The 883417-nt window shown below is 50.6% G+C and overlaps 10 protein-coding genes, 5 long non-coding RNA genes and 2 pseudogenes across 32 annotated transcripts; 7 read left to right on the top strand and 10 right to left on the bottom strand.

Annotated features, from left to right (window-relative positions):
- Positions 1 to 3114: 3114 nt before the first annotated feature.
- Positions 3115 to 71197, top strand: GRIP2 (glutamate receptor interacting protein 2). 7 transcript variants are annotated; one of them, XM_082345705.1, is made up of 24 exons: positions 3115 to 3494; positions 25192 to 25272; positions 25547 to 25682; positions 26532 to 26677; positions 27368 to 27454; positions 27980 to 28055; positions 29213 to 29358; positions 30216 to 30363; positions 30471 to 30640; positions 32756 to 32881; positions 33209 to 33358; positions 36142 to 36328; positions 36844 to 36989; positions 37725 to 37805; positions 39681 to 39747; positions 39846 to 39991; positions 54413 to 54557; positions 56694 to 56833; positions 57464 to 57643; positions 58652 to 58826; positions 60515 to 60620; positions 62458 to 62601; positions 63384 to 63530; positions 66709 to 71196. In XM_082345705.1, the coding sequence occupies exons 1-24, from the start codon at positions 3275 to 3277 to the stop codon at positions 66865 to 66867; spliced, it is 3309 nt and encodes a 1102-aa protein (XP_082201831.1). In that variant the 5' UTR covers positions 3115 to 3274; the 3' UTR covers positions 66868 to 71196. The 7 variants fall into 7 exon arrangements, with proteins under 7 accessions (XP_082201831.1, XP_082201828.1, XP_082201830.1 ...); XM_082345699.1 differs by lacking the exon at positions 3115 to 3494 and adding an exon at positions 15624 to 17271; XM_082345701.1 differs by lacking the exon at positions 3115 to 3494 and adding an exon at positions 20438 to 21552.
- Positions 40013 to 52565, top strand: LOC309607320. 2 transcript variants are annotated; one of them, XR_014232367.1, is made up of 4 exons: positions 40018 to 40978; positions 41211 to 45646; positions 45791 to 47833; positions 48206 to 52565. It is a non-coding gene; the product is annotated as an uncharacterized lncRNA (long non-coding RNA). The 2 variants fall into 2 exon arrangements; XR_014232366.1 differs by having other exon boundaries at positions 40013 to 45646.
- Positions 71198 to 170920: 99723 nt separating the features above from the next.
- SLC6A6 (solute carrier family 6 member 6) lies at positions 170921 to 250771 on the bottom strand. Of its 4 annotated transcripts, none has more exons than XM_082345729.1 (16): positions 250480 to 250771; positions 238275 to 238312; positions 222602 to 222711; positions 211478 to 211720; positions 209417 to 209551; positions 208108 to 208342; positions 198517 to 198649; positions 191625 to 191759; positions 190368 to 190471; positions 190111 to 190235; positions 186332 to 186444; positions 181572 to 181709; positions 180527 to 180629; positions 179837 to 179937; positions 177434 to 177604; positions 170921 to 174789 (listed from the first exon to the last, which is right to left on the bottom strand). In XM_082345729.1, the coding sequence occupies exons 3-16, from the start codon at positions 222618 to 222620 to the stop codon at positions 174649 to 174651; spliced, it is 1896 nt and encodes a 631-aa protein (XP_082201855.1). In that variant the 5' UTR covers positions 222621 to 222711; positions 238275 to 238312; positions 250480 to 250771; the 3' UTR covers positions 170921 to 174648. The 4 variants fall into 4 exon arrangements, with proteins under 4 accessions (XP_082201855.1, XP_082201856.1, XP_082201857.1 ...); XM_082345730.1 differs by having other exon boundaries at positions 250527 to 250771; XM_082345731.1 differs by lacking the exon at positions 222602 to 222711.
- A 10770-nt stretch (positions 250772 to 261541) lies between these two features.
- Positions 261542 to 266494, bottom strand: LOC309607321. Its single transcript, XR_014232368.1, has 2 exons — positions 266372 to 266494; positions 261542 to 261828 (listed from the first exon to the last, which is right to left on the bottom strand). It is a non-coding gene; the product is annotated as an uncharacterized lncRNA (long non-coding RNA).
- A 73237-nt stretch (positions 266495 to 339731) lies between these two features.
- On the top strand, positions 339732 to 347655 carry LOC309607127. Its single transcript, XR_014232263.1, has 3 exons — positions 339732 to 341645; positions 345178 to 345210; positions 347270 to 347655. It is a non-coding gene; the product is annotated as an uncharacterized lncRNA (long non-coding RNA).
- Positions 347656 to 368814: 21159 nt separating this feature from the next.
- Positions 368815 to 408410, bottom strand: LOC309607133. Its single transcript, XR_014232274.1, has 2 exons — positions 389084 to 408410; positions 368815 to 370839 (listed from the first exon to the last, which is right to left on the bottom strand). It is a non-coding gene; the product is annotated as an uncharacterized lncRNA (long non-coding RNA).
- A 22546-nt stretch (positions 408411 to 430956) lies between these two features.
- LSM3 (LSM3 homolog, U6 small nuclear RNA and mRNA degradation associated) lies at positions 430957 to 440829 on the bottom strand. Its single transcript, XM_082345332.1, has 4 exons — positions 440668 to 440829; positions 438339 to 438449; positions 436019 to 436114; positions 430957 to 431362 (listed from the first exon to the last, which is right to left on the bottom strand). Exons 1-4 carry the CDS (start codon positions 440686 to 440688, stop codon positions 431282 to 431284), a joined length of 309 nt encoding a protein of 102 aa, XP_082201458.1. The 5' UTR covers positions 440689 to 440829; the 3' UTR covers positions 430957 to 431281.
- Positions 440830 to 440876: 47 nt separating this feature from the next.
- On the top strand, positions 440877 to 475404 carry XPC (XPC complex subunit, DNA damage recognition and repair factor). Its single transcript, XM_082345201.1, has 16 exons — positions 440877 to 441162; positions 448012 to 448207; positions 450559 to 450677; positions 452964 to 453087; positions 454006 to 454090; positions 455026 to 455183; positions 455460 to 455580; positions 465696 to 465785; positions 466616 to 467512; positions 468724 to 468884; positions 471370 to 471451; positions 472418 to 472552; positions 472633 to 472802; positions 473351 to 473444; positions 473950 to 474039; positions 474758 to 475404. The coding sequence occupies exons 1-16, from the start codon at positions 441015 to 441017 to the stop codon at positions 474965 to 474967; spliced, it is 2880 nt and encodes a 959-aa protein (XP_082201327.1). The 5' UTR covers positions 440877 to 441014; the 3' UTR covers positions 474968 to 475404.
- Positions 468857 to 471362, bottom strand: LOC309607128. Its single transcript, XR_014232264.1, has 4 exons — positions 470521 to 471362; positions 470093 to 470420; positions 469605 to 469828; positions 468857 to 468995 (listed from the first exon to the last, which is right to left on the bottom strand). It is a non-coding gene; the product is annotated as an uncharacterized lncRNA (long non-coding RNA).
- A 978-nt stretch (positions 475405 to 476382) lies between the features above and the next one.
- On the bottom strand, positions 476383 to 499435 carry TMEM43 (transmembrane protein 43). The gene is made up of 12 exons (XM_082345286.1): positions 499231 to 499435; positions 488115 to 488264; positions 487215 to 487349; positions 486532 to 486626; positions 485702 to 485751; positions 485378 to 485447; positions 484558 to 484628; positions 483429 to 483550; positions 483091 to 483165; positions 482502 to 482603; positions 481017 to 481134; positions 476383 to 478330 (listed from the first exon to the last, which is right to left on the bottom strand). Exons 1-12 carry the CDS (start codon positions 499240 to 499242, stop codon positions 478128 to 478130), a joined length of 1203 nt encoding a protein of 400 aa, XP_082201412.1. The 5' UTR covers positions 499243 to 499435; the 3' UTR covers positions 476383 to 478127.
- A 147-nt stretch (positions 499436 to 499582) lies between these two features.
- CHCHD4 (coiled-coil-helix-coiled-coil-helix domain containing 4) lies at positions 499583 to 507586 on the top strand. The gene is made up of 3 exons (XM_082345331.1): positions 499583 to 499789; positions 505629 to 505727; positions 506538 to 507586. Exons 1-3 carry the CDS (start codon positions 499768 to 499770, stop codon positions 506822 to 506824), a joined length of 408 nt encoding a protein of 135 aa, XP_082201457.1. The 5' UTR covers positions 499583 to 499767; the 3' UTR covers positions 506825 to 507586.
- A 15859-nt stretch (positions 507587 to 523445) lies between these two features.
- Positions 523446 to 819786, bottom strand: LOC309607107 (shieldin complex subunit 3 pseudogene; annotated as a pseudogene). The gene is made up of 2 exons (XR_014249657.1): positions 819694 to 819786; positions 523446 to 526284 (listed from the first exon to the last, which is right to left on the bottom strand). The product of XR_014249657.1 is annotated as a shieldin complex subunit 3 pseudogene (transcript).
- On the bottom strand, positions 526278 to 533533 carry LOC309607375 (vomeronasal type-1 receptor 90-like; the record flags this gene model as incomplete). The annotated part of the gene is given in 3 exon segments (XM_082345814.1): positions 526278 to 533037; positions 533040 to 533265; positions 533267 to 533533. Coding segments are annotated over 3 exon segments (897 nt in total), but the record flags the coding sequence as incomplete, so codon positions are not given.
- On the top strand, positions 545307 to 554086 carry LOC309607103 (vomeronasal type-1 receptor 90-like; annotated as a pseudogene). Its single transcript has one exon. The product of its transcript is annotated as a vomeronasal type-1 receptor 90-like (transcript).
- WNT7A (Wnt family member 7A) lies at positions 577935 to 648233 on the top strand. 2 transcript variants are annotated; one of them, XM_082346014.1, is made up of 4 exons: positions 577935 to 578296; positions 583013 to 583239; positions 600772 to 600888; positions 645824 to 645990. In XM_082346014.1, exons 1-4 carry the CDS (start codon positions 578226 to 578228, stop codon positions 645853 to 645855), a joined length of 447 nt encoding a protein of 148 aa, XP_082202140.1. In that variant the 5' UTR covers positions 577935 to 578225; the 3' UTR covers positions 645856 to 645990. The 2 variants fall into 2 exon arrangements, with proteins under 2 accessions (XP_082202140.1, XP_082202139.1); XM_082346013.1 differs by having other exon boundaries at positions 577936 to 578296; positions 600772 to 601043; positions 645824 to 648233.
- On the bottom strand, positions 777167 to 853735 carry FBLN2 (fibulin 2). Of its 4 annotated transcripts, XM_082345196.1 has the most exons (18): positions 853592 to 853735; positions 826449 to 827767; positions 800332 to 800443; positions 798818 to 798947; positions 796405 to 796585; positions 795078 to 795287; positions 794375 to 794488; positions 793755 to 793856; positions 791660 to 791800; positions 787516 to 787650; positions 785519 to 785656; positions 784870 to 785013; positions 784631 to 784759; positions 784125 to 784250; positions 781873 to 781989; positions 781091 to 781219; positions 780099 to 780222; positions 777167 to 778009 (listed from the first exon to the last, which is right to left on the bottom strand). In XM_082345196.1, the coding sequence occupies exons 2-18, from the start codon at positions 827710 to 827712 to the stop codon at positions 777652 to 777654; spliced, it is 3654 nt and encodes a 1217-aa protein (XP_082201322.1). In that variant the 5' UTR covers positions 827713 to 827767; positions 853592 to 853735; the 3' UTR covers positions 777167 to 777651. The 4 variants fall into 4 exon arrangements, with proteins under 4 accessions (XP_082201322.1, XP_082201323.1, XP_082201324.1 ...); XM_082345197.1 differs by lacking the exon at positions 785519 to 785656; XM_082345198.1 differs by lacking the exon at positions 791660 to 791800.
- Positions 853736 to 871154: 17419 nt separating this feature from the next.
- LOC309607101 (uncharacterized protein) lies at positions 871155 to 879698 on the bottom strand. Of its 2 annotated transcripts, none has more exons than XM_082345306.1 (2): positions 877078 to 879698; positions 871155 to 872752 (listed from the first exon to the last, which is right to left on the bottom strand). In XM_082345306.1, the coding sequence occupies exon 1, from the start codon at positions 878381 to 878383 to the stop codon at positions 877337 to 877339; it is 1047 nt and encodes a 348-aa protein (XP_082201432.1). In that variant the 5' UTR covers positions 878384 to 879698; the 3' UTR covers positions 871155 to 872752; positions 877078 to 877336. The 2 variants fall into 2 exon arrangements, with proteins under 2 accessions (XP_082201432.1, XP_082201433.1); XM_082345307.1 differs by having other exon boundaries at positions 871155 to 872749.
- Positions 879699 to 883417: the final 3719 nt, after the last annotated feature.

Genomic DNA, 883417 nt, shown 5'->3' with positions numbered 1-883417 from the left:
CCTGGCCTGGCTGCCTCAGTGGCTGTGTGACCTTAGGTGATGGGAGGAACATCTCTGGGCCTCGGGGCAGAGGAAGTGAGACTCACAGGGAGGGTGAACCCAGGGAAGACCATGGACTATAGCCCATGAGGCCAGAGAACAGCAGGGACTTGCTTGGGGCTACCCTGTAGCCCAGGGCTGGCTGGGACCTGGACTCAGCCCTCCTGGCTCCCTGCCTGGGCTGATCTGCTCATTCATCCCTGGTCTCATCTCCTTGAGGGGGTCTTGTACTCTCCCACACTCTCCCTGAAGCTACCATTTCTGCAGAAGGAGCCCTGTGAAAATCTGGGGACCATGGAGTGGAGCACCTGGCAAATGCAGCTCAGATAACAGGCAAGCTCTCGATGGCTGGAAACCAGAACCCCAAATCTCCCTTCTCAAGCCCTGCCAGTCAGGACTCCTGTGCCAGCAAGGAACCCATCATCCAGCTGTGGCCTCCTTCAACTCAAGTCCAGGGTTTGGGACCACCACTGAAAGCAGAGTTTGAGGAGCATATCAATCTATGTTCTGTTTACTTGTTCGTTCATTCATTCATTCATTCTGCATTTGCCGAGCCCCTGTTCTGCACTGGAACCTGAGATGAGGAAGACTCTTTGGGGGTCCACGTTACCAAAAACCCAACCCAACTGGCTTAAGCAAAGAAGGGAATTTATTGGCTACAGTAACAGAAAAGGGATATTACTGACATCAGGCACGGTGGGCTCCAGGTGCTGAGGTGACCTCATCATCAGGATGTGATCATTCTCACCACCCCCCTTCTGTTTTGGTGTCACAGTGGCCACTAGCAGCTCCAGCATGACGCCACTTCCCTGCACCCTGCAGTGGACAGAATTCCCCTTCCCAGGCATTTGTTTGAGTCCCGGGATCGTCTCTCACTGGGTTGACTTGGGTTGTGTGCTTGTCCCTGAGCCCATCACCGTGGCTGGGCTGACAGTGTGCTGGTTTGCGGGCTCTGGGTCAAGGGCCCTCCCGGAGCTGGGGGGCTGAGCTCCACCCAGCCTGAGTGCAGGGGAGGAGCAGCTCCCCCAGGAAAGTGGGATGATGCTGCCAGAAGAAGAGGGAACAGGAGGCAGAAAGAGCAGGGGTCTGTGCAGATGCCAGTTCTCAGAGAGCTCATGGTCTAGAGGAGAAGCTGGACTGCGCATGGGGAGAGGAGGTGAGCGTTGAGCACCTACTGTATACAGATGCTCCAATATGTAAAACCATCGTGCAGTGCAGATTCCTGTCCCCAGGGTTCAGATGGGGAAAATTCCTCAGCTGGGAGCTCTTGGAGGACAGGGACCACGTCCTCCTCGCTCTGCTCCTTGGGTAGCACCTGACACAGTGCCGGGGAGCTTCTTGGTAGGACCTGGATCTTCTGGCACCCAGGGAGCCACCTCCCAAATCAGCTCCGAGTGGCTGGACTTGAGTGACTTCTGAGAGGATCCTGTGCCCCTCTAGATGGAGACAACCCATGGCACTTTGAACTTGGGAAGAGTTGGGAAACAAGTCAACTGAAGCTCAGTGGGGCACACTGAGTCAGGATTCAAACTCAGGCCTGCCCATCCTTGAAGGCTTGTGTTCTCGGATTTCTCCCCTCACTCTGCACAGCTCTCTTGGAGATTTGCTGTTCAGCAAGACGCTGGGCCTCCCTTCCCTTGGGAGAGCTTGTGGTGGAGTGGGTAGGTTTGGGATGGGGGTGGCCCACACCCTGTCTCGTGTCTCGGGAAGGAGCTGTGTGATCTCTCTCAGGTGCCTGCTTCCATCTTTCTGGGCTGCCCCCTAGTGACCCCTGCCACCCTCGCCGTTAAGGATGAAGGGACAGAATTCCCCACTGGAGTCAGTAGAAAGGACCCAGGAATGCTGGCCTCACTGAGTCGCCCCAACAGGGCTTTCCCAAGCCCCATCTCTGCCAGCAAGAGTCTCCCGATGCGTTTGGCTGGAATCCACGCTGGGGAGGCACTCTGAGCCTAGGGCCTGCTCTCTTTGTTAAAACAGGTTGATCTGCAAACTTCAGGGAGGCATTATGGCGTGACAGAACCAAATGGAGACTCCTGGGTGGATTGAGAAGGACTGGGAGATCAGTGAGGAGGGAATCAGTGTCTCCCTGTGTAATTCATTTCTAGTAACTGCTGGATCTGTTTACTTGAAATTGCCCTGCACTCCATCCGTAGTAGGGCTCCTGCACCTTGGAGAACATGGGGCCAAGGCCTGGAGGTGGGCTTATTGCAGAGTGACAGGGATTGGCAGGAAGTCTGCGTGTGGGAGAAACCTCCGACTTTCTGAATGGAGGCCCAGCTGCTGGTTCAAGCACGAACTCTGATTTGTGTGGCGCTGTGATTCCCGAGAGGGCATCTGGCCCTCCCTGTGAAGGTGTTCGGTGGCCTGATCCATTGTTGGGGCCTCAGTGGTTTGGAGAAAGGACGAGGAAGCATGAGCTGCCCTGGTGGGGAGGGACCAGAGCCTGGCATCCGGTCCACCTCTGCCACGCATCTGCTCCATGACCCTGAGCCCCCTGCCGCCCCTGCCTGTCTCTGAGTGTAATGCTGATTGTCCTGCCCACCTCAGGGGCTAGGCGGGGGGGATGGGGGGTGGGGTCAGAAAGGAGGCTAGCTGTGTGTGAGACAGGAAGGGATGCCAGATGCATTTATTGAGCACTTGCTGGATGCCTGGAGCACTCATAGGTATCCATTGACTCCACCCACCCAGCCACTTGGGTGGGGATTCTCTCATTATCCTGTGTTACAAACCGGGGTAAGCGTGGCAATTGGGGGTGAAGCGGGAGGGCCTCGGACTCAGCATTCTACACTGATGGCCCCTGAGATGCCTGTGCTGACCTCAGGGGACCCTGTCCTTGTCTGCAGGGGCTTCCAGGCTTGGAGGGGGTCAGACAATCTCAACCTAGTTTGAAAAGCATTACTGAGACCCAGCAGGCGAGGACTCTAGCAGGCAGGGATCTCTGAAGGCTGAGTAAGCCTCCTTGTGCAGAGAAATTCAAGGCGTCAAGCCGGAGAGGGGGAGCATTCCAGGGGGAGGGCCTGCAGCGCAAAGGCCTGGGGGCATCAAACAGCCCAGCCTAGGGAGGAAGGAGGGGGATTGGCAGATTTTTGGCAGAAGAAGGGGTGGGCGAGGCGAGCACTTTGGAAGGAAGAGGACCAGGTCGGGGCGGTGGAGGTTTACCACAGGGTCTGGTACAGCCGGGAGCCGGGAACCGCACTCCCCAGGCCCGGGCTGTGGGGGAGGAAGGGCCCTACTGATGCCACTGCTGCTGGCTCCGGGGAGGATTATCTATTTTAGCAACTGGGGAGGGCGGAGCAGGGAGCGCCCAGCCTCTGCCAGTAGCGCAGGCAGCTCCGAGGAACGCGGAGCAGCACCGGGCGTCTCGGGCAGCCGGGTCCTGGCCCCAAGGGCAGGCAGCGTGATGCTGGCCGTGTCGCTCAAGTGGCGGCTGGGCGTGGTGAGGCGGCGGCCCAAAGGTACGGGGCCCCGGGGCTGGGGCTGGACCGGGGTCCAGATGGAGGGCGGTGGCCGAAAGGCCCTGGGGAGTCCCGGCTTCCCCTCCCCGCCCTGTTACCCCTTGCTCCGCCTCGACCCTATCTGCCTGTGTGCCGCGCTCGTTCTGGGTCTCTGTCCCTGAATCTGTGCGTGTGACTCCTTTCTCTGCCCTGGCCGTTTCCTCATCTCTCCATCTCTTTGTCTATCTGGGTCTCTCTAACTCCATCTCTTCACCTTTCTCTCCACCTCTGTCTCTCTCTGTCTCTCTGTCTGGTTCTCGCTCTCCTCCCTCCACCTCTCTGTCTCTGAGCTGACCTCTGCTGCTCCTTGTCTCCTCTCCCGCTCTGTCCTGCTCTCTTTGTCCCTGTCTCTGTCTGTCCTCTCCTGCTCTCTCTGCAACTGTCTCCCTTGCTCCTACTTTTCTTTGCCACCGTCTCCTTCATCGCCCCCTCACATGGCATGTCCCTGGTGGCCTTTCCTTTTCTCCTGATTCAGGGCATGGGGCTGTCCGGGTGGAGCTGGAGCAGCACGGGTGTGTGTGTGTGTGTGTGTGTGTGTAGGGTGAGGTGGGGAGCTGGGGCAGGGGGCCGTGGGCAAATGCAGGACTTGGACCTGGGTGCCTGAGCCCCAGAAGGGGGCTCCTGAAGGAGGCGAGGCTGTGGTGGGAGGGGGGATAGGGAGGAGTGTCTAGAGCAGGGAGTCCAGCCCTCCAGGCCCTGTGACCCCAGGTCTCAGCTGTGGCCTGCCTGTGCTGCGGTCTCATCTGCAGCATGGGGTGGTGGGAGGTGGTGGATTCGCAGCCTCTATGCTTCAGGCCTCAGAACTAAGAATAATTGTACTGTTCATAAGAACAAGAGTAACTGACATTAATTCAGTGCCACTGTGTGCCAGGCATTGTGCTAACTCATTAATTCCTCACAACAGCCCTGCAAGGTTGGCCCTGTCCTTATCCTGAATGCACACGGGGGGAACTGAGGCACAGAGAGGTTAAGTAACTTGCCCATGGCCACACAGCTGACATCCAGAGGTTTTCTCAAGCCAATTCTTATAATTGCCATGAGCATTTTCTGACACTGAGGGACCTACATGGGGGGAAGGGCTGCTTCAGGAGTGGTCAAGAGGTAGCAGGGTCTGTGGGATGACAGAGGGCTCTAGACCCTGCACTGGCCACGGACAGCTGGTGGTCTGACATCCCAGAGGTCCCCAGAAGCCCCTTCCCTGGGGACAGAGTAGCTGATGCCTGGAGAGCATTAGGAACAGGATTTCCCTTGGGGCTTCCCAGGGACCCCTGTGCTGGGACTGTCCCCAAGGGAGAAGTCCCCTCCCCCATCAAGACTGTTATCCTCCTGTTCAGGTCCACAGCCCGAGAACCCAGTGGAATCCTCCCATGCTGGAGGGATAGACAGACACATGCAGGGATAGTCTGACCTGCTTCTGATTTGAGTGTTCCCCAGGATATGGAGAACAGCCAGCTACATGCCGTGAATCAGGTTCTGGGTCTTGGAGATTCAGGAAGTGCTTGTATTTTCCCCGACAGACCTGGATTCAAATCGTGCCCCTGGGTCTTTCTTCCTGTATGACTCACTCAGAACCTCAGTTTCCTCATTGGTAAAATGTACCCAAGAGAAGCCACCCTCCCAAGATTGCAGTGACGATTAGGAAAGATTGGTAGTGACACATGCTGTGAAGAAAGATGAGGCAGGGAGAGGGCATGGGGTGTGTGAGTAGTGGGGTACAGTTTCAAATGGGGTGTTGAGGGAAGGCCACACTGAGAAGGTGACATTAGCGCGAAGCCCTGACGGAGGTGGCAGAGGGAGCCAGGTGGCTATCCAGGGGAAGAATGCGGCTGGCAGAGGCCACAGCCAGCGCAAAGGCCCTGGGGCGGTGGACGTGTTGGGTGTCCCCAGACCAGCAAGGCTGGAGCAGGGTGGGTGAGGGACCTCTGGTCTGGCCCCTGTGCTTCTGGAGGAGCCACGGGCAGTTTAGGGATGACGACCTTTTTTTTTTTCTTTTAAAATTAACTTATTTATTTTTGGCTGCGTTGGGTCCTCATTGCTGCGCGTGGGCTTTCTGTAGTTGTGGCGAGCGGGGGCTACTCTTCGTTGTGGTGTGCGGGCTTCTCATTGTGGTGGCTTCTTTTGCTGCGGAGCACAGGCTCTAGGCGTGCAGGCTTCAGTAGTTGTGGCACACGGGCTCAGTAGTTGTGGCGCACGGGCTTAGTTGCTCCGTGGCATGTGGGATCTTCCCGGACCAGGGATCAAACCCGTGTCCCCTGCATTGGCAGGCAGATTCTTAACCACTGCACCACCAGGGAAGCCCAGTGACGAGGTTATTCAGGATAGTAATCCCCCCACCGGCTGAGTGGGGTCTCCTGCGCGGGCCCTCCCAAGTTTTCTCCTTCTGCCCCCACTCCGTGGCGCACATCTGTGTTGAATTATTCACTCCTTCCTTCCCCTCCGTAATGAGACTCTCCTCTGTCTGCCTCTCTCCTCGACATCCGGCTCCTAGCATTTCTCACACTGCGGCAGCTGTGTTGGGGTCTCAGATCTGACTCTCGATGTGGAAACGAGCCCCCTCCCACCAGTGCCTAGACAGCAACCACTTCCCCGGCCTCTGCCCTCCTTGATGCTGGGAGCACCAGAATTTCAGATCAGCTATGGTGTCTAGAGACCCCCGGGCTTCTCCTTTTATCAAGGAGCCAAGGGTAAACTCTCATCCCTGGAATAATTCCTGGAATCCCAGCAGCCTGGAGTGAACCTCTGGACCTGTTCTTTGTTTCCCAAGCGTTTATTAAGCACTTGTTGTTTGCCAGGTGCTGTGCTAAGTACTTCATGTGTACTTTCTCAACCTCACAACAGCCCTATGAGCTATGAACTAAATCGCCCCATTTTACCGGTGAGGAAACTGAGGCTTAAAGAGGAAGTGACTTTCCAACTTCCCAAGGTCACACATCCAGGAAGGATTTGGTGGAGTCTGTGCACCGGCCCCGCCCCACCCACCCAGGCCGTCTGACTTCCAAGTCCAAACATCTCACCACGGGCGTGTTTCTCAGTGGTCAGTTATCTGGCCTCCCCACCAGGAGCAGGGGACCCCTCTGTTGCGTTCCCAGCGTGTAGCTACTGGTCTGTCTTCCCCAGGCTCCCCCAAGGTTATCCGCTCTCCCTCTGCTCCCCCTGCCCCAGGACAGCCCTACAGAAACAGCGATGGGGTCCCCCAGGGTTCCCCCTCCAGGCTGAGCAGCCGTGTCATCCACCAGCACCAGTGCTGATCTTGTCAGCCAACGTTCCAGCATTGTCTCCGTTCGTCAGCCTGAATGTTCAGTCCAGCAGGACCATCTGCCTGTCTTAATTGCCCAGATAATTGTGAAGGCTGCCGGTCCTGTCTCCTCCCTGGGGAGATGGGCTGATGGAGCAGAAAGAACATCTATCAGACAGGGCTGGATGGATAACCCCCCTCTCCGTGGTCCTGGAGCAATTCCCTGCTCCTCCTGAGAACTGCTCCTCAGTTTCCCTTCTGTGCCCCCACTGCTCTCCCGTGTCTGGAAGCCTCCTCACCCTCCTCCCCGTCCGCCCATCGCTCTCCTTCGGCTGACCTTGTCTCTCTAGCCCCTGCATTTTGCTGACTTGGCCAAGGTGACGGTGACTCATAAGCAGATGTGTGGGCAGGTGAGCGGGCAAGGGGAGTGGGCACCTACCCAGCAACCTCGTACAGCCACACAACTGGGGCAGCTGGGGTCCCTGCAGGTAACCTTGAGGACAGTCCCTGCCCCTCACTGAGTCTTGGTACCCCGTTTGCAAAATAGCCTGTTGAGGAAAGTTTGTTTGAGGTTTGGGTCATTTGGAGCCCAAGCTGGGGACGGAGGTGAGGGTGTCCCAGGCTGGCAAGGTTGGAGCTGAAGCAGCCCCCAGAGACTACAGGTCCTGCTCCTGCCCCAGCCCACGCATGTACCCCCATTTTATACATGAGAAGGTTGAGGCCAGTTTTGCTCAAGGTCACCCCGCCAGTCAGGGGCGGAGATAGGACCTGAACCCAGGGTCCCCTCTCAGGCCCCCATGCTGCCACTGCTGGAGGGGGAGGTGCTGGCAACGTGGAATGTTCATCACCACTTAGGAGTCAGGCTTATCCAGGGATGGAAGGGCAAGGCAGAGGGGGATGTCCGGGGAGTTGACAGTGGGACTGAGGGATGCCTGAGGGCTTTGGAAACGCAGATGGGACACCAACCAGCTGGAGTATCCCCCAGGAGGTGACAGTGGGCAACCCTGGGGGACTTGCAGGATTTGGCTGGGCAGAGGAGGGATTAGGGCCAGCGCATTCTTGGGTTACTGAGAGTGTGAAGGCTTGGAGGTGGGAATGGGCTCAGGGTGCTGGCAATGGAGGGAGCGGAGGCTGCAGAGGAGGGTGGCCAGTTTTGGACACCAGTTGGCGATCTCCCAAGGATTCTTCCTAAATGGTGCTGAGGGGGCTGTGGAATGTGGAGTGCCTCAGGTAGCAGGCGCTGGCCCAGAAATCTCAGGGTCAAGCCTTGTCCTCAAATAAGTGGCCTCTGCCAGGGCCCACCCCAACCCTGCAGCCCCTGCCCCCCACCTCCACCAGTGGGGTCCTCCTGCCTGGATCTTATTGGTATAGTCTCAGCTGGGCTGTATGGGCTCCTTGGATGGGCCTTCCCAAATTCTCTCCCTGCTTGAGCTTCTACCACTAATGAGTCCACAACTGCAGCGTTCTCTTTCAAATAGTCCACCAGGAGGACAAAAAATAAGACTATCACACAAAGCCCTTTTGAGAATGTGTGTCTGTTGGGCTGGGATTAAGGCTTTGGAGCCAGACACCTGGGTTCTTGTCTCCTGCCCCTCTGGACTCCAGTTTCCTCGTCTGTAAAAAGAGGTGATTGTGCCAGCCTCATGGGCCTGAAGCAAATGCCACTGGAAGTTAAAAACACACTGACGTCCAGAGGGGATTAAAGAGCCTGGCCCCAGACTTGGGGGGGGCGGGGGGGCGGTTTGAATGGCCACCTGCTCTTTCCAGCCACACACCTAGGAGAGGGCCTCAAGGTGGGAGGGGAGCTGGTGGGACCCCACTGGAGCCACATCCAGACTCTGAACTGTGGCCTCTCCCTCCAGGGCTCAGAGGCCATGACCTGGGTCCAGGCACGGCCACTGAGTCTCTGCAGGCTGGTCCTGGGGCAGGGGCCTGGAGGAACCACAGGGAGACAGGCTCCAGCTCAGGATAATGGAGTGACTCCCATCCTCATGACTGTTCAGGAATACGGTGGGCTGCTCATGAGGTGGTGAGCTCCCTGTTTGTGGAGGTATGCAAGCTCTACCAGACAGCAGAAAGGATTCCTGCATCAGACTGAAGAGGGATGAATTATTGGTTTCTTTCCAGTATAGCAATCCAGAGGTGATGTATAGTCATCATTTATTTCTCATTCATTCATTCGGCAAACACTTACTTAGCGCTTACTGTGTGTGAGGCCCAGCCCTGGGCATAGGGTCAAAATCAATGAGCAAGACAGTTGAGGGTCCCCTCTTTGATGGAAAAGAACAGGTGAGCAAATGCATTGGAGGAAAGGCTGGGAGAGGGTAAAGGGGACCCACCTGGTGTGGCCAGGGTAGGCTTCTTGGTGGAGGTGGCATTTCGGTCGGGCTCTAAGGATGTAGGGGGAAGGGGGTTCCAGGAAGAAGGAAGAGCCCATGTAAATGACCCAAGGAGGGAGCACCTGATTCTGACGATCTGACCCTCAGCCCATCTTAGCTGGGGGCCTTGGCCAAGTCCCTTCCCCTCTCTGGGCCTCAGTTTTCCCTCTGTAAGACAGGAGCAGCAATGCCTACCTCAAAGGGCTCTTGAAAGATTCCATGAGACACTGACTCAATAAAGTGGTAAAACCTTGTGTAAGTACCCTTTTTCTGGGGCATTTACACAGGGGGTAATACTTTTTTAAAAAAATTTATTTATTATTATTATTGTTTTGGCTGCATTGGGTCTTCGTTGCTGCGTGCGGGCTTCTCATTGTGGTGGCTTCTCTTGTTGCGGAGCACGGGCTCTAGGCGTGTGGGCTCAGTGGTTGTGGCCTGCGGGCTCTAGAGCACAGGCTCAGTAGCTGTGGAGCAGGGGCTTAGTTGCTGCGCAGCATGTGGGATCTTCCCAGACCAGGGATCGAACCCGTGTCCCCTGCATTGGCAGGCGGATTCTTAACCACTGCGCCACCAGGGAAGCCCCAAAGGGTAATGCTTGATCAAGAGGGTGGGTGGTGGGAGTCCAGGGACAGTGTTGGCCACAGGCTGAACCTGAGTCCAACCTCCTGCTCCACTTGGATGCCGAGGGCACAGGATGAGGGCTGCGCCTGCCGCTCCCAAAGCCTCATCGGTCACCAGCCGTGAGGGGGCGTTGCTGTCCTCAGGCTCCTGTGTGCTCCACTCCTGCCCTGCTCCCGACAGCTCAGTCGTGTGGCTGCCCAGGCCCTCCATGTGTCACCCTGCCAGCATCTCATCGAGGGGGCTCAGGAGAGCCCGCCCCTCCTTAAATGTCATCCATGAGGCGGCCACAGTGCCGGGACGCCCTATTCAGTGCATTATCTCCCCCGAAGCAGGTCTCCATCTGTCAGGACCCACCCCCTTGCCTGCCCAGCCCACCTGCTCCTGCGGGACCTCCGACCCCAGCCATGCGGGCTGGTGCCTCTCCCTACCATACTGCGCCCCTTCCCCCTCTCACCCTTTGCCCAGGCTGCCCCTCTGCCTGGAATTCCCTCCCTGCATCATCTTAGAGGGTTTGGTTCCTATGTCCATCAAGACTTAGCTTAGATACCACCTCCTCCGGGCAGCTTTCCCTGATGCCTCCCTGAGTGGCCTGACTCTTTGGCCCCCTTTGTTTTGTTTGGGTTCGTAGTGAATCCTTGTTGAGTGTAGTCCTTTCCACAAGAGACACTGATGTTCTGCATCATGTGTGATGTTCTTGGCACAGAGTTGGTCCTGTGTGGGCAGTAGCTGGGCCTTGAACCTGGGTCTCTTGACCCCCAGCCCAGGGTTCTCTCTAGGGCTGGACATGTGGGGGGGTTGGGGAGGGCACTGCCATGGTGTCCTTGGCACCCTGAGATGAGGACGCGTGACGGGGCTGAGCCCTGACAGCCTGCCCATTTATTTTCCCGTTTTGCTCAGGCACCAAGAGGGCAGGTGGGCAGAGTCTGAGTGGTCCCCGTGGGAAGGAGGGTGGCTGAGGTTGACTGAGGTCAGCCAAGGCCCCTACCCCCACCCAGGGGCTCTCTCAGCACCCAGTTAAGTTATTTTTGTAAGGAACTTGGCTGTCCTCATTCCTCCCTCCCTCTAAACCCTTCCATGGCTCCCCAGTATCCTCAGGAGAGAGCTTTGACTTCTGAACATGCCATTCAAGGCAATTATTTATTTTTTATTTTTAATCCCAGTCTCTGGGGGTTGAGCTGAATTCCTCAGTGTATGGCACACATGGTCCTGAGCCAGCTGGCACCTGCTCTGGCTGTTTTATCTTATTTTGTCTCCTTCATGCCCTACCTCCACTCCCAGTTACCTCCCTTGAAACCATCACTCTGTGAAACAGGTCTTTACACATGTATGTGCCCTTACAGCACATGTAGTGCTTTATGTATGTTTTTAGTTTACATAAGTGATATTACAGGGAAATATTCTCCTTCCTGCCCTCTCCCTGCCTCCTCTCTTCCCTGCTCTGTCCTCCCTCCCTTCTCCCCGCCCCTTCCCCTTCCTCCTCCCCCCTTCCTTTCTCCCTTTAACTCACACCGTGTCTCTAAACCTATCCACATGGCTGTGCATCTCAGCCCAGTTGTCCTCCGTGGGGTGTGGCCATCGCATTACCTGTCCCCTCCCCCAGGATGGAGATGCAGGTCATCTTCACCAGTGACATTCCTATTCCTGCCCCTTAGGGATCCGTGGGGGGAGTCACCCAAGGATAACTACCAGGAGGGAGGGCGCTGGCTCTCTCATGGCTGCCTCAGTTTACCAACCCCCCCAGCAGTGCCCCTGCCTCTCCATCTCCGCGGTGCTCACCAGCACCTGGTCTTGCCTGCATTTCTCATATTTGCCGCCCTGAAGAGTCAAGTGGGAGAAGTATCATTTCCCCTTCACTTCTCTGCTTACCAGTGAGTGGAGCCGGCTCTGCATGAATTTGGGGCCGTTTCCTTCACGCCAGGTGCCCTGCCTGTTCATCGTCATGCCCCTTTTCCTTTTTCTTCTTGTTTTGCATCGCGATGCATCCTGACTCCATGCTTCTGACCTCTACCCCTGGCAGGTCCCCAAACTCGCACTGCTGGCCATCGTCATCAGAAAGGAAACAGGCTCAGAGCAGCAAGGGACAGGCCCGGGGCACAGAGAAAATTGGCTTCCAGGTCTCCTGCCCCTGAGGTGCCTGCCCCCCACCTCCGCCTCTGGTCCCCCCATGCCATCCGGACCCTTGCAGCCCATCCCCTCCTGCTGCCATTTGGAAACAAGTCAGATCACACAAGACCCAGTTTAAAACCCTCCAGTGTCTCCCCTGGTGCTGCATCTGGAGCAGAATCCCGACTTCTCTCCTCCTCCTGCCTGCTCCCCAGACAGCCCACGCTCGCCTGGAGACTTCTTCCTGCAGCCGCCCTTGGCTCCTTCCCATCCTGTCTCAGCCTAGAGGCACCTCCTCTTAGAGGCTCCCCGACCCCCCACCTCGTGTTGTCCTGGCCCCCGTCGCCCTCCGCACCTTCTCGATGACTTATCTGTATTTGCAGGTTTTTCTCCTTTGATCTCTGTCCCTCTCCTAGACCAGCAGCCCGAGAGGCAGGCTCTACATCTGCTTTGCCCGCTTGGAAACCTCGTGCCCAGCTTAGTTTCTGGCAGGTAGTGGGTGCTTTTGGGTGACTGAGTGACCAGAGAGGTAGGGCAAGGCCGTGTTCACACTGACCACCTCCACGGGCCTTGCACTCTACAGTTTTTCAGGCGTTTTGTTTATTCACCGAGTTTCTCAACAAAACCCTGTGAGGACAGACATCTTCATCATTAAGAGGAGGGACCTGGGGCTCAGAGAGGCCCCCTGCACGGTTATGGCCCCACGTTTCCCCTCCAGGAGGGAAGCCATTGCAAGTGTCAAGCGTGGAGGCCAAGAGGGAGCCCCAAGGAGCTGCCCCATCTGTGGCCAGGCCTGGGCCTGTGGCCCCTAGGCCCTCCCTAGTCAGAGGATTCCGAGAGACTCCCCAGGAGCAGCAGCTTGGGGACCCCGCCCCCCAACAGTCCCTGTCTTTCTTCCCGTATCCGTGAGTGTGCATTTCTCAGGGGGCTGTGGATGGGGTGCTTGTGTAGACGGCGTCAGCAGGGCCTGGGCTTAAATCCCTGCTCATGCCTCACACTCTGTGTGACTAAGAGCAAGTGGCTTCACCTCTCTGGGCCCCTGTTTCCTTGTCTCTGAGGTGGGGATGCGATGAGAAGATACTTGGAAAATGCTGAGAACACAGCCTGGTACAGAGGTTCTGTGTAAGGAACCAGCTGTGGTTCCTCTCACCTCCCCCCCCGAGCCTTGCCCTTCCCTGGTCTCTGCACACAGCCTGTTGTTCTTTGCTCTTGCAGCCCCCTGCGACCCCGTGGCCCTACCTGCCCCTGTGCCCTCCAGGGCCGGAGGAAAGCCGTGGTGAAGGGCGCTAGGAACTGGCAGGTGTGGGCCTGGGGGCCTAGCCCGGGTGCAGCCCACTGGTGTGGCATTACCCCTGCAGTCAGGTGTTGGGCCATGGGGCTGGGGCTATGGGGCAGCTTGGCAGAGTGGGGGGGCCACAGCCAAACAGCACCCCCTAAGGCAGGGTCACCTCATGGCCCTCACCTGTGGCTGGTGGCATCACAGACTGGGTTTCACTGTCCCTGTCTGTAAAATGGGGGCAACAGTGCCCACCTTATGGGACTGTCTTACAACCAGGAGAGGGGAGGGATTGTCCTGGCCTGGCCCTCGGTGTGGTGTGAGGAGGGAGGGAGGGAGGGAGGAAGGGACGAAGGGAGAAGCAGCAGAACAGCAACAAAGGGTTTATCTCTTGTTATCGAATCGCCATTTCTGCGTCCTTCCCACCCAGACTTCATTTCCGGTTGTCACTCAGGGTCCCTGGCAGCTCGGGACACGGTCTGCTGTGCTTATGACTAACCAGCCCTGGGGCCTGAGAGGAAGGACAGAGGCCAGGGTCCAGGCCCCTCTCTGCTCTGGAGGGCCTCAGACACCGTCCTCTCTGGGTCTCGGTTTTCCCATCTGTGCAGCATGGGGTCGGTTCCCACTTGTGGGGGTCACTACCCCTGGGGGGGCGGGGGCCAGGGATGCCGGTGTCCTGCAGTGTGAGGACAGCCCGCTCCGCAGTGGTGCCAGTGGCTCCCCATTAAGAGGCTCTGAGAAGGCCCTGCAGGCCTGGCCACATGTGGGAAAGAGGGCAAGAGTGTGCGCTGGGCAGACCTTCCGAGGTCTCTTCGCCCTCACTCCTCACGGGTGGGGAAGCAGAGGCTCAGGCAGAAAGAAGTGAGTTGCCCAGAATGACAAGGTTCTTGGGTGGCAGGGCTGGGGTTTGAACCTGGGTGCATCTGGCCAGTGTGCTCATCTACCTTGTAGTTCTGCCTTTCTGGCCTGGATCCATCCAAGGCATTGGTGTGAGACTCTTGGCAGGAAAGTGGATGGATAAATGCTTCCTGACCCAATATGTGGACTCCCTAACCCTAGAAGGTGGTGCTTTTATTATTCCCATTGTGCAGCTAAGGAAGCTGAGGTCCAGAGAGGTTTGGACACATGCCCCAGGTCATACAGCAATCCATCTTTCAGTTGTCTCATAAAACCTGAGGACGTGGAGGTGTCAGGGCCTCTCCTGACCATGGAGGGGCTGCCTGTCAGCTCAGTGGCCCTGCCACCTTACCCAGGCGGCCCAGTCCCCGTCACTGTCATCCACAGTGTTGGAAATGTAGAACACTCAAACTGTGACCTGGAGCTGCTGGTAGCCCGGGCCCCTAGCAAACCTGGCTTCTAGTCACAGTGCAGGCCCGGCAATCTGTCCCCCTTTTCCTCTACTTCCCCAAGGTTTGGCCGCATTGGGCGAGAGGGGTCGTGTTTGGAGCAGGGCCCAGCGGCAGCTTCACCCACTCTCGGCTCCCAGAAGGGGCTTCTGCTGCTCATTCCCAGGCCCTCCTCCCTTCTCCCTCAGAGGCCCTCTGTGCCTGAGGTCCTTGCAGAGCCTCTCACCCCCTTGCTCTACAACCATCTGCGGTTCCCGTTGCCCGCAGGATGAAAGCCAAACCCATAATACAGCATTTCTTAAACTTCGTATGCATCCTCTGGGGAGCTGGTGAAAATGCAGGTTCTGATTCAGCAGGTCCGGGTGGGGCCTGAGAGCCGGCATTGCGAGGACCCCCCGGCAGTGCCGCTGGCCCTCAGACCGCCCCTGGGGGAGCGAGGGGGGCCGGGTCGTCTGTGGCCTGGCTCCAGCTGCGTCTCCTGCCTGGTCTCTTCCTCACTTGTCACTTGGGACTGTGTTCATGGCACCTTCCTTCCCATCCTTCAAAGTCAGGCTCACAAACACCTCCTCGGTGGACCCCCGACAGAGCTGACTGCCCCTCATCTGCACCCCCAGACCCCTTTATCTTGAGAGGCACATAGCAGCGCCTTTAAGAACAGACCTCTTAGGTGTGAACCTGGCTCCACACTTACAGCTGGGTGACCTTGGGCGAGTCAGTTAACCTTTCTGTGCCAAATATTTATTTAAGCCCTACCTTGTTCAAGAATGGACCAACAGTTGCTTCCAAACCCACTTTTGGATAAAATGAATGAAGTGAAAATGTGCTTGGCGGGCTGACAGGAACAGAGGACAGAGGGAAGATGCTGATCCTCGCCTGTGTCCTGGTGTCTCGGTCCCCAGTGCCTGGCACAGCAGGTGCTCAGAGAAACGCTGCATGGAAGCTCTCCCATAACCCGTGGCATGACCTTTCCAGGAGCTTTTCGTCCACAAAAGTAAATTCCAAAGGAGCAGCGAGAGAGACAGAACCACGGAAAGGTTTTGGATCTTCCGTCTTAATCGCTCATTTAAATGCGTCTGTACGAGAGGGGGTGGATGGAACTCCAAAGGCCTGTGCACCACACGGCCCTCCTCCCTGAAGCGGTTGTAAATGGGGGGAAAGAGGGCGAGGGTCTGTTAAGAGCCGTGTCCCTTCCTGCCTGGTGTGGAGCTGGGACTGCTCCAAGGTGGCTCTCAGTGCCCTGGGGATTGGCAGGGTCTTCATCAACAGCCTTGTTGGGACCATTGCAGGGCACCGTGGACCACACTGAGAGTCTGCACTCCCTTCCTGCCTGGCCCGATTCTCCCAGCAAATGCCTCCCAATTCAGGTCCCCCCTGTCTGACTCAGTGCTCACCATCCCTCCCATGGCTGAGACCTTTGCATCTCTCTTTGACCTTTGACCTCACTACTGGCCCAAGGGCCCCTGCCCCTGAGACATACCTGAAATCATCCGAAGAGGAAGGCACCCTTGGGAGCGGGGCAAGGAATATGACCTGTGGATACAGGGGTACAAAAGACCCCACCCCATACTCAGAGCCTGGATTGTTCTGAATGTGCCACTAGTGGGTCTGGCAGGAGCCAGCATGGGCAGCCCAGGAATTGTGGGCTGGACTCTGCGGTGGGCATCCCCGCTGAGGAAGAAACTCAGATGCAGTCCCTGGTCCTTAACCACGGGGCTGCACCCTCCTTTGCTGCAGGACAGAGGTGAATTTGAGCCCCCTTGTTCCCATGCATCTGAGAGCTTCCATGGGAGCTGGGACCTTATCTGTCTCGTTCTCTGCTGTGTTCAGCTGGATGCAATAAGGAGTTAGTTTTACAGGCTGTTGACACCCCGAATCACTATCGCCCATCCTCCCCAGCACCTCTGCGGTGTCTGGCTCTCAGCTGGTACCAACACACACTGGTGGGTGGAGAGCAGGAGCAGCTAGAGAGCTGGAGGAGGGGCCCTGGGTGTCCGTCAGGGTCATCCTGAGCTAGTGCGGGGGAAGCTAGGAGTGTGCTGGGCTGAGGCCCAGCTGGGGCTGGAGTTGTGACCAGCTGCCCCTGCCCATCAACCCAGGATGCACAGTTTGCTCTGTCTTCCCACAGAGCTGGGGGATGCTCTGGATAACAGGCTGCTGGGCTGATCTTCCCCAAGTCCCACCTTACAGGAAAGGAAACCGAGGCCTGGGAGAGGTAGCTGGAACTTCAGTGGAAGGGCCCAAGGGACTCCGAGTGCAAGGATTTCTAAACTGAGACACACCCTGGCATCGTTCCACGGCTGTGTTTTATCTGGCTTATGTCCTGGGAATTCTGTGCAAGATTCTGTTGGAATCTGCTACTTAAAAAAAGGAAAAAAAAAGTTTGGAAGGCCCTGTTCCTCTTTTCCAGGTAGAAAAACTGAGTCTGGGCTGGGAGGCAATCGTTTACCAAAGACCCAGGGCGAGTTAGGGGCAGAGCTGGCCTCAGGGGTCTGTCTGCCTGCGGGCCCTGGGGGAGGCCTGCCATCTTCAAAGACCCCTGCCCAGACTCAGGCTGGGGGGGGGGGGTGTTGAACCCCATCCAAGGATCAGCCGTGACAAGGGCCGTGTCCCCTTTAAGCAGAGAGCCGCCCGCTGCAGTGGGTGGACTCTTGCCCAGCCAGTGGGAGCTCTGAGCTCCCCTCCCATAGCCCCTCCCTGGCTCCCAAGGGAGTCAGTGGCACCGGGGAGAAAAGAGCAGACATGCTGTGTGGGCTCAGCCGGGAGACCCCTGGAGAGGCGGGTGAGTAACGGGGACCAGTAGGCAGAGTGGCGGGGCCGAACCCTCTGGAACTGCCACCCAGAGAGGGACCTGGGATGGCGAAGCCTGGGACAGCCACTCCCAGACCCAGAGCTTGGAGGGAGGGCAGGCGTGGGACACCTGGCCAGTGGACAGGGGAGAGGGCTGTCTGTCTGACCGTGGCTGCGGGGACTGAGTCCGCTGGGCTGTCCTGCACGGCACGGCCAGAGGGCAGCGCTCCTGCCTCAGGCGTGCCCCAGGGAGGCGCGTCCTGCCCCTGCGTGAGCTGTGGGCGCCAGCTCCCTGGTCAGGGTGCTCTGGGGGGAGCTCCTACATGGGCTCATGGCAGGAGGCAGAGGCCCCGGCCTGGTGCTGTCTGGTCGGTGAGCCTCAGGCTCTGGGAATGCAGAGGGGACAGGTGTTGCTCAGCTGCCATATTCCTGGGTGGGCCCAGGGCTGGGACCCTGGGAGGGGCTCTGGGGCAGGCTAGGTCACCCTTCACTCCGTGTCCTGGGCCGTCCCGTCAGTGCCTTCCCATAGTCGATGTACTCCTGGTGTTACCTCCTTGCAGCAGCTCCAAGGGTATGGACTGTGGTCCCAGTGGACAGACAGATGGGAAGCTGAGGCCCGGAGGGGCCAGTGGCTGACCAAGGCCCATAGTGGCTGAGCCGGGATTGGCCCCCAGATGACTTTTATAGCAGAGCTCCCCCAACCATGCTTCCGAGGGCCCGTGAACTTAGGCTCCCACCTCCCCGCCTGTCACAGAGGACAGAGACAGGGTTACCCCTAGGTCCCCAGATCATAATAATGTGATTAATAATAGTAGCTGACAGCTGTTGAGACCTTACTCTGTGCCAGGCTCTGTTCGGAGCTCTCTCTGTGCATTTTATTGTTTAATCCTCACACCGCTGTGTATTCAGCACTGTTATTCTCCCCATTTTACAGTTGGGGAAACTGAGGCACAGAGGTGTTAAGTGACTTGTCCAAGGCTAGAGCTAGAAGTAGCACAGCTGGGATTTGACCCCATGTGGTCTGCCCCTGCCCCTTCCTGGTGACTCCACTGCCCTCCTGGCTTGGGCACATCTGTCCTCTCAACGTCAGGCCCAGGAAATGGGGTCACCTCGTCCTGAAGTGGTCAGAGCCACAAGGGCAGCAGTGCCCTGGAGACCTCACCTGGGGCACCGCCAAGGAGGTGTCTTTGTCTTCCTCTTCCTCATGGTGCTGCCCCCTCTACCCAGGCTCAGGCCTCAGCATCGCCTGCCTAGACCTTAGCCCCAGTCTCCTCCCTGGCTTCCTGGCCCTCACCCCCCACCACACCCCACCTCCATGCTGCTGTAGGAGGGAGTTTGCTAAAAACTCAGGTTTGATCGCAGCTTCTTATCCTGGCATTCAAGGCCCTTCATGATCTCCCTGGCTTTTTCTCTCTCTGATGACTTCCTTGACCCCCACCCTCACCCCTGCAGCCCCCACCCTAGTCTCCTCCCCAGGTCACAGAGCTTCATGATCACACCTGTCTCACTTGGTGTCAGCACTGAGGCTTTTTTTAAAGAAAAGTCTAAAGATGGAGCTTCAGGCACAGTGGGATCCAGGTGCTCAGCATGATTAGGACTCCAGGTCTCTGCTTCTTTTTAGGCGAGCTTTATTTCCAGGCAGACTCCTCTCCTTGAGGCTCCCAGAGGGCCCCTAGTACCTTAGAGCTTATGGTCAGACAGCTTGATCCTCCTCAAGGAAAGAGAACCTGTTTCCAATAGTTTCAGCAAACGTTCCCAACAGGTGGCCACTCCCTGCACCCTCCACATTTCACAGAGCAGGCTGAGACCCTGAGCAGTCAGGCCACATGCAGTGCTCCTCAGAGAGAGCCAGGCTGGGGCTTGGGGCCAGTGGGGCACAGTGCCCAGGGCCCTTTCTCCTCCCCGAGGGACTCTGCCAGCACGAGTCCTTTCTCAGGCCCATGCCCTGGCCATGCTGTCTTGGTCCTGGGAGGCTTGTTCACCCCACTAACCCTGAGCCCCTGCAGGAAGACATGTGACCGGGGCTGGGGTGCACAGTAGGCTTGAAAGCAGATTTGGGCAGGAAACCCCCATGCCCCACAGTGTCCACTATCCTCTGATTCCTGGCCACAAAGTGGTCTTTGTTCCCAGCTCCTGGGAAGGCTCAGACAGGGTGTGTGTGTGTCGGGGTGGGTGGGAGGGTACTTCTGCCATGGCCTGAGCTGCCCACTCCTCCGGGGGGCCCTCACCAGAACCACCTGGACCTTCTGGCAGGGCTGACCTCCTCAGGGCCATGGCTGTGGGAGAAACCCCAGTTCCCAGACCACGGAGGCCAAGGCCTCCAGACCCAGGGAGCCCTGGGTTTGCATCCTGTCTCTGCCTCTTCCTGATTCTATGACCTTGAGCAACTCATTCCACCTGTTTGATCCCCATTCTCCTAATCTGTAAGTGGGAATTGAATTTCACATGATTTACTGAGAATTTACTGTGTGCCAGACTCTCCATGCCAAAAACAGCAGTGAACAGACAGGCAAAAACCCAGCCCCCCAGGGCTGACATCATAGTGGGAAGGGGCAGATAGGAAATAAGATCACTAAGTTAAAAGAAAAAAAAAAGTGAGGTCTGCTAGGTAAGGAAGGCGATGGGAAGTGCTGGAGGTGTTGGGAGTGCAGGTGTAAGTTCAAACAGGCCGCTTGGGAAAGATGAGAAGGTGAAGATTCCACAGGTTCCTGAGGGAGGTGAGGAAGGGGGTTTTGTGGGTGTCTGGGAAGGAGCATTCTTGGCAGAGGGAACAGCCAGTTCAAAGGCCCTGAGGTGAGCTTGAGTCTGGTGTGTGGAACGGCGAGGAGACCAGCGCACCGGAGTGGAGGCAGCCCAGGAAAGAGCATTAGGAGGTGAGGTCAGGGAGGCCCGGGGACTGTCAGTTGTGGGGAGAACGTTTGATTTTATTCTGCGCCCGGTGAACTGAGTCTTCACTGCTCCGTTGGTGACCCAGTTTTGTGGGTTTGAGAGGGACGTGGGAGAGCACAGACCCAAAAGGCCATGGCCCTTCTGGAGCCTGCATCCCCACCCCACTGACGTTGGGGCCATCGTGGTCCCATGGAGGGGGGTGTCAGCCCAAGCGTGGGCTCAGGGCCCAGTGCCGGGAGCCCCGCACGCCTTGTGGAAGAGGGATTGCAGGGCTGGCAACCTCTCTGGTCGTGTCCGGCCTATGGGTGCCCGAGCGCTAACATGGGCCTCCTGGGGGCCGGTGCTGCCTCCCTGGGTACCCCTCTTTTGGGGTCTGTTTCCCTTGTGTTTGGAGGGAGAGAGCAGAGCTGAGGATTAAGGATGTGGTCTGCTGGGGGCCAGAAAGACCAATTCCAGTCTGTCCTCTGCAGCTCCCCAGCTGAGTGGCGTGTCTGAGCTTCAGTCTCCTCGTCTGTAAAATGGGATTGTTAGTGAGCTCGCAGAAGAGTTAAACATGTCAGTGCTGGTCAAGTGCTTGGAGCAGGCCTGGCACTGGGCGGGCCAAGCCCCCGACTCCTTTGTCAGTCTTTTTTTTTTTCAGTCCTTGGCACCACGTGAAGCAGGCGTCTGCTTTTTAAATCTATTGATATATTTCTTTTTGTTTCCCTTAAAAACATGCATTGAACAGAGCAAGGGTCACCCCGTGGCCGAGCCGATCTCTTCACGGCTTCTGGGGAGGCCTGTCTTCTACGGAAATCAGAGCTGTCACTCCGAGGTCAGCCTGCCACCGGCTTTGATGCCTCTCCATCCAGCTGTCTGACCCGGTCCAGCCCGCCATGGCCAGAGGGCGATCATTCAGTGGGTCAGGAGTGCCCAAAGGAGCCGTGACTGCTGCCGGGAGGGCCACAGGCATTACCCCTGAGTCCCCCCAGGACTGTCATGGGGTGAGGGGAGAAGGCAGGAGGGGGCCCGTGGCTCCGCCACTTGGGAGCTGTGTGACCCTAGGCAGTTCCCTTAACCTCTCTGTGCCTCAGTTTCCTCATCTATAATGTGGGGATGATCATGACACCCACGACGTAAGATTATCATGAGGATAAAGTGGTAATAATTTAAAATTTCTTAGAATATGGCCTGGGTTCAAATCCTGACCCTGCCCCTTACAATGGGAAGTCACCTAACCTGCCCGTGCCTCAGCTCCACCATCTGTAAAATGGAAATAACTATCATCCCACCTCAGAAGGTGATGGGGATACATGAGACAAAGCTTGTGAAGCACCTAGCACAGCACCGGCACTTAATCAGGAGGAGTTGTTACCATTACTAATGGGAAAATCTTTCTAACGAGGTGAGTAAAAGGGCCAGGGAGAGAACTTCCGTGTGTCCTGGCTCTGTGTACCACATAACCTCGCTGATGCCTCCCACCAGCCCATGAGGTGGGCACTAGCCCGCCCACTGTGCCGAGACTCAGAGAGGAGAAGCGACTTGTCCCAGATCCCTTAGCCGGTCGGCAGCAGATTTAGGATCCAAAGCCCATCCTTCCCTTTCCATCGAGCCAGAGATGCCTTCGGAGGTGGGGCCGACCCAGCCAGGATTGGCTGATCACTTGTAGGAGTGCAAGCAGCAATGGGCCGCTGTGTGCAGTTGTGGTTGGACCCAGGGGCGACTGGGGGCCCCCTTCTCCCCAGCGGCACTCGGGCCGGCTGGCCCTGCTGCTGGCTTTCTGTCGAGCGGTTATTTTCTCTTCAGCCCAAGTTGAGCCTCCCGGGCATTGGTTTTCCCAGTGGCCCCTCTCAGATGCTGAACGCTCCCTCCTGGAGGCCCGCAGAGCCAGGCATCAGTCACGCCCCCATCGACAGCCCTCCCCAGCCCCCGCTTCCCAAGCCCCTGTCCTGCTTAGGCGGGACCCTGACAAAGGCAGCCTGGCCAGGGGCTGACTTCCTTTTTCCCTTTCTCAAAGCTCAGTGGCTCCCTGGGGCTCCAGAGAAACAGAGATAATGAAGGCAAATTAGCAATGCTTTCAGGAGAAATAAAATAAAAAAGAAACCCATCCTCCCGAGCTGCAGCTTGGGGGCGAGGGACCAGGTGTACTGTCTGTGCTCAGCACGGCGTCTCTCCCTCCTGCTCCCCCAACTTGCCCAGCCTGAGTCTGCCGGATGGTTTGGCACTGCTGCGGAATGATTTTCCCTCTGAAGCGAGTTCTTACAGGACAGATTGACTGAAGGCAAAAGCTCATAATTGCCCATTGCTGGAAGGAGGAGACAGGAAAAAAACCACTCGGATAAAAATATCTCTGTTTTTTATGCACGTTTCCAGCTGAAAATTGGTGGGAAAGATGTTTTTGAAAAGCCTTCATCTCTAAGCATATAATTACCAGGTCCCAGAACAAAAAAGAGAGCAGGAGTGAGCAGGCATGTTCTCCGAGGGAGGAGGACTGGGGTCCGAACCCTCCTGGGGTTTTCTATAAATAAAATAATTCCCTCAAATTCTCATGCCTGGGCTGATTGGAGCCAGCGATAGGGGGAGACACCCCCATTTTACAGATAGAGAAACAGAGACTCAAGTCACACGGTTAACTAGTAATTCTGTCCTTGCCTTGGTTCTTGGTTTGAATGCTGCCTGTTTCCCCCTGACCTGAGGATGTTTGTGAGAGTGGGGCACTGTCCCCTCTGAACAAGCATCAGCAGACATTGTAGCATTCCTTATGGGTGCCTTTCTGAATGTGGCAGGGGTCTTAGATATCCAGAAGCCCCTTATCTGGCCATCAGCTATCCTGAGCGGCCTCTACTGCCAAGAGAGGTCATCAAGTCCACACCCTAAAATGCACGTGCCTTCTCTACAGAAGAGTCTCTCAAGTCCTCACTTATTGCCCACTGACTCTGCGCACAGTTGTATGAGTCTTGGTTTGCATCGTCACACAGTCAGGCCTGTCTGACAGCTGAGCCGAAAGGCAGCAGACCCCACATCTCCGCTGTGCCAAGTGTGCCATCGCAGCCCAATTTGGCACCGTGTCATTCACTGGATCAAAATTTGAATATTGGGATGAGGAAGGGGCAGAGAGGTAGTGTTGAAGACACACCACAGAGACACCCCAGGAAATGGGTGTTCTGCTTCAGCAGCCAACATCCCGCACCCTCTGCTTCAGAATCAGCATTAACCCACGGCTGTTCCCCTCCATTCTTTGGGATTCTACGGCTCTGAATTTGGCAAACTTGATTCTCTGTTTTCTTGTCCTTAGGAGATAATCTTCCCCCTCCCCCACCTCCAGACTCCTAAACTTGGAGCCAGCAAGCTTATCTCTGGTCTTCCCAGGACAGCCCGGGAGAGAAGGATTTTCCAGTGGCAGAGTCTAATTTGCATGGGATAAGACAGATTTTAATTCCAGAGTTGCCCACATGAAATACCAGAGACGTTCACTGTCGCACAGTTGATAGAACCCAGTCTTTTTAATTTTATTAGCTCAGAAACGCCTTGTTGAATCTAAATGAGGTGCGAATTAGGGAACCGTAATAGGAGGCATTATACTTAATGGGATGTTGCCTGAATCCGTGGCTGCGGATGTGAACACAGGGCCTGGGGGTGGAGGAGGTGAGCAAAGCTGCTGGGGGCCAATTCCCGGGGTCCTGGAAATGATTCGTTATTTCCCACCTTCTGGCAAAGCTAAGGGAGGCTATCCCCGGTCTGGAGAAGCCATTTCTCAATGGTTAGAGCTGCAGGTGGTGAAGGTTCTCAGGCTTCCTTGGACCCAGGTTGAGCTACAGCCTTGACCCCAAGCTGAACCTGACCCTGACCCAGCCTGAGCCCCACCCCTGACTCTAAAACAGCGATTCTCAATGAGGGGCAGGGCGGGGGTGGGGGGGACAGTACTGCTCCCCTAGGGCACATGTGGGTTGTCTAGAGTCATTTTTGGTGTGGTGACTGGGGTGGGATGCTATTGTCATCTAGTGGTTAGAGGACAGGGGTGCTGCTAAACATCGTACAGCATCCAGCAAAAAAAAATGTCAATAGTGCCGAGGTTGAGAAACCTGCTGTAGATTGTAGATTGTAGATTTCCTGGTTCTGACTGAGCCCGGACCTTGGCCAGGCTGTGTCCTGATCTTGACCCAGGTTGACACCACCTCTGGCTGAACGCTAATCTGAGCCCCTCCCCACCTTGTGAAAAGGATATGGCTGGGATGGGATAAGAGGCTTCTGCCCCCTGCTGGGGCTGATTTCCTCCCTAGCCCCTTCTCTCCCCCTCCTCTGAAGAGTGAGGAGGGGGACAGTCCTGTGAGTGAGGCCTTGCTGTGGCCAGGGGACTGGGGAGGGAGTGGCCTGCCCAGAGCTGGTGAATGGTGAATGGGGGTGGGGGCGGAGCAGGGAGGCGGGCTGGGGTGTAGGCTTGGGTGAGGCCTGAGACAGCAGCAGAAGCCTGGGGGTGTACAGGTGCCTGGAGGGGCAGGGGTGGCCCCAGAGGCAGCATGGGAGAGCCGGCCCGCTTGACCGTTTGCCAATTGACCTTACCCATCTCAGTCCAGGGCTGAGAAGGGACTTGGAGAAGGAATGTGAAAAAAAGAACCTGGTCAAGGGAGCCTGGAGCATGGGGCAGGGTGGGCAGAGGCGCCTGGGTTCTGGTCCTGGCTATTTGCAGAGGCTGCCTTGTCCAAGGATTGTGCGACCTTGGGCACGAGTTGTCCCTCTCTGAGCCTCAGCTGTTTTCTGTATACGTGGAATGATAGTTGTGGAGATGGTTAATCCCTGGACCGTCGTGAAGAGCCCAGTCTGTGGTGGGTGCTCCAAAGAGCGTTACTCAAGAGCACAGACAGAGTTGCCCTTGCGGGGAGCAGCCCTGAGGCTCCCCCAGCAGAGACTCAGGTGGAGCTGGTGGCAGGAAGGAACCCCTCTAACAGGCCACATCCACGAAGCAGAAGATTCCCAAGGCAGGAGGGCTTTGCCTGTTGGAAATGACAGCAGAACTCAGGGCCTTTCCCCTCTTTCTCTCCTGCAGACGATGGGCCTTACTCCAAAGGAGGCAAGGACGCAGGAGGGGCTGATGTGGCTCTGGCGTGCCGCAGGCAGAGCATTCCAGGTAACTAGCCTCCTCTCCTTCCCCTTCTATGTCCTGGAGCATAGAGAGCTCCAGGTGGGGGTCAGACAGCATCGGCTCTGCAGCTAACTCACTTTGTGACCTTAGACTAGTCACTTAATCTCTCTGATCCTCCTTTGTAAGAAGGACATGATTTCACCCAATGTCATGCAGCCAAGGGTACTGAGGGGTCTTACCAAGTATTGACCTCACTTGTCCTGGAGCTGGGGGCCTAGAATTGCCCCACGCTGCCCACTCACCCCCTATCTGTCGGCAGAAGAGTTCCGAGGGGTCACCATGGTGGAGCTGACCAAGAAGGAAGGCAGCACGCTGGGCCTGACCATCTCGGGTGGCACCGACAAGGATGGGAAGCCCAGGGTCTCCAACCTGAGGCCTGGGGGGCTCGCAGCCAGGTGAGAAGTGGGCTCAGTGGGGACAGCAGGAAGGGGCCAGGGGGCAGTGGAGGAGGGTACTAGGGCCTTCGGCAGAGCAATCAGACAGCTGTTTCCTGGAGCACCTAAGAGCTTGGTGTCTGTGGAGGGAAGGCCCCCAGTGGAGGCTGGGATTCTAGGCCCCGGCTGCTTCTTTCCCTTTACACCAGAGCTGACTCAGCTCGGCCACAGCATCCCATGCTCACCGCTCTCGGGCCCTCCAGGCCTTTGCATATGCAGTTTCCTCTGCCCAGAAGGCCCGTTCCCTAGGCATCCTCCTGGCAGACTCCTATTCATCCCTCCACACTGCCTCTGGGAAGCCCCCAGCACCCCAGGCTGAGGCAGGCGTTCGGCTCTGCTGGCACAGCCCTGTGTGCCACTTCTGCACACACTGCCTGCACCTATTATTTTACCTCTGGGGCTCCCTTGGACCATGAGTTCCATGAAACCTAGGAGTTAGTCTCTCTATCACTGCCCCTCTGGGCCCAGGAAGAGCATTAAGGAATAGCAAAGGAGGTGATGATCTGGCCACTCTGTGGGCTGTCTGGGGCCGGTTAGAGCTATAACTATGAGGGTGACACCTCAGCATGAGGGAAAGCGGGCAGACCAGCATCAGGGGAAAAGCTGGCCTGGGTGTCGGGCAGGTCTAGGTTAGAATCCCCACTCTCCTAACTCACTCGCTATCTGACCCTGGACATGTCTGACCTCTCTGAGCCTCAGCTTCCCCATCTGTAAAATGGGTATCCAGAGACCATAAGGATTCAGTGGGAGGGGAGATATGAAATGCCAGCACATGTTACCACGCGTGTGCTCTGGCCTCGTTTCTCCCAGGAGTGACCTGCTGAATGTGGGCGACTACATTCGGTCAGTGAACGGGATCCACTTAACCAGGCTCCGCCACGATGAGATCATCACTCTGCTCAAGAATGTGGGAGAGCGTGTGGTGCTGGAGGTGGAGTATGAGCTGCCCCCGCCCGGTGGGTGCCCTTGGACCGGGAACTTTCTCCACTGCCTTGGTCAAGGGTGGACAAGGCTGCCTCCTTGCCAACACCTGGGTGGTGGGTGGGGATCATGCCAGCTGGGGTGGGCTGGACCTGGAGACTGGCCACAAACACCCATGCTGCACCTGGGGCCTTGTCTACAACTGCAGTACACTGTCACCAGGAGGTGGTAGGGACCTGCTTATAACCCCTTGTCATCCTGCATATTTAGTTTCCAGATGCTTCTCCTTTAGGAGGGAAGGTTTTAGGAATGTCGCTGAATAAATTGTTCCCCGCCCTCCCATGCTGCACTGAGTACAGTGGCCTAGGATTTAGCTTAGCTCTGAATTTTCAAAGTTGGTCTGAAGTCTTGAAATTTGAGTAACTGTCTGGAATTCAGCTCTGGCCTAAGACTGCGAGCCATGGGCTCAAGCCTGAGTTCTGCCATTATCTCTGTGGGAGCATGGGCTGGCCCTTTCCCCTCTCTAAGTGGTGGACTGAGTGGCTTTTAGGGAAGAGGGTGCCTCTAAGCTTCACTTGTCCTACCTGTAAAATGGGGCAAGGGGAATTTACCCTTCCTGTAATGTCTTTGACTGGTCACCCAACTCTCCTGGAATGAGCTTTGGGGACATCTGCCGGCTTGGTGATGCAACTGAAGGACTCAAGGAGTCCTCCATTTCTCCCCAGCCCCTGAGAACAACCCAGGGATCGTTTCAAAGACAGTGGATGTCTCCCTCTACAAGGAGGGCAATAGCTTTGGCTTTGTCCTCAGAGGTCAGTGTAAGAGTCACCTTTGGGGTCAAGGGACGGGAAGGCTAATGCCAATTCTATGTATGTTCTATTTTGCTCTAATGAATTGCATACATGTATAATCTTCCTTCTGACTTTTAAGAACCATTAAAATCAAGTATTAAATGGAAAAATTGGCCAAGCAACCATTAAAATCAAGTATTAAACGGAAAAATTGGCCAAGCAACAAATGATTGGGGGGAGTGAGAGGGAAAAGTTGTAACAGAAAATGAAGTCTGGAGCTGCCTAGCAACCAAGGGAAAAAGGGAAATAGGATGAGGTCGCAGGAAAGGAAGCAAGCTGTTTAACAGAGAGAGGACTGTGGTCCTATTCCCTACTTTTTGTCCGAACTCTGGGTGGGATTTACGGTTGATATCTCATAGGAGAGACTATGAATAGCAAAGACAGAATCCTCAAGCAGATTTAATTAAGGAAGCCTGCTTAAGGTCTGGGTTGGGGCCTCCAGGCGCCAGGGAGGGAGTGGATAGATGACTGTCGAATTCTGTCCAGGAGGTGCCCATGAAGACGGGCACAAGTCCCGGCCGCTCGTCCTGACCTACGTGCGGCCCGGCGGCCCTGCCGACAGGTGAGCCTGAGCCGGGATGAAGCTTACAGCCTCACCCTGCACTGCCCTTCCCCAGCTCCCCTAGGAAGAAGGCAGAAGGGACATCATACACATTCTCCAGATGAGCAAACTGAGGTCCAGACAGGGGACACCCCTGCCCAGAGTCGCTCAGCGGATTATTGGTGGAGCCAGCACTAAACCCCAAATGAGAGCTACCCCCAAGCTCTTTCTTCCCCAAGGTCCTGCTGTCTCAGGGGGTAGGATGGGGATGGAGAGTGAGCTTTAGCCTCATGTTACCCCTTCCCTGGCCTTCATTTTCCTGTCTGTGGAGTGGGTCCAATAGTGCAGCCCCTACGAGCTGCTGTGAAGGAAGTGTGGGGCATGGTGACCGGCGTCACTGTGGTCCTCTGTGATGCAGCTTCCCCAGTCCTGGCTGCGCTGCCAGCCTGGCCCTGCCTGAGCCCCGCTCAGAAGCTCAGAAGCGCCAGGAGGAGAGAGTGTGGAGTAGGAACACACCCAGTTCCCAGCTCCTGACCCCGTGACCTCCCGGCGGGAGATTCCTGGCCATTTTAAGAAACGCCTGGAATGGCCTTGTCAGAAATCTAAACCTGTCCTTGGGACGGGTCTGTGATGAGTTATTCATAGAACCTCCCAGAATAGCTTTGGCCACCTGTTTGGGCAGGCATTCCAGAGCTGGGATGTGACCCAAACCAAGGTGAACCCCCTCAGGCCTCTCCCCCTGGGGCCCAGTGGAATTCCTTCCCAGGCGCGTTTCTCACCAGCCCAGAATCACTGGGGACCCTGGGCAGGGGCCGCTGTGCTGGCAACTTGAAGCCTCCAGACTGCCCCCCGTGATGCTGAGTGCCCCGGCAGGGCTGGGACCCTGTCAGGGCCCTGGTGGTGACCTCAAAGGGCATCCCCAGCTCAGACACTGGAGGGCTGAGCTGGGACTGAATTTATTAAGCACCTCTGGGAGGGGTCAGAGCTGACCTGACCCCCATCTTCAGTGCCCGCTTCAGTTATTCAGCTGCTTCCACATAACCTCCCTGGTTCTTTCACTCACATGTGCATTCCTTCCCTCATCCACTCTGTCCCTTTCTCCTTCACCCGCTCCCTGCCCTCCCTCTGTTCTCTGGCTCGCGCTGGGCGAGGCTGACTGACTAGGCCCTACCCCGCAGGGAGGGCTCCTTGAAGGTGGGGGACAGGCTACTCAGCGTTGACGGGATCCTGCTGCATGGGGCCAGCCACGCCACTGCTCTGGCCACCCTGCGGCAGTGCAGCCACGAGGCACTCTTCCAGGTGGAGTACGATGTGGCCATTCCAGGTGAGCTGGGGGCCTAAGGGCTAGGGCTGGAGCAGGAAGAGGCCCAGGGATAGAGGGAAGGGGGTAGCGGGTACAGATCCTCACCACTGCAAAGGCTGTGTGACCTTGGCCCAGTCACAGCCTCTCTGAGCCTCTCTGGGTAGTAATACTCTGCCAGGCGTTGTTTGTTGCACTGGGGATCCACCTGAGAACAACACAGATGAGGTCTCTATTCGCATGGGGCTGACATTCTGGTGGGGAGACATTGACAATAGATGCAATAAATCACATATAGAGTGTGTCAGATGATGATAAGTGTGTAAAAAAATCAGGGAGAGAGATGGGGAAGGCTGGGTGATGCCCTCTAATCTGCAGCCGTCCAGGTGAGAGAAAGGTGATGGTGGCTGGACCAGGGGCTGAGCGGGGGGATAGACGGGGTCAGATTCGGGAAATACAACGAAGGTCCACTGGCCTGGTTTGCTGATGTTTGGACATGGGGGTGGGGGTGAGAGTAGGAGGAGCTGGGTTTTGTTTTCCCGCCACTGGGTGGGTGAATGGGATGCCGTTTTCTGAAAGGGGGAAGGCTCGTAGTGAAACCCACAGTTCCGTGTATTCAGTCGGCTCTCGAATAATATGCGAGCAAATTAATATTGTCCAGCAAAGGCCTGGGCTCAGAGCCCCTGAGACCTGAATTCCTGCCCCTCATCTGCTTCTGAGTGGCTGTGTGACCTTGGACGAGGTCTTTGCCTCCACGCACCTCAGTTTTCTTGTCTGTAAAGTGGGTGCAGTGATCCCTCCCTGGCAGTGAGGATTAAGTCGAGATGGAGGAAGGTGCTCAATATTTGCATCTCAAACTCTTCTTTCCTTCCACTTACCAGACACAGTGGCCAACGCTTCAGGGCCCTTGATAGTGGAAATAACCAAGACGCCAGGGTCCGCCTTGGGGATCTCGCTCACCACCGGCTCCCACCGGAACAAGCCAGTCATCACCATCGACCACATCAAGCCGGCCAGTGTGGTGGACAGGTGGGCACCCACTGAGAGCTGCCACGGCGTGGGGGCTGCAGGGGGAGAGCCGCCCAGAGCTCTGTCTGGCTGGACCAGCCTCCCCCTTTGCTCCCTGACCCGGCCAGGAGTGGGGCCCTGCATGCCGGAGACCGCATCCTGTCCATCGATGGCACCAGCACTGAACACTGCTCGCTGCTTGAGGCCACCAAGCTCCTGGCTAGCGTGTCGGAGAAAGTGCAGCTGGAGATCCTACCTGCGCCCCAGAGTCAGCGGCCCCTGAAGCCCTCAGAGGCAGGTGGGTCCCCTTGGGAGACCTCAGAGCTCAAACCTGAAGGCTAACGGACCAAATCCCCAGGAAGGCTAAAATTTACTGGAACAAATGTCCATTCCCACAGGGAAGCTCGAACTGTCAAGTACAGCAGCTAAGGGTGGGGAGGTGGGGCAGATAAACAATTTGGGTGTTTGATTTGACAGTTTGCTGGCATGGATGGCCCAAAAGCTAGTTCCATCACTGGTTACATTAATAGAAGTATAAGGGCTAGAACAAGGGAGGGGACAGTCCTTCTGTGCCCTGTGCTACTCAGAGTTTGGACCCTGGACTCAGCTCAGGGCCCTTGGCACGTCCAGAGGAGGCAGCCAAGCAGTCAGGGAGGGCCTAGAGCCACCCCTGTGCGGAGTCGGGGGCTCCCAGCTTGGACCAGGGACCTAGGCGCTGGGCAGTTCTAAGAGCAGAGGGAGCAGATGGTCTGGGGCTCCAGAGGGCAGAGCGGGGGCCTGGGGCAGGGTGGAGGGTGGTCGTAGGAAGGCAGCCTCCTGCTCAGGGCAGGCAAGTGCTTCCAGCAGCCTAACCCTTGGGTTTCGACTTCACATCCCAGCTTCGTCCCTAACAGCTGGACAGGTGCTTTGCCTCTCTGAGCCTCAGCTGCCTCATCTGTAAATAGGCGTCAGGACCCCGAGTGCACAGGCTTGGTCAAGGTGGTCAGGCTGTGAATTCCAGCCCTTGGGGCACAGTTGGGGAGGGGGGCGAGGATGGAGTCTGCCTGCCCCACCCTTTGCAAGCCCAATCTTCCAGAAGAGACAAATTCTGCAGATCAGATGTGCGGGGACCGGCATCTCTGGTCTCTGCCAGGGTCGGTAAGGATCCCGACAAGCCACAGCAGGGGCTGATAGAGGAGGCTTTGGGGCTTGAAGTACCGTCACCTGGTCCCCTACCCCCTGCTGTGGTGCCTGGGCTTCCCACGGGTCATCTGGGTTCACCCACATGACAAGTCTACAAGGTTGGTACAGAGGCGCTGAGGCTCCCGGCAGGGCAGGTCCTTCCGAGAGCACACAGCTGCTGACAGTCCCCCTGGCTCTCACTGAACAAGCCTCTGCTAAGCACCCAGCACTGCTGTAAGCACGTCACACGTGCTAACTCATTCTGATCCTCCCAGCTTCCCTAGGAAGTAGCCACTGTCTTTGTCCCGGTTTACAGATATGACAGGCACAGAGGGGCTAAGTGACTTGTCCCAGTCCCACAGCTGGTCAGTGATGGAGCCAGGATTGGACCCGGCTGCTGGCCCCAGAAGTGGCCCAGCCCCCAGGTGGGGTTGGGGGCACCAAACAGGGAGGCAGAATCAATGGGCTGAGATCACCGAGACCTCACCCATCCCTCCAAGAACATGTTGCACCAGGCTGGACATCCCCCCCGCAAGTCCTGCAGCAGAAGGAAGAACCAGTACAGGGCCTGGGGCAGTGGGGAGGAAGGGTAGGCTGGGGATGTGAGGGGGGCAGGATCTGGTAGAGGGTCTGCGGGGTCCCCTGGGAAGCAGATGCTTAGCTGGAGTAAAGAGTTCGCTGGGGTTGAGGCCTGTGGAAGGTGGAGGGGAGGAAGCGGGAACAGCCTCAGACCGCAATGCAGGTCCTGGCAGGCCTGGGCCAACCCAACAGGGACCCAGGTGGCCCCCGAGAGCCCAGCGTGGGGCAGAAATGCCAGGCCCTGGTGCCCTGCGTGCTCAGCCCCCGGCCCAGGCCGCAGCACTGCGGCAGACTCCGAAGGTGCTGCAGCTGGTCACCGTCTGCAAACTGCACTCCTCGGAGCTGACCGGTCAGTTCTTGAGCTCCAAAGCCAGTCAGCCTGGTTCACGTCCTGCTCCTCCAGCACCTCCCAGCTGTGGGCCTTGGTCTGGGCCAGCTTTCCCTCTCCTGTTCCTGCCTCTCGGGCTGAGCCCTGAGCACAGTGCCCGGCACACGATGGGCATCCAGGACGTGCGGGCAAGATCTCGAATGCCTGGCCTGGCTCGGGAAACTCTGGATCTTCTGTTCCTGCTCTCCTCCCCTCATTGTGTGGACAGGAGCTCATCCTTCAGGGGTGTGGTGATCTAGACCTGCTCAGCCCCCAACGTCTGTCTCTCCTCTTTCTCCGCCACAGTGAAGGTGCAGAGGAGCGAGCAGCCACATCGCTGGGACCCCTGCGTGCCCTCCTGCCACAGCCCCCGGCCCGGCCACTGCAGGACACCCACCTGGGCCACCCCTGCCAGCCAGGACCAGAGCCGATGTAAAGTGCCCTCCCCGCTGTCACTCTCCCCTATTCCTAGGGAGGGGCTTGAGCCTGCTTTATAGGGAAGGAAGCCAAGACTCAGAGAAGTCAGGGGCCCTCGCAGCATCACCTCACACATTAGTGACGAGATGGGCCCCTGTCTGGCAGCTGGGTTTCACCAGGTCTGTGAAAACCCTGCGAGCTTTGAGGCCCAGAGTGGGAGAGACTGGATCGCAGAGGTCACACAGCGAGCATGGTGGAGGGGGGAAGGCATCCCTGTGTCTCCCTGAGGCAGGGTGGAGGGCTCTGCTGGGGCTCATGGTTCTGTGCTCTCATCTCCCCCAGCCTTGTCCTCATCTCCCTTTTCCTCGCCGACCCTGAACCACGCCTTTCCCTGCACCAATCCCAGCACCCTTCCTCGCGGATCCCAGCCCATGAGCCCCCGGACCACAATGGGGCGGAGGAGGCAGCGAAGAAGAGAACACAAGAGCTCGTGTAAGCCATGGTCTCTTCCCTCCCCTCTGGGCTGCCTCTGTGCCTGAGAGAGAGATTTGCCAAAGGGTATGGGGTATTTGGGGCGGGGCCAGGGGTGGGTGGGGGGCATTAAATAGCATGCGTGGGACACCAGGCTGCTGCGGATGGTTGGGCAGGTTGTGCACTGCACAAGGGCACACCTGAGGGGTGACAGTTACTTTGTACACTTTGTCTTGTATTTTTATTATGAAAAATTCCCAGCAGGTGGTGGCAAAGTGTCTTGAGGAAAGGATGCCTTTTCAGATTTGCACGAAGGTCTCACAGTATCTCCATTTCATTTTTCTCTCCTTCAGCCCTCTGATCCATTCCAGGGTGTGGTTACTTTGTCTTTACCACCTCTCTGACATTTGTTAATTTTCCCTAAGAAGGAGACACAGAGGCCTGAAACTAGCCATCCAGAGTGTAGTAATTTTTAGTTTTATTAGATATATATTTCTACTTAACTTTTGCTTATAAACATTTCTCTTTATTTATGATCACTATATATAGTTCCTTTTTATTTTTTTTTTAAGTTTTTTTTTTTTTTAACAAATGGCTAAGGGTTCCAAGCAGGGAGAGACCACATCAGGTTGAGTGAGGGAGTATTTATTACTATTATTATTATTTTAAAATTAATTAATTAATTTATTTTTGGCTGTGTTGGGTCTTTGTCTCTGTGCGAGGGCTTTCTCTAGTTGTGGCAAGTGGGGGCCACTCTTCATCGCGGTGCGCGGGCCTCTCACTGTCGTGGCCTCTCTTGCTGCGGAGCACAGGCTCCAGACGCGCAGGCTCAGTAATTGTGGCTCACGGGCCCAGTTGCTCCGCGGCATGTGGGATCTTCCCAGACCAGGGCTCGAACCCGTGTTCCCTGCATTGGCAGGCAGATTCTCAACCACTGCGCCACCAGGGAAGCCCTATAGTTCCTTTTGAAATGAAGGTATTTAAGTATTTTTAAAAATGAATAAATGTAAAGACAAATAGTAATGAATGATAACGCAGGAAACATGTGGAAGTAGCAAAAGTCACAAGAATGCCCAGAATTTTGAAATCTTTCCTGGGAAGAATCTTTCCTTTGTTGATGTTGAAAGTATTCCCAGCCTCCTTCCATGTGAGTTGGGGAGGCCTCCAGAAAGAATGGAAGGTCAGACTGGGCCATTTAAGATTGAACTAGGTGAGGGAAGAGAGAAATATAAGTCATCTGGCACCTGAAAGGCGCTAAATATGGTTATGAGCTTCCTGGCAGCCAAGGTGAAAAGGGAAACAGAATTCAGAGTCAGATGAGAGATACAATACACCTTGACCAGCCACCTTTGTCACCCACTGAAGCAGGGGTTGTGTAGGTGAAAAGATTCAGAAGTGTCATTCACAGGCAGGAGCTTATGGAGCCTGGGGACTCTTGGGACCCCTTATCTGTCTCCTTCCTTGATGATAACAATTAATTAGTTAAATAAAATTTTTTGAACACCTCCAATGTTCCAGGTACAACTCTTATCATTGGGGTGAAAAAATAATGAAATAGTGAAAAAATCAATAGTGAAAAAAATAATGAATATAAATATAATAACACAATATACCCAACAATAAAGTGTTACATATATTGTAATGTATATATAATATATAATAGTATAAGAAAATAATATATAAAGACACAACAGTATAATTAATAGAATGAAATGCAATAAGTTTTATTTAATAATTGATATCCTTATCCATATTAATAATACAAATGTATTTTATATATGGAATATAAAATAAAATATGTTAAATAACATATCAAATAGTTAAACAGAGTTATATGACCCAGAAATTCCACTCTTAAGTAAATGCCCAAGAAAAATGAAAACATATGTCATGTTCACCCAAAAACATATTTACACATGTTTATACAGTGTTATTCATAATACCCAAAAGGTGGAAACAACCCAGATGTCCATCAATGGATGGATTAAAAAAATGTGGTATCATCATACAGTGAGATATTAGTCAGCTTCAAGAAGGAAGGGAATTTTGATATGTGCTACATGGATGAATCCTGAAAACATTATGCTAATTGAAAGAAACCAGACACAAAAGACCATGTATAGTATGATTCCATTGATATGAAATGTCCAGAATAGGCAACTCTAAAGACATTGAAATTAGATTAGTGGTTGCTTAGGGCTGGAAGAGATGGGAGGATTTGGGTGATTAACTAAAGGAAACAGGGTTTCTTTGAGGGATTGAAAATGTCCCAAAATTGAGTGAGGGGATGGCTGTACAGCTTGAACGTACTAAATATTCAATATACTAAAAACAGAGTGTTGAATTGTACACTCTGTGGGTGTATACTGTGGTAGCCGAATGGTATCTCAATAAAGCTGTTACCAAAAATGGCATAATATATACTATCATATCTAATAGTAATATAATGTGATATTTGGTATATGATATAATAATAAAATAAGTTGAAATATAACATCACACAACATGACATGACATAATGTCACCGACCCTCGGAGCCTCTGTTTTATAACACGGCAGTCCCGGGAGCTGTCTTCCTTAATCCTTGCCACAGCTCTGCCAGGTGGGACTCATGATCCCATTGCTCAGGTGAGGAAACCAAGGCTCAGAATGAGCCTCGACTTAACCCGCCCCACCCCGGGCCAGTCAGGCCTCCCGCTCACTCACCTCTCTGACTTCAGGTGTCTGGGCCGAGGGAGGATGGGCTTTGGCAGGAAGGCGTCCCTGGGGCTGTGCCCTGAGCGCCGTGCCTGCCTGCCCCGCAGTGTCGCTGGCCTCCAGCACCGTGGGGCCAGGCGGCCAGATTGTGCACGCAGAGACCACCGAGGTCGTGCTCTGCGGAGACCCCCTCAGCGGCTTCGGTCTCCAGCTGCAGGGAGGCATCTTCGCCACCGAGACCCTGTCCTCCCCACCCCTCGTGCGTTTTATTGAGCCTGACAGCCCGGCGGAGAGGTGAGCCTACTGCCCCCAACCCACTGGGCCTACCACTCTCCACTCTCCAATTCGGGGGTGGGGGGCTTACCGGCAGCCAGGGAAACCAAGTCACACACCGAGCCGGGCTGCACAGTTGTATCTCATCAACTATCACGTCAGCCCCATTACCAGCCCCATTTTGTAGATGAGGAATCTGAGGCTCAGAGAAGCTGATTCACCTGCCTAGGGTCACGCAACTCGAGTGACCCAGGACGTGAACCCCTGTGTGTCTGAAGCCAGGGTCCTCTGTATACATCTCCTAAGGCGTGGCATCATCCGCACTGGACAGACAGAGAAACTGAGGCCCAGCAAGGTCACACTTTAGCCAGAGTCCTGTGGTAAATTGCCTGAGGATCTACAGCTGGCACAGGGAGGAGCTGAGCGTTCCACCCCCGCCCGGGAGGCGGGGCCCAGGCTTGGTCCTGGCCCTGCTCCCGCACAATGCTCCTGTCTCCCAATGGGGCCTCTTCTCTCTGCCGGGCTGCCCGGTTCAGGTGTGGGCTGCTGCAGGTAGGGGACCGCATCCTGGCCATCAATGGCATTGCCACCGAGGACGGGACGATGGAGGAAGCCAACCAGCTGCTGCGGGACGCGGCGCTGGCCCACAAGGTCGTGCTGGAGGTGGAGTTTGACGTTGCCGGTGAGTGGGTGCCCCGAGCGTCCTCCTCTCCTTCGGGACCCTGTGCTCCCCCCTTCACTACCCTGCTCCCTGCAACCTCCCGCCCTGCCCTGATCCTTCTCCCCGCATTTGCAACGTGTCCCCGGCACTAATGGTGGGAGAAAGGCACTGGCCGGGGTGGAAGGGATTGCACATGCCAGTGTGAGGGTTGATGAGGGTTTTTGCAGTGGAACAGGAGCTGGGGGGGTGGGGTGGGGTGAGGGTTTATGCAAAGACCCCCAAACAACTCGGTTAGAATTCTGGTTCTGTGATTTGGACAGTGTGACTTTGGACAGGACCCTTCCTCCCCCACCCTTAGTTCCCCCCAGTGTAAAATAGTGAATAGAATCCTCTATCACAAGGGGCGTTGTTCAGATTAGATGAGATAAAGCGTGTGAAAGCACCAGCTGAGGCCCGGCCCGTGAGAGGCGCCCAGTAAGTCCTTGCTGGATCCGAACGGATTGGGCTGGGCCATGGGGCCCCCGGCAGGGCGGCAGCCATGAAGTTTGGGTTCTAGTCCTGACTCTGCTCCGACCCGGTGGGTGCTTGTCTCCGACAAGTCAGTGCACCGTGCCTCAGTTTCCTCATCTGTGGGTGCAAGAAGCAGGATGGGGTTGTTTGGGGTCCCTCCCCACTGGACCAGAATGGGTGTGGGTCAGGGACTCCCTAAGGCCCTTCCCTTGAGTCTCACGTGGGTGTGTGTGTGTTTGCACCCAGAGTCCGTCATCCCGAGCAGCGGCACCTTCCACGTGAAGCTGCCCAAGAGGCGTGGCGTGGAGCTGGGCATCACCATCAGCTGTGAGTCCCCTCCCCGCACGCTCTCCGCCTGCCCCGAGAAAACGCCCAGCACCTGGCCGGGAGGGAAGGCTCTGGGTGGGAGGGAGGGCTGGCTGACGTGGCTTTCCTCCACCGCAGTGCCCAGCTGTGTGTCCTTAGGCAAGGCTTCTCAAGGCCTCGGTTTCCCGTTCTGCACAATGGGAATCTCCTGGCCTTTTTAGTCTCCATGGGTAGTTAAGTGGTTTGTAAGGCGCCAGACATACAGGCCAGGTTTAGTTTTCTGTTTGCCTCTGTATTCCCAGGGCCCAGAAAAGGCCTAGAACACAGTAGGTGCTTAATTCATGTTTGTCAAAGGAATGAAAGTGAGGGACTGCAGAATGGAAAGAGAAAGGTAGAATACATAAGCATGGGAACAGTCAGAACCCTCCCCAGCCTGCATCTCACTCAGGAAAATCCGAAGTCCTCTGACTTCATCTCCTGCCGTCTCCCCATCACGCCCCGGAGGGGTAACTGTCCAGAAGGTCTGCTGCTGCAGCTCCTTCCTGCCCCGGACCCTGCAGTCCGTGGCGGTGGGAGTTTAAGCAATTGAAGGGGAGAAGCTTCTTCCAGCCCAGGAACCTCTGGGCAGGGCCACCAGGTGCAGTTGCCCAGGTTGTACAGGACACAAGGTGCCCATTCAAGGTACACTTACAGGTTTTTTGTTTTGTTTTGTTTTAAATTTATTTATTTATTTTATTTTTGGCTGTGTTGGGTCTTCGTTTCTGTGCGAGGGCTTCCTCTAGTTGCGGCGAGCGGGGGCCACTCTTCATCGTGGTGCGCGGACCTCTCACTATCGTGGCCTCTCTTGTTGCGGAGCACAGGCTCCACACGTGCAGGCTCAGTAGTTGTGGCTCACGGACCCAGTTGCTCCATGGCATGTGAGATCTTCCCAGACCAGGGCTCGAACCCGTGTCCCCTGCATTGGCAGGCAGATTCTCAACCACTGCGCCACCAGGGAAGCCCCACTTACAGTTTTGTAACATTTTCTCAACAGACTAATTAGAAGGGGCACCTTTGTCTCATTTGCAAAGATGCTGCATGGGCTAGAAGGACCGCCTTACACCTGGTCACTCATGGAAAAACCCATTAGCCCAAATGGATTCTTTCTGCAGGAAAACTCAGCCACCTATTGTCTTAGCTCATGCTCCCCGGGAAACAACTTTTCACGCTAGGAGTTACCTGCAGGGGCCTTATTGAGGAGGGCTCTCAGGATCAACACCTGTGGGCCGAGGAGGCCTCAGGACCAGGCAAAGGGAGGAGCTGTGCTGCGATGTAGTCCCAGCAGAGGGCTCGGCCAATCCCACGGGGAGCTCTTTGCTGGGGAGGCCACGGGAGTTGTCCTGAGCTGAGGCTGGGAGCCATGCCTTGGCAGCACTGCGTGAACCAGTCATTGGGTGCAGGCATTTTATTGGGTGAGGCTGCTCCCTCAGCCAAAAGCCATTCCCCAGCAGGATCCTGCTGTGAGCCATGGCAGCCAGCATTCTCTGCATTGGGGAAGGAAGAACTCAGTCGTTGAAGTCACCTAGTTCTGGGACCTGGCCCTGTGCCAGGTGCTGGGGACACAGACACCAGCCAAACACAGCCCCTCAGGGAGCTCTGTTTGCTGGGAGGTGGGCTGAGCATGGGAGGTGTTGTCCCACTTTGTCTAGTTAATCTCTGATGTCCCTGTGAACTCTGTGGCCTCATCCCCATTTTACGGAGGGGAAATTGAGGCACAGAGAGGGGAGCTGATTTGCCCACAGTCGCTCAGCCAGGGAGCTGTGGGAGCAGGGCGCGTGGCTCCAAGTCTACGCCCAGCTCCTGGGCCCCGCAAGGCTGAGGTGACCAAAGGTGGGCTTCATGGCTCCTTCCCTCCAGCGGCCAGCAGGAAGCGAGGGGAGCCCCTGGTCATCTCCGACATCAAGAAAGGCAGCGTGGCGCACAGGTAGGGGAGCCCCTGGCAGGGCCGGGGGCTGGCCCACGAGGGTGGGCTCGGGGCCTGCGTGTGCGAGGCTCCTTCCTGTCCCCACCCTGCTCCTGCAGGACAGGCACCCTCGAGCCGGGCGACAAGCTGCTGGCCATCGACAACATCCGCCTGGACAACTGCCCCATGGAGGACGCTGTACAAATCCTGCGCCAGTGTGAGGACCTGGTGAAGCTGAAGATCCGCAAGGACGAGGACAACTCCGGTGAGGGTTCCGACCGCTCCACCACCAGCCCCCGACCCTGCCCACGCAGACCAGACAGTGCCCAGCTGGCAATCCGGGGCTCCCTACGGCCAAGGAGGGAGCGTGGTGGGTGCCACCCAGGGGCTGCTGGTGGTGACCCCTTGAATAAAGATGCAGGCGGGTGGACGGCAGATTTCTCCCTACCCCCGAGTCTGGGCTTCTCCAAGGGCCCTTGCGAGGTTGGCTGGAGTTTGACGGCAGCTAGGATCCAACAAGCCCTGCGCAAAGCCGCTGTGGGCAAATGACTGGATGGGATGATGAATGGGTGGGGGTGGGGGATGTACCACTGCATGGGTGGCTGTGAGTAAGCCGAGGCTGCAAACTCAGACACATCTGAGGCTGGACAGCTGACAGGAGTGAGTGAATTGGGCTGAAGGTAAGAAAAGCGATACAGTTTGGGTAGACAGAAGGAAGGGGAGAGAATCTCTTGTTCAGAGGGGCAGCTGCCAGCTCCTACCCTGGGAAAGAGGATCACTTGTGGGCAGCTTTCCAATTTTTTTAAGGAAAACTGGAAATCTGGGGTCTTCTTATCATCAATATTATCATCACCACCGTATCCTTGTTATTTTGTGTGGTGTGTGAAATCTTTATTATAAAATGCTGCTTCCACATTTCTGTTCTTTTTAGAATAGCTGTTTGGGTGGAAGGAGACATTTCTGGAAGCAGAAGATGGCCTCAGGTGGTGCCATCTGAAGTCCTGGCATGGGGGAATGGATGTATTAATGCGGGGGGAATGGGTGAATTAATGACTGACAGAATGTTTGAACTAATTGCTGAGGAAATAGGTGTATTAATGGCATGAAAAAATGGGTGAACTAATGAATAAGAGAATAGGTGTATTAGTGGCAAAAGGTATGGATGATATAATGGCTGAGGGAAAGGGTGGAGTAAGGGCATGAGGGAATGGCTGAATTAATGGCTGAGGGAATGGGTGAATTAATGGCTGAGGTAATGGGTGAATTAATGGCAGAGGGAATAGCTGTATTAATGCCTGGAGGAATAGCTGTATGAGTGGCTGAGGGAATGCGTGTATTACTGGCTGAGAGAGTAGATGAATTAGGCAGATGGAAAGGGTATATTAATGGCGTCAGGGAATGGTTGAACTAATGGTAGAGAAAATGGGTGCATTAATGGTTGAGGGAATGGGTAAATTAATGGCAGGAGTAAATTAATGGCTGAGGAAATGGATGAACTGAAGGCTGAGGGAATGGGTGAATTTTGGCTGAGGGAGTGGGTGAACTACTCCTAACAGAATTAGTGCATTAATGGCTGAAGGAATGGATAAATGAATAGCTTCAGAATAAGTGTATTAGTGGCTGAAAGAATGGGTGAAATAATGGAAGAGAAAATGGCTTACTTAATGGTGATGAGTATGGCTGAATTAATGGCTGAGGGAATGGCTTAGTTAAATAGCTGAGGGAAACGGTGAGTTAATGGCTGAATGAATGGGAGTATTAGAGTTTAAGGGGACAGGTGAACTAGTGGGTGAACTAAGTCGTAGGAAATTGGTGAATGTGGCTGATGGAATGGGTGGTGTAAGGGCTGAGGGAATAGGTGAATTAATGCCTGGAGGAATGGGTGAATTAATGGCTGAGGGAATGGGGAATTAAAGGCTGAGGGATGGGCTGAATTAATGAGTGAGGGATTGACTTAATTAATGGTTTAGGCAATGCCTGAATTAATGGCTAAGGGAATGGGTCAATTATGGAGGCCTGAATAGGTAATAAAAGGATCAGGGAATCTGTATTAATGGTTGAGGGAATTGGTGTATCAAAGGCTAAGTAAATGGCTGAATTAATGGCTGAGGGACTGGCTGAATTCATGGATTAGGGATTGGCTGAATTATTGGCCGAGGGAATGTCTGACTTAATGTCTGAGGGAATGAGTAAATTAATGGATGGGGGGATGTATGTATTAATGGCTAAAGTAATAGGTGATTTTAATGACTCAGGTAATGGGTGAATTAATGGCTGAGGGATGGGCTGAATTAATGGCTAAGGGAAAGGGTGAATTAAAGGCTGAGGGAATGTGTGTATAGGGCTGAGGGAATGGGTAAATTAATAGCACGCGGAAATGGGTGTATTAATGGCTGAGGAAATGGGTGAATTAATGGCCGAGCTAATGACTATTAATGACATGAGGGAATGGGTGAAGAAATCACTGAGGGAATAGGTGTATTAATGCCTAAGGAATGGGTGAATTAATGGCTGAGGAAATGGGTGTACTAATGGCTGAGGGAAGGGGTAAACTAATGGTTGAGGGAAGGGGTGTATTAATGTCATGAGGGAATGGGTATATAATGGCTGTGGGAATGGGTGAATTAATGGCTGAGAGGAGTGGTGAATTAGGGCATGAGGAAGTGTGTGTATTAATGGCCGAGGCAATAGATGAATTAATGACGGAGGGAATTTCTGTATTAATGGTATGAGGGGACGGGTATATTTATGGATGAAGAAATGGGTGTATCAATGGCTGAGGGAATATGCGAACCAATTCCTGAGGGGATGGGTGTATTAGGCATAAGGAAATTGGTGTAAAAATGGCCGAGGTTATAAGTGAATTGATGGCTGAGAGAATGGCTGAATTAATGAATTCGGGATTGGATAAATTATTGGCTGAGGGATTGTCTGAATTGATGTCTGAGGGAATGGGTAAATTAAGGGATGGGGGGATGTGTGTATTAGTGGTTGAGGGGAACTGGTGTTTCAAAGGCTGAGGGAATGGTTGCGTAATGGTTAAAGGGAAGGGAGAATCAGTGGCTGATGGAATGAATGAATTAACAGCTGAAGGAATTGGTGACTTAAATGCAGATGGAATGGGTGTATTAATGGTTGAGGGATTAGCTGAATTAATGGCTGAGGATATGGGTGAACTAATCAGTGACCGAATGGGTATATTGGGCATAAAAGTATTGGTGTATTAATGACTGAGGGAATGGGTGCAATAATGGCAGAGGGATTGGCTGAATTAATGACTGAGGGAATGGGTGAATAAGTGACTGAGAGAACGGTTGCATTAGTGCCTGAAAAATCGGTGTATGAGTGGTTGAGGGAATGATTGAACTAATGTCTTAGGAAATGGGTGAATATGGCTGTCAGAATGGGTGCACTAATGGCTGAGAGAATGGGTGAATCAGTACCTCAGGAACTGGGTGCATTAGTGGCTTAGACAGTGAGTGGACTAATGGCAGAAAGAATGTGTGAATTAATGGCAGGGGTAAGGGGTGAATTAATGACTTCCTCAAATGGTGTATTGGTGGCTGAGAGAACCGGCTGAACTAATGGCTGAGAGAATGTATGTATTGATAGCTGACGAAAGGTATTAGGACTGATGGATTGCATGAATTAATGGCATGAGGAAATGGGTATATTAACGGCTGAGAAATGGGTGATTTCATGACTGAGGGGATGTGTGAAGTAGTGGCTGAGGAAACGAGTGTATTATTAATGGCTGAGGGCATGGATGAATTGATGGCTGAGGGAATGGGTGAATAAATGGCTGAGAAAATGGTTGCATTAGTGGCTGAAAAATGGATGTATTAGTGGTTGAGGGATGGGTGAACTAATGTCTTAGGAAATGGGTGAATATGGCTGTCAGAATGGGTGAACTAATGGCTGAGGGAACAGATGAATTAATGCCTGAGGAACTGGGTGCATTAGTGGTTTGGACAACAAGTAAACTAATGGCAGAAAGAATGGGTGAATTAATGGCAGAAGTAATGGGTGAATTAATGACTTCCGGAAATGGTGTATTGATGGCTGAGAGAACGGGAGAACTAATGGCTGAGAGAATGGATGTATTAATAGCTGACGCAAAGTTTGTATTAGGACTGATGGCATGTGTGAATTAATGGCATGAGGAAATGGGTATACTAATAGCTGAGAGAATGGGTGAATTCATGGCTGAGGGAATGAGTGAAGTAATGGCTGAGGGAATGAGTGTATTAATGGCTGAGGGAATAGGTGAGTTAATGACTGAGGGAATGGGTAAATTAATGGCTGAGAGATTGGCTGATTTTTAATGTCTGAGAGAATACCAGAATTAATGGCTGATGGAAAGAGTGAACTAATGGATGCGGGAATGGGAGAATAAATGGATGTGGGGGTTGTGTGTATTAATGGCTGATGGAATTGGTGTATCAAAGGCTGAAGGAATGGCTGGGTAAATGGCTGAGGGAATAGTTGAATAACAGCTAAAGGAATGGGTGAATTAATGGCTGGGGGAATGGGTGAATTAATGGCTGAGGGAATGGGTGAATTAGTGGCTGAGGGAATGAGTGAAATAATGACATAGGAAATGGGTAAGTTAATGTCCAAGCTAATGACTCTATTAATGGCATGAGGGAATGGAAGAACAAATTGCTGAGGGAATAGGTGTATTGGTGGCTAAGGCATGGGTGAATTAATGGCTGAGTGCAAGGGTGTATTAGTGGTTGAGGGAATGGGTGAAATGATGGCATGAGGCAATGTGTGTATTAATGACTGAGAGAATGGGTGAATTATGGACTGAGGGAATGGGTGAATTAATGCCTGAGGGAATTGGTGTACTAATGGCTGAGGGAAGGGGTAAACTAATGGTTGAAGGAAGGGGTGTATTCATGTCATGAGGGAATGGATATGTAATGGACATGGGAATGGGTGAATTAATGGCTGAGAGGAGTGATGAGTTAGGGGATGAGGAAATGTGTGTATTAATGGCTCAGGCAATAGATGAATTAATGACTGAGGGAGTGGGTGTATTAATGGCATGTGGGAATGGGTATATTAATGGATGAAGGAAAGGGTGTATCAATGGCTGATAGAATGTGTGAACTAATCGGTGAGGGGATGGGTGTATTAGGCATGAGAAATTGGTGTCAACATGGCTGAGGGTGTAGGTGAATTAATGGTTGAGGGTATAAGTGAATTAATGGCTGAGGGAATGGCTGAATCAATGATTTCAGGATTGGCTGAATTATGGGCTGAGGGAGTGTCTGAATTAATGCCTGAGGATCTGGGTGCGTTAATGCCTTGGACAATGAGTAAACTAATGACGGAAAGAATGGGTGAATTAATGACTCCCAGAAATGGTGTATTGGTGGCTGAGAGAACAGGTGAACTAATGGCTGAGTGAATGGATGTATTAATAGCTGACAGAAAATTTGTATTAGGGCTGACAGATTGCGTGAATTAATGGCATGAGGAAATGGGTATATTAATGGCTGAGAAATGGGTGAATCATGGCTGAGGGAAAGGGTGTTTTAATGGCCCAGGAGATGGGTGTATTAGTAGCTGAGATAATAGGTGAATTTATGGCGAAGGGGTTGGGTGACTTGATGGCTGAGGGAATAGGTGAACTATGGCTGAGGGCAAGGGAGAAATAATGAGTGAGGAAGTGGGTGTATTAGTCCCTGGGGTAATGGGTGTATTAAGAGCTGAGGATATGGATGAATTAATGGCTGGGGGAATGCGTGTTTTAAACACTGAGGGTATCCATAAACTAATGTCTGAGGGAATCTGTGAAGTAATAATTGAGAGAATGGTGAACTAATGGCTGAGAGAATGGAAGTATTAATAGCGGACAGAAAGGTTGTATTAGGACTGAAGGAGTGCATGAATTAATGGCATGAGGAAATGAGTGTATTAATGGCTGAGGGAATAGACGATTTAATGCCTGAGGGTATGGGTGTATTAATGGCATGAGGGATAGGTGTATTAATCGATGAAGGAATGGGTGTATCAATGGCTGATGGAATGGGGGAATTCATCGCTGAGGGAATAGGTGTATTAGTGGCTGAGGGAATGGGTGAATTAATGGCTGAGAGGACTGGCGAATTAATGGCATGAGGAAATGTGTAATGGCTGAGGGAATAGATGAATTAATGACTGAGGGAATGGGTGTATTAATGGCATGAGGGAATGGGTATATTAATGGATGAAGGAAAGGGTGTATCACTGGCTGAGAGAATGTGTGAAACAATCATGAGGGGATGTGTGTATTAGGCATGAGAAATTGGTGTAAAAATGACTGAGGGTATAGGTGAATTAATGGTTGAGGGTATAAGTGGATTAATGGCTGAGGGAATGGCTGAATTAATGAATTCAGGATTGGCTGAATTATTGGCTTCCGGGAATGTCTGAATTAATGTCTGAGGGAATGGGTAAATTAATGGTTGGGGGGATATGTGTATTAACAGTTGCGGGAACTGGTGTTTCAAAGGCTGAGGGAATCGTTGAGTAATGGTTAAAAGAAAGGGAGAATCAGTGGCTGAGGGAATGAGTATAATGATAGCTAAAGAAATTGGTGATTTAAATTCGGATGGAATGGGTGTATTAATGGCTGAGGGAATGGTTGAATAAATAGCTGAGGAAATGGGTGAAATAATCGCTGAATTAACAGGTGAAGTAATGGCATGAGGGAATGGGTGTATTAATGGCTGTGGGAAGGGGTGAATTAATGGCTGAAGGAATGGATGTATTAGACCTGTGGGTATTGGTTTATTAATGGCTGAAAGTATATGTGAGTTAATGGCTTAGGGAATGGGTGAATTATTGGCTGAGGGAATATGCGAAGTAATGGATGAGGGAATGTATTAACTAATGGCTGAGGGAATGAGTGTATAATGGCTGAGAAAATAGGTGAGGGAATGGTGAATTAATGGCTGAGGGATTGGCTGAATTAATGGCTGAGTGAAAGGGTGAATTAGTGAATGCAGACATGGGTGAATTAATGGATGTGGGAATGTGTATTAATGGCTGAGGGAATTGGTGTATCAAAGGCTGAGGGAAAGCTGAATTAGGGGCTGAGGGAATAGTTGAAGTAATGGCTGAAGGCATGGGTGAGTTAGTGGATGAGGGAATGGATGAATTAGTGGTCGATTGAATAGTTGAATTAATGACTGAGGGAATGCATGTATCAGTGGTTGAGGGATTAAGTGATCAATGGCTGATTGATCAATGATACACCCATGCCATTGATCATCACTGATCAATGGCATGGGTGTATCAATGTCATGAGGGAATGGCTGAATTAATGGCTGTGGGAAGGGATCAATTAATGTTGAGGGAATGGGTGATTTAATGGCTATGGGAATGGAGGTATTAGTGGCTGAGGAAGTGGGTGAATTAATGGCTGAGGGAATGGGTGAACTAATCACTAACGGGATGGGTGTATTAGGCATGGGCAAATTAGTGTATTAATGGCTGGGGGTTTAGGTGAATTAATGACTCAAGAAATGGGTGAATTAATGGCGGAGGGACTGGATGAATTCATGTGTGAGGGAATGCCTGAGTTAATAGGTGAGGGAATGGGTGAATTAATGGATGCGGGAGTGTGCAAATTAAACCAGGTGGAGAAATGTGTGTATTAATGGCTGAGGTAATTGGTGTATGGCAGCCTGAAGGAATGACTGAGTTAATGGCTGAGAATATGGTTGAATTAATGGCTGAGAGATGAGTGCATTAGAGGCCTAGTAAATGGTTCTATGGTAGTTGAGGGAATGGGTGACTAATGGCTGAGGGAATGGATGAATTAATACCTGAAGGACTAGGTGAATTAGTGGATTAGAGAATGAGTGAACTAATGGTGGAAAGAATGGGTTAATGTGGGAGGGAATAGGTGTACTAATGAGAGAGGGAATGGGTGTGAAATGGCTGAGGGAAGGTGTAAACTGATGGTGAGGGAATGGGTGAATTAATGGCTGAGAGGAGTGGTGAATTAGTGGCTGAGGGAGTGGGTGAACAAATCGCTGAGGGGATGGGTGTATTAGGCATGAGGAAATTAGTGTAAAAATGGCTGAAAGTATAGGTGTATTAATGGTTGAGGGTATAAGTGAATTGTGGCTGAGGGAATGGCTGAGTTAATGGCTGAGGGAATGGGTAAATTAATGGAAGGGGGAATGTATGTATTAATGGTTGCAGCAACTGGTGTTTCAAAGGCTCAGGGAATGGCAGAATTAATGGCTGAGGGAATGGTTGAGTAATGGCTAAAAGAATGGGACAATCAGTGGCTGAGGGAATTGGTGATTTAAATGCATAAGGAATGGGTGTATTAATGGATGAGGGAATGGCTGAGGGAATGGTTGAAGTAATAGCTGAGGGAATGTGTGAAAAAATCGCTGAATGAATGGGTGAGCTATAATCGCATGAGGGAATGGGTGTTTTAATGGCTGTGGGAATGTGTGAATTAATGGCAGAGGAGTGGGTGAATTCATGGCTGAGGGGTTGGCTGAATTAATGGCTAAGGGATTGCCTGAATTAATGGCTGAGGGATGGGTGAATTAATGGATGGTGGGATGGGTGTATTAATGGGTGAGGGAATAGATGAATTAATGGCTGAGGAAATGGGTATTTTAATGGCATGAGGCAATGGATATATTAATGAGTGAAGGAATAGATGAATTAATGGCTGAGAGGTGTGGTGAATTAATGGACAGGGAATGGGTGATTTAAAGGTTGATGGAATGGGTAAATTAGTGACATGAAGAAATGGGTGCATTAGTCACTGAGGGAATGGGTTTATTAGCTGAAGGAAAGGATGAATTAATGGCTGAAGAATGGGTGTATTAAGGGCTGAGGGAATGTGTGGTTTAATGGCTGAGGCAATGGGTGAATTAATGGCTGAGGAAATGCATGTATTAGTTTTTGAGGGAATAAATGAACCATGGCCGAGCAATAGGTGTATCAGTGTCATGAGGGAATGGGTGAATTAGTGGCTGATGGAATGGGTGAATTAATGGCTGAGGGAATGGGTGAATTAATGGCATAAGGGAATGGGTGATTAATGGCTGAAGGAATGGGTGAATTAATGCCTGACTGAATGGATGAATTAAAGGTTGATGATGTGGATGTATTAATGGCATGAAGGAAAGGGTGAACTAATGGTTGAAGGAAAGGGTGAACTAATGGATGAAGGAATGGGTGTATTAATGGCTGAGGGAATGGGTGTGTTAATAATTGAGGGAATGGCTGAATTAATGCCTGAGGGAATGTTTGAAACAGTGGCTGAGGGAATGTTTGAAATAATGGCTGAGGGAATGGCTCAATCAATAGCTTAGGGAAAAGGTGAATCAATGGCTGTTGGAATGGCTGAATTAATGGCTGAGGGAACGGGTGTTTTAATAACAGAGGGAAGGTTAACCAGTGGCTGACGAGAATGGGTGAATTAATGACTAAGGGAATGGGTGAATTAATGGCTTAGGGATATAGTGAATCAGTAGTTGGTGACATGGGTGAATTAATGGCTGAGGGAATGTGTGTATTATGGCTGAGAGAATGGGTGCATTAATGGCATGAGGAAATGGATGTATTAATGGTATGAGCTAATGGATTTATTAAAGGAAGAGGGAATGGCTGTATTAATGCCTGAGGCAATGTTTGAAATATGGCTGAGGGAATGGGTGAATTAATGCCTGAGGGAATGGGTGCATTAATGGCAGAGGGAATGGGTCTATTAATGGCATGAATAAATGGGTGAACTAATGACTGACAGTTGGGTATAACAATTTCATGAGGGAATTGGTGTATTAATGGCTGAGGGAATAGGTGAGTTAATGGCTGAGGGAATAGGTGAGTTAATGGCTGAGGGAATAGGTAAGTTAATGGCTGAGAGAATGGCTGAATTAATGGCTGGCGGAATGGGTGAATTAATGGCTGAGGAAATGAAATCATTAATGGCTGAGGGAATGGGTGTATTGGCGGCTGAGGGAAGGAGTGAATTAATGGGTGTATTAATGGCTGAGGGAATAGATGAATTGATGGCTTAGGGAATCATATTAATAGCATGGGGGAATTGGTGACCCATTAGGGAATGGTTCATTAATGGCACGAAAGAATGGGTGAACTAATGGCTGAGGCAGTGGATGTACTGGGATGAGGAACTTGGTGTATTAATGGCTGAGGGAATAGGTGAATTAATCGTTTAGGGAACAGGATAAAAAGCCCATAAATAAACCCACGCACCTATGGTCAATTAACTTACAACAAAAGAGGCAAGACTATAAAATGGAGAAAGACAATCTCTTCAATAAATGGTGCTGGAAAAACTGGACAGCTACATGTACAAAAATGGAATTAGAACATTCTTTAACACCATACACAAGAATAACTCAAAATGGATTAAAGACCTAAATGTAAGACCGGACACTATAAAACTCTTAGAGGAAAACATAGGTGGAACACTCTGACATAAATTGCAGCAATATCTTTTTCGATCCATCTCCCAGAGTAATGGAAATAAAAACAAAAACAAATGGGACCTAATTAAACTGAAAAGTTTTTGCACAGCAAAGGAAACCATAAACAGAACAAAAAGACAGCCCAGAGAATGGGAGAAAATATTTGCTAACAATGCGACTGACAAAGGATTAATCTCTAAAATTTACAAACAGCTCATGTAGCTCAATATCAAAAAAACAACCCAATCAAAAAATGGGCGGAAGACCTAGAGACATTTCTCCAAAGAAGACATACAGATGGCCAACAGGCACATGAAAAGATGCTCAAGATCACTAATTATTAGAGAAATGCAAATCAAAACTACAATGAGGTATCACCTCACACCAGTCAGAATGGCCATCACCAAAATATCTGCAAACAATAAATGCTGGAGAGGGTGTGGAGAAAAGGGAACACTGCTACACTGTTGGTGGGAATGTAAATTGGTGCAGCCACTATGGAGAACAGTATGGAGGTTCCTTAAAAAAAAACTAAAAAGAGAGCTACCATATGATCCAGCAATCCCACTCTTTGGCATATATCCAGTGAAAAACATGGTTCAAAAGGATACATGCACCCCAATGTTCATTGTAGCACTGTTTACAATAGCCAAGACATGGAAGCAACCTAAATGTCCATTAGCAGAAGAATGGATAAAGAAGATGTGGTACATATATACAATGGAATATTTCTCAGCCATTAAAAAGAATGACATAAAGCCACTTGCAGCAACATGGATGGACCTGGAGAATATTATACTAAGTGAAGTAAGTCAGGCAGAGAAAGACAAATATCATATGATATTGCTTATATGCAGAATACAAAAAAATGATACAAATAAACTTATTTACAAAACAGAAACGGACTCACAGACTTAGAGAACGAAATTACGGTTACCAAAGGGGATGGTGGGCAGGAAGGGATAGATTGGGAGTTTGGGATTGACACGTACACACTGCTATATTTAAAATAAAGCGCCTTTCCGGGCTTCCCTGGTGGCGCAGTGGCTGAGAATCCGCCTGCCAATGCAGGGGACACGGGTTCGAGCTCTGGTCTCGGAAGATCCCACATGTCGCAGAGCAACTAAGCCTGTGCGCCACAACTACTGAGCCTGAGCTCTAGAGCCCGCGAGCCACAACTACTGAGTCTGCGTGCCAAAACCTCTGAAGCCCACGCACCTAGAGTCCGTGCTCCGCAACAAGAGAAGCCGCTGCAGTGAGAAGCCCGTGCACTGCAACAGAGTAGCCCCCGCTCACCACAACTAGAGAAAGCCCGCGCGCAGCAATGAAGACCCAATGCAGCCAAAAATAAATTAAATAAATAAATTTTAAAAATAAATAAAGTGCCTTTCCATGAAAAAAAATAGAAGAAATGAATATTAGATTATTTCTATTTGACAAGGGAATATTAGTGTTGAGATTTTCAAAAGTGATGTGTTTCGAAATGTTTTTGTTTCTCCCGATATATATAATTGGTAGATATACCTATTTACTGCTCTGAAAGGCAAGCCATTCTATCTGACCAGATATTTGCTAAGTTATTAGTGAAAATAAGACATATTTAGGTAGGGGCACTAATGAGGCTGTTAGGCAGGGCCGGACCCAGCAGTTTTCTTATGTTACTCTGCTGATTTGTATTTGTTTGGTTAGGTGTCTTCTCACTGCTGTTCCTGGCTCTCTGTCCCAGGGGACAGTTGCTTTTTTGTCTCTGTAAGAACAGGAACAATGGATATCAGTAGATATTCAATGCAGCTTTGATAAATCTGATCCTTAGAAACTGTAAAAAAAAAAAAATTCTCAATTTTACCCCAATAATGACATAACTTGAAATTTTCACCTAATGTAAGAGCTCCCAGATTACATATATTCTAGAAAGGCAAGAGTCTTCTATTTCAGAGCACAGACTCTAGAGCCAGATTGCTTGTAACTACACCATTTACTAAGTTGTGACTGTGAACAACTTACCTCAGTGCTTCAGTTTCTTCATCTGCAAAATGAAGGTTAAAATATCACCTGTATCATAAAGTTGTTATGAGGGTTATGTGAGTTTAATAAAAGTAAAGTGCTTTGAAAAACAATCGTTGAGGGAATGGGTGAAGTAATGGCTGAGAGAATGGGTGTTTTAATGGCTGAGGGAAAGCCTGAAATAATGGCTGAAGGAATGGGTGAATTAATGGCTGGGGGAAAGGGTGAATTAATAGCTGAGGGAATGGGTGAATTAATGGCTGGGGGAAAGGGTGAATTAATAGCTGAGGGAATGGATGAATTAAAGGCTGAGTGAATGGGTGTATTAATGGCATGAAGGGAAGGGTGAACTAAAGGCTGAGGGAATGGTGAATTAATGGCTCAGGAAATAGGTGAATTGATGGCCGAGGGAATGGGTGAAATGATGGCATGAGGCAATGTGTGTATTAATGACTGAGGGAATGGGTGAATTAATGGCTGAGGGAATGAGTGTATTAATGGCATGAAGGAATGGGTGAACTAATATCTGAGGGAAGAGGTGAATTAATGGTTAGGAGAGGTGTGAATTAATGGCATGAGGAAATGGATGTATTAATGGCATGAAGGAATGGATATATGAAAGGAAAAGGGAATGGGTGTGTTAATGGCTGCAGAAGTGGGTGAATTAATACCTGATTAAATGGGTGAATTAATGGCTGAAGTAACTGGTGAAATCATAGCAGAGGGAGTGGATTAAGTATGGCTGAGGGAATGGGTATGTTAATGGCAGAGGGAATGGTCTGTTAATGGCATGAATGAATGAATGGGTCAACTAATTGGTGAGGGAATGGGTGTTAACGGCATGAGGGAATTGTATTAATGGCTGAGGGAAGAGGTGAATTAATTGCAGAGTGAATGACTGAATGAATGGCTGAGGGAATGGATGAACTATGGCTGAGGGAATGGGTCTGTTAATGGCATGAATGAATGTGTGAACTAATCGCTGAGGGAATGGGTGTATTAATGCCATGAGGGAATTAGTGTATTATGCCTGGTTGATGGGTGAATTAATGGCTGATGAAATGAGTAAATTAATGGCTGGGGGAATGGGGGAATTAATGGGTGATGGAATGGGGGAATTGATGGCTGAGAGAATGGAGAATCAATAGCTGAGGGAATGGATGAATTAATGGCTGAGGGAATTGGTGTATTAAATCCATGAAGGAATGGGTGAACTAATGGCTGTGGTAATGGGTATGATAGTGCCTTTGGGATTGGATGCGTTATTAGCATGAGTGAATGGGTGAACTAATGATTGAGGGAATGGTTGTATTAATGGCATGATGGAATGGGTGTATTGATGCCTGTGGGAATGGATGAATTAATGGCTGAGGGAAGGAGTGAATTAATGACTATGCAATATGTGTATTAGAGCTGAGGGAAATGGGTGAATTAACAGTATGAGGAAATGGGTGTATTAATGGCCGAGGAAATAGGTGAATTAATGGGAGAGAGTGTGTGAAGTAATAGATGTGGAAATGTGTATATTAATAGGTGAGTGAATGAGTGAATCAATGGCATGAGGGAATGAGTGTGTTAATAGCTGAGGGATTAGGTGATTTAATGGCTGAGGGAGTGCATCTATTAATGGCATGCGGGAATGGGTCAATTAATGGATGAGGGAATGGGTAAATTAATGCCTGAGGGAACGGGTGAATTAATGTCTGAGGGAATGGGTATATTAATGGCTGAGGGAATGTGGGTGTATTGTTGGATGAGGGAATCAGTGATTTAATGTAAGAGGAAATGGAGGCTTAATGGTGAAGAAATAGGTGAAGTAATGGCTGAGAGAATGTGTGTATTAAGGCTAAGGGAATGTGTGTATTAATGGCATGAAGGAAAGAGTGAACTATTGGCTGAGGGAATGGGTTTGTTAGTGGCTTAGGAAATGAATGAATTAATGGGTGACGGAATGGGTGTATTATTGGCATAATGGAATGGGTGAACTAATAGCTCAGGCAATGGGTGTATTAATGGCAGAGGGATATAGGTGAATTAATGGCTGAGGGAATGACTGAATTAAATCTGAGAGAATGGTTGAACTAATGGCTGAGGGAATGGGTGAATTAATGGATGAGTATGATGAGTGTAAGTGCATTAAAGCTTGGCAGGGCTCTGGGAGTGCCCATTCCTACGGCCTACCCCTGATGGGTGTCCCCCAGCCCTGATGCTTACCCCCCCTGCAGATGAACAGGAGACCACGGGTGCCATCAGCTACACGGTGGAGTTGAAACGCTACGGGGGCCCCCTGGGCATCACGATCTCAGGCACAGAGGAGCCTTTCGATCCCATTGTCATCTCGGGACTCACCAAGCGTGGCTTGGCTGAGAGGTGAGCCGGGGCTCTGTGGGGACACACAGGTGAGCCCAGGGACCCCATGGGACAGGAGCTGGGCTTTGGGATCAGCCAGACTGGATCTTACCTTTGTTCCAACATCGATGGCCTGGGTGACATGGGGCCTGTCCCATCCCTCTCTGAGCCTCAGTTCCTCAGATGCGGGCCAGCCCCTGGCAGACCTCCTGACTTCAGGTAAGTGCTGGGTAAATGTATGCTCATCCCTCTTCTCCCCCAAACCTGGAGATCACCCCATTTCTGGAAAGTCAGCATGTGAGTCTTTTTGGAGCACCTGCTATGTGCCTTCATAGTACAGGAGCCATGTCCCTGGTACCTGGGTCCCAGCACAGCCTGGCACCTCTCTTGAGGCATTGGGACAGGGGTCCCTGCTATCCTCTCCCCTAGAAAGCTTTCCTGAAATTGTGGCAGAATGGAGAGATGTGAGAAGAGGGGTGTCCAGGCTGTCCAGTTTGGAGGGGGAAGCAGGTGGATCTGGGCCCAGAAGTGGAACTGGTCCCCACGGGGGTCACATGGAGGCAACCCCAGTGTGGGTGAGACAGGCTTTCTCTGGACAGCTTTGCAGTGAGCTCCAGGCACTGAGAAGAGCTTTCTGTAAAAGGGAAGCCTTGCCCAGCCTGGCGGGCAGAATGGGCCCTTGGAGGAGGACGCAGCACAAGGGGCCAAACCATGGTGGGGTGGTGCAGGAGGATGGGAGGTATTCTGGGGCTGAGGTGTCAACCTGTTGGCGTCTGTGCTCCTGGATCGCCCCCTGCTGGGTGTCTAGCAGACTGCAGAGGCCAGTGGGACCGGTTCTGACCTCAAATGTCTTCATCCACTCTGGCATTTTCTGGGTACCTACTGTGTGCCAGCCCTACGGGGCACAACAGACAACCTGTCTGCCTTTGCCTGGCTGATCTAGGTTAGCACTGTCTAACTGAAGTATAATGTGAGCCACAAATTTATTTATAAACTTTTTAGCAGCCACATTAGAAAAGTAAAAAGAAATTTTTTAGATCTTAAATATTTATTTCAACACGTCATCAATATAAAAATTATTGACAGAGTATTTTACATTCTTCTTTCGTATTATGTCTTCAGAATCTGGTGTGTATTTTACACCTCCAGCACGTCTCCTTTCAGGCCAGCCACAATTCAGGAGCCCAGTAGCCACATGTGGCTGGTGGCCATCGTACTGGACGGCACAGCTCTGGCCTTCCTCCCCAAATCCACCATATTCTGACTCAGTCGCTCCCCCAGGCCCTCGGGGAGCTTGCTGGGCAATGCTGGGCGTGGAGGGGCTTGACCCTCCATGAGCTCCCACCTGGGGGCAAAATCCACATTTAGAGTTTAAGGACCCCCCACTCCAGTCCTCTGCTTCCTTCTCCCCCACCCAGGTCAGGTGCATTCTCAGCACCTGCTGCAACCCCCCTCCCCACCCTCAGCCCTGGCGGCTGCTCAGAATCACCTTCCCTGGCCCCGCTCCCAGAGGTACGATTTCATTGGTCAGGGGGAGGGGCCGGGCATCCGCACTTTTTACAAAGCTCCTTAGGTAATTCTAATAGTATCTAGGTAGAAAACCACTGGGTTAGTACACTGCTTCTGCTTGGCCTCTTCAGCGCCCCCATACTCCTTTGTGAAGTCAGCTGGACCCTGGGGATTAGGCTCATTCTCTAGGTGGGGAAACTGAGGCCCAGGGAGAGGGAAAGGCTACACATGGATTTCAGCTGGAGGGAAATGTGAATTCATTCCACCCATCCATCCTTCAATTATAAAATAAGTATTATCACCCTTACTTTACAGATGAAAGAACTGAGACTCAGGGAAGTTAAGGAACTGGCCTAAGACCACATGGCATTTGTCAGCTAGTATGTGGCATTCAAACCATCCTCAAAACTCATGCTGGACGCTGGTTCCAGAACCTAACTTTTAGAGTCGAGCAGGAAAATCCCCTCCCAGATGCTAGACTTCATACTTCTATTAATACAATCACACTTGCTTTTTTTTTCCCCCCACAGGTGGGTTTAACTGGGGTCAGCCGGGCTTGTGCTTTGGGGTTCCTGAGTTCCCCAAGGGCAGACCCCCACTTCAAGGCCCTGTCTAACTTCCATCCTCTACCCTGTGCCCCCTCCCCAGGACTGGCGCTATCCACATTGGGGACCGTATCCTGGCCATCAACAGTGTTAGCCTCAAGGGCCGGCCACTGAGTGAGGCCATCCACCTCTTGCAGGTGGCTGGTGAGACCGTCACCCTGAAGATCAAGAAGCAGCTAGACCGTGAGCCTCACCCCACACCTGGGCGCCATCCAGCCCATTTAGGAAGAGAGATCCCTCAGCCTCTGTGCCAAGCTTTGTGAGGCCCAACCTCACTGAATTGTTGCTCACCCCGTGGAGGTGGGAGGGTACCTGGGACAGTGGAGACAGAGGAGACAAGGCTCAGAGTGATGGGAGCGATGGGCCCGAGGTCATACAGCCAGTGTGGGGCCCTCTGGGCCTGAACCATGCTCTTCATCACCTCCTGCCTCTTGAGGTGCCTGCTTGTTTTGCCTTGTGGCCATCACTCATACATTCCTCAGTTTCCCCTGAATTTGTCCCCCGTGCTTTGGTAGGGAGTGGATGGAGCCTGAGCTTTAGAGCCTTCCTTCTAATCTGGGCTCCACTGTTGCTCCCCATGTGACCTTGGGCATGCTGTGCAGCCTTTCTGAGCCTCAGTTTTCACATCTCTGAAACGGGTTTGCCTATTGGCGTGCCTCCCATCTCACCTGTCAGCTTGCCCAGCAGGAGGCTCAGGGAGCCCAGGGCCTGTGAGTTCCCAAACCAGGCTGAAGTGGGGAAACTGAGGCTGGTTGAGCACCTCTGTCTCCAAGGTCAGAAGCCAGTGGCAGTGACACCCGCTTTTCCTCCCAGGCCCCCTCCTACCCCGCAAATCGGGCAGCCTCAGCGAAGCCAGCGATGCAGATGAGGACCCGCCAGAGGCGCTGAAAGGCGGCCTGCTGGCAGCCCGATCCTCGTCCACTGTGCCCAGTGTGGACAGCGCAGTGGAGTCCTGGGGCAGCTTGGCCACTGAGGGTGGCTTTGGGGGCCCAGGTAACACCTCGGGCCCCTGGACAAGCACCGTGTTCTCCGTGGGCCTTCGTAGGGGCTGTTCCCTCGGCCTAACCCTTCTTGCTCCCCTTCTGCTAGCCCCATCCTTTAGGGACACTTGCTGAAGGCAGACCTGATTGGGCCCCATTAGCCATTCTGAGGGCGCCTCACTCCTGAGAGTGTGGACTGCAGGCCTTCCCGGGCTTTGATTGGCATCCACAGCACTACAGCTGCCCATTCAGATCCCCCGCGTGAGGCCTGGGACCAAGTGGTCTTACTTCTGCCTCCTTCATTCCCAGCCCGACGGCCAGCACACAGCAAGTGCTCGGTGTTGACTGCATCCCATCGAAGACAGGAAGGCAGAAAGCCCCCTCCCACCCCATCCTGTGAGGCCCTCTTGGGTGGACACCCCCAGGGCGCCCCCAAGGACACAAGCTCCCCTGCCTATGCGTGTTGAGACCCATGGGTGCCCTTGGGGGGCATCTGAATCTGGTGGCTGGCCTTCTGGCCTCTGTGACCCCGAACCACAGGGACTCCCCAAGGCCCAGCTCAGGGAGTAGTGGAGTGAGGCCTCTAGGTAGCCTCAGGTGGCCCTCGGCCCTGGTCCTCACTCACTGGATATCTGCCCGATCTCGGTCTCAGCTTCTCCATCTCCAGAACTGGGTCAGCATCTCTCAGCATCACTCCCTGGGGCAAGACCTTCAGAGCTCCCCGTGGCAGGGAGAAGGGGATGGTTAACATAGTGGACCTCCGTCTCAGGCAGGGGTCGGCCAAGCCGAGCCCCGTGGAGCTGGGACAGGATCCTGGAGCCCCAGCATTAACTCTGCTGTTGATCAGGAGATCCAGGGGGTCCGGGTGGCAGGGGTCCTCAGGGGAGTCTGGGTAGTCAGGCAGGCCCAGAGAGGGCAAAGAGCTCTCCTGGGCCACCCAGCACAGCTAGAGATGGGGCAGGAAGGAGGGCAAGCTGAGGTCACAGAGAGGTTATAGGCGCCCCCTCTGTCCACCTGCCAGGTTCCTACACTCCGCAGGCGGCAGCCCGGGGCGTGACCCCCCAGGAGTGGCGGTGCAGCCGGCTGAGAAGCAGTCCCCCACCCACCGAGCCCCGGAGGACGAGCTACACCCCAGCCCCTGCCGACGAGAGCTTCCCCGAGGAGGAGGAGGAGGAGGACTGGGAGCCAGCAGCTAGGTCTGTGGCGGGGACTCCACGAGGGAGATGGGCTCGCCCTCTTGGCTAGGACGGGCGCGGGGAGCCGGTCCCTGTGCCAAGGCGGTGGGGGCGACGGGCAAGTCTTGTCTGGCCTCAGGAGGGCACCTCCTGGGAGAGGAGAGGAGGTGTGGAGCAGAGCCATCTCAGAAGGCCGAGGCGGGGGAAGGGCACGCCGGCCGGAGGGCACAGCAGGGGCAAAGGGGTGAGGGCCATCTCAGAAGGCCGAGGCGGGGGACGGGCACGCCGGCCGGAGGGCACAGCAGGGGCAAAGGGGTGAGGCTGGAGAGGCAGCCTGGCCGGCCCTCCCCACGCCTGGTGATCAGCTGTTCCCAGACACTGAGGGCCCGGACCCACACCCTCCCGACTTGGCCCAGATGGTGATGGCCTCCTGCGGGGGCCCTCGGGTCATGGTCACGAGCGCCAGCCCTGGGCTGGGGACATGGTGGGTTCTGTAGTGAATTCAGACGCTCCTGCGGGGAGCACACCCGGTGGAGAAATGCCGCTTCTCGTGCGGCCCCAGCCACCAGCTTCCCACGGCTCTGCTTTGGTCGGGCAGTTCCTTCTGCCTAGAATGCTCTCCCCTCCCCTCTCCTGGCCGATGCCTACTCATCCTTTAGACCAGCCTCAGACTCCCCTGCCTCGGGGAGGCTTCCCTGATCCTCCCTCCCTCTGCTGGCACCCACAGCTGCTCACGTGAGCCTCCTGGTGGCGCTGGCCACCTCGGGCCTACCTGTTAGTCACCTGGCTGTCGTGTCTTCTACTTGGCAGCCCTATAGCTCAGCCAGGCACCCAGTAGCTGCTCCCATGCACTCCATGAGTGACCCTCAGCTCCTTAAGAACAGGTCCTTCACCTTATTCACCTCCACAGCCCTGGGCCCAGGAGAGGGCCTGGCTCAGAACATTTGTAGAACTGACTTGATTGGAGCAAATGGCCTTCAGTCTCAGTCTTCTCATCTCTGAAATGGGAAGGGAAGGAGGCACCTAATTTGCATCACTGTCCTGGAGGCTCCCTTTCAGGGGAAAGCCTGCGTGCCTTCGTGAGAGTGCTTTGCACACCACAGCACACTTGATAACGTCCAGGGCTTTGTAGACAGCAAAGGGCTTTGTAAACGGTGAAGCATGAAAACGTGGCTTGTTACCGTTCTGATGAGACCCGATTTTAGAGCTGATAACGGGCCATACCTCCTGTGATGGAAGTTATAGGGTGGCGCAGCCCTTTCCCCAGCCCTAATACTCCATCGTCTCCATCCATCTGTGTCCTCGCCAGCTCCAGCTCTGTCCCTGTCGCTGTCCTGCAATGCCTTGTGTCTGGGTGGGGCCTGGGGTTGTCCTCTGGGGCTGCACCATGGATCTCCTGTCTGTCTGTCTGTCTGTCCGTCTGTCTCTCTTCCCAGGCGTCCTGTGTCACCGCTCTCCACCCCGTCTCATCTGCCCCTGTTCTAGCTGGCCATCGACAGTCCTGGTTGCCCCTAACTGCGTCTTCCCCCCATTCCGTGTCACCAACCACCGCCCCGGGGCCCCAGCACTGCCACCGAGGACGCCTGCCTTCCTGCCCACCCGCCCACCCAATGGCCCCTTGAGCCCAACGCAGGGCCCCAGGGCCCGAAGACTCCTCAGGCCCCAGCCCGCCCGCCAGGAGCTGACGCTCTCTGGTTCCTACGTTACAGCCCCACCCCTGGCCCCGCCTGCGAGGAGGGCTTCTGGCGCATGTTCGGGGAAGCCCTCGAAGACCTGGAGTCATGTGGTCAGTCGGAGCTGCTGAGGGAGCTGGAGGTACGCCCTGCCCCCCAACCAGGCCCCTGTGGGAGGTGGCACATTGATGGCATTGTGCTCTTGTGTAACGCGTACAAGGGTACTCTCCTGGCACCCTCCGTGTAAAGGTGCCTTCACATGCATACAGACTGTGGATGGACCCGTGTGCAAGTGTGACTGAGAGCACCGTGGCGTGGCACGTTAATTGGGGTGTGTGCACATGTGAGCATGTTTGGCATAAAACGTGTGTGTGCACACTGGGAGCACGTGTGTGTGCATGCAGGTGAGCACGCTCATGCATGCACAGTGCTGAGTATTGTCAGAACACGTGTGTCAGTGTGCACATTTGGATGCATAAGGGCAGTTTTGGTGTCTGTGTGTGCATGTCGTTAGCATGCCCAGTGGAAGCTTGTGGATGTCAACATCAGTAACAGCATGGGACATGAGAGGCCGAGAGGTGAATGCGGCTTTCTGTGAGGTCAGCCTTGCCCACGATGGAAAAGGCTGCCTGGGGAGACCTAGGGAGGATCTCACTGGGTCAGTTCTGAAGCTCCTTCATATTCTGAGAGCAGTAATTTACACTCTGTTTATCTGTGCTTTTGCCCTATTTTTGTTCCTAAAATTATTGATTGAGCCTTTTTTTTCTCTATCAGCCTTGCCAATTACTAGGCTCATCAAAGAACCAAGTTTTGTTTTTGTTAACTATGTCTCATGTTTCATTGTTTCCTATCTTACTCTTTCTTATGTCTAGCTTCGATATTCCTTTCCTTCTACTTTATTTGTGTTTAAATCCTGATACTTTTCCTGGTTTCTTAACTCCTTAGTCTTCAGTCTTTCTTGCTCCCTAACATCGTGCATTTAAAGGTAGGAATTTACCTGTAAGCACTTACCTGCCTCCCACAGGCTTTAAGTTGTACTTTTATGGTCTATTCAATTCCTAATACTGTCCTCTAGAGCTGCACCATGGATCTCCCCCACCCCCGCCTGTCTCTCCGTCTGTCTGTCTCTCTTCCCAGGCGTCCTGTGTCACCGCTCTCTACGCCATGTCATCTGCCCCTGTTCTAGCTGGCCACTGACAGTCCCGCTTGCCCCTAACTGTGTCTTCTCCCCATTCCGTGGCACCAACCACTGCCCTGGGGCCCCAGCACTGCCACCGAGGACGTGCTGCAGGGTTAAGCCTCTGCCCTCCCAGCCCCATCCTGTGCACCCTCTCAAATGCAGGGCCTCTGTCCACATCTATCCATCGCTGGGGTTTTGCACATGCTGTTCCCTCTTCCTGCCGGGGACTCTCCTTCCTCCCCATTTCTTGCTCATCTTTCAGATCTCGGCTCCGGAAGCTTCCCTGATCCCTCACACTGACCAGGTTCACTGTCCCAGCCTCTCACATTCTGTGTACCCTGGCCTCTGTGACATTTACTGCCATGTGTAATTCCATCTTCTTTATTTTTGTGACTAGCAAGTTAACAGAGTGGTTAAGACCCTCGACCCTGGAGCCAGACTCTGAGTTCAAATCTTAATCTTTCTAAGCCTCAGTTTCCTCATCTGTAAAATGGGTGGGGGGGAATGTTATTTGCCTGGCTCATAATATTGTAGAGCATAAAATGAGTTCTGTGTATAAAGTGCTTGGAACTGAGTCCAACGCAGTATAAATGCTAATAATTCAGTGCCAATGATTATTATTTTGATTGCTTATCATTGGGCTGAGAGCCCTAGGCTAGGTCCCCTAGGTCCCCTAGGCAGGGACCTCATCTATTCTGTTCACCATTGTGACCTTGAAGGCTGGCACACAGTAGGTGTCCATAGATGTTGACCGCACACAGAGCGGGAAGCATCTGAGTGAAGAGCTGTGTCCCTACAGGCATCCATCATGACAGGCACCGTGCAGAACGTGGCCCTCGAGGGCAGGCCTGGCCACCGGCCCTGGAGGAGGAACCAGGAGATACGAGCTTCCCCAGAAGAAATGCAGGAGGTGCTGCTGCCGACACCCTTGGAGATGCACAAGGTGGGTGCTGGGGGAGCACAGGAGGCCTGGATGCACGTCCTGATGCTGTGGGTATTCGCCATAGCTCCAGATGGGCCCCGCTCCTCCCTGGGCTTCATTCTCCTCCACCAATAAAACACAGATTTTGTAGAAGGTAGAGTTTTCCAAAACTCCTGCCTTTTGGGCGATACACACACACACGTGATACTTTAAGTAGACTCACTTTTTCCCCACTTAAGTTATCGTGTGCGTGTATCATATAAAGGCTTATAATATGTGTGTATATATATGTATGTGTGCGTGCATATCAGTACCTTAAATGAGAGGCCAGCATTTTTGTCATCTATAGGCTACTGTCTAGGAAAACAAAACACAGAAGAGAAAAAAGAGCTCTCGGCCCATAATAGCCTTCAGAAGGCTCTGAGCCTGAAGCCAGCTCTTTGGTGGACGGGGAGATGGGAAGTGTCAAAGGGTGGTGAAAACACATGGCCATCCCACTGAGACTTTCTCCTGGAATGGAAGCAGGAAGATTGAAAAAGAACTAAAAGGAACTCCTTTTCCTACAGCTTCCACTGTGACTGAGTGCTGTAGATGGAGGGTCAGCGGAGGTGGAGGGGAGGGGGTGCTCCAGAAGCCAGGGCTTGGGCACGATGCCAAGGTAGTAACACATGTGGAAGAGCAGCCAGGTGGGCTAGGGCTGGGTCCCGGAGGCATCAGATGCCAGACCAAGGGGCTTAGGCAACTTTGGGAGGCTAGGGGGAAAGATCGGGGCTCCAGAGGTCTCCTCCTCCTCCTGTTCCCAGGTGACACTGCACAAGGACCCTGTACGGAGTGACTTTGGTTTTAGTGTCTCAGATGGCCTCCTGGAGAAGGGCGTCTATGTCCACACTGTGCGCCCTGATGGGCCAGCTCAACGTGGGGGTCTCCGGCCCTTTGACAGGGTCCTCCAGGTAATGCTGGGTGGTGGCACTGTTGATGGAGTGGCCTTTTGTAGCCCCAGAGTGGGGAGAAAGCCCGACTTCTACCTTGGCTGAGTGGCCTTGAGCAGGTTGCCTCCCCTCTCTGAGCCCCAGGTTTCTTTTTTATTTTTAAATAATCCTTTATTTTTTATTTTTTTATAGATTTTATTTATTTATTTATTTATTTATGGCTGTGATGAGTCTGCATTGCTGTGCATGGGCCTTCTCTAGTTGCGGTGAGCTGGAGCTGCTCTTCATTGTGGTGCACGGGCTTCTCATTGCAGTGGCTTCTCTTGTTGCGGAGCACGGGCTCCAGGTGCGCGGGCTTCAGTAGTTGTGGCTCGCGGGCTCTAGAGCGCAGGCTCAGTAGTTGTGGCACACGGGCTTAGCTGCTCCATGGCATGTGGGATATTCCCGGACCAGGGCTCAAACCCGTGTCCCCTGCATTGGCAGGCGGATTCTTAACCACTGCACCACCAGGGAAGCCCTGAGCCCCAGGTTTCTCATCTGAGAGAAGGGAATGACAACACAGTTGTATTGGTGAGGTTAGGCTAAGTTATGCTGCAGGAACAAACAATCCCAAATCTCAGTGGTTTAATACACATGAACATTTATTTATCACTTATACAATATGTCCACTGTGGGCCAGTGTGGGCCTTGCTCCACCTGCACTGGTGGAGGCTCCACCCTCTAGTAAATGCCTCGGACTCCATGGCAACTAAGTCATGTGATCTCACAGCAAGGGAGCCTGGGAAATGTGAGTGGGCAGATAGAAGCTGTGGGGCGTCCCTGGCACACCCTTTCCCATGCCCCACATTCTAGGCAGGAGGCTCAGCGTGTGGTCTGCTTGTGATGTTAAAAAATGGAGACAGTCTCTAGGTCCATCCATGTCTCTGCAAATGGCACAATTTTGTTCCTTTTTATGGCTGAGTAATATTCCATTGTATATATGTACCACATCTTCTTTATCCATTTGTCTGTCGATGGGCATTTACGTTGCTTCCATGACCTGGCTATTGTAAATAGTGCTGCAATGAACATTGGGGTGCATGTGTCTTTTTGAATTATGGTTTTCTCTGGGTATATGCCCAGTAGTGGGATTGCTGGGTCATATGGTAATTCTATTTTTAGTTTTTTAAGGAACCTCCATACTGTTCCCCATAGTGGCTGTGTCAATTTACATTCCCACCAACAGTGTAAGAGGGTTCCCTTTTCTCCACACCCTCTCTGGCATTTCTTGTTTGTAGATTTTCTGATGATGCCCATTCTAACTGGTGTGAGGTGATACCTCATTGTAGTTTTGATTTGCATTTCTCTAATAATTAGTGAGGTTGAGCAGATTTTCATGTGCTTCTTGGCCATCTGTATGTCTTCTTTGGAGAAATGTCTATTTAGGTCTTCTGCCCATTTTTGGATTGGGTTGTTTGTTTTTTTAATATTGAGCTGCATGAGCTGTTTATATATTTTGGAGATTAATCCTTTGTCCATTGATTCGTTTGCAAATATTTTCTCCCAATCTGAGGGTTGTCTTTTCATCTTGTTTATGGTTTCCTTTGCTGTGCAAAAGCTTTTAAGTTTCATTAGGTCCCATTTGTTTATTTTTGTTTTTATTTTCATTACTCTAGGAGGTGAATCAAAAAAGATCTTCCTGTGATTTAGGTCAAAGAGTGTTCTTCCTATGTTTTCCTCTAAGAGTTTTATAGTGTCCAGCCTTACATTTGGGTCCTTAATCCATTTGGAGTTTATTTTTGTGTATGGTTTTAGGGAGTGTTCTAATTTCATGCTTTTACATGTAGCTGTCCAGTTTTCCCAGCACCACTTATTGGAGAGGCTGTCTTTTCTCCATTGTATATTCTTGCCCCCTTTGTCATAGATTAGGTCACCATAGGTGCATGGGTTTATCTCTGGGCTTTCTATCCTGTTCCATTGATCTATTTTTCTGTTTTTGTGCCAGTACCATACTGTCTTGATTGTTGTAGCTTTATAGTATAGTCTGAAGTCAGGGAGCCTGATTCCTTCAGCTCCATTTTTCTTTCTCAAGATTGCTTGGCTATTTGTGGTCTTTTGTGTTTCCATTCAAGTTGTAAAATTTTTTGTTCTAATTCTGTGAAAAATGCTATTGGTAATTTGATAGGGATTGCACTGAATCTGGAGATTGCTTTGGGTAGTATAGTCATTTTCACAATATTGATTCTTTCAATCCAAGAACATGGTATATCTCTCCATATGTTTGTGTCGTCTTTGATTTCTTTCATCAGTGCCTTATAGTTTTCTGAGTACAGGTCTTTTGCCTCCTTAGTAGGTTTATTCCTAGACACTGTCATATAGAGTGAAGTAAGTCAGAAAGGAAAAAACAAATATTGTATATTAACACATATATGTGGAATTTAGAAAAAAGGTAGAGATGAACCTATTTGCAGAACAGAAATAGAGACACAGATGTATAAAACATACATATGGACACCAAGTGGGGAGGGGGGTGGGATGGATTGGGAGATTGGGATTGATGGATGTACACTACTATATATGAAGTAGATGGCTGGTGAGGGCCTACTGTATAGCATGGGGGAAAAAAAAGGTCCAGTCTGTTTGCAGGACATATATTAAGTTAACCTTAAAAATGCATTCCAATATACAGGAGGTGCAAACAAATACTGTTTGGCTCCACTTATATGAGGTACCTAGAATAGCCAAATTCATATAGTCAGAAAGTACACTGGTAGATACCAGGGGCCAGTGGTTGGGGGGGAATGGGGAGTTAGTGTTTAATGGGGACAGCGTTTCAGTGTAGGAAGGTGAAAAATTCAGGAGATGGATGATGGTGAGCGTTGCATAACAATGTGAATGTACGTAGTGCCACTGAACTGTACAGTTAAATATGGTTAAAATAGTGTGTTTTACATTATGTGACTTACCACAATAAAAAGACATTTTAAAAAAATGAATAAAATTAGATTTTTCGGATGAGAAAGAAAAACGGAGACAAGCAGGCGCTGGAGGGTGACAGATGCATGGAGGGGTGGAGAGACTGAAATGAGCGCCGTCCTCTGTGTGAGCGGTCAGATCCACCCTGCGTCTGGGCTGGGCAGGGTCTGTATTTGAAGAAATTCTCACCCACTTCAGCCCAGACTGAGCTGACGCCATCTGCCCCATGGCTGTGCACGTGCAGGTCAACCACGTTCGCACGCGGGACCTTGACTGCTGCCTGACGGTGCCGCTCCTGGCCGAGGCGGGCGATGTCGTGGAGCTGGTCATCAGCCGCAACCCGCTGGCCCAGAGCAGCCGGGCCCCACGAGCACTGGGCCCCAGAGGCCCACGGATGCTGTGAAGTCAGCACGTGGTCTGGACACCTGGGAAGATCCTGGCGCCCACACCTGCAGCCAGGCTGAAGAAGTGGCCACCCACTCGTCCATCTGTCATCTGGCAGGCTCTGACCAGACTGTCTTCTCCACGTCTGCGGCAACGGGGACCCGGGCCCAGTTGCGGTGATATCGAGGTCTTTCTCCAGCTGGGCCTCCAAGATGCCCAGTGCGGGGCCTGCCCAGTAGGGATCGAGGCAGGCTGCTCAGCCGGCAGTACAGGGGCTGCCCTCAGTCCCTGAAGAACCCCTGGGAAGAGCGTCTAGTGCGGGGACAGCTCAGCTCCGCGCGAGGAGCGTCCTCCCAGAAGAGCTATGGGGCCTGAGTGGCTGTGAGGAAGGAGGGAGCGCCCTGTCTCAGGAGGTGAGCAAGCGGGACCTGATCCCACCTGTGCGGTCGCAGGCAGGGGTGTGCCGCTTCCCGGCGATGTGTCGTGCGGGCTCAGGTGGTTAGCGTCCCCCGGGGGAGCATTGAGGGGGAGGGTGGGGGCTACTTCATCTGGACAGCCTCCCGCCAGGAAGGAGGCTGCTCAGGGGAGGAGGCCAGCCGCTTCCCTTCTCCAGAGTCTGGTGTTCAGGGCTCACCAGCATCCCCACTTAGGAGACTCTGAACTGGGGTGTCTGGATTCCCAGGAAGCACAGGCCCTTTGAGGGGTTCTTTCATTTCTGAGACTCTGGTCGAAGCCTCTGTCATTTGAGGCCACAATTCTGGGCCCGTTGGGCGAGCTTGGTGTCAGGCTTTGGGCTGTCAGCCCCTCCTGCTGCTTTAGTAGGACGTGTGACCACTGGACCAGATGAGTACACCCGTCTTAGCCCAGGCCCCTCAGGGTGGGTGGGAGTCATTTCAGGACAAAAGACCCAGGGGGTTCCATTCAGCTGCTATTACAGTGAAGATGGGAAAACCATGGAAATAAATAGGATATGTAAGATGATAGCGCTCCTAGCCAAATAAATCAGTGAAGGAGGAGAGAGAAGCAGAGACGGACAGACAGACAAGCAGGGGAGACAGGCCATTCTTTCTCACGCCCAGCAGCGACAGTGTCCAAAGTGGTCATTCAAGGAAGTTGATTCTCACTTGAAATCTGGAAGCACCAGCATCCCTTAAAATCACTTTCCTCATTTTCTGCAGTCCAGAAACCCTTTTGGTTTTGAGAAGGGCCCGGGGTCTCCACCTGGTGGTCTGGGCTGTGGCCCCTGAGATGGAGGTGGGCAGAAAGGATTCAGCCAGGTCTTGGGACCTGTTCTGCCCCTTCCCAGCTCCTAATAGGGTCTCAGGAAAACAGGGGGCACCCACTCCCACCTTCATCCTCCTCTACCCCTGAATCCCCTAGAGGCCTGAAAAAGGCTCTTCCACTCAAGGGACTCGGTAGGGAGTCAAGACATCTGTTGCTTTCACCCTGGGTCACTGCTCGTTGCTGTGTGAACCCCTCTGGTCTGACCCCCTCTGGACAATTAAGGGGTTGACAGTCTCTGAGCAGGTACTGGCCTGCCTGTCAGGGCGGAACCATCTCTGCCCGCTGGGCTTGGGAAAGCTATGCTCGACAGCAGCCAAGGAAGATGCATCCTGACCCTGAACAGTGTTCTGCCCTCCTCAGGCTGAGGCCTCTGCGATTCCCCCAGACGTATGCAACCAGGCCCGGCGGGTGGATCTCCTGGCCACGCCGGCCTTCTCATATGCAATATTCCTCTGTCTTCTCGTGGGGATCGTTCACCCCAGAATTGACACCTCCTGACACCTGTCCCCCAGTGAGCGTCCTGCCTGCCTATGCATTTTGGGTACAGCCCCTGGGACATGCCCCTTCCACCCCCAAAAGCTGTATTTTTCTCTGGCTGAGATTGGAACATATTCCTTGTAAAGTATTTTTCTACTTGGGGTTTTCTTAGGGCTCTCGGGAAGCACAACATGCCAGGGAGTGGCACTGTAAAGGCCACTTGGGGTCTCCTTGGGGCCCACGTGTACATTTGCCCCACTGACTTGCAGTGACGTGGGAGTGGGGGGCGGGGGGTGCTGTTGGGATGATCTTTTTAAATAAAATTATTTAAAAGTACTTGGATTAGTGTGTCTGCTTTTTAAAACAAAAAAACAGGCTGGTGATACCTATCTAATTACCCATGACATTTTGCACAAAACTAGGACAAATAATCCTAAAATTTCAATCAAACGACAAAAGAAAGACCCAGAATTGCCAAAGTAATCCTGAGGAAAAAGAACAAAGCTGGAGGGATAACCCTCCCAAACTTTACACAACACTAAAAAGCTACAGTAATCAAAGCAGCATGGTATTGGCACAAAATGGACATATGGATCAATGGAACAGAATAGAAAGCCCAGAAAAAAACCCACACACTTATGGTCAATTAATTTTCGACAGAGGAGGTAAGAATATATGATGGAGAAAGACAGTCTATTCAGCAAGTGGTGCTGGGAAAGTCGGACAGCCGCATGTAAATCGATCGATCAATAACATTAGAACACTCCCTTATGCCATGCACAAAAATAAACTCAGATGATTGGCTTAAATATGAGACATGACACTACAGAACTCCTAGAAGAGAACATAGGTAAAATATTCTCTGACATACAACATAATGTTTTCATAGGCCAGTCTCCCAAAGCAATAGAAATAAAAGGAAGAGCAAAGAAATATGACCTAAACAAAACTTGAAAGCGTTTGCGCAGCAAAGGAAAACATACACAAAACGAAAAGACAACCTGAGATGGGGAGAAAATATTTGGAAATGATCTCACGACAAAGGCTTAATTTCCAAAATATACAAACAGCTTATAAAAATCAACAACAAAAAAACAACCCAATAAAAAAAATAGGAAGACATAAACATTTCATAACGAAGACATACAGATGATGGTCAACAGACATGTGAAAAGATGCTCAACATCACTAGTTAGTTATTAGAGAAATGCAAGTCAAAACTACAAGGAACTACCACTTCACTACAGTCACAATGGCCATCATCAAAAAGTCCACAAATACTAAGTGCTGCAGACAGTGTGGAGAAATAAGAATCCTCCTAAACTGTTCGTGGGAATGTACATTGGTAACAGCCACTATAAAGGGCAGTATCGAAATTCCTATAAAACTAAAAAGAGAGCTACCCTACATGCCAGCAGTCCCACATGGGGGTGTATTTCCGAAGAAATCCATGATTGAAGAAGACACATGCACCCCACTGTTGATTGCACCACTATTTACAATAGCCAAGACAAAAACAACCAAAATACCCACATATAAATGAATGGATAAAGATGTGGTACCTGTGTACAATGGACTCTTAGCCGTAAACAAGAACTAAATAATGCCAATGGAAGAAACATGGATGGAACAGGGATGATCATAAGCTAAGTGAAGTCAGTCAGAGGAAGACAAATAGCATATGATATCACTTATAGCTAGAATCTTAAAAAATGATACAAATGAACTTATTTACACAACAGACTCACAGATTTAGAAAACAAACTTAGGATTCCCAAACAGGAAAGCTCAGGGGCAGAAATAAATAAGGACTTTTAGATTAATGTATACACAATAATATACAAAAAATAATGAACAAGGACTTACTGTACAGCGAAGGGAAGTCTGCTCAACGTTCTGCAAAAACCTATATGGGAAAGATAACAAAAAAGGATATAACTACACATATAAATGAATCAGGTTACTGTACACCTACAACAAACACCACATTGAAAATCAACTATATACCAACATACCATAAATGTTAAATTAAAAAAGAAAAGAAATGCCTACTACAACCCCTCCGGCCTGGGTGATCTAGGCTGGTTTCATATACCCTAAGCATGAGGAGACTTGGGTCCCAAAGCTGGACTGAAGTGGAGGTGGGAGAGCAGGAGAGGATGTGCCCACAAAGGAGAATCCTAAAGAGCTGTACTGTCTGTCACTTCTCCATGGAACCACAAACTCCAGCTGCAGGTGGGCCCTCTGACAGCTAAATGAAGCCGAGTGCACCCAAACCATGCTGGACCATCTAGGAGGCAGGAGCTTCAAAAAGTGACCCAGCCTCCACGGCTGCTGGTGGTGGGGTTCCCACATCCAGCCTCCTTGCCAGGAGTCACCCAACCTCCACACCGCAGGAACCCCAGCAGCGTGGTATGGCCAGGGTTTGGAATTTTGGGGGGCGTGAAGCTTAACGGGGAAGAGATAGTGACATACAAGCCCTTGGGTGTTGTCTATGGCACCTTCCCCTCTAACTCACAGCCAAGTAAGATGACTCTTCCTAAAGCTTTTGGATGCCTAGGAACCAGAGTTGGGCATGAAGAAATGCTGCCGCCTTGTGGACGTTTCCCGTAACAACTTTACAACCGGTGCTACAGGGCGCCTCATATTCAAAAATCTTTGGGGCTTTTAATGACACGTGTCCTCAAAAATCAGCTGGGTTAGGTAACCGAAAAAAAATTCGAAACACACAAACTTTCATTCAGCCAAATTTCAAGTGGGAAAGTTTACTCACACTATTTAGAAAATTAAAAATACACACCACGACAAGATGCATAACATGGCTCATTATTGCAGAAATCAAAATCCAAAGTGTAACGAGAGATCGCCTCCCAGCAGGCAGAATGGCCAGAATCAAAAAGTCTACAAACAATCGATGGGGGAGTGAGTGTGGAGAAAAGAGAACCTTCCCACTCGGGGAGTGGACATGTACATTGGTAAGCGCCATTAGAAAGCACTGTATCCCAGTTCCCAGAAAACTAAGGAGAATGTAACCCTATATTTCTGCTCTCCCACTCCTGTGCGTGACACGGGGAAATCCGTAATTCAACAAGACACATGCACACCAACGTTCATTGCGACACTATTTACAATTCCCAAGACACAAAACCAAACAACTAGTCCAGAGAGAGATGAATAAATAAAGAGGAGGTGCTACGTGTATACAAGGGACTGTTACTCAGCCAGGAAAAAGAATGAAATAATGCCATTGGAAGCAACATGGATGGACCTGGGATGCCAAAATACTGAGTGAACTCAGGCAGGCAGAAGAGGACCAAGAGCATATGATATCACTTATAAGAGGAATGGAAACATACACACAACTGAACTAGTTTACAAAACAGAAACAAACCCACCGACTTTCAAAATAAACCTAGGGTTACCAAAAAAGAAAGGTGACGAGGAGATGAAAGTTAGGCGGTTCCCATGAACACATAGACAGTAAACTACCTATAAACATATATATAAAACACGCACTCGACAAGGACTACTGTACAACACCAGGACCTCTACTCAACGTTCTGCAATAACCTGTATGGAAAAGGAATCCGAAAAACAGTTGATATATTACATGTGTAACTAAATCAGTTTGCTGTACACCTACACCAAACACCACACTGTAAATCACCTCTACTGCAACATACCATAAGAATTAAAGGAACTATGAACGCAAAAGGAAAGAAATGGGTACACTTTTCGCCTCCGACCTCGGTGATATGCACTGGTGTCACGTCCCCGCAGCCTGAGCAGCCTAGGGTCCCAAGGGAGCACTGAGGTGGAGCGCAGAGAGGTGAGTAGGATGTGCCTGTAAATGCATCCCCTAAAAGCTGTAGTGTCTCTTCCTTTCTGGGTGGAACCAAAACTTCAGAATCCAGGTGGGCCATCCCAGAGCTAAAAGGAAGCCAAGTGCACCCAAACCATGGGGGACGTCTGGGCTGCAGGAGCTTCAAAAAGTGACCGAGCCTCCACAGCTGCTGGTGGTGGATTTCCCACATCCAGCCTCCTTGCCAGGAGTCACCCAACCTCCACACCACAGGAAACCCAGCAGAGTGGTTTAGCCAGGGTTCGAAATGTTCGGGTGCGTGAGGCTTAAAGGGGAAGAGGTAGTGACACACAAGCCCTTGGGTGTTACCTCTGGCAGCTTTCCCTCTAATTGACAGCCCAGTTAGATGAATTTTCCTAAAGCTTTTGGTTGCCTAGGAGCCAGAATGGGTCACGAAGAAATGCTGCCGCCTTGTGGACATGTCCTGTAACAACAACTTTACAACCGGTGCTTCAGGGCACCTCATATTCTCGAAGCCTGTGAGGCTTTTAATGACACGTATCCTCAAAAATAAGCTGGGTTAGGTAACCGAAAAAAAAAAATTGAAACACACAGACTTTCAAGAAGCCAAATTTCAAGGGAGAAAGTTTACTAACACTGTTAAAAAAATAAAAAATACACACCACAACAAGATGCATAACATGGCTCATTATTGCAGAAATAAAAATCCAAAGTGTAACGAGAGATCGCCTCCCAGCAGGCAGAATGGCCAGAATCAAAAAGTTTACAAACAATCAATGGGGGAGTGAGTGTGGAGAAAAGGGAACCGTCCCACTCGGTGAGTGGACATGTACATTGGTAATCGCCACTAGAAAGCACTGTATCCCAGATCCTAGAAAACTAAAGAGAAAGCGACCCTATACTTCAGCAGTCCCACTCCTGCTCGTTACTCGGGAAAATCCATAATTCAAACAGACACATGCACCCCAACATTCATTGCGGCAATATTTACAATCGCCAAGACACAAAAACAAATAGTCCAGCGAGTGATGAATTCATAAAGAGGAGGTGCTACGTGTATACAAGGGACTGTTACTCAGCCAGGAGAACGAATGAAATAATGCCATTGGAAGCAACATGGATGGACCTGGGATGCCAAAATACTGAGTGAACTCAGGCAGGCTGAGGAGGACCAAGAGCATATGATATCACTTATAGGAGGAATGGAAAGATACACACAACTGAACTAGTTTATAAAACAGAAACAGACCCACAGACTTTCAACGGAAACAAAGGGTTACCAAAAAAGAAAGGTGATGAGGAGATGTAATCTACGCAGTTCCCATGAACAAATAGACAGTAAACTACCTATAAACCTATATATAAAACACGCACTCGACAAGGACTACTGTACAACACCAGGACCTCTACTCAACGTTCTGCAATAACCTGTATGGAAAAGGAGTCCGAAAAACAGTTGATATATTACATGTGTAACTGAATCAATTTGCTGTACACCTACACCAAACACCACACTGTAAATCACCTCTACTGCAACATACCATAAGAATTAAAGGAACTATGAACGCAAAAGGAAAGAAATGGGTACACTTTTCACCTCTGGTCTCGGTGATATGCACTGGTGTCACATCCCCGCAGCCTGAGCAGCCTAGGGTCCCAAGGGAGCACTGAGGTGGAGCGCACAGAGGTGAGTAGGATGTGCCTGTAAATGCATCCCCTTAAAGTTGTAGTGTCTCTTCCTTTCTGTGTGGAACCAAAACTTCAGATTCCAGGTGGGCCATCCCAGAGCTAAAAGGAAGCCAAGTGCACCCAAACCATGGGGGACCATCTGGGCTGCAGCAGCTTGAAAAAGTGACCGAGCCTCCACGGCTGCTGGTGGTAGGGTTCCCACATCCAGCCTCCTTGCCAGGAGTCACTCAACCTCCACACCGCAGGAACCCGAGCAGAGTGGTTTAGCCAGGGTTTGAAATGTTCGGGTGCGTGAGGCTTAAAGGGGAAGAGGTAGTGACACACAGGCCCTTGGGTGTTACCTCTGGCAGCTTTCCCTCTAATTGACAGCCCAGTTAGATGAATTTTCCTAAAGCTTTTGGTTGCCTAGGAGCCGCACTGGGGCACGAAGAAATGCTGCCGCCTTGTGGACATTTCCTGTAACACCAACTTTACAACCGGTGCTTCAGGGCACCTCATATTCACGAAGCCTGTGAGGCTTTTAATGACACGTATCCTCAAAAATAAGCTGGGTTAGGTAACCGAAAAAAAATTCGAAACACACAGACGTTCATTCCACCAAATTTCAAGAGGGAATGTTTACTCACACTGTTTTAAAAATGAAAAATACACACCACGACAAGATGCATAACATGGCTCATTATTGCAGAAATAAAAATCCAAAGTGTAATGAGAGATCGCTGCCCAGCAGGCCGAATGGCCAGAATCAAAAAGTCTACAAAAAATCAATGGAGGAGTGAGTGTGGAGAAAAGGGAACCTTCCCAGTCGATGAGTGGACATGTACATTGGTAATCGCCACTAGAAAGCACTGTATCCCAGTTCCTGGAAAACTAAAGAGAAAGCGACCCTATATTTCAGCAGTCCCACTCCTGCTCGTTACTCGGGAAAATCCATAATTCAAAAAGACACATGCACCCCAACATTCATTGCGGCAATCTTTACAATCGCCAAGACACAAAAACAAATAGTCCAGCGAGTGATGAATACATAAAGAGGAGGTGCTACGTGTATACAAGGGACTGTTACTCAGCCAGGAGAACGAATGAAATAATGCCATTGGAAGCAACATGGATGGACCTGGGATGCCAAAATACTGAGTGAACTCAGGGAGGCAGAGGAAGACCAAGAGCATATGATATCACTAATAGGAGGAATGGAAACATACACACAACTGAACTAGTTTACAAAACAGAAACAGACCCACGGACTTTCAACGGAAACAAAGGGTTACCAAAAAAGAAAGGTGATGAGGAGATGTAATTTAGGCGGTTCAGATGAACACATAGACAGTAAACGACCTATAAACATATATATAAAGCAGGCACTCAACAAGGAGTAATGTACAACACCAGAACCTCTACTCAACGTTCTGCAATAACCTGTATGGAAAAGGAATCCATAAAACAGTTGATATATTACATGTGTAACTGAATCAATTTGCTGTACACCTAAACCAAACACCACACTGTAAATCACCTCTACTGCAACATACCATAAGAATTAAAGGAACTCTGAACGGTAAAGGAAAGAAATGGGTACGCTTTTCACCTCGGGCATCGGTGATATGCAGTGGTGTCATATCCCCAGAGCCTGAGCAGCCTAGGGTCCCAAGGGAGCACTGAGGTGGAGCGCACAGAGGTGAGTAGGATGTGCCTGCAAATGCATCCCCTTAAAGCTGCAGCATCTCTTCCTTTCTGGGTCGAACCAAAACTCCAGAATCCAGGTGGGCCATCCCAGAGCCAAAAGGAAGCCAAGAGCACCCAAACCATGGGGGACCATCTGGGCTGCAGGAGCTTCAAAAAGTGACCGAGCCTCCACGGCTGCTGGTGGTGGAGTTCCCACATCCAGCCTCCTTGCCAGGAGTCACCCCACCTACACACCGCAGGAACCCCAGCAGAGTGGTTTAGCCTGGGTTCGAACTTTTTGGGGGCATGAGGCTTAACGGGGAAGAGGTAGTGACACACAGGCCCTTGGGTGTTACCTCTGGCAGCTTTCCCTCTAATTGACAGCCCAGTTAGATGAATTTCCCTAAAGCTTTTGGTTGCCTAGGAGCCAGAGTGGGGCACGAAGAAATGCTGCCTCCTTGTGGACATTACCTGTAACAACAACTTTACAACCGGTGCTTCAGGGAACCTCATATTCACGAAGCCTGTGAGGCTTTTAATGACACGTATCCTCAAAAATAAGGTGGGTTAGGTAACCGAAAAAAAAATCGAAACACACAGACTTTCATTCAGCCGAATTTCAAGAGGGAAAGTCTACTAACACTGTTTAAAAAATAAAAAATACACACCACAACAAGATGCATAACATGGCTCATTATTGCAGAAATAAAAATCCAAGGTGTAACGAGAGATCGCCTCCCAGCAGGCAGAATGGCCAGAATCAAAAGGTCTACAAACAATCAATGGGGGAGTGAGAGTGGAGAAAAGGGAACATTCCCACTCGGTCAGTGGACATGTACATTGGTAATTGCCACTACAAAGCACTGTATCCCAGTTCCTAGAAAACTAAAGAGAAAGCGACCCTATATTTCAGCAGTCCCACTCCTGCTCGTTACTCGGGAAAATCCATAATTCAAAATGACACATGCACCCTAAAATTCCTTGCGGCTATATTTACTATCGCCAAGACACAAAAACAAATAGTCCAGCGAGTGATGAATACATAAAGAGGAGGTGCTAAGTGTATACAAGAGACTTTTACTCACCCAGGAGAAAGAATGAAATAATGCCATTGGAAGCACCATGGATGGACCTGGGATGCCAAAATACTGAGTGAACTCAGGCAGGCTGAGGAGGACCAAGAGCATGTGATATCACTTATAGGAGGAATGGAATCATGCACACAACTGAACTACTTTACAAAACAGAAACAGACCCACGGACTTTCAACGGAAACAAAGGGTTACCAAAAAAGAAAGGTGACGAGGAGATGTAAGTTAGGCGGTTCACATGAACACATAGACAGTAAAATACCTATAAACATATATATAAAACACGCACTCGACAAGGACTACTGTACAGCACCAGGATCTCTACTCAACGTTCTGCAATAACCTGTATGGAAAAGGAATCCGAAAAACAGTTGATATATTACATGTGTAACTGAATCAGTTTGCTGTACACCTACACCAAACACCACACTGTAAATCACCTCTACTGCAACATACCATCAGAATTAAAGGAACTATGAACGCAAAAGGAAAGAAATGGGTACACTTTTCACCTCTGGTCTCGGTGATATGCACTGGTGTCACATCCCCGCAGCCTGAGCAGCCTAGGGTCCCAAGGGAGCACTGAGGTGGAGCGCACAGAGGTGAGTAGGATGTGCCTGTAAATGCATCCCCTTAAAGTTGTAGTGTCTCTTCCTTTCTGTGTGGAACCAAAACTTCAGATTCCAGGTGGGCCATCCCAGAGCTAAAAGGAAGCCAAGTGCACCCAAACCATGGGGGACCATCTGGGCTGCAGCAGCTTGAAAAAGTGACCGAGCCTCCACGGCTGCTGGTGGTAGGGTTCCCACATCCAGCCTCCTTGCCAGGAGTCACTCAACCCCCACACCGCAGGAACCCGAGCAGAGTGGTTTAGCCAGGGTTTGAAATGTTCGGGTGCGTGAGGCTTAAAGGGGAAGAGGTAGTGACACACAGGCCCTTGGGTGTTACCTCTGGCAGCTTTCCCTCTAATTGACAGCCCAGTTAGATGAATTTTCCTAAAGCTTTTGGTTGCCTAGGAGCCAGAGTTGGGCACGAAGAAATGCTGCCGCCTTGTGGACATTTCCTGTAACACCAACTTTACAACCGGTGCTTCAGGGCACCTCATATTCACGAAGCCTGTGAGGCTTTTAATGACACGTATCCTCAAAAATAAGCTGGGTTAGGTAACCGAAAAAAAATTCGAAACACACAGACGTTCATTCCACCAAATTTCAAGAGGGAATGTTTACTCACACTGTTTTAAAAATGAAAAATACACACCACGACAAGATGCATAACATGGCTCATTATTGCAGAAATAAAAATCCAAAGTGTAATGAGAGATCGCTGCCCAGCAGGCCGAATGGCCAGAATCAAAAAGTCTACAAAAAATCAATGGAGGAGTGAGTGTGGAGAAAAGGGAACCTTCCCAGTCGATGAGTGGACATGTACATTGGTAATCGCCACTAGAAAGCACTGTATCCCAGTTCCTGGAAAACTAAAGAGAAAGCGACCCTATATTTCAGCAGTCCCACTCCTGCTCGTTACTCGGGAAAATCCATAATTCAAAAAGACACATGCACCCCAACATTCATTGCGGCAATCTTTACAATCGCCAAGACACAAAAACAAATAGTCCAGCGAGTGATGAATACATAAAGAGGAGGTGCTACGTGTATACAAGGGACTGTTACTCAGCCAGGAGAACGAATGAAATAATGCCATTGGAAGCAACATGGATGGACCTGGGATGCCAAAATACTGAGTGAACTCAGGGAGGCAGAGGAAGACCAAGAGCATATGATATCACTAATAGGAGGAATGGAAACATACACACAACTGAACTAGTTTACAAAACAGAAACAGACCCACGGACTTTCAACGGAAACAAAGGGTTACCAAAAAAGAAAGGTGATGAGGAGATGTAATTTAGGCGGTTCAGATGAACACATAGACAGTAAACGACCTATAAACATATATATAAAGCAGGCACTCAACAAGGAGTAATGTACAACACCAGAACCTCTACTCAACGTTCTGCAATAACCTGTATGGAAAAGGAATCCATAAAACAGTTGATATATTACATGTGTAACTGAATCAATTTGCTGTACACCTAAACCAAACACCACACTGTAAATCACCTCTACTGCAACATACCATAAGAATTAAAGGAACTCTGAACGGTAAAGGAAAGAAATGGGTACGCTTTTCACCTCGGGCATCGGTGATATGCAGTGGTGTCATATCCCCAGAGCCTGAGCAGCCTAGGGTCCCAAGGGAGCACTGAGGTGGAGCGCACAGAGGTGAGTAGGATGTGCCTGCAAATGCATCCCCTTAAAGCTGCAGCATCTCTTCCTTTCTGGGTCGAACCAAAACTCCAGAATCCAGGTGGGCCATCCCAGAGCCAAAAGGAAGCCAAGAGCACCCAAACCATGGGGGACCATCTGGGCTGCAGGAGCTTCAAAAAGTGACCGAGCCTCCACGGCTGCTGGTGGTGGAGTTCCCACATCCAGCCTCCTTGCCAGGAGTCACCCCACCTACACACCGCAGGAACCCCAGCAGAGTGGTTTAGCCTGGGTTCGAACTTTTTGGGGGCATGAGGCTTAACGGGGAAGAGGTAGTGACACACAGGCCCTTGGGTGTTACCTCTGGCAGCTTTCCCTCTAATTGACAGCCCAGTTAGATGAATTTTCCTAAAGCTTTTGGTTGCCTAGGAGCCAGAGTGGGGCACGAAGAAATGCTGCCTCCTTGTGGACATTACCTGTAACAACAACTTTAAAACCGGTGCTTCAGGGCACCTCATATTCACGAAGCCTGTGAGGCTTTTAATGACACGTATCCTCAAAAATAAGGTGGGTTAGGTAACCGAAAAAAAAATCGAAACACACAGACTTTCATTCAGCCGAATTTCAAGAGGGAAAGTCTACTAACACTGTTTAAAAAATAAAAAATACACACCACAACAAGATGCATAACATGGCTCATTATTGCAGAAATAAAAATCCAAGGTGTAACGAGAGATCGCCTCCCAGCAGGCAGAATGGCCAGAATCAAAAGGTCTACAAACAATCAATGGGGGAGTGAGAGTGGAGAAAAGGGAACATTCCCACTCGGTCAGTGGACATGTACATTGGTAATTGCCACTACAAAGCACTGTATCCCAGTTCCTAGAAAACTAAAGAGAAAGCGACCCTATATTTCAGCAGTCCCACTCCTGCTCGTTACTCGGGAAAATCCATAATTCAAAATGACACATGCACCCTAAAATTCCTTGCGGCTATATTTACTATCGCCAAGACACAAAAACAAATAGTCCAGCGAGTGATGAATACATAAAGAGGAGGCGCTAAGTGTATACAAGAGACTTTTACTCACCCAGGAGAAAGAATGAAATAATGCCATTGGAAGCACCATGGATGGACCTGGGATGCCAAAATACTGAGTGAACTCAGGCAGGCTGAGGAGGACCAAGAGCATGTGATATCACTTATAGGAGGAATGGAATCATGCACACAACTGAACTACTTTACAAAACAGAAACAGACCCACGGACTTTCAACGGAAACAAAGGGTTACCAAAAAAGAAAGGTGACGAGGAGATGTAAGTTAGGCGGTTCACATGAACACATAGACAGTAAAATACCTATAAACATATATATAAAACACGCACTCGACAAGGACTACTGTACAGCACCAGGATCTCTACTCAACGTTCTGCAATAACCTGTATGGAAAAGGAATCCGAAAAACAGTTGATATATTACATGTGTAACTGAATCAGTTTGCTGTACACCTACACCAAACACCACACTGTAAATCACCTCTACTGCAACATACCATCAGAATTAAAGGAACTATGAACGCAAAAGGAAAGAAATGGGTACACTTTTCACCTCTGGTCTCGGTGATATGCACTGGTGTCACATCCCCGCAGCCTGAGCAGCCTAGGGTCCCAAGGGAGCACTGAGGTGGAGCGCACAGAGGTGAGTAGGATGTGCCTGTAAATGCATCCCCTTAAAGTTGTAGTGTCTCTTCCTTTCTGTGTGGAACCAAAACTTCAGATTCCAGGTGGGCCATCCCAGAGCTAAAAGGAAGCCAAGTGCACCCAAACCATGGGGGACCATCTGGGCTGCAGCAGCTTGAAAAAGTGACCGAGCCTCCACGGCTGCTGGTGGTAGGGTTCCCACATCCAGCCTCCTTGCCAGGAGTCACTCAACCTCCACACCGCAGGAACCCGAGCAGAGTGGTTTAGCCAGGGTTTGAAATGTTCGGGTGCGTGAGGCTTAAAGGGGAAGAGGTAGTGACACACAGGCCCTTGGGTGTTACCTCTGGCAGCTTTCCCTCTAATTGACAGCCCAGTTAGATGAATTTTCCTAAAGCTTTTGGTTGCCTAGGAGCCGCACTGGGGCACGAAGAAATGCTGCCGCCTTGTGGACATTTCCTGTAACACCAACTTTACAACCGGTGCTTCAGGGCACCTCATATTCACGAAGCCTGTGAGGCTTTTAATGACACATATCCTCAAAAATAAGCTGGGTTAGGTAACCGAAAAAAAATTCGAAACACACAGACGTTCATTCCACCAAATTTCAAGAGGGAATGTTTACTCACACTGTTTTAAAAATGAAAAATACACACCACGACAAGATGCATAACATGGCTCATTATTGCAGAAATAAAAATCCAAAGTGTAATGAGAGATCGCTGCCCAGCAGGCCGAATGGCCAGAATCAAAAAGTCTACAAAAAATCAATGGAGGAGTGAGTGTGGAGAAAAGGGAACCTTCCCAGTCGATGAGTGGACATGTACATTGGTAATCGCCACTAGAAAGCACTGTATCCCAGTTCCTGGAAAACTAAAGAGAAAGCGACCCTATATTTCAGCAGTCCCACTCCTGCTCGTTACTCGGGAAAATCCATAATTCAAAAAGACACATGCACCCCAACATTCATTGCGGCAATATTTACAATCGCCAAGACACAAAAACAAATAGTCCAGCGAGTGATGAATACATAAAGAGGAGGTGCTATGTGTATACAAGGGACTGTTACTCAGCCAGGAGAACGAATGAAATAATGCCATTGGAAGCAACATGGATGGACCTGGGATGCCAAAATACTGAGTGAACTCAGGGAGGCAGAGGAAGACCAAGAGCATATGATATCACTAATAGGAGGAATGGAAACATACACACAACTGAACTAGTTTACAAAACAGAAACAGACCCACGGACTTTCAACGGAAACAAAGGGTTACCAAAAAAGAAAGGTGATGAGGAGATGTAATTTAGGCGGTTCAGATGAACACATAGACAGTAAACGACCTATAAACATATATATAAAGCAGGCACTCAACAAGGAGTAATGTACAACACCAGAACCTCTACTCAACGTTCTGCAATAACCTGTATGGAAAAGGAATCCATAAAACAGTTGATATATTACATGTGTAACTGAATCAATTTGCTGTACACCTAAACCAAACACCACACTGTAAATCACCTCTACTGCAACATACCATAAGAATTAAAGGAACTCTGAACGGTAAAGGAAAGAAATGGGTACGCTTTTCACCTCGGGCATCGGTGATATGCAGTGGTGTCATATCCCCAGAGCCTGAGCAGCCTAGGGTCCCAAGGGAGCACTGAGGTGGAGCGCAGAGAGGTGAGTAGGATGTGCCTGCAAATGCATCCCCTTAAAGCTGCAGCATCTCTTCCTTTCTGGGTCGAACCAAAACTCCAGAATCCAGGTGGGCCATCCCAGAGCCAAAAGGAAGCCAAGAGCACCCAAACCATGGGGGACCATCTGGGCTGCAGGAGCTTCAAAAAGTGACCGAGCCTCCACGGCTGCTGGTGGTGGAGTTCCCACATCCAGCCTCCTTGCCAGGAGTCACCCCACCTACACACCGCAGGAACCCCAGCAGAGTGGTTTAGCCTGGGTTCGAACTTTTTGGGGGCATGAGGCTTAACGGGGAAGAGGTAGTGACACACAGGCCCTTGGGTGTTACCTCTGGCAGCTTTCCCTCTAATTGACAGCCCAGTTAGATGAATTTCCCTAAAGCTTTTGGTTGCCTAGGAGCCAGAGTGGGGCACGAAGAAATGCTGCCTCCTTGTGGACATTACCTGTAACAACAACTTTACAACCGGTGCTTCAGGGAACCTCATATTCACGAAGCCTGTGAGGCTTTTAATGACACGTATCCTCAAAAATAAGGTGGGTTAGGTAAGCGAAAAAAAAATCGAAACACACAGACTTTCATTCAGCCGAATTTCAAGAGGGAAAGTCTACTAACACTGTTTAAAAAATAAAAAATACACACCACAACAAGATGCATAACATGGCTCATTATTGCAGAAATAAAAATCCAAGGTGTAACGAGAGATCGCCTCCCAGCAGGCAGAATGGCCAGAATCAAAAGGTCTACAAACAATCAATGGGGGAGTGAGAGTGGAGAAAAGGGAACATTCCCACTCGGTCAGTGGACATGTACATTGGTAATTGCCACTACAAAGCACTGTATCCCAGTTCCTAGAAAACTAAAGAGAAAGCGACCCTATATTTCAGCAGTCCCACTCCTGCTCGTTACTCGGGAAAATCCATAATTCAAAATGACACATGCACCCTAAAATTCCTTGGGGCTATATTTACTATCGCCAAGACACAAAAACAAATAGTCCAGCGAGTGATGAATACATAAAGAGGAGGTGCTAAGTGTATACAAGAGACTTTTACTCACCCAGGAGAAAGAATGAAATAATGCCATTGGAAGCACCATGGATGGACCTGGGATGCCAAAATACTGAGTGAACTCAGGCAGGCTGAGGAGGACCAAGAGCATGTGATATCACTTATAGGAGGAATGGAATCATGCACACAACTGAACTACTTTACAAAACAGAAACAGACCCACGGACTTTCAACGGAAACAAAGGGTTACCAAAAAAGAAAGGTGACGAGGAGATGTAAGTTAGGCGGTTCACATGAACACATAGACAGTAAAATACCTATAAACATATATATAAAACACGCACTCGACAAGGACTACTGTACAGCACCAGGATCTCTACTCAACGTTCTGCAATAACCTGTATGGAAAAGGAATCCGAAAAACAGTTGATATATTACATGTGTAACTGAATCAGTTTGCTCTACACCTACACCAAACACCACACTGTAAATCACCTCTACTGCAACATACCATCAGAATTAAAGGAACTATGAACGCAAAAGGAAAGAAATGGGTACACTTTTCACCTCTGGTCTCGGTGATATGCACTGGTGTCACATCCCCGCAGCCTGAGCAGCCTAGGGTCCCAAGGGAGCACTGAGGTGGAGCGCACAGAGGTGAGTAGGATGTGCCTGTAAATGCATCCCCTTAAAGTTGTAGTGTCTCTTCCTTTCTGTGTGGAACCAAAACTTCAGATTCCAGGTGGGCCATCCCAGAGCTAAAAGGAAGCCAAGTGCACCCAAACCATGGGGGACCATCTGGGCTGCAGCAGCTTGAAAAAGTGACCGAGCCTCCACGGCTGCTGGTGGTAGGGTTCCCACATCCAGCCTCCTTGCCAGGAGTCACTCAACCTCCACACCGCAGGAACCCGAGCAGAGTGGTTTAGCCAGGGTTTGAAATGTTCGGGTGCGTGAGGCTTAAAGGGGAAGAGGTAGTGACACACAGGCCCTTGGGTGTTACCTCTGGCAGCTTTCCCTCTAATTGACAGCCCAGTTAGATGAATTTTCCTAAAGCTTTTGGTTGCCTAGGAGCCGCACTGGGGCACGAAGAAATGCTGCCGCCTTGTGGACATTTCCTGTAACACCAACTTTACAACCGGTGCTTCAGGGCACCTCATATTCACGAAGCCTGTGAGGCTTTTAATGACACGTATCCTCAAAAATAAGCTGGGTTAGGTAACCGAAAAAAAATTCGAAACACACAGACGTTCATTCCACCAAATTTCAAGAGGGAATGTTTACTCACACTGTTTTAAAAATGAAAAATACACACCACGACAAGATGCATAACATGGCTCATTATTGCAGAAATAAAAATCCAAAGTGTAATGAGAGATCGCTGCCCAGCAGGCCGAATGGCCAGAATCAAAAAGTCTACAAAAAATCAATGGAGGAGTGAGTGTGGAGAAAAGGGAACCTTCCCAGTCGATGAGTGGACATGTACATTGGTAATCGCCACTAGAAAGCACTGTATCCCAGTTCCTGGAAAACTAAAGAGAAAGCGACCCTATATTTCAGCAGTCCCACTCCTGCTCGTTACTCGGGAAAATCCATAATTCAAAAAGACACATGCACCCCAACATTCATTGCGGCAATATTTACAATCGCCAAGACACAAAAACAAATAGTCCAGCGAGTGATGAATACATAAAGAGGAGGTGCTACGTGTATACAAGGGACTGTTACTCAGCCAGGAGAACGAATGAAATAATGCCATTGGAAGCAACATGGATGGACCTGGGATGCCAAAATACTGAGTGAACTCAGGGAGGCAGAGGAAGACCAAGAGCATATGATATCACTAATAGGAGGAATGGAAACATACACACAACTGAACTAGTTTACAAAACAGAAACAGACCCACGGACTTTCAACGGAAACAAAGGGTTACCAAAAAAGAAAGGTGATGAGGAGATGTAATTTAGGCGGTTCAGATGAACACATAGACAGTAAACGACCTATAAACATATATATAAAGCAGGCACTCAACAAGGAGTAATGTACAACACCAGAACCTCTACTCAACGTTCTGCAATAACCTGTATGGAAAAGGAATCCATAAAACAGTTGATATATTACATGTGTAACTGAATCAATTTGCTGTACACCTAAACCAAACACCACACTGTAAATCACCTCTACTGCAACATACCATAAGAATTAAAGGAACTCTGAACGGTAAAGGAAAGAAATGGGTACGCTTTTCACCTCGGGCATCGGTGATATGCAGTGGTGTCATATCCCCAGAGCCTGAGCAGCCTAGGGTCCCAAGGGAGCACTGAGGTGGAGCGCAGAGAGGTGAGTAGGATGTGCCTGCAAATGCATCCCCTTAAAGCTGCAGCATCTCTTCCTTTCTGGGTCGAACCAAAACTCCAGAATCCAGGTGGGCCATCCCAGAGCCAAAAGGAAGCCAAGAGCACCCAAACCATGGGGGACCATCTGGGCTGCAGGAGCTTCAAAAAGTGACCGAGCCTCCACGGCTGCTGGTGGTGGGGTTCCCACATCCAGCCTCCTTGCCAGGAGTCACCCCACCTACACACCGCAGGAACCCCAGCAGAGTGGTTTAGCCTGGGTTCGAACTTTTTGGGGGCATGAGGCTTAACGGGGAAGAGGTAGTGACACACAGGCCCTTGGGTGTTACCTCTGGCAGCTTTCCCTCTAATTGACAGCCCAGTTAGATGAATTTTCCTAAAGCTTTTGGTTGCCTAGGAGCCAGAGTGGGGCACGAAGAAATGCTGCCTCCTTGTGGACATTTCCTGTAACAACAACTTTAAAACCGGTGCTTCAGGGCACCTCATATTCACGAAGCCTGTGAGGCTTTTAATGACACGTATCCTCAAAAATAAGGTGGGTTAGGTAACCGAAAAAAAAATCGAAACACACAGACTTTCATTCAGCCGAATTTCAAGAGGGAAAGTCTACTAACACTGTTTAAAAAATAAAAAATACACACCACAACAAGATGCATAACATGGCTCATTATTGCAGAAATAAAAATCCAAGGTGTAACGAGAGCTCGCCTCCCAGCAGGCAGAATGGCCAGAATCAAAAGGTCTACAAACAATCAATGGGGGAGTGAGAGTGGAGAAAAGGGAACATTCCCACTCGGTCAGTGGACATGTACATTGGTAATTGCCACTACAAAGCACTGTATCCCAGTTCCTAGAAAACTAAAGAGAAAGCGACCCTATATTTCAGCAGTCCCACTCCTGCTCGTTACTCGGGAAAATCCATAATTCAAAATGACACATGCACCCTAAAATTCCTTGGGGCTATATTTACTATCGCCAAGACACAAAAACAAATAGTCCAGCGAGTGATGAATACATAAAGAGGAGGTGCTAAGTGTATACAAGAGACTTTTACTCACCCAGGAGAAAGAATGAAATAATGCCATTGGAAGCACCATGGATGGACCTGGGATGCCAAAATACTGAGTGAACTCAGGCAGGCTGAGGAGGACCAAGAGCATGTGATATCACTTATAGGAGGAATGGAATCATGCACACAACTGAACTACTTTACAAAACAGAAACAGACCCACGGACTTTCAACGGAAACAAAGGGTTACCAAAAAAGAAAGGTGACGAGGAGATGTAAGTTAGGCGGTTCACATGAACACATAGACAGTAAAATACCTATAAACATATATATAAAACACGCACTCGACAAGGACTACTGTACAGCACCAGGATCTCTACTCAACGTTCTGCAATAACCTGTATGGAAAAGGAATCCGAAAAACAGTTGATATATTACATGTGTAACTGAATCAGTTTGCTGTACACCTACACCAAACACCACACTGTAAATCACCTCTACTGCAACATACCATCAGAATTAAAGGAACTATGAACGCAAAAGGAAAGAAATGGGTACACTTTTCACCTCTGGTCTCGGTGATATGCACTGGTGTCACATCCCCGCAGCCTGAGCAGCCTAGGGTCCCAAGGGAGCACTGAGGTGGAGCGCACAGAGGTGAGTAGGATGTGCCTGTAAATGCATCCCCTTAAAGTTGTAGTGTCTCTTCCTTTCTGTGTGGAACCAAAACTTCAGATTCCAGGTGGGCCATCCCAGAGCTAAAAGGAAGCCAAGTGCACCCAAACCATGGGGGACCATCTGGGCTGCAGCAGCTTGAAAAAGTGACCGCGCCTCCACGGCTGCTGGTGGTAGGGTTCCCACATCCAGCCTCCTTGCCAGGAGTCACTCAACCCCCACACCGCAGGAACCCGAGCAGAGTGGTTTAGCCAGGGTTTGAAATGTTCGGGTGCGTGAGGCTTAAAGGGGAAGAGGTAGTGACACACAGGCCCTTGGGTGTTACCTCTGGCAGCTTTCCCTCTAATTGACAGCCCAGTTAGATGAATTTTCCTAAAGCTTTTGGTTGCCTAGGAGCCAGAGTTGGGCACGAAGAAATGCTGCCGCCTTATGGACATTTCCTGTAACAACAACTTTACAACCGGTGCTTCAGGGCACCTCATTTTCACGAAGCCTGTGAGGCTTTTAATGACACGTATCCTCAAAAATAAGCTGGGTTAGGTAACCGAAAAAAAATTCGAAACACACAGACGTTCATTCCACCAAATTTCAAGAGGGAATGTTTACTCACACTGTTTTAAAAATGAAAAATACACACCACGACAAGATGCATAACATGGCTCATTATTGCAGAAATAAAAATCCAAAGTGTAATGAGAGATCGCTGCCCAGCAGGCCGAATGGCCAGAATCAAAAAGTCTACAAAAAATCAATGGAGGAGTGAGTGTGGAGAAAAGGGAACCTTCCCAGTCGATGAGTGGACATGTACATTGGTAATCGCCACTAGAAAGCACTGTATCCCAGTTCCTGGAAAACTAAAGAGAAAGCGACCCTATATTTCAGCAGTCCCACTCCTGCTCGTTACTCGGGAAAATCCATAATTCAAAAAGACACATGCACCCCAACATTCATTGCGGCAATCTTTACAATCGCCAAGACACAAAAACAAATAGTCCAGCGAGTGATGAATACATAAAGAGGAGGTGCTACGTGTATACAAGGGACTGTTACTCAGCCAGGAGAACGAATGAAATAATGCCATTGGAAGCAACATGGATGGACCTGGGATGCCAAAATACTGAGTGAACTCAGGGAGGCAGAGGAAGACCAAGAGCATATGATATCACTAATAGGAGGAATGGAAACATACACACAACTGAACTAGTTTACAAAACAGAAACAGACCCACGGACTTTCAACGGAAACAAAGGGTTACCAAAAAAGAAAGGTGATGAGGAGATGTAATTTAGGCGGTTCAGATGAACACATAGACAGTAAACGACCTATAAACATATATATAAAGCAGGCACTCAACAAGGAGTAATGTACAACACCAGAACCTCTACTCAACGTTCTGCAATAACCTGTATGGAAAAGGAATCCATAAAACAGTTGATATATTACATGTGTAACTGAATCAATTTGCTGTACACCTAAACCAAACACCACACTGTAAATCACCTCTACTGCAACATACCATAAGAATTAAAGGAACTCTGAACGGTAAAGGAAAGAAATGGGTACGCTTTTCACCTCGGGCATCGGTGATATGCAGTGGTGTCATATCCCCAGAGCCTGAGCAGCCTAGGGTCCCAAGGGAGCACTGAGGTGGAGCGCAGAGAGGTGAGTAGGATGTGCCTGCAAATGCATCCCCTTAAAGCTGCAGCATCTCTTCCTTTCTGGGTCGAACCAAAACTCCAGAATCCAGGTGGGCCATCCCAGAGCCAAAAGGAAGCCAAGAGCACCCAAACCATGGGGGACCATCTGGGCTGCAGGAGCTTCAAAAAGTGACCGAGCCTCCACGGCTGCTGGTGGTGGGGTTCCCACATCCAGCCTCCTTGCCAGGAGTCACCCCACCTACACACCGCAGGAACCCCAGCAGAGTGGTTTAGCCTGGGTTCGAACTTTTTGGGGGCATGAGGCTTAACGGGGAAGAGGTAGTGACACACAGGCCCTTGGGTGTTACCTCTGGCAGCTTTCCCTCTAATTGACAGCCCAGTTAGATGAATTTTCCTAAAGCTTTTGGTTGCCTAGGAGCCAGAGTGGGGCACGAAGAAATGCTGCCTCCTTGTGGACATTTCCTGTAACAACAACTTTAAAACCGGTGCTTCAGGGCACCTCATATTCACGAAGCCTGTGAGGCTTTTAATGACACGTATCCTCAAAAATAAGGTGGGTTAGGTAACCGAAAAAAAAATCGAAACACACAGACTTTCATTCAGCCGAATTTCAAGAGGGAAAGTCTACTAACACTGTTTAAAAAATAAAAAATACACACCACAACAAGATGCATAACATGGCTCATTATTGCAGAAATAAAAATCCAAGGTGTAACGAGAGCTCGCCTCCCAGCAGGCAGAATGGCCAGAATCAAAAGGTCTACAAACAATCAATGGGGGAGTGAGAGTGGAGAAAAGGGAACATTCCCACTCGGTCAGTGGACATGTACATTGGTAATTGCCACTACAAAGCACTGTATCCCAGTTCCTAGAAAACTAAAGAGAAAGCGACCCTATATTTCAGCAGTCCCACTCCTGCTCGTTACTCGGGAAAATCCATAATTCAAAATGACACATGCACCCTAAAATTCCTTGCGGCTATATTTACTATCGCCAAGACACAAAAACAAATAGTCCAGCGAGTGATGAATACATAAAGAGGAGGCGCTAAGTGTATACAAGAGACTTTTACTCACCCAGGAGAAAGAATGAAATAATGCCATTGGAAGCACCATGGATGGACCTGGGATGCCAAAATACTGAGTGAACTCAGGCAGGCTGAGGAGGACCAAGAGCATGTGATATCACTTATAGGAGGAATGGAATCATGCACACAACTGAACTACTTTACAAAACAGAAACAGACCCACGGACTTTCAACGGAAACAAAGGGTTACCAAAAAAGAAAGGTGACGAGGAGATGTAAGTTAGGCGGTTCACATGAACACATAGACAGTAAAATACCTATAAACATATATATAAAACACGCACTCGACAAGGACTACTGTACAGCACCAGGATCTCTACTCAACGTTCTGCAATAACCTGTATGGAAAAGGAATCCGAAAAACAGTTGATATATTACATGTGTAACTGAATCAGTTTGCTGTACACCTACACCAAACACCACACTGTAAATCACCTCTACTGCAACATACCATCAGAATTAAAGGAACTATGAACGCAAAAGGAAAGAAATGGGTACACTTTTCACCTCTGGTCTCGGTGATATGCACTGGTGTCACATCCCCGCAGCCTGAGCAGCCTAGGGTCCCAAGGGAGCACTGAGGTGGAGCGCACAGAGGTGAGTAGGATGTGCCTGTAAATGCATCCCCTTAAAGTTGTAGTGTCTCTTCCTTTCTGTGTGGAACCAAAACTTCAGATTCCAGGTGGGCCATCCCAGAGCTAAAAGGAAGCCAAGTGCACCCAAACCATGGGGGACCATCTGGGCTGCAGCAGCTTGAAAAAGTGACCGAGCCTCCACGGCTGCTGGTGGTAGGGTTCCCACATCCAGCCTCCTTGCCAGGAGTCACTCAACCTCCACACCGCAGGAACCCGAGCAGAGTGGTTTAGCCAGGGTTTGAAATGTTCGGGTGCGTGAGGCTTAAAGGGGAAGAGGTAGTGACACACAGGCCCTTGGGTGTTACCTCTGGCAGCTTTCCCTCTAATTGACAGCCCAGTTAGATGAATTTTCCTAAAGCTTTTGGTTGCCTAGGAGCCGCACTGGGGCACGAAGAAATGCTGCCGCCTTGTGGACATTTCCTGTAACACCAACTTTACAACCGGTGCTTCAGGGCACCTCATATTCACGAAGCCTGTGAGGCTTTTAATGACACATATCCTCAAAAATAAGCTGGGTTAGGTAACCGAAAAAAAATTCGAAACACACAGACGTTCATTCCACCAAATTTCAAGAGGGAATGTTTACTCACACTGTTTTAAAAATGAAAAATACACACCACGACAAGATGCATAACATGGCTCATTATTGCAGAAATAAAAATCCAAAGTGTAATGAGAGATCGCTGCCCAGCAGGCCGAATGGCCAGAATCAAAAAGTCTACAAAAAATCAATGGAGGAGTGAGTGTGGAGAAAAGGGAACCTTCCCAGTCGATGAGTGGACATGTACATTGGTAATCGCCACTAGAAAGCACTGTATCCCAGTTCCTGGAAAACTAAAGAGAAAGCGACCCTATATTTCAGCAGTCCCACTCCTGCTCGTTACTCGGGAAAATCCATAATTCAAAAAGACACATGCACCCCAACATTCATTGCGGCAATATTTACAATCGCCAAGACACAAAAACAAATAGTCCAGCGAGTGATGAATACATAAAGAGGAGGTGCTATGTGTATACAAGGGACTGTTACTCAGCCAGGAGAACGAATGAAATAATGCCATTGGAAGCAACATGGATGGACCTGGGATGCCAAAATACTGAGTGAACTCAGGGAGGCAGAGGAAGACCAAGAGCATATGATATCACTAATAGGAGGAATGGAAACATACACACAACTGAACTAGTTTACAAAACAGAAACAGACCCACGGACTTTCAACGGAAACAAAGGGTTACCAAAAAAGAAAGGTGATGAGGAGATGTAATTTAGGCGGTTCAGATGAACACATAGACAGTAAACGACCTATAAACATATATATAAAGCAGGCACTCAACAAGGAGTAATGTACAACACCAGAACCTCTACTCAACGTTCTGCAATAACCTGTATGGAAAAGGAATCCATAAAACAGTTGATATATTACATGTGTAACTGAATCAATTTGCTGTACACCTAAACCAAACACCACACTGTAAATCACCTCTACTGCAACATACCATAAGAATTAAAGGAACTCTGAACGGTAAAGGAAAGAAATGGGTACGCTTTTCACCTCGGGCATCGGTGATATGCAGTGGTGTCATATCCCCAGAGCCTGAGCAGCCTAGGGTCCCAAGGGAGCACTGAGGTGGAGCGCAGAGAGGTGAGTAGGATGTGCCTGCAAATGCATCCCCTTAAAGCTGCAGCATCTCTTCCTTTCTGGGTCGAACCAAAACTCCAGAATCCAGGTGGGCCATCCCAGAGCCAAAAGGAAGCCAAGAGCACCCAAACCATGGGGGACCATCTGGGCTGCAGGAGCTTCAAAAAGTGACCGAGCCTCCACGGCTGCTGGTGGTGGAGTTCCCACATCCAGCCTCCTTGCCAGGAGTCACCCCACCTACACACCGCAGGAACCCCAGCAGAGTGGTTTAGCCTGGGTTCGAACTTTTTGGGGGCATGAGGCTTAACGGGGAAGAGGTAGTGACACACAGGCCCTTGGGTGTTACCTCTGGCAGCTTTCCCTCTAATTGACAGCCCAGTTAGATGAATTTCCCTAAAGCTTTTGGTTGCCTAGGAGCCAGAGTGGGGCACGAAGAAATGCTGCCTCCTTGTGGACATTACCTGTAACAACAACTTTACAACCGGTGCTTCAGGGAACCTCATATTCACGAAGCCTGTGAGGCTTTTAATGACACGTATCCTCAAAAATAAGGTGGGTTAGGTAAGCGAAAAAAAAATCGAAACACACAGACTTTCATTCAGCCGAATTTCAAGAGGGAAAGTCTACTAACACTGTTTAAAAAATAAAAAATACACACCACAACAAGATGCATAACATGGCTCATTATTGCAGAAATAAAAATCCAAGGTGTAACGAGAGATCGCCTCCCAGCAGGCAGAATGGCCAGAATCAAAAGGTCTACAAACAATCAATGGGGGAGTGAGAGTGGAGAAAAGGGAACATTCCCACTCGGTCAGTGGACATGTACATTGGTAATTGCCACTACAAAGCACTGTATCCCAGTTCCTAGAAAACTAAAGAGAAAGCGACCCTATATTTCAGCAGTCCCACTCCTGCTCGTTACTCGGGAAAATCCATAATTCAAAATGACACATGCACCCTAAAATTCCTTGGGGCTATATTTACTATCGCCAAGACACAAAAACAAATAGTCCAGCGAGTGATGAATACATAAAGAGGAGGTGCTAAGTGTATACAAGAGACTTTTACTCACCCAGGAGAAAGAATGAAATAATGCCATTGGAAGCACCATGGATGGACCTGGGATGCCAAAATACTGAGTGAACTCAGGCAGGCTGAGGAGGACCAAGAGCATGTGATATCACTTATAGGAGGAATGGAATCATGCACACAACTGAACTACTTTACAAAACAGAAACAGACCCACGGACTTTCAACGGAAACAAAGGGTTACCAAAAAAGAAAGGTGACGAGGAGATGTAAGTTAGGCGGTTCACATGAACACATAGACAGTAAAATACCTATAAACATATATATAAAACACGCACTCGACAAGGACTACTGTACAGCACCAGGATCTCTACTCAACGTTCTGCAATAACCTGTATGGAAAAGGAATCCGAAAAACAGTTGATATATTACATGTGTAACTGAATCAGTTTGCTCTACACCTACACCAAACACCACACTGTAAATCACCTCTACTGCAACATACCATCAGAATTAAAGGAACTATGAACGCAAAAGGAAAGAAATGGGTACACTTTTCACCTCTGGTCTCGGTGATATGCACTGGTGTCACATCCCCGCAGCCTGAGCAGCCTAGGGTCCCAAGGGAGCACTGAGGTGGAGCGCACAGAGGTGAGTAGGATGTGCCTGTAAATGCATCCCCTTAAAGTTGTAGTGTCTCTTCCTTTCTGTGTGGAACCAAAACTTCAGATTCCAGGTGGGCCATCCCAGAGCTAAAAGGAAGCCAAGTGCACCCAAACCATGGGGGACCATCTGGGCTGCAGCAGCTTGAAAAAGTGACCGAGCCTCCACGGCTGCTGGTGGTAGGGTTCCCACATCCAGCCTCCTTGCCAGGAGTCACTCAACCTCCACACCGCAGGAACCCGAGCAGAGTGGTTTAGCCAGGGTTTGAAATGTTCGGGTGCGTGAGGCTTAAAGGGGAAGAGGTAGTGACACACAGGCCCTTGGGTGTTACCTCTGGCAGCTTTCCCTCTAATTGACAGCCCAGTTAGATGAATTTTCCTAAAGCTTTTGGTTGCCTAGGAGCCGCACTGGGGCACGAAGAAATGCTGCCGCCTTGTGGACATTTCCTGTAACACCAACTTTACAACCGGTGCTTCAGGGCACCTCATATTCACGAAGCCTGTGAGGCTTTTAATGACACGTATCCTCAAAAATAAGCTGGGTTAGGTAACCGAAAAAAAATTCGAAACACACAGACGTTCATTCCACCAAATTTCAAGAGGGAATGTTTACTCACACTGTTTTAAAAATGAAAAATACACACCACGACAAGATGCATAACATGGCTCATTATTGCAGAAATAAAAATCCAAAGTGTAATGAGAGATCGCTGCCCAGCAGGCCGAATGGCCAGAATCAAAAAGTCTACAAAAAATCAATGGAGGAGTGAGTGTGGAGAAAAGGGAACCTTCCCAGTCGATGAGTGGACATGTACATTGGTAATCGCCACTAGAAAGCACTGTATCCCAGTTCCTGGAAAACTAAAGAGAAAGCGACCCTATATTTCAGCAGTCCCACTCCTGCTCGTTACTCGGGAAAATCCATAATTCAAAAAGACACATGCACCCCAACATTCATTGCGGCAATCTTTACAATCGCCAAGACACAAAAACAAATAGTCCAGCGAGTGATGAATACATAAAGAGGAGGTGCTACGTGTATACAAGGGACTGTTACTCAGCCAGGAGAACGAATGAAATAATGCCATTGGAAGCAACATGGATGGACCTGGGATGCCAAAATACTGAGTGAACTCAGGGAGGCAGAGGAAGACCAAGAGCATATGATATCACTAATAGGAGGAATGGAAACATACACACAACTGAACTAGTTTACAAAACAGAAACAGACCCACGGACTTTCAACGGAAACAAAGGGTTACCAAAAAAGAAAGGTGATGAGGAGATGTAATTTAGGCGGTTCAGATGAACACATAGACAGTAAACGACCTATAAACATATATATAAAGCAGGCACTCAACAAGGAGTAATGTACAACACCAGAACCTCTACTCAACGTTCTGCAATAACCTGTATGGAAAAGGAATCCATAAAACAGTTGATATATTACATGTGTAACTGAATCAATTTGCTGTACACCTAAACCAAACACCACACTGTAAATCACCTCTACTGCAACATACCATAAGAATTAAAGGAACTCTGAACGGTAAAGGAAAGAAATGGGTACGCTTTTCACCTCGGGCATCGGTGATATGCAGTGGTGTCATATCCCCAGAGCCTGAGCAGCCTAGGGTCCCAAGGGAGCACTGAGGTGGAGCGCAGAGAGGTGAGTAGGATGTGCCTGCAAATGCATCCCCTTAAAGCTGCAGCATCTCTTCCTTTCTGGGTCGAACCAAAACTCCAGAATCCAGGTGGGCCATCCCAGAGCCAAAAGGAAGCCAAGAGCACCCAAACCATGGGGGACCATCTGGGCTGCAGGAGCTTCAAAAAGTGACCGAGCCTCCACGGCTGCTGGTGGTGGGGTTCCCACATCCAGCCTCCTTGCCAGGAGTCACCCCACCTACACACCGCAGGAACCCCAGCAGAGTGGTTTAGCCTGGGTTCGAACTTTTTGGGGGCATGAGGCTTAACGGGGAAGAGGTAGTGACACACAGGCCCTTGGGTGTTACCTCTGGCAGCTTTCCCTCTAATTGACAGCCCAGTTAGATGAATTTTCCTAAAGCTTTTGGTTGCCTAGGAGCCAGAGTGGGGCACGAAGAAATGCTGCCTCCTTGTGGACATTTCCTGTAACAACAACTTTAAAACCGGTGCTTCAGGGCACCTCATATTCACGAAGCCTGTGAGGCTTTTAATGACACGTATCCTCAAAAATAAGGTGGGTTAGGTAACCGAAAAAAAAATCGAAACACACAGACTTTCATTCAGCCGAATTTCAAGAGGGAAAGTCTACTAACACTGTTTAAAAAATAAAAAATACACACCACAACAAGATGCATAACATGGCTCATTATTGCAGAAATAAAAATCCAAGGTGTAACGAGAGCTCGCCTCCCAGCAGGCAGAATGGCCAGAATCAAAAGGTCTACAAACAATCAATGGGGGAGTGAGAGTGGAGAAAAGGGAACATTCCCACTCGGTCAGTGGACATGTACATTGGTAATTGCCACTACAAAGCACTGTATCCCAGTTCCTAGAAAACTAAAGAGAAAGCGACCCTATATTTCAGCAGTCCCACTCCTGCTCGTTACTCGGGAAAATCCATAATTCAAAATGACACATGCACCCTAAAATTCCTTGGGGCTATATTTACTATCGCCAAGACACAAAAACAAATAGTCCAGCGAGTGATGAATACATAAAGAGGAGGTGCTAAGTGTATACAAGAGACTTTTACTCACCCAGGAGAAAGAATGAAATAATGCCATTGGAAGCACCATGGATGGACCTGGGATGCCAAAATACTGAGTGAACTCAGGCAGGCTGAGGAGGACCAAGAGCATGTGATATCACTTATAGGAGGAATGGAATCATGCACACAACTGAACTACTTTACAAAACAGAAACAGACCCACGGACTTTCAACGGAAACAAAGGGTTACCAAAAAAGAAAGGTGACGAGGAGATGTAAGTTAGGCGGTTCACATGAACACATAGACAGTAAAATACCTATAAACATATATATAAAACACGCACTCGACAAGGACTACTGTACAGCACCAGGATCTCTACTCAACGTTCTGCAATAACCTGTATGGAAAAGGAATCCGAAAAACAGTTGATATATTACATGTGTAACTGAATCAGTTTGCTGTACACCTACACCAAACACCACACTGTAAATCACCTCTACTGCAACATACCATCAGAATTAAAGGAACTATGAACGCAAAAGGAAAGAAATGGGTACACTTTTCACCTCTGGTCTCGGTGATATGCACTGGTGTCACATCCCCGCAGCCTGAGCAGCCTAGGGTCCCAAGGGAGCACTGAGGTGGAGCGCACAGAGGTGAGTAGGATGTGCCTGTAAATGCATCCCCTTAAAGTTGTAGTGTCTCTTCCTTTCTGTGTGGAACCAAAACTTCAGATTCCAGGTGGGCCATCCCAGAGCTAAAAGGAAGCCAAGTGCACCCAAACCATGGGGGACCATCTGGGCTGCAGCAGCTTGAAAAAGTGACCGCGCCTCCACGGCTGCTGGTGGTAGGGTTCCCACATCCAGCCTCCTTGCCAGGAGTCACTCAACCCCCACACCGCAGGAACCCGAGCAGAGTGGTTTAGCCAGGGTTTGAAATGTTCGGGTGCGTGAGGCTTAAAGGGGAAGAGGTAGTGACACACAGGCCCTTGGGTGTTACCTCTGGCAGCTTTCCCTCTAATTGACAGCCCAGTTAGATGAATTTTCCTAAAGCTTTTGGTTGCCTAGGAGCCAGAGTTGGGCACGAAGAAATGCTGCCGCCTTATGGACATTTCCTGTAACAACAACTTTACAACCGGTGCTTCAGGGCACCTCATTTTCACGAAGCCTGTGAGGCTTTTAATGACACGTATCCTCAAAAATAAGCTGGGTTAGGTAACCGAAAAAAAATTCGAAACACACAGACGTTCATTCCACCAAATTTCAAGAGGGAATGTTTACTCACACTGTTTTAAAAATGAAAAATACACACCACGACAAGATGCATAACATGGCTCATTATTGCAGAAATAAAAATCCAAAGTGTAATGAGAGATCGCTGCCCAGCAGGCCGAATGGCCAGAATCAAAAAGTCTACAAAAAATCAATGGAGGAGTGAGTGTGGAGAAAAGGGAACCTTCCCAGTCGATGAGTGGACATGTACATTGGTAATCGCCACTAGAAAGCACTGTATCCCAGTTCCTGGAAAACTAAAGAGAAAGCGACCCTATATTTCAGCAGTCCCACTCCTGCTCGTTACTCGGGAAAATCCATAATTCAAAAAGACACATGCACCCCAACATTCATTGCGGCAATCTTTACAATCGCCAAGACACAAAAACAAATAGTCCAGCGAGTGATGAATACATAAAGAGGAGGTGCTACGTGTATACAAGGGACTGTTACTCAGCCAGGAGAACGAATGAAATAATGCCATTGGAAGCAACATGGATGGACCTGGGATGCCAAAATACTGAGTGAACTCAGGGAGGCAGAGGAAGACCAAGAGCATATGATATCACTAATAGGAGGAATGGAAACATACACACAACTGAACTAGTTTACAAAACAGAAACAGACCCACGGACTTTCAACGGAAACAAAGGGTTACCAAAAAAGAAAGGTGATGAGGAGATGTAATTTAGGCGGTTCAGATGAACACATAGACAGTAAACGACCTATAAACATATATATAAAGCAGGCACTCAACAAGGAGTAATGTACAACACCAGAACCTCTACTCAACGTTCTGCAATAACCTGTATGGAAAAGGAATCCATAAAACAGTTGATATATTACATGTGTAACTGAATCAATTTGCTGTACACCTAAACCAAACACCACACTGTAAATCACCTCTACTGCAACATACCATAAGAATTAAAGGAACTCTGAACGGTAAAGGAAAGAAATGGGTACGCTTTTCACCTCGGGCATCGGTGATATGCAGTGGTGTCATATCCCCAGAGCCTGAGCAGCCTAGGGTCCCAAGGGAGCACTGAGGTGGAGCGCAGAGAGGTGAGTAGGATGTGCCTGCAAATGCATCCCCTTAAAGCTGCAGCATCTCTTCCTTTCTGGGTCGAACCAAAACTCCAGAATCCAGGTGGGCCATCCCAGAGCCAAAAGGAAGCCAAGAGCACCCAAACCATGGGGGACCATCTGGGCTGCAGGAGCTTCAAAAAGTGACCGAGCCTCCACGGCTGCTGGTGGTGGGGTTCCCACATCCAGCCTCCTTGCCAGGAGTCACCCCACCTACACACCGCAGGAACCCCAGCAGAGTGGTTTAGCCTGGGTTCGAACTTTTTGGGGGCATGAGGCTTAACGGGGAAGAGGTAGTGACACACAGGCCCTTGGGTGTTACCTCTGGCAGCTTTCCCTCTAATTGACAGCCCAGTTAGATGAATTTCCCTAAAGCTTTTGGTTGCCTAGGAGCCAGAGTGGGGCACGAAGAAATGCTGCCTCCTTGTGGACATTTCCTGTAACAACAACTTTAAAACCGGTGCTTCAGGGCACCTCATATTCACGAAGCCTGTGAGGCTTTTAATGACACGTATCCTCAAAAATAAGGTGGGTTAGGTAACCGAAAAAAAAATCGAAACACACAGACTTTCATTCAGCCGAATTTCAAGAGGGAAAGTCTACTAACACTGTTTAAAAAATAAAAAATACACACCACAACAAGATGCATAACATGGCTCATTATTGCAGAAATAAAAATCCAAGGTGTAACGAGAGCTCGCCTCCCAGCAGGCAGAATGGCCAGAATCAAAAGGTCTACAAACAATCAATGGGGGAGTGAGAGTGGAGAAAAGGGAACATTCCCACTCGGTCAGTGGACATGTACATTGGTAATTGCCACTACAAAGCACTGTATCCCAGTTCCTAGAAAACTAAAGAGAAAGCGACCCTATATTTCAGCAGTCCCACTCCTGCTCGTTACTCGGGAAAATCCATAATTCAAAATGACACATGCACCCTAAAATTCCTTGGGGCTATATTTACTATCGCCAAGACACAAAAACAAATAGTCCAGCGAGTGATGAATACATAAAGAGGAGGTGCTAAGTGTATACAAGAGACTTTTACTCACCCAGGAGAAAGAATGAAATAATGCCATTGGAAGCACCATGGATGGACCTGGGATGCCAAAATACTGAGTGAACTCAGGCAGGCTGAGGAGGACCAAGAGCATGTGATATCACTTATAGGAGGAATGGAATCATGCACACAACTGAACTACTTTACAAAACAGAAACAGACCCACGGACTTTCAACGGAAACAAAGGGTTACCAAAAAAGAAAGGTGACGAGGAGATGTAAGTTAGGCGGTTCACATGAACACATAGACAGTAAAATACCTATAAACATATATATAAAACACGCACTCGACAAGGACTACTGTACAGCACCAGGATCTCTACTCAACGTTCTGCAATAACCTGTATGGAAAAGGAATCCGAAAAACAGTTGATATATTACATGTGTAACTGAATCAGTTTGCTGTACACCTACACCAAACACCACACTGTAAATCACCTCTACTGCAACATACCATCAGAATTAAAGGAACTATGAACGCAAAAGGAAAGAAATGGGTACACTTTTCACCTCTGGTCTCGGTGATATGCACTGGTGTCACATCCCCGCAGCCTGAGCAGCCTAGGGTCCCAAGGGAGCACTGAGGTGGAGCGCACAGAGGTGAGTAGGATGTGCCTGTAAATGCATCCCCTTAAAGTTGTAGTGTCTCTTCCTTTCTGTGTGGAACCAAAACTTCAGATTCCAGGTGGGCCATCCCAGAGCTAAAAGGAAGCCAAGTGCACCCAAACCATGGGGGACCATCTGGGCTGCAGCAGCTTGAAAAAGTGACCGCGCCTCCACGGCTGCTGGTGGTAGGGTTCCCACATCCAGCCTCCTTGCCAGGAGTCACTCAACCCCCACACCGCAGGAACCCGAGCAGAGTGGTTTAGCCAGGGTTTGAAATGTTCGGGTGCGTGAGGCTTAAAGGGGAAGAGGTAGTGACACACAGGCCCTTGGGTGTTACCTCTGGCAGCTTTCCCTCTAATTGACAGCCCAGTTAGATGAATTTTCCTAAAGCTTTTGGTTGCCTAGGAGCCAGAGTTGGGCACGAAGAAATGCTGCCGCCTTATGGACATTTCCTGTAACAACAACTTTACAACCGGTGCTTCAGGGCACCTCATTTTCACGAAGCCTGTGAGGCTTTTAATGACACGTATCCTCAAAAATAAGCTGGGTTAGGTAACCGAAAAAAAATTCGAAACACACAGACGTTCATTCCACCAAATTTCAAGAGGGAATGTTTACTCACACTGTTTTAAAAATGAAAAATACACACCACGACAAGATGCATAACATGGCTCATTATTGCAGAAATAAAAATCCAAAGTGTAATGAGAGATCGCTGCCCAGCAGGCCGAATGGCCAGAATCAAAAAGTCTACAAAAAATCAATGGAGGAGTGAGTGTGGAGAAAAGGGAACCTTCCCAGTCGATGAGTGGACATGTACATTGGTAATCGCCACTAGAAAGCACTGTATCCCAGTTCCTGGAAAACTAAAGAGAAAGCGACCCTATATTTCAGCAGTCCCACTCCTGCTCGTTACTCGGGAAAATCCATAATTCAAAAAGACACATGCACCCCAACATTCATTGCGGCAATCTTTACAATCGCCAAGACACAAAAACAAATAGTCCAGCGAGTGATGAATACATAAAGAGGAGGTGCTACGTGTATACAAGGGACTGTTACTCAGCCAGGAGAACGAATGAAATAATGCCATTGGAAGCAACATGGATGGACCTGGGATGCCAAAATACTGAGTGAACTCAGGGAGGCAGAGGAAGACCAAGAGCATATGATATCACTAATAGGAGGAATGGAAACATACACACAACTGAACTAGTTTACAAAACAGAAACAGACCCACGGACTTTCAACGGAAACAAAGGGTTACCAAAAAAGAAAGGTGATGAGGAGATGTAATTTAGGCGGTTCAGATGAACACATAGACAGTAAACGACCTATAAACATATATATAAAGCAGGCACTCAACAAGGAGTAATGTACAACACCAGAACCTCTACTCAACGTTCTGCAATAACCTGTATGGAAAAGGAATCCATAAAACAGTTGATATATTACATGTGTAACTGAATCAATTTGCTGTACACCTAAACCAAACACCACACTGTAAATCACCTCTACTGCAACATACCATAAGAATTAAAGGAACTCTGAACGGTAAAGGAAAGAAATGGGTACGCTTTTCACCTCGGGCATCGGTGATATGCAGTGGTGTCATATCCCCAGAGCCTGAGCAGCCTAGGGTCCCAAGGGAGCACTGAGGTGGAGCGCAGAGAGGTGAGTAGGATGTGCCTGCAAATGCATCCCCTTAAAGCTGCAGCATCTCTTCCTTTCTGGGTCGAACCAAAACTCCAGAATCCAGGTGGGCCATCCCAGAGCCAAAAGGAAGCCAAGAGCACCCAAACCATGGGGGACCATCTGGGCTGCAGGAGCTTCAAAAAGTGACCGAGCCTCCACGGCTGCTGGTGGTGGGGTTCCCACATCCAGCCTCCTTGCCAGGAGTCACCCCACCTACACACCGCAGGAACCCCAGCAGAGTGGTTTAGCCTGGGTTCGAACTTTTTGGGGGCATGAGGCTTAACGGGGAAGAGGTAGTGACACACAGGCCCTTGGGTGTTACCTCTGGCAGCTTTCCCTCTAATTGACAGCCCAGTTAGATGAATTTTCCTAAAGCTTTTGGTTGCCTAGGAGCCAGAGTGGGGCACGAAGAAATGCTGCCTCCTTGTGGACATTTCCTGTAACAACAACTTTAAAACCGGTGCTTCAGGGCACCTCATATTCACGAAGCCTGTGAGGCTTTTAATGACACGTATCCTCAAAAATAAGGTGGGTTAGGTAACCGAAAAAAAAATCGAAACACACAGACTTTCATTCAGCCGAATTTCAAGAGGGAAAGTCTACTAACACTGTTTAAAAAATAAAAAATACACACCACAACAAGATGCATAACATGGCTCATTATTGCAGAAATAAAAATCCAAGGTGTAACGAGAGCTCGCCTCCCAGCAGGCAGAATGGCCAGAATCAAAAGGTCTACAAACAATCAATGGGGGAGTGAGAGTGGAGAAAAGGGAACATTCCCACTCGGTCAGTGGACATGTACATTGGTAATTGCCACTACAAAGCACTGTATCCCAGTTCCTAGAAAACTAAAGAGAAAGCGACCCTATATTTCAGCAGTCCCACTCCTGCTCGTTACTCGGGAAAATCCATAATTCAAAATGACACATGCACCCTAAAATTCCTTGGGGCTATATTTACTATCGCCAAGACACAAAAACAAATAGTCCAGCGAGTGATGAATACATAAAGAGGAGGTGCTAAGTGTATACAAGAGACTTTTACTCACCCAGGAGAAAGAATGAAATAATGCCATTGGAAGCACCATGGATGGACCTGGGATGCCAAAATACTGAGTGAACTCAGGCAGGCTGAGGAGGACCAAGAGCATGTGATATCACTTATAGGAGGAATGGAATCATGCACACAACTGAACTACTTTACAAAACAGAAACAGACCCACGGACTTTCAACGGAAACAAAGGGTTACCAAAAAAGAAAGGTGACGAGGAGATGTAAGTTAGGCGGTTCACATGAACACATAGACAGTAAAATACCTATAAACATATATATAAAACACGCACTCGACAAGGACTACTGTACAGCACCAGGATCTCTACTCAACGTTCTGCAATAACCTGTATGGAAAAGGAATCCGAAAAACAGTTGATATATTACATGTGTAACTGAATCAGTTTGCTGTACACCTACACCAAACACCACACTGTAAATCACCTCTACTGCAACATACCATCAGAATTAAAGGAACTATGAACGCAAAAGGAAAGAAATGGGTACACTTTTCACCTCTGGTCTCGGTGATATGCACTGGTGTCACATCCCCGCAGCCTGAGCAGCCTAGGGTCCCAAGGGAGCACTGAGGTGGAGCGCACAGAGGTGAGTAGGATGTGCCTGTAAATGCATCCCCTTAAAGTTGTAGTGTCTCTTCCTTTCTGTGTGGAACCAAAACTTCAGATTCCAGGTGGGCCATCCCAGAGCTAAAAGGAAGCCAAGTGCACCCAAACCATGGGGGACCATCTGGGCTGCAGCAGCTTGAAAAAGTGACCGAGCCTCCACGGCTGCTGGTGGTAGGGTTCCCACATCCAGCCTCCTTGCCAGGAGTCACTCAACCTCCACACCGCAGGAACCCGAGCAGAGTGGTTTAGCCAGGGTTTGAAATGTTCGGGTGCGTGAGGCTTAAAGGGGAAGAGGTAGTGACACACAGGCCCTTGGGTGTTACCTCTGGCAGCTTTCCCTCTAATTGACAGCCCAGTTAGATGAATTTTCCTAAAGCTTTTGGTTGCCTAGGAGCCGCACTGGGGCACGAAGAAATGCTGCCGCCTTGTGGACATTTCCTGTAACATCAACTTTACAACCGGTGCTTCAGGGCACCTCATATTCACGAAGCCTGTGAGGCTTTTAATGACACGTATCCTCAAAAATAAGCTGGGTTAGGTAACCGAAAAAAAATTCGAAACACACAGACGTTCATTCCACCAAATTTCAAGAGGGAATGTTTACTCACACTGTTTTAAAAATGAAAAATACACACCACGACAAGATGCATAACATGGCTCATTATTGCAGAAATAAAAATCCAAAGTGTAATGAGAGATCGCTGCCCAGCAGGCCGAATGGCCAGAATCAAAAAGTCTACAAAAAATCAATGGAGGAGTGAGTGTGGAGAAAAGGGAACCTTCCCAGTCGATGAGTGGACATGTACATTGGTAATCGCCACTAGAAAGCACTGTATCCCAGTTCCTGGAAAACTAAAGAGAAAGCGACCCTATATTTCAGCAGTCCCACTCCTGCTCGTTACTCGGGAAAATCCATAATTCAAAAAGACACATGCACCCCAACATTCATTGCGGCAATCTTTACAATCGCCAAGACACAAAAACAAATAGTCCAGCGAGTGATGAATACATAAAGAGGAGGTGCTACGTGTATACAAGGGACTGTTACTCAGCCAGGAGAACGAATGAAATAATGCCATTGGAAGCAACATGGATGGACCTGGGATGCCAAAATACTGAGTGAACTCAGGGAGGCAGAGGAAGACCAAGAGCATATGATATCACTAATAGGAGGAATGGAAACATACACACAACTGAACTAGTTTACAAAACAGAAACAGACCCACGGACTTTCAACGGAAACAAAGGGTTACCAAAAAAGAAAGGTGATGAGGAGATGTAATTTAGGCGGTTCAGATGAACACATAGACAGTAAACGACCTATAAACATATATATAAAGCAGGCACTCAACAAGGAGTAATGTACAACACCAGAACCTCTACTCAACGTTCTGCAATAACCTGTATGGAAAAGGAATCCATAAAACAGTTGATATATTACATGTGTAACTGAATCAATTTGCTGTACACCTAAACCAAACACCACACTGTAAATCACCTCTACTGCAACATACCATAAGAATTAAAGGAACTCTGAACGGTAAAGGAAAGAAATGGGTACGCTTTTCACCTCGGGCATCGGTGATATGCAGTGGTGTCATATCCCCAGAGCCTGAGCAGCCTAGGGTCCCAAGGGAGCACTGAGGTGGAGCGCAGAGAGGTGAGTAGGATGTGCCTGCAAATGCATCCCCTTAAAGCTGCAGCATCTCTTCCTTTCTGGGTGGAACCAAAACTCCAGAATCCAGGTGGGCCATCCCAGAGCCAAAAGGAAGCCAAGAGCACCCAAACCATGGGGGACCATCTGGGCTGCAGGAGCTTCAAAAAGTGACCGAGCCTCCACGGCTGCTGGTGGTGGAGTTCCCACATCCAGCCTCCTTGCCAGGAGTCACCCCACCTACACACCGCAGGAACCCCAGCAGAGTGGTTTAGCCTGGGTTCGAACTTTTTGGGGGCATGAGGCTTAACGGGGAAGAGGTAGTGACACACAGGCCCTTGGGTGTTACCTCTGGCAGCTTTCCCTCTAATTGACAGCCCAGTTAGATGAATTTCCCTAAAGCTTTTGGTTGCCTAGGAGCCAGAGTGGGGCACGAAGAAATGCTGCCTCCTTGTGGACATTTCCTGTAACAACAACTTTAAAACCGGTGCTTCAGGGCACCTCATATTCACGAAGCCTGTGAGGCTTTTAATGACACGTATCCTCAAAAATAAGGTGGGTTAGGTAACCGAAAAAAAAATCGAAACACACAGACTTTCATTCAGCCGAATTTCAAGAGGGAAAGTCTACTAACACTGTTTAAAAAATAAAAAATACACACCACAACAAGATGCATAACATGGCTCATTATTGCAGAAATAAAAATCCAAGGTGTAACGAGAGATCGCCTCCCAGCAGGCAGAATGGCCAGAATCAAAAGGTCTACAAACAATCAATGGGGGAGTGAGAGTGGAGAAAAGGGAACATTCCCACTCGGTCAGTGGACATGTACATTGGTAATTGCCACTACAAAGCACTGTATCCCAGTTCCTAGAAAACTAAAGAGAAAGCGACCCTATATTTCAGCAGTCCCACTCCTGCTCGTTACTCGGGAAAATCCATAATTCAAAATGACACATGCACCCTAAAATTCCTTGGGGCTATATTTACTATCGCCAAGACACAAAAACAAATAGTCCAGCGAGTGATGAATACATAAAGAGGAGGTGCTAAGTGTATACAAGAGACTTTTACTCACCCAGGAGAAAGAATGAAATAATGCCATTGGAAGCACCATGGATGGACCTGGGATGCCAAAATACTGAGTGAACTCAGGCAGGCTGAGGAGGACCAAGAGCATGTGATATCACTTATAGGAGGAATGGAATCATGCACACAACTGAACTACTTTACAAAACAGAAACAGACCCACGGACTTTCAACGGAAACAAAGGGTTACCAAAAAAGAAAGGTGACGAGGAGATGTAAGTTAGGCGGTTCACATGAACACATAGACAGTAAAATACCTATAAACATATATATAAAACACGCACTCGACAAGGACTACTGTACAGCACCAGGATCTCTACTCAACGTTCTGCAATAACCTGTATGGAAAAGGAATCCGAAAAACAGTTGATATATTACATGTGTAACTGAATCAGTTTGCTGTACACCTACACCAAACACCACACTGTAAATCACCTCTACTGCAACATACCATAAGAATTAAAGGAACTATGAACGCAAAAGGAAAGAAATGGGTACACTTTTCACCTCTGGTCTCGGTGATATGCACTGGTGTCACATCCCCGCAGCCTGAGCAGCCTAGGGTCCCAAGGGAGCACTGAGGTGGAGCGCACAGAGGTGAGTAGGATGTGCCTGTAAATGCATCCCCTTAAAGTTGTAGTGTCTCTTCCTTTCTGTGTGGAACCAAAACTTCAGATTCCAGGTGGGCCATCCCAGAGCTAAAAGGAAGCCAAGTGCACCCAAACCATGGGGGACCATCTGGGCTGCAGCAGCTTGAAAAAGTGACCGCGCCTCCACGGCTGCTGGTGGTAGGGTTCCCACATCCAGCCTCCTTGCCAGGAGTCACTCAACCCCCACACCGCAGGAACCCGAGCAGAGTGGTTTAGCCAGGGTTTGAAATGTTCGGGTGCGTGAGGCTTAAAGGGGAAGAGGTAGTGACACACAGGCCCTTGGGTGTTACCTCTGGCAGCTTTCCCTCTAATTGACAGCCCAGTTAGATGAATTTTCCTAAAGCTTTTGGTTGCCTAGGAGCCAGAGTTGGGCACGAAGAAATGCTGCCGCCTTATGGACATTTCCTGTAACAACAACTTTACAACCGGTGCTTCAGGGCACCTCATTTTCACGAAGCCTGTGAGGCTTTTAATGACACGTATCCTCAAAAATAAGCTGGGTTAGGTAACCGAAAAAAAATTCGAAACACACAGACGTTCATTCCACCAAATTTCAAGAGGGAATGTTTACTCACACTGTTTTAAAAATGAAAAATACACACCACGACAAGATGCATAACATGGCTCATTATTGCAGAAATAAAAATCCAAAGTGTAATGAGAGATCGCTGCCCAGCAGGCCGAATGGCCAGAATCAAAAAGTCTACAAAAAATCAATGGAGGAGTGAGTGTGGAGAAAAGGGAACCTTCCCAGTCGATGAGTGGACATGTACATTGGTAATCGCCACTAGAAAGCACTGTATCCCAGTTCCTGGAAAACTAAAGAGAAAGCGACCCTATATTTCAGCAGTCCCACTCCTGCTCGTTACTCGGGAAAATCCATAATTCAAAAAGACACATGCACCCCAACATTCATTGCGGCAATCTTTACAATCGCCAAGACACAAAAACAAATAGTCCAGCGAGTGATGAATACATAAAGAGGAGGTGCTACGTGTATACAAGGGACTGTTACTCAGCCAGGAGAACGAATGAAATAATGCCATTGGAAGCAACATGGATGGACCTGGGATGCCAAAATACTGAGTGAACTCAGGGAGGCAGAGGAAGACCAAGAGCATATGATATCACTAATAGGAGGAATGGAAACATACACACAACTGAACTAGTTTACAAAACAGAAACAGACCCACGGACTTTCAACGGAAACAAAGGGTTACCAAAAAAGAAAGGTGATGAGGAGATGTAATTTAGGCGGTTCAGATGAACACATAGACAGTAAACGACCTATAAACATATATATAAAGCAGGCACTCAACAAGGAGTAATGTACAACACCAGAACCTCTACTCAACGTTCTGCAATAACCTGTATGGAAAAGGAATCCATAAAACAGTTGATATATTACATGTGTAACTGAATCAATTTGCTGTACACCTAAACCAAACACCACACTGTAAATCACCTCTACTGCAACATACCATAAGAATTAAAGGAACTCTGAACGGTAAAGGAAAGAAATGGGTACGCTTTTCACCTCGGGCATCGGTGATATGCAGTGGTGTCATATCCCCAGAGCCTGAGCAGCCTAGGGTCCCAAGGGAGCACTGAGGTGGAGCGCAGAGAGGTGAGTAGGATGTGCCTGCAAATGCATCCCCTTAAAGCTGCAGCATCTCTTCCTTTCTGGGTCGAACCAAAACTCCAGAATCCAGGTGGGCCATCCCAGAGCCAAAAGGAAGCCAAGAGCACCCAAACCATGGGGGACCATCTGGGCTGCAGGAGCTTCAAAAAGTGACCGAGCCTCCACGGCTGCTGGTGGTGGGGTTCCCACATCCAGCCTCCTTGCCAGGAGTCACCCCACCTACACACCGCAGGAACCCCAGCAGAGTGGTTTAGCCTGGGTTCGAACTTTTTGGGGGCATGAGGCTTAACGGGGAAGAGGTAGTGACACACAGGCCCTTGGGTGTTACCTCTGGCAGCTTTCCCTCTAATTGACAGCCCAGTTAGATGAATTTCCCTAAAGCTTTTGGTTGCCTAGGAGCCAGAGTGGGGCACGAAGAAATGCTGCCTCCTTGTGGACATTTCCTGTAACAACAACTTTAAAACCGGTGCTTCAGGGCACCTCATATTCACGAAGCCTGTGAGGCTTTTAATGACACGTATCCTCAAAAATAAGGTGGGTTAGGTAACCGAAAAAAAAATCGAAACACACAGACTTTCATTCAGCCGAATTTCAAGAGGGAAAGTCTACTAACACTGTTTAAAAAATAAAAAATACACACCACAACAAGATGCATAACATGGCTCATTATTGCAGAAATAAAAATCCAAGGTGTAACGAGAGATCGCCTCCCAGCAGGCAGAATGGCCAGAATCAAAAGGTCTACAAACAATCAATGGGGGAGTGAGAGTGGAGAAAAGGGAACATTCCCACTCGGTCAGTGGACATGTACATTGGTAATTGCCACTACAAAGCACTGTATCCCAGTTCCTAGAAAACTAAAGAGAAAGCGACCCTATATTTCAGCAGTCCCACTCCTGCTCGTTACTCGGGAAAATCCATAATTCAAAATGACACATGCACCCTAAAATTCCTTGGGGCTATATTTACTATCGCCAAGACACAAAAACAAATAGTCCAGCGAGTGATGAATACATAAAGAGGAGGTGCTAAGTGTATACAAGAGACTTTTACTCACCCAGGAGAAAGAATGAAATAATGCCATTGGAAGCACCATGGATGGACCTGGGATGCCAAAATACTGAGTGAACTCAGGCAGGCTGAGGAGGACCAAGAGCATGTGATATCACTTATAGGAGGAATGGAATCATGCACACAACTGAACTACTTTACAAAACAGAAACAGACCCACGGACTTTCAACGGAAACAAAGGGTTACCAAAAAAGAAAGGTGACGAGGAGATGTAAGTTAGGCGGTTCACATGAACACATAGACAGTAAAATACCTATAAACATATATATAAAACACGCACTCGACAAGGACTACTGTACAGCACCAGGATCTCTACTCAACGTTCTGCAATAACCTGTATGGAAAAGGAATCCGAAAAACAGTTGATATATTACATGTGTAACTGAATCAGTTTGCTCTACACCTACACCAAACACCACACTGTAAATCACCTCTACTGCAACATACCATAAGAATTAAAGGAACTATGAACGCAAAAGGAAAGAAATGGGTACACTTTTCACCTCTGGTCTCGGTGATATGCACTGGTGTCACATCCCCGCAGCCTGAGCAGCCTAGGGTCCCAAGGGAGCACTGAGGTGGAGCGCACAGAGGTGAGTAGGATGTGCCTGTAAATGCATCCCCTTAAAGTTGTAGTGTCTCTTCCTTTCTGTGTGGAACCAAAACTTCAGATTCCAGGTGGGCCATCCCAGAGCTAAAAGGAAGCCAAGTGCACCCAAACCATGGGGGACCATCTGGGCTGCAGCAGCTTGAAAAAGTGACCGAGCCTCCACGGCTGCTGGTGGTAGGGTTCCCACATCCAGCCTCCTTGCCAGGAGTCACTCAACCTCCACACCGCAGGAACCCGAGCAGAGTGGTTTAGCCAGGGTTTGAAATGTTCGGGTGCGTGAGGCTTAAAGGGGAAGAGGTAGTGACACACAGGCCCTTGGGTGTTACCTCTGGCAGCTTTCCCTCTAATTGACAGCCCAGTGAGATGAATTGTCCTAAAGCTTTTGGTTGCCTAGGAGCCGCACTGGGGCACGAAGAAATGCTGCCGCCTTGTGGACATTTCCTGTAACACCAACTTTACAACCGGTGCTTCAGGGCACCTCATATTCACGAAGCCTGTGAGGCTTTTAATGACACGTATCCTCAAAAATAAGCTGGGTTAGGTAACCGAAAAAAAATTCGAAACACACAGACGTTCATTCCACCAAATTTCAAGAGGGAATGTTTACTCACACTGTTTTAAAAATGAAAAATACACACCACGACAAGATGCATAACATGGCTCATTATTGCAGAAATAAAAATCCAAAGTGTAATGAGAGATCGCTGCCCAGCAGGCCGAATGGCCAGAATCAAAAAGTCTACAAAAAATCAATGGAGGAGTGAGTGTGGAGAAAAGGGAACCTTCCCAGTCGATGAGTGGACATGTACATTGGTAATCGCCACTAGAAAGCACTGTATCCCAGTTCCTGGAAAACTAAAGAGAAAGCGACCCTATATTTCAGCAGTCCCACTCCTGCTCGTTACTCGGAAAAATCCATAATTCAAAAAGACTCATGCACCCCAACATTCATTGCAGCACTATTTACAATTGGCGAGACACAAAAACAAACAAATAGTCCAGAGAGAGATGAATACAAAATAGGAAGTGCTATGTGTATACAAGGGACTGTTACTCAGCCAGGAGAACGAACGAAATAATGCCATTGGAAGCAACATGGATGGACCTGGGATGCCAAAATACTGAGTGAACTCAGGCAGGCAGAGGAGAACCAAGAGCAGATGATATCACTTATAGGAGGAATGGAAACATACACACAACTGAACTAGTTTACAAAACAGAAACAGACCAACCAACTTTCAAAATAAACCTAGGGTTACCAAAAACGAAAGGTGGCTAGGAGATGTAAGTTAGCCGGTTTCCATGAACACAAAGACAGTAAAATACCTATAAACATATATATACAACACGCACTCGAGCAGGAGTACTGTAAAACACCAGGACCTCTAAACGTTCTGCAATAACCTGTATGGAAAAGGAATCCAAAAAACAGTTGATATATTACATATGTAACTGAATCAGTTTGCTGTACACCTACACCAAACACCACACTGTAAATCACCTCTACTGCAACATACCATCAGAATTAAAGGAACTATGAACGCAAAAGGAAAGAAATGGGTACACTTTTCACCTCTGGTCTCGGTGATATGCACTGGTGTCACATCCCCGCAGCCTGAGCAGCCTAGGGTCCCAAGGGAACACTGAGGTGGAGCGCAGAGAGGTGAGTAGGATGTGCCTGTAAATGCATCCCCTTAAAGTTGTAGTGTCTCTTCGTTTCTGTGTGGAACCAAAACTTCAGAATCCAGGTGGGCCATCCCAGAGCTAAAAGGAAGCCAAGTGCACCCAAACCATGGGGGACCGTCTGGGCTGCAGCAGCTTGAAAAAGTGACCGAGCCTCCACGGCTGCTGGTGGTAGGGTTCCCACATCCAGCCTCCTTGCCAGGAGTCACTCAACCTCCACACCGCAGGAACCCGAGCAGAGTGGTTTAGCCAGGGTTCGAAATGTTAGGGTGCGTGAGGCTTAAAGGGGAAGAGGTAGTGACACACAGGCCCTTGGGTGTTACCTCTGGCAGCTTTCCCTCTAATTGACAGCCCAGTTAGATGAATTTTCCTAAAGCTTTTGGTTGCCTAGGAGCCAGAGTTGGGCACGAAGAAATGCTGCCGCCTTATGGACATTTCCTGTAACACCAACTTTACAACCGGTGCTTCAGGGCACCTCATATTCACGAAGCCTGTGAGGCTTTTAATGACACGTATCCTCAAAAATAAGCTGGGTTAGGTAACCGAAAAAAAATTCGAAACACACAGACGTTCATTCCACCAAATTTCAAGAGGGAATGTTTACTCACACTGTTTTAAAAATGAAAAATACACACCACGACAAGATGCATAACATGGCTCATTATTGCAGAAATAAAAATCCAAAGTGTAATGAGAGATCGCTGCCCAGCAGGCCGAATGGCCAGAATCAAAAAGTCTACAAAAAATCAATGGAGGAGTGAGTGTGGAGAAAAGGGAACCTTCCCAGTCGATGAGTGGACATGTACATTGGTAATCGCCACTAGAAAGCACTGTATCCCAGTTCCTGGAAAACTAAAGAGAAAGCGACCCTATATTTCAGCAGTCCCACTCCTGCTCGTTACTCGGGAAAATCCATAATTCAAAAAGACACATGCACCCCAACATTCATTGCGGCAATCTTTACAATCGCCAAGACACAAAAACAAATAGTCCAGCGAGTGATGAATACATAAAGAGGAGGTGCTACGTGTATACAAGGGACTGTTACTCAGCCAGGAGAACGAATGAAATAATGCCATTGGAAGCAACATGGATGGACCTGGGATGCCAAAATACTGAGTGAACTCAGGGAGGCAGAGGAAGACCAAGAGCATATGATATCACTAATAGGAGGAATGGAAACATACACACAACTGAACTAGTTTACAAAACAGAAACAGACCCACGGACTTTCAACGGAAACAAAGGGTTACCAAAAAAGAAAGGTGATGAGGAGATGTAATTTAGGCGGTTCAGATGAACACATAGACAGTAAACGACCTATAAACATATATATAAAGCAGGCACTCAACAAGGACTACTGTACAACACGAGAACCTCTAGTCAACATTCTGCAATAACCTGTATGGAAAAGGAATCCATAAAACAGTTGATATATTACATGTGTAACTGAATCAATTTGCTGTACACCTACACCAAACACCACACTGTAAATCACCTCTACTGCAACATACCATAAGAATTAAAGGAACTCTGAACGGTAAAGGAAAGAAATGGGTACGCTTTTCACCTCGGGCATCGGTGATATGCAGTGGTGTCATATCCCCAGAGCCTGAGCAGCCTAGGGTCCCAAGGGAGCACTGAGGTGGAGCGCAGAGAGGTGAGTAGGATGTGCCTGCAAATGCATCCCCTTAAAGCTGCAGCATCTCTTCCTTTCTGGGTCGAACCAAAACTCCAGAATCCAGGTGGGCCATCCCAGAGCCAAAAGGAAGCCAAGAGCACCCAAACCATGGGGGACCATCTGGGCTGCAGGAGCTTCAAAAAGTGACCGAGCCTCCACGGCTGCTGGTGGTGGGGTTCCCACATCCAGCCTCCTTGCCAGGAGTCACCCCACCTACACACCGCAGGAACCCCAGCAGAGTGGTTTAGCCTGGGTTCGAACTTTTTGGGGGCATGAGGCTTAACGGGGAAGAGGTAGTGACACACAGGCCCTTGGGTGTTACCTCTGGCAGCTTTCCCTCTAATTGACAGCCCAGTTAGATGAATTTTCCTAAAGCTTTTGGTTGCCTAGGAGCCAGAGTGGGGCACGAAGAAATGCTGCCTCCTTGTGGACATTTCCTGTAACAACAACTTTAAAACCGGTGCTTCAGGGCACCTCATATTCACGAAGCCTGTGAGGCTTTTAATGACACGTATCCTCAAAAATAAGGTGGGTTAGGTAACCGAAAAAAAAATCGAAACACACAGACTTTCATTCAGCCGAATTTCAAGAGGGAAAGTCTACTAACACTGTTTAAAAAATAAAAAATACACACCACAACAAGATGCATAACATGGCTCATTATTGCAGAAATAAAAATCCAAGGTGTAACGAGAGATCGCCTCCCAGCAGGCAGAATGGCCAGAATCAAAAGGTCTACAAACAATCAATGGGGGAGTGAGAGTGGAGAAAAGGGAACATTCCCACTCGGTCAGTGGACATGTACATTGGTAATTGCCACTACAAAGCACTGTATCCCAGTTCCTAGAAAACTAAAGAGAAAGCGACCCTATATTTCAGCAGTCCCACTCCTGCTCGTTACTCGGGAAAATCCATAATTCAAAATGACACATGCACCCTAAAATTCCTTGCGGCTATATTTACTATCGCCAAGACACAAAAACAAATAGTCCAGCGAGTGATGAATACATAAAGAGGAGGTGCTAAGTGTATACAAGAGACTTTTACTCACCCAGGAGAAAGAATGAAATAATGCCATTGGAAGCAACATGGATGGACCTGGGATGCCAAAATACTGAGTGAACTCAGGCAGGCTGAGGAGGACCAAGAGCATGTGATATCACTTATAGGAGGAATGGAATCATGCACACAACTGAACTACTTTACAAAACAGAAACAGACCCACGGACTTTCAACGGAAACAAAGGGTTACCAAAAAAGAAAGGTGACGAGGAGATGTAAGTTAGGCGGTTCACATGAACACATAGACAGTAAAATACCTATAAACATATATATAAAACACGCACTCGACAAGGACTACTGTACAGCACCAGGATCTCTACTCAACGTTCTGCAATAACCTGTATGGAAAAGGAATCCGAAAAACAGTTGATATATTACATGTGTAACTGAATCAGTTTGCTGTACACCTACACCAAACACCACACTGTAAATCACCTCTACTGCAACATACCATAAGAATTAAAGGAACTATGAACGCAAAAGGAAAGAAATGGGTACACTTTTCACCTCTGGTCTCGGTGATATGCACTGGTGTCACATCCCCGCAGCCTGAGCAGCCTAGGGTCCCAAGGGAGCACTGAGGTGGAGCGCACAGAGGTGAGTAGGATGTGCCTGTAAATGCATCCCCTTAAAGTTGTAGTGTCTCTTCCTTTCTGTGTGGAACCAAAACTTCAGATTCCAGGTGGGCCATCCCAGAGCTAAAAGGAAGCCAAGTGCACCCAAACCATGGGGGACCATCTGGGCTGCAGCAGCTTGAAAAAGTGACCGAGCCTCCACGGCTGCTGGTGGTAGGGTTCCCACATCCAGCCTCCTTGCCAGGAGTCACTCAACCTCCACACCGCAGGAACCCGAGCAGAGTGGTTTAGCCAGGGTTTGAAATGTTCGGGTGCGTGAGGCTTAAAGGGGAAGAGGTAGTGACACACAGGCCCTTGGGTGTTACCTCTGGCAGCTTTCCCTCTAATTGACAGCCCAGTTAGATGAATTTTCCTAAAGCTTTTGGTTGCCTAGGAGCCGCACTGGGGCACGAAGAAATGCTGCCGCCTTGTGGACATTTCCTGTAACATCAACTTTACAACCGGTGCTTCAGGGCACCTCATATTCACGAAGCCTGTGAGGCTTTTAATGACACGTATCCTCAAAAATAAGCTGGGTTAGGTAACCGAAAAAAAATTCGAAACACACAGACGTTCATTCCACCAAATTTCAAGAGGGAATGTTTACTCACACTGTTTTAAAAATGAAAAATACACACCACGACAAGATGCATAACATGGCTCATTATTGCAGAAATAAAAATCCAAAGTGTAATGAGAGATCGCTGCCCAGCAGGCCGAATGGCCAGAATCAAAAAGTCTACAAAAAATCAATGGAGGAGTGAGTGTGGAGAAAAGGGAACCTTCCCAGTCGATGAGTGGACATGTACATTGGTAATCGCCACTAGAAAGCACTGTATCCCAGTTCCTGGAAAACTAAAGAGAAAGCGACCCTATATTTCAGCAGTCCCACTCCTGCTCGTTACTCGGAAAAATCCATAATTCAAAAAGACTCATGCACCCCAACATTCATTGCAGCACTATTTACAATTGGCGAGACACAAAAACAAATAGTCCAGAGAGAGATGAATACAAAATAGGAAGTGCTATGTGTATACAAGGGACTGTTACTCAGCCAGGAGAACGAACGAAATAATGCCATTGGAAGCAACATGGATGGACCTGGGATGCCAAAATACTGAGTGAACTCAGGCAGGCAGAGGAGAACCAAGAGCAGATGATATCACTTATAGGAGGAATGGAAACATACACACAACTGAACTAGTTTACAAAACAGAAACAGACCAACCAACTTTCAAAATAAACCTAGGGTTACCAAAAACGAAAGGTGGCTAGGAGATGTAAGTTAGCCGGTTTCCATGAACACAAAGACAGTAAAATACCTATAAACATATATATACAACACGCACTCGAGCAGGAGTACTGTAAAACACCAGGACCTCTAAACGTTCTGCAATAACCTGTATGGAAAAGGAATCCAAAAAACAGTTGATATATTACATATGTAACTGAATCAGTTTGCTGTACACCTACACCAAACACCACACTGTAAATCACCTCTACTGCAACATACCATCAGAATTAAAGGAACTATGAACGCAAAAGGAAAGAAATGGGTACACTTTTCACCTCTGGTCTCGGTGATATGCACTGGTGTCACATCCCCGCAGCCTGAGCAGCCTAGGGTCCCAAGGGAACACTGAGGTGGAGCGCAGAGAGGTGAGTAGGATGTGCCTGTAAATGCATCCCCTTAAAGTTGTAGTGTCTCTTCGTTTCTGTGTGGAACCAAAACTTCAGAATCCAGGTGGGCCATCCCAGAGCTAAAAGGAAGCCAAGTGCACCCAAACCATGGGGGACCGTCTGGGCTGCAGCAGCTTGAAAAAGTGACCGAGCCTCCACGGCTGCTGGTGGTAGGGTTCCCACATCCAGCCTCCTTGCCAGGAGTCACTCAACCTCCACACCGCAGGAACCCGAGCAGAGTGGTTTAGCCAGGGTTCGAAATGTTAGGGTGCGTGAGGCTTAAAGGGGAAGAGGTAGTGACACACAGGCCCTTGGGTGTTACCTCTGGCAGCTTTCCCTCTAATTGACAGCCCAGTTAGATGAATTTTCCTAAAGCTTTTGGTTGCCTAGGAGCCAGAGTTGGGCACGAAGAAATGCTGCCGCCTTATGGACATTTCCTGTAACACCAACTTTACAACCGGTGCTTCAGGGCACCTCATATTCACGAAGCCTGTGAGGCTTTTAATGACACGTATCCTCAAAAATAAGCTGGGTTAGGTAACCGAAAAAAAATTCGAAACACACAGACGTTCATTCCACCAAATTTCAAGAGGGAATGTTTACTCACACTGTTTTAAAAATGAAAAATACACACCACGACAAGATGCATAACATGGCTCATTATTGCAGAAATAAAAATCCAAAGTGTAATGAGAGATCGCTGCCCAGCAGGCAGAATGGCCAGAATCAAAAAGTCTACAAAAAATCAATGGAGGAGTGAGTGTGGAGAAAAGGGAACCTTCCCAGTCGATGAGTGGACATGTACAATGGTAATCGCCACTAGAAAGCACTGTATCCCAGTTCCTGGAAAACTAAAAAGAAAGCGACCCTATATTTCAGCAGTCCCACTCCTGCTCGTTACTCGGGAAAATCCATAATTCAAAAAGACACATGCACCCCAACATTCATTGCGGCAATCTTTACAATCGCCAAGACACAAAAACAAATAGTCCAGCGAGTGATGAATACATAAAGAGGAGGTGCTACATGTATACAAGGGACTGTTACTCAGCCAGGAGAACGAATGAAATAATGCCATTGGAAGCAACATGGATGGACCTGGGATGCCAAAATACTGAGTGAACTCAGGCAGGCAGAGGAGGACCAAGAGCATGTGATATCACTAATAGGAGGAATGGAAACATACACACAACTGGACTAGTTTACAAAACAGAAACAGACCCACGGACTTTCAACGGAAACAAAGGGTTACCAAAAAAGAAAGGTGATGAGGAGATGTAATTTAGGCGGTTCAGATGAACACATAGACAGTAAACGACCTATAAACATATATATAAAGCAGGCACTCAACAAGGACTACTGTACAACACGAGAACCTCTAGTCAACGTTCTGCAATAACCTGTATGGAAAAGGAATCCATAAAACAGTTGATATATTACATGTGTAACTGAATCAATTTGCTGTACACCTACACCAAACACCACACTGTAAATCACCTCTACTGCAACATACCATAAGAATTAAAGGAACTCTGAACGGTAAAGGAAAGAAATGGGTACGCTTTTCACCTCTGGTCTTGGTGATATGCACTGGTGTCACATCCCCGCAGCCTGAGCAGCCTAGGGTCCCAAGGGAGCACTGAGGTGGAGCGCAGAGAGGTGAGTAGGATGTGCCTGCAAATGCATTCCCTTAAAGCTGCAGCATCTCTTCCTTTCTGGGTGGAACCAAAACTCCAGAATCCAGGTGGGCCATTCCAGAGCCAAAAGGAAGCCAAGAGCACCCAAACCATGGGGGACCATCTGGGCTGCAGGAGCTTCAAAAAGTGACCGAACCTCCACGGCTGCTGGTGGTGGGGTTCCCACATCCAGCCTCCTTGCCAGGAGTCACCCCACCTACACAGCGCAGGAACCAGAGCAGAGTGGTTTAGCCTGGGTGCGAACTTTTTGGGGGCATGAGGCTTAACGGGGAAGAGGTAGTGACACACAGGCCCTTGGGTGTTACCTCTGGCAGCTTTCCCTCTAATTGACAGCCCAGTTAGATGAATTGTCCTAAAGCTTTTGGTTGCCTAGGAGCCAGAGTGGGGCACGAAGAAATGCTGCCTCCTTGTGGACATTTCCTGTAACAACAACTTTACAACCGGTGCTTCAGGGCACCTCATATTCACGAAGCCTGTGAGGCTTTTAATGACACGTATCCTCAAAAATAAGCTGGGTTAGGTAACCGAAAAAAAATTCGAAACACACAGACGTTCATTCCACCAAATTTCAAGAGGGAATGTTTACTCACACTGTTTTAAAAATGAAAAATACACACCACGACAAGATGCATAACATGGCTCATTATTGCAGAAATAAAAATCCAAAGTGTAATGAGAGATCGCTGCCCAGCAGGCCGAATGGCCAGAATCAAAAAGTCTACAAAAAATCAATGGAGGAGTGAGTGTGGAGAAAAGGGAACCTTCCCAGTCGATGAGTGGACATGTACATTGGTAATCGCCACTAGAAAGCACTGTATCCCAGTTCCTGGAAAACTAAAGAGAAAGCGACCCTATATTTCAGCAGTCCCACTCCTGCTCGTTACTCGGGAAAATCCATAATTCAAAAAGACACATGCACCCCAACATTCATTGCGGCAATCTTTACAATCGCCAAGACACAAAAACAAATAGTCCAGCGAGTGATGAATACATAAAGAGGAGGTGCTACGTGTATACAAGGGACTGTTACTCAGCCAGGAGAACGAATGAAATAATGCCATTGGAAGCAACATGGATGGACCTGGGATGCCAAAATACTGAGTGAACTCAGGGAGGCAGAGGAAGACCAAGAGCATATGATATCACTAATAGGAGGAATGGAAACATACACACAACTGAACTAGTTTACAAAACAGAAACAGACCCACGGACTTTCAACGGAAACAAAGGGTTACCAAAAAAGAAAGGTGATGAGGAGATGTAATTTAGGCGGTTCAGATGAACACATAGACAGTAAACGACCTATAAACATATATATAAAGCAGGCACTCAACAAGGACTACTGTACAACACGAGAACCTCTAGTCAACATTCTGCAATAACCTGTATGGAAAAGGAATCCATAAAACAGTTGATATATTACATGTGTAACTGAATCAATTTGCTGTACACCTACACCAAACACCACACTGTAAATCACCTCTACTGCAACATACCATAAGAATTAAAGGAACTCTGAACGGTAAAGGAAAGAAATGGGTACGCTTTTCACCTCGGGCATCGGTGATATGCAGTGGTGTCATATCCCCAGAGCCTGAGCAGCCTAGGGTCCCAAGGGAGCACTGAGGTGGAGCGCAGAGAGGTGAGTAGGATGTGCCTGCAAATGCATCCCCTTAAAGCTGCAGCATCTCTTCCTTTCTGGGTCGAACCAAAACTCCAGAATCCAGGTGGGCCATCCCAGAGCCAAAAGGAAGCCAAGAGCACCCAAACCATGGGGGACCATCTGGGCTGCAGGAGCTTCAAAAAGTGACCGAGCCTCCACGGCTGCTGGTGGTGGGGTTCCCACATCCAGCCTCCTTGCCAGGAGTCACCCCACCTACACACCGCAGGAACCCCAGCAGAGTGGTTTAGCCTGGGTTCGAACTTTTTGGGGGCATGAGGCTTAACGGGGAAGAGGTAGTGACACACAGGCCCTTGGGTGTTACCTCTGGCAGCTTTCCCTCTAATTGACAGCCCAGTTAGATGAATTTTCCTAAAGCTTTTGGTTGCCTAGGAGCCAGAGTGGGGCACGAAGAAATGCTGCCTCCTTGTGGACATTTCCTGTAACAACAACTTTAAAACCGGTGCTTCAGGGCACCTCATATTCACGAAGCCTGTGAGGCTTTTAATGACACGTATCCTCAAAAATAAGGTGGGTTAGGTAACCGAAAAAAAAATCGAAACACACAGACTTTCATTCAGCCGAATTTCAAGAGGGAAAGTCTACTAACACTGTTTAAAAAATAAAAAATACACACCACAACAAGATGCATAACATGGCTCATTATTGCAGAAATAAAAATCCAAGGTGTAACGAGAGATCGCCTCCCAGCAGGCAGAATGGCCAGAATCAAAAGGTCTACAAACAATCAATGGGGGAGTGAGAGTGGAGAAAAGGGAACATTCCCACTCGGTCAGTGGACATGTACATTGGTAATTGCCACTACAAAGCACTGTATCCCAGTTCCTAGAAAACTAAAGAGAAAGCGACCCTATATTTCAGCAGTCCCACTCCTGCTCGTTACTCGGGAAAATCCATAATTCAAAATGACACATGCACCCTAAAATTCCTTGCGGCTATATTTACTATCGCCAAGACACAAAAACAAATAGTCCAGCGAGTGATGAATACATAAAGAGGAGGTGCTAAGTGTATACAAGAGACTTTTACTCACCCAGGAGAAAGAATGAAATAATGCCATTGGAAGCAACATGGATGGACCTGGGATGCCAAAATACTGAGTGAACTCAGGCAGGCTGAGGAGGACCAAGAGCATGTGATATCACTTATAGGAGGAATGGAATCATGCACACAACTGAACTACTTTACAAAACAGAAACAGACCCACGGACTTTCAACGGAAACAAAGGGTTACCAAAAAAGAAAGGTGACGAGGAGATGTAAGTTAGGCGGTTCACATGAACACATAGACAGTAAAATACCTATAAACATATATATAAAACACGCACTCGACAAGGACTACTGTACAGCACCAGGATCTCTACTCAACGTTCTGCAATAACCTGTATGGAAAAGGAATCCGAAAAACAGTTGATATATTACATGTGTAACTGAATCAGTTTGCTGTACACCTACACCAAACACCACACTGTAAATCACCTCTACTGCAACATACCATCAGAATTAAAGGAACTATGAACGCAAAAGGAAAGAAATGGGTACACTTTTCACCTCTGGTCTCGGTGATATGCACTGGTGTCACATCCCCGCAGCCTGAGCAGCCTAGGGTCCCAAGGGAGCACTGAGGTGGAGCGCACAGAGGTGAGTAGGATGTGCCTGTAAATGCATCCCCTTAAAGTTGTAGTGTCTCTTCCTTTCTGTGTGGAACCAAAACTTCAGATTCCAGGTGGGCCATCCCAGAGCTAAAAGGAAGCCAAGTGCACCCAAACCATGGGGGACCATCTGGGCTGCAGCAGCTTGAAAAAGTGACCGAGCCTCCACGGCTGCTGGTGGTAGGGTTCCCACATCCAGCCTCCTTGCCAGGAGTCACTCAACCTCCACACCGCAGGAACCCGAGCAGAGTGGTTTAGCCAGGGTTTGAAATGTTCGGGTGCGTGAGGCTTAAAGGGGAAGAGGTAGTGACACACAGGCCCTTGGGTGTTACCTCTGGCAGCTTTCCCTCTAATTGACAGCCCAGTTAGATGAATTTTCCTAAAGCTTTTGGTTGCCTAGGAGCCGCACTGGGGCACGAAGAAATGCTGCCGCCTTGTGGACATTTCCTGTAACACCAACTTTACAACCGGTGCTTCAGGGCACCTCATATTCACGAAGCCTGTGAGGCTTTTAATGACACGTATCCTCAAAAATAAGCTGGGTTAGGTAACCGAAAAAAAATTCGAAACACACAGACGTTCATTCCACCAAATTTCAAGAGGGAATGTTTACTCACACTGTTTTAAAAATGAAAAATACACACCACGACAAGATGCATAACATGGCTCATTATTGCAGAAATAAAAATCCAAAGTGTAATGAGAGATCGCTGCCCAGCAGGCCGAATGGCCAGAATCAAAAAGTCTACAAAAAATCAATGGAGGAGTGAGTGTGGAGAAAAGGGAACCTTCCCAGTCGATGAGTGGACATGTACATTGGTAATCGCCACTAGAAAGCACTGTATCCCAGTTCCTGGAAAACTAAAGAGAAAGCGACCCTATATTTCAGCAGTCCCACTCCTGCTCGTTACTCGGAAAAATCCATAATTCAAAAAGACTCATGCACCCCAACATTCATTGCAGCACTATTTACAATTGGCGAGACACAAAAACAAACAAATAGTCCAGAGAGAGATGAATACAAAATAGGAAGTGCTATGTGTATACAAGGGACTGTTACTCAGCCAGGAGAACGAACGAAATAATGCCATTGGAAGCAACATGGATGGACCTGGGATGCCAAAATACTGAGTGAACTCAGGCAGGCAGAGGAGAACCAAGAGCAGATGATATCACTTATAGGAGGAATGGAAACATACACACAACTGAACTAGTTTACAAAACAGAAACAGACCAACCAACTTTCAAAATAAACCTAGGGTTACCAAAAACGAAAGGTGGCTAGGAGATGTAAGTTAGCCGGTTTCCATGAACACAAAGACAGTAAAATACCTATAAACATATATATACAACACGCACTCGAGCAGGAGTACTGTAAAACACCAGGACCTCTAAACGTTCTGCAATAACCTGTATGGAAAAGGAATCCAAAAAACAGTTGATATATTACATATGTAACTGAATCAGTTTGCTGTACACCTACACCAAACACCACACTGTAAATCACCTCTACTGCAACATACCATCAGAATTAAAGGAACTATGAACGCAAAAGGAAAGAAATGGGTACACTTTTCACCTCTGGTCTCGGTGATATGCACTGGTGTCACATCCCCGCAGCCTGAGCAGCCTAGGGTCCCAAGGGAACACTGAGGTGGAGCGCAGAGAGGTGAGTAGGATGTGCCTGTAAATGCATCCCCTTAAAGTTGTAGTGTCTCTTCGTTTCTGTGTGGAACCAAAACTTCAGAATCCAGGTGGGCCATCCCAGAGCTAAAAGGAAGCCAAGTGCACCCAAACCATGGGGGACCGTCTGGGCTGCAGCAGCTTGAAAAAGTGACCGAGCCTCCACGGCTGCTGGTGGTAGGGTTCCCACATCCAGCCTCCTTGCCAGGAGTCACTCAACCTCCACACCGCAGGAACCCGAGCAGAGTGGTTTAGCCAGGGTTCGAAATGTTAGGGTGCGTGAGGCTTAAAGGGGAAGAGGTAGTGACACACAGGCCCTTGGGTGTTACCTCTGGCAGCTTTCCCTCTAATTGACAGCCCAGTTAGATGAATTTTCCTAAAGCTTTTGGTTGCCTAGGAGCCAGAGTTGGGCACGAAGAAATGCTGCCGCCTTATGGACATTTCCTGTAACACCAACTTTACAACCGGTGCTTCAGGGCACCTCATATTCACGAAGCCTGTGAGGCTTTTAATGACACGTATCCTCAAAAATAAGCTGGGTTAGGTAACCGAAAAAAAATTCGAAACACACAGACGTTCATTCCACCAAATTTCAAGAGGGAATGTTTACTCACACTGTTTTAAAAATGAAAAATACACACCACGACAAGATGCATAACATGGCTCATTATTGCAGAAATAAAAATCCAAAGTGTAATGAGAGATCGCTGCCCAGCAGGCCGAATGGCCAGAATCAAAAAGTCTACAAAAAATCAATGGAGGAGTGAGTGTGGAGAAAAGGGAACCTTCCCAGTCGATGAGTGGACATGTACAATGGTAATCGCCACTAGAAAGCACTGTATCCCAGTTCCTGGAAAACTAAAGAGAAAGCGACCCTATATTTCAGCAGTCCCACTCCTGCTCGTTACTCGGGAAAATCCATAATTCAAAAAGACACATGCACCCCAACATTCATTGCGGCAATCTTTACAATCGCCAAGACACAAAAACAAATAGTCCAGCGAGTGATGAATACATAAAGAGGAGGTGCTACATGTATACAAGGGACTGTTACTCAGCCAGGAGAACGAATGAAATAATGCCATTGGAAGCAACATGGATGGACCTGGGATGCCAAAATACTGAGTGAACTCAGGCAGGCAGAGGAGGACCAAGAGCATGTGATATCACTAATAGGAGGAATGGAAACATACACACAACTGGACTAGTTTACAAAACAGAAACAGACCCACGGACTTTCAACGGAAACAAAGGGTTACCAAAAAAGAAAGGTGATGAGGAGATGTAATTTAGGCGGTTCAGATGAACACATAGACAGTAAACGACCTATAAACATATATATAAAGCAGGCACTCAACAAGGACTACTGTACAACACGAGAACCTCTAGTCAACGTTCTGCAATAACCTGTATGGAAAAGGAATCCATAAAACAGTTGATATATTACATGTGTAACTGAATCAATTTGCTGTACACCTACACCAAACACCACACTGTAAATCACCTCTACTGCAACATACCATAAGAATTAAAGGAACTCTGAACGGTAAAGGAAAGAAATGGGTACGCTTTTCACCTCTGGTCTCGGTGATATGCACTGGTGTCACATCCCCGCAGCCTGAGCAGCCTAGGGTCCCAAGGGAGCACTGAGGTGGAGCGCAGAGAGGTGAGTAGGATGTGCCTGCAAATGCATTCCCTTAAAGCTGCAGCATCTCTTCCTTTCTGGGTGGAACCAAAACTCCAGAATCCAGGTGGGCCATTCCAGAGCCAAAAGGAAGCCAAGAGCACCCAAACCATGGGGGACCATCTGGGCTGCAGGAGCTTCAAAAAGTGACCGAACCTCCACGGCTGCTGGTGGTGGGGTTCCCACATCCAGCCTCCTTGCCAGGAGTCACCCCACCTACACAGCGCAGGAACCAGAGCAGAGTGGTTTAGCCTGGGTGCGAACTTTTTGGGGGCATGAGGCTTAACGGGGAAGAGGTAGTGACACACAGGCCCTTGGGTGTTACCTCTGGCAGCTTTCCCTCTAATTGACAGCCCAGTTAGATGAATTGTCCTAAAGCTTTTGGTTGCCTAGGAGCCAGAGTGGGGCACGAAGAAATGCTGCCTCCTTGTGGACATTTCCTGTAACAACAACTTTACAACCGGTGCTTCAGGGCACCTCATATTCACGAAGCCTGTGAGGCTTTTAATGACACGTATCCTCAAAAATAAGCTGGGTTAGGTAACCGAAAAAAAATTCGAAACACACAGACGTTCATTCCACCAAATTTCAAGAGGGAATGTTTACTCACACTGTTTTAAAAATGAAAAATACACACCACGACAAGATGCATAACATGGCTCATTATTGCAGAAATAAAAATCCAAAGTATAATGAGAGATCGCTGCCCAGCAGGCCAAATGGCCAGAATCAAAAAGTCTACAAAAAATCAATGGAGGAGTGAGTGTGGAGAAAAGGGAACCTTCCCAGTCGATGAGTGGACATGTACATTGGTAATCGCCACTAGAAAGCACTGTATCCCAGTTCCTGGAAAACTAAAGAGAAAGCGACCCTATATTTCAGCAGTCCCACTCCTGCTCGTTACTCGGGAAAATCCATAATTCAAAAAGACACATGCACCCCAACATTCATTGCGGCAATCTTTACAATCGCCAAGACACAAAAACAAATAGTCCAGCGAGTGATGAATACATAAAGAGGAGGTGCTACGTGTATACAAGGGACTGTTACTCAGCCAGGAGAACGAATGAAATAATGCCATTGGAAGCAACATGGATGGACCTGGGATGCCAAAATACTGAGTGAACTCAGGCAGGCAGAGGAGGACCAAGAGCATATGATATCACTAATAGGAGGAATGGAAACATACACACAACTGAACTAGTTTACAAAACAGAAACAGACCCACGGACTTTCAACGGAAACAAAGGGTTACCAAAAAAGAAAGGTGATGAGGAGATGTAATTTAGGGGGTTCAGATGAACACATAGACAGTAAACGACCTATAAACATATATATAAAGCAGGCACTCAACAAGGACTACTGTACAACACGAGAACCTCTAGTCAACATTCTGCAATAACCTGTATGGAAAAGGAATCCATAAAACAGTTGATATATTACATGTGTAACTGAATCAATTTGCTGTACACCTACACCAAACACCACACTGTAAATCACCTCTACTGCAACATACCATAAGAATTAAAGGAACTCTGAACGGTAAAGGAAAGAAATGGGTACGCTTTTCACCTCGGGCATCGGTGATATGCAGTGGTGTCATATCCCCAGAGCCTGAGCAGCCTAGGGTCCCAAGGGAGCACTGAGGTGGAGCGCAGAGAGGTGAGTAGGATGTGCCTGCAAATGCATCCCCTTAAAGCTGCAGCATCTCTTCCTTTCTGGGTGGAACCAAAACTCCAGAATCCAGGTGGGCCATCCCAGAGCCAAAAGGAAGCCAAGAGCACCCAAACCATGGGGGACCATCTGGGCTGCAGGAGCTTCAAAAAGTGACCGAGCCTCCACGGCTGCTGGTGGTGGGGTTCCCACATCCAGCCTCCTTGCCAGGAGTCACCCCACCTACACACCGCAGGAACCCCAGCAGAGTGGTTTAGCCTGGGTTCGAACTTTTTGGGGGCATGAGGCTTAACGGGGAAGAGGTAGTGACACACAGGCCCTTGGGTGTTACCTCTGGCAGCTTTCCCTCTAATTGACAGCCCAGTTAGATGAATTTTCCTAAAGCTTTTGGTTGCCTAGGAGCCAGAGTGGGGCACGAAGAAATGCTGCCTCCTTGTGGACATTTCCTGTAACAACAACTTTAAAACCGGTGCTTCAGGGCACCTCATATTCACGAAGCCTGTGAGGCTTTTAATGACACGTATCCTCAAAAATAAGGTGGGTTAGGTAACCGAAAAAAAAATCGAAACACACAGACTTTCATTCAGCCGAATTTCAAGAGGGAAAGTCTACTAACACTGTTTAAAAAATAAAAAATACACACCACAACAAGATGCATAACATGGCTCATTATTGCAGAAATAAAAATCCAAGGTGTAACGAGAGATCGCCTCCCAGCAGGCAGAATGGCCAGAATCAAAAGGTCTACAAACAATCAATGGGGGAGTGAGAGTGGAGAAAAGGGAACATTCCCACTCGGTCAGTGGACATGTACATTGGTAATTGCCACTACAAAGCACTGTATCCCAGTTCCTAGAAAACTAAAGAGAAAGCGACCCTATATTTCAGCAGTCCCACTCCTGCTCGTTACTCGGGAAAATCCATAATTCAAAATGACACATGCACCCTAAAATTCCTTGGGGCTATATTTACTATCGCCAAGACACAAAAACAAATAGTCCAGCGAGTGATGAATACATAAAGAGGAGGCGCTAAGTGTATACAAGAGACTTTTACTCACCCAGGAGAAAGAATGAAATAATGCCATTGGAAGCAACATGGATGGACCTGGGATGCCAAAATACTGAGTGAACTCAGGCAGGCTGAGGAGGACCAAGAGCATGTGATATCACTTATAGGAGGAATGGAATCATGCACACAACTGAACTACTTTACAAAACAGAAACAGACCCACGGACTTTCAACGGAAACAAAGAGTTACCAAAAAAGAAAGGTGACGAGGAGATGTAAGTTAGGCGGTTCACATGAACACATAGACAGTAAAATACCTATAAACATATATATAAAACACGCACTCGACAAGGACTACTGTACAGCACCAGGATCTCTACTCAACGTTCTGCAATAACCTGTATGGAAAAGGAATCCGAAAAACAGTTGATATATTACATGTGTAACTGAATCAGTTTGCTCTACACCTACACCAAACACCACACTGTAAATCACCACTACTGCAACATACCATAAGAATTAAAGGAACTATGAACGCAAAAGGAAAGAAATGGGTACACTTTTCACCTCTGGTCTCGGTGATATGCACTGGTGTCACATCCCCGCAGCCTGAGCAGCCTAGGGTCCCAAGGGAACACTGAGGTGGAGCGCACAGAGGTGAGTAGGATGTGCCTGTAAATGCATCCCCTTAAAGTTGTAGTGTCTCTTCCTTTCTGTGTGGAACCAAAACTGCAGAATCCAGGTGGGCCATCCCAGAGCCAAAAGGAAGCCAAGTGCACCCAAACCATGGGGGACCGTCTGGGCTGCAGGAGCTTCAAAAAGTGACCGAGCCTCCACGGCTGCTGGTGGTAGGGTTCCCACATCCAGCCTCCTTGCCAGGAGTCACTCAACCTCCACACTGCAGGAACCCCAGCAGAGTGGTTTAGCCAGGGTTCGAAATGTTCAGGTGCGTGACGCTTAAAGGGGAAGAGGTAGTGACACACAGGCCCTTGGGTGTTACCAATGGCAGCTTTCCCTCTAATTGACAGCCCAGTTAGATGAATATTCCTAAAGCTTTTGGTTGCCTAGGAGCCAGAGTGGGGCACGAAGAAATGCTGCCTCCTTGTGGACATTACCTGTAACAACAACTTTACAACCGGTGCTTCAGGGCACCTCATATTCACGAAGCCTGTGAGGCTTTTAATGACACGTATCCTCAAAAATAAGGTGGGTTAGGTAACCGAAAAAAAAATCGAAACACACAGACTTTCATTCAGCCGAATTTCAAGAGGGGAAGTGTACTAACACTGTTTAAAATATAAAAAATACACACCACAACAAGATGCATAACATGGCTCATTATTGCAGAAATAAAAATCCAAAGGGTAAAGAGAGATCGCCTCCCAGCAGGCAGAATGGCCAGAATCAAAAGGTCTACAAACAATCAATGGGGGAGTGAGAGTGGAGAAAAGGGAACATTCCCACTCGGTCAGTGGACATGTACATTGGTAATCGCCACTACAAAGCACTGTATCCCAGTTCCTAGAAAACTAAAGAGAAAGCGACCCTATATTTCAGCAGTCCCACTCCTGCTCGTTACTCGGGAAAATCCATAATTCAAAATGACACATGCACCCTAAAATTCCTTGCGGCTATATTTACTATCGCCAAGACACAAAAACAAATAGTCCAGCGAGTGATGAATACATAAAGAGGAGGTGCTAAGTGTATACAAGAGACTTTTACTCACCCAGGAGAAAGAGTGAAATAATGCCATTGGAAGCAACATGGATGGACCTGGGATGCCAAAATACTGAGTGAACTCAGGCAGGCTGAGGAGGACCAAGAGCATGTGATATCACTTATAGGAGGAATGGAAACATACACACAACTGAACTCCTTTACAAAACAGAAACAGACCCACGGACTTTCAACGGAAACAAAGGGTTACCAAAAAAGAAAGGTGACGAGGAGATGTAAGTTAGGCGGTTCACATGAACACATAGACAGTAAAATACCTATAAACATATATATAAAACACGCACTCGACAAGGACTACTGTACAGCACCAGGATCTCTACTCAACGTTCTGCAATAACCTGTATGGAAAAGGAATCCGAAAAACAGTTGATATATTACATGTGTAACTGAATCAGTTTGCTCTACACCTACACCAAACACCACACTGTAAATCACCTCTACTGCAACATACCATAAGAATTAAAGGAACTATGAACGCAAAAGGAAAGAAATGGGTACACTTTTCACCTCTGGTCTCGGTGATATGCACTGGTGTCACATCCCCGCAGCCTGAGCAGCCTAGGGTCCCAAGGGAGCACTGAGGTGGAGCGCACAGAGGTGAGTAGGATGTGCCTGTAAATGCATCCCCTTAAAGTTGTAGTGTCTCTTCCTTTCTGTGTGGAACCAAAACTTCAGATTCCAGGTGGGCCATCCCAGAGCTAAAAGGAAGCCAAGTGCACCCAAACCATGGGGGACCATCTGGGCTGCAGCAGCTTGAAAAAGTGACCGAGCCTCCACGGCTGCTGGTGGTAGGGTTCCCACATCCAGCCTCCTTGCCAGGAGTCACTCAACCTCCACACCGCAGGAACCCGAGCAGAGTGGTTTAGCCAGGGTTTGAAATGTTCGGGTGCGTGAGGCTTAAAGGGGAAGAGGTAGTGACACACAGGCCCTTGGGTGTTACCTCTGGCAGCTTTCCCTCTAATTGACAGCCCAGTTAGATGAATTTTCCTAAAGCTTTTGGTTGCCTAGGAGCCGCACTGGGGCACGAAGAAATGCTGCCGCCTTGTGGACATTTCCTGTAACACCAACTTTACAACCGGTGCTTCAGGGCACCTCATATTCACGAAGCCTGTGAGGCTTTTAATGACACGTATCCTCAAAAATAAGCTGGGTTAGGTAACCGAAAAAAAATTCGAAACACACAGACGTTCATTCCACCAAATTTCAAGAGGGAATGTTTACTCACACTGTTTTAAAAATGAAAAATACACACCACGACAAGATGCATAACATGGCTCATTATTGCAGAAATAAAAATCCAAAGTGTAATGAGAGATCGCTGCCCAGCAGGCCGAATGGCCAGAATCAAAAAGTCTACAAAAAATCAATGGAGGAGTGAGTGTGGAGAAAAGGGAACCTTCCCAGTCGATGAGTGGACATGTACATTGGTAATCGCCACTAGAAAGCACTGTATCCCAGTTCCTGGAAAACTAAAGAAAAAGCGACCCTATATTTCAGCAGTCCCACTCCTGCTCGTTACTCTGGAAAATCCATAATTCAAAAAGACACATGCACCCCAACATTCATTGCAGCAATATTTACAATCGCCAAGACACAAAAACAAATAGTCCAGCGAGTGATGAATACATAAAGAGGAGGTGCTACGTGTATACAAGGGACTGTTACTCAGCCAGGAGAACGAATGAAATAATGCCATTGGAAGCAACATGGATGGACCTGGGATGCCAAAATACTGAGTGAACTCAGGGAGGCAGAGGAAGACCAAGAGCATATGATATCACTAATAGGAGGAATGGAAACATACACACAACTGAACTAGTTTACAAAACAGAAACAGACCCACGGACTTTCAACGGAAACAAAGGGTTACCAAAAAAGAAAGGTGATGAGGAGATGTAATTTAGGTGGTTCAGATGAACACATAGACAGTAAACGACCTATAAACATATATATAAAGCAGGCACTCAACAAGGAGTAATGTACAACACCAGAACCTCTACTCAACGTTCTGCAATAACCTGTATGGAAAAGGAATCCATAAAACAGTTGATATATTACATGTGTAACTGAATCAATTTGCTGTACACCTAAACCAAACACCACACTGTAAATCACCTGTACTGCAACATACCATAAGAATTAAAGGAACTCTGAACGGTAAAGGAAAGAAATGGGTACGCTTTTCACCTCGGGCATCGGTGATATGCAGTGGTGTCATATCCCCAGAGCCTGAGCAGCCTAGGGTCCCAAGGGAGCACTGAGGTGGAGCGCAGAGAGGTGAGTAGGATGTGCCTGCAAATGCATCCCCTTAAAGCTGCAGCATCTCTTCCTTTCTGGGTGGAACCAAAACTCCAGAATCCAGGTGGGCCATCCCAGAGCCAAAAGGAAGCCAAGAGCACCCAAACCATGGGGGACCATCTGGGCTGCAGGAGCTTCAAAAAGTGACCGAGCCTCCACGGCTGCTGGTGGTGGGGTTCCCACATCCAGCCTCCTTGCCAGGAGTCACCCCACCTACACACCGCAGGAACCCCAGCAGAGTGGTTTAGCCTGGGTTCGAACTTCTTGGGGGCATGAGGCTTAACGGGGAAGAGGTAGTGACACACAGGCCCTTGGGTGTTACCTCTGGCAGCTTTCCCTCTAATTGACAGCCCAGTTAGATGAATTTCCCTAAAGCTTTTGGTTGCCTAGGAGCCAGAGTGGGGCACGAAGAAATGCTGCCTCCTTGTGGACATTACCTGTAACAACAACTTTACAACCGGTGCTTCAGGGAACCTCATATTCACGAAGCCTGTGAGGCTTTTAATGACACGTATCCTCAAAAATAAGGTGGGTTAGGTAACCGAAAAAAAAATCGAAACACACAGACTTTCATTCAGCCGAATTTCAAGAGGGAAAGTCTACTAACACTGTTTAAAAAATAAAAAATACACACCACAACAAGATGCATAACATGGCTCATTATTGCAGAAATAAAAATCCAAGGTGTAACGAGAGATCGCCTCCCAGCAGGCAGAATGGCCAGAATCAAAAGGTCTACAAACAATCAATGGGGGAGTGAGAGTGGAGAAAAGGGAACATTCCCACTCGGTCAGTGGACATGTACATTGGTAATTGCCACTACAAAGCACTGTATCCCAGTTCCTAGAAAACTAAAGAGAAAGCGACCCTATATTTCAGCAGTCCCACTCCTGCTCGTTACTCGGGAAAATCCATAATTCAAAATGACACATGCACCCTAAAATTCCTTGCGGCTATATTTACTATCGCCAAGACACAAAAACAAATAGTCCAGCGAGTGATGAATACATAAAGAGGAGGTGCTAAGTGTATACAAGAGACTTTTACTCACCCAGGAGAAAGAATGAAATAATGCCATTGGAAGCAACATGGATGGACCTGGGATGCCAAAATACTGAGTGAACTCAGGCAGGCTGAGGAGGACCAAGAGCATGTGATATCACTTATAGGAGGAATGGAATCATGCACACAACTGAACTACTTTACAAAACAGAAACAGACCCACGGACTTTCAACGGAAACAAAGGGTTACCAAAAAAGAAAGGTGACGAGGAGATGTAAGTTAGGCGGTTCACATGAACACATAGACAGTAAAATACCTATAAACATATATATAAAACACGCACTCGACAAGGACTACTGTACAGCACCAGGATCTCTACTCAACGTTCTGCAATAACCTGTATGGAAAAGGAATCCGAAAAACAGTTGATATATTACATGTGTAACTGAATCAGTTTGCTCTACACCTACACCAAACACCACACTGTAAATCACCTCTACTGCAACATACCATAAGAATTAAAGGAACTATGAACGCAAAAGGAAAGAAATGGGTACACTTTTCACCTCTGGTCTCGGTGATATGCACTGGTGTCACATCCCCGCAGCCTGAGCAGCCTAGGGTCCCAAGGGAGCACTGAGGTGGAGCGCACAGAGGTGAGTAGGATGTGCCTGTAAATGCATCCCCTTAAAGTTGTAGTGTCTCTTCCTTTCTGTGTGGAACCAAAACTTCAGATTCCAGGTGGGCCATCCCAGAGCTAAAAGGAAGCCAAGTGCACCCAAACCATGGGGGACCATCTGGGCTGCAGCAGCTTGAAAAAGTGACCGAGCCTCCACGGCTGCTGGTGGTAGGGTTCCCACATCCAGCCTCCTTGCCAGGAGTCACTCAACCTCCACACCGCAGGAACCCGAGCAGAGTGGTTTAGCCAGGGTTTGAAATGTTCGGGTGCGTGAGGCTTAAAGGGGAAGAGGTAGTGACACACAGGCCCTTGGGTGTTACCTCTGGCAGCTTTCCCTCTAATTGACAGCCCAGTTAGATGAATTTTCCTAAAGCTTTTGGTTGCCTAGGAGCCGCACTGGGGCACGAAGAAATGCTGCCGCCTTGTGGACATTTCCTGTAACACCAACTTTACAACCGGTGCTTCAGGGCACCTCATATTCACGAAGCCTGTGAGGCTTTTAATGACACGTATCCTCAAAAATAAGCTGGGTTAGGTAACCGAAAAAAAATTCGAAACACACAGACGTTCATTCCACCAAATTTCAAGAGGGAATGTTTACTCACACTGTTTTAAAAATGAAAAATACACACCACGACAAGATGCATAACATGGCTCATTATTGCAGAAATAAAAATCCAAAGTGTAATGAGAGATCGCTGCCCAGCAGGCCGAATGGCCAGAATCAAAAAGTCTACAAAAAATCAATGGAGGAGTGAGTGTGGAGAAAAGGGAACCTTCCCAGTCGATGAGTGGACATGTACATTGGTAATCGCCACTAGAAAGCACTGTATCCCAGTTCCTGGAAAACTAAAGAAAAAGCGACCCTATATTTCAGCAGTCCCACTCCTGCTCGTTACTCTGGAAAATCCATAATTCAAAAAGACACATGCACCCCAACATTCATTGCAGCAATATTTACAATCGCCAAGACACAAAAACAAATAGTCCAGCGAGTGATGAATACATAAAGAGGAGGTGCTACGTGTATACAAGGGACTGTTACTCAGCCAGGAGAACGAATGAAATAATGCCATTGGAAGCAACATGGATGGACCTGGGATGCCAAAATACTGAGTGAACTCAGGGAGGCAGAGGAAGACCAAGAGCATATGATATCACTAATAGGAGGAATGGAAACATACACACAACTGAACTAGTTTACAAAACAGAAACAGACCCACGGACTTTCAACGGAAACAAAGGGTTACCAAAAAAGAAAGGTGATGAGGAGATGTAATTTAGGTGGTTCAGATGAACACATAGACAGTAAACGACCTATAAACATATATATAAAGCAGGCACTCAACAAGGAGTAATGTACAACACCAGAACCTCTACTCAACGTTCTGCAATAACCTGTATGGAAAAGGAATCCATAAAACAGTTGATATATTACATGTGTAACTGAATCAATTTGCTGTACACCTAAACCAAACACCACACTGTAAATCACCTCTACTGCAACATACCATAAGAATTAAAGGAACTCTGAACGGTAAAGGAAAGAAATGGGTACGCTTTTCACCTCGGGCATCGGTGATATGCAGTGGTGTCATATCCCCAGAGCCTGAGCAGCCTAGGGTCCCAAGGGAGCACTGAGGTGGAGCGCAGAGAGGTGAGTAGGATGTGCCTGCAAATGCATCCCCTTAAAGCTGCAGCATCTCTTCCTTTCTGGGTGGAACCAAAACTCCAGAATCCAGGTGGGCCATCCCAGAGCCAAAAGGAAGCCAAGAGCACCCAAACCATGGGGGACCATCTGGGCTGCAGGAGCTTCAAAAAGTGACCGAGCCTCCACGGCTGCTGGTGGTGGGGTTCCCACATCCAGCCTCCTTGCCAGGAGTCACCCCACCTACACACCGCAGGAACCCCAGCAGAGTGGTTTAGCCTGGGTTCGAACTTTTTGGGGGCATGAGGCTTAACGGGGAAGAGGTAGTGACACACAGGCCCTTGGGTGTTACCTCTGGCAGCTTTCCCTCTAATTGACAGCCCAGTTAGATGAATTTTCCTAAAGCTTTTGGTTGCCTAGGAGCCAGAGTGGGGCACGAAGAAATGCTACCTCCTTGTGGACATTTCCTGTAACAACAACTTTAAAACCGGTGCTTCAGGGCACCTCATATTCACGAAGCCTGTGAGGCTTTTAATGACACGTATCCTCAAAAATAAGGTGGGTTAGGTAACCGAAAAAAAAATCGAAACACACAGACTTTCATTCAGCCGAATTTCAAGAGGGAAAGTCTACTAACACTGTTTAAAAAATAAAAAATACACACCACAACAAGATGCATAACATGGCTCATTATTGCAGAAATAAAAATCCAAGGTGTAACGAGAGATCGCCTCCCAGCAGGCAGAATGGCCAGAATCAAAAGGTCTACAAACAATCAATGGGGGAGTGAGAGTGGAGAAAAGGGAACATTCCCACTCGGTCAGTGGACATGTACATTGGTAATTGCCACTACAAAGCACTGTATCCCAGTTCCTAGAAAACTAAAGAGAAAGCGACCCTATATTTCAGCAGTCCCACTCCTGCTCGTTACTCGGGAAAATCCATAATTCAAAATGACACATGCACCCTAAAATTCCTTGCGGCTATATTTACTATCGCCAAGACACAAAAACAAATAGTCCAGCGAGTGATGAATACATAAAGAGGAGGTGCTAAGTGTATACAAGAGACTTTTACTCACCCAGGAGAAAGAATGAAATAATGCCATTGGAAGCAACATGGATGGACCTGGGATGCCAAAATACTGAGTGAACTCAGGCAGGCTGAGGAGGACCAAGAGCATGTGATATCACTTATAGGAGGAATGGAATCATGCACACAACTGAACTACTTTACAAAACAGAAACAGACCCACGGACTTTCAACGGAAACAAAGGGTTACCAAAAAAGAAAGGTGACGAGGAGATGTAAGTTAGGCGGTTCACATGAACACATAGACAGTAAAATACCTATAAACATATATATAAAACACGCACTCGACAAGGACTACTGTACAGCACCAGGATCTCTACTCAACGTTCTGCAATAACCTGTATGGAAAAGGAATCCGAAAAACAGTTGATATATTACATGTGTAACTGAATCAGTTTGCTGTACACCTACACCAAACACCACACTGTAAATCACCTCTACTGCAACATACCATCAGAATTAAAGGAACTATGAACGCAAAAGGAAAGAAATGGGTACACTTTTCACCTCTGGTCTCGGTGATATGCACTGGTGTCACATCCCCGCAGCCTGAGCAGCCTAGGGTCCCAAGGGAGCACTGAGGTGGAGCGCACAGAGGTGAGTAGGATGTGCCTGTAAATGCATCCCCTTAAAGTTGTAGTGTCTCTTCCTTTCTGTGTGGAACCAAAACTTCAGATTCCAGGTGGGCCATCCCAGAGCTAAAAGGAAGCCAAGTGCACCCAAACCATGGGGGACCATCTGGGCTGCAGCAGCTTGAAAAAGTGACCGAGCCTCCACGGCTGCTGGTGGTAGGGTTCCCACATCCAGCCTCCTTGCCAGGAGTCACTCAACCTCCACACCGCAGGAACCCGAGCAGAGTGGTTTAGCCAGGGTTTGAAATGTTCGGGTGCGTGAGGCTTAAAGGGGAAGAGGTAGTGACACACAGGCCCTTGGGTGTTACCTCTGGCAGCTTTCCCTCTAATTGACAGCCCAGTTAGATGAATTTTCCTAAAGCTTTTGGTTGCCTAGGAGCCGCACTGGGGCACGAAGAAATGCTGCCGCCTTGTGGACATTTCCTGTAACACCAACTTTACAACCGGTGCTTCAGGGCACCTCATATTCACGAAGCCTGTGAGGCTTTTAATGACACGTATCCTCAAAAATAAGCTGGGTTAGGTAACCGAAAAAAAATTCGAAACACACAGACGTTCATTCCACCAAATTTCAAGAGGGAATGTTTACTCACACTGTTTTAAAAATGAAAAATACACACCACGACAAGATGCATAACATGGCTCATTATTGCAGAAATAAAAATCCAAAGTGTAATGAGAGATCGCTGCCCAGCAGGCCGAATGGCCAGAATCAAAAAGTCTACAAAAAATCAATGGAGGAGTGAGTGTGGAGAAAAGGGAACCTTCCCAGTCGATGAGTGGACATGTACATTGGTAATCGCCACTAGAAAGCACTGTATCCCAGTTCCTGGAAAACTAAAGAGAAAGCGACCCTATATTTCAGCAGTCCCACTCCTGCTCGTTACTCGGGAAAATCCATAATTCAAAAAGACACATGCACCCCAACATTCATTGCGGCAATCTTTACAATCGCCAAGACACAAAAACAAATAGTCCAGCGAGTGATGAATACATAAAGAGGAGGTGCTACGTGTATACAAGGGACTGTTACTCAGCCAGGAGAACGAATGAAATAATGCCATTGGAAGCAACATGGATGGACCTGGGATGCCAAAATACTGAGTGAACTCAGGGAGGCAGAGGAAGACCAAGAGCATATGATATCACTAATAGGAGGAATGGAAACATACACACAACTGAACTAGTTTACAAAACAGAAACAGACCCACGGACTTTCAACGGAAACAAAGGGTTACCAAAAAAGAAAGGTGATGAGGAGATGTAATTTAGGCGGTTCAGATGAACACATAGACAGTAAACGACCTATAAACATATATATAAAGCAGGCACTCAACAAGGAGTAATGTACAACACCAGAACCTCTACTCAACGTTCTGCAATAACCTGTATGGAAAAGGAATCCATAAAACAGTTGATATATTACATGTGTAACTGAATCAATTTGCTGTACACCTAAACCAAACACCACACTGTAAATCACCTCTACTGCAACATACCATAAGAATTAAAGGAACTCTGAACGGTAAAGGAAAGAAATGGGTACGCTTTTCACCTCGGGCATCGGTGATATGCAGTGGTGTCATATCCCCAGAGCCTGAGCAGCCTAGGGTCCCAAGGGAGCACTGAGGTGGAGCGCAGAGAGGTGAGTAGGATGTGCCTGCAAATGCATCCCCTTAAAGCTGCAGCATCTCTTCCTTTCTGGGTCGAACCAAAACTCCAGAATCCAGGTGGGCCATCCCAGAGCCAAAAGGAAGCCAAGAGCACCCAAACCATGGGGGACCATCTGGGCTGCAGGAGCTTCAAAAAGTGACCGAGCCTCCACGGCTGCTGGTGGTGGGGTTCCCACATCCAGCCTCCTTGCCAGGAGTCACCCCACCTACACACCGCAGGAACCCCAGCAGAGTGGTTTAGCCTGGGTTCGAACTTTTTGGGGGCATGAGGCTTAACGGGGAAGAGGTAGTGACACACAGGCCCTTGGGTGTTACCTCTGGCAGCTTTCCCTCTAATTGACAGCCCAGTTAGATGAATTTCCCTAAAGCTTTTGGTTGCCTAGGAGCCAGAGTGGGGCACGAAGAAATGCTGCCTCCTTGTGGACATTACCTGTAACAACAACTTTACAACCGGTGCTTCAGGGAACCTCATATTCACGAAGCCTGTGAGGCTTTTAATGACACGTATCCTCAAAAATAAGGTGGGTTAGGTAACCGAAAAAAAAATCGAAACACACAGACTTTCATTCAGCCGAATTTCAAGAGGGAAAGTCTACTAACACTGTTTAAAAAATAAAAAATACACACCACAACAAGATGCATAACATGGCTCATTATTGCAGAAATAAAAATCCAAGGTGTAACGAGAGATCGCCTCCCAGCAGGCAGAATGGCCAGAATCAAAAGGTCTACAAACAATCAATGGGGGAGTGAGAGTGGAGAAAAGGGAACATTCCCACTCGGTCAGTGGACATGTACATTGGTAATTGCCACTACAAAGCACTGTATCCCAGTTCCTAGAAAACTAAAGAGAAAGCGACCCTATATTTCAGCAGTCCCACTCCTGCTCGTTACTCGGGAAAATCCATAATTCAAAATGACACATGCACCCTAAAATTCCTTGCGGCTATATTTACTATCGCCAAGACACAAAAACAAATAGTCCAGCGAGTGATGAATACATAAAGAGGAGGTGCTAAGTGTATACAAGAGACTTTTACTCACCCAGGAGAAAGAATGAAATAATGCCATTGGAAGCAACATGGATGGACCTGGGATGCCAAAATACTGAGTGAACTCCGGCAGGCTGAGGAGGACCAAGAGCATGTGATATCACTTATAGGAGGAATGGAATCATGCACACAACTGAACTACTTTACAAAACAGAAACAGACCCACGGACTTTCAACGGAAACAAAGGGTTACCAAAAAAGAAAGGTGACGAGGAGATGTAAGTTAGGCGGTTCACATGAACACATAGACAGTAAAATACCTATAAACATATATATAAAACACGCACTCGACAAGGACTACTGTACAGCACCAGGATCTCTACTCAACGTTCTGCAATAACCTGTATGGAAAAGGAATCCGAAAAACAGTTGATATATTACATGTGTAACTGAATCAGTTTGCTGTACACCTACACCAAATACCACACTGTAAATCACCTCTACTGCAACATACCATAAGAATTAAAGGAACTATGAACGCAAAAGGAAAGAAATGGGTACACTTTTCACCTCTGGTCTCGGTGATATGCACTGGTGTCACATCCCCGCAGCCTGAGCAGCCTAGGGTCCCAAGGGAGCACTGAGGTGGAGCGCACAGAGGTGAGTAGGATGTGCCTGTAAATGCATCCCCTTAAAGTTGTAGTGTCTCTTCCTTTCTGTGTGGAACCAAAACTTCAGATTCCAGGTGGGCCATCCCAGAGCTAAAAGGAAGCCAAGTGCACCCAAACCATGGGGGACCATCTGGGCTGCAGCAGCTTGAAAAAGTGACCGAGCCTCCACGGCTGCTGGTGGTAGGGTTCCCACATCCAGCCTCCTTGCCAGGAGTCACTCAACCCCCACACCGCAGGAACCCGAGCAGAGTGGTTTAGCCAGGGTTTGAAATGTTCGGGTGCGTGAGGCTTAAAGCGGAAGAGGTAGTGACACACAGGCCCTTGGGTGTTACCTCTGGCAGCTTTCCCTCTAATTGACAGCCCAGTTAGATGAATTTTCCTAAAGCTTTTGGTTGCCTAGGAGCCAGAGTTGGGCACGAAGAAATGCTGCCGCCTTATGGACATTTCCTGTAACAACAACTTTACAACCGGTGCTTCAGGGCACCTCATATTCACGAAGCCTGTGAGGCTTTTAATGACACGTATCCTCAAAAATAAGCTGGGTTAGGTAACCGAAAAAAAATTCGAAACACACAGACGTTCATTCCACCAAATTTCAAGAGGGAATGTTTACTCACACTGTTTTAAAAATGAAAAATACACACCACGACAAGATGCATAACATGGCTCATTATTGCAGAAATAAAAATCCAAAGTGTAATGAGAGATCGCTGCCCAGCAGGCCGAATGGCCAGAATCAAAAAGTCTACAAAAAATCAATGGAGGAGTGAGTGTGGAGAAAAGGGAACCTTCCCAGTCGATGAGTGGACATGTACATTGGTAATCGCCACTAGAAAGCACTGTATCCCAGTTCCTGGAAAACTAAAGAGAAAGCGACCCTATATTTCAGCAGTCCCACTCCTGCTCGTTACTCGGGAAAATCCATAATTCAAAAAGACACATGCACCCCAACATTCATTGCGGCAATATTTACAATCGCCAAGACACAAAAACAAATAGTCCAGCGAGTGATGAATACATAAAGAGGAGGTGCTATGTGTATACAAGGGACTGTTACTCAGCCAGGAGAACGAATGAAATAATGCCATTGGAAGCAACATGGATGGACCTGGGATGCCAAAATACTGAGTGAACTCAGGGAGGCAGAGGAAGACCAAGAGCATATGATATCACTAATAGGAGGAATGGAAACATACACACAACTGAACTAGTTTACAAAACAGAAACAGACCCACGGACTTTCAACGGAAACAAAGGGTTACCAAAAAAGAAAGGTGATGAGGAGATGTAATTTAGGCGGTTCAGATGAACACATAGACAGTAAACGACCTATAAACATATATATAAAGCAGGCACTCAACAAGGAGTAATGTACAACACCAGAACCTCTACTCAACGTTCTGCAATAACCTGTATGGAAAAGGAATCCATAAAACAGTTGATATATTACATGTGTAACTGAATCAATTTGCTGTACACCTAAACCAAACACCACACTGTAAATCACCTCTACTGCAACATACCATAAGAATTAAAGGAACTCTGAACGGTAAAGGAAAGAAATGGGTACGCTTTTCACCTCGGGCATCGGTGATATGCAGTGGTGTCATATCCCCAGAGCCTGAGCAGCCTAGGGTCCCAAGGGAGCACTGAGGTGGAGCGCAGAGAGGTGAGTAGGATGTGCCTGCAAATGCATCCCCTTAAAGCTGCAGCATCTCTTCCTTTCTGGGTGGAACCAAAACTCCAGAATCCAGGTGGGCCATCCCAGAGCCAAAAGGAAGCCAAGAGCACCCAAACCATGGGGGACCATCTGGGCTGCAGGAGCTTCAAAAAGTGACCGAGCCTCCACGGCTGCTGGTGGTGGGGTTCCCACATCCAGCCTCCTTGCCAGGAGTCACCCCACCTACACACCGCAGGAACCCCAGCAGAGTGGTTTAGCCTGGGTTCGAACTTTTTGGGGGCATGAGGCTTAACGGGGAAGAGGTAGTGACACACAGGCCCTTGGGTGTTACCTCTGGCAGCTTTCCCTCTAATTGACAGCCCAGTTAGATGAATTTTCCTAAAGCTTTTGGTTGCCTAGGAGCCAGAGTGGGGCACGAAGAAATGCTGCCTCCTTGTGGACATTTCCTGTAACAACAACTTTAAAACCGGTGCTTCAGGGAACCTCATATTCACAAAGCCTGTGAGGCGTTTAATGACACGTATCCTCAAAAATAAGGTGGGTTAGGTAACCGAAAAAAAAATCGAAACACACAGACTTTCATTCAGCCGAATTTCAAGAGGGAAAGTCTACTAACACTGCTTAAAAAATAAAAAATACACACCACAACAAGATGCATAACATGGCTCATTATTGCAGAAATAAAAATCCAAGGTGTAACGAGAGATCGCCTCCCAGCAGGCAGAATGGCCAGAATCAAAAGGTCTACAAACAATCAATGGGGGAGTGAGAGTGGAGAAAAGGGAACATTCCCACTCGGTCAGTGGACATGTACATTGGTAATTGCCACTACAAAGCACTGTATCCCAGTTCCTAGAAAACTAAAGAGAAAGCGACCCTATATTTCAGCAGTCCCACTCCTGCTCGTTACTCGGGAAAATCCATAATTCAAAATGACACATGCACCCTAAAATTCCTTGCGGCTATATTTACTATCGCCAAGACACAAAAACAAATAGTCCAGCGAGTGATGAATACATAAAGAGGAGGTGCTAAGTGTATACAAGAGACTTTTACTCACCCAGGAGAAAGAATGAAATAATGCCATTGGAAGCAACATGGATGGACCTGGGATGCCAAAATACTGAGTGAACTCAGGCAGGCTGAGGAGGACCAAGAGCATGTGATACCACTTATAGGAGGAATGGAATCATGCACACAACTGAACTACTTTACAAAACAGAAACAGACCCACGGACTTTCAACGGAAACAAAGGGTTACCAAAAAAGAAAGGTGACGAGGAGATGTAAGTTAGGCGGTTCACATGAACACATAGACAGTAAAATACCTATAAACATATATATAAAACACGCACTCGACAAGGACTACTGTACAGCACCAGGATCTCTACTCAACGTTCTGCAATAACCTGTATGGAAAAGGAATCCGAAAAACAGTTGATATATTACATGTGTAACTGAATCAGTTTGCTGTACACCTACACCAAATACCACACTGTAAATCACCTCTACTGCAACATACCATAAGAATTAAAGGAACTATGAACGCAAAAGGAAAGAAATGGGTACACTTTTCACCTCTGGTCTCGGTGATATGCACTGGTGTCACATCCCCGCAGCCTGAGCAGCCTAGGGTCCCAAGGGAGCACTGAGGTGGAGCGCACAGAGGTGAGTAGGATGTGCCTGTAAATGCATCCCCTTAAAGTTGTAGTGTCTCTTCCTTTCTGTGTGGAACCAAAACTTCAGATTCCAGGTGGGCCATCCCAGAGCTAAAAGGAAGCCAAGTGCACCCAAACCATGGGGGACCATCTGGGCTGCAGCAGCTTGAAAAAGTGACCGCGCCTCCACGGCTGCTGGTGGTAGGGTTCCCACATCCAGCCTCCTTGCCAGGAGTCACTCAACCCCCACACCGCAGGAACCCGAGCAGAGTGGTTTAGCCAGGGTTTGAAATGTTCGGGTGCGTGAGGCTTAAAGGGGAAGAGGTAGTGACACACAGGCCCTTGGGTGTTACCTCTGGCAGCTTTCCCTCTAATTGACAGCCCAGTTAGATGAATTTTCCTAAAGCTTTTGGTTGCCTAGGAGCCAGAGTTGGGCACGAAGAAATGCTGCCGCCTTGTGGACATTTCCTGTAACACCAACTTTACAACCGGTGCTTCAGGGCACCTCATATTCACGAAGCCTGTGAGGCTTTTAATGACACGTATCCTCAAAAATAAGCTGGGTTAGGTAACCGAAAAAAAATTCGAAACACACAGACGTTCATTCCACCAAATTTCAAGAGGGAATGTTTACTCACACTGTTTTAAAAATGAAAAATACACACCACGACAAGATGCATAACATGGCTCATTATTGCAGAAATAAAAATCCAAAGTGTAATGAGAGATCGCTGCCCAGCAGGCCGAATGGCCAGAATCAAAAAGTCTACAAAAAATCAATGGAGGAGTGAGTGTGGAGAAAAGGGAACCTTCCCAGTCGATGAGTGGACATGTACATTGGTAATCGCCACTAGAAAGCACTGTATCCCAGTTCCTGGAAAACTAAAGAGAAAGCGACCCTATATTTCAGCAGTCCCACTCCTGCTCGTTACTCGGGAAAATCCATAATTCAAAAAGACACATGCACCCCAACATTCATTGCGGCAATATTTACAATCGCCAAGACACAAAAACAAATAGTCCAGCGAGTGATGAATACATAAAGAGGAGGTGCTACGTGTATACAAGGGACTGTTACTCAGCCAGGAGAACGAATGAAATAATGCCATTGGAAGCAACATGGATGGACCTGGGATGCCAAAATACTGAGTGAACTCAGGGAGGCAGAGGAAGACCAAGAGCATATGATATCACTAATAGGAGGAATGGAAACATACACACAACTGAACTAGTTTACAAAACAGAAACAGACCCACGGACTTTCAACGGAAACAAAGGGTTACCAAAAAAGAAAGGTGATGAGGAGATGTAATTTAGGGGGTTCAGATGAACACATAGACAGTAAACGACCTATAAACATATATATAAAGCAGGCACTCAACAAGGACTACTGTACAACACGAGAACCTCTAGTCACCATTCTGCAATAACCTGTATGGAAAAGGAATCCATAAAACAGTTGATATATTACATGTGTAACTGAATCAATTTGCTGTACACCTAAACCAAACACCACACTGTAAATCACCTCTACTGCAACATACCATAAGAATTAAAGGAACTCTGAACGGTAAAGGAAAGAAATGGGTACGCTTTTCACCTCGGGCATCGGTGATATGCAGTGGTGTCATATCCCCAGAGCCTGAGCAGCCTAGGGTCCCAAGGGAGCACTGAGGTGGAGCGCAGAGAGGTGAGTAGGATGTGCCTGCAAATGCATCCCCTTAAAGCTGCAGCATCTCTTCCTTTCTGGGTGGAACCAAAACTCCAGAATCCAGGTGGGCCACCCCAGAGCCAAAAGGAAGCCAAGAGCACCCAAACCATGGGGGACCATCTGGGCTGCAGGAGCTTCAAAAAGTGACCGAGCCTCCACGGCTGCTGGTGGTGGGGTTCCCACATCCAGCCTCCTTGCCAGGAGTTACCCCACCTACACACCGCAGGAACCCCAGCAGAGTGGTTTAGCCTGGGTTCGAACTTTTTGGGGGCATGAGGCTTAACGGGGAAGAGGTAGTGACACACAGGCCCTTGGGTGTTACCTCTGGCAGCTTTCCCTCTAATTGACAGCCCAGTTAGATGAATTTTCCTAAAGCTTTTGGTTGCCTAGGAGCCAGAGTGGGGCACGAAGAAATGCTACCTCCTTGTGGACATTTCCTGTAACAACAACTTTAAAACCGGTGCTTCAGGGCACCTCATATTCACGAAGCCTGTGAGGCTTTTAATGACACGTATCCTCAAAAATAAGGTGGGTTAGGTAACCGAAAAAAAAATCGAAACACACAGACTTTCATTCAGCCGAATTTCAAGAGGGAAAGTCTACTAACACTGTTTAAAAAATAAAAAATACACACCACAACAAGATGCATAACATGGCTCATTATTGCAGAAATAAAAATCCAAGGTGTAACGAGAGATCGCCTCCCAGCAGGCAGAATGGCCAGAATCAAAAGGTCTACAAACAATCAATGGGGGAGTGAGAGTGGAGAAAAGGGAACATTCCCACTCGGTCAGTGGACATGTACATTGGTAATTGCCACTACAAAGCACTGTATCCCAGTTCCTAGAAAACTAAAGAGAAAGCGACCCTATATTTCAGCAGTCCCACTCCTGCTCGTTACTCGGGAAAATCCATAATTCAAAATGACACATGCACCCTAAAATTCCTTGCGGCTATATTTACTATCGCCAAGACACAAAAACAAATAGTCCAGCGAGTGATGAATACATAAAGAGGAGGTGCTAAGTGTATACAAGAGACTTTTACTCACCCAGGAGAAAGAATGAAATAATGCCATTGGAAGCAACATGGATGGACCTGGGATGCCAAAATACTGAGTGAACTCAGGCAGGCTGAGGAGGACCAAGAGCATGTGATATCACTTATAGGAGGAATGGAATCATGCACACAACTGAACTACTTTACAAAACAGAAACAGACCCACGGACTTTCAACGGAAACAAAGGGTTACCAAAAAAGAAAGGTGACGAGGAGATGTAAGTTAGGCGGTTCACATGAACACATAGACAGTAAAATACCTATAAACATATATATAAAACACGCACTCGACAAGGACTACTGTACAGCACCAGGATCTCTACTCAACGTTCTGCAATAACCTGTATGGAAAAGGAATCCATAAAACAGTTGATATATTACATGTGTAACTGAATCAGTTTGCTGTACACCTACACCAAACACCACACTGTAAATCACCTCTACTGCAACATACCATCAGAATTAAAGGAACTATGAACGCAAAAGGAAAGAAATGGGTACACTTTTCACCTCTGGTCTCGGTGATATGCACTGGTGTCACATCCCCGCAGCCTGAGCAGCCTAGGGTCCCAAGGGAGCACTGAGGTGGAGCGCACAGAGGTGAGTAGGATGTGCCTGTAAATGCATCCCCTTAAAGTTGTAGTGTCTCTTCCTTTCTGTGTGGAACCAAAACTTCAGATTCCAGGTGGGCCATCCCAGAGCTAAAAGGAAGCCAAGTGCACCCAAACCATGGGGGACCATCTGGGCTGCAGCAGCTTGAAAAAGTGACCGAGCCTCCACGGCTGCTGGTGGTAGGGTTCCCACATCCAGCCTCCTTGCCAGGAGTCACTCAACCTCCACACCGCAGGAACCCGAGCAGAGTGGTTTACCCAGGGTTCGAAATGTTCGGGTGCGTGAGGCTTAAAGGGGAAGAGGTAGTGACACACAGGCCCTTGGGTGTTACCTCTGGCAGCTTTCCCTCTAATTGACAGCCCAGTTAGATGAATTGTCCTAAAGCTTTTGGTTGCCTAGGAGCCAGAGTGGGGCACGAAGAAATGCTGCCTCCTTGTGGACATTTCCTGTAACAACAACTTTACAACCGGTGCTTCAGGGCACCTCATATTCACGAAGCCTGTGAGGCTTTTAATGACACGTATCCTCAAAAATAAGCTGGGTTAGGTAACCGAAAAAAAATTCGAAACACACAGACGTTCATTCCACCAAATTTCAAGAGGGAATGTTTACTCACACTGTTTTAAAAATGAAAAATACACACCACGACAAGATGCATAACATGGCTCATTATTGCAGAAATAAAAATCCAAAGTGTAATGAGAGATCGCTGCCCAGCAGGCAGAATGGCCAGAATCAAAAAGTCTACAAAAAATCAATGGAGGAGTGAGTGTGGAGAAAAGGGAACCTTCCCAGTCGATGAGTGGACATGTACATTGGTAATCGCCACTAGAAAGCACTGTATCCCAGTTCCTGGAAAACTAAAGAGAAAGCGACCCTATATTTCAGCAGTCCCACTCCTGCTCGTTACTCGGAAAAATCCATAATTCAAAAAGACTCATGCACCCCAACATTCATTGCAGCACTATTTACAATTGGCGAGACACAAAAACAAATAGTCCAGAGAGAGATGAATACAAAATAGGAAGTGCTATGTGTATACAAGGGACTGTTACTCAGCCAGGAGAACGAACGAAATAATGCCATTGGAAGCAACATGGATGGACCTGGGATGCCAAAATACTGAGTGAACTCAGGCAGGCAGAGGAGAACCAAGAGCAGATGATATCACTTATAGGAGGAATGGAAACATACACACAACTGAACTAGTTTACAAAACAGAAACAGACCAACCAACTTTCAAAATAAACCTAGGGTTACCAAAAACGAAAGGTGGCTAGGAGATGTAAGTTAGCCGGTTTCCATGAACACAAAGACAGTAAAATACCTATAAACATATATATACAACACGCACTCGAGCAGGAGTACTGTAAAACACCAGGAACTCTAAACGTTCTGCAATAACCTGTATGGAAAAGGAATCCAAAAAACAGTTGATATATTACATATGTAACTGAATCAGTTTGCTGTACACCTACACCAAACACCACACTGTAAATCACCTCTACTGCAACATACCATCAGAATTAAAGGAACTATGAACGCAAAAGGAAAGAAATGGGTACACTTTTCACCTCTGGTCTCGGTGATATGCACTGGTGTCACATCCCCGCAGCCTGAGCAGCCTAGGGTCCCAAGGGAACACTGAGGTGGAGCGCAGAGAGGTGAGTAGGATGTGCCTGTAAATGCATCCCCTTAAAGTTGTAGTGTCTCTTCCTTTCTGTGTGGAACCAAAACTTCAGAATCCAGGTGGGCCATCCCAGAGCTAAAAGGAAGCCAAGTGCACCCAAACCATGGGGGACCGTCTGGGCTGCTGCAGCTTGAAAAAGTGACCGAGCCTCCACGGCTGCTGGTGGTAGGGTTCCCACATCCAGCCTCCTTGCCAGGAGTCACTCAACCTCCACACCGCAGGAACCCGAGCAGAGTGGTTTACCCAGGGTTCGAAATGTTCGGGTGCGTGAGGCTTAAAGGGGAAGAGGTATTGACACACAGGCCCTTGGGTGTTACCTCTGGCAGCTTTCCCTCTAATTGACAGCCCAGTTAGATGAATTGTCCTAAAGCTTTTGGTTGCCTAGGAGCCAGAGTTGGGCACGAAGAAATGCTGCCGTCTTATGGACATTTCCTGTAACAACAACTTTACAACCGGTGCTTCAGGGCACCTCATATTCACGAAGCCTGTGAGGCTTTTAATGACACGTATCCTCAAAAATAAGCTGGGTTAGGTAACCGAAAAAAAATTCGAAACACACAGACGTTCATTCCACCAAATTTCAAGAGGGAATGTTTACTCACACTGTTTTAAAAATGAAAAATACACACCACGACAAGATGCATAACATGGCTCATTATTGCAGAAATAAAAATCCAAAGTGTAATGAGAGATCGCTGCCCAGCAGGCAGAATGGCCAGAATCAAAAAGTCTACAAAAAATCAATGGAGGAGTGAGTGTGGAGAAAAGGGAACCTTCCCAGTCGATGAGTGGACATGTACATTGGTAATCGCCACTAGAAAGCACTGTATCCCAGTTCCTGGAAAACTAAAGAGAAAGCGACCCTATATTTCAGCAGTCCCACTCCTGCTCGTTACTCGGGAAAATCCATAATTCAAAAAGACACATGCACCCCAACATTCATTGCGGCAATCTTTACAATCGCCAAGACACAAAAACAAATAGTCCAGCGAGTGATGAATACATAAAGAGGAGGTGCTACATGTATACAAGGGACTGTTACTCAGCCAGGAGAACGAATAAAATAATGCCATTGGAAGCAACATGGATGGACCTGGGATGCCAAAATACTGAGTGAACTCAGGCAGGCAGAGGAGGACCAAGAGCATATGATATCACTAATAGGAGGAATGGAAACATACACACAACTGGACTAGTTTACAAAACAGAAACAGACCCACGGACTTTCAACGGAAACAAAGGGTTACCAAAAAAGAAAGGTGATGAGGAGATGTAATTTTGGCGGTTCAGATGAACACATAGACAGTAAACGACCTATAAACATATATATAAAGCAGGCACTCAACAAGGACTACTGTACAACACGAGAACCTCTAGTCAACGTTCTGCAATAACCTGTATGGAAAAGGAATCCATAAAACAGTTGATATATTACATGTGTAACTGAATCAATTTGCTGTACACCTACACCAAACACCACACTGTAAATCACCTCTACTGCAACATACCATAAGAATTAAAGGAACTCTGAACGGTAAAGGAAAGAAATGGGTACGCTTTTCACCTCGGGCATCGGTGATATGCAGTGGTGTCATATCCCCAGAGCCTGAGCAGCCTAGGGTCCCAAGGGAGCACTGAGGTGGAGCGCAGAGAGGTGAGTAGGATGTGCCTGCAAATGCATCCCCTTAAAGCTGCAGCATCTCTTCCTTTCTGGGTGGAACCAAAACTCCAGAATCCAGGTGGGCCATTCCAGAGCCAAAAGGAAGCCAAGAGCACCCAAACCATGGGGGACCATCTGGGCTGCAGGAGCTTCAAAAAGTGACCGAACCTCCACGGCTGCTGGTGGTGGGGTTCCCACATCCAGCCTCCTTGCCAGGAGTCACCCCACCTACACAGCGCAGGAACCAGAGCAGAGTGGTTTAGCCTGGGTGCGAACTTTTTGGGGGCATGAGGCTTAACGGGGAAGAGGTAGTGACACACAGGCCCTTGGGTGTTACCTCTGGCAGCTTTCCCTCTAATTGACAGCCCAGTTAGATGAATTGTCCTAAAGCTTTTGGTTGCCTAGGAGCCAGAGTGGGGCACGAAGAAATGCTGCCTCCTTGTGGACATTTCCTGTAACAACAACTTTACAACCGGTGCTTCAGGGCACCTCATATTCACGAAGCCTGTGAGGCTTTTAATGACACGTATCCTCAAAAATAAGGTGGGTTAGGTAACCGAAAAAAAATTCGAAACACACAGACGTTCATTCCACCAAATTTCAAGAGGGAATGTTTACTCACACTGTTTTAAAAATGAAAAATACACACCACGACAAGATGCATAACATGGCTCATTATTGCAGAAATAAAAATCCAAAGTGTAATGAGAGATCGCTGCCCAGCAGGCCGAATGGCCAGAATCAAAAAGTCTACAAAAAATCAATGGAGGAGTGAGTGTGGAGAAAAGGGAACCTTCCCAGTCGATGAGTGGACATGTACATTGGTAATCGCCAGTAGAAAGCACTGTATCCCAGTTCCTGGAAAACTAAAGAGAAAGCGACCCTATATTTCAGCAGTCCCACTCCTGCTCGTTACTCGGGAAAATCCATAATTCAAAAAGACACATGCACCCCAACATTCATTGCGGCAATATTTACAATCGCCAAGACACAAAAACAAATAGTCCAGCGAGTGATGAATACATAAAGAGGAGGTGCTACGTGTATACAAGGGACTGTTACTCAGCCAGGAGAACGAATGAAATAATGCCATTGGAAGCAACATGGATGGACCTGGGATGCCAAAATACTGAGTGAACTCAGGCAGGCAGAGGAGGACCAAGAGCATATGATATCACTAATAGGAGGAATGGAAACATACACACAACTGAACTAGTTTACAAAACAGAAACAGACCCACGGACTTTCAACGGAAACAAAGGGTTACCAAAAAAGAAAGGTGATGAGGAGATGTAATTTAGGGGGTTCAGATGAACACATAGACAGTAAACGACCTATAAACATATATATAAAGCAGGCACTCAACAAGGACTACTGTACAACACGAGAACCTCTAGTCAACATTCTGCAATAACCTGTATGGAAAAGGAATCCATAAAACAGTTGATATATTACATGTGTAACTGAATCAATTTGCTGTACACCTACACCAAACACCACACTGTAAATCACCTCTACTGCAACATACCATAAGAATTAAAGGAACTCTGAACGGTAAAGGAAAGAAATGGGTACGCTTTTCACCTCGGGCATCGGTGATATGCAGTGGTGTCATATCCCCAGAGCCTGAGCAGCCTAGGGTCCCAAGGGAGCACTGAGGTGGAGCGCAGAGAGGTGAGTAGGATGTGCCTGCAAATGCATCCCCTTAAAGCTGCAGCATCTCTTCCTTTCTGGGTGGAACCAAAACTCCAGAATCCAGGTGGGCCATCCCAGAGCCAAAAGGAAGCCAAGAGCACCCAAACCATGGGGGACCATCTGGGCTGCAGGAGCTTCAAAAAGTGACCGAGCCTCCACGGCTGCTGGTGGTGGGGTTCCCACATCCAGCCTCCTTGCCAGGAGTCACCCCACCTACACACCGCAGGAACCCCAGCAGAGTGGTTTAGCCTGGGTTCGAACTTTTTGGGGGCATGAGGCTTAACGGGGAAGAGGTAGTGACACACAGGCCCTTGGGTGTTACCTCTGGCAGCTTTCCCTCTAATTGACAGCCCAGTTAGATGAATTTTCCTAAAGCTTTTGGTTGCCTAGGAGCCAGAGTGGGGCACGAAGAAATGCTGCCTCCTTGTGGACATTTCCTGTAACAACAACTTTACAACCGGTGCTTCAGGGAACCTCATATTCACGAAGCCTGTGAGGCTTTTAATGACACGTATCCTCAAAAATAAGGTGGGTTAGGTAACCGAAAAAAAAATCGAAACACACAGACTTTCATTCAGCCGAATTTCAAGAGGGAAAGTCTACTAACACTGTTTAAAAAATAAAAAATACACACCACAACAAGATGCATAACATGGCTCATTATTGCAGAAATAAAAATCCAAGGTGTAACGAGAGATCGCCTCCCAGCAGGCAGAATGGCCAGAATCAAAAGGTCTACACACAATCAATGGGGGAGTGAGAGTGGAGAAAAGGGAACATTCCCACTAGGTCAGTGGACATGTACATTGGTAATTGCCACTACAAAGCACTGTATCCCAGTTCCTAGAAAACTAAAGAGAAAGCGACCCTATATTTCAGCAGTCCCACTCCTGCTCGTTACTCGGGAAAATCCATAATTCAAAATGACACATGCACCCTAAAATTCCTTGCGGCTATATTTACTATCGCCAAGACACAAAAACAAATAGTCCAGCGAGTGATGAATACATAAAGAGGAGGTGCTAAGTGTATACAAGAGACTTTTACTCACCCAGGAGAAAGAATGAAATAATGCCATTGGAAGCAACATGGATGGACCTGGGATGCCAAAATACTGAGTGAACTCCGGCAGGCTGAGGAGGACCAAGAGCATGTGATATCACTTATAGGAGGAATGGAATCATGCACACAACTGAACTACTTTACAAAACAGAAACAGACCCACGGACTTTCAACGGAAACAAAGGGTTACCAAAAAAGAAAGGTGACGAGGAGATGTAAGTTAGGCGGTTCACATGAACACATAGACAGTAAAATACCTATAAACATATATATAAAACACGCACTCGACAAGGACTACTGTACAGCACCAGGATCTCTACTCAACGTTCTGCAATAACCTGTATGGAAAAGGAATCCGAAAAACAGTTGATATATTACATGTGTAACTGAATCAGTTTGCTGTACACCTACACCAAACACCACACTGTAAATCACCTCTACTGCAACATACCATAAGAATTAAAGGAACTATGAACGCAAAAGGAAAGAAATGGGTACACTTTTCACCTCTGGTCTCGGTGATATGCACTGGTGTCACATCCCCGCAGCCTGAGCAGCCTAGGGTCCCAAGGGAACACTGAGGTGGAGCGCACAGAGGTGAGTAGGATGTGCCTGTAAATGCATCCCCTTAAAGTTGTAGTGTCTCTTCCTTTCTGTGTGGAACCAAAACTTCAGAATCCAGGTGGGCCATCCCAGAGCTAAAAGAAAGCCAAGTGCACCCAAACCATGGGGGACCGTCTGGGCTGCAGCAGCTTGAAAAAGTGACCGAGCCTCCACGGCTGCTGGTGGTAGGGTTCCCACATCCAGCCTCCTTGCCAGGAGTCACTCAACCTCCACACCGCAGGAACCCCAGCAGAGTGGTTTAGCCAGGGTTTGAAATATTCCGGTGCGTGAGGCTTAAAGGGGAAGAGGTAGTGACACACAGGCCCTTGGGTGTTACCTCTGGCAGCTTTCCCTCTAATTGACAGCCCAGTTAGATGAATATTCCTAAAGCTTTTGGTTGCCTAGGAGCCAGAGTGGGGCACGAAGAAATGCTGCCTCCTTGTGGACATTACCTGTAACAACAACTTTACAACCGGTGCTTCAGGGAACCTCATATTCACGAAGCCTGTGAGGCTTTTAATGACACGTATCCTCAAAAATAAGGTGGGTTAGGTAACCGAAAAAAAAATCGAAACACACAGACTTTCATTCAGCCGAATTTCAAGAGGGGAAGTGTACTAACACTGTTTAAAAAATAAAAAATACACACCACAACAAGATGCATAACATGGCTCATTATTGCAGAAATAAAAATCCAAAGTGTAACGAGAGATCGCCTCCCAGCAGGCAGAATGGCCACAATCAAAAGGTCTACAAACAATCAATGGGGGAGTGAGAGTGGAGAAAAGGGAACATTCCCACTCGGTCAGTGGACATGTACATTGGTAATCGCCACTACAAAGCACTGTATCCCAGTTCCTAGAAAACTAAAGAGAAAGCGACCCTATATTTCAGCAGTCCCACTCCTGCTCGTTACTCGGGAAAATCCATAATTCAAAATGACACATGCACCCTAAAATTCCTTGCGGCTATATTTACTATCGCCAAGACACAAAAACAAATAGTCCAGCGAGTGATGAATACATAAAGAGGAGGTGCTAAGTGTATACAAGAGACTTTTACTCACCCAGGAGAAAGAATGAAATAATGCCATTGGAAGCACCATGGATGGACCTGGGATGCCAAAATACTGAGTGAACTCAGGCAGGCTGAGGAGGACCAAGAGCATGTGATATCACTTATAGGAGGAATGGAAACATACACACAACTGAACTACTTTACAAAACAGAAACAGACCCACGGACTTTCAACGGAAACAAAGGGTTACCAAAAAAGAAAGGTGACGAGGAGATGTAAGTTAGGCGGTTCACATGAACACATAGACAGTAAAATACCTATAAACATATATATAAAACACGCACTCGACAAGGACTACTGTACAGCACCAGGATCTCTACTCAACGTTCTGCAATAACCTGTATGGAAAAGGAATCCGAAAAACAGTTGATATATTACATGTGTAACTGAATCAGTTTGCTGTACACCTACACCAAACACCACACTGTAAATCACCTCTACTGCAACATACCATAAGAATTAAAGGAACTATGAACGCAAAAGGAAAGAAATGGGTACACTTTTCACCTCTGGTCTCGGTGATATGCACTGGTGTCACATCCCCGCAGCCTGAGCAGCCTAGGGTCCCAAGGGAACACTGAGGTGGAGCGCACAGAGGTGAGTAGGATGTGCCTGTAAATGCATCCCCTTAAAGTTGTAGTGTCTCTTCCTTTCTGTGTGGAACCAAAACTTCAGAATCCAGGTGGGCCATCCCAGAGCTAAAAGGAAGCCAAGTGCACCCAAACCATGGGGGACCGTCTGGGCTGCAGGAGCTTCAAAAAGTGACCGAGCCTCCACGGCTGCTGGTGGTAGGGTTCCCACATCCAGCCTCCTTGCCAGGAGTCACTCAACCTCCACACCGCAGGAACCCGAGCAGAGTGGTTTAGCCAGGGTTTGAAATGTTCGGGTGCGTGAGGCTTAAAGGGGAAGAGGTAGTGACACACAGGCCCTTGGGTGTTACCTCTGGCAGCTTTCCCTCTAATTGACAGCCCAGTTAGATGAATTTTCCTAAAGCTTTTGGTTGCCTAGGAGCTGCACTGGGGCACGAAGAAATGCTGCCGCCTTGTGGACACTTCCTGTAACACCAACTTTACAACCGGTGCTTCAGGGCACCTCATATTCACGAAGCCTGTGAGGCTTTTAATGACACGTATCCTCAAAAATAAGCTGGGTTAGGTAACCGAAAAAAAATTCGAAACACACAGACGTTCATTCCACCAAATTTCAAGAGGGAATGTTTACTCACACTGTTTTAAAAATGAAAAATACACACCACGACAAGATGCATAACATGGCTCATTATTGCAGAAATAAAAATCCAAAGTGTAATGAGAGATCGCTGCCCAGCAGGCCGAATGGCCAGAATCAAAAAGTCTACAAAAAATCAATGGAGGAGTGAGTGTGGAGAAAAGGGAACCTTCCCAGTCGATGAGTGGACATGTACATTGGTAATCGCCACTAGAAAGCACTGTATCCCAGTTCCTGGAAAACTAAAGAGAAAGCGACCCTATATATCAGCAGTCCCACTCCTGCTCGTTACTCGGGAAAATCCATAATTCAAAAAGACACATGCACCCCAACATTCATTGCGGCAATCTTTACAATCGCCAAGACACAAAAACAAATAGTCCAGCGAGTGATGAATACATAAAGAGGAGGTGCTACGTGTACACAAGGGACTGTTACTCACCCAGGAGAAAGAATGAAATAATGCCATTGGAAGCAACATGGATGGACCTGGGATGCCAAAATACTGAGTGAACTCAGGCAGGCAGAGGAGGACCAACAGCATATGATATCACTTATAGGAGGAAAGGAAACATACACACAACTGAACTAGTTTACAAAACAGAAACAAACCCACGGACTTTCAACGGAAACAAAGGCTTACCAAAAAAGAAAGGTGACGAGGAGATGTAAGTTAGGCGGTTCACATGAACACATAGACAGTAAAATACCTATAAACATATATATAAAACACGCACTCGACAAGGACTACTGTACAACACCGGGACCTCTACTCAACGTTGTACAATAACCTGTATGGAAAAGGAATCCGAAAAACAGTTGATATATTACATGTGTAACTGAATCAGTTTGCTGTACACCTACACCAAACACCACACTGTAAATCACCTCTACTGCAACATACCATAAGAATTAAAGGAACTATGAACGCAAAAGGAAAGAAATGGGTACACTTTTCACCTCTACTCTCTGTGATATGCACTGGTGTCACATCCCCGCAGCCTGAGCAGCCTAGGGTCCCAAGGGAGCACTGAGGTGGAGCGCAGAGAGGTGAGTGGGATGTGCCTGTAAATGCATCCCCTTAAAGCTGTAGTATCTCTTCCTTTCTGGGTGGAACCAAAATTTCAGAATCCAGGTGGGCCATCCCAGAGGTAAAAGGAAGCCAAGTGCACCCAAACCATGGGGGACCATCTGGGCTGTAGCAGCTTGAAAAAGTGACCGAGCCTCCACGGCTGCTGGTGGTAGGGTTCCCACATCCAGCCTCCTTGCCAGGAGTCACCCAACCTCCACCCCGCAGGAACCCCAACAGAGTGGTTTAGCCAGTATTCGAAATGTTCCGGTGCCTGAGGCTTAAAGGGGAAGAGGTAGTGACACACAAGTCTTTGGGTGTTACCTCTGGCAGCTTTCCCTCTAATTGACAGCCCAGTTAGATGAATTTTCCTAAAGCTTTTGGTTGCCTAGGAGCCAGAGTTGGGCATGAAGTAATGCTGCCGCCTTGTGGACAATTCCTGTAACAACAACTTTATAACCGGTTCCTCAGGGCACCTTATATTCACGAAGCCTGTGAGGCTTTTAGTGACACGTATCCTGAAAAATCAGTTGGGTTAGGTAACCGGAAAAAAAATCGAAACACACAGACTTTCAAGAAGCCAAATTTCAAGGGAGAAAGTTTACTAACACTGTTAAAAAAAATAAAAAATACACACCACAACAAGATGCATAACATGGCTCATTATTGCAGAAATAAAAATCCAAAGTGTAACGAGAGATCGCCTCTCAGCAGGCAGAATGGCCAGAATCAAAAAGTTTACAAACAATCAATGGGGGAGTGAGTGTGGAGAAAAGGGAACCGTCCCACTCGGTGAGTGGACATGTACATTGGTAATCGCCACTAGAAAGCACTGTATCCCAGTTCCTAGAAAACTAAAGAGAAAGCGACCCTATACTTCAGCAGTCCCACTCCTGCTCGTTACTCGGGAAAATCCATAATGTAAAAAGACACATGCACCCCAACATTCATTGCGGCAATATTTAGAATCGCCAAGACACAAAAACAAATAGTCCAGCGAGTGATGAATTCATAAAGAGGAGGTGCTACGTGTATACAAGGGACTGTTACTCAGCCAGGAGAAAGAATGAAATAATGCCATTGGAATCAACATGGATGGACCTGGGATGCCAAAATACTGAGTGAACTCAGGCAGGTAGAGGAAGACCAAGAGCATATGATATCACTTAGAGGAGGAATGGAAACATACACACAACTGAACTAGTTTACAAAACAGAAACAGACCCACGGACTTTCAACTGAAACAAAGGGTTACCAAAAAAGAAATGTGATGAGGAGATGTAATTTAGGCGGTTCACATGAACACATAGACAGTAAAAGACCTATAAACATATATATAAAGCAGGCACTCAACAAGGACTACTGTACAACACCAGGACCAATACTCAACGTTCTGCAATAACCTGTATGGAAAAGGAATCCGAAAAACAGTTGATATATTACATGTGTAACTGAATCAGTTTGCTGTACACCTACACCAAACACCACACTGTAAATCACCTCTACTGCAACATACCATAAGAAATAAAGGAACTATGAACGCAAAAGGAAAGAAATGGGTACACTTTTCGCCTCTGGCCTCGGTGATATCCACTGGTGTCACATGCCCGCAGCCTGAGCAGCCTAGGGTCCCAAGGGAGCAATGAGGTGGAGCGCAGAGAGGTGAGTAGGATGTGCCTGTAAATGCATCCCCTTAAAGTTGTAGTGTCGGTTCCTTTCTGGGTGGAATCAAAACTTCAGAATATAGGTGGGCCATCCCAGAGCTAAAAGGAAGCCAAGCGCACCCAAATCATGGGGAACCGTTTGGGCTGCAGGAGCTTCAAAAAGTGACCGAGCCTCCACGGCTGCTGGTGGTAGGGTTCCCACATCCAGCCTCTTTGCCAGGAGTCACCCCACCTCCACACGGCAGGAACCCCAGCAGAGTGCTTTAGCCAGGGTTCGAAATGTTCGGAGGCGTGAGGCTTAACGGGGAAGAGGTAGTGACACACAAGCCCTTGGGTGTTACCTCTGGCAGCTTTCCCTCTAATTGACAGCCTAGTTAGATGAATTTTCCTAAAGCTTTTGGTTGCCTAGGAGCCAGAGTGGGGCACGAAGAAATGCTGCCGCCTTGTGGACATTTCCCGTAACAACAACTTTACAACCGGTGCTTCAGGGCACCTCACATTCACGAAGCCTGTGAGGCTTTTAACGACACGTATCCTCAAAAATAAGGTGGGTTAGGTAACCGAAAAAAAAATCGAAACACACAGACTTTCATTCAGCCAAATTTCAAGAGGGAAAGTGTACTAACACTGTTTAAATAATAAAAAATACACACCACAACAAGATGCATAACATGGCTCATTATTGCAGAAATAAAAATCCAAAGTGTAACGAAAGATCGCCTCCCAGCCGGCAGAATGGGCAGAATCAAAAGGTCTACAAACAATCAAAGGGGAATGAGTGTGGAGAAAAGGGAACCATCCCACTCGGTGAGTGGACATGTACATTGGTAATCGCCACTACAAAGCACTGTATCCCAGTTCCTAGAAAACTAAAGAGAAAGCGACCCTATACTTCAGTAGTCCCACTCCTGGTCGTTACTCGGGAAAATCCATAATTCAAAAAGACACATGCACCCCAACATTCATTGCGGCAATATTTACAATCGCCAAGACACAAAAACAAATAGTCCAGCGAGTGATGAATACAGAAAGAGGAGGTGCTACGTGTATACAAGGGACTGTTACTCAGCCAGGAGAAAGAAGGAAATAATGCCATTGGAAGCAAAATGGATGGACCTGGGATGCCAAAATACTGAGTGAACTCAGGCAGGCAGAGGAGGACCAAGAGCATATGATATCACTTATAAGAGGAATGGAAACATACACACAACTGAACTACTTTACAAAACAGAAACAGACCCACGGACTTGCAATGTAAACAAAGGGTTACCAAAAAAGAAAGGTGACGAGGAGATGTAAGTTAGGCGGTTCACATGAACACATAGACAGTAAAATACCTATAAACATATATATAAAACACGCACTCGACAAGGACTACTGTACAACACCGGGACCTCTACTCAACGTTCTGCAATAACCTGTATGGAAAAGGAATCCATAAAACAGTTGATATATTACATGTGAAACTGAATCAGTTTGCTGTACACCTACACCAAACACCACACTGTAAATCACCTCTACTGCAACATACCATAAGAATTAAAGGAACTATGAACGCAAAAGGAAAGAAATGGGTACACTTTTTGCCTCTGGCCTTGGTGATATGCACTGGTGTCACATGCCCGCAGCCTGAGCAGCCTAGGGTCCCAAGGGAGCACTGAGGTGGAACGCAGAGAGATGAGTAGGATGTGCCTGTAAATGCATCCCCTAAAAGCTGTAGTGTCGCTTCCTTTCTGGGTGGAATCAAAACTTCAGAATATAGGTGGGCCATCCCAGAGCTAAAAGGAAGCCAAGCGCACCCAAATCATGGGGAACCGTCTGGGCTGCAGGAGCTTGAAAAAGTGACCGAGCCTCCACGGCTGCTGGTGGTAGGGTTCCCACATCCAGCCTCCTTGCCAGGAGTCACCCAACCTCCACACCGCAGGAACCCCAGCAGAGTGGTTAAGCCAGGGTTCGAAATATTCGGGTGCGTGAGGCTTAAAGGGGAAGAGGTAGTGACACACAAGCCCTTGGGTGTTACCTCTGGCAGCTTTCCCTCTAATTGACAGCCCAGTTAGATGAATTTTCCTAAAGCTTTTGGTTGCCTAGGAGCCAGAGTTGGGCACGAAGAAATGCTGCCGCCTTATGGACATTTCCTGTAACAACAACTTTACAACCGGTGCTTCAGGGCACCTCATATTCACGAAGCCTGTGAGGCTTTTAATGACACGTATCCTCAAAAATAAGCTGGGTTAGGTAACCAAAAAAAAACTCGAAACACACAGACGTTCATTCCACCAAATTTAAAGAGGGAATGTTTACTCACACTGTTTTAAAAATGAAAAATACACACCACGACAAGATGCATAACATGGCTCATTATTGCAGAAATAAAAATCCAAAGTGTAATGAGAGATCGCCGCCCAGCAGGCAGAATGGCCAGAATCAAAAAGTCTTCAAAAAATCAATGTGGGAGTGAGTGTGGAGAAAAGGGAACCTTCCCAGTCGATGAGTGGACATGTACTTACCAACGTAGAAAACTAAAGAGAAAGCGACCCTATACTTCAGCAGTCCCACTCCTGCTCGTTACTCGGGAAAATCCATAATTTAAAAAGACACATGCACCCGAACATTCATTGCAGCACTATTTACAATTGGCGAGACACAAAAACAACAAATAGTCCAGAGAGAGATGAATACAAAATGGGAAGTGCTACGTGTATACAAGCGACTGTTACTCAGCCAGGAGAAAGAATGAAATAATGCCATTGGAAGCAACATGGATGGACCTGGGATGCCAAAATACTGAGTGAACTCAGGCAGGCAGAGGAGAACCAAGAGCAGATGATATCACTTATAGGAGGAATGGAAACATACACACAACTGAACTAGTTTACAAAACAGAAACAGACCAACCAACTTTCAAAATAAACCTAGGGTTACCAAAAAAGAAAGGTGGCTAGGAGATGTAAGTTAGGCGGTTTCCATGAACACATAGACAGTAAAATACCTATAAACATATATATAAAACACGCACTCGAGCAGGAGTACTGTAAAACACCAGGACCTCTAAACGTTCTGCAATAACCTGTATGGAAAAGGAATCCAAAAAACAGTTGATATATTACATGAGTAACTGAATCAGTTTCCTGTACACCTACACCAAACACCACACTGTAAATCACCTCTACTGCAACATACCATAAGAATTAAAGGAACTATGAACGCAAAAGGAAAGAAATGGGTAAGCTTTTCGCCTCGGGCCTCGGTGATATGCACTGGTGTCATATCCCCACAGCCTGAGCAGCCTAGGGTCCCAAGGGAGCACTGAGGTGGAGCACAGAGAGGTGAGTAGGATGTGCCTGCAAATGCATCCCCTTAAAGCTGTAGTGTCGCTTCCTTTCTGGGTGGAACCACAACTTCAGAATCCAGGTGGGCCATCCCAGAGCCAAAAGGAAGCCAAGCGCACCCAAACCATGGGGGACCGTCTGGGCTGCAGGAGCTTCAAAAATTGACCGAGCCTCCACGGCTGCTGGTGGTGGATTTCCCACATCCAGCCTCCTTGCCAGGAGTCACCCCACCTACACACCGCAGGAACCCCAGCAGAGTGCTTTAGCCAGGGTTCGAACTGTTCGGAGGCGTGAGGCTTAACGGGGAAGAGGTAGTGACACACAAGCCCTTGGGTATTACCTCTGGCAGCTTTCCCTCTAATTGACAGCCCAGTTAGATGAATTGTCCTAAAGCTTTTGGTTGCCTAGGTGCCAGAGTTGGGCACGAAGAAATGCTGCCCCTTGTGGACATTTCCTGTAACAACAACTTTAAAACCGGTTCTTCAGGGCACCTCATATTCACGAAGCCTGTGAGGCTTTTAATGACACGTATCCTCAAAAATCAGCTGGGTAATGTAACCGAAATAATATTAGAAACACACAGACTTTCATTCAGCCGAATTTCAAGAGGGAAAGTTTATTCACACTGTTTAAAAAATAAAAAATACACACCACCACAAGAGACATAACATGGCTCATTATTGCAGAAACAAATATCCAAAGTGTAACGAGAGAACGCCTCCCAGCAGGAAGAATGGCCAGAATCAAAAAAGTCTACAAACAATCAATGGGGGAGTGAGTGTGGAGAAAAGGGAACCTTCCCACTCGATAAGTGGACATGTACCTTGGTAATCGCCAGTAGAAAGCACTGTATCCCAGTTCCTAGAAAACTAAAGAGAAAGCGACCCTATACTTCAGCAGTCCCACTCCTGGTCATTACTCGGGAAAATCCATAATGTAAAAAGACACATGCACCCCAACATTCATTGCGGCAATATTTACAATCGCTAAGGCACAAAAACAAATAGTCCAGCGAGTGATGAATACATAAAGAGGAGGTGCTACGTGTATACAAGGGACTGTTACTCAGCCAGGAGGAAGAATGAAATAATGCCATTGGAAGCAACATGGATGGACCTGGGATGCCAAAATACTGAGTGAACTCAGGCAGGTAGAGGAGGACCAAGAGCATATGATATCACTTATAGGAGGAGTGGAAACATACACACAACTGAACTAGTTTACAAAACAGAAATAGACCCACAGACTTTCAAAATAAACCTAGGGTTACCAGAAAAGAAAGGTGGCGAGGAGATGTAAGTTAGGCGGTTCACATGAACACATAGACAGTAAAATACCTATAAACATATATATAAAACACGCACTCGATAAGGACGACTGTACAACACCTGGACCTCTACTCAACGTTCTGTAATAACCTGTATGGAAAAGGAATCCGAGAAACAGTTGATATATTACATGAGTAACTGAATCAGTTTGCTCTACACCTACACCAAACACCACACTGTAAATCACCTCTACTGCAACATACCATAAGAATTAAAGTAACTATGAACGCAAAAGGAAAGAAATGCATACGCTTTTCGCCTCTGGCCTTGGTGATATGCACTGGTGTCACATCCCCGCAGCCTGGGCAGCCTAGGGTCCCAAGGGAACACTGAGGTGGAGCGCACAGAGGTGAGTAGGATGTGCCTGTAAATGCATCCCCTTAAAGCTGTAGTGTCTCTTCCTTTCTGGGTGGAACCAAAACTTCAGAATCCAGGTGGGTCATCCCAGAGGTAAAAGGAAGCCAAGTGCACCCAAACCATGGGGGACCATCTGGGCTGCAGGAGCTTCAAAAAGTGACCGAGCCTCCACGGCTGCTGGTGGTGGGGTTCTCACATCCAGCCTCCTTGCCAGGAGTCACCCAACCTACACACCGCAGGAACCCCAGCAGAGTGGTTTAGCCAGGGCTCGAAATGTTCGGGTGCGTGAGGCTTAAAGGGGAAGAGGTAGTGACACACAAGCCCTTGGGTGTTGCCTCTGGCACCATTCCCTCTAATTCACAGCCCAGTAAGATGACTCTTCCTAAAGCTTTTGGTTGCTTTGGTTGCTTTTGTTTCCTAAAGCTTTTGGTTGGGCATGAAGAAATGCTGCCTCCTTTTGGACGTTTCCCTTAACACAATTTTACAAAGGGTGCTACAGATCATGTTTTGTTCACAAAGCCTCTGGGGCTTTTCATGACACGTGTCCTGAAAAAATGACCTGGAGTAGGTAATCAAAAAAAAATTCGAAATAGAGTAGACTTTTACATAGCCAATTTCAAGAGGGAAATTTTACTCACCCTGTTTGTAATAATACAAACGCATATGACATGCTGGTCAATATTGGTAATTATTACAGAAATGCGAATGAAAACTACACTGAGGTAACTTTGCACTAGTCAGAATGTGTATCATCAAAATGAGTACAAATTATAAATTTGGGAGAGGATATGGATAAAGTGGGAACCTCCTCCGCTGCTGGTCGTAATGTACATTGGGAACAGCCACTATGGAGAAAAGTGTGTAGGATTTTTAAAAATCCAAAACGTGAGCTACCTAGTGATCCAGACATCTTAGTCCTGGGCATACATCTGGAGAAAACCATAGTTTGAAAAGAGACATGCACCTCAGCCTTCATAGGAGCTATTTTAAAATAGCCAGGACATGGAAGCAACCTAAGTGTCTAGTGAGAGATAAATTGCACAGAAGATGTGGCATGTGTATGTATAGATATATATACATACACACAAAATAGAATACTCAACCATCAAAAAGAACAAAATAATGCCATTTCTGGCAAGATGGATAGACCTAGTGATTATCATACTAAGTGAAAGACGTCAGACAGAGAAAAGAAATATTTTATAATATCACCTACATGTGGAATTTAGAAGAATGATACTCGTGAACTTATTTACAAAACAGAAATAGACAAGAAACTTACGGTTACCAAAGGAGAGATGTGTGGGGGAAGGATAAATAGGAGGTTGGGTTTAACGGATATAGACGTCTATACACGTAATGCATAACCAACAGTGTCGTAGTATACACACTGGGAATTATATTCACTATCTTCTAATTACCTATAATGGAAACGAATCTGAAAAAGAATATATGTATATTTAAATTTATTTTATTTTTTAATTTTTTTAAAATTTATTTATCTATTTATTTTTGGCTACGTTGGGTCTTCGTTGCTGCGTGTGGCTTTCTCTAGTTGCGGCGAGCGGGGGCTACTCTTCGTTGTGGTGCACGGGCTTCTCATTGCGGTGGCTTCTCTTGTTGCGGAGCACGGCCGTAGTCGTGCGGGCTCAGTAGTTGTGGCACGCGGGCTCTAGAGCGCAGGCTCAGTAGCTGTGGCGCACAGGCTTAGTTGCTCCGCGGCACGTGGGATCTTCTGGGACCAGGGCTCGAACCCGTGTCCCCTGCACTGGCAGGCGGATTCTTAACCACTGCGCCACCAGGGAAGCCCTATATTTAAATTTATATATACATATATATCTGAATCACTCCGCTGTATTTCAGAACATAACAGTATTTTAAATGAACTATTTGTCAATTTAAAATAAAGAAGAAAGAAAATCAGAGGTTGGCAAGAGTCATCTTTCTTTTGGATCTTGTCACATCTCACCTGCTTTTGATTAATGCATTAATTCAAAAAGCACTAACATAGTATGCATCATTCTACCCCCTTGGCAAACTTCACGAACAAAACAGATGAGGACCTGTCTGCAGGCAGGAGGGTTATATTCTCGTGCAAGACAGTGAACCAGTGAGTGAGTCATAAGGAATTATTCTAAGAGGTAGATAGTGCAGTGGAGAGAACCAGAGGGTCATGGGATAGAGTGACCGGGGGCTTTAGTTCAGGGGTCGGGAAGGTGACATTTGTGCTGATATCTAGAGGTAGAGTGTCCCAGGCAGAGGGCACAGCAAGTGCAAGGGCCCTGAGGTGGAACGAGGTTGGTGGGCTCAGGAAGAGAAAGGAGGCCAGGAAGAGGTGTGGAGCTCGAGGTTGCAGGGCCCAGGTGTGAGGCTTGAGTGGGGACTACGGATTTTGTTCTGTGTGCAGGGGAAGCCACTGAGGCAGGTGAGTGCTGGGTCTGCTGTATGGAGCCCCTTTAGCCTGGGTGGGGGCCCAGTGATGCCCCTGCGTCTCCAAATGGGCTCCAGGCCAGGGTAAGTCCAGAGAGCAGGGCTGGGCCTGGCTGGAAGAACCACAGCTCTGTGTGAGCAGAGGAAGAGCCTCTCGCCATCAGCTATGCAGGAGGGAGTGAGCACCTTGTCTTGGAGGGTGTGCAAGCAGGCTCCGGGTCACACCGGGTGCATTTATGTGGCTGGGCCAGAGTCGCTGGGGGCCAGAGCTGTGCACAGGGCACTGCTGCTCTCCCTAGCGCTGGGAGGGGGACAGGCTTGGGGCTTTTCTGAAACAGGACGGAGGTGTGGGCCAGGCCAGGCAAGACAGAGGCAGCACTGGTCCTACAGCCTGGCTGCAAGCCAAGCACTGTTCTGAGTGCTTTGCAAGGCTACCCTGTAACAAACAGAAAGATACACTGTGTCCTTGGATTGGAAGACTCAGTATTGTTAAGATGACCATACTGTTCAATGCAATCTACAGATTCAACGCAATCCCTCTCAAATTACCAATGGCATTTTTCACAGCACTAGAACAAAATTTTTTAAAATTTGTATGGAAACACAAAAGACTCCAAATAGCCAAAACAATCTTGGGAAAGAACAGTGCTGGAGGAATCAAGCTCCCTGACTTCAGACTATACTACAAAGCTACATAGTGGGCTTCCCTGGTGGCACGGTGGTTAAGAATCCGCCTGCCAATGCAGGGGACATGGGTTCGATCACTGGTCCAGGAAGATCCCACATGCCGCAGAGCAACTAAGCCTGTGTGCCACAACTACTGAGCCCGCGTGTCACAACTTCTGAAGCCCACGCTCCACAACAAGAGAAGCCACCGCGATGAGAAGCCCATGCACCGCAACGTAGAGGAGCCTCTGCTCGCCGCAACTAGAGAAAGCCCGCGCGCAGCAACGAAGACCCAACGCAGCCAAAAATAAATAAATAAATAAATCTATTAAAAACAAAAAAACAAAAAAACAATATGGTACTGGCACAGAAAACAGACATAATGATCAATGGAACAGGATAGAAAGCCCAGAAATAAACCCACACACTTATGATCAATTAATCTATGACAAAGGAGGCAAGGATATACAATGGAGAAAAGAAAGTCTGTTCAATAAGTGGCGCTGGGAAAACTGGACAGCTATATGTAAAAGAATGAAATTAGAACACTCCTTAACACCATATACTAAAATAAACTCAAAATGGATTAAAGACCTAAATGTAAGACCAGATACTATAAAACTCCTAGAGGAAAACATAGGCAGAACACTCTTTGACATAAATCGCAGCAATATTTTTTTGGATCTGTCTCCTAGAGTAGTGGAAATAAAAAGAAAAATAAACAAATGGTACCTAACTAAACTTAAAAGCTTTTGCACAGCAAAGGAAACAATAAACAAGCAAACAAAAAGACAACCTATGGACTCGGAGAAAATATTTGCAAACGATGTGACTGACAAAGAATTGATTTCCAAAATATACAAACAGCTCATACAGCTTAATATTGAAAAACAAACAACCCAATCACAAAATGGGCAGAAGACCTAGTCATTTCTCCAAAGAAGACATACAGATGGCCAACAGGCACATGAAAAGATGCTCAACATCGCTAATTATTAGAGAAATGCAAATCAAAATTACAATGAGGTATCACCTCACACCAGTCAGAATGGCCATCATCAAAAAATCTACAAACAATAAATACTGGAGAGGGTGTGGAGAAAAGGGAACCCTCCTACATTGTTGGTGGGAATGTAAATTGATGCAACCACTTTGGAGAACAGTATGGAGGTTCCTTAAAAAACTAAAAACAGAGTTACCATACGATCCAGCAATCCCACTCCTGGGCATATATCCAGAGAAAACCATAATTCGAAAAGACACGTGCACCCCAAGGTTCACAGCATTACCATTTACAATAGCCAAGACATGGAGGCAACCTAAGGGCCCACTGACAGATGAATGGATAAAGAAGATGTGGTACATATATTTAATGGGATATTACTCAGCTTTAGAAAGAATAAAATAAAGCAGTTGGCAGCAACATGGATGGACCTAGAGATTATCATACTAAGCGAAGTAAATCAGAGAACGACAAATACCATATGATACCACTTATTTGTGGAGTATAGAAAAATGATACAAATGAACTTATTTACCAAACAGAAATCAACCCACAGACATAGAAAACAAACTTATAATTACAAAAAGGGATGGAGGGGATAAATTAGCAGTTTGGGATTAACATACACACTACGTAAAATAGATAAACAACAAGGACCTACTGTATAGCAGAGGGAACTCTACTCAGTATCTTATAATAACCTATAATGGAAAATAATCTGAAAAAGTATATATGTATGTACAACTGAATCACATTGCTGTACACTTGAAACTAACACAACTTTGCAAATTAACTATACTTCAATAAAAAAAGAAATCCCCTTATAGATCCTCCCCAACAGCCTCGGAGGGAGCTGTATTATGATCTCAACATCAGAGAGGAGCGAAGGAGGCAAGAGGTTAAGTACTTTACACAGGTAGTCAGGGATGGAACCAGGATGTGAACGCAGGCCAGGAGACCAAGACACCCAGGGAAGAAGGGAGGGAGGGAGACAGACAGAAAGAGTGGGGAGGGAGATTTTACTCTAGCATTGTCTATGTAGAATGAGTTACTGAGAAAGGTTTTTTGGTCTGGGGATTTGAGGAAAAGACCCTGCAAGCCCCCTGACCTCGCACACTCACAAAGGTGGCTGGGCCAGTGGGCCCGAAGGCTGCCTCAAACATGGACCTCCTCTGTGACCCCAGGGAAGCCAGGCCCTTCTCCCAGCCTCTGTTTCCCCATTTGTAACAGCGGGCTGGGCTCATGATTCCCAAGGCCAACCACGTCTGTGCCAACCACTGACCTCTGGGGTCCTGACCGCCCTCGCTTCTGAGGTCCCAGTGTCCGCGGCACCATCCCTCCAGGGCTGGTCTCTTACCAGCCTCCCAGCAGCCTGCGCTCTCTTGGCCGGAAGGTCAGAGCCCTGGTTTGGGTGTAAGTGATACCACCTGGTGCTGGTGCGTGGTGAGCACCACCTCCAATCAGCATGAAGGGGGTGGTGCTTCACTCCAGATCAGGTGATAAGACCTCCCAGTCGCAGGAAATCAGTAGAAGCAGCTGGAGCAGACCCGGAATCTGGGGAGATTCCCCACTCTTTCAGGGACTCATGCGCCCTGAGGCAAACTGTCCCCTCCTGAACCTCTACCTCAGTGTCTCCAACCTCAGAGAATAACACCCCGCTCTGAGGAATGTCCCGGGGCAGAAATGAAAGCCCTTTGTAAACTGTAAAGTGCTTGCCAAACGTAAAGAGAAACAGCTGCATCAGAACAGAACCCACACGTTTTGGATTTTAAAAAGGAAATGTTTATTTTCATGTTATAAGGTGATTACAAACTCCTCTAAAAAAAAAAAAAAGCAAAGATGAATTTAAAATATAGGTATACATATTTATCTAAAAAGCCAAAGAGGAAGAGAAAACCCCTGCAAAATACAGGGATTCATATCAGAAAACATTTATACATAAAAGCTTGTATACTGCAAGACTGAATTACACACCAAGGATTTTATTCAAATACAAATGCTCCTCCTCAGAAGAGTCTCTTGTTGGTTGATTTTTTTTTTTTTTTTTACAAAAGTTTAAAATATCTTAAAAATATTTTGAAGTTTCAAAAAAAGTTCTGGTGAGCCAGACATATTTCTGGAAGGAAGCAAGACCCACATTCTCAGCATTCTCTTGTGCTAAATACAGTCACAGTTGCTAGGGATTCGAAAATTAATTGGGTTTAAAAAAAAAAAATTAAGCCAACATCTCAATTTGAAGCCAAGTATATAACAAGATGCTCCAATCCCTCAGGGAACATGGCAGAACAGTCTGTAGTGACACCCATAAGAGAACAATGAAAGCCAGCTTCCGAGCTGCAGTCTGAAAGCCTGGCACTGAGAGGGAGCACGGAGGAGGGGGGAACGCTATTTCCTGGCTTCTGGGTACCTACACCCCTCTCCAGGTTTCGATGTCTGAGCTTTGTTGTTTTGTGGGTTTGTGCTTGCTGGATTTCTGCACAGTGATATTCACAGCATCCACGTGGACAGCCTTGCCTGGCCCACCTGACCTTGGGTTTGAGGGCTGGATGGGACCTCTAGCCGCCTTGAGGGGGTTTCTCTTGGGTCCTTTCCCAGACTGTGTCTGAGGCTTGGTGCGGAAGGGAGGCGCGCCTGCCGGAGCACTGGCTGCCCAAAGCATTGCCCCAGCTGGAGGAGTAGTGCTGGGAGACGTTGGCTGGGGCCCTGACCACAGTGCGTTGGCACCTGGGGACACAAGAACACCCTGGGCTAGGCTGAGGGGGGCTCCCTCTCCCCTCTGTCTCCCCACCGTCTTGGGGTGTGCTGGGGATCTGGGGTGAGAATGTGGGACCGGAGCTACAGAGAGGGAGCTGTGTATGGCCCAGAAATCATCCAAGGCCACTTCCGGCCACCTGGGAATTTCCCACGTGGCCTCAGGCTAAATCCTGTCTGAGGGGCTCTGCCTGGACCCCTCAGTTTCCTGTGGTGCAACAGACGTCTCAGTGCCTCGCTTCCAGACGGCTGCTGAGGGGAGGGGGCCGGGTGGACCGCTGCTCCCGTCCCACTAAGCCATAGCTTGGGATCCAGCTGGCCCATGAGCGTGGTCACAGGGTGGGTTGCAGCTCACCGCGTCCCTGAACTCTGGGGACGGAGCATGTCCCTTTTCATAAAGGCTGGTCTTTGGTCTTCAGGGAGAACACGCCCCTTTGACAACGAGGGTGCTGACCGGGGGGCCCAGGAAGCCTCTCTATCAGTGACCGTGCGGTTCCACCATAGGGACTAACAGGGCCCAGGCCCAGCTGGACAGAGCATCTCCCCAGGTGAGATTATCCTGGGGCCATTACCCATTTCCGCATGCTAAAAACATCCTCTAAACCTCTCTCTTGCATCCCTTCCAGATCTGGCTGCGAGCATCAGAATTTCCAACCCATCCCAGACAGAGCATGGATGGGGGACTGCCCAGAGACAGGCGGACCAGAGTCGTGAGCTCCAATGACAAGTTTCCTTTATGTGGAGACATAGAAGTCACACACCATTACACACTGTACTCATAGAGCAGAGTTCTGCTGATACACAAGAGCTAGGGTATCAGACAGGAGGGTCACAAGTGGAGACAGGTGCTCCGGGAGAAGGGCGAGGAGCAGGCTTGGAAAAGTGGCTGACCGTCCTTCCAGGCGGGGCCTGGGGACTTGGTCTGCATGTGTCTTTGGTCTAGAATTTGGTCTGGGAATCTTAGAAGAAGGGGCCTTTTTTGGGCCATTTCCAGAATGTTGCAATTTGCCTACCAACCCGAAACACTGTGGCCCTCCTCGCCCCCCCACGTAAGTAACCTGTCCCCAGTCATCGACAGTGGTTAGTTTACTAAAGTTCCGTAAGACAAAGGAGAACAGGTCACATTGCTACTTGATAAAATTAGGAAAAAAACCAAAAACAATACAATCAAATCAGACACAGTAGCAACCATAATTGCATCATAAAACAGGCACACAGACTTGCTGACGGTTTGGAATAGGATTGGGTGCTGTTTGGCAGGGTATATGTTTTGGAGACAGCGGACTGTGAATGCTTGCTCAAGACGAGAGGTTCAGAATTGTCTCTGCCCCTTGGGAGGGGGACACCCGAGACTCCCCCCCTGCCCGGATTTGGGGAGGGGGTCCCAGGATTCAGAGAGCCCCTGCTCTGAACGCCAGAGCCGGATCCCGCTCTCCACACCCCCGAGGCAGTCACTGCCGTTTGCGCGTGACCACGTTTCAGTTTACTTTAGACCCTGAACTTGGAAGTTTCTGTTTAAATGGCACAGTTTAGATCCAAATGCGGGCTGGGTGGAGGCGTGTCCGTACTTGGGATTTTAAAAGTGGAGTGCCTTCCGTCCTGGTTCAGGGAGGAACGCCGGTTCTGGGGTGCCTGCCCCCGAACAACCCTGACTCACCTCCTGACCTCGATCCCCACAGTGTGCGTACCCGACCCCAGCTTTTGCGGGGAAGGGGGAATAAAGAGTTTCCTTATCTCCCAGGTTACCAGCGTGGGTTGTACTTGTGCCTGAATTTGCAGGAGAGTTTGGGTAGCACCTGGCCCCAATGAAAGCTCGCTCCTGGCACCCCCTGCTAGGCGCCAGGGCGGCCCCGGGCTGGGGTCTTCAACAAGAGCCTCTGAGAGATGAATACAGAGCTGAGGGTGGAGAGATGAGGAAAGAAGAGCACCGCCCCCTCCCCCAAATCAGGTCCCGGGCGCCTGGGGCCACGTCCTTTGGTCCACTTGCTCACCCCTCGCCCCTCACCAAATACGTCACGCTTCCCCTACAGGCAGCTGCGAGAGAGGTCGGCTGGGGGAACAACCAGGACCTGATCGGAATCCCCATCCAGGCAACAGCCCCATCTGTGTGAGGTCTGCAGCCCTGAGACCCCCATCTCCTGCTGGGCGGCCTCCACTCGCTCCCTGGGACGCCCCAGGAAGGACGCCGCTCCCTCGCAGACGGATGCTGCTGACAGTCCTTCTGACGATCCCCCCTCAATCTCGAAGTAAAAGGGACTCTGCTCTTGATGCAGGGCTTCCCGGCGCTCTTAGCATGAGACTTGTCCTGTTGGGCCTCATCTGTGGGCTTTGAGTCCCTTTATATTTGAGGGCTTGGTTCATTATTTTGGCATCTCTCTTGTTGGCTAAGACTAGTGTCGTGAGGCGTCTCCCGACAGCCTTCCTTTCTCCAGCCCCTTGGGGTCTGGCCAGATAGCTGTTTGCTTCACTTGAACCAGGTTGGTAAGGTACTACACCTTTAAAATGGGTCTGCTGTCCCAGGAAAATTCCACCCTGCATTTTGGGGGCAGAACTTTCTGCCAGCTACACAGCACCGAAGAATTGCTTTTGAAAACAAGATCTATTGCTGGCAAGATCAATTCAAGTGGTAAAAGTGTAGGACAATCTCTACGTGTGTACATAGTTATATGTTAAAAAAAAATACAAAGAAAAATTGACCAAGTTCCCATAAAATACATCTAATTCCATATGAAAGCTCTGCCTCACCCCGGACAGCTGCCCGTGGGTTTTCTTTTTGTACAAAATATCCCCAAATCAAAACAAAATACACATACACACGACACCACACACACACACACACATACGCGCGCACACACACACACACACACAAACATTTTCTGTGACAATTAAAAAAAAAATCCTAGTGCAAATATAAAGCTCTGTAAACCTGGTCCTATAAGAATCTAATGTTAGTAAACAGCAGGAAAGCAGCCCGTCGACTGGGAGAGAGCTCACATCATGGTCTCCACTATGATGTGGGTTGGTTTCCTGAGCGCGCTGTTAACGGACATGCGAGAGCTGTAGGGCATCGCCCCCTCTCGCTCCACGGCCCAACGGTTGGGTTCCCTCGGGGTCAGCAGGTACTTGAGTCTCTGGAGAAAGAAGAGGACAGGCACGGGGAGGCAAGTCAGCGGGCCTGGTTTCCCTCTTCACCTCGGGTCCTGCCAGTGTGCTGTGTGGCCTTTGCCAAACTAGTACCCTCTCTGGACCACCCATTTCATCCACTGACAAATAGAGGACTTGAACTAAGGTCCCTCCAGGCCCTGAATGAGGGCAGAGTGCCCGCCGGTAGTTTCCTTGGCCAAGCCCTGCTTACACACCTCAGGGACAGGGGGACTCACGCCTCCAAACTCTTTCCCCATTCTTTCTTCCATGGAGCTGAAATACACCTCCTTGTGATTCCCGTTCCCCTATTTCTCTGACTTGCAAAGCAGCTGAGTTTCTGCAATTTGTATGCCCGAGGTTGGGTAACTGTCTTGAGCCTCCCATGGCTCCCACTTTCCCCGAGGAGAACCTCCGTCTCCCACAGGCTGCATGTCCTGCCTTCTCCATTTCCCCACTGAGGGCCTGGAGACCACTGCCTGGGTCTGCACTGCCCCTCCCAACAGAGGGGCCAGAGGCTGGACCACTGCCAGGCACGCGGCAGTTTGTCCTCCCCAGGTTGCTAGATAATAGGATCAGTGAGGGAAAGAGCCCTCCCCAGGGCACCCAGAAAAGCAACAGCAGAGCTGGGACTTGAACTCAGAGCTCCCGCCTCCCAGCCCACCTCCCGCCAAGCGTCCACTCAGAGGCTTAAGTAGGAAGCAGGTGCTAACAAGAAACCCTCTATCTCAGCATTTACATTCAATTTAGGTATATAACAATTTTTAAAAGCTGCTTGTTAAAAGCTACGATATTTCATTTGAAAATCCAGACTTCCATCTGCTCTTTAAAAACCACAGGTCTGGCAACCCCAGGCCCACATCTCCTTGAAAACGGGGGCCAGAGCTGAGAGCCACACTGCATCCTGCGATGGTGCTCGCCTCCCCCGAGCCCCAGCTCCCCAGTCCCCCTCCCCACCTGGGTTGGCTGCCTGGGCCCTGGAGGAACCAGACCAGAGGCCCCAGGTACAGGGCGAGGGTGGAAGCCAGCCGGAGGGGAGGGCCCTGCCCCCCCTTCATCGCTTTGCCTCTCTCCGGACATCTGTACAATGGGTGTGCGCCCCGAACGGGGGACACGAGGCAAACACCCCCGGGCAGCTACCTGGGGCCCCGTTTCTGCAGGAGGTGCAGACATAATTGGAATCCTCCCAGGATGGAGCTCAGAGAGAAGTTCACGGCTGGGAGGACCCCTTGGCAACCTGTGCAGGTAGGTGGTCGAGGGGCACGTGGTGAAGACAGGTGGATGGCGGCCAGCTGCCTTCAGAGGAGGGGGCTTTGGTTAATGGTCAGGTTTGGGGGTGAAGACCGGTTGTGAATTCGGGGTGGACTCGAATCCTTCCCCTACACCAACCCCACTCTGCCCAAACCTCTAAACTTGGGATGGAACAATATTTTAAAATTAGGCTTTGAAGAGACACAAGTCAGTGATCTGTTGGGTATAGCTGTGGGCACTGAGCAATCAGGACAGACATCCAACACCCCCTGTTGTGCCCTCAATTAACCCTTTGGTTTCTGGGTGGTAGGGACATTCTGGAAATTCCTGTGGGAGGGCCTGGGTCTGTCCCAGGCCCAGTATTTCAGCATTTTGACAAACGATAGGGCCAATCAGCATTCTGGCTGAATACTGGGGTCCTTCCCTGTGTCCTCTGAGAAAATACAATGGGTCCAGTGCTGCAGGAACACCCCAAGGGTCCTCCTGGCTCAGACAGACCCCAGCCTCATGGTTTCCTCCTGGCATACCCCTGCCTACTTCCTCTGTCTCGGGAAGGCTGGTCTGGTCTCCTTCTGCCCGGCCTGGCATCTTTCCCCACCAACAACACCTCCAGGCCAATCCCCTGCCCACAAGGAAACCGGCCCAGCCCAAGAGGAGCCAGGGCCCCAGGACATCCTGGCTCCAGATTTTTAAGAGAATAACAATAAAAACAGCCCAGAACAAAACAGTGCCGTCTTGGAGCCAGCCCAAGCCCAAAGGTTAAGGGAGATTCTAAGAAAAGGATTTCTTGGAAAGAGCCCCGACTTTTGCCAGGGCCTGGAATCTCCAGGATTGTTGGAGGAATTTCTGAGAGGATGGTGGCGGGAGGGAGGCGCAGGGAGGAGACTGGCGGGCACAGGGGCCTGGGAGCTGGAGGGTCTGCTCGGTGCACAGGTGGCTTCTGAGGGTCAGACAGCAGATGGGGCCACAGGTCCGGCGAGGGGAACACCAGCACGGGCTGGGCTCATCTGAAACTTGGCTCCAGGGCCAGGGAAGGCCTCTGGCTGGAGCTCAGCCTTGCTCATGAGCTCCTGTCTCCTGTCTCACCGCTTGGGAAACCTGGCCCCCACTGCTCCCAGGTGAAGCCCTGGCTCTTATCTTGGCATCCAAAGCCACCACCACCTCTCCGGCCCCCAGCCCGGCCCCTGAATGTGTCACTGCTGCCCATTTTCCCACTACACACTCTCCTGCCCACAATCTCAACCACTCCACAGGGCAGGTGAGGAGTCTGGGGCTCAGAGAGGGCCAGTGACCTGCCCAAGGTCACACAGCAAACTGAGAGCTGGCTGGCCTTCAGCATCCTGCCCCCACCACAAATCCAGACTCGGGGCCCTGACTGCTTACCACGAGGAATGGCCCTTCCGTCTGGCAGAGGCGGATGACCATGACCAAGGGGACGCACACAATGGAGGACAGGGCCAGGCTCCAGCCCAGCCCGATGGCCCAGTTGGGGTACACGTAGACTTTGTTGTAGGTCAGGGGTATGTACTTGACGAGAGAGAAGATAAAACATCCCTGTGGAGAGACGGGGGTGGTCAGGGGGTTTCTGGGACCAGGGCAGGCTCCACCCAAGGGGCTCACACCCTTCTCCCTCTGGTGCAGGAGGGCCGCCCCCAGGGTAAACCTGATCAAGCCGCCTCCTTGCTCAAAACCCTTCTGCGGTTCCCCAGGACCTTCGTGATGCAAAGTCCTTGTCTGGCCGGCAATTCCCTGTCACCTACCCACTGCCTCTTCCTCCGCAACTATACTCCAGCTACCTGGAATTCCTTTCAGCTTCTCAGCCGCTTGCCCTGGGGCCTCTGGGCAGGCTGTTCCCACTCACTGGGAACCTCTCTTGAGCTCACCTTCTCCTCATCCTAAATTTGCATTAATGGTCCTGCCCAGGCCCCGCCCAGGCTCAGTCAGGTGCCCACATTTCCCTTCTCGGAAAGCGGAAAGCGCGATTCTTCGTGGTCACAATTACTCCGTTCCCCACCCAGCCTGAGTCAATGAGAGCGGGAGGTGTGTCTGTCTCATTCCCCTGTTTCCCTGACATGTGGTGTAGCTCCAGGGGCACACAGCTTCCCTTCCCCCACTGCCATCCCTCCACCTCCCTCTGAGCCCCAGGCCCAGCCCCCAAGGCAGGGTGTGGACCTGGGCCTTGCTGCCCTGTTGGGGGTCCAGCCTAAGCCTCGCGCAAGCCATTTGTCCATCCAGGAACATAGGGGTGGGGTGGGGTCAGCTCTGGCCCCAAAGCCTGCACTCTAGGCTGGCTGGAGGGCTGCTTCTGGTCAGAACTACAGCCTCTCCGTGTAGAACCCAGTGAAAATGACTTAAACCTTCATTATCTAATAAGGGGGGTTTGAAGGGAAGACAAACCTATCTAAACCAGAATTGGTGAGGGGGTGGGGGGAACGCTCTTCATTAGGCACCTACTGTATGCCTGGCCCTGTTGTTGCTGTCCTACGTGTGGGGTGAAGCTTAGTGGGGGAGGGTCCCAAGGGAGGGCAGCTCTGTTCTCCCAACCCAACCCAGGAAGCAGCGTGTCTGCCTGTGTCACGTTCCTCTTCCCGCCACCTCCTCTTCCCGCCACCGCCACCTCCTCTTCCCGCCACCTCGGAATGCAGCCTCTCGCCTATCCAGTCCCCGAGGGAGGGAGGAGGAATCGGATGGTCAGACTGGTGAGGGGAGTTGCCCACAAATAAATCATTAAGTGAGGATGAGAACACGGGCTTTGCACCCACCTAAATTCACCTCCAACAATGCACTCCCCGATCGTGGTTATGGGCTGCCACAGTTTCCTTAATTTTGTGGGGGAAATCTGCATCTCAGATGAAAAGGCCGAGACCGCGCTCAGTAATAAAGTAACAACCTAAGACGGTCGCTGCCACTCAGCCCCGCATCAGTCAGTCTCCTTGTTTTACAAATGCAGGAACTGGGGCCCTGAGAGGAAAGGTCTGGAAACAGAGGTCACTGAGGGGAGGGCCCATTTATCTCCCGGCACCTGGTTCCTAAACACAAGGAACATTTCTGCCATCTGTGCTCCCCACGGTCTGAGCTGAGAGCAGCATTGCAGACATCTTTCCTTGCAATTAGCTCCAAGCTCACGATAGGTTTCAAACACCGGCAGGGAAGCAGCTTTTGCTGCAGAGGACCTCCCTTGGGCCAGAGCCTCCTAGTGGAGCCTAATGGGTGCCTGGGCCCCAAGGCCACATCCCGAGAAGGCAGGCGCAGGAACCCCGGTGCGAAGGGGGACGTGCACATCACTGCCCTTGGGTCCTGGCGGCTACTAAGCTTCCTTGTTCCTGGGAGAGCCCAGGGCTCCTCTCTGCTGGGACCTCCCCTCTCCAGGCACGAGCCCCGCCCTCCATGGGAAACACCACATTTCCAGGGTCTATGACGTCTCCATTCAACATTCCCCAAGGCCCCTCAACTTAATCAGGGACCCTGACTGTGCCCATGAACTCTGGAAGGGTTTGGGGAAAGGTCATGTACTCAGTGATGGAGCCCCTGAAATTTCTTGACGTGCCCAACTCACGCTCCTCTGCCAGCAGTGCCCTTCCTGCTCCCTCCTCCTGACAAGCTCCTACTCATGCTTCACAGGGAACCCTCCGGAGTAGCCTGGCCCCCTCCCCGAGCAGAGCTGTCACTAGGCTTGTCAGAGGCCAACACTAAGCAGATGCTGAGTGAACGATGGGTCAGCAGGTGAAACTGTCAAGCCCCGGGGAGGAACGGCTACTGACCACGGCCGCGCGGAAGGACACTCACAAGACAGAGAAGCGGAGTGACCACAGCCCAGCTGTACTTCATCCAGGGCCCAGGCCGATAGCCGATCATGTCCTCAATACCGTCATAAAAGTTATCACTGCCTGCAAGAGACAGAGGCAGACAGATGGTGACCTGGTGTCCGATGCAGCATCCGCCCCGGGAACAGCACAGCAGGGGCTCAAGGGCCCTGGGGGTGGTGGTGGGGAGGGGGTGTCTCCAGGGCCTCATCCAGGTCCCTGCATCTCCACACCACATAGACCCAAGTGTTGGCAGACGTTTATCTGAAATGATCTAAAATTCACATGTCTCTGGGCACCCGGTATTTTTCTGGCAACTTTACACAGACCCCCAAATCCCGGTGTGGCCATTCCAAGGTCTCGAGGAAGTCAGAATGGACCATTCCTGGACCCTAGAGTGGTTCACCAAAGACAGACCCCTGCATGGCCAAATTCTGTGTTTGTCAAAGCATCCACTCACACCTCGCACCTTCAGCATGGCGAGAATCTTCGGTGTGGCTACAGTCAGATTATTTGTGCTGGAAGGGGCGGCCTTGAGAGGAAAAGTCCAGGCAGGGAGCGCCTCTGTGTCTGACTCAAAATGAAATTCCCACTAGAATTCTGTTTCTGAAGCTTCTAGATAGAGAAGCCCAAAGGAGAGACTTGAGTAAGATATGCAAACATCTCTACTCACCATATATCCAGGCAATAGCAAAACATTCAAAGAATGCAACCCACAAAAGGCATACACCGCTAGCTGCATAGTAGTCAAAGAGCTGAAACACATACATGCCACCCTGCGAAGAAAAAACCAGAGAAGGTGGATTTGTTATTTGGCATCTCATTCCCTCAATATATAAAGAGATCTGGCCTGTCAATAAGAAATAGAAAACCCAAGGAAAAAAAAAAGTGCAGAGGGTGTGAGGACCAGATGCATGTCTAAAAAGATGCTTAACTTCATGTTTGACAAATTTAATTAAAAAGACACACACACACACACACAGAGAAAAGAAAGCAAAACATGTCTTTCTTAGCAAAAAATGATGGGTTCTCTGAAGTCTGTTTCCAAAGGAGGGGCTTAACACTCACTGTGGCCAACACAGAAGACTTCACTGAGACCCCGTTGCTCAGTGTATGAACCTGTGGTCTGCCTTTCAGGGGGTGTTTCTTACAGACACTTCGAGAAAAGCATTTATGTTTACTTCTGGTAAGGACAATCGGTGATGTGAAACCCCAAATTTGGGGGCAATTGTAACCCTGTGCTGGAGAGATGGGTGAGGGGCACAGGACGGATCAGCCTGGGCCCGGGCTTAGGCTCACACGCTCACACGCCTCCCTTGCAGGCCTGAGAAGGGCCACTGCACACAGTGGGCGGGGGGCGGGGGGACAGAGCTGTGGTTAAAAATGGATTTCGGCTGAAGCACCCCTTCCTCAGGGCTCTGGGGATGAGGAGGGACAGAGGGCAGAGGGTGGCCACTGTGTTGCCAGGGTAACAGGGAAGTGGGGCAGGGAGTCTGGCTCAAGTGCTGGGTCCTGAGCTGCCTCCTGCTGCCCCTGGGTGGGGCAGGACCCCTGAAGTAGGGTGGCCGGGAGTTCAGCAGGCCTGGCCCTCTCACCCAGCTGCCTCCACAGGGGGAGCGGGGAGGTGGCGTGGCCTTGAACTGACCTTTGAAACATATTTAGAGCACCAAGGGCCCTGCCAGGGGAGGTCCCTCATGCCAGGTGAGAGAGCCACCTACCTCCGTCACCATGGTCAGCCCCAGCAGGTAGCTGACACAACATATGGAGGCGATGAAGATTTCCCGGCGGAAACCCTTCCTTAGGAAGGATGGGTGAAGATCAACCAAGGACGTGATCTGTCCTTCCACTTCCACAAACTGGGGAGGAAAGGAGAGGGGTGAGTGGCGGAGGTCCAGCAGCCCCTCAGCTCAGAGACAAGGCCCCGGCGAGGTCGGCTGTGGGGTAGAGTCCACACCGTTGGGCTCCGTGTGGTGACTAGTCCTGCCCGCTGAGCCAGGCCTGGCGGGCCACGTGCAGCTGTCCAAATACTCCACACCTCTGCGGCCCTGAGCGCTTCTCTGAGGCCCGTGCTGACCCTCCACCGGGCGCGCGTGCGTCGACGCGGCAACCTCCCACTTTGGTCTGGGTCATCTTTGAAGCCAAGGGTGGTGCCCCATCATTTCTGGGCCTTGAGCGCCCGGCCGGGCCTGGCACAAAGGGCCGCATGGCAGCACGTGACCAATGGGTGGTAACCCAGGCAAGTCTGGGCCTTAGTTCCCCATCCAATTCACATGGTGGTTTTTAACCCTGTGGGGATCGTGGGCCCGTGGGGGGATTTTGCACACGTGCGTGCATGCCCACAGGCCCATGTGTGTGAGCCAAATGCTGCCCGTGACCCCAAGAACCCATCCCTGGGCTCCCAAAGGTAAAACAGCTGACGGAAAAGGCCAGTCCATGGGTAACTTTCTAGGGTGACCCTCAATCTTTCTAAATCTTCTCATCTTTGCACCTAATGATTTATCCCGGAGGTCATCCCACATCAGTCCATGCAGCTGCCTCGGTTCTTAAATGGTGGCATAAAACTCCATCCTGTGGACGCTTATCATCATGGATCTAACCAGTGCCCTGCAGACGGTGTCCAGCCTCCGCGGCTGCTAACCTGGGCAGGACTCTTCCCCCAAGTCTGTCTTTAGGCATGTGTGCACAAGTATCCGTAGCACAGTCTAGAAGTACACTTCAGAGTTAAAGGGCACGCAGACGCACTTGTAATTGGGGTGGCTACAGCCAAATTGCTCTGCCGACCAACACACCCTCTGAGGCCATCTGACTCCTTTAAACGTTAAAAAGCTAAAACCTGTCTGCTCTTTCATCTGGGAGAGGCTTTTGGGAAGGAGGTTTCCCCAGCCTTCCTACAAGACATGGCCAACCGCTGACTCCTTTGGGAAGCATCATGGGAGGATCGAGGAACATACACAAGGAGCAAGTCCCTTTCATGTGCCCAAAGGGGCTGGAAATTCATGGAAAAGATGATCAAGAGGCTCTTGAAAGGGGTCCAAAGAGAACAGGGGGCTGATGATTTGACCTCTGATTGATGTGTCAGCCAAAGGGGTTCTGAGCCTAAACTGCCACTGGATTATAGCAGACCCACAGCTCAAACATTAAGCTTGAAAAGCAGTTAAAAACAAAGGTTCTGGGACTTCCCTGGTGGTGCAGTGGTTAAGAATACGCCTGCCAATGCAGGGGACATGGGTTCGATCCCTGGGCCGGGAAGATCCCACATGCCGCGGAGCAATGAAGCCTGTGCACCACAACTACTGAGCCTGTGCTCTAGAGCCCACAAGCCACAACTACTGAGCCTGCGTGCCACAACCACTGAAGCCCTCGCGCCTAGAGCCCATGCTCCGCAACAAAGGAAGCCACCGCAATGAGAAGCCCGTGCACCGCAACGAAGAGTAGCCCCCGTTCGCCGCAACTAGAGAAAGCCCGCGCGCAGCAACGAAGACCCAACGCAGCCAAAGGTAAAAAATAAATTAATTAATTAAAAACAGAACAAAACAAAAAAAACAAAGGTTCTTTCCTTTTTTGAGATTGGAAAATTAAAGACAGGAAGATCCAGTGTCACTGAGAGTCAGGGCCAACACCAGCACAAGCTCCTTGTTTCCAAGTTCATTGCACCTGTGGGGGACACCAACCCCAGCCCTCACCCCCTCCACCAGCCTCTCGAGACCTCCCTCACTTAATAGTGGTGTGACCCTGACTTCTCTGAGCCTAGCTTCCTGCTCTGTAAAATGGGAGCATCTTGCCTCCTCAACAGGGGTGATGAGAAAGATGGGAAATCATTAGAGTAGACTGGCAATGGGGTGATTCCTGCTAACGCACGTCAGGGGCTGGATGGGTGAGCTCCTGGGGGAGAGGGAAGCCAGCTCTCTTCTCCTCGTGCTGTTTGTTCACAGACTGTGTCCCCCTCGGGCAGGCCAGCTAGCGACAGGCATCTGCCTCCGTGTGGGTGACGGTCCTACTCCCTCTCCCTGGGAAACACATAGCGGTACGAGGGCCCCTCAGCCCAACAGAGTGCTCCCCCCAAATGCTAGGAACCCTCTCTCCTCTAATGAGCGAGGCTCATGCTCCCCCTGCCTGAGACTGGCTGTGGATCCCTGCATGTCCAAAGAACGGAGTTCTTTGGGGGGAACTCAAAGGAAAGGCCAACTAGCAGGTCTGGGGACAGGCAGCCGTGACTCCAGTCCTTAACCCACTGGGTGCGGCCTCAGCCCAGGTCCAGTTCTCTCTGAGCCTCAGTTTTCTCGGCTCTGGGGAACAGCTGTACCCAGGCATCGTGACCCTGTGTGAATTAAGGAGCTGATGCATAAGAGCTAGGTTAGGGGGGAGGGTTCGTGTTTAGTGGGGACAGTGTTTCAGTTTGGGAAGATGAGAAAGTTCTGGAGATGGATGGTGGGGATGGTTGCACAACAACGTGAGTGTACTTAACGCTCTGAGCTGGGCACTTAAAAATGGTTACGATGGTTGATTTTGTGTTCTGTGTATTTCGCCACACATGACACGTGAAGCCTGGTCCGAGTGGACAGCTCGCAGGGCAGGGCCCCTATCACTGCTGGTGCAGTACGAGGTGGTCGCTGGCATCTGCAAAACCTTCCCCCACATCCCTGACTTCACAGAGCACATAGATGCAAGGGAGAGATCCCAGGGCTCGAATCGCACCGTGCCCTTTCCTGGCACATCAGTTAGGCAGGTCTTTCAGTGCCATGAGTTCCATGCTCTGAAGCAGAAGAGCACCGGCTCCCTGCGAGGCTGGCCTTGAGAGCTTTGAGATTCCCTAAACAGCTGCAGTGGGCCTGGCTCAGCGGTGCACACCCTCAACCAGGGGGAATCTAATGAATAACCACCTCCGCCCGTTCACGAAGCAGTTCCGCAGCCCAAGAGGCCAATTTTGGGCCCATGGAGATGTCATGCTTTCTCATTTATTAACCTCTTTCTGTTTTTGTCTTTGGTTTTCACTGAGAGCTCTGGAAGAAGTTATAAAAGCCATTTGCCTGGGGCCTCTGAAGGCCAAACTCATTAACTAGGAATGATGGATGGAGTCCTCTTGCTGTTTACACAGCTCAAGCCCATCAACAACCACACAAGTATTTTGTTTACAGTCTCCCAAATGTTTTCCTTCCGTCTTCTCTGATAATCCTGGTCCTCTTTCTGCCAAATCCTCCACTCTGCTCTTGACCTTGCTGGCGGACCACCTCCTCTCCGCTGCCTGACCTTCTAAGACTTTCCTCCTACCCTGACTTTCCTCCTCTGAGTCCCCGGGGACCATCTGGGCACGGGCTTTGAGGCTGCTGCCCAGGGGGCAGTGGCAAAGCTCTCTCCTGAACAGGAGCAGGCCCCCACCTCTCACAGGGTGAGACCAGACCTCTGTGAGGCAGCAGGACCCCAGCCTGCAGACGAGGCTGCCTTTCAGTGACTGACCTCAGATGAAGGCCCGTGTGGCCATGCGCACAGGGCCAGCCCACCCTGCACACCTTAACTGCCCACCCCTGGAGCCACACCTGTGCTCTCGAGAAGGCCTCAGAGAAAACACACCTATCTCCAGGGAAGGTGTCCCAGGGGCTCACTCTAAGGTCCTCCGAGCACCACTGACTGCTCCCTACCAGGCACTGTGCCCGGCATTTCCCACAAGGCAATGTAGGTATAATCATACCCATTTACCAGATGAGGAAACTGAGGCTCAGAGGGAGGGAGGAAATGTGTTCCATGACACAGAGCAGTGTGGGGGCTGGGAACAGTGTTACTCCAAAGCCAGATGCAGCCCCCAGCTGGCTCTCATTGACATCCCCAGGGGGTCGGGGGGAGGCCTGAGCCCTGGAGGGATGGGACGTGGGGGTTAAGAAGCACAGGAAATGACCATGGTATACGTGGAGTCCTGCCTGTTGTGGGGCGGGGGCAGAAAGCCGGGAAGGCCGGAGGGCAGGATGGGTGTTGGCAAGGCTCCGGAGGATCAGTTTCCCCGTGGGGGCCAAGCTCGCCGACCCATGTGCCCCAGGAAGCAGAGAACACAGCCCGGGTTCCAGCTTCTGCGGCCACACTTAGGACTGCCAGTGATGGCCTGGCCAGTGACCACCTCGTGCCCTAGACAGAGGTGTTGGCCCCTTGCCCGAACGGCCTGTGTGCCATGTCCCTCCTTGGCCTGCCCGGGTACACATGGCTCCCTGTGGACCACACCCTGTGGTTGTCCGTTTCCCCTTGCCGAGGTCAAAGACTCGAGCTTTGGGGCAGACAACATCCTGCTGCTGCCCTGGGGCTGTTTCCACTCCTGGGGTCCCAGAGGAACCCTCGCTGGCTGAAGCTGCTGCAGGTCTGCAGAGGGGTGTGAAGGGGTGTGACCAGCTTACTCACAGCACAAAGAGGGAGGCTCTTCCAGAACAAGGTTCGGGGGGGTGGAGGGGGGCGGAGGGGGTCCCACCCAGGGGCCATCCCCTCGCTCTGTACATACCTGGCTATCCAGTCCAAGCAAGAGAAGCATAATAAAAAAAAGGATGGACCAAAACGTGGGCAGCGGCATCATCGTCACAGCTTTCGGGTAGGCAATAAAGGCCAGGCCAGGACCTAACGGAAGAGAAGATGGGGAGGGGCAGAGGGGAGACATCAGCGCCCAAGCCGCCCCGAGCCCCGGAGCCACACAAGACACTCGGGTCTGAGGCGGGTCTCCCAAGCCCCAGATGCAGGGTCCCGCCTGGGGGAAGAGGCCAGGCCTGTCTCACTGTGGGGTGGGACGCACCGGGGCTCAGGCGGGGCCCCGTTTTAGCATCTGTCTCCTATGCAGCAGCACAGGTGGCCTCCTCACACGCCAGGTTCCGAGCGGACACCGGTTATGGGGTGGGAAATAGCACCAAGCCTGGGACTCAGTCTGCCGGCTCGGAAAAGGAGGACCTCCCCCCAAACCAGAGAACCACACCAACGCTTGCTGGAAGGAAGCAACAACAGGGATCATCCTGACTACTAGAGTTATCTGACTACTAACGCCCTGTTTGCAAAGAAAAGCTTTCTACTGAAACACTAAATGAGTGGCCAGAAAAAAGAACACAGAACCACACCCCGCGGGGCTGATGTCTCTTGGGGGTGCATCTGTGCACCCACTGGAGCACCGTCACAGCCAAGGCCCAAAGCCGGAGGGAGGCGAGTGCAGGGCAAGACCCCAGGCGGAGAGCCCCCCAGGCTGCAGTCCAGTCCTCGGCCCACCACCTCCGCGTCAGGTCACCACACGCCCTCTCGGGGCCTCAGGCTCCCCCCAGAAGTGAGGGGCAGGTTCCCGTACGTGAACCCCAACGAGGCTTCTCCTGCTCAGATTCTTGGGTGCTGGTGCCATTTCCCTGGTAAAGGGCTCTGGTCTCTAGGGAGGGCCGGACTATCTGGAGGCAGAAGCCCCACCAGCTCTGGGGGTGCCTCCAACTGGAAACGTCCCCTCTCGCCTCCAGTCGGCCTGAGAGAAGACGCCGGGGGAAAGACGGAGTTGTAACCGAGACCTGTGGGTCCACCAGACGGTCGGGAGCCGCCAAAGAAAGGAGACAGGGAGGGCCTGGGCTGAAAAAAAATAGAGCAAAATCCACAACTCAAGAACAATTAAAAAAAGGCAAGAAACGGGAAATAAGGAGGGCTAGAGGGCAGGATATTTGAAACAGGTTATCAGGAACCAAATGAATGGTCTGAGAATGAAAAAAAAAAAACTTTGAAATAAATTGGAGCCAGAAACCACATCGTACGGCGTTGACCACACGCGTGGCGGCGAGGGCGAGACCCTGTACAGCCAGAGTCCCCCGACGTGAGGAAAGCCCAACGGTGACTGTGACCATGTCCTCGGAGGCGATGGTGGAAAACCCCCGGAAGAGGTGGAAGGGTGCTCGTCCCAACCCCAAAGCCCCAGCTGGAGTAGGACCCGCATCTCCACCTGGCTGGGGCCCCCTGGGCCCCCCAGGGCAGCTCCGGCCTGAGTGGTAGGCGGCACTGGGAGAAATCAATCCAGCCGCTGCGAGACAGATGTAAAATGGGGCCCTCACCCCACCTCTCCCCCGCCCGCCCGCTGGGCCCTGAAGCTTCTCAATGGCTGTTTCTGTATTTCAGTTTTGCCTTTTTCAAGCCAGCCTCCGGGGGAGGGTCTGAGCATCCTTCTCTGAAAGCACGGGAACTAGAGAGAGAAGTCGGGGAGACACGGCAGCCGCTGGAGCCCCTGGGGCAGCAGAGATGCCCCACTCTACGCTTCATTTGCAATTTGCACTCCGTTCGGCTAAATAATTATCTTGTTCCAACGCACTTCGCTCAATATGGTGCTTGTTAAAAGCTTATTAGCGAAATAATCACCCTTGATGTGTCGGCTGTTCAGACATCACCGTGGGGAATAAATGACAAGGTCTTTGCAGTGGACGGGAATAAGAAACAACTTATCTTGACGATGAATACGTATATAAAAGTATCTAGCTGTCCACAGAGAAAGATCTATTTCATATATCGACAGATCTATTGAAAGATCTATTTCACGTATTTCATAATCTCCCACTGCCAAATTCCCTCCATGCTCCTGGCGATTCCCCATCAATCAGAATTGGTTTGCAAGCCCTCAACCGAAAAAAAAGCCATTTGCAAAGGAGATGTCAACTGGGATGTCTCCCCTTCGTCACTCTGCCAAACTCCCACATGGCTGCGGCTATTTCACTTCTGGAACTACTTTCTGTGTCCTCAGTCTCTGGCCTGCCTCTGGGGGCTCTCAGGGAAGGACAACTATGTCTGAAGGTCCGATCTGGGAGCGGGGGCAGTGGAGACAGCTGTGGGGCTGAGGCGTGGGCTTGTCAGGCCTGTCCTGCGGCACTGGGCATGGGGGGAGGGGGCAGGGCAATGAGCATCTTCACCAAGTAAGGGGGTAAGTGGGGCCTGGGGCTCTGAGAGGCCAGAGGAACCCAGAGGTCGCATGTGTGCACGGTGGGATGGGGAGGCTGCAGGGGGATATCCTCGTGTCAGAGGGGCCTGTCCAGGAGACCCCAGCTCTGACCCTGACCAGCCCAAGCAAGGCCCTAGGTCTCAAGCCGTTGGCCTCATCTGCGGTGGTGACATCTGAAAGCATGACGCTGAGGCACCCAACCCCCCAACACTAGGGTCCCTGGCTGGGGAACCAGGACACCAGCCCGTTTCCAACAAGGGGACTCCAGCTGTGCCTGACCCTGGTCTGTGATCCCTGGAATTAGGACCTCACGCTCTCCTCTGGGCCTGGGAGGGGCCTCAGCCCAGGGCCCTCACCTGCCTCCAAGTGGCAACAGCAACAGCAACAACTACCTTCCAAGTGACCTGGGCAGGATGGGAGGAGGGCGCAGAGGCCGGAAAGGCGGACCTTGGGGACCCTGGGAATAAGGTTCGCACTCCCACATCGAAGCCCCTGCAGCTGTAGAGCTGGGGTCCAGGACCGGGAGCACCCACGGGCACGTCTTAGAACTGGGACACCTGTGCTTCTGAGGCTCTAGGATTCTAGCAGCTGAAGCCCTCACAATTCTCGGCTTCCAGAACCATCTCGCTGGAACCCCAGGATCCCAGCCTAAGACCCCAGGCTTTGCAGACTCTGATTCTAAGACTCTCTCTCCACTGGCAGGTGTCTTGCAGGAAGTGCCCCACCAATGGGGCCCACACCCCAGGGGGGTGATGGTGTCCCCAACAACCTTCCCCCAAACTGGACCTGTCACCGTCCCAGAGGGTGGCCTGCTACACCCCCTGTCCCTCCCCCACCCGGGCCTACGGTGGTGCCTGACACAGGGCAGAGACTCAGCAAATCAAGAAACAGCGGTGGAATGAATGAATGGGTTCGCTTAGAGGGGGCGTGCTGGGAGCAAAGTGCAAAATACAGAAACCAAAGCTGAGAAGGTGGTGATGGAATGCCGATTGGTGGCTGCCTTGGGCCTGAGTTAGGAAGTGGTTTCTGTTGCTGAAACCAGGAGTTTGCTGGGGAAGGACAGGGAGGGGGAAAGACCACATGAGAAGAGCTGAATATTCCCCAACTTAACCAACCCCCATGTTTCTGCCGCCCCTTGGGCAAAATTGCAATTAGAAGTGTTTAAAATTTAGCTTTTATACTCTTTGATACTTGGGGGACGTCTTGGTGGGGGGGGGTCCATTTCAGAAACCAGGCTCATCCCCCCCACAAAGCCCCCTTGGGGGTCTGGCTTCATGCCTGCAGTACTCGGCTTACACACTAGGTGGCAGTGCCCACCACCACTGCCACCGATACCACCATACCTGACTCAGCCACATCAGCAATGTCCACCCCTTGCTCTTGTGCCATGAAGCCCAGGATGGAAAAAATTGCGAAGCCAGACACAAAACTGGTACCACTGTTCAGGCATCCCAGCAGCATACAGTCCCTATGTTACACATATGTCAGGGAGCAAGTTAATTCACAACACAAGGAAGCCACGCTCCCTACTTCTTCTCTTTTTTCTTTAAACATCATCATCATTTCTAAGGCCCACCAGGCCCGCTGGTGCGACACTTGCCTGTACGAGTTGTACTTGTACTTGTTGTAGCTCCCCAGCGAGGTCATGGCCCCCAGGCAGATGGCGTAGGAGAAGAATATTTGGGTCCCAGCATCGATCCATACCTGGGAAGGGTGCGGGGGGAGGGTGGCAAGGAGACAGAAAAGGAGACATTAGAGCCGGCTGCCTGGAGGAGGTGGCGCGGGTCCCTGGCCACCGGGCCCCGAGGACTGTGCCTCAAAGTATGCAGGTTCTCGATGCAATTGGAGCGTTTGTGCTGGAATCCAAGCTGCAAGGAACCCCAGAAGTCTAAGAAGCCCCCCAGTCACTCTGCATCAGGGTTAAGAGGCTGGCTTTTGAAGCAGAGGGACCTGGATTCCAACTGTGGAATGATGTAAATATGACTCCTGGAGCCTCAGTTTTCACATCTGTAAAATGGGCTCCACTGCCCTGCCCCACGGCACTATTTTGCACGTTCAAAGAGTTAAGATCTAGCCCAGTGCCAGACACATGGTAAGCCTGTAAGTCAAGGCTGCTACCATTATTGTACTTGTTATTGTCTGGGGACCCCCGAGTTGGAAGGGGGAGGAATTCCCGAATGGATTATGCAGGCAAAGCTGTTCTCCAGAACCTTCATCAAGTGGCTCCTGACGGCCAGGAGAGCTGCCTCCCCAGCTGTCCTCTGATGATGGTCAAGCCCCTCCCACCTACCTCCTGCCCAGGGCGAGAGGACAGCGGGGAAGAGACCCGAAGCAGCCCAGGCCCTTGGAGGCAACCTAAAGGCTGAGGACCCTGGGGACAGAAGGTCCCCAGATCCCCAGATGGGCCAATAAACTCTTCAACTGCCTGCGGTCATGCGGCTGAGTGCCTGGAGGTGGACGTTTAGTATTTGCCCCCCCACCCCACGACCTTCTAAGTGGTCACCAACTCTGAATTCCGTCCTCAGACAAGGAAGCCCAACTCTCCCACCCCCACGATGCAGCCCTCAAGGCCACTGTGGCAGAGGAGGAGAACAGCTCATAGCGACTTCTCTCCCTTACCTGGCGCAATACCTAAAGAAGCTTTATAATTGGCCCGCCTCCGGAGTCCTCGATGTGGAAAGATACACGCAGGCGGAATGGCCCACGAGCACCGTGAACAACCCGCCACAGCCCAGTGGAAAAGTACCAGGGCTGACGGCCCGGCTAGGTCTGTGTGCCCAGAACCACGGACACTGCTTCAGCTTCCTTTCCCCACAGCGGCCCTGGGTGGGAGGGAGGCCAGGCTGCCCCACAGTACCTGTGGGTCCTCCAGGCGGCGGATGTCGGGGTACAGATAGAACTTGATGCCTGCGCCTGCACCGGGCAGCGTCAGTCCCCGGACCAGCAGCACCAGGAGCATAGCGAACGGGAAAGTGGCAGTGAAGTAGACGACCTGCAAGGGATGAGAGCGATGTAGGGGGCCCGCTGCTGTGACACTCGAGCATCCTCTCCAAGGCAGGCATTCTGGAGCTGAGCTTGATGTTTCCCTTGCTGGGTGACTTTGGGCATGCTGCTTACCTTCTCTGGGCCTCAGGTGCCTCACCTGTAACCTGGGTATAATACAAGTACCTACCTCATAGATGTACTGAGATTCAATGAAAAAAAATCTATAAATATTTACTAGGCCCGGGAAATACAGAGAACCAATCTCTGCCCTCATGGAACTGACATTCTAGCAAGTGAAGAAGGAAAATGCACAATAAGAGAGTAAACTATTAAGTGTGTATGCCCAGTGGTTGGCCCACAGGATGTAGCACAGATCAGCTAACATTACCACCATTAGTATGACTCATGGTTCAGAACCAGGTTAAGAGTAGGTTCAAATCCCCGCTCTGTCCCCTCACATGCTGCATGAACTTGGGCATGATGCTTAACCTCTCTGGGCCTGTGGCCTCATGTGTAAAATGGAGATACGAGTAATAGAAGGCCCTCATTAAGGGATAAGGCAAGGATTCAATGGAATGATGCTCGTAACATGGTCAAAACAGTGCGTGGCACTTAGGTGGCCGCTTAGGTGCTTGAGCAAGAAATGCGGCCTGTCGTTGGCCATGCGATTGTGCAGGAAGCACACAGGAACTTCTGGAGAGGGGAAACGAGGATGGGGAAGGCCTCCACTTCCTTGGGGGTGCAGGCAGCCACAGCCTTCCCTGGGTCACGCAGCACGTCCCAGGCAGGCCTAGGTCAATCAAGGTGGGGACCAGAGATGACCCAGGCCAGGCCTTTCCATCCCCAAGGGCCCTGCCCTACTTTCTCTACTCCTCCTGTCCCGAAAGCACCAGCCTTCATACCTCCTGTAGCCTCAGTTCATGGATGGATTTTCCCAACTTTTTTCTTCAACACAAGAAGTTCCCAGGCAGGGTTTACACCTGAGAGGAGCTCGAAGATGCCTGGCTGAATGGACAGTGAAATCCTGATATTTCAGCAGGGCACCAGCTGAGCCAGGCCTCCTCAACACCAGCCCACTTCACGCTCACCACACCCCCAAATCGGTATGTTGGCTAACCTGCCGCTGGAGAAGGAACTGAGGCTGGGCAGGGCTCCCAGACTTCTCCAAGTCACCACCGTGCTCAAGGCCTGCACCCAGCGGGCGGAGGGTCAGCCCCGAGCCAAGGCATGAGGCATCTTACTGTGCGGTGCAGGACATGCAAAAGTCCGTGGTGACCTGTGGAAATGCTAAGACTAGCTCACAGAGCCCCTGACCCCTTCTGAGGGCCTTGGGGCCAGGGGCCCAGGGAGGGACCACTGCATGGCCAACGTACCCATTTTACAGGTGAGGAAACTGAGACCGAGAACAGGATGAAAGGCCCGTGGCATTGTGGGAGGGGGCGGTGCCAGAACACTGCCAGGCACTTCTGGGACTCAGGCAGGTAACAGACACCGACAGGGGGGTGACAGAGCCCTGAACCTTGCCCAGCTGCCATAATGGAGCCCAGTTCTCGGACAGCCGCCATCCCTTTGAGTAGAAACAACTAGCAGGGGGCTTTGGAAAAAGGCAAGAAGGAAGATTTCAGGGCCTGTCGGGCTCAGCTGCCTTCAGTCAATACCACCAGCCAGCATTTATTGAGCGCTTACTGTGTGCCTAGTGCTAATCCAAGTGAAGTGACTTCTACACTCACCTGGTCCTGCCCCAATCCCATCTTGAAAGCAAGGAAACTGAGGCCCAGAGAGTCTGTCCCTTGCCCACAGGTCACACAGCATTTAAGCAGCAGAGCGGGGGCAGCCTAGAACCTCCTCCAGTGACAACAGCACGGCAGTAAAAAGCCCTTCAACGTCTGGCAGTTCATTCAATCCTCCCAAAGACCAGAGGGAAGCTGGACTCCCCAAGGGCTCTAGGGCTCAGGTCAGAATTCAGGCTCAGTAACAAGCTTGCTGTGAGACCTTGGGCAAGTTACTGCCCCTCTCTGGGCTCCATTTCCCCACCTGCCAAGTGGGGGGGCTAAAACCAGCTGGGCTCTAAGGTTCCCTCCAGCTCTGCCAGCGGGAGGGGTGGAGTGGCCAAGAGAGTCAGCTGGGGTTGCACAGACTGGGGTCCGTATCCACCTCTGCACCCTCCCAGCGGGCGGCTTCCCCACTCACCCTAGCAGCGGGTCCTCCTGAGGATCCCAGGCTAAAAGGGTCACCCTCCTTCCGCCTCTGCCACACCCTCCCTGGACGCCCTCTCCCCCGGGCCTCAGTTTCCCCAGCCACCTTACTGTCTTCTCCCGAGGCAGAGAGCCCTCCATTTCCCAGGGACCAGAAGGCAGACGCGGAGGGTGGAGGCAGGTCAGGAAGCCACAGAAGGGGTGAGAGAAGAAAGAAGACCAGCCCGCAGGCTGCTCCTCCCTTCCTGCCGACAGGCCTGCCGGCCCCTAGCTCAGGGCCTGGAGAACAATGGCTGCTGACAGCGGGGCCGGGTGGAGGGCAGAGGGCGGAGGGCGGAGGGCAGCTGCTTCAAAGCCTGAGGGCCCCCTGGGCTGGGCTGGCGTGTGGGCTGTGGCCAGAGGGCTTTGTGTCACGGACACAGGACACCTCCCGGGGTGGGGGTGGCTTCCCTTGTTTCCATGTATTTAATTCGTTTCACAAGCACTTATATAGTGCTTGCTGTGTGCCCGGCGCTATGCCAGAGCTTTATGCGTGTTAACTCACAACTGGAAGAAGTAAGACTATTATCACCTGCATTTTCTAGATGAGGACACGGAGGCCCAGTGAGGTCACGTCAGCTGCCCGGGGGCCCAGGGCCAGTAGGTGGCAGAGGTGGGATGTGGTCCAGGCCAGCTGGCTTGTGTGTGTGTGTGTGTGTGTGTGTGTGTGTGTGTCCGCTGTCTTCCCCAAAACCAGAACAGGACAGCCCACCTGGTCATGCCACCTCAGCCACCTCTTTGGAAAGACACCCTTGTTTTGCAGAATTTGTCGCTGAGGACAAGCCCCTGAGAGCCATTCTCTCAACTTCTCGGTGACTCTCCGGGGATGCTCGTGGGAGACGCTGGTGCCAGCCGCCACCAGCGGGCCTCTGGCGGGGGCCCAGCAGGCCTTGCCACGGGCTGTGGTATTTTTCCACTCTTGCTGGCAAAGCTCCGTAGCTCCTCTGAGCCCTCGACCCAAAAGCCCTGTGGCCCAACTGCCCTGGAAACTTACAAGGACAACGCTTCCTCATTCCCTAGGGACGGTCAGGAGAGGGTGGCTGGCCAGGCAGGAGGGAGATGGGCTTGTTTCCTGCTGCCCTGAGCTTCCTTTGAGGAGAAGGCCTGGGCAGCATGGTCACTCATCCCAGAGACCTGGGGCCGAGGGTCTGGCACCAGCGCCTGGGCAGGTCCTGAGGGTCCTCACAGCACTCCTGTTGGGGGGTGGGTACCGCTACTCTTTTCACACAAGGGGAAACCGAGACTCAGAGGGGGAAAAGGACTGGCACCCAGTCATGTAGGCTATGGGGGCAGAGCTGAAATCCCAAACCAGGTCTGGCTCTGCCGGCCGCCCCTGCCTGTTTCTAAGCACTGGACAGAAGAGCTGCCTTGGAGGCTGGTGACGGAGAGGCCAGCGCCTGTGCTCACGTCCGGGACCAAACGGCCATTTGGGTCCACAGAGCTGCACTTCCTGTGTGAGGATCTGGGCCTCTGTGTCACCTCCCTGGACCTTACGTGCTGGGACTTGCATCGGACACGACCGCCAGGCCAGCACAGGGCTGAGGGCGGAGAGCGGGCGACGGGCACGGAGGCTAGGAGCTGGGCTGCCCGAGTTCAAATCCCACCTCGGCCACGACAACCTGTGTGGCCTTGGGCAAGTTCATTAACCTCTCTGCACCTCTGTTTCCGCATCTGTAAAAAGGTAGTAAGAGCCACACATACCTCAGGCATCAGGAGATTAAATGAACTAATAACTAATAATCAGCACTGAGAACAGCACCTGGCACACACGTGCCACAGAGCATTTGCCGCCATTACCCCATTTCCTGAATGAATGAAGCGGCAGCAAATTCGGCGCCAAGTGTCAGACCCTCAGAAGGCTGAATAGTACAAAAAAGGGAACTGAGACCCAGAGAGGCAAAGTGATTGAACTCAGGTCCTGAGCCTCCCAGGACCCGGCGCTCCCTCCTTCCACCCCCTGCCGCACCAAGGTCAGCCACTGGAGCGAGGCCATGGCCAGGATGAAGCCGTCCTGCTGCCCGTGGGCCCAGCCCCCATGGCGGCTGCGAGCCTGGTCTGCAGCCAGGGCTGGAAGTCCCGGCTGGCGGTGGGCGGGCAGGCAGGCGGAGGGGCTTGAGGAAGTCCACTGAGCCTCACCGTGTTTGTCTTGGCTTCTCCGGGCTGGCCCAGGCCCTGCTATTGTTCTGGGAACCACACCCACCCCTGGGGGCCTGGAGCCTCGTCTCTGGGGGTGGGCAGGGGGACCTCTAGCAAGTCACGTCCTTCAGCCCGCCACCGATGCAGCCCTACACCCTCTCCTGCTCGCTCTGACTCTACTCTCCTGCCCCAGCAAGTGTCTCAAGCGCTGCTCACTGATCCTAGTGGACATCAGCTCCTCCATCAGACTGGGGGCTCCTCGAGGGTCTGGTCATTCACACCTCCGGGCCTCTGCACGGCTCACCCTCACTTCCTTCAGATCCTTGCCTCCAAGTGCCCTTCTCGGTAGAGCCCTTCCTGGCTAACCCCCTCCTTGAAACTGCACCCAACACTCCTGTTTTCCTCCATAGCTCTTGTGGCCAACTGACGACTCCTGTATGGTTTACACCTTCCCCTTGTTGCAGCCAACAGGTCTGTCAGTTCCTGGACAGCAGGGATTTCTGTCTGTTCTGTGCACCCTGGGGCCCATGCCCACGGCAGCGCCCGGCAGACGGCAGAGGCTCAAAGCACGCGTGCGTAAGTGTGTCTGCAGCACCGCTCGGGACCAGGTCCACAGAGCTTCCTGATGGGCTCGCCTCCACATGGGAAGCAGGGACAGAGGGAAGCAGGGACAGAGGGAAGCAGGGACTGGCGCTTACCGCACAGTCTGTGCCGAGCACTGTGCCGGGTGCTGACACAGCTTGCTTTAACCCTCACCCATCTCTGGATGAGGAAACTGAGGCTCAGAGGGAGGGGCGACCTTGGACAAGTCATTAACGTCTCCCAGCTCAGTTCCCTCACTGTTTAAAGAGAGGTGGTAAGGAAACAGCTCGCACACAAGACGGTGGAGGACATGGGACAAGACAGGAGGACGCGCGTCCCAAGGAGAGGCGGGAATACGCCATGTTCCCTCTTCCTGCCTGTCGGGGTGGGTGACGTCAGCGGGGCGTGTGCCCCTGCAGATTTCTGAAGCCTGGCCTGCTTCCTTTCCAGATTGGGTTTTAGGGTTGCAGGTGGCTCTATTCCGAGAAACAGGCGGAGGGTGTGGACGCGCAGGCCTCCGTGCTCATTATGCCTCCACCACCGGGGACCCACCTCTTGCCCGGCGTGTCCCTGAGTACTGTTGGGGTCTCTTCAGATCCATGACTTTGCCTAAGGGCCTCTTTGTCTGGGGTGAATGTGTACAGCAAAGGCCCCTTCTCCAAATGACTTCACCCACTGCCCATCAAATGATGTCCCATTTGATGTCCCTCAAATGCCACCTTAACTTACTCTTTTGACCTTTGAGGGCTTTTTGATCTTAAAGAGATTTTCCCCCTACCGAGATGCAAATGACGGGGGTTGGGGCATGAAAGACGGGGGCACGTAGGGCAGATCAGCCAACACCTTTGCTGTGGCTTAGTTAGTGCCCTGGGTTCACACCTGTGATCCCAACAGAACCCTCTGCACGGATTTTTGTCATCAGAAAAACTATGATATCATATCAGCCAGTGTCTTGGTTATCAGGTAATTGCTGTGCTCTGCTAACAGGTAACATTTTTGTTACAGGCTAACATTTTCATATTGACAATATACCAGCTACACCTAAAACCTGAATTATAAGGTAATATTTTAATTATCAGCTACCACCTTTGCTAATAGCTAACATCTTGGTCATCATGTAACATATTAAACAGCAGCAGATACTTTAGTTACAACTAACACTTTGGTTATGAGCGAACGACTTAATCATCAGTGAAAGCTTTCCTTAATAACTAACGTCTTAGTTACCAGCTGAAATGCAAATCGTAAGATAATTCAGTTAATCTGATTTAGCAGCAAAAATCCCAGTTGGTGCTTCTCAAACCTCAGTGTGCATTTGGATTATCTGGGGCAAGTGTTCAAATGCAGCTTCTGATTCTGTTGGTCTGGGGTCAGCCCACAGGTCTGCGTTTCTAACGAGCCCCCAGTGGATGTTGAGGCTACAAGGGTGCATGTGGTCGGACAGCAGCTGGTAATTAACAATGCAATTACCAGCTAACTTATCAGTGGCATCTCCAAGGTTTGTTATCTGCTAACATTCACACTGCTGCCCACTGCCTGATGGGGAACCAGTGGTGTGTGGGCGCTTGTGCAGGCTCAGGAGAGCTGACAGCTCAACTTCAGGAATTTTTTGAGCTGGTCGTTGAACCATCAATAACTTGGAATTGGAGCTGGTGGGAATATTTACATCATGAGGTGGGCACATGCCACAAACCAGGGCTCTGTATTTGCTGGGAGGACTGGTTTCGAGCAGGACGGCCTCGGGGCGCGGGAGCCGGTCTCTGCAGAGGGCCAGTCTCCATGAGGCAGGGGAGGGACAGGAGCACAACTTACTTTGCCCGTGGACTTGACGCCCTTCCAGATGCAGAAGAAACAGACCAGCCAGACGAGGAGAAGGCAGAGAGCAAGGTCCCACTTCAGAGAGCCCAGTTCGTCAATTCCAGAAGACAAGCTCAGCACATTACGCCTTCAAGCAAACAGAGCCACAAGTCAGACGGGGCCCGGTCAGGGGCCGAGAGAGCTGATGCCTGGATTCCAACAGGTTGGGGCTCAAATCCTGGCTCCAAGCTGTGGAATCCCATTGGTCTTGGGGAATAGTTAACACCTGTGTCACAGAGTCGTGGTGGAGGCCAACAAGGGGATAGCTTTGGACTCCTGAGTCAGGCGAACCTGGGTTCTACCCAGCCAGGCCTCGGGCAAGTTAAGTTAAACCCCTAAGCCTCAGTTTCCTCATCTGTGAATTGAGTGCTGATTCCTGTGTGATTGATTCTCGGCAGACCCTTCCTCAGTGCCCACTGTGGGCCAAACACTGCGTTCCAACTGGGCTCCACCACGCAACCACTGACTTGGGGCTAGTTACCCAACTGCGCGACCTCAGTCTCCTCATCTCTAAAATGGGAACAACTACCCTCCCCCAACATTCTCTGTCCTGTCCCTCTTTTATTGTACTCGCCCCTGTTTCTTACCTGGATCTCTCACTAAAAGGTAAGCCTCAAGGGGGCAGAGTGTTTGTTCTATCTGTGGCTGTAGGACACTCACACACCTTTTTACAGGGTTAGGAGAAAGCCCACTCGAAGTATTAGCTACTGGCCTGGGATGCAGCCAGCAGTCGGTAAACCTCAGCGGTTGTTACCGTCGTGGCGCAGAGACCCCAGAGCAGCTCCGGACACCTAAGCAGTGCCGTTTCCTCCCCTGCTCCCTGCCAGGGTTGTGAAGGGCTCAGGAGGAGGTGAGTGGACGGTTTGAAGGATAATCAGCACAAGGCGGCCACCAACCCCGACCAGCATCACATGGCAGAGCCTGGCTCTTTGGAGTCCAAGAAATTTGCTGGCCGAGGCAGACGCACGCAACACCTACTCAGACACACCCCCGAGGGGCAGGAGCCTTCTGAAGGTGGGTTGGGATGACGCAGGACGCTGGCAGCCAAGAGACCACGAGACCTAATGCCCAGAAAGTGTCCCCATGGTCCCAGAGCTCCGACTGCTGTGGCAGTGACCAAGGGCAGCCACGCCGAGCACAGGGACATCGGTCCACAGGGGTCACTGCCACCGAAGTCACAGGAGTCACAGGAGATGGGGGCTCGTGCTCCCTGGGGAGAAGCTGGGTTCCCTCTAATGAGTCAGCTCCCCGTTCGAGGGCCACAGTCTCAGGCAGGAGAGGCAGGAGGGGCGTGCGACCTTGCCCTCAGTTTCCTCTTTTGTAAAACATGAATACTAGCTCCTGCCCCCCAGACCATCCCCAGCTCTCAGTTAGCCTGTGGGATGAGCCCCACGGTCAGGGCTCGGAAGGCCCACTGACCCAGGACACTTTCTCATTGCTTTTTCCTTTTTTCCCAAAGAAGCTTCAACACGAGGACCTTGAATAAATCCAATATTCCCACCTCAACTGGCATTCAAGTGAGGCCTTTCTTCCTGGTCACACCGACATCAAGGGGCTCCATCAACGAGCTTTTCTAATTTATCTCATCTGGTCCAAGGACTAGAAGTCACTTGCCCCATATTACAGATGGGGAAAACTGAGGTTTGGAGAACCAATCATCCACGGACACACAGCCACCAGGTGGCAGAGCTGCCACCCTACACCCGGGCTGTCTTGATCCCCAACGCCAGTGCTCTCTGGACTCCACTACCTTGCCCCTCTGGTTAATAGAGAAAACAGAGCCTAAACTTTAAAAAGAACCTCTCCAGGCCTTGCTTCAACAGGGGTCACTGCAGCCTCAGGGCAGGGGGCCTCCTCACAAGGCAGGCTGTGGGCCAACCACGTCCCGGCTGGGGCCCTGCCAAGCACGTGGGTTTGGCGGCTACGGTAGCGTTAGAACAAAAAGCCCTTCCCTGTGCAGCCTCCAGAGCTCGGCGCCTTCAATGAAAGCCCAGGGCCTGCTGGGCAGCAGCCAAGGCCTCCTTGTGAATGGGCTGCGTCGGGTAGGCACCTCTCCACCGCCAGGCACACCATCCCCGTGCCTCCAGGGAGGCCTCCCACGATGCTACGGACGACCAGCGTCCTTCTGTCTCCCAGGCCGTCCTCTCACACTGGACGTTGCCCTCAGGTGAGAGTCTGTCTTGCCTACCAGACTCTAGACACACCACGGCAGGCACACAGCAGGCGCTCAGCCAATGCCGAGGGGGTGCCCAGTCACAAGACGGCCTTTCCTTTTCTCCTTTAGGGCAAGTTGGCCAAGAGTTTGAAACCCCAGAGTCCCAATTCTGACCACACCCAGCCCGCGCTCAGGTCACTGGTGCCCTTCTGCATTCTCCCAGCACCGTGCTGGGCAAACCTGTGGTGTCCACTATGGACAGGAGGCTGCCACGTGGCCTTGCTCTGGGCAGCTGACCAGCCACGGAGGCCACAAGAGGGAAACTGAGCCACACACTTGCTTCTCCACTGCTGGTGGCACTCCCCTTTGCGGTGCCCTCCTGCGACAGTTTAAGGCACGTTTTCTGTGACCCAGCGGTTCTATCCTAAGACTCTCCTACAGTTACATCTGCAGGTGTGGCCAACGACAGGGTCCACCCCCGACTATTCATCTCCACTCTGTCAGCAGGAGCAAATGATTGGAAACCATCCAGATGGCCATGGGTCGGGGCCCAGCAGGCACGGAGCAGGCTCCTGGCGGAATGTCGTGCAGCCCTTAAGACCTCGGGACTCTCCCTGTGTGCTGATAAGGGGCGACGTCCCAGGGGCGAGATAAGTGAACAGAGAACAGTGCTGAGGCTGCCTCACTGTGCGGAAGGCGGGCACACGTGCTCAGATTCGCAGACTCTGGCAGGACACACAAGACAATGGTGCAGCCGCTGCCCCGGGGGATGCAGGGGTGGGGGGGTGGCGTGGGGACTCACTTGGCATTGAATATGTTTTTTAAACTATTTGAATGTTTTCAACGTGCTCATATCACCTTTATAAAAATTACTTTAAATTCTTAAAAATGCTTGCATGGGGCCATGCAGACATTCTAGGAATGGAGCGAACTTGTCTTATCAAACAGCGGTTGTCATAACAGAGCCCGATGTAGGCTCGGGGCCAAAGTAACCGACATCCTTTCCAAAGTCATCTCAGGGATAGCCGAGGAGGCCGGAGACTGTGTGAGTCCGTCTGAACCCTTTCTTGAAGGGACCCAGTTTGAAGGACCCTTCCCTGTCGGGCCCGCACAGTCTCGGCCACAAGGCACAAACCAGGATCTGTTGACCCTTCTCCCTCTGGTGCATGGGAGTGCTCAGTACACTGTAGAGTACTGTGCCCCAGAGGGACTGCCATGGTGCACGGCCCCTCACCAGTGCCTCCTAACCTCGCCTGGAGGCTGCACAAGCTACCCCAAATCTGGCCACATCGCCCCAACATTGCCACCACCCCTGTCCAGGCCCCGTTGCTCCCCAGGGCTGTTTCAGCAGCCTCCTCACTGGTCTTCCTGCCTCCACTCTCACCCCCAGTCGGATTTATCAAGACAGAACCTGGCAATACCCAAGTCAGGTGACACCCCACTTCTGCTCCACAACCCCCATGGCTCCCACCTACCTGCCCCATTCCTTTTTGCCTCCCTGAATAAGGTGACCAAATACTCTATCATTCAGACCCAGACATCTTAAAGAGCGAGGGTGGTGCCTATTAATAAGAGGCTGGGACCATAGGCATAAATGGGACCTGTCCGGGACAAGCTCCGTGTGTAGCGGCCCCATTTCAAACCTCATCCTCGTGGCCCCTTCCCCTCCTCCTTTAGCCACACTGGCTTCTGGAATGTTCCCTGAACAGGTCCAGCACGCTCCTGCCTCAGGACCTTTGAACTGGCTCTTCCCTTGGCCACTCATTACATGACATGCCACCCCACCACCTTCAGGTCTCTGTTCAAATGCCACTTCACCAGGGCAGCCTTTCCTGGCCACCCAACGTAAAAAGCATCCCTGGTCACTCTCCTTCCCCTGCCCTGGCTTTATTTTACATCACTTATCATCGCTTGTATATTACAATTTTACTTGTATCATCTGTTTAATGTCTGTCTGTCCTACTAGAATGTCATCTCCATGGAGGCAGGACCTGTGTCTGTCTTGACCACTGCTGGATTCAGAACAGTGCCCGGCACATAGTGAATGCTCAACAGACATTAGTTGAGTAAATTAATTATACCCATGTGCTTGATGGGGAAACTGAGGCTCAGAGAGGTTCAGGAATTCACCTGAAATTACCCAGATAAAAATAATCAACCCTAGGCCTGGTTTCTTTTTCTGATCCCACCCTGGGGAGCAGCCACCCATGCGCTGGGTACCATGCTACCCTTCGAGAGGGGCCCCAGCTTCCCAGGCTTCCCTGCATCTCTCATACAGAGAGAAGGAGACCTAGAGGTGAGCTGCATTCTTGTCCAAGAATAGTAATGATTCATTCCAGGGTGGGATCCAAAAAAGAATCGCCTGGACGTCTGTTTTGAGTCGGCCGCCCCGCTGCCGTCCAGCCGGCACTCAGAGATGTAAATACGTCCTCCGAGTGGGCCAAATCGTTTCCTTTTGACTGCCGGCCAGCCATTTATTGGCGATGGCTCTTCCCTAGAGACTGGCGGAGGCAACAATTATAAAAGAGCCCATCCGCCCCAAGCATGGGGCCGCACAGGGCTCTCTCCGCCGTCTCTCCCTTCCGATAGCTGCAGGGGAAGATTGGCTGAGCAGGGCTTGTTTGCAAATATGACTCATTTCTTTGATTCTAATAAAGTCTAATGATATGTGCTGAGCTCCCAGGGGGCTCTGGAGGAACCGGGGAGGAAGGCATGGCTCCAGGATGATGGAGGGCATTTAGCCAGATCTGGCCCCGCCCGTCTTCCAGGGCTGGGGGCGAAGCAGGACCCTCGGGACTGAGGTGACCTCAGAGCAGCGGCGAGCAGGATGAGGCTGACTGGGGGCAGAAGCTCTGCTTCCCCATCACAGAGCGATTCAGAGTTAAATTATAAAGCCAGCGTGAAATGACTGTCTCAGGGGCCTGGGCGGCTTTCAAGGGAGGGGCATCTCACCAGCTCCCGCTGAGGATGATGCTTTAGCGTTGCAGACGGGGTAGGCGTGGGGATCCAGGCCAAGAGAAGACCCCATGCGTAACCTGACAGTGGGGTCACACACACACGGCACAATGTTACCTGTGACCGTGGACTTGTCCTGGACTTACGGCTGGTGGGGATGTAGACCCTGGAGGTGGCGTCCAGTACTGGAGATCAGGGCTGAGCTCTCTGCACTGTCTAGCTGCCTATGTAACCTTGGGTAAGTCACTTAACCATTCTGGTCCTCAGCGTTCCACCTAATAAGCCACGCCCAGAGGCTCCATCCTCAGCATATCGCTTGTTTTAGCACTTTAACACTCAGCCAGGCTGTGAGGTGTTAGGACCACGCTACCTCTGAGCTCTGGAGAGGTGGTGACTGCACTGAGGCCATGCAGCTGGGACGCCGGGCCAGAGTCAAGTGTCCCTGCTCTAGGAGACGGGAGCATGGCCCATGGCTCTCCACTAGCTCCTCTTGTAAAACCAGAGGGGGCAGAGGGGCTGGCAGGGATGATCAACCAGGTCCTTGCCTGTCCAGAGCCAGGAGGAAGGCTTAGTTAGCTCCGTGGTGTCTTGTTATCTGGAACCCCAGGTGGCTCCCGAGCACTGTCAGGCCTCTTTTGCAGAAAGAAGGGCCAGCTCAGGGACCCACGTGTCTGGTGCAGATGAGAGAGGTGAAGGAAGTGATGGCCGGGGCTGGGCTTTGGCTCGAGGGGCCCGGAGACCAGCCTTGAGAGGATGCTTACTGCTCGGCAGCCCAGTGGGTACCAGCCAGCGACACCTCAGTCACTTCCCAGCAATTCTCTCTCAGTGGAAATCCCAGAGTTAGTCACTGCCGGGCTGGTGGCTATTTTCAGGGGAAATCATATAAGCTAAGTTTCACCTTAAAGGGAACCCACATACTGATGGCTGAGCCCTCTGAGGCCCTGTATACAGTAGGCGCTTAATATATGTCCCAGCCTCTCTCTCACCAGTGTGTTCCTTGAGCAAGTCTAGAAAACACAAATTCAATCGCATGACTCCCCTTCCCTTCTCCTTAGCTTCCGTGGCTCCCCCTCTTAGAGAACAAAGCCCAAATTTATCTGCCTAACATCCAAGGCCTCCAGCCTTCTTCCTGGCCCCATGTGTCCTATTCTCCGGCCAAACCAATGACTCGTTGCTACTCATGTGCTTTACGAACGCTGAGCCTCAGCATGGCTGTTCCTTCTGTCCAGGATGTCTTTTCCTCTCTCTTTGCCAGCCTAGTGAACTCCTACTCATCCCTCAAAGCCCAGCTCACATGGCCCCTCCATTTGCAGACGGGGAAATGAGGCCAGAGGGGTAGTGACTTGTTGCTCCAAGCTACACAGCCAGGTGGATGCAAACATGGAATGAATAAGAATCAGCACTCAGTGAGCACTTACTCAGTGTTGAAACACTCTCACTTAATCCTCCCTGGCTGGGCAAGATTATGATCATGGAAAAAGCCATGAGAGGGTTCTAAGCTGAGAAATGACGTGTTTGGATTCACAGCTGACTGCAGAGATGCAAAGGTAAGGTGGAGAGAGCAATTAAGAGGCCATGCTGGGTCTGGGAGAGGGATGAGGGGGTCCTGTGGGGGAAGGGCGGCAGTGCAAGTGGGGAGGGTGGCCAGGCTCTGGATATACTTTAAACGGAGAGCCAAGAGGACCGCGAATTGGATGTGGGGTTTGAGGCAGAAAGGAGTTTGGGATGATTCTTAGATATGTTCCCTCCTTAAAGGGCCTCTGCAAAGATGGGAAGAAATGACAGGGGCAAGTCCCTGGGACGATGCTCACGGGAGTCAGTTATTCCACACGAGTTCTCTTTCCTTCCCCCTCTTTCATGCCCAAGAGAAGGGAAGGCCCTTGAAGGCAGGTGGCCTCAGCCTCTCCGCTCTCACAGGTGGCAGGCAGGTCCTCTCCTCCCCTCTGTGGACCCCAGTCCTCCCTAGGGTTCTAAAAAGAGGGAAGGTTATGCGTGAATGTTCAGGTGGGCTCACAGAGCCCTGCCGGGGCCCAGGGGAGGGTGTGAAGGCTAGAGCGGGAGGGGAGGCCAGGTGGGCGGCCGACATTCTCTGGACTGAGCAAGTCTATGTGGACCATGCGAGGCTTGGGAAGGTGCCTGCGGCACCAGGATGTTTCCGAAGATTAATCCTGTCAATGTCTTCTGGCCCAGGAAAGGGAACTCGGGCACTCAGAATGGGAGTTCTGGAAGGCAGGAGGCCTAGAACCCCTCAGGAGGGCCCAGGCTGGAGGACAGGCAGGAGAGGAGGCACGGGTAAGGACCTCACGGCTCACATGAGCTCCTTCCCAAGAGCCCTCGGGCCTGAGATAGAGGGCACAGCCCCTTTGTAAGAGCGGGACCATACGGGCACCTGAGAATGGGCCATTCTTAGTCCCTCTGAAGTTGAGTTTCAAATGTCCGCAGGGGGCAGTTTTATCCACAATGAGGACACTAAATTAATAGTAATGGCCCACATTTATCAAGCAGGCTCTCAGGGCTGGCCATACACGATCTTGTTCCATTAGGGCGGCTCTACAACCCTAGGAGGGCAGGGTTAAGATCTCCCCAAGTATAGCTGAGGACCCTGAGGCCCAGAGAGGAAAAGGCACCTGCCTGAGTTAGAAGTGGCAGAACAAGGGTTTCAACCCAGGTAGCCAAACCATGTCTGAGGCAACGAAGTCCCGGCGGGCACCTGAGTTAGCTGGGTGAATGCCAGGGCCCTGGGTGGTCAGGCTGTGCCAGGCACGGCAGAGAACGGACAGGGCTGTGGTCTCGGGCCCCATTCAAGCGAGAAGAATGAAGTGCCTGCATTTCTTTGTCTGTAAACTCAGCTGTCCAGAGGGTGGGGAGCAAGGGTGGGAGGTGAATGTGTCTGTAACGGTTTTTGTCTGCAAGTGGGAAATATGTCCATGGAAAAGAGCCCCAGTTCCAGGAGCCCGGGTACTTGTGAGCACATACTGAAGGTCCGCGTTTCAGGAGACGGACGTGGACCACCTGGGTGAGGCCGACTGACCCTTTCTGGCCTAAGATTCCCCAGCCCTGGTCCTAACGCTTGGCTGGGACCAGCCAGCAGTTAACTCCCTCTTCTGTGGGCCTGATCCTGGGCCAGGTTCTAAGAGGTGGAGAGATACCTTGAAGCAGCAAATCCACACACAAAAGAGAGGGAGTCTCATCTTGTGATCGTAAGGGGCCACCCCCTTCCTTAACACCGTCCCCTGCCCCTGGCTCTCAACCCCACGCAAGGACTCATCTGTTATTTCCAGGATCGAAGGGACTACTGAGCACCCAATTTAATAGCTCATGGAGAGCAGGAAAAGCAATGCACTAATACATTTTTGATGCATCTCCAAGCACTGTGTTAGGACTTCCCGGTATGTCAGCTAAGAGCTACCTAAACTTCAGGCCTCCATGTTCTGCCTTTCTGATGTTTGGCCTATGTGTATACTTCTGCAGTTATTGACTATATTGTGGAAAACTGCAAAAATGCCCATAATTCTCCATTCCTCTCATCAAGAGACAGAGCCTATTTCCCCACCTCTTGAGTCTGAGTTAGTCTTGTCGTTCTTTTTGGCCAATGGGACATTAACAAAAATGCTGCAAACAGAGGCTTGAAAAGTGCTCCTGCACTGGGGCTTCCCCATCTGTTGTTTTTGGAATGCTGAGCCACCTAGGAACCAGCCCAGGCTAGCCTGCAGGGTAATGAGACCATAGGGACCAGTTGCCTGTGGCACCCCAGCCAATAGCCAGCCAATTTCCAGAAGAGCTACCCTGATGCCCTACAGCTGACCTACTAGTGAGGGAGCCCAGCAAAGACCAGAAGAACTGCCCAGCCAAGCTCAGCCCAAACTGCCAAACAGCAGAACCATGAGCCAAATAAAATAAATGGCTGTTTGAATTTGGGGATGGGTGTTACCCGGCAAATGCTAACTGATACATATTTTTCACTCTAGCTACTCACCTCTTGACTTGAGTAACTACTTCAGCTTCATATATGCATTTTTCTCTGTGCAATAACAGGTTTGATGTGCTAACTATTATTTTTTCTAAAATACATTAAGAAAACTATATCATTTTCAGACAACATGAGAACATATACCTGCCTTTGGGAAACAATCCTCACAGAGATCCCATGGGTGTAGGAACGATTCACTCCCCTCATTTGACAGTTAAAGAAACTGAGGCTCAGAAAGGGGCAGTGACTTGCTGGAGGTCAAACAGCCAGTAAAATGGCAGAACTGAGGTTCGATTCCAGGCCTGTCTGAGACCAAAGGCATGGATTTATCTCCAGATCTGTACCCCTCCTTCCACCCACCCCACCCCAAGAGAGTGGCTCCCCTATCCCTGGGGAGAAGACGAGGGAGCGGGCTGCCCACTGCCTCCTCCCCTGCCCCCTCCGTCCTCCGCGAGGCCAGCCTTACTCCCAGAACTCGGTGACGGGGGAGGTGAAGTTGGCGGTGCTGAGGGAGATCCACAGGCTCTTGTTCCTGCGCAAGGTGTCTTCCAAGCACTGGGGCGTGTTCCAGCTGTGGTTGCAGTTCGCCCAGGGCAGCTCCGACTGGAAGGACTGGAACAGGTAGTACGTGGCCCAGGCCAGGATGATGATGTAGTATATGTTCAGGAGGGACACAATCACAATGGAGGCATAGCCGATGCCTGCAAGTGCGGGTAAGCGAGACGAGCATCAGAGAGAGGCCAGACCCACCACGGCCACACCCGCCACCAGAAAACCCTGGAATCTGCAGGCCTGGGGCCAGAAGGGGCCCTTCAACAGTGCCCAGCAAATATGTGTAGGATGAATGGATGACTGGATGGATGGATAGGTGAAGGAACGGGTGCTTAGATAAATCAGATAGTTGGATGAATCGAAGGATGTATGAAAGAGGGATAGATTGATGGATGGGTGGACGGATGGATGGTTAGATGGACTCATAGATGAACGGATGGATGTTGGAATGATGGATATTCACTTTGTTGGATGGATGTACGGATGGTGGTTGAAGGGAAGGTTAGGCAGATGAACGGATGGATGAACGAGTGGATGGGTAGAGGGAGGATGGTTGGATGGATAGATGGATTGCCTAACTATTGACTAGTTTAATGAAAGAAAGGTTTAATGGATAGATGGATGGGTAGATTTACATGGATGACTGAGTGAAGAGACTCACACATTCTCCCGCCCCTGCCAATTATAATCATGACAGTATTATCTTATGAGGGCATACTAGGAACTAGGCACAGGACTAAATGTTACAATAATAATAAAGCTACCACTGGTTTGGGGCTTACTATGTGCACAAAGCACTTTTACATGGCTACGTCATTTTGTCTTCATAGCAGTCCTTGAAGTAAGCATATTATTTCCATGTTACAGATGTGGAAACTGAGGCACAAAGAGATTAAGTGACTTTCCCAAAGTCACAAGAATTAGCAAAACGAGGAATTGGGACTTGAAGCCAGACAGAACGGTTCCTGAAAGGCTTCTCTTCTGCACTCTACTGCTTAGCAGCTACCGGCTCCCTTATCCTTTAACAACCCAGAGAGGCGGGAACAGCTACGTGGAATGAGTAGCAGCGTCACGTGTACAATGTGCTGGCCGTGACCTGCGTCAGGCATGGTGCCAAGTGGCCTGCATGAGGCTCCACTGTACCCGGCAAACAGTAGGTGCTCAATAAAAATTTGCTGAACCAATGAACACCAGGCCCCAGGTGACCTTTGCCCCACACTCACCGGCAAACAAGGGGCAGATCTTCTCCCAGCAGGTGATGCCCCCTTCAGAGGTGTACTGGCCTATGATTACCTCCAGGAAAAACACAGGCAGGCCGCCCCCAAACAGGAAAATGAAATATGGTATGAGAAATGCACCTGCAGAGAGAGAAGAGCGGGGTGAGGCTCAGGCAGCGGCTGTCACGGGGCCGAGGCTGTAGGTCTCCTTCCCAAGCCCTCCCGGCCAATGGAATCAGAGGGCATGGGTGAGGGACATGAGGGTAAAGGCCAAACTCCTGGACCTGGCTGAAACTTCTCCAGGCCCTGCCCACCTGTCCAGCCGGCATCACCCTTCCCGGGTGCCCTCTTGCCTTCTGCAAATCTACCAGGTGCTTGAAGTCCCTGAGCCTTTGTTTAAGCTGCGTGCCTGCCCACCTGCCTGCCTACCCCACGTCCGTCCACCCGAAGAAGGAATGCTCAGCCCTTAACACCCGTCTCAAACGGGCCTCCTCGTTAAAGCCTTCAGCTAGCCTTCCCTGGCCCGCCCGGGGCAGGAAGCTGAGAAGAACTAGTTAGGAAGGGTGATGGGAAGCGAGAGGTGGGCCTCTCCAGCCGGAGGTGGGAGCCAGGGGACGAGGGAGGGGCAAAGAATCGGGCAAGGGTTCCTACCTGGTGTCCACTAATGGCTTCAGCGGGTCCATAAACCCTTTGAAACTGTGGGCAACTTGGGTCTACGTGTATGTACTTTGTTCTGGGGAGCGTCTAGGGTACTCATCAGAGTCCCAGAGGCACCTGAGACCTACAAAAGGTTAAGAAACCAGGCTCGAAGGCAGAATTTCCCGAAAGGTGGTTCTCCTGACGGGAGCAACACGCGCATGCCCGGCTCTGCCGGCGCGCCAGCCCTCGGTCATGGGCTGCCACGGGGAGCTGGGAGTGAGTTCTCACTGCGTCAGCCAGAAAGTCTCCATCGTGTCTGACCAACTTGAACTTCTACAACAGGAGAGGATTCTAGCTCAGAGCCTTCAACAGGTAAAAAAACAAAACCCAAAAAACTCAGACCAACCAACTAACCAACTGACCAAACAGAGAATGTACACTTAAAAAACACCTTCACCTAAGTGAAGGGGTCTGAAGGGACAAACTTCCGGTTATAAGATAAATCGGTCCTGGGCGTGTCATGTATAGCATCGTGACGCCAGTAACAACATACTGGACTGTGCATTTGAAAGTTGCTAAGGGACTTCCCTGGCGGTCCAGTGGTTGAGACTCTGTACTCCCAACGCAGGGGGCACGGGTCTGATCCCTGGTCAGGGAACTAAGATCCCGCATGCCGCACGGCGCGGCCAGAAAAAAACAACAACAACAAAAAATGGAAGCTGCTAAGAGAGCAAAATCTTAACAGTTCTCATCACAAGAAAAAAAAAATCTGTAACTATGTGAGGTGACGGATGTTAACTAGACTTACTGTGGTGATCATTTCTCAATATAGACATAAATCATATTGTATCCCTTAAATTAAAACAAGGTTTCATGTCAATTCTATCTCAATAAAACTGGAAAAAAGTAAAAATTAAAAATTTAAAAAATCTTCACTGTATTTTTTTTTCCCTGGATACCACCTTTCCATTATGGCAAATGATACTGGCTTTTTACATTTAAGGTGGGAAACCAAGCTTGCTTTTCAACTACATTTGGTTTAAGTTAGAAAAGCAAAGGTTAAAAAAGTTATAAAGTAAGGAAGAGTGGGGAAGTGCAGAGCTGTGAGGGAATTTACAAAGGGGGCGTGTGAATATCTGAGGCTCGGGGCACTCCGGCCTGGCCTCATGGCACTCTTCAGAGATGGTAAACTGGAGGATCAGAGAGGGTAAGGGATCTGCTCAAGGTAACACAGTAAGACCCTGAAAGAACACCACCTGATTCCCAGTCATGCTCATCTCCTGCTTCTGAGGAGTGGGCTGGGGGCTAAAGCAGGCTGACCCGGGGGAAGTCAAGGTGGGAGCCTGGAAAGCCAGGCATGGGGAGGCCACCCACGCTCTGGCCCGATCCTTCTCCTCCAATGCCACTCTCTGCCCAACCCAGGCTCACCTCCACCATTTTTGTAGCAGAGGTACGGGAACCGCCAGACGTTGCCCAAGCCGACGAAGCCGCCAGCCACGGAGAGCACAAAGTCAATCTTGCTGGCCCACTTCTCCCTCTGCGGAGGCTTCCCCTCAGCCTCATCCTCAGGCCGTGTGCCTGGGCTCTTCCCTGGGGATGGCTTCAGGATATCCTTGTGGAAGTCTTTGAGACACTGCAGCTTCTCCTTGGTGGCCATGTCCTTCTCGCTTTCTGTGGGGGACAGAACAGAGCGCAACGTGCGTCAGTAAGGGACACCCTGTGTGTCTTAACACAACCCGGCTGGCCGGCTCTGGCCTGCCGCCGCCTCGTCTGTCCACTCCTCTGACCCCCTAGGTGATCGGGGACCTAGTGATCCAGGGACTGACAGGTGCCATTCCCAACAGAAGCAGCGGGGCCCACGCCCGGCGTCCCTGAATGTCACACCCCACCCTCCACGGTGCAGGGAGATAAGCATGAAGCCACCCAGCCCTGGCAGCATCTCTGCAGAATACCGCACCCTCCAGGCAAGTCTAGGGCAGCTTCCGAATAACAGCCTGCCTGCATTTTCTAGAAATGATCTCCAAATTTCAGATTTGCACAGAAAGCGATGCCTCCCGTTTCACTCACACCTCAGCACAGGGCCTGGCCCACAGGAGGTGCTCGTTCCTCACTGTTTAAAGAATGGATAAACACAAACAAGTGAGGAATGGGGTTTCAGGCTGGAATGGAAACGATATTTGAAAACAGGGTTTCCATCACATACAGAAAATGGATGCTTATAAAATATATTTGCAACTTATTAACCAGTCACATCTCTGCGGCATAAGAAATAAGGGATTTGCACTGGTCAGGATTATGGAAGAATGCCGGTTAATCCCCACGTGTCCAGCCCTCTCTCTGCATGCTCTGGCCTGCTCTGACCCCTGTATCATCCAGGGCCCTGGCCCTCTGACTACCCTGTGGGTTTCGCAAGGGAAGGCCCCAGGGGATATCAAATCTCTAAGCCCCCAGGAGCCGTTCACAGTCACCCTCAGCCCACCCCTGCTGGGACCCCATTCTAGAGGAAGTCAGCCACCGGCCAGTGCAGCGCCCCTGCTCTCTGTACTTCCTCAGGTCCCCGAGCCCTCGCTGTCCCTGGCAGAGGACCATGAAGACAGATGAGCCTTAGTTTCCCCACGTGCAGAATGAAAAGGATGATGGCAGAGGTGACCGACTCATAGCCAAGCAGCTCTGAACACAACCTGCTTGTTTTCGTGATCCAAATCGGTGGCCAACACTGAAATATCAGATTCCAGAGAAAAGTCAAGATTCCTAGGTTTTCTTACAAAATCGGAAGGGGGGCCACGTTGGGTTCATGCTCCCCACAGTGACCATCAGCTGGACCAGAGGCGGCCATCACCCCGGCACACCGGGGCCAGGGCACCACCCGGCTCACGGGACCTGTCCAGGGGCGTCTGAGTCCGCCTGTCACAGTGGCACTAGCTGAAAATGCCTTCCTTGCTTCCCTGTTAATGGTCTCCTCCACAACTAGAACAGAGGCTCCGTGGCACCGGGACCTGCCTTGTCCACTGCTGGGTGCCCCGAGCTGGCGCACAGTAGGTCGTCAGGCAAGGACTGTTGGGTAGATGGTTCCCAGAGTGTGTCTACAAGCAGCTGGGGCCAAATACCAACCCCAGCTCTGCCGCTTCCCAACCCCATGACACTGGCGGGTCCTCGGCGTGTGGCCCAGAGGCATCGGGGGCAGGGCCAGGTGAGGGCTGCCGAGGACGGGGGCGGGGCGGGGGGGGCTGTTGGCGAGGGGACGCGCTGGCCTGGCCCCAGCAGTGGGCCCTCCAGGGCCGTGCTCTGAGGAGCAGAGGCACGCAGCACAACAGAACCCCCGTTCCCCCACGCCTCCTTCCTCTCCTGGCTGGGGGTGGGGGACCCCGATTGTTTCGCTATCTGGCGGTGAGCAGACCAAGAAAAGGCTTCCTGGAGCCGCCGGGCGGCTCACTGGGCCTTCCTCTGTCTCCCGGCGACGGCATCCGCAGGCCTTTCTTTGCCCGCTCCCTCGGGGCGACGCGGGGTTCTGCCGAGCGCACGGCTGCTGTAAAAATAGCCCGGGCGGCCAGCATTGTTCCAGCGCTGATCCGTGCAGCCCCCGATGGTTATCTGAGCGGCCCATTGTGGGCCGGCTGGATGGGAGCATAATTGGAGGATGTGGGACTCCACTCCCTCCTAGTGGGGATGTTTTCCAGGGAATGACCCCTGAGCCTCCTCACCAAGAAGGGCCGGTGCCGCCCTTTCGGGCCCTCCTTGGATCTCGGGGCCGGAAGGCACTTCACCAGGTCAGCCAGACGGAGGAGGGGGGAGGTGGCCGGCTTCTGCTCACATAGGCTGGGGGCACTGGCGAAAGCTACCCTGAGCCCTGGCTCTGCCCTCTGGGCCCCAGGCCCACTTGCCACTCTGGCCCTCAGAGAACTCTCTAGAAACATGAGGCAGGGAGCAGCCACAAGCTCCCTGAGACCGTCGGCTCCAGGCTCTGGTTCCATATAAGATGAGACCTCCAGCCCCCTTTTCCGCACTCAGGACCCCATCTTCCCGACGCATGTACCTGAACCAGGATCAGGGGTGAGGCCTGTCACGTCCTGGTGTTGTAGTGGTCTCCTCACTGCTCATTGCCAAGGTGTACCTGGAGATGTGTTCCTGCATCACTGACACCTGTCCCACCTGTGGCTGCTGCCATCACAGGCTCGCCTGGCCATTGAGAACACATAGCCCAGTGATGTCCATGGCCTCGCTCAAGACGCACGCCTGGATGAGGTCTGACCCACGTGCAGACACCCCAACTCCCTCTCAGGGGGGCTCCTTCCAAGCTCCTCTGGGGTGTCCGAGGAAGCCCCAGCAGCAAGATCTGCGGAGTCTGCCTCCTGTACGTTCCTGGCATCTACCCGCTTCTCCATCACCATGGCAACTGCCTGGCTCCGGGCTCCACAGCCCTCCACGGGCATCCCCTGAAGCCTCCTGCTGGGTCTCCCTGCTGCTACTCTGCCCACCCCACCCCTACAATCTGTTCTCAAAACAGCAGCTGAAGGCAACTTACAAAGCAGACTCAGATCATAATGCCCTCCCACCGCAACCCTCCGTCCCTCCCGGAAGAAAACACAAGCTCCTCACCACAGCTACTGGGTCTCAGCACAGGCCCCTTTTCCTTGGGACACTGGTCCCACGTAACTGCTTTACTTCAGCCCACCCCTCAGGCTCGGGCTCCCTGCATGGCGGCTCCAGGCCCTCTGGTGGCAGCCTGGCCCCTGCAGGAATCAAAGGGAGAGTCCTGGCCTAGGAGCTGAGAGCCACTTCCTGGCTGGGTGACCTCAAGCAAGTTACTCCACCCTCTGGCCCCCCGTGTTCTCGTGTGTAAAGAAGGATAACTGTGGCCACCTCATAGGGATGTTATGAGGACTGAACGAGGGGGTGCCTACGGCAAGTGCTCCTGAGCTAGTATCTGCCAGTACTACTCTGCTGTTACTGCTCTAATTATTACGGGGTCCACGCTGACCATGCGGTACGGAAGGCCTCAGTCCTACTCAGGGGGAGATCAGCAAGACCCAGAGAGGCCAAGTGACACTGCTGAGGTCACGAAGCTGGGAGTGACAGCGACCATGGTGTTCTGGAACCCCCAGCTCCGCCTCCACTGTCCCGTGGCCAGTCCAGCCCGTCCAACTCTGCAGACCCCCGAGAGACTCACTAACTCTCTCTCGCCCGCCACTCACCAACATCGCACCCCCTGGTGCAGCCAGCACTTGGGAACGAGCTCCCTCCGAGGTGTCCCAGACACCCGCTGCCTTGCAGGCCGCCGCTGAGCGCTGTTTTCCTTGGCGCCAGGCCCAGGGCTATTTTGTAGCGACCGTGATGCATTATTCCCCATTTTAAGAGCTTCCTATTTGCTTATTACAGCTACAAGTGATTAGAATGGGCTCCAATACAGAGGTTCCACGACGAAGGCTCCCTTCTTGCCCAGTTGAAACTCCTACTCTGTTCCTGGGGTGGAGGTCACGGCCAGGGCCTGGTTCTGGTGCCTGAAGACCAACGTGCAGATCACCTGGTCGGCTTGTGACATGTACTCAGACAGAGTCAACCTAGTGCCAGCGATGCCGTGGGTTGACAAGATGTTCCTTTGCTTCCTCCCAATGTAAAACTACCAAATTTTTGAGTACTTTAATTCTGTGCTGAGCTGTCTGTACACAGTTTTCTATGCACTCTTCAAACACCCTCAACACTGCACAAGGGATTTTTAGGACCGTTTTACGGAAGGGGGAGTTGAGGCTGAAGCAGGGAAGAGGGTGGCCTGGCTGAGGATACACAGGTGGGAAGGAGACTAGAGGCAGAATTCCCAGCTGGTCTGCCCAACGCTGAAAGCACTGGAGCGAAGGTTAGAGAGCAGCCTCTGCAGGGTTTGCAGATGGGGACACTGAGGCCAGAGGGAAAGGACTGCAGAGGTACAGAGCCAGCAGCAGGGCAGGGCTGGGGACCCCAGGTGCCCACGCACCAGCCAGCTGGGTCTTGAAATTGAGATTCTACTGAGGCTCCTCCCCGACACCTGCCACCTCAGCCCAAGGCTTTGGGGGAACCAAGCCCAGAAGCTGGGGGGCTCTCTGCCTTGCCCTCCCCTGCAGAACTTGAACTTTCTCAAGTAAGCGGTTTCCCATGTGGCTCTCTCCTGTCGAGAACAATGACTCAAGTCCCCTGTTGTCACTCAGGAGTCCCTACAAGGTTTTTAAATAAGAGGGCAGGTACTTCTTCTGTTTCCTTTTTGGACTACTGTCCCCACCCCAAAAGGGCGTAGCCCACAGCTGGGCTATACGATCAGTCTCCGGGCCTGACATCTGGGGTTTGGCAAGCGACTCCCAGAATCCCCGAACTGGGGCAGGAGGACAGCTGGACGACAGATCCATTCATTTCACAGGTAGGGAGGCTGCAGCCTGCACGGCCCCCAGCCCGCTGGGCCTGCTATGGAAACAAGCAAGCGGCTGGACCCCTTGTCTGCCCTTTCCAGAGCAGGGGTCCCTCCTCCTCTCTCCTTTCCTTGTCCCCCATCTCCACTCCAGAGCCAGTGTTCTGGGCTCACAGAGGCCACAACTAAGCTGAGTGACCTGGTCCAAGTGACAACCCACTCTGTGCCTCAGTTTCCTCACTGGTTAAAAAAAATGGGGGTAAAAGTAAAACTCCCCTTATAGGGATCAAATAGGATGATGCCTGTAAAATATTGAGCACAGTGCCTGGTACATACAAGTGATTAATAAATATTAGCTATTATTGAAGAAAACATCTGATCACATTGGGATTTTACTACACTATGTGGCAGGCATCGTATCCTGAGCGTTTAAAAAAAAGAAAAAGAAAGCAAGCTGCATTTATTGGGCACTGGCTGCATGCACACTTATTTAGCACTGTGCTAAGCGCTTTGCAAGCATTTTCTGAATTAACCCTGTCCATGGGTGGCCATTACCATCTGCCTTTTGCTGACAAGGCACAGAGTGGTGAAGTTACTTGCCCAGGGTCACATAGCAAGCAAAAGGCCGCTGAAGCTTCGAACGGCTCCCAGGTCTATTTTGGCCTCTCAATTCCATGTTCTCAGCCACTCGGCTGTTTTGGATCACTTGCTCTAGATATGTCACAAAGTGAAATCAGGTCTGGCGCCTTTATGCCAGCTTCAAGCTACTGGGCTGTGCTGACAAATTAGGGAAGTAGGTGAAGGCAAACAGGGAAGTGAGGGGCCACATGACAGAGACAGACAGGGCAGGGCCTGGGGACCCGTGCAGCAGTCAGTGCCCAGGGCCACAGGGGTGGGCTGAGCAGGCCGACGGAACGCACTGACTGGGGCATGACAGATGGAGCCATGGACCTGAGGCTTCCTCTAGCGAACAGGAAGAGTTTCTCCCAAACTTCTCTGATAGCCCTGGAGGGGCTCCTTTGAGCACTGTCCCCACAGACTGCAGGTGAGGGACAGGCTCAGCAAGGAGGAGGGCCAGGACCAATTAGTAATGTCTACCCCAGGCACGCTGCTTAAATACAATCCTGGCCCTAGAGAGCATTTAACAGTTAAGCACCAAAGGGAAAAAAAAAAACGTGCGTTAAGAGCACTATTTCACTATCTAGGGCAGCTGATTTTGAAAAGAAGGCAGGAAGTAATTTTAAAAAAAGGGTTTTTTATTCTTTTTCATGAAAAGGTACACCTTTAAAAGATTTGATCATTTGATTGAATCATTTGATCATTTGATTGACCTTCAATCAGAAGGTCTGTATCCTTCTGTCTTGGTTATCTATTCCTAACTCAGGCTAACTCAAGCATGACAAGCTCAAAGGCCTCCAGGGACCTGGCAGGCAAAGAATGGACGCCAGTGGGGAAGGGCCTGCAGAATATGCCACGGGCAGCTCTCCTCAGCTCCAGCTGCTGTGGTTGCCTTTGGGATCGAGGCCACTGAGGCCAGGTCCTCCAATTTCTGGAGAGGTATTGAAATCTGAGATGTATGTGCACATACAACTTCCAATTTCTACAACATCGTGTGGGCCAAGTACCCAGTTTGTCCTCTTTGGTCAGACCATTGTCTCAGGTCACCCAAGGCAGTCACAGCAAAGGGCAGGACAGGCTCGGCTGGAGATGCTGACCAGCCCAGCCTCCAAGGTCCGATGGCTCGCCCCAGTGAGGTCATCCAGGAAGCCCGGCATTGTTTTGCCAGGAACAAAGTCGAAACAATGAGCGACAATTCTGTGGTCCTAGTGAAAGTGAGTTCTGTTTGGGGAATTGTTTTCAGCACGGCAGCTCTGGGGACAGGGTTTGTTATCTCCTGGGCTCAGCGTCCGTGGGCAAGGCCCTCCCCTCCCCCCACGAAGGCTTATGTCTACCCCCATTCTGCTGAGAGCACCCTGCCTGGCTCAGGCTTGGCCTTCAACCTACAAGAGCGCTGACTTCGCCCCAAGCCTCACGGAGCCTTCCTTTTCACAGATCAGGAAGCTGAGGCTCGAAGAAGGGGAGGGTCTGGCCCAGGTCACACAGCCACCAGGCGAGGCCAAGGTTTACACCTAGATCCTGACTCCATGCAGTTGGTGCCACCCCAGGGTAAGGTGGCCTCTGTACAGGGACCTAACAGAGCAGGTCGTATTTCTTGATCTATGGTTCGCGGAGGAAAAAGTGGGTGAAGGTGAGCAGGTTTTGCAAAGAACTGGCCTCTAGGACAACGCCGGGGCGGGGGGCAGGATGTGGGCCCAATGTACAGCCTTCTCCTCTCCCCGGCACCAAACCTGCAGGCGGGCGGGGGGAGGAAGGCGCGAGCAGGCTGCTCTGTGGCCGCGTGGCCCGGGGATGGGCGGGCAGCAGGTGCAGGAAGGCCGGCACTGCCCTCGAGGGGAACGCGAGCTGGGCACACAACACGCCCAAAACAGAGGTGCCCCAGGCCCTGGCCCAGTAGGCCACCGAGTCAGGGGACAGGGCAGTAGGTGAAGAGGCAGAAAGCTGGGTCTGCTTCCAGTTCCAGTTCTGCAGGCCAAGCACTTCCCCTGTGCCTCTTGGATATTTGGGGATAAGACGGAGAGAGGGCAGCTCCGGCGAGCAGTGAGTACCGAATAAATATTTACTGAGAGCATCCTCTACTAGGTGCCAGGCCCTGCTGTAGGGACTGGGGACTCGGAGGTGAGCCCTGGAGCTGACATTCCAGAAGGGGAGACAGACACTAAGTACATACATGAATAAATATTTACGACCGGGACCGGTGAGCAGAAGACAACCAAGCAAGATGAGGGCACAGGGAGTCAGAGGACCCTCTGAGGTGACGTTTCATAGCGGCAGACGCTCACTAAAGACTGGTTCTGGGGGCTTCCCTGGTGGCGCAGTGGTTGAGAATCTGCCTGCCAATGCAGGGGACACGGGTTCGAGCCCTGGTCTGGGAAGATCCCACGTGCCGCGGAGCAGCTGGGCCCGTGAGCCACAATTACTGAGCCTGCGCGTCTGGAGCCTGTGCTCCGCGACAAGAGAGGCCGCGATAGTGAGAGGCCCACGCACCGCGATGAAGAGTGGCCCCCGCTTGCCACAACTAGAGAAAGCCCTCGCACACAAACGAAGACCCAACACAGCCATAAATAAATAAATAAATACTTTAAAAAAAAAAAAAAAAGACTGGTTCTGGGCAGGCCCTGTGCTAAGCCCTTGCAGGTACCAATTCATCTATTCCTCTCACCAGCCTGGATGAAGGAATGAGGCCCAGAGAGGTGAAGTCGCTTGCCCAAAGTCACACAGCAATGGGCTTCAGGGTCTGTGCTTTCGACCACCTTGAAGCTGGGATCTGCACGGCAAACATCTGGGGGAACGGTATTCTCAGAGCAGGGACAGCGTGTGTGAAGAAGGCCACACTGGGCACGGCAAAGGAACAGAGGGAAGGCCAGTGTGGGACAGAGCAAGGGGGACAGGGCATGGCGCGACCCGGAGAGGAAGCCAGGCCTGGAGGCCAGGTCAGAACCTGGATTTATCTAGCGGGTGGTGAGGGCCCCTGGAGAGCTTTGTGCTGCCCCAAGGAGTGCTCAACTCAGGCTATCCCTGACCACCTGGCTCCCTCCCACCCTGAAGGGATTCGAGGGCCCATGTTGGGCTTTCCTCTGTAAGCTGTTGCCAGTAGGGACTTTCTAGTGGGGCCTGCAGAGCCCAAGTCCTGAACCCCGACACCTCAGAGCCGCCGGCCTCCTCATTGTGAGCCGAGCACCTGTGGGACAGGCTGAAGTGACCGTCATCTTTTGCAAAGAGGGACCAGCCAAGGATGGGCGGCCAGAACGGCTGTCCCTTGGCCGAGGACCACAACATGGGTGACCGAGAGAAGAAAATGTCCTTGTGAGTCTAGACCCCTGGCCCTTCCGTGGATAAAACCCATGGGTTTTGGAAAGAACAGGGTCAGTCTTTGACGCTATACGATCTGGGACACGTCACTTCCCTCGGACTGGTTCCATGAAAAACCCCACCTGCCCTACCTGGACCGAGCACCTACCGCCTTCCTGCCCTCAGGGTACCAATATCTGGGGGTGGGGGGCTCATTTCGTCACAATATCACAAAAATGGTTCTCAGTTCAGGAGGAGGACAGGAGTCACGCGTCTGGTTGGAGTGAGGCTTCAAGGAGCAGGTCCCGTGACACCCCCTGGGCTGGGCCCGCGGCCAGGCTGGACCTGGTCCCTGGGGGAAGGCGGAGGTCCAGGAACAGTCAGGCTGCACGAATCTGTTTGAGGGGGCTTGGACCCCAAATGCCACTGAGATTGCCAGCACGCGCCGTAACCACCAATCAGGTGAAAGAGAGGAAGCAGGGAGCCGGGAGGGCGCCGTGGCTGCGGGGGACTCAGGGGGCCTGTTTTCACGTACAGGGTGGTGAGTCAGCAGGCAACGGCCTCCTGCCACTGACTCACCAGCCGCAAGCCTGTCACTCTTCTCCCCGCCTGCTTCCCCACCGCCCCGGCCCCAGCCGGGCTCTGCCGGAAGTGTGGGTAGAGTAGGTCAACCATGATCCTGAGACAGGCTCTGCAGAACCCAGGATTATTTCTGGAGGCCACAAAAAAAAGAGACATGAGAAAAAAGAAAGGCTCGGTTTCTGTTTCCTCAAACTTCCCCTTTCAAGCTGTACGAACCCGAATGCTCCTCACTCCTCTAGCTGACTGTGAAAAGCAAACAGAGGGCAGCCCCTCCCTCCCTCTACAGAAACTGGAGAGAGACAGGCCCTCGGGGCAAGGCCAGCTAAGGGCAGGCGTGCGGCCCAGCGCTCGCTCAGAGCCGGCCATCCCCAACTCTGTCACCAGGGCTCTGCTGGAAGTTACAGCTCCAGGGAAGCCAGCCAGGGCAGCCTTTGCAGTAGGGCCTTGAGCAAGTCACTGCTCTCAGCCCCGGTGTCACCTTCCGTAAGATGGGCATCACATCCTGTCTACATTGTGACAACTCCTAGCTCATTAGTGTTTGTAAACAAGCTCCCTGTTCTCACCGTTCCTCTTTTAATCATGTTTCTTCTCAAAGAGGAAGGACTTTCTTTTTCCTGCCCAGCTCCACGCTTACCTCTCCCTCACTTAGAAATTTAGCTCAAGGAGAGTTTGGTGCCTGTGGAGTGAAACAGCCTGGGATTCAGCAAGGAAGAGGGGGTGATCCACTGGCACGGGCTGCCGCTGCGCCCACCGCAGAGCAAAGGGGCTTGTTGCCTGGGCTTTTACTCCATTTGTCTGGAAGTCAAGTTTCAAGCATCCTCCACCATCCAGAGCCCACCCAAGATGCCCAGGGGCCTCTGAACCACACAGCCCGTGCTTTCCCATGCCTCCCTCCACACCTCGGCTCCTGCTGTTCCCTTAGCCCAGCAGCTCCCTGAGTAACTCACAGGCAATCCCCCAGGATGGTGGCCCCGAGGACCCCCCAGTGCCTTCCCCGGGCTCCGCAGGCCACACCACCTCCACCTCTGCCCCATAGTCCCCGGGCCTGCTTCCCGACACCCAGTACAAGACCTGGCACTATGAGTATTTGTCAGAGGGAACATTTAGGGCTCAGGACTCCGGGGACACTCAGTGCCGGAGAAAGTCTCTTCCACTTCGCAGCTGTGAGGCCCCTCGATGAGGGTGATGGAGCAAAGAGCAAAAGATGTAACTCTGTTACATGTATCCCTGGCATCTGAGCACAGTTCCCCCCAAAGGGTCAAAACTCCACAAAGCTTTGCCTTTTATTGAGAGATGAGCCCCAAATCTTTAGGACATCAATTTTCATTAAATGTGTTCCCCAAGCATCTTCCAAAAATGAGTTTGAAGTGAATGCTCTCTGGTTCCCTAAAGGTTTGCCCAGTGCTGGAGATCCCAGTGGATCCTGCACAAAAGTTGAAGGCTCCAGCTGGGGTCTTAGAGGTCTTGGCACGTGTGAATGCAAGCCCACTTTCTAGATGGAAAAACCGAGGCCCTGGACCCACGGCGGATCAACAAAGAGGATCAGCCTCTTTCACAGACAGACCATCAGAGCTGGAGGGGAAACTGAGGCTGGAAGGAGCTGATGGAGGGCGGGGATGCTCCCGACACCCCCACCCAGTGGAGCACAGTGGGCGCCAGAGGCGGAAAGTAAAGGTCTTATTCCAAACCTGAGTGGACCGGATTCATATCTAACTCCGTCAGGTTGGTGAATGTTGGTGCAGCAGCAGCGGCGACTTCCAGGGCTACAAGATGGTGCCTAACAGCAGCTACTGCTTGGCTAGAAGAAAAACTCAGCATTAAAATCCACCCCGGGGGTGCGGGGCGGGCTCCAGGGATGGCTGACATTCCTCAACTGTGGTCTTCCTACACGTGCAGACCACCTCCCAGGCAGCCCCACACAGCCTCCATGACCCCTAACCTTTCACTGCGATCCACTTATGCCTCCGTGGTGCCTGCCAAGAGCACGGTGTTGGGGATTTGGCACGGCCTGCCACTCACGCAGCGCCACAAGACGAGGCCGACCCAGCCACTGGAAACTCCCCAGAGGCGCGCCCTGAACTCTGCTCCCACCAGCTTAGCCAAGCTTGTTTCTGGCAGACCCCACTGCCTGCCATGTCGCCCTTAGCTCAAGAACTATCAGTGGAACTATCCCAGCTGTTTGGAGACTAATCATCTCAATTTCCCCACCTGGAAACCAAGGCTCATTCTACATGTCTGGCCCTGTCCGCAGTCCCTGCCGCCTTATTTCTCCTCTTGTCCTGCATGAATCCTGGGGCCTCCTCGTTCTCCCCAGCATTATCCCCTTCCGCCCTGTGCTTTGCTTGTGGGCTCCCTTATATTTAGGTGGATCCCACCACCCACCTTGAAGACCTGGCCCAAGTGTCGCCTCCTCCAGGAAGCCCTTCATGCCCACCCTACTCTTTCCCGCACCTCCTCTGTCCAGTGTCACCCCCCGACCCCCATCTCCCAGGTGCTGGGCTCTTGTTCAGAACTGTGCAACTTTGGACAAAGTTCAAAGTTCTTTTTGGGAAACCTCAGTTTCTTCTCCTGTAAAATGGGCCTCCTAATCTATAAAGCCATCCCTGGCTGAAGTCTCTGGGCTCTCGGGCAGAGCTAGTAGATGCCCAAGACCCTCACACGGGCCTCAACACCAGCATCACCTGGGGCTCTGGCTGAACATGCAGACGCCTCCCCCAACGCCCACCTCTCCTGACTGAATCTTCAAAGCTGTTAAAAGAGCCCCCAAGCGAACCTCAGCATCAGGTGAGGCCAGGGACAGTGGTGCTAATGCACTGGGAGACTCTTGGTAAAATGCAAAAGAAAACCAACCAGTGAAAAGGACTCTTGTTGGTGATGACAATGCACGTGAGCATGTGAGTGTGTGAGTGCACGTGCGTGGCCTCCTCCGCCAGACTGTGAGTAGCTGGAGGCTGGGCCGGCTGGGTTTCATGTCTGCCAGCCCTGGTGAGCCCAGGGCCACCCCAGACTTGACTTTCCCCATTGCCACTGCTCCTTGCAGTACCCCGGGGCACGGGCGCTTTTGCCCCGTTCTATAGATAAGGAAACTGAGGCTCTGTGAGGAGACAGGACCTGGCCCAAGGTTACCCAGTGAGTGAGTGACAGAGCCAGGACTGAACCCAGGACAAGGCCAGCGCTCCTTGTTATCCGCTTACTAAAGGGAAAAGGGGGCTGAGAACTGAAGGTGAGGGCTGGCAGGTGCATTACCTGGGGCCTCTGGGGCAGGGAGTTGAGTGGGTATATGTGATCCTGGAGGGACAAGCATCAGAGAGAGCCCCCTACGCTGGGAGGGGGACACACAAAGGAAGCCAGGACCTGGTTTTGAAGCCTGGTAAAGGGCAGAGTCCAGCTGAGCAGACCTCAGGCAGCTTCTCCAAGGACAGGGACGAGGCGCACGGCACACCGCCTGGGACTCGGGGATCCCCTGGTTGTCACCCTGGCAGTCACTTTTTTCTAAGGTGGAGGCAGCAGGTGGGGGCCTTCCCAAAAGAAACCCCTGTCCCTTAAATGCCAGCCGCCCAAGCACAAGGCCCTGGTGGGGTCAGCTCTGCCAGTGACAGCTGCTTGACCAAGGCAAGGCCTGCCCTCTCTGGGCTATGGCTTAGACCCTCCGACCAGGAGACCCCAAGCTTGGAGATGCAGTGTCCTGTCCCTCCCCACACACGTGTACACACAGCCCTCTCTCCCTCAGCGAAGGCAGTCTCCCCAGCAGAAGAAAATGTACGTCAGCAATAAACCCTGTGTGCCTCAGTTTCCTCAAATGTAGAATGGGGACAGTAATAGTGAATGGGGACCTGCCTCTTAGGGCTGCTGAGATTAAATAAGCGAGTATGTACAGACCGCTTAGAACAGCACCTGGACGACGTGTGTGCTATCAGCATCAGGATGGTGAGCAAACTCACGCACGTTCTCCCTGAGACCAGCGGCAGCCTGGACTCACAGCCAAGGCCCTGCTGGGCATCTCCTGTGTGCCAGGCCTACTGGGAACCTGACAGATACCCCACAGAGCCAGGACCAGGGTCAACCAGCTATGAGACTCGGGGCGTCACCCTAACACCCCTGCACCCTCTTATTCCAACTTCCTGTCCTCTTCCACAGTGGGTGGGACTGGTGGACCCTGGGGTCGGGTCCCCTGGGGTCCCCTGGGTTGGTACTCCCTGGGGATCTGAGCTTGGATATGGAAACCTTCCTCTCCTCCCTGGCCTAGTCTTGGGGTGGGATTGGAGAGCACTTCAGGCGGCTCCCCATACAAGGTGCTGGTACCCTTCGGGCCACTGGGTGGTGGCACCTGTCAAGCAGGGGAGGCGGAAGTTACAGGGGCTGGACCTGAACTTGAGAGCGGACAAAAGCTTTGCCGCTGGGAAATGGGGCTACAGAGTGGCCGTGACAACCCATGGCGTGAACTACAGACCAGCTAATCGAAGAGCGACCAAGCAGCCTCCCTCCATCCCCCTGGTCACAGCCAGAGACCCTGGGCAGCAGTGAAGAAAACCTTCATGAGGGGAAGGTGGTCTCGCTGGTGTCCCCCAGGATGGCTGAAGCTGCAGAAATCAGATTCTGTGACCCCTCAACTCCTGGCAGCCTCGAAAGCCCAAGGATCCTAGCTGGAGGTCCCTGGGTATCTGAGACCCCTCTCTCCTGGCCATCACTGAGTGACAGATCAAGCCAGGAGCCCAATGCCCAGAGTTTACAGATAAGGAGACTGAGGCCTGAAAGGGAAGGGGGCTTGCCAGGAGGCTCAGTTGACCCTGCTTCCTGAGCTGTAAGTCGTGGCCAAGAGCAGCGCCGACCTCCCAGGGTGGAAGGGCCACCGCATGAGCTGATGCAGGCGGGCCAGGCCGTTCTGCACGGGGCGGGCGCACAGACAGGGGATATTACCATGTCCTGCGTGAGGACGAGCGTCTGTTCACACTGAGGCTGGTCTTGGGGAAGGGCCGAGCAGCAGGAAGGCGAGTCACAGCGAGGGCTGGGGTGGTTCTCAGAGCTTCTGCTCCGAGCTGCCCAACACCAGGCGGGGCCAACTGGGATGAAACCTCCTCCAGGCTAAGCCTGGAGGCTGCCAGGGCTCTTTCTTAGACACATGTGCCCCCACCTACTGAAACTGCAGCCTTCCTATTTGGAGGGGAGGTTAAAATTGTCTTTCTTTCACAACATCGGAGTGAGACCAGATGGTCACTTTTATAGAACTGCTGTGAAGGGGTAAAATGACAGGTGTACGGTCCGACGGTGGGCCACTCCTCTCCTCAACCCCAATTTGATTTTTGAACATGTACTAGTTCATGAAATTCAGCACCATCATCTGGCCTAATGTGCCCATTTTACAGGTGGGGAAACTGAGGCCCAGGTGTACAACAAGCTTCAGTCTCCAAGGTTTCAGCTCTGAGCTCTGCACAGCCAGTGCCCCTTCCCACTAGCTCCTGCTGTTTGGATGCCTTGGACCAGATCGACTCCTTACTTATTTGAGGACCCTTTCCCAGGCTCAGGAAATCCAGAGCCTCAAGTTCCATGGAGGCCCCTGACCCCAAGGGAATGCCGTGTCTCTTCACCCGGCGACCTACCTGCAGTCAGCTCAGGGGCTGAGAGGCTCCATCAAGCAAGGATTTGGGCTGAGGAGGTGGGTAAACAGAGGGTCCCACTGGTGGTCTGGGGTGGGTGACCTGGTAGAGCAGTTCCAGCCAGGGGAGCCATGGCCTGCTCCAAGCTGGATGCCTCTGAGCAATACCTTCCTCCCACCAGGCCCCCAGCGGGACCACTGGGTCAGAACTCGTAAGCACTGAAGGGCTCCCACATTTGTCTCCTGCTCCCCCTCCAGGGCAGTCTCCCTGAACACCGTCTCCTAGGCGACTGCAGCTGTTGGAGACCTCACAAGCTTGAATCATAGAAGACAGCCCAGGGTGGTTCTCTAAGGGGACAGAGGCTCTGTGAGCAAACAGAGACACGGGTGGACAAGCAAATGTGACTTACCCCAGGCACTGGGAAATGGGATGCCATCAGAGGCCAGAGAGAGTACAGAAGATGCCCAGCCCCTCGGCTCTGGGTCTCAGAATATTTGCTCATGAGGTCACAATGCCCCTTCCAACACAGCCCAGGTGCCCAGAGACTTCGTTCTCCAGAAAAATGCCACCAATTAGGAACATCCCTTAGCAGAACTAAAGCCAGAGAGAGGGTTCCTTGATCACAGAGCTTACCGTCTCTACATACCATTGCCTGCAAGACCCTAGGCTGTCACAGCTTGGTGCATTTTTACAGGCCATTCCAGGCCCTGGAATGCACATCTCCACTCTTCTCCATCCTCAAATGCCACCTCCTCCAGGAAGACTTCCCTGACCATCCCCTCCCCGCCCATCTCCCAGCAGAACAAGGTGCTCATTCCTTAGCTGTAATCCTCGTGTCTTCTTCCTCCCCTGGTCTGGGTGCTCTAGGGCAGGGGTCCCGGCTTCCTCCCAGGCGGCAGCGAATGAGGAGCCTGGTCTACCACTGTCATAGCAACCCTTTGTTCTAATTCCAGCTGTTCTTACATCCTGGAAACAATAATAATTGCGGCTGACATTATGTACCTGGCACTGTGTTGGCCACTTGATATGATTCTAGCTAATAGTAACTTTTTAAAAACATGCTAAATATTTTTATTTCCTTAAATCACTTTTCACTGATTATGGCTGCTCACTTTTTTCCTATAACCAGTCCAAAGGTAATGAGACTTTATAGAATTTTCAGAGAGTCTCACAGAAGAAAAAGCACACTTGAAATGCCTTAAATGTATGGAAAAATCCTCCAGCTGCACAGTCAGTTCCAGAGAGGAATACCAGGTCCCTGGGCTGAGCGCCCAAGTGTGCCTGGGGCACCACCTGGCACCTGGGTTCCCTATTTTACCCAGTCCTTACCAACCACCCTATGAGATGACGGATCTTACCCATCTGTGGCTCAGAGAGATCAATCGACTTAACCAGCACAGCCAGGAAGAGGCAAGACTTGAGGGTCCTGGGTCCTCGACCACAGGGCTCTGGGGCATCTCCTGGCCATGACCTTGGATACCAGGAGGTCCCCCTCTTCACTTGACACAGGAGGAAACTGAGGCCAGCAGGAGGTAGGGGTGTCATTTGGCAAATTCACCAGCTAGGATTAGAATCTCCTGAGTGGGCCCACATCACACACAACTTCATGGACTAGGACCCAGCGGCCTCAACCACAGAACAGCAGCAACCAAAAGAATCCACCTCACTGAGGCTGTGTGCTCTACAGGACCTTCCCATTTAATTATGTACACCTGCTGGGATGGCTAAATACTGGCCCCTTAGGCCAGCAAGAGCTTTTAACCCTTCAAATTCAGCCTGCCCAGAGCTAATGTCCAGGGATGCGGCTAATCTCAGTGAACTGATGAAAGGAAGGGAGGGGTGTGGGGTCTGCTAGCCTGCACCGCTTTTGGAAATGGGGTACCCGCCTGTCTGCACCCTCTCAGCCCCAGAAGCATCCCCTCGCCCCTACCTCCTCTGACCTTTCTCACCCTGACCCCCCTCACAGTGTCCCATCCACTGCAGCCTGGGACTTAATCAGCTTATTCACCCTGTGCAGAGCCCGGGCCATCTGAAAAAGTCTCCTTTTACTCCGTGGGGGCAAGGATACCTGAGATCTAGGCCACAACTATAAATAGTCGAGAAATCCGTTGTCCTTTTTAACTGACTCATCTATTTATTTGGTCAGTCAGTTACGGCTGACCCCCAGATGGCCGAGTTGTACAAAATTCCCTCCTCCCCATAATGTCAGTGGAGAGGAAAGACCCTCCTGGCCTCTCCAGCTTCGTTCTCTGAATTCCCCAAGAGTGAGCCTCCCGCCCCCAAACCCGCCCACGAGACTCTGTTCCCCAAATACCCTTTGCCTGGTTCCGCTTTTGCCTGTTCTGCGTCACCATAAGAGATTTTAGTGGGAACCTAACTCTGCCACTTATCAGCGGCAAATAGTAACCTCAGGCATGTCTCTTCCCCTCGGGGCCTCAGTTGCACCATCTGTAAAATGGGCCACCTCACATTACACAAGGGAAGGTACAAGGAAGTGCCCCAATACAAGCCTGGCTTTGCTCTCAGGAGAAACAGTTTGCCCCTGAACCAGAGAGATCAGCCACCTTGCATTTCATGTAGTTAAATCAACAAACACGGACTCCACCCGTTGTTAGCATCACCCAGCTAAGTGCTGGGAGAGGCAGAAGCAAACACCCAGGGCTGATCTGTCATGCAGGGAAAATACCAAATAAACAGTTTCTCCATCCGGCGTTCTGTGTCAAACCAGCAGCCGAGTCCGCTGGCACCGCCATCCCCTCCCAAGGCACTTCGTGTGCTCCCAAAACCAAGTGAATCAGCAAAACTAGGTTAGCCATCTCATTAGAGTGGGTTTCCTCTTGGGACCTCTGGCCGCGCCTGTGATTCTCCTACAAGTCTGGGTGGTGAGGGCTGGGCTTGTTTGTTTTTCTTCCTGAGCAGAAGCCAGTTGTCAAAACAACTAAACAGTTACTACCTTTAAGGGACACCTGGAAGCATTAAATAAGGACTCTGATTCCAGGCTGGTTCCCCAAAGTGAATCAAGACGAAGCACTCAGCAGGGCACTTGGGGGCACCAGGCTACACCGACACCCATCCGGCTCCTCCTCCTGCCCCAGAACACAGCACCCCAGCCACCCAGGCTCCTTCGGCCCCGGGGTCCTCGCTCCACGCTTTCACGCTCTGCCGGCCCTTCCACGGGCTGCTTCCTCACCAGTAATGCCCTTCCCCTTTTGTGCCCAGCTGGCATGCTTTGCCATTCAAGGCCTCTGGGAAAGTTCTTTGAACTTTGGGTGCCCAAGCATCTTCAAGAGACCCCGCCAATGGACGCCCGATTTGCAGCATCCCGATTTGCTGGCCAGGCAGTTCCCAGGCTGGACAGAGCGAGGCTCATCTCTGGGTCCCCAGGGCCCAGCGGGGGCCTGAGCCACAGGACAAGTCCATAACTCCCTGATGACTGAATGAGCAGACTTTCAATTCTCAGTTTTCAGATGCTTACAGGTTTTCCCCAAACTTCCCCTGACATCAAATGTTCTTGCCTGGGCCTTTCCCCCACTCAGCAGAGCTGGAAAGGGTTTGAAAACATGCGAATTTCTCAATGGACTGGAAAGGCCCAAGGGAAGACAAAGGTCTGCCCCCCATGACCTTAAGTTGGGGGCTGTTGTATCTACACAAGGTGATGGACGTTAACAGAACCTATTGTGGTAATCGTTTTCACAATATATGCAAATCAAGCCATTATGCCGTACATCTGAAATTCATACAGTGATGTATGTCATTTATTCTCAATAAAACTGGAAAAAAAACCACCAAAATTTAATGTAATTTACAGGTTCACAGTCTCACCTACTAGACTGTAAAATTCTAAAAAATTGACACTCTCTTGCTTATATTTGTATCACCAGCACCTATCATAACGTTTATGAATATGAAATAAAATTAATTTAATAAAGTTAGGGGGGACCCTTCTCCCCAGAAGCACTTCAGGCCAGGTGCCCAGCCGTTGCGCTCTCAGGCCTGGCCACATGGGGATCAGCTAGCCCAGGGGTCCGAGGTGTCGGGTATCAGTGCCCAGAAGCAGCCACCCGGCACCTTCCAAGCTTTTCTAGTTTTGTCTCTTTTAGGGCGAGAGACTTCACTCAATGTCTGGTATGTTTAGTGTGACTAACCCTTCCCTGAAAGCACTTTATTACAGCTATTATTCATAAGCCACATTAATAAGAAATCAGCTCATCAACTTTTCAGTACACCAAGCTGCTTTCTCCTACGTGTGCCAGTTCACCCGCTGGGCATCTTGATCTCGGTCCCCATTTAACAGATGCGGCAACTGAGGCCCAGGCAGCGGATGGGACTCACCTGAGGTCACACAGCCAGGAAGCAGCAGAGGAGAGATGCCCAACGTCAAGGTGCTGTGTGACCTTGGGCAGGTCGCTGCACCTCTCAGGTGCACCTGCATTTTATCTGGGAACCTCATCCGGAGGGTCCTGATGTGTTATCACCCTGCCATCCCATATCTAGCAAGAATATGAGACCCAGAAAATAAGAGGAATCAAATACTCTGGGTGCCTAGTCTGAAAACCTCCACCTAAATATGAATTAAATAATTTGGGACTTGAGGGTCACCCTCTCCCATAGTCGTGTTCCTTTCTTTCTTCCCACCCAGAAGAAGCCTCTTGCCTGATGGCTGCACAGAACTTTCACGGTCCGCTCAGCTCCTCCTTTTTTCCAAAGCAGGTGTCTGCTACCAAGGGGGTCGTGTGCCACCCACATGCCACCTTCTCCTATCCCGTGCCCCCAACAGACATTGCTAATCGATCATGGCATCCTTCCCACCGATCATCAGGACTCAGCCTTAGATTCCTCATCAGAACCCCGTCTCTCTGGACCTCAGGAACTTAACAGACAAGAGAATGCGCTCACATGAGGGAGATGGTCAGGGGCAGGCAGGATGCCCAGAAAAGACTAGGGGGGCAGCAAGACAAGCAGAAGCTCACCCCACGGGACCCCCAAAACAGAAATAAGAGCCACGTCCCCCCTCACGGTGGCAGGAGGGAGGGAGGGAGGCGTGGGCCTTCATGGACCCAGAGCAGGAGCTCGGGGAGGAGGAGAGGAGTGAGGAAGGGGCCTTGGGGGTGAGGAGGGTGGGAATGAGGGGCAGGAGGGCGGGCCGATCCCAAATTCCCTCTGGGGGAGGAGCAATGAGGGGATGCCAGGTGTCCCCGTGTAAGGCCCCACGGAGGGTGTGCCAGCAGCGGCCAGGCTGCGGTGGGGGCGGCCCCTTTCCTAAACCTACAGACCCCGGGGGGGTACGTGCACTTTCGCCCCTTTTACAGAGAACACCCAGCTCGGGGAGGGAGACCCTTTACACTAGGGCACCTGACTCTGAAATGGCAGAGCTGACATTCGTAGCCAAAGCTCGGCACTGTCACGCCAGCAGCCACCCCAGGGAGATGATTCCAGACCCTTGTTTTACACGTGAGGAAGCCCTAGGGCCCAGAGAAGGGAAGTGACTTGTCCAAGGTCCCCCAGCAAATGGGTAAATAAAGGAGGTGCTAAAGGGAACCGCCCCAGGGAGCCAGGCCCTCCGAGGCCAGAGGCCAACCGCAGCCCCAGGGGTTGGGAGGTGCCTGCTTTGCTTTAGGAGCCCAGGTTTCTGGACTTGCAGTCTGGTGGCTGAGCACAGGCTAACAGTTAGCAGTATCCTTCAGAAACCTCTCAGGTTTCACCACTGTGGGAAGCTCTGGTATTTGAAAAGCCCTGTCAGTTTCAAAAACTGGGCGGGGGGGGGGGGGGGGGGGGGGGGGGGACACGACACTGTGATATTGTGATTTACGATAAAAAAGATAAAGTTGGTCTTCATCCGTGTTTCCAGCACAGACTTGCTAAACCCTTGGAATTTCCTAAGGGGTGAGAGGGATCGAGGTGTCTTTTGTTATGTTAATGAGGCGACTTAGGAGGGAGCTAAGGAAGGGGACTGGTTGCCAGGAGAACCCACCAGTGATTTGAGGGCTGGAACTTTCAGTCCCACTACCCCCCAGCCCTGGGAAAGGGAGAGGGGCTGGAGGTTGAATCGATCACGCCTAGGTAACGAAGCCTCCGTAAAATCCCGAAAGGACAGGGTTTGGGGAGGTTCCAGTTGGTGAACACGTGGAGATTCAGGGACAGGGGTGCCTGAAGAGGGCACGAAAGCTCCTCGCTTTCCCCACACCTCGCCCTGTGTGTCTCTGCCATCTGGTTCCTGAGTTATATCGTTCTGTCATAAACCGGTGATCTAGTAAGTAAAATGTTTCTCTGAGTTCTGTGAGCTGCTCTAGCAAATTAATCCAACCCGAGGAGGGGGTCGTGGGACCCTCCGATTCATAGCCATTCGGGCTGAAGTCGGGGGTGGGGGCAGTCTTGTGGGACTGAGCCCTTCACCTGGGGAACCTGAGAGTACCTCCTCACCAACAGCGTCAGTATTGACTTAAGTCGTAGGATGCCCAGCTGGTGCTGGGCATTGCTTGGTGGTGTGGGGAAAGAACCACACACATTAGAATAATAATCTCTCTCCTTCAAGAAATCCCTGTGTGACCCCCGCTGGGATAAGAGCCAAGACAGGAAGATACACCCAAGGAATCTTCTCTCCACCTGAGGCCCAAGCTTTCCCGCCACAGGTTAGGCCAGAAGAGGAGGCTCCTGCTTGGCCTGGCGGTCCAGAGGCCCCGTCTCCCAGCACCTTTGACTTCAAGGCTAGAAGCCAAAGACGTGGCTCACCCCAGGTCCCGTCCTGAAACACGGCTGACCTCAAGCTGGCCACTGCCTTCTTGAGCCTCACATCTCTCACCTGTTAGGTGGCGACAGTAATAACTACGCTATACGATAATGCAAGTATGAAAGATGGGAGACCTTTTTGAGAATTGCAAAGAGCTGTGCACGCTATTATTGTCCATATGTTCAGCCTACCCTGATAGAGGTATCAAAAGTATTAACAGTAATAGTAGCAATAGGAAGACCAATTACAGTGACAAGTACCACTTTCAGTAATTGCTATGGGCTAGTCACTGTACTGAGAAGGTTCATAGTTTTTCTTCCCTGATCCTCACAGCAACCACAGAAGGGAGATTCTACAACATGTCTATTTTGACAGAAGACCCTGGGGCCCAGAGAGGTTAAGTGGCATGCCCTGGGTCACACAGCAAGGCAGAGGCCAAAAGACATTTACACCCAGACTCATGGTGAGATTAGGTCTTAAACACACCTCTCCTCTCTCTAAAGGGTGTATTTATCAGCCTCGGAGGAGGCCTAGAATTCATAGCATTTTATATTTCCTGAGTTTTTATGTTCTTCCCAAAAAAGGAAGGCCGGCAGACTGGGAGCAGCTCCTCTGGGATGGATTGTTTTAAATCTTCTGCCCCCTAAGACCCTGAAAGCACATTCACCAGGAACGTGCCACCTCTCTCTCAAGGACTGAGGACTGTCACTGATGACATTAGGGCAATTTCTGGAGGGTCAATAATTTGGCAACAAGTGCCAGCATCTTAAAAATGCACACTCCCTTCATGCTAGCGATTCCAGTTTCCTGACCAGACCAATATGTAATTTACTGCATACAGTTTTGCAAGATGAAAAAGTTCCGGAGATTGACTGCACAACAATGTGAATACATTTAACACGACTAAACTGTAGACTTAAAAATGGTTAGGACAGCAAATTTTATGTTATGTGTATTTTACCATAATTAAAAATAGAAAAAAAAATGTTCACAGCAGAGTGGTTTTCAAGAAAGAAAAACTACACACAGCCAATCTCTCCTCACTAGGGAATTACTTAAATAAATGATGGTTTACCCAAACAAATCAAAACAAACTAGAACAGGGGGTCAGCAAACTGTGGCCCCTGGGCTAGGTTCAGCACTGTTTTTGTAAATAAAGTTTTATTGGCCCATAGCTCCATCCATCATTTGCCTATTGTCTTGGACTGGGTTCTAGCTGCAATAGCAGAGGTGAGAGCCCATGGCCCACAAGCCCAAAATACATACTATCCAACCCTTTAAGAAGTTTGCCAACCCTGGACTTGGAAGACCCAAGACCCCAAAACGCTATCAGAAATAGGTTGGAGGGTGTGCTGGGAGAAATTGGCTCCTAAAGAGCCATGCTACGAGTTCAATTTGGAAAGAAAAATTTTAAATAAGGTATATTACCCACACGTGTATAAATGTACCATTAGGTGCTTATCTCTGGATGGTAGGAATAGAGATGAATTTTATTTTCTTGTTTTGACTTTTCTGTGCTCTCCAAATTTTCTGTATGAAAAACATATTACTTCTCAACACTAGAAGAAATCATTAAGTGACTGGATGGCGGTGTTAACTAATGCTACGGTGACACTCATACCGCAATAGCAATGGACCAAATCAACACACTGTACACCTTAAATTTACACCAGCGTTGTATGCCAATCCTATCTCAATTTTTGAAAAATTGTATGACTTTTATAATCAGGGTAAACAAACAATAAATACCATTTTCTCACTGTCTTGGCCCTTCTAGGCAGCGAGTGCTTTGGTGGATGGTCAGAGGTCATACTGACACCCCCTCCCTTGCCAGAGTTTACAAGCTGGGGAGGGAGGGCGGTGAGGTCGGGGGAGGCACAGGTGGAGAAGGCCGCACGGGAATTCTCACGACAAGCCCAGAGAGGTTCCCCCTCCCTAAAATTCCTGGGCACCCAAGAGGGTGGACCTGATTTTCAGGTGGGGGGGAGTTGCTCAGGGGATCCCACCTAGGAGATGAGGTAAGAAATGCTACTGGGGGGACTCCCCTGGTGGCGCAGTGGTTAAGAACGCGCCTGCCCGTGCAGGGGATACGGGTTCGATCCCTGGTCCGGGAAGATCCCACATGCCGTGGAGGGACTAAGCCGGTGCGCCACAACTACTGAGCCTGCGTGCCACAACTACTGAGCCCGCGAGCCACAACTACTGAAGCTCGTGCGCCTAGAGCCCGTGCTCCGCAACAAGAGAAGCCACCGCAATGAGAAGCCCACGCACAGCAACAAAGAGTAGCCCCTGCTCACCACAATTAGAAAAAGCCCGCGCGCAGCAACGAAGACCCGATGCAGCCAAAAATAAAGAAATAAAATAAATTTATAAAAAATAAATAAATAAAAGAAATGCTATTGGGTGCGGGGCACTGACTTTGTTAGGCCCCTCGCGCGCTTCCAAACCCCACCGTGATGACTGGTCGTTACCCCTGATCCCATACTCACTTTCTGCTCCTCCCGGGGCTGTTATTGTTTCATTTCACAGGTGGGGAAGAGGAGGCTGCGAGAGGCTCTGACTGCCCTCTCAAGGTCATACAGCTGGCCAGGGATGGAGCCAGGATTTGAACCTGGGCTGTCTGACTCTCCAGCTCCAAGGACTTTCTACTATCCGGGTTGCCCCCAGCTCAGGAATACTATTTTTGGCTGGTTCATTAATACCCCAGGGTCTGCTGAACACCCGACGGACATGCACACATCTGTCATCTCTGCAGGGGCTCCTGAGTGATCACCATCCCCTTTCGCAGGTGGGAACTGAAGGCCGCACACCCAGCAGGGCTCAGACTTCAGAGATGACAACTGTTCTCTAAAGACACCTCCCTCCAAATCCCACTGCCTGCCATGTCAGGGAGCAGTGAGCACTTTTGGCAAGACTAAACCAAAAGGGCTGCTTGGAGGAGGCGTCAGACAGGCCTCTCAGCCTCAGCGGCCTCTCTAGTAAAATGGGCTCCCACCAAGTATGGACGGATCAGCAAGACTTGGGGAGAGGAACCTTGGCCGGCCTCTGTTTATTGCCTCTAAAGGCCAAGCCCCTTGCACAAGATTCTCTTTATCTGGAAGCAGAACTCACATTCCAGCTTCACAGCGGCAGGCACCTGGCTTCCTGGCTGCCCTGGGCTACTCATTAACCAGTGAGAGGCCTCAGGAAGGGGCTGGACCAGAGTCTGCTCCAGCCTGGGGGAGGGGGAGGGGAGGGCTATGCTGGATGGTGTGGGCACCAGGGTCAGATCAACCACGTTCAAATCCTGTGTGACCCGGGGGTGAGGGGGCAGGCAGTTCACCACCTTTGAGCCTCAGTATCCCCATCTGTACAATGGGGACCACCATTGTACAGCGCCCACCTGACAGGGCTACTGTGAGGACTGCAGGCGACTAAGGTGCTAGCACTGCCTGAGACACAGCAAGCGCTCAATAAATGGTGGAACCACAGCGCCCATCACAGGACAGGTGCAGGATAAAATCTGCTGCTATCATTAAACCCTCGGCAGCATTGTGAACGTTGTTAAAGAGTTCCGTAAATGTTCGCCATTATTCCTTTTGCTATTTATGACAGTGGTGACTCTGGAGGCTGACCCGGAGCGGGGCATCTCCTGACCACCAGGGATATGCCAGCCTGATTCTCTGCAACTGATGTCACAGCATGAAGAACAGGTGTTGGGTGGTGCCGGAGGCCTGTGGCTGCCGGTGACAGAGACCCAGGGCTGGGAGCTTGATGACTGGGGTGGAATCGGGTCCACCACCGGCAGCAAGAGGCCAAGGGTCTTCAGGCTCTTCTCCCAGTCCTGGCTTCCTAGGGGACCCCAATCAACCAAACCCGGCCCCGGACCCGTGGGAGCGTGATCCCGAGAAGTGTCTGCCCAGGTAGCCAGGTTTTTCAAATTCCAGAGCAGGATGTACTAGTGGGTCATGCAATCAACTTAGAGGGTGAGGGTTATCATTTTTATAAAAGAGAACAGAACAGAACAGAGCCCTGCAGACGGTGAGACTACGAGTTTTATTTTGCGAAACTTTCGTTTCAGTTTCACGCGTGTTAAGTACGCGCAGCATGCTGTTGTAAAGTATACTTCTTACTGAATGTCTCGAGTCCAAGACTTCTTTGAAAGCCCCTATAGTGAGGATGTTTAAATCAAGGTGTAGAAGGCAGCTGCAGAAAAGTGACTGAGTCAGGTTCCTGCCCCATTAAACCCCTTTTAAAAATGCTACTGTGATCCTGAACTGGAGTGGAGGCGGGGGAGGTTTCTATAAATACTAGACAATCAGCAAAACGTCATTAAGTTCTTAGATTAGATAACAGAATTGTGTCAATGTTAAATGTTCCAGGGCTGATCATTGTGTACTTACATAAGAGAATGAATGGCCTTGCTCTTACAAAATGCATGCTGAAGGATTAGAGGTAAAGGGGCATCATGCCTGAAACTCCCCAGTGATTCAGAATATCAATGTGACTGTTTTTATAGCATATATTAAAGCGAGGAAGCAAAGGAGGCAAATGTTAACAATGGGAAAACCTAAGTGAAGGACTTACAGGAGTTCATTGTAACATTCGTGCAACTTTCTTGAAGGTTTTCAATTTTTTAAAAATAAAACGTTCAATAAAGAGATAGCTGCGACAGCAGCCCGATTCCCAGAGCATCCTGTCTGCTGGGAGCCAAGGAGCTCACCCTTTCACACGCTTCTGACCCCAAACCTTAGACTCAACTCCACAAAGGCCCCCTCACCTTCATGAGGCCCCCTCACCACCTCACCAGCAGAGCCAGGCTGGGGTCCAGGCGAGGACTTCGAAATCAGTGCTCAGCCCATTTGCAGGGCTACCTCCCTGCCACCGATGTGCACAGGTGGCCAAGGCAGGCCGTGGACCTGCCACCCAGAGGTGACCTGTGGACAAGGTCCTGGGGCCTCGGGGGTTCTGTCTCTTCCTCTGAGATCCTGAGCGCCCACCGTGGGTCACTGCCACCCGTGGCGAGACACCGAGACCATGGGGAGGTCAAATGCCACTTACGTTTTGGAGGCTCCTCACAAAGCACTGTTGTTCTGGACCTATTGCAAGGAAAGGAAGCAGAGAAGGAAAGAAGAGATCTGGTCAGGGTGTGATGTACTCAGGACCCAGAGTCTATTCCGTGTGACCACCCAGCACACACAACTGGGAGGGGCCCCGTCCACACCCAATGGGGCCAGGCGCCCCGGTGCTCCTGCACACACTCGCACAAGCATGCACACACACACACCACGTGTTCACACACAGGCACACGCTCACACACCCCTCGCCTGGGTGCAGCATCCCTGAAACTGTCAGTGGCAAGAACCAGAGCTGGGAGGGGTGGGTGGCCCAGACTGCACTCAGGAGGGGAAAGGCTCTTCTTGCTGGCTGAGAACAGGTAAGCATCTCCCCAGCCCTAAACCCAAAGTCTGCGCTCCCCCAAGCCCCCCACGAGCTCAGCCACTTGCCCGGGTCTGTGAGTGACCGTCCCCTGTGAGCACAGCGATGCGCCAAAGCCAGATGGAGAAGCTGATACGCATCACCTGGTTAGAGGTTGAGCGTCACTGTGCCAAGGAAGTCTGCTGACCTGTGCTGAGCCAAGCACTCCCCAGGTGTGACTGACCCCTGAAGCGTTTTTTTTTTTCTAAATAGACCACCTCCGTTCTTTTGGACTCGGTTTGGGAAACAATGCAAGTGGGGGCAGATCACCTCTGCCTCATTCCACCAGCAGAGCTGTGCTGGAAGGCTCTCCTGGTTTCCTGGAATAAAAAATGCAGAAAACCAGGAAATGCTTCCTTATCAAGGAAGATCTTACACTTCAATGAACAGTTAAACAGATTAGCAGGGAAGGAAGGGGGTTGTGATGGAAGAGCAGAGAGGCCTCCAGGGCTGCTCACTCCTTTCCTCTTTGTACCTGCAGCCCTGCCCTTGGAGCCTCTTCCCCAGACTCAGAACTGGGTTCCAGCAGTCTACAGAGCCCCCTGTCCCCCAGATTAGACCACCTCATTGCCGTGTTTGGACTTCCATGTTCACCAGGCTCACATGGGCACCCACTGTGTCTGCGGCACTGCGTGTAGGAATGCTGAGTCAATTATTTATTGAGCATCTACTATATGCCAGGCACTGTTCTAGGCACTGGAACCCGGCAGTGAACAAGACAGCTGAGGTCGCCACTCTCCTGGAGCCTGGAATCACATAGGAGGGGCTGACATGGATGCCATCGAGGCTTCATTCTCTGGGTGGACGCACGGCTCTGTGAAGTCTGGGTGGATTAGTAATGTCTGCAGCAGGTGGTGGAAGTGGCAATGTGTTCCTGGTTATCCAGGACCATACCAAGGGAAGAGGGACAAAGGGGAAATGGAGGTAGTATGTTCAATGCACAATTACAGGCACAATGTTAAAGGAACCAGAGGAACGAGAGTACAATTTTATCTGAGGTGAGACATTAGCAGTTGCATGAGTCCAACTCAGAGGAGAATAAAAATGGCAACAAGTCCCCGTATGTCTAGCTACTGTGCTGGCACCTGGACCCTTTTTCCTCGGCACAGCCTGCATCTATTCCCCCTGGAGACCCCCACATGCCACTCCCAGCCCATGGGGTTCTGGGTGGGCTGAGCCCACCTCCTATTTCCAGGGTTGGGTGTTTGAGCCAGGCTGAGCCAATCAGGGCTGTCATGATTGGCTCCAGGACAGGCACATGACCAAGACTGGACACTGAGAGTGACAACAGGGACTTGTGCTGAAAATATTGGGAAAAAAGAAAGCTCTTTCTAGGCTGGGATGGCTTTGCTGTGGTGGGGGGGGGGGGGTGGGCAACACCCTGTGCAGGTGGGGGCACCCCAAGGAGAATGGGGCCAACAGAGGAGGGACATGGAACCAGAAAGGGAGAGAAAGGAACTGAGCCCCAGGGACATCTCTCAGCATCTGGATCCAGCCATACCTGAAGTACGACTCTGGGCTTTTCCGTTAAAGGAGTCAGTAAATGTTTGAACTGATTATTGCCACTTGCAACCCTAAGAACCCAGACCCAAATCTGCCTTGAATTTGCGGTGTAAGTTCATGCATGTCTCTTTATCTCTCTGACACTCAGGCCATCAGAAAAGGGAGGCACAGATGAAGTGACATCTGCGGTCCTCCTGCTGCCCTGGCACTCTAGCCAACTGCAAAGGTTAGGACTGATCCTCCCCTACCCCTGGGCATCTGGCTGGAGATGGAGAAATGAGCCCTTCTCAGAGTTAATCCTGGAGGGTTTGTTAAAACACAGAGGACTGGGTACTACCCCCAGGGTCTGAGTCAGCAGGGCTGGGGTGGGGACCGAGATTCTGCATTCTAACCAACTCCCAATGATGCTGAGACTGCTCGCCCAGTGACCACATTTTGAGGACCCAGACTCTAAATCTATTCTACTCTTCCCAGTTGCTTGGGGCAGGTGCCTAGTGTAGAAATGAAGGCCCAGCCAGGCAGGAGACCACAGCCCCTCAGTCCCCAGAGCAGACCCCCAATTAAGGGAAAGCGCCCATGTGATTGCAAGGATGAGCCAGCCTTGAAACAACTAAAGCACCAGGTCCCAGCTTCCGCCTGTCCCGTTGCTGACCCTTCCAGCCAGTCCTGCATCCTGGGAGTTATCTAAATAACGGGGAGGCGGTAAGTGTGACTTGGTGCCTCTGGGCTCCAGGCAGGCCCCACACCGGTCGTACAGGAGCTGTGGGCATCCCCCAGCTGCTCCCCCAACCAGGCCGCACGCCAGCACCAAATCCCGCAGCGGGCCTGGTCCTGACACACTGCCTTGGGCCACCCTGCTGTCAACGCGCGGCCTGGCTGGCCCCTGGCTCTCCTTGATTTACATCCGACTTGGCTGCCTTGAAAAGCCTCCTGTGGCTTTTGGACCACGGACACCATTCAGCAGAAAAGGGCTTCCCCACCAGCAGCCTTTCCAAGGTGGCACTGGCCCAGAGAGCTTGGCCTGGCTCAGCCGCCTCCCGGCTGTGTGACCTCGGGCAAGTTACCTGCTCTCTCTGGGGCCTCAGCTTTTCACATGCAAAATGGGGACGATGGTACCTTTTGTGACGATTAGGAAGATGATGCTTACAAGGCACAGGGCCTGGCTTACAGAGTGTGGCAAAAGCTATGATTAACCTCCTTTACTCAGAGTGTGCCCCGCCCACACAGACCAGCAGCCTCGGCAGCTCCTGAGAGCTGGTGAGAAATGCAGAATCTCAACTCCACCTTAGCCCTCCTGCCGGGGAAGGGGCATTTTAACAAGATCGCGAGTGAGGCCTACATCTTCCAAGTCTGAGGAGTGCTGGTATATGTCATAATTACTACTGTCGTTCTTGCCACGTCCCAGGGCAGAGCCAAGATACACCCACAACCCCCAGGCCTGGGGGAATGGCAGGCAGGGGTCAAAGGTAATGAAATGTTGAGAGAGGGAAGAAAAATTCTCCAGCTTCCCCAGCCTCCCAACTAACGACAAGCCCCCGGACGGCTCAGGAGAAGGGAGGGGACACAGGGCTTAGCGAGTAGGCGCGGAACATCGGACTTAACTCACGACTCAGCCAAGGCGACAAAATACACCGAAAAAATTACAGATCTCAGATGTACGGGTTTTGGCAGAGACCGGCTACCTGGTCCGCTCTCCAGAAGGCTGAGTGCTTTACATTCAAGGAGGCAAATCACCCTCTCTGCCTGCAGCCACCCGGAACTCCCAGCAGAGGTTGGCAGAGGGGGCTGCCCTGGGAGGTGCGTGCTGCAGCCAGGCCACCCCCCCCAGCCCCCAACAGAGCAGTGCGCAGGCAGGGGTGGCTGGATTTCTCCTGCTCCAGCCCTGAAATGCCCCTTGAAAGCACTACGGGTCCCCTGAAAGGGGGAGGAATCCCTCTTCCCTATGCTGCACCATCAGTCCTGCTGAAGGAACACAGCAGGAAGGCCCCCACCTGCCCAGGATCCACCGGCAGCATGTCCCTGCCTCGAGGCAGCCGGGTCCCAACCAACGGAGGGCCGTTCAGAGAAACCAAGTGGCCAGAGGCGGATGCAAAAAACAAACAAAACCCACATTGAAGAAACACTGGCTCAATTTTATAAAACTCTGAGTGGACCACACAAACTATACGGGACGCCCGGAGCTGCCCGTGGGGGACGATTTTGCAGCGACTAGTACTGTTTTCTCAGGCCTGGGATGCAATCCTTTGCAAACAACCCGCACCTTGCATTGGTGAGAAGTGGAAGCACAAACAGATTCTGCTCAGTCCCGGCGACAGAGGCTGGCAGGTTGGGTCTTTTTTTTTTTTTTTTTTAAAGGTCTATTCTGATCTATACTCTTCTACCAATGACGGAATAAAAACCCACTTTCTGGGACTTCCCTGGTGGCGCAGTGGTTAAGACTCCACGCTCCCAATGCAGGGGACACGGGTTCCATCCCTGGTCCGGGAACTAGATCCCACACGCATGCCACAACTAAGAGTTCACCTGCTGCAGCTAAGGAGCCCACGTGCCGCAACTAAGGAGCCTGCCTGCCGCAACTAAGACCCAGCACAACCAAATAAATAAATAAATATTTTTAAAAGAAACCCCACTTTCTTCTCCAAGGAAGTGTTTTCCACTAAAATCCTGTTGCTACAGCTCTGCTCAGAGCATCCCTGAACTCCAGTCCCCAAATCGGGTGCCCCCTTTCAGAGCGAGGGCTAAAACATCCTGAAAACCAATGGGACTACAATCAAATCCCACAGGACCATCACCCATGTAGTGACATGTGCTCCCCAACAGAGAGAAACAAGAGTCTTTCCCCCCTTCACTCAGCAGGTGTTTCCCTCAAACATGAAGCTTCCTTACAGGTTAGGACAGAGCAGGGAAAGGACTTGCCTAGGTCACACAGCAAGCCAGTGGCCAAGGGCATCCAGTGCGCCTGTAACAATTCACTTAACCCTTGTGGTCAGCTCCCTGAGGGCATGAGTTGGTCCATCCTGTTCAACTGCCACATCCCCAGGGCCTACGACAGGCTCTAGAACAAACATTTGTTGGAAGGATGGATAGTGATGGGTGGATATAATTTCCAAGCTTGGACCCACTCAGATGCTCAAATCATAGGCTCTCATTTCAGGACAGAGGGAATCAGACGGCCTCTATTTCTGTGCTGGGCACCTACTGTGCACCAGGCCCCGTGCTGGCTGGCTGCTGGGGCATCTGTCTCTCCCCTGATGTGCCTCTGGTCAGGTGGCTGGAAAAAAGGTAAGACCACACAGGTCTGGGTTTCAGCCAGAGAAAAGGTCCACAGGGGCTCAGAGCAGGGCGAGGTTAAGTCCACTTTGACTCAGAGAATCTTTGTTGGGTGCTTAAGATGTGTCACGCACCTTTAAGGGGTTCCAGGAAGACTTCATGAAGTAGGTGGCCTCAAGCTGGCCCTCGAAGAGTGGGAATTCGGAGGGAAGGGAGGAAGAGCCTTTCGGGCTGAGGTCTGGGCAGGGCTGAGAGCCTGAGGCTCGGGCTGAGAGCAGAAAGCAGCCAGGTCACAGGGAGCAGAGAGAAGTGGTGGCAGATGAGAATAAACACTGGCCAGGAGCCAGATCAGGAAGGGCGCTGAATGCCAGGCTAAGGAGTTTGGACTTGATTTCACAAAGCACTAGGGAGCCACAGAAGGCTTGGGAGCAGGAGAGTGACATGCTGAGAGCTGGCCCCCGACGCTATAGAGCCCAGGAGGCATGGAGGCTGGGGAGGAGTTTGCTGTCTTGAGCTGTGGTGGCATCCACCCAGAGAGGAGACACCAGGTGCCATGTGGTGATAGAATGAACGTTCTTAAAATCACGGCCTGAGTCCACCATCAGGGCTGAGCAGCCCTCTGTCTCCAGGTGCCGAATGGCCATGGGGCAAAAGGGCAGAGCCTTCAGGACCGCCCCCTTCCGAAGCCCTTCCCCCAGGAAGCATGACTCTGCTGAAACCCAAGGCCAACCACACCCCTCCACCGCCACCAGGTGACAGCAACCTGGCTGTGTTAAGGACTTTCTGCAGGAAAGTGGATGGTAGAATTCTTTCATCGTGTGCAAAGGAGAGCGGTGGGAAGGAAAAAACTCTCAGAACGTCCACACTAGGGACCCCACAGAGATGTGGTCCCAGCCTCCGCTCAGTGGAGGAGGGCGGGGCAAAGCTGGGGGCTGGTGTCTGTCCAGTGAGGACCCAAGGTGAGCGGAACAAGAAGGCAGCTGCCCCGCCCTCCAGCAGGGACACTCGCCAGCCCTCTCACAACTGTCTCCATTCCGTCCCACACAGTGGCCAGAGCTGCCCACCAGAGCCAGGCTCCCCGCTCCTCCCTGAGCAGGTGGTCCCGCTGCCCAGGAAGCCCTGTTCCAGATGCTGCAGGTGTCTCCTGCACGGCCAAGCCCAAGGAATCGTTCGGATCAGTATGGCTTGGCCCTTCCATCCCCCTTCCCACCGCTGTGACACAATCAGGATCGGAGAGCTGTGAAGAGAGTCATCGAAAGTTTGAGACAGAAGTAGAAACACTGTGCTTAACTTCATCAGCACTGAATGGCAGGTGGGCCGGGGTGCGGAGGGGGAGAACCTTAAGTCTGTGAATAATGGCCCTCTTGTTGATCTAGGCCTCATTCGGACCTCAGTCTCCTCATCCATTAAGTGGGTGGGCAGGGAGGCTTAACTCCATGACCCCAAAGTCCCCACACTCCCAGCCAGTGGACTGCGCACCCTCCCTGACACCTTCCCTGGGTTCCCTGCCCTTGGCATAATCTGCTGGGATTGTTCATTAACCTCTTCCCGATACAGATCTTCTCCCCTCCTGTGAGACTGTGAGCTACTTGAGCCCAGGGGCTGTTTTATCTGTTTATCCCTCCCTCTGGCGTTGGCCCTATGCCAGACACCTTGTAGGTGCTCAGTAAAAAGCATGCGCAGTGGAACGAGGATGGGCAGTGGTTCTGGTTCTCCTTCCCAGGTCCCAGCTGTGTGAGGGGCGGTAAGTCACTTTTCTGAGACTGGATGAACTCTTCTAGAAGATGGAGGTAAGAACCCCCAAGTCAGGCACAGGGCTTAAATGCAGGAAGGGAGATAGGACCTAGTGGTGCTGAAAAAGTATTGGTTCCTTCCCATCTCAGAATACTGAGCTGCCTTGGGCTGCTTCTCTGCCCACCTTCAGATTAAGTTCAAAGCCATTGGGTGGAAGCATTTCATTCACTAAGGTGGCAGTACTCGGGGTGATTAAGACAGGCCAGACTCGGTCAGTGATTCCCACATGCAGACTAGCTGTTCAGAATGGCCTGGAGAGCTGTATGTTCTGACAAGCGACCGTTCCACAATGGTCTGTTGTTTGAATAGTGTTAAGTGGCAGAACCAAGAACAGTATGATGTCATATTCGTTAACAACAAAACAGAACTACACCTAGCTTGCTGAACAGATGATCCTAAATAACCCTGGGTCAAAGAGGAAATCAAAACTGAAATGAAAACTGATCTAAAAAGAATAAAAAGGAATATATGTACATCTAGATATCTGAGGGGTACAGTCAAAGCTGTACGCAGAGGAAAACGTATAATCTTAAAGGCTTTTATTGTTATTATAGGAAGATAGAGACGATGGACAGACGACTGAAGACTAGATTGCACTTTTTTAAAAAACGATCTTTAAGAATCACCTTTTGTTTGTACAGTGCTGTATTGCTTGAGGTCTATTGTTTTCGTAATTAAAAAAGACCCTTTTGGCAGTTTCTCATAAAGTTAACAAATATCTACCCTATGCCCCAGCAGTTCCACTCCTAGAGAAATGAAAATATACGCCCACAAAGAGACTTGTACATGAAGGCTCATAGACGCTTCATTCATAATCACCCCAAACTGGAAACAAGCCAAATGTCCATCCACAGGAGAGTGGATAAACAAACTGTGAGGCATCCATATGATGGTTTACTCCTCAGCAATAAAAGGACTGAACTACTGATATACTCAACAGCATGAACGGATCTTAAAATCATCAAGCAGAAAGAAGCCAGACACAAAAGAGTATATACCATACAAATCCATCCAGTTCTAGGCTTGGCAAAGCTAATGGTGATAGAAATCAGAAACTGGTTGTCTCTGGGAGGGGAAGGGCACAAGTCAACTTTCCAGGGGAGCTGGAAATTTTCTATATCTTGATCTGGATGATGGTTACACGGGTGTATCAAGACTCAACAAACTGTAACAGAATCTTTGCATTTCACTGAATGCAAATTATATCTCAATTTTCATATACATATTTCTAACAGTCACAGTTGAAAACTTTTAAACATACAGATTCCTAGGCTCCACCCCCTGGGGATTCAGATTCCATATGTCCAGGCCTGGGAACCTGAATCTGTACAAAGTCACTCAGGTAATTCTGATGCCTGACTAGAGTTAAGGCGACCTGCCCCCTCCCCACACACCCCCTCCCGCTTTGACTGTGTTGGGTGATTTGTTGTTTCTATGTTGGTTTTTAGAAACAGAAGAGCAATTTCCATTCTCTCTGCCCTCTCCCCACCACCCCTAATCCCTGCCCCTCTGCTTAGGTTTCCAAAGGGAGCCTCTGAGCAGGTGAGGTGGGCAGGGAAACCCCGAAAGAAGCCTTGTCCAGGACAGACGTAATTCACCCAAGGCGCCAGGGCTGTGTGCTCCGGGGAGGTCAGAGGCACAGTTAATGGCCTGTGTACTTGTTAGACAGCATGTCCGGGCCTTCACCCCATGTTTACAAAAAGAGCTCAGGGCAAGATTCGCTGGCATGGAAAATGCTTTGTGCCCTGACTAGCAGTGGCCCGGCCACCTTCGGTCCTGAACCTCAGCCTAGTTCCTCACTCACCATGAGGGTCTCCTGGACTCCTGGGTTTAACTGGCTTCGACACTGCTGTCCCCAAACCCAGCCTGATGCAATTTCTATCTCTGCTGCCTTCAGAATAAAGGCTAACCCCATCTACCCAGCGCTCAAGGCCCGCCACACCTGGCTCTTATTCCTCTCTCCAGCTGGGTCCCTGTGAGGCTTGTTCTACAAACACGCTTGTCTATTTCATGCCCTGTCCCTTTGCACCTGTTATGCCCCCTGCCCGGAATGCCAGCGCACCCAGTTCCTCTGCCCACAGAAGCTGCCAGCTCCGGCATCACCTCCTCTAAGAAGCTGAAATGCCTCCTGCCTGCGACCCTGCCACCTAGGCACGCTCAGCGCCGGCACCCACACGCAGCATGGTCACAGCGGCTGCTGCGCTGCCCATCTCCCTCTGGGCTATGAGCTCCTCGAAAGCCAATATTCTACCCCAAATCCGGTGCCTGGCCAGAACTGACAACAGCAAAGAAACAAGGCATGTTATAAAAGATCTCCCATTCACACTTGAAGGCCACCCTGGGCATTTCCACACTCAGGGCTCCTCCCCAGAACCTGTAAATTCAAACAAACACTTCGGCCAAGATAAGTTAGCCAACATGGAGATTGGAGACGGGATTGCAACATGGGATTGCATTCTTCGGAGATGCAGCCCCGAAGAATCCGACCCTCACTTATGACCTTCGGCAGAAGTTGGTGGGGGTGGTCAGCCCACACCTGGCGGGTGGCCCTGGGGTTCCAAGGCCAACCCGAATTCCCACCTAGATCCCTTCCAGCTGTGACCAGGCTGCATCCCAGGTGTTCCTTGTAATTTATTTTTCACCTCTTTCCTATATACAGGAATGTGTTGAATGACTCACAAGTGTCTTATCATTTCGGGACCTTTGGAAAGACTTCCAGATAAAGTCTCACAGGCTCCCAAATCCTTTGACAAGCTGATAGGCGGTGAGTTAGAAAACACCATCCCCAGAGCCCACACTGCCTCGTGGGGGGCTGACACTTGAGTAGGAAGAGTGGCAGGGCTCCCTGAGAGGCACAGAGAAGGGAGAATGAGTAACCAGGGGTGGAATCCAGGTGCCAATGGGGCCCACGCACTCACCCTCCAACCCTGAAGACCCGGAGCCTTTGTCCCTTGTTCTCCCCAGGTCCTGGTCCAATTTCAACTCCCCAGGACATCAGTGACTAAAGCCCCACAGAGCCCAAACTCGCGGCTGGCCCAGGGAAGGCCTTTGAAGCCCAATCCTGCCGCTGTCCAATCAAGGCAAAGTCCTCTGGGCGGCTCTCAGTTTGCCCATCTGTAAAAGAGGCACTACCCGCTCGCTAGGGCCTCCTGACTCCACAAAGCAGATGGGACCGGATCTCCGCAGGATGAGATGGGAGGGAAGGGGCAGGGGAGGTGACTGTGGCTGCGCCACAGGTCAGTACAAGGGCATCCCCGAAGGACAAGAGCTCGAGAGTGAGCCTTGGCCCTTGCCGCATACCACAGTGACCTAGGACCTCGTGACACCCTCTAATCGGCAGCTCCAAAGCCGAGCCCGGCTTTACAGCTTACCACAGGCTTATTCAGCCTCATCTCCCTCAATCCCCTCAAGGACGCAGTGAGGCCGGCTTTGGCGTCCTTGCTGCCCAGACAGCGAAGCTGAGGTTCAAAGCGGCTGAGGGAATCACCCAAGGTCGCCTGCAGACTAAGACAGAGGCACAGTACTTGGACTCAGCTCCCTGGGGAAGAGCTCCTGCCTTTCGTCTCAGCTTACCCCATAGCCACTTTACTCCACCCATTTTACAGATGAGGAAACAGAGGACAAAAAAGTTTGCCCAAGGTCAACAGGGGACTGAGCCAGGCCCACGACCTCTAGCCAGTCCCCCACTACTACGCTATGGTGGGTTCTCAGCCAGTGCCCTCGGGCCCCCTCCAAACGCCCCCAAAACCATCCTGATGAAATTCCTCCCCCCACTCCGCCCCCACACCACACCTCCCTTGTGCCCACCCCACACTCCCCGGATGACTCCCTGGTCGAGAGGGAGGCAGGCGGTTGCTAAGCGCTCACCCGCTCTTTCTCATAAAAATAAACTCCTTCTGGCTGGGAGACTCTGGATGAGATCCTCTCCTTTCCAGCCAAGAAAAAATTAAAAAGAAATTTAAAAAAGATCTCCCCCATGACATTTATTTGAACATCAGCGGTGCCAAAGCATGGGCCAATTCACCCAAGTCCAAATGGAGCCACGTGCCTCGTAACCTCAGCCCCAAGACCCTCCGTTCAAGTGTCCGGGCGGTTACTGAGCTGATTTATTTCTCCAGGCAGGAAATGGGGGTCCAGGCTGCCTCCCAAGCTTTTGGGGCTGGTCCTGGGGGAGGCCAGGATCTGGCAGAGGCTGGGCAGTGACCAAAATAGCCAGGCCGGTGGCCCTGCCCAGCACACACCTCCCTCTGAGTGCCAGGAAGGGCAGCCCAGAGGTCCCCCTCCGGTCCAGGACAGAACCTCAGCGGCTGGAGGATGAAATCCCTGAGATCCTCTCTCTGGCTTTCCTAGTGGCAGGGGGACGAGAACCTCCAGCTCAAAAGAGGAACCCCCAGAAGGAAGGGAAAGGTCTCGAGATGGATGCATCCTGCCCTCCCTGCCCGCTGTCCACTTGGCTCCCAGCTGTCCCTCGGGGCCTGGATCCTGCCACTGAAGGCTGCTGGACGTTGGCACTGCCACCTGCACGCTGCACACAGGCAGCACCCTTGGAGCCATGTCGCCCTATCACCTCTACCCACTCAGCGCCTGCCCTGGAGAACCAGCTCTGGCTGTGTGGCCCCCTAGGCACCGGGGACACTCCCTCGGGTACAGTCGAGGGCACATGAGTGTCCGAAACCAGGGACCCAGAGACAGAGCCACACTCTGGGACACACACGTGCACAGCCAGGTACTCGGAGATACAGTCACACACACACAGGTTCACACAGACACACTCCAGGACCCACAAGAGCAAACATCTGAAGACACAGCCACACAGGTATCACAGACACACACCAGAACACACACACGCACAGCCCAGGTCACAGAACAGCAGGCACACATTGGGACACACAAGTGCATGCTGCTGGGAACATGGAGAAACAGCCACCCTCAGAAACACACAGACACACACGGAGATACATGTAGACCCCCAGAGAGATCGAGACACCAGAACAGACACACACAAACACACACACCTGGCTCCCGCACGAGAAGCCCGAGCCCCTTCGCCCGAGAAACAATAACAGCCCCGCGGGGGGACTGAGCGGGCTACCCTCCGTCCGTCCCTGGGTGGTGAAAGGGGCGCCGGAACGGGGTCCCTGGGCGGGGAGGAGGTCGGGGCTAGCTGGGGCGCGGGGATGGGGAGGGGGCTCCGCGCGCCCGGCTCCCTCTCCCTCGGTACCTGGGGCGGCCGCGGCGCTACACTCGGCTGCGCTCGGTTCCGCTCACCGAGGGCTGCCAGCCGGCTCGATCTCTGGCCCGCGGGGTCCGCGCTCGGCGCTCCCTCTAGGCTGGGCTCGGCCTCTGAGCTCGCGGTCCTCGGGACTCGGCGCCGGCCAGCGAGCTGTGCTGCAGCCAGGACCCGAAGCTCGGCGCTGGCGGCGGCGCGGAGGAAGCGGTAATTTATAAGCGGCTTCTTCCTGACCTCGCGTGTCTGTTGTCTGAGCAGGCAGCTCTCAGCATCACCCATCCTGCTGGGTGGAAAAATACCAGCTTGGCCGGGGCGGGGGCGGGGCGGGGGCGGGGCCGGGGCGCGAGCCCCGCCCACACGCGGACACACGTACACACACACACACGCACACACACGCACGCACACACACCGCACACGCACGCGCGCTCGGGCTCGGACACAAAGAGCCCGGGCTCGCCGAGCGCGCGTGCACACACCCTCATGCGGCGGGCGAGCACTCGGTCCCCTGCCTACCCCCTTAGAGCGCTCTTTTCGAGGAAGCCCTTTACTTCCAAACCCTGGAGCCAAGGAGTGAGTGCAGCGGGTCCTCAGCCCCCTCCTGTTTTCCGATTAGGAACGAGAGAGCCCACGACGCCTACTCGCTCCCTCCCAACACGAGCCACCAAGCTCACCACTCGGCACCCCCACCTGGCTCATGGGGTGGGGCCAGGGCTCCTTGAGTGGTGAGGTCTGAAGCACTCCACTGCGTCTTCCTGGGCGGCATCCAGGTTCTCTGAGCCTCTGTATGCAGCCCCCAACCCCCCCCTCACAAAACCAGGCACAGCCACTCCACCCTCCCGCCTCCCCCAGGCCAGAGGGTGACCTGAGAAAGTGATGTGAAACCACCCCGGCTTCTTGGCTTTGCCCTGGCTGGGTGACCTTGGGGGACTACTCAGGCTCTCTTCCTTACCTCAGTTTCCTCATCTGTAAAATGGAAATATGAATAATGGAATTTATCTTCTCTGGCTGCTATGAAGACCCAAGGTTAACAGTGCAAAGAGCTCAGAAGAGCTCCTGGCACATAAGTGCCAAGTGAGAGTCTATTTTTAAATGAAAATGGGGAACGTGGGACTTCCCTGGTGGCACAGTGGTTAAGAATCCGCCTGCCAATGCAGGGAACATGGGTTCGAGCCCTGGTCCGGGAAGATCCCACATGCAGAGGAGCAACTAAACCCGTGCGCCACAACTACTGAGCCTATGCTCTGGAGCCCGCGAGCCACAGCTACCGAGCCCAAGTGCCACAACTACTGAAGCCCGCGCGCCTAGAGCCAGTGCTCTGCAACAAGAGAAGCCACCACAGTGAGAAGCCCGTGCACCGCAATGAAGTGTAGCCCCCTCTCGTCGCAACTAGAGAAAGCCCGCGTGCAGCAAGGAAGACCCAACACAGCCAAAAATAAATAAAATTTTTTAAAAATGGGGAATGTGCCATTATTCTTGTCCTTATTTGCATGAGCAGGTCCTCAGAGACCACGTTCCACATCCACACCCTGGCCAGGCCTGAGGGAAGTGCTGTGGAACTTCCAGCATGCCCTTCCCCTCTCTGAGCCCTGTGCTGGTCTCACTTTCTCTCACTCCGTCTCTGCACCTGGGAGGCTGTGTGCAGAGAACCTTTTAGATTGAGGTTGAAAGAAGAAATGCCAAACAGGCCCCATAGAGAGCCATCCCCGTTGCCAGACCTGGCCCAGCCTGTATCCACCTCCTGAAAGCGCTGGGTAACACCCTCCTTGGAGCGGCCCCAGAAGGCATACAGGCATGCGAGGGGCAGGATTCCGTGGGTGACCCTTCATCTCTCCCCGGTTTCCTCACTGAGGCTCCTGCTCTCTGGCGCCATCTTGACTTTCTAGAGGCTCTGCCCCCACGGCAGCTCCAGCCAAGCCAGACACTGGCACATACCCTCCTGCACCTTCCTCCAGAGCCTTCCCTGCCCTTCTCTGCTGGCCCAGGCGCCCCTTCCTCCAGGAAGCACCGAGGGACCAGCAGTGCCTCTAGCACCCCAGCCACCCCGGGTGGCATCTACTCTGGGCACCTCAGCTCTCTCCTTTGCGTTCAGAGTACCTGCCCCCCTTTTACAGGTGAGGAAACCAAAGCTGGAGATCGAGCGACTGCGTCCCCACCCCTGTCCCCTTCTCCTGATGTGCGTGAGGCTCCCCCGTGAGCTGAAGGAGCAGATGGCAAGCAAAAACTCCCCAGACCCCCTGTGTGTCACTGCACACAGCGCCAAGTGGCAGGTCACAGTGCAGGGAAGTGACCCTGGAGTTGAGGTTTGAACCACCAGGAGGCTGTGACTAAGCCCGAGGGTGGAGGGGAGGGGAGAGGGAGCATGTTCCAGGAAGAGGAATCTGCTGTGCGTAGGCCTGCTGGCAGGAGTGGGGGGCCCTAAGCAAAGGTAATGTGGGCCTGAGCGTCGCAGGGAGTGAGCAAGGGCAGTGAAGGCCACTGGACCTGTGATGGGGAGTGGCATGTCCAGGGCTGCCGTTTGGAAGGCCTGTTGGATCGGCTGACCTCCAGGTGGGCCAGTGCAGTGCAGACGCTATCGGTGCAGGACCACGGATGAGGCCCTTTCAACCATCTGCCTTCTTCCTCTAGACCATCAACTCCACGAGGGACAGGACCTTGTCCTTTGTACCTCCATCGAGACCTGGGCCTGGCACACAGCAGGTACTCAACAAATGTTCGTTGCATTTATTTTAACGAACACTTGTATGGCACTTAGCTACATGCCGGGCGCTGTACAATGCATTTAAATATCTTAACCTGCCGAATCCTTGCAACCACCCTGTGAGGTTGGTATTATTAATCTCCCCCATTTTACAGAAAGGAAAACTGAGCCACAGAGAAATTAAGTAACTTGCCCAAGGTCACTCAGCAGGCCATCTAGTTCCAGAGGCCACACACTCTTAACTGAAGGGATTCTGGGGCCTTTAGGGGTTGCCAGACCACAACCCAACCCCAGAGGGCAGGAGAGGGAGAGGGAGAGGAGGAGGAGGAGGAGGAGGAGGAAAGGCACCAGGAAATGCTCCAACCTCCACCCCAAGGCGAAGCAGCAAGAGGCAGAGAAGGGCTGGGTGAGGTGGGGAGAGCCAGCATGGAGGCCAGAGACCCCCAGTTTCCAACCCCCTTCTGCTGGGACTTGGGCCTGCATGCCGGCTCTCTGGGCCTCAGTTTCCTCATCCATAATAGGAGATCATAGTCCGGACTCATTGAGCCATTGTGACAAGAGGTCTCAAACTTGCGGGGGCTGGTGTTTCTGCACTGAATCCGGCTCCCAGATGTACTTCTTTGGCCTCCACTGCGCTTTAAAATATTTTGAGTTAATTGCCGTGAATGAAAGTTTGGAAGAGTTGACATTTTACAGACTTGAATGTCTGCTTTCTCTGGAAAAGGTGGCAAGATGGAGCCACCTCAGGGCACTTACCTACTGTCACTTGGAGCTGAGAGGCATCAACCACCCCCTCACATGGGGATGCGGCTCCCCAGGGGCCAGTCCCCACCCGGCCAGTTCCCTGCGAAGGGCTGAGTGTGAGACCCGGGTGTCCTTTGTGCACGTCCCTGTCCCCCTGCCACGGTGGGGTGTCTGAAGCTCCAGGACAAGGCTGTGAGCACCAAGGAAGTGAACATGTTGGCAGGAGGAGGGACCTTCAAGGAAACCCAGGCAGAGGTTTCCTTCAGAAGCGGCATCCTGGCCTGAAATTCCGTGGGGACTAACTCCTCCCATTCCAAGAACAGAAATCGATTGCGGGGAGAGCTCACGGAAGGCCCTGGACTCAAAGGCAGTGAATGAGATTTTGAAAAGGCTGCTCGATGATGCTTTTCTCAGCAGCTGGCAATAATAACGTAAAATCGATCCAGGGCTTTGAACAAAACCCTTCGTCCCTTGCCAGGGAATAGTTCGTCTCATCCATCTATCAGGCAACCAACAAGAGCTGCTGAAATACTGCTAGGATCCAGCCGTGCTGGGCCATCTGGCCAGTGCAGGGAGGCCCTGGCACCAGCCCTGCCGAGGGTCATCTGGCCGGCCTCCCTGCCTCTCAGAACCTCATTCCCTGAAGAGAGGAAGGGATGGTGATGGAGTGGCCGAGTGGCCCCATCCTGGTCACTTTCTCCTGGGCACGGCCGTGTCCACATCTCTGGACGTGGACGGACAGATGGTGGCACCACAGAGGCTTTATCGGCACATCTAGCCTCAGGAATCTGCTTCCCGCCCACCCACCCTCCTCCTATCTGTTGCCAAATCCCACCCTCATCTCTCAGGGGCTGTGTGACCCAGAGGGAATCGTGTAACCTCTCTGTGCCTCAGTTTCCCCATTTGTAAAACCAGACTGGTCAGACCCCCTATGCCATGTTGTTGTGAGCAGTAAGTGGAGACTCACACAGAGCGCTGCACACAGTCTAGCCTTTGGTTAACCGGACGCTCGCCCACCCTCCCGCCTGCGTGTCTTGGGCTTTTCTACCTCCTGGCCTTCACCCACGCCTTTCCCTCCCCCATGCTGTTCCTTCTCCCAAAGCACTTTGCCCATTGCCCTCCAGCAGCCTGGATCTCAGCCCGACTGGGAGCACCCAGTAGGCAGGGGTCCCTGGCAGTGCCCAGCACAAGGCCGGAGCACAGAGGATCCCAGGAAGCCCTTGCCTTGATGTGGTGGTCAGTGGGTGGCAGGCCGTCAGGGTGCCCTTACCCCTCTCCCTTGGTGGGAACAGCAGATCTGCCCCAGGGAAGGGGACAGTGTCAGTGCAGGAGACAAACCTGTGGGGAGGGAACACGTGCGCCTGTGTATTCACTCACCACGCAGCTCAGCTGTCCAGGTCCTCAACTCCCCAGGCCAGGCCACCCTCATCTCCCTCTGGTGACTGCAGGTCTCCTCCCTGTGTCCCCTCCTGCCCGGCCCATCTCCACTCGGCAGCTGGAGGGATCCAGGACTCTCCTCCATGGCTGGTGAGGCAGGAATGGCACAGAGGCTGCAGAAAACAGTTCAGCAATTTCTCATAAGGTTAAAAATCCACTTAAACGATCTGCCAGCAATTCTATGCCTCGGCATTGACCGACGAGAAATGAAAACAGACGCCCACACAGGACTATACAAGCATGTGAATGGCAGCACTATTCCCAAGAACCAAAAGACGGAACATCCATAGGAGGACTATGCAAAATAGACAAACAGATGGAGGACTCCTGAGATGCCCCAAACCAGGGGCGATCGCCGAAACACCAGGCACCACAGACCACCGTTTAAATGGCCATTTATATGGACTCTAAATCAGGAGTGCGAATCTATGGTCTTGGAAATAGGAGCAGTGGTTGCCCCTGGGGCGGCGGAGGGGCTGGCTGGAAGGACCACCTTCTGGGTTGGAATGGTGCCATCTCCTGATCTGGTGAAGCCTCCTCAGGTGTGTACATCTGCAAACACCCATACACGTTAGATCTGAACGTATCACTCAATGCGATGAATACCTCAGGAAAAATCTAATGGAAGAGCCCCAGAGCCCCTGAGTTCTTCCTGCTTTGAACCAGCCCACACACTGCCCGCTGGCCCCATGCCCACACTCCTCACAGCCTCTGATAACCCCCCCCCCCCACACACACACACACACCCCGCTCTGTCACTCACCTCTTCCTCCCCTCCAGCCACACACACAGCCCTTCAGGCTTCCCTCAAACCCCAGACTCCTTCGCTCAGGGTCTTCGCTGGCTGCTCCCCGTCCCGGAATACTTTCCCCCCAGCCCTTCCCGGACTGGCTCCTTCACATCATTTAGGCCAATGTCTCCTCCCTGGTTATATTTTCACCCTGACTCAGAGAACCATGTCAGTGTACCTTGATCGCTTTTATGTCCACCTGTTCATATCTGCTTCCACATCTGGGCTGCCCGCTTCACACAGCAGGGCTGAGTCAGCTGGGTCCCAGGGCCTAGAGCAGTGCCTGGCCCTTGGTAGGTGCCCCCAGACCTCTGCTGAACGAATGAATGGGACCGCAGCCACCTACAGATGCCTCGCCACCCCTGTGCTGGGTACCCCCTCTTACACACTCAGGTCCACAAACTGTAAAACTAACCGTTTGTGTAGCTGGGGTTAAAGCCCCTCCCTCCCCCATCTTCAAGACTGTGCTTTCAACCCCACATGGAAGCTCCTCCCCGGAGAGAACTGGATCCAAGCACCGAGGGGTCTTTAATGGCTCTGTAGCCCTGAGGGCCTCTGCTTCTCAGTGCCTCGGTCTCCCCATCTGTGGCATGAATGGCTAGCCAAGGTGACCTAGGTTGGACCCTCAACTGCGAAGTGCATACAGTCTCCTGGGAACGGGCTCACAGGCAGATTCGACGGCACTGTCCGGCATGGGGCCTGACGCTCTGAATTTCTGATGTGCTCAGATGCCCCTGCTCCCCAGACCACGCTTGGAGTCATAAGAGTACAGAGAGGAGGCTCTCAAAGTGTGGCCCCCAGACCAGCAGCAATGCCTGGAAACCTGTGAGGAATGCCCGGTCCCAGGCCCCACCCAGCCCTCCCGAATCTGGAACTCTGGGTCAGGGCCAGCAATCATGTCTCCCCAGCCCTCCGACGGGCACTGCCGTGAGCAGATCCCCATCACCTGGGAAGCTTAAACAATCCTTCTATCTGGGTCCCACCCTCCCCCCAAAATCCTCATTTAATAGGAAATGAGGCTTTTTTTTTTTTTTTTTTTAAATGACGTTCTCCAGGCAATCTGAACGTCTCGTCAGAGTGGAGGATCCTTGACCCAGAGGGTGCTGGGCCTCTGGGAGCATCACCGTCTCCTAGACATACCCAGGCAGGCCTAATTCCTCTGCACTCCTGCCTAGGCCTCTCGCTGGCTGCCTTCTTATATTTGGTTATTTTTCCCTCCCTCCCCAAACACAACAATTCAAAATATTCCCAGCTCCCAGACAATAAACAAAGCTGAGGAGGCAAGCTCCCTGACTGTTTTGTTCCCACTTATGGCCTGATCCAAGACTGGCCTGATTGGGCCCTCAGGACTGGTCATCTGAGCCAGACGGGCTGGGCCCCTGGCATGCCAGCCGCCCCAGCTCCACTCCTGGAATCCCAGAATCCGTCAGCTCTAGGTGACCCCAGGCGCCCTCCGTGGCCACTTCTCCGGGAAAATGGAGGCTCAGAAAGGACAAGTGATTTGTCCCAGGACACACAGCAGTGCCGAGAAGGCCCCTCTTCTCTGTGATTTCTGGCTGTAGGGCAGATGTGTGGGCTCTGGGGGTCAGAGAGACGTGTGTTTGGTTCTAGGCTCTGCCCCTTACCAGCTGTGACCTTAGGCAAGGGACCAGTCCCTAACTGAACCTCGGTTTGTCCATCTGTAAAATGAGGATGGCACTACAGCCCCTTCCAGGGTTACTGTGAAGGTCAGGGCTTGTACAAGGTGAGTCCTTATAATGATTCCATCATTCTGATTATTTTTGCCAAGTTGACAAAGCCAGCTGGCATGAGCAAGTGAGAAGACCATGTGGAGGACGGTGGGAAAGGGGGATATAGGAGGTTATCTGTCAGATCTCAGATGCCTGACCTGGGGTAAGAGGCTCGTTTTAGAGGATGGGAAGGGAAGAGACAGGTCTAGGTCTAGGTTACCAAGGGGGATCCTAGTCAGGCCCTGGGGTAGGAGAGAAGCCAATGCCCTTCTTGTGCAAGTGGGGAAACCGAGGCAGTGAGGGCAGAGGTGGCTGCCACATGGGCCCTGAACCTGGTCTCCAGGGGTGTTATCATCGCTTGTGCTTAGACGCTATTTGCTGTTTTTGAGCCTGGTCTTCTCCACTTGTGTACAGAAAGCCTTGGGCCCAGCACATTCCTTAATTTGACAAATGCATTGTCCTCTATGGGTCGGGAGTTGAGAAAACAGAGATGACACCAGGCCATTCCTCACACTGGTGGGGCTGCCCCCAGGCTTCAAAGAGACCCACATGTATTGGTCTTGATATTGACAAATTACACATCAAGCTACTGCGCTGTTAACTAGAAGCTATCCTGCTCTCTCACCTTGGCAGGTGTATTTTCATGGCGAGCCAGGGGCCAGGTTTGAATGAAAATTTCTCAGTCTCCTTGGAGTTCTATACCTCAAGTGGGGGCAGGGGAGAACCCGTCCTCCGCCTGTGGCCATGGCTGGTGGCCCCCTCACCCCTCTCTTGCCACCCCTGGCTCCGCCCTCGCCCTTGAGCGGCTTTGCACACGCACCTATATGGACAACCCCGCCTCCCATTCCAGCTCAGCCACACCCGCACTCCCTCGCGGAGTCCCGCTTGTCCACCCTCGGGCTTGGTGCACACCGTGGACCTCTCCACCCTCAGGTGGATGGATGCGGGAGGGGCTGACAGTGGAGCACTCGGGGCTGGGGTACTGTAGAGTGCCGGCTCTGTATGTACACCTCCCTTTGACCCTGCAGAACCCTCATTCTGGGGCAAGGTGAGCAGCAGGGGAGGGTCCCAGAGAGGTCCTCTGAGGTGTGTGCCCCTCCGTCTGGGGCAGGAACAGTATGGCCTGCACACAGTTGTTGGGAAGATGAAATGGGTTAATGCAGGAACAGGACTCGGCTCATAAAAAGGCACAATTAGCGTTATGGCTGGCGATGTTGAAAACTCCCATGGCAGTTGAGGTTTGGCAGAGAAAGCAGGAGCTTGCAGCCTGGCAGGTGGAGAAAATCATTGTTTACTGAGCTTCTGCCATGTGCCAGGCGCTGAGGCAAACACTCACAGACATGACCTCAGAGGAAGGGACCCATTTCACAGATGAGGAAACTGAGGCTCAGAGATGATGAGCCACCCACCCAAGGCCACACAGTGGAGCTGGGATTTGAACTCAAGTGTATCAGATTCTATGTTCTAAGCCTTGCTCCTTCACAGGGGCCATAGCAGGCAATGGAAGCTAAGAGATGAAGAGAGAGAAGCAGAGGGAGAGGGAAGAGGGTGGCCACCTGGTCAGACGAAGGGGAAGGAGATGCCTGGTTTGGGGATGGGCCCCATGACCTCCATTGTTTAGCATGTGACTATATGTAACAGGACAAGGACGGCTGCCCGCATCGACCCTGATTTTCGATATGGACAGTCTAATGAATCAAGAAGTAAAAAAATCTTGTGATCATCACTTGAATTATAACGCTTGGTGTGAGCCAAGTTTCGCTCAGGTCCAATTGCCTTGAAGCATAGTAATAATTCTGCATGGCCTTCACTTGGCTACAACTGCTATGGGATTAGGACACACAGGCTGAGTCTGCTTGCTTGGCCTTCAGAGCTTATTGCCCTTACTCTGTGTCCCTGTGCTTGGTCCATGGCCACCCGAGCATGACCCGGGGCTGCTGGATGGGACCAAGAAGTCTCTCACATGTAATTTCCTGGAAAGCACATAGGAGTTCGGTTCAAATCCAACCTTGGCCACCAACACTGTGTGACCTTGGGCAAATCACTGAAGCTTTCTGGGCCTCAGTTTCCTCAAACATAAGAGGAGGATGGGCTTGGTGGGGGATGGCCACTCCTGAAATCCTAATCATTGGACACATCTCAGGATGAGACATTTTCGGGTAATAAGGGAGTTTTCTCTCTTCAATTCTCATTTTCTCCCTCTGATACATGGAGAGGTCTCTGCTGGGCGCTTGTGTGTCTTCAGTGCCCTCTGTCACCTGTTCATCTTCTTTTCCAACAAAGATATCCCCAGATCAGAGCCGTCAGGCAACTTCCTCCAGCTAGATTAGCCAGTTTTCATTGCCTTTACTTTTAAGGCACCTACTATTTATGGAAAGGATCGTGGTCTTCCATTTCTAGCAGCGATGGGAGATTTACTTTTTAGCAAAATGTGTGCTTTTTAGCAAAATGTGTTGTTTAAAAACGAGTCTGTTTGAAGGAAAAAAATTAAATGAGTAATGATTTAGGAGGTATATTAGTTTCCTAAGGTTGCCGTAACAAAGTACCACAAACTGGATAGCTTAAAAACCACTAAAATGTTTTCTTTCACATTTCTGGAGGCCAGAAGTCTGAGATCAAGGTGTCGGCAGGGCTGTGCTCCCTCTGAGGCTCTGGGCAGAAACCTTCCTTGCCACTTCCTAGCTTCTGGTTGTTCCCATCAATCTTTGCCGTTTCTTGGTTTGCCGCTGTATTGCTCCCATCTCTGCTTCGGGGGTCACCTGGCCTTCTTTCCATGTGTCTCTGAGCTCACATGGCCACCCTCTTCTGCAGCCAAATATCCCTCTTCTTCTTCCTCTTTTTTTTTTTTTTTAAATGTATTTATTTATTTGTTTAGCCTGCACCGGGTCTTAGTTGCAGCATGCAGGCTTCTTAGTTGTGGCGTGCGGGACCTTTAGTTGCGGCATGCATGTGGGACCTAGTTCCTTGACCAGGTATGGAACCGGGCCCCCTGCATTGGGAGTGTGGAGTCTTACCCACTGGACCACCAGGGAAGTCCCCAAATTTCCCCTCTTCTTATAAGGACCCTGGTCACATTGGATAAAGGCCACCCTAATGTCCTCATCTTAAACTTGATGACATCTGCACAGACTCTATTTCTGAATAAGGTACTGAGGGTTAGGATTTCAACATATCTTTTTTGGGGACATAGTTCAACCCATAAGTGAGTTGTAGCAAAAGAAAAACTTGTACAGGGAGACCTACTTGACAAAGATTTGGGGAACTCTGCCCAGGACAAAGGAGCAGAGGAAAGGGAGCCAGGGGGCCAGGGTCCTGCCCCAGCCCTGCCCTCGTGACTGGGGGCACCTTGGGCAATCCCATCATCCCTCTCTGAGCCTCGGTTCCCTGGGGTTTTCAAACTGGGTTCCTCAGAGTCACAAGGGGACCTGGGGAGGGTTGGTGGTGAAGGTCAAAGGGGGCAGGACCCCAGATCCCCTACATCACCATCACTTTGCTCCAACCATTACAGGGACAGTGGCAAAATATTTTGTTTGACAAAAAGCCACCAAAATAACTTAAAAACACTTAAAACCCATTGGGTTATCGGATTGCGGGATGCCTCCCAGCCCGACACATGCTGATTTGATTTGATTTGATTTTTTATAAATTTATTTATTTATTTATTTTTGGCTGCGTTGGGTCTTCGTTGCTTCGCACGGGCTTTCTCTAGTTGTGGCGAGCGGGGGCTACTCTTTGTTGCGGTGTGCGGGCTTCTCATTGTGGTGGCTTCTCTTGTTGCGGAGCATGGGCTCTAGGCACGTGGGCTTCAGTAGTTGTGGCACGTGGGCTCAGTAGCTGTGGCTCGCGGGCTCTAGAGTGCAGGCTCAGTAGTTGTGGCGCACGGGCTTAGTTGCTCCGCGGCATGTGGGATCTTCCCGGACCAGGGCTCGAACCCATGTCCCCTGCATTGGCAGGCGGATTCTTAACCACTGTGCCACCAGGGAAGTCCTCACGTGCTGATTTTAATTTATTCCCCTCCCCTGGCCTTGCTGCTCCCTTTTCTCTGGGGAGAAAGAGCCTCTTTGCACAGATTTCGCCCTCAGGAAGGTCCCGGTCTCAAATCTCCCCCCTTAACCCCACCAAAGAAGAACCCAAGGAGGCAGCTCGCCCTTGCTCCAGCCCACCCGGGACCTTTCCGTTCCCTTAACTTGCTGTTGAGTGTCTTCCTGCCTTGAGGAGTTGGTGCCCACTGTCCCCTCTGCTGGGAACCTTCTTCCTCCCCTTTCTTACCCAGTCAGTTTGCTCAAGCTTGGTCCCGCTCTCGGAGAAGTCTTCCCTGACCCTCCTAAACCAGCAAAGCCCCTCCCCTGTTTTATAATCTCTAGAATACGGTTCATCCCTGCCTATGCATCAGACTCACCTCGGAAGCATTTTTTAAATGCTGTTCCCCGGGACCCACTTCCTGAAACTTGATTCCTTTGGTCTGGTGTCAGGCCCAAGAATCTGCATTTTAACCTGCTCCCCACCTCATTCTAATACACAGCCAAGACTGAGAGCTGCTGAGTAATAATTACGATGATCCAAAGAATCCCTTACCTGTGCTTCTCATAGCCAACCATTTGTTGAAAAATGAAATTGAAAAAAAAAAAACTGATTTAGTGGGAAAACTTGAAATTCTATGAAGCTGTCTGGAAACTTGATCCCAGGTGCCTTGAATAGTCAAGCTCCACCACAGAAAAATCAGTCTGATGGATGGGGGCTGCTCTAGCCCCGAGGGGTGACGTGTACTATGTGGTATATGCATCACGTCGCTTTTCTAATCCCCAGTCACATTGGGACTCGGCCCTTGGAGAGAGGACTGAGGGCCCTAGGCTATAGTTGGTGATGGCTACCATTTTTGGACAATGTTGCATCTGCCCAGCCCAGAGAGAAGCACTTTATGTGCTTGTCTTCCTGAATCTCTGTCACCTTCCTGTGAGGAAAGCATCATCTTCAATCCCATCTTACAGAGGAGGGAACCGAGGCCCAGAGAGAGCAGCAGCTTGCCCAAGGCCTGACCCTTACTGGGAAGCAGGAAGGCTGGGCTCTACACAGGCAGGCTCCAAAGCCTCATTTTTCTCAGCCTTGGCCCTTAGGACACCCCCAGGGGAAACACCGAGGGCTCTTGTCGGTGGCACCTGTGTGCCCTGCTAGTCTGGGCAGGAACCATTGCCGGTCATCGGATGCCTGGGCCTGGCACATGCTGGCTGCTCAGATTCCCAGTGGGCTGGGCCAGCAAGGCTGGAGCCAGGTAGTCGGGTGGGGAGGCCACTGTGCTCCCCTCTCTTGGAGGGAGGCCTGCACTTGGAGCGGCGCCCTGCTGCTTTGGCCACCCTTCAAACCTCAGGGACGGATTTAGTGTCCTTAATCCTCCTCTTGAGTCAAGCGCCTGCTTGTCACCGGCCTGCCTGGGACCCCTCTGAACAGCCTCTTCGGTGAGGCCTGCCTTTCCGAGCTCGAAGGCCCACAGGTCTGGGTCTGTGGGAGGGTCAGTGGGCTGGAGTCCACCCGGCTGTTTTGTCACTACCAGCCTCCTTTGTAAAATGAAGACTGTCTCCGCAGCAGATTGGAAGATGACCTTGATGCTTTGCGGTCCTCCCCATTAAGAGGTGGGGTCTGCTGCTACCACTGTCATGCGGGGCTGCCCTGTGACTTGCTCAGGCTAACAGAATGCAGCGGGAGTGACGAAGTGCCGGTTTCAAGTCTGGGCCACGAGAGGCCTTGCAGCTTCTGCTCTTGCTGTCTCAGAACCTTTCCCCTGCCACGTGAAAAAGCCCAGCTAGCCCACTGGCAGATGAGAGGCCATGTGGAGAAGCCCACCAGCTGACCATAGACTCAGGCCAGCAGAGAACCACCCAGCTGAGCCAAGCCCAAATTGCTAACCCATGGGATTGTGAGCCAAATAAGTCGCTACTATTTTAAGCCACTTAGTTTCCAGATGTTTGTTACGCAGCTAGAGCTAACTAATACCTCCTCTTCCAATCCTCTTTGGCTGGGGAGGAGTAAGGAACACTTTGGACAGTGCCTGCCACAGAGAGGAGGCCCACTAAGTGCTGGTCTTCTCCTGCTCCTGTGTCAAAGGTGAAAGAAAGAAGGTGAGGCCTCTTGTGGGGTTGGTGGTTTTTACCACCAATTTTATCTCACCTGAGATTGGTTCCCTTCTCCATGTCTTAGTTATAGAGGGTCTCCTGTTGGTGGCTCAGGGTTAGGTACCCTTCAGGCCCTTCTTGACTAGTGTTTTAGATCCCAGGGAATCCATGGGAACACCCAGGAGAGAGCATGTTGAGAGAGAAGGGAACCCCAGCCTTGAAGGAATGGACCTCAGAAGAGGAGCTCATAAAGGGGCCTGAAGACGAGTGGGGGGATTGAGGGAAGAGGGCATGTCCTGGGAGCCCAGGGAAGAGCATGGGAATCATGAAGGAGGAGGAGAGGTTAACCGAGTCAGTGGAAGAGGACTGACAGTGACAACTGGATGTGTCCACCTGGAGGCCAGCCATCAATGGCCCTGGAGATGGGATTCCGTGGAGTGCAGGGGATGGAAGTCTGAGCACAGTGGCTCAGGGAGTGAGCTGGTGAGCAAGGGAAGGCATGCAGTGTGGACATATTATGTTCCCAAATATTCTCTTATGTATGCATTTCTTCAGTTCCATTAGGAGCACCTCCTATGCCCGAGGGTCTGGGGGACACAGAAGTAAACAAACAGTACAGTCTACATCTTCAAGAAACATGAGATCCATGAGGAGACACAGAGACCATGGATGAATGAATAAATGAACCAATGAGTGAGTGAAATCTTCTTGGGTAAATGCCCCCAAGGGCTGGCCTTTCGCCCCAGCATAGCACTGGGGCCTAGCACACAGGCTCTGGGGTAGGACAGCCCCAGCTCTCATATGTCCAAGCTGTGCGACCTTGGGCAAATGACCTCACTTCTCTGGGCTATGGCCTCTTCACCTGTGCAGTGGAGCTGTGGTAGCTTCAGGCTCTTTGGTGAGAAGGAGCAGGGGGACCTCGAGGAGGGAGGGCTCCGTGATCAGCACGTGGGTGGGAGAGGCTCCCCTTGGCTGGCGGATCCCCCAGGGAGCTGTGAGTTTGATCTTTTTGTTTTTGTGAAACACACCTGACCAGGTGAACGCCTGGTTTTTTTTTGTTTGTTTGTTTTTAAGAAGGGGAAAAGAAAATGGGGGAAGGGTTGTGTGTGGAGTGGAGGAAGGACGGTGAGGGGCAGGAGGGACACAGGACAGGGTAACGGTGGCGGGAAGGCTCCTGAGCCCTGCCCTAATGCAGCTCCTATTCTCAGCTCTCCGACCGCGTTAGTTCATTTAATCCTCACGGAAGCCCAGTGAGGCAGGTGCTGCGATCATCTGCACTTTGCCAACAGGGAAATGAAGCAATCCACCCCATGTGACAGAACCTGGGAGGAGAGCAGGACTGGAATCCTGGCGGCCTGATTCCAGAGCGGTTGGGGAAGTGGGTGGCTGTCTGAGCAGACAGAGCCTGGGATCAGGAGCTCACAGCCTTGGGTTGGGGCCCGGAACTGCCACAGACTTGCCGTGGGACCCTGGCCCTCTTCGGACCTTGGTTACCCTATCTGTGCCAGAAAGGGGCTAAGCCCAGCCATCTTGAATTCCTAGAGGGTCCCCTCTCTTGGCCTCTTCCTGATCTTCACTGGGGCTTAAATGCCCCACCCAGTCAGCCCCCCCCCCCCCCCCCCCCCCCCCGCCGCGTCACTCCCTGTCCCCAGGCCATGGGGATGTAATGCCAAGGCCCGTCCCTGACTCAGGCCCTGCCTCCTGCCCGGCCTCTGCCAGAACCCTCCTCACTGGCTCACTTCCACTTGAGCCCCCGGGGAAAAGCCAACTCACATGTCACTCTCTTGCTGAAGAACCTTTAGGGGCTCCTTATTGCCCTTCGAATGATCAAATCCCTCAGCCCAGCCCTCAAGTTCTCACAAGCCTACCTCTCCACCAGGACTGCCAGCTGCCTCCCCTAAACTCTTCTGACCAGCCACATGAAAGGATTCTCTTTCCTTTAGGCTTTTCCCACTGTTATGCCTTTGCTTGAGCAGCCCCTCTGTGGGTCCATCCCCCCATTCCCCAGGCCAAGCAGAGGGCTCCTTCTGAATTAGGGGACAGAGCTCGGTAATTTGTCTCACCATTGTGCATTTTGCGCAATTACTCCTGAGCTCCTTGAGGCTGGGGGCAGAGTCTGGCCCTCTTTGTACCCCCTGCACCCCTGCACCACCTCCCCAGGCTCACGGGGAGGATGGAACAGTGGTGGGCTCTCAGCCCAAGAAGCCACAGGAGATAAGCCTCAGTGGAATCCCAGTGTCCTAACAGGGGACTATCAGGCAGCAGAGACTTAGCATCTAGGGCTAAGGGGCCTCCAAACCTGAGCGAACCTGAGAAGCCGGCAAGCCCCCCCATCCTGCACCCAAAGCATCTCAGAAGATGCCAGCCAGAGGCTTACCTGAGGCCGTTGTTGCCAACGGTGGTTCTGCTGCGAAGAGCTGTACGCTGTGCCAACTTCCATGATGGATAGAACTGCACCAGTCAGCAATGGAAGGGAATCCTCAGCTCCCTGCCGGCTCCAGGTACTTCTTCCAAGTGGGAGGTTTCCTTGAGACCAAAATTGCTGTGTCCCGGGGTTGGCAGGAGGCGCCTGGCACCGAGCCTGTCCTCTTGGCCTCCAGGAGGCTCAGATCCCTCTGCCTGGCCCGAGGGCAGAGGCACTTTCAGGAGGGAGCCGGGGCTGGGAGATGAGGCTGGGACAGAGGCAGGGATGGGGACCCGAGAGGTGGCCCAGAGGTGGGCTGGAGGTGGGTGAGGTCATCAGAGGCCACTGCAGGTCCCGGGACCCCTTGAGCTGGGCTGGCCTGACTCAGTGGGGCTTCAGGCAGGCGGTCACAGGGCAGCTGGGGCAAAGGCCCCGATTTCCAGGACACCGTGGCCAGGCCCCTTCCCTAGCTGTGTGTGGTGGATGAGGCTTTTCAAATAACGCGACCCTCGCAGGGGGCTGCAGGAATTCAGCGCGACGAGAAGCAAGTGCAGTTCTCAGTACAGGGCCCAGGGCAGGGGAGGCCCCCATGAGCAGGCGCTGTTAGAACTTCAGTCCTCGTGAGAGCCCCACAAGGCGGGGGCCACTGCAGATGCCACTTCACAGATGAGGCCCAACCCCCCGGAAGTCGAGACTTTCTCCCCAAAGCAGTGGGCCCCGATTGTCCTCTCCACGTGTGCAGCTCTGTGCCAGCCTCCTCCACAGTCTCCTGGCCTCCATCTCACCCCTCCAGTCCTCCTCTCTCAGCTCGCTCTGCAAGGCTCGGCCCCCAGAACCTTCAGTGGCTCCCCGCTACCTGCAGAACAAAGAACAGCCCCTCCTTCGGTGCTCTAGGAGGCCTTGACGTCTGGCCACACCCTCCTCCCAGCTCTCCCCCTCCATCCTTGGTGCCCAGATGTGCCCTGTGCTCTGCCCCTCCTTGCCCTGGTCACTCTGTTCCCTCCATCTGACACTTTGTCCAGTCCCTGCTGAACCCCCTCCATTCTCCAGGCACCATTGAGGGCCACCCCCTCCGGGAAGCCTGCTGCATTTCCCAGTCCCATGGAACCCCCAGCTCCTGGACGTCCGTGACATTTTTCCCACCCTGCCCTTGCAGCCTCTGTACTTACAGGGGATTTGGAGTTGGACCAGCCAAGACTAAGTAAGTCATTCTGCCTCTCTGATCCTCCATTTGCCCGTCTGAAAAATGGGACTTGAGACTACCAGCTGCTCCCTTGGCCTGTTGGAAGAATGAAAGGAAGGCACAGATGCAAAATGAGCTTTGTCATCTCCAAGTTCCACACATGTGGGAGAACCACCCTGGCGTGGTCTCCCCGGTCGCCACCCCCTGCGGCCAAGAGGACGCTGCTTTAGGGGGAGGGAGCACCAGCCTTCCCATTGCCCATGGCCAGTGACAGGTCTGGGGTGGGTGTGCCACCAGGTTCTGGCCAATAAAACGTAAGAGAGAGTCTGCTGAGGGGCTCTCGGGAAAGGTTTTCCTCATGGAGAGAAGAGAAGGACACCTCACTGCTCAGGGGAGGAAGTTGTTGCCCCATCTCTCGCAGCTGAGGGCACTTGGTAACTGGAGCTGGAGCCGTCTTCCGTGTCCATGAGGGAAGGTGTCTCTGACATGCTGAGGAAGGTGTCATCGCCGAGGGTGGGAAGTCAGAAAGTGCTGGGGTTCCTGGGACAGCACTGAGCTACTGAGTCCCCCTGGGATCAGAGCTGAGACCTGAGTGACAAGAGCCAGCCGTGTGGCAGTTGAGGGGAAGGGTGTTGCAGGCACAGGGAACAGCCAGTGCAAAGGCCCAGGCAGGAAGGAGCTTGGTGTATTCTGGACCAGTGTGTGTGCGTGTGTGCATATGTGTGCGTGTGTGCGCATGTGTGCGTGTGTGCATATGTGCATTGTGTGCACGTGCGTGTGTGCATGTGCATGTGTGTGCTTGTGCGTGTGCACGTGTCCTTGTGCGTGCGTGTGCGTGTGTGCATGTGTGTGCTTGTGCGTGTGCGCGTGCGTGTGTGTGTGCGTGTGTGGCTGGAGCAGGGAGAGTGAGGGGCAGAGTGACAGGGGATGAGATCAGGGATGGCAGGGGCAGGATGACACAGAACCACACAGGCCACAGCCAGACCTTTAGATTTTATTCATTGTACCCCAACTTTTATTATAAAAATGTCCTAAAATTTGAAACATTTGAAAGAATATAGAATAAACACTCATATATTCCACCTAAGTTCAACCACTAGGTTGTTTTTTTTTTTAATATTTATTTATTTATTTTGGCTGCACTGGGTCTTAGTCGCAGCATGCAAACGCTTAGTTGAGGCTTACATGCGGGATCTAGTTCCCCGACCAGGGATAGAAACCTGGGCCCCCTGCACTGGGAGCACAGAGCCTTACCCACTGGACCACCAAGGAAGTCCCACAACCACTGTTAATATCTTGGCATATTTGCCTTATCTTCACATAGGTGTGCTTTTTTCTTTTTCTTTCTTTTTTTTTTGGCTTGCAGGATCTTAGTTGTCCAAGCAGGGACTGAACCCGGGCCACAGCAGTGAATGCCGGGAATTCTAACCACTAGGCCACCGGGGAACTCGTCCCCCTGCCGCCCGCCACACACATGCACTTTCATTTTCCCCTTAGCATTTGAAGAAAACCTGAGAACTCTATGCCTTCTGACTCCTGAATACTTGATCATATGTCTCCTAAGAGCGAGAATGCTCCTCTGCATAAGTACGTTACCATTATTACTAGAGAAAATTAAAATGATTCCCTAATTCTCAATCCATACTCAAGTTGACCCCGAATGTCTCATGTGGCTGGGTCTTCCCTCCTTCCTTCTTTTCTTTCCTGGACCCAGGATCTAATGAAGGATTACATGTCGCACTTGACGACTATGTCAAATTCTTTTAAGCTAGAACAGTCTCCCACCTGCTTCCCCTGACACTGACTTTGTAAAAAGATTATTCATTCGATTGCCTTATTAAATTGAGGTTTGTCGCACATTCAGTGAACAGATCTTCAGGATGCAGCTTGGTGAATCTGTACACATACAATCACCACCCAGATCAAGATAGAGGACATTCCCACTCTCCCAGAAGCTTCCCTTCACTCTTCCAGGCGATCCCCACCCCGCCCAAGGCAGCCAAGGATCCATCCATTGCTGCAGGCCGGTTCGGGTGTCCTGGAGCTCTGTGGACATGGGGCCAGACAGCGTTCTTGGGCAGGGCTGCTTCTACTCAGCCTGACACCCGCAGGAAGTGCCAGGATGCAGGCGCCTCAGCTCCGGGCGGAACAGACTTTACACACTTTCCTGTTGTCCTGTCGGGGGGCGTTTGGGGTGTGTCTGGCGACACTGAGTATGGGGTCCAGGACAGCTGTGGTGTCTGCCGGTTTCCTCGTGGTGTCACCTAATGTGTCCTCATGTCGTACGAACCAAAACGCCTCGAATTCACCAAGTCAAGATTTTGCAGGTAGGGCTGTGCCCCGCATATCACATCCCACCCAGAGATGCCCAGGATGGCAGGTGGTCCCACCGTCTATGATCTCAGGTGGGTCAGGTAGTGGCCCCAGAGCTTTCCACCGTTAAGGTAAGTTTTCGTTTTTCTGTCAGGGTCAGTGGAGGGTTTTGAGCAGGAGAGTGACGTGGTCTGATTTACGTTTGTAAAGACCACTTTGAGTTCCATTTGGAGGAGAAGAGACTGCAGGGGGCAAGGACAGAGCACGGAGACCAGTGAGGGGGCTACTGCAACAGTCCAGGCGAGTGAGCAGTGCTACAGCGGTGGGAGTGGAGGGGATGGTTGTGTCTGCAGCCCCTGCATGGACTGGGCCCTCCTTCAATGTCGGCTGGTCCGGGCTGAGCTCCCAGAGGGCAGAGGCTCACGCACCTCTGCGTGACCAGCACCCATTGCCCAGCTTGCGGCCTGGCAGAGAGGACATCCTAGTCATACCTGGGTGTGCCTGAATTCGGGGAAACTGTGACTTTTGTTTTTGTTTTTGTTTTTAAGATTTTTTTTTTTTTAAAGAGATTGGAGTTTGTTTATTTATTTATTTATTTATTTATTTATTTATTTATTTATGGCTGTGTTGGGTCTTCGTTTCTGTGCGAGGGCTTTCTCTAGTTGCGGCAAGCAGGGGCCACTCTTTATCGCGGTGCGCGGGCCTCTCACCATCGCGGCCTCTCCTGTTGCGGAGCACAGGGTCCAGACGCGCAGGCTCAGTAGGTGTGGCTCACGGGCTTAGCTGCTCTGCGGCATGTGGGATCTTCCCAAACCAGAGCTCGAACCCATGTCCCCCTGCATTGGCAGGCAGATTCTCAACCACTGCGCCACCAGGGAAGCCCTAAGATTTTTTTTTTGATGTGGACTATTTTTAAAGTCTAATATTGTTTCTGTTTCACGTTTTGGTTTTTTGGCCGTGAGGCATGTGGGATCTTAGCTCCCTGACCAGGGATCCAACCCGCACCCCCTGCATTGGAAGGTGAAGTCTTAACCACTGGACTGCCAGGGAAGTCCTGACTTTTGGGGTTTGATGCTGCAAAAAAACAAAAACAGAAACAAAAATCCCCAAAACACAGAACAAGAGTCTGACCTGCTTACCCAGCAGGCCTTGCAGCAGTTCTGATTAATTACACTCTCAGTCCTCTGCCCCGGACACCAGGGAGGCCTCTCTGCTTTTGGGGAGCTCCATTCACATTGCCCCAGAGGGACAAACAGTGTTGACAACAGTCAGATCTGCCTCCTGGCGACAGAAAGTTCCCAGCTGAGGCCTGGGACAGAGAGCTCTCCCGGCCTCCTCAGTCCTCAGGCTCATGCCTCCCCACCATGGTCCAGGGTGGGAGGGTCAGGCCCCTGCCTGTCATCTGTACCTGGCAAGTCGTCTCCCAGTGCCCTGGGGGCAGCTCCTGCATGAATCCTTCTGGCCCAAGTTTGCCTGTGTCAGTTACCCATCACTGTGTAACACATTACCCCAAACAACAACAAACATTGGTTACAGCTCGTGTTTTCTGTGGGTCAGGAATTCAGAAGTGGCTTAGCTGGGTGCTCTGGTCTAGGGGGGTGTCTCTCATGAGATCGCTGTCATCAGAAGGCTTGACTGGGCCTGGAGGCCCTGCTTTCCCAGTGGCCGACTCACAGGGCCAGCTGTCGGTGCTGGCTGCTGGTGGGAGGCCTCGGGCCCTCTTCAAGGGCTGCTGCCCTCATGGCAGCTGCCTCCCCCCGAGTAGGACGGAAGCTGCAACGCTGTGTGACTCAACCACGGAAGTCACACACCGTCATTTCTGCAATATCCTATGGGTTACACAGCCCTGCTTGGTGGGAGGGGCTGCACAAGGGTGTGACTATCAGGAGGAGAGAATCTCTGGGACCCACCTTGGAGGCACGCAGGCAGTCGATTGCAATTAACAGGGAAGAACTTCTGTCTATTTGCCCACCCTCCAATCATCCTGTGTGCCAGGCCCTGTGCTAGGCCTTGGTGTGCAGGGGTGAGGTAAGCAGTGAAAGAACTCCATCCATTCAGAGGGTTCATTAGGTGGGCAAGCCCTGTGGGCCACGCAGGATGAACAAGCTGCCGAACCTGGACAGAGCCTCCTTAGCCAGGGCCTCGCACACCAGCCAAGGCCTCACATACACGGCCGATGTGTCAGGAGTACTGGGACAAAGGGCAAAAGGACCTAGGAGAGAGAGAAAGCTCCCGGCCCAGCAATCAGGGAAGGCCCCAGGAGGAGGTGGTGTTTGAGCTGGTGTGGACGTCCAGGAGAACTAGGCAGGTGGGGGACAGCGTCACACAAGGGTCAGGGCAGATGGGGGGCTCAAGCCCACGCCTCCTGAGACACACTCCCCAACTCCTACTTGACACAAAGCAACTGTTCACACACTGTGTTGTGTGCCATGGCCTGAGCTGGCCACTGGGATCCAGCAGTGGATGAAACAGCCCTCACAGTGCTTCAAAGTATGGTCCTGTGTCAGGGACAGGGTCTGGAGATGCCCTTGAGATGATTACTAGTAGTAAAAGTAGCTCTATTCCGGTCAAGCAATGTCCACCCATCATCTGATTGCAGTGGGCACGATCATATCCCCATTTGACAGATGAGGAAACCAAGGCTCAGGGCTGGAAAGACTGGCCAAGGACACGGAACAAGGCCTACTCCCAGGCCTTGAAAGTGCGTGCCCGGGGCCCAGACAGATGCGGGTGCAGCAGCCCTTGGCCTGGCTTTCTGGGATGCACTGGGCTGCAGCTGCTGGCCCTCCTTCACCACCAGCAGGAGATCCCTGCAGGCCCAGGGCTTCACGACATGGGAGGAGGGCGGTTTGGAGTCGTGTGGCTCAGCCTCTGTGCTCAAGGTCAACCTTATGACCAATTAGTGGGGCCCGTGAGTCACATGGGGAGGGATTTTTGGGGATTGCAGTGGAGCAAAATGTTCCTGGGCCTGACCTCCTTCCACAGGGAGAGCTGCAGAGGCCCTGGGCTACTGGGGGGCTCCTGGGGGTCTGCCCCAGCTTCAGAGCCCCAAGTTCCAGAGGCCCACACAGATTCTCCCCTCTTCCACACCCCCACACTTGCACAGACGACAGTGGCTAAGGCCATCACGGCTGAATGAGCACCTTGGCGAGGCAGGCATCATGCTGAGTGCCTTACGGGCATTACTGCACTGAGCCCCCATGGCCCTCCATGCAGGTGTGTCCCCATTTCACAGACAAGGGGACTGAGCTCAGTAAGGTCAAGTCACTTGCCCAAAGGCACAGGCAACCCAGAGGCAATGCCTGTCAAAATATACCTGCAAAACACCCGCTCTCCCCGTCCTTGCCACCATGCTGGTCCCATCTTCTTGCATCACTCGCCTGGACGAGGCACAGGTGGGACAAAGGATGCTGAGACATATGGGTACATTGGACAAGTTGAACACACACCTCTGGGAGCCTCTCAGTCTTCGCAAAGGTAACCAAGTCTAGAACTTGGTGTTTCTCGTTCAAATGTATTTTTATTCTTTTACTATTAATACTTATGTATGTATCTACAAATAACATGTACCAAAGGTTGTGTGTGTCTTTAATCTTTCTATAAAGAGGACCAGGGGCTTCCCTGGTGGTGCAGTGGTTGAGAATCTGCCTGTCAATGCAGGGGACACAGGTTTGAGCCCTGGTCTGGGAAGATCCCACATGCCGCGGAGCAACTAGGCCCGTGAGCCGCAACTACTGAGCCTGCGCGTCTGGAGCCTGTGCTCCGCAACAAGAGAGGCCACGATAGTGAGAGGCCCGCGCACCGCGATGAAGAGTGGCCCCCACTTGCCGCAACTGGAGAAAGCCCTCGCACAGAAACGAAGACCCAACACAGCCATAAAGTAAAAATAAAATAAAATAAATAAATAAATAAGCAAATATGGTTAAGAAAAATATTAAAAAAAAAAAAAAAAAGAGGACCACACGAACACTCTCTTCTGGAACTTGCCTTTTCTCCCTCCGCAGTGTATTTCTGAGGTTCAGCAAGTTGGTGCATGTAGCTGCAGGACACTGATTCTTCACTGATGTGTAGTGATCCATGGAAAGGCTCTTACGTAAACTGTTGTTCCTGTTTTACTCCCAATGGTTCAGGCAGGTGTGATTTTGGTTCTCATACTACAGATGAGAAAGCAGGCTCAGAGAGATCAAGGAGTTTGTCTGGGATTAGCCAGCTTCTAAGGGGCAGAAACCCCCCTACTGAGTCCCAAATGATGTGGCTCACAGCCTCCTTTATATTAAGAGCCACGAACAGAGGGGAAGAGACCACGCAGCCGGGCCAGCACTGAGGCCATCTCAGCCCTCGGGGGGCAGCCAGGAGGGGGCCTTGACATGATGTCCACTGGGAAGGTAGCCCAGGGGCCAGGAGCCACCCTCGCACCAACCGCATCTGTGGGCCTCTCTCCAGCCCAGGGGGAGCCCAGGGACACAGCACACAGGCCACAGGGGGACCGCCTGTCTGCCCGGGCTGCTGCAGAAGCCGGTCCCGAGCCAGACTCCACTCGAAGCCTCAGTTTCCTCAACTGTAATTTGGGGATAATCATGGTACCTGCTCAGAGGGAGGCTTGAACATTATTTAGAGCATCTGATATTTAATGATCCCGAGGGGCTTCTACTCCAGTTTTGTCCAGATTGATTGACTGATTCATTCATTCATTCAGCAAGCATGTGCTGGGCCCCCGCCCTGGGCCAGGGGCTCAGTGCGGCCCTGAGGGCCCAGCGTCTATGAGAATGAGGAGTCAGGAGGGCACAGCCGCAAGCCATGGCAGACGGAGCTTTAGCCACAGACTGTGCGCTGGCTGTGCGACCCTGGGCCGCCCGGCTCTCTAGGCTCCTGTGGGAGAAGATGTGGGAGGTGCCCTGACCTGCATCTCCCCTCCCCGGTGTGGGCAGGGCACAGCCGGCAAGGGCACCAGGGAGCATCCTGGAGCCCAGGGCCGCTGGCGGCTGGCGCTGTCCCCACACTGGGAGGGCCCTGGGGTGTGGCGCGGACACAGCCGGCGGTCAGCTCACGCACCAGACACGGGGTCACGTCGCCCCAAGGATGGGGCTGAGGAAAACCCCTCCCCTGCCGTCTCCTCCGCCCTCCGCCTCCCCGGGAGAGGCAGCTGCTTCTCGCAGGGTTTCCACAGCCCGCACCCCACACCCACCCACCGAAACCTTCAGCCCTTGGTGTCTGGCACAGGCCCCGCCCACCCTGCCAGGGGCGGCTGCCGTCAGGGGAGCCTCCCCACCCTCACGTCGTCACTCGGGCAGGAGACACCGGCTTGACACAAGCACGCACCGGGCACAAGAGCCAATTCAGGTCACCCTCAGAGACAGCTCAGGGCTCAGACCACAGCAGGCCCTGCTGGAAATCTTATCTGGCGTGTCACCAAGTGCCAAGGGCCCTGTTGGTCCCTTCCACCCTACCCTGTTGCTTTATCTATTTCAACCTCCATCTTTCTCTGCCTCCCATGTCCCCAGCGGCTTCAGAGTGACCCATCATGAGGTGATTCAACGGGCCCACCCTCGAGGGAGATACGGCAGGCTGATGCAAGAGCTTGGGAATTGGGTCAGACAGCCTGGGTCTGATCTTGGCACTGCTACTCTCGGGCCAGGATGGTGGTCTGCCCAACAGTTCACATTAAATAGGTGGGCTGAGCCTTCTGCCAAAATTTCCCAGATTTGATTCGTGTCAGAGCTGGAAGAAGCTTTGGAGTGAAATCATGTCCCAGATGGAGAAACTGAGGCACAGCGTGAGTCAGGGATTGCCTGTGGTCACCCGGCAGAGCTGGGGCGAGTGTCCAGGCCTCCTGCCCTCTGGGTGGCCCTGGTAGCAAGATCGCAGCATCAGCCATTTCTCCAGAGCGGACACACACGTAATCGGCATCTTCTCTGTCTTGCCCTGCCACTGGTCGGGCGGGAACAGGGATTATAACAGTGCCAACAGGGAGAGGAGGAGGGCCATGGCCCCTGCTCTGTGCGGCACTGTTCTAGGCACTTCTACCTTGAACTCACTCGATTTCACAGCAGCTCTAGGAAGGAGATGCCACTCTCCCCATTTTACAGATCAGAAAAGCGAGGCACACGGAGGCTAATGCCAGGAACTTGGCACCTGGTTGTCCCCAGAACCCTGCTCAGGAGGGGGATTAGCTCCATTCTTACAAGGAGGGGGCTTGCCTCACCCAGGGCCACATAGCTTGAACTCCATGCTCCTGGGCCTCAGACCTTGGGTTTGAGGAGGACAGAAGAGCGGGATGTGTGGGGCCTCTGAGGGTGCAGGCCAGAGAGGGGCTGGGTCGTGGATGTCCCAACCAGGCCCCAGCCTTGGCCTCCAAGGATGGGCGGGGTCACGGAGGCCGAGAGACGGAGGCCCACATGTGGCGCCGCCCCTGACCTCCTCCCCTGGAGGCCGGCGTGTTCTCTTGCCCTAAGACTTGCAAGGAGCCTGTTCTTCACCAAGCGGAGTCCTAGGCCCTCGGCGACCAGCCCCTCCTGCAAGCCTTGGGTTTGACTGCTGTTTCAAGGTTCTGCTGTACTTTCTAGGTTTAGCTGCTGTGGGAGCTGGAGAGAAGGAGAGGGGGTCCCAGACTCCAGAAGCCCTGTGGATGGCCCACCCCTGAGTCAGTGGAAGTGGGAGGCATTTCTTACCCCCTCGCACCTGCTGAGTGATTTTGGGCAGGACTCAGAGGCCTCAGTTGTCCCGGCTGTTGGAAAGGTGGTCTCTGAGATGTTTCCAGCTGGCTATTCTCTGTATTTGGGATGCTTGAATGTCTGGGAGGGAAAGAGCCATTGATATATGCCTCATTTATCTCAGAGATGGAGAGATTGGGGGGGGGGGGGCAGACACAGCCGGGGACAAAAGTAGAACAGAGGAGGCACACAGGTAGAGGCGTGGAGGTGGGGGTGAGAGAAATCAGAGTTTGGAGAGGGGGGCACAAGTGAACCCGGCCAGGCCTGCTCCTCCCCGAGAGCAGACACAGGGCCCCTAACCCAGGGGCAGCTGGAGGCAGCCCGGCCTGCCAGGCCCTCTTCCCTGCCCACCACATCCGGCTTGGGCCTGGCAAGGCCTTGGGGTGGGAGGAAGGGAATAGAGGGGCAGTGTCAGCTGTGAACCACCCCATTTCCCCCAGATCTGCCTGGGGAGTCAGAATTCAGCAACTGCTCCCTTCTGCGTGTCAGCAGAGGACCACCTACTCACTGCCCTTGCTGCCCATATTCTCTGCCCTTAGCGGAATCCACTGTCCGAAAGCTGCGTCCTATCTCTGGACCAACGTAAGGATGGTTTTCACTGCCTAGAATGCTTTGAACCCCTGTTCCTCCTTATGTCAGATGCTGTCATGGTTCATTTTACATGTCAGTTTGGCTGGGCCACAGTGCCCAAATATATGGTCAGATGTTATACTAGATGTTTCTGTGAGAGGGTTTTTGGATGAGATTCACATTTAAATTGATGGACCATGAGTAAAGCAGATTTCCCTCCGTAATGTGGGTGGGCCTCACCCAATCAGTTGAAGGCCTGAATAGAACAAAAAGACTGACCTCCCCTGAGCAAGAGGGAATTCTGCAGCAGATAGTTTTCGGACTTGAACTGTAACACTAGCTCTTCCTGGGACTCCAGCCTGCTGGCCCACTCTGTAGATTTAGGACTTGCCAGCTTCCATAATCACATGAGCCAATTCCTTAAAATAAATCTTTCTCTCTATATATACTTTCTATTGGTTCTGTTTCTCTAGAGAGCCCTGGCTAATACAGATGCCCTTCAAAGGACACCTCCTCCAGGAAGTCTTCCTTGATCCCTAAGCAGAGTCTTCTGCTTTCCTGGTGTATCGTAGCCCTTCCTGCTGCCTCAGTTACATAGCATTTGTCACACCATATCCCACTGAATTGTAAGTCCCCGTCTCCCTTACTGGGGGGTGAGTCCTGGATATTAGGGACTGGAGACAATTCACCCAGGTTCTCAGCACAGCCCAGCACCGGGTCTAGCACAGAAGAGATGGATAGAAAGATGAATGGATGAATGCATGATGGAAGGAAGGTAGGAAAGAAGGAAGGAAAAATGGATGAATAGATGGAAAGACAGGTGGGCGGGTGGATACAAGGTGGAGTGTGGGTAGGTGGATGGATGTGTGAATGGATGGAAAGATGGAAGGAAGGATGGGTGATGGGTGGATAGATGGGTAGATATGTCCGTGGATGGATTGACGGATGGATGGATGGGTGGATGGATGGATGGATGGATGGGTGGATGGATGGATGGATGGGTGGATGGATGGACAGATGGATGGATGGGTGGATGGATGGGGTATGTGTGTGGATGGGTGGAAGGATGAGTGGGTAGGTAGGTGGATGGGTGAATGAGGTCAAGTCCCTATAGTCAAGGAGCTCTCAGGTGGGTAGGAGGGTTACCCTTGTTCACAGCTCACTTCCACCCCAAGCAGAAAGGGGCCCTTGAGAGCCCTTGAGAAGAGCCTGCAGATTCCCCAGGAAGTGATCTTCCCTTAGTCAGTGGGAGTCCCATTCAATCCCTTCTACGGAGACTCTATTAGGTGGCTGGCCTTGTGGGTGTAGGGTTTGGAGTGTTCCATCCTTGGACTCAGTTCTTTGTCCCAGCTGTGTGGACTTGGACAAGTCACTCTTGCTCTCTGCGTCTCCTCAGAGATCATATCACCCAGTGGCCAAGCGCATGAGTTCTGAAGCCTGACTGCCCAGCTCTGTCACTCCACCTTCCCCTGCCTCGGTCTCCCCATGAGTAAGCGGGGATAATGCCAGTCCCTTGCCTACGGCACTGTTTTGAGGAGTAAATGAGTGAATACACATAACGTGCTTGGAACAGTGCTTGGCACACAGTTGTTACCTACGTCACAGTGCAGCTGGGAAGGGAAAATGAGATCATGTGGGTGAAATGCTTGGCTGGGTGCCTGGACTGTGGGAACCACACCATAAATTATGTTTCCTTGATCTCTAACATGATCCTGTTTTCCGGGTAGGGAAACCGAGGCTGTGAGAGGACAAGCAGCTTGGCCAAGACCAGGCAGCATGTCAGTGGTAGAAGCCAGGACCCAGACCAGGCCCGGCCGACCCCCGCCGCCCGGTCTGTCCAGAAAGCCTGAAGCTGTGAAGTAGGAGAAAGATCTCAGCGGGTGACAGCCTGGGGCTAGCCCAAGAGGCCTCCGGGCTGGAGGCCCAGCCAGGAAGGCAGGAGGCATATCTGGGGAACCACACGTCACAGGGCCTGGCCAGGGGACCAGGGTGGCAGTGGGAGGGCGTTGGGAGGGGCGAGGGCAGGGGAGGAGCCGCTCAGAGGTGGGGTCTGGAAGCCGTGCTCCAGGGCTTGGCCTCGGTGGAGGTGGGATGCGGGGCGCGGCTCTCAGCTGTGGAGATGGGCACGTGGTGGTGGGCAGGTGAGAGGCACCGGGCCACCCTGCCAAGGTAGCTGTGTGCAGAGAGCGAGAGATGAGGTGAATTTTTCCATACGTGCTTAGACTGAATACAGTGTCAGAAACGACGTGCAAAAGGCAGGATTGTCTCCCGTTTCATTCTTAAACAGATGATGATGCCAGTAATACAGTCATGGGGGCATGAGGGTGCACCAGGCCTGTGGCTCAGGGCACCACCAGGATAACCCCGTGAGGAAGCAACGGTTACTCTTCCCACTTTGTAGATGCAGAAACCGAGGCACGCAGGGTCGAATGAGTGGGTAGCCCAGGTCTGGCCTGCCTCTGCTAGCCTTCCTTGCCCCAGTCGACCTGCCAGGTAGCAGGTGATGCCCTTGGTTCCATACTGTGGGATGTCAGGGGGGTGGGAAAGATGGGTGGGCAGGAAGGAGTGGGAGGGTATTCTGGGTGAGGGTCCCAGCTGAGGAAAAGGCTGAGCACCGGGGGAGTGAGCAGAGGAGGGTGCAGGGCACAGTGGAATCTTCTGGGGCCCTGCCGTCAAGCATTTGAGCCATTTCTCAGCACAGCGTGATGCCCATTTCCGGGATGAGAGCTAGGTATCTTGCCCACCTCACAGATGAGGGAACTGAGGCATGGGTGAGGGTCAGAGGGAACCGGGGGTTTTGGAGTCAGGGTGGGGGCAGTGCTGGTGGGAGGAGGGTGGTGGGAGGAGAGTGAAGGGCCTGAGAACTGCTCCAAGTAACAGGACAAAGGCTGGGAAACCTGATCGCTTGTTTACCAGCCTGGAGATTAAAATCGATGCTGCCAGGGGGCTTACCAGGGAGGCGGGCAGGTAGCAGCAGGCCTGCCGGAGCGGGGCAGGCTGGCGTTTTCCAGGCCGTGCGTGATGGCTGCAGTCACTAGCCCCAAGCGTGCTCTATGTCAACTTACTTCTTAAACTGTCTTCACAGCAAGAGGTAACCCCGACCGTGCCCCGGGCCCGGCCCTGGGCACTGCATACACATCAACCGTCATAACAGCCCTCAGGCCAGACAGGGGTCCTGGGGTTATCCTCGTGCTGTACAGGTGGGGCAACTGAGGCGAGAGCTGCCTGAAAGCACAGGGCAACGGAGGAGCGCAGCTGGGATTCGAACCAGGACCACCTGGCCCCAGGGTCCCTGAGCTCAACCCCTCTGCCGCCCAACACTATTGCTTAGGTCAGCATATTTAGAAAGGAAAAGCCACGTCACATCTGAGAAACGGCTGCTATGAACGGAAGGTACCAGAAACACAAATAAAGTCAAGACAGAATAAGGTCTTGTAATCATTTTCTCTAGACTCTGTTACCTGGGGGAGCTCAGGGCCAGAGACCGGCTTTCCGTTCGCTGAAGGGCAGAATAGCCAGTGGCAGAGAGGCACCCAGGACGCCCCGCCCCGCGCCGAGCCCTCAACTTGGTCATAAGGACTGAAGGCATTAGATTAGCACAGGGAAGGGCTCTCACACAGTGAGATTCTTCTCCAGGGCCATGCCCGGCTCTGAATCCATAGCTCTTTTAACCTTTGAGACAGCCCTGAGCATCTCCACTTGACAGGTGACAGAATGGAGGCTCAGAGTTGTTGGTCACTTGCTTGAGGTTGCCCGGCCCGGGTGGGGTGAGCAGGGGCTGCCCAGCCTGCCTGGATTTCTGCTCAGACTCCCACAGGCTGGCACCTCGTCAGGACCTGTCCTTTCCGCAGGTGCCTGTGGGGCGACCGTCCCTTGCTCAGTGCGGGGGGCTAGGCCAGTGCAGCCTAACCCTAACCCTAACCCTGTGTGTGAGGCAGGACCGGCCTGGTGTCGGGAAGCCAGTGAGGCAGGGAGGGTTCTGGGGAGCCCATGGCCAGAAGAGGGGACACAGAAACCCACTGAGCATGGACCCTTCAGAACCACACACACACCACCTCCAGGATCTCGGGGAACCAGGCTTCCATGTGGGCCTGCCTGAGAGGCAACGAGGATTGCCTGCTTGTGACAGATGAGGAAACTGAAGTTCGCGGAGGGGAAGTTTGCCCAGTTAGGACAGAGCAGAGCCAGATTTAGATCCTGATCTGTGTGGCTCCTGATTCTTGGCCTTTTTCTCAGCATCATCCCATCCCTTCAGGCGGACAGTGTTGAAGATCTCTTCCTTCCACGACTAGAGCCCTCGGTGGCCTCCACTCCTTTCCTTCCTTCCTACCTTCCTTCCTTCATTCCTTTCTCCCTCCCTCCCTTCTTTCATTCATCAAGGACTCCCTGTGCCTACATGGCTGGCACTCCATGGTGCCAGGGACACAGCACAGGTCAGACACAGCCCCTGCCCTCCAAGAGCTGTCTGGTAGAGAGATGAACCCCCAACTCCATCTTCTCATGAGAGAAGGCCATGAGTTGGCCCAGGGAGGTAACTAACTCAGCCTGAGTCAAGGAAGGCTTCTTGGAGGAGGTGGAGCCGACCTGAGTGTGGAAGGAGGAGGGAGAACTGGCTTGGTACCAAAAGGCTGGAGCTTTGCACACCAGGGAGAGAGCGTGGACCTCAGCCTGCGGGGGAGTGGGAGGATGCGCACGGGGAAACCAAAAAGCCAGCAAGACCCAATCCCCCCTCCTCAGAAAACAAGCACCCCTCCAAGGGACTGGGAGCCCAGAGGTCCCGAGCCCCCTCCAAATCTGATATCAAGTCGTCACCAAGCACGTGGCCCTGGGCTGGGCCGACAGCAGGTGTCCATAAAAAGTCTAGTCACAGAGCCGCAGAGCTGGGAGGACCTTCGTGTATGTCTGCACGTGAACAAAGGGGAGATGGAGGTCCAGAGAGGGCACTGGACTTGCCCAAGGTCACACAGCAAGATGGTGACTGACATGGGCTCATACCCTTCAGGCCCCAGCCCCCACTACCACCTCAAGGAGGTTGGCTGTCACTGTGTTTCTCCACAGAATTACTGGGCACCTGCTCAGGTCCACATGGATCTTGAAGACTCAGGGATGAATAATGATGATAATGATGATGATGATGAAATACTAATAATACTAGTAGTAATAGTACTACTATTGCCCTCCTGGGCACCTACCGTGCTAAATGTTTCACATGTATACTACCCACCATACTCACAAACTTTATGAGGTGGAAACTATTACTCTTCCCTCTTCACCTGGAAAGAGGTGCAGAGAGGTAAAGTAACTGCCCCGAGGCCCCACAGCAGGTAAGTGGCCGAGCCAGGATCTGAGCTCAGGCTGTCTGGCTCTGGAGCCCCCCATGGAATCATGACTCTCTTTGTCCTCCTAAGCCACAGTAGCCTCTTAGAGACTCCACAGTACATCAGGACAGACAGACGCATCTACTCTCTAATTATGTGGAAGATGCCCCATTGGAGAAGAGAGTGGCTCAGGTGATGACGGCCAGCCCCACCTCCTGGAGCTTGATGTCACCTCCAGGTATTGACGGTGCCGTTTCCTCAGTTTTACCTTTTCCTTAATAAGTCTTGGCCCTGAACTTGCAGAGGAGAGAAGAGACTGACAACCTTGGCCAGGCAGGGCCAGCCCCCAGCCAGCGCCCGGCTCTCAACGTCGTTGCATGCACCCCTCCAAACTTCCCGCCTGGTGATGGCCTGGGGGTTGGCAGGCGGGGCTCTCAGCCTGCAGGTGTGCTCTGCCCACACCTTTCTCTACCAGCCTGTCAGAATGTAGAGCCTGGCAGGGCCAGGAGGCCCAGGTGTGGTGGGTGAGGCCTGGGCAGGGTGGGGAGGGAGGTGTCCAGTGGGGAGCTGGGGGTGGCACTGGAATAGGTGACCGCTGTGTTTGAACCCTGGTGCTAAACTTCCTAACTGGGAAATTCTGGACCAGTGTCCATACCTCTCAGAGCCTCAGTTTCCTCATCTGTCAAATGGGGATGCTGATGCCAACCACAGAGTGTATGTTGTGAGTATTGAAATGAGAGAATGTGAAAAACAAGCAGCATATGTCAATTAGATCTCAATAAAGGTGGAACTTAATTACTTAACTAATTTGAAAATTATAATAAATAAAGAGAAAAGCAACTAGCTAGTGCCAGGCATGTGGTAGATGTCCCAAAATAATGGTTTCCATCCCTGTGTGAACCTAGACTGCTTTCCAACCTCATTCAGTATTCAATCTTGATTAGTGGGAATAATGGTTTGTAGGTTTGGGTTGAGGAAGAGTCTGAGGACCAATCTGGGATCAACGGGGAAAAGGTCTCAGTTAATGATGTCTGTCATGGACCCAGGAGGGAACAGAGGTGTGTGTGCCATGGATTTTCCATTCTCTTTTCCCCCTCCCCTCCCCTCTTCATGCCTCTCTTCTCTCTCTCCAGTTTCTGTTGGCTCTACTTTCAAAACACATCCAGAAACCCATCACTTCTTGCCACACCTACTGCTGCCACCTGGTCCAGCCACCATAATCTCTCTCGCTTCCTCCCTTGTTCCTTCCTTGCTCTTTCAGCCTCTTCTCACAGAGCCCAAAGGGATATTGTTAAAGTCAACCCTTATCCTTCCTCTGTTCAGCCGCCCCCCGCATGGCTCCCAATTCATTTGGGATAACAGCCAAAGTCCTCATAGTGGCCCACAAAGCCTGTGCAGTCTGAGCCCTGTTATCGCCAAGACCTCACCTTCCACCATGCTCCCCTGGTCTCTCTGTTCCAGCTGCACTGGCTCCTGGTTATTCCTCCCAAGTGCAGGGACATCCCTGCCTCAGGACCTTTGCACTTGCTTCCCCCAGCCTGGAATGCCCTTTCCCCAAATACTCACGTGACTCTCACTTCCTTGGCTCTGTTCAGTGCAGCCTTCCCCCTTTTTAAAATGGCACCCCCATCCCTACCCCCTACACACTCTCAGCCTCTTTCCTGATTTATTTTTCTCTTTAGCGCTTACCAAATCCTAACATGCCATATATTTTACTTATTCATTTTTCTTACTATTTATCCCCCTCTAGCTCCACCTCTGTGCTGAAACTCTACCTTCCAGAAGCCCTTTTTCTCCCTGGACCCTGGGCTCTCACATACGCTGTTCCATCTATCAGGAAAGCAACCCTTCCCACCTCCCATCTGGATGGTTCTCCATCTTTCAGGTCTCTGCTTAGACCTCACGTTCTGTTTCTGGAACAGTCCAGATAGTGAGCCCTCAAGGGCAGGGGCCACATACAACATGTGCATCATTGTGTCCATGGTGCTTCCTGGGCCCTGGTATACAGGTGGTGCTCAGTAAATGCTCAGTGAAAGGTTCACTCACACTTGGAAGCAAAAGAGCTCCTAAATCCCTCCTTTCTCTGTCTGCACCCTTGCTCTCACCTTGGGATGGAGTTCCATTATTATTAACCATGAGTGCTAACTGTACAGCCTGTCAGAGTCTCTTCATGAATCACTTTTGTCTGGTGATTCCCTAACTGCTCCGTGAGACCAGCAGCTCAGGGTGCTATTGGGAGTGGCTCAGAGAAGTGAGGGAACATGATTCAAGTCACACAGCTTCACCTTTCCTGGCCAAGGAGACAGAGCAGGTGTCAACGCTGGAGGCCCAGGGAGACCCACCTGGCACAGCCAAACGCTCAAGGGTGAGGGAGCCCCACAGCTGTAACAGCCAAAATAGGGTGTCACTGGCTAAACCATGGGGTCCAAAGATTCCTCACATTCTGGAAATCTGAATTATCTGGGCCCAACTGGCAAAAGGAAAGAGGAAGCAGAACCCAGGGTGAAAGACAAGAGAGGAAATCTGGGTTGGTTCTGCTCACACCAGCACCCTCAGCCCCATCTTACAATTTCCTTCTGTAACCTCTGCATGGAGTGTGTGCATGCCAGAACCAATTGGACATCCCCCCAGAATATTCCAGGCCTTTCCTGTGGTTGGAAAGATGGATGCCAGGTAGATCCTTTTCTCCCAACAGCCCTCAGAGGACGTGATCCTTAGTGGGCCAGGTGTACTTGGAAAATTTCCCATCTCTCCTGCCCCAGACCTCTTTGAAATCACTTGTGGCCCATCTTACTTTTTCAGCAACACAGGGGAATTTTCAAGATCACTAACATTTAGAGCTTTAAATTGTAAATGTTTCCAATATACACAGAAATCTTCCCCTGACACCTCATGCGCTTTGCAGAGGAGACTAGCATTGCTAAACTTTCCTGACTGAGTCAGAGCCATACCGCCTACCGAAGCACTAGCTGTAAGTCAGTGAGGTCATGGACATCAGACCCCGCACTGGTGGCCCCAGCTGTGTGCTGAGTTCTTACATTTTCCTTCCCCCTCTTTTTGTTTTTTCTTTTCCAAGAACAGCCACAACATCTTCCATTGCACGGGCTCTTCTTACGATGCGGCTCTGACACTCCTCTCTTTGGGGGGTAAAGTCCACATGTTCTCTTCCCTGGGGTCTGGGTGGCCTGTGGCAAAGACAGAGTGATGCTGAATGGCTTCCAGTGCTAGGTCACAAAGGCAAGGCACCGTCCATCTGGTCTTCTGGGACACTTGCTCTTGGAATCCAGCCACCATGCTGTCAGGAAGCCCAAGTCATCTGTGGAGACCCACATAGGGAAGATCGAAGGCTCCAGCCACTTCAGCTGAAGGATGAACTGGAGTTGACCAGCAGAGGGGATGGGGAAAGGGCATTCCAGCAGGAAAAGGGAACAGCATGTGCAAAGGCTCAGACTCAGAGGCAAGAGAGAGCTTGGCACACCTGGGCAGCACCAAGAGGTGCAGGGTGGGTGGAGCATACAGTGGAGACCAGAGGTGACGGAGAGTCTGTGGCCAGGTCACAAGAGGACTCCAGAGGCTGGCTGAGATGGAGGGACTGGGGAGCCATGGAGGATGGTGACAGATGATCACAATGCTTTAAAACGATCTACCTGGCTTCGGCTGGGTGGAGAATCCACTCAAGGGGCTGAGCCCGGAGACAGGGTGGGAGGGAGGAAATGAGAACCACTAGGGGCCTGGACTACGGTGGTGGCAGTGGGGGTGGAGCGAGAGAGCTTTAGAGGGCGGTGTGAGGGGCAGTGGCACCCAGTGGGTCTCTTGGCCAGGGCCAGGCTCATTGTGTTAATTACTAAAGCTGGTGTGGTGGCCTGGGGGGAGGGGAAGGGAGTGCATCAGTGGGTGTGACGGCCTCTGACCCATAGGATGGCCACCTGGAGTCAGCCTCTGGCAGCAGGACAATGACTCAGGGTCAGAGCTGTGGGCCACATGGAGTATGAATCCCAGAGGCCTGCAGTCTAGGCTGCTTGCTGTCCCTCCCCTATCACAATCAGGCTGACAACAAGTGTCATTATTGAGTGCCTCCTGCATGTTAGGCACTGGCAAAGGGTGTTACACTGTTCTGTCTTGCAATCTTGGCGGCCTTTCTATGAATATGAGGTAGGTGCCCATTTTACAGATGAGGAAACTGAGACTCACAGAAGTTAAGCGACCATCCCAAGGCCTCTCAGTTCGGAAACAGTAGAACCAGGATTGGAAGCCAGCATCTTACAGGGGCTGTGGAATCCTCCAGCCTCGGGGAAGGTGGATGAGCAACCAAGACCTGCGTTTGTGGATTTGGGGGGAGCTTTTGGAGGGAGGATGCAGGCTCAGAGATATTTCATTGGAATGTCAAAAGGAATGGGCCTGAGTCAAAGTCTGGACAAGACAAATTCCCCAGATTTTGTTTGAAGAAATGATCCCATTGCTGAAACAGGAATAAAAGGTCGGAGAGCCACGCCTGTGCTGAGCTGTGAGCTGGGGAGGGGCCCAGGCCAGATCAGGGGGACGCAGCCAAGCCTCCAGCCCAAGAGCGGCTCCTGGAAGAAGTTCTGCCCCAGCACCTGCTGCCTCCTTACTGACTAGTGGTGGAGTTGCAGCTTTCTGGAAGTTCTCAGCCTGGGGTTTGGTCTCGAATGATTACATTGTTCCTGTGGGGCTGAGGGGAGCTGAGGGAGCAAGGGTTAGAGCTGCATGGGTTGCATCTCTCCCGTCAGATGCATCTCCCCTGGGTGTGAGCCCCCATCCCCTGTACCTGTCCTGCCAACATGGCTGCCTGGCGGATCTCCTGGGGAGCTTTTTTTTTCTTTATAAATTTATTTTTTTTGGCTGCGTTGGGTCTTCGTTGCTGCATGCGGGCTTTCTCTAGTTGCGGCGAGTGGGGGCCACTCTTCATTGTGGTGCGTGGGCTTCTCATTGCGGTGGCTTCTCTTGTTCTGGAGCACAGGCTCTAGGCGCGCGGGCTTCAGTAGTTGCAGCAGGTGGGCTCAGTAGTTGTGGCTCGCAGGCTCTAGAGCGCAGGCTCAGTAGTTGTGGTGCACGGGCTTAGTTGCTCTGCGGCATGCAGGATCTTCCCAGACCAAGGCTCCAACCCGTGTCCCCTGCATTGGCAGGAGGATTCTTAACCACTGTGCCACTGGGGAAGCCCCCTTCTGGGGAGCTTTATAAAACCTGATGCCCAGGCCATATGCCAGAACCAGCATTTTCAAAGTTCCTCATTTGATTCTTTTTCTTATTTTTTATTTTTATTTTTTTGGCTGCATTGGGTCTTCATTGCTGTACGCGGGCTTTCTCTAGTTGCAACGAGTGCGGGCTACTCTTCATTGCAGTGCGCGGGCTTCTCATTGCGGTGGCTTCTCTTGTTGCAGAGCACGGGCTCTAGGCACGCAGGCTTCAGTAGTTGTGGCTCACGGGCTCTAGGGCGCAGGCTCAGTAGTTGTGGCGCACGGGCTTATTTGCTCAACGGCATGTGGGATCTTCCCAGACTAGGGATCGAACCCGTGTCCCCTGCATTGGCAGGCAGATTCTTAACCACTGCGCCACCAGGGAAGTCCCTCCTCATTTGATTCTGATGTGTGGCCAGCACTAAGAACCAGTGTGAAGAGCACTGCCTTTGGAGTCAGATACGTGTAGGCTCAACTCCTGACCCTGCTTCCGTGCTGGGTGACCTTGGGCTCGTTTGGCAACCTCTCTGAGCCTTCATCTCCTCCTTCTATCAGGAATGACACTCCATTATGGGGCTGAAGGGATTAATCACATAATTTGGGCACATCACCTAGTACTTAGAGCTCAAAAAAAACGGCAGCTAGGGACTTCCCTGGTGGTCCAGTGGGTAAGACTCTGCGCTCCCAAGGCAGGGGGCCCGGGTCCAATGCCTGGTTGGGAACTAGATCCCGCATGCCTGCCACAACTAAGAGTTTGCATGCTGCAACGAAGATCCCGTGTGCCGCAACTGAGACCCGACGCAGCCTAAATAAATAAATAGTTTTTTTAAAAGGTAAGTAAAATAATCATGCTGATAGTAACATCGACCTTGCTGAGTAGAATAGAACAGTTTGGGATTTAAAAGGAGCACGTTAAAAAGGCACTTCTGGAGCGGAGCTCAGAGGCTGAAACCATTAAGTTGAAGTCCCATCACAGCAAGACGTGCTTCATATTTTCCTCCTCCTTGAAGTTTCTGAAATGAATGCCATTATTGCTGACGTGGGCGGTTAATTTGATGTCTATGTGGGGTTTCTGTCTGGAGAAGCAGCAGATCCTGCAGTGTTTGACCCACTGATGTTTCCGCAGAGACAGGCTGAGGCTTTGACAGCTAATCAGAGCCCTCTCTGGCCCAGCTGTGTCCCCGCAGCACCCCTCCTGGGCCGCAGGATGGAGGAGAGGGGGTGGGAGAGCAGGACCCTCGCCTGTCAGGCACACACCACGTGTCAGGCGTGTCATGAACAACCACATGTAACAAGCCCGTGTCTGGCACTCACAACTCTTCCACATTCTGTTGTAAACATGTTACATGCATTTCCTCATCTGATCCTCAAAATAACCTTACAAGGTGAGCATTGTTATTCTCCATTTTGCAGATGGGGAAACTGAGGCACAGAGCAGTCAAGCATGTTGTCCAAACTCACGCACATTAAGTGGCAGAGGCAAGATTTGGGCCCAGGCCTGCTGGCTTCATGGAGCACATGCTCAAGCGCTCCTCTGGGCTGTCTGGCATCAGTGTGTTCCCAAACTTGCTCATCAGGCTGCACACCGAGGGCGACTGCCAACACTCCACGGAGGAGGAAGCCAAGGTTTGGGGGCTGAAGCCCCAGGGCCACTGGCCCGCAAGACGCAGAGCTAGGATTTGTCCAGGCCTGTCTGACTTCAAAACCTGTCTTTGATTAGTTATCTATTTTATACACAGTAGTGTGTATATATCAGTTCCAGTCTCCCAATTTTTTCCCCCCGCCCCGCTTTCCCCCCTGGTAACCATAAGTTTGTTTTCTACATCTGTGACTCTATTTCTGTTTTGTAAATAAGTTCATTTGTACCATATTTTTAGATTCCACATAAGGACCTACTGTATAGCACAGGGAACTTGTCTCAGTACTCTGTAATGACCTACATGGGAAAAGAATCTAAAAAAGAGTGGATATATGTATATGTATAGCTGATTCACTTTGCTGTACACCTGAAACTAACAGAACATTGTAAATCAACTACACTTCAATAAAAATTAAAAACAAAAAACAAAAAAAAAAACACCTGTCTTTGACCATCTGTGCTCCTGAGTGTACGTGTTATCGTTCTTTCATTCACTCACTTGTTTGTTCCTTCATCTCTCTCTAACTGACAGTTATTGAGTACCTACTGTATACTGGCCTTGGTCTGGGTGCTGGGAAGACAGAGATGAGATAGGCCCTCTGCCCACAAGGCCCTCCCAGGCAGTGGGACAGACAAACTTCCCAGAGTTTGTCTGTCCCAAGAAAGAGACTGATTCTGTTTGCAGCAGTCTGAGAGGGCAACCTTAAGGAGGTGGGCATCAAGGGATGAATAGGAGTTCACCAGGGCCTGGCTAGGGGGAGTGAATCACCTCGCAAATCACGGCCACAGGTGGCAAAGGTGGTGAACTTTGCTAAGGGGGATGCAGTAGAGAGAGACAGCGCTGTACTTGGATCTATGGTGCTGGCTCCATCACTCCCTAGAGGAGTGACCATGGGCAAGTCACTTCCTTCTAAGCCTCAGTTTCCTTTTCTGTATAATGGGGGCCCTAATGTCCACATGTCAGGCCCACAACCAGCTGATCACCTGGCCCTGCCTTTCTTGTTTGGAAGTGCTTGTCTGGTCTCTTCCTCTGTACCATGCTTGGGCTGGGCTCTCAGTCTGGTTCCCTCCCCAATCTCCCAGCTTCCATGCTCTCACCTGTCCAATCTATTGGCAGCTTTCTGGGACACATTTCTGACCATGGCACTCCCCTGCTCAACTTCTGGGGCTCCCCATCAAGATTTGAGCCCAGGATAAAACACAGGTCCTTAGTGCTCTGGGCCTTGGAAAGCTGGTCAAACCTGCCTATCTGTCTCCTCACCCATGCAGCAGGAGGCTCGTGCTTCAGCCACAGAGCACATGTGCCCTTCTCTGAGGAGGCCACACTGTTGTCATGCCTCCGGGCTACAGCACATGCTGTTCCCTTGCCCAAGATGCTTGTCCTTGCTGTGTCTGATGCAACACCAACCACCCAGGTTAACAGCTATGGAGATGAGATCTGAGGGGAGGGACCACGGAGTCTGGAAGGATGGGGAAAAAGGAGAGGCAGTGAATTTTGCCAACATCTTTTGCCACAAGCAGGGTTCTCATACAAGCTGGCAGCCAGACCCCAGGTCTCAGGGGTGGGCACTAGGTCACCAGGACGAAGCGAGGTGACCGGGCAGGACCCACAGTAGTTTCCCAAGCTGCCAGAAGTCTGGAATGGGCAGTTTTGTCCTGTCTTGTCTGCAGTCGGGAAGATATTCAGCCAAAAACAAACACTCTCATTCCTGATTAAGGGCGACGTCAAGGACCCTCTAACCCAAAGAGAGGGCCTCGCCCAGAGGGTTGAGCCTGGCCACATCCCTTCTCCAGGAGGCCCACCTGGACCATGCTGTGTGATGCCCCATCGGTCACTCCTCTTCTCTGTGCTACTGCGTCTGTTGCCTCCTGCTCAAGGGAGACAGGACCCCACAGAGAGTTCTCTGCACACTAAGGACCTCTCCTTCAGGTTCTATTCAGGGACTGCTTTCAAGGTACTGGAGGCGTCTGAAGAGGGAAACACTCTGGAAGCAAATGGATCCCTAGGGTGGGAATAGCCACTTCCTGGAGCTTCATTTGATGACATCCCTCAGTTGCCAACAGCCAGGAAGGGCTTTTCCCAGGAGAAGTGGGGGCTCCTGAGAGCTCAGATGAGCAGATTTGGGAGGGATCTGATCCAGGACTGCCTTTTCCTGCCTCCCTGTCCATCCTCTGCCTACATACCTCCTGGGATGGGATGCTCACTTCCTGGCCAGGAAGCCCACAGTTCATTTGGAACCGGCTTCCCCATAATTCCCCCCTTCCCTGCCGCCATGCGTCTTGGGCTTCCTCACCCTGGAGACGGCTCTGCAGAGGCTTGAGGCTGACAGCCAGCTCCCTGCCGCTGCCCTGCCCTTGGGCGAGCAGTTTCCTCTCTTTTCCCTCTTCCTGGAGATCCTGATGGTTTTCCACCCTGGCCTGAGCAACTTCATGCCTTGGTACCCGGGCTGAGCTGAACTAGGAAGCCGGGAGAGTTGGGAGCGGTGAAGCATGGCTAAGGGGGCAGTTTTGAGCCCTACAGCCATGGGTTCTAATTCCTGGCTGTGTGTCTTAAACTCCCTGAGCCTCCACTTACTCATCCGTCAGATGGGAACAATGAAGCATCTCGCTCACAGGGTCATTGTCAGGATTAAAGAAGACAAGCTGTGGGAGACCTTTCAGTGCCTCCCCCTGCTTCTGGGCCTCTTGGCCAGCCCACCTCAACCCCCTCTCCAGCCCAGCCCTCCACCGGCACTCAGCCCGAGGGGACGATCACTTCCTCCCAACATGCTCTGCTCTTTCCAGCCCCCATGCTGTTTCCTCTGCCTGGTACACTCCTCCCCCTTCTCGGCCCGCCAACCCCCACTCATACTTAAAGGAGGGCACCAGTTCCAGAGCCTTCCTTGCCTCTCTCTCAGGCAGAGCAAGTCTCCCTCTGTCCTGCTCACCCACAGTCTCCACACTGGAGAGGTTTCCAGGCAGGATAACTGGGATCTGGGACTTGAAGATTGTCCTATGTCCAGATCACATGACTCTGCACGAGACGCTTCTACCCCCTGAGCCTCGTTTGGCCTCATCTGAGAAATGGGGTCGAGAACCAAGTTCTTGTTCTGTGCTCTTGCACGTCCTGTGAGCCACAGAGGTGACCCTGGTGTGCAGGTGCAGCTGTGCAATAGTGAATTTCCTGGAAAAGAAAAGCAATTTGGGCCTAACCCTCAGGGCCTGAGCAGTGGGGTTACGTAAGTTCTGAAACTTATTTTTCCCTGTAATTATGACAAACTCCTGGAGCTCCGAGTGAATGGGCCCTGGCCTCAGTTCTCGCTTCTGCGCTTGTTGGGACATACCCCAGAATTAATTTAATTACTATCCTGGGCCTCCTTCCAGGTGGGCCCTGCCAGGGCACCTCCCTCTGGATTTCATTAAGTCTCTTGTCAACATCGCCCGCTCAGTGCCGCTGGCTTCCCTTGGAGTCAGCCCACGGAGCCACAGCAGGGACGGGCGCCTGCCCCAGCCCCACATCATGAATTTTGTTTACCCTCTTCTTCACACAGATTCCTCCCTTAATAGCCCTGGAGCCAGGAGGCTCTCTGGCAGGGAAGTGGGAGGCTGGGGTCTGGGTGGAGGCACGGAGCAGCTCCCCTGGCAGTGTGGGCAGTGGCAGGACAGTGCCCACTAGAAAGAAGCTAGGGTTTTAAGGAATAGAATGCAAATTCAGCTGGCGCCAGGAAGGGAGGGAGCTAAATGGTTCTGGAAGCTCTGTTCACTCTTCTGTGTCAGCAGGAATCCATGGAGGAGCTTCTGAACACAGATGTAGGCTGAGCCCTGATCGTGGTCTCACACAACTCCTCATCCCAGACACAGCCTGGTTATAACGTAGCCTCAGACATAAACTAAGCTCTGATCCTGGTCATGACCTGGGCCTTGACCCCAGTCACAGACTGAGCTCTGGTTCTGGCTCCAGAATGAGCCCTGACCCTAGTCACAGTCTAAGGCCCGAACTCGTTCCCAAACTAAGCCCTAGTTCTGTTCATAGACTTACCCCTCATCCCAGTCATGAACTGAGCCCTGACCCTAAGTTGTAGCCTAGGCCCTGATCCTGAAAGCAGACTGAGCCCTGCTCTTAGTTCCAGGCTGAGCCCTGATCCTGGTCATAACCTGGGCCTTGACTCTGGTCATAGATGGAACTGGGTTTCAGGTTGATGCCTCATCCTGGTCACAGACTGAGTCCTAGCTCCGGCCATAGACTTAGGCCTGACCCTTGCCTTGGATACAGCCCTGATCCTAACCACAGACTCATCCGTAATCCTGGTTCTCAGAATGAACTCTGGATAATAAGCTCTGATCCTGACTGGATACTCAACCCTGATCTTGCTTCTTGCCTGAGCCCAAACATTAACCCTACTGAATCCTAACCCAAGTTATAGACTGAGTCCTCAGTCCTGTCCCTGATCCCCTGACCCCTAGATGACCTCTGACCCTAGCTCCTAACTGAGCCCTGATCCCGGTCATAGACTGAGCCCTGACTCTGTTTCCAGACTGAGCTCTAATTCTGTTTCTAGACAGGGCGTGAACTCGATCTCTGGACGACTCCCAGTTCTGGCTTCAGACTGAGCCCTAGCTCCAGCCCCACGCTGAGCCCCAGTCCTGGATGCTGCCAGACCACACCAAGTTCTCAGAATCTACCTTCTCAAGACTACGCCTTCCAAAGTGCAAACCTGCCCCTAGAAGGAACCGAGGCAGACCTTAGTGCTCATCCCTCAGTCAAGAAAAGGATGTCCCTGAAGAATGGACCATGAAAGCAGCTTTGAGAGGCGAGAGACAGAGGGAGGCAGAGACAAGTACTTCCCAACAAGAAACTGAGCTGGGCAGGTGGCTCTCCTGGAGGAGTAGGAAGCGGGGAAAGAGAAAATAAGGTGTTGGGGGCAGGGGATCAGACTGCTCCAGGCCTCCACTCTAATAAGGACAGGGGCCGGGAGTCTTTTAATGTATCCAACTGAGAATTTTCCACTCACCTATCCACCCATTCACTCGACAAACACTTACAGGGCACCCAATGAGTCTGGGGTTCATCCGTTCCACCATGCACTCAGGAAGCACGTGTTATGTGCAGTAGAGCCCACATTCTGTTTGGTGGGTGTCTCCAGGGTTGTAAATCACCCTCTGCCCTCTCGCTTACACCAGCGCTCCTATGGTGTGTCCCTGCGGCTTTGGGAAATGAGTCTGAGAGTCAGGGAGAGGTGGCAAGTCACCTTCCCTCTCCGGGTCCCCTTCCACTAGATGAGCAGTTGTGCGGGGTGAAAAAGATGACAGGAACACGCCTAAAGCAGTATTACACATACAGTCAGAGCTTAATTAATGCTGCCCCTTCCTTGACTGCTGGGGTTCCTGGGAGGATGCAGTCGCTAACGTTACCCATAAAACTGTGAAATAATGGCGACAGAGGTTGCCCAGTGGAAGGCTGCAAGGCTGAGCCTCAGTCTCCCCATCTGCAAACATTAGGGTTAGTCTTGACAGTCCCTCCATTCTGGCCACCTTTGGATGCTGGTAGCTGGATTTCAGGGTGAAAGGCGATGGCAACCTTCAGGCCCCAGACACCCTACATGTGGCTGTGGTTTCAGTGTTCTAGATGTTAATCTGCTTCCTGGCAGAGTCCAGGACAGTATAAACCCTGCCCAGCAAACTCTCCCCATGCCGGGGGCCCACAGACAGTATCGGCACAGCACAGCTGACCAGCCTGGAAGTCACCAAGGTCATGCTGGCCTTGACCCACGTTCAGCAGATTTTGGGGTAGCCTCGGGAAGTCGCTACTCCCACCCGGCCCCGGGCCGGGGTTTCTCCATGCTCTCTGGGGCAGTGGAAGGAGCACAGCCCTCAAGGGGCTGACGGCCTCGGGGTGAATCCTGGACGCTGCAAACCAGCTGGGTGACCCCGGCTGACTTAGTCTCTCTTAGTCTTACTCTTCTCACAGGGAAGCGGGTGGATGAGATGTCACTTTAGGACTGTGATTGACAAGTGGAGGGAATGGAGACCCCCGGCTCAGGCAGTGCAGAGTATACAGCAGGCACACTATTAATGCAGGCAGGCGTCATCACTACTGGGCTCAGATTTATACACTGTGGTTCATGGGGGTGTGCGTGGGCGGCTGGGGGCAGAGGGAGGAGGACGGGCTGACAGGATTGGGATCTTGTGCTGCTTTTTCCCCAATGGGCTGCTTTGTAAGAATTTATTTGAAGAAAGAGGACGGAAGCTAAAAGTTATTATCACAAAAAAGGCCAAGACCACTGGGTTAGATGACTTTCCAGGTCTGACATACCATGATTGACAAAGGACCTACTGCATGCAGGCTTGGGGGGCGAGGAGAGCCTCCCCCGGACTTGACTGCGCTCAGGGTGCTTTGGGGCCACAGCAGCGAAATGCCTCCCCACGGTGCCCACCTGGGATGGGACAACACTGACGGCTGCCCCCTAAAAAGCCTTCTCTGCCTCAGCCCCTTCTCCACGCTCCACTTGATGGGCAGACTGGAGTATTACCAGCCAGAAGGGCCTGCTCCTTCTCCCCACATCTCACAGACGGGGAAGCAGGCACAGCGGGGGTTTGGGGGGGCGGGAGGGGAGGGCGTGATGGGACGCGATGACGGACGATCAGAACCTGGACTCACCGGCAGGGCTGGCAGCTCCAGAACCCTGTGCTGGCCCCTGACCCGCTCGACCCCTGATAGCTGGGCGGCCCCTGGACGGTCACCTCTGTCCCTGTACGCCAACCTCACATGTCACTCAGAGGCATCCAGGCTCAGGCGCTTGTTTGTTCTGAGTTTTGTTTTTTTTTTCTTGCAGATGTTTTGTTCTTAATTGTGGCCAACTCCAACTTGCTGTGGTTAAGCCAAAGCGGGAAGAGATCTGTGGCCGGTGTTTGACCCAGGAAACGGGGGGAGCAGCCATGAATGAGGAGGAAGGGAGACCAGGGTGGGTGGGGGTCAGGGGAACTCATGTTTATTGAGCACTTACTGTGTGCCAGGCACTTGGCACTGTGCCCTCAGGTGGGTATGACTGTCCTCATTATATGGATGAGAAAAATGAGGAGAAGTGCCTCGTTAGCTGTAGAGCCAAGACTGGCATCGAAGTGTGTGTGGCTCCCTGTCCAGGGCTTTTTGCAGGGCCTGTGAGTCCCTGTGGGCCTGGAGCCACTTCCTCCAGCCTAACGTGGTGGGCGGGGTGTGGAAACAGACACCCAATTCAGTCTAAGAAGGGAAATGAACACTCCATCCATTTTAGGGTGGTGGACCCTGTAGAACAAGGCAGCTTAAATTTAGTATATCTGCAGTGGCTCAGAGTGCAGGGTGTGGACCTGAGGACACAGGTATCCCTATGATTGGACAACTATTTATAAGGCACCTACTATGTGCCTGGCCTCCTGCCAGGTACCAGATGGATGAATGGTGAGCTGCAGCCTTTGAGGGTAGTTGGGTGCTTTGGAAATAGACAGTGAGGTGGGAGGCTAGGACACTCTATGGGGTCCAGAATTCAGAGGGGGCTGGAACCCCTGACCCCTCCTCACAGGGCTGCAGATGTCAGCGAACCAGAGCCCCAGAATTACCCCTTTGGTCCCTTCTCCCATGATGCTCCCCACGAGGACACCGTATAGTCGCCTGCTATGTCACATTGCTCAGCCCTGCCTGTCTCTCTCTATTTAGGCACTGACACTTGGAAAAATGTCTCAGTGATCTATTGATGAATCACAACCACCCCAAAACCTAGTGGCTTAAAATAGCATCCACTTTTTTAGCTCTACTCTCTGATCTGGGTTCAACTGGGCACTTCCGCCGCTCTCGTTTGTCTCTCTCAGGCAGCGGCAGACCCTTGGGGCCTCATGGTGGAAGATGGGGTCCCTTAGGTTGGGGCAGTGGCTATTGGCCAAGCCACACATCTCCAGGAGGACAACCTGGGCTGCTCATTGGATGCAGCCTTCCCAGAGCAAGCCTTAGTGTGCAAGCATCTTCTAAACTTCTGAGGTCCCATTGGCCAAAGCAATTCACACTTGTTATCTCTTGTCTTTTTGACGATAGCCGTCCTAACAGGTGTGAGGTGATATCTCATTGTGGTTTTGATTTGCACTTCCCTGATGATTAGTGATGCTGAGCATCTTTTCATGTACCCGCTGGACGTTTGTGTGTCTTCTTTGGAAAAATGTCTATTCAGATCTCATTTTAACGTAATTATCTCTCTCAAGGCCCTACCTCCAAACATAGTCAACATTCTGTGGTACTGGGGTTTAGGACTGTAGCATATGAATTTGGGGGCACACAATACCCCTTTTAAGCTTACAATCTGATGAGTTTTAACACATGTATACACCCATGTAGTAAATGCCACAGAGATACGAAACACCCATCCCCCCAAAGACATCACCCTCAGGTTCCTTTGCAGACAGCTCCCACCTCCCACCCCTTGGACCACTATCCATTCCATTTGCCTTTTCTAGAGTTTAAGATAAATGGGATCATGTGGTGTATACTATTTGGGGTCTGGCTTCTCCCCCTCAGCAGAATGATTTTGGGGTTCACCCATATCATGCACATCAATGATCTGTTCCTTACTGCTTGGTAGTGATGCTTTGGGTAGATGGACCACTGTGTGACCACTCACCATCTGAGGGATATCTGGATGGTTTCCAGATTGGGGTTATTTTATTTTATTTTTTTTTATAGAGACTGCAGCTTTAAATTTATTTTATTTTTATTTATTAATGGCTGTGTTGGGTCTTCGTTTCTGTGCGAGGGCTTTCTCTAGTTGCGGCAAGCGGGGGCCACTCTTCATCACGGTGCACGGGCCTCTCACTATCGCGGCCTCTCTTGTTGCGGAGCACAGGCTCCAGATGCGCAGGCTCAGCAATTGTGGTTCACGGGCCCAGTTGCTCCGCGGCGTGTGGGATCTTCCCAGACCAGGGCTCGAACCCGTGTCCCCTGCATTGGCAGGCAGATTCTCAACCACTGCGCCACCAGGGAAGCCCCAGATTGGGGTTATTAAGAATAAAGCATCTAGTGAGACTTCCCTGGTGGTCCAGTTGGTAAGACTCCATGCTCCCAATGCAAGGGGTCCGGGTTTGATCCCTGGTCGGGGAACTAGATCCCGCATGCATGCCGCAAGTACAGATCCTGCATGCTGCAACTAAGACCTGGCACAGCGAGAATAAATAAATTAAAAAAAAAAAAAGAATAAAGCATCTATAAACATTTGGGTCTAGGTCTTGTGTGGCCATATACTTTCATTTCTCTTGGGGATCCCCACCTACGACAGGCTGAATTGCTAGACTGAACGGTAGCCAACGTTTAACTTTATACTGTTCTCAGGGTGACTGTGTCGTTTCACGCTCCCACCAGCAGTGTTTGGGAATTCCAATCGCTCTGCCTCCTGGCCAGCACTTGACGTGGTCAGTCTTTTCACTTTAGTTCCAAAAGTACTGGTACCTCGTTGGGGCTTAATTTGCATTTCCTGGATGACTAGTGATGTTCAGCATCTTTCCATGTGCTTATTGGCCATCATATACCTTTTGTTTTGTGCATTTTTTAACTGGGTTGACTTTTTAAAATTGTGGTAAGAGATACATAACATAAGATTTACAATTGTAACCATTTTTAGGTGTGCAATTCAGTGGCCTTAAGTACATTCACACTGTTGTGCAGCCATCACCACCATCATCTCCAGAACCTTTTCATCTTCCCAAACTGAAACTCTGTCCCCATTAAACACCAAGTCTCCCTCCCCCTCCCCCATCCCCAGGCACCCGCCATTCTGCTTTCTGTCTCTATGAATCTGACTGCTCTAGGGACCTCCTATAAGTGGAATCCTACAGTATTTGTCTTTTATGACCAGCTTATTTCACTGAGCACAATGTCCTCCAGGTTCATCCGTGTTGTAACAGGTGTCAGAACTTGCTTCTGGGCTTCCCTGGTGGCGCAGTGGTTGAGAACCTGCCTGCCAATGCAGGGGACACGGGTTCGAGCCCTGGTCTGGGAAGATCCCACGTGCCGCGGAGCAACTAGGCCCGTGAGCCACAACTACTGAGCCTGCACGTCTGGAGCCTGTGCTCCGCAACGGGAGAGGCCGCGATAGTGAGAGGCCCGTGCACCACGATGAAGAGTGGCCCCCGCTCGCCGCAACTAGAGAAAGCTCTCGCACAGAAACGAAGACCCAACACAGCCAAAAATAAATAAATAAATTAATTTAAAAAAAAAAAAGAACTTGCTTCCTTTTTAGGGCTGAATTCTATCCCATTGGATGTATGACCACATTTTGTTTACCCAGCCATCTGTCAATGGACACGTTTTACCTATTGCGAATAATGCTGTGATGAACATGAACGTATAAATATCTCTTAGAGTTTATGCTAATTGGGTAGTCATTTCATTATCGAGTTATAGAAACCTTAGTCTCTAATTAACATCCTAGTTATCAACTATCACCTTAGTTATCTATTAACTGCTTAGTGTTTCAGCCAACACCTTAGTTATCAGCTAATATTTAGTTATTAGCCAACCCTAACTTTTAGCCAAGATCTTGAAGATGGGCTCACACCTTGATGGTATTTAACTCCTGGCTTTTTAGCAAATGTTTTTATTAGCAACTAACATCTTTTTTTCTTTTTTTTTTTAAATTGAAGCATAGTTGACATACAATATCATATTAGTTTCAGGGGTACAACATAGTGATTCGACATTTATACATTATAAATTGATCACCATGATTAACATTTGTTTCCAGCTAAAGCCCTTACTTTTCAAGTGAATGTTTTCAGCTGCCATCCTCTTTTTCAGCTAACACTGCAGCTGGGGTGAAACCCGGCTGAACTGGGAAAGGAGCACGAGGGGCTCAGTAAGAAAACGTGAGGACTTTGAAGGCAAAGCCTCCGTGTTGATGAGGGAGGTCCTCGGCATGTTCTTTCCTCACGTGAACTATAAACCAGGGAGAGGATGAACCCTGTCTTGTCCTCTTGACGCTGTCTGTGGCTATTGAGCCCCTCGAGGGGCCCAGCCCCTGTTCAGTACATATTTAATGCCCCAACTATAGGCCCGTCCCTAGCTCTGCTGTGGAAGGATGGGTAGGAGAGCGCTGAGCACCTCAGGCTTCCATGTCTCCTTCCAGCAAATGGGTGGCTGCAGCAGCCCCACAGCGAAACCCTAACTCAGGGTGAGCAGGGGGACACACGTGGGCCCAGCCTTGGAGCTCACGGGAGGGCGGGAGGGAAAGACAGAAGCGGCAGAGCTGCCGAAGCAGGTGAGGATCCCAGGGGCTCCGGCCAGCTGGGCCATCAGTCAGGGATCCATAACACTGGCTTCCTCGGTGGCTCTGCAGGGGCCAGGGAACAAAGTCCCCCCAGGCCTGTCGCACCCCTGTCTCCCCCTCCCTCTCCTCCACATCCCTGCACCCTGTAATGCTGTCATGCCCTAGCCCCCGCCACTAACACCACTCTAGGGCACAGCTCTGTGCCTTTGCAGTCAGTACCCAATGCCCGCAATGCTTTTTCCTTTTCTCCAAAAGCCCTTCTGCAGCCTTATTTCAAACGTCATTATCACCTCTGGGGACCCTTTCCTGGGGCCAAGTCTCTCTTGGGAATTTTTTTTTTTTTGGTAAAGGCCTTGATGGGGTCTGAGGGTCTGTGGCTATAAATAGGATCTGACTCCAGACTGCTCTCCATTAAACTTTTTTAATGAATGAATAAGTGAGTGAATATGTGAATGAACGAATGAATGAGTGGTGAGTGAGTAGGTGGTGGGTGTAAGGCCACATGCCTTCTCCCAGGCACAGCAGACCTTGCTCTGTCCCAGAAGCACATCTTGCTGACATGCCACATGTTACACGGAAATACCTGGAACCCAGTCCCCAGGACCAAAAGTTCAGCTGGCCCTTCTGATGCTTCTGTCCTGCCAGTCCCCAGGATCTGGGCTCTGCTCCCTGCTCTGGCCACCCTCCCGAGGCTGCATCTTGCCGGGGTCAGATCCGGGCTCACCTAACAGGGCGTTGGGGGAATCGCGCCTCGGACCCTGACATCCTCTGGCCATGGGCATCAGGACAACAGCATCCTCCGCTGGGCCCAGTCTGCAGGGGCCCCGAGGGCGGCTCTGAGGACCCAGCCCAGCCTTGCACGGCTCCCACCACAGCCTTGCATTCCAGAGTTTGCTGTGTGAGCCTGGGCGGCTCATGTGACCTCTCTAGACCTACATCTGTTTCACTCACACATCTGCATGACCTGCCCGCGCGTGCGAGGCTCCCTGACCTCCTCTCCTACCATTGCCCCATTGGCCTAGGGAAACATCCCACTGGTTCCCACTTCAGGGCCCTTACACTGGCTGTTCCCTCTGCCTGGCACGCTCTTCCCAGATCTTGGTCCCTTCCCGTCTTTCTGTCTCAGTCCAAAGATCACCTCCTCAGAAGGGCCTTTCCTGATGGCTCCAGAAGGCGAGAGGTCAGCCCAGCACTGCTGTACCTTCACTCCCTGGGTGGTCTCGGGGCCTGGGAGGGGACCTCTCCGCTCTGTCGGGCCCAGAGTCTCACATCCTGAGCATGTGGGGGAGCGCAGGGCACTGGGCTGCAGGACCCTGGACCCTCCATCGGCCGAGGGCTGATGGTTAAACCCCGTAATAAGACTATCTGCCATTTACTGATGCCCCTAAAAGGATAGCACTGTAAGCCCGGTTTACAGTTGAGGACACTGGACTCAGAGAGGGGTGTGGATTGTCCAAGGCCACCCGGCAGTGGGGGCAGAAGACCGCACATCCACGCTCTGCCCGCACCCCCGGCCACCTCTCCTTGCCAAGTCTCTGTCCCTCAGGCTTCCCAAAGACTTGGCCTTTCCTCCATATAATAGGCCCCAGACTCCATGAAGCAAGGCAATGGGCAGCAGAGGACAGAGCCTGTGCCCAGGAGGAGGTCGTGTGACCGTGAATCAAGGACCTAGACCAAGGTCCCCTTAGGTTGGCTGGACTGAATTTCTATTCCATTCTGTGTCTGTGTCCCCCTCCATCTGGGAGTGCTGGGGGCCTGGATACGGTGTGGACAGAGTGCAACAGGAAGACCGTCTTGCCCTGTTTGTCCCAAACACTTCCCTCCTGGACATTCACAGTCCCAGCAAAGGCTAGGAGGTGGGAAGGAAAGCGTGTGAGTGGCGGACATGGCTGCTTTGGCTCGTGGAAGCCCTGCTGGGCTTGAGGAGCAGGGATGAGAGAGAGGAAAGAGGGGGAATGGGATTCCAGGGGCCTCAAAGGCCAAGCACAGGATGTGGGCATCGGGAACCATTGTGACTTCTTGGTAGCTGCTCCCTGGAGGAAGGAGACCTTGGGAAGAGAAAACTAAGGCCCCGGAACTCTCTCCCCTCAGCAAGCAGTCAGCAGGAGGGGAAAGGGGGTTGACCCTCCTGTGCTGGCAGCCTGCAGGCATTGCCAACACAGTGGGTTCTTTCTTCGGGAAGAATTCAGTAACAGAACACCGAACACCACCCCCTCCCCCCCCCCCCGTACAGCCCCTGCCTGAGGGGCTTTGTAAGGGGTGGGCAGAGAAATAAGCAAAGCCCAGGCAGCCACTGCTCTGGGAGGCTCTGTAATTGGAAATATTCTCCGGCCTGTCCCAAAGCCAGAGGGCAGGGATCCTGGGGGCCGAAATAGCCCTGGTCTGCTCCTCCCCACTGGGGGTGGCACATGCCTGTGGTTTGGGGCACTGGAGTGCCGAGTCCTGCTGGATTCTTGGCTATAAGCACCAGAAGCTAATGCACTTGCCCAAGGATGTAGGGAGCGTTCCTGACAACAGACATGCTGCTTGCACCCCAAGGCAGCGGCTTCCTTCTCGCTCACTCACGGTAACAACCCATTTCACAGATAGGGAAATGGAGGCCCAAAGAGGGCCTGCACGTCTGCACCCTGTTGATGTCCCCGTGCCTGACCTGGGGCTGCTTCAGCCCATGTTCTTGGGACGAAGGAGGAAGAACATACAGCGGCAGTTAACACGCCAGCTAAGGGGTGATGCTCTCAGCGCTCCCCATCGCGCCCCCATAGGAGGTCAGGAAGACAGGTTATGGGGTTAAAACAAGGCTCGAAAACCATTACTCCAGTCTATTGCTCTCAAAGTGGGGGTCCTGGGACCACCACCTGCAGCATCTGGAACTTGCTGGAAATGCTCCTTCCTGGGCCCGCCTACCCCTCGGAGTCAGTGCCCTGGGGGTGGGGCCGTGACCGGGGTGTTAAGAAGCCCCTGGGGCCCCAGTGCTCCCTCCAGGCTGAACCCCTGCTCTAGTAACGCTGGGGGACGTGGAGGCCAGGAGGTCTCCCCTTGCTCACAGCAGAGCCCAGGGTCGGCCCTGGGCATCCCTGGCTCCAGGCCTTCCTCCTCTGACTCCCCAAGTGTGGACTTCTCTCTCAAGACAGTGATCTCTTTGGCCTGGAGAGTAACTCCCTGGCATTAGGAGCGGAAGCCCCCTGAGGGCAGAAGCCATACCTGATGGTCTCTCTCCCGCGGCCCCATCACAGGCGTGTGCTTATTAAACTAACTCTTACTTAACAAGCTATACTACGCACTTGCTGCACTGACCACCTCGCTCTCCCCAGCGTTGGGCAAGGTGCTCCCCGGTTCCTCCTGGGCACCAGCTGGGCGGGGAGGACAGCGCAGTCAGCTGTGCCCCTTGGTGGACACCAGGATGCTCTAGCCCATGGTGTCCACTCCCACCCGGTATTTCTCCCTTTGTCAGGATCTCTTCGTTGAGGACCTGAGGGGGTTGGATAAACTCAGAGATCTCTGATCCATCACCTCTGCCCTCGCGTGACAATCACACCCATTCTGCGGCCCCTCCTCTCCCCCAGCATGTCTGCCTGTCAAGGATGTCTCTGGGTTCAAAGGGCAGCCCTTCCACCCGAGACAGGCTCTGAACCTCAAAACTCCTGGAAGCATCACTTGCTCTCCTGGGTGGACATCTGCCCACCTCTCTCCAGGCTCCCTTTTCTGTGGCCTCAACGTCTCCGATGCTCTCCCTCCATGAGTGGAGTGGCTTTCAAAGTCAGAGCTGACTCTGGACCCTGGGTCAGGTGAGGGATTCAGAGGTGGCTGCGGTCTGGTGTGTGTGCCTGCCCTCCTCAGGGCCCGAGCAGTACATGAGCGCGGGATAATCCCGGAGCGTGGGGCTCGGCTGCCACCTGACCCTTAAACACCTCATCTAACCTGTGCCAGAGAAAGGGATTAGGCCATGTGGGAACCAGCACTGGGGGCGGCGCTAAACGGCTCTCTCCTCCCTGCTCACTGCCCTGGGTCTGGTCATCGATCATACCAGCCTCCCCCAGGCTCTCCGCCTCCAGCCTGCCCTCAGCACAGCTGCCACCACAGCACACCACGGCTAGGATTCCTTTGGGGAACCTGCTCTCTCTGGGACACAGCCTGCATCCTCAGCCCGGCACTCAAGGCCCTTGAGAGTCCAGCTCGGCTGGCCTCTTCTCCCAGCGGCTCTTCACGTGCCCCGGGACCCAGGGTGCAACACCCTGCCAGACACATAGGCTCCTCACCTCCCAGGCCGCGCCCTGCCGTGTCCGCTGCCTGGGACACACCCTCCTCCTGCACCCCTGGGCCGCTCACTCAGTCAGTAACTCATCCCTTCCAGGCCGTGCCCTGCTGCGTCCGCTGCCTGGGACACACTCTTCTCCTGCGCCCCTGGGCCGCTCACTCAGTCAGTAACTCATCCCTTCCAGGCCATGCCCTGCTGCGTCCGCTGCCTGGGACACACCCTCCTCCTGCACCCCTGGGCCACTCACTCAGTCAGTAACTCATCCCTTCCAGGCCGTGCCCTGCTGCGTCCGCTGCCTGGGACACACCCTCCTCCTGCACCCCTGGGCCACTCACTCAGTCAGTAACTCATCCCTTCCAGGCCGTGCCCTGCTGCGTCCGCTGCCTGGGACACACCCTCCTCCTGCACCCCTGGGCCACTCACTCAGTCAGTAACTCATCCCTTCCAGGCCGTGCCCTGCTGCATCCGCTGCCTGGGACATACTCTCCTCCTGCGCCCCTGGGCCGCTCACTCAGTCAGTAACTCATCCCTCCCCCGCCCCACCCCCCCAGCTGAGCCAGCGCCTTCTGGGAGACAGGCTCTGGGTGCTCTGGGTGCTCTGGGGCTGAATAGCAGAAACCTGGTTCCTGCTCTCAGGAGGCTACAGTCCAGGGGGCGGGACTGATGCGGGCCTCCCAGGGAAGTGAGGCAGGGGTGGGCGTGCACTGGGGAAGGAGGGGAGGGAAGAGCATTGCAGGCAGAGGGAACAGCCCTTGCAAAGGCTGTGAGGCAAGAGGGAGCAGGACATGGCTGCCCTCATGGTTGTGCGACCAGTGCAGTCGCTCAGAAGAGGTGCAGTCGCTCAGAAGAGCTCCATGCTTGGGGTTTAAAGCTCCCAGTTGCTGCTTTGAAATTCCTAGCGATTTTATCTTTGAATTTGTGCTGCTGAAGTCCAATGTGGAGCTTGCATTGGGGACTTGCAGCCTCCTGCCACCTCCCAGGACATTAAAGGTCCTGCCCACGACCCATACCCTGCACCCCAGGCCCCGTGCGGTGACCGGTGATGCCTTTTCCCCAGGGCCTGGGCACGGGCACAGAGAGGGTCAGGGTCACAAGCCCACAGTGTCTCAGAGAAGGGCAAAGCAGTGGTGTTCTGGCCCCAAGCTGGCAGCACCAGAAGGCACCTGGGGGGCTACTCCAGCAGGGGGTCAGGGTACCTAGTGTAGAGAACACTGCCCAGCAGGGAGTGTACAAGACCCTGAGGGTAGAGGTGGCAGCCCGGGAAGGGGAGATGCTTGGTCAACCACTCTTGGCATGGTGCGCCAGTCAGGCAGCCCGTGAGAGGGGGAACCTGGGACTTGGCGGGCGCATGAGCGCTGAGTTGCAGGGTGAGGCCCCAGGTGTGGGTGTGGGTCCCCCAGGAGTCTCTCTGTGCCCAAGAGAAAGCAAGATTGAGTAGCAAATAAAAAATACCATGTAGGGTCGAGAGAGAGATGGGTGAAGAGAGAGACAGAGACAGAGAGAGAGACTGCGGAAGAATGGAAAAGTTTATATCTTAGTCCCTTTAGTGATACCTTATTCCCGCCTTTGAACAGGACTCTCCCAAATTATGCAGCCGGCCCTGGGGCAGGACACATTCGAGGAGCTCAGGGCAGGCGCAGTGGCTGGACAGAGGGAGATGGTCAGGGAACGGAGCGCTGCACACCAGGCCTGTGCTGGGGGGCTTAGAAAATCCTCTCCCCAGTTGGGAGTGGTCAGAGGAATTCAATCCTGTTTCACAGGTGGGGAAAACGGGGCCGGGGAGAGAAGGGCCTCTTTCCCATGGCGTGCTCTGGGAGCCCAGCCAAGCTGCAAACCAGATCGTGGGGCATGGCCTTTCCTGGGAGGCAGGCTGGCCTCAAACCCAGGTGCTCTTTGGGTTCCAGTCATGGCTGGGGAGTAGCAAGCGGGGGAGGGGGTGGTGGTGACACAGATAATTTGGGGTCAGGAGCCTGCCCCAAACACCCAAACAGTCATTCTGAGCTTGCCCATCAGATAAAGGCTCGTCTTACATCACATCTCTCCAGCCCGGCGCTGATGCAGCCTGTGCTCAGCCAAAGGCAGGGGTGAGTTGCAAAACAAGAACACAGCAGGGAGGACGCTTGCAGGGTGGGGTGAGGGGGGAGATATGTTTTCCTTCTGACCCTCCTACCCACCTCTGGCTTCCCAGGGCCACGCTTTTCTGGCAAGAGACCAAGACCAGCGTCTTGCAGGCAGACGGTTAACCTACTCCCGCTAAGGTTGCAGGTCAAACACAGGACGCCCAGTTAAATTGAAATTTCAGAAAAACAAGCAAATTTTTTTGGTATTAGTGTGTCCCAATTAGTGCATGGGACATATTTAAACTAAGAAAGTATTTGTTGTTTATCTGAAATTCCAATTTAGGTTAGTATTTTTTTTAACATCTTTATTGGAATATAATTGCTTTACAATGTTGTGTTAGTTTCTACTGTATAACAAAGTGAATCAGCTATATGTATACATATACCCCGATATCCCCTCCCTCTTGCGCCTCCCTCCCACCCTCCCTATCCCACCCCTCTAGGTGGTCACAAAGCACTGAGCTGATCTCCCTGTGCTATGTGGCTGCTTCCCACTAGCTATCTATTTTACATTTGGTAGTGTATATTTCAATGCCACTCTCTCACTTCATCCCAGCTTACGCTTCCTCCTCTCCCTGTTCTCTAGTCCATTCTCTACGTCTGCATCTTTATTCCTGTCCTGCCCCTAGGTTCATCAGATAGGTTAGTATCTTTTATTTTTATTTCCTAAATCTGGCAACTGTACGCCCACTCAACCTGCATGCTTCACCTGCAAACAGTAACCCTGAAACCATCGTATCAGCATCCCCAGTTCAAACCCAGGCGAACACTGTCAGGAAGCTCCAGATGAGAGTGACTTAGAAATCACATTTCCCCATCAGTGACCTGAGGCGCAGAGAGCAGGAGTCTTTGCCTGAGGTCACGTAGGCAGAGGGTGTCTGTCCTGGTTGCTTGGGTGGCGCTTGGCACTTTCGCACGCACCTCGGGCCACCAGCTAGGTGAGTTTGGAGTTGCTGCTCCCATTTGCAGAGAAGGAAACTGAGGCCCAGGGAGGGGGAGGGGCTTCCTGGGGCTCACGAGAGGTCTAACCCCCTTCTAACGCAAGACCTGATTAATTAACCCTGACCCTCACCCAAGGCTCCAGCCTCTGCTTTGGTGGCTCAGGATGTGGGGCTCAGGGACATAGATGTGGGTGTGAACCTCAGCACCTCCGCTCACTGGCTGAGTGACCCTGGCCAGGTGCTTCCTTCCCCTGAGCCTCCGTTTTCTCTTCTGTACAATGGGGATAACGACATGTGCACCTCCTAGAGGTGGTGAAGATGGAGTGAGGGAAACCTGTGAGGCCAGTACCTGTGGACGGCGAGCAGTGGCTCCGTCCCTGGGTCTGGCTCCGGAGGCCTCCCCCGACTTCCAGGCTGTGAAGTTGCCTGGGGGTCTGCAGGGAGAGGCCACCACCCCCCAAAGCAGACACAAAGCTAGTGCAGAGAAAGCCTGGAGCCCCAGGGTCCACAGATCCCGCCTCGCCTCTCCTCCCTGCCCCACCTCTTCTGTGGATTCCGCCCCTACAGTCACCCTGGCCAAGCTGTCCCCTCCTCTTGTTATGCCCGTCGCCTACCTGAGCTGTCACCTCCTTCAGGCGGGAACTCACAGCCACACTGCTTCTCTCAGACTGTTCACATCTAGCGAAACTGCAACAGCAGTGACAATCACTACCCTGCACACACCAGACTGTTCCAACTCCAAGCAGCTCATGTGGACGGAGTCGTTGAATTTTCACAAAATCCCTAGAACATAGATTCTATTTTCATCCCCACATCACAGACAGGGTCCTGCAGCTGGTCAGCAGCAGAGCAGAGACCTGAACCTGGGCAGCGCGGCCGTGGTCTGTGCACCAGTCATGGTTCTGCTGCTTCTCTCTCACCACCATTGCCCCGCCCCCAACACAGGCCCAGACGTAGTAGGTGCCCAAGAAATACTCATCAAATGTACGACCACATGTGTCACAGATCGCACTTTGCCCTTCCTGGGTCTGTTTCCCTGACAAAATGTTCACTTCTCGAGGTTGGGGACTTAATCATTTGTCTCACGACCAGCACAGAACCTGGTACACAGTAGGTGCTCAATAAATGCTTGATGAATAAATGAAAGAATGAATGAACCAGAAGAGACAGTTTGGGGCCTACAAAGACAAACAAGGAGGAAGGTAGCCGAAAATGCTCCCTGTGAGTGAGGCCACGGTGAGCGAAGCCTGGACCCCGAATTCATTCTGATGACCCTTCGTTATGCCCCCAAACAGTTGGCAGCGCAGGCCGCAAGGGGTCTGTGCCCAACTGAAGAGGCCGTGCCGAGTGTGCGGAGAGGGTGTCCTGTCCAGCACACTTCACGTTCAGTCGCTTACTTTTAGTTTTTTAAAAAACAGCTTTATTGAGATATAATCATGTGCCATAAAATTCGTCCATTTAAAATGCGCAGTTCAGCGTTTTTCAGCGTAATTAGAGCTGTGCAGCCACCACTTCAATCTAATTGTAGAGCATTTCATCAACCGAACAGAAACCCTGCATTCATTTGCAGTCGTTCCCCATCTCTCCCTCCCTCCCCCCAGCCCTAGGCAATCACTCATCTACTTTCTGTCTCTACAGACCTACCTATTCTGCATATTTCATATAAATGGAGTCATACAATGTGTGGCCTTTTGTGACTGGCTTCTTTCACTGAGCGTGATGGTCAAGCCTCATCCACACTGTGACCTGTGTCAGCACCACACTCCTTTTTATGGCTGAATAATATTCCATTACATGGATAAACTGCATTTTGTTTATCCAGTCATCAGTTGATGGACATTTGGTTTTTTAACCACTTTTTACTATTATGAGTAATGCTGCTATGAACACTCGTGTACAAGTCTGTGTGGACATACGTTTTCATTTCTCTTGAGTATCTGCCTAGGAGTAGAATTGCTGGGTCATGTGGTAACTCTATGGTTAACATTTTGCTCCCTCTCAATCTGGGAGGAAAAAGAAGAATAATCTTTCTTGAACAATTTTAAAATGCACTCCAACACCTAAGCAGTCCTGTAGCTTCTGCAAAGCTGAGCCAAGAACCCAAATAGAGGGTCTTTGAGGGGATCAGGCACCTCAGTGAGTCATGTCAATTCAGATCCCAGCTTTGTCACCTGATATGTGACTTTGCCCACGTGTGTCCCTCTCTCTGGACCTCAGAGTCCTTGGCTACAACTGGGAGATTTTTGTGTAGAGCTTGAAGGGACTTTTGTGAGGATTAAATGAGATAATAGGTGAAGACCACCTGGCACGCTGCAGGGGCTTCATACAAGGTGGTGAATGTCAGTTAGTGCAGCAAACACATGTTTGTTTGTGCCCCGAGCTGGACACAGTCATTTTATAGCTGGGAAGACTGTAAAAGGCCTGGGAAGGACAGGGATTTTCCCAGAATCAGGGCATTCAGTGCAGGCACAGAGGGCTCTCCCTGTCCCTCAGATGCATTTTAGGCAAAGGAGGCGTCAGGTCAGAACACCCAAAGACACGCTGAAGGTTTTTACCTTGAGGCCCTCTCCTCCTGCCAACTAAAATGATGAGCTGTGCCTCAGTTTCCTTATCTGTAAAATGGAACTTCCCTCATCGGGTGGCTGTGAGGATTAAATGAGATAATAGAGGTAGAATTAAGCTCTAGTACCTGGTGTGTATACAAAGTGTGTAGCAAATGGGAGCCGTTGCTTCCAGCTCTTAGGAGGGATGCAGGGGCAGCATGGGGGGAAAGTAAGAAATAAAATGAGAACCGTGCAGCAGTGTCATTTACAAAAATCGCAAACCCAGGTACAGCAATCACAGTGGCTACAATGAGGAAGACAGTCGGCACCACGCTGGCGAGAGTGTGGAGCGGCTGGAGTCTCGTACACGCCAATGGGAGTGCAAAATGGGGCGGGCACTTTGGAAACCATTGGCAGAATCTACCACAGCTGACTGTCCACGCACATGGGACCGGCGGCTGCCCCCCAGCTATTCACCCAGCAGAGACGTGTGCTGTGATCATTGAAGGTGGGCTTCGAGAATGCACAGAGCTGTTTGTACCAGGTCCAAACTGGAAACACCCATGCCCAATGGCAGGAGACCGTGAACAGGTCACGCAGAGGACTCCAGACAGCGGCTGAGACAGCTCTACACCAACCTGGATGGATCTCACAGATGTGCTGCTGGGCGAAGGAGGCTAAAGAGGAACTTGGCACACGGCCCATTGGTAGGAAGTTCAAGCACAGCCTCACGGACTCAGGCGGCAGAAGTCAGGAGAGCTGCCCCCATCGGGCTTCCGCAACGCCCATTATATTCTGCTTCCTAACTGGAGAGACACGGGTGTGCTCAGGTTGTGAGAGTTCATACAGCTCTCCCAGTGTCCTTTCTGCCCTTTTCTGTATGAATGTCTTAACTTTGAACAAGTTTGCTGAAAAATAGAAGTGTGTGCATTTGGCAAGAAGGCACCCCAAGGGCCAGGCACTCCACTCTGCAGAAGGTCACCCACGATGGCGAAGATGGGAATGCCCACGAGAGGGGACAATGACACAAGCATGGGGGCGCTGCTCGCACCCCGGCTCGGGGTGGGGACATTCATTCGGGCTCGGCACTGGGCTCTAGAGGGACTGACGATGACATCCTAGAAGAAAGAAGAGGCAACCCTTCTCTGTCCGGGCCACACTTTCTTACCCAGTGTCTGCTGGGGCGACTCCACACACCTGCAGCCACAGGGCTCGCCCCGCAAGCGAGAGTCACCGTATCCACGGTGCTGATACTGACTGCGGCTCCTCAGTGCTGCTTTGCGCCGGTGCGCGGCTAGCCTGTGTGCACCCAATGCTCCCTTCGTTTCCGTGGGCAAAAGGCAGGTGGGTGATGTAGCACAGTGTTCAAGAGCTTGCGCATGGAGACTGACAGCCTGTGTCCTAACTGCAACGGGCAGCGTCCTTGCTGTGCAAAGGTGGACACGTCGCTCGAAAACATCCTCTGAGTCGTCATCTCTAAGTGCGGTCCTCGCCACCCAGGGCTGCCCCGAGGACTGGCCAGGCGCGGCATGGGTGCTCAGCCGGCGAGACCCCTCAGTGGGGATGGCCCTGTCGTCATTAGCGGGACGGGGACAGTTATTACTCCTGTTGTACAGATGGAGACCCTGAGGAGATGGAGCGTCTGAGGAGACACTGAGGATGGAGACCCTGAGGCTCGTAGAGGGCGCATCTGCCACGGCCACACTGAAGCGTCGAGCAGGCCCGTCTGCATGAATCCGAATGCCTCGGCCAGGCCTCCTCTGGGGACCCCGGGGAGGAACCTACCCCCCAGCCGCCCCCCCAAGTGGCAGGGGGAAGAGTGGGACCTGGTCTCAGCTGCTCCCTTGCCTCCTTCTGAGGCCCCAGGCAACCGACCTCTTCCCGCCATGTCCTCGAAGCCCCATCCTCTGACTCCGGGTGGGGGGTCTGCACGCCTAGGGTTCGGTCCTGGGGGCGGTAGGCTCTGCCCTGCACACCCTCATTCATCAAATGACCCAGACCCTGCCCCAGGCTTGCCCGAGACTCTCTCGGGGCCTCCCGGGGTCTCTCGGGGTCTCAGTTTCCCTCCGTCAAATGAGGTTGAGGTGTGGCCTCTCAAAGGCCCTCTGGCTTCCTCTTATGTCCTAAGAATCTCCTCAGGAGCTTAATTCAGAATTCAGCCAGCAGCAGGACCCCAAACCGCCACCTGGCCGCCTTTCCGGGGACTGGACGGCGGTTTTTATTTTCAGAGAGGAGGACCCTCGCGGGAGCTGCTGGCGCCCCGAGCGGGGCTGCAGAGGGGAGTCAGGTGGGCCCTGCTTCCGACGCGGGGAAGCAGGGAGGCAAGTGAGCCCACCTCCCACAGACAGACAGACCGACCACATGCCCAGCTCATCACCCACACCCTCTTTGCTCGTCCTACTGCAGTGAACAGAAATCTCCTCCACCCCAGGGTGGTCTCGGGAGAAACCTATAAAGGGAGACCCAGACATTGCAGGGGAGGCGGCTCCCCGAGCTCGCTGAGCCAGCTCTTGGTTCCCAGGAAATGGGGCCAAAGTTATGCTAGTAGGAGGACATGCAGTTTCCCAACAAAAAGCCAGAGGAGCGCGGGCAGCGGTGTGCGTGCGCGTGCGTGTGTGCGTGTTGGGGGACACAGACAGAAGATTACTCCACGTGATGGACAGCGATCCCTTCCTTCACTGTGCGGCTTTCAGGTCAGAACCAGCAACGCTGCCCAACGATCACCGGGGGGTGTGAACCCGGGACCGCCCCGGCTTCGGGATCCTGGAGAGTCGCCTCACTTTCCTCCAGTGCCTCATCTGGAAGGTGCAGATCACAACAGTGTCACCTCCTAGGGCTGCTGGGGGATCAAATGAGCGGAGGTGCACGTAAGGTGCTCCTGGCAAGGGCGGCCTAAGGGTTTGCTGTCATGATCGTGATTATTTTAGGTCAAACAGCCTCCAGCCTTGAATGAACACACAGCCCCCATTGACGTATGTTTATTTATGAAGTATAGACACGTGTTACTGAACTAGCACATTCCGTCCATTATAAAACACATACTCAGAATGGAATTTTTAAAAGGATCATGAGTGGATACAAGCGTTACCATCTTTTCTTTGCTCCCCCTGCCCAGCCCAGAGCTCATCTTCCACCCAGAGAGACAGCTGAGGGGCTGGCCAGGGGTTGGTAGCCCAGACCCCGTCCCTTGGGCTCTGGGACCAGGCCGTGAACCCTCTAGGACGGAAGGCATCCAACCTCCCGCAGGAGGAGCCCCCGCAGGCGTTTGTATTTTCTTTAACCTGTAGGCCTTGTACCAGGCACGGTTCCAAGCACTCCCCCGATATTAATTCCTCAACAAGGAGAGTTTCTATGTTAACTTTGCTTTAGCAGATGGGGAACTGAGGCACAGAGGGGTTAAGCAGCTTGCCCGCATTCACACTGTGGAAGGAACGAGCCACGCTTCGAGCCAAGACAGGCTCCAGAGCCCGGGCTCTCATCCACGCTAACCGTGGCCGGCCTCCCCTCCGGCTCTCCCCGAGGGCCTGCTGCCTCAGACACCCTAACAACAACAGATGCAGAGACTGAGGTGGAATGAGCTGCCCTGAGCCCAGCTGGGAAGTGGTTGGGATTCAAACTCAGGTCCCTCAAACTTCCAAGCGGAGCTCTTCACCACCCGCTGAGCTGCCTCAGGAGACCCTGTTTTGAGAAAAGCACAGGAGAGGGAGTCCTGAGGCCTTATTCTAGCACCGACCCTGCCAATGGCTCACTCAGGCAATTTCAGGCAAGTCCCTGCAGAGGGTCTAAGTTTCCTGTGCCCTCACGGCCACACCCTGCACAGGCTGAGTTGTCAGCCCATTTTACAGAGTGGGAAGCAACTTGCCTGAGGTTATACAGTGAGCAACTGGCAGTCCCTGGATTTGAACAAGGGCCGAGAGCCCTTCTCTCTAATACAGCGGGTCGGAGGAGAGGAAGAAGCCCCCAACGCAGAAGCTTTAAGAAATGGAACTAAGATATGAACAGCAACAGTTAGGACCCAAGGCAGAGTGTGCCTGGCAAACAGTAGGTGCTCAGTAAAGCTCTGAGGAAGGAAAGAAGGAAGGAAGAGGCCCACGGTGGACTCCAGCCGGGCAGGCACCAGGCTTCTCACCAGGCAGCCGGCCCTGCCAGGTCCCTGTGAGGACAGGAACCTGCAACGTTTGGGGGCCATCCCAGATGCACGGTTCACAGACTGCACCTATTAGACTAACGAGGGCAACGTTTTCCACCCTGCTGGCTGCCAGGCAGCTCCTCGGTGTGCCCAGCCCAGGCTCAGGAGAGGTCGCTGTCTTCCAAGGGCAAGGGCAAGGCAGGGCCGGGCCCTGTGGAGCCTCCAGAATTCCAGGCTCAGCCCCACTAGAGGAGCCAAACCTCTGAGGTGGCCGGTGCATCCTAGGCCAAACCTCCCGCTGCGCCCGCTGGTACCCACCTACCCACCGGGACTGCAGAAGCCACCAGCGGGGGGGGCGAGGCGGGCTGTGGAACACGGATGCTTCCCCTCACACTGCGTGGAGAGCAAGGCGCACAGGCGTCCCAGGCCCCATCCCACAGCATCCTTGACCTCCTCAGTTTGCACACCCCTGGGACGGGAGGCGGGCCACCTCTCAAGATGGTCTCGGTGTTGCCCCGCAGGGCAGCGGAACGAGCCCGAGTTGGCTGCCTCAGAGCACATGGAGGCTCCAGCGTCAAACAGACCTGGGCTCAAGGACTTAATGTCTCTCTTTCTCAGTTTCCTGATTTTAAAATGGGGAGAAAAATAGCATCAATCTTGAAGGGTGGCTGTGAGAATTGAAAAGCTTAATATATGCGAAGCACTTAGGACAGTGCCAGGCACGGAGGAGTAATCGCTCTGTAAATGCTAGTTATCACTACTGCTACTACTACTATTTCTACACATGTTATCATCGTTCCGCTTTAGCCACTTACCACCTGTTTCTCTCTGACCCTCAGGCCTCTCTTCTGAAAAACTGGGATAATTACTCTTCCTGCCTCATGGGGCTGCTATGAGGATTAGACGTGCTAACACCTGCTCACGTAAATGACCACACAGTGCCGGGCATATAATCAGTGCTCTGTATCATGAGCCCGGGGCCTAGGGTCAGAAGAGTTCAAGTCTCCATACTCATTGCTGTGTCACCCGGGGCAACTAACTTAACATCTCTGAATTCTGGTGCCTCATGGCTTGGGATACAGCAGGTGGTCCATAAATGTGGTCCCTTTACTGCCTCTCGGGTGTGTTCCCACACAGAGGCCCCTGCCTGCAGGGTGGCCCCAGAGGTCACTGAGACTGCAGAGGGGCCACCTAATCCGCTGGAGGCTCCACAGGCGAAGGGCACCCCTTGTTTCCCCCAGGAAAGCCCACAGCCATGGCAGCCTCTCAGGCTCAGAGAGGAAGCACCTCCAGTATCTAGAAGAGGGCATTTGAATTAAATCCCAGTGGGGTCAGAGGGCAGACGGGACTCCGCGAGGCTTCTGTGAGGCCTGGGCGCCCGGTCTCCTGCCTGCATCTCACACCCCACCCTTACCCGGTTACCTGGCTCCCGCTCACTCCCTTCCATCTGCCAGGAAGGCGTGCCCCAGCCCCACTCTGCCAAGTCCCCACACTCCACTCCGCCCTCCTGGCCTTACATCAGGCACCGGTCAATGCCTTCACACACAGGATGGCGCCGAGGAGGCCCTCATCCACACTGAGACTTCCCAAGGCCACGCAGCTGGCTTCCGACCCCGTGTCATCTGCCCCTAAGTCGTTTCTGCTCTGTTAGACTCTGATCTCACCTCTAGCTCTATCTAGGGCACACAGCAACCAGTGGAGCGGACGCCAGCTGCAAACAGCCAACTGGCTGTGTCGGGACAGCCCAACGGCACCCTGCGCGTGTGCGACACTCCAGCCTGGTCCTGTGGCTCTCTGTGGATGGTCTGGCCTCCTCTCCCGGGTCCTGTCTCCCTGAGGCCTGGGCCACGGTTAGTCCCTGCCTTAACCCCACAGCCCTGGCACAGGGTCTTGCACATGGCAGGTGCTGGGTCCCAGACCAGGGGCAGGGGACGCAACGGTTCCACGTCCCTGTCCCTCAGGGCGCTGACCCCGTGGTAGGCGAGGTGGTCAGCAAAACGAACACAGCTGTGTGAGATGATTGAGATGGTGGAGCGCAAGGACGACGTCCACAGGGGCTGGGAGGGAGAGCGCGGGCTGTGGGTGAGGGCCTTTGCTATTTAGATGAGTGGTCAGGGAAGGCCTTTCTGGGAGGGAGACATTTATGCAGGTCCTGGAGGCGAAGAAGGAACCAGCCAGAGAAGGATCAGAGGGAAGGGAGATGCAGGCAGATGGAACAGCATGTGCACACCCCCTGAGCCGAGGCTGAGCTTGGGGAGTTGGTGGGCTGGAGGGAAGGAGAGCCTGGGGCAAAGATGCCATGAAGGGCCCTGGGCCAGGAGCTTAAACTGTCTGTGAGGATGACAGGGATCAACTGGAGGGTCAAGCAAGGGAAGCGACAGCACCTGATTTCTATTTTGAAAGAATCCATCTGGCTGCTGAGTGGAGAACAAGTTACAGAAGGGGTCCCAGGGACGAGGGAGGGAAAGATTTCCTCCAGTAGCTTGAAGTGCGTAAGGTTTAACTTCACAGCGGACTAGAGCAGCACGTGACCCTGTTCCTCTGAGACAACGGGACTCCTGGAAAACTGAACTTTTCGAATAACAAAGCAGAAGAAGAATAGTGGACTCCCGCCAATCAGCAACGACAATCTACAGAGCACATAAGCACACAAGCCACGCAGAGCTGCGATCACTGGCCAAAGTTCCAATAAGTTCTAATAACTATAAATTCAACTGAAATAGTGGTTCACATTTCAAAATCAGATTCCATGTAAAAAATCTGGGTTTCTGGCTTCTTTGGAACATTCCAGAACTCTGACAGCCGCGGGCCTGCACTTGGTCAGGGCGCAGCGTCAAGGCCACTTCTTTCAGCCGGCGCATGTGACTCAGTTTGCTGCAGTCCCCACCTCTCCTTACTGCTCCCCAGCCCAATTGTTGGTTACTTTTATGGTCCACAAGGCATATGAGTTTGTGATTCCTGTCTTTGTTCTCAAACATTTAAAGGTCTAATAATTCCAAGGTTTGGTGAGGTTGTGGAGTAACTGGAATTTTCATCCTCAGCTGTGGCCGTGTAAATTGCAAAGAGTTGTCACTTTGGAAATTATTTGGTAATTTCTAGCGAAGCTGGAATTATTTTGTAAATTGAAGACATGCATTTAGCATAATCCAGCAATTCCTATCCTGGGTTTACACCCTAGAGGAGTTTGTACCCTTGGTCACGAGAGGACACGCACAAGCGCTAGGTGCCCTCACCTGGAAATAACCCAGTGTCCATCAACAGGAGACAAACAAACTGTACTACAGTTCCACACCAGATACTATACAGTCATGACAGTGAACGGGGCACAGCTACGTACAACCTGAGTGAATGTCAAAGACACAATGTGAGCGGAAACAGCAAGTTTCAGAAGAATACAGACAGAACAATTCCATTCCATTTATATACCGCGCCCAAACAGAACAAGAAAAAGTTAAGCAATTGAAACCAAGCAGGATCCTATGGGGCCCTCCTGAACACAAAAGCCTTTCCGGGTCCCCCATTTCTTATTTGCAGGATAAAGGCTTCGCCTCCTAGACCTTCCAGAGTACCAGAGGGCAGATTCAAACAGTTACTAATCAGGGAAGTAAGGGAATGCAGAAACAAGGGAGGAGCAGTAAAGAAACAATAGTGTAGCTATTAAAGCACAATCCTGGTTCCTCCTCAAGGGATATACTTAACAATATCTTTGAATTCTTCTGCAGGAACTAAGGCCCCACCCAGGTGGAGGATGGTAACTTCAGGCTGAGCCCAAGATCCCTGGAACACCACCCTGCTACTTCATCACCGACCAATCAGAAGAAAGTCACACACCCTGCAGCCCTCACCCCAAAGTTTGCCTATTAAAAACTTCGCCCTGAAAATCATCAGGGAGTTCGGGGTTTTTGAGCACGAGCCATCTGTTCTTGTTGCATGGCCCTGCAATAAACCTTTCTTTGCTCTAAACTCTGACGTTTCGGTTTGTTTGGCCTCACTGTACATCAGGCACACGAACTTGTGTTCAGTAACAGAATTGGGCAGAGGTGGTATGATTAAGAGGAAAAAAAAGGAAAAATGAACACAAAATTTCAGCTCCTGCTGAAAAATGTGCAGGTTCTAAGATAGTGATAACGCTGGATTTCTTAAGCTGGGCGGCAGACACGCACAGCCTGCTCTACTATCGTTAGTTTAAATTCTTGTTAACAACACAAATTATTTCTGAATTTTTTAATTTTTTAAGATATATTTTGTTGAAGACAAATATAATTAGGGGAGAATGAACTGCGTGCAACTGAAGTGCTCACTTCAACGCATTTTTATATTTGTGCTTGCCTTTGTAATTATCCCTTGAGCAAGACATGGAACGTTTTCAGCCCCCCGCAAACTTCCCTTGTGCGCTTTGCAGTTCCTCCTCATTCCTCAGAGGCAGCTGGTGCTCTGCTTTCTTTCCACACAGGTTTGCTCTGTGTGTCCTAGAGTTTCGCAGAAATGGATTGGCCCAGCACGCGCGTCGTCTGGGTCTGGCTTCTCCCTCTCAGTGTGCTTCTTTGGAGAGTCACCCATGTGGTCATCAACAGTTGATGCCTTTAATTGCTGAGCCCTGTCCATTGCATGGGTGTTGCACAGTGGACCCATCCACTTGCCCGGGGATAGACACGTGGGTCGTGCCCAGGTTTGTCTAACATGAAGAACGCCACTGCAAATGTTCCCGTACAAGTCTTTGTATACCCATATGTTTTCATTTCTCTTGGGTAAATAGCTAGGAGCAGAATGATTCAGTCATTCCCTGGATGTCTGCTTAGTTTAAGGTAACACAAAAGTCTCCTTAGTTGCCTTGCTTTATAAGAAACTTCCTGACTGTTCTCCAAATTATCTGTACATTTTCTATTTCCTCCATCAGAGGATGACAGTTCCAGTTGCTCCATACTCTCACAGCACTTGGTGTTGTCAGTTTCAAAAAAAAAAAAAAATTTTTTTTTTAGTCATTCTGGTGGGTATATCATGGTATCTGGTAATAATTTTAATTCTATTATTTTGTATTTCCTTGGTGTTGACCACCACTTGATGTGCTTATTGGCCATTAATATGTCCTCTTTTGTAGTATCTGTTCAGGTCTTCTCCCATTTTTTGTTTGGATTGTTCATCTTGTTACTGTTGATTTGTAGTTATTTATATGTTCTCGGAATAAGTCCTTCGTCAGACACACACACACAGAGTGAATATTTTTTTCCAGTATTTGTCTTGCCCTATTAGGTTTGTCAATGGTGTCTTTTTTTTTTTTGTCAATGGTGTCTTTTAATGAGCAGAAAATTTGGATGAAGTCCAATTTTTCAGTTTTTTCTTTGAAGGTCAGTGCTGTTTGTGTCCTGAACAAGAAACCTTTGCCTTCCTAATGTAGCAAAGATACTCGGCTCTGTGTCCTCTGGAATCTTGGTTCTGCTTTTTACATTTAGGTCTATGATCCATTTCAAACTGCTTTTTTTTTTTTTTTTTTTTTTTTTTATAAATTTATTTATTTATTTTTGGCTGTGCTGGGTCTTCGTTTCTGTGCGAGGACTTTCTCTAGTTGCGGCGAGCAGGGGCTACTCTTCATCGCGGTGCGCGGGCCTCTCACTATCGCGGCCTCTCTTGTTGCGGAGCACAGGCTCCAGACGCGCGGGCTCAGTAGTCGTGGCTCACGGGCCCAGTTGCTCCGCGGCATGTGGGATCTTCCCAGACCAGGGCTCGAACCTGTGTCCCCTGCATTGGCAGGCAGATTCTCAACCACTGCGCCACCAGGGAAGCCCCAAACTGCTTTTTAACATGTAAAAAGCTACGTATTTTAATGTATACAACTCAATGAGTTTGAGGATAAGTATACACCCATGAAACCATCATGGCCATGTACATATCCATCACCTCCCAAAGTTTTCTCCTGCCTCTATTATTATTATTATTTTATTATTATTATTATTTCCAAATTGACTTTTGTCTATGAAGTGAGGTAGCAGTTGAGATTCCTCTTTTTCCACTCTGATATCCCATTTCCACATTTGTTAAAAGTGCTTTCCTTTCCCCATTGATTTGACTTAATAACTTGCATTATTATTTAAAAATTATTATTTTTTCAACTGTTGTAATCCTCTTTTGTATGTGCATACTTACATTAAAAAAATAACCTCCATCTCAGTGCCTCCTCTGTGGAGACATTGTGCTCAGTGCTGTGGAGAATGTAGTGACCTGATAGCCCTTCCCCACCCTTGATGAGCTGACAGTCCAGCAATGAGACCGAGGTTTCTGACTCATGACGAGGGGGTTGTGGTTTCTCATATTCAGAAAGATACAAGGTGGAGGAGGATTGTTTGAAACCAGTTGCCTAAACACAGGCTGGGGAGACCTTCCCGGGGATCAGGTTCACATGAATGAGATCTGAAGATCTTAATGGGCCACAAGCTCAACCCAAGTCAAGAATTTAAGGTAGGGCTTCCCTGGTGGCACAGTGGTTAAGAATCTGCCTGCCAATGCAGGGGGCACGGGTTCGAGCCCTGGTCTGGGAAGATCCCACATGCCGCAGAGCAACTAAGCCCGTGAGCCGTAACTACTGAGCCTGCGCGTCTGGAGCCTGTGCTCCGCAACGCGAGAGGCCGTGACAGTCAGAGGCCCAGTGGCCCCCGCTCACCGCAACTGGAGAAAGCCGTCACACAGAAACGAAGACCCAACACAGCCAAAAATAAATAAATAAATAAATAAATAAATAAATTTATAAAAAGAAAAAAAAAATTTTAAGGTAACTTAAGATCTCATTCACTGCCTCCATGGTACATACACAGTTTTTACTGTGTTCAGAAGAGAGGAAGGGGTCCTTCCCCTGTACCTCTCATAACTTCTCCCCTGTTCAGTCTTGTTTGGGGGTCTTTGGCTCATCTCTGGGAGAGGGACAGAGCAGACAGGAAACATCAGGAGAGGGCTACAGAGCAGGGAGAGGGCTGGGGCTCCTGTCCTATGAAGGGCAGGAGAAGGGTGGGTCTGAGGCGCAAAGGGTAGAGCCGGGACACTTCTATCTCCCAGGTCGGCACGGGAGAAGGACCCCAGCCCTAGGACAATAAGTTTTATCCTAGGTGGGGATTGTCCAACCTGTCTACAGGATTCCCAGGGGGAGGGGTTGGCCCTGAACCTCGACAGGGCTCCTCTCCCTGTGGTACATCATTCAGAGGCTCCCAGGCTCCCATCCCTCCACGCCAATCTCCGCTGATATGAAAGGATACCTTTGTCCTTGAGCTCTGTGGCCACGGGTCAAGGCCTGAGATGGGGACACAGCCCTTCCAGGCTATTTACTGGAAGGACACTTGGTTTCCCTTTAGGTCCTAGGGTGCTAAGCGGGAGGCCCAAGGAAGCTCTGTGGAATGTGCCACCAGCCCCCTGGCTGTGCCTGGAATTTCATGGGGACATTTTGCAGTCACTAAACTTAGCACTGGGGGCCTGTGGCCTCTGGGTAGGCCCAGGCGTGCCAGAGGCTGAGCATGAATCACAGTGAGTTGGCAGGAAAAAATTCAATGGGCCAGGCTCTGGGGACACATCTCATTCTGGGGGGAGGAGAGGGTCCTGACAGGCAGTCCTTAGACCCCTGGGACCCCTGGTCCAGAGATTCAGTCCTTATCCCCCAGAAAAGAGTCCATGCTCTCTGGGGAGAGGATCGGATCAGAGCCCTTTACTCCACAGAGTCCACGTACATTTACTGAGGGCCCACTATGTGCCAGGCACCTTGCTACATCCTGAAGATACTGTGGGGGTTTGACAGAAATTGTCTTGCCCTCTGGAGTTTAGATTCTCCTGAGGCAGGCAGACAGGTTCAGCCAAAGGGGGCTGTGGGAGCTGAGAGGAGGAGTCCCAACCTGGGAAATCAAGGGCGGTTTCCCGGAGAAGGTGGCATCGAAATGGAGACCTGGAGTGGGGGGCGCGGGGGAGCTCGGCTGGGGAGACAGCCAGGCCAGGCTGTGGCGACAAGGGGGACGTGGGGCTGTCCTCTGATGCCCAGCCCAGTTGCTTCCCATGACACCTTGATGCCACTTTGCCTTTTTGCCTGCTCCCTGGCCTGCCACGCAGGAGAAAGAGACCATTCTTCGGGGTTGGACAGGCTTGGTCTGGAATCCCAGCTCCCACTTCCTGCCTGTGCACTTCCTGACTGTGCGACCCTGGGCAAGCCAGCTCATCTCTCTGAGGCTCAGTTTCCTTTTCTGTAAAATGGGAATAAAAGCAGGTCTTCTTTCCTAGGGTCGTGGTGAGCAATACTGACGTGAACATGACTGTGCAGGTCACAGGCCCTGGTGCTTAGCAGACACTTGATAACGGCACCTGTCTCCATCTGGCCTGTGGTCTCTACCGCCATCAGCCAGTGAGCCTCCTGAGGGGCAGAGCAGACGTCCTGGCCTAGGGAGGTGGGGGTAGACGCCTGCCGGGCAGGAAGCTTTGTCTACCACACAGAGCCTGGCACGTTGCTGAGGAGGTGCCCGGAGTGCAGGGGAAGGTTGTCCAAATGCCTGGACTGGAGCCACTGTCCGCCTGCTCAGCACCCCGGAGGACAGAGAGGTCAGACTCTCTTCTGTGGCCAGCAGCTGTCATTGACAGGACCCAAGAGCTGCCTTTGGCCTCTCTTGGACATGGATGTGGCCCTGGTGGCTGCCCGCCCTCCGATGGACAGGGACAGCCTTCTGCCACCCTCACTCTGGGGACTGGCATGCACCATTGACCCACATCCGCCAACCCATCCCATGGGCTTACGCAGACACGAGGCAGGTGTCTGGAGCCCCTTTGCTTTTGCTGTCTGCCTGCTCCAGCAGAATCTCTGGGTGGGAGGTGGGGGGCTGGACCCCGCCCAGTGCCCAACCTCCTCCTGGGCGGCTGGCCTCAGGGAACTCTGACTTGTCATCTCTTCCCTTGGGGCTGTTAAATTTTATTTTTAGGATTGATTGAGCACCTCCTGTGTGACCCAGAGTTATCTCATAAATCTTCTTACCCCAACAAACTGAGAGGTCAGGATTTTCCCCTCAGCTTACACATGGCAGATCACACGCAGAGAAGTGAGGCAGCTGCCCCAGGTCACACAGCAGGAAGGGGACTCAGCTCGGCAGGCTGTCCAGGTGGGAAATGGTCATCACCAGCCAGTAAGAGGCAGAGACCAGGTTTGAACCCAAGCATGTAAACTGAGTCCAAGGGCTTTACAGAGCCAGGCTGCCCTTGGGGTCTAGCAGTGGAAATGGGCCAGACTGTGGACCCGGTTCCCGTCCTGCCCTGCGGCCTGCACCAGCAGCACCCACAGTGAACGCCTTATAAACGGGGTGGACTGAATGGAAGCCAGAGGGGGTGAGCGGAGATCCCCTGTCAGTGCCCTTGGCTGAGTGACTGGAAGAGATACTGATAGGTCAAGCTGCCCCAAAGGCTTTCTTACTGTCATGTCAAATGGCACCCATCCCACCGCTGTGCTGGCAGGGGTGTATTGGTCTAGGGGTTGGCACTAACAGGACCAATCAGAGCCTGCCCTCCCTGGTCACCCATGATTGGCCCAGGCGTAGGCAATCAAAATTGGGCCAATGAGTCCCAAGTCAGGAATGTTTTTTTGAATTTGGGACCCAAAAAGTTGAGTTCATATGCTCTAAAATGTGAAACTCAGGGGCTGGGGCAATTATGTTTCCACCTATGCAGCTGTAGTGAAAGTGACAATTTTCTCCATTAGGACAGCTTTCACTTGCAGAGTCAAAACAAATCTGGCTTGATAAATAGAGTTATATTTTTCTCATGTGATAAGAAATCTAGAGGGAGGTGACCACAGGCATTGGTTCAGTCACTCAGTGGGATTAGAGCTGGAATTTTGTGATTTTCTTGCCTTTCCCTCCTGGCTGTAAGATGGTTGCTACAGCTCCAGGCATCATATCTGCACTCAAGGAAGAATGAAGGGGAGGAAGGCTAGGCCAGCTGTATTTTACGCCTTTTATCAAAAAACCCAGAAACTTTTCCAGAACCCACAGCAGATGTCTGCTTATGTCTCACTGACCAAAACTGTGTCTCATGGATGCAGCAAAGGAAGCTGGGAAAGAACATTTAGCTGAACATATTGCTGAACCAAACCAGGGCTCTTTTAAATGAGAAGGGACGCTGGGTGGACAACTGCCCACCTCTGCCCTGTGACAGTCCTCAAGCAGAGATGAGTGATGCACAGAGAGTTACAGTGGCAACTGGGTGCCTGATTCTAGGTTTTGGTTCAACCTCCCCCCAACCCCGTGGATTCTGTGATTGCCTTAAACTCTACTTTTTGGACTAAGCTGGTTCCAATGGGTTTTCAAATTAGCCCAGAAGCTACTCTAGAAGCCAGGTCCATGGCCCCCTTCTGAAGGCAGCGTCTGCCTGGGAGCCTGTGCCCATCAGGGGCCATGATTTGGATCATGTGATCACGTTACCATGCCAACAATGGTTGGGCTACTAATCTGGGCCCTGGGACCTGGCATAGCAACAGTCCCTCTGGGGGAGGGAAATGAAATATGTTGTCTTGGCCTCTGGCTTCCTGAAGACAAAGGAAGGGGGCTCCAGGATGTGCCAGTGTGTCGGGTGGCAGAAAGCAGCCACTTCCCAATTGAGAGGAGCAAGAACTGTGAGGGACTGGAGGGGCATCACTAGGAGAACCCAGGAGGGGGCCAGGCTCAGCTCTCGGAGCCTCAGTTTCCTCACCTGTCAAATGGGACCACTAACAGTTCTCATCTCTGTTGACTGAAGATTAAATGAAGTCATGTAATAAAGTGCTTGGCATAGGATCTGGAACATGGTAAGTGCTCAATAAGTAGTAGTTTTAACATTACTATTATAGTAGATACTCAGGAAATATTGTTGAAAGAGAGAAAAAATGATGCCCTAACATTAGCCTTGCTACAGCTTGGAGTCCAAAGACATGGAGTGCTGTGTGGTGGCCTGGGAGGGAAGCAGTCAGTAACCCCCAACCGTCATGGGCAGGCTCTGGTCAAGGGCAGCACGATGACTCCTTGTATTCTCTCCCTGTGAATGGTAGGTGACCTTCACCACCATGATGTGCTCCCAGAGGAGCTGTTGGACTGTCTTGGGTTGTACAGCCCAAGAGAAGCACCCCTTGACATCTCCACTCAGTGAGTGACCATCACTCAGAGAGATGGTCTCCCCACAGTGTTCTCAGTAAAAGGCACCTCCATTCGGTACAAAGGTTGGGCATGGTCGGCAGAGCCTCCTCTTCCCTCACTCCTTATCTATCACAAGTCCCATGATTTTACCCCTGAAGAGCTCTCAGCTCTGCACACCTGTCTCTGCTTCCATCCCCCTACATTGGTCAGGTCAGCTGCTGTAACAAACAGCCCAGATTTCATGGCTTAGCACGGTCCAATGAAGGGGGCTCCGCTCCACACAGTCATTCAGCAACCCAGGCTCCTTCCAGCTCGTGGTTCTGTCATCCCCTGAGCCTTGGAGTCCTTCCCAGATCCTTGGCATGAGGTGTGAGGCGAAGAGAAACAACCTGAAGGATTGTATGGGAGGGTTTTATGGCCGGGTGGGAAGTGGCCTACATCACTTCCTACCACATTCTACTGGCTACAAGTAAATCACATGGCCCCTCTGGAATGCAGAGGATGCTGGGAAGTGTAGTCCAGCTGAGTGCCCAGGAGGAACAGGAAGTAAGGTGAACACATAACCTTGACTCTCCAGAAACATGCTTATCCCCACCCCCTCATCTCTTGCCTGGGCTCCCTGCATCCATGTTGGCCCCTTCCAGGCTCTTCACAGAGCAGTGGGAAGGATCTTTTCCAAGACCAGATCCAATCATATCATTTGTTGGCTTCAAACCCTCCAGTGATTTCCCATTGCTATCAGGATAAAGGCCAACACCCTTTCCTGCAAAATCATGTATGGACTGGACTGGCTGTTGCTGTCTTCTCACATGGGGCTCCCCACACTCCGTTTCTCGTAAATAAAAATCTCTGATTTTTCAACTTGGGAAATTAAGTGATTTTCTAATTCAAGTTTTGCTAATTCAGTAGAAATAAATGGTCTTTATTTTTTCTAATTAAGCTGAGGATCTTTTTTTTTTTTTTAATTTTAGAGTTATGCAAAAGAATAGAATACGTTTGGGATTTTTTAGGAACTCAAATTCTGGGCTTGTTTCACGTTTCTCAGGTCAGGTAGTGTTGAACTGTCTTTCTGAATCCTTCAGCGAACAGAGAGAACAGACTATCACCAGGCCCTGCTGCCCGAGGTCCCTTGGAATCTAACTGTAACCATCTTCGCAGCTGCAGGGGCTGGTGGGCTGATAAACTGGTTCCCTGGAAGGAAGAAAGCTCTGACCTGCAGTGTTTGCCAATTTCCGTGGTGCAAAGACGTCCACTGGTGGATTCCAAGCTACTGGGTGACATCACTGAATGCAGAGTTGGAAAGAGACACGCACATGGACTCCCACGAGCTAGTAAGATCAGGCTCTGGTGCGGGTTCCGACCCAGAGACAATTCCCCAAACACGCTGTGCATGGTCTCACCTCCACACCTTTCCCGATGCCGTCCCCTCTGCCTGGCATATCCATTCATTCATTTATTCAACAGGTTATCTACTGAGTGCTTTCTGTAAATCAGGCACCAGTCCTGCACCAAGAAATCTTTCACTAAAGGCTGAGCTCAGGACTTTAGTAGGTGCTAGAGAAATTCTACTGTGCTGATGAGGTAACTGAGGCTGGATGACATGATGTATCAAACTGGATCACTGAGTTGGAGAGTGGAGAAGCAAGGATTCAAACTTTGCCAGTGTGAATCCAGTCCAGTGCTTAAGCATGCTAGTCTTCTGCTCCTTCTCTGCCTAACAAACTCCTGTTCAACCCTCAAAGCCCTGCTCAAGTGTTACCACCTTTCTGAAGCCCTCCTTAGCCCCTGATAGACTTCTTATGTCAAAGCAGATTTAGACATGATGTGATAGAGAAATAAGTCGGGGTGGGAGGGAGATTTGCTAGGGACTGAGGAGAGAGGGGGTAGAGGGAAAGACCAGGAGATGATGGAGGGAGAAAGCAAGGAAGAAGCAAGAAAAAAAAGCAGCAAATGAGATGTCACATGGCTGCCGAAGATGTTAAGTAGACCAGAAATTGAGTCATGGGTCTTCACCAGCCTTGTGAAACATGCTGCCCGGGAGTCGCAGACTCAAATTGCTACAGGGGCCTTGCAGAGGACAAGAATAAGTAAGACCGACCAGATTTACAAGGCATAAGGAGTAGTGGAGATGGCGCCCTGTCCAAAGGGGGCAGCTGTTGCTCAGGTCCAGCTGCCTGTGGCTGGAAAACCCCATTTCCACCCCCGCCCCCCACAAGCTCAGGCATCTCAGCCAGTCTGTTTGTTGACTTCCTGAATCAGGTTGCATGGGGAGTGCAGCCAGCAGTCTGATGGGGCTGGAGGTGAGACAAGCGAGGGATCCAGGGCAGAAATTTAAAGAGGCACCCACCACTCCCTCTCTGATTCTGGGGGGAGATTCAGAGAAATCCAGGGTGCTTTAAGGTGCAAGTCCAATCAGAGAACCAGGAGGAAACACCTTCCATCTACACACACCACACACACACACACACACACACACACACACACACACACACACACACACATACATTAGGGGAACCACTGACCAAAACCACCCACCCTGACCAGGCACGAGAGTAACCACTTGCATGAGTTATTCTTACAACTGGAAGTCCTGGTAAGGAATGCAGAACTAACAAGCTACCACCAACCAGAAGAATTTGGGAAAGGTCAAAAGGAGAGAGGCGACATAAGTCCATATGTCCTACCAACCAACCTCCCAGAGTCCTTCACGCTGGAATCCATCGTGGCTGAGTGATGCGTGCGCCACCAGCAAGGATCCTGAGTCAGAATGATTGGCCAGAGACAACCCGGAAACTAACCATTACCATAAAACCCGAGACCGCGAGCCACGTGGCAGGGCAGTTCTCCTGGATTCCCTTACCCTGCTGCTCTCTGCCTGGGCGCCCCTTCCCCATAAAGTCTCTTGCTTTGTCAGCACGTGTGTCTCCTTGGACAATTCATTTCCGAGTGATAGACAAGACCCCACTCTAGGGCCCATGGAAAGGGTCCCCTTTCCTGCAACACACACACACACAAACGCATTTTTGACCTATGAGAAAACTGAGGCTCAGAGAGAGAAAGGCCTTTGTCTTTGCTGTTCTCCCTGTCTGGAACGTTCTTCCAGCCTCATTGCCTAGCTTGCTCCCTCTCACCACTCGGCATCACCCCCTCCATGACTGCCCTTCCCACACGGTGCTCAGTACCTCGGGCAGCGAGGGAGAGTCGGAACTGGAGATTGCATTGGCTCTTTGCTTCCTGGCTGTGTGGCATTAGGCAGGCTGCTCTAGCTGCTCTGGACCTTGTTTCCACTTCTGCACCTCGGGTTTAAGACATTCCTTTTTTTTTTTTTTTTCCACGTGGCTTATGGAATCTTAGTTCCCCGACCAGGGATCGAACCTGTGCCCCCAGGAGTGGAAGCGCAGAGTCCTAACCACTGGACTGCCAGGGAATTCCCACTAAGACTTTCTTTAAGAACACTCATCAAGATGAAACGAGATGCTTGCACAGCACTTAGCACAGTGCCTGGCCCAGACTGGATGCTGGACACACGTTGGTTAAAATGAAACTCTGAGAAGTAGTGGGCATTAAGGTCAGCCAGGTAATTAGGCTGGACTGTAATCAACTTGGAGCGCCCAGCAGAGAGTGGGTGGGCAATGGGGAGTCATTGACAGTTCTTGAGCAGGGGAGTGACTGGCTGGCAGGGGAGTGTCATGAAGCTTATTCTGGCACCGACTGTGCTGTTTATCAGTGTTTGGGTGAGGACCTTGGCTCCAGTGGAGATGTGAGCTGCCCACGAAAGGGGCCCTGTTAAGCCCTGGAACAAAGGCTTTTCAGCAGCCTTTGTGGAGCCAGATTCCTGCTGTCCAAACCACCCAACTTCCTGCTCCCAACCTGCTGGGAGCTGCGGGAGGCGCCTTTATCCTCCGGTAATGAGCCAGGGAAGGGATGCTAATTCATCTGCACTCCCTGGGCCACTCCCGCGCCCCATGTCCATCCATAAACCTCTGCCAAAGGTCCCTGCACAGGCTAAAAGGATTGATTCTGAGTTTAGCTGGCAAACAAGGCCCCGAAAGGGCCCATTTTGATGGTTAAATGTGCCATTAACCCTTTGTTTTCACTTTAAGTTCCAACAAGCTTTAGATAGTCAATCTGACATTAACCCCTCATCTGCGGGTGAGGTTTCACATCCACCTGTGGGCACCTGACAGCTATCAAAGGACAGAAATTAGCTGGATCTCCAAGTGTAAAATCCCAAAGTCTCAGTCTTATCTAACCCCTCCCTTTGTTGTTAGCAAACTGCCACCTAGCGAAGATAAGGAACACTTTCAAGGTCACCTGGCTAATTTAGGGTCAGGGTTGGGATAGAGCTGACTTACTCGATTGTCAACTTTTAAGGTACACTGTACAATAAAATTGATTTGCAATAAAACCTTTGTAGAACTGGCAAACAAAGGGGCGCAAAGTCAACGAGGCTTGTTTTCAAAGCCTATCTTTGAGTCAGCAAGATTAAAAAAAAAAAGGCTCTTTATACCATGACACCAAGTTCATAATTCAGAAAGATTATTCTTATTAATCTGGCTGGTTTTACAGTTGAAGACTTCCATCTTCTTGAAAGTTACTATTTTTAAGAGAATAATTGAGCTTGGTTCTTAACATTTATGGCAACGGTTTGGCAAAGGATCTACAGTTTCTGTAGGTGGGCTGAAATAGCTGCTCGAGGTCACCAACTGGCTGATGACTTAGCAGTTACCATCCAGCATGTCTTCCCGCCGGCCCTGCGGGGCTCAAAACACACAAGTTCAAGGGAAGAAACGGGTCCAGGGCAAGCTCTGCCCATCTCCCCACTGGGCACATGTCTGTGCTTTGCATGGGTCTTTGTGGGGCAGGAGAGTGAATAAGACTCAGCCCCAATACCAAGAAACTCAGGACCATCTCCTTATTCAAACCAAAAGAAGCTCACATTCTAGGTCCCAGCAAGTCTACCTCTGGGTCTTCTGGTCTACCCCCCAGAAAATTTTGCATGGGTGCACAAGCAAGTTCAGGGTGGCATACTTGCAGTGACAAAGATCAAGAGCAGCCTAAATGACCTTCAAATGGCTTAATAACAAAGGGTATGTCCAAACAATTCATCGAAGCAGGCGCTAAAAGAATGGCGAGCAGGACTTCCCTGGTGACGCAGTGGTTAAGAATCCGCCTGCCAATGGAGGGGACACGGGTTTGAGCCCTCGTCCGGGAAGATCCCACATGCCGCGGAGCAACTAAGCCCGTGCGCCACAACTACTGAGTCTGTGTGCCACAACTACTGAAGCTGGCGCGCCTAGAGCTCATGCTCCACAACAAGAGAAGCCACCTCAATGAGAAGCCCGTGCACCGCAACGAAGAGGAGCCCCCGCTCGCCGCAACTAGAGAAAGCCCGCGCGCAGCAATGAAGACCCAATGAAGCCAAAAATAAATAAATGAAATAAATAAATAAACAAAAAGAATGGAGTGCAGCCCTGCACACCAATGCAAAAGGATCCAGAGGTATTGGCAGGCGAGAAGAACAAGAGATAGAACCATTGGGGGCATTCATGCCAGAGAAAAGAAACGTTCACTTACCTGAGTGTGTATATGCAGAAAATATCTCTGGGAGGACAGGAATGAAACAAACAGGCGGTCTCCGGGGAGGGAGAGTCCACCTAGGGAGAGAAAGAGTCTGGCTTTTAGTTGTAAACATTTTTTTTGCTGCTGGCAGTTTTGTTCACCGCGTGCAGGCATTGTCTTTTAACTAAAAAAGAGTTACTTATCCAAGAGAATCGAAAATATATGTCAGTGCAAAAACTTGTGCACAAATGTTCACAGCAGCATTAGTCATTATTTTGTCTAGCATTAGACAAAATGTGGAAACACCCCAAATGCCCATCAACTGATTAATGGATAAAGAAAATGTGGTCTATCCCTGCAATGGAATATTTTTCAGCCATAAAAAGGAATGAAGCACTGATATAGGCTCAACATGGGTGAACCTTGGAAACGTTACGCTAAGTGAAAGAAGTCAGACCTTAAATGCCATATATTGTATGAAATAACCAGAATAGACAAATCCATAGAGAGAGAAAGCAGATTAGTGGTCGCCTGGGGGAAGGGGAGATGGGGAGTGACTGCTAATAGATATTGGGTTTCTTTCTGGGGTGACGAAATGTTCTAAAGTTATATAGTGGTAATTGTTGCATAACTCTGTGAATATGCTAAAAACCATTGGACCGTATACCTTTTAAAAATTTTATTTTTATTTTTATTTATTTATTTTTTTTACTTATTTTGGGGGCCACAATGTGTGGCTTGCAGGATCTTAGTTCCCCGACCAGGGATCGAACCAGGGCCCCTGCAGTGAAAGCAGAGTCCTAACCACTGAACCCCCAGGGAATTCCTGAAGTGTATACTTTAAAAGGGCAAATTTTATAATATATGAATTGTATCTCAATATAACAGTTGTTTAAAAGAGTAGTTACTATACTTAATCGTTTCCTAAGGCTGCTGTAACAAAGTACTAAAAACTGGGTGGGTTAAAACAACAGAAAGGTATCATCTCATAGTTCCGGAGGCTAGAACTCCCAGATCAGAGTGTCAGCAGGGCACTAGGGGAGAATCCTTCCTGCCTCTTCCCAGCTTCTGGCGTTTGGCAGCAAACCTTGTTGTCCCTTGGCTTATCGATGCATCACTCCAATCACATGGCCCTCTTCCCCTGTGTGGCTTCACATCATCTTCCCTTTGTACGTGTCTGTGTCCAAATTTCCCCTTTTTATAAGGACACAGTCATATTGGATCAGGGACCAGCTGCATGAACTCATCTTAACCTAGTTAAATCTTCAAAGACTCTATTTCCAAACAAGGTCACATTCACAGGTACTTGAGGTTAAGACCTCAATGCATTTTTGTGGTGGATACAATCTAACCCATAACACTAAGTCTGTAAATGCTTTTGATAAGGAGACTGTATCTGCCCAGCAGAGGAGAGATGCCACATGCCGAGGAAGATGCCCGCGAGAGTGTGATACGTTCAGGAGAGGAACTTTGGGCTGTGCAAGTTCAGGATAAAGGAGACCTTTGCTGGGGGAAGCAGGGATGACTTCCTGGAGGAGGCATTAGAGTTGGGCCTCTGGTCAGGTGACTATAGAATCTGTTGTCTAAATCAGGATATTTTTGGGCTTCCCTGGTGGCGCAGTGGTTAAGAATCCACCTGCTAATGCAGGGGACACGGGTTCAAGCCCTGGTCCGGGAAGATCCCACATGCCGCGGAGCAACTATGCCCGTGCGCCACAACTACTGAGCCTGCGCTGTACAACCCGCAAGCCACAACTACTGAGCCCGTGTGCCACAACTACTGAGCCTGCGCTCTAGAACCCGCGAGCCACAACTACTGAAGCCCGTGCACCTAGAGCCCATGCTCCGCAGCAAGAGAAGCCACCGCAATGAGAAGCCTGCGCACCACAGTGAAGAGTAGCCCCCACTCGCCGCAAGCAGAGAAAAGCCTGCGCTCAGCAGCGAAGACCCAACACAGCCAGAAACAATAAATAAATAAAGCAGGATATTTCTGAGTCTATAGGGGATATTATTAATAATCACATTAGGACAACAGGAGTAAACCAGGACTGTGGTAGGTCAGTCAGATTCCATGGTCACCTTGGTCTTAAGAGATGGTGAGAATCTGAATATGCAAGGATGGGAGGAGTGGCGGTAAGAGAATATCAGGTGGAGAGAAGAGCAGCTGCTGAGGCTCAGAGGTGGGAGACTAGCAGATAATGCAGGGAAGGGCTGAGTCTGAGGACAGGGAGTCTCGGGAGGCTGGGAAGAGCCTCAAACGACAGTCCGAGTTGTTAGGAGTCCTCGGTCAAAGTCGACTGAGACTGGACCCTTGCGGTCAAATCAGGGGTCTTCTGGAGGAGGGGGCTGCCCACTGTGCAGGGAAGCCGAGACCGTGCAAACCCAAACCGGGAGGCCAACTGGAGACAGTCGCTTTGCCCATCAGCCTGGAGCATGAAGCCGGCTCAGCTTAGGAGGCCAGACACCCCACCAATTCATCTGCTGAGGTGGGCCTGCACCCCTGGGAAAGCAGGCCTTTCTTCACTCCACTGCTCAGCTCTGATTAGAATCTGGAAGCCAATGCAGGTGTCAGTTTGGTTGCTAAAACCTCAGGCACTTTTTTTTTTTTTTTTTTTGCTTATCGTTATTTTTGGAAAGATGTGTTGAAGATATCAACTTCTGAATCAAGTAAAAGCTGGTTTTTCGTTACTTAATCCCTTGGAAAGATATCGATCATCATTTGTTTTTCTTGTTAAAAAACGTTTTAAAGAAAGGTGTACAGGGCTTCCCTGGTGGCGCAGTGGTTAAGAATCCGCCTGCCAATGCAGGGGACACGGGTTCGAGCCCTGGTCCGGGAAGATCCCACATGCCGCGGAGCAACTAAGCCTGTGTGCCACAACTATTGAGCCTGCGCTCTAGAGCCTGCGAGCCACAACTATTGAGCTCGCGTGCCACAACTACTGAAGCCCGCACACCTAGAGCCCGAGCTCTGCAACAAGAGAAGCCACCGCAATGAGAAGCCTGCACACCGCAACGAAGAGTAGCCCCCGCTCGCCGCAACTAGAGAAAGCCGCATGCAGCAACAAAGACCCAATGCAGCCAAAAATAAATAATAAATAGATAAATAAATTTATTTAAAAAGAAAGGTGTACATTTGTGGGGGAGGGAGTAGGAGAAGCATTTATAGCAAAACGCTGAGGTCTGAGTACCAGAGGAATCCGATGTTTAAGCCTCTACAAGCTGCTGGGGGCTGCGTGCTCTCCTCCAGGTGCTCCAGGCTCCCTGGGATGGGACCCCCCTCCTTTGCAGCCCCCTCTCCCTGCTCCCTGTCTCTCTGAGCAGCTCCGCCCCAGCAGCCCTCCCAGCTCTTCCCTTCAGCTCTAGGATCGCTCCTCTCCCCGCTCTTTGTTGGTTTCCTCTCTGCTCCCCCACTTGTCAGGAGCCCTGGGGCTCAGACCATGGTCCTTTGCTCTTCTCTGTCCACGTGCACCTCTTGGGGGCCTCCTGAGTCTACATGGTGATCACCCCAAGCGTGCATCTCCTACCACCCCCCACCCCCGCTCCAGACCTGTGTGTCCAGCTGCCTCCAGGACATCTCCCTCCGTTGTCTAGTGGACATCCCAAACCTTACTTGTCCTTAGTAACCCGACCCCAAGTCTACTCTTCCTTCATTTAGGTCAAAATCTTGGAGCCACCTTTGACCCCTCTAGTTCCCTCCTGTACCACAGCCAGATCGTATCCGGTATCTGACCACTTCTCTCCTCTTCCCCAGTGACCACCATGTCCAAGGTACCACCATCTCTCCTGGATTATTCCAACAGTCTCTTAACTGGTATGAGACAGAGATTCCAAATATGTGAGATCCAGTTCTCCCCTGAGTATCCATGGAGCTATGTCAACCTCACTATGCCTCTATTGACCTATCCATAAAATGGGAAAGACACGTACTCCAGACAACCTCTAGGCAAAGAAATGTTTTAGTCATGAAACATTGTTAAATATGGTCTGTATTCAAATAAAAGAAAAGGAGGGACTTCTCTGGTGGTCCAATGGTTAAGACTCCGTGTTCCCAATGCAGGGGCCATGGGTTGTATCCCTGGTCGGGGAACTAGATCCCGCATGTGTGCCACAACTAAGAGTTTGCATGCCGAAACTAAGAAGTCCGCATGCTGCAACTAAAGATCCTGCATGCTGCAAATAAGACCCGGTGCAGCCAAAATAAATAAATAAATAAATACTTTAAAAAAAAATAAAAGAAAGGGGGAGAGGGAAAGAGAGAGAGAGAAAGAGATTGAAGAGGGAGAAAGGGAAGGAGACAGGGAGGAAGGAAGGAAGGAAGGGAGGGAGGAAGGAAGGGAGGCAGGGGAAACTAGAACAAAGCCACTTGTTGGAACCCTGGTTTCCCAAATCCATTGCATTTCTTTCACCATCTCTAGCATTTAGACAACTCAGAGATCCTTCGATTTGCACACGTGCCCAGGGGCTTTGAGAGCTGTGTGGTGCCCTAACTCTGAGAGCTGTCTGAAGAACCCCACCTCCTACCCCCAGCTCTGCCACTCCCACCGTAGGCAGTTTTCCAGGTTTACAGAATGCCTTCTCCCTGTGGACACAGACCACACTCCCCAGGAAGGTGAGGGATCAATTCATCAACGTGGACTCCTGGGAAGAAAGACAGTCCTAGGTACCCCCACGTGAGAAGGTGACCCTTAGGCACTGTCCGACCAAAACCTGAACAACGATGCACCACGTCACACCCCTGCTTGCAACTCTGCCCTCGTGGGAAAGCCCACGCTCCTCAGCCGGCCTCCCCAGAACCCCCTGAGCCTGACCCGGCCAGACTCAGGGTCCCATAGAGTTTGGGGTGTATAAAATGATGCTGGCTCCCATGGAGACACTGGATCCCACAGCCCGACTCCCCCAGCATGCCAGACCGCAGCGAGGCTAAGTCTCTATTTGGTCTGCTGTGTCTCTAACCCCTCTCGGACAATCGCGGAACTATTTCAGTGGAGGGGAGGGCAGGTCTGGCTCGAGCCCCAGCAGGCAGCAGCCTCCAGCTGGAACTTAGTAGCTTCCCTTTGTCTCAGCATCTTGACTTCCAGTCACCTCTCTTTTTCCAGCAAAGTGATGCTGACTTCCTAGTTGACATAACACCACGAAGTTTCCTTTTGAAATAAATTTATATGTTTAAAAACATAAGTGAGTTCTGGGGAGAAAATCATGAGGTCAGAACAGTCCAGGTGGCGTGTGGATGACGTCATGGGGACTCTTGGTGAGAGCAGCGTTTGTGGTCCTCTGCATGAACCAGGCTGCGTCCTGCCTCTCTCCCTCTGTCCCTGCTGTGCCTCCGCCTGGACCGCCCTTTCCACCTCTTCCCCTGATCTCTGCTCCTCATTCTGCCCAGAAAGCCTCTCCGCTTGTCTGCAGGCCTCGCTCCTTGTTGCTGTGCCACTGTCTGCTCAAGCGTCATGCTACAGTGGGCCTTCCTCAGCCATCCCCCGCTCTCCGTCACCTCGTCTCTTTATCTTGCTCTATTTTTCTTCTGAACACTTGTCACTTCCTGACATATTATATACTCATGGGTTCATATGCTTGTTTTCTGTCTCATCCATTCAGCATGTAACTTGCAGAGAATGTGTTAGTTTTGCTCATGGCTGTAACCCTGGCCCCTAGAGTAGTGCCTGCTTGTAGTATGTGCTCGATAAAAGGGTGACAACTGGACAAAAGACCAAGCAGAGCAGGTAGGAAGAGATGAGGGGCGGTGTCCGCTGACCATCTTGTAACTCTTCTCCCAAAGACACACTTGGAAAGACCTCTCCTCTCCGGCACACAAATTGAGCAGGCATACGGCTTCCTCTAAGCCTTGAGCCCTACCTTTCCCACCTCACCTCTGCAGAGCCCTGAGGTCCCTGCATTTGGCCCTGCCGTGGGCAGAAATGGTCGGGCCCGGGGGGATGGAGGCGCTGTGACTTTGCTAAGGATGCTGCCATGAGAGGCGGGGAGGGGTTGGAGTTGAGAGGTCTGAGTCAGATTTCAAGGAGCTCTTGTCTGCTTGCTTCCCACCACCATTCCCTACATGGCCAACTCCCAGGATTTTTTTTCTCCAGTGAGGTGACCCCGGGAAAGGCAGGCAGAGCCTGTGGGGAAGTCATGATGATGATGAGGAGGAGGAGGAGGAGGAATTATTTCTAGACAGCATTAAACCAGTGTGGTAAAACGTGTGTGGTGAAGTCTCTGTCCTTCAGAATCTCCATCTACCACTAGGGTTGTAGGATAGGGTTGGTCAAGTTGATTTCTAAGGACACTTCCAGATCTAAATGAGGACAAGGAAGCTGTTAGAAAGACTGAGGCAGAAGAACATGTATGCGAAGAAAAAAAAGATGAGAGAGAGAGAGAAATATCATATCTCTGGAAGCATGGACATTCCACAGTTAAATTATGCCTCTCTCTCCTAATCCTAAATTCTAGCCCAACCGTAGGCTGATGCTAGAAATTCTACCACTAAAGCCTCAGCCCTCTCCCTCATATACTTTTTCTCAGGGGCAGGGCACTCATTTTTTTTTCTCCCGCAGATACTTTTATCCTTAGGAAGGGTGTAACTCTTAAAATAGTTTAAATAGTTAAATAGTTTTTAACTTTGCTGTGTGGAGGATGGCTATCTGGATAACTGTGTTGAGAAGGATCCTGAGGTTGTGTTTAGACTCAATGAGGAAAAATCCTCTAATTGATTAGCAATGTCTGCTGAGGGCAAGGGAAGGAGAAGCAGAGGCATGAACACCACTCATCTGCCCTCCCCAGCTCTGAGTCAGGAGATGGGGACAGGGAAGTAAGTGAGAAAGTGGAGAAGGGATGTCTTTTTCTCAACCTTCTCTCATGATATATAAATTATTTTATCCTGCTATCCTATACTATTCTTTCTTTATTTTTTTAACCTTTTTGGGGAATTTAAAATAAATTTTACTTGTAGGTATTTTTGGAAAAAGTAATACATAAATATAAATAAGCTCAGGACTGCTCAAGGTGGACAGTCTAATAGGAGACCCTCACCACAAAAAGCTGGCACCTCCCCTGCCCACAGAGGGCTATACATCAGGGTGAGTATAATGGGAAGGGGACCAGTCCTCCTGAGAGTCTGCAACCTGGCTGCCATCCCCAGCAGATGGCCTCCCAGGTTAACGTGTCCCGTGGAGACCACAGCCAAAACCTATTGGATATTCAGGAGGTTCTGGGGACACATAGCATGGGCGGGGCACACTCCCAGCTGTAACCACCCCAGGCCAGACCACCATGTGAAGGTCCAGGCTCCAGTAACTGAGGATAGGGTGGGAGTCAGGTGACCTGTGGTTGAGTCCCAGCTTTGCCATCAACTTGCTTTTTGACAAACAGGGAGATTGAAGTACAGGAGGAAAGGGCCTATTGTCCTGGGTCACACAGCAAGTTGGGTCCAAACCTCCCAGTGCCCTCCTCTTAGGTCTTGAAGGTCATATGGATTCTCAGAGTCTCTGAGTGAATGGGAGTGAGGGCCTCTTAGGGACAGGGATGGGTGAGGAGATGCCTCATCACAGGTGAGAGACCCCTTCAGGAATGGCCAGTAGCAATCATGTCTGGGAGTTCGTTCAGACAGTCATGGGTTCGCGTCCCGTCTCTGTCACTTGACCAGCTTGTGTCTCCACGGGCAAGTGACTTCACACCACTGAGGCTCAGGCTTCATCTGTGAAATGGGGATGATATAAATACCCTCCACAGAAGGGATGTAGGGCTTTAGCATGATCCTGCACGTGGATTGCTTATACAGAGCAAGCCCTCAGTAAGCCATAGCCCCGTCAGGATCACTACTAGCCACTGCGTCATGATTATGAGCAGTAATAGTAACCATCACATGAGCCCCTTGCTCTGCCTTCATTTCCTCATCTGTAAAATGGGGACAGTAAAAGGGCTGACATCACAGGGTTGCTGGGGGTATTCTATGAGGAGAATGTTTGGAAGGGTGCCTGGCACAGAGTGAGCACTCAGTAAATGTCTGGCATTGTTACTATTACTGTTTCACCATCACTGTTGTTGTTGTCATCTTCTTAGCCCTGGAAACGCTCAATAAGCCAGCACAGTCTCCTCCAGGAAGGACGCACTCACGCGCCTACACTGGGAAAGGGAGGTTCAGGGAAGAGAGGTCCCTTGGTTCAGGGAAGAGAGGTCCCTTGACCAGGTCAAGCTCCCCCTCCTCCAGCCCATTTGCGGCTCTCATCCGGGGCGTATCTGCAAGCATCTGCTCCTGCCCAGGAGCTGGCAGCGGCCGGGAGCGGGGAGGCAGCGGCTGGGAGCACGCGGGGCCGCACGTGGCCGCCCGCGCCCGGCCGTCTGCGCGGGGAGGGTCTGGCCGGCCGTGGCCGCCGCTGGAGCCGGGCCTGGCGCGCCTCTGGGCGGTCTCGGCCGGCCCCGCGTAAGCGTCAGGTCGGCCCGGTGGGCGCTGGGGGACAGCAGCGCGGGGCAGCGAATCCCCGCCCCCCCGCTCGCCAGAGCGGCCGTTCTCCTTCCACCTACAGCCGCCTTCCCAGAACCCCGACTCCCCAGGTCATAGCCTCCCAGGGAAACGCGAAATCGTCCTCGATGTCTTCTCTTTTTTCTGTCATCCCCAACATCGTCAGTTACTCCCGTTGACTCTCTTCGGAACCGAGTCCAAATCCAGCCACTCCTGCACACCCCCGTGGACTCTGGGTGTCCAGCCACCATCCTCTCTCCCCCAGACTATTGCAGTATTGTCCCCGCGCTCACGCACGTCCTGCTACGCGGCTGGCACTGCCACAGCTGCCGGGGTATTTGTTGTAAGCTACCTTTTGTGTTAAAAGGGCAGAAAAAGAGTGCGGATTGTCTGAGCTTGTATTTGCGTAAGAAAGCCACCCTGTCCTGGTAGCGACATGATGGAGACAGTTTAGAGGTGGAGCCCAAAGCCTATAGCGTTTGGGGGCCCCTTTAAGAAAAAGAAGAGAAAATTAGGTACAATAGGTGAGATTTAGAATGAGAAAAGTAATCATAGAAAATTGGAAATTTTAGAAAGCTGGCAAACGCCACAAACATCACAAAACCCAGAAAAATAACACAATATTTGTATTAATTAACTACCTGAGATACCTTTATAATCCTTTCCCCCCAGCATTTCATTGATCACCTTTATATGATGACACTTTCGTTATATTATCTGTAAGGAATTAAAAGATAACCCAGCCTTTTCTCTAATGATGAGCCCTGTTGAATTGTTTTTATTACTATAGACTGCTCAGGAAAATTTCTTTTAGTTTCACAACGTGTACTTGTAAGTGTTTTACGTAAACACATAGATTTTAGCACCAATGTCAGATTTAGAAAAACGTCCATCAGGTTCATATATGACCTGTTACAGACCGCTTGGTTGTTTGTAGCACAGCTACAAGTTTGTGCCCTAAAAACACAGAAATTCTGATAAATTGCATTTCGTGTGGTCATTCCAAAAGAGGGAAAAAAATGTATTGTGTTTTAATTGTATATGCTGCATTATCCAGTCTATTCCTGCAGGAGAGAACTTTGGTTTGGACCAGGCGTCCACAACAGCACCGAGAAGCAAATCCTCCATTTACAATTTTACATGTCTGATGATAGGAAGAATTTTCTACAGAGTGGTTTCTGGCTCCTTGAATTTCAGGCCTGGTTTTCCTTCACCTCCTGCATGCTTTCTGTGCTGGGTGACACAGAGCATCTTCATATGGTGATACGAACTCTGGACCAGTATCTCTGAGTTACAATCCAGGCCAGTGGGCATGGGCAGCTGTAGGGTGTTCTTGAAAGCTGTCTTCTACACCAGGATGGCTGGCAGTAACTTTACCATACTTTTAACCACATACACTTATCTCAGTAAACTCAAATTAAATGTGTCTCCAACTTAACTTCCCCTAAGCTGGATCCCCCAAATACCCACAGCCTCTCCAATACCACTCAACATGAGAGAAAGAGGGGTGGATGAGATTCATTGTAGAAAGAGAGGGCTTGGCTGCTTGCAGGTGAAATGTATTGCTTTTGCAAATTTTGCACACATGACCGGTGAACATAGCGTTGGGGCCCCACCTGGGAACAAGCAAGGAGCCCATGTACAGGAGAAACCCTGAAAACATTTTCTGAGTGCTATGGTCTGAATGTGTCCCCCGCGCCCAAATCCATATGTTGAATCCTAACCCCTAAACCTGATAGTACGAGGAGGTGGGGCCTTTGGGAGGTAATTACATCATGTGGGTGGAGCCCTCATGAATGGGATTAGTGCTTTTATAAAGCAGATCCCACAGAGCTCCCTAGCCCCTTCCACCATGTGAGGACACAACGAGAGGTCTGAGACCTGGAAGAGGGCCCTCACTCGACCGTGCTGCCACCTTGATCTTGGACTTCCAGCCTCCAGAACTGTGAGCAATACATTTCTGCTGCTTATAAGCCGCTTGGACTATGGTATTTTGTTATAGCAGCCAGAACAGATTAAGACACTGGGCTTTATAGTAAACCCAGCTCCGGAACACAGGATCCTCATTGGTAAAGTGGGGATTATGATAATAAAAGTACCTGTGTTATGAACAAATTATTATATGCAAAGCACTTAGATCCATTTCTGGTATATAGTAGGTGCTTATTAAACATTCGCTGGATGAATGACTGATGAAAGAGACTTGTAAACTGTAAAGTAAATGCCATTCAAGCTCTTTAGTCCAGTTAACAGCTGGCATAAGCCAGACCAATTCACTGAAGCCCTTGCATAGCAGATTGGTCAAAACCTGGTTTTAAGAAGAGAAGTAACTTTATGTACAGCAGCAGCTAGGGCTGGTGCTCTCCCAGGGGGTGGGGCTGGGAGCATCCCAAGGATGTGGTTATTTAGCCTCCATTCACAACCTCAGGGATGAGGATCCCACTGCATCTGGGGGCTATGGCTCCGTATTCATCAAAATCTCCTCCCACACATGACTCCCACACCTGCTCCCTGTGGCCCCCTCCGCCGTCAAAGAGAAGAGGGCCCAGCCCAACAGGCAGAGGTTCCGAAAGATGAGAAAGATGGAAGGCTCAAGTCACACTAACCTTGAGAACAGAAAGAATGAGAAGTTTTAAGCTCTCTGTAGGACAAGCAAGGGAATCAAGGAAGAACATAGGAAGTCATCTATTGGAAGAGGAGAGAAACGGACAAAAAGAGCATCAATCCCTGGGGGAGAGAGGGAAGAGTGAGGGAGCAAGGCGGGGGGAGAGATGGGCTGGCGAGCTGGAGAGCAGCTCTCTTCATTCTCCCCCAGACATTGTTCCTGCGCCAACAGCTATTCACTAGACACCTATGGTTTGGGATACAGCAGTGAGCAAGGCAGACAAAACCCTCTGCTCTCAAGCAGCTTAGATTTTGGTGATGGAGACAGAAAATAAACAAGTGAGCAAAGAAATAAAGCAATAAAGACGTGCAGAAAATGAAGACAGAGTGAGGTTGTAGGAGGCGCCAGGGGCTACTTTACACTGAGGGGCAAAATGTGTGCTCAGACCTGACCAGTGAGAAGGAGCCAATCATGGGAAGATGAAGGAAGAGCATGCCAGGCAGAGGAACAGCAAGTGCGGAGGCCCTGAGGTGGCCGTGGCCTGGCATGTTGAGGGAAGAACGTGGAGTGGAGGGAGCTGGGGGAGACTGGCGGGGGGCGGGAGGGCATGGGCGCAAGCTTAGCCTGGAGGGCAGGGAGTCAGGTATGCAGGATTTTTTTAGCCAGGATATTGACTAATTTTTGTTTTAAATATATAGGATTTCAAAGAAAATACCGCATTCTACTGTTCAGACGGCCTGGGTACTTAAAGTGGTGCTGGGAGAGAAATCAAGCATTTATAGAGCACCCACTGTGATCCAGACTCTGGCACAGGGTCCTTCGTGGCCATTTTTTCCATTTGCCTCTTAAATGGCGATGGAGCCACCTGATTTCCGTTTTTCAGCTGATCCAACCGCAGCCCAGAGAGGTGACATGATTCATCCTGTGCGGGAGAGCTGCAAGGTGGCTGACCCCTAGTCTGGCCCATGTTTTACTAGAACGCAATTTCATAGCCCTTCCTAAAATGGGTGTGAATTCTTTAACGTTAATAAAGTGATCTGTCTGCACTTTATTATCTCCTGTGCTACATGAATGTTATCACCTCTTTTCAATGGCCTGGGAAATATTTCTGAGACCTTGAATGACTAGTCACAGCTCTGTAGCTGCCTTTCATCCTTGGTTTCCAGCGTCTTCCCCCTGAGCAGGATCGCTGTGACCTGAACTCCGAGTTTAGATCCAGCCAGCACCAGTGGAAAGTAGAGGCCGCTTGCCCATCCACTGCCTTTGTGCAAATCAGAAAAAGGCTCCCTTTGCTCAAGACACTTGACTTCCAGCTTCCAGAAAAGCATTGTAATAACAATTCTGTTAGAGCATCTTTTGAGGCCACCTGTTAAAAACTGTCCTCATACATATGTGACTCTGTGCTCTCTTTGATGTGAGAGGTGCCCACTTGGGGGCGGTGCCCTCGTGCAGTGCACAACCTGAGTGACGGGGGAGGGGAGGCGGCGGTTCTCCAGGCCCCCCGCAGAAAGCTCTGAGCCCCAGAGAAAGGAGATCCGTTTGGAAGTGGCCACACTTAACTACACATATGAACATGGCTGTAGCCCAGGGGTGACCACGACTGTCCAGGTTTTCCTAGAACTGCCCCGCCCATCAGGACATTGGGTTCTGGTTCACCCGTCATCACCACTCTGTCCACCCCCAGTGCCACACTTGCCCCGCCCCGGCCATTGCCTCTGTACCTGCTGCGGGCGTGAAATGTCCTGGCAGCCCTGGCTTCCCACACATTCTCCCGGCACCAGGAGATGAGGCCCCTGAGTTGCCCCCTGCAAAGAAGCCCTACCTCGCCTGTGGGCACCCTGGGGCGCCAACACTCACTGGGCCCCCTTGTAGCTAGCACCACCTCCAAACGACATGGCTCATCTTTGAAGCCTTTCAGCTCCTAAATTTAGAAGCGTGGATTAAATCCAAATAAATGGAGAGTTATGTAACTTCACATCCCTCTCTGCTGTCCCTCCCCTTGGAATAATCAGGCTTAATCGGCTAATGATGGGGCCCTGAATGCAGCCCCAATCCTCGGAGAAGTTATTAGGCTTATATAAGAAGTGACATTGGCCTGGTGTATTATGAGGCTTTAAAATACATTCTCTCTCTCACTCTGTCTTTCCTCTCTCAATCTCTCCCCGTCACCCACACATTCTAACACACACACACACACTCCCCCTAACATGTCCATCAAATGCTGAAGCTGCTTAGCTAGTCTGGGATCAAATGCATGCAAGCTGAGAGGTTTTACTCATCAGGTGGTTCAAATATATCACCTAAAAATAAATCACCTCAATCCGTAATGACAGCTAATCCAGGAAAGAAGGAAGCACTTTGCCATAAAATTATAGACTATTTAAGGAAAAAGGGAGGTGCAAGGAGGGAGATCTGAAAACTTCCTAATCATCCGAACTGTCCAGCAATTGAATGGCAAGCCCAGGTAAGTAGTGAGCTCCCTGTCACTGGAAGGGAGTAAGCAGAAGTTAGGGATATCGGACAAGGATTCCTGCACTGAGTAGATTCTGAATGGTAACTGACACTTATACAGAACATTTAAACAAGTTATGTGCCAGGAATTGTGCTCTATAGGCATTATAAGAGGGATGGCAAATGGTTTCATCTCAAATGCCAAATCTTATCTATTGGGAGTGGCTTCCTGGAGCTCTGGACACAGAGCAAGATTCTGAGGCTCAGTGAGAAAGAATTTTCTTGATCAGTTTGCAACAGTGGAAAGGAGAAAACTGATGTCTTGATCAATTAGTAATGTCTGCCATGGGTGCAGAGGAAGAGAACAGAAGGTGTGCTATTTGCCAATGATGTATCTTGTGCTTTATCCATCCCTTTACAGATAAGGAAACTGAGATGCAGAGGTTCACAGCTGGTAAGTGGCAGAATCAAGATTTGGACCCAGAGGCTCCAGAGTCTATGCTTGCCTGCCTGTCAGCAATGGGAGGAATGGGCCCGGGGCTGAATACGCACCACCAGCCAGCAATGTACCCACGTTCCCAAATGACACAGGCATTTGAGTTTGCAGCCTCTAAGTTGTGGGCTCAAGGAGGGCATCTTCTGGGTTGGCAGGCTACGAGGAGGAGGCACGAGGTGTGGATGGACCCTCCACATCCAGCACCCATCTCTGACCCCCAGCATTACTGGAGATGATGAGGAAACTGAGGCCCCCAAGGGTGGGCATGTGTCTTCCTCAGACCCTGAGCCTGGTGGTACATCAGAACCAACGGTCCTGGCCAGGGAACACATTCTACAGCAAACACAGTGCAGGAAACCCAAGGGAATAAAGGGGCCATGGCAGGGACCCAGCAGGCAGGATGTGCCTCTTGGCCCAGCTTGCCACGGGAGCTGGCTTCTCAGCCCAGCCTGCACCATGCCAGCTCCCCGAGGACATTAGCACCGTGCCACAAGCCTCTGGATCGGGTTTCATGGCGGCCCCCAGTCGCAAGTTGAAATTGCCCCTTCCCAGCCACGAGGCCCCCCCATACCCGTCCCCCACTCCTTCAGTCCTCAGACTGAGGCTACCTGGCCGGCTGCCATCATGGGTATTTCCCCTCTCCCTGCAGGCCACTTTCAACAATCTCTCACTCCCCTCTCATCACTCCTCCAACCTTCCTGTCCCAGGGGCCTCTCTCTCCAGCCCTATTTTTCAGCTTCTGTCCCTACCACTTCCTGTCGGGGGGAGGGGGACATCTTTTTACTCAAATCCTTGCTAAGAAACAAAGCCACACGACAACAGAGAAGGTTTCAAACGGGGCCATGCCCAGACCTGATGCATGTGAAGTCCTAGAACAAGGAGGAGCGCGTGGTGTGGGGCTGGTCGCAGTCCCAACTGCTGGCGCTCTCCTTGTGTGCAGATGTGGGACTGAGAGAACAAAGGCAAGGCTCACACATGAGGGCCACTCAGGACCTTGGCCAGGACCTTGAAGTTGCATAAGCCCAAGGGTGTGGCTGCTTTTGTATTCTGTGCAGATGGTGTCCTGGGACTGTGCAGGCAGGAGAGGGGTCATGGCCCCGGAGGCCAGGAATGGAGACCGGTGTCCCCTCCCCTGCTGACATCTCACCTTGGATCCTCTTCAAAGTGGTCAGAGTTTTACAGACTCTACAGAAGTGCCCCCGCCTTTAAGATAAACCCCCAAGGCTCTTCATCCATAGGAGATAAGTCAGGGGGTGAAGTTTCTGGTTGCAAAAGGTGGACCCTGAACGGCTGCTCTGGTTCAAGGACTTGAGCCCTTCTGCATGGCTCATCAACGGGGAGCTGCCTGAAAAGTCACCGAGACTGGTCATTTCCAAATACTTGGCATCAGGTCGCTTTCTGCAAACAAATTCTTTCTTGGAACCCCAGGCCATGAGACAAATTAAAAACGTGAGGTATCGAGGTGGGATGGGCCCGCAACCCCTCCAAAGTCACTGGCAACATTATGTGTGTGTGTGTGTGTGTGTGTGTGTGTGTGTGAGTGTGTTTGCGAGTGCTCTCTAGGTGGGAGGCCCGAGTTATCTTGATTCTTCAAGGGCTACTTGCCCCAGGAAGGGTTAAGAAGGCCTGGAAGCACCCACTGACAGTCTAGGATACTATGATTGTCACATCTATTTTTGTCACCTGTTTGCCTTGCTAGCTTGGTGTTGCTCCAGCTGACATTTAAATGAGTTTGCATTTGCAGAGCCCACACCAACTGGTGCTGTGCGTGCTGTGGGTGTGGGGGACGCAGGGGAGGGCCCAAATGGAACAGATGGAAGGGGAGTGGATGCTGGAGATTAAAATGTGGTCCCAGACCATCAGGAGCTGCGGGGAGCGTCTGAAATGCTTTAAAGGGAGAAACCAAGGTGCCACAGAAAGAGCCAGAATGTAAATAGGATGGCCCCACACCAGCTTCTTGTTCTCTGATGTGCTGTGTAGACTTGGATAAGATGCTTTCCCTCTCTGTTTTCACCAGACATGAGGACCATGTGTCCTGAAATGTGAAGCATACAACATGGCCTTAAATGACATCAGTGCACACGCAGAGAGAGTGATACTTTTCTGACTCCCGTTGAACCCTCCTTTCTGATTACATCCAGGGAGGAAGGCTTGGTGTGGTGCTGGGCATCTGGCACACCTCGCTAAACCCTGCAGACCTCCCTGGCAGTGACTCGGCTGGCCTGGCGCCCTGGGCAGCCTCAGTGTCGGGTCGGACTGTGGTGCACGTGGCTTTCTGGGCACCGCTGCATTCTACTTGTGCACAGTGTACCAGTGCCCTTTCCAGCACAGATATGAATGAAGTCTTCTAAATTTTTTAATGACCTTAAGTAAAGAATGAATAAATGACAACTGAACACAAAATATTAAGAAAATGATTGTACAGGAGCGACGGGGGTATGACAAAAGTGTGGAGTTGGGATGAGAATGGCCAAAGCTGTGGAGACAGAGCAAGCAGATCTCCTGGGTTCTCAGAAGCTCTGTCACTCTGGACCCCATCCACCCCGACCCCTGGAGAGGGTCCTGCTGGCCCCGGTTCTGCCAACGACTCCGGAGCAGTGGGGGGCTCTGAGCAAAGGTCTGGGTGGTGACAAGGAGCCATATGGCCTTCAGGTGGGTATCTGAAACTGGGGCACATACCCGCCTTGGGTACCAGGATCTGGTCTGTGCAGTTTGTGAAGACCTGAAAACTGAGGACAATGAAAATCAACTTCTGTGTAGTTTAAGACACTTCCCATTACAAAGACAGTGTGGCTTTATTGTGGTAGGGAATGCAAATGTCACAGACACTGTGGGTGATGTCCCTGGGACCCAGGTACCTGAGAGGTCCCAGCCCAGTAGTGGCCAAGACTGGACTCTGTGTCAGACCATCTGATATGAGTCCTGCACTGCCCACATGACCTTTGGGCGCGCCCTCGTATTGGCTAGGACTCTGGCTCGCAAGCAACAGAAGAGGCTCAGCTGATTCCAGCCAAAGATACGGGGCCTTCTTGGGAGGATAGGAGGTCACTCTTGGAATCAAAGTCTCAAAATCAGCAGGGCTCAGATGAGGGGGCCTAGGGGCAAGGACCCACAGACAGAGTCTTCAAGGAGAAGACGTGTCACAGGACTCAAGAGTCAGAGTCCCCCGAGACAGTCCGACCTGCCAAGCCTGGGTCACGTGCCAGGTCCTAGAGGAGAACAGGGCACCTGACTGACAGTCTTGACCAGACTGCCAACGCTGAGGGTGTGGAAATTGGGGTGCCCCATCCAGATAAAGGGGTAAAGGATGCTAGGCAGGCAAGGAAAGCACGCGTCTGCTCTGCTACCATGCTGTCGCGTGCCTCAGTCTTCTCCTCTGCAAACAGGCGTAAAAAATGGTCCGGCCCTTTGAGGGTGGTTGGGGGAGTTAAATGATGTCACTGTGCGGGGCCTGCTCGCAGTAACTAACAGTCCATAAATGTCAGTGACTGGCTTTTTTATTGTTTGTTATAAGAGGACACAGAGACAAGCCACTGTCAGCCAGATGTGAGCCTAACAGATGCCACATGCTCCTTTCGGTTACAGCCAGGGGCCCTGGAGTTGGCAGGCGTGCGTTCAAGTCCTGGCTCCACCACCGAGTAGCTGTGCGGCCCCAGGCAAGTGACCTCAGCCCTCTGAGCCACAGTGGTCACATCCGGCTGCCAGCTGCTTCCTGGGCGCAAACCAGTGTCAGCAGGGCAGGCGGTAGCACGCCAGGCCCAGGGGCTTGGGGCGGGTGGGCACCTTCCCTGGGAGGCTGTGTTCCTGCCCTGGAGCGAGGACTGCTGGGCCCTCACACGGCAGCAGCCACGGTGGGCAGAAGCGGTCCCCCCGGAACCACATTTTCCCACCAAGGATGGCTCTGACCATGGCCCGAATGCCCCGTCTCTAAAGCTGGCGACTCAGCCAGGGCTGCCAGAACTGCCGCTCCCCGTGGGCATGGCGGCGGGGACCTTCCCCTCTATCTGCGCTGCCTTGCGCACAAGCAGCCACTATGGCGCATCTGCTGCGGTCTCCACAGCCTCATCCTCCTGCCATAGACCCTGGAGCTGGATGGCCGGGGTCAAACCCCACCGCACACTGCTTACAATTCACGTGACCTCAGGCAAGTCACTTCAGCTCCCTGCACCTTACTAGATGTTCTATCTGTAAAATGAGGAAATAATAGTTCCCTCCTCCTGATGTGACTATGAGGGTTAAATGAGATACCTTTGTAAAGCACTTAGAACAGGGCCTGGCAGTAAAAACACACCACGATGTGTCAGCTGTTGTCGTCATCATCTTTATCACCATCATCATCGTCTTTGCTACCACTTCCAGCATCCCTTGACAGGTGGGTGTAGCCCTTTGGGGTTATGGGGTAACTATTATTATCATTATTATTATTTTTGGCCACACCACGTGGCTTACAGGATCTTAGTTCCATGACCAGGGATTGAACCTGGGCCCTCGGCAGTGAAAGCGCCGAGTCCTAACCACTGGACCAGCAGGGAATTCCCTGGGGTAACTTTAAAGGACACAAAGACACACCTGGCTTTAAGAACCTTAGTTTTGTCTTTCCCTGGAGCTCTCTGGAAGCTGGAGACAGCTAATGTGTATTGAGCACTTGCTGTGTGCTGTGTGCTGTGTGTGTGCTGAGCTCTCTGCATGGACTGTTTCGGTTCAGCACTGTGAAAGAGGTACTATTATGATTGTTCCTGTATCTCACATGAGGAAACCCAGCCACAGAGAGGTTAAGTAACCCACTTCCCGTGTGCACCACTGGGGCTCATGGGTGCAGGCAATGAGGCCAAGACTGGCCATTTTGGGATGAAAAGGAGTTTACGGGAAGGATGTCAGGTACTCGTGGAATCTTTAGGAAGACTGGAGGAAAAGGCTTAGAAACAGGAAAGAGCCTGGATAGAGAAAGTGGAAGGGGCGAGAACTGGACCTGTGCCACAGCTGGACCATCTCAGCCACCACTACCTGTGTGAGGGATTGCTCCATTGCCCCTGCATCTTGGCACCTGTCACTAAAAATTCCGCCTGTGATCTGGCTTCCAGAGCCAGCGTTCAGCGCCTGGTGGAGGCTGCCCGTGCACATGTTGTAAAGCATCGGTCCCCAACCTTTTTGGCACCAGGCACCGGTTTCGTGGAAGACAATTTTTCCATGGACGGGGGGTGGGGGGCCTGGGGTGGGGTGGTTCAGGCGGTGATGTGAGCGATGGGGAGCGATGCGGAGTGGCACACGAAGCTTCACTTGCTCGCCCGCCGCTCACCTCCTGCTGTGCGGCCCGGTTCCTAACAGGCCGCGGATCGCTACAGCCTGGGGGTTGGGGACCCCTGTTATAAAGGATCCAAGGCCAAGTCCAAGGCAGCAGGATTGATTAGAAAGCCGTGCTCCGTGCTATGCATCTGCCACCCATTGCCAAGTGGCTGGTTCAGAGTTGGGAGGCCCTGGTTCCAATTCAGAGTTTGCCAACTGCTGCTGTGTGACCGCAGGCAGTCTCCTGGCCCCAGGTCCCCGGGGTCCAGGTGTGGTCAGATGGCAGGAATCAGCCTCCTGGACCAAAACATATCCTGCAATGGCTTGTCAGGCTGCCAGAAAGTCCACCATTAGCCACACTGGGTAAAGGCATCAGCGATCCTAACACAGCAAGTACTCAGCAGATATTCTCTGTTAATACAAAGGTCTGGGCTCAAGAGACAAGAGTCTCAGGCCTCTGTCCAGCCGAGCTGTAACCAACACGGAAAGTGCTCACGCTTTTACCTCCCAACGTCCTTCATCTTCCCCCACAGGCAGCCCCTGGCTCTGCTCCTCGTCCCTTCCACGTCCACATCCGTCCCGTCGGCCACCACCCCACACGCTTCATGCCTCTTTCCACACACGCCCTTAGTGCCAGCCCACCACTGCCCCACATGAAGGGCACCCCTCCAGGCCTTCACCCACGGGGTGCTGGCCGGGCCAGTTTCCCTCTGCGAATGGATTCACTTTCGAGACTTCCCTCCCTCCCCGAGCCTGTAGCTCCCTTTGCATCGCTCAGGTTTCAAACCCAGAACATGGGTCTCCGTTACTTCCAGTCCCCAGAAGGCAGGACTAGTCTGATGATCTCTGCAGGGAGCACACCAGCAGCCCCCATCCCTCCGCAGTCACTAACACGGAACGAAAGGAACCCACCCTCACTCCACCCACTCACCTGGCCCCTCCCCTTGCCCCTCAAGGTCCTCCCCAGCCTCAGACCGCCTCCGCCCACAGTACAATCCCCCCACCCCACCCCGCCCCCCTGAACTGCCTTAAGGGGAGGATCAAGCAGCTCTTGGGTAATTGTGGCTGATCCTGGCCTCCGGGCACAGATGGTTTCCCAGAACCTCAGAGTTGGGAAAAACTCCCAGATGCTCCCAGGCCAGTGGTTCCCATGGGAATTCCCTGAGGCACTGGTTACAATGCAGATTCTCAGCCCCCCCTCCATGCTCCCACACCCTCCACGAGCCAGCACCTCTGGGTCGGGGCCCAGGCAGGAATCTGCACTGAAACCTGTGCCCCAGGTGATGCGTGGCAGACTAAGCAAACTCAGACCTCTCCAGAATCACTTCTATAGGACCCTCCCCCAGGGGACATCTGGGTTGGGCACCTCGGTGTCTACTATGGGCGCCAGGGAGGTGGGAAACTTTTATTTTCCACTTTAGATCCTTCTGTACTGTTTTAGTATTTTACCATGAGTATTTATTGGGTCTATAATTTTTTTAAAAAACAAACAAACAAATAATAGGGCAAACATTTTCAATGAAAGTCTCTCAAGATATCTCCAGAGGCCCAGTGGCAATGGGCCAGCGTGGCTTAAAGCTCGCTCAGGGGTGTTGGGTGGCCGGGAGGAGAAAGAGTCAGGGAGTCCTTGGCTTGAATCCCACACCACCATTTCCCGGCTGTGTGCCCTGGGGCAAGTTGCTTTCCCTCTCTGATGCTCAGCTTCCCCTCTAAACAATTTGGATAATTACCCTCCCCCTTATGGATTTCTACTGCGTATTCGGAGGGCCAGGGGAGTGAGGGCACCTGTGAGTGAGCACGTAGAGTGGACGCTCACTGGTGACTGGGGCATTCTCCAAGCGCCTTGCTGGGGAAGACGGGACCCTCCCCATCCCACCCACACTGGAGGGTGATGTGGAAATGCCACACAGGTGAGCTCTTGGGTTTGGGTCTCTGTCCCTTGGCCTTCCCGTCCTAGCAATGAGCTGAGAATCCCATGCTCCTGCTACTAGCCTCCCTGGCCAGCAGCTTCTGTCACTACAGGCCACCCCCGTGGGGATCTAAGGCCCCAGGACTCTGACTCAGTCCCTCGCTGGGCCCAGCCTCAGCTTCTCCCTCCACTCTGTGTTCTACCCCAGAAATACCCAGCAGCTCCTAGCTCCCTACACAGTGCAGGTGCACGTGCAGTCTCGCATCTCTGGGCCTGTGCCCACCCTGGGCCCTCGCTTAGCACATCCGTCACCCTCCTCACTGCCATTTTTCTAGTGGAAATCCTTCCAGACTGTGCTGAAGCATCCTGTCCTTCTTGAATACTTCGCATGACCCCCTTCCCCCCGTCCCATACAGCCCAGCCCCAGCTTGACCAGCTGTGCCCTCCTCTGCAAACCCTCCCTACATTTAACTACTCCAGTTCTGTTCCCGGCCCACACTGAGTCACAGCGTGTCTGGGTCTGGCTCTACCCCCTCACCACCTTGGGCAAACCAGCTCTACGAACTTGAACTTGTCCATCTGCCAAATGGCCATATACCTGCTCCCTCTCAGAGCTGTTGCGAGGATTCTAAACAAGGCCAGGGTCCCTGACACGTGGTAGGTGTCTAATAAATGGTGGCTGAAAATGCCAGCTCTGTGCCAGGGCTGCACCCCGGTTGGTGAGCTTGTTTGAGAGGGTGGTGCGGGGCTGGTGGGGACAGCCACCTCCTCCCGCCTGCCCCCACCCAAGCCAGCTGTGGGGCCAGCAGAGTCCCCTTCCCCCCTGCTCCACCCCTGGGCCTCTGCTGTCCAGCACAGCCAGCCCAAGGATTCCAGCTCCCAGGGACGCCTCCCACTATGACCTCTGAAGCTGACCCCCAATGTAGCTCTCTGGGTGACTCAAGCAGGGCAGCCCTCACTCAACCTTTGCATCAGAGGTGAGCGGATGCCCCAGGTGTGACCATTCACAGCCCAGATCCCCTGGCCCATTCACTGTGCAGGGATGGCCAGGTGTCCCAAGCATGGTCAGTGACAACTCTTGGTGATGCTTCTGCTGAAACGCTTGGGGGGAAAATGCATTCTCTCTCTGCTGGTCAAGTGCAGCCTGGAGCTGCTGGCGGCTACCTTCCCATCAACCGAGGTAAGGCTTCCTGAGAATGAAGCATCGCAGAGGAAACCAGAGTGAACAAAAGGGACAGTCCTGCTGTGCACCCAGGTGAATTATATGCCTGAATTTCTTCATCTGTCAATAGGGGACATCGTTTGAGCACCTGGCTCCAGCCACACCTGAAACCCCAGGGCTTGCCAGTTATAGGAATTAATAAGTCCCTCTACCCTTTGACCAGGTGTTCTGTCGCAGGCAACAAACTGCAAGAGACTCAACTCATGCAATAGAGAAGCTGGAGCATAAACCCAAACCTTTCACTGCCTGGTAGAAGGGCCCAAGATGCTTCTCAGATGCTTGAGTCCTCCCCACAACTCTTGGGAATGAAGGCTCACCTTGATAAAGATGTGGCCACTGTAATAGCTTCCCATGAAATCAACCACTTGGTCAAGAGGCGGTGAGGAATTTCTGGCAAGTGAAACGATGCAGATGCCCTGTGAGTTAACGAGCCCTGGGTGTTCTCGCTGACACCCCTGGGAGAACAGAGCAGAGAGGAGATGCCAGAAAGAGCCGTTCTGTTTCCAGGCTCTCGTGGAGGCAGTTTGGGAATTTCCTGGCCCGATAGCACCACACAAGGAAGGGGCTGTGTGCCCTCTGTGGTCTGGATGCCGACTGTGGGAGGGACTGGACAGGTGGTGGGAGCAGAAAGGTGCTCCAGGTAGAGGGCACAGTAGGTACAAAGAGACCCCTCCTCGATAACCACAGCAACCGCTGCCACCATCGCCACCACCACCACTCCTAAGTGGGCACTCTCCCGGCCAGGCTAAGTATTTCACAGGCACCATCTCATTTAGTTTTCACATCGGCTCTAGGAAGCAAATGCTATTGTCAGTCCTATTTACAAATGGGGAAACTGGGGCTCAGACAGGTTAAGTGACTCTCTCAAGGTCACACAGCCAAGAGCCAAGATTCAAATCAAGATGCTCTTGGTGGGGACACTGCCTTGCTTCTCCAACTGGTCCTCTCTGGGCCTCCCTTCCCTCGTCTCTGGGAGGGTGAGGGGTCCAGAAGGTCACAGAGAAAAAGACCAGGGGCAGTAGAAAGACTACAAACCTCTTGCTAAGATGCCGCCCAGGCCAACACCCTCACACCCAGGGACTTTCCAGAGCCCCGAGCTGCCACATCCAAGTAGTTTCTCTCCCTGGTTTTGACTATACAGTTCCCTGTCCCCACCCTGTCCTTGGTCAAGCTTCAGACAGGCTTGTCCCTGGCACAGAACGGGGCATGCAGGAGGGAGATGGCTAGAGGGATCTCCCTTGGAATGGAGCAATTGGAAGGCCATGGCTTACAGCCAGCATCAGGATGCAGCCTTCACAGAGGTTCCCATGACAACGTGGAACCGTCTGGTGGTTGTCTGTAGACAACCTGCTGGGAGAGTCCAGCAGGGGCTGGATGACCATTTCGAGGGGAGGAAGACACCTGTTTGAAGTCATGGTCCTTACAGATGATAATAATAATAAAAGAGCTACCACTTCTTTTTTTAAAAAATTTAGATATAATTTGACATACAACAATGTATTAGTTTCAGGTGTACAACCTAATGATTCGAGATGTGTGTATATTGGGCAATGATCACCACAATAAGTCAACCTCCATCACCACATAGAGTTACAATTTTTTTTTCTTGTGATGAAAGTGTTTAGGGTCTACTCTCCTAGCATCTTGCAAATGTACGACACAGTATTATTAACTCTAGTTAAGTACAGAGCTAACACTTCCACAGCACTCACTGAGCCTGGCCCTGTTCTCAGTGCCTTCATGCATAGAAGAAATCCCCTCCACAGTCCTCTGAGGAGGTGCTGTTCTTATCCCCACTTCACAGAGGGGTACACTGAGCCCACACAGCGGGGGAGATGCAGGGCAGCAGGGCAGGAGCAAGGCGTGAGTGAGGGCTGGGCTGGGAGGGAGTCCCTCTGTCCCACGGCCCACCCCATTCAGAAAGTGAAGGGTGGGCTCCTCTCATCAATCAGGCAGGGAACCTGGGAGGAAAGTGCCCACAGGAGAGGAACCAAACAGTCACAGGAAAGAAAACACAGGAAGCTCTTAAAGAGAGAGCTAAACTAAAACCACATGGAGAACCACTCTTCACTCCTCAAACTGGTGAGGACCAAACAATCTGATAAAATCCTGCGTTGCTAAGAGGTGGGGGGAATAGTAATCAGGCAGGCATCGTAGTGGGATGGCCGGGGAAAGATACCAGGATATTACAAATGCTCGAACCCTCTGACTAGCAACCCCACTTCCAGAAATGTATCCCGCAGGCATGTGAAGCCACAGCGTAAGAATTATGTCTGCTCACAGTTATTTACTGCGGCACTGATGCATAGCACAAGTTTGGATGGCTAGGTCCCCACAGGGAATGGTTAAATAAATTATGCTTGATTTGTACATTGGCATACTTGCAGCCACAGAGACATACCGAGGAAGCTCTTTACATGCTGATATGGAACTATCTACAAGACACAGTAAGGTAAAGGCAAGGTGTCTAGACATGACAGCAAAGGCACTGTCCATAAAAAGAAAAAAGGGATAAACTGGACCTCAGCAAAATGAAAGATGTGTGCTCTGCAAGAGTCTTTGTTAAGAGGATGAAAAGACCAGCCTCAAACCAGGAGAAAGTACTTTCAAAGCCGGTATCCCAAGAAGAACTCGTATCTGGAGTAGACAGAGAACATTCTAAACCCAGTAGTAAGAAACCAAACAATTCAATTGGAAAATAGGCAAAAATTTTGAACAGAGTTCACCAGAGAGGATAGATGGACAGCAAATAAGCACCAGAAAAGATGTTCCACATCGCTATCCCCTGGGGAAATGCAAAATAGGGCTCTGATGAGATAGCACTACAAACCTACTGAAATGGCTAAAATAAAAAAATACTAACAGTATCAAGGGCTGACAAGGACACAGAGCAACTAGAACTCTCAAACATGCTGGTGGGAATGTAAGAAGGTACAGCACTCTGGAAAATACATTGGCAGTTTCTTAGCCAGTTAAGTGTACACTTCCCATACAATTCAGCAATTGCACTTCTGGGTATTTCTCCTAGAAAAACGAAGGCTTAGGCTCATGCAAAAACCAGTATGTGAACATTCAGATCAGCTTGATTTGTAATCACCAGAAACTGGAAACAACCCAAATGCCCTTCAACAGGTGAATGAATAAACACACTGTGGTGCATCCATTAAATGGAATACTACAAAGCAATAAAAAGGAATGAATTAGTGATAAGCAACAAATTAAACTGATCTCAAAGGCATTATGCTGAGCAAAAAATGCCAACCTCAGAAGGTTACACACTGTATGATTCCATTTATATAACACTGTCAAGGTGATATAATTATAGTGATAACAGATCACCAGTTGCTAGGGAATAGCGTTGGGAAAGGGTGTGATTATAAAGCGTTAACATGAGGGAATTTCTTTGTGGTGGTTGGGACAGTTCTATATTCTGATGGTTACAACATCTATCCATGTGATAGAATTTCACAGAACTATGTACCAGAAAACAAACCAATTACTGCATGTAAAAACTGGTGAAATCCAAATAAGGTCTGATTTTGAGTTAATAATACTGCACCAATGTCAATTTCCTGGTTTTGACAATGCACTATGATTATGTAAGATGTTATCAGTGGGAGGAGCTGGGGGAAGTGGGGGAAAGGTGCATGGGAACTCTCTGGACTATTTTTGCAACTTCTCGTGCGTCTTAAAGTATTTCAAAATAAAAAAATTTTTAAAGTAGTGTTGTTTGGGGGCTACTTTGCTCAATTTGATTTTTTTTGCTATAAAAAAATAATAACAAGGTAAAGAATGTGTGTGGAGAGAGTCCTATCTGTGTGATGTAAATGCAGGGTTCCTGTTGGTGACAGAATACTGTATTTCTGGAAACAGGTACAAGGGATTGGGAATACAGAAGCCACATGGGAGGGGACCGGACGGCAGGGGCACAGGTATAAGAGAGAGAGAGAGACCTGATTTTTCAATTTTCCTCTTGAAATGTTCGAATTTTGTACTGTAGGTGTCTATCATCCTTTAAAACTTTTTTACTTAATTTTTTGAAACCTAAGAGTGGGACGGGAGCGATCTGTTTGCCTCCGAGAGCCTCAAAGGACAATCCAGAAGGGAGGGGGCAGTGTCCTGCAGACCAAGACTTTATCAGGAAGGTAGTATCTTGCTAAGCTCAAGGGAGGCTAGAAACACAAAAGAATAATTGACGGGGCAGGGAGGGCACCCAGCTCCAGTTGGCAGGGCGGGGAGGCGATACCGCCTTCGTGTCCATGACAACCACGATTGGAGGTACCAAACACAGCCACCATGACAGTGGACGCTCACCCAGCCCTCAGAGGAGCACTTCTCACGGAAAAACTCCCGTCCCCTCGCAGCAACGTCATCACATGGTGGGGTAGGGGGGGTACGCAGAGGCCCAGAGGGGGAGTTTCTGTTCAGGGTCCCCCGTGGAGTTTGCAGCTCTGTAGCACCCAGGACCTCCCTGCCCAAACCAGACTGATTTCCACTTGGTTCTCCTGACCAGAATCCACAGGGCAGATGCTGGGCCAGACCCTGTGCTGGGCCCTGGGGTGAGGAGGGGGAGGTTCCAGCTTGGAGGCCTCCTGGGCTGGTGGAGAGGAGACAGAGGTGGGGTGGAGTTGGCCAGGCAGCGCCCTGGCTCTGCACTTATTCTTGAGTCTGCTGGGGAAGGGCAGGCAGAGGACAAACAGCATGCCATGTGAAGGGGATCGTGAAAGAGGCTATGAGCAGGCCTGGCTGAGCCGGCAGGCCAGGTGATCCTGGGTGGAACCCCAGCTCTGGCCGCAGCAGGGGGCTCTAGTCCCTCCTCACATCCTCCCTCCTCTCCTCTCACAAGAGGAGCGTGACCTCGCCCCCCTCCCAGGCCACTTCAGCCACCACAGGCACAGGCAGCGGACGCCTGGCCGCCGCAGCTCCAGGAAGTCGTCAGTGTCAAAACCTGGGAAGGTCCAAATGTCCATCACCAGGTGAAGGGGAACCTGTGGCAGGCCATCCATGGAATATCACACAGCCATGAAGGAGACCAAGCTGCAGTTACGTGCAGTGATGACTCTCGAAGACCGAAGAGCAAAGAAAGCCGGGAAAAGAAAAGAACACACGCTGCGCCATTCCACGTACAGGGCCTCAAAGTAGGCAACACTAATCTATGGGGTTAGAAGTCAGGACAGTCGTGACCTCTGGGAAAGAGGGGAGAGGAAGGGACTGCGGGGCAGGGGTGAAGAGGAGGGAATTTCAGTCACACAGGTGTGCTCATTTTGTGATGATTCATGCATTTGTGTTCCATGCATTTTTCTGTGTGTATGTTAAACAAAAGGTTATAAAAAAAAGAGGTTTACTTTAAAAACTAAGGGAAGGCAACCTAGATAATGGGAGAAAGTATGTGCAAATCATCTATATGATAAGGGGTTAATATCCAGAATATATAAAGAACTCCTACAACTCAACAACAACAAAAAACAAACAACCAGATTTTTAAAATGGTCAAAGGAGTTGAATCGACAACTCTCCAAAGAAGATATTCAAATGGCCAAGAACTATTCGAAAAGATGCTCCACATTACTATTCATTAGGGAAATGCGAATCAACCGACAATGGCACACCACGTCATACCCATTAGGATGGCTACTAAAAGAACACAAGAACTGAAGAACAAAAAACCAGAAAGAAACCATCGTTGGAAGGATGTGGAGAAACTGGAACATTTGTGCTGTGCTGGTAGGGATGGATAATGGTGTAGCTGCCGTGCAAAACAGGATGGCAGTTCCTTAAAAAACTAAAAATAGAATTGTCGTATGATCCAGCAATTCTACTTCTGGATATACATCCAAAAGAACTGAAAGCAGAGTCTTGAGGAGATATTTGTACACCCTTGTTCATAGCAACATTACTCATAGCCAAAAAGCGGAAGCAACCCAGGGGTCCACTGACGGATGAATGGATAAACAAAATGTGGTCTATCCGTACGATGGAATATTATTCAGCCTTCAAAGGGGAGGAATTCTGACACATGCTTACAACATGAATGAACCCCGAGGACATGGTGCGCAGTGAAATAAGCCAGTCACAAAAGGATAAATATTGCATGATCCCGCTTACATGAAGCCCATAGAACAGTCAAATCCACAGAGACAGCCAGTAGATGGTGGTTCCCAGGGGGCTGCGGGAGGGGAATGGGGAGTTAGTGGTTAATGGGGATAGAGTTTTCGTTTGGGAAGATGAAAGTTTCTGAAGATGGATGGTGGTGATGGTTGCACAACAGTGTGAATGTACTTAATGCCACTAAACTCAGAAATGGTTAAAATGGTAAATTTTATGTTATATGTATTTTCCCACAGTTAAAAACAAACAAACAAGCAAACAAAAGGAATGCGGGCTGGCCTCTAACTGGACCTGAGACTGGACCCCGCTGAGCCCGGGTCTCCTCACCTGGCAAGGGCACGTAAGCAGCGGCCGTGTCTGGGGGGCGGCGAGGGTCACAGAACACGCAGGCCAGCTCATCGGTGTGCGACTTAGTGAGGGGCCACAGATTTCTCAGGCACAGCCCCCAGCAGGAGGATCTGCATTCTTTCTATTCTGGACCCTTCTGTCTTAAGGCAAGAGCTGGGAGGTGGAAGCAGGACCCTCCTGGGAGCAGGGGTATCACAAAGCAGGTTTCTCAATCTCGTCGCAGGTGTACCGTCCCCTGCAGGCTCCCATCAACGCTGTGCTGAGCGGGTGGGGGTGGCCATAGGATGGTGGGCTGGACCCCTCCTTCTATTCTAGTCTCCCTGCCCTCTAGCTCCTCCGCCCCCACCCTGCCCCCTCTTAGCAGCTGGATTCAGGTCCAGACGCCCCTGTGAGCCTTGAGTCTCCAGCAGAAACTGTCCAGCCTCGGCCTCTTCATCTGCATAATGAGGGTGATCAGAGCCCAGCCTCTGGGGCCACGCAGCTGTGAGGACAGCGCTGTGTCATGTGCTTTAGGGTGTGGACTCCAGGCCAGAATTCCTGGGATTAAATTCTGGCTCCGCAGTTCCCTGGCTGTGTGGCCTGGGGAAGTTACCTAACCTCTCTGTGCCTCAATCTGCTAATCTGAAAAATGGGGGTAACTCCAGGACAGACCTGGTAGGATTGCTGAGGATGCATTAATTAATATGCATAAGATTCTCATAGGAGTGCTGGCCCCTGGTAAGTACGCAGCAGATGTGTGCTGTTACTGTTGATATGTTTCAGGGAAGGAAGCTGGTGAGGTGATTTGTGTGAGGCTCACGGCCCTGGCCAGAGCTGATGCGCAGGTGTTTGCAGCATCCTGACCCAGTGTGCAAGCTCTTTCACCCACTGCCCCTACCTCGGGGACTTCGAGCAGTCCTGGTGCCAAGGGGTCTGGCACACGAGGACCTCAGGGCTTCCACTGGCTGTCCCCAGCTTCCCCAGGCCTGGCTCCCAGACCTCCCAGCCAGCCCAAGTCCATCTGGCCTGAGCCCTGCCCAGACAAACCTGCCTGGAGAAGGACTCAGGCATCGGTGGGGATCCAGAGCCTGGGGGCTGAGTCGGAGGAATTGTGGTCAGGGGAGACTGGATGGCTGGGTGGGCAGAGGCCAATGCAAAGGCAGCCCTCTTCTCCCCACTCCCCAAAGCCCCAGCTCCACTACGTCTCCACTACATTTCCTGCGGCAAGCTACAGGGCCTCTCTGACCTTCAGGTTCCTCATCTGTCAGAGGTCTTTTGTGGGGAAAGCTGGTCTCGGCTCCATTTGGTGTCAGCTGGGTCCACTTAACTGGGGGCCTGGAAGATCCGTTTTCAAGATGAAGTGCCTACAGCTGTTGGGGGAGCTCAGCGAGGGATGCGGGTGGGATCTTGGTTCTTCTCCGCAGTGCCTCTTCACAGGCTGCTTGGGCTTCCTCAGGGAAGAGTGGCTGGGTTCCAAGAGCCAGTGTCACCTCTGCCATGTTCTATTGGTCAAGCAATAGAGCCCAAATTCAAGGGGGAGGAGGGTCTACGTTACACTATGTGTCTTGATGAAAGGGGTGTCAAAGAATTTGGGAGTCACGTCTTAGGACTGACAAACTTAACCTCTGCAACAAGTCTTCAATAATGTGGGGTTCCAGATGCTGTAACAGGCAGCGGATAAATAAGTGGCCAAGGCATCCATTGTGGTTGCTAAAAACTACCTAGTCATCTATGATGACACCAACCCAAATCAACAAGGGCCTGAGGCAGAGGCCCCAAAGTATTTGTTCAGGGGCTAAATCTGTTAATGTGCTTTATTTAGCCTGAAAGGAAAGATTTTCATGTGAAAAAAATTATCAACATTTTTTGATTGGTAGGTTTTAGTTTAAAAATCCAGATTTCTAAAGCTGGGACGAAGTGAGAGAGTGGCATGGACATATATACACTACCAAATGTAAAATAGATAGCTAGTGGGAAGCAGCCACAGAGCACAGGGAGATCAGCTCGGTGCTTTGTGACCACCTAGAGGGGTGGGATAGGGAGGGTGGGAGGGAGGCGCAAGAGGGAGGGGATATCGGGGTATATGTATACATATAGCTGATTCACTTTGTTATACAGTAGAAACTAACACACCATTGTAAAGCAATTATACTCCAATAAAGATGTTAAAAAGAAAAAAAAAATCCAGATTTCTAGAAAAACCGTGAGGTCTGGTAACATTGGGCCCTCATTCCCAGATGGCCTCACTAGGTGGGGTGAGGAATGACTGCTCTGGTAAATCCTCTGGTTTTCTGCCATCCCCACATTTTGAACTGGCCCCCGTGGGCCTTGAGTTGGCAAAGTCTGGGTCACTAATTCTAAGACAGCAAAAGAGATGGGGGAATAATCACTCCATGGGGATTGTCAGTGAACAGGAGTATACAGCTGGGAGACAAATGAGGGGTACCTACACGAAGCCCTTGGGAGATGTTCAGCTCTTTGGGGGGATAAACCTGAAAGGCTTCCCAGAGGAGTTGACACTGAGTTGAGTCTTGAAAGATGGGAAGGATTTGTAAATGTTGAGGACTCTAGAAGCTAATGAGCTTCACCTCCAGCGGACATCTGAACATTGAGATCAGGAAGGACATAACAGCAAGGAGTTTTCCCTGGGTTCCCAATCTCTGCAGTCCCCAAGCCAGTCACCTCATTTCCAGGTGGGAACAAAGAGCAAAAGTTGGGGCCCTAAGTAGGTAGTGGCTTGAAGGACACCCAAAGACGCCAGGCCCTCCAGATACCGTCCTCATTGGCCATACTGCCTCAAATTCCACTGTGAGCACCACCCTGGCGATTGCAACATTCTGTAGGAAGCACGTGTTACTTGCGAGGGAGGACGTGTTGACGCATATCACTCAGTTGCCCATTAATATGACGGGGTATGGATTCATTAGCCCCTCAGCTTAGCTAGCATAGAGAAGGAGCTCCCGGGAAGGAGGCAGGATGAGTAAATGTTGATAAAGAGAAAAGCAAGAGCTGGTGTGAGGATGCCTGGGTGGGGCTCCGCTGTTGGAAGCCCTGAGCACCGTGGAGTACATGGGGATCCAGGTCACCAGGGAAGGGCGAGGCAGAAGGTGGGGGTAGAGCCTTCAGGGCCACCATTCAGCAGGGCTCCCTGCAAGTCACCCACCTCTCGTTTTAGACTGCTATTTCCTCCTCTGCCGAAGAAGAGACCTCAGGCAGACCCCTTCACACGGGGGTCCCGGGAGTCCAGGATCCCCTAAGTCTAATCTCCCAGGATTCTCATGGATTCCAAGAATTTTAAGAATACTTTATTAAACATTGTCTTTCCATGGCATTTTTGAAAACCAATCAAAGATACCGTGGTTCAGAGATTTTACTTCTAGGCTCCAAGAGTTTAAGATTTGATGTTTTCCAGGGTCTAAGCTTTTACATTCAGTCCTTGTAAGATTTTATGAGTCCATCATACTTTCTCATCTAGACCCATAGCTGGAATCCCATAATTGCAATGAAGTCAGTGATTTATTTGTGTGCTACCTGTACTGTGATTTTTCTTTAAACTTAAATTTTAAATTAAATATAAAAACTTTTCTTTTAATTTAAACTTATTCTAAATAATAATGCTATCTGTGAAATCATGGATCTGACATACAAACTGCTATTCTTCTAAAAACATACCAGGGACTTCCCTGGCGGTCCTGTGGTTAAGACTTCGCCTTCCAATGCAGGAAGTGCGGGTTCCATCCCTAGTCAGGGAGCTAAGATCCCACATGCCTTGGGGCCAAAAAACCAAAACAGAAAACAGAAACAATATTCTGACAAATTCAATAAAGACTTAAAAAATGGTCCACATCAAAAAAACCTTAAAAAAAAAAAAACCAAAGAAGCTTTGGTAATGTAGGTCCTGGCACCCCCTCAAACTGTCTCAGGCACCACCAGCAATTTGGATACCACATTTCAGAAGACACTGTCCAAAGGGCCAGCCCCTCATTCCTGCAGCAAAGGAAGCATGGAAACATCTGTTTGTAAGTGGGCATCAGGGCACCCCTAGGGAAGTTCTTTTTTTTTTTTTTTTTTTAATAAATTTATTTATTTTTGGCTGGGTTGTGTCTTCGTTGCTGTGCGTGGGCTTTCTCTAGTTGCAGTGAGTGAGGGCTACCCTTCATTGTGGTGCGTGGGCTTCTCAATGTGGTGGCTTCTCTTTGTTGCCGAGCACAGGCTCTAGGTACCCGGGCTTCAGTAGTTGTGGCATGCAGGCTCAGTAGTTGTGGCTCTTGGGCTCTAGAGCGCAGGCTCAGTAGTTGTGGCACATGGGCTTAGTTGCTCCGCGGCATGTGGGATCTTCCCGGTCCAGGGCTTGAATACGTGTCCTCTGCATTGGCAGGCGGATTCTTAACCACTGCGTCACCAGGGAAGTCCCACCCCTAGGGCAGTTCTTTGGGCACTGAGAATGTGAGGTCCACCAACCTGTGGGTCTCTGAGGAAGGCTGCAGTCCTGTTCTCGGTGGAGGTCAGAGTTGGGAGGTTGCGTGCCCTTCTCCTGAGCTCTCAGCCCTGAGACTGGAGTGGGCTGGAACCACAAGGGGATGCTATGCAACAACACCATCTAGTGGCCAAAATGCAAGACACCGAGGAGAGGAGCAGAGAGGGGACAGCTGTTGGACTTGAGAAAATTGTAGACGAGATAAAGGGGCAAAACACTGAGAAATAAAGCAATCTGGCAGCTGATCAAGTACTAAATGGGCAGTACAGAAACAACTTAAGTGTCCATCCGTGGATCATTGGTTAAAAAAATCGTAGTACATTATATGGAATAGTATGCCAGCATTGCCAAGGATGCTATTAAGACATGTTATGGATATGGAAAGATACTCAGTTGAGTGGGGAAAAGAGCACTAATCCAAGCTACTCAATGCAACTTATGTAAATGTGAGTAGCAATCCACTTTGGGTCCATCCAGGAGAGAACGTCTGATACATCTTCCCCATGGCAGTAAACGTACCCCATCCACACAGCTGCTCAAGCCAGAAACCTGGCAATCGCCTCAGCCCCTCTCCCCCACCCTTAGCCCCACTCCAATTCCCCTGCTCCTCTCCCTCTCCATGGCCACCACCTCGGGCAGAACCAGCATCACCTCTGCCTTCTCCACTCCACAGCCAAGCGAGCTGGCCCAAATGCCAGCCAGACCACGCTGCCCCCTGATTAAAATCCTCCAGCAGCTTCCCACCTCATGTAGAACACAAGCCGACCTCCTTGCCCTGACCCTCTCTCACTCCATTCCTGCTCGCTGAGCTGCCGTTGCTTCCTCAAGCCCCCCCGAGTCATTGCACGTGCTGCTTCCCTACCCTGAAACACTCCTGGCTCTGCTCCTAGCCTGTCTACTTTCTACTCAAACTTCAGGCTTGGGCACAGTGCCACCTCCCCAGAGGTAACGGGATTTCATCTTTGTACTTCCTGATTTGTTTGGGGAACAAGTATTATTGTGATATAATCAGAAGGAAGTCAAATTATATTCATTTAAAAATAAAATCAAATGCATAGACTACTGGCACACGGTGAGTTCAAAGAAGGGGGAGGTCTGTGTGGACTGGAAGGCTGGGGAAGGTCTCTAGGAAGGTGAGGATCGGAGGAATGGAAACATTAAGCGTGGGAAAGAGGATGACATTCCAGAAAGGAAAACATGCGAACAAAGGCATAGAGGTGGGCAGGGGCAGCTGGAGGTGGCACCTAGGACTTTGTCTGCCTGGCACATTTAATTCTGGTTGCAAACCCTCTTCTCCTCTCAGGAGCCACCCTTCCCACATTCTCAGACCATGTGTTTCCAGTGAGGCTGATTCTCAATATGGGCGTATGAATTGGTCGGAGCCAATGAGAGCCTTTCCTGAGATTTTGGCCTCATCTATTGAAAAGGGGTGTTGTCTTTGTATTGGAGCTACCAAGCTGGGAGGATGTATGCCAGATCTTCTTTGCCATTGCAAAAGAAGAGCTTGCCTGAGAATAAAGCCCATACAGGAGAAACCAGAGCCAAAGACAGAGGGAGTCACATTCCTGAGGACAATGTTTGAGCACCTGGATCCAGCCACACCTGAAGTCATTTCCCCCTAGAATTTTTAGATCTGTGAACCAAGAAATTTACCCTCTTTTCAGGATTGGGCTAGTTTTCCATTTGTTTCTAGCACTTGTAAGCTAAAGATTTTTAACTTCCACACTTGTCTAGCTGGGACTGAGACTTGCTGTGGAAAACAGGGAGGGAGCCTGAGCAGAGGCAGCAGAAGCAACAAATGTGGTGGCCATTTTTTGGAGGCAAGGCTTTTATTCCCAGTGTACTGAGGCATCTAGTGTGGGAATTGGACAGTCTGAATGTATGAGCCAAGCCAGAAACCTGAAACGACGATAGGCCCTCTCCCCTGACTGCCCACAGGCCACAATCTCTCTCATCTATCCAGAAATCCTTTGAAAGGATACCCAGGGACAGAAATGGCCTGGGGCAGCTCCCGTTCTTGGCTTCTTGTGGTTTTGGAAGGAAACTTTATAAGTCTTCCCAGACCGCATTGGGAAGGCCAAGAATCCACAAGACAACTGGGCAGGAGATGAAATGGTGAGGGTGGGATCATTTGATGCATTTTCCGCTGCTCTTTCCCTGTTTGTGCATGGCCTGACCTCTCCCGAGGGCCTTTGGTCCCTGGCAGGGGGATGCTGTGGGGGTGGAGGAGAGAGACACAGGCCCCTGGTCCCAGCCCAAATCGGGTTCCTCCTAAGAGCTGCATGAAGGCATGACACATGGGGATCCTGCGGGCCCTGGAAGGTCAGTACCAGTGTCGTGTGTCCCCCACAATGCTTGACAGAGTGCCTGGCACAGTGTTATACAAAAGGGACTAATTTCTCTTCAGAAAAAAGAGCCCAAGTCCTTACTGGGAGTGAGCAGGGCAGGAGCTCACAACGACTAAGGTAGGCGAGCACGTGTCACTGCCCTGTCTCTGCAGAGGTTTCGCACTCCCCTGCCCTCCTGCAGCTGTCTCATCTGGCCCCCAGGAGAGCACCACTCCCTCTGAAACCTCTGGCCTGAGATCAGCCACAAACCACTTCCCAGCTTTTGAGAGCTGTGACTGTAGATGTGAGCTAAAATCAACAGATACAGAAAAATATTTGTTAAAATTCGATGCCTATTCATGATAAAAACTCTCAGAAAAAAGAGTATCAAAGAGAACTTCCTTAATCTGATAAAGGGTATCTGGTAAACACACAGACACATACCGACAGACAGACAGACACATACACACACACTCACACACATGCACACACAGAGCTAACATCATCATTAATAGTGAAATATTGAATGCTCTTCTCCTAAGGATAGGATCAAGAAGAGGATGTCAACCACTAACATTTCTATTCAAGACTGTATGGTAGGACCCAGTCATTTCAATAAGGCACGAAAAAAAAAATAAAACAAATAAGAATTGGAAAGGAAACATACAAATTGTCATTGACGATATTACAGATGATAAAACTGTACATGGAAAAAATCCAAAATAATCTACAAAATATTAGAATGAATGAGTAAATTTAGCAAGGTTGCTGGATATAATAACATACAAAAATTAATTGAATTTCTATATACTAGCAACAATTAGAAAATGAGAAACTTTAAAAGTCATTTATAATACCAAAAATCATCAAATCTTATGAATAAATCTAATCAAAGAGGTGCAAGACCCCTATGCTAAAAACTACTAAACATTGCAGAGAAACTAAAGGACACCTAAATAAATTGAGGGCTATACCATGTTCATTGATTGGTCAACTTAATATTATTAAGATGTCAATTCTCCCCAAATAGATTTGTATACAGATGGTCCCGACTTAGGATTTCTTGACTTTACAATGGTGTGAAAGCAATATGCATTTAATAGAAACTGTACTTCAAAATTTGAATTTTGATCTCTTTCCAGGTTAGTGTTACGTGGTTACAATCCTTTCTCGTGATTCTGGGCAGTGGCAGCTGTAGCTGCCCGTCAGCCCCGTGATCAGGAGGGTGAACAACCGGTCCACTTACCACCATTCTGTACCCAGACACCATTCTGTTTTTTTGCTTTCAGTATAGTATTCAATAAATTACATGAGATATTCGACACTTTATTATAAAATACGCTTTGTGTCAGGTGATTTTGCCCAACTGTAGGCTAATGTAAGTGTTCTGAGCACATGTATGGTAGGCTAGGCTACACTATGATATTCAGTAGGTTAGCTGTATTAAATGTATTTTCGACTTAACCATATTTTCTTTTTTTTTAAATTTATTTTGTTTTGATTTCTTTATTATTTTTGGCTGTGTTGGGTCTTCATTGCTGTGCGTGGGCTTTCTCTATCGTGGTGAGTGGGGGCTACTCTTCGTTGCGGTGCGCGGGCTTCTCATCGTGGTGGCTTCTCTTGCTGCGGAGCACAGGCCCTAGAGCGCACGGGCTTCAGTAGATGTGGAGCATGGGCTCAGTAGTTGTGGCTCATGAGCTCTAGAGAACAGTCTCAGTAGTTGTAGCACACGGCCTTAGTTGCTCCGCGGCATGTGGGATCATCCCGGTCCAGGGCTCAAACCTGTGTCCTCTGCATTCGCAGGCGGATTCTTAACCACTGCACCACCAGGGAAGCCCCTTAGCCATATTTTCAACAATGGGATATCAGGATGTAATCCCACTGTAAAGCGAGGAAGATCTGTATTCAGTGTATACTCAATCAATATCCCAGCAGGCATTTTTGAGAAAATTGGCACAATGCTTTTAAAATTTATATGGACATTCAAAGGCCCTAGAATAGGTAAAACCAACCTCAAAAAACAAAAACACAGGGCTTCCCTGGTGGCACAGTGGTTGAGAATCTGCCTGCTAACACAGGGGACACGGGTTCGAGCCCTGGTCTGGGAAGATCCCACATGCCGCGGAGCAACTAGGCCCGTGAGCCACAATTACTCAGCCTGCACGTCTGGAGCCTGTGCTCCGCAGCAGGAGAGGCCAAGGTAGTGAGAAGCCTGTGCACCACGATGAAGAGTGGCCCCCGCTTGCCGCAACTAGAGAAAGCCCTCGCACGGAAACGAAGACCCAACACAGCCAAAAATACAATAAATAAATAAATAAAAATTTTAAATGGTTAATGTTGCAATTAAATAAAAGATTTATAAAAAAAAAAAAAAACCAAACAAACAAAACACAAAGCTGGAGGACTTATACTACCAGATGTCAAGAGTTTTTATAAATCCACAGTAGGTAAGACAGTGTGGGACGGCATAACAATAGTCAAATGGACCAGAATAGGGAGCTCAGAAAGAGCTTGAATATGTGTTGACATATTCAATCAACTGATTTACAGTAAAGACGCACTACAATGCAGTGGGGGAAAGAGGGTCTAAATAGTAATATTAGCTCAGGTGGATAACCATATGCGGAAAAAAATGAACCTACTTCATACCATACACAAATATTAATTTTAGATGGGCCTTAGATCTACAGTAAAATGATCATTCTCCCAGAAAAAAAAAAAAATAGAATATCTTCATGACCCTGAGGTATGCAAAAATTCCTTAAAGAAAACAGGTTGAGAGAAGATGTTTGCAGTACATCTATGAATAAGAACTCATATCCAGAATATATAAAGAACTTTTATACATTAATAAGAAAAAGATAAACATCCCAATTACAAAAATGGGCTAAAACTTGCACAGCCACCACACAGAAGAGGACATTCAAATGACCAATAAGCAGAAAAGCATCATGCGTCATCATGGAAATGCTGATTAAATCTCAGTAGGATATCATTGCACCCCTCCCCCTCACTGGCTAGTGTGTGTGTGGTGGACTCAGAGAGATCTCCCTTCCAGGGATGCTTGCTGGACAGCCCCGGGAAGTGCCATCCGCAGGGAGCTGTCAGCCCTGCCAACATCTGCCTGAGCTACCGAGAGCTGCCCTGTCTGAGGCCATGGCCGTCGCAGGGCGGTCCACATCCAGTGACCAAGAGAGGCAGGGTTGAGAGGTCTGCCGTTTCCACCACAGTGGTCACTGTGATGGGCAGTGCTCACCCCAGAGCTCCCTGCTGGTCGACTGGGGCTTTGTTGGCCTGCATTGCAGATCAGCTTCTCTCTCTGCCCAGTTCTTCTCCCCCACTTTCTCTTCGCAGGTGCTGATCCCTAACAGACACCTGGCACCCCAAACTCCACCACCGCACCTGCTTCTGGAAGATGTGGACACGGAGCAACTGGAACTCTCAATAACTGCTGTCTGGGTCATAACTTACCACCACTCCAGAACACTGTTTGGTAGCATGTACTAAAGCCAAAGATGCAAACACCCTGTGACCCAGCAAATCCTCCTCCGGGTGGATGTCCTCCCGGAATCAGTGCTCTGTCCACAAAAGCCTCGTTCACAGAAACTTTATTCCTGGCAGCCCAAACTGGCAACCTTCCAAAAGGCCACCCACAAGAGAATGGATACATACATGGTGGCAGATTTGTACAATGCAATACCTCACATCGACTTAAGAGGAAAAAGCTGTTCTAAACACAACATGGATGAATCTCACGGGCAATATGTTGAACTGAAGAAGCCAGACACGGGGAGTGTACGCTGTACAGCTCCGCTCACGTGCCGTCCGCATCCAGGCACAAGCCATCTGTGATGACAGTCAGTGAGTAGGGGAATCGGTGCTGGAGGGAGGTTCTGGGAGCTGGAGGTGCCCCACACCTCGGTATGGGCGGTGGCTACATGCATGACACACGTGCAAAAACTGGTCAAGCTCTACAACTAAGATCTGCGCATTTACTAAATGTTGCATCTCAATAAAGACAATAAGGTAAAAAAACGTAAGAAGGCCCAAGCCTTCATAATGAGCCACATTTATTGAGACCTTACTGTGTTCCAGGCCCAGGGCTTTACATGCAGTAGCTCATATACTCCTCACACAGACACACACTGACACACACACACCAATAGGCACACCAACACACACACACACACACACCCCAAACACATACTCCACCACACCAACACATACTCCAACATACACACACACGCCTCTACACACAGGAAACCCAACACGGTACACACCAACACACATGCATGTGCACACACGCACACACATGCACACACACCAGCTACAAGGCACAGCTGAGAGCTGAGCCTTGGGGAGGAAGAAGAACCTTGGGCAGAGCCCCCGAGCCCCATTGTCTAAACTCTCTGTGCTTCAGTCTCCCCAGCCTTGATGCGATCACACACCCCAGTTAACCCAGGCCCCGGTGCACCCAGAGCCCTCTGAATGTAAGGACTGACCATTGCAGCCAGCCCTACAGAGGGAAGACATACCTGAGGAGCAGAGAGCGCTGGGGCAAAGAGATGACAGGATATAGCACATGGAACCTGGGAGAGGTTTGGGGCAGATACTGCTATAAACAACTGCATTGCCATTTCAGTCTGCAAATCCCTTTCAAACTTGGGATTTCTTCGTCTACAGCTTGCGGGGAGGGGGTAACCATCACGCTAATCCCCCCCTGCCTGCCCCCTCTCTCGAGAAACCAAGCAATCCATTCTTGTCCTTTGTTCTTGAAAAGCGGGGAAAACTATGATTTCTTTCAGAGGACTGGCAGGTTTGGGGCTCAAAGGACCCTCAGTCACCAAGCTGGAAGAGGCACAGCAGGTGAGGAAGCCGAGGCTCCAAGATGGCAAGTGGGTGGCCCCAGGTCACACAGTGAGTGGTGGACCAGAACCTGCTCAAAAATAAGATTTTAACTACCCACAAGATAGCTGTTCATGCAGTGGCCTGTGAAACACAGGTAGGAGGAGAAGTAACAACCAGCCCTGCTTCCTCCCCGCTTCTGCAAAGACCCACTTGCCTGTGGGCTAGAACCCCCAGCTCGGCGGCTCCCGTTAGAACACACACTGAGTTCCGGCCTCCCTCCTTCCCTGAGGGTCACCAAAGATGCAAATGAGAACCACGCTCACAAATTCCTCCGCCCACACTCGGAACCACATCCCAGCCAGAGGGAACGGAAGAGAACTCAGACCTCATTAGCCTCACCCGCCCCCCCCACCCCACCCCCGGGGACCCAGGCAAAACACATTCCTAAAGGTCTAGGGCTTCAGACTGGGCGTCTGGGAACAAAGAGATGGAAAAGTTCCTCAGCTCAGGGCTGCGCTGTCAGGCAAGCATCAGTCCACTGAAGAGCCCTGGGCCCCACCATCCTAGACACCAAACTGAGGCATGGCCAACATGTGGTTAGGGCAGTCCTCAAAGGAAGCTGTCTTGGCAGTGGATGAGAGAAGTTCCAGCAAAACCCAGACTTGGTGCCATCCCTTAAGACTTACATATGACTTCTTATGTAATGATTTACTAGTTAATCCACTCAGCTGAGACCCCGGGGCTTCTGGATGCCTGGAGGGAAGGCGGAGGCAGGAGGATCTTGGTTTTGGTTACTCGGCCCAAGTTCAATGACCCCTGGGAAATTGTGCAACAGACACATAGCAGGCCCACGCACGGGTCTCTCCAGCACACCAGCCCCTGCTGGAGTGAGGGTCTCTCCCACACCTTGGCTTTAATCAGTCTGAGCCCTCTGAGCTCTGTGAGCTCCATTTTCCAAATGCCTCTAATGAATCGACTCACCCAATGGACCCAGGCCACTGGGGACAGGTGTGGAGGCTGGAGCATGAGCCTGATGATAGCAGGTTCCTGGCCTCTGGACACTCCCAGTCCTTGGGGTGAGGCCTACACACAAGGAAGGAACGACCACACAGCTTTGGGGACACTTTTAGGGCTCTACAAGGAAGTCAGCACGAGGGAAGCAGGCACAGCTGGAGGCTGGGGAGGTTCAAGGACAAGTGTGGCATCCAAGTGACCCTTACAGGGATGTGGACGTGAGCACTGAGAGCCCAGCGAAGGGCAAAACACACAGGAGCCTGCACTCCCTCCTCATCTCTCTCTCTGGGTCTCTGTCTCTCTCTCCCTCTGGTGTCTGTCTTTGCCTCTGTCTCTCTGGGTCTCTGTCTCTCTCTGGGTCTCTGTCTCTGTCTCTCAGCCTCCCTCTGTTGCTCAGTCTCTCTGTGTCTCTGTGTATCTCTCTGTCTCTCTCTCTGGCTCTCTGACTTCTTGCCCTTCTCCCAGTCTTTCTCTTTGTCTTCCTTTGTCTCTTTCATTCTATTTTCCTCCCTCTCTCCCTTCTCATTGTGCATCTGCTTCTCCTTGTCACTTGACTTCTTCTGCTTTTACTCGGGTTCTGCTCCCCTCAGCCTGGCCAGTGTCCAGTGCCCAGATCTCTGGATCCTTATCCTGGTGCCCTTCTGGCTAGAGGGCACTGCCTCCAAAGGAACCCAGAGAAATGAGTAATAATGAGCTGTACTCTATCCCAGAATCCTAAACTCAAGAGAATTAGAAAGACTTCAGAGAGAATCAAATACAATACATCACAAAAAAATTTAAGGTATAATTTACACACAATAATATGCATACAGTTTCAATGTACAGCTTGATGGCTTTTACATATGTGTACATGCATGTAACTACCATCCAGCTCAAGATATGAAACACTTCCAGCTCCTCAGAAAGTTCCTTCATGTCCTTTTCCAGTCAACTCCCACCTTCCCAAAAGCAATGACTAATCTGAATCCTTTCATCATAGTTTTGTTAAGCCATCCTAGAAATTCCTTTAAATGATATCACATGATATGTAGTCCTTTGAATCTGGCTTATCACGCCCAGCATAATGTCTATGAGATTCTTCTATATTGCTGTATGTATCAGTAGTTTCCTTTTATTGCTGAGTTGCTGAGTAGTATTCTGTTAAATGAATTTGTTGTATGGGTATATCTCCACTGGTTTATTCATTTACCTGTTGATGGACACTTAGGTTATTTCCAGTTTTTAGTTATTATGAATAAAGATGCTATGAACTTTTATGAAAAAGTCTTTGTGAGGACATGGGTTAATTAACAAAGGGAATATCCTGGTGCAAATGACTGAAAACTCCAGTGATGGCAAAGGCTTCAGGTATGGCTTGATCCAGAGGCTCCCAATCCCACCAGCCTCCACTCCTTTTCTCTACTATGCTTTTAACTTTACCTTTCTGTATACATGAGCCCATTCTCAGACTCTTGGCCCTCTCCATTCCCACTTATAGCTCAACATTTCACCTTTGCTTATCCAATCAGCAAACATTTATGGAGCCAATTCTGTGCCAAGCACTGAGCTATGGGTGGGAAAACAATGGGTGAGCAAGCTCTGTCCTTGCCCTCATGGAACTTATGATCTAGTAGGAGTAGTTCCTTGCCCTCATGGAACTTATGATCTAGTAGGAGTAGTTCCTTGCCCTCATGGAACTTATGATCTCTAGTAGGAGTAGTTCCTTGCCCTCATGGAACTCATGATCTAGTAGGAGTATTTCCTTGTCCTCATGGAACTTATGATCTCTAGTAGGAGTAGTTCCTTGCCCTCATGGAACTTATGATCTAGTAGGAGTAGTTCCTTGCCCTCATGGAACTTATGATCTAGTAAGATGGACACATAAGCCCACAAATAGCTATATGTAAGCTAGCTCCAAGTGAAAAGAGGGATTCTGGAAGAAGGAGAGGGATGTCAGTGACTGTCCTATTTGGGGACAATAAAATAAGGCCACAAGTGTTTTTGTTGCTTTCAGCTCTGTGTGTTTCTCTGTGAAGTCTCCCTGCTGCTGCCTAGATGAAGTCTTCCAGATGTCAGATGTCCACACAGGGGCTGTTTGTTTGCCTCTGATCACAGACTTGTTTACAAAGCAAGGCTTGGGGAAAGCATTCCTTGTTCAAATAGATGATGAAAACCCTGCAGGAGAATTCTGTGTCCTTGAAGTTGGGGAACTCAATGTTCCACACCAGTGTTGGTCTCTCCTGAAGAACCTTCCGCTCAGCCACCAGGGCTGGTGGGATGGATTATTTATTAGTTGGATTAAATGTGTCCTCAGGCTATAAAACTGGTGCCAGAGTCCTGGGAGACACTTCCAGGGTGAGACCAATTTGTCTCCCGAGGGAAGAGCTCTAAGGATTGTGACCTCTCTCTCCTCCCATGTCACATCAGGATGGAGAGATTCTGGATGAGCATAGGTATTCTGCCCCAAAGGGTTTTCACTCAAGGGCATCCATTCATTTTACTACTATTCTGTTCATGCCTGGTACACACCAGACATTGGGCCAGGCTCTGGGGCAAAGCAGTGAGCAAGGTGGACCCAAAAGAACTCACAGTCTGCTGGAGGAGACAGATGCCCCCAAGTCATCACTCATATATTACCTATGTAAGTACAGACCACATAACTGCCGCAAAAGAAAAGCATAGGGTTTTTAGGTGGGTTATCAGGGCGACCCAGTTTAGATTAAGGGTTCAGTGACATCTGAGTTACAGAGATCTGAAGGATGAGCACAAGTGACACAGGAAGGGAGGGAAAGCAACAGAACAGCATGTGCAAAGGCACTGAGGGAAGACAAATCAGGACATATCTAAGGCACCAAGAGAAACCAGTGTGGGTGGAGCAGAGTGAGAATGGGAGAAAGAGGTTCAACAGGGTGGGAGGGCAGTTGCACCAGGCCCTGTGGAGTCAGATACTCTAAGAGACATGGGTGCTATGAGAGGTGTAAGGAGGGGACTGATGTTGTCACTCTCTCCCCTTCAGGCTGCCTCACTCTGATCCTTCCTGTTCACTGCAGGATCTTCCTAAAATAGCTCTCATCCCACCACTCCCAGCTTAGAACCTGTCAATGGCACTTTATGGTGGATGTGAAGTTAAATCTCCTTAGCAGGGTCTTGAGGTCATAATTGGTCAAGACTTTGAAGAATAAATAAGTGAGTGAGCATTCATTGGAAGTAATTGTTTGTTGTCTTTCTTATCCCATGAGTAATGTCATGCCATGAGCTCCTTTAGGGCAGAGGTCAGGGAAACCACCTTTTCTTATATTCCCAACAGTGGCCTGAGCTTGGACCCTGCCACCACCATCATCATCATCATCATGGCTTCCATTAATTAAGCCATGATTACTGTGCTAAGCATCTTACATGTTGTATTGGTTAGTTGTTGCTGTGTAACCAAATAGCCTTAAATTAGTGACTTATAACCACAACCATCTATTTAGCTTGCAATTCTGTGGGTTGGTAATATAGGCTGGGCTCAGTTGGGCAGTTCTTCTGGTGCTGAGTGGTCTCTCTAATGTGTCTGTGGTTGACCGCAGGCCAGTAGGCTGGCTGTGCTTCTGGGGATTAACTGACTGTCAGCTCGGCTGATGGGGATGACTGATCCTATATCTCTCACCATCCTTCAGGTTAGCTTGAGCTTCTTCATATGGTGGTGTTGGGGTCCCAGAGTGAGAAAGTACAGTCATTCAAAGCTGAAGGTATATTCAGTTGGCCAAGTCAAGTTACAAGGCCATCCCACGTGCAAGGGGAAGGAGGAAGAGACTCTACCATTTGACAGGAGGTGTGGATATACGGGTGGGTGAAAAATTGGGGCCATTGTTGCAAACAATTCATCTCAAGGGAATCATCTCATTTTATCTTCAGAAATGCAAATTGAGGTCCTATTTTACAGATGAGGAGGCTGAGGCACAAAAGTAAGTATCTTGCTCAAGAAGCTAATAATTAATAGAGTTGAGAGTCAAACCCCAGGGTTTATGATTCCACAGTCTACGTGTGTTCTCAACCCACAGGATGCACTGCCCACTCCCCACTTACTCACATACAAAGACTTTAGGAAGCACCTCTCCCATGAGGCCAGTAGTCGTCATCGTCATCATCATCATATTTATGGAACATCTATGGTGTGCAGGCACTGTTCTAAGTGCTTTACATGCATTCACTCATGTAATTCTCTCAACAGCCCTACGGGGTATCCCAGGTAGTGGGTCAGGATTAGAAACTTCATGCGGGCAGGTACCACCGTACTCATTTTGAAATTCCCCACAGTTAGCACAGTGTCTGGCACACACCACATACACTCTTTCCAAATGTTTGCTGAGTGAGTGAGCGAAAAGAGGCCCAAGGGGGAAAAATTATGAGTCCAAGGCCACACAGGTGGGACTAGAACCCCAGATCCCCAATGTCCCTCCCACGGCAGCCCGGTCATCAGGACTTCCTGCTGCATCACTCACCCAAAACGGCTGAAAAAAGAAGAAACACAAGATTCAGGATGTGCTTCTCTGTCCTCTAGAACAGAGGTCCCCAACCTTTTTGGCACCAGGGACCAGTTTCGTGGTAGAAAATTTTTCCACGGACCGGGGCAGGGGGATGGTTTTGGGATGATTCTAGTTCATTACATTTATTGTGCACTTTATTTCTATTATTATTACATTGTAATATATAATGAAATAATTATACAACTCACTATAATGCAGAATCAGTGGGAGCCCTGAGCTTGTTTTCCTGCAACTAGATGGTCTCATCTGGGGGTGATGGGAGACAGTGACACCCGAAGTGTGTTGCTTATGTCCAGTCTACTCTGTGAGATGCAGCTTAACTGTCACTTGCCACCCACTGATAAGGTTTTGATACGAGTCTGCAAGCAATTGATTTATTATGGTCTCTGTGCAGTCAAACCTCTCTGCTAATGATGATCTGGATTTGCAGCCGCTCCCCAGCGCTAGCATCACCGCCTCAGCTCCACCTTACATCGTCAGGTATTAGATTCTCATAAGGAGCGCACAACCTAGATCCCTCGCATGCGTAGTTCACAGTAGGGTTCGAGCTCCTATGAGAATCTAATGCCGCCGCTGATCTGACATGAGGCAGAGCTCAGGTGGTAATGCGAGCGATGGAGAGCGGCTGTAAATACAGATGAAGCTTTGCTCGCTCGCCCGCCGCTCACCTCCTGCTGTGTGGCCTGGTTCCTAACAGGCCACGGACCGATAGCGGTCCGTGGCCCGGGAGTTGGGGACCCCCACTCTAGGAGGTGCCCCCAAACTAGACACAGTCCCCAATACGCACATCTGAGAATATCTGGCACGCACACAGCACATGGAAAGAGCACTGGGCCCAGAGACCAAAGCCCCAGGTGTGTCACCCACATGATGTATGATCCTGGGCAAGTCACTCAGGTAAGACCTAACTTTCTTCATCTGAACCACAGGGCTATAAATCCCTGCCTACACCCCTGGGCTGTGTCACAGATCAGAGGAGCTAATGGATGTAAACTCTCTCAGAAGATTACACCAACTTAACTTACAGTCCTCTCCAGCTGTGCTCAACTCCTGTGCCCTCACCGCAGCCTCCTTGTTTGCTCAGGGGACCCCTGGCCCCGCTGCCAACGTATCTCCTAACTGCTGGGGGCTCAGCCTCCCACAGTCCTGTCTGCGCTTGGGCATGGCCTCCCTTGCCCTCCACGTCAGGAACCACACTCCCTGGTCCAACCCGACTGGACATGCAGAGGCTCTAGTTTGTAGACTAAGATGAAGCACTGTGCCCTGGGTTGTTGGATCTGGCTTTCCCAGCAGCTGTCCAAAGGGGCCACACAACACTTTCAGGGGAGTTATGGCGCCATGGGGTAAATCTGGACCCGTGAAAGATGGGAGATGGAAAAGTATCAGTGATGGGACTTCCCTGATGGCGCAATGGTTAAGAATTCACCTGCCAACAATGTGGGGGACATGGTTTCCATTCCTGGTCCAGGACGATCCCACATGCCGCGAAGCAACTAAGCCTGTGCGCCACAACTACTGAGCCTGTGCCCTAGAGCCCGCGACCTACAACTACTAAGTCGGCACGCCTAAAGCCCTTGCTCCACAACTAGAGAAGCCACTGCAATGAGAAGCCTGTGCACCACAACGAAGAGTAGCCCCCGCTCGCCGCAACTAGAGAAAGCCCGCGCGCAGCAACGAAGACCCAATGCAGCCAAAAATAAATAAATTAATTAATTTAAAAGAAAAAAAAGAAAGAAAAGCATCAGTGATAAATTCCTCTCCCTTCATCTCTCATCCGCTCCTCCTCCGAGGTGTTCCGGTTCCACACGTCTCCTCCGGAGACATCCCGCGGCTCGGCCACCTCCTGCTCTTTCTCTCACAGCTGTGAGCAGCTCAGCAAGGCACACCTGGGTTTGCTTTCTCTCCTTCCTGCTTCCCTGCCCGTGTCCCTCTGTCTGTACTCCCCAGCCCGCCCTGCAGTGAAACAGCAATACCTAAGCTTTGCCTCCAACTCTGTCATCTAGGCAACCCAGCCTAAGAGAGGGAGAAGAAACTGAGGACGTTGTCAGATAGCAACAACTCAGAAACTCATAGGAGGACTGGCCGCACCTAGTGTTGGCAAGGCTGTGCAGAAACTGGAACTCTCAAACACTGCTGGTGGGAATGTAAAATGGAATGGCCACTTTGGAAAACAGTTTGACAGTTTCTTAAAAAGTTAAATATACACCTACCATATGGCCCAATCTTTCCACTCCTAAGTATTTATCCAAGAGGAAAAAAACATATGTCCACACAAAGACTTGGGCACGAATGTTTACAGCAGCTTTATTTATAATAGCTCCAAACTGGAAACAACTCAAAGGTCTCTCAGCTGGTGAATGTACAGACAAACAGTGGTGTATTCATCCCATGGAGTTCTGCTCAGCAATATAAATGGATGAACTATTGATACACACAACATGGGTAAATTTCAAAATAATTATGCTGAGTGAAGGAAGCCAGATAAAGAAAGAGTACATAAGGTTCCATTTACATAAATTCTAGAACATGAAAACTAATCTAGAATAGCAGAAAGCAGGTCAGGGTTGCCTGGTGACAGGGGTGGAGGAGGGATGGATTGCAAAGGGGCACAAGGAAACTTTTGGGGGTGATGGGAATGTCTGCTGTGTTGATTGTGGTGATAGTTTCATAAGAACAACTTAATAAAGATGTCATAAAAAAGGAAAAAAAAAAAAAAAAAGAAAGAAATAACCAGGCCCATAAGTGAATTCAACCAAATCCTTAGAGAAACGATAACTCCAATGCTATTTAAAGCATTTCAGCGTATAAAAAGGAAAGCTTCCAAATTCCTTTTATGAAACCAGCATAACTTTGATACCAAAAACTTGGCAAAAATAGCGCATTAATGAAGGGTGTGCTGCTCTGTGAGCACTGGTGGAGTCATTAACTCTGTAAATCAGCTACATTACATCTGACTGAATTTCAAGATTTTGCTTTGTTTTTTTCGTTTTCAGAAGTTTAATTACAATGTGGCTTTGTATGGATTTCTTTAGGCTTATCCTGTTTGGGGAAACTGGCAACCAGGTAAGATGGGAAGAGGAAGGAGGCACACTGGTCTCTAAGACTGATACCAATGAGATGGCTTCTCACCGGCGGAACCCAGAGCCAGGAAAGGGTACTCAGACTTCGCATTGTGGTCCTTGATGCCTCTCCTGGAACATCCCTCCTCACACTGATCTACCCCTGCTCCCCATGCCCACATCTCCCACCTCAGCGTGTATCTTCATCATCTTCCGCCTTTTCTTTAAAAACCTCCCACAGTCTCTAGCCTCTCCCTGCAATCCATCCTCCACCAGGTGCACAAATCTCTGCTCATTTCCTACCACAGGCTCTGCTCCCCCATGGTCCAAAGGACAAGGTGCAAACTTAAGTGCACAGCCCAACAGCACAGCCTCAGATCTCCACAACACCGTCACCCAGCCTTACACACAATGTTCCGATCCTGCTGGGCACATCACCACATTGCTTGTGACTCTGCATCTTTGCAAGGTCATTCCCTCTGCCTGGGTGGTCTTCCCTCCCTCTCATAGCCAGGCAGCAGGTCTCTCCCAACTCAGCATAGGACCTGGCACTAGGCAGACGCCCCTAAAGACTTGTAGGGAGAAAATGCTCCCAGATCTCGCTCTGCGTGTCTCTCCATTTGGCTGGTCCTGATCTAGATCCTTTATAGTCAACTGTAATCACAAGTATAGCACTTTCCTGAGTTATGGGAGTCATTCTAGCAAAGTATCAAACATGAGGGAGTCGTGAGAACCTCCCAAACTTGCAGCTAGTTGGTCAGAATAGTGACCTGGGGACCCCCAAAGTGTGGCTGGCATCTGTAGTGAGGGCAATCTTGTTGATGGCGGTGCCCTTAACCTGTGGCGTCTGCAATAACTCTAGGTGCCAGAACTGCACTGTGATATTGAAATAGGCATCAAAATTTTCTAAGTGAAAAGAGCACATAAAAAGAAATCACATCCTTTTAACAGAATGCCAACTAATAAATGCAGAGTGTATTATTGAAATGAGAAAATAACCTTTTGCAGCCATCGCAGTAACAACTGATTTGCACAAGCATCATCAATGGATGCTAAACTTGTGAGTTAACATTTGATGAGGTAGAGGATATTTACATTATGAGTGGGTACTCTCACTGTACAAATTATCTACTGTTTACAAAGGGGAAAATAGTAGCTTCACAGTGGAAAAACCTGGAAGACACCATTTTAACCAAGAGGTAAAAGTTAACATCACCAATAATGGGACAAATTAACATCAAGTGCCTCTTGATAAGATGTATAGAGAAAGACACAACATCACTACAGAGGTATTTCTGCTAAAAGGCATTATCTGAGTCAATCAGGAGGAAACACCAGACAAACCCAAACTGGGGGACACTTTGTGAAATACCTGGCCTGTACGCCTCAAGTCAAGAAAGACAAAGGCTGAGGAACTGTTCCCGATTAAAGGAAACTAAAGAGAAATGAAAACTAAATACAATGCATGATTCCAGATTGGATACTGGACCAGAAAAAAAATTGTTAAACAAATATTATTGAGACAACTGGTGATATTTAGACAATGTTTGTAGATTAGATAATAATATTGTATCACTGTTAATCGTACTGTAGTTATGCAAATGAACGTCCTTATTCTTAGAAAACAGACAGTGAAGTATTTAGGGGTAAAGGGCATCATGTCTGTGATTTACTCTCAAATGGTTAAGAAAACACAAAATTGTATATGGCAATTCGTAATATAGCAATATATAATATCTAATGTAAGTAATGTATATTAAATATATAATATGTGCTATATAATATATACAGAGACAGAAAGAAAGAAAGAGAGAAAGGAAGGAAGGAAGGAAGAAAGAAAGAAAGAAAGAAAGAAAGAAAGAAGGAAAGGAAGGAAGGAAGGAAGGAAGAGGGAGGGAGGGAGGGAAGAAAGGATAAAGGAAATGGGTCAACATGTAACCTACAGGTGGATCTGGGTGAAGGGGGTATGGAAGTTCTTTGAATTATTCTTGCAACTTTTTGTTAGTTTGAAATTATTTCAAAATATGAAACTAAAAAACCAACACAATGATTCTATTTCATTTTAAAAATAGATGCATATAGATTTATACTTGTGTGTATGTATATTAAAAAAAAAAGACTGCAAGGACATACACCAAAAATTTAACAGTCGTCTCTGGTGGTGGGATTTAGGTTAACTTTTTCTTTTTCCTTAACATTAGCTTCTCATTTTTCCTATAGTGACTGACAGCTCTTCATAATAATACCAAGAAAAAATAATAAAGGTTGGACACATGATGAAAAAAATCACTCTTTAAACATCAAAAACATACCTGAAGAAAGTACAAATTACTCTTTTTTTTTCTATCATTTCTACCATCCATGGTCATCTCTCCCCACGTTCAGGAGACACCCTGAGGCAGACAGCACCCATGAAGCCCATGCAGTGTGCTCGCCCAGGCTGCCTCACAGAGCTGATACAGCACCCCATGTAATGTGGGCACTGACCTCCCAAGCTCGGATGGGAACAAAATGTCCTGAGAAGAAACTTGGAATAGAAGAAGCTAGTGACTTGGAAATACTAATGGGTACAAACGAAAAAGCCCCAACAAAAGCTTGCTCTCTCTAGCTAAATGACCAGGAAAAAAGCAGCTTAGCAAGACAGAAAACCTTTAGACAATAACAGTTCTACCCCAGCTAAACATCAGAGAAACTGTACCAGGAAAGGTCTAGTGGAGAGTCAGCACTCTCACCATTTCCCTGCAGTAATGAAGCTGCTTCCATCAACAGAGACCACATGGGGAGCCAGGGCCCTCACACTGACTCAGCAGCAATGAGGACCCCTCCCAACCTGGGTGTCAATGAAGGCTAAGCAGAAAACCTGGACTTCCATATCTTCCCATCAGCAATGAAGAGCTGCCCCCCGACCTTCCCCTGTGGAAATGGTGTCAAAGTAAGACAGATATACAGAAGGTTTAGAAAATACAAAAATGTCCAGGTTTCAAAAGAAAACCACTCTTTATATCAAGAATCAGGATGTTTCCAAGTTGAATGAATAAAGGAAAACCAGTAGATGCCAACACCAAGATGGCAGAGATGGTTGAATTATCTGACAAAGATTTTAAGACAGCCATTATTAAAAAATGCTTCAAAAAGCAATTATGAGTAAACTTGAAATAAATGAAATAGAAAGCCTCAGCAAAGAAACTGAGGATATAAGGAAGAACCAAATGGAAATTTTAGAACTTTAAGATATAAATTCAAAACAATAACCTAAAAAAATGCTGAGAAGATGGACTCAACAGCAGAATGGAGAGGACAGAGGAAAGAATGAGTGAACTGGAAAACAGAACAATAGAAATTACCCAATTTGAACAACAGAGGGAAAATAGACTGGTGGGGGCGGGGAGTGGTAGAACAGCACCTCAGGGATCTGGGGAACTATAAAAAAAGATCTAACGTCTGTGTTATCAGAGTCCCAGGGGAGAAGAGGAAGAGGATGGGGCTGAAAAAGCACTAGGAGAAATAATGTGGTATTGTGCATTTAAAGATTTAAGAGGGTAGATCTTACGTTGAGTTGCTACCACGAAACAGACAAGTAAAGAAACAAATTGAGAGAAAGGGACATGGGAAACTTTTGGAAGTGATAAATATGTTCATTACCTTGATTGTGGTGATAGTAACACAACTGTATACATATATCCAAACTCACCAACTATATACACTAATTTTTTGAAGTTTTTTGTGTATCAATTATATCTCAATAAAGCTGGAAGAGAAAAAAGAATGAACGACTGAAAATTTCCCAAGTTTGGCAAGAGAAATAAACCCATAGATTTAAGAAACTTAGTGAATATCAAACAGGATAATTCCAAAGAATCCACAATAAGACACATCACAATTAAATTTATGAAAACTAAAATCAAATAAAAATATCTTGAAAGTAGTCAGAGAAAAACTACATTTTACCTATAGAGGAAAAGGAATTTGAATGACAGCAGATTTCTCAACAGAAACCATGGAAGCCAGACAGAAATGACACAGTATTTTTCAAGGGCTGAAAGAAAATAACTTGACAACTCAGAATCCTATAACAAAATCAGGACATTCTCAGGTGCAGGAAAACTAAGAGAATATGTCACCAGCATACTTACTCTAAAAGAATAGCTAAAGGAAGTTCTCTAAACAAAAAGGAAATGACAAAAGAAGAAACTTTGGAACATCAGGGAAAAGACAAAGAACACAGTAAGCAAAAATATGGGTAAGACTTTCCTTCTCCTTGTGAGTTTCCTACATTATGCTTGATGGTTGAAGCAAATATTAAAACACTGGCTGCCATGGTTCTACATGTATGTAGAAGAAATATTTAAGACAGTTATATTATAAATAGGTGAGGGTAAAGGGTCATAAAGTGTGCTAAGCTTGCTGTACTTCAACTGGTAAAATGATGACTTCAATAGACTTATAAGTTAGGTTTGTACAATTTAACACTTAGAACAACCACTAAAAAAAAATCTATATGAAGAGATATACTCAGAAACACTACTGATAAATCAAAATGGAATTCTAAAGAATGCTCAAGTAACCCACAGGCAGTCAGGAAAAAGCAAACCAAAAAATTGAAAACAGAGAGAATAAACAGAAAATTAAAAAATAAAATGGCAGACCTAAGCCCTATAATATCAACATTTACATTAAATTTATTTTTAAAAATATTTATTTATTTATCTGGCTGTGCCAGGTCTTAGTTGTGGCATGTGGGATCTTTGTTGACGCATACTACAGGATCTTTGTTGCGGCATGCAGGATCTTTCTTCTTCTTCTTTTTTTTTTTAATTACAGCATGTGGGATCTTTAGTTGTGGCATGCAGGATCTTTTAGTTGCAGCATGCGGGCTCCTTTAGTTGAGGCATGTGGGATCTGTCTCCCTGACCAGGGATTGAACCCAGGCAGCCTGCATTGGGAGCATGGAGTCTCAACCACTGGACCACCAGGGAAGTTCCCACATTTACATTAAATTTAAATGGCCTTACTATACCAATTAACAAAGATTGGCAGAGTAATTTGAAAAACAGGAACCAACCCTATGATATCTGTAAGAAACTAACTTCAAATATAATGATATAGACAGGGTGAAAGTAAAAGAATGGAAAAAGTTATATCATACAAACATTACTTAAACCAAAGCAGGAGTGTCTATATTAATATCCAGTAAAGTAGACCCCAGAGAAAAGGAAATCACAAGAGACAAAGTGGAACATTGTATGATAAAAGAGTCAATCCACTATGAAGACATAGCAATCCTAAATGTGTATGCACCAAACAGGAGCTGCAAAATATGCAAAGCAAAAACTGACAGAACTGAAAGGAGAGATAGACAAATCCATAATAATAGTGGGAGACTTCAACTCTTCTCTGTCAACAACTGCTAGAACTTAATGGAAAACCAGCAAGGATATAGAAGATAACCCATATCCATGGGTTAAATAGGAAGTCTCAAAGGAAATAAACATACATTGAACTGAATGAAAAAATACAACACATCAAAATTTATGGGAAACAGCTAACAGTGCTGAGAAAGACATTTATAGCATTAAATGCATAGGTTATAAAAGGTTAAAGTTTATTAAATGCATAAGTTACAAAAATATCAATTATTTAAGCTTTCATATCAAGAACTTAGAAGAAGAAGAGCAAAATAAACCCAAAGCAAACAGAAAGAATAATAAGTAGCAGACAACAATGAGATTAAAAAGAGAAAATCTACATCACACCTCCTGATTTCAAAGTATATTACAAAGCTATAGAAGTGAAAACAGTATGATATTGGCGTAAAAACAGACACACAGATCAACAGAACAGAATAGAGAGCCTAGGAATAAACCTATGCATATATGGTCAATTAATTTATGACAAAGGAGCCAAGTATATACAATGGGGAAAGGACAGTGTCTTCAATAAATGGTGTTGAGAAAACTGGACGGCCACATACAAAAGAATGAGCCTGGACCACTATCCTACATCATACCCAAAAATCAACACAAAATGGATTAAAAACTTGAACATAAGACCTGAAACTATAAAAATCCTATGAGAAAACATACAGGTGAACTCCTTGACGTCAGTCTTGGAAATGAGTTTTTGTATTTGACACCAAAAGCAAAAATAAACAAGTGGGGCTATATCAAACTAAAAAGCTTCTGCACAGCAAAGGAAACCATCAACAAAATGAAAAAGCAACCTACAAAATGGGAGGAAGTATTTGCAAATCATACATCTGATAAAGGGTTAATATGCAAACTATATAAAGAACTCATACAACTCAATAGCAAAATATGGACAATCTGATTAGAAAATGGGCAGAGGAACTGAATAGACATTTTTCCAAAGAAGACATCCAGATGGGCAACAGGTACAGGAAAAAGATGTTCAACATCACTAATCATCAGGGAAATGCAAATCAAAGCTACAATGAGATAGCCCCTCACACCTGGTACAATGGCTGTCATCAAAAAGAAGAGATAACAAATGTTGGAGAGGATGTGGAGAAAATGGAATACTTGTGCTCTGTTGGTGGGAATGTAAATTATTGCAGCCACTATGGAAAACAGTATGGAGGTTCCTCAAAAAATGAAAAATAGAGCTACCATATTATCCAGCAATTACATTTCTGAGTACATATGTGAAGGAAAGGAAATCACCTTCAAAGAGACATATGCACACCTATGTTCTTTGCAGCTTTACAACAGCCAAGACGTGGAAACAACCTAAATGTCCATTGATGGTCTACATGTAAGTGAGATAATATGGTGTTTGTCTTTCTCTGTCTGGCTTATTTCACTTAACATAATGCCCTCAAGGTCCATCCATGTTGTTGCAAATGGTAAGATTTCATTCTTTTTTTATGGCTGAATAGTATTTATATACATACACAATCTCCAAAAAAAGAATAGCTGGATCATCGTTTCACCTAATATGATATAACTATTCTGCATACAACTGTAAACACACTAACTTTCCCCAGAAGAGGATGCAAAGTCCTCGGGTGATGTCACTCTCACCCTTGACAACCTGTAACTTAAATACTGTGATGTAACATTTATTATTAAGATATCTTATGTTAGATGATAAAGGGATAAGAGGGAAGAAAACAAAGATATCTGCTTCAAAGGTCTACACAAACATCTTCATGACAAAATAAAGAAGAAACATAACTATTACAGTCCTCATTTCTGCAAGTGGTCACGTGGTTGTAGCTGGCATTTAAAACTACCTACTTCTACTACCCATTGCATATGCCCTTTGCCCTCAGCTGCTCAGGGTTCTTTATCTTCATTGCTGAAAGGTCTGGGCCATTAGTAGTCCTGCCTGAATTGCGTCGTGGTAGTTTTCCATTGACTTTAATCACAGGACATGGTAGTACTAAGAGGCATCCTAATGGATCTCTTGTATTCCAGACATATTTTTCCTTATCTTATCCAATGGCCATATTGTGCATATCTCTTTTGCCTCATCATGCCATCATGGACTACCAGTATCCTCTTTATCACTGAAAATAAAGTCATTAGTGTCTTTAGATCTAGTCATATTAGAGAGGAAATTCCAGAAAAACCAGAGCCAACTTATAACTCTTCCTTAAGATTCTGTCCTCAAGAATCACTTCTGGTATCAAAGTCTGTATCAGTCAGGGTTCAACCAGAGAAACAGAACCAGCAGAATACAAATATATGGATTTATTGCAAGGAACTGGCTTACATGATTGTGGGGGCCATCTAGGCAAGTCTGAATGCCACAGGGCAGGCTATCAAGACTCCTGGGCATGAACCGAAGCTGCTGCCCACAGGCAGAATTTCTTCTCTTTCAAGGAAACCTCAGTTCTGCTCTTACGGCCTTTCAACTGATTGAAGCAGGCTGTCGTAGATGATCTAAATGACTTACTTAAAGTCATCTGGTTATGAATGTTAACCACATCTAAACAATACCTCCACAGCAACACCTCGTGTTTGACTGAATAACGGGGGACTGCAGTCTAGCCCACGTTGACACATAAAGCTGATCACCACAAGGAGGGAAGACTTCCCAATTCATTCTTTAAAGCTAGTATTACCCTGATACCAAACCAGGCAAAGACAGTAGAAAAATGTCCTGGGAAGAGAAAGGGTCCATGGGGCTGGATTCCACCCACCCAGCAGACTCAAGAGCAGCATATTTTTCACCTCAACATGTGGCTGCCAGGTTTCCACTTCATGGGGAAAATTCAGCACTTATGTTGGTTTCAAATTACTTGTGCCTAGTGTGGGAACGCCACGCTATGAAGAAGAGGGCTCCTGTGTGTGTGTGTGTGTGTGTGTGTGTTTATTCACTTATCACTCACTCATTCACTCATTCATTTTAGTTAACATTTATCATACCAAGCTTGTCATGCACTGGATGAAGGAATTTAGTGTCATAAGATTGTTTTATCTTTCCAGTAATTTGACTCAGTGGATACACTTGACCCCATTTACGGGTGAGGAAACTGAGGCTCAGTGAGGTTATATCGACAGGCCTGAGGATGCTCCGCAGTGGGCTTTGATTTGACGCCAAAGCCTCTTCCCCTTTACACTAGGGTTTGGTTCTGGTGCTGCCGGCTGTCACCTGAACGTGAGCACCTAAGGAGTTCTGCCAGATCTAAGTTCCTTGAATCTCTGGGAAAGGTGCCCAGAGCTTTAAGTTGGCCAAGAAACACCGTCAACAACCTGGCTGTTCCAAGGTTCTCAGCCTTACCCACCTTTAGGGCTTTGCTAGATGTTTCCTCCTACTTTTCAAGGGCTGGGCAGCACAGTGGCAAGAATGCAGACTCCGGAATCAGTCAGAACCCCCCGACTGCTTATCTGTAAAACAGGGGTAAAACAGTCTGTACTTCCTGAATGGGGTGGGGATTAAATGCCACAATGCAGGATGCCTCAATCATTAAATGTACCTATGAGTCACCTGGCCATCTTGTTAAAATACAGATTTGGATTTAGCAGTTCTCGGGAGGAGCCAGAGATTCTGAATTTCTGGCAAGCTCCCAGGTGATGCCGTTGCTGCTGGTCCAAGGACCGCACTTTGAGTAGCAAAGAGAATGTTCCTGTGGTGCACTTAGTGCGATGTCTTGGTACATAATTAATGCTCCTCCATGGTAGGTATAATAAAGAGAATAATAAAAATTCACCATCTCTGGAAACCCAGCCCAGGTATTCGCTCTGCCCTCCCAGGGTTCTCTGATAAAAGGAAATGTACCAGTTTATTACGAGAGACAGATTTTTTTTTCCTGGCACTGACTTCTAAGAGAAATTGATCACCTGGATCCTCAGATAAGGGACTCCAATTAGAACAAAGGATCATGTCTTCAATGCTGCTGCAGGAGCCCACAACGTGTAAGCCAAGAACAATCATCAGAGAGGGTCTCAGGCCCAGGTCACCTCTGCAGGACCCAGGAGGGAATGTCTCTCTCAGATGCTCGGTTTCCTGCCGGCTGCACAGGACACAGGCTCCGGGATGGTGGCCGCGCTGCTTGGCTACCCCCTCGCCCATAGCACAGGCACAACAGCGCCCTTCTGGTAAGACTGTCGTGAGGGCCACAGATAGCATGTGCCCATAGTTAACACCTACTCTGCATCAAGAACTTTAGCTTGAACCATATGAAATTGCTGATAGAGACCAATTTTTGACCTATAATGGCTGGAGCTAACATATGACCTGTGTAATCCTTACAACAAACCTTTGAGGCAGATGCCGTTTTTACCACCATTGCCGCGTTCTAAAGTGAGATCCTGCCCGTGGTCACGCGGCTGGTGGTGGGCAGAGCCAGGTTCACATGCAGGTGGCCTCGGGCTTGCGGCCGCACTGACCCGCCTTTCTCCTGACGGTGCCGGGAAGAAGACCATGAATGTGTGTTTCCTCCCCCTCAGTTGGGTCTAATGCAGACCCCTACAAAAGCCAAGGGCCCAGAGCTAATTGTCCTTTTCTGGCAGCACTTCTACAAGGAGCTGAGCCAGTTCATTCTGGGAACATTGTTTTCTGCTGATTTGGCTGGAGCTTGAGAAGCTGGAGAGGGAAACAGGCTTGGCCGGGTCTTTAGAAACAGCCTCGTCCGAGCGGCTCCTCTCCCGGGAGCTCAGTGTGGAGAAGTAGCATCCATTGTGCAGCCAGACCTGGCCTCATGGCTGTCAACCTGGCCGAATCGCTGGCCACCCCCCGACACTTTACTCACCCTGCATCCTCGTCCTGAGAATAGCCCGGGCTCTTCCACATCCGCTCTCGCGTAAATCCCTCCCTGGGGATGTTGGGCATCGTTTCCTGGGCCAGGCACTATATAAGCACCAGTTTAATCTTGCCTGTGGCCAGGAAGGGAGGGGCTATGAACAGCCAGTTTACAGATGAGGGCCAGAGAGAGGAGCTTTTTTTTTGTTTTTTTTGTTTTGTTTTTTTTAACATTTGTTGGTAGATTGGTTTGTGATTATGGGTTTTGGTGTTGGTTTTTTTAAAATTTATTTATTTATTTATTTATGGCTGTGTTGGGTCTTCGTTTCTGTGTGAAGGCTTTCTCTAGTCGTGGCAAGCGGGGGCCACACTTCATCGCGGTGCGCGGGCCTCTCACTATCGCGGCCTCTCTTGTTGCGGAGCACAGGCTCCAGATGCGCAGGCTCAGTAGTTGTGGCTCACGGGCCCAGTTGCTCCGCGGCATGTGGGATCTTCCCAGACCAGGGCTCGAACCCGTGTCTCCTGCATTGGCAGGCAGATTCTCAACCACTGCGCCACCAGGGAAGCCCTAGAGGAGAGTTTTTACTCAAGGTCACACTGTAAGTGACCAGCCAAGCCTGCTGAACTCCAATTCCACCCTCCTTCCACTACGCTAGATACCATGACCTTCCATCCGAAGACCCTGAAGAGCCCGTGCTTTTGTATCACTGGGAGAAGCGGCACTGGGGGAGCTCAGGAGATGGGGGCGAGGGCTGCCCTCGGTGCATGTGGTTGGGAGAGTTGACTCAATGAGAGTCCCACATTCACAGCCACAGGGATTGGTTCAGAGATGCCAGTCCAGTCAGAGTTAATCCTGGGGCTTTTGCTGCAACTACTGAGAACAGGTGCCCTCCTCGTGTTGAGGCTACCAAGCAGACAGAACGTTAGCCTGAAGCTGAAAGACCTACCTGTTTTGGAAACCAAACCAGAGGAAAGCGGAGCCAAGGCATAGAGAGACTAATTTCCTTTTTTTTAATAAATTTATTTATTTTATTTATTTATTTTTGGCTGTGTTGGGTCTTCATTGCTGTGTGCGGGCTTTCTCTAGTTGCTTCGAGCGGGGGCTGCTCTTCATCCCGGTGTGTGGGCCTCTCACTGCGGTGGCCTCTCTTCTTGCGGAGCACAGGCTCTGGGCGCACAGGCTTCGGTAGTTGCGGCACATGGGCTTCAGTAGCTGTGGCTTGCGGGCTCTAGAGCGCAGGCTCAGTAGTTGTGGCGTACGGGCCTATTTGCTCCGCAGCACGTGGGATCCTCCCAGACCAGGGCTCGAACCTGTGTCCCCTGCATTGGCAGGTGGATTCTTAACCACTGCGTCACCAGGGAAGCCCTAGAGAGACTAATTTCTGACAATATTCTTTTTTTTTTTAAATTTATTTATTTAATTTATTTATTTTTGGCTTCATTGGGTCTTCGTTGCTGCACACGGGCTTTCTCTAGTTGCGGCGAGTTTGCGGTGTGCGGGCTTCTCATTGCGGTGGCTTGTCCTTGCGGAGCACAGGCTCTAGGCATGAGGGCTTTAGTAGTTGTGGCACGCGGGCTCAGTAGTTGTGGCGCATGGGCTTAGTTGCTCTACAGCATGTGGGATCTTCCCGGACCAGGGCTCGAACCCTTGTCCCCTGCATTGGCAGGCGGATTCTTAACCACTGCGCCACCAGGGAAGCCCTAGAGAGACTAATTTCTGACAATATTCTTTGAGGCTCTTGATCCAGCCAGGCCTCCGCAAGCTCCTACTTACACACTGCCCTTGACACACAGCTGATCACCTTCCAAAGTAGCCCCTTTTGTTCCTGAGCTGAAACTTACCTCGCTGGAACTTATACTGATTGGTTTAGTTCTTCCAATCGGAAGGGCAGCAAAAAGCTCTAATGACAAAAGGATATGGTTTCATATCCCAACTCTGACATTTACTCTTCAAGTCTCAATTAAAATTGGAATGATAATACCTATGTCAGAGGGATGTTGTGGGAATGTAAGAACTATTATTAAGTGCTTTACTTTTGTTATCTTGTCATATTGTCACTGTTATATTTGTTACCAGACTGTGAGGCTCTAGACATCAGGGACCTCAGATTCTCCAGCACCCAGCAGTGGTTGGCACAGAGTAGAAACTCAATAAATTCTTGTTCAAATAAATTTGACCTCCCACCTATAGACAGCTATTTGGGGACAGCTGATCTGTCACCCCGAATTTTCTCTTCTTGTCCCTGCCCTCATCTTCACCATTTCTTTACGTAACACAAATGGTTTTTCTTCTTAAAAAGTGTACTAACTCAATTATTCTGTGAATATTTATCAGTTACAACCAAAGGAATGAAAATAAGATCCCATGGTACAAAAAACCTAGATGTTTAGGTTTCTAACACAATATTCAACTATTTTACTTATTTAATGTTTTACTCAAGAAACAAAACAAAACCAATCTGTCCTAAAATTTGAAATGAGATCCCTTTCTCACAGTATCTCTTGCTGTCTGTTGGGAGTGGTGTGGGCACACTTGGCAGTCACAACAGGCTGCTGAAATGGGACGAGCAGGTAATAGGAAACAGCTGCTTGGCCTGCACTGTCTCTAAGCCCCAAATTGGTGACAAGGTGCCACAGACAAAAGACAGGCAGTTATGGTTTGGGTGGAGGGCCCACAAGCAGCGATGAACTCCTTGCCAAGTTCACCAGGCGAAGCAGCATCAGCTCGGCTGGCCACTGTGCACCAGGCAGCACGCCCCGCACACGCTCTCTGTCTTCAGAGCTGTGTGCACGCAGAGATGCTAAGGGAAAGCCTCGCTGTGCTCTGTGTCCTGCAGTAGCTTCATAGCTCTAGTCCAGGATGCTGCCCACACAGTAGCCAGAATAACCTCTGACAGCAGCAACTAGACCAGCAGTCAGCAAACTACCCTGTAAAGGGCCAGAGAGTACGTATCAAAATACCTAAAGGCTTTGTGGGCCAGGTGGCCTCTGCCACAACTCCGCTGCTCTGCCGTTGCAGCCTGCAAGCAGCCACAGACACTACATAGACGAACGGGCAAGACTGGGTTCCAATAAAACTTTATTTATAAGCAACAGGCATTGATCTGGATTTGGCCCTCAGGCTATAGTCTGTGGCTCATTGGTGCCTCTGTTCAAAACCCTGTAGTGGGCTTCCCTGGTGGCACAGTGGTTAGGAGTCTGCCTGCCAATGCAGGGGACAAGGGTTCGAGCCCTGGTCTGGGAAGATCCCACATGCCGCGGAGCAGCTAAGCCCGTGCGCCACAACTACTGAGCCTGAACGCCTAGAGCCTGCGAGCCACAACTACTGAGCCCGTGTGCCACAACTACTGAGCCCACGCACCTAGAGTCCATGCTCCACAACAAGAGAAGCCACCGCAAGGAGAAGCCCACGCACCACAACAAAGAGTAGCCTCCACTTGCCACAACTAGAGAAAGCCCGCACATAGCAGCGAAGACCCAACGCAGCCAAAAAAAAATAAAAACAAATAAAAAACAAAAACAAACAAAAAAAAACCCCGTAGTGGCTCTCACCCCGCAGAGGCAAACCCAACTCCTAACCTGGGTAGCAAGGAGTGGCCTGGGCAGGTCCCCCAGCACCATGTGAGCTCATTCCTGCCTCAAGGCCTTTGCACTTGCTGTTTCCTCCGCTTAGAACACCTCGGTGCCCACTTCTCATTGTCACATGACTCATCATTCCCGTTATTTAGGTCTCAGAAAGGCCATCCCTTCAACCCCCCGAAGTGACCCTCGCCTCCCTCCCTAGTAGCTCTTTATCAGAGCACCCTGTCTTATCTTCTGCATAGCACGCATCACAGTCTGAATGGATCTCTTCTCTTTTTAAAATTTTTTTACATTTATTTATTTATTTTTATTTTTTTGGCTGTACCACATGGCTTGCGAGATGTTTCCCAACCAGGGATTGAACATGGGCCGAGGCAGTGAAAGCCTGGAATCCTAACCCCTAGGTCGTCAAGGAACTCTGGAATGGATCTCTTCTCTTTGTTTACTTTTTCATAGTCCTTCTGCCATAAGCTCAAGGAGGGTAGGGAACCTGAGGTCCAGTGCCTCTGTCCACAGGGTTGGATGGCAGCACATGCGTGGAGAGTGAGTGAATAAATGAGCGGATGGGCAATCCAGTAGCCTCCTAAGCGGTTCCCCTCATCCTCCCATTCCTTCGATTCCATAGCTCTCTGATGACAGAGGTGTCTTTTAAAATGAATATCAGATCACACCCTGCCACAGCTTTAAACACTCTAGTAACTTCCCACTGCTCAAAATCCAAACTCCTCACCACCGCCCCAGAGGCCCTGCACAAGCGACTGCTGCCTGTCTCTCCCAGCCCGACTCTCTGTTCTGAAGACAGGCTGCCCAGAGGGTCCACTGATGTGACCCCAAAGGATACCACTTGGCGGTAGAGGTGTTTTTGCATGATCAGAAAACAGGTTACGTTCCAGGAATTCACTTCGAATCAAAGGATGAGGCTATGAACGAACACCTGACTCATGAGAGGCCGGGAAGTCATCCAGTTTCCTCAGATCACCCTGCCCAGGTCAGGCTCTCGCTGGGACGTGCTCTGGGCAGAAAGAGAGAACGTGATCTCTTCAGACTGCTGCCAAAGCCCAGAGGGGTTCAGATCAGGGTGTGTGGGGATGTGGAACATAGAGCTTTTAGTGCTCTTCTGGCTTGACTGGAAAGGTGAGCGTGGAGCTGTCAGGGGAACGAGGACGCAGAGCGGGCAGCCTGGTGCTGTGGGCTCCTGTGCACCACGTAGATCACACTGCATCCTCCGCTGCTGCACTCAGCTCCATGAAACTGGAGAGCAGAGACGAGACCATGTGGGCAGCCCACATGGGTCTGGTATAGCCTATTGCTTGGCTGTACTGAGATGAGAGATTAGAAATCCACGTTATGGCTTCTTCTCAAATCGGTCTAGACAGTAACATCTAAGTGGCTAAAAGTAGTACAGATTCTCTCATGGATGCTGCATAAAGTAGGTACTCGACATGAGAAGAAGATAACAAAGGTATTTTCATTTCAGGTGTGTGTCGGGGAATGAAGCATCTGTTTTTCTGAACTGACGCTCAACATGCAGTGTTAGCAGCAAGACACAAAGAGCACCCACTTTGGGGCATTTTTAAAAGCCGGGCCAGTGTACCAGTGCATCACAACCTAACAGGCTTATAAAAGTGACTACTTCCTGTTTCTGACCTCCGATCCTATTTGATGTCTACTTGTTTTCACTTTATCTCACTGCCCTACTGTGAATACTTATCGCCTTGCCCTGAATTCCTCCCCCTTTCTCATGATCTCTAGCTTTGGGCCCGCCCTGACTCCCAGGTGCTGGCTCTCCTTCTAAGGGTTAGCCTAGCTTGCTCACCGTAACTGGTGCCTGGTAGGTAAGCCCTGGCCCTGAGCCCCTGAGCAGGGAGGAGAGGGACCGTGCTAACAGAATAGACATGGTCTCCCCACCCAGGGCATCTGCACCTCTTCTACAACATCCCATCTGTCGGTTACCCTGCTCCACCAGGACACCTCCAGGGCCAGGAAACTGACTTCCTGGGACTGTCCTTGTTGTTTTCTGACAACTCTATCAGAAAGCACGAGCTGCTGAGCTGTCGACAGGCTTGAGAGCGGCCCTGAAGCCATCTGTTTCCTGCAGAGTGCTGACGCAGGGGTGTGAGCTCCGAGGTGGCTGTCAACATCCATTTTGCCTCTCACTTGCTGAGACCAACGCTGGAGCCTGCGACATAAGTTAATCACTTCCACTTCTCTACGGCACAGGCTGCTGTGCTTTTTCTGCCTCTGGCCATTCATGCGCAGCAGATAACCACAGCCACAGCACCGTGTGGAACACGGGCAGGATTCTGAGCGAGCCAGATATAGCCCGTTATCACTGCAGTTACAGTGTGTGGGCTCATTGAGAAGTTATGGGACATTTTATCAATGAGGGACGCTGTCCCAGAAACTCTGGTGTTGTTCATGTGAAGGAATGGAGGTGAAGATGAAGGCCGTGGAGATAGGGGGGCCGGCTTATCTGGCATGTTTTCCCAGTGAGGTCAGACACCAGTGCCACGCCATCTCCCCGGGTGGAAATAAACCATAGGATGCCAGAGCTGGACACCCTGGGAAACTTTACAGAGGGAGAAATGAGACCCAGCAAGAGGACAGGACTTGCCCAAGGTCCCTCAGGGAGACAGTGTCAGAGACTCAGGCCTATAAGCAGAAGAGCCCTGCTGCACTCTGCAAGCAGTGTCAGGCTTTCGAAGGAGGAACAGGATATTTGAGGGTGTGAATGTTTTGCTTTTCTGCCTTTAAAACTTAAAGAGGTCGGTAGGGAGTCAGGAATGAGGTGTTTCTTTAGAATCCCAGTTGGAAGCATGACTTTTCATTTACATCAAATGTCTGTATTTTCAAAAATAATTTCACTCATTTTCAGTTTCAGGTTTTCTTGTGTACATATGAAAAATGAAATGACAGTGATAAGTATTGGTTCCATTAGAAGAAGCACGCTGAGAACTATTAAATGAAGATAGTTTTATATCAATGGCATTACATGATTCAAATAGAAAATTTGTTAATTCCAGTGATGTTGGTTTTTTTAAATCCAATTCATTGAAGTTCATTCAACCAAAGATGATATGACATTATTGTGAAGACTACTGTAAATTTAGTTTAAAGTGCAACTCTAGAGAAACAAATCATCTGTTTTTGAGGTGATAACGTAAAAATTTTATTGGCATACAGCATCATGATAAAACAATATTCTACTTAAATAGAAGTAAATAAGATAAAAAGCCTAAGGAACAGAAGTATACTTAGAGTTAATTGTGGTACACACATACTTCATAGTTTTCTCCAAAATAAGCTGCAATATTAAATATATGAATATTTGTATATCCCCATAATTAGAGTAACAAAAGTACAAATATTTTCATGATAAATGATAAATGATAAAAACAAAAACAAAAAATTCCCAGTTCACAACTCTAATTACTAGAGAGTTCAACATATCTGTGAGATCCACAGGGAAGGAAGATACATTCCCGTACTCACTGATCTGTCTATAACTATGTCCTGAGCACAGCCCCATCCATTCCTTCAGCAGTCCTGTTCCAGGCACAGGGGCTGCGGAGGTGAACCAGACATGCAGCTCCCACTTCCACAGAACTCACGTTCTAGTCAGGGGAGGCAGATAATAAACAAATAAGAACATAGAATATAGAGAATAAAGAGAAAACAGAATATTGAATAGAGAGAATTTTGGATGGTGGAGGTGCTTTGAAAAAAAATAAAGCAGATTAAGGGCACAGGAAGTTCTGAGGACATGGGTTGTTGTTGATACAGGGTGGCCGAGGGAGATATTGCAGAGAAGCTAGCATATGAGCAGAAATCTGAAGAAATAAAGGAGCAAGCTTCGGGGGCATTTGTGGGGAGTCCTGCAGGCAGGAAAGAAACAGTGCAAAGGGCCTGAGGCAGGAGTGAGCTTGCAAGCAGGCAGCTGAATATAGAGTGTGGATTCAGGGAGGAGACCCAAGCTGGTGATGCTGATTTGGGAGTTGTCAACCTATAGGAGGCATTTAAAACCTTCTACATGAGATAGGATGAAATCACCAAGGGAGTGAGTGTGGTCAGAGCAGAGGAGTCGGGGGAGAGAAAGCTTCAAGGAGAGAGTCAAAGCAGTGTCCACTGCTGCTGAGTGGTCAAAAAAGAATGAGGAGTGACCATCGACCATGGGAGTTAGCAACTTGGAAGTCATTGCTGGCCTTGATAGACCAACTCAGTGAAGTAACAGGTACAGAAGCCTGATTTTGAGACCAGGAGGAGAGTAACTGGAGAGAGGAGGTGAGGACAATTCTTTTGAAGACTTTTGCTATCAAGAGGAACAGAGAAACGAAGCACTAGGGGTTATAGGGTCAAGACAGAAGACAGCTGTCAAAGTTCCTGGAAATGCGGCCCCTCCCCAACCCCACATCCCTATCACCAGGAGAAAAGCCACACCCCAGAGCTCTGAGTGCTCCTGCAAGGCCCCCTCTCTACCTCTGAACACTCAGAGCCTTGCCACTGCCATCCATCTGCTTGGAGACCTTCAAGGCCCATCTCAACATTTCTGTGTGGTTGTTGAAGAAAGATATTAATCATATATATAATATACAATAAATGTACCAAGACAACTTACTGTAAGCAGAAAATGGACAAGCAAAGTGCCCTCTGAAAGAGAACAACAGAGGAAAATGATTTATATTAGAGGGCTTGGAGAAGGCCTTTCTGAGGAAGTGGCTTTAAAGCTAAAATCTGAAGGATATGTAATAATTTACCACGCAACAAATGATGGGAAGAGCACTGTGAGTGGAAGAGCATCTGCAAAGGCTCTGAGGTGGGACATGGCATTGCATGCTACAAAACTGGAGGAAGAATGGGTCCAGTGAGAGAGGGGTATGGGGCCTGAGGGGAGGCTTGTGGTGGCCCCCAAGCTGTAAGCTTATTCAGCTTTCTGCTTTCTGGAGAACTGCTTGTCTCTTTCTTGGTATGCACTCCTGACGCTGCGGTATCGAGCGTAAAAAAGGAAAATGGCTTGCGGCCAGTTTCGTTCCAGGTGCCTGCTCTGGATATAAGAGCCCCTGGTTGTTCCCCAGAAGAAGGACGTGCTGCCCTAAGGGGGAAGTCTGTATCTCCAGAGAATGGCCCATAGAGCATGCTGACGCATAGGCAGTGGCAACAGAATTATGTGGAAAACAAGGTTTACTGATTTATTGTCTGCTATTCGTTCCGTACTAAACCTATATATACATTCATGCTCTTTGAATAAACTTGCCTTGCAACCATCAGTTGTCTTGGCCCTTCTGATCCCATACTGGTGCTTTTTAGTTCCTTAACCCTCACCGCCAGGAACTTCTAGCTTTCTGCAGCCGGTCTGCGGCAGAGGCTGGAGTCAGATTTTGCAGGGTCCTACAGAGGACCCCTGTGTTAAACAGGCTTTTGGTTTTTATTTTTCATTCCAAGTACAACGGGCAGCCACTCAATGAGCAAACCATTATGTCCATCTAAGTGCCCACTATTTTATGCTTGAGAAGAAAGGAAAACAGTCAGAAGCAAGACATGAAGCTTCCTTGAGGAAATGAGGACAGACAGGGCCTCTTCTACTTCCACTCCTTGGTTCCCATGTAGTCTACCTGGTGGGGTAGACCCATCACCATATAATGGCTGCTATTTCAAAGTGCACATTGAATCTTGAAAGACAGTGCCCCAGAGTGAAAATGGCTCATACACAGGAAAAAAAGAAATGAATAGAAGTGTTCCCTAAGGAAGCCAAGACACTGAGCTCACTTTAAAAAAAGACTATAAGTCAACTATTTAAAATGTGCTCGGGACTTCCCTGGTGGTCTAGTGGCTAAGACTCTGCATTCCCAATGCAGGGAGCCCGGGTTCGATCCCTGGTCAGGGAACTAGATCCCACATGCCGCAACTAAGTGTTCGCAGGCCACAACTAAAGATCCTGCATGTCACAAAAAAGATCCTGAATATGGCAACAAAAATCCCGTGTGCTTCAACTAAGACCTGATGTAGGGGAAAAAAATATATATATATGTATATATATATATATATACTCAAAGAACTAAAGGAAACAATGAGAATGATGTGTTGACAAATAGAGGTTATCAATATAGAGACAGAGATAGAAATTAAAAGAGGAACTAGAGACAAATTCTGAAGTTGAAAAGTACAATAACTAAAATGAAAATTTTATTAGAGAGGTAAACAGCATATTGGAGCAGGCAGAAGAAAGATTCAGGAAACTTAAAGACAGGGCAATTGAGATTACCCAGTCTGAGGAGCAGAAAGAAAAAACAGTAAAGAAAAATAAACAGAGCCTAAGAGACCTGTGGAACAGCATTAAGCATGCCAGCAGATGCATAATGTAAACTCCAGAAGGAGAGCAGAGAGAGAAAGAAGCAGAAATATCAGAAGTAATAATGGCCAAAACTTTTGCAAACTTGATGAAAGATATAAATATATACATCTAAGAATCTGAGTGAACCTCAAGATCCTCACTGAGACACGTTGTAATCAAACTGTTGAAAGCCAAAGGCAGAGTCCTAAAAGCAGCAAGCAAGAGATGACTCATCACATACAACATTCGCAATAAGATTAACAGCTAATTTCTCTTCAGGAATCATGAAGGCCAGAAGGCAGTGGGAAGATATATTCCAAGTGCTGAAAGAATAAAATGGTCAACCAAGAATTCTATACCCAGGAAAACTATCCTTCAAAAATGAAAGAGAAATTAAGACTTTCTAGATAAACAAAAACAGAGAGTTCATTGCTTGTAGACCTACCCTACAAGAAATGCTAAAGGAGATCCTTCAGGCTAACTGAAAGAATACTAAATTGTAACTTGAGTCTACAGAAGAAATAAAAAACACCAGTAAAGGTAATTTCATAAGTAAATATAAAAGTCAGTATTAAGGCATTTGTGGTTTGTAACTCCTCTTTTTTTCCTGTATAATTTAAAGGACAACTACATAAAAAAATTTTTTTAAATATATTAACGGGCACACAATGTATAAAGATGTAATTTGTGACAATAAAAATGTCTATATGCTGTCTACAAGAGACCCACTTTGGATCCAAATACACAAATAGGCTGAAAGTGAAAGGATGGAAAAAGATACTTCATGTAAATGGTAACTTAAAGAGTTGGAGTGGCTATACTGACATCAGACAAAATAGACTTTAAGACATAAATTGTAACAAGAAAGAAAGAAAGACATTAAATAAAGATAAAAGAGTCAATCTACCAAGAAGTATAACAATTATAAATATATAGCACCAAATAACAAATTTACAAAGCAAAAACTGACAGAATTAAAGGGAGAAAAGACTGTTCTACAATAATTGTTGGCGATTTCAACACCTCACTTTCAATAAAGGATAGAACTACTAGGGAAAAGATAAACATAGAAATAGAAGACTTGAACAACACTATAAACCTATGAGACCTAACACAAACAAAACACTCCACCAAGCAGAAAAATACACATCCTTCTCAAGTGCACATAGCACATCCTCCAGGAGAGAACATAGGTTAGGCCATAAAACAAGTCTCAATACATTTCAAAAGAACAGAGTCATAAAATGTTTATTCCATGACCACAATGGAATGAAACTTGAAATTAATAACAGAAGGAAAACTGGAAAATTCATGAATACATGGAGGTTAAACAATACGCTCTTAAACAACCAATGGCTCAAAGAAGAACCAAAACCTACCAGATGCAGTGAAAGCAGTGCTCAGAGGGAAATTTATAACTGTAAATGCCTACTTTATTTATTTTTTTATGTTTATTTTTTATTTATTTATTTTTTCTTACTGGTCATGCATTTTATACACATCAGTGTATACATGTCAATCCCAATCTCCCAATTCATCACACCACCACCCCCACCCCCTGCCGATTTCCCCCCTTGGTGTCCATACATTTTTTCTCTACTTCTGTGTCTCAATTTCTGCTCTGCAAACCGGTTCATCTGTACTGTTTTCTAGGTTCCACATATATCTGTTAATATACGATATTTGTTTTTCTCTTCCTGACTTACTTCAGTCTGTATGACAGTCTCTAGATGCATTCACATCTCTACAAATGACACCATTTTGTTCCTTTTTATGGCTGAGTAATATTCCATTGTATATATGTACCACAACTTCTTAATCCATTCGTCTGTCGATGGGCATTTAGGTTGCTTCCATGACCTGGCTATTGTAAACAGTGCTGCAATGAACATTGGGGTGCATGTGTCTTTTTGAATTATGGTTTTCTCTGGGTATATGCCCAGTAATGGGATTGCTGGGTCATATGGTAATTCTATTTTTAGTTCTATAAGGAACCTCCATACTGCTCTCCATAGTGGCCGTATCAATTTACATTGCCACCAACAGTGCAAGAGGGTTCCCTTTTCTCCACACCCTCTCCAGCATTTGTTGTTTGTAGATTTTCTGAAGATGCCCATTCTAACTGGTGTGAGGTGATACCTCATTGTAGTTTTGATTTGCATTTCTCTAATAATTAGTGATGTTGAGCAGCTTTTCATGTGCTTCTTGGCCATCTCTATGTCTTCTCTGGAGAAATGTCTATTTAGGTCTTCTGTCCATTTTTGGATTGGGTTGTTTGTTTTTTTAATATTGAGCTGCATGAGCTGTTTATATATTTTGGAAATTAATCCTTTGTCTGATGAGTCATTTGAAAATATCTTCTCCCATTCTGAGGGTTGTCTTTTCGTCTTGTTTATGGTTTCCTTTGCTGTGCAAAAGCTTTGAAGTTTCATTAGATCCCATTTGTTTATTTTTGTTTTTATTTCCATTACTCTAGGAGGTGGATCAAAAAATATCTTGCTGTGATTTATGTCAAAGAGTGTTCTTCCTATGTTTTCCTCTAAGAGTTTTATAGTGTCCGGTCTTACCTTTAGGGCTCTAATCCATTTTGAGTTTATTTTTGTGTATGGTGTTAGGGAGTGTTCTAATTTCATTCTTTTACATGTAGCTGTCCAGTTTTCCCTGTACCACTTATTGAAGAGACTGTCTTTTCTCCATTGTATATCCTTGCCTCCTTTGTCATAGATTAGTTGACCATAGGTGTGTGGGTTTATCTCTGGGCTTTCTATCTTGTTCCATTGATCTATATTTCTGTTTTTGTGCCAGTACCATATTGTCTTGATTACTGTAGCTTTGTAGTATAGTCTGAAGTCAGGGAGTCTGATTCCTCCAGCTCCGTTTTTTTCTCTCAAGACTGCTTTGGCTATTAGGGGTCTTTTGTGTCTCCATACAAATTTTAAGTTTTTGTTCTAGTTCTGTAAAAAATGCCATTGGTAATTTGATAGGGATTGCATTGAATTTGTAGATTGCTCTGGGTAGTATAGTCATTTTCACAATATTGATTCTTCCAACCCAAGAACATGGTATATCTCTCCATCTGTTTGTATCATCTTTAATTTCTTTCATCAGTGTCTTACAGTTTTCTGCATACAGGTCTTTTGTCTCCCTAGGTACGTTTATTCCTAGGTATTTTATTCTTTTTGTTGCAGTGGTAAATGGGAGTGTTTCCTTAATTTCTCTTTCAGATTTTTCATCATTAGTGTATAGGAATGCAAGAGATTTCTGTGCATTAATTTTGTATCCTGCAACTTTACCAAATTCATTGATTAGCTCTAGTAGTTTTCTGGTGGCATCTTTTGGATTCTCTATGTATAGTATCATGTCATCTGCAAACAGTGACAGTTTTACTTCTTCTTTCCAATTTGTATTCCTTTTATTTCTTTTTCTTCTCTGATTGCCGTGGCTAGGACTTCCAAAACTATGTTGAATAATAGTGGTGAGAGTGGACATCCCTGTCTTGTTCCTAATCTTAGAGAAAATGCTTTCAGTTTTTCACCATTGAGAATGATGTTTGCTGTGGGTTTGTCATATATGGCCTTTATTATGTTGAAGTAGGTTCCCTCTATGCCCACTTTCTGGAGAGTTTTTATCATAAATGGGTGTTGAATTTTGTCAAAAGCTTTTTCTGCAACTATTGAGATGATCATATGGTTTTTATTCTTCAATTTGTTAATATGGTGTATCACATTGATTGATTTGCATATATTGAAGAATCCTTGCATCCCTGGGATAAATACCACTTGATCATAGTGTATGATCCTTTTAATGCATTGTTGGATTCTGTTTGCCAATATTCTGTTGAGGATTTTTGCATCTATATTCATCAGTGATACTGGTCTGTAATTTTCTTTTTTTGTAGTATCTTTGTCTGGTTTTGGTATCAGGGTGATGGTGGCCTCATAGAATGAGTTTGGGAGTTTTCCTTCCTCTGCAATTTTTGGGAAGAGTTTGAGAGGGATGGGTGTTAGCTGTTCTCTACATGTTTGACAGAATTCACTGTGAAGCCATCTGGTCCTGGACTTTAGTTTGTTGGAAGATTTTTAATCACAGTTTCAATTTCATTACTTGTGATTGGTCTGTTCATATTTTCTATTTCTTCCTGGTTCAGTCTTGGAAGGTTATACCTTTCTAAGAATTTGTCCATTTCTTCCAGGTTGTCCATTTTATTGGCATAGAGTTGCCTGTAGTAGTCTCTTAGGATCCTTTGTATTTCTGCCATGTCTGTTGTAACTTCTCCTTTTTCATTTCTAATTTTATTGACTTGAGTCCTCTCCCTCTTTTTCTTGATGAGTCTGGCTAATGGTTTATCAATTTTGTTTATCTTCTCAAAGAACCAGCTTTTAGTTTTATTGATCTTTGCTATTGTTTTCTTTGTTTCTATTCCATTTGTTTCTGCTTTGATCTCTATGATTTCTTTCCTTCTGCTAACTTTGGGTTTTGCTTGTTCTTCTTTCTCTAGTTCCTTTAGGTGTAACGTTAGATTGTTTATTTGAGATTTTTCTTGTTTCTAGAGGTAGGCTTGTATAGCTATAAACTTCCCTCTTAGAACTGCTTTTGCTGCATCCCACAGGTTTTGGATCATCGTGTTTTTATTGTCATTTGTCTCTAGGTATTTTTTGATTTCCTCTTTGATTTCTTCAGTGATCTCTTGGTTATTTAGTAACGTATTGTTTAGCCTCCATGTGTTTGTGTTTTTTACGTTTTTTTCCCTGTCATTGACTTCTAATCTCATAGCATTGTGGTCAGAAAAGATGCTTGATATGATTTCAATTTTCTTAAATTTACTGAGGCTTGATTTGTGACCCAAGATGTGATCTATCCTGGAGAATGTTCCGTGTGCACTTGAGAAGAAAGTGTAATCTGCTGTTTTTGGATGTAATGTCCTATAAATATCAGTTAAATCTATCTGGTCTATTGTGTCATTTAACGCTTATGTTTCCTTATTAATTTTCTGTCTGGATGATCTGTCCATTGGTGTAAGTGAGGTGTTAAAGTTCCCCACTATTATTGTGTTACTGTCGATTTCCCCTTTTATAGCTGTTAGCAGTTGCCTTATGTATTGAGGTGCCCCTATGTTGGGTGCATATATATTTATAATTGTTTTATCTTCTTCTTGGATTGATCCCATGATCCTTATGTAGTGTCCTTCCTTGTCTCTTGTAACATTCCTTATTTTTCAAGTCTATTTTATCTGATATGAGTATTGCTACTCCAGCTTTCTTTTGATTTCCATTTGCATGGAATATCTTTTTCCATCCCCTCACTTTCAGTCTGTATGTGTCCCTAGGTCTGAAGTGGGTCTCTTGTAGACAGCATATATATGGGTCTTGTTTTTGTATCCATTCAGCAAGCCTGTGTCTTTTGGTTGGAGCATTTAATCCATTCACGTTTAAGGTAATTATCGATATGCATGTTCCTATGACCATTTTCTTAATTGTTTTGGGTTTGTTTTTGTAGGTCCCTTTCTTCTCTTGTGTCTCCCACTTAGAGAAGTTCCTTTAGCATTTGTTGTAGAGCTGGTTTGGTGGTGCTGAATTCTCTTAGCTTTTGCTTGTCTGTAAAGCTTTTGATTTCTCCATCGAATCTGAATGAGATCCTTGCCAGGTAGAGTAATCTTGGTTGTAGGTTCTTCTCTTTCATCACTTTTAAGTATATCATGCCACTCCCTTCTGGCTTCTAGAGTTTCTGCTGAGAAATCAGCTGTTAACCTTATGGGAGTTCACTTGTATGTTATTTGTCATATTTCCCTTGCTGCTTTCAATAATTTTTCTTTGTCTTTAATTTTTGCCAATTTGATTACTATGTGTGTTGGCGTGTTTTCCTTGGGTTTATCCTGTCTGGGACTCTCTGTGCTTCCTGGACTTGGGTGGCTATTTCCTTTCCCATGTTAGGGAAGTTTTCAACTATATTCTCTTCAAATATTTTCTCTGGTCCTTTCCCTCTCTCTTCTCCTTCTGGGACCCCTATAATGCGAATGTTGTTGCATTTAATGTTTTCCCAGAGGTCTCTTAGGCTGTCTTCACTTCTTTTCATTCTTTTTTGTTTATTCTGTTCCGCAGCAGTGAATTCCACCGTTCTGTCTTCCAGGTCACTTATCTGTTCTTCTGCCTCAGTTATTCTGCTATTGATTCCTTCTAGTGTAGTTTTCATTTCAGTTATTGTATTGTTCATCTCTGTTTGTTTGTTCTTTAATTCTTCTAGGTCTTTGTTAAACATTTCTTGCATCTTCTCGATCTTTGCCTCCATTCTTTTTCCGAGGTCCTGGATCATCTTCAGTATCATTATTCTGAATTCTTTTTCTGGAAGATTGCCTATCTCCATTTCATTTCGTTGTTTTTCTGGGGTTTTATCTTGTTCCTTCATCTGGTACATAGTCCTCTGCCTTTTCATCTTGTCTATCTTTCTGTGAATGTGGTTTTTGTTCCACAGGCTGCAGGATTATAGTTCTTCTTGCTTCTGTTGTCTGCCCTCTGGTGGATGAAGCTATCTAAGAGGCTTGTGGAAGTTTCCTGATGGGAGGGACTGGTAGTGGGTAGAGCTGGCTGTTGCTCTGGTGGGCAGAGCTCAGTAAAACTTTAATTCGCTTGTCTGCTGATGGGTGGGGCTGGGTTCCCTCCCTGTTGGTTGTTTGGCTTGAGGCGACCCAACACTGGAGCCTACCCAGGCTCTTTGGTAGGGCTAATGGCAGACTCTGGGAGGGCTCATGCCAAGGAGTGCTTCCCAGAACTTCTGCTGCCAGTGTCCTTGTCCCTTGGTGAGCCACAGCTGCCCCCCGCCTCTACAGGAGACCCTCCAACACTAGCAGGTAGGTCTGGTTCAGTCTCCTATGGGGTCACTGCTCCTTCCCCTGGGTCCCGATGTACACACTACTTTGTGTGTGCCCTCCAAGAGTGGAGTCTCTGTTTCCCCCAGTCCTGCCGAAGTCCTGCAATCAAATCCCACTAGCCTTCAAAGTCTGATTCTCTAGGAATTCCTCCTCCTGTTGCCAGACCCCCAGGTTGGGAAGCCTGGTGTGTGGCTCAAAACCTTCACTCCAGTGGGTGGACTTCTGTGGTATAAGTGTTCTCCAGTTTGTGAGTCACCCACCCAGCAGTTATGGGATTTGATTTTATTGTGATAGTGCCCCTCCTACTGTCTCATCGAGGATTCTCCTTTGTCTTTGCATGTGGGTATCTTTTTTGGTGAGTTCCAGTGTCTTCCTGTCAATAACTGTTCAGCAGTTAGTTGTGATTCTGGTGTTCTAGAAAGAGGGAGTGAGAGCATGTCCTTCTACTCCGCCATCTTGAAGCAATCCAAATGCCTGCTTTAAAGAGGAAGAAATATCTAAAATAATCCAACTTTCCACCTTAAGGAAATAGAAAAAGAAGAAAAACTAAACCAAAGCAAGCAAAAGGAAGAAAATAATGAAGATAAGAGCAGAGATAAATGAAAGAGAGAATCAAAACACAATAGAGAGAATCAATGAAATCAAAAGTTGGTTCCTTGAAAAAATAAAAAAAAAAAAAAATGACAAACCTTTAGTTAGAATGACTGAGAAAAAACAGAGAAGACTCAAATTACCAAAAGCAGGAATGGTGGAGACAACATAGCACAGTGGTTAAGAGTCTGGACTGTGGAGTTAGACTGCCAAAAGCAAAAATAAAAGTGGGGACATCCTAATGACCTTACAGAAATAAACAGGATTATAAAAGATGGTTATGGGGCTTCCCTGGTGGCACAGTGGTTGAGAATCTGCCTGCCAATGCAGGGGACACGGGTTCGAGCCCTGGTCTGGGAAGATCCCACATGCCTCGGAGCGACTGGGCCCGTGAGCCACAACTACTGAGCCTGCACGTCTGGAGCCTGTGCTCTGCAACAAGAGAGGCCGCGATAGTGAGAGGCCCGCGCACCGCGATGAAGAGTGGCCCCTGCTGGCCGCAACTGGAGAAAGCCCTCGCACAAGAAACGAAGACCCAACACAGGCATAAATAAATAAATAAATAAATAAATAATTTTTAAAAACAGTTTAAAAAATAAATAAATAAAAAATAAAAGATGGTTATGAACAACTTCATGCCAACAAATTAGATAACCTGGATGAAATGGACAAAGTCCTAGAAACACACAAACTACCAAAATTGGCTCAAGAAGAAACAAACTTTTACAGACCTACAACAAATAAAGATATTAAATCAGTAATCAAAATCTTCCAACAAAGAAAATCTCAGGACCAGATGGCTTCATTGGTGAATTCAACAGTGTTCAAAGAAGAATTAACAACAACAACCCTTCTCAACTCTTCCAAAGGACAGAAGAGGAAACACTTCTTAATTCATTCTATGAAGCCAGTATTACTCTGACCAAAGCCAGACACAGACATAAAAGAAAAGAAAACTAAAAACCAATATACCAATATGAGTATAGATGGAAAAATTCCTCAACATAATACTAGCAAACAGATTCTAGAAGCATATTAAGAAGATTATATACATAACCAAGTTGAATTTATCCCAAGAATGCAAGGGTGGTTCAACATACAAAAAGTAATCAACAAAATACACAATATTAATAGAATGAAGGTAAAAAAACAACAACTGTGATCATCTCAATTTATGCAGAAAAAGGAGTTTACAAAACCCAACATCTTTTCATGATAAAAAATGCTCAACAAATTATGAATAAAAGGGAAATTCCTCAACATGGTAAAGGCCACCTACGAAAAAGCCACAGCTAACATCATAGTTAATGGTGAAAGACTAAATGCTTTCTAAGATCATGAACAATACAAGGCTGTCTACTCTTACCATTTCTATCCAATATTGTATAGGAAGTCCTGCCTAGGGCAATTAGTAAAACAAAAGACAGTTAAAAATGGCAAGGCTTCCCAAAGTGAGCAACAGATTCAGTGCAACCTTTATCAAAATTCCATCTGCCTATTTTGCAGAAATGGATGAACTGATCCTAAAATTCATATATAATTGCAAGGGACCTTGATTAGCCAAAACAATCTTGAAAAAAATACAAAGTTGGAGGACTCACACTTGCCAATTTCAGAACTTACTACAGTGCTATGATAATCTAGGCAGTATGCTAATCACACACAATGGAGTGAAGTTAGAACCTTACCTAATAAAATATTCAAAAATGAACTCAAAATAGATCAAAGACCTAAACATAAGAGCTAAAACTATAAAACTCTTAGAAGTAAACATAGGATTTAATCTTCATGACCTTAAATTTGGCAATAAATTCTTAGATATGGCACCAAAGCACAAGCAACAAAAGAAAAATATATAAATTGGACTTCATCAAAATTAAAACTTTTGTGTATGAAAGGGTTCTATCAAGGAAGTGAAAAGGCAACCTATAGAACGGGAGAAAATATTTGCAGACCATATATCTGACAAAGAATTAATATCTAGAATATATAAAGAACTCCTACAAATCAACAACAACAAAACAACTCAGTTAAAAAAATGGGCAAAGGACTTGAATAGATAGTTCTTCAAAGAAGATATAGAACTGGACAATAAGTACATGAAAAGATGCTCATCATCATTAATCACTAGAGAAATGCTAATTAAAACAACAATAAGATATCACTTCACACCCACTAGCATGCCTATGATTTTAAAAAATGAAAAATAACAAATGTCACTGAAGATATCAAGAAATTGGAACTCATATTACACACTGCTGGTGGGAATGTAAAAGGTGCAACTGCTGGGAAAAAGAGTCTGGCTGTTCCTCTAAAAGTTAAACACAGGGACTTCCCTGGTGACACAGTGGATAAGAATCCGCCTGCCAATGCAGGGGACACGGGTTCGATCCCTGGTCCGGGAAGACCCCACATGCCGCGGAGCAACTAAGCCCGTGCGCCACAACTACTGAACCTGCGCTCTAGAGCCCGCGAGCCACAACTACTGAAGCCCACATGCCTAGAGCCCGTGCTCCTCAACAAGAGAAGCCACCGCAATGGGAAGCCTGTGCACTGCAATGAAGAGTAGCCCCTGCTTGCCGTGACTAGAGAAAGCCCGCACGCGGCAATGAAGACCCAATGCAGACAAAAATAAATGAATAAATTTTTTAAAAAATTAAGAAAAAAAAAAGTTAAACACAGAATTACCATGTGAAACAGCAATCCACTTCTAGGTATATACACAAAAGAACTGAAAACAGATGTTCAAGATAAAACTTCTACAAGAATTTCATAACAGTACTATTCACAGTACCCAAAAGGCAGAAACAACCCAATATTCACTGATGGATGAATGGATAAACAAAATATTGTATATCCATACAATGGAATGCTATTTGGGCATAAAAAGGAATGAACACTGATCCATACTTCAACATGGATCAACCTTGAAAACACTGTGCCAAGTGAAAGAAGCCACATACAGAAGGCCATATCTTGTATTATTCCATTTATACAAAATATACAGAATAGGTGAATCCATAGAGACAAAACGCAAATTAGCTGTCAGGGGCTGGGGTGAGGAAGAAATGGGGATTGACTGCTGAATGGGTATGAAAATGTTCTGCAATGAGATAGTGCTGATGGTCGCATAATATTAGGAATGTACTAAGGCCACTGAATTGTAACTTTAAAAAGGCTAAAACGGTGAATTTTATGTTATGTGACTTTTACCTCAATAAAAAACACAGCACCCCAATTCTGCAGAATATCACCCCTAGGCTGGCAACTTAACTTTGCTTCTAAGATGCCCTTCCAACATTCTAGTGGGCCAACAGTAGCTTCTGGTGACACATTCCCTGGGAAGATCAGTGGGTCCTGGGATCATGTGCCCACTGCTGTACATCCTTTGTCATTAAGTGAGTCCCTTGGTATAAGACAAGGTAATGTGGGATCTTATGAAGATAAGTCAGACTCTTTGTAAGTTCTCAGATGGTGGTGCTGACTGCCACCCTGTTGGCAGGAGAGGCAGTGAGAAGCAGATGCTGGCTGCTGGAATTCGGGTCTGGATACAATGTATTGTAAAGGCCTGATGGGATAAGGGTGAGAAACCAACAGTGCATCTTTCAAAAACAGAAGTTCAAAACAGATGACAATGAAAACACAATGACTCAAAACTTATGGGATGCAGCAAAACCAGTTCTAAGAGGGAAGTTTATAGCAATACAATCCTACCTCAAGAAACAAGAAAAATCTCAAATAAATTACCTAACCTTACACCTAAAGCAACTAGAGAAAGAAGAACAAACAAAACCCAAAGTTAGTAGAAGAAAAGAAATCATAAAGATCAGAGCAGAAATAAATGAAATAGAAACGAAGAAAACAATAGCAAAGATCAATGAAAGTAAAAGCTGGTTCTTTGAGAAGATAAACAAAATTGATCAACCTTTAGCCAGACTCATCAAGAGAAAAAGGGAGAGGACTCAAGTCAATAAAATTAGAAATGTAAAAGGAGAAGTTACAACTGACACTGCAGAAATACAAAGGATCATAAGAGGCTACTATAAGCAACTCTATGCCAATAAAATGGACAACCTGGAAGAAATGGACAAATTCTTAGGAAGGTACAAGCTTCCAAGACTGAAACAGGAAGAAATAGAAAATATGAACAGACCAATCACAAGTAATGAAATTGAAACTGTGATTAAAAATCTTCCAAAAAACAAAAGTCCAGGACCAGATGGCTTCACAGGCAAATTCTATCAAGCATTTAGATAAGAGCTAACACCTATCTTTCTCCAACTCTTCCAAAAAACAGAAGTTCAAACCCATGAAAATCTTCCTAACTGAGGTATCTTAGGCAATGCTGGCACTCTGGGCAGCGGACCCCTGGAAAAGTGAGATGTCTTTCTACTTCGAAAAAAACCAAAGCTCCATTTATGATGCAACATGGTTAGCACCTATCTATGTACACTGTCTCCACTGATTCTTTTAGAAGCTCTTCAGGATGAACGTCCTCACTGTGCAAATGCAGGAACTGTTGCCTATAAGTCTAAGTAACTGCAATGTGATCACAGGACTAAGAGGTGGAGGTGGAGGTGAACAGGGCTGTTACACTCCATGATCCATGCTGTTTCTTTAGTGAGGTTTCACAAATACATGGCACATCTGCTACCATCACCTACTCCAGTGCTCCTGGCAGATATTATTAATCAATCATGGCTTCCTTTCCCTCTGAGTCTGGACTCAGCTTTACCAACCTCTTCAGGACAGCCACTCTAAAAAACTGGCACTTCGGATGAAAACTCCTCTACTGGCCTAGCATCACACACCACACTGCCTCCTTCTATCTGAACTGGCATCTCCTGAATCTACTTTTGAGCCAACAGAAAGTCCCAAGTCTATCCAGAAGACCCCTCTAGGATGTGGCCACTTCTTACCTGGGGCCAGAATGACGTGTGGTTGTGAAGCCCGGGAAGCAGTGGGCCAACTGAAGACAGAGACAAGGGTCAGGAACTGAAAGAAACAGGAGGAAATAAAGGCAGGAGGTGAGGGTCCCAGCCCCATGTCTGCTTCATTTCCAGGAGGAAGCAAGTGGCTCAGGCGTGGCCAATCAGTCCCAGTAACTGAAAGTGGCACATGACCCGGGGCCAGGCCCATCATAATGAATCCTGGAACTCTGTTTGCAATTTTGGGAAAGAGGTAAGATGGCTAAGTTGTAGAATGTCCCCTTGGCGCTGCTGTGGCCATCTTGCCAGCATGAAGGGAGCGCCTGGCTGAGAACAGAGTCAGCAGAACTAAAGCAGAGCCAAGGGATAGAGCGAGAGAGATTCCTGCTGATGTGGCTCGAGCCCTGCATGCAGCCATGTCTAGTCAGCTCCTCCTGCTCCTTTCTTTTTCCTAAGCCAGTTGGAGCTATTTGTCAATTGTCAATGAAAAAAATCCTGGTTAAGACAATCTATTTGTCTTCCATAGCTGTCCTTTGCCTCAATTGTTTAAAAATATGCTCCTCATCTTCTGTGTGGATTGAGCATCTCTTCACTCATCTTTGCCCAAATCACTACCCCTGCCCCACTCTTACTGCTGTGCGCCAACCTACAGGCCCCTCCTGGGCTACCTGCTCAAACTCCCCCAGGTTTATGAGATAGCTGCCTGGTGAGCCTCTGTGCATCTTTTGGAAAACCTCCTTCTTCTAAGACAGGAACTATTGTGTTTGATACCCAATGTTCCCGATGAAGAAATCATGACATCAAATCCTCTCAGACTGCAGTGCCAGGAAAATATAGGTACTATTAATCACACAGTTATTCAGTGATGGGGCCAGGATTCAAACCCAGGGTGTGTGGCTCCCAAGCTCACTGCCACCAATGAAGTACCCTGTCCCTATTCAGTGAGTGGCTATGATTGTTGTTACTAACAATGATAATCAGTCACTCCAGCGTAATGGCCTGATCACCGGCCCTTACCCCATCTTCCAACTACTCCAATTCGCTTCATAAGAAATAATCTACAGCTGGATAAGAAGTAAAGTAGCCACGTTAGGACCTGTACTCCAGAATGGAGAAAGCCACCTGAGGCAGACACAAAGTTTCCTTGTTCCATAGCTATCTTTTTCAATCTAATAAGCTTCAAAAAACCAGTTTTCCTGGGCATATATCTGGAGAAAATCAGAATTTGAAAAGATACATGCACCCCAATGTTCATAGCAGCACTATTTACAATAGCCAAGACATGGAAAGAACTTAAATGTCCATCAACAGAGGAATGGACAAAGAAGATGTGGTATATATATACAATGGAATATTACTCAGCCATAAAAAGAAGGAAAAAATACCATTTGCAGCAACATGGATGGACCTAGAGATTACCATACTAAGTGAAGTAAGTCAGACAAAGACAAATACCATATGATATCACTCATATGTGGAATCTAATTTTTAAAAAATTATACAAATGAACTTATTTACAAAACAGAAACAGACTTAAAGATACTGAAAACAAACTTATGGTTACCAAAGGGGAAATGTGGCAGGGGGAGGGATAAATCAGGAGCTTGGGATTAACATAAACACACTACTATATATAAGATAGAGAACCAACAAGGACCTACTGTATAGCACAGGGAACTCTATTCAATATTCTGTGATAACCTATATGAGAAAAGAACCTGAAAAAGAGTGAATATATGTATACGTATAGCTTAACTGAATCACTGTGCTGTACACTTGAAACTAACACAACATTGTAAATCAACTATACTCCAATAAAATAAAATAAAATAAAATAGGGGCTTCCCTGGTGGCGCAGTGGTTGAGAATCTGCCTGCCAATGCAGGGCAGACGGGTTCGAGCCCTGGTCTGGGAAGATCCCACATGCCGCGGAGCAGCTAAGCCCGTGCGCCACAACTACTGAGCCTGCGCGTCTGGAGCCTGTGCTCCGCAACAAGAGAGACCGCGATAACGAGAGGCCCGCACACCGCGATGAAGAGTGGCCCCCACTTGCCGCAACTAGAGAAAGCCCTCGCACAGAAACGAAGACCCAACGCAGCCATAAATAAATAAATAAATAAACCCAAAAGTTAAAAAAAAAAAAAAAAGTTGTGCCATTTAAAAAAATAAAAAAATAAAAAAATAAAATAAAATAAAATAAACAGTTTATTTGGTACAATAAAAGCTGGGTCAATCCATACTTTATTACCTGGCTATCTCTCGTCTACCAATCTTACCTGGGCATTGTAGGTGATAGGAATTATGAACCTAGGAGCTAAGAAATGTGTGGGTTCCAGGCCTAGCTCTGCCATTAGCCATGTACAGCTTCAGGCCACTTTCTTCCCCTCTCTGAACATCACTTTCCACATCTGTAAAATTGGAAGGTGGGTATGTGTGCATGTGTGTGTGAGGTCTGACTAGAGTGATATTTCCCGAAGTGTTTTCCAGTAGGCATTTTTCAGAAGTTAAAACCCCCCCCCCATCCCCCTGGTCCAGTAATTTTGGGAACACTGGGTGGGACAAAGTTAAACAACAGTATATGTACTGCAGGACTTCTTGGAAACTTCAGCCTGCTCTTATGCATTGTGACTTTGACAGGAAGGCAGAGCACACAGCAGTTCCCAAACTGACTTGACAGAGGAAATTTTTCTAGGTACACTCTCTTACGGGGGAGTTGTTTTGTGAGACAGAATTTAGGAAAAGTGAGATTAGGGGATCTGTAGGATCCCTTTCAGCTCTGAGAAGTTTTAATTCAAAATTCACTATTTTGGCCTAGGGCTCTGTGAGACGTTAAACTACATCCTGAATCATGAAAGAAAAAAATAATTATGGTCAGTAAAGTTTAGATGGAGTTCAGTTGTAATTTATAGAATTCCAGTTGCTGAAAATGAGAGAACCCATGAGTGGATGGATGGTTACAATCCAATAAACGAAACATTCAGTAAACTTGGAGCACGCCAGTCAACAGAGGGAGCTATATTGTAAGCTGACCTCATTACAAGTTTCCCTTCTGGAAATTCGAGGATATACAGGTTACCCTTTCTGTACTCCCAGAGTCTGGGAATATATATAGTCACAAATTCATGGCTTGAGGAAAGTGACTTAGAGACTCTGAGTCATAAAATCAAAATGGCTTTGAACCATTTCAAAAAGGCACTATTTCAGAAAGGAAAAAGAACTGCCTCTTAGCATGCATGTTGTCTGCAGGAAAGCAAAGAAGCAAAATGAGCTAACGAGCATCTCACTGAACCCGCCTGGGGAAGAAATTAATTCTGTAGCAGCCCTGATTACTAATTGTAAAAACATGCACAATGCAATTTACATTCTATTCAGGGAGCTTTCTTCATTGTCTTATTTTGGTAAGTATAAAAAGTACTCATGGAAAAGGACTTCATGGATTCATTCTTGACTGAAGTCCTCTAAATCTATTTTCACTCAAAACTGAATTCTCCCATCATGGGGGTTTTCAAGAGGCAGCTGGGTGTAGGACCACAGGCGTAGCACTGGAGTCAGACATTTACTCGGTGAATCTGTACTGGGTAGCCACTATGTGCCAAGCACCGGGAATACAGCAGTGACCAAAGAAGCCAGAAATCCCTATCCTGATAGAGCTGCCATCCTGGCTCTGTCACTTATCAGCTGCGTGAGCTTGGGCAAGTCATTTAATATCTCTGAGCCTTAGCTCATTATAGCATGGTCACAGGATTGTTGGGAAAGCTCTATGTCAGATTTTGTACGTGGAGTGTCAAGCCTAGGGCCAGGCACCTAAATGTCTTCTAGAAAGGGCAGTCAGGATCATGGCTCTTGCAGCCAGAGGGGGAGAAGGGAGTTCAGATAGATCCAGGGAGGCCTCACACTACAGGCAGAGCCTTTGAAGAAGGCGCAGGATGAGCAGGGGCATCTGGGAATAATGGCTCACCTCCCCAAAGAAGCCCCACTTGTGTTCCCTGTCTTTCAACCGATCCCCTCACTTTCCCCAGGTTTGCCAGCATGAGCAGCTGCTGGGCTTGGTGACCCCTTAACCCCAGGGCCTGCCTGCTGGTTCACGTCCTCTCACAGGGAACCAGCTTCCCTGACAGAAGTTCAGCCCTCACTGCTCTAGCCCCTTGGATACTCTCCAAGGTCACAGACAGGCCTCACCACAGCCTCACTGCCAGCCCAAAGGCATCCAGGAGGTGGTCAGCACAGATCCAGCCCCACTCCACCTGAAGGCTGTTCACCCGCACATCCTGCCCGGCCTGCTGCTGTCTTGCCTCATGCCCTTGAGCTGCTAGCTTCCCCCTCTGAGTCAGGTTCTCCTCTGTAGACTGAAGGGATTTGGCCAGACTGCTCTACGGGTGTCCCCCAGTTCTGGGGTTCTACAAGGTTCCTCTCACAGGATACCTGGCAGAGATCTGGAATTAGTCAAACTTCAGTTTTCCCATTATTACTTGCACTTTTAGAGCTCAGTTTTTCTATCTGTAAAAATGGGGTTAATAATCCCTACTTCTAAATCAAGACTGTTGACACAGTGGAGAGAACATGGATCTTGAATCGGACAGACTTGAGTTTGAATATTGGTGTCACTATTTGCAAGGCAGGTCACTTCTGCTCTCTGGAAGCCTCAGTTTCTTCATCTGCAAAATAGGCATATGGCACCTACCTTGAAGAATTGTAGAAGTGAGGCAAACTATGCATCATACCTGCACATAGTAGATGATCAATAATTGGCAGCTCTTATTATTATTGTGGCTTTTATTTACTCTAAAATAAGTGCCTGATTAAAAGCTGATACCATCCCCAATTTCCACCACCATGCTCACCCTCTCCGGGTCTCTGAGGCTGGGGTTCCTCCTGCCTCTAATCAGTGATGGGGCTTCTATGGCTGAAAGCTACATCCAGAGGGGTCTCAGTGGCTGCAACAAATTCCTTTTAGGCTGCAGAGTCCATGGTCCATGCAACACTTCCTGTTGAAAGGTGTGTTCTCAAATACATATGATGTGCCCTCAAATACACAATACCCTACTCGGCCTCTTCTTCTGGGATCCTAATTCTGGTTCACGCTTTGTAGCAGATATAAAGCCATCCTTTCTTTGAGAGATTTGAATCTCAAATTTTCCCATGACCTCACCCATCGCCGCCCTTTGTCCCATGCTCTGCTGTACAGCTGGGACCGTCCGTTCAGAAGAGCATGTGACACCGAAAGGGACTAGAATTCCTGAATCTCAGGGTTAGAGGGGGATGAATGGTACTTAGTTGAAACCCTCTTCTGGTGCTTGAACTTTCTCTACTCCATCCTCTGCTGAGGGTTCCTTCAGCCTATCCTTAGTTACCTCCAATGACGGGGAACTCACTAAACACAAAGGTGGTCATTTCATCACCTACCCGGTTGCCAGTTAGCTGCCTGGCTTGCTTGAAAAAGCATCTATCAACAGTGAAAGAAAAGCTCCTCTCACAGGTAAGTCATCTGTGAATTGCAGTTCCAAAGAACAATACTGTTTTCTTGTCCACCCCCCTCCCTAACTCTGAACTTTGTGGCCACAAAAAATAGAGATATGACATTTTTCTCTAGAATAACAAAACTCTGTTAATGTGTCTCTTTTATTCACCCACCCGCTAGACATTCCCACAAGGAATCTACTTTAGATGCCCAGAGAGAACGCATTTCAACTCTACACATAATTAGCTAGCTTCCAGAGGAGGAGGGGAGGCATTTATGGGCATAGATAAATCATATCCTTGGCCAAATACCCTCTTCTATTTTCCAACAGGGAACCCAGAGCAATTTCAGAACACAACACTGTTTTCCTTGTGCAGCTTCAGAAACCGAGGCACAGAGAAGTGAAGGTCACCCAACAAATCAAGGGCAAAGGCATGCACTAAATCCCAGGAATCCAAGACCTCCCAGCATAGTAATTGATTCTCTAAGATAAATGTTTGTCTTGCTAACCAGGGAAATTTATTGTGGTCTTTACAGAGGGATTCTTGAGGCTCAAAATTATAAACAGGGAAACAGGGCCTGGTAATAAGTTGAGTGATTAATTGGCAGAGAAAGCTTTCAAGGAGGGCAAGGATCAATGAGCTGAAAAAAAATCAAACATCTTTTAGGAAGTTTCCCCGCTCTCTTACATTGTTTTAATTCTTCATGCTTGGTCTCATCATTAAACATTTTTGAAGTGGGTTTTTATTTTGTTTCTTGTTTTTTGCTTTTTCAGTTATTCTTCTGGTAAGGTTATTTGATTACATCTCCCACTTAGATTATTTCTTAGGTTAAATTGAACTTAACCTTTGCCCAGTGAAGCAGAACAGAGCCTTGCTTATCTGAAGTAAATGGGACCAAGAAGCCATGGAAACATAATCAGAAATGGCTGAGATACAGCACATTTTGTTTATTTGCTGAGGAAAGGGGCACAGTGAGGGTTAGTGTCGAGGTCATGGGACATAGGAGCTGTGACAGCTCTGAGGGAGCCACCTGAAGAGTGGACCCACTCATAGCAACAGCTCGGAGGCAGCAGGTCCCCAGCAGTAGGAGAGTATGGGCTCTGGACTGAGATGATGGTTACCTTCCCAGCTCTGCCTTGCGCTTGCTGTGTGACTTCAGCAAGCTGGGCAACCTCTCTGAGTCTGAGTTTTCTCAGCCAGCTCTGGCTAACCTGGGAAGCTCCATGGGGGTAAGGGCTGTGTCTGTTGTGTTAATCAGTGTTTCCTTAGTGCCTAGTGGATAACAGGCACTTGGTAAGTGTCTGCTAAATGAATGAACGGAAAAGGGTTATTGTGAAGATTAAATGAGAGATTGTAAGTAAAAGCCTAAGACATTTTAGATGCTGTTTAAACAGTAATTCTTACATTGCCAGACTCCTTCCATCAGTGTCTAGGCCGAAAGGAGTCTGGTGTTGCATCGTAGAGCAGCCCCTTGTCCTGCGGATGAGGAAACTGAGGTCTGTCTGTTCATTCATTTAACACACACACGTGAGGTGCCTCCTAGCTGTCAGGCACTATACTGGGGGTATACCAAGACAGATAAAATCTCTATGATGATGACGCTCATGTCCGAGTGGGAAGAGACAGTAAATGAGTAGGCAGGTATATAAACAAGAATAATTTTACATGCCAACCAAGTGCTATGAGAATGAGAGGAGGTGACATGATAGACAGGGTCTGACAGTGGTGGCTGGGGGCTGCGTTAGATGGGGTGACCAGCTGGGGCCTCTCTGAGGAGGTGACAGAGGAGACCCGAATGCCCAGAAGTAGACAGTCAGACTGAACTCAGAAGCCAGAGTGCTCCGGGTCACTGCTGCTTCCTTGGTTTATTTTGGCGTTTGTTCTCATAGGTCTTTTTTCGAGGGAAGAGGATATGACTCTTATTCTGATATAATTTTAAATTATAGAAAAGTTCTGAAATAGAATAAGAAACTCTCATCTTCTAGATTCACCAACTGTTAATGTTTTGCGCTCTTCTCTCTACTCTCTCTCTAAACATATTACATGTTATACACATATACATACACACTCACACACGCATACTTTTTTCAGACCATTTGAGAGTACATACTGCAAACATATTGCCCCATTACCCTATACTTCAGTGTGTATTTCCTAAAATAAAAACATTCTCGGGACTTCCCTGGAGGTCCAGTGGTTAGGACTTCACCTTCCAATGCAGGGGGTGTGGGTTCGATCCCTGGTTAGGGAGCTAAGATCCCACATGCCTCCACGCCAAAAAACCAAAACATAAAACAGAAGCAATATTGTAACAAATTCAATAAAGACTTTAAAAATGGTCCACATCAAAAGAAAAAAATAAATCTTAAAAAAAAAGAACATTCTCTTACACAACCACAGTCTGTATTTAAACTTTGTCAATTGCTCCTACAATGACCTTTTAAAATGACATATATTTTTCTGGGTCCAGGATTTCCTACAGCATTTAGTCCTTACATCTCTTTAGTCTCCTTTAATCCAGAACAGTTCCCTAGCCATTCTTTGTCTTTCTCGACCTTGACATTTTTTAAGCATGCAGGCCAGTTACTTTGTGACCTGTTGCTCTATTTGGGTTTCCTGATGCTTCCTGAGGAGCAGATTCGGGTATGTCTTTTTGGCAGGAACGCCACGGAACGTACAGTCTGCCCTCCTCAGCACCTCACAGCAGGAGGCACGTGGTGCTGGGCTGTCCCAGGGCGGGTGATGCTAACTTTGACTGCTGGGTGAAGGTGGTCTCTGCCAGGTTTCTCCACTATAAAGTTGCTATTGTCCCCTTTGTAATTAATAAATCATTTGTGGGGAGGTACTTTTAGAATATAAATATTCTGTTCCTCAAACTTTCACCCATCAGTTTTAGCATTCATGGCTGATTTTCTTACTCCATCTTTCCTTCTATGCTTATTAGTTGGCATTCTACTGCAAGGAAGAGTTTTTCTTCTCTTTCATTTATTTATACAATGATTTATTTCCTTATAGCACTACAAACCCATTGGCTTTTATTTTATTCAACAGGTTATAATCCACTACTGCCAGATTTGTCTCCTATTTGGCCAACGAGAGCCCCCTTTATCCCAGCCCCTGTGTTTTTTTGACGTGTCCCCATCATTCTTTAAGCATTTCCTTGCTTTCTGGCACAAGATGTCTAAGACTCATCTTGCGCCTTCCCTGCATGAGCATGGAATCAGCCTTTTCTCCAACAAGCCTTTTGGTGTTAAAAGACACTTAGAATCCAAGCTCTAGGTCCCAGGTAGGCTCCTGCTACCAGTGCATTATTGCCCTTAGGCTCTCGCAGGAGACAGAGCTAGAAAGCTTCTCAAATGTTAATGTGCAGGAGGAACTGGGATATTGTTAAAGTGCAGATTCTGATTCAGTTGGTTGGATTTACCAGCTGGTGTCAGGTTCTGCTTTTCTAACAAGCTTCCAAGTGATGCTGACCTGCTGGCCCACAAGCCACCTCTTGAGCACCGAGGATATAGGACAATGGTTCTCAAACTTAGGCACGCGACAGAACCTGCAGGGTTTGTTCAAATACACACTCCCAGGCTCTACTTTTAACGTTTCTGATTCAGTAAGTTTAGGGTGGGGTTCCCAGGTGATGCTACTATTTCTGATCTGGGACCACACTTTGAGAACCACTGATCCAGGACATTGGTTCTCAAACGTGGCTATATTGGAATTCCTGGTGAGTTCTGTTTTGTTTCGTGTTTTTTTTTTTTTTTTGGCTGCATGGCATGCGGGATCTTAGTTCCCTGACCAGGGATGAAACCTGCGGCCCCTACAGCGGAAGCGTAGAGTCCTAACCACTGGACGGCCAGGGAAGTCCCCTGGTGAGTTTATTTGTTTTTTAAAAATACTGATCATTAAGGCCCCAGAGATGATGATTTAATTGGTATAGGATGTGGCCTGGGCACTGAGAATGCTATGACTTTCATAAGTGTTTCTATTGCTCAGCACAAGTTGAGAAGATTGTTGTAGAAAGAGGTAGGAGTAAATACAAAGGCCTTTGAGAGGGAATGAGCTTGACATTTTCAAGGGTCAGCAAGGAGGCCAGTGTGAAGGCCAGAGGAAGTGAGGCGAGAAAAGTGGGCAGGGGTAGGATCAGGGCGGGATGAGATGGGTCAGGTATGCAGAGGTCATTCTGGTGAGATGGGAAGCCACTGGAGACTTTAAGCACAGACGACATGACGTGAATGCCTTAACCATGACCCTCATCTGACAGTCCCGAGGCCAGCCCTCCTTATGCAGGTCCACAGGCTTTCTATCCAAATGAGTTAGAACTGTGACAAATAAAGGATGAATTATCTTCACAGCCTTCTCTTAGTGTTCCTTATATTTTAAGTACTGCCCATGGATTTTGTTCAGAATTACTTTCCAGAACTTTGAAATCCTGAAAAAGTAAGTGTAGGCGTAGTAATAAGGTATTGCCTCATGGAAGAAACACTTGGCAGATAGGGGACATCTCTAATTGTTGATAAACACACCCAGGAGCGCTTTGCTTTAAGAAAACACAATGTGTGTGGCACGATGTGAACATACTTAATGTTACTGAACTGTACACTTAAAAGTGGTTAAGATGATAAATTTTATAGTTTTTTACAATTAAAAAAAGATAATATTCATCATATATGTGAAAGACAAATCTACAAAGCTCTGAATTCTCTAATTTAACTTTGTTTTTGTTCTTCAGGAAAGTTACCATAGGTGTTTCACTACCATATGGGAAACTCTATCATACCATTAAGAATAATGAAGAATTTAAGCCAAGAAAAAAAAAATGTATAAAACCATTAATTTGGGAAATGGATAAAGTTGAGAGCAACCACTCACTTTAACAAAAGGATTCTTCATGTGAGGGATTTTGCCTCAGGCTCACCTAAGCAACAGTGTCCCTCTAGGGCACTAAAAACAGGATTCACTTGACATGCAGCAACTGCGGAAACATAACCAAGCCTGGAGAGAGAAGCTGATGAGAGGCCTTCCGTGATGTCAATTCCAACAAAGTGAAAATAACTTTGAGATTTCGCTTATCTGCTCTATCCCCTCAAGGTCATTGCACAATATGAGTGTGCTTGGATCAGACAGGATTCCTGGGACACAATTCACATTCTATTTTGATTCTGGCAGTTGGTAACCTTTCTTCTAGGAAATGGAACAACAACAAAAAAAACACCTGTTGGTGATATTCATGTCCTGAGCATGCGAGGGCAGGGAGGCTGCCCGGCGCAAATTGAGCAGAGGTGGGTGTGGCCCCGGGTAATTTTTAGCAACACTCCCGGGCCTGATAGTTGATGGCGGCCTGCAACCAGCTCTGTCAACCTGCCATGAAGATGACCTGTCCTTTCCCTCGGTTATTTGAGCCCTGGGTTTTTCCTGGGCAAGAGCTGACAGTGATGTCATCATCTCGTGATGCTGCTGGGTGACCTTGTACACAGAGCTGGTTCCACTCATTTCTCTTGTACCCTAATATTGAACTGAGAAAAACACTGCTGAGAATCAAGGAGGGAGAGCGTCGAGACTCTGCACAAGGGAAGACCCCTTGACCTCTCATCTGATTTCCAAATACTTTTCATGATTAACTTTTATCCGACCCACTTTCTAGCAGTCCTCAGCCTGGAAAAGCCTTTAAGGAAAAACAATGCAAAAAGAGATCAATGAGATTATTATTTTTTTTAATGTTGTAGTAGACTCAGCCAGGCAGAAACTATGAACTCATAAAGAACAGCTTTGATCCTTATTATAAGACAGAGAAATATTTACGAGTGGTCTTTTGCACTATGGACCAACCACAGAGGCCTGAAAGGCAGACAGGAGGAGACAAGAAGAACGGTACATGGAGCCGCTGGCTTAATTAAGGAAAACAAAGATATTCTGGGCTCCTACTGCATGCAGGCCCTGAGCCAGATCCTGGGTGGATGCCAGTGAATGCTTAGCCTCTTCATGAGGTGGGCATGGCTACCATCCTCGGTTTATGGAGGAAGAAACTGAAGAGCAGAGGCCAGACCTGTTGTTCACCTAGTAAGCAGTGGTGCGGGGAAATGAATGCAAGGCTTCCTGACTCCAGATCTGTACTGTTCACCTAGCACACAATTGTTGGCTTTCGAATACCATAACCAGGAGTTTTTCAAGAACTCCAAACTGAGGCTCTCTTAATCAGTAACAGAATGATCGCAGCCTTCCCCCCAACACAGTTTAGGCTGAAAGGACACTGCACAGATGAAGGCACTGAGGCTGTGAGCAGGTAAGAGATCTGCTCAACAGCGGCAGCATCTGGACTCAAACCCTGACAAAAGCTCTCCGACCACCTGTCGACCACATGCACACACAGGACAGAGTGCTGACAAAAGGCATGTTGTTTGGGATGTGGTCTTGTCAACAATCATTTTAATTCAGTAAGATGTGGGCACGAGGGACATTTCGCCCTACAACTTAGTCCCTGGGGCCTAACAGCATGCTGTTTTCTTTCCTTCTTTGATCTTGGCAGCAACAGATATTGTTGGGTTAGAGCTCCACAAACTGTGTGGATCTAAGGAAATAAGTGGCGCAGACTTTGCTGGCCAGCATGAATCAGCGCTGACTGCAAACCAAGAAACGTGGAGGCAGAGAAGCAGAGAGCACAGTGCCACCTGCTGCTGACACCTGAGATGGCAGTGGAGGCACGCTCTGAGCTGGGCGCTGGGTTAGGAGCACAAGCCCATGGTGGGGGGGGGGTGTCAAATTCTCCCTGCATTTCCCTCATGTGAGGCCAGAAGGGGTCCGAGCCTTGCCAAAATTCACAAAACACGGATGAGAGAGCTATTTCCACCTCTGTTCTTCCCACCAGGCCACCTGAGGGGAGAGCAGTCATTTCCCCTCACGGGAACGGACTCCCAGCCGTCCTCTGCCTCAAGAAGGAAGATCCCTCCCTTTGAGAAGGGAAGGCCCTTACTGGTGGTAACACCTCCCACGAGAGGGAACATGCCTTTGGCTCAGGACCTCCATCTCTCTCCAGAAGAGAAGAGGAAACACAAGCAGTGCCTGGTGCACAGCCCCAGGTCCTGCTTCATGGGTGAGAGATGCCCAGTGAGCCACGAAATCACCCACTGGAGCCACGCACATGGCAGCTTTGCACGTTGGTTGCTCCACTGTCCTCACCAGGCCACAGGAGGAAAAGCAGAACTTACAGACACAGACAGCACTAAAAGCACTCTGAACCAAGATGAGTGGGAAACCATACCAATAAACAAGTTTTGAATTTTTAAAAAAAAAAAAGAGAGAGAGAAAGGAAGGGAGGGAAGGAGGGAGGGAAAGGAAGTGAGGTGTTAGTGTGTGATCAGGAGCGGACCATGCAGACTACACGTCACGTAACGCCAGGGGCTGCGTGTGGGCCCTCAGCTCCTCCCCCTCCTGCTGTTGGTCTCCCTGCAGACCCCTGACCAGGCAACACTGCTCTCGCCTCAGAGCTTCTGCACGGCTCCAGGGGCCTGGACTAATGCTCCTTCCTGCTACTCAGATGTCTGCTCAAACGTTACCTACTTAGACCACCTTCCACTGAGCCGCGCTGTGTGCTCAACACCTGACCCTCCACGTGCCTCACGGCACCAGCACTGTGCACTCAGTTTGTGTTTTCAGTCCTCCATGGACAGAGCCTGGCACTGAGAAGTCATTTGAGAATAAATTTTAATTGACTGAACTAAATTATTTCACATTCATGGTCCTCCTGGAATCTATCTGGGGTGAAAGAGTGGGGATAGTTGAAATAAGATGAGTAAGTGACCAGACCAAACTGAACAGGCCTCCCAGTACTGCCTCCCTTTCTGTGACTTCTGAACCAAGGGTCTGTGATGTGTCTGCAACATTCCAGGCTCCGTCCTGGGCTTCTTATAGAAAAGCTTTCCAACCCTTACAGGCTGACCTTAGGGCATAAGTAATTTGCCCAGCTGGCCCGTGGCACAGCTGGGATTTGTAGCCAGGTTTATCTGACTTGACCACATCTCCAGACTCTGTGGTCAGTCTTCCAACCCACCAAGGGCAACTCCGGGGGTCCTGTCAACACCTAGAGCCCAGATCCCCATAGCTCTGTAGGTGGGTAGGATGACTGCCAAGAAAAAAATTCCTCCGATTGTAATCAATATCAGAACCTGTGGTGGGGCATGCTACTTCCACATCCAGGAAACTTCTAGAAGCAGCCAAGAAAATAAGAACCTACGTGCTCCAGGTATTAAAATTGAGCAATGGATCTAAAAGGAATTAAAACACTTGGCGGACTTCCCTTGTGGCTGAGTGGTTAAGAATCCTCCTGCCAATGCAGGGGACACGAGTTTGAGCCCTGGTCCGGGAAGATCCCACATGCTGCGGAGCAACTAAGCCCATGTGCCACAAATACTGAGCCCACGTGCCACAACTACTGAGCCTGCGCACCTAGAGCCCATGCTCCGCAACGAGAAGCCACCGCATTAAGAAGCCCGCACGCTGCAATGAAGAGTAGCCCCTGCTCGCCACAACTAGAGAAAGCCCACGTGCAGCAACGTAGATACAACGCAGCCAAAAATAAATTAATTAATTACTTTAAAAAAATAAAAAGCTTGGCTTTCTTATTTTCTTGGTGTTAGTTTTCCATGTAAATTGATAATTAGGTATCTACTGTTGGCATATACTGCTATTCTCAGGTAAATGGTAATGGGGGCAAGATGGCTAGAAGGGCAAAAAGTGTCCAGTTGTGGGCAGGACATCACAAGTATCTGGAAAACAATGTGCAATGGTACTTTGAAAGTACCATTTGCCCTGAATGGATAAAGAAGTTGCGATATACATATATATATATATATTTAAATGATGGAATATTTTTCAGCCATGAGAAAAGAAGATATCCTGCCATTTGCAACAATGTAGATAGACCTTGAGGGCATTATGCTAAGTGAAATAAGCCAAACAAAGGCAAACACTGCATGTATCATATGTGGAATTTTAGAAAAAAAGGAAAAAGTCAAACTCGTAGAAAAATGGTTTCCAAGGGCTGGAGGGTGGTAGAAACAGGGAGAGGCTGGTGTAAACATACAGACTTTCAGGTATGAGTAATATCTGACAATTTAATGTAAACCATGGTGACTAAGTTGACAACACTGTATTACATAATCTAAATTTGCTGAGAGTAGAACTTAAAGTTCTCATCACACAGACATACACACAAAAGATGAATATGAGGTGATGGATGTGTTAATTAACCAGATGGTGGGAATCCTTTCACAATGTATACTTATATCAAATCACAATGCCCACTTTAAGTATCTTACAATTTTGTCAATTATGCCTCAATAAAGCTGAAAAAGAGTACCATTTACCCTTTCCACACATAGTGTTGTCACTGGCTTTCTTATGGTTTAATTACTCAGTCATTCAGCATTTACTGGGGACACACTCCTGGCCAAGCCCTGGGCCGGGGTTGTGACGATGGTCCCTGCTCACAAAAAGCCACTTGTTGGGTGGGGCTCGCTGTTTCTCACTCATATCCTGCAAGTACCCCACCCTCCTCAGAGCCCTGAGGACTCCAATACCTACTCTCAGCCGAATACCCTCTTGTGTTGCAGGTCCACCTTGGCCCCCCCAAGAGGACTCGTTACTATCAGGCCCAGTCATGGAACACATCTAAGCTCCTTCCACACTGACCGACCCCGCTCAGGGTGCTCGAGGGCCTCCTACTAGATTCCAGAGCGATGGCTTCAAATCGTAATGTCTGCTATGAGGTGTGTTCCAAGAAATTTGTTACTAATAATCAAGTATCAAAAGGGCTTATTTTTGTAGAAGTTAGAGGAGACTACAAATTATCCTTACGTAACAGGCATTCTTTGTCTCCAGCTCCCATCCACTCTTTCCCCTGGTTCCCTTTAGAGAAGTTACCCCTCTCCACCCTCAGACCACATAGCCCAGGCAGGGATAATCTGACTCTTAGTTCCAACCAGAACCCTGCATTCTCTTGGCCATGATGACTAGTCATGGACCAGCCCGTGAGCCAATCGAGAATGAGATCACTGCAGCTGGCAAGCAGGTACGTTGTACGCCTGGATCTGCTACCAGGCAGGGATTGCCCAAGAATGAAATCCACATAGCTCAGCAGAGCTGAGGGACACAAACATCAATGAGCCTCTCGTTGCTGCCAGGATGACTCCTGGAATTTTCAGTGACTCTCCCTGTCCGGTGCAGGTGAGCATTGCTCACAGCTGGCAACTGCTCACACAATGGAACATTCTTCCCCTCTGACTACAGGCTAAAATCAACATAGGTATATATTACAGGCATTTCTCGTTTATTGTGCTTCACTTTATTGCGTTTTTTCACAAATTGTGGCAACCCTGCATTGTTTATTGGCGCCATTTTTTCCAACAGCATTTGCTCAGTTCATGTCTCTATGCCACATTTTAGTAATTCCTGCAATATTTCAACCTTTTTCATTGTTATATTTGCTATGGTGATCTGTGATCAGTGATCTTTGACGTTACTGTTGCAAAAAGATTTAGACTGGCTGAAGGCTCAGAGGATGGTTAGCATGTTTTAGCAGTGAACTATTTTTTAATTAAGGCATGTACATTTTTTAGACCTAATGCTATTGCACACTTAATAGACTACAGTATAGTGTAAACATAACTTTTACATGCCCTGGGAAAACAAAAAACCCGTGACTCGCTTTATTGCAGTGGTCTGGAACTAAACCTGCAATAGCCCCGCGGTCTGCCTGTATATGTAATAAAAGTGTGAAAACAGCCTAGTTTGGGCAGATCTACAAAACCACTATTTAAAATGTGTGAAAATTTCCCACTTGTAGCTAATGCTTTTAGTCTTACTTGCGATACTCAAGTTACTCAGATTTCAATTTGGGCACATTTCATCTCAAAGCTGAGTGTGTAGTTCCATGTTCCGTCTGTCCAGCTTTCTTTGTGGGAAGCCGCGACAATTCACGACAATCTCTTTCAGGAATCCACCAACGCGGGGATCCAGGTATGGCATCTGCTTGAGAGGTTTCCAAAGGAAAAACGGGTAGAAGGCTCCCCTTGATTTATGTGACACCGCGTTGCAGAAACCACCAGTCACCAGCTCCAACGACAACGGGCCGTCCAGCTGGCCAGAGCTCAGTGTGCTGTGTGGCACCAGAAGTCCAAGGCGGGGCTCCAGGGGCCCTCTCAGAGGGCAGCGCCCCTGCAGACCTGGAGAGAAAGCCTTGATGGGGGTCTGTGGCAGGACGCTGCTTGAGCGGCCCCTGCCGTGGACTGGGTCCCAGCTCCAACCCTCCAGGCAGGTAGCCTGAGCTCCAAAAGGGCTCGCAAAACCCCCGTCTGGTAACATGCAGATGGTTATCCTGCAGTTAAATCTTTTGTTGCCCCCTCCCTGTACCTTAGCAGCCAGGAGGAAGTGGACATTTGTACGGGGCTGCTGAGTTTTATGTGCACGCGATGGCAACTGTGTCCGATTGTAAGGTTCATGGTTTTCATAAACGTGTGTGTGTACACAAGTCCTCACAGCCAAAAAAAAGTTCTGCTGTAACCTATCAATTTTAGCAGAAAAAAGAGAAAGATAACCAAGAACGGAGTAGAATAAGTATTCAGGAATTAGGCACGGATATCAGATGCCACTAAAAATAAATGCAACGTGGAGAGAACCGCAGAGTGGCCGTCATGGCTGTGGTGGACATTAGGAGCCAGAGCTGCACCACATGCGTGGCCCACTCACTCACACAGGTACTTCCTCAGACCCACAGACAAGCAACGAAAGCTCGTGGAGCTTCAGTTTCTCGTAACATCCTGCAGGAGAGTTGTTGCAGGGATTAAATAGGAAGCCGTACACAAAATGCCTTTGCCTGGTGTACTCTGTTCAACAAAAGATGGCAATTATTACATGTATCACCATCATCAGCACTTAGGCGAGCATTCTACTCAGAAAGGGTGATCTGAAGGATCGACCACTTGCTACCATCAGAACCACAGTCCCATTCCTTCAACAGTGAACAGGCTGCTGTTAACAGGTTACGTCCTGGGGCTACTGAAGCCTGCGGACAAAGTGCGGGGTGGCAGAAGGGAGTGGTTCTCTCCTGTCTACTCACGTAAGGTAAGGCATCTGTCAGCTTGCCCACACTTGTTTTTTTCTTCTCCACTAACTTGCAGGAACAGGCACAATAAATAAAACGAAATCTTATTACACAATGTCTTAACGAAAGCATCTTTCTTGCATGTGGCTTAAAATATTGTGCATATGTTAGCATATTGTGGTAGATAATGGATTAACAACCACTGAAGCCTGGCCTTAGAAATAATCCGGCCAGACAGAAGAGAACCAGGCTCCCATCTTTCACTGCAGTGCCAGTGTTTACAACGAGAGCCCCACCACCACGCCCGCCCACCCATGGTGCTCTTCTCTGTGCTCTCACAGCATCCCATACGTGCGTGACGCCATCAGCCCTGACCTCACTGTCCTGCAGTTACTGGCTTCAACAACAGCCTTTCCAGAAGACTCCAGGGAGGGAAGCAAATGGACAAAACTGTCGTTCCCAGGACTCAACTTGGTGCCACAAACATAGTAGATGCAACACAAAAGTGTACAAATAAAGTGAATGGAACACATGTGCTTATTTGAAAGAATTCACAAGACAGGAGACTGCATTAAAAATCAAAAAAGGAAACATCAAATTTAATTTAAAGAAAGAAACCCAGAAATTGTCCGAAAAAACAATGGAGCAAATCAACTCCTGAAAAAGTTCTGCATCTTGGTGATCACATTCTTTGCAAGGGCTGGAGAAAAATAAAAATGCCATTTAGCTTAAGAATTTGTGAGTTATCTGCAAATCAACTTATTTCAGAAGTGGAAGAATTCGTGGTTATTTCTTAAAATCAAAACGTACGCCGGTTTCTCTTTTGAATATCTTCTACATTTAAAGAGGCAATCACACAAAATCTCCTATTTTCCACACAGGATAAATCCTTTGTTTCAACCAACTCTCAATGGTGGGGCAACTAGCACAACACCGTCTCCCCGGACAAAGAGCATTGGAATATTCCGTTTTGTTGACTGGAAGAGGAAAAAAAAAAAAAACACAGAACACATTTATACAAATTTGTAGTAGTATTATTTATTTTTCGAGAGAGAAATTTGAAAACAAAAAACCATAGATTCATCATAACACAAACAAATTGCTTAAAAAACCTGATCACTTACCTTTGTGGCACAAAGAACCATCTACTAACTGTTTCTTTTCCTGGAACACAACTGGGGCAGAGGTGTCAGCTATCCACCCAGCCCTTTCTGCCCCTCTTCTTGGCACACAGCTAGACCACGTTTCTCATGCTCCCTGCCAACCAGATGGTGCCACGGACTGGGTTTTAACCAATGGAAAGTGAACAGAAGTGATGACCAACCCCTAAACCTCCCACAAAGGCGCCTCTGTGTTCTCCCCCGGCCATGGACTCAGATTATGGAGAACCCTGGGGATGGCAGAGCCAGGAAGCCTGGGTCCCTGACTGAGCATCTGTAAGAAAGCTACTGCACTGACCTAAAACCTCACTAAAGACTGTTGTGTGGGTACAAATAAAATCCTACTGTGCTAAGCCCTCATGTGTTGCTTCTATGTGCTACTGCACTCATATACAGAATGGATACCTTCTGCGTTAGCCTAGGGGACAAGCCTTAGGCTGTAAGGAAACAGATATGGAAGGTCTGAAATTTTCTCATGCCTCGGCAAAACATTAAGTAAAACTGTTGCCTGCAAAGACTCCAAAAGTAGCCCAAAAGATGTCCCAAACCTATAGGTTCTGGGGAAGAGGTTGGAAAAAGCCAAACATTAGTAGTGTTGCTGTTAACCTGATGCACTGGGCAGGGCAGTGTAAGGAAGAGATGAGCTTAGGTGAGAACTAGCTGGTTTTCAAGCAGAGATTATAAGAAACAGCATTCATGAGGTCATAAAAGCCAACTGTTTTTAGACTCCAAACTGTGGACAATAAGCAGGAAAAAAAGCTCTGAGGAACAAAGCAGCCTGTAAATCTTCTCAGTTAAACAAACTCAGCCCTGAGGGGAAGACCAGATGAAGGGTGTTCCTTTCCCACCCAAATTTACTTTAGCAAATGACCCAAGGTAGTCAACATTAATTTGTGGGAGAGGAAGTTACACATATTAGAGGTGAGGAACTAAAGAAATAAAGGTGTCTACAAGTTCTGTACAGAAAAAGACTTTGAGGTGACTGGCCCAAATAATTGATTGGAGGTAAACAGATCAGAAATATATGAAGTCATAAGTTTTTAAAGAAATGGTATAGCCAAAGAACCAATACATAGCCTGGCTAAAAAAAGCCTTTGACAATTTGAGTCTTCCAGCATAAGTGAGACGTTTCTGTGAATGTTCTGCAGCCCCCAGATTTAGCAAATAAAAATACAGGTCGCCCAATTAAATTTGAATTATAGATAAACGAAAAAGAATTTTTTTTAGTTATGTCCCAAATATCGCACAGGACATACATAACCTAACCAAGGGATTTCTTCTACTACTCATGCCTCCCCAGGGGATCCATCACTGCGAAGGACCAGTAACTGCTCTACGTCCCCGTTCTTTCCTTTTCTGAAAGGGAGTTTTTATGGCAGCGGATATCCTGTCCCTGCTGTGCTACAGTGGAGGTGGGAGGGGCAATGACAATTAATTTATCCTTTTTAGCTTACAGGAATCTGTACCACAACTGACCACATGTAGATCCGACAGAAAACTCTCTCTCCGCCAGGCAGAAAATATTGGTAATAGCTATGTCTTCAGAACTTTTTTAAAATTTAAGAACCATGTTTCATGAGCTTCTTGGGCACTGGAACTAACATAAAAGGAGAACCCCCAACAGTAAATTCAAGTAGTACCTATAAATTTAGTATGCTAAATCAAGTACACTTATGTGTCATCCACGAATGTATCTAACTCTTTCCCAGATAACACATCCACGAATGTATCTAACTCTTTCCCAGATAATACGCTCTCAGGGCAGTGGTTCTCAAGTTTCAATGTGCATAAGATCACCTTTTAGGCTGTTCCCTGGCTCCATGCCCAGAGATCCTCACTCAGTAGGCCAGGGTGTGGCCCATGAACCTGCATTTCCAACACACTCCAGGTCTGCCCATACTCCTGGTTTGAGGAACACACTCTGAGAATCACTCTGAGAGAAACAAGGATCATGTCTGTTGTCTGCTACTAGGAAGCAGCACTGCCTTCTGGTTTCCTTATAGTTGCAAAAGGCAACCTAGTCTTACCATAGCCAGTTCAGTGAAGGAGTCAGCACTCATCAAAATAACTGATATATTTTACTCAAATCCCTCATTCAGTAGTCATACTTCTGAACTAAAAAGTTCCAACCTTACCTTCATATGGAAACCACTTCATCCGAAATGATTCTCTATTAATTCAATTATAGTTTTCTGGAGATCCAAGTAAGCAGCTTCTATGATCGCCCCCAAGGATCCCTGCCTCCTGCTGTTCACCCACTTGTGTAACCCCCTCCTTCTGAGTGTGGGTAAAATTTGTGCCTTGCTTCTAACCAGTAGAATACTACAAAGTTAGTGGGATGTCACTATCATGATTAGGTTACATAAGATAGTTACTTCCACCTTGCTAGCCAGCTCTCTTGCTGGGTTTGATAAAGCAAGCTGCCGGTGGTAGAGGCCCTGCAGCAAGGAACTGAGGCGCTCTCAGTCCAAAACCCTCGAGGAAATGAATCCTGTCAACAACCATGAAAGTGAGCTTAGAGGCAGAACCTTCCCCACTTTAGCCTTCAGATGAGACCCCAGCCCTTGTGCAGCCTTGTGAGAAACCCTGAAGCAGAGGACCCAGCTAAGCCTGGACACCTGACCCACACAAACTGTGAGCTAATAAATGTGTGTACTTTTAAGCCACTAAGTTTTTGGCTGACTTGTTATATAAAATTCTGAGATATAAGGTCCAAATAACTGAGAAAATCATGAACAGAAACAGGGAATTGAGAATGACCTCATTTTGAAGGTGAAGAACACCAGAAGTTTAGTTTTATATATACCGAGTTTGAGATAACACCCAACGTGGATATATTTTCAATAAGAATATTGGAAATGAGAGAGTGAAGCTCAGAAAAGAAAAAAGCTGGAGGCACAGATTTATCCATAATCATAATGGCCACCAATCACCACTTGCCGCCAGCTTTACAAGCACCAAATTCAGTGCAACCTGTGATAATCCTGGGAGGAAGGCACAATTATTGTATTGGCATTTTACAGAGGAGGTCCCTGAGGCTTAAAAAATTTCTAGAACTTGCCCAAGGTCACATAACTAATCATCAGCAGCCAGGATTTGAACCGAGATCTGTTAAGCCAGAGCTCAAGCTTTCATGCTGTACTATTATTACAGATTGATGGCTTATAACAAACAGTAATTAGTAAATGACATCTGAGGGGAAAAAAAAAAAAAGCAGATTAAAAAAAAAATCCCACGTTCAGAGGGAGAAAGAAAACTAGCCACGGAGTTGGGAGTGGCTGAAAAGAGGAGGAAGGCCGGGATAAAGCAGAACCACAAAAACCAACAAAGGCTGACATCTGAACACTTACTACGTGCCTGTCGCCACCTGAAGGCTTTTCACGGAATCTCTCAATGAATCCTCAATAGCTGTATGAAGTGAGTCGTATTACCATCCCCATTTTACAGATACAGAAACTCAGTCACAGACAAGTTGGTACAATTATATAGCTGGTAAGCAAGGGAGTCAAGATGTGAATCCAGGCGGTCCTGAGGGCCAGAGTGGCTTCTCAATACTTAAAAGACTGAACAACAAAATGTGCCAATATCTGGAAGATCTGCATAATTCAGTGAACCAATATTTTCCAAACGACCAGAGTTTGATGTTACAAAATCATGCATGTATAAAAAATCCATTCCAAGCGCAAGGTAGACCAATGAATTTGCATATAACAAGAGTATGAAAAGTTCACTGATATAGTTTCAGATTCTACACTACAACTAACCTTTAAGAAACTACCGCTTGCTGAGTTTGGGTGTAGTATCAAAGGCAAGTATCCACAAGAAATACTCCTCCCTTTCCAACTACCTATCTGTGTGACATTCACAATATAGCGCAACAGATTAAATGCAGAAACAGAGATGTGAGTAACTAGCTGTTGTCTATTAAGCCAAGCATTTGTAAAACATAAAACAAAGACACTTCTCACTGAATATTTTGTTTTAGAAAATATAGCTATTATTCATAAAAATGTTACTTATGTCAAAATGTAATAGATTTATTATTTTTAATGAGTTAAATATTTTAAAAATTTCTCAGTTTTAGTTTCTAGTAAGTACTGATACATAAGTCCACATCAAACAAAACACTGTCCAGTATTACTGTTATACGCCAGCACACAGAGGCATCTTACACAGCCATATCTCAACGAATCTTGGCAACCCTACGACAGAAGTGACTGTATTCCTGCTTACCATTGAGGAAGTTACATCTGCAAAGGTACTTCCCTTGCCCAACGTACCCCAGATAGGAAGTGGCCAAGCCAGCACTGGAAACCAGGTCTGTCCAACCCCAATGCCTTTGGTTTTTTTAATTGCTACACTCTACTGAGTCCATGAATAGGTATCAAAACACGACAGGTTTTCCATAAATAACTGTTGGATTCTGAGAAAAACTGACATTTTAAAAGCGATGAATGGAACTGCATGACTTACTTTATATATCTCTTCATATGTTTCTTCATCAATTTCTATAGTTGTCACAGTTTCTTCCACATCTCCCAATATCATATTTAAATGCTGATCATAAGCCTGAAGTGGGAAGGTGAGGGACCAAGAAATGTAATACACAAATTAGGAAATAATAAACACGGCTTATAATATGCAAATCACTCAATTACCAGTAACACATAATACTTACACCACAAACTTTTACATTCAAATAAAAAATAATCCTGCTGTGCTAATATACTGTTTCTCTGCCAATCATCTCCAACGATAACTTAATTGACCTGATACAAATATAAAACTGTTATGGTCAAAAATGAATTACTCAAAATAATTTGAAATTATTTTTAAAGTGCCCACCCTATTTGTTATCTAAGGCAGTCACATAAATATTTATAATATTTAATTATGAAAAAAAGCCAGTTCATACACCTTTCAGTATACTTCTTTAAATTCCATCTGTAATAGCGTGACAAGAAAGATACAGTAAAGGAAATAAAATTCTTTAACTGCTAAGATGACGGCAATGCAGTCTCCTAAAAGCACAAGACCCTGTCACTCAACACGCCCTGTCCTAAACTAAACACCACAAAGTAAAGTAAGTAGAGCAACACCCTGCACATTATAGCCTCACCAGAACTAGCTTTTCGGCACCTGTGAGCTCGATCAACAAATATTGCAACTCAGATATTCAGGGATGTCCTCAATCCAAGCTCTAAGGCTCATGCATTTTACTAAAAGATGAAGCTCCAGGGGGTGGGAGGGAGGGAGTGGCTTGTTTAGAACCCACTTATGCTTACTTCTAGCCAAGTGTTAAATGGTTCACCAGCTCACATCAAAATAAAAATAGCCAATTAGCAACACGGGGAACTGCTAGGCAAAGCAACAAACGGGGGCAAAGATCTACAGATGAGGGCCAGAAAACAAAAGGTTGGTGGTCATTCAGTACAGAGACAATTGAGTGTGCGCAGGGAACTGAAGAAGCCTCCAAGGGTTAAGGCAACACGTCTGTCCTGGGGTGTTTGTCTACTTGCCACTGGCCCATGTGATTAAGTTCAATTCTATTTTTCTCTGCAAAGTTGCCACTATTCCATTACCCGGGGGTTCCTCTTCCTTTCTGTAATTTAAGACTACTGGGTCCCCACTTCCCTTCCAAGCACAGGAGGTTCTTTACCTTTAGGTTTCATGTTAGGTAGAATCATAGTACTTAAGAGGGGGCTGAAGTCAGACTGCCTAGGTTCCTAGTCTGGCCCTCTTTTTACTGGCTGTGTCACCTTAAGCAAAGTAACTTCATCTTTCTGAGCCTGAGCTTCTTCAAACGTAAAACGGGATAATGAGTATCTACCCTCATAGAGTTGTTATAGACATTAAATAAGATATTACATGCAAAACACTTAGAGTAACAGTACCTGGCATATAATTAATGCTCAATAAAAAGTAGCTATTTTTAATCACTTTAGGGTAGAATGGTAGTAATAAAAACAACTTACTCAGGAAGTAACGAGTTATCAAGAAGAGGCAAAACCTTTAGTATACTCTCTTTATGAATAAATGGGACCACCTCAAGGGACCAATCCTATAGAAATATTTACAGATATACACAAAGGTCGATGTATAAAAATGCTTATAGTAGTAAGAAATGGAAAACAATCTTAATATCACTGCTACCATATACAGAATTCTACATAATCATTTAAAAAAATAAAGGAGATTTATATGCACTCAGGATCAATAATTTCCAAGAATAATTAAGTGAAAAAGAAAGGTGTCCCCAAAAGGTATAGCAAGATCCCATTTATTTTTTTTTAGAGGTGGTGTATATAGTGCAAATATATACATACAGACACACCATTCTTGTATATATGTGTAAATATACAGAAAAGACCTGAAAGACTATAGACTCAAAAGAAGAAATGGCATTTCCCCTTTTACTCTATGTATGTCTGTGCTGTCTAAAATTTTTCACAACAAAACACAAATTTATATATATGTCAGTAATTTAAAGAACACTTAAATGAGAATGGAGAACAAATAAATGTTATTTACAAATAAACACAGGAAAAAATGAAAGAAATGAAAATATTCTTTAATAAACACAGCATTTCCGTTAAGAGAAATAAATGTTAACAATATGAATAAAATACAGTTGCATTTGGCTTTTGGAAATATGGGTGACTTTCCACCTCCTCCTTGTCTACATTCAAACACTCTTCCAGAGTGGACAGTTTTTACATTTCAAAGGGGTGGGAGGAGGGAGCAATGGTAAGGAAATAATCTGATTTCAAGGTGATTTAGTAAATTTACTCACATGTAACCTGCCTCGAAGCTCTCTGTCGTTTCTCATTTTCACATAGATTCGTTCATCCAGACTGAGTCTGATGAGATCCAGAGGCTCTTCTACAGTGTTGGTAGTTTGTTGCTGATAAAAGAAACAGGCTTAGTAATACAGTACTAGAGAGTGAAGTGTCTGAACCATCGGTGCCCTGCATGACTGTGGGCAAATTACTTAACCCCTCTATGCCTCAGTCTCCTAATCTGCAAAATGTGTATAACGAAAGTGCCTACCTAACACTGTTGTTGTGAGGCTTAAATGACATATTTGAAGGCACAGAACAGTGCCTGACACAGAGTAAGTGCTAGATAAATGAGGGCTGAAACATACATACACAGAAAGGAGTTATATGACAAAGTAATCATGACGGCACTCTATTCCCTCAAAATCCAAACTGTCTGACCCCATTTCAGTGTGTAGGGAGTCACTCTCTCAGGGACTTCAGCTTTATCTCAAATATCATTTAGTAATTTGAAGAACTTACATTTAATGACTACCACATACTAGTCAGAATGCTAAGCAGAGATGAATGTTTGAGGGAGGATTATGAGTTCAGTACACGGCAAGTTGAGTTCAGGGTGCCATTTGGCCAGTAAGATGAATATATTTAGCAGGCAGTATAGAATACTGGTTGAAAGCATTGGCTTTGGAGTCAGGCAGTGTGGGTTCAATTCCTGACTCTGACACTTACGAACTGGGATTAAAAAATCATGCCATCTCTGATTCTCAGTTTCCTTGTTTACAAAATGAGGAAGCCACAATCTTCCCATCATAATTCTTGTGAGGATTAGAGCTAATGTATTTAACTGAAGTATTTGATGTATTTTAAATAGTATCTGGCAAACAGAAAAGTACTTATAAATGGTTCTTTTTATTACTATTAAAGAACTGTTGGAAACAAGTCTCAAAGAGATCAGGGCTAGGATGATCAGGGTCCATATGGAAGGGGTGCTTGAAGCCAGGAGAGTTGATAAGATTATTCAAGGAGAGCTGCTTCAGTAAGTACACAAGGCCAGTGGAGGAAGGTGACTGAATGTTACAGGCTCTACAGCCCTAAAGGGCTGGATGAGGGGAAAAAAAGAAGAAGAAGAAAAAATACTGACTCACCTAGTCCCCATCCCCAGTTCAATAGGTGTTTGTTAAGGACCAGCTAACCAAATACTAGATTACAATGATACAGAAGTCAGTCCCTGCCCTCAAGGAGTTCATTCTAGTGGGGAGAGGCATATAAATAAGTAATCATAACGCTGCAAGGATATATACGTGACTGAGCCCTACTACCCACTGTCCACCCTTTTCATCCCGTAGTTTTAAACACTGCCTTTTCAACGGGGACTCCCTGATCATTCGATTCATTCACTCAATTAGTATCTGTTGAGTGTTTCCAGCACCGTTCTAAACCCCGAGGACAGATCAGTGAACAAAACTCTTGCTCTTAAGGAACTCACATTCCAGTTGGGGGATACAGGCATTAAACAAAGAAGCATATACTTAATATGAACCAATGACATTCTATGAAGAAAAATAAAGCAGACTGGGAGACTGCCGTTTGATGCAGGTGGCCAGAGAAGTCCTCTTTGAGGAGGTGAGATTTCAGTAGAAAGCTGAACAAGCTGTAACCTGATCCACAAAGATATCTGAGGAAGAGCACTTTTGGAAAGAAAGAAGAGCGCGTGAGAAAGCCTGCAGGACCATCAGTTATTGTGGATACCAGTTCCTTGCTTGTTGCCTTCATACCACATCACAGCCCCGTATATCGCGCACACTTATATTTACTTTTTACTCGTCCTTCCCCGAATATAAACTTCAAGTGGGGCCAGGGACCACGTACGTCAATGCCAGTGTCCCTGGTGCTCAGAACGGTGTCCAACCACACAAAGACGATGCTCACTAGGTGTTTGTTGACTGTGCAACAACTGCTGCGCTCACTAACGATAACAACTCCTTAACTGTATTATCAGGCTTTCTATCAGAACCCCGACAGGTCCGTGAGGCAGGCAAGGATAATTATTCCCACCCTACAGAAAAAGGTGAGACTCAAGAGAAAGGAAGTGACGAGAGTGAGGAATAACTAGTTTCCAGCGGACTTCGAACAGAAAAAAAAATCTCAGGGCCTGAGGCAAAATTGGGAGGAGGCGCGGTTAACCAAGAGGCAGATTAAGGCCGTGAAGACCCAGAAAGAGGCGGCGTGATTGGCCACGTTGCCGTGAGCTTGGAGAAAGCAACCCTGACAGGCAAAGTGGGGCAGAGCCAGGCCTGGGCGTGGGGAAGCCGCTCCGAAGCGAGTTCTTCAGAAGACACTCACCTGGTCCACGTCGTCCGCCATCTTTCAAAGCCTGCGCTCTTTCCCGCCTCTCGCGAGAGCACGAGAACCCCCCTCCGGTCTCGGGAAAGGCGAGGACCCAATGCACCGGAAGTAGAAATAATCGGTTTTGCTGCTTCTTGCTTCCTGAAGTTGGCATTGGTCCTTTGGGGCTGGGGCGGAGCTTTATCAGGGGCGCCGACGTTGGGGGGGCGGGAAATTGGGTACCTGGTGTCTCCGTGAGGGGGCGTGGCCGTGCCTCGCCCCGCCTAGGGGCGGAGCCAGCGCGCGGGCAGCGTCCCGCGGCGGCGCGGTGCGTCAAGCGCCAGGCCAGTCCTGCCCAGGCAAAGATGGCTCGGAAGCGCACGGCTGGCAGGGAGCCGCAGGGACGCGAGTTGCGCAGCCAGATGGCCGCGGGCAGGGAGCCGCGGGGACGTGAGTCACGCGGCCAGACTGCCAAGGGCGAGAGCAAAGCCAGGCGCGAGGAGAAGGAGGCGGGTGAGAGCGAGGTCCAGCCGGGCTTAGGGGGAGAGGCTGGAGGAGGGCGGGAGGCAGGCCGGGTGGGGGAGGGCGAGGCCGGCCTCCTGCAGGTGCGGGCGAGGCAACCCCGCGCCCACCTGCGCCAGCGAGACGGCGTTCCGGTGACCGCGGGAGGCAGGCGGCATGCAGCTGCCCTGGGCCTCCCCGACGTCGCTGCGTCTTTGCCTTCCGTGCCGGGAGCGATGCGCCCTGAGCGGTTCCGCGGAGCCCGGCCGGACCGCGAGCTCCCCTGCTCAGCCTCTTCCTGCTCCGCGTCACCCGCAGGATCAAGTCCGGCCTCCTGGTAGATGCAGAGGGTGAATAGGCAAGAGGCACTGCAGTTGTTTTGTGTCCCCACAAGACGAACGGACCAGTACTTAGAGTGCTGGAGTGTGCAGATCTGAATAGTACCTTCAGCCAAATCTCACTTCAGAGCCCCAGCTTCGGATCCCACCTGACTTCTTCACGTGCATATCGAATAGGCTTCTTATATTTGCCCTGGGCAAAGCAAAACTCTTGATTTTCCCCTGTTAAACCTGCCCCTTCCCCACTTCTCCCCTTCTCAGTAATTGATCCCTTCACTTGTTAAAGCAGACCCCTCCTCTTCCTTACACGCACACCTCCAGCCCTTCAGCAAGTCCTGTTAGTTCAACCTCAGAACCATATCTTCAATCTCTCCACTTCTCTTTATTTCCGTGGCCACACCCCCTGCCCAAGCCACCCTCACTTTTCAATTGAGCGACTGCAGTTGCCTCTTCACTGGCCTCCTTACTTCCTTTCATCCCTCACCACGGCAGGAGTTCTCCATGCAGCGGCACAAGTGATCTTAAAAAAAAAATCAGATCTTGCCATGCTCCTACTTCACATCCTCTGTGGCTTCCCATTGCTCTTGGCATAAAATCCAGATTCCTCACCATGGCTTACGAGATCCTACATGTTTTGGCTCCTGCTTCTTCTGTTGTCTGCTACCACTGTCTTCTTTGCCAGATACCCTCCTTGTTGGCCTCCCTTCGGTTCCTCAGATACGCTGTTATTTTTCACCTGAGCCTTTGCCTTTGATGTTCCTTCTCCCTAGAATGTTCTTCTGTGGCTTTTGCCGTGGCTCACTTCTGTTCCTCCAGGTCTCAACCCAGGCACTCCTCGAGTATCCTGCCTAAGGTGGTCTCTCCCAGGTACCCCTTGTCACAGAGGCTCTGACAGCCTATGTCACATCTGTAATGATCTTGTTAATTTATTTGCTTCCTTTTTGACCTGTCTTACCGGAATTTAAGCTTATGAAAACATGTCTTATTTTTTTGCTGTATCCTATTTTGTCCTCCCCCCCTTCTCTACGTATACTAAGTGCTCAATAAATATTATAAACAATTGCATAATGCATGCTGTAGAAGGGATTTCTCGGGTACCTGATATAACTGGGTAGACAATTAGCCTAGGTCACCAGCAAGGGCTCCTGTGACATAGATTCAGTAATTCTGTGATTCTGTACATATTTTAAGGCCATTATCCATTAGGAAATAGTCCAGTGGTAACCATTTCTAAACTTAAAAGGTGATTTACCTCACAGTTAATACTACAAGTTCCATTTTATTCATTGACTCATTCCGGTAACAATTTTTGAGTACCTAATGTCTGCTGCACACGAGCTAGGTGACATGGGAGATAGAGGTTTCTTGGAGATTAGAGCAGCGTAGTGTTCACATTTACCAAAAAAATATCCAAGACAGCGTGTGATTTCATGGGAGAAGGTATAATGCTTTCTGACTTCTGAAGGAATAATCAGGAGAGATTGGGAAATGCTCTCTGAAGAAGTTATGTTTGGTCTGCGACTTGAAGAATAGGTAATATTTCAGCAAACGGCTGTGAAAAGGGGTTGTCATTCTAGTCAGAGGGAATGTGTTCTGCATACGTGGCAATTAAAAATTTTTTTTGAAATCAAAAGGTATTGGAAATGCCACCAGCTCGGGTAGCATTCCTCCCAGCTAAACACTTCGCCTTGGCACCAGGTTGGTATAGCTCCAACGTTTAGTAGTTACATGTGCTTGGGTAAATGACTTGGTGCAAATAATTTAGCCTCTCTGGACCTCGTCTGTGAAACTTAATTCTAACCTGCTGGATGGCTGTGAATTTTCATCCCGTAAGGCTCCTGGCATGGTCCCGGTGAGGTAATCAGATGGGCTAGCTCATATCAATTCAGCCTGCACGTAGGCAAGGATGCACTTAAGCTTCACTCACGCTCTGCGAGCCAGTGGAGCTGCAGTAAGTTTCCAAGGTAGCTTCCGGGAAGAGTTATCAGCTTTGATGTGGTTGGGTAGAGGAGCAATTTGGTTGTGGTTTTGGCCGCAGGTGACACTGATTTGGTGACTCTCCAGTGTACTGTCTAACAGCACCATAGTGTGAGTTTTACCAGCACCTCGGTGCATGCACATGAAGATGACACTTGGCTGCTTTCAACAACTGGGGACAAAGAAAATAGTCTTCCACATTATATCTTTGTTTCCATTAGGGCACCTCTGGTTTCTCCATATTTAATCTCAATGTTAAATCCTTCATCGATGTAGTTCATTAACTCCTTCAACAGAGACTTACTGAGCACTTGCTATTTTCAGGCCCTGTTCTAGGCACTGGAATTATAGCAGTGAACAGGATAGGCAAGGTTCCTGCTCTCATGATGCCTGTAATCTTTGGGGAAGAGTAGGTAGGACAAGTAAGTTAAAAAATAAATTCACATGGTGATAAGACCAATGAAGAAGGTAGAACAGGTTGCTGTAATAAAGCTGACATGGGGACAGGGAAGAAGCGGCTGTCAGAATCAGTGGTCAAGGAAGGCCTGTGTGAAGACGTGGCACTTTGAGCCAATTACTGACTGTAATGAAGGAGCCTTTTGTAAGACGTTGTGGGGGAAGAGAGCTCTGGGCAGAGGAATCAGTAAGTTTAAAGACCCATAGGAGGGAATGTTTTGGAATTGAGGTGAGAGACATGAGTAGGACCCTTAGGTTGGAGACCAAACTAAGGAGGTTGTATTTTATTCTTAGTGCCATGAGGTGCTGCTGGCAGTTCTAAGCAGGTGTTTTTGTTAGTAAATCAGTGGCTGGCCAAGCAAGCCCCAGTGGTTAATTCATGCCCTGCTGAAATAACTTGGTTAAGGTCAAGGAGGCTGGTTAGACAGTTGTCCCTTGGTATCTGCAGAGAATTGGTTTCACAGCCTCCGTGTATACTAAGATGTGCGGATGCTCAAATCCTTTACGTAACAGTGTAGTACAGTCAGCCCTCCGTATCCTCTGGTTCCACATCTGCAGATTCAACCAAAGTTCAATCTGAGGGTGGTTGAATCTGTGGATTCAGAACCAGGGGGATACGGAGGGCTGACTGAAGTAGACAGCTCTAGATCTTGGAGAGTCCTGGAAAATGACCTCTTTTTCTTTTTTTTTTTAATTATAGTTGACTTACAATATTAGTTCAGATGTACAACAGTGATCTGATATTTGATATTGGACTTCACTCCATATAAAGTTATAAAATATTGGCTGTATTCCCTGTGCTATGCATTGCATCCTTGTTAACTTACTGATCTTATACCTAGTCCTTTGTACCTCTTAATCCTCTTCCCCTATCTTGCCTCTTCCCCCACCCCTTTCCCCACTGGTAGCCACTAATTTGTTCTCTGTATCTGAGTCTGTTTCTGTTTTGTTATATTTGTTCATTTGTTTTATTTTTTAGATTCCACATATAAGGGAAAACACAGTATTTGTTTTTCTCTGTCTTATTTCACCAAATATAATACCCTCCATGTTGTTGCAAATGGCAAAATTGCATTCTTTCTATGGCTGAGTAATATTTCTAATTCCTTTAGATGGTAGGTTAGGTTGTTTGAGATTTTTCCTGTTTCTTGAGGTGGGCCTGTATTGCTGTAAGCTTCCCTCTTAGAACTGCTTTTGCTGCATCCTGTAGATTTTGTAAAATTGTGTTTTTATTTTCACTGTCTTAAGGTATTTTCCAATTTCCTCTTTGATTTCATGATTCATCCATTGGTTTTTTTGTTTTTGTTTTTTAGTAGCATCTTGTTTAGTCTCCATGTGTTTGTCTTTTTCTCTTTTTTCTTCCTGTAACTGATTTCTAGTTTCATACTGTTGTCATTGGAAAAGATGCTTGATACATTTTCAGTCTTCTTGAATTTTGGGGGACTTGTTCTGGCACTGGCATGTGATCTATCCTGGCGAATGTTCCACGTGCACTTGGAAAGAATGTGTATTCTGCTGTTTTTGGACAGAATGTCCTGCAGATATCTATTAAGTCCATCTGGTCTAATGTGTCATTTAAGGTCACTGTTTCCTTTTTTTCCCCCATTTATTTATTTATTTATTTATGGCTGTGTTGAGTCTTCGTTGCTGTGCGCAGGCTTTCTCTAGTTGCGGCAAGCGGGAGCTACTCTTCATTGCAGTGTGGGCTTCTCATTGCAGTGGCTTCTCTCGTTGCAGAGCATGGGCTCTAGGCGTACGGGCTTCAGTAGTTGTGGCACATGGGCTCTGGAGCACAGGCTCAGTAGTTGTGGCACACAGGCTTAGTTGCTCCGTGGCATGTGGGATCTTCCTGGACCAGGGCTCAAACCTGTGTCCCCTGCATTGGCAGGCAGATTCTTAACCACTGTGCTACCAAGGAAGTCGCAGGGTCACTGTTTCCTTATTGATTTTCTGTCTGAATGATCTGTCCGTTGATGTAAGCGGGGGTGTTAAGGTCCCCCACTATTGTACTGCTGTCAATTTCTCCCTTTATTTCTGTTAATATTTGCTGTATATATTCAGGTGCTCCTATGTTAGGTTCATATATGTTTATGAATGATATCTTCTTGTATTGACCTCTTTATCATTATATAATGTCCTTTGTCTTTTATTATAGACTTTGTTTTATAGTCTATCTTGTCTGATACAAGTCTTGCTACCCCAGCTATCTTTTTGTTGCCATTTGCGTGGATAATAGCCTCTTGATACTGTGGCACCAAAAACAAAAAAAAAAACAGCAAAGAATAAAGAAAAAAATGTCATCTGTATGTCTACCATCCAGAAACAGCCACCACTAAATAATAGTGTATTTCCTTCTAGTCTGTGTTTTTTTGTGTGTGTAGTAGAAAGTATACTATTAAAACAATTTTGCATTCTTAGCATTTTATCATATATCATTTTTCTTTGTCTTAGAAGATGACTGAATTATATATCATTGTGTGACTGTACCATAATTGATGCTTATCTAATGGATAGACATTCAGATTTTAAAAATTTTGGATATTATGAATAATGATACTATGAACATTTTTTTGACTCACAGTTTGTTTCCCTTGTTCTCACTTTTAACTCCTCGACCTCTCTCTTCAAAGTACAAAAATACACAGCTTTGCCTTTTAACCAACCAAGTAGTTTTGGTGAGGAAGAAATAGTGCTTCTGGAGCAACCTCCCACCTGCATCTTTAGATTAGTAAAGTGAAGTATTTAGCATCTTTGCTTACTAACAGAGGGCTAAAAACCACTGTAAGATCTAGAAATCCTGATTTTAAGGGTGCCCTACCAAACTGTCAAGTCATAAATAAACTTTTAAACAAATTCTGGCCTTGAAATAAGAAATCTGTTTCCAGATTATAAATAACTAATTTTGAAATATTTTGTTTCCATTAAAATGTTTAAAACCTGGGAATGCATAAATTTCTTCTTTTATAAAATATTTTAAAGAAACAGAACTGAATCAGTGATTTTAACCAGCGTTAAAACAAATGCTGTTATAAGGTGAAATTTATTAAAATTATGATTTTATTTAGATCAAAAGGGAGAGTCTTTTCCCGCCATGCAAAACTGTATTCTTGGGGAATATAAATACCTATCCAGAGAGTCAGCAGGACAAACCATAGAGGAAAGGAATGAATTAATTTGATATTTTAGGTTAATATTGCAGCTCCTTTTGGAACCTCAATAAAGGCTAGGGTATTTTTGTTTTCCACAGTTAATTGAAGCAGAGTTGTGCAGCAGCAAAAGAAGATGATTTATTTCAGATTCAAGATAATTTGCATGAATATATTTATAATAGAATAGAAAAATACTCCCCTGTCATATTAATACATATTATAAATATATATAATAGTAATATATGTTAATAAGGAGATCATGCTTTTAGATACCTTAGTTGAACTAAAACCAACAGTTTATGCATTTTATATATTTCCCTTTAACAAAAAAAGGAAACAATAATTATTTTGAGAAAATAAAGTTATTTTTGAGTTACTGCTAACTCATTCCAACCCTAAGTTTGCTGAGAGTGGCATTGAGGTAAGATTGGAAAGATTTCATAATGTATGTGTTTTGAGTAGTGTTTGGGTTTGAAAGATGACAGAAACTTAGATTAGGAGAAATCGGTTGTGGTAAAACTGGAAACTCGGACATGTTTATGAACTTGAAACATTGCACTTAATAGGAGTGGATTATCCCTAAAATAAATAATTAGTCTTGGCAGGTAGTAAATAAGCAAGGTGTTAATTAATGGATTGACGCCTTTTCCTTGCTGGATATTAGCTGAAATTTAAGGTTTGCAGTTCAGGTTGTATGAGTCATGTGGTGGTGTGTCTATAGTCTTAGGAGGAGTAGAATACAGTGCTGATAAAGGAAGAGTGTAGAGTGTAGACCAGCTGGAGGTGGGAAGAGGCTGAAAGCTGGTTGCTGACCAAACATGGGATGGTGACGGAGGTTTAGAGGGAGGTTACCAAAGAGGACTTCTCATGACCCTGCCCATGAAGCTACAGTGTCTCCACCTTTCCTGTTGTCCCTTATCATGTTCTGTGTGGTCATCTAGATGTCTTTGAAGATGAGAAACCTCTAAAGAAGAGCCTTCTCTCAAAAGTTTCACGAGGAAAGAGGAAGAGGGGCTACGGTGATTCTGGGGGCCCAGCAGATGGTCCAGCAAGAAAGAAAGCGGCCAAAGTGACTGTTAAATCCGAAAACCCTCAGGTTATTAAGGATGAAGCCCTCAGTGATGGGGAAGATTTCAGGTGAGATGGCTGAAAACCTCTTGACCAGGTCTTGCTTGTTCCCATCAGGGAAGTGTGCCTAAGAAAACCTGCTCTTTTTGCTTGTCACTGGGATCCGTGGAAAAGGTGGGATCTTTAAACTCTCCTAGGTAGAGCTCAGACCACTAGTAAGAGCTGGAAAGAGTCTTGGCAATTATATAGTTTACCTCCCAAACTTTTCAGATGAGGACAACAGCTTGCAGAAAGTGATTTATTCGTGGTTACACAGCTAGATGGTGGCCAAAACCAGGATGAGACCTAGGTCTTCTGACTCCTGGTCCAGTGCTACTTATACCACACAAAGACATTTCATACACGAGGCATTTCCCTGACGTTCTGGCCGTGTCCCGTCCTGCTCTCCTCGGGTACGCTCCGCTCCTGCCCAGCTGGACTTCCCTCCTTCACTCGAGATGTGCTCATGCTTTTCCTTCTGCCTGGAACGCTTTCTTCCACCTTCAAGATGCAGAGCAGAAGTCATCCGCTCCACAGTCTTAATTGGTTCCTCCCCCTTTTCCTCCTCAAACTTCTTGCTGCATCTCTTAAGAGTGTAACTTATCTGCCTTGTGTTACACTTACTTGTGTCCGTGCCATATACCACTGTGTGCTCTGAGACGGCTGGACCCACACTGGTTCATTTTTGTATGCCCCGTGGCGTCTAGGGCAGGGCCTTTGACAGTGAATGAACATATTAATGTGTGGTGAACGATCAACACTTGATCATCTGCCTCCTAGGGAAATTGGGGAGGGGGGAGGAAGAGGACAAACAGAGAGGCAGGAGTTTCTACTTTGTTTCAAAAGTAAACCCTCACTCTCAGCGTCAGCTTTTCCAGCAACCTCCAGTCCTGGCTCAGAAAGCAGTCCAGGACGGGGCAGCTGTAGGAGGGAGCACGAGGAAGCACGTGGATTTTCCACCATCGTCCGTCTCTTCTTTGCCCTAAGACATTTCCTGCGAATGCCTCCGAGCTTACTGCTTCCCAGTTGCCTCTCCCCACTTGTTGAATTCCTTCTGCAGAGAAATTCACAAACAGACCAGGATGCTGCCAGGGGAAGCTCTGGTCCCCCTTTCCCTCTCAGTTAAGAGTTGCCGTTTCTGCCACTTTTACTCAAAGGGGGCGTTTTTGTTGCTGTGGTGTTGAGAGGAAGTGGCAGGCTGAAAAGGGAGTGTTTATCTTTTTAGAGCTGAAGTCTGAGGCTTGTTATTTTAAATGTCTGCGGTAAAATCTTGGGTCCTATTCTCACTGGATACCATGTGTCCAGTCTTACAAAAGCTGTAAGTAACTCAATTCCCTGAACATATTTTACGTGTGAATTTGCAGAATTTTATTACATATTAGCAACCGTTGACTCTTGAGCCAGTATTTAGCCAGCTCCGTATCTACGTAGTTCTCTCCCTACCCTTCCAGCTGTCCGTGTTCCTTATGACCCACCTGTGTTCAGTCACATCCCCACTTACTTAGAAGTTAAAATTCTACCAACCTCAGTCTCCTTTCATCTTATTTCCCAGAGGTGGGGAAAGAATCTTCTGAGCTGGGTCATGGTAGGAACCACAAATGTGAATTCTCTCCTCTTCTTTCTGGCGTCTGGCTGCACATGTGTGCACACGGACATCGCAGCTTTCACTTTTGGGACTCACATTATTTTTGTGGTTTTTTCTAACTTTCCCCGTATGATTTACAGACACAGCTGTTCCCCTTCACACAGCTCTAGGTTGTAGGTTCATCATGTTCCTCCTGTTTTGACAGCACATCTAGTGTGAGACCCATGATCAGAGCACATCTTTTTTTTTTTTTTTTAATAAATTTATTTATTTATTTATTTTTGGCTGTGTTGGGTCTTCGTTGCTGCGCGCGGGCTTTCTCTAGTTGAGGCGAGCGGGGGCTACTCTTCGTTGCGGTGCACAAGCTTCTCATTGCAGTGGCTTCTCTTGTTGCGGAGCACGGGCTCTAGGCGCACGGGCTTCAGTAGTTGTGGCACAAGGGCTCAGTAGTTGTGGCTCGTGGGCTCTAGAGCGCAGGCTCAGTAGTTGTGGCACACGGGCTTAGTTGCTCCGCGGCATGTGGGATCTTCCCGGACCAGGGCTCGAACCCATGTCTCCTACATTGGCAGGCGGATTCTCAACCGCTGCGCCACCAGGGAAGCACCCCCAGAGCACACCTTGATGGGAACTTGAGACCCGGGCTCATGGAGGAAGTGAGGCTCAGAGCTCACAAATCATCAACTAATTGCAATAGTTTCTCAGTAAATAGAAGGAGTCCTTAAAGTTGAGTTTAGTTTAAACATAGCCCTAGGATATCTGAGCTTTCTTCATCTTCCTTCCTGTGATCTCTACACAGGGAGTTCCCGAGTGCCCGCAAGAAGGTGCACCGTCCAGAGAATGAGGCTGCTGTGGACAAAGGTGGGGGTGAAGGGGATGACGAGGAAGAGAGTGAGGAGGACTGGGAAGAGGTAGAAGGTAAAGTGTCTTCCTCTGTTCTCAGAACTATTTGATCCTGTTTTTCTGTTTGATTCTGTTTGGAGTCATGTCACTGCAATCCTGTCCTTTTCTTTTGAAACTAATAAAGACAAAGATAAAGTTGCAGTAGGGGACTTGCTTTTGATGTAAGGAAAAATTCATGACCAGGTTAGCAAAGAACGTTGTGTGTTCTCTTCCTCTGGCGGTGCTCCATGGAGGGGATCATGAGATAGAGAAGCCGCATCATCTCATAAAGAGAGCCCGGGCTTTGCGGGTGCTCATACCTGGCTCAGAGGCCAGCTCTGCCGCTTGTGCAGCTGGGTGAGTGAGTAACTCTAGCTGTCCAAGCTGAGTTTTTCCACTGGTGACAGTTGGTAAACATCGAACACTTACTGTGAGCTGGGCACAGTCTAGGCTCCAGGGTTGTTGTGGGAAAATGTGATGGGCCTGGTGCATCACATACTCACAATACATAGCCCCTAATGTCACCATCCCTAGCGTGATTTTTCTTTCCCAGCTTTTTATTTTGAAAATGTTCAAACCTACAAAAAAAATTGAACATGCAGTCCATACACTGTTCACCTAGACTCACTGACTTTACCGTTGTGCCGTTTGAATGTACCAGCATCTTTCCTTCTGTAAATCTGCATTGTGGAACCACGTGCTAGTAAGTTGAAGACATCCTGACTCTTCACTTGTAAATGCTTCAGCGTGCGTCTCCTACGAGTAAGACATTCTCTTGCATGATGAAACGCCATTATCACACCTAGATTAAGTCCCTAATTGTTATAAAACTATCCTTTATAACTGTTTTTTCCGTTCTTTTTTTTTTTGCTTTTCATAGCACTGGGGTTTTTTTGTTTTGTTTCGTTTTGTTTTGTTTTGGCAGAGTCCTGGCCTCTTGTTTTGTAGAATGTCTCATATTCTGGTTTGTGTTGGTGGTAAACTTGTTTGAATGCCCCCTGGATTTCTTATAAACTGTAAGGTGAGTCCAAAGACTTAGTTATATTTAGATTAAACATTTTTTGGCAGGAACACTTCAGAGCTTTGTACTTCACAATGCATCCATTAAGAGGCATCTAATGTCAGGTTGTTCCACTACTGATGCTAAGTTTGACCATGTCTGTGGTACTGCCTGATTGTGCCAATGTAAAGGTACATTTTCCTTTTGTAATTTACCATCTCTAGTGGGACTCTGATTCTGTGTGAATATCCTGTTCCCCAGTCACTTTCTACTTAATGGTTTTAGCAAGTGTCAGTGATCTTGACTGAATCAAAGATTATTATATTGAGCATTGCAAAGTGGCAATATTTTGATTCTGTCATCTCATGTATATTTATTAGCTGACTTTGATCTGTAAAGAAGAGCTTTGCCTTTTAAGAATTGTATTTATTTATTTTGGGTATCACTATGGACTTAAAAATTCAAATATGTTATCAGTTATCATCATTACACTTTTTGATCTTTGGATTGTCCCACATTTGGCGAGCAGGAGCCCCTTTAACCTAGCTACCCTACAGAGCCCTTTTGACATGGCTTCATTAGTTTCTGAGAATGTTTTTGTTCTTTGGCACAATAAGATGTTCCAGGATCTCTCTGTACTCTCCTTGCTGCAGACCTGGAATTGGCCTTTTTTCTCTCTAAGAAGCCCTGTTTCATTTTAGTAGGAACTGGTACATAGAAACCAAGGTCTTGGCACTGGGTGTTGTCATTGCCAGGGGGTGTCATTGCTTCTAGGCCCAGAGCTGCTTTGAAAGGAACTTTGCTAATGAAGTTCACAGTCAGCAAATTTAATTTATTTCAGCTGGTGTTCATAAGCAGTGTAGCGGAGAAAGAGATGAAGATGCATGCCTTGCCATGTTTTCAGTAGAAGTTTACAGTTGAATCGGGAAGTCATGCCTCTCTACAAAGCAAATTTTTGTGAGCGTTACCATAGTGATACAGAGAACAGGAAATTGTTCCCTAAGTCTCTACTAAAACACACACACATGAGCATTAGCTCCATGATACCAGGGGTCTGTATCTAATTCACCTCACTATCTCTGTGCCCAAGGTTCTTCCCCTGAGGGCCGTTTCTCTGGGTTCTTGTGCAGGTTAATGAGACAATTAGATTGTAAGAGCACGGGGCCTGGCATTTCCTAGGAACTCAAAGCACGGTCTCTACGGTTTCCTACCTCACACCCATTCCTCACTTGCTCCATCCCAGCAGAACCTCGATTTTGTTTGGTACAGTACCTATTATAACGATAACTATTATTATTGATTTTAAAAATTACTGTTTATAGAAGTTAGTGAGCCCATGCCGGGTGACGTGGGGGAAAGCTCAGCCTTGTCTACATCTGCTCTGCCCATGAAGCCCGTGGAGATAGAAATTGAAACACCGGAGCAGTTGAAGGCAAGAGAAAGAAGGTACGATTAAGCACTTGCTTCTAGATTCCTGTCACGTATCGTCACCGGCAGCTGCTCCTCAATGAAAAACACATAGGAGACCCGGGCTGAGTGTCAGAGTTGTCGGGAGCGTTACGTGAGAGAGCCCTGGGCTCACCTTTAGGACTTGAAGGAGACACCTGTGTGTCCGGGCTAGGGCAGGAGGTGCGCCAAGGGCTCTGCAGGTTGCCCGTTATCTTACTCCATCTTTAGCGCAGTGTGCGAAGGAGGAGCCGGAGACTCAGAGAGGTTAAGTAACATTTCAGCTGTGAGTGGATGCGCCACGATCTGCATCCCTCAGGCTGACTCGGCATTGCTGCTCGTCTCCCCACGTCACTGCAGGGCCTGCGGCGGTGCCCACCGTGGTTGGGGTCCCCACTTCTCTCCAGGGTCCCCAGGCCCTCTGCAGCCCCTGGCGGCCGGGCCATATGGAGTGCGTCTCCTGGTGGTTAATTGGTTCCTGAGTCCCCCATGTGATGGGCACATTATTAGGCATGAAGGAGGGAGACAATAGCAGTCAAGAAGCCTCAGGTTTTCTTCAAGATGCTTGGGACACAGACATGAGAGAGATTTTACAGCAGAACAGCATCACACAAATGAGCATGTGCTAACTTGACGTAAAGGCAGTGCGTGCCGAGGAGGCGGTCAGTCCCGGGGGTGGGACGCTCAGAGGGGACGTCCTGGAGGACAGGCCCTGGAGCGTGCTTGGGAGGCGGGACGGGTGCAGGCCGAGGGGAGGGAATGTCCTGGGCCAGGGCTCGCGGGTGAGGAGAAGCAGGAACAGCCGGCCCGCAGGTCTGCTGAGTAGCACAGCCTGAGTCATCGCAGCTGAGAGGCGTTGACGGGAGAGTGGGGTCGGGCTTCCCCCTTCATTCTCGGATTTTTCAATGTGCATTGCAGTGAAAAGATAAAAACGGAGCTTGAGACACATCTTCGGAGGATGGTGAAACGTTTCAATAAGGAAGTCCGTGAGGACACACACAAGGTACGGCAGGGAAGGAGGAGGGTGGTACGCGGGGGAACTGGGCTTTCCGTCAGCCCTGCCTCTGGGCTTCCACTCACTGTGTGACCTGGTGAGTTTCTGACTCTCTCCTGAAGTGGGGGTGATAACAGTGTCTGCCTGGGAGGAAGGGCGTGAGGAGTAAGCAGATAGCACGTGTAAAGCACGTAGCTCAGCGCCGGGCGGGCGGCAGGGGCTAATACCAGGCACTCTCCCATCCCTTCTCTCAGCTGTTTAATAACATTGGATCTGATCTCAGCTAAAGTTGCTGTGGCTTCTGGCTTCAGCTGGTACTTACTGAACACACACCGTGGCCCTAGCAAGGTGCTTGGCATTGTGGGGAGAGAGACTTGTATGAAGCTTGTTTCCTACCATTCAGGAGTTTCTGATCTCACACACGGAACAGGAAAGACATCAAAACAGGGAGACTCGAGACATAGAACAAGGAAAGAGATCAGTGTGGGCCTCAGTAGCCGAGGAAGGCCTCATTTAGGAGAGAGGATGGGGTGGGTCAGGAGGAAGGATGGCACAGGGAGACGCCGAAAGGCCGAGTGGTGGCTGGGCTGGTGGGACAGCCAACATCTAGGAGGCCGCATGTGCTGGAGGCCCATGGAGAGTGAGGCAAGGGCAGACTTTGGTTTTCCTCTGACCGGCAGCAGGCAGCTAGGGAGAGTGTAGTGATGGGGAGGGTGGAAGGGGCACCGCCTGCAGCAGCTGCAGAAGCTGAGAGGTGCAAAGAGCACAGAGCCAGGGCGGAGAGATGAGGGGATGAAAGACAGAGTCTTGGGAAATGGCAGTGTTAGTATTTTTACTTTCTTGTATGTAGAAATGACAACAAATATTTCCTGTCCGCAAAACGTCTTTGAATTTGGCAGCAAAAATCCCACTGGTTTTCAGCCTTCCCTTTTCCCTCTCCCCAGGTTCACCTTCTGTGTCTGCTGGCAAATGGCTTCTATCGAAATAGCATCTGCAACCAGCCAGATCTGCGTGCCATCGGCCTCTCCATCGTCCCAACTCGCTTTACCAAAGTGCCACCTCAAGACGTGGACGTCAGCTACCTGTCAAACCTGGTGAAATGGTAGGGCCCTCCGGCCTGTCCTGCAGAGCGTAGTGTAGGATTTGTGTCTCAGAGGCTGGGTGCAGGTCAGTTCCACAGGCCCTCCTTGAGGGGCTGGGAAGGCTCCCCAGGGGGAGGGTCTGAGTTGGGTCTTCAGGAGTTGGCCAGACAGGCTGGGAAGAGGAGCACCGGCAGGCGGGGCTCCCGAGACACCCTGCTCTGTGTTTTGGCTGTAGAAGAACAGAGTTCCTCTTTGCCCTGACCTCTGACGCAAAGGAATGCCTGATTTCTCTCCAGGTTCATTGGAACATTCACAGTTAATGCAGACCTTTCAACCAGTGAGCAGGATGGCCTGCAGACGACGCTGGAGAGAAGGTTTGCTATTTACTCTGCGAGAGACAATGAAGAGTTGGTCCACGTGAGTGACTCCTGGCAGCACTGTTTTCATTAGGCCTGTTAGCTGAGGAATATGGCAGTCATGTGCCACATACCATTCCAGCTGTTTTACGTATATTTCCTTGCTCAGTTCTCATAAAATCAAAACAGGTACTGAAGCTCAGAGAGGCTAAATCACTTTCTTAGGGTCATTCGGTTGGTAAGCATTGGAGACAGGATTGGGCCCATGTGTGAGTTGAAAGCTGCCCTCTCTCCTGTCTCTTACTTGGTGTCCTGGTGTATTAAAGCACTTAATTTTTGGTCAGCTGCCCTAGAATTGTTGACAGTATTCAAAAATCGTGTTTAAAAGTCCCAAGGAAATGTTTTTTCAAATTGGCTGCTGAAATCCTTAAGAAAGTGTTTCCTTACCTTCCAAGTTGGGGGATGATGCTGGCAGGCGGCCGTGCAGTGAGGAGGGTTCTGTCCAAAAGAAGTCGTGGCGAAGAGGTTGTGTGTAGACAGGCTTTGTCACGTGCTTAAAATGCCCTTAGGTAAGGCTCTGTCTCAATAAAACAAAAATGGGTAGAAATGTGGTTTTATCCCTGGAAGATTTCTACTGATGCATATACTTGTGTCTGAGCTTCAGTTTCTGTTTAGGGAAAGAGACTTTTTGTATCTTTAGAGACCAAATGACTGGCATCTTACTTCTCTTCCAATTTGGCTTGAAAAAGTCTGAGTATCTGGACAGTAATTGTGCTGTGATATCACCACCCAGAGAAAAACACTCATATTTCAGTGTCATCCTCCCAGACTTTGTTCCCACGTATATCTCTGCACGTACATATTTGTTTTGTTTGTGTAGTTTTATTAAGCAAAGAAATAGTTTTTTTTTTTTTTTTTTAATATTATTTATTTATTTATTTATATTTTTGGCTGTGTTGGGTCTTCGTTTCTGTGTGAGGGCTTTCTCTAGTTGTGGCAAGCGGGGGCCACTCTTCATCGCGGTGCGCGGGCCTCTCACCGTCGCGGCCTCTCTTGTTGCGGAGCACAGGCTCCAGACGCGCAGGCTCAGTAGTTGTGGCTCACGGGCCCAGTTGCTCCGCGGCATGTGGGATCCTCCCAGACCAGGGCTCGAACCCGTGTCCCCTGCATTGGCAGGCAGACTCCCAACCACTGTGCCACCAGGGAAGCCCCAGAAATAGTTTTTTTTTTTAAAGAAGTAAACAATTCAGTGACACTCGGTGCATTTTCAGTGTTGTGCATCCACCACCTCTATCTATTTCTAAAACACTCTTACTATCCCAGAAGGAGACCCCATACCTATTACACAGTCACTCCCATTCTTTCTCCTTTTCCCACCTCCCCAAATATCTGGCAGCCACCAATTTGCGTTCTGTCTCTATGGATTTACATATTTTGGATATTCCATATAAAAGAAATCACAATACAGTCAACATTCCTTATCTGCAGGTTCCACATTCACGGATTCAACCAACTGCCAATCAGACTTATATCTGCAGTTGGTTGAATCCGCAGATGCAGAACCCGAGGATAGAGGGAGCGCCAACTGTACTCTGCCATTCTGTATAAGGGACTTCAGCATCTGCGGATTTTGGTATCCGGGGGGGTCCTGGAACCAATCCCCACAGATAACCGAGGGACAACTATATATGACCTTTTGTGTCTGGCTTCTTTCATTTAGCATGCTTTCAAGGTTCATTCACGTTTGTAACATGTATCAGAACTTCATTCCTTTTTATGGTGAATAATATTCCGTTGTATGGATAGACCACATTTCACTTATCTGTTCATCAATTGATAGGCGTTTAGGTTGTTTTCCATCTTTTGGCTGTTATGAAGAGTACTGCTGTAAACATTGTGTGTACATATATTTATTTGGGTACTTGTTTTCAGTTCTTTTGGGTATATACCTAGAAGTAGAGTTGCTAGGTCATATGGTAATTGTATGCCAAACTGTTTTACATAGCAGCTGCACCATCTTACCTTCTCACCAGCAAAGTACAAGGATTCCAGTTTCTCCAAATCATCACGAACACTTGTTATTTTCCATTTTTTGGGTTGTAGTCATCCTCACAGGTGTGAAGTGGTACTCATTGTGGCTTTGGTCTGCATTTTCCCGAAGATTAATGATGGGTTAATGTCTTTTCACGTGCATATCGGCCATTTGTTTATCTTCTTCGGAGAAATGTCTATTCAGGTCCTTTGCCCATTTAAAATTGGGTTCTTTGTCTTTTTGTTATTGAGTTGTAAGAGTTCTTTATATATTTCAGTTACTACACACCTATCAGATATATGCTTTGCAAATATTTTCTCTCATTCTGTAGGTTGTCTTTTTACTTTCTTCATGAAGTACTTTGTTGCACAGAAGTTTTAATTCCGACAAAGTCCAAGTTTCTATTTTTCCTTTTTTTTTAAATTAATTTATTTTTGGCTGCATTGGGTCTTCGTTGCCGCGCGCGGGCTTTCTCTAGTTGCGGCGAGCGGGGGTACTCTTCCTTGTGGTGCGTGGGCTTCTTAATGCGGTGGCTTCTCTTGTTGCGGAGCACGGGCTCTAGGCGCGCGGGCTTCAGTAGTTGTGGCGCACATACTTAGTTGCTCCGTGGCATGTGGGATCTTCCCAGACCTGGGCTCGAACCCGTGTCCCCTGCACTGGCAGGCACATTCTTAACCACTGTGCCACCAGGGAAGTCCTCTTTTGTTTCTTGTACTTTTGGTGTCATATCAAGAATTCATTGCCAAATCCCAGATCATGAAGATTTCCTCCTGTATTTCCTTCTAAGGGTTTTACAGTTTTAGCTCTTACATTTAGGTCTTTCATCCATTTTGAGTTAATGTTTTTATATGATGTGAGGTAGGTGTTCAACTCCATTTCTTTTTTGCACGTGGATATCCACTAGTCCCAGCACCATTTGTTGAAGAGACTAGTCTTTCAACTTCATTGTATTTGTTGTATTATTTTCACTATTTGTTGGAAGTTTTTCAATGGGGATGAATGGTCTTGGCACACTTATCAGAAATCAATTGGCCATAGACACTTGGGTTAATTTCTGGACTGTCTGTTCTATTCCATTGGTGTACATGTCTGTCCTTATGCCAGTGCCACACTGTTTCGATTACTGTGAATCTGTAGTAAGTTTTGAAATCAAAAGTATGAGTACAACCTCATAATGCTATTTTGGCTATTTGGGGCCCTGTGCAATTTCATGTGAATTTGATGGTCTGCTTTTCCATTTCTGCAAAAAAGGCCATTGGAGTATTGATAGGGATTGCATTGATTCTGTACATTGATTAGGGCAGCATTGCTATCTAGTCAATAGTAAGTCTGTAAACATGGCTCTTTCCTTTTATTTGCTTTTTAAATTTCTTTTAGTTATATTTTGTAGTTTTCAGTGTACCTGTCTTTCATCTTCCGGTTAAACTTTTTTCTAGGTATGTTATTCTTTTTGATGCTATTGTAAATGGTATTGTTTTCTTAATTTCCTTCTCAGATTGTTCAGTGAAGGTGTACAAAAATAACGGCTGATTGTGTTGATCTTATACCTTGCAGCTTTGCTGAATTCATGTAGCAGTTTCCTGTGTATTCTTTGGGATTTTCTATATATAAGATCTTGACCTCTGTGAATAGAGGTAGTTTTACTTCTTCTTTTCCAGTTTGGATGCCTTTTGTTTCTTGTTCTTGTCCAATTGCTCTGGCTAGAACTTCCAGCACAGTGTAGAATAGCGGTGGCAAAAGCAGGCATCTTGTCTGGTTCTTGATATTGGGAGGGAAAGCTTTTCACTCTTTCATGACTGAGTATCTTGGTAGTTGTGGATTTTCATATACATTCTTTATCATGTTGAAGAAGTTCCGTATTTCTAGTTTTCTGAATGTGTTTTAATCATGAAAGTGCTTTGGATTCTGTCAGATGCTTTTTCTGTGTCAAATGAGATGATCTTGTGATTTTTCTCCTCTTCATTCTACTAACATAGTGCATTGCATTCACGGATTTTCTGTTGATTGATTGATTGATTGATTGAAGTATAGTTGATTTACAATATTGTGTTAGTTTCAGATTACAGTATAGTGATTTAGTGTTTTTTGCAGATTATATTCCATTATATCTTATTACAAGGTAATGGGTATAATTCCCTGTGCTATACAGCAAATCCTTGTTGCTTATCTATTATATGTATAGTAGTTTGTATCTGTTAATACCATACCCTAATTTGTCCCTCTCCTCTTCTCACTCCCCCTTGGTAACCACAAGTTTGTTTTCTATATCTGTGACTCTGTTTCTGCTTTGCATATACTGTCATTTGTATTTTTTTTTTTTTTGGTTCCACGTATAAGCGATATCATTACTGTATTTGTCTTTCCCTGTCTGATTTATTTCACGAAGCATAATGTTCTCTAGGTTCATCCATGTTGCTGCAAAGGGAAGTATTTTATTCTTTTTTGTGGTTGAGTAATATTCCATTTTATGTATATACCACACCTTTTTAATCCAGTCATCTTTTGATGGGTACTGGGGTTCCTTCCATGTCTTGAGTATTGTAAATAGTGCTGCTATGTTCACTGGGGTGCAGGTATCTTTTTGGATTAGGGGTTTTTTTTTCCAGATATACCCAGGAGTGGAATTGCTGGGTCATATGATAGTTCTATTTTTAGTTTTTTAAGGAACTTTCGTACTGTTTTCCATAATGGCTGCACCAATTTAACGTCTTACCACCAGTGTTCGGTGATTCCCTTTTCTCCACATCCTCTCCAACATTTGTTATTTGTAGGCTTTTTGATGATAGCTGTTCTGACAGGTGTGAGGTGATAGCTGATTGTGGTTTTGATTTGCATTTCTCTAATAATTAGCAATGTTGAGTATCTTTTTATGTGCCTGTTAGCCATCAGTATGTCTTCTGCCCATTGTTTGATTGGGTTGTTTGTTTTTTTTGTTATTGAGCTGTATGAGCTGTTTGTATATTTTGGATATTAACCCTTGTCAGTCTCATCATTTGCAAACATTTTCTCCCATTCAGTAGGTTGTCTCTTCATTTTGTTAATGGTTTCCTTTGTTGTGTAAAGCCTTTTAAGTTTAATTAGGTCCCATTTGTTTATTTTTGCTTTTATTTATTTCGCCTTAGAAGACTGATCCAAGAAAATATTGCTACAATTTATGTCAAAGAGTGTTCCGCCTATGTTCTCTTCTAGGAGTTTTATGGTTTCAGATCTTACATTTAGGTCTTTAAGCCATTTTGAATTTATTCTTGTATGTGGTGTGAGGGAATGTTCTAATCTCATTGTTTTACATGTAGCTGTCCAGTTTTCCCAGCAACACTTGCTGAAGAAACTGTCTTTTCTCTGTTGTATATTCCTGCCTCCTTTGTCATAGATTAGTTGACCATAAGTGTGTGGGTTTATTTCTGGGCTCTTTATTCTGTTCCTTTGATCTATATGTCTGTTTTTATGCCAACACCACACTGTTTTGTTTACTATAGCTTTGTAGTATAGTATAAGGTCTGGAAAGTTTATGCCTACAGCTTTGTTCTTTTTCCTCAGGATTGCTTTGGCAGTTCTGGGTCTTTTGTGGTTCCATATAAGTTTTAGGATTATTTATTCTAGTTCTGTGAAAAATGTCATGGGTATTTTGATAGGGTTTGCATTAAATCTGTAGGTTGCTTTGGGTAGTATGTTCATGTTAACAATATTAATTCTTCCAATCCAAGAGCATGGGATACCTTTCCATTTCTTTGAATCATCTTCAGTTCCCTTAATCAGTGTTTTATGGTTTTTAGCATATAGATCTTTTTACTTCCTTGGTTAAGTTTATTCCTAGGTTTTGTGTTTTGTGTTTTTTGGGGTTTTTTGGGGGGGATGTAATTTTAAATGGGATTGCTTTTTTTACTTTCTCTGTCTGATATTTCATTGTTAGTGTATAGAAACACAGTAAATTTCCGTATATTAATCTTACATCCTCCTGCCTTGCTGAATTCATTTATTAGTTCTAATAGTTTTTATGTGGAAACTTTAGGGTTCTCTATATAGAATATCGTGTCATCTGCAAATAGTGATAGTTTTACCTTTTCCCTTCCAATTTGGATGCCTTTTATTTCTTTTTCTTGTCTGATTGTTGTAGCTAGGACTTCCAATATTATGTTAAATAGAAGCAGCGAGGGTGGACATCCCTGTCTAGTTCCTGAATTTATTGGGAAAGCTTTCGGTTTTTCACTCTTGCATATTATGTTGGCTGTGGGTTTGACATAGTTGGCTTTTATCATGTTGAGTTATGTCCCCTCTGTACCCACTTTGGTGAGAGTTTTTATCATGAATGGTTGTTGAATTTTGTCAAATGCTTTTTCTGCATTTATTGAGATGATCATGTGATCTTTATCTATTCTTTTGTCAATGTGGTGTATCACATTGATTGATTTACATATTTTGAACCATCCTTGCAACCCTGGAGTGACTCCAACTTGAGCGTGGTATCCTTAGTATGTATTGTTGGATTCAGTTTGCTAATACCTTGTTGAGGATTTTTGCATCTATATTCATCAAAGATTTTGGGTTGTAATTTTCTTCTCTTGTAGTGTCTTTGGTTTTGGTATCAGGGTAATGGTGGTTTCATAGTATGAATTTTGGAGTGTTCCCTCTTCATTTTTTTGGAATAGTTTGAGAAGGATAGATACAAGTTTTTGTTTTTGTCTTTTTGTATGTTTGGTAGAATTCCCTAGTGAAGCTCTCTGGTCCTGGACTTTTGTTTGCAGGGAGTTTTTTAAATTATAGATTCTATTTCAGTTCTAGTGAATGGTCTTTTCAAATTGTCTGTTTCTTCTTGACTCAGTTTTGGCAGGCTGTACGTTTCTAGAAACTTGCTCACTTGTTCTAGGTTGTCCAGTTTGTTGGCATATAACTGTTTGTATTCTTTCATGATTTTTTGTTTTTCTGTGGTTTCAGTTGTTTCTCCTCTTTTATTTCTTATTTTGTTTGAGTCCTCTCTCTTTTCTTCTTGGTGAGCCTCGCTAGAGGTTTATCAATTTGGTTTATCTTAAAAACAAAAACAGCTCTTGGTTTTATTGATCTTTTCTATTGCTTTTTTGATGTCTTTTATTTCCTCTCTGATCTTTATTATTTCCTTCTGCTGAATTTGGGTTTTGTCCTTCTTTTTCTCATTCTTTTAGGTGGTAGGTTATCTTGTTTGAGATTTTTCTTGTTTTTGTGGAAGGCCTGTATTGCTATGAGCTTCCCTCTTAGAACTGCTTTTGCTGCATCCCATAGATTTTGTAAGATTGTGTTTCTATTTTCGTTTGTCTCAAGATATTTCTGGTCTCCTCTTTGATTTCATCATCAACCCATTTGCTTTTTAGTAGCATGTTCTTTAGTCTCCATGTGTTTGTTCTTTTCCTGTTTTCCTTTCTATGGTTGATTTCTAGTTTCTTACTATTGTGGTGAGAAAAGATGCTTGAAAATATTTCTGTCCTCTTAAACTTGTTGAGGCTTGTTTTGTGACCTAGTATGTGTCTATCCATGAGAATGTTCCATGCTGGCTTGAAAAGAATGTGTATTTGGTGTTTGTCTTATTTAGTGTTCTGTAGATATCTATTAAGTACAGTTGGTCCATTGTGTCATTTAGGACCTCTGTTGCCTTACTGATTTTCTGTCTGGATGGTTTGTTCATTGACGTAGGTGGGATGTTATAGTCCTCTATTATTATTGTATTCCTGTGAATTTCTCCTTTTATGTCTGTTAATATTTGCTTTATATATTTAGGTGCTCCTGTGTTGGAAGCGTATATGTTAACAAGTGTAATACGCTGTTCTATTTATGCCTTTATTGTTATATAATATCCTTCTTTGTCTTTCTTTATGGTCTTTGTTTTGAGTCTACTTTGTCTTTTGTTGTCTTTGTTTTGAAGTCTACTTTGTCTTTTGTTAAGTATTGCTATGCCAGCTTTCTTGTTTCCGTTTGCATGAAATATCTTTTTCCATACTTTCACTTTCAGTCTGTGTGCGTCTTTCGCCATGAAGCAAGTCTCTTGTGGCAGCATATTGTAGGTTCTACGTAAAATTCACTGCTTAGCTGCTGCACGTTGTTGAGGCGCCACGTGCGGCATGCGCTGACACTGTCTTCCCAGCGTGCCCCGTGGCCCCTGTGTGTGCACTGACGGGAGTCTTCACAGTCCCACCTGGATCACATCCCAGGCACCCCGTCTGCCTCTGCGCAGCTAGACCCAGTCTCTGCACTGATCTCACGCCAGGCCGTGGTATGGAGTGAGCGGGGCCAGGGCATTCGCCCCTTAGAATTGGGAAGTGCGGGGAGGTGGCCGCCACCAGCGCAGGTCTCTCTGTCCTGGTTGTTAGCAAGCCAGCCCGCGTGCTCCTCTTGAGTAGAGTCTAGGCTTCCCCAGCCATCCTGTCTGTCTCAGTGGGCTTCCCAGCAGGAAGGGGACTCCCCAGGGCAAGCAGACACCTTCTCTTCCTGACAGATCCCTCCCAGGAGTGCCGGTCCCAACCTGGTACCTTTCTTTTTTCCATCCTATGTGATTACATGGAGATCTTTCTTGCAGCTTTGGTTATGGGAGATCTTCTGTGAGTTTCCAGTTAGTTTTCTGTGGGAGTTGTTGTTCATGTAGATGTGTTTTTGGTGTGTTTTTGGGGGGAGGTGAGCTCCACGTCCTCATACTCTGCTCCCTTGATCCCCCTCTGTTGGGAGGGCTTGATTTTTGACTCAGTCTCTCGTTACAGGTCTCTTCAGGGTCTCTATTTTCTCTTGAGTTAGTTTTGGTAATTTGTATGTTCCTAGGATTCGTCCTTTTCACTTGGGTCACCTTGTATTTAGTGTAGGGATCATACAGTTTTGTAACTTAAATTTTTTCTTCAGTGACGTCCTTGTGAAAGGTGGTGACCACGCGTCTTTGTGAGGCACAACGTCGCTTCCAGAGCGCTGTCGTGTACCTGACCTTACCCAGTCTTCCCTGTGGTCTTGTGAGGAGGACGAGGCGGGGATGTTCCGGATGGAGGTTCTAGGTTTAAACCACCATTCAGCTGCCTGCTGGTGCTCGGTTTCCCTGCCTTTTACATCTGTGCCCCTGCGCCACCCGCATACTGAGAAACTGAGTAGCCAAGCAACACTTGTACAGTATTCACTGTGCCAGTTAATAGTGTGTTGTCAACCACACTGTAGGGATGAGTTGTGTTTTCCAGGTTTTCCCACTGATGCCCTTTTCCTGTCCCAGGACACAGTCCAGGCATTAGTGATCTTGTTGCCCCAGCGCCCCCTCCCCTCCAGGCCATGACTGTGTCCCAATCCTCCTGGACACTCCTGAGGTGTGCTGCTTAGAAATTTTGTAGAGTTCCTCAGTTTGGGTTTTTTTGATGTTTTCTCATCCCCCCGGTTTTTAACTCCAGAAGAAACATGGCAAGAGTAGTTATTTTTTTCAATATACTTGGCTTTTCACAGAAAACCTGCCTTCCTGTTTCTGACTTTTGCTCTTGCTTTCCGAGGAGGGAAAATGACTGTAGTGATTCATGAGGACGCCGGGACCCTGAGGTCTGTGTGGGAAGATCTTGCTCACGTGCTGTCCCACTGCTGTTGTTTTGGAGGTTAATTCCCATGAGGAGGCTCCCATCCTTCCAAGTTCACAGAATTTTTAGAGCTGCAGCCTCTGGTTGAAAGATTCGCTCTGGGGAGGTTGAGTGCAGGGGAGGGATTCTCAGGCCTGATGATGATGATGTCTTTTCTCTCAAAGTGGTATTTTGCTTTATTGTTTTATCACAAACACAACACATGTTGAAAACAGAACAATCAGAAGATAGGTAAGCCGGAAAAAAACCAAACACCTATAAACACCCATAACCCCATATATGGATGCTTTTCCAAATATACATACATGTTTATGTCTGGACACGATTTTTTTCTTAACAAAAATTAACATAACTCATTAAAAAACAAACATTTCTTTTCCTTTAATATATGGTTACCATGCCCCATTTTTCTACAAAGATAAATCTCTACAGCATCATTTTAATAGTGTTGAGGGTTCCAGGCTCCTACTGTTAGACAATTTGGTAGTTTCCCTTTTATAAACAGGCACCACAACAAACAGCATGGAATTATGCAAATCCTTAATTCTTTCCTGAGGATAAGCATGTTGTTCTTTTTCATTATAGATATTTTTACTGATTCTCCGGGCCCTGCATCTCCCTACCCGACTCGTACTGTCTCTACAGCCAATTCCTCTGAAGTTATCAGCAGCGAAGGTGAGGTTCCCGGGGCTTCCAGAGAAAAGAGTAGTTGGTCAGGGAGGAGTGAGAAATTATGAGACTTAAAGCAAACAGATCTGCTCATTAGACGATTTTTAAAAATCAGTCTTCGTGGAGCAGGGTTCCTCGGAGCCTGCCTGGCACAGGCCCTGTGCTGGGAAGACTGGGCACCTGGGTGGGTATCTAGCAGCCGGGCTTTGCATGCGTAGTGGGGCCTGCGAGAGCCTGGGCTCCTTCGTGCTCTGGTTTCTGTTCTGTAAATGGTGGAATAAAAAGGTACTGGTCCTCCTCAGCAGTGTGGAGAGAGGACGGTGAGGACTCAGAACTCTGCCGTCGTCAGAGGAGGCTGACCCCTGTGCTCCTTGGGGTGCTGGCATTGTCCGAAATTGGGTCCGGAAGTCAAGTTTAATAATTTCTGAATTCTTAATGCTGTGACTTTGTTTGCAAAATGCCTTATGTGCAAGGTGAGTACTATTGCTGAGGAAACTGAGACTCAGAGGTTACATAATTTATCCGAATCACATAAAAAATGAGAAAGCAGAAGTGGCGTTTGAACCCGAATTTGTCTGTTTCCACATCCCGTGCTCTTTTCCCTGTGCTACACTTTGTGTTGAAAAGAATTAGAGTGTGGCCTTATTTAAGGTGCTGCAGAATTTAGTGACTGCTTTCTTACAGCCTTGGAGGGTAGCCAGCCTGTCACTGTCACTGAGCCGGGAACGTCTTGTGTACACTGGTGTTCCAGTGTGACTTAGCCCCGTTAGATGCCAGAGTCTTTATTGTATCATTAGCAAAAAAAGAAAAAGAAAAAATTTCCTATTCTGTTTAAGGGAAAGAAACCTTCCAAGGAGAGATCCACAGAGGGTCCTGGAGGCTCCTCAGAAACTTCCAGCCAAGTTCCTGGAAAACCAAGCAAACCAGAGACCAGCAGAGGAAGCAGACGAGAGGACACATCTTCTGAGGGTGCTGGCAGTGCACGTGCCAAAGGGAAGGGGAGCAAGCCGGCTGCCATCAGGAAGAAGCGGAGAGAGCCCTCCTCCAGCGGGGAAGAAGAGGGCAAGGCGGGGGGGCAGACGGAGGGGGCCCAGAGGCGTTCGCGGGGCCGGGAGCGGCGGGCGGCCGCCAGGGTGTCTTACAAAGAAGAGAGCGGGAGTGACGAGGCCGGCAGCGGCTCTGACTTTGAGCTCTCCAGCTCGGACAGCCATCGCCCATCCGACGAGGATTCTGAGCCAGGCCTTCCAAGGCAGAGGAGGGCCACCGCCCCTCAGAGGATGAAGGTGGGGTCCAAGAGGGAGTCCAGGTCCCAGCGTGGAAGCCACCCTCAGCCCCCTGGCTTTCCAGAAGCGTCTGTAAGCGCTTCCGGCAGTAAGCGTCAGAGAGGCAAGCGTAAGATGCCCGTGGATGGTGAGGAGGCAGACGGCCGGAGAGCAGCTGGTGTGGACCAGTGGCTGGAGGTGTTCTCCGAGCGGGAGGAGAAGTGGCTGTGCGTGGACTGTGTGCACGGAGTCGTGGGCCAGCCCCTGACCTGCTACCAGCACGCCACCAAGCCTGTGACCTACATCGTGGGCATCGACGGCGACGGCTGGGTGCGCGACGTCACACAGAGGTACGACCCTGCCTGGATGACGGCGACACGAAAGTGCCGGGTTGACGCCGCGTGGTGGGCCGAGGCCCTGCGACCCTACCGGAGCCCGCTGGTGGCGAGGGAGCAGAGGGAGGACCAGGAGGTGAGGCCTTGCGCGCGCGCACCTGCTGGATGCCCAGCCCCGTGTCGTGTTTGTAGAGCGTTACCTCAGTTAATTATCACAGCAGCAGTACGAAGCTGGGGTTATCGTAGCTGGGGTATTCATTTTACCAGCTGAACATTTAGAATCTGAGAGATGAGCCGACCTGGTATTTGAACCCAGGTTGCTCTGGCTTCAAAGCCTGTGTACTTTCAGTTATTGCCCAGTTATAAATTTGGAGCTTGAAGTCAGGTAGGTAGTCCTGAGTGAAAGAGGAAAGCATGCAGTAATACAACTGTTCTCCCTTCTCAGCGTGCACACGCGCAGAGGTGTGCCCGCCAGCATCCCTGCCCCGACCCAGAACACTCAGCCCCCAGCAGGAGGGCTGAGGAGATGGCTTGTCTGTGAGGGGCGCCCTGGGGGCGGCTTCTGGAGCAGCGCGTCCCTGAGTCGTGGGACAGCCGTGGGCCCGGAAGAGGGCCCGGGGCTTGTGCAGGGCCGCCCGCAGGGTGGGCAGACTTGCTGGAGAATTACTGCCAGTTCCCCAGGGCAGGGAGTCGTCCCTGTGCACTGCATCGCTCAGGGTGTGGCTCAGAGGTGACAGGGTCGTGGCAGTCGTGCAGAGCGTGTTGCGACTGACCTAGTTCAAGGGCTTGTCATGCAAGCTGGCCAAGCGGGGTCCCTCCTGCTCCTCACTTGCCACTCCTCCCTTGTCGGTCGGGGTTTGAAGAGATGCTGCGGGGAAGTGCAGGAGACCTGGTGAGTGGGATGCAGGTGAGAGCAGTGGGGTTGCCTGTGAGGAGCTAGGCGCCTTGAGGCAGCGGGGAGAACAGGTGTTGATCGTAGTGGACGGAGAAGGTGTGAGTGCTCGTTCTGGTTTCCATGGGAGCCGAGCTGCTGAATCCGTGTCACAGAATTGTGGTGTCACTTGAGGTGAGGCCTCCTCCCGAGAAAGGCTCTGCTCGGGCTGGCCGAGGTGTCAGAGGGCAGGGATGACTTTTCCGTTGCTGCGAGCTGCAGGATTACTGGCCCCTGCGGAGCTTCCGAGGCACCTAAACCCGTGGGACAGAACGCCAGGTCACAGCGTGGTGCGGCAGCCCTGGGGCCCCGAAAGCCCCACGGCACCGTCAGTTACCTGGGCAAGTTCAGGGGTCGCCGCCAACCTCCCTCCCTCTCCGAGCACCACGCCCAACGTCGTCTCTCGGCCTCTGCAGTTTCAGGCGAGGCACCTGGACCAGCCTCTGCCCACCGTCATAGGCACGTACAAGAACCACCCTCTGTATGCCCTCAAGAGGCACCTCCTCAAGTACGAGGCCATCTACCCTGAGACGGCTGCCATCCTCGGGTACTGCCGCGGAGAGGCTGTCTACTCCAGGTGAGGAGACGCCCGGCGGCCCGGGATTAGCAGCCTTCGCCGGGCTGGGGTTGGAGCTTCACAGTGTGCGCATGCCGTTGTGGGCGAGGGGCACGGTGGAGAGGCTGTGGCCTGGAAATGAAAACCATGGGGATTAAAAGATCAGCAGGGGGAGAAAAGTTATGGGGGGAAAGATAAGTAGGACAGATACGGTTTATATGGGGCAATAAGAAAACACACCCCAAAAACAGAAGTCAAAGAACATGCAAAAGGAAGGAATAAAGGATTTGATAATGAAACTTAAAATGAGCGGATATTTTTATGGGGACAGAGTTTCAGTTTGGGAAGAGGAGAAAGTTCTGGAGATGATGGTGGTGGCGGTTACATAACAGTGTGAATGTACTTGATGCCACTGAGCTGTAGACTCGGAAGATGGTTTAGAGGGTAAATTTTATCTTATGTGTGTTTTTTTCCACAGTGAAAAGAAATTGCCAAAGAAGGGGGGGGAGGGGGAACAGCATAGAAAATAAACATAAAATATATACAAAGTTAAAACTGAGAAAAAATGTAATAACAAACTTAAGGTGAGTCAGAATTAACAATGGAAGTAGAAATTTAAGAAATGTTAATAGAAAGAAAATAAGTGATTTTTAGAAACTCTGACACGCAAGACCACAAAATAGAGGATGTTCTTAATAAACGGGAAAAGAAAGACAGAAAAGGAAACTTAGGGAAACTCACAGGAGTAGGTGGCTCAACTCCTCTGCCTGAGAGCTACTTCCTGCAGCTCAGCCCCGAGGCGAGGCATCCCCGACCCTCCGGTTAGGGTCACTGTGGGAGCTTTCTGCCCCCTGGCTGGTCAGGGGCCCAGCTGCCAACAGCGTCCAGGGCCTGGCGACCTCAATGGAGGATACAGCACAGGTGTCCTAAGTGCAGGGGACATCTGGTGGGAAGGGGGTCCCTGCCTGGAGAAAGTTTTAGAGGCAGACATTTTTTGTTTTTAATGTAGTAAAATATACAGAACAGAATTTACCATTTAACCGTTTTAAAAGTGTCCAGTAGCACTAAGTACATTCACATTGTTGTGCAGCCATCACCACCATCTCCAGAACTTTTCTGTCTTCCCAAACTGTCCCCATCAACACTAACCCCCCCCTCCCCGCCCCCGCCGCCCAGGCCCTGGTAACCACCCTCTACTTTCTGTCTATGAATCTGACTCCTCCAGTCACCTCATAGAAGTGGATCTTACAGCATTTGTCCTTTTGTGACTGGCATCCATTGATGGACACTTGTGTTGCTTCCCCTTTCGGTTGTGTTTAGTGCTGCTATGAACATGGGTGCACAGACATCTCTTGAGACCCTGCTTTCAGTCCTTTTGGATGTATATGCCCAGAAGTAGGATTTCTGCATCACATGGTGATTCTGTTTAACTTTGTGAAGAACCTCCGCACTGTTTTCTGCAGTGGCTGCATCATTTTACATCCCCCAGCAGAGCATGAGGTTCCCAGTGTCTGTACATTCTCTCCAGTTCTTGTTTTCTGTTTCTTGAGTAGTGTCCTAATAGATGTAAAGTGGTTAGAAGCTGAGATTTATTCTGAACGGGTTGTCTGTGCCCACTTCCCCCTGCTATCCTTGTGAATGTCCAGGCGATGCCCACCTGCTTGCCCCTTCTCCGCTCCTACCGGAAGACCACGACCGTGACAGTCACTCCTTCAGGCAGAGATGTGCCCCTGCGGAGGGCACGCGTGTGGAGCCCTTGGCTCTGGTCCCCCCAGCAGCTTGTGAGGCAGGGAGGCAGTGCTCACCGTCCCTGATGGATCGGGGTCATCCCGCTAGGAAGAGGCACAGAGGAGGTGTGACCCTGTCCGGTGTGCTGTGCTGGACGTCAGCCTCAGCCCGGGGGCAGGCGAAGGGCTGGATGTCCACACCAGAGGGAGCTAAGTGCCCTTGCTCCTTGGAGCCCCACTGAAGGGCGGGCCTTGCTGAAGGCTCAGCAGGAAGCAGCTGGAATGGGAGGCGGGGTGTGGCTCTAAGCTCTGGGAGGAGAGCGAAGCCAGAGCCAGGTGGAACCGACTGTTCTGTGTACGTTCATCCTAACCTGTGTACTTTGTCAGCTTACTGTAGTCTCCGTGTCGTCGTCTTCTGGCTTCCCCACCCCTTCTCTGGACACTCGTCCCTCCCTCCCCCTCTCTGGTATTCAGGAGCGGACCAGACCCTGGGTGAGGGCTTGCACCTGCGCTGCTGGGCCCTTCCGGCGAGAGGAGGGGGAAGGCACCACGGGAAGCCATTTAGTTTGGGATTTGTGAGTGGATGCATCCCCCCGCGAGACAGCAGGTGCCTGTTAACCGTGGGCCTGACGCGGGCCCCTGGTGCTCCAGGAGACGCTCCAGGGCCGAGCTCCCCCTTCTCCTGGGGGGCCAGAGGAGGCAGCCGGGCCCTGCTGGCTACCGGGCGCGGGGTGCTTCGGTGGTTGTGAACCCTGTCTTGTCTCCCGTTGGCTCCTTAGGGACTGCGTGCACACCTTGCACTCCAGGGACACGTGGCTGAAACAGGCCCGAGTGGTGAGGCTTGGAGAAGTGCCCTACAAGGTAACGGCCGCGGGACTGCGGGCTGCTGTGCACGTGTGGGGACAGACTGTTCTGGCTTGAGAGGATCAGAGGAGAAGAGCATCTTTACTTGAGGACTTTGTAAGATGGGCCTTCCCGAGCACGCAGGAAGTCTAGGCCAGCAAGCAGCCCTCCAAGCCCCAGTGTTGTGGGTCAGAACCGTGTCACCCGTTTGTTCTGAGAGGCCGGAGCCCTGCCTGGCGTGGACGGGCCCACCCGCCCTCACTGTCCCTTCGTTTTGCATGTATGTGACCTTCGCTGAGTCTCACAGGAGTTAGCATCAGGATGCCTGTTGTTGTACAGATGAGAAAACAGGAGCTCAGAAAGGGAAACTTGTCCAAGGCCTGAGCTAGTGAGATGGCAGCGTGCAGCCCCAATGCCTCGTTCCCTCTCCGGCCGGTCAGCTGCCCACAGACGCGTGAATTCAGCGCAGACCGCACAGGCTGTCACGGGACACAGGGCCCGCTTCAGCCGGCGGAGGACAGCGGCCAGTCATGAGAGACAGTCGCTTTTCTTTGTCAGATCCCTGGGAGGAGCCCTTCGCGTTGAGAGACCCAGGGAGCTGGGCCGGGGCGCAGGGGCCTCTGGCTGGTGGGAAGGGGCTGAGGCACAGGGAGCCAGCCGGTCACTGCCGAAGGCAGGCCCCGTCACTCACCGGCCACAGGAACATCTCTGAGTCCCAATTTCCCCTTCAGTGATGGACACCAAACACAGCATAGCTGTTCAAGACACAGGCTCTGGTCTCTACAAGCTGTGTGACTGTAGGTGGATTGTTCATACCTCCTAGGCTGCTATAAGATGGAGGCGATAATAGACTCTACCTCCTGGGTTTGTTGAAAAGATTAAGTAATCAATACACAGAAGCACTGAGAACAGTGCCCGGTGTACAGTGAACGCTCAGGAAGTGGTCGCCTTTGTTATAAACTGTGGCTGTCCCCTCCGGTGCAGGTTGTAAAAGGCTATTCCAACCGGGCCCGGAGAGCCCGCCTGGCTGAGCCGCAGCTGCAGGACTACAACGACCTGGGCCTGTTTGGCAAGTGGCAGACCGAGCAGTACCAGCCGCCGGTGGCCGTGGACGGGAAGGTAAGGGCCACGCTCAGTGGGGTCGGTACCAGGCCACCTCCCTCTGCGGCCAGCCGGACCCGGTGTGCCACCCTCCGCAGGTCCCCCGGAACGAATTTGGGAACGTGTACCTCTTCCTGCCTGGCATGATGCCTGTTGGCTGCGTCCAGCTGAACCTGCCCAACTTGCACCGCGTGGCCCGAAAGCTGAACATTGACTGTGCCCAGGCTGTTACGGGCTTCGATTTCCACAAAGGCTACTCCCATCCCGTGTGCGTGAGGGGCCTCCCGTGGAGGCCAGAAGGGGTGGGGGGAGATTATGGAGAAGGGGCGGGAGGTTGGTGTGGGGCTGGCGGGGGTTGAGGCCCAGTGGCTCTTATTTTCAAGGTTTTACTCTGGATTTGCAAAATCAGCCTTAACCCTCGATGTCCTATACTTTTACTCTGGCTTCCAACCAGAGGCTGCAAAACCAGTGAAAGCTGCGAAACCAGCACCCTAAAGATGTGGATTAAAACTGTTCTGGGGGTGGTCAGGGTGACTGAATAGGGTCAGCATCCTTCCTGGTCGGTGACCTCTGTCCTGCCCTGCAGTGGGGGTGGGGGAGGGGGCTGGGGAAGAGGACACAGCCTGGGGTCCACGGGCCTGCCTTCTGCGTGGGTGGTGTCTGCCAGCAGCTGTGGCCGGGACTGTGGACTGCTGACCCTGGAAGTACTTCAGGGCCCCGAGTGCTTAGGAGCAGCCCACTGTCCCCCGCGGAGGCGAGTGGAGAGGCCAGAGCAGGCCCAGACTCGAGAGAGACCATCTGTGTTGATCCCCACAGAACCGATGGCTACATAGTCTGTGAGGAATACAAAGATGTGCTCCTGACCGCCTGGGAGAACGAGCAGGCGCTCCTTGAGAAGAAGGAGAAGGAGGTGAGCAGGCAGGGCCTGGCAGGGGCCAGGACGGGGAAGCAGAAAGGCGGGCAGCACACACAGCGGAGCCGGTGTTCCCTCCAGCCTCCCTCACGCCACGTGTAAGAGGAGGGGAGAGTCCGGGCTCAGCCCTCTTTCTGGCTCTTTCTTCCGGAGGCACCGGGGAGCCAGCACTGAGCAACGACCTGCCTGCCCCTCAGAACCCTGTCTCTGTCCACCGTCTGCCTGGATCCGGGCTCCAGGGCCCGCTACCCCTGCTGCCGACACCCGCCTCTGTTAAAGGGAGCTGCCCGTGGTCCAGGTCCCGGACCCCCTCCTCCACTAAACACTTTAGAGTTGGTTAACAATTAAGAAGAGGTTTCTGGTTTTGGTGACTTGTGTGTGTAGCACTTTATGAATCACATCTGGTGTGGTTGAGAAACTATCTTAACCTGAAGCGTTATCTGTATCTTTATGTTCCTGAAACGGCAGTGCACGGTGTTTTCCATTCTGTTTGCTTTTGCAGAAAAGGGAGAAGCGTGCTCTGGGGAACTGGAAGCTGCTGGTCAAAGGGCTGCTCATCCGGGAGCGGCTGAGGCTTCGCTACGGGGCTCAGGTCAGAGTGGTCCTTGGAGGACACGCCAGGTTTGGTGGGGGTGGGTAGGGAACCAGGGGCTGATTCTGCTCAAAGATCAAGTCAGCTCTGTTCCGGTGCTACAGACCTGTGTCTCCCAGGCCCTGCGTCCTGTCCACGTTGAGAAAGGTGTCCTGGAGTCAGGCCTCGGCTGCTCTGCCACCCCCGCCCTGTCTGCACGAGAGGGTGCCCGCTATGGGTTGGATCTGGTGCTGAGCCCACTCGGGGGGGACAGGTGTCTGCATCTCCTGGCCTTGTGCTGCCCCTGGGGCTGTGACCACCCCCAGGCCCACAGGTGCTCCTTCAGGTCCCTCTCGCAGCCCCTGCGGGCTCCCATGGGGGCACAGGGGCCCCCTGGACACAGTCACGTGGAGCGGTCAGAGACGCACAGACACGCTCTGGGGGTAGCTGCGACCCCACGCACGGCTCTCCCCGCCCTCCCCAGCCCGTCCTCGCAGCAGTGGGCACCGAGCGCTGGTGCTGTGCATTCGTGCACTTGTTCTGTTCAGAAACGAGGAAGAAAACGCAGTTACCTCCTGGATTGCTCGTAGCTCCCCGAGGGCAGTTTTGTGTCCCCAGCCCTGTGTGCACAGCAAGCGCTCTAGGACCTGCTGGGCTGAGCCCTGTCCTCCGGGTCACGGCTCGGCGCTGTTGGGGCATCGCTGCCTCTTGACGCGGCTTCCTCCACTGTCCCCCCCAGAGCGAGGAAGCCGCTCCCCACGCAGACGCAGGAGGAGGACTCTCTTCAGACGAGGAGGAGGGGACCAGCTCTCCAGCGGAAGCGGCCAGGATCCTGGCGGCCTCCTGGCCCCAAAACCGAGAGGTAGAGGAGAAGCGGAAGTGCCCCCGGAAGAGCAGGAGGGAGGAGAAGGAGGCAGCTTCCCACCTGTTCCCGTTTGAGAAGCTGTGATATGAGTGGTCACCTCCTCGGTGGCTCAGCCGTGCCCCAGACCTTGCTCCCGGATAGATCCCTCCTGCGTCCGACACTCGTGCTGTTGCAGACTCGGGCCCCCTCTCTGCAGGCGCCTCGTTGCCCTCAGTCAGGTCCCTGACGCCGCCTGACGCCGTGGGGGGGAGAGCAGGTCAGTGCAGGCCGTCTCAGGGTGACACGGCTGGACCTACTTTCCCAGGTAACACTTCGTGGTGGCAGAAGACTAGAACAAAGAGCTAAAGTCAGGAAAGAAAAGGAAAAACGAGAATTAAAGAAATGTCAGGAAGAGTGGATCAATGTTAACCTAGATTTTATTCATTACTGGATACATTTATAAAGCCCTATGCACTGTAGATATTTAGGAGAAATAACTTTTATAACATTTTGAGGAAAAAAATAAAGCATTTCTCTAGAAAGACGTGACTCTACGTTTTCTTTCAGATTTTACATCAGATAAGAACACTGGGACGACAGTGATTTGTATGCAGGTCGTGACTACATTAAAGATCAGATCTCGTTTTCCCACAGGCTGGGAACTTACCATTACACACATGGAATTTTTTTCTTTCTATGTTTAATCCAGGAGATATGACTTAATCTTTGACAGGAGCCATTAAAAAAAATGTGAGTCAGTTTTATCCAAGGGAAACAAAACACTTGGGGTGTGACTCATGCAGCAAGAACTGGCAGGCAGGCTCCTGTTGTGAAACACATGGGGGTTGCCATGGAAACCGCCTGGTCTGGCACTTCGTGCACCAGAGCTGGCTCTCACCCTCCTGGAGGTGAGCACCTTGTTTTCTAGGAGTTGAGTCAAGAGCACTGCCCCGTCTCTGCAGGAATAACTGGTTCTTCAGGCAGATAGCAGCTCCTAGGATGCATCTTGGAAATGGAGTGAAACCTCAGGTTTTGAAAAGTTCACTCACCTGCTTCAAATCCGGTAACAAGGGAAAAGTTCAAATTGCAGGGTGGACACTTCACGGCCGCCCACTTCTTCAGGCGCTCGTGGGCTTTATCTCACTGCGCAGAGAGGCACTGTCCCCGTGTCACAGATGAGGAAGCTGAGGCTCAGGTCACTGCCATGCCTAGCGTCACACAGCTCATCAGCGGCAGATGCGGTATGCCTTTTGTGCCGGGTCCCGCCGGCTCCCTCCCACCTCTGAGAACGATCTGAAGACTGGCAAAGGTGGGAGGGGAGCCGCTCTTAAGTCCACACAAACCAGAGTAGGTTTCTAAGTGCTAGAGATATTGAGGTGCCTTCTCAAAAAAATTGAAAGCAATTTAGAACCTAAGTTCCAAAAATTGATAGGGTTCTTAATAAATTCTATGGCTGAATTCTTTCAGACAGAAATTTCAGACAGAATGCAAAAAAAAAAAAGGGGATAATGGCAAGTTCCTGTATCAAAAGATAATTAGAAATTTATTTTGAACTTTTATCAAAAATACAAAGATAATACAAGTTTCATCATGATTTCCCAAAGGCTTGAAATATTTCTTAACATGATTTTGGTCTTTAAGAACACCTGAAATTGGCAGTAATTTAAAATATGTACCAGAAAAATATTACACAAACCAAGTATCAAGGATTTTGTATTTAGCCATCATCTCGTCACTGTGCTTTCCAAAAGCATCTTTAAGGGTTGAGAGATCGAAGAAACTGTTCACTTAACAAGCAACAGTGAACACTATTTCAGTCCTTAAACCCAGATAACTCATCGCTGGGGCTGGCTGTTTTGAACATGAAAAATCTCAGTTTATACCACAAATGCCCAGAACAACGAGAGAGATTATTAGCTCTTGAGTTTCAGAAGTTCTAAGCCCTATTCAGCTACCAAACTTACTCCACTAAAGCAGCCACTCCCAGCAGAACACAACAATTTCCAAATACTTGAAAGATAAAGGACACACAAGTCTTTTAAGACATCAATGTTACAACATACTTTATCTTTCAAAGGGTGTTGAGAGTAGTTGGGAAACTTAAACTCTGTGAATTAAATAAGCATGGGTAGATTTGATTTAGGAATAAAGCTGTGGACACTGAACACATATATCACCCAGAAGCAGCCACTTGAGGCCCAGATGCTAATGTCAAAAGCACACCTGTGATGAACAGAGCCAGGCCAGAGAGCTTTCAAATCTGCAGCCTCTGATGCCTGATTTTGGTTGGTGGGTGGGGTGTCACCACGAAGGAGCCCACTTAGGATAATTGACTAAAAACTCAAAATCATCTTCAAGAAAATCTGGGCTTTGATGCCAGAGGATGAAAGGAAATGCCTTTCTCTCCCGGATAGAGACCCCAATCTCCTCCCAGAGGGAAAACGAGCCTTTTGCTAACACTGGTTTCAAAGCACCTGAAGCTTTGAAAAGCTTCTTAGGGACCCAGAATACCGACAGGTAACTTTCTCAGCCAGGTAAGTAACAGCCCCACTGAACTTTCTGTGCTCTGAACTACCTTCAACTGACAGATGAAAGGGGGTTTTCTGTAACAGTCTGAGACGTAAATCATTCAGGAGGTGTTTGTTTTCTAGATCTGACTTGAAACCGCGCCCTCTTAGGGCAGGTCGGGGAGCTACGTGCAGAGAAATGAAGTGGCAAGAAACAACCAGGCCTGTGGAGGTCCTACACGCCACAAAGATTCTGCCAAATGGTAACGTGCGTGCAAAGCCCAACAAACGTCCACCTTCCTCATCACCACACCCCCTGATTCTCTTAAGTACCGAATCAAGCTCCATGCGCAGAGTGGGTTTGTGGCACCCCTGCCGCCCTGTCCTGGGACGTGGGCATGGCGGTGGCTGTGGTGGAGCCTGGCACTGTCCCCAGGTCTGAGTGTCACCACCGCGGCAGACATCAGCTAAATGAAACACGCGAGTGGCCGCACGGCCCCAAGAGAAGGAAAGGAAACAAGCAGGAGGGCGTGTGTCACGCTGCCGGACAGGAGCCGCCTCCTGCCACCAAAGCTGCCCGCTGGCAAGAAGGGGTGCGAAGTGCTAACTGATGGACGCCAACCCGACACCCGTGCGCACTGCCAAGGCTGCCACCTGAGTGGGGCACGTGCGGAATCCAAGACCGACGTGGGTTTGGGGGAGGGGATGACCTGGGTCCCGAGGCACAGGCAGTGTCCAGTGGGTGCCGGAGCCCCGGCTCACTCCAGCTTTTTGGCCGGTACCCGTGTCCGAGCAATGATGATGGGCACCAGGGCGAGGCAGCTGATGACAAGCGCCCACAGGGGCCGGTAGAAGAGCCAGCCAGCGGCCACGGTCAGCAAGGTCAGCGAGGTGGCCACGCAGAAGGCAAAGGCCTTCAGGCCAATGTTGACCAGGTCTCGGAAGACGGGGAACCAGTCCACTGTGGAGAAGAGAGAGGTAGTGAGGCTTCCCAGGCCCCCGTGCTCTGCTGTTCTCCCCGCCCCGCCAGCCAGCAGCCTGTCTCTGGACCAGGTGGGGAGGAAGAGGAAGCGGTGGGGGGCATGTGGCCTGAGGGAGCCGGGAGGTCACACGAGGAGGAGCTCTGCTCCCGACTGCAGCCCGTCCCAGCCCCAGGCAGGGCGCGTGGTCGTGCTCTGAGGCCTCGTGTGCTGAGGGCAGAACAGAGACTCTCCCGGGACGGTGGCGAGCACCCGGCTGCTGCCCCTCACAAAGCAGGCGGGGCCGAAGCCCCCTCAGCCCTTCCTGGAGGGGCCTGTTCGGTCACCCAAGCCGTTACCAGTTACCTGTGCGCCCAGCTCCACGGAGGGGCTGAGGGGACTCAACGGGCCCGAGCCGCCCACCTCGAGGACCCTGCAGTCTACCGCCCAACGTGATACAGTCTCAGATCCGTCAACCCTGGTGGAATTACCCGTCCTTGGCCTCCTGGCCTCTGCAGGCAGGCGTTCCATAGCCATCGTCCACTGGGGGGTCTGCACTCAGTTCCCATGGGCCAGGGATCTGGTGCCGCTGGGTCTGCACGGCCGGCCCGGGTGTCTGCCGTGACGGCAGGGCCCCCACTCGGCCCCCACAAGCACGCGTCACGTTTGGGCACTGACCGTGGGACCATGCGTCACACCACACCCCGCCCACCCTGTAAGGCTGGTACTGCTCTTTTTTTTTAAACATTTTTTTTTAATTAATTTATTTTTGGCTGCGTTGGGTCTTCGTTGCCGCGCACAGGCTTTCTCTAGTTGCGGCGAGCGGGGGCTACTCTTCGTTGCAGTGCGCGGGCTTCGCGGGCTTCTCACTGCGGTGGCTGCTCTTGTTGCGGAGCACGGGCTCTAGGCACACAGGCTTCAGAAGTTGTGGCACGTGGGCTCAGCAGCTGTGGCACATGGGCTCGCTCTAGAGCGCAGGCTCAGTAGTTGTGGCGCACAGGCTTAGTTGCTCCACGGCGTAGGCCGGTACTGCTCTTAACCTCAGTTCACCCACAAGATCACTGAGGCCTGGGAGTTAAACTTACAGCTAGAAGGTGGCATAACCAGGATTTAAACTTAAGACTGTCTGAGTGGGACTTCCCTGGTGGTGCAGCGGTTAAGAATCCGCCTGCCAATGCAGGGGACATGGGTTCGAGCCCTGGTCCGGGAAGAACCTACATGCCGCAGAGCAACTAAGCCCGTGTGCCACAACTACTGAGCCTGCGCCCTAGAGCCCGTGAGCCAAAACTACTCAGCCCGCGTGCCACAACTACCAAAGCCTGCGAGCCTAGAGCCCGTGCTCTGCAACAAGAGAAGCCACCGCAATGAGAAGCCCGCGCACTGCAGTGAAGAGTAGCTCCCGCTCACCCGACTAGAGAAAGCCCATGTGCAGCAACAAAGACCCAACGCAGCCAAAAATAAATAAATAAAACTAAAAAAACAAAAAAAGACTGTCTGAGTGCAGAGCCTCAGGTCTTAGTCTCCGCGCTAAGCCCCGAGAGGACAGGGACCTTGTCCGTCCTGTTGGCTGCGTGGCCTCCGGGGCCCGGAGCAGCGTCCTCCGCACAGCAGGCACTCGGAAAGTGCTCATCACAGGAGTGGAGGTGTGAACGGGCGCCCTGCGCTGCAGCTTCCTGAGTCCCTCCCCTGCACTGTCCCTCTGTGCTCTCATGTCTGTTCTGACTCTGGAGAATCAGCCTTCCAGTGTGGAGAGAACCAGTCGGAGAGTCAAAGGAGGGCCCTCTGAGACAAACTTGACGATGGTGGAACTGGGCTCTGAGAGGGAAACAGCCTGTCCAAGGTCACAGCCACGAGGGACCTAGCGATTGTGCCCAAGACGCGGCTGCCTTTCTGAGCACAGTTCAGCTGTCCAAGGGAAGCAGCCTTCCTTTCCCTTCATGTCAGTTTTCCCAGCTGTAAAACGATCTGACAGTCTGTGTGTACGGCAGCCAGACTCTCCCCAGCTGGAGAGGGTAAGCGGGGGACGGGTTTCCGGGCCCAGAGACGGTGGGCATAACCATCTGACTGGACGGGGCATCCCCCGAGAAGCCCCATCCTCCCGGAGAGCAGCCAAGGCCCAGCACTCAATCACCCCGGGCACTCGGTCCTCCTGAGCCAGGCTGGCCCACTTGGGCAGCTCTGGGGCTCAAGCGGGTCAACCTTGGGCCATGGGCAGCCCGGCATGCTCTCCCTTGCGCTCCAGACTTGCCAGTGGCCGTGCCAAGTCTAGCCCAGGATTTGGGGTGGGGGTGAAGCATAACAGTTCCTGAGTGTTTCCTATTTGCCAAACATTTCACAGAACTCTGCAAATCAGGTGTGAGGAAACCGAAGCCGGGCCAGGAAAGGAATCCAGAGCTCTGTTCAGGCCTGGCACGGGCCGGCCAGCCTCCTCAGCACGGCTATTCGGCTGTGCGATGAAGGGGTGAAGGGCTGAGGGGATGGGCGGGTGGACAGAGCGGGGAAACCCGCAGCCTCGGGGGTCGGCATCCGCCCGCTCTTACCCCGGAAGCATCCTGACCCGCATCCTGCTTCCCCTGCTCACTTGTCCCAAAGCCTTTGGGGCACAGGATGGGCTGAGTGCACCCCACCAGGCTGGAAGGGAGAGCGGCGGTGGGAGGGGCCAAGGACGCCCCGTCTCTCCCCACCTACCCAGAGTGTAGAGGATCCGCGTCATGAGGTTGAGGCCCACAAACATGGCTGCCCAGCCAGCCGCCCGCAGGCCCCACGTCTTCATGGAGTTGCTCTTCTGTTCTCGACGAAACACCTCCTGCAGGACAAGAGGGGAGGGGCTGTCACGTCTCAGCTCCGGGGGGTCACCAGCCTACCCAGTCGGCAGGGCCAGAGCCGAGGGGCCTGGGCTGACCCACGAGCCACTGCGCTTCTGGACAGACCAGAGGGAGGAAAGGGCACCACCCGGGCCTACGTACCTCGCCCACCTGGCAGCACAGAGCAGGCAGGTTTGGGCCCTCAGATCACAGCCCGCCTCCTCCAAGAGCCGCCAGCCCAGCGTCTCACCGAATAAACCTGACGCTCCTGCCGCAGCAGCGCCTTCCGGGGGTCATCTGTCCCCACGCGGCGTCACAAGCCACGAGCCCCAGCACTCCTCTCTGGGGGGCAGCTCTGAGACCGGGGCCCCACCTGCGGGAGGCTGGAGCCCCGGGACAGAGGCCTGGGCTGGGCCTCCTGATTCTAGAAACTCCCTGGGGCCCTGAAAGCTGCCTGAGAAAGGGTGACTCACAGTCGCCAGGCTGGGAGGGGCCAGCCCTGCCCTGAGGTTGGTAACTGGCTCTGGGCCGCAGCCTGACCACACCCTCGTCCCAAGCTCAAGAAGGAGAAGGCACAGCCCAGCGCCGCCGCCTGGACTGGGGGCCAAAGGGAGGGACGACAGCTGACCGCCCAATAAGCGGGTCAAAAGGTCACAGCTAAGCCCTGCCACCTGCCCACTACCTTAACCTTCCAAACTATGGGTTGAGAGGGCAGGTTCAGAACGGCCCTCCACGGATACGCTGTGCTCATCAACAACATGCAAGCGCACTTTCTGCTAAAGAGAAGGATTTCCTGCCCGGAGAGGAGAGGCTAACTTCTAAGGCAGGCGCTGAACTAACGGCACATCTTTGCACCCCTTCTGCTCAGGGCTGGGGTGAGGCATGACCCCGTTTTACAGATGGGGTGGGTGCCCTGGTCTCTCTGGAGGCGCCCGCCCTCACTCGCCTGGTCCTGGGGCCGCGCAGCTCAACCCCTTCACCCCAGCTCACACTCAGCCTTCACGGGCCTCTGCCCGCCCCTCCCTGCGTAGGGCCACCCGGCGTCCTGGCCCCGACAAGGAGGGCCCTGGCCTGCCAGCACGACTGACTGGCCCCTTCTCTTCACTTGGGACTCAGCAGAAATGTCCCCTGCTGCCCGCTGCCACAGGAGGTTGCTGTCTCCATGTCCGTGGGCTCAGCGTCTGCCCCTCACACCAGGCTGCAGGGGCTCTGCCCACTGCTCCCCGCTTCGGGGACACGGGCTGCACACACAGGGAGACTTAACCCCTTCTACAGCTTTCTCTCGCCTCGGGGCCTGGGTCTGCCTCCGTGGTGGCAGTCTGTGACATGCCACTGGAGGGCAGAACACAGGTGCACAGGGGCCACTCACCTCTGCTGAGACGTCCCCGTGGTGCAGGAGCAGCAAGGTGTCCCCGGACTTGGTGGAGTATGGGACCAGGTGGTCACCCCGCTGCTGGGCAATCACGGTGACCTGGTCAGAGAACTCAGGCTTAGAGCTGCGGGGCCACCACCCGCGGGCCCAGCTCCCCTCCTCACCGTGTGCCAATGAGGCAGCGAGCGGGGACACCCACGCCACCCCGAGCCTCTGCCTCCACGTCGGCCCGGGGGACGGCAGCTCCCACTTCGCCACTCAATCTGAAGCTCCGGGGAGGACCCCGGGCAGAAGCGCGTGTCAGGGCCGAGCAGGGGCTAGGGCCGGGGTGAGGGGGTCAGGAACGTGGGACCAAGTCTCTACAAAGCAGAAGCCGGGGCTGGGGGCAGAGGGGCTGCACGCGATTGGAAAAACCTCATCGGGCCCAGCTGCAAGACCCCTAGCACCGCGCCCTCAGCCTGGGGCCCATGGACGTGCACAGGGCACGTGTGTACACGGGTGGGGGGGGGGCGCCCACAGCCCTCGCTTGGGCCCCAGCGTCTGCGCCCAGGAAGGACCCCCCGAGTCGGCCCGGGGAGCTGATTACCACGTGAGCTGGGCCCAGGTCGGGGTCATCGCCGCTCAGCCCTGCGTAGGAAAATGAGACGCGCAGGTCTCCGACCTGGGGTGGAAGAGAAGCAAGTGAGGGAGGCAGGAGCCGTCAGCTGGGCCCATGGCGCGCCCCACTCCCACGACCTCCGCCCTTGCCCAGGTGGCCCCATCGCCCGGAAAGCCTCTCCCCTCCAATTTCACTGGGCGAGTGTAGCTGTGATTCACCGGAACCGGACCAGAGTCTAAAGCTGGGCTCTGAGTCCCGCGCGCTGTCGGGGGCGGGACTCTGGGGCCCTGACCTCTGCCATCTGAGCGCCCAAGCCCGTTGGGTACCTCGGGGTACTTGGGGTTTTCACTGTGGTAGAAATAGTCCCCCCGGCGAATGATGTCCACGTGTGGGTCCTCCAGCTTGGACAGGCTCAGTGGCTTAAAGTTGTCCACTTTGTCGATGAGGCCTGAGAGAGGCGGGCAGTTAGAAACAGTGCTGAGTCCACTGCAGCTCCTGGCTGCAAACCCTCAGCCGGACGGCCTTTCCAAGCACCCTCACAAGCCCAGCCACGTGGCCACCTCCTGGCTCGCCCCCCGGGGACCCCACACACCCGGGGTGTCCACACACGCTGTCTCCCACCCAGAGTCCCTCCTCCGACTCCATCCTTCCGCAATGCCAGCCCCCTTCAGTCTTCAGCTCCTCCAGGAAGCCTTCCCTGTCCCCTCTTCCCCATCAGTCAGAGTGACCACAGCTCTGGAAGGGCCTTAGCCTGGCAGCCACTCCACCTTGGGTCTGGTCATCTGTGTCCAGGCCTGGCTTCCCTGCTGCAGCAACAGCACGAGGCTGGGGCTGGCTGGCATGGCTGGCATGGCTGGCACCAGAGCAGACAGCAGACAAGCCAGGCCCTGGCTCACGCAGTCTCTCCCCCGTCCCGCTGGCTATCTGCCACCTAAGTGTCTTCTCTCCGTCCTTCCTGGGTCAGACGCAGGGACTGAGCCCCAGGAGTTTCTGTGGCTAGGGGTGCCACCCTGTCCCTCGCAAGCCTCTCTTTAGCGTCCCTTCGGGGCCTGTGATGAACCGCACCCCCCCGAGCACAGGGCTGGGCGCCAGGGGGGCTCACAAGTGGAGCCCTGGGGCCTTCTCTGCGCTGCCGGCTCCAGGGCTGCCAAGGAAGGGCTCTCAGCTCTGCCTGGTCAGCCCAATAAGGACGCAGCACCTGGCAGCTGCTCCCTGGTATGGGTTTCAGGAGGGCTTCTACATGGTTCCCCACCTCCTGGGGACACACCTGCCCTCTGGCCTCGGCCCAAAGTATGATGCTGGAAAAGCGCCGGCTGACCCCATGCCCAGGGCAGCGGGGGATCCCTTTAAGCATCTGAGGGCTGAGTGCTAGGGCCCCGGCTCCTGGGAGGCGGCCAGGTGGAAGTGCAGGGCCCCGGGTCGATGCTGGCTCATCTAAAGGGGCCTGAGACTCACCCGCCGAGAGGAAAAACCTGCCGATCTGGACGAAGGGGGCTGTCGCGGTGAATGACTCCACGGCCATCGCTCTGCGGGAGAGGGGAGCTGCTGGTGAAGGAGGGCGCCGGGCAGGCGCTGCTCGGGTCCCTCTGGGTTGTGCCGGGCAGGGTCCCAACGCAGAGGGCTCCTGCACGTCCAGCCCAGGCCCACAGTCTGGTCCTTCCCCCCCTGCCTCAGCCTCTGCCCGGAAGGAGCAGCCTCCTGCAGCCTCCCGTCCCCCAGAGCTTCCTACCCTCTTGCCTGGACCCCTGCCAGCGTGTCCCATCCTGCCCCCCAGCCTTCAGATGGCCCTTCCACGGACTTCACACCCTCCTGACCCTTCCCAGCCTGGCTAGCACCCAAACCCCACCGTGCACATTCAAGGCCCTCCCTGGCCCAGCCCAGCGTCACGCCTGTCTCATCACCCCCATCCCTGCCCCTGAGCTAACCTTCCTCTGCCGGAACCCCCGCAGGGCCGGGTCAAAAGCTGCTGCCTCCTGAAAATCCCTGCTGACTGTCCTCCCATCCACGCCAACCGCTGACGACCCCTCCAGGCATTCAGTCCAGCCTTATACCCATGACCTGTTTGAGGGGAGGTCGCCTGGGGCCAGGGGTGTCAGGTCTCGCCTCTGTGTTCCTGGTGCCCAGCACAGGACCTGACCTCGGAACCCTGTCCCACATTTTCATCAGCTCACGAGACAGAAGCAACTCAATTCCATTACTCAGATGAGGAAGCTGAGGCTGGGTACCTGCTAGTGGCCGACAAGGCTACGCTCAGGCCTGGGGACCCAGCTCTCACCTGGGGTTTTTGTGGCCAATCTCTCGGTCAAAGTTTCTGCTGTTGACGATTTCCGACCTCCATTCAGTGTCTGTTTCAGGCAGAGGGAACAACGCAGAAACCACGGTAAACCTCAGGTTTGAGGCTCACTGGCCCCACGTCCTCTTATCCAAGCCTGCGACCACTCGGGGGCCAAAAGGGCGGCTACTGGAGCCTCGCTGGATGGATGGGAGAGCAGGGCTCTGAGGGCCAGCACCCAGGGAGCCTGATGCTTGGTGAGGACAGAGACCACAGGTGTGCAGGGAGGTGCCCTGTCCGCCCGCAGGCCCGGGGCCCCGTACTCACTGTAGGAGTACCTCCTCTCTGTCTTCACCTGCCCGTCCTCGGTGTACTCCCTGCAGGGAAAGCACAGGCAGCACCAGAGTCAGCCCATCACTCCCGAGGCATCCCCATCTCTAAGCATCTCCGGCTGGAAGCAACCTCGGGGCTCCCAGGTCAGACTCCCCAGATGAAGCAGGCTTGGTCCACACCAGCCCAGAAAAAGGGTGCTCCCTGGCAAACAGCCAGCTCCAGGCCTCACAGGCGCTCACTAGAGAAAAGAGCTTTCTCATCCTGAGCTGAAACCGGCCTCCCCTGGCTTGTGTCCCAGCCGTGCCCCGTGGGCTCAGCGATCTGCCTGCACCCTCTGCTCTGCGACAGCCCTGTGGAGGCCCCTGAGGCTGCCCTGCCCCAGACTGAGCCACCTGGGCTCCCCGAGTCCCCTCTCCACCCTCACTCATAGTACGTGTGGTCGATGAGAGCCTGCCTGGGGCTCCTGTTAGATCTGATAGGACATGACCCAGGAGCACCCCCCCGCCCCCCCGCACGCCATGGAAGAGAAGATGGGACACAACTTGGCACAGCTCCGTCTGAGCCTGAGCTGGGGCAGCCCTGGACAACTTCCCCGGAAGGGAGCTAACCAAGCCCTCTTTCTCCTCCGAGCCCCTCTGCAGGAGATTCCTGCCACCTCCAAACAAGACCATCAGCCAGTAATTGGGGGATAATTGGACATTTCTCCGATAGGAAGATTTTATACTTTGAATTTCAGAAGTGTCAAAGTGAGCGCCACCTGCACGTCACCCTAATCCCCACGCCTCCTTCAGCCCCAGCCAACTCTTCACCCGCCGGCCCCTCACCTGGACTCCTCGGTTTCCACCCATTGGTACATCTCCACGTGCCGCCGCAGCTTCACAGCCGGGAGGTGGACCCCGTAGTTTGGATCAGACAAGAGCTTCAGATAGAATCAAACAAACAAGAAAAATAAAGGACAAGAATGCCCGGCTCGGGGGAAGATGGGCTGGAGGAGAAACAGGTCCAGAGGGCAGAAGAGCACAGAGAACTCCGCGGCTGCTCCCATGGGGAGACGAGGGAAGCTGCCCATCCGGAGTGCTGAACCTGCAAGCCTGTGACGCGAGCCGCGCGCGCAGAGCTCAGGCTGCTCGGCCCAAGGGCGCAGTGCCCACGCAGCGTGTCGGGTGTTCAGACAGGAGACCTGGCACCAGACACACAAACCCATCATCACTGTTAAAGCGCCTCTTTGTGAGGCTCTTGCCTTGGGCCAGAGACTGTGCCGGGAGGGTAGCTACTGAATCCGCCCAATCTTCAGAACCGGCTCCTGGTCTGTTACAATTATTCTCCCCATTTGACAGAGGAAGACACCGAGACTCAGGAAAGATGGGTCCACACGGCTGCTGAGCGATACAGCAGGAGTCACGCCAAGTGTCCCCGTCTCCAAGGCCCACGCTTTCAAATCCTCCATCAGACAATATCCTGCGATGTGCCCCGGCCTCCCCGGGTCAGCAACCACCGCCAAGCCTACCTTGGACGTCCGCAGGGCCCCGCGGATGTGCACCAGCCGCCCCTCATTCTCCGGAGCCACACTGTGGATGCTGTCGGGGGTCACCACCAGCGAGAGTCCCTCCGCCAGCAAGGTCGCCATCTTCACTGTGCGGCCCTGTGCACAGCGGGGAGTGAGGATTTCAACCACTGGACACAGCTGTGCCCTCTGCCCTGGGCAAGAGGAACCCAGGACGTGCGCTCTCCCAGGAAGGCCACCCAGCACCCGTCTCAGCACCGCCCGTGCCGGCAAGAGCTGCTGCTTCTGCCCTGCACCCCTCCCCCATTTTTCTCTGCCTCCTCCTCCCCTCCACTCCTGCTTCACTTGGGGCGATCGCACGCCTGTTCAAATCATGTGACCCAGGCCTCGGCAATCACATCCTGTGTCCACTGGCCACAGGCAGCGGTTCAGAGAGAGGACTGAGGCCACTGAGAGGTCTCCCTGCGACTTTTGCTAAACTGATTTAGAAAGAGATGGTTCCTCTTTTCCCTGGGGTTGCTAAGCTGCTTGGATGTGACCCTGGAGTTACCGGGCCACCTTTGCCACCACAAAGGAAGAGCCTGCCAAAGAAACGTCCACAACAGAGAAAAATGGGCAAGAGATGGAGAAATGGAGATTCCTAGTGACCCAGCATGAACGCCTGGAGGCAACCATGCCTGAAACTGATGCTACCCAGGATTGCAGGTGTGTGAACAGATCCACTCCCCCTCCTGCTTACATCAGTCGTGAGGGGGGTCACAAAAGAAACACTCTGATTAATTCAGCTCCTGCCCCCATAAAATCTAGACCCTTATTACCATGTCCAGCCTCCGAATTCACAGCCTTTGCTCCCTGACACTGCAGGGACCCTCATTCTGCACAGAGGGACACCAAACATCATACCTCATTGGTAAAAATTAAGTAGAAGGAAAGCAGGAAGGTCATGAGCCCCACAAACATTCCACCCGAGGTCTCGCTCAGCCGCTCCAGGAAGCCTGGCTGGGACTTGGTTGTAGTTCTGACATGTTCCTTCCTGTTACTCATACTGGAATACTGAAAAAAAAAAAAACATTAAAAAAAAGAATATTATTATTTCAATAAATAAATTGAATTTCGCTATTTATTTATACTGTTTTTTTTTTTTTTTTTTTTGGCTGCATTGGGTCTTCGTTGCTGCGTGCAGGCTTTCTCTAGTTGTGGCGAGCGGGGACTACTCTTCGTTGTGGTGCGCAGGCTTCTCATTGCGGTGGCTTCTCTTGTTGCGGAGCATAGGCTCTAGGTGCAAGGGCTTCAGTAGTTGTGGCTCGTGGGCTCAGTAGTTTGTGGCTTGCGGGCTGTAGAGCACAGGCTCAGTAGTTGTAGCACACGGGCTTAGTTGCTCCGCGGCATGTGGGATCTTCCTGGACCAGGGCTCGAACCTGTGTCCCCTGCATTGGCAGGCGGATTCTTAACCACTGGGCCACCAGGGAAGTCCTATTTATACTCAGTTTTTATTGAGTTTTAATTCTATATAATCCTGTTTAATTCTATAATCCTGTTTGGCTCAAATAAAATGCCCTTTTTTCTTGTCACTTGATTGTTAGTTGAATTTTTGTGGACATTTGCTTGGCATAGGTGGTGGGATATCAGAGCCAGCCAGCAGAGGACACCTGGAGTCCACCCCAAATGGGTGCTTGGTGCCAGCACAGGCCCTTGGAGCCCCACTCCTCCGTATTCCTCAGGCACTTTGGTGGGTTCTCCTGGTACCTGGACAGCACTGCTTTAAATGACATCCTGAGTTTTACTTGAGCTGTTTTTCTTGGGACTTGGAGTCCTAAGGGGGTACTGGAACATCTCCTAGGCAGGGACCGTGGAGGAGCTTTGGAGTGAACGGGGTTCACTGGTCTCTTTTAAAAACTGACTTAAATTGGAAAGATTATGTATACATGGTCTGAACAAACTGCTAGTGAAATGAGAGACTGAGCATGCTCAGCTCCGAAGTAAAGGGACACTTGCTCCTTCCAGCCACGAGCCGTTCTCAGGCGACCGAGAACCTGGGGGAAGTGTCTGAGGATCAAGTCTCTTAACGTGCATCGGTCGCACAGGGAGTCCCAGCACAACCACCGAGTAAGTTCTGCTCGCCAGGTGCGCATCATAAAGGCTGATCACCCTGCGCTCTGAGCATCCACGGTGGTTTTAGACTGTGGAGGGAGAAGCCAAGAAGCTTGAGAGTCAAGCTGACCCAAGGGGAACCCCTTAGGGGGACAGACACACATTCGATCCATCACACCGCCCTCAGAAAGTTGTTCAGATCCTATCTGAATTGGGCTGCCAAATTAATAATGGGAAACCGTGCTCAAAGGCCGAACAGCCCCCTGATGGGCAGCCACTCTGGCTGGCCTCATGAAGAAACCAATGCTTTTGCAAACACTTAACTCTTAAATGGCCAGGATGGAGCTCTTTTGACATTCCAACGCTGTAGAGAAAGCTGGCTTGATAAAACATCTTTTCAAAATTCTGACCCTGACAGAACAAAAGTATTCCTAGGAGAAAGCCTCAAGTTAACAATTCTTATCATGTCCCTGAAATGTAAACACAGCCCACATTGCCTGAGTCTACAACCTTGGCTTAATAGACTCTAAAACTGGAAAAAAGAAGGGGGGGGGGAGCACAGTGTGTGCAAAGAGGAGGCCGTTGTGAAACTCAAGCAGGAAAACCAGGAGACTTCTGTCCGTGTCTGGCTAGATATGTGCATGTCTGTATGTATGTATGATCCGTCTCTAACTCCAAATGGTATTATCAACATTAATTGGTAAAAGAGGTTTACTTAATTGACTTAAAAGTAAATGCATACAAATCAAATATTTCTAAATGTAATTAAACTAGCCCGAATTTTTAAAGGATCACATAATCTAGGATTAATCTTTAATGAATGAAAATGAGTCAGAATTGATGGTTTAATTAATACAGACATGTCTTTAAAGTCAAACATTAAGTGTAATACTTTAACTGTACCTAGATTTACTGAAAGTTAATAAGCTCATGTTATCTCTGTTATAAAATTTGTCAACAAGAAAATTAACTTGGTATGATAATATTTTCGTAAGTAATAAATAAGTTTTGGGGTGAATTCTTTAAGAATAATTTTGTTTTATGGTATGTCTACATAAAAACAGTTTCTCCAGATTTTTGGTGACTTGAAACTTCAGCGTTCTGCCAAATTAAGTCAAATGATGGAATTCACTGAATGTCTAGATCATTTTCTTAATAAGAAATACTGAAACATTAATTGCTAAAGAAGTCTATGTTTACCTACTTTGATCTCTTATTACAGAGAGATTAAATATGTTTGAGACTATTAGTAAATATATTCTGTGCTTTGTTGGAAGACTGAACTATAAAGTGGCATACATTTCTAAAAATTAATTTTAAAAAGGGAACCCTGAGAAAAGAGTTTTATGCATGGCCAGGACTTACTAAGATCAGATTGAATTTAATTAAATGAATGAAATTTAATATTAAAGGTGAAATGGTGAAAACTAGAGTTTGTTTTTTTCTGTTAAGAGGACAAAGTTTTCTTGAAATATTGATCTCCTTTTGATAACTGACTGTAAAGTTTCTTTACCTCTTAAGTAATCTGCTGTAACTTTCTGTATTTGCTTTTGAAATCTTTTATTATCACTTTGGTTAAGTGAATAAATATTGTTTCACAGTGACTTATGATTCTACTTAGCCAAACATTTAAAACCTCTTGATATCGTTCACAAACTTCCTCAAATCAAATTCTAAATGAAGTTCTTTTGGCCTCCAGCTAACTTTGGGAAGCTTCAGAAGGCCCCTAAACAGCTCAAAGAGAAATATTAAACTAATTAGGCTCATGTGGTATGTTAAATTACATGGGAAACATTGTCAAATGAGTAATGATAAATCTTGTTAGGTTATATTATATGGCTAAATATATTACTATAAATATTCTAGAAATTATATGAAGTTCCTAAAATTTGAAATGTCCTGGTATGTTGTCAGTCATGATTTACAGTATCTTAAAATGTTGTACGCCACAGAAATTGCCAAATTTCCTTGATAACTACACTGTAATCAGGTCTTTAACCATGCTTTTAAGTCTTCTGTCATTTATTCACAGTTATGCCTACACAATAACAGATGCTTTTACAAAAACGTTTGTAGATGACTTGCTGTTATGCTCCCAAATTAAATTAGACTCGGTAGCAAAAGGACTTCCTCCTTGTATGAGGGCTATTTCAGCCACGGCTCTCACATAAAGCCACTGAAGAAACAGTAATGGGGTCTCCTTTAACTATTTATGTCCCAAACTCAGGTGAGTTTCTTCTAAACTCTCACCACCCTCAGCACTATTCTATAAGCCAGCTAGCTTCCTATGAAGTATCGTTGCTTTATGCTACCTTGGTTCCATGTAATAACCTTAACCCTGCAACTCTGCTTCCAGCACCACAGGAAGAAAACAACCACGACTGCATTTTGTTAACCAATTATCTTCTTGCTTCCAGGAAGCCCATATCAATAATGCTGATCTAAATTAATTTACAGATGGTCCTACTTACGGGATGAGCACCGCGCTGGACAGGCAGTAACGCCCACAGTAGACATAATTGAAAACGTTTACTCATCAGGAACAAAGTCAGCATGAGCTGAATTAACTGCCTTAACTCTACCTAAAGACCAGGTAACACACATTTATACTGACAGTCACCATGCCTCTGGAGTGACACATGACTTTGGAATGTTATGGAAACAATGAGGTTTTTAAGCTCTTCAGGACAACCTAATAAAAAAATGGAAAACAGGTTGCAGAGTTATTGTTACACGACTGCCAAAACGGTTAGCGATTCTTGAAACCGTAATTTTCAATAATTTTCAGTTTTCACCTACGCCAGGCATTCCAAATCCGACAGTACGGAAACTAGGGGAAATCAGCTCGCTAATGCCCCCGCCCATGAGGCAGCTTTAAACACTCATCCTATCCAGCCTCCAGAACGGCCACTGTTCTCAGTTAACCCTGCTAACCCAGTAGAAGATTTCCTTCTACAGGCTCAAGAAATTGCCACCAAAGAAGAGAAACAAATATGGCCACAAAAAGGGGAATTCTGACCCCACCACAGAAATATGGTCTAGACCTGATTGAAAAAAAACCACCTAGTGTCTGGAGCACAACAGCCATCACTCCAGCATGCACCCCCTGTAACTCACTGTGCGCCTGAGAAAACGGTTTCTGGGGAAAACAGTATTCTTGGAAACTTGCCCCCATGGTGGTTCAAGGGAAACATTACATTATTGTCAGGGTCTCACTGAGGCACTTACAAAACAATTGGTAACTCACTCTTTCTATAGCGAGCTCCCAGAAAACCCTACAGATCATGGATTATAACCTAGTCATTTTGTTTATTGGAAAGGACATCAAATAAATGATTCTTTGCAGCCACAAGGGAAAGAACCTTATCTGTTATTGTTAACTAATCCATGCTCAGCCAAACCGAAAGACATTAATTCATGGATTCACGTCTCTCATTTTAAAAAAGGCCCCTCCACCTAAATGGACTTCGACCCCTGTTTCTAACACCCTGTTTCAACTAAGATGAGCACCACCAAGCTAGGACGAGGGGACAACAGCAGCAGACAGCTGACCCAAGAGTCCAGACCAGGCCTGTAAGACCCATCCTACCAGTTCAATTGTACTATTTACCAAATGTCTGTCAAAATTGACAGTTACTGTTTTACTTCTAGCTATGCTTTTGCCCCAGAGTTTAAGATGGAAGGAAAATTCCTTAGTACAGCTATTGCAAAGTATAGCTACTGGAGGCAAATTTAACCGATCGTTGGATCTGTCATCCAACTCTTCAGGCAACACAAGGCTGACGCAGGCACTCATAACTCCTGTCATTGACTTTTCAGATGTTCTCAATGTTACCACTTACTTAGATCAATCTCCCTCTGGCCTAACCTTTCAGGTCCAAATTTTCTAATGTACTAATGTGTCCATGCCTTGTCTGACACTATACTACCCTCAGCCCTTAGGGACCAGACACAACTTACGCTAGTACCCATACCCCAGCCATCCCCGCCCCGAGCTCCATCTCTTACTTAACTTACAAATGTCTTGAAGAGAAAAACACAAGTAACTGGTGCCCGCAACTCCCCCAAGTCAAATACCATATAGACAGCTTTTGGAAAGCCTGCAAGAAACCCCCTGCCCCGAGCTCCATCTCTTACTTAACTTACAAATGTCTTGAAGAGAAAAACACAAGTAACTTGTGCCCGCAACTCCCCCATGCCAAATAACATATAGACAGCTTTTGGAAAGCCTGCAAGAACGACCGTGGTTTAATACCGTGTTAGCGAAACTTCCAATCGATGCGGCTATTCATGAGAGCTCTCTGGGAGGGAACACTTGCATCCCCAGGTTTTATCTTCTTCTATGGTATTGGAATTGACACACCTACCCAAGGATGGGCACATAAATGTCTTAACAGCTGGCAGGTAAAAGGCTTATGTTTGTTGGGCATTATGTTACCTCACTGTCTATACAGTGAGGCAGATGAACCTCCTTTCTCTCTCCATGACAGAGTCAAGAGATCCATGTTAGCAGGATATCAAGATATCTGGTGGCAAAGTCTTTTGGGAATCTTGAGTCCTAGGGCAGGAATATATGTAAACAGAGGTACGCTCAGAAATCATCAGGCACCATTGGTCATACAGCCAAAGAGACTGCAAGCAGCATTGCAGCCCAACAGACATCCCTAAGTTCCTTAGCCCATGTAGTATTAGATAACAGTGCTGCCTTAGAAAACATATAATCTATAAAATGTTTCCCCATCGGCACACACCTCTATGTTTGTTTACTCCATAGGATTAATTTACTCAATTCTGAAGTTTCTACGATGGGAAAGTGATGTTGCAAAATCGAATAGCTCTTGATTTTTAACACCACCCTGCAAGGAGAAGCTTGTGCTATAACCCAGACTAAATGCTGCATTTCCATACAGGATGAGTCCTCTAATACAACTCATCTAACAGCTCACATACCAAGTACAATTTCCACACTGAAGGATCCCCTTCCCAGTCCAGGTGAAATCTCAGGGAAATGGCTCAACTCTGTGGATTCATGGCTTAAAGCTCCACTTGTGACTTTCTTATTGTCGTTGGCTTTATTGATTTCATTTACAGAGTAATAATCTCTTGTGCCTCTTGTATATTCAAAACTCCAGGGACTTCCCTGGTGGCGCAGTGGTTGAGAATCCGCCTGCCAATGCAGGGGACACAGGTTCAATCCCTGGTCTGGGAAGATCCCACACGCCACGGAGCAACTAAGCCCGTGCGCCACAACTACTGAGCCTGCGCTCTAGGGCCCACGTGCCACACCTACTGAGCCCGCGTGCTGCAACTACTGAAGCCCGCACGCCTAGAGCCCGTGCTCCGCAACGAGAAGCCACCACAATGTGAAGCCCGCCCACCACAACGAAGAGTAACCCCCACTCGCCACAACTAGAGAAAGCTCACACGCAGTAACGAAGACCCAACGCAGCCAAAAAAAAAAAAAAAAACTCCAACTAAAATAACGATGTCTAACGACTTGACACTATTGATCATATCTGTAGTTCTATATAATAGGTATGCACAATGCATATGCAGGGTAAAACTGGCATACGTCCTATTGGACAATTGACCATCAGTCCTTGCCAAGCATTTTACTAGCCTAACCCCCTAAAAAGAAAGAAAGAACCAGGCTATTCAGATCTGTCATCAAGGGACAGGGTGCAGGGCAGGTAAGCAATCACCAACCCCGAGGGACCAAATATTTGATCACCTAGTGTATTCCACCGAAAGATGAATGATCAAAAGGGGGAAAATGATGAAATGAAATTTATATTTGAAGGCAGGACATGAAAATTGAAGCATAAAATTCTCTGTGTGCGTTTGGGCCTCTTCTCTCCCTCCCTAACGTGCAGTCTGCATGTGCATTACACTGACCACACCTTCTCAAAGACAGGAGCACCTGCTCGACTGTAAAGATTATTTTTTTTCCTTCCTTCTGATGCTAGCAATGCAACTTCTTAAAAGAATAGTGTTCTTTCTCAGCTCTGCAGGCAGTCATGGTGATTTACTGCTCCTTTGTACGTGCCTACTGGACAATGTGTCTTTGATGAACTTCATATAAAATATCAGTACGTCATTTTGATGTTCGATCCTTTGATTTGAAAATGTACATGACTGTGCCTTTGACTTTTTTTTAAAAATATGTAACATACATTTATATAATGGTAAGTGCAACGAAGAACATACTACAGGATAATGGGATACAATGACGAGGGTGGGGAGTGGGGTGGGCTGGGGATGGCACTTGAGACTTGAGTCAGTATACACAGCCTTGGGAGGAGGTTGACTTTTTTTGTTTTTTTTTTGGCTGCGTTGGGTCTTCATTGCTATGTGCGAGCTTTCTCTAGTTGCGGCGAGTGGGGGCTACTCTTCGTTGCGGTGCATGGGCTTCTCATTGCAGTGTGTGCCTTTGACTTCTAACATGTGGAACAGTTCTCAGAGCTTCTGAGAGTCTATCTCCTGGGTTATAATCCTGTTTGGCTCAAATAGAATTAACTTTTTTTCTTCTTGACTGTTAATTGAATCTTTGTCAGAGTCTTCATGGAAACATGTGTTTTCATTTCCCCTGGGCATTAGGTACATACCTAGGAGTGGAACTGATGGATCATAGGGAAGATGCATGTTTTTTAAGAAACTAGCAAATTGTTTTACAAACAGGTTATTAGAGATATATTTCTAATTCAGTTCAACGAATAGAGGCTGAGTTTCCTTAGGGCAGTGCCAGGCCTCATAGGGGTGAGAATGTAGGGGTGAGAGGCTTTAGGGCCATTCAGTCAGGGCGACTAACAGTGCCAGGCCTTGCTGAGTGCCTGGTGAGAGGGCACCAGTGTAGATCCAGTGTTAAAGGAGTGACCCCTTCCAGCTGGGAGGGTCAACGCAGGCCCCCTGAAGGAGGGGGCATTTTGAGTGGGCTCTCAGAGGCGGACCCTGGGGTGAGGGCATCCCCAGCAGGGGGAACAGCGGCCTCTCTGCCCTGGCTGGGTTGTGGAGGGCATGGGGAGGAGAGGAGGGCAGCTAGGCAGCTCTAGGTGGGTCATGGTAGGCTGCAAACTCCAGAGTCAGTGGGTCAGGCTTTGTCCAGCCGGTAACAAAGCACAGTTTAGCGTGTCCGCTGCTGACCCAGAGTGTCATCATCCAAAGCAGGACTCTGGAGCCAGCAGGCTGGGTTTGAATGCAGGCTCTGCTACACAGCAGCTATGAGACCTTGGGCAAGCGATTTAACCCCTCTGTGCCCGGCACTTCCTCATGGGTAAAATGGGGATAATAATCCAGTACATAGGGTTGTGGTAAGAACCAGAGAACATAATTATTGGATGCTCAGTGCCCAGGGCACAGGGAGTCCCATGCCAGTGCTGGCTGGTGGGAATGCAGTCAGCTTTCTCCATCACTGATACCAAGGCTGGGCTGGGCTGAGCTGACAAAAGCCACAAAGATGTAAGCGGTTCCCAGATGAGCACTCAGGGTAAGCTAGCCCACCCTGGCACTGGGGAGTAAGAGGAGAGTCAAGTCAGTCTCTGCTTAAACGAAGCTGGTGCCATGTTCTCTGACTGTCACTGAATGCCACCAGCCCAGGCCTGCCAGGGACCAGATGTCCATTGCGTTCAGAAATGGTCTTGACTTTCCAGGCCATTTGGAAACATTAGTGGAGCAATTTGCTGCAGGCAGGTAGGTGACCATCAACCATCATCATGATGACAATGGCAAACACTCCAGTCTATCACAGATCAGACACGGACAAGCCCAAGGAGGTGGGCGCTATCACGACCCCATTTCGCAGACGGGAAAACAGAGGCTCAGCAGTTACAACACCAGTCCAGATCACACAGCCTCTAAGAGATGGACTTAGGATTCAAATCTGGGCAGACTGGAGGCCACTCTGCTACCACTCTGCTCTGGACTGCGTTCCTCACTCCTTGGGAGCTCGCTGCAGGCAGGCAGGCAGGACAGGAAAAGCCAGTCCCGCTACAGCCAGTGCAGTCCCCAAGTCGATGGCTGGAAGGCCTGGCTTCCTCCTGGGCCTCCCCTCAGCACACAGCTAGGAGCCAACATCAAGATAAGGGGCTCAAAGATGGCCTTAAGAGAAGAAGGTGCCCCTCCGGCTGGCAAGCGTGCAGAGTGGCATGACACACCCGGCCCACATTCTGGACCAAATGCCCAGTAAACATGGATGGTCGTGGAGATTTCCTCCCTGCCCACTCCCCTACTCCAGGCTTCGAATCAATGAGCAGTGAGTGGTGGGAACACGGGTTGACATACAGGCCCTGAAAATCACTTGCTGTGTAACACTGGGTAAGCTGCTCTACCTCTCTGATCCTGTTTATTCATTTATAAAGTGGAGATGGTAACAGTAACTCCATCACTGGACAGATTTTACAGTGATTAATAATCTTGTGGCCTCCCTGCTCCACCCCACCATCTTTAGATCTTTCTTCCTCACAGGGCCTGGTGGCCCCTGTAAATGTGCACCCCACTGCTGGGTGAAGCAACAAAGGTTTGGCAGCAGAGGGACCCCTAATTCATCTACATTCCTTGGCAAAGGTCAGGACCCAATGTATCCAAGATCTCTGCCCACCAGGACTGAAGACAAACTGTTTTCTTTTTTATGTATTAAGTACCTACTATGCCCCAGACACTATGCTAAGCACAGTCTCCCTTAAACTTCACAGTAACTGCTCCCATGAGGAAACAAAAATCCCAGGAGATTAAGGCCACACAACTCCTGAGGAAGAATCTGCATTTTCCCCCAGGTCAGCCTGACTCCAAAACCTGCCCCACACCTTCCCATGACCTGCCAAGCTGGCTGTGAGACCCTGGGCAAGTGCCTTCCCCTGCCGGGGAAGTTCCCCATCTGTAAGATATGGTGGTGGCGGTATGGTGGCAGGCCCGTGTCCTGCCACAGGCTGGGTCTCTCCCGGCAGCGGACCCTGCGTCTCACGGACCACCTCTAGGTGCACCATTTAAGGCTTCTCGGCCTCCCAGACAACTCTAATCCAGGCTGTGGGAGACACAAGCCCTGGCTTCTCAGGGGGTGTGGGAGGCAGAGAGGACGCTTGGGGACAGAGGAGGGGCCTGAAAAGAGCGCGTAACAGACCAGGGGAGAGTGGCTAGACACTCCACCGCAGCAGGAGGGAGGAAGGGAGTGCCTGGGCTGGCAGGGCCGCGAGCTGGCTCCACACACACTTTCACAGAGGAGGGGAGTGTGAATCACCAGCTCCTCCCACGCCCAGCACCCTGGCGGGAGGTGCCCCTCTGTTTGTTGAATGAATGTTGGGCTTAAATAGAAAGATTCCTGAGATAAGGCTGGCTGCAAGGAGAAGCAGCCAGCAGCCGTTCCAGGGGCACCACCTTCGGCCAGGGCCTCTGCAACCAAATCCATGCTAGGAGGCCGAGGGCCCGGCCGTAGGGAAATGCCCCTTTCTCCCCGTCGTCCTAACTCCTCCGCTCCCAACCTAGCCCACGCCCCTTTGCAGCATCACAGCCGGGGTTTACATACTCCCCTGGAGCGGGGAGCTCACCGCCCACCCGGACAGTGCGTCGCGGAACAGCTCCGCCCGGGCGGATCGGCTTCGCCACCGCCCCAGTGGACTGGCCCCTTCTCTGCGGCCCCGTCCAGCCCTCAAGGTCCTTACATGGGAGAAATCCGAGGGCCCAAGCGAGAACTGGGAACAAAAGGAGGAGCTGCGGGGAACCGGAGCCACACGTCCCGAGGCCCGGTCCCCGCCACCGCGCGCCCCAAGGAGTCCCGCCAGGCTGGAAGAGACGGACAGACGGCTCAGCTGCCAGAAGGCCCGGATACGGGCGCGAGAGGGAGGGGGTCACCGGGCAGGGGGCCGCGGCGCGCCCGCGGGGAGAGGGGGCCGGGAGACGGGGAGCCCTGGGTGTGGCCGGCGAACCAGTAGACACTCACGTTCGCGGCCATGCCGCGGCCCGGTCGCCGCCCGCCTCGCTCGGCTCAGCTCCGAGAGGGGCTTACGGCCGCAGCGCGGAGTCCCGCGGCCTCTCGCCTGCCAGAGAGCGGTACACACCCAGCCGAATCCCAGAGCCCGGAACGCGCCACAGAGTTACCGCCCCGCGGGCGCGGGCTTTTGGCCTCTCGCTCGCCGCGCCGCGCCGCGCCGCCTCCTGGGAAATGTAGTCCAGGGTCGGGTGCACTCTCCAAAAGTTGCAACCTACCGTACCTCACTGATGCGCCTGCGCACTGCAAGCAATGCTGGGAAATGTAGTCCTTATTGCCTGGGGGAGTGTCCGGGCAGCGTGCAGCCTGCTGGAAAATGTAGTTCCCGGCTGAGAGGGCCGGGCTAGAGGCGCCGAGGCAGGCGCGCGGCGGGCAGGCCTGGAGGGGGCGGGTCCGCGCGGGCCTCCAAGCCGCCAGCCCCGCAGCGGAGAGGTCACGGCGTGAGGCCGCCGCCACAGTCGCCGCGAGGTCGGGGCTCCGGGCTGCACCATGGCCTACTGCCGGCAGGAAGGTAGGAGATCGGGCTGCGTGGAGACGGCCTACGAGGGCCTGCAGGGGACACGCGGTCTGTGCAGCCCCCCGGACCCCCGCGCCCCCACTGCAGGCGCGGGCGACAGTCCTCGGGACCCTCGGGTTGGGCCCGGCGGCGGGGTCGCCATCCCCGGTTTTCAGATGAGAAAACCGAGGCCCGGGTAGGAGCGAGGCCGGCCGAGGTCACCGTGAGGCTCGAACCCGGACCTCGGAGGGAACAGCACATGGGGGAGCTCGTAAACTAGGGCCGGGGGTCAGGGCTGTGCGAGCGCGCTGCCTGCGGCTGGTAACGGGGAATTTATTGATATTAATTATAATGTTACTATGGCGCTCACCACACACCACGTGTTCCCGTTTGCACCGCCTTCAACTGTCCCGGAAAGTCGCCCCTCGGTGGGCGCTGCGCTGGGGGTGGGAGTGCCGCCCGCTGGGACGGGTCAGGCTCTGGTCCAGGAGTTTTGTGTGGTCTGTCTCGCGACGACCTTCCTAAGTCAGGCCCTGCTTTTATCCGGAGAGTAAACCAAGACCCAGAAGTGACTTGGGTAAGCCACACGGCCGGCAAGTCGCAAAGCTGGGGTTGGAGCCCCGCGGTCTGATTCCAGAACTGCCCAGTCTGGTGCCCAGTGGACTCCAGGGAGCCTTCCGCTCAGAAGACACCCTGCGCAGAAAACAAAACAAAATAAAACAAAGTTGGCCCCCGCCTACTGTCTCTCTGCTTGTTACCTCTACCCGGGACCTCAAAAGTCTCCAGGCCGGGTCCAGGGGTTTTCCTGCACAACCACTAACCGGCTCTGTCCCTGAGCTGCCACCCAACTCCTCCAGGGCCTAGTGTTCAGTCTTGTAAAATGAGAAGTTGATCTTCATTTATTCCGCTCATATTCATGAAGCACCTTCTCGGTGCCAGGTGAGGGGAATGGTGGACACCTGAGACTATAAAGCTCCAGAGCGAGCTGGAACTCACCCAGAAATCCTTTAGCGAATGGTCCAGCTCCCTCAGTTAGTTAAGGGAATCTTAAGCCCAGAGATGGAGGTGACCCACCCAAGGTCATGCTTCAGTTAGGAGAACAGCTCAGTCTAAAATGCTACGCCTTTTCCCAGTACCCCATTCTGCTCCTGGAATCCTCCTTCCCTGGGTCATAAAACCATAATACTCACTGATGTCTCTAATGAGTAGTTTCCATTGATTGATATTTAACTCTGCCATGAGCAAAAGTCCTCTGCCCTCACCACTTTGTTAGACAGCAGGTCTCTTGTTTTTAATTTCCTTCTTCTAAGTCTAATTTACTTCTTCATTTAGCAAATTTTTTTTTAGCCTTTTGGGTATAATGAAGCTATAATCCTCATTCTTGAGGGTTTCTAGGGGTTGCAGGTTCTCTGGGAAGCAGAGACAGGTGTTTAGATCCCTATCTTTTCCTGGATCAAAGATTTCTTTCTTAGTTTGGGGATGAGAATTAAAAGCACTCACTTTAGGCCTTCCCTAGTTTTTATCTTATCCATGCCACTGTCCCCTAAGTCCCCAACTTCTTGTTTTTCTACCCACCGATTCTTTATGCTTCCCATGGGACTTAGAGAAACGGTCCCAAACCCCTTCCAGATTAAGGCTGATGTGACCGAGCCCCTTGCCTGATCCGGCTTCTGCTACTCTCTAACCACCCATCACTGACCAGCCACACTGGCCTCTGGCCGCTCCCTTTGCCCGGTGCACCCTTCTTCCAGCTCTTCTCATGGCTGCCTCCTCATCCTTTAAGATTCAGCTCATATGTCACCTCATATGTCACCTCAGTGAGGTCTTCTCTGGGCCTTTGTGTCTTTCACATCCTAAACTCTTTGAAATTACCTGGTTTATTTTTGTCATTTTCCTTCCTGTCTATGTTCTTGCAGCAAGCCGGGAGCATTAGATGGGCCATATCCCCGGCACCTTTACCCAGTGAACCCATACACACGGCTGCCCTCTGTTCTGAGTGAATCACTTGCCTGTGCACATTTACTTCAGGGGCCCGCCCCCCAGCCTTGGGGTTAAAGGCCTTAGCTGGGCGTTCAAGGTGTTGGGCAGCGTGGACTCAGGCTCGCTCCCTGGCCCAGGGCCACACTGTTCCTGTCTTTGTTCCTCCTTTTCTAATGCTGACCCTGTTCTCTCCTGTTGTGTCAACAGACGTTTATTGAGTACCTGTGATGTGCCAGCCACTGATCACATGGCAGTGGGCACAGGTGGGCGGTCTGCCTTTGTGGCATTGTGGAGGTGGCGGGCGCCCCTTCTGGGTTGGATGTACCAAGAGATTCTGCTGTGTAAAGACCCACGCGTGTTCTAGGGGGAGTGAGACCACCCATCCATGTTTTTTTTTTCTCTAACCTACTTCATGGTGATAGCTGTTCTGTCTTCCGCCCTCTGCTGGGTCTGGGGTCTTCATGTCTGAATTCAGAGTTCATTCCTCCATTCACTTTTTCAACAAATACTGATTACCCACTATGTCTTGGGCACTGTTTTAGGCTCCGAGGATACTGCAGTGAATGGAATAGACAAATCCTTGCCCCTGAGGAGCTGACAGTTCAGTGGGGGAGACAGGTGGTAAACAAATACATAATTGTTAGGTGAGAAAGAGCAGGTTAAGGGTGATGGGGAGTGATGAAGGAAGATGGCATCTGAGCAGGAGGTATGAAGTCAGGGAGAGGGAGGCTGTGAGGGTATCTGAATGTGCTCCTTATTTTCCCATTGCTACGATATGAATGTGTCCCCCCAAAATTCATCTGCTGAAATCCAAACCCCAAGGGTGAATGGTATTAGTAGGTGGGGCCTTTGAGAGGAGCTTAAGTCATGAGGGTGAAGTCCTCATTAGGTTGTTTAAAAAGGTTGATTCTCCTATAGTGAGTCCAGCATCAGGGAATCCCTGCTTCCTGAATTTGAGAAATACATTTTTGTGTTGATTTTTAAGTTTTTCTTTTATTACTGCCATGTAAACATCTAAGGAACCTGCTCTTATAAACATGTGCCCGTGGGCTTCAGGGACTCTAAAACCGGACAGATGAGTGGATTGAATTCTCACAGCATTCCGTTTACATTAATTCAGTCTCGTAGATGATATCTGACTGAATTGCCCCTTGCACGGAGAATGTGCTTCTGTGCCAGGGGTGGGCCCTTGAGGTTACTGTCGCTGTGCCACCGTCTGATGGCCAAGGTCGTCCAAGGCCAGTCTCTGACCGAGGAGCCTTTGCTGTGGAGACCAGGAAGGCGCTGGCCCTCCTTGGCTGGGAGTTAAGTCCACCCCAGGCCTTTTCTCCCATCGGCCGTGATCATGAAAATCTTGACTTGGAACTCTAAGAGGGCATAAGGTGGTTATCCACATCCTTCTGAATATGCTTGTATCAACTTTTTAAGGTTATCTTGGAAGTGAAAACAAGCATTTTTATATTTTCTCCAGAGAAATGTAATGAGACTTCCAGTCTAGCTGGTTACCCCACTCGTGGGCAGTCATGATGAGTTCTTTTTTCACAGTTGGGACTCGGGGATCGGTGAGCACTGTCCTTTTGTCCGTCCTGTGTCCACTCTCAGACACTCCTGCTGGGACAGGCGTGCAGCAGACAGGGCGACACACTCGCGATCTTTCAGACCAGAATCTGTGTTCCTGCTCTGCCTTCACGTACTGTGTGTCTTCGGGCTGGTTTCCTACCTTCTCTGGGCCTCCGTTTCCTCTCTCTGTACACAGGAGATTAGTAATACCCACCTCACGGTGTTGGTGTAAGGATTAAATGAGCCAACGGGTGGGGAAACTCATTGAGTAGGGCCCAAGCGCGTAAAAGATGCAGTTATGTTCTGCCGTTAACGATTCTGATTCCAATTCCAGTGTGTGGGTATTTCCCCCACATCAAGCAATTCTCTGACACCAGCAGTATGTCCTACAATTCAGCTCAGTCTGTCACTGTTTACCTGGAGATGGTGTCAGATCCCACAGTTTAAGGGCTCAGTCCTGCAACACCCCTCCCCCCCCGCCGCCCCCCGCCCCAACTGCAGGTGCCAATCACAAGTCCAGGTTGCCATCTGTTCTTCTTAACCACTGGCTGTAGATCAGAGGTTCCCACGACCTCCTCCTAGCTAGTGTTGGATTAATTTGCTAGAGCAGCTCACAGAACTCAGAGAAACAGTTTACTTACTAGATTGCTGGATTATTATAAAAGGATAGAATATTATATTATAAAAAGATATAACTCAGGAAGAGCTGGATGGAAGAGACGCACAAGGCAAGGTGTGGGGAAGGGGCGGAGCTTCCATGCCCTCTCTTCCTGAACTCCACGTGTTCACCTGTCCGCTTGGGCTTTTGCGGAGGCTTCATTACATAGGCATGATTGATTAAATCATCGGCCACTGGCAGCTGATTCTGCCTCCAGCTCCTCTCCCTTCCCCAGGGTGGGGTGTGTTGGGGGGGGGCGGTGAGACTGAAAGCTCCAACCCTCTAATCCCAGAGCTGTTTCTCCTGGCAACCAGCCCCCATCCTCAGGCTCCCCCAAGTCATCCTATTAACATAACAAAAAGACCTTTATGCTCTCATCACTTGGGAAACTGAAATTTTAGGAACTCTGTGCTAAGAATGGGGTCAGAGGCCAAATATTTCTTATTCTAAATGACAGTATCACATCCTTCGATACAGTGTAACCCATCTCTCTGGGGGATGTCCAGGAAGGTGCCTGAGAGGACTCGGCTTGTGGGAGGGACCTGGAACATTCTGGGTGGGGCTGTGCATCAGTCACTCGGGAGCCCATTAGTGGTGTGGACGTGCAGAGAGCTTGATTCAGCTTCTGTTCTGTGAGGCTGGGCCTCTGGGCCTCATAAGCCCCACAGGTGCCTCCCGTACCCAGCAGGCTTGGACGCCTTGACTTGGCCTGAGACCGGCCTCCCCATTGGTCTGGGCCCGGCTGAGATCTTGGTAAACAAAACTGTCAGAGCTGAGATGAGCAATTGTGTCAGCTTATTTATTTTGCTTAGCACGCAGCACTTTTGCAGGCTGCTTTCAAGTGTTCTGAACACTGGCCAGAATTACCAAGGCCTTTAGGTTCTTCAACATGCCCTGGCTGCCCGGCCCCAATCCTTTCCCAGGCCACTTGGGACAAGCCACCTTCTCTGAGAGAGAATGGGAGGTGTTGGAGCAGAACCCTCAGGTGTTCTGGAGCAGGCCGTGGTCCTGAGCGTGCCGAGGGTCAGCCGCCATTACTGTCACCCCTCCTGGGAGACCCTGTACAGGTGTGGGGAGGGTGTAAACACCAAGTACCTTCCCTCTGTCCCCTCCGCTGTCCTCACTGGCACGTCTCTCTGGTGTTTACCGTCACCCTCGTGCTTTTCCCAAGCCTCTTCCGGAGGAGCCCGATAGGTGAAATGTTATCTGAAGGCGCCTGCTGGCAGGTCCCGAGGGGCCTGGAGCAAGTGGACCAGGTGCTCACAGGGACGGGAAGTGACAGAGCCGTCAAAGCGCATGGGAGTTCTGAGCAGAGGAAGAAGACCCGTTTGTTACATGTCAGCAAACTTGGGGACTGAGAACAGCTGCATTTGATGGCTTGGGGCGTCTCGTCTCCCACCCGAGGATGCACATGGCGCCAGCAGGAGCCGTCTTCCTCCTCCCCAGTCCGGTCACAGGCACGTGATGCAGGAGCGGCTGCTAGACCTTCCCCCAGAGTCAGCAGTGAGCGAGTCCCCAGCCTGGGGAGCACCACTGAACTCACGTCAGGGTTTCAAATGGGACAGTCTTCAAACAAGGTTTTCGTGGCTGCTTGGGTTTAGGGCTGATTCACAGCTCCTGGGTGAAACATTTCTCCCTCTGTTCTCCAAACACTAGGGAAGGATCGAATCATATTTGTGACCAAAGAAGACCATGAAACTCCAAGCAATGCGGAGCTGGTGGCCGACGACCCCAATGACCCGTACGAGGAGCACGGTGAGTGCCGGGCGGGGGTGGGAGTCCAACGTCCCTGGTCGCGGCTGGGTTTCCAGGTGTCTACCTTGGCCACCACTGCTCCTAGGACACTGAGTGCGTCTCCATCAGGTGTGAGGGGCTGTGTGCTTTCCAGCCCTCATTCCCACGCGCTTCCCTGGCCATCAGGCTGAACCTAGGAGTTTCTTCTTTCTTCTGCCTCTCTTTCTCCTGAGTTTTTGAATGGTTTTCCGTTTTTACAAGAATGGAGCGCAGTGCTGTGGCACGTCACTCGCTTTTTCCTGCCCACCATGCCTTGGACATCTTCCAGCCTCGCTTGTACCAGTCCTCACGCTGTGCTGAGCTGAGAGCAGCTGAGGGGCGGGAGGGGCTTGAGGAGAAGGTCCGTGGCGCAGGGGGTCCTGACCATCTGTGTGAAAGGAGGAGACCAGCACCTTGACTCCTTAAAGTGTTTGGGCTTTCAAAGCTTCTCAGTAACCATCCGAGCGGTCGCTTCCGCTTTGGATTAAACGGTTTCCCTGTGTAGTTCTTGGAGCACAGGCACGGCCACAGCACTGGGAGGCGGCTTAGGACACAGAGCAGTGCTGCACACGGAGAGAGTCGCTGATGGTGACCTTTCCGACTGAGCCGGGAATGCTGGGCTTGTGCCGGGCATTTGAACCCCATCCCGAGGGAGCGGCAGGCCCACCGGTGAGTGCCGGCCAGGCAGCGGTTCATGTTACCGTTATGCCTATGAGGACTGGTCTTGGTTTTGCTTTTTCTGAAACCTCAGGGAGCTCCTCTCACCCTTCCTTGCCCATCTTCCCGTCCCAGGACTGATCCTGCCCAACGGAGACATCAACTGGAACTGCCCGTGCCTTGGGGGCATGGCCAGCGGCCCATGTGGGGAACAGTTCAAGGCGGCCTTTTCGTGCTTCCACTACAGCACAGAGGATGTCAAGGGGTCGGACTGTGTAGACCAGTTCCGGGCCATGCAGGAGTGCATGCAGAAGTACCCGGACCTCTATCCCCAGGAGGAGGAGGAGAAGCCAGCAGATCGATTAGAGGAAACGGCTGTCTCTGAGGCCGCCACGACCAAAGAAGAGGAGGGGTCCAGCTAATGAGGGCCCTGGGCGCTGGGCTCCAGCCTCCTTCAGAGAGGATGACCCTCTCCAAGAAAGTGTCTCTCCCTCTGTTGTTCTGTGCACTGTAATGTACAAAGTAACTTATTGAGCTGATCAGGGGTCTTGGCCCCTGGACATCTACACTGAAAAATGGGTTGTATGTATGTGTGTCTCACATAACCTGTCAGCGAATGTAGCTGCCACTTTTGAATTCTCAGATTGTCCTGAATTTTGGCATTTTGAAATAATGTGCTGAATAATCTCAGCAACCAAAAATCTTTATCTGGGGAGTGTCTCTTGTGAGTGAGCTGATTTGTTCTGATTCATTGTATCCCTTTTAGTAGATTTTATACCCAGTTGGAAAGTGAAATAGAAACAAACATCTTCCTTTAAAAATGCTGGAGGGGGGCCATTCCTTACAGAAGAGGCGGGATGATCAGACCTTGAGTATTTGACGAAGCACTATGCTTCATTTCTGATGTATTTTGGTTTCCAGTTTGCATTGAGCTCCAGGTTTTCTACGTTTCGAAAACAGAGCTTTGGACCCTCTGAGTGACTGCCTTTGGAAGTGAAGAGAAAGGCTGTTTTTTTCTGTTCTTGTTATCCCAGAAGCCCTGCTTTGGGGTCTGTGTTCACACTGGCTCTGTCTCAGCCTGTTCAGATGCAATGTTCTTGAGAGGTGGGGACCTAATCATTACCAAAGTAGCACCTGAGAGAGGAAACGGTGTCAATTAAAAGGAAAACATGATTTTTACCTGATTTTTGAGTGGGTTTTAATTTGCTTTTCCTAATTAAAAATGTTGTGATATAAGGAAATATAAATTATGAAAAATTCAATTGAAATTCTCCTGTGAAGATATTGGTAGATCACTTTGAATCTGTTAAAATTTTCTGTGTTGCTTCCATACGGAGCTCACTGATTCTGTCTGTGAGCAGATGCCTTCACACAGGCGTCGCTGTCAACTTTAACGTGTTGTATTTGTTAGAAATGAGTCCCAGCCCACACTGCCCAGGGGACATGAAGCATGAGCACAGGAGGCTGCCTTACACCCCAGAGAGTGAGCTGTTGGCTCTCTGAAGCCTGGAGGCCCAGCTCAGGGTGAGGAGTGCCGTTCTGAGTCTGGGGTCAGGAAGCCGGAGCCACCAGCTTTGGAAGCCGTGCAGCCTGGAGGAGGCTTGGGACTACTTTGAGCTGCAGGCAGAGCCTTGCATGTTTAACAAACATACTTTTTCAGGAAACGTTTTAATCAAGATGTCACTGACCTGTGACTAGTCCTGGATCCCATTCATTTGATACATTCAGGGAACCTCTGCCGTCCATGTCCTAGGGACACGGGAAGGTGACTTATCTGGCCTCTGCTTGTATGAAGCTACAGTCCAGCCAGGGGTCAGCATTTACTAGAAAGCAAGAAGAATCAGAAAAGCAGATCCCAGGGGCAAGGACAGGATGGCAGAGTAGAAGGACCTGAGCTCACCTCCTCTCACGAAAACACCAAAATCACAACTAACTGCTGAACAATCATAGACAAAAAAGGACTAGAACCTACCAAAAAAGATATTCTACTTCCAAAGACAAAGAAGAAGCCACAACGAGAAGGTAGGAGGGGTGCATTCGTGATACAATCAAACCCCATACCCGCCAGGTAGACAACCCACAAACTGGAAAATAATTATATTGCAGAGGTTCTCCCACAGGAGTGAGTTCTGAGCCCCAAGTCAGGCTCCCCAGTCTGGAGGTCTGGCTTCAGGAGGAGGAGACCCCAGAGCATTTGGCTTTGAAGGCCAGCGGGGCTTGACCGCAGGAACTCCACAGGACTGGGGTTAACAGAAATGCCACTCTTGGAGGATGCCCACAAGGTCTTGTGTGCACCAGGACCCAGGGGAAAAAGCAGTGACTTCATAAGATCCTGGACCAGACCTACCTGCTGGTCTTGGAGGGTCTCCTGGGGAGGTGGGAGGCAGCTGTAGCTCACTGTAACTCACTTGGGGACAAGGACACTGGTGGTGGAGGTTCTGGGGCGTACTCATTGTCGTGAGCTGTCCTGGAGGTCACCATTTTGGCACTGAGGCCTGGCCCCAACCATCAGCCCTTTGGCTCCAGTGCTGGGATGCCTCAGGCCAAACAACCAACAGGGCAGGAACATAGCCCCACCCATCAGCAGACAGGCTGCTTAAAGCCTTCCTGAGACTGTAGCCACCTCTAAACACACCCCTTGATATGGCCCTGCCCACCAGAGGCAAAAGACCCAGCTCCACCCACCAGTGGGCAGGCACCAGTCCCTCCCACCAGGAATCCTGCACAAGCCTCTAAGACCAGTCTCACCCACCAGGGGATAGACACCAGAAGCAGGAGGAACTACAATCCTGCAGCCTGTGGGAACGCAAACACAGAAAGTTAGACAAAAAGAGGTGGCAGGGCTTCCCTGGTGGCGCAGTGGTTGAGAATCTGCCTGCCAATGCAGGGGACGCGGGTTCGAGCCCTGGTCTGGGAAGATCCCACATGCCGCGGAGCAACTAGGCCTGTGAGCCACAACTACTGAGCCTGCGCGTCTGAAGCCTGTGCTCCGCAACAAGAGAGGCCGCGATAGTGAGAGGCCCGCGCATCGCGCTGAAGAGTGGCCCCCGCTTGCCGCAACTAGAGAAAGCCCTTGCACAGAAACGAAGACCCAACACAGCCAAAAATAAATAATAAATAAATAATTTTAAAAAAAAAAGAGGTGGCAGAGGAATATTGTTCCAAAGGAAATAACAAGATAACCCCCCAGAAGAACAACTAAGTGAGGTGGAGATAGGCAACATACCCAAAAAAGAATTCAGAGTAATGATAGTAAAGATGATCCAAAATCGTGGAAAAAGAATGGAGGCACAGACTGAGAAGATACAAGAAATGTTTAACAAAGAGCTAGAAGATATAAAACAGAGTTGAACAATAAAGTAACTGAAATGAAAAAATACACTAGAAGGAATCAATAGCAGAATAAATGAAACAGAAGAACAGATAAGTGAGCTGGAAGACAGAATGGTGGAAATCACTGCCACGAAAGAGAATAAAGAAAAAAAGAATGAAAAGAAATGAGGACTGTTTAAGAGACCTCTGGGACAACATTAAATATACCAACATTCACATTATAAGGGTCCCAGAAGGAGAATAGAGAGAGAAAGGGCCTGAGAAAATATTTGAAGAGATAATAGCTGTAAACTTCCCTAACCTGGAAGGGAAAGTCACCCAAATCCAGGAAGCACAGAGTCCCATACAGGATAAACCCAAAGAAGAACATGCTGAGGCACATATTAATCAAACGGACAAAATTTAAAGACAAACAAAATATTACAAGCAAGAAGGGAAATGCAACAAATAATATACAAGGGAATCCCATAATGTTATCAGCGGATTTTTCAGCAGAAACTCTGCAGGCCAGAAGGGAGTGGCACAATATATTTAAAGTGATGAAAGGGAAAAACCTAAAACCAAGAATACTCTACCCAGCAAGGCTCTCATTCAAATTTGATGAATAAATCAAAAGCTTTACAGACAAGGAAAAGCTAAGAGAATTGAGCACCACCAAATCAGCTTTACAACAAATGCTAAAGGAACTTCTATAGGCAGAAAAGAAAAGCCTACAACTAGAAACAAGAAAATTACGAACGGGAAAGCTCACTGGTAAAGGCAAACATACAGTAAAGGTAGGAAATCATCCACACACAAATATGATATCAAAACCAGCAGGAGAGTACAAATGTAAGATATTGGAAATACATTTGAAATGAAGAGACCAGCAACTTAATCTTGAATATATATAGACTGCTATATCAAAACCTCGTGATAACTGCAAACCAAAAGTCTACAATAGATAGACAAAAAAGAAAAAGGAATCCAAACACAACACTAAAGATAGTCATCAAATCACAGGAGAAGAGAACAAAAGAGGAAGGGAAGAAAAAAGACCTATAAAAACAAATCCAAAACAGTTAACAAAATGGCAGTAAGAATATACATATTGGTAATTAGCTCAAATGTAAATGGATTAAATGCTCCAACCAAAAGACATAAACTGGCTGAAATGGATACAAAAACAAGACCCATATATATGCTGTTCGCAAGAGACCCACTTCAGATCTAGGGACACATACAGACTGGAAGTGAGGGTGTGGAAAAATGTATTCCATGCAAATGAAAATCAAAAGAAAGCAGGAGTAGCAATACTCATATCAGACAAATAGACTTTAAAATAAAGACTGTTACAAGACACAGAGAAGGACACTACATAATGAGGAATCCAAGAGGAAGATATAACAATTGTAAATATATATGCACCCAACAAAGAAGCACCTCAACATATAAGACAAATGCTAACAGCCGTAAAAGGAGAAATTGACAGTAACACAGTAATAGTGGGGGACTTTAACACCCCATTTACATCAATGGACAGATCATCCAGACAGAAAATCAATAAGGAAACACAGGCCTTAAATAACACATTAGACCAGATGGACTTAATTGATATTTATAGAGCATTCCATCCAAAAGCAGCAGAACACACATTCTTTTCAAATGCATATGGAACATTCTCCAGGATAGATCACATGCTGGGCCATAAAGCAAGCCTCAGTAAATTTAAGAAAATTGAAATCATATCAAGCATCTTTTCCAATCACAACACTATGAGATTAGAAATCAACTACAAGAAAAAAACTGTAAAAACCACAAACACGTGCAGGCTAAACAATATGCTACTAAACAACCAATGGATCACTGAATAAATCAAAGATGAAATTAAAAAATACCTAGAGACAAATGAAAATGAAAACACAACTATCCAAAATCTATGGGACACAGCAAAATCAATTCTAAGAGGGAAGTTTACAGCAATACAATCTTACTTGAGGAAACAAGAAAAATCTCAAATAAACAACCTAACCTTATACCTAAAGCAATTAGAGAAAGAAGAACAAACAAAACCCAGTTAGTAGAAGGAAAGAAATCCTAAAGATCAGAGCACAAATAAATGAAATAGAGATGAAGAAAACAATAGAAAAGATCAATGAAATCAAAAGCTGGTTCTTTGAAAAGATAAACAAAATTTAGCCAGACTCATCAAGAAAAAAAGGGAGAGCGCTAAAATCAATAAAATTAGAAATGAAAAGGGAGAAGTTACAATGGACACTACAGAAACACAAGCAACTATATGCCAATAAAATGGACAATCTAGAAGAAACGGACATATTCTTAGAAAGGTACAGTCTCCCAAAACTGAACCAGGAAGAAATAGAAAATATAAACAGACCATTCACAAGCACTAAAGTTGAAACTGTGATTTAAAAACTCCTAACAAACAAAAGTCCAGGACCAAATGGCTTCACAGGTGAATTCTATCAAACATTTAGAGAAAAGTTAACACCTATCCTTCTGAAACTATTTCAAAAAATTGCAGAGGAAGTAACATTCCCAAACTCATTCCACAAGGCCACCATCACCCTGATACCAAAACCAGACAAAGATACCACAAGAAAAGACAATTACAGGCCAATATTACTGATGAACATAGACGCAAAAATCCTCAAAAAAATACTAGCAAATCGAATCCAACAATACATTAAAAGGATCATACACCATGATCAAGTGGGATTTAACTCAGGGATGCAAGTGTTTTTCAATATACGCAAATCAATCAGTGTGTTACAGCACATTAACAAATTGAAGAATAAAAACCATATGATAGGGCTTCCCTGGTGGCGCAGTGGTTGAGAGTCTGCCTGCCAGTGCAGGGGACACGGGTTCGAGCCCTGGTCTGGGAAGATCCCACATGCCGCGGAGCAACTAGGCCCGTGAGCCACAATTGCTGAGCGTGCGCGTCTGGAGCCTGTGCTCCGCAACAAGAGAGGCCGCGATAATGAGAGGCCCGCACACCGCGATGAAGAGTGGACCCCACTTGCCGCAACTAGAGAAAGCCCTCGCACAGAAACGAAGACCCAACACAGCCATAAATAAATAAACTAATAAATTAAAAAAAAGAATGTTTTAAAAAAAAAAATAATAGCTGGAATTAAATTCTATATCCTCTCCTCCATGATTATGAGTTAGTAAAGAATAACTCTAAGGTTAACATATCAGCTGGGAGAAGATGGTGATATCCAGATATATGTCAGAGAAAGACATTCTCATATGAAGGAAAACTAAGAGACTTCATTGTCACCAGGCTGAGTCTAAAAGAATTGCTAAAGGGAGTTCTTCAGAGAGAAGGGAAATGATATCAAAAGAATATTCGGAACATCAAGAAAGAAGAAAAAAAGAGTCAGAAATGGTACATATTGGTAAACTTAATAGACTATTCTTCTCTAGAATTTTTCAAAACATGTTTGATGGGGGAAAGCAAAAATTATAGCATTATCTGATAGGTTTTTCCATGTACATGGATGTAAGACTGAAGACAACTAAAACATAAGGAGAGAAGGTAAAGTGACCTATACAGTGATAAGTTTTCTACATTCCACTTAAAGTGGTAAAATACTGATTTTAAATAGACTCTGAAAACTCAACTATGTATACTATAATCTCTAGAAAATCTACAAGAACAACTATAAAAATATAGTCAAAGACAGCAGTAGATAAATCAATATGGAATATGAAAAAAATGTAGAAATAACACAAAAGAAGACAGGACAGAGGAAACAAGAGGAACAGGAAGTAAGAGGAACAAACAAAAAACAAATGAAAAAACATAAACCCTAGCATATCGTTAATTACAATAAATATCAATTGTCTAAAAACACCATTTAAAAACAAAGATTGTCAGAATAAAACAAACATGATCCAAATAATGCTGTCTACAAGAAACCGACTTCAAATAAAATTATATATATATGTATGTGTATATATATATATACACATATATATATATAGTGAAGGGATGGAAAAAGATATACCATTCAAATACTAATCAAAAGAAAGCTAGATTCAACATACATTTGTAATAACAACTCTCAACAAAGTGAGTATAGAGGGAATATACCTGAACATAATAAAGTCCATATATGACAAGCTCACAGCTAAAATCACACAAAATGGTAAAAAGCTGAAAGCTATTCCTCTATATCAGGAACAGACAAGGATGCCCAGTCACCACTTTTGTTCCACATAGTATTGGAAATCCTTGCCAAAGCAAGTAGGCAAGAAAAAGAAATAAAAGGCATCCAAATGAAAAGGGAAGAAGTGGAACTGTCCCTATTTGTAGATGACAATATATTATGTATAGAAAACCCTAAAGACTCCACCAAAATACTGTTAGAACTAATAAATGAATTCAGTAAAGTTGTAGGACACAAAACCATTAAACAAAAATCAGTTGTGTTTCTATACACTAACAACAAACTATTAGAAAGAGAAATTATGAAAACAATTCCACTTACAATTACATCAAAAAGCAGAAAATACCTAGAAATAAATTTAACTAAGGAGGTGAAAGATCTGCACACTGAAAATTACAAGACATTGATGAAAGAAACTGAAGACACAAATAAATGGAAAGATATTGTGTGCTCTTAAGTTGGAAGAATTATATTGCTAAAACATCCATATTACCCAAAGCAGTCTACATATTCAATGCAATCCCTATCAAAATTCCAATGGTATTTTCCACAGAAATAGAACAAAAAAAAAAATCCTACAAATTGTATGGAACCACAAAACATTCCAAATAGTCAAAGCAATCTTGAGGAAAAACAAAGATAGAGACATCATGTTTTCTGATTTCAAACTATATTACAAAGCTATAGTAACCAAAACAGTCTGGTTTTGTCATTAAAAATAGACACATAGCTCAATGGAACAGAATACAGAGCTCAGACATAAACTCATGCATATGTTGTCAATTAATTTACAACAAAGGAGCCAAGAATTTACACTGGAAAAAGGATAGTTTCTTCAAAATGGTGTTGCGAAACTGGACAGCCACATGCAAAAGGATGAAACTGGACCACTACCTCACACCACACACAAAAATCAACTCAAAACGGACTAAAGACTTGAACATTAGACCTGAAACAATAAAACTCCTAGAAGAAAACATAGTGGTAAGCTACCTGACATTGGTCTTGGTGATTTTTTAGATATGACACCAAAAGCAACAAAAGCAAAAATAAACAAGTGGGACTATATCAAAGTAAAATGCTTCTGCACAGTAAAGGAAACCATCAACATAATGAAGAGGCAACCTATGGACTGAGAGAAGATATTTGCAAATCATATATCTGATAAGGGGTTAATACACAAAGTATATAAAGAACTCATACAACTCAACAGCAAAAAAAAAGCAAACAATCCAATTAAAAAATGGGCAGAAGATTTGAATAGACATTTTTCCAAAGAAGACATACATATGGCCAATAGTTACATGAAAAGATGCTCAACATCACTAATCATCTAGGAAATGTAAATCAAAACCACCATGAGATATCATCTCACACTTACTAAAACGGCTATTATCAAAAAGACAAGAAATAACAAACGTTGGCAAGGATGTGGAGTAAAGGGAACCTTTGTGCACTGTTGGTGGGAAGGTAAACTGGTACAGCCACTATGGAAACAGTATAGAGGTTCCTCAAAAAATTAAAAGTATAACTACTGTATGATCTAGCAATTACTCTTCTGGGTATTTATCTGAAGGAAATGAAAACACTATCTTAAAAAGATATTTGCATCTCCATGTTCATTGCAGCATTGTTTACAATAGCCAAGGCATGGAAACAACCTAAGTGTCCAGTCATGGATGAATGGATAAATAAATGTCATATATATCTATAATCTATATATATTATATGTATTATAGATATATATAACATATATTACATATATATTATTAATCCATAAAAAAGAAGGAAATACTGCCATTTTTGACTACATGGATGGACTTTGAGGGCATTATGCTAAGTGAAATAAGTCAGACAGAGAAAGACAAACACTGTATGATGTCACTTATACGTGGAATCTAAAACAAAAACAAAAAAACAAACACGAGCACATAGATACGGCAAACAGATTGGTGGTTGCCAGAGGCAGGGGGTGGGGGGGGCAAAAAGCTTGAAGGGGTCAAAAGGGACAGACTTTCAGTTTTAAGGTAAACAGGTCCTGGGGATGTGAGGTACAGCATGGTGACTCTAGCTAATAATACTGTGCTGCATATTTGAAAGCTGCTAAGACAGTAGGTCTTAGAAGTTCTCATCACAAGAAAAAACTTTTATAACTATGTGGGGTGATGGATGTTAACTAGACTTATTGTGGTAATCATTTCACAATAGATACAAATATCAAATCATTAAGTTGTATACCTGAAACTAATATAATGTTATATGGCAATTATACCTCAATAAAAAAAGGTAGACTTGGATTAGTTGTAAATGTATATTGCAAACTCTAGGGCAACCACTAAAAAAGTAAAGAAGTGTAACTGATATGCTAAAAAAGGAGAGAAAATAGAATCATATAAAATGCTCAATGAAAACCAAAAAAAGGCAAAAAAAGTGTGGAAGACAAAAATAGAAACAAAGAACAAGGGCAACAAATAGAAAACAGTAACAAATACAGGAGATATTAATCCAACAGTATCAATAATCACTTTGAATGTTAGTAGTCTGAATACACTAGTTAAACGACAGTGATTGGATCAAAAAACAAAACGCAATTACATGTTGTTGACAAGAAACCTACTTTAATTACAGAGACACATATAGATTAAAAGTAAATGGATGGGGACTTCCCTGGTTGTGCAGTGGTTGAGAATCTGCCTGCCAATGCAGGGGACACAGGTTCAATCCCTGGTCTGGGAAGACCCCACGTGCCGCTGAGCAACTAAGCTCGTGCGCCACAACTACTGAAGCCCGTGCGCCTAGAGCCCGTGCTCCACAAGAGAAGCCACCGCAATGAGAAGCCCACACACCGCAATGAAGAGTAGCCCCTGCTCACCGCAACTAGAGAAGGCCCACGCACAGCAAAGAAGACCCAACACAGCCGAAAATAAATAAACTTTTTTTTAAAAAAAGTAAATGGATGGAGAAAAACATACCATGCTAACACTAATCAAAAGAAAGCAGCAGTAGCTATATTAATTTCAGATAGAGCAGACTTCAAAGGAAGGAAAGTTATCAGGGATAAAGAAGGCATTACATGATGATAAAGGGATCATTTCTCCAAGAAGTCTCAACAATTCTTAATGCCATGTACCTAAAAATGGAGCATCAAGTTACATGCAGCAAAAACTGGTAGGGCTGCAAGGAGAAACAGATGAATCCTGCATAATAGTTGAAGACTTCAACACCCCCTTATCAGAAGTAGACAGATGCAGCAGGCAGAAAATCAGTTAGGACACAGTTAAACCCATCAATACTCAATCAACAGGATATAATTGACATCTATTGCTTCCATTGCCCATCTGTTCTTACATATTGTCTACTTTATCCACTAGAGCCCTTAGCATATTAGTCATAGTTGTTTTAAATTCCCAATCTAATTCCAACATCTCTGCCATGTATGCTTCTGATGCTTAATTTGTCCCTTCAAATTATGTTTTGATATGCCATGTAATTTTTCTTTGATAGCTGGACTAGATGTACCTGGTAAAAGGAACTGCTGTGGAGGAAAAACAGCATCTTGGCAGTGTGAGTTTTTCCTTTTTTTCTCTTCCCCCGATTTACAACTAACTGGATGTCCATAACCAAACCAGAGTGCCTCTGCACATTACGCCAGGACATCCAGGAGTTTCTACCACCTGTGCATCTAGCACGGCAGACAGGCCTTCAGTGGGGCTGTGGGTCCACGGGAGGTGGTGAGCCTGCCCCACACCCACTTTTCACACCAAGAAAAGGGCAACCTGGAGAGTGTAACACAGGGCACCATTCATGGGAGACAGAGAATGTGTGGAGGTCCATCCAACCCGATGGGAGAAAGTGGTGTGCCATCAGAGCAGCATAGAGATGAGTTTGGAGGAAGAGAAGACAGACGAACTCACCAAGCAGGTCCCCCTCCCCAGGGTGACACTGTGAGGTACTGCGCTTTTTGCTGGTAACAGGGACAGCCGTGACCTCCCTGGCAGAGGAGTGGGATGCAAAAGCGGTGAGTGACTCACTGCCCGACTGATCACGCTACAGCTGAAGGGACCCATTTCTCTACGGCAGCACCTGGATTGCTGAGGAGAGACCTCTGTGACAGGGATGGGGGTGGGGGAGTGAGAGGAGAGGGAAGGAGGCAGACGAGAATATCAAAGCACATTGAAGGAATGCATTTCCTGCTGTCTGCTCCAGGATTTCAGCAGGAGGTCCGCCTATGAACCTCTGGAGTCTCCCATTCGATCCCCCAACAGAGCCACAGCACCCACAGCTCCAGGTGCTAAGGCCACACCTCCTTTCACTCTGCTGCCACCTCTTTTTGCATGCTCAGGAGTACTGCTCTGAAAGCCAGAGCCAGTAAGAGAAACCAAAAACTTGAGCTATAGTGCCACCTTCTGAAATACAAAAGAAAGGTTTCTAATTGCCAGCTGTTGAACTGTAACAGCCAGAAAAGCCCAAATCCTTGCCTAAGGAGAGTGTTTGCTACTTCGAATGTGAAAGCAGAGGTGCATATCCTCAAACACTATGAAGAATCAGGGTAATACGTCATCAAAAAAGAAAATGATAATTCTCCAACTACTGAATTCAAAGGCATGGAGTACTGCAATCAAACTGATAAAGAATTCAAAATAGCTATTATGAAGAAATTCACTGAGCTACAAGCAAACTCAGAAAGGAATTCAATAAACTCAGGAATAAAATCAATGAGCAGAGGAGTTCTCTACTAAAGAGATTGAAATTTTAAAAAAGGAACCAAGCAGAAATTCTGGAGCTGAAGAATTCAGTGATTGAGACGATGCATACATTATAGACCACAGGTAATGCAGAACAGATGGAAGAAAAAATAAGTGACTTATAGGAATTTAGAAATTAGGTTGGAAGAGGAGAGAGAACTAAGATTTTTAAAAAGTGAAGAAATTTATGAGCACTATCAGTTTCAATCAGAAAAGAAAACATAAGAATAATTGGTGTACCAAAGGAGAAGATAGGAGAAGGGGGCAGAGAGCTTACCTAAAGAAATTTTAAAAAGTAAATAAATAAATATTTAAATATATATATATATATGTATATATAAGAAATAATAGCTGAAAACTTCCCAAGCTGGAACATACAAGTCCACAAAACCAACAGAATAACCTATTACCTCAATGTAGAAAGATCTTCTCCAAGATATAATATAACATAGTATAACTGTCAAAAATCAATGGTAAATAAAGAATCTTAAAGGCAGCCAGGGGAAAAAAGAAAGTAACCTACAAGGGAACCCTCATGAGGCTATCAGCAAATTTCTCAGCAGAAGCTCTACAGTTCACGAGAAAATGCAATGACAATTTCAAAATATTGAAAGATAAAAATTGCCATCAGTAATTCTTCATCTCACACAGTTATCCTTCAGATATGAAGGAGAAATAAGGGTTTCCAGACAAACAAAAGCTGTGGGAGTTCACCACCTCTACACCTGCCTTGCAAGAAATGCTAAAAGGAGCTCTTCAAAACAATGTGAAAAGACATTAATTAGTGACACAAAACATATGAATGTAAACAACATGCTGGTTAAGGTGAAAAATAGACACTTAGTATTAGAAAAAGTAACTCTATTAGAATACTGTGTTAACCACTTAATTATAGTATAAAGTTTAAAGAAAAAGAACACTGAAAATAATTACAGTTATTATAATTTTAAAAATTCACAGCATAAAAAGAGGTAAATTGTGACATCAAAAATAAAAGGAGAGGAGTAAAAAGGTGGAATCTTTATAGGTGAATGAAAATAAGTTGCTATCAGTAAAAAAGGGACTGTTTTATCAATGAGAAGTTTAATGTAAGCCTCATGGTAACCACAAAGCAAAATTCTAGAGTAGATTCACAAAACATAGAAAAAGGGGAGACTGAGCATATCACCACGAAACACCACCAATTACAAAGGTAGGCAGAAACAGAGGAGAAAAGAAATGGTGGAGACACAAAACAACCAGAAGTCAAATGATAAGATGGCAAAAGTCAGTCCTTATATATCAATAATCACTTTACGTGTAAATGGATTGAATTTACCAATCAAAAGGCATGGAGTGGCTGAATGAGTAAGAAAAATAAGAACCCACTATATGATGTCTATGGGAGACTCATTACAGCTGTCAAGACATACATAGGCTCAAAGTGAGAGAATGGAAGAAGACATCCTAGCCAGTGGGAACCAAAAGAAAGTGGGGACAGCCATAGTAATATCAGACAAAATAGACTTCAAACCGATAGTAGTAACAAGAGACAAAGAAGGTCATTACATAATGATAAAAGGGTCAATATATCAAGAACATATATCAACCATAAATATATATGCACCCAACATTAGAGCACCAAAATATATTAAGCAAATACTAACAGATCTGATGGAGAAATAAACAACAATACAATAACAGTAGAGGACTTCAATATCCTACTGTCAGCAATGGATGAATCATCCATACAAAAAAATCAACAAGGAAACCTTGGAATTGAACCATATTTTAGACCAACTGGATTTCACAGATATATATAGAGTATTCCAACCAACAGCAGCAGAATACACATTCCTTTCAAGTACACATGAAACACTCTCCAGGATAGAGCATATGATAGGACACAAAATAAATCTTAGCAAACTTAAGACTGAAATCATACCAACTATCTTTTCTGACCACAATGGGTATGAAACTAGAAATCAACAGCAAGAGAAAAGCTGGAAAATCTACAAATATGTGGAAATGAGTAACACACTTCTGAACAAATAATGGGTCAATAAAGAAATCAAAAGAAAAATAAAATATCTTGAAACAAATGAAAATGGAAACACAACATATCAAAACTTACAAGATGCAGCAAAAGCAGTTTAGAGATGAAAGTTTATAGAGATAAATGCATATACTGATATATTCGAAAGATCTCAAATAAACAACTTAACTTCACATCTTATAACAATAGAAAAAGAATAAATTAAGCCCAAAGTTAGCAGAAGGAAGGACATAATAAAGATCATAAAGGAAATAAATGAAATAGAGACCAGAAAAAAAAGACAAGACCAATGAAACTAAGAGTGGGTTTTTTGAAAAGATAAACAAAATTGGAAAACCTTTAGTTAGACTCACCAAGTAAAAAAGAAGACTCAAATAAATAAAATCAAAAATGAAAGAGGAGACATTACAACTGATACTGTAGAAATACATAGGGTCATAAGAGACTACTATGAACAATTATATGCCAATAAATTAGATAACCTAGAGGAAAGGGATAAATTTCTAGAAACACACAACCTACCAAGTCTGAATCAGGAGGAAATAGAAAATCTGAACAGATCTATAATGAGTAAAGACATTGACTCAGTAATCAAAAACCTCCCCACACAGAACCCCAGGACCAGATGGCTTCACTGGCTAATTCTACGAAACATTTAAAGAGGAATTAACACCAATTCTTTTCAAAAACTTCTGAAAAATTGAGGGGGAGGGAACAATTCCAAACTCATTCTACAAGGCCAGCACTATCCTGATATCAAAGCCAGATAATAACACAAAAGAAAAAAAACTATAAACCAATATCCCTGATGAATATAGACGCAAAAATTCTCAGAAAACATTAGCAAACTGAATTGAACACTACATTGAAAGTATTACACACCATGACCAAATGGAATTTATCCCTGGATGCAAGAATGTTTCAACATATGAAAATTAATAAATGTAGTATATCACATTAATAACATGAAAGATAAAAATCACATAATCATCTTGATAGATGCAGATAAGGCACTTGACAAAATACAACATCTTTCATGATTAAAAACCCTCAAAGAGGGCTTCCCTGGTGGCACAGTGGTTAAGAATCTGCCTGCCAATGCAGGGGACATGGGTTCGAGCCCTGGTCTGGGGAGATCCCACATGCTGCGGAGCAACTAATCCTGTGCGCCACAACTACTAAGCCTGCGCTCTAGAGCCCAAGAGCCACTACTAGTGAAGCCCGCACACCTAAAGCCCACTCTCTGCAACAAGAGAAGCCACCGCAATGAGAAGCCCGCACACTGCAATGAAGAGTAGCCCCCACTCGCCGCAACTAGAGAAAGCCTGCACACAGCAACAAAGACCCAACTCAGCCAAAAATAAATAAATTAATTAATTAATTTTTAAAAAACCCTCAAAGATTGGATACAGAAGGAACATACCTCAACATAATAAAGACCATTTATGACAAACTCACAACTAACTATACTCAATGGAGAAAAATTGAAAGCTTTCCCTCTAAAATTAGGAACAAGACAAGGATACCCACTCTTACCACTCTTATTCAATGTCCTACTGGAAGTCCTAGCTAGAGCAATTAGGCAAGACAAAGAAATAAAAGGCATCAAAATCTGAAGGGAAGAAGTAAAATTGTTGCTATTTGCAGATAACATAATTTTGTATATGGAAAATCCCAAGACTCCCCCAAAAACTGTTGGAACTAATCAATGATTTCAATAAAGTTGCAGGATATAAAATCAACATATAGAAATGAGCTGCATTTCTATACACTAATTATGAAATATCTGAAAAAGAAGTAAAGAAAATTATCCCATTCACAATAGCATGAAAAACAATAAAATACTTACAAATGAATTTAACCAAGGAAGTGAAATGTCTGTACATTGAAAACTACATTTTTTTTCACCACTTTGTTGAAAGAAATAGAAGATACAAACAAATGGAAAGACATCCTGTGTTCATGGATCAGAAGAATTAATATTGTTTTTTGTTTGTTTGTTTGTTTTTTACTTTTTAATAAAACTTTTATTATATAATCACTTTGAATATTTTTATAAAATGATGTGTAAACCCAATTTACAACATTTTGCTATGGGAAACCCATGACTCCAAGAACCAGAGCATTAGTAATCAGCAATAACAGTCATTAAGATTGAATTATCTGTATTAAATAAAGAATAACTTGATCTCTTACCCATATTTGATACCTCACTTCAAAAGAGCTTATTGCCTTAAAGATATCATGGTCTTAGACAAATTATACATTTTACACTTTTGTTTCAGAACAACACATCAACTATTGTCTATTACATACCTTTGGAAATATCGGCAGAATCTGGGCTGGTCTCTCAATTTGAGTACCACATTCACGGCACTTGAATACCATTCCCAACAGAACTGGTTTTAGTTTCATTTTTAAAAAAATCATTACACTTGGGGGCTTCCCTGGTGGCGCAGTGGTTGAGAATCTGCCTGCCAATGCAGGGGACACGGGTTCGAGCCCTGGTCTGGGAAGATCCCACATGCCGCGGAGCAACTGGGCCCGTGAGCCACAACTACTGAGCCTGCGCGTCTGGAGCCTGTGCTCCGCAACAAGAGAGGCCACGATACTGAGAGGCCCGCGCACAGCGATGAAGAGTGGCCCCCGCTTGCCACAACTAGAGAAAGCCCTCGCACGAAACGAAGACCCAACACAGCCAAAAATAAATAAATTAATTAATTAAAAATCCTTCCCTCTACTTTAAAAAAAAAAAAAATCATTACACTTTAGGTGAGTAAAGAAAAAATACTATAAAATTAGATTTTGGGGATTTACCAAAATCCAAACTAGTCACTGTAATTCATAGGAATATCTAATTCAACCATTGGAAAAGTAACAGAACAAAAGGAATAGAACATTTTACCTTTAAATTCAGTAAAAATAATAATTTATCACAATTCATTTAAAAGAAGGCTGCTCAAAGTAAAACGCAGCAAGTTCCTGACTTAAGTGACAAGCCTAGGAATTCACCTGGTATTTATTTCTGGGATACAAACTGTACATATATTACCACACAATTAAAAATTTATTCATCTGTTTCAGTTCCTACTCAGTTCATTCAGAATATTTTTCTTTTTGACAATTAGTGGAATTCATTACATACTAAAAATAACACCATATTTATGCACAAATAAGTTAATCTTCCCAGTAAGAGCTAATCTTCCTTTAAGAAGATTTCCCACATATTCACAGTACATAACATCACAGAACACCCATATCTGGCCTAAATGTCTCTGAATTGTAGCATTACAAGATGGAAGTTCATTGCACCTGATAATTCGATTGAGTTTTGCCCAAATGTCTTCCAGAGTTTGGTTGTTACAAATAGTGTGCTCTATTGTCCATCTTGCTCTATAAAATGAGTGCAAATTTAGTGCCTTTAAACTATCTTGCAATTTTTCAGACAAAGGAAAAATATTTTCAGTACAATTACTGCTGGGAAGTGAAACACTCCAAGACCTCTTCTTGTGCCGTTTTCCTTTTTCTGATTGTTTATCCAGACTTCCAGAATTAGTCTGTTCATTCAGTGTGTGTGATTGGATTAAGTGCTTCTTTTTTTTCAAATTAGGTTGAAACTCCAGTAGATCTACTGTGCAATCATAACTCTGCAATTTAATATCATGTTCTGAGATGGTTAAGTACTGTCTCACATCTTCAGTTGCCTCTTCAGAAATCACAGGTGGTAATCTTTTAGGTTTGAGTGGAAGTCTGGACCCATCAGGCAGAAACCAAGGAATAAATCTTGATAGTGGACATGTAGGAAAGTCTTGAATTGCTTTCTCTGCAATTTTTGGCAGTTGTGTGGTTTCACTCTCATATGGTCGATAATGTAATATTACTTCTGTAGTCATTCTGCAGTAATCCAGTTACTCTTAATGAAGAGAATATTTCTTAGCTGAGCTCCTCAGAGCTAGAATGCAATTTATAATTACAAGACTCTCTCTTTCCAAATCAGAGGGAAACAGGACCTTTCAGGGCCAGCAGGTGCTCCTGTTTGGGGGGATTCACTTCCATTTTGACCGGCACTTTGGACCCACTGCCTACGGAGGCTGAAGAGGGTCAATCAGCTCGGAAGAAGACAGAAAAGCGCACGTTCGGGAAGACAGGGCATCAAACACACTCCCAACAGTTTCTCTCTGCCGGTGGTGCCTTAAATTCTCTTCTTACCACGTCCTTTACGAACCCAACCGCTTTTTTACCAAAGCCATCTCTTGCCTCTTAGAGACCTATACATAAAATACTTCTCTATTTTCCAGTCACAATCACACACCGCGACTTCAAGAAACCACTCCTCGGTGACAATTCACGGCCTCCCAAATACCTACATTGCAGATTAAATCTAATATTGTTAAAATGACCATAACATTGAAAACCATCTGTAGATTCAATGCAATTTCCATCAAAATTTTAATGGCATTCTTCACAGAAAAAACAATCCTAAAATTTGTACTGAACTACAAAAGACCTCAAATATCCAAAGCAATCCTGAGGGGAAAAAAAAACAAAGCCAGAGGTATCACACTCCTGATTTCAAACTATACTTCAAAGCTATAGTAATTAAAACAGTATGGTACTGGGGAAAAAAGACACAGATCAATTGCCTAGAATAGAGAGCCCAGAATTAAATTAAATTCCTGCTAATACAGTCAATATTCAACAAGGGAACCAAGAACATTCAATGGGGAAAGGATAGTCTCTCCAAAAAATGATTTTGGGAAAACTGGATAAACACATGCAGAACAATGAAATTGGACCCTTATTTTACAGCACTCACAAAAATTATCTTGAAATGGTCAGAGACTGAAATATAAGACTGATATTGTAAAACGTCTAGAAGAAAACATAGGGAAGAAACTCCTCAATATTGGTCTTGGCAATTTTGTGGATATGACACCAAAAGCACAAACAATAGAAGCAAAATTTTTAAAATGGGATTACGTTAAACTTAAAAGCTTCCTCACAGGAAAAGAAAAAAATAATGAAATTAATAAAATGAAAAGGCAGCCTACAGAATGGGAGAAAATTTTTGCACACCATACACAGTCCTCCATATCTGTGTGTTCTGCATCTTCAGATTCAACCAACCTCAGATCAAAAATCTTTGAAAAAAATTCCAGAGAGTTCCAAAAAACAAAACTTGAATTTGTCACATGCTGGCACCTACTTACATAGCATTTACATTGTATGATGTATTATAAGTAATCTAGAGATGATTTAAAGTATATGGGAATATGTGTGTAGGTTATACACAAATATTACACCATTTTATATAAGGGATTTGAGCATCTGTGAATTTTGGTATCCATGGGGGGTCCTGGAACCAATCTTTCATGGATACTGAGGGAAGACTGTATCAGATAAGGAGTGAATATTTAAAATATATAAAGAATGCATAACAACAAGAATGACAAATCCAATTGAAAAATGCACAGAACTAAATAAATAGACTTTTTTCTAAAGACATCCAAACAGCCAACAAGTACTTGAAAAGACGCTCAACATCACTAATCATCAGGGAAATGCAAATTAAAATCACAATGAGATATCACCTTACAGCTGTTAGAATGGCTATCATCAAGGAGAAAAGAGATAACAAGTGCTGACGAGGATGTGGAAGATTGTACAAAGTTGGTAGGAATGCAAATTGGTTCAACCACTATGGAAAACAATATAGAGTTTCCTCAGAAAGTTCAAAATAGAGCTACTACATGATCTAGCAATTCCACTTCTAGGTAAATACCCAAAGGAAATGAAAACAGGATTTCAAAGAGCTATATGCACCTCCATGTTCTTGCAGCATTTTTTATTCAGACGTGAGAAAGGAGGACATCCTGCCATTTGTGACAACATATTTGTTTAATTTTTTTCATTTCCTTCATGTTTATACTTGCTTTATTGTTTCCTCATTTCCATTTCAACTGCTTTTTTGTTCAAGGTGTTCATTTCACTTTCTTTTCCTTCCTAATAAAGAATTTCTATTGTCAGTTTCCATCTATTGTTACATTTCCTTTCCCTGATCTTGTAATCAAGCACTCTGTACCAAATATTTCTCAGAGTAAGATGCTCAAATTCCCTTCTATTTCCTTGAACACAAATAAGATAGATCTTTCCAATATTTTTTTAAATTTATTTTATATTTATATAAATTTGTTTATAATTTGTTTCTGACTTATCTCACTTAGCATAATGTGTTAAGCACATTATGCTAAGTGAGATAAGTCAGAAAGTAAAGTACTGAATGATTACCACTTATATATGAAATCTAAGAAAGCCAGACTCATAAAAACAGTAAAATGATGGTTACCAGGAGACGGGGGTGGGTGGAAAGGACAGATGTTTAAGGGTACAAAGTTAGAATGAGTAGTAAATAAACTCTAGTGATCTAATGCACAGTACAGTGAATACAGACAATATTGTATTATAGTCATAAAATGTGTGAATCCACTAGAAATGTGGTTGTGAGGTATGAGAGGAGGGGAAGCATTCTCTATTTCTATGATTAGGTTGCAATTTGTCAGCGAGCCCATGCCTCTGGGCTGTGAACTTCACAATTGTTTCTCAGTTTTTTTCTCCCCCTTAAGGTGGGACAGAATGGCTAGAGAGAGCTGGAGTTGGGTATTCCCCTTACCTGGGTCAGTTAGGCTCTGATAATACCCCAGTTTAGCCACCGGTTAACCAGCTTCCTCTGAGGGCAGGGTTTGTAAAGAACAGAGTGCTCTAGTTTATTTTTAAATGGTTCCTTTTCCCCTTCCCCTCCAGGAAGCCAGAGGGGATTTTTCTTTGATATTAACTGTGGGAATACAGTGGAACTCCTGAAGGTAAATCTCCCAATATCGTGTCTCTCCACCACCCCCACCAAGGACTGAGTCCCCCTGGAGTTTTTAACTCTCTGAGTTGTCCACACTGAATCTCCAGCAATCCTTTAATTACAGTTCAGGTCTTCCTACCCTGGCACTGGCTCTTGCAGCAATTTCCACTTGTGAGCCTCTGCTTTAGTAATCCATGTCTTCCTGTATTTGCCTGTCTCTCCAACCTTGGGGGCTGTGGTTTACCCTGTGTCTTCCCTTCTCAATTGGATCCAAGATGAGTTAATGGTTTTTCAATCTGTTGAGCCATTTATTTGTTAGAATGGAGCGGCGACTTCCAAGCTCCTTACATGCAGAACCAGAAACCGGAAGTCCCATTAACCCATTTGTTTTAAATGAAGTATAGCTGATGTACAATATTATACGTTTCAGGTGTACAATATAGTGATTCACAATTTTTAAAGGTTATACACCATTTATAGTTACTATAACATACTGGCTATATTCCTGTGTTGTACAATATATCCTTGTAGCTTATTTTATATATGTTTGTACCTCTAAGTCCCCTACCCCTATATCGCTTCTACCCCCTTCTCTCCCCCCACTGGTAACCACTAGTTTGTTCTCAGTATCTGTTAGTCTGCTTCTTTTTTGTTATATTCACTAGTTTGTCATATGTTTTTAGGTTCCACATATAAGTGATGTCATACAGTATTTCTCTTTCTCTGTCTGATTTATTTCAATTATCATAATACTCTCCAAGTCCATCCATGTTGTTGCAAATGGAAAAATTTTCAGTCTTTTTTTATGGCTGAGTGGTATTCCACTGTGTATATATACCACATCTTGTTTATCCATTCATTTTGTTAAACCTTTTTAAAATCCTAATATCGGTGATTTGTTTTTTCTTTTTTGTTGATCAACGTAGCTAAGAATTTGTAATTTTTGATCTTGGAAACAGCTTTTAGCTTCATTAATTTTTTCTATAATTGTCAGATGATTTTTCTTTCCTTCCTAGGTATATTGTTTTTATGGATTTCTATTCAAGTTGCTTGTGGTAAGAGAAAACAACTCTGCATAGTTTTGTTTCTCTTAAATTTACTGAGGCTTGTTTTATATCCCAGCATATGACTTATCTTGGTGTACCATGAGCATGAAAAAAATATTCTATAGTTTTGGGATGTAGGTCTCTGTATTCGATAATTAGAGCAAGGTCATTGATAGTGTTGTTCAAACTACTATGTCTTTTCTGAATTTTTCTACTATTAATTTCTGAGAGAGGGGTGTTAAAATCTCCCACCATGACTGTATTTATCTCTCTTGATTTCTCTCAATTTTTGCATCATGCATTTGAGGTCATATGCATAGGTGAATACACGTTTACATTTGTTATGCCTTCCTGATAAAGTTTTGCCTTTATCATTGGGAAATCTCTCTCTTGTTATCGTAAATGCTTCATCTTTATGTTTACTTTATCTGGTATTAAAATAGCAACTTGAGATTTCTTATGCTTACTCTTTAAATGGTGTATCTCTTTTACTCCATATTTAATATTCCTATTTTAGAAAACATATAATAGGGACTTGTTTTCTATTTACCATGTCTATCTTTGCCTTTTAATCTGACAGTTTAGATTATCAACATTTTATGTAATTATCAATATGGTTGGACTGAGATCTATCATTTTTCTTTATTTGTTTCTGTGTGTCCCCTATGGGTGTTGTTGCTGCTCCTGCTGTGGTTCTTCTTCTCCTTCCCCTTCTCCTTCTTTTCCTGCTTGCTTTTGAATTATTTGAATAATATCAGTATTCTAATTTATCAATTGGAATTTTGGTGATATGTCTTTGAATTATTTTCTTCATTATTACCCTAGGAAAATTAATGTATATATCTAACTTTTCATGATCTACCTAGAATTAATAATAGCAGCAATTCATATAAACCACCAAATTTTTAATATCATATAGGTTCATTTACACCACCATCATTGTTATAGGTAGTACATTTGCACACAGAAAATCCCCAGTCCAAGTGTTAGAAATTTTGCCTTAAACAGTCGTGTGTATTTTAAAGAAAATCTAAGAAGGAATAAAAGTAGTGTTTTCTTGTTACCCATACATTTACCATTTCTGTGCTATCCTTTAAGTCCTAAAGATTCAAGTTTCCCTCATCCTTCAGAATGAAGTACTTTATTTAGCATATCTTGTAGAGTAGATATGCTTGCAAATACTTCTTTAAGTTCTACTTCAGTTGAGGATACTTTTGCTGCATATAATGTTCTGGGTTAACAGGTTTTTTTGTTTTGTTTTGTTTTGTTTCCTTACAGCACTTTAAAGATATTTTCACTGCATTCTGACATCCATTGTTCCTGATGAAAAACCCATGGTCATTCCAATCATTGTTTTCCCACTTTTAATGTATCCTCTACCTCTGGCTGCTTCCAAGAAATTTACATCTTTGGGTTTTAGCAGTTTTATTATGATCTATCTAGGCTTGGTTTTCTTTGAATTTATCCTGTTTGGGGTTTGCTGAACTTCCAAATTGATAAATCTATGTCACTTGTCACATTTGGGTAGTTTTCTGGCTATTCTTTTTTTCAAATATTTTTCCCTTTTCCTTCTCTCTTATCATAACACCAATTACATATACCTTAGGCTTTTAGATATTGTCTGGTAGGACCTCGAAGCTCTGTCCATTTCTTTCAGTCCATTTTCTCTTTTTCTCTATTGGTCTTTCATCAAGTTTGTTGATTATTTTCTCTGTCATCTCCATTCACTATTGAGACTATCAAGGAAGATTTTAATTTGGTTGTAAGATATTTCAGTTCTAAATTTTCCATTTGGTTTTTTTTTTATAATTTCTATTTCTCTACTGAGAAATCCTATCTTTCCATTCATTTTTTAGTGTATTTTTCTTGCCTTATGGATCACATTTATATTCTATATTAGAAATATATATTATAAATATTTACAATATAAATAAATATATAACATGTTATATTTATAACTTATAACAGCTTCTTTGAGTCTAGGTTTGGCTTCTATGTATTTATTATACCTTAGTATTGGTCACATTTTCCTGGTTCTTTATATGTTGAGTAATTTTGAATTGTATCTTGGACTTTTAAATATTATGCTATGTTTTTAGTCCTGTTACAATCCTCTGGAGAACGTCTATGTTTTTGTTTTAGAAGGCAAACTGAAAGTTCTGTTTCATCTTCTGTTTGTGTTTGTTCCAATCTGAGCTATGTTGGTTTAGGTCTGTTCAGTATGTGTACCGGGTTACGCCAAGACTTGTGCAAGGGCATACACAGAATTAGAAAGGCCCTTCTCTGGTTCTCTTCCCTCTGGGATTCCCTCCAACAGTCTCTGGCCCTCACAGGCCCCTTTTCCTGGCTCCACTGGCCAGAAGTATATGATTTCTATTAACATTGCCATGTAAATTCATGAGATTTTTAGAAGTCCATGTGAGAAAAGAAATGGAAAATTGATACCTATGTAGGATGCATCTCCAAGTTCTGACTTCTTCCACAATTGGCCTGTTTTTGTTTACTTTTCAGAGTCCTCAGGTAGTTTTGAAAAAATATTTTGTCCAAATATTTCAGCTGTAATTAACAAGAGGAATGGGTTCCACTGGTCTAGAACTGGACAGTAGTTTTTAATTTCAATTTCTAAAAATTTCATTTCATGTCTAGAATTTTCATGTCCTTTTTTATTTCTTTAATGTATGTCATGTTTATATTACATCTGTGGTTATTCCAATATCTGCAGTTTTGGGACAATTTTTTCCTCTTTAATTTCTATAGAAATTAGATTTTGTAATAATCTGCAATTTTAGATTTTGGCCCTATAAAGTTATTTTAATCCAAGGAACTTTTTGAGAATGAATTTTCTTTTGCTTATCACCTAGAAAAATAATATTCAATTATGTGCATGAGAAACGTGATTCTCAGACTCACATCACACAAATAAAGTATTGCAGGGAAAAAATTGTGAGAAATCTTGACTTTGTGATATGTGTATTCTACATTGCTTCTGTAGTATGCTCTGTAATAATAATGATAATTTTAATGATTTGATTTCCTTTTTAAAAACTGAAATGACACCAGAATTTGATATTGTAATCATCATGCTATTAAAAAGGATATAGCAATGGTTAAAATTATTGACTTTCTGGTTTCCAAAGGTGACATATGGGATTAAATGTTGGAATTCATGTTCTATTCTGTATTCCTCTATGTAGCTTCATTTTTGCACTTATATATATATTGCAATGATTTTTCACAAGGGTTTATAGATTTTGCAAGGGAATGGATAATTCCACTTGTTATACTTCTGTTATTATTTGCTGATTTTATTAAATTATGTCTAGATAATTAAGACTGTAAGATTACATATTTATGGAATATGTAGAGCTTTTTTCAGATATTGTACCTGGTCAATATTTAAACATTACTTTATACAAAGTTACTAATATTCTGTGCACACATATAGACACACATACACACATATTATTTAATTAGTTGTTAAAGTAATCAAATCGTTAATCCAGGTTTTATGTTGCCTTTTTTCCAATTATTTTTCAGCTTTTTTGAGGTATAACTGACATAAAATAAACTGTAAATATTAAACATATACAGATGACATACATCAACATGTACAACATGTAAAACTACAACCACAGTCACCCCCAAAATTTCCCTTGTGCCCCGTTGTATGTTTTCTTGTTTCTTCTTGGTCCCTTCGTCCATCTCCAGACAATAATTGCGCTATTTCCTGTCACTTTAGAGTTTGAAACTATGTAAGAGCTCTGGTTCTTATGAGACTGATTAGAATTAGAAGTTCATGTTTTCTTAGATAGTTGTAGAGTTAAACTATCTATTAGGTACTTGTCAGCCACATATATAAAGTAAATACGTTTAATAGAAAAAGCATAACTCCATATATTTAAATTATTCAAGAGAGCATATCCTCTACACCACTATTAATCATTCTGAAACCAGTGAATTGGCTCACTGAAGAGAAGTTACCCATCACTGAACAATTAGACATCTACTGTCCTTCCCCTATGTGAATTTTAAGAACTTGACCATTCATTTTTCAGTACGGATTAACACTAAAGGACTGATGGTGGCATAGCCATTGCCCACAAGCATCTGGACAAGGAGAAGAACTGGGTCACTGTTCCTCAACATTCCTGAGAAGGAAGTGATGATGGAGTCCAAAAAGTATATGACCACAAAGAAGCTCACGAGGTACAGAATAGTCTGGGTGGCCCTTTCTTCTGGGGGTGCTTTTGTTAAAAGGTTGGTGCTGTGAAGGTGCTGGGACTGCGTCTTATGCCTGTACAAGAGAATCACCATGTATCCACTTGAGGGGGCCATGAGTCCTATAAGGGAGACATCCCAGAAAGTCACTAGTGAGAAATATACATACCTGAGAAAGTAACTCAGGGGCCAAAGAGAGCAGCATTCAGTGATAACCAGGAGACGTCTGAGGTCACATTGGGTGTGGCAATGGTTGAGGCTACGTAGCGACTACTAATGGACATATTAAAGACCCAGAGGAGGAGAAAGCAATGTAGGTTGTGATGTGATGATTTATGTTTGAACTGTGCCAAACAGGAGTTTCTGGGGCTGGGAGTGATGGCCTGGAGGACACTGAGCAGGCAGGTGGTACAAATGGAGAGGCCCCTCATCAACCTGTACAAGTAGAGAACCGATTTTACATTTGATGTCATACCAAGTTTTCTGAGACCCAAAAATATCTGTGCCTATGAACCCCATGGTTACTAGCATGACTATGTGGATTAGGGCCAAGTGACTAATCGTCAGATCCGTGGGCTTGAGTCTGTGCTCATGAAGGAAGGTGTGGACGTGGAAGAGAAGAAGGATGGTGTTGGCTGAGATCCCGACTCCAACTTCGGAGAAAAAGGCATTTCTTATATCAATAGAACTGGAGAGTTTACTTTTATCCACCTCTATGGGGACATTTATTTATAGTAAATGTCTGAAGAGAAAAGCAAGAAAAACTCTCCTTACCACAAAAAATTCTCTTCACCATTTTCAACCAACACTATTGCCATCCTCAAAACATGTGGATTGATCGTGATGCAACTTTTTCACCCTTCAGTGCTCAAGTCCACCTTCACACCTGCCTGGATGTCACTGTAGTTCTCTCCCCTGACCCACCCTTTTGCAATCATGGTGGATAATGTATCCCATTACTGGGCTGGGCTGTAGTGGTAACTCTACAATTAATTGTCATACTACATAGAAGTTATTTGCTTATGTTTCCCTTACTTTTTACTTTTCAAAGTCAACAGTCATTATTAAAACCACTGGTAAATCTTCTTTCTCTATAGGAATATTCCACAGTAGGTGCAGAAAAGTTGATCTCCTTTCTCCAGAATATTGATCAAGGAAGGTGACAAAAGTTAACACATTCAAAGACACCCACGTACGTTAAGCTTGCATGGAGTGCCAGGAGAGACAACAGGTATTATGACTCTAATCATCCAACTGTATCCAGACTTCACAGATCATACACAACTGTATCAGTAAGACACCCCCCCCCCCCCCAAATATCTATGTTCTTTATTTTTATGTAAGTATGACAAAGAAAGATATATAGCTATTTCTGTGCTATATGAGAAAACATATTCTGGAGGTTATGAACATTTCATTAAAACAAGCTAAAATAAATTCTGTTGTGTGTCCTCTCACAGCCATGCTTCATCCCATTCACCACCTGAATCGCACATCACTGTTTAGGAGCACAGAGTGACGGAATAGAAACTCTTCCCATCAGTAGGATAATCTAGGAGACCCTCCTCAAATAAGGCTCTTAGGAATGATTGATGTTCAGATGGTACCTGGTTCGCCTAATGTACCAAACACAAAAATCTCATTTTATACACCTGAGAAAAATAGATGCCCTCAAAGGGACTGGAGGTTGTGCTCATAAATCACAGGAAAAATAACATAAAGGAAAATTCTGAAACAGGTCATATTCTAAGAGGTTACATTGTTAAAGAGGAAAGAAAAGCCAAGTGGGAAAATTAGGAAACAAAAACAAAAGAAAAAAACAGGCAAAACAAAACAAAACATAAATGGAGTGATAAATGTCAAAGAGAAACATAAGCATTCATTTGGAAAAATTACCACCAGGAGCTGTTATAACTGATAGTGAAGGCTGAGCTTCCCTCAGGAGAAAGGTAACACAGCTGAGATTCCCTTTAATAAACTGATCAAGGAAGCAATCACTTTAGACATTGTATCACTGTGCAAGTAACTGAATCATGTGATACACAGTGTCATCAAATGGGCCACAAACTACTGAAGAACGCTGAGGTCATTTCACTCAAGCCAAGGGTCAGAGAAGTGCAGAGTATCAATGGAAGGAGGAAACCCCTCGCCAGCCCCCAAGGCAGATGTGGGTGTTATGACCTTGGGGACAGATTACAGGGTGAAGGAAGGGACAGAACATCTGTTTTCATTGTACAACATGAGCATAATAATGCACATTTCTTAGGATGGAGATGATGTACAAATAATACGATTTCTGTTCAGCACTTAGCAATGTGCTGTAGACAGATGAAAGAGCATATTTTGGTTTGTTATTGTATAAAGTATCACCTTCCTTTTCGTCATTGTTATCCTCTTTTATAAAGTAGAAATGAACAGGAAGGATCTGGGAGGTGAGATCGACAATGTGCCATGTACGTGGGTTTGGACTGAGGGTTTATTGGACAACATGTTGTACCTTGTGGCACAATTCTAGCTGGAGAACTGGGAAGAGGACCATGGAGAAAGAGCTGGCACAGTCAAGGAAGCAAAATCATCACCACCTAGACGTCAGTGATGTGCACAGAGCATCTGTAAAATATACGAACTCCAGGAGAATGAAAAAGAAAAACCTGAGTTACATTTGAATACACTAATAGCAGCGGTTACCTAAGACACATGAGTGAGAATTATCTATTGCTTTTACAAATTTCAAGGATTACAGCTCACGGTGGTTGCTTACACGTGGGTATTTGGGCATTTACAGCATCAATATTTTTACATCTATTCTGAGAAAAATCAAAAGAAGAGTAATCATTATTCCAAAGACAAAGGAAAACACCAGAGGTGCTTTATCACAAATACTAAGCGGTCATTAGTGGGAAACCCAAATAGTCCTATGTGAGAATCGGTTTCCATGATCACCCCGTTAATGACAAAAAGCAGTCTGGCTTACCTGCTTCACAGTTTTTACTTTAATTTATCATCATCTTCTTTGTATCTTAGTAGCAGAAAAAGGAGATTAGTTCTCATTTATCTCATAAAAAATTCATGATCTAAATCTAAAACCCAAGCATAGAGATCAGGGCCGATGAAAATATTTTCTTCCAAATTTTCCTCCTAATGAAATGCGTTCTGGCATATCCTTAATGAAAGGGAACAGGTATTTTTTAAATGAATAACCTAGGAAGAAAAGATAAGTAGACACAAATAGACTTTCTCCTCACCAAATACTGTAAGATTCTATTCTTAGGTCTTCTGTAGACAGGCAGGGGACATGTCTATCATGAGCACTGTGTTTTCTTTATTTTTTATGTGATTACAGCCTCATTTTCAATGTCGTCTGATTTGAAATTCCCCAGCTGCTAGAGCATAGTTCTGTCTACATTAATTTGAAACTAATGAATTAAAACTGGGACAAGAAAGATCTTCATGGGAAAATACTGGTAAATATTCTGTAGAAATGTGAGGTTAAACTCTTTTTACAAAATGATGTTTTAAACAAAGAATCTTGTTTTCTTCTAAATACTTAGTTTTTTTAAACAATCCAAACTACAGAGGGCACTTATTTTAAAATGTTCTAAGTGATTTATGAAAATAAGAGAAGCGAAACTGAGCATATTTAATGAAAACCCAGGGCTTCCCTGGTGGCGCAGTGGTTAAGAATCCGCCTGCTAATGCAGGGGACATGGGTTTGAGCCCTGGTCTGGGAAGATCCCACGTGCCGGGGAGCAACTAACCCCATGTGCCACAACTACTGAATCCCGTGCACCTAAAGCCCGTGCTCCGCAACAAGAGAAGCCACCCAATGAGAAGCCCGCGCACCGCAATGAAGAGTAGCCCCCGCTCGCTGCAACTAGAGAAAGCCGCACGCAGCAACAAAGACCGAATGCAGCCAAAAAATAAATAAATAAATCATAATAATGAAAACCCAGAGCTAAAATTTATCACTTTAAGAGGAAGATTAATATATATTAGTAATATTCTACTCTAAAATGACAATATAATACAATATCTTCCCTGAGAACCAAAATAGCAAGTAAATAAAAGTAACTTTATTCAGGGAAATAAATGCATATCTGAAACTAATTAATTCAGTATTTCACATGAAAAAACCCCACTATTTTTATGAGTTACCGAATTAAAGGACTAACTACACTAACAGGAACGTTTCCTCGACTCCATTAGTGAGAAGACAATCCTCTGAGCTGTGGGAGATGGTTAGAGCAGGATGGCTCATCTGCGGCTACAAAAAAGCATCACTATTAGACCAAATTTGCCTCCTCCTCCAGCCTGCCTAGATCCTGCCCACACACTGATTCTAAGTGTGTGGAATAAAGAGGCACTTACCCAGATGGTCGTGTGGGGTGATCTGTGTATGTGAGAAGAACCCACACAGTTTTAAGGCAAGGGTGTCATTAGCTCATCTCTCTGCAGGCCTGTAATTTTAGTGTCCAGAAACGTGACACGATCTGTCTGCAGATGACAAAATTATGGAGTCCCCAGTGGAACATTTCACTTGTCTATTCATTTTAATTTACTCTCTCCAGGAAAATAAATATCTGGGAAGATCTGTGTTCAAAACCTTTCTATAAATTCCCTTGTCATATCTGTGTGGAGGGATCAGAAGGGTAACGATCATGGTAGAAAATACTAGTTCTCTCATTTTGATCCTAAGATCAAATTAAGATAATCCTATTTCAAATTTGTAATGCCATTCTCTGGGGTGAGAGATTCCTGGTGCCTCACATGAGTTCACAGTGGCTCTAAGTGTCCACTACCTACAGTATGTGATGGGCACCCTCACCCTTAGGTCACTTCTCAGGTGGAGCATGTTGATTCTGAGTATTAGTGGTCATACAGTTCATGATTTCAAAATCTTAGTTTTATATTTCAAGCTGTGAGTCAATCTTAAAAGTGAATTTAAATTAAATAAAATAAAAAATAAAAAAATAGAGACAGAGCTGGAGGTTGAGAGCTGAAGTAACGACAGGCATACTGAACATAATTAAAGCTGAAGCATAGCCCACCTCAACTCAGCTCTGTGAGGAACCTGAATGATCTGGCCCTCTTCCTAACAGAGGTAGGAAAAGGTTTGCACTTTCTCTGAAATAAATAATATAGAATTATGCTTCAGTCTCAAATGCAGAATATATAAAATTATATAAACAACTATAAAACATGTGACAAAATGGGACCCTGTGACTTATAATCAAAAGAAAACACAATCACTAGAAGCAGACCCACTAATGTTCTAGGTATTGGAATTAGGAAACAGTACTTTAAAACAACTATTATCAACATTTTAAAGGCTAGAGCGATATAATGGATGAAAAGATTAATTATTTCTGCAGAGACATGGAAACCTAAAAGGAACTAAATAGAAATATAAGAAATAAAATATATAATATCTACAACCTAAAATTTCACATGGGAGGACTGGACACTGCAGAAAAAAGTTTCAAGGAACTTCAAAACAAGTTAATAGACATCCAAACTCATTTAGAGAGGGAAAAAAGTTTTTAAAAATGAAATGAGCATAAGTAGGGTAATCAGCATTCTAAAATATGTCTTACTTGAGTCTCCGAAAGAAAAGAAAATGAGAAGAAAAATACTGGGAGAAAATATGGCCAAAGTTTTTCCAAATATAATAAAATACACAGACCAAGAACCTGAACAAATGCTAAGAAAAACAGAAAGAAAACGAGACCTCAGCACATTACACTGAAAGTGCTTAAAAACAAGGATAAAAATCTTAAAAGCAGCCAAAAAGAGAGACATTTTAAAATAGATTAAAAATGATAAAAATGAAAGAAATCTGCCTGCCAAACATAATGTAACCAAAAGACAATGAAAGAATATCTGAAAGGTTACAAAAATGTTTTTCTACAGATTTCTATTTCTAGTGAAAATAATATTTAAAGATGAGAACAATATTTTTCACATATATAAAAGTTGAGAGAGTTAATCACCAGTAGAAACAAATAAACAATATATAAAAATATATAACAGAAGGTTCTTGAGGATGCAGTCAAGGAATAAGTGAAACATAGAAACAGGAAGAAATGAAGAATAAAAATGGCAAATATGTAAAAAAAATACCCAAAACTTTTTTTCTCTTTTCTTAATTTTTTAAAAAAGTAAAATGACTGTTTAAAGCAAAAAGAACACTACATCGTGAGATTAATAACATTTGTAGAACTAAAATAGAAGACAAAGGACAGAGATGGGGTAAAAGGAGGTGTAGTGCAAAAGTTTTACATTTTACATATATAATATTAACTTAGAGTATTGGGACAGGTTAAGGATACATATTATAATCCCTACAATCCCTAGAATGGTGGTATCAAACTTTTTGGTCTTAAGAACACTTTCCACAGTTAAAACTTACTAATGACACCACAGAGCCTTTGTTGATGTGGGTTATATCAAAACTTACTATATTGGAAATCAAAACTGAGTAATTCTAAAAATATTTTATATTAATTCACTTAACAAGAAAAATTTAGAAAACAGCATGGTAGTTAAAAGGTATTTTAATTTAAAAAGTTATATTTTTCTAAGTAGAAACAAATCTACCAAGAAGATAGCATTGTTTCACATTTTTAAAATGCTCTTTAATGTCTGACTTGAGAGAAAAGAGCTGGATTCCTATACGTATTACTCTATGCAATATTTGTGAAATAGTATCATGGCTAAAGCATATGGAGAAAATCTGATCTCACATGGATATGGAAATGGAGGAGTATTTTCATGGCCTTTTCATTATAGTGTACATTGCTTTTGAAACTGCATCAAAACTCAATGAGTGATAGTCCTTTAAAAATTAGCTGCAAGATAGAAAAGAAACACTTTACAAATAGTAAGCATAATACAGCTGGGATGTTTGTTCTGATATCAGATAAAATGGGGGTATTTCATAATAACAAAAGGGTTAAAATTATTCAAGAAGATATAGTAATACTAACTGTGTGTACAACTACTTACAGAACTCTAGAACACATATAGAAAAAATGACAATTCAAGGGAAGAAAATGACAATATAACGGGAAGAAATTGACAAATCCACAATCATAGATTTTAAAAGTCCCCAAATGATAGAATGAGCAAACAAACAAGCAAAAAACAGTAAAGAGAGCAAAGTTTCGAAAGACACATTAATCACCTTGACTGAGAGTTACAGAACACTCCAAGGAGACATAAAGATCTTTAATATATATGTGCCTAGTAACGGAGCATCAATATACATGATCCAAAACTGACAGAACTGCAAGGAGAAACTGATCCATCCACCATTATAATTGGAGACTTCAATACCCCTCAATCACTAATGTGCAAATCCAGCAGGCAGAAAATGAGTCAGAACATAGCTGAACTCACCAGCCAGTCATCTAGATCTAATTGATATCTATAGACTACTTTATCCAACAAGGGCAGAATTACATTCTTCTCAAGTTCGCATGGAACATTTACCAAAATAGACCACATCCTGGGCCAATTAACACATCTCAACCAATTTCCAACAAGAGAAATCATACAATATATGTTCCAGAGCGCCAATGGAATTAAACTTTTTCCAACAGCAAAAAGTTAGAAAATTCCCAAATACTTGGAGATTAACAATATACCTCTAAATAACACATGGGTCAAATAGAAATCTCAGGAAAATTATAACTATTTAGAATTGACTGAAAATGAAAATACAACTTGTCAAAAATTGTGGTATGTACTGAAATCAGGGCCTACAGAGAAATTTACAACATTTAGTGCATATATTGGAAAAGAAGAAATATCTAAAATCAATAATCTAAGCTTCCACCTTAGGAAATTAGAAAACAAAGATCAAATTAAATCTAAAGTAAGCAGAAATAAAAAAATAATAAAAATAAAAACATAAATCAATGAAACCAAAAACACAAAATCAATAGCGAAAATTAATAAAACCAAAATCTGGTTCTTTGAATTGATAAAACTCTAACCAGAAATGAAAGAGAAGTAAACACTACTGATCCTACAGACATGCAAAGCATAATAAAACAACATTATGAATAACCCTAAACCCATAAATTTGATAACGTACATAAAATGGACTAATTCCTTAAAAGACACAAACTATCAATACTCACACAAAGAGGAACAGATAATCTGAATGGGCCTACATCTATTAAAGACATTAAATCAATAATTAAAATGTTTCACAAAAAAGAAGCAACAAGCCCAGATGGTTTCACTGGTGAATTCTACCAAACATTTAAGAAAGAAATTATACCAATTCTTTACAATATCTTCCAGAAAATAAAAGCAGAGGGAAAACTTTCTAACTCATTCTATGAGGCAGAATTACCCTAATATCAAAACCAGATGAAGACATTACAAGAAAGGAAAACTACAGAACAATATCTCCTATGAATATAGATGCAAAAATCCTCAATAAAATATTAGCAAATCGAATCCAACAATACATAAAAAGATATAAACAGCAGGACCAAGTGGGATTCGTTCCGGGTGTGTAAAGATGGTTCAACATTTGAAAATCAATGAACATAACCCATCATATCAACGGGGAAAAAGAAAACATCATATAATTATATCAATAGATGCAGAAAAATCATTTGACAAAACTCAACACCCATTCATCATAAAAACAAAAAAACAAAAACTCAACAAACTAACACTACAGGGGGACTTCCTCATCATGATAAAGAACAGCTACAAAACATGCACCTCTAACATCATACTTAAAGGTGAGAAACTAGATGTCTTCCTCCTAAGATCAGAAACAAGGTAAGATAATAATACTCTACTACACATTCAGTAGAATATATGAAATCATAGACCAAACAACAAAAATGTGGCAAGGATGTTAATCAACTAGAAGTCTCACATATCGCTGGTGGGAGTGTAAAATGATACAATGACTTTGGAAGGTTGTGGCAGTTTCTCATTGAGTCAAACATACAGCTACCCTTTTGCTCAGCAATTCCACATATGTATCTATCCCAAAAAATGGAAACACATCCACAAAAAAGACTTGTGCATTCACGGTAGACAACAATTGGAAACAACACAAATGTCCTTTAAGAAGTGAATGCATGAACAAATTGTGTTATTTTACTTCAATGGGATACCGCTCAACAATCAAAGTGACAGAACTACTTCTACACACAATTACTTGGATGATTTTCACAGACATTGTTATGCGGAGCAAAAGAAGCCAGACACACCAGAGCAAATACTGCCTGATGTCGTATGTTCTAGTGAAGTCAGAGTCAGTCTAAGGTGAAAATGAAATCACAATAGTGGAGTCTCTAGGAGGTGGAGGGGTTGACTGTGCAGGGACATAAATAAATTTTCTGGGGAAGTAGAAATATTCTATATTGCGATTGGCTTGTAGGTTTCACAAGTGCTTCCATTTGTCAAAATAGTATGGATAAGGTCTGTACGTTTAAACAATAAATTTAAACCTCTAAATGAACTGTAAAATGGTGATGATGATGATGATGATGATGATGATGAATGATGGGGTGGTGTACACTGGATGAAGATGCAAATGACAGGAAGAGTATAATTGTCAAGGCTTGGAAATGGGTAAATAAGCATTCATTAAATTATTCTGTAGTTTTTATGTTTTAAATTTTCTGTAATACATTGTTAAAATAACATCAAGACTGGAATGCAAGAATAATAAAGGAAAAACCAAGAATGATTTTTTTCATTTCCAGGTCAGATCTTTGGAATTGTCTTGGTCAATGTCAGAAAGTGATAAAAAAGATTTTTTTGTCTAACCTTGGAAAATAAGCAAAACTAGACTTCTCATGATTTTAATTACTTCCTTACAGACAGGTGCATGAGGAAAAGCCAAACTTAGCTGACTGACGTGTCTACTAGATGGTGCCTGGCTGACACTGTTCGGGGAGAGAACTTTGCTGTTGATGTGTGGTTACCGCCCCCTTCCCATGGCTTCCCCTTGCTGCTCAGTATGTCTGATTAGCAACCACAGATAAAGCTTCCACATTTCTGATCAGAGGCAGCAAGTACAGCCCTAGGTGATGGACCCCCCCATGTCATGGTCTGGGTTAGCCCACACCACTGAAAGACAGGTGACGGCTTATGGCTCTTTTTTATGAAGACTCAGTGTATTAAATATCAGTGGTATGTATTTAGTCTAGGTAGGTACGTAGTAATTTTTTTCCTGAGCATTTTAATTTTCTCTTTTAACTTCTTTAAATAGGCAGAAGTTTTTGTCTTGTTTCTGGCTCCCTTCCTAATGAATTTAATTGAAAAAGAAAAGTTAAGAGTCACTCAAGATTAAACTGTGTAGGATTTTTGCTTTTATGGACTATTTCATTGAATCCTGGGATACCTCTACTGCCAGAAAATCCACTGGACCATAATGATATATTTCTCGTTTGTTGCCCCAGAGGGATCAGGAACTGGATTTCACAGTGCCTCAGTCACAGAATGCAAAACGTTCCTAGCTCTTTTCAGAAATGTGTATTCCATCTCAGAAAGGGTCTGGGATCATTAACATACAAGGGATGGATATTTATATCACATTTGGGGCTACTTTAGGAAATCCTGGAAAATGAAAAGAAATTGGCTCCAGAGGGTTTTTGCTGCTTTCAACTATAGCCACAGGGATACTTCTATATCTTATTTAATCTGAAACTGACAGAATAGAAATCATGGAATACAAGGACAATAATACCCAGAAACCATGTGCTCCACCTGAGAATCAACCCGGGGATGGGGGTGTCCATCACACGTGTGGGGAGAGCACACCCAGAGCCACTGTGAACTCATGTGAGGCGCCAGAAATCTCTCACCCCAGAGAGTGACATTATGAAGTCTGAAATGGAATTGTACTAATTTGATCTCAGGATCAAAATGAGAGGACTTGGTACTGTGACCCTTCTGTCCCTCCACACAGATGTGGCAAGGGAACTGGTGGAAAAGTTTTGAGCTCAGCTTTTCCCAGCTTGTTATTTTCCAAGAGAGAATAAAGAGACAAGTAAAATGTTCCACTGGGGATGCCATTGGTTTTGTTGTCCCCAGCCGGATCTTGTCACCTTTCTACAGACACTAAAACTACAGGCCTGCAGAGAAATGAGCTAATGACACCCTTACCTTAAAACTGTGCGGGTTCTTCTGACATGCACAGATGACCCCACGCAGCCATCTGGGTAAGTGCCTCTTTATTCCACATACATAGAATCAGTGCGCGGGCAGACTTCAAGGCAGGTCGTGGAAGGAGGAATTTAGGTCTAATAGTGAGGCTTTTTGGTAGCCTCAGATGAGCCATCCAGCTAACCATCTCCCACAGCTCAGAGGATTGCTTTCTCTATAAGACAATATGAACATCTTTAAATATACTTATCCTTTAATTTGATGACTCGTAACAATTACTTGATTCTCATACGAGTAGTCAATTATTTTTAGGTACCCATTCATTTCTCTGAATAAAATGACTTTCATTTATTTACTATATCAGTTCTCAACTTACATATTATTATATTATCTACTCATTTTAGACTAAAGCTTTACCAATTCATATTTATACTCATCATGAAAGGTTAGGTTTTAGCTGTGGTTTTTAATTAAATATACTCAATTTACTTCTCTCCATGAATCAACTAAACCTTTATATAAAGTGTCTTTTGTAGTTTGTATAATTTTAAAAATTTAGATTCTTTATTAGGAAATAAGGTTCTTTGTTCAAAAAATTGCTTCATAAAGAGTGTTTTGCCTCGTATTACTACAAAATATCTACCAGTATTTTCTCACGAAAACCTTTGTTTTGGGTGTGGAGAAAAGGGAACCCTCTTGCACTGTTGGTGGGAATGTAAATTGATACAGCCACTATGGAGAACAATATGGAGGTTCCTTAAAAAACTAAAAATAGAATTACCATATGACCCAGCAATCCCACTACTGGGCATATACCCAGAGAAAACCGTAATTCAAAAAGACACATGCACCCGAATGTTCATTGCAGCACTATTTACAATAGCCAGGTCATGGAAGCAACCTAAATGCCCATCAACAGACGAATGGATAAAGAAGTTGTGGTACATATATACAATGGAATATTACTCAGCCATAAAAAGGAACGAAATTGAGTCATTTGTTGAGACGTGGATGGATCTAGAGACTGTCATACAGAGTGAAGTCAGAAAGAGAAAAACAAATATCGTATATTAATGCATGTATGTGGAACCTAGAAAAATGGTACAGATGAGCCGGTTTGCAGGGCAGAAGTTGAGACACAGATGTAGAGAATGGACATATGGACACCAAGCGGGGAAAACTGCGGTGGGGTGGGGATGGTGGTGTGCTGAATTGGGCGATTGGGATTGACATGTATACACTGATGTGTATAAAATTGATGCCTAATAAGAACCTGCAGTATAAACAAACAAACAAACAAAATAAATAAATAAATAAATAAATAGAGTCTCAGCAAAAAAAAAAAAAAAAAACCTTTGTTGTCCCCAGTTTTAATTCCACAAATTTCAAATTAACAGTGTCAGCACTTAAACCTATGTTCTAGCAGTTATGAAATTTCAAATCACAGAACAGTGAAAATGAGGCTGCAATTAAATTAAAAATAAAAGAAAATAAAGTGATAATGATAGAGATTTCCTCTGCTTGTCTAAGGATATTATCTCCCAGAAATTTGTGAGAAGACTATTCGGGTCCATTTATTTATCTTTTATTCATATATTATTTCATATTTATTTTTAAAATTTCTCTTCCCTTTCCATTGGTAATGGATATGCCAGAACACATTTCATTAGGAAGAAAATTATAACCCTGATCTCTATGCTTGGGTTTAAAATTTTACTTTTCAAACTGTATCTTATTGTTGACTTAAACAAATGCACAATGTGAGAGTTGCGAGTTAAGTTTTATTTGGGGCAAAATAAGGACTGCAGCCCGGAAGACAGCGTTTCAGATAACTCTGAGAAACAGCTCCGAGGAGGCGAGGGGTGAGCCAGGACACAAAGGAGTTTTGCAACAAAGGGCAGGTAGCTGGAACGTCAAAAGATTATTGTTGATTAAAGAAACCCAGACATCCCAAGTTAAGGAATTTAGCGCTTTTCTATGTATGGGAAGATGCAAGAGTCTGGGCTCACTGAAATCATTCCTTTGATATGCACCTCAGCTATCGGGGGCCAGTATCCTGTATTTTCACATCCTGAATTTCCTCAGGGCTCACCGCAGGGAGTAGCTGCAGACTGATGGCTGCTAGATGGCAGGTATTCTTTTCAGCCCTGAGTTTCCTCAGGGCTCACCAGCTCAGTTGGAGGGTTGCAATCGTTGATGACCGTGACATCCTTGTTTATTGATATGGCAGGATATATTCCATTTATAAATATTCCATTCCATTTTTAGATATTCCATTTAACATTATCATGCATTTATAATGAACAGATAAATGTGAACCGATCTCCCATCTTGTTACTAAAATATCAAGATTGTTATGATAAATGAAAGTGAAAGCAGTTCAGTAAGAAAGCCTTTCTGCTCTCCTTTTGCCATTGGTTGATGGGGAAACCAACTCTTATGCAGGACTCTTTGTATTCCTGAGGTTTCACAACTTAAGATTTGTGATATGTAGTGTCTCTGAGGTTTTAATGTTCCTTTTGTTACCGAGTCCAAGCTCGATATGCTCGCCACAGGACAGGAGACGAGGTGTTGAGGCAAGGAATATGACTTTATTTGGAAAGCCAGCAGACCGAGAAGATGGCAGACTAAAGTCTCGAAATAACCATCTTATCGGGGTTTGGATGCCAGTTTCTTTTGTAGAACAGGGAAGGGGGGAAGATGAGGAAGTAAAGTAAAAAGGCCATAAATTTTGCAAATATCCCCTGGAATGGCCAGCCTCGGGGAGAGGATGGGTTAATTTCTCCTTTCTTGCAGCCATCCACAGGTGGACAGGGTCCAGATGTTTCCCTGAACAAAGGCACTGTGGTTTAACATCCAGGCAGAGGGGCAGGGTTCCCCGAGGCAGGCCCTTATGTATAGATAGTAAGTAACCTTCTAGTGAACAAAAGCAACCAGAAGCAAAGGTTAAAGTAAAAGAAACAGATCCGGGCTTCCCTGGTGGCGCAGTGGTTGAGAATCTGCCTGCCAATGCAGGGAACACGGGTTCCAGCCCTGGTCTGGGAAGATCCCACATGCCACGGAGCAACTAGGCCCGTGAGCCACAATTACTGAGCCTGCGCGTTTGGAGTCTGTGCTCCGCAACAAGAGAGGCCGCGATAGTGAGAGGCCCGCGCACCGCGATGAAGAGTGGTCCCCGCTTGCCGCAACTAGAGAAAGCCCTCGCACAGAAACGAAGACCCAACACAGACAAAAATCAAATAAATAAATAAGATAGGCTATAACTAATCTTAAAAAAAAAAAAGAAACGGATCCAACATGTAGTCAGATTTGGTTCTTCCCTGTAACACTTTAATTTGAAAAAATAATTACTCTTCTCATGATTCTTCTCAAGATAGATGAAAAATACTGATACTGAAAATACTGAAGTTCAAGTGAGCACCTGAGGTGTACTTTACAATCCTTTCACTTTGCAAAATCAAAGTAATATTTGTAAAATTCTGTATTTTCAAACTAAGTCAAAGCAAAGCTTGTATTTCACAGAAATTACACAAGAGAAGTTTACAGTTTTCATTGTAATTTATTTTATACAATTTAAATTTTTTTATTACTTAAATATTAAATATTATATATCTAATTAGCGTTATTCTTTAAAAATATTATCAGTATATATTCCAATGCTTATATGAAACAGATTTACAGGAAATATACATATTTCATAAGAACATAAAAGACAGAAGACCATTTAGGACTGTGTTTAATGATGGCCTGTGACCCATAAAGCTCAGAGACAGCTGGGTATTAAATTAATATTTTTCTGTTATTTCTTCTGGGCATGTCACAGGAGCAAACCCTAATTTGATGAATGTGTGAATAGAGAAAACTACACCAATTATTCAATACTTTGGAAAAAGATTAACTTTTTCTAATACCATTATGAAATTTCTATTTTAGAAAATCAAAAATTCTCAAAGGCTATAGAACAAGTACCAACCTTGGATCTGAATTTTTAATGCTATCTCATGTTCAGAACAACTAAACATCATAGAACTCCCTGCTAAGTATCTGTGAAAATATTTTAGCCTTACATTCTTGATTTACAGATAACAAATCGGTGAAAAAGTCTAAAGCCATTTTATGATGTTATGTACCTCATATTTATAAGGCTTGAATTAAAGTAAATACTTGCTTTGCACAGGGAAAATATCCCACTTGGCTATCACCAAATTCTCTAGTATAAACTTTATGTTTGGTCCTCATGACTAGCAAGGTATCAGTGCTTGCTTGAAGGAAACCTGTGTGCTTGAACCCCTGTATTGAACTCCTATGAAAGAAACATCTTTCAGGGTGGGGTGAACAGCAGTTTTCTAACTAAAACCTTTAAAGTAAATAACCCAGAATCTATTTAAAGTGTTGTTATATTTACCACCCTGGTACCACATTCCAAAGAATAGAGAGAAAAGAAACTTGAAAAAGTGTTCCTGCTAATGATTAATAACTTGACTCTGCCCACTAAAGTAGTGTTTTCTGGTTAGATAATGAAAAATATGTAGGATGTGAAGTTATCTTGGAGGATTCCAAGAAAAGAGCAAAATTCCATCAGAGCCCTATGAACAGAGATTGTTAAAATGGTCTACAATTTTGGTAGTGATTTCCCCTCTCTCTTGATGCAGGAGCAGAGCTAGGAAATTATTAAGAGAACTGCATCAACTCTCCCAAGTCACATGTATGAGGAACTAGATAATAATAAAAACAATACCTAACATTTCTATAGAGACCCCCATGCATCACACACTCTTCTCTGTTTGGCACATTTACTTAATCTTTAGGATAGAGGTAATGTGGTTTACCAAGTTCTACATGTGAGATAACTAACTGAGGCTCAGACGTGTTAAAGTGGCTGCTCAGAGTCACACTTGTGCTAAATGTCCAATCACACATTTAATTTCAAGCTGCCTGACTTCAGGGACCATACTTCTCAACATTTAGTCTTTGTATATTCGGTCTGACAATAAATAAATTAGAATAAAGATAGAACTGAGATAATATAGCTCTGTGCGTGGCCATCTAGTTGACACCCTTTGTTTAAGAGGATCTGATTTCCACTTTTATGCATTTCTCCTCACTCTAATTCAACAAAAATTACAGAGCTCTTATTATATATCTAGCATTATATCAGGTTTCTGTAGATACAAGGCAAATTGGCTGTATTTACTATAGAGGAAATCTTAGATACTATGCAAGCCTGGCAATGGGATACACAATCCAGTGAAGATTGGTAAGCGGTGAAACTAGGGAAATATTGGGGATGGCATTTGGCAGGGCAGGCGGTGGGGGTAAAGTAGTCTTATGCACTGAAGAGTAGAAGAGAATGCATTGGGATCAACCCACCTATTTAGATGATGGCAATAGTGCTGGTTGAGGTTGTTGACATTGGTCATATTTGTGATAAAGAGTTTTTCTTGAGTTTCTCCTCAGGTATTTACTACATGCTTATTTCCCCCCATAAAGATGAATGAAAATAACAGACTTTCCAATTTCACTGGCATAAGAAATGCCTTTTTCTCGAAAGTTGGCATTGGGATCTCAGCCAATACCATCCTTCTTCTCTTCCACGTCCACAATTTCCTTCTTGAGCACAGACCCAAGCCCACCGATCTGACCATTGGTCACTTGGCCCTAATCCACATAGTCATGCTACTAACCACTGTGTTTATGGCTACAGACATCTTTGAGTCTCAGAAAACTTGGGATGACATCAAATGTAAATCGGTTCTCTACTTATACAGGTTGACAAGGGGCCTCTCCATTTGTACCACATGCCTGCTGAGGGTCTTCCAGGCCATCACCCTCAGCCCCAGAAACTCCTGTTTGGCAAAGTTCAAACACAAATCATCACATCACAACCTGTATTGCATTCTCTTCCTGGGGGTCTTTAATATGTCCATTAGTGGTCACTTCTTATTGTCCACTATTGCCACCACCAATGTGACCTCAACCCATCTTCTATTTCTCACTGAATCCTGCTCACTTTGGCCCAAGATTTACTTCCTTAGGTACATATATTTTGTACTGGTGACATTCCAAGATGTCTCCCTGTTGGGGCTCATGGCCCATTCGGATACATGCTGATTCTCTTGTACAGGCATAAGAGGCAGACCCAGCACCTTCACAGCTCCAAGCTTTCTCCAAAAGCATACCCAGAAAAAGGGCCACCCAGACCATTCGGCTGCTCATGAGTTTCTTTGTGGTCATGTACTTTTCAGATGTAATTGTCTCTTCGTTCTCAAGAATATTGTGGAATAACGACCCTGTGCATGTGTGTCCAGATGCTTGTGGGAAATGGCTATGCAAGGATCAGTCCTTTGGTGTTAATCAGTACTGAAAAATGAATAACTGAGGTCTTAAAATACATATGGGTGAAATGACATTAAACGTGTAATTATTCTGCAATGAATGACTCATTTAAAAGATGATTTAAGGCACTGACTTCAAAATGAGTAATCATGGTATACATCCTGTGCTCTCTCGGTTAACTGAAATATGTGGACTTAGGCTTCTTCTGTTAAGCCTCTTTACTTTGATACATGTGGCTCACAAGTACATAGCAGATCATTTAACAACATATCTATTTGAGATAATTCATGGGTCTCATTCAAATCACAGTCTTAAGAATTGAACCCCTTACCCAGTAACAAACTGTAAAGAGATGGAAAGGATATCAACGATTATCTGGGAATGCATGAGGGGAAAAAGAAAAGCAGAAAGTAAGATTTATAAATGGCATGAAGAAAATTTGGGGAATGACTGGGGTAATTGTTTCACATGTCTTATAGATGTTGAAAAGAATCCATTGGTATGCTTCAAATATGTACAGTTTACTATATATCAGATAATTCAAATAAGGTATTAAAAAACAAAGAAGAACAGACAAAGACCAAAGTCAGCAGAAGGAAGGAAGTCATAAAGATCAGAGCAGAAATAGTGACCAAAAAAAAAAAAAAAGAGAGAGAGAGAGAGAAAAGATCAATGAAACCAAAAGCTTTCTTTTTGAAAAGATAAATAAAATTGGTAAGTCTTTAGCCACCCTCATTAAGAAAAAAAGAGAGAAGCCAAATAAATGGAATAATAAATGACAAAGAAAAAATTACAACCAATATCAGGGAAACACAAACAAGAATAACAGAATACTATGAATACTCATATGCCAATAAATTGGACAACCAAGAAGGAACAGATAGACTCCTAGAAACATACAATCTTCCAACACTGAATCAGGAAGAAATAGACAATCTGAAAAAACTGATCACTAACAGTGAAATTGAATTAGTAATCAAAAAACTCCCAGCAAACAATGTTCAAGACTGGGCAGCTTCACAGGGAACTTCCATCAAACTTTTAAAGAGGAGCTAATATTGAAGAGTAGGAAACTATTCCAAACTATTCCAAAATATTGAAGAGTAGGAAACACTCCTAAATTCATTCTACAAGGCCACAATTATTACCCTGATACCAAAAGCAGACAAAGGGATTACAAAATAAGAAAATTACAGGCCAATATCTCTGATAAATATAGATGCAAAAATCCTTAACAGAATATTAGCATACCTAATTCAACATTATATAAAAAGGATCATATACCATGATCAACTGGGACTTTTTCCAGGGATGCAAGGATGGTTCAATATCCAGAAGTCAATCAATGTGATACACCACATTAACAAAAGGAAGGAAAAAAATCACACAATCATCTCAATAGATGCAGAGAAAGCATTTGACAAAATCCAACATCCATTCATAATAAAAACTATCATCAAAGTGAGTAGAGAGGGAACACACCTCAACAAAAAAAAAGGCCATTTATGACAAACCCACAGCTAACATCATACTCAGTGGTGAAAAGCTGAAATCTTTTCTCTAAAATCTGGAACAAGGCAAGGATGCCCACACCTGCCACTTCTATTTAACAAAGTACTGGAAGTCCTAGCCACAGCAATCAGACAACAAAAAGAAAAGGCATCCAAATTGGAAGGGAAGAAGTAAAACAGTCACTATTTGCTGATGACATGATACTACTACCTATAGAACACCCTAAAGTTTCCATCAAAAAACTATTAGGGGCTTCCCTGGTGGTGCAGTGGTTAAGAATCCGCCTGCCAACGCAGGGGACACGGGTTCGAGCCCTGGTCCGGGAGGATCCCACATGCCGCGGAGCAACTGGGCCCGTGCGCCACAACTACTGAGCCTGCGCCCTAGAGCCCACGAGCCACAACTACTGAAGCCTGCACGCCTAGAGCCCGTGCTCCGCAACAAGAGAAGCCACCGCAATGAGAAGCCCGTGCACCGCAACAAAGAGTAGCCCCCGCTCGCCACAACTAGAGAAAGCCCGCTCATAGCAACAAAGACCCAACGCAGCCAAAAATAAATAAATAAATAAATATATTAAAAAAACCCAAAACTATTAGAACTAATAAATGAATTTGGTAAAATTGCAGGATACAAGATTAATATATAGAAATCTGTTGCTTTTCTATACACTAATAATGAACTACAGGAAGAGAAAGCAAGAAAACAATTCTGTTTAAAATTGCATCAGAAAGAATAAAATACCTAGGAATAAACTTAACCAAGGAGGTGAAACACCTATACTCTGACAACTATAAAACACTGATGAAGGAAATTGAAGATGATACAAAGAAATAGAAAGATATCCTGTGTTCATGGATTGGAAAAAATAATATTGTTAAAATGTCCATACTACCCAAAAGAATCTACAGATTTAGTGCCATTCTTATCAAAATACCCATGATATTTTTCACAGAATTAGAACAAGCAAACCTTTAGGATTTTAATGTATACAGAACCACAAAAGACCCCAAATAGCCAGAGGAATCTTGATAAAAAAGAAATAAGCTGGAGATATCATGCTCCCTGACTTCAGACTATACTACAAAGCTACAGTAATCAAAACTGCCTAGTACTGGCACAAAAACAGACACAGAGATCAATGCAACAGAATAGAGTGCCCAGAAATAAACCCACACACCTATGGTCAATTAACTTATGACAAAGGAGGCAAGAATACCCAATGGGGAAAAGACAGTCTCTTCAATAAGTGGTGCTGGGAAAACTGGACAGCTACATGTAAAAGAATGAAATTAGAACATTTTCTCACACTATATACAAAAATAAACTCAAAATGGATTAAAGACCTCCATGTAAGACTGGAAACCATAAAACTCCTAGAAGAAAAAAGCGGCAGAACACTCTTTGACATAAATAGTAGCAATATTTTTTGGAACTGTTTCCTAAGGCAAAGGAAACAAGAGCAAAAATAAACAAATGGGACTTAATTAAGCTTAAAAGCTTTTACATAGCAAAGGAAACCATCAACAATTATGAAAAGACAACCTACTGAATGGGAGAAAATATTTGCAAATGATACAGCTGATAATATCCAAAATATATAAACAGCTCATACAATTGAATATCAAAAAAAAAAAACTACAACATTGGTAGAACAATGTTTCTACCAAACATTTAAAGAAGAGTTAACAGCTCTTCTTCTCAAACTATTCCAAAAAACTTCAAAGGAAGTAACACTTCCAAACTTACTTTTTGAGGCCAGCATCGCCCTGATACCTAATTCAGACAAAGATACCACCAAAAAAGAAATTACAGGCCAGTATCTCTGATGAATACAGATGCAAAAATCCTCAACAAAATATTGGCAAACTGAATCCAACAATACATTAAAAGGATCATACACCATGATCAACTGGGATTTATTCCAGGAAGCAAGGATGGTTTAACATCCACAAATCAATCTATGTGATACACCACATTAACAAATTGAAGAATAAAAATCATTTGATCATCTCAATAGTGCAGAAAAAGCTTTTGACAAAATTCAACATCCATTTATGGTTAAAAACTCTCAATAAAGTGGGCACTGAGGGAACATACATCAACATAATAAAGGTCATGAATGACAAACCCACAGCCAAGATCATACTCAGCAGTGAAAAGCTGAAAGCTTTTCCTCTAAGATCAGGAACAAGAAAAGGTTGTCCACTCTTGTCACTTTTATTCAACATAGTATTGGAAGTCCTAGCCACAGCAATTAGACAAGAAAAAGAAACAAAGGAATCCAAATTAGAAAGGAAGAAGTTACTGTTTGCACATGGTATGATACTATACATAGAAAATTCTAAAGATGTCACCAAAAAACCCTATTAGAACTAATAAATGAATTGAGTAAAGTTGCAGGATACAAAATTAATATACAGAAATCTGCTGCACTTCTATACATTAACAATGAATAAAAAGATAAATTTAGAAAAAATCCCATTTACAATTGCATCAAAAAGAATAAAATACTAACAAACTAGGAATAAATCTCAGAAATTAAAAGACCTATACTCAGAAAAGTATAAGACTGATGAAAGAAACTGAAGATGACACAAAAAAATGGAAAGATATACTGTGGTCAAGGACTGGAAGAATTAATATTGTTTAAATCACCATATTACACAAGGCAATCTGCAGATTCAATGCAATTCCTATTAAAATACCAGTGGCATTTTCCACAGAACTACAAGTAATCCTAAAATTTGTATAGGAACACAAAAGACCTCAAATAGCCTAAACAATCTTGAGAAAGAAGAACAAAGCTAGAGGTGTCAAGGCCCCTGATTTCAAACTATACTACAAAGCTACAATAATCAAAACAGTATGGTACTGGCACAAAAACAGAAACAAAGATCAATAAAGAGCCCAGAAATGAATCCACACTTATACGGTCAATTAATCTACAAGAAAGGAGGCAAGAATATACAATGGGGAGAAGACAGCCTCTTCAATAAGTGGTTTTGGGAAAACCTGGACAGCTACACTCAAAGGAATAGAACTGGACTACTTTCTTACACTATATAGAGAGATAAACTCAAAATGGATTAAAGACTTAAATATAAGACCTGAAACCATAAAACTTCTAGAAGAAAACATAGCAGTATGCTCTTTGATTTTGGTCTTAGCAAAAAAAATTTTTTTGATATGTCTCCTCAGGCAAGGGAAACAAAAGCAAAAATAAACAAATGGGACCAATCAAATTGAAAATCTTCTGCACAAAAAAACCAAAAAGGACACCTACGGAATAGGAGAAGATATTTGCAAATGATATATCAGATAAGAGGTTAATATCCAAAATATACAAAGAACTCATACAACTCAACATCAAAAAATAAACAACCCAATTAAGAAATGGGCAGAGGATGTGAATAGACATTTTTCCAAAGAAAACATACAGATGGCCAATAGGCATATGAAAGGATGCTCAACATCCCTCATCATCAGGCAAATGCAAATCAAAACCATAATGAGATATCACCTCACACCTGGCTATTATCAAAATGACAAAAACAAAACCAAACAAGTGTTGGTGATGATGTGGAGAAAAGGGAACCATCATGCACTGCTGGTGGGAATGTAAATTGCTGCAGCCACTGTGGAAAACAGTATGGAGTTTCCTCAAAAAATTAAAAAGAGAACTGCCATATGACCCAGCAATTCTCTCCTAGATATTTATCCAAAGAAAACACAAACACTAATTAGAACAGATACATGCAGTCTATGTTCATTGTAGCAATATTTACAATAACCAAGATATGGAAGCAACCTAAGAGTCCACAGATAGACAAACTGATAAAGAAGATGTGGTTTATATACACACAATAGAGTATTACTCAGCTGTAAAAAACCTTGCCATTTGCAGTGACATGGTTGTACCTAGAGGGTACTATGCTAAGTGAAATAAGTCAGACAAAGACAAATACTGTATGATTTCACTTATATGTGGAATCTAAAAAACAAAACAGATGAACAAACATAACAAAACAGAGTCATAGACACAGAGAACAAACAGGTGCTTGCTAGAGGGGAGGGGGTGGGGGGGAAGAGAGAAATAGTTGAGGGAGATAAAGAGGCACAAGCTTTCAGTTACAATATAAATAAGTCACAGGGATGAAATGTACAGTGTAGAGATTATAATCAATAATTATGTAATAGCCTGTTATGGTGACAGATGGTAACTAGACTTATTGTGGTGGTCATTTTGAAACATACAGAAATAGCAAATCACTATGGTGTGCACCTGGAACTAACATAGTGTCATAGGTCAATTGTACTTCAAAAATGGACAGACTCACAGAACAAGAGATGAGATCTGTAGCTACCAGAGGTGGGTGTGGGGAGGGGAAGTGTGAATGGGATGAAAGCAGTTAAAAGGTATAAAACCTCAGTTATAAGTAAGTACTAGGACGTAACGTACAACATGATAAATATGATTAACGCTGCTGTGTGTTATAGATGAAAGCTATTAAGAGAGTAAAAAAGAAGAGTTCTCGTCACAAGGAAAAACTTTTTTCCATTTCTTTAATTTTGTATCTGTATGAGATGATGGATGTTCACTAAAGTCATTGTGGTCATCATTTCACGATGCATGTAAGTCCAATCATTATACTGTACACCTGAAACTTATACAGTGTTGTGTGTCAATTATATCTCAATAAAACTGGAAGAAGAAAGATTCTGTAAGACTTCCAAAATGTAAACAGTAAACATAATAAATAGCTTACCCTTATTATAGTTTTAAAAATAAGTAGACAATGGTCATAAAACTACCCAAATGTGATTAAAGATATGTAATTTCAGCAAACTTTAAACAAGAAAAATTCAAAGAAAACCATCCCTAGGCAGATCATAATGAAACTAATGATAAAGATAAAAGATAATGATAAAAGACACATTATATATTGGGAAACAATGATTCGAATGACCATAGATTTCTCATCAGCAATAACAGATATCAAAAGACCATGGAAAATATTTTAAAGAGCTGCAAGGAAAAAATGACAAAAAAACCCTGTTCTATATCCAGAAACAATATCCTTCAGGAATAAAGGTAAAATGAATTAATTCTCAAAGTACAATTGAGAGAATTATTTGCCAGCCAATCTGCTCTGGGAGGAATGCTGAAGTACTTCATGCTGAAAGGAAATGATCCAGAGGGAAACATGGTACCTCAGGAATTAAAGGAGAGCAGAGAAATGGTAAATAGCTGGGTGCCTAGGAAAGATTACCTTTATCTCCTCTTAGATTTTCATTAAAATACACAGACCTGTTTAAAGGAAAATGTGTAACACAGACTAGTGAGAGTTTCACTATGTGTAATACATGTGAGGGCAGTGGTGCTGTAACAAACCCATACGGTGTTGAGGTTTTGAGAATTTACATGAAGTAGGTACTATGCTAATTCTAACATAGATGTTAGATTTGTGATTGTGAAAAATTAAATATGTATATTGTAATCCCCAGGGCTACAACAAATAAAAATGTTCAAAGACCTGTGTGCCAAAATGCCACTTGATAATAGAATATTAATATTACTCAAATAATTCAAAAGAAAGCAGGAGGAGGGAAGAAGAATAAAAAACAGAGGAGACAAATAGAAAACACATAAGAAAATGATAGATCTCAATCCAACTGTATCCATAAGTATATAAAATGTTAATAATCTAAAGAATCCAAATGCATGCAAAGATGGAGAATGATTTTTGAAAGTCCATATTATACGTATTCTAAAATAGGAACAGTTTATTTTATTACTTTATTTAAAGATTGTTTTTTGATGTAGACCAATTTTAAAGTCTTTATTGAATTTGTTACAATATTGCTTATGTTTTATGTCTTGGTATTTTTGCCACGAGGCATGTGGGATCTCAGCTCCCCGACCAGAGATCGAACCTGCACCCCCTACACTAGAAGGCGAAGTCCCAACCACTGGACTGCCAGGGAAGTCCCAGAACAGTTTACATACAGAGTGAGAGAGATGCCATGTAAAGAATGAGCACAGGGCTTCCCTGGTGGCGCAGTGGTTGAGAATCTGCCTGCCAATGCAGGGGACACGGGTTCCAGTCCTGGTCTGGGAAGATCCCACATGCCGCAGGGCAACTAGGCCCGTGAGCCACAACTACTGAGCCTGCGCGTTTGGAGCCTGTGCTCCGCAACAAGAGAGGCCGCGATAGTGAGAGGCCCGCGCACCGCGGTGAAGAGTGGCCCCCGCTCGCCGCAACTAGAGAAAGCCCTCGCACAGAAACGAAGACCCAACACAGCCAAAAATAAATAAATTAATAAAAAAGAATGAGCACAAGAAGTCTCTTTTTAATGTCAGGTAATATAGACATAGAGTCAAAGCATTTACTTTTTAAAGATTGGGATACAATACATTAAAAAAATTTTAACATCGTCACCATTTTAAAATGCACAGTATAGAGGCATTAAGTACATTCACACTGTTGTGCAACCATAAGCACCATGCAGCTCCAGAACTCTTTGCACTTTAAATAATTGAAGCTCTGTCCCCATTAAACACAACTCCCCAAACCTCTCCTCCAGCCCCTGGCACCCACCACCTGCTTTCTGTCTCTATGAATCTCACTACATTAGGACCTCATATAAGTGGAATCATTCAGTATTTGTCATTTTGTGACTGGCTTATTTCACTGAGCACACTGTCCTCAAGGCTTATCCTCATGAGTCAGAATTCCCTTCTGACTCTCAGAGGCCCCTTCTCTTTTTCCCTCTTTGCCAGAACAACATGGTTTCTGTTATTACCTCACGAGAGAAAAGAAACGGGAAACCCACCCTCATGCAGGATGCATCTCCAATGGGCTCCCTCCATAACTGGCCTGCTTTTGTTTACTTTTCAGAGCCCTCAGATAGCTGTCTTTTATATTTTGCCCAAAGACTTTATCTGTAATTGGCAAGAGCAATGGGTTTTACCATAGCAGAATTGAAACTTTTCCATTGTATTTTCATTTCAATTTTTTAATTTTTCATTTTACTTCTAGAATTTTCATATGGATCTGATAGTGAGGAAAGTTTTCCTTCTTGTTAGTTTGGACTTCAAATTAACAAATGTGTGTGATAAAGAATATACGTTCTCTAGTTGTTAGTCCTCAAGAGCAAGAAAGAAGAAAATAACAATCCATTCATAAAATATTCTCAAGAGTAAGATCAGCTATATATGAGTGAAAAATCTAAATTTTCAATACATTGAAAAATCAAATTTCCGTTGAAATTAAAGAGGAAACAACTCCAAAAGTCCAGATCCTGTAATTACCACATATGTAAGATAAGTGTGAAAAACATTAAAGAAATAAATATGGGAATTAAAACATGAGCAAAGATCTAAAGACTTTAAAAATAAACCAGATATATATGTATGAGGGCAAGGTTTCCATTTCTTTTCTCTCATGGATTTTTTTCACCCATGAATTGGCCTGGCAGTAATAACAGAAACCATATCCATCTGGCCGGAGGATACAGAAGAGGTGCCTTTGAGGGCCAGAGAGTGTGGGAAGGAATTCCAGAGGGGAAAACCTGCAAAGGGGTCCTAATCCATCTATGTCTCTGCAGGTGTCTCAGCCTAACCTCTGAACACATATGGCTCACACCCGAAGCAACAGAGCTATTTGACCCAACACACAGAAGCTGAACTAGACACACAGGCTGAACCAAACCAGGCTGATTGCCTTCTACAGCAAAACAAAACCTCAAGAGGTAGGGAACAGGACTGAGAACATAACATTCAAAAAGTTTAAATATAATTTAAAATAATTCAATATACAAAGAATCAGGGAAATGTGACCAATTTTAAGGGATAAACATCATCAACAGATGCCAAACCTATACCATACAGATGTTGAAAATATTAGACATTTGTTATCAGGTCAGACTTCAAAAATGAACTTAATGAAAAGCACAAAATCACAGAAAGAAGTCCAATTCACTATTTCAGCACAAGATTTTTGGCAGAGGGAGAAAGACTTCATTTTGTGAATTAGGGCTCAAATCCAATGCTCTTTCTCTCTATACCTAATGAAATATTACTGAATTACCATGTAGGTGGGAGACTCTACAATGCACTTATGACCCACATCTCAACATCTCTGTATCATGATGCATTTTATAATCATTGAAATGACATAGTTTAATAGGGAATTTTTTTTAAAAGTCTTAGTGGTACATAAAATAGTGTTACATTTTATAATTTATAGCAATTCTGATTTGATAATATGTGGTGCATGACCCTCATAAAAATGTCTTTCTTAATTTGTTGTTTAAAAGAAAAGTAAGATATTAAGAAAATAGTAACTGTTAGTTATATCCTATTATATTGCTATTCCATTCGAATGTATGGAATTTTTACTCTGCTACCTGAATTATTTAATTTAACATGGAAAAAATTACAAACTTATACTGAAGACACATGGTCTTATAAGTTTTTATCTTTAGTTTGGTATCAAATAATATCAATTTTGAATATGTTTGTATGAGTTTCACATTTTCCAAATTAATAAAACAATTAGGTTTGCATTCAAGAGAAATGTAGTGATATACAAAGAGGTTTCATTTCCAGATGATTTTCCTAGATTGGTTTTCCACCTACATGTGTCTCACGTATTTTTTATTCACATGTATGAGTTCTTGCATGGTAAGGAACTTAGGAACTTTCACACATTCTGATGAATTTATTACATTAGTAAGAGCAGTGTAAATTGGTGCAGCCACTATGGAAAGCAGTATGGAGGTTCCTCAAAAAATTAAAAATAGAACTACCATATGATCCAGCAATTCCACTTCTGGGTATTCATCCAAAGAAAACAAAAATACTAATTTGAAAAGACATCTGTACCCTTATGTCCACTGCAGCATTATTTACAATAGCCAAGATATGGAAAAAACCTGTATCCATCGATGGATGAATGGATTTTAAAAATGTGATATATATATATATATATATATATATATATATATATATATATATATGAAATATATATATAATGAAATATTATCCAGCCATAAAAAGGAATGAAATCTTGTCATTTGTGACATGGATGGACCTTGACAGCATTATGTTAAGTGAAATAAGACAGAGAAGGACTATACAAATACTATATGATCTTGGGCTTCCCTGGTGGCGCAGTGGTTGAGAATCTACCTGCCAATGCAGGAGACATAGGTTCGAGCCCTGGCCCGGGAAGATCCCACATGTCGCGGAGCAACTAAGCCCGTGCGCCACAACTACTGAGCCTGCGCTCTAGAGCCCGCAAGTCACAACTACTGAGCCTGTGTGCCACAACTACTGAAGCCCGTGCACCTAGAGCCCGTGCTCTGCAACAAGAGAAGCCACCGCAATGAGAAGCCCGAGCACCGCAATGAAGAGTAGCCCCCACTCGCCGCAACTAGAGAAAGCCCGCGCGCAGCAACGAAGACCCAACACAGTCAAAAATAAAAACAAATAAATAAATAAATTTTAAAATAAATAAGTAGCTCTATTTATACTCCCTTTACTCCACCTGTGGGTATCTTTGAAAATCAAGAGCCAGCAATCAGGGTGAAAATCTACAGTCCAGCAGCCACTGAAGGGGAAGGACTGGGCTGGAACACATTCAAAGCCCCATTCCAAGAGAACTGTTATTATTTCACCTGTCTGGAAGTTCCTGAGATAACCCCACTCAAGGGCCTTCTCTTATTTTACCTTACTCAGAATCACCCACTGTGAAAAGCATTTTCTCCAGGTGCATCTGTCAAAAAAAATCAGCAGCAATTGAGCTAGCTGAGGTGGTGATAACAGGGTAAAAAACAAGCTAACCAAAAACTTTCAAAAAGTAAAATCTGGAGAATGAGCTGTCCCTAGCTGTCCCTTTGAATTCCCAAGGGATATAAAAGGCCACAAGCACACACACGGTAGTGAGCGTACTCAGGGCTGTAGGTATGCTAGAAAAGACATTTTGCACAAGCAGGAAGCAAAGACTAAGAGTTATAAACTGCCTCACCACGTTGAAGGCATGTCCCAACACACAGAGCGCGTCTAAACTACAAGATTTATTAGCTCTGTGTTTTTAAGCAAATCTCTCTCCAGTTACGAGCTGACCAATATGCTAACACAGCAGAGATTTCAGTGGCCACAAATGAGAAAAAAAATGGAGATTTTACAAAATTACGTGAATCCCACAGCTCCAAGATCAACAATGTTAACACCCTGGGCAGGTGTCCTTTTATCTCATTCTCCTTAATCAGAAAAATATCACGTGTTGCCTTCATGTCCTCCACCCACATTCTCCCATCAACTCACCCAACTGGCTTCTGCTCCCAACACCTGAAGGACACTGGTTCCATCGAGAGCATCTGTAACCTCGTTGGTGCCAAATCTAATGGTCTCCTCTGGATCTCCCTCTGCTCGCTCCCAGTGGTCCTTGGCTTGAGGTGGCCCCACCTGTCTTCCTGAAATCATCTCTTCTCTGAAATCCATGTCATTACGCTCACCTGGTGTGCCATCTACTGACCGAATGTCCGTTCTCTGTCTCTTTCAGAGACTTCTCTGTCTCTAAGTGTCCTGTGCTCCAGGACTCAGGGCGAGGCTCCCCAAGCTTCTCTAATTGGTCACCCTGTCTCATGTATTACAGTTGACCCTTGAACAATGCAGGGGGTTAGGGGTACTGACCATCCACATAGTCGAAAATCCACATATAATTTAATAGTCGGCCCTCCCTATAAGTGGTTCCTCCCTATTCGACATTCAGCCTCTGGGGATTCAACCAACCAGGGATCATGCAGTACTGCAGAATTTACTATGAAAACAATCCAAGTAGAAGTGGACCCATATGGTTCAAACCTGTGTTGTTCTAGGGTCAACTGTAAATATTATCCAATGCCCGTGACTTCCCGCCGCCCCGCTGACCTGCAGTCCTCGCCACACAGATATCTAATAGTATCTCAAACTTCACAGTGCAAACACAGAACTCTCCAACCCCAGGAAAAACCAATAATATTTTTCCTGCCCCGAGTCTCCTCCCCTCTCTGTCCAGTATCAGGTGGCATGAACCACCTGTGTTGCCCAAACCAAAAACTCAGGAATCAACTTTAGTTTCTCTTATCCCTTATTGGTCACATCCATCTCTCAGCAAACCCTGCCTAATCCAGAGCCAAAATAATCTATATCCCAGATCCAACCACTCTTATTCTGCTCTCAGCTAGTCATGCCGTCACAGAATACAATATATATTCTATTGATACCCAGGACTATTCTGGCGAGATCTGCTGGATGCTCACAAATCCCCCCCACTGCCCAGATTTCATTCCCAGTCTCTCTTGCTATTACTTTAGACCATATGACTGAGTTCAGGCTGCTGGAATCCAGGGAAGGAAGTAGCATCAACTGCCTCTAACCTGGCCCCTAAAATGTCCCCCTCAATCTTCCTTCCACAGGACAATTTCTCTTTGGAGAAAAAACACCTAAAAAAGGATGGCATGTTTCCTCATGAGCTGGAAGCAGAGGCTAGGTCAGGACCACTTCTGAATTTCGGATGAAATTCCATTTTGTGGTCCCTCCTAAGATAGGGAAGGGCCTGCATGTTCACACATTTGAAATGAAAGAAATTTTGCTGAGAAAGCAGCGCAAGTAATATCTGATTTTTACCTAATACTAGCGTGGGTGGAAGATAAATGGGGTCGGGGGATGGGGGGGAATCCTTCTGATTGAACTCTGTTCCCTGGCTTATGAAAAACAGAGCCAGACAAAGAGAAGGGAATGTCCCCAACCTTGGCCCAAGTTCCCTAAATCATCCTGGCAATGGAAGTTGCGGGAAGAGGCTGTGAGTTCGGACTTTGGGCCAGGTTCTGAGTACATGGCCCGCTCTCTGAGGGCTTGATGATGGTACTGAAACAGTGCGGGCAGGTAAGTTGTATAATACTCCCATCTCTGTTTACCTCTGGAAAATTAATTAGATACATAAAATTCATTGACAGCTGTGCTAAAAATATATAAGCTGCTAATAAAACAAGTTTTAAGTGGCTTCCTAAAAGGTCCAACAACCAAGTCAGTTTCCAGGAAGCCCATGCTCAACGGCCACTAGAGAAAGCCTTGAGTACAGTTCTGGCGCCATCTCGTGTCAGTATTGAGCTCAGCACTTCTAAACAAGAAAAAACAAACAAACAAACAACCCAGAGCAAAGGGATGTAGCGAAGCGTTCCTGAAAATTTGGGGAGGGAAAGGAGGTGCCACAGGAGAGGTAGGCTGTGGGAGCCCTGAGGGAGGCCTTTCTCCCATAGCACTGAAGGGCTCTTAGCACCTAAGTGACATGATCAGATGTGTGTTTTAGAACAATTCAGCTGTAGGAATACAGGCTGGGACCGCGAGAAGGGATCAGATGCCTATGGGGACAGCGTATCCAAGACTATGCTTCTGCCTGAATTTGGGGGCCAGACCACAGGAATAGTGGCCTCCTACCAGGATACAAGCAGGGATTACTGACTTGTTTGTTCGCATCTGTGTCCCCACTGCTTAGAACAGTGCCTGGTACATAAGAGTTTTTATTAAAAACTAAAAGGGGTGGTATTTTACTATATAAAAGAACACAGGATAATACTGTCAAAATCCTGATCCCCTACCCCAATCATCCCCAAAACTCCTTTCTGAAAATTCCGAAGTTAGCTCCGGGCTGCACACCAGCCTGAGAGGCAGGGGTGTCTCCCCACCTTGCAGGCGAAAACTGAGGCTCGGGACGGTTGCCCACACCTGGGACTCTTTCACCGCCAGACCCCAGACCCCAGGGAGAGCCTCCTACTTCACGTCAAAACGCCGGCCTTTAGGCGCAGCCCAGGCTCAGCTGGTGTCGGCTGTGTCCCACTCCCCGCTCCGGACCGGGGACAGTACCCACCGCACGACGAGGCAAGGACACGCTCTCCGAACAACGTGACGGAGAATTTCAGCCCCAGAGAAGCAGAGTCTTTTAAGTGACATACCCCAGAACCCTTCCCAGGTTAACTGGACCCGAGGGACCCCACCGAGAGAGGTGACAGCCAGTCCCACCAGAAAATGCGAAAGGTCTACACCATCCCGTGAGTCGGAGAGAGGCTGAGCCCCCAGCGGCTTCCGCCCCCCTCCACGGCCTCAGCTGTGCAAACGGGGAAACTGAGGCCCCCACAGGAAAAGACTCCTCTGACGTTACCTCGCGGGCTTGGCGAACGAAGTGCCCTGCTTTCCCTGTTTAGCCTGAAAAGACGGGGTCTAAATGCGAAGGACCACAGGACTTCCAGAGCAGCCTCACCTCTACCAACTCCCGCCGCCTCCGCTAGGCGGGACCCTCTCAGCCTCCTGGCGGTCACCAGCTCTGCTCCGCGGGACGAACTCGGCCCCGCTCGGCCCCGCTCGCCTCCGCTCGGCTCCACTCGGCCCCGCTCGGCTCCACTCGGCCCCGCTCGGCTCTGCCCGACAGGCTCTGTCCACGGGCTCGGTCCTGCTCGGCTCCACTCGGCCCCGCTCGGCTCCGCCCGACAGGCTCCGTCCACTTGCTCGGCTCAACTCGGCCCACCTGCTCGGCCCAGCTGCTCTGCTGCTCTCCAACCGTAGAACAAATTGGATTTGCACGCTTGCCGCACTGGGCTTTACGGTCGTGGCTGGGTCCGGCTCGGCCCTCTTCGGCCCCCCTCGGGTTGTGTCCCGTACAGCCGCCTCCACCCGCAGCCTCGCCCCCTTCTCCAGTCACCTGAGAAGCCCCCCGGCACCTTCCCACCAGTCACCGACCCGGCCGCTCTGGGGAGCCCGTCGCACACGACCCGCAGGGTTCCTCCGGGTTTCCATCGTCGCTGAGGCCGCGCGGGCTGAGGGGCGGCCCTGGGTTCTGGACCATCGCGGACTCGACCCACATCGTAACTGGATGACCCTGGGGTCTCTGAATCTCCGTCTCTCCTTATGCAAATTGAAGCTGCTGATAACCCCGCTCTCCCGGGGCTCGTGGCGGGGCTTGTGGCGGGGCTGGGGAGCAGTGAGTGCGTGTTGCGCGCTGTCGGTGTGCCAGGCCGAGGGTGGACGCAGGGGAGAGCCTGGGACGAGAGCGAGAGGCCTGGCCCTGAATGCGGAGACGCGCACGGAGACCTGGCCCTCTCTGCCTGTCCATAGCTGTGTGGCTTCGAGCACGTTGCTCAGACGCACTGAGCCCAGTTTCCTCTCAGTAAAGGCCTAACTCCTGGGCAAGCAAGAACTATCTGTGCGCGCCCTGCCTCCAGCCCCAGACATCGCAGAATGAGGCTGCACAGGTGTCAATCCCATTCGTCGTCCTTCAGAAGGTTGGGTTGAGGAAAGGATAGCCTCTTACAATGACTTCACTGTGACTGAGGTTCACCCACAAACCTTTAATAGCCTGGAACTCAATGTTGGGGAGACAGGGCAACAGTTGGGTACTTGAATTGCAAGCTGCAGAAACTGAGCTTAGGAATTTAAATGAAAACAATTGTTGAAAGGATAGTGAAGAGATAAGGAATTAAGGGAGGCCTGAAGACAAGCGTGAACAAGGCAGCAGCTGGGCTGCCCGAGGTGGTCTCAGTACCCAAAACCTCTGAACAGTCACCCCTGGACACTGGGCTGCCACTGCTCAGACTATGTGTCCAGAGAGAGGATCTGATTAATGTGGTGTCAGGAAATTCTTCACACTGGAGTAGCTTTTGAAGGATAATAGAAATTTGCCAAAGGGAGAGGGAAGGCCTTCCAGGTAGGAGAAGCAGGTCCACGGCATGTCCATGAGAGGGCAGGGATCTTGGGGCCATCGCAGAATTCTGCTTGCCACACTATGCCAGATGCTTTCCTGGCCCTCTTGTTCAGTGCTCACAAAAATAGGTGCTATTAATTTTGGGGAAAATGATTTTATTTTCTTTATAAAATTGCTAAATGCTTTCAAGCTTTACAGCAAAATGCTGCAAAAATGGGGGGTGGGGAATCACTGCGAATATTAGTACCCCAAATATCCAGTATTAATATTAGCAACATCATTCCAGATATCTTTCTAGGTATGTGTATGACAGGAGGCAAGGAGGAGAGACAAAATGAAGGTGTGTGGAAGGGAGGGAGAGTAAAAGGAAGCAAGGAAAAGAAAGAATTCTATAAAGTGGGATCACACTCTATTTGCTAAATTTTAAAATATATGGAGCTTATTTATGCTTGAATTTAACAAAATAAAACATTTAAATGAAATAAAAGAAGTTGCTAATTTTACTTATTGTTTGTTACCATGACAGATGTTATTTCCTACAAGACTCCCCCAAGATTATGAAGAACATTAAGAGGTTGGGGGTCATTTATTTTCTTAAATTACATGTTTCGCTCTTGGCTCAATTTTTCCCTACTGTGGAAGATGAGAAAAGTAAGTCCCTCACACTCTCTTCCGTGCCCACGCCCAACATTCTGCCGTTGGGCTATTGTTTTCATAATGCCAAGGTCTTCAATATCTACATTTACTCTGCCACCTCCCTTCCCTGGGATGTTTAGTCCTAGTTCTGGGTTTATTTGGAAGCATTACTCACCTCTAGCCCTGTTACCTTGGCTTTTCCCTCTCTGAGTTCCGTGTTTAGATTTATCTCTTGATGGCCATAGCCTCAGTTGACAAATGTGAGCATCGCGATTTGTTCAAAGACACTTTGCCCCTGGCAGATGAGTGCAGGAGTCAATCCAGTGCAGGATTCAAGAGTCTGAGCTAGATTTTCCTGACTCCAGAGACTGCTCAGGAGATGGGAGCTTTTGGTATGAGGTTGGCCTCTGGGGAATGAGACAGTCACTCTCTCTTCCTGAACCTTCTGGGAGGCCAGAGGAGTCTGGACAGGACACAGGGCTGACTCTGCCCAAGGGGTCAGATTTGGGGCAGGGCAGGTTTCCTAACCCAGCCCCAGGGGTCTGAGGAGGGAATTAGTGACACCGGCTGCTGATCTTGTCCTACATTTATCTGGAGGCTGAGGACTGTGGACAGAAAGTAGGACAATGAGGAAGTTCAAAGCATCTGTTTTCCTTCCACTAGAAACAAAAATTCCCAACCAGGGGTCTAAACAATGACAAGTTTCTTTCACTTGGGGGGAAAAAAAAGCCCAGAGGTGGGCAGTCTGGGCTGCTGTGGCAGCTCGGCCATGTCCCCAGATCCTTCTTGTTTTCCATTCTGCCCTCCTTCTCAAGATGGCGGCCAGAGGTCAGGGAGGAAGGGGGAACTAGGAGCCCAGAGACTTGCACCTGAGTCTCATTGGCCAGAGCAGAGGCCTGCAGAGGATGCTGGGAAATGTAGGTTTTTAGGTCAAAAGACAGAAGCTTCATCTTCATGATAACTGATATTTCATCATCACTTTTTAATATACAGTAACGACAACAGCTGCATTTATTCACTCACAGATGTTTGTTTGAAGTGCCAGCCATGGGTCAGGCACAGAGCCAGCTGTTGGGTGTATAGTGGTGACTAGACAAGGGTCTGTCCTCCCACGGGTCACTTGGGTGCTATGTGCCAAGCACCTGATAGTGATTCCTCCCTTTAATTCTCCTAACAGCACTGGGAAGTAAGCACTATTTTTCCCATCTTATGGACAAGTAAACGGAGTCTCTGAAAGGTTAATGATCTATTCAAGGCTCTGTAATTACATAACAGAGTCAGAATTCAAACCCACGTTGGTTTACTTTAAAACTTCGGCGCTTTACAATTTTTCCATTCCTTGCTGTGCCCAGTGCCTGGGACCTGCCCCTCAGAAATGCTGACTTAATTGGTTGGAGGGGTAGAGCCTGGGCATCAGGGTACTTGTATTACCTTATTTAGCCCTCACAGCAACTGGAGATGGTATTTTTCTCTCTGTTTAAAATTGGGGAAACTAAGATCCAGAGAGGTAGACTCACTTGCCCAAAATCACACAGCAAGTTCACAGTGGAACTGGGATGTGTGTCCACATCTCTTCACCTTCTCCAAAGAGCTGTCCTTGGCTCCAGAAGATCACTTCCATAAAGTTGGGGGGTACACTGGCCAACCCCTCTGCCCCAGCCAACCCAGAAACCTCCCTGGGAATGTGTGTGCCCGAGGGGCAGGGCACCACGTGGCAGCCGGGTGATAAAGGGCCGGGCCAGGCCAGGATGTGCAGCGGAAGCCCAGCCCGCTGAAGGCAGAGGTGTGGCTGGGCCCAGGTCGGGGCCGGACGTGGGGATGCACTTTTTCCCCAGCACAACAAGCTGTGGGTTTCCTCCTCCCCAGCTGAGCCCTGCCTGATATGTCAGGCCCAGAATGGGTCCCTAGTGAGGGGCTGGAGGGCTGGCAGGCGGGCAGGGGCCCAGGGCCAGTCCCTGGAGGAAGTCACATGGTGGGGGTCACAGGCCTGACCCAGGAACGGTGGAGGGAGGGAGATATTTCAGGCCTGAGAGGAAGGGCCCAGCCCACGAGATGAATCACCAGGGACAGATTATCCTGAGGAAGACCTTGGGGGTGGAATTGTGATAAGCACCCTCCTCCCAAGGTGACCAGAGCTCACGTCAGCCACCAGTGATCAGTGACTTGTGGCTCGAGCACTCAGCTGTGTCTAAGAATAGTTCCAGGTGCTTTCCAGAAGAGGCTTCTCGGTGAGAAGATGAGGATGAACACCTCCACTTTCGAGATGAGGAAAAAAAAAAAAAAACAGAGACTTGGGGATAAGTCACTTCTTCAAGGTCACATGGGCAGAGATGGGATCTGAAGTGGGAGTCTGCGTATCTGTTGCCGCCAGCTCCCCCCAAAGCAGGGAGCTCCTGGCCTCCCGTTCCCGCCACTCCCGGCCTGGATGTGAAGTCTCACAAATAAAACCACAGGCTCTAGACTCCTCATGGCAAACCAGGCCTCGAGTCTTATGCTTGCTTCTAGAAGAGGCACTAGACTTGTCCAAAGCCCTTGACGTCCAAATAGGAAGGGTGGAGTCCAGAGGGGGCAAAGGGGATTCTGATGCCACTGAACTCCAAGCTCCCCATTCCCCCACCCACACTATAGTTAGTTAGTGTAAAATGGCCTTGTAATGACTCTAACCCCAAGTTCAGTGGAAAATCCCATGTGATGGCCCACCTACAGGCTCACAAACCATGACGGTCCTTAGAAACCAACAGGGACAGTGTTTCTCGAATTTGCGAAAGCTGTCTGTGTGCTCCTCCCCTGCACCAAATTGTGGTTTGACCAATTTTTATTACAGGCATACCTTGTTTTATTATGCTTCGCAGATATTGTTTTTTTTGTTTTGTTTTTACAAATTGAAGGTCTGTGGCAACCATGCGTTGAGCAAATCTGTCAGCGCCAATTTTCCAACAACATTTGCTCACTTTGTGTCTCTGTGCTACATTTTGGTAATTCTCGAAATATTTCAACTTTATTATTATATTTGTTAAGGTAATCTCCGGTGCGTGATCATTGGTGTTATGGTTGCAAAAAGATCATGACTCACTGAAGTCTTGGTTGATGGTTAGCATTTTTCAGCAGTTAAGTATTTTTAAATTAAGGTGTGTACTTTTTTTAGACATAATGCTATTGTACACTTAACAGACTATAGTATAGTGTAAACGTAGCTTTTATATGCACTGGGAAACCAAAAAAAAATTCTTGTGACTCGCTTTATTGCTACATTTGCGTTACTGTCTGGATTTTCGGTGGTCTGGAACCGAACCCACAATAACTCATAAGTCTGCCTGTATTCCATTGTTTGATATACACTATCATAAAACTAAGTATAGGCTCTTCTAAAATCAGCAAGTTCCAGATTAAATATAGACAACTATAATCAACACAGAGACAAACTCAAGCAGGGAACTCAGCGGAGGGTGGCCCTCAGTCAGAAAGCTGTCATCCCGATAGTCCAAGATACGTGGATGTTAGATTCACATTGAATTGAAACGACAATTTTAAAATTCTCACTCTTGGAGCCTTGAGCCTGTCTCTGGAAAACTAAGGGTCTGCAGAAGTCCCTTTCGGGGAGATGCAGACTTAGGGCAGCCATGCCTGGCCCCATGTGTGAGCTGGAGAAATCAAGGCCCAGAGAAGGTGGGGACCTGCTCTTCCCTTCCCTGATCCCTCTGACCCCCATCAGCTGCTTTCCCGTTGGTTTGACGAAGAACCGTGAATCTGCCACTGCTGTCCTCGAATGCCAGGGGCTCACCTGCAGTGAAGTAAGCTGCACTCCCTGAGAGGGGTCTGAGCACGGTGGCCACCACTCAGTAGGGATGGCACTGAGGGAGGATGGGCGCTGCGTTAGGCCTGGGCACAGCAGGGTTCCCCAAAGGCCTAGCTCCCCAGACGTGGCCGGCACCTGGGGAGCTGGTTGTAAGCAGAGAGGTGACAACCTCCGCCAGGAAGTCCAGGAGGGGGACCTGGGCATCTTTTTTTTTTTGTAACCAAGTTATTCTGATGCCACGGAAGTTTGAGAAATACTGACTTAGATGACCTTTAAGATTCCTGAAGGTCCTTAAGGGCTGGATTCCAATATACATGTTATCACCGAAATCATCATCATCTTCTTCACCTGCATTGTTACCATCATTATCATCGTCAAGTAGCTACCATATGTCGCATGCGTGGTATATAACACACACTCCGCTAAATGCTTCACCCATGTGACTGCATGTAAGTCATGAGGTAGGCTTATTATCATCATCCCAGTTTACGGAGGAGGAAGCTGAGGCTGAGGGAGGTTAATCACTTTCCTAAGGTCACACAGCAAGTGGCTGAGCCAGGACTCAAGGCTGGGCCTGCTGCCCCAACGCCCTCAGCAGTGTTTCACATCTGACCCTGCCTCAAGCTGGCCATGTGTCTTCGGAGCCTCCTGTAGCAGCTTCAGGATTGTCTCCTCAAGCATGGAATGGACAGTCTCTGTGCATCCTTTGTGCTCCACGATCTCTGTCCCAAATCTGCGAACAGGCCTTTTGGGTTTTCTGCCTAGGTGGGCAGTCAACAGGACTTTGGCAGCAGGAGTGAGGCGCTGCTTTTCCAGGCCTGATGCCCACGTTCCAACTCCTCCTGGTCAGGATGCTTCTGCCCTACCGTCCCGGCCCCCTGTGTTCACCACTGACTCACTCACTGGAGAGTGGGAGGGCTGGGATGTGGATGAACACAGCGTGGAGGCCCCCATTCCTGGTAGGGGTGGGGAGATGGGGAGGGGGAGACGGAAAGGGAATTGACGGTTAACTATTAAGCACTGACTGTGTGCTGGGCAAGGGACTGAGCCACTCAGCAGCTCAGTTTTCTCTTCTGGAAAATGAGGGTGTTATAAGGAGTAAATGAGATCCTCTCAATTACTGATTTTCCAGTGATCATCCACTGAGGTCTGACCACGTGCCAGCCATCGTTCTAGGAAATGCAGCAGTGAAGTGACAGATATGCCTACCTCACAGGGCCAGTAGTGCAGGGGAAAACAGACAAAAATAAGTCAACAAATAAACATACCATGTAAACTTGGGGGTGGTGACAATGAATGCTAGGAAGAGAAATAAAGCCAGGGTAGGAGGTGTCTAGAAAGTGCCGTGAGGGGCAGGATGGATGCTCGGGGACTAGTTGGATGGAGTGACCGCTGATAAAACTACCTGGGAGAAGAGTGTTTCCAGGGGGCAAAGACACAGAAAGGGTCCCCTGGGGGGCCTGGCACATGGCAGGGGCTCGGTAAATGGTGCTGGCCTAGCTCTGAGGGAGGGGCGGCTCCTTATTCTACCAGCTGGCCCATCTCTGTTGCTGCTGCCCCCAGCTGTGGGAGTGTGGCCTGCAGGCCCCCTTCTTGTCCCATGTGCTCGCGTCCTGGGAGAGAGGACCTGGGGGGGAATCCACAGCCCTGAGACAGGAGAAGAGGGAGGAAGAGCTTCCATGGGAGGGGCTGCACCACACCCACCGGTCTGACCCACAGCACGGGCTCCCCCAGCGGAGACTACTGTGTCAGTCCCAAGGGGGCCAGGTGCTGGGCAGCTACAAACTAACGGAGGCTCGCTTGCTCGGAAAACCCACATGGGACTGTCACTGCCCTCCCGGCTCACATACAGGTGACATGGACGAGGAAGAAACAAGGGGCCCAGAAAGGAAGGCAGGGTCCCTGCAGCAGCCAGCGCTGTGAAGGAGCAGGACGGGCAGAGGGATAGAAGGAGGCTGGTGAGGAGGCCACCTGAGGTTGAGTGGCCTGGGCAGGTGGCTCTGAGGAGGTGACATGTAGCAACTCCCTTGAAGCCATGCAGAGTAGTGACAAAGGAGAATGTCACTCTCTTGGCTCCCACATGAGAGCTCTGCCCCACACCCCACGGCCCTGTGTTCCTTCACGCTGGAAAGGCCCGCACTTCCACGACAGGCTGCCCCAGGCAGCAGGTCGCTGGGGGCCTGGCTCTCAGGAATCTCCATGCGCTACCCCCTGCTCCCAGCTTCTCCAAATACTGCAGCGATGCAAGCCTCCCCTCTGATTTGGGTTGCTGACATTTTCCTATAAGCACAAATGAAGGCAGAGACTGTCTTAAACACGATGTCCTTTCCTGATCGGTGGTGTCACCAAGGGGTGGCTGTGGCCTCCCCATTAATTTAATGTCCCAAATGCATCCACGGCCCCCACCGTGCTCCAGGCAGCCTTCTAAGCACTTTACCTTAGCATCTCAAACCTCACAACCACCCTCGGAGGTAGAATCTGTTACCACCCCCAGTTTACAGACGAGGCAAGGAGACACGTAAGGAGCTCTCCCAAGATCACAGAGATAAACGTGGGCCCAGCTTAGAGCCCACACTTGGAGCAGTGTCTGGCAAGCAGCCAACGCAGTGTGTTAATACCTGCGAACGCCAGCCTTGGGATCCAAGCAGCGCTCTCTGTGCCCAGCAGGGGGCACCAAAGCCCCCAGCCCCAGCCCTGCCCCCGGCCCGCTAGGTGTGGCTGAAAGGGAAAGCAGTTGAAGAGAGGATCTTTGAACACCCGGGAGCCGAGCGTGGCCGCTTCTCAGACCTGGCCTCCCCTGCAGGGTCTGACCCTGCAAGCTCCCTGCTCCTCCTCTGGTTCTCTCAGCGGCTCCCAACCGGTTCCCGAAGCTCCTGCTCCCAGCTTCCTCTTTACACCAGGCTCAGCCCCTGTGGCTCCTGCACAGCACGCCATCCCCGCCTCGGCTTGACGACTGCCCACTTCTAGCCGCGGAGACCCGGGGCACCCTCCCTCCTGCGTGCCTGGCACGCACGTCCACCTGTCCCTTCCGTGACCCCCAGACACACCCAACTCGGCACCTCCAAAACCAAGTTCAGGGGCCTCAGACCAGCTTCTCCTGGGTGGTCCTCATCAGCCACACTGTCTCCCAGGACAGGATCCTGTCCTGGGGCTTCCTCACCCTGTCTACCCTGCCTTCAGACCACCTCCGGTCCACCCACTTCTCTCCTTGACTCTTGTCCGGGCTGGGCCTTTTCTCCCTGGGTAACTGTTAAGACCTTCTGCCTCACTTCTGCCCCCTTCTACTGGTCCCATAACAGCCGCCATGAGCCTTCTGAAACACAAACCAGATGCTGTCACCCGCCTGCGTCCCTTTCTGAGAAGGCCCAAACTTATGAATACGCTCTGAATGTATCCCCAGACCCTCTCTTGGGCCTCATCTCTGCAACCCTCCCCGACTCCGTTCCTCCATTCTCCAGGCCTGCTTCCCCTGGCTTCAAAAACTCTACCTGGTGTTAGCAAAGAGCCTCTTTAACAGTGAAAAGAATGGGGGAAATGCAGTTTGAAATGGGAAATCACATTTCTTTATATTTTCTTTGTTAGACATCTTCCTTGCTACCTACATTTTTAAAATAAAGCTTTAAAATTTAAAGCTTAAATTTAAAGGATTTAAAATTTAAGAGTGTCCTTTGGATGTAAGTACTTTAGGATTAAATAAATTATGTTTGTCTGCCTAATCACTAAAAAAAAAAAAAAAAAAAAAAAAAAAAAAAAAAAAAACTCTACCTGGTTCACACCAACATATCTCTTCCGGATCCCAGTATAGGTATACCTCCTCCAGGAAGCCTTCCCTGACCCCCCATGCTGGATTTGGAGCCCCCTTCTCTGTGTTCCCACAGTTCTCTGTTTGTCCCCCATCTTGAGGCCCGACACTGTTTCTATTGCAATGGCCCAAGTCTCTCTTCCCCAGGAGGTGGGTGGCATAATTGAGGGGCTAAGAGCAGACGCCAAAGCTGAAAACTCGCTAGGTTCAAATCCCAGCTGTGCCATGTACTGGCTATGGGAGTTTGGGAGTATATTCAATCCCTCCATGATTCCTTTTTCCCATACTGTAAAATGATGATAATTCTGACAATCATTGTATTAGCTAGAAGAATAACACCTATCTCATAGTATTGTTAGAGGACTAAATGAGTTAGTACACTGACGCTCTTAATGACAGCACCTGGCACATAGCACGTGCTACCTATGTGACTGATCATTAAATTGGTCCTCAAAGTAGTTGCTTCTGGAGGGTGGACCCTGAATTTATTTGATCCACTGTTATGTCTCCAGCACCTGCCCCAATGTCCCGGTCATGAACATCCCCTAACATTTGTGACATGAGCGCATCTTTGGTGTAAGAATGACAGCACATGTAGAAAAGAAAGAGCACATGTGAGTGATGTTCTGGAGGCAGACTGCTCAGGGCTGGGAGAAAGACAGGAGGAAGAAGATGGCCAGGACAGACCTGTGACTTTTTCTCCAAATCCTGGGTGGCTCCATCCCCACCCCAGTCACTCACTGCCGCCTCTCTCCACGCAGGCACCCCAGCCAGCATGGGGGACATTGCTGCTTCCTCGCTTCTCTCTCTCTCCCTCTGCCCCTCCCCACTGACTCCTTCCAAGTCCCATCAGAGCTGCTCATGTGCCAGCCTCCTCCCTCCTGTCTGCACCCCATGTCCACCCTAGTTGTTCCAGTTACAATTGCTATGCAACAAGGGACCGCAAGACACAGTGGCATAAAATAACCATTTCATTATACTCCCAGGTTATGGGGCTCAGAGCTTGGGCAGGGTGCACTGGGATGACCACAGAAGCCACTGTCCACAGTGCCTCGGCCGGGAAGATGGGAAGACACGATGGCTGGCGGCTGGGCTCTTCTAGAGGCTCCTTCACCCACACGTCTGGCGCCTGGGCCGGGGTAATTCCAATGTGAACCTCAACGGGGACGGTGGACTGGAACGCCCCCCAGGGCCTCTGCATGTGCCTGGGCTTCCTCACAACATGGCAGCCTGCAGATTCTTCCCCTGGTGGCTCAGGGCTGCAGAGCAGTGTTCCAGGCAACAAGACGGAAGGGGCGTTGTGGTGTCACTCTGTCACCTTACTGGGCCAAGCTCTCACCGGCCCACCCAGACTCAAGCAGGGAGACACGGAGGACCCGCCTCTCACTGAGGGGCCACACAAAGTGAAGCCACCCATGTCTGGTACCTGGACCACAAGGTAGCCTCCTCTCTGCTCTGTCCCACTTTGCCCAGCCCTCCCCATGCCCCCCGTGGACTCTCCACAGGGCAGCCTTTGAACACACACGTCACATGAGTCCCCCTTTCTCTGACCCCTCCAACGTCTTCCCGCCAAACTCTGTGCTGAAAGCTGAGCTCCGCACGTGCCCACACAACTCTGTGGGATCCGCACGCCCCCATCTCCTCCCTCGGGCCCGCTGCCCTTCCTTCTCTTTCTGGAGCAGCCCCTGGCCCTCTTGGGGCCCCGCCCACCTCTGAGCCTTTGCACTGCCTCCTCCTTCCTGAGCTGCTGGGCCCTTGGCTCCCATGTCCTTCAGGCCACCTCCTCACGTCTAAAATCAACCCTCCAGCCCCAGTAGTGCCTCTCCCATCACTCTGCTTTATTGTCTGCACTTGCCCCTGTGATGTCTCAAATGATACATTTGTTTACTTCTGGTCTGCTTCTTCCACCAGCTCCGAGAGCAGGACGTTGTCCTTGTTCCTCATAGTATCCACGGTGCCCACCCTGGTGCCTGGCACAGAGATCTGTGGAATGGGAATGAAGGCAAGAATAGTGGTTTTCAGGGAACGTCTATGATTTTTTTTTTTTTTTTTCCGGCTGTGCCATGCGGTTGTAGGATCTTAGTTCCCCAGACTGTGGGATTTTAGTTCCCCCAACCAGGGATCGAACCCGAGCCCCCAGCAGTGGAAGCGCAGAGTCCTAACCATTGGACCGCCAGGGAAGTCCCCACGTGTGTGTAATTTAGAAAAGCAATTCAGAAGTAATAGCCCTGGGGAGGGGTTTATTAACTAGAGTCAGGCACGCCTTGTTTCCAATCTGGCGCTGCCATTCACCAGCTGGTGACTGTGGGAAAACACCTTTGCGCCCCTGAGCCTCGATTTCTTCAGCTGAAACTTGAGTCCAACCGCCCCCTAGCTCACTGGACTGGGGTGTATATCACAGGAAGGGATCAGGACCTCTGGTCAGCCTGGACGCTGTCCCCGGGAGCGAGGTGGAGCTGCACCGCCCGCCGCGCCCGCCAGGTGTCGCCGCGAGAGCGCGCTGAGCAGCCGGCTGCGCCCGGAGCCTCACGGCTGCTCGGGCGCCCCACGTCTGGGTTGCGTGCGGGGCATCCAGGCCTCAGCCCGACTCCGACTTCCCTCTAGGAGCGGGATTCCAGAGGAGGCTGTCTCACCTGGGCACCCACCTGCCTCCCCGCCTCGAATAGACGGGGGCGGGGAGGAATACTCTGAGCCAGTCGTCCCCGCTCCGCCAGTAGCCCTGCGGAAGGGGGCGCCCTCCCCTGAAGCTGGGCTGGAAGCCAAAGGGAGGGAGGAACCTGGGTGCGCCCTAACACCCCCCAGCTCCGAGCGCTCGGCCGGGCCTCGGGGACGGGGAGACAGGCCAGGGCTAGAGGGTTCTCGGCTGAGCCCCGATTCCCGCCAACCCGAGGGCAGTCCCTGCGCGTCCGCTCGCCCAGCAAATTTACGAGTTAGCGTCGGGTGGGGCCCCTCCGGACTCCCACTGCCCCGGACCCAGCTCGGCGCCCCGGAGCCGGGAGGGGGCGCCGCGGGAGCGCGTGGGGCAAGCGCGAGCGCGCTTGGAGCAGGCGGTCCTGTCCCGCGGGCGCGGGGGCGCGGGGCGGGCGCTCCGGGGAGGCGGGTGGGGGAGGGGCGGGGGAGGGACGGGAGAAAGGAGGGAGGGAGGGGCGGGGGCGGGGGCGGGCGGCTGCAGCGCCCCCGCACTCTCCGCGCCTCGCACACTTGCACCGGCCGCTCGCGCGCAGCCCGGCGTCGCCCCGTGCCGCGCTCGCTCCTCCCTCCCTCCTCCCGCTCCGTGGCTCCCGCGCTCCCGGCGAGGCTCAAGCGCCGAGCGCGCGGACGGGCGCACGACAGACGGCCCCGGGAAGCCTCGGCCCGCGCCTCCCGGGCGGGCTATGTTGATTGCCCCGCCAGGGCCGGCCCGCGGGATCAGCACAGCCCGGCCCGCGGCCCCGGCGGCCAGCGGGGACTATGAACCGGAAAGCGCGGCGCTGCCTGGGCCACCTCTTTCTCAGCCTGGGCATGGTCTACCTCCGGATCGGGTAAGGGCCGCTCGCACCTCCTGCACGCGCGTCCCGGCAAAGTTGGCGTGGCTCGGGGAGGGGTTGCGCCGCCCGCGAGCCGCCGCCGGCCGCCAACTTCCTTGGCTCCTCAGAGAGGCCGGGTGGGCGCGGTGCGGGAGCGGTGGGCGCACAAAGGCCCCCCTCGGGCGGGAGCCCCAGGGGCGCGCACAGCTCCAGAGACACGGGCAAGGGGGACCGGCCGTCCTGAGAACGCCTGAGGCTGGAAGCCCCCCAAACCAAGGACAGCCAGTAGGGACGCTCCAGCTTGGGGGACTCTGAAGAGGGCTAGCCGCTGCAAAGGTCAGCGTCTCCCAGGGTCCCTTCAGACCAGGGATGGGAACAGCAGGTCCAGCGGGAACACCCAGCCAGGACCACAGCCGCTCGCAGGGAGCTCAGCCCCCAGAGCCCGAAAGGAACTCTGTACACAGAGGCGCGGGCACAGCCGCTCCTAGTACAGGGCAGTCCCCGGGCGGCAGGCGGGGCCGGTCCGTGAACAGGGAACAGGTACCCGGAGGGAGGGACGTTCGCTGGCAAAAACACAAACCGCTGCTCAGAGCCTTGGCACCACCCGGTTTCCAAGGACCCTCAGACTCCCGGAACCCCATCCCAGGCGAAGGGGACAGCGCCAACCACCCTAACAGACGCACACAAAGGTAGAACTAGAGATGGCCCGAGACACCCAGGGAGACAAGCTCGCAGAGCCAGCGCCAGAGAGAGGCGGGACACCCCGCCCCCTAAAACTGGGCACCCGAGGCGGCCGGCTCGCCCGCGGAGCAGCCCTCCCAGCCTCACCCCAGTCTTTCTAGGAGGTGGGGCCGGGGCGGCGCGCTGGCTGGAAGGTGGGAGGGGGCGGCTCGGGACGCGTCTTGGAGCTGCATTTGCACGGCTAGTCACCCTTTGTACTTCGGAGATAATGCGCGTGAAGCACAGGAGGTGGGGGCGGGGGCTTTAGGGATGGGTAGAGGTTCTGACGCTCAAGGGCCACCTTGGCAGGTTTCACGCAACCTGCTCCCCCAGCTCCGCTCGGGGAGAGGTCGGACTGCAGGGGCGGCGGCGATGGTGTGTGTGTGGTGGATCCTTTGTGTTTTGTCACTACCACTCCCCCGCTTCCCCACCCCGCGGCTCTGGCGCGGGGATTTCTCAAGTTGACCGGCCGTGGCGGCCAGCAGGTGCGCACAGAGCGGACCAAGCGGCTGCCAGCCCTGACCGCGGGCGGAGAGGCGGCTGCGAGGCTCGCGCGCTGCCTGCCTGCCGGTGTGTTTTAAGTGTTATTGATTCGCCCGCATCTGGGTGGCTTTTCTTTTTTTCCCCTGCTTTAATCTTCATCTTGGCCCGCGCCCCGCCGTCCCGCGCGCATCCAGCATCCAGGAAGCCGGTCGGGCTGATTGGCGCTGGCCGCGTGCAGCTTTATCTCCTTTTTAATTAGAAACGGGGCGGAGGGGCCCGGGAGGGGAGAGAGAAAGGGAAAACAACAGAAAATAACCTCCCCTGGCCGCCCCGCCCGCCCGACCTCCCGCCGGCGGCGCCGAGACCTCATAGTCCCCGCAGGGGCCCAGCTGCCCGGAGGGAGGGCGCCGGCCTTCCGCCCCGCTGCCGCCCTTTGGGGTGGGGAGAGGGCCAGGTCGGGAGGGGTTGCAGGGTGGTTTGGGGCCAGGCCCTGCTGCTGCTCTCTGTACCTCGGGTTATCCATCTGTAAAATGGGCATGGGAGGCCTTTCGGTTCCTCGGATGGATGGCGGGGCACCCGTGGTATTCTTATTTTATTTGGATAGTTCAAGTGACTCAAGCACTAGCCTTTTTGTAACAATCAGATGCAATAATAACAACTACCACAGCAACTCATTTATTGAGTACTGACTGTGTGCCTGACACCTTCGGAGCACTTCCCATGTTTTCACACATTTAATTTTTCAGCAGCCCTATGAGGTGAGGTCCAGTTAATATCCTCATTTTAGCGATGGGAAAACTGAAGTACAGAGAGGGGATGTAACTTGCCCAAGGTCACACAGCTACTAGGTGAAGGAAGCTTAGATGGCACCCTAGACCTGAGCTCTTAGCTGCGAGACTATGGTGCCTGTGCATTTTTTACCCCAATATATAGTTTCACTCTCTGCCAGTGTAGGGATTTCCTGGTGGTCAACTACGTGTCGAGAGGTTCCTCCTGACCTGTGGCCAGAACATCTCCACTTGACCTCTTTCTGTGCTGCGTCTTCCTGAAACATTTCAAACATCCTAGCTCCGTGTTAGACTCTCTTTGAGTGGCTGAGACGAATGACCGAGAGCTCTTGCTAGGGTCCTGTTTTAGTTCCAACACCTGCTAGCCTCCAGGCCTCAACCTCGGTGAGCCTCGGTTCTCAGCTACGCAAAGTGGATATGTGAAATGGAGATTGTGATTCCTGCCCAATAGGGCTGTTTAGAAAGGCTGAGTGGTCTAGAGTTAGTGGCAGCACCTGCCATACTGCCTTTGCATATAATAGGGATGCTGCAGAAGTTCCCGGATGCATTCAAGGCATAACTGGGGGCACCTGCTGTGTAATAGGCACTCACCCTGACTGACATTTTTGAAGCTCCACAATCCATTTAGTGAGCCAGCAGACAGCCTCCCTGTCCTCAAGGAGCTGATGGTCTAATGAGGAAGACAGGTGATAAGCACACAGGTTAAAAACAAACACATACATTAAAACATTTCAGAAGACCATGAGTAATCAAGAGTATTAAGTAAACAAAACAGAGATTGTGATGGAAAGTTAGGAGGGATGGGGTGGAGAGGCAGGTTCCCTTAGGTGGGATGGTCAGGGAGGTGACCCTTGAGGTCACTTGAACGATGGCAAGAAGCCAACCGTGTGAAGGTCAGGGGTTGAGAGAGCTTCCAGGGAGAGGGACCAGCAAGGATCGAGGGCCCGAGGCAGGAAGAGGGCTGGTGTGTGGCAGCAGCGGCAGTTATGTGCTTCAAGAAGAGTGGGGTCACCTCAGCTCTTGTGGTGTTGGTCAGGGGACCCTTGCCTTGAGAAATCCCAATTCCAGAACAACTTTCCACAGCTGAGCCTGGACTGGAAAGACGAGGCACTTAGCCCAGCGGCTGACCATGGCCCATGTAAAATGGGAGCTCATTATTATAATCAGAGTGAGGTCTTCTCTTTCAAAGGATGCTTGATGACCTTTAAAGGATTATACAAAAGGAAGCTCCAGACAAGTGGACCATCTTTGTGTAAAGGGAGGGCTAGCTGCATTGTCAGGGCTACCACTGGAGCCTCTTTGGGGTTATCTTGATATTAGGAAATGGGCCCACCCTCAGGCCAGATACCCACGAGTCACACTGACGCCTCTCTTTCCCTTGTACCCTTCCCCAGCCCTCCCATTGGCTCCACCTCATCCATCAGCGAGCTGGGTCACCTCCATCTGCAGCCACCCCCACTACGGCCACCAAGGCCAAGCCACCTCTGGCCTGCCCACTCTCCCTGCTCTTGTTCTGGAGCCCTGCAGTCCTCTTCCCCGTGGGGCTGGAGGGATGGGATCCTGTCAGTAACCTGCTTCCAGCCCTTCAGTGCTTCTTGATGTACCGAGAAAGATCAGCCCTGAGCCGTCTCCTCTCTCCAGAACCCCCCCCACCGAGCCCTGGTTCTGCATTGGGTTCTGTGGGTTCTTTCTGTTCCTTGGCAATCCCAAGCTTGTTCCCTTCCCAGGACTTTGCATCTTCTGTTCCCTCTGCCCAGAATACTCTTCCCCAGACCTTCCCATGGCTGGTTCCTGACCATTCAGGTCTCTGCTGCACTGTTACCTCCTCAGGGAGGCCCTCCTTGACCACTCATGCTAAAGGGGCCCCTCTCCCTTCCCTCCCAGACCCACCACTACTTGTTATCACAGCGTCTTCATTTATTTTCTTTGTAGTGCATGTCACTGAATGTTGTGTTGTGTTCATTTGAGACATTCGCATGGTCTCCCTCCATAGCCCCTAGAAGGCAGGGCCTTGCCTGTCTCCCAGCATGGTGCCCGGGAGCCTGGTGCCCTGACAGGTGCCTAGTATGTACCTGTGAGTGAGTTGGGAAGACAGGAACCTCGCTGCGATAGTCATAAGCGTCCTCTAGGCCAGTTATGCCTGGAGTGGGATACACACATTCCATTGGCATGCAGGAAGGAAATACTACAACTTTTATTCACAGTTGCTTTTTAAAGATTTTTTAAAAATAAAACATATACATACATACATAATGTTGTACATATATAACATGTCTGAAGAGTTTCTTTAATCAACATCTGTGCACCCATCCCCCTTTCAGAGGCAACCGCTACGTGAAACTTGGTGGTTACCTTCGCAGTTTTACCACACAGAGATGACCCCTAAACAGTGCAGTTCCATTTTGCATGATTTTAAACTTCATCTCAATTGAATTCTCCCATAGATGCAAAGGCAACTGGCTTAGTTCATTTGACAGTATGTTTGTGACACACATCATCTTTCTCTGTGTCTAAAAAAGAAATTAAGCCTCACTAACATTGAATATACACATGGTACAAGTACCGATGGGAATTATAAATGAGTGAACGTGGATTGGGGATGCAGTGTCAGAAAAGTTGAGAGATCCGTGCTGGGAGCAGTGGCAGGGGGAGGGCAGGGCTGGACACCTAGGGAGGGCCTTTAGGTGTGCCCCCCACCTTGCTGGCCTAACGCTCCATCTCTCTGTGTCCCCTGCTCCAGTGGCTTCTCCTCGGTGGTAGCTCTGGGCGCGAGCATCATCTGTAACAAGATCCCAGGCCTGGCTCCCAGACAGCGGGCGATCTGCCAGAGCCGGCCCGACGCCATCATCGTCATAGGAGAAGGCTCGCAAATGGGCCTGGACGAGTGTCAGTTTCAGTTCCGCAATGGCCGCTGGAACTGCTCGGCGCTGGGGGAGCGCACCGTCTTCGGAAAGGAGCTCAAAGTGGGTATGTGCTCACCCAGACACCCCAAGCGGGGTCTTATAAACTATGGGGAGACCAAAATGCCTCGGGAGTGCTCTGGGACCCCGTTCTCTGCCGCAGGCTGGAACGCCCTAGATGTGGGATCCTGCAGGTGCCGCAGCTTGAATTTAGGTCTGCTGATGAGGGTCAGCTCTCCGATTGGAATCCACCACCAACTGTTCCCAGTAGAGTTGCACACCAGCAGCCAGTGGCCCAAATGCTAACTGGCTGATACAGCACTGATACTGTTTTTTAAATTGAAGCCCAAATTTAAAAACTATCTGTTTCACCTAAAAATATGAACTTCTGGCTTCTTTTGAAAAATTGGCAGATCTACGGATAGCTTACACCTGTGCCCACTTAGTCATAATGGGCTGCAGCTGAGAACACGGCGCCCTTTAGGTGGAGCCTGGGCAGGCCATTCACTGCCACAGTCCCCACCCTTCTGCATTGCCACTCAATCCCCTTGTATGACTTGCCTGGCCACTGTGGGCATTTGAATTTCCAGCCCCTGTTTTATGGGAATGGTGTGTCGTGCACATATACACATACAGACACGCACACAGAGTGTTGGGCCACACATTTGGTTTCCAAAGCAATTGTGAGAAAAGCCTGGTGGAAAGGGCACGGGAACAATGTTGGTTGCCAGGAGGCCCCGGTCGATGTGGGGAAGGCCATGTTGTGTGTCTTCTCGCTTGTGTGCGTCTGGACTGGGGGGCCAGGAACCCTGCAGCCTCACTGCTGAACCGAGCAGTGAACTTCCCTGAAAGTCGGGTCAGCCTCAGGTCCCTCGGCTGCAGTGGTTCACCCAGGCTGCTCGACTGCTCACAGAGCACCCCTGGGTTCTCTGTCTCCTTCAGCCCCGACACCAGCAAATCCAGTTCATGTTGAAAAGATCCACCCCAAGTCTGGCCACTGGTCCATGCCCTCACTCCCTCCCCCTCGGGTCACACAGGTGGCACCTCCCAGCCTCCATCTGCCCCCGGCCATTCTGCAAACCCTCCTGCGGGCAGGGTTGTCCTTTGTAAATGGAAATCAGATCCTGTCATTTCCCTGTTAACCTCCTTGGGAGGCTGCCCCTGGCCTCAGAATGAAATCCCAACTGCTCACTGGCCCGCCGCTGCCCTCTGTCCTCATCCGCTCCCATCTTCCTGACCCCCTTGCCCACCCAGCCTCATCCTGTTTCCCAAGCACACGGCACTGGGTCCTGCTTGGGGGCCTCGGCTCCACGCATTCCTTCTGCCTGGTATCATCTCCCACCATCCTGCACCCCTTCCCTTGTGGTTGCTATGGTTTTCCTGCCTTCTCCTGCTCACACCCATGCCCCCTGTTTCTGGGACCCAGGCCTGGGCTCAGGCATTATTTTGAGCTGTGTCTTTGCTGACATATGAGATGTTACATATGGGGAAACTGAGGCTCAGGGGGACTTGCCGAAGGTCAGCAAAAAGTGAGTGGCAGTGTCTCCTAGGACTGGGCTGATCCCAGTATCACTCGCAATCTTGGAGTAGCTAGCCCGTTGGTGGCATTGTAATAATGCCTGCCAGGGTGCAACAGGAGGGCTCCAGTGCAGGGAGCCCCGGGATGAAAGAGTCCCTGCTGTCCAGAAGCCCCCAGCTGCCCAGAGTTGTAGGATTGAGGAATCCGTTGCAGGCTGAGGCGGGGGAATACTGCCAGTATGCACCACCAGTTTATTTATTTATTTAAAAAAAATTTTTTTTTAATTTATTTATTTAATTTATTTATTTTTGGCTGCGTTGGGTCTTTGTTGCTGCGCGTGGGCTTTCTCTAGTTGCGGCGAGCGGGGGCTACTTGTCGTTTCAGTGCGTGGGCTTCTCATTGTCGTGGCTTCTCTTGTTGCAGAGCACGGGCTCTAGGCACGTGGGCTTCAGTAGTTGTGGCTCGTGGGCTCAGTAGTTGTGGCTCGTGGGCTCTAGAGGGCAGGCTCAGGAGTTGTGGCGCACGGGCTTAGTTGCTCCATGGCATGTGGCATCTTCCCGGACCAGGGCTCGAACCCGTGTCCCCTGCATTGGCAGGTGGATTCTTAACCACTGCGCCACCAGGGAAGCCCCCACCAGTTTATAATACCAGTATACACTGAGCAGGAGCAGAGGCCTGGGGCAAGGAGCATTCTTTAAGAGCAGGACTTGGGTAGGATGGCTTCAGGGGATTTAAGCAAACAGAGGCGCCAAGAAAACCCCTGGGATTGCGATGCTAGAGCAGCAGGCCTGTGGGACCTGGAAGGGAGTGGGAGCCAGAGCCTGGAGGTGTGTGGGGTCAGGGCTCGCAGTTTCGATTTCTAGGTGGTAGGAGATATCGGGGAACTTTGAGCAGGGGCATGACTGCCAAAGTAAGGCTGCACCGTATGAAATTGCCACAAGTCAGTGGTTTTAGGCCCACAGAAATAGCAGTATTATATGATTCAATCTAATGGGAATTCTGGAAGAGTCATTAAAGAGTGGGTACAGAATTCATTCATTCACTCACTCATGCGTTCACCAAAAATTTCTTGAGCGCTCTCTGTGGCTGGAGGCTGCCCTTTCAGCCTCTGTGGTCAGGGAAGGCCTCTGGATTTGTGAGGGAGGTATCTGGGGGAAGACAAAAGGGACGGCAGGTGCAAAGGCCCTGAGGCAGGAATGTGCTTGGTGGTTTGACAAACAGCACGGAGGCTGGCGTGGCTGGAGTACAGAGAGGCTCAGAGGTCAGAGAAGAAGCCAGGAGGCAGACAGTGTGGCACCTGTCAGGCCAAGTCCGGGGTTTGGATTTTCCTCTGGTGAGTGGAGGGGCAAGTGTGGGATTGTGGAGTCTGGTCCAGTCTTCCAGGCAGGAGGTGGCAAAGTGGTAGCAGTGGAGACCCGCTTTGGCCGTGAGCTGCCAGGATAGAGAGAGACTGACAATCTGGAGGCTGGTTAGGAAGGAGTTACCCTGGTCTGGGCTTCTCAGGTGGTGACAGTGGGAGCAGAGGAAGGGGAGGTCAAGATGAGACCCCTGCGAGTCTGAGGAGTCACTTCCCCTCTGAGCCTTGGTTTCCTTGTGTGTAAACAGGCTTCCTGCTCCAGGACAGCAAGAAGCAAGCCTCAGATTTATGCTTTCCAGGCTCTACAACACTGCTCTGCCCTCATGGGATTGCCTCTTTCTGGGAATGACCAGCCAACTAGGGCTGCCTTGTAGGGGTGAGGGATCAGGAGTGTAGTCTTTGGGCACTCGGGCCATCAAGTCGACACTCTGGACGCAGGACACATCACCGGCCTTTGCAGAGACTTCCCAGAAGCTCCACCCCACACTTCTGCCTACTTCCCATTGGCCAGGACCTAGTCACGTGACACACCTAGCTGCAAGGGAATCTGGGAAATGTAGTCTTCCCCCCCCCCCCCCCCCCCCGAGCAGCTGTGAGATAAGCTAAGGGTCTGTGACAGAGAAGGAAGGAGGAGATTGACATTGGGGGGGGGGGCAGCAGCCCTTCATGGGTTCTGCATCCCGTGCTGAGACCCAAAGGCTCACCCTTCTCCGCCTCCTCACACCCAGTCCAGTCCCTGCTCTGCCTATGTTTCTGTCTCCCCTCCTGAATGTCCTCGATTTTACTGCTTAGATCTGAGGAGAGGGCCCCAGGGCAGGACCAGGCAAGGTCCTAGTGGATGCTGGAAACCGAAACCCAACTCAAGCTGCCTCAGGCGGGAAGGGGAATTGTGCATCCTCAGGAACTGAAGGTCGGGGTGCCGACTTGGGGAGCCCTGGGACGTGAGCTGGCATCAGCTTCCTCTGGGGCAGAAAGGTGTCTATCGGGGGGGTCAACCTGCAGGCTCAGGTCCTGCAGGAAAGAGCCTGACCTTTCTGTGGAAGTGCCTGCAAGAGCCCTGGAGCTCACTCTGATTGGATCTGGGGCCTGACTTCTGGGCGTGTGTCCATCCCAAACCATCACAGGGACCACTGACAATAGGGCTGTTGTTGTCCAGGCCTGGGAGCCACACCTGCACCATCTCCCAGGGAGGGGGACTATTTGTGGGGCTTTCAGGCAGCTTGGGCGGCCGGAATGAGGACCGACCGCAGGCTGGGCGACTTCCACACACAGTCCTGGGGGCTGAAGTCCAAGATCAAGGTGCTGGCAGGGTTGGCTTCTTCTGAGGCCCCTATGCTTGGTGTGTAGAGGGTCGCCTTCTTCCTGTGTCTTCATTTGGTCTTTCCTCTGTGCATGTGCCCTGATGTCTCTGTGTGTCCTAATCTCCTCTTCTAAGGACACCAGTCAGGTTGGAAGAGGGCTCACCCGAATGGCCTCATTTTAACTTAATCACCTCTTTAAAGGTCATACCTCCAAATACAGACACATTCTGAGGTACTGAGGGTTAGGGCTGGGCATATGAATTCGAGGGGGGGGGGGCGCACAATTCAGCCCATAACAAGCAGCCAGAGAGCAGCATGGTCTGCACTTTAGGGAAAAACATATGGGGTGTGGTGGGTGCTCGGAGGTGAGATTCCCAGGAGGAAAGAGCAGATTGGACCAGTGGAGATGGCCTTGGTCTGGGTCTTGAAGGGTGGGAAGAATTTCATGGGTCAGTGAATGGGATCCCAGGCAGAGGGTACATCAGGGCAAAGACGACGTGTGATTGCTAAGCGGATGGGGAGCGGGGGTCTGCAGCCTCAGGTGAGGTGACAGGCCGGCTCTCGAGGGTCTTAAATGCCGGGGATTATGTGACCCCACGACAAGTTTATCAACTGCTAACCAGGCTCAGTGCGGCCCTCGGGGACCCAAGAAGGCGTTCACCCCACTCCAGGTTTTTCCTTTTCTTAAATAAAACAATGAACTCCCCCTTGAATCCACCACCAGCATGACAATTAGAATAAGGACTGGTAGCTTGCACCCCTTGTGAACATCCCTCAGGCAACTCCTGCTTCCGCCTCCCAAGTCACACTTTCTCTATCCTGAATCTTGATGTCTAATTTATCCTACTGATATATTCCCCAGAAGTACATTATTTAGTTTGAGTTGTGTTTAATTTTACAGGGGAAAGGCATCCCACTATAGGCAGTCTTTTGGAATTTACTTCTTTCCCCACACTATTAACAAAGCTCATCTGTGTTGTTCCTCTTAGCTGTTGTTGATTCATTTCAGCTGTGGTGAATAGACCCCATCTGTGCACCCACGCCTTGGTTGAAGGGCGTCTGGGTTGTCTCTGAGCACCTGCTCTCACAGTGCCACCGCGGGCCTCCCTGTGCGCGTCTCCCGGGACCCACGTGTGTGCTTCTCTGGGGTATATGCTGAGGAATGGAATTGCTGGTCGCAGGGTATGAGGATGGACCTCATTTCTGCAGTGACCGTGCCACGTGCCACTCCCCCAGCCGGCAGTGTTGACCTACGGCCTCTCTAACCACACGGGACTGCCCAGACGTCTTCATTTTTGCCTGGGGGATGGGTGTAAAATGCTTTGTCACTGTCCTCTTGATTTACATTTCCCTGAGAAGTCTAGTGGTTGAAATCCCTTCCTGTGTTTACTGGCCGTGCAGGTTTACTCTTCTGAGAGTTGCCTATTCGTGCTTGTTGCCCGTTTTTCCATCCGGTTGTGTGTGGTCGTGTCACGGGTAGAAGAGCGAGGGCTGCATCAGGCGGGACCCCAGGGAGGGTGGGTCACGTGGGGCTTCACACCCCTGTCTTTCATCTTTTCGTGGAGGATCGCTGGGTGGGGGCCAGGAGCAGAGGCGGCCCTTCCTCATCCGTCACCTCATGGGTCTTCTCCATCCCCGAAAGGAGGCACGTCCACCTACAGCTCAGCTCGGCTCAGAGCCAGGTGGAGGCTGACCAAGTCACGTGGGTGTTCTGTGGCAAGACTGAGATGGCCGGCGAGTTCCCTGCTGCTGGAGGGGTTCTTGTTTGTGTGGTCCTGCCAGACGTGAGGTTCTTGAGGCCGCCGTGTGTTGGACAAGCTCGTTTTGTTGGTGGGCCCTGAGGCAGCCACGCGAGCACTGGCCTCCGAGTCACGCAGCCCACCTTGTCGGGTGGCAGCAGCATTCACAGGACGTAAGACCCTAGCACCTGGTGGGTTAGGGCCCTAAGAGGATGTCCCTTCACCCTTCCAGGAGGCCCACGTGCCTGTCTCCTATGAAGAGGAACTCAAGGAACTGGGGATGCTCCAGATTTTATTCCTGGTGCAGCAGGACAGGAAGATACGGAGTAGAAAGGGGAGAAGCTATTGGTCCCATTTCTAATCTGAGCTAATCATTTTGCTTCTACAAAGTGTATCCCCCAGTCTGTCCACTTCTCACCACCTCCCCCATCGCCTCCTGGTTCAAATCTCCATCTTCAGAGAGTTGTCACCCAACTCCATCAGCCCCCTAATGTACCCCCCCACCCCCTACCACCTGGCACCCAGCAAAGAATCTCCCCACGGTCGCTGTGACCACGGTGTCTCCCTGTGTGAAACCCTTCCTCTTGCTCTGAGAATAAAATGCCAACAGGTCCCCTGGTGCTTTGCTGACCTCCATGACCTGCATCCCGACCCCATCTCCACCCCAGCTCTGCCACCCTCTTCCCACCCTCACACGTGACTAAGTCCTTCCCACCTCAGGGCCTTTGGCCCAGCTGGTCTGTCTGCCTGGATGCTCTCCCGTCCTTCCACCCTCGGCTCACATGGCAGCTCACATGGCAGGCAGGTCCTCACCAGGACCGCCTGTGTAGTGTAGACCATCCATTCTCCAGCTACCCCTCACCTTCCATGTTTTTCTCCTCATCACTTACTACTCCAGGGCACATTCTCTATTTATTTGCTCATTTGTGCCGCCCAGAATAACAGTTCAGCCCTGCAGTTACCTGCCGGTTCTCTTCCCAGCTTCCCCATTGCCTGGCTGTGGACCAGGACCAAACGGCAATGATAATATACCCATCTTGCAGGTGTGGGCAGCTGAGATTACTTACACCCCACGAGGCACCCAGGACGTGCTTCATAAATCACAGCTATGTTATTCTTGTGTCTCTCCAGCCAGAAGGGCTCAGTAGATGTGGTGCACCCCCGGGTACTGATGCAGACCCCCGCCCCAGCTCCTTCTGGAGCAGAGGTCAGAGCAGAAGGGCCACAGGGAGAAGCTGCTGAGCGATGGTGGGTAACCTGCACACCCCAGCATTATGCAGGCCTCCACCCAGATGCCACCTTCTCCAGGAGGCCTCCTTTGACCATCTGGCCAAGACAGCCTCCCCCGTAGGTCATGCTGTGCTGTTGTCTTTATAGCACTTACCACTTCCAGAAGTGACTTTGCATACTTTTGCAAGGCTGTGTGTGTCTGCCATCGGTCCCTGGCTGTGGGGAAGTCCATGGAGCCCGGACCTGTCAGTCGTCTTCTCTCTGTGACCCCCAGCACCTGGCCCATGGCCTGGCACACAGTAGATGCTCAGGAAACACATGGAGAGATGCTCGCCCCCCTGGCAGGCCAGCTCCTCTCTACCTTACACGCCCAGCTGCTCTGAGCCCTCCAGGGCCTTGTTAGTCTTCTGGCCCCAGGTCTGGGTGCACCGCACACATGGGAAGCGCTCTGTTCTCTTTGTTGAGTGAATGTTTTTCATTTCTGACCCAAAATACAAGACTGATCGTTCATTCCTGCATGTGATCATTTTGATCCATGTCAGGCCAGCATTGTGTTAGCTCTCCTCCCACATTTGTGTTGGCTTCAGATGGGATCAAATGTTGACTAGGTCAAGGCCTAGGGGAGATCCCCCCTCCATGGCGTGACTCAAGAGGACCTGTTCCCCAGTCTGTTCAGCGGAACACTGGTCTCTACCCCTCTCCAGCCCCACCCGCTGCTCTGGGGTAAAAAGGAGGGCTCCCTGGATGATAAATTTGGGAACTCAGCATGCTATACTCCCTGCTTGAGAGAGAGCCAGTGTATTAAAGGCTCTGAAAAGTCCTGCAGACAAGAGAGTAGCTTGAGGAGGCTTCCCTGGAGGTCCACGCTCCTCTGACCTCAGACTCACTGACCATCTGGTGGAGCTGCTCTTCCAAGGCACCCACACCAGGAAACACTGCTCTGGAGACCCTCACAGATTGGCCATGCTCGTACTGTGGCTTTTGGACTAACCAGGGATCCACCAAAAGTATATTCACCCACCCCCAAGTCCGACATCCTTCCCCAAGGGCACAGCAGAGGCACGTTCCAGTATCTGATATGGACGTGGACGATGAGATCTATACGAGTCAGCGTCACTCTGCAAAGTCCCTGAAATTAGCCACAAAATTCAGAATACCTGGTTTTCTATACAAGTACAGGAAAACATTCACATGTGTGTATAACGTATATACAGTAATGCACCAAATACGTAGAATGAAGATGCACCCTATCCAAAGTATTCATACACTATTTTTTTTAGTTCAATTTTTTTTTTTTTTAAAAGATTCCACATATACATGAGATTATACAGTATTTGTCTTTCTGTGTCTGGCTTATCTCACTTAGCATAATGCCCTCAAGGTCCATCCATGTTGTCACAAATGGCAGGATTTCCTTCTTTTTTATTGGTGAATAATATTCCATTGTACGTATATACATATATATACACATATGCTTGTGTGTGTGTGTGTGTGTGTGTGTGTGTATCACATCATCTTTCTCCATGCATCTGTCGATGGGCTCAGGTTGTTTCCATGTCTTGGCTATTGTGAATAGTGCTGTGGTGAATGTGAGGATGCAAATATATTTTTGAGTTAGCATTTTCATTTTCTTTGGCTAAATACCCAGAAGTAGAATTGCTGTATGCTAGTTCTATTTTTAATTTTTTGAGGACTCTCCATATTCTTTTTCCATAATGGCTGCACCGATTTACATTCCCACACATACAGTATGTTAAATTTACTTTTCCCTGGGTGCATTTGGTTGAATTCATGTAAGTTAAGTGCTCATGGGACACCCCCCCGCCACCCACAGTGTGTCCACCCATTCATTCATTCATTCATTCATTGGTCCCACAGATGTTTACTAGAATCTTCAGTGTGGTAAATGGCTGGTGAATCGGCCACAGGGTCTGCCCTCGGGGCGCTCACCGTCTGTTGGGGACAGACGCAGAGTCAGGGCTGAATGTGCTCTGAGGGGTCTGGTAGAAGAGCGGAGGGCACCGGCCGGGTGGCACTGGACTGGAGCGTGGAAGGCTGCCTGCAGGGTCACCTAAAATGGGCCGCCACAGCCCAGGAGAGGAAGGGTGTGGTGGGGATGGGCAGCCGCAGCAGGCTTGCAGGTGTGACCCAGCCAGAGCCGGGGATCCAGAGTGATCCGGGCACTGGCTCCAGGCAGGGGGGCAGGGAGGGCAGAAAGAGGCTGGAGAGAGTAGTGGAGGCAAATCCATCCCGCAGGGTTTGCCTGGGAGGGAAGCTGTCCGAAGAGTCTCTCTCCCCTGTCTCCGGGGAGAGACAGGATGTGGGAAGACGATCAAATTCTTAGCACATATAGAAATTTGCTATGAGTCCAGCATTATTATCAACAAAGAAATGGTGATTTCCTGATGTGCGCTCCTGGGGACGGCTGCATTCTTTTTCAAATACTCACGACCTCCTGTTTGGTACTCCCCTGTGGAATTTTTCCAGGGAAGGGCACAGATGACCTAGGATTCAGGCCCTACGGGCCACCCTCCTCTGTCTACTAACTGGGGAACTTGGATGCATTTCTGGGCTTCTGCTCCTGTCCCGTTTCACCGCTTCTCCTCCCGAGTGGTCACTTCAGCAGCTCGCCCCTCTCCCTCGGGTGACCGGCTGGGCCCTGGATCCCAGGTCTGAGAATCCGTATGCCTCGCACAGTGGCTCCGTCTTTTCACCCGTCTCGGGCTGGGTGGGTGGATGGAGCACATGTCTGGTGAGCCGATGGCTGCTTGGAGGGATAATTTGAAGACCTTTCCGGTGAGAGACACAGAAGCAAGGGGCAGGCCAGCTCCACTTTCTCTCTGCCATTTCTTAACAATACGCCATCTTGCCGAAGCAAAAGACCTATTCTTTCCCTATTCTTGCTTAGAACGCAGCTAACAAAGGACTTTTTGTCTCGCGTGCATTTTTTTTTTTTTTTTGCAAGCCTCAGTTCATCCTGGGTTTTAGCTCTCCTGACACCATTCTTTGAGATGAGTCTTTTGTTAGAATGTTCTCTTGCCAGCTTTCTTATGGTCGACAGACACACACTCACACACTCCCACGCCTTTACATGCACAGTCATTCATTCATTCAACTGTCGAGGCTTCGCAGATGAATAATCTGGGTCCTCACAACCTTGTGGGGAGAGACTGATCTTTCAATTCAACACAGAGTAAGGATGGCGAAGGTGCTGAGCCAAAAGCCGAGGAGGGGATGTCAGGAAGGCCCTCGGAGAGGGGACCCCGAGCTGTGTCTTGATGGAGACAGTTAACCAATGCCACATCTAGTAAGAGCTGCTACGTACTGATCCCTTCCAGGTGTGGTCTTGGCTTGGTGGCTGGTGCCTTGGCTTGTTTCATCTTCCTAACGACTTTAGGAGGCAGGTGCTTTATTATTCCCATTTTACAAAGGAGGAAACCGAGACTTTGAGAGATCAGTCAACTCACCTCTGGTCCTTCACCCCAAGGAAGTGGAGTCAGGGTGTCAACCCAGCTTGATTGGCCCCCCAGGGCCCTGCTCTGAAACCACTGAGCTACATGGCCTCTCACCAAGCCCGTGGGAGAGGAAGGGCATTTGCCGACTGAGGGAGCAGCGTGTGGAAAGGCTTGGAGGCGGGACGGCTTGGAGGAAGGAAGGAATGCCGTGAGCATTTTTTTTTGTAAAAGTATTTTGTTTATTAAATCAGAAAAAGAAAGATACAGTTTACATGATATCAGTCAATCATATGGCTACTTTGACTTACATTTTAATACACTCATGGTCCTATTTACTCCTCTGTACAAGTATTAAAAAAAAACTCAGGTATTTGAATAATCTTCTGTAAGTTGGTTGTTGACCCTTGGCGGGTGGCAGCAGTGCGCTCTGGCCTTCCTTGCTGGGAAGATATGCTTGGATAGAACGGAGGAGTGAGAGAAGGGCGGCGGCTGCGAGACCAGAGTCCATCTCTGTGGGCCTGTTACATCAGCCAGGCCCCGCCCAGACACGTGCCCCCTGCAGCCCCCGTTCTTCTGTCTCTTCATCCAGAAGCCCCCTAGCTCCTCTGCTCGAAGACAGCCAGATGTGGTATTCTGAGCCCAGAAGGGCTGTGAGTGTCATGCCATGGGGCTGGCAAAGGCAACCTTTTTCCGTCTGTGTATTTTCCAATTCATCATATATTTCAGCTGGTGTCACTGCAGATTGCTCACCCTCTGACCCATTGGCTTTAAATAGCAAAATAGAAAAAAATACAATGCACTTTGTGGTTTCCAGTAAGATACCGTAAATACACCCAGATAATATTCCGGTGCAAACCATTTGCAGTGGCTGCACAGGGCGGTGGAATGGAATCTTTCAGGCAGGCTTGGACATCAGTTTATTTCCTCTGTACCCGCCGGGGTCGTTATGGAGCTGGAATGCGGGGAGGGCGTCAGCCGGGCTCCCCGGGTTCATCTCGGTGATAACAGCGGTCTTTACTAAGCACCTCCTGGGGAACGGGGCCTCTCTGTACACAGAGGTTTCGTTTCGTCTTCAGGGCAGCTTGGCAGTGTCCTCCTGGTGGATCCCATTTCACAGGTGGGGAAGCTGAGGCCGGGGAGCCAGCGTCCTTGCTCAGGGTCACCCCGCCCTGAGTAAGGAGCAGGGCGGAGGGACTAATAGGCCCCATCTTACCCAAGTTCTGAGCTGAGGCCACCTGAGCTTCTGCATGGAAGGTTACCTGGAGATGCCGGTGGACTGAGAGTGAAAGAAGCCGTGGTGGAGGTGAGGGCAGGACTCCACGCTGGGAGCCAGGAGACCCTGGTCCTAATCCCCCAGGTCTCGCTGCTGAGTCATTGATGAGCCTGGGCAAGTTTCCCGGCCTCTGTGAACCTCTTCTTCCAGGATGAACCCACGGGCCTTATGTCTGTGGCTCTGGGAGACTCTTCTCTTGTTCCGGGCACAGAGGGCCCTGTGCCAGGGCAGGATGGTAGGGCCGGCAGGACCTGCCTCTGCCCCAACAGCCCCACTTCCTCCCACCCCCGCGGGCTCACCTGCTCCCGCCACTGCCCAGGCCGGGTCAGGGCCACCGCAGGGGCTGCCCGTCAGCCGGGAGCCCCCTCTCCCCTCAGAGAGCCTCATGGCTGGCTCCTCCCGGCTCAAAAGCCCCCACCCCAGGTGGTCCCTGCTCCCGGCACCTCCCTGTCCTGCGTCTGCAGAGTCCTCGGCTGCAGCTGAGTGAGTGATAGGATCTCGCTCTCTGTCCCCTCAGAAGCCAAGGCCATGTCTGAATCCCTCCTCTCAGTTTCCCCAGCCCCCAGCACAGTGCCTGGCACATAGTAGGTGCTCAAGCAATATCTGTTGAGTGAAGGAACAGGGCACGTGGCTAGGTCAGGGGGGCTGAGGGGAGGCAAGGTGTGATGGAGGTTCTTCCTCTGCTCGTGCACGGGAGGGAGAGGTAGGTGGTCAAGGCAGGAGGGGGCTAGGTCTGTTCTTAGAGGGGCAATGGTCAGTGATGGGCAGTAAGCCAAGCCCAGTGTCCTCTGCTTACTGGCCCCACGTGGAAGAGTCGGGAAAGAGCCTGGGCCAGGAGTCAGTAGGACTGGGGTGGGTGTCGTAACCCTAAGGCAGGAGAGAGGGTCAGACTGGAGCCAGGCTGACCAGGGTTGAATCCTGGTCAGAGTACACGCCTCTCTGGGCCTCAGTTTCCACATCTGTAAAATGGAGATACAAATGCTCCACACCTCACAGTGTTGTTGCCAGAATGAAGCGAATTGATCTGTACTGAGTGCTTAGGAAGGAGACTGGCAAATAGTAAGCATTTTATGACTTTGCTGTTCTTCTTATGAACTGTGTGCCATTGGGACCATCACCTCATTCTGCTTCTGCAGCAATAAGACTCACCTTAGAACTGCCCTTGCAGACACCCAGTAAGAGACAAATAGACAGCTTCGGGAAATTGCCCATCTGGAGGGGCTTCCCCAGGCTGAGAGTGGGGTTGTCCCGGGAGCTCCAAGCGTGGGTCAGGGTTGGGGGTGTCCTCCGCAGTGGTTGGAGGCCTGTGACCCCTAGGTTTGCATCCTGGCTCTGCCTCTGTAAGTCACCTCCTCGAGCCTCAGTTGCCCACAGACACAATAAGGAACTGCTGCTTACCTGGGGTGGGCGAAGGAGGCATGGATGGATGGAGGTTAAGGTGGCCTCTCACGCAGGGAATCTGGGATGTTAAGATTCTGGGATCCTCGTCTACCTTCCTTCTGCCATCAAACCCTGTTCTCAGGAGGCCATCCCATTTGAATGGGTCCTATAAATTATTTATTGATGTTTTAACTGGTAACAATTGAATGGCAGAAATAAAGGCATTTTGATCAGGGTTGCTGCCTTAAGGCAAAAGAATCTCTCTCAACCGTGGGCTTTGCCACACAACGAGGAGCTGGAAGGGTGGTTGGAGCAGGGCCTGAGGGAGGACACTGCCAGCTTGGGCCTGGAATCCCAGTTCTGGCTGGTTTCTGGGTTGGTGGCCTCAGTGAATCAGTTTACTTCTCAGAGCCCCGGTTTCCTCATCGGTAACATTGTGGAGAGTGGTGGCCACCGAACGGGGCTGTTGGGAAACACCCGCAAGGGTGGGTCTGGCACATAGCAGGTGCTTAACAAAGGTTACTTTCCTTCTACCCTCTCCCTGCACTGAAAAGCCCTGAAACCCCAGGCCTTGGGCAGACTCTGTCCTGACGCCCTGGGGGAGGTCATGCCGAACGGGTGGAGCCCATCGCTGCTCCGCACCTGCCTGGTCAGAGCCTCTCTGAACCTCAGTCAGCTGGTTTCCCTATAAATAGGTGACCAGAACACTTTCCCAAAGCACCTAGCACGGAGCCTGGCTAGTAATAAGCACTAAATGAAGCTCACCTGGTTTTTGGCCACTGCTTGGAGCATTCATTCATTCATCCATCCATCCATCCATCCATCCATCCATCCATCCATCCATCCATCTATTCATCTAACAGATACGTACTGAGCACCTCCTACATGTCAGGCCCTGGGGACACGAAGGGCACATGACAAAGCGCTGCCTTCAAGGACATTATGCCGTAGGGGCAGCAGGAGTGGTGGCTGTGGTGTGAGGAACAGACGACAAACAAATAAGTCTAAAATGGCAGGAGGGCCGTGGAGAAAACTGAAGCGGGGGAGTTTCTCTCTGTACCTCTCAGGGGACTTGTAATTCCATCCATTGTAGTTATTATAATACTCACTACAGTTTATTCATGCACTGGTCCCAGGCTTCAGAGATACCTGGGACCCCCACCCGCTGGGTGCCAGCTGGGTGAGATTCACAGATACGGAAGTGGAGGATCAGAGAGGCCCAGTGACTTGCCCAGGGTCACCCAGCTTCTGGCGGGGTGGGGTTGGCAGTGAGGTCTGCTCACTCATTCATCCGTCACACACTATCGTGGGGGCTGTAAACAGCGGGAGACAGACAGACACGGGCCCTGCTCCCTCGGGACCCCCCAAGTCTGTCTGGGCAGCCGGAGGCTGAGTCAGCCCCACACACTGGCCTCTGCGTGAGGCTGTCGTGTCCTTCAGGGCATCATGGAGCTCAACGAGGCAAAATGGACTTGGTGGTAATTGTAATCACAGCAGCAGCGGCTAGTGTTTACGGAACACGTACCCCATGCCGGGCTCTGTGATTCAGTCCACTCACCAGCCCGTGATGCTGTTAAGCCCATTTCATGGAGGAAGCAACAGAGGCTTAGACAGGTTGACAGGCCTGACATTAGTTACACGGCCAGCCCACTGCCCAGGGCAGCTTTCCTGGTGGTCAGTGAGGAGGGGGAAGTATGGGGACTGGGCAGTCCTAGTCTAACACTGGTGGGCAAGGCCCAGGTCAAGGTCAATGGCAGGAGTCAGCAGTGACCCTTTAGCATCTGGAAGCATTGGTCTGCAACAGCCAGTACCTGGGTCCCGGGGAGCTCGGAAACTAAGAATAATGGTCCCTCTGTTTCTCGGGGGCCGTGGGTGCGGGCCAGCTTGGTGGGGAGGGAAGGCCATGGCCCATGATGGACTTCACTCTGGTCTAGGAGTGCACCTTGAACTCAGGGGAGTTGTGTGTGTACAGGGTGCAGCTGCCCTTCTCCCACCCACCTTGGGATGTGCTGGGGGATCCCGGGTAGGAGCAGAAGCCATCTGCATTGCATGCGCTATTCAGAGGGCTCAGAGATACCTGGGACCTCCACCTGCTGTGTGGTAGAACCCCACACACTTGTCCCCAGCCCCACCCCCAGGGAAGAGCCTGGGGGAAGGGCAAGTCTCAGGTGGCGGGCCAGGTTCCGACCCCTCCTCAGTTTGCTGCTCTGTTCTGAGTCTGATAAAGGGGATACAGTTTCCCTTTAGCTGCCAGAGGCTGCCAGCGGGACCGCTGCACTTTGCAGTCATTTGCTCCCCGGGGAAAGTTCTTGATCTGAACAGGGTGTCCAGAGGCCACGACTGCAGCTCAGCTCTGCTGCCCACCAGTTGGGTGGCCTGGGTGAACCAGACTTTTCTCTTGGCCTCAGTTTCTTCAACAAATGAAAACTCCTACTCCTTACCTCACAGCCTTCTTATAAGGGACTGTTATTACCATCATCAATAGAAATCGTAATAAATCTAATATTTGGGGTCACTGTCTCATGCCAGGCCCTTTGCTAAATGCTTTACCTTTGTTAATTCTTTCTAGTTCTCTCAACCTCCCTAATTAAAGTGAGTGGTTGTCATCCGATTTTGTAGAGGAGGAACTGGAGCACAGAGCAGTTAGGTGACTCACCCAAGGTCACACAGCTGGAAAGTGGTGGAACAGAGATTTCCTCCCCCCGTCTTATTCTCTGTATGCTCTCCATCTGATGATTCTTTCTCTGATGTCTGTGAGGGTCTAATCTCGCCGTCGCCTGGTTCCTCCAGTGTATCCTTTTCTCATGGGTTTGATTCTCAGTAGTGTGAGCTGGTGCCTGGAGACAGGCTCAGGCGGAGGAGGAACTGGTCCAGGTCACGGTCAGTCAGTGGCAGAGCTGGGATTGAATCCGGGCGTATGGGCTCCAGCACCCCTGTATTAACAGGGCTGCCGTGGAATGTCAGGGCCAGGCGTCGGCACGCTGAGGCCGTCGGTCCAGCAGGTGGACAGGCCTACGTGTCTGCAGGGTGGGGAAGCGGTGGCCGGGGGTCGGCGTGCAGGTTGCTGGCATCCTAGCAGCCTGGGTGAGGGGGCTGCGAAGTGAAGGAGGGGCGGGTGAGAAGGTCCACCTGAGTCGGGGTGACGGCATCCTGAGACACTTCTCCACCTCCGGGGCCTCTTCCTCCGGGGTCCTTCCCTGACCCCCACCCACCCTGGCTCCGAGAGCAAACGCGCTGAGCGCCCACACTAGGCACGGGGTCTGGGTTCATCTCCATCCTGGCAGGAGGTGCCGTTCTGGGACCCAGGGAGGCCGGGAGGCTGGGTGGCAGGGCGTATCTGCACCAGACCTAAGTGACCGCCCCCCACTCCTGCACCCCAGCTACTCAGGACCCTTCCACCCCACTCAACAGCCCAGCACCGCCCTGCAGGGCCCTTGTAAATTCTTAACGTGTGGCTCCCAGCCCCCCAGCAGGGCCGTCTCCACTTCCACGTAGCTGGGAAGCCCTGCGGGGAAGTGACACCTCAGCAGCTCACCAGGCCCCCACTGACCCTTTCCATTGCTGTCCTGTCCCTCCCGCCTGCCCGCGAGCCGTCCCTCTCCCCTCCCCCAGCCCTGGTCTCCTGTGTCAGTCAGAATCTCGAGGATGCAGGTCCCAGCCTTCTCTGGAGATGCTCACAGTCGAGTGAGGGGGCCACGGGGGTCCAGACCTCTAGACGGCAGGTGACACAGCGGCGATAGCAAGGCCACGAGCACAGGAGCTGCTGTGTCAGGCAGGTACCACGAGCCAGGCAGGGCGCTGAGAGCTTCACATGGACAAACTCTACTCTCTGATCATCCCCGTGAGAAAGGGACTCTTGCTGTGTCCCCACTTTCCAGTGACGAGACTGAGACCCAGGGAGGGGGTGGTGGCGGCTGAAGGTGACAGAGCTACAGACTGATGTTCTGGGGTTTCAGCCTAGGCCTCTGGCTCCAGAGCCTGGGTACACTGTGGTGGTCAGAGTGCCGCTTTACAGTCTGTCACCAGGTGCCACGAGTGCTGTGCGTGTGTGCAGCGGGCATGGCCACATCAGCCTGGGGGGAGTGGGTGGTCATCCGCAGAGGAGTCCCTCTTCTCGAGGGCCTCCAGCCTCTCTCCTCCGCTGCCCCGTCGACTCCCCAAGGGCGTTCAGTGACTGGGGATTGAACGGGGATGGCGTGATGGGGGTGCCTGGGACGGAACTTTCTCGGAGCGAGGAACGGGCGCTCAGTCAGTCTCTGTGGAGCCCCAACAGTGAGCTCAGCCTCCCTTCCCATCCCAGGACGCCCTGGACCTGAGCCCAGCCTTTCCACTCTTGTCCCCGCAGGGAGCCGGGAGGCCGCCTTCACCTACGCCATCATCGCAGCCGGCGTGGCCCACGCCATCACTGCTGCCTGCACCCAGGGCAACCTGAGCGACTGCGGCTGCGACAAGGAGAAGCAAGGCCAGTACCACCGGGACGAGGGCTGGAAGTGGGGTGGCTGCTCTGCCGACATCCGCTACGGCATCGGCTTCGCCAAGGTCTTTGTGGATGCCCGGGAGATCAAGCAGAATGCCCGGACTCTCATGAACTTACACAATAACGAGGCGGGCCGAAAGGTAGGCAGCCAGGGAGGGGAGCCGGGCGGCTCTTGCGGAGATGCTGCAAAATGGCTTATTCATAACGACTGGTGTTGGGTCTCTGGCGATGGGCCACAGGGCTCTGCCTGTAGCCTCGTTCTGCTTGCATCTGTGGTCGATTTGCTGCTGGTCAGGCTCTCTGTGTGGCATGACGCTTGTCAGTTACCGACGAGGTTGAATAATCGAATCTCTGTTTAAACATTGGATGTAACTCAGCAAGATGGAAAGAGGGACGGATGTGAACTCTCATCCTCGGGCCCACAAAATCAGCTGTACAAAACTCTGATTGTGGGGAGGAGTTGAGGTGAGTTCAGTAGGAGTCACTGCTGTGGGGCAGATGCCAGGGTTGGTGGTGTATCCTTGGTCGCCTTAACCAAGATCTGGAGCTCAAAATAATGGAGGTGACCATTCCCTCTTCACCGCCTCCTCAGATCCTCCTAGATTCTGGGCTCACCTTAGAAGAGAGTCCAGGCTGTCGCAGGATGCTTCTAATGGAGGTGGCTGGCTTACAAAGGGGATGGACACCCCATCCCGTGAGGCAAGGGAGCAGGAGGGTTTGCCGGCAGAGTACAGTGAGGGCCTATGGGGTGGGGCTGTCACAGGAGGGTGGGTCCTGCCTGTGTGAGGACCCGCAGGCCCCGGAGGTACTGGGCAAGGAGGGGCTCTGATGGGCCAGGCCAGACAGGGAGGGAGGGCTCCATGCCACCGGGGTGGAGGCCGGACCGCTGCAGTGACAGGGTGTGTGTGGGCACCACTGGGGGGGCCAGGCAGGAGCAGCAGTGACGAGAATGGGGGAAACCGTGCCCAGGGCTGTAGGAACCAAGGAACACAGACCCCGTCCGTGGGGCCCCTGGCTTGGCTCCAGCCCGTGGAGGCTGTGCGGGAAAGCCGGCCCAGGGTGGCCTCATCCTCTGGTTTTAGACCCAGATTTTCATGCACAAGCACTTCATTTTTTTAGGCGTTGGCATTTAAAACTGGTAGTCACCAGTGACTCTTAAAAAATGAAGAAAAAGGGAAAAAGAAAGACGATTACTATAGGAGCTCAAACACACACATGCTGGCTAAGGGTGGGCCTCGAGCTGCCCGTTTCGGTGCCAGCTGACCTGGGTTTGCTAGAACATGTCCGTGGGCCAGCAGTCTTCTCGCTCCGTCCTCACGGCGTCCCTGTGAACGGTAACATCGTTATCCCATCTTGCAGGTGAAGAGATTGAGGCACAGAGGGATTGTCACGTGCTAATCGGGAGCAAAGCCAGGATGTGAAGCCTGGCGCCTGGCTCTCGGGTTGGTGTCCTTTGCACAGTGCGGGCTGGCGGTGGGCTGCCTGGGTTCAGATCCGAGCTCTGTCGCTCGCTTCTCCCCGGGAAGGAAGCAGAGCTGGCAGGAGTGTCCTCGTGGGGAGAAGGCAGGAGAGCCCTTCCCCAGGGCTGGCACACAGCTGGTCCTCAGCACGGGGTGGGTGTGACCCCAGACCGAGGGAGGGAGCTGTCTGGTAAGCAGTGTTGGGGGGTGGCTTGCCCACCCGTGTACAGACGAATGGGAGGCACGAGCAGCCCTTCCTCCTGCCTTGGGATTCCCTCCCTCCCTCCCTCCTCTGCAGTCTCCGGCCACATCCGGTGTGTCAGAGCCTCCCAGGCGGCCACGGTGAGTCATGCAGCAGGCTGCTCACCTGGTCTGTCCTAGGATGATGGCCGGGGTAGATTGCAAGGCCCTGCCCTGCGCCGGGAGCTCCTGCTCAGGGCGGCACATTCCTCCAGGGTTCTCAGCTCTTCATTCCTCCCGATTTCTACGCTCAGATCACTTCCTAGGGCTGAGGTCATAGGTCATGGGGTCCCTCCTGCCCTTGAAGCTCCCATCCCTGGGAGTGGACAGGAGAGGGGCAAGTGGCTTCCCTCTCCCCCTGTTTCCTCCTGTGTGGCTACCTGGTCCGGCCACAGTGAGAATGAAGGGAGAGAGCGCTTAGCTGGGGGAAGGAAGGTCCCACACACATCAGGCGGGAGAGGGTTTCTTTTTTGGATTTCCTTCCCATTTAGGTCACCTCAGAGCACTGAGTAGAGTTCCCTGTGCTATACAGCAGGTTCTCATTAGTTATGTATTTTATACATAGTAGTGTATATATGTCAATCCCAATCTCCCAGTTCATCCCACCTCCCTTCCGCCCTTGGTCTCCATACATTTGTTCTCTACATCTGTGTGTCTATTTCCGCTTTGCGAATAAGTTCATCTGTACCATTTTTCTAGATTCCACATATAAGCGATATTATACGGTATTTGTTTTTCTGACTTACTTCACTCTGTATGACGGTCTCTAGGTCCATCCACGTCTCTGCAGATGACCCAATTTCATTCCTTTTTATGGCTGAGTAGTATTCCATTGTATATATGTACTGCATCTTCTTTATCCATTCTTCTGTTCATGGACATTTAGGTTGCTTCCATGTCCTGGCTATTGTAAATAGTGCTGCAGTGAACATTGGGGTGCATGTGTCTTTTTGAATTATGGTTTTCTCCGGGTATATGCCCAGGAGGGGCATTGCTGGGTCATATGGTAGTTCTATTTATTTATTTATTTAATTTTATTTTTGGCTGTGTTGGGTCTTCATTGCTGTGTGCAGGCTTTCTGTAGTTGCGGTGAGCGGGGGCTACTCTTCATTGCGGTGCGCGGGCTTCTCATTGTGGTGGCTTCTCTTGTTGTGGAACATGGCTCTAGGTATGTGGGCTTCAGTAGTTGTGGCCCTCAGGCTCAGTAGTTGTGGCTTGCGGGCTCTAGAGCGCAGGCTCAGTAGTTGCGGCGCACGGGCTTCGTTGCTCCGCGGCATGTGGGATCTTCCCGGGCCAGGGCTCGGACCTGTGTCCCCTGCATTGGCAGGCAGATCCTCAACAACTGCGCCACCAAGGAAGCCCTGGTAGTTCTTTTTTTTTTTTTTTTTTTTTTTTAAGGAATCTCCATACTGTTCTCCATAGTGGCTGCACCGATTTACATTCCCACCAACAGTGTAGGAGGGTTCCCTTCTCTCCACATGGGAGAGGGTTTCCTGAGCCACCAGCTCCAGCAGGCATGAGGGCTGTGCTTGCTGTTCAGGGCAGATCTCGGGTGATGCAGATGATGGGACCGTCATACGTTGTAAGGTCAACCCCAGGGGCCTTCTTGGAGTAGGTGGGCCCCAGAAAATGAGTGAGGTTTGGCTCGGCAGAGAAGAGAGGTGGAGGCAACCCAGGTAGTGGCCAAAGGCCCAGAGGAGGGGCTTGGGGCCAGTTCAGGGGCCCAGACTGGCTGGTCTGTGAGTCCCTGAAGGGGTAGCTGCAGCCAGAGGGCTGCAAGGTCACCTTCCAGGCCAGGGAGTGAGAGCCGTGGGTTCTCCCCTCAGGGCTGCCCTGTCCTTACTGCTTGAGTTCCAGCTCCGATATCCCCTCTGCAGAGAGGCTTCCCTCTCAACCCCTTCCTAGCCTTTCCCCGGGCAGTGCCTTGTTCCGAGGCCTTCTCCCCTCCCCAGATCATAAGCTTGATAAGGACAGAGACCTCGTGCATCACATTCACAGCTGCACCCCAGGGCCTGGTGTACAGAGGCGCTCTATGTACGTACGGAGTGAATGGTTGAGTCCCCTGTGGTCACTGGGGAGCCACTGATGGTGCTGGAGCAGGGGGTCAGAAGTCACAGAGACTGACTCCAGGTCAGCAGAGTGAGGCCTTGGGCGGGGTCAGGAACGGGGTGTGGGCATCATTGGTGGGGTGCACGGGTTGGGCCTCACTTGACACTTCTGAGCAGGAATGGTTTTCCCAGCTCAGGGTGCCCCCTGCATTCCCACCATCCCCTGCTGCCTAGCTCCGCTCTGGTTCAGGAGGACGCTTGAGGGTCACCTCCTGGAAGGGCAGTTCGGCCAGGCACTATATGTTTTCCAGAGCCGAGAGGTAGAATCTGGGACTCCCCAGTGTACACAGGAAAGGCCTGATTAACCACCAGTCGAGCCCCTTTGTGGTTTGGGGGGGGCAAACAGAGGCCCAGAAAGGATCCGGACTGGCCCTCAGCTACGCAGGGCAGTGGCCACACCCCTCGGCCAGGGCACAGCAGGAAGGTGGTCTCCCAGCCTAGCCCCTCACTCCCAGCCATGGGGCACCCCAAGGGCCCAGACACAGATCCGAGCGGCCACGAGCAGGGCAGCCATCTAGCCTGGGGAAGGTAAGGCTCAGTGTGTATCAGCTCTGGGTTCCATCCCTTCTGGGGGCCTCAGTTTCCTCATCTGTCAAATGGCACTATGATCCTCGATTTGTTCTGGATCCCAGGTGCCAATCAGGGCCAGGTGAGGGTACACACTGGAGACCCCCCAGGATCCTGCAGCCTGCCATTTATTCAAAGGCACGGGACCCCGTTCCAGAAACTCTGCCCACAACAGGCTTCCGTGGGCCCCATGCACAGTGGAGCTGGAACCGGCAGGAGGAGAGGGGCCAGCCTGCAGCCGCTCCTGGCTGAGCGTCTTGGGAAGGATCACAGATGTGTTTATCACGGGCTCCCTCCTCCTGCTGTGAGAAGACAAGACTCAACCTGACCACAGGCTCTGGGGCTTGTTGGCAGCTGGTGTGAGAGAAAAGGGGGGGGGGGAAGGGGTGTGTGTCCCAGAGCTGAGGTGGTGGCTGGCTGAGTGAGCGGAGACTCAGGGCTTGTCCTCCGGGCGGCCCTTGAGGTGGCAGGGTGCCCCCGACTCAGCTGGCAGATCAAGAGGAATAATGCCGCGGGGGGCACCTGCCCTCACAGGTCTCCGGTTTGGGTCCAGCCCAGGCAGAGCCAGGGTTTCATCTGCAGATGTGGACGCAGGGCTGGGGGTGTCTGTGCCCTGCCCCCCCCACTGTCTTGTGCAATTGTGTGGTCTGCAGGGTTGAATCAGAGGGGTCACGGTAGAAGACAAGAATGGGGGAAGCCAACAGGTCCTTTGGGGACGTGATTTTTGAATCAGAGTCTCTCTCTATTGGAATTTTAGGGCCATAGTATTTTGACATTGAAATCACAGACGGTTCAGGTTGGGACTGTAGAATGTTAGGTTTACACCCTCACACAGGGGGCTTGGAATCAGGATCTTTGGTTGGGAGGGAGAGAGGCGTCAGAAGCGGTAGGTTGAAATCTTTGGTTTTTTTTAAAGTATAGCTACATTTTAATGAAGTCATTTTTTAAAGATTAACTTGAGTAATTACACTGCAATTTAAAAAGCAAACAAAAAATGATTCACAAGAAATTTGCACTGGACTAACTTTGAATTGTATTTCTTATTAATGGTTGAAGGTATAGCTCATAGTGGGTGGTAGTCCGAAGGAGCCAATAAGAAAACTTTAAATTGCTGTTTGAAATCTTTGGTTTTTTAAAAAATTTTATTTATTTTTGGCTGCGTTGGGTCTTGGTTGCTGCGCGCGGGCTTTCTCTAGTTGCGGCCAGAGGGGGCTACTCTTTGTTACGGTGCACGGGCTTCTCATTGCGGTGGCTTCTCTTGTTGCGGAGCATGGGCTCTAGGTGCGTGGGCTTCAGTAGTTGCAGCACACGGGCTCAGTAGTTGTGGCTCGCAGGCTCTAGAGTGCAGGCTCAGTAGTTGTGGCGCACGGGCTTAGTTGCTCCGTGGGATGTGGGATCTTCCCGGACCAGGGCTCGAACCCGTGTCCCCTGCATTGGCAGGTGGATTCTTAACCTCTGCGCCACCAAGGAAGCCCCGGGTTGAAATCTTTGGATGGCGGAATCTTTGTGGCTTTGAATCTTTTCTTTACCACCTTTGGGGCAGTGAGGATATGAACTCACCGCACTTCTTGCCCTCAAGGTGCTCTGTCTGGTGACAGAGGCGGTTAAGAGGAGCAAAAATGATGATTCAGGGCTAAACACCACAGGAGAAATGCAACACAGAAGGTGCATAAGAGCTCAGAGGGGGGAACAGTTTCCTCTCGGAGGAGTCTGGACACTTTTGGGGCAAGAAGAAGAGACCCTTTATTAGGGCTTTGAAGGATAAGTAGGAGTCCTCCAGGTGGACAAGGCAGGTGGGAGGGAGGGCAGTTCAGGGAGAAGTGACAGCATCTATAAAAGCATGAAGTCCTGAAAAAGCATGGTCAGGTGGGGGCGGACTGCGTGTATCTGGGGAGAGGGGCTGATGGGTGGGAGGGCAGTTCAGGGAGAAGTGACAGCATCTATAAAAGCATGAAGTCCTGAAAAAGCATGGTCAGGTGGGGGCGGACTGCGTGTATCTGGGGAGAGGGGCTGATGGGTGATGAGACTGCAGAGGCGGCTGGGGTCAAGTGCAGGGCCTTGCCTGCCGGGTCCAGGAGCAGGCTTCCCCCTTAGGCTGGAAGTTCCTGAGGAGACTTTGCAGGAGGAGTGCCGTGTTCAGGTTTCTGGCCCTCTCTGGGACAAAGCGGAGAACAGAGTGAAGGGGGCAGGGTGGCAGCTGGTGCCCCAACCCAGCAGGGACCACGGGTAGGCAGGAGGGACAGCTGTTTTGGAGCAGAATAGGCAGGACCCACCTTGGGTTGCACTTGGGGTGGATGGGTGGGCGCTCTTCCTCACTGGGGTCAGGCACTGGGGCGTGCGGAGACTGGACTTGAGGGGAGATGATTACTAGGGTGCTTTTGGGCATGTGAGTGGGAGAGCCTGTGGGCATCAGATGGGGATGCCCAGGGGCCACTGGTGCCTGGAGAGAGGTCTTGGTTGGAGCCACTTCCTGGCAGCCACCAACGCGAGGCAGTTGCTGAAGCCCTGGCATTTGGCAGGATTGGCCAGCAGGAAGATTGTAGTGGGAAAGCCCAGAGCCGGGCACAGCCCTGAGGAAATGGGCACTGGGGCAGGAGGGCTATGGGACACAGAAGAGCAGACAGGGAGGTGGGTCCCTGTGGATGCATCCCCGAGCACTGAGCTCAGAGCCAGCTTCTGCTGCATCCTGGCTCTGGAAGCTGGGCTGCGGGGCCGGGGGGGTCCGGGCTCTCTGCGCCTCGGTGATGGTACTGCACCGGGCCGGGGGTGCCATCGAGGCCTTGCCGGCCACTGAGGGCAAAGTGTGCTGGGAGCTCTGGGGGCCCCAGGGAGGGAGGGGGCCTCCACAACCCCTTTCTGGGAGCGTGGTGACTGAGCCCAAGAGAGGCAGCCCTGGGGATGGGGGCCCAGCTGGGACGGGGCTGGCCCCTGCTGGAATGTGCTCCAAGGGAGGTGAGCTCAGGGGGATGGAATTCCACCCAAACGAGAGTCACCTCCCAGTCCCTGCCCAGCCTCTGCGCGCGGAGGGTGCTGGTCTTGTCCCTTCCTGCCCTGCCCTGTCTGGTCTGGGTGCTCCTGGGAGCTGGATTCCCACCCTGCCCTGGCTGCAGGCAGACCTGTGAGTCAGGGGACACCAGGGACCTGGCCTCTGGCAGCTGGGGCGGGGCCCCGATAAGGCTTGCTCAGCTATGCTCTCCTCTGCTGTCCCGAGGGCCACTTGCATATTTGACCGGATAGAATGGTCAGTGGTGGCACGTTGAGGGCCCAAGGAGCCAGGCCCTGCCTGGCCTGAAGCCAGCTGACCAGGCCGGGCTGTGAGGAGGCCTCCGCAGGCCTCCGTGCCCTCCCTTCCTGCTCCAGATCTGGTGCAGATGTGGGTTCTTCCCTTCCCAGATGCAAAGGCTTCCAGCTGGAACTTGAGGCACTTGGACCAGGGGTGGCCTTGGGCAGATCCCGGCCCTCCAGGGCCTCAGTTTCTGCCATGGTGGGACCTCATGTCTCAGAAGGGTCTTCTAGTTCTGACATGTGGGGGTGGGGAATACAGGGTTCTTAGGACCACTGGACGCCAACCATGTCTCCAGCCACACGCTCCTGGAGTCCGCCAAGCTTGTTCCTGCCTCAGGGCCTTTGCACATGCTGTTTCCCCTGCCTGGAAGGCCCTTCCCTCAGATGTTTGCATAACTAGTTCCTGCTGTTCCTTCAAGTCTCTGCTCAGATGTCGCCCTCCCGGGGAAGCCCTCTCTGACTTTCTGACCTTCCTCCCCTTTCTCTACCTCGGCTCTGTCTGTACACTGTCTTGCTTTATTTTCTCTGTAACACTTACCACCATATGAAATGATTTTATTTGCACAGTTCTTTACATCTTTATTCCCTCTCTCCTCCCACTACAATGTCAGCACCACGAGGGTAGGGGTGGCCTGAGTTTACAGCTGTATCCCCTGTGCCTAGAGCAGTGCCTGGCACATAGTAAGTGTTCAAGAAATATTTGTTGAAGTGAATGAATGACATGACAGGTGTCTCCTCTTACCTGGGGGAATTTCCCAGGAGTAGGGTTGCCAGATAAAAAACAGGACTCCCAGTTAAATTTGAGATAACAAATATTTTTTAGTACAAGTATGTCCCAAATATTGTGTGGAACATACTTATAGCAAAACTTTATTATTTATCTCAAATTAAAACGTAAATGGGTTTCTTGCATTTTTAAATTCAAATTTTTATGTTGAGATATTGTCAACTCATGTGCAGTTGCAAGAATTCAGAAAGATCCTATGTGCCCTTTGCCCGGTTTTCCCCAACAGCTCGTAAAATTATATGGTATCCCAACCGGGTATTGATATCAGTATAGTCACGACACAGAACATTCCACCATGAGGATTCCTGTGCTACCCTTTTGGAGCCAGATCTACTTCCCTCCCTCCTTTATCCCCTCCTAATCCCTGGCAGCCACTAATCTGTTCTCCATTTCTACAGTTTTATCATTTCAAGATTGTTATATAAATGGAATGGTACAGTGTGTAATCTGTTGGGATTGGCTTTTTTCACTCAGCATAAGCCCCTCAAGATTCATTCAACTTGTTGCATTTATGAGTAGTTTGTTCCTTTTTATTGCCGAGTGGTGTTTCACAGTATGGAACCGTTCATCTGTTAAAGGCCGCCTGGGTTGTTTCCAGTTTGGGGCTATGACAAATAGGCTGCTGTGAACATTTGTGGACAGGTTTTGGTGTGAACGCAGGGTTCCATTTCTCTGGGGTAGATGCCCAAGAGTGTAACTGCTGGCTCGTATGGTAGTTGTATGTTTAGCTTTGTAAGACAGGGCTAAACTTTTCCAGAGTGGCTGAACCATCTTACGTTACCACCAGCAATGTGCAAGGGCTCCTGTTTTGCTGCATCCCCTCCAGCGTTGACGGTCGTCACTGTTTTTTGGTTTTGCCGTTCTGAGAGGTGAGTGCAATATCTCACTGTGGTTTTAATGACTGTTTCCCTAACAGCTAGTGATGTGGACCGTCCTTCCACGTGCGTATTTGCCGTCTGTACATCCTCTTCAGTGGAATGTCTGTTTGTGTCTTATGCCCATTTTCTAATTAGATTAGGTTTTTACTGTTGAGTTTTGAGACTTCTTTGTATGTTCTGGATCCTAGTCTTCTGTCAGACACATGGTTTGCAGTTTTTTCCTCCCAATTTATAACTTGTCTTTTCCTCCTCTTCATAGGCTCTTTTGCAGAGCAAAAGTTTTTAACTTTGATAAGGTCCAATTTATCAGTTCTTCCTTTTACAGATAGTGCTTTTGTGCTAAGAACTGTTTGCTGAGCCCTAGGTCCTGAAGATTTTGCCCTGTGTTTTTTTCTAAAAGCTTTGTAGTTTTACATTTTACATTTAAGTCTGTCTTTTGTTTTTTAAAATTAATTAATTTTAAATCAACTAAGGTTTGTTTCTTTTTTAAATTGATTTTTTTAGTTTGCAAATTTGATTTTTTTTTTTTTTCTTTTTTTCTTTGGCCGCACCTCATAGCATGCAGAACTTTCCTGACCAGGGATCAAACCCATGCCCCTTGCAGTGGAAGTGCAGAGTCCTAACCACTGGACCACCAGGGAAGCCCCTGAAAATTGATTTTTTAAATGTATTTATTTATTTTTTTTTTATTTATTTTTTTATTTTTTATTTTTTTAAATCTCTGCCATATTTTTTTTTTAATTAATTTATTTATTTTATTTATGGCTGTGTTGGGTCTTCGTTTCTGTGCGAGGGCTTTCTCTAGTTGCGGCAAGCGGGGGCCACTCTTCATCGCGGTGCGCGGGCCTTTCACTATCGCAGCCCCTCCCGTTGCGGGGCACAGGCTCCAGACGCGCAGGCTCAGTAATTGTGGCTCACGGGCCCAGTTGCTCCGCGGCATGTGGGATCTTCCCAGACCAGGGCTCGAACCCGTGTCCCCTGCATCGGCAGGCAGATTCTCAACCACTGCGCCACCAGGGAAGCCCTTTATTTTTTATTATAGTAAAATACCCATAACATAAAACTTACCATTCCAACCATTTTTAAGTGTCTGGTTCAGTGGCATTAAGTATATTCACACTGTTGTGCAACCGTCACCACCATCCATCCCCGGAACTTTTCATCTTCCCAAACTGAAACTCTGTCGCCATTAACCACTAACTCTCCTCCCCCCTCCCCAGGCCCTGGCACCCACCGTCCACTTTCTGTGTCTATGAATCTGACTGCTCTAGGGGCCTCATATGAGTAGGATCTTACAATGTCTGTCCTTTTGTGGCTGGTTTATTTCACTGAGCATAATGTCTTCAAGGTTCCATGATCCATTTTGAATTAACTTTTATATAAGGTGCATATATTAGGTCAGGGTTATCGTTTTGTCTGTTTATGTTCTCAGCCTGGCAACCCCACCCAGCCCCTGCTGCCCCGTGGAGGAGGCTGGTCTCCAGAGAGTACTGAGAAAAATCGTTTCAGAACCAGACTCCCTTCCTTGGGCCCATTTAATAGATGAGAGACTGACACCACCACGGGGGCCCTGCCAAGGCCACACACAGCAAGGGGGGGCGGAGCAGGATTCACACCCAGGGCCCGGCTCCCAGCTCCTCCTGCCCCCTCCTCCCCCCATGACTGGCCGGGGCAAGCGGGGCTGGGCGGGGCTGACATGTCCACTGGGGAATGCCCACTGGGATGACCAGGCCGGGATGTGCAGGCCCGGAGGAAAGAGTCAGACAGGTCCGGAGCGGAAGCCACTGAGGAGGGGCTGGAGGGGAACCAACTCGGTCCCGGGTGGAGGACGCCCACGAGGCCTGAGGGTTTTTTTCCAGTTTTCTCCGATGACACAGCGAGGGCAGGGCCCAGCCAGGTCCGGTGGGTGAAGCTGCAGTGATAGCAGTGGATGGTGCCGGGGAAGGGAGGGGATGAGATGGGGGGGACGGGGGTGGGGAGCAGGGGCGGGGCAGGAGCGGCCCTTCCCACAGAGAAGGGAAATGTCTGTGGGCCCCCAGCTCCGTGAGGCCTGGTCCTCAGCACCCCACTTCGCTCCGGGCTCCTGAGACCCCCTCCCCACCCCAGTCTGGGTGGGCGTGAGCGGCCCGGGGCAGGCCCAGAGGAGGCGGCTGGACACACCAGCCTGGGAGGGGCTCGGGAGCTCAGCCCGGAGTGGGCCACCTCGGGGGGCTGTCACTGTCCTGCAGTCAGTGAAGGGCTGGGGGCGGGGGCGGTGGGAAGGCGGCAGGCAGGACCAGGACCACGGAGTAGAGGAGTGTGGGAAGATGCAGGTTGCAGCTCTGATGAGAAAATGGGATAGGCCGGAGGGCAGGTGCCTGTTTGCTGGGAGAATGTAGACGATGGGGTACATGCTGACTTCACCTCCACGAGTCCTGTGAGGTTGACGTTCTCAGTTGTTCTCTCCATTTTACAAATGGGAAAATGGAGGCCCAGAGAGGTAAAGAAATTTGCCCAAGGCCACACAGCTGGCAGGTGCTGCCCTAGGGTCTGAATCCAAGTAGTCTGGCTCCAGACCCAGTTCTTAACCTCTGAACTGTTTCACCAGCCCTGGGGCTTCTTGGACTCAGATATGTTTATCCCCAGACCCAGTTCTCACATCCTGCCATTCCAAAATGTTGTCCTAAGATTCTCCAATCCCCTGTTTGGGGCAACTTGGAGACTCTGGGGTCCCCAGCCCCCAAAAGGCCCCAGTGTCTGGGGGTTTGGGGACTGTAGATTATTCTGGCACTGTTTGTGCTCCCCCCTCCTGGTCACTGCGGCCCTGGGTCAGTCCTTGGGCCGCTGTCGTCTGGCTGAGAGAGGACTCTTCCAGGCCAGGAGGGAGCTTGGCCACGTGGAGAAGAAGATTCTGCGCGTTGTTCCTCCCCAGCAGGAGAGGGGGCCTGGACCGCCATGGGGGGTGCCCAGGAGTGCCCACACCTGTGCAGAGACCCGGCACACCTCCTGCTGTCACGGGGTTTCTGGGCTGGCCCAGCCTAGGGAAGGCAGTGGGGGACCCACATCCTGTCCCCCTGCGGGATCCTCTCATCCTTCCGGGCAGGCGTGAGAGACACCTCGCCATCTCCCAGAGCCCAGCCTGGAGCCTGGCACCCAGTGGGTGCTCTCAGCGACGTGGCGTGACGTGAGTGCAAGGCCGGCATCCAGAAGGGGACTTAGAGGATTGGCAGCCCTGGGGGTTGGGAGTGCCTGTCCTCTGCCTTCCTGGGCACGGCTGTGCAGCGGATGGGGATGGACTGAGGATGGCTTGTCCCGGTGTGGGAGGTGGCCTCCAGAGACCATCCCCGGCTTCCCTGCTTCTCAGCTATGTGGCCTTGGGCATGTTCACTTGCCTCTCTGTGCCACAGTTTCTCCATCTGTAAAACAGGGACAGTGATGGCTTTGTAGAGTATTGTGAGGGTTAAAAGATTAAATGCATTTAAAGTGCTTGCAGCTCTGCTGTCCTGTATGGTGGCCACAGGCCACGTGTGGCTATTTAAATGTAAATTAGTCACAAATGAATAAGATTGAGCGTTCAACCCCTCAGTCCACATGTCCGGTGCTAGGTAGGCACGTTGCTCGTGACTTGCTGCAGGAAGGTCCAGTGGACGGGCCGGCTTGGAGCGGCGGGCGCTGGGCTCAGGCTTTGGTGTCACTACTAAGGGGACCCGGAAAGGTCTCAGCAGCGAGGGGAGCAATCCTTTCACCTCCCTGGACCCCTGCCAGCCCAAGGCGGGGTCTCCAGTAGTGGCCGTGTCACTTCTCTTGGAAGGAATCCCCACCATGGCTGTTGGCCCTTCAGAGGGGGCACATTTGAAACCGGCTGAGATGGGAGGGGGCGGCGTGGCGAGGCCCCGGGAGGCCTCCCAGGTGAGGTGCAGCCGAGGGGGCTCGGTTACACCGCGGTGAGACCAAGTCAAAAGGCACCCACCGGGGACAATTACCGCCTTTGTCCTCTGCAGGGGGAGTGGGACTCTCGGGTGTTATCAAATCTGCCCAGACAGGGGACGGGGAGCTAAGTGGTGGAGGGTAGGCAGGGGCGGGGTGGGGGGTGCGGAGGAATTGGCACCCAGGCGGCAGCGTCACTTGCCCTAATCTTGCACACTTGTGTGTCCTTTGAGGAGAAATCCAGGCACTATTATGTCCCGAAAAAGGACCCCTTACCTGACACAGGGCCTTCTTCAAGTCTTCACCCTGCAGTGTGCCTTCGAGACACTAATCCCGTGCTCTGTCTACACGAGTGAATCCATTTCACTGGCCCGACCACCTTGGGGGTCCTTGTGAACTCCATTTCACAGATGGGCAGCTGAGGCCCAGGCAGGGACTTGAGCAGCGTCCCAGGGCAGCCCCCGCTGCAGTAGATCAAGGGCTCACCTGATCTCAGGACCTCCCCAGGACGTCGTGTGGAGGGGGCAGGCCCAGGGCCGGCTGGGGGTGGGCAGGGTCAGGCCAGCCCTCAGCTGCTCTGCGCGCCTCTCCCAAGGCCTGATGCACCATGTGCTGCCCCACTCCTAGTGCTCTCCATAAGTGATCCCCCAGGGAAGGTTTGGTTAGTCCCATTTTACAGATGAGGAGAGTGGAAGTAGAGTGGTTTTACTGAGGTGGCCCAGGTAGAAAACATCGAGCCAGGATTCCCTCCCAGCCATCCTGCTTCTGTAGCCCACGCTCTGCCCGTCCTCTCTGGGTCTCTTCTTAGCCCTCAATTGTGTGTGTGTGTCTAGTTTAGACCTGGAAGGATTGGTAGTATTTTGAAATAATGATTCTAACAACGTTTGTAAAAACACTTTATAATTTGCAAAACCTTTTCTAACACTTTTCTTTGGCCAAGCCTCACAACTTTCCTCCAAGCAAGTGGTGTAACTGTGCCCGTTTTTCAGGCGACATACTTGAGGCTCAGGCCGGGCGCCGCTCAGCCTGCAGGGTGGGTGGCTCTGCGGGGCATAGAGTCCTGGGTTGGGGGGAGGCCGGGGGCTCCTAGCAGGAATGACACGGCTGAGAAAAGTGGCCAGAAAAACCCTGACTTTGCAATTTGTTTGCTGCGTGCCCTTGGGTAGTCTCCCGCAGCCTTGGTTCCCTCAGTGGCAGAAAGGCCGTGATAACCTGCACTTCTCAGAGCCATCATGCTGAGTGAATGAGATGATGCCCTGGAAGTACCAAGTTCCACACTCTCGGGTGATGAGTGCTCGGAAGACAGTAGCTGTTGTTATGAATATTGTTATTACTATTATTAGTGGTGGTAGCAGCAGTAGTCATTTTAAAGCCACAGTTAGGTTTTAATTCCTATATTCCATTCCTCAGGATCTTTCTAGCTCTAAAGCTCCATGTTTCCCATGTACCATTTGTGTAGCCTGCTAAGAGGACTTGGGGAGGAGATGTCTGGGAATCCATGGAGATTTGTCACTTCACTGAAAAGAGGGGGTCGCTGGGGACAAAGCTGTTGCAATACCACATTGGCCCTCCTCACTTTGTGACAGGTGAAGTCCATCTGGGTCTCTCGGGGGTATCTGAGCTGCTCCCTGTGGAGAGAGCCCACCCAAGCCCGTGCCACACTCCGGGACCTGCAAAGTTGTCCGTAAAGTCCAGTCTCCAGCCCAGACCTCCTTCCAAACTCAAACCTCGTGCATCCAGCTGCCCCCCGCCCCCCGCTCCTGGATGTCTGCTGGCCCAGAACCCACCTATTCCAAACCTCGCTGCTCGTCCTTCTCCCACAGCCATGCTTCTGCCTTCCATCCCCTGCCAGCTCAGGAAACAGCAGCCCCGTCCTCCCGGTTGTCTGGGCCCAAAACCTTGGCTTCGTCCTGACTCCTTTCACACCCCACATCCAGCATGTTGGCTCTGCCTAAAACATCTGTCCAGGACCTTCCCCATCTCACAGCCCGCACCCCTGCCCCCATCATCTCCCACCTGGAGCAGCACAACAGCCTCCTAACCCGTCTCCCTGCTTCCACCTTGGCCCCGGCAGCCTCTTCAAATGTAAGTTAAATCGTCTCCTCTCCACTCATAACCTCACAGTGGCTCCCAACTCAATCAGAGGAGAAGCCGAAGTCTTCACAAAGGCCGACAAGGCTATTCATGACCTGGACCCCTGGGACCCTCTGACCTCATCTCCTACTTCCCCTTCACTCACTCCATTCCACCTACATTGTTCCTTAAACACACCGAGTGTGTCCCTACCTCAGGGCCTTTGCACTTGCCGTTCCCCCTGCCTGGAACGTTTGCCATCCGGACATCCACCCCCCTCCCCTCCTCAAGTCTTTGCTCAAATATCACCTTCTTAAGGAGGCCTTTCCTGACCACCCTATTTGAAATTGCCCCCCATCTGCCTCACCACTTCCTTTCCGCTGTCATGTTTTCTTTTTCTACATGGCACTTATGACCACCTGACATAATATTGGTAAGTCGCCAAATGATCCCAGCGTGGCTGGGGAAGAAGTGCTGTAGGAGGCTTCTGTGGGAACTGTACAGGCTCAGACAGAAGCTTTCCTCTCACCTGTGTCTTCAGTATTTGTTCCAGGGGGCCGGTAGTAAATAGAGATTTTATTTTTAAATTCCTATGTCCCCTTATCTTACTCCAGGCACTATTCTAAGTACTTCATATATATTAACTCATAAAATTCTGATAAGAACCTAGTGAAGTAAGTACTATTTCAAAAAAAATTTTTTTGAAGTATAGTTGATTTACAATGTTGTGTTAATTTCTGCTGTACAGCAAAGTGACTCAGTTATAAATATATATATATATTCTATTTCATGTTCTTTTCCATCATGGTTTATCACAGGACATTGAATGTAGTTCCCTGTGCTATACAGTAGGACCTTGTTGTTTATCCATCCTATATATAATAGCTTGCATCTGCTAATCCCAAACTCCCAATCCTTCCCTCCCCCACCCCCCCCTTCCCCTTGGCAACCACAAGTCTGTTTTCTATGTTTGTGAGTCTGTTTCTGTTTCGTAGATAGGTTCATTTGTGTTGTATTTTAGATTCCACATATAAGTGATATCATACGGTATTTGTCTTTCTCCTTCTGACTTATGATGTAAGTAGTATTATCTCACTTTTACAAATGAGGACACTGAGGCACAGAGAGGTTCACTAACTCAACCAAGGTCACACAGCTAAAAAAATAGCCAGGATCTGAATCCAGGCAGTCTGGCTCCAGAGTCTCTACTCTTGCTATAGTTCTTCTCTTGTGTGCATTCATTCACTCACTCATTCACTAAATATTTATAACATAATCTACTTTGTGTCCGGCACAAGATTTTAGAGACCAGCAGATGACTAAAATATGGTCTCTGCCACCTCACACCAGTTAGAATGGGCATCATCAGAAAATCTACAAACAACAAATGCTGGAGAGGGTGTGGAGAAAAGGGAATACTCCTGCACTGTTGGTGGGAATGTAAATTGATACAGCCACTATGGAGAACAGTATGGAGGTTCCTTAAAAAACTAAGAATAGAATTACCATACCACCCAGCAATCCCACTACTGGGCATATACCCAGAGAAAACCATAATTCAAAAAGACACATGCACCCCAATGTTCATTGCAGCACTATTTACAATAGCCAGGTCACGGAAGCAACCTAAACGCCCATAGACAGACGAATGGATAAAGAAGATGTGGTATAGATATACAATGGAATATTACTCAGCCATAAAAAGGACTGAAATTGGGTCATTTTTAGAGACATGGATGGATCTAGAGACTGTCATACAGAGTGAAGTAAGTCAGAAAGAGAAAAACAAATATCGTATATTAACGCATATTTGTGGAACCTAGAAAAATGGTACAGATGAACTAGTTTGCAGGGCAGAAATAGAGACACAGATGTAGAGAACAAACGCATGGACACCAAGGGGGGAAAGTGGCGGGAGGTGGTGGTGTGATGAATTGGGAGATTGGGATTGACATATATACACTAATATGTATAAAATGGATAACTAATAAGAACCTGCTGTATAAAAAAAATAAAATAAAATTCAAAAATTCAAAAAAAAAGGTCTCTGCTATCAGGGAGCTCACAGTCTAGTAGGAAATGCAAAACAAATAAATAAGGGGAATGGAAAAATATATTCATTCAGCAAACATTCACTGACATCTACTAAATGTCAGCCCTCTGTTAGGCACTGGAAATCAGAGATAAGACACAGTTTCTGCTTTCAAGGTGCTTACATTGTAATAACAGAGGGAAAGTGTGAATTACTGCATGTAATCATGACAGCATGAGCTGAATAGGGTAAAGGAGAAGGTAGGGGACTCTGGGACCCCGGGATAGGAGGTCTAACCATCTGGGGGTTGGTTTGGATGGGTGGATGGCTGAGTGGTTGGGCAGATGGATATGTGGATAGTTGGATGGATAAATAGATGATAGACAGTATTTTGAAGGATGGTTAGATGAATGGTTATATGGATGGATGAACAAATTTATGATTAGGTGGGTAGATGTTAGAAAATGGTTGGATGGATGGATATATGGATGGATGGATGGATGGATGGATGGATGGATGGATGGATAGGTATTCGGAAGGGTAGGTAGATAGATAGAAAGAAAGTGTTTGGAAGGATGGTTGGATGAATGGTTATATGGATTGACAGTTGGATGGATGGATAGATAGATGGATGAATGGATAGTTATTTGGAAGCATGCTTTGGTGAATGGATGGGTAAAAAGCTGAGCTCATTGCTGGCAAGTTGGACATTATCCCAATGAGATCACCAGAACAGCTGAAAGAAAGGGATGGAAATCCATGCATTCATTCTTTCAGCAAATGTTTATTAAGCACCTATTTATGTGTCTGGTACCATTTTAGGCTCTGGAATTAGATGGTACTTGCCTTTATGGAGCTGACATTCCAGAGAGAAAGCAGAGGACAAACAAATAATCAAATATATATAGAATCTGCTGTCAGAGAGTAATAAATACTATGATGAAAAAGTAAAGCAGGTCGAGAGGGCAAAGATGATGGAGGGAGCATTTTATATTAAGGAGTCAGGAGAGACCTCTTTGAGAAGGCGAGTTCTGAACAGGAAGTGAGGAAGTGTGCCGTCTGGGGAATAGCATTTGAGACAGAGGGAACAGCAAATGTAAGAGCCGGAGGCAAGGAGGCCATTGTCGCTCACTGAGTGAGGGAGAGAGGATATGAGGTTCCAGATGGTGTGTTTGGCGTCTGGGGTCCGGGTGGGAGATATGGGTAGATCACCTTCTGGGCCCTATAAGGAGTGTGTGGGGGTTTGGTTATGTCTCGGAAAACCAATGGCAGACTTTGAACCTGGGCTGATTTGTGTTTGGAAAGGCACCCCCCCTCCTTCCCTGCTCCCCTCGGTGGGGGTCCCAGCCCTGCTTCCTCCTGGCCTGTTCACAGCTGGGAGGCTGTCAGCATTTTGATTACAGCTCCCAGCTCTCAATGGTTTACAGCTCAACGGTGAAACAGGCCCTGGGCCACGGGTGGCACCTCGGAGTGATTTACTTGCTCACCATTTCTATATTTAGTGCTGTTTAATGCCTCTAGGCCAAGTTTTCAGAAAGAAAAAGGAGGAGGAATTTAGGGGGAGTTGGTTACTTTTTTTTTTTTTTTAACACGTAGATCCATTTTTCAGTTGTTTTCTGAGATTATTGCCCAGCCTCTAAAAAAGTTGTGGGATGCCAACTAATGGTGTATTCCGGGACATCGTTCGTTTCTAAGAGAGCCTCGTCTCCGCTGAGCTGCCCTTTTCTCCTGAAAGTTTGTGTTTGCTTTCTGGTGAGAGCGAGCTGGACCGAGTGTGTGACTCAGGGGGCGAAGGTATCCATTCCTTAATATTTCACAGAATACGCCTGGACTTCAGGCCATTTGCTCTCACTGACCCCTAAAGCGGGGTCCCTCAGACCCCCAGCCAAGGCATCTGCAGGGCGTCTCAGATTTTAACTTGCACACGAATCACCTGAGGAGTGTGAAAATGCAGCTTCTGATTCTGCAGGTCTGGGATGAGGCCTGAGAGTCTGCATTTCCAACAAGCTCCTGGGTAATGCCCTGGGACCACTCTTGGAGCACACGGATTTTGATCAGCGCTGTCCAATAGAAATTAATACGAGCCACACAGGTAATTTAAATATTCTAGTAGCCACATCAAAAAGGTGAAAAGGATGACAGTAAACTTAATAATATCTTTTATTCAATCTAATATGTCCAAAATATTGTCATTTCCCTAGGTAATCGATATGAAAATACTGAGATGGTTTACGTTCTTTTTTTTTTTTCCATAATAAGTCTTTGAAATCTGGCAATTGCTTTACACTTAGAGCGCATCTCCGTTCAGACTAGCCACAGTTCAGGCGTTCGTGTGGCTGCTGGCTCCCCTCCTGGACGGCACACATCTCAATCTGGCTTGAATGCCTCTGGTGACAGGGAGCTCCCTCCCTCCTGGGACGTTCACTCCATCCCCACAGGCTCTTAGTTGGGATTTGCCCCCAGGCCAACTGGGAAGAGCCAGCTTCACTCCCTGGGTCCCCGAGCTGGTTGGCTTCTAGTCCTGCAAAAATGCGGAGGGCGCCTCGAAGCCCTCCCCTCCACCTCCCTCCTGTGAGCGGGCGCCTCACACGCTCTGCCTCAGCCATGGTCTCTGTCGTTGTTGTTCTTGGGTCAGGGAGTTTCAGTGCTGTTCCCCCGATCACCCGGCCAGGAGGTGGCAGAGCTAGGGCTCCAAGTAAGGACATTGAGACCTCTCCTCCCTCTGCTGTAAGAGGCTCCAGGTCCTTCATGACAGTTTCAGCGGATCTTCCTGGCCCACTCGAGCTCCTCCAGGCACATGGGCCGGCCTACCTGGACTGACGGAGCCGCAGAGCTGGCCGGGAGGGCGGGCATCAGAAGCCACATGGCCCCGGGGCTCAGCTCCTGTGTCAGCTCCTTGTTGCCGCAGAGAAGTAAGAAGCCAGCTCGTCCCCCCACCATGCCCACCCCCCGCCCGGGGGAGAGCCCCCGCCATCTCGGCTGGAAACTGCCCTGGGATAGAGATAACCCAGGGTGTTTTTCCCAGTCGCCGGCCTGGAAAAAAACCTGACTCCACTGGGGGCAGGAAAGAGGCTATCTCAGGGGAGGTGGCCCTGTGCCCGTGTCCTCAGGCCTGGCCGCAGGGCAGCATGGAACTGCGGGCCAGGCCAGCCACCCTCCTGGACACCAACACAAAAGGAGCTTCTGCTCTGGCACGGGGGCTTCAAAGGGCTTCAGTGGTACCTGGTCACCCGGCAGGGCCTTGCTGAGGTCAGGGCAATTCATCTGGGGGTGGCCAGGGGCACAGAGGGTGGTCAGCCAGAGGGCAGATGCCTCTGTGCTCTGGGGCATCCGCTCCTATGTCCTCTGTCCCAAAGCCCCTCCCTGGGGGCTTCAGCTTGATCTTCTGTGGACTAAGTCAGGGTCTCTTCTACCAGACCCCACTGTGAAGGAAATGGCCATCCAGGCTCCCGAGCCAGGGTGAATTCATTCATTCTCTCATTCGTTCATTCGGCAAATGCTTGCTGAACATCTCAGCCTCGTCTTGGTGCCTCCTGAATGAGACAGATGAGGAACCGGAAGAAGGGTGTCACAGGCAGAGGGGACAGCAGGTGCAGAAGCCCTGGGGGCTTGGAGTGGTTCAGAAGGACCTGGCATTAAGTGTGCAGAGAGGGATTCACAGAGCTGCACAGCCATCAACACAAGCAATTCTAGAACTTTCCATCGCTCCAAAAGGAACCCCCGCACCTGTTAGCAGTGACTCCCCATCCCCCTTTCCCCCAGCGCTGGGCAACCAGTAATCTGCTGTGTCTGTGGGTTTACCCATTCTGGACATTGTGTGTAAACGGAATTGTACAATATATGACTTTAGGGGTCTGGCTTCTTTCACCGAGCATCATGTTTTCAAGGTCCATCCATGGTGTAGCAGGTGCTGGCACTTCATTCCTTTTTATGGCTGAATAATACTCCCCTGTATGGATAGACCACATTTTGTTTCTCTGTTCATCCGTTGACGGACATTTGGGTTGTTTCGCCTTTTGGCTGTTTGAATAGTGCTGCTGTGAACACGCATGGACAAGTTTTGTGTGTTTCCGGATGCGTGTTTCTGGTCTGATAGTTGTACTGCGCTGTGGTCAGTACCACACACCCTTGAAGTCCATCCTCTTCAGGGCTGTCCCTGAAAAAGCCCATGTCTCTGGGTCAAGAGAGGAGGAGGGGCTGGACAGACGCAGGCAGGACCTGCGCCCTGGGTACTCTGGCTCTGCATCCCCGTGGGGCTGGCCAGAGCCCCGCAGCCCAGCAGGTGCCGTGGGCACTGGCTCGGTCTCCGTCAGCTGGTTCGCGGGCGCTGCCCCTGGAAAGCGGCGAGCGGGCCTCCGGCTTCTGTGCTTCCTTGCTCCCCATCTGTGGTTCTGCCTGGCTGAGCCACTGTCCTATTTCTTCCCGCACCTGCTCAGGCCTCTGGTCTGTCCCCCACGTGGCTGCCTGAGGGAGCCTCTCCAGTGCCAAGTACCCTGTCCTGTCCGGCGGTGGGTCGGCCCTCCACCCTGACGGCTGGCTTCCTTCCCATTTCTGGGCTCCCCCTGCCCCCTTCCGCACTGCCCTTCACCCATGCCGTTCCCTCTGCCCGGCCTGCCCTTTCCTGCTTTCTGTCCAGCCTGGCCCTCCTCAGGTCCTGTCTCAGCTCAGGGGTTATTTCCTGCTCTCAGCCATCCACTCAGCAGGTATTCACTGAGCACTGGCTGTGCTCTGGACACCACTCGGAGTGCTGGGGCCACGGCAGGAGCAGACAAACCGAGTCCCTGCCCTTGGGCAGTTGGCATTCTGGTGGGAGACAAGAGAAACCGAAGGCAGAAATGTGTGCTATGTCAGATACTGATGCCCGTGGGGAGCAAAATGAACCAGGGCGGGGGTCAGGGAGAGTCCCTGCAAAGGTGAGATTTCAGCAAAGGCCCCTAGGAAATGAGGGCGGGAGCCATGGAGTGGGTGGGGAAGAGTTTTCCAGGCAGAGGGAGAGCTGTGCAAAGGCCCTGAGGCAGGAGCATGCCTGGTGTGTTGGAGGAGCAGCAAGGAGCCCATGGCGATTAGGGTGGAGTGAACAAAGGTGTAGGGGATGAGGCCAAAGAGGTAGCAGGGACCACGGGGTGTAGGTGGAGAGAGAACAGTGTGAGGGACCACGGGGTGTAGGTGGAGAGGGAACGGTGTGAGGGACCACGGGGTGTAGGTGGAGAGGGAACGCTGTGAGGGACCACGGGGTGTAGGTGGAGAGGGAACGCTGTGAGGGACCACGGGGTGTAGGTGGAGAGGGAACGGTGTACGGGACCACGGGGTGTAGGTGGAGAGGGAACGGTGTGAGGGACCACGGGGTGTAGGTGGAGAGAGAACGGTGTGAGGGACCACGGGGTGTAGGTGGAGAGAGAACAGTGTATGGGACCATGGGGTGTAGGTGGAGCGGGAACGGTGTGAGGGACCACGGGGTGTAGGTGGAGAGAGAACGGTGTGAGGGACCACGGGGTGTAGGTGGAGAGAGAACGGTGTACGGGACCACGGGGTGTAGGTGGAGAGGGAACGGTGTGAGGGACCACAGGGTGTAGGTGGAGAGAGAACAGTGTATGGGACCACGGGGTGTAGGTGGAGTGAGAACGGTGTGAGGGACCATGGGGTGTAGGTGGAGAGAGAACGGTGTATGGGACCATGGGGTGTAGGTGGAGAGAGAACGGTGTGAGGGACCGCGGGGTGTAGGTGGAGAGAGAACGGTGTGAGGGACCACGGGGTGTAGGTGGAGAGAGAACAGTGTATGGGACCATGGGGTGTAGGTGGAGCGGGAACGGTGTGAGGGACCACGGGGTGTAGGTAGAGAGAGAACGGTGTGAGGGACCACGGGGTGTAGGTGGAGAGAGAACGGTGTACGGGACCACGGGGTGTAGGTGGAGAGGGAACGGTGTGAGGGACCACAGGGTGTAGGTGGAGAGAGAACAGTGTATGGGACCACGGGGTGTAGGTGGAGTGAGAACGGTGTGAGGGACCACGGGGTGTAGGTGGAGAGAGAACGGTGTATGGGACCATGGGGTGTAGGTGGAGAGAGAACGGTGTGAGGGACCGCGGGGTGTAGGTGGAGAGAGAACGGTGTGAGGGACCACGGGGTGTAGGTGGAGAGAGAACAGTGTATGGGACCATGGGGTGTAGGTGGAGCGGGAACGGTGTGAGGGACCACGGGGTGTAGGTGGAGAGAGAACGGTGTGAGGGACCACGGGGTGTAGGTGGAGAGGGAACGCTGTGAGGGACCACGGGGTGTAGGTGGAGAGGGAACGCTGTGAGGGACCACGGGGTGTAGGTGGAGAGGGAACGGTGTACGGGACCACGGGGTGTAGGTGGAGAGGGAACGGTGTGAGGGACCACGGGGTGTAGGTGGAGAGAGAACGGTGTGAGGGACCACGGGGTGTAGGTGGAGAGAGAACAGTGTATGGGACCATGGGGTGTAGGTGGAGCGGGAACGGTGTGAGGGACCACGGGGTGTAGGTGGAGAGAGAACGGTGTGAGGGACCACGGGGTGTAGGTGGAGAGAGAACGGTGTACGGGACCACGGGGTGTAGGTGGAGAGGGAACGGTGTGAGGGACCACAGGGTGTAGGTGGAGAGAGAACAGTGTATGGGACCACGGGGTGTAGGTGGAGTGAGAACGGTGTGAGGGACCACGGGGTGTAGGTGGAGAGAGAACGGTGTATGGGACCATGGGGTGTAGGTGGAGAGAGAACGGTGTGAGGGACCGCGGGGTGTAGGTGGAGAGAGAACGGTGTGAGGGACCACGGGGTGTAGGTGGAGAGAGAACAGTGTATGGGACCATGGGGTGTAGGTGGAGCGGGAACGGTGTGAGGGACCACGGGGTGTAGGTGGAGAGAGAACGGTGTGAGGGACCACGGGGTGTAGGTGGAGAGAGAACGGTGTACGGGACCACGGGGTGTAGGTGGAGAGGGAACGGTGTGAGGGACCACAGGGTGTAGGTGGAGAGAGAACAGTGTATGGGACCACGGGGTGTAGGTGGAGTGAGAACGGTGTGAGGGACCACGGGGTGTAGGTGGAGAGAGAACGGTGTATGGGACCATGGGGTGTAGGTGGAGAGAGAACGGTGTGAGGGACCGCGGGGTGTAGGTGGAGAGAGAACGGTGTGAGGGACCACGGGGTGTAGGTGGAGAGAGAACAGTGTATGGGACCATGGGGTGTAGGTGGAGCGGGAACGGTGTGAGGGACCACGGGGTGTAGGTGGAGAGAGAATGGTGTGAGGGACCACGGGGTGTAGGTGGAGAGAGAACGGTGTACGGGACCACGGGGTGTAGGTGGAGAGGGAACGGTGTGAGGGACCACGGGGTGTAGGTGGAGAGAGAACAGTGTATGGGACCACGGGGTGTAGGTGGAGTGAGAACGGTGTGAGGGACCACGGGGTGTAGGTGGAGAGAGAACGGTGTATGGGACCATGGGGTGTAGGTGGAGAGAGAACGGTGTGAGGGACCGCGGGGTGTAGGTGGAGAGAGAACGGTGTGAGGGACCACGGGGTGTAGGTGGAGCGAGAACGGTGTGAGGGACCGCGGGGTGTAGGTGGAGAGAGAATGGTGTGAGGGACCACGGGGTGTAGGTAGAGAGAGAATGGTGTGAGGGACCACGGGGTGTAGGTGGAGCGAGAACGGTGTGAGGGACCACGGAGTGTAGGTGGAGAGAGAACGGTGTGAGGGACCACAGGGTGTAGGTGGAGAGGGAATAGTGTACGGGACCACCGGGTGTAGGTGGAGAGGGAACAGTGTACGGGACCCCACGGACCCAGCACAGAACCCCAGCATTGGCCATCAGCCATCAGCATTGTTCTAGTCTCCACCCCCAAGCTCCCACAAACTGGAACGGTATGGGGCGAATCCAACAAGATGTTATTTCACCTACTGTGTATTTCTAATCAATAAGGATTTTAAGAACATAACATTGGCAGCGCTATTACTCGGAGCCACGTGAACAATCCCTCAGTGCTGTGTAACACCCAACCTGACTCAGATTCTTCCGTTGTCTTAGAAACATTTTCCAGCTGGGCTGTGGAGCGGGGGACCGCTGGGGGACTGGGACCACAGGAGGGGCAGGTACGCACTTCCCTTCAGAGCCGCCGATGGTGGAGGCTGGCATTGGCCTCGTGCCCATGTGACAGTTGGATGCATGGCCGCCTTACCCCCCAAGAGCGTAAGCTTCCGGAGAGCAGGGGCCTGGCCTCTTTCTGCCACCTGGCCACCAACCTCAGGCCCGCCCAGGGCAGGGATTAAATTAACATGTGGTAGAAAAATGAATTAGTGAGTGAATGAATGAATGAATGCCAAGGCCAATCCACTGATGCGTCAGAGGTGGGGAGGAACGTGTGTTTGATGGCTCCACCCACTCCCGCTGGCCTCCCTGCCCCTCAGGCGATAGCTGGGGTCCCTGACTGCGTCACTCAGTCCACAGTCCACACTCCAGGGCGGCAGACCCCGTCCGAGGCCACCCCCAGGTGAGAGAGCAGCAGCCAGAGCGGTGGCAGGGCTGGGCTGGGGCAGGGTTGCCCGCGGGGCTTGTCTGTTCCCCGTCGACAGTGGGCCGTGCTGGCCCCGGTTACAGGCGAGCGCGGCGGAGGCTGCCCGGGCCCTGGCGGGCAGCGCGGGGACCCCCCTGCTGGCTTCCACCATCCAGGAATCTGTGTGTGAGCTTGTGTGGGGGGTGGTGACTGTGAGAGCCACGTCAAGAAAGACACAAGTCTGGGGGTGAGGGGTGTCGGTCCCCGAGAAACGGTTCCTCCGAGACCCCATAGCTGGCAGAGGCCAGTTCGTGGCGGCCTCGAGAGCCAGGCCACGGACTCCGGGCTTCAACCCCAGGATGACTGGGAGCCAGAGACAGTGTTTGAGCAGCCGTAATCCGGCGAACACTCCTTACAGGGGGTCCCAGTCTAAACCAGGAAGCTTGTCCCTCGGGATGGGGTTGACACCCCTTTTCCTGAGGCCCTGGCCGGAGCCCACGCCTCCCGTGCCGTCGGGCTAACCCAGCTGCATTCCAGCGGCCTTGTTCTGTGGAACGCAGCCTACCCTGCCATCCCCACCCGAGGCAGACAGGAATACTTGCTTGAAGTCGGTGCATCCAACGTGACTCAAAGAATGTGACCAAGAAGAAAATACTCCAAATGTTTACTAAAAAAAAAAAAAAAGCTGTCTTCTCCCCTCTTTCATGTGAGTTGCCCAGAGGAATACAGCTGCAGCTGAAAGAAATGAAGCTTTCTGCTCGTGATGGATGGACGTGCAGGAGGAGGGGAGGTGGAGGAGGAAGAGGGGCAGGAGGGGGGAGCGGGAGGGGCGGGGTGGTGGTGTCAGCTCTGGGCCCCAGCCTGCAGCCCCCTCCCAGGGCGGCGCTCACGCCTGGGGTCTCCGGTGCATGTTTTGTGAGGGCCGCGTCCGCGGCTGCCTGCCCGCTGGCTGCCACGTTGTCTTAGGTCACCGTCCTTGGAACGGACCCCTGAACGCAGGGCATTTCCCAGGAAGCGGGAGCCAAGCTGGGCGGTGATGCAGCAGCTACAGAGGCTTCAGCTGGTCCCATGAGTGGCTCTGGGCTGCAGTGGCCCTTTAGAGTTGTCCCCAGCGTCAACCAGTCATCGGCTGGGGCCGCCCTGATGCGGGGCCGTGACCGCGGGTGAGGCGGCTCCCGTGACGGGAGGACAATTCCAGGAGGGAGGCGGCTCCCGTGACGGGAGGACAATTCCAGGAGGGAGGCGGCTCCCGTGACGGGAGGACAATTCCAGGAGGGATGCGGCTGAGGGTGTCAGCGGCTGACACTCCGGACAGACAGGCAGCGCGTGCATGGTCCCGGAGGAGGACCTGGGGGGGCACCGCGGCGTCCACTGCACCGTCCAGTCCTGTGACCGTGGCCTGGGGGAGCAACGCCATCCCGGCACCCCCGCCTTCCTTCTGTTCAGCTGCATCCCGTAGTGCTACAGCCAGACGACCCGGGTTCACATACCAGCCCAGCGCTTCCCATCTGTGGCCCCTGGTGCCTCAGCTTCCCCACCTGTAAAATGGGGGTGATGAGGATAAATCTGCCTCATAGGGTTACCGTGCGGATTCAGCGAGTTGCTGTCTGTTAAGGGCTTGGAATGCCAGCTGATGCTGTCAGTGGCTTTTATTGGAGTTGGGCACGGTTCCTGCCCTCGTGGGGCTCACAGCCTGGCGGGAGGGATGGGTGTGCAGACAGGAAGTTATGACACAGGGCAGTTTGGCGTGGAGCAAGCATGGGGCTCTGTGTGAGCAGCTGTCCCTACTCTTATCCAGGAGGAACACAGGGAGTTCATGCAGCGCCATCAGTAATCCAACCACCATAATAACACAGCTGCCCTTCCTGAGGGCTCCTCCGGCCGGGCACCACGCCTCTGGTCACTGGGTCCTGATGCTGCCGCCACTGGATGTGTTCTGTTGAACAAGGAGACACGACCGAGGCCGGTGGAGGGGTGGCGCTCACCCAGTGTCCCAGCCGGGGTCTGTTGGGATCACGGAAGGAACTTGAACGAAGGGGTTACTTACAGGGCATACGTAGCATGCAGGCTGTCCTCCGAGGGGTGCTGCAGCACCTGGGGCTGGCAGCTGTGGGGAGCTCGTACTGCCCGGGGCCTGCGGGGCAGAGGGGGGAGCTGTGGACCGGAGGAGAGGGGCCGCTTGGCGGGAGCCGTGGCTCCAGGTAGAGGAACGGGGTGACGGCCACCACGTGGCCCTACAGAGAGGGGATCCGGGGAAGAGATGTCCCTGCCTCTTTCTCCTCGTGCCGTCTAGTCTCTTGCAGGACTCCCCGCTCCCTGCTCCCCACTGCCGGCTGGGCCTGACCAGACGCTGGAGGACAGGGAGCCTGTGGGCGCAGGGTACACAGGTGAGCCTCCAGGGCCGGAAAAGGGGGCACAGAGGTGCCCAGCACACCCAGGCCCTCAGCCTTGACTCCAGCATGGCCCCCACCTTGTGGGGCTCCTTAGGCAGGTGGCATGAGGGGCCCAGCACAGGGCACGGCCGTAGCACGTGCACAGTGAGGGACACCTTCTGTCACACACAGAGGATGAAGGACCGGTGCTGGCCTCTGTTGTTGCAGGTGGTTTGGGTCATGTGCAGCTTGGAGATGAGAAACACGGGCAGCTGGGGCCTGGAGCCCTGGAAGAGGAAACCAGCGGGACTCGGGGACCATCCTCCTGCCCACGTCCCCCGAGTCTAGCCCAGGCAGGACCTTCTGTGGAAAGCACACAGCCCCGGAGGAGGAGGCCTCGGCGCCCAGCAGATGTGCCCCCTGCTCTCTGTGTTCTCCCCGACGGTGCCGCCTCTCCCAGGTGGCCCGGCTGCCTCCGGTCGGGGTGGGAGTGGGTTTGGAGAAGGTTCAGGAGCCGGGTCTCCTGCTGGGGGAGGGTGGCTGGTAGCTGAGAGCGGGAGAAGGCACAGCGGCAACACGGACGGGAAAGGATGCCGCAGGGAGTGGGGCAGATGGGGTGAGGGAGGAGGTGGTGACCGTGGAGGCTCTCCCGTGCAGGTGGCAGCAGCGCAGACGCGCCGCAGGAGCAGGGGGTGCGGGTTACGACAGGGCAGGCGTCTGCATGTGGGAGGAGGCAGGAGGCAGGGCGACGGGCCGAGCTGCTTCAGGGGGCCCACTGGCCACTCACGGTGGCCCCGGGGGGATGGTCACTCCCTCGTGTCTCTGCACTACCACACTACCCAGAGGTCGACTCCCACCCAGCAACATCTGGGAGAATGTGCCCTCCTTGTCCCTCTGTGTCACTGTCTTCTCTCTTGGAAATCCCCCTCTGGCGCCTTCATTGTACAGGCGGGGAAACTGGGGCCCAGAGAAGAAAAGGGGTTTGCTCGCAGCCACACAGCAATGTGGAGGCAGAAGCAGGACCAGCGCCTGTCAGCTTCTTCCACCCCACAACCCTGCCCCCTGCCCCTCCAGCACCGCACCAGGCTCACCCCGACATCCGCAGCATTCGTTGTGCGGAAACGAGAACTCACGGGTTAGGGGCCTGTAGTGTGAGACGCGCCACACCAGGCCCTGATAGCCCTTCTCTCCTTAATCCCCAGCATTTCCTCTGAGGAAAGAGCTGCTCCTACTTTACAACAAGGAGCAGATCGCTGAAGATGCATGGGTGCCAAGTAACAGAATGCTTAACCAGATGTGGCTTCATTGATTGATAGGAGCTGGCTTTTTCTTGCAAAATGAAAATCTGGATGTAGTTTCTTTCAGACGTTCAACAATCTCTTCAAGGCGCAAGCTGTTTCCATCCTTCCGTCTGCAGATTGTCACCTTGTTGCCCTCTGGTTCTCTTGCCTCGGGGTCACAAGATGGCTGCCTAAGCTCCCAGAATCACGCTTTCGCACCACAGCATACAAAGACGGAAAACAAGAAGTTGCTCTCTCAGGTCTCTCTTTTTATCAGGTAGTTTCCTGTGTTTTCAGCCTCTGTGGTCAGCAGCAGGCAAGCTGTGGTTAGGCCGTGGAGGGCCAGACAGGGAGTGTGCCCTGTTCCCTCTGGCTATTTCTGCCATCACCAGCATGTGGTGGCCAGAGGTGGGATTCGAAGCAGGTTCTTGGGCTACCTGGCTCTGACACTGGTACCTTCTCCCCTGCTTCAGGCTGATTTTTGTCACAGTGTGCTGCCATGTTGAGACTGATTCTGACTGCCTGGGTCACTGCTCACCAGCTGGGGTGCACACGGCCCAGAACTGACCTCTCCCTGCAGAAGAGTCAGGCTGGCCAACAGTGGGGGGTCAGACGGACAGAGCAGCAGATGCCCAGCTAACCCGCAGCCTCCACCTTCAGGGCCTGGCCTCCCCAAGGCCCTCAGATCTGCTTCCTGCTGTGACTTCAAACCCATGAACTAAGGACTGTCTATTGGGTCTATGTAAAACATCTTACTGCACAGACGAAAGGACCTCTGGGACAGTTAGGACATTTTAATCCATAAAGGACAGAAACCCAACTCAAGCCAGCTTAAAAACAAAGGAAATTCGTTAGTTCATGGAACCAAATGGTCCTGAGGTAATGGATTCAGGGCCAGCTTGATCCAGGGTACAAATGATACTCCCAGGAACCAAGTCCACACACCCCTCATACTCTATTTCTCAGCTCTGCTTTCTTAGTTAGACCCACATGGTTGCGAGATGCCTGTCCATAGCTGTCCACGGCTCTGCCCTCTGTATCCCATCCTGTTCCTCTGGCACGAAATTACCAATAGTTCCCGTCTTCTCTTCACACCGAATCCCCAGGACTCACTCTGATTGGTCCTGACTTGCCTGAGTCACCAGCCCATACCTAGCAATGACCAGAGGGAACTGAGAGTGATGACCAGAGGGAACTGGGATTGATGCCCAGTGGGATCTGGAAGTGATGACCGGTGGGATCTGGGGGTGATGACCCGTGAGATCTGGGGGTGATGCCCAGTGGGATCTGGAAGTGACCAGTGGGAACTGGGAGTGATGACCGGTGGGATCTGGGGGTGATGACCCCTGGGATCTGGAAGTGATGACCAGTGGGAACTGGGAGTGGTGACCCGTGGGAACTGGGGGTGATGACCCCTGGGATCTGGAAGTGATGACCGGTGGGAACTGGGAGTGATGACTGGTGGGATCTGGGGGTGATGACCCGTGGGCTCTGGGGGTGATGATGGGTGGGATCTGGGAGTGATGACCCGTGGGCTCTGTGGGTGAGGACCAGTGGGAACTGGTGGTGATGACCAGTGAGATCTGGGAGTGATGATTGGTGGGAATTGGAAGTGATGACCGGTGAGAACTGGTGGTGATGACCAGTGAGATCTGGGGGTGATGACCAGTGAGATCTGGGGGTGATGACTGGTGGGAACTGGGAGTGATGACTGGTGGGAACTGGTGGTGATGACCAGTGGGATCTGGGAGTGATGACCTGTGGGCTCTGTGGGTGAGGACCAGTGGGAACTGGTGGTGATGACCAGTGAGATCTGGGAGTGATGATTGGTGGGAACTGGGAGTGATAACCGGTGGGAACTGGTGGTGATGACCAGTGAGATCTGGGGGTGATGATTGGTGGGAACTGGGAGTGATGACTGGTGGGAACTGGTGGTGATGACCAGTGAGATCTGGGGGTGATGACCGGTGGGATCTGGGAGTGATGACCCGTGGGACTGCTTTAGCGTCCACGGCTGGGGAAAGGCTCACCGAGGAGTCAGAGTTTGCAGAGCTCAGAGGCCACACTGCGCTCGCTGTAAAACAAGGCACAAAGAGAAGGGTGTCAGGGGTGGGAGAGGTCGGGAGAGGTCCGTGCTGGAGGAGTCCTGCTGGGGCTGGACGGGGCGCGGGCAGGGCACTCTGAGGAAGAGGTGGCATTTGCCGGGGCCCTGGAAAGGCTGGGATGGCCCGGCCCATGCCGGGATGAATGGAGGTGCATTCCTGGAGGAGGGCAGGTAGGAGGACCGGTTGCCCTGAGGTGGGGAAACCCTCCTGGGCTGTGTTTTTCCTGGGGACTGCAGTTTGGCGGGGAGGTGAAGGGGGGCAGTGGAATTCAACACTGGCAAACTGCTTTTGGCATTAATACTCACTCAGATGCCTTTCAGAATGCTGTGGCGGGTGACAGAGGCTCCTGGTCCCAGGAGCGCCATGTGGCAGGGACATGTGGGAGCCAGAGGTTGCTGTCTGACCTCCCTCCCCTGAGAACCCCTCCTCCTCCAGGAAGTTCACCCCTAGATCATCTGGGCAGCCCCGAGAGTTTGGACAGCCCGGGAGGCCAACCTTGATGGTATCTGTTGGGTGTAATGAATCAGGAATCTTTCTGGAGCCAAGTTTCTCCGGAGGCCTCTCCCAGGCCTGGGAGCCCCGCCCTGGTAATTCTGGGCTCTGGGCAGCACCTGGTACATTGTTGGCACTTCCTGGGGGACCTGTCAGAAGGAGATTGATTTTCTTCCCTCCAGCGGTGCAGAAAATCCTTCCTACTGCTCCAGACAGGTTTGGGGCTGGGCTGGGGGACAGAGAAGCAGGGTGAGAGCAGCCCTGCCCCACCTGGTTCAGGAATCTCCACTGCAGACCCCACACCCTCCCAGGACAGGTGCTCACCCCCCCGCCCCCCGGCGGCCCCTCCAGTGCTGGTCAGCCTAGTGGGGACGGCTGGCATCTCACTGAGCTGGGATCTGTTGCCTATGACTCCCCTCCAGCTGGGGTCCCAGTCCTGCCCTCGGGACAGACACCCAGTCCCTCCCATTCACCCTGCCCCAGGACAGGCCTGCAGAATGTATGGGGCGGTGACCAGGACCCCAGAAACTGCCTTCTCTAGGCGGGGCAGCTCCAGCTCCTTTAGCCTGGGCTCTCCAGCCCCTTCCTCTCCACGTGCGCTCTGGTTCTGTGCATCTGCTGGGGCGTAGCCCAGTTCTGAAAACCATAGAGCAAGACCATCTCCTCTCGAATTGTGAGCGCCAGGCCTCTGTTAATACGGCTTCAGATGGGTGGCTTTTTAGCAGGCTCTTAGTTCATAGTGCTCTGGTGGTCAGCTAAAGCTTTCCATCTTTCTCAGTCTCTCCTATCTTGTGCTTCCGCAATCTTGTTTTTTTTAATACCAAAAATTATAGGTGTTCGTCCTACTTTTGGCTGTTTTCAACCACACGTTTTATTTAGTCTTTGGAAGTGACTGAATCCTGACTGGGATTATCCACTGTGGACACCCAAGCTGGCTGGGGCCAGATTTCAGTGGCACCAGAAGACCCTTCCGCTCCCCGAGAGGCCCCTCTTCCTGGCCACTCACTGTGCCCCAAATTTTCTCATCACACCCTCAACACATCATGCCCTTCCCCAAGCCTGGCCCCTCCTCCGGTCCCTCGTCTCAGTGCACGGCCTCCATATCCATCAGAGGCCCATGAGTCACCCCTGGGCCCCGCAATCCTCCCCCACCGAGTACTGCCTTCTCTTCCCTCCACTGCACCCTCTTCGTCGGAGCTGCCATCATCTCTGGCCTCGGTGATGGGGACATTCCCTCTGGATCTCCATCCTGCCACTCTGACTCTCTGACCTCATTTCCACTCACTTTGGCATGATCTTTCGAAGTGTCAGTCAGACCTCATCACTCCCTGCACGAAAGCCCCTTGGCTCACAGGTACTCCAGGTGCATCCCTGCCCTGAGCGTCCAGCCCCGCCGCCTCCCTGCTCCATCTCTTTTCACGCGGCCCCAGCCGTGTCTCCGTTCCTCTCGGGGTCGGGCTGCATCCCTCCCACCTCTGGGCCTTGGCGTGTGCTCTTCCCTGGTTTGAATTGCCGTTGCCCCATCCCAAGTTTGGCTGGTTCTTTCTTTTTTTTTAATTTTTATTTTATACTGGAGTATAGTTGATTAATAATGTTGCATTAGTTTCAGCAAAGTGGTTCAGTTATACGTATACATGTACATGTATCCTTTTTCAAACTCTCTTCCCACTTAGGTTATCACAGAATATTGAGCAGAGTTCCCTGTGCTATACAGTAGGTCCTTGTTGGTTATCTATTTTATTTTATTTTTTTAATGTCAGGTATTTATTTAGAAAGATTTTAGTTTCTTTTCCTTTACATTTTTACGTTTATTCACTTTCCTCAGGTTCCATAGAAATTTTTTAAAAAATATTATTCCAAGTTCGAATTTAAAAAAATTTTTTTATTTTATATTGGAGTACAGTTGATTAACAATGTTGTGTTAGTTTCAGGTGTACAGCAAAGTGATTCAGTTATACATATACATGTATCTGTTCTTTTTCAAATTCTTTTCCCATTTACGTTATTACAGAATATTGAGCAGAGTTCCCTGTGCTGTACAGTAGGTCCTTGTTGATTATCTATTTTAAATATAGCAGTGTGTACATGTCAATCCCCAAATCCCAATCTATCCTTCCCCACTGCCTTACCCCCTGGTAACCACAAATTCATTCTCTAATCTGTGAGTCTGTTTCTGTTTTGTAAGTAAGTTCATTTGTATCATTTTAGATTCCAGATATAAGTGATATCATATGATATTTGTCTTTGTCTGACTTATTTCACTTAGTATGATAATCTCCAGGTCCATCCATGTTGCTGCAAATGGCATTATTTCATTCTTTTTTTATGGCTAATATTCCATCGTATATACGTACCACATCTTGTTTATCCATTCATCTGTCGATGGGCATTTAGGTTGCTTCCAGGTCTTGGCTATTGTAAATAGTGCTGCTGTGAACTTTGGGGTGCATGTATCCTTTCGAACCATGTTTTTCTACGGATATATGCCCAGGAGCGGAACTGCTGGATCATGTGGTAGGTCTGTTTTTAGTTTTTTAAGGAACCTCCATACTGTTCTCCATACCGGCTACACCAGTTTACATTCCCACTAACAGTGTAGGAGGGTTCCCTTTTCTCCACCCCCTCTCCAGCATTTGTTTGTAGACTTTTTAATGATGCCCATTCTGACTGGTGTGAGGTGATAACTCACTGGAGTTTTGATTTGCATTTCTCTAATAATTAGTGATGTTGAGCATCTTTTCATGTGCCTCTTGGCCATCTGTATGTCTTCTTTGGTGAAATGTCTATTTAGGTCTTCTGCCCATTTTTTGATTAGGTTGTTTTTTTGATATTGAGCCGCATAAGCTGTTTGTAAATTTTGGAGATTAATCCATTGTCAGTCGCGTCGTTTGCAAATATTTTCTTCCATTCTGTGGGTTGTCTTTTCGTTTTGTTTATGGTTTCCTTTGCTGTGCAAGAGCTTTTGAGTTTAATTAGGTCCCATTTATTTTTGTTTTTATTTCCATTTCTCTAGGAGGTGGGTCAAAAAGGATCTTGCTGGGATTTATGTCCTAGAGTGTTCTGCCTATGTTTTCCTCTGAGTTTTATAGTATCCAGTCTTACATTTACATCTTTAATCCATTGTGAGTTTACTTTTGTGCATGGTGTTAAAGAGTGTTCTAATTTCATTCTTTCACGTGTAGCCGTCCAGTTTTCCCAGCACCGTTTATTGAAGAGACTGTCTTTTCTCCATTGTATGGTCTTGAGTTTGGCTGATTCTAACGTGTCCTTCCTGGTATCTGGCCCTTGCTGCAAACAGCGCAGCTCCTCCTGGGTCAAGTTTTCTTCGCTCTGTGTGTCACTCCTTCACAGCACTCACCAACTTGTAATTAGATTTGGGGGGAGCATTAATTCCATGGCTGCTTCTGGTGTGGGTCTGCAGGCTCAGAGAAGGCAGGGGCAGCATCTGCTTGTATCATGGCCCTCCCAGGGCCTCCACAGCAGGAGTGATGCCAGCAGCACACAGTAGGTGCTCAATGCAAAATGAGTGAGCGAGTGAATGAATGCACATCAGAGCAGACACACAGTAGGTCCTTCTTTCCCCTCGCAGCTGGCCGGCACCTGTTCCACGCCAGGCTCTCTGCCCGAGGCTAGGAGGTGGAGGGGAATGTCCTGGCCCCAGCCCCCCATGAGTGTCACAGGTAGGGTTCTCCAGGAGGAGAGGCTGAGATGGAGTTCGGTCTAAGCTGTTTATTAGGGGTCAGTGAAGAGGGCGGGAGGAGCAGGACAGGGCAGAAGTGCAGCTGTGATGCTGGCCTGCAAAGCCACGGTGGGAGCTCTGGAGCTCTGGAGCCGCGGTGGGAGTGGCCGGACCTTGGGACCCCCGCCTCTCTCTGTCCCGGGCTGCCGGGAGGGCTGCAGGGATCTGGAGCTGGGACAGACCCTGCAGGATCTGACAGCTGGAGGCTGCCCTGTCCCGTGGTGTGCTGGTGCCGGGGCTTATCACTCGCAAGACCCAGTATTAAATATTAGAGATTTGCAAGCTGATTGGGAAACCACCGGTAGCTTAAAATTGGCCATGGTGGGAGCATTTATCCCACAGGAATTGGCAAACACTACAAAACAGGGCTCTTTTTTTTTTTTTTTTTTTGAGAGCCTGTCCACCAGCACATTTCTACATGTAGCTGTGAAGCAAGACCTCCCTTGAAGGGGGTTTGGGTGGTATATCTCCATGTCCACCACAGAGAGCTGCTGGCCTGATGGGGGAAGCTAACAGGTAGATAGTCATCACAGGGACAAAGTGAAAATTACCCAACAGCCCAGGACAGTTATGGAAACCATGAGGGAGTCAACGACTGCCCTGGCAATCAGGGAAGGCTTTGTGGAGGAGGTGACTTTTTTTTCTGACAGCGTAGAATATTCAAATGGTACAAAGAACAATCCTATGAAAAGTAAGGCCCCTGATACCTGGCATCCTCCCCGGAGGCAGCTACTCCTACCGGTGTCTCACGTATTCCTCCAGGGATGTTATTCTGTGTTCTTAGGAACACGCACGCACAGGTCTTTTCTGTCTCGTACAAACAGCTCCTGCTCTGCATACTTTCCTGCACCTCTGTTCCCTCCACCGTGTACCTCACTAGAAAGTACAGGGCCGCCTCATTCTCTCTGGCAGCTGCAGGACATTCCAGTTTATCGGTGCACCATGATTTGTAGAACCAGTCCCCATTGGTGGATCTTTAGATCCTTTCGGCCTTTTGATATTTCAGATAATGCCTCTCTGAGGCTGTCATTTTACACATGCATGAGCCTCCCCGGAGGGTACATATTCTGTGGTGGAATTGTTGGGTTGAGCCTCTATAATGGCAGTAAAGATTGGCCTTCCAGATAAGGGCCGGCAGGTGCAGAGCCCAGAGGTGGACGAAGGGGAAAGAGGACAGGCTGGGAGTCCCGGGGTGGGCTCGTGCTTGGCTCTGCCACGAGGAATGATGTGCAGCGCCGGGGTCAGGGCCCACGCAACGGGCACATTCAGACTAGGAAATTCGGGAGAGTTTTAAACAGAGACTGCAGGCCAACAACTGATGAATGGGTGGATAGAGTGCGGCATACCCCTATAATGGAATATTATTCAGCCATAAAAAGGAATGAAGTGCTGACACCTGCTACACCATGGATGAGCTTTGAAAGCATGATGCTGAGTGAAGGAAACTGGACACACAATAGGCCACCTATTGTATGAGTCCATTTATATGAAATGTCCAGAACAGGCAAATCTATAAAGACAGAAAGTAGGTTAGTGGTTGCCAGGGACTGAGAGGAAGGGAGAAACAGGAGCGACTACTGATGCGCATGGGGTTTCTTTTGGGGTGATGAAATTGTTCTACACTTAGTGGTGATGGTTGCACAGCTCTGCATATACTAAAAACCACTGAATCGTGTACTTTAGGACAGTGAATCGTATGGTATGTGAATTATATTGCAACAAAGCTGTTTTGTAAAGGAGAGGTTGCTAATAAAACAAAGGACAAAGTTAAAGGAACCAAGGGGGATGGTGCAGCACCCTGGGGCTGGCACCAGGGGTCCCGTTACTCCTTAGGGAGGTCGGGCTGCTAGAACCCAGGGGGACTCACAGAGAGCATGTGGGAGCCGTGACCTCTGCTAGAGGAACGCAGCCACCCTGCGGGCCAGCAGGGAGGAATACCAACCAGGACTCTGCTCTGCCCTCAGGGCTCCCTCCAGCGCCTTCCACTGGCCAGACCCACCTGGAAGGGGCGCGGCTGCATTCGGCCGGTGTGCCCTGGGCCAGGCCACTCACCGATAACCATCAGGGAACTAGATCAAGCTCAGGGGTGCCACCCTCTGGTCCAGCCTCCTGGGGAAGGGTGGGGAGTGCTCTGGAGAGACGTATGGAGGAGATCCAGCCTGCTCTGTGGTCTTAAGTAAGTCCCTTCCTTTCTCTGAGACTCAGTTTCCTCACCTGTGAAATGGGATGGACATGCCCATCTCTCAGCAGGTGTCAGACTACCAGATGCCATCAGAGCTCTGAAAACGCTTTGTCTGGGTTAAAAAGCAGTGTGGATACGAGGTCAGGATTCTCGGAGAGAGTCAGAAGCAGCCTCGGAAATCATTTAGTTCAAACCCTTGAGTTCAAAATGGGGAAACCCAGGCCCAGCGAGGACATCCAGCCGGGCAGCTGCAGAAACAGCCAAATCTTGACTCCAGAAAAACTCCCTCCTTCTCTCCTAGGATTTTTTTTTTTTAAATGACTATTTTTTCAGAAAAGTTTTAGGTTCACAGCAAAATTGAGGAGAAGGTAGAGAGCTTTCCTATATTACCCTCCACCCCCCCCCCCCCACACACACTCTCTCTCTCTCTCTCTCTCTCTCTCTCGCCCTCTCTCTCGCCCTCTCTCTCGCCCAGCACCAGAGTGAGTGGTGGATTTGTTACAGCCAACGTGAGGTCTTTTAAAAATCGTAAATCCTGCTCCTGGCCACCGCTGGCTGCCCTGTCCACACACAATAAAATCCCATCTCCCGGCCCAAGGAGACAGGATGACTAAATGCCATGTGGTGGCCTGGATGGGATCCCGGAACAGAAAGGGGACATAAGGTATCGACCAAGGGAATCTGAATAAAGTATGGACTTCAGTTCATAATAATAAATTAATATTGGCTAATTAATGAATTTACCACACTAATGTCAGATGTTAGTCATAGGCAAAACCGCATACAGGATGCATGGGAATCCTCTGTACTATTTTCACAATTTTTCCGTAAATGTAAAACTAAAAACAAGTTCAATAAAAAAACACTGAATAATAAAAAAATCGCACCTCCTTAACATGGTTGGTAGAGCCTCTGGGATGGGCCCCCCTACCTGTGCCACCTGGGCACCTGCACTGTAGCCCGGCCACCGCAAGGCCTTGGCCCTACTGTGCAGAAGCCTCGGGCCCTTTGCCCTCAGGCCCTTGGCCCTGCCTCAGTCCGTCCTTCAAGCGGAGAGGAAACGAGGGAACAGGTCTGTGCTGCCCTCCGCTCGGGTGTCCCCCTCCCGTCAGTGTCGCGTAGCCGCCCCTGCCTCCTCCCGCGCTCTCCAGCCCGGATCCTGTCCCACCTTCTCCTTACTCTCACTTACTCTGTTATCTGAAGTGGCTGCGTGCTCCCCTCTCCCCGCAGCGTGTCTTCTTTACACGGGCGGCAGCTTCGTGGCCTTACCTTTACCGAGACCCCAGTCCTTGCACGGTGCCGGCACACAGTAGGTGCTCGGCGTGTCCCTGGCTCCTGTGGAGGCCAGTTCCCTGCCCTGCCGTGACCAACCAGCAGCGACAGATGGAGGCGAGAGGCGGAAGGAGAACTGGGTGTGTACCGAGGCCAGATGCCTCACCATCTGTTTTCTCATTGGCTTTCCTTTTGCACTGAGGCTCCTCTGCATCAGGGATGGTGAAACAGCAGCACCCGAGCAGTCCCAGGTGCCCGGTCTTTAAGCCAGGACCCACCAGTGCAACCACTGACATCGGTCCACACCAGCGGCTCCAGGCCCCCCACTGCCCCTCTCCCCGCGCAGCCCCTCCCCAGGTCCTCCGACTTGCCCTCCATCCGGCAATGCAGGGCCGCTGCTCACCCAGGCAGGGCCTCCAGGACCCTGGACATTCAGGCTGGATGCTTGGGCTGGAGGTACCAGTTGTGCCAGGGTTTGAAGGCACTCCATTGCTGATTTCTCTCTGGGCATTTCCTGAGAGCACCCGCCATGTGCCCGGCACCTGGGACGGTGCACGGAGCCGTGTCCTCTCAGAACCTGCAAACCCTCGACCGCCTGACACAGAATCACAACCCAAGCTCTTCAAGTGTAAGGGGGGTGCCCCGGAAGTCCCCCTGGGCAGCTTGGAAGCTGGGAGCCAGGCTGGCCTCACGGTGGGAGCACAGCGTGGCTTTGTCCCACACACCTCCTCTGCTGTTGTCCCCTGCTTTGGGCAAAGGGCTCGGTGCCCGTCTGGGTGACCAGCCCTGGCCAGGGCGGCTGTGATTATGCCCAGCTTAATGCGGACATAATGCGATCACTGAGGCTCTCAAGATGCAGAGTTTGCAGCGTTAAGGGGCTGCGTGTCGTCTGATTAGGGGCCCACACAAATGCCACCACGGCCTCAGGTCATGGGTGGCCACAGAGGAAGAGGAAGGCAGCTGCCTGCCCAGCCCGGGCGCCTGGCCCTGGCTCTGGGGCTCGTTGCCCAGGGGCCACCACCGAGGACACATTCAGTGTCACAGACACACAAATACAACCCAATGCTTCTTCACGACATCCTACCAGGGACTTTTTTTAAAAAAGCAGCGCAGAAGTTGAGACACAGATGTAGAGAACAAACGTATGGACACCAACGGGGGAAAACCGCGGTGGGGTGGGGATGGTGGTGTGCTGAACTGGGCGATTGGGATTGACATGTATACACTGATGTGTATAAAACTGATGACTGATTAAAAAAAAATAATAAATTAAAAAAAAATCCTCCCCAATTGGGACACACAGTTTTCGAGGGCAGGAGCCTGCTGTGTCCCCCTTTGCCTGGCAAAGCAATAAAGCTATCCTTTTCTACTTCACCCCCCAAAAAAGCCAACTTAATTAGTCTAATTCATATACTGTACCATGCCCTCACTCAAAGTGTACAGTTCAACACTAATATATTCACAGATATGCGCAACCATCACCACAATCAATTTACCTCAAAAAGAGACCTACACCCTCTTCAGCCGTCTCTCCCCATTTCTCCAACCTCCTCCCAGCCCACTAGTCTACCTTCTGTCTCCACAGATTTGCCTCTTCTAGACATTGCCTATAAATGCAGTTATACAATACGTGGTCTTGTGTGTCTGGCTTCTTTCCCTGAGCAGCATGTTTTCAAGGTCCATCCATGGTGTAGCAGGTGTCGGCACTTCATCCCTTTTTATGGCTGAATAATATTCTGCTGAATGGATGGACTTCATTGATCTGTTCATCAGTGGTCATTTGGGTTGTTTCCACTTTGGGGCTCTTTTAAAGAATGCTGCTATAAACTTTATCAGTTTTTTATGTGGATGTGTGTTTTCATTTCCCCTGGGTATATGCCCAGGAGTGGAACTGCTGGGTGTCTTAACGTGCCCGGGTGGCTACAACAAAATGCCCTAGACTGGCTGGCAGAGAAACAACAGAAATTGATTTCTCCCAGTTCTGGAGGCTGGGAGCCCGAGATGAGGCTTGAGTCCTGATGAGGACCCACTTCCTGGTTCGTAACTGGGGCCTTCTCCCTGGGTCCTCACGAGTTGGAAGGGGCTGGGGTCTCTCTAGAGCCTCTTTTATGAGGCACTAATCCCATTCACGAGGGCTTCACCCTAGTGATTTAAGAACCTCCCAAAGGCCCCACCAAATACCATCACTTTGGGGGTTAGGATTTCAATGTGTGAGCTGAGGAGTGGGGAGGGGGAGACCCAGACATTGCGACCATAATCCTGGGTCATTTGCTAACTGTAGGTTTAACACTTTGAGGAACTGCCAGGCCACTTCCACAGGGGCTGCACCATTTCACATTCCCACCAGCAGTGTTTGAGGGTTCTTTCCCTTTTCTCCATATCCTCGCTAACAACTGTTCTACCTGTATTTCCTCTTGTAGCCATCCCAGTGGGTGTGAACTGGTGTCTCATTGTGGTGCTGATTTGCATTTCCCTGGAGCTAATGATATTGAGCATCTTTTCATGTGCTCATGGGCTACTGTACCCACTGCATTTTTAGAAATTGCAAGTATAGCTTACATGCAAAAAAACACTCAGATCATCCATTTGGATTTTAAAAAATAATTATAAAGCACTCATATCAAGGAACAGAATATTGCCAGGACCCCAGGAGCCCCCTGGGTGATCCTCACCCACCACAGCCCCTCACCTCATACCCGACGGACAACCACTGCCTTGATATTTATGACCCTCATTTCTTTACTCTCCATTGCACTCACCGCCTCTGTATGTGCCCCTAAACAACACAGTCCAGTTTTGCCGCCTTTGAACTTGATACACATGAAATCATTCTGTGGAAATCGTCCACGATTGCCTCTTTCCCTCCCCACTGTATTTCTGAGGTTGACCTCTGCTGCCGTGGCCGGTCATGGTCACTGCCCTCGAGCGTCCCGTTGAGCCCACACCCCTCGCTTATCCATTTTACCGTGGACGGACATCAGATCATGCCCAGGTTGGAGCCACAATGAACGCTGACGCTCTGAACATCCTTGGACCTGTTTCCTGTGCACACAAGCATATGATTCTCTAGGGCATACATCTCGGAAGGGACACTTCTGAGTCACAGCTCTGTGCATCTCAGCTTTCCAGGTGCTCTGTGGCCTCACCCACACTCAGTGTCAGAATCTGTTTTCAATGCCCCCTGCCCCCAGACATCCGTGTTGGAGTCTCTGACGCACTAAGATCTACCAGCCAGGCCGGGAGGCCTCAGAAACGCCTGCCCAACTCTGCCCCCAGCACACACCACACCTCTGCACCTCGCTCTTCCCCACGCTTTCTAGGCCAACACGGAAAGGTGACATGTGGGAACTATCTCCTCACTGATGACCAAAAGGGGCATCTGTGTGATTTGGGGGGGCTGCTCACCCACCACCAGCTGCACGTGTGCGGAGGTTGCAGGACAGTACGTGCTCTGTCGCTCTAGGTGTCCTGGAACCAGACATTCAGCCGACCAGAATCCATCCCTGTCCCCGAACACTCTGGATGCCCCGGCCTCGCTGGCTTGTTTGAGTGCAGACACTGTGGTCTTCCCTTCTGTTGAGTATACTGACCAGCACTGGTCACCTCCTCCTGGAAGCTGAGCATCTAGGGTTGGGAGGACCCTGGACATGGGCCCATCCTTGGAGATGGGAATCTTATCTTGTCACCTCTGTGTCCCCAGCACCAGCATAGGCCCAGACCCAGAGGCAGAACTAATGGCTATTTTTGGGATATCTGATTTTGTTCCAGCCCTCTAACTTTTGTCAGAAAAGATGGAATTGCCTTCACTCCGTGTTCACTGAAGGCAGCTGAGGCCCAGAGAGGGTGTGTGACAATCTCAAGGTCACACAGCAAGTAAGCAGCCATCAAGCACTTGATTTGCACCCCTTGGCAGTAAGACCCTCGTTCTTGAACACCTCATAGACCAGCTCTAGGAGTTAGCTGAGCCTCGGTTTTTGCCTTGTTAAATGGAGTCACACTAACTCCATGGAGTTAAATAAGACGCCACGTATAAAAGCATGGACCCAGTGTGTGGTGTGCACAGGTGACGAATAGATGTCTAGTCATTTACTCATTCATTCACTTATTCTTTCACTATGTAACAGGCAAAGGCAATTTGGCAGTCTGGATGAAGAACCAGGAAAATGACCCAGAAACCACGTTCACTAATATATCCCCATCCCAGTGCCTGGCACACAACAGCAAGTGTCCATTAGGATGAAATCAGGCTGAAGATGAGGAGGAAGAAGGAGAAGCTTTAGTTCCAAAAATGCCTCCTTACACATTACATATAGTTTTTAAAAAAAACAGAAAGAAAGGAGGGAAGAGAAAAATTGGAAAAAAAAAAAAACCAAACCTGAAAGCAATATAAAGATCTTGTACTATGGGGGGTTTGGTAAATGGTGTCTTCTTTTATTGCTGGGATATTCCAAAGCAGGGGCCAGCAAAATCCAGCACGTGGACCATCTCTGGCCCACTGCCTATACATGTAAATAAAGATTAAGTGAAAACCAGTCATTAGCTTTGCCTGTCCTTGAACTTCCTATCAGTGGAATCACACAGTATATTCTCTTTTGCCTCCAACTTCTCTCATGCAACATTACATCTTAGAGATCGGAGCTTCTTATGTGTATTAGAAATTCATCCTCATTTCTGTCCAGCATCTCATTATATGATTATAATGAAGTACTATCATCCTCCCCGTTCTGCACGTGGGGAAACTGCAGCTCTGCTGAAGCAAGTTGCCTGAGGGCACACAGCAGGCTCATGTTAGATCTGGGATTTAAACCCAGGGTCCACATCTCTGCTTTTCACTCCCTGTACAATGCTGGCCCTCATGCTGTGATGATGCCTGAGAGGTGCTGGGAACTCAGAGGAAGGAAAACATCGTCCAGGCTGGGAGTCAGGGAAGGTGAAATCAGAGTCAGGGTTCCCAGACTCAGATGTCCATAGGGCCTGACAGCTGCCACAAGTGATCAAAGCAGATGACTTCTGAAAAAGCATAGCTGGCGGTCAGGGAAGCGATAGGGAGTGGTAAGGACTGTGGCGAGTTGAGGGATGCCGACCCGTGAGGGAGGCAGGTGCTGATAAAACTCCAGGTATCATGCCATGCGATGACGCGGGCTGAGGAGGGCCAGATGCAGCAGGACTGCCGTGTGGCCTCTGTGGCCAGCAGGTCAGTGCCCAGCTGCACTGGTTATGAAATAATTTGAGTATCACTCCAGAGTTGCCAGATGCCCTTTCTGTTTGCCAACAAACCTGGCAGTCTGTCTTTGAAAGTCTCCTGGTTTTTAAATGTTGGTTCAAAAATGGTTTTAAGCCTGTGCAGCCCCGAGAGAACCTATGCGTGGTCTGGACTGGCCTGAACTGATCTACGCGCCGGCATGAGGGCCACTCAGGGCGGGCTGGCAGGGAGGGGAGGCGAGTCCTGGGGAAGGCACAGCACACAGGCTGCAGGTGAGAGCGGTTCGAATCCAGGTCTCAGTTTCCTGCACCAGAAAGAAAAACACACGCCAAACCCAGCCAGGCGGGGCAGGGGGCGGGCGGGGCAGGGGGCGGGCGGGCCAGGGGCCCCACTCGGCCGGCGACGCAGTGACGCGCTGTGCTCTCCCTGCCCCCCCGCAGATCCTGGAGGAGAACATGAAGCTGGAGTGTAAGTGCCACGGCGTGTCGGGCTCATGCACCACCAAGACCTGCTGGACCACGCTGCCGCAGTTCCGCGAGCTGGGCTACGTGCTCAAGGACAAGTACAACGAGGCTGTTCACGTGGAGCCCGTGCGCGCCAGCCGCAACAAGCGGCCCACCTTCCTGAAGATCAAGAAGCCGCTGTCCTACCGCAAGCCCATGGACACCGACCTAGTGTACATCGAGAAGTCGCCCAACTACTGCGAGGAGGACCCGGTGACGGGCAGCGTGGGCACGCAGGGCCGTGCCTGCAACAAGACGGCCCCCCAGGCCAGCGGCTGCGACCTCATGTGCTGCGGCCGCGGCTACAACACCCACCAGTACGCCCGCGTGTGGCAGTGCAACTGCAAGTTCCACTGGTGCTGCTACGTCAAGTGCAACACGTGCAGCGAGCGCACCGAGGTCTACACGTGCAAGTGAGCGGCGGGGCGGCGGCCCCACGGGCCTCACGCGGGGCGGCGAGGACTGGACGCTCTCCACGCCACGGGCACGGCCCAGACCTCTGCAGCCGCGCTGAGCTTGTCTGCTGTGGGGTCCCCTGCGGGGGACCCCTCCAGGGCCCCGAGTTGTCCACGCCACACCCAGCGCCGCTCCCTCGGCCCCAGACACCGCCTGGGGCCTCCTCGGCTGGAGCAGAGCCTTCGCACCAGGAACTCTGGACTCCGGGGCCTCAAGAGAGCAATATTTAACAATTTATTCTGATAAAAAATAATATTAATTTATTTAATTAAAAAGAACCCTTCCACCTCGTCGGGATCCGTTTCTGCAATCAAAGTGGACCGCTTGCTTTCCTGTGGGATAATTCTGTCGCTAGGACAAGGAGCCGAGTAGAACTGTACATAATGATTCTTTCTGCAGATACTTCTACTAGTTGATTTCGCAAGTACCCCCTTGCCGCACTAGATGTTTAAGTGCAAGGGCAGACATCCTGTATACCTATGTAGACATATACACACACACTTATATTTTTTTGCTGTTTGCTGCTAATTCTCCAGAGATTTAAGCTGGTCCAGAAATGGAGACGTTTTCCAGGATACGTTTCCCATCCTGTAGTCCTCCCCAGCTCAAACATCACCATTAGAAAAGTCCAGTTTGGAATATATATAGAGAGGAAAGGTAATACTAAAACTCCCAGCAGTTTCCATCTTTTGGAAAGTGAGCCACTGGATAAGAGAGAATATTTTGTAAGAGACTATTTTTATATGAATATTTTATTTATATTGAGTCTGCCTGTATCATTCCACGGCTTGTGCTTCTTCTTAATTCCAGTACTCACTTTGGGGTGAGGGGGGGTGAGGCCTGGGTGTGGGGTCAGCCCCACGGGGACCCTCACATGGCCGGGTTCTCAAGTTCTGTTGGCCACGTGGGCAGAAGCGGCCCCAGACGCCTGGGCTGCAGTGTCATCGGTATCCCCAGGAAGGAAGCAGGCCCCTGGCCACAGCCTGTTGAGCTCAGGCCTTTCGAGCAGGGTCCCTGAGCGGTGGCCTCGAGTGGAGCCGTGCAGCGGCAGGCTCCTGCCCTCGGCATCACGTGACCATCACAGGGACAGGTCATCGTCACTCAGCAGAAGCCAGCTAAGGGAGCCCGCTCCTCACCAGGATGCCCTGCCTTTGCCGTGTATCCTCAGTTATGGGGCAGCAGAGCTGGGGTGAGGGGTCCCTCGAGCAGCAGTGAGTTAGTGGATGGGTGGTTGGTGTCACGGTTCCAGGGCAGAGAGAGGTGTGGATGAGGCCTCTCTACACTGGGTCCAACTACAACCAGTGCCTCTCAATCTGGAAAGCTCTCCCCCAGGAGGGTGTGGTGTCCTAATGTGTGTCCGTTTGCATTTCCCTGTGTGTGTGTGTGTGTGTGTGTGTGTGTGAGAGAGAGAGAGAGAGAGAGAGAGAGAGAGAGAGAGAGAGAGAGAGAGAGAGAGAGAGAGAGAGAGAGGATCCTCGGGGTTGCCATGTGACGGCACCCTCGAGCACCTCCCGGGTGCTGATGTGTGTACGTCTTGTGTGCTCCTGCATGTACACAGCTATCTGTGTATCTCTCTCCATGTGCCTGGGAGATTGAGGTTGCTGTGTGTCCATGCATCTGCTGGTCCCGGGTTGTCTCTGCTTGCGGTTGAGGGCTTGTGGTATGAAGCAGACAGCGGGGACCTTTGGTGATTGTGTTGAGCCACCAAGAGATGGCACCTCTGAACTACGTGCCCATAGACACTGATGAAACTCAGATACCTCTGAGACCACAGCCCCATGGCCCCACACACTGGGAGCCCCTCAGTGTCTAAGCTGTGTTGGACTCCCCAATGTTAGCACTGGGCCTGGATCACAGCATGGACAAATAAAATGGCTGAACAGTTGGTTGACTACTTCCCTTGGACCATTTTTTTCTTCTTTACATGGGTGTCAGGATGGGTAGGCATGTAAAGGGATGAGTGGATGGATGAATGAGTGAGTGGATGGATGGATGGATAATGATGGGTGGGTCGGTGGGTGGATGGATGGATGGATGGATGGACGGACGGATGGACGGACGGATGGATAGATGGATGGATGAGTGGATGGATGAGTGGACGGATGAGTGAGTGGATGGATAATGGATGGGTGGGTAGGTGTGTGGGTCAGTGGATGGATAGATGGATAATGAATGGGTGGGTAAGTGGATGGGTCAGTGGATGGGTAGATGGATGGATGGGTGCGTGGGTAGATGGATGGATGGATGAGTGAGTAGATGGTGGATGGATAAGTGGATGGATAATGGATGGGTAGGTAGGTGTGTGGGTCAGTGGATGGATGGGTAGATGGATGAATGGGTGGGTGGATGGATGAATGGGTGGGTGGATGGATGGATGGGTGGAAGGATGGATAATGAATGGGTGGGCAAGTGGATGGGTTGATGGATGGATAGGTAGATGGATGGATGAGTTAGTGGATGGGTGGTTGAATAGATGGATGGATAATGCATGAGTGGGTAAGTGCGTGGGTCAGTGGATGGTAGATGGATGGATGGATGGATGGATACATGGATGGGAGCGTGGATGGATAAGTGGATAGATGGTTGGATAATGGATGGATGGGTAAGTGGGTGGGTTGGTAGATGGGTAGATGGATGTGTGGATGGATGAATGGGTAGGTGGGTGGATGGATGGATGAGTTGATGGGTGGATGGACAATTTGATGGATAAAGGATGGGTGGGTAGGTGGGTGGGTCGGTGGTTGGGTAGATGGATGGATGAATGGGTGGGTGAATGGATGGATGGATAATTAATGGGTGGGTAAGTAGATGGGTTGCTGGATGGATGGATGGATGGATGGACGGATGGACGGATGAACGGATGGATGGGTGGATGGATGGATGGATGAGTGAGTGGATGGGTGGATAGATAAGTGGATGGATAGATGGATGGATAATGGATGAGTGGGTAAGTGGGTGGGTCAGTGGATGGTGGATGGATGGATGGATGGGTGGGTGGGTAGATGGATGGATGAATGGGTGGGTAGATGGATGGATAATGGGTGGGTAGATGGATGGATGAATGAGTGGGTAGATGGATGGATAATGGGTGGGTAGGTGGGTGGGTTGGTGGTTGGGTAGATGGATGGATGGATGGATGAATGGGTGGGTGAATGGATGGATGGATAATTAATGGGTGGGTAAGTGGATGGGTTGCTGGATGGGTAGATGGATGGGTGGGTAGGTGGGTGGGTCAGTGGATGGGTAGATGGATGGATGAATGGGTGGGTAGATGGATGGATGGATGGATGAGTGAGTGGATGGGTGGATAGATAAGTGGATGGATGGATGGATAATGGATGAGTGGGTAAGTGGGTGGGTCAGTGGATGGTGGATGGATGGATGGGTGGGTGGGTAAATGGATGGATGGATGAGTGGATGGATGGATAATGAATGGGTGGGTAAGTGGATGGGTCAGTGGATGGGTCAGTGGATGGATGGATAATAGGTGGGTGGGTTGGTGGATGGGTAGATGGATGGATGAATGGGTGGGTAGATGGATGATGGATGAATGAGTGGGTAGATGGATGGATAATGGATGGGTGGGTAGGTGGGTAGGTCGGTGGATGGGTAGATGGATGGATGAATGGGTGGGTAGATGGATGGATGGATGGATGGATGGATGGATAATGGATGGGTGGGTAAGTGGGTGAGTCAGTGGATCGGTAGATGGATGGATGGATGGATGGATGGAAAAGTGAGTGGATGGGTGGCTAGATAAGTGGATGGATAGATGGATGGATAATGGATGGGTGGGTAGGTGGGCGGGTTGGTGGATGGGTAGATGGATGGATGAATGGGTGGGTAGATGGATGGATAATGGATGGGTGGGTAAGTGGGTGGGTTGGTGGATGGGTAGATGGATGGATGGATGGATGAATGAGTGGGTGGGTGGGTGGGTGGATGGATGGATGGATGGACGGATGGATGAATGGGTGGGTAGATAGATGGATGGACGGATAATGGATGGGTGGGTAAGTGGGTGGGTTGGTGGATGGGTAGATGGATGGATGGATGGATGAATGGGGTGGGTAGATGGATGGATGGACGGATAATGGATGGGTGGGTCGGTGGATGGGTAGATGGATGGATGGATGAATGGGTGGGTGGGTGGATGGATGGATGAATGGGTGGGTGGGTGGATGGATGGATAGATAAGTGGATGGATGGATAATGGATGGGTGGCTAGGTGTGTGGGTAGGTGGGTGGGTTGGTGGATAAGTGGTTGGATGGGTGGATGGATGAATGGGTAGGTGGATGGATGGATGGGTAGGTGGATGGATGGATGGGTAGGTGGATGGATGGATGGGTGGGTGGGTGGGTGGATGGATGGATGGATGGATGGATGGATGGATGAATGGGCGGGTAGATGGATGGATGGATGGATAATGGATGGGTGGGTAAGTGGGTGGGTTGGTGGATGGGTAGATGGATGGATGGATGAATGGGGTGGGTATATGGATGGATGGATAATGGATGGGTGGGTCAGTGGATGGGTAGATGGATGGATGGATGAATGGGTGGGTGGGTGGATGGATGGATGGATGGATGGGTGGGTGGATGGATGGATGGATGGATGGATAGATAAGTGGATGGATGGATAATAGATGGGTGGATAGATGGGTGGGTAGGTGGGTGGGTAGGTGGGTGGGTTGGTGGATAAGTGGATGGATGGGTGGATGGATGAATGGGTAGGTGGATGGATGGATGAGTTGATGGGTGGATGGATAAGTTGATGGACAGATGGATGGATAAAGGATGGGTGGGTGGGTGGGCGGGTGGGTAGGTGGGTAGGTGGGTCGGTGGATGGGTAGATGGATGGGTGGATTGATAAGGGAGGAGAAAGCATACAGAAGTTTCTTGAAGCCCCCCACCCATGTCTCAGTTTATCTCTGCCTTGGAAAACCTTCAGCGTCTACCATGAGCAGAGACTTCCCAGTCCTGTGGTCCTTCTGCTCCTGGTCTCATGGCCCCTGAGAATGGGGGAGTTTCTGACCAGATTCCCCAGATGACCATTTAATGCTAATCACATAACATTATATCAGAAATCACCCCATGATTCCCCTTCAATCCGGGTGAGGAGCGGGCGTGGCATGAGGGCAACCAGGCCTTTGAGAAGAATGACCAGGTCGGCTGCCAGGCTTCCCATGGCCCCTTAGAATACTGTTCGTTCCCAAGCCTGGGGCCTGCCTTCTCTCTCGAGGTGCCCAGCTCAGCTGTGCTCTGAGACTCAGCTTCTCCATCTGTAAAGGGGGAGAATAATCTCTCCCTCACAGGGCTGTTGTGAGGGTCCTCCCTCCCGGCAATGACTGCATGGCCCTTTGAGTGGCAGAGCAATGGATCAATGCTAAATATTAGTATTGTTAATTATCACTACTACTATTACTATATTCTTCCCATAATGATGAGATTCTTCAAACATGGCTTATGGTAATAAATATTTGGCTCTGTGTTGGGCAAAGGTATTTTTCCCCTCTTTGGTTTATTCCTAAAGTGGCTTTTCAAGAAAACTGACTTTAAAAAGGCCAAAATCATAAGAGGCTGAATCAAAAATCAGAAAGCCCCCCCAGGACTGTGGTGCTGAACACTCAGATGCCGGGGCCCAGGTGTCACAAAACGGCGGCAAGTGAGCCCGCAGTTGAGTTTTCCAAGAAGGGCTGAACGTTCAGGTTTCTAAAGTAAAATCTACTTTTTTTGTATGTTGACAAACACCATGAGGCTGGAGCAAAACATGACTGCAAGCTGAACTTGGCATTTGTGTCGGCGGCATGCAGCCTCGGACTCGGACCAAATCTCTTGTTTTAGAGACAGAGAAACTGAGGCCCAGAGAGAGGCAGGACTCTACCCCAGACCACACAGCAAGCACAGCAGAGGGATGACCAAGGCCAATCTGTTGTTCAGACATACATATGTGAGTACGTGTGCGTGTGCACACTCTCACATGCCCCCTGGACTAAAGTTTAAGATCAGCTCAAGGCTCCCCAGGGAGGGATCTGAGCCTTCCCACGGCCCCGCAGAGGTGGGCTGTGCCCTGCACCACTCTGCAGGGGGTGCCGCGGCAGAAGGCCTGGGACCCCCCCCCCAATCTTCCCACGCTCCCTGCCCCATGCCCCTCCACTCAAGGGACTCCCTCAGCAAGACCCGGGTCAGGAGAGTCCTGGGACAAAGTTTTCTCCACCTGAGGTGCAGCCGTCCCCTGCCAGCTTCAGGCAAGTCCGTGACATGTTTCCTGAGCCCCTAGGAGGCTGTTCACTCCCACGTACAGGTGAGAATCTGTATTTCAGACTTGGCGGCTATAGGCTGATCTAGAAGAACTTTAGCTAGGATGGCTGGGTCCTCTTCCACATGATCTCATCCTCCAGCAGGCCTCATTCACATCAGAGAAGAAGGATTCCAGAAACAGGAGCAGAAGTGGCCAGGCTCCTCGAGGCCAGGCCCAACACTGGCACTACGTTAATTTCGCTACCTGCTAAGCGCGAAAGCAAGCCACAGGGCCAGCCCAGGTTCCAGGCATTGGGAAGGAGACTGTCTCTTAATGGGAGCAGCTGCCCAGCCACACAACAATGGGTGTGGCACCGGGAGGGGACTTGAGACAGGACCCCTGTGAAGACACTGGCACATGCTGTCCTGAGCAGAAGACAGTCTTAGCACTGACCATGTGGCAGGCACACAGCCACTCTGTTTGATGGACCCCCACTCCCACCCCAGAGCCTCAGCCACCTCCACCAGCTGCTTGGTCCTAGAGTGAGTCATGGGTTTTGTCTTCCTCCGCTCCCCCAGCCATCAGCAAATCCCACAGGACTACTCTCTGTCTGCAAACCCACCATCCACCGGTGTGGCTGGATCTGGCTGAATTCCCACCACACAGGTCCTCTTCCTCCAGGTGACACTGCTGGACCACACTTCCCATCTCCCGTGCACTTGGAAGTGGCCACGGGACTAGGTTCAGGACCGTGAAGTAGGGGTGGTGTGCTCCACTCCTGGGCCCATCGGCACCCCAAACACTCTTTCCCTTCCACTAGTTTGACACAGGGGGCCATGAGGTGTGGGCAGTGGAGCCCAGAAGGAACAGTCCTGGGTCCCTGAATGGCCACCTGGAGGAGAGCCACCTGCTGATCAGGAACACCCAAGGGCAAGAAATACATGTCTGTTGTGGGGAGCCACTGAGATTTTGGAGTTCATCTGTGACAGCACAGAGACCCTCCCTCACTAGGCTCCAGCCTCAGAGGCTTTCCTTCTGTTCTTCCAACATGCCATGTTCCACCCTGCCTCTGGGCCTTTGCATGTGCTATTCCCTATGACCTCTGCATGGCTGGCTCTTTCTGGTTAATGAGACTCAGCTCAAATGCCAACACTTCAAGTATATACCTCTACCACCCTGGCTTCCAGCACCCCTCATCCACTATTTTTGTCTCTCTGTGGCATTTACCACTATCTGAAATGTTATCTCTCATTTACTAGAGGTTGTGCAGTATAGGTGGTTAAGAGCATGCACTCTGGAGCCAGATACTCTATGTTCAAGTCTGCCTCTGCTATTTATTGCTGTGTGGTTTAGGGCAAGTAACATAACCTCTCTGTGCCGGTATGTCCCTATTTGTAAAATGGGAGCAGTAATAGAATTATCACAGTGATTAAATGAACTAACACATGCAAATTGCAAAACACAGTGCCGAGTACACTATAAGAACTGAGGAAGTGTGAGGTTTAATTAAAATGTTTAAATTTCCTGGGGGCAGGACTTTGTTTCTCTTTGCGGCCACTGGGTCTCCAGTGCCCAGCACACAGCTGGGGGTTAATACTGGTTGACTAAGAATGAATGACAATAAAAGGGACAACCTAGAAGAAATGGATAAATTTCTAGAAATGTACACTCTCCCAAGACTGAACCAGGAAGAAATAGAAAATATGAACAGACAAATTACCAGTAATGAAACGGAATCAGTAATTTTAAAACTCCCAAAAAACAAAAGTACAGGACCAGACAGCTTCAAGGTGAATTCTACCAAACATTTAGAGAAGAGCTAACACCTATCCATCTCAAACTATTCCCAAAAATTGCAGAGGAAGGAACACTTCCAAACTCATTCTAGGAGGCCAGCCATCACCCTGATACCAAAACCAGACAAAGATATTGCAAAAAAGAAAATTACAGGCCAATATCACTGATGAACATAGATGCAAAAATCCTCAACAAAATATTGGCAAACCAAATCCAACAATACATTAAAAGGATCATACACCATTATTAAGTAGGATTTATCCCAGGAATGCAAGGCTTTTTCAATATCTGTAAATCAATCAATGCGTTCATCACATTAACAAATTGAAGAATAAAAATCATATGATCATCTCAATAGATGTGGAAAAAGCTTTTGACAAGATTCAACATCCATTTATGATAAAAACTCTTCAGAGGGAGCATATCTCAACATAATAAAGGTCATATACGACAAATCCACAGCCAACATCATACTCAATGGTGAAAAGCTGAAAGCATTTCCTCTAAGACCAGGGACAAGACAAGGATGCCCACTCTTGCCACTTTTATTTAACATAGTTTTGGAAGTCCTAGACACAGTAATCAGTGAAGAAAAAAAAATAAAAGGGCTCCATTAAGAAGTAAAGCTGTCACTGTTTGCAGATGACATGATAGTATATACAGAAAATCCTAAAGATGCCACCAGAAAACTATTAGAGCTTATTAATGAATTCAGTAAAGCTGCAGGATACAAAATTAATACACAAGAATCTGTTGCATTTCTAAACACTACCAACAAACTATCAGAAAAATTTAAGGAAACAATCCCATTTACCATTGCATCAAAAAGAATAAAATACCTAGGAATAAATCTACCTAAGGAGGTAAAAGACCTGTACTCAGAAAACTATAACACACTGATGAAAGAAATTGAAGACGACACAACCAGATGGGAAGATATACCATGTTCATGGACTGGAAGAATTAATACTGTTAAAGTGTGATATGATATCACTCGTACGTGGAATCTAACTTAAAAAAAAGATACAAATGAGCTTACTTACAAAACAGAAACAGACTTACAGATATTGAAAACAAACTTATGGTTACCAAAGGGGAAACATTGGGGGGAGGGATAAATCAGGAGCTTGGTATGAATATACACACACTACTATATATAAGATAGATAACCAACAAGGACCTACTGTATAGCACAGGGAACTCTACTTGATATTCTGTGATAACCTATATGGGAAAAGAATCTAAAAAAAAATGAATGTATATGTGTATAACTGAATCACTTTGCTGTACACCTGAAATTAACACATTGTAAATCAACTATACTCCGATAAAATTAAAATATTTAAAAAATATATTGTCAAAGTGACCATACTACTCAAGGCAATCTACAGATTCAGTGCAATCCCTACCAAAATACCAAGGGCATTTTTCACAGAACTAGAACAAACAATTTTAAAATTTGTATGGAAACACGAAAGACCACAAATAGCCAAAACAATCTTGAGAAGGAAGAACAGAATTGGAGGAATCATGCTCCTTGACTTCAGACTATACTACAAAGCTACAGAAATCAAAACTGTCTGGTACTGGCACAAAAACAGACACCTAGATCAATGGAACAGAATAGAAAGCCCAGAAATAAACCCACACACTTATGGTCAATTAATCTATGACAAAGGAGGCAAGAATATACAATGCAGAAAAGATGCTCTCTTCAACAAGTGGTACTGGGAAAACTGGACAGCTACATGTAGAAGAATGAAATATACAAAATAAACTGAAAATGGATTAAAAGACTTAAATGTAAGACCAAAACTAAAACTCTTAGAAGAAAATATAGGCAGAACACTCTTCGATATAAATGGTAGCAATATTTTTTTTGGATCCATCTCCTAAAACAAAGGAAATAAAAGCAAAAATAAAACAAATGGGACGTAGTTAGACTTAAAAGCTTTTGTACAGCAAAGGAAACAAAGTGAAAAAACAACCTACTGAGTTGGAGAAAACATTTGCAAATGATATGACTGATAAGGGGTTAATATCCAAAATATATAAACAGTTCATACAACTCAACATCAAAAAAACAAACAACCCAATTAAAAAAATAGGCAGGGGCTTCCCTGGTGGCGCAGTGGTTGAGAGTCTGCCTGCCGGTGCAGGGGACACGGGTTCGAGCCCTGGTCTGGGAGGATCCCACATGCCGCGGAGCGGCTGGGCCCGTGAGCCACAATTGCTGAGCCTGCGCGTCTGGAGCCTGTGCTCCACAGCGGGAGAGCCTGCGATAGTGAGAGGCCCGCGCACCGCGATGAAGAGTGGCCCCCACTTGCCGCAACTAGAGAAAAGCCCTTGCACAGAAACGAAGACCCAACACAGCCATAAATAAATAAATAAATAAATAAATAAATAAATAAATAAAAATACTTAAAAAAAAAAATAGGCAGAAGACCTGAACAGTCATTTTTCCAATGAAGACGTACAGATAGCCAACAGGCACATGAAAAGATGCTCAACATCATTAATCATCAGAGAAATGCAAAAATCACAATGACCTATTACCTCAGAGAAAATGGAACCCTTGTACACTGTTGGTGGGAATGGAAATTTGTGCAGCCACTGTGGAAAATAGTATGGTGGTTTCTCAAAACACTAAAAACAGAACTACCATATGACCTAGCAATTCCACTCCTGGGTATATATCTAAAAAAATGAAAACACTAATGTGAAAAGATACATGCACTCCCATATTCATAGCAGCACTATTTACAATTGCCAAGATATGGAAGCAACCTAAGTGTCCATCAATAGATGAATGGATAAAGAAGGTATGGTGTACACACACACACACAACGGAATACTACTCAGCCATAAAAAGGAATGAAATTTTGCCATTTGCAACAACATGGATGGAATTGGAGGGCATTATGCTAAGTGAAGTAAGTCAGAGAAAGACAAATACTGTATGATATCACATGTGGAATCTAAAAAATAAAACAAACTAGTGAATATAAGAAAAAGGAAACAGACTCACAGATATAGAGAACAAACGAGTGGTTACTAGTGGGGAAAGGGAAGTGGGGAGGGGCAAGACAGGGGTTGTGGATTAAGAGGTACAAACTATTGTGTATAAAATAAATGAGCTACAAGGCTATACTATAGACACAAGGAATACAGCCCATATTTTACAATAACTATAAGTGGACCATAACCTTTAAAAATTGTGAATCACCGTGTTGTACATCCGTAACTTATATAATTTTGTACATCAGCTTTATCTCAATAAAAAAAATTTTTTTAATAAAAATAAAAACAGGGAAAAAAAAGAAAGAATGAAGACCTGGATCTGTTCCCAGACTTGCCCGGCCCCTGCCCAGATCCAGGCTGGGGGGCAGTGGGCTCGGGCAGGCTTCTGGAGCCCAGGAGCTGGGGGACAAGAGGTGGCCTGTCCTGAGGGTTGCCTGCCTGCTCAGGGAGTGGCTGGGAGTGTAGAGACAGCTCAAGCCCCCTGGACGTGGTCACAGGCACATCTGTTCCATTGACAAGGTGGCCACTGGTTGCCATGATGACGCTCCTGGCCCCAGAAGAATGTGTTGAAGACAACGGGAGAACTCTGCAGCCACCCCCAGCTTAGCCTCCAAGATGGCAAGCCACCTCTGACCCAGAGTAAGTGTTACACCACATGCTCATGTGCAGGCACACACGGACCCACAGTCACAGGCAGACTGAACAAGACACCCAGAGGGACCTGCACACACCCGGAGGGCCTCACGCCCAGGGAGAGGCCAGACACCCACATGGGAAGGGCAGACACACATCCGCCCTGACCAGAGCCCCAGACAGACCCCCGCAAGAGGCCCTGAGACGCGCACAGGCCTCCCCAAGGGGCACAGGGTCACTCACAAGATGCACGCCCACCCAGAAGCCAGACGCGGACTAAGCAACCTGCATCACCTGGGAGGCCACGGCCTGACCTCGCCCGCCATTCACCTGTGGTCCCTGGGACCTGCTGTGCGGCAGGCCCGCAGCGAGCGTGTGAGCGTGTGTGCGTGTGTGTGTGTAAAGAGAGACAAGCCCTGAGGCTGAGCCCTGCCCCCCACAGAGCAGTGTGCCCCCCACCAAGCCCCTGCTCTCAGCCCCAGACGCAGGGTTCCAAGCACAGCTCGCCCCCTCTTACCTGGAGACATGGGGTACACGGATGACGCCAGGCGGGGCTCCCCGTTGCTAGCGGCGCAGTCAGCAGCAGCGCCCGGACCACCTCGACACCGCAGGCCCGGCTCAGCCCCACTGCCATTGCGGCCGGGTGCGTTCAGGGGCCGTGCGGGCGGGCGGGGCGTGGGGGGGCTTTGCCCCAAACGAGCCTCAGACAGTGATTCTCAAAGCCAGGTCCTGGCGCCTCTCTCAGGGGATCAGGAGATCAAAAGCTCAAACTATTTTCATGGTAATAACTCGGATACTTGCGTTTTTCACACTCACACGCTCACAACTCACAGGCGTACTGTGGAGTTTTCTAGAGGCTACGTGAGGTGTGTGATATCGCGAGAGGTGGAAAGCAGTGGCTGCCGTGAGAATCCAGCTGACTTCTATTAACCACACGTTCAAGGGATTTGCAAAAGTGAAAAACAGTGCCACTCTTTTCGCTAAGTTTTATTGTATTTCATTGGTTTTAAGAGAGCTATTTTTCATTAAAAATGTATTATTTCTGTAAACACAGTGGGTTCATTGTCATTTAAAATGAATGCATGAATATTTATATTTTTTCTCAGCTTTAATTTCTACCACTGTAAATATTGATAGATATACACATACACAACAGCTCTGGGTCTGCAATAATTTTTTTAAAAGCTAAGGGGTCCTGAGACCCCCAATGTTTGAGACCTGCTGCCTTAGACACAGGGCTAATGATTGATTATAGTTCCTCTGTGCACCCAAATTCAGTGAATAATAGGGAGCATGTATTGAGTCTTTACTGTGGCCAGGCCCCATCTGAGGACTTTAGAAGGGTCATCTCAGGGAATCCTCACACCAGTCCTATGAGGAAGGTGATCTGAAGACGAGGAGGAAACCCAGGCTGAGCTTCCAGTAACCCGAGGGGACTGACCGTGGGCCCAGTAAGTGGCAGAGTCAGGACTGAAACTCAGGCAGTCTGGCTTGAGAGTCTCCCACCCGAAACCCCACCATCTTCTACCCGTCCCTGTGCTTAAGATTCCAAATAAGATACAAGATGCCCAGTTAGGTTTGAATTTCAGATAAGCAAAAAAATTTACTACAAGTATGTACCAAGCATTACATGGGACATACTTATACTAATGCATTGTTTATCTGAAATTCAAATTGCACTGGTGTCCTCTATTTTCATTTGCTAAATCTGGTGACCCCAGCTGTGCCAGGCCTGCTCTGGGTGCTCAGGGCCCCTGCCCTCTGGACATCTGTCCTCAGCAGCATGACCTGACCACTTTCTGGCTGTGCACCCCAGGGGCAGTCCCTCCACCTCTCTGATCTGCATGATAGTCCCTCTCCCCAGAGCAGAGATGAGGGGGTGGCGGGAGCAGAGTTGTGGTGACCGTGGGCACATTTCATTCTAGTAACATTTTCCCTAAAATTCAGTGTCCACAACATCCACTCACCCACCCTACACACCCGCCCCTGTACCCCACACGCTATAGCCAGTCAGGTCTACTTGGAGAGGTTGTCCCACAGCTGCTGCAATCTGCTCTCCCACCCTCTCCCCAGCCCTGAATGACTGGGAAGGACTGTGTCCTCTGCAGCCTTGCTTTGACTCTCTCTGGCCTCCAGCAGGGCACGGCTGGGGAGGTGCCACCCGGCAACAGGCTCTTGAACGTCCACAGGTCCTGGGGCTTCCCCATCACAGTGACACCCATTTTACAGACAAGGAAACTGAGGCTCGGCTCCCAGGGCCTGTGATTTAGCACTTAATTAGGCGCCAGGCCGCTGCATCCTGAAACGCCACGCCCTCCTCTCCACGGGAACTTCTGCCCAGAGCAGCCTCCAGCCCACCTGCCAGCCCCCACAAGCCAGCACACCTGGATGGTGTCAGAGAGGGGACTTACAGCAGACACTCTGACACAGCTCCAGCCCCTGGAAGGCAGCCAGGGCTGCACATCTGACAGGGACATGGCAGTGCTGAATCACTGAACACACTGGTGGACTTTTCCACTTAATATATAATTACTTCCTTGAGTAAGATCCTTCCTCCGCCAGCCTGGCCCCCTTCTCTGCTGTTTCAGTTTTTTCCTTTGACCTCTGAAAGGATGATCGATTGGTGTGGTTAAGCACCAACTACAGGCAAAGAAGGCCCAGGGTGGCAGGAACCCCACAAAGCGTACTTGGAGAGAACTTAGATTGGAGTTCAGTAGGGTGATCAAGAGATCAGGAGCACAGGAGCTGTGTGATCCTGGGCAAATTGCTTAACCTCTCTGGGCCTAAGCTACCTCATCAATTATTGCGTGTTGGTGTGGGCCAGGCCCTTTTCTAAGCACTTTCACACATCTGCTCTCGTGTAATCCTCTCCATGTGAGATAGGTACTGTTATCAGCCTTGACATATGGGTTTACCAAGGCTGCTGTAACATAGTACCACAGACTGGGTGGCTTAAACAACAGAAACTTCTTTCCTCACAGTTCTGGAGGCTGGAAATCCAAAATCAAGGCATCAGAAGGCTGGTTCCTTGTGAGGGCTGTGAGGGAGCATCTGTTCCAGGCCTCTCTCCTTGGCTCGTACGTGACACTCTTCAACCCGAGTATCTGCACACTGTCTGCCTTCGATGCATGCCTCTGCGCCCAACTTTCCTCTTTTTATAAGGACTCCAGTCATACTGGATTAGGGCCCACCCTAATGGCTTCATCCCAGTTTAATTACATCTTCATTGATCCTCATTCCAAATAAGGTCACATTCTAAAGTTCTGGGGGCTAGGACTCCAACATATGAATTTGGGGGGGAAATTCAACCTATAACACTTAGTTATAGGCGAGAAAACTGAGGCTGAGTTTAAGTGACTGGTCCAAGATCACACATGCTTTAAAAGCTAGAAGCAGGATTCAAACCCAGATTCCAGACGCCCTCTCTCTCTCGAACCCTCAGCAGCACTGCTGGTTCAATACTGAGCCAACCACTTCTGCCTGACAGGGCTGTGCTGGGGATTAAACATCATGAGCCACAGGAGGCATTTCAAACAGTGCCTGGCACAGAGTAAGTACTGAACAAATGTTAGCTATTAATACTACGGTCTGCCAGGCCTGGGTTCAGATCCTGCCCTGACTTCTCATGCTGTGTGACCTTGGGGGGGCTCCACCTCTCTGGGCCTCAGCTTTCTCACCTGTGAGAGGTGGGGTGGATGACACGTGTTGCCGGGTGCCTGGACCATGCTGACTGTGACCCCTCCTTCTCCCCAGGCGCTGGGACCTCTCCAGGCCCAAGGCTCTCTGCGCCTCCATGTGGCCTCCCTCAGGGGTGGCAGAAGGTCTGACCCAGGGTGCACATCAGCCTTGGCTGGCAGAGGGAGGAGAGAGAAGAAACAAGTTTAATTCAGGTGCAGAGGCCCAGAATCACTGGGGGTTGTCTGCTCTGGCCAAGATGGAGTCACAGGGACCGATTTATCACCTGAAACAAACCAACCAAACAGATAAAATACATGACTCAGCGATTATCAAGACACTGGTTTCAGGCCACAAAGAACCATGATCGCTGCAACACAGGAAATGAACACGGTGGGCTCTCATGATTACCCACCTTGCTGCCTTGAGACCTTCCAGGCTGGGTCGTGTGGAAGGGGAGCTCACAGGGCTCAGAGAACTCCTGGGGTACACGGAGACTACAGCAGCCATGGTTCAAGGGCAGAGCACAGGAGGAGAGAGTGCCCAGAGGGAGAACCTGCCGATCCAAGGAGGGGCCCCCTTGAGCACCCGCAGGTAACCTGTGCAGGTGTGTGAGGATGCTACCTGAGGCCAGGGAAGAGCCAGCTGAAAGGATCAGAGAGACGGTGGCCTGGTATCACACAGGACTGGGAATGGTGCCTGTGTCCGCCAGCCACACCAAAAGTCTCCCATTTCACAGGGCGGTAAGTGGAACACTCAGGAAGGCCTGGCCTCGGGAGCCGGGGATGACTAGCCATAGACTGAGCCTTGCTCCAGACCCACCGACCAGGTCATAAAAGCAAGACCTGAAAGAACCAAACCATTTCCAAGTGACTTGACTGCATCTCTGAATAAAGCTCAAGAAGATTCACAGGACACAAACATACCAGCACCTAACCAGGTCAAATTTACAATGTCTGGCATCCAAAGATCACCAGGGGGGCAAAGAAGCAGGAAAACACAACCATGATGAAGAGGAAAAAAATCAACTAATCAAAACCAAACCAGAACTGACATAGACACTAGAATTAGCAGAGAACGGTGTTAAAATAGTTACCGTAACTGGGTGCCACGGGTTCAGGAATTTTAAATGTGGAAGATATTAAAAACACCTTCTCAAGGTAAGAACTATGAGGTCTGAGATGAAGAAATATACTAGACAGGGATAAAGGCAGATTAGACGCTGCAGAAGAAAAGATTAGAAACTTGAAGACACAGCAACAGAAACTATCTGACATGAGAGACACAGAGAAAAAATTTTAAAAAACTGAAAAGTGCACCTGTGAGCTGCGAGACCACTTTCAGCCACCTAACATACAAGTCATTGGAGTCTGGGAAGGAGAAGGCGGGGAGGGAGGCAGAAAAAATACTTGAAGAAGTAATGGTTGGAAACTTTCCAAATGTCATGAAAATTTATAAACCAATAGGTCTAAGAACCCAACCAACCCCAAGCAAAGGAAACACAAAGACAATCACAGTAAGGCACATCATATCAAACTGCTCAAAAGCAGTGATGATAAAGAGAAAATCTTAAAAGAAGGCAGAGGAAAAAAACATGCTACTTTTTCAGACACACAAAAACTAAACTATTTCATCACCAGCAAACAAAGACTACAAGAAATGCTGAAGAATTAGCATTTAGTCTTTTCGGAGGAAGGAAAATGACACCAGATGGAAACTTGGATTTACACAAAGGAACAGATTGCACTGGAAATGGTGACTCCATGGGGAAATGTAAAAGATGATATTTTGCAGTATTTAAATGTCTTTCAAAATAACTGACTGTTTAAACACAAGCAACGACGCATCTATTGTGGGAGTTATCATTTAGACAAGGAGCACGTGGCAGAGAAAGGTTAAGTTACCTGCCTAACAGGTGAAGGCAGGTGTGACTCCAGGTCTGCTTGAAGCTTAAGGGTTTGGTTTTATTTTTGGTGGCAATAAAAGTATTATAGTTACGAATACTTGTATATACATACATATATATGAATCTATACGTGTATAATTAATATATTTACCTGTGATTTGCCTGTAAGGTTATTCACAGTGATTTTCCCCCAGGTGGTGGACTTAGGCATTTTGTGTTCTTTTTCCTTACCTGTATTTTGTAATTGTCCTTTATGCCGATTTGGTGTAAAAACTTTCAATTACTTTGAGAGACATAAAGCTCCCGGTTACATGGGCGTGTGGGAACTGTTTCCACAATCTGCTTCCTTTCTTGCCCACTTTTTGAAGTCAATCCCCACAGGGGCCCCTTTTAGGAAGGCCCAAGGCAGTGACTCCCACTGGGAAGTGTTCTGACCCACGTGGCCAGAGACCAGGGTCTGCAGCACCAGGTAGGACCTCCCCCCAGAGTTAGCTCTCCAGCTGCCTTCTGGATGTCGCCACCTAAATAGTGGCACAGAAAATAACAGCATCGAACCTGAAAATGAAAAGCTCCCCAGTGTGCCAGGCAGAGCAGGTGGCGCAGCGGTCCCCAACTTTGGCTGCACTTGGCCTCATCCGCCAAGCTCTGGAAGGACAATGCCTCGCCCCCGCCCTGCAATTGAGTGGGGCTGGGGAGCCGCTGGGGCGTGGGGTTTTCTCAGAGCTCCCTGGTATTCTCGTGAGCAGCTGAGGCTGAGGGCCACCAATGCAGCACATAGGTGACATCACTTAACCCCCCACCCCCCGCCCATGCCAGGACTTTGCAAAGTACATAATATTCATTCCCAGGTTACAAGTGACAAAATAAGGCTCAGAGAAGGACTGGCTTCTGACTTGTCCCAGACCGTGCAGCCAGGCAAGGGCAGACCCAGGTTCGAACCCCGCAGGCCTCTGATGAAGCAGCACAACGTCCCACCAGACACCATGTGGTCAAGTCTATACTCATCATTTTCTGCCAAGATGTTTCTGCATCCCACCTTCTTTTTTTTTTTTTTTTTCTTTTCCATCGTGGTCTATCACAGGATATTGAACACAGTTCCCTGCGCTGTCCGGTAGGACTGTGTTGTTCATCTTGCATCCCACGTTCTTAATCTTCCCTTCTCAAGCTTCCCAGTTACCCCAGGTGGGACTCCCAAAGTCACCCTGGGTTATCCCTTCTCCCAGCCTCCAAATCCAATCAGTCACCAGGTCCTGCCAATTCCACCTCCTAAATCCCTTCCCTCCAGCCCCACTGTTATAGTCAGCCTTCGTCATCTTTCCCTGGGACTGTGGCCCAGGTCTCAGAGCTCTCCAAGCCCCAGGCCCCTCTCTGGGCAGCTCTGACCTCTGTGCTTCTCTCTCACACTGGATAGCAACTGCCTTCCCTGCCAGGCTGGCACAGACACCTGTGCCAAAGCCCCCGAACCCCACACAGAGCAGGGTACTCTGTGGGCACTAAATAAATGCTTAGTGGATGGATGGATGATTAATTCATTAATGACCAGGCCTTTCCTTTCTTCCCCACTGGGCTCTGAAGTCTTCAGAGTTAGGGATTATTTCATTTGGCTTTGTGTGCCGTGCCCAGCCCGAGTAGGGCCTAATAAGTGCTTGTCGACTGAGTGACAGAATGGGCCTTTGCACGTGCTGCTCCCAGCGTCTGGAATGCTCTTCCCAGACATCCCCATGGTTCACCCCCACACCTTCTTCAGTCTTTGCTCAAATGTCACCTTCTCAATGAGGTCTGACCACCGTACTTAAAACTGAAGGGCCTCCTTCCGTCCAGGATGCCAACCTCCCCTCCCTGACTCTTGTTTCTACCTTCTCACCGAGGCTATCCCTCACTCACTTATTATGTTGACTGCTTATGTCTCTGTTCCCACGACCACCAGAAAAAAATAAAGTTTGTCTTAAACACAGAGCTTTTTGGCTCCCTGTTCTGTGTGATTTCTCCAATGCCTAAGACAGGGTCTAGCACACAGTAGCTGTTCAATAAACAATCGTCAACCAAGGGAACGGCTCTTGTTCTGCCGGTGACTGCCCTGTGGTCTGGGGCCAGCTCCTTGGTCCCTCTGAGCCCAACGTTTAGAATAACAGTGATGACAGTGATTAAGGAGGTTGGCTGGGCAGGCAGTCACTGGCGCTGCTCATACATAAGGTGCCTCTCTATCCTCCAGGTGCATCCAGGGCCGTGCTCCTCCCTTGGGACTGGCCATGTGACCTACACTGGTCAGTCTGAAGGAGAAGTGATGTGTCTCACGTCCAGGCAGACACTCTAAGAGCCAGCAGCAGCCACTGCTCCCTTCTCTCTGCCACAGCAATTGGCAGTGTTCCTGACGCTGGCTGCCCCGTCAGCCAGACTCGATGATGGAGCAAAGCCACAGCTGAGCCATTTGGGGTGTGCTGAATGAGTGAAAGATAAACTTTTGTTGTATTAAGCCCCCGGGATTTGGGCTTTTGTTACCGCAGCATAACTTAGCCTCTCCTGACTGACAGGCCTGATGAATGGGATGCTGTAGCCCACGTGTTCGCCAGAGGGCTTGGTGGACGTGCAAGAGTCACAATGACAGCGGCTTACCTGTGTCGTGTGCCTAATGCAACAACTGCCCTGCTGCGTGCTCACAGCAACCCAGTGACTAGGCCCCGCTGCTGTCCCTGTGGTGGCACAGGCAGGCGACACACTTGCCCAGGGAGCCGCGGGAGATGGGCGGGCCGTGAACCAGGCCGTCTGGCCCCAGTGCCTGGACTCTTCACCGTGAGCCACCCTCCGCTGCTTCCTGTTTCTTCCCTGACGGTGTGAAGGTTCCAGCCACCCCAGCCCGGTGGCCAGCTTGCCCCCCAAGGAAGGCTGGCAGCTCAGTGTCTGGCCTCTCTGTTCTGTTTGGGCCCAGGCAGAGTGCAATGGGTGTCAGGTCCAAGGGTCTTTGCTAAGGCAGTTATGTGGGTGAGGCTCTGCTGGTGAGAAAAGGACTGGGGCCTCTGGCTGCTGTGAACCCCTCAACATGCCCCCACGTCGGTGTGCAGGTTAGTCCACACTCCCTTGGGGAGTCTCCCTCTCCCCCCACCCCGGGCTCTTTCATCAAGAGCACCCAGAGCTCCTGGCCCCCAACAGGAAGCATTGCTTGCGTCAGAGAGTGTCAGCTCCCCTGGACCATCTGGCCTAATACTGGGGGGACGGAGGCCCGAGAGTGAAGGCCTCACAGCTGAGTCAGCCTGGATTCAACTTCTGCAAAACCAGTTTCTATGATTCCCCGGCTGAGAAGCCTTCCTTATTGAAACTTGGGGTGGTGATGGGAGAGTTCCCCCGTGTGCATGGGGAGTTGGGGAGAAGGGGAAGACACATCAGTTGTGTCAGGCGCTGGATATAAGAAACCCACTAAGGGGACTTCCCTGGTGGCGCAGTGGTTAAGAATCCGTCTGCCAATGCAGGGAACACGGGTTCAACTCCTGGTCCGGGAAGATCCCACATGCGGCGGAGCAACTAAGCCCGTGTGCCACAACTACTGAGCCTGCGCTCTAGAACCCACGAGCCACAACTACTGAAGCCCGCATGCCTAGAGCCTGTGCTCCACAACAAGAGAAGCCACTGCAGTGAGAAGCCCGCATACTGCAACGAAGAGTAGCCCCTGCTCCCCACAACTAGAGAAAACCCGTGCGCAGCAACGAAGACCCAACACAGCCAAACAAAAAAAACCCAAAATAAATAAGTTAAAAAAAAAAAAAAAGAAACCCACTAAGGCCTCTGAGGTGGGTCCCCCTGTGCCCACCTCACAGGCGGGAAGCCTGAGGATGCCCAGCAAAGGGGCAACTTGTCTGAAGTTGTGGGGCTGCTGAGTAGCAGGGCCGCGACTCACACCAGGCTCCTGACGATGGCCAGGGCGCAAGACCACCTCCTGCCCGCCTCACAGCCACCGTCCCTGCAGGAGCTGCCCCTGTGATGGGGAGCAGGTCAGGAGCTGAAGCCACCGGGACAGCTGACTCTGGGTCAGACCTTAGCTCCGGACACGCAGTGCCTTGGGCCAGGGGTCCCACCTGCTGAGCCTCAGTCTCCTCGGCAGTACAATGGGCACAAAAGAGATTCTTTCTGCAGTGGAATCCTGAGGTCAAGTGCACGGCACAGTGCCTGCAAGTCACGAGTGATGGGCACCCAGGTGCCTGCAATGCCCGCTGCCCCAGACAGCACCACAGGGCGCCATAGGGACCTGTGAGGAAGTCTTGGGACAAGTGTCCAGGAGCAGAATTGCTGAGTCCCAGGCCGGGGGCACTTCATTTGCATGAGCCCCAGAGCTGGCTCTCGTGATTGGCTCCAGCAGCTGCTGTTCCCGCGCAGGGCACCAGGGGTCCTCCACGCCCACACCCATGCCCGCACCTGGCAGCACCCAGCCCTGTCCTTCCCAGTCTAGTGGATGAAAGTGAGACTGGTGAGTTTGCCCATCTCTGCACGTGCTTTGGGGCCTTTTCTGTCTCCTGTGCCATGAATGGCTTTGCTTACACCCTTGGCCTCGTTGCCCACCAGGGCCACTTCCTGAGCAAACATTCCTGAGCTCCCTGCCTGGTCAACCTCCCTGCTCCCCGGCGTCGTCTCCTCATGTCTGGGGGGCTTCTGGACTCGGGTGGTGCCCTGCGCTTGCCCTCTCCCCGCCGGGGACAGACCACGCTGCATTCTCACCCGTCTGCTCTTCTGCCTCGTTCATTCATCCACTGGTTTCCCACCACAGTTGGAATAAATTCAAACTCCTTACCGTGGCCGAAGGGGCCCCGGGACCTGGCTCCTGCTGCAGCCCCCCTCCCCTGAACGGCCTGCTGGCGGCCCAAGCCGGGGCTTCCAGGCTGGGTTTGACCTGCCACGCTCATCCCCACTCTGGGGACTCTGTCCGTCCTCCCCTCCAGGCAGGTCCCTGTTCCCAGAGGCGCCCCCCACCCACCCCAACATGTGCCCTCTGCAGACTTAAGAAAAGCAAGGGGCTGGCCTCGACTGCATGAAACCACCAAGATGCCGAGGTTTCGCTATTAGAGCAGCAGGAATGACCAGCTGGAACAGCGGGACTGGGGCCGTGTCCATCTCAGCAGCTTGAGGCCTGGCCCTAAGTCTGGTGACAGCGCTGACAGATGGGATGAATCAAGCAGCCCTTCCCTCTCCTGTGCTCGCTCCAGGCACAGGAGGGACACCCTCTTTCTTTATATCTTCAGTAACAAAAGTTAATACTTGTTCCCTGGTTTAAAACCCCACAGAAGTGTCTAAAGTGAAAGGTGGAAATATGCATGTCTCCTCCAAAATCCTACTCCCGGGAGGGAAGCCCCAGGACCGCACCGTGTCTCTGTGAACACGGACGTGCACATCCTCATCTCCGCCCCGGGCCCGTTTCCCAGGCTGTTCCGCTAACTGCACCATCCGTGTACGTAGACTTACCTCCTTCTTTTTACCAGTCGTAGAGTGTCTCACAGCACGGAGGGACCCAAATGATTTCATCAGCCGCCTGATGATGGACACGGGAAAGGGCTCTGTGCACTCTTCCACCATCACAAACAACACGGTGACAAAGACCCCTGAACGTTTACCTTTCTACGCTGGTGTGAGCCTTGCTGTAAGGTTGCCTCCTAGAAGTGGGGCTTCTGGGTCAAATGGTGGTGGCTTTTACATTTTGATGGACCTCCCAGGAAGGGGGTTGATCATCCCCTAGGATGACCCTGGATCAGCCCTGGAGAGCCCCTGAGGTAGTGAGCTTTCCTTTGCTGGAGGAATTCAAGGGATTTTTAAACCGCCACTCGACAGGGTGCCGCAGCCGGGGGCTCCTCCATCAACGTCTGAGTTGCCCTGGACGACCTTTCATGTGTCCCCACTAGCAGCTTTTATTTTTGTACCAACCTACTGCAGGCTGATCCTGGCTGAGACCTGCATGAGGTTCCTTCACAGCCATGATCTGAAGGGGGGGTGGGGTCTGCTGAGGGAACTAGAGCAGGCTCAGCCTCAGGATGACACTCCCCCCATCCTCCCCGGGGACGGCCCTGTGAAATCCACACAAGAAATGCACAGCCTTGTAGAATCCGTGCCACTGTTTGTCACCAGATGTTCAGAGGCAGGGGTGCTAATTTATGCAGGCAAGTAGGAAGGGGAGATCGGAGGGAGGCTGCTAGGAGGACATGCGGGCTGGGGAGGTGGGAGAGCCTCACAGTGGGGCCGTGCAAGAAAATGCATCCTAGGAGGGACTGAGCAGGAGGGGGACCGCAGGACATTCAGGGGCTCCCGGTAGTGAGATGTAAGGAGCCTGTGAATAAGGATCTCTGATTTTACTACAAGATCTTGTAATATACCATTGAGGATTTCCATCATCGGATTCCTGTATCTTACGACTCTGCTTTAAAATGCTCTGATAACGTCATTCTGAGCCTCTGAGTCTATGTGAAAGCTCCAGGGGGGCCACACAGAGCGGGCGGCTTTGGGTCGAGGTTCCTGGAGGTCACATCCACCTCCCAGGGGTGGTGAGAACTTGGGTGCTCTGCCTGGTGGCTCTGTGCCTCGGTTTCCTGGCTTGCCGATGGGGACAGAAGGTACCAGCTCAAAGTGTCCCAGGGAGGGTTCAAGGAGCTCACCTACGTGGACCGCTGCAAAGGGGGCCCGGCACACAGTGGGTGCTCGGCAATGCTGGCTTCAGCCGCTTTACAACTCGCCTCAATGGCCAGGAATCCAAGAGCCGAGTCTGGGAGCTGAGACCAGGGGCTGAGCTGTCCCGAGCGGCCTCTGCGCCTCTGGAAGCATCTGGGGCTCCAGGTCCCGGGTCCACTGGGTGGCCAGCCCTCCAGAGCAGACAGCTGCTGGGAAGTAAAGCAAACACGCAGAGGGAAGGAAGCTCCCGGGGCTGCAGGAAAGCAAACAAGGGCCACTTCCTCCAGCCGTGCCCTGTGGACAGCCAGCCTTTCCCAGGGCTGCTCCTTGGGAGTCCTCCTCGGGCGCCCGGCCCGTGTTTGGACAGCTTGAGGGGCGCGGGGCAGAGCAAGCAGAGATGCAGACAGCCAGGCCCGGCCAGACCCTCACCCTGCCTGTCCGCCGGGCAGGGCACTGCCCAGCAGCCTTCCTGGCCGCACGCTCAGCTACGCCCACGGGGCCCCCAGGATGGGGTGCTGGGGCTGGGACTACAATAACATCAATAATAATAATTAGCGTTGATTTACTGCTTACCAGGGGCCAGGCACTATTCTTAGTGAGGTATGCAGAGTATTTCATTTAATCTTTTTTTTTTTTTTTTAGTTTATTTATTTTTATTTATTTATTTTTGGCTGCATTGGGTCTTCGTTGTGGTGCACGGGCTTCTCATTGCGGTGGCTTCTCTTGTTGCAGAGCACGGGCTCTAGGCACACGGGCTTCAGTAGTTGTGGCACGCGGGCTCAGTAGTTGTGGCGCACGGGCTTAGTTGCTCCACGGCATGTGGGATCTTCCCAGACCAGGGATCGGACCCGTGTCCCGCACGTTGGCAGGTGGATTCCTAACCACTGTGCCACCAGGGAAGTCCCTCATTTAATCTTAATAACATCCCATCACCAGTGCAATTTTACAGATAAAGAAATCCTTATGAGTAATTTTACAGCCCAGATGGTCCAGTTCTGGGCACTACACGCTCAAGAAACCACATATTGCCTTTCAAGAGATAATGAGAATGATGCCAACAGGGGACATTTACCGAATAGTCTGCTTGCACGATACCCTATTAGGTGGGTATCATTATGAGACCCATTTTCCAGCTACAGTAAACTGAGGAACAGAGAAATGGAGCCACTTGCCCAAGAGTATCCACTTAGTAGCTGGGGGACTTCCCTGGAGGTCCAGCGGTTAAGATTCCATGCTCCCAATGCAGGGGGCCCAGGTTCGATCCCTGGTCAGGGAACTAGATCCCACGTACTGCAACTAAAGATCTCACGTGCCGCAATGAAGGTCCCGCGTGCCGCAACTAAGACCCAGTGCAGCCAAATAAATAAATAAATATTTTTAAAAAAGAAAAAAAAAGGTAGTAGCTGTATTCGAACCTATTTCTGTCCAGTGTCAAAACCCATGATACCGACCACTATGCTAGTGTATTAGTTTCTTCTTGCTGCTGTTAACAAATGATCACAAACTTAGCGGTTTAAAACAACACAGACTTACCCCCTTACAGCTCTGGAGGTCAGAAGTCTGGAATCACTTTTACTGGGCTGAAGGCAAGGTGCCAGCTGGGCTGGTTCCTTCTGGAGGTTCTGAGAAGAGAATCCATTCCCTTGCTTTTTCAGCTTCTAGTGGCCGCTTGCATTTCTTGGCTCCTGGCTCCTTCCTCTGTCTTCAGAGCACATCACTCCCTGCCTTCCTCAGAAAGCCATTAAGATAACATCAGGCCCACCTGTGCAGTTGAGGGTCAACCCCCCGCATCTCAAGACCCTTAATCTATTCACATATTCAAAGTCCTTTTGCCATACAAGGTAACATATTCGGCTCCAGGTATTGGGACACAGGAGTTTTGGGGGGGCCGTTATCCTGTCTCCCACAGCTAGGTTGGGCTGTGTCTTGCCAAAGTAAAGGTAGTGATCTCGCCCATCCCCGGAGGTATGGAAGCACATCTTAGGCCCACTCAGAACCCTGGTGGTGGGAGTCATGGGTGCTTAACTCAGACCTGAAACCTTGGAACTCACTCTCAGCCCATCCTGCACATTTCGGGATGGAGAAACTGAAGCATCCCTTTTGCCCCAGTGGGGGTGACTCCTCCCCACCAGGCCCCCAGCCCTCGGCCGGCACCTCCCTCAGGGATCATCACACCCCAGGGCCATGTTACCCCACATGCATCCGCTGCCTGCTGCGAGCCTGCCCAGGGCCCAGCCGGCATCCCCTCCCTCCGGTGCTAGCACAGTGCGTGCCCCACACGTGCGCGTGGGAAGAGCAGCCGCGAGGCTGGAGGGCACCTGTGACCGGCCAGCTCACGGACAGCCTGGCTGGGGCCTGGCACACGGCAGGTGCCCAGCAAGTGTGTGTTGGTTCACTCTCCGCAGGCTCTAAAGCAGCGCCACCCCAGAGAATGTTCTGCAGTGTCCAGGGTGCCAGCGACAACCATGCCTGGCTGCTGAGCTCTTGCAATGCGGCCAGTGCGAGTGAGGAACTAGTTTTTATTTTATCTTTCTTAAATGTGAGTAGCCGCGCGTGACAAGCAGCTCCTGCATTGGATGGTCTGGCTCTCCCAGGACCTGGCTCTCCCACAGACTGAGAGCCTGTTTCGGGGACAGGCCACCGCTTAGGCGGAATTCTCTCAAGAAACCCCAGTCCTGGCCTGAAACTGGGCCTCTTCAGGCCACCCTCCCCACTGCCCTGAAAGGTGTGGCTTTGAAGGTCTCAAGCGCAGTGCTTGGAGCTGAGCTTGGCCTTCTCGCTGCCCCGTGTGAACACCCTCACAGCTGACTGTGCGGCTGCCAGGCCTGTGGCCGCCGCTGCCAGTGTGAGCTGAGGGCCTACTGTGCGCGGGCGTGAACAGGCAGGCCTGCAGCCATGAGGCAGGCAGCCGCCATCATCACCGACCTGCAGGTGAAGAAGAGAGGGTCCAGCGAGGGCCGGAGGCTTCCCCCGTTCATCCAGGAGAGCTGGGCCCCCCTGGACCGCAAATTGGGCCCAGTCTCCCAGGTGCTGCTGCGGAGAAATTCCTCCAGCAAAGGAGCCCAGCATCTTGGGGGCAGGAAAGAGACAAAATCAGGGCCACCTGAGGCGACCGCAGCACCCTGCCTCACCGCCCCCCCCCCCGACCTGCCTCCTGGGTCTGGGCCTGGTGTCCCACCGAGCCGGTCACAGCCCGAGGGCCGCGGGGGGCAGGAGGCTCCACGGGCAGAGGCAGGGCGGGCCCTCGCCGGGCCGGGCCCTGTTTCGTCCAGGGCCGGGAACAAAGGGCTTTCACGGGGTGTAATCCAGGCCGAGGGGAGAAGAATGGTCAGGTGTGTGGAGAGGCAGGTTCACATGGAGGGGAAGAGGCCGCCGTGCGGGCCCGGCTGGCACGGGGGCCCGGGTTCCGGCCGCTCCCCGGGCGCTGGCAGCCGGTGAAGGCCCCGTTTGTGCGCCGTGTCAGCAGGGAGGGCTGGCCTTCTAAGGGGCGAGATCGTGTGGCCTGATAGCTCGCAGGGGCCTCCTCCCTGGGGGGGCCGGGCCCCCCGTGAGGACTGTCAGCCATTGTTAGCTGCCCTCGTGTGAAGGAAAACGGGGCACAGGTGGTCAGCTGATACCTGTGCGATCCGGCGCGGGACTGGCTCTCCGGGCTGCGGCTCCGGTTACACGGCCGGGACAGGGGAGGGGGGCGCCCGCCCCAGGAGGGGCCACGGTGCTGCTGGCCCTGCGGGAGGCCCCGCACATCCACGCGAGGGAGGGAAGGGGGAGAGCCTCGAGGCCACAGAGCCCTCACCCAAGACCCCTCACCCAGAGAGGAGAGGACATGAACGCACCCTCCAGGACCGCATGGCCACATCCACCCGACCATCAGCGTGGAAGAGGAAGTCGAGGAGAATTTGGGGAAATGGAAGAGGCCCCATGTGCCGTGTTTGTCAGCTTCTACGGTGTAAATGAAAGCAGGCGCCCACTGCACCCCACAGACCACGGGCACTCAGCCTCTCACCAGCACACATGGGCATCCATGGCCACTAGGGAATGGCAGTCACAGCCCAGTTGGTAAGCGTGCTTAGTCCTCATGTGATAGGTGTTCTAATAATTACCACCCCCATTTTACAGGTGAGGCGCAGAGAAGCTGAGTCATTTGCCCAAGGTCACACGGCTGTGACATGGCCGAGATGGAATTTGAGTCCAGACCATCTGGCTCCAGAGTCCATGCTGTTGACCACTGCTGTACCCTCCCCACCCCCATAGCCCAGTTAAATAACAGCCATTTACCGTGCACTGGTGATGGGCTGGCCACGCCGCTGGATGAATTCTCTCACTTAACCTGTTCAACCAGGTGTAGCTCCTGTGATCACTCCCATTTTACAGAAACCAAGACTCAGCTATGGGAAGGGGTGTGCCTGGTGCACCAGGCAAGGTCCTGGCAGGAAACAGACAGCAACGTCAAGTGGGTAATTAACACAGGGGACAGTTACAGAGGCGTGGGCAGTGGCTAGAGAAATCAGCAGGGATGGTGAGGCACCTGGGGGCTGGCAGCAGCGGGGAGCTGTTCCCTCGAGGCCTGAGGCGCAGAAAAGCTGCTCCTGGGACCAGAGACAGCAGAGGAGTGGGCTGCCGCACAGGAGCCACAGGCCTTGTTGGACGCAGCCACCTGCTGCCCTGCAGGAGGGCCAGGGAGCCCCACTCACGCTCTGACTGGCAGCTGGGAGGCTGTGGACAGCCCCAGGACGCGAGGGGGTCTGGAGGGGCTGATGGAGAAGAGCCAGCCCAGCTGTCTCCACAGAGCTGGCGAAGGCCAGAGCTTGGGCTCCCGCAGGGCGCAAGCACCTGCCCGCACGCACGCTTGCCATTGGTCCCCAGCTCGCCTCACCAGTGCTCAGCCCTGGCACTGGCCACAGAGATGACGCAAAGTCCCAGGAATATGGTGTCTCCGTTTCTTTCTGTCCAGGGGACTGGAGGCACCGAGTCAGATGCTAGCTGGACACAGAGTGAACCAGGTAAGCCGTGGAGGCGGCAGAAAGCATTCCATCCTCCATCCAAGGATGGAAGCCGGCTCACCCAGGCATCCAACTGGCATCTGCAGGGCACAGTCTGGACACTTACATGGCATTTTTTAATGACTTTTACAGATTTTATACACGTACATACATACATATGTATATACAGGTATACACGTATTATGTGAATGTGTACATATGTGTATATGTATATACGCGCACCTATACGCCACATATGTATGTATAGGATTATATGTACATGTGCGTACATATATGTGCACACACACTGGATATATGTATGTGTATATGCGTGTGCATACATGTGTGCATATACACAAGCTTGTATATACCAAGCTTACTCACGGACGAGGGTATCACACAAGCTGCTACAAAGCTGCACACGTGCGGGGCCAGGACAGAACAGCGGGTGGGACCTGGGTGTTAGATCCAACCGGATGAGGTGATGATGCCAGAGTTTCAGGGCGATGAGGTTGAGGAGGGGCTCCAAGCTTGGTGAGGACCCCCTTGGGGCTTACCACGACCTGACATCCTGGAGACAGGGGTGGCCACTGGCATTGCTACCAACCTGAACGCCCTGAAGCTGCAACCCAGCTCTGAAGCCTCCACCCAGCTCTGACGGCTCCTGGTCTCTGCCTTAAACCCCCGCGTCTGGGGGCTTTGTTTTCTAGAGCCCCCACACCGAGACGGGGTCCTAGCACAACCACCCAGCAGGGCGCCTTCAGCAAGCCCCTCCCTCCTCCGAGTCTCCTTCTCCCTGTCAGTCAGACTAACGGTATGGACATCATGTCACGGGGTTTTGTCGGCTGAAATGAGTCCCCATGCTCTGTCCACAGCAGCTGCTACTGTCCTTGCTACTCTGTGGTCACACATGTTAGTTTAATGTCATTTCCAGTAGAAATACAAGGCAAGCCACATAGTTCGTTTAAAATTTTCTAAAAAGTGAAAAGAGGGAGGGGATATGGGGACATATGTGTACGTATAACTGATTCACTTTGTTAAACTACAGAAACTAACACAACATTGTAAAGCAATTATACTCCAATAAAGATGTTAAAAAAGATAAATAAAATAAAAAGTGAAAAGAAACCGATGCAAGTAACTCTAATAATATATGTTATTTAACTCAATATTAATTCAAAACATGGTACCAGCCACATTTTAAGGACTCAGTAGCCACATGTGGCCTGTGGCTACTTCACTGGACAGTACAGGCTAATGAATGCCTGCGAACATGAATGAATGAATGAATGAATGAATGGGTGTTTGCTTCAGGCTAGGACACTCAAGAGACTTCCTGTAGGAGGAAGTATTGGCGCTGGATATGCAGGGTGAGCTGATTTGGACATGTGGAGATGGGGAGGGTCGCCCAGGCTCATGCCCTTCCCGTTCTAAAGATGGAGAAACTGAGGCCCAGAGAATCTGAGAGCAAGAAGCCTTGGCATGAATTGCAGAGAGAAGGCACAGTATTTAGAAGGTGAGTAGGGAACAGGTATGATCCCTACTGCCAAGTACAGGGTTGGTGAGAGGGAGGGAGAGAGGGAAAGAGGGAGGGAGAGAGGGAAGGAGGGAGGGAGGGAGGGAGGGAGGGAGCGAACAGTGTTAAGGAGACAGGGTGGTACAAGGGGAAGGGGAGGCTGGGAAGTGGAGAAAGGAGGTGTAGAACCCTGAAGAGAAATCATCTACGGCTTTAAAAGATCCCGCTGCTGCTTAAGATGCTCAGCCTGCTGTCGCCCTGGTAACGGGAGAAAAATCACAGAGCAATTTGTAATCAGTGGTGGTTCCTGCTGCTTCCTGGGAACATTGTTCCCCGCTGGCGGCCGCATCTTTGGGCAGGAGGGGCCCTGCGGATCCCGGAGTCCAGCCCCCACCCAATGCTGGAGACCACTTTCATCACCCTCCAGGTGAGGCTCCCTGAACAGGGAACTGACCCCTTACTGGTCAGCCCGCCCCATCCCTGCTGAGTCTGCCTGGGATGATGCTCTCCTTCACACCAAGCTGGAGCCTGACTCTGTGCTCTGGCCGCTGGAGCCCAGCTTGGCCCTCTGGGCCCACGGCCCACCTCCTCCCCCGCCTGGGGCAGCCGGCAGAGACTCCAGACGGAGCTCGGCATCTCCCCAGCCCCACTTATAGAATGGTGTCTGCAGACTCCTCCCAAAGCTGGTTGGTTCCTCTCAACCAGCCCCAGGCACAGGATCCAGGAGGGGTCTGAGCAGCCTAAAGCACAACTACACCTCCCTCATTCTAGGTATAGACCTTGATTAATGGGACCCGAGCTCAAGTTGGCCCGCCTAAGAGCCCATCCTCCCTGCTCGCTCTGTGTTTGTTTCCAAGTGATCTCATCCACTGCTGTGAGACACCCACCCCAGTGAGATCAGGCCTCCCACTGCCTGCGTGTCCTGTCCATTTGAAGGTCTCACAGGCAACCTGATGAGGCCAGTGTGGAAATGCTGATTACCCCCCCAGATCTTCCTGCTCAGACCAACTTCAGCATTGTTCCTCACTTCTCCCTCAGCTCCCACGTCTGATCCTTGAGCCTGCCCTTCCCCGCTCCTAACAGATCTGGAATCCATCTACTTCTCCCTCCCCGTCCACTGCCACGTGGACGCACCACCACCATCTCTCGTCCAGGTTATGGCCCTGCTTAAAACAGCCCAGGGCTCCCCACCCCACTGGGAGCAAAGTGACTCCTCACCGTGGCCTGTCTCTGGCATTGACTCCTGCCCTTCCCCCTCCCCCCTGCTCCCAGCCACACAGGTCCTTTCTGTTCCTGGGCTCTGCTCCCACTCAGGCCCCTGGCACGTGTGGTCCCTCTGCCCAGGATGCCCTTCTCCCAACTCTGCTGTCCAGCCTCAGCTCCAGTCTCCTCTCGGAGGGCGCTCCTTGAGCCCCTGGCTCCCCACCGATGACTTTCTCATTTCCTCCATCACCGGTACAGGTTTTCACCGGTACAGGTTTTCATTTGTCCCTTTGTCCCTGCTCGGTTGATGGGGTCCCCGGTGGGCTGGGAGCTCCTGGGGGCTGGGACTGGTCTACAACACCTGGTGCTCAGTACACAGCAAGTGCTCAATAAATGCTCCAGGAATGAGTGCGTGGCCCCCATGTGCCCACCGTGCGCTGCAGGCAGGTGACGGACCACAGCTTCAGGATCTAGGGATGCGCTCACGCTCCGCCTGGGCTGCTCAGCCGCTCGGTGACCCTGGGCAGGCTTCCCTGGGACCCCGGATCACTCTGCAGCACCCCACCTGGGGCCTTTCCCCCAGACTGTGTCTGGGCATCCTCTCCTCCCTTCAGGCACCAGCAGAGCCCAGGCCGCCTCTGTGGTCAGGGGGCAACTCCAGGGTCTGGGCCCCAAAAGCTCCAGGGGGACAGGGGGACAGAGGTCCACCCTTCTCGGGGCTATCCCAGGGCTGTCAGGACCCCCGCTTGAATCTGGGCTCCAGGATCCAGCATGCCAAGTGTCAAGGCTCAGGCAAGCGTGCCCCGAAGGGCAGAGGCCCTAAGAGGCTTTCTCACATTGTCCCCAATTGCTCTGCGACCAGGTGTAAAAATCATTCTCCATTTTACACATGAGGAAAGACTCACGTGAGAAGTGACTTGGTTAACGTCGCACAGCACGTAAAGGTGAAGCAATGGGCCCAGCACCCTCCAGCAGGCAGACCCAATCCAAGGCCAGGGACAGAGCAGACTTGGGAGCCTCAAGGCTGGACCCCGCACCACTGGAGCAGGTAGGGGGAGGGCTCACGGCTCAGGCTGCTGGGAGGGTCCCCAGGCACCTCTGCACCAGGACAAAGGACCTCAGACTCTAGAGGTCACTTATTCTGTGACCTTGGACAAGCCCCTCCCCTCTTCCAGGCCTCAGTCTCCAATTCTGGATAACAGAGCCGCCCAGCCCACCTGGGGTGGAGGGGGGAGAGGACGGGAGAGAGGCTCAGAGGAGACTGGGGCGTCGGGGAGGAGCCAGGCAGGGAGGCGGAGGGCGCAGGCATTTCACACCTGAGTGCCCCCAGCCCCCATCACCTCCTCCGAGGTGCCCCCCCACCCACGGCTGCATAACTCACTCTGTGGTCCATTACTGCCTGCCCCACTCCGGCCCTGGAAGTTGTCCAGTCGCAAATGGAAGGGAGCCGAGAGCAGGCGAGCCTGTGGTTCTGAGGACAGGAGCCTCCTGCGATCAATGGGGTCTGGCGAGGGTGGTGGGGGAGGAGAGAGAGGTGCTGTGTCCACACCTGCTCCCTTTGCCCTCCCACCCCTGGCCTGGGAACTGCCCATCACAGCTTGCAAACGTTGCCCCCCCCCCCCCCCCCCCCCCCCCCCCCGCCCTGGATGCAAAGACCCTGGACTTGCCCGTGGGAAACCGGGTGGGGCGGGCAATGACTTACCTACAGTTGTTGATCACACACATGGGAGGCCGCCGGATTCCTGATCGCAGGCCCCTCCCAGTTGCCCCACCCTGGGTTTTCACCCTGGGCAGTAGTGGCATTTGCATCTGTTAAGTGAAGGAGGTTCACCAATCGTTGAAGAAACTGGAGTGGGGACCACTGTCCTAGCTAAACGTCTTGCAAGAGGCAGGTCAAAGAGTGGCTCAGCCACGCCCTCCCCCTGTGTCTCTGTGTGAGTGGGCCTCTGTTTCCACATCTGCAAAATGGGTTCAGTAAGGGGAGGTTTAGCAAAGGGAAACCATCTTGGGACTGCCACCTGGCTTAGGAGATACCCATCTAGTTCACCCCAACCTGCATTACCCCAGTGCTCCCACCCCAGCCCCCCAGAGGAGTGGGACAGAAGCTGCGTGGGCTCTGCTGGTGCCTGGAGAGGGGAGGGTCTGGGGGGAAGGCCCGTGGTGGGGGGGCGTGGCTGCAGAATGATCAGGGGGCCCAGAGAGGGCCTGGCAGAGGGCCTACGCACGAGGTGCCACGAGCCAGGGCCCCGGGGATCGCCTTGCTCCTCTCTATCACCCGGCTGTGAAGGGAGCTCCAGAGGGGGAACTGATCCCGAGAGAGGCGGAGCGCCCTGCCCAGGGTCACAGAGTAGGTGAGCAGCCCTGGCAGAGTGTGGGCGTGCCCGCTGGTCCCCTTTAGAGCTGAGCCATCCAGCACGACAGCCAGCAGCCACGTGTGGACCCTGGGCACTTGCAAGGGGACTGAGATGTGCAGTGTGGGTCCAATACCCACCAGATTTCAAAGGCTCGGTATGAAAAAAGTCGTGTGAAATGTCTTGTTAACGGTATTTTCAATATAGAGTAAGTGCTGAAATGCTATTTTGGGTGGAGTTCCATAAACTATACTATTAAAATTCATCTTGCCTGTTTCTTTTTACTTTCTTCTAACGTGCCTACCCGAAAGTCGGAGATGACGTGTGGTCTGGGCCCCTTTTCTGCTGGACAACACTGCCCCGCTTTGCACCCCGCACTCTGGGGGCCCCCCAGCCACGCCTCCCGCGCCCCTCCATGCCACTCAGAAACGCTGGCTGTTGGGTGGTGATCGTTATTGTTGTCGCTGAGGCCCAGAGAGGGGAGCACCTGTCCTGCCGCCGGGCAGCAGGGCAGGGGGAGCTGCAGCCTCCCCGGGGTGGCGGTCTGGGAGCCCCTCCACCGCGTGCACACGTCCAGGCCTCGTGGCGGGAGGAGGGAGGGAGGGAGGGGCCAGCTGGGGGACCCTCTGAATTGCTCAGGTCCAAGCTCCTGACACAATGGAAGTACTGACCAGGCCAAGGCCGGGTGGCCCGAGGCAGGCCGGCCCCTCTCTGCTTAGCATATGAGGCGGAGGCCCCCGCCCTTCCCGGAGAGGGTTCCAGGAGCAACTATAATGTCCTGATTGTCGGACAATGCCATGATGGAGGGCCCTGTCACATTTTTGTCCCGGTTACTGGGGTCCCCATTCACGGCCACTGTCACCGAGCTCAGAACAAGCCAGGCCTGGCAGCCTCCTTTGCATTAAAATGGGATGAGAAATAAGCCCTCTCCGCTGTTCAGCTGGGCAGAAAACGGGATTAGGCGGGGGGACAGGGCTGCAGGGCCCCAACGGGGGGGCTGCTCCGGCAAAGGGCCCCAACCGCCCCCCCGCCCCAGGCCTGAGCAGGGCCTCAGCCTCCATGCCCCTCTCCCTGGGCCTCAGTTTCCCTGGGTCTAAAACATGGAGAGAGAAGAGCCTTTGGACATGGTTCCGTAGCTGAGAAACTCCACATTTATAGTAAAAAAAATCCACATAAAACTGGGCAAAGCAGAGTCGCCCCAGTTGGCTGGTGGCGATAGGGGACGGAGATGGCAGAGATGTACCTGTCTGTCCATCTTCTCACCCTTGAGGGTGTTTCCCATCAGAACCTCGGAGCTCCTGAACGGTGGCGGGAATAAGGCTCTTTCTAAAGCAGTGCAGAACGAGCACTAAGCCGCTAAAAGACCCGCGCAACAGCAAAGGACTGAAAGCAACGGCAAGGCCCAGCAGGGGGGGTGCAGCCCGGGCCAGGCAGGAGACCTCACCGCTGTCCACTGCTTCACCACCAGCAGATCCGCATGCCGAGGGGTATGTACAGAGAGGCCTGTACAGCCTGGCTTGGGGGAGCAAAAATCAGAAACAGCCCAATGTCTGTGAACAGGGGGCCAGCTAAATAAATCATGAGGCATCCGTACCTTGGAACTCCACGCACCACTAAAACAAATGGGGGTGGTCTGTGAAATCTGAAATTGAAGGATGGTCAAGAAATATTAGCAAGTGGAAACGGGAGATGCAGACACGTGTGTTTTGAGGGTCCATTTGTAGAGAAATATACACGGCGTGTAGATGTATAGAAAACGTCTGCAGTGAAGTACTAGAAACTATAAACATTGGCCGCCCCTAGAGAATTCAAGAGGTTGAGAAGTTTTACTTTTACCCTATATAATTAGTTACTGTTAATACATACATTTTTCCTTACAAACATGTTTCCTTTAAAAAAAAAAGTTAATTAAAAAGCATCTACTCTGGCACTGAGTCCTCTGAGGGGCCTCCTTGCTTGCTAATTCAATAGGACCAGTTCAACCAACACTTAGCAAGCTCTCCTGGGTGCCGCGCCCAGTGTGGTTACGATGCCAGCCGCCAAAACGCTCCCAAACACTTCCACTCGGAGACAGAGACAAGCCAATGGCCCCCTGAACTGGATGCCACCAGAGCAGCCAGCATCCAACAGATATTACCCCAGAGGAGGAGGGGAGCAGCCAAGACTGGACAGATGAGGGAAAAAACAGCTGGGTGTTGAGGGATGAATAAAAGTTCTCCAGGCAGATCAGCCAGGGAAAGTTTTCAAGGAGAGGGAGTGGAGACTCATGCGCCCGTGCAGGAACTTGAGCTATCCTGTCTTCCACTTTACCCACAGCTCCCTGCACACGGTAGGTATTCATAGCTAACATTTCTTGAGTGCCTACTGTGTGCCAGGCACTATTTTAAGCCCTTCCTATTCATGAACTCATTCCATAAACCCTCTGAGCTAGACAGCACTCTTTACAACCATCCCCATTTTACAGATAGGGAAATGAGGGTGTTCAAGGGTATGCAAGTTTGGAAAGCCCACAGGTGCCAGGGCTGGGATGGGAACCCGGGTAGCTGGCACCAGAGCCCACGCTCTTATCCACGACGCTAGACTGCCTCTTGCAGCTGGAGAACATGTTGGCTGACCCTGAAAGCTGGGCATTTCATACATGTGCATAATCTCTCTCACACACGGAGAGGCTCATAGATCCCTTTCCTTGCCCAAGGCCACTCAGCCGGCAAGGGGCAGAGTGTGGGTTTCAATCGTTGGGTGTCCAGCCCCAAAGCCCATGTTCCTCTTACCAGAGTCTCTGCCTCTGGAAGCGTGAGGGTGACTCAGTGCCGCCAGGGCCCGGGCAGTAAAGGTGCAAGTGAGGGTGAAAGACAGTGGGCTGCAGGGTGACCACAGGGGGCAAGATGGGATGCGGTTACAAGAGAGCGGGTGTCCCGTCCAAGGCTCTCAGATCCGCTCCTTCAGAACGCTGCGCAGCCCAAATAAAACACCTCCGTGGCCACTGGTTTCCAACCTCTAACTGGTCCACCCCGTGCGAGTACGAAGAAAGCCAACCCGGCCAAGCCCCTGTCTCCTGGCTCCCACCTGCCCAAACCAACCAGCAGGCCGACCTTCCTCCTCTTCCTCCAAGCCCTTCCGGATCAGCCTGGGTTTGACCTAAGTCTCTCTTGCTGCAGTTTAAACTGGGGCCTATGTGCAGGCCACTCTTCATGCATGGGGGAGGGGGGAATGCACGGCAGCTGGCGTTTGCAGCCCAGCACCATGCTAGTCACCTCCTTGGCTGTGACGTTACAAGCCAAATGGAGGACGTCCCTAGCACCCTGCCCTTGTCTGCGCCCCACGTTCGATTAAATGGCATTTACAGCAACGGTAAGCACGTTTGAGTTGATTACCCTATAATCTGTGTGCAGTTGCAGGTCATTGCCAAAATGACAATTCAACACCGGCATCCTGTAATTAGATGTTTTCATGAATTAGGTCCTGCGGTATTAATGTCAAATTTCCATGTTCTGCTCCTCCCCCGACTCCCATGTCCTTCCCCTGCCAGCCAGGGGCCCAGCGCCCCCTTCAGCTCTTCTGAGCCCTGGGCTGGCTTTAGCCAGAGGCTCTGCCACCTCCCAGATGGCAGTCACCAGTTCCTGCATCTGTTGTCACCACAAGAATGTCAGCTCCTTGAGGACAGAGACAGCTTCCCACATCCCTACTCTAAGCACACAGCATGTGTTCCTTCCGTTAAGTCTTTAATGAGAACCTTCTACGTGCAAAGCACTCACCAGCTGCTGAAGTTATGGCAGTGGATGTATTGGATAAAAAACAAAAAAACCCCTGTCCTTGTGGACAAACAGTAACCATGAAGATGAGTAATGTAATTGGGGTGTCTGGTGCGTTAGAGCACAAAAAAAGGCTAAAGAGTGACAATGAACCTGGGAAGGAAGATGCAACATGTCCTGGAAGATGGTGAGAAGTTTCAGACGTGGTGCCCAGAGGAGGTCTTCCTGAGGCCTGGGCTTCAGGCTCCGTGTGTGCCCATCTTGGAGGAGTGTCACCCACCGAGATGTTATGCCACACGGGCCTGAAGCTGTCTCCTGGGAACTGGCTTCCCCGCACCCCAAGGCTGCTGAGGGATCCCCCGAGTTGCCACCACCCCGCAAGGCAGTGAAAGGGCGCTTTATGCACCCACCGCGGCCTGCACTGCTCGCACCCTGGCTCCGCCCGAACCCCACGGTGCATCCTTCCACATCCCCGAGAGATAGAACATCTCCGGCGGCCCTGCCAGGCTGCCCTCCCCACGCTCCAAGCCCAGAATTGGCCCGGCTTCCTGGGTGGCAGACGGCAGGGCTCAGGGGCAGGGCAAGATAAAAGAGGCCCAAGCGAGTCCCCAGAGACCTCAGCCCGCCTCCTGAAGCGCCTGGAGCAGCTGGGCTCAAACCGGGCACGGGGGTGGGGGGGCAGCTGTCCGGCACCCACCAGGACATGCCCCGTCTTCTGCTCCCCACTGGACCCCCCCTTCCTAGTCACGGGGCTCAGCAGGGGGGCAGCCTGGCACTCCTAAAGCGGAGGTTTGTGGGGTGCTGGCGGCAGAGCGACAGGGCAGGCCCCCGGACGCAGGGCCGCCTGTAGGTACACCCGTGCCCTGTGGCTAAGAGGAAACTACAGCAGCCCAGCCAGCACAGGCAGGAGCACGAGGGGCACAGCCCCCTCAGGGACACAGCCACGAGGCCAGGAGCCACGCTCAGATGAGAGCCAACGGGACACGGGACGGCGAGGGCAAAAGGAAGCTCCGGACGCGGCTGAGGCCACAGGGCTAATGGCAGAAACGAGGACTAGGATTTATGTGCATTTTTCTTGCTTTCATATGAATATCCTTGTATATATTAACCCATGATTTTTCTCCTCCCCGCCCCCCCAACTCCATCCTGTCGAGATACAAGGCACACGAATCTCAGCATTCAAGTTGCAGTGTCAAAGGGCTCATGGCTTGGCTGGAAGAGACCCAGTGACAGATGCCACGCTTCCTCTTCAGGGGTGGGGGGCACTTTGCCTTCCGCTGGTGGAAGGGTACGTATAAGCATGGTGCTGTCACATCGCTAAACAGAAGGGAACACGTTACGCACGTCTGGGGAAGCCGACGGGACGAAACATGGCTGTTGCCCAGCCTCAAACCCCACACAGCCTGGGAACAGCGTTTCCCAGGGTCCCTTCCTCATCCCGTTGGAGGAAGAGTTTCCTGGGAGCGGAATTCCCATGAGATGGGGTGGCAGAGTGGACGTGGCTCTGGCGTAGCCTGGGCTCACGTGGCAGCTTCCACAGACATCCACACAAGCTCCCGGGTCGTGCGTGGTTGACTCTGGGAAGCCAGACCTCAGAGCTCCCCAGACTTCTCTGCTTTTCCTGATGGGAATTTCGATACCAGCCGAGGTGTGATAAACACCTCTGCAGGGTGCTGAGGGGGCAGTGTGGGAATCTCACCCCCGTGGGTGGGGGCTTGATCAAGAGTCCAGGGCCTCACCTCAAAGCTACTACACTGGCCAAGGTTTCTCAGGGTCAAGAAATGTGCAGTTTGAACAAGCCACGCCCCTCCAGGCAACTGGGAAGCTGAGGAGGCCGGGTGGGAGCAGAGACGGAGGACTCGGGCCTGAACTCCTAAAAGTTCTCAACACACTGAATCTAAGAGGGATCAAGGAGGCAAACAGTTCTGACAGCTATGAGGACTCTTTGAAAACAATAATAACAAAATAAACCAGAGCAACATTGCGCAGTTCCAAAGATCCCACACAATCTAAAGCAACATTTGTCAAAAGTGGTGCACATCGCCCTGGAGGGCATTGAGTTGATTTTACGTGGAACAGGAAAAAAGCTTTTCCATTTCAACAGCTATCGTATATCAAACCCATCATAATTCGGGGGACAATGTTTCTTATGGTTAGATTAAGTCAGGCAGTGAATTTAAAAAGGGGATCCAGGGCTTCCCTGGTGGCGCAGTGGTTGAGAATCTGCCTGCCGATGCAGGAGACACGGGTTCGAGCCCTGGTCTGGGAAGACCCCACATGCCGCGGAGCAACTGGGCCTGTGAGCCACAATTACTGAGCCTGCGCGTCTGGAGCCTGTGCTCCGCAACAAGAGAGGCCCGCGCACCGCGATGAAGAGTGGCCCCCGCTTGCCACAACTAGAGAAAGCCCTCGCACAGAAATGAAGACCCAACACACCCATAAATAAATTAAAAAAAAAAAAAAAAAAAGGGGGATCCATTTCGATAAAAATACAAATGACAGCAGAGGCGGAGACCCCTGATAAGATGCTCCAAGAAGCATGTCTGCAGCATCTTTGCCAGTAATGCGTCACCTCCTTCTAATCATGAGAAAACACCAGACAGATTCACGCTGAAGGTCCGTCAACAAAATAACTGATGGGCATTCTTTCACAACATAAAACAAAATATAAATGACCAAAGACCAAAGAACAATACCAAATTGGTAGAGACAAAGGAGACATTTGAAAAACCCTGCTCTAAGGCATCTGAACACTCTAGGGTTTGAACGGTTCTTTAAAAATCAAGACACTGAGAAGTTGTACAGAGTCTAAGCATTCTCCCCTCCCCGTGAGATCCCCCCTAAAACACCCGAGGAGACGTTTCTCCCAGCCATGGGCCGCCCTGGAGGGAGTGGAGGTGTGCGAGCTGTGGCTGGACGGGCATCTGGGTACCAGAGACGAACTGAGGGCTGGCCGACTTCCCGGCATCCTCTCAGCAGGGATGCCTGGGCCCTCTGGTCGACTCTCAGCAGACCCCGAGCAGCAGCTGCCACGGCGCCCCGGGGCAGCCCGGGGTCCCCTCGAGGGCACCCGGGCCCCTGACAACCCCTCTGGCCGGGCTCCCACCACCACCAGGGGCCACGGCTCCAGCGTCACCACCTCCTTGCCCACCCCACGGCCCTCCATGCCTTTGCTCAGCTGCCCTCAGGCGCCACCCAGCCTTCCCCTCCCAGGGGAAACGTCACTTCCTCTGGGAATCCTCTGCTCAAGCCAGGCAGAGGCCACACTCGCCTCTGGAATCCCGCAGCCCCTCTCTGCAGACCCCCTGCCCTTGCCTCACTTCTTTGGAATTCTCGAGACCCCTGTCAAGGAGGAGGACCAGGCCATGTCCCACTGTGTGTGTCCCCAGGCCGCTCTGTCTGGCCCCTGCCCCCATCCCAGAAGGTGCGGGGACCTCCTGCCCAAATCGCCGGCTCCTCCATTCCCACTGCCCGCCGCGGGGCCACGGTAAAGGTGGCGGTCCCCCAGGGCATGGTTCACTCAACCATGCTGCCCGGTTCAGGTGCAAATCAGCAGAGACGGCAGCTTCCCCAGCCCCTCTGGCCCGCCGGAGCTCACGGCACAGCCCCATGGAGCCCATCAGAACCTCTGCGCAGAACGAGGGCCTCAGAGGACAGGCGGCAAAATGCAGAGGGACAAAGCGAGCCAGAGGCACTGACTGCTTGGACCCCAATCCCCGTCGTGCTCTGTCCCCCCACCCCTGTGGACCCCAGGCCTCCTCCCGTGACTCTCCACCCCTACCCCAAGTTCAGATGCTCAGGAACAAAGCCCAGGGCAACGCCAGACACAGAGCAGGCACCTCGTTCAGCGACAGCTACTGCCCCGTGTGCTGGGCTACAGCCGAGGGAACAGGAGCGGATCTGTCCTCCTCCTGGGAGGCCCAGATCGTAGATAGACAGGCAGGGGCACCTGTAACGGGCAGGCGGGTGAGCGCTGGGAGAAAAGAGGTCAGAGTGAAGGCAGCGCCACGTCATTCTCAATTTTCTCACAGCCACTTGGAAAAAAGTGAAAAGAAAGACAAAATTAATACTAATAATATATTTAATTTAATCCAATAGATCCAAAACAGTATCATGGCAACATGTAATCAATACAGAAAATTATTAGTGATTTGTTTTACATTTTTTTTAAACACCAGGTCTTGGAAATCAGGTGCCTATTTGACACTCATGACACGCCTGGATTCTGAGTCGCACATTTTAAGTAACTGGTGGCTGCTGTCTGAGAGCAGGTCACATCACGGTGGTCAAGGAAGGCCTCTTGGAGGAGGTGATTTCTGAGCAGGGACCTGGAGGAGAGGGAGTGAGCCAAGCCGGTAACAGGAGAGGAGCATCCCAGGCAGTGGGGCCAGCAAGTGCAAAGGCCCTGAGGCAGTACATGGGCGCCGTGGCCACTGTGAGGGCTTTGGCTTCTCCTCTGAGCAGGTGGGAGCCATGCAGGGAGTTGAGCAGACAGCAGGCCCTGCCTGGCTTGGGTTCCAGCGGAGCACTCTCCATCAATGTGTGAGCTCTGGGTGTGAGTCCTGGCTCTGCCAGGCCCCAGGGGTGTGACCTTCGGGTCTTGTGGCAGCACTTAGTGCCGTAAGGGTCACGACAGTGCCTGGCGTGCGGTGGGCACCCCCTAAAAGCCAGCGTCCCCCACTGCTCTGTGAGTCTGAGTCTTCGGGCGAGACTTGCCTTCTCCAGATGCCAAGGGTCTGGGTTCTCTGCTTCTTGGAGAAAGGCGGGGCATCCCCGCTCCCCCAGCCTCCCTCCCTCCTCTCGCTCCGCATTCTTGGAATTGCTGCAGGTGATAAATGGCTCCAAAGCCAGGCTGCCCTCAGGCATTCTGACTTGGTGGCCTCCACTTCCTCTGCGACGATGGCTGGGGGGCTTCCAGGAAGCCCCTCCACTCCACCCTGGCCCCCGACCCTGCAGGGACTGCCCATCCTCTGATGGCCAAGCCTTAGACGGTGGGCGAGGCCTCCTCCTCCCTGGTCTGGTCCATCTCCCCGCCGCTCCACATGGCACTTCTTGCCTCTTTCATTCCACAAGCAGGAGCGCCTGCCCTGGGAGCCCTGCTGCAGGCCATGGGGATGCGGAGCGGACAGGACAGGCAGAGGCACCTGCCTCCCTGGAGCTGGTCTTCCAGGTTGCCAAGGTTACTTAGTGACCCTCCATCCCTCATTTTATGGGGCTCCTGGAGCCCCTGACCCTCTGACCAGATTCCAGTGAAGACCCTCTTTCTTGCCCACCACTGCAACCCAGGACGGCAGCTTCTCGGGGGTCCCCTGCTTTGGAGGGCAGGACCCGCAGTGAACCCCATAAGAGGGATGTAGGTTAGATGCAGGAGGACTTACTCATCCCCTGGGGACAGGCCCTGAAATAAAGGAAAAGGTGGGACTTCCCATTGCCTGCGAAACCACACAGGAGTAGAAAAAAGAGAGGAGGCCTGCTGGCCACACCCCAGGTACAGTAATAGCAGCCATCTCCTGGGGAGGGGTACAGTTTAAGAGCCCTTCTCTGCTTTCTGCTTTTCTATTTTCCTGACTTTCTATGATACTTAACGTGTCTACGGTACCCTCAAGGGTTTAAAAAGAAGAAACAAAAATGTGATAAAACACTCACAGTATTAAACCTGGCACGTCTGAGAACCTCCTGCAGCGACTGTGTCTCGCTGGCAGGACCAGGAACCCACCAGCCAAGGAGGGATGGGGGGCAACAGCGACCCGGGAGCCGGGGAGCTGGGCCTGTGCAAAGGGAGCGGGGGGCTGGGCAGAGAGCAGTGTCGGTGGAGCAACGGGGTCAGCAAGACCAGCCGGACAAGGAGTGGCCAGCAGGTGACGTGGGCGGTGGAGGGTGAGGAGGACATAGGGCTCAGGGGACCCAGGGCCCTGCACTGGTCCCATAGGCACTGGGGAGCCGCTGACGGTGTGTGAGCAGGAGAAGCTGTAGTTTGGGAAGAACAATGGGCATCTCCTAGATTCTTCTTCCCTCTGCTTTATGACATTGATCCTATACTTCTTTGCTATATAAAGATCCTGAGCATTTGTCCTCCGGAAGGCAGAGTGATTCCACGGGTAGAAGCAGTGGCTTCAGAGCCTGACAGGTTCGGATTCTAGGGCTGCACTCTGCAGCTGCGTGTGGCATCCTCAGGCCACGACCCAACCTCCCTGGGCTTCAGTCCCTCACCCCAGGGTTGAGAATGGCCATAAAATACCAGCCTCCTGGGTGGTGTGGTGGAGGCATTAGATGACTCAGAACAGGTGAAGCATTTAAAACCGGGGCTGGCACATCGCGAGCGCTCGAAAAACCTGGTCCCTGCTATCACCCCATCACCGTCATCCTCCCTGCCTTAATCTCCCACATTGCTTCCAGGCTTCCTTGGGGGCAAAGACGGGCTCAGAGTCTGTCAGCAGGCAGACGCCAACAACAGCCGCCCTGTCGCCTGCCCTCAGGACGTGGCGTCCCCGTGCTCGCTCTCTCTCCATCCCCTGTGCCTGCACAAGCTGGGCCAGTGCCGGGGAGCCCCTGATTCAGCCACTTCTCATCTCACTTAATCTTCTCAGTGACGCTGCTGGGGGGGCCGGGGGACGTTCGCTCTTACCCCCATTTTACAGAAGAGGACACTGAGGCTCAGCGAGGTGAGGGACCTGCTCTAGACCACGTCCGCCAGCAGTGCATCCTCTCCAGGGGCCCCTGGAGCGCCCTGTGCAGGCCTGCACCCACCAGGCACCTGTGATGCCCCTTCCACGGCAGAAGGGACCCAGCTGGAGAGGCGGGCCCCCGGGGGCACAGAATGAAAGAGAAGCACTTTGGTTTCCCAGAACGCTCTTGGGTCCTGAGCTCCAGGTGGGGAGGGGCGGAGATGGGGGGCACCTCTGGCCTTTCATCCGGAGCCCGAGGCCCCTCCTCCCCAGTCCTCAGTGGGGGGCCCCCCATCGCTCACCTGGAACCATAAATGAGCTGGTTCTGAGGCCCACCTGTTGCCTGACAGGTATGCCAGGACCCGAGAAGGGGAGGGGTCCCCAAGAAGGAAGCGTCACCCACCTTGAGCTGAACCGTGCCAAACTTCTGAAGCCCCATAAAAGCTCACAGAGCTTCCCTCTGCCAAACCTCACCTGCCTGCCTGTCGGCCACTCCCTCCCCCAGCCCAGCTGGGGTGTGAAGCCGGGAAGCCCAGCTGGGGATCCAGTCACCAGAGACTGGACCTCTCTGAGCCTCTGCTTCCAATTCAGGAAAGGGCAGAGGGAACATTCCAGGGTATCTCAAGGAGATGACTCCGGTCACCCAGAGTCCACTATGTCGCCTGCCTGTGGCCCGGCGAGGCCTTTCCGACTGTGTGGAGGAAGCAGGCATCCCGGCAGCTGGCAGCTGGCTCTGCGGTTCTGAGCTGGAGCCTCCCTGTAGCGGGCAGGCTGGCTGGGTGGTCTGGGGGAACGAAGCCCAGACACCAGGCCCAGCCTTTACCTGAGGGCTGCGTGGACTCCGTCTGCCCTGTCCTGACAGGAGAGGCCGGGAGCTCGGTGGACTGAGTACTTGTCATATGCTGGTTCCAAGGGACGCATCACCACCCTCATTTTGCTGAAATCCGGAGGCTCAAATAGGCGAGGCCCCGCCAGGGTCACTGGTCTTGGAATCCTAAATCCTATCTGAAGCCCAGCATCCCAGCGGCAACTGGGAATCGGTTTTCAGCAGCCGGGGCCCCACCTAGAGGGAACCCAGATGCGCCTCTCCTTGCTCTGTGCACCAAAGTGCCTGGATTTCAGAAGTTGGATTTTCTAGAAAAACAGGTATGTAGGGGAATGGGGACACAGCCTGCCCTAGCAGAGGGGAGAGGTAAGCCTCCAGGTAATAACTGTCCCGATAAGGGACTACTGCGTGAATTTCCTTTCTTTCTTTCTTTTTTTTTTTGTCTTCAAAGTGCTTTGCGGAACCCAGGCTAATTAATTTTCCCCAGAGCAGCAAGGACTGTCACCTGTCTCCTCTCCAGTGCCCCACTCCACCCCCCAAGCACACCCGAAGGAAGGGGGGGCTGCTCCCGGAATCCCAGAGATGGCAGAGAAGATAACTCAGCTGGCAGAGGCCTGGGGAAGAACTAGGGTGGAACTGGCCCCTGTGAAGCTGCCCGCCAGAGATGCAGGGAGAGAGCGGAGATTAGAGAAAGCAGGAGGGCTGGGAGCAGGCAGGCCTCCACCTGCCCCGCCTTCCTGGGGCATAACCTCCAGATCATCGGAACAACCACGGTGCCAGCACCACCTCTGGCCAACCCAGCCTCTGCCCTCAGTCTGGCAGCTGAGAACATTCATTCACTCGCTCACTCACTCACCAACAAAAACCATTAGCTTCTGGTCTGAGCCCTCTGGTCCTTGAATTAGGAACAGGGACCACAGGTAGAAGTGAAACACAGTCCCTGGAAGGCCCTCAACTGGAGAGACCATCCACCAATGGGAGGGAGTGGCAGGGCAGCACAAAAGAGACACTGGAGCAGAGGTCTGGAGAAGTTTCACACAAGAGGCAACACTGAATCTCAACTGGGCTTTGAAGGGTGAGTAGGAGTTTGCCAGAAAGAGCTGAGCAAATAGGGAATTCAGGAGGAGAGAACAGCAAGTGCAAAAGCATGGAGCTAGACAGGGCCTGGGGTTGTCTGGGGAAGCATGAGTAATTCCAAACAACTGGAGCAGAGGGCGATCACTGAAGATGGGCATGGTTGACAACAGTAGGATGTTGGACTTGCTGGGCCTCAAGCAGGGCTTCCCAACCTTCGCCCCATCCCTCTAGGGTGTGCAGAGGGATGATACTGTGGGTTGGCTACCGGGGGAAATAGAAGGCACTTTTGAGGTCAGAAGCTACCAGCCTGGGACTCCAGCCACTCAGCCTGCTCTACTGCCTGAGGTCTGCGGGAAGCCATAATTCAGCACACCTATAACCAGTAACACCCACTAATAAAAAAGTGTTATCTAAAACATTAGTGTTGACTGAATAAGGGCCTTGCTCTTGTTCAGGGGTTCAGTGATGTCACTGAGGTCAGAAGTTTTTCTACTTTGCCCCTCTGCCACTCTTTGCATGCCATGCTATCTCTACTCATGGTCACAAGATGGCTGCCACAGTTCCCAGTATCACATCCTCTCATGACAGCAGCTCAAGCAAAAAGTAAGGGAAGCTATGGCCAAAAGGCTTTCTCCATGCATATCTCTTTCTAGTAAAATTGTTCCCAGAAGCCCCTGGCAGTCCTTCCATTAAATACTATTGGCCAAAATGGACCTGTGCCCACCCCTGAACAAATCCCTGGCCAAGGGGAGTGGGACAGCCAAGATCAACCAAGTCCAGTCAGAATTCATCCTCAGAATTAGACACAAAACTTTCACAGGAACAAAATATGGATTTTTTTAAAAAACCACAAATGACAAAATGGTATCTGATCAACGCTTAACATTTAAAATATACATATTTAAGAAAACTCCTTCCTTGCTCTCTGTTTCCTGACCCTGCTATATGTTTCTTACGTGCTCTTAACTCCATCATCTTATATTTTTGTTTTCTTTATTGTCTGTTTCCCTACCAAAATGTCAGTCCCATCAGATCAGGAACCTTTGTGTTGGGGTTTTACTAATTGCCTGGCCTCTAGGGCAGGATCTGGCACATAGTAGGTGCTCAGTATGTACTGAATGAAGAAACAAATAAACTAAAGGGTATGAACAAGTATGGAGGTGGGTCCAAGTCACCAAGGACCTGAATACCCTGCGGGAGATGGGAGCCATGGAGGGTCTGAGCAGGGCTACACAAGGTTAACAGCAAACTGGGGAAGCTTGCTCTTAGCAGAGGCATCAGAGGAGGATTGGAGGAGCACGCTGGAAGCCAGGAGACCAGGGAGGTGTGGTGCCATGGCACAGGCCAGAGCACAGCACACCTGAACTCGGCCCCTGACAAACTGAGTGACTTTCTGACCACCTCCCATGTCCTGGCCTCTCAGCCACTGACCCCAACACTTCCTCTACCCACGATGCTCTTGTCCTCAGAGCTCCATGTCCAAACCTTCCCCACCTGCTGGGCCCTGCTCAGGTACCCCCTCCTCCAGGAAGCCCTCTGTGCTGCCTTCGGACAGCACAGGGCTTCGGCCGCGCCTTAAATCTGAGCCCCAGTCTGTGCTCCTTTCATACCCTCCCCGGGCTTTCCCATCCCCACAGCAAGCAGGTGCTCTAGCAATATTTGAGTGAAGGAATCAGAGGGCTATAGAGATTCAGGCTTCTGGCTGGCAGAGGCTTTAGGAGGGCAAGGGATCTCAGATGCAATGCAAGGCCAACCCACAGAAGCTTCTGGAAGCACACAGAGCTAGGTGGGCCTGCAGCCCAGCTTCCCGGAGTGGGAGTAAGAGTGAGGGCTTCGAGGCCTGGCCGAGGACTACAGGGGAGGGAAGAGAGAGCTCCTACCTGCTGAGTACGTCACGCGCCAACTCACCATCTTATCTCACATCAAAAAGCCCCATTCGGGCTTCCCTGGTGGCGCAGTGGTTAAGAATCTGCCTGCCAATGCAGGGGACACGGGTTCGAGCCCTGGTCTGGGAAGATCCCACATGCCGCGGAACAACTGGGCCCGTGAGCCACAACTACTGAGCCTGCGCGTCTGGAGCCTGTGCTCCGCAACAAGAGAGGCCGCGATAGTGAGAGGCCCGCGCACTGCGATGAAGAGTGGCCCCTGCTTGGCGCAACTAGAGGAAGCCCTCGCACAGAAACGAAGACCCAACATAGCCAAAATAAATAAATAAATAAATAATAATTAAAGGTGCTAATAATTAAAAAAAAAACCCATTCAACAGAGGACAAAACCGAGGCTCAGGGAGCCCTTTACCCGAGGCTGTACAGAGTCAACTCTGGCCCCTGCAGCTGCCAGACTTTTTTCTAAACTAGGATTTCTCAGAGTGAGTTTTATCTCCCAGGGGCATGTGGACTTTTATGGGGTGTTTATGTTCATCCCGGTAGTTGGGGGGTGGAGCTACTCCCACTTAGCAGACAGAATCCCAGAAGCTGGACGTCTCAGCACACAGGACTGTCCCACCAGGAAGAGCTGTCGGCACCCCTCTTTGTGATTCCCAGAGTCTAGAATCTCACTCTATTTTGCATTTAAACACAAAGCAGTTTTATTATTTTTTGCAAGGTTTTTTTTTTTTTAATACATATGGTCTTGCCAGGGGTGGAACCACTGTGTAAATCAAGGGAAGGCGATGCTTTCTATCTCCCAGGACTTTGCCAAGAGTTGTTCACTGTTTCATAACATCACTTGCATTCCCCAGTTACTATAAACCACACCTGTGTCCGTCTGCATCTGCAGCTGTTGTATACATGGTACATTCTATGCATATGTGTAAATACATGTGTTAGCCCTTGTTTGAAAGCATTACATTTTTCAGTTAAAGAGCGTCCTATTTCTCTTAAATCTAAACACGTTCATTACAAATAGGCACAATCACTTGACAACTTTATCCTCTCTTCTGGTGTAGTCCTGCCCGAGCATTCATGTGATGAAATATGTGTAATTTTGTTACAAATGATTTTCCTTTTATTTCTCTTTAATATTACAACTGGGGCATTATATTGATTTGTTTAGATTGTGGGTTGCAAGTAGTTAATAATATCTATGAATTCGATTTCAGGAGAGAAGAGGAACCACTGCAATATACTTATAAGTGGAAGGGGAAGGGCAGCGGGTCTCAGCTCCAAGCCACGGGGCCTTGGCCCAGAGGAAGGCTCACTGTATATGCCTCAGGTAGAGCCTTGCGGCGTGTTCCCTCAACAAACACTTTTAGGGTCTCCTCTGGATCAGACCTTCTGCCCGTGAGGGAGGGGGTACACAGACGGTTAATCACAGACTGGGGGAGGTGTGGTGAGCTCCTAAAAGAAATCACATCTCTGCCAACATCACTAGCATCTTCGAGGCTCCCTGGTCATAATGAGGAAAGTAGAGCATCTCTGGGGTGAGGGGAGACACACAAGTGGATAGAGAAACAGAGGGACAGATCAAGGGTTTGGGGGGTGTGATTTCCAGAAGGGATTCGACAAGGAGAAGGGCAGTGTGTGGGTCAGAAGGAAACTGCCTGAAGTGAGCTGAATTGATTATTAATAAAAAGAGATACAAGGGGAGAGGTGATAATAATTCCTTCCTGGGACAGGAAAAAGGTATAGGAAAACACTGAGTCCGACACTGCCTGGCCATAGGGTGGCAGTGCTGGCACAAGACAGCTTGGTTGCAGCTCAGGATGCGTGGAGGGTGTGGAGGGAAGCAGGTAACCCAACGGTTTTCAGAAGGGGGGAGGTGCGGAGACAGGCATTCAAAAGCTCGTCAAAGGCCAAGTACCTTGTGATTTCAGCATGCACTGTATTTTACATTTGCGGAATAAATTCTTTTTAAAAACGCAAGTAGCAATACATGTAAATTTGTGTGTCACGCAGGCTTGGAATAACTGTGGTTTAGGAAACTTTCAGGTGCCTATCCCAAGCTGCCTTAAGCATAAGGGGGATTTTTTTTTCTCACTAACTGAAAAGGCAAAGAGTAGATTCGCCTTCAGGTGAGGCTTAATGCAGGGGTCAAGGTATGTCCCTGCTACGGATTTCTCTCACGTCCTCTGTGGGGTCACCCACTCTGCACTGGCTCTTTGCCCAGGCAGGTCCCCTGTTGTGGTGAAGAGAGGGATGCAGACGTGTCAACACCCCACCCCTTCCAGCTTTAGGTCCTTGGGGGCAAGAGAACTCAAAGACCTAGAGTCGAGCCTGGTTATTTCTGATTGGCCAGGCCTCGGTCATGTGATAACCCGGGACCCAATTGCTGTGGCTGAGACAGTGAGGCACAGACTGACATGTGGCAGGGTTGGAGCTAGGGTGGACCCACCAGGACCACGGGGCTGACCCCTGGAGAGGCGTGAATTCACAAGTGAAGATTGGCACTTAGCAGAGACGGGGTAAGGGGGGGCTACAGAGAGGTCTGTCCACTATTCAGACACATATCCGCTGAATCCACAGTCGTTTGTTTCACACTGTGGAGAAGGTTGGAGGTGACTAGGAGGAGGAGGATGGCAACTCCACCCCAACAGTGACTGAGACCTTGCCACCGGCCAGGTACTCCTCCGGGCATTCTCACATTCCTTATCTCGTGCCATTCCCTCGGCCACAGATGGGGGTCGGCACTATTATTATCATCTCCATTTTACAGAGAGGGGAAACTGAACACAGAGACCATACATGACTTTCCCGATATCCCCCAGCTGTGTAAGTTCAAAGTCAACCTCCCCGCTCCAGCAGATCACGTGGCCACTCTAAGTCTTTACTGAAGCTTCTTATGTAGTCAGGAAGATAAACCCTGGTACAAATAACTGATACAGGAGAAGAGGCAATCCACAAACAGACGGGCAAGGGTCTAGTATTCAGAACTTATAAAGAACTCTTACAATAAAAAGACAACCCAATTAAAAACGTGCAAAGGATCTAAACAGACATTTCTCCAGAGAAGATGTACAGAGGGTCAACAGCACATGAAAGATGCTCAACATCCTTGGTCATAAGGCAAAGTAAATCAAAATCACAAGAAGATTCCACTTCACACCCACCAGGACAGACAATGAGAAGTGCTGGCGAGGATGTGGAGAAACTGAAAACCTCAGACATTGCTAGTGGGAATGCAAAATGGTGCAGCTACTGTGGTAAAAAGTTTGGAGGGGGCCTCACAAAATTAAACATAAGTTATCGTACGTCCCAGCAATTCCACTCCTGGGTATATATTGAAAACATATGTTCACACAAAAGCTTGTACATGGATGTCATTACAGCACTATTCACAGCAGTCAAATGGTGGAAACAACCCAAATGTCCAACAACTGATGAACAGATACACAAGATGTAGTCTATCCACGCAGTGGAATATTATTCAGCCATAAAAAAGGAATGAAGTACTGGCACCTGCTACAACAGGAATGAACCTGGAAAACTCTATGCTCAGCGAAAGAGATCAGCCACCAAGGCCATGTACTGTGTGATTCCTTTTATATGAAATGTCCAGAATAGGTAAATCCATAGGGACAGAAAGTGGATTTGCAGTTGCCTGGGGAGAGGGGCAATAGGCAGTGACTGCTAAAGGGCTCAGGGTTTATTTTGGGGGTGACGACACTCTGGAAGTAGATAACGGTGATGGAAGCATAACCCTGTGAATATAATACAAAACCCTGAATTGAACACTTTAAGATGATAGATTTTTATTATATGTGAATTATATATCAATTTAAAACATGAATAAATAACACACACAAAAATTACGTAGAATGCAAGAAGAATCAGGACATGCCTGAAGAAGAGGGTCAAGGACCTGCCTTATCAGATACCAGGATGTGTTAAGAACTCCAGTGATCAAGACAGGGATGCCTGGGGTTTCAGTGAAATCTGGCGCCAGCGTTACCACGTTAGTGATGAGCCTCCGTGAAAATACCACCGATGACATTCCACAAATGTCTGTGTGCCTCTCATTCCAGTGACCCACAAGGTAATAAATCATGCTGTCAGTGGCGCACCTAGCACCGAAGGAAAAACAGACAAGAGCTGTAAATGGCTGTTTCTCAAAGTGGGGTCCGTGGCCTCCTGCACTGGGAGTCTCCTGTGGGGTGAGGTTTCAGGACTGCGCTGTGAAGGTTATGACGGTGGGTGCTGCACTGATCAAGTTCATCCTACTCAGTCGAGGGCTCCAACTCCTCTGAAGATCATTCGAGAGGAAAGTAGCCTGCCTGCATTTCTTTAAGATGCAAAGAGTTGGGATGTGTATTTCTCCAGCATGTTGAAGGCCTAAAGGATTTAGAACGCTTTAAAAATATTGGAAAAGACAAACTGATCCAAGGATGTTGAAAGCCAATAGACATTTCGCTAAAGGGATGGACAGGACTTGGTGAAATCATGGACACCTGAAGAACAATAGCATTGCCTTTATAAGAAACATGTGGAAAATAGCTTTTTAAATTTGTGTTTCCCACAGCCCAAATTCCCTTGGTCAAAATTTTGATAAGCTCTGATGATGTCACAGGAATTTTTTCTTTTTTTTTTTTTTTTTTGGTTAGTCTTTAAGGCCGGAATTTATTTCTATTTTTAAATGCTCAAGTCACTTTAAAAGGGCCCAAAGATGTTCGGGTCTAATAAAAGGTCACACTGAGGTGGTATCTGTTGGTCCCTCCGTTGCTAAAGGCTCGATTTAATCCTGGTTAATCATACACCCTGATAATTCTTCTAGTTGGTGGCGGTGATTTCCTATGACTCCCAGCATCTTTCATAAATGACCCTCAGTCCATGAACGATGAAAAATGCAGTACCAGAAATAATCACGAAATGTCTGCAGATTCTACTTGACCATCCTTCCTGCATTGTTCTTTAAAACCAGGTTCTCTGATTATCAGTTTGGGTAGCTGAGATCATGATGAGTCTCATCTGGTATTAAATGCAGCTCTTTCACTACAGAAACCAGCAAACACCCTTCAAGATAAAATGCCCACAGAAATGTCTTGCATCATCTAATTCTGCGCATTAACCCGGGGAAAGCCCAGATGCCAAATCCCTGGTCTTAGGCTAAGTTTTCAAGGCATTTTTCACTGAACATTTGATTTTGTAAATACACTCATTTGAACAAGATTTCAAGGGCTAAGTATTCTTTTTGCAATTTCACTCCAACTGTATTAGCTTTGAAAGCACAAGAAAATTTTCAAATGAACTATCAGGGTAATTACAAAGGCAATGACCGCTTTGCATGAAACATTTAAAAAATCACACAGAGAAACTTCAAACCACCCTTGAGTCTGCTTAGAGTGTTCTTGTGATAGTGAGTCGTACGTTCCAATTTTTAAGTGTGTTCTTATCTTATCATTAACAACTGCCATCACAGTACCCACAATAAGATGCCCTTTTATCTAATTAAAAATTATAACACACCAATGAGGACCAAAAAAAAAGGTTTACAAGGCCAGAGTCCTCAGCTGAGAGACTCTAGCCAATCAAAAACCTAAACATCTAAGAGTTCCTATTATATGTGTCAATCGATGATTTCGCTTATGTCAAATGATGCCAAAGTCTATTGGGCGTTTGAAGTACGACTGAAGCTGAGTATCTTGAATTACCTCTTCTAATACACACAAGATTTAGTAAACAGATGAAGGCTGGATAAAACGCAGTTTTAAATGTCTATATTCTTGTTTGATATTTTCTCCACCTACCCTCCAAATATTATTGTTAATGCAAAAGCCATCATTGCTACCCTTCAGTCAATTTATTTTCATTAAGTACTTATTAGAGGGCTTTTTAACTGCTTTTTAAAAAATACTATGTGAACTACAGAGCACTGCTGTCTTTTAAAGTAATTAAAGAAAACGATTTTAATGTGAAAAATTTTGAGTGTATTTGCATTGAAAAGTGTCTGTTTTAATAATTTGCTGTATTATTTTTTCAGCTTCAGCTGTTGGGTATGCAGTCATTCCCTTACTGAACAGAAAGACAGAGTGGTTAACGCACGCACAGTATGTTACACTCTTAGAGGTGCCTGAAGACAGAGGAGGGGTCGATTCTGCTGTATTAATTATAGCAACTAATTTATTATTAATTATAGCAATTATATATAATTGTTATAATTAAAAAATTATATTTCATATATACTTACATCAAATAACAATTTATTATTATTATTATAGCAATAATCATACTTACTACTTGTTGAGCCCTTACCAGGCAGGCCTCTGCTAGAGGCTTTAGGAAAACAAGTGCTCTTACTATCCCTGTTTACAGATGAGAAAACCAAGGCTCAGCCAAAAAGCAAATCATCCAAAGTCACATTGCTGGTAAATTTGAACCCTAGCCCTGTCTGATCCTGCCTACTGGTCTATAACCCCTCACAGACAGAAATCCTGAGTCCCTTAAACATTATAAAGCAGGCAATGTGGATTATGTAATACAACCATTTCCCAATCGGCTGTGCTGTACATTCCTGAGGAACTTGTTATAAATTCAGAGTTCTGAGTCTACCCTTTGTAATAAGGCCAGGGTTGCTGGTTTTATATGTGTATAGCCTTCCAGGTGATTCTGATGTACTCTGTCCACAGTTGGGCTGAGGAAAAATTATCCCTGTAAACCAGGAATTGAGGATGCCAATTTGGGCAGAAGATGAACGAGTTATGACCCCGTCAAGCAACCCAGAGCCCAGCGCACTCTCCTCCGACTGGCAGAGCACATTCACGCCACTAAGTCATCCAGCCGCTGTGCACTGCAGACGAGAGCCCGATCTGGCCGCACACAAGTTAGAGGCGGGGCTGAGTCTTCCCCAATCTCCACACTCTTCCCTCACGTGCTGTTTGCAAAGAGGGATTTCAACTCCAGCCCATGTCAGTGTAGACAAAGAGCAGAGGGGGACTTGATGATGAGCTTTCATTTAGTCCTTACCACAGCCCTGTGAAGCCAAGACTATTTCCATCTCCGCTTTATAGATAAGAAAACTATGGCTCAGAGAGGTTAAGTAACTTGCCCAAGGACACACAGTTAATAAGTGAAGAAGGCAACCAAACAATCTGAGCCCAGAGCCTCGGCTCTTGAACACCATGGTTCATGGGCATTCACTCATTCCCTCGTTCATTGCATCACGCATCTGTGGCATATTCGGTTCCAAAATGGGATGCGCAGACCCAGAGGTTGTGCAAGATCCATTGTGGAAAGGAAGAACACATAAAAACATCTCTTGGGCTTCCCTGGTGGCGCAGTGGTTGAGAATCTGCCTGCCAATGCAGGGGACACGGGTTCGAGCCCTGGTCTGAGAAGATCCTACATGCCGCGGAGCAACTAGGCCCGTGCGCCACAACTACTGAGCCTGCGCATCTGGAGCCTGTGCTCCGCAACAAGAGAGGCCGCGATAGTGAGAGGCCTGCGCACCGCGATGAACAATGGCCCCCGCTTGCCCCAACTAGAGAAAGCCCTCGCACAGAAGCGAAGACCCAACACAGCCAAAAATAAATAAATAATTTAAAAAAAAAATCTCTTTATCAACATCCATCTCTTTAATATTTCTATTTTTGTGCACGCGTATGTATAAATATTAATATATAATTTATAAATGAAAAGATGGCAAAAATAGAGATCTATACGCATTTTTTTTTTAACCAGTAAGGGTGTGCTACCAAAAGTTTGGACCTCACCTGTTAAAATAACCTCTGTTCTTGGTAAAATGGGCAAGATGCTAACCATAGCTGCTTCACGGGGCTATTTTGAGGAGCGAGCAGGTGCAGGCAGGGCGCACAGCACAGCGCGTGGCCATGGGACGTTCTCGATTAATTTCAGTGGTCATTACTGTTTGTTCTCCCTGGTCACCCACCTCCCCAGCCACTCACCCCCTTCATGCCCACAGTTCGTCAGAAACATCTATTTAGCACCTGCTAGGATCCAGGGCCAAGGCCAGTCCCTAGAGACCCAGAGGACATCAGCCTTGGCCCCGGCCCCGGGGAGTCCATGGCGACCGATTCAAGAAAAGACGGTGACTGAGTGCGGGGAGGTCAAGTGTCTTCGACAGGCCTGGGCAGGGAGGGTGTGCCTTCCTAGAGGGGATTCCAGGGAGCCTTCCTAGAGGAGGGGGCCTGTGGGTGCATCCTCGGTGATGATCAGAACTTCATGTGAAGCAGAGAACACCTGGGCCGAGAGCCAAGCCAGCTGTGAGCCACTTATTGGGCACCCACTGTGTGACAGGCACTGTTTCAGCCACTCGGGGCACAGCAGTGAGCCGGCCAGACAAAACCCCTTGGCCTCCTGGAGCTGAGACGCTTGTGGGGAAACAGAGAGTAAGGAGAAACACAGAGGACGAAAAATAAAGGAGGCACTGGAGGCCCTGGAGTGGATGATCCTGAGACGGGAGCATCCAAGCCAGGATCTGAAGGAGGTGAGGGGGCACGTGTCTAGAGGAAAAGTGTTCCAGGAGGCGGGAACAGCACGTGCAAAGGCCCTGAGGCAGGACTGTGCAGGCCAGTGGCCCAGGGCAGAGTGAGCCAGCGGAAGGTAGGAGACAGAGAGGGCCGGGCCGGATGATGCAGGCCTGCAGACCACTGGAGGGCTTTGTGGCTGCCTCTGAGGGAGGGCGCAGGGCAGAGGAGGGACGTGGTGTGACTCCCAGTGCAGCTGCAGCCTTCTGGCTGCTTGTGGAGGGTGGGTAGTGGGAGGGTGGGGGACAGAGAACCCAGACTGGGAGGCCGGGGCCAGGATTCAGGCAGTGGCTTCGGGGCCCTCAGCTCAGCTCAGAGGGAGGTTCCTCCCCCCACCCTCCTGCACCCCAGCCCAGGCAGCGTTTGCTCAGAAAGCCCTGCCAGCTCCCCCCCGGGAAAGGCCCGGCCTAGCGGAAAGAGACGTTCAGAAACCGCCAACCCTACAATTACCGATAAGATGGATTCTTCTCCCTGACAGGGTGCAGGAGATACCGAGCCTGTTATTACCAGGTCCTAATTACAGCGTCTCGGGCTGCAGTGCTCGTTGCAAGAGAAATACCGGCGACCTGCAACGCGGGGCTAAGCGTTCCCTCCTCCCTCCTTCTTTCTGTCAGAAGCATTCAATCTGCCCGAAATAATTACACATCTTCTCCCCCAAGAGTCTGGAGACAGGCTCGCTCTTCTCTGGGGTCTGGAAATTCAGAACCTGCCTCTGCAACCGCTGGCAGGCAGCTTGGATGTTCGAATCAAGGCCGCGGGCGGGTCTGGTCTCCCTCGGCCTGTGTCAGGGTCCGAGTCCCAGTGCTGCTCTGTGCCAGGCGGAACCTCCACTTCCTCGTCAGTTAAATGGTTCCATGATACCTGTTGAGTGGAGCATGGGTGATGCCCCAAGGCAGGTGCTGGCGTGGAGTAGGTGCTGGTACTTGGTGTTTATTATGCCACAAAGTCACTTTTTACAAGTGAAGCGGTTCTGTGTATTGAGCACCTACTAGGTGCCGGACACATGATGCTGAGTCAGTATCTGCTGAATGAATGGGTTCCTCTTAACATCTCACAACCAACCTGGAAAAGGGAGGGTTCTTGTTCCCACTGGACAGAAGAGAAAACCGAGGCCCAGAGAGGGCGGGCAGTCCTCCCAGGGTCACGGCCACACAGCAGTCACACAGCCCGGCTGGTCGCAGGGAAGCAGAGGGACCTTCCTGGACACAAGACTCTCAGCAGCAGCACTGTGGCTGTGCGGCCTGGAGTGGGCACCTCGCCGACCTTGGAGCTTCCCGTCCGGACCGTGGCATTGGGTGGGACCTGGCTATTAGGTGTCGCTGGCGTCGTGCATGGCGAGCAGGTTGCCCCCGTGGCTTTTCCTTCCCCCGGCGGCTCCGTGGGGAGCCTGGTGCCTGCCTGTCATCGGCACCCTCCACGCCTCCCTCTGCTGTCAGAACCGAGAGGAGACCTCAGGCCAGGCGTCCTGAGACCGACCTGCTGGCTCAGGCACCACTGTCGCTTAAGAGTCACTGAGTTTATTTCTACCCTTACCTTTCATTTTTAGTACGTGAGGCTGGGGTGGTGGTTTGTGTGGGTTTTTAAGATAGTCTATCAAGTTTCCACTTGTTTGAATTAAAAAAAAAATTGAATGTGCTTAAAGAAAGGTCAGTCCAAGGACAAGTGCTCCATAATATGGCAAAAATGGGGAGGGGCCGTGCAGCTCAGGGACGGCTCAGGAGACCCTTGAACAACTGGGCACTAGAAACCCTCCCACATGGGTCCCGAGTCACAGAGAGAATCATCCCTCCGGGTCCCTCGAGCTGAACCCTGGCCCATCGGGCTCTGCAGTACCTTCTGCTGGGGTCTCAGCCTCAGTTTCCCCCAAGGGGAAAGGACTGGCCATCGGAGCCCTACCTCCCCAGCCTCTTCAAAGCCCAGGCCTGGGTCCCAGGCTGGACCCGGGTCCCCGCCAGGTGCCACGGCTGAGTGAGATGTCAGCGCTCCGTGGCTCCGTTCAGGCTGATGGGCTAATGAGGGGGCACCTGACAGCCCCGAAGACCTGACATGTCTATTTTCAGGAAACATAACATCTGGTTCCGGGCCCCGTCCCTCTCCTCTGCACCACCTGCCCGGCCGCAGTGCTCCCTGCCGCCGACCGCACCTGACAGATTGCCCTTTTGATATCTCTATTATCGCTCTGAAAAGATGCCATGGGGGCTCCTGACCCACCACCCTTTCCTGGAGAAATGCTCCCTCCAGGGCGTTCCAATGTCAGCGGGTTAAGGATGTGACACCACGGGCAGTCCCTGGCCAGAAGTTCCCCCTGTCACTCGGACATCTCCATAAATAATGCCCAGCCCCTCAGAGGATCGCCGCTCAGTCCAGGGAGCTGCAGATGCTCCGGGAGATGCTGCCGTTTCCACATTTCCTGCCAGAGGTCAGCTGCTTAGACAAGTTTCGGGAAATAAGGATTTCCGGAAAAAACAACCAATAAGTAAATGCAAGCCCCATGGGCTGTACGTACACACCCTCCAAAGCCTGAGTTTGAATTCAGTACTCTCCCACTTTTCCTGAAAAAATGCCTGAGAGGATGTGAGTGATCATTTGTTCACTAACTCATTCATTCATTCTAAAGCACATACTGGTCTAAAGGACAAATAACCTGGTTTGCTTAAGAAATAAATGGCATGAAAATAAAAAGGGAGAATATGTTATGCATTCAAAGACACACAGGAGACTTATAAGCCAAATGGAATATGTGAGTCTTGCTTGGACCCTGATTTGATTAAATCAGGTGTGGGGAAAAAAAAACACTTAACATGAACAGGAAGGACTGAATACATTCCAAGTTAGAAAATATTAAGAAATTATTGTCATTCTTTCAGACACAATGATGGTTTTGTGGTTACTTTTTAAAAATCCGTATGTGTAAAGTCTGGGATTTCCTTTCCTTGAAATTATGCCAGGTAACCCCCCGCCCCCCACCCATTTCCAACACACACACACACACACACACACACACACACACACACACACACAGATACAGACATTAGCATAAAATAAGATCACAGAGTTTGATGCTGGTTGACTCTGATGAGGTGTGAGAGGGGATACTATTGTGTCACGATTATGCCATCTCTCTAATTCTGAGTACTCTTTACACACAATACCCTATATTGTTATATGTGATAACCACGTATGTGCAATCATCACATAATTTATCATATGATATAATTTTATATTATGATTACGCACATGGTATCATATACTAGATACAACACTATAACATATATAGATACGATGTAATATACTTTATATAACATTAGATACAATGAATGCGATATTCTATGATTATATATTACCATATTTGTATGTAATAACCTCAGGGAGGTATATGCATTAAGTTATGGTTTTTAATTGAGATGTAATCAACATAAACCCTGTGTAAGTTTGAGGTGTACCAGTGTTGATTTGGTACATTTCCATTTTGCAATAGGATCACAACAGTAGTAGTCTTAGCCAACACCTCTATCAAGTCACATAATTATCATTTCTTTTTTGTACTGAGAACTACTAAGACCTAGTGTCTTAGCAACTCTGAAGTTTATAATAGAGTATTGTTGACTAAAATCATCACTCTATTGTGCATTAGCTCTCGGGTCTTATTTATCCACTGGTTGCAAGTTTGTACCTTAAACAACGTCTCCCGTTTCCCCCACCCCCAGCCCCTGGTAACCACCCTTCTACTCTCTGTTTTTATGAGTTAGGCTTTTTTAGATTCCATGTATAAGAGATATCACAGTAGCTGTCTTTCTCTGTCTGGCTTCTCTCACTTAGCATGACACCTTCCAGGTCCACCCACGCCGTCACAAATGGCAGGGTTTCCTTCTTTCCCTTGGCTGGAGATTATGCCATTGTATATACGTTGCCTTAAATTGCAGCTGGTCCCCCCAACTCTTTCTCCATCTCCCTGTTTTATTTCTAACAGCTGTTGTCATATCAGATATTAAATGATATTATATAATGGAGCTATTCATCCTGTGTGTACAGAATGGCAGGAAATGTTATTGGTTGTATTCACTCCTAGCATATTATAGGCCCCCAGTAAGTAGAGCTTCGCTGGGTAATTAAATGGCCTGGGATTATACAGACACAGAGCCACCTCCCTATTCTCAGCAAGGTACGGCCCCGCCACTGTCCTCCTGCCACACAGGGCTGACCCCTCACAGAGGAGTTTCACACTAAGGGCCCGGGGATCATGGCATTCACTCACTCACCCCCCTTTGAGCCTTCACCCCACATCCATTGGTGTGACTGTTGTCTCCTCACCAGCCCCAGTACCGGGTTCCTGAGCTTAGGGAACTTCCTTCCATACAGAGAGAGGCAAACCAGAAACAAATATGTAAATAATTTCAGTAACTGCAGATGGGGATTAGAGACTTAAAAAGAAGAAAAATCAGATTTGTGATGGAGAACAAGGGAGACGCGCTTTACGCTGGGTGGTCAGGAGAGCTTCCGAAGAGGATGACATGGGAGGTGAGGCCTGCGGGGAAGTGGGCAGGTGCAGAGGCCCTGGCGTTGGACAAGCCCAACACGTGTCGGGGGTCAGAGAGAAAGCTGCGAGGAGCTGGGTGGGGGCAGTGCCATCCATGCTGCAGGGGGATGCCAGGCTAGGAGGGGCATCTGCTCTTCTCATGGATCAGACCCTTCAAGGGTCACAGAAGTTGCCACCGAGGTGGTCTGTGGCCTGGGGGAACAGCCAGCATCCTAGCTCTGCGCCCCACTCACAATCCCCTTCTCCACCCTGGGCCTCAGTTTCCACGGCTATGGTTTCAGTCCTGTGGGTACACAAATGGCATCTGTGGTCCTAAGGGGCAGCCTGAGGGACCTTCTAGACAAATCACCTGGAATTCTTTCTTCCAGGACAGCGGGATCACGTAGGTCTTTAAGGGAACCTACTTCCCTGCCTCTCCTACCTCCATTCACTGCCCCAAACCCAAGAAGCTCTTATGCTTGAAAAACTGCTGAGATTCAGATAAGAACAGTGGAAGGCTGTGTGGCCTTTGTGTTTGGGCCATTTCCTGTTTCCTCAAATCAGGTGACCAGGAGTCTGTCCAATAGCTTGGAGCTTCTCCATTCTTTGCTTCACATTTGCAGCCTCAGTCAGGGATATCTTTACCCCACCAACAACCACAACTCAGGATAACAGACTCCTTGGCTCTCCCTGTTTTTGCAATTCTGAGATCATCACTTCCATCACCAGTTCCCGTTGGCACGGGCATCACCCACAGCTCCAGACTGAGGGAGCCTCCTTAACCCTGGCCCACCCTGGAAGACCCTCTGTGCCAAATGATGTTGGATTTAGCAGAAAAGTCCTCGAAAGAAACTATTACAAAAATGTTCAAATCACTAAAGAAACCATATTTAAAGAACTAAAGGAAAGTATGACAACAATGAATCAACAAAAAGATTATTGATTAGGAGATACAAATTATAGGAAAAAATCAAAATCAAATTGTGGACTTGAAGAGCACAACATTTGAAATGAAAAAAATCCCTGTAAGAGTTCAACAGCAGATTTGAGGGGGCAGGAAAATCTGTGAACTTGAAGATATATCGAAAGAAATTATCCAGTCTGAAGAACTGAGAGTAAAAAAGATTGAAGAAAAATAAAGAGAACCTCAGAGACCCATAAGGCCAGTGGTCCACAACCTCTTTGGCACCAGGGACCAGTTTTGTGGAAGACAATTTTTCCATGGACCGGGGGGGCGGGGATGGTTCAGGCGGTAATGCGAATGATGGTGAGCGGCAGACGAAGCTTTGCTTGCTCGCCTGCCGCTTACCTCCTGCTGTGCTGCCCAGTTCCCAACAGGCCACAGACCGGAACCGGTCCACAGCCCAGGGGTTGGGGACCCCTGCATAAGGCAATATGAAGCATACCAACATATGTGTAATGGGAGCACCAAAAGAAGCAAAGAAAGAGAAGGAGGTAGGAAAATTTTTTTTGAAATAATAGTGGCCAAAACTTCCCAAATTTAATGAAAAACATTAAACTACACATCCAGGAAGCTCAACAAATTCCAAGTTGGAAAACACAAAAATATTCACACATAGACACATCACATTAAAGCTGCTGAAAGCCAAGGAGAAAGCAAAAATCTTGAAAACAGTAAGAGAAAATTGACTCATTATGTACAGAGGAGCAACTATAGGATTAATGGCTGACTTCTCATCAGAAAATGATGGAAACCATGAGGCAGTCGTATGCCCTATTCCAAGTGATAAAAGGAAAATGTTGTCAACCAAAATTACTATGTCCAGCAAACCTACCCTTCAAAAATTAAGGCAAAATTTAAACATTCCCAGATAAGCAAAAACTGACAGAATTCACTGCCGACTGGCCTACCTTGAAAGAAATTCTGAAAGAAGTCTTCCAGGCTGAAAGGAAATGACTGCAGAGAGTAATTCAAATCCACAGGAAGAAATGAAAAACACTTGGAATAGTAAATACATAATTTAATAAAAGACTCTATTAATATATATTTCTCGTGTCTTCTTTTAATGCCTTTGAAATACAAAATAATGCATGAAGTAATAATTATAATGCTGTATTCTTGGCTTTACAACATATCTAGATGTAATATATATGGAAATACCAGCATAAAGTAGGGGGAGGAGAATAGAGCTATACTGGAGCAAATCTTTTATATTTTACTAGCATTAAATTAGTATTAATTTGAAGGAGACTGTTATAAGTTAAGATGCATACTAAAATCCCTAGAACAAGCATTATAAAATACCCTCAGAAATGTAGGGGAAAAATCTACAGAAAAATTAAAATGGTACATTAAAAAATATTTACTTATTGCTGAGCCTGCGCGTCTGGAGCCTGTGCTCCGCAGGAGGAGAGGCCACGATAGTGAGAGGCCCGCGCACCGCGATGAAGAGTGGCCCCCGCTTGCCACAACTGGAGAAAGCCCTCGCACAGAAAATGAAGACCCAACACAGCCAAAAATAAATAAAATAAATTAAAAAAAAAAGACAATAGCAGTAGAAACAAGGTGATTAGAAGTATGTTTAAAAAAAAAATATTTACTTAACACAAATGACAGCAGTCAAGGAAAACAGAGAAACAGGAAAGATAAGAGGCATGGAAAACAAATAGCAAAATGGCAAATGTAAATCCAACTATGTTGATAATTATATTAAATGTGAATGGTTTAAACATCCCAATCTAAAGACAGGGATTGTCATACTGGATAAAAAGGTGAGATCCAATTATAAACTGTTGACAAGAGACAAACCTTAGATGCAGAGAGACAAGTTGAAAAGAAAAAGGATGGAAATATATATACTCTACAAACAGCAACCATAGAAAGCTAGAGTGGCTATGTTAAAATCAGACTACATAGACTTAAAGCCAAAAAATATTACTAAAGGAACAAAGAGGAACATGTCAGAATAATAAAATGATCAACTAAAGATATACCAATTATAAATATATAGATACCTAACAAGAGCCTCAAAACAGTATTGCTTCAAAATACATGAAGCAAAAACTGACATAATTGGAAGAAAAATGGGCAATTCAACAATAATAGTTGGAGACAAAACTTCTTACTAGAGAAAAACAAGAACATTTTAATGACGGTAGAAGGGCCAGTCCATCAGGAAGACACTACAATCAAAAACACGTTTGCAGAGACTTCCCTGGCCGTCCAGTGGTTAAGACTTTGACTTCCAATGCAGGGGGTATGAGTTTGATCCCTGGTTGGGGAGTTAAGATCCCACATGCCTCAGGGACAAAAAACCAAAAACATAAAAAGCAGAAGCAATATTGTAACAAATGCAATAAAGCCTTTAAAAATGGTCCAGATCAAAAACAAACAAACAAACATGTTTGCATCTAAGAGTAGACCCCTAAAATACACAAGGTTAAAAGAAATGAATGGAGAAATAGAAATTCAGCGATAGTAGGTGGACTTCAATACCCTCTTCCAATAATAGAAAGAACAACTAGGAAGCCAAGCAAAAAGGAAATAGAACACTAAACACTATAAACCAACTAGCCCTAACAGACATCTACAGAATACTCCACCCAACAACAAAACAATACTCATTCTTCTCAAGTGCACATGGCATAGTCTTCAGGATAGAACACATGTTAAGACACAAAACAAGTCTCAATACATTTTTCAAAATGAAAATCATACAAAATATGCTCTCCAAACACAAAATTAAATTAGAAAACAGCCACAGAAAGAAATATGGGAAATCCCTAACTATTTAGTAATTAAATGACACACTTCTAAATAACCTATGAGCCAAAGAAGAAGCAACAAAGGAAGTTCAAAAATATTTGACCTGAATTAAACAAAACCAAAACATATCAAAATTTATGGGATGCAGTTAAACTAGTGCTTCCAGGGATGCTGAAAGCTTTAAACACCTATATCAGGAAAGCATAAAGATCTCAAATAAATAACGTAAGTTTCTGTCTTAAGAAACTAGAAAATGAAGACCATGTTAAATGCAAAGCAAGCAGAAGAAATAAAATAATAAAGATTAGAGCAGAATCAATGGAATAGAAAATAGGCAGACAATAGAGAAAAACCAATGAATCTAAAATTTTTATCTTTGAAAAGATCAACAAAACTGACAAAACTTCAGCTAGATTGACTAAGAAAAAAAGATGGAAGATAATGATACAAATTAACAAAATCAGGAATGAAAGAAGAGATATTCTTACTCATCCTTTAATAATTAAAAGGATAATAAGGGAAGATTATGAACAATTTTTTGCCAACAAATTAGACAATTTAGAGTAAATTATCAAAAGACACAAATTACCAAAAACTAATTAAAGAAAAATAAAAATCTGAAAGAATTATAACAAGTAAATAAATGAGTTAATAATTAAAATTTCACACAGGACAAGATGGAGTAGATGCACTTCTGCCTACACCTCTAAGTACAACTAAAAACACTCTTTCATATAGAGAATAAATACTCTGAAAGTTGGAGAGAAGAAAGCAGACCAGCTAGAGACCTCGAGGCTCCAGAAGACGTGGCAGTGAGTTTCCCGAGTCTTCTTTGTTGTCTTCTAGATCTCAGACTGGGTGCTGGAAAAGCCAGCAGAAATACCAAGGGGTACAGAAATTTAAAAGTACTTCAAAAAGTCTGATTTTTCTAGCGAAAGAACCAAGAAAGAACAAACCTAGCCAGGCAGAAAATTGTTAGGCAACTGCCTTCCTCTAGCCAAACCAGCCTACTGCTTCGTGGAAAAAACTGTGCCCCCATCCCCATTCCTATCAGCAAAGGTTGAGTGGGAGGCCAGAGCATTCACCCCCACCCCTCTGAGGAGGTGTCAGAGGTGGAAAAGTAGGAGTCAGGATCTTCACCATTGCCTAGGTGTGATGAGACCCCCCCCCTCAATGTGAAAGGGACCATGTGAGGAGCAGTAACAAAGTTTCCCTCTCCCTCACATCCACATATGTCAGCAGAGGTCTACTGGGAAACTTCAATGCCCAGCAATAACAAGGCATGAGCCTCGAAGTTATCAACGGAAGCCTATTAGAAAACCTGGATTCCTTTCCCACCTGACAGCACTGAGATGACTGTTCCTACCCTAGCAGTGCAGTGTCAGAGGAGCCCTGCTGAAACAAAATAGTTAAATGAGGTCCAAAGACTCCTAACATAACACACAAATGTCCCAGATACCACTGAAAATAACTCACCATACCTAGAAAATCTCAACCAGAAAAATCTCAACTTGAATGAGAAAAGACAATAGCAGATTCCAATAGCAACATGACACAGATGTTAGAATGACCTGACAAGCATTTTAAAGTAGCCATTATAAAAGTGTTTCAACAAGCAATTGTGAACACACTTGAAACAAATGAAAAAACACAAAGCTTCACTGAAGAAATACAAAGTCTCAACAAAGAAATAGAAGAGATATAAAAGAAGAAAATGGAAATTTTATAACTGAAATTGTAAAGACCCTATGGATGGACTCAACAGCAGAATGGATAAGACAGAGGAAATAATCAGTGAACTTGAAGACAGAGCAGTAGACACTGCCATATCTGAACAACAGAGAAAATAAACTGGGGGAAAAAAAGATTTATGAGACTATTAAAAAAAAAAATCTTACATTGACATCATCAAAGTCCCAGGAAGAGAGGAGAAAGACAGTGGGATTGAAAAAGTATTCAAATAACAGCTAAAAAATCCCCACATTTGGTAAAGACATAAACCTACAGATTCAAGAAGCTGAACAAATCCCAAATAAGATTATCTCAAAGATATTCACACCAAGACACACCACAATGAAACTGCTTCAACTTAAAGGCAAAAAAAAAATCTTGAAAGCAGTAGGATAAATACATCACCTTCCCTATAAGAGAAAAACAATTCAAATGACAGTGGGTTTCTCATCAGAAACCACAGAGATCAGAAGGAAGAAGTAGCACATTTTTCAAAGCACTCAAAGAACAAAACCCTTAACCTAGAATCCTGTATCCAGCAAAATTATCCTGCAGGAATAAAGGGAAAATCAAGGCATTCTCAGAAGAAAAATAAGAGAAATTGTTTAAAAGGATGGCTTATGGAAGTTCTTGAAGAAAAAAGAAATGATAAAAGAAGGAACTTTTGGAACATCAGGAAAGAGGAACAGAGAGTAAAAATATGGGTAAATACAAAAGACGGTCTTTCTCTTCTTGAGGTTTTTAAATTACGTTACATGGTTGAAGCAAAACTATAATATTGTCTGATGTAGTTCTCAATGAACCTAGAGGAAATATTTAAGGCCATTGTATTATAAACAAGGGAGGGTACAGGAATGTAAAGAGAGATAAAGTTTCTACACTTTGCTCAGACTAGTCAAATGTCAGCACCAGCAGGTGCTGATAAGTTATGTATGTATAATGTAATATCTATAGCAACCAATAAAAGTTTATACAAGAAGATACAAGCACACTGCAGATAAATCAAAATGGGATTCTAACAGCTGTTCAAGTAACCCACAGGAAAGCAGGAAAAAGAAATGGTGAAACGAAAAACAGAGGGAATAAACAGAAAATGAAACGGCATTACATTAAGTGTAAATTAAAGGACAGATTGGCAGAGTAAATAAAAATACGACCCCAACTATATGCTTTTCTCCAAGGACCTCACTTAAAGACACAGGTAAAGTAAAAGGATGAGAAAGTTATATTATGCAAACACTAAACAAAAGAAGGCAGGAATAGCTATTTAATATCAGATGAAGTATTACCATACCACTACAGTAAGCAAGACTGTGTGGTATTTGGTGAAGAGGTGGACACATCGATCAATGGAACAAAACAGAGAACTCAGAAATAGAGCCACACAAGTATAGCCAACTGATTTTTGACAAATACGCAAAAAGCAATTTGATGGAGGAAGGCTAGTCTTCTCAACAAATGCTACAGCAGCTGGATATCCATAGGTGAAAAAATGAATCTAGACCTAAGCCTCACATCTTAATGCAAAAACAGATCATAGGTTTAAATGCAAAACATAAAACTATAAAGCTTATGGAAGAAAACCTAGGAGAAAGCCTTGGCTTTGTGAATAGTACTTAAAATGACACCAAAAGCATGACCCATAAAAGGAAAAGAAATCAATATACTGAATTTCATCAAAATTTAAAGCTCTTGCTCTGCAAAACCTTGTTAAGAGGATGAAAAGAAAATTAACAGACCAGGAGAGAGTATTTGCAACCATGTATCTGGCAAAGGACTCATATCTAGAATATATAAATTCTCAAAACTCCACATTAAAAAAACAGAAAAGCAAGCAATCAAATTTTAAAGGGCAAAAGACACAAAGGGACATTTTACCAAAGAGTATATATGGATGGTGAATAAACACATGAAAAGTTATTCAATATCATTATCATTAGGGAAAAGCAAACTAAGATCAGGATGAAATATCTCTACACACCTATTATAGCAGCTAAAATTAAAAATAAGGAAAGGTGCTGGTGAGGATATAGAGAAATTGGATCTCCCATACATTGCTCATGGAAGTGTAAAATACTGTAGTTACTCTGGAAAACAGTTTGGCACTTTCTTTTGAAACTACAATACAACTCAACAACCACACGCCTGGGTATTTACCTCAGAGAAATAAAAACTTATGTCCACATAAAAACCTTACACAAATGTTCATAGCAGCCTTATAAGTAACAGGCAAAAACTGGAAACAACCAGAATGTTCCTCAACAGGTGAATGATTAAACAAACAATGATACATTCATATCATGGAATACTACTCAGAAATAAAAAGAAATGAACTACTGTTACATGCAACAACTTGGATAGATTTCAAAGACATTACACTGAGGGAGGAAAAAGCCAATCCCAGGTAACATACTATATGATTCCATTTAAGTAACATTCTCAAAGTGACAAAACTATAATTAAGGAGAAAAGATCAGTGGTTGCCAGGGGTTAGGGTTGAGGGAAGAGTGTGACTATAAAGGGGTAGCATGAGAGTTTCTTTGAGATAATATAATATTTCTGTATTCTTATTGTGATGATGGTTACATGAATTTACATATGTGATAAAATTTCACAGAACTATAAGTACATTCCTTCCCACCCCCTATATAAAAGGAGTGCATGTAAAAACTGGTGAATGTGAATAAGGTCTATAGTTTAGTTCATTGCACTGCATCACTGTTAATCACCTGGTCTGGTTCACTGTACTGTGGTTATAAAGATATCATCATTGGGAATAGCTGGGTGAAGGGTACAGGGGAGCTCTCTGAACTATTTTTGCAACTACTACGTAACTCTAAAAATACCTCAAAACAAAAACTTTTAAAATATGCAGATAAGTCTAAATGAATACTGATAATATTAATACTACTACAATTAATATTACAGTGTTAAAATATATATGGAATTAAAATAAATGACAGCAACAGCATAAAAGTCAAGAGGCTAATTTAAATTCAAATATGCCAAAGTTCTTGCATGGTCCAGGAAAGGGTAAAGTACCAATTAACATTAGACTTTGATAAATGAAGGATGCCTATTGTAATCTCTAGGGTAACTACTAAAAGAATATTAAAACAGTATATACTTTCCAAATTAACAAGGGATAATTTTTTAAGTTCTTAAATAAATAAGAATTTATGAATTCTTAAATAAATGAAAGTGTCATTGAAGTAGAGAATAAGGAAAATGGCACATGTTGGACAATTAAAAAGCACTTGGTAAGATGTTAAATTTAAACCTAAATGTAGGGACTTCCCTGGCAGTCCAGTGGTTAAGACTTGGCACTCCCAATGCAGGGGGCACGGGTTCAATCCCTGGTCTGGGAACTAAGATCCTGAATGTCACATGGCATGGCCAAAAATAAATCAATAATGTAGCAACAATTACATAAAATGTAAGTTGACTAAAAACCTCCTACTATAAGAAAAACATTGTCAGATTGGATTTTTAAAACTATTACTATATGCTATTTTCAAAAGATATAAAGGAAATAAAAGATAATTAATAGATTGAAAATTAACAATGGAGCATATGCAGGCAAACAATAAGACAAAAAGTCAGCAGGTACAATTATGTTAATACCAAGCAAAGTAGACATTAAAGCAAAAAGCATTAGTAGACATATAAAGTAGGGCACTTTACACTATTAAAAATTCAATATACCAGAACTCCATAGCAATTCTAAATTTGAAAACATCTAATAATCTGGCCTCAAAATATATAAAGCAAAAATTGTCAGAAATACAAGGAGAAGCAGAAAAGTCCATGATCATATTGGCAGATTGTGCCTTTCTCCATAACTGATAAAACAAAAACACAAAAATCAGTGAGAATACATAAGATGTGAACAACATGGCAAACAGACATGACCTAATTAACACATATAGAACACCACACACACAAGTACAAGATGTTTCTCTTTCTTCTAGCACAGTTGGACAAAAAATTGACCATACTCTAGGCTGTAAGGCAAGTTTTGACACGTATAAAAGATCTGAAATCACCTAGAGTACACTCTCTGACCACAATACAATTAGGATAGAAATCAATAACTAGGAAATTCTCATTTTTTGGAAGTTAAAATATATAGTTCCAAATAACAAATAGGTGAATAAAGAAATCATGAAGAAAATCAGAAAACATATTTAACTACAAGATAATGAAAATGTTACATATCAAAACTTTTGACCAAAGCTAATGCAATGCTTAAACATGAATTAAAATTTTTTAGCATTTAAAAAGAAGAAAGTCTGAAAAGAAATCAGTGAACTATTATAAGAAGTTCGATGAAAAACGACAAAACAAATCCAAAGAAAGTAAATAGAAGGAAAATAATAGAGAAAATATCAGAAGTTAATAAAACAAGAAACATATGATAAAGAGGATCAATAATGCCAAAAGTTATATTTTTGAAAAGCCTAATAATAAAGCCAATAAACTCCTTATAAGACTGATCAAGGAAATGAGAGAATGAAGACACAAATTATTAATATTGGGAATAAAAAAGGGACATCTCTACAGATCCTGCAGACATTCAAAAATGATAAGGTGATGTTATGGACAATTTTATAGCTATAAATTTGAAAATATAGGTAAAATGGAAAAATTCCTAGAAAAGTGCAAAATGTCAAATTGAGATAAGAAGAAACAGAAATGTGAGTAGACCTATAACTATTATAGAAAGTCTATCTGTATTTAAATATTTTCCACCCTGAAAACCCAGAAAAATTCTACCAAATACATAAGAAAGAAGCAAAGTTTACTTTCCACTAATGTTCCAGAAAACAGAAAAAGAGAGAAAACTCACCAATTTAGTTGTATGAAGTCAACATAATCTTGATACCAGCACCCTGGATTTAACAAGGGCATCATAAGAAAAGAAAAATTATAGGCCAGTAGTACTCATGAACATAAATGCAAAATTCTTAAACAAAAGAATAGCAATCAAAACTGAGCAATTTGGCCTCCTTTGCATATTATTTTAAAACAACTTTTTAAACATGTAAAACCCATTTGTAGCTTGAGGATCCTACAAAAACAGGCTGTGGGCAGATATGGCCGGCTAGTCACAGTCTGCCAACTCTTGATCTAAATAACCATGTTCAGGAGTTCACTCTTAATTCCTAAAGAATCAATCAATGTAGTTCCAAAGTACAAGAGGATTATTTGGTGGAAATTGACAAGATAATTGTAATATGTGTATGGATATACAAGAGGCTTAGAACAGCCAAGAGAGATATAAAAACTAATCACAAAGCCTCGGTAATCAACACAGTGTAGTACTGGCACAAGAACAGATGAATAGATAAGTAGAGCAGCCATATTTGGACATTTGAGTTATGACAAAGAAGACTCATCTGAACAATGAGGAAAAAACCGGTTTATTCAATATGGGATAAGAAGAAATTCGACCCCTTCCTCACATCATATACAAAAATCAAAGTCAGGTGACCTATGGACCTAAATATGAAAGGCAAAGCAATATAGCTTCTAGAAACTATTTTAAGACAATATCTTTGTGAGTTCCACTTCTAGCTTGACAGCGTGAGTGTTTCCACGGACCACTCGCCAGAGAAATAGGTGAAAATTTAAAAAAAAAACAAACAAAAAAACCATTTAAAGTATCTGGAAATGAGTAACATTTATTCAAGAAAATATACTAAGATTTAGTAAGAACAGCAAGAATCTGTAGTATTTAAACCAAGATCCACTCCATCCCATCCTACTCCCAGCTCAGTGAGACAAACTGGTACAGCCAAGAACACAGGGTTTCCTCTTTCCCCAGCTCCGAGTCAGCGGCTATCTTCCCAAGAGGAGAACGACATCAGCATTTCTCGTTTTGCCCCAGCTACCTGTTGCTGAGTCTAAGTTCCAGGCAAGTGCAGTCGAGAGGGAAGGACTCCTTCTTCCTTCTTTCACTCAGTCCCCACTCATGGCATGGAGGCTCTGCCTTGGGCACAGATCCACGGAGACCCACTTACCCTTGCTCCAGCTCATGGGGCAAGGGTTCCACACCAAGAGAGGTAAGCCAAGACCTTGGACTGCTTCCCTGCATACACTAAGCACTCAGGCCCTAAATTTGGGGTGTCATTCAAAGAGAAGTTCAGCATTGCCCCACTCCTAGCACCAGAACTATGCCTCAAGAGATTCTGCTTGGAGGAAGAAGCAGGCCATAGAAAAGAGAGCTCCAAATTTCTTTCAAAGGAACTGATTTAATTTGCAATCAATGTGGAGAAGCTCAAGCCTAAGAGCACATTCAGAAACAGTGGAAGTTGTGGTGAACGGCAATTGGGAGGCAACTGATATATTCATTGGTGATATAGGTTAAATGGTAAACCAGCCATTTTGCTGAAGAGAACCATGGAAAGAGAAAGCTGGGAAGAGCCCTCCTGGGTGTTACAACAAAACTCCAACACTGATCTCAGGAACTATCTCTTCGAAGGAGCCTGGTTTTGATTGGATCAGTCTGTGAAGAAATGTATGCCCCAGGGCATTGCTGAAGACAATAGGGCAATCAGCCAGCAATTAGTGGAGCTTAACAGCTGGGTGTGGCCAGGGAAACGGACAGTCAAAGAGAGTCCTATAAAAACCATGTCATCCCAGGATGACCCTGGCATACCCAAGGCTGTGCCCTATGAGGAATGACATCAGAGGTTACACACTGTTGGAGTTGGGAGAAATAAACTTCAATGAGATAATACAGCAAATCACAAGTAAACAAGGAAATAACAATAACAAGCCCTTAAAGTTAGGACTAGCATTCAGATTTGCTACAATACATTATTTAAGATGTCTAGTTTCTAACAACAACAAAAAAATCATGAGACATCTAAGAAATAGGACCTGATGACTCATATAGCAGAGAAAGGAAAAAATAAGTGACTATAACTGCCTGTGAGAATGACCAGATGTTGAACCTCACAAAGACTTCAAAATAGCAATGGCAAATGTGTTCAAAGAACTAAAGGAAACCATGATTAAAGCAGTAAAGGAAGGTATCATGACAATGCCACATCCAACTGAGAATTTCAGTAGAGATAGAAATTATAAAAAAAAAAAAAAAAGAACCAAGTAGAAATTCTGGAGTTGAAAAGTACAATAATTGAAATGAAAAATTCACTACAGGGGCTCAACCATGTATTTGAACATGCACAAGGAAGAATTAGTGAACTTGAAGATAAACTGATAGAGATCATGAAATCTGAAGAGCAGAAAGGAAAAAAGACTAACAAAGAATGAACAGAGCTTCAGAGAAATATGGGACATCATTAAGCACAACATACATGTAATAGGAGTATCAGAAGGAAAGGAGAGTCAGAAAGGAACAAAGAAATTTTCAAAAAAAAAATAGCTGAAAAGTGCCCAAATTTATTGAAAAACATTAAGCTATATATCCAGGAATCTCATTAAACTCCAAACAGGATAAACACAAAGAAATCCACAAGCAGGCACATTATAGTAAAAATGCTGAAATCCAAAGACAAAGAGAAAATCTTGAAAGCAGCAATAGAAAAATGACTCATCATATACAAAGGAATCCCAATAAGATTAACACCTGATTTCTCATCAGAAATAATGGAAGCCAGAAGGCAATGGGATAATATATTCAAAGTGCTCAAAGAAAAAACTGTTAACCAAGAATCCTATATTCACATTTTAAAAAAAGGACTGATAAAACTAATTGTGTAATTATCAAAGGTAGTATAAGTTCATATTTATTCTCCTTTCTTCTATTAATTGATTTTAAAAGCAATTATATAAAGTAATATGTATATAATGTATTGTTGGGCCTATAAAATATAGAAACGTCAATGTCAATAAATGTATTTATTTATTTCTAAATGTAGAAATGCCAATAAAAGTACAAGAAGGTGGGTGGAAGCAAAACTGTACTGGTCTAAGAAAATGACTCCAAATAGTAAATAATATCCACCACAACAAATGAAAAGAACTAGAAACGATAAATAAGAAAGTTAACATAACAAAAGCTACAAACATATACTTACCCTCTTTTTTCTCTTCACTTCTTTAAAAGACATAAAATTCTATAAATTAACAATTATAACAATATATTCTTGGGCTTGTAATAGTTTTAGATGAATATGTATAACAATATCACAAAAAGGGAAAACAGTGAGTAGAACTACATAAAGTAACATTTCTATTTCTCACTGGAATTAAGTTAGTATAAATATGAAGCTGATTTTGAAAAGATAATATGTATTTAGTAAGCCCTAGAATAACCACTAAGGAAATAATTTTAAAACATATAGTAAAATTATCAAAGAAACATAGATACTACATAAGAAAATATTCACTTAAAAAGAAACCAGTAAAGGAGGAATAGAGGAACAGGGAAGACATGAGACATACAGAAAACAAAAAGTAAAGTGGCAGACTGGAAATCCAAGTGTATCAATTATACCGTTAAATGTGATTGAGATAATCCAATCAAAAGGCAAGGGTTGTTAGATTGGATTTTAAAAATGAGTTCCAACTCCATGCTATCTACAAGAAAAACACCTTAGGTTTAAAGACACAAAAAGATGGAAAGTGAAAGGCAGGAAAAAGATATATCATGTAACAAGCAATCACAAGAAAGCTGAAATGGGTACACTAATATCAGAAAAAAATAGACTTTAAAACAAAACAGTACTAGAAATAAACAGGGATTTTTAAAAAGTCAATCCATCAGGAAGATATAATAATTATAAATAAAGATATGTGCACCTAACGACAGAGCCCCAAAGTACATGAAGGAAAAAAATAGACGAGTCAATAAAAATTGGAAATTTCAATAAAAAGTGTTGTATTCAAAATGGATACTACAACAAGTTAGAAGAGCAAAAAGGAAATAAATTATTTGAACAACACTATAAACCAACTAGACCTAAAAGACACCTATGGAACACTCCACCCAACAACAGCATAATATGCATTTTTCTCAAGTATACATGGAATATTTTCCAGGATAGACTATATGTTAGGCCACAAAACAGACCTCAATAAATTTAAGAGGATAGAAATAATACAAACTATGCTCTCCAACCACAATGGACTGAAATTAGATATCAATAACAGAAATAAATTTGGGAATGAAACAACACACTCCTTAATAACCAATTTACCAAAGAAGAAATCATAGGGGAAATTAGAAAATACTTTGAATGAAATGAAAAATACTTCAAATGAATGAAAACAAAGACACAACATTCTTAAACTTGTGAGATGCAGCTAATGCAGTGCTTAGAAGGAAAAAAAATTATAGTTGTAAATGCCTAGATTTTGAAAAGGGGGCTGTCAAATCAATACTCTAATCTTCTACCTTAAGACACTGATAAAAGAAGAACAAACTCTTCTGAAGTAAGCAGAAGGAAGGAAATAATAAAGATTAAAAAGGAAATTAATGAAATGGAGAATAGAAAAATAGGGAAAATCAATGAAACCAAAAGCTGGTTCTCTGAAAAAGAAATCAACAAAATTGACAAACTGCTGGACTGATGGACCAGAAAAAAAATAGAGAAGACTTCAATTACCAGAATCAGAAATGAAAGATGGGACATTATTACCAACCTCACAGAAACAAAATGGAATACTATGAATAATTGTACACCAGCAAATTATATGACTTAGATTAAACAGCAGAGGTTGGCTAAATGAAGTTGTGAGGTGAGGGAGGAGCTGGGGGGTAGGGCAGGGAATAGGCATAGTTTTTCCAAGAAAACCCCATTCATCCTGTCCCAGGGAGTATAGCCGGGGCGCTGGAGATCTAAGGTCTCTTCCTGGCTTTGCCACAAACGAACTGGGTCATTTTAAGTCCTCCCCACCTTCTGAGTCTCAGTTTACTCCTGGTTTCAGATGACTACACTGGCGGACTAGATGAAATTTTCCCGAAGTGTGAGCTTACACCACTGACGGGATGAAAATGCTGCATTAAATACCCCGAATTCCACGGTGGGAAAGATATTTGCCATCCAAATCTTTTTAGTCCTTTTGATTATCTCACAAAAAACCCAGCCTGGTGATGGATGTCTCAGCTTCCCTCTAACATTTGCTGGTCCTTCTGGAACATAAAGAAGGTAGATCTCGAGTGCAGCGTCCTCACCAACAACGGGACCCCACCGGGATGTATTAGTCTTGTTCTGTTCCCACGTGGCATGGCTACCTTCTGCTTATAGGAAGTGGCGGGATATATTTTTCATTTAAATTCATTTAAGTAGAAAAGTTGATTTACAAAATCGTATTAAGAGAAAAAAATCACCTTGTAGGACGGTGTGCATTGCATGCTTTGAATTGTCTTTAAAGTGGGGAAAATATATCAAATACCCACTTTGTATTGTATTTACTGATGTAGAGTAATAGCCTTGGCCCGTGGGGAGGGGCCAGGTGGTGGGAGACGGGGCCAGAGGCGGACTGTCCCGAAAGCGTTCATGAAACTTTTTTGATTTTTGAACCATGTGAGCATAACTCAGATCCCCCCAAAATTAAATGAAAAAATAAATTTAAAATTAAGACAAGCATGAAATAAATTATAGTAATGCTCACTCACGGGGCAAAAATCTCCAAGGTGGCGCCCAAATGGCTGAGGGTGGAGAGTCGCCGGGCTGGTCGGGGGCGGCGGTCCCCTCCAGCTCTGGCCACAGGGCCCATGCCCCACCTCCACTGGGGCGCGGAGGGGAGGCACTGGGTCCCAGGAGGGGGCTGGGCGAGGCTCCCTCAACTGGCAGGCCTCCTGTCGCTGCACAATGTCTTGTCTGTCCAGTGCCTGGTCAGCTTGGGCCTGCCCCTGGCCAGGCACTCCCTCCTGCCCTTACCCCCAGACCTCCACCTCCCCGCCAACCCCAGTTCCTGTGCGCAGCATTCGATGCGAGACCCCATCCAGGGCAGCCCGCCTCCTCTGCTGGAGCCTCTGTTCTCACGTTTACCCTGGAAGGTAGAAATAACAAACCCAGCCCAGCCCCTGCTCTGGGCCAGGCACTGCAGCCCAGTGAGACGACATCACCATCATCATGGTTATCGTCATCGCCATCACTGGCCCATTTTCCAGGGCAGAACACAGACGCGGCTTAAATAACTCACCCAAGGACACACATCTGAAAAGGCAGAGCCTGCATTTGAACCCAGGCCACCTAACCCTGAATCCAGAGTCCCTAATCACTACAGAGCCAGCTACAGAGCCCAAGGCTCTAAGAGGCCCTTGAATCTCAGTCCCTGGAGTTAAAATGGGACATCGAGGCCCAGAGAGGGAAGGGTCCTGCCCGAAGTCACACAGCAAGTCAGTGATGGGCAGGACAGACACGAGGCCAGAACTCAGCCCTGGGTGATGGGATTGCTCAGAAAAGACTGCCCCATCCACAGGGGCGCTCTCTGTGCACCTGCTTCCCTCAGAGAGAGAGAGAGAGAGAGAGAGAGAATGCGCACTGAGCCCAGATTTCCAGCTCGGCAGTTCCGCTGCCAACTCTCCACTCCCCAGCCCACCCAGAGCCCCGGCCCATGCAGCCAAGCCCCTCCACCCCTCATTGTTCCCGTCTCACCTAAAAGAATACACGCATTTTTCTGCTGGCGCCACACCTCTCTCCCTGCTGCAATCCACCCGGGGGAAATGGAAAAGAAAAGAAAAAAGCACGCAAGAGATTTGGGTTGGAATGTTGAGCAAGGAGACTCTGTCAGGCAGTGAGAGGGGCTGAGACTTGGGATCTCCTGGACTCGGGTTGGGTCTCAGAGCCTCAGTTTCTTCATCTGTAAATGGGGTTCCCAAAACATCCTTCACAGAGCTGTTGTCAGGGTTAGATGGATTTATGTGAAACGGCCCAGCTCAGTTCTAACACATAGTGGGTACTAATGTAGACGAATTTCTTTTTTTCTGTGCCTCAGTTTCCTCATCTGGAAAGGGGGGGTAATAGCAACCCCCTTTATAAGGTTTGTCAGGATTACATGAGTTAGTAGTTGTAAAGCGCATGGTAGATCACATCTGGGCTGTGGGACCATATGTCCTGATTTACAACCTTCATCCTGGGGCAACCGATTAATGGGGTCCCATTTGCCCTCAAACTATCCTAGTTTGGAGGAAAAACTATATATGCCCTATATCAAAATATTAAATAAGGAACTAGTGGATATACAAGAGCCATGCTCTCCCAAAGCCTCATCCCCCTGTGCTGCTCTTCTGCACAGGACCACCCTCCACCCCGCCCCTGTGTCTCTCCTGGGGTGGGGCTGCCCCTCACAGAGGACCAGGATCCTGGGGTGGCTGGGGAGGGGTGTATCTGAGCACCTTCACCGTTACTTCCCTCTTAGACCATGGTTCATTTACAGAGATGGTTTCTCAGCCCATGCACGGCCCTCCTGGGTCCTGCTCCACTTCTGTCTCTCAGGCTGTGGTTCCTTCCTTGCCTGGTTCCCGTGATGCCCTGTGGTTTCCAGAATGATGGCCCTGGTCGGGCCAACTCTGGCTTCTTTATGTTGCCTCAGGCTTGCACACACTGTTCCCACTGCTTCTCTGCCTGGTGGACTCCTATACATCCTTCAAAGGCCAGGTCAAATGGCTCCTCCTAAGAAAAGCCTTCCCCTTCCCCCTGAAGGATATAATCACCCCCTTTCTGGGCTCCCTCACTGCTCTGAGATCCACCACTTACCGGCTTTCTGACCCAAGGAAAGCTTCCTAACCTCTCTGTGCCTCAGTTTCCTCGTCTGCAAAATGAGAATGGAAAATAACAAGACTCTCCTCCCAGGGCTGTTGTGAGAATTATATGGGACAGTACACGTAAAGTGCTTAGAAACGTCTTGGGACATGGTGGGCATGTAACATTATTATTATTATCATCATATTTGATTGATTATTATCCTCATAACCATCCTCACAGCCCTCACCGCCTCACACTGTCATTGATGGCTTTTCTGTCTGTCTTCCTAATGAGATGGGGAGCACTTCAGGGTAGAGGCTGGGGGTCCGTCCCTGGATCCTCAGCCTATGGCACTGGGATAGGCAGAAAATAGGTCCACATGAATGAAGTAGTAAATAATCAGATCTGAAGGGCCTGGGAGGAACTGTTCGGGGCTGCCACCTGGCGTAGACCAGTCGAGACCCTTTGTGCAGAGAGGAGGACTGAGGCCAGGGAGGGTGGACCCCAGGGAGGGTGGACCCCAGGCGGGTCTGTTGAGTAAGTACTTGGGAGGGAGCAGGCGACGCTGCCTGGTGCTTCAGACGCTCGGGCAGCGGGCTGCCTAGTGCCCACTGTTTGGACAGATGGTGATCTCCCTGGCCAAGGTTAATACGATTCCCATTGTCTGGGAGCTGGACCCGCCGGCAGTAACAGGATCCCCAACCCCTCTTCCCAGCCCTCGGACACTCACGCCTCAGGATCGGGCAGGTGGAGGTGGACAAGCTGGCTGGCTAACGCTCAGAGCCCCGTAAGAAGGCTGGGGCCATCATTATGCCTTTTTCACGGATGGGGAAGCTGAGGCTCAGAGAGATACAAAGGCAGAAAACGACAGTGTCCCAGGACTCCACTGAGGAAAATGGGGGTCCCAAATGCACAGCTGCCTGCTGTAGAAATGCCATTTTTATTCTTTAAAACAATAGTCCTTAAATGCAGACCCTTCTCTGATGGAACCCTTGGCATTAGCAGCAACTCTGTGTTTCAGTGGTGTTGTCCCACTTCTCAGATGGGGAAACTGAGGAGCCAAGAGGTTTGCTGACTTGGCAGCTGGCAGAGAAGGGAGACGAACCCGGGAGAATCTGACTCCAAAGCTCCACCCCAATCCATCTTTCCATCCACCCCATGGTAAAATGCCCCCCAGCCCCTTGCGTCCATGAATCTCTGGCTTCCTCTGTGTGGCCCACAGTCTGGACCTAAGGAGAGCCTCTCTCCTCTCCTTCCCCTGCAAACAGGGGTGGAGCAGGGGCATCTGAGGCCAGACAAGCCCAGGATATGGAGGGTCAGTGCCCGAGCAGCCTCTGGCTGGGCCATCCTGCTGCTGAGGGTGGGGGCAGCTGTTCCCAGCTACGCCTGCCTGAGTGCCCACCTCCCACCACGGACACCCGGGTCAGATCCAAGTCCAGTCGAAGCCCCACTCACACGCCTCTCCCACTGAGGAGCTCAGTACCGGTCCCGGCTCTGCCCTCTGCCTGCTCCACCCGCCCCAGAACAGGCCTGCCGAAGCTGGGCGATAGGACCAGATGCCAGTGGGTTCTAAATGCCAGGAGAAATTTGAGCTTCGGCTGAAGCACAGTGGGGAGGCACGGAAGGCATAAGGCCAGGAGTGCAGGAGGTTTCAGGAAAGACACCCCAGCGGCTGTGCTGAGGATGGGGGAGCTTCCAGGAGGCAGAGGGGATGGCGTCCAGGACACAGGAGATGAGACCAGGACTAAGGTAAGCCACATGATAAAGAAGAATGGCGCGGATGAGGGAGAGAGCCTGGGCAGAAGATGGGGCTGGTGGGGAGCAGGGAGGAGGGCACCCCGCCGCCCAGAGGCTCTGCCCTTCCCACCCGCCACTAGCCAGGCACCCAGTGTGGTGGTAGCTGTCTGCCTGTGGGCATCTCCTTCTGCCTCTGCTTCCTCACACATTCAAATCGACCTGAAGCGAGGTGAACCTTGAAAGGCCGGAGAACCACGTCCAGCACAGTTAGCCCCAATCAATAAATGTCGCTGCTCTTGCTGTTGTCACTTGTCTTATTCCCTGTTTCTGGACTGAATGAACAGCTCGGGCACCCAGGCAATGAGGGGCATGGGGGGGCCAGGACCCAGGCAGGCCCCTCTGAAGCAGATGGGGGCCCTGGTCCCCGGTCGAGGCAGGAATTACCATCACAAGCCAGTGATGAGCTCACCCACTCACCCTGCTCAACAATACACAATCAGCCCATAAATCCCCCGGGATGCTGGGAGCCAGGCTGGCATTTGAATATGAAAGGTTGAGAAACAAAACAGCATTCTGGGGGCTGGGGATGGAGGGAGGGCAGCTGTGCACAGCCAGGCTGGGTGTAGGCCACACACTCACCGGGAAGGCACACAAACACATGCACACACATAGGAGGGTGTATACACACATACACGCACACCCAAAGACATACAGGCACAGACATGCACACCTGCAGATGCACATTAAAAGCAAACACAAACACACACACACAGAGGCACACACATGCATGGGACATGCACACACAAAGGCACACACATGCATGGGGGACACACACACACACACAATCCCATTTTGCCTCCTCCAGAGCTGAACAGAAACAGCAATGAGAAAATAACCGTGGCCACAACTGAGCGTGGAGCTTGGATGATACCTAATCCACAACCCCAATGTTCAAGACACTTTTTAAAAGACTTTTCGATATCTCAAATTCACTTTTGAGTCCTCCTCTGACAGAAGTTGAATCACAGTCAACGTGGGGACGCCCCCCTTTCCCAGGAGCCCGGAGACGTGCACGCTTCAATCCGGTCCTGTCTTCGGGAGGCCCCTCCGGGCCACCTCCAGGGCCCACGGGCCAGCACCTCTCCTGCACCGCCCCGCGTGCCCGCTCCCGTCCCCTTGCCACACCAGCACTCGCCTGCACGGGGACGCCCCGCCAGCCACTGCTCGCAGGGGCTGGCAGGCCGCCTGCTATCAGGGCCCAGCAGCCCACCTCGAGCCGGGGCCTGAGCTCCCCGAGTCGGGAAACCTCGCTGCGGGTCGGGCGAGGCTGCTGGGGACGCCGGGCTCCCTCTGCGTGCGCAGCGCTACTTGTGTGGCGCTCACACTGCAGAGCCAGGACTTGAGGCCGGGATGCACGCCAGCACGGCGCCTGGACCACACACCTCACCGCCAGCCTCCCTGCCCGACGGCTCTCGGCTCCCCCACTTCAGCTTCTGAGAACGGGGGGGGGGGGGGGGCTGGGCAAACCCATCTCCGAATCCAGCGCCCCCAGCCTGAACCTCTGTGTGCAGGCTGGGCGAGCCTGCGGGGCTGCTGGGGTCCGGAGGCCGGCAGGTAAGTGAGGAAAGCCGGCTCCAGGGAGGGTGGCGTCCCCGGAGTGGTCTCAGGGACATGGCAGCAGCCCAAGCGGCAGGTGGGCGTTCAAGGCGTGCCCCCCAGATCAAACTCAAAAGCTTCTGTACAGCGAAGGAACCCTCAATGACATAAAAAGGCAAACCACCTAATGAGAGAAGATATTTGCAAATCACATATCTGATAAGGGGCTAATATCCAAAATATGTAAGAGCTCGGACAACCCAATAGCAAAAAAACTGAACAACCCAATTAAAAAATGGGCAGAGGATCTGAATAGACATTTTCTCAAAGAAGACATACAGATGGCCAACAGGTACATGAAAAGATGCTCAACGTCACTAATCATCAGTGAAATGCAAAAGAAAACCAGAACGAGATATAACCTCACACCTGTTAGAACCACTATCATCAAAAAACAACAGATAACAAGTGTTGGTGACGACGTGGAGAAAAGGGAACCCTCGTGCACTGTTGGTGGGAGTGTAAATTGGTGCAGCCACTGTGGAAAACAGTACAGAGGTTCCTCAAAAAACTAAAAAGAGAACTATCAAATGATCCAGCAATTCCACTTCTGGGTATTTATCTTAAGGAAACAAAAAAAAACTAACTCAAAAAGATACCTGCACTCCTATGTTCATCATGGCGTTATTTACAATAGCTAAGACATGGAAACAACCTCAGAGTTCACCAACAAATAAATGGATAAAGAAGTTGTGGAGATATAAGTATGTGTGTGTGTATATGTGTGTGTGTGTGTGTTTGTATAGATATATGTGTGTGTGTATACACATACACACACACAATGGAATATTACTCCACCATTAAAAAGAATGAAATCTTGCCATTTGTGACAACATGGATGGACCTTGAGGGCATTGTGCTAAGTGAAATAAGTCAGACAGAGAAAGACAATTACCATGTGATCTTTCTTATATATAGAATCAACAAAAAAGCTGAGCTCATGGAAACAGAGAACAAACTGATGATGGTTGCCAGAGGTGAGGGATGGGAGGGTGGGCAAAATGGGTGAAGGGGGTCAAAAGGTACAGATTTCCAGTTATAAGATGAATAAGTCCTGGAGATGTGATGCACAGCACGGTGACTATACTACAGTATAATAATACTGTACTGTATATTGTGTATTGTGCCCATCCCCCTGCCTCACGATCTGGCTTAGAATCACCATGATGAAAGCAGGGGAAGTTAGCAGAGTACAAAGCAGGTGGTCGCCAGGCCCTGACCTCCCACTGGAGGAACCAGCGGCCCAGGTGTCCCCTCCCCCTGCCCTGACAGAGGCAGGACTGGACTGCCCTGCCCAGGGCTCTGGATCTGAAACATGTCTTGAGAGGCAGGAGGTTTTGGATTCATCCCAAGCACCTAGGAGCAGCGTCCTCACATGGTCCCTGAGGCCCTGACGGAGGCTGTGCTCTCTGGCAGCAGCGGCCTTGGGTACCACGTGTCCCAGACATGGTTCTCTGGACTTCCCATCCATTCTGTTGGACCTCTAAAAGCCTGCTGCATGAGGTACGATGTGTTCGGCTGCATGTAACAAAGTCCCATTTTGCATGCAGGACTAGACAGGGTTTGTGTTCCTTTGCAGGGAGGATAGTCGCTGGAGGACGCCCGCGAGGGCACGGGCTCCTGCCAGCTCCTGGACCGGCATCCTCGCAGAGGCCGCAGGAGGAAGATGGGAGGGGAAGGGGCAAGGCCTGGCTGGCAATTTTAGGAAAACAATAGCCTTTTAAGAACCCACCAAGTAGACTCCCACTTACATCACATTGGCCAGAACTGGGACCCATGGCCAGAGAGTCTGGGAAAGGAGCTGCAAGGGTACACGGTCCCTCTGAACCAAACTGGGGCTCCGTTGTAGGGCGGGAGGAGGGGAACGACGGGGGAGACAATTAGCAGCATCTAATTAGCACAACTTCCAGAACATTCCTCTTCTGCCCGAGCCAGGGTGGCTTCTGGGAGATTGTAACTCAGATCCACAACTGACGTATGGGTGGGGAGGGGGACCTAATCCAGTCTGCGAGTGCCAGGAACCCTCCCCTGCGGACGCGACATCCGAGGTACGATCTGACGGGTAGCGGGGTGAACACAATAAAGCAGTGCTGGAGGTTTCCAGGCAGGAGGCACAGGAGGAAGGCCTGAGGGAGAAGACAGCACAGGATATTTGAGGAAAAGAAAATGTGACCCGAAGAGAAGGCAAGGGGCAGCGAGAGGGGACAAAGGCTCAGAAAGACAGGAGAGGGCCGGCGTGCGGGCCCCGGGGCCTGTGGCGAGGGGACGTGATGGCCCTGTGAGCAATGGAACTATCCCCGAGGTTTGCGCAGGGGAAGAGTGTGGCTTTTACAGACCAGCCAGGTTTGGAGACGTGCAAGATAGGTGTGTACATTAGTCAGGATGAGTCAACCCTGTAACAGAGAGCCTCCAAGTCACATCCTTGTCCATCACGTCAGCTCACGCAGGGGGTCCAGGGCTCAGCTCCACGTGGTCACCCAGGAACCCAGGCAGGCTCCTTCCGTTCTGTGCACCTCCCCCTTCAACATGTGGTCACCAAGGTCAGCTTGGCCTCATCCAGCTTGGGCCTGGATACAGAGGATAATGCAGGGTCTGGGGGCCAGGCCTGGAGGTGGCGTGCACCCCTCTGCCCACATTCCTTTGGCCATAACTCAGTCACACGACCCTGGCTAACTGCAAGGGAACATGGCCTCATGGAGCACCCAGGGGGACAGAAAGTAACAGAGATGTCTCTGTACCCAACGTCCCGTCCAGTCACCGCATGGCCTGGTGGCCTCTGCACTAGAGAGGAAACATGTTTGCTGCCCCCCTACACACACACACACACACACACACACAGTGCATGATGCTAAGATAACAGTGAAAGCTCTGACTGGGCAGAGGGAAGGACAGAAGACAGTCTAGTGGGAGCTCATGGGGCAGGGGTCACACAGGACAGTCCTTGCCCAGACCCCGGCTCTGCTCTCCTGGAGAACTCCTCATCCCTTTTCCTCCATGAGTTTCCAGAGAGTGGGGGGCACGAGGGCTGTTTTAAGCTTCAGTGAAAACTCTTTTTAGTCCAGGATCAATGTTTCTTTAGCAACACAATTCCCTCCAAACCTAGGTTTCTGACCCATCTACTTGCAGTCAATTCTACGTGCCCACGACCAGGCCCAAGTTCTCTCCTAGACGTAACTGTCAAGCCCTGGTCATTTCTCTCCTGCCTCCTTGTCTTCCTGTCTCTCCCTCTCCCCTTCCTCATGACAATCCCGAGGCCACGTAATTGAGTGGAAATGTCACATCTTTCAGCTAATCTTCAGGCAGCCTGAAGTTTTTCTCAACCTGATTTCCTCGTGTTTCAGATCCAGAAGCCGTTGGCTTTTCCAGCACTGAAAACCTCCTGTCTATTCCCTTTTGTTTCTGCTTCAAACCAGCTGTTGCTATCCTGAACTCCTTTCCTGTAACATCTTGCCAAGTGCAGCCAATAGTGGCCAAGACACACTAATCCGTTAATTCTTTTCAATCACTTCCCCCAGAGCTATAGGCTCAGCGCCCACGTGCTCGGCCTTCCAAGTTATCCCGGGCGGCAGTGCTCCCAAAGGGTTCACCACTTCGTCACACGGATGCCAGATTTCAAAGACTCTGATCAGTTTCCACACAGTCAGTCATTCAACGGCCAAGCCAATGCCGCATCCTTGAGGTCTTTACAGTGACACTGGGCTTCCGATAAGCAGTCTCTGTGTTAGTCAGGGAAGACTGACAGCTGTAACAAACAGCCCCGAAGTTTCAGCGGCTCATCGTGACAAAGGCCTTTTCTCACTCTTGTCATTGGCCAAGGAGCTCAGCTTCACGCACTCACTTGGGGACCCATCTTGGGCACCAGCACCGGTGCAGCCTGGGGGCTGCCCTGGCACCATCCAGCCAGTGAGTGGAGATGAACCACGTGGAGGAGGACGCCTTTTCCGGCAGGCATCACTTCTGCCCCCCCCCACTGAGGGGAGCAGGGTCCCCTGGGTGGTCTCCCACAGCCCCTATCATCGCCTGGTGCCCAACATGGCACGGCACGGAGCCTGGCCCGGGAGACGCACTCGTCAGCCTCTGTCCAAAAACTGAACATTGGCAGGGACTCTGGCTCCCTGAAGCAGGTGGTTCCATTGCTTAGACCTTCTTGCCAGTTTGGAAGGTGCCTCGGACCCTCCGGCCCCCACCTCATGCTCTGGCCACACGTTCGCTCTGGCTGCGGCATGACCACCAGCTCCGTAAAGGTGTAACCGGAGCCCCTCACATGCTGTCCCGGCTTCACTCTCGTGGGCTTTCCTGAAGCTACCACGTGGGGCACGGCCAACCCAGAGCCACGCTGGCACAGGGCAAACCTGGGAGGGCAGGGAGCACTGCCCCCCACCACTGCGGACCTGACCACGAGTGGCGGGAGCCCCTCTTCACCCTCGGGCACAATCCCGAGGGGCCCCAGCAGGATGGGCCCCTGGTGCCCAGAGCAGCTCAGCGCACCCCTTGGATGGCCTGTCCCCTTCCCTGCATCTCTCACCCCAGTCTTCTACTCCTGGTCCCTGGGATCCCACCCCAAAATAAACTACCAGGTCCTAAACCCTTGCTTGAGGCTCACCCTTTGGGGGGAAAGCCAGGCTAAAAGACCAAGGGACTCTCCCTGCCCTGGAAGGCCCATCAGCCCGCAGAAAGCTGGCCTGCACAGGAGGACCTCACACCTGAGCTGTGTGCTGGAAGGGATGTCAGTCCCCCAGGCCAACCCAGCCGCACCAGCCCAGCTGGCTCCAAATGTCCACTGCATCCTGAAGCCCCCTGCTCTGGGGACTGTGGCATGTGTCCACCACACAGACCGTCAGCCAGGCATCCAAAGCTCCCCGAGCCACGCTCTCACTCACCCACCCTCTTACTTCTTCGTTCCCTTCTCAGTGTGCCCACGGACACCCCCATAACAACCTCCACCATTTCCGGGTGAGCTGTGTCCCCCCAAATTCACATGTTGAAGTCCTGACCCCCCAGGACCTCAGAATGGGACTGTATTTGGAGATGGGGCTCTTTAAGAGGTAATGAAGTTAAAATGGGGTCATGTGGGTGGGCCCTACTCCAATCTGACTGGTGTCCTTATTACAAAAGAGGAAGACACTGACAGCCCAGGGGGATGAGCACGTGAGGACACAGGGAGAAGACGGCCGTCTACATGCCAAGAAGGGAGGCCTCAGGAGGGGCCGGCTCTGCGGATACCTTATCCCGGACTCCCTGCCTCTGGAACTGTGAGAAAATAACTGTCTGTTATTGAGACTGCCCAACATGTGGTATTTGTCACGCAGCCCAAGCTGACCAATACACCCACCTCCACGGCTTTGTCCCCATCCTGGAACACCCTCTGCGTGCCTCCTGAGCTCACCAGATCCTGCCTTCCCCCAGCGTTCACATACGCATCTCTACTTGGTCCTCTTACCTGGCGTGGAGCAAGTGGCGGCCCCTTTCTGCACCTGGAGAACAGCATAAACCCTCCCTACTCACTAGAGAACGGAGCTAACGCATATAAAGCACCCAGTGTTCTAATAAAGGCAAAAGCAAAGGGCTTCCTCTCGACAGCCCTGCTCAGAGAACCTTCTGGCTGGCTGAGTGGGACTCTGCCTTCCTGGGGTGCCCCCTCAACCCCCCACCAGTGGACCCAGCCCTGCAGGACGGGACGGCCTGTAGGGACCTGGGCTCCACAGTGGGGCCCCGAGCCTGCCCTTCTCCAGCTCAGCCTCAGCCCCTCTGTCAACACAAAGCAGAATTCTGACCCTTTTTATTCTGTCAAGTCAGGCTCTGCAGACAACGCACTCCCTGTGTCAGCTGGCCCCAGTTTGGGAAGAACACCCCCCAAATATGCAAATGCCATGCAAATGACCCGCTTCTAAGCAGAAAGTGTCCTCTTTGGCATCCTTTCAGGGCCCGCTTTACTGAGTGGATCAAAATGCCCGTGAGCGGGCACAGCAACAGTCGCCATGGAAACGGGGCTTCTAGGGTGCTCGAGGAGCCGTCAAATCACCCCGGAATCAACTATGTAAAACATCCCCTCCCTGCAATCTCGTCCACACTCGAAGTAGGCACTCCAGCCGGAGAGAGCACTCTCTAGGCCACTGGAGATAAGCGGGGATTCAAGAGATTTGCCCCCAAAGAGATTTCTGCTCCCCCAAAACACACTTTCAAGTCACACAGCCCTGAGTGTGAATCTCACTCCCAAAGGCCCACCTGTGAGACCCTGGGCAGCCTGCTGGATGCCCGAGGCTCCCTTTCCTGGTATGTCACACGGCTGCATCTAAGGCAGCTGTCGTGAGGACCACGTAGCCGGAAAGGGGGGGGGGGTCCGTCCTGCCCCACCCAGCGCAGGAGGGGCTGCCAAGGCGGGGGGACGGTCAAGGCCGGGGGCCCGGCCGAAGTGTGTGCTCGGCCAGGCGCCGACGCAGAGCACGCGCTCAGCACACGTTCTGCCGTTTCTTTCCTCCTCCATCTGTACATCTCGTGGGCTATTTTAATTCATATTTCGGGTGAAAGAAAACATGTTAAAGCAGAGCATGAAATCTGAGGAGGATTCCACCTTAAGGGGAAAAAAAAAAAAATCCACCTTTGCAATAACAAATAGTTGGAGCTGGTGTATTACTTGGGTGAAATTGTTACCCCTTGAGACAAGTCTAAACTCTTCAGCGTTATGAAAACTCTGCAGATTGCCGTGCTACCGAAAATTTATGGCCCCCAAATCATTCCTGAAAGACAGTGCGCATTCCCAGCTGAGGGTTTTCCTCTGCACGACCAACCTCTCTCTCCACGCAGCTGCGTTCTGGGTGCCAGTTACACATTTCTGCCTGAAGTGTCTGTCCGGTGGGGCCCTGGGGAAGCCCCTGCACACAGTAAGCACTCGACAAACGTCTGTCTTCCTGTGTGTCTGTCCAGGGGCAGCACCAGAGGACAGTGTGGGAGGGTCCCCTTCTCCCGCCCCTACCTGCCACACAAATGGGATCCCAGCCCAAGACGCATGCTCACCCGCAGGGGAGGAGGGACCTGCACCATCTCCCTCCCCTACAAAAAACGTTTTTGCCTTCGAACATGCCTACACTGAAAGGGAACTTCTAAACTTCTAGAAGCTTCATCCCTGAGTTGCACAGATGAGGAAACACAGGCTCAAGGTGTCGAGGAATCCTGCCATGGCCACACAGGGTGAAGCTGGGGTCTGGGCCCTGCTCACTTGAACCCAAAGGCCTGGCTCATTTCACCCCAGCAGGTCTTCAGGAAGTGCTTGACACCCAGGGTCAGGCCGGATAGCAGGCAGGGATTTGAGTCCAAGGACCCAGACCCAGGCTGCAGTGGCCCTGCTCTCTCCACGGCCCCAGGATAGGAACTTTGAGGACAGTATGTGTATCCACCTCAACAGGAGGGGCACGAGGGTAAGTGCATTCTTTTATGTCACAACTGACGTCACAGAGAGACAGACCCCGCATGGCTCCCCACACGCCATGGTGTGGCCTGGGCACCTGAGGCCACTTCCTCGGCCCTTTGCCAGCCCCCAGTCACCCCTACGGCCCTTCCCAGACTAGCTGCAGTCTTCCCAGGTGCCCCTCGCTCTTTCCCATACTCCCCTCCCCCCATCTTTAGACCTCCTGTCCAGACCCTCAACTCCCTGGTCTTCCAGAAGGTTCTCTCGATGCCTGGCACTCCCCTCAGTGGTGCCTCTTGGGGCCGTGACTGCCCTGGATCACGAAGCACCAGCTACATGCCAGGCACTTTCCCACACTAACCCCCGACCTCCCCACAACCACACTGATGTGAGGCCTCCAGGGAAGAGGAGCCCACAGAAGCAGGGGCCCGAGAGGCTAAGTAACTTGCCCAAGGTCACTTAGCTAGAAAGTGCTGGAAGCAGGACTCAAATCCAGGTCCCTCTGCCAAGCTGTTCCCGTGCCCACTGCCCCCCCGTGACGTTTCCTGCATTGCCGCTCACCTCCTGTGTGCACTGCGAGGGGGAAGCCCTGAGCTCTCCTACAGGCCCCGGCAGCCCAGCTGCCGGCAGCCAAGACGTTCCACAGTCACCGCGGCAGAGCCCAGGCCAGCCAGGCCTTCAGCAAAAGGGATGAAAAACCCGACAGACAAATGCTGCCTGACTCTGGACCCAGGTGCACAAGCCGTGGGGCACTGTGTGGGAGAGACCAGGGACTGGGGCCAGAGGCCTTCCTGTGTGGCTGGAAGGCAGACCTAATGTCTCTGGGCCTTGATTTACCCACCTGAAAATGCGGAAAGGAAAACCTAAGAATGTCTCTCCTCGTTTCTGTCTTCGTAAAGATGACAACAGAGCAGTGGGCTAACAACCTAAGAAGGGACAGGTCCCCTCTCGGTCCTGGACAGACCTTCCAGGCCTGAGACGCTGGAAAGGACCCCTGTGGAACGGACCCCCGTGACCCCGGTGTCACAGCCCTCGGCACTGAAAACACGTGCAGGACTAGACCTTTCTTCCTCCTCCCTGGGACCACATTCACAGGCCGAGAGGCTGCGGCTCAGCAAGCCCTGGTGAGTGGCCGGCAGACTCAGGCCCGGGAGCCTCCTGGCCGACTGCGGACAGGCCCCCGGGCTCAGTGGGCTGTCACCACTGCCCCGGCTTCCCTCACTGCTCCCTTTGAAGTTCAAAGAATGGGCCTCGCCCCTCCGAAGCAGGCAGTAAATCAGGCAGGAGAAAGGAAACTGTCCACCCCAGCTGAGTTATGGTGGCCATGGCGAGACAGCCCTCACCCTCTGGGCCAGCCGGCCCCACCCTTACCTGCCCCTCCAGCCCCCTCCTGCCCCCTTCCTGCCCCGGCCGGCCCCTTCATCACCCCAGAGCCCGCTGCCCGACCCAGCTCCTCCATCCCCTCCGCCTCCCAGGGTCTCTGGGTTGAGGCCCGTCCACGCCTTCTCCATCAGGAGTAGTTTAGCCCATGTTTGCACACCTCCTGTGATGGGGCGCTCACTCCCACCCTTAGCCAGCCTCGACCCAGACAAAGCTATCCCTTCCACAGGCTTGGGGTTGGCTTCCCCATGTCTGCTCCTGTGGGCTGGCCCCATGCTCTGGGTCACAGGCCTCCTCCTCCCTGCGGAGATGGGAGACGACAGGGCCCCCTCGGGTCGCTCTCGTTGTCTCAGAGGTACCGGGGGTGGTCACGGGGAACCTACGGGTTTGAAGGTGTGAACCTGGGGACGAGGGTGCACATGGCGATTTGCACTCGGGGCCGTGGACTCTGACCCTGGTCTGGGTCAGCGAGCTCTCTCCCTGCGGGGCTGGACATGGCCAACCGGCCAAGAGGGCAGTTGGGGCGAGGCCTGCTCCCTCTAGAACCCTCACCTGCTTATCTGTGAGTCAGCCTGGGACACCGGCCAACACCTGGAAGCCATCCTGTCCTGCCCACCTCCTCTGGCCCCCCATCCAACCACCGCCAAGCCCTCTTGGTCTCTCTGTTGCCATGGCAACCGCTGGAGTTAAAGCCACCATCACCTCCCCACCTGGACGACACAGCATCCTCCTTCCTGGGCTCCTACCCAGTCCTGCCCGCTGACAAACACACACCCACAGACACGTGTGCCCACCAGGCCTTCAACAGGCACTCACCTACCCCTTCCCAAGCCAGCCTCACTGTGGCCCTGCTCAAGCCAGGTTCTGTGTCCCTCCCCATCTAGTCCCGTGCTCGCCTCCAGCAGAGTGAAAGCTTTTTCTTTTTCTTTTTTTTTTTTTTGGGTAAGAGACTGAGAATTGCTTGTCACCTTTGGACATAAAGTAGCTGCAGTGCCACACACCGTAGGCTCTCAGTAAGGAGAACGTCAGTGAAAACACAGACACAGAATGTCTGAGCTCAGAGGCCCGCAGGGTCAGTTAGGCCATGAGTGCAAACCTCAGAGGCCCACAGGGGCCCAGCAGCCGCCATAAATGAGGGGAGTGGGCCAGGGGGCTGTGCGGGGCGGGGAGCCAGTGACCCAGATCCGGCGGCTCCGTGCCCGGCACCAGCTGACCTACGGCCCTGCAGGAGTGTGGACCCAAGGGGCTGGATCTCCCCGATTCCAAGAGAGGCCAGAAATCCAGGGCAGTGTGTGACATTTCCCAACTGTTAAAATCCCCTCAATGGGCTCACACTGAGAGCCTCTCATCCAGACCAAGGCGCTCCTTCTGCTGGAGGCCCCAGCAAAAGTAGTGGCCCAGCAGTGCCCAGAGGAGGCAGAAGTCGGGGCAGCGCTCCACCTGCTGCACAGCCCGGGTGCCAGGGAGCAGGTGCAGCCAGGCTGGTGAGGTCGTGGGCGCTGCTGGTGCCCAGATCCCCTGACCGGGCGGCACCCATGCCCCAGCTACTGCGAGGGCCCTACTAACATAGCCATGCCTTTACTGAGAAAGTACCCGAAGAATCTGGAAATAAATACCAGGGAGATTTCTGCCCATCCCACACGCGCCCTCAGGAGCGGCGATTGACCAGTGATGGACCTTACGAGGTCCATTCCCCCCAAGGGGGCAGCTCCTTAGCACCCTCTCCTCTGCAGAGCTCTCCATGGGTCAGGCTGAGGCCACACCTCTCCTGAGACGCATCCTTGCTCTGTCTCTTCCGCCGTCTGACCCTGCTCCTCTCCCTCCCAGGTTCCCCTGCGAGCTCTCTCAAGAAACCCCAGGCACCCAACCCTCGCCTCAGGCTCTGCCTGCAGGGAGCAGGGAGGCTGGCAGCAGGAACGCAGGTGGAGACAAGGGCAGAGGGACCTGCTGGCCACAGACAACAGCGGTCTGAGCACATCTGAGCCAAGAGGAAGGAGACGGGTGACGGAGAAGGAAGCTGCTGGGAGCGTGGGTGGGGGGCGTCCCCAGGGAGGAGTGTCCTTCACTCTCCATAGTGTCCCAAGACACCAAGTCAAAGGACATTCGGTGTCAACATGGAGAAAACTTGGGGGACAGTCATCATCACCATTTTCCCTAAGAAATCCCACAGCCAGCCAGTCACCAAGATTAGGCAGGCCTCCTCTGGGCTGGGATGCTGTAGGGTACACATGTGGCCGGGAGGTTTCAGCCCTTCAGCCCTTCCCTTCCTCCCGCCCCTCCTTTCTCCCTCCTTCCCCTCCCTCCTTCCTTCCCTCCTTCCATCTGTCCTCTCTTTCCAGACCATCTCTCAGCCCCTCCATCCTTCCAGATCCTGTTTACAGTAGATTTGACGCACACAGAACAGCGGAAAGTTCTGGGGACCCTAAGAGAGGCAGAGAGGACAAAGAGCTCTAGAATAGCCCAGAAGAGGGCGGTACTGAGTCAGACGGCAAGGCAGGTGGAGAAGGCTTTGGGAGGAGAGGGGCGACACGGGGAGGGGAGCTGGGTGTCAGGGAGCGCAGGGCTGTCATTTGGGGCAGGCAGTGTCCAGGCTCTCCCCTAATGCTCCCAGATGTCCTTCAGAGCCCCCCTTCCCCATTCTGGAGGTCCCCTTAGGCAGAAGGGGATGCCCACCTCTCACCACCAGCTTCCCCCTCTCCTGCCCAGGGCAGCCCCACAGGCTGACGAAGTCTGAACAAGGAGGAGCTGGCAGGCAAGCGGTCAGGTGACAACACGGTCTCTGCCAGCTCTCCAGAGAGCCCTCCAGATACCTCCCTTTTTATAAACACTGTTCTTGCATTTTATACAAATGTATCACTGTAAGTATCCTTCCTGTACTTGCTTCTCTGGCTCAACATTATATTTATCCATGGTGACATCTGTCGTTTTAACAGCTATATGATTATTCCAAAATGTGAGTATGTCAGAACTGCCCAGCTGAACCAGAGACTCGAGAGCAATAACACAGGCTTATGTTTGAAGAAGCTGAGTTTGGGCTCATTTTGTTACACTGCAACAGCTGACTGATACCGGCGCAGGTGCCTTTGCATTTCACCACCATGGGCAGCAGAGCAGAATCCAGTCCTATGTGTCTCACAGTGTCCACTAATATGAGCAACTCTGAGAAATTCCCTCAGAGGTGGTGTCAGTTAGGGAGTAGAGTTTGAGCACCATCAACTTTCCTGGATATTCTGGCCCACATTCCAAACTAGGTCCTCCTGACTCCAGTGATTCTGTGAGCTTCACTGGCCCTTCAGTAAACTCCCTTCTCTCAAGTCACCCAGAGTGGAGCCTGGTCTAGATGAGAACCAACCAGCTGACCACAGACTTGAGAGCAAGAGTAAATGGGTGCAGATTTAAGTTGCTAACTTAAATCTGGGGTGGTTTTTTTTTTTTTTTAACACCACAACAAAATTAGGTTTTAATGAAATTAAGATACTACAGTCAAATAATCGAAAATGTTACACTAACAGACATTCTTCCCCTCAAGCAAGTATACAAAACCCACGAAAAGCTTCCCTTTCTCCAATTTGACATTTAAACAATAAGTGAGTCCCAAATTGGCCTGTAACTAAATGGAATTTCTTTTTGTGGTATCACTTATTACTTTAACATATCACAGGAATTTACATAACAGGCTAGAGAACAGAAGTAAGAGACAACAGCTGCTTCAGTACCACCCATATTATCTACTAAGACCACAGTGTGAGCAACAGAGTGTAGGTTCATGGTAGTAGTTCCTTGAATAAAACAGCTTAGACAGAATCTTCCAAAAACACAGGTTTTTGCAGTATCCAAATCTTGGCAAAGATGGAAAGGCAATCACTGATCCAGACGGCCACCTCAGTGCAGCTCCCAACTAAAAAACATCCATCCAGCTCCTTAGATACAACTTCTCCAAGATGGAGAGAAGGAACACACAATACCAAAGTAGCCACGCGAAGACAGTTAGGGCATTCTCACGCAAAAAAAGAAAAAAGTGTCATCAGAGCGCTTCACATAACATCTCTAAACCGGGGCTCGGAATAACTGATATGTTGTCCCAGCTCTCCTCAGGTATCATCATGTCATCATGAGAAGTAGGCAAGTCCCTTTCTGTCTCTGAGTCTCAATATTCCTGTCTGTAAAATAGGGCACTAATCCCTAATGCACCAACATTTTGTGAGAATTAAATGAAAGAACAGGACACCACACAGGTGATGTCTTTCAGGTCCACTACCTCATGGACTGAGTAACCTGGGACAAGCACCTGTCACTTTCCAGACCTCTTCACCTATAGTTTGGGATTACTCACTACTACTTCAGGAGAATTTGTGGAGTGATGACAGAACGGATGTCAGATGTGGCGTCAGGAAGGATGCTTTTGGTGGCAAGTAACTGAAAACCCAATTTTAACTTATCTAACCTATAAGGCGGGTTTACTAGATCACGTAATGGAAAATTCCAAAAACAGATGACTTCAAGCATGGCTTGATCAAGGCTCCAGCTTTGTTTCTCTGTGACTCTTTCTTCTCCACAGTCCTTTGGATGCTGGCTTTGCCCTCAGGGTGACTTGTTCCTGTTCACTGGTTGGTTTAGGCACCCATTAGTGGTCCATCACTAGGGTAAAAGAGATGGGATTGTGCCTACTGGCTTGGAGTGTCCATGGTAGAGCTAAGGTGGAGACAGTGACCTCCCACATCTCATGACCACTGCTTAGTGGGAAGGAGGGAGGGGTGGATGCTGAGGTGGCCGCAATGAGGACCTTGGCAAGTGCCCAGTCCTATGACAGATGGGTAAGGTACCACCAACTCCATCACGAGCATACCCCTGTCTGGGCCTCACTTTCCCTGCAATGATAAGAGGGGCTGCCTGGATGGCATCTCTAGACCTCCACCCCCCCCCCCAACTCCTGGCGCTCAGGTCCTGATGAACGAGTTTGCATCTTAGGTGGGAGACTGGAGCCCACTGCCTGCCACTCGTGGGGCGGACTGAACTCCACAGGCAAATGCTCTGAGCAGAACAAATTCAGGGCCTTGTTTCTCATTCGCCTCAGGGTAAATGATTTCCAGAGCTTATTAGGGTGGGTGAATGATTTCCTCACCCTGCCAAGCCCTTTCCAAGACTATAATTGCATTTCTAGTGACACATTCTCAACTGGAGCCCCCAGCGAGGGCCAGGATGTGGCGAACTCCAGTTCACACGTTTTGAGGCCATCTGTCTGTCTGTGGCCCGCCTACCTCCTGTCTGCAGCTGCACTGAAGTTCCAGGCCTGGTTCCAGCACCGCACCATCCCGTAGAGCAGTCGCTAGCCACACGTCTGTTTCAATAAAAAATTCTGTCTTCTGTCACACTAGCCCTAATTCAAGCTCTCTGCAGCCATGTGGCTAGTGGCTACCATACTGGACAGTGCAGACATGTAACAGCTCCATCACTGCAGAAAGCTCCACTGTCCAGCCTATCTCCAGTAGAAATTCGATGGGAGACCTCAGGCCAGTCCCTCCTCTCCTCTGACCCTCAATGCCTACCTGCCCTTTCCAGCTCCGAGCCTCAGCTTCCTCCTCTGTAAAATGGGGGTAACAGGGCTTATAGAAATAGAGCTTATAGAAATCGATGCGTGAGACAAGGGCTAGGAAATACTGAATCCAGGGCCAGTAGTCACTGGAACATGGTCCGGAGTTTAGGCTCTCTCCAACTCCAAGGCTGGGGGGTTGGGGGAAGAAATGTGACAGGGGAGGGGGCATCTGAGCAGACTTCACAAGGCAGATTTGGCTGGGTGTCCACACAACAGTCATTCCTCCTCTCTGTTTAGTAACAAGACCCTCATTTCTCAGTGGGGCTAAAACATATCGACCCAGAGAACAAAGGATGATTGCTCCATGCTAATCATGACATTCTTATCATCATTTGCCTGTGACTGGCCAAGGGGTGACCATGTGACACCAGGAGAATTACGCTGGAGGCTTCTGGGAAAATGTTTCCTCCCTGATAAGGGACTAGCACATGAGGAGAAAGTCCCTTGGTACCCTGCTCTCTCACTTCCTGCTTTCTGTCTACGGTGCCTGGCTGGTGTTTTGGCAGCCATGTTGGGACCATGAGGCACAACCCTGAAGGGAAAGTGAACGTGCAGAGGAGTCCACTTGGAAGGATGGCAAGAACTAGGACCCTGATGTCTGTGTTGAACCCCTGAACATACACACTGCCTCCCTCACCTCCAGACTCTCTGTAAGGTAAAAATAAATGTCCCTGATGGATAGCTTTCATGCAGTCAGAATCATCCTGATTGACTCTCATTCAAGAGTGAGTCAGAGTTTTCAGGTCAGCAAGAGGCCCAGGTACATTCCGAGCAGAGAGGACGAGGTGTGTGAGGGTGCAGAGGTGTGGGAGGGGATGCCCCCTGCAGGGAAGTGAGAGAATCTCCTGGTTGTGGGGGGGGGTGGCTATAGCTGATACTGGAGCTGACAAGGGTCGAGGGTTGGGTTGGCACCCAAGGACAAGTGCTGGAGTTGGGTCTCCACCTGCAGGAAGGTCGTAGGGGGCAGGGGAGGTGGAACATTGCAGCATTTTTAAAGGAACAGTTGGTTTTGAGTTACAGGGTGAACTGTGGGTATGGACAGGCTGGCAGGGAGAGACTGGAGGCAGGGAGGCCAGGGAGGAGGCTGACTGAGAGCTGAGAGTGTGAGAGCCGGGGAGTGACAGGGTGACAGGAGGTGAGACGATAGAGAGGGAAGAAGGGAGAAGCAGGCAGTCTTGAGGTGACGCAAGGGGAAGGAGTCAGAGGCAGAGGAGAACCGAGGACAGAGCCCTTGGAACCTCGACACCTGAGAGAGGAAGGAAATCAGCCCAGAGGGAACAGAGAGGGGTCAGAGGAAAGGCAGGAGGAAAATGCAAAGAGGGTTTCCAGGAGGAGGCTGGGTGCCTGACAAAGCCCAAGCCAGGTCACAGCCCTCCCCTGCTCCACACCCTCCCTTGGCCCACAGCCACCTCTGATGTTCCAGAGACACCCACCCCCCCACTCCAACCTCATCTCCAACTACTCTCTCCCTCTTGAACTTCAGCCACTCTGCCTCTGTGTTGGTCCTCAAACAAGCCAAACGTATCTCTGCCTCTGGGCCTTTGCACTTGCTGTGCTCACTAACCGAACACATTTCCTGGAGATCATTCCCTCCCCTCCTTGGGCGAGGTCTTCCCTGGCTACCTTATATTTATATGATCTGGTCCCTCCCGCCGTGCTCTGCACCCTCACCCTGTGCTGTCATCCTCCTCCGCGGGCACGTGCAGGACACCAGACATGTGCACAGACTTTAAGTGCTGCTGTGTCCATCAGCTTGAAGCAGGGGCGGGGATTAGGGTCTGAGATTCTCTTCACCACGGTTACCCTTGGGCTACAGTAAGTGGTCAGTGAAAATCTGTAGAATGAATGAATGAATGAGGATCAAGTGTGAGAGGTCTGCAACAGTCTTTTTTGGCCATGAATCCAGAAAGTGGAGGATGGGGAGCAGAGACTGGGGTGCAGAGGACTCATTCAGGAAGTGTGGAGAAAGGGAGAAAAGAAACAGCCCGCCAGGGAAGGAAGTGAGCCAGCAGAGAAAGAGGGGTTCAAGACACAGGAGAGGGGGTAACTCACAGAGGCTGCCAGAGAATAATGAGAATCATGTCAGTGGCAGTGTTTCCTCCTTTACTTGGCTACTAGGAAGCTCAAGCCAAATTTTAAGGTCAGCTTCTAAAACTGTGTAGAATTCTGTGGCCCATACAGCTGCATTCTTACTTTCTTCCCAGACTTGATCTCTAGAAAGGTTTTCATTTTGCCTTGCCTGGAAGTTCCTGGTTGTCATTGCTTTTGTTTGTGGGGCTGCACTTGATAGAAAATCTAAATAACTGTGGCTTAAAACATGATGCTGATTTGTTTTTCTCTCTTATAACTAAAAACCAGGAGGTATATAGACCAGGCCTAGGCAGCTACTCCACACTATCCTCTACCTTCCTTCAGGTATGCCCCTTGTCCTCATGCTCACAAGGTAGCTGTAGAGTTCCAGCCATTACATCCAAATCCCAAACAGAAAGGAAAAGAATTGCCAGAGGATGAGCAGCAAAATGAGTTTCCCAGAAGTCCCTCCCAACAGCACCTGCTTAGAACCCACTGGCTAGGACTGTTTCCCATGACCACTCCTAGCTGCAAGGGAAAGCGAGAAAAGTAGTTCTTTGCCTTGGCATAGTGCTGCTCTGAACAAAATCACATTCCTATTATTGAGAAAAGGGGGATATGGCTATTGGTTAGGTAAATGGCAGTACCTATCATGGTTATCTATATTTTTCTCTCTCATCCTTTACAGAATTAAAAAATATACAAAGGTTGGAATGGAGCATTAAAGCCTGACAGTTTTTAGGGTAGCTATAAGCTCTGTGTCTGTAGCTCTGTCTTCAGCTCCTTGAAAAGGAACCAAGTGCCTCTTGCATGGAGGTGTCATTATCCCTTCATAGGAGAGGAAACAGGTCTTCTCCAGAACTCACAGAACACCAAACCACAGAATCACTGGGCTTAAAGTTATTATTCCACAGAGGAGGAGACATGGCCCAGAGACATTAAGTGACTTGCTCAGGATCACACAGCACATCCATGGCAAAGACTAGAGCCCAGATCTTTGAAGATACATTTCAGATTGAACCTGGTCTGGACAGATCTTAGCCCTGAAGGTTGTCCAAGGCAGGGTTTCTTACTCCCTGAGTTGCTGAAATTCCACTACCCACAGTAGCCTTAGACATGGGTCCCAGTGAGGTGGGAGACCAGAGTCACCTTTGCATCCTGCAGCTGCTGTAAGGTCAAGGGAATGGGGAAAATAATTAATCAAAACTTTCAACCAAATGCAGGGTGAAACTGCTAAACAATGAACTTGAGAGTTGGAAAAAAATGTTTTCCACTACAAGTCCATTTCCTTGGGTCAAAGGCATTTCAGCAGGATGGGTTTCCAGTAGACCATGAAGACCTGAACATACCCAAAATATGTAATCCCTTAAGAAGCGCTGGAGAAACCCTGTGCCGGAGCCCTGACAAGCTGCCACCCGAATCACAATACAGTTTCAGCCCCCAGAGAGGAATCAAAGTCCCCGTTATTAAAATGCATTATTTATGGCTTACAGAAAGTCTTCCAGATCCCTGACAGCTCAGGAATGAGCTCAGAAATTAACTCTTTGATATTATCAGGGTCAATTCATCTCTCTGAATTCTTTACTCTATGTTCTTCTGTTTTTTTCTTTTTCTGAAAGGCACATACGGAAGAGGAATTTCATTCAAGGCACACAGGAGTGACGAAGTTGGCTGGGGCGCTGCATTAGTCCCCTCACTGATCAACCCTCTGATTCATCCGTCCTTTCTGTAAAGGCAGAAATGACTTTTTGTTTCACTGAAGGTGGCCGTGAGGACCGGAGAACCCTGGAGGTGGCTGGGGGTGCAGAGGACGAGGCTGGAGAGCTCCCAGAGACCACCTGATCCCACGGAGGCTCAGAGAGGGCGTGGAGCCTGGCAGTCGTCACACAGCAAGCCTATGGCCCAAGGTTGGGGGTGGGGCGGCAGAAAACCAGAGTCCCGGGCCAGTGCCGCCCCCATGAAGGTCCCTGGCAAAGTTCTGACTCTGCTTGGAGCCTGTTTTTCCATCTGTAAAATGGCTGTGGACATGAGTTCAGCGTCTTTCAAACTTTTTTAGTGGTTGAACTCCTATTTATTTTTCAAGTGAAACCATTAAAGAATCCCCAAAACATAAAACAAAACAAAAGATGAAAAATGCTGTCATTTTCCTCCTGGCCCATCAACCATCAAGGCCGAGGGACCCCAGAAACTCTGGGCTACACAGAAGCTTGTTTGAGCTTCAGGCATGAGTTGAGACTGAGGCTCTTCCGATGTGGAATCTGGTTCTCTGTTTGTGGGAAGCTATTCCTTTGCCCCTGAGCTGAATTCCTCCTGTGCTGGTCCTCGGCAATAGCACAGCAACCCTCCCCAGCTCGAGCTTCACGTACTGCCCCAGGGTCCCCAGTACAGAGATGGGGCCCTGCTGGGAGGCAAAAGAACTGGCCCACCCACCTTGCCTGATTCTGGGGGCTCCCAGCCCCCTACCAGCTTACCCTCCCAGAGGCCATTCTAAGCAGGGCAAAGAGGCTCGGAGAGGCGGGGCCTTGGGTCAGCTCCCATGCCAGTTACCAGCTCACTGGGTGACTTTAGGCAAGGTCTCCCTCTCTGGGTCTCCCTTCCTGGTTTCTCTACAAGTACAATGCCAGAAGGTATATTGGGCAGGATTACTTCAGGTGCAAAGGGCAGCCAATGCAAACTGGCTTTTAAAAAAATGGAGAAATAGGAACCCTTGTGTACTGTTGGTGGGAATGTAAACTGGTGCAGCCACTATGGAAAACAGTAAGGAAGTCCCTCAGAAAATCAGAATTAGAGCTACCATACAACTCAGCAATCCCACTCTTGGGTATTTATCCAAAGGACATGAAAACAGGATCTCAAAGAGATAGCTTCACTCCATGTTCACAGCAGCATTATTTACAATAGCCAATATACGGAAACAACGCAAGTGTCCATCGATGGATGAATGGATAAAGAAGACGCGGTGTATGTACATACAATGGAATATTACTCAGTCATTATAATGAAGGAAATCCTACCATTTGCAACACCATGGATGGACCTTAAAGGCATTATGTTAAGTGAAATAGGCCAGACAGAGAAAGACAAGTGTTGTATGATCTCACTTATATGGGGAATCTTTAAAAAAAGAAGTCAAACTCGTAGAATCAGAGAGTAGACAAGTGCTTGCCTGGGGCTGAGCATGGGGGGATTAGGGAGAGCTTGGTTAAAGGGTACAAACCTTTAGTGATAAGATCAATAAGAACCTAATGTATAACATAGTGCCTATGTCGACAGCACTGTGTTGTATAATTAAAATTTGCTAACACGGTAGAATTTAAATGTTCTCACCACACACACACAGAACACAAACATACACATGTGAGGTGACCATGTGTAAATCAACCAGATGGGAGGCACCATGTATACGTACAGCAAATCATCATGATGTACACTTTTAAGTATCTCACAATTTTATTTGCCAATTATACCTCAATAAAGCTGGAAAAATAAATAAGAAATGGAGAAGCAGGGAATATTGGCGCACGTAAATGAAAAGCTTAGTGATGGATTTGGACTCAGGCAAGGCTGGACATCTTCCAAACGTGTCCTCAGGACTATCTCTTTGCCTCTTTCAGCACTGTTTTGATCTCTGCGGCTCATCCTCAGGCAGGATCTCTCCTGCGGCAGCAAGATGCCGGCCAGCAGCCCCAAGTCCCTAGAAGGTGGCCCCCTGATGGAGCCAATCTCAGCACTGGTGCTGACTGGCCTGTCATGTGACCTCATGTGTCTAATGTCATGTGACTATCCCTGAGCCACATTCAGTGTGGTCAGGACATGCTCTTCTCTGAATGGCCAGGTCTGAGTCATAGCTCAAGTCTGCCGCCTGGAGTGACAATCCACTCCCCCAGCAACCCATACATCCCAGAGATAATAAATGTTCCCCCAGAAGGCAAAGTGGGTGCTGGGAAGACCACATCCACAGAGGACCCTAGAGAGACGTGGGGTCCAGCTCGTGTAAGCACGAAACCCTGACCTCAACACCCAACGCACGAGAAAGCTCAGGTCGCTTTGGTGGAGGGAATTGGGTGGTCCAAGACCTGCTCACACGCTGCCTTCCCCTCCTCCGTGCATCCCAGCAGGGATGTTCAAAGACCCATCCAGCTCCCTAGAAGAGATGCTTCCATGGCCTCGGGGGCTAGGACTCGCGGTCTGTACCGCCAACAACAGCCTGAGATCAGGGCAACCGCGCCAACCCGCGCATTCCCGCTGACAGACCCCAAGGTCATCCTACCCCACCTCCCATGTGACAGCTAAATCCCTCCCCAGCAAACGGTCTCTCCACCCTCCTTCACACCTCCAGGGTCAGAGCACCCACTCTCTCTCCTCACTCTCACCCCTCTAGGTGTTGTTGCCTGTTTAGTCTTCACTCCAGACTGTGAGCTTTGCAAGCACAGAAATGGAGCCTGTTTCCATTGCTGTGACCAGCCTAATGCAAGGAGGATCGATAAATATTGGATGGATGGATGGGTGGATGGATGGATGGGTGGATGGATGGGTGGATGGATAGAGGGATGGACAGATGAATGGATAGATGGATGGACAGATGGATGGATGGATGGATGGATGGATAGATGGATGGATGGATGGATGGGTGGATGGATGGATGGATGGGTGGATGGATGGATGGATGGATGGATGGGTGGATGGATGGATAGATGGATGGATGGATGGATGGGTGGATGGATGGATGGGTGGATGGAGGGATGGGTGGATGGATAGATGGATGGATGGATAGAGGGATGGACGGATGAATGGATAGATGGATGGACAGATGGATGGATGGATGGATGGATGGGTGGATGGATGGACGGATGGATGGATGGATGGATGGGTGGATGGATGGGTGGATGGATGGATGGGTGGATGGATGGATGGATGGATGGATGGATGGATGGGTGGTGGCTGGACAGATGGATCGTCAGATAGAAGGACAGATGGATGGATGGATAGATGGATGGATGGATGGACGGACGGACGGACAGATGGATGAAAGGAAAACATATCTCTGAAGATAGCCCATCTCTTCCCCAGAAACTGGGACTGGGAAAAAGCACTTCTCAGACAGAGCTACCAGCCTCCCTCAGTGTCACACACACAGAGGGCCCTGACCCTGCGCTCTGACCCACAGACCTACCTGCTCCCCAGCCCCCCACCCCCCTTCATTTCAGGAAAGCCCTACAGACACCAGAGCAGGCAGTGACTGGGACCCTGGGTTCGCCTCTCTAAGCTGAGTGGCCCACCTCCTCCAACTGTTCCCCCCAAAGTGATGTCTCTGCTGCCTGGCTGCGCCGCCGGACACCCCCAGCCTGCACGTGTCCTTGTCCCGAGGGTCCCAGCTGCAGCATTTAAGGGATTCTGCAGAGCACAAGGGTGAAGGCAGCAGCCACCTTCCTCCTTCCAGGCTCTGTGCCTTAAGTAATAAGGCCTGGGGCACATTTGCTTGTCTATACCACACAGGGACTGAGCTCCTGACCGCCAGGGACAGTGCTAAGCCACAGCCTCTGACTCTGGCCACATGCCGCTTGCTTTGGGGACCCAAGTGCTGGAGTTGACATTTATTTCTAACTAAATTCACTTTGCATCATTCCTGCTAATGTGACAAAACCATTCCAATTCCTGAATCCGTGTGTGGCCTGCCCATGGCTCTGGGCCATCTCCACCTGTGGCCCAGCCACAGGCAGGACATGGTGGCATTTTCCCTGGAGGGACCACGGCTGACAGGGAGCTGGAGAGTGGAGGGCAGGGCAGTGTCCTCGTGGCGAGTGCAGGAGTTGGACCCTGATCCTCGACCGTCCCCTAAGTGTTTCCTTTTCCCTCCTCTGCTTTTCCTTTATCCCACACTTGCGGCTGCAGTGCCCCATCTGCCAGAAGCTTCCCAAAGACTCAACCCTACTTTCCCCCACGAGAATCACTGACAAATGTGGGCAGATAGGGAAACTGAGGTCTTTGGAGAAGATGCACCTTGCCCAAGGTCTCCCAGAGCTTTGGGAGCCGGACCAGATCCCACCTCTGCTAAGACATCCCCACCACTTAACAGACAAGGCTGTAGAAATAAAAACAAAGATAAACAAATGGCACCTAATCAAACTTACAAGCTTTTGCACAGCAAAGGAAACCATAAACAAAACAAAAAGACAACCTACAGAATGGGAGAAGATATTTGCAAATGATGCGACCAACAGGGCTTAATTTCCAAAATATACAAACGGTTCATAAAACTCAACAACAAAAAAACAGACAACCCGATTAAAAAAAATAGGCAAAAGACCTAAATAGACATTTCTCCAAAGAAGAAATACAGATGGCCAACAGGCACATGAAAAGATGATCAACATCGCTAATTATTAGAGAAATGCAAATCAAAACTACAATGAGGTACCACCTCACACGGTCAGAATGGCCATCATTAAAAAGTCTACAAATAACAAATGCTGGAGAGGGTGTGGAGGAAAGGGAACCCTCCTACACTGCTGGTGGGAATGTAGATTGGTGCAGCCACTATGGAAAACAGTATGGAGGTTCCTCAAAAAACTAAAAATAGAACTACCATATGATCTAGCAATCCCACTCCTGGGCATATATCCAGACAAAACTATAATTCAAAAAGAAACATGCACTCCTATGTTCACAGCAGCACTATTTACAATAGCCAAGATACGGAAACAACCTAAAGGTCCACCAACAGATGAATGGATAAAGAAGGTGTGGTACATATATATGATGGAATACTACTCAGCCATAAAAAAGAACAAAATAATGCCATTTGCAGCAACGTGGATGCAACTAGAGATTATCATACTAAGTGAATTAAGTCAGAAAGAGAAAGACAAATACCATATGGTATCACTTATATGTGGAATCTAAAATATGACACAAATGAACCTATTTATGAAATGGAAACAGAATCACGGACATAGAGAACAGACTGGTGGTTGCCAAGGGGGAGGAGATTGGAGGAGGGATGGATTGGGAGCTTGGGGTTAGCAGATGTAAGCTATTATATATAGAATAGATAAACAACAAAGTCCTACTGTATAGCACAGGGAACTATATTCAGTATCCTATGATAAACCATAATGAAAAAGAATATTAAAAAAAAGAATGTATACATAGGTATAACTGAATCTCTTTGCTGTACAGCAGAAGTTGACACAACATTGGAAATCAACTATACTTCAATAAAAATTGTTTAAATAAATAAATAAAAATAAAAGTAAACTAATTAATAAAAATTTAAAAATTAAAATTAAAAATTGAAAGTAAAACAAACAAACAAAACAGGCAGGGCCACACAGTGGCTATACAAGGGGGTGAGTTTCTGCAGTGGAATCCTAGCTCCAGCCTCCATGACCTTGGCCAATGACCTCTCTGGGCTCAGTCCACCTTGTTGTAAAATAGGGATGTTTATTCTGTTAGGAACCGGGCCACACAGCAGGAGGTGAGCGGTGGGCGGGCGAGCAAGCGAAGCTTCATCTGCCACTCCCCATTGCTCGCGTTACCGCCTGAACCATCGCTCACATTACCACCTAAAGCATCCCCCTCCTCTGTCCGTGGAAAAATTGTCTTCAGTGAAACCGGTCCCTGATGCCAAAAAGGCTGGGGACCGCCGCTGTGCTATAGGACTTACCACATACCACCCAGGTGCTATGAGGATTACATGAGGTACCCTATGCAGGTGCAAAGAACAGAGCCCCAGACATGGAAACGGCCAAGATGAAACTCTGCCTATTTCCACTACTGGGTACCAGACATGGCACCGGGCACCTGACATACATCACCACCTTTCTTCCTCACAACGCACATGCTAGTTAGAAAGCATTATTCCCATTTTACAGCTGAGGAAACTGAGATTCGGAGAAGGAACCAGGCCTGCTGCCCTCCCTGCCCCTCAAACTGCCCCATGTGTTCTGTTGAACAAGAGGCCAGAGTGCCCACTCTCAGGTCACTGCCCACCTGCCTCCCAGCGCATGGTCATTCTCATTCACATTTCCAGGCACTGGGCTCTCGGGAGACCAGAGGGGTCTGTGCAAGGAAGGGCACAGGGGAGGCCCTGCTTCTTCTTCTGTCGTGCAGAGACCTGGGCTGACCTTCAGCCAGTCCACTGCCTTCCTTTAGTGCCCCCGGTACCCCTTATGCAAGTAAACAAATACCTAAAAAAGACAAATTCCAAAAGTGAAAGTGCTATGATGAGAATAAATAGAAGAATAAAGAGATGAGGGTGGGCAGGTATTTATTAGCTAGGACAGCCAAGGAAGACCTCTCAGGAAATACAATTCGAGTTGTTGAGGAAACAACTCAAATTGGCTGTCTGAGGGAAGGATTCCAGAAAGAGGAAACAGCAGGTGCAAAGGCCCCGAGGCAGGCATGTGTTTGGCAAGTTGGAGGAACAGTGAGGTGGCCAGCCCGGCTAGAATGAACTAGAAGAGGCAGACAGTGTGAGGCTGACACGAAGGATCCCTAAAAATGAAGTCTGCCTCTCAGGAGGTATCAATTCTCCCAGAGCAGGGCAGATCGTGTTTGAAGGAGGAAACAAACAAGACACAATCACTTTTAATCCAGGACATTCTGCATAAAAACCAGCACACAGCTGCTGGGAATATGAACGGGTATCAAGAATCAAACATTAAAAATGCACATCCTGGGACTTCCCTGGTGGTCCAGTGGGTCAGACTCCACGCTCCCAATGCAGGGGGCCCGGGTTCGATCCCTGGTCAGGGAACTAGATCCCGCATGCACGCCGCAACTAAGAGTCCACATGCCACAACTAATAGTTCACATGCAGCAACTAAAGATCCCACGTGTGGCAACGAAGCTCCTGCGTGCCACAACTAAGACCCGGTGCAGCTCAATAAATTTTTTAAATATTTATTTATTTTTTGAAAAATGCACATCCTTTGACCAGGCAATTTTAGCTGCAGGAGTGATCAGATGGGGCTTCCCTGGTGGCGCAGTGGTTAAGAATCCGCCTGCCAATGCAGGGGACAAGGGTTCAAGCCCTGGTCCGGGAAGTTCCCACATGCTGCAGAGCAATGAAGCCCATGCGCCACAACTACTGAGCCTGCGCTCTAGGGTCCAAAAGCCACAACTACTGAGTCCTCATGCCCCAACTACTGAAGCCCGCACGCCTACAGCCCGTGCTCCGCAACAAGTGAAGCCACCGCAACGAGAAGCCCACGCACCGCAACGAAGAGTAGCCCCCGCTCGCCGCAACTGGAGAAAGCCCGCGCGCAGCAACGAAGACCCAACTCAGCCAAAAATAAATAAATTAAATAAATAAATAAATATTTAAAAAAAAGAAAAAGAAAAAGAGTGATCAGATGCATTTAATTACAGCGGGTGCGAGGTGGTGGTGGGGGGAAGCGTATGGAATCTAGTAAACACTTTGTGTCAATGGAGGGTTTGGCTGGGTGGATCATTACACTGTATCAAGGCCTCAGTGTTAAGTGGTGGCCGTGTGAAATGATGCTGCAGAGAAATGATTCCCAGCATGGAAAGACGTGCACTATGTTCCATTAAAAGGAAAAACGGCGTTTTTTTCCCTTTTATCTAAATATAGATACACACAGGCATAGCAGAAGAGACTGGAAATGCCAACGGCCATCTCTGGGGGAGGAAACTGCAGGCAAGTTTTCTTGTTTTCCTTTTGTTTATCTGGGGGTTTTCCCTCAAAAGTTACTTCAATTCCCCTGAGTTAAAATGGGAACTTCAAAGAGCTGCATGGCTTTGTGGTTCTATAGCTGGTGGGTGCTGGGCCGTGGCTCTGGGAGATGTGACAGATACAGTTGTCACCTCCATGCGTAAGTCTGCCATCCTCAGCCCTGGCTGGTGATGTGCTGACCGCCAGCTGAGTTCTCAAACAGGACACTCTTGGGGGACCCGGGGGCGCCGACACGACCCTGGACCAGCCCAAGGGGAGGGGGGGGTGTGGCGGCAGGGCTGGGCCTGCCAGGACGTCAGTGGCGAGCATCCATGGGGCGGTGACCTTGGGTGTCCAGCCCCGTGTCAAAGCTTGCCCCACACAGCCTTCCTTCACGTCCCCAGCAACCCAATCTGGCGGATCCTGTGGTCCCCACTTTACAGATGGGGAAACTGAGGTTCAGAGAAAGGCACCAAACTACCCTGGGTCTCACAGCTCAGCAGCACCAAAGACAGGACCCAAACTCAAGCTGTGAGGACGTGTGATTGGATGAGAGGGTCAACTTACAGCCGGTGTCCACCTGCCCATTCACCATCTCTCAGCTACTGCCACGGCCTCACGATGGGAGACCAGGTACAGAGAGGTCAAGTAACTTACCAGAGGCCACACAGCCTGTAAGTGGCAGGACCTGGGGCTCCAACCCCCACTGCACACTTTGGCTTCCACAATGGGAACAGGCCAGAGGGAGCTGGCAAGACAGCCACCTCCTGTCCCTAAGGACTTGGTGGGGAAACTGAGGCAGTTGTGGGTGAGTCTTGGGAGCTGCTGATGACCCCCTTCTTGGGCATGCCAGCCTCCCATGCCAGCCTGAGGATCAGGGAACTGATCAAAGTATCCATTGGAGGTGCCCTCAGAGCCATGGGGTCCCAGGAGGAAGCCCAGAGGGGGCAGTGACTTGCCCAAGGTCACAAAGCACAACAGCAAGGTGGGCCCCCTCCCCGGGCACCACAGGCTGGAGTAAGGGGGTTGTCAAGGAGAAGGAAGGAGAGGGGCTGCGTCTTCCAGGCAGAGAGAGATTCCTCACGTCTGGCGATCACGTCATCGGCCGGGACGCCGGCCCCCGGAGTCTCCGTCCCCGTCCTTCATGACCTCATCTCTTGGCTGGGCCCCAGCGCAGCGCCTGGTGCCTGGAATCAATACCCCTTGGCAGGGCCTGAGGCCCCCTTGTCTTCCTGCCGGCCCCTCCCGGGCGGCCCTACCCAGAAGCACATCAGCCTTCCGCCCACCTCCTGCTCCCAGGCAGGGAGTCAGGTCAGAGCTGCCACTGCTCACCGCAGGTTGGAGGTGACCCGGAGACCTTCAAGGGGTTCCTACTGATCCTCCTGCCCAGCAGCTCCCCCAGGCTGCGCTGTCTGTTCAAATCCAGATCCCTCCCACACTTGCCGCCCCATCAGGCAGCTCACACGGCCGCCCTGGGGCTCAGTTTCTTCGTACGTGAAAGCCGGTGATGAATCCAGCTTACAGAGTGGCTTACAGTGCCTGGCAAACAGCAGGTGCTCAATAAATGCTCCCTTCAGCCTGGAGCTTAATAAAGCATGTTCAGGGCCATTATCACTCTTGGCAGCAACCATGAGAAGGAGGCAGGGTGGGGACAAAGGACTCCACTTTACAGATGGGAAAGTGGAGGTTCAGGGAGGGACATATGGAAACAGATTTGGAATCCAGCACTTTATGACTTCAAACTGCAGCTCAAGGCTGCATTTAAGTGCCCAGGCTGGAAAGCCTGTGAAAGAACATGTCACCAGCCCCCTCCTCGTTCACAGGTGGGAAAACCAACCAAGGCCCAGCAAGGTCGAGGGAGCGCCGAAGATCACAGAGCAAGTCCCAGGTCCGGTCCTGTGCATTCTGGTCAGGGCACACCCCTCACCACACACGTCACTCCCACTAGCCCTGACTCCCCCGAGGGCCACACCTGGCGGTGGGCAGGGGCCGCATGTTGGCCTTGAGAGGGCATGGCCGCTGCAAGAGGCAAATCATGCCCCCCACCCCGAGATGTCCACGTCCCAACCCTGGGACCCCTGAATGTGTTATCACTCACAGCAAAAGAGACTTTGCAGATGTGGTTAAATTAAGGATGTTAAGATGGGGAGACGACCCAGGCTATCCAAGTAGGCCCCACATAATCACAAGGGTTCTGAAAAGGCAGAAAAAAGAGATAGGTCAGAGTCACAGGCACTTGCCTCAACAATCGGTCCAGGTAACCCAGAACAATCAGAGCATGGCGTCCTCCTGCCCCAGGAATTGGCACCGAAATGACCAAATCCCTGCAAAGGCCAGAGCCTCCGCTGACTCTGCTAAAAATCCCACACGTGAGGCCTGGAACCTCTGCAGCCACTTTGCCGTCTTGAGGGGGTGAAAAACCAGAGGCAGCGGAAGCAAGAGAATCACAGTGAGAGAAGCTGAGGCCTGAGCTGGAATAGTGGCTGTGAAGAAGGCAGAGGGGCCAGAAGGAGGAAGACTCAGGAGACGGGATGGGAAGTTGGAGCTCCATGCTGCTGGGGCAGGGGGACAGCCTGCAGGAAACCAGCCGCCAGCATCTCAGCTACGTTCTGCCCACAGCAGCAAGGGGCACCCCATGAAGACCTAGGTCAGATTGTGACCCTCCACCGCTCAGACCGCCGGCTCCCGCCTCACGCCCAGCAAGAGCCAAAGTCCTTACAATGGTTGCAAGGCCCACACGACCAGGCTCCGTGACCTCCCTGACCTTGCCTCCTGCCGCCTTCCCCTCTGCCCAGCCCGCTCCACCCTGGCCCTGCTCTGTAACTCAAATGCACCAGGCACACACCTGCCTCAGGGCCTTTACTTGGGCTGTGCCCTGTGCCCAGCACGCCTTCTACAGATGCTTACTTGGCTCACTCCCTCCTCTATTTCAAGTCTTTTTGCCCAAGTGTCACCCTCCCAGCAGGTCCTTCCGTGACCACCCAGATCTAAAACTGCAATCCCTGCCATCACCCCAACCCCCTTTCCTGCTTGGTTTTGCTCCCGTTTATTCACTTATATCTTTTGTTAACTGATGGCAGCTCCCCGCGGGCCGGGAGCTTCTCTGCTGAGTGTCCAGTGCCTAGAACAGAATCTTACTCAGAATAGCTGCAAAACATACCTGAATCAAAACCAGGAGGGCTCCAGGTAGAAGCTCTGGCTCTGACCCCACCCCCACCCCACCCAGCGCCTGGAGCCCGCTCTCGGGCGCCCCCTAGCGCCCGAGCCGGCCATGGCGCCAGACCTCCGGAGTCTGCACGGACAACTCTGCCTTAAAAAGAGCAGGCATTCCTGGGCGGCCCCCTCCTGCCGCCCCTGCCCCGGGCCTCCGGTGCACGAGGCACATGTGCAGACAGGCCGGCACGAGGGGATTCCAGGAGCCGAGGGAGCAGCCCGCCGTGGGGCACCACCAGCCCCCGTCCCCAAGCTCCCCGAATCTGCTACCTGAGCACTGCTCCTCAGCACCTGGGCACACACACACACAGGCACTCCATTTGGAAATGCTAGAATCTCAGAAATTTGAAAACTTATTTCAATTTAGCCCACGTTCTTTTCTTGAAAGTCTGGACATGGCAGATTGCACAATTCCAGACCCTCAGTCCCCTCAAGAGTCAAAGCAGAAAGGCCCCACGAGATCATGCTATGGCAGAGTCAGCTGGTGGCCCCCAGCACCACCCTCCCCTTCTTTCTCTGATTTTCAGCTGGGCTTCCGGTATGAAGACCTCATTCCCAGTCTCTGCACATCTAGGACTGGTCATGTGACTCAGCTCTGACCAGCAGGATGTAAGAAACAGTGTCAAGCATCAACTTCCATGAGCCTTTCTTAAAAGACATCTGATACCCACACTTTGCCCCCTTTTCTTCTTTCCTCCTTCCTCCTTTCTGCTGCTTAGAAATCAGATGTGATAGCTGGAACTCTGGCAGCCATCTTGGACCCCAAGGACCAGATCTCCACCTCTGTTTGGTAGGGCCAGGAGATAGAGGGAGGCTGGTCCTCACACGACCCCTACACATACCCCTAGGTTTAGATGTGAAAGAGAGAGAAATTTCTCTCTTGTTTAAGTCATTGCTCTTTGGGGTTTTCATTTACAGTCCAACCCTCTTACTGCCTAGACGGGGCAAGTGGAATGGAGTGAGGCATGGACCTGTGCGCCAGATGATGAGTCAGGGCAGGGCCAGCGTGGAACTGAGGCACCTGCCTTGTCTTCTTGTGAGCCTTGGGCCAGCTCCTCTGATTTCTGCTCCAGTGGGTCACAGGACCTTCTTCGCCCAAGGTCGCCCAGGCCAGCCCGCTGCCTCATTCTCACCCACGGTGATCCCAAGATCCCTAGAGGCAGCCCTGGGTGGAGGCACTGGAGGCCTGGGCTCTGCCAGGGCGTCTACGTGAGCCTGGGCAAGGCCCTTCCCCTCTCTGGGCCGCATGTGTGCTTCATCAGCCCTGGCACCGCCCTCCACATCTGCTTTCCCTAGCCCCCCCCCAGGACCCAGGATTCCTGGGTTCTGATTTGCCCTTAAATCTTAAGACCAGAGGTCCTCAGGAGTCCTCTGACCCAAACCCTGTCCCTCCCCTGGCATCCCTCGCACATGGTCACTCAGGTCCGGCTGAGACACCTCAGGTGACAGAAAGAACACTTCTTTCCCGACATCCTAGCTCAGCCCAGCCCTGCTGAGCTCTGACTGGGACACCTGAGGCACTCTCTGGGCTCACCTGGGGACGGGGACCAGGACTCCCTGAGGCTACTCCTCTCCAAGCTCACGGGTATTTGCTGACCTGCCGCTTCTGAAGTCTGCATCCCAGGAAGACGTCCTGCAGGAGATTGGAGGGAGGGAGGGAACTCAAACTCACTGGGCTTCTCGAGGACTGGGTGTCTATCTCCATGGGCAAGGGAGCTGCAGGAGCCGGCCCAGGCCTCGCACGGCATGCGACGGGACCCGGCCCATACTGAGCCCCGCTGTGCACTGTACAGAGCGCGGCTTCATCACAATCCTCTAAGGCACACTCAAGTATTAACCCCATTTCACAGATAAGGAAACTGAGGCGCGGAGGAAACTGTCCACAGTCACTCCCCTGACAAATCCAGATGCAACCCAGGTGTGTCCTATTCCAAGACCCACGCTCTTCCTGACCCAGCCCCAGCGGTGGGGTCTGGGCGCTGGCCCACGGCCTCCCAGGGCCCCTCCCTCGGCCCACGTCGGGACAAGACTCCGACTTGTAGGAGAAATTATGAATAAGGCGAAAGAAAGTTGTCCTGGCCCCTGTGCATGCCTTAAGTATTTAAATTCTTTTTCATAATTATCTCAAATAGTAATTATTGCAGGAGCAGATGCGCTTATCGCAGACAAGAAACCACCTGCCTTCCCATTTTTGTCAAAAGTGGAAACACTGACATTATTTTCACGATTCGCTTCAATAGCTGTTTTCACTGTAAATACCACCTTAACCACAAGAAAAATACCCTGGGAGACGCTGGAGGTATTCGAGGTTTCGGAGGAATTACTCCAAGAGGGCTGTGGTGTTTCACAAGGACGTGGAAAAAAAGGGGCTCGGAAGACTGCCCACAAAACACCACAGGGAGAGGTGCACCCACTGGGAGAAGGGTTTACCCCACAGGGGTCCACACGCTGCTCCCCCAAACCCCCTCCTTCTCTTGTCCCACCTCCCACCCCCGCCATCACCTCCAGCTGCCCCACCCCTACGGCCCACCCTCCAGAAACACTTCCTTCACCCCAAAGGACATCAAAATCAAGGGGCGCTCCCACAGGCTCCATCGGAAACGAGGGGCCCCAGCTCCAAGAGGAAGCTCTAAGAATTCAAAGGCGGGAAGGGACCAGGTTTCCAAGAATGTGGCATTCCAAGATTTCCAGGTCTCTAGTCCTCCACAGTCTGGCACAGGGGACGCTGGGGAGAAAAAGGAACCCAGGCGCCACAGCCTGAAAAGTGCCCGCCCTCGCAAGCTCCTTCCTGGAGTTCTACAGAGGCCCAGCACCGGCCTGTCAGGGAGACAGGTGACCTCCCTGGGGGTGTGCAAGCAGGGCCTGGACAGCCACCGCGGGGAGGAGCGTCCACAGCTGGGTGATAGGCTGGGGACAGGGGCCTTGAAGGCGGAGGCTCTCTGGAAGGGCAGGATAAGCTGCGGCCACAAAGCGGGCGTCCTGGATTCCAGTCCCGTGTCAGCTGCAGGATGGCCGTGGCCGGGTTGACAGGCAGTCTTGGCGGGGCTCTCCGCCTGGTTCCTGGCGAGTAAAGTTGGGCAAACCACCCTCCCTCTTCATAAGCTTCAGCTTCTCATCTGAACTGCAGGTCTCTCTCGGCTCTGCGCCCCCCGTCATGAATGCGCTTGTCGTGACCGAGTATCACCATGGAGCATTTACTAAGGGCCAGGTTCTGTGCTGAGTCCCTGGTGTGCATGATGCATTTTGTCAGTTTTCTCGCACAAGATTCCCCGCCATTGTTCTCCCATCATCCCCATTTTACAGGCGGGAAACTGAGGCTCAAAGAGTGTAAGCAGGTGGCCCCAGGCCACATAGCTAATTGGCCGAGGCACACAAGACGGCAAACAGACACCGTTACTGGGACCTACGCGCTCCTCGAGATGGAACTCTGTTCCCACCTCACAGATGCAGATTCCAGTCTCCAGGGGGACCCACCTTACCTCAAGAGCTGGAGCCAGGACTGTAGCCTGTGTCCCTGCTGGTTAGAAGGGAGGAGCTTGAGAAGAGAGTAGCAGGATGGATGCAGAGGAGCGGAGAGGGAGGGGTCCAGTATTCAGCCCTGGTTCCCGACGGGGGTCCCGAGAGCCCGCAAGGCGCTCAGATCCAGCCCAGCCTCCCCAGTCCTTCCCAGTGGTGTTCTCTGTTGCCCCCATGTGGCCAAAGGAGTCAACACAGCCTCTTGCAGACAGCTTTGGGGTCTTGGAGCCAGCTTGAGTGAGGAAGGGGTGTCTGCACTGGGCAGGAGGCAAGGGGGCCCTCGGGCATGAGGCACAGCCCTTCTCTGGAGTCTCACCCACCCCACTCCAGCCATACCGGCACATTCTTACTTCCCGGCTTTTGCCCTTGCAGATCCCTCTGCCTGGGACCCTTCCGGCCTTTCACATGGCAGCCACCTTCCCATCATCCAGGTGTCTGGTCCTGTGACACCTCTGCTCTGCAACCCAGGCCCCCGTGTTCCCTCTGCCCAGACTCTGCTCTGTTGTCCCTCTTCATACTTGTCACCACCTGCCATCACATTCTAATTTTATTTGTTCACTGTCCCTTTCTCCAGCAAAATAATGTCAGCTCCAGTGTCTGGCATACAGTAGGTGCTCAGTAATGACTTTTGAACAAACAGCTGCATGAGCATTCCTGTCAAATGGCCATCCCAACCTGCTAACCCCCATTATGGGGCAGCTATGAGTAAAATGGGGGCACTTCCTCACAGGTTTTGGCCCTATCTTCCCAAGAGTCCCAGCCCAAGGGTGCCAACCCAGAGGCCTCCCAGGCCCTCCTGCCCCAGGACAACCCTGCAGAGAATTAGGGACAGCAGCTGGAACCCCTGAGGCTGTGCTTCTCCTGGCCGAGCCACTCCATCTGTTCACAGGAAGGAGTCTCCAGGAGTTGCTCTCCATCTCAGAGTCCGCTGAAGGATCTGGAGCTGAGCACAGGAACCAAGGAGCTCAGAGAAGAGCAAAGCAGAACTGGACATCCCCTCCCTCATTGCAAGCATAGGCCTTTGGTAATGTGGCTTGACGGACACAGTCATTCACACAGCAAGCAAATCTTCATGCCGAAAGGTCTGCAGAAGTGAACCTGGCCTGGATATTGTTTGCAGGAGAGGCATACGGGCTCAGCCCCGCTTCGTCCCACCCTCCTCTGTCTAGCCACGTGACCCTGGGCAAGTCCTTTATCCTCGCTGGCTTCAGCTCCTCTTAGGCACAGTGTGGGGCTAGTGAGATGGTCACGAAGTTCCCTAGGACCCTGGTAGCCCCCACCTCATTGCCAATGATCCTGTCCCCATGCTGAATCTGTGCCTTTCACAAGAACCTGCCCCTGATGTGCTTTCCTGGTCCTGCAGCGACTGCCCATGGTGCCCTGCTGCTCAGGGGATGGCAGCCTCAGCAGGGGGCTGTGCCCAGGCCAGGGGGACAGCCAGTGGAAGTGAGGGCTGCCATCCACCTGCCCAGCACCCTTCCAAGATGGCCCGACAGCAGCTGCCATTGCCCTCTTCCGGGTGAATGGGCTGGCTTGCCCCAGGCCTCCCCATACAAGCCCCTCTCCTACTGTGTGACGGAACTAGACGAGGCAGCCACCCACGTTTACTGAGCACCTACTGTGTGCCACGCGGCATCCTGGATGCGCCTCCTCAGCCCTACGTGAGAGGCGTCTGCATCCCGTTCACGGGTGGGGAGACAGGTTCGGAGCACCCCACGACGTGCACACAGCACCCAGCTGGCCGGCGTCTCCCAGGCCACGGTCTGGACCCCACACAGACTTCAGCTTCTACAGCTCAACCTCCTAGGGCCCCTGGTCCTTTTCTTCCCAGCAACAGAAAAGTCTGGGCCAAATGTCTGTGGACGCCCCCAGCCAACAGGGTTCACACAAACTGCGTCTCTCAGCTTCCTGACTCTGCACCTCCAGTTGTGTCTCTGGGTTTCTGAGCCCATGAGTCAAACACGCTGTGATGAGTGATAATAATCCCCACTTCACAGAGATGGTGATGTGCAGCCATCTCTCAGGTGAGGAAACAAGGCACAGAGAAGTTAAGGGCTTGCCCACCGGCACTAGCTGCTTAGTGGCAGAGGGGGGATTTGAAGCCAAGACATCCGGCTCCAGGCTCTGTGCTAAAATTTAGAGCGCATGGAGCCCAGAATTCTGGTACTAGAATTTGGAAAACGCAGTATTACAGACACCGAAGAGACTGCAAGCTCCTTCATGGAACGTTTTCGAGAACTCAGCCTTCGGCTCTCCAGGAAAACATCGGTGCCCAGAGATCTCTGCGCACCCGTGCCCTTCGGAGAAGTGGCCCAGGATGCCTTGAGGGGGCGGCTTCCGCCAGGGGCACCTGTCGGTGGGCGCTCAAGCGTGAGCCGCGGCGATGTCGGGGTCTGAGCCGCCGGCCCGCCTCCCCGGGCAGCGATGAGCAGCCAGACCGAGGGGTGAGGCGGGCGGTCCATCGCCTGGGCCTGGGGAGCAGCCGGGAGACCCGCAGCGCCGCAGCGCCCCCTGGCGGCGTCTTGCGGTGCGGCTCCGACCTTCCTGCGGTACCCGGGGAGCCCAGCGGGGAGCCCAACGGGGCGCCAGGTGGCAGGGGAGCGGGGATGGGGCGCGGGGCGGCGGGAGGGAGCGACTCCGCACGGCCAGGCCCTGCCACCTGTGCGAAGGGCGGCCCTTCCGGGGGGCCCGGGCTTCCTACCCCTCCAGACCGGGCAGCAACAGGACGGGAAGAGAGCGGCCACACCCCAGCCCCGGGTCAGGGACCTTCCGGCCGCGATTGGCCGGGAGGCAGAGCAGGGCTTCCTGCAGCGCCGGCGCCCTGACCTCTCAGGGCACGTCTTTGGTGGAACCTAGCGGGGACCCCACCCACCCCCAGCAGAGCTGCATACTGCCCCGTAGGCCTGGGCACTGTGAAGGGGGCTCAGCATCGATCTTCTCAAAGCAGAGCTGTGAGCTGATGGAAATGCCAGGGCTGGGGGTGCAGAGAAGGGCAGCGGACTTGCCTAAACACAGGGTTGGGTCCAGATGCCTTGGGTCCCTGGGCCCCTGATCCTCCACCCCACCCGGTGACTTCTGCCCTTCCAACAAGTGTCTCACAAACTGATGGAGCGAATGGCAGGCTGGACGGTGAGGAGGATGGCCGGCCTTGCCCCTCAACAAGCACAGACCTCAGGCGGCATTCTTCCCCAAAACCAGGCAGCGGGGCCCCCAGAAGGCAGCCTTCCCTGGATCTAACAAAGGGAGGTGGATGCTCCTCCGCTGGAGCCTCAGCCTCTGTTTCCATGGCAACCTCTCTTCCAGGACAAAGCGAGGACTCAGAATTACCCACATCACATTAGCAGGCGGTGCCAGAGGGAGGGCCCAGGCCTCAGGGTACAGAGGAGAAACTGAGGCCGAGAGGGGCAGCGCCATGCTCCGAGTCCCCCCCCCCAGGGCCCCGAGTCGCCCCCAGCGTAGCACGCATCACACCACTGGGTCCGTCTAGCAGGGACTCCAGACGGTAATCACACAACTAAATATACAAAATATTACCAGTGCATGTGCTTTAAAGGTAAATAAAAATGGCTAAGAAGACCAGGAATGCTAGGCAGTGGGTCGGGGGTTTATTGTAGATGTGGGGTCAGGGAAGACCTCTGTGGGGAGGTGACAATTGAGGAAAGACCCGCACGAAGGGAGGACAGGAGTCTTATGAGTACCTGGGAATCAAGCGTTCCAGTCAGAGGAAACAGCAGTGCAAAGACCATGACGCACTAGGCGGGATCAGGAACAGTGAGCCGCTGTCGGTGGATGTGGGAGTGAAGGATGTGAGGTCAGGTCAGGGGGTGGGCAGGAGCCAGAACTAGGAGGGTCTTAACAGGCTGCAGTAAGGAACTGACATTTATCCTGGGTGTGATGGCAAACCATGGGGGCGGGGAGGGGGGGTGCGGGAGAGATTGAGAACAGGCAAGTTACTTAACACAACTGCTCAGGCAGTGAGGAGAAAGGGCTGTGCAGACGGGAGGGCTGTGGCTCAGGGATGAGGCTGAGGCCGCTGCCAGGACCCAGGTGAGAGATGCTGGCGGCTGGAGCCGGGCTGCTGACGGGAGAGGAAGAGGAGCTGGCTGGGTTCTCAAGTGTTCTGAGGGTTACGGAGGCGGAGAGGCCGGGGAAGAGGTCGGGTTCTGGAATGTTCTGAGGGTCCAGCAGGCAGGGCTCACTGATGGTTTGGATGTGGGGACTGAGAGGAGTCCAGCCACTCCAGATTTCTAACTGAGCAACTGGGTGACCTTAGACGCCACCTCCGTGCACCCCTTGATCCAACTCTGGCTCACCTTCCCCTTCCCCCCAACCCTGTCCACTGTGACTTCTGGAACTCAGTCTGCAGCCAGCAACCCCCCTAACACCACCTCTCCCTTGACTTCTTGAACATCTGAGCCACGGCCAGTGCCTGAGGAGGCTCCCTCTTCGACCCCGATGCCTGAAGGGATGGATGGGAAGGCGTTCGGCGAAGACCACGTGGATGGGGGAGGGGAGCTCCCCAAAAGAATATGGGGTTGGGGTGGCTGGTACAACAAGTAGGGAAGAGCCCCCCAGACAGACACAAACAGCCGGTGTCCCCACGTTAACCAACGTGGACGTACACTGTCCGAGGGGCCCAAGGGGTGGCTACTAAGATTTATGCCCATTGACAGTTGAGGAAACCGAAGCCCTAGCCAATGTCCTAACCAGTGTCTCAGCTGGACCAGGCTGGGCTCAGCTCAGGCCCGCACTCAGATGCTCGCCCTCACCACGGGAGCTCCCGTCCCCCATCAGTGACAGGGGGACCTGTGTTCACCCTGGGCCCGATCTGTGAGGGCAGCCGGGATCTCAGCATGCCTCTGCTCTTCCTGCCGCCTCCTGGCCAGCTCCGGCCCTCAGGCCTGGCCAGGCCCCCTGCAGGGATGGCCCAGCGTCAGCCCAAGGGCGTCAGCCCGGTGACCAGCTCTCAGGGTGGGGGCATCGAAGCATAAATCCTGACGTGGCTGACAGTGTCCCGGGGCCGGCGCAGAGACCCACTGTCCCCTTCCTGTCCCCGCCCTTCCTGGTGTGTTTCACAGGGTCACAGTGGCTGGGGTAGGGAGGACAAGCACATAAACCTTGGCCCCAGCTGGGCCGGACCAGCCTTGAGCTTCCGACCTGATAAATGGACAGAGGAGAGGATAAGGTGTGGCCCAGCACTGACCTTTTAGGGCCGAGAGTGAAAGAACCACAAAGGGCTGAGCCCATGGGGGACCCTCGGGGGGACCCCCCCCAAGGAGCACGCGGCGGGTGTGCAGCTCCCAGACCCCAGCCTGGGACCCCGCCCAACGCTGCCGTCACCACCAGCCAGCCCTGCTCCTCCTGCAGCTCTGGGCCCAGCCTAGACAGTTGAACAAACTCTGATTACCACCTGAATAGCTGGAAAGGACCCAACCTTTCTCTCGAGCAGCTCACGGGTGGGTGCAGGGGGTGTGCAAACACGTTTGTTTATTCATTCAATAAACATTTATTAGTGCCTACTTTATGCTGTGCCTGGTGCTAAGTGCTGGGGAAACAGAGATGATGTTTATCTGGGTAAATCCTGAGAAGGGCTGCCCCCAGGGCTGTGTGGAGGCGGTGGGGAGCAGAGCGGGACGTACCAACTCTATGTGGGGTGGTCAGAGCAGAGGTCTGCAGGATGAGTGAGTCTGCCAGGCACTCCCAACACAGGGAACAGAACGGGCAGAGGCCTGGAGGTGTGAAGGCGCTCAAGGGAGCCAGGAAGGGCTAGTGCTGCGGTGGCTGGAGCACCAGGACGGATTGGGAGTAATACCAGGCCGTGGAACTTGGATTTGAAGCCGGGAAGGATGAGGAGTCGGGATGGGAATTGCACAGGAGAGGGGCCAACGCTGAGACCCCCCTTCTATCTCGGCCTCAGGCATCTTCCTCTCCTGAAATGACAGGCAAGGACGCCGAGGTTCAGAAAGACCAGGAATCCTGCCCCTCATCATCCATGGCTGCACTCCCTGTGTGTCCTGGGCAAAATACTCAACCTCTCTGGGCCTCAGTTTCTGCATCTGTAAAATGGGGGTGATCACGGGAGGGAGGATGAGTTTGGTGACGCAAGAAGGCAACACGGAGCCTACCTGTCTCCCTCAGACGAGGCAGGGCAGGCCCCACCACAATACCACGTGCCACCCCTGGAAACAACTGAGCAAAATCTCCTGAGGGCCAGAATGACCAGGCTGAACACGGGGCTGTAGGTCAGGCGGCTGCCAGAACCCAAACACCAGAGACAGACCCCCTACACACACACACACACACACACACACACACACACACACACGCACACACACAGCACCCCCCACATCAGATGCACTCCACTGTTTCCTCCACACTCAGGCTCACTCACCCACAGACACAACCACTGACGCCCCATAGGCCCCCGATGCGAGGTAGAGTCTGTGCACACCTGCTGCCCCTTTTGCACCCAAGTGTGCAGATGCAGACGATAAATTACATGGTCAGCACCTTACACGGGGCACTCGCTGGTGTCGTCATTCCTCCTGGGAGGGGGTCACAAACACTGTGTGTGTGCATGTGCATGTGTGTTTGTGTGTGCATATCTGTGTGCACGTGTGTGTGTGCCAGAGGCACCTTTGGCAGTCTGGAGGACACTGTAGGTTTTTAACTGCCAATTAGTTTGAAATTATAGTTATCAAAATACTAAAAAGAAGTCTATACTACGGCACAATGAGGGCCTGCTTCCTAACACCATGCTTCCTAACACGATCCAGCGGCAGGTGGTAATTTCAAAGTACTGACGAGCCTAAGCGCTGTTTTGAGATTCCTGAGATGTGATGGGAACACAGCTAATGCTACTGCGGTTTGTTGCCTGTGCTCATAATGAAAGGAAACGCTTCATTTCCATTAGAGGTTAGTGACAAACAAAAGATGTCATATTTTGCGCATCTATATTCACGGACCCCCTGATTTCTGCTCCAGGACCGGGCCGGCACTCTGCCCAGCCGTGCCCGCCCAAGCGAGCACAGCTTCTCCCCGGTCTGCGCCTGCGCGGCTGCCCGCAGTTCCACGCGCTACCGCCAGGTGTCGCTGCGGACCCCCCACCTCCACCCCGCGCCCAGAGGAGCCCGCGCAAACCCAGACCTCGCCTCCAGCCTAGCCGACCTCCTGCGACTCATCTCTGCTCTCGAAACCCCACTCTGCACCGCTGTTCCCCCAAAGCCTCATACCTCCGTGTCTTTCTTCGTGCTGGTTCCTCTGCCTGTAATGCCTGCCCTGCTACTCCACCTGGGCCGTGAAAGCCCACTGGAGACACTTCCTCCAGGGAGCCTTCCCTGATGCCAGTGTAATAGCTCTTCTGAGTGTCCACAGCCCCCGTGGCTTCCTCATCATTGCAGTGACTGTCCAAATAGTTGTACCTGTTTGTGTCCAAACCCCACCAGACTGTGAGTTTCCAGAGGCTGGTTAGGGCAACTCAGTGACTTCTTATTTTTCTGAGCAGTTTTAGGTTCACAGCAATATTGTGTGGGAAGTGCAGAGTTCCCACATACCCCCTACTTGCACACATGTACAGTCTGCCTAACCATCAGCATCCCCCATCACAGTGCTACATTTGTTACAACTGATGAGCCCTGTTGCACTGTTAGTAACAAAAGTCCATCGTTTATACGAGGGTTCACTCTTGGTGGTGCACATCCTATGGGTTTAGAAAACGTATAATGACATCTGTCCACCATTATAATACATAAAGAATAGTTTCACTCCCTTAAACAGCCTCTGGTCTCCACCTATTCATCCCTCCCTCCCCCCAAACTCCTGGCGACTACTCATCTTTTTACTGTCTCCACAGTTCTGGCTTTTCTAGAATGTCATAAAAATTGGAATCATACAGTTTCAGCCTTTTCAGATTGGCTTCTTTCACTTAGTAATATGCATTTAAGGTTCCTCCTGTCTTTTCATGACTTGATATTCATTTCTTCTTAGTGCTGAATAATATCCCATTGTCTGGAGGTACCACAGTTTATTTATCCATTCACCTACGGAAGGACATCTTGGTTGCTTCCTAGTTTTGGCGAATATGAATAAAGCTGCTATAAACATCCATGTTCTCGTTTTTGGGTGCACGTAAGTTTTCAGCTCATTTGGGTAAATACCAACGATGGCAACTGCTGAACTGTATGTTAAAGAGTATTTTTAGGGCTTCCCTGGTGGCGCAGTGGTTAAGAGTCAGCTTGCCAATGAGGGGGACATGGGTTCGAGCCCTGATCTGGGAGGATCCCCCATGCCGCGGAGCAACTGAGCCCGTGTGCCACAACCACTGAGCCTGCGCTCTGGAGCCCGTGGGCCACAACTACTGAAGCCTGCGTGCCACAACTATTGGAGCCCACACACCGGGAGTCAGTGCTCCACAGCAGGAGAAGCCACCGCGGTGAGAAGCCCACGCACCACAACAAAGACCCAACACAGCCAAAAATAAATAAATAAATTTATTTTTAAAAAAAAGAGTATTTTTAATTTTGTAAGAAACTGCCAAGTATCTTCCAGAGTAGCCGTACAATTCTGTGTTCTCACCAGCAGTGAATGAGAAGGCCTGCTGATCCACATCCTCACCACAATTTGGTGTTATCAGCATTCAAGATTTTGGCCATTCTAAGAGGTGTGTGGTGATATTTCCCTGTTTTAATCTATAATTCCCTAATGACATATGATGTGGAGCATCTTTGCACCTGCTTGTTTGCCATCTGTAGATCTTCTCTGGTGAAGTGTGTATTCAGATCTTTCACCCATTTTAAAATTAGGTTATTCATTTTCTTATTGTTGAATTTTGAGTTCTTTGTGTTTTTTAGATAACTGCCCTTTATCAGCTGTGTCTTTTGCAAGTGTTTTGTCCCTTGTCCTCCCATTCCCTTGAGCCATGAGCTTTTGCAGTCAGGCACATCTGGGTTTGAGTCTCTGTATGACCTTGGGCAAGTCACATGCTCTGAGCCTCAGTTTCCACTTCTGTAGAATGGGAACAGAAGCCCTCCCTCACAGGTCACAGCAGGATGAAAAGTAATCTTAGCAATGCAGAGCCCCAAACACAGCGGCTGAACCCCTGTGGTGTCTCCCGGTAGATGGTGGTGGAGCCCAGGCATGTCAGTTCTCTGGGTGGCACCATTTGCCCCCAGTTCCACCATTAAAGCACCTGGCCGTCAATGGTGGTCCCATCCATGGCAGGGCAGGCCAGGCCAGGTCAGTAAATCCACTTGCTGGGAAGATTCTTATGGGTGGGAATTCTTGGTCCCACAGATAGGGCAGAGGAGCAGAGCCCGGGAGACCTCAGCACTGGGGCCACAGACACACCTGCTGTTCAAGGGAGGGGCGATCACGCTGCCAAAGTCAGGGCGCCACTCAGGCCCACGTCCCCCTCGAGGACCACTCCTCGCTCCGCATCTGGTGCCCTCCCCATCTGGCCTCCCCCAGACCTCCAGCCTCTGCTCCCACTACAGCCTTCCCTCCAGCCACACTGGGCCATGGTCAGGGTCTCTCGTGCACCACCATGAGGTACCACGGCCCTCCCTGCCACCAGAAACACCTTCCCCCATCCCACCTGCCCAAATCCATCCCTCTGCATTGGTCACAGGTAGAGCTCCCGGGCTGGGCTACAGCCACGAGGGGGCACCGTTGCCCGGCTCGTGTGCCTGGAAAGTCCAGCCTGCTGGAAAGAACCTCCTCCATCCCACTGGCTCGCAGAAGAGCAGGAGGGGACAACGCCTGCCTCACAAAATCACGGAACGTGGACAAGACAGAAACTCCAGGGCCCCATCCCATGTCCAGTGGACCTTCCGGGCCCAACTTGCACACCTCCCGTGACGGGACGCTCACCATCTCCAGCCAGGCTGTCATCGCTTTGCCATGGTCTGTTTCGCAGGGGCCGTGAGGTTCTAAGGGGCCACGGGGGCTACCGAATTGACACATTTTAAAAGAATAGCTTTACCTTGGGAAACCACAGGAAGGAAGAGGCCTGGGGTTTCCAGAAAAACCGAAAACCTACAAGTTTGGGTGAAAATTCTCCATGTTTACATGTTGGCTCAAAACTTTTCTAAACACTGTGCCAGCCATGCAATGGAGCCCGCGGGCCCTCAGCTCGCCAGGAGGGGCCCTGATGTTGGGGGAGCTCAGTGACTTGGATAAAGCAGGCCTGGGCACCCACGTACCATGCTCAGGACCACCACCACCCCCTTCCCCGCACACAGGCCAATGGCCCTGCCCGCTCCTCCGCTTGGCACGTGTCAGCAAGTGAGACCACCCATGGGCCACAGGGCACAGGAGGCTGACTGGTGCTGCCTTTCTGGAGGGCAGCCTGGGAGGCATCACAGGGTTTACTGTAGGGGGGCACCCCACGGAGGGCTCTGCAGCAACAGACCAGACCCACAGTGACAACGACACGAGTTTAAAGCGGTGCAAAGCAAGAGACTGAATGACACCTATAACAAGACCATTACAGAACGAAAAATACTACCAAAAAAAAAAAAAGCCCCCTACAGGGCTTGCCCTCATGCCTACCGTCTACCCTCCAGACTGCAGCCAGAGGGACGTTTGTAAACTGCAAAGGTGGCCCCTTTGTGCTTCAACAGACCCCCACTGCCCTGAGAATTAATTAGGGTCGCATCTGAGGTCTGCTGTGACTCCGCCCCCCCCGCCCCCCCACCCTCCAACCACGCCCCTCACTCCTCAAGTCTCCAGCACACCAGTCTTCTTCCCCAGCTCAGAAGCTTTGCACATGCCATTCCCTTTGCCTGGCACACCCTTCCTCACTTGTTACTGCATTCTGTTGGACTTTGCCTGTTGCATTTGACAGAAAACAATCAAGCTAGCTTACGCAAAAGAGAAGGTAAAGGCAGAAAATTCAAAGGTCGGGTGGCCTCAGGCCTGGTAGGTTTCAGAGCTCAGGCTCTGCGGTCCGCGCTGCCACCTCGGGGGCTCCACCCAGCCTTCAGTCTCAGCTTTCACCTGCTGCCACGTGGGGGTGGCCGCTCCAGGCCCGACAGCACCTCAGGTTCAAGGGCAAGGGTCAAGAGAACCACCTCCATCTCAGTATCCCCGCAAAGACCTCGGGTATATCCGGGACCCATCCTGGAACCAATCACAGTGTCAGGAAACACGGGTGTCATCGGCTCAGGCCCATCACATATGAACTCCACTGTGCAGGAGGGAAAATTCCCAAACAGACTGAATCTGTTATCAGCCTGGCAGCCAGCAGAGGAGGTGAGGGCAGCTTCTGCGGGGGCACCTGCTGCCTGGTGGTGGTGAGGGAAGGTAGCTAACAGCAGTCTCTTCAGGCACAGCAGCGCTGGCTCTTACTGAAAGGGCCGGCCTCCTCTGCACCTCCAGAGGGTCTCCTCCATTTTGAGGACCCCAGGTTTCCACACCAGCCCTTAACGTCCCGCGGCAGACCTTGGCTGAGCAGTCAAACGTCCCTGGACCTCTGTGACTCTCACACGCAGGTCTTCAGCCTGCCACACAGCTCGGTCTGCCCTTCCACTGCAGGAGCCAGGTGCCTCTTTGGGAGCTGCCACTGAGGGCCCCTGCCTCTCACCCTTAGCCAATACCTGCCTGTTAACAGCTCCAACTTTCTCACTGTCCCTCTGCAGGGCAATACAGCTTAGTGGCAACCAGCCAATTCTGCTGTTGTATTTTTCAGATGCTTGCATCGTTGCATCTGCTGCAGCGTCCCCTCCACCAGGACATGCTCCCGGGTCACCACTGGTAAAATCACTAGCAATTATGCTGCTCCCTTGTGTCAGGGAATAGGTGTGCCCCAACCACCAACCAGCTCCAATAAAAACTCTGGATACCAAAGGCTCAGGGGAGCTTCCCTGGTGGGCAGTGCTCACACATGAAGGCTGGGAGGAGGTGATGCCACCTGGGACTCCACGGGGAGGGCATAGCCAGAAACTGTGTTGGGACGCCTCCTGGACCCTGCCCTATGTGTCTCTTCCCTCGGCTGATTTTGATGTGCATCCTTTTGCTATAATAAAACTGTAAAAATAAGTATAGCACTTTTCTGAGTTCCGTGAGTCATTCTAGTGAATTACTGAACCTGAGGGTGGTCATGGAATCAGCAGCCAGCTGATCTTAAGTGAGCGCGGTCCTTGGAAATCGTAGGTGGTCTGAAGTAAGACGTGATGGTTGACTTCATGTACCAACTCGACTGGATCATGGGGTGCCCAGATATTTGGTTAAACGTTATTTCTGAGTGTATCTGTGAGGGTGTTTCTGGAAGAAATCAGCGTTTGAATTGGTGGATTCAGTAAAGTAGCCTGCCCTCTTCAGTGTGGCTGGGCATCACCCAATCTGTTGAGGGTCTGAATAGGACTAAGTGACAGAGGAAGGAAGAATTCAGCCCTTCCTGCCTGATGGCTTGAGCTGGGACACTGATCTTCTGTCCTCGGTACTGCTGGTTCTCAGGCCTTGCACTTCTCAGACTTGCACTGAATCACTCCACCAGCTTTCCTGGGTCAGATCGTGGGACTTCTCGGCTCCATAACTGTGTAAGCCAATTCCTTATTTTATCTACCTGTCTATCTATCTACACACACACACACACATATGCATATATATACACTATTGGTTCTGTTTCTCTAGAGAACCCTGACTGATACACAAGGGCAGCTGTGAGAGGATTATTTCCTCAAGCTGTGCAATTTGCCAAACGTGGATTTGGGACCAGCTTTCCATTTCAGAGACAATTACTGGCTGGCTACTTTGATTGAGACTGCCCTCATGACTGAGGACCATAAAATAATCTTGAAACCTGAAATACCCATAATGTCTTGGGTGATGTTAGAGAAACACTAAAAGGGAGGGCAGTGTCCGGAAGAGTTCCATAATAAAATGGAAATGGTTTGTGCAGGAAGATGCCCCAAGGGGAATGCAATGAGGTACTCAGCAGAATCACAAGCAGGTAGATTTCTCCCCTACAGCTGACTCTGGAATCACATGAGGTTCTAACCGAGGAGCTGCCAGATCCTACAGTCACTTGCATGGGGCCCTATGAAAGCCCTTGACTGACCAAGGTGTACGGACAACATCCTGTTTGGAAGGCTGGAAGAAGGTAAATACAAACGAGCTTGGTAGGCTGAACTGCATGCTGTTTGCCCCTACGTTTGGTTTTTCATTGATTTACAGGTGGTGGCCAATGGCCTGGTCCTACAGTCAGGCAGAGGGCAATGAAAACCTGGCCTATTACAGGGATGTCCATATGGGCACACCCTATGGAAATCACTATGGGGACTGGAGAGGTGCCTTAAAGTGGGACACACTGACGCCCTTCAGAAGAACCCCCTTCCAGGATCAGAAAGGGATTAGAATCGGCAAGGAGGCACACTGGGGCGCTCCTTGCAAGTGGCCACCTGGGTCCAGGGAGTAAGTGGACATCCGGGGGCCGCAGCAACACAGGGACAGGCTGGACCTAGACAGACTCCTCTCACACCCTCTGAGGCACGATACGTCAACAGAATTGTTGTACCAACTGGAGATATTGACACCATGGACAGCTATGGGGTAGAATCCCCGGGGGGAAGGCCTGCCCACAGCTGGCCGGATGGACTGATTATGGAGGCCCCAGGAGGCTACAAACGGGTCCTGACAGGAAGAGACATCTACTCTGGAAGGGGCTTTGCACATCCAGCCCAGTGGTAGATGCAAATGCTCAAGATACTGTAAGAGTGTGGGCACGAGAGACAGTGTGCCAGTCTGGACCACCAAATCACATTTCTTCAAACCAAGGATCACACGTTACACCCCACCGCGTCAACAGCGGGCAGACAGACCTCCTCCTTGGAATGACGTTTAGGCAGAGAGTTAGAATGGCATCTGAGACACCAGTCGTCTAACATGGGGGGCGGGGGGAGATAAAGGCGCGAAGAGCTGGCTTTCAAGCCTTCCTGAGTGTATGTTCACCCTCAACACCAGGAAGCCAAGGCAGGTCCCCACTAGGAAGATTCCTCTGCTTTTCTAGGTGATCTGGGACGGGGGGTGGGGGTAGGATTCTGTTGTGACCGCACCATTCTTCACACAGGGGGAGGATGCTGGCATGACATCATCTCTACTTTCTTCTTTTGTATCTGATGCAGCTGTCCCAGGAGCAAGGCTGCAACTGTGCATGCAGGAAGCAGGGCTGATTCCTAAGCAAGAAACCGTAACTAGACTTTTAAACCTTGGTGTCAGAATTCCTAAGGGCCTGATGGGGTGGACGACGCCTTCACCCCATCTGGCAAACTCAGGGTTGCAGCTGTGTGTCGCCTGCTGGTTGAGATGGCCCCCTGCTTACCTCTACCTATAGGAACGGAGTGGGCCGGGGGACGGAGGGGGGGGGGGGTGCTCGCCGGACAACCATTGCTGCCTTTCATCTAGACCAGCACGACGGCCAAACCTAACGTCCGTTCCCAACGTGGAAGAACTGGGGTACAAATGGAGAGAAAGGGAATCGTAGCTGAGGGGAAAGGATGAATAGGTTACGCAACGACTACGTTTGTCCAGTACATTAACATCTCATGAGGCTTGGAGAAACAGGCAATACCATCTCTCAGCTCCATTATACCAGACGGCTGAAAGGGTGAAGCCGAGCTCACTCCTGCCTTTGGAACCTGACAAAGTGAAATGGACGCTGCAAACCTGAGTGGCCTTGTCCTGGAAGACATGTAGTCACATGAGAGACGATTCGCTGGATGAACTGCTAATGACTGGCTGGCACTCCAGTCTCATTTTGCAGGTTACTCCTACCTCCCGTGATGTGTCCCCACAGCCCTGGCACCATTGGTGAAGCTATAATACCGACAATGGCCAAGTACACTGGGACACGGAGTTACAGCCTCCGCAGGACGGAACACCAACGGAAAACGGCTGGCCCGAGAGAGAACTGGATTTAGCTACCCATTAGCTCATTTCTATGCTAAACAGTCTCACACACGTTCGTCATTAGGTGCGAACAGCAGTCGGTCAGGAGGTGAGAAAAGTAACACTAAACGTAGATGTCCAGTTTCTGGACAGTGCCCACAGTGACAAGCCAGGTGAGGCCCACAATTGGAGAAGGAGAGGAGGGAAGAGGGAAACGCGGGAGGAGGAAAAGTAGGATCAGAAGCGAGCACGCTCCCACTTCCGCCCTTTCAGCAACCCAAGGTGAGGCCCAAGGCGGGGCCCCAAGACACTCAGGCACCGCTGGCACGCGCAAACACTGCACAAAAGGAAGCGGGTCTTCTGTTTTCACTTTTTTACTTTATAACCCTTTTGTACTATTTGAATATATATATATTTGCAATATACATGTACTACTTTTATAATTAAACAAAAACACTTAAAAATGATGTAAAAAAAAAAGTGAAGAGCTAATCACAGTGGAACATGAAACAGAATATCATCATTGGGGACAGGTCACCCAGCTGAGTCCAAAATCTCCAACGTGGTCGCTGATTCCAGTCTTGGTCACGTCCAGCCTCGGATCCTCCGACCCCATCCACGGGGCACCAGCACTGGCCTGCGCAAAGCTCCCTCCGGGGGCACAGGAGAGGCCGAAACGCGAGGAACAAGTCAGCAAAATTAAGTTAATTTACAGGGTCAGAGTAAACTGGCCACAGCGCCCGCCCCCCACGCGGCCGGCAGGGAGCGCGGAAAGAGGCGTGCGGCCGGGGCGCCGGACCAGCGGGGGACCCGGGGCTCCACGCGCTCGTCCGCGGCCGCGCCTCACAGGGCGAAGGTGGTGAAGAAGATGTGCATCTTGGCCAGGAAGGTGGTGACAGAGCCCTGCCGCCAGAGCTTCATCTCCACGTCCAGGGCGAAGTCCCGCGGCTCGCGCACGGACCGCTGCAGGAAGACGACGCCCGTGTAGGCGTTGAGGCGGCGCGTGCCGAAGTAGCCCTCCTCGTTGCCCTTAGTGATGGTCAGCGCGATGGTGTCGCCGGCGAAGGCGGGCACCGGGCTGATGCGGAAGATGTGCGCCGGCACCAGCAGCCCGGTCTGGAAGTTGAGCCGGTAGTACGTGATGCGCGCCGGCGCGTTCTGGCACTCCATGAAGTCGTGGCACAGCGCGCGCTCGCACTTCCTGCGGGGCGCACGGCGGGGGCGTCAGCGGCGGGCTCGCTCCCACCCGACACTCACCCAGCCCGACCGACCGGGCGCAGGCCCCCAGCCCAGCTCCGCCCTCGGCAGCCTCGCAGCCTCTGCCGGGTCACCTGACCTCCCCGGACCTCAGCTTCCTTGTCCGTAGGACGGGTTAACGGCCTTGCGGTTTCACTGGCGGGAAGGGGTGAGTTTACAAACACGCGGCTCTCAGCACAGCGCCAGGTAGCTTGTTAGCAGCTCTCTCTCGTCCCAGTGCTCCTTCCTACCTTCCTTCATTCTTACCTCCCTGCCTGCATTTTCCCCCTCGCACACTGCCTATTTGCATGGATTCCCTGGCCACGGTGTTTTTATTGTTGCAATCTTTTCTCAGATTCCCTTTTCTTCCATAAATGACTCTCCTTCGGAGCCATTTCCTCTTCTGACTTGGGATGGCCTGCCCTTTCTGTTGCAATCTTTTCTCAGATTCCCTTTTCTTCCATAAATGACTCTCCTTCGGAGCCATTTCCTCTTCTGACTTGGGATGGCCTGCCCTTTCCCCTCTCCGAGTATCCGAGTCACACCTGCTCCAGAGGTCGCCTGGGAACCCGGCCACGCTACAGGACCACGATGACAGAACCTGCACCACACTCCACGGGGCCCAAGGCCTCGATTTCTAAGCCCAGCAACAATCTGGTCTCTTCTGGGTGCAATGAGACCCTGTCTCCTCCATCACTAAATCCCTGTCTCCTCCATCACTAAATCCCTGTCTCAAAGCTCAGTGCTTCCAAAATGGGCACCAGGGCTCAGCGGGTCTAGAGGATGTTGTGAGCAGAGTTCCCCAACTGGGGGACCACAGCGCACAGCCACGCAGGGTTGGGGTATGACGTCGCCAACACATGGCACTAATGCAGCACCAGGCCATGCCATACGCTGTGTAAACTCATGACGTGTTTTCACTCATGCCGTGCTCACACCCACCCTGGGGCTGGCGCTACCGTCACCCATGTTGCAGGCGGAGCAGCTGAGACCCAGGGAAGGGAGGTCACCTGCCCAGGGTCACCCAGACACACTCACCCAAGCGTCCCAACACACCTGCACGTAGACACCCCCCGGCACTGTGTGTATTAGCAAGCATGTCACAGAGTCAGCAGGGCAGCCGGCAAGTAAATCACGAGCGCATACATGCTAGGAAGTGCCACCCCAGGCGGGCTGCACGCACAGACGAAAAAGACGGCGACCAAGCAGAGAAAGCAAGCTTCGAACAACGGAGCACATCCACGTGACAGCACCACGCAGAGAAAAGATGGACACCCCAGCAAGTACTCTACGGAAATGTATGTTTAGTAAGGAAAGGATAGGAAATACGGCGAAACACCAAGAGGCATCACTAGGGAGTGTGGTCACCAGCCTGCGAGATGGTCCCGGTGTCTCCCCTCCTGTCAGTCACACTTCGAATGTTGCCTCCCAGGGTACCCCGTGCAGTGCTGGACTGTGTGGCCAGTGGCAGAAGTGATGATATGTCACTTTTAGGGTTAGGTTAGGTTACAAAGGACCATCACTTGCCTTCTTGATGACCCGTGCTGGGGGAGCTCCGGCCCCGTGGAGAGGCCACATGGTGAGGCGCTGAGGCCTCCCGCCCAGAGCCATGAGTGGGCAGCGGGATCCTGCAGCCCTGGTCAAGGCTTCGGAGCACCCAGCCCTATGCGACCCTCAGCCAGGACCACCCAGCTAAGCGGCTCCTTGGCTCGTGACCCTCCAAAACCGTGTGAGATGGTAACTACTTGTCATGTTAAGATGCGAAGTGGTGCAAAAATCTCGTTACACAGCAAAAGACAACTAGTGTGTGTGTGTGAGAGAGAGAAAGAGAAGATTTTTTTTGTGAGTCTTCTTCCTTTCATACTCTACGCACCAAGCTTTCTGCAAGGTGCTGTTTTATACCATTTATGGTCATCAGACCACAGACCTGGCAGTGGGGCCTGTGAAGAGCAGGGGGTGGTGAAGGCACGCGCCACCGGTCACCTGGCCTCCGCCCGGGGCAGTGTGGATCGGTGCAGGGTCCCCGGGCCCGAGGCCGGGGTGGGGGCACTCACGTTTCAGAGACTCGGACGTAGTTTGGAGGACACTCGAAACGCAGGCAGCGGAAGCCGCCCTGGATGTTATGGCAGGTCTCAGCCTCAGAGCAGTTGTGGGTGCCCAGTGCACACTCGTCCAGGTCTGGGGGGAGCAGAGGAGGGCGATGGGAGGGATGCCCAGAGCTGGAGACCCTCGTCCGAGCCACCCCAGCCCGCCCCGGGCGCCTGGGTCTCAGGGCAGCTCGTCCTGTGGGCACACAGCTCACATGCCACCCGAGCGTCACATACTCCCGTCTCTTCCACTCCGTACAGCAGCCAAGGGCCTGGGAGCCTCTGTGCTGCCAGCACAGGCCATTCCCCAGCCCCCGTGCCGGGATGGCCAGGGAGAAGGGGTCGGGGGAGATGTCCTGAACGCGAACAGGTTTCCAGGCTGAAGCCCCTTCAAGAGCCAAAATCACTGCGGCGTCTGAGCTGTCCAAGAAGCCCACGCTGCGTTCCCACCATCAAGCAGAACAGGGCCTCAGGCTCAAAACTGAAATCACGCTCTAGGCAGATAAAGTCATCATTCCCGCACAGCTGTTTACGGCAGGTAAGATCCTCACCTTTTACGGAGTCCAGGCTGATTATTTTTTAAATTAAAAAGCAGATAGCTCTGCAGCCGGGAAGCCCTGGCCAGCTTCTGGGACCCCTGAGGCTCCTCTTGTATGGGCTCCTCACTGGGTAGGGCTCCTGTCTTTAGGACCACCCCACAGGACCCCCGTCCCGCTCGCAGGGCAGGGCCCAGGGCAGAGTCCAAGCCTTGAAGACTCTAAGCTGGGTCAAGCAGCAGAAAGACTGCCACCTTCCTCATCCCAGGCGTAGAGCTCGGTGAACGTGGCCACCAGTGGCATGGGCCATTCTCTGCCTATGCACTTGGTGTCAGAGCTCTGGGAACACAGCCAGCTGCATGAGGCTTTCTGCGCCTGCTTGGAGGCTGCCTGAGGCCCCGGTGGCGCGGACCCCTCACTCACCCTTGCAGGACCTCCCGTTGGCCGTCATGGTGTAGCCGCGCTCTGGGCACGCGCACTGGTAGCTCCCTGGCACGTTGATGCAGCGGAAGGTGCAGAGGATGCCGGCGCCCTGAGCGCACTCGTCAATGTCTGCCAGAGAGAGTTTCAGCCCCTCGTGAACGCTGGGTCATCCTGCCACAGCCATGGAGCCTGGGGGCCCATTTTACAGATGAGGACGACAGGGCTGAGAGAGGAAGAGAGCTGCCCGAGGCCGCAGAGCACACAGGGCCCGCATTCCAGGACCTGCTTCCCGGGGCCGCTCCATACTGGCTACTGCCAGCTGAGGGCCGGCCAGGCACCAGACAGGGCGTGGACAAGCTACCGCCGACCCCTGAACCACACAGGTTTGAACTGCACAGGCCCACTTACACGAGAACTTTTTTCAATAAATACTACAGTACTACGCAGTCTGTCCTTGGTTCAACCACACATGCGGAACCGCGGATACAGAGGGCCGACTGTAAAGTTATATGTGGATTTTTGACTGTCGGGTGAGGGAGGCCCTAACCCCCGTGTCGTTCAAGGGTCAGCTGTAATTAACTTAATCCTTCATCCCACTGAGGTCAGACGTGGGAAGCATCTGTCCAAGGTGGCACAGCCAGGAAACGCACGGCTGGGACTCAAGCTCTGATACGACGCTAAGGCCTCCGTGTGCCCTGTGTCCCGGCCCAGTGGGGACTCTAGGAGCCTGGCACACGGGAAGCGGTGTCTCTCAGGAAGGGGGCCCTGGGCAGGAGAGGTACCTGTGCAGGTGTGCCCGTCCTCAGCCAGCTGGTAGCCCTGGCGGCAGTAGCACTGATAGGAGCCATAGATGTTGGCGCACTCCTGGCTGCAGCGCTGGGCCTCACACTCGTTCACGTCTGCAGACAGACCAGCTGGCGGTCACCGAGGTGTCCTCCAGCCCAGAGGGCCCAGGTCCGGCTCACCTGGAGCCTTGTCTTGACAGACCATCAATCAGTTCCAGCCTCCCCTTCGGGCCGATGGGGAACCAGAGGCCCAGAAAAAGGCAAGGCGCCTGCCTGAGACATGCAGTGAGGCAGGGGCAGCAATGTATTATAGCTTGCTGGCGCAGTCCCGGCCTACGGCCTAGAGGAAGCAGCCACAGGTGGGGCTCAGATCCCCGCACGGGGAGCTAGATGCTGCCCTACTGAGGGTGCACAGCACTGGGTAGAGACAGCTGTGGGAGATGTCACCTAGGTGCTAACAAGGACCTGCCCTTGACCCCCAGGGCCGGCCATGCATGGGGGTGGGGGAGGGGTGAGAGCGGGCCTGCGAGGCAGCGGGTGAGCGGTGTGGGTGGAGGACGGGTGAGATGGGGCATCTGCTGGACTCTGAGCTCCCTGTGGGCAGGGACTTGTCTCTCATTCATCCAACCAAGACCTGCCGGGCTCCGACCAGCGCCAGGCCTGTGCGAGCGTGGGGACACGGCCACGAGCAAGACGGACAGCCACCTCCCCATCGTGGAGGTGACGTTCACGTGTGTGCTGGGGAGGAAACGGGGGGATTAAATGAGTGGAATACCTAGTACGTCAGAAGGTGGCGCGTGCTATGGGAAAAGAGCAGAGAAGGGGCAGGGGTGTGTGTGGGAGGGCTGCAGTGTTGGAGTCGTGCGGGCACCTGGGGAAGCGTTCCAGGCAGAAGGCACGGTGAGAGCACAGGCCCTGAGGTGAGGGTGTGCCCTGTGCACGCACAGAAGAGCAAGGAGGCCGGCGTGGTCAGAGCAGAGTGGGGGGGAGGGGGTCAGCTCACACATGGCCTTGAGGCCACCGTCTGCCGCATGACCCTCGGGACCTCACAACATACACAGGTTTCACACAAAATGATGGACGGCATGAATGAATGAATGAGTGGCTTCTCTCCTCTACCAGGCTCTGAGCTCCCGGGGGCCAGGGGCCATGCTGGTTCCATCTCTGAGTCTCTACCGTCTAGCCACAGATGGAGCTGGAGAGAAGTGGCCTGAAGTAGGGGTGGTGGGGGGGAAGGCAGAAGGGCCAAGAAGTGAACGAATGAACTACAACTAGGGTGGGAAGGACGCTCCATCCCCACGGCTGTCTGCACCCAGCCTGGCCGGGGGGCGGGCTCACAGGTGGCTGTAACCCCCGTGAGTGAAAGGGAGTACCAGGGTCTGTTTGGGGAGCCCATCCAAGTGCCGTCTGACACAGCCAGGCCTGGGGTCGCTCCCCTGTCCCTGGGCTGGTCCCGTCCCACAGGAGGCCGGCTCTTTGGCCAGGTCAGGCGATCAGAGAGAGGTGCATGGCCTTCCCAGGGGACTCAGCAGACTCACCTCCCCAGGAGGGAAATGAGGAAAGCACCTCCAGGGGAGGTGCTGGGAAAGACGGTGCCAGCTAAATGGGGCCAGAGACCCCACATCCCCTTTACTCACGGGACCCCTCCCCACTTCACCGAGCAGCCTGGGACCCCCGCACCCCTCCGCACCAACCCCACCAGACCTGGCCCAACCACACCATGAACACAGGTGGGAACAGTGTGACGGTCCCTCACGCGTCCCCTCCGTCAGCCCCGGGCGCATCCCACATGGGTGAGGACTGGACCGCAGGTCCAGTTCACGTGCTTGGTTTAACACACAGTGTGTTTAAGTTTAGATCCACCAGCGACGTGTAAAACCCAGCAGACTTTGCATGAATATCTAGACTCCTGGGATCTGGAAAACCAAGATGGGGTCACTCTGCATGGCACTGCCAGGTGCTGTGTGGCCGCCGAGCCGTCCGCCTGGCCACGGGCCTGCCTCTCACTCCCTCTGCTGCCTGCCTGGACCCCAGGGCACCGCAGTCATGGCCAGGACCCGCACCTACCAAGGGGCAGAGGCTGGGCTGCCCCCTGCCTGCAGGGAGCTCCCGCCCAGGGGTGCAGACAGCACAGACGCCCAGCCCTTGGGTCTGAGATGGCAGTGGGGGCCCCTGGCAGGAAACAGCCTGCAGCTGAGACCTGGGGCCCTGCACAGTGGGCCACGGGTCAGAGGCCGGGTCGGCCGTACCTTCGCAACGCTTGCCATCGGCCGCCAGCAGGAAGCCGGAGGCGCAGGAGCAGCGGTAGGAGCCGAGCGTGTTCTCGCACGTGTGCTGGCACAGGCGGCTGGGCGAGGTCCAGCACTCGTTCACGTCTGCGGGGTGGGCGGCAGGCGCAGGGCCTCAGGGAGGGCGGAGGTGGCCTGGACGCCAGCCCCCTCCACTCCCGGGGAGGAGAGGGACCCAGGAACCCAGAAGGAGCGAGGGGGAAGAGGGAGCAGGGGAAGAAGGCAGAGGAGGTGTTGGAGGGAGACCAGAGGCAAACGTGGAGAGACAGACGGCACAGCAAAGGGCAAGAGAAGAGCGCGATGGGGACAGAGAGCAGAGCCTCAGCTGGCCAGGACAGCAGGAAGGCAGTCCAGCCCAGAGAGGGTCGGGCACGTGGTCAGAGCAAGGCTGGCCGGGGGGAGGGCCTGGGGCAGGCGGGCACCTCTCAGGGGAGCCGGACAGGGTCCCGGCCACCAGTCCCACCTACCGACGCAGGCGCGGCCGAAGGCGTCCCGCTGGAAGCCAGGCTTGCAGTCACAGCGGTAGGAGCCGGGGAGGTTGTGGCATACCTGCCCCTCGCCGCAGCGGTGCACGCCCGACTCACACTCGTTCACGTCTGCAGGGGGAGGCGAGCAGGGCACCCTGAGGCCCGGAGTCTCCCCCTGCACCAGCCGCCCAGGCCCAGGGCACCCGGGAAGCGAGAGGCGAGGGGGAGGCGGGCCTTACCCACACACTTGGTCCCGTCCTGGCTGGCGTGGTAGCCACGCCCGCAGATCACTGGGTTCCTCTGGCACGTGTAGGAGCCCACCGTGTTGATGCAGCTGAAGCCTGGCCGACATGGCTCGGAGAGTGACGTGCACTCGTTGATGTCTGCGGAGGGGGGTGCGGGTGACAGGGAGCCTGCTGTAGCCCCTCCCCGAGCCCCAGCATCTGAGTCCAGGGCTGCACTGGGAGGCGGCCGGTCCTGGGCCCCAGACCAGCCCAGGTCGGGCTGGCAGGTCAGACTGTCCGGTCCCTGCATGCCAGGAGCCGAGGGCTTTCCCTCCCAGAACCCAAGCGCTGTTGGGTAGGTTAAAAAAAACGTGATACACCTTCATCCAGTCCAATCCCACAGATGGGTAAACTGAGGCCACAAGAGAAGTAACTCAGCCGCGATCAGACAGTTCAGGATAATGAGAGCTTCCATTTTGCAAGCGCCTCGTGGGGCCCAGGCACTGACACATCCGTTCACAGGGGGGACACTGAGGCCGGGAGAGGGAAAGTGCAGCAAGCCAGGCCTCCCCGATCTGTAAAGCCCTCAGAGCCTATCCCCGCAACGACCCCCCCTGAAGACCCCCAGGGCCAGGCAGACACAGCCCCTCCAAGCCCCACTCACCCACGCAGTTGCCCTCGGGGTCCTGCAGGAAGCCCTCCATGCAGCGCTGCCGCGCCTGGCAGTAGAAGGAGCCCTTGGTGTTACGGCACGCGGAGCCCGCCTGGCAGTTGTGTGTGCCCAGCTCACACTCGTCCACGTCTGCCACACAGACCAGGCCGGGGGTCAGGGGCCGGCGGGCTGGCAGGCCCCTGCCCGCACACCCCCTGGTGACCTTGACGGCTACAAAGGTCTTCTGCGTCACAGGGAGCTGCCGTGGCCCACGCCAGCAGGAACAACAACGTCCCCCCTCACTGAACTGTGCCGTGCTACCAGGCGTTGCCCCAAGGGCTCTGAGACGTACTTATTCACTCAGCGCTCGCATGCACCAGAAGCAGGCTATGACGAGCCCCCTCCCCCACGGGGGACACTGAGGCACAGGCAGGGTTCCATAGCTGCGGCACTGCCTCTGGGCGGCCAGGCTTGGAGCTTCCAACGATGGAACTGCCAGACCTGGATGGCACCGCCGTCCCCACCTGCGGTGTGGCGCCAGCAGGTCACGGGGGCCCCTCCCCGCTGTGCAGCACCCAGTTTACAAAGTGCCGGCCCCACGCTTCCCGCACAGCAGGCACGTCGGGCTCTTCCCACAGACGAGGAAACCGAGGCACGGAGCAGAAAGGGGACACAGAGGGCTAGTGGCACAGCCGAGACTCCCTCGGCCTCCTGACGGCCTGACCAACCATGTGTGTCTGTCTGTCTGTTGTTCATCCATCCACCCCCTCCAGTTTCCAAGGTTTCCACCACTTTCCCACAGGAGCCCAGCCTCTAGGCGGCCCTGTGCTTGGTTCTAGAACCCCCTCCAAGGACCCCCGGGAGGCTGAGAACACAGCCCCTGCCTAGCCACTCTGGTCTAGGAAGGAGGCCCTGGGATGAGAGGGGCGGGGGTGGTGGGGCGTCCAGGGAGACGGCCCCCTCCCCAGGTGCCAGGGTTCTCTAAAGGGGGCTCACCCTGGATCTGTGTGAGCCCTGTGGGCATGCGTGGTGCGCACAGGTGTGCGCCGAGGGGCCTGGGCTCATCTCCTTCCAGCTCACCCCACCCCTGCTCCGCGCCCAGCTCAGGGCCCGGCATGGAGTGCGAACAGCACCTGCCTGAGCTCCCGCCGACCTCAGAGCCGCTTCCCACCGCCATTTTCCGGGCTTGCAACACTGGAGCACTGCTCTGGGTCTCACCTCCTGGGTGACTTTCTTCCAAACGTTTTCAGTTAAAATACAACGCTTCCCGTCACGGGTGAAACAAACTCCCAAGTGCCCGCCTACCTGGGCCTGCCAACCCCGCAGCCTCCTTCCACCGGCAGCGTGCTCCCACCCAAGACGCCCTTTCTGTTCTTTGCGCCAAGACTCCTCCCCTCCCTAAGGGCATGGCACCTGCTGTTCCCTCTGCCTGGAACACCCTTCCCAGGGGCCTCTCATCCTGCAGGTCTCCGCCTGGACATCACACAGGCCACAGGGGGCCGGCCTCTTTGGACCCCACCTAAAAGCAACACCCAGCCCCGTGCGCCTGTGGGCCCCCCGCCCCCCCATCAGGAGGCCAGAGACAAGAACACGCCCCCACCGGTACCCCTACCACCCAGAACCCTGCCAAGCCCACAAATGACGCTGGGGAAGCATCTGCTGAAACGGTTCAATGGAACCTCTCTCTCTTCTGAGGCGGCTAGAATTTTCTGGTAAAAAGGACAGAAGTGACCCTTCTGTGGGAACTGAGGCATAGGGAGGGGAATAACTGACCCAGACACACTTACCTCGGGGCCCCCCCGCCCCGCCTCTGCCCCCAAACCATCATCTGTGGGGTCTTCCCACAGGCAGGAAACCCCAGGGCTCGGAGCTTGCCAGCAGGGAGAAGGCTCTGGGCGGGCCAGGAGGTGGGCTGGGGGCGGGCTGGGGGCGGATCAGAAGGCGGGGCGGGGGTGGGGAGGTGGGCGGGGGTGGGGAGGTGGGCGGGGCCTCCAGCCAGCTCGCCTCACCTGTGCACTCGCCGTCCTTGAGCATGTAGCCGGACTCACAGGTGAGAGCCTTGTAGCAGCGGAAGGAGCCCACCGTGTTCATGCAGTGCTCGCCCCGGCTGCACGTGTGCAGGTCCGTCACGCACTCGTTGATGTCTGCGGGGAGGGTGAGGCCGTCAGAGGCTGCGGGGCGCTCCCGGTACGGCGCCGCCGGCCAGCCAGCCCTGCCCTCAAGGTGCTCACTTCCCAGAGAGCAGCACGGTCTGTGCAACCACCCATTCAACAAAGATTTATGGAGCACGTGCCATGGCCCCAGGAGTACATGGTGAACAAGACAGACAGAAAGTCTGCCATGGCACAGGACACTCAGAGCGGGAGGACCAGCAGACAGACAAACCTAAGAGGGAGGGTGGTCCTGAGTGTTGTGGAAGAGAGAGTGAAGGAGACCAGGAGTGGGAGGTGCAGGGGGTGGAGGCACGAAGGATCCTCAGGGCAGAGGACACAGAGCAAAGCATTGGAGGAGGTGCCAGAATGAGCCGAGCTCGTATCTCAGGCAGGTTCAGGGTCTGGCCCAGAGGGGTGTGACTGCGGGGAGAGGAGAGCGTTAGGAGATGCGGGGCAGGCGGCAGCCATCGAGGGCTCCAGCAGACGAGGGAAGTGGGCTGACCTATCGGTAACAGGGTCCCCTGGCTGAGCGCAAATACTCCAGGGGTGAGGGTATGTTAGAAGAGGAGATGATGGGGCTCAGGCTGCCACCCATGGAGGCGAGGAGAAGCAGTCGGGTTCTGGAAGTACTGTGAAGGTCAAACCGACAGCATCTATGATGGATGTGACGAAGCAGAGAGAAAAAGAAGAGCCCGCTGGTCTCGGCAAAGCTTTCTGGACGAGCAGCCCTGCAGGTGGGGGCCCGGCACCTGGGAGCCCTGTGGGCATGTGGGAACGGCCCTCCCAGGCAGAGGGAACGGCCGGCTGGGAGGAGCAGGCTGACAGGGGAAGGTTGGGAGCCCTCGACGTCACACTGAGCTTGAGGATCAAGGGCAGCCAGAGACCTGCCTCGGAGTTCACGGAAGGGGGCTGAGGGGAGACATTAACTTGGGAGTGGTCACTGCTGAGGTCACCTGGGGGCCGAGTACTGACCCCTGGGATGCGCAGGTGGGGAGGGGAGAAGCCAGCAAAGGAGGGAAATAAGTAGCATCAGGGAGGGCGGAGGAGACCCAGAGAGGTGGCCAAGTCAGACGTCCCTGCAGGTGGGCAGAGGACACCCCATGTCTCCGCCACGCTCCACCTGGCAGGGGAGGTACAGCAGTCGTTGCGGATTCGTTCATTCACTGGACGCACCTTAACGAGCACCTATTCTGTGCTAAGCCCAGGTGGCCTAGCGGTGTGTCACAGCCTCTGCCCCCAAGGAACTGCCAGTCGGCAGGCAGGGAGAGAGGACGGGTCGGGTGGAGACGCTGGGGAGGAAAGCTGCACGGTCCTGGGCTCAGGCCAGAGCACTGCCCGCTCTGGGTCCTGCGCTGTCAGAGCTGCTCTCAAGGACAGTAATGTCTGAGCTGCGCCTACCAGGATGACAAGGACCAGGTGGAGAGGAGGGGTGCAGGGCTGTGAGGCAAGAGACTGTCCCAGACTCACAGGTGAACCAACTGGTGTACAGGCCCGGCCAAGGCTGGTTGGGTGGGGATGAGGAGGAGGAAAAGGGAGAGTTCTGGCCCGTGGTTTCCAAGGAAGGGTTGGCTGGGCCAGATAGAGACTTCTGATTTATAAGCTGGATTGACAGAGAGAGACACATTCTCAGGAGCCCAGAAACGTCATGGGCCAGGAGCCCCCCCTAGCCTGGGAGGAATCATGGTGAGAGATGACAGCAGACACCACTGACTGTGTGGCTCACTTAGGGATCGGGCGGCTTACAGGAACTGCCCTCGATCCCCCAGAGATACTGCTTCGCAGATAAGGAACTAGGTCTCACACAGGGGATGTGACTGAAGTCTCCCAGCCTGCACGGGACCACAGCAAGAACAGAACCCAGAGCGCCCAGCCCTTTCCCCACTGCTGCAGAGTGGGCCCCAGAGACGGGGCTCCCATCGTCTCAAAGCCAAGCCCACCTGGAACACTGTTCCCAGGGCCCAAGATGTTCCTCAAAGGACAGGGCACAAAAGGCCAACAGCAAAGCACAGGGGATTCCCCACAGAGGTCACCTGTCTGTTAGAAGTCCTGTGGACTTGGCACCGCCCAATACTGTCCCACTTCGGCTTACATACCTCCAGTGATGGGGAGCTCACTATCTCTGCAGGCTGCCTCAGTATAACACATTTGTTGAATCACAATTACGGCATCAAACACTAGCAAGTTCTTTACATGGACTCATGTAACCGCCACAGTGACCCTCTGAGATAGACATTAGTCCTCTCTTTTCACAGGGGAGGAAACTGAGGTTCAGAGAGATCAAATGACTGATCTCAGGTCCTACAACTAGAAAGCGGCACAGCCAGGATTTGAACCCAGGCAGTCTGGCTGCAGAGGCCACACTCTTAACCCGGGCACCTGTCTCCCATCTCACCAGCCAGGGTTAATAGAACATGCCTGGAGCTCACAAACGCACCGCAGAAGACACGTCTGTGGATGAGCAAGTGATGGAAAGAACGAGTGCTCACAGATGAGATGAACACATAAGTGGAACACAAGGACGAAGAGGAGACTGGGGTCCGTGCCGGACGATAAGGAGGGAAAGGCTGAAAGAATGACCATAAACTTAGCTGAATGGAATGCACCTCTGCTCTTTCATCCCAGAACCCGTTTTCCAGCTGCCCGGCGACCCCTTTTAGGACAAGGTCTTCTCTCCAGGCCGCCAGGGAAGCCTGCACACCCGTGTCCTGGGAGGGTGCTCACAGGGTGGACCGCCTTTTCCCAGACACACAGACACGACCCAGACGGGAGGAGCTGCCCCGCCACCGACAAGCAGGCTCCAGAGGGCGCATGTTGGGCCGGCGGCTGGAGGCCAGGGGCACACATGTCTGCAGCGGCCACTCCGCTGCCTGGCGGCGGAGGGTGAGGAAGAGGACATGTCCAGGTTGGGCATGGTCCCCAAGCACAAGGACGACACACGGGGGTCTGGGCACGTGCGGTGCAGTTCCCACCTCCACATGTTTGTCGCAGCCGTTCCTTCCTCCCTCATGCCCCTCCCAACTCCCAAATCCCCATCGTCCTTGGAGACACGTGCACACGCCACCTTCTCCAGGGAGTGTGTCCAGACGCTGCCAGCTGGAATGGGCTCTCCCTCGGCCTCTCCTTGTGTCCCTGCCACAGCACTTCCCAGTCTGCCCCGAGCCCCCGCTACCCTGGGTCTATCTCTGTTCAGGTCCATGATGTTTCCTCCATGAAAACATCAGACCCCCAGCCATGGGAGAACAGCAAGTCCTTGCTGCCCACAGAGCAGGCCTGGAGCCCCAGCCCTGGCCCACAAGGGCACCAAGAGGCAGGAGGGTAGACGCATTACTGAGCACCAGCCCATCCACGCACAGGCCGGGACCTGGGTACCAGCCCTTGCCAGGCCTCCGAGCCCCGAGGTTAGAGGTGAGGAAACAGGCTCAGAGAGGCGAGCACTACTGCTCAGGGTCACACAGCAAATGGACGCCTCGCTGGGGTATTTGCCTCTGAAGGGGCTCTGGCCGCATCTAAGGACAATCTCAGCAGCTGAGGTCACAGGCACACAGTGCCCCGGGCTCTGGCTACGCCATACACATGTCACATAATCTCCAAACCGGGAGCAGTGCCCTCGGTGCTCCCTTTTTACAGATGATAAAACAGAGGCTTGGGAGGAAGTTCAAGCCCACAGAGATACTAGGGGGTCCTGCTTCGAACCCAGGCCTCCCTATCCTGCTGCCCACATGTCTCAATGACCTCATTTCAATGACCAGCCAGGTCACACCTCAGATGAAGTTCTGACTCAGGCACGTCCCTGGGGAAAGCAGCTTCCCGGTGGCGTGGGTGGAGAAGCAGGACAGGAACCAGGACACGAGGGGCATGACACGGAGCGTGGGGTGGGGGGCCGTGCTGAGAGCTCACATGCAAAGGGCAGGCCCTTTAGCATGTGGCTGCAGTGTGGCGGGCTTGGCGTGGAGCGGAGCGGGGAGCCGTGACGGTGGCGGCAAGCGGGGCTCTGGCTTACCCACGCACTTCCTGTGTGCGTTGAGGATAAAGCCCTCGGCACAGACCACTGTGTGGTTGACACAGTAGAAGGATCCCAGGGTGTTCACACAGAACTGTCGCCAGCTACAATCGTGAGTGCCCAGCAGGCACTCGTCTTGGTCTAGTGACGGCCGCGGGAGGAAAAACAGAAGGGCCGTTAGAGAGGCGTGGCCTCCAGTGACATGGAGCCTCCAGTGACAGATGGGGAAACAGACCCAGACGGGCAGGGACGTGCCCAGGACCTCCCAGCCCATCAGTGGTCCCTTTGGGCTTTGGGCCCAAGTCTGAGTTTGTCCAGTTGAAACACGTCAGAGCGGGAGCCCTAGCAGAGACAGGTGGCAAAGTGAAGCTCAGAGAGGGTAGACAGCCTGTCCGGGGTCACACAGCGGGCGGGACCAGAGGCCGTCTCCCATCCATGCTCTGGAGACCCGCCACCTCCACGGGCAGCCACGGGAGCCACACAACGGCAGGAGTTGCAAATCTAAGTGCTTAGGGGGCCGGGCTGGAGACATAAACAGGAGAAGGGGCCAAGGGGGCTCTAGGGCACTGCGGAGCCTGTGCTCTGTCGAAAGGGAGACCAAGGCTGTGGGCTCCTTGTGGACAGATGTTACAAAGTTTCAAGAAAAACCTGAAATTTGGACATTTAAAAAAAATTCTTGAGCTGTCATTGTTGGTAACTTGTTTGATTATTTTAAACAGATGATAAAACATCACCTGTTTAAGTATCACCTGCAGGACCCCCCTGCAGGGCAGGCTACACCCACAAAACGCCCTCTGCATCCTCTGGCCTGGAGCCCACAGCCTCTACCACTGGGGGCGCTGCAGAGAGAAAGGGAGGCCTGGAGGGATAGGGACACGGGCCCATGGCCTGAAGGAGTCCCAACCCAGAAGAGACACAGTCCTCATGTCTTCAGGGTCCCGGGAGGTGAGGAGCAAAGCCAGATCTGCCCCCACCATCTGAGAGAAAGGCCTGTCAGTCACCACCATGCTGTGTGCTCTGGGCAAGTGTCCTGTCCTCTCTGGGCATGAGGTTGGTTTTCATCCACACCAGAACAGTCCTGGGCAATCGGCTAGAGGTGGGTTTCGGCTTCTGACAGGGATGTGGGTCTCTTCCCAGGCAGACTTAACCCTGTTACCCATGGACCCAAACCAGGTTCATGTCTCCTGAACTTGAACCTGAACTAAAGCATTTCCTAGACCATCTGCATACTCTCTGCCTGCCCTGCCTCCACACACGAGGAGGTGCTCAAGGTGTCATTCACTGTGGGAACCACCCCAGCAGGTGTCGGATTCCCATTCACTGTGGGAACCACCCCAGCAGGTGTCGGATCCGATGCCCCCCAGTTCACAGGCGGAGGTCCCAGCCCACAGAGACCCCACCGGGACAAGACCCAGACTGAGCGGGTTCGTAAGTAAGGGAGGCCCGTGCTTTTAAACCCTCTTCGGCCCTTCTGTGAAGGCAGAGTCACCAACATCCACCGTCCCTCCTTGATTTCAGAACTGAGAATGTGCCCTCCAGCTGGGGCTGCCTCTCCCCAGCCTCGTTCCCCATGGAGGCCAGCCGGAGCGATGTCCTGCCGCAGGACAATAGGGCAGGCACTGCCCTCTGTCGGCTCCACCCGTGGCTGGAACGGGGGCAAGGCGGTCACAAACCAAGTCAGGCCACTCAGATGGGGTGACCCTCGAGGACAGAGCTAGTCAGAGTGTGACCCAGGGAGTCTCGGGCCTCCCCCCTGCCCCAAGACCTACTAGGTCAGACCCCTGAGGCCATGTGGACTTCTCAGGACCCTGTGGTCCCAGGCCCCCAGGTGACCCTGTTGCACACTGAAGTTTGCGGAGCCGTGCTCCAGGGAGCGGTGGGGCCGCGGCCAGCCCGTGTGCCCACCTGGGCTACACGCACACCTGGCACGTGATGTGGGCGGACGCGGCTGTTTCAGCTGCTCAATTTGCAGCTGGTCGTCATGGCAGCCACACCGGCTCCCCGCTCACCAGCACAGCGAGGTTTGGCCCTGGAACACCTCCCCCGCTCCGGGCCCACTCAGGTGTGCGGGGCCCACGGCGGGGGGGACACTCACCTTCACAGGACACGCCGTCCGCCATGATGGCATAGCCGGGGAAGCAGGAGCACATGGCGGTGTCCCCGACCACGCTGCACACCTGCTTGCAGGGCCCGTTGTCTGCGAGGAAACCGCACGGAAGTCAGAGACCACGCGGCTCCGGCCTACAGGCAGAGGGGCTGGGAGCCAGGGAACCCCGCTCCTGCCCCTTTCACAAGGTCACCCCTTCCACCCGCTCACACACCGGCTGGGGTCTGCGACCTCCCCCAACACACCCCTCCCTCAAGTAACAGGGAGGCGGGTGAGGAGGAGGCAGAAGGAAGACGGAGGGGAGGAGAGGAAGGGCGCAGAGAACGTCCCGCACGTGTCTGAACGCAGGCTCCGTGATGCCTGGGCGGGCAAGGATTGTACTCTCTCAGTTTTATAGAAAGCGAGACTGAAAGCGGCTCATGGGCCATCCTGGGGTCACACACGCCTGGCCCAGGCTGCGCCCCCCATTCTCACCTCTCGCAGCTCCTCACCCAACCTCCGACGGCGAGGCCAACCGACCCCTGACCCCGAGCAGCAGCACGCCCTGGGGGGGCCACCCCGCACACGCCCAGCCCCGAGGGCTCCCCGCCTGCCCACGGCCAGCTTACCTTTGCAGGTGTTGGGCTGCGGCACGGGCAGCGCGATGGTGTTGGGGGCCACCTGGGAGGATTCGGGCCTCAGCGCGGACTCCTCGGCGGCCTCCGGCTTGGGGCGGTCACCGTCTGTCACGGACAGAGCAGACAGGAGGGGCGTCTCGCGTCTTCAGGCGGCCTCAGGCCCTAACAGGCGCCATGCGGGCTCTCGAGGTCAGGGGGCCGCTCATTTTACCCACCCCCATCCTCCCCACGGGAGAGGGAACTGAGGCTCAGGGAGGGACGCACCTCAGGCCAGATCCGTCTCACAGCTAATAGGGGCAGGGAGGGTGGGGGAGGACCAGTCTGTGGACTCCAGTGAATCCACCCCTGGAAGCTGGCAGGGAGAGAGTCCTCCCAGACCAGGTGCCGGAGCCTGACCACCGCGGGCCCGGTACTGGGACGTGGCTGGGTAGGCGGGAGCCTCCATGGCCCAGGTCCCGGCCCTGCACTTGAATCCAGGGTGGGCCGCTGGGGCAGCCCTGCAGATGGGGCCCCAGGAGGGAGCCCGTCTGCCTGGCCTCACAAACCCATCGCTGGGGACCCTCGGCGCCGGCAGGTTCCACAGTGTGGGGTAGCGGGAGGCGAAGTCCCCCACGGTCCCCACCTGAGGAACACCACGCTCTGCGGGCAAGATCAGCCCCACCCCAGCTCCTGCCCCGACCGTCCAGGCCCTCACCTGGGCGGCAGGTACGGCCATCGTCCTGCAGCGAGAAGCCAGGAAAGCAGGCACAGTGGTAGGAGCCCACGGTGTTGATGCACAGGTGTTGGCACAGCTCCCCCGGGAGGAGCAGGCACTCATCCTGGTCGTCACCGGGCAGGCTGTTGGGCAGCTCAGTCTCCGTGCCCAGTGACAGGGCCTCCCGGCTCGTCAACTCCGCCTCTGAAACTGGGGCAGGGGTCCATGCTCATGATGAGACCCAGGCTGGTCCCAGCAAGTGGTTGGGACCACAGGCCCTCAGGAAATCAGATCAGGTCCTCACCAGAACCTCCTGTGTGCTCTGCTGAGACAGCACGATGAAGGACGGATGGGTGGGTGGATGGGTGGATGGATGGATGGATGAAGGATAGATGGATGGATGAATGGAGTGGTGGGTGGATGGAAAGAAGAACAGATGGATGGATGGATGGATGGGTGGATGGATGGAGGATGGACAGAGAGGTGGATAGAGGGGTGGGTGGACGGAGGGGTGGATAGAGGGGCGTGCGTGGGCAGGTGGATGGATGGACGGGATGGAGGGGTGGGTAGGTGGATGGAGAGGTGGGTGTGGGTGGTGGATGGAGGGGTGGGTGGATGGATGGGTGGACAGATGGATGGATGGATGGATGGATGGGTAGATGGATGGAGGGGTGGGTGGATGGATGGATGGATGGGTAAGTGGATGGGTGGGTGGATGGATGGATGGATGGAGGGATGGATGGATGGGTGGATGGATGGAGGATGGACAGAGAGGTGGATAGAGGGGTGGGTGGACGGAGGGGTGGAGAGAGGGGCGTGCGTGGGCAGGTGGATGGATGGACGGGATGGAGGGGTGGGTGGGTGGATGGAGGGGTGGGTGTGGGTGGTGGATGGAGGGGTGGACGGATGTGTGAATAGATGGATGACAGGATGGGGGAAGGAGTGGTGGAAAGATTGACCAGAGGATGGGAGGGGGATGGGTGAAATGGATGGGTGGATGGGGAGGAAGAAGTATGGATGTGTAGGTGAACAAAGAAACAGGAGGGTTGGTGGGTGGAGAGTGGAGGGAGATGGGTGGTACTAGTTGGGCAGAGCGGATGATAAGTAGAAAACTGAATGAGATCACCACCTCGAAAATAACAGGAGTCCATCATCGGAGGCCACAGAAGAACTCTGTCCAGAGCTGAACTTGTGCCTTGAACCACAGACGAAGGTGACCAAGGTCCCCACAGAAGGCCAGGGGACACCCAGCCTTGCCCTAGAAGCCCCAGCAGCTCTCCCCGGTCGCCCAGCTGCCCACATGCCTGGCCTGGGGAGCAGCACCCACCTCTCCGTGGTACAGCCTCAGGCTCCGGAGGCCGGCGGACCTCGGGCACGATGAGGGGGTCTTCGCCCTCACAGCAGGAGAGCATGACGTGGTTGCAGGGGTAGCCGAGGTTGGGGTTGGACTCACACGACTGGCCCTCGGCCCGCACGCGGAGCCCCAGGCCGCAGCAGTCACAGCATTGCTGGAGAGAGACGTGCCGTCACTGCCCAGCCCGGCCGCTCAGGGCCTTCCGCACGGCCTGTGAGCCTGGGGGACTCACTCTGGACCCCCAGGCTCTAGGGAGGGGCTGATAAATGGGAGCGAATTCACCCTCGTCTTCACATTGTGCCCGGGATGTGCTCTCCAGGGGCAAAGGTGTCATCTGTCCCCATTTCCCGTGTCTGGCTCAGCTAGTGCAAGTTTTTTGCAATAATTCATAAATGGCCTCTTATGAAAAGAACTACAAGTTAACCCACAGCCACACCCACTAACTGCTCCCATATTTACCAGCAGACTGCAAATCTATTCAGGCTACCTAAAAGGCAGCACTTCCCTTAAAGTTAGAGATAAGGGACACTGGGTGAAGCTTTCAGGAGAGCTTTTAGCTGGGGCTGACTCAACTTGAAAGTACATCTTTTTTGCTCTCCCCCTTCCTCCTTTTTGGAATAGATGTGATGGCTGGAGCTCTAGCAGCGATTTTGGGTCATGAGGTGACCTTAAAGATGGAAACTACAAGCTAAAGATGATCGAGCAGAAGTATAGAAGCCTGGGTGCCTGAAGATATTACATAGATTCACCCCTGTCCCAGACTGCATGCCTCCAAAAATAAAGTCTTTGATTCATTTAAACTACTGTGGTAGACTGATTACAGTAACAGCCCCAGTTGTTCACTCTTCACCGTGTTCTCTGTCTTTGCAGTCTGATAGCACAGTTCCTCCTGTCGAAAGAGAGGGTGCATTTCCCAACCTCTTGATTGTGCCTCATGACTTGTTTCGGCCAACAGGAGGAGACAGAAGTGACAGTGTGCCTCTTCTGAGCCCAGGCCTCAAAAGGCCTTGCACACATCTATCCCCCATGTTGGAACCCTGCTCAGCCACTACCTAAACAAGCCCAGGCTAGCCTGCTGGAGGTTGAGACCACATGGAACAGGAAAGTGTCATCCCAGCTACAGCCATCCTAGATCTAGTGCCAGCAGAACCATTAGCTGGTGGCAGCCAAGGTCAGCTGGGCATGGCCCAGGACAGCACAACTACCTTGACCCATGACCTGAGCTGGTCATCAGCCACTAGGTTTGGGGTGGTTTGTTACACAGCAGTAGGTCACTGATACTCCAGACTGCATCTCCCAATGGTGAACATATCCACTTAGTGAAGACCAACCACATATTTGGTAAACAGTCTGCATTACCTCTGATCCTCACAACCACCCCAAAAGACATGAACTATTATCCCCATTTTATAGATGGAGGAAAAAGGACTGGTCCAGGGTCAAACATATAAACACAAACGGAATTCTAAACTCGCCAGTCACCAAGGTCCTTTCGCTAATATCAGTTGTTTTTAGGAAAAATTGACCCCAATGAGACAAAATTTGATGTCAAAATCCTCTGCCAAATGGTGCCCTCCTCCAGAGGTCCCTTGACCGTCATCCAGGCTTGTGGTTTCTTCAACTCCGTCCCTTTCTCTCCCCCAAACACAATATCCTTCTGTGATACTTCCCGAAACTGTTCCAAGTTTGCCCTCATCCTCTGCAGCACAGACAGCCAGCTGTTAGCCCCCAAAGTCCGTTTTCCCTCCTTCCAGATTTGCAGTGGGCACACGACCTCTCCAGAATAAGGACTACATTTCCCAGCCTTCCTTGCAGCTAGGCAGCCATCAGACTAAGTTCTAGCCAATGTGATGTAAGTGGACGTACTGTCTGTCCTCTAGAGAGGCGCTTTCTTACACCCACGTTCGCAGCAGCAATATTCACAGTAGCCAAGAGGAAGAATCAACCCACGTGCCCATCGACAGATGATGGATAAACAAAATGTGGTCTCTCCATACACAGACTATTACTCAGCCTTACAAAGGAAGGAAGTTCTGCCACATGCAACAACATGGATGAACCTTGGGGACATAACTTACACTCAGCTGAAATGCCAGTTACAAAAAGACCAAAGAAAAAGAAAGCCCCGTGAGGGAAGGGATTTTTGTGTTATTCATTTCTGCATTCTTAATGCCTAAAACAGGGCCAGCACAGACTGGTGTTCAAACAATATTTCCCGAATCAATTGGTCCACATGGTAACTGGTGATGTTTTCTATGCAGATGCAGAGCTCCCCCGCCCCCAGGCGTGAGCACCCTCCCCTCAGAGGAGCCCCACAGGGCGGCCCACCCCCTCGGCCCTCAAGGACCTTCAGGCTCAGGCCACAACAGCCCCAGGGCAGGCTTGCCTTGTACAGGGAGACGCCGCAGGTGTCGTTGTCCTCGTCCCCGCATGCCTCGCCCTCCTTGGCCCCCATGACGCCGGCCATGCAGCTCTTCTCCTTCAAGTAGGACACACAGCAGTGCTTCTGGGCCGTCCTGCAACAGAGGTGCGCCTTAGCCCCACCAAGCGCCCCGTCCTCCCAGGGACCCCGCCAGGAGGCAACGCAGGCCCCGTTTCACACAGGAGGCTGCAGCTCAGGGAAGCGAAGCCCCCACCAAGGTCCACCGCGGGTGGGGCCCCTGCTGGCGCCAGGGCATCGGCAAGGCCAGCACATCTTCACCAAGTGACATGGGGTTTGTTCTCAGCTTAACTAAGACGACTCAGGCCTGGGTCCCACTGGGCTCTGTGTCCCTGACCGATGAGGGAGGGGGTCAGTACTCCAAGCCCCCTGACAGGGCTGAGAAGGAAAGGGAGACCCAATCTCAGGAAGGGCTGGGCGGTCGTCCTGGGACCGCCAGGGTCCCTGGTCATGCCTCCAATAACTGTAGGGCTGCCCCGGGCAGAGACAGCTGATGGGCCAGCACACAAAACGGGGCTGAAAAGGTGGGCTTCAGTCCCACTTGAGGAAGGGGTTCAGCTTCACTTGAGGAAGGGCGTGTCCCAGCAAGGGCCAGCCGGTGATGGAACCGGCTGGCTATGAAGTAGTGAGTGTCCCATCACAAGAGGGATACAAGCACGCACTAGTTCAAGCCTCCTGAATGCGGCATGCTCTAACTCCTAGGCAGCCCAAACTGGTGGGATGACCAAAGGGAAAGGAAAGGGACAAGGCTAGAATTTAAATGTTTCTAACGGAGGCATTGTGGGCTGGACAAGAGGAAACGTGGAGTCTAATCCTGGCCAAGCTCCCAACGAGCTGTGTGGCTTTGGGTGAATCACATCACCTCTCTGAACCTTATCTTCCTTATCTGGAAAGAGGAGTAGGCTGGACAAGATGGCATCCCTGGAATAAAGAAGGGGTGAACGGCTGAGCAGGATGTCGCCCGGGCCTGGCACAGGGAGGGTGTGGGTATGACTGCTTCCTTTGCGGAGAACACTGTTGTCAGAAGAAGCCGCCAGCACAGACAGCAGAGCACGGGGAGAGGCCAGCCTTCCTGAGACCCCAGGGTTGCAAAGTGGGGAAAGAAAGAGGGCTGACGGCCCCGGCTCAAGGCTGAGGTGGGAAATTTGAGTGGGCTGAGACCTCCCAGCAGCAACGCAGCACCTGGTAAGAGAAGCACCTGGCTGTCCCCAGGTGACAGCGGTCCCAACGTGTGCTCTTCTGACCGTGCTCGCCAGGCCGGCGAGAAGTCTGCACGGTTAGTTCACTCCTGGGGCCCGTCTCGGGCTCCCCACACCCGGAGAGAGCCCGGCCAGCCGGCCAGGCAGCCCCATCCAGCCACCTGCGGGCACCTGGACGCAGGTGGAGTGGTGCTCACCTGGCAGTGCGGGGCCCGGGGTGGGGAGGAGGACGCAGGGGCATGGAGCCGGCGCCCACCCTACCTGCACACATCGCTCTCAGCGCCGCTCTCGGGGATGTCCAGGCACTCGTCGTTGTCAATGGCCCACTGCTGCCCGGCCGCACAGCACGTCTCGATCAGGTCCTTCGTAGACACTGCGGGTGGTAACACGGGCAGGGTCACCAGCTGGAGGAGGTGCACGGCTCCCAGGTGTCTAGGCCCAGCGGGGGTAGTAGACGCTGCTAGCGCTGGGCCAGATCCCCACGCACTATTGGACCGGGAACTCACTGACCCGCTGCCTGCGCCCGTTGCCCCCCCAGCAGCTCACAAGCACAGCCTTCTCCGCAGAGCTGCCTGGGAGGGCAAGTCTACCCAGGGGGAGAGGGCTGGGAGGAGGACGGCCAATCACTGAGTAGTGGGGCCTCAAGGGCCAAGCCCGTCTCAAAGGGGACAGCCCCGTGCGGCCACTCCCGCTCCAGCGCTCCCCGTGCGACCAGGAGCATTACCAGCTCCTTCCCTGCCCCCCTCCCTGGGCAGCTCCTCCAAATGAACCACGTGCACGAGAACCCCCAACTCAGGCTCTGCTTCCAAGGGACCAGAGAAGACACCAAGACAGGACAAGACCTAAGAAATAGTGACAGCATCGAGGAAAGCTCCTGGGGAAAATACCTGTGACCGGGGAGGGCAGGAGTCGGGGGTTGGGAGAATGTCTTAAAACTCAAAGGCACAGACCGTAAGTTAAAAAATGGATGAATTTTCCTACCTCAAAATTAAAATTCTCTGTATAACAAAGAACTCTGTGGAGAAATATAACAGACTGCTGACAGGTTAAGAGATGGTTTTGGAATGTTCTAAAACTGACAAAGAATTGCTATTGAGAAATACAGTAACCTCCTGAAAATTAACATGAGAAAAACCAACCCCAAAGTAAAATACCTCTGAAACTGGAAAAATGAGAAAGAGTGACAGATGCCAGGCACAGGTGCGAACCCTCGTGCCCTGGGCTGTGGGAGTGGTGACTGGAGCAGCCAGTCTGGAGGCAGACCCAGCACCTCTTACACAATTAAACACAGGCATCGCCCAGGACCCAGTGGTCCTGCTCCCGGGTGTGTATGGCAGGGAAGTTGTTACCTGGACCCATGTGTAACCAGTACCAGGATGCTCACTTCAGTGTGATTTATGGAAGTGGGCTGGCGGGAGCCTGGATGTCCATCACTGGAGGAGTATGAATAGAACACGGGGACGTCCTCCACGGAGGACTCCACAGACGTCGGAAATGGCAGACGAGACGTACACACAACATCATGAAGCTGGACACACGTACACACAGCAACACAGAGCAGCAAAGGACAGAGCGCTGGGGGGAAACAGGAAAAAACCAAGTGAGATCCATTACATGAATTGAAAAGACTGCATGCAAAATTACAACACACATTTGCATGAACACACACACACACACACACAAAAAAAGAAACCCACACAGATTGAAGAGAACGGTTGCCTAGGGTAGGCGGAGGGAGAAATGGCAATGGGGAAAGGGGATAAAAGGGAATAAATACATCAACTAAAAAGAAGAGAGTCTTGCTAAGATGATAAGGAACCAGGAAATAAGGAATGCAATTAATGCAGCCATTTGCCTCCGACATTCAAAGATGAAGCCCATCTCAGACACCTACATACATGCTGAGGAGCACCAGGGTGTCACAGAATAACTTTGAACCTCGGTCCACATCTTAGTACTACCATGTATAGCCATTTTTCCTCCCTAGAGACTCAATGTCCTGCTCTGTTATGAGGACCTACAGCTGCACAGCTGCTGAAGCCTACAAGGATCTCTAAATGTCCTTGAGCAGTTCACATAACCTGGCAGGGCTGAGGAAGAAATGCACCAAAAAATGTCAGCAGCCTGCAAGATTCTAGGAACAGAAAGAGCTCACTAAGAATCATCCTCTTCACTGGCTTAGTGGGCGTTTCAAGTCATTGAGCTCTTCTGAGTTTCAATTTTCCTTCTGAAAACCAGGGAAATAAGCTTCAGTATCAACCTGAGGGCTGCTCTGAGGCACCAGGAGGAAAAAAAAAAATTCTTGATAACCAGTGTCTACCAAAAACAAGTAGCAACATCACACCCCAGTGGAGAAACATTAGACACACACCACACTGAAGTCAGAAATATGACAAAAGTACCTACTGACACTACTGTTTAACAGTGTCCTAGAGATGCTAGCAGATGCAATAAAGCAAGAAAAAAAGCAGCAGCAGGAGTATTAGAAGAGATGACAGTCATTATTTGCAGATGTTACAAGTTCATCTTTCTAGAAAATCCAAAGGTATCGATATTAACACCGTACTTAAATGAATACTAATTTATTATTATTATCATATGGTGGCCAAAAACAAAATCAACATACACAAATTAGTGGCTGTCCTATACACCAGCAACAATTAAATAGAAAAGGTAAGACAAAAAAATCCCACTGAAAAAAGAAATAAACCTGGAAATCAATCTATGTAAACACACTAAATCTACATGAAGAAAAAAAATTATCTCATAGATATATAACAGTTTACTTTGTTAGAAATATATACCATGTGTCTAGATGGGAAGATTCAATACCGTAAAGATGTCAATTTTCCTTTATTTAACCTACAACTTAAGTGGAATCCCAGAGTCCCAAAATAATTCGTCATGAAATTTGTCAAGTTGATTCTAAAATTCATCCCAACTAGGAAATGTCTAAAAATACCTGAGAAAATTTCCAAAAAGAAAAGAAGAGAGCATACTTTAAAGTTTTAATAATTAAAAAGACAAGGAGATCAACGGAACAGAATAAAATTCAGAAACAGGATGATGTGCATATGGGAATTTAGTATATAATAAAAGTGGCATTCACACTCAACGGGGAAAGGATTGACTATCTGATGTTGGGCTCTACCACACATCACACACAAAAATAAATTCCAAATCTATGAAGTCAATATTAGAAGAAAACCAAGGAATATAATTTTAGGATAAAGAGAGACTTCTTCAGAAATAAAATCCACCAAAGAATGATGTTGTACTCTTGTCTCACACCATATACAAATATCAACTCAAAATGAATTACTGAAACCATACAACTCCTAGAAGAAATCATAGGGGGGAAAGATCCTTAACATTGGTTTTCACAACAAATTTTTGGTAATGACACCAAAAACACAAGCAATGAAAGCAAAAATCAACAGGTGGGACTACATCAAACTTAAAAGCTTCTGTATGGCAAAAGAAACAATAAAATTAAACGACAATTTACGGAATGGGAGAAAATATTTTCAAACCATGTATCTGATAAGGGGGTTAACATACAAAATATATAAGGAACTCATAAAACTCAATAGCAAAAAATATATATATATATATATATTAAAAAATGGGCGAAGGACCAAAAGAGACATTTTTCCAAAGACATAAATGGCCAATAGGTATGTGAAAAGGTGCTCAACATCACTAATCATCAGAGAAATGTAAATCAAAACCATAAAGAGATATCACCTCACACCTGTTAGAATGGCTACTATCAAAAAGACGAGAGATAGCAAGCGTTGGTGAAGATGTAGAAAAAAGGGAACCCTCATGCACTGTTGATGGGAATGTAAATTGGTGCAGCCACTATAGAAAACATTATGGAGGCTCCTCAAAAAAATTAAAACTAGAACTATCGTACGATCCAGCAATCCCACTTCTGGGTATTTATCTGAAGAAAATGAAAATACTAACTTAAAAAGATACCTGCATCCCCATGTTCATCAAATTATTCACAATAGCCAATAGCCAAGACATGGAAACAACCTAAGTGTCCATCAATGGATGAACGGATAAGGAAAATGTGGTGTACACACACACACACAATGGAATATTATTCAGCCATAAAAAGGAAGGAAATCTTGCCTTTTGTAACAACATGGATGGACCTTGAGGTCATTATGCTAAGTGAAATAACTCAGACAGAGAAAGACAAATTCTGTAATATCACTTATATGTGAAATCTAAAAAAGCCAAACTCATAGAAACAGAGTAGAATGTTTGCCAAGAACTGGGGGAGAGCAGGTTGGAGGAATGGACAGATGTGGGTCAAAGGGCACACACTTCCAGTTACAACACGAGTAAGTTCCGAGATCTAATGCACCGCACAGTGCTTATAGCTAACAACTTGAGAGTTCCAATGAGAGTAGGTCTTAAATGTTCTCACCACAAACAAGAACAAGAGAAAATGGTAACTGTGTGGGGTGACAGGTGTGGGAACTTTATTGTAATAATCATTTCACTACACATGTGTATATCAAAGCATCACATTGTACACCTTAAACTTACACAATACTATAGGTCAATTACATCTCAATGAAGCTGGGGGAAAAAAAGAAATAAAATCCACAAGCAAAAAGGAAAACCTTAATACAATCGACTGGATAAAAGTCTAAAATACCTGTATGGCAAAAGACAGCCCCAGTTTGGTCATATCACTCACTTTCCAGTCTCCACACAGCATTTATCACTAAGTGAAACCCTCGTGTTTATTTATGAGCTTACTTTTTCATTTGTCTGTTTCTTCCCCTACAATGTCAGAGTTGTGACTTGAGTCTCTGTGGCCCCTGAGAGTGACGCCACCATGCCATGCTTAATCCTCTCTCATCACACTCCGTGCACGCGGGGGTCTCACCTTGTTTGAATACCTCTGGTGGTGGGGATCTAGCTCCGCCCAGGCAGCTTGTCCCTTTCTGCATAGCTCAGCTCAGAACGTCCTTTCTTTTACTGGACTGGACTTTTTCTCCCTAAGCCTTCTCCAAGATTGTCTTACAGAGATTAGGAGATTCCAACAGACCCCTGGGTCTCAGCCAGATGACGCGAGATGGGTGCCCTATCAGGGGAACAGTAACGGCTGGAATGCACTGGTGCTCGCCACGAGCCAGGCGTGAGTCCAGGCACTTTCATCCCCACAGGTATTATGGTGAGTACCGTTGCTAGGCTCACTCTAGATCAGGCGGGGAGTCAGAAGTCCCAAGCCTTAATTTCTCCTCTCCGGCCTCAGCTTCCTGTCTGTGCATGGGCAGCTTGATGCAGCCGATCCTGGAAGCCCTCTCTGCGAATCTAAGCACCAGCCTGAGGAGGCTCTACTTCCCTGTGAACTGAATGGGGCTCCCTTCCTGCCCCTCCCGAGCAGATGCAGGTTTCAGCCTGCACTTGGCGGCCTGCCCTCCATTCTCTCCTGGCCTTTCCCATCCTGGCTTCCCCTCTTTCCAGACAAAGGAACTCAGGGGCGTGACCCCTTATGCTGGGGAGGGCCGCCCACTTGGAGCGGGAGGGGGAATCAGCACAGGGGCCAAGCGCGGCGCTGCCCGGTACCGTCCAAGGCGTGGGAGAGGGGCCCGGGAGAAGCCCACAAGGTGTGTACCCCTGCTGCTCGTCCAGAGGCCCACCCCCAGGCCCCCTCCCTGACCACCCACTCCGAGGCCCCAGCCTCTGTCTCTCTCTAACCCCTCAGAGTTTGAGCCCCAGGGCCTCTTCTCCTCCCCGTCCACGCCCCAGCCTGGCTGACCGCACCTGGGTGCCCTCCTTCATGTCCGTCTCCTGCAAACACACAGCTGGCTAAGCGACCACCACCGGGCATCCCCGGCAATCCCACGGCCAGAATCTGTTCAGCAGCCGATTTTCCCTGGACCACCTCTCCCCTGGTCTTCCCTGTGCCAACCTCAGGACCCTCCTGGGCCCGTTCTCCTTCCTCCTCACCTCCCTCCTCCCATCCGTCACCCGCAGGGCCACCTCCAAAGTCACCGCCGTCACCACCTCGCCCCTCACTCTGCCACCATCTCTTGGGCCCGAGAGGTACCCTGCTCCCCTGTGTCCTCCTCTGGTCCATCTTCCAGATGGCGTCAGAATGACCATTCACAAGTATGAATCGGACTGTGTCTCTCCACGGCCTAGAGCCCCCCCGAGTCCCCCCTTTCTTTACCAAGACCTACCTGGTATGGCCCTGTGACCTCCCCACCGCGTCTCCTTTCTCACTCACTCTCTCCACTTGAACCCCTCAGGCTCTTCCTGCCCCAGGGCCTTTGCACGCACTGTACTTTCTGCCTGGAATTCTCTGCCCTTTCCCTGAGCCCTGCCCCACCCCCACTCTCTACAGGGCTGTCCTTGTTTGGGGGGCTCTCATCTCCTCAGGCAGGATCTCCCTGACTTTTGAATCTAAACTAACCTGCACCCCAACCCTCATTGCAGCACCCTACTTAGTTTTGCTCGTAACGCCCTGGCCTTCGCCAGCTCAGAGTCATCTCGGGGAGCCCTGTGGTCCACGGACCCCACTGGAAGGCCACTGCCCTGCAGGATAAAGCACCCCTGCCTGGAGCGACGATCGGGGCCCTCACATCACAGCCCAGACTCACGTCTCAGCTCTTCTGCCACCAGCTAGCAGGCTTCTCTGTGCCACCGTATCTTTGCACATGCCGCGCCAAGCTGGGAACGCCCTTCCTCTACCCTGCCCAACTACCCAGCCTTAACAAGCCAATCTGCACACCACTCCCTGCCTCTCCATCCTCTGTGGTCCCGCCAGCATCCACCTCCGTCCCGGGCAGAACAAACAGCCCCTCCTTCAGTCTCATTCACAGCAGCACTTGGTACATACACAACGTCACTGCCAGGGACATGCCAGCCTCAGACACCAGAGGGAGAGGGTCTCGGGGGCCAAGAACGGGTCGCAGTCATTTCAGGGTCCCCAGTGCCCGGCACAGACCTGGTACTTGATAAAACCTGGGGCTGGGTGGAGCACCCCAGGCCCGTGGTGTATACCATCCCATGCAAAGCTCACACTGACAACGTGAAATCGGACAATTACGTTGATCTCCCAGATGTATAAATACACAGCCCAATGGCACAGACTTAGGAAAAGGAGGGAGCAGACCTTTACACTCACACACATCACCTCCACATAGCAGTTTCTACTGAGTCTCAGAGGTGAGCCTGGGCGTGTCTGTCCCATCACCCCGAGCACAGGCGTTCAGCCAGGGCACCCCTCCCTGCCTGCGGGACGTAGCCAAGTCACTCATCCTCAAGCCTCGGTGTCCTTGCCGGTGAAATGGGCAAACCACCCCTCCCGCCCGCATTTCACAAAGCGGGGAGGGGAGAAGCCAGTGTCTGGCAAAGAACAGGAGCTCAGTAGGCAGTACCTCCCCGCCCCCGGCACACAGAAGGTGTTTGGTGACTACTCTTCAGTTAATTAATTAATTACAGAGGAACAGGCTGATAGAAGGATGGACAGGACAGTAATCCCTCCAGCAGAAGAGGCAGGAGGGGCGTCCAGCGATCCCTCCCTGCTCTGCTCTGGGTTTTCATGGACTCCCCCATTTCCGTCCACTTTGCCTGCGCTCGGCCAGAGGGGGCATGGCCTTCCTTGCCTGCCGGTTAGGCACGAGCACCGTGGCCAGAGAGGTGAAGGCCACCTCCCACTGTGACAGCTGCACGCTGGCTGGCAGGCTCTCACCAGCCTCGTGGGTGACCCGGGCCGGGATCAGCCTGGCTCCCAGATGCGTCCCCACGGGCTGCCCCTCAGAGTCAGGACACCAGGCCCTGCCAGCCAGAGAGCACGACCTTGACTCTGGCAGGAGTCCCGCCTCTGACACCCCTGAGGAGTGGAGGGAGGATAAATCCACTTTGGAAAATGATCTACCATCATCCAGGAAAGCGGAGACACGCAAACGCAATGACGTGGTGATTTCACCCCCAGGTCCACACCCAGGAGAAACGGGCGCCCGTAGTCTCCACCTGGGGACCCACAAACAGTAGCTCCAAACTGGAAACAACCCGAGCGCCCAAGGACAGGAGAAGGTGGATACTAGGGCATGACCACGCTGTGCAAGTGGGCACCTGGTGACCACACGGTGAACCACGGGGACACGGCCTCAGGGGAGAAGCAGTCACAAAAGGACACTGCGCACTGCCTTTCATGTGAAGTTCAAACCCAGAGGAAAGCAAAGCACCTGTTGAGGTGGTAAAACTGTAAAGAAAAGGAAGGAACTCGTGCTCACAGAAGCCAGGACAGTGGTAACCAGGGAGGAGGTCACAGCAGCCATGGCTTCTGTCCCCACGGCTGGTGCCTTGGTGGGTGCCCTTCTTTAACTGTTGAGACAGTCCCTTACGCTCTTCTACTCACAAATACTCCATGACAAAAATATTACTGGAAAACGTAGTATGATTAGAAAATTCTAAGACTAAAGAGGCAAAGAGTCTTTTAAAAATGTGACCCAAAAAGTGATACAAGCCAGACACAAAAGGACAACTATTATATGATTCTACTTATATAAGGGCCCTAGAATAGGCCAATTCACAGAGACAGAAAGCAAGATAGAGGTTACCAGGGACAGGGAGAGGGGGATGGGGAGTTAGCGTTTAAAGGGGACAGAGCTTCAGTTTGGGAAGATGAGAAAGTTCTGGAGATGATGGTGGTGATGGCTGCACAACAGTGTGAATGTTCTTAACGCCATGGATCAGTACACTTAAAAATAGTTAAGGGGCTTCCCTGGTGGCGCAGTGGTTGAGAATCTGCCTGCCAATGCAGGGGACACGGGTTCGAGCCCTGGTCTGGGACGATCCCACATGCCGCAGGGCAACTGGGCCCGTGAGCCACAACTACTGAGCCTGCGCGTCTGGAGCCTGTGCTCCGCAACAAGAGAGGCCACGATAGTGAGAGGCCCGCGCACCGCGATGAAGAATGGCCCCCGCTTGCCGCAACTGGAGAAAGCCCTCGCACAGAAACGAAGACCCAACACAGCCAACAATAAATAAATAAAAAATAAATTAAAAAAAAAAAAGCATTGCCTTGCTTTAAAGGAAAAAAAAAAAAAAGTTAAAATGGCCAAATCTATGTTATGTGTATTTTACCACAATAAAGAGAACATAATGCATTGCAGTGTAAAAACAAAAAAGTGACCCAGCACTTCCCCTTCTAGAAATCTAACGGCTGACAGACGTGCCGCGGGCACAGACATGCAAGTCACGGATCCTGGCTGCGTCCGAATTTGTGACAGCAAAGATCCAGAAACAACCAACCCCCATCGACAGGGCAGTGATTAAATGATGGGTGTTATATCCGCCCAATCTCATGCAAGTGTTAAAAAGAACGCGTTAGATCTTCACTCACTTCTGTGGAACAGTTTCCAAATATATCACAAAGAATGAAGAAGACAGGCTCAATGCTGAACAGTATGTATAACAAGTCACTGTTGCTCTTTTTTAAAGTAACACGTGGACATATGTGAAGGATTTCTGGAAGGAGGTCCCAGAAACGGGTAGCAGCGGGTGTCTCAGGGAGGGACCGGGCCCTGGGGAGGGAGGGAGCAAGCTGACATCCACTGTTTACCTCTTTTGTATCTTTTATGTGTTTTCCTTATCGTGGGCAGGTACTACCTAGTCAAGAAACATGCTGTTATAAAAAGGTCCTGAGATTCCAGGGACTCTAACCTCCTTTGATCACAGGCAGTGGGTGCCCAGAACAATCCGACCTGGAGGTCATGACCCCTCTAGGCAGTCCCCTCTCCCGGACATCAGAGCCCGAAAGAATGGTGGCTTCGGAAATGCTGCAAAAAATGCTACACCTGCGGGGTGATGAGCGGCCACCTCCACCAGCACCCTGTTTGGACAGGATGTTTGCGGGGCCTGAGCAAACAGCCCAGGGAGTGCTGCAGCTCTGATGTTCTGTATTCTTGAGAGGGGGGGCAGGGTTGTCCCCCGCAGACGCTGGTGGTGCCGGGAGTCCTTTTACAATGACTAGAAGATGGACAAACAAGAAGGATCCTGAGCGTTGCCTTCCTGCCCCAGGATCCCGGACACGACGGCCGAGAACCAACAGGAGCTGCTGGGCCGAGCCCACCTGCTGGGCCCACCCAACCTAGCCCCTTAGAGATGCCTTCATCCATCACCCGGGGCAGGACAGCCCCCAGCCCCCCCCTGCCCTTTGCAGCACCTCCCCCAGCCTAGCTTCCTCCTCCCGCCCAAGTCAGCACCCCGCCCACCTGCTCACCACCCCAGCCCGGCCTGGGAGACGCTGGGCCACCCTGGCTGACTAGCTGGATCTCTGGCCTGGCCGAGCCGCCTGGCGGGCCCCAACCTGCAGCCACGGCACCTTCCCTCCAGCTCTAGGAAGAGGGTCCTATGCCCACCACGGTTTTACAGGTGAGCAGGCAGCAGCCCAGATCACACGCCCCAGCCGGGGGCAGCCACACGACCAGATATCAGAAATGACTGGAGGACTCCAGCAAATCGAGGCAGTGTGCAAAGACGGCTTGACAACAGAACAGAACAGAGCGGCCAGAAGAGACCTACTCGTCTGCACTTGGTTCCTAAGGTAACAGTGCAGTGGGGGAAGACGGTCTTTACCACACCCAGCAAGGGGGCAATTGAACATCCACCTGAAAAAAGAATGGGTTCTGACTCCTACTCACAACCGTCCAGAGAAACAAATCTCAATGTGATCTAATGTGAAAGGTGAAACAAGTTAAAATATCTAGACTGTAACACAGGAAAATATCTTCATGACTCTGGGGTAGACAAAGGTTTCTTGAAAAGGACACAAAACACAATAACAGAAAAGTAAAGATCAGTAAATTGTATTTCCTTAAACCTAGGAATCTGTGTTCCTCAGAAGACGGCACGTGCAAGGTGCTCATCAGAAAATGTCCTCACGAGAGCAGAAAGAAATGTCAGAGAGCAAGATAAGGAACTTGCGATCCAACAAAAGACGCATCACCAGAATCTATCAAGAGCTCCTAGAAATCGGCAAGACAAAGAAACCTAATTCAGAAACGGGCAAAGAACAACAGGATTCCAACAGTAACACGAGAGTGTGTTCAACGTAATAAGTTATGAGGGAATGCAAATTAAAACCACAGTGAGATCCCACTACACAGCCATCAGGTTGGCGACAATGAAAAAGACAGACCACATCCAGTGTCGGCACAGACTTTCACTCGTGGCTGGGGGGGAACGGAAATTGGTGATGCTTCGGAAAACTTGTCTGGCAGTGTCAGCTAAAGATGCCAAACCCTCCGATACAGCAATTCCACTTCTGGGTAAATACCCGACGGAAATTCACACAGAATGTCCACAGCCACTGTATTCATCACAGCCCCACACTGAAAACAGCCCAAACCTCCATCCACACTAGGACAGATCAATAAACTATGATTTATTCCTACGATGGAAAAATAAAGAGCAACTTTTTTAAGTGAATTACTGTTACATGCAAGAGACTGGATGAGTCTCAAACACAGGATCTTGAGCTAAAGAAGTTAAACGCAAGCAAAATCATACCATATGGTTCCCACTACACAAAATGAATTCAAGAATAGGCAGGAGTCACTGATGGTGATAAAAGTCAGCCTCGTGGTTTCCGTGAGGGGTGGGGGGCAGTGGGGGGAGGGAGAGTAGAATTGGCTGAGAAGGCACACCAGGAAACTTCTGGAGTGCTTGAGATGTTTTATATCTTGACTTGAGAGGAGCTGCCTGGAACCCACTGAGCTATTTTATGAAGATGCGTGTGCTTTACATACATAATAACTTTATAAAACTACATAGTCAGATATAAAAAAAATTTTAAGGGAGGACTGTTATATTAATCTAGATTAAAAGATATGCAAGAGTATCTACAGTATACTTTAATAAATACTTTCAGAAAGAAGGAAATTCAAGAGATAAAACAACCAAATATGAACCAAAAAAGATCTCACCATCCCTGATAAAATAGTACTTTACTAAACGGGCTATACGTTACACTTTGGGGGCAAGTGGAGAATACAAATATGGCACAAGGGAACTGGTAACTGTGGCAGGTGTAGGACCACAGTGTGTAGTACTACAGGAGATGTCTTTATTTCTCCGTTGCAACACACTGTGTCAAGGCTGAAATGTTTCCATCACGCACACATGCGCACATGCCCGCGCACACACTGTATCTCAAACCAGAGAGAAAGAAGAGCAAGCACTGGACCATTATGGGGCTGAGACTTCTTCCCTGAGCCCCTTGCCCTTAGAGGGTCTGTCCCAGCTGCCAGGTGGCGGCTGGGGTCCCAGGTGGGACTCCGGGATGCTGGTGCACTGCGGCTGGTGAAGCCACAGTTACGAGGGGACTCGACAGCGGGCTTTGCTCATGTGGAGGGGCCCTGAGGCCCCACGGTGCTTGGCTTCAGGCTGGTCCCCGGGAAGCTCTGGGAGGTGGGGGGTGTGAGGGTTGGATGGCCCGTGCACAGGCCCTACCCTCCCTCCATGGCCTCCCAGGGAGCGGGGGATGTGCGTCTGTCATGGGCATTTTAATGGGCTACGTCTGTTGGTACTTTCACAATCAATGAGAAAAGCCGCTTGTACAAAAACAGGCTGCCCTGATCGGGTGCAGTGCAAAGACTTGTGACAAGCTCAGCTCTGTTCAAGAGGACTATGCGGCCCTGGCATCTGGGTTAGAGGATGCTGCCCCAGAAAGAGTCACCGGCCACATGGAACCTGCAGGCAAATGCTGAAAAACTGAATGGGACCAGCCTCATTTTCTGAGAAGATAACTTTCCCAGCACAAGGACAGAACAAAGAGATCCAAGCACTTGGACACGGGAGTGGACAGCTCACGTCCTAAGAATGAACGAGTCACCGGGAGATCAGTCTAGAATCACACCACTGCAAGCATCCTTCTAGCACAGAGCGTGCGACCGAGGCTGGACGCCCATCAGGCTGGCCTTCACCTAAAAGGAGAGCTGTCCCTCCCTCCCCCACGCTCGCCTCCGCCGCCAGCCGCGTCCACCCCCTGCTGTGCGCCCAGAGGCCTCCACGGACCCCTCCACGGACCCCCAGCCCCACCCAGCACAGCCTTCCAATGTAACTCACACTTCACACAAATCAAACGTGTGGACTTCCAGAACTTCGCCAAGACACTTGGGACGCATTCTGTTCCTCCTCAGAAAGAACTGCGAATTTTCTCTCTTTCATTATTCGTTGAAGAAACCGCAGCTACCCCAGACTATGCTATGGCTCAAACCAGAGTTTGATGGCATTTCGCTTCTTGGGATAGCGCTTTGTTTTATAGATGAATCTTGTAAACGACTTAATTCTATTTTACTGTTCTTTCCAGATAGTTTAATTTAATTACCAGTCCATCGTACATGCACACAGTTTAATAAGAGATGATGTTTAACCTTAAGGCAATTTTGGTTTTCCCCGGCCAGTATTTACTATAAGAGAAACGTAAACATAACCTTATTTCCCACCTTAATGAAAGTGATTGGTTAAAAAAATACAAAAATTGAAAATATCACATAAAAAACTAGACATGTGGGACTTCCCTGGTGGCGCAGTGGTTAAGAATCTGCCTGCCAATGCATGGGACACGGGTTTGAGCCCTGGTCTGGGAAGATCCCACATGCCGCGGAGCAACTAAGCCCGTGCGCCACAGCTACTGAGCCTGTGCTCTATAGCCTGTGAGCCACAACTACTGAGCCTGCGTGCCACAACTACTGAAACCCACGCACTGCAATGAAGAGTAGCCCCCGCTCACCGCAACTAGAGAAAGCCCTCACGCAGCAACGGAGACCCAATGCAGCCAAAAATAAAAATAAATAAATAAAATTTAAAAAAAAAAAAAAAAAAAACTAGACATGTTTTTTTTCTCCTCTTAAGAGGCAAACAGGAAGCAGGTCACTAGCGTGGCTTCCTGCGAAGCCCCAGGTGGCAGTACTGGGCCGGGCAGTGGCAACATGGAAATCCTGCCTGGGGAACAGGCAGTGGGCACCCTGGGGTCAGTCATCAGATGAGGCGGGGGGTTGGGTGGGAGGGCTGTACTGGCCAGGGGTCTGGGGGCGGCAAGTCTGTGACCTCAGGCTCCTAGCGTTCCCAAGTGGGATGCCATGGGGCCAGGTTGGGGCTCTTCTAGACCAAATTCCCAGTGACCCCAACCAGCAACTTTCCATTTCTCTTAACCCACATACCTGGGCCACGGCCCCAACTAGACCTTGACCAGATCTCTTCCCCTCCCCGCCCCAAATATCTCCATCCTTTGTCCCACTCCCCCTGCAGCCTGCAGAGTGACTGGTGAATATTCAAAGTGAAGCAATGAGCCCCAATCAAGGGGCCCAGGAGACACCCCCACACTGAGGACCCTAAACTGGGTGTAGGTGGAAGCAGAGCTAGGAAGCCAGAACCCTGCTCTGCTTCCCACTGGCTGAGCCATCTCAGGCAACACCCTCGGCCTCTCTGTTCCTGCATCCGGGCTTCAGAGGCCAAGCGGTGACGGACAAGGAATAATGAGACCTTCCCCAGGTGATCACCCACCACCCCCCGGCTGCCCACCTGCCAAGTGAGGCCAACCGGGGGGGAAAAAACAAAAGCCTGGCCGATCGTTTTCTGCCTCCGGCCCGGACCTCTGCCCCGACTCCTGAGGCATCTCCCCTCCCCTGGGGGTCAGCGAGTGGCTCCGACACTTCCAGGATGGGACTGACCACAAGCCGCCCTCAGCCACTGACCTGGGGTCGCCCATCTCAGGAAGCATGCTGCCGCACCTGGGCCTGGGAGGTGGGGTCCTGTAGATCCCGGTGCCTCTGCAGCCCCCAAACCTGCCGCCCCAGATCCACCTTCCGCCCTGCCCGCTGCTGATGGAGCCTGGCCCCGACTCAGGTGTGGCCACCTCTACCTAAGGCCACAGCTCCCCTCCGGGCCTGGGGTGACAGCTCCCACTGCTGCTGTGTCCTCACCCTGCCGTCCCCTCGGTGACTCTCTCCAGGGGCTTTGAGCCTGTGCCACCTGTTTCCTGGGCTTTGACTCTGCTGGGCAGGGAGGTCTGGCGGGGAGTACACTGGCCTAGGAGTCAGAACTTTGGGGACCCCACCCTCGGAGCTCGCTGTGAGTCTCTGCCGGCCCCCTGCCCGCCTCTGGGCCTCTGCGACCCAGACGTATAATGAGAAGCAGCTGGCGCTCTGTGAGTCTCAACTGTGGCAGCAAACCGGTGCCCACTTCATGCTTTACTGAGGCTTTGATATATGTGAATTAGTTGCCAACATTTACAAACGGGGAGATTTTATCTAAAATTCCAGATCCTAGGCTTCTTTCAGAAAACTTAAAGTGATGGGCCACGCTGGGCCCCCCACTCCAGGGCGACAATTGGAGCCGGGGAGCGGCTGCAGCTGTGTCCTCGTCCCCACGGCCAGCGGCTCCCCTCCACCAGCTGCCTCACGGGGGGCACCTGGCTTTGCTCGCGTCCGTCCCAGGCCTGCGCGTCACGGCAGACACCCCCACCCCGGGCAGGAGTGTGCTGGGCGGGGAGGTCTCCACCGCTCTGGTTCCCACTGCATCCCCAGCCCCCGATACAGTCTGGTCCAGAGCACGGGGCCCATGAACTATCATGAATGAGTACTCGAGTGGGGCAGGGAGTGGGGGGCTGGAAGGGAGACAAGACAGCTTGTCTCCTGCTCTCCCCGCCCACCCCGTCACCTTCTGGGAGCACTGGACCCAGGCAGGCAGGCTCCCCCCAGCCAGACTGGCTCATTCTGCCCCCCTCACCCTCCACCATATGGACCCCAGAGAACCCCAGAATCTCAGACTCTGGGGCTGGGGACCTGCCAGCCCGGCCCTGGGCCCTGCTTTGCCCCTCCTGGGCTGGGGACACGGAGCAGCCCTGGAGCCTCGATCTGCTGACAACAGGAAAATACCTACTCGTGCCAGGCAGCTGGGCAAACCCTGGGAGGTGCTGGGGCAAAGGCCGAGAGTCAGTGGTCGACAAACATCTGCTTCGCTGCCTTCAGTGACCCTGGACATTCACGTAACCTCCCTGTGCCTCAGTCACCTCAGCTCTGAAACGGGCATAATGACCGTCCCCCCGCACATGGGTGTCACGAGGCTTTAACGCACCGATCGATTCACGTCCGGGGATACCCACAGCCACGTGATAAACGCTGCCCCTGCGAGGGTGAAGGAGGAGACCCTCCCCGTTTCTGGGACGTCAGCCCCGCAGCTAGGCTGTGCCACTGAAGGCGAGACCTCAGGACGGGGGTTTGCTGACTCCGTGGGCAGTCGCTGGAACAAAGGCGCAGGGCAGGGACGGAACAGCGGGGGGGCAGCACCCCCTGCACATCTGGAGGGAGATGGAGTGACCGGCGGGGTGGGAGCAGCCAGCAAGCAGTTGAGCACCCTCAACCCAACCGCACGAGACCTGGCCCCTTTGCCGTTTCAACAGCGGGCCAACTCCTGGCCACCAGAAAAGACCCACATCTGTTCACTTAAGCAAAAACAAATCCGTGCCCCACCACCCAGAGTGCAGGGCCCTCAGGCAGGGACAGGAAGGGGCTCACAGTCACAGCAGCTGCTCTGAGCCAGCGGACGTCCTCTCCCTACTCCTGTCGGTAACCCTGGGGGGACAGAGATTACTCTTCCATCTTGCAGACACGGAGGCTCAGAGAGCGCGAGTCCATCACCTGAGGTCACACAGCCAGGGCAGCAGAGGCAGGGCTCACACCCACGGATTCACCCTCTGAGGACCAAGCTGGCTCGTCCCCAGCACTTCTCAGCCCCAAGCCCGCTTTCCCTGCGTGGAGACCCCGGAGTACACAAGGAGGGCCCAGCAGGGCCCCAGTCCACGCAAAGCTGACCTTGGCTAGACGCAAGTTCCTCCTGAAAGCTCCAGATGCTGCAGGACAAGGGACCCCGAGGCCACACAGCCCCTGGCGCGGCGCGGAGGAGGTGCTGTCAGGCAGACGACGTTCACCCTCCCCCAGGGAAGCTCACAGCCCAGACTTCTGACTTCCAGTTCACGGAGGCACCCGGGATTCCGGAAGGCTCAGGGTGCAGGAGGCTGGGGTGGGGCGGCTTGGCTCAGCCTCAGGAGAGCCGCTCGGCATGTGAATGGGAAGCAGGCCGGAGCTCAGAGGCCGCCGCCCTCCCAGCAGAGTCCCCAGGGCTGAAACCTCAGCAACCAGGACACCACTGTAAGTGGAGCCCTGCTACGCGGCAGACCCCAGCGCCTGATGCCCGACACCAGCTTTCTCCCAGTGAGAACACGCTCTAGGAGGGAGCCCTCGGTAAGCCCACTTTACAGATGAGAAAACTGAGGCCCAGAGCAGTGAAGTGATTTGCCTAAAGTCTCACAGATAGTGAGGGACAGAGCAGCCTCACCCCGGGGGAGCCTTGGACCAGGCCAGAGACGCCTGAAGCACCGAAGGACCTGGATCCGGAGCTGGGCCCACCACTGACTCACTGCTGGCCTGTGGGCCCATGTTCCCCTGGGAAGGGGAAGGGACTCATGGTAAGGTCGTGTGGGGACTGAGATGAGGCACGGGGAGCACCGGCCGGGGCCTGGGGTAGCTTCACTGTCTTGACCACCCCATCCTCCTCCCTGCCTTTCCCACACCCCCGGCAATGCCCATCAAGAGGAGCCCTCGACCCCGGGCCGGCCTCCTGACCGGCAGGCAGCAGAACGTGGAGAAAGCAGTGGCTGAGCCGGTTCTAAGCCCGGGTCCAGAGTTCCTGTGCGCGTCTCATCTTTCGCTCGGAGCCCTGTTTCTGCGACGGGAACGAGCTCGTGCTGCAGAGGCAGCCGCCCTGGCAGAGGCTGTCCCAGACCAGCGACTCCCAGCAGCCACTCCCAGCCTGGGGCAGCAAGCCCGGCTGACCCGGGGACTTGGGATCAACAAGAAACGCCTACTGTGCGCCACAGAGGTTCTGCAGCCGCCTGCGACCCGCACTATTGAGGCAAGAGACTACTCATTCCATGACCGAGGCGTGTCCCCAGCAGGAAGGACTGGCACGGGTTTGGCGAGATGGCAGAAACACCACCCCACACGCCCACGTGGTGCTGGTGGGGGTGTGGCCAGACTCGCTGGGGAGCCCTCGGCCAAGGCGGGGGCAGGGGGGTGGGGGGGAGCAGGGCACACTCACACACTAACGCCCCTGCGAGACAGCTCCCACCAGCCAAGGTGGGAACGTCTGGCTGCTCCTGCTTGGTTTTCACAGCCCCTGCTCAGTTTTCTCCCTAGCGCTTTTCACCATCCAACGCAGATTTTACGTAATGAATGACTGTGTGCCCCCTGCCCCCGCCCCGATCCCACGGAACACAAGCCTCGTGAGGGGTACCAACTTCATCCATTTTGATTACGGCTGTATCCCTGGCACCTAGAACTATGCAGTAGGCACTCAATAAATATTTGTTGAATAAATAAACTGGGGAAACAGGCCTTCCCATACATGGCAGGTGTGAGCAAAATCTGGTACACCATCAGTGGAGGTGAGCTGGCAAGTACCGGGTTTTAAGTAGGCATCCTGTGGCCTCTACAGTGGAGCCCATGACAGCCAGCACCTCCCCAGAGAAAAGTGTGCAGACGATCATCAAAAGATTGGCACAGCAGGTGCACGGCAACCCTCTTCCTAACGGTCCAGGCTGGAAACAGCCCCACAGCCCTTGGCAGGAGAAGGAGCCAACAAACTGGGGTCTGACCATACCATGGAGCAGCTCTCAGCCACGAAAAGGACCAACCACGGAGCCCACAGCACGTGGACCTAGAAATGCTGTGCTGAGCACGAGAAGCCACACGTGAGAGCAGACTGCACGGCCCCATTTACGGAAGTCCGAGAGCTGGCCACAGTCAGGGAAGCGGTTCCCGGGACGTGCACGGAGGAGGGGACCTGGGTTGTCTCGGGATGTTTCATGATCTGAGTGCCGAGCACATGGGGCGTTCCTTTGTGATATGTATTACTGATTTGCATGCTTCTAATAGGTTCTCCTGGTCATACCTGGATAAATGGCTTACAAAGAGAAAATAAAGAAACGCATGTGCACACGGACCCAGCGATTCCACACCGGGCGCAGCAGGAAGCCATTCACTGCGGCAATGGACATAACGCAGCATCCGTCCGCCACGATGGTCAGTAACAGCTGCGACGTGCACACAGCGGAGCCCTGGCTGGTAAAGGGAGCTCCCCACGTGCCGACAGGGAGAGTCCCAAGGGGGGCTGTTCACGGAGGAAAGCACAGAACAGAAAGGTGTGCACAATATGCTATATGTGAGAAAAACAGTGCACACACGCTTGCCGTCGTAGGACCTGTGGTTCCCAAGTGTGGTCCTATAGGTCCTGAGGGTCCCTGGGACCTAATCAGGGACCCACGGGATCAACGTTATTTTCAGAACAACACTGCAACATGGGTTGCCTCCTTCACGCCCTTTCTCCTCCAGGCATACAGTGGAATCTTCCAGACACTACATGACTTAGTGATGATGTCACCACTTTGATGGCCAATGGAATGTGTACTTGTGTACTCTGTGTTTTCTAGAATTTTCTAAAGTAAACTCATGAAAAGATGCTCAACATCATTAGCCGCCAGGGAAGTGCAAATTAAACCTTCAGTGAGCTACCACTTCACACTTCACACGCTAGGACGGCTACATTCAAAACGACAGACGATAACAAGTGTTGGTGAAGACGTAGGGAAGCTGGAGCCCTTGTGCGCTGTGGCTGGGGATGTAACATGGTGAAGACCTAGGGAAGCTGGAGCCCTTGTGCGCTGTGGCTGGGGATGTAACATGGTGAAGACGTAGGGAAGCTGGAGCCCTTGTGCGCTGTGGCTGGGGATGTAACATGGTGCAGCCGCTGAGGATAACAGTTCGGTGTTTCATCTTATGGTCACACACAGAGTTTCCAGATGACCCAGCAATTCTGCTCCTGGGTACATTCCCAAAAGAAATGAAAACATACGTCCACACAAAAATATGTCATGAATATTAACAGCAGCAGTGCTCGCAATAGCTAAAAGGTGCCAACACAGCGTCTACCACCTGGTGAATGAATAAACAAAATGGGGCCCATCCACACACTGGAATGTCCGCCACGGAAAGGAATGAAGCACTTATTCATGCTACAACGTGCAGGGGGCTTTGAAAGCGTTATGCTTAGTAACGGAGGACCGTCCATAAAGACCACATATTGTATGATTCCATGTCCAGGAATGTCTAGAATACGCAAATCCACAGCGACAGGGAGTAGACTGGAGGCTGCTGGGGGCTGGGAGGAGGGAGTGGGAGGTGGCTGCTATCGGCATAGCAGTAGGGTGACAAGAATGACCTAGAATTAGATTCTGATGATGTTCTCACGACCCTGACAAAAACTACTGAACCGTACACTTTAAATGGGAGGACTTTATGGTACATGAACAATATCTCAATAAAGCTGTCTAGGAAGGAAGGAAGGAAACACAGTTTTTAAAAATTAAAGAACCCCACCACAGGCCGAGCCTTGGCCCCAGACCCTCACTATGGGGCGCAGCTGTGAAATGCACCCATTCCCTCCAAGTGCCATAAGCTCTGGGGCCGCCAAACCCAGGGGGCCCAGCTACAAGCCGCTCAGACCCACTCCTGCCCCAAGTCCTCCATGGGAGCCACGAGCCCAGCCCCTCCCCTGGGAGACGAGGGCCCCCTGCCCAGCTCTACTATGACCCCCAGAAAAGCCCCCTCCCCTCTCAGGGTGCCATTTCTCTTCCATAAAACAGAATGACCAAACAGACTCTCTCAAGGTCGCCACAGGGTGAAACTCAGTGCCTGACAGATGCCCCCAGCAGAGGACCCAGCTCTCCTCGGTTTTATCACCCTCATCACCTTCAGAGCCCCCCCACCTCCCCCCAAGTCTGACGGGCAGGCAGCCCCTTCTCAGCTCCCCCAGTGGCTGGCCCAGGGCACATGGGCCTGGTGTGCCCGCAGCTGCCGATTTTCAACAAAAGCCAGAAAGCTGGAATTTACGCGAAGTCTTCCAGCTTCTAAATGTTTGCAACAAAATTCTAGTGCTTACAAAGGTGCTCTGCAGAAAGAAGCTGACAGGTGACAGGGGCGTGCACCATTAGCAGAACAGCAGGCAGAGGTGGGACCAACCCCGGCTACGCGGGGTCCGTGAGCAAACCGGGGCTCACAGGCATCGCGGCGCAGGCCCCAGGTCACACAACGAGCGCGCGTGAGCTTCGGCCCGGGACTCACCACGGAGGAGCAGGGGCTGCGGGAAGCCCAGGCCCCTAGTTTGCGGGTCCCGCTGCCCTCGGCAGGCCCTACGCTGCCCTGGAAGAGTCAGACGTCCCAGGTCAAGGCCCGTGGGCTGGGGGTGAGGAGGGGAAGGGCCGGCTGGCCCACCTGCAAGCTCTCCTTGCAGGGCGCCCCCTCCCCAGGCCGCTCTGGGAGCCGGGAGCTCCTGTGGCTGATTCTGGCACACAGAACATGAACTCAGGTGTCCAGACCCCCAGGCTGGCTCCCTCTGGTCCCCAGGCTGTGCACAGGGACCACTCAGACCCCACACGAGCTTAAGTCTCCCACAGCTGAGCCTGGAGAGGGGGGGGGGGGTCTGTAGGAATCCTCTGGGGAATAGGGGGAGGCTGGGCGGGTCTCCCTCTGCCCCCCTGGAGCCACAGCCCAGTGATTCTGGGGAACCCTGGAGACCCCCAGACACTGAAGGCCCACGGCTGGCTCCTGGGGCTGCAGGGTGAGGCGGGGAGAGCCTGCTCCCGTGCTCTCCTCCCTTCACCCAGAGGAAGTGCTGCACGACACAGAGAAGATCCTGCCAGCTCCTGCCTGACACCTGCAGTGGCTCCCCACTGCCCCTGGGGAAAGGCCCAAATCTTCATCCTGAGGGGAAACGCCGTCGCCCTGGGCCTGGCCCCTGACCACTCCCCAGCCTCTTCTCACACCAGCTGCACAGCCTCCTTTCAATCCAGCTTCTTCCCTCCAGCTGCAGGGCCTTTGCACGTGCTATGTCCTCTGCTGGACGCACTCTCTGCTCTCTGCTCCCCACCTCTCACCCAGTCAGCAACTCCCTGTGCTCCAACAGCACTTCCCAGGAAGCCCTCCCTGATCCCCAGGGGAGTCCGATCCCCCAGACAGGCTCACAGAGCACAACCACCCCACTCCTCGGCCCTCGGCCTATGACTACCACGTTTTCTCCCCCGCTAAACCGTAAGGTCCCGAGGGCAGGGGCAACACGGTCCATCTGGCATCTGTCACAGCCCCTGCACACGCCGGGCACCAGAGATGTCTATCAGGGGTGAAGACGTGAAGAAATGGCGGGGGCACCTGGATCCACCGCTTCCTGCATGTGTGTCCGTGGGCAAGTGGCCCTATTCCTCTGCTGTGCACCAAGGGGGCGGCTGTGATGATTAAAGGGGCCAGTGATCTCAGAGGGCTTACGATGGTGCAGGCACAGGTCATAAGCCGATATGGTGTCTGCAATTAATATACAGTTATTTGAATTTTAAAGCTTCTCTATTAACTCGAACGTCAAACCGCCCGAGGACCGCTGCCCCACAGGATCCGGTAACGTGAGGCCCCGAGGAAGGGGCTCCTTTCCTGCCACGGGGTCCTGGGGCCTGCAGGTTTTGCTGGAGCCCTTTTCCAGGAGAGGGGCTGCTGCTACGGGAACCTCCAGCTTCTGAGGGCCACCCTGACCCTTGTGGCCCAGGAGGGCGGGGGGTGGTCCCCGGCTCCCTCCACCGTGCCAGCCCCGTGGTAGAAGGCGCCCTCACAAGCCCCCTGAGGGACGACAGACGTCAGAGCCCTTCTCCGCGGCAGGGAGCCGGGCATGTGGCTTCCATTAGGCTCCGTCTGGACGTGCTCAGAGGCAGCCTGGATCCGTGGCACAGCTCCGGCTCTAAGGCAGGACCCCTGCTGCAGCCGGGCCCGGGGCAATGGCTGGAGACCTCCTGCGCCAGGCCCCAGGGCTGCCATGGCAACGCGGCCGGGGGCCATTTCCGCCCCACGGCCCGCCTCTCAGCCGGCCCCACCGGCAAGCAGGACAAAGCTACCACCTCCCCAGTTCTCCCCACCCAGGACCCCTCCATCCCTTGGGAACCCCCAGGGCTCCCCGTACAACAGCAGCCACAAGGCTCTAAGGCCCTCACTGCCCCAAGGATGCTCATCGGGCCCCTGACCCCCACCCACCAGGCATCCCCCCGCCACCCTCCCCACTCCGTGTGCATGGCTGTGACCACGGACAAATCTGTGTGGGCTCATCCATTGCCGCCCTCCGTCCCCGTCAGACCCCAAAGGGGAGAGGCTGTGCCCGCCCGGTTCACTGGACGGCCCCTGGTGCAGAGAGGGTGCTCCGCACCTATCTGCTGAAGAAATTAAGTGGGTGGATCGAGGAACAGATGGTGAATAATGACGGTTAACGTTTTTAATTACTCGGCAGTACTAGGCCCCATGCCGAGCTTGAATGAGTTAGCTCATCTAATCCTCAAAACACCCCCAAGAAGCAAGGCCTTCTCTGCCGCTTCCAGATGGAGAAAATGAGGCACAAGGCGGAGAGCCGCTCGCCTGAATTACAGAGCACGTGCCCTGGTGGGTGTCAGGTGGACACCGGCTGAGCAGCAGCAGGGAAGATGGATGGGGGTGGTGGACGGCAGCCAGCCTCCGCTTGCACGGCCTGGGCCAACTCCTGGGTCCCATTTATATTCACCCCGCCGGCCCACCACTCCCAGCTTCCTACACCTCCCTTTCCCCGAGCTCCAAGAAGCACAGCCTGTCCGTGCCCTGCTCCGGGCTTTGCACGTGCTGGGCCTCTGATGGGATGAGGGGCGCTCAGTCAGGGGCCCCACCCCCAGGCGGCCTTCACCAACAGCCACACCCCAAAATCCATCTGAGAAAGCCTGGGGCAGAGGGAAGAACCCGGGGCTCCTGAGAACGAAGCAGCTCTCCAGGGTTCCAAGGCCCACACCACAGAGAGGCCTCTGGCAGCAAGGGGGCGGGTGATGGGGACGGGGCCGGGTCTATTCTGGAAACCCTGGAGGCTGCACGCACCATCCCCGGCGCCAGGCCTGCAAGCCCGCCCGGGCACACGTGGACTTCATTACACCCCCGCCCCACGCACACACCCCGCCCCCTGCAGGCTCGGGGCTGGGTGGGGAGGGGCCCAGGGCTGGATGGGGAGGAGCCCCCGGAAGCCCCCTGCCCTGGTCCCGGTGCCACCTCTCACGTGACCTGCCGCCACGAGCCACACCTCTCCCCCTCAACCTGGTCAGCTGAAAATAAGAAGGATCCCAGCTCCCAGCTTGTGGGAGGATCGAGTCACAGATGGGGCCGGGCACCTAGTAGGTGCTCAGCAAGGGCGAGTTCTGTGCCCATCCACCGAGAGCAGGATGGAAGGAGCCGTCAGGGCGGGGGCCTGGAGGCTGGGGGAGCCTGCAGTCTCGGCCTCAGCCCACAGCGGACGCCCAGCAAGGGCCATAGCTCTGGACACACGGGCCCCCTCCCCCAGGAAACCGTCCCAGACACCACGCGGGCATCCCCTGCTCACAGCCTGCAGACCACACTGTCCAGTTCCTGCCTCCCAGGGGCCCATTACGGCCTGTCCACAGTTGGTACCTAATGAGGGTCTACAGAGTGAATGACACAGGACTGAACAAGACATGGACTTGCAGCTGTGGAGAGAGATATCAGGACACCCAGACAACTCCTCGGGCTCCCTCAGAGGGGGGGGCAGGGAGCTGCAGAGGGGGCATGGAGGAAGGGTCATACAAGACACAAAGACCCGGCGAAGGATTCCTGGCAGTGGTGCTGCCTGAGCTCACTGGGAAGAGTGTGAGCAAAGGGGTGGGACAGAGGGGAGATGACAGTGTAGGGTGCTCATGGGGTGGCAGGGAACTAGCATGAGGGGGGATGACTGGCAAAGGGGTGGCCAGAGAGCCCCCCCATTCCCTCATTAATTCACCCAGTGTTTACAGAGCACCAACTGCGAGCACAGCAGAGAAGATGGCAGACGAGGCCCCTCCACTCATGGCCCTAACATTCCACCGGGGGAGACAAAACTAAACAAGTAACGACGTGCTACAATGCCAGGTATTACTGGGAGGAATTAAAGCAGTGTAAGAGGAAGGTGGGGTACTCTTTGACTGGGGTGGTCAGGGCAGGCCTCTCTAGGCAGGTAACCTTGAACAGAGAGCAAATGGAGGGAAGAAGCGAACTTCATGGACACCTGGAAGAGCACTTCAGGAAGAGGCAGTGGCAAGTGCAAAGGCCCTGGGGCTGGAAAGTACTGGAAGGGGCCAGGAGGCCCGTGCAGCTAAGCACAGTGCGGAGGGAGAGGGTTGCTAGGCACTGAGTGTTTATGCTCCCACCTCCAAACTCATGCGTTAAAACCCTAATCCCCAGTGGGATGGTATCTGGAGACGGAGCTTTGGGGAGACAACTTAGGTCTTGAGGGTGGAAGCCTCATGATGGGATTAGTGCCCTTCTAAGAAGAGATGCTGGAGAGCTTGCTCCACCTCTGACGTAACCCAGATGAGATGTGGCCTCATCTGCTCTGCCAGGTAAGGGCACAACAAGCAGACAGCTCTGCAAACCAGGAAGCAGGCTCTCACCGGACAACCGATCTGAGACTTCCCGACTCCAGGGCTACGGGGCATAAACGTCTGCCGTTCAGCCACCCAGTCTATGTATTTTTGTTACAGCAGCCAGAAGGGACAAGAAAAGGGTGAAGAAGAGAAGGCCCGGGAGGCCCCAGGGGCAGGCTGTGCAGGGCCTGAGGCCCCTGAGAGGACTTCAGTATCTGCTCTGAGCAGGTGGGAGCCACAGCAGGTACTGAGCAGACAGAGGAGGGACAGAAACCACCTGTATGTTAACAGGACCCCTGGCAGGAAGGGGTGACGGACCCGGTACTGGGCGCTTGCAAGGAGCCCCCACGAGAGCCTGCATCCCTTCTGCTGCCACCGCAGAGGCCAAGAGCACAGCAGCCATGCCCAGAGGCTACTGTCGGGGAGGTGCGAGCAGGCAGCTGTATCAGGGTTGTGAGCTCCCACTTCCTGCCGGGCACCCCTGGACCCCTCCACAGGGGCCCCCCAGCCCTGATAAGGTACATGTGAGAGGCCCTCGGCCACAGCCCTGTCAGGTAGCCCAGCACCGACCGTGACAGGGACCCCACCCATCCACCCACCACGCCCCCCCCCAGAAGCTGAGCCAGGAGAAAGCTCCATCTCAGAGCCTCCAGCCCGGAGCTCTGGGGATGGCGCTGGCTGTCCCTGGCCTGGTCCCGCAGACCCAGCTTCCCCTGCTCCAGGCAGCTGGTCTGTGCACAGACCTGGGCCAGGCTACAGAGCCCCGAGGCTGCCCTTCCCTGGGATGAGTATCCCTGGAGGAACCAGGAAAGAGTCTTACCTTCAGGGTCACCTCTGGGGACAGAATGGACAGAGTTGGGGTCTGTGTCTTCCTCTGGCCGAGAACGGGGCAGAACCGGTGGCTGCTTGGGCACTTCCTGGGTGGGTGGGACGCGGGCCGCCTCCTGGTGAGGTGTGGTCAGGATGGCGTGGGTGCTGGGCTCTGCTGGGCCCTCGGGAGCGCTCTGCGTGGCCTGTGATGGGAGGACACTGGCCGTGCTTGACGCTGGAGTGGGCCCAGCTCCCTCCTGCCCGGCGCTGTGGGGGGTGGCCTGGGCATCCGGGATGAGGTTCTCTTCGGGCCGTGCCCTGGCCTCTGCCGCCTCCTCCTGGACAGGGAGACCAGGGGCCGGACCTGCCGTGGGCCGTCCATCCAGCCCCCTGGGGCCACCTGCTGCCGGCTGCTCCCTGACCGTCAATTCCTCTCTCTCCTCCTGTCTGTCCTCCGTCACGCTCCTGGCCTTGGCCTGCACGGGGGCTGGGGGACCCAGGGCGGCAGCTGCCGTGGGCCTGGGGAGGGCGGCCGGCCAGCGGGTGGCCTGGAGGGCTGAAGGTGGCTGACCCCCAGCTCCCAGAGCAGCCGGGCCCCCGGCGCCCGCCTGGAGCTCGCCCTCCAGGGCCGCCGCGGCCTCCGCCTCGGCCACCTCCTGGTCGTAGCTGTAGGGGTCTTCGTAGTGTCGCTCAGGGTCACCCTCCTCGGCGTCTGAGAAGTTTCCGGGGGCGGCGTCTCCGTGGCAGTCGGGGAGCCGGTAGCAGATGAGCTCGCCGCCAGCGTCGGGACAGTGGCAGGCCCGGCAGGGCGACAGGTGGACGGTGTGGCCGGCGGCGTACTTGCGGCCAGAGTGGACGCAGCCCACCTGGCCGCACTGCGGGCAGCTGTCGGCCGCCACCACGGCCTCGATGCAGTTGGGCGGCAGCTCCGGGCACGGCATGAACTGGCAGCTGATCTTGCCGCCGCCCGGCGGGCAGGAGCACTCGGTGCTGCCGAAGTCCACGAAGTAGGACTGGCCGGCGGGCACGCGGCCGCGCACGAAGCCGCCCTGCAGGCAGTCGTAGTACTGGTAGCCCTCGCAGGCGCAGCCCTGCTGCACGCACGTGGCGCAGCAGGCACCCGGCTCCAGCGCCTCCTCGATGCAGTTCTCCAGCGGGGGGCACTCGACGCCCGTGCAGTCCTGCCCCGGGACCGCTGTGCTGGGGCTTGGGCCCAGGGCCAGGGCCAGGGCCAGGGCCAGCCAGGCGCCCACGGGCTCCCCGAGTGGTGCCATGCCCCGCGGCCGGCCTCGCGTCGCCTCCAGATCAACCGTTCTCTCTCACAAGGCCCTGGGGGAATCGGAAAGGACGGGGATCAGCACCACGTGGCGGCCCCAGGGGAGCACGTGTGCACACCTGGCACGTGTGCACACCTGGCACGCACGCCCGCATGTGTGCATGGCTGGGCGGCCTCCCCACCGTCACTCACACGCGTGCGCTCGTCCTCACATCCCTACGCACACGCTCCCTCTCACACCTGCTCAGATGCGTCGACAGAGTCACCAGCGTGGCCCTGCCCAGGGCCGCTGACCCCCACTCTCACCTGCCACCTGACGCGTGTCCCCGGGTGGGACCCTCAGCCGACGGCCCCGCACACACGCACACCGTCACATGCATTCTCCAGGCACATGGCTGGCACGCCTGGGGCATCGCGGTCTCACGCCCTCCGTGGCAGGCATGCAGAGGCCTGGTTACAGCCCTCCAGGCACAGTTACATACGCCGTCTCACCCACAGCCTCACCCATGTGCCGAGACTACACGGGTGGTCTCACACACACAGTCACCGGCACCCAAACAGTTTATCTCCCCCTGAAACCCAGCTTGATCCCCAGCCATGCACCCAGAGTCCCGTGGCTGCCAGCCAGAGGACATGGCCAGGTGGACGCTGGGCAGGAACCAGGCCCTCCCAGGCCTCGGCACACAGCCAAGTCCCCTGCCACGGCCCTCGGACCCCAGGGCCCAGGAACACCCCCCAACAGATGCCCTTGCACTGCAAGTTACGTTGCAGGGGAGCCTCCTGCCAACCTCCTCAGATGCCTCAGCAAACAATACCACCGTTCCCAGAATTACCCTGGACACCCGCTGTCCCCCGCACGTGCGCGCACGCACACACACACACACACACCAAGTCCCGTCCATCCACTGGGCTGCGTGAACAGCTCTCCGCCCTCTGCCCGCTTCTCTCCACCACCGCAGCCCCGCCCCGGCTCGAGCTGCACCCCCATCTGCCCTGGAACACGCCTGCCACCTCCCTCCCCACCATCCACTCCTGCCCTTTCTCTGCAAAGCTGCTGTGATCTGAAAGCAGCTGACCCCAATGTGCATGGTTCCTGGCTTCCCAACCAGGAAGCAACAGTCTGGGTTCCCTGTGCGAGCCGCCCTAACCCTCCCTCCAGGGGCCCTGGCATGACACTCCCGCAGCCCCTCCTTGTCACCCTCTACAAGCCACTCGAATGTCACCTTCTCTGTCACTGTCCTCACTTCTCCCCCCACCTCCATCCTTGCAAAAATCGCCGGTCCCACAGGCCTGGGACCCGCGTGACTCGGGGCCAGGCCTGCACCCCCGGGCTGCATGCTCCTCAGTCACAGACAAGGGCTCCCTCTCCACCCATTCCCGGCCCCGAAGCTACGCTATCGTTTACAGTCACTGCAACGATTGTCTGATTTAGAAAAAAAGACAATAAAGTGAGATCTCTACTGTTTTAAGTTTGTAAGTTTCAAACCTAAAAAATAGAATAATAGGAACTTCTTAAAAGTCTTTAACAGAGAGGAGAAAGAAGCAGCCCTCGTGCTGCCCGCCTCCGGGCTGAGCTGGGGAGAGCATGACAGCAGCGCAAGGACCCTGTCGGGCGGGGCAGTGACGGAGTGACTCAGTTGCCACGCAGCAGGAGAGGAGGTCTGCCTCCGAGGCCAGTCAGCCAGGATTGAGTGCACAGGCCCTCCAAGCCGGCACCCTCCAGAAATGGGGCTTATCAGCAAGTGAGGCAGGCCCCGTGGACATTCTGCCAGCACTGGCACTAGAGTGCGGGGAGCAATTCCAGAGGTTACTGAACGCCAGGCAGTCATGAGGACAATGAAGACATAAATGAATGAAAGCCAGGAAGTGGGACAGGAAGAGGCCGGGGTGGGGGAGAGCCTATTTTAGCCAGGGTGGTCAAGCAAGGCTTCTCTAAGGAAGTGGCATTTGAGCTGAGGCCTGAGGCAATCGGTGGACACAGCCCCATGAATGTCTGGAGGCAAAGCATGTCAGGTGGCAGGAACAGCAAGTGCAAAGGGCCTGAGGCAGGACTGCACGAGGGAGGTGGGGAGCAGCAGGGGCCACTACAGCGGAACCAATGGGCAAGGGCCAGGGTGGTAACGCCAAGACAAGCCCTGGAGCCTGGAATGACCTGATGGGACGCTCTACTTAAAGGGTTCGTCTGCTGCCGCGCTGAGAATGGGAAGGTGAGGAAGAGATGGGCAGCGGCATAGGACGTGGCGGGATGTGCTGATGGCCTGGGTTGGGGTGAGGAAGGGAGTACAGGATGAGCAGAGGTTTGGGCCTGAGCACCTGGAAGGATAGAGCTGGGGCTTCTTGAGGCAGGGAAAGCTGCGGAGGAGGGCCACAGGCCTGCAGGGGAGATGGGCAGCCTGGTTTGGGCCTTGTCGAGTTTGAGAAGCCCAGAGATGGTCCAGGTGAGGATGGTAAGGGCGCCTCCAGGGAAAAGAGCCTGTGCTGGGCGCAGAAAGAGGCCGGGGTGGGGGGTGGGGTCTCTGGACAAGAGCTGACACGCATGTCCCCCCAAGCTGAACGGCCGCCTCAGGAGGGTGGAGGGCCCCATAGGACAGGGGCCCAAGATCCCCATGACAAACCACGGAAATGGGAGGGACGAAGGCCCTCCCTCCAGTCTGCCCTCAACAGTGTCATTTAAGAAAGAAGCTTCCTCCCCCCGTCCCCCCTACCCCAGCCCACCCCCGCCCCTCCTCATCACACACTCACAGGAACCCTGCATCCAGGAGGCAGTACTCCCACCACAGCCCACGCACGGCTCCCAGCGGGGCCTGGCCCTTGGACCCCCTACCGTCACATACTGCCCACAACCATGTGAATCCAGATCTTGGGTTCACCCCAGGCCCGGAGGAAAGACAAAAGAACATCAGCCCCCGGCTTGGTGTTTTCATTGGCTGTGCAACCCTGAGCAAGGCCCCTGCCCCCTCTAAGCCTCGGCTCTTCACCTGCACACAGCGGAGAGGAGGCTCTACCACACCTTAGGTCATAGTTGGGGCCCATGGGCACTACCTAGCCCACGAATGCATTGTGTGTCCCACGCAGTGAGCTTTTTTTTAATTTATTTACTTTATTTATTTTTGGCTGCATTGGGTCTCCGTTGCTGTGCGTGGGCTTTCTCTAGTTGCGGTGAGCGGGGGCTACTCTTCGTTGCGGTGCGCGGGTTTCTCATTGCGGTGGCTTCTCTTGTTGCGGAGCATGGGCTCTAGGCGCGCGGGCTTCAGTAGTTGTGGCGCACGGGCTCAGTAGTTGTGGCTCGTGGGCTCTAGAGCGCAGATTCAGTAGTTGTGGCGCACGGGCTTAGTTGCTCCACGGCACATGGGATCTTCCCCAACCAGGGGTCGAACCCGTGTGCCCTGCATTGGAAGGCGGATTCTCAACCACTGTGCCACCAGGGAAGTCCCCCACGCAGTGAGCTTTTATCTTTCAATTAGTAACCAGCACTTACAAATTGGAAATGCTCATGTGAAAATTCCAGCTTCTTGGGGCTTCCCTGGTGGAGCAGTGGTTGAGAGTATGCCTGCCAATGCGGGGGGCGCGGGTTCGGGCCCTGGTCTGGGAAGATCCCACATGCCGTGGAGCAACTGGGCCCGTGCGCCACAACTACTGAGCCTGCGCGTCTGGAGCTTGTGCTCCGCAACAAGAGAGGCCGCGATAGTGAGAGGCCCATGCAATGCGATGAAGAGTGGCCCCCGCTCACTGCCATTAGAGAAAGCCCTCGCACAGAAACAAAGACCCAACACAGCCAAAAATAAATTAATTAATTAAAAAAAAAAAAAAGAAAGAAAATTCCAGCTTCTTACTTCTCTGGAAAATTCCTGAGCCCCAGCCACCCTGAGGTGTCACACAGGGTGTGGGCTCCCGGTTCCCCACGAAGCCTACGCCACGGACTCTCTGCTCATTCACACGTGGCTGGACGTGCCTGAGCTCAGGGTCCCCCCAGGCTCACCTCTGAACTGGGAGCCCCACGGTCATTCCCACTGTGGTCTCCAGCTGGGAGAATGGAAGTCCGGGCCCCTGCATGCTGCTCAGAACCCCCGTCAGTCTGAAGGGGGTGGGCCCACCTTCGAGAGGGATGGGGCCGGCTGGGACGTGTCCGCAGGAGGTGGCCCAGGGGCGAGGGGCTGGGCCCCCTGGGGTGGCTGCCCTGGGGAAGAGCAGCCTCAGGGGCGCCTGGCACATCTCCACAGCTGCTCAGGACGCGTTACGGCCCCTCAGGTGTGTACGGAGGGTGGAGGGCAAGAGACCTCAGCTCCACGTGGGGAAAGCTTTCTCCAGGTCAGAGTCAGACCAGGCTGCAGGTGCGGAGGGAGCTCCCTGTCCCTGGAGATAAGCTAGCGGGGCTGGGAACACGCATACGAGTGAGAAGTAGGAGGGCACAATCTCTGCATTGCTGGTTCTCAGACTCAAACACGCCCCTCCTGGGGGGCTCCAGCTGCTGTCTCCCACGGCCCCTGCAGGAAGTGGCCCCCTGAATGTGTGGCTTCTGCAAATGGGTCCCCCTCCAATCTGAAAAGAGGAGTCATGAGGGGAGGGGCTGAAAAAGGGGACCTGACCTCCCTGAAGTGGGGAGCCCCGGCAGGCAGACTGTGGTGACAAAGACCCCTGCGGCTGGGCCTGAGGCTGGGTCATGGGGCTCACACTCCGAGGTAGGGGCTCATCGGGGACCAGGCAGACGCAGAGAAAGACCCCCAGGATCGCCCGACACCCACAGATGAACGAAGCTGGGTAATGCACGCACGTTAACAAGACTACGATTGTTACAGTGCCAGCTGGCCTCCGTGAGCCCTGGAGCGGACACCAGGAGAGGGGCACGTACACAAGCAGGCCACACGTGCGTGCGGGGTGAGTGCCGAGCTCTCCTGCCCCATGCATTTCCCTGAGAACCCTGCACCGTGTGGCCGCTGGGTATTTGTCCAGTGGTGGAGGGGACACAGGACACGGGTGCAGGCCACTAGGCTGGTGACCTGCCCGCAGACCCACTCCCTGCCCTGCCCTTCTCCACCCGGCTCTGCACCGGCAGGGACGGGGGCGCTGCCCTCCTCAGACTGCCTTCCCGGGCTCCCGCAGTGCCAGGGGTCACCACTGACAGGGGATCAGAGGGCAGGAGAGGGGTTGGGGTATTGGTTCCCCACCTCCCTTGCTCCTTCCCTCCAGAGCAGGGGTTTGGAGGTAGCTCCTCCCCCTCCCCCATGGCCACAGCTCCCGCTGGAACGCCACTAGCCTGCAGGAGGGCTCAGGTGAGGGCATGAACACATCCAGCCAACCCACAAGCCCATCCCCCCTTTGCTGCGACTGGTGGCGGGGGGCTGTAACCACGAACCAGTGAGACTCAGAATGGTGACCACTCCCACAGGGGACGCAGAGGGACGCTGACCTCGCCCCCCAGGAGCTGGCAGCTTCCGCCCTGGTCTCTGGAGTCCTGAGCCACCAGGAAAACGGGTGAGGACCCTGCCCGGGAGACCAAGCCCAGTGTCCACTCCTGCTGGTCACGCGCTGGCACGTGAGTGAGGCCATTTCGGACACCCCCGGCAGCCCGGAGACTAGTATAAACACCACCCGTGTCCCCAGCGATGCCACATGGAGCTGAGAGAAGGACTGGCCACACCTGCCTAAACCCCTGAGCAAATACACCGCTACCACCAGGTGTCGGGCCGCCGGTCACGCGACAGCTGGACCCGCAAGCACTGGGACCCAAGTCAGCAGCCCCAGCACAGGGTCCAGGGGGGGACCCTCTAAAGGACAAAGGCCCCGAGTCCTGGGCACACAGCAAACGTGGGCAGAGGAGATGCTGTGCTGGGTTCACACTGGCCTGAGACGTGACAGCCACCGCGTGCGGGATTCCCGCTCGGACCTGGAGCGAACAGACAGCTGAGAGACACCGGGCTCCCCGCGGCTCCGAGATGGACCACGGGCCACGGGCCAGGAAGGAACAGCATCGTTCCGTGAGCTCTGACAGCTGCAGACGGTGGTGTTTCTGAAAGACCGACACTGTGAGTACCACCAAGCCTGCGACGTGCCCTCACACACTCAGCGTGAAACAAAGGCCACGCAGCCAACTGTGCCCAGCAGTGAAAGCCGGTGATGGGCGTCTGGGCATCCTCTCCGGGCTTCACGCTCCATAACCAAGAGACGGAGACAACAGGCCTTAGACGGGAAGGAAGATGGGAGCCCCCAACACCACGCCGGGTGCGTCCAGCTCTGCGGGGCTGAAGCAGGCTCAAGGCAGGAGCGGGGAGGTGGCGGAGGCCCTGGCTGGCCAGACCCCTGCTAGGGCGGGGGCAGCGGGCTTCTCACGTAGCCCGGGGTCAGCTTCTCACAACCAGGATGTGGGGGGACGGGGCAGGGGCACACTCAGCAAGGGTCTCTTCCCGGAGCGTCCAGGGAGACAGGAGGCTGAGGGCTCTGTGGAAGACACGCCCACTGTCCCGTATCCTCCCTCCCCCACCCCAGGGCGCCCGGGCAAGGGGGGCTGGCGATCAGAGCTGACCGCGCCTCTGCCGCCCTCACTTGCCTGGCTGTGAGCTCCTCTCTCTGCCGTCCTCACTGCTACCCGCCCGCAAACACAGATACACGTCCCTACAGTAAGTGACCCCGTCCTGATAAATGAACCTCAGTGGCCATCCAGAGAAGGCCCCAGATGCAAACTCTCCGAGTAGGCAAGGCCACCCTGGTGCCCCCCCTCATGGCCCTGGGGTACTGATTGATCACCAGCACCACCACTACTGAAAGTGGGGTCTGGCCTCATGTGACACCGAATCACGAGGTAAGGAAATTCTTCTTTTCTCCAGTTCTCTGAGCCTTCTGATTCTGACAAGAATAGGCTTGCCAGAGCTAGCAAATAAAAATACAAGACATGCAGTTACAGAGGAATTTCAGATAAACAATGCATCATGGTTTAGTATTAAGTATGTCCTGTGCAATATTTGCGAGATACTTATCCACCACTTCTCTGAAATTCCAATTTAACTGGGCATCCTACATCTTTACTGGGCAACCCCAGACAAGAACAAAGTCTCAGGTTGGTGCTGGTGTGGTTTCAAAACTTCAAAAATGTTTGCAGGGGATCTTTCTTTTAAACAAGAGGCAGCTACAGCCAAACACAGATTCTCAAGCAGCTGGGGATGACAGAAGGGAAACAGACACTCAGGACCCTGGAGGCACACCAGTTACAAGCACGCGAGTAATCAGGACCACCTGGCCCGCCGGCCACCACCTCTGAGGGCAGTGCCGCTCCCGGCTTCTCCCAGAAGCCTGCCCAGACGGCTGCCCGCTGCCCCCAAGTCCAGCCAGAGGGTGGTCACCAACCAGCCGCCTGGCCGTCTGTCTATGGAGTGTGTTTGGGGGCCCACACGGAGCTTTTGAAATTAGTTGCTGTTATTAAAACATTGCAATGTTATTAATTTATAATTGATTTAATGTCGTATAACACTTAAAATCAGAACATTTTACACCAAAGTTGGATTCCCAAGTTCTCTAGGAAAATCAGAAGCTGGGCCTGATGGCAGGGTGTCAGTGGTCCACGGCAACTGGTCCACGCTCACTCTCCATCGGCATCACTGGGCTCCCCGGTTCCCCTCTATCCTCCGGAACCCTCCTGGGCCTCCCCTGTCTACACACGGAGGAGGGAGGCCCAGGGGAGGTAGGAGTTCCTGCTCCCCCTGGCCCAAAGCCACTGCCTGAACGGCCTGGTTTCCTGGGTTAGGATCTGTCTCTTCTGTAAGTGGCAGATACTGGGAATTGTGCCCCCTCCAAGGAGCCCGCTCCTACCCAGGTAGGCTCGAAGGTCAATCGTATCAGAATCCAGTGGCATCCCCACAGCCGCACAACCATGGGAGGGAACGCTCGAGTTAATTACACACTGTCTGAAGCCGGGACCTCCCAGAAGTAGAGCCTGAGATGGGGTTCTGAGCATGTGGTTTATTGGGAGAACCCCTGGGAGAAGGGAACAGGAAACAGGATGGCAAAGATGTGGTCTCAGCTGAAGTCCGACACCAGCCTGATCCCACAGGGAGCTCTGCAGCGTGACCGGCACCCCAGGGCTCATCCCACTCAGGGACATCAGTGGGTCATTGGCCAAAGATGGCAGTGGGACGAAGGGGGGGATCACCTCCTGGGCCCATGCGGGGAACCAACACCTGTTGGCCAAGGGCGTCTGGAGAAGCGCGCAGGTGTGAGCCACTAGCAGCAGCTGGGGGACGAGTGCACCAGGAGGAGGAACCAGCCCGGGTACCAGCGGGGGGCACAGGCTCTGCCACACACACATACACCCACCCCCGCAAGAGCAGGTCAGAAAGTCTGCTCCTAGAAACAATCTCCAAACCTACCTGTAATTTATAATCTGGGCTGAGATCACCCCAGGCTCAGAAAGGTAAGAAAGTAATGTACTAAAAATAGTATTTGCACACCAATGTTCATAGCAGCATTATTCACAGTGGCCAAAAGGCACAGGTAACCCAGGTGTCCATCAACAGATGAATGGATAAACAAAATGTGGTCTCTCTACACAATGGAATATTACTCAGCCTTAAAAAGGACATTCTGGGACTTCCCTGGTGGCACAGTGGTTAAGAATCCGCCTGCCAACGCAGGGGACACGGGTTCGAGCCCCGGTCCGGGAAGATTCCATATGCCGTGGAGCAATGAAGCCCGTGCGCCACAACTACTGAGCCTGTGATCCAGAGCCTGCAAGCCACAACTGCTGAGCCCATGTGCCACAACTACTGAAGCGTGCACGCCTAGAGCCCGTGCTCCGCAACAAGAGAAGCCACCACAATGAGAAGCCCGCGCACCGCAACCAAGAGTAGCCCCCGCTCGCCGAAACTAGAGAAAGCCTGCGCGCAGCGACAAAGACCGAACGCGGTCAAAAATAAATTAATATTTCTAAAAAATGGCTAAGAGGGTCAGTTTTATATATATTTTACTACAGTAAAAAGTAACAAAACGTGCACTGTGGAGCCAAAAGTGAATAATCAAAGAGCAGAGAGGAAAGGAAAAACAGTGCTGCACTGAAGACCCAACAGGAAACAAGAGCTGCCCCTGAGACCTCCCCATCATGGTAAGCTTCCTGGCACCCAAGGCCAAAAGGGAAATTAGAGGATGACCTGCTGCTCCTTGTATGATAAGAGGAAGTCATCTAATTCACTGGGAAAAATAATAAACGTGTTCTTGGCACAGAAACTTAGGAGGGATTTTAGCTGTTGATCAGGTTCACATTAACTATCACTTCCTCGGCACCGACACGATGCCAAGCACTGGCCTGAGAGCTTCTAGGGATGTTGATTTCATTTAACCACGCTCTGCAGATAAGGAAACTCAGGCCCAGACAGGATAAACGACCTGCCTCCGGTCACACCATCAGTAAAAGGTGGTGCGCGGACATGAAGCCAGGTCTGCCTGGCCAGGGGAGCACAGCCAGAGGCCTTCAGTTTGTCGATATTCATTGCGCACCTGCTACCTGCCAGTTCCCACAACAGGTACTGCGATGTGGCGGTGAACAAGACCCACAGAGGCCCTACCCCCGTGTGGCCAACATCCTGGTGAAGAGAAGAGACAAATAACAAGTAAGTAAGAAGATAGTAAGGAGGTTGTGAAGGACAGGGCCTGGGGCCCTCCCCTGGCACGAGCGGGCAGAGAAGCCCTCATCGAGGAGGTGACGCTTCGGCTGAGACTTGCCTGGCGCAGATGCGGCAGCCGTGCAAAGATCTGGGAAAGGCATCCCAGGCAGAGGTAATAGCACGGGCAAAGGCCCTGAGGCAGGAACCAGCTGGACCCACTGTGGCCGGCATGCAAGGAACAAAGAAGGGAGCGGGAGGAGGTGAGGTGGGCAGCAAGAAGGAAAGGGGCGCGGGCCGTGAAAGTTAAGGAAGGAGACAAGGTCAGAAGAGGACACTGGTCAGTCAGTCACCCACGCCCAGGGCCCCAGGGAATGCAGCAAGTGTCTTGACTTAGTAGACACTGTTCCAACGGGGCGGGGGCGGTGCACCAATGGGCCACAGCACGCTGGGAAGTCCTCAGGAAGGCGGAGGAAGATTCCAGCCACAGGAAGCGCAGAGCTGGGTAACACCTTAACATCACGGAGGGAGTAGGGCACCTGCGGGGGGAGATGGGGAAAAGACGAGCGGAGGGGGGAGGGTGCTGGGGTTAGGGCGATGGGGGGCGGGTGTACGCTGACTTCCATGTACTTTTTGTATGTTTTTATATGTATTTTTTCACAAGAGCAGAGACTTTTAAAAGAAAAGAGCCTATTATAATAGTCCAGAAAAAGGAAACAGAGCAGAGGCCAGAGACTTTTTGGCAGAAGAAATGGATAGGAGGGGAGGGATATGAAAAACAATCACAAATCACCGAAAGAAAAATGATCAAGCCTGGCTTCCACCGTTAAACACTTATTTTCCTTCATTTCCTCATGGGCAAAAATCTCAATGATTGATGCCATCGTTTGCAAAAAGACACGTCTAGCCTGGGGAGAGCGGCCAAGGCTGAGGGCACAGGGGGCTGGTCTGAGACCCCCGAGGGGGTGGTGGGGGGCTGGGTCCAGAGCACAGGGACACCGGGTCTCAGGCCAACCCTGGCTGCAAAGTGCTGACAGCAGTCAGGCCCAGGTGGAATGCACAGAGGGTGCTGGGGGCCCGTGCCCTCATGCTCATGGGCCCCTGGGGACCCTCCCTGGGTGAGCTCATGAAAACACTGGGAAAATCGTCCTTCCAGTACAACAGCCAGGTCTTGTTCCCTTCCCTTCCCTCTCTTAGCCAATAAAGAAAAAATAAGTAAAATGAATAAAAAGCTCCTTAAACCCTGGGTGAGAGGTGACCCTGCATATATAATCACTAATCTCATTATCGACATAAACAGGTGAAAAATTACGCAGATGAATGTCCGTGACTTATAATCAACCTTTGAGAAAAGAAAACGTTGCTTTTGGCACAGGAGGGAGCTGATATTTTCCTTCCCCACAAGTCATGACTCTGAAGAGAGGAAACACTCTTTGAGCAGAGTGATGAGAAACGGTCCTGCCTGTGGCCAAGGCTGAGTTCACCGTTCTCCCCACCTGCGTCCCCAGTACCCTCCACCCAGCCCCAGACAGGCATCCAGCTCGCCCGTGGTCCTGCCTGCCGAGGACTTCTCGTCTGATGTCCTCCCACCCTGCTCGAAATCCTGATGGTTCCCTACCACCTCTGGCCCTTGGATAATCCACCCACGTCCACCAAAAAAGGAAAATGTGAACAAAGCTTAGTAGTGGACATGGGGTGGTTTCTCATCACCCATCGTACATTCACCCTCCTTCCAAGAAGGGCCCCTGGATTTCATTCCGGGATCCACACCACTCAACTGTCAGGCCAATCAGTGTTTCTCATTCCTCTCGCAACAATGCCTAACTCAGGGATGGACACCAGGCCAACCTGAGCCCATGAGACCCAATTCAAGTGAGACATCAGGCAAATGGCCTCTTGTTCCCACTGTATCAGACAAGAGATGATTTAACCTTGAGGGTCCCTGAAGCCATCTTGTTGTCAGGTGGAGACCGTCTGAGGCTGGAGTCAACTCAAAAAAAAAAAAAAGGGAAAAGGAAAAGCCACGATAACAGAGTCACAGTGACAGCTGCTGAGTACCTAGATCCAGCCATACCTGCAGCTAACTGAAAAGCTGAACTTTGTAATGACAAAGTTGCTCAAGCAACTTTTTGCTCAAGCGACCATTTTGCTCAAGCTAACTTGGACCAGGTTTTCTGTCACTTGCAACCAAGAGTCTTAACAGATATATGGGCCTATATAAAAAAAAATTGTTGCCTATCATTTTAGGGGTCTTACAGACTCCCTGGAACTCACTCATGGACCCCAGGTTGAATACCCTTGGACCAAGGATAAAGTGAAAACTCCTAAGGGTGGCATTCTAAGTCCTTCACCATCTAGCTCTCACCTATCTTTCCCTCCCACCTTTTCTTTCCATTTCCCTCGGTCGCCCCCCATACACCCAATTCCTGCTAAACTTGAAGACTCTGGTTCCCAACTCCTGATCTTGGTTTGTATCATATTCCCAAACCAGGGTGCCCTCCCTCCTGAATCTCTCCACACCCAAACCCTACCCCCTACCTTAAGGCCAAGCCCCAAGGGCAGGTAGATGGATGAATGGGCGATTGGATGTGATGGATGGATGGATGGATGGATGGATGGATGGACGGATGGATGATGGGTGGATGGACGGATGGATGACGGGTGGATGGACGGATGGATGACGGGTGGATGGACGGATGGATGACGGGTGGATGGACGGATGGATGACGGGTGGATGGACGGATGGATGACGGGTGGATGGACGGATGGATGATGGGTGGATGGATGGATGGATGATGGGTGGATGGATGAATGGATGCATGGATGAGTGGACAGATGAGTGGGTGGGTATCACATGGAAGACAGATGCAGGAGAAGGTGGACCAGCGGATGGTTAAGTGAACTGGTACGTGGATGGATCGTTGATGGAGAGATGGTTGGGTGTCAGATGGGTGGTGGTCCCATCATGGATAAATGGGTGAGTGAATGGATGGCAGATGGAGGACAGATGGACGGGAAGGTGGAAAAGTGGCTGGATGAGTAACCAGCCTGTGGATAAATGTCTAACAGATGGGCAGGTGGGTGGGCGGAAAGGTGGGTGAGGAGATGGAGGAGGCGAGGATGGGAAGGTGGGTTAATGGTGGGTGCATCGGCATGGGGACAAATGGCTGAAGGACGGCTGGCCGACCGGGCAGGTAATGGACGCGCGGACAAGCGGACGCATGGATGGCGGGTGGGCCAGCGGATGGGGAGCAGGGCGAGGCAAGTTCTCCTGGTGCTCCATCAGGGCTCTTCCCAGCCTCCCCAGAACACCCAGAGCAAGGGCAACGGCCCTCCTGCAGGCCAGCATCTCAGACGATCCTTGCGCCGTGGCGAGCAGCGTGAAAAGCACAGGCCCAGGGAGAGTCAGACTGGCCCGCGCTCACAGCCCAGCGGAGCCGCCACCTGCTGTCTGACCACGGAGCAGGGGCTCCGGCTCTGTGAGCCCCGTCTTCCCCGTCTGTTCAACGAGAAGCATCACGTTCCCCCCCACAGGGCGCTGTGGGATGAAATTTCCAAGTATCTACAGAGGCCAACCCGAGACATGGTACAGTCAGCGCTGACAATAATTCCCACCCTATTAAAAAACTGTTCCAACACCCAGAAAAAGGAAGGTGGCTCCTCCTCCCATTTTATGAGACTAGGAAAGTCCTGATACCAAAAGCAGACGTGGATACTACAAGAGGAAGGTACAGGCCAGGCTCACTTATGAATCTAGCTGCCAAGCCCTAAGTAAAATAGCAGAAAATTGAACCCGGCAGCATATTACAGGGATAATAATATATTGTGTCCAAATAGGGTTTACCTCAGGAATGCAAATGTAGTGCAATACCAACAAATCAATGCAATTCACTAAAAGACAAATCTACGTGATCAGTTCAGTAGATGCTACTCAATAAACTTCAACATTTTGTAATTACAAGCTCTGAGAAAAGTAAGTTTCTCCTGGTAAAGGGGATCATCTACTAGGTCCCTACGGGAGGGGCCCCTCCGTACCAGGCACTGAGAATGGGTTTACCCATCACCCCTCTCACAGAATAAACTGGCCTTTGGGGGATTTAATTCCTCCCCTGAAAGGAAGACAAAGGTGGGAGATAAACTTTGGGGTCCATCCTTCCTCCAGAGCCTCACAAACCATGGCACGGCCCCTTCTCACTCCTTCTCCAGATCCTGGAGTTGTGTCCAGGGGTCCATCTACACTAAGAAACCGCTCCAGGAGGTGAGGGAGTCCCCAGAGCGGGGCCCGGACCCCATCCTCACCCTACCTCTGAGCTCACGCAGACCGTCTCCTGCTTTCTCTTTTCCTTCTCCTTTGGATACAAGATGTGTTTTCAAGGGAAGCTGAAAGACCAAGGGTCCCTGCAGGAGAGGTGCGTGTACATGCGGGTCCGTGTGAGTGCTGGGGGGCCGGGGGGGCGGGGGGGAGGGAGTTTGGGTGTGTAAGTGCATCTGTGCGCATGTGAAATCTAAGTCTGTGTGAGTGTGGGCAGGTGTGTGCACGTGAGGCGTGTTCAGGCATGTATGTGTGTGTGAGTGTGTGTGAGAGTGAGCCTGCGTGTGCATGCACATGCATGCCGGGCCGCCCTTACCTGGTGGGTCCTGTCCCTTCTCCAGCCCCAGCAGGGGGCAGGGGGTCCCTAGTCCCCGAAGCCCCTGACCCTGACCTTCTGCCCAGACCACGCTGCTTCCTAGAACCCAGGACTTGCTTCCTGCTCCCGCCGGGTTCACAGCTGCACCGGAGCCCGTCAACGCCTAAGGCATCACGTGTCCTGTCCGGCCTCAGCGCAGGCAGCCCTGCCAACATCCCCCCAGCGAGGCTCACGCAGGGCCCTTAGAGGCGCATTCTGCTGCCACCTCCTCTCTAACCAGACGGGACGCTCACTGGGGCTGAGGCTGGCAGGTTCCCTCCCCACGCTAGGAGCTGACATCTCACACGGATGAGACTGAGGCAGGGACCCTGCTCTCCTGCTCAGCCCTGACCCGGGGGCTGGCCCACGTGGGCACTCAGATGCTTTTGGTGGGTGGCAGGGTGGGGATGGGTGGATTGATTAACTTGTACGGCCCTAGCACAGGGCTGACACAGGACATGAGATGAGTTATAAATGTGAGTGTCACCAACACTCATCCCCGCAGGGCCTTCAAAGACGGAGAAAAACTTGCCTAAGGCCCCCCTGGCAAGTCAGGGGCTGCGCTGGGAGCCTCACACCGTAACCACCACCGTCCACCCTTCAGACAGAAGCCCCTCTGTGTCCTCCTCGGAGCCTCGCGGAGGCGTGGGACGCTGCTCAGCCGGGGAAGCCCTGCAACGCTCTCGCGCCTTTGCCAGGCCAGCGCCCCTCTTCATTTGCACGGCCCTGAAATTTAGGAATTTCTCAAGGCTGCCAGCAGGGCAGCTGGTGTGCAGCCAACCGCGGGGTCTAGCCCAGGCTGTGGCATGACTGTAGGGCCCCCGAGGCCGTCAGCCGCCCCAGCCGGAGCAGAAATGGGCAGCAAGTGGGATCAAGCCCTGGGCCCCAGAGGTCAGGGTTCAAATGGGAACCCAGCTCCCCCCAGGCTGCCGGGCGGCTCAGAGCACATGACCCCGGAACAGACACGCTCTCGTCTGCTCATGGGCCCAATCACAATGGCCTCCCAGCAACACGGGGAGGACTCAAGGAGGGGACGTAAAGACCCCAGCACCTCACCGGGCAAACAACAGGCATTCGATACACAGTCAATATAAAAAATAAATGACCTGCCCTAGCTCCTCTAAATCTTTCACAGCTCCTCAAGTCTGCCCATTCCTTTGTTCCCTCTGCCAGGCACACCCTTCTGCCCCCTGAGCAAACTCCTGTTCATCCCTAAAAACCCAGCTCAGTATTCCCTCTTCAGGGAAACCTTTCCTCAGAGTTCATGGCTGCCTCTTTTGACCTCCCCACGCTCTGTACATGGAGTTCCCAACCACTTGGACTTAAGTGTGGCTGGGCTGGAGGCCAGGACCCCGCAGTCCCAACCCCAGTCTCCAACTCCCCATTCTAACAGGAACTACCCCAGGTGGTGAAGAGCTGCCTTTACTCACACTGGGACATCCTCACGTTCCCTCGGGCTGGGTCCGCCATGTGAGATGGGGACGGGGAAAGAAACGCGGGGGCCATTTATGGAGAGCAGGCTGGTGATGCTGTGTGGCTCTCTGCCCCCTCCTCCTGGTAAGAGAACCCCAGCTTTCCCACTCTTCAGGCTACGTGGCCCACAGAATGGCCAATCAGAGGCTCCTTCCTCCTTCACAATGACTGGTGAGGGATGTCCCGTAACCCAGTTGCGCAGGCCCACGGTGAAGCCCCTGGGCCTAAGGGAGGGAGCCTGGAGCTGCTGGGCCACCCGACTGCCACATGGCAGAGCCCGCCTGAGAATAAGCAACATGGAGGATGGAGACAGAGCCCTCACGGCATCTCTAGAGCCCACGGATACAGCCAAGCCTGAAGCCAGCCATTGTACATTTTAGTCCCATGACATTTTTGCTTAAGTCATGCTTTCTATCACCTGCAACCAGAACACTCCTGACAGCTGTGATGAGGAAGCAAGAGTAGCACCTGTGTTGTATGTGTCACTGACTAGATTCCTAGAACATCTGAGTCTCTGGAGTTACTGAACTTTGTCCCTGCAGTGGACACCTCCTGGGGTGGCAGCCGGCTTCATTCAATGCCCATCCTTAGGGACCAGCTGGAGCTACAGTCACTGTCAGGACTAAGTGACCCCACCCCTAGCCACAGCCAACTGACTGGCCCAGTGTGGAGGTTTGCCCAAGCTGGGCCAATCAGAGCTCTCCCCCAACAAACTGGGCCAATCAGAGTTCTTCACCCTCAGCTCAGCCAATTAGAGCTCCCCCACCCCAAACTGGGCCAATCAGAGCTCTTCCCCAGGATTTTGAACTGGAACTAGAAGAAAACACAGACCATCTCTGGTGGGAAGAAACTGTGAGTTGAGGGTGGGCACATTTAAGTCATTTTGAGAGAATGACCCAGACTCACAGAGAAAAGCAGAGACAAAAAAAGATGGGGCATGAGGCAGCCTTGGTGGCATGGGGTCCCCAGCCCTGCACTGACCATGCGGGGACCCCCTCAGACACAGATAAGCCCACATGAGGGAGACCCTCCCCCACAGCGATGGGAAGGCCCCTCCTGATGCCAGGAGCAGGGAGAGCACTATGGGGGTCTGAGCCCAGGTCGTGGTGGGCTACCTGGCCATGTGCTCAGGCTCCACCATCCCTGTGGGACCCCCCGGGGTCTGGGGCCAAGGAAGGGTCACTCCTCCCACCCCACGCATGGGAAGCCACAGCCACGCAGAGGGGGTGTACCTGGGTCAGGCATGTCCTGCCTTGGGGACAGGCAGGTGATGTCACCACAACCTTTCCATCCCCAGCAGTCCCTTAAACGATTCTCTCTCACTTGTGAGAGTGTAAGGTCGGGCACTCAGAAAACACGTTAGGGGACTAGTGGCGCAGTGGTTGGGAGTCCGCCTGCCAATGCAGGGGACACGGGTTTGAGCCCTGGTCCAGGAAGACCCCACATGCCGCGGAGCAACTAAGCCCGTGAAACACAACTACTGAGCCTGCGTTCTAGAGCCTGTGTGCCACAACTACTGAGCCCACGTGCCACAACTACTGGAGCCCACGTGCCTAGAGCCTGTGCTCCGCAACGAGAAGCCACCACAAGGACAAGCCCGTGCACCACAACGAAGAGTAGCCCCCGCTCGCCACAACCAGAGAAAGCCCACATGCAGCAACGAAGACCCAACGCAGCCAAAAATAAATAAATAAATAAATAAAATTTAAAAAGAGAAAAGAAAACATGTTAGGTGGGGGGGTGGTACGAGGTCGGGGGCAAACTTTCCTCCACGCTAGGTCCCGCGGCTAAGTAGGGCCTGACCGGCCATTACTGTGGTGTCAGTGGTGTGACCCGCAAGAAGTAACATTAATGACTGCTCAGCTGGGCGCCGAACTTTACAGTTTACAAGGCACCCTGCCATCTGGGCAGGCCTAGTTCCCCACCTCCTCCCTGGACTGGGCCCAGCCTCACCTTGCCAGGCGCCATCGCCCCCTTTTCTCGGCACTGGAGCCCTGGCCCTGAGCTCCAGCCTGTCCCCCACTAGCATGGACCCCAGGCCACAGGACGGCCCAGGCTAAGCTGCCTTCACCCTCCAGGGCTCTGCCCAGGCAGCCAGAAGGGCACAGAGCTGGGGGGTAGGGGACACCCCCGCCCCCACGTGGGAATGGGGACCAGCCGCTGCCTGAGAACCAGGAACTTGGTCTCAGAGAAGACATCTCTGTTGGAGGGACAGCAGTCTCCTCTCGTGGCCCCGCCCAGCAGGAAGGGGGCCAAGGGGGGCCCAGAAAGCAGGAAGGGATCCCCAGAAGATGCAAGGTGTGCAATGACCAGCTAGAGGGTCCCCCCCCCGTCGGGCTAGAGATGACCTCTCGGGGTGAGGTGAGACCTCAGGGAGAAGGCAGAAGTACCAGCGGCCCCGTGGTGAGCAATCATCCCCCTTTACCCTCTTACGCAGTCAGGACGGCAGAAAACCGTGTGTGGAGCGAACGTCTCCCTGACCCTTGCCAACCTTCCTTCGCAGCACAGAGGGGGCAGGAGCACTGGGCTTAAGGCCGACAGAGGCAGGGAACAGCAGGGGCTGGGATTCAGTCCTGCACTGGGGCTGTCATCTTTGTTCTCACGGGTATCGCTGATTTAGAGCGAGCGATCCTGAGTCTATCTACAGTTGTGAAAAACGGCCTCCTTTTAGTATAAGTGTAAGCAAAACAGGGGAGGAACTTTTTAAAATCTATTAACTATAATGTAAAGGCACAGGAGGTGGGGGCAATCCAGCAGAAAATGTGATGGCATTGTGCTAACGGTCGCTTGAGCACAAGCGGAAGCCAACACGCTCTGGCTTTTTTTTTTTTTTTCCCAAAAAAGGGCACAAGACCCCCTATGCAGTGCCCATGTTCGGACAACATTTGAATTCATCTGCTCTGAGGATATGCTGGGGAACAGATGAGGGACCCAGGAGCTCGGCCAGCACTGAACCCCCAGGAGGATGGCTAATCTCTGAGCTCATGAGGACTCGGAAAGTTGACATGGAAACCAGAGTGAAGCATGGTGGTCTTGAAAGAGAGCATGTGTGCGTGTGTGTGCTTACAGGTGCCTGTGTGTGTTTCAGGTCAAGGAGGGTACCGTGTGGTTGTGCACGTGTGTCAAGACCATTGTGGGGAGACTCTAAGAACAGAATTTTTTGGAGCGCCAAAAGCTCACTTGGTGATCACAGACACAGCTGGATGAGAGACCCAGGCTGAGGCAGGAAGAACTCTGGGAGACTTATCAACAATGGGTGAGCCCGGAGCACAAGGCCCAGGGCCAGCCCTGATGCAGACGACGGCATCTCAGTGATCACGGAGAAGGGGGGCATGACCCTTGACAGAACCGAGCTAACACGTGTTAACTAAGTACTGCATACGTGCCAAGAGCCGTGCTGGGGGCTTTCCACAGGCCCCTCCTATGCCGGCACCACCACCAGGCCCATGTTACAGATAGAGAAGCCAAGGCCCCCATCATCTGGGCCCAGGCAGGTGCTTCCCTGGCCTGGCGGGGTCCTCACCCCACCATCACCCAGCCCCTCAGAACCCTCTTCCCACGCTTCAGGCCATTCCTGGGCACCAAATGACAGCAGAACCAGGAGGACTGTCCCCAATGCACAGATGAGGAAACTGAGGCCCTGGGAGGTGAGATGGCCTGAGGCCAGCAGGGTCTGCTTGAAGACAAAAGCCTCCCGTGGCCGCAGGCGGCCATCCACTCCCGGGCACATGGGTGCCTGCGGCCCCCACCCTCTTGGCCATGCGGAGGCTCTCGACGCTCCCCCCACCCCCCGGCCGCACCCGCGCCCCCAGCAGGCAGGCGGCACCACTTCCTCACCAACACTGACCCGGGCGGGGTCGCCGTGGCCGCCCACATTATAGCTCCCCCCGCTCCCCCCCGCCGAAGAGCCAGGCTCCCCACCCTCGAGGAAGGAAATAACCTTTCCCCAAACCAGCACTTTCTTTGCAATAATCTCCATATATGAGAAGACAGAGGCGTTTTTGCAATGTTTCCAAATTCCAACAACCCTGAGGACAATGGGGCAAAATGACGCATGGCTTGACCCCAGATGGGCCCCAGGAAGGGACCGGCCCAAAGGAGAGGAATTAGTGGTGCGTGCGTGCCACAGTACCCCGTAATCCAGGGGCGGCCAGCCCGGGGCAGGACCTCGAGGTGGACAGACCTAGCTCCCGCCCAGCCCCTCCTCCTCACTTGCTGTGCAGCTGCAGCCAGGCCCACCCCTCTGAGCCTGCTTCCCTGCCGTCACCCGCTCAGGCCTCCTGCCTGCCGGCTTGCCCCTCCACTCCCCACCTCCCACACCTGGGCTGCCAGAGGGCCCCTCCAGCACTCTGCCCATGCCCCTCCCCTGCTCAGAAACACCCTGAGGCTGCCCATCTGCCACCCTCAGGGCAGGACATGAGGTCCTCCACGTCTGGTCCAGTGCACGAGGCCAGCCTTACTTCCCGCCTCCTCCAATCCTCCTTCCACTGTCCACCCCTCAACCTTCACATCACAGCGCCAGTATCACCCCCTCCAGGGAGCCCTCCCTGACCATGCCTAGGCTCCCAGAGCCTCTGTGCTCTCCTCCAGGACAGCTGTGACTGAAGCATTTCAGAACTGCCTACATAGGTCTCTGGGGCCCTGGGGATGGCCAGGGAGGGACCATGGGCCGGCCCACACCAGACACTATTGTGAGTGCTGTGTGCAAGGAGAGGGGCCAAGGCCCCTGATGTGTAAGGAACCCCGAGTCCAGCCAGCCTCTCCCAGCTGCTCCCACACAACCCCTGCCCAGGGTTGCCCACCCTCAAGGAGGGAGGCTGCAACTCCACTCCCACTGCCCCACAAGGCCCGGATCGAGGCCCCAGGCTGCTGCCACCCTCCAGCCTGCTCCCCTCCCAGCAGCTGTGGTGGGGAGTGGGGGGATCCCGGAAATCCCAGGAAGACCTCACCCCTCCCCGAACTGAATCCTCACCACACCCAAGATAAAACTGAAAGCCCTCCTGTACCCCCAGATCTGACCACCTTCCTTGCTCACAGGGGTCCTGTCCTCCAGCTGCTCCAGGTCATCTGCACGTGCTGTGCCCTCTGCCTGAGTGTCCGTACTCCACGGGCCTCCTCTGATGCCCTACCTAAAGCAGCCCCACCCACACCCTGGTCTCAGCCAGCTCCATCTGCTTTTTAGCCCAGGCGCGCACGGCCAGCTCTGACGTTACGGTGAGCATCCGTCTGCATCTCCCCACAGCAAGCAAGCTCTGTGGGGGCAGCGGAGGTCGTATTGGTACTGCTTTATCCCAAGAACAGTGACCAGCACCCTGTAGGTATCACTTACTTCCTCCTTCCAACAACCCTAAGAGAGGGGTTACGACACCCATTTGACAGATGAGGAAACTGAGGCTCAGAAAAGGTCACTGGCCCGAAGGAAGCAGGGCCTGTGAGTGGCAGAGGTGGGATCTGAGCCTGGCAGGTGTCCAAAGCGGGGACTTCCCTGTGCCCAGCTGCCACCTGCACAGACCCCCGGGGGTCTGGATCTGCCGCTAAGCTCTGGTCCGGCTGGCAGGCAGACTGTGGAAACAGGCTGAGGATGGGATGCTAAGTGCTGTGGTGCCCACCCCAGGAAAAGCCAGCAGTCAAATCAGCAGAAGGAAACACCCACAGGAAAAGGGGGAAGACAAAAAGGGGGCATTTTTTCTTTTGTCCGATTGCCAAACTTTGCAAAATGTGACTTTGTTCCCATCTAATTTTAATCACAGTGGAAACCTTTGTATACCACGCCAGGAAGAAGTCAGTCTGTTCAACAACAAGGTCGGTAAAGGGAACTTAAAACCCATCCTTAAACACTGCACTTAAAACTCACAAATGAACAGTCACCCACCAACTGCCCAACTGCTTTTGAATTTAATGTAACATCTGAACAGGCAATATAGTGGTACGGCTCAAAATCCAGAAAATATAAGAAGGCACACAATGGGAGTGTCACCTCACCTTGTGCCCTTGTCCCCACCTGCACACGCCCTCCAGGTAACCACAGGTAACCACCGCAACTCGCCCCAGTGCTTCCTCTCAGTGCTTGCCTATGAGCCTATAAGCAAACGTGGATTTACGTCTTATTTGACACGAGGCAGCGTATTTTACACACCACTGAGCACCCTGTTTTCCTCTCTCAACAGATCCAGAAGATCAGAGCCTCCTCATTTTTTACAGCTGCATAACATCCCATTGTACGGCTGCACCAACATCTATTTGACCAGCACATATCACCCTGGATCTCAAGCGTCTGTCCACAGCCCTGCTTCCCCACCTACCTGTGGCTTCTCAAGGGTGAGACCTGCCCTCCGGCACAGGGTCCGGGACGGGGCCTCCACACTCCTGCCAACATCCTCACTGCGGAGGCCCACAACCTCTAGATCTTGCAGCTAGGGAGGGTGTCTTAAAATGGGAATCAGATCTCATTGCTCCCTGGAGAGAAACTTCTCTTAGCTTTCAAATGTCTTGCCCCACCTCTCTCCTCCTCCCCCCTCCCCTCCCCCACCCGCTCCAGCCCCCTCCCTTCCTGTCCCTCGCACACACCAAGCCAGGCCCCACCGAAAGTCCTTTCTTTGCACCAGCTGTACCCTCTGCCCACACCCTCCCATCTCAGCTCAGAGATCCCCTTCCCAGAGGGCCCTGCCCTCCTGCCTGGATTGGGTTGCCCACTTCAAGCTGGAACTACATCCCAGGGCAGGGCCTTCAGTTGGTGGGGAGGCAGGTGCTCAGAGCTCAAGAAGCCAGAGGGGGGGGGGGCTTCCCTGGTGGCGCAGTGGTTGAGAATCTGCCTGCCAATGCAGGGGACACGGGTTCGAGCCCTGGTCTGGGAGGATCCCACATGCCGTGGAGCAACTAGGCCCGTGGGCCACGACTGCTGAGCCTGCGCGTCTGGAGCCTGTGCTCCGCAACAAGAGAGGCCGCGATAGTGAGAGGCCCGCGCACCGCGATGAAGAGTGGCCCCCGCTCGCCGCAACTAGAGAAAGCCCTCGCACAGAAACGAAGACCCAACACAGCCAAAAATAAATAAATAAATAAATAAATAATTCTGCTAAAAAAAAAAAAACCTTCCACCTTCCCCCACCTCTGCCCTGCTCATCTTAATCTCAACCAGCATCAGCTCTTTCCAGACAAGAATCTTTAAAAAAAAAAAAGAAGCCAGAGAGGGGATACACCACCTACCTCCTAGGCAACAGACCCCCTGCTCCCATCCCCAACACCCACTTCAGTACTGTGAGCCCCAGAAAGTGGTCAGACAGCACCCACTTTACAGAAAGGAAGACTGAGGCTCACTGATGGGAGGGAGAGGCCCTCTGCACCACCTGTGCGGCCAGGCCCAGCACCTTCCTCCTCAGCAGGAACGAAAACCTCCAGGAGGTACACGAATGAGGCCAGGGGCTGCCCACCATCCCCAAGTCCCATGTGCCGCCGATAGGGTTGGTCCTCGTTCAGTCAGTCAACAAACTTCCAGGAGGCCCACACATCGCAGGGACATTCAGATCCCATGAATTCAGCCGCATACACGTGGTAAACAGAGAGAGCAGAGAGTCACAGGAACCAGGACTTAAAATAATTCAGCAGCTGCCCCACCCCACGCCACCCATCGAGAGGCCACCAAGGAGCACGAGAGGCCACCAAGGAGCACGAGCGGGAGCTGGGCCTGTCCCTCGGCCCGAGTCCCACCCTGCAGAGCGCCTCCTCCACCAAGGCCAGCCAGGGAGTGAAGGAAAAAATGCTCCCACCCACAGCCCCACGTGCAAGGCAAACACAGAATTCTGACGCCCAACAGGACACACCGTGGTCCTCCTGAGGCCCTGCAGGGACTTGGGGTCTTCACCACAGTGGTCTTGGGGTCACAGTCACTCGAAAGCAGAGCAGGAAAGTGTGCTGGGCTTTCCGGCCGATCAGATCAAATGGAACCGTAGTGGTCCTCTAGGTCATGTGAGACTGTCATCTTAGGTCCTGAATTGAGCTCCACCTTGACCCCTGCTGAGAAGGCAGCTTCACTGCCCTCAGTCCTTCCACAAGCGTTTATTAAGCACCTACTGCCTGTCAGGTGTGAACGTGGTTTGGGGAATTTGCCCAGGGTCAATGAGACCAAGTCCCTCCCCTCGTGGACTGAAAGGCTGGCAAAGAGCTTGGTTTTAGAGTCAGAAAAACCTAGGTTGAAATCCCAGCTGCGTCCTTTGTTTGCTGGGAGACCCTTCCTGGGCCTCAGTCTCCCCATCTTTCAAAAGAGGTAAGACTGCGACCTTGCAGGATCATGGATGGGATCTGGGGAGAAAAGCGAAGGACGAGGCCTGGCTCTGAGATCCCTGCCTCCCTCCCACAGGGACCCCAGCCCCCATCCCCAGAGCCCAGCAGAAAGTGCCGGCCACCGTCACAAAGAGGCCCTGTGGTCCAGGTCCCCTCATGGCTCCCACCACTAAGGCCATACAAGGCTCACTCAAGGCTTCCCCAGCCATGGGCAAGGAGACTACCCTAGGTCCACTTTGGGGTGGGCACTGCTGCAAAAACAGCCCAGTTTACACAGCAGGCACAGCCAACACAGAGGTCTACGCAGGCCGGGTGGGAAATGTGGCCAAATGGTCTCCTGCCCCAGCCCAGGGGCAGAAGAAAAGCAGCACTAGCCAAGGGCACCTCACAGGGATGTGGGTCCTGAGCTCCAGACCTTGTGATTTTTCAGAAGACGGAAATCCGGACTTTTATGTGAAAGCTGCCAATTTGTGAAAGCTGCCAATTTGTGAATGCTGGCAGCTAATTAACTTTTTAAAAATAATAACAACATGGTAAGAGCCAAACAAAACATGCACAGCCAGCTGCGGTAGGGGCTGGCAAGTTTGCGCCTGCAGGAGGTAACAGCCTTTGACTTCATCCCTCCCCTGCCCACTCCTCTTAACACAGGCGGGCGCTGGACGCAAGAGGGGAGGGTGGGGGCAGTAGTTCCCAGGCCCTCCCTTTCTCCTGGTGGGGATGGTCACCCCCATTTGCACGTGGGGAAGGTGAGGCTCAGAGCCCCAGTGATTCGGCCACAAACACGTGCCAGGACCAGGCATCAGGGCTTGCTCGGGCAGGGCCCTGGACCGGCACCTTTACTCAAGGGGCTCTGGATGATGACCACCCCCCAAATTTTCTTTCCATTTCTGGCCTGTCACGGCGACACCTGCTGGCTCGGACCCGCCCAAGTGGTGGTCACAAACCGAGGTGGGGTGAGACCTTGTGACAGCAAAGGGAGGGAGGGCACCCCTGCAGGGAGAGTGGGAAGGGGGAGAGGAGGCAGGGGGGCAGGGGTTGAGGAGGAATGGGGAGGTCCCCGGAGTTGGGCCCACCCCTGCCTACTGAGCCCCCTGCCTGTGCGCCCCACACCCTAAGGGAGCCTCAGCCCAGAGCCTCCCCCAGCCCGACTCGGGGCCCACCCGGCTCAGGACGGCACGGAGGACTGTGCCCGCCCAGGGGGGAGGGCCGGGGTCCGCAGGACTCTGAAGTTGTTGGCGTGTACGACTCTGTGTGCAAGATTCACGGTGGGGGGGGGTGAGGGGGTCTGTTTGCCGCCCCAGTGATGTGAGACACGTGTGTGACACATGAGAGACATATGTGTGTGTGACAGACACGCGTGTGTGTTAACGAGGCACACGCGTTTCATAGACGGCGGGCTGATAGAGGCGTGCGTGTCTGGGAGACGCCCGTGTGCCAGGCACGTGTGTGTGAAGCCTGCGTGCGCAACAGCGACGTGTGAGAGATGAGTGTGAGGGGCCGGGCGTGCGTGAGAGCGAAAGGGTCTGGACAGGGGATGCGGGACGGAGACGCGGGGCCGCCCCGCGGAGCCTGAGGAACTTCTGCCGCCTGCGATGGGCGAACGCGAGGGGGAGGAGAGCGCGCGGCGGCGGCGGTGCCCGACCGAGGGCCCAGTTCCCTCCCGGGACGGTGACCCGGGCTCGGGACTTGCCGGGGGGGGGGGGGGGGCGCGGAAGAGGGAGGGGGCGGCGGGACCCGGGCGGGTGGGGGCCCTCCGCCACCTCGCGCCCCGCCGGGCGCCGGCCAGGGTGTCGCATCTGCCCGCCGGGGCGCCGTCCCCACGGCCGGCCCGGGGGCGTGGAGCCCGCGGCGCGGGCCGAGGTCCGCGTGCACTCACCGCGCTGCGCTCCGCTCGTCCCGCCGCGGGCGCTTCTGTCCGCTAGTCCGTCCGCCCCGCCGTCGGCGCGTCTAGAGCTCGGGAGTCCCGCGGCGGCGCGGGGCGGCGCGAGGCGGGGCGGGGCGGGTCGAGGGGCGGGCTGAGCCGGCGCCGGGCCCCCTGCCCGCCCTGCCCCCTCCACCTCCGGGGCGGGGTCTCAGCCGCGGCCGGGGAGGGGGCCGTGCCGGCGCCGACGCTCCTCGCCCAGCCGCGCACCCGGGGCCGGACGTGGCCGCGCCGCGCGTGCGCCCCGAGCCCCGCGCCCCCGTGGCGCGCCCCCCTCGCCGCACCCCCTCGTCGCCCCGTCTAAACGCGGAGCCCCAGCCCCCGCCCTGCTGCCCTCAGCGTTCTTTGGCCCGGAACCTCAGCCAGCCTGGGCCTCAGTGTCCCCGCCGGGAAGATGGGCCCGGCCACGTTGGGAGGGCCTGAGGGGCTTAGGAGTAACACTGGCCTGAGGGAATCCCAGCTTGGCCGCCTCCCATCCCCTTGCTGCCTGCCCGGGGGACTCCCACACCCCTCCCCCAGACCCCGGCCTGCTGGCACCGGGTCCCAGCCTCCAGCCTAGGTTTGTCCTTTCCTTAACCTCCACATCTGCCTGTGGCCACTGTGTGACCTCAACCAAGGCCCTTGACCTCTCTGAGCCCAGCCTCCTCATCTCTTGGGCATATTAACCCTGGGCTGTTGGTGGGGAGCCATGGAGAACCCCATGTTGTGCCCTCGGCACAGGGCCCAACAGGCAGTGAACACTCCAGGCTCTCAGCTCAAAACGTTAAGTACCATAACTCTCACCCCCAGAGCAGAGGCAGGATGGGTCATCGTCGGGTCCCCACTCACCAGGTTTGGCAGCCTTGGAGCCTGTGCCTGGTAAGAGGACCTACAGGGAACAGGCTACCTCCCAGATGCTTTCTGCAGGCCAAGGGCTCAGAACCCCATCCCAAAACCCACACAACCAAAATCAGGCACTGCCAGACCAGGGCAAACATTTGGCACCAGAGCAGACCCGGTGAAAGGGGGACTGACCCCAAACCCACTGGGCCCTGCAAGCCTGGACTCTGGCACAGGGACCCACACCCTGGTCCCTTCCCCACCACCATCTTAGGGTCCCAAGAGAGTCGGGATCCCAGGACTCTGTCCTTCCATCTCTGTCTCTCTCTTTGCCACCTTCTGTCTCTCCTTGATGTAGTAAAATTCACATAGTGTAAAATTCACCATTGAAAGTGTACAATTCAGGGGCATTTAGAGCACTCACAACTTTTTCTCTTGTTATCTCTTAGCCACTCCGTCTTGATCTCTCTTTGCTGCTGTGAATCGACATCTCTTTGTAGCTCTCGGTGTCCGCTTCAGATGGCCCATGTCTCCCTGTCTCTCTGGAGCGTCTCACTCTTCACCCACCCTGTCTCTCCTGCTCTGTGTCTCCCTCTGGGTCTCCATCTCAGTTTTGACGGCAGTCTGTCTCTCTGTCTTACTCTGTCCTTGGTCTCTGCATTTCCCTCCGACTCTGTCCTTAGTCTCTGTGTCTCCCGCAGTCCTGGGGCCACATTCTCCAGGACCTGAGGCCTAGCCCAGGACCTCTGGGAGCCCCTTCCATCCCTGCCAGGAGACACATGGCCCAGCGGCTGCCACCTCACATAAGAGCAGCAGCCGTGGGCCCAGAGTGTGCCCCACCCCCATGCCGGGGGCCTCCGGAGCCCAGGACTGGGGTGAGGCAGTGAAGAGCAAAAGCAAAGAGAGGGGAAGCCACCTGCCTGGGGTCACACAGCTGGGAGGTGGTGAAGCCACAAAGTGCCCAGGGGCTCAGACAGGGCTGGCCGCGGAGGAGCCACGATGAGACGGAGGGGCAAAGCCTGCACTGAGAGCCTGGGGCCAGGCTACCCCGGCTTTCTGTGTAACTGTGCCAGGCCCTTCCTCTCCGGGCCCTTTTCCCCACTGGAGCTTGTTCTCCCTCGGGGCGTCTGCACTTGCTGTTCCCTCTGCCTGGAATGCCCTTCCCCCAGGTCCCCATGGCTGGCTCATCCTTGATTAGATACAGGTGCAATGTCACCACCCCAGAGAGCCCTCCCTGAGACCCCAGCAGAGATAGCAACTGCCCCTCCCTCGGTCACTCTCTCCCCTCTCTACTCCTCAGAGTACTTGTCACTAGCGGCCTTTTTAAAATTCATTTATAAGTGACTGTAGGTAAGATAGCCTGGCAAGAACTCCACCACCACGCACCAGCTGTGTGACCTTGGGCAAGTTGCTTGACTTCCCTGGGTCTTGATTGCCTCAACTGTAAAATGAGCTGAATGACATCAGGGCCAATCTGGTGGGATTGTTGGGAAGATTAACTGAACTGAAATCCAAGAGTACTTTGAACAGGGCTTGGCCCCAGGGGCGAGCTCAGTAAGCATCTGATGACTGAGTGAGTGGTAGATTGAATCCTTCCTCCTGTCATGACTTGTGGAAGGCACCAGGCTTTGCCTCACGTGAGCCTGGGCAACTCTCTGCCCTCCAGTGCGCTCCCTTCCTGCCCCAGGTGTCCAAGCCGAGATTTGGCCTCACCTTCCAGCCCGCCCCCAAGGCCTGGCCAGCTTTCCAGGAGAGAAAGTGGAGATACTTCCCTGTTATCTGAGCTGGAGATGCACCAAGGCAGCCGCCCCCTCGGAGCCCTGCCAGAGCTGTTATCGCAGATGGAGTGCACATCACCCACCAGGAATTTGGGGCCGGGGGCCCGGCCAAGACACGGTTGGAGGGAGTTCCGGGCCGATAAGGCCAAGACAGAATGCTCAGGGTGGGCAGCCGGGTTACATCGGTGACATCTCGGCAGCCTCCCGGGCATCGAGGCGCCAGGGCTGGCGGGTGCGGGGCCCACCTGCACCCCCAGCCAGCCCGGGTGGAGCGGAGGAGGCCCGCCGGGCTTCCTGGGTCTGCATCCTCGCTGGGTAGCCAGGAGGAGGTCACTGTGCCTCTTCCGGCATCTGAGAAATGAGACTGACAATAACCCACACGACAGTAGCGTAGGGTTTAGACGCATGGGCTCTGTAGCCAAATGGTTGGTTTAAAGCCACGTGCCCCTGTGTGATGTTCACGGTGGCTTTAGCCCTCTGCCCTCAGTGGACTCATCTATAAAATATTTCCTGTCTCCTATGATTGTTTTGGAGATTCTTAGAGCGGGTCTGGCAGGTGATGAGCCCTCAGTTAAATGTCTGTTGTTCCTAATGGCACACGACCTAGACCAACTTGAGCCAGCATGGAGCCCCCATCTCCCTGCACACCTGGGTGCCGGCAGCATGGGGGCAGCTAGCTCCTTGAATGGTGGGCCTGACCTCCCTGCCGGGACTTGGCCTGCTGCTGCTTCTGGGGGCCAAGGGGCCCCCCTTTGTCCGGGGGTGAGCTCTGCACTGGGCCGGCTCCATCATCGCTCTGGCCACACATTCAGCATCCGATGTAGCCGCCATGGCTGGGCAGCACGGAAAGTGAGTGTCTGGGCCCAGCCAGACTCGAGAATATTCCATAACTACGGGACAGACTTTCAGAGTGGATGGGCAGTGATTTTCAGACAGAGGTGCTCCTCACCCAGGGGTGGCACTGCCTGTCAGACTTCTGCCCAACAAGCCCCTTGGCAGCACCACCCAGACCTCAGCTGTAGGACAAGTCCGTCTTCTAGAATCACCCGGGGGCATCTACACCCGACTCCAGAACAGGTCAAGCTGAGTCTCCAGAGGACGCAGCTGGGCATCAGTATTTTTTAAGCCCCAGTTGCCTGGAGCTGCTGCCAAGTGTGGAAAGCCCCGCCTCCCTCTACCCTTCTTCCAACTGTGTCCCTCCCACCTGGAGCCCACGATGCCTCGTGCCAGGCCCTGGCATCCCCTGCTCAGACGGCCCTGAGTCCCAGGGTCTGTGCTGGCCCTGCCCCCCAGGTGTGGGCCGCAGTAGACACACCCCAGGCCCAAGGGGTGGCCGAGGGCAACAGCTGGCAGGTGGCGTGAATGGAGCTCAGATCTGTGGGCACACAGGCAGTCCTGGGAACGCAATTCAGGTCCTCTCTGGTCTGGACTCCACCCACCTCTCCAGCCTCTTCGCCCACCCCACGCACGCTCCTGTCCGTAGCCCCGGCCTCCTGCTTTTCAACCCAATGAAAAGCTGATCGTGCACTGAAAACGTCCCCACCTCCTGGCCCTCCCATCCCCTGTGGATGCTGGGCTACCCGGGGCAGACATGACCAGCCATCCCCCACTCTTCGTGTAAGAAACACAACTACAGAAACGTGACACAGACCCACGGCTGCCTGGCTAAAGACTACATTCCCAGCCTCTCCAGCACCCAGGTAGGACAGTGAAAATGTGAACCACTGAATGGGAGCAAAAGTGGTGTGGCCCCTCCCTCCCTTTCTGCTTCCTGCTGGCTGAAGCGATGGCCCGGGGTGGGCACGGAGCTGCAGCACCGCCTCGACTACCAGGTGGAAGTCACACTTGGGTGGAAGGCATCCCTGAGCATCATGGAGCCACTGTACCTGGCCCGGACCTTCACCTAAAAGAGAAAGGAGCTCTCAAATGCAGTAAGCTGTGAGTCTGTAAGGCCTGAAGCCAGCCCACCCCTTTCAGTTCCAGGGGCCACTAAATTCCCTTTGGGGCTTCAGCCAATCTAAATTGGGCTTTTATTACTTGCACCCAAGAGCCTTGGCTAATAGCCTGAGTTTCACTGTGGCGACATTACCTACCGGCATTTCCCAGGCCCACTTTGGACGCCGGGTTAGTTAGCCACCAGGATCCCTTTGGATCCCTGAGCCATCAGGGATCAGTTTTTTATGATCCCCAAGGATGCTTTGCCTGAAATAAAGGAAAAATAAACTCGTATCTGTTCATCATACACTTTAATAGACACCCTACACTGATTAATTCATTCAATCCTCAAAACAATCCTAGAGGGACTGGATATTACTACCCCCATCTCACAGACAAAGAAACTGAGACTCGGTGGCATAGCTAGGGCCCCAGCCCAGAGCAGTCTGACTCGAGTTGACACGCTCTCCCTGCCCTTCCCGAGGCAGGAGGGAAGCACCTTGCAGTCAGGCAGTGGGTTCCCCATCCCCAAGGGTATGAACAGGGACCGGGCGCCCCCCTGGCAGAGTGGCTGGAGGGGCTGATGCACGTGGAGTCGGGTATGCAGAGAGAGGAGGTGGGGGAAGCCATTACAATTTTTCTCTCACTCACACTTTCCCAAGCTGTCTGCTCATTCCAGGAAAGCTGCCCAGCCTAACGCCTCCCTTCTGGGAATGGTCAGCCCCTACCTCCTGTGGCCTAGCTCATTCGTGACTCACCCCCGCCCATCCCTCCGCTTGGTGTGATGAAATTTCTGGCACTTCTGAAAAGTTCTGGCCACCCTAGACAAGACTTGGCCCAGCCTTGCAATCAGGCCAGCTCTCCTGGCAGGGGGGAGAGCAAGGAGGCCAGGGGCACTCCGTTCAGGGGCTGGGACCTCCCTAGCGGGCTGGAAAACTAGGCTGAAGGGTCTCAGAGCCGTTTCCCTACTGGAGCAGCCCAGAGACGGGAGGCCTGGTCCCAGCAGGTTTCTTGCTTACTCCAAGCCTCAGTTTTCCCATCTGTGAAATGGGAGAGGCTGACTCTGATTTTAATAAACAAGTTAGGAAACACACATAATAAAACATTCAGCACCAGCAAATCCACCTTCACAAGAGAACCTCTTCCAACCTCTTTTGTTTTATACATATAAGTAGTTGCACGAATGAATGTATATATGTATACCCACGATCAAATTCTAATGAACACTTTTTCTGCTACATTTTTATATGATATATTGCGGCCATTTTCTACAACAAAACATGTATCTACACAATCACTGTCAAGAGCTGCCCAGTATTCCACTATCTGCTATAACCACAGTTGATCTGATCCTCCACTGATCATTTCCAATTTTTTTATCATGAAAAATGATTTGAAGAATATTCTTGAATCTGTATCTTGGGACATTTGTCCACCTCACAGAAGTTGCAAGGTCGAAGGGTGTGTACATTTGTAAATGCTTATGATATGTCTGCCAGGGGAAGATGTTGTCCTGTTGTTTGAAGCTGATTGCCTTTGTAAATGTTTACCAGCCATTTGTGTGTCTTCTGAGAACTCCATGTACATGTCCTTCATTCACTTTCATTCTTGAGGCGTTCATCTTAATAATTTTTAAGACTTCTCTGTATAGTAGTAGTGCTGGCCCTTTGTCTACCAAGTACATACAGCAGACACCTCTGTTTTAACTTTGTTTCTGTATATATATATTTTTTACATGTAGAACTTGTAAAGTTTGATGTAGAAAAACTTTCCAGTATTTTCCTTTGTGCTTAGAAAGGCTTTCTCCATTCTAAGATAGACGTAGTAAGCTACCTATGTTTTCTTCCAGCTCTTTTTTTGTTCATTCATTCATCCATCCTTCATTCATTGTTACCCTTTAATCTAACCCCAAGTCCTCTGGTTACCCGGGTCCACAGAGTTGGTGGCTGGACCCTTAGCACAATGCCTTGTTAAGGGACAGGAATTTCCGATAATTCCTGGAAGCCTCCCCTTCTAGGAATGTGGGGAGGGGAAACACATCTCTAAATAATGAACCTTGGCCTCTGAGGCTCCAAATGACCTCCAGTTACCTGACAGGGCTCCACCCGACCAGTCCTTGGGTGCCAAGGAGTTTAGGGTAATGACGCTCGTGGCGGCCATGGGAACGCATCACTCAGATCTCCCGCTCTAAGCAGAGCGGGTGACCGCCCACCCCCTCCATCTGAGCTGCCCCCCAGCCAGCAACGGAGCACAGTGGCTACAAATGCAGGATCACTCCAGCAAGACCCAGTATCCCCCCAGCAGCAAAGTGGCTGAGGGCCCCCTCGTCCTGGCTGAAGCTTTCTGGAATAATGGTAAAGACTAAAATAGTCATGGTGTCATACACTTTATGAAGCTCTGGTACGACCATGTCTCTTGCAGCCCTCTCCACCACACCGCTGAGACTCAGAGCTGAGCTTGGGTCCAAATCCAGGCTCTCTCTGTCCCACCAGGCAGCTTGTGTGAGCCCCGTGCTCACTCCCACCCCAGGGTCCCAAGCCCTTCAATCTAGGCCTCCCAGTCCAGAGCCACGGCCCAGCAGGCTCTGTGTTTCCTGATGCAACTCTGAGACCCCTGGGCCGCACTTGGCCATAGTGATGCCAGGGGACAGGGCCCAGAACACCCTTCCCTGAGTGGACGAGCCTGGATCCTCCTGCCCCAGCTGAACCTGGAAGAAGGAGCCAGAAACTGGGCTATTAGGTGTGGAGAGAAAAGTCTTCCTCGCACAGAGAGGCGACTCCTTCTTGGGTTCCGGCCCTGCCCTCTGGTAACTGCAGACCTCCCTGCTCCCCCTCAGTCAGAGCCCCAAGGCGACTATTTTCCACACTGACCAAGGCCAGCACCCTGTGGCCCACTCAGCCTGTCCCCCTCCCAAGGCTGGGCCAGAGGCTGAGCTCAGGACCCCGGGGCTCTCTGTGCAGCCTAGAGAGAAGTTTCACCTTCCACGTTCCAACCTTTAGACCTCAGGCGATGTGACCCAGGCTGGAAGTAGTTATTTCGGGTGACTGTTGAACTGCCCATACACACGGCCCGCAGTGCCCCTCGGCTGCCGGCTGAGCACACAAAGCTGAGGACTCCTTTGAAGGAAGGGCTGTGGAAGGACAGGATTTGACGAGGCCCGGTGGGCTATCGAAAGCATTCAGTGTTTATTCTGAGAGCTGTGGGGAGCTGCTGGAGGATTTTAGTGGGAAGTGCTGAGGAGGCTGGTACTAGAGTCCAGGTGGGAGATGATGGAGTTCGGATGAGGGTGGTGACATGAGGACGTGGTAGGATTGCAGAGGTACTGAGGAGAGAGACCACACAGGCTGGTGTGATGCTGGGAGCTGGGGAGAGAGGGGCAGGGGTGACTCCTGGGTTTCTGGCTCGGGAGGTGTCACTGATGAGCTGGGGAAGGGTGCCGGTCTGGACTTCCTGCTGCAAGTCACAGAACACTTGACTCAAAGAGGCGTAAGCCAAAAAAGGGAGGACTTCAAGCATAGCTGGATCCACGTACTCAAATGTCTCCAGGAACAAGTTTCTCCCCCCTTGTCTCTGAGCTCTCCTCCCCTCTCCTCCATTTTCCACCAAAAGCACCTCTCCTGGTGACCAAAATTCCCAGCAGCTCTGGCCCACAACCCTTCAAGTCCAGACAAAATGAAGCAATACTCCACTGGTGGTAAGGTTCTCTCCAGTTGGAGGGGTTTAAGTCAGATGCTCAGGCCTGGACCAATCACTGCAGCCAGAGGAATGGGCTGTGCTGATTGGCTCAGCCCAGGTCATATGCTCTCCCAAAAGCCTGGCTGGGGGTGGTGAACCTCTAATTGGAAACTGGGGTCCATTGCCAGATGCTGGAGAGGAATCCATGAATGACCCCGACAGGGCGGGTAAATTTGCATTCTTGGATTTGAAGTTGATTTTTTCTACTTTCAACTCAGATACTGTCAGATAACAGCACACATTCTTAAAGCATGTTCTCTGTAAAAGCCCCAACAGACATAAGGGGACTTCATCAAGCTCATCAGTGATTGGCTCTCAGCCGAGAAAGCCCTGAGCCAGTCCAGCCAATGAGAGCCCAGAGATTCCTGGATCTCACACAGTCATTGACTCCTGCTAGGCTGGGTACCAGAGGCCACGGCACCACCGTGGAAGCAATGTGGGCCTGATAGGAATGCTGTCGCCTGTGGCTGGTGACTAATAATAAAACAAGCAGGTTACACCCATTGCAAAAATGTTAAGCCAGCAGGAGAGAATGTGACATGAGCCCAGTGGCTGATTCCCATTTTGTGAAAATGCCAGAAGGGGCGATTGTGAAAGACAGGGCCTTCCAGATCCAGAAGTCCTCTCCCAGGCCCCTCCCCAGTTGCAGCATCTCTCCAGTTTTCCTTAAAAGGGTGACTACCTCTGGGTACATCCCTAAACTGTTATGTCGTTTGGGCTGTATTTGAACTTGACCTAAACAAACACCCTATAAATGTTCCTATTTGCATTGATGAGCGCACCCATGTCAGTCTGCAGCTGGTTTGCATTTCCTTTCAGTGCTGTATAATATTCCACTGCCCCTAACACACTGGGTGAATCTCCTGTCTATCGATATTTAGGCTGCTGTCTGATTTTCCCTATTACAAGTGATGCTAATCTGACTGCTCTCGCACCAGTACTTCCCGTGACATTTGTCCTAGTCCTCTAGGGCCAGGGTCCAGGAGAGGCAGCACTGGGTCACGGGTGTGCACATTTTCAAGTTCACCAGCTCAAGCCAAACTGCTGTTTCCGCGTGTTTGTACCAACATGCGCTCCCGCCAGCTGCTGCCAACCCTGTTAACGTTAGCCCATGTAGTAGGTGTGAAATGGTATCTCAGTGTGGTTTTAATTTACATGTCCCTTGTTACTAATGAGGATGAGCATCTTGACGTGTGTTTGCCAGCCATCTGCATTTCCTCTTCAGTGAAATTTCTGCTCATGTCTTTTGCCCCCGAAGATATTGTTTTCTTCTTGGCAATCACTGATTTCTAAAGCACAGTCTGGCCATGTGACTCCCTGCCTTTAAGCCCTTCTGTGGCTTCCCAGGGGCCATGGAGCAAAGCCCACGCCCGGAGGCCAGGCCGGCAAGGCCCTACAGTGGTTGGGCTCTGATCTGTGTCTAGCCTCAATAGGAGCAGGGTGTTTCTGACTCTCCTCTCACAGTGTCCCTTCCCCTCCATGCCTACAGGGCTTCTTCCACTTGCTTGCCCACACCCTGCTCTCTGCAACCTCCCAGCTCCTGCTCGTGATGTGGCACCTGACAGAAACACCCTCCCTCTCCCCACTGGCCCCACATCCTTGCCTGCCTGCTTCTTTCTCAGCCTTCAGGTCTCAGCTGAAACATCACTTCCTCCAGGGAGCCCTCCTGGCTTCTCCCCACCCCAACCCAGACTGTGGGGCCACAGTGCCTGTGTGCTCTGTCTCCAGGCACTGCTCCTGTGCCATAATTGTCAGCAGTCTCATCAGCCTTTGCCACTGGACTGCAAACTCCCTGACGGTCAAGAGTATGACTGTTTCGCTCACACTTATGTTCCTCGTAAGTGGGAATGTGGCTGCACAGAGCCAGATCAACACAACTCTCTGTGGAAGACAGGGATGGACAGGGGCAGCATGGGCTTGTTTAAGAAAAGTGGCGGCCCCGACACAGACCCTGGGAGGGACCCAGGGACCACTAGGAGCCGACGTTAGGGTGGGGGAGGGGGGAGCACTGGACTGGGAATCCGGGAGCTGGGTTCTGGTCCTGCCGGACTAAGCCCTCTCTGTGTCCCCGTCTCACAGAGGGGAGCCCTGGCCTTCTTCCCATCAGAGATCATGCCCTGGGTGGCCAGCCTGAGGTCTGACCCACCATCTCAGGCCAAGGGAGTGGGCAGATGTGGGACCGAACAAAGGGGCCGTGTTCTGGACTCTTTCAACAGCTTGGCTGCAGCTGAACAAAGCCACGTGCCAACATGTGGGCGGAGGGGGTGGCGGGCAGGCAGCATCCCAGCGTCCCTCTCAGCCTCCGGGCCCTGCCATCTGAGTCTCCCGTGGGCCCGAGAGTCCCGGTCGAAGCATGTTCCTCCCTTGGCTCGTGCAGGGCTCACACCAGCCCTCCAGGCAGGCGCCACCACCAGTCCCGTTTAACAGATGAGGAACTTGAGAGGCTTGGAGGTCACGGTCACGGGCCCTCAGACTCTGCCAGCAGGGGCAGAGGCTGGACCGAGCGTCGCTGCACCGCCCAGAGGCTCCCTGCCCGGGGTCACAGCATGGTGCCCTCCGGTGCTCTCAGCAGCCAGGGCGGGGGCGTCCCCCACCCAACCTCCCCTGACCCTGCCCTGAGAAGACGGGGTGCAGCACAGCCTCCCCTCGGCAGATCAGAGGACAGGCAGGGGCGGCTGTCGTCACCCGGCCTGCTGCACAGCTTCAAGGGGAGGAGAGCGTCTCCGTCCCACTCACCACTTGGTGTCAGGAAATCTGCGGAGCGTCCACCCACGGCCCCTCCACCCGCCTCCTGCCAGCAGAAGGCCTCCCGCGGAGAGCCTGGCTCAAGTCCCATCCCGCCTCCCGCACGCTGTGTGACGTGGGGCAAGGGACTCCCTCTCTGGGCCTCTGTCCTGTCGTCTGTGAAGTGTGCTAGAGGCTCGTGGGGGAGCAGAAGGGCACGGTGCGTGCGAACGAGCCCCACGCCCACTAGGTCTGTGGAAGGAAGAGGATGGAAGTCTCCAGTGTGGGCAGGGAGGAACAGCAGCTGGAATTCGTGTCCGCCGCTGCTGGGAGCTTCACACAGTACGATCATCTCAGAAAACTGTTTGGTAGAATTGGCTAAAGCTGAACACTTGAACTTGGATAACCCGGAAACTCTCCTCCAGAGGAGGTGAGCGGGCGTCCTCCAGCGGCCCGACGAGAAGATCCCCAGCAGCACTGCCCGTAGTTCCCCAAACTGGAAGTCACTCGAATGCCCACCACAGCGGGGATGGACAAGCGAGTCAGGGTGTGTCCACACAGCTGCAGATGGTATCGCAGTGAAAACAAACAATTCCCGGTCACGCACGACAACAATGACATCGCTCACTAACTCAGCCCAAGAAGTCAGGCGCGAACGATCACGCAGAGAGGAGGCCGGTTTTTACCAACTTCTGCAACAGGCAAAGCTAATCTGTGTGGCTAGAAGTTGGGAGCGGGTACCCTCAGGGTGGTTGGGACTGGGAGGGGGCACAGAGGGGACTTTCGGGGGTCTGCTCAGGTTCTGATTCTTGATCTGGGGGCCAGTTGCATGAGTCTGTGTGATCTGTGAAAATCCAGCACGCCCACACTTATGCCGGGGGCATGAGAAGTTACCCAAGGACAGGACTGCGGTGAGCTGCGATGTCCCCCCAGGTCTGTTTATGTGTGTTTTGATTAGGTGTCCAGAGGGTAGCAGAGTGGTCCAGTGGCAGACAACGTCCGTGCCCCGCCCGCCGCCCTTCAGCCCATGTGGGAGGTCACCGCAGCCCCCGTGGTCAGCCTTGCTCACACGTGGCTTCTGGTCGCAGGGGTGCACCTGGCCCACATGTGCAGGGCCACCCGAGTGCCACGGAGTTAACCTTGGCCAGCGAGGGGCAGGATGGCTGGGCAAACGCCTGGTTTCCTCGGCTCCCGCCAGGGCAGTTCTGACGGGTGCGCTGCACAGGCCCTTCAGGGTCCCCAGCTGGCTTGGGCCCCAGTTGTCCCGGTGGTGACTCGCTAATGAACACGCCCCCTGCTGGTGACTTTCCTCCTTCTCTTGCCTCCACCCTCACTGTGCTTTCTGGGGTCACTACTTGTACCCGAATCCTTGTTCCTTGTGTCTTTAGATGTCAGAGCAAGAGGGAGTGATGCAGGGATTATCCCTATCTGGGGATCTAGAGGAGGGAAGACAGCCTCAGATCTAATCAGGACACCCTGTGGGGTCGGGGCTGAGTCACCGCCTTATCTGAGCCTGTCAGTAGCCCAGGGTGTTGAAAGAGACTTTTGCTTTTCCAGGAACTAGTGGCCAGGACCCAAAGCTAAAGACAAAGAAGCCCCCCGAAGCCCACATTCTATGAGAGTTTCAGATTATGGTTTTCTTACATATTTTCTTTTCTGGGGGGCGCTGCACCACATGGCTTGTGGGATCTTCGTTCCCCGACCAGGGATCGCACCCAGGCCCTCAGCAGTGAGAGCGCTGAGTCCTAACCATTGGACTCCCAGGGAAGTCCCAAAGCCCACGTTCTAAAGAGAGTCAGAAGCCTGCAGCTCCGGCCACCCCCCCCCCCCAGGAACCCCTCACGCCCCACCCACCCATCTGAATCTGTAGCCGACCAGGAGGACGTGGGGCGCTGGGGGTGCATTCAACAACCATCAGGGCTGTGCACTGTTCTTACAGGACATAAGCCGAACTTTCCCTCCCCCAGAAGCCAAATCTCCGGGAGATCAGGTGGATCTGCAAGGACACAGGCCCCTTACTCTCAGTTTGGATGTCACGTCCTGCAGAGGCCCGGCGGCCCTGTATCCTGCGCCTGCGTGTGCAGGGGAGAGGAGGGCAGGAGAGAGCGGGCAGGGCAGACAGCGGCTGCAGGGACTGTCCGCTGGTGCCCGATGGTCACCACAATAAAGGGGCCTGGCGTGGGCTGTCTTGTCTGTTTCCAACCCTAGAGGGACGCCTGGCAATGGGGGGACTACAGCAGCAGGGGGCCCTGCTGGGGCAGGAACCGCGCAGATGGGAAAGAGTCCAGCTGTGCCCAGGTGCCCCAGGTCAGGCCTCTCCGCAGAGGGGGCCTCTCCCTAACCGCTTTTGGAAGAATCACATGTGCCGTGAATGTGATGGTGGGGATGGAGGCCACACTGGGGACACTGACAGCCGCTCAGTGCAGCCCAGGAGGCTACAGAGACCAGCAGAGAGAGGACAGCAGACTTGGACGCCGGCCTCCTCCCTGCAAACCCCCACCCCCGCAGGCTGGAGGCAGAGGAGGGCGGGGAGCAGTGGAAGGCCAGCCGCACCCTCCCACCATGTCCCGGGCCACAGACCACGTCCAACCCGGGAGGGGAAAAAGGGGAGGAGATTTGCAGTGGCCGGAACCCGACTTTCCCTAGCTGAGCCCTCTGGGATCTGCCGGAGGTAGAGATCATGGAACAGCCGGCCAGCAGAGCTGGGGGCAGCACGGATGGAAGGAAAAGAACCTTCTGCTTTGTCCCCCCAGGAGTGCAGGCTGCTCAGTGAACCGGTGGCAGTGAATTAGGAAGCTGGGCCTTGTGAAGGAAGAGACGGGGGTTTCACGGGGCACCAGGTTGCGGCCCAGCTGCAGGAGACCCCATCCACCAAGTCAAGCCCCCACCTGCCACGCAGACTGAGGGGGTCCCGCCCGCTTGATGACTTTGCCAGCGGCCACCAGCCTCACACATCAGGACCCCCCCCCGAACCCCCCAGGCTGTACAGATGGGCTCAGGTCTACGCAGACCCAGGAAGTTGCACCCCCAATGACGACCTGGCCCTCGGTCTTGGGGCCCCGTCCAGCTTAGACGGCTGAGCTGGTGAGAGCATAGCGGGGCAGGAGGAGCTGAGAAATAGAAGACTCCCCCAAGTACAAGGAAGGACAAGCACAGGCCAGTCTCATCCAGAGACACAGATGCAAAAATCCTGAACAAAGACGAACAAACCAAATCCAGCCTCCTCTACAGAGGGAAGGCATCACGTGCAAGCACGGCCCATTCGGGAGCCTGGCTTCACCTGGAGGGCAGGTGGGCTGGGTCACCAGAGACGCAAAAGGCCATTCCATCGTCTCAATGGGCACAGGAAAAAGTGCTTAATGAAGTCAACGTCTTCGCACAGACTGGGGTGGCAAGTAACCTGATAAAGTGTGTAAATATATCAATTCCACTTCTGCAGAAGACTGAAGGCAGGGCTGGACGAGCCCATGCCTAGTGTCCAGTCTCATCTCAACACCAATTGCTCTTCCAGACAACAGCGTCCCTCAGCACCTCCCGGGCCGGGCCCATCGCTGTGCTGACGTCGTACAACAGCACTGGGTCCCCATCTGGTGGACTAAGTACCCCGTGGGCTGTGCAGAGCCCTTGCCTTGGTGCAGAGCTAGCTGCCCCGGGGCTTTGGGAACAGTCAGCACTGGCCCTGGTGCCACCATGCCAGCCTCCCTGGCCTGCCTTTCCCCTCCCCACGTGAATATCACGGCCACCGTCTTTAAATTGTAGTCATTTATACATAACACATAATTGTAGTAAAATACACATAACATAGAATTTACCATCTAAACTATTGTTAAGAGTACAGTTCAGTGGCATTAAGTACATTCACATTGTTGTGCAGCCATCACCACCATCCATCTCCAGAACTTTCTTATCTTCTCAAACTGAAACTCTGTCCCCATTTAACACTAACTCTCCCTCCCCCACTCCCTGGTCCACACACACACACACGCCCCCATCCTCCTTTCTGTCTCTACGGATTTGACTGTTCTAGGGGCCTCATATAAGTGGAATCATATGCTATTTGTCCTTTTGTGACTGGCTTATTTCACTAAGCATAATGTCCTCAAGGTTCATCCATGTTGCAGCAGGTGTCAGAATCTCCTTTCTTTTATGCCCAAATAATATTCCATTATATGTACAGACCACATTTTGTTTATCCATTTATATGAATAAATGAATCAACCCTGGGGTGTCCAAGCCAGTCCACCTTTGGCTATTGTGAAGACTACTGCTGTGAACATGGGTGTGCAGATCTGTTCAAGACCCCACTTTTAATCATGAAATGGAAATATTTTATGTCTGGACAAAAACATGCACCCAGGACTTCCCTGGTGGCACAGTGGTTAAGAATCCGCCTGCCAATGCAGGGGACACGGGTTCGAGCCCTGGTCCGGGAAGATCCCACATACTGCGGAGCAACTAAGCCTGTGCGCCACAACTCCTGAGCCTGCGCTCTAGAGCCCGCAAGCACTGCAACTACTGAAGCCCACGCACCCTAGAGCCCGTGCTCCGCAACAATAGAAGACACGGCAATGAGAAGCCCACGCACCGCAACGAAGAGTAGCCTCTGCTTGCTGCAACTAGAGGAAGCCCGCATGCAGCAACAAAGACCCAACACAGCCAAAAATTTAAAAAAACAAAACAAAACAAAAAACCATGCACCCACCAAGTGAAAGCATTTCTCTCAGAGTTTGCATTTTTTTCCCCACTGTTTTTAGATTTTAAACCCAAGTTAAAGCTCCATGTGGTCACATAGAAAGAACAAAAGTAACTCAAGTTCTGCTTTTCCATCTTTAAACTCACTGTGCAGTCACCAATTATTTCCAATCACTGCCTAAACACAGGAGTAGGTGGCACCACAGGCAGTAGAGACACCAAATGCCCTGTAAGTGACCTGAGTACTCTGAGCCGTCACCAACTCACCCCCCAAACACATGCCTAGAGCTGAATCCACAGGTGCTGGGGCGACTGGATCACGGGGACTTCAATTAAATTCCACATACGACATAATGCTTATGAAAAGATACGTCGTCAAAATCCGCACATCTGAAGCACGCATCTATGTTATGAAAACAACCGTATCACAGCAGTGGTTGAGCACAGTGAAGTATTTTATCCTTGACCTCTTTTTAGACGTTTTGGCGCATGGTGATAATAAAAAGCAGACTGCCTTTATTATTGATTCAAATCATGTACAGGCAAGGCCCCCATGTTCGCTGTCAGGGGCATGGGGGGCTGTTCCCCCCCCGTCCCCACGGCCCCGGGAAGTCGCCAGCTGTGAGAAAGGGTCCTGCTCCCCAGGCCTCGCCCTGGGGCCACCACGCGGGCCCTGTGGCTGGAGCCTTTGTCTTATTTGCTGGGCCCACCCGGTGGGCATCAGATCAACAGGGTCCTCGCCCTGACTGTGTCCCACCTGGAGCGACCACCAGGCCTCTGATCTGAGTAGTGGCAGGGCTGGCCCGGGGGGTAATCTCTGAGGTTGCGGACATTTCCGGCTCTGCCCTGTTACCCCAGAAAGATACTTGTCAGGCTCTCTCTCTCTGGCTCTCGTTTTCCCAGCCCAGATGGCCGTGAGCCCACCGCTGCAGAGACGTGACCCAGCAGCCAAGCCCCACACCAGCAGGGCTGACGCGCCCAGCAGGCAGCCTGGATCAACCCATGCCTGCTCTGCCAGACTGATGACCCTAATCCCACGTGCAGACGGGGCCAGCCAGAATGCCTCCTACGCACAAAAGGCCTTTGTTCTGCTGCCCTTGCCCCTGGCCCCCCATCTCAGCCTTCCCTGAGGCCAGGGAGGAAGGAGGTTTCCTGCCTAGCATCTACCACCGCCAGGCCCTGTGCAGGCCAGCCCTTGTGTTGCAGCTGCGGAAAATGCTAGAAAGGTCAAACGTGGGCTTTGGTGTCACACCCAAGGGGGCCGGCTCCTGATGGCCACACACCAGCTGCACAAGTCTGAGGCCCGCTTCCCGGACAAAGAGATGTTCTAACTCCCGAAACAGATCTCAGGGCAGTGGGAGTCCCCGTTGTCCCCATGTGTCCCCTGCTCCTCGCTGTGTCTCCCACCCCCCAGCCTGCCTGGACCCCGGGCCCTGGCGTCTGTGGAGCCCTGTGTCTGGGCCGTGGTGTCACCGCGGCCCTGGTCACACTGAGCAAGCAGGCTCTCCCTCCGTCTCTGCATTCTTACCCGGTGTAACACCTACAGGTGTGTAACCCAGTGGGCCTCAAATAGTTTCCTCTCTGGATCCTTTCCTAGGGTTGCCAGGTTTAGTACATAAATAAAAATACAGAATGCCCAGTTCAATTTGAATTTCAGATAAATGACAAGCAATTTTCTTAGTATAAGTGTGTCTCAAATATTGGACATACTTGCATTTTATCTGGCAACCCTCTCCTTTACACTCTTAACAATTATTGAAAACCTCAAAGAGCTTATGTTTATGGCATTATAAACACGATATTTACTGTATTAGAAACTAAAATGGAAAAATTGCTAAAATATTTATTTTTAAAAAACAAGAAATAACATATTTTTATGAAAAAGAGCTCCATTTTGCAAAACAAAAGAAATTAATAAGAAAAGTGGCATTGTTTTGCACTTTTGCAAATCTCTTTAATGTTTGGCTTAATTGAGGATAGCTGGGTTCTGTTATCTGCTTCTGCATTCAGTTTACTGTGACATGTGATTCTGGTTGGACGACGTGAGGAATACCTGACCTCACACAGATAATGTAGTCAGCAAAGGGAGGAGTATTCTAATAGCCTTTTCAGATTGCTGTGAATAATTGTCTTTGCTTTCACACCAAAACTCAACAAATGGTAATTTCTTAAACTTCAGTTGCTACATGGAATCTGAAAACACATGAATGAACTTTTCATACTTGGTTACACAAAAATCCATTGGTCTACCTTGCACTTTGAATGGGTCTTTTATTTACACAAGATTTTGTATTAATAACAACCTGCATTGGTCATTTGAGAAATACAGGTTTCCTGGTCTTCCTAATGTTTACATATTTCATTAACTAGCTACTAAACTTCACATTTGTTGATAACACTGCCTATCTCATCAGGAAAGGCTTAAAGTTTTGGTTTCTAGTGCACATGGAAGTTTTCCCATATTCTAATTTTCTAGCTCAAATTTTATCACTGGCAACGATTACCGTCAGCTGCTTCCCTTGAAGTGACAGCTCACTTCACTTTCAAGAATATGTCTGTCAGATGCCCAAGTCTGAATAACCCGTGTTTGTCTTTCAGTTTTCCTTTCCATAAAAAGGCAAGTGGTTGAGCTGGCAACTCAAATAGTCATACACGTGCTTTTCCCTGAGACAACCATCATACTTGGGGATGCTTTCTGTGTGCTTCCCGTGTCTTCACACAGAATAGGAAAAAGATGCGCACTCAAGAGCAATACAGTTAGTTATGTCCTCGCTTTCGCAAGGACATAGCGCAAGGGCACGGTGGTGAAGAGCAAAGACCACTACTGCAGCTGTGCTGTGGCCCTGATCCATGCTGGACCCGCCATCTTTTGCATCAGCAGTGCAAATATCAGCAAGAGAAAAGGGCAAATGATATCTTAGGATTATTAGGAAGGTAGTTTTGACCTTGTGGATCTTCTAAGAGAGTCGTGGGGATGGCCAGGGCTGTGCGGACCACACTTTGAGAACCTCTGCGTTAGCATGGACTCTTAGCCCCTCCACCAGTGCCTGGCACTTAGGCAGTGCTCCCTAACACACCACAGAGGAGGCTGATGTCTCCTTAACAGGCAGGATTGACCATCACGGCTTCTCCTCACTGCCCAGAGGGACCCATGGCCACAACTCTGCTGCATAGACATTCAGACATTTCTCTATGGGTTTCCATACATGTATAACACACCCCCCTAGGAAATAAGTAATATTAATTCAACACATACTTCCTGAGCACTGACTCTGTGCCCGTCACTGCTCCAGGCACTGGGGACCCAGCAATCGACAAGTCACATTCTCCGCTCTCATGGAGCTGACGGCTTAGTGGAAGAGACCACTGGACAAGACGGTGTGTCCGGCGGTGACTCGGGCAGCAGGAGAAATGCAGGAAGAGCTGGCACCTGCTGGAGGGTGAATATTTAGCAGGGAGTCAGGCTCCTCTGAGAAGGTAACATTTAAGCAAAAAACCAAATAAAATGATGGAGTAAGCTGCGTGCATACTTAGGGAAAGAATGCACGTGCAAAGGCCCTGAGGCGGGAATATGCCGGCTTCCTGTTATTAGCCAACAGTACACGGGGTTCATTCAACACCCCTGAGATATTTACTAAGTAGACTGCCAGGCACTGTTCTAGACCCTCATGGAGCCAGACACAGAAAGAGGAGAGAGACAGTAAGAAAGAATAAATGAACAAATAAATAGGTAACATGTCCGAAAGTGGTAGGTAAAAAAAAAAATCCATCAGGGAAGAAGGACAAGGACAGACTGGTTGCTGTTTTTAAAACAGAAGCTAGGGAGGGCCTCCCTGAGGAGGTGACATGAGGAAGAAGAGGAGAGCCTTGCTGGCTTCATTCCCATTTCACAGACAGGGAAACTGACCTTCCAGAGGCACAACCACCCAAGGGCACACAGCTGTACAAGAAGGAGGCAGAAGGGGACCCAGGGGTCCCAGAGCAGAGCCCCCTCTTGCCGCCTCAAGCCAGCAGGGCCCAGAACTCAGGGTGGGGCTGCAGGGGGGCCGGGCAGCTCTCACTAACCGGCTCACACTGCCCCAATCACTTCACGAGCACCCAGTGAGAAAGCGCTATTATTACCCACATTTTATAGGCGAGGAAACTGAGGCTCAGAGAAGACATCTCACACTTGGGGCTACAGGCACACTGACTCTGAAACCATGATTTTTTTTTTTTTTTTTTTTTTTTTTTTTTTTTTTACAATTTTCAATACAAAACACTTCATTGTTTAATACTGGCGTATTCCCATATGCCATTCCAGATCCGGCCACAGTGTAACAGGGGCCAGCGCTCTGGGCCTTGTTATGGCCAAATAACATTCTGCTGTGTGGACAGACCACGTTTAGTGTCCGCGTTCATCCACGGATGGACATTTGAGCTGTTTCCACTTTGGGGCACACATTTATTTGCACGAAACTGTAAACCATAGGGCCCGTCTACACCCACGTGAAGGCAGAATACTTCCCTACATTGTCATAAATAAAATAGTCCGGGGCTGAAGATTCAAAGTGAGAAATTTCACACCACAATGGACAAAGCACTTTGCTATTCTTTAGGATTTGCTTCATGACTTTTTACTACCTCAAATTTCCAGCAGAAGTAGAGAGCACGGTATAACCACCACCCCAGGTGCCCACCGCGAGGCTCCCTGAGCTTCCGACCCCAGGACAAGTCTGCCCTCACCCAGAGACCACCACAGCCCAGGGTCCTGCGGGGCTGTCAGGAAGGGGTGCTGGCACCGGGTCTGCTAGGGGATCGTCCAACTGGTGGCCGCCCAGGTGTCCCTGGTCACACTGCCAGCTTCCCCCCATTAAAGATTTTGGCCTGGGCTCAGGCAGCGTTATCTCTGGGTGGATCCCTTCCCTGTGGAGCCGTCTGGGCAGGACGGAATGCTCAGAGGGCGGGGCCCTCCCTGAGGGGGGCCCAGCACTGTCCCCACCTGGGCAGCTGGCCACCGTCCCCTGCCTCATCTTTCCCTGGCCCTGACCTCGGAATCGCCTCCATCCATCCAGGGACAGCCTGGCTGGAGCTGGAGTTGGGGAAACAGAGGCCCAGAAGGGTCAGGGAGATCTCCCCACGTCTCCGGGACGCTCAGGCTGCGGAGGGGGCACACTCCTCAGGGAGCTCCTCCCTGGGGTGCCGCGGAGGGAGGGCCGCCCTGTCCCAGCCTGGCGCTGCCCGGGGTGGGGAGGGGAGCTGCGGGCCAGGTGCGACGGGGCTTCCGCAGCGCCCCAGGGCGTGGGGCGAAGACGCACCTGCAGGAGGGAGCCAGCCTCAGCCTGAGCTTGCGGGTATCTGCGGGGGCAGCCGGGCATCCCTTTGGTCACACACGGTGACCACCGTGGTCTCACTCTGGGGACTCACTTCCCTCTGGTGGTGCCTAAGTCTTCACAGGGTTTTCTAAACGGACCAGCCCTGGTGCAGGACCCTGGGGAAGGACCCCAGCACGCTGGGGTCAGGGCGTCCGAGAAAGGTCACCCCCAGCCCACCCCAAGGCCTGGAGTCATGGGTGAGGGGGGAAGGGACTCGAGGTCAAGTTCGGTGGGGGCACCGTGATCCAGCTTCCCCACCAAGGAGGCTGCCCCTCCAGGACCAGCCTTGGGGAAGGGAAGCACCAGCTCTGAGGACGACCAGGGCTGCTGCGTCTAGTGACGCCGGGACACCGGGGCACGGGGACCCGTGCCCCCCACCAAGCCTCAGCATGCCCGCTGTGTCTGCTGAAGCGCTACCTTCTTGCAACACACTCAAAGGCATGCTGAGGTCTACAGCTGCTCTGCGGGGCCACACAGGCGGGGCCCGCTGGCTCCTGCCAGCCCTCCCAGGGACGGACATCTGACCCCAGGAGTCCTGGCCCCAGGCCTGGAAGCCTGGTTCCGGCTCCCTGGCTCCGCACCCCATCTGCCAAGCCCGGCTAGACGTCCTCCCCTCACTCTCAGCAGCTGCTCCCCTTCCCGCCCCCCCAGGCCACGTGCCCAGCTGCCACAGGGAGCTCCCCGAGTCAGCCCTGCTGCAAGCATCCTTTGGGGAGGTATTTGCTCACAGCCTGCAGGCTTCCCCGGCTCCCCTTTCCAGCCCTCAGTGGGGAGCACCGCTGTTTGCTCTAGACCCTGGCCGGCAGCCCCTGGCGCTGGACCTGGCGGGCAGTGCCCACTCTCCGTCCCAGGCCCAAGAGAGCTTGGCAGACCCCTGTCCTCCCGTTCCTGGGATGGACCCAAGTTCCCACGGGCAGAGGATCTGTCTCTGGGCTGGCGTCGTCAGGGAGAGGCAGCCGAGGGCTGGCCTGGAGGTTCCCAGGGCCTTGGGAACCAGAGCCGGTGCCCACGCTACCCACACCTGCATCCTCAGCACCCCCAGACAGAGAAGGGGGATGGAGGTGGCCAGAGGCACAGAGCACCAATTGCTCGCGGGCTGTTGGTACACACGAGGGCCAAGTTGCACACGTTGGGGGCATTACTTCCCCGCTTTGTGGAAGAGGAGTGGGGACTCAGAGAGGAGAAGGGCCCTGGCCAAGGTCACACGGCCGGGAAGCAACCCAGCAGGATTAGCACCAGGGCCCTGTCTCCTCAACGCTCCTCAAGCCGGCCTCTCCCTGCCTGGGGCCCGGGCCTTCCTGACCAGGGAGGGAGGGGACAGCAGCCTCTCTCCCATCAGCAGGTAGGGCTGTGGGCCCTGCCCTGACCATGACCCTGGGGCCTGAGTGCCCACTTAGTAGCTGTCTCCCTGCTGGGTCATGTTCATCAGGTCCTATAACTGGGCTCCTGCCTCCATTTTCCTGCTGCCCCGAAGGCTGGGCCCTGCTGCCCCTGCTGGTTCCAGCAGACAGTAACAAGGCCCCACGTGGGCCCAGCCCGTCCCCAGGATCCATCTGGCCCGGGACAAGCTCCCCAGGCCAATGTTATAAGTCTCCCCTCCCCTCCGCTTCCCGAGGGCCCCGGTCCCATTCTGGGCTACGTGGTCCTTCCACAGCCGAGGAGCTGCCGCTCAGCCCAGACCCAGACGGGTCAGGGTGGGAGGAGGGGGTGGAGGAGGAGGGCAGGCAGGGACTCTGGGGGAGCTGTCCCCACCCCCAGATGCGCACCTGGGCATCTTCTTCCCTAACAGGGCAACAGCCATTTCTGCCTCTCACATGCCATCAGGAGGTGGCTCCCGGGGCCGTGCCCCGCCCCGCTGCGCCCCTGTCCGCTGTCCCCCAGGCCTGGAGTGGGAAGGGCACGCGGAGACCGACAGCTACATCCCCTAGTTTTCGGGTGGAAGCAGGGAATGGAGGGCCAGAGAGCACCAGGCCTACCGCTGGCCACCCAGGGCACGACTCTGTCAGCCAGGGGCTGTCCCAGGCCAAGGAGCCAGGGGAGCCAAGGGACAGGGGGGCGCCGGGGGCTGATGACCGCCGTCCCCTCCAAACAACAGCGAGGGACGGCGGCCAGGCGGGTAGGGACAGCTTGTTCTCACAGCCGGGCCCAAGGGACCTGACTGACCACACCTCAGCTATGCTGGACCTCACATCTGCTCGGCGGTGGCCCTGTCCCCACCGCAGCCTCAGTTTTTAATTCTGCACAAAGGGGGCCGGGACATGGCAATATCCGGGGCCATAGGTCCACCGTTTCTACGGCCAACGGAGCTGTCCCCTGCCTCTCGGGGCAGCTCCCAGGCTAAAAGAAGGAAGAAGGAAGACAGAAGGGGAAGGGGAGCAGGAAGGGGGAAGGGGCTTCCACCTACCCTGTGTCTATCGGCTCACAGCTTCCCTACACACCGGGTCCACTGAGGCTCGAGGCCGGACAGAACTGCTTCACCGTAAAACTAGAACCTGCAAGAACGATGACTTACAATCATAATAATCAAGGCAACGCATTTCTGGAGTATTCATTCTGTGCCAGGCGTTATTCTAAGTGCTTTGCGTGGGCCGACAGCAAGGCTGAGAGGTAGGCACTGATGTTATCCCCATTTTACGGATGAAATTGAGACCAGAGAGGTTAAGTCACTCACCCAAGGTCAAAGGAAAGTGCCAACCAGCACCATCCACTTTACCCCTGTGGATGGAGAGGGTGAAGCTTGGCTCCTCCCATGCCCACCAGCGTCTCACCCTGAGCCCCCCAGCTTGGCTGCCAGCAGCTCCTTGGAAGCTCCAGGTGGAAAAACAATTATGGTGTTGGCCCGGGGCTGCCGGAGGGGCCCAGGGCTCCCTCCTCCATGTCCCACAGAGGCCAAGCTGCCCTGACGGAGAGACCTGGGAAGGGCCTGGGCAGGGGCTGGGGATGGGCAAGTGATGGGGCGCTTGCTCAGGATTCAGAGGGGGTGTTGGGCTCCCCCCGCAGACGTGGGATGGGGAGGTGGTCTCTAGGCTTGCCTGGCAGAGACTGCTCCTGGCCTGTCCACACCCCCAGGCTGCAGGGCGCAGACCACCCTGACGGGCACCAGCCAGTCCCCCTCGCCACCGGAACACGGATGGAGCGCTGATGGAGCACCTACTACGCGCCAGCTGGCCCTGGTGCTGGGGGGCAGACCCCATCCCTGACCGCTTACTGTCCGGCAGGGAGCACAGAGAACGGAAGCAGAAAGGGCCCGATTGCTCCTCACACCCTGCGAAGTTGCCTTTGACGGATAAGGAAACCGAGGCTCCAAGCAGTGAAGCGACTTGCCACCACGCCCTGTGCCAGTCCGTGCGCTGAGCACCCTCTAGGTGCCAGGGTGCTCCCATGCCCACCTGACCCTCCCGACGACCCGGCAGGTGGGTGTCAGCCTCCCGCCTCTTGAGAAGTGGCAACTGCGGCTCCGAAGCGGGGAGCGCTTGCCTGGAGTCATCTAGCTGGAAAAGGCCACACCAAGACGCCACCCCAGATGGTCCGACGCCAGAGCCCCCAGCCTTCCCCAAACCTTTCCTGGAAACTCCCGGCATTTCGAGTCGTGAGCTCTCCTGAGCCGGGCAGAGTGGGGTCAGGGCGCTGGCCGCTGGGCAGACCCTCCAGTGCGGGGGACAGCTGGGGGGCTGGACCTCGGCCAACACCATCCTTTCACAATGATACATTATTTATCTAGCTTAAGCCACACACACATGTGCCCTCTCCAGATAATTCTGGTCTATCCTTTTAAGCAACAACACAGTTATACTTAACCATCCAAGAGGAAGTGAAGCCCACACAATGTCTCCTCTGTGCTCCTAAAGAAAAACGACCATGCCAACCATGTTCAGGCCTCAGCACAGCAGAGCAAGAAACTGGGTGCTTGTGGAGAGAGGGATGGTTACTCACGCCCACACAAAAGGCCCCAAACTGATATTTTGTTGATGCTGTTCTTGTGTCTGCTTTTAATGGTTGTTCTGTCTCCTCTCTTATTGTTGGACTGTTACTTCTAGAAGCACCTAGGGTTTGCTTGGAAAGCGGCTAATAAGCTTGATGCATCTTGCTGGTCAACGACTGGACAGTCAAAGACTCTTAACGACAAAGGGAATTCATCACGAGAACAAATGCCACCAAGTCCTGCTCGAGCTCCGGATGCTCTGGGGACTCCAGGACTGAACTTGGGGACATGACACTGCAAGGTTGCCATCCTGGACAACAGTTCTGTGCCAAGTAGAGCACGATTCCACTTCCTTGAGACACTCTACTGCCACCTGCTGGAAAACTGTCCTGATAAATACACACGTCTACCCTGATTACTGTGCGAACAGGACACTTCAGAGTTGTGCAGTGCACAACTTGTACAGCTGTCCATGGCAGCCCTGTCTTGACGCCACCAGGATTCCCTCTTTCTCCATCATGTTTTATCTTTTTCTCCCTCCATTTCACTCTCTTGTACCTTAGACAGGCTTTATCTTTGTGATTGAAGTAGGGCTGCTCTGTAACTCGTGAGACAAGGTCCCTTCCCTTCCTGCCCCCAAATTTAAAAATCTAGGTACACTCTGGTCCAGCTGGAGTCACACTGCATCACTGAACCATCCCCGCGGTTAGGGGAAGGGGATGGGTATCAGTCAGAACCGTCAAGGTTGTGCTGTGCAACACGCTGTGTAAAACCTCAGTTCATTTCTCGCTCACACTGAATGTCTGACCCCGTCTGCCTGGGGGCTCTGCTCACCGGGGGCTTTCAGAAACCCAGACTAACAGATGCCACGGCTCAGAATGTGCTCGCGCCATTGCTGCAGCCAAGGGGAGGCACTCGGAGAAACGCCCACTGGCTGGGAAAGCTTCCCCCCGGGAGACACACAAGCCACTGAGCTCACCGTTCATGAAGCAAGTCTGTGGACACATCCAAGTTCTGAGGGCGGGGAGGCGCAGCCCTCTAGGATGATTGACCTTGAATCGCTTTCTACTCTTGGGGCAGCGGGGGCTGGGCTGAGGGTGGGCAGGGGACCGTGCCTGTTACAGGCTGGGACTGAGGGGTGGGAGTTCCTCCAGGAAGGGAGGAGGGTGCCAGCGGCTCTAAACAATTGTCCGGGGCAGCAGCTAAGCGTGAGCCAGGCCAGGCGGGAGGGCCGTGTGTGAGAGAGGGCGCCGAGCGGCCACACCAGCCTCCGGACGCTGCCGCAGCAGGAGCCCCAATGGACCCACAGGGACCAGCACCCCGGGAAGAAGAGCAAGAGTGGCCCGGCCTGGACTCCACATGGATGTTTTAGATGCAGAGGCTCTGCATTTGTTTCTCCTCTGGTTCTGGGGATGGCTGTGGGTGGGCGGAGGTGCCAGGTGAGTCAGGAATGATTATCGACTTCCCTCAGAGCTGCAGACCCCGTTCGACAGAGGCTACTGGCGCTTGGATGGGTTAAGGAACTTTCTCGGGTTCATGGAGCTGATTGGGAAACCGGTGCTGACTAGGTACCCACCACATGCCAGGCTAGTGTGCCCCCCTCCAGGAGCTCCTGTCTCCGCTGCACAGGCGAGGAAGCACAGAGGCCGGGGGCACATCACCCAGCCAGGCACCCCCCTCCAAGGCCTTAGCCCCCCACGGCATCTCAGGACTCCTGGGGAAGGAGCCGCGGCCTTTAAAAGGATGATGGGTCCTCACGTGATCGAGGACCTCGGGAACCAGATGGGCGTTTGCCGGCCTGTGTTTTCGGCACATTCCTGAGCTCCGAAAGGAGAAATAAAAGTGTTGCCTTGTCTGCGAGCTGAAGAGACAGCAATATTGTGGTGTAACTAGGACCAGATGGGCTCCAGGAATTTCCAAAGGCCTTTTAACATATTAGACAAAATAGCCTCCCAGCCACACACCATAACTCCGTCTGGCCGCCTGGGTATCGGTTACCGCGACGACCGGCGGGCTGCAAGCACTGGCTCGGGGGTCCCCGCAGGGAGGAGTCTCTGGCCGGGCCCTGCCCACTCCTCCCGGCCCCGCGGGAGCGCCCCTCTGATGTGACCCTTCCCCGCACCTCCAAGGCCAGGGAACCTGCCAAGAATCTCACGTTCAGAGTCAGAAAGGGGTGGGAAGTCCCAGCAGCCGCCTAGCTGGATCCCCGACCAGCCCTCGCTAGCACACCCCCTGGGAGGGGAGGTCATGGCCATGGGGCACCCAAAGGTGGGGTACCTGCAGCATGCTGGGCCCAGGCTCTGGGGTGGGCAGGGGCCGTATCCGGGTGGACACCCACCCTCCCTGCGCCCCTTTCCTCCTCCACAGACACAGTTGTGTTGAGAACAAAGCGGTTGAACACACGCCTGTGCAAGAACCGTGCCGTGAACCCAGAAGCTGCATTGTGTCCCGGCCATGAGATTATCTTTGGATGCCCCGGCTCTGAGAACATCCTGCCTCGTTCCCACCTGAATGACATCATTAGCTAATGTTAACTAAGCACCTGCTGATGCCAGGGCCCCTTATGGGGGGAAGATCGGGGCTCAGGGAGATGACTGCCTTCCTCAGTGCCGCAGAGGTGGCGGAAAAACCAGGATCCGACCACCATGTACACCGCCTCCCGATGGGTGAGCTCCCACATGCAGCGAGGTCCCCGTCTCTCCGGGTCTCCGTTTCTGTCTGTGCAGCGAGAGGGTGGGGAGCAAGCCAGAAGGATGCATCCCACACTCACCCTCTGGACCCTAATTCTGCCCTCAAGTGACCCAGAAAGTATAGGCCAGCCCACTTCCGTCACCTCACACAGGCCTCTGCAGAGGGAGGGCCAGCTTCCGAGCGGGGACACACCTGCCCAGGGTCACTCGCAAGCCAGCGGCAGAGCAGGTTCAAACCAAGGCTGGCCAACCCCAAAGTCCACGTCCTTTCTCCAGAGGCCCCCCGCCGTCCCGGCAGAGCTCAGGACTCCCACTTGCCCCGTCAACCGTGCCTTGACCCTGGTGGCAACAAGGGGTGCAGAGGAAAACGCCCGGGGTGGTGGCGGAAGCGATGCTTGGCCCCCCCATGGGAGGAAGCCAGGAGGCCGGGCTCTGGTACCAGTTGGCCGCCAGGGGTGTCAGGCTCCTTAATAGCCCTCCCTGGGCCTCACTTTCCCCATTGATAAATTGACGGTGGTGAGCACCAGCACCGAGCCAGGACCCCAGCGGGCCCTCCGCGAGGACAGCCTTCCCTCTCCTGCAGTGCGCCCCACCCACTGTCCAGCTGCCATGCACGAGGTGGCCTCCGCGTGCCATCTGCACGAGAGGTGAACAGGCGGCCCTGGGGCAGGACGCGGAAGCCGCCTGAGCAGACAGCCACTTAAAACCGTCACATGTACCTCAGCCTGGCCCTGACACCACACTGCAGGACCCAGGAGGGCTGCCTTCCCTTTGGGGTCCCGTCTCATCTGGACATCGGGGTCTGACACCTGCCTCTCCCGGGATTGCTGGTAAGGGCGTGAACCAGGGAACGGCTGAGAGGTCCAGGTGGGCGGGGGGACGCCATACCCCCCAAGATAGTCTCATTGCAAACCTTTGCCAGAAGGTCTGGTTGTGGGAAAAGGGCACTCGTTCTACAGTCAGGGGTCCCTTCCCTGGCTTTTCCATTGCCTGACTGTGTGACCTCGGGCAAGTCACTTGACGTCTCTGAGTCTCGATCTCATCATCTGTAAAATGGTAATGATGACGATGATGGGTAACTTGTACTGAGTGTATGCTCCATGCTGGGACTGCTCTAAGCACTTCAGAAATATTAACTCATTTAATTCTCATGACAGTCATCCCCATTTGGGGTATCATCCCACTTTACAGATGAGTACATTAAGGCACAGAAAGGTAAAGTCACCCAGCTAGAAACGGCAGGAGGTAGGACTCAAGGCCAGTCCCGTGAGGCATGGATTAACCACTGCCCCCTGCAGCCTGGCTAACAATCACGGGACAACATCGCTCCCAGGGTGGCACCGAGCTTCCCCGTGTTGGCCCTGGGCTCAGAGAGGAGCGTCCCCAGCCAGTGTTGGCTGAGCTAAATGAAACCAACTCAAGGGCAGGCGGCCTTGGAGGATTTCCTCGCCCTAAACCCCAAGCATTTGGCCGAGGAGCCAGGGAGGCGTCCTACGTCTCCTTCAGCTCTGCCCAGGAGTCCTGCTAGGCTGGGGGGCCCTGGCAACGCCGCCGCCTTTGTTTATGCCCCAGGCATCAGGCTGGGTACATTCGTTCCTGCCTCTGCCCCCACCAGCCTCAGGAGGGGGTAGGTGGGGGGACACTGCTGCCCCAGTGCTGCCTGACAGCCCGCCACCGGCCCCCCCGCAGAGAATAGGGCTATGACTCCGCGAGGGCACCCCCTTCCCCTAGGCCTAGCAGGCAGGCGCCCGCCAGCGCCAGGCACGGTGCGGGGTCTGGAGGAGGAGGGGGACGGCCGCGATCACACAGCACTCTCTCGCGGTGCCAGGTTCTGAGCTGCCTCCAGGGTCACCCGACACCCCTGCTCAGCCTTGCAGGCTCAGGATGTGACCCGCCAGGAGGGCTGAGGAAGGAGGCTCTGAGAGGCTGCCACTTGCCCGAGGCCCCACACCCAGGCCCAGGCCCTGCGGGCCTCCCCACGTGGCGGGCTTGGGGTCCCAGGTCTGCCCACTCCCCAGCACGCTCCCCAGCACATGGTGGGGGGAAGGGGCCTCATCGGAGCTCAGACGTTCAGGAGGCTCTGGAGCTGCCCGTTGCAGAAACCCCACACCCGCCAGGATCGGGCTGGCCCA

The sequence above is a fragment of the Balaenoptera borealis genome, assembly GCF_965194805.1.
Source record: "Balaenoptera borealis genome assembly, chromosome: 12".
In the NCBI taxonomy this organism is placed as follows: domain Eukaryota; kingdom Metazoa; phylum Chordata; class Mammalia; order Artiodactyla; family Balaenopteridae; genus Balaenoptera; species Balaenoptera borealis.
This window is presented reverse-complemented; position numbering and strand designations above follow the sequence as displayed.

Excerpts from the sequence above, each read along its gene's own strand:
- GRIP2 (XM_082345705.1), top strand. The coding sequence starts at position 3,275 with ATGCCACTGCTGCTGGCTCCGGGGAGGATTATCTATTTTAGCAACTGG. Across the intron at positions 3,495-25,191 it reads GGTGAGGCGGCGGCCCAAAG|ACGATGGGCCTTACTCCAAA; the intron begins GTACGGGGCCCC and ends TCTCTCCTGCAG. Across the intron at positions 63,531-66,708 it reads CCTTTGACAGGGTCCTCCAG|GTCAACCACGTTCGCACGCG; the intron begins GTAATGCTGGGT and ends GTGCACGTGCAG.
- SLC6A6 (XM_082345729.1), bottom strand. Across the intron at positions 180,630-181,571 it reads GGCTGACCATGGTGACGGAG|GGTGGCATGTATGTGTTTCA; the intron begins GTAGGTGGCTCT and ends TTTTCTTCGCAG. Across the intron at positions 174,790-177,433 it reads CGGAAGGGCCATTCCTCGTG|AGACTCAAGTACCTGCTGAC; the intron begins GTAAGCAGTCAG and ends TTCTTTCTCCAG.
- LSM3 (XM_082345332.1), bottom strand. The coding sequence starts at position 440,688 with ATGGCGGACGACGTGGACCAG. Across the intron at positions 438,450-440,667 it reads TGGCGGACGACGTGGACCAG|CAACAAACTACCAACACTGT; the intron begins GTGAGTGTCTTC and ends TTCTTTTATCAG. Across the intron at positions 436,115-438,338 it reads AGCTTCGAGGCAGGTTACAT|GCTTATGATCAGCATTTAAA; the intron begins GTGAGTAAATTT and ends TTCCCACTTCAG.
- XPC (XM_082345201.1), top strand. The coding sequence starts at position 441,015 with ATGGCTCGGAAGCGCACGGCTGGCAGGGAGCCGCAGGGACGCGAGTTG. Across the intron at positions 468,885-471,369 it reads GGAGAGGCTGTCTACTCCAG|GGACTGCGTGCACACCTTGC; the intron begins GTGAGGAGACGC and ends TTGGCTCCTTAG. Across the intron at positions 473,445-473,949 it reads TTGAGAAGAAGGAGAAGGAG|AAAAGGGAGAAGCGTGCTCT; the intron begins GTGAGCAGGCAG and ends TTGCTTTTGCAG.
- TMEM43 (XM_082345286.1), bottom strand. Across the intron at positions 483,551-484,557 it reads CAGGTTTTTCCTCTCGGCGG|GCCTCATCGACAAAGTGGAC; the intron begins GTGAGTCTCAGG and ends CGCCTCTCTCAG. Across the intron at positions 481,135-482,501 it reads ACGGGGACGTCTCAGCAGAG|GAGGTGTTTCGTCGAGAACA; the intron begins GTGAGTGGCCCC and ends CTTGTCCTGCAG.
- CHCHD4 (XM_082345331.1), top strand. The coding sequence starts at position 499,768 with ATGGCCTACTGCCGGCAGGAAG. Across the intron at positions 499,790-505,628 it reads GGCCTACTGCCGGCAGGAAG|GGAAGGATCGAATCATATTT; the intron begins GTAGGAGATCGG and ends TCCAAACACTAG. Across the intron at positions 505,728-506,537 it reads TGACCCGTACGAGGAGCACG|GACTGATCCTGCCCAACGGA; the intron begins GTGAGTGCCGGG and ends TTCCCGTCCCAG.
- WNT7A (XM_082346013.1), top strand. The coding sequence starts at position 578,226 with ATGAACCGGAAAGCGCGGCGCTGCCTGGGCCACCTCTTTCTCAGCCTG. Across the intron at positions 578,297-583,012 it reads ATGGTCTACCTCCGGATCGG|TGGCTTCTCCTCGGTGGTAG; the intron begins GTAAGGGCCGCT and ends CCCCTGCTCCAG. Across the intron at positions 601,044-645,823 it reads ATAACGAGGCGGGCCGAAAG|ATCCTGGAGGAGAACATGAA; the intron begins GTAGGCAGCCAG and ends GCCCCCCCGCAG.
- FBLN2 (XM_082345196.1), bottom strand. The coding sequence starts at position 827,712 with ATGGCACCACTCGGGGAGCCCGTGGGCGCCTGGCTGGCCCTGGCCCTG. Across the intron at positions 791,801-793,754 it reads GGACGGCGTGTCCTGTGAAG|ACCAAGACGAGTGCCTGCTG; the intron begins GTGAGTGTCCCC and ends GGCCGTCACTAG. Across the intron at positions 785,014-785,518 it reads CCCCGAGGGCAACTGCGTGG|ACATCAACGAGTGCACGTCA; the intron begins GTGAGTGGGGCT and ends CCCCCTCCGCAG.
- LOC309607101 (XM_082345306.1), bottom strand. The coding sequence starts at position 878,383 with ATGTATCATTGTGAAAGGATGGTGTTGGCCGAGGTCCAGCCCCCCAGC.